Source organism: Sorex fumeus, unplaced genomic scaffold (assembly GCF_029834395.1).
Source record: "Sorex fumeus unplaced genomic scaffold, SorFum_2.1 ptg000073l, whole genome shotgun sequence".
Classification (NCBI taxonomy): Eukaryota; Metazoa; Chordata; class Mammalia; order Eulipotyphla; family Soricidae; genus Sorex; species Sorex fumeus.
The window spans coordinates 15,336,549-16,489,981 of NW_026606130.1; the positions used below are offsets into that span (position 1 = coordinate 15,336,549).

The 1,153,433-nt window shown below is 41.5% G+C and overlaps 3 protein-coding genes, 1 long non-coding RNA gene and 7 pseudogenes across 10 annotated transcripts; 8 read left to right on the forward strand and 3 right to left on the reverse strand.

Annotated features, from left to right (window-relative positions):
* Positions 1-29,444: 29,444 nt before the first annotated feature.
* On the forward strand, positions 29,445-510,011 carry ARHGEF9 (Cdc42 guanine nucleotide exchange factor 9). Of its 7 annotated transcripts, none has more exons than XM_056130045.1 (10): positions 29,445-29,608; positions 90,873-91,052; positions 221,542-221,733; positions 248,059-248,238; positions 324,837-325,069; positions 363,948-364,077; positions 372,198-372,329; positions 387,131-387,374; positions 442,808-442,876; positions 509,022-510,011. In XM_056130045.1, the coding sequence occupies exons 1-10, from the start codon at positions 29,579-29,581 to the stop codon at positions 509,201-509,203; spliced, it is 1,572 nt and encodes a 523-aa protein (XP_055986020.1). In that variant the 5' UTR covers positions 29,445-29,578; the 3' UTR covers positions 509,204-510,011. The 7 variants fall into 7 exon arrangements, with proteins under 7 accessions (XP_055986020.1, XP_055986025.1, XP_055986021.1 ...); XM_056130046.1 differs by lacking the exon at positions 29,445-29,608 and adding an exon at positions 67,713-67,892; XM_056130047.1 differs by lacking the exon at positions 29,445-29,608 and adding an exon at positions 67,713-67,888.
* Positions 50,463-51,872, forward strand: LOC130038087 (G2/mitotic-specific cyclin-B1-like; annotated as a pseudogene).
* Positions 139,032-139,138, reverse strand: LOC130038237 (uncharacterized; annotated as a pseudogene).
* LOC130038088 (RNA/RNP complex-1-interacting phosphatase-like) lies at positions 481,317-482,250 on the forward strand (annotated as a pseudogene).
* A 137,291-nt stretch (positions 510,012-647,302) lies between the features above and the next one.
* LOC130038242 (uncharacterized) lies at positions 647,303-647,382 on the reverse strand (annotated as a pseudogene).
* A 37,164-nt stretch (positions 647,383-684,546) lies between these two features.
* On the reverse strand, positions 684,547-684,992 carry LOC130038126 (60S ribosomal protein L30-like; annotated as a pseudogene).
* Positions 684,993-958,796: 273,804 nt separating this feature from the next.
* On the forward strand, positions 958,797-959,393 carry LOC130038205 (40S ribosomal protein S4-like; annotated as a pseudogene).
* Positions 959,394-970,005: 10,612 nt separating this feature from the next.
* Positions 970,006-972,829, forward strand: LOC130038160 (zinc finger X-linked protein ZXDB-like). The gene is made up of 3 exons (XM_056130089.1): positions 970,006-970,426; positions 970,475-970,665; positions 970,849-972,829. Exons 1-3 carry the CDS (start codon positions 970,169-970,171, stop codon positions 972,827-972,829), a joined length of 2,430 nt encoding a protein of 809 aa, XP_055986064.1. The 5' UTR covers positions 970,006-970,168.
* Positions 972,830-1,076,971: 104,142 nt separating this feature from the next.
* On the forward strand, positions 1,076,972-1,077,772 carry LOC130038127 (maspardin-like; annotated as a pseudogene).
* Positions 1,077,773-1,092,105: 14,333 nt separating this feature from the next.
* Positions 1,092,106-1,096,867, forward strand: LOC130038128 (zinc finger X-linked protein ZXDB-like). The gene is made up of 3 exons (XM_056130043.1): positions 1,092,106-1,092,155; positions 1,093,416-1,093,755; positions 1,094,176-1,096,867. The coding sequence occupies exons 1-3, from the start codon at positions 1,092,106-1,092,108 to the stop codon at positions 1,096,183-1,096,185; spliced, it is 2,400 nt and encodes a 799-aa protein (XP_055986018.1). The 3' UTR covers positions 1,096,186-1,096,867.
* Positions 1,096,868-1,098,476: 1,609 nt separating this feature from the next.
* Positions 1,098,477-1,100,426, forward strand: LOC130038176 (uncharacterized). Its single transcript, XR_008794609.1, has 2 exons — positions 1,098,477-1,098,878; positions 1,099,122-1,100,426. It is a non-coding gene; the product is annotated as an uncharacterized LOC130038176 (long non-coding RNA).
* The last annotated feature ends 53,007 nt before the right edge of the window (positions 1,100,427-1,153,433 follow it).

The window sequence follows — 1,153,433 nt, forward strand, 5'->3', positions numbered from 1 at the left end:
CAATGATTGAGTAGTGGTGTGTCCATTTTCCACCAACACTAATCCCAGTATCCCTCCCACCACCCATCCCCCCAATCCCACCCTGCCTCTAAGGCAGGGCATTCCCTTTTGTTCTCACTCTCATTTGGGGTGCTGTGGTTTGCAAAAGAGGAATTGAGTGGCAATCATGTTCGGTCTATGGTCTACTTTCAGCATGCATCTTTTATCCTGGGTGGATCCTCCCAACACCCTTTATTTGGTGCTCCCATCTGTATCTGAGCTGCATTTTCCCCTAGCATGTGTGGCTGGCCTCCAAGACATGGAGTAAACCTCCTGGTACTTATCTCGGCTATTCTTGGGTGTCAGTCTTCTATTTTGTTACTTTATGTTCTCCAGAAAAATGCAATTTTTCTATGTCTGTCCCTCTCTTTCTGACTCATTTCACTTAGGATGACACTTTCCTGGTAGTACCAATTGTATGTAAATTTCACGACTTCATCTTTTCTAACAGCTACATAGGACTCCATTGCGAGATGTACCAAAGTTTCTTTACCCAGACATCTGTTCTTGGGCACTCAGATTTTTCCAGATTCTGGCTATTGTAAACAGGGCTGCAATGAGCAAACAAATGCAGATGTCACTTCGACTACACTTTTTTGCCTCTCTGGGATATATTCCCAGGAGTGGTATTGCTGGGTCAAATGGGAGCTCATTTCTAATTTTTTGAGAACCGTCATACTGTTTTCCAAAACATCTGAATTATTCCGCATTCCCACCAGCAATGAAGGAAGGTCCCTTTCTCGCCACATCCGCGCCAGCATCGGTTGCTTTTGTTCTTTTGGATGTGGGCCAGTCTCTGTGGTGTGAATTTATATCTCATTGTTGTTTTGATCTGCATCTCCCTCATGATTAATGATATAGAGCATTTTTGATGTGCCTTTTAGTCATTTGGATTTCTTATTTGAGAACGTTTCTGTTCATTTCGTTGCCCCATTTTTTATGGGGTTGGACATTTTCTTCTTGTGGAGATCAACCAGTACTTTTTATATCCTTGATATCAACCCCTTGTCAGATGTGTATTAAGCGTTAATTCTGCATCTTAAGCAGAATTTTAACAGTGAGCATGATGGTCTAAACCACACAGGTCACAATGATAAAGCAACACAGAAGCCCACCAAGCTTACTTATTGAAGAGGCTAGCTCAGAAGACACCAACAGTAAGGCAGTGCTAGACAATCTCTCTGACAAAGAATTTAGAAGTGAGTTACTGAGGATGCTTAAGGAGCTAAAAGAAACAATAGAAAGCAATTTCAATAAAACACAAGAGGATTTGAAGATAGAAATGAGGAAAATGCAAATAAAATTACAAACGGAAATGACAGACCTGAGATACCTGGTGGGCGAATAGAAAAACTCAGTGTGAGGCCTCAGCAGCAGAGTAATAGCTGCTGAGGACAGAATCAGTGAGCTCGAAGATGAAGTCCAGAGACTCTCAGAAAAGAGCAAAAATGGAAAAAAGATTCACAATTTGGGAAAAATGGCAAGAGAAGATAGTGAAGGAGCTAAGAGGAGTAACATCATAATTATTGGAGTCCCAGAGGGACAGAAAGTAAACCCTGATGAAGAAGAACCTGTCAAAGACATCATTGCTACGATGTTTCCAGAGCTGAAGAAAACATGCAACCACATTCAGGATGCCCGAATGGTACCAGCTAGAACAAATCCAAATAAAAATACCCCAAGACACATCCTGATCAAAATGACCAAAACCTTAGATAGAGACAAAATTCTGAAAGCAGCAAGATCAAAGAGAGAAATTTCCTATAAAAGAGCATCCTTAAGATTCACAGCTGATTTTTCTGATGAAACTCTCGTGGACAAACACAGTGGTGGGATATAGTGAAAAAACTCAACGAAATAAATGCCTCACTAAAAGTACTTTACCCAGCAAGAATCTCATTCATAAAAGAAGTAACAACACACAGTTTCACAGACAAACAACAGCTCAGAAACTTCATAGTCTCAAAACCATGGTTACAAGCAAACCATGGTTTAATTGTTTAAATGGGCTAATTTAAGACAAGACATGCCCCTCAAATACACAAAAGTTCAACAGAAAAGTGGTATAAAACCCCATAATAATCATCTTTCTCAACATCAATGGTCTAATCGCACCAATTAAAAGAAGTAGAGTGTCAGGATGGATTAGAAAATTGAACCCAACTTTCTTCTGCCTCCAAGAAACACATCTGAATAGTCAAAGCAAACACAGGCTCAGAATCAAAGGCTAGAAAACAATCCTACATGCAAAAACCTCCAATAAAAGCTGGGGTATCTATCCATCCTAGTATGAACCACATTGATTTCAGAGTGAAGGAGGTCAAAAGAGACAGTGAAGGCCACTTCTTATCTATCAAGGGATGTGTACAACAGGAAGAACTTACCATAATAAATGTATAAGCACAAAATGAGGGACAAGAGAAGTACTTAAAACAACTACTCATCGACTTGGACAAAGACATCAACAGCAATACATTTCTAGTGGGAGATTTCAACACCACGTTTTCACCTCTTGATAGATAAACTAGACTCAAGGTTAGCAAGGACATACTTCATCTAATGGAAAAATATTTTAAAAAGAGACTTAGTAGATATATACAGGACACTTCATCCTCAAAAAGCTGAATACACATTCTTCTCAACTGTGCATAGAACAATATCCAAGATAGACCACATGCTGAGCCACAACATATACCTCTATAAAATTAAGAAGATAGAGATTGTATCAACAATATTCTCAGAACACAATGCGCGGAAATTAGAAGTAAATTACACATACAAACAGAAAACTAAATTAAACAGCTGGAAATTAAACAGTTCACTATTGGACAACAAGTGGCTTAGAAAGAAAATTAAAGAGGAAATCAAAAGATTCCTGGAAACGAACGAAAATGAGGACATGAGTTACGAAAATTTATGGGACACAGCAAAAGTTGTGTTAAGAGGAAGGTTTATAGCTCTACAAGTATTACTCAGGAAAGAGGAGCGAGCCCACAAAAGTAATGTAATCTCACAGTTTAAGAGCTTAGCTTGGAGAATGACCAACAAAAGGAGCCCAATCTGAAGAGGAGGAAAGAAATAATCAAACTCAGAGCAGAGATTAATTAGAAGAAAACCCAAAAAACGATTCAAAAGATCAATGAAACCAAGAGCTGTTTCTTCGAACAAATAAAGAAGATCGGTAAGCCTCTAGCAAAACTCACAAAGAAGGAGAGAGGAAACCCTAATAAACCGAATCAGAAATGAAAAGGGGATCATTACAACAGAAACTACAGAAATCCAAAGGATCGTCAGGGAGTACTTTGAGAAGCTTTTTGCCACGGAACTCGAAAACCTTGAGAAAATGGATAAATTCCTAGATTCCTATAGCCTCTCAAGGCTGAACCAAGAAGACCTGGAATACCTGAACAGACCTCTCACCATCACGGAAGTTGAAACGGTAATAAAAAGTCTTCCCATGAACAAAAGTTCTGGCCCAGATGAATTCACTAGTGAATTCTTGCAAATTTTTAAAGAGGACTTACTCCCAATCCTCTTGAAGCTTTTCCATGAAATTGAAATATCAGAAACACTTCCGAACAGTTTCTATGAAGCACATATCACCCTGATACCAAAGGCCTACAGAGATAACACATACAAAGATAATTACAGGCCGATACCCCTGATGAACACAGACACAAGGATCCTCAACAAACTATTAGCAAATAGAATCTAACAACTCATCAAAAAGATCATACACCATGACCAAATAGGATTCATCCCAGGGATGTAAGGATGTGTTAACATTCGGAAATCAATCAACAGAATTCATCAGATCAACAAAAGAAAAGATAAAAAGCATATGATCATATCAATAAAAGCAGAAAAAGCATTTGACAAGATCCAGCACCCGTTTATGATGAAAACTCTCAGCAAAATAGGCATTGAATAGGCATTTCCTCAATATAATCAAAGCCATCTACCGCAAGCCCACGGCAAGTATCATTCTCAGTGGAAAAAAACTAAAAGCCTTCCCTCTAAGACCGTGAAAAAGACAAGGTTGCCCACTTTCATCACTCCTATTCTATATAGTACTGGAAGTCCTGGACATTGTAGTTAGGGAAGAGAAATGTATCAAGGGAGTACAGATAGCAAAGGAAGAGGTCAAACTATCAATATTGGCAAACGATATGATACTATACTTAGAAAACCCTAAAGACTCTACAAAAAAGCTCCTAGAAACAATAGGTCCATTTAGTAAAGTGGCAGGCTACAAAATCAACACCCAATAGTCCATGCCTTTCTTGTATACCCATAACAAAGAGAAGAAATAGATATTGAAAAAAAGAATCATGTACACAATAGTACTTTAGATATAATGTACCTCGGCATCAGCTTAATCAAAGAGGTGAAGGACCTTTAAAAGGAAAATTACAAAACACTACTTCAAGAAATAATTTTGAAAACCACAACACCCAAAAGAAGAGAGAGAACAAAAGGGAATTCCCTGCCACAGAGGCAGGGTGGGATGAGGGGAATGGGGGCAGGAGGGATACTGGGACTTGTAGTGGTGGGAAATGGGCACTGCTGGAGGGATGGGTACTTGATCATTGTATAACTGAAACCTTAGCACAAAAATTTGTAAGTCTACAACTCTACCTCATGGTGTTTCACTAATAAAAATTTTTAAAACATTAAGAAAAGAAATTAATGAGGAAACTAAGAAATGGAGATACATCCCCTGCTCATGGATAGGGAGGATTAACATTATCAAAATTGCAATGCTTCCCAAAGAACTATACAAATTCAATGTGGTCCCTATCAGGATACCCATTATATTTTTCAAAGAAATAGGCAAAACAATCCTGAAATTCATATGGAACGATAACCCCTCACAAAAGACTAATATAATCCTTGCGAAAAAGAAGATTGGTGGCATCACCCTCCCCAGCTTCAAACTGTACTATAAAACAGTAGCATTTAAAACAGCATGGTACTGGGCTAGAAACAGACCTTCACACCAATGGAACAGAGTCAAATATTCTGTCACAAACCTCCAAATATATGACCACTTAATCTTTGACAAAGAAGCAAGAAATGTGAAGTGGAATAAGGAAAGCCTCTTCAACAAGTGGTGCTGGGAAAGCTGGATAGCTATCTGCAAAAATATGAACTCTGACCTCTGTTTAATGCAAGGAACAAAAGTCAGATATAAGTGGATTAAAGATCTAAATATCAAACATGAATCCATGAGGTACATAGAGGAAAATATAGGCAGAACTCTCCATGACATTGAAGCTAAAAAGATCTTTAAGGATGCAAGTGGAAGCAAATATAAACAAATGGAAGTACATCAAACTAAGAAGCTTCTGCACTTCTAAAGATACAGTGACCAAACTACACAAAGAGCCCAAAGAAAGGGAAAGAATATTTACCCAATACACATCTAATAAGGGATTAATATCCAGGATATACAAGACACTAGTAGAATTTGACAAGAAAAAACCTACAACCCCATGAAATAATGGGGAGAAGAAATGAACAGAAGTTTCCTCAAAAAAGAAATACAAATGGCCAAAAGGCACATGAAAAAAATGCTCCACATCGCTAGCCATCAGGGAGATGCAAATCAAAACAACATCTCACACAACATCTCACACCACCTAGACTGGCACACATTCAAAAGAACAAAAGCAACCAGTGGTGGTGTGGATGAGGGGGGAAAGGGACACTCTTTCACTTTTGGTGGGAATGCCCACTAGTCAGCCTTTCTGGTAAACATTATGGGCAGTCCTTGAAAAACTAGAAATTGAGCTTCCATATGACCCTGCAATACCATTTTTCGAATATATGCCGAGGATGTAAAAAAGCAAAATAGAAATGACATGTGTACCTATATGTTAATTGCAGCACTGTTCACAATAGCCAAAATCTGGAAACAACTCAAGCGTCCTAGAACTGATGACAGGTTAAAGAAACTGAGTACATCTATACAATAGAATACTATGCAGCTGTCAGGAGAGAAGTCATGAACTTTGCTTATAAATGGTTAGACATGGAGAGTATCATGCTAAGTGAAATAAGTCAGAAAGAGATGAACAGACATAGAAGGACTGCACTCATTTGTGGAGTATTAAACAACATAACACGAGGCTGACTCCTAAGGAGAGTAGATACACGGGACAGATCGATTGCTCCATACCTTGAAGCCTGCCTCATGAGCAAAGGGAAGAAGGCAGCTGGAATATAGAAGGGATCACTAAGAAAAAGATGTCTGGATAATTCGGTCAGGATGGGAGATGTGTGCAGAAAGTAGATAAAGGATCAAACATAATAACATCTCAGGGTCTGTATTGCAAAACATAATGCCCAAAAGTAGAGAGAGATTATGTGGAATCATGTCTGCCATGGAGGCAGGGGGAAGGTGGGAAGGAGTGTTATACCGGGGATATTGGAGGTGGGGAATGTTGAGGAATGGGTGTTTGATCATTGTGTGATTGTAACCGGAAATGAAAGCTTATAACTGTCTCACGGTGATTCAATAAAATTAATAGAAAAAAAACTTAGAGCAGAAATCAATGAAAGGGAATCCAAAAAACAATCGAAAGATCAAGGAAACCAAGAGCTGGTTCTTTGATAAAATAAACAAGATAAATAAACCACTAGCAAGACTCACAAAGAGAGAACCCTCATAAAACGAATCAGAAATGAGAAGGGGGATAACACATCAGAAACCAAAGAAATTCAAAAGATCATGAGAGACTACTTTTAAAGTCTATATGCCATGAAACCCTTGAAGAACCCTGTATGCCAAGAGACCCTTGAAGAAATGGATAAATCCTGGATTTCTATAATCTCCCAAGGCTGAATGAATAAGATCTATAGTAACTGAATAGTTCTATTAACATCAAGGAAATTGAAACTAATCAAAAGTCTTCCGAAAAACAAAAGCCCAGGTCCAGATGGAATCACTAGCAATTTTTTCCAAACATTTAAAAAGGACCTATTGCCAGTACTTCTCAAGCTTTTACAGGGAATTGAAGAAACAGAAACTCTCCCAAACAGTTTCTATGAAGCCCATATCTCTCTGACATCAAAAAGAAACAAAGACAGCACAAGATAAGAAAACTACAGGCCGATATCCCTGATGAACACGGATGTGAAGATTCTCAACAAAATACTAGCAAATAGATTCAACAACTCATCAAGAAGATAATACACCATGAACAAGTGGGATTTATCCTGGGGATGCAATCCCCAGGATAAATAAATTTTTCACCGTTCGGAAATCAATCAACATAATCCATCATATCAACAAAAGAAAAGATAAAAATCATACGATCATATCAATAGATGCAAAGAAAGCATTTAACAAGATCCAACACCCGTTTATGATGAAAACCCTCGCCAAAATGTGTATAGAAGGGACTTTCCTCAATATAGTTAAAGCCATCTAACACAAGCCTATGGCAAGCATCATCCTCAATGGGGAAAAAAGGAGAGGCTTCCCTCTAAGATCAGGGATGAGGCAAGGATACTCACTCTCTCCACTGCTGTTCAATATAGTACTGGAAGTACTCTCAGTAGCGGCAAGAAAAATATATTAAGGGGATTCGGGTAGGAAAAGAAGAAATCAAGCCCTCACTATTCGCAGATGATATGATATTATACTTAGAGAACCCTAAAACCTCTACCATGAAACTCCTAGAAACACGGTCACGGTCACGGTCCTCCCGTTGTTCATCGATTTGCTTGAGCGGGCCCACTAACGTCTCCATCATGAGACTTGTTGTTACTGTGTTTGGCATATCGAATGCGTCAGGGGTAGCTTGCCAGGCTCTGCCAAGCAGGCGAGATAATCTCAGTCACTTGCCAGGCTCTCTGAGAGGGGCGGAGGAATCGAACTAGAGTCGGCCATGTTGGCTGCGTGCAAGGCAGACGCCTACTGCTGTGCTATCGCTCCAGTCCTCCTAGAAACAATAGGCTTGTATATAATAAAGTTCCAGGCTATAAAATCAATACCCAAAAGTCTATGGCTTCTAATACGCAAATAATGAAAGAGATGAAAGTGACAAGAAAAAACAATACCCTTCACAATTGTGCCCCAGAAAATCAAGTACTAGGATTGTGCTTAAGTAAATACAAGACCTGTATAAAGAGAACTACAAAACACTACTTCAGAAATAAAAGAGGACACGAGAAAATGGAACGATATCCCCTGCTCATGGACCGGGAGAATTAACATTGTTACTATGGCAATACACCCCAAAGCATTGTACAAATTCTATGTGATCCTTATAATGATACCCATGACATTCATCAAAGAAATGGAGCAAACACTCTTGAAATTCATATGGAACAATAAGCATCCACGCATAGCTAAGGCAATTCTTGGGAAAAGGAAAATAGGAGGAATCAACGTCCCTAACTTCAAACTCTACTACAAAGCAGTAATAATTTAAACAGCATGGTACTGGAACAAAGACAGAGCTGCAGACCAATGGAACAGGGTTGAATATACTGACATCTCCCTTCAAACATATGACCATCTAATCTTTGATAAGGGAACTAGAAATATGAGGTGGAGCAAGGAAAACCTCTTTAATAAATTGTAATGGGAAATCTGGACAGCTACATGCAAAATGGTCTCAGATCTCTACTTAACACCACGTACAAAAGTAAGATGAAAATGAATTATAGACCTCAACATCAGACCACAATCCATAAGGTACATTGAAGACAAGTTTGGCAAAACCCTCCACGACTTCTAAGTGAACGGTATCTTCACATATGAAATGCCAGTGGCCAACCACGTGGAAATAGAGACAGACAAATGGTACTATATTTAAGAAGCTTCTGCAACTCGAAATAAATAGTTACCAAAATGCAAAGACAGTCTACAGAATGGGAAAGGATATTTGCCCAATAGCCATCCGACAAGGGATTGATATCAAGGATGTACAAATTACTGGTTGAACTCCACGAGAAGAAAACATCCAACCCCATCAAAAATGGGGCGACTGGTTCAGCCCTTTTGGAAAACAGTATGGACAATTCTCAAAAAATTAGAAATTGAGCTCCCATTTGACCCAGCAATTCCACTCCTGGGAATATATCCCAGAGAGTCACAATAGTATAGCCGAAGTGACATCTGCACTTGTTTGTTCATTGAGGCACTGTTTACTATAGCCAGAATCTGGAAAAAATCTGAGTCCCCGAGAACAGATGGCTGGTTAAAGAAACGCTGGTACATCTACACAATGGAGTACTATGTAGCTGTTAGAAAAGATGAAGTCATGAAATTTACATACAAGTGGTACTACATAGAAAGTGCCATGCTAAGTGAAATGACTCAGAAAGAGAGGGACAGACATAGAAAGATTACATTCATCTGGGGAACATAAAGTAACAAAATAGGAGACTAACACCAAAGAATAGCCGAGATAAATACCAGGAGATTTACTCCCTGGTTTGGAGGCCAGCCGCATATCCTAGGATAAAAGGCAGCTCAGATAGAGAAGGGAGCAACAAATAAAAGGTATTGGGAGGATCCGCCCAAGATAGGAGATGCATGCTGAAGGTAGACTATAGACCGAACATGATTGCCACTCATTTCCTCTTTTGCAGACCACAGCACCCAAAAGGAGAGAGAGAACAGAAGGGAATGCCTGGCCACAGAGGCAGGGTGGGATGGGGGGATGGGGAGTGGGAGGGATAGTCGGTTCATTGGTGGTGGAGAATGGGCACTGGTGGAGGGATGGGTACTCGATCATTGTATAACTGAAACCCAAGAACAAAAAATTGTAAGTCTACAAATGTGTCTTCATGGTGTTTCACTAATAAAAATTTTAAAAAATTCAGCAGTTTCCCTAAGGCATTGAAGTTTAAAGAAAGCTAGGTGTAGAAAACACAGCGCAAGTTTTTCATTTACTTGTACCTTCCTCAGATCTATTTAATTATGAATTAATTTTAAAATATTGTGAGAGAGTCACAGCTGGCTGTTCTCAGATCTTAGTCATCACTGTTCTCAGGGATAAGTCCTGGTTGTGTTCACGATTCCAAGTGTTGTGATGGAAGTTGAACCAGGGTCAGTTGTGTGCAAGGTAAGCACCTTACTCTATACCCTATACTTACAGCACCATGACATCTCTTAAACATGATCGATGACACAACACCATCCAAATCTCTTTGGATCTTTTAGGAATGCACAATTTCAAACCCCATCCAGACATATCAAATGAAAATTCTCATTTTAACAAGAAAATTTGTGAACATTAAAGGATAGCATTTGTTTTCATACAATGTGTTTCTTTATGAACATAAACAGATTAGTAGGGGAACCATTGGACATTTATTTGTAACTACAGAGGAGTGAAGAAGCCGTATATTAGAGTGCTCTGGAGGGTTAGGAATTACCAATAAAACTAAGAAAACTGGTTAATTACGTGAAAGGAATTAAAGCTGGATCCGTATATCATCTTAAACACATATCAATCAGTGTGGATAAAAGACCTTGAGACGATACGGGAAACTATAAAGTACATTGAAGAAAATATAAGCAGAATATTATAAGATTTGACCTCAAATTGTCTTCAGTTATCTGATAACTGAGTCTTAGCTGTTGATGGGATTACACGGCGCCAGGGGGCCAGTTGGTGGGTGTGACCCCCGCCTACTGGAATTTAGAGGATCTGGGTGGAGGATGCTCAGCCCCGATCCAAGTAGGCTTGGAGATCTCGGCCCCAGGACCCGCGTGTTTTTGTTCCACTGCCGGTACCTTCATTTGTGTGGAGAGTGGTCTCAGCATGGTGGTGGCTGGTTCTGGGCGTCTTCAGCTGCCGGAGCCCTGGTCGGGGCGGGGAGGAAAACTCAACCCGCTCCCCTCCAAGGGGCCCCGGCGAGGACAGCCAGGCGCGGGGGCAGGAGACTCTGTGCTGTTCTCTTCCGGGAGCTGGGTTTTATCATCTTATCATCTCATTCCTACTTTGGACAAACTGGCAGGCTACTGAATGTAACCTGCCCACATGGCAGAGTCTGGCAAACTCCCCGTGGCATACCCAATATGCCAAATACCAGTAACAATGAAGGGTCTCATTCTCCTAACTCTGAAAGAGGCTTGAATATGGCACTTTTTAAAAAAAATCTCAGGGCTAAGACGAAGGAGACGTTACTGGGGCATGCTCGAGGCAATAGACGAATAACAGGATGGTTGTGATTGTTGTGATTGTGATATCTGATAACACTGGCAAAAGCAACACTTAAAAAATAAGTAAATGGCACAACATCAAAGTAAAGTTTCTCCGTGGCAAAATAAAGACTGTCTAAAACAGAAGGCAAACTGAATGGGAAAAACACTCATATTCAACACTTCAAATAAATATTTGATATTCAGGATATATATCAGGCTCAATCACCTGGAAAATATGAGATATAAGCACAACCACTGGAACAATGTAATATGCCCATTGTGGTGGAAGGCACCTTTTCTGTGAGGGGGGTTGGGAGAGTGGATGGAGTATGGGAACCCTGGTGGAGGAAAGTTGACATTGATGGTGTGATTGGTGTTGAAATATTATATACCTAAAACTCCACAATCATTAACTTTGTTAGTGATGGTTCTTCAATTAAATTTAAAAAGTTGAAAAAATAATCACCATTTAGCCTGCAAGGACAAAAGCAAAGACCAATAGGTAGGAATTTTGGCTCAAGTCTTATGAATTAAATTGCCTGTAATATACAAATAATTGTTGGAAGATGGGAGTATGCACTCAGAGCTTCCAGACCTTCTGACAATTCGAGAGAAGCTGGAATGACAAATTTTGTTTTATTTTTATTTTTTAAATATAATTGTATTTATTTTTATTTCCAACTTATTTAGCTTCAGTGCTATACTCTGCTGTTAATAGTTTAAACAAAAATGTTCCAAGTCAAGGCCACCATCATCTCTCCACGAATATCTCCAGGCCACCTCCAGTCTCCCCACCCCGTAGTAAACTCATTTAGAGCAACAGCAAAGCGGGTAGAGCATTTACCTTGCACGTGGCCAACCTGGGTTCGATTCCCCCACTCCTCTCGGAGAGCCCAGAAAGCCACTGAGAGTATCTTGCCCGCACGGCAAAGCCTAGCAAGCTAACTATGAAGTATTCGATATGACAAAAACAGTTAACAAGAAGTCTTACAATTTGTTGTGAGACGTTACTGGTGCCCGTTCAAGCAAATCGATGAACAATGTGAGGACAGTGCTATAGTGAAGTGCTACTATAATTTGTTTCACATGTTTATAACACTGTTAATATTTATGGTTTTGGTGCACACAGTTACCTTACTTACTTATCACCAGAATGTTAAAGACCCTTAGCCAATATTCCTATATTGCATCTAGTCATTTTAATCATTCTCTACTTAGCATTTTCAGTTTACCCCTCCACTTAATTGGCATTCTCATCTCTGTAATTCAGAGCAAACATTTCGCCATCATGTGAAACAACCCTCCTCCCTTGTCTTTTCTCTCTCTCTCTCTCTCTCTCTCTCTCTCTCTCTTTCTCTCTCTCTCTATATATATATATATATATCACAGGTGAATGTAATAAGTTAGTATTTGTTTTTCTTTCTCTGACTTACTTTGCTTAACACTATGCCCTTAGTTCCATCCAAGTTGCAGTGAACTACATAATTTCATCTTTTGTACCGATTCATAGTATAGAATTGTGTGTATATGTGTGTACATAATGTACTTATTTTACTTATTTATGCATTAATATGTCATTAAATATTTGGATTGTTTCCATATACTATTATACTAAGCTCTAAATAGTGTGTGCATATATATTTTGAGATTAATTTATTTTATTGGAGGGTAGTAGATGCCAAAATGTAGAATTTCTTGGTCATATGAAAATGCTATTCTTATTTTTTCTCATAGTGTTTGCTGAACCAGACATTCCACCATTAGTAAACACATTACCGCCATCAATGAATAAGGGTTATATTTTTCACCTCATGTCCAAAACACTGGTTCCATTTGTGACTTTGATTTTGTTTTGTTTTGATGTTTGAGCCACACACAGTTGTGATAAGGGCTTATTCCTGCCTCTGTGCTCAGGGTTTACTCCTGGAAGTGCTTGAGACTGTTTGTGGTGTCTGAGTTGGCCGCACTCAAGACAAATACATTAACTCCGATACTATATCTCCATAGTCTCTCCAGTATTTTTTTAAATTTTTATTAATGAAACACCATGAGGTACAGTTGTAGATTTACAAATTTTTGTGCTTGGGTTTCGATTATACAATGATCAAGTACCCATCCCTCCACCAGTGCACATTTTCCACCACCATGAATCCCAATATCCCTCCCACACCCATCCATCCATCCCACCCTGCTTCTGTGGCAGGGCATTCCCTTTTGTTCTCTCTCTCCTTTGGGTTTTGTGGTCAGCAAAAGAGGCATTGGGTGGCAATCATGTTCAGCCCATAGTCTATATTCAACATGTATCTCCCCTCCTGGGAGGATCCTCCAAAAACCCTTTAATTGGTGCTCCCTCCTCTATCTGAGCTGCCCTTTTCCCTAGAGTTCCCGGATCGCCTCTAAGCCATGGAGTAGTCCTCCTGGTACAGATCTCGGCTATTCTTGGGTAATAAATCTCCTATTTTGTTACTTGATGTCCCCCAGATGAATGCAATATTTTTATGTCTATCCCTCTCTTTCTGACTCATTCCGCTTAACATGATACTTTCCATGTGGTACCATTTGTATGTAAAATTCATGACTTCATCTTTTCTAACAGCTACATAGTACTCCATTGTGTAGATGTACCAAAGTTTCTTTAACCAGTCATCTGTTCTCGGGCATTCAGGTTTTTTCCAGATTCTGGCTATTGTATAGAGTGCTGCGATGAACAAACAAGTGCAGATGTCACTTCGACTATAAATTTTTGCCTCTCTGGGACATATTCCCAGGAGTGGTATTGCTGCGTCAAATGGGAGCTCAATTTCTAATTTCTTGAGAACGGTTCATACTGTTTTCCAAAAGGGCTGAACCAGTCAGCATTCCAACCAAAGGTGAAGTAGTGTCCCTTTCTAGCCACACCCATGACAGCATCCGTTGCTTTTGTTCTTTTGGACGTGGGCCAGTCTCTGAGGTGTGAGATGGTATCTCATTGTGGTTTTGATCTGCATCTTCCTGATAACTAATGATGTAGAGCATTTTCTCATGTGCTTTTTTGCCATCCGGATTTCTTCATTGAGAAAGTTTCTGTTCATTTCATTGCCCCATTTTTGGATGGGGTTGGATGTTTTCTTCTTGTGGAGTTCAACCAGTATTTTGTATATCCTGGATATCAACCCCTTGTCAGGTGTGTATTCGGTGAATATCCTTTCCCATTCTGTAGACTGTCTTTGTATTTTGGTCACTGTTTCTTTGGAGGTGCAGAAGCTTCTTAGTTTAAGATAGTCCCATTTATCTATCTCTTTTTTCACTTGCTCGGCCAGTGGTGTGACATCTTTGAAGATACCATTAGCTTCAACATCATGGAGGGATTTGCCAACTTTGTCTTCAATGTACCTTATGGTTTCCAGTCTGATGTTGAGGTCTTTAAGCCATTTTGATTTTACTTTTGTAGTTCGATTCCTCCACCCCTCTCGGAGAGCCTGGCAAGCTACCGAGAGTATTCGATATGCCAGACACAGTAACAACAAAGTCTCCAATGGAGACGTTCCTGGGCCCGCTCGAGCAAATTGATGATCAACGGGCGGGCCTTTACTTTACTTTACTTTACTTTTCATGGTGTTAGGCAGAGTACTGAGCCCACTTTTTTGCATGTAGCCGTCCAGTTTTGCCAGCACCATTTGTTAACGAGGCTTTTCTTACTCCACTTCACATTTCTTGCACCTTTATCAAAGATTAGACGATCATATGATTGAGGGGAGATGTCAGTGTATTCAACCCAGTTCCATTGGTCTGCAACTCTTCATTTGTTCTAGTACCATGCTTTTTTAATTATTACTGCTTTGTAGTAGAGTTTGAAGTTAGGGAGGTTCATTGCTCCCATTTTCTTTTTCCCAAGAATTGCTTTAGCTATTCGTGGGGTTATTGTTCCATATGAATTTCAGGAGAGTTTGCTCTATTTCTTTGAAGAATATCATGGGTATCCTTATAGGGATTGCATTGAACTCGTACACTTTTTTGGGATGTATTGCCATTTTGAGAGTGTTAACTCTCCCGACCCATGAGCAGGCGATATCTTTCCATTTTCTCACGTCCTCTTTTATTTCCTGAAGTAGCGTTTTGTAGTTTTATATGTACAGATCCTTTACTTCCTTAGGTAAAGTTAAAGGTAAAGGCCCTCCCGTTTATCGACGATTTGCTCGAGCGGGCCCAGCAACGTCTCCATTGGAGACTTTGTTGTTACTGTGTTTGGCATATCGAATACTCTCGGTAGCTTGCCGGGATCTTCCTTAGTTAAGCTGATTCCTAGGTACTTGATTTTCTGGGGCACAATTGTGAACGGGATTGGTTTTTTTTATGTCATTTTCTTCTCTCTCACTGTTTGCGTATAGGAAAGCCATGGACTTTTGGGTATTGATTTTATAGTCAACAACTTTACTATACAAGTCTATTGTTTCTAGGAGTATGTTGGTGGAGGTTGTAGGGTTCTCTCAGTATAGTATCATATCATCTGCGAATAGTGAGAGCTTGATTTCTTCCTTTCCTAACTGAATGCCCTTAATAACTTTTTCTTGCCTAATTGCTATTGCAAGTACTTCCAGTACTATATTGAACAGCAGTGGAGAGAGTGGGCATCCGTGTTTTGTCCCTGATCTTAGAGGGAAGGCTCGGTTTTTCCCCATTGAGGATAATACTTGCTGTAGGCTTGTGGTAGATTCCTTTAACTATGTTGAGGAAATTCCCCTCTATACCCATTTTGGCTAGTGTTTTCATCATAAAGGGGTGCTGGATATTGTCAAATGCTTTCTCTGCATCTATTTATATGATCATATGGTTTTTATCTTTTCTTTTGTTGATATGATGGATTATTTTTATTGAATTCCGAACATTAAACCATCCTTGCATCCCTGGATGAATCCTACTTGGTCATGGTGTATGATCTTTTTGATGAGTCGTTGGATACTATTCGCTAGTAGTTTGTTGAGGACATTTGCATCTGTGTTCATCAGGGATATCGGCCTGTAATTCTCTTTCTTTGTGGTATCTCTGTCTGCTTTTGGTATCAGGGTAATATTTGCTTCTTAGAAACTCCTCGGAAGTGTTTTTGATATTTCAATTTCGTGGAAAGGCTTAAACAGGATTGGGAGTAAGTCCTCTTTAAAGATTTGGAAGAATTCACTAGTGAATCCATCCGGGCCAGGACTTTTGTGCTTGGGGAGATTTTTTATTACCATGTCAATTTCCTTGATGGTGATACGTCTGTTCAGGTATTCCATGTCTTCTTGGTTCCATGGTTTCTTTTAGTTCCCTAAGCATCCTAAGTAGCTCCCTTCTGAATTCCTTGTCAGAGAGGTTGTCTAACACTACAGTACTGTTGGTGTCTTCTGGGCTAACCTCTTCAATAAGAATGTTTCAAGGGCTTTTGCGTTGCTTTACCATTGTAACCAGTGTGGTTTAGTCCTTCACGTTCACTGTTACTATTCTGCTTTGATATGCAGAGTGAGTTGAGATAGGCTTAACGAGTTTTTGGCTAATGTGTTTCTAGTGGTTGAGCTAAACTAGAGAAGGTTCCATCTAAGAGGGAAACTTATGGTTCCTATGGGATGTGTAGTGGGAGAATAATTCATGGCCGCATTAGCGGCCACGGCTCTGGAAAAGTCCCTGGCGCTGTGCACTGGGCAGTACCTGTTTGAATGAGGAGAGAGTGCCTGGAGCCGTTCAGTTTTGTTTCCGCGAGATGTGCCTCAGTTCCCCATCCCGCGCATATCCAGGGGGAAAACCGGCTGTTCTAGGACCTCTCCAGTATTTTTAATATATGTCATTCTCACTAGCACAGATTCTCATTGTCATCTCATTGTATTTCCATGACAATAAGTGACAATGGAAACTTGTTATCTGCCCATTATTATTTCAGATATTCTCTTTATGAAAGTTTCTGTTCATAACTTTTTCACTTTCTTATGATATTTTTAGTTTTTGGAGAAGCTTGTTTTATGATATATTCTGTAATATATTTTCACATTATCGATCTGATGTATTGTGTGGACACATTTTCTCCCATTCCACGAGGTGTCTTTTTTTACCTTAGCCCAAGTTTTATTAGTCAACTAAAACCATTTTCTTTTCAATTTTGTCCCCAAGGAAGCAAATTATTAAGAATATCTGTGAGGTTCATGGACTGGAGCGATAGCACAGCAGTAGGGCATTGCACACAGCCAACGTTTGCCTTGCATTCAGACAAAATGGCCGACCCAAGTTCAATTCCTCCACCCCTCTTGGAGTGCCCGGCAATCTACCGAGAGTATCTCGCCCGCAGAGCAGAGCCTGGCAAGCTACCCGTGATGTATTTGATGTGCCAAACACAGTAACAACGAAGTCTCCTATGGAGATGTTACTGGGCCCGCTTGAGCAAATCAATAAACAAGGGGAGGATAGTGACAGTGTGAGGTCCACATCCTTGAAAGTTCACCTTGACATGTTTTATAGAATCTGGTCTAATCTTGAGATCTTTGATTCACTTGAAACTAACCTATTTGTTAATGGTGCGAGATATGGTTCTAATATTTATGTTTTTCTGTATTTTTCCCCAAAACTATTTGTTGAGCATTTCTTGGTATATGTCATGCACCCAGCTTCTTGGTTATAGATTACTTGCCCATGAATTAGAGCACTTACATATGGGATCTTTTTTCAATTGGTCTGAGAGTCTGTTGCCCAGTCTTTTTAATATATTCTAGGTGTATTTTGCCTTTAACAGCAGTGACTCTTTGTTCAATAGAATTTTTCGAGGTAAAATCAGAATCTTACCTGGAAGTTAAATATATTTAACATATGAAATGCGAATAAATACATTGAAGTCAGGCCAGAGTTTCTTCCAATTAGCGTTTCCATGTTATCCCACAACACAAGGTAGCCTCTTTTTTTAAAATTTAATTTAATTTTTTATTTATTTATTTTTTAAATTTTATTGAATCACCATGGGTTGTCACTATAGGCGCCTTCGATCGCTCTTTTGGCTATTTCTGCAAAGCTTGCCCGCAGTCGCCAGCATCAAACCCACAGGACAAGACATTGCAGGCCTGGTCCCAGAACTTATCGGCCAGCCAGGAATTTGCGCATCCTTGGTTACAGTAAGTGACACCGCTGAGGCCTCCACCAAACTGCCAGTGCTGGCCGATGCCAATGCCCCCAGTACCCCCGCCTCCCGTGGCGTAGCGATTTGCTCCACTGTTCCCGGAGCAGTCACCTCCATCCCAGTCGCAGGCTGAGTTGTTACAGGCCTTGTCACAGTACCCGTCCTTGATCCAGGAGCCCGGGCAGCCCTCAGAACAGTTTGGAACCGGCCATGTCAAATAAACCTTCTGACCTTTGGAGTGGCTGTAGAAGTCATCGGGCCAGACATCCTTCCCAAACATGACATCATCGTTCAGGTAGATAAACTTCTGGGACAGCCCTTTGATGCGATGGATGTGACTTTCAATAGCAGGGGAACTAAAGGTTGGCAAGTGGCTCAAATTTCGAAAAACATCCTGGTGCGTGACGATTTTCACTCAAGAATTGTCAAGGTTCAGTCACGATGGAATCTGCCCGTTGGTGACAATGAAAATGTTCCGAACCCATGGAACATGCCTCTCGATAGAGCGCAGTGAGTATCTCAGCTCCTCATTGTCTTCGAAACGGCTAGCAGATATGTCTTCGTCTTGCTTAGACTGGCTGATGGCACTCAGATCCCATAATAAATAGGCAGGACTTATGGTCAATTCTTTTCCATCAATGGTCATATTCTTCTTAGTTTGCTTACTCAGTTCGTGGAAATCTTTGGGGTTATTCAATTTCAGAAGTGCCACGCTGGATTCTGAATACAACTGCAACAGCTTTATCTTAGAAGAAATATTTTCTGGCAGTTTTGCTTTTAGCTGATTTGTTTCCTTGAATGTTGGTGGAAATCCACTTAGGAACGCCAAGTCTTGCATTAGCACAAGGTCAGACCTGAACACCTGAAAAACCTGCCGTCAGTACTCATCAATACACTGGCTCGGCTCTTCACTCACTACCTGTCTGAATGCAAGGTTCCGTCCCAATGGAAAACCAGCAGGACCGTACTACTGTTCAAGAAGGGAGACATCCATGACATTGGCAACTATCGCCTGATCTGCCTATTGTCTGTCATCTACAAGTTGTTCTCTCGAGTCATCCTAAATAGGATTGGCAGAACACTAGATGAAGGACAACCATGCGAGCAAGCCAGGTTCCGCAAAGGATTCAGCACCATCGACCATATCCACACGATAACCAAGCTCATTGAGGTTTCTCGGGAGTTCAAGTTGCTGCTCTGTTTAAGGTTCATTGATTTAAAGAAGGCCTTTGATTCTGTTGAGACGGAAGTGGTCATTGAAGCCCTAGCCAATCAGGGCATTCAAGCCCAATACATCAGGATCCTCCGTGAGCTGTATTGCGGATTCACTACCAGGATCTCACCATTCTACAAAGAAGTGATCGTTGATGTCAAGAGAGGGGTGCGGCAGGGTGATACCATTTCACCGAAACTCTTCAGTGCCACCCTCGAGAACATCATGCGACGACTGGAATGGGAAGGAATGGGAGTGAAGATAGATGGTCGGCAACTACACCACCTCCGCTTTGCTGATGACATTGTTTTAATAACACCAAACATCAGCCAAGCGGCACAAATGCTGGCCGACTTTGACCGTGAGTGTGGAAAGGTAGGACTACAGCTGAATCTTATGAAGACAATGTTTATGAGAAACAGCCTCATTCCTGACGCCCCATTCGCTCTCAACGGAACGACCATCTCCGAATGCAACAGCTATGTGTACCTAGGTCGAGAGGTCAACATGACAAATGACCTGACACCCGAGCTGCACAGGAGGAAGAGAGCGGCTTGGAACGCCTTCAAGAACGTCGAAGAAATAGCTAAGAGGACGAAGAACCTCCTGCTCCGGGCACATCTCTTTGATTCCACTGTTCTTCCTGCATTAACATATGCCTCAGAGACCTGGGCCCTACGCAAACAAGATGAGAACGCTATTCAGGTCTCACAAAGAAGAATAGAAAGAGCTATGCTTGGAATATCACGTTTCACTCAAATGAGAGAAAGAATCCGGAGTTCTGACATCCGTCGACGATCAAGAATCAGGGACGCTGTCTCATTTGCCAAGGTGTCGAAAATCAGATGGGCTGGTCACGTAATGAGATTTAAAGACGACCGCTGGACTAGAGCTGTTACCGACTGGATTCCACGGGATGTCAAAAGACCGTGTGGCTGCCCACCTACCAGATGGTCAGAGTTCTTCGTCAAGATCATGAATGATCGGTTTGAGGTCCTTCATGTTCCCGGAGCGAACAGATGCCATTGGCCTACACTTGCACGCGACAGGGACAAATGGAGACGTTACTGGCGCCCGCTCGAGCAAATCGACTAACGGGAAGTTAAATGATTAAGTGATTGAATCACCATGAGATAGTTACAAGCTTTCATGTTTGGGTTACAACCACACAATGATCAATTACCCATCCCTCCACCAGTACACATTCCCCACCACCAGTATCCCCGGTATACCCCCCTTTCCCACCCTACCCCCGCCTCTATGACAGACATGATTCCCCATAATCTCTCTCTACTTTTAGGAAGCCTCTTAATGGCCCATTTATACTCTATATAAAAACGCAAGTGGAAAAAATTGAGATACTTTAAAATCATCTTTCAGCAAATGGAGAATGAGTGGCTTGTCAAATACCATACTTCAACTTAATGTTCATTTCAGTTTGGATGATTCTGTATAATGACTTTTCATTTAGATATTTTTCTATAGACTCTCTTTCATACTCTGCTTGAATTCCTTTAATGATGGAAAGCTTGTCACTTTATAAGGTTAGATATTTAAATAAGTTTTTTAGCCAGAAAATCTTTGAGCAGATACCTATTGTTTGTGATTTTTTCATGTTCTTGATATTTTCTAGAAGTTCAGCAACATCTCTTAGAAAGGTATGAAATTTGCCTATTTTTAAATAACTCCACATGTACTTGATTCAATTCCCATCTTTGTACTTAAAATGTGAACTAGAAAGAAAATTAGATGAGAAGTTGTTTGAAAAAGAAGGCTTGGTATAGGAAGAAAGAAAAATGAGTAAAGAAGAGTGAGTTCTAGAAAAACGTGTATATGTGGTGATGTGAAGTCATTCCATTTTTTTAAAAAAATTATTAGTGAAACACCATGAGATACAGTTGTAGACTTACAATTATTTTGGTGCTTGGGTTTCAGTTATACAATGATTGAGTAGCCATCCCTCCACCAGTGCCCATTCCCCACCTCCAATGCTCCCAGTAACCCTCCAAAACCCCAACCCCTCCATCCCACCCACCCCTATGGCATGCATTCCCTTTTGTTCTCTCTCTCCTTTTGGGTGCCATGGTTTGCAAAAGAGGCATTGAGTGGCAATCATGTTCGGTCTATAGTCTACTTTCAGCATGCATCTCCCATCCTGGAAGGATCCTCCCAACATCCTTTATTTGGTGCTCCCCTCTCTATCTGAGCTGCCTTCTTCCCCAGCATGTGCGGCTGGCCTCCAAACCATAGAGTGAACCTCCTGGTACTTATCTCGTCTATTCTTGGATGTTAATATCCTATTTTGTTACTTTATGTTCCCCAGATTAATGCAATCTTTCTATGTCTGTCCCTCTCTGAGTCATATCACTTAGCATGCTACTTTCTGTCTAGTACCACCTGAATGTGAATTTCATGACTTTATCTTCTCTAACAGCTGCATAGTACTCCATTGTGTAGCTGTACCAAAGTTTCTTTAACCAGTCATCTGTTCTCAGGCACTCGGGTTTTATTTTTCTCCAGATTTTGGCTATTGTGAATAGTGCAGCAATGAACATAGAAGTGCACATGTCATTTCGACTGTACTTTTTTGACTCTCTGGGATATATTCCCAGGAGCGAGTCAGATGGGAGCTCAATTTCTAATTATTGTGAATAATCCGTACTGTTTTCCAAAAGGGTCGAAACAGTCGGCATTCCCACCAGCAGTGAAGGAGGGTTCCTTTCTCGCCACATCCGTGCCAGCACCAATTGCTTTTGTTCTTTTGGATGTGGGCCAGTCTCTGTGGTGTGAGATATCTCATTGTTGTTTTGATCTGCATCTCACTCATCATTAGTGATGTAGAGCATTTTCTCATGTGCCTTTTAATCATTCGGATTTCTTCTTTGGGAAAGTTTCTGTTCACTTCATCACTCCATTTTTTGATGGGGTTAGATGTTTTCTTCTTGTAGAGTTCAACCAGTGTTTTGTATATTCTTGATATCAATCCTTTATCAAATGGGTATTGGGTAAATATACTTTCTCATTCTGTATATTGTCTTTGTATTCTGGTTACTGTATCTTTTAGTTGCAGAAGTTTCTTAATTTAAGATAGTCCCATTTGTTTATCTCTGTTTCCACTCGGTTGGTCGGTGGAGTGTCGTCTTTGAAGATACCATTAGCCTCAATATTGTGGAGGGTTTTGCCGACCTTGTCTTCAATGTATCTTATGGATTTTGGCCTGATGTTGAGATCTTTCATCCATTTTGATCTGACATTTTTTCTTGGTTTTAGGTCGAGGTCTAAGCCCATATTTTGCATGTGGTTATCCAGTTATGCCAGCACCATTTGTTGAAGTGGCTTTCCTTGTTCCACTTCACATTTCTTGCTCCGTTATCAAAGATTAGATGTTCATACATTTGGGGTTGTGTGTACGGATATTCCACCCTGTTCCATTGGTCCGCAGCCCTGGTTTTGTTCCAGTACCATAATGTTTTAATTATTACCTCTTTGTAGTAGGGTTTGATGTCGGAGAGGGTAATGCCTCCCCACGTCTTTTTCCCAAGAATTGCTTTAGCTATTTGTGGGCGTTTGAGGGTAAATTTCTTAAAAGACGAGAGTCACTAATTGGTTTCTATCACAGTGGAAGGAACCCGAAGGAAAAGTAGTTATATCTGACTGGTGCCTATAATCAAGCTGAAATAACCCAAGGTGGGAATCTGTTGGACCAGTAATCAATTCATAATTATTAATTGTCCTTAGTTTGCGTAGGGCCCAGGTCTCTGAGGCATATGTTAATGCAGGAAGAACAGTGGAATCAAAGAGATGTGCCCGGAGCCGGAGGTTCTTCGTCCTCTTAGCTATTTCTTCGACGTTCTTGAAGGCGTTCCAAGCCGCTCTCTTCCTCCTGCGCAGCTCGGGTGCCAGGTCATTTGTCATGTTGACCTCTCGACCTAGGTACACATAGCTGTTGCATTCGGAGATGGTCGTTCCATTGAGAGCGAATGGGGCGTCAGGAACAAGGCTGTTTCTCATAAACATTGTCTTCGTAAGATTCAGCTGTAGTCCTACCTTTCCACACTCACGGTCAAAGTCGGCCAGCATTTGTGCCGCTTGGCTGATGTTTGGTGTTATTAAAACAATGTCATCAGCAAAGCGGAGGTGGTGTAGTTGCCGACCATCTATCTTCACTCCCATTCCTTCCCATTCCAGTCGTCGCATGATGTTCTCGAGGGTGGCACTGAAGAGTTTCAGTGAAATGGTATCACCCTGCCGCACCCCTCTCTTGACATCAACGATCACTTCTTTGTAGAATGGTGAGATCCTGGTAGTGAATCCGCAATACAGCTCACGGAGGATCCTGATGTATTGGGCTTGAAAATCAGATGGGCTGGTCACGTAATGAGATTTAAAGACGACCGTTGGACTAGAGCTGTTACTGATTGGATTCCGTGGGATGTCAAGAGACCGCGTGGCCGCCCACCTACCAGATGGTCAGACTTCTTTGTCAAGATCATGAACGATCGGTTTGAGGCCCTCCATGTTCCCGGAGCGAAGAGATGCCATTGGGCTACACTAGCATGCGACAGGGACAAATGGAGACGTTACTGGCGCCCGCTCGAGCAAATCGACGACTAACGGGAAGTTAAGTGATTAAGTGATTAAGTGATCCTTAGTTAAGCATACACTTTCTGTAAAAACTCGTTAGGTAACATTTTACCCTATCACTAGGTTTTTCCTGCTGAGCCCTAATCAAAAGCAAGTATGATTTCCTTCCTGTTCTTATCTGACCTGTTTTATGCTGCTTTGAATGGGAAGAGAAAAGTATTAAAATTTAAAATAGAATATTCCTCTGCAGAAACAGTCAACTAACCATAACGGGTCTAGGGAAGAGAAGGTTACTGTAAACTCAAGGTAAGTTACACATCCTTGGATAATGGGAGATCGCTGTCAATGTAAAGCTGTTATGCTTATGGTATTTACCTGGTAAGTGCTGAATAAAAAAAGCTTGTCTGACCTAATCACGGCTTGGCCTTTTTTTGTGTGAAAATCAAGCTGAGCCAGCTGGCCTAAAACAAAAACTGTTTTCCCTTCATCTCTTCCTGTGCCATCTGTGTTGTTCAAGAAGTTTCGCTTTACAACAATAGTACCTCTTGAGTCCACCAGGTCTCTTCTCTAGACACATTCCACTTGGGAAATTTAGGGCTTATGAATTTTATTTCTAGATGAAGCACTGTCCTAGTTGATCATTCTCCAAATGGAAATGGAAGCAAACCTTCTTCTCCAAATCAGAAACTCTGTCTGTTTTGAACTTCTCTATTATGCTTACAAAAGGAGAACCTTTTGTAATATAGAAAATGTTTTCAAATACAGAACACAACGTTTTCTAACACGCAAGAGTAGTAGAGATAAGGACCAGGAGGTTTGCCCTACGGCCTGGAAGCCGGCCTTATGTGCTGGGGGTAAAGACAGCTCAGACAGAGAAGAGAACACCAAGAAAAATGTGCTGGGAGGACCAGCTCGTGTTGGGACCTGCTGAAAATAGATTATAGACCGAACAATATGGCCACTCAACACCTCTATTGCAAACTACAGCACCCAAAATGAGAGAGAGAACAAAAGGGAATGCCCTTCCACAGAGGTGGGGTGGGGAAGGGGTTGGGATGGGGGCTAGGTGGGAGGGATACTGGGATTATTGGTGGTGGAGAATGGGCACTGGTAGAGGGATGGGTATCCAATCATTGTATGACTGAAACGCAAACACGAAAGCTTGTAAGTACGTAGCACTACCTCACGGTGATTCACTAAGAAAATAGAATGTCTTAATGGTTCCTGCCAAAATAGAACAATCTTCACACTGTTTCCTGTATGAACACTTTTTTGTAAGCATATTCAGCAGTTCTTCAAAACAGACAATGCAAAATATATTATTTCAGTTGTGTTTTGGGACAGGGCTTGGGGCTTGGGATTGAAACATCCCGAATTTGATGGTGGGAAGGTGTAATGGTGGTAGGATTGGTTTTTGAATATTAAATCTAATCAAATAATGTGAACTAACTTATAAAATAAAAAAATAAAAATTAAGAAAAGAAAATAACATTTTATATTCTGATTTTTTTGCAGAGGCAGAGAAACTTATCTCAATGATTCTAAGATACTATGGGCGTTTCATCCTAGAGCTAGACTTATCAAACTTTAATGTGCATTTGTGCATTGAATCACTGGGGATTTTGTGAAAATGCTAATGCTAACTAGGGATGGAGTGAGCCTAGAATTCTGCTTGTCATATGATCTAGGCAGTGATGCTGCTGCTGATATGAGACTCAAATTTTGAGACGTAAAAGACAAAAGATCACCTTGATCATTAATCTGTATGGATTTTTATTCTCAAAATCCAAATTATATTTAAACTAGATTATATATGTATAAATATATAGAAATGTTTCAACACTAATCTTTTTAAAAATGTTTTTATTGAATCACTGTAAGATAGACCCTCACAAAGATGTTCATAATTAGATTTCAGTCATACAGCATTCCAACACCCATCTCTCCACTAGTGTACAATTCTCCAGGTTCCCTCCCATAACCACAAACCCCCACCCCTGCCTTCCTCTATGGCTGGTGTTTATCTTCTCTCTCTCTTTCTCTCTACTTTTGGGCATTGTTGGTTTGCAATATTGATACTGAAATGTTATCAAGAATATCCCTTTTCCTACTTTTAACACTCAGATCTTGTCCAGCGTGATCATTCCCAGCTAAAATTGTCATAGCAGTCTCTACTCTACCTTATCTACCCTCAGACCCTACACACTTGTGGTTAGTTCCAACCATTTGCCAGTCCTCCTAGTCCCTATTTTCTCTGGCCACGGATATTAGTCTTCTACTAGAGCTTATTTTTATATACATCAAAATGAACGGAGTCATTTTATGTCCCTCTCTTTTTGACTCATTTCACTATTCATGATACTCTTCGTGTCCATACATTTATAGGCAAATTTCATGACTTCATTTTTTTCTAACAGATGCCTAGTATTCCATTGGCAATAGTAATATTTTTTCTGTAAATTGTTTTCTGTCTCAGATTCTTTGTATGACTTCTAACTTTATTTTACATTTGTTTAACTTGAAGTTCTTTGGAATAAAATGCCATCTATGCTTTTTCTACTCTTCTCACTTTCTCTCTCTGGGACATTATTTGTCATTATCTCATATATATAATTATATTCTGCCATGTTGGACTTCTACCTCTTTCCTTTGCTTCTATCAGGTTTATGTTCATTTTAGGACTTTTGCTTTTGTTTTTTTTTCCTGTTTTATAAAAAAAGGAAAGATATGTCCAGGTCTTTGTGTGATTGTTTCTTCTGATTATTCTGGTGCAACTCAAATTTATCATTCTGCTGCAACTATGGTGGTTTCAAAGAGATTTTCCTTAGCCACCTAGGTAAGATAGTTTATTAACTTCTCTCAGTACTTTTGTTATTTTTATAATAATTATTCATTACATAAGATTTTGGTTCAGTGTCTAAATGCCTTCACTAGAATTCTTCTTGAAGGGAATGACAATTAACATTGTCAAAATGACAATCTTGCCCAAAGCATCATGCAGATTTTTAATTCAGTCCCTAAAAAATACAAAAAATCCCGCAAGTACTGTTAACATTTAAACAGAGTAATAATAACCACCCCGAATTAGCCAAAGAAATCGCAGAAAATAGAAGATGGGAGACGTCTCTCTTCACAAATTCAAACTATACAATGGTTTGGATAAATTGGGAAGAGTTTACTTGGTTAGAGGACAGTAAAATCATGTTTGAAGCATGTTAGTGAGGCATATCAATCATGTTTTTGTATTTTCTTTTTTTTAAGTGGGCACACCTGGCAGTGGTCAGAGCTTATTCCCAGCGCTGTGCTCAGGGATCAATCCAGTGGGATTGGAGGACCATCTGGGGTGCCAGGGATCAAACCTGGGTTGACTTCAGGCAAGGCAAATACCCTACTCTCTGTACTATCTTGCAGGCTCTTAGGTATTTATTTTTATTGTCATATTTTAATTCACTCTTGTTGAATTTGCAACTTGAGTTTCAAAATCCCATTCTTTTCTAACTAGCCTGACAATCAGGACTCTTTGATTCTTCTTTTTAATGCTTATTTTGGGCTTGTTTTTGTTTTGGGGTCACAGCAGGCAGTATTCAGAGATTATTCCTGGCTCTGTGCTCAAGAATCACTCTCTTTGGGGTTCAGAGGACCATAGAGGTGCTGGGTATTAAACTCGGGTCAGTCGTAGGCAAGACAAGTGACCTACCTGATGTTCTATAGCTCCAACCATTGTATTGTTTCTAAAAGAACTGTGACTCAAAAAGTTATTGATAGTTGAGTTTTAGTCATATACTTTTTCAGCTACTAATCCCACCACCAGTGTCAACTTCCCTCTACCAGTGAAGGCATATTCTAGGCCCTCCCCCAATTCGCTGCCCCCTGCCCAACTTGACAGGCACATTGCAATGTTTCAGTAATTACAGCTTAAAACTCATGTTTTTAGTGTTGTTGAGTCTGTATTTGGGGTATTTGGACTACCAGTCACCATCAGAGATGAAAGGAGAGAAATGGAGACTTCAGAAATTCAAAATATAATAAGAAGTTACTATGAACAACTCTTAAGTTGGAGAAGCTAGAACGAATAGATAGATTTTTAGAGTCATGCAATCTCCCAAAGCTGAACAAGGAGAAAGTAGAAAGCCTAAACAGGCAAATAACAAATGAGAGAATTGAAACAGTAATAATCTCCCCAAGAACAAAATTCCTAGTCTAGATGGTTCACTTGTGAATCCTACCAAATCTTCAGAGAAGATTTACTGCATTAACTCTTTAAGCTCTTCCAAAATGTTGAAGGCACAGGAGTCCTTCCTAACACCTTCATTGAAACCCTTGGATTCTTGTTTGACTGGGATACCTTGGGCAGAGTTCTTTTAACCTCTACTCGTATCTATCATATATTAATTGACAATGTTTGTTATGACCACCACACTGTGTTATTGTAAGGACTATATGGAATAATAACAGGTATGGACGTGACAAATAGCACTGAGTTTCAGCAAAGGTACAATCCTCTGTTGCATTGTCTACAGTTAGGGGCATCATGAAAAGGTAGGCATTTTCTTCTTTTGTTTCGTTTGCTGCTGTTCACTTGACCCATACTTAGCAAAATAAGCAAATACAAAATTCACCCACCCATCAACAATCTACCTTTCTTACTCCTGCGTGTGTGAAAGGAAATCTGGAATGACCCACGAGCACCCAAGCACGTGTGTCTGAGTGCACACACATACTTGAGCAGCTTTAGACAATACAGTGGAAGCTTAAGCTGTTTTTTGTAACCTTAACCAAGCCTCTTCTCTGAAATCTTCCTTAATTTAAACATAAAATGTAAATAATAACCTCAGCTATCCACTGAACCATTCAGAGAAGTGAAAATGATAGATAATATGAAAACCTCAAGAAAACATAAGTTAGAAAAGATTGTTAGAAGAGATTCAGGGTCGTACTATTCTGGAGGTTTACTCAACACTTCTGACAAATTTGCAGATGAATTTTTGCTGACACTGTTAGGGAACCCTGCAATAAATATAGCATATAATTCCAGCACGGTGAAGGAAGTCAGAGGTGACAACTGCCTTCTCTCTGGCAGGAGTTATTCGCCCGCTCCCATCCTCTTCCTGCACACGACCACCCAATCCTTGGCTATGGGAAAAGCAGTCAATTAGGAACCTCTGACCTTTCCTGCGTCTTTTCAGACCAAGCTAACACCTTCCAGAGCTGCACGCAATCTGCTGAAACAGACTGGAGGCGAGGTTCCACGCAGATTGGGTTTGGGAGTTGTGCGCGTGCGCGCGCGCGCGCTCGTGTGTGCGCGCGTGCGTGCGCGCGCGCGTGTGAATGTGTATGTAAGGAGGGGCGGCCAGGGGGCAGGGTGGCCTGGGGTTTTTGCTTGTTCCAGCGCTGTCAGCCCAGGCAGCCCGCGCCAACCTGCAGCAGCTAAACGGGCCTTGGAGGAGCCAGACTCGCAGGCACTATGCAGTGGATTAGGGGCGGATCAGGAATGGTGAGTGCACATAACCCTTGCTTCCCCAACTTGAATTTCGGTCACCTAGTCCAACCCCCCAGCTCCTCAATTAGTCTCCTTGAGTAAGTCCCCTTGCCTCTGCCCACTGTCCTAGCCGCCGTCCTTGAGACATTCTCTTGCTTGCTGTGGCCATTTTAGAAACCATAGCAAAGAACCCCTTCCTCCCCTCCCACCTCCGCACTCTTATTGCCCTAGGAAATAGGTTAGGATGCAGAGTGAGGACTATTTAAAAGGCCAGACAGGTGAGAGGGATGCCAGTGAGGCTATCTGGGAACAGTGAAGCTACTAGATGTGCTGGTGAGCTAGAGCACGGGGTTGGGAGGGAAGAGAAAGTCACAAAGCCCGGAATTTTGAAAGAGGCTAGTGAGAAACTGCATGATTACATACATAGACTGCATGTATCTCATTACCCTGGCCAGTATCAGGGCTTGAGGCCAAAGAGCAACTCCCAGGGAATCTATCTGCTGTGGGTTATTTAGTGGGTATTGCTTGAGCTGAAGTCACCCTGTCTCTACTTGGAACTTTGTCAAGGAAAGCTTTACATGCAAAATTGCACAAACTGTAAATGGGTCCCAGACCTATTTGGTAAAGAGAACTCCACCCCCATCACCACTACTTAAGTGGGATGTGCTTGTGTGTGTGTGTATGTGTATGTGGTTAATATCATTCTCCAATAGTTCATTTTATGTCACGGTACTTCCTTCTCCATCTGGAGACCTTGGACTGACTTATATTGCAGAGAAGAAGCTGAATCCTGGTGTCTCTGTGGTTCAGCCTTGGTTTGCTCAAGCCTGGTCTGGGATTCTGGGGTGGAGGGCTACCTCACTTTTATCCTCATCTAGAAAGTATAGACAAACAGGTCCCAGAGGATTTTGGAGCAAGCCCACATACAACATGAAGCTGAAGGAAAGTAGCCATGCCCACATACAACATGAAGCTGAAGGAAAGTAGCCATAAACAGTTGGGCTAAAAATGAACATTTAGCTCCTTTTTATTGTTCCCTCTCTGGAAAGGATAAGTGAATCTGGTGTGGTTTATATTCAGATCTAACCTTTTCCACAGCACGGGACTTCATCTCAGATCTCACCCTTTGAGTTTCATTAAAACTGTTTTATTAAAAAAATATTTTAGGCATTGTGATTTGCAATGTGGATAATGGTAGGTTTTCATGAAAAAATTCTAACAGGACACTACACCAGAATGTCAGCTGCTTTCCACAATGTCCAAGCCCCCTCCCTCCCAGTCTGATCCCCCCATGTCCCCCTACAGTATTAAGTTTCCTATTAAAGACCAGTTATCAGTTTCTGTTGCCTTTGAGTATTTTCTTGTTTCTTAGCAAGGGTTAGCTTAGGAAAAAAAAAACCCTTCCAAGTTCTTGTCTTCCAGTTGGGAAAACTAGAGTGGAAGAAACTTGCATGATGCTATTCAGCTCCATTAAGTTGTTTAGTCCAGTGCCCCATTGTCCCTTCCCACTGTTCCACAGAATCTTCAGTTCAAATGCTGCGGAGGGAAGCAGAATGGAAGGTCATTATATTGAAAAAGGTGTTCCTTCAGGATGAAATAATGCCATAAAATTTGCCTGTCAAAATCCCATACCTTTTCATGGTATTTCTGGTGGTTAAGATGAGAGCTGTTTCAAATATATTTTAGCATTGGCATCCAGAGCAAGCCATGGACAACATTTTAAATTAATGAAAAATATTTGAAATTTTGACAAGTAGGTGTGAGAGAGAAGAGAATAACAGAAACTTGCCAAGACTGTGTAATTAAATACAAATTTGGGGGATATTTTATAGTATTTTAGAACACTAAAGTGATAAATATTATATAATGAAAATGTTTATTGTCAGATTTAAAGAGAGAGAAGTAGAAACATTCATTCTATCTTAAAAGTCAGCAAATCTGTTAGGTCAGAAAGATAGTACAGCAGGTAGAGTGCTTTTCTTGCACACTGGGATTGATCCCTGGAACCCCATATGTTCCCTGAGCAGCACCAGGAGTGATCCTTGAATGCAGATCCAGGTGTTAAGTCCTGAGCACCACCTTGTGTGTTCCCCAATGCAAAAAAACCTAACTAAACTAAATAATAAAACATTTGAAAGCCAGGAGACCTCTAGTTTTTGTTATACTACTATTTTAATAGGAATGTTCTGGCTATCACTTTTCACACTGGTTAAGTTTAGTTAATAATAATAATAATAATAATTACCAATATTCTTCCAGGTTGGAGATTCAAAAACAATATTTGCTATGAGTTAGTACTGATATTGGTTCTGGGAATGCTGTAGTGAACAAAAACACTCCCTACTGTCATGATTCCCACACGCTGTTATTAGGATGGTTCATTAAACAATTACACAAAAAATGAATATACATGATTTCAATAAGATGGTGAGAAGAAAATTAAGAAGAAAATTAATACCCAGTATGATAATAGAGAGAGATGAAAATAGAACAACATATTAGATCAGTTAAGACCTCTCTGAGGGATACTTGGGCAGAGATGTGAAGAAAATAAGGAACAAGCCCCATACAGATGTTTAGGCAGTTCTATACATAAAAAAGTCGAAGAATGCAGCTACATTTTATTTTAAAGGAATAATAAGGGGGCAAATGTCATAGAAACATTTAATTTGAGTGAGATGGAGAGCTTTTGGTGGGTTTTTAGTAATGTCACTTAAGTTTTAACAGGAAAATAGATTGTAGTGAGACAAAGGAAAGGGCTGTGAAGCAGCTTTTAGTTAGAGGATTTGGTGGGGTGTGGTATGGACCAGCATGATGACGGTCTAAGTGAAAAATCAAATTTCAATATGTTTTTCTACTTTGCTAACCATCAATCTGATTCTTAACTGAGTTTGGTGGTAAAATGAAAATAGAGAGTTGATGAATGCATGCAATGGTATTTCATATCAAAGTTAATTATCAGAAGAAATATTTTGGAATCTTGATTATTGGTGGGCTTAACTAAAGTATGGATTAACTGAGGTATGGACTTAAATGAGGTATGGAAAAATGAGTCAGTTCTAGGTTTTTTAAGATTTGGAAAAGAAAATTAAATATATATAAGCACATTAAATATATAAGTAGTATTTAGTAATTTGAAGATGTGATATACTTAGTATATGTGATATCTAAAATGAATTTCTAATAACATTACCTATGTGACAAAATTAATTTCTGCTAAATATTTTTTTAATTTTATGGTGATTAACTATTAAAAATAACTTTTAATTAAAATATTTAAATTTATTAACACAAAATATACCTAAGGTTACCAAAGTTACTTGAACCTTCACAAAATGGAGTACATAAAAGGAAAGAATGCAAATTCTCTGTATGCATGCAAACTATATAACTGGAATTTATATAATATAATGAATATACTTCATTAAAGATAAATAATATAGGATGATAATTTGAAATGATATATGTATGTATATATATATATATAACTGAGAAACAATTTGAACAACAGGATTATTTTTGTTTCCGGGGGTCAAACAAGGCTGTGCTCAGAGCTGGTACACCTGATTTTCTGTTCAGGAATTACTTCTGATGGTGTTCAGGGGAGCATATGCAGTGTTGGGAATGGAACTCAGGTCCACTGCGTGAAAATCAAGTGCCTTGACCACTGTACTATCTCTCTGGCCAGAAGACTATTTTTTAAGGAAGCAACACTGTTTATAATTACTGGTACATCAAGATAATAACAAACATTTTGGCTTTAACTGTTTAAAAAGTCTTAGTATTGCAGACCTTATTATCTACACTCAGGGTTTTTTAGCTTCTTTTGCTTCATCTATGGTGTGCAATGGCTTTATAGAGGATATGGAATCATAAACTAAAATTCCAGGGAAAATTTCATGTAACCTTTATAAAAGCTCACATTTTAGTTTGTGATGTCAGTGGACATTGATTTAATTTTGTTATGACTAAAAGAGATCTAAGCACATTGGCTTATAAAGAAGTATTTCTTTTCATATGCATGAAGTCACAAGGTAGCATAACTGGGACAATATGGTAGCTTTGGGGAACATATAGGAAGTTCTACCATCTCTGGCATTCATTTGAGGTTTTTTCATGTTCAAGGTGAAGGTAGAAATTTCAGAAGATCTATTAATAACTAGAGTCTAGGCACCAGAAAGGGCAAAAGAGGAGGAAAAAGAGCTATATATCTCCTTCATAAAGTTTTCTTATTAATTTCATTAAGTAATTCTACTTTTGTCACATTGATTAGACTTGAATCACGTGGCTGCTTCCAGCCACAAGAGAAACAAGCATGGTGTTATTGCAGTTCACAGCTAACAATCGAAGCACCGGTTTTCATACAAAGGAATAAGATAAAATGGGGAAGTCTTTTTTGAGATCCTGCAGTTATTGCCACAGTTAATCCAGATTATAAAGGACTTGAACTCAGTTTTAGACTCTCAACTAGCTTGATAATAATAAAAGTGTCTTAAACCTGGTAAAAGATAAATTGAAGATTACTTAACATATTGAAGGTGCCATTTGCTTCTTTGAGGAAAGGATGGAGAAGTACAAATAAGAGAGGATAGTGAATACAGTCTTACTTTTGTTGAATCTGAGATGCGTGAGCAACTTCTAGTTGGAGATGTCCAATAGTAAGTTGATGATCAAATTATCAATGAAGGATGCGGCATTGGTGATAATTAAATACTGGCAATATATGGACTACTGAGAAAATATTTCAAAATGATCTTCAGTTATGAGAAGTTATAATTGGCCACAACAGAGATCTTTGAAGGTATTGCATAGACCTGTAACTCCACCCACTACAAATTCTAGCCATCCCCGGTTAACCATTCTGCCCAGTTTGTCTTTTCTACCACCCAGACTAGTCTGCAGAGACCCTTGCAGAAATATTCTCCATTTTCAAGTTTTCTAACCTAGGGAAGACAAAGTCCACTTTGTTATGTACTTGTCAGTATAATTTAAGACTTTATGATTGTGTAGTTTCTGGGATGCCTCACTTGTAATGCTCAAGGTGGATGAACTTGAAGATAATTTTGCTCAGTTCCCTAGATTAGAGGACCTCTCAATCAAGTATATCTCCAAAACTAAGAATGATTTTTTTTACATTCTTAATGATTGGGAAAGTGGAAAAAATGATATTTTGTGACACATATGTAAAATTATATGAACACTATTAAAATACTCATGACAGTCTGACAAGCTATCTGTGGCGTATTTGATATACTAAAAACAGTACAAATAACGGATCTCATTCCCCTGACCCTGAAAGAGCCTCTAATACAGCAGCATTAGGAAAGACGAGAAAGGAGAGTCTGCTAAAATCTCAGGGGTGGGATGAATAGAGACATTACTGGCACCCGTTCAAGTAAATCAATGAACAACGGGATGATAGTGATACAGTGATACAGTGATTAGAATACTCAAATTGAGTATCCACAAATAAAATATTATTAGAATATATCCTGTTATTTTGGCTTTATTATATGAGTGCAGAGTTGAGAAGTTCTTAGAGAGAGTTACAGTACAATGGGTAACATTTTTAACTAATTTTAATGGGTTTAACTACCTACAATATTTTCTAATTAATCCTATACAGGAAATGTTTTCAGATCCTTGATGGACAGCCTTTGGATTATCATGGTAGTATCTCAAGTGCAGGGACAGGTGGTAATTTGGATCCTCCACCTTTCATTTATCCAGAGCACAGAGTTTTTACTTTATGTTAGAGGGGGAAAAAATCACATATACCTGTTCCCAGTTAAGTCTGATTTATACAACCTTCATGATATAAATTTTAAAAGGGCAAGGAAATGGAAGTTTACACATCATGTGCCAATTATGCTAAATGTTTTCTTATTTAGTATTAAAAACACCAGTAAATGCAAAATGAGGTTTGATGCCATCTTATAACTGTATCACTGTATCAAAGTCATCCTGTTGTTCATCAATTGCCTTGAGCAGATCCCAGTAACATCTCCTTCCTCCTAGCCTTGAGATTTTAAAAAGTGCCACATTCGAGGCTCTTTCAGGGTCAGGAGAATGAAACCCATCATTGTTACTGGTTTTTGGCATATTGAATACACCACTGGGAGTTTGCCAGACTCTGCCGTGTGGGCAGGATACTTTTGGTAGCCTTCCAGGTTCTCTGGAGTAAGAACTAGATAATAAGATGTTGCACAGCTGCAGATGCGGCCACACACTTTCAGGAGCAGGGTTTTATAGTCTCTGGGTTTTGGCCGTTGATGGGATTACACAGTGCCGTGGGCAGTTGGTGGGAGTAAAGCCTACATACTGGAAGATGGGGGATCTGGGTGGAGGAGGCCCCAGTCCTAATCTGAGTAGGCTTGGAGATCTACGCCCCAGGTCTCGCACACCTGGGTTCATCTGCCGGTTCTTTCATGCGTGAGGCAAGTCCGAACGTGTGGAAAGTGGTCTTAAGCATGGCTGTGGCTGGTACTAGAGGTCTTCAGCTTCCGGGCCTCTCCTCGGGGTGTGGAGGGAAACTCAATCCACCCTCCTCCAAGGGGCCCCGGTGAGGACAGCCAGGCACGGAGGCAGGGGGCTCTGCACTGTTCTCTTCCGTGTAATCCCATCAACGGCCAAGACCCAAAGACTATCAAACCCTGCTCCCGAAGGAGAAAATGCCATTATATGTTAGTTATTAATTCCATGCAACAAATATCTACTGAACATCTACTATCTGCATATGTTCTTCTAGAACATTTGAGTTAAAGTAAATAATAAAACAGAAAAATGTCCGTTCAGTCCTTTTAGGAAACACAGATATCTCACTTAAAATATCTTCCTCATAATTAAGTACAGGGTCACATCACATTTCAGAACTTGTTTTATTATTATTTCCATAACATACTCCCAATCTTTCTCACGTGTTTATCAATCTATTTATGTATGCTGCCCTTCTAAACACTGGTCTATTAAAATATTTTATTTATCCATTCATCCATTGATTCAACTATTTATTCAAATCTATTTAATGTTTTGTTCTATACTGTTATGGAGCGATAGCACAGCGGTAGGGCGTTTGCCTTGCATGCAGCCAACATGGCCAACTCGAGTTCGATTCCTCCGCGCCCCTCTCGGAGAGCCTGGCAAGCTACTGAGAGTATCTCGCCAGCATGGCAGAGCCTGGCAAGCTACCCGTGACATACTCGATATGCCAAACACAGTAACAACAAGTCTCATGATGAAGACGTTACTGGACCCGCTCGAGCAAATCGATGAACAATGGGAGGACCGTGACTGTGACCATTATGTGTTATTTAAACAGCAAACTCAATATGGTAGCTTTTATCCCTCCCACCTCTTTTTATAAGTAACATAACATGCATGGACCCAGACCCCTTGCATTCAGCTACTTGCTATGACACTTACTGTCTCTGTGTTATTAGGAAGTTCTTTCAACCTTTCACGATTCTCATATTTAATGTTGAGAAGATATTAGTACACAAACTTTTTATGGTGATGTTATGATGAGGAAGTTTATATAAAGCAGCTAGAATAGTGTCTGGCATTGAGTAAAATCTATACAAAATTTGTTTTGTTCAGTTTTGTATTCCTTTCAGATCTTGTCTCAGGTTCAAAGCTTCATTTGCATATGTGATCATTGACTCATCATTTTACATTCATCAATATTGCTGATATGAAAAAAATTTATGTAAATATTTCATAATATGTGCCATACTCCATGACATATATGGATGAAAAATATTTATTTATCCTATTAGGTAATTTATACAAGTATGTGATACAGAGCCAAAAGTAGGAAGTTAAATGTTGTGAAAATTATGTTTTCAAATTCTCCCTCCATCCCCTGGTCTTTGATATATAATTCATAGACATTCATTAAGTGGAAATATAATTGGGTTTTATAGGTTTCTATAATGACGGTATATGTTTTAAAGGCATATATTTATATACATAGGCATTGTATTTTCTTTATATAGATAGCATGTTCCACACCTCTGCCTTTGTTTTTGTTTGGTTTGTTCTTGAGCACACATGGCAGTACTCAGGTCCGCAATAAGGGATCACTCCTGTTGGGCTTGGAAGATTATATGGGGTGCTGGGGTTCAAACCTTGGTCATCCACATGCAAGGCAAGAACCATTCCTGCAATACTATCATCGGCACCTCTGCACTTGTTTTTAAGTAAGCTATATATTTATATCTTGAAGAATATTTTATAAAGAGATATCTCCTCTCATATGTGTAAGAAGCTGCTTTGTCTTCTACTCATGACCACTGAATTTTCCTCCAGTAATTTCCAATGGTAAATAGATTTTAACAGACTGTTTTGGAAAAAAAGTATACCTATTAAGTAGGAACTAGCAGAGGTATAGGATATTCAAAGGCAAGATATGGTTTATGTCTTTCAGAAGCTTATGATTCAGTAGGGTAGAGATAAAGTCACTCTGGGTGAAATAATAAATGAGATAAAATGATATGTGAAAGTTGAAGCACAAGAGCATGATGGGAGGAGAATACAAATGATTTTCTAGAAATGATAGTATTTTAATTGTATGTTGAAGTCTTGTGGATGTTAGGGTTGACTTGGTGTAATTAATAGGCATAATAAATTAGAGAAGAAAGTGGATGAACAAGTGTATGGAACAAAATTAAATAAATAATTAAAACATTAAAAGGTGTTATATTCTGGAATAAGCATAAGTATAGTCTAATATGAGTGGAGACTGTATTTCTAAGCAAGGTAGACTGAGACCAGATGTCATGGGTGTGTCACACATCCTAGAATCAGAAACTTTTATTCATAGAAAGGGCATTATATGATTCTTTTGGTGACATGGGTTTAAGAGGTGAAATAAATGGTGTAAAACATTCTATGGTTGAGCTACACCAATAATAAGATGAATGCTCAAGAATACTAGCTATCATTTGTAAGTCAGCATTAGTTTTGAGCTCTCTACTCTTTTAAATGCTTTTTAATGCTTATCTAATATAATATTTCTTAACATCCTATTGGTGGCCAAAAATATTAGTGGTGAAAACTTCTTGGCAGGCTGCAAAGAGAGAGGGACCCTAAGATCATGTGCTAAGGACCTAAGTGACTTTTGTTCCTTTCCCTTTGCCATTCACCATTAAGAAGGTGAAAACATGGATATGCTTTCAGTATTTGTGAGACAACACGCATATTTATGTAACAGGCACAGATTTAGGTATGTGTGTGTGCATGCATGTCTGTGTAAATGTCAATGGAAGAATGTCATTATTAATGTTTGTGGAATGATTAAGTGAAGTGGAAAAGAAGGTAAAATCAAGGCCATCTCTTTACTACCATTCTTAGAACTGACTGCAGAAAGAGAAGAGCCAGTTTTTTAAAATTTTTTATTTGTGAAACACCATGAGATACAGTTGTATACTTACAGATTTCAGTTATAAAATGATCCAGTACCCATCCCTCCACCAGTGCCCATTATCCATCATTTACATTTTTTTAACAAAATATTTTAGTGAAACACCATGAGGTACAGTTGTAGATTTACAAATTTTTGTGCTTGGGTTTTAATTGCACAATGATCAAACACCCATCCCTCCACCAGGAGCCCATTTTTCACCACCACGGGTCCAGTATCCCTCCCACCCCCATCCCCCGTCCCACCCTGCCTCTGTGGCAGGGTATTCCCTTTTGTTTTCTCTCGCCTTTTGGGTATTGTGGTTTGCAAAAGAGGCATTGAGGGGCAATCATGTTTGGTCTGTAGTCTACTTTCAGCATGCTTCTCCCATCCTGGGAGGATCATCCCAACACGCTTTATTTGGTGCTCCTTTTTCTATCTAAGATCCCTTTTCCCCTAAAGTGTGTGGCTGGCCGCCAAGCCATGGAGCAAAACTCCTGGCACTAATCTTGGCCACTCTTGGGTGTTAGCCTCCTATTTTTTTACCTTATGTTCCCCAGATGAATGCAATCTTTCTATGTCTATCCCTCTCTTTCTGACTAATTTCGCTTAGCATGATACTTTCCATGTAGTACCACTTGTATGTAAATTTCATGACTTCGTTTTTTCTAACAGTTACATAGTACTCCATTGTGTAAATGTACCAAAGTTTCTTTAACCAGTCATCTGTTCTTGGGCACTCAGGTTTTTTCCAGATTCCGGCTATTGTAAAGAGTGCTGTAATGAACAAACAAGTGCAGATGTCACTTCGACTATACCTTTTTGTCTCTCTGGGATATATTTCCAGGAGTGGTATTGCTGTGTCAAATGGGAGCTCGATTTCTAAATTTTTGAGAATTGTACATACTGTTTTCCAGAAGGGCTGAACCAGTTGGCATTCCTACCGGCAGTGAAGGAGGGTCCCTTTCTTGCCACATCTGTGCCAGCACCGATTGCTTTTGGTCTTTTGGATGTGGGCCAGTCTCTGTGGAGTGAAATGATATCTCATTGTTGTTTTGATCTGCATCTCCTTGATGATAAATGATGTAGAGCATTTTCTCATGTGCCTTTTAGGCATTCGAATTTCTTCTTTGAGAAAGTTTCTGTTCATTTCGTTGCCCCGTTTTTTGATTGGGTTGGATGTTTTCTTCTTGTGGAGTTCAACCAGTACTTTTTATATCCTTGATATCAACCCCTTGTCGGATGTGTATTCCGCAAATATCCTTTCCCATTCTGTAGACTGTCTTTGTAATTTGGTCACTGTTTCTTTTGAGGTGCAGAAGCTTCTTAGTTTAAGATACTCCCATTTATCTATCTCTGTTTTTACTTGCTTGGAAGAGAAGAGTCAATTTTAGTAAATGATTCCTTTGGTCCAAGTAAAATGCCATTTAATAGACCTGCCAGTGACGAATTTGATAAAGTGTGGGAGGGGGGCAAGGCAATTGAAAGAAACAAGTTTCAGAAGTCAAACATTAAAAAATTACTTAATTTCTGTAGATAATATGCTAAAATTACTTCTGCTTAAAATGACACCATCTCCCCATTCATCTTACAACAATACACAGAATATCTCTATCTCACTTTATTTTCATGTATTAATGTGTTCATTTATTTGGTAACATTTTCTTTAATACTTGCTAAATATCAGGCACAACTTTGGGTACTAAATGTTAGGGAAAATACCCAAAAATCTTGTTTACTTGTAATAAATTTTCTAATAGAAAAGATACATGACAAGCTAAAAATTAAAAATAAAACATATAGTGTGCTACTTTCAAGGAGAAAATATATAGCAGGAAAGAAATACGTGTGTGGGTGGATAAAATTTTAGATTTCTATTTCCTGCTGCACTTCCCTCTTAGGTTGCCATGAAGTTGAAATGTAACAAAATACCACATCATTTAGGAAGCTGTGAATTTCCACTTAAAATGTAAGCTACAGTTCATTAGCAGGGGAATAACGTTTTCTTGTTCCTTATTTAACATTCCCTTAATAATAAGTGCATGAAGAGTTCTGACCTGGGGAACAGGTAACTAGGGTTCTAGACATGGTTCAGACACTGACAGAGTTTTTTCTTAATCCCAAAATACATAGTTAGTTTCTTTTCATATTCTAACTCATATTTTCCAGAAGTCAGTCTTCTGGAGCATTTTTGGAGGGGGGTTCACACCCAGCAATGCACAGGGGTTACTCCTGGCTCGGCACTCAGGGATAACTCCTGGTGGTGCTCAACAGTTATGGGATGCTGGGCATCTAACCTGGATCAGCCATGTGCAAGGCATAGCCCTACCCGCTGTGCTATTGCTCCAGCCGCCGGTGTTCTGGCTCTTAATCCTTTGTTCTTTTCATTCCCTCACCCTGGGATAAAGCACGGTGAGAATAATTTTTCTCATAAGTTTCCCTCTTGTTAAATGAGAATGATACTTCCCAACTTCTTTCAATTATTCTTGGGTTTTTGTGAGTGGCAAACCTGATAACAGAGATAAAATGTCTTTTTATCAGGTAAAGTGATATATCATATATGATAAAGTGATAGAATTATCCTATTCTACTTTCCAGATACTAGAAGTTTGAAGTGAACCATTTTTCCAGGTTTTTTTGCCTTTGTAAACTTCATGTGTGGAGTGAGTCTTTGGACTCAGTGCACTTCTTTTCCTTTTAAGAAAGTGCTAATAAGGCATCACTGAACTACCACAGCAACACCTAGAAATAGAACAGTCAAATGGAAAGACGTGGAAACTCACTATGTAATGGAAACCATTGTTTTGCATCCCATTTTAGCCTCTGTGCTTTACAGAGCTGAGAACAAGTATCCATATCATGAATTTTTATTACTAAGATGAGCTATGGCCTTTAAAGACCCCCTATTACCAAATGGATATGATATCATTTGAAATGCTGAAAGTGGAAATAGAGTATGAGGGTTGTTGTGTAGGCAGACATTTCATTAAGCATTCTCTCCTTTCTTCTTACACTATAAAATTTTTTTTACACTTTAATCAAAATTTCCACTCCATAGAGAACTTTCAAATCAGCCACTTCATCTTCTTGGCAGCTATTATTTAATATACATTTATATATCATATATAAATATATATATTCATGGAGTATAATTTCTTCCTAAATTTTATACCCAAAATGATAGTAATTGTTAGCATTTATTAGGCACTTCTATATGGAAAGCCTTGTGCTTTACATGTGTACATGCATTCAACAGCTAGCTCTTTGAAGCCACACTTTTTCAGTTGAGAAAACTAAGTACTGAGACTCTAAGGCCTACTCAAAGTGAAGAACACCTTGAGTACAGGGCATTCTGCAATTTTCTTCATTTGGAAAATGATACGTAAGGCTCAAAGACATTTAGTAATTTACTTTAGATCACAGAAGTAGGAACTACAACTGGTAGAACTAAGAATGAGCTACAAGCTGCCAAGCTCTAATATCTTTGTTCTCACCTATTACAATATACTGCTTCTAAGCTGAAGGGTACTCCAAGAATGGTTAATTGAACCATAGAAGTACATATATATATGTACATGTATATACATGTATATATATATAATATATATGAAGAGAGGGAAGGCAGAAGGAGTTTAAAAAGAGGGAAGGAGAGAAACAGGTGAGGACAGAGAGAAACAGGTGAAGAGAGAATTTCAGACATTATATATATATATATGTTATAAATTCCATTATATTGTTTGAAATAAAGCACTGTAGCACTGTCCTCCCATTATTCATCAATTTGCTCGAGTGGGCACCAGTAATGTCTCCATTGTGAGACTTGTTGCTGTTTTTGGCATATCGAATATGCCATGGGGAGCTTGCAAGGCTCTGCTATGCAGGCGAGATACTCACTGTAGCTTGCCAGGCTCTCTAAGAGGGGTAGAGGAATGAAACCCAGGTCAGCCGCGTGTAAAGCAGATGCCCTGCCCACTGTGCTATCGCTCCAGCCCATATGAAATATAGCTGAGATAAATTCATAATCTCTCCTAGCAAAAAAACATAATCATACTCTAAATTAGGTACATGTAAAATATCTTTATGGATTTTTTATTATTATTATTATTTTTAAATTTTTGAGTCATTGTGAGATACAGTTAAAAAGGTTTCATGTTTGACTCTCAGTCATACAATGATTGGACACCCATACCTCAACCTGTGCACATATTCCATGAACAATGTCCCCAGGATCCCGCCCCACATCCCACCCAACCCCCTGCCTCTATAGCAGACAATAGCCCCCATACTTTCTACTTTTAAGCATTATGGTTTGCAATACAGATACTGAGGGGCTATCACATTTGGTCATTTGTCTACTTTCAACAAACATCTCCCATTCAGAAATATTCCTCCACAATCATTTACTTAGTGATCCCTTCTCTATTCCAGCTGCCTTCTCCCCCAGCTCATGGGTCAGGCTGTCAACCATGGAACAATATTCCTGGCCCTGTCTCGACTGTTCTTGGGTGTCAGTCTCTTATTATGGCATTATATATTTCACAAATGAGTGCAGTCATTTTATGCCCATCCTTCTCTTTCTGAATCACTTCACTTAGCATGATACTCTCTATGTCCCATCTACTTATATCCAAATTTTATGCCTTCATCTTTTCTCTCCGTTGCATAGTATTCCATTATGTAGATGTACCAAAATTTCTTTGACCAGTCGTCTGTTCTCAAGCACTCAGGTTGTTTCCAGAGTCTGGCTATTGTGAACAGTGCTGTAGTGAACATATAGGTGCAGATGTCATCTCTACTGTGCTTCAATGCACTCTTGGGATATATTCCCAGAAGTGGTATTGTGGGGTCATATGGAAGCTCAATTTCTAGTGTTTTTTTTTATTAGTGAGACACCATGAGGTACAGTTGTAGACTTACAAATTTTTGTGCTTGGGTTTCAATTATACAATGATCAAAAGGGAATGCCCTGCCACAGAGGCAGGGTGGAATGGGGAGGATGGGGGGTGGGAGGGATACTGGGATCAATTTTTAGTTTTTTAAGGAATGCCCATATAGTTTTCCAAAAAGGCTTTCCAGCATTCCCACCAACAATGAAAGAGTGTCCCTTTCTCCCCACATCCATGCCAGCACTGGTTGTTCTTGTACTTTTAGATGTGTGACAGTCTCTGTAGTGCGAGATGAAATCTCAGTGTTGTTTTGTTTTGAATATCCCTGATGATTAGCTATGTAGAATATTTTTTCATGTTCCTTTTGTCCATTTGTATTTCTTTCTTGAGGAAGCTTCTGTTCATTTTTTCTCCCCATTTTTATGCGGTTGGAGAGATTTTTCTTGTACAGTTCTACTAGTGTCTTGTATATCCTGGATATTAACCACTTATCAAGTGGGTATTGGGTAAATAATTTTTGCCATTCTGTGGGCTCTCCATGTATTTCTGTCACTGTTTCCTTTTAGGTACAGAAGCTTCTTAGTTTAATGTACTCCCATTTGTTTATGTTTGTTTCCATTTGTTTGGTCAGTTGTGCTTCATTCTTAAAGATGCTTTTAGCTTCAATGTCATGGAAGGTTCTGCCTACATTTTTCTCTTATGGATTCAGGTCTGATATTGAGGTCTCTAATCCACTTTGATCTGACTTTTGTTCCTGGCGTTCAACAGAGGTCAGTGTTCATTTTTTTGCATTTTTTTTGCAGGTAGCTGTCCAGTATTCCCAGCACCATTTGTTGAAGAGGCTTTCCCTGTTCCACTGCAAATTTCTTGCTCCTGTATCAAAGATTAAGTGATCATATATTTGAGAGTATGTGACAGAATATTAAACTCTGTTCCATTGGTCTGCTGGTCTGTTTTTAGTCCAATACTATGTTGTTTTATTTATTACTATTTTGTAGTACAGTGTGAAGCTGGGAAAGGTGATCCCACCCATCTTCTTTTCCCCAAAGATTGCTTTAGGTATGTGTGGGGTTTATTTTTCCATATGAATTTCAGTAGTTTTTCGTCTATTTCTTTGAAGAATGTGATGGTTATCCTGATAGCGATCACATTAAATCTGTATATTGCTTTGGGGAGACTGCCATTTTGATAATGTTAATCCTCCCTATCCATGAGCAGGTGATGTATCTCTATTTACTAATGTGCTGTCTTATTTTTTCAAGTAGTTGTTTTGGTCATTTTCTTTTTATAGGTCCTTCACCTCTTTAGCTAAACTGATTCTGAGGTACTTGATTTTCTGAGGCACTATTGTGAATGTGATTTTTAAAATATCTATTTCTTCTCTTTCATTAGTTTTATATAAGAAAGAAATGGACTTTTTTATGTAGGAGTACTGCTATTTATTCAGCCACTGATTAGCTAATCAGCTAATCAAATTTGCCATGAACTCCACCTTACTTTTTAAAAAATTTTTATAATTTTATTTATTGAATCACCATGAGAGAAGTTACAAAGCTTTCGGGTTTAAGTCTGGGTCATACAATTGAACGCCCGTACCTTCACCAGTGCCCATTATCTACCCCCCCCCTCAAAATCCCAGTATAACCCCATCCCACAGCCTCCCCCTACCTGTGGAGCAGATGATTTCCACATTACTCTCACTCTACTTTGATTACATTCAATATTTTGACACCAGACCCACCATTATTATTTGGGATTTTACCCCAACACTCAGATCTGCTGAAAAGGCAACAGTAGACAATTTTTTCTATTGTTTGTTTTGGATAACATATGATGTCGCGTGGCTGCAGTAGTGGCCGTACGACTTTAGAGTTTTGAAATTCTAACAATTAAATTTGGAGGGATTTCTGCCAAAACGTGCTGAATTCTGAGAATTGTTCCTGAGTCTCTTGGATCATGGCTGTTAAGCAGCTTGATCAGGAGCCAGAAAGACCATTAGTGGGTGGCGTGGGTGGTGACCCGGGGTCTTGGTGGGACGAGGAGGAAAGGACCGGCTCCACCTCCATCCCGTGATGCCCCGCGTGCCTCATCACTGAGGTCCCAAACCTGACTGTCCAATGGCCTCTGGAGGATGGCGGCCACTGAGGCATCTAGGGGGAGCAGGCGGAGAGACAGCACTCTTTCCCCCCTGGAATGGCCTGGCGACAGTAACCTACTGCGGGGTCCGAACGCATTTCTGCCAAGAGCCAATGGGTTCTGAGATTTGTTTCTGAGTCTCTGGGATCATGGTTGTTAAGCAGCTTGATCAAGATCAAGAGAGGCCTTTCATGGGCGGCAATTTGGGTTTTTTGTTGGGGTGGGAAGGAAAGGGCCGGCTCCACCCCCATCCTGTGAGGCCCCACGTATCTCATCACTGAGGGCCCAAACCTGACTGTCCAATGCCCTCTGGAAGATGGCGGCCACCGAGCCATCTAGGGGGAGGAGGTGGAGGGACAGCACCCTTTCCTCCCTGTAATGGCCCAGTGACAGTAACCTACTGCGGGGTCTTGACACATTTCTGCCAAGAGCCAATGGGTTCTGAGATTTGTTTCTGAGTCTCTGGGATCATGGCCGTTAAGCAGCTTGATCAAGAGCAAGAGAGGCCGTTCGTGGGCAGCGAGTCAGGGTTTCGTTGGAGTGGGGAGGATAGGGCCTGCTCCACCCCCATCCTGTGAGGCCCCGCATGTCCCGTCACTGCAGGCCCAAACCTGACTGTCCAATAACCTCTGGAGGATTGCGGCCACCAAGCTGCCAAGGGGAAGCAGTCGAGGGACAGCACCCTTGTGGCCCGGCGACAGTAACATACAGTGCAGTCCAGACACATTTCTGCCAAGAGCCGCTGGGTTTCAAGATTTGTTCCTGACTCTCTGGGGTCATGGCCATTAAGCAGCTTTATCAGGAGCCAGAGAGGCTGTTCGTGGGTGACGACTCGGGGTCATGTTGGGACAGGGAGGAAAGGGCTCCATCCCCATCCTGTGAGGCCCCGTGTGTCTCGTCACTGCAAGCCCAAACCTGACTGTCCAGTGGCCTCTGGAGGATAGCGGCAACTGGGCCGCTAGGGGGAACAGGCCAATGCACGAAACCTATTCCCACCTAGGGTGACCCAGCACCAATAATCTACTGCAGGGACTGGACGCATTTCTGCCAAAAGCCACTGGGTTCTGCAATTTGTTTCTGAGTCTCTGAGATCATGGCCATTGAACGGCTTGATCAGGAGCCAGAGAGGTCGTCCGTTGGTGGTGACTCAGGCTCTCATTGGGGTGGGGGGGAAAGGGCCGGCTCCACCCCCACCCCCCGAGGCCCCACATGTCTCATCACTGAGGACCCAAACCTGACTGTCCAATGGCCTCTGGAGGATGGCGGCCACCGAGCTGCCAATGGGGAGCAGGCAGAGGGACAGCACCCTTTACCCTTTGGGGTGGCCCAGAAACAGTAACCTACTGCGGGATCCAGACACATTTCTGCCAAAAGCCGTTGGGTTCCAAAATTTGTTTCTGAGTCTCTGGGATCATGGCCATTAAACGGCTTGATCAAGAGCCAGAGAGGTTGTTCATGGGCAGTGACTCGGGGTCTCGTTGGGGTGGGAAGGAATGGGCTGGTTCCACCCCCATCCCTTGAGGCCCCACGTGTCTCATCACTGCGGGCCCAAACCTGACTGTCCAGTGGCCTCTAGTGGATTGAGGCCACCGAGCCACCAAGGGCAATCAGGCGGGGGGACAGCACCCTTTCCCCCCTGGGGTGGCCCAGCGACAGTAACCTACTGAGGGGTCCAGATGCATTTCTGCCAAAAGTCACTGGGTTTTGAGATTTGTTTCTGAGTTTTTGGGATCATGGCCATTAAGCAGCTTGATCAGGAGCCAGAGAGGTCATTCATGGGCGGCGACTCGGGGTCTCGTTGGGATGGGGAGGAAAGGGCCGGCTCCACCCCCATCCTTTGAGGCCCCACGTGTCTCATCACTGAGGGCCCAAACCTGACTGTCCAGTGGCCTCTGGAGGATGGTGGCCACCGGGCCACCAGGGGGAACAGGCCAAGGCACGAAGCCTATTTCCATGTGGGGTGGCCAAGCGCCTGTAACTTACTGCAGGGACTGGACGCATTTCTGCCAAAAGCCGTTGGGTTTCAATGTTGGGTTTGAAGGGAAAGGGTGTCTGTCTCTTCTGCCTTTCCCCCGCCCCCCCCCCCCCCCCCCGGCAGTATGGTGGCTGCTGCCTCAGAGCTTATTGGAAAGGGAAGTATGAGCCGGCAGTGATGGGGCAACTGCAGCCTCATGGGAGGGGGGGCGGAACTGGCTCATCCTTCATGCCCTACTGAGACTCGAGTTGCCCCCCATGAGCGGCTATACGGAACAGCCATGGCACCAGATGCACAAAAACCAATCTCGTAATTATCCGGCTCTTGGCAGAAATCCCTCCAGACTTAATTAGTAAAATATCAGAAATCCAAAATTGCGCAGCCACTATTGTGGCAGTGTGACATCATATGGTTCTCCCAACCAGCTATAGAAAATAAATTATTTCACAATGCCTTTTCAGCAGTTCTGGTTGTTGGGTGGAAATTCTAAACAATAATCGTGAATCTTTTGTTGAAATAATAATATAACCAAAGTAGAGAGAGAAGTAAATAGAAATCATCTGCCTCACAGGCATCAGGAGGGGTGGGAGGTGGGTATATTTGGGTTCTTGGTGGTGAAAAATAATTACTGGTGAGGGAAGGGTGTTTGATTATTGTATGACTGAGACTTAAACCTGAAAGCTTTGTAACTTTTCTCACGGTGATTCAATAAATAAATTTAACATAAAAAATACTACCAGGAGCAAGCCTTGAGTACAGAGCTGGGAGTAAGCCCTGAGAACTGTCAGGTATGCACCCCCCCAAATTATATGACATCTGAGCGGTGTTTTAAAATGGCATCTGTGCTAATAGAGAACAAACAGAAAATGTATTAGGTCCTGAAATGTGGAACCTCTTCTCTGTAACTTAAAGTCACTTTTCAGAGGAGTTCTAAGAAAGGCCCTTGGGGAATGGAGAGGGACAAAGAATGTTATTCACAATCTGTAACAGAGAATATTTTCCTTGACACATTTCCTTTGCCTCCCACATTGTGATTCAGCAGAGCCATAATTAAAGTCAGCCTTGGCCATAATTAATTAATTAATGATTTTTTCAGAAATTAAAAAAGTGACTATCAAGCACTTTTTTATTGAACCACCATGAGATACAGTTACAAACCTTTCATGTTTGAATTTCAGTCATACAATATCCCATGCCTCCACTGGTGCACATTTTCCACCACCAATGTCCCCAGTATTCTGGCCCCCAATCCCAACCCTCCCCCCATCCCAAACCTTCCCCTGCCTCTATGGCACACAATTTTACCCATACTCTTTCTATTTGGGGGCATTATGGTTTGCAATGGACTGGAACAATAGTAGTTAGAGTGTTTGCCTTGCAGGCAACCAATCCGGTTTCGATTCCTCTGTCCCTCTTGGAGAGACCATCAAGCTACAGAGAGTGTTCCATCCTCATGGCAGAGACTGGCAAGCTCCCTGTGGCATATTCGATATGCCAAAAACAATAACAACAAGTCTCACAATGGAGATGTTACTGACGCCTGCTCAAGCAAATCAATGAACAACACGAGGACAGTGCTACAGTGTAGTGTATGGTTTACAATATAAATATTGAGAGACTATCACGTTTGGTCCTTAATCTACTTTCAGAACACATCTCCCATCCCGAATGATACCTCCAACCATCATTGACTTAGTGACCCTTTCTCTATTCAGCTGCCTTCAACTCCAGCTCATTAGGCAGGCTTCCAACTAAGAAACAATATTCCTGACTCTTTTGTCTACTGTCGTTGGGTGTCAGTCTCATGTTATTTTATATTCCACAAATGAGTGTAGACATTTTATGTCTGTCCCTCTCTTTCTGACTCATTTCACTTAGCATGATACTTTCCATGACTATCCACTTATAATCAAATTTCATGACTTCACCTTTCCTAATAGCTGCATAGTATTCCATTGTGTAGATGTACCAAAGTTTTTTTAGCCAGTAGTCTGTTCTCGGGTACTAGGGTTGTTTCCGGATTCTGGCTGTTGTGAACAGTGCTGCAATGAGCATTCAGGTGCAGATGTCATTTCTACTGTGCTTTTTTTCACCCTTGGGATATATTCCCAGAAGTGGCATTGTGGGGTCATATGGAAGCTCAATTTCTAGTTTTTTTTTTAAGATGATGGAGATAAAACAATGAATAAAACAGTCCCTTCATAGAGCTTACAGTTTTTAATGGGAAAATAATGAACTAATAGTATGACATTTAGCTGTTTTATATTTAAAAGCACATGGAACAGAGAATAGAATACTGCTGTATATTTGGATAGGATTTTCAAAGGATTCCTTATGAGGAGATAAAAGTTCTAAAACTTGGTGCTGCAGAGGAACGGCTGCTACTCTAGCTTCAAGCTCTCTTCTTGGTCTTGTCTGGAGCTCCCATGCTCTTTGCCCTCACTGAGTTCTGGCCTGGGGATCGAGGCCGCCATGGTGCTTCAAGTCACCAGGAACTCAAAAATCAATGTCGAAAATAAGACCAAGATCCCCGTGGCAGGCACCAAGCGGGTGCCCATGGCCACGCCGGAGCCTCCAAGCCCAGGTTGAGGCCAGGAATTGCGCTTGGAGACACTGGGAACAAAGTCAGAGAGCAGCTGCAGGCCCGGATGCCTCTGAAAAAGGAAGCAAAGTCTATAACTGCTGGCAAAGTTATTCTGAAAAAGCTGCCCAAACCTCTGGACAAGGTACCTGTGCTGGAGCCCCAGCCGGAGCCAGAGCTGGAGCTGGAGCTGGAGCCGGAGCTGGAGCCCGTGCTTATTAAGGAAGAAAAACTTTCGCATGAACCTATTTTGGTTAACACTCTCTCTCCAAGCCCAATGGAAACATCAGGATGTGCCCCTGCTGAAAGGTATCTGTGTCAGGCTTTCTCAGATGTGATTCTTGCTATGAGTGATGTGGATGCAGATGATGAAGCTGACCCAAATCTTTGCAGTGAATATGTGAAAGACATCTATGCTTACCTGAGACAACTCGAGGAAGAGCAAGCAATTAAGCACAAATAGCTCATGGGTCGGGAGGTCACTGGAAACATGAGAGCTAACCTGATTGACTGGCTAGTCCAAGTCCAAATGAAATTCCGGTTGCTGCAGGAGACCATGTATATGACTGTCTCCATTATCGATCGCTTCATGCAGAATAACTGTGTGCCCAAGAAGATGCTGCAGCTGCTCTGAGTTACCGCCATGTTTATTGCAAGCAAATTTGAAGAAATGTACGCTCCAGAAATTGGTGACTTTGCCTTTGTGACCGACAATACTTACTCTAAACACCAAATCAGACAGAAATGAAGATTCTAAGAACCCTAAATTTTGGTATAGGTCGCCCTCTTCCTCTGAACTTCCTTTGAAGAACATATAAGATTGGAGAGGTCGATGTTGAACAACATACTTTGGCTAAATACCTGATGGAACTAACCTTGTTGGACTACGAATGGTGCACTTTCCTCCATCTCAAATTGCTGCTGGTGCTTTTTGCTTAGCACTGAAAATCTTCGATAATAGTGAATGGACACCGGCACTACAGCATTACCTATCCTACACCGAAGATTCCATTCTTGTTGTGATGCAGCATCTAGCTAAGAATCTGGTGGTGGTGAACAGTGGACTTACAAAGCACATGACTATCAAGAACAAATATGCCACATCCAAGTATGCTAAGATCAACACTCTGGCACAGCTGAATTCAGCACTAGTTCAAGATCTAGCCAAGGTTGTGGCAAATGTTTATCCTGTGAACATGGAGACTCGGAGTACTATATCTGCAAATAAAATTGGCACCATGTGCTCTTTGTACATATATCTTTCATTACTTTTAATAAAGTTTGTCATCCTTTTTACTTAGGCTTTAACTCATTTGCTAGGGTTATTTAAAAGTTGTTTGAACAGTATGAAGGTGTTTGGTGGCGTATAAAAGATGCTTTCAATTTGCCTCGGGACCTACACTAACATGTGAATAATTTTACTTTTGTGCTTGGCTCTTGTTCTGTGTACCTGGTTTTTACTGTATTGATGTGAATTGTGAAAGACTGATGCTGTAAAGACATTTAAAATCTTTGCTTGGTAGAAGAGGCTCCCTGTGGGCCCAGTTGCCTTGGTAGGATTTTCTGCTCAGTTCTGCTTAAGTCTGTCACCTCCCTCCGCTTGTTTTTCGTTTGTTTTGGTGGTTGCTTTTATAATCTTAGTAATCTATTATTATAAACTGTTTTCACTTAGAAAGAGAAGAACTTGTTTTGTTTCTTCCCCTTGCCTTTGTCACTGTGCAGTGTTGGAGAAGTCACACCTGGTGTGTGCTGAAGGTTCCACATGAGCACTGCCCCATTCTCAGAGTGCTTCTGGGCTCTGGGCAGGTCATGCCCCACAAAACTGTGGCTTTGGGCCAGAACTTAATTTTCCTTTTTGGGGGGAGGGCAGTGGGACATGATCTGGCAGCATTGGTATGGCTTCAGTGGTGCTGGGAACTGAATTGGGATCAGTCACATGGAAAATAATTTAAAAAAAATCTTGATAGTTTCCTTTTTGTTTATTGACTAAGAAAATAACAGGAACCTCAAAAAAGATTTGAGTCTTTGTGGCACATTAATCTCAGTTCTCAGGTTACCACATGGTTCCGGGGATCAAAGCTAGAGGCTTCTACCTCTCCCTCTAACTCTAACCCTTTGACTATTTCCCCATCCCCAAAAGTATCTTTTTTTTTTTGCGTCACACCTGGCGATGAACTGGGGTTACTTCTGGTTCATGCACTCATAAATTACTCCTGGCAGTGCTCAGGGGACCATATGGGATGCTGGGAATCGAAGCTGGGTCAGCTGCGCACAAGGCAAACGTCCTACCCGCTGTGCTATCGCTCCAGCCCCTCCCAAAAGTATCTTTTTAAAGTCAACTGCTTTTTACCCCTCCTGTATTTCAATCCTATCAGCAGTTTAAGTTCACGGTGTTTCAATTTTTAAGTGTTTTAAGTTCAAGGTAGGTAGTTTCAGATAATGTCAGCAACATACAAACCTAGTTTTCTCTGTGGTTGCCAAAACTGAAGATAAACTATTGCTTCCATGTCTGTGAATTTGGCAAAAAATATCCTATCTTGTTTGCTGTTTTATGATACTAGCTGAATAAATGTTTTTTTCACTTGCTAAAAAAAGTTCTAAAACTTGTAGACAAATAAGAAAATGCTCAATGAGAGAAAAATTTATTATCCTGTTTCTGATTTTTTTCTTTCCTCCACCAAGACCATATAATCATGTGTAACTTTATTAAGGTAATCAAGCATAATATTTCCCTCAGTGTATCCTACATTCTAGTTTAGATTAACTCCACCTTTGTCATGCCTTTGGTGAGACTATTAAAGATGTAAAAGATTCAGTACTTTATTTTAAACCATAACAGAAAGCAAGTCATAGTACTTTTTAGTTTTAGTGAAGTTGAACAACTTGTTTTGCGGTCACACAGTTACTAAGAGCAAAGGCTTGACTTACTTTTGAAAGTTTCAGTTTCTCATTCTCTGTTCTTTTCACTTGCCATGAGTTTGTCAGGGTTTAATGGGGAACAGAAATTCAAGTGAAAAGGTGCTATTTTAGATGAATAGGATGCAGCAGAATAATTGAGTTGACTCTATACCACAGTTTCACTCTCACCTGGATATGTAACATGAGGGATATGAACAAAAAGGTCTAGGGGAGGGGCCTGCAAACTATGTCAAAATTGAAGGCTTAAATAAATGGTGATTTTTTTTATCTTACAAAACAAATGTGTGGAGAGAGACAGGGAGAGTGAGAGAAAGAATTTTTCAGGAAGAATCAGCTTCAACCCATGGCTCAGAGAGAAATAAGTCAACTGGCTGAGCTCACACTTCGTATAAGGAGGCCTGGGATTTATCCCTAGCACTTCAAGCTCCCATAAGCACCAAACTAGTGTGGCCCTTCCAAAACTACAGCTAAACAGAGTTTCAATACATAGATATATTCAAACATAAAAGAGGAATTAGAAATACTTTTAGTATGTGTGTGTGTTTGTGTGTGAAAAAGTATATAACACTAATAAATGGAAAAATCTTTGGATTCATGAATTTCAGTGTATAATAGTTTTATTTTTTAATTTTTTAATTTTTTAATTTTTTTTTTTTGCTTTTTGGGTCACACCCGGCGATGCACAGGGGTTACTCCTGGCTCTGCACTCAGGAGTTACTCCTGGCGGTGCTCAAGGGACCATATGGGATGCTGGGAATCGAACCCGTGTCGGCCACATGCAAGGCAAACGCCCTACGCGCTGTGCTATCTCTCCAGACCCAGTGTAAAATAGCTTTAGATGCTTCACAGTGAGCTTCTGATTTCTGAAACTATTCTGGAAGCTGCTAAACCAGACTCTTCAGGTGAAGAGAAAAGTAATGAGATCTTGAAACACAATCTGGATATGTTAGAGGATTGGAAATTCTAAATTTATCCTCATTAGGCCTGGAGTTCCACTGACAATTACCCACGTATCAGGATGCAAGTTCAATGTAAAGGTCAAAGAATACAATGCTGTTTATGTCCTGTGGTTCCAGGGATAACTCAGAACACACCAACAGTGAAGTCTTCATAGCCACTGTGCCAGGGGCCTTCAGAGTCACAACTGGTGGCTTCCAGGCCTGTATCTGGTCATGCTGAGGGGACCACTTGGTGCCAGAAATTGAAGTTGGATGAGGTGTGTGCTAGCCATGTGCATGTGCTCTGTACTGTCTCCCAATTTCCATACTTCAGTTTAAAAACTGTTACTCTATGCTTATGGGAGAAATAAGTAAACATTCTGAACCTTTCTTACTCCTTAAAATAGTGTTCACAATTCCGTCTTTTGGGAATACTGTGAAATATTTAATAAATAAAAATTTTTAAAAAGCACCATGTTTACACAAAGTGTTTTTCTCTCTCATCTCTCTGAAATCATATAATATACAGAAGATTACTTATAAAGGGGACTTCATAAAGAGGTTAGCAGGAAATAAACTTTTGCCATTTTACCTATGAAGCTCTATGATTTTTTTCTATAACCAACAACTATTAATATTTATTGTCTGATTGTATTTGGGACTCTTTTGTATGATGCTGAAATTATGTGCACTTGTTAACGTCACTAAACTTCAATATTTTGGAGAGATTACATCTCTCAGCTATGAAAAATCACTTGTATCACTTGTCATGACATTGCTCATCGATTTGCTCGAGCAGATGCCCGTAACGTCTCCAATCATCCCTGTTGCATGCTAGTATTAGCCCAATGGCATCTGCTCGCTCCAAGAACACGAAGAACATCAAACCTATGAAAAATACTGATTGATATTACAGTGGTAATCTCTGACAAAAATTGAACTAACCATGAAATATTGTCTTCAGTTAACTTATTATAACTAACAAATGAAATGCACAATCATCAGAGAATTTCAAGTATTGGTTGTACAGAAAGTGATAGCAGTGGCAATCGGGACAAAATTTGGAAATTTGCAAAATATATTTTCTTGCAGAAGTGGGACTTTGGAAAGTAAGTCATTAAAGACAAAGACAACAAGCAACTGAATGTTTCCAGAGAGAAGAAAAATCATCTAAGCATCTTTGACTTGGGATGTATGCTAGGCTACTGAACCACAGGTCAGGGCATTGATATAATTGAAATAGTTTATTCTAGACAGAGGCGATATCATGTCATGTGCTATTGGAAGATTGAACTGGTGACATAGCATAACATAGGTTTTAGCTAGTCTCTTTTTAAAATTTTTATTAGTGACACACCATGAGGTACAGTTGTAGACTTACAAATTTTGTGCTTGGGTTTCAATTATACAATGATCAAATATTCATCCCTCCACCAGTGCCCATTTCCCACCACCACGGATTCCAGTATCCCTCCCACCCCCATCCCCCTATCCCACCCTGCCTCTGTGGCAGGGCATTCCCCTTTGTTCTCTCTCTCTTTTTGGGTGTTGTGGTTTGCAAAAGAGGCATTGAGTGGCAATCATGTTAGCCTCTTTGAGTTTTCATCTAAACTCAAACAGTGACTGGTCTTTTGACCTTGGGCAAGTTAACCATTTTCCCTTAATTGTACATCTGTTACAGCAGGATATCTCACAAAATTGCTACCACAATTAAGTAATGTTGTATGTAAAGGGTGTAGAACAGTTTCTGACTTTATCAGTGTTCACTATGAATAGAATTTGAGTTATGAGAAATGAATTGGTAGTAATAGCAATTTCACTGTGATTTGAGGAGCATTTATATTACAAAAATTTTATGGAATAATTAGCTTCGCAACAGTGGCTGCGATAATAATCATAATAATATTTAGCTCAAAGATAGGAAAGAACTTTTTAACCAACTGACTTGTCCCAAAGACTACCATAAATGGATTATCTAAAGAAAAAGAATTTCCCCAATATTGTGTGTTTGGGGACTTAATGAGGTATTTCAGGAGAAACTGAGGTTACAACTGAAGGTCTCTTATAATAAGAGAAACTTAATTCCTTTACATCTGTTGGTAGAAAATTGTTTCTGGAGCATAATGCTGTTCCATGAAATATGGCAAACTTGTCTCTATTTTTTAAATTTAAAAATATTTAAAAGTATTCTTTGGGATAGTAATAATTAAAACAGCATGGTACTGGAACAAAGGCAGAGCTGCAGACCAATGGAACAGGGTTGAATATACTGACATCTCCCCCCAAGCATATGATCATCTAATCTTCGATAAGGGGGCAAGAAATGTGAAGTGGAGTAAGGAAAGCCTCTTTAACAAGTTGTCCTGGCAAAAATGGACAGCTACATGCAAAAAGTGGGCTCAGATCTGTCCCTAACACCAAGTAAAATAGAAGATCAAAATGGATTAAAGACCTCAACAGCAGACCAGAATCCATAAGGTACATTGAAGACAAAGTTGGCAAAACCCTCCATGACATTGAAGCTAATGGTATCTTCAAAGATGTCACGCCACTGGCCAAGCAGGTGAAAACAGGGATAGACAAATGGGACTGTCTTAAACTAAGAAGCTTCTTCACCTCAAAAGAAACAGTGAGCAAACACAAAGAGAGTCTACAGAATGGGAAAGGAGATTTTCCGAATACAAATCCGACAAGGGGTTGATATCAAGGATATACAAAATACTGGTTGAACTCCACAAGAAGAAAACAACAAACCCCATCAAAAATTGGGGCGACGAAATGAACAGAAACTTTCTCAAAGAAGAAATGTGAATGGCTAAAAGGCACATGAGAAAATGCTCTACATCACTAATCATCAGGAAGATGCAGATCAAAACAATAATGCAATATCATTTCACACCACAGAGACTGGCTCACATCCAAAAGACCAAAAGCAACCGGCATTGGCGCGGATGTGGCAAGAAAGGGATTCTCCTTCACTCCTGGTGGGAATGCCGACTGGTTCAGCCCTTTTGGAAAACAGTATGGATGATCCTCAAAAAATTAGAAATTGAGCTCCCATTTGACCCAGAAATACCACTCCTGGGAATATATCCCAGATAGGCAAAAAAATATAGTTGAAGTGACATCTGCAATTGTTTGTTCATTGCAGCCCTGTTTATAATAGCTAGAATCTGGAAAAAAACCTGAATGCCCAAGAACAGATGACTGGTTAAAGAAACTTTGGTACATCTACACAATGGAGTACTATGCAGCTGTTAGAAAAGATGAAGTTATGAAATTCATATACAAGTGGCACTACATGGAAAGTATCTTGCTAAGTGAAATGAGTCAGAAAGAAAGGGACAGACATAGAAAGATTGCATTCATCTGGGGAACATAAAGAAATAAAATAGGAGACTAACACCCAAGAATAGCCGAGATAAGTACCAGGAGGATTACTCCATGACTTTGAGGACAGCCGCACACGCTCGGGGAAAAGGCAGCTCATATAGAGAAGGGAGCACCAAATGAAGGATGTTGGGATGTTCCTCTCAGGGTGGGAAATGCGTGATGAGAGTAGTCTATAACCAAAAAAAAAATGCCACTCAATGTCTCTTTTGCAAACCATAGCACTCAAAAGGAGAGAGATAACAAAAGGAAATGCCCTGCCCCAGAGGTAGGGTGGGATGGGGGGATGGGGAATGCGAGGTATACTGGGACTGGTGTTGGTAGAGAATGGACACTGGTGGAGGGATGGGTATTCGATCACTGTATAACTGAAACCCAAGCACAAAAATTTGTATTTGTAAGTCTACAACTGTATCTCATGGTGTTTCACTAATAAAAATTTAAGAAAAAAAGTATTCATTGGAAATAAAGTAGAATTGTATGATCAGTTCTTCCAGAATATTAACTGCACATAGACAGAGCTTGAATCAAATGCCATGTTTCAGAGTGTGAAGCTCCTGTAAAGTTATTTTGTGACTTACAAGACACATTGATTTCTGCTTTGCCAGAAATTTGATGGTAAGAACTAAGGTGGAAAAGCCAAAGGAAATTATATTTATAAAACACTAAAAACAATACTGCAGAATTTGCCTTGCAGGTATGGGGGGCTATGGTATATCTTAAAAAGAGGAATTACATAAATATGAAAGTGATCTGACAGATTTTCTTTGGGAAGTCTATCTTCTCTGTATTTTAGAAATTCGAATGTACTACTGCTTAATTATTTACTAAGCTTTCATCACACCTCCAAGCTTCCAAGTGGCAAAAAGTTCCATCTCTTGCTTTCACAACTACACAAGACTAGTGACTATCAGATATTAGAGCTTGTGATAAGATAATATGACTGTGAAAGTACTAAACTCTCTACCACTATATTTACCAAAGAGGCAGCTGAAATATGGTTTCTGCATTATAATATTTCAAATTTTATTCCAGTACATATTATTAGCATAAATACTATCTACAACACTGGTGACAAGGGTGTCTGAAATGTTATGATTGTATATTTTTAGCTTTTCATCAGTCTAGGAAGGAAGTGTTAGAAGGAAAGTGACTAGGATATTGAAAAACCAATTTGTACTATCAATATATGAATAATAAAGACTGAATAACTTTCAAAAGAGATTATTTAGGTAGGAGATTAGAGGATCAACTTTAGAGAGAGCATAAGAGACAATAAGGTGTTATAAGCTATTAGTAGCAGAAATAGGTGATATTCATGACAGATATTCATGATAAGAAGGCAAGAGAGGAGAAAACATTGATATCTCCTTGATATTTTGGTAAGTTTTGTTGGTGATATTCCCAAGGGACAGGGAGCTCAGAGGAAGAAAAAGATGGAAGGAGTGAAGGAAGATGACTCAAATTTTGGACTTCTTAAATTTCAGAATATTTTAAAAGGAATTTCTAAGGGTATCTTGAGATTCTTATGAGTTCGGGATAGCCTAGAGTGTTGTAAATGCCATTCATTCACTCTTTCGCTTCAGCTAGCTTTCAGTAATTTTCTTAAAAGAAGGCACCCTAACATGTAGTAGGAAATATCTCACTATATAGTACTGGTAGTTTAATACTAGGAATGGTGAGGCCACCAATTATGGCAAGTGTCAAATGATAAGAAAAGCGTACTGAGATTAGAAGAGCCCCTAGGAATTATGACTTTTATATCTGCATGAAGAAGTCTATTAAGAAGTAAAGACAGTATAACAAGATACATCATTTAGATAAAGCATTGCCAAATTTTGCCTTTTGTGTCCCAAAGGTAAATTTTTAGGAAGAAGGCATCAATGGACTCAAATGAGAAGGAAGTCAGAAGAGAATAGGAAGAAATATATACCATAAAAATTAGCAGTAAGATGGAAATTTATTTACATTGACAAGAAGTCAGATTTATGGAGTGATTATGTTAAAACTGGGTTTAAGGTTAATAGATATTACAGTCCAGCAGAAAAAGACAGCACTTTCAAAGCCAAGGAGATATATTCTAGTTCTTTACATTATAGTACTATCCTGATATCCTGATATTATTATATATCTCAATATAAAGTAGAAGAGTGCGTCTTTTACAACATACATTTTATCTCACAACCTAGGTCACTTATAATTTATATATCACAGAAACAAAGGCATCATTAAACATAACTTATAGTAACTAGGTGGAGAATTTATATAAATGATATAGTGTAGAAGAATTTTATTTCTAGATTATTCTACATAGAGTATCTTTCAGTTTAATTATAATTGTAACACGTAATATGCAGCAATCCATTGTATTGCTATGCCATCCACTCACAAGACAATGGGCATTTGATTTTGTTCCATATTTGTATATTGTTGATACTACAGCTTTGGATATTTGTCTATGTTTTTTGTTGTTTTTGGACCACCCCTGGCGATGATCAGGGGTTACTTCTGTCTTTTCACTCAGGAATTTTACCTGGTAGTGCTCCGGAGACCATATGAGATGCTGGGGATGGAGCCTGGGTCAGGTGTATGCAAGTCAAATGTGCTACCTGCTGTACCATCATATTTTTCCCTCTTACTATTTGTTATAAATTGTTATTAGTGAGACACAATGAGGTACAGTTATTGTGCTTACAAACTGTGAAACTTACAAACTTTTGTGATTGGGTTTCAATTATACAATTATCAAATAGCCATCCCTCCACCAGTGCCCATTTCCCACCACCACGGATCCCAGTATCCCTCCCACCCCCCATCCCCATCATCCCACCCTGCCTCTGTGGCAGGGCATACCCTTTTGTTTTCTCTCTCCTTTTGGGTTTTGTGGTTTGCAAAAGAGGCATTGAGGCATTGAGTGGCAATCATGTTTGGTCTATAGTCTAATTTCAGCATGCTTCTACCATCCTGAGAAAATCTTCCCAACATCCTTCATTTGGTGCTCCCTTCTCTATCTGAGCTCCCCCTTCCCCTAACATGTGTGGTTGTCCTCCGGGTCATTGAGTAAAATTCCTGGTACTAATCTCAGCCATTCTTGGGTGTTCATCTTCTATTTTGTTACGTTATGTTCCCCAGATGAATGCAATCTTTCTATGTCTATCCCTCTCTCACTCATTTCGCTTGACATGATACTTTCCATGTAGTACCACTTGTATGTAAATTTCATGACTTCATCTTTTCTAACAGCTGCATAGTACTCCATTGTGTAAATGTACCATCATATTTTTATGTAGACACTTTTGATGTGGACCTACAAATTCTTATGTGGACTTTTTCTATTCCTCATAGGTGAGTGAGATTATTAGAGTGAAATTTTTGGATCAAATTTTAACTTTAACTTTCTTATTTTGCTTTTGGGGTCACACATGGAGATTCTCAGGGGTTACTCCTGGCTCTGGAATCACTCAGGAATCACTGCTGGCAGTTATTGGGGGACCACATGGATGCTGGGAACTGAACCTGGGTCTGCCACATGCAAGGAAAATGCCCTCCCCGTCGTACTATCACTCCAGCCCCCAAATTTTTACTTCAATTTTTGATAAACTGTCAAATAACTTTCAAAAATGACTTCTACACTTCTTTCAGTAGTGTTCTGAGGATCCAGTATTTCCATATATTTTTTATTGGAGCTATAGCACAACGGGTAGGGCATTTGCCTTGCACACGGCCAACCCGAGTTCAATTCCTCCATCCCTCTCGGAAAGCTTGGTAAGCTACTGACAGTATCTCGCCCACATGGTAGAGCCTGGCAAGCTCCCTGTGGCGTATTCGGTATGCCAAAAACAGTAACAAGTCTCACAATGGAGACATTACTGGTGCCCACTGGAGCAAATCAATGAACAGTGATGACAGTGTAGTGCAGTGCTATTTTATAAAGTAGTTCACAATACTTGGTTACATTCAATATTCAAATACCAACACCACCACCATTGCACCTTCCCACCACCATATATTGGATGTTTCCATCTGAATCTCAACCCCTGCCCCAAAGCATAACTGATAATTTATTTTTTATTATATATTATGAAAAACCATTGAAAATGCTACAAAAAAGTTTCCTTAGTGAGGAAAGAGTGTGAAGGTTGTATTTCACTGTGGGGCCATTAAGTCCTTATATAAGAGATCACTAACATGTTGTTAAAGATTGAGCCTTGTGTGCATACATATATATATATATGCTTATATATATACATCTATAAAAATATTTCCCTCTAATATCGGTTGCCTCCTACTTTGAACCCCATCAAATGTGGTGCGGTACTCTTGGAGTATGGGTAGGGTGCATAGTATAAAAATGTCCAGGAGTAGGTTCGCTCATGGATCAGGCTCAGCATGAACATATGGAGAGTGGCTGTGAGCATGGCAGCGGTTGAGTTCTGGAGGTTTTCGGCTGCCAGGTCTGGGTCTATTGGGGTGGGGAGGGGTCTCAGCCACCCCCCTCCAGGGTGTCCTGAATGAAACAGCCTTTCATGGGGTCTGGTGGCATGGTTATTGCAAATGTCATGCTATGCTCCCTTCCAGGAGAGAAGAACATGAAACTCTGAATGGTGGCAATGACGAGATTATCTGGTGCCAGCTTATGGGTGTGACTGTTGAGTTGCTAGAGACAGGGGGATATGGGTGAAAGATCCCCATTCCTCATCCCATTGAACCCAGAGTTGTCAGTCACAAAGTCTTACATACCTGGGTTTTCTGGGGATTCACTCGTGGGTGAGCTAGGCCTGAGTGGTCTTGAGCATTTTCTATGTATTTTCAATACCTATTATTATGTAAGTTTTTTAATTATACCAGTTTGGGTTAAGTATATTATTTCATTACAAATAATACTGTAGTAAATAAACCTCATTTGCATTTCCTGCATTTACCTGAGTGCTAGTGCCTTGAGCATATCCTCATGTGCTAATTTACCTTTTAAATAACAAAATAAAACAAACAAACAACAAAATAATACCCAGCACCTTCTCTCAAATCCCTTTCATCCTTTCTCCACACTCCTCTCAAATACTAATTCTCTCTGGTAACCTCAGAGTGTTATGATAGTCCATCATTTTTATTTTTTTATTTTCAATTTTATTTCCTTTTACTATACATATAGGTCATGTAATATGTATTTGTTATTCTACTACTGACACATTTCACTTTGTATAATACCCTCTGGATAATGAATAAAATTTTATGTTTTATAATGAAATATTACTACAGTGTGTAGCAATAACACAGCAGTAGGGCGTTTGCCTTGCATGCGGCCGGCCCAGCCAACCTGGGTTGGATTACTCCGCCCCTCTCGGAGAGCCAGGCCAGCTACTGAGAGTATCTCACCTGCATTGCAAAGCTTGGCAAGCTACCACTGATGTATTCTATATGCCAAACACAGTAATAACAAGTCTCACAGTGGAGAAGTTACTGGGCCCGCTCGAGCAAATAGATTAACAACTGGAGGACAGTGCAGTGCAGTATATATACCACATTTTATCCACTGGAGGAATAGCACAGCGGTAGGGCATTCACCTTACAAGCGGCCAACATGGCCGACCCGAGTTCGATTCCTCCACCCCTCTCGGAGAGCCCGGCAAGCTACCGAGAGTATTCGATATGCCAAACACAGTAACAACAAAGTCTCCAATGGAGACGTTACTGGGCCCGCTCGAGCAAATTGACGATCAACGGGAGGGCCTGCCTGCTTTATCCACTGATCTATCAGCGAACAAACATTTTTCCATACCTTATCTATAGTAAATAACAAAAAACATTGGTTCAAACTTATTATTATTCATTTCTATATCAGTTTTCACACAGTGACACACAGGGTTTTGATTTTCATTTCCAAAAGTGATGTTGAGATTCTTCCCATAGTCCTGTCAATCACCTGTATCTATTATTTGGAAGAAGACTCTGCTTAATTTTTCTGACCATTTTTGATAGTGTCTGTTGCCTGTTTTTTTTTAATTTTATGAGTTTTTTAATGTATTGTGGATATTAAGCTCTTCTTAAATATATATTATATGAAACTTTTCTCCCAGTCAGATATTTTCTCTTTGTTTGCTTTAATTGAATAAAGCTATTTAATATCATCTCATCTCAATTGCTTATTTTTTTCTTTGCTTTGGGGTCTTGTACCCAAGGACATCTTAATGTTGATGTGATAGGATGTTTCTTTGGAGAAATGTTAGATTATTTGCCAATTTTTAAATGAGACTTTTTTTCTTCTTATATTTTACTTCTCAGAGTTCTTTATGTGGTTGGTCCTATAGTATTTTTACAGTCTGTGTCTCTGTAAAGCAGTTTCTATATACAAGTTTCTTATTATATATGTAGTTGGCAAATTATTTCTTCCAAAAGTTTGTACTGTTTATTAAACCCAACTTATTTTCTTTTCTTGATTATGATTTTAATATTATATCTAAGAAACAATTTCAAAATCCAGGGTTACAGTGTTTTATTCCTATTCCATATTTTGTTTGCCAGACACAGTAACAACAAAGTCTCCAATGGAGACGTTACTCGGCCCGCTCGAGCATATTTTGTTTGATACAGTTGAAATATTCATTATCATATTATTTTGGCTATACCTGGCAGTTCATGGGGGTTACTCTTGGCTATATGCTGAACCATTCCTGGACCATTCCTAACAAGCTTGGGACACTATATTGGGTGTCAGGGATCAAACCCAGATCTGATGCAAGTGAAATCCTATCTTTTCAGCTCCAAACATTACATTGAAAGCGTATAATCTATTTTTATATCTCAAATATCAGCCTGATTAAATTTGTTTATCTTAAAAATATCAAATTTTGTTCCATGTGAATAAAGCACTCTCTCTTTGACTTTTGTATTTATTTTTTAATGAATTGTGTTGCTGGTTCTGTAGGATTTTTAATGATCTGTATTCTTGTAATGCAGTTTAAGTGTTTTTCTGCCTCCTGTGTGTTCTAACATTTTTTATTGAACTAGAAGTTTTATATAATCCAGATCTTTGTTTGGTATGAAACGTTTATAACACTGTTGTGATTGTGACGCCTTTTGAGTTTAATCTATCTTGGAGGGTTTTATTCATGATTAACATTTATTTATAATTTTCAGTCCTCCAGTTCCCACGGGTGACAAAAACAGAATGATGTCACTTAACGGCAATATATAGAAAACTGGAGGAAATATAATGTAATAAAGGGAGAAGATGTCTAGATCACCCTGACCCTAGTGTTTAGAAAGATGGACAGAGAAGGAAAGAAATCAAGGGGGAAGAAGAGTAAGAGAACAGGAAGTGATCAGTAATTAGGGGTAAGAGCTTCAGTTTTACTGGGGATATGGGTAAGCCATACATCCAAACCACAGAATCAACAACACTAAGAACATGATGTCTAAACTGCAGCCACTGCAACTTTGTAATGTGCCTGTCAAGTTAACAGGTAGGACTGAAGCAAGTATTGGAGATGAGAAGGGACTATGGGAACACTTGTGGAAGGAAGTTAACATTGTTGGTGGGATTGCTCTTGAATACAGATAGTTGAAGCTCAACTATCTATACGTTTGTGAATCACAGTGCTTTGATAAAAATATTCAATAATCAATAACTTTGTAAATTATATTACTTAAATAAAACTTTTAAAACTTTTTCTTGCTTTTTTATTCACACCTGGCTATGCACAGGGGTTACTCCTCATTCTGCACTCAGGAATTCACCCCTGGCAGTGCTCAGGGGACCATATGGGATTCTGGGAATTGAACCTGGGTCGGCCACATGCAAGGCAAACGCCCTACCCACTGTACTATTGCTCCAGCCCCAAAAACTTTTAAGACTTTTAAAAATAGACAGTAATTCTCATTTAACTTAAAAGGCTAGCATTTCCTGAACTTTCATTGTTGTTATTCTATCGTTTTTCCTACCCATAATTGATCTAGTTTCTTGTCCCTTTCTACCATCTATTGGTCGGTCAAACAGTCCTAGAATGTAACAGTGAAAAAGGCTTCTAGAAAGGAATAAAGTGGCCTAAAGAGATATTAGAGAGCATACAGAGTCCTTGGTTTTTGAGCGTCCATCTGCTGAATGTATATGTATTTTTCCAATCTGAGAGTTCAACTGTTTCACTGAATTTCCAGATAGGTTTGAGTCCAAGTCTTCATGTGGCAGTAAGTAAACAGATGCTAGAAAGGGAAGAGTGGAGTTCCAAAGTTATTCAGAAAACATGAGGTAAAGCTGAGAGTGGAGAATTGAAACTTTCTAGTCAAATTTTATTTTGCCAAATTACAGACACAGGATCACAAATACAGAACAGGACAGTAATTATCATTAGATTGCAAGTTTTGTAGAGACTATTATATTACAAATTTGCCCTCTCTTCAAAGTACCTAACAGGATGAGTACAGGTGAAGAGTCTTTAAAAATCATAATTAGGAGAAGAAATCTAACCTATAATTGTAGGAATATCAGAGAAAGTTAAATAGAATTTGATTTTGAACTGGTGTCTCAGTGGTTGTTTCTGCCCACAGAACTGGTTTGTTGGTTTTGTATAGCTAATTGTCAGTTGCATATTTAAGAAGTGACCAAATTTGCTTCCTTCTAGGCCCAAGCTATTAAGTGCTGGCGAGGCTTAACACCCCTCTATTTATTCTTTCCCCTATTTCTTCTCCCTAGTCATCCTTTCCCCTACAGCCTTTCTCTCTCTTTATCTCTTACTCCCCTCTTCCCATCTTTCTGTTTTCCCACTTCCCTCCACGATTTTCCACTCTTCTCGATTCCACCCACATCTATCTGCTCCCACTCTCTTTCCTAGTCCTTTATCTCCTTTCCATCTTCTCTCCTGAATCCCCATCCACCCACTCCTAAACATGCTCTCCACCCCCGGCTCCAGTATTTGCAGCTCTCGCCCACTCCTTGACGGAAAGAGCAGCTCTGGGCCCTCTGATTGGCTGCTGTGGTAGCATGCCAGTTTAAGTCCTGCCCTTCCCTTCCCTATACCCCAGTATGCAAGCCTTTGCCGCAACTGCTATTGGTCTGCGGGACTGTCAATGGATTTAGCAGCGCCTTACGCAGGCGCCCGCAGTAGCTTAGTGAATAAAAACTCAGCCGTGGGGGTGGGGGTGGGGAGAGGCGACCGAGAGATTCTGCGAGGCAGGACTCCCAGGAGTGACTGGCAGCCTGGATCCCCGTGAAGACAACGACAGAGAGAACGAGAAAGCGAGCATAGAAAACAAGAGATCTAGATCGAGTAGGGGAAATTGAGACTTGTCAGGTAGCCAGGCAGGTGGACTGACAGAAATCAGGACAGAAAGACTGAGCAGGCGCCGAGAACCTCGCGCAAGTCCCTCCCGCCTTTCCCCTTGAAAAGACAGGTTTTTGCTTATCTGTGGCACCTGAGAGAGAGAGGGGAGAGAGAGGGGAGAGAGAGAGAGAGAGAGAGAGAGAGAGAGAGAGAGAGAGAGAGAGAGAGAGAGGAGAGAGAGAGAGAGAGATTGAGAGAGAGAGAGAATATGCAGGGCTCTGCAGATTACATCTCCAGCTAAGATTCCTCAGCTAGGGAAGAAAGAGCAGCCCAATAGTGACAAGGGGTGAAGATAGCTACCCTGTCCCCATCCAGTCCTCCCCAGACCAAATTCGGACGCCAAACCCAGCCCCTCCCTACCACCTCACTTCCTACTCCATTCTAGCATGGTGGCTGTATGGACAGTCTGACAGAACAGAGACTGACATCTCCCAATCTGCCAGCCCCCCACCTTGAACACTACAGTGTTCTGCATTGCACCATGACCCTGGATGTGCAAACTGTAGTTGTATTTGCCGTGATTGTAGTCCTCCTGCTTGTCAATGTCATACTCATGTTTTTCCTGGGAACGCGCTGAATGGAGTCCAGCCGACTAAACTGTTGCGAATTACCTCTTTGATTTCATCCCAAGAATCACCGAGGAAAAGAAGTCAAGAGACAGAGACAGGGAAAGAGAGGGAGAAAAAGAGCAAGCTTTCTTACTCAGGGGGGAAAACGTGAGCTTCAACATGGCCTCGCTGTGATATGTATGACGTTGGTATATTATCTCTCCCTAAATCGTTTTTCATGTCTTGTCCTTTAATTATGCCTGTGAGTGTAGTTGTTTATTGCTTGAGTAACATTGTTGATAAAGACATGTTTTCTATTTAAGTGTGCATGTATGTTTGTGCATTCTCCATCAATGTGACGTTCACTGAACAAGCTCTGTGTCCTTAAACAGTGGCTTTGCTCTTTGTGTTGTCTTAACTCGTTTTCTAGAAAACTAACATTAGGATCCATAAGATAATATTAATTGAAACTTTTTTGTCTCCCAGGAATTCAGTTGGATTTGTTTGAGGGCTTGGGGTCTTGTAGGAAGAGCATACAGAGTTTTGGGTATCATAAGAAAGAATGTTTAGAGAGAAAAATGACATAAGTTATGAATTTAGGGGAAATGGTACTGATTGTCTAATCTCTTTTGAGAAGCTAAAATTTAAGTGATGTGGCGAAGTGCATTGAGCTGGCAGATGGTGAGTGTGTCTTTTAAATCTTGTTTTGCTGCCCAGTCCTCACCTTTCCAGTATGGAAAAAAGCCACATTTAAGACATTTGTCAATGCTTTAAATGTAGGTTCTTTGGAATAATAGAATGGTACATATCTTTATGAACTTCAAGATGAGATATTTACAAGAGCGGTTTCAATTTCCTAAAAATCATACCCTTAGACTGAGTTTGGGGTTTTTCTCTGACTCCAAAAAAGTAACAAAATCCAGGTTTTTAACCAACCAAAAATAATAGCATTTGGATATGTACCCTTTGGTGAAATAATTTTATTTGTAGTGATATTGTTGAATCATTTAAATAGAGCTTGCTATGTCTAATGAGAAAGTACTGTTTATTATTTGTTCTTTAACATCAATGGCTCTCAGATGGAAAGATGTCTATAACAAAATGAAAGTATGTAAACTACTAAGTTGAGAGGTGAGTAACTGCTCCCCCCAAAATTGTATAGAATGGGATGGGAATTTGTGAAGGAATGAGCTAAAAAGTAATATTCCAATTTTACATATTTTCACATGTATATATGATGGTAGTGATGGAGGTGTTTGTGATTGTTAATATTATTCTATATATGTTTCCTCAGAGAAAGTCAGGAAAAATGTGTCTGATACCATTATGAATATTTGTCCCATTCTTCTGGACTTCTGAACCCAAGGTCTCCCAGTGCAGCTTATGAAGAAAGGTCATTTTCATTCTGTTGCTTACATGACTTGAAGTAGTTCATTTTATGTCTCAAAGAGCCATAGAAAGGTGTATACATAATTAGACATATTCTTCCAAGACCCATGTGGGTGATTGCTCATGTGTAATTTGTAAAAAATGCTGGCACTGTGCTGAAAATTTCCATGTATTGTGATTTGGTCTCTTTGGAAATGACTTAGAGGAGAAAAAGGTCTGTGAAGAGGGTTGCTGAAATTTTCCTGATCTCATGTCTCAGAGAGTATTACTTAGAGTCAGGTATGGTTTTCATGTCAGTGTGTACTCTTTTTATTAATATGGGTGAGAAGCTAATTATTTTTCAGTTGGTACAATGATGTAAGCATAATCTGGGAAGTTTGTTGGCAGATTTTTATTAGTTACTCTTTTTTTTCCTTTGTGGATGTCCCCTGATCTGAGTATTTGTTTCTCTGCAAAAAGAATCTAATTATCTACCTCAACCACCTTATTTCCAGAGATAGTATCTAAATGTAAGAACTTTTTTTTCTGCTGGCAACTTATTTTGAGACAGCATTGGTGAGTGTGGAAAAAAGACTATTGTCTGGGAAGTACAGACCTGTTATTACTCTATTTAGTGGCAATTTGACCTTGGAAGTTTCCTCCCAGTGGATTTAAAATTTTCTGTTAACATTGACACTTGGAGATGATTAAACTAGAATCTCTTTGAGCTAACTCAAGTAATTTGACTGATGCTTAGATGGATGGGTGTTACCCCTTATACCCCCAACCCCCCAACTCCTAAACAGATAGCATGAATGTGTCCTGACATCTATAATTGTACAGGCTAAATGGGTAAGCACTTTTAAAATTAATTCCTCTCTAGACAGTTAAAGTGATGTTGTTAACTAGATTATAGTCCACTCTAGAGCAGCTATCAGGAAATTTGAGAATTCAAGAAAAAAAGTGGAATTATGAGTTTTCAACGTGTATGAATCCTAATTGTTTGGCATTTCTCCTTCAGTGTTATGAGTGTATACAAAAAGACAAGAGTGGAAGAAATATATGATTAATCCCAGAGGACTACAACATTTGCATTTTATCACCCCCTGTTTTTCTTTCCCTTGTTTCAGTTTATCCTATTTTCCCCCTTTTCTCCTTTGTACTTCTCCTGATACTGTTCCCCTTCCCTTGTAAGTGGGTAGGATGGAAGAAAACAAGTCTTATTTTACTCTTTTATTAGGTCTAACATTCTCAGCAAAGCTTCTTGTTCCTGGTCCTTTCCTGTTTCTGACTTATTTGGGTAGAGAATACGCTTCTGTTACTAAGAGGTGAAACTTTCCAGCTCAAGAATTTTGGCTCTCAAATCCTCACCAGGAGAGTAAAAATACCCTCGAATAGTATCCTAGCAACCGCTGCATCACTCAGCTTCTGCTGGGTTTCAAAGCCCACCCTTTAAAGGTGCAGGAATCAAAAGCTTCTGAAAACAGGAGACTAAGGGTCTCTTGGAAAGATACTTCTTGGGAGAAAGCAAGGAAAAAGAATGATATTCTATACCTGTAATACCTAGTAAAACTGAAGAAATGTAGCTTTGTTGCACCCATGAGGCCTATTTATTTATTGGGAAACTCTTGGTTTCAGATCCCCAGATATCTCTCTAGTCACTACTTTCTTAATATCAATCAAAAATTCACTTCGTTGCTAAGTATTAGTTCAGGTTACTCTCTCTCTCTATCTATCTATATATGTGTATATATATGTATATATATAAACAGTATTATTTTATTATTTCCTCTAAAACATTAATCTATGTAATTTATGACATCTGATTTTACAGTGTATTCCACCAACTTTATTTGTGGCTGAGGGAACCCTGATCATCAGCTGTAGTATGAAGTTTGGATATTTTTATTTCTTTCTTATTTCTCAGAATAGTCTCTGTCTGGGAAGACTAGACAAATTGTGAAGTCATTTTGATTGCGGGGCTTGTAAATAGCTTAGTTTCCCTCAACTACTTCTGGGTGTGATTCAGTTATTAGGCAATCTAGGAATTAAAATGAGGCTGTAGGTGAGTTGCTTTTCTACCCTGTTGACACTTTGAGTGAGAGTTCTTAGCTATAACTAGACAACAACTCTGGCAGTTGCAAGGATGGTGCCAAAATATATCCTGTTCCTAGATTTTGGCTTCTGCCTTTTCTGGCCAGTCGAATATTTGCTTGAACATGGACAGATTGGAAATCACACAATTTCATTACAAATAACTAACTCCTCAGAACAACAAACAAAAAACATCTGGGTCCAGGCCCAGTGGCCTTACCCCAAGAAACAGGACATATGTGTAGTATCTCAGGCTCTAGCTCTTATTTCTGGTTTTGAAACTTGATCTAGGCCAACTGGCTCACTGGCTTCCCAAGAATCCCTGATCAAATTTTACTCGTCCGATATCTGCCCAGAAACTTCCCAGAATGTCTTCTATAATTGGGTTGGTTTAAATCTTAAGAGTATTTATTGTGTTTGCCTGGCATCAGTCACAGTCATAGTCACAGTCCTCCCATTGTTCATCGATTTTGCTCGAGCGGGCCCAGTAACTTCTCCATCATGAGACTTGATGTTCCTGTGTTTGGCATATCGAATACGTCACGGGGAGCTTGCCAGGCTTTGCCGTGCAGGCTCGATACTCTCGGTAGCTTGCCGGGCTCTCCGAGAGGGGCGGAGGAATCGAACTCGGGTTGGCCATGTTGGCTGCGTGCAAGGCAAACGCCCTACTGCTGTGCTATTGCTCTAGCCCTCCCTGGCATCAAAGGGCATAGAGGGTAGGGATGTCTCAGGAAACAGTCCAGTAATGACAATTTGAAAACTCTCTTTTTACTGCTTGGGGCTATAGAGTTTATATAGTAATTTCATAATTTTTCTAAGTTTTATCATCTTTTTAGCATTGGATATGGGCATATATAATTGTTCTTCGTGATTTCACAGATTAAAGTTCAGACAAACTGAATGGGATGGTAGGTCTACCTTTCAAGCAGATGTGGGAGACCACTGAGAGTTGGTCATTTCCAGCTAAGTTTGAAATTTAACATGGTAATTGGAAAGGGAAGTCTGTGTCAGTACTAAGGTTTTATTAGCTTTCTCAATTAATTGATTGTATTTTAAAAAGAACTAATTTGTATAGCAATGTTGCACATAATTATTTAATATTTATTTTTAAATTTTTGATTCGCACCCGGCAATGCACAGGTGTTACTCCTTGCTCTGCACTCAGGAATTACCCCTGGTGGTGCTCAAGGGACCATGTGGGATGCTGGGAATCAAACCTAGATCGGCCGCGTGCAAGGCAAATGCCCTACCCGCTGTGCTATTGCTCCAGCCCCTAATACAATTCTTTTTATCTTGAGTACACAAAATAATATTCAACAAAGAGTTCCTATAAGAAAACTCACTATTTTGGATCTTTAAGAAGAAAGGCAGTTCCAGTTAGTAAGATCTAAAACACAGAATTATTTGAAGGAAATGCAGTTTTCATACAATTGTCCTTCATTCTAATATAGATATAATCTATATTATACATTTAAAAGTTGCTGCCCAGGGCTGGAGATATAGTGCTTACCTTTCATACGGCCAACGAGAATTCCATCCCCAGCACCACATATCATGTGCAGAGCACTGCCAGTTGTGACTTCTGAGCATAGAGCAAGGTGTAAGTCCTGAGTACATATGGGTGTGACCCTCAAGCAAAACAAAACAAAATTGCCACCCAGAACTGTCATAATATTCCATGTGATACCTAATCAAGATAAAATACAAAGGCTTTAATCTGTCTATGAAATGTTTAATAATGCAGTTTTATGCTGGTTCTGAACTGAATCTGTGGATCAGTTGGCATTTTTAAATACACATAACAGGTTCTATTATGATAGATTTTGATTTAATTGATGTTACATTGGTCTCTAGCAGCTCTTTCTCTTGTTAATTTTAATTTAAAGCTCCCTTGAGTGATCTAAATGTACAGTCAGGGTTAAGAGCTATTCTATTAGTTTTTTGAGCTGTAGTTCAGATTTTTTACTCTTTTGTGAAATAAGCTGTTTGAAGTAAACTTGAAGAACTTTTGGACTAAATTTGTTAAATTTTATTTTGTTTGTCTACTTTTCTAGTTTTTTCTATTGGGTTAGTTTTTCCATACCAAGCATCAACAAAATAGTAGTAGCTCCTTTCTTATACAATTAGTTTATTTATTTGATATATTTTAGCTTTGGGTATGTTTTATTTTTCTTAATGAAGCCATAGCACAGTGGTAGGGCGTTTGCCTTGTGCGTGGCTGGCCCGCCGAGCCAGGTTCCATTCTTCCACCCTTCTGGGAGAGCCTGGCAAGCTATTGAGAGTATCCCATGACATATTCAATATGCCAAACACAGTAACAACAAATCTCACAATGAAGATGTTACTGGGTCCACTCGAGCCAATCGGTGAACAATGGGAGGACAGTACTACAGTGCTACAATGCCATGAAATAGATTACTATTTTTTAGAATTACATTTTTGGGTGTGTGTTTGCGTGGAGGGTTTGTTTTGGTACCACACCCAGTTGTGCTCAGGGCTTACTAATGACTCTGATCTCAGATCACTGTTGGCAGTCTCGGAGGATCTTATGGGATGCCAGGGATCAATCCTGGGTGGATCACATACAAGGCAAATACCTTACCTGTTATACTATAGCTCCAGCCCGTCTAAACAGCACATTGGTTTAAAATTGAGAAAGTGTTATTCAAGTAGTTGCTCCAATGATTAATAAGAAGAGAGTTAATACCAGTTTCACTGTTTTCTCACTAAAAACCTTTGTTGGAGATGGGGAATATTGATTTTGGTATATTTCTGATTGACAGTAAGAAATCTATAGGCTCTGTATAATTTCTATTATCAATGTGTTAATAAGGGAAATGTGGCATGATAGATTTATTGTATACTTTTTTTTGCATCACACCTGGCGATGCTCAGGGGTTACTCCTGGCTCATGCACTCAGGAATTACTCCGGGCGGTGCTCGGGGGACTATATGGGATCCTGGGAATCGAACCAGGGTTGGCCATGTTGGCTGCGTGCAAGGCAAACGCCCTACCCGCTGTGCTATTGCTCCATCCCCATATTGTATACTTTTTAAGGTTCATAGAAATCACCTACCAATCTGATGACCCTATCACAAAAAGTGTTATTAGCCACTTTGCATCTCACTCCTGGTAAATCCTGTTATAAGCTCCAGGGTTCCTATTTTCTTACAATACCCACAAACCATATGTTTCCTAAGTGGATCCAGGATTTAACTGAGGATCTATGCCACAATTGTAGTTTCTGAGTATCACTTTCTTTATTTCCTCTTTAAAAAATCAGGACATTATAGATATACCTCTAAAACACTCTTTGGTTTTCAAAGAGTATAGGAAAGCTATAGGAACATCTTTGTGCATGTTTCTGTTGGTTAGCAGAATTAACCAGTTCCCAGACCTGTCTGAACATTGGAATCAAGTGGAGTTAACAAGACTAACATCAGTTTCTAAGATCTTAGGGGGATATCTGAAGTGGGTCATGGTGAGGCATAACAAGAATATTTCAAAATAACTCCCCAAGGCTACATGAATGTTAAGGCAGGGATGAAAATAATTGCTATGTTCAAAGAAAATGTCATCTCAGCCTGGATCTGGCTTATTGAACACATGACTAGGCAGACATTGCAGATGATAAGATTTTATTCTAGGATTGTGGGGGCCTTGGCAAATTTTATGGGCTGTGACCATTCTAAAAAGGAGGACTCAATCTTATAGAATGAGTTCACTGGGAGACTATTTAGATTTAAGATTATCATCTGTGAGACAGTTTGAATGAACCCTTCAAGAAAAAGTCAGTTACTACATATTTGCCATTGTGGTAGGGAAAATTCTGCTCTGAGTGACCTTAAGTAAATTTCTTATTTGAAATTTGATTTGACAATCTACAAAATAATGTTTTATTTATGTATGTGTATATATAAATTTATATACGTGTGTGATTTATATAACCTCAAAGATTTCTTTAACCTATGATTATACATGTTTATAATTATTTCTAATTTTAATGATTAAAATACTATTGGGCTGGAGCTATAGCACAACGGTAGGGCTATTATTATTTTTCAGAACCACCAGGTTACCAAATGCTCATTTTTAACAGGCCTAGAACTCTTGTGATGATTTGAGGAGCAACAGACTCGATTTCTTAATTACTCTTGCCTTGTTTTTCTTCAAGAAAATCTGAGCTATAGGTTATATTCATTGAGCTCACTCTGGCTGCCAGCAGAGAAGACAGCTGAGAGAACATGCTCACAGAGAAGCTGAGAGGACATGGTCATACCAGTTTGAAATTTGGCCTTTATTGAAGACACATGTTAAATAAATAATTGAGAATTTCCTCTTACTTCTAAAATACCAGAACCATAGGTCTGGAAATATCCAGAAGAATGGAAATGACTTTTTTGACATCCAGAACTCCTTTTTATAGTATTTTAATATTCAATAATTTAGTCATTACTGCTAGTAAGAACTTAACAAATAAGGTTCCGGTAATATTTAGGGCTTTTTCCACAAATTTTGAAGAGTTAGGGAAATTGAGGTATAAAGAGATCAAGTGATTCTCTGAGGCTATTACCTTGTCAGGAAGTTGTAATTTCTGTCTAAGAACCTAGGGTTATTGATACTAGGTACTACAGTTTCCTAATGTAGCCTGAAGAATGGATTCTGTGATTAGAATGTATTTATCATTCTTTGAGAATTAAAGAGCTTCTACTGCCAAATAGCAGAATTCAGGAAGACACTAGACAAAGGATAAAAAGAGCAAACTAGAGTAAAAGTAAAGTTTGAGGAAGGTAGTCTGAGGTCAATTCTTTCTTTCCTTTTTTTTAAAAAAAATTTTTTTATTAGTGAAACACCAGGAGGTACAGTTGTAGACTTACAAATTTTTGTGCTTGGGTTTCAGTTATACAATGATCCAGTACCCATCCCTCCACCAGTGCCCATTCTCCATCATTTACATTTTTAAAAATTTTTTGTTAGTGAAACACCATGAAGTACAGTTGTAGATTTACAAATTTTGCAGACCACAACACCTAAAAGGAGAGAGAGAACAAAAGGAAATACCATGCCACAGAGGCAGGGTGGGATGGGGGGATGGAGGGTGGAAGGGAAACTGGGACCTGTGGTGGTGGAAAATGGGCACTGGTGGAGGGGTGGATGTTTGATCATTGTACAATTGAAACCCAACACAAAAAATTGTAAGTATTTCCTTTTTTTGAGAGTGTCCCTAAGGGTAAGGCCTAATCTCTGTATATTTATCATGCTGCCTTGATAAAGGGTTTTCCTCACTAGGTCTCAGTTTCTGTTACACTAAAATGATAAGTGAATTTAATGAAATTCTATTTTCAAAGGAAATTTTAAATATATTTACACATACTAGGAAATAATATGACTAGTACGTTGAAATGGACCTGGGACAGAGGTGTAAGAAAATTCTAGAATTCAAGATAAACATCTCACCATTGCAGACCTTAGTTGTTAGGGCAATTGGAATTAGAAGAGTTGAGCTTTTCTGCCCAGTTTAGACACATTGCTTAGAATATAAGGCAACCTAAAGTGAGGGAAGGAGGTCCTTTATTTAACTGACAAGGATTTTACAGAGGGTGACCCTCCAAATAAGGGCAGAGAATATCATACCTTGGAAACCAATATTTTAAATTTTTGTGGCTTACAGTACAGCTAATGATACAGTTTTAGGCATATGATGTTTCAGCATAGCATGTCTCCCTCCTTCCTATTTTTCAAGTGAGAGGACAGGGGGATTGAAAGGATATATTGAAGGTTGAAGTGATAGGTAAAGAATTCTAATTGTTCAAATTAGGTAGGTCCTTGCTTTCTTTGACCTTATTTTTTGCTATTGGGTTATAGTTATTGTATTCATTTAGCTGATTCAGAGACATGAATAATACCTCAGGTTTGGTTGGCGAAAGCATGCTCACAGAGAGGCTGAGAAAACATGAGCATTACATAACCTCCTGGAGGGAAGCAAGTCTATCAGCAGCTCTTGGGGTGCCAGGATAGAGGTAGGGAATTACAGAATCTCCCTCCTGATGCAGGAAATCCTAGAGTCCTGCAGTCCTATCCTACATGGCCACCCACCTTTGTTATTCAGAGACCAACACTATGATCTCTTACTCTGGAAATGGCTCTGACTGCTCTGATTTTTTTCTCATTGCCTGATTTTACTAGGAAAGGGATGCCATGCATCGACATACCCAGCTGGCTGCAGATATGCTAAGATTCCACCCCCACTCCCTCAGAATGCGGTGCCTAAAGGCAGCAGCCACTTTTAGCTGTACCTCCCACAGCCTCTCTTCTTCCCACTCTATTCCTTCACCCTTCATCAGTGAATCCTTCTGGTTGTCAGCTGGTTTGGGAAGTGGGTGCTTTGGCATTACAGAGAGGCACAGAGGAACCAGCCTTCGCTTGAAAAGACTTTTGAAATACCGATAAGTCTGTTGTAGTAGGAGATATCAGATAAGAAGCAAACTTGTGGAACTGCTTTGTGTGTAGGTCCCAAAGAAATTAGATGTATTTATTAATTTCCTTTAGTTCTTGTAATCAGCTGACAAACCTTTCTTGAGATGCTAGATTGACCTGAATGGCAGGGCCCAGGAATATATACATAGACACATCATATTTGAATTTGGATTTGGGGAAAAATGTTGCTAGTGGATGCTGGTTTGATTCCTAATTCTCCCTCTTGAACAGTGAACTCAAAATGGCCTCAAACATTTAGTGAGTTTTAAACATTTTTTCACTTTATCTTTGTGGAACCATGAAGTTAATAGGGCAGACTTTATCTTTTTAAACAAAATTTGGTTTAAATCTTTACTGCCATATAGTAGCTGATCTGGACTCAAGCTCTGAAAATTGTAATGTCATTTATCCAGAGAGCTATATGATTTTAGAAAGGGTTATTGTAGCTTGCCTTAATCTAGCATCAATCTGGAAGCCTGGAACATGATCCAAAATGAGATAGGACTTATCTAAGGAAGCACAATATGTTTGTATGATTACCAGGTTTAAAATATAATTTTAGAAGGATTTGATTTCCTAGTCCTTTAAGACTTCTAGGTTTCTTTTACTTTTTACGGATGGTAATAAAAAAACTGCATTGTATGAGGAAAAGCAAAGGACCACTGAACTAGTAGTTTGTACCCTTTTATTATTGTGTCTTTAGGTATGTCACTTAGTCTTCACTGTTTTATCTTGAGTTAATTAGAATTGATATTTCCGAGGCAGAAATATCTGGGTGACTGCTATGATGGAGGTGTCTGACTCTCAGTAGACGACCCTTTTTAAATGTTTCCTTAATGAAATATATACACATGAATAAAGAGGGACTTCTAATATGAACTCATATCTATCAGCAAAGCAACCTTCGAAATGTTATTGTCCATATTAACCCCTTTTCTTTATCACAACCTGGACAACTCTCTTTTACTTCTAATATTTAGAAGTATACTTAAATATTTTTTTGAACTGATACATATTCTGTGACCTTGGTAGGAGCTGGGATATGTTTTTTTAAATAAGAAACTCTGTTCTTAGCCTCATACAGGCCAAGCATCTGTTGCTATGAATAGCAGACTAGATTTCTCTCTTGCAACCGTCTGCAAAGTTAAAAGTAGGTTTTAGGCTTGGAAGAAAGCCAGGGTCAATTGTGCTTTTATTTAGCGCCTTTTCAACTAAATCAGTATGGAGACACCTAGATACTTGCAATTAAAAAAAAATCCTGTACTCCAGGTCATTGTTTCAGATTAGGTAGTCATTAGGTTTTTCATGATATGACTGAGTAATGTTAGGAATCATTGACAAATAGCATACTTAGAATAAAACTGCACCTTTTTGCATCATTTTATTTGTGAAAGTTTAATTTCATAAGGGACATAGAAATAAGGAAAATTATGTTGTATTGTTCCTTCAACACTTTTATTTTCCCACAACTCTCTATGATAAGCATTGCAGGATTATTTTGCCCCATTTTTTCTGGGTGGGAGGTGAGTTTGTTTGGGCCTCATCCATTTTGCCCATTATATGGATGTGAAATTGAAACTCAGAATTGTTTTGATTTGTTTAGTGTTTCCCTTAAAAACAGTGGTGTTCTAAGAAAAACATAGAAAAATAAAGTTAACTTCTATCAACTCACCCCTACCTAGTGGCCTTAGGCAAGAAATTCATTCAGGAATATTGTGTCTATTGTGTTTCTTCTCCCTAGGAACTTTATTAAAAATAACAATAAAACTAAGGTAAAGGCCTCCCGTTGTTTGTCGATTTGCTCGAGCGGGCCCAGTAACGTCTCCATTGGAGACTTTGTTGTTACTGTGTTTGGCATATCGAATACGTCACAGGGAGCTTGCCAAGGCTCTGCCGTGCAGGCGAGATGCTCTCGGTAGCTTGCCGGGCTCTCCGAGAGGGGCGGAGGAATCGAACTCAGGTCAGCCATGTTGGCTGCGTGCAAGGTAAACACCCTACCGCTGTGCTATCGCTCCAGCCTGGCTGGAGCGATAGCACAGCGGGTAGGGCATTCGCCTTACAAGCGGCCAACATGGCCGACCCGAGTTCGATTCCTCTGCCCCTCTCGGAGAGCCCGGCAAGCTACCGAGAGTATTTGATATGCCAGACACAGTAACAACAAAGTCTCCAATGGAGACGTTACTGGGCCCGCTTGAGCAAATCGACGATCAACGGGAGGGCCTTTACCTTTTTTTAACAATAAAACTAGGCAGAAGTCATTCTGACTAGGATGGTATTGCAACACTGAGTGGATTTTATATATATATATATATATATATATATATATATCTTTATATATATATTCTTTTTTCCTGGCCCTTAGCAATATTACTGTCCTTGAGTGTCAGTCTCATATTATGTTATTTTATATTCTACAAATGAGTGCAGTTATTCTAGGAAAACTACAGATTTTATGGCCTATCAGACTCTTGGAGATTTTTTTCTTTGAAGATTTATCTAGGGTCATATTCTTAAAGACTGAGTCTTATTATTAAGAAACTGGACATCGAACTTAAAAGTTGATCCATGATCCATTACTTCACTAACCGCCAGACTTATTGCATTGGATGACAAAATGGTTTGAATAAACCAATCTCATTTTTTTGGGCTTTGGTAAGATTCGATTTCAGATTTTATTCCGTTAAGTGGATTAAGCTGCTAAGAAAAGAATATTGAATGAGAGGTGTATGGAGTAAACAAGAAGCTTTCCTAGGTCTTGAGAGGATATGGCTAGGATGAAAACCTATATGCTCAAAGAAACAAAGTATAGAAGGCATATTTGCATGCTGGTTTGTATGTGTGTGTGAGTGTGTGTGTGTGTGTGTGTGTGTGTGTGTGTGTATTGGTAATGGTGGTAGTGAGGATTGGAGGGACTGGTTTGTCCAAAATGCTTATAATGAGAAGACACTCCTCTTCCTCACAGCACTTCTGTGAAAATTGAGGCCTAGTTATAAATGGAAGACCTGGATAGATAGTAAGTCTAAATAACTTTACTTCCTCTAAAATTTATTTATAACTAATTTTCTCTATTGCTTATAGACAAAAACTGCTCCTAAGAAAATTAGATGAGGGGCTAGAGCAATAGTACAGCAGGTATGCCATTTGTCTTGCACACAGCTGACCCGGGTTCAATTCCCAGCATCTCATATGGTCCCCCGAGCACTGACAGGAATAATTCCTGAGTGGAAAGCCAGGAGTAAACCCTGTGCATCACCGACTGTGACCCAAAAAGAAAAAAAAAGAAAATTAGATAAAAATAGATCCAATTTCACCTCTACAAATCCCTGAATTTAGGGGAAAATAGGTGCTTTCCCAAGAGATTTCACTACAGCTCCATTCATCCGAAGGGTCTCATATTATGAGGTTTAGGAGTCAAGAGATGAATAGGAACAGAATAGGTATAAGGACAAAGAGCAAGTCATTTTAACTACCTAGACCTCAATTTTCACAGAAGTACTGTGAGGGAAGGAGGGAGAGACTTTGTTTCTTTGAGCCCTTGTCTCACTATCCTTGGGTAAAGTAAAAGTAAAGTAAAGGCCCTCCCGTTGATCATTGATTTGCTCGAGCGGGCCCAGTAACGTCTCCATTGGAGACTTTGTTGTTACTGTGTCTGGCATATCGAATACGTCACGGGGAACTTGCCAGGCTCTGCCGTGTGGGCGAGATACTCTTGGTAGCTTCCCTGGCTCTCCGAGAGGGGCAGAGGAATCAAACTCGGGTCGGCCATGTTGGCTGCGTGCAAGGCAAACGCCCTACCGCTGTGCTATCGCTCCAGCCCATATTTTTCTAATTAATTGATAATAGTGAGGATAATAAGTAATACAAGTTGAAGTAGTAAATAAAACTCACATGTCTGCTTTTGAAGTCAGAAACTTTTGCTTTTTTGGGTGGGGGAGCAACATCTGGAGCTGATAATTCATGCAATACATGTGTCTTAGTCCCTCTACTATCTCTCCATCCCAAAGTCAGAGAATTTTTAACTGCCAAAGTATCCTAAAGTATCAACTGAATTCCATAAAAATATCCCTGAATTCTCATATTATGTTATTTTATATTCAACAAATAAGTGCAGTCATTCCATGGCTGTCCCTCTCTTTCTGACTCATTTCACTTAGCATGATACTCTCCATGTCCATCCACTTATATGCAAGTTGCATGATTTCATCTTTCCTAACAGCTGCATGGTATTCCATTGTGTAGATGGACCATAGTTTCTTTTTTTAAATTTTTTTTTATTTTTTTATTAGTGAAACACCATGAGGTACAGTTATAGACTTATAAATTTTTGTGCTTGGGTTTCAGTTATACAATGATCAAGTACTCATCCCTCCACCAGTGCCCATTCTCCACCACCACGGGTCCCAGCATCCCTCCCACCTCCCATCCCTCCCCTCCCCCCCGTTGGACCATAGTTTCTTTAACCAGATGTCTGTTCTCAAGCACTCAGGATGTTTCCAGATTCTGGCTATTGTGAACAGTGCTGCAATGTAGGTGAAGATGTAATTTCTACTGTGATTCTTTGCATCCTCAGGATATATTCCGAGAAGTGGTATTTGGGGGGTCATATAGAAGCTCAATTTCTAATTTTTTAAAGTAATACCCATATTTTTTTCCAGAAAGGCTGAACCAGTTGGCATTCCCACCAACAGTGACAGAGAGAGTCCCTTTCTCCCCACATCTGCACCAACACTGGCTGTTCCTGTTCTTTTTGATGTGTTCCAATCTCTGTATTGAAAGATGATATTTCATTGTTGTTTTGATTTGCATCTCCCTCTCCCTGCTGATTAGAGGCGTAAAGCATTTTTTTCATATGTCTTTTGGCCATTTGTATTTCTTTTTTGAGGAAGTTTCTGTTCATTTCTTCTCCCCGTTTTTTGATGCAGTTGGAGGTGTTTTTCTTTACAGTTCTACTAATGTGTTATATATTCTGGATATTAACCCCTTGACTCATGGATATTGGGTAAATGATTTTCCCATTCAGTGGGCTCTCTCTGTATTTCGATCACTGTTTCTTCAGAGGTGCAGAAGTTTCTTAGTTTAATGAAGTCCCATTTGTTTATGTTTGTTTCATCTTGCTTTGTCAGTGATGTTTCATCTTTCAAGATGACTTTAGCTTCAGTGTCATGGAGGGTTATACCTACATTTTTCTCCATGTAACTTATGAATTCAGGTCTGATATTTAGTCTTTAATCCATTTTGATTTGACTTTTGTACCAGGTGTTAGACAGAGGTCTTTCATTTTTTTTTTCAAGTAGCTGTCCAGTTTTCCAAGCACCATTTGTTGAAGAGGCTTTCCTTCCTCCACTTCACATTTTTTTCTCCTTTATCAAAGATTAAGTGATCATATATTTGAGAATATGTGACAGAATATTCAACTATGTTCCATTGGTCTGTTTGTCTGTTTATATTACAATACCATGCTCTTTTAATTACTACTGCTTTGTAGTACAGTTTGAAGTTGGGGAAGGCGATGCCACCCATCTTCTTTTTCCCAGTGATTGCTTTAGCTATTCATGGGGGTTTATTTTTCCATATGAATTTCAGGAGTGTTTTGTCCGTTTCGTTGAAGAATGTCATGGGTATACTTATAGAGACTGCATTGAATCTCTATAATGCTTTCAGGAGTATGACCATTTTGACAATATTAATCCACCCTTTAATTTTTTAATCTGTGATATACATATCAAAAACAATTTACAACTGACCTTATTCTTTACTATTGGTTCCTAATCTTTGCTCTGCTGCTAAATTGATACATTACACAAGTGCCTCACTTATTGGTTTCCTTTTGAATCTCACTTTTTGTGCCTATAAAATGTTGGACTAAATAAGGTCTTCTACCTCTAGGCATTTCTAATCATGAAATTATCTTTATATAAAAATCTATTGTTGGGGCCAGGCATATAGTTCAGTAGTAGAGCAATTGCCTTAAATATATGAGGCCTTGGGTTTAATTACTATCCCTACATCCACTGTCTTTAAGGCTTTTGACAGAGCCAAGAAGAGTAGATCAAACCCTAGAACCTTACTGGATGCTTTGTCCTCCAGTTAGCTGCTCTAGATTTCTTCACTAATCCACCCCCTCAAGCTCCAATTAGCATAACATAGACTAGCAGATACTTTTTTATATAAGCCTGTCTGACCTACTTGAATTTCTTTTGTTACAAAAGCAGCCACTTTTCCTGCAGACACACACCAAATTTTATACTTTAACACTGAAGGTGGTTTGCATTGTGTTTCTCTAATTTCCTTACTGACTGCCTAGGATTATCCCTCTATCTGGGATCTTAAGCAGTCTGAAAGTAAGCCACCTCAAACAATTTGAATTGTTTGAATTCAAATCAGTTTGAATTCCAGTTGCTGCTCACTGAATACTTCTGACATCTACTCATACATAATTCATCATGTGCTAGATTTTGGTAGAAGATACATAGCTCCACTAAATAGGAAACTGGACATCAGTAGCACTGCTAAGTGCTTTGGTCAGTATCTTCTCTCACTCATAGTGAAAAAACAGAAAGAAATCAATAGCCTTCTAATTTTTGAAGAACTGTTAATGTAGATTTATTTTTTGGGCTATAAGGACTCCTCAGTAATCACTCTCCTTGGAAATGTATGTCAAGGCTCAGAAAATCTCAGAACCATCCAGGACATTCTTAGTGGAATTCAAGGTGGTTTAACTTGATAGAAATTTACTTTTCCCTGTCCTTTTTTTCCAGACAGAAACAGATTACAGTGATTCTGACAAAATTATACATTTTTAATTATAACCTTAGATCAGATGGCCACATTTAATGTTGGCATGGGAAGCATTAGTTACAATGTGCATCTGCCTCTATTCCTACTCCTACCTAATTTACTTGTAAGATTCTAATGCAACATCTGTCAAATGGATTAAAAATGACTTCTATCTCTATGTGCCTTGCCTATACCATCTGGGTGTGTTGTTGATGGTTATACAATTATGCTTGTGAGATCTATGGAGAAAAGTATCTTCATAGAGATCTATCTCCCAACTTCTATTTAATCCTTTGTAAATCTAGTAGAGATTATCAACCCCTTTTCAGGAAACTCTAAGGCTGGCCTTCATATCATATTGTAGAAAAAGTTACAACTTTCAATACTAGACATAAGGAAACACATGAATTAAAGAATCTACATGCATGGCCCTCAAGTGGATATATGTTACTACGAATATTTGGTGCATTTTGAATACCTTACCTCTTTCCAGGGCTGGAGCGATAGCACAGCGTGCAGGGCGTTTGCCTTGCATGTGGTCGACTCGGGTTTGATTCTTCCATCCCTCTCAGAGAGCCCAGCAAGCTACCGAGAGTATCTGGCCCACTTGGCAGAGCCTGGCAAGCTCCCCTTAGTGTGGCATATTCGATATGCCAAAAACAGTAACAACAAGTCTCACGATGGAGACGTTACTGGTGCCTGCTCAAGCAAATCAATGAACAACAGAGAGGACAGTGCTACTGTGCTACCTCTTTCCAAGGATTTCCTAGGCCATTTATCAAGGCATCCAGGGAAAAAGAAATGCAACCAGTTGCTAGAACAAAACCAAGCAGAAGTGCATGGTGCCAAAGATATCTTGAGAGTCTGGTAAGAGTCAGGGTAGCCTCAATCTTGGAATGGCTGGACTCAACTCTCAGAGACTGTATTGATGAACTAATATATTGTTTGTTTTATTAATAATTTGTCTCTAAGAATATTAAAAGATTACTTAGGGAGCTTTAAATATTCCTCTAGGAAATTGCTTCTGGATTGTAGCATTGGTATTATAAGGATTTTCCATTAGTACTATTAGAAGACTCAGTTTTGAAAGTCAGGATGGGAGCAGAAACGGGGATAAAGCATGTAGAAATAGCTTCTCAGGAGATTCCAGAAACATCTTGGACAAGATGTTATATTTCCTAAGCTTTCTGGAGCTTTACATTAAAAAGAAAAATACAGAGGTTCAGAGATTATGGTTTCTTCTGAATGTCTAGTGCAACATGAAGAAACTATTTTACTTCAAACTTTGTTTCAAGACATTTAATCACTATTTAACATGTTATTAAGGTTCATATGAGTTTCTTTCTAAGAAGTCATGGGTTAAGACTTTGTGGTCAGAAGTTTCTGGGTTAAAACAAAAGATTTTAGAACAATTTTACAGTAACTCTTATTTCTACAATGTTGTGGCTATTCAATACGGTGCTCTAGTGTGCTCCAGTAAACAGGATTTTGGTTGCCAGTTCAGAAGCTTGACTTCTTTCTGGTCCATACAATTCTTGGTAAATTTTATTTTATTTCCTCTAAATGACTTATTTCCTTGCAATAATAAGTACAACAAGACCAAAAACCTAAAGGAGTATCAGCTAAATCTCACTTCATTAGGTTGAGGTAATGACTGAAGTTTCCTACCAGAAATATAAGACTGAGTTGTAAGATAATTCAAACAAGTGCAAAATCTAAATTTGACAAGGCAAGCAACTCTCATTCCTTTGTCTATTTGACCACTATTACAGCTTAAGACTCCTCTAATTTCCTTTTTAAGTGGTACAGAAAGAAATATAATCCTTTGTCCTTTGTCTTTCATGAAAGAAAACATATCCTATGTGGCATCATACCTTACAAGGTTTGTCTTGATTCCCCCAGACTTTTAGGCCTTGGAACTTTTAGGTTGGCTTGTGACCAAAGCACATATTCACATAGGTATCAGATGTTCCGTCTTATGTTTGCTGAGCATGGTCCACATAAACTCTTATCTTTTCAAATCAAGCTAGCCTTACAGGAGATGTCTGCCAGATATGACTAAAATCAACAGTGTCTCTTTTATAAATGTGAAAATGAGGGACCAGAATGATAGCACAGTGAGAAGAGATTCTTGTGTTGCATGCTGCTGACTTGGCTTCGGTCCCCGGCATCCCATATGTTCCCTTGAGCCCACCAGGACTGATCCCTGAGTACAAAGTCATGAGTAATCCCTGAGCACCACCTGGTGGGGCTCAAATAAAAATGAGAAAATGGATGATGTTATGGGACACTGAAGGAAGTCTGTACTTAGTGTCTCATAAATCTCATGCCCCAAATAGGAGAAAGATGAGTATGTCAATGAAAAGTGATAATTTTTGTGCACATTATTCCTATATATATAGACATAATCAATTGAATTACTATGCCAAAATGTGAAGTTGAAGCCAGCCTGGTGTGAGCTATTAATTCATAGAGAAGAGATGACACAATTAATGTGATTCAAATATTAATAGTAGAATTTTTACCTTGCATCATTTCTGATGCCATTGAGCTCCTACGCAGATTTTCAACAAAACACAACATAAGCCACCTTGCAATAAATTCTACCAACAATGGATCCACTGGCTGCATGGAACATATTTTATTAATAATTTCTTTAGCCCCACAGAAATTTCAGCAACCTGATATAGATGTGGATATGCTGATGTAACTGCCAGAGTTTGCCTAGCATTATGACTAACATTGTAGAATCATAGCTAAAGGTCAAAATAAATATTCCCTATGTATTAGTTTAAAGAAATATTTTAACTCATATTCAAAAATGTACAATCTAGTGTTTATGATAATAAAAACTATCAATTCTTGTTGACAACTTAAATAATTATGGGTTGTCTTATTTTATTCTAAGTAAAAATTACTGAAAGATATAAGGGAGAGAATATGTAGTTATTAGAGAAGAGATTAAGAGGTAACAGATCAAGAGCACACAGGTTGGACATTAACTCATGTCCCTACATTCAACTATGGTTAAGAATATGGCTTAATCAGAGGAACAAAGGTAGGGTTATATCTACCTGTAAAAGATTCAGTTTGAATATAGTGGAAGGTCGCTTCCAAGTTTGAGATAAGGGTTAGAACCATACACATGGGAATAGATTATGAAGAGATTTTAGAAATTGACAGCTGAGAGTTATTGAAGGTCTTGAGCAATACTTAAAAGAGAATCAGTAATGAATATCTTGAAGAAAAAGAGAGGAAGAGAGAGGGAGATGGAAGAGAGAAATGGAAGTGCTAAAAGAAAGAAGGAGCAGATCCAAAATAAGAAATAGGAAAATCAGAATTCTAAAAAATAATAATGGGAGGAAAGAGGGCATGTGATGAATTTTACATATATTTTATTGGAAGTGGCAGCCGGCTATTCAATAAATTATGGAGCAGGCAATTAGATGTATGGCAGTGATATCTTAAGAGACGAGATGGAGAGATAAGGGGTCCTCTTTGACTCTGGATTGAGTAATTAAAGGATAAAGTTAAAATTCTATTACCTAGTTTTTCCAGCCAGTTTGACTGGTCTGCACTTTAATGTGTTATGAGCAATGTCTGAGTCAGAAAGGTCATCTTCAAGCTCTCATTTTTTAGAGGACAGATATTTAGAGAGCAGAGGGCATCACATCAAGCACAAAGAAATGAGAAGAAATAAGCTGCCAGAATGAAATTCCTATCAATTATTAAAGTTGAAGATTAGCCTCAAAAGAAGCCCAAAACAGGGGCTGAAGAAATAGTACAACTGATAGGGCACTTGACACACATGCAGCTGACTCGGATTTGATCCTAGACACCCCATATGGTCTCCTAAGCACTGCAAAATATTCCCTCAGTGTAGAGTCAGAAGTAATTCCTAAGTACCACGAGGTATGACTCCAAAACAAAAGCAACATAAAAAAAACTTTAAAGAAACCCCAAGATGGGAGGAATTACAGGCCATTTGTGAAATTCAAATCTTAGAGTAGACAGATAAAATAGACAGGTAATGGGACTTGCCCAAGAACATTCAGTAACTAGCTGGCACTGAAAGAAGGGACTGTCTTCCTTCAATAACCAGTCTTTGAGGTATACTCTGTTGCCTCCTAGCTTTTGCTGTAACAGTGTGGCCCACACCTTTTCAGAAAGGGAAGGTTTGTTGAAAATTATGTGTTATCTTGGTAGACAGAACCTGTTTACAAGGGTTTATTAAAAAGACATCTGGTTTATTCAGGACAAAGCCTAAAATCCCAGACTGTTTTAGATTTGCTGAAAAGGAACATAAGACATTTTGTTCTTATTTATGCCTCAGTTTTGGCATTTTCTGAGAGAATGAAGATAAAAATCTGTTCAGGGAACCTTAAACAGAGGCAAAAACAACGTTATTTCCTTCCTTCATTTTCCTCCTTTGAAGTTTCTCAGATGGCAAACCCATTTCAACTATCCTCACAACTGGCATATTTGCTACTGTACAACACATTTTTTAAAACTTTCTCTCCATTGCTTCTTTTTTAATATCTAATACTTTTAGAATAAAGATAGGCTAATTAAATACCTATTTAGGGTAGTGCTGTTCAGTTATAATGCAAGCGCAAGAAGAGGAACATATATGGTATGACTCCAGAAAACTGGCTGTGGCCGTAAATCCAGTTTTTAACATTATTTTTTGTTGTTGACAAGGTCTAAAATTGGAAATATACCCATTTCATAACCCCGATGTGCTTATTAGACATATCAACCACTGACGAGGATCATATAGACAGGAAGGAATCCTAACCCAAGTTGTGACATGGGAATTTCTAGAGAAAATTATTATCAGGAAAGTGTAGAGCCCACCTCAGGAAGATCATGTGTTTCATCAAGTGTGGTCCTTGAACTAGGTACACCTAGGAACTCATTAGAAATACTGCTTCTTCTGGAGCCTAGCAACCTTGGAGGTTGTAGTTTAGTTGTTTAACTTACAGGTTATTTTAAATAAAAATTAGTGTGTTAGTGCTTAAAAATTTCTATATTGAGATCACGAATGTGTGCTCCTAATCCAATAACTGACATCTGTTTTCAAAAAATAAATTACTCTTCCTCCTTATTTACTCGTCTTTCCCCCTAAAGATCCATATATATATATATGTATATATATATACATATGTATGTGTGTGTTTATTTATGACATGTGTTATATATTTACTTCATGACCAGAGGGTTATTATTTCCTTGTTGTGTTGTAGGGTAAACCTATAAGAGAGTGTATATTGTATATTTTATCTGTACTGTCTTTGAACTGCTTTGTCTTTAGTTTTGTAGAACTGTAATTCCTTTGAGTAATTAGTCCTTCCTTGAGGACGCTATTGAAAAAGATCACATCTAGAGAACATGTTCAGCAATTCAATGCTCAGAAGATAGTGCTCAAGTCTCTTTTCCTGACAGACCATATGTTCTCTATTTTGAAATGTTTTTTCAAATTCTACTTATGTCTTAGAGAGGTTAAAATCAGTTGGTAAAAAAGAACAAGTAATACAGCAACCAGAGGACCACTCCACAACATCTTCATCACTGTGCTTAAATGAGTTTTGAGAAAATGTATGTGTGTGGTAGTAGTATAGATGTCTTAAAACTGCTATGTTGAGCCCATTCCTACTGCTCACAATATCTAATAGCATAATTTGGTGTCTTTGCACATTCCCTTCCTGGGTTATGGAGCTCACCCCTTAGTGCACAGCCCCTGCTTGGTATTGAACTCATGCCTTATCTTTAGGTACTTCAGTTTTACTGTTTATCAAATACAGACGTCAAAATAGACTTCTACATCTCACAAAGTGTTTATAAAAATCACTGAGTGAGTCTGTGTCAAGGTTGACTTTTTGAAATCATAACATGGAAGGCCACAAACTCTGTGAACATCATCTTATGTGAGAGAACAGGAAGATAAAGGTCATTGTATGTGAGGAATGCATGATTCATAACCCTTGAGGCTTGAGTATACAGTGGTATTAACTAATAAGCCACAAACTTCCAAATTTGTCATTTTCAAGGAGGAGGATGAGAGAAACAAAATGAACATAGAGAATTTAGACCAAATATGCTGGAGCTTCATTTTGACCAATGACCTTCTACCTCTCCACCAATTTAGATGTAAGCTGTTTCAAAGTATTAGGGAGAGAGACTGGAGCGTTCTTATCTACAGAAATACCTTTGAGTAGGGATAAAAACATGAAGCATATATAGTCCATATTCACATTCTGGATCTTTCCACCTAAATGGCTAGTAGTATTGGCTGTATCGTTTGTCTTGTGGTTAAATTGAGCGTGAGCTTTCATTATCATCTTTGTCACCCTCACTCTTTACAAACTAGTACGTGTTTTCCCATCAGTGGTAGAACTCTGTGGGTTGGGATGAAGGGCAAGTAAGGTAGGCACCAGTGTGAACTCAACACATTCTCATTTTGTCTCCTAAGCTGATCACTGGAGATTCCATCGTTAGTGCTGAGGCAGTATGGGATCACGTCACCATGGCCAACCGGGAGTTGGCATTTAAGGCTGGCGACGTCATCAAAGTCTTGGATGCTTCCAACAAGGATTGGTGGTGGGGCCAGATCGACGATGAGGAGGGATGGTTTCCTGCCAGCTTTGTGAGGGTGAGTGTCAGCCTTCACACTCCTTTTATTTCTCGTAGGCTGCCTGCTCATTCCACTGATTAACCCCTATTCCTTCCTCTCCTGGTTATTGTTCTCATATTTATTTTTATTTTTTGCACCTACTCAGAACCTGGGCTTCCTATTAATATTTTCCCTTCTCATTTGAGACTGTTCTTTTAAAAAAATCTTGCTTATTTCATCAACCCCACCTCCTTCCCCCCAACTCCTACCCACTGCAACTTTGTTTAAATCACTCTCCTTTTAGTCTCAGTGGTTTTTGTAGGCTCTTTCAGCTCTAAATTGCTATTAAGTTTTATCTTTCTAAATTTATTTTGTTTTTACATTTTTTTCTATTTTTATTCCTTCAAATATATTTTATCCTTCCCCTCACCATTTGTCTCTACTTCCTTTGCCTCCATTCTTTTATTTAGAGATTTGTGAACACCTCTTTGAATTGTCTCAGAATTGTCTTTAAGTGGTAATGTAAGAATGGGGACTCTTAACATTTCAGGGATTAGAATTTTTTTATTTCGAACCAAGTCAGTTGAATACAGTCTAACATGTACTAAAAGTTGAAAGCAGAAAGCCTGAGTTATACCATGAAGAAAATAATTCTAATAGGAGGGGCTTTTGAAAGGTTTTTTTTACTTTTCCTCTGGATCACTAATTGCTAGGATGCTATACTGGGGGGACATTACCTTGGTTTCTTTGCCTTTATCACAGTTGTGAACATCAATAGGCTCTTTCGCAGTTATGAACTTTCATCTTTCCCATCTGCAAAATGCTGTTCACAATTTTTTTCATATCACAGTTGATGAGATACATAGTGACTGTGTGGTAATGCTAACATTCTGTGTGGCAATACAGGTGCCAAAACCTAATAGTATGTGTTACGACCATTTTTACCAGAGTCTCCTTTGATAATTTATTTTGTAATATATCCACAAGTGTTAGCCATACGTACATTATTTTATTTTTCAATTTTATTTATTTTTTTAAATTATTTTATCGAATTATTATTAGATACAGTTACAGAGTTTTAGTGATCATACATGTAATTTAACTTGTCAATCATACAAATAAAAAGGTAAGATTGATTATTTTCTTTTTTCTTTTAAAATCTTTTTTATTTTAGTGAATCACCATGAGATACAGTTACAGACTTACACATTTTTGTGATTACATTTCAATTCAACAATGTTCGAGTACCCATCCCCCCACCAGTGCCCTTACTCCACCACCAGTGTTCCTAGTGTCCCTCCCACCACCTCCACCTGTCCCTCCCCCTGCCTCGGTGACAGACACATTCCTTCTTTCTCTCTCTCTCCTTTTGGGTATTATGGTTTGCAGTATAGGCACTAAGCAGCCATCATATTTGGTCCATAGTCTACTTTCATCACAAATCTACTATCACGAGCGATCCCTCCAAACATCATTTACTTAGTGGTATATTCTCTCTCCCACCTGCCTTTTTCCCTGGCACATGAGATTGGCTTCCAAGCTGTGGGGCGATCCTCTTGACCCTTAGCTAATATCCTTAGGTGTTACTTCCTATTATGTTGTTTTATATTGCACATATGGGTGCAGTCATTCTGGGTCTGTCCCACTCTTTCTGACTCATTTCGCTGAGCATGATACTCTCCATGTTGATCCACTTATATGCAAATTTCATTGTTTTATCAATTCTAAGAGCTGCATAGTATTCCATTGTGTAGATATACCAAAGTTTCTTTAAACAGTCATCTGTTCACAGACACTCGGGTTTTTTCCACAATATGGATATTGTGAATAGTACTGCAATAAACATAGAAGTGCAGATGTCATTTTTACTGTACTTTTTTACATCTCTGGAATATATTCCCAGAAGTGGTATTGGTGGTTCTAGTGGGAGCAAAATTTTTAGTTTTTTGAGAAACGTCCATATTGTTTTCCAAAAAGGCTGGAGCAGTTGACTTTCCTACCAGCAGTGTAGGAGAGTCCCTTTCTCCCCAAATCCGTGCCAACACTGGTTGTTTTTGTTTTTGTTTTTTTTGGATGTGGGCCAGTATCAGTGTTGTGAGATGATACCTCACAGATATATGTTTTGATCTGCATATCTCTGATGGTTAGTGATGAAGAGCATTTTTTCATATGCCTTTTGGCCATTTAGATTTCTTCTTTGGGGAAGCTTCTGTTCATTATATTGCCCCATATATTGCCCCATTTTCTGATGGGGTAGAATGTTTTTTCTTGTAGAGTTCAACCAGTGCCTTGTATATCTTTGATATTAACCCCTTATCGAAGTATTGGGTGAATATCCTTTCCCAATCTGTAGACCATCTTTGCGTTTTGATCACTGTTTCTCTTGAGGTGCTTAGTTTAAGATAGTCCCATTTGTTTATATCAGTTTCCACTTACTTGGTCAATGGCGCTTCATCCTTGAAGATACCTTTAGCTTCAATGTCATAGAATGTTTTGCCGACCTTTTTTTTTTTTGATGTACCTTATGTATTCTGGTCTGATGTTGAGGTCTTCAATCCACTATGATCTGACTTTTGTGCATGGTGTCAGTTAAAGGTTTGAGCTCATTTTTTTGCATGTATTTGTCCAGTTTTTCTAGCACCATTTGTTAAATAGGCTTTCCTTTCTCCATTTCACATTTCTTGCTCCCTTATCAAAGATTATATGATCATATACTTGAGGGCGTGTGTAAGGATATTCAACCCTATCCCACTGGTCTGTGGATCTGCTCTTGTTGCAATACCATGCTGTTTTAAATACTACCGCTTTGTAGTACAGTTTGAAGTTAGGAAAAGTGATGCCTCCCATCTTTCCTTTCCCAAGAATTGCTTTAGCTATTCATGAGGGCTTGTTCCATATGAATTTCTGGAGTGTTTGATCAGTTTCTTTGAAGAATGTCATGGGTACCCTTTTAGGGAACGCATTGAATCTGCATAATGCTTTGGGGAGTGTTGCCATTTTGACAATGTTAATTCTTCCAATCCATGAGCAAGAGATGTGTTTCCATTTCCTCATGTCCTCTTTTATTTCTTGAAGTAGCATTTTGTATTTTTCTTTGTAGAGGTCCTTTACCTCCTTGGTTAAGTTGATTACAAGGTACTTTATTTTCTGAGGCATGATTATGAACGGTATTGCTCTTTTTTATATTACTTTCTTCTCTCTCATTACTTGCATAGTAAAGTCACAGCTATAAAATCAATACCGAAAAATCCATGACTTTCCTATACAAGTATATTGTGTCTAGGAGCTTCTTGGTAGGGGCTTTCGGGTTCTCCTAATACAGTGTCATGTTATTTGCAAATAGTGACAGTTTGATTTCTTCCTTTCCTATTTGGATGCCCTTAACATTTTTTCTTGCCTAACCCTATTGCAAGTATATCCACTACTACATTGAATAGTAGTGAGAGTCAGCATCCTTGTATTGCCCCGATCTTAGCAGAAAGGCTCTTAGTTTTTCCGCATTGAGGATAATGCTTGCTATAGGCTTGTGGTAGATGGCTTTGACTATACTGAGGAAAGTTCCTTCAATTCCCAATTTTTCCTTCAATTCTAATTTTCAATTCATCATAAATGGGTGCTGTATATTGTCAAATTATTTCTCTCCATTTATTGAGGTGATCATATGGTTTTTATCTTTTCTTTTATTGATATGATGGATTATATTGATTAAATTGTGAATGTTGAATCATCCTTGCATCCCCGGGATGAATCCCACTTGGTCATACTGTCTGATCATTTTTGCTGTATTGTTGGATTCTATTTGCTAATATTTTGTTGAGGATCTTCACATCCGTGTTCATCAGGGATATCTGCCTGTAATTTTCTTTTTTTGTGTGTGGTGTTTCTGTTTGCTTTTGGTATTAGGGTGATATTTGCTTCATAGAAACTGGGAGAGTTTCTGTTTCTGTTTCTTCAATTTCTGGAAAAGTTCGAAAAAGACTGGCAATAGGTCCTCTTTAAATGTTTGGAAGAATTCTTTAGTGAATCCATCTGGACCTGGGATTTTGTTTTTGGGAAGAACTTTGATTACTGTTTCAATTTCCTTGATGGTGATAGGTCTATTCAGGTATTTCAAATCTTCTTGGCTCAGCCTTGGGAGTTTATGAGTCCAGGAATTTATCCATTTCTTCTAGGTTTTCTTGTTTCGTGACAGACAGACTTTCAACATAGTCTCTGATGGTCTTTTGAATTTCTTCGGTTTCTGTTGCGATGTCCCCTTTTCCATTTCTTATTCTATTTATTAGGGTTCTCTCTCTCTTTCCTTGTGAGTCTTGCTAGTGGTTGATTAATCTTGTTTATTTTCTCAAATACAAGAACTACCAGAACTTGTGGGACACAGCTAAAGCAGTGATGAGGAAAAAAAAAACTATAGCTCTGCAAGGATTCTTCAGGGAGAAAGAACCCTTATGAATAACCTGACTTCACAGCTCATGATCTTAGAAAAAGACCAACAAATGGAGCCCAAACAAGGCAAGAGGAGAAAGATCCTTCCTCCTGCCTGGTTTTTCTTTGGGCTTGGACAGTTTCCTCTGATAAGTCTGCTGTAAATCTAAGGGGTGCTCCTTTGTATGTGATTTCCTTCTTTGACCTTGCTGATTATAGTATTGTGTCTCTATCTTTGGTACCTGTCATTCTGATTATGATATGTCTTGGAATCTTTTTATTAGGGTCTCATTTAGCTTGTACCCTTCAGGCTCCTTTGATCTGGATGCCTGCATTCCTCAGCTCTGGGAACTTCTCAGAGATTATATATTTTACTAATGCTACTTTATTGGGGTTTCCTTCTTGTCTTTCTCTTACTCCGATGATTCTTATGTTGTCCCTCTTGAATTTATCCCCTATGCAAAGTGTCCGAATGCTATTAAGGGGTCTTTTTTGGTTATATCCTTTTTTCTTGTATGCTTTCTGCAGCTCATATTCAAGCTCACTGATTCTGTCTTCAGCTTTTGTCATTCTACTGTTGAGAGCGCCTACTGAGTTTTTAGTTTCTACTAAAATTTTATTTTAATTGAATCTTTTATTAGTAATACTTCTGTTTCTAGCTTTCTTATTTCTGTTCTCATTTTTTCTTGTATTTTGTCGGTTGTCTGTTCCACTCTTTCTTTTATATCTTCCTTTAATTTACTGGATGCCTGTTCCACCATTTCTTTGAGCTTATTGAACATCCTCAACATTTCACCTTTGAATTCTTTATCAGAGGGACTATAATTGTTGGACGTCCCTGTTAAGGCTTCAGGGATCTTTCCTTCATCCACTACTCATGGTGGGGATCTGCACTGCTTCTTCATATTACTATGGTAGTATGGAGGTGGGTGCCTCAAGTTCACTATCAGTGACTCCCTCTCGCTGCATGATAAGATTCTAGAAGGGCTTGGTCAATGGATGTCTCCTTTTTCCTCTTTAAGAATATTCCCTCTTTCTGAGAGCAACACCAGGAGAATTACTCCATAACTTAGAGGCCAGCTGGGTATTCTAGGGGAAAGGACAATTCAGATAGAAAGGGGAACACCAAGTGGAGGGTGTTTGGAGGATCCTCCCAGGAGGGGAGATGCAGGTTGAAAGTAGACTGGACTGAACATGTTCGCCACTCAATGCCTCTTTGGCTGATCACAGCGCCCAGGAGGAGAGAGAGAACAGGGGGGAATGCCCTGCCACAGTGGCAGGGGGGGATGGGGGGATGGGAGGATGGGGGGGAGGGATATTATCCTGGTGGTGGAAAATGGGCACTGGTGGAGGGATGGGTATTTGATCGGGGTATGACCGAGATCCAAGCACAAAAATTTGTAAATCTACAACTGTACCTCATGTCGTTTCACTAATAAAAAAGAAAAAAAAAACAAAACAAAAAAAAGAATATTCCCTCTTTGGTGCTCCTCTTTGCCTTATGTTGGGATAGTAGTGCAGTTTCAGAGAGTCTGTTCTTTTACGTAAGGCTTATTCAGATTCTTGTATTCACTGTTACTTTGATGAGTTTTGTTAGTATTTTGATTGGAACGGGCTAGTGGTCTATGGCCTAATGTGTTTGGGATAGCTGAGATGTTCTCTTTAGAATTAGGTAATGGAGGCTGAGCTGTGAGTCCAAAGTGCTGTCAGTGGAGCACCACTTAGATGCCAGCTGGGGATTGGAGTTTTCTCTGATGTGTTCCTGAGGCTTGCGTGGCACCCTTTCGGCCAGGTGCTCTGAGGAAGCCTCAGTCGGGGAGGGGGCTGCATTGTCCAGGGGTCTGGGAGCTAGGCCCCAGAGGCCACACCCATGGTAAGATTAATTTTATAGTTATTGTATTTTATTACACTTTAGTTGATAGCTCTATAATAGTGCTCAAGATTCTCTTTTTGATATAAAAGATATTGCCCACCTAATTACCGAAGGGCTCATGTTTTCTTCAACCCATCTCTTATTCAATGCTTCTTCCTTTCCATTCTTGCCTCCATTATTCCTTAATTGATAAACTGTGGTCTTGTGGTGCAGAGTGTTTTTTCCCTAAGCACTACCCATATGTTGGAGGCCTTATATTTATATTCTCTTGAATAGATAAAGAAGTTGTGGTACATAAACACAATGACATACTGTGTAGCAACTAGAAACAATACAATCATTCAATTAGCAGTAATTTTGATGAAAATGTATGGACAGTATCATGCTGAGTGAAATAAGGCAGAGGCAGAAGAACAAATACAGTATTATCTCAGTCATCTGTAGTATATAGTATCAAGGGTGAAATTAATTTTAATATATTGAGTTTATCCCAATACACCCAAAATTGCATTTATACATCATCACTATAAATGTATTAATCACGTTTTGCCAAGCTTTTGAAATATATTTTTTTCTATTTTCTATATATTTCAACTTACATTAGTCATACATCAAATTGCCATTATCCACATGTCTGTTTGCTCTTATATGTCACAAGTACACCACTCATACAGGAGCATTTATGGCAGTGTTAAAATATAACTAAGTCTACAATATTATACTATACATATTTTTTGAGAAACAGTAGTCCTTCCTTGTTGCCCAATCCTGTAAGAGTTAATATTTAACTCAAATTTTGATTGTTGACCATAATTTTAGATCAGGAGCTTAAAGCATAATTTAGAACTCCAAGAGTCTTTCTACTATATCAATGTTTATTCTTTGAAAAACTAACATAGTATTAAATATTCCTGATTCTGTTACAAGTGAGCATTTGATATTATGAATATTTCACTGATTTTGTTTCAGTAATTGTTGACTGATATTCAGATATCTAAAAGTAAGTCATTGAAACTCAAGGGACTGCTGTTCTGTCATCACAAATGTCATCGCTAAAAGAAAATGGGGGCTAAGAAATGGGAGATGTAGATATTGACTCTAAGACAGATATTTCTATTCTATACATTTATGTGTTAGTTTACATTTTCATCTCTGTGTGTGATAAACATGGCTTGCATGATGGAGAGACCTCAAATTTCTGTCTATATTTTTCTGTATTGATTTTGGTTGAGGATAGAATGGTATGTGGAGGGGCTGGAGTGAAAGCACAACAGGTAGGGCATTTGCATTGCATGCGGCTGACCCGGGTTCGATTCCCAGCATCCCATATGGTCCCCTGAGCACCGCCAGGGGTAATTCCTGAGTGCAAAGCCAGGAGTAACCCCCTGTGCATCGCCGGTGTGACCCAAAAAGCAAAAGAAAAAAACCCCAAAAAGTAGAAGGAGGAAAATAGTAAAAATAGAAAACAATTTAGAATAATCAATGAAAACATAAGTTGGTTCTTTGAAAGAATAAGCAAGAGAGATAAACCTTTAGCTAGACTCATGAAAAACAAAACATTAAAATAAATGAAATCAGAGATGAAAAGGGGAAAATTGCAATAGATACTTTAGAAATTCAAAATATAATGAGAGGTTACTATGAAAAACTTTGTCTTTAAGTTGGAGAAACTATAAATACTGCAGAGAGTCTTGGAGTCATGCAATTTCCCAAAGCTGAAAGAGTAGAAAATAGCCTAATCAGGCCAGTCAAAAGTATAGAAAATGAATCAGTAATTAAGAATATCACAAAAAACAAATCTTTTAATTCAGCTGGGTTCACTGATGAGGTCTATCAAACCATTAGGGAAGATTTACTCCCTCCATCAAATATCTAAGACACAGGAATTCTTTCTAAGGCATTCTATGAACCTAATTCTGAGAATTATCTCATAGTTATCTCTCTCACAGATTTTATCTCTCTCATTCTATCTGTCTTAATTTATCTTTCTCAATTATACCTCATTTATCTTTTTCAACTACCAATAAGTTGTTTACATTACTTTCTTTATATAAAATTCTATTTAGTCTGATATAAGTATGGCTGTCCCAGTTTTTTTGACTTCCATATCCATGTATGATTGTTTTTCCCTACTTTCATTCTATCTCAGAGATAAAACATGATCATATCAATGCAGTGAAATTTTTTTGATAATATACAACATCCATACATGATTTTAAAAAAACCAACAAAATAGGGGTAATTGAAACCTTCTTCAAGATATTAAGGGCTGTCTATACTAAGCTGGCAACCAATTATCAGTCTTAATGTTGAAAAATTAAAGCATTTTCTTTGAGATCAGAGTACATGGCAAGGATGTCCATTGTCTTCACTTTAATTCTATATAGTATTGAAAGTCCTGGTTACAAAAATGAAGCAAGAAAAACAAATCAAATGGATCCAAATTGGAGAAGTCCATTCGTCAATATTTGCAGATGACATGATAATACATGTCATCTGTATATTCCAAAAGACCCTAAAGATTCCAGAAAGTTAGAAACAGTATACCAATACAACTAGCCAGCTACAAAATCAATGCACAAAAATCAGTCACATACTTATTATATACAAAGAATGAATCAGAAGAGAAAGTGATCAGGGATTCTATTCCATTTAAAATAGTAAACAAAAATTTATGTATCTAGAAATCAATATAACTAAAGTCTAAGGAGATCTATAACAGGAAAACTTATGAAAGAGGGGCTGGAGCGATTGTACAGTGGCTAGGGCATTTGCCTTGCACACGGCCAACCCCAGTTAGATCCCTGACATTCCATATAGTCCCCCCAGCACCACTAGGAGTAATTCCTGAATGTAGAGCCCGAAGTAACCCATGAGCATCGCTGGATGTGACCTAAAAATCAAAAAGAAAAAATCTTACAAAAGAGATAGAACATCTTAAAATATTGAATTTTTTCAATATCCTGGATTGAAGAATTAATATTGTAAAAATTACATTCAACATAAAATATTATATAGATTCAATGAATTTCCCATCCAAATTTATATTCTTCATAGAACAGGAAAAGTCAATAACAAAGTTTGTATGAAATTAGAAGAAACCATGTACAACCAAAGACATATGGAAAAAAACTCAAAATCTCACTACCAAATTTGGAACTTTACTATACATATATACTGATCAAAATTGTCATGGAGTAGAGATAGGCTTCCTGCTCAGTGGGCTAGAATCAATTATAAAAGATCAAAATCGCATATATATGGACAGATTTTAAAGGATCTGAGTACATAAAATGGAGTAAAGATAACCACTTCAACAAATAGTGCTGGGAAAACTGGATAACTGCATGTAGGAAATTAAAGCTGGATTCATGTCTCACGCATGAGACAAAATTCAATTCAAAATATATCAACTGTCTTGATATATTGCCTATAAAGTACATTGAAGAACATATAGGCATAATGCTCTAAGATTTGGACCTCAGAGGTATCTTCAATGATCTGAGATTATTAGCATGTGCATAAAAGTAAACAAATTGAAATACTAAATTTTAAGAGCTTCTGAATGGCAAAACAAACATAGAATAAAATTATAAGGCAGCTAACTGAATGGGAAATATATTTGCATTCCGCTTATTGGATAAATGGTTGATACTTATGAGTATATATATACATATACATATATATATATATACAGTACTGATAAAGATCAACAAAATAATTCAAAATCCCTGTTCAAAAATAGTGAGAGTAAATGAACAGAAACTTCTCAGAGGAAGACAGGTGGGTGGCCAGTAGGCACATGAAAAATTGCTCACTATCACTTATCATTAGGGAAATATAATTCAAGATGACAATGAGATATTGCTACAATGAGATATTGCTACAAGCATAAACTCATTCACTACTGGTGGTAATGTTGTCTGGTTCAGTCTCTGTGGAAAACAGTTTAGAGTGTCCTCAGTAAACTTAGAATTGAGCTGCCAAAGGACCCAAAAATCCCACTTTTAGGAATATATCTACAAGACAAAAAAAACCCCACATTTTCATTTTAAAAAATCATACGCGGGGGACTGGAGCGATAGTACAGTGGAGACAGTGTTTCCTTGAATGCTGTCGACCTGGATTTGACCCCTGGAATTCCATAATCTAAGCATCCCCCAGGAGTAATTCCTGAGTGCAGATACAGGAGTAACCATTAAGCATCACTGAGTGTAACCCAAAAAACAAAAATAAATGCATACCATTATTTATTGCAGCACTGAATACAAAAGCTAAGGTATGAAATCACCTTAGGTGTCCAAGAACTGTGAATATGTAATATATATATATATACACACACAACAGAATATTATGCAACTGATATGATTGAGTAAATCATGCTGCAACCTTGTTGGAATAGGAAGATATGTTGAGTGAAGTGAACCAGAAGAAGAAAGACAAACACATGATGATCTCACTTATCTGTGATATATGTAATAACTCACTGAAAATATGTAATATAATAAAGGGTATATACCTAGATCACAAGTGACCCCAGGGTTTAGAAAGGAAAACTACAGAAAAGGAAATAAATCAAGGGGCAAGAAAGAAGATGAGAAAGGTAAGTAATAGGAAGACAAGGGCCAGGGTTTCAATTATACTGGTGATAGGGAGTTCTATAACTAAATATCAAAATCACAGACTAATCATCAATGAAAACTTGAGTTCTTAGCTGCAACCATGTAACATTTTGATGTTCATGTCCAGGGAGCAGTCAGGGGGTTTGCGAGGAGTTTATGGGTGGGTAGGGTATGGTGACACTGAGGGAGTTAAGTTGACACTTCGTGTGGGATTAGTTCTAAACAAGTAAATGTCTAAATCTCAACTGTTAATAACTTTGTAAATCACTGTTCTTTAATTAAATAACTTATTTTTTAAAAACAAAAATGTTGTAGATACAGAACTTTGATAAGATATAACAATTCCACTACTTGGCTTCTACCCGAACAACCCAAAAACTATTCAGAAGAGGCATTTGCTCTTCTAGGTCCAATGCAGAACTATTCAAAATCACCAAAATCTGGAAACAATTCAAGTGTACATTATCAGATGATTTGCTAAGGAAATATTAGTGGGCTCCAGGAAAAGATTGTAGCATCCAATCTGTTGCTATATGGTGGATCTTGAGAATACATACCAAGTGAAGTTACTCAGAAAAAAAGGTACAAATACAGGATGTTCTCTCTAATAGATAGGTTGTAAAGAAATATAGTAACAAAAAAAAATGTCCATGAATCTTACTTTGGTGGGGTTGGCGGCAATAGGAAGCATATGGGGCACTGGTACAATGATTGAAAAGAAGTGGACACTCTGTTGTAAGGTGTGCTGTTGGAACAATTTATGCTGAAAACCTTACCATTTAAGTATGCAGAGCACAGTGTCTAAATTAAAATTTTAAGAGCAAATTTGTAGTCTTGTCTTGAAGACAAGCTATTCACAGGGCACTTGGAATCCTGTTATTTTTAATGGTAAAGTCTGCATAAGAAGACATTGGTTTGGTCTGACAATAAAATCTGTTAAAAAACCATCAGGAGCAGGATATATTTTATGTTTCCTTGAATTCTCTGGTTCTCTGGTTTCTGGCATATATAGAGACAGAGTTATAAAACGATGCATTAGGAAGGTCTTCCCTGCAGTTATGTGAATATATCTTATATAGAAACTAAGCCTCTAGTTTTCGTAGAACTACATATTAAAACTGCAGTGGTTTTGGATAGACATGGGGAATATCATGCTAAGTGAAATGGGTCAGAAAGAGAGGGACAGACATAGAAGGACTGCACTCATTTGTGGAGTATAAAACAACATAACATGAGGCTGACACCTAAGGATAGTAGATACAGGGGACAGGATGATTGCTCCATATTTGGAAGCCTGCCTCATGGGCAAAGGGGAGAAGGCAGCTGGAATAGAGGAGGGATCACTAAGAAAATGATGGCTTGAGGAACCGGTCGGGATTGGAAATGTGTGCTGAAAGTAGATAATGGACCAAACATGATAATCTCTCAGTATCTGCACTGCAAACCATAATATCCAAAAGTTGAGAGAGAGTATGGGGAATATTGTCTGCCATGGCGGCAGGGGGAGAGTAGGAAAGGGGGGTATACTGGGGATATTGGTGGTGGGGAATGTGCACTTGTGGAGGGATGGGTGTTTGATCATTGTGTGATTGTAACCCAAAAACATGAAAACTTGGAACTATCTCATGCCTATTCAATAAATAAAAGATTGAAAAAAAACCTGCAGTGGTTTGTACTCTCACATCAGTGAGAATACCCTATGCCAAAATATTGGAAAGCTATATTGAGGAGAGTTATAGAACATTGTTGATGGGAATGCAAATTTATGTGGCTGCTATGGAAAATTGTATGGAGGTTCCTTAAAAATAAATATGGAGGACCTTGAAGTTAGTTCAGTGCTTAAACAAACACCTTACTTGTGAATGACCCTAATTTTGATCTCATACACCAAATGTACACACATACAATATGAAATTTCATATAATTAAGCATTATAACTTACAGGTAACTATGTGAAGAATAGCTCTGTAGCACTGTCCTGTAGCACTGTCCTCCCGTTGTTCATCGATTTGCTCAAACGGGCACCAGTGACGTCTCACAACAAATTTTGAGACTTGTTGTTACTGTTTTTGACATATCAAATACGTCAATGGGAGCTTGCCAGGCTTTGCTGTGCAGGCAAGATACTCTTGGTAGCTTGCCGGGCTCTCCAAGAGGGGCGGAATAATCGAACCCAGGTGGGCCGGGTCAGCCGCATGCAAGGCAAACGGCCTTATCTGCTGTGCTGAAAATAAATAACAAGAGGATATTTGTACTTCTCTGTTTATAACATAATTATGTAACACTGCACTGCACTGTCCTCCCATTGTTCATCAATTTGCTCGAGCGAGCCCAGTAACATCTCCATTGTGAGACTTTGTTGTTACTGTGTTTGGCATATCAAATACGCCAAAATATTTTCTGTTTCCTTGAATTCTCTGGTTCACGGGTAGCTTGCCATGCTTTGCTGTGTGGTGGGCGAGATACTCTTGGTAGATTGCCGGGCTCTCCAAGAGGGGCGGAGGACACGAACTCGGGTTCACCGGCCCGCGGCATGCAAGGCAAACACCCTCCCACTATGTACAATAGCTATATCATGGATAGCTAAAGCTTGGAATCAACATAAACACCCAATGACAGATGACTGGATAAAAATACCTATGATATTGAAACTCAGTGAATTATTACTCTGCCTTTAAAAAATATTGACTCTTTAATAGAGATGGATAGGTGGGTGGGCACAATTGAAAGAGGGAAGTAAATACAGGTGTAGGGATTGATGTTGAAACATTATGTGCCTAAACCCAATCATGAAGAACTGTGTAATTCATGCTAACTAAATAAAAAATAAAAACATCAATTTCCATAATGAAAAAAATAAATTATGACTTGGGGACAAACAATACGTTTGCATCTTGAGGTGTTTATCCCAAGTGAAATAAGAAAGTGAAAGACAATTCCAAGAGGCTTTTGCTTGTGAATGTAAATAAAGATATAACATAATTAAAATAATTAAAGCAATCAAAATGACAAAAATAACAAAACTAACTCCTAGATTTGCTGATAGCTTTGGTGGTTACTGGAGAGAAAAGGAAGTCTTAATATTAGGGTAGAGAGATATTTTATGGTGGTGTGGCACTGAAAATATAGTGGTTGTTCTGGTATTAGTATTATTCACATATATAGTATTCACATATATAGTATAGTTAAAATAGTATACTAACTATAATGTGTACATGTACTATACAAACATGCATGTGCAATATTTGCATATAAACTATTCTATAGTATTGTTAATACTATTGCTAAGTTAATAAAAAGAAAGGATATTAGGAATAAAGGTTTTAACACAAACCCAACTGGCAACAAAACATAAATATTGTTACTACCCTGCTATTTTACCTTGTCTCTAATCAGAGGATATTATTACTGCTGAGGACGGAAAATGGGATAAAGTGAAAAGGATTTACGTGAAAAAGGAGAGGGAAGATGTTTGCTTTTCTCCTGTCTTTCATATCAATTTTTCTATTTTGTATGACTAAGTCTTTTGATGTCCAGCAAATTAATACTATCAGAATAATCTTTCACTTCCTTACCTTTTGAAAAATTTGTATCTTCCAACAAAATTAAATAAAGCTGTGAAACAACACTAAAGGTAAACAGTGGTAGTAACTCGGGCTGGAGAGAAAGCAGCACGTAAGTTTGAGGACAAGGACAACCTGGGTTTAATCCCCAGCATCCCATATGGTCCTCCAAGCGCCACCAGGTATAATTCCTGAGTGGAAAGCCAGGGGTTCCTGAGCATCACTGGGTATTGCTCAAATTCCATTATCCAAAAAGTGATAGCAACGAAGCCATGAATCAATGAAAGCTCTTCTGTTATAGGAAAGTGCACTGTTTTTTTCCCCTTTATTTTATTTTATTTTTTTACAGTTGTAAATTTATAATTTTTTGTGCTTTGGTTTCAATTATACAATGATCAGATACCCATCCCTCCACCAGTGCCCATTTTCCACCACCATGGATAATATCCCTCCCACCCCCATCCCCCCATCCCCCCTGTCTCTGTGGCAGGGCAATCCCCTGTGTTCTCTCTCTCCTTTTGGGTGTTGTGGTCTGCAAAAGAGGCATTGAGTGGCAAACATGTTCAGTCCATAGTCTACTTTCGACATGCATCTCCCCTCCTGGGAGGATCCTCCAAACATCCTTTATTTGGTGCTCCCTTCTCTATCTGAACTGCCCTTTCCTCTAGGATACCCGGCTGGCCTCTAAGTTATGAAGTAATCATCCTGGTGCAGATCTCAGCTATTCTTGGGTATTAATCTCATACTTTGTTACTTTATATCCCCCAGATGAATGCAATCTTTCTATGTCTATCCCTCTCTTTCTGACTCGTTTCGCTTAGCATGATACTTTCCATATTGTACCACTTATATGTAAATTTCATGACTTCATCTTTTCTAACAGCTACATAGTACTCCATTGTGTAGATGTACCAAAGTTTCTTTAACCAGTCATCTGTTCTTGGGCATTTAGGTTTCTTCCAGTTTCCGGCTATTGTAAAGAGTGCTGCAATGAACAAACAAGTGCAGATGTCACTTCGACTATACATTTTTGCCTCTCTGGGATATATTCCCAGGAGTGGTATTGCTGGGTCAAATGGGAGCTCAATTTCTAATTTTTTGAGAATCGTCCATACTGTTTTCCAGAAGGGCTGAACCAGTGGACATTCCCATCAACAGGGAAGGAGTGTCCCTTTCTCGCCACATCCACGCCAGCATCGGTTGCTTTTGTTCTTTTGAATGTGGGCCAGTCTCTGAGGTGTGAGATGGTATCTCATTGTGGTTTTGATCTGCATCTCCCTGATGATTAATGATGTAGAGCATTTTCTCATGTGTGTTTTTGCCATTTGGATTTCTTCTTTGAGAAAGTTTCTGTTCATTTCATTGCCCCATTTTTGGATGGGGTTGGATGTTTTCTTCTTGTGGAGTTTAACCAATATTTTGTATATCCTGGATATCAACCCCTTGTCAGATGTGTATTCGGTGAATATCCTTTCCCATTCTGTAGACTGTCTTTGTATTTTGGTCACTGTTTCTTTGGAGGTGCAGAAGCTTCTTAGTTTAAGATAGTCCCATTTATCTATCTCTGTTTTCACTTGCTTGGCCAGTGGCGTGGCATCTTTGAAGATACCATTAGCTTCAATGTCATGGAGGGTTTTGCCAACTTTATCTTCAATGTACCTTATGGTTTCTGGTATGATGTTGAGGTCTTTAATCCATTTTGATCTTACTTTTGTACATGGTGTTAGGCAGATTTCTGAGCCTATTTTTTGCATGTAGCCATCCAGTGATGCCAACACAATTTATTAAAGAGGCTTTCCTTACTCCACTTCACATTACTTGCACCTTTATCAAAGATTAGATGAGCATATGATTGAGGGGAGATGTCAGTGTATTCAACCCTGTTCCATTGGTCTGCAGTTCTGCCTTTGTTCCAGTACCATGCTGTTTTAATTATTACTGCTTTGTAGTACAGTTTGAAGTTCGGGAGGTTGATTCCTCCCATTTTCTTTTTCCCAAGAATTGCTTTAGCTATGCGTGGGGGCTTATTGTTCCATATAAATTTCAGGAGTGTTTGCTCCATTTCTTTGAAGAATGTCATGAGTATCCTTATAGGGATTGCATTGAATTTATACAATGCTTTCGGTAGTATTGCCATTTTGACAATTAAGTCTCCCGACCCATGAGCAGGGGATATCTTTCCATTTCCTCATGTCCTCTTTTATTTCCTGAAGTAGCGTTTTGTAGTTTTCTTTGTACAGGTCCTTTACTTCCTTAGTTAAGCTGATTCCTAGGTACTTGATTTTCTGGGGCACAATTGTGAACGGGATTGTTTTTTTCATGTTGCTTTCTTCTCTCTCACTGTTTGCGTATAGGAAAGCCATGGACTTTTGGGTATTGATTTTATAACCTGCAACTTTACTATACGAGTCTATTGTTTCTAGGAGTTTTTTGGTGGAGGTTATTTGGTTCGCTAAGTAGAGTATCATATCATCTGCGAATAGTGAGAGCTTGATTTCTTCCTTTCCTACCTGAATGCCCTTAATATCTTTTTCCTGCCTAATCGCTATTGCAAGTACTTCCAGTACTATATTGAACAGCAGTGGAGAGAGTGGGCATCCTTCTCTCGTCCCTGACCTTAGGGGGAAGGCTCTCAGTTTTTCCCCATTGAGGATGATGCTTGCTGTAGGCTTGTGGTAGATGGCTTTAATTATGTTGATGAAGGTCCCCTCTATACCCATTTTGGCTAGGGTTTTCATCATAAAGGGGTACTGGATCTTATCAAATGCTTTCTCTGCATCTATTGATATGATCATATGCTTTTTATCTTTTCTTTTGTTGATATGGTGGATTATGTTGATTGATTTCCGAATGTTAAACCATCCTTGCATCCCTGGTATGAATCCTACTTGGTCATGGTGTATGATCTTTTTGATGAGTAGTTGGATTCTATTTGCTAGTAGTTTGTTGAGGATCTTTGCATCTGTGTTCATCAGGGATATCGGCCTGTAATTCTCTTTCTTTGTGGTATCTCTGTCTGCTTTTGGTATCAGTGTGATATTTGCTTCGTAGAAACTGTTCGGAAGTGTTTTTGATATTTCAATTTCGTGGAAAAGCTTAAAGAGCGTCGGGAGTAAGTCCTCTTTAAAGATTTGGAAGAATTCACTAGTGAATCCATCCGGGCCAGGACTTTTGTGCTTGGGTAGACTTTTTATTACCATTTCAATTTCCTTGATGGTGATAGGTCTGTTCAGGTATTCCAGGTCTTCTTGGTTCAGCCTTGGGAGTCTGTAGGAGTCTAGGAATTTATCCATTTCCTCGAGGTTTTGATGTTCCGTGGCATAAAGCTTCTCAAAGTACTCCCTGAGGGTCCTCTGAATTTCTGTGGTTTCTGTTGTAATGACCCCCTTTTCATTTCTGATTCGGTTTATTAGGGTTTTCTCTCTCCCTTTCTTTGTGAGTTTTGCTAGAGGCTTATCGATCTTGTTAATTTTCTCAAAGAACCAGCTCTTGGTTTCATTGATCTTTCGGATTGTTTTTTGGGTTTCCATCTCGTTAATCTCTGCTCTGAGTTTTATTATTTCCTTTCTCCTGTTCGGGTTTTGCTCCTTTTTTTGGTCCTTCTCCAAGCTCTTAAGCTGTGAGGTTAGGTTACTTATGTGTGCTCGCTCCTCCTTCCTGAGGAATGCTTGTAGAGCTATAAACTTTCCTCTTAACACAGCCTTTGCTGTGTCCCATAAGTTTTGGTAACTCGTGTTCTCATTTTCATTCATTTCTAGGAATCTTTTGATTTCCTCTTTGATTTCCTGTCTAATCCACTCGTTGTTCAATAGTGCACTATTTAATTTCCAGGTGTTTGATTTAGTTTTCTGTTTTTGTGTGTGATTTACTTCTAATTTCAGCGCATTATGGTCTGAGAAGATTGTTGATACAATCTCTACCTTCTTAATTTTATGGAGGCATGTTTTGTGGCTCAACATGTGGTCTATCTTGGAGAATGTTCCATGTACGCTTGAGAAGAATGTGTATTCAGCTTTTTGTGGATGAAGTGTCCTGTATATATCTACTAAGTCCCTTTCTTCCATTGTTTCCCTCAAATGAAGTATGTCCTTGCTAAGCTTGAGTCTGGTTGATCTATCAAGAGGTGACAAAGCAGTGTTGAAGTCTCCCACTAGTATTGTGTTGCTATTGATGTCTTTTTCCAAATCTATGAGTAGTTGTTTTAAGTACTTTGCTGGTCTCTCATTAGGTGCATATACATTTATTATTGTAAGTTCTTCCTGTTGTACAGATCCCTTTTGGTCTCTCCTTTTGGTGCTGTGGTTTGCAAAAGAGGCATTGAGTGGCAATCATGTTTGATCTATAGTCTACTTTCAGCATGTGTCTTCCATCCTGGGAGGATCCTCCCAACACCTTTTACTTGGTGCTCCCTTCTCTCTTTGAGCTGCCTTTTCCCCCTAGCATGTGCGGCTGGCCTCTGAGCCATGGACTGAACCTCCTGGTACTTATCTCGGCTATTCTTGGGTGTTAGTCTCCTGTTTTGATACTTTATGTTCCCCAGATGAATGCAATCTTTCTATGTCTGTCCCTCTCTTTCTGACTCATTTCTCTTAGCATGATACTTTCCATGTAGTAACACTTATATGTAAATTTTATGACTTCATCTTTTTTAACAGCTACATAGTACTCCATTGTATAGATGTATCAAAGTTTCTTTAACCAGTCATCTGTTCTAGGGCACTGAGAGTTCTCTCTGTCACTGTCTGTCACTGTCCTCCAGTTGTTCATCAATTTGCTCGAGTGGGCCCAGTAACATCTCCATTTTGAGACCTGTTGTTACTGTGTTTGGCATACTGAGTACGTCACAGGTAGCATGCCAGGCTTTGCCGTGCGGGCGAGATACTCTCAGTAGCTTGCTGGGCTCTCGAGAGGGACTGAGGAATCAAACCCGGCTCAGCTGGGCTAGCTGAGTGCAAGGCAAATGCCCTACTGCTGTGCTATCTCTCCAGTTCTCAGTAAACTAAAAACTGTATTGCCATTGGACCCAGCAATTCCACTTTGAGACACCAAAACCACAACCCCAAGAGAGGAAAAAAATCAAAACTAGAAACATTCTATTCAGAGTTATATGCACACCGTTATTCATTTCAGTACTTAATACAATAGATTAGATATGCAATTAATCTAGGTATCCAACAACGGATGAATGGATTATGAATATGTGTACATATGCACAATAGAATACTAAGCAACTGAGCGATGAAATCATGCAATTTCCTGCAACCTAGCTGGAACTATTTGATATTATGTTGATTGAAATAAATCAAAAGAAGGAAGATAAATACATGGTGTTTTCACTTATCATTGGTATATAGAATAACTGAAGGAGAAATTGTATTAAAGGTATAGGTTATAGGAACAAGAAGGAAACAGAAGGGAGGAAATTTAGGGAGAAAGCAAGAAGTGGAAAAAGAGGAACAACGGGGGAGCAGTGAGGGCAATGGGTATACAGGTAATGTGAGAAAGTGGTATTGCTGTTTTCCCTAAAGCACAGAATCAAGAACACTGTAATCATGAGACCTAAACTACAACCACTGTAGTTTGAAATGTGCATGTCAGTGTGGTAAAGGAGGGGTGGGGGGAACAGTGGGTTGACAGGTGCACAGAAAATCTGTTGGAGGGAAGCTAATATTGGTGGTGGGAATGGTTTTAAAATGTGTATGCCTAATACTCATCTACTAAAAAACTTTGTAAATGCTGGATCTTTAAATTTAAAAAAATTAAAATTTCATTGGCAAAAATATTCTGGTACTGAACTTTAATTCTTGGAAGACTTCTGCTCTGATTTTTGTACATGTTAGTGGTCTGTTCAAGCTATTTCTTGATTATTACATCTTCAAATGTTTATTAATAAAATTTTGTTCATTTCTTTAAGTTATATAATTTGCTTAAATATAGTAATAACTCTTTGTATTTCTGCAGTGTTAGTTGTAAACACTCCTCACAATTCAGACTGATGCAGTAGATCTTTTTGTAGGATTTTTTTGTAGGATTTTTTTCTCTTTTTTACTTGGTGAGCCTAATTATATCTAATTATGTACATTATTTAATTATGTGAGCCTTAATTTTCTCTTAAAAGAATCAGGTCTGAGTTTTATTGCTCTTTTGTATTATAATTTTAAATTTTGTTCTACTCATTTCTTCTGTTATTTTAATTTTCTTCTTGATGCTTACTTTGTGCACTCCTTTTCTAGGTCTTTCTAATGTAATGTTGGATTGTTTATTTGATGTCATATTGTTGACTCATGTGAATGTGTTTTGTGATTATCAAAGCTGTGAATGATGTTTTCGCTGCATATGTAGTATCTGGTAGCTCTTTTTCTTTTCTTTTCTTTTCTTTTCTTTTCTTTTCTTTTCATAAATCCCCATGTAATTTTAAATTTCTCCTTTTATTTTTCATTGACCAAAGTATTTCTCAGAAACATATTTTTCAGTCCCTCACATATTTGAGAGTTTTTCTTTTCTTGATTTTGTTGCTTTCCTGTCATACCATTCTGATCATAGAGCATATTTGATGTGATTTCAATCTTCAAAACTCTATTAAGACTTATTTTGCATTCAACATATGATCTATTCTTGGGAGTGTTCATTGTGCACTTGAAAGTGTATTCATTTATATAGGTATGAAAGTTTATAAATATATAAAATTAAGTACATTTAATTGTTAAATCCCTCTAACTTTATCTGATAGCATTATATCTCTTAATTTTTGGTCTGGATGATCTAATTTTCATGCCAGTGATGTTAAAATACCCTCTAATTATAGTGTTGCAGTCAATATTGTCTGTATTTTTGGTCTACAAATATTTTAATATACAGGTGCCAAAGTTTATTCCTCCACTCCTCTCAGAGAGCCTGGCAAGCTACCGATAGTATTTCGCCCGCATGGCATAGCCTGGCAAGCTACCCATGACGTATTCAATATGCCAAAAACAGTAACAACAAGTCTCATGATGGAGACGTTACTGGGCCCGCTCGAGCAAATTGGTAAACAATGGGAAGACAGTGTTTTTGACAGTGTTTGCCAAAGTTTATAAATATTGATGACTATCATATTTTATTTATGGATTGACCAGTTGATTGACATAAAATATGTTTGTTTTATTACTTTTACATTTTAATTGAAAATCTGTTAGATCATATAAGTTTGAAAATTTAAAAAAATTATATCCCAGAAATCCCTTGATACATGACTTTGCACTGTAGCACTGTCATCCCATTGTTCATCAATTTGCTCAAGTGGGCACCAGTAACATCTCCATCATGAGACTTGTTGTTACTGTTTTTGGCATATCGAATATGCCACTGGGATCTTGCCAGGCTCTGCCATGCAGGCAGGTTACTCTCAATAGCTTACCAGGCTCTCCGAGAGGGGCGGATGAATCAAACCCAGAGTGGAGGAATCAAACCTGGTTGCAAAGCAAACGCCCTGCTTGCTGTGCTATCGCTCCAGCCCAAACCAAGACAAATAATAATAAATTAAAAAGACAAAAATTAAAAAAGAAAAATATATGTCATCTTATCAGTGAAACTTTTCACTAATAAAAATTTTTAAAAAAGAATAACCCTATACATTTTCTTCAACATGACAATGAAAAGAGGAAGATGAAAAAAAGCACAAAAAGAAAAGATGTAGAATGGAATAGTAAAAAGAATCTTTAATATTAGCAGTCTATGAATTTGTGAAACTAGGTAAAGTATCAACACTTAAAACGTTGACTACCACTATTTCTGTGTAACTAATATAATAAGCTACAATAACCAAAGTACAGCGAATTGAGCACTTGCTCAATATATATATATATATATATATGTATATATATATGCACACACATATACATATATAATTTTTTTCTTTTTTGGGAGTCACTCCTGGTGATGTTCAGGGGTTACTCCTAGCCCTGCAGGAATCACTCCTGGCAGTGCTCAGGGGACCATATGGGATGCTGGGGATTAAACCTGGGTTGGCCACATGCAAGGCAAATAAATGCCCTTCCCACTGGACTATTGCTTCGGCCCCATGGCTTGAAGTATTCTTAATTAGTTGATTGCATAAAGTTTTTGCTGTATCTGGTGTTTATAATAAGCAAAAGTTTGGCTTTTTACTGTCTTGAGGGGGAGGGGGTGTCACTTCTGGCTTGCAGTCAGGGATCGCTCCTGGCAGTGCATAGAGGATCATATGGAAACCCTGGTGGGTTGTGTGCAAAGCAAGCACTCAATTCGCTGATACATGACTTAGTATAGAAAATACAAGCATACAAGCAATAAGACATACATGACATTGCTTACATTACTGAATGCTAATATTTGTTGATTTTCCACTGGCAAATATAAAGATAACACATAATTTTAAAAAAGTTTGTTCCCTTTTCTTTGTGGTACAGTCTTAGGGTTCCTTGCCCCAGCCTTTCACTCTGACTTTATTTTTACATTTGCCTTCACACCTGAGTGAGTCTCATATGCATAGTAAAAATGTATTACCCTTTTGTTTGCTTTTTAATTTTATTTTGGGCATCACTTTTAATTATACAGGGCTTAATCCTAGCTCTGTGTTAAGGGGCAACTTCTGGTGGGCTTGGGAGACAATATAAGTTGCCAGGAATCAAACTTGGTTCAGTTTCATGCAAGACAAATATCTTAACTGCTGTAGAATCTCTCTGAACCCTTCTTTTTAAAAATCTATATAACTACTATGTCTTTTGTTAAGTGAGAATCACCCATTCACAGTTACAGTGATTACTAATATAAAGAAGAAAAGTGTCATTATATCATCTTTTATATTGTTTTCTGGTTGAGATAACTATCTATCTATCTATCTATCTATCTATCTATCTATCTATCTATCATCTCCCTTTTAAACTTTATTTAATTAAAAAACTGTTATTATATGTGCATATATACATAGTATATATATTTTTTGTGCTTGTTCATGAGTATGATTCCAAGTGGTAATTCTCTTGTTTCTTCTGTTTTCTTATAATTATCTCATTTTACATATGTATCTGAAGTTATTCCAATAATGTTTGTTGAAAGTATTTTTCTTGCCCAACTTTATGTGCTCAGAATCTTTGTCAAAAATTAACCATCCATGAATCTGAGGGTTTATCTCTGGAATCTCAATTTTGTTCATGGATTTGAAATTCAATCATCGCAGTACTAAACAATTCTGATTATAGCAGATTTATAGTACAATTTAAAGTCAGGAAAATCAATTTGCTACCGTATTTTAAGATCCAGATCAATATCCCAATAACATCAGCAAGTGCATGAGGAATATGGAGTGACTTCTACCAATTTTATCCAGTTTTGCCTGCATTAATGAATAGAAATAATGGTGTATAATTTAGACTTGATTCAAGAATTCTGAATAAGATGATTCTGTCATTACCATATTTGGATTATTGAAGTGAAATGACTGATATTTTGTGTATGAAAAACTACCACATTTAGTGATTCCATCCATTTATAAAATCCTAATCCTGTGATTTAAAAAATATTGAATAAAGGACAGGCTTGGTGATAACATTTAAGAACCTACTTCCTGTTTTGGCTAATTGGAAGGTAGTTTACAGGTCAGTCAGAGAGACTCTTAAGTCTGGTACTTTTATGACCTAGGGAGTTTCCTCCAAATTCACATCAAAATCAACTATGGTGTTACAATATTCTATGTAACAAGTTACAGGCAGAATTACAACAAAATCACTGGACTTCTGGCTAGTTCAAACACTTTTGAACTATTTGTTTGTTTAAACCTGCTAATAATTATGATGTAATCTAAGTCAATCTTTGACACATGTTTATTTTTTACATTAAGGTAAAGGTAAAGGTAAAGGTAAAGGCCCTCCCGTTGATCGTCGATTTGCTTGAGCGGGCCCAGTAATGTCTCCATTGGAGACTTTGTTGTTACTGTGTCTGGCATATCGAATACTCTCGGTAGCTTGCCGGGCTAGAGCTGGCACCAGTAGGTAGCTGTCTAAATTGTGTTCTTTTGTGGTGGACCTTGCCTATAAAAGTTTATAATAGTATGAAATAGTAATTTGTTCAGTTTCCTGAGTTGAAAACTGTGATCTAGGTTCTGCGGCCTGTTTTCCTCTCCAGAAAATATTTGGTTCATTGGGTATTAGCGTGGTTCTATCTAGTACCATATGTACGATGCTTTAGTCACCTTAGTTCTATAATAAAAGGAAGACCACAATTAAATGGTAAGTGCTTTCAGATGAAGTCCATTCCTAAATATTTTTTGAAACACAGGACTTTAAAAAATTGTGATAACTATGCGTCTATATGTGTTCATAATTTTTCGGTTTGTATACATGCCATTAAAGTCAAATTCATACTTTTAACATAGTTTCTTACTAAGAGTTCTACTGATATCTCTTTTCCAGTATTTCCTAGCACTTAGAACAACTACTCCTTAGGTCAGGTATAAAAGTATTGAGAGAGTTCCTTGAGGGACGTATTTCCAGGCACCCTCTTCTGTATTTCAGAAAGTCAACAGAGGAATAATATTCAGAATTCAGGGGGGTCTTTTAAACTTTCAGAAGTAAATCTTCTTTGAAGAAGCTTGATTTGGGATTCCTGAGCATTGAATGAGAGTTGATATTCCCTGCTTTGGCTTGAATAACTTTAGTCCCCGATTGCTAATTTATGTAGGATATGAAACCTGTTGTGAATACCTAGGGTATGTGTCATGTGGTGAAGAGTATTTAGGTTGAGGTCTCATGTTCAATAATTTTCTAATATATATTTGTTTATTCAAGCACTGTGAACTACACAGTTACAAAGTTATTCTTGACTGGATTTAAGTCACACAGTTTAAGTTCCAACATCCGTCCTTTTACCGGTTTACATTTTCCACCAAAAATGTCCTCACTTTCTCTCTCCCACCCACAAATATACTTCTATGGCAGGTACTTTACTTCTCTCTCTTTTTCTCTCTCTTTCTCTCTAGCTTTCCTTTTTTGTGTTATGGTTCACAGTACAAATACTTTACCTACTTTAATCACTCAATTCTGTTCACAATAATCGTATTCAACTATCCTTGTCAGAGTGGTATCTTCTCTATCCTTAGTGTCATCTCCTCCCAATTTTGGCAGCCTTTCAATGATGGGCCAGTTATTCAGGCCCTTGTTTATACTGTAGTTGGTTAATAGTCACATATTACATTTATTATATCACCAAGATTAGTGCAATCTTTCTGTTTCTGTCCCTCTCCTTCTGACTCATTTCACTCAGCATGATACTCTCTAGGTTCACCAACTTAAAAACAAATTTTATTATTTCATTTTTCTTGGTGACTTCATAGTATTCCTTTATGTATATTTATCATGGTTTCTTTATTCAGTCATCTGTTTGTGGGTACTCTGATTGTTTCCAGATTCTGGCTCTTTTGACTAATGCTGCAATGAACAGAGGAGTGCAGATGTTTTTTCCATAATGTGTTTTGTGGCCCCTAGTGTATATTCCAGAAGTGGTAGTGTGGATCACATGGAAGTTCAATTTCTAGTTTTTGAGCAATTTCCATATAGTTTTCCAAAAGGGCTGGATCAATCATAGTAGGCATTCCCATCAACAATGAATTAGAGTCCCTTTCTTCTTGCATCCATGCGAGCACTGGTTATTCTTGGGTTTTTTGTTTGGTTTTGTTTGGTTTTGATGTGGTATGAGTTGATGTCTCATTGTTTTGATTTCCATCTCACTGATGGTTAGTGATATAAAACATTTTTCTGACTTTTGGCCATTTGGATTTCTTCTTTGAGGAAATTTCTGTTGATTGCTTCTGCCCAATTTTTGATGGTTTTGAATTTTTTCCTTGTAAAGTTTTAGCATCCCCTTATTGATATAAGCCCCAATCCCCTAATCAGATGGATATTGTGTAAATAATCTTTCCCATTGTGTGGGATGTCTTTGTACCTTGATCACCATTTATATTGATGTGCAGAAGCTTCTTAGTTTAGCATTGTCATATTTTTCTCTTCTTCAATTTGCTCGGTCAGTTGCACTTCATATTTGAAGATTCCTATAGCTCCAATGTCATGGAGTGTTCTGCCTACATTTTCCTGCATAAGTCTTATGAATTCATTTCAAATATTGAGGTCTTCAATCCATTTTGATATGACTTTTGTTCCTTGTGTTACAAAGAGGTTTGAGTTCATTTTTTCATGTAGCTGCCCAGTTTTTCCAGCTTTCCTTTTTGAAGAGGTTTTTTTTTGATCCACTTCATATTAATTGCTGCTTTATCAAAGATCAAATAATCATATATTTGAGGATCTTTGTCAGAGTATTAAACTCTATTCCACTGATCTCCAGATCGGTCATTTTTTTAAACAATACTATGCTGTTTTAATACTGCATTGTAGTGCAATTTGAAATTGGAAAAGGTGATTCCTCCCATCTTTCCACCCCGAAGATTGTTTTAGGTATCCATGGGAGTATACTGTTCCATGTGAATTTCAGGTGTATATGATCTAATTCTTTGAAAAAGGTCATCGATATCCTTATAGGGAATGCAATGAATATAAATAATACTCTGTGAATTATTGCCATTTTAACAATGTTAAGCTCTTCAGTTGATGAGCAGTGTATATATCTCTATTATCTTGTGTCCTATTTTATTTTGTGAAGTACTATCTTGAAGTTTTCTTTTTTTTATTAGTGAGACATCATGAGGTACAGTTGCAGACTTACAAATTTTTGTGCTTGGGTTTCAATTATACAATGATCAAATACCCATCCCTCCACCAGTGCCCATTTCCCACCACCAAGGATCCCAGTATCCCTCCAACCCCCCATCCCCCCCCCATCCCACCCTGCCTCTGTGGCAGGGCATTCCCTTTTGTTCTCTCTCTCTTATTGGGTGTTGTGGTTTGCAAAAGAGGCAGTGGGTGACATTGAAGTTTTCTTTGTACAGATCATTCACCTCTTTAGTGAAGCTGGTTCTGAGGTACCTATTTTACAAGGCAAAATTGTGGTAGGATTTTTTAAAATGTATCTTTCATTATTTACATATAGAAAAAATATGGAATTTTGGGTATTGATTTTGTAACCTGCTCCTTTACTATGCAAATCTATTGTTTCTAGGGGATTGTTTGCAGAGAATAGGATTTTCCAAGTATAGTACCTTATTCTCAACAAATAGTGAAAACGTGACATCTTACTTTCTTATATGGATGTCCTTGATATTTTTTCCTTGCCCAACTGCTATGACTAGTACTTCCAATATTATGTTGAATAGGACTGCTGAGACTGGGCAAACTTGTCATCTTCCTGATCATAGAGGGAAGTCTTTCAGTTTTCCCTCACTGAGAATAAAGCATGTTTTGCAATTGTGGTATATGGATTTCACCATAATGAGGACAGTTCCTTCAACTTCCCAATTTTAGTGTTTTTTATCACGATTGGGTGCTGGATTTGTCAAATATTTTCTCTGAATTTATTGATATTATAATGTTTTTACCTTTCATTTTATTGACATGGTGTATTATGTTTTTGACTTGTGAATGTTAAACCATCCCTGGGATGAATCCTTCTTGGTCATGGTGTATGATCATTGTGTTGAGTTGTTGGATTTAATTTGCTACAATTTTGTTATTTGCATCTGTGTTCATGAGGAATATTGGTCCACAGTTCTCTTTCTCTCTTTTTTTGTGGTGACTCTCTTTTTTTTGTATCAGGTTGATATTTGCCTCATATAAATTGTTTGGAATTGTGTATATTTCTATAATTTTCTGGAAAAGCTTGAAAAGCATTGGCAGTAGGTCCTCTTTAAAGGTTCAAAAGAATTTAGTAGTAAATCCATCTAGACTTGGGCTTTTGTTTTGAGAAGATTTTCATGACATATAGTCTCAAAGTAATCTCTTACGTTCTTTTGATTTTTTGGTGGTTTCTGTTGTAATTTCTGTTGTGGTTTCCTTTGTGATTCAGTTTATTAGGGATCTCTCTTTGTTAATCTTTCTATGGATTTATTGATCTTGTTTACTTTTTCAAAGAACAGTTATTTATTTCATTGATCCCTTGGATTATTTTTGTGATACTTCAGTTTGTTAATTTTTTCTCTAAATTTTATGATTTACTTCTTTCTGCCTGGTTTGGGCTCAAAGTGTTGGTCATTTTTCAAGATACTAAACTGTGAATTCAAGTTATTTTTGTGGGCTTTTTATTTCTTCCTGTTGAATGCTTGCAGAGCTAGAAACTTTCCTCTTTACATTGCTTTCTCTGTGTCCCACAAGTTCTCGTACCTCATTACATCATTCTCGTTTCTTTCTAAGAATCTTTTAATTTCCTTTTTAACTGACTGTATTTCAGTAGTGAGCTGTTTAATTCCCAGGGGGGTTGATTTGATTCGTTTTCTATATATGATTAACTTTGACTTTCAATGCATCTTGGTCTGAAAAGATAATTGATACTATTCCTAGTCTCTTGATTTATGGAGGTATGTTTTATGAACCAGTATGTGATCTATGGTGGAGAATGTCCCATGCGCACTGGAGAAGAATGAGTATTCACATTCTTTGACAACAAAAGTCCTGCATATATCTACTAGTCTCTTCTCCTCCATTTCTTCCTTCAAAGCCAGTATTTCTTCCTTAAATTTTATTTACACAAAGTTATTCACAATAATTTTTTACAATCAATAATTCAACACCAATCGCATCACCATTACACCATCCCATCACCATTATATCGAATTTTACCACCAACACCCAAGACTTCCCCATAGGCAAATGCTAAATAATTTATTTTATAGTGATTGTTATTAATAGTATGAGATGTCATGTGTTCCTGGAATTCTAAATTTTTTAAATATTTGGGGTCTGGAGGCATCTCTGTGGCATGCTGTTCTATTCTGAGATTCATTTGTGAATCTCTGAATCATGGCCATTAATGCACTTAAATGGCACCCAGATGTAGTTCGTGGGTGTGACTGCCAGGAAACCAAAAGGGTGAAGAGATGAGGAAAGGAGCCCATTCCCAACTCCGAAGGCCTAGAATTTTCAGTCACAGGTCACGTGTACCCGAGTATTTTAGCAGATTCATTTTCATGGTGGGGGGCTCAGGGATGAGCCTGTGAATTTTGGCCGTGAGCTTGGTAGCAATTGGGTTCTGGAGATTTGTGGCTGTTGGGCTTCATTTGGAGCAGGCAGAGGGACACACCTGCCCCCTTTCAAGGGTCCCTAATGAGATCAGCGTGGCATGGGGTGGGGAACATCTCTGCAGTATGCTGCTCTATCCTGAGATTTGTTTGTGAGTCTCTGAATCATATGCATTAATGTGCTAAAATGGAACCCAGAGGCATTTTGTGGGTGTGACTGCTAGGAACCAGTAGGGTGGGGAGATTGTAGGGAGAGCCTATTCCTGACTCTAGAGGAAAGCCAGTATTTTCTTGCTGAGTTTAAGTCTTGTTGATGTATCAAGAGAAGACAAATCTCTTTTAAAGGCTCTAACTACTATTATATACTACCTGTATCCTCTTTGAAGTCTATTAGCAGTTGTTTTAAATAGTTTTCTGGCCCCTCATTGGGTGCATATAAGTTTAGAAGTGTAATTTGGTCCCTTTATCATTATGAAATCACCTTCATTTTCTGTCATAAACTTCTTCAACCTGAAATGTATGCCATCATATATTATTATAGTCTCTGGACCGTTTTGAAGAAGTTGTTTTCTTGAATTGCTTTCCAACATTTGAATTTCAGTCTGTGTCTGCTCTGGTTATTCAAAAGTGTTTCTTGTAAGCAATAGTACGTTGGATTCATTTTTAAATGATTTTAAAACTCTGTGTCTCTTTTCTTTTTAATTTTTATTAGTGAAACACCACAAGGTACAGTTGTAAACTTACAATATTTTGCTTGGGTTTCAGTTATACAATGATTGAGTACCCATCCCTCCACCAGTGCTCATTCCCCACCTCCAATGCTCTCAGCATCCCTTCAAACTCTGTGTCTCTTAATTGGTGCATTTTGACCATTAATACTGAGACACATTATTGTCATGGAGTTTTGTACATTCTTACTTTAGAAGTTTGCTGTGTTTGTGTGATTTGTATTGCCTTATAATACAGTTCTTTCTTGAAAGTTGATTTTGAGTCTTTTTTTATTTAAATCCATGAAGTTGTTTACCATTCCTTCAAATCTGAATGGGTCTTGCTGGGTAAAGTATTCTTGTTCAAGCCTTCATTTGCATACCTTTTTAAAATGTTATTGAATCACCATCGGATAGTTACAAGCTTTCATATTTGGGTTACAATCACACAATGTTCAAAAACTATCCCTCCACCAGTGCACATTCCCCACCACCAATGTTCCCAGTATACCCCCTCCTTGCCCACCCTCCCCCTGCCTCCATGGCAGACATGATTCCCATAATCTCTCTCTACTTTTGGGCATTATGGTTTGCAATACAGACACTGAGAGGTTATCATGTTTAGTCCTTTATCTACTTTCTGCACACATCTCCCATCCCAACTGGTTCCTCACTACCACATTGGTGGTAAGGAATGTGCACTAGTGAAGGGATGGGTTTTGAACATTGTGTGATTGTAACCCAAATATGAAAGCTTGTAACTATCTCATGGTGATTCAATAACATTTTTTTAAAAAGGTATGCAAATGAAGGCTTCAACAAGAATACTTTACCCAGTAAAACTCATTCTTAGTGATCCCTTCTCCATACATGATAACAGCAATCTTCTTGTTATCATGTATCTACTATCCTTAGACATACATTTTTTTACTATATCCCACCATTGACCTTGGGCCCAGTGGCTGTCTTGGTATATTGTTTCCTTCTTTGATCTTATTGCTTTCAGTATTATATCTCTACATAAAATTTTCATTATTCTGATTAGATCTGTTCTGTAGTCTTTTTAGGGTCTCTTTCATCTGGTACCCTTTAGGCTTCTTGAATCTGGGTGCCTGCATTCTCCAGCTCTGGGAACATTTCAGCAATAATGTAAAGGTAAAAAATGTAAAGGCCCTCCCATTGATCATCGTTTTGCTCGAGCGGGCCCAGTAACGTCTCCATTGGAGACTTTGTTGTTACTGTGTCTGGCATATCGAATACTCTCAGTAGCTTGCCAGGCTCTCCGAGAGGGGCAGAGGAATCGAACTCAGGTCGGCCATGTTGGCTGCGTGCAAGGCAAACGCCCTACCCACTGTGCTATCGCTCCAAATGGAGTGAGTTTGGGTGAGCTTGGTATTCCTTCTTTTTTAAATTTTTTAAATTATTTTTAATTATGGGCACTGGAGCGACAGCACAGCGGTAGGGCGTTCGCCTTACACGCGGCCAACATGGCCGACCCAGAGTTCGATTCCTCCGCCCCTCTCGGAGAGCCCGGCAAGCTACCGAGAGTATTCGATATGCCAGACACAGTAACAACAAAGTCTCCAATGGAGACGTTACTGGGACCGCTAGAGCAGCAATAATGTATTTGACTGCTAATTCCTCATTTTGGTTGCCTTCTTGTCCCTCTGGGACTCTGAAGATTCTTATATCATTCCTCTTGAATTCATCCCACAGTTTGATTGTCTGTCCTTTAATTATTTTGAGTTCATTCTCCATCTTCTGCTACTTCTTGGGGTTTTTTTTCATATCTTCTTCAAGCTCACTGCTTCTGTCTCTGCCTATGTCAATATTTCTCTCATATCCTCCTGTATTTTATTGCGTGTCTGTTCCACTGTTTCTCTGAGCTCTAAACAACCACATTATTTCATCTCTGAATACTTTATCAGAGAGATTATATATGTGGGGATTACGTATTGAGGTTTCAGGACTCCTATCTTCATCCACTCCTCGTGGTGAGTTTCTGCATCGTTTTCCAATGGTGCCTGTGGTGATCTGCAGGTTGTTCCTTCCAATACACTATCAGTGTTCCCTTCACTGCCAGGGGGGATTCTTACAGAGCTTGGTGATGATGATCTCTTCTTTACCCTTAATAGATATTTCCTTTTTCTTTAGTGTTTTTGAGTAATTTGTATGGAGCTTCATGCAGTGATTTAGGGAATTTATTCTTTAGCCTTAAGTTACAGTTACTTTTTGATTAGGTTTATATTGTTTCTTGGGCTCACCGTTATTTTTGGATGCAATGTTGATTGAAGCAGGGGCGATTGAGCTATTTGTCTCATGTGGTTTGGGTAGCTTGACTGCACTGGCTAGTATAAGAGACCAAGAAATGGCTTTTTTTGCTAAAATTATAATTTTTTAATTTTATTTATTTTTAAATAGAATAACAATGAGATACACAGTGCCAAGTTATTCACGATTGGGTTTCGGTCATATAATGTTCCAACACCTGTCCATCACTAGTGCATATTTACCACCACAAGTGTCTGCAGTAATGCGATAACTGCGCAGTATAACTGGAAGCCATTGGGAAAATGACTCACCACTTGTGTGGCCTGTGGGAGGAGTATTACCAGAGTTTGAGCACTATGTGTATTTAAATCCTATGCTGTCTTGCTCTTCTTAGCAGGAAAACTCTTTCCCATACAGCATTTGTGCAAGGGCGTTATTCTCAGTGCCATCAGCCCAAGGAAAATTTACTAGGGTGATTGTTACTATGCTCACTGTACTCTGTACTGCCCATCCTAGGAAAGTCCCACAGACTCGTTGGCACCTGTCTTATTATATTTTCCAAAGGTAAGGAGTCTGGCACTTCCTGGTATACATAAATACAAGTACACAGCCATAGGTACCCCTGAGGGATAAGGTCGTCTATAAATCTAATCACATGCATTGAGAGGTCTTGAGTCCTGTGCCAGTCTTCAATTTGGGGATTCTCTGGGTGATGTTAGGTTGGAACAATTCCTTTTATGGAACTCGTTTTCTTAACTGATGATTTAAGTTGTTGGATCAGATGGATTCTAAAGACAATATATACACTAATATGGGGTTCTTCCATTGTTCTAAAAGTAAAAGTGATCTATATTTATAAGCCTGAGCCCACTTAATATGATATATTGAATTATTTGAGGACAGATTCCTCATGTAGCATGAAGTATTTGGCTTCAAACTGTTCCATAGAGTATGGAAGTACACATTTACAGGTGAAAACTTTTCCCAAGGTGGTTAGATTATTTCTGAGAAACATTAGTAAGTGTCATCTTACATTAAAGATTACATATGGTGGTGTAGGAGAGGCAGTTGCACTGCACTGTAGCACTGTCCTCCCGTTGTTCATTGATTTGCTGGAGCGGGCACCAGTAATGTCTTCATTGTGAGACTTGTTGTTACTGTGTTTGGCATATCGAATATGTCATGGGTAGCTTGCCAGGCTTTGCCGTGCGGGCGATATACTCTCGGTAGCTTGCCAGGCTCTCCGAGAGGGGCAGAGGAATCGAACTCGCATCAGCCGTGTGGGCCGCGTGCAAGGCAAATGCCCTACCCACTGTACTATTGCTCCAGCAGAGGCAGTACAGCTAAAAATTTGTGTCTTACTATGGTGACATGGTTATCATCAATGGTCCTTATTAATCTCAGTCAAAGCTATTTTAATAGAATCCATCTCAGTATAAAGCTTCTAGATGTATAAATATTAATTTTTCAGACTTACCTTCTTATATATGCCTCTCTCACTGTATCTGAAGCCAGGATACTCTTTATTAGTAATAGAGTTTCCCCTCAAGCTACCAATAGTATCCCGCCTCAATTAGAGTTTCCCCTCAATTAGTGTTTCCCCTCAAGCTCCCGAGAGTATCCCGCCCCCATGGCAGAGCCTGGCAAGCTACTGTGGTGTACTCAGTATGCCAAAAACAGTAACAAGTCTCACAATGGAGACGTTACCGGTACCCGCTCGAGCAAATTGATGAACAATGGGAGGACAGTGCTTCAGTGCTGCAATGTTAAGCTGATTGTGAAACAGATTTTATCCTACTTATATAAAATTATAAATAATTAATACAGAAATTCTTCCTAATAATTATTTGATGTTGAAGAAATGATCCATGAGGAAAATGAGGAAAGGGAGTAGGCAAAGAAAAATAAAGTAGGCTCATGGAGCAATCTTCCTGGCCCTTGTATCTATTGTCCTTAGGTGTCAGTTTCATGTTATGTTATTTTATACTCCACAATGAATGAAGTCCTTCTATGTTTGCCCCTCTCTTTCTGATTCATTTCACTAAGCATGATACTCTCCATGTCTATCCATTTATAAGCAAATTTCATGACTTCATCTCACCTAAGAACTGCATAGTATTCCACTGTGTAGATGTACCAAAGTTTCTTTAACTAGTCGTCTGTTATTTGGCACTCAGGCTGCCTCATGAACAGGGGGAGAAGGCAGCTGGAATAGAGAAGGGATCACTAAGAAAATAATGGTTGGAGGATTGGTCGGGAAGGAAGATGTGTGCTAAAAATAGATAAAGGGCCAAACGTGATGGCCTCTCAGTATCTGTATTGGAAACCATAATGCCCAGAAGTAGAGAGAGAGAGAGAGTATGGGGGAAATTGTCTGCCAGGGAGGCTGGGGAGGTTGTACAAGGGAGGTTATACTGGGGATATTGGTGATGGGGAATGTGCACTGGTGGTGGGATGGGTGTTTGAACATTGTATGATTGTAACTCTAACATGAAAGCTTATAACTTTATCTCATCATGATTCAATAAAAAATTAAAAAGGAAAAAAGAAAAATAATGTAGATAGGTCCTGGAGCAATAGCACAATGGAAGGCCATTTCCCTTGCTCACAGCCAGCCCAGCCAAGCAGGGTTCAATTCTTCTGCTCCTCTTGGAGAGCCCAGCAAGCTACCAAGAGTATCTCATCCACACGGCAAAGCCTGGCAATGACCCTTGGCATATTCAATATGCCAAACACAGTAAGAACAAATCTCACGATGGAGATGTTACTGGGCCCGCTCGAGCAAATCGATGAACGATGGGAGAACAGTGACAGGGCAATGTAGATAGATAGATAGATAGATAGATAGATAGATAGATATACAGATAGATATAGATAGATAGAAACAACATGGAAAGAAAGAGCAAAATGCTAATTTTCCTGAAACTTGCATGTGTTTGTAGACAACAAGTCCTACATAGTGATTGTTTGCTAAGGTTAAAATGTCCCTTAGGATGTACTTTGAATGCTACAGGACTGGCATTAGAGATAAAAGTTACTACAGATCTTATATCCAGTGATTTTTCGGTGGTGTGGACATAAATGGATCTGTTTGTACCTTTATTACCTATAAAATAGACTAATGAGTCCTGTTTATTTCTCAAATGCCAAGTCCTAACATTTGGATATCATTCTTCATTTGGATATGGCTTTTTCAAAGATGTTCACAATTTTCCCTCTCTTGCTATAAGACGAGCATAACAGGATGCAGAAACTCAATATCTGTGTAAGTTGAAAACAGAGACACTAACTTCTACAGAGGCCCAGATGAATTATATTATTGTCTGAACTATGGACTTTTTGAAACACAAAATTTAGTGTTTCATCTTTACCAATGAATATTGTTGAATTCAAAAGATTTAGTTGGTGTAAAAGAAGGCGAACAACTATACCTCCATGAGAGATTAATCTCAGTCTTCTCCAGAGATAAAAATTTGAATACTGACTTGGAATTTTTAAAGGAACAAAGGCACAGATAAAGCAGAAGACCAGTTAATCAGAGAATATCCACACATGAATGGTGTACTTCCAGTGCTATTAGGGCCAACATAACTTGGCTTTGACTGTTATCTTTTGGCTTAATCTTGCTTTCCAGGTCCAAGAGAAGAGGAATCACAGTTTACCGATGGCATATTTCTTGTGTGACATGAGTCAAATTATTCTTCGATTAGCTATAAAAGAGTCAGGCTTGGAGCCAGAGAGATAGATCAGCAGGTCGGGCACTTGCTGTGCATGCAGCTGACCTGGGATTAATCCTTGAAACCATATATGTTCCCCTTGACACCATATATAGTAGAGGCTGAAGTGATCCCTGTGTACAGCCAGGTATGGCCCAAAACAAACAAAAATTCAGACTACTCAGTGACATTTTCTAGGCTTTTATGCTACAGACCTATTTATAGCTCTACAATAAATAGCATGTCCACCCTTTTCTTAACTACTTCAAAGAAATTTCGACCGACCATAATGTAAACTCAGATAATGCACCTCCAAGTCTACAAAGTTTGTCTTTAGACTGTACCTTTCTTTTGTCTTCTCTTTTTATCTTTGATCTTATAGCTCTTCAGGTACTCATATAAGTTGATCTATAGAGCGTTTCATATTATCATTTCAAAAAAGGTGGGCTCATTAGGGACAACAGTAATATAGAAATAAAGATGAAGATCTAGTTTCTGTTTATCTCAAATATAATTCTAATATCTAGACAGCACTTAGTGACTCAAGATGGGGTGCCTACCCCAGGTCCTTGCATTCCCTGACCTCAGAACATTCGATACCTATAATATGCCATTACAAAGGAGTTACATAATACACGGAACTTGGATACATTGAGGGTTACATAGAGGACAGTCATGCCCATGTTCAATTAAATAATTTCATTAATTAGTCATAGCTTACTGCTCATTAAGTAATCACAGTCAATAATTGTGTTTCTTTTGATCACCGAATAATTTAAAAATATGTGGTTTGGGGGTTACAATGGCTGTGCTCAGGGTTTACTCCTGGCTCTGCGCTCAATGGTCACTCCTGGCAGTCTACAGGGCTGCAAAGTATTGAATCCTGATGGACCATGTGCAAGGCAAATGAACTACCCACTGTACTATCACTCCAGCTCCTACTTCTAAAGAAAATTGAAATCTTACCCAATGATAATTCAGTCTACCATGATCACACTCTGAAAGATGTTATGGTTGCCTGTAGTGCCAAGTATCAAACTTTGAACACTGAGAATGCAAGGAATATACTTTTGAACTATTTCCCTGACACAAATGATGTTGCATTTGGATGGAGCTAGAAGCATGAAATTATTGAGTAGTCATATTAGCTTGTGTTGATAGCTAGAATTTCACCTCCCCACATGTATTGGGATAGGCTTTGGGCATTGAGAGAGTATCCTTTGAATTGCACATGTTGGAGGTAAGTTCAGTTCACTATGGATTTTATTGTGTTTAATAGGAAACAGACAAAAGCTGTGTTTTTAACATGGGAAGGGATTGACAAAAGTGTGTACAGCATCAAGTTCTTTTACTCCTCTAGTTAGCATGTTACTAGTAACACAAAAGCAAAACTATGGCAATCCAGTATTAGCATCATTATCTATATAATGAGGAGGTTAGTTATAAATTCATAATCTAACAAATAACATCAAGTGGGTACTAAATAAGTAAAAGAAACATCTTAATCCTGGAGCCCATCATGCAGAAACTTAAACTTTTCTTTCTTTCAAATTTATTATTTTATTTTTATGTTCTTACTTAATTTAAACACCCTGGTCTACAAAGTTTTTCATAATGTACTTTTTATGAATTTTGATGTTCCAACTCCATTCCTACCACCTGGAGGAACTTCTCTCCACCATTGTCCCCCATTTACCCAACCAACCCCCAAATCTGCCCTTGTAGTAGGCAGACAATAATTTATTTGATATTATTTATTACAACTAAATGATAAAGTAATGATTGAATACAATTTAGTGAAAGAAAATTTGTGAAAATTGTTACAGCTCAGCTGGGGGTCGTTAAGTTTTTGTCTGAGTATTTACTAAGCTGTTTGTTGCTACCTGAGCCTTTTGTGTTACTATTTTTGTTTGCTGAGCTTAGTTGGCTTCTGCATTACTTTCTCATCTAATTTGGTGTGCTCCTACTGGAATTTCAGTATTGTGGAATTTGAATGCTTACACTCTAGAAACTCCAGGCTCTGTAGAATGAGAATGAATCTGCAGAGATTCTCAGTGAAGCCACAAATTTAGGTCATATGCTGTCGGCTGTTACAGCAGCAGTGGCATGTGGAGTGGTTTCTGGGGCTTCAGCAGGGCAGGGAAATGGTCAGGCCCCTTCCCAAAGGCGTCCCATAGTTTTCAGCAGGGGTTACTGGTGTGTCCATTAATTTAAGCTGCTTGGCTTTCATCCATTTGGACATTTAGGTCATGAATCTGAAAAGTAGGGCGGGTGGGTAAGTTGAGATGGTGGTGGCTATGGGAGGTCAAAACTAAAACTTTTCTCCACTCTGTGACTTAAGTCAGTTCTCTCCGTCTGCGAGGCCTTAATTTTCTCCCATAGAAGATGAGGTGAGTGGGTTAAAACAAAACAAAATGAAGAACTTTCTAGCCCACATTCTATAACTTTTCTTAATTTGAAGGAAAATACACAAAGTGGAATTGGCCATTTCAACCATTTTAAAGTGCGTATTTCAATGTTGTCACTATGTTGTACAACAATTACTAGTATCAAGTTTCAGAATACTTTTATTCAGAAATTTTAAAATAAAATTCCAAAATACCCAATACCCAATAACAATCACTCCTTATTCTTTACTTAATCCAATCCTGGTCTTCATAACATTTTAATTTATATTAGCATGTGGAAAACAGAGAACAATTGGAAAAGAGACAATGTTCAGTAGAAGCGTAAGTAAGAGACACAATTTTGAGTAGACACAATAGAGTTCTTCAACCTAGGACTAAAGCAGATACAAGACAGAGGACTGGAGATAGTCCAGGAGTTAAGGTACTTGACTTGCATGAGGCTGAGCCTGTCCAATATCCAGCACCTCATATGACCCCACAAGAACCTAATGCTGTTATACTCTGAGAACAAAGCCAGGAGAAAGTCTTGAGCACTTTCAGGTCTGGCCTCAACCCACCACTCCTCCATAAAGGAAATACAAGGCTGGTGCTTCTGTATCCTCAAACAAAATAAACCAGATTCAGGGCACCTGAACATTTCTGTAGGATCAAGTTTTGAGGCCTTTGGGGTATAATAGTAAATAGCATAGTGCAGTCAACCCAATATGTTTTATTTCAGAATCTATTCTTTGCCATAGCACCAACAAGAAGTAGTTTTCTAACTATCGTCAAATAAAAGTTTTATGAGAGATGAGTTTTTCAGATTGGTACCCCCATCAATGTGATTTTAATTATTAAATAAATGAGAATAAAACTTTAATATCCAATAGCTATTCTAGAGGATTATTTGTTTTTACTACAAATGTAAAGCAGGTCAAATAAACATAGAGTAAATGAATTTTAGAGGTCCTTGTAAATTCAATTATTACCCATCTCATTTATTTATATGTGTTTCTTATTTCTATTTTACCACTGACCCCAAGAGAATAGGACCCTGCATACAACAGGTTATTACATAAATCCTTGGTTATTTTATGTAATTTGCTCCGTGTATTTCTTTTGTGGTTATTTGACTGATGTAAATATAAATTACAGCAAGGTCTAGGCAAGCAGTAAACCCACAAAAGCTTAAGAGGAGGATGGTAATGATAGAGGTGGAATATCTAGTTCTAGACAACCTAGGATTTTTTCCCTTAACAATCATATAGATTTGAAAACATGCATAATTCAATATGAAAACCATTTAAAGTGTTTGAAAAATTTAACATCTTTAGACTTGAAAGATCTTTAAACAGTTAATTTTAAATTTTTTGACAAATATATATTAAAATATATCGTAATATTTTCATAAATATAGATATTATGGAGTGATTATAAGAATTAAACGGAAAATAATTAATATATCTGTCCATTCTATAGTTGACACTTTTTTCCAATTTTATGGTCGATTCTCAGTAAGTTTCAAGTACGTAAAGCATTACATTTTGTGATCAGCTTGTAACTGAAAGTGCTCTTTTGCCTGACATCCATCTTTTCTGTTTTGTGAATGTATGATTTTGACTAAAACTGAAATAATTTTATTTTTATCTTTCTGTGTCTTGATTAATTCATTTATGGATGTACTACAAATCCATCCATATCATTACACTGTTTATTCACATAGAAAGAACATTATTTATATTATTTCCAAATCTTAAGCACTGCAAAAATTCTGTAATTAAAATAGGAGTGCAGATTTCTCTGTGACATTGTTAATGTTTTTTCTATGGAATAGCCTGATCATTTATTATTAATCTCTTTATTACAGTATCAATGAAAAATATCATATCAAATAATTAAAACAAAAAATGGTCCAAACAGCTGAGCATGGGCAAAAAGTATATCTTTTTTAGATTAACGGACTATGATTTACAAAATTATCATAGTTGAGATTTAGACAAACAATATTGCAACACCGACCCCAATATCATTGTCACTTTCCTTCCACCAATATTCCCAGATTCCCTCCCATATTTCCCCCTCTGGCCTGCCCTCTTGACTTTCTAAGTTTGATTGATAAAGTCTCGGTGTCTTGATTTCAGTGTTGTGGAGCCGTGGTTTGGATATTTAGCTCTCTTATTCCTTAACACCACCTTTGTACCTGAATCACCTCACCTGGCCCCCACTGCTTCTCACCTCTCTGTTCACTGCCTCCTCTCCACTTTTCTTTCCTTCTCCATCCTAGTACTCTGGGGCCAAAGTTGACCTGGACATCCCTATCTAAAATAATGCATTTTCTCATCCAGTTATCCTAAATACTATTTCTAAGTGATATCATCATCTGTTCATCTTTCTTCTTCTGGCTTATTTCACTTAACTTGACATCTTCCTGAGATCATAACTTTTTACCATTTACCACTCACACAGAAATAAGATTTCTAATCAATATAGTAATTATATTTAAAAATTTTCCATAATGACTCTGAAATTTACCTTCTCATCAATAGTGCAAACGGGCTCCATTTTCTCCACATTCCCACCAAAAGTTGTTTTATCTTGACTTAATGATAATAGCCATCATAACATATGTGAGGTGATAATTCATAGACTCTTTGATATACGGGTGTGTGATAGTTAGTCATGTTGAACTCCTGTTGGAAATTTGTATATCTCTTCTGAAATAAAAACTCTCTTCAGATCCTACATCCATATCAATAAGGTTACTAGTGGTTTTGCTATTGATATTTGCACAGTCCTTGTTTATTTTGGATATTAAATCACTATCATATATATGACAGGAATATATTTTTCTATTTCATAGGTTATATATATCTATATATCTATTGCTTCCTTGTTATACAGAAACTGTTAAGTTTATATTTCAGCTTGCTAATTATTGGTTTTGCTTTTTGTGACTTTGGGATTAATGAAAATATCATCACTAGGCTTGAGAGATAGTACAGTGGGTACAGTGCTTGATTTGCATACAGCCAACCAGGATTGCTCCTCAGCACCCTGCATGGTCCTCCAGCACTTCCAGGAATGATCCCTGAACCAGTCTCAGGAGTAAGCCCTGAGCACTGCTGGATGTGCTCCCCAAGCAAAGCAAAAGTAAAATATCATCACCAAATTAAAGAGGAAGTATCTTTCTTTCTTTCTTTCTTTCTTTCTTTCTTTCTTTCTTTCTTTCTTTCATTTTATTGAATCACCATGAGATAGTTGCAATTTTCATGTTTGGGTTACAATCACACAATGATCAAACACTCATCCCTCCACCAGTGCGCATTCCCGACCACCAACATCCCCGGTATACCCCACTTTTCCCACCCTCCCCCTGCCTCCATGGCAGACATGATTCCACATAATCTCTCTCTACTTTTGGGCATTATGGTTTGCAATACAGACCCTGAGAGGTTATCATGTTAGGTCCTTTATCTGCTTTCTGAACACATCTCGCATCCTGACCGATTCCTCCAGCTATCTTTTTCTTAGCGTTCCCTTCTCTATTTCAGCTACCTTCTCACTTTTGCTCATGAAGCAGGCTTCGTTATATCTGTCCTGTGTATCTACTATCCTTAGGTGTCAGCCTCATGTTATGTCGTTTTATACTCCAGACATGAGTGCATTCCTTCTATGTCTGTCCCTCTCTTTCTGACTCATTTCACTTACCATGTTACTCTCCATATCTATCCATTCATAAGCAAAGTTCATGACTACTTCAGTCCTGACAGCTGCATAGTATTCCATTGCGTAGATGTACCAAAGTTTCTTTAACCAGCCATCTGTGTTCTAGGGCACTTGGGTTGTTTCCAGATTTTTGGCTATTGTGAATAGTGCTGCAATGAACATATAGGTACAGATGTCATTTCTACTGTGCTTTTTTTTGCACCCTCAGGATATATTGCCAGAAGTGGTATTGTGGGGTCATGTGGAAGCTCAAATTCTACTTTTTGAAGGACTGTCCATATTGTTTACCAGAAAGGCTGGACTTGAATGTGTGCCAATCTCTGTGGTGTGAGATGATATCTCATTGTTGTTTTGATTTGCATCTCTCTGATGGCTAGAAATGTGGAGCACTTTTTTCATGTGCCTTTTGGCCATTTGTATTTGTTTTTTGAGGAACCTTCTGTTCATTTCTTCTCCCCATTTTTTATGGTGTTGGAGGTTTCTTTCTTGTACAATTCTAATGGCGTCTTGTATATCCTGGATATTAATCCCTTATCAGATGGGTATTGGGTAAATATTCTTTCCATTCTGTGGGCTCTTTCTGTAGTTTGGTCACTGTTTCTTTTGAAGTGCATTAGCTTCTTAGTTTGATGTACTTCCATTTGTTTATGTTGCTCCGACTTGCATGGTCAGTGCTGTTTCATTCTTAGAGATGCTTTTAGCTTCAATGTTGTGGAGAGTTCTGCCTACATTTTCCTCTATGGATTCATGTCTGATATTGAGGTCTTTAATCCACTTAGATCTGACTTTTGTGCCTGGCATTAGACAAAGGTCAGAGTTCATTGTTTTGCAGGTGGCTATCCAGTTTTCACAGCATGAAGCAGGCTTCGTTATATCTGTCTTGTTGAAGAGGCTTTCCTTGTTCCATTCCACATTTCTTGCTACTTTGTCAAAGATTAAGTGGTCATATATTTGGGGGTCTGTGACAGAATATTCAACTATGTTCCATTAGTCTGCAGGTCTGTTTCTAGCTCAGTACCATGCTGTCTTAATTACTACTGCTTTGTAGTACAGTTTAAAATTTCTGGGGGTGATGCCTCCCATCTGCTTTTTCCCAAGTATTGTTTTAGCTATTCATGGGGGTTTATTGTTCTATATAAATTTCAGGATAGTTTTGTCTATTTCTTTGAAAAATGTCATGGGTATCCTGATAGGGACCACATTGAATTTGTATAGTGCTTTGGGCAGTATTGCCATTTTGATAAAGTTAATACTCCATATCCATGAGCAGGGGATGTTTTTTCCATTTCTTAGTGTCCTCTTTTATTTCTTGAAGTAGTGTTTTGTAATTTTCCTTTTATAGTTCTGTCACCTTTTTTGTTAAGCTGGTTCCGAGGTACTTGATTTTCTGAGGTACAATTGTGAATGGTATTGTTTTTTTAATGTCTCTTTCTTCTCTTTCATTATTTTTATATAAGAAAGGCATGGACTTTTGGGTGTTGATTTTTTACCATGCTACTTTACTAAACCGAGCTATTGTTTCTAGATGCTATTCTTTAGAATCTGTAGGGTTTTCTAAGTATAGTATCATATCATCTGCAAATATTGATAGTTTTACCTCTTCCTTTTCTATCTGTATTCCCTTGATACGTTTCTCTTGCGTAACTGCAATGGCCAGGACTTTCAGTACTATATTGAATAGGAGTGGTGAAAGCGGGCAACTTTGTCTGGTGCCCGATCTTAAAGGGAAGGCTTTTAGTTTTTTCCCCCATTGAGAATGATACTTATGTGGCCTTGTGGTAGATGGCTTTGATATGTTGAGAAAAGTTTCTTGAATGCCTATTTTGCTGAGAGTTTTCATCATAAACGGGTGCTGTAACTTGTCAAATGCTTTCTTTGTGTCTATTGATATCATATGGTTTTTATCTTTTCTATTGTTGATCTGATTAATTATGTTGAACGATTTCCCAATGTTAAACCATCCTAGCATCCCTGGGATGAATCTTACTTCATCATGGTGTATGATCTTTATGATGAGTTATTGGATTCTATTTTATAATAGTTTGTTGAGGATCTTTGTGTCTGTATTCATCAGGGATATCAGCCTGTAATTCTCTTTCTTTGTGGTATCTCTGTCTGCTTTTGGTATCAGGGTGATATTAGCTTCATATAAACTGTTCGGAAGTGTTTTTGATACTTCAATTTCGTGGAAAAGCTTTAAGAGGATTGGGAGTAAGTCCTCTTTAAAGATTTGGAAGAATTCACTAGTGAATCCATCTGGGCCAGGACTTTTTTGCTTGGGGAGTCTTTTATTACCATTTCAATTTCCTTGATGGTGATAGGTCTGTTCACGTATTCCAGGTCTTCTTGGTTCAGCCTTGAGAGGCTATAGGAATCTAGAAATTTATACATTTCCTCGAGGATTTTGTGTTTCATGGCATAAAGCTTCTCTCCGAGGATCCTTTGATTTTCTGTATTTTTCTGTTGTAATGACCTCCCTTTCATTTCTGATTTGGCTTATTAGAGTTTCTTTCTCCCTTTCTTTGTGAGTTTTGCTAGAGGCTTATCTATCTTGTTTATTTTCTCGAAGAACCAGCTCTTGGTTTCATTGATCTTTGGATTATTTTTTGGGTTTCCATCTCGTTAATCTCTGCTCTGGGTTTTATTATTTCTTTCCTCCTGTTCGGATTGGGCTCTTTTTGTTGGTCACTCTCCAACCTCTTAAGCTGTGAGATTCGATTACTTATGTGGAAGAGCAAGTATCTTTCCTCTTGTTAATTTAGTAATTTTTATCTAGTTTTAATTATTAATTTTATGGTCTCAGAAATTTATTTTTATTTGTTTCTAATGTTTATAAGTAAAATGTAATTGTTTTATTATCACTCTTGAAGACACTATTATTTTCCCATTGTATATACTTGAAGCATTTATGAAATTGCATGATGTTAGATATTATGCCTGGATTTTCCATTCTGTTCCATTAGCTCATTACCTTTTCTATATCTTTGTCATTTCTTTTTAATTACTATAGTTTTGCAATGTAGTATTAAATCAGAAGTGTAATTCTTCTAATTGTTCTTCTTAACAATATTTCCTTTATTTTGTGTAGCTTTTTGTGATTACATACAAACTTCAGTATTGTTTTTTCTTTCTCTTTAACAATGCCATTGGAACTTGGTAGAAACTGAACTGATTCTTTGGATAATTTTGGGTAGAATGAATGTTTTAGCAATGTTTTAGCAATATTAGTTATTGTAGTTTATGAGTATGAGCTATCTTCCCATTTTTTTTCTTAATTTATACCTCAGGTATTTTATAGTTTCAGCATACAGATTTTTCTTCTCATTGTTTAAATTCCTGAATCTTTGTTCTTTTCATGCTATTATTAATGGGAGCCTTCTCAGTATTTTTTCCAACTAATTTGTTTTCAGTGTATGAAAATGCTACCTGTAATTTCACTGAAATTTGTTATTAAGTGTTAAACTTCTATAGTGTCTGTAAGGTTTCCTATATTAAAATAATGTCATCTGCAAACCGTTTTAATTCTTCATTTCTGATAACTATCACAATCTGAAAAGCAATTATTTTTCTGGGTTCAATTATCTATGTTAAGTACTATATTTAAAAACGTGGTTAGAGTGGGTACACTTTTTCTTTCTCAGTCTTAGAGAGAAAGTTTTCAGGTCCTCACCACTATGATCTTCGTTGTGGGCTCATCATATACAATTATTTTCTAACTGCTTTATTTGAATATATTGAAATAATTTTAAGTGAATTGTTTTGATAATTATTAAGTGTTAATGTTTGAATCCATTTTTTATTGTTTTAGTGAGGTAAATTGGTTAAATTTTATAGGTTATTTTTGATTACAAAGATTAAAATGCACAAATATTAGGATAAGGCATATTTTGTGCTCATGACTCTCTTAAAACTGTAAGTGTAAAGAAAAGTTATGAATGGGACACAAACACAATTTTTTGGTAAATGTATTTTATTTATTTATTTTTGCTTTGTGGGGCACACCCAGCGATGCTCAGGAGTTATTCCTGGTTCTGCACTAAGAAATTACTCCTGGTGGTACTTTGGTAACCATATGGGATGCTGGGGATTGAACCCACGTTGGCCATAGGCAAGGCAAATGCCCATCTTCTGAACTATCTTTCTGGCCCCGATAAATGTATTTCAAATAGAAAACATTAACTTAATGTGACAAACTATGGTGTATGACTTCAGAACACCATTTGTGGTATCAATATGGCACTTTTTTATATATTCAATTAGGTCATAAAAGGTTTGATTACCTTGTCAATTATTTCCCTCTTCTATCTTTCTATAGTAAATATTTTGTCAATTCTACCTCACCTATTCTACTTCACCATGTGTCAATATGAGATTACCATGGATACCAGCAGGGCCCTTGACCAGATCATATGATTTTAATCTTTTATTTTGCTAAAGTAGCACATCACAATTACTGTTTGAAGTATGTTGTACTATCCTTATATTTCAGGGATAATTAGGACTAGATGTTTGCATATAAACCTTTAGTATGCTATTATATTTAGTTTTTCAGTATTTTTCTCAGGACTTTGGCATTTGTGTTCACCAGAGATATTGGCCTCTAGTTTTTACTTAGTGGTATTGATTAATTTTTTTTATCAGATTAATAACACTGGCTTCATAAAACGTATTTCTAAGTGTTTTCTTCAGTTTTGGGGAAATCTATTAGAAAGATTGCATCATTTTATTCTTAAATAGTTGATAAAAGTTACTTGTGACATAACCTTGGTTCTAAAATTTAATCATCTAGGATATTTGTGGCTTAATTTTAATAATTCTTACTTTTTATTTTAAAATGTTTTTAAACGTGATTTAATTAGCATCTTTTTTTAAAAAAAATTATTAAATCACCATGAGATAGTTACAAGTTTCATGTTTGGGTTACAATCACATAATGATCAAACATCCATCCCTCCACCAGTGCACATTCCCCATCACCAATATCCCCAATGTACGCCACCTTTCCCACCTTGCCCCTGCCTCCATGGCAGAAAATATTTTCACCATACTCTCTCTCTACTCTTGGGCATTATGGTTTGCAAATACAGACACTGAGAGGTTATAATGTTTAGTCATGAATCTACTTATTGCACACATCTACCATCCCGACTGGTTCCTCGAAGCCATCATTTTCTTAGTGATCCCTTCTCTATTACAGATGCCTTCTACGCTTTGCTCATGAGGCAGGCTTACAGCTATGGAGAAATCTTCCTGGTCCGTCTATTTACTATCCTTCGGTGTCACCCTCATGTTATGACGTTTTACACTCCACAAATGAGTGCAGTCATTCTATGTCTGTTCCTCTCTTTTGACTCATTTCACTTACATGATACTCTCCATGACTATCCACTTATAAGAAAAGTTCATGACTGCATTTCTCCTGACAGCTGCATAGTATTCGATTGTGTAGATATGCCAATGTTTTCTTAAGCAGTTATCTGTTCTAGGACACTTGGGTTGTTTCCAGATTTTGGCTATTGTGAACAGTGCTGCAATGAACATATAGATGTCATTCTTATGGTGCTTATTGCATACTCAGGATATATTCCTAGAAGTGGTATTGTGGGGTCATATCGAAGCTCAATATCTAGTGTTTTGTTAAATTTTTATTAGTGATACATCATGAACAGATACTACACTTGATCTTAGCCAAATGGCCGAGAAGCGATAGCACAGCGGTAGGGCCTTTGCCTTGCATGCAGCCAACATGGCCAACTCGAGTTTGATTCCTCCGCCCCTCTCTGAGAGCCCGGCAAGCTACCGAGAGTATCTCGCCCACATGACAGAGCCTGGCAAGCTACCCGTGACACACTCGATATGCCAAATACAGTAACAACAAGTCTCATGATGGAGACATTACTGGGCCCGCTCGAGCAAATCGATGAACAACAGGAGGACCATGACCGTGACCGTAACCGTGATACATCATGAGGTACAGTTGTAGAATTACAAATTTTTTGCTTGGGTTTCAATTATGCAATGAACAAGTACCCATCCCTCCACCAGTGCCCATTTTCCACCACCACGGATCCCAGTATCCCTCCCACCCTCCATCCCCCCATCCCACACTGCCTCGGTGGCAGGGCATTCCCTTTGTTCTCTCTCTCCTTTTGGGTGCTGTGGTTTCCAAAAGAGGCATTGACTGAAAATCGTGTTAGGTCTGTAGTCTACTTTCAGCATGCATCTCCCATCCAGGGGGGATCCTGCAAACACCCTTTATTTGGTGCTCCCTTCTCTATCTGAGCTGCCTTTCGCCATAACATGTGTGGCTGGCCTCCAAACCATAGAGTAAAGCTCCTGGTACTTATCTCGGCTGTTCTTGGGAGTTAGTCTACTATTTTGTTACTGTATGTTCCCCAGATGAATGCAATCTTTCTATCCCTGTTCCTCTCAGTCTGACTCATTTCGCTTAGCATGATACTTTCCATGTAGTACCACTTGTATGTAAATTTCATGACTTCCTCTTTTCTAACAACTACATAGTACTCCATTGTGTAGACATACCAAAGTTTCTTTAACCATTCATCTGTTCTCGGGCACTCAGGTTTCTTCCAGATTCTGGCTATTTTAAAGAGTGCTGCAATGAACAAACAAGTTCAAATGTCACTTCTACGATATTTTGTGCCTCTCTGGGATATAATTCCACGAGTGATATTGCTGAGTCAAATGGGAGCTCAATTTCTAATTTCTTTGAGAATCATCCATACTGTTTTCCAAAATGGCTGAACCAGTCAGCATTTCCACCAGCAGTGAAGAAGGGTCCCTTTATCGTCACATCTGCACCAGCACTAGTTGCATTTGATTTTTTGGATGTGGGCCAGTCTCTGTGCTGTGAGATAATATTGTTGTTTTGATCTACATTTCCCTGATTAATGATCTAGAGCATTTTTTCATGTACCTTTTTGCCATTCGGATTCCTTCTTTGAGAAAGTTTCTGTTCATTTCATCACCCCATTTTTTTGATGTGGTTGGATGTTTTCTTCTTGTGGAGTTCAACCAGTACTTTGTATATCCTTGATATCAACCCCTTGTTGCATGTGCCTTCATCGAATATCCTTTCCCATTCTGTAGACTGTCTTTGTATTTTGGTCACTGTTTCTTTGGAGGCGCAGAAGCTTTTTAGTTTAAGATAGTCCCATTTGTCTATCTCTGTTTTCACTTGCTTGGCCAGTGGCCTGTCATCTTTGAAGATACCATTAGCTTCAATATCATGGAGGATTTTGCCAACTTTGCCTTCAATATACCTTATAGATTCCGGTCTGATGTTGAGGTCTTTAATCCATTTTGATCTTCCTTTTGTACATGGAGTTAGGCAGAGATCTGGGCCCATATTTTTTCATGTAGTCTTCCAATTTTGCCAGCACAATTTGTTAAAGAGGCTTTCCCTATTCTACTTCACATTTTTTGCTCGTTTATCAAATATTAGATGATTATATGTTTGAGGGGAGATGTCAGTATATTCAACCTTGTTCCATTGGTCTGCAACTCTGCCTTTGGTCCAATACCATGTTGTTTTAATTATTACTGCCTTGTAATAGAGTTTGAAGTAATGGAGGTTGATTCCTCCCATTTTCTTTTTCCCAAGAATTGCTTTAGCTATTCATGGGGGCTTATTGTTCCGTATGAATTTCATGATTTTAATGACAAGATAGGACCGAGCAGATCAGCTGTAGAACTTCTCATTGGGACCCATGGCCTATAATGAAATGAACAGGGTTGAGAGACTGTCTGAGTTCATCATGTTGACCAAGACCATCCATGGTAACTCACAGTTCCAGTAGGCTAATTTAAACTTTGGACATGGGAGTCTCTCTGTGGACAGTTCCACAACAAAATTGACCACACCATATTTAATCGACTGTTTTGCCTGATTGATGTCACTGTTGTCCCAAAATTACAAACGTGATTGGACCACCGTCTCCTTTGTGCAGAATTCTACTTCACAGAGCGGGGGGAAAGGGCTGCAAAGTTTAAGAAGAGAACACCCAGAACAACCACCAACTGGGAGCTATTTGGCACTATTGCTGCAACATGGGAAGATGCCTTCATTGACAATATTGACGAGGAATACGATCGACTGGTTCGGCACTTCCATGATTGTGTGAGGAATGCCAAGAGAGATATAGCCACAAGAAAATGCCTGTCTTCAAAAACTCTTGAGCTTATTCACCAACATGTTTTTTCGCATGACTCAGGGAACCACAAGCGAACATCTAAGCTTGAAAAGCAGTGCAGAGATGCGATAAAGGAAGACTTCAAAGATAGAAGAGCAGAAGTGCTGGTAGATATGGCCGAAGCTGGGAAAAACATTCCTCATTCCCACCTGTCCTTGGCCAAATACAATACAAAGATCACTGCCCTCCGATGTCCTGATGGATCTATCACATCTTCCCGAAGGGCAATGGAGAAGATTTTCCATGATTTCTACTCAGATCTCTACGATAGCCACGTCCACCTGTCCACATGCCAAATTCTGAAGGATGGATATGTTATTCCCAACGTTCTCCCTTCAGAAATCCAACATGCCATTTCATGGGTAATGAATTGAACAGCACCTGGCCCAGACAAGGTCGGACCTGAACACCTGAAGAACCTGCCCTCAGTATTCATCAGTACATTAGTTTGGCACTTCACGTGCTACCTGTCTGAATGCAAGGTTCCGTGCCCATGGAAAACCAACAGGACTGTACTACTGTACAAGAAGGGAGACAACCACTACATTGGCAACTATTGCCTGATCTGCCTATTGTCTGTCATCTACACGCTGTTCACTTAAGTCATCATGAATAGGATTGGCAGAACACTAGATGAAGGACAACTATGCAACTATGCCGGTTTCCACAAAGGATTCAGCACCATCGACCATATCCACACGATAACCAAGCTCATTGAGGTTTCTTGGGAGTTCAAGATGTCTCTCTGTCTAACTTTCATTGATTTAAAGAAGGTCTTTCATTCTGTTGAGACAGAAGTGGTCATTGAAGCCCTAGAAAATCAGGGCATTCATACTTAATACATCAGTATCCTCCATGAACTTTATTACTGATTCACTACCAGGAACTCACCATTCTACAACAAAGTGATCATTGATGTCAAGAGAGGGATTCGGCTGGGTGATACCATTTCACCGAAGCTCTTCAGTTTCACTGTCGAGAGCGTCATGTGATGACTGGAATGGGAAGGAATAGGAGCGAAGATAGACGGTCGGCAACTACACCACCTCCACTTCGCTGATGACATCATTCTAATAACACCAATCACTAGCCAAGCGGCACAAATGCTGGCCAACTACGACCGTGAGTGTGGAAATTTCGAACTACAGCTAAATTTCATGATGACAATGTTCATGAGAAACAGTCTCTTTCCTGATGTTCCATTCGCTTTCAATGGAACGCCCATCTCTGAATGCAACAGTTATGTGTACCTAGGTCGAGAAGTCAACATAACGAATGGCCTGCCACCTGAGTTGTGCCGGAGGAAGAGAGAGGCTTGGAACGCCTTCAAGAGCATCAAAGAAATAGCTAAGAGGACGAAGAACCTCCGGCTCTGGGCACATCTCTTCGATTCCACTCTCCTTCCTGCACTAACACATGCCACGGAGGCCTGGGCTCTATGAAACAGGATGAGAATGCTATTCAGGTGTCCCAAAGAGGAATTGAAAGAGATATCCTTGGAGTATCACATTTCACTCAAATGCGAGAAAGAATCCGGTGTTCTGATCTCTGTTGATGGTCATGAATCAGGTATGCTGTCTTGTTTACCAAGGTGTTGAAAAACAGATTGTTGAAAAACACCTACAATACGGTCAGAATTCTTCTTCAAGACCCTGAACGATTGGTTTGAGGCTCTTCGTGTTCCTAGAACGAACAGACGCCATCGGGCTACACTAGCACATGACAGGGACGAATGGAGATGTTACCTGCACCCACTTTAGCAAATAGATGGTAAACGGGAAGTCGAGTGATCAAGTGATGAATTTCAGGAGTGTTTGCTCCATTTGTTTGAAGAATATCATGGGTATCATTATTGGGATCACATTGAATTTGTACAGTGCTTTGGGAAGTATTGTCATTTTGACAATGATAATTCTCCCAATTCATGAGCAGCGGATATCTTTCCATTTTCTCTTGTCCTCTTTTATTTCCTGAAGCAGCATTTTCTACTTTTTTTTTGTACAGGTCCTTTATTTCCTTAGTTAAGCTGATTCCTAGGTACTTGATTTTCTGGAGCACAATTGTGAACGGGATTGTTAATTTCATGTCACATTCTTTTCTCTAACTGTTTGCACATAGGAAAGCCATGGACTTTTGGTTATTAATTTTATAGCCTGCAACTTTACTATACAAGTCTATTGTTTCTAGGAGTTTCTTGGTAGAGTTTATAGGATTCTTTACGTGTATTATTATATCATCTGCGAATAGTGAGAGCTTGATTTCTTCCTTTCCTACCTGGATGCCCTTAATATCTTTTTCTTGCCTAAGTGCTATTGAAAGTACTTCCAGTACTATATTGAACAGCAGTGGAGAGAGTGGGTATCCTTGTCTAGTCCTCGATCTTCTTCATCAGGGTTTTCTTCCTGTACCTCTGGGACTCCAGTAAATCTTATGTTACTCCTCTTGTCTTCATCACGATCTTCTCTTGCCATCTGTTCCCAGATTGTGAGTCTGTTTTCAATTTTCTGATCTTTTCTGGAGAGTCTCTGGACTTCAACTTCGAGCTCACTGATTTTGTCCTCCGCAGCTGTTACTCTGCTGCTAAGGCCTTCCACTATGTTTTTCAATTCGTCTACCAGGTTTTTCAGGTTCGACATTTCTGTTTGTAAGTTTGTTTGCAGTTTCCACATTTTTACCTTCAAATCCTCTTGTCTTTTTTTGGCATTGATTTCCATTGTTTCTTTTAGCTCCCTAAGCATCCTCAGTAGCTCCCTTCGAAATTCCTTGTCAGAGAGGTTTTCTAGCATTTTATTACTTTTGGTGTCTTGTGGGCTAGCCTCTTCAATAAGTAAGCTTGATGGGCTTCTGTGTTGCTTTACCATTGTTACCTGTGTGGTTTACCTCTTCATTCTCACTGTTACTATTTGGTTTACGATGCAGTATTAATTGAGGGGGGCTTAATGAATTATTGGCTGTTTTTTCTGGCGCTTAAGCTAAACTAGTGAAAGTTCCAACTAAGAGGGTAACTTATGTTTTCTATGGGACATGGAGGGGGAGAATAACTCGTGGCCGGGAAGGAGCCCTGCCACTAGGCTGATGCCTGGATGATATGAGCAGAGGTTCCCCAGAATGTTTCAGTTTTGGCTGTTTGCTATGTGCCTCAATTCCTATCCACTGAAAATCAAGGATGAGAACAGGCTCCCTTGGGTGTCTAGTTAGATGCCAGGCTTCAGGACAGTGTCCTGCCACTGGTTAAGTAACTGGATCAGATGAGCAGAGGGTGTCTGCCATGTTTCAGCTTTGCCTGTGCATGGTGTGCCTCAATTCTCGTCCCCCACAGATCAAGGATGAAAACCGGCTGTACTGGAGGGGTTTAGTCAGATGTGTGGCTCTGAAAAGGAGCCCTTCCACCGGGAGGGTACCTGGATCTAGATAGCATCATTAAAAAGAGTGTTAACTATTCTGCTCTACCCCTCCAGAATTCAGAGGGAAATGTTAGGATAGTTTGGTAATGGCACATTTTTAAGTAGGAAGTCCTGGAATCAGGTGAAAAGTCTTCTCATTTTATATTCTTTTTAACTAGAAAAATGGATGAGCACTCCTCTAGTTAGACTTAAAGACATGTAACACGTGAGGACAAAAGTGGCAAAGGAAAAGCAGGAAGTTTAAAATATTCTTCTTTATATCCTGGTACCTACCCTGGCCCCTTTGTTTGGAATTTACCTCTGGAACATTCTATCTAATCTTGCTTTGCCTATTTGACTCTTCTGTATGCAGCTGTATCATCCTCTCCGCACTGTTAACAGAGAGCATAACTGAGAGCATAACTGCTTAGGGGCCATGCCAGCTGGCTGTGTTCAGAGATATAAATTGCAGGTAGAAAAAAGGGGGGTTTCATACTAATTTAAATTATAATCTCTGTTGATCTAAATTTATGATCTGTATTATTTTTTAAAACTTGTTATGGGTTGTGGAACTCAAGATGGATCCAGCGTAGGCAAAAATCCACTCCATCTAATACAACATGGGAGAGCCCAAGGACTCAAAAAGGTATATAAGAGAAATATATTCTCTTATATATCATATATATGTATATGTTTGTGTGTGTATCTCACAAATAACCCTCACTGAAAGACAGTGGTGCTTCTGTCTCTTCCAAGACCTAGAAAAACTCTGGGATCAAGTGAACTAAAACAGAGTGGCTGAGACCCAGAGTTGAAAAATATTACCAAATTCTTACTTTGATCCTTTTTAACCAAATCTAAAGTTACATGTTCTTATTGTGCCCATGCAAAATAAATGACACATTTACTGAACTGTTATTTCATTTCATTTCATCATCCTGTTATTCGTCGATTGCCTCGAGCAGGCCCCAGTAACATCTCTTTCATCCTAGCCCTGAGATTATATTCAAGGCTATTTAGGAGAATGAGACCCATCATTGAACTGTTATAATTATTGTAAAGGTGAAAAGAGAAAAAAAATTTATGGGGAATCCTCTTTACATAAAAACTTTGATGTTTTTGATGTATAAATCACTGCACCTTCACCTCTGCCAATGTGCCCAACATCCTCCACCTTATGTCTCCTCTAATCTGTCTCTTGTTGCCTCTCCTGTTTAGTAATCACAGTTTTACAAACTAAGGTCAAGATTTTGTCCTCTCTGTCCTCACTCTGTATTGTTTGTGTCCTTGTTTTATTTCTTTATACTAAAACAAATTGAAGTAAAAATAGGCACCTACAATTTATAATTATAGTTACAGTTTCCTAGCTTCTTTATTGTTCTCTAGTTATGTTGTGTAAAGGGCACTAGTTTTAGATATTCTAATAGTTGTCATTACATCTTCAAATGTAGTCTGTCTCAGTTGTGTGCTTAATTCATTTCAGATATATTCAACACACAATTTCATGTTACATAAATACATAATATTCAATCCTTTACTCCCATATTTCACTGGAAATATATTTTTTGGGGGTCACACCCGGCGATGCACAGGGGTTACTCCTGGCTCTGCACCCAGAAATCACTCCTGGCGGTGCTCAGGGGACCATATGGGATGCTGGGAATCGAACCTGAGTCGGCTGAGTGCAAGGCAAACGCCCTACCTGCTGTGCTATCTCTATAGCCCCTGGGAAAATTTTGATTGTTGAATATAATATTCTATTTCTACACATTTCATTCTTTTGACATCGAAAGGATTTATGTTTCTAAAGTAACAAAATAGGAGACTAACACCCAAGAATAGCCGAGATAAGTACCAGAAGGTTCACTTCATGGCTTGTAGGCCAGTGCACATGCTAGGGGAAAAGGCAGCTCAGATAGAAAAGGGAGCACCAAATCAAGAGGTTGGGAGGATACTCCCAGGATGGGAGATGCATGCTGAAAGTATACTGTAGACCGAACATGATAGCCTCTCGGTGCCTCTTTTGCGAACCACAGCACCCAAAAGTAGAGACAGAACAAAGGGGAATGCCCTGCCACAAAGGCAGGGTGGGATGTGGGGTTGTGGGTGGGAGGGGTACTGGGATCAGTGGTGGTGGAGGATGGGCAGTGGTGGAGGGATGGGTTCTCGATCATTGTATAATTGAAACCGAAGCACAAAAATTTGTAAGTCTACAACTGTACCTCATGGTGTTTCACTAATTAAAAGTAAATAAATAGATAAATAATAAAAAATCGCATAGAGCCCGGCAAGCTATCGAGAGTATCTCGCCCGCACGGCTATACCCACCCCCTTTCTGTCCTTATTTGCTTTATCAGAGTTCTATCTGTGTGTGTGTTTGTCTTGCTTGTGATTTATCAGTCCTGTTTATTTTTTAAGAACCAGCTCTTAGTTTCATTGATATCTTTAATTGAACTTTGGATTTTACCTTGTTATTTTCACCTCTAATTTTTATTATTTACTTCTGCTGTCTGGTTTAGGCTACTTTTATTGGTCATTTTCCAAGATCTTAAACTGTGAAGATAAGATATCTATGTGGTCCCTTTCTCCCTTCCTCATAAATTCATGCAGAGCTATAAACTTTCCTCTTAACACTACTTTTACTGTGTCCCACAAGTTCTGGTAGCTCATGTACTCACTTTTATTTGTTTCTGGGAATCTTTTGACTTCCTTTTTATTTTCTATCTAACCTACTGATTGCTTAAAACTGAGGTGTTTAATTACAAAGCAATTGATTTGATTCTGTTTCTGTGTGCAATTCTCCTCTATTTTCAGTGTTTCATGGTCTGAAAATATATTTGATGCAATTTCTATCCTTTTAATTTCATAGAGTTATGTTTTATGGCGTAGTGTGTGATATCTTTAGGTAAATGACCCATGAGCACTGAAGAAGTACGCGTTTTCAACTTTTGGTATATATATATATATTCACCCTCTCATCCATTTCATGCTTCAAAGCCAGTATTTCCTTGCTGAGTTTTAGTCTAGTTGATTTATCAAGAAATGACAAAGGGGTCTTGAAGTCTACAACTACTATTGTGTTACCGCCAATATTCCTTTTGAAATCTATTAGCAGTTGCTTTAAGCATTTTACTGTTCCCTCATTGGCTGCATATATGTTTAGGGGTGTAATTCTTTCCTTATATAAGTATCCATTGGTTATTAAGAAATGACTAACATTGTCTCTTGTAACCTTTATCAACCTGAAATATATATTGTCGGATACTAATATGGCCACCCCCGCCTTTTTGAAGGGCTTGTCTGCTTGAAAAACTTTTTCCAGCCTTTCACATTTAGTCTGTTTTTACTCTGACTATTCTAATATGTTTCTTGTAGGCAGCAGAATGTTGGGCTCATTTTTAAAAGCCATTTTGCCACTCTATGTCTCTTAATTGGACCATTTAGACTGCTGACCTTCACAGAGATTATTGTCATGTAGTTTTGTGCCATCTTCCTTTAGATGTACGTTGTTGTGGGGTTTGCTTGCTTTAGAATAGCCCATTCAAGCTCTTCTTTCAAAGTTGGTTTTTGAGTCTCTGAGGCTCCTGAACTTTTCTTTATCCATGTTGTTGTGTAGCATTCCTTCAAATCTGAATGAGAGTCCAGCTGGGTTAAGTATTCTTGATAAGATCTTCCTTCAATTAAGTTTTTTTTTACTATTTGCCACCATGGGCTGGAGCAAAAGCACAGCGGGTAGGCATTTGCCTTTTATGCAGCCTACCTGGGTTTGATTCCTCCAGAAAGCTACCAAGAGTATCCTGTGCACAGCAGGGCTTGGCAAGATCCACGTGGTGTATTTGATATGCCAAAAAAAAGTAACAATAAGTCTCACAATTGAGATTTTACTGGTGCCCGCTTAAGCAAATCGATGAACAACAGGAAGATAGTGCTACAGTGCTATGCCACCATTGAAGAGAGGCCTGGAGGATTTTATTCAGTATGTCTGCTTAAAATCTAACTGATGCTTCATTTTATGTAATTTTCTTTTTTGATCCTACTGCTTTCAGTATTTTTCTCTATGTATAGTCTTTCAGTATTCTGATTAGGGTATGTCAAGGGGTCTTATTTTCAGAGTCTCTTGTAGTTGGTACCTTTCATGTTTATTGGATCAAAATTCATACATTCTCTAGCTCTGGGAACTTTTAAATAATGGTATATTTGACCATTACTTCCTCACTGATCTTGCCTTCCTGCCCTCTGGGACTCTGGTGATTCGAATGTTCCCCTTAAGTTCATCCCATAGTCTCTTGTCTGCCCTTTGGTTATTTTAAAGTCTTTTTCCATCTCTGCCATTGTCTGCCTCACATCTTAAAGTAAACTTATTCTATATTCAGTTGATATTTTTTTAGGGCATCCATTGAATTTTTTATTTTATCTACCGATATTTTTTTATTAATGACAATTATGCTGTTGTTTTCTTATTTATGCTCACATATCCTTCTGTACCTTATTGGGCATCTGTTCCACTGTTTCTCTCATATCCTCCTGTATTTTATCCATGTCAATTACACTGATTATTTGAGCTTATTAAACAACCTCACCGTTTAGTCTCTGAGTTCTTTAACAGGGGGATTATGTGTTTGGGTATTCCATGTTGAGGCTTCAGGGCTCATCTCTTCATCCAATCCTTGTGGTGGGGTTATGCACTTTTTCCACATAGTGCCTGTTGTAGTTTGGAAGGATTTTCCAATATATTATCAGAGTCCCTCTTTCACTCCATGGGAGAGTTCAGGGGAGCTCAGGAGTTAGTGTTCTCTTCTTTCCTGTCAAGGATATTCCTTTCCAATTTGGTGCTCATGTGTGTTTCTTTGGAGCCTTCTGCATTGATTCAGGGAATGTGCTATTTTGCTTGAACTTACTGTTACTGTTTGATTAAGGCTGTATAATTTCTAGCACTCATCAACATCTTGTGGTTTTGGAGGTTGTCCTGTTGAGATTTCACTATGAGAAGCGATTTTGTGGATTTTATGTGATATAATGGGGGAAAATAACAGGACTAAAACCACATACACTGCTGGTCAGATCTGTAGTATATGCCAAGCATTAGGGCCTTGCGTCACTGGTTCCAAACTGCAGCCAGTGTTTTTGGCCAGCAGGATAAATCTTCCCATAGTGTCATGTATTTTTCTTCTTGCTGACTTGTGCTCCTTACTGCCCCTCATCATTTTCTTTAAGATAGTAAAATAGTTTATAATTGTTCACAGTAGAGCCTGAATAATACCTTGCATTTTATAATTTTTATTGTAATGCCTTTGTTTTATTTCTTTTTTATTTTATTTTTATTTTTTTATTTTTAAATATGAGTTTATTCTTCTTTTCTTTGGCTTGTCAAACGATTCACATTCTATTCAGAATACTATCTTAACTGGAGAGATAGGGTCTTTGCCTTGCACACGGCCAATCTGGGATCAATCCCTAGAACTCCCATTGTCTACTGAGCCTGCCAAAAGTACTACCTATGGTCAAGGTTTGGAGTAAGCCCTGAGCACCACCAAGTGTTGCCCCAAAGTAAAAAATAGTCTGATAGGAAGCTATTCCAGTTTCATTTATCTTTTCTCTTTTATCGCTTATTTTCTAATTCCTATGATTTTTCTTATATTTTAACCTTTTGATAACCTCAGGCTTAGGTTGTTTTCCTGTTAGCCCTGGTGCAGATTTAGGTTGAATGTTTGAGATATTTTCTGTATTAATATATGAATTTATCGGGGCTGGGGGAATAGCACAGCGGGTAGGGCACTTGCCTTGCACGCGGCCGACCCGAGTTCGATTCCCAGCATCCCATATGGTCCCCTGAGCACTGCCAGGGGTAATTCCTGAGTGCAGAGCCAGGAGTAACACCTGAGCACAAGTCATCAACTCCTGTGACCAAAAAAGCATATATATATATATATATATATATATATATTAAGACAACTCTTGTATCAGTAGTCAATGATTTGAAAGTGACATTTAAGCAGATAATCAATAAACTTGAAGAAAGTCTAATGAAAAAAATGAAGAAAATTGTTCAAATAGAATCATGGAAACTAATAATGTGCTAGTAAGTCTTTGAAGAAGTATTAAACAAGCTAAAAAGCAAGTAAGTACACATTTAGATGTAGTAAACAGCTCCAGCAAGACAGTGGAACAAATAGAACAAAAAATGAGAAAAAATGATGAAAATAAAAGACTATTATTGGCAGTACAAAGAAAAATAACCTCAGAACCATAGCAATACCACATGGAAAAGGAAAAGGGAGAAGGATTAGTTGAAATCGTTGTTCAGAATTTACCCAACCAGAAGAGAGAAATAAGAGCACAGATGCAAGAGACCCAAGAGTGCCTGCCAGAGTACACCCCCTCCAAATGATACCAAGATACTTTTCTCACATTTAAAAAAACTAAAGCACTGTAACTCATATGGTTATTCATATTTGAGTTTTATAAATGCAATATTGCAGCACTGATGGTATCACCAGTGTCAACATCCCTCCACCAATATTCCCAGGTTCTTTTCCATATAACCACACCCTCCAGCCTTCCATCTTTACAGGCAGTTTCCTATGCTTGGTTTTTAAAATTTTGGTCACTTGATTTCAGTGTTGATGACTCTGGTTTAGATATTTGACTCTTTGATTCCTTAACATACCTTTGTGCCTGACTCACCTGATCTGACCCCTGTTGCTCCTCATCTGTCTTTACCTACTCCTCTCCACTTTTTCTTTCTTACTCCTCCCTATACTCTGTGGCAAAGGTAGATCAGAGTTTAAAGGGTTGAACCCTTTGAAACATTGAATTCCCTCATCCAGTTATTCTAAATACCACATATGAGTGATATCATCCTGTGTTTATCCTTCTGGCTGACTTCATTGAACATAATGTCTTTCAGTTCCATTCATGTTGCCATATATTGATTTAATTATGCCATACAGCTGGGAAGTATTCCACTGTGATATAGATATCACATCTTCATGATCCACGTGTTTGTCATTGGACATCAAGGTTTATTCCAAAACTTAGCTATGGTATTGATTGAGTGCTGTAATGAATAAAGTTATGCATACATTCATGCTAATGTATCTTTTTCTGTTCTGGGGATAGGTACCCCAAAATGGAATTGCTTGGTCATAGAGGAGCTCAATTCTGAGTTTACTGAGTACCCTCCATACTGTATTTCATAGAGGTTGGATTTGAGAACATTCCTACCAGCAGTGAATGAGAGTTCCTTCTTCACTACATCACCTCCAGCAGAGATTATTCCAACCATTTTTTTTTAATTTTTTTTCCCTTTATTGTATTTTATTTTTTTTTAAAGTTGTAGATTTACAATTTTTTGTGTTTTGGTTTCAATTATACAATGATCAGATACCCATCCCTCCACCAGTGCCCATTTTCCACCACCATGGATAATATCCCTCCCACCCCCATCCCCCCATCCCCCCTGTCTCTGTGGCAGGACAATCCCCTGTGTTCTCTCTCTCCTTTTGGGTGTTGTGGTCTGCAAAAGAGGCATTGAGTGGCAAACATGTTCAGTCCATAGTCTACTTTCGACATGCATCTCCCCTCCTGGGAGGATCCTCCAAACATCCTTTATTTGGTGCTCCCTTCTCTATCTGAACTGCCCTTTCCACTAGGATACCCGGCTGGCCTCTAAGTTATGGAGTAATCCTCCTGGTGCTGATCTCAGCTATTCTTGGGTATTAATCTCATACTTTGTTACTTTATATCCCCCAGATGAATGCAATCTTTCTATGTCTATCCCTCTTTTTCTGACTCATTTCGCTTAGCATGGTACTTTCCATATTGTACCACTTGTATGTAAATTTCATGACTTCATCTTTTCTAAGAGCTACATAGTACTCCATTGTGTAGATGTACCAAAGTTTCTTTAACCAGTCATCTGTTCTTGGACACTCAGGTTTCTTCCAGTTTCTGGCTATTGTAAAGAGTGCTGCAATGAAGAAACAAGTGCAGATGTCACTTCGACTATACATTTTTGCCTCTCTGGGATATATTCCCAGGAGTGGTATTGCTGGGTCAAATGGGAGCTCAATTTCTAATTTTTTGAGAATCGTCCATACTGTTTTCCAGAAGGGCTGAACCAGTGGACATTCCCACCAACAGTGAAGGAGTGTCCCTTTCTCGCCACATCCACGCCAGCATCGGTTGCTTTTGTTCTTTTGAATGTGGGCTAGTCTCTGAGGTGTGAGATGGTATCTCATTGTGGTTTTGATCTGCATCTCCCTGATTAATGATGTAGAGCATTTTCTCATGTGCTTTTTTGCCATTCGGATTTCTTCTTTGAGAAAGTTTCTGTTCATTTCATTGCCCGATTTTTGGATGGGGTTGGATGTTTTCTTCTTGTGGAGTTTAACCAGTATTTTGTATATCCTGGATATCAACCCCTTGTCAGATGTGTATTCGGTGAATATCCTTTCCCATTCTGTAGACTGTCTTTGTATTTTGGTCACTGTTTCTTTGGAGGTGCAGAAGCTTCTTAGTTTAAGATAGTCCCATTTATCTATCTCTGTTTTCACTTGCTCGGCCAGTGGCATGACATCTTTGAAGATACCATTAGCTTCAATGTCATGGAGGGTTTTGCCAATTTTATCTTCAATGTACCTTATGGTTTCTGGTCTGATGTTGAGGTCTTTAATCCATTTTGATCTTTCTTTTGTACATGGTGTTAGGCAGAGTTCTGAGCCTATTTTTTTGCATGTAGCCGTCCAGTGATGCCAACACAATTTATTAAAGAGGCTTTCCTTACTCCACTTCACATTACTTGCACCTTTATCAAAGATTAGATGAGCATATGATTGAGGAGAGATGTCAGTGTATTCAACCCTGTTCCATTGGTCTGCAGTTCTGCCTTTGTTCCAGTACCATGCTGTTTTAATTATTACTGCTTTGTAGTACAGTTTGAAGTTCGGGAGGTTGATTCCTCCCATTTTCTTTTTCCCAAGAATTGCTTTAGCTATTCGTGGGGGCTTATTGTTCCATATAAATTTCCGGAGTGTTTGCTCCATTTCTTTGAAGAATGTCATGGGTATCCTTATAGGGATTGCATTGAATTTATACAATGCTTTTGGTAGTATTGCCATTTTGACAATGTTAAGTCTCCCGACCCATGAGCAGGGGATATCTTTCCATTTCCTCATGTCCTCTTTTATTTCCTGAAGTAGCGTTTTGTAGTTTTCTTTGTACAGGTCCTTTACTTCCTTAGTTAAGCTGATTCCTAGGTACTTGATTTTCTGTGGCACAATTGTGAACGGGATTGTTTTTTTCATGTTGCTTTCTTCTCTCTCACTGTTTGCGTATAGGAAAGCCATGGACTTTTGGGTATTGATTTTATAACCTGCAACTTTACTATACGAGTCTATTGTTTCTAGGAGTTTTTTGGTGGAAGTTATTGGGTTGTCTAAGTAGAGTATCATATCATCTGCGAATAGTGAGAGCTTGATTTCTTCCTTTCCTACCTGAATGCCCTTAATATCTTTTTCCTGCCTAATCGCTATTGCAAGTACTTCCAGTACTATATTGAACAGCAGTGGAGAGAGTGGGCATCCCTGTCTCGTCCCTGATCTTAGAGGGAAGGCTCTCAGTTTTTCCCCATTGAGGATGATGCTTGCTGTAGGCTTGTGGTAGATGGCTTTAATTATGTTGAGGAAGGTCCCCTCTATTCCCATTTTGGCTAGGGTTTTCATCACAAAGGGGTGCTGGATCTTATCAAATGCTTTCTCTGCATCTATTGATATGATCATATGCTTTTTATCTTTTCTTTTGTTGATATGGTGGATTATGTTGATTGATTTCCCAATGTTAAACCATCCTTGCATCCCTGGGATGAATCCTACTTGGTCATGGTGTATGATCTTTTTGATGAGTAGTTGGATTCTATTTGCTAGTAGTTTGTTGAGGATCTTTGCATCTGTGTTCATCAGGGATATCGGCCTGTAATTCTCTTTCTTTGTGGTATCTCTGTCTGCTTTTGGTATCAGTGTGATATTTGCTTCGTAGAAACTGTTCGGAAGTGTTTTTGATATTTCAATTTCGTGGAAAAGCTTAAAGAGCATCGGGAGTAAGTCCTCTTTAAAGATTTGGAAGAATTCACTAGTGAATCCATCCGGGCCAGGACTTTTGTGCTTGGGGAGACTTTTTGTTACCATTTCAATTTCCTTGATGGTGATAGGTCTGTTCAGGTATTCCAGGTCTTCTTGGTTCAGCCTTGGGAGTCTGTAGGAGTCTAGGAATTTATCCATTTCCTCGAGGTTTTGATGTTCCGTGGCATAAAGCTTTTCAAAGTACTCCCTTAGGATCCTCTGAATTTCCTTTGGTTTCTGTTGTAATGACCCCCTTTTCATTTCTGATTCGGTTTATTAGGGTTTTCTCTCTCCCTTTCTTTGTGAGTTTTGCTAGAGGCTTATCGATCTTGTTAATTTTCTCGAAGAACCAGCTTTTGGTTTCATTGATCTTTCGGATTGTTTTTTGGGTTTCCATCTCGTTAATCTCTGCTCTGAGTTTTATTATTTCCTTTCTCCTGTTCGGGTTGTGCTCCTTTTTTTGGTCCTTCTCCAAGCTCTTAAGCTGTGAGGTTAGGTTACTTATGTGTGCTCGCTCCTCCTTCCTGAGGAATGCTTGTAGAGCTATAAACTTTCCTCTTAACACAGCCTTTGCTGTGTCCCATAAGTTTTGGTAACTCGTGTTCTCATTTTCATTCGTTTCTAGGAATCTTTTGATTTCATCTTTGATTTCCTGTCTAATCCACTCGTTGTTCAATAGTGCACTGTTTAATTTCCAGGTGTTTGATTTAGTTTTCTGTTTTTGTGTGTGATTTACTTCTAATTTCAGCGCATTATGGTCTGAGAAGATTGTTGATACAATCTCTACCTTCTTAATTTTATGGAGGCATGTTTTGTGGCTCAGCGTGTGGTCTATCTTGGAGAATGTTCCATGTACGCTTGAGAAGAATGTGTATTCAGCTTTTTGTGGATGAAGTGTCCTATATATATCTACTAAGTCCCTTTCTTCCATTGTTTCCCTCAAATGAAGTATGTCCTTGCTAAGCTTGAGTCTGGTTGATCTATCAAGAGGTGACAAAGCAGTGTTGAAGTCTCCCACTAGTATTGTGTTGCTATTGATGTCTTTTTCCAAATCTATGAGTAGTTGTTTTAAGTACTTTGCTGGTCTCTCATTAGGTGCATATACATTTATTATTGTAAGTTCTTCCTGTTGTACAGATCCTTTGATCAATAAGAAATGGCCTTCACTGTCTCTTATGACCTTCCTCACTCTGAAATCGACGTGGTCTGATATAAGGATGGCTACCCCAGCTTTTTTATGGGAGCTGTTTGCCTGTAGGATTGTTTTCCAGCCTTTGACTCTGAGTCTGTGTTTGCTTTGACTATTGAGATGCGTTTCTTGCAGGCAACAGAATGTTGGGTTCAATTTTCTAATCCATCCTGCCACTCTATGTCTTTTAATTGGTGCGTTTAGCCCATTGACATTGAGAGAGATTATTGTTATGGGATTTTGTCCCATTGTTCTGTTAAAATTTGGTGTATTTGAGGGGCCTTTCTTGCCTTAAAGTAGCCCATTTAGTTGTTCTTGTAACCATGGTTTTGAGTCTATGAAGTTCCTGAGCTGTTGTTTGTCTGTGAAACTGTGTGTTGTTCCTTCTATTATGAATGAGAGTCTTGCTGGGAAAAGTATTTTGGGGGAGGCATTTATTTCATTGAGTTTTTTTACTATGTCCCACCACTGTTTTCGGGCCATGAGGGTTTCATCAGAAAAATCAGCTGTGAATTTTAAGGATGCTCCTTTGTAAGAGATTTCTTTCTTCGATCTTGCTGCTTTCAGAATTTTGTCTCTGTCTAAGGTTTTGGTCATTTTGATCAGAATGTGTCTTGGGGTATTTTTATTCGGATTTCTTCTAGCTGGTACCCTTCGGGCCTCCTGAATGTGGTCACAAGTTTTCTTCAGCTCTGGAAATGTTGTAGCAATGATTTCTTTGACAGTTTCTTCTTCATCGAGGTTTTCTTCCTGTCCCTCTGGGACTCCAATAATTCTTATGTTACCTCTCTTGGCTTCATCACGATCTTCTCTTGCCATCTGTTCCCGAATTGTAAGTCTCTTTTCCATTTTCTGCTCTTTTCTGGAGAGTCTCTGAACTTCATCTTCGAGCTCACTGATTCTGTTCTCAGCAGCTGTTACTCTGCTGCTGAGGCCTTCCACTGAGCTTTTCAATTCGCCTACGAGATTTTTCAGGTCTGACATTTCTGATTGCATTTTCCTCATTTCTGCCTTCAGATCCTCTTGTCTTCTATTGGCATTGCTTTCCATTGTTTCTTTTAATTCCCTAAGCATCCTAAGTAGCTCCCTTCTGAATTCCTTGTCAGAGAGGTTGTCTAACACTATAGTACTGTTGGAGTCATCTGGGCTAGACTCTTCAATATGAAAGTTTGGTGGGCTTTTGCGTTGCTTTACCATTGTGAGAGGTGTGGTTTAGTCCTTCACGTTCACTGTTACTATTCTGCTTTGATATGCAGTGTGAGTAAAGATAGGCTTATGAGTTATTGGGTACTGTGTTTCTAGTGGCTGAGCTAAAATAGAGAAGTTTCCATCTAAGAAGTTAGCTTATGGTTCCTATGGCATATGTAGTGGGAAAATATTTCGCGGCCGCGTTAGCGGCCGTGGCTCCGGAAAGAGTCCCTGGCACTAGGCGAGGAGTTGGGAAAGTCTCCTGTTTGGAATTGGAGCCGTTCAGCTTTGTTGCCCAGAGCTGGGCCTCTGTGCCCGTCCCACGCAGATCAGGGGTTGAAAACCGGCTGTCTAGGGGCTGTTTCTAGCTGCGCGTGCCCAGAGAGGGACCCGAGCCCTTGGGGGCGGGCTGTACCTGTTGGAATTGGAGCCGTTCAGCTTTGTTGCCCAGAGCTGGGCCTCTGTGCCCGTCCCATGCAGATCAGGGGTTGAAAACCGGCTGTCTAGGGGCTGTTTCTAGCTGCGCGTGCCCAGAGAGGGACCCGAGCCCTTGGGGGCGGGCTGTACCTGTTGTATTCCAACCATTTTTGATATGTGCCATTTTTACTGTGTAAGATGATATCACATTGTTTTGATTTGTATTTGCCTAATAATAAATGTTGATGAGCACTTTTCTATGTGCTTGTTAACCATTCACTTTTCTTCTTCAGTTAAGCCTCTGTTCATTTCCAGTTCCCATTCTTGATGAGGTTTTTAGATTATTTGTTAAACTTTGTGTGTAAGTTATAGTTTTTGGATATTAAACATTAATCGGATGTGTCGAGTGCTCATCTTCTCGTACTCAGCTGCTATTTAGTTTTAGCCTATGATTGCTTTGACACAAAGAAATTTTATGTTTTATGAAGTCACATTTGTTTAGTTTTGATTATGTAGCCTTTGTTAATGGCATTATCTCATTGAATACTCCTTTGAGGTCTAGGTCTTGGAGATTTCTGTCTATATTTTTCTCAGTGTACGTTAGAATTTCAGGTCTGATATCAAAGTCTTTGATACAAATTCAGTTGAATTTTGTGTAGTGTGAGATATTCAATACAAAATTATTTCAGTTCTGCTTTGGGGCAGGGGTTGGAGTTTGTGATGGAAAAAACCAAAATGTGGTGTTGGGAAGGTGTAATGGTGGTAGGATTGGTGTTTGAATATTAATTGTAATCAAATATTGTGGACTACTTTATAAAAATAAAACAAGAGAGGCAAAAAAGTATAGCCGAAGTGACATCTGCAATTGTCTGTTTATTGCAGCACTCTTTACAATAGCCAGAATCTGGAAAAAACCTGAGTGCCTGAGAACAGATGACTGGTTGAAGAAACTCTGGCACATTTACACAATGGAGTACTATGTAGCTGTTATAAAAGACGAAGTCATGAAGTTTACATACAAGTGGTACTACATGGAAAGTACCATGTTAAGCGAAATGACTCAGAAAGAAAGGGATAGACATAGAAAGATTGCATTCATCTGGGGAACATAAAGTAACAAAATAGGAAACTAACACCCAAGTATGGCAGAGATTAGTACCAGGAATTTTACTCAATGACCCGGAGGACAACCACACATGTTAGGGGAAGGGGGAGCTCAGAAAGAGAAGGGAACACTAAATAAAGGGTGTTGGGAGGATCCGCCCACGATGGGAGAGCATGCTGAGTGTAGACAGTCGACCAGCATGATTGCCACTGAATGCCTCCTTTGCAGACCATGGCACTCAAAAGGAGAGAGAGGGAAATGCCCTGCCACAGACGCAGGGTGGGATAGGGGCTGGGGGGGGGAGGGGATGCTGGGATTCGTGGTGGTGGGAAATGTGCATTGGTGGAGGGATGGGCGTTTGATCATTGTATAATCGAAACCCAAGCACAAAAATGTGTAAGTCTACAACTGTACCTCATGGTGCCTCACTATTATAAAAAAAATAAATATAATTTAAACAAAATAAAAGAGGTGTAAGATATGGATCCAGGTTTAATTTCTTCTGTCTAGTTAGACAATTCCTTGAACACTAGTTATTGAAAGGCTGTCTTTATTCCACTTCATTCTCCTTTGTCAAAAATTCTGACCATATATGGGGATTATCCTGGGATATGCTATTCTGACCCATTGATCATTAAGTCTTTCTTTATTCCAGTCCCATGGTGTTTTGATATCCATGGCATAATAATATAGATGCAAGTGAGGTACTAAGATACCTACCAGTTTCTTGTTTTGCAGTAAGGCTTTGGCTATATGATGAGGTATTTTATGCTTCCACACAAACTTTATAATTGACTGTTCTAAGTCTTTGAAGAATGTTGTTTGAATTTAGATAGCAATCAATTGAATCAATATAGTAGTTTAGACTTACGCTACCATGGTGGATTGTCATTTTGAATAATATAGATTTTTCCAACTTATAAACATGGAATGCTTTACCATTTCCTTAAGATCTCCAATATCTTTCTTTAGCATTTTGAAGTTTTCATAGTATGTCTCTCACCTCTTTTGTTAAATTGATTCCTAGAAACTTGATATTTATAAAGACTATTTTAAATGGGATAAACCCTTTTATCTCTGTCTCCTCTGATTCATTATTTGTATATAGGAATGAAATTTTTTTGTATTGACTTTGTAGCCGGCCACTTTAGTGTATCAGTTTTTTTGTTTGTAGGAACTTTTGAATGGATACTTTAGGGTCTTGAATTTATATCATCATATGATGTGCAAATAGAGATAATTTCACTTCCTCTTTTCAGATTTTTCTCCCTTCAATTTCCTTTTCCTGCCTGATTGTTGTTAATAAGACATCTAATACAATGTTCAGTAAGTGTGGGGATAGTGGACATACTTATCTAGTATCTGATCTTATCATAAATGTTTTTAGTTTTTCACAATTAAAATGATATTGGCTAAAGAATTTTTATAGGTATCTCTTGCTAACTTGAGGAAGGTGCCTTCCACAACACCAATATATTTGTAATTAATGTGGCAAGAACTAGGATCAAGAGAGCCTCTTTACAACTGCAAAAGATAAGTGAAACCTTACAAATAACAATGGGAGCATAGAAAATTGCAGCATATTTCTTCAATAAAACTATACAAACATGAAAATAATGGTATACCATAGACAATATATTGAATATAACCAATAATCCTCTACCAACAATCTTATCACTCAGAGTAGAAAAAAAGGATTAAAACATTTAAAAACAAATAGAAGCTGAGGACATACCTGTAATTGAATCCAGCATTGCCAAGGACACTGAGAAGAATTGTCAAATAGCAAAAGCAGTCAAACTCTTCATATGGGCAAGTTAACAAATCCCTTCATATCAATGTGTCTAAACTAAAACAAACGAATACTCCCCTAAAATGACACAGAGTATCAAGTGTCATGTATCTAGGTGCAAAACCCAAACTCCTGTTGATTATGAAACACACTTTCACTCTCTTGCTAACATAGGCAAAGAGTGAAAAGCTTAAAACCAATAATATAGGCTAATGGCAGTCTCAAAAACCCAGGGAGAAATATACTGGTTTCAGAACAAACATCAAACTAAAGAAAATAGTAAAACATAGGTAGGGACACATCATAAAATACAAGATTACCGCACCATATTTGATTGCGTTGAAATATGGTTTGAACCATGAGACACCTGCATGGACGATTAGAGGCCACCCTAAAAGCTTCTATCCCTCTCGGAGAGCCTGGCAAGCTGCCGAGAGTGTTCTGACAACAAGGCAGAGCCTGGCAAACTATCAATGGTGTATTTGATATGCCAAAACCAGTATATCCAATGGGACTCATTCCCCTGACCATGAAAGAGCCACAGATATGGCATCGTTAAGAAGGATGGGGAAGGAGTGACTGATAAAATCTCAGGGCCGACCTAGGCGGCTAAAACGCAGAAGGACAAAAATGACTGTCTGTACTTTCACTGCTCATATGCTGGCATCAGATGCATCCATGGAGGACCTGATGGTGCAAGCATGAAATATAGAGTACAACATCATTGGTCTGACTGAGACGAGAAAGGATCAATCACATCATGCCATTTTCGACACTGGGGAAGAACTGTTCCTGGGAACATACTACAAAAGAGGCGTAAGTGGTGTCGGTGTCCTTGTCAACACGAATTTGGCCATGAATATTGATTCATTTGAATGCCTAACAACATGAATTGGACAATTACACTTGAATAGATGTGGTTCACTGCCGGCAGTTTTTATCTTAGTTGTCTACACACCAACATCCAATTATGATGAAGGAGAAATTGAAAAGTTCTACATGGAGCTGGAGAAGTTCTATAAAGAAGACCATACCTTCTACAAGATCATTATCAGTGATTTTAATGCAAAGATAGGACTGAGAAGGTCAGCCGAACAACTCCACATCAGGACACATGGCCTAGAATGGAAAGGACAGGGTGAGAGACTGTCTGAGTTCATCATGTTGACCAAGACCATCTATGGTAACTCACAATTCCAGAAGGCCGAATCTAAACGGTGGACATGGGAGTCTCCCGGTGGACGGTTCCACAACAAAATTAACAACATAATATTCAATGAACAGTCTTGCCTGACTGATGTCACTGTTGTCCCAAAATTCCAAATGGGATTGGACTACTGTCTCCTTCGTACAATATTCTACTTCACAGAGCGGGGAGAATGGGCTGCAAAGTTTAAGTTTAAGAAGAGAACTCCCAGAACGACCACCAACTGGGAGCTCTTTGGCACTATTGCAGCAACAAGGGAAGATACCGTCGCTGACAATATTGACGAGGAATTACGTCGACTGGTTCAGACATCCATGGTTGTGTGAAGAATGCCGAGAGAAAGTTAGCCACAAAAAGATGCCTGTCTTCGAAAACTCTCAAGCTCATTCACCAATGTGGCTTTGCACAGGCTGCAGGCAACCGCAAGTGAACATCTGAGCTTGCAAAGCAGTGTAGAGAAGCTATAAAGGACGATCTCAAAGAGAGAAGAGCAGCAGTGCTGGCAGATGCGGCATAATCTGTGAAAAAGCATTCACAACACCCACCTGTCCTTAGCCAACTACAATACCAAGATGACTGCCCTCCAAAATCCTGATAGATCTATCACATCTTCCAGAAGGGAAATGGAGAAGATTAACCATGACTTCTACTCGGATGTCTTCAATAGCCATATCCACCTACCCGCATACCAAATTCCACAGGATGCATATGTCATTCCCAAAGTTCTCCCTTCCAAAATCCAAAACTCCATTTCATGGGTAAAGAAACGAACAGCCCCCAGTCCAGACAAGGTCACACCCGGACACCTGAAGAACCTGCTGTCAGCACTCATCAATACACTGGCTTGGCTTTACACACTACCTGTCTGAATGCAAGATTCTGTGCCAATGGAAAACCAGCAGGACTGTACTACTGTACAAGAAGGGAGATGTGTACGTCATTGGCGACTATCACCCTATCTGCCTGTTGTCTCTCATCTATAAGCTGTTCACTCGAGTCATCCTGAATAGGATTGGCAGAACACTAGATGAAGAACAACCATGCAACTATGCCAGGTTCCGCAAAGGATTCAGCACGATTGACCATATCCACACAATAACCAAGCTCATTGAGGTTTCTTCGGAGTTCAAGATGCTGCTCTGTCTAACTTTCATTGATTTAAAGAAGGCCTTTCATTCTGTTGAGACAGAAGTGGTCATTGAAGCCCTAGCAAATCAGGGCATTCATACTTAATACATCAGTATCCTCCATGAACTGTATTACTGATTCACTACCAGGATCTCACCATTCTACAGGGAGTTGATCATTAACGTCAAGAGAGGGGTTCGACAGAGTGATACCATTTCACCAAAACTCTTCAGTGCCATCCTCGAGAATGTCATTTGACGACTGGAATGGGAAGAAATGGGAGTGAAGGTAGATGCTCGGCAACTACACCATTTCCGCTTGGCTGATGACATTATTCTTATAACACCAAACATCAGCCAAGCGGCACAAATACTGACCAACTTCAACCGTGAGTGTGGAAAGGTCGGGCTACAGATGAATCTCACAAAGACAATGTTTCTGAGAAATGGTCTCATTCCTGACGTTTCATTCACTTTCAACGGAAGGAATATCTCTGAATGCAAGAGTTATGTGTATCTAGGTTGAGAAGTCAACATGAAGAATGACCTGGCACTTGAGTTGTGCAGGAGGAAGAGAGTGGCTTGGAATGCCTTCAAGAACGTTGAAGAAAAGCTGAGAGATCGAAGAACCTCTGGCTTCTGGCACGTCTCTTCAATTCCACTGTTCTTCCTGCATTAACATACAGCTCAGAGACTTGGGCCCTATGAAAACAGGATGAGAATGCTATTTAGTTCTCCCAAAGAGGAATCAAAAGAGCTATGCTTGGAGTATCACGCTGCACTCAAATAAGAGAAAGAATCTGGAGTTCCGACCTCTGTTGATGGTCATGAATCAGGTACGCTGTCTCGTTTGCCAAGGCGTCGAAAATCAGATGGGCTGGACACGTAATGAGATTTGAAGATGACTACTGGACTAGAGCCGTTACCAACTGGATTCCACAGGATGTCAAAAGATCGCATGGACGCCCACCTATGAGATGGACAAACTTCTTTGTCAAGACCCTGAGTGACTGGTTTTAGTCTCTTCATGTTCCTAGAATGAGCAGACGCCATTGGGCTACATTAGCACGCAACAGGGATGAATGGAGATGTTGCTGGCACTCGCTCTACAAATCGATGAGTAACAGGATTTCAAGTGATCAAGAATGGTATTTCAAGTGATAGGTAGGGACATTACATACTGGTAAGGGAACATTTGGTCAAAAGACTTACCTCTTATAAATATATATGAAACAAATGTAGGGACAGCAAGTTTTTCAAGGCAACTTCTACTAGACAGGAAGAATTAATAGAAGTACAATAGTAGTATGAGATATCAATATCTCACGCTCATTATTGCACAAGACTAATCAGAAAAAAATATCAATAAATAAAGAAGCAAGATCCATGAATGAAGAACTCAAAGCGAGATTCCATGTGTCTATTAAGACATATTTAGCATCTTTTAATAAATAAAATAATATTTTATTCTAATTAATATTTATTTTATTTAGAATGAAAAACTGGATAAATGTGTTCTATTAAAGAATAAATAAAAATCAGTGAAGGCAAATGAATATATATACATACATTATAGGAAATTATGTGTGACAGAGAAAGAAACATTAAGGGGAATGTTTATTCATGTTAATGTCAGGAATAAATATGAAGCACAAGCTATTCTCACAGATATGTAACATACATGTAACTAGGAACAGATGGGAAAATGATCTCAAAATAAATATAATGTAAGAGATAATAGAAAAGAAAATTATGGACCAATATCTCTGATGAATATTGATGCAAAGAACCTCAACAAAATTTTAAGGAACAGAATCCAACAACATATTAAAATGACTCTTATACCATGATCAAGTGGGGTTCATCCAGATAATACAACGGTAGTTCAGAATATTCAAATAAATTAATGTCATGCTCTATATCAACAAAAGAAAATGAAAATATCATATGGCTTTTTCAATGAACATAAAAAAGGCTTTTTGCCAAATCTTACTTCAAATCATGATTTAAACAAATAAACACACTCACAAAATATAGGTAGAAAGAGCATAGCTTAAAGTTGGAATGGCTAAATAAAAATTCTGCAACTATTTTCTTTTCTTTTTTTTTCCTTAAATTTTTACTAGTGAAACACCATGAGGTACAATTGTAGACTTACAAATTTTTGTGCTTGGGTTTCAGTTATACAATGATCGAATACCCATCCCTCCACCAGTGCCCATTCTCCACCACCACTGATCCCAGTATCCCTCCCACTCCCCATCCCCCCACCTCACCCTACCTCTATGACAGGGCATTCCCTTTTGTTATGTCTCTCCTTTTGAGTGCTGTGGTTTGCAAAAGAGACATTTAGTGGCAATCATGTTCGGTCTATAGTCCACTCTCATCACACATCTTCCATCCTGAGAGGAACCTCCCAACACCCTTTATTTGGTGCTCCCTTCTCTATCTGAGCTGCCTTTTACCCTAATGTGTGCTGCTGGCCTTAAAGCCATGGAGTAATCCTCCTGGTACTTATCTCGCTTTTCTTGGGTGTTAGTCTCCTATTTTGTTATTTTATGTTCCCAAGATGAATGCAATCTTTCTATGTCTGTCCCTCTCTTTCTGACTTATTTCGCTTAGCATGATACTTTCCATGTAGTACCACTTGTATATGAATTTCATGACTTCATTTTTCTAACAGCTGCATAGCACTCCATTATGTATATGTACCAAAGTTTCTCTCACCAGTCATCTGTTCTCGTACACTCAGGTTTTTTCCAGATTCTAGCTATTGTAAACAGTGCTCTGCAACTATTTTCATACTCCAAGGTTAAAAATAAAATAATTTTCCATCAGACAAGGATGTACACTTTAACTACTCATATCAGCATAGGTTTGGAATAATTTCTTGCCACAGAAATTACAGAAATAAATTTTAAAAAAGTACATCAAAGGGATACAAATTGTAAAAGAAATTGAACTGTCACGACTTGCCTACAACACTGTGATGTCCATTGAACATCTCAGACTCCACCAAAAAGACTCTTGAGAAAAATAATCCATTAAGGTATTAGATCACAAAAGTATCACACAAAAATCTGTGATATTTATGTGAAAGAAACTCAACATAGTGCTCAAAACCCTCAAATACTTAGGACTCAACTTTTAAAAAAATATGCAAAACTTGTACAGTGAAAACTTCAAGTCACTGATCAGATAAATATAAGTGAACACCAGGAAACATAAATTTGCCCTGTTCATGGTTTGGAAGAATCAACATGGTTAAAATGACATTCTGACCCAAAGCATTATGCAGATTTAATGCAATATCCAATAAAATCTCAATTACATTCTTCAAGGGCTTGGATCAAACTAACACAATTTTTATGGAATCATAATACTCCAGGAATAGCCAAAACACTCATAAGGGGAAAAAAGAAGATGAGTGGTATTGTGTTTGCCACCTTTGAATTGTACTAGAAAGCTATAATAATCAAAACTTCACAGTACTGGAAAAAAGATAGACTCATATCAAATTGAATAGAATTGAGAGTTCCTAGTTTTAACCCTAATTACTTGTATCTATGACAAAAGTAGCTAAGTACATAAAGTGTAGCAAAGAAATGCTCTTCAATAGATGGTGTTGGAAAGCTATGTAAAAATGATATTGGAAGTAAATCCCTCACCATTCACAAGGGTAGATTCAAAGTGAATTAATTACCTTGAGATTAGACCAGAATCCATAAAATGCATTGAAGAAAAACAGACAAAATTCTTCAGATAGTGGACCTCAGAGGAGCCTTCAACAAGTTGACCACAGAAGCAAAAACAAAAACAAGTGAAAATAAAAATTTAAATATCCTATACAGTAAATTAAACTCAAGCTGAATTAAGTATACCCCTTACTGAATAGAATAAAATGTTTGCACACAATATATCAAATAAAGGACTAATATCCAATATCTAGAAATAACTCACATAGTTCATAAACACAAACTTTCAATAACCAAATCAAGAAATGGGAAGAGAAGATGCTTTATTCCCTATGAACACAAAGATATCACTAATAGGCATTTGAAAAAGGTGATCATAATTATTTTGATAAAAAAAAGTGAATGCCAAAACAACAATGAGATATTATAAGAGACATTGTAAGATATATTATAAGAAACAGTTGTTAAGATAACAGGGATAATAGCATAAACAAAAAATTCTGAAAATAGTGTTTGCATAATAGACGTGATAAAGAAGCCTTCATTCATTGATGGTGGGAATATCATCTGATTCAACCTCTTTGGAAAGCAATATGGAGTTTATTCAAAATTGTATGAACAGGACTTCCAAATGACCCAGTAAAAACACGTTTTGCATCCACCTCCAAAACATTGAAACATTAATTCTAAAGTATATATGCACACATGTTCACTGCTGAACTTAGTACAATAACCAAGATAAGAAAACAAACCAATGCCCATCCATAGATGAATGGATTAAGAAGTGCTATGGAATTATATATAGCTATCTGCACAAAAGGAAAAATTATTCAATTTCAGTTACATGGATGGTACTAGAGGTTGCTATGTTGAAAGATGTAAGAAAAAAAAGGATAGATACAGATTTAACTCTCTTTTTTTCTAGGACTTAAAGATACACGGTTAGGGAGCTGCAAATGGGAAAGGGCAACAGAAGGAGAGCTGTTCATACTGAACCTACCTAGCATGGTTGGAGGAGATTTGAATGGCATAGGATGTTGGTGGAGGGAAGTCCACATTTTGGTGTTGGAGTGGTTTTGGAATGATGTAATTATGAAAGCATTAACATAATTGTAAATCCCAATATCTCTATAAAGATAAAGGAAAACTGAAAACAAAAAAGGAAATATTTAATTTTTTTTTTTGTTTTGTGACCTGTCCTTGAAAATTTTCCTTAAACATATTAGAACAATATATATCCTGCTGATGTCAGTATACCCTTTCATAGGTCAGTTAGATGCATGTAGTCTAAAGTGTTATTAGGGCCCAGTATTTTCCTTTTAATTATTTGTTTGGATGATGTGTAAAATATTGGAAGTAGGATATTTAAACTCCCTGTTATCACTATATTTCATCTTCTCCCTTTTTTCTTATTCTAAACTATATATCAAAATGCTCCAATATCCTGTGTATCCTATTGTTATTATTATTGATAAATTGACCCTTTATCTTTTTGACCCCTTGTCTTTTATTATTTAAGAAAATAAGATTATTCCAGTAAGCTATGATTATTTTATGTGTATATATTTTGCACAGGATATTTTATTTTTATCTCTTTATTTTCAGTCTATGTGTATGCAAGAAACTGTACTGAAATTAGCAATTAGTAATTGCTAATCGGTAATGACTTGTTAATACCATTTTGTTTATTTGGGGGGTTGTTTTATATAGCATTTGTTTAATCTCTTTCTCTTGATTTTATGTTTTTTTACAGTGGTATAAGGTGATTCCTTTATTTTTATGAATATATATGGATCTTTATATATGAATATATATATATTGCTGTTTAGCGACACTTAGAGGTTGTCCGGCCTTACTCCTTACACCCTGTTCAGGAATCACTTCTGCCAAGGCTTGAAAGCCTTTAGTGCTGAGGATCGGAACTGGGTCAGGTGTGTGCAAAGCAAATGTCCTACCCGCTGCACTTTCTCCATGGCCCAGAATTTTGGTTTTAGTTCACCACAAGGTATAAAAATAATTTTATAATTTAGCAATCTATTTTCAACTATTAACAAGTTAGTCCAGGGCCAGAGTACAGTGGGTAAGATGTTTGCCTTGCATGGAGCCTACCCAGATTTGATCCCCGGCATACCGGATGGTCCCCTGAGCACTGCCAGGAGTAATTCCTGAGTGCACAGCCAGTAGTAAACTCTGAGCATCACCAGGTGTGACCCAAAAAGCAAAAAAGTTCAATTAGTAAATATAAAAGTTCGTTTTTTTTGCATATTGTCACGTTGTGTATTCATTCACAGAAAATATGGCTATAATTTTTTATAATTATTCTTTTCCGTAATTCCATATAGAATTCATTGATTTATATGCTACCATACTGCAGTACTGTTTTTACGGCTTCCAAACTATGTGCAGAGGACCTGAGCATAACTACAGTTGATACTAAGCCAAGTGATTCAAAGCCATGGCCCAGAAATTTCATGCTGCTTAGACCTAGCAGTGCTGTGAGCCACTAGGGTCATATCTGGCAGTGCTGTGAAGTTTTTCTTTATTTAGTGGTTCTGAGGGAAGGGAGCCATTGGGGACTTCGGTTTGAATATGGATTCTTGCATATGCAATACTTAACTTTCTACGACCTATTGTGAAAGTGCTCTTAGTTTTACTGTATACATACCTTTAACAGTGCAATTTATAATTTGATATACTATATTACTAGTTGACAGCCCTTTATAACTATTTATCTTTAGGAACCAGGATTTAGAGCAGTGTTTGAGGCACATATCTAGCATGAACCTGCTTGGTATTTGACCCTGAGCATCACATCACATCCCAGATAGAGCCAAATATAGCCTTGGACGCCACTGAGAATCACCAGGTATAGCTTTGAAGAGTCTCAAGTACAGCAAAGGTGGTATCCTGCACTGCAGTGCCCATGTAGCATTGTATCCTCTGGTTTTATAATTAAACTACAAGGTAGCCCCATTCTTAGACCCTCCCCCCAAGCATGTTTTGGAGGTTTTATCTATCAGAGAATGCCATTATACATACATCAGTTTTTTCTGGATAAAGTCTCCTTAGTTAATTTTATATTTCTTTCAATTAATTAATTAATTAAGTTTATTACATAATTCTATTTTCCTGGCCTGCAAGCTTCTGCTAAAAAATCTACTGATAAACGTGATAAACATATTGGTAGTTGGGTTTACTTGCATATGGATGAGCTTATTTTCTTAAAAATTTAAAAATAAATGTGCTAGATTGTCCTTGTATTAAAGTTTTTTACATTTTTATTTACCTGTGGCATATTTGATATGCAAAAAACAGTAAAAACAATGGGCCTCATTCCCCTGACCCTGAAAGAGTTACCAATATGGCAGCATTAAAAAGGATGAGCAAAGAGAGGCTGATAAAATCTCAGGGTCGAACTAGGCTGCCAAAACAAAGAAGAACTAAAATGACAGTCTGTACTTTCAATGCACACAAGCTGGCATTGGAAGCATCCATGGAGGACCTGATGGTGCAAGCACAGAAGACCAAGTACGACATCATTGGTCTGACCGAAATGAGAAGGCATCGATCACATCACGCCATTTTTGACACTTGAAAAAACTGTTCCTTGGAGCGGGACAATAGAGGCATTGGCGGTGTCAGTATTCTCGTCAACACGAACTTGGTCATGAGCATTGATTCATTCAAATGCCTAACAACCTGAATTGGATGATTATGCTTGAATAGATGTGGCTTACTGCAGGCAGTTTCTATCTTAATTGTCTATGCACCAACATCCAACTAAGATGAAGAAGAAATTGAGAATTTCTACATGGAGCTGGAGAAGTTCTATAAAGAAGACCATACCTTCTACAAGATCGTTGTTGGTGATTTTAATGCCAATATAGGACCTAGAAGGTCACCCGAAGAACTCCACATCAGAACCAATGAGCTAGAATGGAACAAACAGGGTGAGAGACTGTCTGAGTTCATCATGTCGACCAAGACCTTCCATGGTAACTCACAGTTCCAGAAGGCTGAATCTAAATGTTGGACATGGGAGTCTCCCAGTGGACAGTTCCACAATGAAATTGATCACATCAAATTCAATCAACAGTGTTGCCTGATCGATGTCGCTGTTGTCCCAAAATTCCAAACGGGATCAGACCACCATCTCATTCATGCAAAATTCTACTTCATGGAGCAGGTAGAAAGGACAGCAAAGTTTAAGAAGAGAATTCCCAGAATGATCACCAACTGGGAGCTCTCTGGCACTATTGTGGCAATGTGAGAAGATGCTTTCATTGACAACATCGAGGAGGAATATGATCAAATGGTTTAGCACCTCCATGACTGCATGAGGAATGCCAAGAGTGGGAAAGCCACAAACAGATGCCTGTCTTTGGAAACTCTCAAGCTCATTTGCCTATGTGGTTAGGCATGAGCCTCAGGCAATCACAAGCTAACCAAGCTAACGTCTGAGCTAGCAAAGATATACAGATAAGCAATAAAGAGAGAAGAGCAGCAGTGTTGGCTTATGCAGCAGAAGTCAGGAAAAGTATTCACAATGCCCGCCTGTCCTTAGCCAACTACAATACCAAGATGACTGCCCTCTGACATCCTGATGGATCTATCACATTTTCCAGAATGGCAATGGAGAAGATTATCCACCACTTCTACTTGGATCTCTTCAATAGCCATGTCCACCTGCCCCCATACCAAATTCCACAGGACGGATATGTTCTCCCTACCAAAATCCAACATGCCATTTTGTCAGTCAAGAAGCGTACAGCACTCGATCCAGACAATGTCAGACCCAAACACCTGAAGAATCTGCCACCAGTACTTGTCAATACACTGGCTCAGCTCTTCACACGCTACCTGTGTGCAAGATTCCTTCCTAATGCAAAAACAGCAGGACCGTTCTGTTATACAAGGAGGGAGACATCCATGATATCGGCAACTATTGCCCAATATGCCTGGTGTCAGTCGTCTACAACTTGTTCACTTGAGTCATCCTGAATAAAATAGGCAGAACACCAGACAAAAGACAACAATGAGAAAGTTGGGTTCTGAAATGCATTTAGCACAATTGACCATATCCACATGGTGACCAAGCTCATTGAGGTTTCGTGAGAGTTCAAGATGCTGCTTTGTTGAACGTTCATCCATTTAACAAAAGCCTTTGATTCTGTTGAGACTGAAGCGGTCATCAAAGCCCTAGCCAAACATAGTGTTCAAATTCAGTACATCAGGATCCTCCATGAGCTGTATTACAGATTCACCACCAGGATCTCACCATTCTACAAGGAAGTGATCATCAATCTAAAGAGAGGGGTTCAGCAGGGTGATACCATTTCACTGAACCTTTTCAGTGCCACCCTCGAGAACGTCATGCAATGACTGGAATGGGAAGGAATGGGAGTGAAGATAGACGGTCGGCAACTACACCACCTCCGCTTCTCTGATGGCATTGATCTAATAAAACCAAACATTAGCCAAATGGCACAATTGCTGGCCAGCATTGAGCGTGAGTGAGGAAGGGTCGGATTGCAGCTGAATCTCACCAAGACAATCTTCATGAAAAACGAACTAATCCCTGACATTCCATTTGGTCTCAATGGAACAAAGATCTCCGAATGCACCATCTTTGTGTACCTGGGTCGAGAACTCAACATGAGGAACGACTTGGTGCCAGAACTGCACAGGAGGAAGAGAGTGGCATGGAATGCCTTCAAGAGAATTGAGGAAATTGTGGAGGACAAAGAACCTCAAGCTCCGGGCACATCTTTTCGAATCCACCATTCTTCCTGCACTAACATACGCCTCAGAGACATAGGCCCTATGAAAACAGGAGGAGAATGCTATTTGGGCATCCCAAAGAGGAATCGAATGGAATGCTTGGAATATTATATTTCACTCAAGTGAGAGAAGGAATCCAGAGTTCTGACCTCCGTCGACAATCAAGAATAAGGGATGCTCAAGAACAGATGACTGGTTAAAGAAACTTTGGTACATCTATACAATGGAGTACTATGTAGCTGTTAGAAAAGATGAAGTCATGAAATTTATATACAAGTGGTACAACATGGAAAGTATCATGCTACGCGAAATGAGTCAGAAAGAGAGGGATAGACATAGAAAGATTGCATTCATCTGGGGAATATAAAGAAACAAAATATGAGATTAATACCCAAGAATAGCTGAGATCAACACCAGGAGGATTACTCCATAGCTCAGAGGCCAGCCAGGCATTCTAGGGGAAAGGGCAGCTCAGATAGAGAAGGGAGCACCAAATAAAGGGTGTTTGGAGGATCCTCCCAGGAGGGGAGATGCATGTTGAAAGTAGACTATGGACTGAACATGTTTACCACTCAAAGCCTCTTTTGCAGACCACAACACTCAAAAGGAGAGAGAGAACACAAGGGATTGCCCTGCCACAGAGGCAGGGTGAGATGGGAGGGATGGGGGTGGGAGGGATATTATCCGTGGTGGTGGAAAATGGGCACTGGTGGAGGGATGGGTATTTGATCATTGTATAATCGAAACCCAAGCACAAAAAATTGTAAATCTACAACTGTACCTCATGGTGTTTCACCAAAAATAAAAAAAAATTAAAAAAATTAAAAAAAGAAAGAATAAGGGATGCTGCCTCGTTTGCCAATTTGTCGAAAATCAATGGGCTGGACATGTAATGCCATTTAGAGATAACTGCTGGACCAGAGACGTTACACACTGGATTCCATGGGACGTCAAAATATGCACCCAAGCACAAAAATGTTAAGTCTACAACTGTACCTCATGTGGTGTTTCACTAATAAAATATATATATATATATATATACATATATATATGAATGGCTGCCCACCTACGAGATGGTCAGACTTCTTTGTTGATACCCTGAACAAAAGGTTTGAGGATCTTTGTGTTCCTAGAGCGAGCAGATGCCATTGGGCTACACTAGCATGCGACAGGGACGAATGGAGGCGTTACTGGTGCCCGCACGAGCAAATCTATGATCAACGGAATGAGAAGTGATACAAGTGATACAAGTGACCTTTTTATTATATTCTGTTTTAGTGAAATATTTAGATAGAATCTGATTGACTATTTTTAACTTTAATGTGTCTGGGTGTCCATATACTTCAATGAATTAAAACTTTTTCAAAAATTATTTATTTAAATAGTTTTCTATCTGGGTATATTATTTCCTTTTCCTTTCCATACATTGAATACTTCCACTTTATGTAAAATATCAGCTAATTGTAGCATTACTTTATTATTTCTACTGTTACTGTCAGTGTCACTGTCCTCCCATTGTTCATCGATTTGCTCGAGTGGGTCCAGTAACATTGTGAGACTTGTTACTCTGTTTGGCATATTGGATGCGTCACGGGTAGCTTGCCAGGCTTTGCCGTGTGGACGATATAATCTTGGTAGCTTGCCTGGCTCCCCAAGAGGGGGCGGAGGAATCGAACTCGGGGTGGCTGTGTAGGCTGCATGCAAGGCAAACGCCCTACCTGCTGTGCTATCGCTCCAGCCCAATTATTTCTACATTTCTTAGAAATGATTGAACACATTTAATTTGCATTTTCCTATTGATTTCAATATTAGGATTGAGACACTCTAGTTTTCTAGTCCTAGCAGAGAGGAATGTGGTGATATAATTCCAAATGAAGTTTATGGAACTGCATATACGCAGGGTTTGTCTAATCTCTTCCTTACTCCTTCTCAGAGGAAACTGCATTCTTCGTAGAGTACATTTTTGTAATGATTTCAATGGAAGTTGTGATGGATTTCAATGATAGGAACAACTTACCCAATTTTTTAGCAAGTAAAGCAGAAGTTGTGTATTATTTTTGTGAATAATTTCTTTAGGGGCTGGAGTGATAGCACAGCGGGTAGGGCGTTTGCCTTGCAAGTGGCCCACCTGGGTTTGAATCTTAGCATCCCGTATGGTTCCCTGAGCACCTCCAGGAGTAATTCCTGAGTACAAAAACAGGAGTAACACTTGAGCATCACTGGGTGTGACCCCAAAAGAAAAATAAAATTCTTTAGTTATTACCTATATTTTTCAGCTTATTATATAGTTTCAGCATAAAAGTTCTTGCTTTAAGTGATCAAATTTACTAGGTTTTTAATATGTACATGGTTTATGGTTTTGTTTCAGAAATACTATCTAAACTGAAATTATAATGTTATTTCTCTAAGATTTATACCAGGTGTGCAAGCATGGTTTAATATATTAAAGAAACATAAAGCAATATACAGTATCAATTCAAGTAAAATTAAAAACTTTTATGACCTTATCAATAGATATAGACAAATCATGTGACAAGATCAATGCCCATTCATGATAGACAAAAACAACCCTCAATTACAAAGGAGTTGAAAGAACTTTCCTCAACAGAGTTTCAGCATAGCTTTCCAGCATTGAACTTAAGCCTGTGTTGATTCTAGTTATGATTCTATTTTGTAGGCGGCAGAAAGTCATATTCAATTTTTTTATACATACTATCATCTATTTGCTCGAGCGGGCCCAGTAACGTCTCCATTGGAGACTTTTGTTGTTACTGTGTCTGGCATATCGAATACTCTCGGTAGCTTGCCGGGCTCTCCTCTTGATTGGTGGGTTTTTGCCAATACATTAAAGGAGATAACTGAGATAGATCGAAGAACTTATTACCACCATTTTGTTGAAGTTATGCATGCTTGTGAAGTTTGTCTTTTTTAAATTTTTGTGTCACACCATTTGGTACTGAGGGCTTACTCCTGGATCTGTGCTCAGAGATCATTCCCAGTGAGACTCAGAGTTCCATATGTGGGACCTGGGATTGAAACCAGGTGGATTCTGTGCAAGGAGAATTCCCTACCTGTTGTTTTCTCTCTCTGACCATTGTCTTGTCTCTTACATAAGCCTAAAATGATGCTTATTTACAAATCTCTGTATTATTCATTCAAATCTGAATTATAATCTAGCTGGATAGAGTATTCTTGTTGTGTTGCTCATTTAATTTGGTTCTTTTTTCGTCATAACTCTTTCTTCTATTCTCTCCAGAGTCATAGAGTTTCATTTGGAGATAGGCTGTGAATCTTATGGAGGATTCTTTATAAGTCAATACTTTATTTGATCTTGCTGCTTTCAGTATTTTGTCTCTGTATTTGCCATTCACAATGTCTCTTGGTGTATTTTTGTGTCTATTTTGACTGGGACCCTTTGAAACTCTTGAAATTGGATTCATATACCCAGTTATGATTTCATTGCGTTCAAGGCAAATGCCCTACCCGCTGTGCTATCACTCCAGCCCCTTGCCAAAACTTTTGAGTTTGATATATTTTCATTCATTCATCACTGACTTTTTCCTTTTCCTGTGAAATTGTATTGTTTTTTAAAATTCAATCATGTGATTTACAAAGTTTTTCATGTTTAAATTCAATAATACATATTCCCACACCAAATACCAATCATTTCGCCAGTGTTCACTTTCCTCCACCAATGTCCCCAGTTTTATACTTACCCCCAACCTTACCTCTATGACAGACATTTTTGAAATTATTAGACATGGTGGTTTATAGAACTGTTGCTGATAGGTTTTTAAATTAAATTTTATTTTTATAAAATTGTTCACAGTGATTTATTACATTCAATATTCCAACACCAATCCCAGCACTGCTAAACCACCATTATTTCCTATTTTCCCAACCGCCATCCAAGTCTACTCCAATTGCAGGCCCAAAATGATTTATTTTATATCTTGTGTTATGATTAATTCGCTAAAAATGATCAAAAAAGATTTCCTTAGAAGAAAGTGTGTGAGGATTGTTTTATCTCACCATGGAGCCATTAAGCTCTTGTGTATGAGATTACTAAAATGTTATCACAGATTAAGATTTATGTGTTAATAATTTCTTAATCGAGTTTGATTACCTTCTACTCTACATCCCATCCAATGTTATGTGCTACTCCTGGTACATTAGTGATGTAGAGTACGAAATGTCGCACAGCTACATGCTCCAGGAATACTAAACTTTTGAGGGGGTGATACAGCTGGGGTTAATATTGTAACTGGATGGTGACGTTGGAATCTGAAATCATCTCTGCGGTTCACTGCTCTCATATATGAGTCTCTGGATCATGACCAATTAATGAGCATATTTTGTGTAATCTCTGCCCATTAACTGTTAGGTTTTAATGAGTAACACTTTACCAACTTTCCAGCAGCTTTCACTCTTTCTCCTGAATGACCACTTCCCTCTACAATTGTTCTGGTATTTTCTTCCCTGTCCTATCCCCCCAGACCCCACTAGTGGCAAGCTTCTGTTGAAGTCGAAAGCTCATGTTCTTCATTTCTTTTTCTTTTGGGCATTTGTTACTCACCCACTATATTTATGTATGATCCACATATGAGACAGGTCATTCTGTGATGGACTCTCTCCCTCTGATTAACTTCACTCAGTATGGTGCTCTCTAAATTCACCCATGTAGCAGAAAATTACATGATTTCATTTTTTCTTTAGCCAAGTATTTAATTTTGTGTATGTAACATAGTTTCTTTATCAAATTTTGTGTTCTTGGGCACTTGGGTTGTCTTCAGAATTTGACTATTGGAAATGGTTTGGAAATGTCTTTACCTGCATTGTATTTTGGGCCCTTGGGTATATTACAAGAACAGGAATTGTTGTTTCATATGGAAGCTCAATTCCTATTTTTATTGAAAAGCCCAATTTAAAATTGTGTAGGCCTCAACATAAAGTGTTCCTCTATTAAATAACTCCATTGACAAAAATATAAACAAAAATCTCCAATATCTTGTACTCAGAGAAAACCTCTGATTTTGTCATTAAAGATGCCTCTTAGTGCAAGATCTTGGAGGATGCTGCTTATATTTTCTTTTTTTTTTCTTTGCTTTTTGGGTCACACCCGGCGTTGCTCAGGGGTTACTCCTGGCTCATGCACTCAGGAATTGCTCCTGGCGGTGCTCGGGGGACCATATGGGATGCTGGGAATCGAACCTGTGCCGGCCATGTTGGCTGCGTGCAAGGCAAATGCCCTACCTGCTGTGCTATCGCTCCAGCCCCATGCTTATATTTTCTTAACTGGAGTTTTTAAATGGAAGTAAGTTTGAAATTGAAGCCCAATCCATTCTAAATTGACCATTTTTATAATACACGATAAGGATCTACATTTATTTTCTCATTTGACTCATTAGTTTTCCCAGCACTATCTGTTCAAAAGGCTATCTTGACACAGCAGTGAATCCTGGAAGACAGCAGCTTGCCGGAGATCTCTCCGGACCCTGTACCAAGTCAGTTCCACCGGGGCACCTCCGATGGAGCGGGCGTGCCCTCTCTGCCCACTCCAGCTGAAAGCCCGATTGCCACAAGCTTCCAAAGCAAAACTCAGGTACGCGAGTTCAGGGACTAAGACTCCAGGCCACATGGTGACAGCAGACATGAGACAGCCCTTCCTGTCTCCCCGCCCATTTGGGGTCCTGGCTGTCATGTCCAAGATCTTCCACTGGGCACCATCTCAGTGCATCAAAGGCCTTGATCCAGAGACTCCCAAATGAATCTCAAAATGGATTATCTCCCTAGAGGGATGTCTCTGGACCCCATCCATTTATAATTTTAGAACTCCAGAAGTGAGCATGATTATGAAATGATGTTCATAATAAGCAATAGAAAATAAATCATCTAGCATCTACCCCTGGTAATCAGGCTTAAATGATGGTGGAATATTTTGACATTATGGTGGTGGGAAGGTGTAATTGTGATGGGATAGGTGTTGAAATACTGAATGTAATCAATTAATATGTACAAACTTATGCAAATAAATTTTTAAAAATTAAAAAAGAAAAAGATATATTTGCCCTACTTCATATACCTCACTATATGTATATATACATATATATGCATATATAGAGAGAGAAAGAGTGAGAGAAGGGAGAGGGAGGGAAAGAAAGTGGTACATCTATATGTATACAGACATAGAAAGAGGGAAGTGGGTGGAGTTTTCTTCGGACTCTCAATTCTGTTCCATTAATCAATTGATTTGAAATCTGTCTACATTCCAGTACTATGGAATTTTGATTACTACAGGTTTGTGTGTATGGAGGATGGTAGGGCTGGTAGTGCTCAGAGAGTACTACTGGCTCTGAGCTCAAGTATCTCTTCTGGCACTGCTCAGTTCCAGGGATTGAAGCAGGGTCAAAGTGTACAAGGAAGGTGACCTATCGAATTACTGTAATAGTTCATTGATTACTATAACTTTATAGTAAATATGGAAGCCTGGGGATGTAATGATTTCATCTTCCTTTTATCTCAGAATTGCTTTGAATATTCAGGAGGTCTTATGACTTTATATGAATTTTATAAACAATTTATGTCCTTAATTCATGAAAATTTTGATGGTATTGCATCACATCTGAAAATTACGTTGAGTAATGTGATTTTTTCTTTTTGGGTCACATCTGATGATGCAGAGGGCTTTGCACTCAGGATTTACTCCTGGTGGTGCTCGGGGGACCATATGGGATGCCGGGAATTGAACCTGGGTTGACGGTGTGCAAGACAAACACCATACCACTGTGCTATTGCTCCAGCACTGAGAAATATGATTTTAACACAATTAATACATCTATTGATCCTTATACTCCATAAGCAAAAAATAATTTTACATTTTAATGTCATTTTTTTCTTTTTTAAAATAATTTTTATTAGTGACAAACCATGAGGTACAGTTGTAGACTTACAAATTTTTGTGCTTGGGTTTCAGTTATACAATGATCTAATACAAATCCCTCCACCCGTGCCCATTCTCCACTACCACTGATCCCAGTATCCCTCCCAACCTCCAGCCCCCCACTTCCACACTGCCTCTGTGGCAGGGCATTCCCTTTTGTTCGCTCTTTTCTTTTGGGTGCTGTGGATTACAAAATATGCATTGAGTGACAATCATGTTCGGTCTATAGTCTACTTTCAGCATGCATCTCCTATCCTTGGAGGATCCTCCCAACACCCTTTATTTGGTGCTCCCTTCCCTATCTGAGCTGCCTTTTCACCTAGCATGTGCGGCTGGCCTCCAAGCCATGGAATAAACCTCCTGGTACTTTCTTAGTCTCCTATTTTGTTACTTTGTGTTCCCCAGATGAATGCAATCTTTCTATCTCTGTCTTTCTCTTTCTAACTCATTTCGCTTAGCATAATACTTTCCATGTAGTACCACTTGTATGTAAATTTCATGACTTCATCTTTTATAACAGCTACATATATAACAGTACTCCATTGTGTAGATGTACCAAAGTTCCTTTAACCAGTCATTTGTTCTCGGGCACTAAGGTTTTTCCACATTCTAGCTATTGTAAACAGTGCTGCAATGAGCAAACAAGTGAAGATGTCACTTCGACTATACTTTTATTGCCTCTCTGGGATATATTACCAGGAGTGCTATTGCTGGGTCAAATGGAAGATCAATTTCTAATATTTGGAGAATCGTCTATACTGTTTTCCAAAAGGGCTGACCCAGTCGACATTCCCACCAGCAATGAAGGAGGTTCCCTTTCTTGCCACATTCGCCCCAACTCTGGTTGCTTTTGTTCTTTTGGATGTGGACCAATCTCTGTAGAGTGGAATGATATCTCATTGTTGTTTTGATTTGCATCTCACTGATGATTAATGATCTAGAGCATTTTCTCATGTACCTTTTTGCTATTCAAATTTCTTCTTTGAGAAAGTTTCTGTTCATTTTGTTGCCCCATTTTTGATGATGTTGGATATTTACTTCTTGTGGAGTTCAACCAGTACCTTGTATATCCTTGATATCAACCCCTTACCGGATGTGTAGTCGGCAAATCTCCTTTCCCATTCTGTAGACTGTCTTTGTATTTTGGTCACTTTTTCTTTGGAGGTACAGAAGCTCCTTAGTTTAAGACAGTCTCATTTGTCTATCTCTGTTTTCACTTGCTTGGCCAGTGGCATGACTTCTTTGAAGATACCATTAGCTTCAATGTCATGGAGGGTTTTGCCCACTTTGTCTTCAATATATAGGATTCCAGTCTGATGTTGAGGCCTTAAATCCATTTTGATCTTACTTATGTACAGGTGTTTGCCAGTGATCTGAGCCCGTTTTTTTGCATGTAGCTGCCCAGTTTTGCCAGCACAATTTGTTAAAGATGCTTTCTTTGCTTCACTTCATATTTATTGCTCCCTTATCAAAGATTAGATGATCATATGTTTGGGGGAGATGTCAGTATGTTCAACCCTGTTCCATTGGTCTGAATCTCTGCCTTTGTTCCAATACCATGCTGTTTTAATTATTACTGCTTTGTAGTAGAGTTTGAAGTTAGGGAGATTGATTCCTCCCATTTTCTTTTTTCTAAGAACTGCTTTAGCTATTCGTGGGGGCTTTTGTTCTATATGAATTTCAGGAGTGTTTGCTCCATTTCTTTGAAGAATGTCATTGTTATCATTATACAGATCACATTGAATTTGTACAATGCTTTGGGAATTATTGCCATTTTTAAAATGTTAATTATCCTGATCCATGAGAAGGGGATATCTTTCCATTTCCTCATGTCCTCTTTTATTTTCTGAAGTAGCGTTTTGTAGTTTTCTTTGTACAGGTCCTTTACTCCCTTAGTTAAGCTAATTCCTAGGTAGTTGATTTTTCTGCGGCACATTTGTGAACGGGATTTTTTTTTTCAATGTCACTTTCTTCTAGCTCACTATTTGCATATAGGAAAGCCATGGACTTTTGGGTATTGATTTTATAGCCTGTAACTTTACTGTACAAGTCTATTGTTTCTAGGAGTTTCTTGGTAGAGGTTTAAGGGTTCTATAAGTATAGTATCATATCATCTGTGAATAGTGAGAGCTTGATTTCTTTCTTTCCTACCTGGATGCCCTTAATATCTTTTTCTTGGCTGATCGCTATTGCAAGTACTTCCCGTACGGTATTGAACAGCAGTGGAGAGAGTGGGCATCCTTGTCTATTTCTCGATCTTAGAGAGAAGGCTCTCAGTTTTTCCCAATTGAGGATGATGCTTTCTGTAGGCTTGTGGTAGATGGCTTTAACTGTATTGAGTGAAGTCCCCTCTATACTCATTTTGATTAGGGTTTTCATCATAAACGGGTGCTGTATCTTGTCAAATGGTTTCTCTGCATCTATTGATATGATAATATGATTTTTATCTTTTCTTTTGTTGATATGATGGTTAATAGGTCTATTTAGGTACTCTAGATTTCTTAATTCAGCCTTGGGAGATTATAGGAATCCACAAATTTATCAATTGCTTCTAGGTTCAATTGTTTCGTGGCATATAGACTTTCAAAGTAGTCTCTGTTGATCTTTTGAATTTCTTTGGTTTCTATTGTGATATCCCCCTTCTCATTTCTGATTTGGTTTATTAGGGTTCTCTCTCTTTCTATGTGAGTGTTGCTAGTGCTTTATCTATCTTGTTTATTTTCTCGATGAACCTGCTCTTGGTTTTATTGATCTTTTGGATTGTTGTTTTGGTTTCTATATCGTTGATTTTTGCTCTAAGTTTTATGATCTCTTTTCTCCTGCCTGATTTGGGCTCCTTTTGTTGCTCCTTTTGGGTGGGAAGAAGACCGGCACAGTGTTGGGGACAAAGAGGAAGAGGTTCAGGGCTGCTGTTGTCCTAGGGCCCTAAAGGACGCCTGGGGCGCTTGCACGGCAATGCCAAGTCCAGGTTTGAATACTGGCGGGTTCACTGACTTTGAGTTGCAGAGTTGTGCGGGGTGCTCGACTGCCTTTGCTGCGGGGGTGGCACAGGGTGCCTCTCCGGTGGGGCGGGGGTGTCAGGAACGCGGGACGCTGCTGCTGCCACTGGTGTTGTGGAGGCTGCACCCGGTTCTCCTGGAGAACTGGTGACTCGCGGGTCCCTTTCTTCCCCCTAGCTCCGCTGGCGCTTCTGTGTGTGAGAAGTGGTTTTTAGTGAAATGATCATAAATGGAGAAATTTTGTTTGTATATTTCTCTTATTGTGATTTTTTACATTTAAAACAAGGTATATTTCAGTTTATTTTGTATCCTGTTACTTCACTGTGTAGGTTCATAATTTTCAGTAATTCTTATGGAATCTTTAGGGTTTTCTCTCTCTTTTTTTAAATGTAGGAGTACTGCTATTTATCAGCCACTGATTAGCTGATTGAATTGGGCATGAACTCCACCTTACTTTTTTCTTTCATTTTTTATAATTTTATTTATTGAATCACTGTGACAGCAGGTACAAAGCTTTCAGCTTTATGTCTCGGTCATACAATGAAACACACGTACCTTCACCAGTGCCCATTCTCCACCACCAAAAACCCCAGTATACTCCCATCCACACCCTCCCCCTACCTGTGGGGCAGATGATTTCCACATTACTCTCTCTGTACTTTGATTACATTCAATATTTTGACACCAGCCCCCCATTATTATTTGGGATTTTACTCCGACTCTCAGACCTGCTGAAAAGGCAACAATAGACAATTTGTTTTCTATTGCTGGTTATGAATAGCATATGATGTCACGTGGCCACACGATTTTGAAATTCTGAAATTTTAACACTTAAATCTGGAGGGATTTCTGCCAACACCTGCTGGGTTCCAAGATTTGTTCCTGAGTCTCTAGGATCATGGCTGTTTAGCAGCTTGATCAGGAACCAGAAAGGCAGTTCATGGGCAGCCACTTGGGGTCTTGTTTGAACGGGGAGGAAAGGGCCGGCTCCACCCCCATTCCATGAGGCCCCACATGTTTCTTCACTGTGGGCCCAAACCTGACTGTCAAATGGCCTCTGGATGATGGCAGCCACCGAGCCACCTAGGGGGACCAGGCGGAAGGACAACACCCTTTCCCCCTGGAGTGGCCCGGTGACAGTAACCTACTGTGTGGTCTGGACTCATTTCTTCCAAAAGTCACTGGGTTCCGAGATTTGTGTCCGAGTCTCTGGGATCATGGCCATTAAGCAACTTTACCAGGAGCCCGAGAGGCCGTTCATGGGCAATGACTCAGGTTCTCGTTTATGTGGGGGGGAATGTTCCACCCCCATCCCATAAGGCCCCATGTGTCTCATTACTGCGGGCCCAAACCTGACTGTCCTGTGGCCTCTAGACGATGGTGGCCACCAGGACGCCAGGGGAACAGGCCAAGGCACGAAACCTAGTCCCACCTGGGGTGGCCCAGTGTTGGTAATCTACTGTAGGAACCGGACACATTTCTGCCAAAAGTCGTTGGGTTCCCAGATTCATTTCTGAATCTCTGGGATCATGGCCATTAAGCAGCTTGATCAAGAGCCAGAGAGGTTGTTCATTGGCGGTGAATTGGGATCTCATTGGAACAGGGAGGAAAGGACCAGCTCCACCTCCATCCCGTGAGGCCACACGTGTCTCATCACTGTGGGACCAAACCTGACTATCCAGAGGCCTATGGAGGATGGTGGCCACCGGGCCTCCAGAGGGAACAGGCCAAGGCACGAAACCTATTTCCACGTGGGGTGGCCAAGTGCCTGTAACTTACTGCAGGGACTGGACGCATTTCTGCCAAAAGCAGTTGGGTTTCAATATTTGTTTCTGAGTCTCTGGGATCAAGACTCTTAAGCAGTTTGATCAGGAACCAGAGAGACCATGCCTCCAATTATAGAGCTGAGCTGGAGGTGGTTTGTGGGTGTGTCCCGCACATACCTAAATTTTGGAGTTTACTTTCTTAGTAAACTTTGCCTCAAGTTTTTGGGATCTGGCCAAAGGCACAGCGGCAATTTTGGGGTATCTGGAAGTCTGAAGGCGCCTAGAGGCTGCTGATGCACTCGCCTCACAGGTACAGATTGACCTGCTGGCGGCACCATACCCCCAACAAGCCATGGACTTTTGAGTGTTGATTTTGTCACCTTCCACTTTACTATACAAACCTCTTGTTCCTAGGAGCTTTTTTTGTATAGCCTTTAGGATTTTCTATGTATAGTATCATATCATCCTCAAATAGTGATTGCTTGACCTCTTCCTTTCCTATCTTATGCCACTGGTATATTTTTCTTGCCTGCATGCTGAGCCTGAGGTCATTTGTATGTAGGTCTCCCACATACCTATGTTTTGGCCATTTACTTTCTTAGTAAACTTTGCCCCAAGTTTTTTGGGTCTAGCCAAAGGCACAGAAGCAATTTTGGGGATCTGGAAGTCTGAAGGTGCCATCAGGATGCTGATGCACTCACCTCACAGGTACAGATTGACCTGCTGGTGGCATCATACCCTCCAGGGTTTTCTCTTTCGAAATTTAAGTCCCGTTACTTTTTCTTATCTAATTGCATTGGCTATAATATCCAATACTATGTTTGATAAATTCATCACAGAGAAATAATAAATTAGTTTTTGACCGCTCTCTTTTTTGGGGACACCTGGCTGATCTCAGGGATGATACCTGGCAGGGTTGTGGGACCATATGTGGTTCCAGAGATGAAACAATTTTGTCTGTGTGTAAGGCAAGTGCCTTACCTCCTGTTGTGTCACTTTAACCCTGAAAATCAACACTCTTATCTTATCATGTGCCTGACTTAGAGGAAAGGGTTTCTGTTTTTCCATATAAAGTTCAATGTTAGCTGCAGTTTTCATGTTTATGGCCTTTACAATGTTGAGATAAGCTACTTCAATTCCATTTTTTGTTGAAGGTTTTCATCATACATGAGTACTGAATCTTGTCTACCATTTTCTCTGAATTATTTGTGGAGATCCTATGGATTATGTTCTTCCATTCATGAATATGGCGTATCATGCCAATTGATTTGTGAAAAGTATCAAATAGTCCTTTCATCTCTAGGATGAAATTCCACATGACTGTGGTGTAAATATGTTTAATGTATTGTATTTTATGCAACAGAATTTTATTAAGCATCTTTATATCTATGTTCATCAGATATATTGAACATATTGAACATTTATTTTTCAGTAATGTCTCTATCTACTTTTAGTATCAATGTGATGTTAGTCTCGCACAACTGATTCTTGTTTTTTCCTGTTCCTTCCACTTCTAGAAAAACTTAAGAAGTATGGATAGTAGATTCTTTCTAATTGTTTGTAAGAACTCACCCATTAACCAATCTGGCCCCAAACTTTTGTTGATGAGTTGGTTTGGATTATTGTCTCAACTTATTTGATGGTAATATAAATATTTTGGTACTTGTCCTCCTCCAGCTAGCTTTGGAGATTGAAGTAGTCTTAGAAACCATCAGTTTTTCAATTTAGTGGTAAATTTTTTTCAGAGCCGTCTCATATTATCTTTTGTGTTTCTGAGGATTCTGATATAATCTTCTCCCTTTCATTCCAGGTTCAATTTATCAGGGTTTTCTCTTTATGTTTCTTGATAAATATAGCTAGGGTTCTCTTAACATTGTTGATTCCTTCTAAAAAATCTTTCTAAAAATGTTGATTACCACCATGCTGAGACCACTCTCTGCACACATGAAGGTACTGGCAGAGGGACAAAGTCACGCGGGTTCTGGGGCCGAGATCTCCAAGCCTACTCGGACTGGAGTCGAGCATCTTCCACCCAGATCCTCCAAATCCCAGTAGGCGGGGGTCACACCCACCACCTGGCCCCCTGGCGCCGTGTAATCCCATCAACGGCCAAGACTCAGAGACTATAAAATCCAGCCCCAGGAACCGCGCGGCCGCATTCGCGGCCACGCAACATCTTATCAGGACATCTTTTTATGACATCTTATTATCTCATTCCTACTTTGGACAAACTTGCAGGCTATCGAATGTAGCCTGCCCACAGGGCAGAGTCTGGCAAACTCCCCGTGGCGTACCAAATATGCCAAATACCAGTAACAATGATGGGTCTCATTCTCCTAAAGAGCCTTGAATATAATCTCAGGGCTAGGATGAAAGAGACGTTACTGGGGCCTGCTCGAGGCAATCGACGAATAACAGGATGATGAAATGAAATGAATGAAAAATGTTGATATCATTGATATTTTGTATTGTGTTTTTAAAATTTTCTATGTCATTAATTTGTGCTTGGGATTTTATTAATTCTTTCTGTTCTTTTGTATTTTCTTGAGGTTTGAGGTTTCCCATTCCTTTGCATCTGTTCTTGTTTCCTTATGAAAGCCCCTATTTGAAATTCCCTCTGAGTATTGCTTTTTCAGTGTTCCATATATTCTGATAGCTCTTGTATTCATTAACATTTGTATCAAGAAATCTTTTTATTTATTTTCATCTTTTATTTAGATTTTTATTAGTGAAACACCATGAGGTACAGTTGTAGATTTACAAATTTTTGTGTTTGGGTTTCAATTATACAATGATCGAGTACCCATCCCTCCACCACTACCCATCCTCCACCACCACTGATCCCAGTACCCCTCCAACCCAACCCCGATCCCACCCTGCCTCTGTGGCAAGTTATTCCACCTTGTTCTCTCGCTCCTTTTGGGTCCTGTGGTTTGCAAAATAGGCAGTGAGTGGCAATCATGTTTGGTCTAGAGTCTACTCTCAGCATGCATCTCCCATCCGGGAGGATCCTCCCAACACCCTTAATTTTGTCCTCCCTTCTCTATCTGAGCTGCCTCTTCCCCGAGCGTGTGCTGCTGGACTCCAAGCCATGGAGTAAATTTCCTGGTACTTAAAACATGGTTCTCTGCTATTCTTGGATGTTAGTCTCCTATTTTGTTACTTTATGTTCCGCAGAAGAATGGAATCTTTCTATGTCTGTCCCTCTGTTTCTGACTCATTTAGCCTAACATGATACTTTCTATGTACTACAAATTGTATATAAATTTCACGACTTCATCTTTTCTAATAGTTATATAGTAATCCATTGTGTAGATGTACCAAAGTTCTTTAACCAGTTATCTCTTCATGGGCACTCAGGTTTTTCCAGATTCTGGCTATTGTAAAGAGTGCTGCAGTGAACAAACAACTGCAGACGTCACTTCGACTATACTTTTTTGCCTCTCTGGGATATATTCCCAGGAGTGGTATTGCTGAGTCAAATGGGAGCTCAATTTCTAATTTTTTGAGAATCGTCCATACTGTTTTCCAAAAGGGCTGAACCAGGCGGCATTCCCACCAGCAATGAAGGAGGTTCCCTTTTCTCACCACATCTGCACCAATACCGGTTGCTTTTTTTCTTTTGGATGTGGTCCAGTCTCTGTGATGTGAAAGGATACCTCATTGCTGTTTTGATATGCATCTCCCTGATGATCAATTATGTAGAGCATTTTCTCATGTGCCTTTTAGCCATTTGGATTTCTTCTTTGAGAAAGTTTCTGTTCATTTAGTTGCCCCATTTTTTGATGGGGTTGGATGTATTCTTCTTGTGGATTTCAACCAGTAATTTGTATATCTTTGATTTCAACCCCTTGTCAGATGTGTATTAGGCGAATATCTTTTTCCATTCTGTAGACTGTCTTTGTATGTTGCTTACTATTTCTTTTGAGGTGCAGAAGCTTAGTTTAATATACTCCCATTTGTCTATCTCTGTTTTCACTTGCTTGCCAGTGGTGGGACTACTTTGAAGATACAATTAGCTTCAATGTCATGGAGGGGTTTGCCCACTTTGTCTTCAATGTATCTTATGGATTCCGGTCTGATGTTAGGTCTCTAATCCATTTGGATTTTGCTTTTGTACATAGCATTTGGCAGAGATATTAGGCCAGTTTTTGCATGGAGCTGTCCAGTTTTGCCAGCACAATTTGTTCAAGAGGCTTTCCTTACTCCACTTCACATTTCTTGCACCCTGATCAAAGATTAGATGATTATATGCTTGGGGGGAGATATTCAACCCTGTTCGATTGGTCTACTGCTCTGCCTTTGTTCCAGTACCATGCTGTTTTAATTATTACTGCTTTGTAGTAGAGTTTGAAGTTGGATGGTTGATTTCTCGCATTTTCTTTTTCCCAAGAATTGCTTTAGCTATTCGTGTGGATATATTGTCCCATATGAATTTCAGGAGTGTTTGCTCCATTTCTTTGAAGAATGTCATGGTATCGTTTTGAGAATCACATTGAAGTTATACAATGCTTTGGGTAGTATTGCCATTTTCAAAATGTTAATTATCCTGATCCATGAGCAGGGGATATCTTTCGATTTCCTCATGTCCTCTTTTATTTACTGAAGTAACTTTAGTAGTTTTCTCTGTAAATGTCCTTTACTTTCTTAGATAATTCCTAGGTAGTTGATTTTCTGTGGCACAATTGTTAATAGGATTGGTTTTTGATGTCACTTTCTTCTCTCTCACTACTTGCATATATGAAAGCCATGGACTTTTGGGTATTGATTTTATAGCCTGTAACTACTTTATATGTCTCTTGTTTCTAGGAGTTTCTTGGTAGAGGTTTTAGGGTTCTCTAAGTATAGTATCATATCATCTGCGAATAATGAGAGCTTGATTTCTTCCTTTCCTTCCTGGATGCCCTTAATATCTTTTTCTTGCCTGATCACTATTGCTAGTACTTCCAGTACGATATTGAGCAGCAGTGGAGAGAGTGGGCATCCTTGTCTATTCCTCGATCTTAGAGGGAAGGCTATAGTTTTTCCCCATTGAGGATGATGCTTGCTGTAGGCTTGTGGTAGATGGCTTTAACTATATTGAGGGAAGTCCCCTTTATCCCCATTTTGACGAGGGTTTTCATCACAAAAGGGTGCTGGAACTTGTAATGGTTTCTCTGCATCTATTGATATGATCATATATTTTATCTTTTCTTTTGTTGATATGATGGATTATGTTGATTGATTTCCAAATGTTAAATCATCCTTGCATCCCCAGAATGAATCTCAGTTGATCATGGTGTATGATCTTTTTGATGAGTTGTTGAATTCTATTTGCTAGTATTTTGTTGAGAATCTTCATATCCATGTTCATCAGGGATATTGTCCTGTAGTTTTCTTTTCTTGTGCTGTCTTTGTTTCATTTTGGTATGAGAGAGCTATGGGCTTCATAAAAACTCTTTGGGATAGTTTCTTCAATTTCCTTGAAAAGCTTGAAAAGAACTGGAAAAAGTTCCTCTTTAAATGTTTGGACAAATTCGCTAGTGAATCCATCTGGACCTGGGCTTTTGTTTTTGGGAATATTTTTGATTGCAATTTCAATTTCCGTGATGTAAATGGGTCTATTTAGGTACTTTAGGTCTTCTTGATTTAGCCTTGGGAGATTATAGAATACTGAAATTTATCCATTTCTTCTAGGTTCTGTGGTTTCGTGGCATACAGACTTTCAAAGTAGTCTCTGATGATCTTTTGAATTTCTTTGTTTTTTGTTGTGATATCCCCCTTGTCACTTCTGATTCGGCTTATTAGGGTTCTCTCTCTTCGTTTCTTTGTGAGTGTTACTAGTGGTTCATCCATCTTGTTTATTTTCTCGAAGAACCAGCTCTTGGTTTCATTGATCTTTCAGATTGTATCTTTGGTTTCCATGTCATTGATTTCTGCTCTAAGTGTTATGATCTCTTTCCTTTTGCCTGTCTTGAATCCTTTTGTTAATTCTTTTCTAAGATCTTGAACTGTGAATTCAATTTGTTTATGTGTAACCTTTCTTCCTTCCTGAGAAATGTTTGCAGAGCCATAAATTTTCCCCTTATCACGGTTTTTGCTGCATCCCATAGGTTCTTGTAGCTCGTGTCTTCATTCTCATTTGTTTCCAGGTATCTTTTGATTTTGTCCTTGACTTTCTTACTGAACCATTCATTGTTCAACATTGAGTTGTTTAATTTCCAGGTATTTGATTTGGTTCTCCATGTCTGTGTGTGATTCAGTTCTATTCTCCGTGCATCGTGGTCTGAAAATATTGTTGATACTGTTTCTATCTTCCTGATTCTATTGAGGTATGTTTTGTGTTCCAGCACATGGTCTATTTTGGAATATGTTCCCTGTGCACTGGAGAAGAATGTGTACCCTTTCTATTAGTGGTGCAACACCCTGTATAGGTCTATAAGCCCTCTCTTGTCTATTTCTTCTTTCAAAGCCAATGTTTCCTTGCTGAGTTTTGTTCTTGTTGTTCTATCCAGAGGTGATAAGGCAATGTTGAAGTCTCCGGCTACTATTGTATTGCTAGCAATGTCCTCTTTAAAATCTGTTAGCAGTTGTTTTAAATATTTAGCTGTTCCCTAATTAGGGGCGTATACATTTAAGAGTGTGATTTCTTCCTGTTGTAGGTATCCCTTGATGAATAGAAAATAACCTTCACTGTCCCTTATAATCTTTTTCAACCTAAAATTGATGTTGTCGGTTACTAGTATGGCCACCCCAGGTTTTTTGAGGGAGTGTTTGCCTGCAGGATTGTTTTTCATCCTTTAACTTTGAGTCTGTGTTTGCTCTGACTGTTGAGATGAGTTTCTTGTAGGCAGCAGAATATTGGGTTTATTCTCTGAGTCCATTTTGCCACTCTGTGTCTCTTAATTTGTGAATTTAGACCATTGACATTGAGAGAGATTATTGTTATGGGGTTTTGTGTCATCTTTCTGTAAGTGTGTGTTGTCTTTGTAGGGTTTGACTTGTCTTATAGTAGCCCCTTTATCCCTTCTTTTAGATTTAGTTTTGAGTCTATGAAGTTCCTGAGCTACTGTTTATCTAGAAAATAGTGTACTTTTCCTTCGAGTTTGAGTAAGAGTTTAGCCGTATAGTGTATTCTTGGTGAAACATTCATTTCAGTGAGTTTTTACATTATATCCTACCATTGCCTTTGGACTTGGAGGGTTTCCTCTGATAGGTCTGCTGTGAATCTAAGGGTACTCCTTTGTATGTGATTTCCTTCTTTGCGCTTGCTGCTTCCAGTATTGTGTCTCTATTGGCAGCATCAATCATTCTAACTATGATATGTCTTGGAGTGTTTTTGTTAGGGTCCCTTTTAGCTGGCACCTTTCAGGCTCCTTGAATCAGAATAGCTGCACTGTCCAGCTTTGGGAATTTTTTAGCAATGATTTGTTTGTCCATGGCTTTTTCATTGGGATTGTTTCCCTGAGCTTCTGGTACTCCAATGATTCTTATGTTGTTCCTCTTGGAATCATCTCCTAGGACTCTGATTTGCTCTCGAGCTATTTTGTGGTCCCTTACCATTGTTTGTTGTTGTCTGTCGGCTTGGTGCAACTGATCTTCCAGCTCACTGGTTCTGTCGGATGTGGTCATTCTACTGTTGAGGGCACAGACTGAGTTTTTTATTTCATCTGCAGAATCTTTTATTCGTGACATTTCTGCTCTCATTTCTTCCCATAATTTGTCAATTTTTTCTGTCATGTTACTGGATATCTGTCTGACTGTTTCATTGAGTTCATTGAACATTTTCATGACTTCTTATCTGAATTCTATCTCAGAGAGGTCCTTTAGGTGAGTAGCACCTACTGGAGCTTCTGGAGTCTTTTCATCTCTGTCCCCACGTGGTAGGGATTTGTGTTGTTTCTTCATGTTGGGGTGTAGGTATGGGAACTGAGATGTTCCATTAGACTTCTTGGTTTGAGTAAACTAACTGTGGCTGCATTAGTGGTCGCCCGAATAAAAATAGACCACGCCCACTTTTGAGGAAACCACACCCACTTCTAAAAACGCCATACCCCCACGGGTACCTGGTGGGGGGTTACTAGCTTGAATGGGAAGAAGACAGGCAGGTGTTCAGGATGAAGAGGAAGAGGCTCAGGGCTGCTTTTGTCCCACTGTCCTAGAGGATGCCTGGGGCACTTGCCTGGTGAAAGCCAATTCGAAGCCAATTCCTGGCTTCCAATGCTGGGGGTTAACTGATATGGGATGGGAAGAAGAGCAGCAGGGCGTTCAGAATGAAGAGGAAAAGGCTTAGGGCTGATTTTTTCCCTGCATCCTAGAGGATGCCTGGTGCACTTGCAAGGCAAAAGGCAATTTCCGGGTTCAAATGCTGGTGGTTAAATGACCTGGGATGGGAAGGAGACCAGCAGGGCTTTTGGGACCTATTTATATTTAGATTTTCTCTTTGACTCAGCGGTTGGTTGTGAAGTACTCTGTTATTCAATTTCCAAGTCTTTGAGTTTTCCCCAGTCTTCTGTTTATATTTTATTGCCATGAATTAAGCAATGTGATCTGAGATGATACTTGATAATATTTATATTTTCTTGATTTTAGGTAGGCTTGTTTTGTGATCCCTGCATGTGTTCTATCTTGGAAAATGGTCCACTGGTTATAGTAAAAAATGTATAGACAACTTTGGTTGGATGAAGATCCCTTTAAATATCTTAAGGCCAGCTCTTTATTTATTCCTTTATTTTCTGTCTCTTTATTGATTCTCAATTTAAGGGTGAAGAAGTGGTACTAAAATGTAATATTGTGTTGCTGTCTATTTTCTACTTTTCTTCAGGCCTAATAGTTGCTTTATATATCTTGAACTAGGCATATAATTTGATGAGTGTTAACACTTTGGGATGTACGTCCAGACAGATAATACGATGAGTAAGGTGCTTGACTTGTATGTGTGTAACTCAGGTTTGAACCGAGAAAAAGTGTATTTCTCTCCCAGCACTGTCAGGAGTAATCTCTCAGTACAGAATAAGGAGTAAGCCCTGAGATTCCCGCAAAAACAAACAAACAAACAAAAAAAACCTTCCTGATGTCTACTTACTTTGAATATTAATGAGCATCGCGAATTTTTGTCATTATTTTTACTTTGGAGTTTATTTCATGTGATATGAATATAACCATTAGAATCTTTTTAACATTGCCATTTGTTTATATGAAGATTTTCTAGCTTGTTATTTTGAGCCCATTTATTATTATGGATCAAGGGTTTTCCCTTATAAGCAGCAGAACATTCGGTTCAATTTTCAATTGATTAAGTCACTCAGTGTCTTTTGATCAGGATGTTCAGGCCAATGTCATTGAATAAAGCTATTTAAATAAAGTTGGTACCATTATTTAGTGGATTGTGTAAATTAGTATAATCACCATTTCTTTGGTGCTTTATTTTACGTTACAATTTGCAGCACTGATTTAGTGTCTGTTAAATTCTCTACCTAATGTATGTTACTAAAATATTGTAAAGTATCGTTTTTCTCCTTAAAACTTAAATGATAACTTAGCTAGATAGTATATTCTTTACTGAATGCTTAATTCATCTGAAGTGTTGGCTATATCATACAATTCCCTCCTAACTTTTTCAAAGTTTTCATTTGAAAAAATATGCTGCAACTTTCATTTAGGTTCCTTTATGGGTAATATTTTGCTTTGCACCAGTGTCATTAGGATTATATGTCTTTCACTCTGTTTTTTCCAGGAAAGATATAAGTTTTATGATGTATCTATGTGATTTTTCTGTTTGAGATAATATCTTTGGGCTAGCTATATGTATGTGAGTTGACTGTCAGGTTGGGGAGCTATCAAATCCTTATAAAGACATCTTCTTTATTGCTTTTTATTCTTCTATTCTTTATGGATGGTTTCTTCCATCTTTTCCTTCCTTCAGTACACTGATAGAAAAGCATTTCTCCACTTCTGCAATTCAGATATTTTTCCCTACCTTGTGTGTGTTTACTTCTTTTACTATGCTCTTTAGTTTATGAACTTCTGTTTCAAGTTTACTTATAATTTCAATTTTAGCGTTCGCCTTACAAGCGGCCAACATGGCCGACCCGAGTTCGATTCCTCCGCCCCTCTCGGAGAGCCCGGCAAGCTACCTAGAGTATTCGATATGCCAGACACAGTAACAACAAAGTCTCCAATGGAGACGTTACTGGGCCCGGTCGAGCAAATCGACGATCAACGGGAGGGCCTTTACCTTACCTTACCTTTGTTAAATATAGCATCTATTGTATTCATTTTAGTGAATAGCCTATTTATTTTCACTTTTTCTTTGGAAAAAGTGGAGAGCTCTTATGTGTGTGAGTCCTTCCCAAATTTTTAACATTGTTAACTGATGTAAGGGAGTTCCTATGTTTTCCAAAGATGTTTGGTGTGGAATTGTTAGGATTCTCCATGGATGGACTGAGACTACAACTCTAAGTTCCTTCATACTGGAGGCTAGAGAATGATCATTTTATATCACATACACGTGCATGTCAGGGAACTTGAATTCATTTACTAGTTGGTTACTCTTGTTTATGAGAAGGGAGCTGTATCATGAGGCTCAGAAATAATTCCTGCATTATGGAGTTTGACTTTCTACTAACATAATTGATGTAATCGTCCCATTCTCAGGGAGAATTTACAATTTACTTATAACTCACAATTTACTTATAACTATTTTGCATTATCCATTTAAATGGACATATATTTATTTTTAATTGTTGTTGAGATATCATGGCTTCAATAGTGTTAATGGTTTTGTTCTTGGTGTACAAGGTTTCTGTATCACTAACCCAACTCAAATACTCAAGACTCTCTATCATTGTCTTTCTATTATTTCTAAACTGTATCTTCCATGCTCACCCTAATACCATCCCTTCAATGATTAACAACTTCAGTTGTTTTATCCATGTCTACGGTTTTATTTTCATTGAATATTATTGTTCCCTTTCTTTATTTCTTTATATCTATCTGTCTATCTATATATAGATATCTATACATCTATATCTATATCTATATATCTAGATATCTCAAAGATATCTCTATATCTCTATATCTCTAGATATCTTCAAGATATCTAGAGATATAGAGATATATAGAGATATCTAGATAGATATATAGATTTATATCTATATATCTAGATAGATATATATTTAGATTTATATCTATATATCTAGATAGATATATAGATATCTATATATATACATAACTATATAATCCACTGAGAAATTCTAAGAGCAGCCACCAAGTACTGCCATATGAGCTTTTATTTATTTTATTTATTATCGTGAGGTCACTTGATCACTTGATCATTTGATATCCCGTTACTAATCGATTTACCCGAGTGATCACCAGGAACGTTTCCATTTGTCCCTGTCGTGTGTTAGTGAAGTCCAGTGGCATCTGCTCGTTCTGGGAACACAAAGAGCCTCAAACCGATTGTTCAGGGTCTTGACGAAGAAGTCTGACCATCTCATAGGTGGGCGGCCACGCAATCTTTTGACGTCCTGTGGAATCCAGTTGGTAATGGCTCTAGTCCAGCAGTCATCTCCAAATCTCATTACGTGTCCAGCCCATCTGATTTTTGATGCCTTCAAAAACAAGACAGTGTCCCTGATACTTGATCATCAATGGAGGCCAGAACTCCGGATTCTTTCTCTTATTTGAGTGAAGCATGATACTCCAAGCATAGCTCTTTCGATTCCTCTTTGGGAGCCAGGTCATTCATCATGTTGACTTCTCAACGTAGGTACACATAACTATTGCTTTCAGAGATGTGTGTTTCGTTGAGAGTGAATGGAACGTCAGGAATGAGACTGTTTCTCATAAACATTGTCTTCCTGAGATCTAGCTGTAGTCTGATCTTTCCACACTCATGGTTGAAGTCGGCCAGCATTTGTGCCGCTTGGCTAATGTTTGGTGTTATCAGAACGATGTCATCAGCCAAGCCGAGGTGGTGTAGTTGCCCACCATCTATCTTCACTCCCATTCCTTCCTATTACAGTCATTGCATTATGTTCTCAAGGGTGGCACTGAAGAATAGGCTTCATGATAACTGCAGGTTCAGTGGGATTGTATGGAAAACAATTATAAAGCAGAGTGATCAAACACGGGTCACAGATTTGTTTCAAAACAAACAATGCAGAAGCTGATAAAGCCATGAATGATAGAGATGAACATTATATACTTGTTCACTTATCACTTATCACTTAATCCCCGTTATTCATCGATTTATTCGAGCGGGTGCCAGTAACGTCTCCATTCATCCCGGTTGCATGCTAGCGTAGCCCAATGGTATCTGTTCGTTTTAGGAACATGTAAAGCCTCAAACCGATCATTTAGGGTCTTGACGAAGAAGTCTGACCATCTTATAGGTGGGCGTCCACGTGATCTTTTGATGTCTCGTGGAATCCAATCAGTAATGGCTCTAGTCCAGCGGTTGTCTGTAAACCTCATTACATGTCCAGCCCATCTGATTTTTGATGTCTTGGCAAATGAGACAGCGTCCCTGATTCTTGAGCGTTGACGAAGATCAGAACTCCGGATTCTATCTCTCATTTGAGTGAATCGTGATATTCCAAGCATAGTTCTTTCAATTCCTCTTTGAGAGACCCGAATAGTGTTCTCATCCTGTTTTCGTAGGGTCCAGGTCTCTGAGGCATATGTTAATGCAGGAAGAATAGTGGAATCAAAGAGATGTGCTCGTAGCTGGAGGTTCTTTGTCCTTTTAGTTATTTCTTCAATGCTCTTGAAGGCATTCCAAGCCGCTCTCTTCCTCCTGCGTAACTCAGGTGCCAGGTCATTCATCATGTTGATTTCTCGACCTAAGTATATATAACTGTTGCATTCGGAGATGGTGGTTCCGTTGAGAGCGAATGGAGCGTCAGGAACAAGGCTGTTTCTCATAAACATTGTCTTCGTAAGATTCAGCTGTAGTCCGACCTTTCCACACTCACGGTCAAAGTCCGCAAGCATTTGTGCCGCTTGGCTGATGTTTGGTGTTATTAGAACGATGTCATCAGCAAAGCGGAGGTGGTGTAGTTGCCGACCATCTATCTTCACTCCCATGTTTTCCCATTCTAGTCGTCGCATGATGTTCTCGAGGGTGGCACTGAAGAGTTTTGGTGAAATGGTATCACCCTGCCGAACCCCTCTCTTGATATGGATGATTACTTCTTTGTAGAATGGTGAGATCTTGGTAGTGAATCCGCAATAGAGCTCACGAAGGATCCTGATGTATTGAGTTTGTACGCCCTGATTGGCTAGGGCTTCCATGACCGCTTCCGTCTCAACAGAATCAAAGGCCTTCTTTAAATCAATGAACGTTAGACAGAGCGGCATCTTGAACTCCCGAGATACCTCAATGAGCTTGGTTATATACTTGTTAGGTATGAAAAATCAAGAATAGTTAAATTATCTACATATGTGCACATAATTTATTAAATGGTTGCTAATATATCTGAAGAGATATATTGATGACAACCAAATTATAATGCAAGGTTGAACAAATTAGCCATAAAGAACAAGAAAAAACAGACTTAAATGATGAATTGGAAGAACTGGGATTGACAGACATGAACATAATTCTCCAGCCACTCAGAAACCTTGAATTTTTATTATATTTATCTAGTGCTTACAACATGTTTTATATGATATGCTAGCGCATATTTTTGATGTCAATAGTTTATAATAATGAAATAAAGTATTTTTAGACCACAGCGTCATGATAGTAGAAACTGAATATAAAAATTAAGTCAGAGCTGAAGAGATAGTATAGTACCAGTTGCCTTCTATGTGACTGATCTGGGTCAAATCCAGATCTCCCATAAGTACCCTCTATAGTCCTCTAACCTAAATAGTGATCCCTAGGTGCATGGCCTGGAATAATACCTGAACATAGCAAAGTGTAGCTTCTAAACAAAATAAAATGTAAGCTTGATCTAATATCACGGTCTTGGATTTATTGAATTTAATTTTGTGCATAGTTTGTGATAGAGGTCTTAGTTAATTTTTATACATTTAGCTGACGAGTTTTCCCAACACTATTTGTTGAATAAATTTTCTTGCTCTATTTTATGGTCTTTCCTCCTTTGTTACAATTTAGGTTTCTGTATACCTGAAGATCTTTCTATGGATTGTCAATTCTATTCCATTGGTCTGAGAGTCTGCCTTAATTTCATTACCACACTGTATTGACTGTTGTAGCTTTATAATATAATTTAAAGTTTCTTTCTTCATTGAGGAAAGCGTAGGCAGAATCTGTCATATCACTGAATACAGAGGCATTGTTATTGAGCAAATAAATTAAAGAAAAACAACCCTGACTACATAAAATTGTGAAGTTTCAGCATCACAAAAGAATTTATTATGAAACACATAAATGGGACAACATATTTTTCCATGGCTCATCCGATAATTTCCAATATATATAAAACCCCTGTAAAATTTAATAAGAAAAAATTTAATGGAATACTAATGGCCAAGGCAACATAACCTAAGAAAAGGCCTAGAGAACTGAGCTTACCATGCTGGGTAGATGGATTTGAGGAAGAGAATTCATGAAACCCTATCATGGACAGTATTATAAATCATGGTGACTTAAATAAGATTAAAAAAAAACATTAAAATATAAAATCCTGGGGAGAAAAGATGAACAGGAACTTTCTCAAAGGGTATAGGCTAATAAATTATGAGGAATTGCTCTATAGTCTAATAGGTTATGAGAAAATAATCTATATCACTTATGTTTAAGGAGAAACAAATCAAAAACAATGACATAAAATTTCATACAAGTGAAACTGGAACACATATAAAAGTACAACAAAAAACAACAAATAATGTTGTAATGGATGTTGGCTAAAAAGAACCCTCATCTGTTTCTGGTGGAAATATTGACTGGTTCTATATATTTTTGAGAAAAAAATACAGACATTTTAAAAATAAGAACCGAGCATTTATATGATCTAGTAATTCCACTCTTTGGCATCTACATCCAAGGAACTTTCATAACATTTTTGGAGAAGACATGTGTGCTTCTATGTGTATTACAGCACTATTCACAGTAGCCTAGTCTGAGAAAGAAAATAAAAAAACATGTTTCCACGACAGATTACTGGATAAACAAACTGTGGAATACACTGTGATACATATGCGCAGTATAGCTACGGTATACATAAGCACAGTTGTGTAGTCTCGGAGCCTAGGGAGACTCCTGTGTAGCTCTCTCTTGCCACCCACATTCTGTGGACTTGGCCACTTCCCCTCCCAGGTTGGCCAATGCCATGGATGGACAAAGAAGGAAACGAGGGCCACCATGCTGGTTGATGATCAGTTGCCACTTATTCCATTCTCCCCATGTGCCTGTTCCAATCTCACTAAGCTCTCACACTGCCCCTCATTCCCGTCTCCTCCTTCTCTCTCACTCATCTCACCATGCTCCCACTTGCAGTCGCGTCTCTCGCCTCTCCACGTGCCTACTCCTTCATTCTTCTCCTACATTCTTCTCCCTCTGTCCCCCTTGCCATAATCTCCACGCTCCATCTCTGAGCTGCCCTGGTCTCTCTCTCCTCTCTCACCAAAATTTTGGTAGACACCACACCTGGTCCAGTAGCACATTCAACATAAGCCCTTCTTGATCACCAATCGGGCTCAAGGGAGGGAATACCACCTAGGGGTGTTTCTCCTCTCCTTAGTCCAATAATTTATATAACATCTTAATTAACATCTTATATAATTCTATTTATTAATATTAGTTATTTTATATGGACACAGTAAGAGATACATTGAATTTGTAGGGTGGCTGTCCTGGGTACATCTCACTATAGATCTCAGACTACAGTGCTCAGGCCAGATTAATAACCCTATCAGGGTTATTAATCTTTCCTAACCCTACTCCAGTTATTACTTTTTGGATCGTGACAGAATTTGTCCATGACCATATTCTTATCTTATAGTTAAATATTATGGCACTTTAGCCAGGCCCATTTCGATGACAGGGTAGCTCACGACTTGCCCTGTGTCCATTCAGTCCCTCGCTGGGACCCTGCTTTTGGGGATCTAGAAAGTAAGGACAAATGAGGCTTAAATCAAGAGAGCAGATGTCCAGGAGGTAATATTTTCTAGAGTCAATTAACTACCAAGTTACAAAAGCATAGCATTAACTGTTTTCCTGTGTCTATACAAAAAGGTCATTGCTCTGAATTAACTATGAAAAGTACTTAAGGAGAAGAGAAAAACAATATTTACAAGTCAACAGGATCTGATCAGGAGGCAAAGGTAATTGACAGCTTGGGGAAGCAGAGCACAAAGAAAGAAATTACAAGTAAACATAGAGGCATGAGAGCACTGTGATGGGAGTAACCCAATAACTCTAAACTCTCTGTTGCAAGGCAGAAAGGACAAACCAATATTATCCTATTCATAGTGAAATACTACTCATATATGAATAGTCAGTCATGCAATTTGTCACTATGGCGATGGATCTGGTATATACCATGCTTAAAGAAATTAGTCAGAAGGAAAAGAAGAGATACAGAATGATCACTCATATATGTAATATAAGACATATAGTAAGGAAATAACAATAGCCAAAGGCAACAGAAACTTAGAAATGATCTACATAACTAAGCTTATTATGATGGGTGGATGGTGTTGGATGGGTTGAGTGAGATTCACTGAGGCAATTGTGAAGGGAAGCAGACACTGTATTAGAGGACATGGCGTTGGAACTTTATATGAATGATCGGTGTACAATAACAACAGTGATGCCTGAAATTTAAAAAATAAATGAAAAGAAAAATAAAATAATAAAAAGAAGGGCATGGACCAAATACTGTTAAAATTTATGTGGAATAATAAAACACAGAATAAACAAAGTGATACTAGGTAAAAAGATGTGAGACTTTCTTCTCACCAATTATAATGATCGCATGGTACTGGAATAAAGGCAGACCACGGAATAGAGTTGAAAATTCAGAGACTCAGGTGTATGAACAGCTAATCTTCAACGGAACCAGGTACATTAAATTCATCAAGGGAAATATCTTCAAAAAATGGTGTTTGGAAAACCATTTAACCATGTACCAAAAAGAAAATTAACTTGGATTCCCTATCTCACACCACGCTCAAAAGGTAATTTGAAGTGGATAAATTGCCTCAGTATTAAACCTGTCTGTCACTGCACTGTCCTCCCGTTGTTCATCAATTTGCTCGAGCAGGCCCAGTAACGTCTTCATTGTGAGATTTGTTGTTACTATGTTTGGCATATCAAATACATCATGGGGAGCTTGCCAGGCTTTGCCGTGCAGGCAATATACTCTCGGTAGCTTGCTGGGCTCTCTGAGAGGGGCGGAGGAATCGAACCCGGGATTGTTTGGGCTGACTGCATGCAAGGCAAATGCCCTACTGCTGTGCTATTGCTCCAGCCCATTTTACTTATTTTAGCGGGTGGGAGGCATGCCTAGAAGTGCTCAGGAGTTTCTTCAGGAAGTACTTGGTACCTGCACTAGAACCTGGGCTTCGCAAGGAGTGAGGCCTGAGCACTGCTGGGTGAGGCCCATGAAAACAAACACAGAATCAAGACTGCCAGCCCGCGGCAGGCTCAGATGTGCTGGGCCAGGGGCAGGACACTGGACACTGCTGGACTGGCTGGAGTAGGAGGCAGCAGAATGTAGCAAGAGCCTGCAGGGACCCAGCAGGGGCAGGTGTATAAGTGTGTGCAGATGGGCAGGGCCGGGGAGGACTCTCTCTGCCTGCCCCATTGCAGACAAGAAGGCCCTGGGGGGTGGGGGGTCACAGCGGAATGGAGCAGGAAAGGAGCCTTGTGGCAGAACCCCTCTGCAGGAGGCTGGAATCTGGGGCCACTGGGGCTGCATGCTAGCGCACTATCACCACCTGCTGGAGTCCTGAGGCAGGAAGCCACGCACTCACCTGGCCCACGGCAGCACCCATGCTCCTCGCCCAGTCCACAATGCCTGTGACGGTGGCCAGGGCCTCACTGCTGCCTTGGACCAGCTCCTGGCGATGCAGGTCCACAGAGATCGCAGCGCTAATCATGTTCGAGGGAACACCGATGAAAAACTCATATTTAAGCCTAAGTCCAGAAATGATATTGAGGAAATCATACATAATATTTATTATAGGAGCATTTTCAGTGTCACAACGTCGTTGACTAAGCAAACAAAAGCAAACATAAAAATGAGAATACATAAAATTTAGACTGCAAATTTAATCATTATAATTAAAAATACACTTTACAGAATAGGATAAAATATTTCTCCTTTTTACATAGGGCTAATAACCAAGATATTAAGCAAATACACAGGTGTTTATAATCTTAAAATTGATTGGACTAGGAGAAAGTAGAAAAACTGAGCAGGACAATCATAAGTAAGGAGATTTACCCAGTAAATAAAATCTCTATAAGAGACCAAGTCCCGATGGCTTCATGCATGAGTCCAACAAAAAGGTCAAAAATTTACTACCTATATTCTTCAAGCTCATAAAAAATATGAAAACAGAGAATCTGTCTCAATAACTTTCATGATACCAAAGAAGACAGAGAGAATTACTAAATAAAAAAAATTCATGACAAACACTGGTTTAAATATCCTAAAAAATATTTTCAGACCTATTCCAACAGCATACCAAAAAGGCAATATACCATGGATGTATAATATGACCATATATGCAATGCATAAGTTGATCATATATTCATATTGATCATATATTCATTCTAGGTTTCAAGGATGGTTCAGTATACAAAAATCAGTTAATGTAATACATTACACTAACCAAAGAAAACTTAAAAATTCTATGGTCATATCATTCTGCACAGAGAAAGCTTTGGACAAGATTCAAGATCCATACATCATAAAGGCTCTCAGATTATAGAGATAGAAATAATTTACCTTCAGAGAGTAATAATCAAGGGCAAAAGAGATTGTACAGCAATTGCATTGCCTTGCATACAGCTGATATGGGTTAAATCACTGTCACCACATATGGTCCTGGATGACCACCAGGAGTGATCTCTGATAAGGAGCTAGGAATAAACCCCGCACACTGCTGAGTGTGGCCCCCAAACAAGCAAGATACTAATGATCATAAACATCAAATACACAACCAACATCATACACAATGGTGGAAAATCTAAGAATTCCCTCCGAGGTCAGGCACAAAGTAAACTTTTTCACTTTCTCTAATATTATTCTTTATAGATTTGACAGTCCTTACCAGATTCAGAAAATGTATGCGCAAGAAATAAATTAGGTATAATGTAATGATGTACACTGTCTCCAGTTTTATTCGGTACAGTATTAGAAGTCCTGGATACAGCAATGAGGCAAGAAAAACAAATAAAAGGGATACAAACTGGAATATGAGTTTAAAGTATCAGTATTTGGAGATAACATGAAAATATACATAGAATACCCTAAAGAGTCGGCAAAGAATCTCCTAGAAACAATAAACCAATACAGCAAAGTAGATGGCTACAAAGTCAGTTCGCAAAAGTCAGTCTCATTTTTATATACAAAGAATGACTCAGATAAGAAACTGATTAACGGGTCTATCTAATTTAAAATGGTGTCCAAAAAGTCAAGTATCTACAAATTAAATTAGCTAAAGATGTGGGAAATATAAATCATGAAAAAAATTAATAGCTTAAGAAAGAGAAGAAGACCTTAGGAAATGGAAACTTTGTCAATGTTTATGAATCAAAAAAGGATATAGGGAGGCTGGAGTGATAGCACAGAGGGTAGAGCATTTGCCTTGCACGCGTCCAATCCAGGTTCCATTCCCAGCATCCCATATGGTCCCCCGAGCACCTCCAGGAGTAATTCCTGAGTGCGTGAGCCAGGAGTAACCCCTGTGCAAAGCCCGGTGTGACCCAAAAAAGAAACAAAAATGGATATAGAAAAATGGATATATTTTTAGAATATTTTACTTTTTGGTGATCCCCTAATTATTAATGATGAAGGGGATGAACTTAGAAAAATTCATACATAAACATCTATTATCATTCTGGATCTGTTGGATTGAATGCAGTTGTTAAGATACCACCACTGGATAAGAATTAACTTTCGCGGGTTAGGGAATTCAGGTCTTCTTACTGGGTAATGTAGGTCTTTCAGGTATAGGCACCGTATTTGAAATCTCACACAGAAGTCTATTACTTAAATATCAAAACATGAAAGTTTTTATTTTATGAGGACATAATTTTGAAAGAATGGAAAACAGAAAGAAACTGCTTGCATGTTAAATGTGAGTACATTATCCAATTTTTCATGGATTAGGGCTCAGCAGCCCTTGTTAAAGAGGAATTCCACTAGTGAAGCATTTGTTCCCAGTTATTCCTGGTGTTAAAGGTGTTTATGCATTTAACCATGATTTGTATGGTCAGGGCTTTCCGTCATCAACAACTTCATCAATAACTTGGCTCAAATGATTTGAACTGAATTACTTTCCATCTTAAATTTATTTCTCTGCCACAGGATATGTGAGAGAAGTAACTGTTTCTATCTTCTCTTGGAGTTTGTAGGTGGATTATAGGCAGTCCCTCTCAGATTTCTATTCACAGCCATTCCAATAATTTCCTGCCATACCAATGACATATCCAGGTTCCATGACAGTCTTATCTAGAGTTCAAGGTTGGTGAATATCTAAACTATTATACAGATACCTAAAGTATTATACAGATTCAATACAATTACCATCCAAATTCAGACAACAATCTTCAGTAACAAAGTTTGTATAGAGTCATAAGAGACCCAGAATAGCCAAAGCCATACAGAAAAAAAATGAGAAATTGGTAAGCATCACATTGCTCAATTTAAAAATGTATTATAAAGATATAGTTATTAAAACTGCATAGTAAATGAAATAAAGATAAGCTCACTGACCAATGGATCAGAACTAAATATCCAGAGATAAAGCCACATATTTGTGGACACTTAATTTTTTTTTAGATTTTCTGAGACAGCGTGAGGTACAGTTGTAGACTTACATATTTTGTGCTTGGCTTTAAATTATGCAATGATCAAATACCCATACCTTCACCAGTGCCCATTTACCACCAACAGGGATCCCAGTATCCCTCCCACCCCATCCCCCCCCCCCTTTATCCCACCCTGCCTCTGTGGCAGGGAATTCCCCTCTGTTCTCTCTCTCCTTTTTGGGTGTTGTGCTTTGCAAAAGAGGCATTGAGTGGCAATCATGTTTGGTCTATAGTCTACTTTCAGCATGCTTCTCCCATTCTGGGAGGATCCTTCCAACACCCTTTATCTGGTGCTCCCTTCTCTATCTGAGCTGCATTTTCCCCTAACATGTGTGGCTGGCCTCCAAGCCATGGAGCAAAATTCCTAGTACTAATCTCGGCCATTCATGGGTATCAGTCTCCTATTTTGTTACTTTATGTTCCCCAGATGAATGCAATCTTTCTATGTCTATCCCTCTCTTTCTGACTCATCTCGGTTAACATGATACTTTCCGTGTAGTACCATTTGTATGTAAATTTCATGACTTCATCTTTTCTAACGGACACATAGTACTCCATTGTGTAAATGTAGCAAATTTTCTTTAACCAGTCATCTGTTCTAGGGCACTCAGAGTGCTGCAATGAACAAACAAGTGCAGATATACTTCTACTATTCTTTTTTGCTTCTCTGGGATATATTCCAGGGAGTGGTATTGCTGGGTCAAATGGGAGCTCAATTTCTAAGGTTTTGAGAATCGTCCATACTGTTTTCCAAAAGAGCTGAACCAGTCGGAATTCCCACCAGCAATGAAGGAGGTTCCCTTTCTCTCCACAACTGTGCCAGCACAGGTTGCTTTTGTTCTTGTGGATGTGGGCCAATCTCTGTGGTGTGAAATGATATCTAATTGTAGTTTTGCTCTGCATCTCCCTGATGGTTAATGATGTGGAACATTTTCTCATGTGCCTTTTAGCCATTCGGAGTTCTTCTTTGAGAAAGTTTCTGTTCATTTCATCGCAACATTTTTTTGATGGAGTGGGATGTTTTCTTCTTGTGGAGTTCAACCAGTACTTTGTATATCCTTGATATCAATCCCTTGTTGGATGTGTATTCAGCGAATATCCTTTCCAATTCTGTAGACTGTCTTTGTATTTTGGTGATTGTTTCTTTTGAGGTGCAGAAGCTTCTTAGTTTAAGATACTCCCATTTGTCTATCTCTGTTTTCACTTGCTTGGCCAGTGGCGTGACATCTTTGAAGATACCATTAGCTTCAACGTTATGGAGGGTGTTGCCAACTTTGTATTCAATGTGCCTTAAGGATTCCGGTCTGATGTTGAGGTCTTTAATCCACATTGATCTTACTTTTGTACATGGGATTAGGCAGAGATCTGAGCCCACTTTTTTTCATGTAGCTGTCCAGTTTTGCCAGCACAATTTGTTAAAGAGCCTTTCCTTGCTCCACTTCACATTTCTTGCCCCATTATCAAAGATTAGATGATCATATGCTTGGGGGGAGATGTCAGTATATTCAAACCTGTTCCATTGGTCTAGAGCTCTGCCTTTTTTCAAGTACCATGCTGTTATTAATTATTACTGCTTTGTAGTAGAGTTTGAAGTTAGGGAGGTTGATTCATCCCATTTTCTTTTTTCCAAGAATTGCTTTAGTTATTCGTGGGAACTTATTGTTCCATATGAATTTCAGTAGTGTTTGCTCCATTTCTTTGAAGAATGTCATGGGTATCATTATGGGAATTACGTTGAATTTATACAATACTTTGGGAAGTATTGCCATTTTGACAATATTAATTCTCCCCATCCATAAACAGGTGATTTATTTCAATTTCCTCTTGTCCTCTTTTGTTTTCTGAAGTAGAGTTTTGTAGTTTACTTTGTACAGGTCCTTTACTTCCTTAGTTAAGCTGATTCCTAGGTACTTGATTTTCTGGAGCACAATTGTGAATGGATTGTTTTTTTCATGTCACTTTATTCTCTTTCACTCTTTGCATATAGGAAAGCCATGGACTTTTGGGTATTGATTTTATTTTTTTAATTTACTTATTTATTGAGTCACTGTGGGAAAAGTTACAAAGCTTTCAGGTTTAAGTCTCGGTCATGCAATTTTCAAACACATTTCCCTTCACCAATACTTTTTTTCACCAACAAGAACCCCAATAAACTCCCCTTCCAAGCCTCCTAATGCCTGTGAGGCAGAGGAATTCTAGTTAACACTCTATCTCCTTTTATTAGATTCATTGTTTTGACAAAAGATGCAGCATTATTTTTTTATTTTTTTTATTAGTGAAACACCATGAGGTACAGTTGTATATTTACAATTTTTTGTGCTTGGGTTTGATTATACAATGATCAGATACCCATCCCTCCACCAGTGCCCATTTTCCACCACCATGGATAATATCCCCTCCACACCCATCCCCCCATCCCCCCTGCCTCTGTGGCAGGGCAATCCCCTGTGTTCTCTCTCTCCTTTTGGGTGTTGTGGTCTGCAAAAGAGGCATTGAGTGGCAAACATGTTCAGTCCATAGTCCACTTTCGACATGCAGCTCCCCTGTTGGGAGGATCCTCCAAACACCCTTTATTTGGTGCTCCCTTCTCTATCTGAGCTGCCCTTTCCCCTAGAATGCCAGGCTGGCCTCTAAGCTATGGAGTAATCCTCCTGGTGCTGATCTCAGCTATTCTTGGGTATTAATCTCATATTTTGTTACTTTATATCCCCCAGATGAATGCGAACTTTCTATGTCTATCCCTCTCTTTCTGACTCATTTCGCTTAGCATGATGCTTTCCATGTTGTACCACTTGTATGTAAATTTCATGACTTCATCTTTTCTAACAGCTACATAGTACTCCATTGTGTAGATGTACCAAAGTTTCTTTAACCAGTCAAGATGCACCATTATTATTTAGAGTTTACACCCTCAAATAAGACATGCTAAAAAGGCATTGTGAAATTATTTGTTTTCTACAGCGGCTTACAAGAATTGTATTTCTGGTATTTTACTTATTAAGCCTGGAAGTATTTCTGCTGAGAGTCAGATAATTATGAGATTGGTTTCTGTTCTCTGGAGCCATGGCTGTGCTGGAGAGCCGCTCGTGGGGGGCAACTCCTGACCTCGGTAGGGCGTGAAGGACGAGCCGGGAACGTGGGTTTTGATTTTATAGCCTGCAACTTTACTATACAAGTCTATTGTTTCTAGGAATTTCTTGGTAGAGGTATTAGGGTTCTCTTAGTATCATATCATCTGCGAATAGTGAGAGGTTGATTTCTTCCTTTCCTACCTGGATGCCCTTAATATCTTTTTCTTGCCTAATCGCTATTGCAAGTACTTCCAGTACTATACTGAACAGCAGTGGAGAGAGTGGACATTCTTGTCTCGTCCCTGATTTTAGGGGGAAGGCTCTCAGTTTTTCTGCATTGAGAATGATGCTTGATGTAGGGTTGTGGTAGATGGCTTTAACTATATTGAGGAAAGTCCCCTCTATGCCCATTTTGGCCAGGGTTTTCATCATAAACGGGTACTGGATCTGGTCAAATGCTTTCTCTGCATCTATTGATATGATCATGTGCTTTTTATCTTTTCTTTTGTTGATATTATGGATTATATTGATTGATTTCCGAACATTAAACCATCCTTGCATCCCGGGGAGGAATCCCACTTGCTCATGCTGTATGATCTTTTTGATGAGTAATTGAATTCTATTTGCTAGTATTTTGTTTAAAATCTTCGCATCCGTGTTCATCAAGGAGATCGGCCCATAGTTTTTTTCTTGTGATGTCTTTGTTTCCTTTTGGTATTAGAGAGACATGGGCTTCATAGAAACTGTTTGGGAGAGTTTCTGTTTCTTCAATTTTCTGGAAATGCTTGAGAAGAAATGGCAGTAGGTCGTCTTTAAAGGTTTGGAAAAATTCGCTATTTAATCCATCTAGACCTGGGCTTTTGTTTTTGGGAAGAGTTTTGATTACAGTTTCAATTTGCTTGATGCTAATAAGTCTAATCAGGTACTCTAGATCTTCTTTACCAGCTTTGGGAGATGATAGGAATACAGGAATTTATACATTTCATCTAGGTTCTCTTGTTTCTGGCATACAGACTTTCAAAGTAGTCTCTGATGATCTTTTGAATTTCTTTGTTTTCTGTTGTGATATCCCCTTTCTCATTTCTGATTCAGTTTATTAGGGTTCTCTCTCTCTTTTCCTTTGTGAGTGTTGGTAGTGGTTTATCTATCTTGTTTATTTTCTCGAAGAACCAGCTCTTGGTTTCATTGATCTTTCAGATTGTATCTTTGGTTTCCATGTCTCTGATTTCTGCTCTAAGTTTTATGATCTCTTTCCTTCTGCCCGATTTGGGCTCTTCTGCTGGTCCTTTTCTAAGATCTTGAGCTGTGAAGTCAAGTTCTTTATGAGCGTCCTTTCTTCTGTCTTGAGAAATGCTTGCAGAGCTATAAATTTTCCCCTTAATACAGCTTTCGCTGCTTTCCATAAGTTCTGGTAACTCGTGTCTTCATTCTCATTTGTTTACAGGTATATTTTGATTTTGTCCTTGACTTACTTCCTGACCCACTCGTTGTTCAGCATTGAGTTGTTTAATTTCCAGGTGCTTGATTTGGTTCTCCGTGTCTGTGTGTGATTCACTTCTATGCTCAGTGCATCGTGGTCTGAAAAGATGGTTCATACTATTTCTATCTTCCTGATACTAATGAGGTATGTTTTGTGGCCTAGCACTTGGTCTATTTTGGAAAATTTTCCATGTGCACTGAAGAATAATGTGTATTCTTTCATTTTGGGGTGCAAAGCCCTGTATAGGTCTATAAGCCCTTTCTCTTCTATTTCTTCTTTCAAAGCAAGGTTTCCTTGCTGAGTTTTGTTCTTGTTGATCTACCAGAGGTGATAAGGCAACGTAGAAGTCTCCAACTACTATTGTGTTACTAGCAATGTCCTCCTTAAAATCTGTTAGCAGTTGTTTAAAATATTTAGCTGTTCCCTCATAAGATGAGTATACATTCAAGAGCGTGATTTCTTCCTGTTGTCCGTATCCCTTGATGAAGAGAAAATCGCCTTCGCTGTCCCTTCTAATCTTTTTCAACCTGAAATTGATGTTGTAGGATACTAGTATGGCCACCCCAGCTTTTTTGAGGGAGCTGTTTGATTGCAGGATTGTTTTCCATCCTTTGACTTTGAGTCTGGGTTTGCTCTGACTGTTGAGATGAGTTTCTTGTAGGCAGCAGTATGTTGGGTTCTCTCTCTGAATCCATTTTGCCACTCCGTGTCTCTTAAATGGTGAATTTAGACCGTTGACATTGAGAGAGATTAGTTTTATCAGGTTTTGTGTCATCTTTTTGTAAGGGCCTTCTGTGGTTGTAGGGTTTGTGTTGTCTTATAGAACCCCCGTTAGCCCTTGTTTTAGGTTTGATTTTGAGTCTATGAAGTTCCTGAGCTCCTGTTTATCTAGAAAATAGTGTACCATTCCTTCTATTTTGAGTGAGAGTTTAGCTGGCTAGAGTATTCTTGGTGAAGCATTCATTTCAGTGAGTTTTTTCACTATATCTCACCACTGCCTTCGGACTTGGAGGGTTTCCTCTGATAGATCTGCTGTGAATCTAAGGGGTGCTCCTTTGTATGTGATTTCCTTCTTAGACCTTTCTGCTTGCAATATTGTGTCTCTATTGGCAGCATCAATCATTCTAACTATGATATGTCTTGGAGTGTATTTTTTAGCATCTCTTTTAGCTGGCACCCTTTGGACTCCTTGAATCTGAATGGCTGCATCGTTGAAATCTGGGAATTTTTCAGCGATGTTTTGTTTTATCATGGCTTTTTCATTGGGATTGTTTCCCTGAGCTTCGGGTATTCCAATGATTCTTATGTTGTTCCTCTTGGAATTGTCTCCTAGGACTCTGATTCTCTCTAGAGCTATTCTGAGGTCCTTTGCCAATTTTTGTTGTTGCCTGTTGGCTTGGTGCAGCTGATCTTCCAGCTCACTGATTCTTTCCTCAGCTGTGGTCATTCTGCTTTTGAGGGCACACATTGAGTTTTTTATTTCATCTATGGAATCCTTGATTCGTGACATTTCTGTGTGTAGCTTTCCAATTTCTTCTCTCATTTCTTCCTGTATTTTCTCGATTTTCCGATTCATTGTTTCTTTCATATCCTCTCTTGAATTTACTGGATAACTGTCAGACTGTTTCATTGAGTTGTTTGAACATCTTAATATCTTCATATCTGAATTCTTTCTCATAGAGGTTCCTTAGGTGAATAGCACTTACAGAGGCTTCTGGACTCTTTGCATCGACCTCCCCTTGTGGTGGGGATTTAAGTTGTTTCTTCGTTTTGGAGTGTGAGTGTGGGGACTAGATTCCTTTGTATCACTAAACTATCTGCGACCCCAAGAGTGTTGGCCCGCTGAAAATTAGGCCACGCCCACCACTACAGAAGCCACACCCACTTATAAAGCGGCCATGCCCCCGCGGGAACCTGGTGTGTGTGCGGGGAGTAAAGACTGGGTGGGGGAGAAGACCAGCTCACCTTGGGGGATGAAGAGAAAGAGGCAGAGGCTCAGAGCTGCTTTGTCTCCCAAGGTCTGAGAGGATGCCTGGGGGGCTGGACGGGAGAAATCTAAGTCCCGGGTTCGAGAAGCGACGGATAAACTGTCCTGGGTGGGGGGGAGAAGACTAGCTCAGCTTGTGGGACGAAGAGGAAGAGCTGGACACTTAATTTTTGATGAATGAACAGAAATCATGAAATGGCGTAAAGATACCCACATTAACAAATAGTGATGAAAAATTTGATAACCACACACAAAAAATTGGATCCATATCTCAAAACTTGTCCTTTCAAGTGGGTCAGACACTTTGTATTTTGACTGAAAACTATAACGTACATTGAAGAAAATATTAGAAGCACCCTCCAAGTTTTTGACCTCAAATTTATCATCAGTGATGTAATATAATTGGCAAAGGCAACAGAATAAAAAAATAAACAATGGGACAGCATTTTGGTAATATTAAAGAGTTTCTTCATGGCAAAATAAGCACAGGCTAAGACAAAAATAGCTAACTGAATGGAAAAGTATTTGAATCCAAACCATAATATAAATAAATATATTTTATATATTTAGGAAATATTAAGTAGCACAAATAGTGATCAAAAAGTCCAAAATCTCTATCAAAAATGGGGAAAGTACATGAACAGAGACTTCTCAGAGGAAGACAGGACTATTTCCAGTAGGCATATAAAAATTTCTCAGCATCCTTTATGATTAGGAAAATCCAATTCAAAACAACAATGATATTCCATCGCTCACAAGTGAGAATGACACATGTCAAAAATAGTGGGAACATTCTGTGTCGGTGAGGATGTGGTGATAAAAGGAACTTTCATCCACTGCTGAAACATTGTCTGATTCAAATCTCGTGGGAAAAATTTATGGAGAGTTCTCAGTAAACTTAAAAGTGAGCTGACATATAGCCTTCAAAATCCCCCAAAATTTAACCTATTATATTCCACTAATTCCACTCCACTAACTAATTTCGATGTGCCAATACAAACACATATTCCTGTCATTAATGTCTTCTACTATTTGTTTTTATGCACATTTATTTTTCAAATATTTTGTAATAATTTCTGGTTTTATGGAAAGTTCTTATTAAATATTATCTTCATTATTTATTATTAATGCTATAATTCTTATTGCTTTGTGGATTTCAACAATGAACATATCTGTCCTCTGATTTTAGTAGTAAAGTTTTTGATCAATAAACTAGTAAACTCTTGAAAATAGTCACTATTTTTTTTTAATTTTATTGAATCACCGTGAGATAGTTACAAGCTTTCGTGTTTGGGTTACAATCACAAAATTATCAAACACCCATGCCTCCACCAGTGCACATTTCCCACCACCAATATCACCGGTATACAAACCCTTTCCCACCCTCCCCAGCCACCATGGCAGACATGATTCCCCATAATCTCTCTCTACTTTTGGGCGTTATGGTTTGCAATACAGACCATAAGAGGTTATCAAGTTTTGTCCTTTATCTAATTTCTGCACACATCTCCCATCCCTACCGATTCCTCCAGCCATCTTTTTCTTAGTGATCCCTTCTCTATTCCACCTGCCTTCACCCTTTGTTCATGGGGCAGGATACCAGCTAGGGAGCAATCTATCTGTCCCGTGTATCTATAATTCGTATGTGTTACCCTCATGTTATATGGTTTAATACTCCACAGATGAGTGCTGTACTTCTATGTCTGTACTTCTCTTTCTGACTCATTTCACTTAGAATGATACTCTTCATGTCTATCCATTTATAAGCAAAGTTCATGACTGCATCTCTCCTGAATTCTGCATAGTATTTCATTGTGTAGATGTAGCAAAGTTTCATTAAACAGTCATCTGTTCTAGGGCACTTGGTTGTTTCCAGATTTTGGCTTTTGTGAACAGTGCTGCAATGAACATATAGGTACAGATGTCATTTCTACTGTGCTTTACATCCTTGGGATATATTCCCAGAAGTGGTATTGTGGGGTCATATGGAAGCTCAATTTCTAGTTTATGAAGGACTGTCCATATTGTTTTCTAGAAAGACTGGACTAGTGGGCATTCCGACCAAGAGTAGAAGCGTGTCCATTTTACCCTACATCCACTCCAGCACTGGTTGCTTTTGTGCTTTTGAAAGTGTGCCAGTCTCTGTGGTGTGAGATGATATCTCATTGTTGTTTTCATTTGTATCTCCCTGTTGGCTAGCTATGTGGAGCATTTTTTCATGTGCCTTTTGGCCATTTGTATTTCTTTTTTGAGGAAATTTCTGTTCATTCCTTCTCCCCATTTTTTGATGGGGTTGGAGGATTAATTTCTTGTACAATTCTACTAGTGTATCCTGGATATTAATACCTTATCAGATGGGTATTGGGTAAATATTCTTTCCCATTCTTTGGGCTCTTTCTGTAGTTTGGTAACTGTTTCTTTTGAAGTGCAGAAGCTTCTTAGTTTGATGTTGTCCCATTTGTTTATGTTTGTTTCCACTTGCATGGTCAGTGCTGTTTCATCCTTAAAGATGCTTTTAGCTCCAATGTCGTGGAGAGTTCTGTCTACATTTTCCTCTATGTAACATATGGATTCATGTCTGATATTGAGGTCTTAACCCACTTTAATCTGACACTTGTGCCTAGCATTAGACAGAGGTCAGAGTTCATTTTCTCTGCAGGTAGCTATCTAGTTTTCCAAGCACCAATGTTGAAGAGGCTTTCCTTGTTCCACTTCACATTTATTGCTCCTTTCAAAGATGAAGTGGTCATATATTTCGGAGTCTGTGACAGAATATTTAGTTCAGTTAGCTATTCATGGGAGTTTATTGTTCCACATGAATTTCAGGAGTGTTTTGTCTATTTCTTTGAAAAATATCATGGGTATCCTGAAAGGGACTGCATTGAATTTGTATAGTGCTTTGGGCAGTATTGCTATTTTGATAATGTAAATCCTCCCTATCCATGAGCAGGGGATGTGTCTCCATTACCTAGTGTCCTCTTTTATTTCTTGAAGTAGTGTTTTGTAATTTTTCTTGTATACGTCCTCTGCCTCTTTGTTTCAGCTGATTCTGAGGTACTTAATTTTCTGAGGTACTCTTGGAAACGGGATTTTTAAAAAAAATTTATTAGTGAAACACCATGAGGTACAGTTGTAGACTTACAGATTTTTGTGCTTGGATTTCAATTATACAATGATCAAATACCCATCCCCCCAATAGAGCCCATTTTCCACCAGCACGGTTTCCAGTATCCCTCCCATCCCCCCATCCCACCCTCCCTCTGTGGCAGGGCATTCCCTTTTGTTCTCTCTCTCCATTTGGGTGTTGTGGTTTGCAAAAGAGGCATTGAGTGGCAATCATGTTTGGTCTATAGTCTACTTTCAGCATGCTTCTCCCATCCTGAAAGGATCCTCCCAACACCCTTTATTTGGTGCTCCCTTCTCTATCTGAGCTCCTTTTTCCCCTAGCATGTGCGGCTGGCCTCCAAACCATGGAGTGAAACTTTTTGTACTTATCTCAGCTATTCTTGGGTATTAGTCTCCTATTTTGTTACTTTATATTTCCCAGATGAATGCAATCTTTCTATGTCTACCACTCTCGCTCTCTCTCTCTGAGTCATTTCGCTTAACATGATACTTTCCATGTAGTACCACTAGTATGTAAATTTCATGACTTCATATTTTCTAACAGCTACATAGTACTCCATTGTGTAGATGTACCAAAATTGCTTTAACCAGTCATCTGTTCTTGGCCACTCAGTTTTTTTTTTCAGATTCTGGCTCTTGTAAAGAGTGCTGCAATGAAAAAACAAGTGCACATGTCGCTTCGACTATACTTTTTTGTCTCTCTGGGATATATTCCCAGGAGTGGTATTGCTGGGTCAAATGGGAGCTCAATTTCTAATTTTTTGAGAATCATCCATACTGTTTTCCAAAAGAGCTGAACCAGTCGGCATTCCCACCAGCAGTGAAGGAGGGTCCCTTTCTCGCCACATCCGCACCAGAACAGGTTGCTTCTGTTCTTTTGGATGTGGGCCAGTATCTGTGGTGTGAAATATCTCATTGTTGTTTTGATCTGCATCTCCTTGCTGATTAATAATGTAGAGCATTTTCTCATGTTCCTTTTATCCATTCGGATTTCTTTTTTGGGAAAGTTTTGTTCATTTTGTCACCCCATTTTTGATAGGGTTGGATTAGACCGGAATCCATAAGGTATATTGAAGACAAAGTTGGCAAAACCCTCCATGATATTGTAGCTAATGGTATGTTCAAATATGTCATGCTGCTGGCCAAGCAAATGAAAACACAGATAGATAAATGGGACTTAAACTATCTTAAACTAAGAAGCTTCTGCAACTCAAAAGAAACAGTGACCAAAATACAAAGACAGTCTGCAGAATGGGAAAGGGGTTGTTTTTTAAGGTCTCTTTTTTCTCTTTCGTTATTTTTTATACAAGAACGCGTGGACTTTTGGGTGTTGATTTGTAGCCTGCCACTTTACTAAACCGACCTATTGTTTCTAGGAGCTTTTCTGTAGAGTCTTTAGGGTTTTCTAAGTATAGTGTCATAAAGTATGCAAATAGTGCTATTGACCTCTTTCTTTCCTATCTGTATTCCCTTGATACCTTTCTCTTGCCTAACTGCAATGGCCAGAATTTCCAGTACTATATTGAATAGAAGTGGCAAAAGTGTGCAAACTTGTCTTGTGCCCGATTTTAGAGGGAAGCCTTTTAGTTTTTCCCCATTGAGAATGATACTTGCCATGTGCTTGTGGTAGATGGCTTTGACTATTTTGAGGAAAGTTCCTTCAATGCCTATTTTGCTGAGGGTTTCATCATAAACTGGTGCTGGATCTTGTTAATTGCTTTCTCTGCATCTATTGATATGATCATATGTATTTTATCTTTTCTTTTTTGATATGATGATTATGTTGCTTGACTTGCGAATGATAAACCATCCTTGCATCACTGGTATGAATCCTACTGGGTCATGGTGTATAATCTTTTTAATGAGTCATTGAATTCTATTTGCTAATAGTGTTTTGAGGATATTTGCGTCTGTGTTCATCAGGAATATCAGTCTGTAATTCTCTTTCTTTGTAGTATCTCTGTCGCTTTTGGTATCAGGGTGATATTTGCTTTATAGAAACTGTTCGGAAGTGTTTTTGATATTTCAATTTCATGGAAAAGCTTCAAGTGGATTGGGAGTAATCCCTCTTTAAAGATTTGGAAGAATTAACTAGTGAATCCATCTGGGCCAGGACTTTTGTGCTTGGGGAGAATATTTATTACCGTTTCAATTTCCTTGATGGTGATAGGTCTGTTCAGGTATTCCAGGTCTTCTTGGTTCAGCTTTGAGAGGCTATAGGAATCTAAGAATTTATCTATTTCCTCGAGGTTTTTATGTTCCGTGTCTTAAAGCTTCTCAAAATACTCCCCGAGGATCCTTTAAATTTCTGTAGTTGCTGTTGTAATGATCCCCTTTTCATTTCTGATTCGGTTTATTAGGGTTTTCTCTCTCCCTTTTTTGTGAGTTTTCTAGAGGCTCATTGATCTTGTTTATTTTCTCAAAGAACCAGCTCTTAGTTTCATTGATCTTTTGGATTGTTTTTTGGGTTTCCATCTCATTATTTTCTGCTCTGAGTTTTGTTATTTCCTTCCTCCTATTCAGATTGGGCTCCTTTTGTTGGTCCTTCTCCAAGCTCTTAAGCGTGAGGTTAGGTTACTTATGTGGGCTTGCACCTCCTTCCTGAGGAATGCTTTTAGATCTATAAATTTTCATCTTAACACAGCTTTTATGTGTCTCATAAGTTTGGTAACTCGTGTCCTCATATTCGTTCGTTTCCAGGAATCTTTTGATTTCCTCTTTGATTTCCTTTCTAAGCCACTCTTTGTCCAATAGTGAACTGTTTAATTTCTAGCTGTGTGATTTAGTTTTCTGTCTGTGTGTGTGATTTACTTCTAATTTCAGCGCATTGTGCTCTGAGAAGATAGTTGGTACAATGTTTTTCTTCTGAATTTTATGGAGCTATGTTTTGTGGCTCAGCATGTGGTCTATCTTGGAGAATGTTTCATGCACACTTGAGAAGAATGGATATTCAGCTTTTTAAGGATGAAGTGCCCTGCATATATCTACTAAATCCCTTTTTAAAAAAAATTTCCCCTCAGATGAATATGTCCTTGCTAAGCTTGAGTCTGGTTGATCCATCAAGAGGTGATAAAGTGGTCTTGAAGTCTCCCACTAGTATTGTGTTGCTATAAATGTCTTTCTCCAAGTCTATGAGTAGTTGTTTTAAGTACTTTGCTGGTCCCTCATTAGGTACATATACATTTAGTATTGTAAGTTCTTCCTATTCTACATATCCCTTGATCAATAAGAAATGGCCTTCACTGTCTCTTGTGACCTTCTTCAGTCTGAAATCAATGTGGTCTGATACTAGGATGGTTATCCCAGCTTTTTATGGGAGTTATTTGCCTGTGGGATTGTTTTCCGGCTTTTGATTCTGAGCCTGTGTTTGCTTTGACTCTTGAGATGTGTTACTTGCAGGCAGCAGAATGTTGAGTTCAATTTTCTATTCCATCCTGCAACTGTGTGTCTTTTAATTGGTGTGTTTAGCCCATTGATGTTGAGAGAGATTATGGTCATGGGGTTTTGACCCATTTTTCTGTTAAAATTTGGTGTACTTGAGGGGCCTGTCTTGTCTTCAAGTAGCCCATTTAGTTGCTCTTCTAACCATGGTTTTGAGTCTATGAAGTTCCTGAGCTGTTGTTTGTCTGTGAAACTGTGTTGTTCCTTGTGTGTTGAATGAGAGTCTCGCTGGGTAAAATATTTTTGGTGAGGCATTTATTTCATTGAGTTTTTTTCACTATATCCCACCACTGTTTTCGGGACATGAGGGTTTCATCAGACAAATCAGGTGTGAATATTAAGGATGCTCCTTTATAAGCAACTTCTTTCTTTGATCTTGCTGCTTTTAGAATTTTGTCTCTATCTAAGGTTTTGGTCATTTTGATCAGTATGTGTCTTGGGGTATTTTTATTCGAATTTCTTCTAGCTGGTACCCTTTGGGCTCCTGAATGTGGTCACAAGTTTTCTTCAGTTCTGGAAACATTGTAGCAATGATGTCATTGACAGTTTCTTCTTTATCAGGGTTTTTTTCCTGTACCTCCGGGACTCCAATAATTCTTATTTTACTCCTCTTTGCTTCATCAGGATCTTCTCTTGCCATCTATTCCCAGACTGTGAGTCTCTTCCATTTTCTGCTCTTTCCTGGAGAGTTGTTGCATTTCATCTTGGAGTTCACAGATTCAGTTGTTACTCTGCTGCTGAGGCCTTCCACTGAGTTTTTCAATTCACTGCCAGTTTTTTCAGGTCTGGCATTTCCGTTTGTAATTTTGTTTGCATTTTCCACATTTCTATCTTCAAATTCTCCTGTCTTTTATTGGTCTTGCTTTCCATTGTTTCTCTTAGCTCCCTAAGCATCCTCAGTAGCTCCGTTCTAAATTCCTTTTCAGAGAGTTTGTCTAGCACTTCATTACTCTTGGGGTCTTCTGGGCTAGCCTCTTCAATAAGTAAACTTGGTGGGCTTCTGCGTTTCTTTATCATTGTGACCTGTGTGTTTTAACCCTTCATGCTCACTGTTACTATTCAGCTTATGATGCAGGCTTAAATGACATGGGCTTAATGAATTATTGGCTAATGTGTTTCTGGTGATTAAGGTAACCTAGTGAAAGTTTCATCTAAGAGAGGAACTTATGGGTCCTATGGGAAATGTAAGGGGGAATAACTCTAATGTGGCTGGGGCTCTGGTAGGGGGCTCTGCCACCGGGTGGGTACCTGGATGAGTGAGCAGAGGGTGCCTGGAACAGTTCAGCTTTGGGTTCACACAGTGTACCTCAATTCCCGTCCTCCGCAGACCAAGGATGTAAACCTGCCATTCTTGGGAGGGTCTAGTTATACGCGCAGCCCCCGGAAGGGACCTTGCCGCCAGGCAGGTACCTGCACGAGTGTGCAAAGGGTGCCTGGAATGGTTCAGATTTGGGTTTGCGTGGTGTGCCTCAATTCCCATCCCCCACAGACCAAGGATGTAAACCGGCCATTCTCGAGGGGGGCTGTCTAGTTAGACACGCAGCCACAGGATGGGGCCCTGCCGCCAAGCGGGTATCTGGATGAGTCGAAAATAGTCTCTAACACCATCTCCAAACCTCTCTCCTAAAGCCACTAACCAACAGGTTTTGTGGCAACTCTGTGGCAATACATGTAAATTCCTGAATCTCTCCAGAAACAGGAATGTGCGGAAAGCTGAAGGGTTTGAAAAGGAGAGCTGGATTATTTATTAAAAACAAACAAACAAACAAACAAACACCGTCCTCCCATTGTTCATCGATTTGCTTGAACGGGCCCAGTAACGTCTCCATTTTTTTAAAGACTTGTTGTTACTCTGTTTGGCATATTGAATACGTCACAGGTAACTTGCCCGGCTTTGGCGCGCAGGTGAGATACTCTAGGTAATTTGTCGGGCTCTCCAAGAGGGGCAGAGGAATCGAACCTGGTTTAGCCAGGCTGGCTGCACACAATGCAAGCGCCCTACCACTGTGCTATCACGAGAAAATGGGAAAGGTCTTTGGCTAATTTCCCTGGCATAATTCACCATTCTTCCTTCGGTTTGGTTCTTTTCTCCCTTTTCCCTTCCCAAAATTAAGGTGAAATTAGCAATCTTCATGAATAAAGTTGATTCACCCTTTATGCAGAAATATCTAGCTAGCATCCACAGAGGCTGTATTGTGTCTATCATTTTATTTACAAATTGAAATGAATATTTTCAACTTCGTGAGCTGTGCCAATTTCTGATAGTTATAATTATTATCTCAGTTTGATCCTAGATATTTCCTGTTTCCCAGCCTCTGTAGAACCAGAGACACACAAATTTAGCATAACGCTTAAGCGTAGATTCAGACCATCTTGCTCTATCTAAAATCCTCTGCTTCCAGTGAGCTTTAGTCTTATCCTTGTATGTTGTGATCATAGTGATACAAGTCTAGAGTACTAAATAATACAGCTTGTTGAAAGTTCTTAAGACAGTGTTCAGTATGTAGTAAAAGCACAAGAAACAGACAGTATGAGGGAACACTCTCTCATCTCCATTATAGCCTTGAGGAATTTTAAAATTTGTACTTCCAAGAAATTTTATAGTTAAATGTTAATTTTTGTCCATTATCCGATATGCATAAACATCAAAAGCCCTGTTTTTAAGATGTCCATACCAGTTCAGTGGGGTATGTTTGGACAATAATCCAGCTACAACACATAAAAATATATTGTCTAGTCCTTTTTTGCTGCATTCCAGTCTCTTATGTCCTCTGAGACTCTCATTAGCAACAAGTATGTAGGGATGATTTGTGCTAATTCTCTATTCTCCATTTTCCATAAATATTTCCAAATACTTAGAATAGAATTCATGCACAGGAACTCATGCCACTATTAAGTCAGCCCTTACTTTAAGTTTAGCGGTGCCTCTGATTGGACGTTCTGTGAAAATCTGAATAAGGTAATTTTTCCTCTTATTACTATGTGTCTGAAAACTTATCAAAGAAGAAAGTTGGTTATAGGGCCCCCAAACAGAAACAAAAACAAAAACACAGTAAGCTAATCTATTATTTGCTTACTGTTTCCACAGCTCTGGGTTAATCAGGAGGATGGAGTAGAGGAAGGAGCGAGTGATGTGCAGAATGGGCACCTGGACCCCAACTCGGACTGCCTTTGTCTGGGCCGGCCACTACAGAACCGGGACCAGATGCGGGCCAATGTCATCAATGAGATTATGAGCACTGAACGTCATTACATCAAGCACCTGAAAGATATTTGTGAGGTAGGTTCAGCTGTGATTAATACATGTGATAGTAATTACTACTTGTAATTACTACCTGTTATAGTAAAACTTGAATCAGGATTACTATTATAAAAGACTATATATAGCCTTTTATAATCCTGATATAAAAGGCCATACAGAGTTCTGACAGTCCAAATAGTTTGGAATACATATGATATATTCATATTTATTCGTTATCCCCTAAAGTACATTTTTCTCCTTTATATATCCATTTAAAATCTCTTTGATGCTTCTCCAGTTATTGCAACCATATACAAGATCCTGGTATCATTTATTAAAGAAAAAACATCCTCTGAAGCACGAGGTTCATAAATTTAAACAGGGATACTGGAAGAACTTATTGAATCTGAAGATGCAAACCTTTTCTCCTATCCCCTAAGTTCTAAATTCTCGTTCTGGGGTGGGTTACATATTTAATAGTATTCTTTTGTGATATCTGAGGTTGCTACTCCCCTTCTATCATTTGAAGAACAATTAATTGAAGGTTTAGTAGAGAACTCAGTGAGATAAGTCTATTTGGTCTAAAGTTTGGATGTGCAAGTCTTAATTCTTCTTTCAAGTCAAAGAGGAAATCAGAGAAGAAATAAAGATTTCTGCAAAAATAATAATGTATTGAACATTATGTGAATGAAACCTGATCATGAAAAGCTTTTAAATTCTATTTATCACCATGATTCAATTTTTAAAAGAAAAAATGGAACCCACCGAAAACAAAATGAGGATATGAGAGTAGAAAGAAGAAAAATACAACTACAAATAAAAATACAAACAAAAATCACAGATTTGAAAAACCTGGTAAGTGAAATGGGGAACAAACTGGAAGGTCTCAGCAGCAGAGTAACAGCTGTTGAGGACAAAATCAGTAAGTTCAATAAAATTTTATAGTAAAGTGTCAGGCTATAAAATCAATACCCAAAAGTCCATGGCTTCAGTAAATATAAGTGGACAGTAGAAAATGGAAATATATCCCCTGCTCATGGATCGGGAGAGTTAACATTGTCAAAATAGCAATACTTCCCAAAGCATTGTACAAATTCAATGTGATCCCTATAATGATACCAATGACATTCTTCAAAGAAATGGAGCAAACACTCCTGAAATTCATAGAACAATAAGCCCCCACAAATAGCTAAAGCAATTCTTGGGAAAAAGAAAATAGGAAGAATCAACCTCTCTACCTTCAAACTCTACTACAAAGCAGTAATAATTAAAACAGCATGGTACTTGAACAAAGGCAGCGCTGCAGACCAATGGAACAGGATTGAGTGTACTGACATCTCTCCCCAAGCATATTATAATCTAATCTTTGAGAAGGGGGCAATGAATGTGAAGTGGAGCAAGGAAAGCCTCTTTAACAAATTGTGTAGGCAAAACTGGACAGCTACAAGCAAAAATTGGGCTCAGATCTCTGCCTAACACCATGTACAAAAGTTAGATAAAAATGGATTAGAGACCTCAACATCAGACTGGAATCCATAAGGTACATTGAAAACAAAGTTGTTGAAATCCTCCATGACATTAAAGCTAATGGTATCTTCAAAGATGTCACACCACTGCCCAAGCAAGTGAAAACAGAGATAGACAAATGGGAGTATATTAAACTAAGAAGCTTCTGTGCCTCAAAAGAAACAGTGACCAAAATACAAAGACATTCTACAGAATGGAAAAGGATATTCACCCAATAGATATCTGACAAGGGGTTGATATCAAGGATAAATAGAGTACTGGTTGAACTCCACATGAAGAAAACATCCAACCTCATCAAAAATTGGGGCAACGAAGTGAACAGAAACTTTCTCAAATAATAAATCCAAATAGCTAAAAGGCACATGAAAAATGCTCTACATCATTAATCATCAGAGATGTGCAGATCAAAACAACAATAAGATATTATTTCACACCACAGAGACTGGCCCACATCCAAAAGAACAAAAGCAACTGGTGTTGTTGTGGATGTGGCGAGAAACGGACCCTCCTTCATTGCTGGTGGGAATGCCGTATGGTTAAGCCCTTTTGGAAAACAGTATGGATGATTCTCAAAAAATTAGAAATTGAGCTCCCATTTGACCCAGCAATACCACTTCTGGGAATATATCCCAGAGAGGCAAAAAAAAAGTATAGTAGAAGTGACATCTGCACTTGTTTGTTCATTGCAGCACTCATTACAATAGCCAGAATCTGGAAAAAACCTGAGTGCCCTAGAACAGATGACTGGTTACATAAACTTTGGTACATCTACACCGTGGAGTACTATGTAGTTGTTAGAAAAGATGAAGGCATGAAATTTTTATACAAGTGGTACTACGTGGTAAGTATCATGCTAAGCGAAATGACTCAGAAAGAGAGTGACAGACATAGAAAGATTGCATTCATCTGGGGAACATAAAATAACAAAATAGGAGACTAACAGCCAAATGTAGGCGAGATAAGTACCAGGAGGTTTACTCCATGGCTTGGAGGCCAGCTGCACACGCTAGGGGAAAAGGCAGCTCAGATAGAGCAGGGAGCACCAAATAAAGGGTGTTGGGAGGATCCTCCCGAGATGGGAGATGCATGCTGAAAGTATACTATAGACCAAACATGATTGCCACTCACTGCCTCTTTTGTAAACAGCAGCACCCAAAAGGAGAGAGAGAATAAAAGGGAATACCCTGCCACAGAGTTAGGTTGGGAGTTGGGGAATGGGTGGCGGGAGGGATACTGGGATCAGTGGTGGTGGAGAATGGGCACTGGTGGAGGGATGGGTACTCAATCATTGTATATCTGAAACCCTCGCACAAACATGTGTAAGTCTACAACTGTCCCTCATGTTGTTTCACTAAAAAAATTAAAATATAGAAGAAAAAAATAAAAAAATAAAACCATTGTCATAATCATTTTCAACAACAACAAAAGACTTTAATAGCACAACTGAATCCATAAGCTACATGAAGGAAAATGTTGACAGAACCCTCCATGATACTGAGGCTAAAAGTATCTTCAAGGATTGACAAAGCAAGTGGAAACAAATATAAACAAATGGCACTAATTTATACTAAAAAGCTTCTGCACCTCAAAATAAACAGTGACCAAAATACAGAAAGAGCCCACGGAATGGGAAAAAGATATTTACCCAATACCCATAAAAAATCAAACCCTATCCAAAAATGAGGAGAATAAACATAAAGCTCATCAAATAACAAATATATCTATGATGTAAAAAAGAAACATTACTAGAACTTTACAAGAAAAAAATGTAACCCCATCAAAAAATATGGAGAAGATATAATCATAAAGTTCCTAAAAATAAATACAAATGGCAAAAAGGCACATGAAAAATGCTCTCCATAGCTAATCATCAGGGAGATAAAAATCAAAACAGCAATGAGTTATAATTTTACATCACAGAAACTGGCACACATCAATAACAAGAAGAACAACAAATGCTGGTGTGGATGTTGGGAAAAAGGAATTCTCATTCATTGTTTGTGGGAATACCAAGTGGTATTATTCACAATAGCCAGAAACTAAATAAAACCCGAGTGCTTGAGAAAAGATGACTGGTTAAAGAATCTCTGGTACATCCACACAAAGGAATACTATGCAGCTGTTGGAAGAGATGAAATCATGAAATCATGAGGTGGATGGACATGGAGTGTATCATGCAAAGTGAAATTAGACAGAAAGAGAGGGACAGACATAGAATAACTGCACTCATCTTTGGAATATAAAGTAGCATGAGATTAACACCCAAGAACAGTAGAGATAAGGGACAAGAGGAACATACCACGGTTTGGAAACTGGCACTACATGTTCAGGAAAAATGCAGTTGGTATAGAGAAGGGACCACAAGTAAATTATGATTGGAGGGATCACCTGGATATCTGCTGAAAGTAGACCAAGAACCAAAAATGATGGCCTTTTAGTATCTGTATTGAAAATAATAATGCCCAAAGTTAGACGGAGAGAAAGAATTATTGTACTTTTCACAGAGGCGGGGAGTAGGATGGAGGGACACTGGGAACAATGGTGGTGGAACATTTTCACTGTTGGAGGGATTGGTGCTCAAGTAACATATGCCTTAAATGTAATCAAGAAAATTTGAAATTATATTTCAGGTTAATCCAATAAAAATTATTTTAAAAGGAGCGATCTGTGAGCAAGTCCTTCAGGTTGTGACCCAAGATCAGAAAAAGAAAGGAAAAATTAAAGGTTAGCCTTGGCAGTAGTAAGGCACAGCAGACCTGGGCTCAATCGTCAGTGTCCAATATGGCCCTGTGTGCACTGCCAGTAATAATACCTGAGTGCAGACCCAGGAGTCAGCATTGAAAAAGATGCCCTACACTTCCATTCACCACTGGTCAGAATGTTCACTCCTCCAGCCTTTTTAGAAAATAATATGGACATTCCTCAAAACTCTAGAAATTGAGCTTTCATATGACCCAAGCAATACTGCTCCTGGGAATATACCTAACAACCCAAAAAAACACAAGGAAGAAAAGGCATCTGCACTCCTGTGTTCATTGTAGTGCTATTCACAATAGCCAATGATAACAGATGAGTGGACAAAGAAACTATGGTGTATGTACACAGCAGGTAAAGGTAAAGGTAAAGGCCCTCCCGTTGATCGTCGATTTGCTCGAGCGGGCCCAGTAACGTCTCCATTGGAGACTTTGTTGTTACTGTGTCTGGCATATCCAATACTCTCGGTAGCTTGCCGGGCTCTCCGAGAGGGGCGGAGGAATCGAACTCGGGTCGGCCATGTTGGCCGCGTGTAAGGCGAACACCCTACCCGCTGTGCTATCGTACACAGCAGAATACTATGCAATTGTAAGGAAAAATGAAGACCTGAAATTTGCTTATACATAAATGGACATGCTGAGAGAAATGACTCAAAGGACAGAAACAGAATGATCACAGTCATTTGTAGGAAATATACATGTATTATATATAATATATACATACATCACTTGACATCCTGTTATTCATCGATTCGCTTGAGCGGGCGCCAGCAACATCTCCATTCATCCCTGTCACGTGCTAATGTAGCCCAATGGCAAGGAACACGAAGAGCCTCAAATCGATCGTTCAGGGTCTTGATGAAGAAGTCTGACCATCTCATAGGAGGGTAGCCACGTGATCTTTTGAATGTCCTGAGGAATCCAGTTGGTAATGGCTCTAGTCAAGCGGTCATCTCCAAATCTCATTACGTGTCCAGCCCATCTAATTTTTGACGTCTTGACAATTGAGACAGTGTCCCTGATTGTTGACCATCGACGAAGGTCAGAACCTAGGATTCTTTCTCTCATTTGAGTGAAGTGTGTTACTCCAAGCACAGCTCTTTCAATTCCTCTTTGGGAGACCCAAATAGCATTCTCAACATGTTTGCGTAGGGCCCAGGTCTCAGAGGCTTATGTTAATGCAGGAAGTACAGCGAAATCGAGGAGATGTGTCCAGAGCTGGAGGTTATTTGTCCTCTTAGCTATTTCTTTGACATTCTTGAAGGCGTTCCAAGCCACTCTCTTTCTCCTGTGCAACTCAGGTGCCAGGTCATTCGTCATGTTGACTTCTCGACCTAGGTACACATAACTGTTTCATTCAGAGATGTTAGTCCCATTGAGAGAAATATCAGGAACGAGACCATTTCTCATAAATATTATCTTTGTTAGATTCAGCTGTAGTCCGACCCTTCCACACTCACGGTCGAAGTCTGCTAGCATTTGTGCCGCTTGGCTGATGTTTGGTGTTATAGGAATGATGTCATCAGCGAAGGGCAGGTGGTGTAGTTGCAGACCGTCTATCTTCACTCCCATTTCTTCCCATTCCAGTAGTCGCATCACGTTCTCGAGGGTGGCATGGAAGAGTTTCAGGGAAATAGTATCACCCTGCTGAACCCCTCTCTTGAAATCAGTGATCACCTCCCTGTAGAATGGTGAGGTCCTGGTAGTGAATCCACAATGCAGCTTACGTAGGATCCTGATGTATTGACTTTGAATGCCCTCTTTGGCTAGGGTCTCGATGACTGCTTCAGTCTCAAAAGAATCAAAGGCCTTCTTTAAATCAATGAACGTTAGACAGAACGGCATCTTTAACTCCCGGGAAACTTCAATGAGCTTGGTTATCGTGTAGATATGGTTGATTGTGCTAAATCCTTTTCGGAAACTGGCTTGCTCACATGGTTGTTCTTCATCTAGTGTTGTACTAATGCTATTCAGGATGACTCGAGTGAATAGCTTATAGATGACAGACCACAGGCAGATCAGGCAATAGTTGCCAGTGTCGTGGATGTCTCCATTCTTGTACAGTAGTACAGTCCTGCTGGTTTTCCATTGGGACAGAACCTTGCATTCAGACAGGTAGTGTGTGAAGAGCCGAGCCAGTGTATTGATGAGTACTGATGGCAGGTTCTTCTGGTGTTCGGGTCTGACCTTGTCTGGGCCAGGTGCTGTTCAATTCTTTACCGATGAAATGGTGCATCAGATTTCGGAAGGGAGAACTTTGGGAATGACATATCCATCCTGCGGAATTTGGTATGTGTGCTAGTGGACGTGGCTGTCAAAGAGATCCAAGTAGAAGTCATGGATAATCTTCTCCATTGCCCTTCTGGAAGATGTGATAGATCCATCAGGATGTCGGAGGGCAGTCATCTTGGTCTTGTAGTTGGCAAAGGACAGGCGGGTGTTGCGAATGCTTTTCCCAGCTTCTGCCACATCTGCCAGCACTGCTGCTCTTTTCTCTTTGAGGTCTTCCTTTATTGCTTCACTGCACTGCTTTGCGAGCTCGGACGTTCACTTGGGGTTGCCTGGGGCTTGCGCCAAGCCACGTTGGCGTATATGCTCGAGACTTTTCAAAGACAGTTGTCCTTTTTTTTGCCTATCTCTCACTCAGAATTCCTCGCACAATCATGGAAGCGCTGAACAGTTGATCGTATTCCTCGACAATGCTGTCAACAACGGCATCTTCCCATGTTTCTGCAATAATGCCAAAGAGCTCCCACTTGGTGGTAGTCCTGGGAGTTCTCTTCTTAACTTTGCAGCCCTTTCTCCCTGCTCTGTGAAGTAGAATTTTGCACGAAGGAGACGGTGGTCTGACGCCGTTTGGAATTTTGGGACAACAGCGACATCGATCGGGCAAAACCTTCGATTGAATATGATATGGGCAATTTCATTGTGGAACCGTCCATCGGGAGACTCCTATGTCCAATGTTTAGATTCGGCCTTCTGGAATTGTTAGTTACCATGGATGGTCTTGGTCGACATGATGAACTCAGACAGTCTCTCACCCTGTTCATTCCATTCTAGGCCATGGGTCCCGATGTGGAGTTCTTCAGCTGATCATCTCGGTCCTATCTTGGCAATAAAATTACCGACGAAGATCTTGTAGAAGGTGTGGTCTTCATTATAGAACTTCTCCAACTCCATTACCTCCACTATCTCTACTACCCAGTCGCGGATGCCCTCCAGGACGGTTTCCAGACAGTTAGGCCAGGACTCATGCAGGGTTGAAGCCCCAGAGAGCCAGGGAAGCGAAACTCTGTGACCTTGGATTCCAGGCTCAACGGAACCGGGACAAGAGATGCTCTGCCTGCTCCCAGCAGCCCAGCAGACCTCCATTATCATTATATACATATATAGTACCTGCATATAATATACGCATATATATGTATATAATATCACTTGATCACTTGACATCTCGTTACTCATTAATTTGCTTGAGAAGGTGCCAGTAACATCTCCATTCACCCCTGTTGGGTGTTAGTATAGCCCAATGGCATCTGCTCGTTCTAGGAACACGAAGAGCCTCAAACCGATTATTCAGGGTCTTGACGAAGAGGTCTGACCATCTTGTAGGTGGGCGGCCATGCGATCTTTTGACCTCCCTTGGAATCCAGTTGGTAATGGCTCTAGTCTAGCGGTCGTCTCCAAATCTCATTACGTGTTCAGTAGTGGCAAATATCACCCGATCTGCCTATTGTCTGTTATCTACATGCTGTTCACTCGAGTGTTCATTCTAATAACACCAAACATTATATATAATTTATATATAATATATAAACATATATATGCATATATATACATATACACACATATATATAAAGAAAACAGTATGAAAATAATACCCAAGGACAGTAGAAACAAAGGCTAAGACATAAATGTTGTGTGTGTGTGATGGGTGGGGGGTGACAGGGAAGGAACCACTATGACAATGATCACAATCGATCATGATCATCCTGTTTCTCACTGATTGACTCGAATAGGCCCCAGTAATGTCTCCTTCGCCTAGCCCTGAGATTTTAAAAAGTGCCATATTCAAGGCTCTTTCAGGGTTAGAAGAATGAGACCCATCATTGTTACTGGTATTTGGCGTATTGGGTATGCCACGGGGAGTTTGCCAGACTCTGCCGTGTGGGCAGGTTACATTTGGTAGCCTGCCAGGTTGTCCAAAGTAAGAATGAGATAATAAGATGTCTTGCGGCCGCAAATGCAGCCGTGTACTTCCGGGAGCTGAGTTTTATAGTCTCTGGGTCCTAGCTGTTGATGGGTTTACATGGCGCCAGGGGACCAGTTGGTGGGTGTGACCCCTGCCTACTGGAAGATGGAGGATCTGGGTGGAGGATGCTCACCCCCGATCCGAGCAGGCTTGGAGATCTCAGCCCCAGGACCCGCATGCCTTTGTTCCTCTGCTGGTACCTTCTCTGCATGGTTGTGACCACAGGCACATGACAATAATAATTGGAAATAATCACTCCAGACAAGAACCACGGCTGAAAATACGGTTAAGTGATATGCATGATACCCTTTCAGTAACAGCATTGAAAATCACAGTGCATTAAATGGAAAAAAGGAAGGGAAAGTGCCATTGAGGAAGCCTGAAGTTGGAGAGAGGAATAACTCTGGACACTGTGATGATAAATATACACTGCTGAAGGAATACGTGTTGGAACATAATATGTCAAACCAATCATGACCAAGTTTGAAACTATTTCCAGATGATTCAATTAATTTTTTAAGTTTTTTCTTACAGAAAAATGAAGAGAAAATTTTAATGGTTCATTGTCTATAATGTCATTGCCCTGTTCACTCTTTTTTGTAATTTTTAAATTTTTTAATGAATCACCATGAGGTACAGTTACAGACATTTTTGGTAATTTTTGCGTTTTGGATCACACCCGGCGGTGCACAGGGGTTACTCCTGGGTCTGCACTTAGGGATTATTCCTTGTGGTGCTTTGGGGACCATAGGGGATGCTGGAATCAAACTTGGGTCAGCTGCGTGCAAGGTAAACACCCTACCCTCTGTGCTATCGCTCCAGCCCCTACAGTTACACAATTACAAACTTTTTGTGCTTACGTTTCAATCATACAATGGTCGATTACCCATCCCTCCACTAGTGCCCGTTCTGCACCACCAATGTTTCCAGTATTTTTCCCATCACGCCCTCTATAGCCCCCCTCCCTTCCTCTGTGGCAGGTGCATTTCCTTTTAATCTCCCTCTTCTTTAGGGTGTTGTGGTCTGCAATGCAAGAATGAAGTGGCCATGATGTTCGGTCTATAGTCTACTTTTAACACACATCTCCCATCCCGAGAGGGTCCTCCAAATATCCTTTACTTGGTGGTCCCTTCTTTATCTGAGCTGCCTTTCCCCCAGCATGTGAAGCTGGCTTCCAAGCCCTGGAGCAATCCTCCTGTTCTTTATCTCTGCTATCCTTGGTTGTTAGTCTCCCAATCTGTTACTTTATATTCCACGAATGAGTGCAGTCATTCTGTCTGTGCCGCTATGACTCATTTCACTTAGCAGGATACTCTCCATGTTGATCCACTATACGAAAACTTCATGACTTCATCTTTTCTAACAGCTGCATAGTATTCCATTGTGTAGATATACCAAAGTTTCTTTAGCCAGTCATCTGTTCTTGGGATCTTGGGTTTTTCCAGATTCTGGCTATTTTAAACAGTGCTGCAATGAACAAACAAGTGCATATGTCACTTCGACTATACTTTTTTGCCTCTCCGGGGTATATTCCCAGGAGTGGTATTGCTGGGTCAAATGGGAGCTCAATTTCTAATCTTTGAGAATCGCCCATACTGTTTTCCAAAAGGGTTGAACCAGTCGGCATTCCCAACAGCAGTGAAGGAGGGTCCCTTTCTCGCCACATCCGTGCCAACACAGGTTGTTTTTGTTCTTTTGAATGTGGGCCAGTCTCTGTGGTGTGAGATGATATTTCATTGTTGTTTTGATCTGCATCTCCCTGATGATTAGTGATGAAGAATATTATTTCATGTGCTTTTTGGCCATTCAGCTTTCTTCTTTGAGAAAGTTTCTGTTCATTTGTTCATTTCATCGCCCCATTTTTTGATGGGTTTGGATGTTTTCTTCTTGTAGAGTTCAACTAGTGCCTTGTATATCCTTGATATCAACCCCTTATCAGATGGGTATTGGGTGAATATCCTTTCCCATTCTGTAGATTGTCTTTGTATTCTGGTCACTGTTTATTTTGAGGTACAGAAGCTTCTTAGTTTAAAATAGTGTCATTTGCTTATCTGTTTCACTTGGTTGGCCAGTGGCATGTCATCTTTGAAGATACCTTTAGCTTCAATGTCGTGCAGGGATTTACCGACCTTGTCTTCAATGTCCCTTATGGATTCTGGTCTGATATTGAGGTCTTTAATCCACTTTTATCTTACTATTGGTCAGGGTTTTAGGTAGAGGTCTGAGTCCATTTTTTTGCACCTAGCCAACCAGTTTTGGCAACACTATTTGTTAAAGAGGCTTTCCTTTTTCCACTTTACCTTTCTGATCCCTTATTAAAGATTAGAGGATCATATATTTGAGGGCGTGTGTAAGGATATTCAAGCCAGTCTGCGGCTCTGCCTTTGTTCATGTACCATGCTGTTTTAATTATTACCACTTTATAATAGAGTTTGAGGTTGGGTAATGTGATACCTTCCGTCTTCTTTCCCCCCAGAATTGCTTTAGCTATTTCTGGGGGTTTGTTGTTTCTTATGAATTACAGGAGAGTTTGGTACACTTCCTTGAAGAATGTCATGGGTATCCTTATAGGGATCACATTGAATGTGTATAATGATTTATGGAGTATTGCCATTTTATCAATGTTAATTCTCCCAATCCATGAGCAGGGGATGTGTTTCCATTTCCTCGTGTCCTCTTATTTCGTGAAGTAGCGCTTTTTAGTTTTCTCTGTAGAGGTCCTTTACCTCTTTAGTTAAGCTGATTTCGAGATACTTAATGTTCTGATGCATAATTGTGAACGGAATTGCATTCTTCACTTAACTTTTTAAAATATTTACACCAGATTTGTCAGATTAATTCCTCCAGGACTGCGACAGAAGTGGGATAAAGTGAAATAGTAATTGAAATGAATGCCTCCCCAAGAATACTTTTCCCAGCCAGGCTCTCATTCAGATCTGAAGGAACGATTGATAACTTCACAGATAACAGCTCAGATACTTCCAAATACAACCATTCTAAGCAAATACATTTTGGTAATCCAAGAATCCACTATCTCCTTTATTATTCGTGCTTTAGCTTATTATTTAAGTAGAAATTGTCTTTTTCTTCCACACTATAACCACAGGTGTCAAATGGAGCTTTAGACACTTAAAAAGAAGGGTAGATAAAACTGTGTCTAGTTGCTCCATAAGGCAGTAGTATAGAATTGTATCATTAGTAAACTAAAACCCAGGGGAAATGATATAATTAATCAGAAAAATAAACCCTAGATTCAGAATTGGGAGTCTCAGATTCAGATTACAACATGATCACTGACTGACTCTTTAATTGATATTTGGCTCATACTCTGATCTAAGCATATTCCCCCTAATGGGAACTGTGCTATTGATACATATCATTTATGAATTATCTGGAACTCAATTTTGGTAGCCAAGTAGGCATATCACTCCAGCCCTATCTTAAGCATTAATGTGTTTAAAAAGTCATGATTGAACTTTCTATTGATTAAGGGAGATACCTAAACACTTCCCATTCTTGTTTGTACATATTTAATCATATTGCTTTTATTTGATAGTTTACTTAAACTTCATAATTTACAAAGTTGTTAATAATATAGTTGTTAAAGGCATTCAGTGTTCTAACACTAGTCCCATCACCAGTGTGACCTTCTTTTCACCAATGTCCTCAGCTTCCTACCCAGTCCCAAAATTATCCCCTTAGCAGGAACAAAAAGGAACATTTTATTGGTTTTTAAAACACACAATATAATGTAAAAATACCCCCTTTAGTTGGGGTTTTGTTGCTGGTAAGGTTGGGATGGGACAAGTTCCCTGCCTCTCTGAAGTTGCACAAGGATATAGTAAATCTGAGATTGCTCGAGTGCTGACTCTCTGAGGTTGCACATAGCTGTGGTGTCAGCACACTTGGATGCACTGCTCATTATTATGGTAGCACACATTAGCACACATTATCATTTTGCACCCCACAAAATTCTGCCCCCTTGGCAGGCACGGAGTTATTTACTATATTTCTTGTTACAACAAGGAATATAAAATAGATCAATAAAAGTCAATTCCTGCTAATTTTTATTCTCGCAATGGTGTTACTAAACTTGTTGTCTGTGGATTTACTGAGCTGGTTGGTGCTGGTTAAGCATTCTGTGTAAGTTATTCTTTTTTTCTCTCTCATTGAGTTTGATAGTGTCTGTGCAACTTTCACATCTTATTTTATGTGTTCCTACTGGACTGTCAGTAGTAAGAAATTTAAAGGAGTCACACATTTGCATATGTGTCCATGCATTCCAGGAGCTAGAATGATTTATTCTTATCTTTATCACCACTTTATTTAAATAAAATACCATAGTTTGCAAGTTATTCAACATAATTTTTTACAGGCATTCATTATTCCAACACCAATCCCACCATCACCGTTACTTTCCCTCCACCATTGACTCCATTATCCCAAACACCCCAAAAGCCTCCCCTAATAGAAGGCCCAAAGTAATTTATTCTATATTGCATAAAAGTAAAAAGTAAAGGCCCTCCCGTTGATCGTCGATTTGCTCGAGCGGGCCCAGTAACGTCTCCATTGGAGACTTTGTTGTTACTGTGTCTGGCATATCCAATACTCTCGGTAGCTTGCCGGTCTCTCCGAGAGGGGTGGAGGAATCAAACTTGGGTCGGCCATGTTGGCTGCCCACAAGGCGAACGCCCTACCCGCTGTGCTATGGCTAACAGAATGATAAAAATATTTCTGTAGAAGGATATTTCTGAAAATTGTGTATCTCCAAAGTGGATTAAAGTCCTCAATATCAGACATGACTCCTTAAGGTATATGGAGGAAAATGTAGGCAGAACCCTCCATGACATTGAAGTTAAAGGCATTTTTTAAAATTTTTTATTAGTGAAACACCATGAGGTACAGTTGTAGACTTACAAATTTTTGTGCTTGGATTTCATTTATAAAATGATCAAATACCCATCTCTCCACCAGTGCCCATTTTCCACCACCACGGGTCCCAGTATCCCTCCCACCCTCCATCCCCCCATCCCACCCTGCCTCTGTGGCAGGCATTTCCTTTTGTTTGTTCTCTCTCTCCTTTTAGGTGTTGTGGTTTGCAAAAGAGATATTGAGTGACAGTTTTGGTCTATAGTCTACTTTCAGAATGCTTCTCCCATACTGGGAGGATCCTCCCAACACCCTTTATTTTGTGCTCCCTTCTCTATCTGATCTCCCTTTTCCCTTGGCATGTGGGGCTGGCCTCCAAGCCATGGAGTAAACCTCCTGGAACTAATCTCGGCCATTCTTGGGTGTTAGTCTTCTATTTTGTTACTTTATGTTCCCCAGATGAATGCAATCTTTCTATGTCTATCCCTCTCTTTCTGACTCATTTCGCTTAACATGATACTTTCCATGTAGTACCACTTGCATGTAAATTTTATGACTTCATATTTTTAACAGCTACATAGTACTCCATTGTGTAAATGTACCAAAGTTTCTTTAACCAGTCATCTGTTCTTGGGGACTCGAGTTTTTTCCAGATTTTGGCTATTGTAAAGAGTGCTGCAATGAACAAACAAGTGCAGATGTCACTTCGACTATGCTTTTTTCCCTCTCTGGGATATATTCCCAGGAGTGGTATTGCTAGTTCAAATGGGAGCTCAATTTCTAATTTTTTGAGAATCGTAAGCTAAAAACATCTTTAAGGATTAATCACCACTGGCTAAGCAAGTGGAAACAAACATAAGAAAATGGGAATATGTTAACTAAGAAGCTACTGCACCACAAAAGGAACGGTGACCAAAATACAAAAAGACCACACAGAATGGAAAAGATTTACGCAATACCAATCTGATAAGGGGTTATATACAAGACACTGGTAGAATTGCACAAGAAAAAAAAGCCTCTACCTCATCAAAAACTGGGGAGAATAAATCAACAGAAGTGTCCTCAGAAAAGAAATACAAATGTCCAAAAGACACATGAAAAAATGCTCTACATTGCTAATCATCAGGGAGATGCAAATCAAAACAACAATGAGATATCATCTCACACCACAGAGACTGGCACAAATCAAAAAGAACAGGAACAACCAGTGCTGCTGCGGATGTGGGGAGAAAGGGACTCTATTCCATCATTGATGGGAAAGCCGACTGGTTTAACCTTTTTGCCTCTTTGGAAAACAATATAGGCATTCCTTAAAAAACTAGAAATTGAGCTTTCATATGACCCCGCAATATCACTTCTGGAAATATACCCCAAGGATGCAAAAATAGCAGAGTAGAAATGACATCTGCTCCTTTATGTTCATTGCAGCACTGTTCAAAATAGCCAGAATCTGGAAACAATCTGAGTGCCCCTGAAGAGAGGACTGGTTAAAAAAAAAAACTTTGGTACATTTATACAATGGAATACTATGTAGCTATTAGGAAAGATAAAGTGATGAATTTTGCTTATAAGTGGATGGTCATGGACAGTATCATGCTAAGTGAAATGATTCAGAAAAAGAGGGACAGACATAGAATGACTGTGCTCATTTGTGGAATATAAAATAACATAATATGAGACAGACACCCAAGGACAGTAGACACAAGGGCCAGGAATATTGCTCTATAGTTGGAAGCCTGCCTCATGAGCTGAGGGAGATGGCAGCTGGAATAAAGACGGGATCACTAAGTCAATGATGGTTGGAGGGATCGTTCGGTATGGTAGTATGTGTGCTGAAAGTAGATAAAGGCCTCTCAGTATGTATATTTCAAACCATAATACCCCAAAGTAGAGTGTATGGGGGAAATTGTCTGCCATAGAGTCAGGGAGAGAGTCAGGATAGTGGGGATACTGGGGATATTGGTGGTGGAAAATGTGCACCGAGGGATGGGTGCTCAATCTTTTGTGAGACTGAAACTCAAACATGAAAGCTTTGTAACTGTATCTCATGGTTATTCAATAAAAATAAAAAGAAAAAAGAAAATAATGTTAGAACAAATATTAGAAAATGAACAACAAAAACCAAAAATTTTGTATCTCACCAAGGGGACATTAAGTCCTTATCTGAAGATTTACTAAGTTGTTTCAAGTTATACTTTCTGTTTTAATGTATATTTTAATTGTGATTGGTTGGAATCTGTGTTACATCCCATCCAATCTGATGTACTACTGCAGGGATATCAGTGTTATTGAATTTGGAGATGTTGCTTCAGAAAATCCAGAATATTTAACTGGACAGTCTAGCTGGAGGCATTGAGGTATCTATGGGGTGTGGGAGCTGCTGTCTGGGCTTTGTTGGATTGGAAATTGGCCTACCCTGCTCTGAGGTTGCCCTGGAGGTTTCAGCCTGGAGCAAACGTGAGAGACATTTTTGTGTCTAGTAGATCGATTTTGAGATTTATTTTTGAGTCTCTTTATTTGCACTTACATTTTTAGAGTAAATATTCCACACCTCATTCAGTGATGTAAAGTTTCTACATATTAGAGAACTACTTTTTTTATCTTCTGGGAACAGGTAGTGATTTTAGGAAAATAAATAAAAATACCCCTATTTTATCAATAAGAAAGTAGGAAATAAGGTGATTTTTATTAAAGTTGTTCAGTGAAGCAAGTAAAAGAAATATTATCTTAATGTGTTCTCAAAAAAGACATTTTGTTTTATAAATTGTAATATGAAACATCCCGGACTTAGTTTTACATCAGACCATATAACCATATAAACAAAGAAATAATGAGCAGAACAGAGTATTAAAGCTCAAGTTGCCTTACAATTCTGCTTCATCTGGCACTTTTAGGAAAGATAATATCAGTTATTTCATACCTTTGAATTAAGTTCTACCCTAAAATGTCCCTAGGGAAGCTGGATTACCTTTTATCAGATATTTGTATTGGTACTCCACAACCATTTTCATCAGTAAATATTTTTTATTAAATTCTGTTACAGTGTTGATGAGAAAATCAATTGTCATTATGAAAAAATTAAGAAGATTCTGTAAAAACATGAGATTGTAATTACAATTCAGCAATATCATTCCTTGTCATCTCAAAAGATATAAAAACTCTAATTTTATTTATTTTTTCCTGATGCTTAAATAATTCATTCATTACTTTGTGCACCAATATGTCGACATTACACTTGGTGTAATTAACTGAATTACTATTTTACATGTTCTTACACTTATACTAACAATATGAAGGAAAGAATAAACTAAGAGTATGAGTAATGATATTTTACCTTTATAGTTTGAGAGTCATCAAGGAAATATGAAATAATTAAAATTTCACACCTTCCAATAAATGTGATCTTCAATTATGACCAATGTAGACTTTAACCATCCATGATATTTTCAACATAAAACAATACCTAAAGTAATATAAAAATCCAGTAGGCAAAAAGATGATTTAAAACTTTGCCTGTTAGAGAAATACAGTCAGATTTTATAGTAGTAGTTCTCACTGTACAATCCCTTTTTTAAAAGTTTTATTAGTGAAACACCATGAGGTATAGTTGTAGACTTACAAATTTTTGTGCTTGGGTTTAAGTTATACAATGATTGAGTACTCATCCCTCCACCGGTGCCCATTCCCCACCTCCAGTGCTCCCAGCATCCCTCCCACCCCCCATCACCCCATCCCACCCCACCCCTGTGACAGGGCATTCCCTTTTGTTCTCTCTCTCCTTTTGGGTGATGTGGTTTGCAAAAGAGGCATTGTGTGGTTATCACGTTAGGTCTATAGTCTATTTTCAGCATGCATCTCACATCCTGGGAGAGTCCTTCCAAAACCCTTTACTTGGTGCTCCCCTGTCTACCTGAGCTGCCTTCTCCCTCAGCATGTGCAGCTGGCCTCCAAGCCATGTAGTGAGCCTCCTGGTACTTATCTTGGCTATTCTTGGGTGTTAGTCTCCCACTTTGTTACTTTATATTCCCTATATGAATGCAATCTTTCTATGTCTGTCCCTCTTTTTCTGACTAATTTCGCTTAGCATGATACTTTCCATGTAGTACCACTTGTATGTAAATTTCATGACTTCATCTTTTCTAACAGCTGCATAGTACTCCATTGTGTAGATGTACCAAAGTAAAAACTCTAATTTTAAAAGATAGGTATATTCCGTATTCATTAGCAGCATTATGAAAAATAGCTAAAATATTTAATAAACATAAACAATCATATACAGATTTCTGCATAAAGTAGCTGTGTATATATACTTAGTGGAATAATTCTCTATTGCTACAAAGATTAAATTATGGCTTTCAGGACGAAAATAATGACTAGAACTTGAAGTGCTTTTGCTAACGTAATAAAATGAAATAAGACTAACAAATGTAGGATATATGTAAATTAAACAAATAAGAAAAAAGGCAACAAAATTAACAAACTTTGTTAAACTACGGTAGTTGCTAGAGGAAAACTAGATGGATCATTTTGATAGTGAAATGATACTAGAAATTTGGTGGTGGATTAGAGAGTCCTACACACATAGAAGTATAAATTACATTTTAAACTTTTAAGTAGTGTAACTCAGTGATAAATTAGTAAAAAAAATTCTACTTTTGGTTTACTTTTCTATGATACTTCAAGTCTCTTAATGTTTTTTAACTTGTTGGTAATTATGGTTTTTATATTTGTGAATTGCATCCCAAAGTTTTCTAATTGTCTTAAGATCTTGAAATACATAAATAAAACCATAGCACATTGCACAGAATAACTTTGTGTAGTATAATAAAATCAAAGAATAAAGGACATTGTCATCATAAGTGATCAACTTAGGAGTATCTGGGTTCCCTAGCCCCTGCCTAGTCATAATAACTAGAAAATGCCATGCCCTATTTCACAATTTCCATGTGTTTTCTTATATTTTTCTTTCAGATAAGTAGGAATTCCTTATAAATGTTAGATATTAATTATTATTTTTATTTTAAAATATTTTAATGACTTCATTTTATATGAATAATATATTTGGTATTCCACAACAGGAAAGAAGGGGGAAATCATGGGTAATATTTTCTAGATTACTTTTTAATTTATTTATGTCTACTTTTTAATTTTACACACCACAATTTATAATGCAGATAATGATAGAGTTTCATACATTCAAAGTTCCAATACCTCTATCAGAGTGATCCCCTACCAGAGTGACTTTCTATCTGTGCATTCCCCTGCCAAACAACATCCCCACCACCATCTGCCACCATGGCACAGCTGTTCACTAGACTATTTCTCAGTCTCTGTTTCTTTCAACCATTTTTTATTCCCTTACTTTGCTCCTTCATATCACACATGTGAGAAAGGTAATTTTATGTGGTCCTCTCTTTCTTACTTACTTCATTTAACTTGATATGGTCTAGATACTTCCCCATAGCAGCATGCGGAAACATATAGCCACATGCACATAGCCACACATCAGAATGATATATCTTATAGCCCAAAAGTATTCCATTTAATATATATATGTATAGCATAATTTCTTTATATAGTCATCTCTCTCAGGAAACTTAGGATATTTCCTAGATTTTGACTATTGTGAATTGTGCTGCCATGAACAATTGGCAGTGGAGAAAAAAATGCTTTTTGAGAATATTTTGGGCCCTTTAAGTAGATGATTAGAAATGAAATTATTGGATTATATACTTATTTTTTGAGAAGTGTCCATATTGTTTTCCAGAAAGATTGAATATGTTGACAGATTCATCAGCTTTCAATGAGATTTCATTTCTCCACTTCCACACCAAACTAGTTGTTTTCTGTAGTTTTTGTTTGATTGTTTTGGGGCCACGCAGGCATCATTGCTGGCAGTGGAAAGGCTCTGGAGACTATATGTATGCCAGGGTCTGAAATTGGGGGCACGTGCAAGGCACACACCCTGCCCTTTGTACTATCTCTCTGGCCCCATGTTTTTATAATTTTTATATCTGTCATTGTCACTGGATGTAAATGATATCCTGTTAGTTTTTATTTACATTTCCCTGAAGATAAGTTATGCAGAGCATATTGTAAGTCTTCTTTGGAGACGTTTCTATTATAACTTTTGCCCCATTTTATGATGGAGTTGTTTATTTATATCTTGTTACATTTTATACATGTTTTATATGTGTGGGTATTAATCATTTGTCAGATAAGTGCTGGGAAAACATTTTCTTCTAGTCTCTAGGGTATCTTTTTACTCTAGTCAAATGTTTCTTTTGCAGTGCAGAAGCTTCTTAATTGAATGTAGCCCCGAAGTTTACTTTTACTTCCGTTGGTCAGTCAGTGCATTGAATCATTGGAGATGCTTCTAGCTTACTTTGAAGGTTTTTGCCTGTTTCTCCAATACAATTTATGAATTTGTGACTGATATATAATTATATAATTTACTTTAAAATGCATTATTGCATGATATGAGATAGAAATACAAATTCATTGTTTTCCCAACACCATTCATGTTTCCCAGCAGTATTTATTGAAGAGGCAGGCTTTCTCTTCTCCACCACATACTCTTTACTACTTTGTCAAAATTACATGCTAGTATATCTAAGTATTTATCTCCAGGCACTTAATTCTGTTACATTGGTTGGTCTGAAAGTCTCTTCTGAGAGTCTGTTTTCATTCCAGCACCACACTGTTTTTGATTAATATGGCTTTATATTATAGTTTAAAGTTAGAGAAATAGAACTTATTCGTGAGATGGGATATTACTCCTTATACATTTCAACAACTTTTGGTATACATCTCTGAGTAATTAGTTGGCATATTTACAGGGCATCATTTAATCTCTAAAGTGTTTTGGGTAGGAATGTCATTTCAACAATATTAGTCCTTGTAATCCACGAAAAGGAGGATAGATTTTTCAATTTATGTATTGTCTTTTATTTCCTTTTTTTAGCGATTTTTAGTTTTCTTTATATAATTTTTTCCATTCTCTTGTTAAACTAGATCCTTTCTTTGTGATGAACAATTGTGAATGAAATGCTTTTTAATTTATCTCTCTTTTGTTTTCTTTTCTCTTTCACTATTTACATATAGAAATGGCACAGATTTCTGTATATTGACTTAATAGCCCATTGTTGCCTAAAAATAGACATTAAATGTGTATTATTTCTAGATTTTAATTTTTTTTATTTTTCATCATGGTGAATCACACAGTTACAAAGTTATTCATGACTATATTTCGGGAATACAATATTTCAAAACCAATCACTTCACCAGTGTCCACTTCCCTCCACCAATAAATATTCCAAGTTTCCCTCCCTTCCTGCCTATAGAATAGGCACTTTTTCTTTCCAATACTATTCCTTCTCTAATTTATGCACCTCACCTCAAATCCAGTGCCAAACTTCCTACTGAAGAACAGTTCTGTTCTTGATTTCTACTGCCTTTTGTGCCTTGCTATTTCCTCACGATGTCTCTGTATTCCACATATGGGAGAGATCATTCTTTTGTCTAGCCCTCTTTCTCTGAGAAACTTCACTCAACATGATACCCTTAAGATCCATTTACATAGCAGCAAATTGCATGAATTTATGTTTCTTACAGATGAGTAAAATATATTATATCATACTTTATATATATGTATATGATATATATCATAGTTTTTTAATCCAATCATCTGTTCTTGGGCGTTTGAGTTGTTTCCAGATGTTGTATATTGTGAATACTGTAGCAATGAACATAAGAGTGCAAATGTCTTTTTTGGATTGTGCTTTTAGACCCTTGGGGTATATTCTGATTTCTGGCTCATATTTCTGGGTTATATGGAAGTTCAAATGCTAACTTTTCTGAATAGTGACTTCCAAAAATGCTGGATCTGGGGCTGGAGTGATAGCACAGAGGATAGGGTGTTTGCCTTGCACGCAGCCGACCCGGGTTTGATTCCCAGCATCCCATATGGTCCCCTGAGCACCGCCAGGAGTAATTCCTGAGTGCATAAACATGGAGTAACTCCTGTGCATCACCGGGTGTGGCCCAAAAAGCAAAAAAAAATGCTGGATCAGTTGACATTCTAAAGAAAGCAAATGTGGGTCCCTTTTCCCCTACATCCCACAAACACCAGCTGTTTATCGTTTTGATGAGTGCCAGTCTCAATGGACATTTTTAAAATCTTAAGGGCTGTCGCCCGATCTGCCTATTGTCTGTCATCTACAAGTTGTTCACTTGAGTCATCCTAAATAGGATTGGCAGAACACTAGATGAAGGACAACCATGCGAGCAAGCCGGGTTCCGCAAAGGATTCAGCACCATCGACCATATCCACACGATAACCAAGCTCATTGAGGTTTCTCGGGAATTCAAGATGCCGCTCTGTTTAACGTTCATTGATTTAAAGAAGGCCTTTGATTCTTTTGAGACGGAAGCGGTCATTGAAGCCCTAGCCAATCAGGGCATTCAAGCCCAATACATCAAGATCCTCTGTGAGCTGTATTGTGGATTCACTACCAGGATCTCACCATTCTACAAAGAAGTAATCATTGATGTCAAGAGAGGGGTTTGGCAGGGTGATACCATTTCACCGAAACTCTTCAGTGCCACCCTCGATAACATCACGCGACGACTGGAATGGGAAGGAATGGGAGTGAAGATAGATGGTTGGCAACTACACCACCTCCGCTTTGCTGATGACATTGTTTTAATAACACCAAACATCAGCCAAGCGGCACAAATGCTGGCCGACTTTGACCATGAGTGTGGAAAGGTAGGACTACAGCTGAATCTTACGAAGACAATGTTTAAGAGAAACAGCCTCGTTCCTGATGCCCCATTCGCTCTCAATTGAACGACCATCTCCGAATGCAACAGCTATGTGTACCTAGGTCAAGAAGTCAACATGACAAATGACCTGGCACCTGAGCTGCGCAGGAGGAAGAGAGCGGCTTGGAATGCCTTCAAGAACCTGGAAGAAATAGCTAAGAGGACAAAGAACCTCCGGCTCCAGGCACATCTCTTTGATTCCACTATTCTTCCTGCATTAACATATTCCTCAGAGACCTGGGCCCTAAGCAAACAGGATGAGAATGCTATTCAGATCTTCCAAAGAAGAATTGAAAGAGCTATGCTTGGAATATCACGTTTCACTCAAATGAGAGAAAGAATCCGGAGTTTCGACCTCTGTCCATGATCAAGAATCATGGACGCTGTCTCATTTGCCAAGGTGTCAGAAATCAGATGGGCTGGTCTCGTAATGAGATTTAAAGACGACTGCTGGACTAGAGCTGTTACTGACTGGATTCCAGGGGATGTCAAAAGACCGTGTGGCCGTCCACCTACCAGATGGTCAGACTTCTTTATCGAGACCATGAACTATCGGTTTGAGGCTCTTCATGTTCCCAGAGTGAACAGATTCCATTGGGCTACACTAGCACGCGACAGGGACAAATGGAGACGTTACTGGCGCCCGCTCGAGCAAATCCACGACTAACGGGAAGTTAAGTGATTAAGTAAGTGATTAAGGGTTTTCTAATTATTGTATAATGCCATCTGTAACTAATTTGAGTTCGATTTCTTTTTCCAATCTGGATGCTCCTGATTATTCTTGCATAATTTCTATGGTCAAGAATTCCAATACTGAATTAAATAATAGTAGTGAGTATCATCCTTGTCTTGTGCCTGATCATAGTCAGAAAACTTTACTTTCCACCACTGAATGTAGTGTTGTCTGTGGGTTCATGGTAAATGGATTTAATATATTGATGAAAGTTTTTCTATCTCCATTTTATTGAGAGATTTTTTGATCTTCTGTTTTGAATCTTGTCACATGCTTTCTCTCCATCTGTTTTTGTGATTCTATAACTTTTATTTTTTCTTGTGCCTTATAGTGCCTTATTTTTCATGATGAGTATATATATAAACATCCTTGCATCCCTAGGAGCAATCATACTTACATGATGTATTATCTCTTTTATTTAATTTTGAATTTTATTTGCCAATATTTAAGAATCTATATTCATCAGGGATAAAGAGGTATTGCTTTCTTCTTTAGGTATATCTCTTCTTTTTTGTGGAAAGGTTATGTTTTCCTCATAGAAACTTGTGAGGACTCATGTTTTTTGTATTTCTCGAAGAACCTGAAAAGGATTGGAAGTAGGTATTTTTAAAATAATGGAAGAACTTAGTATTTGATACCTATCTGAATTTGTGCTTTTCTTTTGGAGGGAGATTTTAGATGTGCAACTTCAATTTCCTAGATAGTTATTGGTCTGTTCAGTACTTCTGTTTCCTTGTAATTTTGACTTGGAGGGTTATATGAGTCCAAAAATGTATTCATTTCCTCTAGATTCTCCAAATATTTGTCAAAACAATTCATAGCAGTACATTTTTTGGCTTTTTGGGGTAACACCAGGCGATGCACAAACGTTACTCCTGGCTTTGCACTCAGGAATTACTCCTGGCGGTATTCAGGGGATCATAGGGGGTGCTAGGAATCGAATTCGGGTCCACTGCATTCAAGGCACACACCCTACCTGCTGTGATATTACTCCAGGCCCAATTCATAGTAATTATTTTTTTAATTTTATTGAATCACCGTGAGATAGTTATAAGCTTTCATGTTTGGGTTACAATCACACAATTATCAAACACCCATCCCGCCACCAGTGCACATTCCCCACCACCAATATCCCCCTTTCCAAACCTCCCTCTGCCTCCATGGCAGCCATGATTCCCCATAATTTCTCTCTACTTTTGGGCATTATGGCTTGCAATACAGACCCTGAGAGGTTATCATTTATCTACTTTCTGCACACATCTCCAGTCCTGACCAATTCCTCAAGCCATATTTTTTTAGTGATCCGTTCTGTATTCCAGCTGCCTTCTCCCCTTTGCTCATAAGGCAGGCTTCCAGCTATGGAGCAATCTATATGTCCCGTGTATCTACAGTCCTTAGATGTCATCCTCATGTTATGTTGTTTTATGCTCCACAAATGAGTGCAGTCCTTCTATGTCTGTCGATCTCTTTCTAACTCATTTTACTTAGAATGATACTATCCGTGTCTATCCATTTATAAGCAAAGTTCATGACTGTATCTCTCCTAACAGCTGCATAGTATTCCATTGTGTAGATGTAGCAAAGTATCTTTAACCATTCATCTGTTCTAGGGCAATTGTGTTGTTTCCAGACTTTGGCTATTGTGAACAGTGCTGCAATGAACATATAGGTACAGATGTCATTTCTACTGTGCTTTTTTTGCGTCCTCAGGATATATTGCCAAAAATGGTATTGCAGGGTCATATGGAAGCTCAATTTCTAGTTTTTGCAGGACTGTCCATATGGTTTTCCAGAAAGGCTGGACCTAGTGGGCATTTCCACCAACAGTGAAAGAGTGTCTCTTTTTCCCCACATCCATGCCAGCACTGGTTGCTTTTGTTATTTTTGAAAGTGTGTCAGTCTCTGTGGTGTGAGATTATATCTCATTGTTGTTTTCATTTGCATCTCCCTGATGGCTAGAGATGTGGAGCATGTTTTCATGTGCCTTTTAGCCATTTGTATTTCTTTTTTGAGGAAACTTCTGTTAATTTCTTCTCCCCATTTTTGATGGGGTTGGAGGTTTTTTTTATTGTACAATTCTACTAGTGTCTGGTATATCCTGGATGGATATTAATCACTTATCAGATGGGTATTGGCTAAATATTCTTTCCCATTCTGTGGGCTCTTTCTGTATTTTGCTTACTGTTTCTTTTGAAGTGCAGAAGCTTTTTAGTTTGATTTAGTCCCATTTATTTATGTTTGCTTACACTTGCATGGTCAGTGCTGTTTCATCCTTACAGATGTTTTTAGCTTCAATGTCGTGAAGAGTTCTGCCTACATTTTCCTCTATGTACCTTATAGATTCATGTCTGATATTGAGGTATTTAGTCCACTTTGATCTGACATTTGTGCCTGGCCCGCTTGAGCAAATTGGTGAACAGTGGGAGGACAGTGCTACGGTGCTAATTAATTTAATCACTTGCTAGCTATATATTAATTAAAATGTGTCTTGAACCTGTAAAAGAGCACAATGTCAGGGATCTTGTGCACTTGTTGCAGTAGCATATTTCATAATCTGTCCTGGAAAACTACTTTATATGTCCAAGATAATCACTTTAAGTAATGATTTTTAAAAACAAATTCACGTTCCCTTTTGAGTTTATCTTTCTGAATCTTTGTTGACTAACTTTTGCCAATGTTACTAAAACAGTTTGGACCTATACTATAATAAATAGGGTTGTTTTTTGGCCGGAGGATAGTACAATGTGTTGGGAGTTTGCCTTTCACATGGACAACCTGGGTTCAGTCTTTGGCATCCCAGATGGTCTCCCAAGCACCGCCAATTGTAAATTCTGAGTGCAGAGCTAGGAATAACTCCTGAGCATTGCTAGGCGTGAGTCAAAAAGCAAAAGAAAATAGGGTTTTAGGTATATGTAGGGATGCAGTTAAACCAGCAGTTACTAAAAATTAATAAAGACGTATTTGCTTAATCTGCTTCTGTAAAGAGAGTATATTATTCGTATCATGTGTAACAATGAACAACAATCTATATTTTGAAGACCTTTTCTTGAGCTCTATATAATTCTGAATTTTATTATATGCAAAATGGATTTTTGTATTTAAGAAACAGATAAGAAATTAATATATAAGAAATGGATATGTAAGAAGTGTATATATGTCAATTTCTTAATATAGGTAATATATAAGAACAAGCAATTATATATAATAAATCGATATACAAGAAATGGATAAGAAATACCTATTGCATACAAAGCATTTTGCATATAATCCTGAATTTTCTTATATGTAAAATAATCAATATGCAAAAACAGATTATCCTGTGTCTAATTCATGAACCTGAATTGAGTTTTTCAAGTCCTAGTCATGTTTAAGACTATCCTCAGCCTGGTATTTTCTTTTATTTGTAGGGTTATCTGAAGCAATGCCGGAAGAGAAGGGACATGTTCAGTGATGAGCAACTGAAGATAATCTTTGGAAACATTGAAGATATCTACAGATTTCAGATGGGCTTCGTGAGAGACCTGGAAAAACAATACAACAATGATGACCCACATCTCAGTGAAATAGGACCCTGCTTCCTGGAGCATGTAAGTATTTTTCTCTTTCATAATATTGGAGGTTTTTTTTTTTCAGAAATGTGTGGAAGCAGTTTAAGTTGTTTATTCCTGCTCAGATGCTTATCTTTGTGGTTGGAAATGGATTCTCCTGCCCTTTGCCCCTTACCAGGATCTGTGAATTTAGAAAGCTGCTGAAGTTTGCCTTAGATTTCGATAATCACCCTTCATTTTCTCTCTGCTTTTTGACAGTTATCAGTAAGCTTTATCTTTGACTTATATTTTAAGTAAAGTAAAAGTAAAGTAAAGGCCCTCCCGTTGATCATTGATTTGCTCGAGCGGGCCCAGTAACGTCTCCATTGGAGACTTTGTTGTTACTGTGTCTGGCATATCGAATATTCTCGGTAGCTTGCCGGGCTCTCTGAGAGGGGCGGAGGAATCGAACTCGGGTCGGCCATGTTGGCTGCGTGCAAGGCAGACGCCCTACCCGCTGTGCTATCGGAACCAGTTGGATATTCAGTTTCCACAGGACAAAGTATTGGGAGAGGAGGATAAAATATTCACCACTTGGAGAATTCATGAATCTAAAAAAGAGAGGAGACTAGTTTTACATGGGAAAAGAAATGGGCCCCTGCAAGGCATTTAGAGGAGAGCACTGTTGGGAAAGAAGTAATAAGTATAGGTGAATAGAGTGCATTATTTAGAGAAATTAATTCTGGTAACCAAAAAAGAATATGTTTGTAATTACTGAAGAACCTTATTTAAGTAAGTTGCATTTTTTGGACTTTCTTAGGTGGAATATATGATAGTTTTACTATATATCTCTGGTTTCTCTAACATCTTTTGAGTATTATTCACAGATTTCCTAGTGTCTTTAAAAATTCTTCTTTCACCTATTTTATATCATAACACCTTTACATGGCACAAAATTTAAATAACAAATCATTGTATGCAGCCAAAAGCAAGTTTTCAAATTCTTTTCTAATGGAAATGAGTATAGTTGACATTTCTAAGACTACCCCCATGGGTGGTGATTTACTTTAAAGAATTGTGTGTCTCAGCATAGAATAGTTATGTGTTTTAGAGCTGAAGGCTACATAGCAAAATCAGCAACAGGGAAAGTTCCATGGAATAAATTTCAGAGAAACCAGACACTTTTTAAGTGTACTTTCCCATTGGAATCCCACAGAATACACAATACCACAGAATACCCAATGCAATTCAAGTAGAACACTGTCTAGAAAGGGAATTCATTAGGAACTTAGTGCCTAATATTTAGGGACAGGAGGTGATCATGTGGATAGCCTGTTTAACATGAACCAAAAATTGTGGACTTCCATACTAAAAGCAGGTATTTAGTCCAAACTATATTGTTCATACAACTAGTTAGATACAGTGAGTGAGTTTCTCTTCTCAGGGAGAACTCTTGTGAGAACTATCTTAAACTCTGACTTATGAGATACCAGAGAATGGCTAATATTTTAACTAGTTCTTTTGAAAGATAGTTGTCTTAAGACCTACTATGTTAACTGTTTTCAGCATAAGATTTAGACTGCTTCAGCCCTTACGTTGGACAGGATTTATGGAAGTTAAGTTTTCATATGACATATTAATTTTATTGCTGATTATATATCCTAGACACTGACAATTTCAAAGAGGTCCATAAGGGAGAATTTATAAGACTTTTGAATGTGTGGTGGTTTTGGTTGTAGTGGAGTACAGTTAGAAGCAACTTAGGTATTGATCACATGGATGATGAATAAGAAACAACTGTTATAAAAATGTGGACCAGAACCAGCCCCTGATAAACAAGCTTAAAGTATAAAAACTGAGAGGATTAAGGAAAGGGACAGTAATAAGGGAGAAAAAGTGTGGCGTTAGGCAGCGAATAGCCACACAGAGCATACACTGTCCTCCATGTACAATATTTATTGTTTAAAACCAGTAACCATGAGAAGAACAATATTCTTTGGTCAAATGCCTAAATATCTCAATCTACTTGGGCTAGACTTATATACATCCGAGGGCCTTAGTATATTTGGATGAACATTTTTGTATTGGATTTTTTGCTCTGGGAGAGGGCACAGAGATAGAGCAATTACATAACTGTGGTAGTATTTGGCCTTCGGGTATCAGTATTTCGGGTTTAAAGTCACCATAAACTACACATCCTGTCATCTTAATCACCGATATAGCTGGGAACATCAGACTTGATATATACAAATTTCAGTGATGTACATAGATATAATAAACATAATTTTGAATGTGAAATGTAGAATATAGGAGAGATTTCCTTTAGTGTACCCTCTCCTGTGTGTTGTAAGGCACTTAACATTTGGGTCTCTACCCATTTTATGCCAGCTACCCTCAAGTTGTGATAACCAAACATGCCTCAAGATGTCATCAAAGGTCTACTGGGGGACAAAAACAGTTAATTTATTGAAATGAGCGTACACTTTTTAGCCTTAAGAATGTTAATGTGAATTCACATTGAGTTATTTTCATGTTAAATAAACATTAGTTTGCCAAAATAAACCTAGCTTACTATGGTATATTATCATTCCTATTTACTGTATTTATTTACTCTATAAATTATTTTATTATTTTGCACCTACACCCAGTGGTTTTTCAACGATTACTTCTAGATCTATGATCATGGATCACTCCTGTCAGTGCTCATGGAACAATATGTGATGCTGCGGATTGAACTGGGGTCAGCTACATGCAAGTCAGTTGCCTTAACCCCTCTCTGGCCTTTATTTTCCCTTTAAAAATAGATTGGTTGGCAGTAGTGATCGTAAAGTGGGTAAAGCACTTGCCTTGCATGTGGCCAAGCTGGATTTGATCCCTGGAATCCCATATGGTTCCCTGAGCCCACCAAGAGTAATTCCTGAGTGAAGAGCTAGGCATAACCTTTGAGCAACACTTAATGTGTTCCCCAAACCAAAATCAAATAAATAAAAATGGACTGTTTATCATACACTTATGGAGTTTAATTTAATTCATTTTGTGTAGCTATAATTTACATAAAATTAGTCACTAGGGTTTTGTTCTTGTGTTAGTTCTGGTTTTCTGATCACATGCAACCCTGGCGGAGCTCTGGGGACCATAATGCCATGGATTAAACATGATCAGCCTCAACAACCTATCTGCTGTACCTGTAACCTGGCCCCAAGAATCACCAGTTTTAAGCACATAATTGCTGAGTTTAAAATATACCCATAATTGTGAAAATACCATCATATAAAAGATATAGAGTTCACCTCTGCTTTATCAAGTTATCTTATTATCCCTTTATAGTCAATCTCTTTCTACATATAGGTCTTAGGAAGCAGAGATATACTTTTATTTATCATACATTTATATTTTACATGTACCATAAAATGGAATTATACAGTTTGAGTTTTTTAAATTTCTGGATCATACCCAGCACTGCTTGAAGGCTATTACAGGCTCTATTATACACTATTCTCACCATGTTTGTGGAACATGTGGTTCCAGGGATCAACAGAGCAAGTGTTCTAGCCCTTTAGAATGATCTTACAAACAAGAGTAATTCTAATGTTGAACTTCTATCACTTGACACTATATTTTGGTATCTATCTAGGCTGTTTCATTTATCATTAATTGGTTTTCTATTTCATAGTAATATTCTATTGAATATAGAAACAAATTCCTCAGTTTATCTACGTTGTTTGTAGTTTTATTATGAATAACCGTTCTCTGAACATTCACACAGAAATATTTATGAGAACATATATTTTCTTTCTTGTTGGTTAAATTCCCAGGATAAATTGGAGGAATTTTCCAATATTTATCGAGTCTGTTATTAATTTAGGTTTCTCATGCACATAATTCCAATACCACACCCATACCAATATTTTCTCCTCTCCCAAGAACCCCATCTACTTCAGTTCAACTGATAAAATTTTCTCTTTTTTTTTGCTAATTTTATTGAATCATTATGAGATAGTTATAAGCTTTCATGTTTGTGTTACAATAACACAATGATCAAACACCTATTCCTCCACCAGTGCATATTCCTTACCACCAATATCCCCGATATAACCCCCCTTTCTCGACCTCTCTCTGCCTCCATGGCAGATATAATTCCCATAATCTCTCTAGTTTGGGACATTATGGCTTGCAATACAGACCCTGAGAGGTTATCATGTTTGGTCCTTTATCTACTTTCTGCACACATCTCCAATCCTGACCAATTCCTCAAGCCATATTTTCCTTAGTGATCCCTTCTGTATTCCAGCTGCCTTCTCCTCTTAGCTCCAGGCTTATAGCTATGGAGCAATCTATCTGTCCCGTGTATCTACAGTCCTTAGGAGTCAGCCTAATTTTATATTGTTAATACTCCACAAATGAGTGCAGTCCTTCTATGCCTGTGACTCTTTCTAACTCATTTCACTTAGCAGGATACTCCCCATGTCTATCCATTCATAAGCAAAGTTCATGACTGCATATGTCCTGACAACCGCATAGTATTCCATTGTGTAGATGTAGCAAAGTTCCTTTAACCATTCATCTGTTCTAGGGCAATTGGGTTGTTTCCAGATTTTGGCTATTGTAAACAGTGCTGCAATGAACATATAGTTACAGATGTAATTTCTACTGTGCTTTTTTGCATCCACGGGATATATTGCTAGAAGTGGTATTGGGGGGTAATATGAAAGCTCAATTTCTAGTTTTTGCAGGGCTGTCCATATGGTTTTCCAGAAAGGCTGGACTAGTGGGCATTCCCACCAACAGTGAGTGTCCCTTTTCCCTCATATCCATGCCAGCACTGGTTGCTTTTGTTCTTTTGAAAGTGTGCTAGTCTCTGTGGGATGAGATAATTTCTCATTGTTGTTTTGATTTGCATCTCCCTGATGGCTAGCGATGTGGAGCATTTTTTTTTTTCATGTGCTTTTTGGCAATTTGTATTTCTTTTTTTGAGGAAGCTTCTGTTCATTTCTTCTCCCCATTTTTTGATGGAGTTGGAGGGGTTTTTTTTCTTGTACAATTCTACTAGTATATTCTGGATATTATTCCCTTATAAGATGTGTATTGGGTAAATATTCTTTCCCATTCTGTGGGCTCTTTCTGTATTTTGGTTACTATTTCTTTTGAAGTGCAGAAGCATCTTAGTTTGATGTAGTCCCATTTTCTTATGTATGCCTCCACTTGCATGGTCAGTGCTGTTTCATCCTTAAAGATGTTTTTAGCTTCAATGTCGTAGAGAGTTCTGCCTCCATTTTCCTCTATGTACCTTACGGATTCATGTCTGTTATTGAGGTCTTTAATCCACTTAGATCTGACTTTTGTGTCTGGCATTAGACAAAGGTCAGAGTTCATATTTTTTTGCAGGTAGATATCCAGTTTCCCAGCATCACTTGTTGAAGAGGCTTCCTTGTTCCACTTCACATTTCTTGCTCCTTTGTCAAAGATTAAGTCTTCAAATACTTGGGGGCCTGTGACAGAATATTTGACTCTGTTCCATTGGTCTGCAGGTCTGTTTCTAGCCACGTACCATGCACTCTTACTTTGTAGTACAGTTTGAAGTTGGGGAGGGTGATTCCTCACACCTTCTTTTGCCCAGGATTATTTTAGATATTTGTGGGGATTTATTTTTCTAATGAATTTAAAAAATGTTTTTTTATATTTCTTTGAAAATGTCATGGGTATCCAGATTGAATTTGTATACTGCTTTGGGCAGTATTGCTATTTTGATAACTGTTTTAGATATTCGTGGGGTTTGTTGTTCTATATGAATTTCAGGAGTGTTTTGTATATTTCTTTGAAAATTTCATGGGTATCCAGATTGAATTGTATAGTGCTTTGGACAGTATTGCTAGTTTGATAATGTTATCCATGAACAGAGGATGTGTCTCCATTTCCTAGTGTCCTCTTTTATTTCTTGAAGTAGTGTTTTGTAATTTTCCTTCTATGTGTCCTTCACCTCTTTGGTTAAGCTGATTCCTAGGTACTTGTTCTTCTGAGGTACTATTGCAAATGGGATTGTTTTTTTAAGGTCTCTTTCTTCTCTTTCGTTATTTGTATATAAGAAAGTCTTGGACTTTTGGGTGTTGATTATGTAGTCTGCCACTTTACTAAACCGAACTACTGTTTCTAGCAGCTTTGCTGTAGAATCTTTAGGGTTTTCTAAGTATAGTATCATATCATCTGCAAATAGTGATACTTTGATCTTTTCCTTTCCTATCTGTATTTGCTTGATACCTTTATTTTGCCTAACTGCAATGGGCAGGACTTGTAGTACTATATTGAATAGGAGTGGCAAAAGTGAACAAACCTTTTTTGTGCCCAATCATAGAGGGAAGGATTTTAGTTTTTCCCCATTAAGAATGATACTTGTGTGGGCTTGTGGTACATGGCTTTGACTATATTGACAAAAGTTCCTTCAATGCCTATTTAGCTTAGAGTTTTCATCATTAACGGGTACTGGATCTTGCCAAATGCTTTCTCTGCATTTATTGATATGATCATACGGTTTTCATCTTTTCTTTTGTTGACATGATGGATTATGTTGATTGACTTGGGAATGTTAAACCATTCTTGCAACCTGGGATGAATCCTACCTGGTCATATGTATATTTTTGATGGGTCATTGGATTCTATTTGATAATAGTTTGTTGATGATGTTTTCTGAGTTCATCAGGGATATAGGCCTATAGTTCTGTTCCTTTGTGGTATCTCTGTCTGCATGTGTTATCAGGGTGATATTTCATTCATAGAAACTGTTCAGAAGTGTTTTTGATATTTCAATTTCATGGAAAAACTTAAAGAGGATTGGGAGTAAGTCCTCTTTAAAGATTTGCAGAAAATCACTAGTGAAACCATCTGGGCCAAGACTTTTGTGCTTGGGAAAACTTTTTATTACCATTTTAATTTCATTGATGGTGATGGGTCTGATAAGGTATTCCAGGTCTTCTTGGTTCAGCTTTGTGAGCTATAGAAATGTTAGAATTTACCCATTTCCTCGAGGTTTTCGAGTTCTGTAGCATAAAGCTTAGCAAATTACTCCCTGAGTATCCTTTGAATTTCTGTAGTTTTTGTTGTAATGATCCTCTTTTCATTTCTGATTCGGTTTATTAGGGTTTTCTCTCTCCTTTTTTTGTGAGTTTTGCTAGAGGCTTATCAATCTTGTTTATTTTCTCGAAGAAAAAGCTCTTGGTTTCATTGATCTTTGGGATTGTTTTTTGGGTTTCCATCTCGTTAATCTCTGCTCTGAGTTTTATTATTTCCTTCCTCCTGTTCAGATTGGGTTCCTTTTGTTGGTCATTATCCAAACTCTTAAACTGTGAGTTTAGGTTATTTTTCTGGGCTTGCTCCTCCTTCCTGAGGAATGCTTGAAGAGCTATAAACTTTATTATTAACACAGCTTTTGCTGTGCCCCATAAGTTTTGGTAACTCATGTCCTCATTTTCGTTTGTTTCCAGGAATCTTTTGATTTCCTCTTTGATTTCCTTTCTAAGCCACTCGTTTTCTAAGAGAGAGCTGTTTAATTTCCAGATGTTTGATTTATTTTTCTGTTTGTGTATGTGATTTTCTTCTAATTTCAACGCATTGTGGTCTGAGAAGATTGTAGAAACTATCTATCTTCTTAATTTTATGGAGGTATATTTTGTGGCTCACCACGTGGTCTATCTTGGAGAATTTTCCATGTACACTTGAGAAGAATGTATATTCAGGTTTTGAGAATGAAGTGTTCTGTACATATCTACTAAGTCCCTTTCTTTAATTTTCCTTCAGATGAAGTATGTCCTTGCCAAGCTAGAGTCTGGTTGATCTATTAAGAGGTGATAATGCGGTGTTGAAGTCTCCTGCTAGTATTATGCTTGTATAGATGTCTTTGTCCAAGTCTATGAGTAGTTGTTTTAAGTACTTAGCTGGTCCCTCATTAGGTGCATATACATATAGTATTGTAAGTTTTTCCTGTTGTACAGATCCCTTGATCAGTAATCAGCCTTCACTATTTCTTGTGACCTTCTTCAGTCTGAAATCAATGTGGTCTGATACTAGGATTGCGACCCAAGATTTTTTGGGGAGCTGATTTCATGTAGGATTGTTTTCCAGCCTTTGACTCTGAGCCTGAGTTTGCTTTGACTATTGATAAGTGTTTCTTGCAGGCAGAAGAATATTGGGTTCAATTTTTTAATCCATCCTGCCACTCTGTGACTTTTAATTGGTGTGTTTAGCCCATTGATGTTGAGAGAGATTATGGTTATGGGGTTTTGTCCCATTTTTCTGTTGAAATTAGGTGTACTTGAGGGGCCTGTCTTGTCTTAAAGTAGCCCAGTTAGTTGTTCTTGTAACCATGATTTTGAGTCTATGGAGTTCCTGAACTGTTGTTTGTCTGTGAAACTGTGTATTGTTCCTTGTGTTATGAATGAGAGTCTCGCTGGGTAAAGTATTTTTGGTGAGGCATTTATTTCATTGAGTTTTTTCACTATATCTCACCACTATTTTAGGGCCATGAGGGTTTCATCAGACAAATCAGCTGTGAATATTAAGGATGCTCCTTTATAAGCAATTTCTTTCTTTGATCTTGTTGCTTTGAGAATTTTGTCTCTCTCTAAGGTTTTGGTCATTTTGATCAGTATGTTTCTTGGGGTATTTTTATTTGAATTTCTTCTAGCTTGTACCCTTCGGGCCTCCTGAATGTGGTCGCATTTTTTCTTCAAGTCTGGAAACGTCATAGCAATGATGTCTTTGACAGTTTCATCTTTAGCAGGGTTTTCTTCCTGTCCTTCTGGGACTCCAATAATTCTTATTTTACTCCTCTTGGCTTTATCATGATCTTCTCTTGCCATCTGTTCCCGAATTGTGAGTCTCTTTTCCATTTTCTGCTCTTTTCTGGAAAGTCTTTGAACTTCATCCTCGAGCTCAATGATTCTATCCTCAGCATCTATTACTCTGCTGCTGAGTCCTTCCACTGAGTTTTTCAATTTGCCTACCAGGTTTTTCAGGTCTGACATTTCCGTTTTATTTTCCTCATTTCTAACTTCAAATCCTCTTGTCTTTTATTGGCATAGCTTTCTGTTGTTTCTTTTAGCTCCCTAAGCATCCTCAGTAGCTTCTTTCTAAATTCCTTTTCAGAGATGTTGTCTAGCACTTCATTACTGTTGGTGTCTTCTGAGCCAACCTCTTGGATAAGAAAGCTTGGTGGGTTTCTTTGTTGCTTTACCATTGTGACCAGTGTGGTTTAGACCTTCACGCTCACTGTTTCTATTCTTCTTGAGATGCAGAATGAATTGAGATGGGCTTAATGAATTATTGGCTAATGTATTTCTGGTGGTTTTTCATTTCTATTTCCATAGTGTTTTATTTAATTTTTCTGTAAATACCCTTGGTATCCTTATAGAGACTGCATTGAATCTTCACAAAGCTTTGCGTTCTTTGCCATTAAAATGATTTCAGTCATCCCACTCAGTGAGCAGAGGATGTGTTTCCATTTTCTTGTCTTCTCTTTTATTTCTTAAAGTAGTATTTTAGAGTTTTCTTCATAAAGATGTTTTATTTCGGTAGGTAAATTGACTTAGAGTTATTTGCTTTTCGAAGCAAAGTTGTGAGAGAGTTTTTTTTTATTAATTATAATTAGTGAAACACCATGAGGTACAGTTGTAGATTTACAAATTTTTGTGCTTGGGTCTCGATTATACAATGATCAAATAACCATCCCTCCACCAATGCCCATTCTCCACCACCATGGGTCCCAGTATCCCTCCCACACCTATCCCCCCCATTCCATCCTGCCTCTGTGACAGGGCATTCCCTTTAGTTCTCGCCCTCCATTTGGGTGTTGTGGTCTGCAAAAGAGGCATTGAGTGGCAATCGTGTTCGGTCCATAGTCTTCTTTCAACATGTATATTCCATCATGGGAGGATCCTCCAAACACCCTTTATTTGGTGCTCCCTTCTGTATCTGAGCTGCCCATTCCCCTAGAATGCCCGACTGGCCTCTAAGCCAAGGAGTAATACTCTTGGTACTGATCTCGGCTATTCTTGGGTATTAATCTCCTATTTTGTTACTTTAGTCCCCCGGATGAATGCAATCTTTCTATGTCTATCCCTCTCTTTCTGACTCATTTCGCTTAGCATGATACTTTCCATGTAGTACCACTTGTATGTAAATTTCATGACTTCATCTTTTCTAACTGCTACATAGTACTCCACTGTGTAGATTACCAAAGTTTCTTTAACCAGTCATCTGTTCTTGGGGACTCAGGTTTTTTCCAGATTCTATCTATTGTAAAGAGTGCTGCAATGAACAAACAAGTGCAGATGTCATTTCAACTATACATTTTTGCCTCTCTAGGATATATTCACAGGAGTGGTATTCCTGAGTCAAATGGGAGCTCAGTTTCTAATTTTTTTTGAGAATCGTCCATACTGTTTTCCAAAAGGGCTGAACCAGTCGGCATTCCCACCAACAGTGAAGGACTGTCCCTTTCTCACCATATCCGCGCCAGCATTGGTTGCTTTTGTTCTTTTGGATGTGGGCCAGTTTCTGAGGTGTGATATGGTATTTCATTGTGGTTTTGATCTGCATCTCCCTAATGATTAATGGTTATTTATGTAGAGGGAAGTCATTGAAATTTGCATATTAATTTTGTTGCGTGAAACATTTTTTTTTTAAAAATTGTGTTGAATCACCTTGAGAAAGTTACAAGCTTTCATGTTTGGCTTACAATCACAGGATGATCAGACACCCATCCCTCCACCAGGGCACATACACCATCACCAATCTCCCCAGTGTATCCCCCTACCACCCTCCCCATGCCTCAATAGCAGACAATATTCCCCATATTCTCTCTCTGCTTTTGAGAATTATGGTTTGCAATACAGAAACTGAGAGGTCATCATCTTTTGTCCACTATCTACTTTCAGCACACATCTCCCATCCAGACTGATTCCTCCAGCCAACATTTTCTTAGTTATCCATTCTCTATTCCATTAGTCTTCTCCCCTCTGCTCATGAGGCAGACTTCCAGGTATGGGGCAATGCTCCTGACCCTTGTATTTACTATCCTTGGCTGTCAGCATCCTGTTATGTTATTCTATAATCGACAAATGAGTGTGATCCTTCTATGTCTGTCCATCTCTTTCTGACTCATTTCACTTAGCATGCTACTCTCCATGTCTATCCATTTATAAGAAAAGTTCATAACTTCATCTCTTTTAACAGCTGCATAGTATTCCAATGTGTAGATGCACCAAAGTTTTTTAACCAATCATCTGTTGTAGGGCACTTGGGTTGTTTCCAGATTTTGGCTATTGTGAATAGTGCTGAAATGAACATATAGGAACAGATGTCATTTCTACTGTGCTTTTTCTGCATCCTCGGATATATTCCCAGAAGTGGTATTGAGGGGTCAGATGGAAGCTCATTTTCCAGTTTTTAAAGGACTGTCCATATTGTCTTCCAGAAAGGCTGGACCAGTTGGCATTCCCACCAACAGTGAAAGAGCATGCCCACATCCACGCCAGCACTTTTTGCTTTTGTTCTTTTGAAAGTGTGCCAGTATCTGTGGTGTGAGATGATATCTCATTGTTGTTTTGATTTCCATCTCCCTTATGGCTAGAGATGAGGAGAATTTTTTCATGTACTTTTTGGCCATTTGTATTTCATTTTTTGAGGAACTTCTGTTCATTTCTTCTCCCTATTTTTTGATGGGGTTGGAGGTTTTTTTCTCGTACAATTCTACTAGTGTCTTGTATATCCTGGATATTAATACCTTATCAGATGGATATTGGGTAAGTATACTTTCCATTCTGTTGGCTCTTTCTGTATTTTGGTCACTGTTTCTTTTGAAGTGCAGAATCTTCTTAGTTTGATGTAGTCCCATTTGTTTATGTTTGCTTCCACTTGAACAGTCAGTGCTGCTTCATCCTTAAAGATCATTTTAACTTCAATATCATGGAGGGTTCTGCCTATATTTTCCTCTTTGTATCTTATGGATTCATGTCTGATATTAAGGTCTTTAATCCACTTTGATCTGCCTTTTGTGCCTGGCATTAGAGAGAGGTCAGAGGTATTTTTGCAGGTAACTATCATGTTTTCCCAGCACCACTTGTTGAAGAGGCTTTCCTTGTTCCACTTCACATTTTTTGCTCCTTTGTTAAAGAGTAAGCAGTCATATATTTGGGGGTCTGTGAGAGAATATTCAACTCTATTCCATTGGTCTTCAGGTCTGTTTCTGTCCCAATAAATGCTGTTTTAATTACTACTGCTTTGTAGTAGAATTTGAAATTGGGGAAGGTGATGCCAACCATCTACTTTTTCCCAAGGATTGCTTTAGCTATTCATGGGGGTTTATTGTTCCATATGATTTTTAGGAGTGTTTTGTCTATTTCTTTGAAAAAATGTTATGGGTATCCTGATTAGGACCATAGTATATTTGTATAGTATTTTGGGCAGTATTGCCATTTTGATAATGTTAATCCTCCCTATCCATTTTGTGTCCTCTGAGCCACAAAACATATCTCCATAAAATTAAGAAAATAGAGATTGTATCAACAATCTTCTCAGACCATGATGCATTGAAAATAGAAATAAATCACACACACGAACAAAATCAAATCATACACCTAGAAATTAAAGAGCTCACTATTGGACAATGAGTGGTTTAGAAAAGACAATCAAAGAGGAAATCAAAAGATTCCTGGAAACAAACAAAAATGAGGACACGAGTTACCAAAACTTATGGGACATGGCAAAAGCTGTGTTAAGAGGAATGTTTATAGCTCTACAAATATTACTCAAGAAGGAAGGTGAGCCCACATAAATAACCTGACCTCACAGCTCAAGAGTTTGGAGAGAGATCTGCGCGGGACGGGAACGGAAGACCAGTTCTGGGCAACAAAGCTGAACAGCTCCTATTCCAACCAGGTACAGCCCGCCCCCAAGGGCCTGGGACTCTATCTGGGCATGCGCAGCTAGCTCCACCTCCTAGAAAGCCAGTTTACTCCCCTGATCTGCGCGGGACGGGAACGGAGGCCCAGCTATGGACAACAAAGCTGAACAGCTCCTATTCCAACCAGGTACAGCCCGCCCCCAAGGGCCTGGGACTCTCTCTGGGCGTGCGCAGCTAGCTCCATCTCCTAGAAATCCAGTTTACTCCCCTGATCTGGGCGAGACGGGAAAAGAGGCCTAGCTCTGGGCAACAAAGCTGAACGTCTCCTCATTCCAACCAGGAGATGTTCCCTACTCCTTGCTCAGTGCCAGGGACGCTTTCTGGAGCCGGGGCCACTAACACGGCCGCGAATTATGTTCCCACTATATATGCCATTAGAAACATAAACTACCTTCTTAAATGGAAACTTCTCTAGGTAAGCTCAGCCACTAGAAACACAGTAGACAATAACTCATAAGCCTAACTTAACTCACACTGCATATCAAGCAGAATAGTAACAGTAAACGTGAAGGACTAAACCACACTTGTCACAAAGGTAAAGCAACGCAAAAGCCCGCCAAACTTTCTTATTGAAGAGTCTAGCCCAGATAACACCAACAGTACTGTAGTGTTAGACAGCCTCTCTGACAAGGAATACAGAAGGGAGCAACTTAGGATGCTTAGGGAACTAAAAGAAACAATGGAAATCAATGCCAATAGAAGACAAGAGGATTTGAAGGCAGAAATGAGGAAAATGCAATCGGAAATGTCAGACCTGAAAAATCTCGTAGGCTAATGGAAAAACTCAGTGGAAGGCCTCAGCAGCAGAGTAACAGCTGCTGAGAACAGAATCAGTGAGCTCGAAGATGAAGTTCAGAGACTCTCCAGAAAAAAGCAGAAAATGGAAAAGAGACTCACAATTCGGGAACAGATGGCAAGAGAAGATCGTGATGAAGCCAAGAGGAGTAACATAAGAATTATTGGAGTCCGAGAGGTACAGGAAGAAAACCTTGATGAAGAAGAAACTGTCAAAGACATCATTGCTACAACGTTTCCAGAGCTGAAGAAAACTTGTGACCACATTCAAGAGGCCCGAAAGGTATCAGCTAGAAGAAATCCGAATAAAAATACCCCACGACACATCCTGATCAAAATGACCAAAACCTTAGACAGAGACAAAATTCTGAAAGCAGCAAGATAGAAGAAAGAAATCTCTTACAAAGGAGCATCCTTAAAATTCACAGCTGATTTTTCTGATGAAACCCTCAGGGCCTGAAAGCAGTGGTGGGGCATAGTGAAAAAACTCAATGAAATAAATGCCTCCCCAAAAATACTTCACCCAGCGAGACTTTCATTCATAATAGAAGGAACAACACATAGTTTCACAGAAAAACAACAGCTCAGGAACTTCATAGACTCAAAACCATGGTTACAAGAACAACTAAATGGGCTACTTTAAGGCAAGACAGGCCCCTCAAATACACCAAATTTCAACAGAACAATGGGACAAAATCCCATAACAATAATCTCTCTCTCTCAAAGCTAAACACACCAATTAAAAGACATAGAGTGGCAGGATGGATTAGAAAATTGAACCCAACATTCTGCTGCCTGAAGAAAACACATCTCAATAGTCAAAGCAAACACAGCCTCAGAGTCAAAAGCTGGAAAACAATCCTACAGGCAAACAGCTCCCATAAAAAAGCTGGGGTAGCCATCCTAATATCAGACCACATCGATTTCAGAGTGAAGAAGGTCATAAGAGACAGTGAAGGCCATTTCTTATTGATCAAAGGATCTATACAACAGGAAGAACTTACAATAATAAATGTATATGCACCTAATGAGAGACCAGCAAAGCACTTAAAACAACTACTCATAGATTTGGAAAAAGACATCAATAGCAACACAATACTAGTGGGAGACTACAACACCGCTCTGTCACCTCTTGATAGATCAGCCAGACTCAAGCTTAGTAAGGACATACTTGATCTGAGGGAAACAATGGAAGAAAGGGACTTAGTATATATATACAGGGCACGTCATCCACAAAAAGCTGAATACACATTCTTCTCAAGCGTACATGGAACATTCTCCAAGATAAACCACATACTAAGCCACAAAACATGCCTCCATAAAATTAAGAAGATAGAGTTTGTATCAACAATCTTCTCAGACCATAATATGTTGAAATTAGAAGTAAATCAGACACAGTAACAGAAAACTAAATAAAACACCTGGAAATTAAACAGTGCACTATTGAACAACGAGTGGCTTAGACAGGAAATCAAAGAATAAATCAAAAGATTCCTAGAAACGAATGAAAATGAGAACACGAGTTACCAAAAATTATGGGACAGAGCAAAAGCTGTGTTAAGAGGAAAGTTTATAGCTCTACAAGCATTCCTAAGGAAGGAGGAGCAAGCACACATAAGTAACCTAACTGCACAGCTTAAGAACTTGGAGAAGGACCAAATAAAGGAGCAAAACACGAAGAGGAGAAATGAAATAATAAAACTCAGAGCAGAGATTAACGAGATGGAAACCCAAAAAACAATCAGAAAGATCAATGAAACCAAGAGCTGGTTCTTCGAGAAAATTAACAAGATCGATAAGCCTCTAGCAAAACTCACAAAGAAGGGGAGAGAGAAAACCCTAATAAACCGAATCAGAAATGAAAAGGGTGTCATTACAAGAGAAACTACAGAAATTCAAAGGATCCTCAGGGAGTACTTTGAGAAGCTTTATGCCACGGAACATCAAAACCTCGAGCAAATGGAAAAATTTCTAGACTCTTACAGATTCCCAAGAATGAACCAAGAAGACCTGGAACACCTGAACAGACCTATCACCATCAAGGAAAATGAAATGATAATAAAAAGTCTCCCCAAGCACAAAAGTCCTGGCCCAGATGGATTCACTAGTGAATTCTCACAAATTTTTAAAGAGGACTTACTCCCAATCCTCTTTAAGCTTTTCCACGAAATTGAAATATCAAAAAACACTTCCGAACAGTTTCTACGAAGCAAATATCACACTGATACAAAAAGTAAACAGAGATACCACAAAGAAAGAGAATTACAGACCGATATCCTTGATGAACACAGCTGAAAAGATCCTCAACAAACTACTAGCAAATAGAATCCAACTACTCATCAAAAAGATCATACACTATGACCAAGTAGGATTCATCCCAGGCATGCAAGGATGGTTTAACATTCGGAAATCGATCAATATAATCCATCGTATCAACAAAAAAAAGATAAAAAGCAGATGATTATATCAATAGATGCAGAGAAAGCATTTGACAAGATCCAGCACCCCTTTATGATGAAAACCCTAGCCAAAATGGGTGTAGAGGTGACTTTTCTCAACATAATTAAATCCACTACAGCAAGCATTATCCTCAATGGGGAAAAACTGAGAGCCTTCCCTCTAAGATCAGGGACGAGACAAGGATGCCCACTCTCTCCACTGCTGTTCAATGTAGTACTGGAAGTACTTGCAATAGCGATTAGGAAAAAGATATTAAGTGCATTCAGGTAGGAAAGGAAGAAATCAAGCTCTCACTATTCGCAGATTATATGATACTATACTTAGAGAACCCAATAACCTCCACCAAAAAACTCCTAGAAACAATAACTTTTATAGTAAAGTTTCAGGCTATAAAATCAATACCCAAAAGTCCATGGTTTTCCTATATGCAAACAGTGAGAGAAAAGAAAGCGACATGAAAAAAACAATCCTATTCCCAATTGTGCCCCAGAAAATCATGTACCTAGGAATCAGCTTAACTAAGTAAGTAAAGGACCTGTACAAAGAAAACTACAAAATGCTACTTCAGAAAATAAAAGAGGTCATGAGGAAATGGAAAGATATCCCCTGCTCATGGCTCGGTAGACTTAACATTGTCAAAATGGCAATACTACTGAAAGCATTGTATAAATTCAATGAAATCCCTATAAGGATACCCATGACATTCTTCAAAGAAATGGAGCAAACACTCCTGAAATTTATATGGAACAATAAGCCCCCACGAATAGCTAAAGCAATTTTTGGGAAAAAGAAAATGGGAGGAATCAACCTCCTGAACTTCAAACTCTACTACAAAGCAGTAATAATTAAAACAGCATGGTACTGAAACAGAGGCAGAATTGCAGACCAATGGAACAGGATTGAATACAATGACATCTCCCTCAATCATATGATTATCTAATCTTTGATAATGGTGCAAGTAATGTGAAGTGGTGTAAGGAAAGCCTCTTTAACAAATTGTACTGGCATCACTGGACGGCTACATGCAAAAAAATGGGCTCAGAACTCTGCCTAACACCATGTACAAAAGTAAGATCAAAATGGATTAAAGACCTCAACATCAGATCAGAAACCATAAGGTACATTGAAGACAAAGTAGGCAAAACCCTCCATGACATTGAAGCTAATGGTATCTTGAAAGATGTCACGCCACTGGCCGAGCAAGTGAAAACAGAGATAGATAAATTGGACTATCTTAAACTAAGAAGCTTCTGCACCTCCAAAGAAACAGTGACCAAAATACAAAGACAGTCTACAGAATGGGAAAGGATATTCACCGAATACACATCTGACAAGGGGTTGATATCCAGGATATACAAAATACTGGTTAAACTCCACAAGAAGAAAACATCCAACCCCATCCAAAAATGGGGCAATGAAATGAACAGAAACTTTCTCAAAGAAGAAATCCGAATGGCAAAAAAGCACATGAGAAAATGCTCTACATCATTAATCATCAGGGAGATGCAGATCAAAACCACAATGAGATACCATCTCACACCTCAGAGACTGGCCCACATTCAAAAGAACAAAAGCAACTGATGCTGGCATGGATGTGGCAAGAAAGGGACCCTCCTTCACTGTTGGTGGGAATGTCCACTGGTTCAGCCCTTCTGGAAAACAGTATGGACGATTCTCAAAAAATTAGAAATTGAGCTCCCATTCGACCCAGCAATACCACTCCTGGGAATATATCCCAGAGAGGCAAAAATGTATAGTCGAAGTGACATCTGCACTTGTTTGTTCATTGCAGCACTCTTTACAATAGCCAGAAACTGGAAGAAACCTGAATGCCCATGAACAGATGACTGGTTAAAGAAACTTTGGTACATCTACACAATGGAGTACTATGTAGCTGTTAGAAAAGATGAAGTCATGAAATTTACATACAAGTGGTACAATATGGAAAGTATCATGCTAAGCGAAATGAGTCAGAAAGAGAGGCATAGACATAGAAAGATTGCATTCATCTGGGGGATATAAAGTAACAAAGTATGAGATTAATACCCAAGAATAGCTGAGATCAGCACCAGGAGGATTACTCCATAACTTAGAGGCCAGCCGGGTATACTAGAGGAAAGGGCAGTTCAGATAGAGAAGGGAGCACCAAATAAAGGATGTTTGGAGGATCCTCCCAGGAGGGGAGATGCATGTCGAAAGTAGACTATGGACTGAACACGTTTGCCACTCAATTCCTATTTGCAGACCACAACACCCAAAAGGAGAGAGAGATTACAGGGGATTGCCCTGCCACAGAGGCGGGGGGGATGGGGGGATGGGGGTGGGGGGATATTATTCATGGTGGTGGAAAATGGGCACTGGTGGTTGGATGGGTATCTGATCATTGTATAATTGAAATCAAAGCACAAAAATTTGTAAATCTACAACTGAAAAAAAATAAAATAAAATAAAGGGGAAAAAAAAAGAACTCTGCCTAACACCATGTACAAAAGTAAGATCAAAATGGATTAAAGACCTCAACATCAGATCAGAAACCATAAGGTACATTGAAGACAAAGTTGGCAAAACCCTCCATGACATTGAAGCTAATGGTATCTTGAAAGATGCCACGCCACTGGCCGAGCAAGTGAAAACAGAGATAGATAAATTGGACTATCTTAAACTAAGAAGCTTCTGCACCTCCAAAGAAACAGTGACCAAAATACAAAGACAGTCTACAGAATGGGAACGGATATTCACCAAATACACATCTGACAAGGGGTTGATATCCAGGATATACAAAATACTGTTTAAACCCCACAAGAAGAAAACATCCAACCCCATCCAAAAATGGGGAATGAAATGAACAGAAACTTTCTCAAAGAAGAAATCCGAATGGCAAAAAAGCACATGAGAAAATGCTCTACATCATTAATCATCAGGGAGATGCAGATCAAAACCACAATGAGATACCATCTCACACCTCAGAGACTGGACCACATTCAAAAGAACAAAAGCAACCAATGCTGGCGCGGATGTGGCGAGAAAGGGACACTCCTTTCCTGTTGGTGGGAATGTTGACTGGTTCAGCCCTTCTGGAAAACGGTATGGACGATTCTCAAAATATTAGGAATTGAGCTCCCATTCGACCCAGCAATACCACTCCTGGGAATATATCCCAGAGAGGCAAAAATGTATAGTCGAAGTGACATCTGCACTTGTTTGTTCATTGCAGCACTCTTTACAATAGCCAGAAACTGGAAGAAACCTGAATGCCCAAGAAGAGATGACTGGTTAAAAAAACTTTGGTACATCTACACAATGGAGTACTATGTAGTTGTTAGAAAAGATGAAAACATGAAATTTACACACAAGTAGTACAACATGGAAAGTATCATGCTAAGCGAAATGAGTCAGAAAAAGAGGGATAGACATAGAAAGTTCGCATTCATCTGGGGGATATAAAGTAACAAAATATGAGATTAATACCCAAGAATAGCTGAGATCAGCACCAGGAGGATTACTCCATAGCTTAGAGGCCAGCCTGGCATTCTAGGGGAAAGGGCAGCTCAGATAGAGAAGGGAGCACCAAATAAAGGGTGTTTGGAGGATCCTCCCAACAGGGGAGCTGCATGTCGAAAGTAGACTATGGACTGAACCTGTTTGCCACTCAATGCCTCTTTTGCAGACCACAACACCCAAAAGGAGAGAGAGAACACAAGGGATTGCCCTGCCATAGAGGCAGGGGTAATGGGGGGATGCGGGTTGGGGGGATATTATCCATGGTGGTGGAAAATGGGCACTGGTGGATGGATGGGTATCTGATCATTGTATAATCGAAGGCCAAGCACAAAAAATTGTAAATCTACAACTGTACCTCATGGTGTTTCACTAATAAAAAAAGGGGAAAATATTTTGGAGAAGGACCAACAAAAAGAGTCCAACCAGGGCAGGAGGAACAAAATAATAAAACTCATAGTGGAAATAAATGAGATGGAAACCAAAAAATCAATCTGAAAGTTCACTGAAAGCAAGAGACGGTTCTTCAAAAAATAAACAAGATTGATAAGCCTCTAGCAATACTCACAGAAGAAAGGAGAGAGAAAATCCTAATTAACCCAATCAGAAATGAAAAGGGGGACATTACAACAGAAAATACAGAAATTCAAAGGTTCCTCAGGGTGTACTTTGAGAAGCTTTATGCCACCAAACATGAAAACCTCGAGTTAATGGATAAATTCCTAGATTCTTATAGCCTCCCAAGGCTGAATAAAGAAGAAGTGGAATACATGAACAGACCTATCATAATCAAGGAAATTGAAACTGTAATAAAAAGTCTCATCAAGCACAAAAGTTCTGGCCCATATGGATTCACTAGTAAATTCTTCTAAACCCTTAAAGAGGACTTACTCACAATCCTCTTTAAGTTTTTCCACGAAATTGAAGTATCAAAAATACTTCTGAACAGTTTCTATGAAGCAAATATCACCCTAATACCAAAAGCAGACAGAGATACAACAAAGAAAGAAAATTACAGGCCGATATCCCTGATGAACACAGATGCAAAGATCCTCAACACACTATTAGCAAATGGAATCAACTACTTATCAAAAGGATCATACACCATGACCAGGTAGGATTCATCCCACGGATGCAAGGATAGTTTAACAAGTCAATCAACATAATTCATCATATCGATAAAAACAATAAAACCATATGATCATATCAATAGGTGCAGAGAAAGCATTTGACAAGATCCAGCACCCGTTTATGATAAAAACTCTCAGCAAAATGGACATCAAAGGAACTTTCCTCAATATTGTCAGAGCCATCTATCAAAATTGCACGGCACATATCAATCTCAATGGGTAAAGTCTAAAAGCATTCCCTCTAAGACTGGGCACAAGACAAGGTTGCCCACTTTCACAAGTCCTATTCAATATAATACGGAAGTCCTGGCCATTGCAGTTATGCAAGGAAAAGATAGCAAGAGTATAAAGATAGGAAAGGAAGATGTCAAGCTATCACTATTCGCAGATGATATAATACTATACTTATCAAACCCTAAAGACTCTACAGAAAAAATCATAGAAACAATAGGTCGATATAGTAAAGTGTCAGACTACAAATTCAACACCCAAAAGTCCATGGCTTTCTAATATACAAATAATGAACTAGAAGAAAGAGACATTAAAAAAATCCCTTTCACAGTAGTACTTCAGAAAATCAAGTACCATGGAATCAGCCTAACCAATGAGGTGAAGGACCTATACAAGGAAAATTACAAAACACTTCTTCAAAAAATAAAAAATTGAGCCTGAATCTTTACTATAAAAAATATATTGTTTAAAGGAGCTATTTTGTATAGTCTTTAGGATTTTCTAAATATGGTAACATGTCATCAGCAAATAATGAGAACTTGACGTCTTCCTTTCCTATCTGGATGAACTTAACATCTTAGTTTTGCCTAATTTCTGTGGTAAGTTCTTCCAGTACCATTGGAATAAAATTAGTGATAGAGGGCAATTTATCTTCTGACTGATTTTATTATTTTTTATTTTAATTAATTTATTTATTTATTTTTAAATTTTTATTAGTGAGACATCATGAGGTACAGTTGTAGACTTACAAATTTTGTGCTTGGGTTTTAATTATACAATGATCAAATACCCATCCCTCCACCAGTGCCCATTTCCCACCACCATGGATCCCAATATCCCTCCCACGCTCCATCCCCCACATCCCACCCTGCCTCTGTGGCAGGGCATTCCTTTTGTTCTCTTTTTCTTATTGGGTGTTGTGGTTTGCAAAAGAGGCAATGGGTGACAATCATGTTTGATCTACAGTTTACTTTCAGCATGCTTCTCCCATCCTGGGAGGATCCTCCCAACACCCTTTATTTGGTGTTCCCCTCTATATCTGAGCTCCCTTTTCCCCTAGCATGTGTGGTTGGCCTCCAAGCCATGGAATAAAATTCCTGGTACTAATATCGGCCATTCTTTGGTGTTAGTCTCCTATTTTGTTACTTTATATTCCCCAGATGAATGCAATCTTTCTATGTCCTATCCCTTTCTTTCTGAGTCATTTCACTTAACATGATACTTTCCATGTAGTACCACTTGTATGTAAATTTCATGACTTCGTCTTTTCTAACAGTTACATAGTGCTCCATTGTGAAAATGTACCAAAGTTTCTTTAACCAGTCATCTTTTTTCAGGCACTCAGGTTTTTTCCAGATTCTGGCTATTGTAAAGAGTGCTGCAATGAACAAACAATTGCAGATGTCACTTCGACTATACTTTTTTGCCTCTCTGGGTTATATTCCTAGGAGTGGTATTGCTGGGTCAAATGGGAGCTCAATTTCTGACTAATTTTACAGGGAAGACTTAGTGTTTTTCACCCACTGAGTATAATGTTTGCTCCGGGCTTTGCCTATGTTGGGAAAGTTATTTAATGCCCATTTTATTTACATATTTTATCATGAATGGGTGCTGGATCATATTAAATGCTTTCTCTGCATCTATTGATAATATTGTATGATTTATATTTTCTTTCATTGTTATGGTGTATTATGTTGATTGATTTGCATATGTTAAGCTACACTTATGTCCCCAGGATGAATATTACTTGATCATGTTTTATTATCTTTTTTGAATTGTTGAATTTTATTTGCTACTATTTTTTGAAGATCTTTGCATCTGTGTCCTCAAGGATATTGAACTGTAATTCTCATTTTGTTGGTCTCTCTCTGCTTTTGTTTCTAAGGTGATAATTGCTTCATAGAAACTGTTTGTCAATGTTTCTGTTTAATGAGTTTCCTGACATAGCCTGAAAAGGATTGAAAAGGATTAGGTCATCTTTAAAGTTTTTAAGAAGTCACTCCTGCATCCATCTCAGCCAGTAATTTTGTTTTTGGTAATACTTTTTCCTAACCATTTAGATTTTCTCCATAGTGATTGGTGTGCTTAGGAAATCCAAATAAACTTGTTTCAGCCTTGGGAGGTTATAGGAGTCCAAGAATTTATTGATATCTTCTAGATTCTCTTGTTTCATGGCATAAAGATTTTTGAAGTAATCTCTGATGATCCTTTGAATTTTTTTTGCTGTCTGTTGAGATATACTCTTTTATTTCTATTTGATTTATTAATATTCTCTCTCTGCCTTTGTGATTATTAGTAGTGATATATAGAACTTGTTTATTTTTTCAAAGAACCAGTGCCTGGTTTTGTGGCTCTTCTGGATGTTTATTTTTAAATTTTTGTTTATTCATTTCTGCCCGTTTTTTATTTACTGCCTGCTTTAGGCTTCTTTTGTTGGTCATTTTCCAGTTACTCAAGTTGTCCTAAGTTGTTTTAGTCAAGGTGATTATGTGTGGCCCTTTCTTAGTTCTTGATGAATGATTATGAATTTTCCTATTCACATCACTATTGCTGTATCCCGCAAAATTTGAAAAGTTGTCTCCTCATTATTGTTATTTCCATAAACTTTTAATTTTCTATATTATTTCCTCTGGGCTGGAGCATTCTCCAGTTTTATGACACAACTCAAACATACATCAATAGACAAACATAGAAATTGTATAAACTAGCTTCTCAGATCACAATGCCATGAAAGTAGAAATTAATCACAGAAAGAAAGTGGGGAAAATTTCCAACACTTGGAAGCTGAACACAGCGCTTCTAAACAATAAATGGATCAAAGAGGAAATCAAGGAAAAAATGCAAAAAAATATTTGAAACGAATGAGAATATAGACAGAGCTACCAGAATTCATGGGATATGGCACAACCTGTACTAAAGGGGAATTTATAGCAATGCAGACATACATTAAGAAATAAGAAAAAGCCCAACTCAAAAACCTGAACACGCAACTCAAAAATCTGGATAAGGAGCAAAATACAGATACAATAAAGTAGCAGAAGGATGGAACTAATAAGAACTAGAGCAGAAATTAACAACATAGAAACCAAGATTGCAATTCAAAGAGCAATTCGCTAAAATTAGAAGCTGGTTCTTCAAAAATCTAAATATGATAGAATAAAACTTTGGCAAGATTCAGGAGGAAAAAAGAGAAAAGCACTCAATGCAATAGGATCAGAGACGAAAGGGGAGATCACAACAGGTCTTTCAGAGATTCGATATATGAGTGATTGCTGTGAACAACTTTATACTCTTAAGTTGGAGAACCTAGAAGACATGATTATATTTTTAGTCACATAATTGACCAAAGCTGAATGAGAAGGAAGTAGAAAGTCTAAAAGAGTCAATAACAAACAAAGAAATTGGAAGAGTAATTAAGAATTTCACAAGAAAAAAGTACTGGTCCAGATGGGTTTACTGTTGAGTTGAATAAATCCTTCAAAGAAGATTTACTGCCTATGCTCCTTTAGCTCCTCCAAAATATATGAAACATGGGACTTCTTTCTAACACCTTCTATAAAGCTAACATTACACTAACAACCAAAGTACACAGAGACACTTCCAGAAAAGAAAATTTTAGACCAATCTCCCTGCTGAATATAAATGCAAAAATCCTTAATATCTTAGCTAATTGAACCCAACATGTCACAAAAGTCATACAACCTGATAAAGCGGGATTCATTCTGGCTATGCAAGGATGGTTCAACACATGAAAATCAATCAATAGCACAGCGGTAGGGCGTTTGCCTTGCACGCAGCCAACATGGCCGACCCGAGATCGATTCCTCCATCCCTCTTGGAGAGCCCAGAAAGCTACCGAGAGTATCTCGCCTGCACGGCAGAGCCTGGCAAGCTACCCGTGATGTATTCGATATGCCAAACACAGTAACAGCAAAGTCTCCAATGGAGACGTTACTGGGCCCACTCGAGCAAATCGATGAACAACGGGAGGACAGTGAATAAAGATAAAATCATACGATAATATCAATTTATGCAGATACTGAAAAGTTCATTTATTTATGATAAAAATGCTCATCAAAATAGGGGTGGAAAGAACCTTCCTCTAGATAATAGCCATATATAATAAGCCTAATACCAGTTTCATGTTTAATAGTGAAAGACTGAAAGAATTCCCTCTGAGATCAGGCACAAGGCAAGGATGAACACTCTCCACTTCTATTGAACAAAGTCTTAGAATACCCAGATACAACAATTGGGCAATAAAAAAAACAGATCAAAAGGATCCAAATTGGAGAAGAAGAACTCAAGCTATTACTATTTAGTGATGGCATACTAATATACATAGAAGACTGAATGGGCTCACAAAAAAGATCCTATAATCAATAAACCGATACCTCTAAATGGCCTAGCACAAAGTAAATGCACAAAAATAAGTTACATTCTAATATACAAAGAATGAACCAGAGAATAAAGCAACCAGGGATTTTAACCCACTTAAAATAGTATCAAACATCAAGTTTGCTTAACAAAAGACGTGGGGAATTTATTTTTAAGACAATTATTTACACAATAATAAGCTTAAATCACTTACAAAAGATATAGAAGAACAACTTAGGAAGTGGGAAAATATCCCATGCTCATACATTGGAAGAATCAATATTATTAAAATAACTATCATACCTAAGCTCTTGTGTTGATACTATGCAGTCCCCAACCAAAATCAGATGGCATTTCCCCAAGATCTAGAGAAATAAATAATAAAGTTTGTATGTAACCAAAAAAGACCACAAGTAGTCAGAACCATACTGAAAAATAAGAAGTAGGGAGATGTTTTATTACCTAATTTGGAACTGTATTATAAAGCTGTAGTGATAAAAAGTATGGTACTGGAATAAACAATATATCATCTTATCAATGAGTCAGAATCAAATACTCTATGACAAAAGCACCACATATATGAGAAATTAATTTTCTGTAAAGGATCTGAGAACATGAAATGGAGTGGTGTTGGGATAATTGGATAACTACATGTAATATACTGAAGCTGGATCCTTAATTTATACCTCACACGTAAGTCAACTGAAAGTTGATTCAACCTTGAGATCCGACCAGAAACTAGAAAGTACATTGAGGAAAATATAGGCAGAACACTTGAATATTTGGACCACAAAGATGCGTTTGGTGATCTCATAACACTGGAAAAATCAAAAACAAACAAATGGGACTACATAAAATTAAAAAGCTTCTGTGGAAAAAAAAACACATACTAAATCTAAAAGATAGCTAACTGAATGGTTAAAATATTATCATTCAATGCATCAGATCAAGGTTTGATATCAAGAATATATAAACTCCTTAAAAAGATCAACAAAAAGAAATTAAAAAACCCTCTTAACAAATGGGGGGAGGAAATGAACAGACACTCCTCAGAGGAAGACATGAGAATTGCCACTAGGCACATGATAAAAGGACTAGCATCATTTATCATGGACTGGAGCAATAGCACAGCGGGTAGGGTGTTTGCCTTGCATGCAGCCAACATGGCCAACCCGAGTTTGATTCCTCTACCCCTCTCAGAGAGCCTGGCAAGCTACCTGTGACGTATTCAATATGCCAAACACAGTAACAAGTCTCACAACGTTACTGGGTCCGCTCAAGCAAATCTATGAACGACGGGAGGACAGTGACAGTGACAGTGATCACTTATCATCAGAGAAATCAAAATCAAGACAGCAATGAAATTATCACACCAGTGAGAATGGCACATATAAAAAATTGTAGGGACAATCTGTGTTGGTGGGGTTATGATGAGTAGAGAACTGTTAACCACTGCTGGTGGGAATGTTGTTTGGTACAATCCTTGTGGAAAACCATATATAGAATTCCCAGTAAACTTAGAATTGTAACCAATAAATTCTACTTTGGGACTTCTATTCTCAAGAATAAATGTACTGTATCAGAAGGACATATACACACCATTATTTATTGCTACATTCAGTACAATAGCTAAGATATGAAATAAACCTAGGTGCCCAAGGAAACATCATGCAGCTACAAGGAATGATGAACTCACACAATTTGCTGCAACATGGTTGGAACTGGAAGATATCATATTGAGTAAAGTAGGCCAGAATAAGAAAGAAAAACACACGATGATCTCATGTCTCTGTGGAATATATAATACTGGATGAGGAAATATATTGTAGTAAAAGGGAGATGCTTCTATCATCCTTCATCAGTGTTGAGAGAGGAGACAGAGGAAAGAAATCAAGATGGGGAGAAGAAGATAACAAGAATAAATGGGTTAACAAGCATCAGGTCTTCAGTTATACTAATGATATGAGTGAGAGGTATAGCCATATACCCAAAACACAGATTCAACAGAACTGAAAATATGATATCTGAGCTGCTACCAATGAAACTTTGTAATATGCCTGTCAAGTTGTCAGACAGGTGTAAAGCGAGGGTTTGGATGTTGAAAGAATCTTAGAATACTGGTGGAAGAAAGTTGACAATATTGGAGGGATTGGTATTTAATTTTTGTATGTCTAAAACACACACATCAGCAATTTTGTGAGCCATGACTTTTTTTATTGAATCACCGTGAGACAGTTACAAAGCTTTCATGTATAGTCAAACATTGATCAAACACCTGTCTCTCCACCACTGCACATTTTACACAACCAATGTCCCCAGTATCCTCCCATCCCAACCCTCCCCCTGCCTCTATGGCAGACGATTTCCCCTATACCCTCTCTACTTTTGGGCACTATAGATTGCAATGTAGATACTGAGAGAGCCATGGTTTTTAAAAATAAAAATAATGATTTAAAAATGAAAAAAATTAAAATGACCTTCGCTTTCTCTTAGAACCCCCTTCAGCCTAAAGTTTATGTTGTCTGATACTACTATTTCCACCCCACCCTGTTCTGAGGTTGTTTATTCCAACCTTTGGCTTTTAGTCTGTGTTTTCTCTATTCAAATTTGTTTCTTGTAGGTTGCAGTGTGTTGGGTTCAATTTTCTACTTCATCCTTCCACTCTATGGGGTGCATATATACCCCATTGACATTGAGAGAGGTTATTTTTATGGAGTTTTGAGCCATCTTTCTGTGGGACTTTGGCATGATTCGGGGACTTGCATTGTCTTCAAGTAGCCCCTTTTGTTTATCTTGTAAATATTTTGAGTCTATAAAGTTCCTGAGTTTTTTTTTAATCTGTGAAGTTGTGTAATGCTCATTCAAATCTGAATTAGAGTCTTGCTGAGTATTCTTGGTGAGGCATTCATGTCTTTGTGGTTTTTCACTATATTCTACCACTGTCTTCAGGTACAGTGGTTTTCTTTCTTTTTTTAAAAATTGTATCACCATGAGATACACAGTTACATAGCTCCATGGTTGGGCTTCAGCAACAGAAGCTTCCAACACCCAGCCCTACACCAGAGTACATTTCTGCCATGGGTGTACCCAGTTTCCCTCCTGCCATTGTGCCCACAGCCTGCCTCTGTAGGTTCCAGGTTTTTTCATCTGATAAATCTCCTGTAAATATTAAGAATACCCCTTTGTATATAATTTCATTATTTGATGTTGTTGCTTTCAGTGTTATATTTCTATAGTTTTTATCATTCTGATAGGATGTGTCTGTCTATTGCTATGTTTTTTTCTTGGAGCTTTTTTGGTAGACTCATTGGAGTATTTTATGTATATTATCCTAACATCTGCAAATAGTGAAGATTTGACTTCTTTTCCAATTTTGGGCTCTGATTTGTTTTCTTTGCCTGAGTGCTGTAACCAAGACTTTTAATAATGTATTTAATAAAATGGAGACAGTGGACATTTTAGGTTGCACTGAAACTCAGAGAAATTGATTTCAGGTTTTTACCATTAAGAATGGTGCTGAGTCATTTATCCCCCTGGTAGTGCAAGATCCTCCCAAACATGTCAGACTTCCCAGCTAGGCTGCTAAATGTCCTGGAAGGCCTTGAACCCGGTTCAGTGAATTAAAAACTAGCAAATTGTAATCAGAACTAGGTCATTTCTCCCACAAAGGTGTGACCACTAATGCTGCTGCATATATCTTCACTTCATCACATTTCTCAAAAGGGATACATCAGCATTCTAACTCTAGTTGACTATACGCACTACAACATTCAATGGTCATCTCTGGGTTACATAATTCACAATAGGAAAGCAATGCAAAACTCCACCATGCATAGTGAGCAAAAATGTTAGCCAGTAATAACCATTTATATATCCTATTCTATATGAACTTTGGAGAGGAAGTATTGAGAATGTTTAAGAGGTTCAAACAAACACTGGAATGTACATCCAATAAAACACAAGAGGATATGAGATCAGGAATGAGAGAACAACAAGCAGAAATGACAGAAATAAAAAATTTGGTAGGTGATTGAAAAACTCACTGAAAGGTCTCAGTAGTAGCTGACAATAAATTCAATGAGCTTCAAGAAGAAATGCAGAAAACCTCCAGGGAACAATAGAAGATGGGGAAAGACTAAAATAAAAAAATAGCAGACAAAATAAACAGAGAAGTCTACAGTGAATTCAAGAAAAACCAGCCTAATAATCAGTGGGGTCCTAGAGATGCAGAAAATCAACCCTGATGAAGAAACAGATAAAGACATCATCGTGGAGACGTTTACAGAGTTTGAGAGAGCATGCATCCAGATCCAGGAGGCCAAATGGGTATCAGCTAAAAGAGATCCAAATTAGATTACCCCAAGACACATTCAAGACACATACAGAATGATGAGAGCTATACATAGATATAGAATCTTGAAAGTAACAAAATCAAGGAAATAAATTGCATGCAATGAAGCATTGATAGGATTTACAGCAAATTTATAATAAGAAACCCTCCAGTCCAAAGACATTGGTGAGGCATAGTTTTTAAAAGCTCAATTAAATGAATACCTCACCAAGAATACTTTATTCAACTAGAATCACATTCAGATTTGTTTTTTTTATTATTTATTTTTTATTTATTTCTTAATAGTGAGACACCATGAGGTACAGTTGTAGACTTACACATTTTTGTGCTTGGGTTTCGATTATACAATGATCAAACACCCATCCCTCCACCAGTGCGCATTTCCCACCACCTCGGATCCCAGCATCCCCTCCCCCCCCCCCCAGCCCCTATCCCAGCCTGCCTCTGTGGCAGGGCATTTCCCTCTCTCTCCTTTTGAGTGCCATGGTCTGCAAAAGAGGCATTGAGTGGCAATCATGCTTGGTCGACAGTCTACCCTCAGCATGCTCTCCCATCATGGGTGGATCCTCCCAACACCCTTTATTTGGTGTTCCCTTCTCTTTCTGAGCTCCCCCTTCCCCTAACATGTGTGGTTGTCCTCCGGGTCATTGAATAAAATTCCTGTTACTAATCTCTGCCATACTTGGGTGTTAGTTTCCTATTTTGTTACTTTATGTTCCCCAGATGAATGCAATCTTTCTATGTCTATCCCTTTCTTTCTGAGTCATTTCGCTTAACATGATACTTTCCATGTCGTACCACTTGTATGTAAACTTCATGACTTCGTCTTTTCTAACAGCTACATAGTACTCCATTGTGTAAATGTGCCAGAGTTTCTTCAACCAGTCATCTGTTCTCGGGCACTCAGGTTTTTTCCAGATTCTGGCTATTGTAAAGAGTGCTGCAATAAACAGACAATTGCAGATGTCACTTCGGCTATACTTTTTTGCCTCTCTGGGATGAAGGAAAAATAACAATACATAATAGTTGGAGATTTCAACATCACTATATCACCACATGATAAATCTTCTAAATTAAAACCCAGCAAATAAATACTGGACTTGAAGGAAGAAATGGAAAATAAGAATTATATATATATATATTTATGTATATATGTCTATATATTGATTTTAATCTCCAAAAAGAAGAATACACATTCTTCTTCAAAGCACACAGGACATTTTCCATAATAGACCCAATGAAAGGCCACAAAACATACTTCCATGAATTGTGGAGGATAAAAATAATATCAACTAACTTTTCAGACCATCATCTCTGAAAATAGAAGAAAAACACAAACAGAATTGAAGAAATAATTCAAACACCTTGAAATTAAAAAGCTTAAATTTAACAACCTATGGATTGGTGAGAAAATGGGAGCGAACATCAAATGATTCATGAAATCAAATGAGAATGAAGGCACAAATTACCAGAATATACAGGACATAGCAAACACATTGTTAAGAAGAAAATGTCATAGCTGAGTAAACTTTCTTCTAAAGTGAAGAAAGTACGCATAGCACAGCTTGTGGAAGTAGAAAATGACAAGCCAAAGGATCTCAAAGCAGGCAGGAGGGGCATATGATAAAACTTGAGAGAAGAAAGTGCCAGAAGGGTTAGGGCATTTGCCTTTCACCCGGCCAACCTGATTCAATCCCCGACATCTCATCTGTTTCCCAAGCACTGCCAGAAGTAATTCCTGATCATCGCTGGGTGTGACCCAAAAAGAAAAAATCAAGAGCAGAAATTAAGTGAGTCCAAAAAATCCAAAGTATTTAAGAAAGCAAGAGCTGTTACTTTGATAAGATAAATATCAATAAACCACAAAGAATATTTTATACTTTATATATATATATACGTTTATTAGTGAAACACCATGAAGTACAGTTGTAGACTGACAAATTTTTGTGCTTGAGTTTCGATTATACAATGATCAAATGCCCATTCCTCCACCAGTGCCCATTTTCCACCACCATGTATCCCAGTATCCCTCCCACCCCCATCCCACCCATCTCACCCTGCCTCTGTGGCAAGGCATTCCCTTTTGTTTTCTCTATCCTTTTGGGTGCTGTGGTCTGCAAAAGAGGCATAGAGTGGGAATCATGTTCGGTGCATAGTCTACTTTCAACATGCATCTCCCATCCTGGGAGTATCCCCCAAACACCCTTTATTTGGTGCTCAGATATCTATCTGAGCTGCCCTTTCCCCCAGAATGTCTGGCTGGCCTCTAAGCCATGGAGTAATCCTCCTGGTACTGAACTCTGATATTCTTGGGTATTATAAATCTCCAATTTTGTAACTTTATGTCCCGCAGATGAATGCAATCATTTTATGTCTATTCCTCTTTTTCTGACGCTTTTCACTTAGTATGATACTTTCCATGTATTTTATTTGTATGTAAATTTCATGACTTTATCTTTTCTAACAGCTACATAGTACTCCATTGTGTAGATGTACCAAAGTTTCTTTAACCAGTAATCTGTTCTTGGGCAGTCAGGTTTTATCCAGATTCTCTCTATTGTAAAGAGTGCTGCAATGAACAAACAAGTGCAGATGTCACTTCGAATATACATTTTTGCCCCTCTGGGATATATTCCCAGGAGTGGTATTGCTGGGTCAAATGGGAGCTCAATTTCTAAATTTTTGAGAATTGTCCATACTGTTTTCCAGAAGGGCTGAACCACTCGGCATTCCCACCAACAGTGAAGGACTGTCCCTTTCTCGCCACATCCGCGCCAGCATTGGTTGCTTTGTTCTTTTGGATGTGGGCCAGTCTCTGAGGTGTGAGATGGTATCTCATTGTGGTTTTTATCTGCATCTCCCTGATGATTAATGATGTAGAGCATTTTCTCATGTGCTTTTTTGCCATTCAGATTTCTTCTTTGAGAAAGTATCTGTTTATTTCATTGCCCCATTTTTTGATGGGGTTCGATGTTTTCTTCTTGTGGAGTTCAACTAGTACTTTATATATCCTTGATATCAACCCCTTGTCAGTTGTGTATTTGGTGAATATCCGTACCCATTCTGTAGACTGTCTTTGAATTTTGGTCACTGTTTTCTTTTGAGGTGAAGAAGCTTCTTAGTTTAAGATAGTCCCATTTATCTATTTCTGTTTTCACTTGCTCGGCTATTGGCGTGACGTCTTTGAAGATACCATTAGCTTCAATGTCATGGAGGGTTTTGCCTACTTTGTCTTCAATGTACCTTATGTTTTCCGGTCTGATGTTGAGGTCTTTAATCCATTTTGATCTTACTTTTGTACATAGTGTTAGGCAGAGTTCTGAGCCCATTTATTTGCATGTAGCCGTCCAGTTTTGCCAGCACTATTTGATAAAGAGTGTTTCCTTACTCCACTTCACATTACTTGCACCTTTATCAAAGATTAGATGATCATGTGATTTAGGGGAGATGTCAGTGTATTCAACCCTGTTGCACTGATCTGCAACTCTGACTTTGCTCCAGTACCATGCTGTTTTAATTATTACTGCTTTCTAGTAGAGCCCGAAGTTAGGGAGGTTGATTCATCCCATTTTCTTTTTCCCAAGAATTGCTTTAGCAATTCATGGGGGCTTATTGTTCCATATGAATTTCAGGAGTGTTAGCTCCATTTCTTTGAAGAATGTCATGGGTATCTTTATAGGGATTGCATTGAATTTGTACAATGCTTTGGAAAGTATTGCCATTTTGACAATGTTAAATCTCCCAACCCATGAGCAGGGGATATCTTTCCATATTCTCATGCTATCTTTTATTTCCTGGAGTAGCATTTTGTAGTTTTCTTTGTACAGGTCCTTTACTTCCTTAGTTAAACTGATTTTCTAGGTACTTGATTTTCTGGGCCACAATTGTGAACAGGATTTTTTTTCATGTTGCTTTCTTCTCTCTCACTGTTTGCATATAGGAAAGCCATGGACTTTTGGGTATTGATTTTATAGCCTACAACCTTACTGTACAAGGCTATCGTTTCTAGGAGTTTCTTGGTGGAGGTTATAGGGTACTCTATGTATAGTATCATATCATCTGCAAATAGTGAGAGCTTGATATCTTCCTTTCCTACCTGAATGTACTTTATATCTTTTCCTTGCCTAACCGCTATTGCAAGTACTTCCTGTACTATATTGAACAGCAGTGGAGAGAGTGGGCATCCTTGTCTTGTCCCTGATCTTAGAGGGAAGGCTCTCAGTTTTTCCCCATTGAGGATGATGTGTCCTGAAGGTTTGTGGTAGATGGCTTTAACTATGTTTAGAAAAGTCCCTCCAATACACATTTTGGCTAGGGTTTTCATCATAAAGTGGTGCTGGATCTTGTCAAGTGCTTTTTCTGTATATATTGATATGATCATATGGTTTTTATCTTTTTTTTTGTTGATATGATGGATTATGTTGATTGATTTCCGAACGTTAAACCATCATTGCATGCCTGGGATGAATCCTACTTGGTCATGATGTATGGTCTTTTTGATGAGTCTGTAATTCTCTTTCTTTGTGGTATCTCTGTCTGCTTTTGGTATCAGGGTAATATTTGCTTCGTAGAAACTGTTCAGAAGTGTTTTTGATATTTCAATTTCGTGGAAAAGCTTAAAGGGGATTGGGATTAAGTTCTCTTTAAAGATTTGGAAGAATTCACTTGTAAATCCATCTGGGTCAGGACTTTTGTGCTTGGGGAGACTTTTTATTACCATTTCAATTTCCTTCATCGTGATACCTCTGTTCAGGTATTCCAGGTTTTCTTGGTTCAGCCTTGGGAGTCTGTAGGAGTCTAGGAATTTATCTATTTCCTCGAGGTTTTGATGTTTCGTGGCATAAAGCTTCTCAAAGTACTCCCTGAGGATCCTTTGAATTGCTGTAGTTTCTCTTGTAATGAAACCCTTTTCATTTCTGATTCGGTTTATTAGGGTTTTCTCTCTCCCTTTCTTTGTGAGTTTTGCTAGAGGCTTATCGATCTTGTTAATTTTCTCGAAGAACCAGCTCTTGGTTTCATTGATCTTTCAGATTGTTTTTTGGGTTTCCATCCCATTATGAGTTTTATTATTTCCTTCCTCCTGTTCTGGTCTTGCTCCTTTTGTTGGTCCTTCTCCAAGCTCTTAAGCTGTGAGGTTAGGTTATTTATGTGGGCTCACTTCTCCTTCCTGAGGAATGCTTGTAGAGCTATAAACTTTACTCTTAATACAGCTTTTGCTGTGTCCCATAAGTTTTGGTAACTCGTGTCCTCATTTTCATTCGTTTCTAGGAATCTTTTGTTTTCATCTTTGATTTCCTTTCTAAGCCACTCATTGTTCAATAGCGCACTGTTTAATTTTCTGGTGTTTGATTTAGTTTTTTGTTTTTGTGTGTGATTTACTTCTAACTTCGGTGCATTATGATCTGAGAAGATTGTTGATACAATCTCTATCTTCTTAATGTTATGGAGGCATATTTTGTGGCTCAGTATGTGGTCTATCTTGAAGAATGTTCCATGTACCCTTGAGAAGAATGTGTATTCAGCTTTTTGAGGATGAAGTGTCCTGTATATATTTACTAAATCCCTTTCTTCCATTGTTTCCCTCAGATGAAGTATGTCATTGCTAAGCTTGAGTCTGGTTGATCGATCAAGAGATGATAAGGCAGTGTTGAAGTCTTCCACTAGTATTGTGTTGCTATTGATGTCTTTCTCCGAATGTATGAGTAGTTGTTTTAAGTACTTTGCTGGTCCCTCATTAGGTGCATATGCATTTAGTATTGTAAGTTCTTCCTGTTGTACAGATCCTTTGATCAATAAGAAATGGCCTTAACTGTCTCTTGTGACCTTCTTTACTCAGAAATCAATGTGGTCTAATATTAGCATGGCTATCCGAGCTTTTTTATTGGAGCTGTTTGCCTGTAGGATTGTTTTCCAGCCTTTGACTCGGAGCCTGTGTTTGCGTTTACTATTGAGATGTGTTGCAGTTATAAGAATGTTGGGTTCAATTTTCTAATCCCACCTGCCACTCCGTGTCTTTTTATTGGTGCATTTAGTCCATTGACATTGAGAGAGATTATTGTTATATGGTTTTGTCCCATTTTTCTGATGAAATGTGGTGTATTTGACGGGCCTGTCTTGTCTTAAAGTAGCCCATTTACTTGTTCTTGTAACCATGGTTTTGAGTCTATCAAGTTTCTTAGCTGTTGTTTGTCTGTGAATCTGCGTGTCATTACCTTCTATTATTAATGAGAGTCTCGCTGGGTAAAGTATTTTTGGTGAGGCATTTATTTCATTGAGTTTTTTCACTATATTCCACCACTGTTTTCGCGTCATGAGGGTTTCATTAGACAAATCAGCTGTGAATTTTAAGGATGCTCCTTTGTAGGAAATTTCTTTCTTTGATCTTGCTACTTTCAGAATTTTGTCTCTGTCTAAAGTTTTGGTCATTTTGATCAGGATGTGTCTTGGGGTATTTTTATTCGGATGTCTTCTAGCTGGTACACTTTGGGCCTCCTGAATGTGGTCAGAAGTTTTCTTCAGCTCTGGAAACATTGTAGCAATGATTTCTTTTACAGTTTCTTCTTCATCAGGGTTTTCTTCCTTACCCTCTGGGACTCCAATCATTCTTTCGTTACCTCTCTTGGCTTCATCATGATCTTCTCTTGCCATCTGTTCCCGAATTGTGAGTTTCTTTAACATTTTCTGCTCTTTTCTGGAGTCTCTGAACTTCATCTTCGAGCTCACTGATTCTGTTCTCAGCAGCTGTTACTCTGCTGCTGAGGCCTTCCACTGAGTTTTTCAATTCGCCTACCAGGACAAAGAATCGTAATGAACTGAATCAGTAATGAAAGGGGTCTCATCATAACAGATACCACAGAATGCCTAAGGATCATGAGAAATTTCCTTTAAAATATTAATTCTATGAAATGAGAGAACCTAAAAGAAAGGGATAATTTCTGAGACTCCTATAACCTCATAAGACTGAGACATGATGATTTGGAATACCTGTCTAAACCTAACACTGTTAAGAAAAATTAAATGGTAATCAAAATTCCTCCCCAAAACATAGGCCTAAGCCCAGGTTGACTTAAGTAGTGAGTTATTCCAATCCTTTAAAGAAGACCTACTGCCAATACTTTTCAGGCTCCTCCAGGAAAACAAATAAACAGAAACTCTTTGTTACCGTTTATTTCTTTATTTACTTTTCTTCTTTTTGGAAATTTTACTTTAATATAACACCATGAGTTACACAGTTGGTTACAAAGTTACTCCTGTTAGACTTTTGAACAACGTTTCAAAATCAATCCCACCACCAGTGTCAAATTTTTTCCACTAGTGTTTCCAGGTTCCCTCCCCTCCCCACTTGCCCGAACCTCAGCCTGCCAGCTTTACAAGAATTTTTTGAGTAATGTTATTAAAATTTGGGTCTTGTAATTTCAGTATTGTTTACTCTGTGGTTCGTATATTTAGCTCTATCATTCCTCAACACCAGGGATGAACCGAAGTGCCCTTGACGACTGTCACCATTGCTTCTCATCTATTTCTTCTCCACTTTCCTTTCACACCATTTATCTCCTTCTCCTCCCTGTACTCTGGATGCATAGGTGATCTAGATACCCCCCTTTAAACTATTGTGTATCCTTGTACAGATACTCTAAATACCACATGTAAGTGATATCATCCTGTATTTGCTTTGTTTCTTCTGGCTTAATACATTTAGCATGGAATATTCCAGTTCTGGGCTGGAGTGGTAGGGCATTTGCCTTACATGGAGCCAACATGGCTGACCCAAGTTCGATTCCTTTGCCCCTCTTGGAGAACCCAGCAAGCTACCAAGAGTATCTCGCCCTCAAGGCAAAGCCTGGCAAGCTTCCCGTGATGTATTCGATATGCCAAACACAGTAACAACAAGTCTTACGATGGAGACGTTACTGGGCCTGCTTGAGCTAAGTAATGAACAACGGGAGGACTGTGACTGTGATTCCAGTTCCATCTACGTTGCAGAAAATTGCATGATTTTTCATCATAAAGAATTTCATCATTCCTTACAACTGCATAATTGTGTATATATCATAATCATCATCATCCAGTGATCTATTGTTAATCTATTGTTAAATCTGGGTTAATTACAAATATTAGATATTATACTATTTTATTTATTAATTATAGTTTTATTTTTATTACACATTTTTAATGGCTAGTGATATTTGTGTATTCATTCTTTTGAATGTTTTTCTGTACAGGGTAGATACTCAAACGTAGCATTGTTGGTTCATATGGCAGAATAATTTTTAACTTTACCGAGAACCCTCCATATTGTTTTCCATAGGGGCTGAACTAAACAACATTCCCACCAGCAATGGATGAGAGTCCCTTTTTTATAACATCCCCGTCAACAAATTTTGTTTCAAGTAGTTTTGACATGTACCATTATAACTGGTGTAATATTTAACTGACATATTTGTTTGAATTTCCCTAATAATAAGTGAATGTGAGCATTTGTTATGTGCTCATTTTGATCTTTCTTGAGGAAATCGCTGTTCATTTTCTATCCCACATTTTGACTGTTTTTTTTCTATTTTCTTGTTGCTGATCTTTTTACAAACTTTATGTATTCTGTATATCAACCCTTTATCTGATATGCTGACCAGAAATTTTTACTCCCATTCAGTTATCTGTTTCTTACATTTAGCTTGGTGTTTCCTTTTCTTTGCCATGCAGAAACTCTTTAATATGATGTAGTCCCACTTGTTTATTTGATTCAATCACCTTTGCCAGTGGAATTGTGTCATCAAAGACAACTTTGAGGTCCATATATTAGACCATTCTGCCTATATTTTCTTCAATGTAGTTTATAGTTCATCATCTGATCTCAACGTCTGTGATTCACTTTGAATTTACTTTTATGTAAGATGTGAGATAGAGATCCAGTTTTATTTTATTACACATGGTTTTGTCAGCACCATTTGTGGAAGATGCTTTCCTTACTCCATTTAATGCTTTCAACATATTTGTCAAAAATTAGCTGACCATAAATGAGAAGGTATCTCCTTGGAATTTCCATTCTCATCCATTGCTTAGTCTATCCTTATTCCAATACCAGGCACTTTGAATCACTATGTCTTTGTAGAATAGTTTCAAGTTTGGTAATGTGATTCCCCCAGTTTCTTATTTTTCAATTTTGTTTTGAAACCTTAAGAGTCTGTTATGATGTCATACAAACTTTATTATGGTCTGTTCTAAGTCCTTGATGAGCGCTGCCTGAATTACTATGGGAATTGCATCAAATCTTTCTAAGGTCTACTTTTATTTAAGTATTTTGAAATTTTCATGTTATTGATATCCTACTTGTTTTGTTCAGTTTATTTTTAGGTACTTGATATTATTGGAACTATTTTTGACAGAAAAAATATGCAAGCCTCAGCAGAGACCAGATTTGTTCTCAGAAACATGGAGTGTGCTATCTGTCCCTTATATCTGCTATCTTTAGGTGTCAGCCTCATGTTATGTTGTTTTATACTCCACAAATGAGTGAAGTCCTTCTATGTCTATCCCTCTCTTCCTGACTCATTTCACTTAGTGTGATACTCTCCATATTTATTCATTTATAAGCAAAGTTCATGACTTCATCTCTCCTGATAGCTGCATAGTATTCTATTGTGTAGATGTAGCAAAGTTTCTTTAACCAGTCATATGTTCTAGGTCAGTTGGGTTGTTTCCAGATTCTGGTTATTGTGAACGATGCTGCAATGAACATATAGGTACAGATGTCATTTCTACTGTGCTTTTTGCATCCTAGGAATATATTCCCCAACGTGGTATTGCGGGGTCATATGGAAGCTCAGTTTCTAGTTTTTGCAGGACTCTCCATATTGTTTTCCAGGGGGAGGGTGGTAAAATGGGGGTATAACAGGGATATTGGTGGTGGCGAATGTGCACTGATGGAGGGATGGGTGTTTGATCATTGTGTGATTGTAACTCAAACATGAAAGCTTGTAACTATCTCATGGTGATTCAATAAAATTTTAAAAAAAGAAATACGGAGTGTGTTTCATCAGGGGGTAAGTCACTACTTTGAATATGATAGATTCTATAATATCTTTCTCCTTTGCACTATATTGCTTATAAAATGTGAATGATTTTTTATACTAACTTTATGGCCATTAATGTTTATGTATTGGTTTATTGTTTCTAGTTTCTTTTTGGTCTTTTTGATTATTCTGTGTATAATGTGATATAGTCTGAAAATAGAGATAATTTGACTTCTTTTCCAATTTTCAGGGCTTTGATTTCATTTTCTTGCCTTAATATTGGTGCTCAATATTGAATATGAGAACAGACATGCTTGCCTTGCACCCAAAATCAGTGAGCACACTTTCAGTTTTTTACCGTTAAGAATAATATTTGCTGTGGACTTGTTAAATATAGCCTTTAGTATCATGAGTTAGGTTCTTTCCACTATTATTTTGTTGAGGGTTTTATTTTTATCATAAATGGATGTTGGACCTTATAAAGAGAATTCTATGCATCTATCAACACGAACATATGATTTATATATTTCCTTTTATTGGTGTGGTATATCATGTTAATAGATTATTGTATTTTGAACCATCCATGTATCCATGAGATAAATCCCACTTAATGGTGCTGTATGGTTTTCTTTTGAGATGCGCTTGGATTTGTTTTGCTAAGATTTTGTTGAGGACTTTTGCAATGATATTCATCAAGGACATTTGTCTGGAGTTTTCTTTTTTTAAGAAGTCTCTGTATGCTATGGGTGTCAGTATAGTGTAAGCTTCGTAAAAGGTGTTAGGAAGGATTCCTGTTTATTTAATACCTTGGAAGATCTTAAGTATCAATGGCAGTAAGTCTTCTCTGAAGCTTTGGTAAAACTTCACAGCAAACCCAATCTGGACCAGGAGTCCTATTTTTTGGAGATTCTTGAACATTGTTTCAATTTTCTTTCTTGTTTTTAGCTTGTTTAGGGTTTCTATTTATACTTCACTTAGGTTTTTTAAAGAATCTGGCAGTTTCTTCTAGGTTCTCTAACTTACCTGAGTAGAATTGGTCATAGTAAGTCCTCCTGGTGTCTTTAATTTATGAAGGTTCTGTTGCAATTTCTCGGCTTTTGATTATTAATCTCTAAATTTTAGTACTTTATCTTTTTATTCATGAGTCTAGCTAAATATATGTATATCATTCTTTATTTTAATTTTTGTTTGTGGGGCACAATGAGGTACAGTTGTAGACTTACACTTTTTTTGTGTTTGGGTTTCAATTATACAATGATCGAGCACCCATTCATCCATCAGTGCCCATTTTCACCACCACAGGTCCCAGTATGCCTCCCACCCGCCATTCCCCCGATCCCACCCTACCTCTGTGGCAGGGCATTCCCTTTTGTTCTCTTTCTCCTTTTGGGTGTTGTGGTTTGCAAAAGAGGCATTGAGTGTCAATCAGGTTTGGTCTATAGTCTACTTTCAGCATTCTTCCCCCATACTGGGAGGACCCTCCCAACACCCTTTATTTGGTGCTCCCTTCTCTATCTGAGCTCCCTTTTCCCCTAGCATGTATTGCTGGCCTCCAAGCCATGGAGTAAACCTCCTGGCACTAATCTCGGCCACTTTTGGGTGTTTGTCTCCTATTTTGTGACTTTATGTTCCCCATATGAATGCAATATTTCTATGTCTGTCCCTCTCTTTCTGACTCATTTCGCTTAACATGATACTTTCCATGTAGTACCACTTGTATGTAAATTTCATGACTTCATCTTTTCTAACAGCTACATAGTACTCCATTGTGTAGATGTACCAAAATTTCTGTAACCAGTCATGTGTCCTCAGGCACTCAGGATTTTTCCAGATTCTGGCTGGTGTAAACAGTGCTGCAATGAACAAACAAGTGCAGATGTCATTTCAACTGTATGTTTTTTCCTCTCTGGGATATATTCCCAGGAGTGGTATTGCTGGGTCAAATGGGAGCTCAATTTCTAACTTTTTGAGATTTGTCCATAGTGTTTTCCAAAAGAGCTGAACCGGTCAGCATTCCCACCAGAAGTAAAGGAGGGTCCCTTTCTTGCCACATCCGTGCCAGCACCGGTTGCTTTTGTACTTTTGGATGTGGGCCAGGCTCTGTGGTGTGAGATGATGTCTCATTGTGCTTTTGATCTGCATCTCCCCGATGATTAATGATGTAGAGCATTTTATCATGTCCCTTTTTCCCATTTGGAGTGCTTCTTTGAGAAAGTTTCTGTTCATTTCGTCGCCTCAATTTTTGATGGGGTTAGATGTTTTCTTCTTGTGGATTTCAACCAGTACTTTGTATATCCTTGATATCAACCCCTTGTCGCATGTGTATTTGGCGAATATCCTTTTCCATTCTGCAGACTGTCTTTGTATGTTGCTCACTGTTTCTTTTGAGGTGCAGAAGCTTTTTAGTTTAAGATAGTCACATTTGTCTCTCTGTTTTCACTTGCTTGACGAGTGGTTTGACATCTTTGAAGATACAATTACTTCAATGTCATGGAGGGTTTTCCCAAATTTATCTTCAATATACTTTATGGATTATGGTCTGATGTTGTTGTCTTTAGTCCATTTTGATCTTACTGTTGAAATGAAACACTTGGAAATTAAACACCATTGGACAACGAGTGACTTAGAAAGGAAATCAAAGAGGAAATGAAAATATTCATGGAAATGAATGAAAATGAGAACACGAGTTACCAAAACTTATGGGACACAGCAAAAGCTGTGTTAAGAGGAAAGTTTATAGGTCTACAAGCATTGCTCTGGAAGGAGGAGCAAGCCCACATAAGTAACTTAACCTCACAGTTTAAGAGCTTGGAGAATGACCAACAAAAAGAGCCCAATCTGAACAGGAGGAAGGAAATAATGAAACTCAGAGCAGATTTTAATGAGATGGAAACCCAAAAAACAATCCGAAAGCTCAATGTACATTTTTTTATTATAAGAACTAGATTCTGATTTCATGCATCGCTTTCTTGGTCTCTATACTGTTAATTTCTGCTCTGGGTCCTAATATTTTCTTCCTTCTGTTGGTTTTTAAATTCATTTGTTTTTGCTCCTACGTATGTTTGATATGTAGAGTTCAATTGTCTATTTATCTTTTTCTTCTTCTTCATGTTGATTTGTGTTACTATTAGTTTCCCTTTTAGTACAGGAAAAGGGAAATACTCTTTTAGTATGTCCCATAGGTGTTGATAACTTTTCACTTAATTATCAATAGTCTCAATGGTTTTTATCTCTTTCTTTATTTCCTATTTTACCCAGATATTATTTAGTACTTTAATTATTCAGTCTCCAGATGTTAGAGTTTCTCTACATCTTCTTTTTATGATTAATTTTTATCTTTGTGGCATTGTTAGGATACTTGGTATGATTTCAGTGGCTGTGAATTTGTATAGTTATAGTATGTGATCTGTCTTGGAGAATGTTTTGTGTGCAGTAGAAAGACTCTATAGTGGCTTTTTGAGAATGTAAAATTCGGTATATATCCACTTGTCTTTGCTGTTCTAATTCTCCATTTGGTGCTCTTATGCCTTTACTGACATTCAGTAAATAGTAGTGGTCAGTTCCTTCACGTACATTCAGGAAACACATCTTGTGTTCATGGATTGGGAGGAGTAACAGCTGTCAAAAAGACAATGCTCTCCAATGAATTATGCAATAAGATTTAAAGTAGACACTATAGAATATCATTAAATTTTTTCAAAGATGTACATCAAACATTCCTAAAATTTATGTGGAACAATAAGCCACTCCTAATAGATAAGGTAATCATTGGAAAAAGAAGAAAGGAAGTGTCACTTTTCCCAATTTCATATTTACTATAAAGTGTTAATTATTAGAACATTATAGTACTGAAATAAGGAAAAAAATTCAGATAAATGGATAGACTAGAAAATCCAGATACAGACCCTCGGTATATTCTCAATTATTCTCCACTTCACAAAGGAGCAAACAATATGAAGTACAGCAAGGAAAACCTCTTCAATAAGTGGTGCTGGATAAAGTGGTTGGCTACCTGCAACAAAATGAACTCAGAAACTCAGATCTTTTTCTAATGTCATGCATAAAATTCAAATCACAATGGATCAAAGCCTAGATATCAGACCCGAATTCATAAGTTACATAAAGGAAAATATGGGCAGATCTCTCCATTACATGGCATCAAGAGTCATCTTTACTGATGAAATATCACTGACCAAGCAAGTAGAATCAAAGATTAAAAATACGGTACTATATTAAACTCAAAAGCTTCTGTCCCTCAAATGAAATGATGAGTAGAATACAAAGAGACTGCACAGAGAACAAATAATTGGGAGAAATTATTTGTTCACCAATCATCCAACAGAGGGTTAATATCGAAGATGTATAAACACTGGTAGAAAATGAAAATGTGAGTTACATAATCTGCTGCAGAGAAAGATAGAAAGGAGAGAGAGGGGGCGAGAGAGAAACAGAGGGAGAGCAGGGGAGATGGGGGGTTATGGGGGATTTGAGAGAATATATATAGAGAGATGATCCTGTGTCTGATTCAGACAATAACAGATTCAGCATAAATAGCCAACAAGGAATCACCCAAATTAAAGAGCATGATGGATTATGAGTGGGGCTGACAGAAGCTAACAAAGGGAAATGGGAGTGTCAGGAGCCCCCAGTGGACACCCATCTGATCTTTAAGTTTCTTATCCTCTCTAATTTGCTTTGTTTTCACTTTGGGCAATGGTGGAAAAATAAAGAGGAAAGGTCAGAGGGGAAAGCTCTTGATAAAAGAATGATAAGCTAAACTACAGTGGGGGAGGGAGAAAGAGATGCCAGAAAGTGTTTCAAATATGGAGAGGACAGAAAGAGTTCCGCGCCCTCACAGCAGGCACAGCTCTGTCTTGAGTGTGGGCTATCCCTTTGTAGGTCCCATAAATACCTTGACTAAAAAACTTACCTAGATTTTATGCCCAGAATCCCATAGGTTACCCTAAGCATGTACAGGAGTAATTCTTGAGTGCAGAGCCAGGAATAACCCCTGAAAATCACCAGATGTGTCGCCAAAACAAACAAAAAAGAACAAACAAAAATCCCAAAATACCAATAACTGTTCTTTAATTCTGTACACGTTTGGGTGAAGTAGGCTATGTATGCATGGTATTTTACCTAACTTGCCCAGATTTGTTGATCTTTGAGAGTGCTTGATAGATACGGTTTCAACTTTTATCTCCTGTGTTGAGAGAAAATATTTTCTCCCACTCTGTGGTTGTGTAATTTTAGATTATTTTAATGCCTTGCTACAAATACCTGTTAAGTGCCAGGTGGGGAAGGGTACATATGCCTAAGTTTCAACAGCAATAACTTATATGTCTCCAAGAAATAAAGATAAAGCTCTACTATGAGATACAGCTCTACTATGGCATCAGAGCCAGACACACCTTCCTTTAGATGATGTGATGTTTTACACAAAAATACAGACCCCTAGCCTGGAACAAATACAAACTGGATGAGGTAATGCAATGTTTTAAAGGGGGTACATCACAATCAGCCTTGATTCTAAACTATAGGGAGAAGAAGGAAAGAGTGGGGAAAAGGGGGAAAAGAGATAAATGAGAAGCAATGGTGGCCAGGTCAGGGGATTAAGGTAAAAAGCTGATATTAAGAAATGATCACATCACTTGGTCACCTGACATCCCATTACTCATCGATTTGCTCCAATGGGAGCCAGTAACATCTCCATTCATCCCTGTCACGTGCTAGTGTAGCCAAATGGTTTCTGTTTGCTCCAGAGTCTGTTTGCTGAAGAGCCTCAAATTGATTGTTGAGGATCTTGACGAAGAAGTCTGACAATCTCGTAAGTGGGTGAACATGCGATCTTTTGACGTCCTGTGGAATCCAGTCATTAACAGCTCTAGTCCAGCAGTCATCTCCAAATCACATTAGGTGTCCAGCCCATCTTATTTTCGATGCCGTGGCAAACGAGACAGCGTCCCGGATTCTTGATCATCAATGGAGGTCAGAACTCCAGATTCTTTCTCTCACTTGAGTGAAGCGTGATACTCCCGAATAGCATTCTTATCCTGTTTGCATAGGGCCCAGGTCTCTGAGGCATATGTTAATGCAGGAAAACCAGTGGAATCAAAAAGATGTGTCCAGAGCTCGAGGTTCTTCATCCTCTTAGCTATTTCTTTGATGCTCTTGAAGGTGTTCCAAGCCACTCTCTTCCTGTTGAGCAACTCAGGTGCCAGGATATTTGTCATGTTGACTTCTCAAACTAGATACACATAACTTGTTGCATTTGGAGATGTTCATTCCTTGAGAGTGAAGAGAACATCAGGAACGAGTCCATTTCTCATAAACATTGTCTTCGTGAGATTCAGCTGTAGTTCGACCTTTCCACACTCACAGTCGAAGTCGGCCAGCATTAGTGACACTTGGCTAAATGTTTGATGTTATTAGAACAATGTCATCAGCGAAGAGGAGGTGGTGTAGTTGTCAACCATCTCTCTTCACTCCCAGTCCTTCCCATTCCAATCGTCTCATTACATTCTCGAGATTGGCACTGAAGAGTTTGGTGAAATGGTATCACCCTGCTGAACCCCTCTCATGAAATCAGTGATCACTTCTTTGTAGCATGGTGAGATCCTGGTATTGATTCCATAATACAGCTCATTGAGGATCTTGATGTATTGAATTTGAACGCCCTCTTTGGCTATGGCTTTGATGACCGCTTCAGTCTCAACAGAATCAAAGGCTTTCTTTAAATCAATGAACGTTAGACAGAGTGGCATCTGAACTCCTGAGAAACCTCAATGAATTTGGTTATCTATGGATATGTTGGATTATGCTCAATGCTTTTCTGAATCCGGCTTTCTCGCATGGTTGTCCTTTATCTAGTGTTCTGCCAATCCTCTTCAGGATGACTCGAGTGAAAAGCTTGTAGACAACAGACAACAGGCAGATCCGGTGATAGTTGCCGATGTTATGGATGTCTCCCTTCTTGTACAGTAGTACAGTCCTCCTGGTTTTCCACTGGAACGTCAACTTGCATTCAGACAGGTAGGTGTGAAGATGAGTACTGACGGCAGGTTCTTCAGGTGTTTGGGTCTGAACTTGTCAGTGCCGGGTGCTGTTCACTTCTTTACTGATGAAATGATGTGTTGGATTTCAGAAGGGAGAACGTTGGGAACAACATATGCATCCTGCTGAATTTGGTATGTGGGCAGATGGGCATTGCTATCGAAGACATCCGAGTAGAAATCATGGATAATCTTCTCCACTGCCCTTCTGGAAGATGTGATAGATCCATCAGAACGTCGGAAGGCAGTCATCTTGGTCTTGTAGTTGGAAAAGGACAGGCAGGCATTATGAATGCTTTTCCCAGCTTTGGCCGCATTTGCCAGCACTGCTGCTTTTCTCTTTTTGAGGTCTTGCTTTATAGCTTCTCTGCTTTGCTTTGAGTGCTCGGACATTCACTTGTGGTTGCCTGAGGCTTGCACCAAGCCACATTAGTGAATGAGCTCGAGAGTTTTCGAAGACAGGTGATTTTTTATGGCTATCTCTCTCTCAGCGTTCCTTGCACAATCATGGAGATGGTGAACGAGTTGATTATATTCTTTGTCTATTTTGTCAATGACAGCATCTTCCCATGTTACCGCAATAGTGCCAAAGAGCTCCCAGTTGGTGGTCATTCTGCGAGTTCTCTTCTTAATCTTTGCAGCACTTTCTCCCAACTCCATGAATTTTGAATGAAGGAGACAGCGGTCTGATCCGACTTGGAATTTTCGAACAACTGCGACATCGGTCAGGGAAAACTGTTGATTGAATATGTTGTGGTCAATTTTGTTTTGGAACTGTCCACCATGAAAGTCCCATGTCTAAAGATTAGATTCTGCCTTCTGGAACTGTGAGTTACCATGGATGCTCTTGGTCGACATGAACTCAGATAGTCTCTCACCCTGTCCGTTCCATTCTAGGCCATGGGTCTTGGCTGTGGAGTTCTTCGGCTGATTTTCTTGGTCCTATCTTGGCATTAAAATCACCAACAATGATCCTGTAGAAGGTCTGGTCTTCTTTAAATAACTACTCCAGATTCAATTAGAACGTCTCAATTTCTTCTTCATTATAATTCAATGTTGGTGCATAGACAACAAAGATAGAAATTGCAGGCAGTGAGCCACATCTATTCAAGTGTAATCATCTGATTTGGATTGTTAGGCATTCGGATGAATCAATGCTCATGGCCAAGTTCGTGTTGACAAGGACACCGACACCCCTGATGCCTCTTTTGTCACATGTTCCGAGAAACAGTTCTTCTCCTGTGTCGAAAAATGGTGTGGTGCGATTGATGCATTCTTGTCTCGGTCAGACCAATGATGTTGTCCGATCTTTCGAGCTTACACCATCAGGTCCTCGAAGGATGCAACTGATGCCAGAATTTGTGGATTGAAAGTACAGACGGTCATTTTTGTCCTTTGTTTTGAAAGCCTAGCTTGACCTTGAGATTTTTTCAGCTTCTCCTTCCTCATCCTTCTTAACGCTGCCATATAGGTGGCTCTTTCAGGGTCAAAGGAATAAGAACTGTTGCATTTACTGGTTTTGGTGTATCAAATACACCACAGATAGCTTGCCAGGCTCCCTGAGATATATACAGGCTTTTAGGGCGGCCTCTAATGGCCCTTACAGGTGTTCCCATGGTTCAAACCATATTTGAATCCCATCAAATATGGCGTAGTAATCTTGGAAGATCTACCTATTGTCTGTTGTCTACAAGCTGTTCACTTGAGTCATCCTGAAAATTGGCAGAACAATAGATGAAGGACAACCATGCGAGAAAGCTGGGTTTTGAAAAGGATTCAGCACGATTGACCATGTCCTCATGGTATCCAAGGGCATTGAGGTTTCTGGGAGTTCAAGATGCCACTCTGTCTAACATTCATTGATTTAAAGAAAGCCTTTGATTCTGTTGAGACTAAAGAGGTCATCGAAGCCCTAGCTAAAGAGGGCATTCAAACTCAATTCATCAGGATCCTCTTTGAGTTGTATTATAGATTCACTACCAGGATCTCACCATTCTACAAGGAAGTGATCATTGATGTCAAGAGAGGGGTTCAGCAGGGTGATACCATTTCACCAATACTCTTCAGTGCCACCCACGAGAACATCATGCGACGACTGGAATGGGAAGGGATGGGAGTGAAAATAGATGGTCGGCAACTACACCACCTCTGCTTGGCTGATGACATCATTCTAATAACACCAAACATTAGCCAAGTGGCAACAATGCTGGCCAACTTCGACCGTGAGTGTGGAAAGGTTGAACTACAGCTGAATCTCATGAAAACAATGTTTATGAGAAACAGACTCATTCCTGAACATTCCACTGCTCTCAACGGAACAAACGTCTCCAAATGCAACAAGTTATGTGTACTTAGATCGAGAAGCCAACATGATAAATGACCTGGCACCTGAGTTACGTAGGAGGAAGAAAGCAGCATGGAACGCCTTCAAGAGTATCAAAGAAATAGCTAAGAGTACGAAGAAACTCCGACTCTGGGCACATCTCTTCGATTCCACTGTCCTTCCTGCATTAACAAATGCCTCAGAGACCTGGACCCTACGCAAACAGGATGAGAATGTTATCTGGGTCTCCAAAAGAGGAATCGAAAGAGCTATGCTTGGAGTATCATGCTTCACTCAAGTGAGAGAAAGAATCCGGAGTTCCGACCTTCGTCAACGATTGAGAATCAGGGATGCTGTGTCATTTGCCAAGGTGTTGAATATCAGATGGGCTGGACATGTAATGAGATTTGGAGATGACTCCTGGACTAGAGCCATTACCAACTGGATTCTCCCGAATGACAAAAGATCGCATAGCCGCCCACCCACAAGATGGTCAGACTTCATCAAGATCCTGAACGATCAGTTTGAGGCTCTTTGTGTTCCCATAGCAAGCAGACTCCATTGGGCTACTCTAGCATGCAACAGGGACGAATGGAGATATTACTGGCACCTGCTCAAGCAAATTGATGAGTATCCGTATGTCAAGTGATCAAATGATCAAGTGATTTATCACTATCAAACATTTTCTAATTAAATTCACTGCAACACTAGAAGATGTTATTCTTATTTTAAAGAAAATACATAATTTCAAGTCAACTCTAAAATGTCTAATCAGGAGAGTCGAGAAAATACAGGAAGAAATGAGAGCAGAAATAAAAAGAAGTGTTACAAATAAAGGATTCAGTAGACAAAATTAAAAACTCAGTAGGTGCCCTTAGCAGTAGGACAAATACAGCTGAAGACAGGATCAGTGAGCTTGACGATGAGCAATAGAAAATGTATAGGGAACAACAAGCAATGGAAAAAGACCTCAAAATAGCTCTAAGGAGAATCAGAGACCTAGGGGGTGATGCCAAGAGGAGCAACATTAGAATCAACGGAGTGCCAGAAGGACATGGAGGCAACCTAAATGAAAAAGCCACAGTCAAAGAAATTATTGCTGAAAAGTTCCCAGAGTTAAAGAATTCAGACATCCAGATCCAAGGAGCCAGAATGGAGCCAGCTAAAAGAGACCCTAATTAAAACACTCCAAGGCATTTCATATTCAGAATGATGGATGCTGTGGACAGAGATACAATACTGCAAGCTGCAAGATCAAAGAAGAACATCACATACAAAGGAGCAAACCTTACATTTATAGCAGACCTCTCAGAGGAAACCTTCCACGCCCAAAGACAATGGTGGGATATAGTGGAAAAAAACAATTAAATGAACGCCTCACCAAGAATACTTTATCCAGCTAAACTCTCACTCAAACTTGATGGAGCGATACACAATTTTGTAGATAAACAACAGCTCAGGAACTTCATAGACTCAAAACCAAAACTAAAAGAAGGATTAAAGGGACTCCTATAAAATAAGATGGAAAAAACTTAAAAACACAACCAACCACTACAGAAAGATGGCACAAAACCCCATGACAATAGTCTCTTTCAATGTCAATGGTGTAAATGTACCAATCAAGAGAAACAGAGTGGCAAAATGGATCCAGAAATTGAAACCAGCACTCTGCTGTCTACAAGAGACTCGTCTGAACAATCAGAGAAAACCTAAACTCAAAGTTAAAGGATAGAAAACCATCCTGCAAGCAAACAGCTCCCTCAAAAAAGCTGGGTTGGCTATACTAGTATCCAACAACATGCATTTCAGGTTGAAAAAGATTAGAAGGGACAGCGAAGATGATTTCTTATTTATCAAGGGATACATACAACAGGAAGAAATCATACTCTTAAATGTATAGACACCCAATGAGGGACCAGCTAAATATTTAAAACAACTTCTAACATATTTTAAGGATGATATTGCTAGCAACACAATAGTAGTTGGAGACTTCAACATCACCTATTCACCTCTGGATAGATCAACAAGAACAAAACTCAGCAAGGAAATATTTGAAGGAAGAAATAGAAGAGAGAGGGCTAATATATCTTTACAGGGCTTAACACCTCGAAAAGAAAAAATACACATTCTTCTCCAGGGCACACAGAACATTCTTCGAAATAGAACATGTGGTAGGCCACAAAACATACCTCAATAGAATCAGGAAGATAGAAGTAGTATCAACAATCTTTTCAGACCCCAATGCATTGAAGATAGAAGCGAATCAAACAAAGAACTCAAAAAACAAATCAAGAGCTGGAAATTTAACAACTCAATGTTGAACAACATGTGGCTCAGGAAGAAAGTCAAGGATGAAATTTAAAAAAAAATCTGGAAACAAGTGAGAATGAAGACACGAGCTCCCAGAACCTATGGGACACAACTAAATCGTGCTAAGAGGGAAATTTATAGTGTTGCTAGCATTCCTAAGAAAAGAATAAAGGGCCTTCATAGATAACCTAAAAACACAGCTCAAATCTTAGAAAAAGACCAACAAAAGGAACCCAAAATTGGCTGAAGAAAGAAATAATAAAACTTAGAGCAGAAATTAACGATATGGAAAAAAAAATCCGAAAGGTCAATAAAACCAAGAGCTGGTTCTTTGAGGAAATAAATAAGATTTTTAAACCAATAAAAAGACTCAGAAAGAAAGAAAGAAAGAAAGAAAGAAAGAAAGAAAGAAAGAAAGGAAGGAAGGAAGAAAGAAAGAAAGAAAGAAAGAAAGAAAGAAAGAAAGAAAGAGAACCCTAATAAACCGAATCATAAATGAAAAGGGGGACATCACAACAGAAACCAATGAAATTCAAAAGATCATCAGAGACTACTTTGAGAGTCTGTATGCCACGAAATAAGATAACTTATAAGAAATGGATAAATTTCTGGATTCCTGTAATCTCCCAAGATTGAACCAGGAAGACTTGGGATACCTGAATAGACACATTCATATTGAAGTGGTAATCAAAAGTCTTCCCTAAAAAAAACCCCAGGCCCAGACGGATTCACTATTCAGTTCTTCCAAACATTCAGAGAAGACCTTTTGTCAGTTCCCTTCAAGCTTTTCCAGGAAATTAAAAAAACAGGAACTCTCCCAAACAGCTTCTAAGTAGCAAATATCTCCCTAATACCTAAAGCAAACAAAGACACCACCAACAAAGAAAACTGTAGGCCAATATTCCTGATGAACATGGATGTGAAGATCCTCAACAAAATATTAGCAAATAGAATCCAACAACTCATCAAAAAGATCATACACCACAACTACATAGGACTTATCCCGGGGATGCAAGGATGTTTTAACATTCAGAAATCAATCAACAAAATCCATCATATAAATAAAAGTAAAGATAAAACGCATACGATCATATCAGTAGATGCAGAAAAAGCTTTTGACGAGATCTAGAACCTGTTTATGATGAAAACTCTTACTAAAATGGGTTTTGAAGGAACTTTCCTCAATATAGTCAAAGCCATCTACAACAAACTAATGGAAAGCATTATCCTCAAAGGGGAAAAACTAAGGACCATTTCTCTAAGATCAGGGACAAGACAAGGATGCCCACTATCACCACTTCTGTTTAAAATTGTACTGGAAGTACTTGCAATAGCGATTAGGTAAGAAAAAGACATTAAAGGCATCCAGATAGGAAAGGAAGAAATCAAGCTCTCTCTATTTTCAGATGATATAATACTATAATTAGAGAACCCTGAAACCTCTACCAAGAAACTCCTAAAAACAATAGTCTTGTACAGTAAAGTCGCAGGATATAAAATTAATGCCCCCAGATCTATGGCCTTCCTATACGGAAATGATGAGAGAGAGGAAAGTGACATGAAAAAAAAAATCGCATTCACAATTGTTCCCCAGAAAATCAAATACCTCGGAATCAGCCTAACTAAAGAGGTAAAGGACCTCTACGATGAAAACTACAAAACGCTACTCCATAAAATAAAAGAGGAAACAAGGAAATGCAAACATATCCCCTGCTCATGGATAGGAAGACTTAACATAGTAAAAACGGCAACACTCCTGAAAGCATTATACAGACTCAATGCCATCCCTATAAGGATATCGATGAAATTCTTCAAAGAAATAGATCAAGCACTCCTGAAATTCATATGGAACAAAAAACGCCCACAAATAGCTAAAGCAATTCTTGGGAAAAAAGACGTGGGTAGGCATTACCCTCCCCCACCTCAAACTCTTCTACAAAGCAGTAATAATTAAAACAGCATGGAACTGGAACAAAGGCAGAGCCGCATATGAATGCAACAGGATCAGCTATCTGTACACATAACCCCAAATGTATGAACATCTAATCTTTGATAAGGGAGCAAGAAATATGAAGTGGAACAAGGAAAGCCTCTTCAAAAAAATGGTGCTGGCATAACTGGACAACCACATGCAAAAGAATGGGCTTAGACCTCTACCTAACACCATGCACAAAAATCAGATGAAAATGGATTAAATATGTCAACATTGGGCCAAATTCCATAAGATACAATGAAGACAAAGTTGGCAAAAATCTCCACAATATTTAGGCAAACGGTATCTTCAAAGGAGACACTCCACTGAGCAACCAAGTGGAAACAGAGATAAACAAATGAGACTATCAAAAACTAAGAAGCCTCTGCACCTCAAAAGATACAGTGACCAAAATACAAAGACAATCTACAGAATAGGAAAGGATATTCAGCCAATACCCATCTAATAAAGGGTTGATATCAACGATATACGAATCACTGGTTGAACTCTACAAGAAGAAAACATTTAACCCCATCATAAATTGGGCGATTAAATGAACAGAAATTTTTAAAAAAATTTTTATATTGTATTTATTTATTTTTTAATAGTGAGGCACCATGAGGTAGAGTTGTAGACTTACACATTTTTGTGCTTGGGTTTCGATTATACAATGATCAAATACCCATCCCTCCACCAGTGCGCATTTCCCACCACCACGGACCCCAGCATCCCATCCCCCCCAGCCCCCATCCCACCCTGCCTCTGTGGCAGGGCATTTCCCTCTCTCTCCTTTTGAGTGCCATGGTCTGCAAAAGAGGCATTGAGTGGCAATCATGCTTGGTCGATAGTCTACCCTCAGCATGCTCTCCCATCGTGGGGGGGATCCTCCCAACACCCTTTATTTGTTGTTCTCTTCTCTTTCTGAGCTCCCCATTCCTCTAACATGTGTGGTTGTCTTCCGGGTCATTGAGTAAAATTCCTGGTACTAATCTCTGCCATACTTGGGTGTTAGTTTCCTATTTTGTTACTTTATGTTCCCCAGATGAATGCAATCTTTCTATGTCTATCCCTTTCTTTTTGAGTCATTTCGCTTAACATGATACTTTCCATGTAGTACCACTTGTATGTAAACTTCATGACTTCGTCTTTTCTAACAGCTACATAGTACTCCATTGTGTAAATGTGCCGGAGTTTCTTCAACCAGTCATCTATTCTCGGGCACTCAGGTTTTTTCCAGATTCTGGCTATTGTAAGCAGTGCTGCAATAAACAGACAATTGCAGATGTCACTTCGGCTATACTTTTTTGCCTCTCTGGGATATATTCCCAGGAGTGGTATTGCTGGGTCAAATGGGAGCTCAATTTCTAGTTTTTTGAGAATCATCCATACTGTTTTCCAGAAGGGCTGAACTAGTCGGCATTCCCACCAACAGTGAAGGAGTGTCCCTTTCTCACCACATCCGCGCCAGCACCAGTTGCTTTTGTTCTTGTGGATATGGGCCAGTCTCTGTGGTGTGAGGTGGTACCTCATTGTGGTTTTGATCTGCATCTCCCTGATGATTAATGATGTGGAACATTTTCTCATGTGTCTTTTAGCCATTCGGATTTCTTCTTTGTCAAAGTTTCTATACATTTCATCTCCCCATTTTTTGATGGGGTTGAATGTTTTCTTTTTGTGGAGTTGAACCAGTATTTTGTATATCCTTGAAATTAACCCCTTATCAGATGTGTAGATAGCGAATATCCTTTCCCATTCAGTTGAGTGTCTTTGTATTTTGGTCACTGTTTCTTTTGAGGTGCAGAAGCTTCTTAGTTTAAGATAGTCCCATTTATCTATCTCTGTTTTCACTTGCTTGGCCAGCGGTGTGACATCTTTGAAAACACTATTAGCTTCTATGTCATGAAGGGTTTTGCCAACATTTTCCTCAATGTATCTTATAAATTCCGGTCTGATGTTGAGGTCTTTAATCCACTTAGATCTTACTTTTGTACATGGAGTTAGGCAGAGATCTGAGCCCATTTTTTTGCATATAGCCGTCCAGTTTTGCCAGCATAATTTGTTAAAGAGGCTTTCCCTGCTCCACTTCACTTTTCTTGCCCCCTTATCGAAGATTAGATGCTCGTATGCTTGGGGGGGGGGACGTCAGTATATTCAACCCTGTTCCATTGGTCTACAGCTCTGCCTTTGCTCCAGTACCATGCTGTTTTAATTATTACTGCCTTGTAGTAGAGTTTGAAGTTAGGGAGGTTGATTCCTGCCATTTTCTTTTTCCAAAGAATTTCTTTAGCTATTCGTGGGGTCTTATTGTCCCATATGAATTTCAGGAGTGTTTGCTCCAATTCTTTGAAGAATGTCATGGGTATCCTAATAGGGATTGCGTTGAATTTATACAGTGCTTTGGGAAGTATTGCCATTTTGACAATGTTAATTCTCCCGATCCATGAACAGGGGATATTTTTCCATTTCCTCGTATCCTCTTTTATTTCCTGAAATAGAGTTTTGTAGTTTTCTTTGTACAGGTCCTTTACTTCCTTAGTTAAGGTGATTCCTGGGTACTTGATTTTCTGGGGCACAATTGTGAATGGGATTGTTTTCTTCATGTCTTTTTCTTCTCTTTCACTATTTGCATACAGGAAAGCCATGGACTTTTGGGCATTGATTTGATAACCTGCCACTTTACTATACAAGCCTATTGTTTCTAGAAGTTTCTTGATAGAGGTTTTAGGATTTTCTAAATATAGTATATCATCTGCGAATAGTGAGAGCTTGATTTCTTCCTTTCCTACCTGGATGCCCCTAATATCCTTTTCTTGCCTAATCGCTATTGCAAGCACTTCCAATACTATATTGAACAGCAGTGGAGAGAGTGGGCATCCTTGTCTCGTCCCTGATCTTAGAGGGAAGGCTCTCAATTTTTCACCATTGAGGACGATGCTTGCTGTAGGCTTGTGGTAGATGGCTTTAACTATATTGAGAAAAGTCCCTTCTATCCCCATTTTGGCTAGGGTTTTCATCATAAATGGGTGCTGGATCTTGTCAAATGCTTTCTCCGCATCTATTGATATGATCAAATGATTTTTATCTTTTCTTTTGTTGATGTGGTCGATTATGTTGATTGATTGCCTAGTGTTAAACCAGCCTTGCATCCCCTGGATGAATCCTACTTGATCATGGTGTATGATCTTTTTGATGAGTAGTTGAATTCTATTTGCTAGTATTTTGTTGAGAATCTTCGCATCTGTGTTCATCAGGGATATCGTCCTGTAGTTTTCTTTTCTCGTGGTATCTTTGTTTCCTTTTGGATTAGAGAGATATGGGCTTCATAGAAACTGTTTGGGAGAGTTTCCGTTTTTTCAATTTCCTGAAAGAGCTTGAGAAGGACTGGCAGCAGGTCCTCTTTAAATGTTTGGAAAAATTCACTAGTGAGTCCATCTGGGGCCAGGCTTTTGTTTTTGGGAAGGCTTTTGATTGCAGTTTCTATTTCGTTGATGTTAATAGGTCTGTTGAGATACTCCAGGTCCTCTTGATTCAGCTTTGGGAGATTATAGGAGTCCAGGAATTTGTCCATTTCTTCTAGGTTCTCTTGTTTCGTGGCATACAGACTTTCAAAGTAGTCTCTGATGATCTTTTGGATTTCTTTGGTTTCTTTTGTGATATCCCCCTTCTCATTTCTGATTTGGTTTATTAGGGTTCTTTCTCTCTGTTTCTTTGTGAGTGTTGCGAGTGGTTTATCTATCTTGTTTATTCTCTTGAAGAACCAGCTCTTGGTTTCATTGATCTTTCAGATTGTTTCTTTGGTTTCCATGTCATTGATTTCTGCTCTAAGTTTTATGATCTCTTTCCTTCTGTCTGATTTAGGTTCTTTCTGTTGATCCTTTTCTAAGGACTTGAGCTGTGAGGTCAAGTTCTTTATGTGCACCATTTCTACAGACCTAAGATATGATTGCAGAGCTACAAATTTTCCCCTTAATTCAGCTTTCGGTGAATCCCATAGGTTCTGGTTGCTCGTGTCTTCATTCTCATTTGTTTCCAGGTATCTTTTGATTTCGTCCTTGACTTCGTCCCTGACCCATTCATTGTTCAGCATCGAGTTGTTTAATTTCCAGGTGTTCGATTTGGTTCTCCGTGTCTGTGTGTGATTCACTTCTATCCTCAGTGCATCATGGTCTGAAAATATGGCTGATACTATTTCTATCTTCCTTATTTTGTTGAGGTGTGTTTTGTGTCCTAGTACATGGTCTATTTTGGAAAATGTTCCGTGTGCACTAGAGAAGAATGTGTATTCTTTCTTTTTGGGGTGTAAAGCCCTGTATAAGTCTATAAGCCCTCTCTCTTCTATTTCTTCTTTCAAAGCCAATGATTCCTTGCTGAGTTTTGCTCTTGTTGATCTGTCCAGAGGTGAGAGGGCAATGTTGAAGTATACAAGTACTATTGTGCTGCTTGCACTGTCCTCCTTAAAGTCTGTTAGCAGTTGTTTTAAATATTTGGCTGTTCCCTCATTAGGTGTGTATACATTTAAGAGTGTGATTTCTTCCTGTTGTACATATGCCTTGATGAATAGAAAATGGCCTTCACTGTCCCTTCTAGCCTTTTTCAGGGTGAAATTAATGTTGTCAGATACTAGTATGGCCACCCCAGCTTTTTTACAGGAGCTGTTTGCTTGCAGGATTGTTTTCCATTCTTTGACTTTGAGTCTGTGTTTGCTCTGAGTGTTGAGATGAGTTTCTTGTAGGCAGCAGAATGTTGGGTTCTGTCTCTGTATCCATTTTGCCACTCTGTGTCTCTTCAATGGTGAATTGAGACCGTTGACATTGAGAGAGAGTATGGTTATGGGGTTTTGTGTCATGTTTCTGTGCGGGTGTGTTGTGGTTGTAGGGTTTGTCTTGTCTTATAGTAGCCCCTTTAGTCCTTGTTTTAGGTTTGGTTTTGAGTCTATGAAGTTCCTGAGCTGCTGTTTATCTAGAAAATAGTGTAGCTTTCCATCTATTTGGAGTGAGAGTTTAGCCGGATAGAGTATTCTTGGTGAAGCATTCATTTCAGTGAGTTTTTTGACTATATCTCGCCACTGTCTTCGGGCTTGTAGGGTTTCCTCTGAGAGGTCTACTGTGAATCTCAGGGGTGCTCCTTTGTATGTCATTTCCTTTTTTGCCCTTTCTGCTTGCAGTATTGTGTCTCTGTCGGCAGCATCGATCATTCTAACTATAATATGTCTTGGGGTGTTTCTGTTTGGGTCTTTTTTAGCTGGCACCCTTCGGGCTTCTTGAATCTGGATGGCTGTATTATGGAGCTCTGGGAATTTTTCGGCAATAATTTGTTTCAGCATGGTTTTTTCATTTGGGATTGTTTCCTTGAGCTTCTGGTAGTCCAATGATTCTAATGTTGTTTCTTCTGGAATCATCTCGTAGGACTCTGATTCACTCTTGAGCTATTTTGAGGTCTCTTGCCATTGTTTGCTGTTGTCTGTTGGCTTGGTGCAGCTGATCTTCCAAGTCACTGATTCTTTCCTCAGCTGTGGTCGTTCTGTTTTTGAGGGCAGTGAGTGAGGTTTTGACTTCATCTATGGAATCTGTGATGCGTGCCATTTCTGTGCAGAGCTTTCCAATTTTGGCTCTCATTTCTTGCTGTATTTTGTCAATTGTGCGATCGATTGTTTCTTTCATGTCCTCTTTCAGTTTAGCGGATATGTGTGTGACTGTTTCATCGAGTTGATTCAACATCTTGATGACTTCATATCTGAATTCCTTGTCAGAGAGGTCCCTAAGGTGGCTAGCACCTACTGAGGCTTCTAGGCGTATTTCCTCATGGTCTTCCTGTGGTGGGGATTTGCGTTGTTTCCTCATGTTGTTGTGTATGTGGAGGGGTAATATTTGTTGGTTTGAGTGAACTACCTGCGGCCGCGTGAGCTATGTCCCGCCGAACTTTAGGGCACGCCCACTTTTAAAGCCACGCCCACCTCTGAAGTGGCCACGCCCCCACGGATACCTGGTTTTTGTCCAGGAAGTAAAGACTGGGTGGGGGACAAGGAAGCAGCTCTGATGGGCGGCCGGACCAAAGGGACAGGCAGACAGACGCAGGTCCCCTTCTCCTCCCAGCGTGGGGGGGGTCGCCTGCAGACACTGGCACGGTGGGGTTCCAGTCCCAGGTCAGAGGGGAGGCGCAAAGACCAACCTGGGTGATGGGGGACAAGGAAGCAGCTCTGATGGGCGGCCGGACCAAAGGGACAGGCAGACAGACGCAGGTCCCCTTTTCCTCCCAGCTTTGGGGGGGGGGCGCCTGCAGACACTGGCGCGGTGGGGTTCCAGTCCCAGGTCAGAGGGGAGGCGCAAAGACCAACCTGGGGGATGGGGGACAAGGAAGTGGCTCTGATGGGCGGCCAGACCAAAAGGACAGGCAGACAGACGCAGGTCCCCTTTTCCTCCCAGCGGCGGGGGGGGGGGGGGGGGGCGCCTGCAGACACTGGCGTGGTGGGGTTCCAGTCCCAGGTCAGAGGGGAGGCGCAAAGACCAACCTGGGGGATGGGGGACAAGGAAGCAGCTCTGATGGGCGGCCTGACCAAAAGGCTGAACAGAAAATTTTTGAAGAAGAAATCTAAATGGCTAAAATGCACATGAGAAAATGCTCTACATCACCAATCATCAGGGAGATGCAGATAAAAACAACAATGAGATATCATCTCACACCACAGAGACTGGCCCACATACAAAAGAACAAAAGCAAGTGGTGTTGGCGTGAAAGGGACTCTCCTCACAGGTGGTGGGAATGCCTACTGGTTCAGCCCTTTTGGAAAATAATATGGTCAATTCTCCAAAAATTAAAAATTGATCTTCTATTTGACCCAGCAATACCACTCCTGGGAATATATACCAGAGAGGCAAAAAAGTACAGTCGAAAAGACATCTGCACTTCTATGTTCATTGCTGCGCTACTCACAATAGCCAAAATCTGGAAAAACCAGAGTGCCCGAGAACAAATGACTGGTTAAAGAATCTTTGGTACATCTACATAATGAACTACTATGCATCTTTTTGAAAAATGAAGTCATGAAATTTACATACAAGTGGCACTACATGGAAAGTATCATGCTAAGTGAAATGAGTCAGAAGAAGGACAGTCATAAAAAGATTGAATTCATATGGGGAATATAAAGTAACAAAATGGGAGACTAACACCCAAGAATAGCCGAGATAAGTACCAGGAGGTTCACTCCATGGCTTGGAGGCCACCGAACATGCTGGGGGAGAAGGCAGCTCAGATAGAGAGGGGGGCACTAAGTAAAGGGTGTTGAGAGGATCCTGTCAGGATGAGAGATGCATGCTGAAAGTAGACTATAGACCAAACATGATTGCCACTCAATTCTTCTTTTGCAAACCACAGCACCCAAAAGGAGAGAGAGAACAAAAGGGAATGCCCTGCCACAGAGTTGGGATGGGGTTGGGGGTTTGGTGGGGTGCTGGGACCATTGGAGGTGGGGAATGGGCACTGGTGGAGAGATGGCTACTCAATCATTGTATAACTGAAATCCAAGCACAAAAATTTGTAAGTCTAAAACTGTACCTTATGGTGTTTCACTAATAAAAATTAAAAGAAAAAAAACACTTTATGACTTTAACTAAAATAAATAAATAAATAAATAAAATGTCCGTTCATATCTTACCTGAATGATACTAATTTTTAAATATTTAAACAATTATATTATTTAAATATATATTTTAATTTTTTCAGTAGTAATTCACTATTTTTAGAGTTATTACACTTCACTATAAAAAGAACTTTTTTTCCTTTTAGCCCTATCTGCTGTACTATTGGGCTGGAACGATAGCACAGTGGGTAGGGCCCTTGCCTTGCATGCAGCAAACCCGGGCTGTCCCTGGTTCGATTCCTCCGCCCCTCTCAGAGAGCCCGGCAGCTACCGCATCTATCGTGCCCACACTGCAAAGCCTGGAAAGCTATCCGCGATGTATTTGATATGCCAAAAACAGTAACAAGTCTCACAGTGGAGACGTTAATGGTGCCCACTCGAGCAAATCGATGAACAACAAGAGGACAGTGCTACAGTGATGATAACAGTGATGTACTATTATTCCAGCTCCTCCCAAATATTGATATTAGCTAAATATTTGCTAAACATAAACCATCAGGTTGATATAAGCATTACCATAGCATGACCTCTAAGGACAATATGATACATATAATGCTATACAGTAATCCTTGTGAAAATCTATTAACGTAAGTGTGTAGAATATTTATGAGAGCAGAACGTATAATGAAGTCTTTGGTTATTACTGTTTTTAGATACTGTTATAAGAGAACATTTGAATAATCATATATAGACATATATGTACAAAAACAATAAAATGGTCTTTGATTTATTTTAAATATGATGCCAATGTGGTTCTCCTTGTGACTTATGCAAAGTGGAGAAGATAAATCGGGTAGTCTCTAGAAGGAAAACTACCACTATCTCTCTATCCACCTCTTCTACTCTGGGAATACCTGGGAGATATTAGGACTGAGTAAAGATTGCGGTGAGTTCCTGCAAAATACATAACTTATGTCTCACAAGCTACCAAGGTTCATTTAAAGTACTTATTCTGCCTGGCATGAGAGATGATCCCTGCCACTCAGAGAGCTGTGGACTCGAGCTGCAGAAAGAAATTGCTCTTTGCAGAAAAGAAAAGTCAGAACTAGCCAATATCAAGGTCCTTTGAGTTCATCATCTTTCTCTCAGAGATAAGAATTTCAGGAGGAGATAAGATATTGAAGTAAAAATGCTTTTATTTAGAAATTATGAGAAAGAAAAGGGAGAGAGAGAACAGGAGAGCTATATTGCTAAGAGTAAACATCTCCATGGGGGACATGTGGGTAACGTATGCACAGGGAACACATGTACAGAGGCAGCACATTTCCTTTGTTCAAATTGTCTTTATATATATATTTTCCAAACTTACCCCAGGTGGGGCTTTCAAAATAGCTAAAAGTGTGTTACTATAGTAGTTGCCAAGAAGAAGTGTTTGAAATTTTTATGGTCCTCCTAAACCTTCCTTTCCTGGACTGTGTTCCTGCTGGAGCTTCTCTCAGAGAGGAGTTCCAGCCTTCTCTGGGTCTTTTCTAGCACCAGTTAAAGGTCTTAACAGATCTTTTTCCTGTGTCCACAAGGTGGATCCTGTAAGTAATGATTTTTAGAAATTTAGGGCTAGTAATAGAGTGACTTCTTCATATTACATTTCTTGGTTTCATTAAGTCGCAAGAACTCATTATCAGAGAGGTCGTCCCTAATTTCCTGCCTGCCTGTCTGCTTCAGATAGTTTTGAACCTCTGTTTTAAATATATAATACAGCCTAATTTATAATTGAGATTGGCTTAGACCTGTGAGAAAGTTCTATTTTCTCAGTATAATATTTGGACTATAATTTGGTTAAATTTAACAACTTTTACAATAAATTTTACAATAAAAGCTCAAAATTTGCCATACACTTAATAGTTTCAGGATCTTCTAGCTTACTGATATGATAAATCAAACATTTTTGTTATTTATAAGGCACAGTTCACTCTCCATAGGACAGGGAAAAGAAAAGACTTATCATTTTTAATGACCTTAGCTAGCCTTGGTATTTTTGGGCCTAAGAATTATTGTTAATTCTAGGATATTATCTTATTAAATCCCAGGTACATGGCATATAACAGGAAAACATTTTTAAAAGTTTCCAGACCAAAAGTCACAGTATATAACACATATGAAGATTTTTTCATAGATTCTTTTTTTAATTTTGAACTGGCAGACAATATTTTTAGTTTTTTTTATTGAATCACTGTGAGTTACAAAGCTTTCACGATTGACTTTCAATCATATGATGATCAAACACCCACCCCTCCACCAGTGTACATTTACCACCACCAATATCCCCAGTATCCCTCCCAACACCCCCCACACCAATACAGCCTCTATGGCAGGCATTTTCCTTTTTTACTCTCTCTCTACTTTGGGCATTATAGTTTGCAATACAAATAATGAGAGGCTATCATGTTTGGTCTTTAGTCTACTTTCAGCACACATCTCCTATCCCAATCAATTCCTTCAACCATCATTGGCTTAGTGGTCCCTTGTCTATACCAATTGCCTTTACTTCTAGCGCATGAGGCAGGCTTCAAATCATGAAGCAATCTTCCTGGTCCTTGTCTCTACTGTCCTTGGGTGTTAGTCTCATACTATGCTAGTTTATATTCCACAAATGAATGCAGTCATTCTATTCCTATTCCTCTCTTTCTGACTTATTTCACTTAGCATGATACTCTCCATGAACATCCATTTATAAGCAAATTTTATGACTTCATCTTTCTTAACATCTGCATAGTATACCACTGTGTAGATGTAAAGGTAAAGGTAAAGGCCCTCCCGTTGATCGTCGATTTGCTCGAGCGGGCCCAGTAACGTCTCCATTGGAGACTTGGTTGTTACTGTGTCTGGCATATCGAATACTCTCGGTAGCTTGCCGGGCTCTCCGAGAGGGGCGGAGGAATCGAAATCGGGTCGGCCATGTTGGCCGCTTGTAAGGCAAACGCCCTACCCGCTGTGCTATCGCTCCAGCCCTACTGTGTAGATGTAGCAAAGTTTTTTTTAACCAGTCGTCTGATCTCAGCACTTGGGTTGTTTCCAGATTCCAAGTATTGTGAACAGAGCTTCAATGAACATACAGTGCAGATGTCATTTACCTGTGCTTTTTTGCACCCCTGGGATATATCCCCAGAAGTGGTACTGCTGAGTCACGCGGTAGCTCAATTTCTAGTTTTGTAAGTATACCCATATTGTTTTCCAAAAAGGCTGGACCAATCGGCATTTCCACCAACAGTGAATGAGAGTCTCTTCCTCCCACATCTGAGCTAGCACTGGTTATTTTTGTTCTTTTTGATGTGTGCCAGTCTCTGTGGTGTGAGATAAGATCTCATTGTTATTTTAATTTGCATCTCTCTGATGATTAGCAATGTAGAGCATTTTTCCGTGCCTTTGGCCATGTGTATTTATTTTAATAGTGAAATACCATGAGGTACAGTTGTAGACTTACAAACTTTCGTGCTTGGGTTTCAGTTATACAATGATGGAGTACCCATTCCTCCACCAGTGCCCATTCTCTACCAGCAATGATCCCATTAGCCCACCCAACCCCCTCTCCACCCCCCACTCTTCTCCGCCTTTGTGGCAGGGCATTCCCTTTTGCTCTCTCGTTCCTTTAGGGTGTTGTGGTTTGAAATAGAGGTATTGAGGTGTCATTGTGTTCGGTCTATAGTCTACTTTCAGCACACATTTCAATCCCGAGCAAAACATATGAAGATTTTTACTTCTGATTCTATCTTGTCCTTAAAATGTGAACATTCCACAAACACATATATGGTCAGACAGATAAATTGACTGCATACACACCAGTCATCACTGATGGGGGTGATGTGGCGGTGGCAGTGGCAGGTCTCTGTTCACTCAGGACTACTGGGGTCTTCAATAAAGATGCTCAGACTCAGAGGTGAAAAGTAGAAAAGTTTATTGGAAAGTATAATAGAAAGTAAAAGGAATTCCCCAAGTGGAGTTTGGAGTGTGGTAAAGAGTATAGGACTAAGATAATGTAAGGAAGTTTCATCTAGGTCATTTAAGGGGTTTCTTGTATTTCTTTTCAGCTGTCAAACGTTTGCAGAGGGCACCAGATAATCGGAGGGATATCGGGCTGAACTAAATTTTTGGAGTATTGTTGTGCCTTATTATAGTCCCCTTGTCAGCCTAGGCTGCAAGACAGAGTTTTATGGTCCTGGGGAGCTGACAGGAATGTTGAGACAGGGCCTTGAGGATGAAATGTAAGCCAGACCATTGGGAGAAATATGGCAAGAGGAGACTGCGGCTTACTCCCTCACTGACAAGGGGAAAATAATTTCCAGGTATTATTGCCCATTTTCCTAGTTTCCCGGTCAACCTAGGCTTCAGGTCAGTGTTTAACAGTAACTCCAGGACTATCTAACTAGGACCTTGAGGATGAAATGTGTCAAATTTATAGGGGATATATGGAACGTTTGGCAAAAGGAGACCTCAAATTCTTTCTCATTGACAAGGAGAAACTGAGATTTCCTATTTCACTACCAACACTCACATACATGCACAAAACTCTGATCCACATTTATTGTTTCTTTAAGAACAGTGGGACGCAAGCTGGCACAAGAAAAGGAAGAAACTCTCTCTAGAGTGACTTTGGTCTGTTGGCCTATTGAGACCAAATACTGATTTTTGATCCTCGTTTTAGTATGTTACTAACTGAAGCTGATCAGAAATAGCTTTATTGGTACACCAAAACTGACAAATTACATTGTGACCAAGTAGATGTAAGCCCAGAATTCAGACATTTTCATCTTCAGCATTCCAAGCTCTGAGGGTTAGCAGAAAGGAGAGTTTTCAAGAATAGAAAAGGTAAATACTTGATTTTTACCCACTATATAATGCACATTTCCTTTAACTATGGAAAAAGGGTGAACAGAAGCATTGACAACATCTGTAAGAGTAAAACTTTCCATGAAAATGATGATTGTTAATTCAGTAAGGAAGCATGTTCCTCAAAACCTTTCAAGAGTTCTTCACATTTTGTACTGCCCATGAGGAAACAAAAGCTGTTTTCAGACTCTACTTGCCTTGGTCTTGCCTCCTGCAGTCAGGTCAAAATGGTTGAGCAGAGGAAAAACCTGTGAGCCCAATCTTTGACACCATACCCTTGATGTAGTCTAATCACACTTATTTGAGAGTCACGTAATAATAACTCTCCCTCTCTTCCTTGCATTTTCCTTCCCTCTCATGACAATCTTGGAGAGGTGAGACTGAAGTGTTGATTCCTAGTGCTTTCCTCATACTTATTTGCGTTGATGCTCTCACAATTGGCCTGGAGACTCCCTCAATTTTATTCTGGACTGGTCCATCTATTGGCAACAAAGCTGTTATTACTATGGTTAATGTTCTAATGATTTCTGGGGAATTTTCTCTATTTTGACATGTTTTGTTTTAAACTATTCTTTCTCAGATATGTAAAACAAAACTAGCATGATCTAGATACCAAGGGAAATGCTGTATTAACAAAGCATTGGTCTGGATATCAGCAACAACTGCTATCCCAGGGGTCAGATAGTGTGAATATAATATTTTTATTCTAAGCTTAAAAAGTTGCCATTTTGACTACCCCTTTTAATTCATTTCACCAGTGGCTATGGATCCCAACAGTATACTTCTGTTTTCTCACCTTGACATGATTTTAATGAGCTAAAGTGCCTCAAAGTTCTCCATTTTCAGTTGCCTCACAATGACAATGATTTCTTTCTGTTCACTGGATCACATCAGAGGTCACAATTAGTCTAAAGAGAATTGAATTGGTACCTTTGAGCCCCATCCCACGGGTTTGGTTGCAGAGAGTGAGACACACAAACACATAGGGAGACAGATAAACACACATGGACTGTCTAAGTTTTAGGTTTCCTGGGCAGGGTCTCCCAGTCAGGCAATTTATTCAGTACAGTATTGCTCCCCCACCAATTCCCAGGGTTCCTAATAGGTAAGTCAATGTTGACAGAGTGTTAATAAGCACATCAATTTCACTAGGTACAGAGCTATTAGCAAGCACTCTTGACATATAAAGTCCTGACAATTTCCTATTCTATTTTTGCACATGTAGGTCCTATACCTAAAAGACTATAACAGGCTTAGTCTATACTTGTTCACTGTATTATTTCAATTGGTAGATATTTGTTTACTCTTCTGTTCTTTTCTGCTATATTATTATTTCTTGGGTGCATTTTTGCAAATCTTATGCATTATTATACCTAAATTTTCCTACCAAGGGGCATATACTATCATTGGCGTTTATGTTAGGAGGACAAAGCAGCACAGTGCATTTCTTTTTTTTTTATTAGTGAAGCACCATGAGGTACAGTTGTAGATTTACAAATCTTTGTGCTTGGGTTTCGGTCATACAGTGATCAAATACCCATCCCTCCACCAGTGCCCATTTTCCACCACCATGGATAATATCCCCCCACCCCCCTCCCACCCTGACTCTGTGGCAGGGCATTCCCTTTTGTTCTCTCTCTCCTTTTGGGCGTTGTGGTCTGCAAAAGAGGCATTGAGTGGCAAACATGTTCAGTCCATAGTCTACTTTCAACATGATTTTCCCCTCCTGGGAGGATCCTTCAAACACCCTTTATTTGGTGCTCCCTTCTCTATCTGAACTGCCCTTTCCCCTAGAAATTTACCCTAGAATTTTCTTAAGAAATTTTTGAGACAATTAGACATTCTGGATGATGTGATTCTCTAAAATTATATTATATTTTTTAGATTTTGCAGGGTTTTTTACAGGCATGATTTATTTAAAAAGAATTTAGTCTTCTTATTTTCAGATGACATGATACTATATTTAGAGAACCCTAATATTTCTACCAAGAAACTCCTAGAAGCCGTAAACTTGAAAAGTAAAATCGCAGGCTCTAAAATCAAAACCAGCTTCACACCCAACGGAAGTCATGAGTTGCCCCCCAGTAGGGGCTCTCTGGCATGGCCATGGCACAACAGGGACATGGAAATAATCCAGAGCCCAGCAGCTTGAGGCAGAAATGTGAATGGACTATGCAATAAACTCCGGCGCCATGCCCCTCTCCCCCGGGAGGGAAAGGGTGTCTGTTTCTTCCACTTCCGCGCCCTCTGGCAGCACATTGGCCACCGCCTCAGAGATTATTGGAAAGTCAGGTATGAGCCGGTGGTGACGGGGCAACTGCAGCCTCATGGGAAGGGGGGCAGAACCAGCTCGTCCTTTATACCCAACTGAGGCCATAAGTTGCCCCCCAAGAGCAGCTATCCAGCATGGCCATGGCACCAGAGGCACATGGAACTAATCCCGAGCCCAGCAGCTTGTGGAAGAAATGTGAATGGACTATGCATTAAACTCCGGCACCATGACCCCTGGGAGGGAAAGGGTGTCTGTTTCTTTGCACCCCCCCCCAGCAGTATGGTGGCCATCGCCTCAGAGCTTATTGGAAAGCCAGGTATGAGCCAGCGGTGACGGGGCAACTGCAGCCTCATGGGAAGGGAAGCGGAACCAGCTCATCCTTCACGCCCAACCAAGGCCATGAGTTGCCCCCACGAGCTGCTCTCCAGCATGGCCATGGCAACAGACGCACAGAAACCAATCTCGTAATTATTCAGCTCTTGGCAGAAATCCCTCCAGATTTAATTGATAAAATATCAGAAATCCAAAATCACGTGGCCACGATAGCGGCCATCATGTGGTTTTCATAACCAGCAATAAGTAAAAGTAAAGTAAAGGCCCTTCCGTTGATCGTCGATTTGCTCGAGCGGGCCCAGTAACGTCTCCATTGGAGACTTTGTTGTTACTGTGTCTGGCATATCGAATACTCTCGGTAGCTTGCCGGGCTCTCCGAGAGGGGTGGAGGAATCAAACTCGGGTCGGCCATGTTGGCTGCATGCAAGGCAAACGTCCTACCCGCTGTGCTATCGCTCCAGCCCCAGCAATAGAAAACAAATTATTTCACAATGTCTTTTCAGCAGTTCTGATTGTTGGGGGGGGGAATTCCAAAAAGTAATGGTATATCTTTTGTCGAAATAATATATGTATTCAAAGTAGAGAGAGAGTTAAGTAGAAATCATCTGCCTCAAAGGCATCGGGAGGGGTGGGAGGGGCTATTTTTGGGTTCTTGTTGAAAATTAATTACTGGTGAGGAGAGGTATGTTTGATTATTGCATGACCGAGACTTAAAACTGAGAGCTTTGTAACTTTTCTCACGGTGATTCAATAAATAAATTTAAAAAAATTAAAAAAAATAAAAATCAATACCAAAATGCCCATGGCTTTCCTATACACAACTAACAAGAGAGAAGAAAGTGATATGATAAAGGCAATCCCATTTACAGTCATGCCTTAGAAAATCAAGTACCTCAGAATCAACTTAACTAAGGAGGTAAAGGAGGACCTGTACAAAGAAAACTGCAAAACACTACTTCAAGAAATAAAACAGGACACAAGGAAATAGAAACACATCCCCTGCTCATGGATTGGGAGAATTGACATTGTCAAAATGGCAATTCTCCCCAGAGCATTACACAGAATCAATGTGATCTCTTTAAGGGCACCCATGACATTATTCAAAGAAATGGATCAAACACTCCTGAAATTCATATGTAACAACAACTCCCCACGAATAGCTAAAGCACTGTACTACCAAGAGGTAATAATTAAAATGGCATGGTATTGGAATTAAAGATAGGCCTGCAGACCAGTAGAATAGGGTAGAATATCCTTACACATACCCCCAAATATATGAGCATATAATATTTAATATGGGAGCAAGATATGCAAAGTGGAGCAAGAAAAGTCTCTTTAACAAATGGTGCTAAAAAAAGGTAGTTACATGCAAAAAAAATGGGCTCAGACCTCTACCTAACACCATGCACAGAAGTAAGATCAAAATGGATTAAAGACCTCAACTTCAGAACCCTGAATATTTCACTACCTCATAATGGCTGGGAGTGGCAATGGTGCCAAACGGCGAAGAGTGAATAAAGTTCTGCCCAGAGATGCATGCAGGTGCGTGTTTGTCAGTGTGAAAATCGGTACAACATGCTAGTCGACCAAAAGCTAGCATTCGGTAGTCTGGGAGCATCTGTAAGGGCGATTAGAGATCGCCCTAAAAACCTCTGTTCCTCTCGGAGAGCCCAGCAAGCTACTGAGGGTAACCTGCCCGCATAGCAGAGCCTAGCAACCTACCCATGGCATATTCAATATGTCAAAAATAGTAACAATAATGGGTCTCAGACCTCTGACTTCAAAATAGCCCCCAATACGGCAACATTGGGAAGGACAAGCAAGGAGAGGCTGATAAAATCTCAGGGCCGAACTAGGCTGCCAAAATGAAGAATGACTAAAATGAATGTCTGTACTGTCAACACACATACACTGGCATCGGAAGCATCCATTAAGGATCTGATGGTGCAAGCTCAGAAGAACAAGTACAATGTCATTGGACTGAAAGAGATGAAATAGCATCAATCACATCACAACATTTTGGACACTGAAGAAGAACTGTTCCTTGGAACATGCAAAAATAGAGGCATCAGTGGTGTCGGTGTCCTTGGCAAAATGAATTTGGCCTTGATCATCAATTCCTTTGAATGCCTAACAACGCGAATTGGCACTTATTTTTTAATAGATGTGGCTCACTGCCGGCAGTTTCTATCTCCGTTGTCTGTGCACCAACATCCAACTACCATGAAGAAGAAATTGAGAAGTTCTACATGGAGCTGGAGAAGTTCTATAAAAAAGACCATACCTTCTACAAGGTCATTTTCAGTCATTTTAATACCAAGATAGGACCAAGAAGGTCACCAAAAGAACTCCACATCGGGACCCATGGCCTAGAATGGAACGAACAGGGTGAGAGACTGTCTGAGTTCATCATGTCGATCAAGACAATCCATGGTAACTCTCAGTTCCAAAAGGTCGAATCTAAGCATTGGACATGGGAGTCTTGCAGTGGACAAGCACACAGCAAAATTGATCACATCATATTCAGTCAAACATTTTATCTGACCATTGTTGCTGTTGTCCAAAAATTCTAAATGGGATAAGACCACTGTCTCCTTTGTGCAAAATTCTACTTCATGGAGTGGGGAGAAATAGCTGCAAAGTTTAAGAAGAGAACTCCCAGAACGACTACCAACTGGGAGCTTTTTGGCACAATTGCAGCAATATGGGAAGATGTTTTGATTGACAACATCGACCAGGAATATGATTGACTGATTCTGCACCTTCATGACTGTGCAAGGAATGCTGAGGGTGAGAAAGCCACAAACAGACTCCTGTCTTCGGAAATTCTCAAGTTCATTTGCCAACGTGGTTTGGCACAAGCCTCAGGTAATCACCAGCTAATATCTGAACTGGCAAAGCTATGCTGAGAAAAGATAAAGGAAGACCTCAAAGAGAGAAGAGCAGCAGTATTGGCCGATGTGGCAGAAGCAGAGAAAAATGTTCATAATGCCAGCCTATCCTTCACCAACTATAAGACCAAGATGACTGCCCTTTGACATTACATCTTCCAAAAGGGCAATGGAGAAGGTTATCCATGACTTCTACCCAGATCTCTTCAGTAGCCATGTCTACCTGCCCACATACCAAATTCAGCAGGATGAATATGTCCTTCCCAGCTTTCTCCCTCCAGAAATCCGACACGCCATTTCGCTGTTAAGGAAGCAGACAGCACCCGGTCCAGACAAGGTCAGCCCCCAAAAAGTGAAGAATCTGCCACCAGTACTTGTCAATACACTACTTTGGCTCTTCACATGCTACCTGTCTGAATGCAAAGTTCCATCCTAGTAGAAAATCTGCAGGACTGTAGTACTGTACAAGAAGGAAGACATCCATGACATCAGAAACTATTGCCCTATCTGCCTGTTGTCTGTCATCTACAAGCTGTTCACTCAAATCATCCTTAATAGGATTGGCAGAACACTAGATTAAGGACAACCATGCGAGCAAGGCTGGTTCAGAAAAGGATTCAGCACGATGCACAATATCCACATGGTAACCAAGCTCTTTGTGGTTTCTCGGGAGTTCAAGATGCTGTTCTGTTTAATGTTCATTGATTTAAAGAAGGCCTTTGATACTCTTGAGACTGAAGTGACCATCGAAGCCCTAGCCAAATGGGGCATTCAAACTCAGTACATCAGGATCTTCTGTGAGCTGTATTACGGATTCACCAATAGGATCACACCGTTCTACAAGGAAGTGATCATTGACAAAAAGAGAGGGGTTCGGCAGTGGGATACCATTTCACCGAAATTCTTCAGTGCCACAATGAAGAACTTCATCCAGTGACTGGAATGGGAAGGAATGGGAGTGAAGACAGACGGTCGGAAACTACACCACCTCTGCTTTGCTGATGACATTGTTCTAATAACACGAAACATTAGCCAAGCAGCACAAATGCTGACCAATTTCAACTGTGAGTGTGGAAAGATTGGACTTCAGCTGAATCTCATGAAGACAATGCTCATGAGACTGGAACTAGTTCCTGATGTTCCATTTTCTCTTAACAGAAAAACATCTCCGAATGCAGCAGCTATGTGTACCTGGGTCAAGAACTCAACATGATGAATGACTTGGCGCCAGAACTGCACACCAGGAAAAGAGTGGTGTAGAACGCCTTCAAGAGCATCAAAGAAGTTGTTAAGAGGATGAAGAACCTCTGGCTCCAAGCACATCTTTTCGATTCCACCATTCTTCCTGACTAACATACGCCTCAGAGACCTGGGCCCTATGAAAACAGAATGAGAACGCTGTTCAGGTCTCCCAAAGAGTAATCGAAAGAGCTATGCTTGGAGTATCATGCTTCACTCAAGTGAGAGAAGGAATCTGGGGTTCCGACCTCTGTCGACAATTGAGGATCAGGGACTCTGCCTCATTTGCCAAGGTATCAAAAAATCAGATGGGCCAGTCACGAAATGTGATATGGAGATGACCGTTCAACTAGAGCCATTACCGACCCAAGATATGGAAATGCACAACTACCAAACAGAAAGAGTAAGAGGGTTTAGCCTGCCACAGAGGACGGAGGTGGGAAGGTGTGAGGGTGAGGGGAGGGATACTCGGAACATTGGGAGTGGAGAATGGTCACTGATGGATACTTGAACATTGTTTGACTGAAATGCAATCATAAAAATCTGAAAATCTGTAAATGTATCTCATGGTGATTCATTAAAATAAAATAAAGAAAAAAGAATTTAGTCTTATACTTCTAGAATTATAACTCCTGTATTATTTATTTTTGTGATCCACTGAAGACAGATCTTGCCATGGTATGCTTTACTATTGTCAGAACCACTCTCATTTCATCATCATTTTGTTATAAAATTTTCTACTCTTTTCTTATATAATTTTTATATAATTTTTGTTATATAATTTTCTACTCTACAGTTACATATTTTGACTTGTTTCATTTCCAGTGATCATTTTATTTTAATTATTAATTAATTTTGGGCAGTATGATAAATATTATCAATATTACTTTTATTCAGACCTTAGAGCTGTCTTTGTTTTATTTTATCAGTTGAGGTTCCATAGTTTCACAATACTATCAATGATAGTTTCCAATGAACATCATTTCAGCACCACAACCATCACCAGTTTACCCACCTCACACCCTCAAGGACACCAGCACCCCTATCTTTCAAAGCCCTTCATCTCAGATGTGTTCATTATTGTGTTGAATTTGGCTCTTTGTTGTTACCTTGCTGTGTGTCTTTAAGTCCAAGATATGAGGAATATCATTCTGCATTTATCTGTTTCCTTCTGACTGACTTCACTCAGCATGATATCCTCAAATTTCATCCATATTGTGGAAAATTGCATGGATTTTATGTTTCCTTCGAGCTGATGCCAATGGGGATCCCAGAGTAACTTATGTGAATTGGAAAGGAGAGAGTTATGTTTCCAGAAGGGAATCTACTGTTTTCTCTCTATCCATCTCTGCCACCCCAGGAACTGCTGGGGAAATTCAGGATTGACAAAGTCTTTGGTGATCGCCTAATGGCAAGGACTTCACTTCCCAGCAGCCCCAGTAGGCAGTCATAAAGCCACACCTGATGTCCACTTGTTCTTCTCAATAAGGGAGTTAATCTGTACTACCTTATTTTGCAGGGAGTAGTGAATCAGGCTGTAGTGAAGAATTGCTCTTTAAATGAAAGTCAGCCCTAGAACTTACCCAAGCATTTCAGGTCCTTAGTTTTTTTCTCATAGATGAATTTCAGAAGGAAACAATCAGCAAAGTAAAAAAAGGTTGTTTTTTAATTTTGTTCTTGCTTCTTTGTTTTGGGGCCACACCTGGCAATGATCCGGGACTATACCTGGCTCTTCACTCATGAATCATTCTTGGTTATGTTTTGGGGACCATGTGGGATACCAGGGATTGAACCTGAGTCAACTGCTTCTAAGGTAAATGCCTTACCTGCAGTAATATCACTCCAGTTGTTTAAATTTTAGTTATATTAAAAGTACATTGAGTTACAAAATTTTCACGGTTTGGTTTTTGAAATGCAATATTCCATCGCTAATCCCACTACCAGTGTCAACTTCTTTCCACCAGGTTCCCTATTCTACACCCAACACCCAACCCAGTCTGCAATATAAATAAGGACCTTTAAAGTTTGGTTATTATAGCTTGGATCTCGTGATTTCAGTATTGTTGACTCTGTGGTTTGATATTTAACTATATCGTCTCTTAACACCATGGGTGCACTTGAATTCTCTTGACCCCTACCTCTGTTACTTTGAGAAAGGTGGGGGATAGAGAGAAGGAGAGAGTAACATGCTTGAGAAGATTGTAGGTTTCTTCAAAGGCAGTGTCTTGAATGGCTTTTAGGACCATTTTTATATAAATATTCTTCATGTTGCCCTGGCCTGGAGTTTTCTGTGTACGTTAGAATTCATCAGGTATTGTCATAAAAGAAGATCTTTGAACTTTTTGTGATCATTCTTGATGTCCTTATTGTAGTCTTTTGTCTCTTCTGAAGCTTGTCCATTCAGTTGTTTGTTTGTTTGTTTGTTTGTTTTGCTTTTTTGGGTCACACCCAGCGGTACTCAGAGGTTACTCCTGGATTTGCACTAAGGAATTACTCCTGGAGGTGCTCAGAGGACCATATGGGATGCTGTGATTTGAACCCAGGTTGGCCACGTGCAAGGCAAATGCCCTACTCGCTGTGCTATCACTCCAACCCCAGCTTGTCCATTCTGTAGGGGATACAGCTTTCTCTAGGTCTGTAGTGGCACTAGGCAAAAGTCTTATCAGGAGTTTACATTTCCTATGCCCACAAGGTGGGCTTTTTTTAAATGGCCTTAGAGCTACTGGTCACTTCCCAAGAACTCGTTGCTATGGGGATGGAGGCTTCCCTATTCACCTGATTCCCTGCTTCAGAGCTGTATATTATTCCATTGTGTATACATACCCTGACTAATTAATCCTCTCATTTTTAGTTGTGCATTTCCATATCTTGTGTTATTTCTGTATCTTGGCTATTGTACTAAGAACTATGATGAATATAGATGTGCATATATCATTATTCATTTTTGGGGGGATAAATGCTAAGTGTGGTATCAGTGGGTTTTATGGTGGTTCTATGTTTTTTTGAGAGATCCCCTATTCTTTTACATAGGAGCTGAACTAATCAACATTCCCACCAAGGATGAGGGTTCCTTTCTCATCACATCCCTGTCAACACTTATTATTTTCAGACATTTTGGTATATGCCATTCTCATAGGCATAAGATATCTCAATATTGTTTTCATATGCATTTCCCATTTCATAAGTGAAGATTAAAACTTTTTCACCTAACTGTTGATGATCCATATGTCTTCATTGAGCAAGCCTGTCCATTTTTTAGTGTGGCCATTGAATTTTTGGTTGAATTTTATTAATGTTTTATACACATGTGAGTGTATGATGTGTTGTGCACAAATATTTTCTCCCATACAGTAGGGTGTCCTTTATTATAGCTTGAGTATTTTTACTGTGGAAAAGCTTTTTAATTAGATAATTTTTGGTATTATGGTCTTTGTTACCACCTTATTGACAACACTTCTGTGCAGTTTGCGGGAGAGTTCTTAATTAGGGAAAATGCGATTGGGCCACATTTAGAGGTGATCAGGGCTTATACTCCTAGATATGCCAGGGATTGAACCCAGCTAGATGTGTGTAAATCATGTGTCCTTCAGCCTACTATCTCTTTGGTGCCAATTTCTTGGAGAATTCTGCTGAAGTTTTCTACAGTATATGGTTTCTGATCTAATCTGTATATCTTTAATACTCTTTGAGTTTGTTTTTTATTAATGGTGTGAGGGACTCTTCTAACATCATTTATTTATGTTTCCAAGCACTATTTTCTGAACATATTTTATTTACTCCACTGCATACATTTAGTTGTTTTTGTCATGTATTAACTCTCCATAATTTGGGGGGTTGGAATTAACTCAGGATTCTCAGTTCTGTTTCATTTTTTCTGCAGGTCTATCTTTATACCAGTACCATGCTTTTCTTATGTAAGAATATTTTTACAATTCTCTAAAACATCTTTTGGGATTCTCATTGGATTTTCTCTTTCTCTCTGTTTTTCTGTCCTCATAGCAAGATGGATTCTGGATATACTCTGAGTACTGTAACAACCATCTGGACGCCTGCATGGAGCTCTCCAAACTGATGAAGGATAGCCGCTACCAACACTTCTTTGAGGCCTGTCGCCTCTTGCAGCAGATGATTGACATTGCTATAGATGGTTTCCTTTTGACACCAGTGCAGAAGATCTGCAAGTATCCCTTACAATTAGCTGAACTCCTAAAGTATACTGCCCAGGATCACAGGTAAGAGTTGAGGTAGGCAGGAAGCAGGGAGACAGTCTCCTCTATAAGTTGTTTCTTACTGAGAATGCACAAAATTTTCCTTTTTTGAGCGTCTCTTAGCTTATCTGAACATTTAGATGATATATTCTTGCTCACAAGGCTGACATGTCAGCAATATAAGGAATACTCAAAAAGTTTTAAATCAGAATGAACACAAGGTCAGCATAATCAAATTAGAGACTATTTTCATGGAGTTTAGTGCAGCTTATGGCCTACTGCTCAAACAAATGAATCTGTCCAGGAGAGCAATGCTGCAATTGCTTGTTCTACTCTGCTTGATAAATTTGAATATCTATGCAAGTTACCTGAAGAAGTTGCACTTATCTCTTAATCAAGGCAACATACCTGTTCTTTTTAAACTTCCAATCTTTGGTGCTACAGTGGGTAGTGTATTTGCCTTGCACGTGGCAAACACAGATTCGATTCCCAGCACCCCATATTGTTCTTGGAACCACCAGGAGTAATTTCTTAGTGCAGAGCTAGAATTAACCTCCAAGCATCACCAGGTGTTACCCAAGCCCACTCCTCAAAAAAAAAGAAACCCTCAAACTTTCCAACCTGAAGCTATTGCAGCTTAACTATACCTTTACTTTTTTTTTTGAAATAAATAGATTTTATTTGGAGGATTTTTAAGGTGTGGAGGGGGGAGAGAGTGAGAGAGAGAGAGAATAATGGACTCAAGAGAGAGTACGGGCTTCTCCAGGGGCAGAGAGAGCCCCTGCACACATCCTAGCATTATACAGGAAAGCATGAAACTACACATCTCAAAAGGGGAGATGTGGGCGACACGTGTGCTTGGGCACCACATGTGCTCGGCCACGTGGGTGCGAGCAGCACATGAGATCGGGTCGCATATGCACACCCTTCATTTGTTCAAGGTGTCCATTATAGGGTTTCTCCAACCTGCCCCCACGTGGGGCTTCTTCCCAGGTAAAAGCCTGTTGATAAGGAGGTTACCAAGGAGGTTGGGAGTGGTGATGGTCTTCTTTGGGCTGAATAACTAAAGTTAATGAGATTGAAGAAGAGGTCCGAGGGAATTTGAGGAATATCCTTCATGGGGAGGGGTTCAATCTCCTCAGGATCCACTGCTCAAGGTCTCATCTGTATCCACAAAGTGGGTCAGCCTTGGAATTTTCCTCCCAGAAATTTTGCTGACCTGTTTCATTGTCCAGGGAATTTCTCTATCTACCTGCTATATCATATTCCCCCCTAGGACTTTACCACCTTAAATATTTAAGGGGAAAATGGTCGGTGGTCCATCTTCTGAAACTGCTTCATGCTGACAGAAGGGCGCGGACCCTGACTACATAAGGGGTGAAACCTCATGCTACCTTAGATTTTAGTGGGCCCCAAGCAAAGAATTGGTTTGTTTCCTGAAGATATCTGAAAAAAAAGATCAGGTCAATTAGACTGAGGAATGTCACTTTGATATAATTAGACCCTGGAGAAGTAGAAGGCCCTTTTTGATCCAGTAAGGACAGAATAGTTTGCTCTCTTAGAAAACATGAGTTAAAGCAACAGAAATCCTTTTACCCATTTCATAAAATGGTGGAATATAGTCTTGAAACTTCTCTGGGCACATTATACTCTTAATGTTTAAAGGAAAACTAACCCAAAGAATACCAATAAGCTCATCTAACACTGACCAGTATGGTAAATGCTAGGAGTCATCTTCAGCAGTGAATTATCTTTACTAAATTAAACTATCTTTACTCTTTCCTCTTTCAAATTATTTACCTCATTCATGATGCAGAGAATCTGAGCAGTTTCTAGCCTGTCTTTAATACCAAACCCCTCAATTTTTATATGCTGGCACAATATTTATTCTATTTTCTTATTGAGATCTCTAAAAATAAAGAATACATTTTACCCAGTTCTCCTTAGTTTTCTTCATGTAGGTTTATTTCCTACTTTGTTTTAATATAGTGAATGTTTTTATTGGAAGTGATATACAGCTACTGTTTCTATAAGGTCATTGATGTAGGCCAGTTGATTTTATGTCAAGCATAAAGCCATTTCTTGGCTTCATTTAAAAATCATTATCTTTCCTAAGGAATATTTTCATATGATTCAGTGGTACTGAAACTCGGGATCAGTTTCAGACTGAAATCCAAATGTTGTCACACTAGGCATTCCCCTTTTATAAGTAATAACACTAGTAGTTTCTTTATCTTTCATACTCTGTTGGCAATGAAAGGGATGAATTAAGAAGTATCTTGAAAAAAAATAAATATTTTTCCCCGAGTTTACTAGCTGGAGGATTTTGGTACTCTTTAGACATGAAATTAGGATGTAGCTAAATTTTATTTGAATAGGTTTTATGTCCTACTGCCAGAATCGAGTTTAAAGGATTCCAAGTGTCTGGCTTTTTGAGAATACACGGAAAAATTCCTACAAAAACACACATACACACACAAAGAAATTAAAACATTTTAAAATATGAAAATAGATATGATGCACAAAATATCACTGTCACTGTCACTGTCCTCCCGTTGTTCATCAATTTGCTCGAGCGGGCCCAGTAACGTCTCCATTGGAGACTTTGTTGTTACTGTGTTTGGCATATCGAATATGTCATGGGTAGCTTACCAGGCACTGCGTGCGGGCGAGACACTCTCGGTAGCTTGCCAGGCTCTCCGAGAGGGGCTGAGGAAGCGAACTCGGGACAGTCATGTTGGCTGCGTGCAACGCAAACACCCTACCCGCTGTGCTATCGCTCCCGCCCGCACAAAATATAAAGCCCTTTTATAACAGTCTTTTGAAGATATTTTCCCACTCTCTGGTTTGAAATTAAGAGACTCAAAAATAACAAAGCAAGTGTATGAGAAACCAGGGATACAAATTGTGAAGAATAGTCAGAAAACTTAGTTTTATAAATATACCACTAGATGTTTTCTATGGTTAGGAAAGTTTATGAGCCACTGTATTTAACTGCCTGTAAAAATGTATCTACTAATGAGATCACATGATGTCTATACTGTGATATAAATACACGCTTTCATGTTTAGGTTACAATCACACAATGATCAAACACCCATCCCTCCACACCATTGCAAATTCCCCACCACCAATATCTCCGGTATACCCCCTTTTCTCACCCTCCCCCTGCCTCCATGGCAGACAATATTCCCCATACTCTCTCTGTACTTTTGGGCCTTATGGTTTGCAATACAGATAATGTGAGGTTATCACATTTGGTCCTTTATCTACTTGAGCACAGATCTCCCATCCCGACCGGTTCCTCAAACCATCATTTTCTTAGTGATCAGTTGTCTCTTCCAGCTGTCTTCTCCCCTTTGCTCATGAGGCAGGCTTCCAGCTGTGGAGCAATCTTCCTGTCCCATATATCTATTATTCTTATGTGTCAGCCTCATTTTATGTTGTTTCATACTCCACAAATAACTTCAGTCCTTCTATGTCTGTCCCTCTCTTTCTGATTCATTTCACTTAGCATGATACTCCTCATGTCTATACATGTATAAGAAAATTTCATGACTTCTTCTCTCCTAACAGCTGCATAGTATTTAATTGTGTAGATGGACCAAAGTTTCTTTAACCAGTCATCTGTTATAGGGCACTTGGGTTGTTTCCAGATTTTGGATATTGAGAACAATGCTACAATAAACATATAGGTATAGATGTCATTTATACTGTGCGTTTTTGCATCCTCAGGATATATTCCCAGAAGTGGTATTGCGGGGTCATATGGAAGCTCAATTTATAGTTTTTGAAGAACTGTGAATATTGTTTTCCAGAAAGGTTAGACTAATGGGCATGCCCACCAACAGTGAAATAGTGTCCCTTTTTCCCCACATCCATGCCAGCATTGGTTGCTTTGGTTCTTTGGAATGTGTGCCAGTCTCTGTGGTTTGAAATGACATCTCATGTTATTTTGATTTGCATCTCCCTGATGGCTAGTGATGTGGAGCATTTTTATGTGCCTTTTGGCCATTTGTATTTCTTTTTTGAGGAAACATCTGTTCATTTCTTCTCCCCATTTTTTGATGGGGTTGGAGGTTTTTTTTCTTGTACAATTCTACTAGTGTCTTGTATATCCTGGATATCAATGACTTATCAAATGGGCATTGGATAAATATTTTTTACATTCCGTGGGCTCTTTCTGTATTTTGGTTACTGTTTCTTTTGAAGTGTAGAAGCTTCTTAGTTTGATGTAATCCCATTTGTTTATGTTTGCGTTCACTTGCATGGTCAGTGCTGTTTCATCCTTAAAGATGATTTTAGCTTCAATGTCGTGGAGAGTTCTGCCTACATTTTCCTCTATGTACCTAATAGATTAATGTCTGATAATGAGGTCTTTAATCCACTTTGATATGACTTTTGTGCCTGGCATTAGAAAGAGGTCAGAGTTCATTTTTTTTTTTGAAGGTAGCTATCCACTTTTCCAAGCACCAATGCTGAAGAGGCATTCCTTGTTCCATGTCACATTTCTTACTCCTTTGTGAAAGATTAGGTGGTCATATATTTGGGGGTCTGTGACAGAATATTCAACTCTGTTCCATTGGTCTGTAAGTCTGTTTCTAGTCCAGTACCAGGCGTTTTTAATTACTACTGCTTCTTAGTACAGTTTGAAGTTGGGGAGGGTGATGCCACCCATTTATATTTCCCAAGGATTGCTTTAGCTATTAGTGGGGGTTTATTGTTCCATATGAATTTCAGGAGTGTTTTGTCTATTTCTTTGAAAAATGTCATGGGTATCCTGATAAGGACCGCATAAATTTCTATAGTGCTTTGGGCAGCATTACCATTTTGATAATGTTAATCCTCCCTATCCAAGAGCAGGGGATGTGTCTCCATTTCCTAGTGTCCTCTTTTATTTCTTGAAGTAGTGTTTTGTAATTTTCCTTATATATGTCCTTTGGTTAAACTGATTCCGAGGTTCTTGATTTTCTGAGGTACTATTGTGAACGGGATTGTTTTTTAATGTCTCTTTATTCTCTTTAATTATTTGTATATAAGAAAGCCATGGAATTATGGGTGTTGATTTTGTAGCCTGTCATTTTACTAAAAAGTGGGCAACCTTGTTTTGTGCCAAATATTAGAGGAAAGGCTTTTAGTTTTTCCCCATTGAGAATGATACTTGTGTGGGATTTTGGTAGATGGCTTTGACTATATTGAGGAAAGTTCCTTCGATGCCTAGTTTTTATCATAAGTGGGTGCTGGATCTTGTCAAATTTCTTCTCTGCATCTATTGATATGATCATATGGTTTTTAACTTTTCTTTTGTTGATATGATGGATTATGTTGTTCAATATTCGAATGTTAAATTATCTTTGTATACCTGGGATGAATCCTACTTGGTCATGATATATGATCTTTTAGATGAGACATTGGATTCTATTTGCTAATATTTTGATGAGGATCTTTGCGTCTGTGTTCATCAGGGATATTGGCCTGTAATTCTCCTTCTTTGTGGTATCTCTGTCAGCGTTTGGTATCAGGGTGATATTTGCTTCATAGAAACACTTCAGACGTGTTTTTGATACTTCAATTTCATGGAAAAGCTTAAAGAGGATTGGGAGTAAGTCCTCTTTAAGGGTTTGGAAGAATTCACTAGTGAATCCATCTGGGCCAGGACTTTTGAGCTTGGGGAGACTTTTTCTTACAGTTTCAATTTCCTTGATGGTGATAGGTCTGTTCAGTTATTCTAGGTCTTCTTGGTTCAGCCTTAGGAGGCTACAGGAATCTAGGAATTTATCCATTTCCTCTTGTTTTGCAATATTTCGTGGCATAAAGCTTCTCAAAGTACTCTCCGGGGATCCTTTGAATTTCTGTACTTTCTGTTGTAATGTCCCCATTTTCATTTCTGATTCGGTTTATTAGGGTTTTCTGTCTCTATTTCTTTGTGAGTCTTCCTAGAGGTTTATAGATCTTGTTTATTTTCTCAAAGAACAAGCTCTTGGTTTCATTGATCTTTCGGATTCTTTTAGGGGTTTCCATCTCATTAATTTCTGCTCTGAGATTTATTATTTCCTTCCTCACATTCAGATTGGGCTCCTTTTGTTGGTCATTGTCCAAGCTCTTAAGCTGTGAGGTTAGGTTACTTATGTGGGCTCGCTCCTCCTTCCTGAGGAGTGCTTATAGAGCTATAAAATTTCCTCGTAACACAGCTTTTGCAATGTCCCGTAGTTTTGCTAACTCATGTCCTCATTTCATTCGATTTCCTCTTTGATTTCCTTCCTAAGCCACTCGTTGTCCAATAGTGAGCTGTTTAACTTCCAGGTGTTTGATTTAGTTTTCTGTTTGTGTGTGTGATTTACTTCTGGTTTCAGCGCATCGTGGTCTGAGAAGATTGTTGATACAATCTCTATCTTCTTAATTTTATGGAGGTATGTTTTGTGGCGCAGGATGTGGTCTATCTTCAAGAATGTTCCATGCACACTTGAGAAGAATGTGTATTCAACTTTTTGAGGATGAAGTGTCCTGTATATATCTACTAAGTCCCTTTCTTCCATTGTTTCCCTCAGATAAAGTATGTCCTTGCTAAGTTTGAGTCTGGTTGATCTATCAAGAGGTGATATAGCAGTGTTGAAATGTCGTATTAGTTTTGTGTTGCTATCGATGTCTTTCTTTGAATATGTGAGTAGTTGTTTTAAGTACTTTGCTGCATTTTAAGTGCTTTTGGTGTATATACATTTAGTATTGTAAGTTCTTCCTGTTGCTCAGATCCCTTGATCAATAGGAAATGACCTTCACTGTCTCTTGTGACCTTCTTCAGTCTGAAGTAATTGTGATCTGATACTGGGATGGTTTCCCCAGCTTTTATATGGGAGTTGTTTGCCTGTACGATTGTTTTCCAGCCTTTGACTTTGAGCCTGTGTTTGCTCTGACTGTTAATATGTGTTTCCTGCAGGCAGCAATTGGTTCAATTTTCTAATCCATCCTGCCACTCTGTGTCTTTTAATTGGTGTGTTTAGCCCATTAACATTGAGAGAGATTATTGTTATGGGGTTTGTCCCATTTTTCTTCTGAAATTTGGTGTCTTTGAGTGGCCTGTCTTGTCTTAAAGTAGCCCATTCAGTTGTTCTTGTTATCTTGGTTTTGAGTCTATGAAGTTCCTGAGCTGTTTTTTGTGAAACTGTTTGTTGTTCCTTCCGTTATGAATGAGAGTCTAGATGGGTAAAGTATTTTTGGTGAGGCATTTATTTCATTGTTTTTTCCCACTATATCCCACCACTGTTTTCAGACCATGAGGTTTTCATCAGACAAGTCAGCTGTGAAACTTAAGGATGCTCCTTTATAGGCAGTTTCTTTCTTTGATCTTGCTGCTTTCAGAATTTTGTCTTTATCTAAAATTTGGGTCATTTTGACCAGGATGTTTCTTCAGGAATTCTTATTTGGATTTCTTCTAGCTGGTACCCTTTGGGCTTCCTACATGTTGTCGCATGTTTTCTCCAGCTGTGGGAATGTCATAGCAGTGATGTATTTGACAGTTTCTTCTTCATCAGGGTTTTCTTCCTGTCCCTCTGGGACTCCAATAATTCTTATGTTACTCCTCTTTGCTTCATCACGATCTTCTCTTGCCATCTGTTCCCGGACTGTGAGTCTCTTTTCTGTTTTCTGCTCTTTTCTGGAAAGTCTCTGGACTTCATATTTGAGCTCACCTATTTTTTTTTCTCCACAGCTGTTACTCTGCTGCTGAGGCCTTTCCCTGAGTTTTTCAATTCGCTGACCAGGTTTTTCAGGTCTGACACTTCCGTTTGTAATTTTGTTTGCATTTTCCGCATCTCTACTTTCAAACCCTCTATATTTTATTGGTCTTGCTTGCCATTATTTCTTTTAGCTCCCTAAGCATCATCAGTAGCTCCCTTCTAACTTCCTTTTCAGAGAGGTTGTCTAGCACTTCATTACTGTTGGGGGTCTTCTGGGCTAGTCTCTTTAATAAGTAAGCTTGGTGGGCTTCTGCTTTGCTTTACCATTGTGACCTGTGTGGTTTAGCCCTTCACACTCACTGTTACTATTCTGCTTATGTTGCAGTATTAATTGAGGTGGTCTTAATGAATTATTGGCTAATGTTTTCTGGTGGTTAAGCTAAGCTAGTGAAAGTTCCAACTACGAGGGTAACTTATGGTTCCTATGGGATATGGAGGGGGAGATTTACTCTCGGCTGGGAAGGAGCCCATCCACCGAGCGGGTACCTGGATGAAATGAGCACAGGGTGCCCATAATGTTATAGCTTTAGCTGCGCGTGGAGTGCCTCAATTCCCATCCCCTGCAGATCAAGTATCAAAACCAGCTTCCCTCGGGGTCTATCTAGATGTTCAGTTTTGGGACAGAGCATGCCACTGATCGGGTACCTGGATGAGATGAGCAGAGGGTGCCCGGAACGTTTCTAACCTCTTTTATTAAGCTGATTCCTAGCACATGTGTTTTTGAGACACAGCTGTGAACCAGTGTTTAAAAAGTTCTCTTTCTTCCATATTATTATTTGTACATATAAAATCCATACACTGTCACTGTCACTGCCCTCCCGTTGTTCATCTATTTGCTCGAGCTGGCCCAGTAGCATCTCCATTGTGAGACTTGTTGTTACTGTGTTTGGCATATTGAATCAGTCACAGGTAGCTTACCAGACTTTGCCGTGTCGGCAAGATACTCTCGGTAGCTTGTCGGGCTCTCGAGAGGGGCAGAGGAATCGAACATGTGTCAGCAGGGTGGTCACGAGCAAGGCAAACGCCCTACCTACACATTGATTTTATAGCCTGTTATATAAACCTTATATACAGGTCTTTTGTTTATTGAAGTTATTTTGTAGACTCTTTAGAGTTTACCAAGTGTAGTACTATTACATCTGGGAATTGTAGTTTGCATACAGCTGGAGTTTTCCAATCTTGGTGCCCTTAATATACCTTTCCTGCCTAATTGTTATGAGGACTTCCAATACTATAGTGAGCAGTAGTAATGAAAGCTGACAACCTTCTGTGCCTAAACAGAGGGAGGCTTTCAGTTTTTCATGATTAATTATCATGTTTGCTATGGGCTTCTAGTAAGTGACTTTAACTAAGTTGAGGAAAGTTACTTCAACCTCTATTTTACTGAGATTTTTATGATGAATATATGTTAGATATTGTCAATGATTTCTATATACCTATTTACATGATCATATCTTTTATTTTTCCTTGTGATTATAGGGGATATACTATTGATTGAATTGCATATATTATACCATTATTAATCCCTGTGATGAATCCCTCTTGCTCATCACTGTCACTGTCACTGTCCTTCCGTTGTTCATTGATTTTCTCGAACAGGTCCAGTAACATCTTCATTTTTTGAGACTTTGTTGTTACTGTGTTTGGCATATCAAATACATCACGGGTAGCTTGCAAGGCTTTGCCATGCGGGCGAGATACTCTTGGTAGCTTGCCGAGCTATCCGAGAGGGGTGGAGGAATCAAACTCGGGTCGGCCGTATTGGCCGCTTGCAAGGCAAAAGCCCTACCTGCTGTGCTATTGCTCCAGCCCTACTTGCTCATAGTGTATGATATCTTTGAGATACAGTTGAATTCAGTTTGTTAGTACTTTGTTAAACATTTTTGAATCTATGTTCATCAGGGATACAGGACTATAGTTTCACTATTTTGGTTACATGTCTCTTTGCTCTTAGTCACAGGATAATGTTTGTCTGATAGAAACTGTTTTCAAGTATTTCTTATTCATCAACTTTTTGAAAGAGCCTGTAAGGAACTGGCAGTAGGTCTTCTTTAAACGTTTTCAAGAGCACAACAGTAATTCCATCTGGTCTTCAGTTTTTGTTTGGGGGAAAGTTTGATTATTATTTCAATTTGATTTATGCTGATTATCTTGTTCAAACAAGTGCAATGTTCATTCTTGATTCTAACCTGGGAGGTTATAGGAATTTAAGAATGCATTCAGTTCTTCTAGGTTCTCCAGTTTCCCATCATAAACTTTTCCCTGATGATTATTTGAATTTATATGTTATGCATCGTGATGCCTTCTTTTTCATTTCTGATTCTCTTTACTAGAGTTTCCTCTTTCTGTTTTTTTGGGTCACATCTGGCGATGCACAGTGGTTACTCCTAGCTCTTCACTCAGGAATTACTACTGATAGTGCTCAGAGTACCATATAGGATGCTGGTAATCAAATTAGGGTCGGCCCCGTGCAAGGCAAATGCCCTACTCACTGTGCTATTGCTCCAGCCCCTTTCTTTTTCTTTTTGAGGTGGGCATACTCTGTGGCATTCAGGGATTATTCTTTTCTCTGTGGTCAGGGGTCACTCCTGAAAGGAATATGTGGAACCATTTGTGGTACCTTGTATCAAACCAGCTTAACTGCAAACCAAGGGACCTACCCAGTATGCTAGCATTTCTAACCTCTCTCAATTTCTCTCTCTCTTTCGTTGAGAGTCTTAATAATGGCTTTTAAATATAAATCTTGCTATTAAGGGCCTTGATATTGGTTTTCTGTTGAAAATTATATGAGTTAATTAAAACCCCTAGGTTAGACAAAACAACCGTCTAAAATATCCTGTTAGATAAATATGGGGGAATTCTTTTTTCTCAACTCCCAAGTATAATATAAAGATAATACAAATCAAAAAAGTGCCATATTGGAATAAGTACAGACTTTCAGTCCAATTGAAAATATCTGAGTGTCCAGAGACAGATCCCTAGTTTTATGAACAGTTTATCTTTAATTCACTGTAGCACCGTCCTCCCGTTGTTCATCGATTTGCTCAAGCAGTCACTAGTAACGTCTCCATTGTGATATATGTTACAGCTTTTGGCATATTGAATACACCACAGGGAGCTTGCCAGGCTCTGCCGTGTGGCTGGGATAACTCTAGGAAGCTTGTCGGACTCTCCAAGAGGGACAGAGGAATCAAACCTGGGTTGGCCACGTGCAAGGCAAACACCCTACCCGCTGTGCTATCACTTCAGCCCTGTGTTTATCTTTAATAAAAGATGAAATATTATAATGTGGAACAAAGAAAACCTCTATGTCAAATAATTGGATGAACTCAGATTCCTTTCTAAGACGGTGCACAAAAGTCAAATAAAATGGATTAAAAACCTTGATATTATACCTGAATACATAAACTAAGTTAAGAAAACAGAATCCTTTCTGATATTGGATATAACTTCAATGATTCAATGCAATTGCCCAAGAAAACTGAAGTAAAGATAAATAAGACTATATCAAAGAAGATTCTAAACTGAAAATATATGCTATTCAGAATAAAGTCAGATATGGAGATATGGAGAAAAAATTCCCATTTCTCATATGACAGAGGTTTATTATCCAAGATATGTATAGCACTGGTAAAATTTAATACATAAATACGTATTAAATACACAAAAATTAGAAAATGGAAAGAAGAGATCATCAGAAATTTTCTCAAAAAATACATATAGATGGCTGGTAGATGTATGAAAAAAATGTTTTGCATCCCTGATCATTAGAGAAATGGATATTGAAACCACAATGAAATGTTATCTCACACAAGTGAAACTGGCACTCTTTAAAGAGAAAAAGCAACCTGTTGAACTGTATGTGGGGGAACTTTCAGTCACAGTTGGTGGAAGTGTTGTCAGGTCCATCTATTTGGAAATTGAAATGTTTCATTTTCAAAAAAGACCATAAATTGTACCTATATATTACACAGTTATTTAATCTCTTGACTTCTACCCCAAGCACTATTTACAATAGCCAAAATCTGGAAACAGGATGTCCATGAACTGATGACTGGATAAAGGCACTATGGTACATATACGCTTACTCGGCCATAAGAAAAAATTATTCTTCTGTGTTAATGGATCTTGAGAGTATAATGCTGATGGAAATTAGAAGGAGTAGGGCAGATAACAGAATGATCTCTCTCATCTGTGTGATACAAAAATATAGTAAATTGAATAATAAATGCTCTAGGGCAACAGTAACTGAGAACTGGTCTTCAGTTGGAAGCATACATTGACACTGGATGTGAGGGGGAATGTGATGGAGAGGGGACTGGAAGTATGGTGGAGTCTAGCATACATTCTTGGAGGGTGTGGTGCTGGAATGTTTTATACATGAGGCCTTATTGTTGATACTATTCCATAAACCACCAGCCCAGCTGGTTAATAATATTAAATAAACCACGTTCTTGAGAGATAGCACAATGGTTAGTGTGTTTGCCTTGCACGCAACCGACCCAGGTTCAATTCCTCCGTCCCTCTCTGAGAGCCCGGCTAGCTACCAAGAGTATCCCACCTGCACGACAGAGCCTGGCAAACTCCCGGTGGCATATTCTATATGCCAAAAACAGTAACAACAGGTCTCACAATGGAGACGTTACTGGTGCCCGCTCGAGCAAATCGATGAACAATGGGAAGATAGTGCTACAGTGCTGTTATAAATCACTGTGTATAAAATTAAATTTAAAAGCAACAAAAAAGAAACTTCAGGACAAGGTTGGGTTATATAATATCTATAATATATATCCTTGAGATTTTTCTTTTTGTCTCTCTCTCTCTCTCAAGGAATGCATTCCCTAAGTCCATTTTTTCTTCCAAGTTCCTGGTTCCCTCTTTGCTATCTAACCTCTTCATTCTATCTTGACTCTAAAATACTGAGAGGGCACAAGCAGTTGCATTCTACATCAAGCCCTGTTCTCCTTCTGGGTGATCTATTGAACCCATATTATTACTCATGGACCACACATTTGTCATGCCTCAGGAATAAGTTTGAAGATAACTACTGCAATGCATTTCAAAGCAGTTGGATTTGAAGATAGAGAGAGCTGCTACCTTGGAGTTTTAGTCATATATTAATGCAAATAGGTCTGTCTGAAATGCAAGTAGCTATCTAATAAAGAGAAGATTAGAAGAATAAAAATGATGAACATAGAAAAACTTTACTTTTTTCTTAAAGAAAGGACACATGCCCCTCTCTATCCAGGCTTCCTTAAACTGTAAAGAAGGAAAACTGCATGTGCGGTCTTATGTGGAGTGATGCAGTTTTAAAAAAATTAGAAAAAAATTTTAAAAAAAGAGGCTATAAATATGGTTAGAGTCACTGTCACTGTCCTCCCATTGTTCATCAATTTGCTTGAGCGGGCCCAGTAATGTCACCATTGTGAGACTTGTTACTGTGTTTGGCATATCGAATATATCACGGGTAGCTTGCCAGGCTTTGTCGTGTGGGCGAGATACTCTCAGTAGCTTGCCGGGCTCTCCAAAAGGGGTGGAGGAATCGAACCCGGGTCGGCCGGGTCAGCTTCGTGCAAGGCAAATGCCCTACCGTTGTGCTATCACTATATACTTATTTTTAGATCACAGTAGAATCTTTTTTCACATTGTTTTTATTGGATTTTTAAAAATTTAAGTTCAAATTTAAGTTTATTGATGTATAAAGTTACACCACTACCACCAAAGTACCCATGACCTCTTACCACTTTCCTTATGTCACTTCTGGTTCAATTCCTACTCACTCCTAAAGACTAGTGTGTTAAAGATAAGGTCATTCTTTATCTAATCATTTTTTAAAAAGGCTTCTAGATTAAGTGGAAATGCTTGATGGCATGAAATAGTAGCAGTGATGAATCAATGGTTAAGTACCTATCAGAGAGAGGAAATAGGATTTCTCATGCCAGTGCTCTACAATCAAACTTTATAAAATTATGTAAATGTTCTAATAGTAGTCACTGATCATAATTTAGTAATAACACTGAGTAATGAAAGAATGTAGCTCTTAAACTGAGAAGTAATGATTTTAATTTAATTCAATTTTTATAAAATGTGACTTGTAGGTACAATATTGAGTACAATTACAAATACAATTACTTCGTACTACACCCCATAACTAGCATAAGGCATTTTTACAATACTCTCAAGTGAGATAAATGAAAGTCATTATAAACAGAACATAGACAACAAAAAAGTGGTTAGTTAATAATGTCAGAAAATTTACGTAATAGCCATTCTTTCTGTGATCACTATATCAGTTTATAAATGACAGGCTCAGGTAATTTTCTTCAGGAAAAATATGGCAATCTTATAAATCCCTATAGACTCCTAATATATATTTTATATACAAAAATTAATGCAGTCCCTCTCCTTGGTACTGTGGTTTACAATACTGTTACTGAAAGGTTATCACGCATATCACTTTACCATCTTTCAGTACTCATTTCTTGTCCAGAGTATCATTTCCAATTAACATTGTCATAGTGGTCCATTCTCTGTACTAACTGCACTCCCCCACAATTTGTTGCAAGCTTCCTACCATCCAATTATCTTCCTGATCGATGTTTCTACCATCTTTTGGAATTATTCTAATACAATGTAGTTTTAAATCCCACAAAGGAATGTGTTCATTATCATCCCCTCTGTCTCCATATGACACATTTCACTCTACATGATTCTTTTCATGTTAATCCACCTATAATCACATGTTATTACTTCATTTTATTTAGGGCAGTATACTATTCTACTGTGTATATGCACCATCGTTTCTTGGTCCAGCTGTCTGTTCTCAGGAACTAAGATTCTTTCCAGATTCTGCCAATTTTGAATAGAGCTACAATGAACATAGTTGTTTAGATGACTTTTCTGTATTGTTTGTTTGGGCCTTAAGGGGACACTCAAAGGAGTGGTATTACTGGGTCTTACAGAAGCTCAATTTCGAATTTATTGAGGAATGTCCAAATTGTTTTCCAAAAAGGCTGGATCTATTGGCATTCCAACCACCCATGAGAGTACCTTTTTCTCTGCATCTGCAACAGCACTGGTTATTTTTGTTATTTTTGATATGTGTTAGTTTCTGTGGTGTGAGATGATATCTCATTGTTGTTTTGATTTGCATCTCCCTAATAGTTAATGATGCAGATAATTTTTTCATGTGCTTTTTGGTCATTTGTATTTCTTCTTTCAGAACATTTCTGTTCATCTCTTCTCCCCATAATTTGATGTTTTTACCTTGTAAAGTTCTACTAATGCCCTGTATATTATATATTTAATATATATAATATATTGTACACAATATCAAAGATACATGTTTTATGTATTATATTTATACATAAATATATACTTTATATATTTAACTGTTATATATTATAGAAAATATAATATATATTTATATATAATATATCAGATGGGTGTTGAGTAAATAATTATGCCCATATTGTGGAATGCCTTTATACCCTGGTGATCATTTACTTAGAGTTGCAAATGCTTCTCAATTTAATGTAGTCTTGTGTATCTTTGCATCCACCTGCTTGGACAGTAATTATTAGCATTGAAGGTGCCTTTAATTTCAATGTCACAGAGAATTCTACCTATGTTTTCCTTTATGTACCTTATGGATTCAATTCTGATATTGATGTCCTTAATCCATTTTGATTGAATTCTTTTGTATGGCATTATAAAGAACTATGAGTTTATTTTTTGTGTAGCTGACCAAGTTTCCCAGTACCACTTGTTGAGGAGGGTTTCCTTGCTCCACTTTATAGTTTTTGCTCCATTATCGAATATTAACTGAGGGTCTTTCTCAGGATATTCAACTCTATTTTATTGATCTGAAGGTCTGTGTCTAATCCCATACCATACTATTTTAATTACTACTACTTTGTAGTAAAGTTTGAATTTAGGGAGAGTGATTCCTCCTATATTCTTTTCCACAAGGATATCTTTAGTTACTCTGGTGTTTGGGTCATTGTTCCATATTAATTTCAGATATGCTTGATATATTTGTTTGAAAGGTGACACGATTATCATTCCAGGGACTGCATTGGATCTGTACAATGCTTTTGGAAATATAGACATTTAAATTATGTTAATCCTCCCAGCCTATAAATAGAGCATATATTTACATTTCCTCCTGTCATCTTTAATTTGTTGAAGTATTGTTTTGTAGTTTTCTTTAAATAGGCGTTTCAGTTCTTTAAGTTATATTCAAGGTAATTGACAGGCACATATGTAAGTTTGGTTGTTAAAAATTGGTACTCTTGATTTTCGTTAACTATATAGTTAACCGTATAGTTGTTAACTATATGGTTAACATATTTGTCTCCATTTTTTCTTAACACCACATTTGTACCTGGTTCCCCTGTCCTGGTCCCTGTGCATCGCCTCTCTCCTCCCTCTCTTCTCCACTCTTTTTCCCTTCTTCTCCCTATATTCTGAGGCACAGCTTGATCTGAAATTCATTTTTTAAAACATTGTATTCACCAATGTAGTTATAAATACGACTCTATGAGTGATATAATCCAGTTTCTATCCTTCTTCTTCTGGCTTACTTCATATAACACAATGTCTTCTAGTTCCACCCATGTTGTCACAAATTGCACGGATTCATGATTTTCAGGTGTGCATTATTCCATTGTGTATATATACCACATGTTCATGATCCCCTTATCTATCATTGAAAATCTAGGTTGATTTGACCTCTAAGATGATGTACTGATGACTGCAATGAATAATTGTGTGCATATCCTTATTTTTTATCAAACCACATAAGATACAGTTACAAAGCTTTCATTATTGAGTTTCAGTCATACAATGATTGAACATCCATCACTCTACCAGGGAACATTTTCTATCACCAATATCCTCAGTATCCCTCCTACCACCCTCACCCCATCCCAACACCTACCTCTTTGGCAGGCTCTTTCCTTATTACTGTCTCTATACTTTTGGGCATTGTGGTTTGCAATACAGATACTGATGCAATACAGATATACATCTCCCATCCTGAGTGATCCCTCCAACCATCATTGTCTCAGTGGTTCTTTCTCTATCCCAACTGCATTCTCCCCCAGAACATGAGGCATGCTTCCTGCCATGGAGCAATACTCCCTGTCCTTGTCTCTACTAACCTTGGGTGTCAGTTTCTTAATATGTTATTTTACATTTCACAAATGAGTGCAACATTTATTCTCTTTTGAATAAATGTTTTTCTGTCCTGAGGGTAGATACTCATAAGTGGAATTACTGGGTCATACAGGAGCTTAATTCTGAATTTACTGAGTACCTTCCAGTCAAAAGTGATTGGGCATTCCCACCAGCTGAAGATGGGAGATCCTTTATCACATCCACTCCAACAGAGATTGTTCCCAATATTACTAATATGTCCCATCCTCACCGGTATAAGATGATATCTCATTGTTGTCTTGATTTATACTCCCATAGTAGTAACTTATGGTTAGCATTTTCTCATACATCTGTTTAGCGATCCATTGGTTTTCTTCTGTAAAATGTCTCTCCCCATTTTGATAGGATTTTTAGGGTGTTTTTCTTGATATTTGTAGGTATTTTATAGATCGTGCATATCAAACCTTTATCTAATGTGTTGAGTGTATTTTCTCCCATTCAGTTAAATCTCATTTGGTTTTAGCTTGTGTTTATTTGCTATATAGAAAATTTTAAGTTCTATATAGTCCTGTTGCTTTAGTTTCAATTCCGTAGCATTGCCAATGCCACCATATTGTTGAAGATTCCTTTGAAATCTAAGTCTTGGAGTTTTCTGCCTATATTTCTCTAAAGGTGATTTATAGATTTGGTCTAATCTCAAGGTCTGTGATCCACTTTAAGTTAACTTTTGTGTAATGTGTGATACATGGATCCAGCTTTAATTTATTGCATGTGGTTATCCAATTTTCCCATCACCATTTATTGAAAAGGCAATATTTTTTCTATTTCATGTACTCAGCTTTGTCAAAAATTAGCTCATTGTATATATGGGGGATTGTCCTTGGATATTCTCTTCTGACCCATTAGTTGATAGTCTTTCTCTATACTAGTAACATTCTCTTGGTTTTGATGACCTTATAGCATGGATTCCAGTTAGGTAGTGAGATGTCTCCCATTTCTTGTTTTTCAGTAAGATTTTGACTATGCGGGATCTCATATGGTTTCACACAAACTTTTTAATTGACTGTTCTATGTCCTTAAAATGTTGTATAAACTTGGATAGGTAAGATGGCCATTATTAAAATGTTGATTTTTCCAATCTATGAGCGTGGACTGTTTTTTTATTTCCTCATATTTTCTTCAATTTCTTGACTGTTTTGAAGTTTTCATGGTACAGATGGGTCTCTTACCTCTTTTACTAAGTTGATTCCAACACACAAGGTGCTTTTGGACACTTTGTTAAATGGTATAAACTCTTTGATCTCTTTCTCCTCTGAGTCATTATTTGTATATAGGAGTGTAACTAGCTTTTTGTTTTCTTTGGTTTTGGTTTTACTTGTGTCGACTTTGTAGCCAGCTACTGTCTTGTATTAGTTTTTTTTTTTTGTTTCCAGTAATTTTTGAGTGGACTCTTTAGCGTCCTCAATGCATATCATCATGCCATCTGCAAATACAGGTGGTTCCCCTCCTCTTTTCCAATTTTGATACCTTTAATTTCTTTTTCTTGCCTTAATGTTGTTGCTAAGACTTCTTAGTACAAAGTTGAATACAAATGGAGACAGTGGAAATGCCTGTCTTGTGCCTGACTGCAGTGAGAACGCTTTCAATTTTTTACCACTAAGAATATTAATTAGCTTTAATATTAGGATATTATCAGGCTTTTTATGGACAGCTGTTTCCAACCTGAGGGACGTTCATTCCACTATTTAAATGAGAGTTTTTAAAATCATAAATAGATTTTGAACCTTTTCAAAATTTTTCACTGCATCATTTGACATTATCTTATAATTCTTATCTTTATTTTTGCTGGTTCTGTGTATTATGTTAATTGATTTGCATGTATTGAAACATCTTAGCATTCTTGGGATTAATCCTCCTTGGTTATTATGTGTGATTTTTTGACATTATGTTGAATTCAGGTTGCTAAGATTTTGTTGAAGATTCTTACATCAACATTCATCAATTAAATTGATCCAAAATTTTCTTTTTGGTATTATCTCTGTCAACTTTGGCTTTCAATGTAATGTTAGCTTCTTAGAAGTTGTTGGGAAGTGTTCCTGTTTCTTAACTATTTGGGAAAAGCTTAAGTATCAACAGCAGTAATTCTTCTCTAAAAGTTTGATAAAACTCACGATATGGGCCAGGATTTTGATTATTGGGGAGATTCTTAATCACTGTTTTAATTTCCTTACATGGGATTGGCCTATTCAGGCTTTCTACTTCCTCTTCATTGAGTTTTGGGAGATTACATGTTTCTAGAAATCTATCTATTTCTTCTAGGTTTTCCAGATTAACAGAGGAGAGTTGTTCATAATAAGTTCTCATAATATCTTGGTTTTCTGGAGTTCTATTGAAATGATTTCCCTTTCATTTCTGACCCGATTTATATGAGCACTTTTTTTTCTTGTTTGTGATTATAGTGCAACTTTCTTGTTTATTCAGTAAGAAAATTAATGAACAACGACAGGAAGAATTAGCTTGCTAGTGTGTTCTTTAGATCCTCTACTTCTATGGAATCTCTCATCTTCTGAAAAAGTTATTCATTCAGTTGGCTTAATCTCTCATCTATTGATTGCTTAATTTAACTGGCAAGTGCTTGCATCATCTCTGTTGCCAGTGCAATGATTGTTGATTTTAGGTCCCTATGGACCTGGCTCAAGCATTTTGGTGGGCTTTGGGAATTCCTGGATTTCTATGCATATCAGTGACTGCAGCTTAGTTTCTCAGTTTCCCCATTGTTCTCCAAGTTTTATGGATATTAAACGTGAAGTTTGAAATTCCAAGTGCTTTAATAACTGGTCTGTTAGGTCGTTCTGCTGTTGGATAATTTTCCTTATCACGCGATAGTGTTTGAGTATCTACCCCCCACACTCTAATTGTCAGCTAGTTTCTCACTTGAGTTAACTGACACGTAGAGATAGAGTTTGTAAAATAGGAACACACCTCACTGTCTCCACTATAATATATATACATATATGAAGAAAGTGCTGAAATAACTTCTAGAACCAAATGTGCATGGACCCCAGTGCTGTGCGTTGTCTATAATCCCACCCGAAGGGATTCTCCTTCTCCCAACATCTTGCCTGGGAACCACCCTCCCCTGCCAGCCACTGCCCCCAGAGAGCCCAACTAACTTCTCAAACCAGGTGTGTGGGCCCCAGAATCGCTCCCCGTATATACCCCTCATGGCATACCCTTAAATTTCAAACTACAAAAACGCATTGACGAAGTAGCATGGGTACAAAGAAGTTACTTCATCTGAAGCCCACATTTGAGGTTAAACCAGGCCTCATATATATATATATATATATATATATATATATATATATATTCAATAACCCATGGTAACACACAAAGATAGCCTCACTGCAGGGGGCCAAAACATACAACAAAAGGATAAAATATCTCCAAAGTGCAAAGGACACAATAGTAAAACAACTCAGAAACTCATTAGGCTTAATGATTGAAGTTGCTAGCACAGATGAATGAAATAGTAATAATGGAATATATATATGCATATATATATAAAACCTCTCAGATAAATAATTTAGAATGGAGCTTTTAATGATGTATAAGGAGTTTAAAGAACCAATGAAATGCACTGCAGATAAAATACAAGAGGATGTGAGAGCAGAAGTGAGGAAAATGAAAAAGAAATACAAGCAGAAATGAAAAACCTAAAAATTTGGAAGGTGAAATGAAAAAGTCAGTGAAAGTCCTCAGCAACAGAGTAATAGCTACTGAGGACAAAATCAGTGAGGCCCAAGATGAGGTTCAGAGAATCTCCAGACAACAGCAGAAAATGGAAAGGAGCCTCAAAATAAACCAACACATGTCAAGACAAAATCGAGATGAAGCCAAGAGGAATAATATAAGAACCATTGGAGTCCCAGAAGGATAGAACGAAAACCCTGATGAAGAAAAGAGTGTCAAAAACATCATTGCTGAGATGTTCCCAACAGTGAAGAGCACATGCAAGCAGATTCAGGAGGCACGAAGGGTACCAGCTAAAACACATCCAAATAAAAATACTCCAAGACACATCCTGGTCAGAATGACAAACACCATACACAGAGAAAATTGTGAAAGCAGCAAGATCAAAGAAATAAATTGCTTATAAAACAGAATCCTTAAGATTCACAGCAGACATCACACCACAGAGACTGGCCCACACCCAAAAGAACAAAAGCAACCGATGCTGGCGCAGATGTGGTGAGAAAGGGACCACCCTTCACTGCTGGTGGGAATGCCGACTGGTTCAGCCCTTTTGGAAAACAGTATGGACAATTCTCAAAAAGTTAGAAATTGAGCTCCCATTTGACCCAGCAATACCACTCCTGGGAATATATTCCAGAGAGGCAAAAAGTATAGTTGAAGTGACATCTGCGCTTGTTTGTTCATTGCAGCACTCTTTACAATAGCTAGAATCTGTAAAACACCTGAGTGCCTGAGAACAGATGAGTGGTTACAGAAACTTTGGTACATTTACACAATGGAGTACTATGTAGCTGTTAGAAAAGATGGAGTCATGAAATTTACATACAAGTGGTACTACATGGAAAGTATCATGTTAAGCGAAATGAGTCAGAAAGAGAGGGATAGACATAGAAAATTGCATTCATCGGGGAACATAAAGTCACAAAGTAGGAGAGTAACACCCAAAAGTGGCTGAGATTAGTACCAGGAATTTACTCCATGGCTTGGAGGCCAGCCACACATGCTAGGGGAAAAGGGAGCTCAGATAGAGAAGGGAGCACCAAATAAAGGGTGTTGGGAGGATCCTCCCAGTATGGGAGAGGAATGCTGAAAGTAGACTATAAACCAAACCTGATTGCCACTCAATGCCTATTTTGCAAACCACAACACCCAAAAGGAGAGAGATAACAAAAGGGAATGCCCTGCCACAGAGGTAGGGTGGGATCGGGGGGATGGCCGGTGGGAGGGATACTGGGACTCGTGGTGGTGAAAACGGGCACTGGTGGAGGGATGGTTACTTGATCATTGTATAACTGAAACCCAAGCACAAAAATTTGTAATTCTACAACTGTACCTCATGGTGTTTCACTAATAAAAATTTAAAAAAAAATATTCACAGCAGACTTATTTGATGAAACCCTAAGGGCCCAAAGACAGTGCTGAGATATTGTGAAAAAACTCAATGAAATAAATGCTACACCAAGAATACTTTACCCAGTTAAGCTCTCATTCATAGCTTCACAGACAAACGATTGGCCCATGATTCAGTCTCCCAAAAGACCTACAAGGGTCCAATTTCAATGCAAGCACAAGAGGATCATCTTTATTGACTAGCTCAACTAGTTTGAGCTAGGGTCTCCGTCCAGCTCACCAACACAGTGGCATTCTCAGAACACGTGGCCCCAAGCCACAAAAGCGTGGGATATTTATCTTTCAGCATTACGTAGCAAGGGCTTCCACTGGAAACACACTAGGGAACTTTCCAATACTTGTTACTTGCTGACTGGTTGAGGGTTGAGGTTACACAATAGGAACTTTCCCATTTATACCTGATTAGGGCTCTAACTGACGTTCTTGTTGCCACATCATCTGAGGGATAACACAACACAAGTTTTAGGAAACTGAAAGTTAAACCTAGCATATCTGAATCTTAAGCCAAGCCCTTTTCGAGTTCCCTGTTGAGCTTGTCATGGCACTGCCTCAGGTCCTATCTTTCAAAAAAAAAAACAACTAAGGTACTTCATAGACTCAAAACCATAGTTCTAAGAGCAACTAAACCATCTAATTTAAGACAAAGGCAAGCTGCTCAAATACGTCAAACTTTGGAAGAACTATGAGACAAAACCTCATAACAATGATCGCTCTCAATGCCAATGGGTTAAATGAACCAATTAAAAGACACAGAGTGAGAGAATGGATACAAAATTGAACCTAACATTCTTATGCCTGCAATAAACACATCTGAATAGTCAGAGTGAACAAGCACTCAAAGTGAAGGAATGGAAAACAATTCTACAAGCAAACAACTCCCTCAAAGAAAGCTGGAGTGGCCATACTGGTATCAGATCACATAGACTTCAGACTGAAGAGAGTTGCAAGAGACAGTGAAGGTCATTTCTTAACAATCAAAGGTTCTGCACATCAGGAAGAACTCACAATCCTAAATGTATATTTCAACTAACAGTGATTATCCCCACATCCACGCCAGCATTAGCTATTTATGTTCTTTTGAATGTGTGCCAGTCTCTGTGGTGTGAGATGATATCTCATTGTTGTTTTGACTTGCATATCCCTGATGGCTAGAGATGTGGAGCATTTTTATGTGCCTTTTAGCCATTTGTATTTCTTTTTTGAGGAAACTTCTGTTCATTTCTTCTCCCCATTTTTGATGGGATTGGAGGTTTTCTTCATGTACAATTCTATTAGTGTCTTGTGTATCCTAGATATTAATCCCTTATCAGATAGGTATTGGGTAATTATTCCTTCCAAATCTATGTACTCTTTCTGTATTTTGGTTACTGTTTCTTTTGAAGTGTAGAAGCTTCTTAATTTGATGTAGTCCCATTTGTTTATGTTTGCTTCCAGTTGCATGATCAGTGGTGTTTCATCCTTATGGATGATTTTAGCTCCAATGTCATGGAGAGTTCTGCCTATGTTTTCCTCTATGTACCTAATTAATTCTTGTATGATATTGAATCATCCAGATTCAAGCTCAGCAAGGACATATTTGAGGGAATAAATGGAAGTCATGAGCTTAATATAGCACTGTAGCACTGTCCTCCCATTGTTCATTGTTTTGCTCAAGCATTCACTGGTAATGTCTCAATTGTGAGACTTCTTGTTACAATTTTTGGCATACTGACTATGCCACGAGAAGCTAGCCAGGCTCTGCCATGCGGGCAGGATACTCTCGGTAGCTCTACAGGAGGGATGGAATAATAGAACCCGGGTCAGCCACGTGCAAGGCAAAAGCCCTACCCACTGTGCTATTATATATATATATGATATATTTTATATATGGCATTTGATCCCCAAAACGCTGAATACACATTATTCTCAAGTGCACATGGGACATTCTCCAAGATAGACCACATGCTGGGCACAAACTATACTTCAATAAAATTAAGAACATAGAAATTGTATCAACAATCTTTTCAGACCTTGATACACTGAAGATAGAAGTGAATCATAAACAAAAACAGAAATACAAATAAAACATCTGGAAATTAAACAGCTTACTAATGAACAACCACTGCCTTAGCTACAAAATCAAAGATGAAATCAAGATTCTTAGAAACTAAGGAGAATGAAGACACGAGTTTCCATAATTTTATGGGACATGACAAAAACTATGTTAAGAGAAAAGTTTATAGCTCTACAAGCATTCTTCAATAAGAAAGAGCGAGCCCACATAAGTAACTTAACCTCACAGCTTACGATCTTGGAGAATGATCAACAAAGGAGCCCAAACAAGTCAGGAGAAAAGAAATAATTAAACTTAGAGCAGAAATTTATGACATGTAAGACAAAACAACAATCATAAAGACCAATAAAACCAAGAGCCAAATCTTTGAGAAAATAAACCAGATCAATAAATCATTAGCAAGACTCACAGGAAAGAGAGAAGGACCCCTAATAAACAGAAACAGAAACGAAAATGGGGACATCACAACAGAAACCACAGAAATTGAAAAGATTATCAGAGATTACTTTGAGAAGCTTTATGCCATGAAACAAGAAAATCTCAAAGAAATGGGTAAATTCCTGGACTCATATAATTTCCCAAAGCTGACCCAAGAAGACTTGGAATACCTGAACAGAACTATCACCATCTAGGAAATTCAAATAATAATCAATGTTCCATGAAAACCAAAAACACTGGCCCAGATGGATTCACTAGTGAATTCTTTCAAACCTTTAAAGAGGACCTTCTCCCAGTCCTGGTCAAGCCTTTCCAAGAAATTAAAGAAAGAGAGACGCTTCTGAACAATTTCCAAGAGGCAAATATCACCCTCATACCCAAAGCAGCGCACAGCCACTCGGGAAAGCTCAGACCCCCGCCCAGGCGCCAGCCGGAGATCCTGCAGCTGCGACCTGAGAAACTTTTTTTTTCCTTTCCCTCTTTTTATTTACACAGGAACACTCCACAGTGTTTTTGCAGCTTTCCTATTTCAGTAAACTACAGCCCATTCTGCTCTTATAACTAGTAGTATTGCCCACGATTGGCTGCACCTGAGCTCTGACCCTCCTCCTCCAGTAAGGTTTTCCATGACAAGCAGGATGGGCTCCCACTCCCGGAATGGACTCAGAAATTTTAACTGTGGCTCCACCTGCTGTTGTAGATGAAGACAAAGGCGGAGGAGGGGCCCCCATTAGCTCCACTACCTCTGCTACCCAGCCCCCGCCACGCTCTGGGATGCTTTCTGTACACTCCGGCCGAGACTCACGCACAAATGAAGCCCCAAGAACCAGGGAAGTGGAACTCTGTACCTTGGACTCCAGGCTCAACAGACCCGGGAACAGAGATCCTCTGTCTGCTCCCAGCAGCCCAGCAAACCTCCATTACCTCCACTTTCTCCACTACCCAGCTGCCGCCATGCTCCAGGATGCTTTCCAGACCGCGCAGCTGCTCTATGATTGTGCAACACATCAGAAAATACTTAATACAAGATTACCGCACCATATTTGATGGGGTTAAGCCTGAACCATAAAAACACCTGCAATGACGATTAGAGGCCACCCTAAAAGCCTCTGTCCTTCTCAGAGAGCCTGGCAAGCTACCGAGAGTTTCCCGGCTACATGGCAAAGCCTGGTAAGCTATCCATGGTGTGCTCGACATGCTAAAAACAGTAAATACAATAGGTCTCAGTCCCCTGACTATGAAAGAGCCACCATTAGGGCAGCGTTAAGAAGGATGAGGCACAATTGTGAATGGAATTGTTTTCTTCATGTCACTTTCTTCTCTTTCACTATTTGCATATACGAAAGCCATGGATTTTTGGGTATTGATTTTATAGCCTGCCACTTTACTATACAAGCCTATTGTTTCTAGGAGTTTCTTGGTAGAGGTTTTAGGGTTCTCAAAGTATAGTATCATGTCATCTGCGAATAGTGAGAGCTTGATTTCTTCTTTCCCTATCTGGACGCCCTTAATATCTTTTTCTTGCCTAATCGCTATTGCAAGTACTTCCAGTACTATATTGAACAGCAGTGGAGAGAGTGGGCATCCTTGTCTCGTCCCTGACCTTAGGGGGAAGGCTCTCAGTTTTTCCCCATTGAGGATGATGTTTGCTGTAGGTTTGTGGTAGATGGCTTTAACTATATTGAGGAAAGTCCCCTCTATCCCCATTTTGGCAAGGGTTTTCATCATGAATGGGTGCTGGATCTTGTCAAATGTTTTCTCTGCATCTATTGATATGATCATATGATTTTTATCTTTTCTTTTGTTGATATGGTGGAGTATGTTGATTGATTTCCGAGTGTTAAACCATCCTTGCATCCCTGGGATGAATCCTACTTGGTCATGATGTATGATTTTTTTGATGAGTTGTTGAATTCTATTGGCTAGTATTTTGTTGAGAATCTTCGCATCCGTGTTCATCAGGGATATTGGCCTGTAGTTTTCTTTTCTTGTGGTGTCTTTGTTTCCTTTTGGTATTAGAGAGATATGGGCTTCATAGAAACTGTTTGGGAGAGTTTCCGTTTTTTCAATTTCCTGGAAAAGCTTGAGAAGAACTGGCAATAGGTCCTCTTTAAATGTTTGGAAAAATTCGCTAGTAAATCCATCTGGACCTGGGCTTTTGTTTTTGGGAAGACTTTTGATTACAGTTTCAATTTCCTTGATGTGAATAGGTCTATTTAGGTACTCTATATCTACTTGCTTCAGCTTTGGGAGATGATAGGAATCCAGGAATTTATGCATTTCTTCTAGGTTCTCTTGTTTCGTGGCATACAGACGTTCAAAGTAGTCTCTGATGATCTCTTGAATTTCTTTAGTTTCTGTTGTGATATCCCCATTGTTATTTCTGATTCGATTTATTAAGGCTCTCTCTCTGTTTCTTTGTGAGTGTTGCTAGTGGTTTATCTATCAAGTACCTAGGAATCGCCTTAACTAAGGAAGTAAAGGATCTGTACAAAGAAAACTACAAAACGCTACTTCGGGAAATAAAAGAGGACACGAGGAAATGGAAAAATATCCCCTGTTCATGGATGGGGAGGATCAACATTGTCAAAATGGCAATACTTCCCAAGGCACTGTACAAATTCAATGCAATCCCTATAAGGATACCCACAACATTCTTCAAGGAAATGGAGCAAACACTCCTGAAATTTATATGGAACAATAAGCCCCCACGAATAGCTAAAGCAATTCTTGGGAAAAAGAAAATGGGAGGAATTAACCTACCTAACTTCAAGCTCTATTACAAAGCAGTAATAATCAAAACAGTATGGTACTGGAACAAAGGCAGAGTTGCAGACCAATGGAACAGAGTTGAATATACTGATATCTCCTCCCAAACATATAATCATCTAATCTTCGATAAGGGGGCAAGAAAAGTGAAACGGAGCAGGGAAAGCCTCTTTAATAAATTGTGCTGGCAAAACTGGACGGCTACATGCAAAAAAGTGGGCTCAGATCTCTGCCTAACGCCATGCACAAAAGTAAGATCGAAATGGATTTATGACCTCAACATCAGACCGGAATCCATAATGTTTATTGAAGACAAAGTTGGCAAAACTCTCCACGATATTGAAGTTAGTGGTATCTTCAAAGATGTCACGCCACTGACCGAGCAAGTGAAAACAGAGATAGACAAATGGGACTATCTTAAACTAAGAAGCTTCTGCACCTCAAAAGAAACAGTGACCAAAATACAAAGACAGCCTACAGAATGGGAAAGAATATTCACCAAATACACATCCGACAAGGGGTTGATATCAAGGATATACAAGGTACTGGTTAAGCTACACAAGAAGAAATCACCCAACCCCATCAAAAAATGGGGCGAGGAGATGAACAGAAACTTTCGCAAAGAAGAAATCCGAATGGCAAAAAGGCACATGAGAAAATGCTCTACATCACTAATCGTCAGAGAGATGCAGATCAAAACAACAATGAGATATCATTTCACACCACAGAGACTGGCCCACATCCACAAGAACAAAAGCAACAGGTGCTGGCGCGGATGTGGCGAGAAAGGGACCCTCCTTCACTGCTGGTGGGAATGCAGGCTGGTCCAACCCTTTTGGATAACAGTATGGACGATTCTCAAAAAATTAGAATTTGATCTCCCATTTGACCCAGCTATAGCACTCCTGGGAATATATCCCAGAGAGGCAAAAAGGTAGAGTCGAAGTGACATCTGCAATTGTTTGTTCATTGCAGCACTCTTTACAATAGCGAGAATCTGGAAAAAAACCTGCGTGCCCGAGAACAGATGACTGGTTAAAGAAACTTTGGTACATTTACACAATGGAGTACTATGTAGCTGTTAGAAAAGATGAAGTTATGAAATTTACATACAAGTGGTACTACATGGAAAGTATCATGTTAAGCGAAATGAGTCAGAAAGAGCGGGATAGACACAGAAAGATTGCATTCATCTGAGGAACATAAAGCAAGAAAATGGGAGACTAACACCCAGAAATGGCTCAGATTAGTACCAGGAATTTTGCTCCATGACTTGAAGGCCAGCCACATGTGCTAGGTGAAAAGGAAGCTCAGATAGAGAAGAGAGCACCAAATAAAGGGTGTTGTGAAGACCCTACCAGGGTTGGAGAGACATGCTAAAAGTAGTCTATAGACCAAACATGATTGCCACTCAATGCCTCTCTGGCAAAACACAGTACCTAAAAGAAGAGAGAGAGAACAAGGGGGAATGCCCTGCCACAGCGGCAGGGTGGGACGGGGGGTGTGGATTGGGGTGGGGTGGGAGGGATGCTAGGACCCGTGGTGGGGGAGGATGGGCACTGGTGGAGGGATGGGTACTTGATCATTGTATAACTGAAACCCAAGCACAAAAATGTATAAGTCTATAAATGTACTTCATGGTGTTTCACTAATTAAAAAAATGATAAAAATAAATAAATAAATAAATAAATAAATAAATAAATATCTTGCTACAGAAAAAAAAAAGAAGGATGAGGAAGGAGAGGCTGATAAATATCTCAGGGCCAAACTAGGATGCCAAAATGAAGAAGGACAAAAATTACTGTCTGTATTTTCAATGCACATGCGCTGGCATCAAATGCATCCATCAAGGACCTGATGGTACTAGCGTGAAAGATCAAGTATGACATCATTAGTCTGACTGAGATGAGAAGGCATTAATCACATCACGCCCTTTTTGACACTGGGGAAGAACTGTTCCTGGGAACATGCAACAGAAGAGGTGTCAGTGGTGCCGGTGTCCTTGTCAACATGAACTTGGCCATAAACATTGATTCATTCGAATGCCTAACAACCCAAATCGGATGATTACACTTGAATAGATATGGCTCACTGCCGGCAGTTTCTATCTTCATTGTCTACACACCCACATCCAATTATGATGGAGAAATTGCAAAGTTCTTCATGGAGCTGGAGAAGTTCTATAAAGAAGATCACACCTTCTACAAGATCATTGTGGGTGATTTTAATGCCAAGATTGGACTGAGAAGTTCAGCCAAAGAACTCCACATCAGGACCCATGGCCTAGAATGGAATGAACAGGGTGAGAGACTGTCTGAGTTCATCATGTCGACGAAGATTATCCATGGTAGCTCAAAATTCCAGAAGGCTAATCAAAACGTTGGACATAGGAGTCTCCAGGTGGATGGTTCCACAACGAAATTGACCACATCATATTCAATTGACGTTCTTGCCTGACTGATGTCGCTGTTGTACCAAAATTCCAAATGGGATAGGATCACCGTCTCCTTTGTGCAAAATTCTACTTCATAGAGTGGAGAGAAAGGGCTGAAAAGTTTAAGAAGAAAACTCCCAGAACTGACACCAACTGGGAGCTCTTTGGCACTATTGCAGCAACATGGGAAGATGCCATCATTGAAAACATTGACAAGGAATATGATCGACTGGTTCAGTACCTCCATGATTGTGCAAAGAATGCCGAAAGAGAAATAGCCACCAAAAGATGCCTGTTTCAAAAACTCTCGAGCTCAATCACCAAAGTAGCTCAGGCCTCAGGCAACCGCAAGCAAACATCTGAGCTCACAAAGAAGTGTAGAGAAGCAATTAAGGAAGACCTCAATGAGAGAAGAACAGCAGTGCTGACAGATGTGGCAGAAGCTGGGAAAAGCATTCACAATGCCTGCCTGTCTTTTGCCAGCTACAAGACCAAGATGACTGCCTTCTGATGTCCTGATGGAGCTATCACATCTTCCAGAAGGGCAATGGAGATTATTCATGACTTCTACTCTGATCTCTTCAATAGCCACGTCCACCTGCTCAAATACCAAATTCAGCAGGATGGATATGTCGTTCCTAACATTCTTCCTTTCGAAATCTGACACGCCATTTCATTGGTAAAGAAGTGAACATCCCCCAGCCCAGATAAGGTCAAACCCAAACACCTGAAGAACCTGCTGTCAGTACTCATCAATACACTGGCTCAGCTCTTCACACACTAACAGTCTGTATACAAAGTTCCGTCCAAAAGGAAAACCAGCAGTACTGTACTACTGTACAAGAAGGGAGACGTCTCACGGTGATTCAATACAATAAAAAAAGAAGATGGGTGGCATCATCCTACCCAATTTCAAACTGTACTACAAAACAGCGGTAATTAAAACAGCATGGTAATTGACTAGAAACAGACCCACAGGCCATTGGACCAGAGTTGAATACAGCCTCTCAAGTATACGATCACTTAATCAAGAATATGATCACTCAATCTTTGATAAAAGAGAAGGAAATGTGAAGTGGAACAAGTAAAGCCTTTTTAACAAGTGGTACTGGGAAAACTTGACGGCTACCTGCAAAAAATGAACTCTGACATCTGTCTAATGCCAGGTACAAATTCAACGTGGAATAAAGACCTCAGTATCAGACCTGAATCCATAAGGTATGTGGAGGGAAGGTAGGCTAAACCCTCCATGATATTGAAGCTAAAGGCATCTTCAAGGATGAAACACCATTGACCTTGCAAGTGGAAACAATTATAAACAAGTGGGTCAACATTAAACTAAGAAGCTTCTGCACCTCAAAAGAAACAGTGACCAAAAATGCAGAAAGAATTCAAGAAATGGCAAAATTATTTATCCAGTATCCATCATATGGGATCTTAGTATACAGGAGTTACAAGACACTGGTAGACATTTACAAGAAAAAATCTCCAACCCCATCAAAAATGGAGATTAGAAATGAACAAAAACGTCCTCAAAAAAAGAAATTCAAATGGCCAAAAGGCACATGAAAAAATGCTCCACATCGCTAATCATTAGGGAGATGTAAATAAAAACAACAATGACATATCATATTACACCACAGAAACTGGCACACATCAAAAATATGAATAACTACAGGTGCTGGAACGGTTATGGTGAGAAAAGGACTCTCCTTCATTGTTGCTGGGAATGCCGACTGGTCAAGCCTTTTTGGAAAACAATGTGGACATTCCTCCAAAAAGTAGAAAGTGTGCTCCCATATGGCCCAGCAATACCACTCTGGGAATATATCCCGGGGTGCAAAAAAAACACAGTAGAAATGATTATTGCAGCATTGTTCACAATATCCAGAATCTGTAAAAAGAAAAACCGAGTGCCAGAGAATAGATGACTGGTTAAAGAATCTTTGTTATATCTACACAATGGAATACTATGCAGCTGTTAGAAAAGATGAAGTCATGAAATTTGCTTATAACGTGGATTGTCATGGAGAGTTATCATGATAAGTAAAATCAGTCAGAAAGAGAGGGACAGACATACAGTGACTGCACTCATTTATGGAATATAAAATTACATAATATCAGACTAACATCTAAGGACAGTAGAGATAGCAGCCAGGAGGATTCCTCCATTGTTTGGAAGCTTGCCTCATGAGCTGGGGAAAAAGGTAGTTGAGATGGATAAAGTACCACTAAGTAAATTATGTTTAGAGGGATCGCTTTGAATGGGAGATGCGTGCTGAAAGTAGACTAGGGACCAGACATTATAGCCTCTTTGTACCTGTATTGCAAACCAAAAAAGCCCAAAAGGAGAGTTAGAGAGAGAGAGAGTAAGAAGGACTGTGCCTGCTATAGTGGTAGGGGGTGGGATGGAACGGGGTTGGCGGAAGGGATACTGAGAACATTGGTGGTGGAAAATATGATCTGCTTGAAGGATGGGTGCGTTGTCATTGTATGACTGAAACTTAATCATGAAAGTTTGTAACTGTGTCTCTTGGGAATCAATAAAAAATGAATGTGCTAGCGTCAGTGCGCAGGTATGGATTTGCAGTTCATGTTCCTGTGTTAGATATTAGACGGACAGGATCTAGGGTCCATACCTTGCAGATAGAATGGAGTCCAGAGGCAAAAGGATCTGGTTCCAAGGATTCTCTTTGTGTATCTGTTCTGGGGAACAGTTTTGATTACCATTTCAATTCCATTGATAGTTATAGGTCTTTTCAGGTATTCCAGATCTTTTTGGTTCAGCCTAGAGAGGTAAATCACATCCTAATGCATAAACTTATTCATTTCCCTTAGGCTCTCTTGTTTTGTAGCATAAAGAGTCTCAAAATAACCTCTGATGATTCTTTGAACTTCTGTGGTGTGTGTTGTGATGCCTCCTCTTTCATTTCTGTTTTTATTATTTTTGCTTTCTTTTTGAGTCTTGCTAGTGTTTATTGATCTCTTTTATTTTTCCAAAGAGCAAGCAAAGTTCATTGGTCTCTTGGATTAATTTTTGGATTCCAGTTCAGTAATTTCTGCTCTAACAATTTCTTACCACTTCCTTTGCTGTATGCCACAGTTGCAGTAAGTAGTATTCTCATTCTCAGTTTTTGCCCTTGGATCTTTTAGTTTCCTCTCTTCTTTCCTCTCTGGCCCACTGACTGTTCAGTAGTGAGCTTTAATTTTTTATGTATTTTTTCTCTATTTTTGTTTGTGATTAACTTCTACTTTCAGTGCATCACTGTCTGAGAAAATAATTGGTATGACTTACATACTCTTCACATTGTGAAGGCAGGTTGTGTGTTCCAGCATGTGGTCTCTCTTGAAGGATGTACCATGTGCACTGGAGAAGAATGTGTATTTGGTTATTGAATATGAAAAGTCATGTATTAACTACTAATTTGTTGCTATATGTCTTTCTTCAAGTATATTAGAATTTATTTGGCTGCTTCCCTCATTAGTTGCATATGCATTTTTCAGTGTGAATTCTTCCTGCTGTACATATCCCTTGATGATTAAGAAACGAACTTCGCTGTCTCATTACTTTTTTCAGTTTGAAGTCTATGTCATCTGACACTAGTATCACCACTCTGTCCTTTTTGAGGGGATTGGTGGTCTTCTAACCTGTGACTTCAGTTGAATAGGATTGTTTGAGTCTGTGTTTGCTCTGACTATTCAGATGTGTTTCTTGAAGATAGCAGAATGGTTGGATTCAGTTTTCTAATTCATTATACGACTCTGTGTCCCTTATTTGTTGCATTTATCCCAATAACACTGAGAGAGATTATTGTCATGGGGTTTTTGGTCAACGTTCTACAGGAATATTATTTGTTTGTGGGGCACACCTTGTCTTTAAGTAGACCTTTTAGTTCTACTTGTAAAGATGGTTTTTAGTCTATGGAGTTCCTACATTGTTTTGTGTGTGTTGTGTGCCATTGAATACTATTCCTTCAATCTGAATGAGAGTCTAGCTATGTAAAGTATTCTTGGTGATACATTTTATTGAGATTTTTCCCAGATTTTGACATTTTTATTTATTTTTTTATTAGTGAAACACCATGAAGTAGAGTTGTAGACTTACAAATTTTTGTGCTTGGGTTTTAGTTATACAATGATCGAGTACCCATCCCTCCACCAGTGCCTATTCTCCACCACCACTGATCCCAGTATCCCTTCCCCCCCATCCCCCATCCCCCCCCCCGCCTCTGTGGCAGGACATTCCCTTTTGTTATCTTTCTCCTTTTGGATGCTGTGGTTATTGAGGTTTTTTTTTTTTTTTTACCATATCTACCACTGTTTTGGGGACAGAGGATTTTATTTGATAAATCTGCACTAGATCTTCAAGTATTCTCCTTTGTACATAATTTCCTTCTTTTATCTTGCTGCTTTATATTATATTTCTATCTATGGTTCTATCTATGGTTATCATCATTCTGATTAGAATGTGTACTGGAGTATTTTTATTTGGATTTCTTTTATCTTGTACTCCTCCGACTCTATAAATCTGGGTACATGAACTCTTCAGCTCTCAGAGCTGCTTAGCAGTGATGTATTTTGACTCTTGCTTCTTTATCAGTGTTGCCTTCCTGGCCCTCTTTGATGCTGATAATTCATATTTTGTTCCTCTTGTATTCATCCCAACATGTCTTGTCAGATGTTCATTTCTTTTGAGCCTTTTTTTCCAACTTTATGGTTCTCTGGAGGTTTTCTGCACCTCATCTTGAAGCTCCTTGATTCTGTCCTTAGCTGTTACTCTGCTATTATGGCCTTCCAGTGAGTTTTTCATTTCACTTACTAAGTTTCTCAGTTCTGTCATTTCTGTTTGTAGTTTCATCATTTCTGCTCACATATCCATGAGTTTTATTGGCAGTCCGTTCCATTGCTTCTTTGAGCTCCTTATACTTCTTTAATAGTTTTTTCTAAATATTTTATCATTACTCATTGAATCTTCAAGACTACCGTCTTCACTTACTTGGCGTGGTGGGATCTGTATTTTCCCCATTGTGATGTGTGCAATTGTAGTAGTTTCTTTTCTAGTGTGTTGTGTGTGTATTTGGGGGATGGCTAGGTGACTCTAATCAGGATGTCTTTGTATGCTCATGGAGAGTTACGGAGAGGTGAAGAAATGAGCAGCCATAGAGCATAGCATAGCTAGTGCCTTACTATTCCCTTTTTTACTTCATGGGCAGGGATAAACCTTACCTGGGGGGAACAAGATGGCATTTATGAGAGTCAAGCTGGATGCTGACACCAGTTGCTGCCACTGGACTCACCTCATTATCCTTGATGGGTGCTGAAAAGGACAAACAGGGTGACTAACACCTTCCTCTTCCTTTTCTACTTTGTAGGAAGGAATAATCTTGACTTGTGGTAGGAGGAGATGGTGATCTTCAGTGTCATACTGGCTCTGGATTCCAGATGCTGCCACTGGGCTCAATCCAGTGTCCTGTAGAGTACCATACCGTCTTGACTATTAGTGCTTTATAGTATAATTTTATGTTACGGTAAAATGTATAATTTGTAATAGAAAAGCCTCACATCTTAATTTTTCATAAATCCCATTTTCAATATTTTTCAAGCTTTTCTAGGTAGTGGTAGAAACAGAAAACTTCCCCAAAAGCTCTTATGAGGCATCAACTTAGGAAAAGTGCCAAACTCTTTATCTGCAGCTAATATGATACTATACTTATAAAACATAAAGGACAATGTGATTAGTAATGGAAATAATAAATCTATACAGAAATGTTGCAGGATACAAATCAACAAACAGAAATCTAAGGCACATTTATATATGTAAAGAATGAAATGGAAGAGATAAATATTTTTTAAAAATCTATTTCTTTCGCAATTGTGCCTCAAAAATCAAGTACCTTGGAATAAGTTTAATAAAAGGGTTGGAAAAATACATATATGGCAAACAAGGGAGAAGAGCTATAGTAAAGCATCTATGGCACTTACCTTTCATGTGACTTGTCTCATTCGATCCCTGGCATCCCATATGATCAAATGAACACACCAGAAATGTTTATTGAGCTCAGAATCAGTAATAAGCCCTGAGCACCACTGGATGTGGGCACCAAACAAACAAAACACAACAGAAATATAAATCACTTCTAAAAGAATAACAAGAAAATGAAATAATATTTTCTGTTCACGGATGAAAATGATTAACAATTTCAAATGACAGTTCTATCCAAAGCACTATGCAGATTTATTACATTATAAAAATACCAATGGCATTGGTAAATACCAATTGCCTTTTATTGTACCACTTATTCACAAATCAGCTCCTTGAGATTTGTAATAAAGTAAGTAAAATATGAGAGTTCAAACTATAAAAAATACCAATGACATTGTGGATGTACACGTTTATCCACTCATCTGTTCTCAGGCACTTGGGGAAATTGGAGATAGAGAGAGAGTATGAGAGTGTAAAAAAAGTGTCTTCCATAGAGGCAGGCTGCAAGGATGGGGGTAGAAGTGAGAGGTAAACTGGGGACATGGTGACAAAAATTGTATGCTGGTGAAGGGATGGCTGTTAGAATGACAGAAACTGAAACTGCACTGATGAAGAATGTTAGAATGATTGAAACTGTACACTGGTGAAGTGATGACTGTTAGTATGATTGAAACTCAATCACGAAAACGTTGTAATTGTGTGTCTCGTGGTGATTCAATGTTTAAAAAAATAAAATGTCAATGACATATTTAAAGACATAGACCTAGTGCTATTGAAATTTACTTACAGAGATTGAATTCCCTTAATAGCTAACATTTGTTATAAAGAGATACTTTGTTTTTTAAAAACCAGTTCACTTGATCACTTGATCACTTGATACCCCATTACTCATTGATTTGCTCTAGCGAGTGCCAGTAATGTTTCCATTCATCCCTGTTGTGTGCTAGCATAGCCCAATGGCATCTGCTTGTTCTAGGAACATAAAGAGACTCACACTGATCATTTAGGGTCTTGAAGAAGTCTGACCATCTCGTAGGTGGGTGTCCACGCGATCTTTTGACGTCCCGTGGAATCCAGTCAGTAATGGCTCTAGTCCAGCGGTTGTCTCTAAATCTCATTACGTGTCCAGCCCATCTGATTTTTGATGCCTTGACAAATGAGACAGTGTCCCTGATTCTTGAGCATTGACGGAGATCCAAACTCCGGATTCTATCTCTCATTTAAACGAATCGTGATACTCCAAGCATAGCTCTTTTGATTCCTCTTTGAGAGACCCAAATAGCATTTTCATCCTGTTTTTGTAGGGCCCAGGTCTCTGAGGCATATGTTAATGCAGGAAGAACAGTGGAATTGAAGAGATGTGCTTGTAGCTGGAGCACCAGTTATCTTGAAACAAAAAAGCAGACATCCTGTACCTATAGGTTACAAAATGCAGGGGCATTTGAAGACACTAGTTTAATTGAATAGGTGTATAGATAACATTTTGATTCAGGTAGGCTAATTATGAGGGAAGCATTCCCTTACATTTTTTGTCTTCCTTGTGTCTGTGTTTGTTTCAAAACCCATGACTCAATGACAGGAAAATAAGAGTGCTTATGCATCTACAACTGTACCTCATTTTATCTCACTAATAAAATTTTTTTAAAAATCCTTTATCCTCTCATACTCTAGGACTTAAAACAAGGTTTGTTGAAATATATTTTAAGCTTTTCTATAGGAAGATCTAAATAATGAATCGTAACTCATCCTCTTATCTTCTAAGATTATGGTATTTTCACAGAATCTTTGACTTTCCTCGACGTGTCCATATTTCACAGGAGACGTTCAATTGTAAACCAGATCAGATAAACAGATAAAACTGGTATGGATGGTATAAACTTCAACAACTGAATCATCCAGAGTTTTTGGAAGCTTGGTTAATATGTTTGTACTTCTGAGACTAGAGATTTTTAAAGGCAAACCATGTGATATCTAAGCTGGAGAAATGTTTGCTTTTATTAATATTGTTAATGTCTGCTACATACCTAGAAAAATTATGCAGATGATTAAAACCTCAAATCTTAGTAATTCACTACATTTTATAAAAGAGAAGACTAGTCACTAAGACAGTCAATAAAACTTACCAAAAGACTGACTTCAGACTCTTTTCTTAACCACTGTGCTGCATCTTTTTTTTCTTTTTGGGTGATACGCGGCGATGTACAGGGGTTACTCCTGGCTCTGCACTCAAGAATTACTCCTGGTGGTGCTCAGGGGACCACAAGGGATGCTAGGAATTGAACCCAGGTTGGCCACGTGCAAGGCAAATGCCCTAGTCACTGTACTATCACTTCAGCCCCGAGTGCTGCATCTTTTTTATATCTTACAGGAGGAAGTTATGGATATTAATTCACAGTAATGTAGGGCAGTGTTCCCTAATAATGTATGGTATAAACTATGGTAAAGTTGTCTGGAGTGGGCTATAAATGACACTCCCTTCTTCCTAAGATGGTTATATGATAGCACTGTAGCACTGTAGCACTGTCCTCCCATTGTTTATCGATTTGCTCAAGGAGTCACCAGTAACCGTCTCCATTGTGAAACTTATTGTTACTGTTTTTTGCATATCGAATGCACCATGGGGAGCTTGCCAGGCTCTGCCGTGTGGGCGGGATACTCTCTGTAGCTTGCTGGGCTCTCTGAGAGGGATGGAGGAATTGAACCCGGGTTGGCTGTATTCAAGGCTCTACCCAAATAATGGCATAAAAACTAATAGGCGCCTATATCTTTAGTCTAAAAGTGGTCTGCAGGTAGGTTACCTATGGCTTCTATGATGACATCATGGCTATCAGAGATATCTGTTCTTCAAAACTTCCAGTTACCAAGAAGGATGGATAGATTGTATCTTATAGTTCAATATGACTGCTGGGACGTTAGACATTATACCTATAAAGGAGACTGCTCAAAAATTCTACCTAATAATTATGTTTATATATCATTAAACATGATCACATCATGTTTTAAAGAAAATAAAATGTAATATTTTATTCCATGTTCCATGGGATACATCTAAATTTCAAAACTCCTTTAGTAAGTGGAAAGAAGAGGATGGATGTGAGGATTGACACACAACACCTTGGTTACATGAAGTGGTAATTCATTCGATATACACTTTTATGTCTTCACAGTGACTACAGATATGTGGCAGCTGCTCTGGCTGTAATGAGAAATGTGACTCAGCAGATCAATGAGCGCAAACGGCGTTTGGAGAATATTGACAAGATTGCTCAGTGGCAAGCCTCTGTCCTAGACTGGGAGGTAGGACTCTTATCGACAAGTGCACTAGGAAGTCTGAATAACATGTAAAGAACATCACAATCTATGTTAAAGACGGATGTAGAAAAGATCAAATTGAAGAGCAGAAAAAAAGGAATTAGATTAAAGCCAGAGCAAAATTCCCAGCTAATGAGAAAATTTAGGTATTTGAGTAGTTTTGAAAAAAGAAAAAATAGAAAAATTAATTTGTCAGTACATAATTAAGAATGAAAAGACTTCTGACTTTTAATGTTGCTAGGAAATAACTTGCTTGACTTAGAGATTTTTCAGAGACTTTTCAAGTGCTGTAATAGTATCACTGATAGGTGAACACTTGGATAAAGACTTATATGGATTTTTCCTTACCAGAAAATGTAATTTTAGGATGGTTCTCTGGTACAGGCCATGCAACATACTCTTTTCCTGATGGTGGGATTTCAATTCCCTGTTATATCTATTAGATCTACTGAAACATACACACTTGAGACCTTGATTATCATCTGCACTCAATGTACAGACAAAATTTTCTTTTGAATATCTTCTGAAAATAATCCTTGAGAACATTCCACTCCATTTGAAAACAGCCGTGACTTTTCTGAACTGAAAAATCCTTCAGTTACTGAAACCACTGAAACCTTCTCTTATTACACGTTTCCTTGCAAAGAATATATATGGCCTAACAAATAAATGGAGATTTGCCTCTGTATCCCTATGTTGAGGCTCTTATTCAACAAAAATAGAACTGTGAATGATAAGATTCTCATGTATCCATGTGGTCAGTGTGATAATTAGTGTTTGTGTCTTGTTCCCACAAAGAACACCACGAATAATGACATCACACATTACTTTTATCCTAAATTGTGAAATAACATAGTCTGCAGCTAACGTAACCAAAGTAGAAGAGGCTGTAGCAGCAAGGAGGTACTATTTTTAAGGCTCAGGTTCATGGTATAGAATAGAGTCAGTTCACTAACCTCCAATGTCATGTTTTGTAATTAAAAGATAGTAAGAACCGATTTAACATTTAAAGCAGGTTATCACACTCCAAAGGGATTATGCTTCAGTTTTACAAACAACTACTTAATTATCTTTTCATTATTCTGCTACTTCTGTTTCTCCTTATAGTATATGGCTATAAAAATCTTTGTTTAGTCTTATTTGTAGGATAAATATGAAGTGTAGAAAACACATGTCATTCTTTCAGATACAGGAAAAGAAATGAGAGGAAACCCTTCTGAATCAGACTGTCATTGTTTTTGAACAAATTGCCTCTAATATTATCATTCATTCTAAGGCATTGACAAGCTGTGACTGATTAGAAGGCCTCTTTTTAACTTTTGGTCATACACCATGCAGTGCCCAGGAATTACACCTGGATCAATACTCAGGGGACCAAATCGGGTGACAGTGATAGAACATGCAAATCAAGCACCTTACCAACTGCACTAGGTCTACAGTTCAGGACGCCTCTTTTATTTACTCCCTGGAGTTCTTTTTAAAAGGAGAATTACAGCAACAACTGCATCCCTATTCCCTGGAAAAGCTTCCCTTTATGAATGCTTTGGAAGACATTTCTATTCTTTATATGTGCTCTGGAACTATAGTATTTATAGCTGAGTATATGGAGAAACAATAACTGTTTGAAATTCTCAAGGTCTATACAAGAATATTCATTAATACTAAATGAATTTTTAAGTTGAATATTATTTAAACTCTCAACATCCCATAAAAAGTTCTGAACCCGGACTGGCTCAGAATTATCAGAATGATTCTCTGACTCCTTAATTAGCATAATTGATTGGTTCTCTAACCCTATGTCAACTTGCACAATCCTGAAACACTACTGATCAACAGGGACTTTTTTTACCTAAGTTAGTAAGAAAAATTACTCCTGTCTCATTTTCAGACTTTGGAATTACTGTTTATCTTAGCTGTTCCAGAAGTGTTGCCTCTAAGGAAATGCTTCAGCAATGCTCAGAATACCCACATTGTGTAAAAAAGAACTAAAAAGTCTGTCGTATTTTCCATAAATGGGATATTAAAGATTTCTAGAACATCAGAATTACCAAAGATCTTAGGATATTCTCTCCAACAACCCTACCATATTTATGTAGGTATGTGTACACACACACACACACAAACATATGCTACCTGACATGACAAACACATATCACATTTACAATAATGATGGAAGATTTACAAAGACTAAGAAATCTCATTCCTGACAAGGACCAAATTGCAATTTAGTAACAATATCATGAAGTAACAAATTTAATCTAATTTCCAGTTTGCATGGGATTAAAGATTACTTGAAAGTCTGTAACAAGGCAGTCTTGGTTCAGTTTGTCTAATAATTAGGAGGCCTTTGGGCTCTGACTAAGTTTCAGGGCAGGCAACAGCTGTTCTCTGATTCTCTTCTACTCATAACAGCTAGAGGGTAAAATTAGGAATAAAGTCATTCTGCCTCTAATCATTGTGAAGAATACCAGTGTGGTAGTCTTTTCACAACTACATAATATAATCTATGCTTTCCTTTGAGATAGCATGGAATGTTTCTACAGTAGGGAGTCCATATCTAAGCAATACAGCAAGGCTTCTTTGTGGGAGGACACAAATACTAGTAACGTTAAAAGTGAGTGCTAAAAGGTCATATTTAGAAAGTATAATCAGCTTCAGTGTTTGCTGGCTCTTGGCATACCTTGCCCAAATTCACTGAATTGTCAATAAAGATGCTTTGCACTGTTTAACCTGTACAAGTAGTTCAACAGGCAAAAATATGTCCTATCAAAATCTTAGGAAATATTTAGATCTTAATATCCTTAAAGAATATTTCAGAAAATGTATGAGGGTTAGTGGATGCAGATACCAGTAAATAAGAGCACCTGGTTAGAGAGCAGGAATACTTCTTTTTGTGTCTGTACTTCTCCATCCCTCTATTTACTCCATGACCTATAATTTAGTCTAGATCTTTAGTCTTTTTCCAGTTACTATTGCTGCCTTTGCCAGCCTATGGGAAATAAATATTTTGACCCTTAACATCAGAAGATCCATTTGATAAGGAGAAAGATAGAACATATAGCTGAGAGCTTCTTTTTTTGAGAACTTCTTTTATTAAATAATTTAATATTTCTTTAAAAACTGCACCCCAAATTTTGAAACTTAAATATATGGTTATCATTTCTTCCTCAGTGTACCCCTCTCCCCACAGTCTAGTTCTGTACTATCCAAAGGCCTCTTCCATTTTACCTTAAGATGACAGAACAGAAAACATTGGAATAAACAAAAAAGACAGAATTATGGAGACAAAACAAGCATCTTTTTAAATGTTAAAGTGGTTTGAATGAAGATTTTGTTAGGATCAATAGATAAAATACCGAGTTGGTTGACTTCATTATTTTCTTGCCATCCCATCAGATTAATCAATATTAGTCTTTTCTATATCAGTCTTTTCCTTAATCTTTTGATTGCAAAACCCCACATCAGAGAACCACCATGAAATTAGAATGGAGTAAAGATAAGAGAGTGGGCGTTTCCTCTTTTATAGGATTTTGGCCCCAGAGAAGAAAGGAGGCAGAACTGAAAAGAAAGTTTTGATTACTTTTCTCTGACTACAATTCATCCACCACCGACTGCTTAATTTATCAAGCAAACATTCCTTAAGCAACTCTTTGTGTCAGATCTCATTTTTAGGCTTGGAAAATACATCAATTAACCATATAAAACTCTGACCCTCATTAAATTTATATTCTTGTAAGAGTTAGAACCAACAAAGTCATGTTAGTGATAGAAGATATCAAGAGAAATTAAGTAGGATACCAAGTTACAGAGTAGTGGGGTGCTTTTTTAGATTTGGTAGTCAGGGAAGATCTCTCTGGTATAACATATGAACAGACTGTAATAAAGTGAAAGACTTAACTTCTTGGGACAGAGCAGTCTGGAAAAAGAGTTGAACAAATATAGTCTCTGAAAGGATCGAGTTATTCTACTCAGTTTTTTTTTCTTTAAAAATTATTTAGGAATCAGGGGTGTGGAGAATAGAACATGAAATAAAGTAATGGGTGAGCAAGCACCAGGGCTTCAAGTGAGTAGTATAGCCAAATATCTAAAACATAGACTCAACAAAATTGAAAACATAAAATGTAAGCTGCAACCACTGAAACTTTGTAATGTGCCTATGAAATTGACAGATGGGAATAGGATCAGTATTGGGGTTGGGAAGAGAATATGGAAACACTGTTGGAGGGAAATTTATACTGGTCATGGGATTGGAGTTGAAATATTATAGCCTAAAACTCAAACATCAAAAACTTTATAAATAATAGTTCTTTAGTTTAAAATATACCATGAAAAGTTGGGCTATATAAAAATATATTTATGGCTGAAACAATAGTACAACATACAGGGTCCTTGCCTTACAAGTGCCTGATCTGGTTTCAATACCCAACATGGTCTCCTGGTTCCCATCAGGAGTGATCCCTTAGTGCAGAACCTGGTGTAATCCCTTCAGCACTTCAGTGTGTGGCCCTGTCACTGTCACTATCCTCCCGTTATTCATCGATTTGCTCAAGCAGGCCCAGTAATGTCTTCATTGTGACAGTTGTTACTGTGTTTGACATATAGAATATGTCATGCGTAGCTTGCCAGGCTTTGCTGTGTGGGCAAGATACTCCTTTAGCTAGCTGGGCTCTCCAAGAGGGGCAGAGGAATCAAACTCGAACTGGCCATGTTGGCTGCATGCAAGGCAAATGCCCTACCCGCTGTGCTATCACTCCAGCCCATGTGTGGCCCTAAAAGCTAAAAAAATATTTAGGCATCCTTGTTTATAATGTTGTTTAAATAGAGTTTCAGGTATACAGTGTTTCGACTCTATTCCCACCAGTGTGTTAGCAACTTTCCACCAATATCCCAAGTCCTCTGCACTGCCTTCTTAATAACCTTATTATTTTGATACAATTATTGTAACCTGGATCATATGTTTACAATATTGTATATATGTGAATTCTATGTGTATAACTACCTCATCTCTACACAACTAAAGTGTCTAAGGGTCCTGATCAATGCTCCTATGTTACCACTTTAGGATTCTTTTCAGTCACCTTGACATTCACTAAGGACTCACCTGCAGTTTTGAACATGGACTTTGGTGTTAGTGTGGCCTAGACTCTGTCATATTGGGCAAAATACTTCTAATTTTACTTATTCTTTGATGGTAATAGCTGTATATTCTTTATTAGGTTGTTGTGAATATTAACATGAATATGTAGCACAGGATAAAAGAGTCTTATATTTTCTGTAGAGCTTTCACTGTGGTGCAGAATTTCCTAAACTTAAGTTATAAACTTACATGACCCTAGAAAGGCTGATACTATTATTATTCTTCATTTTAAAGATGTGGGAATTGAGACATAAATATTTTTAATACTTCATTTGGTTTGGAGATAACTTGGTTGAATTTTATACACTTTATATGCTGTCAAGTTCTTAAAGTAGAAGTAGAGTGCACCTGAGTTGTACAGTGGGTCGGCAAAATATTTCTGATTATTGTTCTTGGTTTATTAATGCCCATTTTAGTATATGGTACTTTTCAAAGTCCTGACCTTTTTCTATGGTATGGGCCTACCTTTACAACTTTATTTCACTTTTTCCATATTCAAAATGATCTGTAGATATTTTATGGCCCACTCTGTGTAGTAGTTCTCAACTTTTCCTCTCTCCAACAGAAAACTTCTGCATAGTCCTCCTTCTTTCAAGTGCTTCCTATCCCAACTCCAGCACTCTGGAGGTTCTGTTCAAACCCCTCAAGTAGATTATTTGCTTTTATCCCCGAATATTACTGACATAGTTTCTAGAGTCACAGTATTTCTGAGCTTGTTTTCTGAAGTACTGTTATTAGAAATCAGTAAGGTCCCCTTTCCTTTCTATCCTTTAGACTTGATAAATGTGATATACTTGAGAAAACCATTTTCAACTATCCCTTTCTTTATCCTACTACCCTAGTAAGGCTGTTTTCCTCTGATTTTTCAGGCTGCAGATATCCCTATCTCTAACTTTGACTCGATGCTCTTGGCATCAAAGTTGAAATATAAGACCTTAAAGATCATTCTCATGCACTTCATTTAAGTGTGGGAAAAACAAATAAAAAGAGGAAAGGGCTAACCATATAGTGGTTTTCTGGCTTAAAGGCAATGTAATTTAGTGTGCAGAATGAGAATACTTAGTTTGGAACCACAGAATTTGACTTGGACATGAGCCTCTAGCTAACTAGATTGCATTTTCTGGCCACTTAACTGACATTCCTATACCTCAGAATATAAAGTGACAGAAAAAATAACTACCTCCAGGGCTAGTATGGGGCTAAGAAGACTCAGAATAAGAGACTGTAGCACCACAGTAAAGTGAGATCATCCTGTGTTTATCACTATTTTTCAGACTTACCTCACTTAATATATTATACTCTAGTTCCACCCAAGTTTCAGTGAACTGCATTGTTTCATCATTCCTTAGGTCTGCTGATCTATAGTATGTATAGTAACTAGATAAGGGAATCTAAGGTATTAAAAGTGAGATAACTTGATAATCCTTGACCCAAGAATATAAGGAGAAGAGAAGTAAAGAATTCACAGAGAAAGTATAAAAAAGTGGAAAAGAAGTAATGGGGGGGGGAGTGGTAAAAGGCTTCAGCTAATATTGAATGTACAGAGTTATATAATTATATATCAAAACTACATAGTAAATAACACTGAAATATATAAAGGTAAAAGGTAAAGGCCCTCCCATTGATTGTCGATTTGCTCGAGCGGGCCCAGTAACGTCTCCATTGGAGACTTTGTTGTTACTGTGTCTGGCATATCGAATACTCTCGGTAGCTTGCCGGGCTCTCCGAGAGGGGCGGAGGAATCGAACTCGGGTCGGCCATGTTGGCCGCTTGTAAGGCGAACGCCCTACCCACTGTGCTATCCACAGCTGTACTATATATGTCACAACAACCAAACTTAGAAATGTGCTTGTCCAGGAGGCAGGCTTTTGGTTAGCAGGGGTAGGTTTGAGTTGGAGGGAATTTGGGGACACTGGTGGACATAAATTGACACTGATGGTGAGACTGCTGCTGGGACACAGTATGCCTAAAACTCAAAATTCACACTCAAAATTCATTTTGTCTTAATAAAAATAAAAGTAAAAAGTAGCATTTTAATTTTCAAAGCAAGTATGTAACAGATGTCTGACCCATATAAGCTTAATAAAAATTAAGTCACATGATTTCTGAGTCACTGTTTTTTGTTTTTATCTTCACATAGGTACTGGAATACATACCCCATGCTTGTGGCTTCAGTGTGGTTTATCTTGTACTTTATGGTTCTGAACACACCTGCTTTTCTAAAAATATGTAAATTACCAAGAACAGAAAATAGGTCTAATTTGGCATCTGACATTGACTTCCACATAACTCTAATCTGGCAAAGTTTTTTATAAAGAAAGGTTCATGAAAAAATTCTCTAACCTGTAATTTGGTGGATCGGGTGGCCTGGTACATTTTTCTGTCTGACTATATGTATCAAGTACTTTCATGTTCTCTGAATACAAGGAAGCATATCACAGTGATATTTATTATTTAAGTAAAATAATCTGCATTACTATAAAATGACTTTAAGATGTTGAATGGATTCTTATTTTCCCCTCTTTTATTACTTTTGTGGGTCCCTCCTCTCCTCTTCCTTGACTATGAAGCAAAAAACATCTACCACCTGCTTAAACTTATTCTTAATGTACAACACTTAAGAAACTAGTTGGGATGAAAGACCAGGGAACAAATATATTTATAAACAAATATAAAGAGAGGAAGTGAAGGTGAGCAGAGAGAAAAGGGGGAATGAACAGGGAAGCCTCATGGCAGTTAGTGCCTCTAGGACTAAAGTGTAATTGGCATAGTAGTACTAAAGCATAGTAGTACAGGAGTGTGAGTCATTCTAATTCCTGGAACCTTTTATAGATCCTTACCTTTATCCATTCTTCCTCACCTACTTTCTGTGTTCTACTTCTACTAGTCTTCGACTAGCTTTAGGTGTCTTCAGGAATTTTACATGGAAAGTCCTCTTTACCTTCCTCTCATTTTTTATCCTTCTCAGGGTGAGGACATCCTAGACAGGAGCTCGGAACTGATCTATACTGGGGAGATGGCCTGGATCTACCAGCCCTATGGCCGCAACCAGCAGCGGGTCTTCTTCCTGTTTGACCACCAGATGGTCCTCTGCAAGAAGGTAACCCCACTCCCTTCTTTTCTGGGGAGTGGGCACCTTGGATGGCATCATTATCTCTATAATGTTCAGCGAAATAGGCAAAGATTATTAGAAAAACTAGATGTTGGCCAAAATTCCACATTAGCGTCCCTATTATGACATGGATATCACAGGCAGTTTTGGCTTAAAGGCAGTGAAACTGAAGTTGGTACATTTTATCTTGTTATCTCTTAACCTTTTACCCTTCTAACTCTCATTCTTTGCTAACTTTCACCCAGAGCTGATAGCTGTTTTCTACTATTAAAAGTATTAAAATATCTATTTTAAAAATATTTATTTCTAGTTTCCAGATGTGCTCTGGGCCTAGGCTCAGGATTCACTCATGGTGGTGCTTGGGGACTGTATGCGATTTTGGGAATTGAACCTGGGTCGGCCACATATAAGGAAAGTGTCCTGCCTGATATGCTGCTGTGCTATTATTCTGGCCCCAAGTATTAAAATATTTCCTTTAAAATTAGTTAACAGGTTCTCATGTTTTCATTCTAATAGCTATGGGAACAAGATCCTTTGTTGTCTAAAAAATAGCAAGGATATAACTACTATTATCCTGATCTTTGTGGTACTGAAAATCTCTCTGTTCCCACATTTACTACATAAGGTAGATAGATTCCCTATAATTCAACTTTTCTTCCTCTATAATACTTTGAAGAAAGATTTAATTCTTTTCATTAACCCCTGAATAACTTAGTGTTGATGTCAGAGTTTTGTTTCTCTTTTCTTTGGCAACTAGAGATCTCAGCATTATTATCTATATATCGGATGATGTTTTCCTCATCTCTTTCCTCTATATATGGAGTTCAAACCACATTTGTGGTTTGAGAATGAGAAGAAATTTTGACCAGTAAAACTAACAAGAAAGGAGAAATCAAATAATGCTTATAGTAATTTTTCAAATTCATCCTCCTATCATGACTCTCTTTCTCCATCTTCCAGTAGCAAATACCCCAGGAGAGTACTTGTGAGTTTTGAAACAATAAGTCAAATACTTTCATCATTCCAATATGCGACATAAATTGAACCCCTTTTTCTCTGTATATGCTGTATCTTGTACTAAATATTTGTTCCTTTGTCTTTAGCAGTGGATTTATGAAATAATTTGAGCTTTCACTGAAAATGCTTTAGTGTTTAGGCATTAGCTTTTAATGCCAGCTCTGAAAGCAGCTACTAGTCAATTAATGAGGATAATGACTACCTTACTTTGGAATTTTAAAAAAATCTATGTCACTTCTTAGCTCCCTCAAATTCCTTCAGAGTCTTCCATAAAACAAGAAGCCAGGATTTTTGAGGAATAATTTAGGCAGTCAAGAAATTTAGACACCAACATATTTAGGTACCAATAGACAAGTGTCCATTCTTCTTACTGAGAGTCCTCTCAGAACAATCGGAAATACAGAGACAAATAAAAGAACGCTATGCAAAACAAAGTTCTGTTAATTTAGATGTCTATTTTCAAAGGTACAAGAAACATTATGTAAAATGTGAAACTTGGCTCTGAAAGTAGTTGCAGTAGAACAAATGGCCAGGAGCCAGGAACAAAATAATAAGACAAATGTGAATAGTAAAAGGAGCTTTAGAGACAAAGGACAGTTGAAATAGATTTAAAATAAATGATGCTGCTGAATGCAATGAGTCAGAAGGAAAGGGACAGATATAGAATGACTGCATTCATTTGTGATATATATATATATATATATATATTAATTAGAAGAAAGAAGAAGAATATCCACAGCTAGGGTAATCAGGGGTTAGAAGTACTGGTTAATGGTTGGAACTAACCTCAAGTGTGTTTGGGGTTGAGGTTAGGTAAGTTAGCGAAGAGACCACTATGATAATAATAGCTGGGAATGATCACGCTGGCCAAGATCTGAAGGTTAAAAGTAGTTAAGGGATATTCTTGATAACCATTTAGCATCAATAGTTCAAACCACAATGTCCAAAAGGAGAGAAAGAGAGCTAGAGATATAGAGAGAAGAAAAGTGCCTGGCAAAGGCAGGGGGTGGGGATGGGAGTTAACGGGAGGGAACCTGGGGATACTAGTGCTGGAAAATGTATACACTTGCAGAGGGATGGGCATTGGAATAATGTATGAATGGATTCCTATCATCTCCCAAAGCCGAATCAAGAAGATCTAGAGTACCTGAATAGACCTCTTAACATAAAGGTAATTGAAATTGTAATCAAAACTCTTCCCAAAAACAAAAGCGCAGGTCCAGATGGATTCACTGGCAAATTTTTCCAAACATTTAAAGAGGACGTATTGCCAATTATTCTCAAGCTTTACCAGGAAATTTAAAAATCAGAAACTCTCCCAAACAGTTTATATGAAGCTCATATCTCTCTAATACCAAAAGGAAACAAAGACACCACAAGAAAAGAAAACTACAGGCAGATATCCCCGATGAATACTGATGCGAAGATTCTAAACAAAATACTAGCAAATAGAATTCAACAACTCATCAAAAATATCATACACCATGACCAAGTGGGATTCATCCCGGGGATGCAAGAATGGTTTAACACTTGAAATCAATCAACATAACCAATCATATCAACAAAGAAAAGATAAAAATCATATGATCATATCAATAGATGCAGAGAAAGCATTTGACAAAATCCCGCACCCGTTTATGATGAAAAACCTCAGCAAAATGGGGAGAGAGGTGACTTTCCTCAATATAGTTAAAGCCATCTAACACAAGACTACAGCAAGCATCATCCTCAGTGGGGAAAAACTGAGATTCTTCTCCCTAAGATCAGGGACGAGACAAGGATTCCCACTCTCTCCACTACTGTTCAATATAGTACTGGAAGTACTTTCAATAGCGATTAGGCAAGAAGAAGTTATTAAGGTCATCCAGGTAGGAAAGGAAGAAATCAAGCTCTCACTATTTACAGATGATATGATACTATAATAAGAGAACCCTAAAACCTTTACCACGAAAATCTTATAAACAATAGACTTGTATAGTAAAGTTACAGGCTATAAAATCAATACCTAAGGTCCATGGCTTTCCTATATGCAAATAGTGAGATAGAAGAAAGTGACATGAAGAAAACAATCCCGTTCACAATTGTGCCCAGAAAATCAAGTACCTAGGAATCAGCTTAACTAAGGAAGTGAAGGACCCATAAAAAGAAAATCACAAAACGCTACTTCAGGAAATAAAAGAGGACACGAGAAAATGGAAAAATATACCCTGCTCATGGATCGGGAGAATTAACATAGTCAAAATGGCAATACTTCCCAAAGCACTGTACAAATACAATGCAGTCCCTATTACGATACCCATGACATTCTTCAAAGAAATGGAGCAAACAGTTCTGAAATTCATGGCCGACCCGAGTTCGATTCCTCCGCCCCTCTCGGAGAGCCAGGCAAGCTACCGAGAGTATCTCGCCCGCAGGGCAGAGCCTGGCAAGCCACCCGTGATGTATTCGATATGCAAAACACAGTAACAACAAAGTCTCCAATGGAGACGTTACTGGGCCCGCTCGAGCAAATTGACGAACAACGGGAGGGCCTCGAGCAAATTTAGGTGATCATTTATACTATTGGTAATGTTATTAAGTGTGTTCTCTATGGCTGAAATAATAGTACAACAGATAGGATGCTTGCCTTGCATGTGGTTGACTTGGGTTTAATCTCTGCCACTACATCTGATTCCCCAAACACCACCTGAAGTAAGCCCTGAACACTGATGGGTGTGGCCCAAAAAACAATTAGTGGCTGTGGTTAGCATCTATTGACCCTGTTGCTATGAAAATTCTTAGACCATCATTATCGGGTAAAATATAGGAATTTTGGTGACCCCCATAACAAATAAATAAATAAAATATGTACTCTAGGGTCTATATTATGGAAGTGAGATAGACAAATTCAGTACAAGCCCTATATCCTTTGTCAGGATATGTAGAGAAAATAATGATGGTCTAAGCTATGGGGAGATAATGAGGGCCACAGATAATGAACTAAAGGCATACCTGATGAATAAGTGAGGCAGCTGTAATAATTATAATCTCTAGATTAACATATAAATCATTTTTTTTGCTTTATGGGTCACACCCAGAGATTTACAGGGGTTACTCCTGGCTCATACACTCAGGGGTGCTCGGGGGATCATATAGGATTCTGGGAATCCAACCCGGGTTGGCTGCATGCAGGGCAAATGCCTTACCTTCTGTGCTATTGCTCCAGTTCCTTATTTTGAATGAATTATCCAAAATTATCTTATTAAACCTAGTGAATGTCTAGTGAGGCTTAATTAAAAAAGCTCCCACCTTTTCAATTAAGTGATAACAGGAATTGTGTAAGCTCCATTTAGAGCTGCGAATAATGCTAGGTCCAAGTTTCTTGTCGCTAAACTTCTAGGGTTCTCCTAGAAAAGTAATACCCTTTGACTAGGATGAGTAGAATAAAAAAGAGGAAGATTGGCATCATACTACATATAGCCCCATTTATATAGGGAAATTCTGAAAACACAAATACCATCTATTGTGGCTGGAGCAACGAGGGCACTTTAGCAAGCATTTGACCTGGGTTCAATCCCTGAATCCACATATGATACCCAAAGCATTGCCAGGGGCAATTCCTGAGCGCAAAGCCAAGAGTAAGTACTGTTGAATGTGGCCAGAAAACAAAACACAAATTACAAATAACATCTGTGGTGTTCATCTATTCAACATTAAAATACTTAGACCATCATTATCAGGTAGCATATAGGAATTATGGTCCCATAAGCAACTAGGTCTATAAGCAACCAGGACTCAGAAGGATTTGTTTAAACTTTAAAATCATTTGAAAAGTGAAGATAAATTTCCTTATTTCTTAAAGAAGTGGATTGTTTGAGAGGTTACGTGCACAAGACCACAGGACTAGTTTTAACTAAGCAATGCAGACTCAGAGACTTAGACTCTACCTCGTGTTATTTTCATTGTTGTATGCTATTTTGTAGCCTTATGTACCATTTCTGGTAGAATTTTGGGGGTCATACCTAATCATTCCTATCACATCACATTTCTGAATTTGCATTTGGCTTTATAATTAATTGAAAATTTGGAATCTGACTTTCAAAACTTCTGAGTGACGAGAAAGCAGGCAATGGGGATGTTTTGATAATGCATCTCTTTATTCTAAAAACTTAGAATTCTAACTAACTTGTATCACTTGTCATCCCATTGATCATTGATTTGCTCGAGCAGACACCAGTAACGTCTCCATTCATCCCTGTCACATGCTAGTGTAGCCAAATGGCATCTGCTCTGTCCAGGAACACTAAGGGCATCAAACTGTGGGTTCAAAACGCTCATTCAAAGAAGTCTGACCATCTTGTAGGTGGGCGGCCATGCATTCTTTTGACAGCCCATGGAATCCAGTCGATAATGGCTCTAGTCCAGCAGTCATCTCCAAATCGCAATACGTGTCCGCCCATCTGATTTTTGATGCCTTGGCAAATGAGACAGTGTCCCTGATCCTCAATTGTTGACAGAGGTTGGAAACCCAGGTTCCCTCTCACTTGAGTAAAACGTGATATTCCAAATATAACTTTTTCGATTACACTTTGGGAGACCCAAATAGCATCCTTATCCTGTTTTCATAGGGCCCAGATCTCTAAGGTGTATGGTAGTTCAGAAAGAACAATGGAGTCGAAAAGATGTGGTCGGTCAGAAAGAAAGAGATCATAAACTTTAGAGCAGAAATCAACAACATGGAAACCCAAAAAACAATCCGAAAGAACAATGAAACCAAGTGATGGTTCTTCGAAAAAATAAACAAAAATGATAAACCACTAGCGAAACTCAAAAAGAAAGAGAGAAAGAGAGAACTCTAATAAACTGGATCGGAAATGAAAATGGGGACAACACAACGGAAACCAAAGAAATTCAAAGATCATCAGAGACTAACTTGAAAGTCTGTATGCCACAAAACAAGAGAACCTAGAACAAATGGATAAATTCCTGGATTCCTATAATCTCCCAAACTTGAAACAAGAAGATCTGGGATACCTGATTAGACCTATTAATGTCAAGGAAATTGAAACTGTAATCAAAATCTTCCCAAAAACAAAAGCCCAGGTCCAGATGGATCACTAGCGATTTTTTTCAAACATATACAAAGGACTTATTGCCAGTTCTTTTCAAACTTTTATAGGAAATTGAAGAAATAGGAACTCTCCCAAACAGTTTCTCTGTGGCTCATATCTCTCTAATACCAAAAGAAAAAAAAGACACCAGAAGAAAAGAAAACGACAAGCCGTTATCCCTTATGAACATGGATTCAAAGATTATCAACAAAACAATAACAAATATAATTCAAAAACTCATCAAAAAAGATCATACACTACGACCAAGTGGGATTCATCCCGGGGATGCAAGGATGGTTTAACATTCGGAAATCAATCAACATAATCCATCATATCAACAAAAGAAAAGATAAAAACCATATGATCATATCAATAGATGCAGAGAAAGCATTTGACAAGATCCAGCAACTGTGTACAATGAAAACCTTACAAAAATGGGTATACAGGGGACTTTCCTCAATATAGTTAAAGCCATCCACCACAAGTCTACCTCAAGCATCATCCTCAAAGGGGAAAAACTGAGACCCTTCCCTCTAAGATTATGAATGAGACAAGGATGCACACTCTCTCCACCGCTGTTCAATATAGTACTGGAAGTACTTGAAATAACAGTTAGGCAAGAAAAAGATATTAAGGGCATGCAGTTAGGAAAGGAAGAAATCAAACTCTCACTATTTGTAGATGATAAGATACTATAATTAGAGAACCCTAAAACCTCTACCAAAAAACTCCTAGAAACAACAAACTTGTATATTAAAGCTTCAGGCTATAAAATCAATACACAAAAGTGTGTGGCTTTCCTATACACAAATAATGGGAGCGAAGAATGTGACATGAAAATAACAATTCTGTTCAGAATCGTGCCCCAGAAAATCAAGTACCTAGGAATTATCTTAACTAAGTAAATAAAAGACCTGTACAAAGAAAACTACAAAACTCTACTTCAGGAGCTAAAGAGGTCACGAGGAAATGGAAACATATGCCCTGCATATGGATCGGGAGAATTAACATTGTTAAAATGGCAATGCTCCCCAAAGCATTATACAAATTCAATGTGATGAATATATGGATACCCATAACATTCTTCAAAGAAATGGAGCAAACACTCTTGAAATTCATATGGAAAAATAAGCCCCCACGAATAGCTAAAGCAATTCTTGGTAAAAGAAAATGGAAGAAATCAACCTCCCCAACCTCAAACTCTACTACAAAGCAGTAATAATTAAAACAGCCTGGTACTGGAACAAAGGCAGAGCCGCAGATCAGTGAAACATGGTGGAATATACAGACACCCCCCCCCCAATGTATAATCAGCTAATCTTTGACAAGGGAGCAAGAAATGTGAAGTGGAGCAAGAAAAGCCTCTTGAAAAATTGTGCTGGAAAAACTGGACAGCTACATGCAAAAAAATGGGCTCAGATCTCTACCTAACACCATATACAAAAGTAAGATCAAAATGGATTCAAGACCTCAACATAAGACCAGAATCCATATGATACACTGAAGACAAGGTTGGCAAAACCCTACATAACATTGAGGCTAACAGTAACTTCAAAGATGAAATGCCACTGGTCAAGCAAGTGAAAACAGAGATAGGCAAATGTCTTAAACTAAGAAGCTTCTACACCTCAAAAGAAACAGTTACCAAAATACAAAGACAGTCTACAGAATGGGAAAGGATATTCACCAATACCCATCCGATAAAGGGTTGATATCAAGGATATACAAAGCACTGGTTGAACTCCACAAGAAGGAAACATCCAATCCCATCAAAAAAATTGGACGACGAAATGAACAGAAACTTTCTCAAAGAAGAAATCTGAATGGCTAAAAAGCACATGAGGAAATGCTCTACATCACTAGTCATCAGGGAGATGCAGATCAAAACAACAATGAGATATCATCTCACACCATAGAGACTGGCCCACATCCAAAAGTACAAAAGCAAACAGTGTTGGTGTGAATGTGGCGAGAAAGGTACCCTCCAACACTGCTGGTGGTAATACCGATGGTTTAGCCCTTTTGGAAAACAGTATGGACGATTCTAAAAAAATTAGAAACTGATCTCCCATTTGACCCAGCAATATCACTCCTAGGAATATATCCCGGAGAGGCAAAAAGTACAGTAGAAATGACATCTGCACTTGTATATTTATTGCTGCACTGTTCACAATAGCCAAAATTTGGAAAAAACCCGATATGCAGCCGTTAGAAAAGATGAAGTTATGAAATTTACATACAAGTGTTTCTACATATTAAAGTATCGTGCTAAGTGAAATTACCCAGAAAGAGAGGGATAGACATAGAAAAACTGCACTCATCTGGGGGAATATAAAGTAACACAATGGGAGAGGAACACCCAAGAATAGTTGAGATAAATACCATGAGGTCGGCTCCACGGCTTGGAATCTGGAAGCACATTCTGAGGAAAAAGGCAGCTCAGATAGAGAATGTACCACCAAGTAAAGGATGTTTGGAGGATTCGTTTGGGTTGCGAGATGCATGCTGAAAGTAGACTATAGTCTGAACATTATGGTCACTCAATACCTCTATTGCAAACCACAATACCCTAAAGGAAATGGAGAGCAAAAGGGAATGCCTTGCCACAAAGGCAGTGCAGGTTGGAGAGGAGATGGAGGGTGGAAGGGCTATTGGGATCATTGTGTTGGAGAATGGGCACTGGTGGAGGGTTTGGTACTGTATCATAGTATACCTGAAACCCAAGCATAAAAGTTTGTAAGTCTACAACTGTACCTCATGGTGTTTCACTAATAGAAAAGATTACAGGGTATAGTTTTAATAATATTACAACTACATTGTAGAATCTAGAAGAATTTACATGATTCTAGAGAATGATAGTCTTTTGAGATTGAGTCAGAAATAAGTAGAAGGCATTTACCTTGCAAGTGGTCAACATAGTCGACCGAGTTCCATTCCTCTGCCCCTCTCAGAGAGCCTGGCAAACTACTGAGAGTATCTCGCCCACACAGCAAAGCCTGGCAAGCTACTCGTGACGTATTAGATATGCCAAACACAGTAACAAGAAGTCTCACAATGGAGACGTTACTGGGCCCGCTCGAGCAAATAGATGAACAACGGGAGGACAGTGACAGACAGTGACAGATTGCAAAAAAAGAAAAAAGAAAAAAAAAGAAAGAAAAGAAAAGATGTGCCCGGATCTGGAGATTCTTTGTCCTCTTAACAACTTCTTTGGTGCTCTTGAAGGCTTTCCTCTTCACTCTCTTTCTCCTGTGCAATTCTGGTTCCAAGTTGTTCCTCATGTTGAGTTCCTGACCCAGGTACACATATCTGCTGCATTCGGAAATATTTGTTCGTTGAGAGGAAATGGAACGTCAGGAACTAGTTTGTTTCTCATGAACACTGTCTTGATGAGATTCAGCTGCATTCTAACATTTCCACACTCACAGTCGAAGTCGGGCAGCATTTTTGCCACTTGGCTAATGTTTGCTGTTTTTAGAATGATGCCATCAGCGAAGCAGAGGTGCTGTAGTTGTCGACCGCCTATTTTCACTTCCATTCCTTTCCATTCCAGTTGCTGGATGAAGTTCTTGAGGGTGGCACTGAAGACTTTTGGTGAAATGGTATCACCCTGCCAAAACCCTCTCTTTAAGTTGATGACCACTTCCTTGTAGAATGGTGAGATCCTGGTGGTGAATCCATAATACAGCTCATGGAGTATACCGATGTACTGAGTTTGAACGCCCTGTTTGGCTAGGGCTACGATGACCACTTCAGTCTCAACAGATTCAAAGGCCTTCTTTAAATGGATGAACATTAAACAGAGTGGCATCTTGAACTCTCAAAAACCTCAATGAGCTTGTTCACTGTGTGGATATGGTCGATCATGCTGAATCCTTTTCAGAACCCAGCTTGCTCACATGGTTGTCCTTCATCTAGTGTTCTGGAATTCTATTCAGTATGAGTGAACAACTTGTAGACAATGAACAACAGGCAGATCGGGCAGTAGTTGCCGATGTCATGGATATCTCCCTTCTTGTAAAACAGAATGGTCCTGCTGGTTTTCCATTGGGATGGAACTTTGCATTCATTCAGATAGGTAGCATGCGAAGAGCCGAGCCAGTGTACTGATAAACACTGGTGGCAAATTCTTCAGGTGTTTGGGTCTGATCTTGTCTTTACCGGTTGCTGTCTGTTTCTTTAGTGATAAAATGATGTGTTGAATTTCCGAAGGGAGAACGTTGGGAACGACATATCTGTCCTGCGGAATTTAGTACGTGAGCAGTTGGACGTGGCTATTGACGAGATCTGAGTAGAAGTCGCGGATAATCTTCTCCATTGCTCCTCTGGAAGATGTGATGTCGGAGGGCAGTTGTCTTGGCCTTATAGTTGGCGAAGGACAGGCGGGCATTGAGAACACATTTCCTGGTTTCTGCCACATCGGCCAACACTACTACTCTTCTCTCTTTGAGGTCTTCCTTTATCGCTTCTCAGCATAGCTTTGTCAGCTCAGATGTTAGCTTGTGATTGCCTGAGGCTCGCACAAAACCACATCGGCAAATGATTTGAGAGTTTCCGAAGACAGGTGTCTGTTTGTGGCTTTCTCACCCTTGACATTCCTTGAACAGTCATGGAGGTGCAAAACCAGTCAATCATGTTCCTTGTCTATGTTGTCAATGATGGCATCTTCCCATATTGCCGCAATAGTGCCAAAGAGCTCCCAGTTTGTCGTCGTTCTGAGAATTCTCTTCTTAAACTTTGCAGTCCTTTCTCCCCACTCCTAAAGTAGAATTTTGCACAAAGGAGACAATGGTCTGATACCATTTGGAATTTTTGGACAACAGCATCATCAGTCAGGCAAAACTGTTGATTGAATATGATTTGGTCAATTTTGTTGTGGAACTGTGAGACTCCCATGCCCCACATTTAGATTCGACCTTTTGGAACTGTGAGTTACCATGGATGGTCTTGGTTGAGATGATGAACTCAGACAGTCTCTCACCCTTTTCGTTCCATTCTAGGCTATGGGTTCTGATATGGAATTCTTCGGGCGACCTTCTTGGTCCTATCTTGGCATTAAAATCACTGAAAGAGGAAAATGACCTTGTAGGAGGTGTGGTCTCCTTTATAGAACCTCTCCAGCTCCATGCAGAACTTCTCAATTTCTTCTTCATGGTAGTTGGATGCTGGAGGAAGATAGAAACTGCCAGTAGTGAACCACATCTATTCAAATGTAAGCCTCCAGTTCGGGTTGTTAGACATTCGAATGAATGATGCTCATGGCCAGGTTTGTGTTGACTAGGACACTGACACCACCGACGCCTCTACTGTCATATGTTCCGAGGAACAGTTCTTTCCCATTGTCTAAACTGGTGTGATGTGATCAATGCCTTCTCATCTTGGTCAGTCTAATGATGTCATACTTGATTTGCTCTTCATTATCAGGTCCTTGATCAATGCTTCCAATGCCAGTGTACATGTGTTGAAAGTACAGATCATTATTTTTTGCTTTTTGTGTAACACCCAGTGATGCACCGGGGTTACTCATGGCTTTGCACTCAGGAGTTACTCCTGGCGGTGCTCAGGGGACCATATGGGATGCTGGGAATCGAACCCGGGTCGGCTGTGTGCAAGGCAAATGCCCTACCCGCTGTGCTATCACTCCAGCCCCAAAAGTACAGACATTCATTTTAATCCTTCTTCGTTTTAGCAGCCTAGTTCAGCTCTGAGATTTTATCAGCCCCTCCTTGCTCATCTTTCCCAATGCTGCTGTATTGGGGGCTCTTTCAGAGTCAGGGGAATGAGACCCATTATTGTTACTGTTTTGGGCATATAGAATACACCATGCGTAGCTTGCCAGGCTCTGTTGTGCGGGCAGGTTACCCTTGGTAGCCTGCCGGGCTCTCTGAGAGGGATGAAGGCTTTTAGTGCAACCTCTAATCGCCCTTACAGGTGCTCCCAGTCTACTGAATGCAAGCTTTTGGTCGAGTGATATGTTGTAATGATCTGCACGCTGACAAACACACACCGGCCTGTGTCTCTGGGCAGCACCGGTTGGTTCATTTTTTGCTGGTTGGCACCGTTGCCACCCCACATCTCTATGAGGTGGTGAACCTTCAATGAGAGAATTCTATCAATATTAGATAGATTAGTTGTGAGATCTTAAATATGTCTTCTTCAGGTCACTAGTAAAATCTTTGAAATCTAGAAAGAATTTTAGTATACCAAGTCAGAAGGAAAAGAAGTTTCAGGTTGAGATAAAGAACATAAGAGAATACATGCCTGGATGCCCTGTCTCACTTAGGATGTCTATATGATACAGAGCTTGCTTCTTATAGCTATATTTTTATGTTATGCAGATTTAAAGACTTGCAATGTCACTTATTTATTGTTTTTGTTTTGTCCTTCTTTGGTAGATTATCATGACCAGACTCTGTTAAAAAAAGACTCACTTTTTTATAATTTAGGAGTACTGCTATTTATTCATACTATTTATTTATACTGCTATTGATTAAACTGATTGAATTGGGCATGAACTCCCCATTACTTTTTAAATTCATAATGTTAATTTTATTTTGTTATTATTATTATTATTTCCCCCTTTTATTGATTCATCATGAGATACAATTACAAAGCTTTCATATTTGAGCTTCAGTCATACAATCATCAAACACCCATCCAGTCACCAGTGCACATTTTCCACCACCAAAATCCCAAGTATTTCTCCCCGACCCCGTTACAACACTTGCCCTACCTGTTTGGCAGACAATTTTCCCCAAACTCTTTCCCTACTTTGGTCAGATTTGACATTTCGACACCAGTAAAACCACCACTCAAACCTGCCACAAAGGCAATTCTAGACAATTTTTTATTATTGCTTTTTATGGAGAGAATATAATGTCCAGGAAATTCTGTGTCGTTCTCTTCCAGGAGCTTTAGTTTATAGTCTCTGGGTCTTGGCCGTTTATAAGATTACATAACGCCTGAGGCAGTTTTTGGGTGTGACTGCCAAGCTACTGGAAAACAGGGGACCTATGGTGAGGAGGCTCCGTTCCAATTCAAGCGGGCTTGGACATCTCAGTCACGAGTTCCGGCTTACCTACTCACCACCAGCCCTAACTGCGTCTTTTGGTCTCTTTTGATATTTATGGCTCTCTGAAATAAGGCCAATAATGAACTTATATAGCTAAGCCGGAGGTTGTTTGTGGGTGTGGCTCCCACATACCTAACTTTTGGCCATTTAATTTCTTGGTAAACTGGGTCAGTTGGGGTCTGGCTGTAGGCACAGCAGCAATTTTGGGGTATCTGAAAGTCTGAAGGCACCATCAGACTGCTGATGCACTAGCCCCAGAGGTACAGGTTGAATTGCTTGCAGCACCATACCCCTACAGACTCACTTTTAAATATATAGATGTCTCCCAAGGTATTTTTGAGAATTCTGAAACTCATAACAGGGAAGCCACCCTTCATTTTTGACAGTACTGAACTTGTACTCTTGGCATGATAAAAGGAAACCTCTCTAAAGAGGTTTGTGTAATATTGGTGAACTCTTTAACACTGACATCTTTCTTATAAAATTTATGCTATGGATATCCAATACATCATATCCTATCTGTATCCACAACCACTCAAATATCCAAAACCATTATGCAAGGAAAAATAACAATTGTCCAAAGCAATTCAGTATTTTAAGTCTGGAATTCAAGATTGATAGAGTTGCGTTGAAGATAATTAAAGTCAGAATTCCCCAACATTACCTTAAAAGCCCATTTTTTATTAGCTAGTACTTTTTCTTTTTTATTTTTATTGTTTTTAAATTTTTATTAGTGAATCACCGTGAGGTACAGTTACAGACTCACAAACTTTCATGCTTACCTTTCAGGCATACGATGGTCAAGTACGCATCTCTCCACCAGTGCCCATTTTCCACCACCAATGGCCCCAGCATCCCTCCCACCACCCCCACCCCATCCCGTTCACCACACCCCACCTCTATGGTAGGGCATTCCCTTTTGCTCTCTCTCTCTCTCTCTTTTTGGTGTTGTGGTTTTCAGCAGAGGTACTAAGTGGCCATCATGTTCAGTCTATATTCTACTTTCAGCCCGCATCTCCCATCCTGAGTAGGACCTCCTAGCACCCTTTACTTAGTGCCCCCTTCTCTATCTGAGCTGCCTTTTCCCCCAGCACGCGATGCCATAAAAACCCAGTTTTGCATGTTATTGGAAGAGTTAAGATCACAAACGCGGGTTGTCAAAGAAAAATAATCCCTTGCAGGTAGCCTGCAGCTGAGAAGAGCATTATTTCAAGTAATTTAGTACAAGGGAAATAATTGATATTGTCAGTAATTAATCAATCCATATCATACTTCTGAAAGGCATATAATATTTCAGATAAAGAAACTTTTATGCTATAAGTACTTGTGTGTTTATTTCCTCCAATTTCCTATGTGCAAACAAACTCAAAAATTATTATTGACTACTGGAACAGTCTGTATATAAGGCAGTGATATTCTTCCAGAGCATTTACATAATGAGCTAGTTTGTGTTATACTACTAAGGTAATTTGACTAATTGTAGACCAAATCAACCCATATTGGTGTTTCCAAACACTGATAATGTTATTTCCTGCTGGGACCATGTCTCAGCTTTCATAGAACTTATGCCTAATATACCAACAATTAAAAACCTCTTCCTTCCCACATAGGACCTGATCCGGAGAGACATTTTATACTATAAAGGGCGTATTGATATGGATAAATATGAAGTAATTGATATTGAAGATGGTAGAGATGATGACTTTAATGTCAGCATGAAGAATGCCTTCAAACTTCACAACAAGGAAACAGAGGAGATGCATTTGTTCTTTGCCAAGAAGCTAGAGGAAAAGATACGCTGGCTCAGAGCTTTCAGAGAAGAAAGGAAAATGGTACAGGAAGATGAAAAAATTGGTAAGTGACCATAAAGAAGACAAAATTCATAGAGGATTTAAACTATTTTTCATTTTGTAGAGGCAGAGTGAATATTTGTGTTGCAAAATAAACTGTCACTTTCCTTGTTCCTTATTTTCAGGTTTTTATAGGTCCCTGGGCTGGAGCGATAGCACAGCGGTAGGGAGTTTGCCTTACAAGCGGCCAACGTGGCCGACCCGAGTTTGATTCCTCCGCCCCTCTCGAAGAGCCTGGCAAGCTACCTGTGATGTACTTGATATGCCAAACACAGTAACAACAAGTCTCACGATGGAGATGTTACTGGGCCCGCTCGAGCAAATCGATGAACAACGGGAGGACCGTGACCATGATAGGTCCCTAGTTTTAGGTTTTTTTTGTTAGCACTGTAGCACAGTCACACTGCACTCCTGTTGTTAATAGATTTTCTTGAGTGGGCCCAGAAATGTCTCCATTGTGGCAGTTGTTACTGTGTTTGGCATATTGAATACGTTGGGTAGCTTGCCAGGCTTTGCCATGAGGCAAGATACTCTCAGTAACTTGCTGGGCTCTCTGAGACGGCGGAGGAATCGAACTCAGCTCGGCTGCTCTGGCCACATGCAAGGCAAACACCCTACCACTGTGCTATTGCTCCAGCCCCTTTTTTATAGAAAATATTAATTTGCATTAGTTATTATTAAATAAGCGTTGTTTGCAGCCCCTATTATCTGTAGCAAGATAAGAGTAGCACTGTAGGAGTGAAGACCTATTGTTTATGAATTTACTCCAGCAGGCAACAGTAATATCTCCATACCTCCCTGTCGTGTGTTAGTGTAGCCCAATGGCATCTGCTCGCTCCAGGAACACAAAGTGAGACTTGTTGTTATTGTTTTTGCCATATCAAATACGCCACGGGTAGCTTGCAGGCTCTGCCGAGTGGGCGGGATACTCTCGATAACTTGCTGGGCTCTCCGAGAGGGACGGAAGATGATATTGAAAAAAAAACTATTATACTTTATTTTCAAAACATATAGCAAAGTTCAAAGTCACTAAAACAGTATGTCTTTTTGTAATCTCAATAAACTCAGAGCTCTGTTCTTAGATATATGCCATGTTTATGACATATTCCTAAGTAAATGAATTGATTAAGTTATAGCTACCTTTTCCTCTTACCCTCTCACTTCCCTGCTCTTTGATCACCCTAATTTTCACAGAGTCATATAGTTATTTTTGTTATTATTAGTTTGTTCAGTTTTTGCTTGTTTATATTTCACATGAGAGAACCATGTAGTAACTATCTCTCATATTCTGACTTACTTTAATTAGCATAATCACCTCAGAGTTCAATCATGTTGTAGCATAAGGTGGGAGTTTTGTTGTTGTTTATATGTTTTGGGGCTACAACCAGTGTTTTTCAAGGCTTACTCCTGGTCTGCACTCAGGGATTACTTCTGGGGAGTATATGTGTTTCCAGGGTTCAAATTTGGGTCAGTTGCATGCAAGGCAAGTGCCCTACTTGCTGTACTTTCACTCCTGCTCAAAAGTTTGTATTTTGTTGTTAATTTGCTGACAAACTTGTTGGTATTCAGGAAGACTTCCTAAATCTATGCCCAGGTTGTGCTAGAGGAGCATAGTCATACTAGAGATTGTACTAGAGCTGTCCACATGTAAGACAAGCTCAACAACCATAAAATATCTCCTGCCCCAAAAGCGTGTTTTTAAAAAATAGTTAGATATTATTCCAAAAATTACTTATGCCTGTATGTTACATATTATTTATCCAGTCAACTATAAGTAGAAATTTAGGTTGTTTCTATGTCCTAGATATTTTAAAGAATGCTGCCATGAACAAAGGATGCATATACTAATTTAAATTATTGTTTTATATTACTCAGATAACACACAGGGGTGCTATTTTTGGATTATAGGATATGTATTGATGTATACCAGATATATGCATGTTTAGTTTTCTTTTTTTAATTTAAACTTTGAGTTAATGTGATTTACAATTATATTAATAAAGGTTTATTATGCACATAATTCCAGTAACATACCTATCACCAGTGTACTTCTTCCCTATCACAAGGACCCTAAAACTTCCCAACATACCACCCACATCTCAATTGTGTGGATGAGTCCTCCCATTATGTTGCTTTGAGACCTTTGTTGCTAACTTGTTATGAATCTTTAAATTCCACTTATGAGAGACATAATTCTGCATCTTTCCATTTCCTTCTAACTTCAATCAGCATGTATCCTCTAATTCCATCCATGATGCATGATTCCAATCTTTTTACAGCTCCATAGCATTCTATTGTGTACATATACCAAAATTTCATAATCCATTCATCTGTAGTTGGGCATTTATGTTGTTTTCATATCTTGGTTTCAGTAAGTGTGGTAATTAACAGAAAGGTGCATATATGTCCTTTTGGATTAATGTTGTTTTGTGTTTTGGGACATATGACAAGATGTAGTATTGCATATAGATCATATGGGAGTCTCTCCTGATATTTTGGATAGATCTCTATATTGCTTTGCATAAATGTTAAACCAGTTTACTTTCCCACTAACAGTGGAAAGAGGTTCCTTTCTCACCACAACTACATCAACATTGGCTATTTATAGACATTTGGGTATGTGCCATTCTCTCAGATTTGAGATGGAGCGATAGCACAGCGGGTAGGGCGTTCGCCTTACATGCGGCCAACATGGCTGACCTGAGTTCGATTTCTCCGCCCCTCTCGGAGAGCCCGGCAAGCTACCGAGAGTACTCGATATGCCAGACACAGTAACAACAAAGTCTCCAATGGAGACGTTACTGGGCCCGCTCGAGCAAATCGACGATCAACGGGAGGGCCTTTACCTTTACCTTTACCTTATTGTTGATTTGATTTGAGTGACAACGAGCACTTTTTCATTTGTCCATTGGTCATATGTATATCTTCTATGAGAAGTGTCTTTTCATCTCACACCATATGCAGATAGGCTTGCTGGATTTTAATTTTAAAGATTTGTGAATGCTTTATAGATTTTGGAATTCAACCCTTTATATGAATTGTGCACACATTTAATCCCATTTAGTTGGGTGTCTGTTTGTCAGAGTTCTCATTTCTTTCACTGTGCAAAAATCTTTTAAATTTGATGCAATTCTTTGTTTTCATTTTTGTTGTCTTTGTCTCAATGGTCATCACTTAAGATTTCTCTGGGTCAATTTCCTGAATAGTTCTGCTGATGTTGTCTTCAATGAATTTATGGATTATAGTCAAATCTCAAGATCTTTAATCTACTCTTGTGTAGGTTGTGAGATATGGTCCTAATTTTATTGTTTTACATGTGACTGTCCAGTTTTTCCAGCATCAGTAATTGAAGATATTTCCTTTGTTTACTTCATATATTTAGCTCCTTTGCTTTAGATTATCTGATCCTAAATATGGGAATATAACTCAGGACTCTAAACAATTGGTCTGCTAATCTATTTATCTTTATTCCAGTACTTTTCGGCTTTAATTACTATAGTTTTGAGTATAATTCAGTGTTGGGAAATATAATGCCTCCCATATACTTTTATTTTCTTCGGACTGCTTTGGCTATTCAGGGAGTTTTATCGTTCCATACACATTTTAGGAGGGTTTGTTCCATGTCTGTAAAAAATTATTGGAATTTTCAGAGGCATTGCATTGAATTTGTGCAGTACTTTTCATAAGATGGTCATTTCAACTATGTTAGTTCTTCCAATCTGTGAACATGGAATATCTTTCCATTGCCTGGTATCTCCATTTGTCTTAGCAATGATTTACAGTTTTCACTGTATAAGTCCCTTATTCCCTTATTAGGTTGATTCTCAGGTATCATGACTATGTATTATATTTATATAATTATATATAATAATATATAATTATAATTATAATATATAATTATAAAAAAGTATCAGGTGTTAGGGAGCAATATCTTTAATGAAGAATATCCCGCTTGCACGGGCAAAGCCTGGAAAGCTACCCGTGTCATATTAGATATGCCTAAACCAGTAACTATAATGGGTCTCATTCCCCTGAACCTGAAGGAGCCTCCAATCGTTGGGAAAGACGAGTAAGGAAAGGCTGCTAAAATCTCAGGGCTAGGACAAATAGAGACATTTCTGGCGCCCGCTCGAGTAAATTGACAAACAAAAGGATGATAGTGATACATCGATACAGTGATTTTGAATGAAAAAGTCTTTTTTAAATTCTGTTCTTATGGTTCATTATTTTCTACAGGAATGCCACTGATTTTTGTGTGTTAACTTTTTAACCTGATACCTTACTATGTTTATTGTTTCTATGAAATTGTTTGTGTGGAGTCTTTAGAATTTTCAATATATAGTATATCTTCAAAGAGTGATAATTGTACCTCTTCATTTCAAATTTGGATACCTTTGATATCTTTCTTTTGTCTGGTTGTTGTGGCAGAGACATCCAAACTATGTTGAATAAGAATGGTGACAGTGGATATCTTTGTCTTATGCCTAATTTCAGGGGAAAGATTCTCAGTTTTTTCCTATAATATTGGCTGTGGATATGTTGGATATGGTCATTACTATCTTGAGCAATGTTCCTTCTGTTCCTCTATTTTAGGGGTTTTTAAATAACTAATAGGTGTTGGATCTTGTAGAAAAACTTTTCCTCGTCAATTGATTTGACCTATGTGGTTTTATCTGTTTGTTGATATTGTGTGTTATTTTAATTGATTTGTGTATATTGAGTGAACCACCCGATTTGGTTTTCTAGGATTTAGTTGAGGATCTTTGCACAGATGTACATATGGAATTTTACCTTCTAATTTTCTGTTTTAATGGTGTCTCTGTCTTTGTTAGGTTCAGTATGATATTGGTTTCATAGAAGCTGTTAGGGAGGATTTCTGTTTCCTCAATATTTTGGATAAACTTGAAAGGTAAAAGCACTAGGTCTTCTAGTGAATCCTTCCAGACCTGGCTTTTGAGGTGGGGAGATTTTTAATTTCTGCTTCAATTTCTTTACTCGAGATTGATTAATTCAGGTTTTCTGTTTTCTACCTTAGGAGTTGGTATAATTCTAAGAATGTATCTATTTCTTTTGTTTCTTGAGCTTGGTAGCATAAAGTTGTTAATAGTAACCACTTATGATTTTTGTAGTATTTCTGAAGAATATGTTGTGATTTACCCTGCATCATGTCTGATCTTATTTATTTGAAATTTTTCTCTCATTTTCTTAATGAGTCTAGATCAGTTTTTTTCAGTATTGTTTTCTCTTTCAAAATACAAACTCCTAGTTTTGTTGAAACTTTGTTTTGTTTTCTTGTTTTCTATAGAGTTGCTTTCTTCTCTAATTATATCATCTCCTGCCTTATATTTTCCTTGGAATTCATTTGTTCTAATAGTTTCTCTAGCTAACATGTTAGCTTGTTTGTTTGAGCATTTTCTTCCTTCATGATGTATGCTTCAGTAGGTATAAATTTACCCCTATGGGGACCGGAGTTGATAGTACAGTGGGCATGGTGTTTGACTTGCACGCAGCCGACCCAGGTTTGATCCCTGGCATCCCATATGGTCCCCCAAGCACCATCAGGAGTAATTCCTGAGTGCAGAGCCAGGAGTAATCCCTGAGCATCGCTGGGTGTGACCCAAAAAGTGAAAAAAAATTCCCCCTGTGTACTTCTTTTGATGGGTCCCATAGATTCTACTAGTTGTTATTATCATTCTCATTTGATTGAAGGAATCTTTTGATTTATTTTTGTATTTCTCTTTGATCCAAATGTTACTTAGAAGTATGTGTTTAGTTTCCAGGTATTTTTGTTGCTTTCACTTTATGATTGATATCTTCTGTTGTATGAGAATATGCTTGGTATTATTTCTATTTTTGTGATTTTATGGATGTTTGAGTTGGCCACAGCATCTGCTCTACCTGGAGAATGCACCATGTGCTTTGGAGACAAAGATGTGTTAACTTTTCTGGTGAAAGGCAGGTCCTGTACATGTCTATTAAACCCAGTTTTTCAGTTCCTCATGTAGGACTCTTGCTTCTTTATTAATGTTTGGCATGTTGATTTTTCCAGTGACGGAAGTGGTATGTTGAGGTCTCCCACCACAGTTGTGATGCCAATAACATATTTCCTCAGATATCTTAGCAGTTGCTTTTATAAACTTTGCTGCTCCTTCATTTGGTGCATATATGTTGATGAGACTTAAGTCCTTATTATATAGTCATCACTTTATGTAATGCTCTTTCCTATCTTTTATTAGTTTGAACCCTATTTTTTTATAGTTTATTTCTTTATTGAATCACTGTGGGAAAAGTTACAGAGCTTTCGGGTTTAGGTCTCAGTCATGTAAGTATCAAACACATTTCCCTTTACCAATACTTATTTTTAACTGTGAACCCCAATAGAACCCCACCTCCCACCCCTCCCAATTCCTGTGAGGCAGATGAGTTCTAGTTAATACTCTATCTACTTTGACTAGATACATTGTTTCGATAGAAGATACACAATTATTGTTTAGAGTTTACGACCCCCTCCCCAATCAGATATGCTGAAACAGTGTTGTGAAATGATTTGCTTTCTACAGCTTGGTTTAAGAATAAAATGATGGCTATCGCGGCCGCGCGGTTTTGGATTTCTGCTGTTTCACTTATTAACCCTGGAAGTATTTCTATTAAAAGTTAGATAGTTAAGAGATTGGTTTCTGTGCTCTGGAGTCGTGGCCGTGCCAGAGAGCCGCTCGTGGGGGGGCAGCTGGTGACCTCGGTCGGGCGTGAAGGACGGCCCAAAACGCCCCCCTTCCCATGAGGCCCCCGCTGCCCCCCGCCCCCGGCTCAAACCTGCTGTCCACAAGGCTCCCGTGAGGCCGCCAGAGAGGAGCAGGCGAGCGGGACAACACCCTTTCTCCTCCGGGCAGGCTTGGTGGCACAGTTTAACACATAGTCCATTTGCTTTTCTGCTCCAAGCGGCTGGTTCTCTGTGCTAAGTCCTTGTGCCTCCGGGGCCGTGGCCGTGCCAGAGAGCTGCTCGTGGGGGGCAGCTGGTGACCTCGGTCGGGCGTGAAGGACGTGAACCCTATTTTGTCTGAATCCACTGTCCCTGCTTATTTCTTTCAGTCATTCTTCTGTAAAATTGACTTCCAGCCATTTATTCTGAGCATGTGTTTATCATGGGAACTCAGGTATGTCTCCTTTAAGAAACAAAAAGTTAGGCTTTGTTTCCTGATCTGTCCTGTTACTTTGTGTCATTTTATAGAGCAGATTCACTCTGTTGACATTTAGGGAAATCGTTTTTACTGAGGTTGTCATGTTTATATATGGCATTTAGTTTCTTCTCCTATGCATTATTACCATTTTATGTGTTGACTTTTAATGCCCTTGACAGGACTGGGTTAGATTCCAAATAGGTCCTCAAATTATGTTTGTTTGGGTATGTTTTTATCCTTTCATCAATTAAAAGTGATAATATTGCTGGGTAAAGGAGTCTTAATTCTTTATATTAAGTACTTGGTATATTTTGTACCATTCTTTTATCTAGAGAATCTGATGTGCTCTCCCATGTATCTGAGATTTTGTTTCTATCTCTTTCTGTGGTTCTCTCCCATGTATCTGAGATTTTGTTTCTATCTCTTTCTGTGGTTCTTGCTATTTTAATTTAAAATTATTTTGGTGTAGTTCTGTTTGGGTTCACTGTTTGGTATTCTTTGAGTGTCTTGCATCTGTGCTCCCATTTTAGTATTAAGATTAAAAAAGTTCTCCCCAACAATCTATTCCATCATCTTTTCTTCTCTCTTTCCTGTTTCTTCTTCTATGATTACTTTTATTCTAAAGTTTTTCCTCTTAGCATCGTCAGTAATTTTCCTCATCAGAGCTGGAATTATAGTACAGTGGTCAAAGTGCTTGCCTTGCACATGGAAGACCTGGGTTCACTCTGTGGTAACTCATGTGATCATCTGAGTCGGTCAGGAATAAACAGTGCAGAGCCAGGAATAATTACTGATAGTTGCTAGATATGACCCAAAGAAAACATATTCTTTTTTCTTGATTTCTTTTATAATTCACGTTCTTTCTTGGTGCACTTGTTTATAGTATCTTCAAGTATATCTATTTGCTTTTCGGCGTCATCCATATAACTTCTTTTTTATTGAATCACGGTGAGGTACAGTTACAAAGCTTTCATGTTTGAGTATCAGATATACAGTGAGCAAACATCCATCCATACACCAGTGCACATTTTCTAACACCAATGTCCCCATTATCCTTCCCCAGATCCCAACCCTCCCCCTATCTCTGTGGAAGACAATTTTCCCCAAACTTTCTCTCAACCTTTGGGCATTATGATTTGCAATATAGATACAGAGAGGTTAGAATGTTTGGTCCTTTATCTACTTTCACGACACATTTCCCATCCTGAAAGATCCCTCCAACCATCATTCACTTAGTTATCCCTTCTCTGTTTCTTATCCCCCAGCTCATGAGGCAGGCATCCATCCATGGAGCAATATTCCTGGCCCTTGTGTCTACTGTCCTGGGGTGTTTCATATTATGTTATTTTATATTCCACAAATGAGGGCAGTCATTCTATGTCTGTCCTTCTCTTATGACTTCATCTTTGCTAACAGCTACATAGTATTCCATTGTGGAGATGTACCAAAGTTTCCTTAACCAGTTGTCTGTTCTTGGGCACTCGGGCTGCTTACAGATTCTGGCTATTGTTAATAGTGCTTCAATGAACATACAGGTGCAGATGTCATTTCTACTATGCTTTTCTGCACCCTCGGGTTATAATCCCAGAAGTGGTATTGTGGGGTTATTTTTTTTTTCCCTCCCGTTGATCGTCGATTTGTTCGAGCGGGCCCAGTAACGTCTCCATTGGAGATTTTGTTGTTACTGTGTCTGGCATATCGAATACTCTCGGTAGCTTGCCGGGCTCTCCGAGAGGGGCGGAGGAATCGAACTCGGGTCGGCCATGTTGGCCGCTTGTAAGGCGAACGCCCTACCCGCTGTGCTATATGAAAGCTCAATTTCTAGTTTTTCAAGAAAAGTCCAAATTGTTTTCTAAAAAGACTATACCAGTTGACATTCTCACCAACAATGAAAGAGACTTCCTTTCTCCCCACATCCATATCAACACTGGTTGTTCTTGTTACTTTTGATGTGTGCCAGTCTCTGTGATGTGACATGATATCTCATTGTTGTTTTGATTTGCATCTTCCAGATGATTAGCAATATTGAGCAGTTTTTCATATAACTTTTGACCATTTGTATTTCTTTTCTGAGGAAGTTTCTGTTCTTTTCGTCTCTTCATTTTTTGATGGGGGTTGGAAGATTTTATCTTGAACAATTCCACTAGTGTCATGTATATTTTGGATACTAACCACTTATCATACGTGCATTGGGTAAATATTCTTTCCCATTACTTGGGTTCTCTCTGAACTTCATTCACTGTGTTTTTTGAGGGGCAGAAGCTTAATGTATTTTTAATGTGGTCCCATTTGTTTATGTTTGTTTCCACTTTCTTGGTCAGTGGTGTTTCATCCTTAAAGATGTTTTTGCGTCAATATCATAGAGGGTTCTGCCTATATTTTCCTCCATTTACCTTAAGGATTTGTGTCTGATATTGAGGTCTTTATTCCACTTGATATGACTTTTGTTCCTGGCATTAGATGGAGATCAGAGTTCATTTTTTTTTTCATGTAACTTTCCAGTTTTCCCAGCACAACTTGTTGAAGAGGTTTTCCTTGTTCCACTTCACATTTCTTTCTCCTTTATCAAAGATTAAGTGAACTTATATCTGAGAGTCTGTGACAGAGTATTCAACTCTATCCCAGTGGTCTGTCATTCTGTTTCTAGTTAAATACCATGCTGTTTTTAATTACTACTGCTTTGTAGTACACTTTGAAGTTCTTTTTCCTAAAGATATATTTATCTATTGATTTAGTTTACTCCTTGATCTGCACTCAGGAATTACTACTGGTAGTGCTCTGGGGACTATATACTCTGGGTTGGCTATGTGCAATACAAATATCATACTGTCTGTATCATTGTTCTGGCCACAAACAGTCTATTTTTCTAATGAAATTGTATAAACAAAAAGACAGTGTAATGGCATAGATAAAGCATTGAATGAAAACAAATTCCAACCAAGAATCCTTCTAATCAGGTTGATTGTCACCCAGAGTTGAAGGAGGTATAAAAACATTCTCAAAGAAATATCAGATGAGGACATTTATAGCATATAAGCCAGTTATAGTGGGGAATATAAATAGACTTACACAAAAATCAAAAAGCATACTGCATAATCAGCCAAAGTTCTCATAGATTAATGTTACTTCTCATTTCAATAATTGTTCTGTCTGATGATGAATTGACTCTTCCATAAAACAACACAGATTGGTTGGATAGAGTGGGAATCAACATACAATCTTCTGTTGCTTACAAGAAATTCTTACAGTAATAACAAGCTCATGGGTAAAGGATGGGAAATAATCGTACAGGCTAATATTTGGCTAAAATGTGCAGGGTTGATTATGCTTGTACTAGATCAAATAGCATTAAAGCTAAAGATTATAATAAAATATAAAGATGCAAGATACATATCAGTTAAGGGATTGATATTTAAGACAATTTAACTCTTTTTTATGTATGAATATTGGTATTTATTCAGCCACTGATTAGGCTGATTGAAGTGGACATGAACTCCACCTTACATTTTTTGCCTTTTTTATAATTTTATTTATTGAATTACCATGAAAGCAGTTACAAAGCTTTAAGGTTTAAGTCTCAGTCATACAATGAAACACTCATCCCTTCACCAGTGCCCATTTTCCACCACCAAAAACCCCAGTATACCCCCCATCCCACACCCTCTCCCTACTTGTGGGGCAGATTATTTCCACGTTACTCTCTCTCTCTACTTTGATTACATTCAATATTTCAACACCAGACATATCATTATTATTTGGGATTTTACCCCAAAACTCAGATCTGCCGAAAAGGCAACAGTAGACAGTTTGTTTTCTATTGCTGGTTATGAATAACATATGATGTCACTTGGCCACAATAGTGGCTGCGCAATTTTGGAATTCCAAAATTTTAACAATTAAATCTGAAGGGATTTCTGCCAAAACCTGCTGGGTTCCAAGATTTGTTCCTGAATCTCTTGAATCATGGCGGTTATGCAGCTTGATCAGGAACCAGAGAGGCTATTTGTGGGTGGCGACTCGGGATCTCATTGGGGCGGGGACTAAAGGACCAGCTCCACCCCCATCCCACGAGGCCCCGCGTGTCTCATCACTGCAGGCTAATTCCTGACTGTCCAATGTCTTCTGGAGGATGATGGCCACTGAGCTGCCAAGGGGGAGCAGGTGGAGGGATAGCACCCTTTCCTCCCTGGGGTGGCCCAACACAGTAACTTACTGCGGGGTCTGGACGCATTTCTGCCAAAAGCCACTGGGTTTCAGATTTGTTTCTGAGTCTCTGTGATCATGGCCATTAAGTAGCTTGATCAGGAGCCAGAGAGGTGGTTCGTGGGCAGCGACTCAGGGTCTCATTGGGGTGGGGAGGAAAGGGCAGGCTCCACCCCCATCCCGTGAGGCCGTGCGTGTCTAGTCTCTGCGGGCCCAAACCTGACTGTTCAGTGGCCTCTAGAGGATGGAAGCCACCAAGCTGCCAGGGGGAACAGGTCAAGAAGACAATTTAACTCTTATCAACATATAATCACCAAATGAATGGGCAGCAAAATTCATAAAGTAATTAATAGCTGTAAGAAGTTACATTGATAGGAACACAATAGTAATGGGGGGAAAATATCATACTCTCTTAATTGAACATATCATCCAGACTAAATATCAGTAAAAAAGCAAGAAATTCTTTTTGAGAAATTAAAATGAGAAATTAGAAGAATTGGGTCTAATAGACACATTCAGTACTATCTATAACCTCTCCCAAAATCTTAATACATATTATTCTATAGTGCATATGGAAGATTTTCTAGGAGGAATCATATACTCTGACACAATTTAGATATTCACAAAGTAACAAAAATAGAAATTATATAAAGTACATGTTCAGATACATAGCCAAGTATCATAAAAATAAAGTTGAGAATAGCTCCAACATTAGGAAATTAAACAGCATATTCTTAAATAACTGTTGGATCAAAGAGAAAAGAAATAAAAATATAAGTTAAAAGATTTCTTGAAAGTAATGAGAATATAAACAAATTATTAGACCTTACAGGACACATCAAAACCAATACTAATGCAGAAGTTTATAAAAATGCAAACACATTACAAATAAAGTAAAATTTCAAATTAATGGCAAACCTCACAGCTTGAGAAACTATTAAAATAATAAATGTCAATAGAAAGAAGGAAATAAAAACTAGAGAACAAATATCATTGACACCGAAATCAAGAAAACAACAGAAAGGATCAATAAAACTAGGATGTGATAATTTAATAAAATAAAAAATGGTCATAGTTAAAGTACTGAAGATAGAAGAGGAAAAAACAAATAAAATGGATCAGAGATGAAAGCAGAGGAATTATAAGTTTCCTGCGATATACAAATTGTCATAAAAGGTTATTGTGAACTGCTTTATCTAATCTGGAGAATGTAAAGTAAATGGATGAGTACTTAGAATTCTCTGTAATTCCAAGGCAGAATTAAAAAGAAAATAAAAAGTTTAGCAAAAAAATAAATAAAATAAAAATTTTAGCAGACAAACCATGGGAAAAGGAAATAAAATATTAAGTAAAAATCTCCCCAAACAAAATAGGTCTGAACTGGTAAATTCAACCAAAACTCTAAAGAGTTAGTGCTCATAGTCCTTAAGCTCTTCAAAATATTAAAGAAACAGAGATCCTCTTTAATGAAATACCATGCAGCTGTCGGAAAAGGGGAAATTATGCAGCTCACCTCAATATGCTTAAGTCTGTATAGTATCATGTTTAGCAAAATAAACTAGCGAAGAAAAGAAATACCCAAATACCGAATGATCTCCAATGAAGAAGAGAAGGACTAATAATATTTGAAAGGAAGAGGTGTTGAGGTCCTTTTAAAATACCAAGGTTTTTTGATGAAGGATGGCAGAGCAATAGTAGGGGAAATAAAGGGAACCCTAGAAGATTAAATCAGTCAACTCAAAAAATAAAAACAATAAAAGAGGTAAAACCTTAAAGAACATGGAATTGAAATGGGATTTAAAGAGATAAATAATATAGTAGCAGACAACAGAACAATAGAGTGCAAACTTCAGAGATTTCTAGCCTGTTCTCTGTATTGGAATAAATCATATAATTGAACAAGAATTAGGAACTTTTTTCCGAGCTATGGCATGGACTTATAGTATTTAAAAAAGCATATTTAGAATCAGTATAGATATTTGTTCTGTTCTTCAAACAATTTGAATGCTCTAATGAGAACAAGTTTTTACACATACGCTCCCCTGGCATGACTTTATCTTCAGTTGTCCTCACAACATTATGCACAGCTTATTTAGTCCCTTCATGCACTATATTACTTCCATCAGTAAACCAAGTTTCATCTGGATTATATACGGATGGATCTTTTGAATGAATCCAACTAGAATATACTTGTTTGACCACTTCTACGCACAGGTGATCTGTGTATTCACAAATTTTCTCAGGGATAGGAATAAGGTTGCTGGATTAGTGTTAGAAACTTCTCAAACATTACTCATGGAGAATGTAACTGCAGGGTTTTAGATTTTATCAATATCCCTCCTGTCAACCTTTTATTTATTCTTTATTAACTCACCATGAGATACAAACTTTTACGATCAATTTTCAGTCATACTATGATCGAGAACCCATCCCTCCACCAGAGCACATTTTCAGTCACTAAACATGTTGCCCTCTTAGTAGTATCACCAATGTTCCCAGTATCCCTCCAGCCACCCCCACCCTATCCAACCTCCTGCTTCTTTGGTAATTTCTTTCTTCTCTCTCTATTTTTGGGCATTATGGTTTGCAGTGTAGATACTATTAAGGGGGCAACATGTTTGGTCCTTAGTATACTTTTAGCAAGTATCTCCGATCCTGAGCAATCCCTCCAACCATCATCTAGTTAGTCCATTCTCCATTCCAACTGCCCTTTCCCTAACACATCTTTCAAACCGTGGAGCAAACCCCCTGGCCCTTATCTCTACTGTTTTTAAGTGTTAGTCTCACATTACTTTATATTCCACAAATGAGTGAAGTCACTATATGACTGCCCCTCTCTTTTTTTTTCTTTTTGGGTCACACCTGGCGATGCACAGGGTTTACTCCTGGCTCTGCATTCAGAAATTACTCCTGGCGGTGTTCAGGGGGCCATATGGGATGCTAGGAATCGAACCTGGGTTGGCCGCGTGCAATGAAAATGCCCTACCCACTGTGCTATTGCTCCAGCCCCTGCCCCTCTCTTTCTGACTCATTTAACTTATCAAGATACTCTCCATGTCCATACACTTAAAAGCAAGTTTCATGGCTTCATCTTTCCTAACAGTTGCATAGTATTCCATTGTGTAGATATACCAAAGTTTCTTTAACCAGTCAACTGCTCTCTGGCAATCGCTTCCCACCCCCACCCCCACCCCCAGATTCTGGGTATTGTGAATAATGGTGCAATAATCATTTATATTGTGCTTTTTTGCACCCTGGGATATATTCCCAGAAGTGTTATCGCTGGCTCATATGGGAGCTCAATTTCTGGTTTTCGGAGGAATGTCTATACTGTTTTCCAAAAAGGCTGGACCAGTCGGCATTCCAATAAACAATGAAGGAGAGTCCCTTTTTCCCTACATCCAAGCCAGCACTGTTTATTTTTAATGTGTGCCAGTCTCTGTGGTGTAATATAATATCTCATTGTTGTTTTGGTTTGCATCTCCCTGATGGCTAGAGATGTGGAGAATTTTTTTCATGTGCTTTTTGGCCATTTGTATTTTTTTTTTGAGGAATCTTCTGTTCATTTCTTCTCCCTATATTTTGATGGGGTTGAAGGATTTTTTTCTTGTACAATTCTACTTCTGTCTTGTATATCCTAGATATTAAGCCCCTAACTGATGAATACTGGGTAAATAATTTTTGCCCTTTTGTGGGATAGTTCTATATTTTGTCTATAGTTTCTTTTGAAGTGCAGAAACATCATAGTTTAATGTTGTCCCACTTGTTCATAATTGTTTCCACTTTCTTCGTCAGTGGCATTTAAACCTTGAAGATGTCATCAGCTTTGATATTGTGGAGGGTTCTGCCTATCTTTACCTCCATGTACTTATGGATTCAATTCTGATATTGAGTTCTTTAATCCACTTGAATCTCAATTTTTTTGTTTGGTGTTAGGCAGAGGTCTGAGTTTATATTTTGCGTGTAGCTGTCCAGTTTTCCCAGCACCACTTGTTGAACAGGTTTTCTTGTTCCACTTCACATTTATTACTCCTTTGTCAAAGATTAAGTGATCATATTCTTGAATGGCTGTGTTAGAATATTCAACTCTGATCCATTGGTCTGTGGGTCTGTTTCTGTTCCAATACCAGCAATTTTAATTACTATTGCTTTGTAGTACAGTGTGAAATTGGTGATGCCACCCATATTCTTTTCACCAAGGATTGCTTTAGCTATTAGTGGTGGGTTATTGTTCCATATGAATTTCAGGAGTGTTTTCTCTATTTCTTTCAAAAATGTCATGAGTATCCTTATAGGGACTGCATTGAATATGTATGATGCTTTGAGGTGTATTGTCATTTTGACAATGCTAATCCTCTTGATACATGAGCAGGGAATGTGTCTCAATTTCTTGGTGTCCGATTTTATTTCTTGAAATAGCATTTTCTAGTTCTTTATAGGTCCTTCACCTCTTTAGTTAATCTGATTCCAAAGTACTTGATTTTCTGAGCACTATTGTAAATGGATTGTTTTTTTAATATATCTTTCTTGTCTTTCATTAATTGTATATAGGAAAGGCATGGAATTTTGGGTATTGATTTTGTAACCTGCCACTTTATTATACAAACCTATTGTTTCTAGGAACTTTTCTGTAGTGTCTCTGGGATTTTCTAAGTATAGAAAGATGTCATCTGGAAACAGTGTTAGCTTGAATTCTCCCTTTCCTATCTAGATGCCCTTCATATCTTTTTCTTTCCTAACTACTATGTCAAGTAATTGCAGTACTATATTGAATAGAAGTGGTGAGAGTGGGCAAACTTGTTTGTTCCTTGTCTTAGAGGCAAGGTTCTTACTTTTTCCCTGTTGAGAATAATGCTTGCTGTAGATAGCTTTTAACTATATTGAGAAAAGTTACTTTGACTGCCATTTTACTGAGTTTTTTTCACAAATTGGTGCTGGATCTTGTCAAATGGCTTCTCTGCATCTATTGATATTATCATATGGTTTTCATCTTTCCTTTTACTGATATGTTGTATTATGCTTATTGATTTGCTACTGTTGGACCATACTTGCATCCTTGTATGATTTTTTAATGGTTCGATGGATTCTATTTTTTCATTTTATTGAGGATCTTTTTGTCTATATTCATCAGGGATATTGGCCAGTATTTCTCTTTATTTTGTGATATCTGTCTGCTTTTAATATAAGGGTGATATTTGCCTCATACAAACTGTTAGGAAGTGTATCTTTTCTTCAGTTTCTTGGAAAAGCTTAACAGGACTGGAGTGGTATTTCTGGGTCAAATGGGAGCTCAGTTTCTAATTTTTTGAGAATCGTCCATACAGTTTTCAGAAAGGGCTGAACCAGTCGACATTCCCACCTGAGTCCCTTTTTTACCACATCTGCACCAACACCGGTTGCTTTTGTTCTTTTGGATGTGGGCCAGTCTCAGTGGTGTGGGATGATATCTCATTGTTGTTTTGATCTGCATCTCCCTGATGATTAGTGATGTAGAGCATGTTCTATTGTTCCTTTTAGCCATTCGGATTTCTTTTTTGGGAAACTTTCTGTTCATTTCATCACCACATTTTTGATGGGGTTAGATGTTTTCTTCTTGTAGAGTTCACCCAGTGCTTTGTATATCCTTGATATCAACCCTTTCTTGGATGGGTATTGGATGAATATCCTTTTCTATTCTGTAGATTGTCTTCGTATTTTGTTCACCATATATTTTAGGGTGCAGAAGCTTCTTAGTTTAAGATAGTCCCATTTGTTTATGTATATTCCCACTTGGTTGGTAAGTGGAGTGTCATCTTTGAAGATACTATTAGCCTCAATATCATGGAGGGTTTTGCCAACTTTGTCTTCAATGTACCTTATGGATTTTGGCCTGATGTTGAGATCTTTAATCCATTTTGATCTGACTTATGTGTATGGTGTTAGCTCGAGGTCTAGGCCCATTTTTTCCATGTGATTGTCCAGTTATGCCAGCACCATTTGTTAAAGAGGCTTTTTCGTTCCACTTCCTGGGAATATATCCCGGAGAGGCAAAAAAGTACAGTCAAAATGACATCTGCACTTCTATGTTCATTGCTGCACTATTAACAATACCCAAAATCTGAAAAAATACTCGAGTGCCCGAGAACAGATGACTGGTTAAAGAAACTTTGGTACATCAACACAATGGAGTACTATGCAGCTGTTAGAAAAGATGAAGTCATGAATTTTACATACAAGTGGTACTACATGGAAAGTATCATGCTAAGTGAAATGAGTCAGAAAGAGAGGGACAGATATAGAAATACTGAGTTCATCTGGGGAATATATAGTAACAAAATGGGAGATTAACGCCCAAAATAGCCAAGACAAGTACCAGGAATTTCACTTCATGGCTTGGAGGCCAGCCGCACATGCTGGGGGAGAAGGCAACTCAGATAGAGAGGGGAGCACAAAGGAAAGGGTGTCGGGAGGATCCTCCCAGGATGAGAGATGCATGCTAAGAGTATGCGGGGGGGCTGCAAAATCACTCTCCGGCTCACAGAGATGGCCCTAGTATCCGTAAGTGCAGGGAAGGACCAACCGAATGAACAGAAGACACAAGAGACAGAGTACAGTTTAGAAACAGAGAGAAAAAGGGACAGGCTTTATTGAGGGATACTGGCTGTTTATATAGGGTCTGGATAGCCCAGTTACAAGCAGAAGCAATATAACCATACATGGTAAGGTCAGCAACAAGAGCTTTACCTAACATTCAAGGTAAACATTTGTACATCAAAGGGTCTTATGGCAGTAGGTGCATCCTGAGCTTTACATTTGTATATCAAAGGGTCTTAGGGGAGTAGATGCATCCTGGAGGTTACTATAGATAAGGCCAGATAAGATAACTGTCAGCCTGATGTTATGTGGCTATAGATCAGGTATCTACTGAGATCAGGAAGTCCTGGCAGACTGTCACCAATGTCTGTCTCAAGCAGTTCATAACATGGGAACCACGGCCAGGGTCTATGAGAGGGCTCTTGGCTTACCACAAGAGTAGACTACAGGCTGAACATGATTGCCACTCAATGCCTCTTTTGCAAACCACAGCACCCAAAAGGAGAGAGAGAACCAAAGGGAATGCCCTGCAACAGGGGTAGGATGGGATGGGGTGGTGGGGTGCAGGGGGATTCTGGGATCATTGGAAGTGGGGAATGGGCACTGGTGGAGGGATGGGTACTCAATCATTGTATAACTGAAACCCAAACACGAAAATTTTTAAGTCTACAACTGTACCTCATGGTGTTTCACTAATAAAAATTTTTTAAAATTAATAAAATAAAAACTTCATTTGAAGAAAAATCCCTTGAACAAATGATGTTAGAAAACTAGATCTCCACGTGTAAAAGAATGAGACTAGATCATTATCTAAACTGCACGTTCAGTTAATTTAGATTGTACAAAATGCCTGAATGTGAGACGAGAAAACATAAAAGAAAAACAGTACTGGAAATAGGTCTTCTTTAAATGTTTGGAAGAATTCATTAGTGAGTCATTTGGGAAAGGACTTTTGTTTTGTGGGAGACTTTCTATTGCCATTTCAATTTCATTGATGGTAATAGGTCTGTTCAGGTATCCCAAGTCTTCTTGAGTCAGCTTTGTAAAATTATAAGAGTCCAGAAATCTATCAATTTCTTCGAGGTTGTCTTGTTTCGTTGCATAAAGGTTCTCAAAGGAATATCTGATGCACCTTTGAATTTCTGTAGTTTCTGTTGTAATGTGCCCTTTTTGTTTCTGATTCTTTTTATTAGGTGTCTCTTTTTTCCCATCGTGAGTCTTGCTAATGTTTTATTGATCTCACTTATTTTATCAAAGAACCGGCTCTTGATTTCATTGATCTTTAGGATTACTTTTTGGGTTTCCATCTCATTAATTTCTGCTCTCACAACCATGATCACGACCACCCTGTTGTTCGTCAGTTGCCTCGAGCAGGTGCCAGTAATGTCTTCTTCGTCCTAGCCCTGAGATTTTTTTTTTTAAGTGCCATATTCAAGGCTTTTTCAGGGTTAGGAGAATGAGATCCATCATTGTTACTGGTATTTTGCATATTGGGTATACCACAGGGAGTTTGCCAGACTCTGCCGTGTGGGCAGGTTACATTTGGTGGCCTGCCAGTTTGTCCAAAGTAGGAATGAGATGATAAGATGTCGCGCGGCCGCGCGCTTCCGGGAGCTAAGTGTGATAATCTCTGGATCCTGGTCGTTGTTGGAGTTACACAGCAGTTGGTGCGTGTAACTGTCTAGCTCCTGGCAGGTCCAGTCCCAAACCGTGCAGGCTTGGAGATCTCAGCCCCGGGTCCCACACACCTGGGTTCCTCTGCCAGTTATTTTATGCGTGAGGCTCATCCAAGTGTGTGGAGAGTGGTCCCAGCATGGCCTTGGCTGGTCCCCGGAGGTCTTCTTAACTTAACTTAAGCTGTGAGGTTAAGTTACTTATGTGGGCTCACTTCTTTCTTCCTGAGGAATGGTTGTAGAGCTATAAATTTTCCTCTTCACACTGCTTTTGTTATGTCCCATGGGTTCTGGTAACTTGTGCCTTCATATTCGTTCATTTTCAGGAATTTTTTCATTTCCTCTTTGATTTTATCTTTATGTCACTGGTTGTTCAGTAGTCAGTTATTTAATTTCTAGATTTTTTATATTGATTTCGGTTTCTCTGTGTGATTCACTTCTATTTTCAGTGCATCATGGTCTGAAAATTTCGTTGCTACAATTTTTATATTCTTAATTTTATGGAGGTATGTTCTGTGACCCAGCATGTAATCTATCTTGGATAACGCCCCAGGTACCCTTGAGAAGAATGTATATTCAGTTATTTTTTAGGATGAAATGTCCTTTATATATCACTATACCCCTTTCTTCCATTTCTTCACTCAGATAAAATATGTCCTAACTGAGCTTGGATGATCTATCGAGAGGTGATAAAGCAATATTGAAAACTCCCCCTAGTATTGTGTTGCTATCAACGTCTTTCTTCAAATCTATGAGCATTAGGTTTAAGTATTTTGATGTTTCCTCATTAGATGCATATACATTTAGGAGTGTGAGTTCTTCCTGATATACAGATCCTTAGACATTAATAATGACCTTCACTGTCTGCTGTAACATTCTCCAGTCTGAAGTCCATGTGATCTGATACTAATATGGATACTCCAGCTTTTTTTGAGGGAGTTGTTTACTTCTAGAATTGTTATACATCTTTTCACTTTGCATCTGTGTTTGCTCTAACTGTTCAGGTGTATTTCTTGTAGGCAGCAGAATGTTGGGTTCAATATTCAGATACATCCTGTCACACTGTATCTAGTAATTGATACATTTAGACCTCAACATTGAGAGAGATTATTGTTATGGAGTTTTGTCCCATAGATCTGTCAAGGTTTGGAGTACTTGAGGGGCTTGTCCTGTCTTAATGTAACCCGTTTAATTGCTCTTAAAACCATGGTTTTGAGTCTATGAGCCTCCTGAGTTGTTGTTTGTCCATGAAACTGTGTGCTGTTCCTTCCAATATGAATGAGAGTCTAGCTTGGTAAATTATTGTTGCTGAAGCATTTTTTTTATTTCACTGAGTTTTTTCAGTATATCCCACCACTGTCTTTGGGCCCTTAGGGTTTCATTGATAAGTCGGCTGTGAATCTTAAGGATACTCCTTTATAAGCAATTTCTTTCTTGATCTTGCTGCTTTCATAATTTTATCTATGATTTTTGACATTATAATAAGGTTGTGTTTTGATGTATTTTTATTTGGTTTTCTTATAGTTGCTAGCCTTCAGGCCTCCAGAATCTGCTTGCATGTGCTCTTCAGCTCTGGGAACATCTCAGTAACATCTCAGTCTTTGACATTTTCTTCTTCATCAGGGTTTTCTTCCTGTCCCTCTGGTACTCTAATAATTCTTATGTTATTAGTTTCTGCTTCATCCCGATTTTCTCTTGATATGTGTTGGTTTATTTTTTAGGTTTCTTTCCATTTTCTGCTGTTGTCTGGTGATTCTCTGCACCTCATCTTGGACCTCACTGATTCTGTCCCCAGCAGCTGTTACTCTATTGTGGAGGGCTTTCACTGAGTTTTTCATTTTATCTACCAAGATTTTTAGGTCTGTCATTTCTGCTTATATTTCCGTTTGCATTATATAGTTCATTATTACTCTTTGATTGATCTGGGCTAGCAACTTCAATTATTAAGCCTGGTGAGTTTCTGCATTATTTTACCATTGTGACCTTTGCATTTTGGAGTGTTTTCCTTTGTTGTTGCATGTTTTGGCCCCTGCAGTGGGGCTATCTTTGTGGGTTACTGTGGGTTATTAAAAGTAACAAAATGTGAGACCTGGGTTAACTAGTATCTTGAACGTGGGATGCAGTCAAAGTAACTTCTATGCTGGATGCAATAGCATCCGCGTGGTTTTGTGGTTAAGGATTTTAAAGATATGCCATGAGGGTAGATCTGGGGAAGAGCGATGCTAGGGTTCCACACACCTAATGGAGAAGTTAGTTTGGCACTCTGGCAGCAGCTGCTGGGAGGGAAGGGCGGTACCCATGTAAGATGCTTGGAGAAGGAGCTTTCCTTCCGGTGGTGGTTCCAGATTCAGGAGGGAGGACAGGTGGCAAGCCTGAGGTATCCATACCTCAGTTTTTAGTTTGGCTCTCTGGAGGCTGTGCCTGGCCTTTTATTCCCAACACATAATGAGCTTGAGGAGTGCAGACTTCTAGTAGCTCTGCTAGAATAAGTTTTGTGAACCACAGTGACAGTTGCCGCCACTGCTCAGAGGCTTTCAGGTCAACCCTGGGCTACATTGTTAAGCAAGTTTAGTTAAGTTTTCTATAGGTCTAACAGTTTCTCCCAGCTTTTATGTTAACAGAACTAGTACCACTCCTTGGTTTTGAGCTATATATAAGGTATACATTTATCTAGATTATGTATTGCCTTAACTGAAACTAAAACTAAATGATACTTAATAGTTTAAAATGTCATTTGTCAGCTAGTATTACTCTCTTGCAGCTCAAGCTCTGACCCCTTTAGTGCCTCATGAAAAATTTTTATATGATGACATTAATTGGGGACCCATAGTCCACATAACTCTGTCATCCCCAAAAGGTCCTCAGTTTCTAACTTCTAGCTTTTATTTTATGGATAACTTCTCATGGATGTTGGACAGAAATATCTCTTAAAAGTAAGAACATATCCTAAATATTTAACATTTTGCTTGTGAATTTGTTCATTGAAAGGGGGGATTTTATATCCTCATCCTCCCAGAAATTTTCATACCTTAATGGTGTTCCTCATAGTGGCCCCTTCAGTTGAACTGAAAATAAGAATATCATATACATATGAAATATTAAGTATGGCTCTACATTAGCTGTTTTAAATCTCTAAATTCTTTCCCTAAATGATTTCTAACAACTATCTCTAAAGCCCCAAGCAATGGTAGTCTAGGAACCATATTATTGTGTTTCATTAGAGTTAGTTTCCATCCAATCAAAGAGGAACAGAAGCAGAGTCAGAATGCAAAGCGATATTTAAAAACTCCTTTGAATCTAGTACTATGAGCCAGGAAGTGTTAGTAAGAGTTTTTTAATTGAATCATCGTGAGATACACAGTTATAAAGTTATTCATGATTAACTTTTAGTCATACAATGTCCCAACACCACTCCTTTAACCAGTGCACATTTCTACCCTCAGTATCCCTAGTTTACCGCCTGCTAGGGCTGGAGCGATAGCACAGCAGGTAGGGCGTTCGCCTTACACGCGGCCAACATGGCCGACCCGAGTTCAATTCCTCCGTCCCTCTCGGAGAGCCCGGCAAGCTACCGAGAGTATTCGATATGCCAGACACAGTAACAACAAAGTCTCCAATGGAGACGTTACTGGGCCCGCTTGAGCAAATCGACGATCAACGGGAGGGCCTTTACCTTTACCTTTACCTCACCCCAGCCTGCATCTATGGTAGAAACTTTTCTTCTCCCTCATTCTCTCCCTCCATTTCCTTTGGTGCATTTTGGATTACAATATAAGTCCTGAAAGATTATCATGTATATTACTTTACCTTCTATCAGAACTCAGTTATTTTCCGTAGTGATAATTTCCAACTATAATTGTTGGAACGTATCAGCATGATACTCTCCATATCCATCTATTTATAAGCGAGGCTCATGACTACATTTTTTTTTCTGGAGACTGAGTAGTTGTAATCTGTTCATGGGCATGTGTTTTTTTTCCCCCAGATTCTGGCTATTATGACTAATGCTTCAATGAGCATAGAAGACCCCTATGGTATATTCCCAGGAGTGGTATTTCTGGGTTGTATGGAAGGTGAAATTCTAGATTTTTGAAAAATGCCCATATTGTTTTCCAAAATAGCTAAACCTGTTGTCATTCCTAACAGAAAATGAAAGTCACTTTCTCCCCACATTCTCACCAGCAATGTTCATTTGTTTGTTTTTTGATGCGTGCCAGTCTCTATGATGTTAGATGAAACTCATGGTTGTTTGATTTGCATTTTTGTCCTGATGACTCATGATGTAGAGCACTTTCTCATGTGCCTTTTGACCATTTATATTTTTTGAGGAAATTTCTGTTTACTTCTCTCCATTTTATGATGGGGTAGGATGACTTTTTCTTTTAAAGTTCTCCCATATTAACCTATTATTAGATGGGTACTTGGTAAATAATTTTTCCTGCTCCATTGACTGTAACTGTATCTTGGTGAACATTTTTTTGAATCAAAAATTTTAAATAATTTATTTTCATAGACACACAAGCGATAGCACAGCGGGTAGGGCGTTTGCCTTGCACGCAGCCAACATGGCTGACCCGAGTTTGATTCCTTCGCCCCTCTCGGAGAGGCCGGCAAGCTACCGAGAGTATTCGATATGCCAGACACAGTAACAACAAAGTCTCCAATGGAGATGTTACTGGGCCCGCTCGAGCAAATCAATGATCAACGGGAGGGGCCTAGATACACAAAATATGTGGGGATAGCAGTTGCTTTGTAGAAATAGAGAGGGACACAAAAATGTAGAAAAAACTTAACGGTACTTGCTATCATACGTTCATGCAACTAAAAAGAAAATTTAATTCTTTTTTTCTCAAAAAATCTCTTTTTTTATTAGTGAAACACCATGAGGTACAGTTGTAGACTTACAAATTGTTGTGCTTGGGTTTCAGTTATGCAATGACCAAGTACCCATCCCACCACCAGTGCCCATTCTCCACTCCCACCAATCCCAGTAACCCTCCCACCCCCCCATCCCCCATCCCATCCTGCCTCTGTGTCAGGGCACTCCCTTTTGTTCTATCTCTCCTTTTGGGTGCTGTGGTCTGCAGAAGAGACATTAGGTAGCAATCGTGTTCGGTCCATAGATTACTTTCAGCAGGCATCTCCCATCCTGTGCAGATCTTCCCAGCATCCTTTATTTGGTGCTCCCTTTTATATCTGAGCTTCCTTTACCCCTAGAGTGTGTGGTTGGCCTCTAAGTCATGGAGTGAACAACCTGGTATTTATCACAGCTGTTCTCGGGTATTAGTCTCTTATTTTGTTACTTTATGTTACCCAGATGAATGCAGTCTTTCTATGTCTGTCCCTCTCTTTCTGACTCATTTCGCTTAGCATAATATTTTCCATGTAGTACCACATGTATGTAAATTTCATGACTTCATTTTTTTCTAACTGCTACATAATACTCCACTGTATAGATGTACCAAAGTTTCTTTAACCAGTCATCTGTTCTTGGGCACTCAGGTTTTTTCCATATTCTAGCTATTGTAAAGAGTGCTACAATGAACAAACAAGTGCAGATGTCACTCCGACTATACTTTTTGGCATCTCCGGGGTATATTCCCAGGAGTGGTATTGCTGGGTCAAATGGGAGCTCAATTTCTAATTTTTTGAGAGTCGTCTATACTGTTTTCCAAAAGGGTTGAACCAGTCGGCATTCTCACCAGCAGTGAAGGAGGGTCCCTTTCTTGCCACATCTGCGCCAACACAGGTTGCTTTTGTTCTTTTGAATGTGAACCAGTCTCTGTGGTGTGAAATGATATCTCATTGTTGTTTTGATCTGCATCTCCCTGATGATTAATGATGTAGAACATTTTCTCATGTGCCTTTTAGCCATTAGGATTTCTTCTTTGAGAAAGTCTCTGTTCATTTCATTGCCCCACTTTTTGATGGGGTTGGATGTTTTCTTCTTGTGGACTTCAACCAGCACTTTGTATATCCTTGATATCAACCCCTTATCGGATGTGTATTTGGAGAATATGCTTTCCCATTCTGTAGACTGTCTTTGAATTTTGGTCACTGTTTCTTTTGAGGTGTAGAAGCTTCTTATATTAAGATAGTCCCATTTGTCTATCTCTGTTTTCACTTGCTTGGCCAGTGGCGTGAAATCTTTGAGGATACCATTAGGTTCAATGTCATGGAGGGTTTTGCCAACTTTGTCTTCAATTTACCTTATGGATTCTGGTCTGATGTTGAGGTCTTTGATACATTTTGATCTTACTTTTGTACATGGTGTTAGGCATAGATCTAAGCCCAGTTTTTTGCATGTAGTCGTCCAGTTTTGCCAGCACCATTTGTTAAAAAGGCTTTTTTACTCCACTTCGCATTTCTTGCCCCTTTATCAAAGATTAGATGATCATATGTTTGAGGGGAGATGTCAGTATATTCAACCCTGTTCTATAGGTCTGCAGCTCTGCCTTTGTTCCAGTACCATGCTGTTTTAATTATTACTCCTTTGTAGTAGTGTTTGAGGTTTGGAAGGTTAATTCCTCCCATTTCCTTTTCCCCAAGAAATGCTTTAGCTATTCGAGGGGTCTTATTGTTCCATATAAATTTCAGGAGTGTTTGCTCCATTTCTTTGAAGAATGTCATGGGTATCCTAATAGGGATCACATTGAATTTTTACAGTGCTTTGGGAAGTATTGCCATTTTGACAATATTAATTCTCCCGATCCATGAGCAGGGGATATTTTTCCATTTCCTCGCGTCCTCTTTTATTTCAAAAAGGAGTGTTTTGTAGTTTTCTTTGTACAGGTCCTTTCCTTCCTTAGTTAAACTAATTACTAGGTAGTTGATTTTCTGGCGTACAATTGTGAAGGGGATTGTTTTTCATATCATTTTCTTCTATCTCACTATTTGTGTATAGGAAAGCCATGAACTTTGGGGTATTGATTTTATAGCCTGCAGCTTTACTATACAAGTCTATCATTTCTAGGAGTTTCTTGATAGAAGTTTTAGGGTTCTCTAAATATAGTATTATATCATCTGCAAATAGTGAGAGCTTGATTTCTTCCTTACCTACTTGGATGACTTTAATATCTTTTTCTTCCTAATAACTATTGCAAATACTTCCAGTACTATATTGAACAGTATTGGAGAGAGTGGCATCCTTGTCTCGTCCCTGATCTTATGGGGAAGGCTCTCAGTTTTTCCCCATTGAGGATGATGCTTGTTGTAGGTTTGTGGTAGATGGCTTTAACTATATTGAGGAAAGTCCCCTCTGTCTCCATTTTGGCGAGGGTTTTCATCATAAACGGGTGCTGGATCTTGTCAAATGCTTTCTCTGTATCTATTGATATGATCATATGATTTTTATCTTTTCTTTTGTTGATATGATGGATTATGTTGATTGATTTACGAATGTTGAATCATCCTTGCATCCCCGGGATGAATCCCACTTGGTAATGGTGTATGATGTTTTTGATGAGTTGTTGAATTCTATTTGCTAGTATTTTGTTGAGAATCTTCACGTCTGTGTTCATCAGGGATATCGGCCTGTAATTCTCTTTTTTTTTTGGTATCATTGTTTCCTTTTGGTATTAGAGATATATGGGATGCATAGAAACTGTTTGGGAGATTTTCTGTTTTTTCAATTTCCTGGAAAAGCTTGAGAAGGAGTGGCAGTAGGTCCTCTTTAAATATTTGGAAAAATTCGCTAGTGAATCCATTTGGACCTGGGGTTTTGTTTTTGGGAATACTTTTGATTACAGTTTCAATTTCCTTGATGTTAATAGGTCTATTCAGTATTCCATATCTTCTTTACTCAGCTTTGGGAGATTATAGGAATCCAGGAATTTATCCATTTCCTCTAGATTCTCTTGTTTCATGGCATACAGACTTTGAAAGTAGTCTCTGATGATCTTTTGAATTTCTTTGTTTTCCATTGTGATATCCCCATTCTTATTTCTGATTCGGTTTATTAGGGTTTTCTCTCTCTGTTTCTTTGTGAGTGTTGGTAGTGGTTTATCTATCTTGTTTATTTTCTCGAAGAACCAGCTCTTGGTTTCATTGACCTTTAGGATTGTTTCTTTGGTTTCCATGTCATTGATTTCTGCTCTAAGTTTTATGATCTCTTTTCTTCTGCCCAATTTGGGCTCCTTCTGTTGATCCTTTTCTAAGATCTTGAGATGTGAAGTCAAGTTACTTATGTGCATCCTTTCTTCTGTCCTGAGATATGCTTGCAGGGCTATAAATTTTCCCCTTGATACAGCTTTAGCTGCATCCCATAAATTCTGGTAGCTCGTGTCTTCATTCTCATTTGTTTCCAGGAACCTTTTGATTTCGTCCTTGACTTCCTTCCTGACCCACTCGTTGTTCAGCAGTGAGTTGTTTAGTTTCCAGGTATTTGATTTGGTTCTCCGTGTCTGTGCGTGATTCACTTCTATCCTCAGTGCATCGTGGTCTGAAAAGATTGCTGATACTATTTATATCTTCCTGATTCTATTGAGGTATGTTTTGTGGCCTGGTATATGGTCTATTTTGGAAAATATTCTGCACGCACTGGAGAAGAATGTGTATTCTTTCTTTTTGGGGTATAAAGCCCTGTATATGTCTATAAGTCCTTTCTCTTCTATTTATTCATTTAAATCCAATGTTTCCTTGCTGAGTTTTGTTCTTGTTGATCTATCCAGAGGTGATAAGGCGATGTTGAAGTCTCCAACTACTATTGTGTTGCTAGCAATGTCCTCCTTAAAATCTGTTAGCAGTTGTTTTAAGTATCTATCTGTTCCTTCATTAGGTGCGTATACATTTAAGAGTGTGATTTCTTCCTGTTGTACGTTTCCCTTGATGAAGAGAAAATGGCCTTCACTGTCCCTTCTAATCTTTTTCAGCCTGAAATTAATGTTGTCGGATACTAATATGGCCACCCCAGCTTTTTTGAGGGAGCTGTTTGCTTGCAGGACTCTTTTCCATCCTTTAACTTTGAGTCTGTGTTTGCTCTGATTGTTCAGATGAGTTTCCTGTAGACAGCAGAATGTTGGTTTCAGTTTATGGATCCATTTTGCCACTCTGTGTTTCTTGCTAGGTGCATTTAGACCAGTGACATTAAGGGATATTATGGTCATGGGGTTTTGTGCCATCTTTCTGTAGGAGTTGGTTGTGTTTATACATGTTTTCCTTCTTATCTTATAGGAGTCCCTTTAGTCCTTCTTTTAGATTTGGTTTTGAGTCTATGAAGTTCCTGAGCTGTTGTTTATCAACAAAGTGGTGTATCGTTCCATCGAATTTGAGTGAGAGTTTAGCTGGATAGAGTGTTCTTGGTGAGGCGTTCATTTCATTGAGTTTTTTTCATTATATCTCACCATTGCCTTCCGGCTTAGAGGGTTTCCTCTGATAGGTCTGCTGTGTATCTAAGGGGTGCTCCTTTGTATGTAATTTCCTTCTTTGACCTTGCTGCTTCTAATATTGTGTCTCTGTCCACAGCATCCATCGCTCTAACTATGATATGCCTTGGAGTGTTTTTTCTGGGGTCTCTTTTAGCTGGTACCCTTCTGGCTCTTTGGATCTGGATGTCTGCCTTCCTTAACTCTGGGGACTTTTCAGCAATGATTTCTTTGACTGTAGCTTTTTCACTGGGGTTGTCTCCCTGTCATTCTGGTACTCCAATGATTCTAATGTTGTTCCTCTTGGCATCATCTCCTAGGTCTCTGATTCTCCTTAGAGCCATTTTGAAGTTTTTTCCTATTGCTTGTTGTTCCCTATGGGATTTATGTTGCTCATCTTCAAGCTCGCTGATCCTCTCTTCAGCTGCACTTATCCTATTGCTAAGGGCACTTACTGACTTTTTAATTTCATCTACTGAATCCTTTATTTGTGACACTTCTTTTTGTAGCTTTTTAATTTCTCCTCTCATTTCTTCCTGTATTTTCTCAACTATCTGTTCTATTGTTTCTTTCATTTCTTCTTTTATTTTTCTGGATATCTTTTCCATTGATTCTTTCAGTAGATCCTTGAACACCCTCTGCATTTTATCCTGGAATTCTTTATCGAAGAGAGCATACTTGTGGAGAACCTTGGTTGAGGATTCGGGATTCTTTTCTTCGTATTCTCCTTGTAGTGGAGATTTGCGCTGTTTCTTCATATTGTTTTGGTTTCCTATAGGTAGAACCCTGAAATCACAGGTATCCCTCTTATCGTGGGAAAGAATTTTGGATAATGTTGAAATAATGCTGGATAATGCTGAAATCCCTCTTATCGTGGGAAAGAATTTTGGATATTGTTGGTCGATGGTAGCCATCCTTCTACCTTTCTGAATCCGACCTTCTTCTCAATCAGGCATTATTCTTTCTTTTTTAACTGACATTGAGTGAAACTTTGGAGGAGGTGCTTTTTAGTACTGAGCTTGTACAGCTCATTTCAAACAGGTTTTTGTTAGAAATGGAGTAGACGAGTGGGATGTTGTAGTACAGGTGGTCAGAAATTTTTGGTCGTATTAGGTGACAAGGTGTGGGATGAAAGTTCTGAGTGCTTGGAGTGGGAAATATAACTGTGGCCGGTAAGCGTCCGCCGGCCCAGGAGAAGACCACACCCACTTTGGGGACGGCACGCCCCCTTCATAGTGGCCATGCCCCTAGTCCGTCCCAGGGTCACTCCCATCCAGGATCCTGGAATGCAAGAGGGGCGGTGGACAGTCCCATGGAGCTGGAGTTGCAGCAGGTATCCCCCCCCGCTGGGGGCTGTGGGGTTAGGCGAGAAAAGGCGCAGGCTAGGGGGAGGAGCGGCTCCTGGCTCGGACTCCCCCTACCCACCTGGAAAGGAGGGGCCGATTAGGTGATGGACTGTCCCATGAAGCTGGAGCTGCGGCGGGTGTTCCCCCCCGCCCCCCCCGCTGGGGTTCCGCGGGAAAAGGCCTTGGTCAACATTTACTTGAGGTACAGAAGCATCATAGTTTATTGTAGTCCCATTTATTTATCTTTGCTTCCACTTCGTTTGTCAGTGGTGTTTTATCTTTGAAGATGTCTTTAGCTTCAGTGACATGAGAGCTTCTGCCCAAGTTTTCCTTTGTGTACCTTATGGATTCAGGTCTGATGTTGAGTTATTTAATCCATGTATCTGACTTTTAGCATGCAGTTAGAAAGAGGTCTGAGTTGGTTTTCATTTTTTTCATGAAGCTACCCATTTTTCACAGCACTAATTGTTGATTAGGCTTTCCTTCCTCCACTTAATATTTCTTGTTCCTTTATAAAAGATTAAATTATTAAATATTAGAGGGCCTGTGTCAAGATATTCAACCATATTACATTGATCCAAGTATCTGTCTTTAATACAATACCATGTTTTTTCAATTACTACCACTTTCTAGTACAGTTTGAAGTTGGGGGAAGTGATACCTCACATATTTTTCCCAATGATTGCTTTAGCTATTCATGGGGGTTTATTGTTTCATTTGAACTTTAGAAGTATTTGATCTATTTCTCTGAAAAAATATCATGGACATCCTTATAGTAGTTAATTGAATCTGTATAATGTTTTGGGGAGTATTAACGTTTTGATGTTACTCTTTCCAATCCATTAGCAGGGAATGAGTCTCAGTTTCCTCATGTCCTCTTTTATTTCTGAAATGCTATTTTGTAGTTTTCTTTGTGTAGGTTCTTTACCTTTTTCATTAAGCTGATTGTAAGATACTTGAATTTTTAAAGCACAATTGATAATGGAATTGATTTTTTAATATCTCATCACCTCTTTCAGTATCCGTATATGATAAAGCTATGGGAATTTTGCACATTAATTTTTAACTACCACTTTACTATACAAATCTATTGTTTCTTGGAGCTTTTTTGTATATATTTTAAGAATTTTCTAAGTATAGTATCATTTCATCTGTACATAGTGAAAGACTGATTTCTTCCTCTCCTATTTGGATGCCCTTTATAACATTTTTTTGTCTAACTAGTATGGCAAGTTCTTGTACTATGACAAATATGAGTGGGAAACCTTTTGTTGTGCCTGGTCTTAGAGGGAATAATTTTAGTTTTTCCCCAGTGAGAATATTCTTTCTGTGGGCTTATGGTAGATTGCTTTGGCTGTACTGAGAAAAGTTCCTTTAACTCCATTTTGTTGAAAGGTATTTTTTATCATGAATAGGTGCTCTATATCTATTGATGTTATCACATGGTTTACATTTTATTGCTATGGCATACTATGTTCATTAACTAACAAATGAAAAAACATCCTTACATCCCTAGGATGAATAATACTTGATTGTGGAGTATTATTTTATGAGATCTTAGGTTTTTTTGCTAGAATCTTGTGGAGGATTTTTGCATCTGTTTTCATCAGGGGTATGGAACTGTCTTTCTCTTTTTTGTGGTATTTCTCTGTTTTTGGTATCATGGTGATATTTGCATCATAAAAACTGTTTGGGAGTGTTTCTGCTTCTTCAGTTTCCTCGGAAAGCTTGAAAAGGTTTTGCAGTAGATTCTCTACAAAGATTTGGAAGAAGTTACTATTGAATCCATCTGGGACTGAACTTTTTTTCTGGGGAAGACTTTTGAATACCATTTCAATTTCAGCAGTGATAGGTCTGATCAGGTAGTCCAAGTCTTCTTGGTTCAGCCTTTAGAAGTTATAGGAATCCATTTCTTATAAGTTCTTTTGATTTATAGCATAATGATTCTCAAAATAATTTCCAATGATCCTTCAGATTTCAATGGTTTTCATTGTGATGCCTGTCTTTCATTTCTGAACAGGTTTATTAGAGTTCTCTCTCTTTGAGTCTTGCTAGTGGTTTATCAATCTTGTTTATATTTTCAATGAACCAGCTCTTGGCTTCAATGATCTGTCAGATTTTCAAATTCAGCTATTTAATTTATGCTTTCATTTTATTGTTTTCTTCCTCTGCCTACTTTGGGCTCTTTTTGTTGGTTATTTTCCAAGATCATAAGATATTAAATCATTATTTATGTGGATCCTTTGTCCCTTCCTGATGAATGCTTACAGAGCTATAAAATTTCCTCTTAACACAACTTTTGCTGTGTCCCACTATTTCTGGTAGCTTGTGTCCTCATTCACATTTGTTTCCAAAAATAATTTGATTTTTTTTCGTTTATTTCCTCTCTAACCCACATTTTTTCAGTAATGAACTTTATGGTTTCCAGGTGCTTGATTTCATTCTTCCATTCTGTGTGTGATTAACTTCTATTTTCAGTGCATCATGGCTTGCAAAGATTGTTAATTTAGTTTTTATCCTCTTAATTTTATGGAGTTATGCTTTGTGGCCCAGAATACAGCCTATCTTGGAGAATGTCTCATGTGCTCTGGAGAAGAATGTGTATTTAGCTTTATCGGGATGTAAAGCCATATGATATCTCTTGCTTTTATTTCTTTCTTAAAGTCAGTATTTCCTTGCTGACTTTTATTCCATAACTATCAAGAAGTTACAAAGTGGTTATGAACTCTCCAAATACTATTGTGTTGTTATCAATGGTCTCCTTGAAGTCAATTAGCATTTGGTTTAAACATTTGTTTGTCACTTGGATGTATATATGTTTAAAAGTATAATTTCCTCCCTTTATTATAAGAAAATGACATTCTCTTTCGCTTACAAACTTTTCCAGCCTGATATCTATATGTATGGAAACCCCAGCCTTATCAAAGGAGATGTTACCTTGAAGATTTGTATTTCAGGCTTTGATTTTGAGTCTGTGTTCACTTTGACTATTCAAAGTTGTTTGTTGTAGGCAGCAGAATCTTGAACTCAATTTTATAATCCATTCTGCCAATCTTTATCTCTTAATTGGTACACTTAGACCATTAACATTGAGAAAAATTGTTCTCATGGGATTTTGTGACATCTTTTTATAGAAGTTTGGTGTGTGTGAAGTGTCTTCCATTAAATTAGCCTCTACTTTTCTTTCAAGATTTGTTTTGAGTCTAAGAAGTTTCTGACTTTTGTTTATCCATAAAGTTGTGTGTCATTCTTTCAAATGTGAATGAGAATCTATTTGGCTGAAGTATTCTTGGTGAGTCCTTCATTTCATTAAATTTTAAACTATATACAACCTTGGGCCTAGAGAGTTTCATATAATAGGTAAACTGTTAATCTAAACGATGCTCTTTTGTATGAAATTTGTTTCTTTTATCTTGCTGCTTTTAGTATTGTATCTCTATGTATCTCTATCTATTATCATTCTGATTAGGATATGCTTGGTGTCTTTTTAGGGTTCATTTTAGCTGGTACTCTTCGAAATTCTTGGATCAGGGTGTTTGCATGATGCTCGAGGTTTGGGAACTTTTTGACGTGAAGTTTCCTTTCTGACTGGGATGATTATGATTCTTATTTTTTTCCTCTTGAACTCATTCTATAGTTTATCTGTCCTTGATTTTTTTAGATCTTTTTTCCATCATTTTCTATTGCCTGAATGTTTTCTGTGTCTCATCTTTAAGCTCAGTAATTCTGCCTTTAGCTGCTTTTACTGTACTGTTGAAGGCACCCATTGACTTTCTAATTTTATCTACTATTTTTCTATTACTGACATTTCTGCTAGTATTTTTCTCATTTCTACTCTCAAATTCTCCTTTACTTGGTTGGATGTTCATTAAACTTTTCCTTTGAACTCAATAAAGATACCCAACAACTTATGTTATCATAAAGGACTATCTAGACTACCCCCACCTCCCACACCCTTGTGGTAATTTCCAACCATTGACCTGCTCCGTTTCCCATGGCCTTGGATATTAGTTTCATATTGTATGTTTTCTTTTTGTGAAAAATAAATGCAATCATTCTATAGCTTCCCCTCTCCTGACTCATTTCACTTAACATGATATTCTCTAAGTCCATTCAAGGCGAAGCTCATGACGCATTTTCTCTTAACAGCTACGTAGTATTCCATTGTGTAGATGTACCATATCCATTCATCTGTTTCTTTATCCATTCATCTGTTCTCAAGCTCTCGAGTTGTTTCCAGATTCTGGCTATTGTGAATAGTGCTGCAATTAACATAGAAGTGAAGATGATGTTTCTGCTGTTTGTTTTTGGACGCCCATGTTATATTCCCAAAAGCGGTGTTGCTGAGTCAGATAGGAGTCTAATTTCTAGGTTTTTGAGTAATGTCAGTATTGTTTTAAATTGATCACTTTGGACAAGAACTAAGTTTTCAAAATAGGTAAAGTACGGATATACACGATAACCTTTCAACATTTGTATTGCAAACCATAATGCCTAAAATTAAATAAAGACAAAAAGAGAGAAGAGAGGTGCCTGACATAGAGGCAAGTGGATGTGTAGGGTTGCTTAGAGGAGTAGGAGGGAAACTGGGGACACTGGTGCTGGTAAATTACACTGGTGGAGGGATGGGTGTTGGAGCATTGTATGACTGAAATCCAATCATGAACAGCTTTGTAATGCTCTATCTCATGGTGATTCGATTAAAAATGAGCCATCCTCACCATCTCATCTCTGATTCTTTTCTAAAAGATATTATGCATGAGGGCTGGAGCGATAGTATAGCAGGTAGAGTGTTTGCCTTGCACGCGACTGACCTGGCTTCAATTCCCAGCATCCCATATGGTTCCCTGAACACCAGCAGGAGTAATTCCTGAGTGCATGAGCCAGGAGTAAGCCCTGTATATCTCCATGTGTGTAAACACACAAAAAATAAAAGGCCGGCGGTCTGGCCGTTTCCCCACTCCAGGGAGGTCGATGGCGATGGTCAGGCGAAGGAAGGAAACGAGGCCAAGCTGGTTGGTCTTAGTAGCCGTTTATTACATGGAAGAGATGTATGTCATGGAGGCCTCAGGAATCCTCGAGCACGTGCGCCTTTGTTCTCTCAGCTTCTGTCCTCAGCCCCATCTTCCCAGGTTCTCTGATGCATGTGTCCCCCCAGAGAGCCCTGAAATCTCCCTTATATAGATCATAGTACCTCTAAAGGGCGCAATATAATGATGTCATCAAAAGGAGTTACAGAAAGAACATTGAGGCAGCAAACATACATTGTTTCCTTACATCCGCAGGCCAGTAATCCTGGCCTCACCTTTTCACAAGCTACAAGCACTTAGATTAGCACAACAAAGACCAGTCTGCTAGAGCTTGGAATCTACATCTCCAAAAAAGCAGTCTCATCCAAGCTAGTCAGGACACACAGAAAACTGCTTCTAGGATGTGTTTCACCTCTCCTTGTCCAAACAACATATAAGCATACATAATATTAATCATTTCGTATGGACACAGTAAGAAATACTTTGAGCTTATAGAATTGCTCTCCTAGGGCCATCTCGATCTCAGACTGCAGTGCTCAGGCCACATATCTTTCCTATTCCTAGCAGCAGGGCCCTAGTCTTGTCGTTACTTTTGGAGGATCATGACATCATTTGCCTATGATCAACCTCTTAACTTATAGTTAAGAATCGTGGCACCTTGGCCTGGCCCATCGCGATGCCAGGGTAGCACATAACTTACCGGCTTGCCCTGGTTCCATCCAGTCCCACGTCGGGACCCTGCCCTTGGAATGCTAGGAAGTGAGGGCAACTAAGGCTTAAGTTGAGAAGGCAGATGCCCAGGAGTGAATAATATTCAAAGCCAATCAATTCCTAAGTTATAAAGCATAATATTAATTAATTGTCTTCCTGTATCTATACAAAAGGACATTGCATTAAAGTAAACTGCTCAAAGACATAAGGAGAGGAGAAAGGCAATATTAACTTACAGTACAGCTTCAGTGTCTAAGAAGGATGAGACCTTACAAATTGGTTGGGGAAGAGAGCATAGAAGAGGTTACAGACAGACAAAGTAATGGGAGTGACTCGGGAGCACTGTGATGGGTACAATCTGATAAACCTAAGCTCCGTGTACTCCAACATCCATGTGTGACCAAAACAGAAAAAAGAGAGAGATTATGTATGTTGGTATTCTTTGTTGAGGCTTCAGGGCTCCTATCATGGAGTTCTGTGCTGTTTCCCCATTGTGACTGTGGTAGTCTTCAGGTTCCTGTTTCGAAAACACTATCAGTATTATCCCTCATTGCAATGGTGGAACCTAGGGTAGCTCAGAGAGTGGTAGTTCCTTCTTTCACTGTCATAGATATTTCTTTCCAATTTAGTGCTCTTATGTAATGGTGCAGAACATTTTGAGATAACTCATGGAATATCTTTTTTTCTGTCCTGAAATTACTGTCACTTTTGTTTAGGCTTCTATTGTTTCTAGTGTTCAACGTTGCTTTTGTGGGTTTAGGGGAATGTTTATAATGGACTGTTGGCCCTAATGTGGTTCCTTGAAAGAATGAAAAAAAATGAACAAAAGTTTTCCTAGGTTTACAAGGAAATAAAGGAAGAATGAACAAATAAATAAGATCAGAGATTAGAGGAGAGAAATGACAACAGACTCCCGCAGAATTTCAAGGAAGAATAAGATCACAATGAACAGCTCTTAAACTGGAGGTCCTAGAGGAAGTTGACTGATTCTTAAAATTGTATTACCTTCTAAAACTGAATGATTTGTAAGTAGAGAATCTCAACAGGCCAATCCTTATCAAAAATTTGGAACACTAGTTAGGTTCTTCCAAAGATTGAAAGTTCTGTCCATATAGTTCACCAGAAAGTTCTATCAAACCTTTATAGAAGACTAATTACCACATATACTGCACAAGTGCTTTCAAAATTGTTAACAAATGCGAATCCTTGCTAATAGCTTCTATGACACCAACATTACACTAATATTCAAATCAAATAGAGATACAACAAAGAAGAAAATTTTCAGACCAATTTCCTTGATTAACACTGATAGAAAAATCCTCAACAAAATCTTAGCATACTGATATACACTATATACTGATATAACAAAAAGATTAGACACTACAATCAGATTGTGTTTATCCCAGGCATTCAAAGATGGTTCAACATACACAAACAACACATCAGTTTGAAAAAAGAAAAAAATATCATTATATCAATTAATGCAGAAAAATATTTTGAAAAAAATCTAACACCCTTTTATGAAGAAAGCCTCCAAAAGAATAGAGTTGGAATGAAACTTCCTCAAGATAGTGATGGTGATTTCCAAAAAAAAAAAAAAAAAACTGCACAGTTAATACCATTCTCAAAGCATCATCTCTGAGTTCAGGCAGTTAAAGATGTTGACTGTCTCCACTTTCATTCAATATACTTTTAGAATTCCTACCTAAAGCAATCGTTCTAAATAAAAAAATATAAGGGTTCAATTTGAAAAGAGAAAGTCAAGCTATCACTGTTTGATGATGATATAATAATAGACCCTCTAAAGTGTCCACTGAACAGTTCCCAAAACAAAAAACCAATATGATAAACTAGCCAACTTTTCTAAAATGAACTAGAAGAGAATATATGAAATATCTGGGGCACATTAACAATTATTAATTGAAAAATAATTTGGATAATCTGATCCTTTTATGAAAGAAACAATATAGAACAACCTTGACTAGGTGCAGATGTTGAGTTGAGCAATGCGGTATCAAAAATTCTTATAACTACATATGAGATTTAATGTTATATTAATAACAAATGAATATGTATGAAACATCAACAGTGGAATTATTTCTTTTTGTGGTAATTAAAATAATTAATTTTGTAGTTATTTTTATTGAATCAACGCAATTTCTATTTTAAAACAACCAAGTAAAAAGATTAGAACAAAAATACAATAAACAGATTTAGAATTTTCTAAATGCTAAAATTACAAGGAAACAAGTAATTTAAGAGTAGAGCATACTCACTATTCTTATTTCCCAGATTTTAACCTTGAGGTATGTTACTACCTGCAAGTGGAGGATCTTTACATTTGAGAACTTCCTTAACTCTTTGTGGAAAGGTTATATAGTGTAAATTAATTTATTTAAATTTATTTAACATTTTTGCCCTCAGAACTTCTTTATTTCTTCTTCAAGTCACAGTGATAATTGGATATATATATATATATATATATATATATATATATATAAATCTTAAGGTTCATTTTAGAATTATATCTCTATGTTTGCATTTGTCATTTAAGTTGAGGTGTATTTTGGTGTGTATGCTTAGAACTTTTGACCTACTTGGATCTGGGTATACGTCTCCTGGCTCAGAAGAGGGGAGTTCTCAGCCATTATGATCTTCAAATAATTTTGCTCTTTTACTCTGTTGTTCTTCATAAATCCCTATGATATTAATGTTAGTATTTATGCTGCCACATATAATCCTGTTATCTTCAATGATTTAAATTTTTAATATTTTATTGTATTTAGAGCACCATAATTTCAAAGTTATTCATAGTTGAGTTTATAAATAAAATATTCCAAAACCAATCCAACACCAATGTCAAATTCCTTTCACAAAAGTTATTTCAATCTACATAATAATCCATAGTGTGTATATACAACATCTTCATGATCCACTTATCTATTACTGGCCACAAAGGCTTATTCCATATCTAGAGCTGCAGTGACCAATGTTATGCATATGTTCATTTGAATGAATATATATATTTTTTATTTTTTATTAGTGAAACACCATGCGGTACAGTTGTAGACTTACATTTTTTTATGCTTGGGTTTCAGTTATACAATGATTGAGTACCCATCCCTCCACCAGTGCCCAGTCTCCAACTCCAGTGCTCCCAGTATCCCTCCCACCCCTCATCCCCCCCATCCCATCCCACCCCTGTGGTGGGGCATTACCTTTTGTTTTCTCTCTCATTTGGGTGCTGTGGCTTGCAAAACAAGCATTGAATGGCAATCATATTTGGTTTATACTCTACTTTCAGCATGCATCTCTGATCTGGGGAAGATCCTCTCAACACCCTTTATTTGGTGCTCCCTTCTCTATCTGTGCTGCCTTTCCCCTAGCATTTGCGTCTGGCCTCCAAGCCATGGAGTAATCCTCCTGGTACTTATCTCGGCTATTCTTGGATGTTAGTCTCCTATTTTGTTACTTTATGTTCCCCAGAAGAATGCAATCTTTCTATGTCTATCCCCATCTTTCTGACTCATTTCACTTAGCATAATACTTTACATGTAGTACCACTTGTATGTAAATTTCATGACTTCGTCTTTTCAAACAACTGCATAGTACTTCATTGTGTAGATGTACCAAACTTTCTTTAACCAGTCATCTGTTCTCAGGAACTCAGGTATTTTCCAGATTTTGGCTATTGTTAATAGTGTAGCAATGAACATAGAAGTGCAGATGTCATTTCGACTGTACTCTTTTGCCTCTCTGGGGTATAGTCCCTGGAGTGGTATTGCTGGGTCAAATGGGAGCTCAATTTCAAATTTTTTGAGAATAGTTCATTCTGTATTCCAAAAGGGCTGAAACATTCGACATTCCCACCAGCATTGAAAGAGAGTCCCTTTCTAGCCACATCCACGCCAACACTGGTTGCTTTTGTTCTTTTGGATGTGGGCCAATCTCTGTGGTGTTAGACGATATATCATTGTTTTTTTGATCTGCATCTCCCTGATGATTAGTGATATAGAGCATGTTCTCATATGCCTTTTAGCCATTCATATTTCTTCTTTGGGAAATTTTCTGTTCATTTAATCACCCCGTCTTTGATGGGGGTAGATGTTTTCTTCTTGTAGAGTTGAACCAGTGCTTTATATATCCTTAATTTCAACCCTTTATCAGATGAGTATTGGAAGAATATCCTTTCCCATTCTGCATATTGTCTTTTATTCTGGTCACTGTATCTTTTGAGGTGCAGAAGATTCTTAATTTAAGATAGTCCCATTTGTTTATTTCTGTTTCCACTTGGTTGGTCAGTGGAGTGTCGTCTTTGAAGTTACCGTTAGCCTCAATATCGTGGAGGGTTTTGCCGACCTTGTATTCAGTGTATCTAATGGAGTTTGGCTTAATGTTAAGATCTTTAATCCATTTTGATCTGAGTTTTGTGCATGATGTTAGGTCAAGGTCTAAGCCCATTATTTTGCATGTGGTTGTCCAGTTATGCCAACACCATTTTTTGAAGAGGCTTTTCTTGTTCCACTTCACATTTCTTGCTCTCTTATCAAATGTTACATGTTCATATATTTGGGGTTGTGTGTTTGTATATTCCACTCTGTTCCATTGGTCTGCAGCCCTGCGTTTGTTCTAGTATCATGCTGTTTTAATCATGACCACTTAGTAGTACAGTTTGAGGTTGGGGAGGGTAATGCTTCCCCACGTCTTTTTCCCAAGAATTTCTTTAGCTATTCATGGGTGTTTCTTGTTTCATATGATTTCAGGAGTGCTTGATCTATTTCTTTGAAGACTTTCATGGGCAACCTTATAGGGATCACGTTGAATCTCTATAAAGTTTTCAGGAGTATTGCCATCTTGACAATGTTAATTCTTCCTATCCATGAGCAGGTGATGTTTCCATTTTCTCGTGTACTCTTTTATTTAATGGAGTAGAGTTTTGTAGTTTTCAATGTAGAGGTCCTTTACCTCTTTAGTTAGGCTGATTCTGAGGTATTTTATTTTCTGGGGCATAATTGTGAACGAGATTATTTTATTCATGTGACTTTCCTCTCTCATTTTCATATAGGAAAGCCATGGATTTTTGGGCATTGATATTATAGCCTGCTGTACAAGCCTTGTTTGGAGGTACAAGTCTATTGTTGATAGGATTTTCTTGGTAGAGTATTTAGGATTCTCGAGATATAGTATCATATCATCTGCGAATAGTGAGAGCTTGATTTCTTCCTTTCCTATCTGGATGCCTTTAATGTCTTTTTCTTGCCTAATCGCTATTGCAAGTACTTCCACTACGATGTTAAACAGAAGTGGTGATCCTTCTCTTGTCCCTGATCTTAGAGGAAAGTTCCTTAGTTTTTCCCCATTGAGGATAATGCTTGTCATGGTTTGTCATAGATGGCTTTGACTATCTTGAGGATTTGAAAGCAATGGAAAAAAATAAAGACGGATTCATAAAACTTTTTTTAAAAAACCCATTGTGGTGAGAGTTTTCATCATAAACAGTTGCTGGGTCTTATCAAAAGCTGTCTTTGCATCTATTGATATGATCATATGGTTTTTATCTTTACTTTTGTTGATATGATGGATTATGTTGATTGATTTCTGAAAGTTAAACCATCCTTGCATCCCCAGGTTGAATTCCTTTTGGTCGTGGTGAGTTAAGCTGAATAAAGTATTCTTGGTGAGACATTCAGTTCATTGAGTTTTCTTACTATATCCCACCATTGTCTTTGGGCTTGGAGGGTTTTCTCTAATAGGTCAGCTGCAAATCTAAGGGGAACTCCTTTGTATGTTATTTCCTTCTTTGACATTACTGCTTGCAGTATTGTGTCACTGTCCACAGCATACATCATTCTGACTATGATATGCCTTGGAGTGTTTTTATTTGAGTCTCTTTTAGCTGGCACCCTTCTGGCTCCTTGGATCTATATGTCTGCATTCTTTAACTCTGGGAAGATTTCAGCAATGATTTCTCTGACTGTGGCTTTTTCATTGGGGTTGCCTCTCTGTCCTTCTCTGTCTTTCTCCAATGATTCTAATGTTGTTCCTCTTGGCGTCATCCCCTAGGTCTCTGATTCTCCTTAGAACTATTTTGAGTTCTTTTCCCATTGTTTGTTGTTCCCATTGAGATTTCTGTTGCTCATCTTCAAGCTCACTGATCCTGTCTTCAGCTGTATTAATCCTACTGCTTATGGCAGGTTTTAATTCCGTCTACCCGATTCTTTATTTGTGATACTTCTTTTTGTAGTTTTTTTTATTTCTGCTCTCATTTCTTCCTGTATTTTTTTGACTATCCATTCTACTATTTTATTCATTTCTTCCTTTAGTTTTCTGGATATCTCCTTCATTGATTCTTTGAGTAATTCCTTGACCATCCTCTGCATTTCATCTCGGAATTCTTTGTCGGAGAAAGCATATTTGTGTATAACCCCGTTTGAGGATTCGGGACTGTTTTCTTCATCCTCTCCTTGTGGAGATTTGCGTTATTTCTTCATGTTGTTTTGGTTGTCTAGTGGTAAAACCCTGAAATTCACTAGCACTGTTCCCTCTTATCGTGGGAAAGGATTCTGGATGAGGTCGGTCATTGGTGGCCATCCTTCTCCCTTTCTAGAGTCTGACCTTCCTCTTAGGCATTATTCTTTGGCTTATGACAGGCATTAATGAAGCTTTGGAGGAGATGCTGTTTAATGTTGGGCTTGTACAGATTCTTGCATACTGGTCTTTTTTTAGAATTGGAGTAGGCCAATAGATTATTGTTGTATTGTAGTTGAGGTGGCCAGGAAATTTTTCACAGAGTTAGGTGATAAAAGCTGGAATGAAAATCAAGAGTGCTTGGGAGTGGGAAATGTAACTGCGCCTGGGAGAAGGTCATGTCCACTTTTGAGGAGGCCACACCCACTTTGAGGAGAACAAGCCTATTTTGAGGCAGCCACGCCCCCTACGTTTGTGGCCACGCCCCCAGCCAGTCCAGATTGTAGTTCACAGACCTGTTGGGGCCACGAGTACTTGGGCTGGCGCTGGCTGCAGAAGTGGAGGCAGGTGCCCCATGCCAGGGTCCCCGTGGTGGCTGGCTTTCAGGGTCCTGAGTTTGGGTGTGAAGTGGGCGCCAAGTGGGTACAGACCTGTTGGGCAGGGGCAGCGACTAGTTCGGCTGGCGCTCGCTGTGGAAGTGGAGGCAGGTGCCCCATGCCGGGGTCCTGGCGGTGGCTGGCTTTCAGGGTCCTGAGTTTGCATGGGGAGTGGGGGCCAAGTGGTTACAGACCTGTTGGGCAGGGAGAATGAATGTTTTTGTGTCCTTGGTGTAGATGTGTAAAAATGCTGTGTTGGATGGTGGCTCAATTCTAAGTTCACCGAGAAATCTCCATATTTTCCATAAATGATGAACCAGACAGCATTCATTCCTACCAGTCATGAATGAGAACTCCTTTATCACATCTCTGAACACAGATTATTTTCAGTATTTGGCATTGGGTGGGGATTCATCCTACAATGCTTCCTGACTCTGCACTCAGGAATCACTTCTAGAGATGCTCTGAGAACTGTATGAGATGCTAGGGATTGAACTTGAGTCTGCTGCATGTGTGCAAGGCAAGTGTCTTACTCAGTTTACTATTGCTCCAGCCCCTCACACCACATTTTTTCCTTTAGGGACCACAACTGGGGATGGTCAGGGATTACTACTGGCTCTGCACTCAGGAATAATTCCTGGAGGTTTTCAGAGGACCAATGAAATGATGGAGATCAAATTATGGTCACCCAGTGCAAGGCAAAAGCCTCACTTTTATTGTATTATTGCTTCATTTACCCATAGCAATATTTTCAATAGTGCCATTTTCACTGTGTGAAGTAGCATCTCATTGCTGTCTTGATTTGGATTTTCCTAATAAAAGGTGATGATGAGTTTTTTTTTTTCATGTGCCAGTTGGCCATTTGTTGGTGTTCCTCATAGAAGTGTGTTCACTTCACTCCCTATTTGTGATAAGGGTTTTGGGCACGCATCATTTTTAATTTCTTTCTTATTTTTGTTGATAGCACAGCAGGTAGGGTGTTTGCCTTGCAAGTGGCCAACATGGCGGGCCCGAGTTTGATTCCTCCACCCCTCTCAGAGAGCCCGGCAAGCTACCGAGAGTATCCTGCCCACACGGTAAAGCCTGGCAAGATACCTGTGACATAGACGATATGCCAAACAAACACAGTAACAACTCTCACAATGTTACTGGGCCAACTCGAACAAATCGATGAACAATTGAGGGCAGTGCAGTGCAGTGCAGTGATTTTTGTTCATATTACCAATGATTTCTACTGCCTTGCCTTAAAAACCACTGATTTGTTTGTAGTTGTCTTCCTTTATACTGTTAAGTCCTTTATTTTATACATATATTATATATAATATATACTATATAGCACTGTTCTCTCGTTGTTCATTGATTTGCTTGAACGGGTACCAGTAACGTCTCCATTGTGAGACTTGTTGTTACTGTTTTTGGCATACCGAATATGCCATGGGGAGCTTTCCAGGCTCTGCCATGCAGGCGAGATACTCTCCGTAGCTTGCTGGGCTCTCCGAGAGGGGCAAAGGAATTGAACCCAGGTAGGCCACGTGCAAGGCAAATGCCCCACCCACTGTGCTATCACTCCAGCCAATATATTATATATTATAATATGTATATATATATTTAGTTCAGCCTTATTTTTAGCCCTATAATTTATGTTTGAAGATTCCACATGTTTTTTCTTGATTATAGTTATTTCCCACTGATCTACTGGTCTCTTCATTTTACTCACCTTCACTAAGACTGTATTTTCGTGCTGTCTTCAGACAACTTTCATATCCCTGTGGTATTAGTTTTTCCAGGCTTTTGTGTTGTGTACTATAAAAAGCTTAAGTCTCTTCATCATCAACCAGACCCTTCTCAGTGCCTGGTTAGGGATTGGTGACCTGTAGTCAATCAACCCTAGACAATTACCAAGTGTTAAATGCAGCAAATACTCACACACACTTGGGCACAAAGTTTGAAAATGGCTGGACAGTGACCAGCATTTAAAGATGAGTACTTCCCACACGGAGACTGGAACCTCATCCAAGATGGTGACTGACTGCACACACTGCAGGGTTGGCAGGGAAGTGTAGCTGACCCTAGTCCTGCAAAATAGAACTTGAGGTAGTGGTGGCCTTAAGCTAATTAAATATAATATTTGAGGGCGCAATGTTTTCATGTATGCCTATAGCTTTGTCCTTCACAATGAGATGAGGAATGGCAGGAGCCAGGTGGAATTAAAAAGGAAAATGTTCTTTATAATTTTCTCTCAAATCCCAGATAAATATTTGCTATGCGTTGGTGAAACACTGCTTAGAAATTTTCTCTGTGTCTGTTACTACAGAATATAAGATACAATATAGCGTCAACTAACATTGCTATCAGACAGTTAGTTAGAGGGAGGCCTGCCTGTATTTGACTCCTGCTTATAGCCTACCATTTCTTTCCCCTCTTCAGATTTTTTTTATTAGTGAAACACCATGAGGTACAGTTGCAGATTTACAATTTTTTGTGCTTGGGTTTCTATTAGACAATGATCAAATATCCATCCCTCCACCAGTGCCCATTTTCCACCACCATGGATAATATCCCTCCCACACCCCTCCCCCCATCTCACCCTTCCTCTGTGGCAGGGCAATCCCTTTTGTTCTCTCTCTCCTTTTGGGTGTTGTGGTCTGCAAAAGAGGCATTGAAGGGCAAACATATTCAGTTCATAGTCTACTTTCAACATGTATCTCCCCTCCTGGGAGGATCCTCCAAACACCCTTTATTTGGTGCTCCCTTCTCTATCTGAGCTGCCCTTTCCCATAAAATGCCAAGCTGGCCTATAAGCTATGGATTAATCCTCCTGGTGCTGATCTCAGCTATTCTTGGGTATTAATCTCATACTTTGTTACTTTATATCTCCCAGATGAATGTGATCTTTATATGTCTATCCCTCTCTTTCTGACTCATTTTGCTTAGCATGATACTTTCCATGTTGTACCACTTGTATGTAAATTTCATGACTTCATCTTTTCTAACAGCTACATAGTACTCCATTGTGTAGATGTACCAAAGCTTCTTTAACCAGTCATCTGTTCTTGGGCATTCAGGTTTCTTCCAGTTTCTGGCTATTGTAAAGAGTGCTGCAATGAACAAACAAGTGCAGATGTCACTTCGACTATACATTTTTGCCTCTCTGGGATATATTCCCAGGAGTGGTATTGCTCGGTCAAATGGGAGCTCAATTTGTAATTTTTTGAGAATCGTCCATACTGCTTTCCAGAAGGGCTGAACCAGTCGATATTCCCACCACGAGTGAAGGAGTGTCCCTTTCTCGCCACATCCACGCCAGCATCGGTTGCTTTTGTTCTTTTGGATGTGGGCCAGTCTCTGAGGTGTGAGATGGTATCTCAATGTGGTTTTGATCTGCATCTCCCTGATAACTAATGATGTAGAGCATTTTCTCATGTGATTTTTGCCATTCAGATTTCTACTTTGAGAAAGTTTCTGTTCATTTCATTGCCCCATTTTTTGATGGGGTTGGATGTTTTCTTCATGTGGAGTTCAACCAGTGCTTTGTATATCCTTGATATCAACCCCGTGTCAGATGTGTATTTGGCGAACATCCTTTCCCATTCTGTAGACTGTCTTTGTATTTTGGTCACTGTTTCTTTGGAGGTGCAGAAGCTTCTTAGTTTAAGATAGTCCCATTTATCTATCTCTGTTTTCACTTTCTCGGCCAGTGGCATGGCATCTTTGAAGATACGATTCGCTTCAATGTCATGGAGGGTTTTGCCAAATTTGTCTTCAATGTACCTTATGGATTCTGGTCTGATGTTGAGGTCTTTAATCCATTTTGATCTTACTTTTGTACATGGTGTTAGACAGAGTTCTGAGCCCATTTTTTTGCTTAAAGCTGTCCAATGATGCCAGCACAATTTGTTAAAGAGGCTTTCCTTACTCCACTTCACATTTCTTGCACCATTATCAAAGAATAGATGATCACATGATTGAAGGGAGTTGTCAGTGTATTCAACCCTCTTACATTGGTCTGCAGTTCTGCCTTTGTTGCAGTACCATTCTGTTTTAATTATTACTGCTTTGTAGTACAGTTTGAAGTTAGGGAGGTTGATTCCTCCCATTGTCTTTTCCCCAAGAATTGCTTTAGCTATTCGTGGGGGCTTATTGTTCCATATAAATTTCAGGAGTGATTGCTCCATTTCTTTGAAGAATGTCATGGGTATCCTTATAGGAATTGCATTGAACTTATACAATGCTTTCAGTAGTATTGCCATTTTGACAATGTTAAGTCTCCTGACCCATGAGCAGGGGATATCTTTCCATTTTCTCATGTCCTCTTTTATTTCCTGAAGAAGCATTTTGTAGTTTTCTTTGTATAGGTACTTTACTTCCTTAGTTAAGCTGATTCCTAGGTACTTGATTTTCTGGGGCACAATTGTGAACGGGATTGTTTTTTTTCATGTTGCTTTATTCTCTCTCACTGTTTGTGTATAGAAAAGCCATGGACTTTTGGGTATTGATTTTATAGTCTGCAACTATACTATACAAGTCTGTTGTTTCTAGGAGTTTTTGGTGGAGGTTATTGGGTTCTCTATGTATAGTACCATATCATCTGCGAATAGTGAGAGCTTGATTTCTTCCTTTCCAACCGGAATGCCCTTAATACCTTTCTCTGGCCTAATTGCTATTGCAAGTACTTCCAGTACTATATTGAACAGCAGTGGAGAGAGTGGGCATCCTTGTCTCGTCCCTGATCTTAGAGGGAAGGCTCTCAGTTTTCCCCATTGAGGATGTTGCTTGCTGTAGGCTTGTGGTAGATGGCTTTAAATATGTTGAGGAAAGTCTCCTCTTTACCCATTTTGGCTAGGGTTTTCATCATAAAGGGGTGCTGAATCTTGTCAAATGCTTTCTCTGCATGTAATGAAATGATCATATGCTTTTTATCTTTTCTTTTGTTGATATGATGGATTATGTTGATTGATTTCCGAACATTAAACCATCTTTGCATACCTGGGATGAATTCTACTTGGTCATGGTGTATGATCTTTTTGATGAGAAGTTGGATTCTATTTGTTAGTAGTTTATTGAGGATCTTTGCATCTGTGTTCATCAGGGATATCGGCCTGTAATTCTCTTTCTTTGTAGTATCTCTGTCTGCTTTTGGTATCAGTGTGATTTTGCTTCGTAGAAACTGTTTGGAAGTGTTTTTGATATTTCAATTTCGTGGAAAAGCTTAAAGAGGATTGGGAGTAAATCCTCTTTAAAGATTTGGAAGAATTCAGCAGTGCATCCAACCGGGGCAGGACTTTTGTGCTTGGGGAGACTTTTTATTACCATTTCAATTTCCTTGATGGTGATAGTTCTGTTCAGGTATTCCAGGTCTTCTTGGTCCAGCCTTGGGAGTCTGTTGGAGTCTAGGAATTTATCCATTTCCTCAAGGTTTTGATGTTCCGTGGCATAAAGCTTCTCAAAGTACTGCCTGAGGATCCTTTGAATTTCTGTAGTTTCTCTTGTAATGACCCCCTTTTCATTTCTGATTAGGTTTATTAGGTTTTTCTCTCTCCCTTTCTTTGTGAGTTTTGCTAGAGGCTTATCGATCTTGTTAATTTTCTCGAAGAACCAGCTCTTGGTTTCATTGATCTTTCAGATTGTTTTTTGGGTTTCCATCTCGTTAATTTCTGCTCTGAGTTTTATTATTTCCTTTCTCCTATTCAGGTTGTGCTCCTTTTGTTGGTCCTTCTCCAAGATATTAAGCTGTGCAGTTAGGTTATTTATGTGTGCTCTCTCCTCCATCCTGAGGAATGCTTGTAGAGCTATAAACTTTCCTCTTAATACAGCTTTTGCTGTGTCCCATAAGTTTTGGTAACCCATGTCCTGATTTTCATTCGTTTCTGGGAATCTTTTGATTTCCTCTTTGATTTCCTTTCTAAGCCACTCGTTCAATAGCGCTCTGTTTAATTTCCAGGTGTTTGATTTAGTTTTCTGTTTTTGTGTGTGATTTACTTCTAATTTCAGCACATTATGGTCTGAGAAGATTGTTGATACGATCTATATCTTCTTAATTTTATGGAGGCATGTTTTGTGGCTCAGCATGTGGTCTATCTTGGAGAATGTTCCATGTACGCTTGAGAAGAATGTGTATTCAGCTTGTTGAGGATGAAGTGTCCTGTATATATCTACTAAGTCCCTTTCTTCCATTGTTTCCCTCAGATGAAGTATGTCCTTGCTAATCTTGAGTCTGGTTGATCTATCAAGATGTGACAAAGTGGTGTTGAATTCTCCCACTAGTATTGTGTCGCTATTGATGTCTTTTTCCAAATCTATGAGTAGTTGTTTTAAGTACTTTGCTGGTCTCTCATTAGGTGCATATACAGTTATTATTGTAAGTTCTTCCTGTTGTACAGATCCTTTGATCAATAAGAAATGGCCTTCACTGTCTCTTATGAACTTCTTCACTATGAAATCGATGTGGTCTGATATTAGGATGGCTACCCCAGTTTTTTTATCGGAGCTGTTTGCCTGCAGGATTGTTTTCCAGCCTTTGACTCTGAGTCTGTGTTTGCTTTGACTATTGAGATGTGTTTCTTGCAGGCAGCAGAATATTGGGTTCAGTTTTCTAATCCATCCTGCCACTCTATGTCTTTTAATTGGTGCGTTTAGCCCATTGATATTGAGAGAGATTATTGTTATGGGATTTTGTCCCATTGTTCTGTTGAAATTGGGTGTATTTGAGGGGCCTGTCTTGCCTTAAAGTAGCCCATTTTGTTGTTTTTGTAACCATGGTTTTGAGTCTATGAAGTTCCTGAGCTGTTGTTTGTCTGTGAAACTGTGTTTTATTCCTTCTATTATGAATGAGAGTCTTGCTGGGTAAAGTATTTTTGGAGAGGCATTTATTTCATTGACTTTTTTCACTATGTCCCACCACTGTTTTCGGGCCATGAGGGTTTCATCAGAAAAATCAGCTGTGAATTTTAAGGATGCTCCTTTGTAAGAGATTTCTTTCTTCAATCTTGCTGCTTTCAGAATTTTGTCTCTGTTCTTAGGTTTTGGTCATTTTGATCAGGTGTGTCTTGGGCTATTTTTATTCGGATTTCTTCTAGCTGGTACCCTTCGGGCCTCCTGAATGTGGTCGCATGTTTTCTTCAGCTCTGAAACATCGTAGCAATGATGTCTTTGACAGTTTCTTCTTCATCAAGGTTTTCTTCCTGTCCCTCTGGGACTCCGATAATCCTTATGTTACCCCTCTTGGCTTCATCACGATTTTCTCTTGCCATCTGTTCCCAAATTGTGAGTCTCTTTTGTATTTTCTGCTCTTTTCTGGTGAGTCTCTGAATTTCATCTTCGAGCTCACTGATTCTGTTCTCAGCAGCTGTTACTCTGCTGCTCAGGCCTTCCACTGAGTTTTTCAATTCGCCCCCCAGGTTTTTCAGGTCTGACATTTCTGATTGCATTTTCCTCATTTCTGCCTTCCAATCCTCTTTTCTTTTATTGGCATTGCTTTCATTGTTTCTTTTAGTTCCCTAAGCATCCTAAGTAGCTCCCTTCTGAATTCCTTGTCAGAGAGGTTGTCTAACACTACAGTACTGTTGGTGCCTTCTTGGCTAGACTTTTCAATAAGAAAGTTTGGTGGTCTTTTGCGTTCCTTTACCATTGTGACAACTGTGGTTTAGTCCTTCATGTTCACTGTTACTATTCTGCTTGATAGGCAGTGTGAGTTGAGATAGACTCATGAATTATTGGCAACTGTGTTTCTAGTGGCTGCGCTAAACTAGAGAAGATTCCATCTAAGAGGGTAGCTTATGGTTCCTATGGCATATGTAGTGGGAGAATATTTCGTGGCTGCTATTGTGGCCGTGGCTCCGGAAAGAGTCCCTGGCGCTGGGCGCCAAGCTGTACCTGGTTTAATGAGGAGAGAGTACCTGAGACGTTCAGCTTTGTTGCCGAGAGGTGGGCCTCAGTTCCCGTCCCGCTCAGATCAGGGGAGAAAACCGGCTGTTCTAGGAGATCGAGCTAGCTGCGCATGCCCAGAGAGTCCCAAGTCCTGGGGGCTTGCTGTACCTGGTTGGAATGAGGTTCCTCTCTTCAGTTTTTTAAAGTATTGAGTCATCTATGTTGTCTGGTGTTCAGCACAATTCTTCTCCTCTATTCCATAATAATTTAGTCAGAAATCTCTTCTGATTAAAAATATGGATAAATATAATATAAATAAAAAAATAAAGTCTTGAGAAAGATTACTATAAGAACCAAAATCTCTTCCTGATTGCTTAACAGTGGAGTTTCTTGGCAATGCCTTCTGCCTCCAGTCCAAACCATCTCTATGATATTCTTTGCCACAGAATTTTTTTCAAAGGCTTATTAAAGTTTCTATGTATATTAATCCAAGTTTTGGTATGGAATTGCTGTAATTGTTAGTGGAGGTAATCACAAATTCTCAACTTTTGTCAGTCTTTTCCTGAGTCTTGCATGTCTTTTTCTTTTTCAATGTGTCTTTTCAGGTCTTTTGCTTATTTGTTTTTGTTATTTGGACCACATCCAGCTGTGCTAAGGTCTTGCTAATGGCTCTGCACTCAGACATCAGTACTGTTGGTGTTCTGAGGATCATATATAATCCTAGGGATCAAATTTGGGTCAGCCATATGCAGGGCAAGTGCATTACCCACTGTACTATCACTCCATCCCTTTTGCCTTATTTTTGTTATTGAGTTGAATGAGTTCCTTGGAAATTTGTTATTTATCAAGTGTATGATTTGCAAATATGTTTTTCCATTATGTAGACACTCCCATACTGTTTCTTTTCCATGTACAAATTTGATGTACACACTTTCGCCTACTTTTGCTGCTTTGCCAGTGCTTTTTGTAAAACAAGAAATCTTTAACAAGTTCAGTATCAAGAAGATTTCCCTCCTCATCCCTGCTTCTCAGAACCACAATATCTGAGCATATAATTGATTATATAGTTTATTTTAATTGACACGTATGGAGCAAGGTAGTTCATTTTCCATGTGAATGTAGAGTATATCCAGTGCTTTTATTGTGAAATATTTTTCTAACGTATACTTCAAATTATGTTGAATACATAGATTAACATATGTCTCCTGCATGTCTCCAATAATTTCTAGGCTCTGCATCCTATTATATTGACCAATATATCTGTCTTTATACGAGTTATAGATTTTTTAAATTACTATGACTTTGTATTATATTGTGAAATAAGGACTTTTGATGACATTAATTTGTTTTTTCTCAAGATTGATTTAGCCAATACAGTTTTTTTGATATGTCACAAATTTTAGAATTGACTTTTTAATTTTGTGAAAAATGTCATTGGTTTTTTTTTGTTGTTGTTTTGGGGACATACATTGTTGTGATTAGGGCTTACTCCTGGGTCTGAGCTCAGAGGTTACTCCTGATAGGGCTCAGGTGCTGAAATGAAACTCAGGTCAGCTGTGTGCAAGTAAAGCAATTTGTCTACCTTACTGTCTTTCCAGCCTAAATTTGGGGGTTTGATACAAAATTGGACTCCTACTTTATATGATACAAGAAAACCAACTGGTAGCATATCTAGTTTTAAATTTATAACCCACAGTTGTAGCTCTGCACTGTAGCACTGTCCTCCCGTTGTTCGCCGATTTGCTCAAGTGGGTCCAGTAACATCTCCACTGTGAGACTTGTAACTGTGTTTGGCATATCGAATATGTCACGGGTAGCTTGCCAGGCTTTGCCGTGTGGGCAAGATACTCTCTGTAGCTTGCCAGGCTCTCTGAGAGGGGCGGAGGAATTGAACCCAGGTCAGACAGGTCAGCTGCGTGCAAGGCAAATGCCCTACCCGCTGGGCTGTCGCTCCAGCCTACCCACAGTTGTAAAATTTCATAATCTTTTTATGATAAAAATTTAGTGTCACTATTGTTAATCTCTAGTGTCTTCTGGGTAAAGTGTCTATTCACTGCCATCTTCAAAATTTTTGATGTTTTTGTCCCTGTTGTTTTTGTCAGACTTTGTTTTCCTTATATAACCTGGATATTAACCCTCTGTCAAATATTTATAGTGTATGAAAATATTTTTCCATCGAATAGGATATTTAATTTTTGAAATGAAAGTTACTTTAATCACAAAAATCACAAATCATCCTGTTATTCATCGATTGCCTCGAGCAGGCCCCAGTAACGTCTCTTTCATCCTAGCCCTGAGATTATATTCAAGGCTCTTTAGGAGAATGAGACCCATCATTGTTACTGGTATTTGGCATATTGGGTACGCCACGGGGAGTTTGCAGACTCTGCCGTGTGGGCAGGCTACATTCGGTAGCCTGCCAGTTTGTCCAAAGTAGGAATGAGATAATAAGATATCATAATAAGATGTCGCATGGCCTCATTTGCGGTTCGGGGAGCTGGTTTTATAGTCTCTGAGTCTTGGACGTTGATGGGATTACATGGCGCCAGGTTGCCAGTTGGTGGGTGTGACCCCCGCCTACTGGAATGAAAGTTACTTTCATAAAGTGAGAAAAATGCTACTGTCCCATTTCTTTATTTTTTTCTTTTGTTTCCCTTTTTATAGAATTGGGCTAGAGCAATAGCACAGCAGATTGGGCATTTGCCTTGCACGCTGCTAACATGGCCAACCCGAGTTCAATTCCTCTGCCCCTCTCAGAGAGCCCAGCAAGCTACCGAGAGTATCTCACCCACATGGCAAAGCCTGGCAAGCTTCCCGTGACGTATTAGATATGCCAAAAACAGTAACAACAAGTCTCACAATTTGTTATGCGATGTTACTGGTGCCCACTCGAGCAAATTGATGAACAATGGGAGGACAGTGCTACAGTGCTTTATAGAATTAAAACTCAGGAAAGAAAATGGACCATAGCACAACAGTGCAACAATCTTGAAACACTGCTTTACAACCATAGAACAACTTCAGTAGAAGTTAAAATTATAATATTTGAAAAAATAAAACATAAAAATAATTTGAGTACGCTCAAGAGTATTCCAAGTTGCAGGCAGATTTGAGAACCAATAGATCAACTTATTGTGTCAGGAATAAAAATTTAATACATAGTATAAACATGATATTAGAATCTAGATTTAAATTATTCTGCATTTAAAAAAATATTGATTCACTGTGAGAAACAATGTTACAAAATAGCTGTGATTTGTTTTCAATTTTAAAATGTTTGAGTACCCATCCCTTCACCAGTGTCCACTTCTATCCAGCAATGTCACCAGTTTATCATATAAAATAAATAAACAAAATAAAGAAGAGTACTAAATACAATAAGAAACTGAAGAATTCATTGAAACTCATAGTGTTTTGAATATGCTATCTTTAAAGTGATTTTCAATTTCAGGTATAAAATCCAAAATTGTTTTTAAGTTTGAGTTACCTTTTTTGTACAGTATGTTCAAGTGATCCGGAAATATTTGTTTGCATGTGACTATCCAGTGTCCATTCTCCAGTATCCATTACCATTTGTAGATTATTATTAGTTGAGGAAACGTTCCTTCTCTATTTTAGACTTTGGCTCCTTTGTCATGAATTTAATTTCTCTCTCACTTCCTCTTGCCACTCTCTATCTTTACATATATCTACACTATATGTAGATATAGTGTATTTGTCTATCATTTGTCTATCCACACATATCTACAAGAGTTATGTGAAAAAATGTGCATTGCCCCTTATCATGGAAATGAAACTTAAATGCCAAGAGATATCATCTCACACCTGTGAGTTAGAATGGCCTATTTATCAACAAGTGCTTGGCGTATGTAGAAAACAAGAAAATCTCTACCCTGTTGTCTCAAATTAACTATTATTTCAGCTTCAGTGAAGGTATATAGAATTTTCAAAATATCTTCTTAAAATCATCTACAAATTATATCCTTAAAACAGTTTTGTAAAATAATATTAACTCAATAGAAATGGGTAAAGTGGTCTTGCAAACACATTTGTTATTTCATTAATTACATTCTCCTTTGATGTTTTCCTCAAACTTATATATACTTTCCTTCCTGATGTAATTAACTTTTATTTTTATTTATAGTTCCCTTTACTTATAATTTTGCTTTCAGTTGTAAAATACTTTACCACGTTGTACCTTTCCTCAACCATTATCTATTCAATTGAATTTTAACTCACATTCTCATTCCTTTGCTAATCTCTTTTGTGTGAAGCATCTTTGTTGTTAAAATTTATTCCAATTTATATGCAAACTTTTGTTCTTTTGCTCTTAAAAGTTGAAAAATATTAATCTTCTAGAAAAATTGTATAGATTCATACACTTACGTCTTCAAATGTTCTCATAACCAAATCATATATTTTATGTTGTAGGATTTGAAATTTCTGAAAACCAGAAGAAGCAGGCTGCAATGACGGTGAGAAAAGTTTCTAAACAGAAAGGTAAAATCTCTTTTAGTCAAACATCTGCCTTCCCCACTGTCTTAACTAAGAAGCCATATTCTATTCTTAGTTATTTACCAAACTTTCTTTAACCAGTCATCTGTTCTAGGTTACTTGGGTTGTTTCCAGATTTTGGCTATTGTGAACAGGGCTGCAATGAACATACAGGTACAGATGACATTTCAACTGCTTTTTAGCAATCTCAGGATATATTCCCAGAAGTTGTATTGCGGGGTCCTATGGAAGCTCAATTCTGTTTTTTGAAGGACTGTCCATATTGTTTTCCAAAAAGTCATTCCCACTAACAGTGAAAGAGTGTCCCTTTTCACCCACATCCACACCAGCACTGGTTGCTTTTGTTCTTTTGAGTGTGTGCCAGTCTCTCTGGTGTGAGATGATATCTCATGTTATTTTGATTTGCATCTCCCTTATGGCTAGCGATGTGGAGCATTTTTTCATGTGCATTTTGACCATTTATAATTCTTTTTTGAGAAAACTTCTGTTCATTTCTTCTCCCCATTTCTGATGGGGTTGGAGGTTTTATGCTTGTACAATTCTACTAGTGTCTTGTATATAATGGATATTAATCTCTTGTTAGATGGGTTTTGGGTAAATATTCTTTCTCATTCTGTGGGCTCTTTCTACATTTTGGTCACTGTTTCTTTTGAAGTGCAGTGGCTTCTTAGTTTGATGTAGTCCCATTTGTTTATGTTTGCTTCCACTTACATGGTTAGTGCTGTTTTACCTTAAGCTTTTAGCTTCAATGTAATGGAGAGTTCTACCTACATTTTCCTCTATGTACCTTATAGATTTATTTCTGTTAGTGAGGTCTTTAATCCACTGTGATCTGACTTTTTTGCCTGGCATTATACAGAAGTGGGAGTTCATTTGTTTACAGTTAGCTATCCAGTTTTCCCAGCATCACTTGTTGAAGAGGCTTTACTTGTTCTGCTTCAAATTTCTTGCTATTTTGTCAAAGACTAAGTGGCCATACATTTGGGGGTCTGTGACAGAATATTCAATTCTGTTCCATTGGTCTGCAGGTCTGTTTCTAGCCCAAAACCATGATGTTTTAATTACTAATGCTTTGTAGTAGAGTTTGATGCTGGGGAAGGTGATGCCACCCATCTTATATTTCCCAACAATTGCTTTAGCTATTCATGGGGGTTTATTGTTCCATACGAATTTCTGGAGTGTTCTATTTCTTTGAAAAAAGTCATGGTTATCCTTATAGGGATCATATCAAATTTGTATAGTACCTTGGGCAGTATTGCCATTTTGATAATGTTAATCCTCCCTATCCATGAGTAGGGGATGTGTCTCCATTTCCTGGTGCCGTCTTTTATTTCTTGAAGTAATGTTTTGTAATTTTCCTTGTATAGGTTCTTCACCTCTTTGGTTAAGCTGATTCAAAAGTACTTGATTTTCTGAGGTACTGTTGTGAATGGTATTTTTATTTAATGTCTCTTACGTCTCTTTCATTATTTGTATATATGAAAGCCATGGACTATTGGATGTTTATTTTGTAGCGTGCCACTTTACTTTATCGACATATTGTTTCTAGGTGATTTTCTGTAGAGTCTTTAGGTTTTGTTAAGTATAGTATCATATCATCTGCAAATAGTGAGAGCTTGTCCTCTTCCTTTCCTATCTGTATGCAATTTATATCTTTTCCTTTCCTAACTGCTACAGCCAGGTCTTCCACTACTATATCGAACAGGAGTGGTGGAAGCGGGCAACCTTGTCTTAGGCTGATCTCAGAGGGAAGAATTTTAGTGTTTCCCTACTGATAATGACACTTGCCGTGGACTTTTGGTAGATGGCTTTGACTATATTGATGAAAGTTGCTTTGATTTCTATTTATCTTGAGTTTTCATCATAAACTGGTGCTGGATCTTGTCAAATGGTTTCTCTGTATCTCTGATATGATCATATGGTTTTATCTTTTCTTTTGTTGATATGATGGATTATGTTGATTGATTTCCGAATGTTAAACCATCCTTGCATCCCTGGGATGAATCCTACTTGGTCATGGTTTATGATCTTTTTGATGAGTAGTTGGATTCTATTTGCTAGTAGTTTGTTGAGGATCTTTGCATCTGTGTTCATCAGGGATATCGGCCTGTAATTCTCTTTCTTTGTGGTATCTATGTCTGCTTTTGGTATCTGTGTGATATTTGCTTCTTAGAAACTGTTTGTAAGTGTTTTTGATATTTCAATTTCATGGAAAAGCTTAAAGAGGATTGGGAGTAAGTCCTCTTTAAAGATTTGGAAGAATTCACTAGTGAATCTATCTGGGCCAAGAGTATTTTTGCTTGGGGAGAATTTTTATTTCCGTTTCAATTTACTTGAAAAATTTACGTGCAAAATTCTACCTCACAGAACGAGGAGAAAAGAATGCAAGGTTTAAGAAGAAGACTCCCAGAACAACCACCAACTGGGAACTCTTTGGCTCTGTTGCAGCAACATGGGAAGATGCCGTCATTGACAACATTGATGAGGAATATGATCGAATGATTCAGCACCTCCATGATTGTGCAAGGAATGCCAAGAGAGAGATAACCACAAAAAACCGTCTTTCTTCGAACACTCTTGAACTTATTCGCCAACGTGGCGTGGCACGTGCCTCAGGCAACCACAAGCAAACGTCCGAACTGGCAAAACAGTGCAGAAAAGCCATCAAGGATGACCTCAAAAACAGGAGAGCAGCAGTACTGGTAGATGCAGCAGAAGCTGGGAAAAACATTCGTAATGCCCGCCTGTCCTTCACCAACTACAAAACCAAGATGACTGCCCTCCGACATCATGATGGATCTATCACATCTTCCAGAAGGGCAATGGAGAAGATTATTCATGAATTCTACTCAGATCTCTTTAATAGCCACATCCACTTGCCCACATACCACATACCACATGATGGATATGTCGTTCCCAATGTTCTCCCTTCCGAAATCCAACATGCCATCTCGTCGGTAAAGAAACAAAAAGCACCTGGCCCAGACAAGATCAGACCTGAACACCTGAAGAACTTACCATCAGTACTCATCAATACATTAGCTCGACTCTTCACACGCTACCTGTCTGAATGCAAGGTTCCATCCCGATGGAAAACCAGCAAGACTGTACTACTATACAAGAAAGGAGACATCCACGACATTGGCAACTATCGCCCAATCTGCCTATTGTCTGTCATCTACAAACTATTCACTCGAGTCATCCTGAATAGGATTAGCAGAACACTAGATGAAGGACAACCATGTGAACAAGCTGGATTCCGAAAAGGATTCAGTACCATCGACCATATCCACACAATAACCAAGCTCATTGAGGTATCTCGGGAGTTCAAGATGCCGCTCTGTCTAACGTTCATTGATTTAAAGAAGGCCTTTGATTCTGTTGAGACGGAAGCGGTCATGGAAGCCCTAGCCAATCAGGGCGTACAAACTCAATACATCAGGATCCTTCGTGAGCTCTATTGCGGATTCACTACCAAGATCTCACCATTCTACAAAGAAGTAATCATCCATATCAAGAGAGGGGTTCGGCAGGGTGATACCATTTCACCAAAACTCTTCAGTGCCACCCTCGAGAACATCATGCGACGACTAGAATGGGAAAACATGGGAGTGAAGATAGATGGTCGGCAACTACACCACCTCCGCTTTGCTGATGACATCGTTTTAATAACACCAAACATCAGCCAAGCTGCACAAATGTTTGCGGACTTTGACCGTGAGTGTGGAAAGGTTGGACTACAGCTGAATCTTACGAAGACAATGTTTATGAGAAACAGCCTTGTTCCTGACGCTCCATTCACTCTCAACGGAACCACCATCTCCGAATGCAACAGTTATATATACTTAGGTCGAGAAATCAACATGATGAATGACCTGGCACCTGAGTTACGCAGGAGGAAGAGAGCGGCTTGGAATGCCTTCAAGAGCATTGAAGAAATAACTAAAAGGACAAAGAACCTCCAACTACGAGCACATCTCTTTGATTCCACTATTCTTCCTGCATTAACATATGCCTCAGAGACCTGGACCCTACGAAAACAGGATGAGAACACTATTCGGGTCTCTCAAAGAGGAATCGAAAGAACTATGCTTGGAATATCACGATTCACTCAAATGAGAGATAGAATCCGGAGTTCTGATCTTCGTCAACGCTCAAGAATCAGAGACGCTGTCTCATTTGCCAAAACATCAAAAATCAGATGGGCTGGACATGTAATGAGGTTTACAGACAACCGCTGGACTAGAGCCATTACTGATTGGATTCCACGAGACATCAAAAGATCACGTGGACGCCCACCTATAAGATGGTCAGACTTCTTCGTCAAGACCCTAAATGATCGGTTTGAGGCTCTACATGTTCCTAAAACGAACAGATACCATTGGGCTACGCTAGCACGCAACCGGGATGAATGGAGACGTTACTGGCACCCGCTCGAATAAATCGATGAATAACGGGGATTAAGTGATTAAGTGATTAAGTGATTCAATTTACTTGATGGTGATAGGTCTGTTCAGGTACTACAGGTCTTCTTGGTTCAGCCTTGGGAGGCTATAGAAATCAAGGAATTTATCCATTTCCTCGTGGTTTTTGTGTTTCGTGGCATAAAGCTTCTCAAAGTACTCCCTAAAGATCCTTTGAATTTCTGTAGTTTTGGTTGTAATGACCCCCTTTTCATTTCTGATTCGGTTTATTAGGGTTTTTTCTATCCTTTTTTTTGGTGAGTCTTGCTAGAGGTTTATCGATCTTGTTTATTTTCTCTAAGAACCAGTTCTTGCTTTCATTGATCTTTCAGATTGTCTTTTGGGTTTCCATCTCGTCTATTTCTCTCTGAGTTTTATTATTTCCTTCCTCCTACCCCAGTTGTGCCCCTTTTTATTTGTCCTTCTCCAAGCTCTTGGGCTGTGAGGTTAGGCTATTTATGTGGGCTCACTCTTCCTTCCTGAGGAATGCTTGTGGAGATATAAACTTTCCTCTTAATGAAGCTTTTGCCTTGTCCCATAAGTTTTGGTAACTCGCATCCTCATTTTTGTTTGTTTCCAGGATCTTTTGATTTCATCTTTGATTTCCTTTCCAAGTCACTCATTGTAAAATAGTGAGCTGTTCAATTTCCAGGTGTTTGTTTTGATTTTCTGTTTGTGTGTGTGATTTACTTCTATTTTCAGTGCACCATGGTCTGAGAAGAGAATTAACACAATCTCTATCTTGTTAATTTTATGGAGGTATGTTTTGTGGTTCAGCATGTGATCTATCTTGGAGAATGTCCCATTCACACTTGATAAGAATGTGTATTCAGCGTTTTGAGGATGGAATGTCCTGTATATATGTACTAAGCCGCTTTCTTCCATTTCATATTTCAGATAAAGTGTATCCTTGCTAAGCTTGAATCTGGTTGATCTATCTAGAGGTGATATATCAGTGTTGAAATCTCCCGCCTCAGTTGTGTTGGTATCAATGTCTTCAAGTCTATGAGTAGTTACTTTAAGTACTTTGATGGTCCCTTATTAGGTGCATATATATATTTAGTAGTGTAAGTAGTTCCTGCTGTACATTTTCCTTGATCAATAAGAAATGACCTTCACTGTCTCTTTTACCTTCTTCAGTCTGAAATCAGAGTGGTCTGATACCAGAATGTCCACTCCACCATTTTTATGGGATTGTTTGCCTGTAGAATTGTTTTCCAGCCTTTCATTCTGATTATATGTTTTTTCTGACTGTTCATATTTGTTTTTTCCAGGCAGCACAATGTTGGGTTCAATTTTCTGATCCATCCTGCCACTCTGTGTCCTTTAATTGGTTTGTTTAGCCGTTCGATGTTGAGAGAGATTGTTGTTATTCGGTTTTGTCCCATCTTTCTGTCAAAGTTTGATATATTTGATGGGCTTGTCTTAAGTAGCCCATTCCGTTGTTCTTGTAACCATAGCTTTGAGTCTTTGAAGTCCCTGAGGTGCTGTTTGTCTGTGGAACTGTATGTTGTTCTTTCTGATATGAATGAGATTCTAGCTGGGTAAAGTATTTTTGGTGGCATTTATTTCATTGAGTTTTTTCACTATATCCTGATGTAGAACACTTTTGTATATACTTTTTGACCATTTATATGTCTTCTTTGAGGAAATTTCTATTCAATGCTCACCCAATTCTTTGATGGGGTTGTTTTTGGTCTAATAGTAATTTAGATGTGGGTATTGAGTTTTGGTTTAATGTGTTTCTGTTGATTAATATGCCCTAGAGAAGATTCCACATAAGAGGCTAGCTTATGGTTCTTATGAAGCATTGAGGGGGAGAATAACTCACGGCCGCTAATGTGTCCATGGCCCCGGGAGGCCCCCCTGGGCTGGCCAATACTGGATTGGATGTGGGGAGAACAAACGACTGTTCATGCGGCCATTTGCATTCCCATTTACCGTCGTAGCTCTATGTTAGGAACCAGCTTAGCATGGGTCTTCTCAGTCCCACAGACTTGCAAAATTCAACTTTTTTTAACTGCTCACTCTGCTCAGAAAATGGACAAAATAGAAACAGATATTTCACCAAAATAGATATATGAATATGAGTTATACACTCATATTTGTGAATGTGACATTATCAATTATTGGATAAATGCAAATCAAACACGTAAACTACCATATATCTATTCAAATCGATGAAATTAAAATTAATGACAAGATCAAATATTGGCAAAGATGTTATATAGCTTAGTGGTGAAATGTAAAGTTGTACAAACATGAAAATAATTTGTCTCTTTCATAGGAAACTACATATTAATATTGATTGGCCATTTATTAAAAGAGTCACTGTCACTGTCCACTGTCCTTCCGTTGTTCATCGATTTGCTCGAGCGGGCCCAGTAACGTCTCTATTGGAGACTTTGTTGTTACTGTGTTTCGCATATCGAATACATCACGGGTAGCTTGCTAGGCTCTGCCATGCGGGGCAGAGGAATCGAACTCGGGTCGGCCATGTTGGCTGCGCGCAAGGCAAACGCCCTACTGCTGTGCTATTGCTCCAGCTCATTAAAAGAGTGCATATTACAAATGTTATATAAGTTAGCCATTATACCTAAGCATTTATCCTGGAGTAATATAAATGAATTTCCACATGAAACCATTAATTTTTATGACATCTTAGCTAATAATAGACCAAATTGAAAATAACTCAGATATTTTACATAGGGTGAGGAATTGAGTTACTTATAGTGCATATATATTATGAAATATCAGTTAAAAGGAGAACTAGCATGGGTTACATTGGGTGAATCTTAAAATATTAAATATGATATGACTATATTTACATCACGTTATTAAAATTATGTAAGTTAGAAATGGGAAGCAGATTAAGAAGTGAAATGTCAGGGTCTTATATGAGAGGAACAAGTTCAGGAGAAGAGTGAGGATATAAAAGAGGATTCTTGTAATGAAAAAAATATTTTTTTTACTGTGTCTGGCAATAATGTCCTTTACCTGGAAATAACATCACACTGTAGTTTCATAAAACGTTATCAATGGAGAAACAGTACAGAGTACAAAAAATGTCTGTTTTAATCTCTATATGATTCTGAAATTATCTCAAAGTATAAAGTTTAATACAAATTAAAATGAACACTCTCCAAGATCTTTTTCTAATATTCACATATCATATGTTGATATCAAGTACCATATACTTCTTTTATGGGTACCACATTTGAAGAAATAGTTTTAAAATATATCACAAACAATATAGAAGGTTGTTCTACAATACGATTCCTTAAAGATTATTGATTTTACTGCTCACATACAGGTCCAAGTGCTTTTATGAAACTTCAGAAATTCACCAGAAAATCAATACAGAATTGAAGAATTAAAAAATGTCAAGGAAGACAATATAGTAAAAAAATCAGCAAATGAAAATGAGTCTCATTATTGACTGCTTCTTTAAATATTAAAAACATTAAAAACAGGAATGCAAAACTGCAAGGAATATGGAAATCATGGAAAGATGACATGATAAAAATAATATATTCTTTAAAAATACTTTTTATTTTATAAAACCATTTATTTATACTTATTGGTAGTAGAGTATTAGGCATACAAATAATATTTCAACAACAATCCCAACATCAATGTCAATTTCCCTCGACTAGTGTCCTTGTACTTCACCCCATCGCTCCCCACCCACCTGCCATCTTCCTTGCAGCTGCATAGTATTTAATTATGTATATTTACTACATCTTCATAATCTATTTAACTGTCATTGGATACCTAGGTTGAGTCCATATCTTAGCAATTGTAGTAAGTGCAACAATGGTTAATGGTGTGCATATCTTCTTTTAAATGAATGTTTTTAAGTCCTGGGGGTAGATACTCATAAGTGGAATTGCTAGGTCATATAGCAGCTCAATTGTAAGTTTACTGAGAACTTCCCATACCGTTTTCCACAGGTGTTGAACCAGACAATATTCCCACTAGAGTAGATAAAATTTCTTTTTTCACTGCATCCCTGAAAGAAGAGATTGTTCTTACTATTTTTTTCCCAAATTTTATTTTATAAAAACACTCTGATTGACTCAAAAAGTTATTCATAGTTTGGTTTGAGAAAAAAATATTCCAGGAGCAATCTGTCCACCAGTACCAACTTCTCTCCAGCAGGTTCTCCTATTAGCCACATCTACCCCTAGCCTGATACATTGATAATAACCTTCTTATGTTCGGTTATTGAACTTCGGGTCTCGTGATTTCTGTAGTGTTGACTCTAGACATATTGTTATTTAGCTCATTATTCCTGAACACCACTGATGTACTTTGACAGTTATATCCTTTGCATCTTATTGGTTCCCTTCACCCATCTTTCCTTTTCCTCCATGTCTATATTTTTTGTCCAGGTGTGATCTAGTCATGAAGCATTTCATTTCTTCATCTGATTACTCTATCACATACAAGTAAAATCATATTGAGTTTACCCTTCTTCTTCTGAGTTATTACATTTAAAATGATATATTCCAGTTCCATCCATGTCCAGCAAATTTCATGATTTTATCATTCCTTACTGCTGCAGGTATTCCATTGTGTATATATCTTCATGGTCTACTGACATGTTGTTGGACATCTAGCTTGTTTCCAAATCTTAGTCACTGCACTGAGTGCTGATACTAATAATGGTTTGCATATGGCCTGTCCTAGTAATAGATACCCAAAGGTGGAAATACTGGGTAATATGGCAGCTCAATATTAAGTTTACTGAGAACTCTTCATACTGTTTTCCAGAGGGGGTGAATCTGACAATACCAGCAGTGGATAAGATTTCCGTTTTTCACCACATCACCACCAACATATTTTGTTTCAAATAATTTTGACATTGCTTAGCAATGCCGTGGAGCGATAGCACAGCGGTAGGGCGTTTGCCTTGCATGCCGCTAACATAGCCAACCTGAGTTCGATTCCTCCGCCCCTCTCGGAGAGCCCGGCAAGCTACCGAGAGTATCTCGCCCGCACGGCAGAGCCTGGCAAGCTCCCCGTGCTGTATTCGATATGCCAAACACAGTAACAACAAAGTCTCCAATGGAGACGTTACTGGGCCCACTTGAGCAAATCGATGAACAACGGGAGAGCCTTTACCTTTACCTTTAATTTTGATATGTGCCGTTCTCACTGATGAAATACGATATATCATTGTCTTAATTTGGATCCCCCCTAATAATAAGTTATGATTACATAGGTATGTTAATCATCCTACGGTCCTTGTCAGAAAAATCCCTGTTAATTTCCTTTCTCCATTTTTAATGGGGTTTAGGGATTTCTCTCTTGTTGATTTTTGTGATTACTTTATATATCCTGGATATCAACCTTTTGTCTGATATGTTGAATGCGAATATTTTTCCCATTCTGTAGCTGTCTTTTTGTTTTAGCCCTTTTTTTTGCCATGCAGATACTTTTTAATTTGATGTAGTTCCATTTGTTTATTTGTTTATTTTGTTGCCTTTGCCAATGGTATCAGATTACTAAAGACAGCTTTGAGGTCAAAATCTTGAAGAGTTCTACCTGTATTATTCTTAGTGTACTTTATAGTCTTTGGCTGGATCTCAGTGTCTGTTTGCCAGTTTGAATTGAATTGACTTTGTGTAAGGTCTGATGTCGATGGGCCCCCCGGGTGACTTATGTGAAGCGGGGAGGAGAAAGATGGTCACTTTCTCCCCAACCGCCCCTGCCACCTGGAACCCAGGGTTACTGGGTTCTTGTCTCACCTCACAGAAAGGAATTTCAGGAGTAGACAAGCAATGAAATAAATAGTTTTATTTGGAGGATTTTTAAGGTGTGGAGTGAGAGAAAGTGAGAGAGAGAGAGTAATGTACTCAAGAGAGAACACAGGCTTCACCAAGGACGGAGAAAGAGCCCTACACATCCTTGCATTAGACATGGAAGCATGAAAGTACACATCTTAAGAGGGGAGATGCGGGCTGCTTGGGCACCACATGTCCTCAGCCATGTGGGTACAAGCACACATGGGCTCGGGTAGCATGTGTGCACCCTTCCTTTATTCAAGGTGGCCTTTCTAGGGTTCCTCCAGCCTGCCCCCATATGAATCTTCTTCCCAGGTAAATGTGCGTTGCTAAGGAGGTTACCAGGGAGGTTGGGAGTGGTGATGGTCTTCTTTGGGCTGAATCACTAAAGTTAATCGGATTAAAAGGGAGGTCCAAAAAGAGGAACTTCATGGGGAGGAGGCCTATATCATCAGGGTCTGAAGATGGTCTTATCAGGTCTTTGTTTTCTGTATCCACAAGGGTCAGTCCTAGAATTCTTCTTCCATAAAACTTTGTTAATCGAGTTTCATTGCCAAGGGTCCTTCCCTATATACCTGCCTACATCATATCCCCCCTAAAGATTTCACACCTTAAATCTTTAAGTGGAAAATGGTCGGTGGCCCATCTTCTGAAGCTGCTTCATGCTGACAGAGGGGCACAGACCCTGCCTGTGCAAGGGGAAATCTCACACTACCTTAGTTTATAATGGGCCCCAGGCAATGAATTGGTTTGGTCCCTGAAGTTATCTGAAAAAAAGATCAGATCAAAGAGAACAGCCCAGAGTCTCCTACCCCCACGTCTGGCTGTCCTCTCCAGGGCCCCTTGGAGGGGAGCGGGTTGATTTTCCCTCCCCGCCCTGAGCAGAGCACTGGCAGCCTAAGACCTCCAGAACCAGCCACAACCATGATGAGACCACTCTCCACACACATGAAGGTACCGGCAGAGGAACAAAAGCTTGCAGGTCTGGGGGCTGAGATCTCCAAGTCTGCTTAGATTTGGGCTGAGCATCCTCCACCCAGATCCTCCATATTCCAGTAGGCAGGGATCACACCCACCAACTGCCCCCCCTGCCCCCGGCGCCGTGTAATCCCATCAATGACCAAGACCCAGAGACTATGAAACCCAGCTCCTGAAAGTGCGCGGCTGCATTTGCGGCCACATGACATCTTATTATCTCATTCTCACTTTGGACAACCTGGCAGGCTGCCCACACGGCAGAGTCTGGCGAACTCCTTGTGGTGTACACAATATGCCAAATACCAGTAACGATGATGGGTCTCATTCTCCTAACCCTGAAAGAGCCTTGAATATGGCACTTTTTAAAATCTCATGGCTATGGCGAAGGAGATGTTACTGGTGCCTGCTCGAGGCAATCGACGAACAGCAGGATGATTATGATCGTGATTGTGATTAGACTGAGGGATATCACTTTGAAATGGTTAGACCCTGGAGGAGTAGAAGATCCTTTATGACCCAGTAAGGACAGAGTTGTTTGCTGTCTTAAAAAAAACAAGTGTTAAAGCAACAGAAACCAAAGCAACATAATACCATACCATCTATCATTAAAATAATGGAAAGGAATAACTCTACCCACAGGTTTGGTTGATAGAAAAATGATTTCCTGTGTCCAGATTTTTCTAATGATAAAGAAACACCAAGGCATTCTTCCAGCTTTAAATTCTTATGCATAGTTATCCATTCTCTAGGTAGGCATCATTTGTTGAAGACACAATGCCAATTTATGCTCTCGGATCCTCTGTCAAAAATTAGCAGGCTATATATATATATATATATATATATATATATATATATATGGGTTTGTCCTTGAATATTCTGTTCTGATCTGTTGATCAGAGAGTCTGCTCTTATTCCAGTACCGTGCTGTTTTGATAACAGCAAAACCTATATTATGCCTTTGTAATATATCTTAAATTTGATATACAGATTCATGCTAGTTTCTTAATTATTATAATGGTTTGTGCCATTTGGGATCTTTTATAATTCTACACAAACTTTATTATTGATTGTTCTAAGTTCTTGAACAATATTGTCTGAATTAGCTCTGGGTTGCAATGAATCTATATAGAAGTTTAGGTAGGATGATCTTTTGACAATATTGTTTCTTCCAATACATGAGCATGGAATTGTTTTCCATTTCCTAAAGTCTTCTTCAATGTCATAAGTATTTTGAAGTTTTCATGGTATAGAACTCCTATTTATTTTGTTGGGTTGATTTCTAGGTACTTTATGGTTTTTCACACTATTTTAAATGGGATACACAGTTTCATCTCTAAATTTTCTGATTCATTATTTGTATATAGGAATGCAACCTGTTTTTGAATAATAACTTGGTAGCTGGCCACTTTTCTGTATTGGTTTATTATTTATAGGAGATTTTTAATGGGTGCTCTAGTGTCTTCAACGATATCATCATGTGATCTGCAAACACAGATAATTTGACTTCTTCTATACCAATTTGGACACCTCTATTTTCCTTATCGTGACTGGTGGATTTTGTTAGGACTTCTAATATAAGACTTAAGAAAGTGTGCATCATTGCCTTGTTCCTGATCTCAGCAGAAATGCTCTATTTTCACAATTAAGAATAGTATTATTGGCTGTGGATTTTTATATATAGCTAATACTGTTCCTTATACAAATATCTTATTGAATTTATTTTTATCATGAATGGGTATTGGATATTTTTTCAAAATCTTTCTCTGTATTGATTCATATGATATTTATGAATATGAATATCTTTTAACTTGTATGGTGTATTTTGACAGTTTATTTGCATATATTGAACTGTTGATGAAACCCTAGTTTAAATCCGACTTCATCATAGTGTGTAATTTTTATGTACTTTTTGATAGCACAGCGGGTAGGGCATTTGCCTTGCAAGAAGCTGGGTTGACCGACCTGGGTTCTATTTCTCTGCCCCCCTCGGAGAGCTCGGTAAGTTACTGAGTGTATCTTGCCTGCACAGCAAAACCTGGCAAGCTACCCGTGACGTATTCAATATGCCAAAAATGGTAACAAAAAGTCTCACAATGAAGAAGTTACTGGGCCTGCTCAAACAAATCGATGAATAATGGGAGGACAGGACAGTGCGTTTGATTCAGTTTGCTAAATATATTTGCATATATAACCAATATATAATTGGTTTTCTTCAATGTGGTTGGTCTTAAATCTTCATTTTGTTCAGTATTTTGTAGTATTTTGTCAGCTTTGGGAATCAGTGTAGAAGTTGCTTTGTAGAAGGTGTTAGGAAGTATTTCCTTTCTTTGACATTTTGGTAGAGATTAGGATGAAGAGCAGTAAATCTTCTCTGAAGATTTGATAAAACTCACATGTAAACCATCTGGACCAAGAATTTATTACAGGAGAGATTCTTAATTACTGCTTCAATTTCTTTGTCTGTAATTGACCTGTTCAGGATTTATCCTTCCTCTTTATTTAGTTTTTGGAGAGTACATATTTCTTGGAATCTATCCACTTTTTTCTAGGTTATCCAGCTAGTAGATTAGGATTGTTTATAGTAGGCGCCATGATGGATTTCTGGGAGTTATGTTGAAATTCATCCCCTTTTAATTTATGGTCCAATTTATTTATTTATTTTTATTTTATTTTCTGAGCGATAGCACAGCGGGTAGGGCGTCTGCCTTGCACGCAGCCAATATGGCCGACCCGAGTTCGATTCCTCCGCCCCTCTCGGAGAGCCTGGCAAGCTACCGAGAGTATTCAATATGCCAGACACAGTAACAACAAAGTCTCCAATGGAGACGTTACTGGGCCCGCTCGAGCAAATCGATGATCAACGGGAGGGCCTTTTTCACATTAATTGATTATATTCAATATTTCAACACCAATCTCACCTCCATTACACTTTCCCACCACCATTATTTCTAATTTTACCACCACCATTCAAGCATGCCTGCAAGGGAAAGAAGCTAGATCATTAATTTTCTATTGCTTATTATGAATATTGTTATCGGAATTAACCAGACAAATCGCTCCACCAACTATAAGGGCATCACAGACCTGTTATTGCTCAATCTCGGGTGGCTGAATGCCACTTGTCCTTCCCCGCCCTGAACAAAGCCCTGGCAGCAGAAGACCTCCAGTACCAGTCACAACCATGCTGAGGCCACTCTCCACACGCATGAAGGGACCAGCAGAGGAACATAGGCATGCAGGTCCCAGGGCTGAGATCTCCAAGCCTGCTCGGATTGGAGCTGAGCATCCTCCACCCAGATACTCCATCTTCCAGTAGGCAGGGGTCACACCCACCAACTGCTCCCGGCGCCAGGTAATCCCATCAACGGCCAAGACCCAGAGACTATAAAACACAGCTCCTGGAAGCACGTGGCCGCAAATATGGCTGCACGACATCTTATCTCTTTCTTACTTTGGACAACCTGGCAGGCTACCAAATGTAACCTGCCCACACGGCAGAGTCTGGCAAACTCCCCGTGGTGTACCCAGTATGCCAAATACCAATAACAATGATGGGTCTCTTTCTCCTAATCCTGAAAGAGCCTTGAATATGGCACTTTTTAAAATCTCAGGGGTAGGGCAAAGGAGATGTTACTGGTGTCTGCTCGAGGCAATCAACGAACAACAGGATGATAGTGATCGTGATTATGAATATCATGAGATGAGGCCATACACTTCTGATATTCTTAAATTACAAATGGTTGGGGTCCAGAGACATCTCTGTAGGTAGCTAATCCGTTTTGAGATTCATGTGGGAGTCTCTGGATCAAGGCCATTGATGTGCTAAGATGCAGATTGTGGACATGACCCCATGCAGGTGGGGAGACGGGCAGAGACAGACCATCTCCATTGCCGCCATGTGCCCTGGAGTCTTAGTTCTTGAACCCAAGTACTTGGGTTTTACTTCTGGAAATTCATGGCCATCAGGGTTTCATCTGGAGTGGGCAGAGAGGGCACATCTGCTCCATTAGTGGTGCCCCGGTGGAATTGGCTTGGTACGGGGTCTGGAGAGATCTCCTGTGAGCTGCTGTCTTCCAGTATTCACTGCTGTGTCTCTTCATCCAATTTATTTGAGCATTTTCTTTTTCTGCATGAATCTAGCCAAAAGTTTTGTCTCTTGTGTTTGTTCTTTCAAAGAATCAGTCCCTGGTTTTCTTTTTTTAATATGTAATTTGAGTTAATCTTTTCTCACTAAATATAAATATTCTCATTTATATATTATTAAATATAAATTATATATTAAGGATAAATATACTATCCTTATATTTAAGTTTTATCCTCTGTCTTGCTGCTTTAAGAAGTTTGTCTATACTTTTATTTAAAATTTTGATTAGTATGTATTTTAGTGTTGTTTTGAGTCTTGTTTGGAGCTCTCTTGTTTGGTGCAGTTGCTTTCCTCCAGAAAGTTTGTATGTTCTCATCTATTTTCCACTATAACCACCACCACCACCACCACTTGTTCTTCCCCTTTCCCTTTTATCTCACCTTCTAGTATTCTTATATTTAAGATGTTATTATTTTTGTCATTGTTCATTAATTATCTTAAATTTTCTTCCATCCTTTTGTTTCTCTTTTTCTATGTCCTTATCAATTGGGTTTATATTCTGTTTTCACTTTCATCTATACAATTTCCCCCTCTGAAAATCAAATAAAATGACTTTCTAGTGTGTTCTTCTGAATCAGTTTTTCTTTGAAAAAGTCTAATTTCTAATAGAATTATTGCTTAATTTTATTGGCAAGTCCATGCTTAATCAGATGCTGATGCAGTGGGTGTTTACTAGGCTCAAGAGTTTTTATAGGCCCGGGGACGTGCCAGATTTCTGTCTACAGCTATCTTCCACTGAAGCTGAGTTCCTTAGTTTTCCCATTGTTTTTTGAGTTTTGTGGGTGTTAAAAGTGGGACTTTAGATTCACAGTTACTTGAGAACTGATCAGTTATTTATACCAGAAGGCTAATATTCAGATTATTTTTCACTGTTCATATTATTTCTTTTACTATCCAGTATTATTTGAATATGACTAGTGGATTGTCAATTATGTTCTTCATAGAGTTAACTGGGATATAGTGTCTGAGAAATAGTAGTGCCTCATCTCACCTACCCTCAATTTGAGAGATATATGCGGTAATATTTTAGCATAGATGTCAGTGTGTCCATGTGATTTTGGGTTTGGAAGACAGATATGAATGAGGTGGGCCAACTCCATGTCTTAAAAGTCTAGTATCGCACACAGAGCAAAAAGATAGGGTTCTCCACACATGGCTGATCAGGCCTTCAATGCAGGGAGATCTCTGCTATGATATTTTAATTTACTTTCTTCTACTAACTTTGAGATTCATTAATTGTTCTTTTTTCCTAGTTTTGCCATTTCTGTGACATATTTTTTTCATTCTTATGTGGTCCTGTATTGCTGCAAACTTCTTCCTTACTACTCTTTTTATGTCTACCATCTGTTCTGATAGTTTATTTTTCACTCTCCTTAGTTGAATAATTTTCTTTTTACTTCCTTGATGTTTTCTTTAATCCAGTAGTTATTAAGCACTGTGTTTCTTAGTTTCCAAATGTTGGAGTTTTCCACAACTTTATTTTTTATGATTAACTTCTAATTAATGGCACTATAGTCTCAGAATATTTTTGATTCAATGTCTATATTTCAAACTTTATGGATTACTGTTTTATATAGTATATACTGGATGCTCTAAGTGTACTAGAAAATTTTACACTATATTATGAAAAGTATAAGTCACTTACAAAGCAGAAGAGGGATAAACTAAGAAAAGAAAATTTATCTGCATATATGGATTAGTAAAATTAATTTTTTCCCCTTTATTTTATTTTATTTTTTTTAAAGTTGTAGATTTACAATTTTTTGTGCTTTGGTTTCAATTATACAATGATCAGATACCCATCCCTCCACCAGTGCCCATTTTCCACCACCATGGATAATATCCCTCCCACCCCCATCCCCCCATCCCCCCTGTCTCTGTGGCAGGGCAATCCCCTGTGCTCTCTCTCTCCTTTTGGGTGTTGTGGTCTGCAAAAGAGGCATTGAGTGGCAAACATGTTCAGTCCATAGTCTACTTTCGACACGCATCTCCCCTCCTGGGAGGATCCTCCAAACCTCCTTTATTTGGTGCTCCCTTCTCTATCTGAACTGCCCTTTCCTCTAGGATACCCGGCTGGCCTCTAAGTTATGGAGTAATCCTCCTGGTGCTGATCTCAGCTATTCTTGGGTATTAATCTCATACTTTGTTACTTTATATCCCCCAGATGAATGCAATCTTTCTATGTCTATCCCTCTCTTTCTGAATCATTTTGCTTAGCATGATACTTTCCATATTGTACCACTTGTATGTAAATTTCATGACTTCATCTTTTCTAAGAGCTACATAGTACTCCATTGTGTAGATGTACCAAAGTCTCTTTAACCAGTCATCTGTTCTTGGGCATTCAGGTTTCTTCCAGTTTCTGGCTATTGTAAAGAGTGCTGCAATGAACAAACAAGTGCAGATGTCACTTCGAATATACATTTTTGCCTCTCTGGGATATATTCCCAGGAGTGGTATTGCTGGGTCAAATGGGAGCTCAATTTCTAATTTTTTGAGAATCGTCCATACTGTTTTCCAGAAGGGCTGAACCAGTGGACATTCCCACCAACAGTGAAGGAGTGTCCCTTTCTCGCCACATCCACGCCAGCATCGGTTGCTTTTGTTCTTTTGAATGTGGGCCAGTCTCTGAGGTGTGAGATGGTATCTTATTGTGGTTTTGATCTGCATCTCCCTGATGATTAATGATGTAGAGCATTTTCTCATGTGCTTTTTTGCCATTCGGATTTCTTCTTTGAAAAAGTTTCTGTTCATTTCATTGCCCCATTTTTGGATGGGGTTGGATGTTTTCTTCTTGTGGAGTTTAACCAGTATTTTGTATATCCTGGATATCAACCCCTTGTCAGATGTGTATTCGGTGAATATCCTTTCACATTATGTAGACTGTCTTTGTATTTTGGTCACTGTTTCTTTGGAGGTGCAGAAGCTTCTTAGTTTAAGATAGTCCCATTTATCCATCTCTGTTTTCACTTGCTCGGCCAGTGGCATGGCATCTTTGAAGATACCATTAGCAGAAAATCAAGTACCTAGGAATCAGCTTAACTAAGGAAGTAAAGGACCTGTACAAAGAAAACTACAAAACGCTACTTCAGGAAATAAAAGAGGACATGAGGAAATGGAAAGATATCCCCTGCTCATGGGTCGGGAGACTTAACATTGTCAAAATGGCAATACTACCGAAAGCATTGTATAAATTCAATGCAATCCCTATAAGGATACCCATGACATTCTTCAAAGAAATGGAGCAAACACTCCTGAAATTTATATGGAACAATAAGCCCCCACGAATAGCAAAAGCAATTCTTGGGAAAAAGAAAATGGGAGGAATCAACCTCCCGAACTTCAAACTCTACTACAAAGCAGTAATAATTAAAACAGCATGGTACTGGAACAAAGGCAGAACTGCAGACCAATGGAACAGGGTTGAATACACTGACATCTCTCCTCAATCATATGCTCATCTAATCTTTGATAAAGGTGCAAGTAATGTGAAGTGGAGTAAGGAAAGCCTCTTTAATAAATTGTGTTGGCATCACTGGACGGCTACATGCAAAAAAAAAAAAATAGGCTCAGAACTCTGCCTAACACCATGTACAAAAATAAGATCAAAATGGATTAAAGACCTCAACATCAGACCAGAAACCATAAGGTACATTGAAGATAAAGTTGGCAAAACCCTCCATGACAGTAAAATTAATTTTGTCAAAATTCTCATCCTACCCAAAACACTGTACAGAATTAATGAAATTCTCATGAAAATTATGGTTACATTATTAAAATAATTGAATGGTCATTACTAAAACTTTTACGAAATCATAAAACCCAAGAATACCCAAAGACTTCATAAAACTGGGTGAGGTAAGCCTTCATAAAAATTTGGTAAGTTTAAACTTTCAACTATACTAAAATATATAGTAATCAAAAGAGCATGGAACTGGAATAGGGATATGCTCACCAGAACTGAGAATTCATTGATAAATTCTCAAATATATGGAAATGTATGACAAAGTAGTGGATGCATGACATAGAGTAATGAATGTCTGCAAAAACTGGTGCTGGTAAAACAGGATAATCCCTTGTGGAAAAACTGAATCTATATACATCTCTCACACTGCACTGTAGCACTGTACTCCCATTGTTTATCGATTTGCTTGAGCAAGAACCAGTAATAATCTCCATTGTGAGATTTGTTGTTACTGTTTTTGGCAGGAGGTTCTTCGTCCTCTTAGCTATTTCTTCGACGTTCTTGAAGGTGTTCCAAGCCGCTCTCTTCCTCCTGCGCAGCATGGGTGCCAGATCATTTGTCATGTTGACCTCTCGACCTAGGTACACATAGCTGTTGCATTCGGAGATGGTCGTTCCATTGAGAGCGAATGGGGCACCAGGAACGAGGCTCTTTCTCATTAACATTGTCTTCATAAGATTCAGCTGTAGTCCTACCTTTCCACACTCGCGGTCAAAGTCGGCCAGCATTTGTGCCGCTTGGCTGATGTTTGGTGTTATTAAAACAATGTCATCAGCAAAGTGGAGGTGGTGTAGTTGCCGACCATCTATCTTCACTCCCATTCCTTCCCATTCCAGTCGTCGCATGATGTTCTCCAGGGTTGCACTGAAGAGTTTTGGTGAAATGCTATCACCCTGCCGCACCCCTCTCTTGACATCAACGATCACTTCTTTGTAGAATGGTGAGATCCTGGTAGTGAATCCGCAATACAGCTCACGGAGAATCCTGATGTATTGGGCTTGAATGCCCTGATTGGCTAGGCCTTCAATGACCGCTTCCGTCTCAACAGAATCAAAGGCCTTCTTTAAATCAATGAACGTTGAACAGAGCGGCATCTTGAACTCCCGAGAAACCTCAATGAGCTTGGTTATTGTGTGGATATGGTCGATGGTGCTGAATCCTTTGCGGAACCCTGCTTGCTCTCATGGTTATCCTTCATCTAGTGTTCTGCCAATACTATTTAGGATGACTCGAGTGAACAACTTGTAGATGACAGACAATAGGCAGATCGGGCGATAGTTGCCAATGGCATGGATGTCTCCCTTCTTGAACAGTAGTACAGTCCTGCTGGTTTTCCATTGGGACAGAACCTTGCATTCAGACAGGTAGCGAGTGAAGAGCCGAGCCAGTGTATTGATGAGTACTGATGGCAGGTTCTTCAGGTGTTCAGGTCTGACCTTGTCTGGGCCGGGTGCTGTTTGTTTCTTTACCAACAAAATGGCGTGTCGGATTTCAGAAGGGAGAACGTTGGGAATGACATATCCATCCTGTGGAATTTGGTAGGTCGGCAAGTGGACATGGCTATCGAAGAGATTTGAGTAGAAGTCGTGGATAATCTTCTCCATTGCCATTCTGGAGGATGTGATGGATCCATCAGGACGTCAGAGGGCAGTCATCTTGGTCTTATAGTTGGCAAAGGACAGGCGGGCGTTACGAATACTTTTCCCAGCTTCTGCCGCATCTACCAGTACTTCTGCTCTTCTCTCTTTGAGTTCTTCCTTGATCGCATCTCTGCACTGCTTTGCGAGCTCGGACGTTAGCTTGCGGTTGCCTGAGGCATGCGCCAAACCACGCTGGCGAATTAGCTCAAGAGTTTTCGAAGATAGGCGATTTTTTGTGGCTCCGGGCACATCTCTTTGATTCCACTGTTCTTCCTGCATTAACATATGCCTCAGAGACCTGGGCCCTACACAAACAAGATGAGAACGCTATTCAGGTCTCCCAAAGAAGAATAGAAAGAGCTATGCTTGGAATATCACGTTTCACTCAAATGAGAGAGAGAATCCGGAGTTCTGACATCTGTTGACGATCAAGAACCAGGGACGCTGTCTCATATGCCAAGGTGTCGAAATCAGATGGGCTGGTCACGTAATGAGATTTAAAGACGATCGCTGGACTAGTGCTGTTACCGACTGGATTCCACGGGATGTCAAAAGACCGCGTGGCCGCCCACCTTCCAGATGGTCAGACTTCTTCGTCAAGATCATGAATGATCGGTTTGAGGCCCTTCATGTTCCCGGAGTGAACAGATGCCATTGGGCTACACTAGCACGCGACAGGGACAAATGGAGACGTTACTGGCGCCCACTCGAGCAAATCGACGACTAACGGGAAGTTAAGTGAAGTGATTAAGTTTTTGGCAGATCGAATATGTCACAGGTAGCTTGCCGGGCTCTGTGGTGTGTGCGGGATACTCTCGGTAGCTTGGTGGGCTCTCTGAGAGTCGCAGAGGAATCAACCCGGGTGGGCCACATGCAAGGCAAGCACACTACCCACTACCCGCTGTGCTATCGCTCCAGCCCATATCTCACACAATAAATGAAAATAAAAGTTAGTCAAATGTTAGACCCTAAACCACAAATACATTGAAATAAACAGGTAAGATCTGGATGTACTCAAAGCATTCTTTGATTACCTGATTCTACTGGCCAAGCTTAAAAAAAGAAGCAAATGAGGCCCTATAAATCTAAAAGAATTTATTCATTACAAGATAAACTATGATTAAATATTAGGGATCCCCATCGATGGGTAGAAGGTAGTTACAAATAATACTTCATGTTGCACTTCCACTAAAAAAGATACAGAGGGACTGTAAAATCTTAGAATTCCAATGGTTGTGTGTTCACGGGCTTACTGGACGGCACTATCTCACCACCCACTTTCGGTGCTCTTGAGCCACTGTGTGTGACCTGGATCAGCACGGCTGTTGGCCAAGGGCAGATGAAGGAAGAAACGAGGGCCAGTCTGGTCGATATCAATTGTGTTTGTTCCAATCCTCTTCACTCCTATCTCTCCTCTGCCTCTTTTTCTCCTGGACCTCAATCTGGAACCCCTTCTCTTTCTGCCTCTTGACTCTGGATCTCTGGAGCCCGAGCTCTCTCACTTCTGACTCTCCTCTCCGAGCTTACAGTCTTAGTTTATATAGTAATCATGTAAGGTGTTGACACAAAGGTGGGTTGAATATTGACAAATCAACAATGAGAGGTAAGACCACTCCTCCAGGAGATTAACTCAAAAATAAAATCTCATCTAAAGAGATTACTCCAGATTACTCTGAGATCTGCTCAAGGGTGGGATCCTAACAAGGGTGTGTTCTTTCCTCAGCTAGTAATCTACTTAAATAGTTGTAAATCTACTTCTAATATTTCTACCAATGTCAATCTGTGTGAGCACAGCAAAAGATATAAAAATCTCATTATACATTCCGCAGTCCTCAGGCCAGGTTATTCTTCCTAGCCCCAGCAGGGTCCTAGTCTCGTCGTTACTTACTTTGGATCATGACAGCATTTGTCCATGATCATGCCCTCAATTTATAGTTGAGTATCATGGCGCTTTGATCTGGCCCATTTCGATGACAGGGTAGCTCACAGCTTTCCCTGGGTCCATTCAGTCTCTCATCAGGACCCTGCTTTTGGAGTGCTAGGAACTAAGGGCAACTTAGTCAAGAAAGCAGATGCCCAGGAGTAAATATTATTTGGAGTCAATAAACTTCCAAATTACAAAGCATAATATTAACTGTCTTCCTGTGTCCATACAGAAAGGTCAAGGCATTTGCCTTGCATGCAGCCAACCCAGGTTCTATTCCCAGCATCCCATGTGGTCTCCTGAGCACAGCCAAGTGTAATTCCTGAGCGTATGAGCCAGGAGTAACCCCTGTGCATTGTTGGGTATGACACAAAAAGCAAAACAAAGATATAGGGATAATCAATAAGCATATTAAAAACAGTTTATTATAACAGTATCAGGTAAACACTAATAAATTCAACAAAGAGGCCTCACCAGATATAATGGTATATATAAAAAAAAACTGGAAACACCAAAATTTGGTGGAGGTGTGGTGAAAAACGTACTCTCACTAACTGTTAGTGGGAATGTCATGTTGTCTAGCTCCTATGGAAAAAATATGGATATTACTCAAAAATGGAGCTGTGGTGTGAACAAGCTATCATAGTTCCAGAAATGTACACCACAAAACAGCAAAGCAACATATTTAAATATATAGTACAATAGCCAGGATATGGAAGCAATCCAAATATTCAACAACAGATAAAGAAGTTGTGGTACAAACACACAAGGAATTACTAAGCAGCCACAAAAAAATAAAGCCATGATGCTAATGGGAACTTGGATGGAATTGGAGGGTATCATACTGTGCCAGAGGTATTAGGAGAAATAAAAGGTGATCTCACCATTCTCTGGTCAATACAGAAACAAATAAAATGGATGGCTTATATCAATCAATAATAAATCTAAAATTCTGGATTATAGACCTATAAATGCCAGTTCTAGGGCTAGGGAATGAAATAATACTAGTTATGGAATGCTTGACCAGGAATTTTTCAAGAAAATAAGCACAGGGTATGGAATACATGGATGGTTGCCAACGGGGTTAGCCATAGGCACCAAGGCTAGAACTGTTCATCACAAGTGAGGTGATGGAGGGAAGGAAGTGCAAACCAAACGTTGCAAAGGAGCAGGGTGGTGGTTCATGGGAACTATGGTGGCAATGGTATACAATTAATTTATGATTCAATGCCATACACTTGATACTATTATAACCCTACTACATAAGTTATACTTTCAAGCTAAATAATTTTAAAAGCATTAACAATTGGGGCTGGAGAGATAGCACAGCAGGTAGGGCGTTTGCCTTACATGTAGCCGACCCGACCCAGGTTCGATTCCCAGCATCCCATATGGTCCCCTGAGCACCGCCAGGGGTGATTCCTGAGTGCAGAGCCAGGAGTAACCCCTGTGCATCACCGGGTGTGATCCAGAAAGCAAAAAAAATAGCATTAACAATAGACTTCCATCTGTCAAACAGTATAGTTTGGAAAGGAAATTAAATCACAATATCAAAGACAAAGATAATGAACAACTTTATATTCATTATTTTTATTTTTCCATATACAAGAAATGGCAAAAAGCTGTGTCCTTTGATTGATGAATGGATAGAATTGATGGTATAGTGGGTGGTAGCAGCAGAGGCGGTGGTAGTAGCGGCAATGGAGACCCTAGGACGATATATCTAGGAGGTGACCATGGGGATTCAACACAGGGAACTCTGCTAATTCCCTACCCCTAGCTTAGAAAGCTTAGAAAGACTGAGAGCAGATAATCAAGTACCTTGAAATCAGCCTAACCAAAGAGATGAAGGAACTACTTAAGGAAAATTACATAACACTTCTTCAAGAAATTAAAGAGGAAACCAGGAAATGGAGACACATTCCCTGCTCATGGATAGGGATAATTAACATTATCAAAATGGCAATACTGTCCAAAGTACTATACAAATTTAATGTGGTTCCCAATTCTGATAACCGTGACATTTTTCAAAAAAATAGACAAAATACTCCCCAAATTCATATGGGACAATAAACCTCCAAGAATAGCTAAAGAAATCCTTGGGAAAAAGAAGATGGGTGACATCACCATCCTCAACTTCAAACTTTACTACAAAGCAGTAATAATTAAAACAGCATGGTATTGAGCTAGAAACAGACCTGCAGCCAATGGAACAGAGTGGAATATTCTGGCACAGACTTCCAAATATGTGGCCAATTAATCTTTGCTGATGACATTGTTTTAATAACACCAAACATCAGCCAAGCGGCACAAATGCTGGCCGACTTTGACCGCGAGTGTGGAAAGGTAGGACTACAGCTGAATCTTACGAAGACAATGTTTATGAGAAACAGCCTCGTTCCTGATGCCCCATTCGCTCTCAATGGAACGACCATCTCCGAATGCAACAGCTATGTGTACCTAGGTCGAGAAGTCAACATGACAAATGACCTAGCACCCGAGCTGCACAGGAGAAAGAGAGCGGCTTGGAGCGCCTTCAAGAACGTCGAAGAAATAGCTAAGAGGATGAAGAACCTCTGGCTCCGGGCACATCTCTTTGATTCCACTGTTCTTCCTGCATTAACATATGCCTCAGAGACCTGGGCCCTATGCAAACAGGATGAGAATGCTATTCAGGTCTCCCAAAGAAGAATAGAAAGAGCTATGCTTGGAATATCACGTTTCACTCAAATGAGAGAAAAAATCCAGAGTTCCGACATCCGTTGACGATCAATAATCAGGGACGCTGTCTCATTTGCCAAGGTGTCAAAAATCAGATGGGCTGGTCACGTAATGAGATTTAAAGACGACCGCTGGACTAGAGCTATTACTGACTGGATTCCACGGGATGTCAAAAGACCACGTGGCCGCCCACCTACCAGATGGTCAGACTTCTTCGTGAAGATCACGAACGATCTCTTTGAGGCTCTTCATGATCCCAGAGTGAACAGATGCCATTGGGCTACACTAGCACGCGACAGGGACAAATGGAGACGTTACTGGCGCCCACTCAAGCAAATCGACAACTAACGGGAAGTTAAGTGATTAAGTGATTAATCTTTGACAAGGGAGCAAGAAATGTGAAGTGGAACAATGAAAGCCTCTTTAACAACTGGATAGCTACCTGCAAAAAAAAAAATGAACTCTGACCTCTCTCTAATGCCAGGCACAAAAGTCAGATCAAAGTGGTTTAAAGAACTCAATATCAGACATGAATCCATAAGGTACATAGAGGAAAATGTAGGCAGAAACCTCCATGAGATTTTAGCTAAAAACATCTTTAAGGATGAAACAGCACTGACCATGCAAGTGGAAACAAACATGAAAAATGGGACTTCATCAAAGTAAGAAGCTTCTGCACTTCAAAAGAAACAGTGATCAAAATACAGAAAGAGGCCACCGAATGGGAAAGAATATTTACCCAATACCCATCTGATAATGGATTAATATACAGGATACAGAAGACACTATTAGAATTGTAGAAGAAAAAACCTCCAACCCCATCAAAAATGGGGAGAAGAAATGAACAGCAGTTTCCTCAAAAAAGAAATACAAGTGGCCAAAAGGCACATGAAAAAATGCCCCATATCACTAGCCATCAGGGAAATGCAAATCAAAACAACAATGAGATATTATCTCACACCACAGAGACTGGCACACATTCAAAAGATTAAAAGCAACCGGTACTGACGTGGATGTGGGGAAAAAGGGACGGTCTTTCACTGTTAGTGGGAATGCCGACTGGTCTAGCCTTTCTGGAAAACAATATGGACAGTTCTTCAAAAGCTAGAAATTGAGCTTCCATATGACCCCGCAATACCACTTCTGGGAATATATCCCAGAGGATGCAAAAAAGCACAGTAGAAATGACATATACATGTCTATCTATCTATCTATCTATCTATCTATCTATCTATCTATCTATCTATATTCATTGCAGCACTCTTCACAATAGCCAAAATCTGGAAACAACCCAAGTGCCCTACAACAGATGACTGGTTAAAGAAACTTTGGTACATCTACACAATGGTATATTATGCAGCTGTTAGGAGAGATAAAGTCATGAAATTTGCTTATAAGTGGATAGACATGGGGAATATCATGTTAAGTGAAATAAGTCGGAAAGAGAGGAACAGACATAGAAGGACTGCACTCATTTGTGGAGTATAAAATCATATAACATGAGGCTGACACCCAAGGACAGTAGATACAAGGGACAGGATGATTTCCCCATAGCTGGAAGCCTGCCTCATAAGTGGAAGGGAGAAGGCAGATGGAGAAGGGATCACTAAGAAAATTATGGCTGGAGGAATCATTCGGGATGGGAGATGTGTGCTGAAAGTAGATAATGGACCAAACCTGATGACCTCTCAGTGTCTATATTGCAAACCATAATGCCCAAAAGTAGAGATAGAGTATGCGGAATATTGTCTGCCATGGAGGCAGGTGGGAGAGTGGGGAGGTGGGGTATACTGGGGAGATTGGTGGTGGGGGATGTGCACTGGTGGAGGGATGGGTGTTTGATCGTTATGTGATTGTAACCCAAACATGAAAGTTTGTATCTTTCTCATGGTGATTCTATAAAATTTTAAAAAAAGCCCGAGAGCATGGTCTACCCAGTGGATGCAGAGGCAGTAGCAGCAGGATTGAAGACGCAGGGTGAATGTTCCTAGGTTGATTCAAACGCATGGAACTCTGCTAATGCAATTATGCAATGGCCCCAGGTTAGAGATGCAGAGGACATGACTTTCACAGCAGGCTGCCCCAACCTAACTTGGCTCCATCTGTATAGCCCATAATATACATTTCCAAATAGGCTCCACTTAGATACACAGGAATACCAAATACAGGAGGAAATGAGAGCAGAGATAAGTAAACTACAACTAAAAGTGTCATTCATTAAAAAAATTGGTTGATGAAATGAAAAACTCAATGGGTGCACTAAACACTAAAATGAAAGCAACCAAAGACAGAATCAGTGAGCTTGAAGAGTAGCTGGAGAAAGCATCTAAACAACAGAAGATGGAAAATGTATGGGATTAATTTAAGGAAAAGAGCATAAATATAAATGAAGTCCCAGAAAGACAGGGAGGCAAACACAATGAGGTACTAACACTTAAAGACATCATTGATGAAAAGTTCCCAGAGCTTGAGAATGCAGGCATCCAGACCCAAGAACCCCAAAGGGTACCAGGTAAAAGGCATCCAGTAAAAAGACTCCAACACATATCCTAATCAGATTATAGACTATCATAGATAAAATATCATAGATGTAATACTGAAAACAGCAAGATCAAAGAGGGAAATTACATACAAAGTAGGATACCTTAGATTTCCAACAGAGCTATAATATGAAAATCTCAATGCCTGAAGTCATGGTTGGATATAGCTAAAAACTTAATGAAATAAAGGACTCACCAGTAATATTTTTCCTGACTATGCTTTTATTCATATTTGAAGGAATGATACACAACTTCATGGATAAACAGAATTTCAGGAACTTTATAAATTCAAAACCAAACTTAAAAAGAACAACTGAAGGGGCTACTGTAAAGCAAGACAACCCCACAAACAAAAAATATTTCTAAAGAACACAAAATCCCGTGACAATCTCTCAATTCAATGTCAATGAACTAAATGCACCAATTAGGATATAGAGTACAAACCAAAATGCCCAAAAGGAAAGGAGAGAGAGAGAGAGAGAGAGAGAGAGAGAGAGAGAGAGAGAGAGAGAGGAGAAACATGCCTGCCATAGAGGAAGACTTAGGCCATGGACAGAGGTGGGGAGGTGATAAGGGAGAAGCTGGAGACACTGGTGCTGTATAATGTACACTGGTGGAAAGCTGGATGTTGGAACACTGTACTACTGAAACTTAATCATGAACATCTTTGTAAAGATTTATCTTACAGTCATTCAATAATAAAATATTGAAAAAAGAGAGATACAGAGTGACAAAACAATTAAAAACTGAATCCAACATTCCACTCCGTTGCCTACAAGAAACACATCTGAATAGTCAGAGCAAACACAGACTCAAATTGAAAACCTAGAAAACAATTCTTAAAGCAAACACTTCCTTCCAAGGCCTGGATTGACATAGATTCCAGGCTGAAAAAGCAAAGACCATTTCTTAATAATAAAGTGATATGCACATCAGGAAGAAATTACACTCCAAAATATGTAAGTACCAGATAGGAGTTCAGCAAAAATACTTTTTAAAAACTGCTAATAAACTTCGTGGAGGACAGTGGCAACAATAAAATAGTAGTTGTAGATTTCAGCACCTCCTTATCACACTGCTTGATAGATCAATGAGACTAAAACTCGGCAAGGAACTACCATTTGAAGAAATAGAAGGGAGAGGACTAGTAGCTATAAACAGGAATTTTTATCCCCCACGCCCACAGCCGAATACACATTCTTCTCAAATGCACATGGAACATTCTCCAAGAGTGACCATATGGTAGGCGACAAAACAATCACAATCACGATCATCCTGTTGTTCATCAATTGCCTCGAGCAGGCACCAGTGACGCCTCCTTCCTAGCCCTGAGATTTTAAAAAAGCCATTTCAATGCTCTTTCAGGATTAGGAGATTCAGACCCATCATTGTTACTGGTATTTGGCATATTGAGTACACATGGGAAGTTTGCCAGACTCTGCCATGCAGGCAGGATACTTTTAGTCGCCTGCCAGGTTCTCCAAAGGAAAAATAAGATGTCACGAGGCTGCGAATGCGGACACGCACTTCCGGGAGCTGGGTTTTATAGTCTCTGCATCTTGGCCGTTGATGGGACCAACCTGGCGCTGGTGGCAGCTGGTGGGTGTGATGCCTACCTACTGGAAGATGGGGGGTCTGGGTGGAGAAGGCCCAATCCCAATCTGAGTAGGCTTGGAGACCTCAGCCCCGGGACCTGCATGCCTGGGTTCCTCTGCCAGTTCTTTCATGCATGAGGCCCATCCGGACTTGTGGAGAGGACAGCTCTGAGGACCTCCGGAGCCAGCCATGGCCATGCTGGGACCACTTTCCACACGTCCAGACGGGCTTCATGCATGAAAGGTGACAAAACATCCTCCATAAAATCAAGAACATAGAAATGGTATCAGCTATCTTTTCAGATCATGATGCCCTTAAAATAAAAGTTAATCACACACAGAAGTAGACAATTTAATCAAACGCCTGGAAATTGAAAAGCTCACTACCAGTCAGTGGCTAAGAGTCTAAATAAAAGAAGATATCAAAAGACTCATGGAAGCAAACAAGAATGAGAAAACGAGCTATCACAACTTGTGAGACATGGAAAAAAGAAGTGTTAAGATTAAAGTGTATTGCTGTGCGACATCTCATACTCCACACCACTAATATTCCAAGAGTAGCACACCACATTTGATCGTAGAAGGCAACCATTTAAGAGGTAAATATATTTTACAGATATATATATATATATATCTTACACATATACATAATACAATATATATGGGCTGGAACGATAGCACAGCGGTAGGGTGTTTGCCTTGCACGCAGCCAACATGGCTGACCCAAGTTCAATTCCTCCACCCCTCTCAGAGAGCCCGGCAAGCTACCGAGAGTATCTCGCCCGCATGGCAGAGCATGGCAAGCTACCCGTGATGTATTCGATATGCCAGACACAGTAACAACAAAGTCTCACAATGGAGACGTTACTGGGCCATTTCCAGAAAATCAATGAACAACGGGAGTACAGTGACAGTGACCATATATATATATATATATATATATATATATATATACATATATATACATATATAAGCACACAAGGCTCAACCTTTAACAACATGTTAGTAATCTCTTATAAAAGCGCTTACCCTGGGTGAAATACAACTATCTTCACACACTTTAAGGAAACTTTTTGGAATTATTTTCAGCAGTTTATTCATAACAAACAATCACTGTATCACTGACATCCCATTGTTCGTGAATTTACTTAAGCGGGTGCCAATAACTTCTCCTTTCATCCAAACCCTGAGATTTTAGCAGCCTGTCTTTACTTATCCTTCCCAACGGTGCCATATTGGAGGCTCTTTCAGGGTCAGGTAATGAGACCCATTATTGTTACTGTTTTTGGCATATAGAAATAGCCATGAGTGGCTTTCCAGGCTCTGACGTAACGAACAATACAAAATAAGTTATTTTGGTTCTGCTTTGGGTCAGCGGTTGGGCTTCAGGATGGAAACATCTGAAATATGGTGGTAGGCAGGTTTAATGGAGATGGGATTGGTGTTCGGATATTAAATGTAATCAAATATTGTGAACTATTTTATAAAAATAAAATTAAAAAAACTCAGTACCCAAAAGTCTATGTTTTTATATGCAAATAATAAAAAGAATGTGATACAGATTCATTGAGATCCCTATAAGGACACCAAAATAGACTACATTTTTCCAAGAAGTAGACCAAACAATCCTGAAATTCGTATGGCAAAATAAAGCCTCATAAAAAATAAACAAAAGCAATCTTTAGGAAAAAGAAAATGGGTGGCATCACATTCCCCGACTTCATGATTTTAGAATAAAGATAGACCCACATACCAATGGAATAGAGTTGAATATCCTGACACAGATCTTCAAGTATATGATCATTTATTCTTTGATAAAGGTGCAAGGAGTGCCTCCTCAGCAAGTGCTGCTTGGAAAACTGGGCATCTGCATGGATAAAAATAAACGCAGAGCTCTAATATCATGAACAAAATATATCAAAATTGATTAAAAATCTCAACATCAGACATGAATCAATAAGGTACATGGAAGAATACTTAGATAAAACTCTCCATGACATTGAAGCTAAAGACATCTTAAAAAATGAACAGCACCACCCAAGAAAGTGGAAATAAAGATAAACAAATGGGACTACAGTAGACTAAGAAGGTTCTACACCTCAAAGGAGACTGTGTCTAAGATACAAAGACAACTCATGGAATGAAACAAATTAATTTACTCAACAACTATTTGATAAAGGACTAATATAGAAGTTATATTAGGCACTGAATGAACTTTAAAAAAAATAAAAATCATCTAACCCCATCAAAAAATGGGGAGAGTAAATTAAAAGGAACTGTCTCAAAGAAGAATTTAAAATGGCCACATGAGTAAATGCTCTACGTAACTAATCATCAGGGAGAGGCAAATCAAAAGAACAATGAGATAATCATTTAACACCACAGAGATTGGGATGCATCCAAAAGAACAAGAGGAACCAGTTATGGCATGGGTGTGGGAAGAAAGGAACACTCTTTCATTGTTGATGGGAATGCAGCCTGCTTCAGCCCTTTAGGGAGAACATATGTAAGGTCCTCAAAAACTAGAAATTGAGCTCCCATTTCACCCAGCAATACTACTTCTGGGAATATATGATGAGGGGTCAAAACACAATGCAGAAATGTCATCTGCTCTTCTATTTTCATAGTAGCACAAAAGTCAGTATCTGGAAAGAACCCAAGTGCCTGAGAACAGACCACTGGATAAGGAAAACATGGTACAAAATGTTATACACACTGTAATACTATGAGCTATTTGGAAAAATGAAGTCATGAAATTTGCTATAAATGGATGGTCATGGAGAGTATCATACTGAGTGTAATGTTTCAGGAGAGAGACAGATATAAAATGCATTTATTTATAATATATAAAATATATTGTATGAGACTACTATAACAAGCCTTAGAAGGCTGGGTAAAACAGGGGCCAGGAGAACTGGAAGTTGGAAGCTTCCCTGTGTTTGGGGGCTGAATATGGAGTTAGGATCGAGAAGGGACCATAATCTATGACAATTATACTTGGAAATGGTCTTTAGTATAGGAACTGAGTGTTGAAAGTAGGTAAAGGGATATACCTTATAACCTTTCAGTATCTGTATTGCAAAGCATAAGGCCCAAAAGGAATGAGAGATAGAGAAGAAAAGAGTCCATGCTATAGAGGCAGACGGGGGGTAAGTGGGGGAAAAACTGAGGACATAGTATGAAATATACACTATTGAAAGGACAGGTGTTGGAACCTGACTCAAACCCAATCATGACAATTTTATAACTGTGTATTTCACTGTGATTCAATTAAAAAATAAAATTAGTTTCTAGCACATGGGACTACTGATGCAATCTAAAAGCATGTATTTTTCTGATATTCCAGGTTAGAAGGCTTGGGGCATGTTCTCCCAAGTGTTCTGAGGACTGTGGACAAGTTTCAGATACAAGCAGGCAGCAGCACTGGACCACTGATGAAATCTACAAGACTGTAACTTTTGAACTTTACAGAATAGAAGGCCGGGGGCATGGTCTCCAAAATGGTGTCCAACAATGCTGCTGCCATTTAATCTACCCCATAATATCCCATTAGAACTACAAATTAGCCTTTTATTTGGAACTCAGGAAAGCAGCTGATCCACCCAAAAATATTAAGCCAATAGTCTGTTAGCTCCTACTCCAACCAACATTTCCTCCAAAACACAAAAGTAACATTTAGTACAGGAATCCAAATTGCAGAGGTCACAATAGTAAAGCAACAGAAAACCCCACCAGGTTTAGTGAGTGATGACATTATCCCAGATGATCAAACCAGTAATGATGAGCTATACAAAAGCTCAGAGACAGAATTTTAGAATGGCGCTGTTAAGGAGCTCAAAGTAACAATGGAACTCACTTCCAATGAAATACATAAGTTTAAGAGAGGAGAAATGAGAAAAATACAAAAGAAAATACAAACAGAAATGACAGATCTGAAGAATCTGGTAGGTGAAATGAAAAACTTGCAGGAAGGCATATGTAGCAGAGTTACCAAGGACAGAATCAGTGAGCACCAAGATGAGTTGCAGAGAATCTCCAGAAAATAGCAGATGATGGTAAGGAACCTTAAAATAAACCAACAGATGGCAAAAGAACATTTGAATGAATTCAAGAACAACATTAGAATCATCGGGGAAACAGAGGGGCAAGAAGAAAACCCTTGTGAAGAAACAACTGTTTAAACCATTATTGCTTAAAAGTTCTCAAAGCTAGAGCGCATACACCTAGATACAAGAGGCGCAAAGGATTGTAAGCTAAAATAATTACAAATAAAAACAGTCCAAGGCAAACCCTAATAAGAACAATGAAAACCATAGAGATAGAATACTAAAAGCAGCACAATTATAGAAGGAAGTTATTTACAGAGGAATATCCTTAAGGTTTATGGTAGAATTGTCTGAAGAAATCCTTCTGGGCTGAGAACCATGGTAGGATATGGTGGGAAAACTCAATGAAATGAATGCCTCACCAAGTATACTTTACCCAGATATACTCTCATTCATATTTAAGGAAGAATACACACCTCCACAGATAAATAACTCAGGAACTTCATTGAATCAAAACCATTGTAACAAGGACTAAATGGGCTACTTATAGACAAGAAAAGGCCCTCAAACAAACAAAAACACTTGAAGAAAGGTGGGACAAAACCCCATAGCAAAAATCTTCCCCAATGTCTATGGGCAAAATGCACCAATTATGAAATACAGCAATAGCACAGTGGTAGGGTGTTTGCCTTGCACGTGGCTGGCCCGTCTGACCTGGGTTCGATTCCTCCTCCCCTCTCAGAGAGCCCGACAAGATACCGAGAGTATCTCGCCCAAACAGCAAAGCCTGGCAAGCTACCCGTGAGGAATTTGATATGCCAAACACAGTAACAGCAAGTCTCTCAATGGAGACGTTATTGGGCCCGCTGGAGAAAATCGATGAACAACAGGAGGACAGTGCTACAGTGCTAAGAAACACAAATTGGCAGGATGAAAAATTGAACTCAACACTTTGTTCCCTGCAAGAAACACATCGACAAAATCTGAGCAAACGCACACTCAAGTCAAAGTCTGTAAAACAATTATACAAGCAAACATCCACCTCAGAAAAACCGTTCTGGCTATATAAGGACACACAGACTTCAGGCTGAAGAAGGTTATAAGAGATAGCCAAAGATTTCTTAATGATCAAGGGAACATCAGGAAGAACTCACACTCCTAAATGTTTATATGCTCCTACTGAGGGACCAGCAAAATAATTAAAACTACTGCTAATAGACTTAAAGACAATGATAGCAACACAGTCAAACAAACAACTCTGTCTCCCATTGTTCATCGATTTGCTTGAGCGGGCCCAGTAACGTCTCCATTTTGAGATTTGTTGTTACTGTGTTTGGCATATTGAATACGTCACGGGTAGCTTGCCAGGCTTTGCCGCGCAGGCAAGATACTCTCGGTAGCTTGTCGGGCTCTCCGAGAGGGGTGGAGGAATCGAACCCGGCTCAGCCGGGCTGGTTGTGCGTAAAGCAATTGCCCTACCACTGTGCTATTGCTCCAGCCCAGCAACACAGTAATACTTGGAAATTTTAAAACTGATTTTTAACCTATCAATAGACCAACCAGACTAAACTCAGTAAGAAAATCCTTTATTTGAAGCAAGAAGTGGAAGATGGGTATATTGATAGGACTTTTCAACCCCTACAAGATGAATACAAACATGGGACATTCTCCAATATAGATCGCATGCTGGGCCATAAAACATACTTCTATGAAATTAAGAGGATAGAAATTGTAACAACTAAGTTTCAGACCATGATGCATTGAAAATAGAAGTGACTCACATAATATCGTCGAGAATCAAATCAAACACCGAAAATTAAACAGCTCTCTATTGAAGAACCAATGGCTTAGACAGGAAATCAAAGAGGAAATCTGAAGATCCCTGGAAACAAATGTGAATGATGACACAAGCTACCAGAACTTGTGGAACACAGCAAAAAATAATGTTAAGAAGTATGTTTATAGCTCTGCAAGCATTCATCAGGAAGGAATAAAGGGCACACATAAATAACTTAAGCACATGCCTTGAAATCATGGAAAATGACCAACAAAAGGACCCCAAATCTGGCAGAAGGAAGGAAATAATTAAATATAGAGCAGAAATCAACGAGCTGGAATCCCAATCCATTTTGGAAAACCAATCCAAAAGATCAACGAAAGCAAAAGCTGGTTCTTGAGAAAATAAACTGATAAGCCACTAGAAGACACACAAAGAAATAGAAAGAGAATCCTAATAAACTGAATAAGAAATGCTCATCCAAAAGAACAAAAACAACTGGTGTTGGTGTGTATATAGGGAGAAAGGGACTCTCCTTCACTATTGGTGGGAATGCTGACTCGTCCATCCTTTTTGGTAAAAAATACCAACGTTTCTCTAAATACTAGAAATTGAGCTCGCATTTGATGCAGAAATACCACCCTTGAGGACCAAAAAACACACAGAAGAAACATCACCTGCACTCCTATGTTCATTGCAGCACTATTCACCATTGCCAGAATCTGGAAACAACCTAAGTGCCCAGGAAAACACGAATGGATAAAGAAACTATGGCACATCTACTCAATGGAATATTATGCAGCTGTCACAAAAAATGAGGTCATGAAATTTGCCAATAAATGGATGGACATGAAGAGTAGCATGCTGAGTGAAATTAGTCAGATGGAAAGGGACAGGAATAGAATTTGTTGTATATAAAAATGTATATATAGTAGAAGAATAATATTTATGATCAGGGTATACAGGGGTTAGGATGACTGCATTCATTTGTTGTATATAAAAATGTATATATAATAGAAGAATAATATACATGACCAGGGAATACAGGGGTTTGGAGGACTGCTAAATGATTGGAACTAAACACACGTTTGTGGGCTTCTGAGAATAGGTAAGATAGAGAAGAGACTGCAAAGACAATAACAGCTGGGAATGATCACACTGGAAAGATCTGAGGGTTTAAAGTAGGTAATGTATATTCTTGATAACCTTGCAGTATTAATATTGAAAACCGCAATGCCCAAAAGAAGAAAATTAGAGAGTGAGAGAAAGAGAGAAAGTGCCTGCACTCCTATGTTCATTGCAGCACTATTTACCATTGCCAATGAACATAGAGGCAGGCAGAACCTGGGGGATGAGGGGTGATGGGAGGGAACCTGAGGACACTGGTGCTGAAAAATATACACTGGTGAAGATCCCTCCACTCCACCAGTGTTGGAATGATATGTGACTGAAATCTAACATGAACAGCTTTGTAATGGTCTACCTCACAGTGTTTTTATTAAAAAGTTAAAATAAGAAAATGCAATGCGGGACATCACAAGAGAATCTACAGAAATCCATAGGATCATCAGAGTTTACTCTGAACATCTTCAAGCTGTGAAATAAGAGAATGTCGAAGACATGGATCAATTCCTTCATTCCTATAACATCCAAAGGCTAAACCAAAAAGATTTGGAATACTTGAACAGATCTATCACCATTCAGGAAATTTTAATGATAATCAAATTCTTCCCAGAAACCGAAGCAATAAATTCATTATGAATTCTTTAAAACCTTTAAGAATGACCTACTGCCAATTCTTTTTAAGTTTTTCCAGGAAATTGAGGAAGAGATACACTCCTGAACAGTTTATATGAGACAAATATCACCTTGTAATCAAGAGTAGACAGAGACACCACACAAAATAGAAAATTACAAGCTGATATGCCTGATTAACACAAACACAAGGTTCCGCAATAAAATACTATCAATAGAATCCAACAACTCATCCCTAAGATGATACCATGACCAATTAGGATTCCTCTCAGAGATGCAAGAATACTTTAATATTCACAAGTCAATCAAAATAATACACCATGGCAATAAAAATGAAAACCATATGGTCATATCAATAGATGCAGAAATAGAATTTGACAAGACCCAGTACCCATTTTTGATTTAAAAAAAAATCTCGAAAAAATGGGAGTTTAAAAAAACTTTCTCACAACAATACAAACACACAGCAAGCACTATTCTCAATGGGGAAAAAGACTAAAGATCATGCACAGAGATAACCACTCTTACCACTCATATTCAATATAGTGCTGAAAGTATTTGACATACTTTTAGGAGAGAAGAAGGTATCAAGGGCATCTGCATAGGAAATGAAGAAATCAAGCTCTTACTAATTGCAGACCACATTATACTATAATTGAAAATCCCAAAGAATCTACCAATAAGTTCATAGAAACTATAGTTTTGTATACTAAAGTGGCAGGTTATAAAATGAATACCCAAAAGTCTATGGGTTTCCTAGATACAAATAATTGAAGAGAAGACACAGATATTAGGGAAACAATCCCAGTTACAATCATGCCTCAGGAAATCAAGTAGCTTTAAATCAATTTAACTAAAAAGTTGTAAACCTTATACAAAGAAAACTTCAAGCAACTATTTTATGAAATAAAAGAGTTCATAAGAAAATGAAACATAATTCCTGCTCATGGATTGGGAGGATTAACGTTGCAAAATTGCAACAGTACACAGAGCATTATACAGAGGCAATGCAGTCCCTGTAAATAATACCCATGACATTTTTCGAAACAATAGATCAAACACTCCTGAAAGCCATATGGAAGAATAAAATCTCATGACTAGCTAATGCAATCCTTGGGACAAAGAAGATGGGAGGCATCTACTTCTGTAACTTTAAACTCTAATACAAAGCAGTAGTGATTTTTAAAATTATGATATTAGAATAAGGACATACAGGGGGGAGGGCTCGCGTGACTCTTCCAGTCTGGGAGCTGTGGCACTCGGGGGCGCCGGACTGGCTACTCAGGTGGGCGACATCTCGGGGCCCCCATGAGCCATTGTCATCCTTCCCCTGGCGGCTGGGGTCAGTGGCATGGCTTTGCGAGACGTTTCCCGGCTAAAAGGAAGGGCAGAAACCACGTCCCTGAGAGGTGGAAGGACTATCTCCCAGTTGGACAGCGGATGCCTGGAACTCGTTTCATTGCTTTCAAAATTCCTTTGAAAAAGAGAAACTTGCTCCAGAGGAACATTTTTCTCCCTTGGATGTTTTTAACAAAATCCAAGAACAGAATGAAGAACTTGGACTGATTATTGAGTTAACATATACTCAGTGCTTTAGTAAACCAGAGGATTTGCCAGAAACTATTCCTTACTTGAAATTTTTTACAATGGGGCATCAGGAGCCTGATGATAAAACTATTTCAAAATTCAAACGTGCTGTTAATGGGTATTTGAAAGAAAATAAAGACAATGACAAACGTATTGGTGTTCACTGTACCCATGATCTAAACAGAACTGGCTACCTCATCTGCAGGTATTTGATTGATGTAGAAGGAATGAGACCAGATGATGCAATTGAATTATTCAATAGGTGCCGGGGACATTGCTTAGAAAGACAAAACTACATTGAGGACCTTCAGAATAGTCCTATCAGAAAGAATTGGGATTCTAGTGTATCCAGATCAAAAGATTATGAAAACTCAGCACATATGGCAGAACCAGTTCTTACCACGCACAAGTCTCCTAAACAGAGACCCATGCATAACCCACATCAGGCTTGTGGTTACGCAGTACCTACTCCATATTTCCACAACCACACCCAAGATTTACATGATTCAGCAAGAAAATTTCCACAGAATCAGAATGTTTATCAAAGAAGCTATCTTCCTCATCCTGGGCCCCCTGGAGAAGACTATTCACCAAGGAGATACTCGTGGAATATAAAGTCTCATGCCCATCAAACAAACCAGAATAAAAGATAGCACTGTAAGATTACTATGGATTGTCTTACCCAAACTATTGTGAATGTACGGAGTGACAGGACTGACACCAGAAACTCTCTGAAAACAGAATAGGACTAAAGACAGCTGATTTTTATAAGATCATATCAAATGATGTTTATAATTTAATTGCTCCCTTATGTGGTCAAACTGAGAAAAAAAATTATAGTGATGTTTTTTATAAAATTATATTGATCTTTATTAGTTACTTACAGTATTGGCAGTAGTGAAGGAAATTGTCATTCCAGTTTAAATTTTTTAAAGGAAAATAATTTAGAACTAATATAATAAAGAACATTTCTTGTTAATCATTTTATAAAATTCTTTCTTCTTAAAAAAAAGAATAAGGACATACCACGTATCAGTGGAATAAAGTCCAGTATCCCAACACATTCAAATATATGGTCACCTAATCTTTAATAGAAGTAGAATTTTGCACGAAGGAGATGGTGGTCCGATCCCGTTCGGAATTTTGGGACAACAGCGACATCGGTCAGGCAAAATCATTGATTGAATATGATGTGGTCTATTTTGTTGTGGAATCGTCCACCGGGAGACTCCCATGTCCAATGTTTAGATTGTGCCTTCTGGAATTGTGCGTTACCATATATGGTCTTGGTCGACATGATGAACTCACACAGTCTCTCACCCTGTTCGTTCCATTCTAGGCCATGTGTCCCGATGTGAAGTTCTTCAGCTGATCTTCTCGGTCCTATCTTGGCATTAAAATCACCCACAATGATCTTGTAGAAGGTGTGGTCTTCTTTATAGAACTTCTCAAGCTCCATGTAGAACTTCTCAATTTCTCTTTCATCATAATGAGATGTTGGTGCATAGACAACGAAGATAGAAACTACCGGCAGTGAGCCACATCTATTCAAATGTAAACGTCCGATTCGGGTTGTTAGGCATTCGAATGAATCAATGCTCATGGCCAAGTTTGTGTTGACAAGGACACCGACGCCTCTGACACCTCTTTTATCGCACGTTCTGAGGAAAAATTCTTCTCCAGTGTCAAAAACGGCATGGTGAGATTCGTGCCTTCTTGTCTCGGTCAGACCAATGATGTCGTACTTGATCATTTGTGCTTGTACCATCAGGTCCTCGATGGATGCATCTGATGCTAGCGTATGTGCATTGAAAGTACAGACCATCATTTTTGTCTTCCTTCGTTGTGGCAGCCTAGTTCGGCCTTGAGATTTTATTGGCCTCTCCTTTCTCATCCTTCTCAGTGCTGCCATGTCGTTGAAGCCTTCAGGGCCAGGTGAATGAGACCAGTTGTAGTTACTGGTTTTGGCATATCGGATACAGAAAGGGATAGCTTGTCAGGCTCTTCCGTGCGGGTGGAATACTCTTCGTAGCTTGCCAGTCTTTCCGAGAAGGATAGAGGCTTTTGGGGCGAACTCTAATTGCCCTTGTAGGTGTTAACATATTTGAACCCAATCAATATGGTACAACAATTACGGAATATGGGTATTTCTTGTCTTACGATGTGTCTCGCAGCCGCTTCACGGCCGCACGGGTCCGGAAAATGTCCTGGAGTATGGCGGCGGTTGGGTAGTGGAGGTAGTGTCCGTAGTGTCTGCCAGTGGGGTATTTATCTGGTCCCAGTAAGGGTAGGGTGGGTCTTCTGTGAACAATCCGATCCCTGGATGGTTGGTGGAAGCAGACAGGGCAGTATAGGGTGGGGCTCCTGATTAGAATCCCTTTGTCACCTGTGGTTGGTGGGAGCAAGCAGAGAATCTCTGTCCCTGGGTCCGCCGAGCCTGGAGTCCAAGGTCTCAGAGAGTTCCGCTTATCTTGTTCTGTGGGTCTTCAGTCCTGCGTGAGTCTCGGCCAGAGCTTATTCGCCAGCGTGGTTTGGCGCATGACTCAGGCAACCACAAGCTAACGTCCGAGCTCGCAAAGCAGTACAGAGATGCGATCAAGGAAGCCCTCAAAGAGAGAAGAGCAGAAGTGCTGGTAGATGCAGCAGAAGCCGGAAAAAGTATTTGTAACGCCCGCCTGTCCTTTGCCAACTACAAGACCAAGATGACTGCCCTCCGACATCCTGATGGATCCATCACATCCTCCAGAACGGCAATGGAGAAGATTATCCACGACTTCTACTCAAATCTCTTCGATAGCCACGTCCACTTGCCGACCTACCAAATTCCACAGGATGGATATGTCGTTCCCAACGTTCTCCCTTCCGAAATCCGACATGCCATTTCGTCGGTAAAGAAATGAACAGCACCCGGCCCAGACAAGGTCAAACCTGAACACCTGAAGAACCTGGGTTCAGTACTCGTCAATACACTGGCTCGGCTCTTCACACACTACCTGTCTGAATGCAAGGTTCTGTCCCAGTGGAAAACTAGCAGGACCGTACTACTGTTCAAGAAGGGAGACATCCATGCCATTGGCAACTATCGCCCGATCTGCCTATTGTCTGTCATCTACAAGTTGTTCACTCGAGTCATCCTAAATAGAATTGGCAGAACACTAGATGAAGGACAACCATGCGAGCAAGCCGGGTTCCGCAAAGCATTCAGCACCATTGACCATATCTACACGAGAGCCAAGCTCATTGAGGTTTCTCGGTAGTTCAAAATGCCGATCTGTTTAATGTTCATTGATTTAAAGAAGGCCTTTGATTCTATTGAGACAGAAGCGGTCATTGAAGCCCTAGCCAATCAGGGCATTCAAGCCCAATACATCAAGATCCTCCATGAGCTGTATTGTGGATTCACTACCAGGATCTCATCATTCTACAAAGAATTAATCATTGATATCAAGAGAGGGGTTCGGCAGGGTGATACCATTTCACCGAAACTTTTCAGTGCCACCCTCGAGAACATCATGCGACCACTGGAATGGGAAAGAATGGGAGTGAAGATAGATGGTGGGCAACTAAACCACCTCCGCTTTGCTGATGACATTGTTTTAATAACACCAAACATCAGCCAAGCGGCACAAATGCTGGCCGACTTTGACCGTGAGTGTGGAAAGGTAGGACTACAGCTGAATCTTACGAAGACAATGTTTATGAGAAACAGCCTCGTTCCTGGTGCCCCATTCGCTCTCAACGGAACGACCATCTCCGATTGCAACAGCTATGTGTACTTAGGTCGAGAAGTCAACATGACAAATGACCTGGCATCCGAGCTGCGCAGGAGGAAGACAGCGACTTGGAATGCCTTCAAGAACGTTGAAGAAATAGCTAAGAGGATGAAGAACCTCCGGCTCTGGGCACATCTCTTTGATTGCACTGTTCTTCCTGCATTAACATATGCCTCAGAGAGCTGGGCCCTACGCAAACAGGATGAGAACGCTATTCGGGTCTCCCAAAGAGGAATTGAAAGAGCTATGCTTGGAATATCACGTTTCACTCAAATGAAAGAAAGAATCTGGAGTTCCGACATCCATCGACGATCAAGAATCAGGGACGCTGTCTCGTTTTCCAAGGTGTCAAAAATCAGATGGGCTTGTCACGTAATGAGATTTAAAGACGACCGCTGGACTAGAGCTGTTACCGACTGGATTCCACGGGATGTCAAAAGACCACGTGGCCGCCCACCTACCAGATTGTCAGACTTCTTTATCAAGATCATGAACGATTGGTTTGAGGCTCTTCATGTTCCCAGAACGAACAGATGCCATTGGGCTACACTAGCACGCGACAGGGACAATTGGAGGCGTTACTGGCGCCCGCTCGAGCAAATCGACGACTAATGGGAAGTTATGTGATTAAGTGAATCTTTAATAAAGGAGTAATTAGATCAAGGAATGCCTCTTCAAAAATTGGTGCTAGGAAAACTTGGCAGATATATGCAAAAAAATCAAAATCATCAAACTTCTTTCTAACAACAGGCACAAGTCAGATCAAGATGGATTAACAACCTCAATATCAGACCTAAATCTATAAGATATATGGAGGAAAATGTGGGCAGCACCCTCCATAACATTGAAGCTAAATGCATTTTCAAATATGCAACACCACTGACCAAATAAATGGAAGCAATGTGACTACATTAAACTAAGAGGCACTTCAAAAAATAGTGATCAAGATACATAGACAGTCTGCTGATTGTGTAAAATTATTTATGCAATTTCCATATGATACAGGTGGAGCGATAGCACAGTGGCAGGGCGTTTACCTTGCACGCAGCCGGCTTGGCTGACCTGGGTTCAATTCCTCCTCAACTCTTGGAGAGCCCAGCAAGCTACCGAGAGTATCTCGCCTGCAGGGCAAAGCCTGGCAAGCTACCTGTGACGTATTTGATATGACAAACACAGTAATAACAAATCTTACAATGCAGATGTTTCTGGGCCCGCTGGATCAAATCGTGCTATGGGGTGACTGTGAAAGATATACAACGCACTGGTAGAACTTTAGAAGAAAAAGAATCATCCAAGCTTGTCAAAAAATGGGCAGAAAAAAAATAAACAGAAACTTCCTCAAATAACAAATCTGAATGGCCAAAAGACAAATGAAAAATTCTTGGTATTGCAAATCATCAGGGAGATGCAAACCAAAGCATTGAGATATCATCTCACACCACAGAGACTGGCACACATCAAAAAGAACAAGAGCAATCAGTGGTGGCTTGTATACATGGAGAAAGGGACTCTCTTTTATTGTTGGTGGGAATGCCGACTGTTCCAACCTTTTTGGAAAATAATATGGGTATTCCTCAAAAATCTAGAAATTTACTTTCCATATGACCCACCCAGCAATACTACATTTGAAAATATACCCCGGGGACCCAAAAAACACAGCAGAAATACCATCTGCACTTCTATGTTTATTGCAGCACTATTCACAGTATCCAGAATCTGGAAACATCCCATGTGACCAAGAATGGATGACTGGTAAATTTTAAAACTATGGTACTTCTACACAATGGAATACAGTACAGATGTTATGAAAAATGAAGTGATTCAGTTCACTTATAAGTAGATGGACATGGATAGTGTAATCCTTAGTGAAATGTGTCAGAAGGAGAGGGACAGACATAGAATGATTGCACTCATTTATGGGATATATATATATATATATATATATATATATATATATAATATATGAGGAACCCAGGCATGTGGATCCTGGGGCTGAGATCTCCAAGCCTGTTCGGATCGGGACTGGGCCTTCTCTACACAGATCCCCCATCTTCCAGTAGGTAGGCGTTACACCCACCAGCTGCTGCTGGCGCCAGGTGGTCCCATCAACTGCCAAGACCCAAAGACTATAAAACACAGCTCCCGGAAGTGTGCGGCCACATTTGTGCTGCATGACATTTTATTATCTTGTTTTTACCTTGGAGAAGCTAGCAGGCTACCGAAAGTATCCTGCCCGCACGGCAGAGTCTGGCAAACTTCCCGTGTCGTTCTCAATATGCCAAATACCAGTAACAATGATAGGTCCCATTCTCCTATCCCTGAAAGAGCACTGAATATGGCTCTTTTAAAATCTCAAGGCTAGGAAGAAGGAGATGTTACTGGTGCCTGCTCGAGGCAATCAATGAACAACAGGATGATCGTGATTGTGATCGTGATCATGATAGTATAATGTAATATATGTAACATACTATGAAACTAATACCCAAGGCATATAAACCAGGGCCAGGACAATTGGCCAGGAGGTTGGAAGCCTGCTTCAAGTGCTTGGGGAAAAAGCATTTGGGATAGAAAAGGGGTAACTATGACAAAGATCATTGGAAATGATCATTCTGGATAAGAACAGTGTGCTGAAAGTAGGTAATGTAACCAATATGATAACCCCTCAGTATCTGTATTGTAAACAATAATGCCCCAAAAAAGAGAGGGAGAGAGAGAGGGAAGGGGCGGGGGCAGGCGGGAAACTTGGATTATTGATGTATATTTGTAGAGGGATGAATGCTGAAACATTATATGACTGAAACTGGGTCATGAACAGCTTTTTAACTATATCTCACAGTAACTCAATAAAATAGTTTTAGATAAATCTCAGAAGAGCACAACATGCTGCAGAGATGCCTCCAGACTCTAAAGTCACCATGCAGATATAAACTTAACTCCAGATCCATCACCCTGTAAAAATTTTAGAATTCCTGGAGCGCAAGGCCATGTGACAATTCATTCTCTAAGTCACTGATGTACCAGGAGTAGCACACCATATTTGATGACTTGTAATGCAAAAGACAAACAATTTCAATCAAAAGGCTCAATCAGTAATAATAATCTCTTATACAAGAATTTAATGTCTCCAGGGTGAGATACAACAATCAACACACACTTTCCTCTATGAAAACTTTTTGTATCATTTTAGCAGATTATTTATAACAAACAATATAAAATAATTTTTTAGCATCTGCTTTGGGGGCAGGCTTAGGTGATAGTGGGAAAATTCGAAATAATGGTGGTGGTAAGATAAAATGGTGGGATTGATGTTTAAATATCAATTGTAATGAAATACTGGGAAAAATTTTATAAAACCAAAAATTAAAATAATAAAATATAAATTTAGAATAAAATTAATTAAGAATAAAATTAACGTCATCGTTACACATGCTGTGGGATATTGTGGAATCATAAAAGAAGTGAATTCTGTCATGTTTCTAAAGCATAGAAGGACTTTTGATATCACTTTATGTTAAATAAATCAAACATAGAAAGGCACATAGTAACTGACCTCACTTCTATCTGGAATCTAAAAACGTCAAGCTTACAGAAAAAGAAATAGATTGGCGATTACTGGCTGCTGAGATTAGATAACAGGAGACAATGTTGGCTAAGAGACATGACCTTCTAATTATAAGATATAGAAAGTCTGAGAATCTATCACAGAATCTGGTGACTATAGTTAGCAATACTTTGTTGTTTGTGCTATATTTTTTAAGAGTATTCATGAGGGACACAACAGATATGACTTTTGACTTGCATGTGGCTGACTAATATTTAATCCCTGACTCCCTTTATGGTCCCATGAGTCTGTGAAAAATGATTCCTAAAGCTCTGAGTCAGGAGTAGCCTCTGAGAACCACCAGACATGAGCCCTTCCCTCCCCCTCAACACACACACACACACACAAAACAAAGTGTTCATAGGTTTATTATCACAAAAATTATTATGTGAGATGATAGATATGTTAGCTTTAACATTACCATGGAAATTCTTTCATGATACTTATGGTAATCAAATAATTTTGGCTGGAAAGTTAGTAAAATGAGTAGAATGCTTGCTTTGCATCCAGTCTGGATTCAATCCTAAGCATTGACTGTGGTACACTGCACCACCAACAGTGATCCCTGAGTGTAAATTTCAGAAAGAAAAGAGGGTACGTTGGCCCGCGCGGGGGACTTGAGCTTTAGGTAGCTAAGAGCCGCCTCCCCAGGCCAGTCGACGATGGCGGCAGATGACAGGCAAAGGATAGGGGCCAGGTCCAGGGATGGCCGGTAGTCTGTTTATTTCTCTCTCTTCCACAGCATAGTTCGATATCTCCCCTCACGGTGTGAGCATAGTCGTAGTTATGGTCGTAGTCCTGATCATCACAGTTCTATCATCCTAGTCTCCTCGTGGACCTCAAAGTTTTCTCCCTTGTTATCTCTTATCCCTTGTCTCGCTGTAGTCTTAGAGCCTCTGCTTCCAGTCATCATCATCATCTGGTTCTCCTTCTAGTACCAATGTCTCCAAAATCTCAGTTTTCCTCCTGTCTTCAACATCTCATCGTCGACTTTCTAATATCCAATGTCTACTCTTCAGCATCTAGTCTTCAGCATCTAATCCTCACCATCTAGTCCTCAGCATCTTCAACATCTTGTTCCCAAACGTCTTCATCATCCCATTCCCTAGTCTCCAATCCTCAGCATCTAGTCTTCAGCATCTAGTCCCGACTTTTTCGTCCTCAACATCTGATCTTTAATGTCTTCAATATTTCCTTCCTTCTTACCCCTTAAGGCATAGTTATATATAAATCATGAAGGGTGGGATTGAATCCATCAAGGGTGGGATTGAACAAATATCATAACAACAGGAGATTCGATCAAGGGCTGGATTCCATCCAGAGTGTATTGCATTTTTCGTTCCTCAGGTAGTAATCCATTTAAACAGTCCTAGTAATTTTACTTCTTATAGTATTTCTAGCAATCATTTTGTATGAACACAGTAAGAGATATATTAAGATTAAAGGTTGGCTCTTTTTGGGTATATCTTGCTGTATATGGCTTTTTTAAAAACTTTTATTAGCGAAACACTATGACGTACAGTTGTAGACTTACACATTTTTTCCCTTTATTTTATTTTGTTTTTTTTTACAGTTGTAAATTTACAATTTTTTGTGCTTTGGTTTCAATTATACAATGATCAGATACCCATCCCTCCACCAGTGCCCATTTTCCACCACCATGGATAATATCCCTCCCACCCCCATCCCCCCATACCCCCTGTTTCTGTGGCAGGGCAATCCCCTGTGTTCTCTCTCTCCTTTTGGGTGTTGTGGTCTGCAAAAGAGGCATTGAGTGGCAAACATGTTCAGTCCATAGTCTACTTTCGACATGCATCTCCCCTCCTGGGAGGATCCTCCAAACATCCTTTATTTGGTGCTCCCTTCTCTATCTGAATAGCCCTTTCCTCTAGGATACCCGGCTGGCCTCTAAGTTATGGAGTAATCCTCCTGGTGCTGATCTCAGCTATTCTTGGGTATTAATCTCATACTTTGTTACTTTATATCCCCCAGATGAATGCAATCTTTCTATGTCTATCCCTCTCTTTCTGACTCGTTTCGCTTAGCATGATACTTTCCATATTGTACCACTTGTATGTAAATTTCATGACTTCATCTTTTCTAAGAGCTACATAGTACTCCATTGTGTAGATGTACCAAAGTTTCTTTAACCAGTCATCTGTTCTTGGGCATTCAGGTTTCTTCCAGTTTCTGGCTATTGTAAAGAGTGCTGCAATGAACAAACAAGTGCAGATGTCACTTCGACTATACATTTTTGCCTCTCTGGGATATATTACCAGGAGTGGTATTGCTTCCACATTTTTGTGATTGGGTTTTAGTTATACAATGATCGAGCACCCATCTATTAACCAATGCCCATACTCCACCTCCAGTGATCTCAGTATCCTTCCTAGCCCCCTATCCCCTCGTCCAACCCCGCCTCTGTGTCAGGGCATTGCCTTTTGTTTTCTCTCTCCTTTTGGGTGCTGTGTTGTGCAAAAAAGGCATTGAGTGGCAATCTTGTTTGGTCTAGACTGTACTTTCAGCATGCAACTAACATTCAGGGAGAATCCTCCCAACACCCTTTACTTGGTACTCCCACCTCTATCTGAGCTGCCTTTTCCCCTAGTATGTGCGGCTGGCCTCCAATTCATGGAGTGAACATCCTGGTACTTATCTTGGCTATTCTTGGGTGTTAGCCTTCCATTTTGTTACTTTTTATTCCCAAGATGAATGCAAATTTTCTATGTGTGTCCCTCTCTTTCTGACTCATTTCACTTAGCATGATACTTTCCATGTAGTACCAACTGTATGTAAATTTCATGACTTCACGTTTTCTAAAAGCTGAATACTACTCCATTGTGTAGATGTACCAAAGGTTGTTTTTTTAAATTTTTATAGTGAAACACCATGAGGTACAGTTATAGATATACAAATTTTTGTGCTTGGGTTTCAGTTATAAAATGATCGAGAACCCATCCTTCCACCAGATCCTATTCTCCACCAATACTGATTCCAGTATCCCTCCGACCCACCCCCATCACCCCCATCCCACCCTGCTTCTGTGACAGGGCATTCCCATTTGTTCTCTCTCTCTTTTGGGGGTGCTGTGGTTTGCAAAAGAGGCATTGAATGGCAATCATGTTTGGTCTATAGTCTACTTTCAGCATGCATCTCCCATCCTGGAAGGATACTCCCAATACCCTTTATTTGGTGCTCTGTCTTTTCCCCTAGCGGCTGGCCTCCAAGCCATGAAATAAACCTCCTGGTACGGACCTCAGCTATTCTTTGGTGTTAGTCTCCTATTTTGTGACTTTGTGTTCCCCAAATGAATGCAATCTTTATATGCCTTTCCCTCTCTTTCTGACTCATTTCGCTTAGCATGATACCTTTCATGTAGTACTACTTGTATGTAAATTTCATGACTTCATCTTTTCTAACAGCTACATAGTACTCCATTGTGTCGATGTACCAAAATTCTTTAACCAGTCATCTGTTCTCGGGTACTCAGGTTTTTTCCAGATTCTAGCTATTGTAAACAGTGCAGCAACGAACAAACAAGTGCATATGTCACTTCAACTAAACTCTTTTGCCTCTCTGGGATATATTCCCAGGAATGGTATTGCTGAGTCAAATGGGAGCTCAATTTCTAATTTTTTGAGAAATGTCCATACCATTTTCCAGAAGGGCTGAACCAGTTGATATTCCCACCAGCAATGGAGAGTCCCTTTCTCGCCACATCACGCCAACACCGGTTGCTTTTGTTCTTTTGGACGTGGGCCAGTCTCTATGGTGTGAGATGATACCTCATTGTTTTTTGATCTGCATCTCCCTGATGATTAGTGATGTAGAGCATTTTCTCATGTGCCTTTTAGCCATTCGGATTTCTTCTTTGAAGAAAGTTTCTGTTCAATTCATCACCCCATTTTTTTGATGGGGTTGGAAGATTTTTTCTTGTGGAGTTCATCCCGTGCTTTGTATACCCTTGATATCAACCCTTTATCGGATGGGTATTGAGTGAGTATTCTTTTCTATTCTGTATATTGTTTTTATATTCTGTTCACTATATCTTTTGGGGTACAGAAGCTTCTTAGTTTAAGATAGTCCCATTTTTTATCTCTGTTTCCACTCGGTTGGTCAGTGGAGTGTCGTCTTTGAAGTTACTGTTTGTCTCAATATTGTGGAGGGTTTTGCTGACCTTGTCTTCAATGTACCTTATGGATTTTATCCTGATGTTGAAATCTTTAATCCATTTTGATCTGACATATGTGCAAGGTGTTAGGTCGAGGTCTAAGCCCATTTTTTGCATGTGGTTGTCCAGTTATTCCAGCACCATTTTATGAAGAGGCTTTCCTTGTTCCACTTCACCTTTCTTTCTCCCTTATCAAATATTAGATGTTCATTCATTTGGGGTTGTCTGTATGGATATTCCACCCTGTTCCATTGGTCTGTGGCCCTGCCTTCCTTCTATCACAATGTTGTTTTTATTATTATGGCTTTTTAGTAGAGTTTGAGGTTGGTGAGGGTAATACCTCCTCATGTCTTTTTCCCAATACTTGCTTTATTTGTAGGCATTTGTTGTGCTATATGAATTTCAAGAGTGCTTGATCTACTATTTTGCAGAATTCGTAAGTATCCATAGGTATCCTTATAGGGATCACATTGAATCTGTATAATTCTTTGAGGAGTATTGCCATTTTGACAATATTAATTCTTCCTGACTATGAGTTGGGAATATGCTCTCATTATCCCGTGTCCTCTTTTATTTCATGGAGTTTTCATTTTTTTTCAGTTTTCATTTTCATTTTCAGTTTTGCAGTTTTCATTGTAGATGTCCTTTACCTCTTCATTTAGGCTGATTCTGAGGTGTTTGATTTTCTGGGGCATAATTGTGAATGGGATTGTTTTTTTCATGTCACTTTCCTCTCTCCCATTTTTTCTGTATAGGAAAACTATCGACTTTTGGGTATTGATTTTATAGCCTGCAAATTTACTTTACAAGTATAGTGCTGCTAGGAGCTTCTTGATAGAGAATTTAGGATTCTTGAGATATAGTATCATATCATCTGTGAATAGTGAGAGCTTGATTTATTCCATTCCTATCTGGATACCTTTAATGTTTTTTCTTGCCTACTCGCCATTGAATGGACATACAGTACTATATTCATCAGAAGTGGGGATAGTGATCATCCTTGTCTTGTCCCTGATCTTAGAGGAAAGGTCCTTAGTTTTTCCCCATTGAGGACAATGTTTGCCATGGGACTGTCATAGATGGCTTTGAATAAATTGAGGAAAGTTCCTTAAAAACCCATTTTGGTGATAGTTTTCATCATAAACGGGTGCTGGATCTTGTCAAAAGCTCTCTTTGAATCTATTGATATGATCATATGGTTTTATCTTTGCTTTTGTTGATGTGATGGATTATGTTGATCGATTTCCGAAAGCTAAACCATCCTTGCATCCCTGGGATGAATCCCACTTGGACATGGTGTATGATCTTTTTGATGTGTTGTTGGATACTATTTGCTAATATTTTGTTGAGGATCTTCACATATGTGTTCATCAGAGATATTGGCCTCTAGTTTTCTTTGTTGGTGGTGTCTTTGTTTGCTTTTGGTATTAGGGAGATCTGTGCCTCATAGAAGCTGTTTGGGAGAGTTCCTCTTTTTTCAATTTCCTGGGAAAGCTTGAGGAGAACTGGCAACAGATCTTCAAATGTTTGGAAAAATTCACTAGTGAATCCATCTGGGCCTGGGCTTTTATTTTTGGGAAGACTTTTGATTACATTTTCAATTTCCCTGATATCATTGGGTCTATTCATATATCGAACGTCTTCTTGTTTCAAACTTGGGAGATTCTAGGTTTCCAGGACATTATCGATTTCTTCTATGTTATCTCGTTTCATGGCATGCAGACGTAATGTCCCCTTTTTCATTTCTGATACGGTTTATTAGGGTTCTCTCTCTCTTTCTTCGTGAGTCTTGCTAGTGGTTTATCAATCTTGTTTATTTTCTCAAAGAACCAGCTCTTGGTTTCATTTACCTTTCAGATTGTTTTTTGGGTTTCCATGTCGTTAATTTTTGCTCAAGTTTTATTCTTTCCTTCAGCAAAGTTTCAGTTTCTTTTGTTGATCTTTTTCTAAGATCTTGAGCAATGAGGTCAGGTTATCTATGTAGGTCCTTTCTTCCTTCCTTAGAATTCTTGGGAAGCTATACATTTTCCTCTGAACATGACGTTAGCTGCATCACATAGGTTCTGGTGGCTCATGTCTTCATTCTAATTTGTTTCCAGATATTTTTTTTATTTCGTCCTTGACTTCCTTCCTGACCCACTCATTGTGCCACATTGAGTTGTTAAATTTCCAGCTGTTTGATTTGTTTCTCGATGTCTTTGTGTAATTTGTTTCTACCTTCAGTGCATTGTGGTCTGAAAAGATTGTTGATGCTACTTCCAACTTCTTGTTTCTATTGAGGTATGTTTTGTGGCCTAGCCCATGGTATATTTTGGAAAATGTTCCATGTGCATTGTAAAAGAATGTGTATTCTTTCTTTTGGGGATCTAAAGCCCTGTATAGGTCTGTTAGCCCTCTCTCTTCTAGCACTTCCTTCAAAGACAATGTTTACTTGCTGAGTTTTGTTCTTGTTCCCATTCAGAAGTGATAAGGCGATGTTGAAGTCTCCAACTACTATTATATTGCTAGAAATGTCCTCCTAAAAATCTGTTACCAGCTGTTTTCAATATATAGCTGTTAACTTATTAGGTGCACATTTATTTGAGTGTGATTTATTCCTGTTGTACGCATCCCTTGATAAAGAGAAAATGGTCTTCGCTGTACCTTCTAATCTTTTTCAAGCTGAAATTTATGTTGTCTGATACTAGTATGACCACCCCAGATTTTTTGAGGGAGCTGTTTGCTTGCAGGATTGTTTTGATCCATTAACTTTGTCTGTGTTTGCTCTGACTGTTCAGATGAGTTTCTTGTAGGCATCAGAATTTTGGGTTCTGTCTCTGAATCCATTTCACCACTCTGTCTCTTAATTGGAGAGTTTAGACCATTGACGTTGAGAGAGATTATTGTTAGGGGGATTTGTGTCATCTTTCTGTAAGGGTCTGTAATACTTGTAGGGGTCGTATTGTCTTCTAGTAGCACCTTTAGTCCTTCTTTTAGGTTTGGTTTTGAGTTTATGAAATTCCTGAACTGCTGTTTATCAAAAAAAAATAGTGTACCATTCCTTCAGTTTGAGTGAGAGTTTAGCCAGATAGAGTTTTCATGGTGAAGTATTCATTTCAGTGAGTTTTTTCACTATATCCCACCATTGCTTTTGGACTTGGAGGGTTTCCTCTGATAGGTCTGCTGTGAATCTAAGGGGTGCTAATTTGTATGTGGTTTCCTCCTTTGACCTTGCTGCTTGCAGTATTTTGTCTCTATTCGTGGAATCCATCATTCTAACTATGATATGTCTTAGAGTGTTTTTGTTAGGGTCTCTTATAAACTGGCAACCTTCGGGCTCCTTGAATCTGAATGGCTGCATTGTCGCTCTCTGGGAATATTTCAGCAATGATTAGTTTAACCGTGACTTTTTCATTGGGATTGTTTTCCTGAGCTTTGGGTACTCCAATGACTCTAATATTGTTCCTCTTGGAATCATCTCCTAGGACTCTGATTAGCTCTAGAGCTATTTTGAGACCTCTTGCCATTGTTTGTTGTTGCCTGTAGACTTCATGCAGCTGATCTTCCAGCTCACTGATTCTGTCTTCAGCTGTGGCCATTCTACTGTTGAGTGCACAGAGTTTTTTATTTCATCTACCAAATGTTATATTCGTGCCATTTATGTGGGTAGCTTTCCAATTTTTTATAATTTTTATTAGTGAAACACCATCAGGTTCATTTGTAGACTTACAATGTTTTGTGCTTGGGTTTCGATTATACAATGATCGAGTACCAGCCATCCGCCAGTGCCCATTTTCCAACACCACTGATCCCAGTATCCCTCCACCCCCTATCCCCACATTTCACCCTGCCTCTGTGCCAAGGCATTACCTTTTGTTCTCTCTCTCCTTTTGGGTACTGTGGTTTGCATTGAATGGCAATCATGTTTGGTCTATAGTCTGCATTCAGTGTGCATCTCCCATGCTGGAAGGATCCTCCCACCACCTTTATTTGGAGCTCCCTTCTCTATCTGAGTTGCTTTTTCCCCTAGCATGTGCAGTAGGCCTCCAACCCATAGAGTAAACCTGCTGGTACTTATCTTGGCTATTCTTGTTACTTATCTTGGCTATTCTTGGGAGTTATTCTCCTGTTTTGTTACTTTATTCTCCTGTTTTGTTACTTTATATTCCCCAGAGGGCTGGAGCGATAGCACAGCGGGTAGGGCGTCTGCCTTGCACGCAGCCAACATGGCCGACCTGAGTTCGATTCCTCCGCCCCTCTCGGAGAGCCCGGCAAGCTACCGAGAGTATTTGATATGCCAGACACAGTAACAACAAAGTCTCCAATGGAGACATTACTGGGCCCACTCGAGCAAATCGATGATCAACGGGAGGGCCTTTACTTTTATATTCCCCAGAAGAATGCAATCTTTCTATGTCTGTCCCTCGCTTTCTGACTTATTTAGCTTAGTCAGACTTATTTCAGCTTAGCTTAGCTTTGATACTTTCCATGTAGTACCACTTGTATGTAAATTTTATGAATTCATCATTTCTAAGAGCAAGATAGTACTCAATTATGTAGATATACCAAATTTTCTTTAACCAGTCATCTGTTCTCGGGCACTAGGGTTCTTCCAGATTCTTGCTATTTTAAACAGTGCTGCAATGAATAAACTAGTGCAGATGTCACTATGGCTATAATTTCTTGCCTTTCTGGGATATATTCCCAGAATTGGTATATCTAGGTCAAATGGGAGCTCAATTTCTGATTTGTGGAGAATCGTGCATACTGTTTTCCAAAAGGGCTTAACCAGTCGGCATTCCCACCAGCAGTGAAGGAAGGTCCCTTTCTCGCATCATCCGCACCAACACCGGTTGCTTTTGTTCTTTTGGATGTGGGAAAGTCTCTGTGTTGTGAGATAATATCTCATTGTTGTTTGGATCTGCATCTCCCGGATTAGTAATGATTTAGAGCATTTTCTCATGTCCCTTTTTGCCATTCGGACTTCTTTGGGAAAGTTTCTGTTCATTTCATCTCCCCATTTTTGATGGGGTTGGATGTTATCTTCTTGTGGAGACTAACCAGTACTTTGTATATCCTTGATATCAACCCCTTGTAGGATGTGTATTGGGCGAATATCCTTTCCCATTCTGTAGACTTTCTTTGTATTTTTGTCACTGTTTCTTTGGACATCAGAAGCTTCTTAGTTTAAGATAGTCCCTTTTGTCTATCTCTATTTTCACTTGCTTGGCTAGTGGAGTAAAATCTTTGAAGATAACATTAGGTTCAATATCATGGAGGGATTTGACAACTTTGTCTTCAATGTACCTATGGATTCTGGTCGGATGTTGAAGTCTTTAATGCATCTTGATATTAGTTTCTATAGGGTGGTAGGTAGAGATCTGACCCCAATTTTTGTATTAAGCCATCCAGTTTTGCCTGCACAATTTGTTAGAGACTTTCCTTGTTCCAATTCACATTTTTTGCTTCACATTTCCTTCATCTATCAAAGATTAGATGATATTAGATGATATTAAAAGATCATCTAATCTTTAAATGATCATATCATATGTTTGGGGTTATGACTTGATCACTTGACTTCCCGTTAATCATCAATTTGCTCGAGCAGGCGCCAGTAGCATCTCCATTTGTCCCTGTTGCGTGCTAGTGTAACCCAATGGCGTCTGTTCACTCTAGGAACACGAAGAGCCTCAAACCGATCGTTCATTATCTTGATGAAGAAGTCTGATCATCTGGTAGGTGGGCAGTCATGCGGTCTTTGGACATCCCGTGGAAACAGTCGGTAACAGCTCTAGTCCAGTGGTTCTCTCTAAATCTCATTACGTGACCAGCCCATCTGATTTTTGACACCTTGGCAAACGAGACAGCATCCCTGATTCTTGACCGTTGATGGAGGTCAGAACTCCGGATTCATTCTCTTATTTGAGTAAAGCGTGATATTCCAAGCAAAGTTCTTTCAATTCCTCTTTGGGAGACCAGAATAGTGTTCTCATCCTTTTTGTGTAGGGCCCAGGTATCTGAGTCATATGGTAATGCAGCAAGAACAGTGGAATAAAAGAGACGTGCCCGGAGCTGGAGGTTCTTCGTCCTCTTAGCTATTTATTTGATGCTCTTGAAGGCATTCCAAGCTGCTCTCTTCCTCCTGCGCAACTCGGGTGCCAGGTCAGTTGTCATGTTGATTTCTTGACCTAGGTACACAGAGCTGTTGCATTCGGAGCTGGTTGTTCTGTTGAGAGCAAATGGGACATCAGGAATGAGACTGTTTCTCATAAACACTGTCTTCGTAAGATTCAGCTGTAGTCCAACCTTTCCACACTCGTGGTCGAAGTCGGCCAGCATTTGTGCCGCTTGGCTAATGGTTGGTGTTACTAAAACAATGTCATCAGCAAAACAGAGGTGGTGTAGTTGCTGACCATCTATCTTCACTCCCATTCCTTCCCATTCCAGTCATCGCATAATGTTCTCGAGGGTGGCACTGAAGAGTTTCGGTGAAATGGTATCACCCTGCTGAACCCCTCTCTTGACAACAATGATTAATTCTTTGTAGAATGGTGAGATACTGGTAGTGAATACATAAAACAGCTCACGGAGGGTCTTGAGGTATTGGGCTTTAATACCCTGATTGGCTAGGGCTTCAATGACTGCTTCCGTCTCATCAGAATCAAAGGCCTTCTTTAAATCAATGAACATTAGACAGAGCAGCATCTTGAATTCCCAAGAAACCTCAATGAGCTTGGTTATTGTATGGATATGGTCGATGGTGCTGAATCCTTTGCGGAATCCAGCTTGCTCACATGGTTGTCCTTCATCTAGTGTTCTGCCAATCCTATTTAGGATGACTCGAGTGAACAACTTGTAGATGACAGACAATATGCAGATCGGGCGATAGTTGCCAATGTCATGGATGTCTCCCTTCTTGTACAGTAGTACAGTCCTGCTGGTCTTCCATTGGGACAGAACCTTGCATTCAGACAGGTAGCGTGTGATGAGCTGAGCCAGCGTATTGATGAGTACTGACGGCAGGTTCTTCAGGTGTTCAGGTCTGACCTTGTCTGTGCCGGGTGCTGTTCGTTTCTTTACTGATGAAATGGAGTGTTGGATTTTGGAAGGGAGAACATTGGGAACGACATATCCATCCTGTGGAATTTGGTATGTCGGCAGGTGGATATGGCTATCGAAGAGATTTGAGAAGTTATGGATAATCTTTTCCATTGCCCTTTTGGAAGATGTGATAGATCCATCAGGATGTCGGAGGGCAGTCATCTTGGTCTTGCAGTTGGCGAAGCACAAGCGGGCGTTATGAATACTTTTCCCGGCTTCTGCCGCATCTACCAGCACTTAATTTCTTCTCTCTTTGAGGTCTTCCTTGATCGTATCTCTGTACTACTTTGCGAGCTCAGACATTCTCTTGCAGTTGCCTGAGGCATGCGCCAAACCAGGTTGGCGAATAATATCAGGAATTTTCAAAGACAGGCTTTTTTTTTGGGCTATCTATCTCTTGGCATTCCTCGCACAATCATGGAGGTGCTGAATCAGTCGATCATATTCCTTGTCAATGTTGTCAACAATGGCTTCTTCCCATGTTGCCGCAATAGTGCCAAAGAGCTCCCAGTTGGTGATCGTTCTGGGAGTTCTCGTTTTGTACTTTGCAGCCCTTTGTCCCTGCTCTGTGAAGTAGAATTTTCACGAGGGAGATGGTGGTCTGAGACCGTTTGGAATTTTGGGACAATAGCGACATCAGTCAGGCAAAACCGTCGATTGAATATGATGTGGTCTATTTCGTTGTGGAATTGTCCACCGGGAGACTGCCATGTGCAACGTTTAGATTCGGCCTGTTGGAACTGTGAATTACCATGGATGGTCTTGGTCGACATGATGAACTCAGACAGTCTCTCACCCTGTTCGTTCCATTCTAGGCCATGTGTCCCGATATGAAGTTCTTCGGCTGATCTTCTCGGTCCTATCTTGGCATTAAAATCACCCAGAATGATCTTGTAGAAGGTGTGGTCTTCTTTATAGAACTTCTCCAGCTCCATGTAGAACTTCTCAATTTCTCATTCATCATAATTGGATGTTGGTGCGTAGACAACGAAGATAGAAACTGCAGGCAGTGAGCCACATCTATTCAAATGTAAACGTCCAATTCAGGTTGTTAAGAATTCAAATGAATCAATACTCATGGCAGCAGCTGCCACACTCCAGGACACTTTCCGGACCCGTGTGGCTGCTCTGACTGAGACTCACACACAACTGAAGCCCCACAGAACAAGATAAGCGGAACTCTGAGACCTTGGACTCCAGGCTCAACGGACCCAGGGACAAAGATTCTCTGCTTGCTCCCATCAACCACAGGTGATGAAGGGATTAAAGTCAGGAGCCCCACCCTACCCTGCCCTGTCTGCTTCCACCAACCACCAGAGAGAGACCCAGGGATTGGATTGCGCACGGAAGACCCACCCTACCCCTACTGGTACCAGATAAATACCTCACTGGCAGACCTCCACTACCTCCACTACCTCTAGTACGCAGCCGCCGCCACACTCCAGGATGCTTTCCGGACCCGCATGGCCAGAAACATTATAAGACACATTATAAGATACTAAATACCCATCTTCCATAATTGCCGTACCATATTTGATAGGGTTCAAATATGGTAACACCTACAAGGATGATTAGAGGTCGCCCCCAAAGCCTCTATCCCTCTCGGAAAGCCTGGCAAGCTACTGAGAGTATTCCGCCCACACGGCAGAGCCTTGCAAGCTATCCATTGTGTATTCAATATGCCAAAACCAGTAATTACAATGGGTCTGCTTCCCCTGACCCTAAAGGCATCACCAATATGGCATCATTGAGAAGGATGAGAAAGGAGAGGCCGATAAAATCTCAAGGCCAAACTAGGCTGCCACAACGAAGGAAGACAAAAATGATCATCTCTACTTTAAATGTATGTACGCTAGCATCTAATGCATCCATCGAGGACTTGATGGTACAAACGCGAAAGATCAAGCACGACATCATTGGTCTGACCGAGACAAGAAGGCACCAATCTCATCACGCCGTGTTCGACACCAGAGAATTGTTCCTCGGAACATGCGATAAAAGAGGCGTCGGTGGCGTCGGTGTCCTTGTCAACACAAACTTGGCCATGAGCATTGATTCATTCGAATGCCTAACAATCCGTTTGGGGTTATATGTCAGTATATTCAACACAGTCCCATTGTTTTGCAACTCTAGCTTTGTTCCAGTATCATGCTGTTGTAATTATTACTGCTATCTAGTAGAGTTGGAAGTTAGTGAGGTTTATTCCTCCTGCTTTCTTTTTTGCAAGAATTTCTTTAGCTATTCGTGGGGGCTTATTGTTCCATATGACTTTCAAGAGTGTTTGCTCCATTTCTTTGAAGAATGTCATGGGTATCCTTATAGGAATTGCATTGAATTTGCACAATACTTTGGGAATTATTGCAATTTGACAATGTTAATTATCCAGATCCATGATCAGGGGATAGCTTTCCATTTTCTCATGTCCTCTTTTATTTCCTAAAGTAGATTTTTGTAGTTTTCTTTGTATAGGTCCTTAGTTAAACTAATTTTTAGTTACTTGATTACTTGGGGCACAATTGTGAACGGGATTTTTTTTTCATGTCACTTTCTTCTCTCTATTTGTGTATAGGAAAACCATGAACTTTTGAGTAGTGATTTTATAGCCTGAAACTTTACTATACAAGTATATTATTTTTAGGAGTTTCTTGGTAGAGTTTATAGGGTTTCTCAGTATAGTATCATATTGGCTGCGAATAGTGAGAGCTTGATTTCTTCCTTTTTTACCTGAATGCCCTGAATATCTTTTTCTTGCCTGATTGCTATTGCAAGTACTTCCAGTACTATAATGAACAGTAGTGGACAGTGTGTGCTTCCTTGTCTGGTCTCTGAACTTAGAGGGAAGGCTCTTAGTTTTTCCCCATTGAGGATGATGCTTGCTGTAGGCTTGTGGTAGATGGCTTTAACTATATTGAGGAAAGTCCTCTCTATACCCATTTTTGCGACGGTTTTCATCATAAACGTTTGTTGGATCTTGTCAAATCCTTTCTTTGCATCCATTTATTTGATCATATGGTTTTTATATTTTCTTTTTTTATATTATGGATTATATTGATTGATTTCCAAATGTTAAACCATCCTTGCATCCCTGGGATGAATCCCACTTGGTCATGGTGTATGATCTTTTTGATTAGTTGTCGGATTCTATTCGGTAATAGTTTGTTGAGTATCTTTGCGTCTGTGTTCATCAGGGATATCGGCTTCTAATTCTCTTTCTTTGTGGTAACTCTGTCTGCCTTTGGTATCAGTGTGATATTTACTTCGTAGAAAATGTTTGGAAGTGTTTTTGATATTTCAATTTCGTGAAACAACTTAAAGAGGTTCGGGAGTTAAGTCCTCGTTAAAGATTTGGAAGAGTTCACTAGTGAATCCATCTGTGCCAGGACTTTTCTGCTTGGAGAGAATTTTTACTACCGTTTAATTTCCCTTGATGGTGATAGGAGTGTTCAGGTATTCCAGGTCTTCTTGGTTCTCCTTGGGAGGCTAGAGGAATCTAGGAATTTATCCATTTCCTCGAGGTTTTCATGTTCCGTGGCATATAGCTTCTCAAAGTATTCCCTGAGGATCCTTTGAATTTCTGTAGTTTCTGTTGTAATGACCCCTTTTTCATTTATAACTCAGTTTATTAGGGTTTTCTTTCTCCCTTTCTTTGTGAATTTTGCTAGAGGCTTATCGATCTTGTTAATTTTCTCAACGAATCAGCTCTTGGTGTCTTGATCTTTTGGATTTTTTGGGGGAGTTTCCTTGTCTTAATCTTTGCTCTGAGTTTTGTTATTTCCTTCCACTTGTTCAGATTGGGGTCCTTTTGTTGGTCATTCTCAAAGTTCTTAAGCTTTAAGGTTAGTTTACTTATGTGGGCTCGATCCTCTTTCCTGAGCAATGCTTGTAGAGCTCTAAACTTTCCTTTTAACACAGCTTTTGCTGTGCCCCATAAGTTTTGGTAACTGGTGTCCTCATTTTCGTTTGTTTCCAGGAATCTTTTTATTTCCTCTTCCATTTCCTTTCTAAGCCACTCCTTGTAAAATAGTGAGCTGTTCAATTTCCAGGTGTTTTATTTAGTTTTCTGTTTGTGTGTGATTTACTTCTAATTTAAGCGTATTGTGGTCTGAGAAGATTGTTGATACAATCTCTATCTTGTTAATTTTATGGAGTTATGTTTTGTGACTCAGCATGTGGTCTATCTTGAAGAATGTTCCATACACACTTTAGAAGGATGTGTATTCAGGTTTTTGATGATGAAGTGTCCTGTATATATCTACTAAGTCTCTTTCTCCCATTTTTTCCCTCAGATGAAGTATGTCCTTGCTAAGCTTGAGTCTGGTTAATCTATTAAGAGGTTATTCAACACGGTGTTGAAGTCTCCCACTAGAATTATTTTGCTATCGATGTCTTTCTCCAAGTCGATGAGTAGTTATTTTACATACTTTGCTTGTCCCTCATTAGGTGCATATACATTTAGTATTGTAAGTTATTCCTGTTCTACAGATTCCTTGATCAATAAGGAGTGACCTTCACTCTCTCTTGTGACTTTTTTCACTATGAAATCTATGTGGTCTAATACTAGGATGGCTACCCCAGCTTTTTTATGGGAGTTGTTTGCATGTAGATTGTTTTACAGCCTTTGATTCGGAGCCTGTGTTTGCTTTGACTATTGAGATGTGTTTCTTGGAGTCTGAAGATAGTTGGGTTCAATTTTCTAATCCATCCTACCACTCTGCTTCTTTCAATTGGTTCGTTTATCCCATTGACATTGAGAGAAATTATTGTTATGGGGTTTTGTACCACTGTTATGTTGAAATTTTGTGTATTTGAGGGACCTGTCTTGTCTTAAAGTAGCCCATTTTATTGTTCTTGTAACCATGGTTTTGATACTATGAAGTTCCCGATCTGTTGTTTGTCTGTGAAACTGTGTGTTGTTCCTTCTGTTATGAATGAGAGTCTTTCTGGGTACAGTATTTTTGGTGAGGCATTTATTTCATTGAGTATTTTCACTATATCCCGCCGCTGTTTTCAGGCCATGAGGGTTTCATCAGACAAATCAGCTATGAATCTTAAGGATGCTCCTTTGTAGGAAATTTCTTTCTTTGATCTTGCTGCTTTCAGAATTTTGTCTCTAAGGTTTTGGTCATTTTGATCAAGATGTGTCTTGGGGTATTTTTATTCAGATTTCTTCTAGCTGGTACCCTTCGGGTCTCCTGAATGTGGTCGCATGTTTTCTTCAGCTCTAGAAAAATCATAGTAATCATGTTTTTGATGGTTTCTTCTTCATCAAGGTTTTCTTCCTGTCCCTCTGGGACTCCAATCATTCTTATGTTACTCCTCCTGGCTTCATCACTATTTTCTCTTGCCATCTGTTCCCAAGTTGTGAGTCTCTTTTCCATTTTCTGCTCTTTTCTGGAGTCTCTGAACTTCATCTTCCAGCTCACTGATTCTGTTCTCAGCAGCTGTTACTCTGCTACAGAGGCCTTCCACTCTGTTTTTCAATTCGCCTACTAAGTTTTTCTGGTCTGACTATTTCGGTTTGTAATTTTATTTGCATTTTCATCATTTCTACCTTCAAATCCTCTTGTCTTTTATTAGCATTGCTTTCCATTCTTTCATTGAGTTCCCTAAGCATCCTCAGTAGTTCCCTTCTAAATTCTTTCTCAGAGAGTTTGTCTTGCACTTCAGTACTATTGGTGTCTTCTGGGCTAGCCTCTTCAATAAGTAAGCTAGGTGGGCTTTCGCCTTGCTTTGCCATTGTGACCTGTTTGCTTTAGACCTTCACGCTCACTGTTACTATTCTGCTTAAGATGTAGAATAAATTGAGATAGGCTTAATTAATTATTGGCTAATGTGTTTCTGATGGTTATGCTAAACTTGTGAAGTTCCATCTAAGAGGGTAACTTATGGTTCTTATGGGATTTATAGGGGGAGAATAACTCAGGACCGCATTAGTGGCTGCGGCTCCAGGAAGGTACCCTGCCGCCAGGCGGGTACCTGATTGAATGAGCAGAGAGTAGCGGAAAGGCTCAGCTTTGGGTTCATGGAATGTGTCTCAATTTCGGTCCCCCACAGACCAAGGATGAAAACCGGCTGTTCTTATGGGATCTAGTTAGGTGCATAGCCCCAGGAAGGGGCCCTGCTGCCAGGCGCGTACCTGATTGAATGTAGCTTTCCAGTTTCTGCTCTCATTTCTTCCTGTATTTTCTCAATTGTTTCTCTCATGTCCTCCCTTAATTTACTGGATATCTGGCTCACTCCTTTATTGATTTCATTGAACATCTTCATTACTTCATATCTGAATTCTTTCTCAGAAAGGTCCCTTAGGTTAATAGCAACTAATGAAACTTCTGGACTCTTTTCATCATACTCCCGTCATGGTGGGGATTTGCATTGTTTCTTCATATTGTGTGGAGGTATGGAGATTGAAATGTTACACGAGATTGCTGGGTTGAGTAAACTACCTATGGCTGCGTAGCATTGGCCAGCCCCAAATTAGGCCATGTCCACTTCTACAGAGGCCACACAGACTTCTGAAGAGGCCACACCTCCTACGGGTACCTGGTGTGTGTGGGGGCACAACCTGGGGGAGGAAGAAGACCTGGCCCAGTGTTGGGGACAAACAGGAATATGCTCAGTGATGGTGAGCGTCCCAGGGTCCTAGAGGATGCCTGGGGTGCATACATGGGGAAAGCCAAGTCCCGGGTTCGAAGAATGATTGACCTGGGGAGGAAGAAGACCAGGCACAGCATTGGGGACGAATAGGAAGAGGCTCAGTGATGGCTAGCATCCCAGGATCTTAGAGGACAACTGGAGCACGTACACGGGGAAAGCCTAGTCCCGGGTTCGAATAATGACTGACCTGGGGAAGGAAGAAGACCGGGCACATCATTGGGGACGAAGAGGCTCAGTGATGATGAGTGTCCCAGGGCCCTAGAGAACACCTGGGGCACGTACGTGGAGAAAGTCAGGTCCTGGGTTCGAATAATGACTGAATTTGCTGTATATTTCAGACCATAGTCCTCAGGCCAAGTTAGTCTTTCCTAATCCCAGCAGGGTTCTTATCCAGTTATTTCTTTTTGGGTCATGGCAGAGTTTGTTCACGACTGTGCTTTTAACTTATAGTTAAGTATTATGGAGCTCGGCCAGGCCCATTTTGATGCCAGACTAGCTCATGGCTTGCCCTGGTACCATCTAGTCCCTCTCTGGGACCCTGCTTTTGGAGTGCTAGAAACTAAGGGAAAATGAGGCTTATTTAAAGTAAATATAGATGCTCAGGAGTCAATATTATTTTGGAGTCAATTAACTCCCATGTTACATAACATTACATCAACTGTTTCCTGTGTCTATACAAAAAGGACATTGCCAAATACACCATGCAAATGATATAAAGGAAAGAGAAAAAAGCAATATAGGATTATTAGTGCCTGATGGAATTGGGTGTGTGGGTATGCCTCAGTTACACTGTTGTGCGAGTGGCTCAATAAACCTCAAGCTCCCTGCACGAAGAGCAAGCACAACCCAATGCTATCCAACATCTGATCACAGATTTAGAAGTAATCCCACCAACAAAACTGATCCATGATTATTATGTGCACATCTGGGTGTGCATTCAAAACATTAGACAAAAAAAATCATCGCTCTGTACACCCCAAACTTCTACAATTATATATATGCATTTACTTTTAAGTTATATTTCAATAAAACTGGAAAACAAATTAAAAAACTAAAATAAGACCCATCTACTGGCTTTCAGTAAAGAACTAGTTCCTTCTTACTGAAGTGCCAATGACCAATGTTTTAATATAATAATTTAAGGTAAAGAGATAAAGCCATCAAACAGAGACAAAGGAACAGTGGCGGTGAAATTTTAGATATTAAACACTCAGTGAATTTATTTGGAAATCAAAATAGTGTTGATATGTTGTGTGTCTCAGTTATTTAAAAGGTGATCTGTTGTAGAACACAAAAGCATGCCTTATTCTATAGATTATACCTTTCCTGAGAAGATCTGTCCTGAAATGAGTATTGTTTTCTTTCCTTTTGACCTTTTTTGTATGTGGGATCACACTCAGCTCAGGGTGGGAGAAAGAAAACTAAAGTTTGAGGTTAAAATGAGTGCGTTTAATTATGTGAAGGACGAAGTCTTTACCAGGAAAAAAGCTTTCAACTAAGCTGTTTGAAAATTGGTAAGAGCTCAACTAAGAAATAAACTAATGTAAGTTCTAGAACTTGCTTTGTAACCTTAAATATGGCATTTTCCACCATTTCTTAGCTTCTTTGTCTACAAAATGACTAATCAAAACATTCCATTAATTATTATCATAAATGACATATTCGAGAGGGACGTCCCTTTCAGAGAGCCCGGCAAGCTACCAAGAATATCCCGCCCACATGGCAGAGCCTGGCAAGCTACCCTTGGCGTATTCAATATGACAAAAATAGTAACAATAACAGGTACCATTCCCCTGACCCTGAAAGAGCTTCCAATATGGCAACATTGGGAAGTACAGGTAAGGAGAGGCTGCTAATATCTCAGGGCATGAACAAATAGAGACATTACTGACACCCACTCAAGCAAATCGATGACCAACAGCATGACAGTGATACAGTGGAATGACTTATTAGAGAGGGTGTGATGATTTATCACTGTACCATTTTAATATCTGTTGGAGTCTGCAGTTCATTTGGATAATTTGCAATTTTAGTTATACTCGAGAACATAGTCTTAAATTATCTTCTCCAAATGGTTATTGGTTTATTTGAGAAACTACTTGCTGTTTTACTTATGCATTTTCCCTTTTATTTCTTTCTTACTCTAGGTGTCAACTCTGCCCGCTCAGTTCCTCCTTCATACCCACCACCACAGGACCCATTAAACCAGGGCCAATACCTGGTCCCAGATGGCATCGCTCAGTCACAGGTCTTTGAGTTCAGCGAACCCAAGCGCAGCCAGTCACCATTCTGGCAGAACTTCAGCAGGTTAACTCCCTTCAAAAAATAATACTTACAGGGAGGCAGATAATTTTAAAATAAAGTAAATTATATTTATAGATGGACCTTTTTTTTCGGAGAAACACTGTTGAAATTTATATACATATATGTATCTCTATATATGTATATATATATATGGACATAAAATAGACCCTCGAGTGTACACACACACAAACACACAGAAGGAGCAAAAACATTTTCTTTTGGGGGAAATTAAATCTGTAGTCGTAGAAAGGTACCAATAACATCTAAACTAATGACCGTTTCTTCACAAGTTTTCCATTCTCACCCTGACCTCCTTGCATTTGCTTTTAGAAACTAATAGCTCTATTTCTTTGTTTTTCAGTTAATATAATTTCTTTACTCCCTGTGAGTGATTCATGACTTGTCATTAATACCATAGATGTGTTTGTATTGGCTTCTAGTTTTCTGATGATAGTATGCTAATGAGTTTTAAATTAATTTGATGTGAAATTTGAAAGTTTGAATCTTTTCCCCCTTTCACTTTTCAGTGGATAAAGGGAATATTCTCCTTTTCCTCTCCCTCAGCCAATTCTCTGCAGATATTTCTGCAGCATTGCTGTTGCTCTGAACATTTTTCCTGCATCTTCTCAGTTGCATCGGTCTAGACATGCTTCTTTGTGCCCTGTGACAGCTGCTTGATATTTCTATTGCTTTCACTATGTTTTAGTTGTTGTAAAAGGCCGTAAACCAACCAGAAAAGAGGTAATATATGTTTATAATGTCAGAGTATAAAGAATCTGGAGAGGAATGATGTGCAGGCAACTTTCTGCATTTGGACTAGTTTAGTACTGAAATTTCTCATATCATAACACTTCTGGGTTTTGAGAGTTTTGTATCTGGGGTTTATTTGGGGCCAATTATTTCCCTTTTAAAATGCTTTGGTTATGGTATTCCAGTATGATATTCCACATGATATATCCCTCTCCTAATGTAAAAGATGAACTTGAAGTTAAAAGGCTTATACATCAATCCTGGAAGAAAGAATTAACTGCCTCCTAGCACTAAGTAGATTTCTATCGGGTTTTCTTTTCACAACACGTGTGGGTATTTGCTCATTCCTGCTGCAAATTACATAGTGTTTAGGAAGAAAGTATAAGGAGCCTATGAGGTACAAGAAAAAGCCCACCTTTTTCTTGTTTTCACTTTGTTTTAGGTGTAAAGGGACCCAAATCAACCAGAAAAGGCAGCAACTTTCAGAATATTTATTTGGACAGGATCTAAGATTATACCATCTTAATGGAAAATAATAGGTTAGGGAATGTAAAGAATCTCTGACTAATGTACGTACCTACAGTTCATACCACTCCAGTAATATGAGTCGTCTCCCAGATTGCATGGAAAATCTTCTACTACACCTACCTTCCCTTTGTTTTCTTTCCTGAAAACCTGGCACAAGTTTGATAGACATTTCTGACTATAAAGGGCTATGTTTTCAACATTATCTCATCCAATGGTATTTGAACCAAATTAGCAACCAGAAAAGAAAGGGTCTGAGACAGAGATGCTATTTACGTAATCATTATTGGCAGGTTTTCTAGCCTGAGAAAAACTAACTTCTCCAAAAAATTAAGTTCTCTGTTGGTGCACAAGTAACTATTCTTCTTTCTTGCATTGGCCCTTGAGTGGTCAGACCTTAAGCAGCATGCAGAATAGAGTGAGTATAGGTCATGCAATGGAGATCCCCCCTAGTTAGGAATCTGGAAATTCTGAGTCTGTCCTAAACCCAATATAAGATTTAATTATTTAAGAACCTCAGCTTACTGAGCAGCACTGCTGTTCTATTATAAACCCAGACAAAATATTTCTCAATCTGGGAATTATACCTTTGTGAGCATAAATTTTATGCTATTTAATTTTTCATTTTTGCCATACTTAAATTAGACTTGTAGTGTAAACAAAAACTAAGATTGAAATTGGCAAATGGCAAGGGCTTGGAATTAATCACTAGTTCTTATCACGTGAACAGCTTCTTTAGACACCATTGGGAAGTCTCTAGACCTGAGCTATGACAACACAGTGACTGTGTAGGCCTCACTGATGGGTACATATTTTTCCTACTTTCCATTCTTCCCATCTATACTCGGCTTTGATATGCTTTCTCAAAGCCTGGACATATATCAGAAAGGAATGATTTATACTTTAGGGGCCTACAAATTTTATTAAACAAGCGCCCTCATAGCCCCTACTACCAGTGACTGAGTTCAGAGGTTTAGAGTAAGGGTTACCATCTCTCACTATCCACTCACCTCATATTTATCCAAGCCACTGACCTCTTGAGATACCAGTAAATTGTAAAATGAGAAATAAACTTACCATTTTGTTAAAGTGGAAATTTTAGATTATATTAGCAAAGCATACCAGTGACCTACAATCCCAAGGGGAAACCCATTACCTAGAGTTAGAGTTCAGGCCAATTCTGTCTCCACAGCAATGCTATTTTCAAGAACTCTGTATATTTTGTGTTTCTGCATGACCCAGAACTCTCCTTTTCTCAACTCAATGAGAACTGATTTGCTCTCCAAAAGGCTTTGCTAAGTATGTTCTAGGGGCCTTCACGTGGGTTGGTCCAAACATAGAAATCCATCACTCCCTTTTCTCTTCCCTGTCCCCTTCTCTCTGTGTATATCTCTAATGGACTTATAAGGACAGCAACAAGAGAAATCTAACAATTATGATGTGATGCCAAATAGTGATCTTTTAGTGCTTTGGGGGTGGGGTGGGCTGGGTTTGATGGATGGGAAACAGCAATTTTTATTTCCCCTGCTGCTCTGCATTTACCAATTATTATTCTGTTTCTTCTGGATGTTTGACCTTGTCAAACAAATGTCAAACTTGTGTGTTTAATAAAAATTGTTTAACAACAAAAATAAGACGTTGTAATGACACAAAGCCTTATAAAATATTTATGGAATTCAATAAAGAAGTAAAAAAGACACCTCCAGGCATCACTATCATTTATGTTTTGTGTATGTCTGTGTCAGCTATTACAAAATAAACATAATCCTCATTGTATGAGCAGCTTACACCAAATCATTCTTGGTCTGCCAGTTATATTGTTTTAATATCAAGAACCCAATGAGTTATCTTGACTTCCCATGTATTTTTATCTGGAAAATTTGAGACAAGGAGGAAGTTTGATTGTGCAACCAGGGCAATTTAAGTGTCTTTATCTATGCGGCTTAGGCATCAACAAGATTTCAATGCCCATTTCTGACTTCTCTTTTTCCTTGCAGCTACAAGTGCCTAATGAAGGCGCACACAAGAGATTTAAGAACTTCTTTTGGGACCCCAAAAGAGGCTATATCAATCGGTAATGTCTTACCCATGGTATTTTCCTAATACTACTAATTTTGTCTCAATGGAGATCCTTATCCAGTGCCAAACATGGGTTTGAAATGAACACAGTCTTTCATTATAATATTACCAGAATGTAGATTTTTCTTGCTTCCCACAAGGTCTCTCTGTGTGGAGGACTATGTCTTACCTAAATACAAAAAACAATAGATACTTATGAAAATCACAGAATCACTCTATTCTCATGAATTATCAATCATTTATCCTACCCATTTAAAATAGAGAAAAGTATCCAAAGAACACTCATGTAATACAGGATAAAAGAGCTCAAGGAAGAAGTGAGAGAGATGTAAAGCAATAGAGTGCTTCCAAGACATATGATTTTTGTCCCCAATTATATCTTTGTAAAATGTCTTTCAATCAGCTTGTCTTATTTGTCTGACTTCATAATAAACTGTCCCATAAGTTTTGGAATGTGGATAAAGGTCACTGGAACACTGGAAAATTAATCTTTTCTATGTCCTGGTGAGTACAGAATCCTTTCAGGTTATCATAATTTAGAATCGTCTTTGACACTGACACTATTCCCTAGAACTTCACAGAATTTAAATCTCACGTTATCACTGTAGATGTGGGTTTGATAACACACCTTTGATTGTCACTGTCCTGTGCCACTTACCTATTCCCATCTAGTAGAGCGTTTTGTCTTGAAATTCAAGTAAAATACTTGAATTGATGATTATTGTGGGCTGGAGCGATAGCACAGCGGGCAGGGCATTTGCCTTGCATGCAGCCAACATGGCCGACCCGAGTTCAATTCCTCTGCCCCTCTCAGAGAGCCCGGCAAGCTACCGAGAGTATCTCGCCTGCATGGCAAAGCCTGACAAGCTCCCCATGACGTATTCGATATGCCAAACACAGTAACAAGTCTCACAATGTTACTGGGCCCGCTAGAGCAAATCGATGAACAACGGGAGGACAGTGACAGTGACAGCAATGATTATTGTATTAAGTGTTATCACTGAAGAATTTGTGGTTTTGTGTGTTTGTTTCTTTAAACAACAGTAATTCTAAAATACAGTAAATTCTCCTTACATGATTAACCATGATAAGACACAGGAATTTAAACAAAAGGAAAGAATGTGTGGCATAGCAGGTATACTGTTTCAAGATGGTAGTGGAGCTAACTCACCTGTTGCTCAGTTTTTCTCCTCTCCCAGATGCACCAAATATACAGTTACACTTGCAACAATTTTCTCTTTGGACAAACACTTATCATAAGCAAGAAATAATTGAGTTACATTGAACTTTACAAGGGAAGACCGAGAAACCCTACCTTCACCATGATACACATTATCAGGGAGTACTCAAAATCTAGAATATCTCCCAAAGAAGTGAAGGGTTGGTACCTTAGACACAAAAGTTTTAATACGTTCACCTGAGAGATTATCCTCAGAAGTATTTGACTTTGAAAAATTTGAGTGAAATCTGAGATTATAACCTAGAAACAGCTTTTACATGGTCTTACTCATCTCATAGCTCAGCGAAGAATTAATCATTTGAGAGGTGCCCAAGTTTATGTAAAAGGAACTTATTAGAAAATCTTAAAGAATTGACTTCAAGGACAATAGATTGATTGCAATATTTGTCCCTGTGGATGGATCTGGTGGGCATCATCATAACATTCACTTGCCATGATAAAACTTGAAGAATTCTATTTTCACATTTCTCCACATCCAGAATTAGATAATGGGTGCACCTCCTATCCCAGTTTCCAAAGCACTAGTATCTCTTTATGGTGAAATTTTTCATGTATCTCTTTTCCTTTTTATATTGTTGTTTTGTTTTGTTTTGTTATGTATATTGGGCCACATTTGGATGATGTTCAGGGTTATTATTGGCTCTGCACTCAGGACTTATTCTTGGCGGTGCTCAGGTACTCTATGGGATGCAGTATTCAAACATGTGTTTGGCATGTGCCTTCCTATTCTCTGACCCCACTTGCCATATATTTTATGCAGAGGGCTCTAATTTCTATGGTAGCTCCACATTAAAAACATTTGTAAAAATACAGTAATAAATCTAACCCTGAAAACTATACACGTCTAACTCTGAAAGTGATCATTACCCTGACCCTAACTCTAAATTTAACCTAAACTTGACCCATAATCCTGAACCTGGCACTGTGATCCTGACCTTCTAATTTATGCTGATGCTGACCCTGACTCAATCCAAAGCCTAGTTTATATTCTAATCCTGACTCTAATACAAACCCTAACCCTAAACCTTAGATCTAGTACTTAGGACACTAATTCTAACCTAATGCTGCCCCTAACCTATAACCTATATCTCACATAAATGTTACTCAACTATTTTTATTATTGTGACTCCCTTCCAAACTTTATTCTTTATTTTGTCCCCAATGCTACCACTTGGTCCTCTAGTCTTGCACCAACCATCACCATTTATGTTATTTTTATGTCCTTTTTGGAACATAGCAGATCCTATATGGTAACATATAGCCCTTAGTTCACAAAGACTCACACTAACACTACCATATACCTTAATTCTAACCAATAATCCTAACTATAAACCTAAAACTAGTGCTAAAAATATGGCATCAAACTGCTAACCTAACTGCTAACCCTGTCTCACAAGGCTGTAACTTGGAAGGTCTCACTTTGCTTCCTCGTTTCAGCTGTCCTACCAACTACTGATTTAGCTACCATTCAATTTTGGGGCCCGTTTGGGACCTACTAGGATATTTTCCCTAGGAGCTTCAGATAGCGAAATCGCACATGTGTATTACTGTATAAGAGACTACCTACATGGATTTATGGAGAATAGGCAAGTTCCATCTCATTTTCTGTCTGTGTTCCCATGTCAGATGTTTGTGTCATCACTTCCTTTATCTCCCTGTTTACTTGTTTGTTCTGCCTGGTGACCCAGACAAAATGTACATGTCTGAATAATCCAAGAGACGGATGTTTGGGGGGATATAGTGAATATTCCATATATGTGTGAGACAATGAGAGACAGTCTGTATTGCTACTCAGTAACCATTAGATATTAATAACCATGAGATATTAACCAAAGTTAATATCTCATTAAGAAATTGTGGGATCTCAAAGAATGAGCAGTAGTAAAATGTAAGGAGAGCCAAGGGGTTAAAATTCTTTATCCATTTTCAAATTAAATTTGCCTTACTTTATTAGGTGAAAAAGGAAAGGTGACAGAGTCCCCCACATTTAAACCAGCTTGTTGTTGGGATTCATCCCGCATTAAATATTATTCAGCATGCCTTACTAAATTTTAAAATAAATTATAATTATTAAATCTTAGATGGGCTGGAGCGATAGCACAGTGTGTAGGGCGTTTGCCTTGCATGTGGCTGACACAGCCAACACGAGTTCGGTTCCTCTGCCCCTCTCGGAGAGCCCGGTAAGTTACCAAGAGTATTTAGCCCTCACGGCAAAGCCTGGCAAGCTACCCGTGGCATATTCGATACCCAAACACAGTAACAAGTCACACAATCCTACTGGGCCCACTAGAGCAAATCGATGAACAACAGGAGGACAGTGACAGTGACAACTCTTAGATATTTTAACATTTCAACTTTTGTGCATATTTTTATATTAAAAATTTTTTACTTCAGTATTCACCTAAATTATCCTTTAAATTTCAGGTATAAAAGTATTTACAAGTATTAATTTTAAATTATTTTATTAAATAAAATTCCTTTTTTTTATTATAAGTGAGATACCATGAAGTACAGTTGTAGACTTACAAACTTTCGTGCTTGGGCTTCAGTTATAAAATGATCAATTACTCATCCCTCCGTCACTACCCATTCTCCACCACCAATGATCCCAGTAGCCCTCCCCGCCACCCAATCCCCCACCCTGCCCTGCCTCTGTGGCAGGGCATTCCCTTTTGCTATCTCTTTCATTTAGGGTGTTGTGGTTTGCAATGGAGGTATTGAGTGTCCATCGTGTTCGGTCTATAGTCTACTTTCAGCAAACATCTCGAATCCCAAGCGAATCCTCCAAACAACCTTTAATTGGTGTTTCCTTCTCTATCTGAGCTGCCTTTTCCCCCGCATGTGCTGCCAGCTTCCAATCCATGGAGAAGACCTCCTGGTACTTGTCTCAACTATTTTTGGGTGTTTGTCTCCCATTCAGTTACAAATTATTCCCCATATGAGTGCAGTCTTTCTAGGTCTGTCCCTCTATTTCTGGCCCATTTCACTTAGCATGATACTTTCTATGTACAACCATTTATATGTAAATTTCATGACTTCATCCTTTCTAAAAGCTGCATAGTATTCCATTGTGTAGATGTACAAAAGTTTTTTTAACCAGTCATCTGTTCTCGTGCACTCGGGTTTTTTCAAATTTTGGCTATTGTGAACAGTGCAAAAATGAACACACACGTGCAGATGTTCATGAACATAGTTGTATATATTTTCTTTCCTTTCATATTTGTTTAAAAATACGTGCTGTACCTGGAAAGTATAGAAGATAATGTACTTCATTGTATTCAACCAACCTCAAAACTGCATAATGTTCCCCAGTATGGCTTGGCTTTACCAAAAAATATACCCTAATCCTAAATAGCCCCAAGAAAACTCTAACATAATCACTAAGTTTAAACTAACTTTAACTTCAAAATTAACACTAACTGAAAACAGTAACTTTAAAACTAACTCTAAACTCTAAAACTAAACCTAATCCAAATTTAATTACAAACAATAACCTTAAACCTTAACCCTGACAGCAAACCCAAACCCTACCATAACTCTTGATCACTTGATCAATTGACAATCCTTTACTCAATGATTTGCTTGAGCGGGCGCCAGTAACATCTCCATTCGACCGTGTCACGTGCTAGTGTAGCCTAATGGTGTCTGCTCGCTCCAGGAACACAAAGATCCTCAAACCAATCGTTCATGGTCTTGAAAAAGAAGTCTAACCATCTCGTAGGTGGGCGGCCACGCGATTGTTTGACGTTCCATGGAATCCAGTCGGTAATGGCTCTAGTCCAGTGGTCGTCTCCAAATCTCATTATGTGTCCAGACCATCTGATTTTCGACACCTTGGCAAATAAGAGAGCATCCCTGATTCTTGATCGTCGACGGAGGTTGGAACCCTGAATTCTTTCTCTCAATAGAGTGAAGAGTGATAATGCAAGCATAGCTCTTTCAAATCCTCTTTGGGAAACCTGAATAGCATTCTCATCCGGTTTTTGTAGGGCCCAGGTCTCTGAGGCATATGTTAATGCATGAAGAACAGTGGAATCGAAGAGTTGTGCCAAGAGCTGGAGGTTCTTTGTCCTCTTAGCTATTTCTTTGACGCTCTTAAAGGCATTCCAAGCCACTCTCTTCCTCCTGCTCAACTCAGGTGCAAGGTCATTCTGCAAGGTCATTCCTCATGTTGACTTCTTGACCTAGGAACACATAACTGTTGCATTCAGAGATGTTCGTTCCATTGAGAGTGAATGGATCGTCAGGAATGAGACTGTTTCTCATTAACATTGTCTCGTGAATTTCAGCTGTAGTCCGACCTTTCCACACTCACGGTCAAAGTAGGCCAGCATTTCTGCCGAATGGCTAATGTTTGGTGTTATTAGATTGATTATTAGATTGATGTCATCAAAGAAGCAGAGGTGGTGTAGTTGCTGACCCTCTATCTTCACTCCCATTCCTTCCCATTCCAGTCATCACATGACGTTCTCCAGGGTGGTACTGAATAGTTTCAGTGAAATGGTATCACACTGCTGAACCCCTCTCTTGACATGGATGATCACATCTTTGTAGAATGGTGAGATCCTGGTAGTGAATCCACAATACAGCTCAGGGAGGATCCTGATGTATTGAATTAGAATGCCCTGATTGGCTAGGGCTTCAATGACTGCTTCTGTCTCAACAGAATCAAAGGCATTCTTTAAATCAATGAACGTTAGACAGAGTGGCATCTTGAACTCCCGAGAAACCTTAATGAGCTTTGTTATTGTGTGGATATGGTTGATTGTGCTGAATCATTTTTGGAACCCAGATTCCTCGCATGGTTGTCCTTCATCTAGTGTTCTGCCAATCCTATTTAGGATGACTCGAGTGAACAACTTGTAGATGACATACAATAGGCAGATCAGGGATAGTTGCCAATGTCATGGATGTCTCCCTACTTTTACAGTAGTACAGTCCTGCTGGTTTTCCATTGGGACGTAACCTTGCATTCAGACAGGTAGTGTCTGAAGAGCCGAGGCAGTGTATTGATGAGTAGTGATGTCAGGTTCTTTAGGTGTTTGGGTCTGACTTTGTCGGGACAGGTGCTGTTAGTTTCTTTACCGATGAAATGGCATGTCAGATTTCGGAAGGGAGAATGTTGGGAATGACATATTCATCCTGCGGAATTTTGTATGTGGGCAGGTGGATGTGGCTATAGAAGAGATCCGAGTAGAAGTCATGGATAATCTTCTCCATTGTCCTTATGGAAGATGTGATAGATCTATCAGGATGTCGAATGGCAGTCATCTTTGTCTTGTAGTTGGCGAAGGACAGGCGGGCATTGTAAATGCTTTTCTAGGCTTCTTCTGCATCTGAGAGCACTACTGCTCTTCTCTCTTTGAGGACTTCCTTTATTGCTTCTCTTCACTGCTTTGGGAGCTCAGATGTTTGCTTGTGGTTGCCTGAGGTTTGTGCCAAGCCACGTTGGCAAATGAGCTCAAGAGTTTTGAAGACAAGTATCTTATTTTTTGCCTGATCGATGGCAGTGTTGTCCCAAAATTCCAAATAGGATCAGACCACCGTCTTATTTGTGAAAAGTTCTACTTCATGGAGCAGGGAGAAAAGGCTGAAAAGTTTAAGAAGAGAACTCCCTGAACGACCACCAACTGGGAGCTCTTTGGCACTATTGCGGCAACATGGGAAGATGCCGTCGTTGACAACATTGACGAAGAATACGAACTATGGGTTCAGCACCTCCATGATTTTGTGAGGAATGCCGAGAGAGATAAATCCACAAAAATACCATAACTCTAATCTTTTTATATTTAGTTATCATGAACTACAAAGGTATTATTGATTGTATTTCAAGCATACAGTGTTCCAAAACCAATCTCTTCACCAGTGTTCCCTTCTCTCCACCAGTGTTCCCAGTTTCTATCCCACCCACAAGCCTCTGTCCAAGACAGACATCTTTTTTACATCTAAATTGTTGTCACAATGTTTAATAGTACCGTTACTGATAGTGTTTTCCTTGAACTACTTTTTATTGAATCACAATAAGTCACAAAATTATAAAATTGATCGTGATTGTTACTGATATTATTTTATTCCTATAAAAATTTACCATCTTTAAGCATCTCTCCTCCTACTGCTTGACCACTGACCTGCACTACTGTTGTAGAGTTCTCTTATGTGTTCTTCTTTCCACCGCTATCTAAGTGCAAGCTTCCTACTGAAGAAAAGTTTTCATGTATTTCATTTAAATAGCCTTTGGACATATTTTCATTTAAGTGTGTATCTTTATAAAGCATGACCTTTAGAAATAAATGTGTTTCTTTATAAAGCATGACCTATATAAAGAAACACATATAAGAGAGTTCAGTCTTGGCCAGGATCTCAAACTTCACTCAAAGTGATGAACTCTAAATCCACTCATGTAACAGCATATTTCACGATTTTTCTTTTATTTCTGCAGTGTAATATTCCATTGTTTAAATGTACCTTAATTTCTCATCTGTTCTTGGGAACTTGGTTTGTTTCCAGATATTTGTTATTGTGGATAGTGATGCAATGAACATAGGAGTGCTAACAGTACTTAGTGCTAACAATAACACTAATGGAAACATTTTTCTCCAAAGTTTTATATTGTATCACCCTTACAAAGCTGTTCATGATTCTGTTTAATTCATACAAAGCTCAACACCCATCACTCCACCATTGTACATCACCAGTGACCCCAATTTCCCTCCCATCACCCCCACCCTCAGCATGCCTCTATGGCAGGCACTTCTCTCTTGTGCACATGTGTTCTCTCTCTCGCTCTCTCGGTGTCTCTCTCACTGTCTTTCTCCTCTTTTGGGCAGTGGAAACTCTTACATAAATTCTAACACTAAACTTAACTTAAACCCTGACCTATTCATAATTTTAAGCCTAAGCCTAATTATCAACCTGATTCTAACCTTATTTCTAATTGTGCAACTGAATATGCCAACATAATCCAGCCCAATGCTCAGTCCATTCAAAAACAATGCCCATAATTGTATGTAAAGCTTTATTATTAGTAAACCCTTATTAATTTTATTAACATTTAAATAGAAATTATTTGTCTAATAATGGCTATTAGTAATGCACGCACCAACATGATTAATTTCATGTTATTTGTACACATTTATAATATGAATAAGCATAATTATCAATTGATTTTTCTAACCATTCAACTCAATTATTCTGACAATAATATTATATAGGTGTACATTAATAATAAATTTAACAAAAACAAAATATATTTTTTTTATTGAATCACCTTGAGATAGTTACAAGCTTTCATATTTGGGTTACAATCACACAATCATCAAACACCCATCCCTCCACCAGTGCACATGATCCCCAGTATACACCCCCTTTCCCACCCTCCCCATGCCTTGATGGAAGACAATATTCCCCATACTATCTCTCTACTTTTGGTTATTATGATTTGCAATACAGATACTGAGAGATTATCATGTTTGGTCCATTGTCTATTTTCAGCATACATTTCCCATCCAGAATGATTCCTCCAGCAATAATTTTCTTAGTGATCCAATCTCTATTCCAGCTCCATTTTCACCACTGCTCATGAGGCAGGGTTGCAGCTATGGAGCAATCTTCCTGGCCCTTGAATCTACTGTCCTTAGCTGTCAGCCTCATGTTATTTTTTTTTATACTCCACAAATGACTCCAGTACTTCTAAGTCTGTCCCTCTATTTCTGACTCATTTCACGTAGCATGATACTCTCCATGTCTATCCATTTATATGCAAAGTTCATGACTTCATCTCTCCTAACAGCTGCATAGTATTCTATTGTGTAGATGTACCAAACTTTCTTTAACCAGTCATCTTTTGTAGGGCACTTGCGTTGTTTCCAGATTGTGAATATTATAAACAGTGCTGCAGTGAACATATAGGTACAGATGTCATTTCTACTCCTCTGTATGTATTCCCAGAAGTGGTATTGTGGGGTCATATGGAAGCTCAATTTTTAGGTTTTGAAGGACTGTCCATATTCTTTTCAAAATGGCTGTAGCAGTGTGCATTCCCACCAACAGAGAAAATGCGCACCTTTTCTCCCACTTCCACGCCAGCACTGGTTGCTTTTGTTCTTTTGAATGTGTGCCAGTCTCTATGATGTGAGATGATATCTCATTGTTGTACTGATTTGCATCTCCCTGATGACTCTCGATGTGGAGCATTTTCTCATGTGCTTTTTGGCCATTTATATTTATTTTTTGAGGAAAATTCTGTTCATTTCTTCTTCCTATTTTTCATGGGGTTGGAGGTATTTTCCTTTTACAATTCTTTCTTAAAAATTTTATTAAATCACTGTGAGATAGTTACAAGCTTTCATGTTTGGGTTACAATCACACAATGGTAAAACACCCATCCCTCCACCAGTGCACATTCCCCACCACCAATGTCCCCAGTATACCCCCCTTTTCCATCCTCCCCTTGCCTCCATGGCAGACAATATTTTCCATAATCTCTCTCTACATTTGGGCATTATGGTTTGCGGTACATACACTGAGAGGCTATCATGTTTGGTCCTTTATCTACTTTCAGCACATATCTCCCCTCCTGACTGATTACTTAAGCCATTATTTTCTTAGTAATCCCTTCTCTATTTCAGCTCATTCTACCCTCCACTCATGAGGCAAGCTTCCACCTGTGGAGCAATCTTCCTGTCCCGTGTATCTACTATCCTGAGGTGTCAGCTTCATATTAGGTTGTTTTATACTCCACAAATGAGTGCAGTCCTTCTATGTCTGTCCATATCTTTCTGACTCATTTCACTCAATATGATACTCTCCATGTCTCTCCATTTATAAGCAAATTTCATTACTTTATCTCTCCTAACAGCTGCATAGTATTCCATTGTGTAGATGTAGCAAAGATTCTTTAACCAGTCATCTGTTCTAAGGAAATTTGGTTGTTTCCAGATTTTTGCTATTGTGAAGAGTGCTTCAATGAACATATAGGTATAGATGTCATTTCTACTGTGCTTTTCTGAATCCTCAGGATATATTCCTAGAAGCATTATTGAAGGGTTATGTGGAAACTCAATTTCTAGTTTTTGAAGGACCATCCATATTGTTTTCCAGAAAGACTGGACTAGTGGGCATTCACACCAACAGTGAAAGAGCATCCCTTTTGACCCACATCCACGCCAGCACTGGTTACATTTGTTCTTTTGAATGCGTGCCAGTCTCTGTGGTGTGACATGATATCTCATTGTTTTATTGATTTGCATCTCCCTGATGGCTAGTGATGTGGAGCATATTTTCATATGCCTTTTGGCCATTTGTATTTCTTTTTTTAGGAACCTTCTGTTCATTGTTTCTCTCCATTTTTGATTGGGTTGGAGGTTTTATTCTTGTACAATTCTGCTAGTGTCTTATATCTCCTGGAAATTATCCTTTATCAGATGAGTATTAGGTAAATATTCTTTCCCATTCTGTGGGCTCTTTCTGTATTTTGGTCACTGTTTCTTTTGAAGCGCAGAAGCTTCTAACTTTGATGCAGGTCCATTTGTTTAAGTTATGTCATGGAGAGTTCTGCCTACATTTTCCTCTGTGTTCCTTATGGATTTATTTCTGATATTGAGTTCTTTAATCCACTATGATCTGACTTTTGTGCATGGCATTAGACAGAAGTCAGAGTTCATTTTTTGCAGGTAGCTATCCAGTTTTCCCAGCACCACTTGTTGAAGAGGCTTTCCTTGCTCCAGTTCACATTTCTTTCTCCGTTGTCCAAGATTAAGTGGTCATATATTTGGGTGTTTGTGATGGAATATTCAACTCTGTTTCATTCGTCTGCAGGTCTGTTTCTAGCCCAATACCATGCTGTTTTAATTACTATTGCTTTGTAGGAGAGTTTGAAGATGGGGAAAATGATGCCACTCATCTTCTTTTTCCCAAGGATTGCTTTAGCTATTCGTTGGGGTTTATTGTCTCATATGACTTTTGGGAGTGTTTACTCCATTTTGTTGTATAATGTCATCCTGATTTCGTTGAATAATGGGTATCCTGATTGGGACCGCATTAAATTTGTATAGTGCTTTGGGAAGTATTGTCATTTTGATAATGCTAATCCTCCCTATGCATGAGAAGGGGATGTGTCTCCATTTCCTAGTGTCCTCTTTTATTTCTTGAAGTAGTGACTTGTAATTTTCCTTGTATAAGTCCTTCACCTCTTTGTTTCAGCTGATTCTGAAGTACTTAATTATTTGAGTTACTATTGTGAATGGGATTGGTTTTATAATGTCTCTTTCTTCTCTTTTGTTGTTTGTATATAAGAAAGCCATGGACTTTTGGTTCTTGATTTTGTAGCCTGCCACTTTACTATAGCGACATATTGTTTCTAGATACTTTTTTGTAGAGTCTTTAGGGTTTTCTAAGTATAGTATCATATTGTCTGCAAATATTGATAGCTTAGTGATAGCTTGACCTCTTACTTTCCTATCTGTATGCCCTTGATATCTCTTTCTTGCCTAACTGCTATGGCCAGGATTTCCAGTAATGTATTGAAAAGGAGTGGCGAAAGCGGACAACCTTGTCTTGTGCCCAATCTTAGAGAGAAGGCTTTTAATTTTCCTCATTGAGAAAGATAATTGCCATCTGGAATGTGTTTGAAGGCTTTGACTATATTGAGAAAATTTCTTTCAATGATTATTTTGCTGAGAGTTTTCATCATAAACAGGTGCTGGATCTTGTCAGATGATTTATCTGCATCTATTGATATGATCATATGGTCTTTATTATTTCTTTTATTGATATGATGAATTATGTTGAACGATTTATGAATGTTAAATCATTCTTGCATCCATGAGATAATTCTACTTTGTCATGGTGTATGATCTTTTTGATGAGTCGTTGGATTCTATTTGCTGATATTTTGTTGAGGATCTTTGCATCTGTGTTCATCAAGGATATTGGCCTGTAATTCTCTTCCATTGTGGTATCTCTGTCTGCTTTTGGTATCAGGGTGATATTTGCTTCATTGAAAGTGTTTGGAAGTGTTTATGATACTTCAATTTCCTGAAAAAGCTTAAGTAGGATTGGGAGTAAATCCTCTTTAAAGATTTCGCAGAATTCACCAGTGAATCCATCTGGGCCAGGAATTTTTGCTTGGGGAGAATTTTTATTTCCGTTTCAATTTCCTTGATGGTGATATGTCTGTTCAGGTATTCCACGTCTTCTTGGTTCAGCCTTGGGAGGCTATAGAAATCAAGGAATTTATCCATTTCCTCGTGGTTTTTGTGTTTCATGGCATAAATCTTCTCAAAGTACTTCCTAAATATTTAATTTCTGTAGTTTCTGTTGTAATGTCCCCCTTTTCATTTCTGACTCGGTTTATTAGGGTTTTCTTCTCCCTTTTTTGAGAGTCTTGCTAGAGGTTTATCGATCTTGTTTATTTTCTCAAAGAACCAGCTCTTGCTTTCATTGATCTTTCGGATTGTTTTTTGGGTTTCCATCTAGTTTATTTCTCTCTGAGTTTTATTATTTCCTTCCTCCTGCCCCAGTTGTGCCCCTTTTTGTTTGTCCTTCTCCAAGCTCTTGAGCTGTGAGTTTAGGTTATTTATGTGGGCTCACTCTACCTTCCTGAGGAATGCCTGTAGAGATATAAACTTTCCTCTTTACGAAACTTTTGCCATGTCCTGTAAGTTTTGGTAACTCGTTTCCTCATTTTCATTCATTTCCAGGAAGAATTTGGATTTCTTCTTTAATTTCCTTTCTAATCCACTCGTTGTAAAACAGTGGCACTGTAGCATTGTACCTCCAGTTGTTTGTTGATTTGCTCAAGCAGGTTCATTAACGTCTCCATTGTGAGAGTTGCTGCTGGTTTTGGCATATCGAATACCACGGGGAGCTTGTCAGGTTCTGCCATGTGGGTGGGATACTCAAAGTAGCTTGCCAAGCTCTCTGAGATGGGCGGAGCAATCAAACCAATGTTGGCTGCTTGCAAGGCAAACGCCCTACCCACTGTGCTATGAGCTGTTCAATTTCCAGGTGTTTGATTTAATTTTCTGTTTTTGTGTGTGATATATTTCTATTTTCAGCATATAATGGTCTGAGAAGATTGTTGGCTACTAGGTGGCTGCAATTGCTTTACCTCTCCGTAATTTACCAAGAGCATACAAAGACATACTAACTGTAGTCACCTAGACACACAAAACACAGAATAAACTGAATCAGCCTGAAAAAAGTCACAGTGAGAAAGTAAAGCAGAAACATACCATACTTAGTAAATGAAGTTTCAACCTAGAATATTCAACCAGTAGAAATCAGCACTATAGGCTGAGGAAAAAAATCATTGAGTTCCAAAATGAGATGCAGAAAATCTCAGACAGCAGCAGAAGATGGGGGGAAAGCCTCAAAATAAATAACCAGATAAAATAAATAAATAACCAGATAAAAGAAGGACTTTTGAATCAACTCAAGCGGAAAAACATAAAAATAATTGGTGTCCCAGAAGAGAAGAAAGGCAACCTTAATGAAGAAGCAAGAGTTGAGGACATCATTGTTGAAAGTTTCCCAGAGATGGAGGGTGCAAGTGCCTAGAATACCAGCTAAAAGAAATCCAAATAAATGTAGTCCAAGGCACATTGTAATGAAAATAACAAAAAACATGACTTTTATCACTTGTCAGTTTTTATCCCATTGCTCAGCGATTTGCTCGAGTGGGTGCCAGTAACGTCTCCATTCATCCCTGTCCCGTGCTACTGTAGCCCAGTGGCATCTGCTCGCTCCAGGAACAATAAGAGCCTTAAACTGTTTATTCAGGTTTTTGACAAAGAAGTCTGACCATCTAGTAGGTGGGCAGCCACATATCCTTTTGACGTCCGGTGGAATCCAGTCAGTAAGAGCTCTAGTCCAGCGATCGTCTCTAAATTGCATTACGTGTCTGGTCCATCTGATTTTCGACATTGGCAAACGAAACAGCATCCTGATTCTTGATCGTTGAAGGAGGTCGGAACTTTGTATTTCCTTCTTTCACTTGAGTGAAATGTGATGTTCCAAGTATAGCACAAAAATCCAGATCCCGGATGAGAACAGTGCAGTCTTTTGCCCCCGCGCCTGGGTGTCCCTCGCCGGGACCCCTTGGAGGGGAGTGGGTTGAGCTTTCCTCCCCGCCCCGACCGGGGCTCCGGCAGCCGAAGACCTCCAGGACCAGCCACCACCATGCTGAGACCACTCTCCGCACACATGAAGATACTGGCAGAGGGACAAAGCCACGCGGGTTCCGGGGCCGAGACCTCCAAGCCTACTGGGTTTGGAGTCGAGCATCTTCCATCCAGATCCTCCAAATTCCAGCAGGCGGGGATCACACCCACCACCTGGCCCCCTGGCGCCATGTAATCCCATCAGCGGCCAAGACTCAGAGACTATAAAATCCAGATCCCGGACGAGAACAGTGCAGTCTTTTGCCCCCGCGCCTGGGTGTCCCTCGCCAGGACCCCTTGGAGTGGAGCGGGTTGAGCTTTCCTCCCCACCCCGACCGGGGCTCCGGCAGCCGAAGACCTCCAGGACCAGCCACCACCATGCTGAGACCACTCTCCGCACACATGAAGATACTGGCAGAGGGACAAAGCCTCGCGGGTTCCGGGGCCGAGACCTCCAAGCCTACTGGGTTTGGAGTCGAGCATCTTCCATCCAGATCCTCCAAATTCCAGCAGGCGGGGATCACACCCACCACCTGGCCCCCTGGCGCCGTGTAATCCCATCAGCGGCCAAGACTCAGAGACTATAAAATCCAGATCCCGGACGAGAACAGTGCAGTCTTTTGCCCCCGTGCCTGGGTGTCCCTCGCCAGGACCCCTTGGAGGGGAGCGGGTTGAGCTTTCCTCCCCACCCCGACCGGGGCTCCGGCAGCCGAAGACCTCCAGGACCAGCCACCACTCTTTGAGTAAAATGTGATATTTCCAAGCATAGCACTCTTTGGGATACCTGAATAGCATTCTCATCCTGTTTTTATAGGGCCCCGGTCTCTGAGGAGTATGTTAGTGCAGGAAGACTGGTGGAGTCGAAAAGATGTGCCCGGATTCAAAGGTTCTTCATCCTCTTAACATCTTCTCCCATGCTTTTGAAGGCCTTTCACGCTGCTCTCTTCCTCCTGCACAGTTCTGGAGCCAAGTTGTTCCTCATGTTGAGTTCTCGACCCAAGTACACATAGCAACAAAAACCATAGAGTTAGAAATTGGAAGTAAAAAAAATCAAAGAAAAAAATTACGTACAATTAAGTGTCCTTAAATTAGGAGAGATGAAGCAATGAAATTTGTTTATAAATGGATAGACATGGAGAGTATCATGCTAAGTGAAATGAGTCAGAAAGAGAGGGACAGATATAGAAGGACTGCACTCATCTTTGGAGTATAGAACAACATAACATGAGGCTGACACCTAAAAACAGTAGATACACGGGCAGGTAGTTTGCTCCATAGCTGGAAGCCTGCCTCATGAGCGAAGGGGAGAAGGCAGCTGAAATAGAGAAGGTATCACTAAGAAAATGATGGGTGGAGGAACCGGTCGCGATGGGAGATGTATGCTGAAAGTAGATAATGGACCAAACATGATAATCTCTCAGTATCTGTATAGCAAATCATAATGCCCAAAAGTAGAGAGAGAGTATTGTGAATATTGTCTGCCATGGAGGCAGGTGGAGGGTGGGAAAAGGGGGGCATACCAGGGATATTGGTGGTAAGGAATTTGCACTGGTGGAGGGATGGGTGTTTGATCATAATGTGATTGTAATCCAGAACGCATGTAACTATCTCACGGTGATTCAATACAATTTAAATTAAAAAAAAAAAGATTTACTTCATATTGGCTACAAAATCAACACCCAAATGTCGATCGCTTTCCCATATACAAATAATGAAAAGAAGACTTATTAAAAAATCATATTCACGTTAATACCATAGAAATTCAAGTACCTCAGAATCAGCTTCACTAAAGAGGTGAAAGACATATACAAGGAAAACTACAAAACACTACTTCAAGAAATAAAAAAGGACAGGCCATGAGTTCCCCCCCCCCCCCCCACGAATGGCTCTCCGGCACGTCCATGGCACCAGAGGCACATGGAACTAATCCAGAGCCCAGCAGCTTGTGGAAGAAATGTGAATGGAGTATGCATTAAACTCCGGCGCCATGCCCCCCCCCCCGGGAGGGAAAGGTTGTCTGTCTCTTCCGCCTCCCCCCCCCCCACCAGCAGCATAATGGCTGCCACTTCAGAGCTTATTAGAAAGCCAGGTATGAGCCAGCAGTGATAGGGCAACTGCAGCCTCATGGGAAGATGTGCGGAACCAGCTCGTCCTTCACGCCCATCCGAGGCCATGAGTTGCCCTCCACGAGCGGCTCTCTGGCATGACCATGGCACCAGAGGCACATGGAAGTAATCCATAGCCCAGCACCAGATGCACAGAAACCAATCTCCTAATTTGTTTCTGATTATTGTATTACCGGGACTTAAACCTGAAAGATTTGTGACATTTCTCACAGTGATTCAATAAATAAATTTAAAAAAAAAAAGAAATAAAAGAGGACAGTAGGAAATGGAGACACATTCATGGCTCATGAATAGAGAGGATAAACATTATAAAAAAGAAAATACTCCCTAAAGCACTATACAGATTTAATTTGGTCCCTATCAGTATACCCATAACATTTTTCTAAGAAATAGACTAAACACTTCGTAAATTCATATGGAACAATAGATCCCCACGAATAGCTACAGCAATCCTTGCGAAGAAAGAAGATGGGTGGTATCACCTACCTCAATTTAAAACTGAACTATAAAGCAGTAGTAACTAAAACAGCATGGTATTGGACTAGAAACAGACCTGGAGACCAATGAAACAGAGTTGAATATTCTGTCACAGACTCTCAAATATGTGACCACTTTTCTTTTGATAAGGGAGCAAGTAATGTGAAGAGGAACAAGGAAATCCTCTTGAAAAAGTTTTGCTGGGAAAAATGGATAGATACCTGCAAACCTTGAACTCTGACCTCTGTATAATACCAGGCAGAAAAGTCAGATCAAAGTGGATTAAAGACCTCAATACCAGAGATATAAGGTACTTCTGTAAGGTACATAGAGGAAAATGTAGGCAGAACCATCCATGACATCGACGTTAAAAGCGTCTTTAAGGATGAAACACTACTGACTAAACAAGTGGAAACAAACATAAAAAAATGGGACTACATTAAACTAAAAAGCTTCAGCACATCAAAAGAAGCAGTGACTGAAATAGAGAGCCCACAGAATACGAAATAATATTTACGCAATACCTACCATATAAGGGTTTAATGTCCAGGATATTCAATTCTACACTAGTAGAATTGTACAAGAAGAAAACCTCCAGCCCCATCAAAAATGGGCAGAAATAAACAGAAGCTTCCTCAAAAAAGAAATGCAAATGGCAAAAAGGCACATGAAAAAATACATCTCTAATCATAAGGAGCATGCAAACCAAAATAACCATGAGATATTGTCTCACACCACAGAGACTGGCATACATCTAAAAGAACAAGAACAACCGGTGCTGGCACGGATGTGGGGACAAAGGGACTTTCTTTCATTGTTGGTGGAATTGTTGACTGGTCCAGACTTTTTGTCAAACAAAATGGGCATTCCTTCAAAAATTAGAAATTGAGCTTCCATACGACCCCACTTCTTGGAATATATCCTGAAGATTTAAAAAAGTTACAGTAGAAATGACATCTGTATCTGTATGTTCATTGAAGTACTGTTCACAATAGCAAGAATCTGGGAAAAAACCCTGTGCACTAGAACAGACGACTGGTCAAAGAAACTTGGGTACATCTACTCAATGGAATACTATGCAGCTGTTAGGAAGATGAAGTCATGAAATTTGCTTATAAGTGGACAACCAGGGAGAGTATCATGCTACATAAAATGGGTCAGAGAGTGGCAGACATATAATGACTGCACTCTTTGTAGAATATAAAATAATGTAATATGAGACTGACACCCAAGGACAGTAGACACAAGGCCCAGGAATATTGTTCCATGGTTTAAAGCCTGCCTCATGAGCTAGGGGAGAAGGCAGCTGCAATAGAGAATGAACCACTAAGTCATTGATGGTTGTAGGGATCATTCGGGTTGAGAGATGTGTGCTGAAAGTAGATAAAGGACCAAGCGTGATAGCCTCTCATTATCTATATTGCAAACCAAAATGCCCCAAAATTTAGAGAGTATGGGGGAAATTGTCTGTCATAGAGATATGTGGAGGGTTGGAAATGGGACGATACTGGGGGCATTGGTGGTTAAAAATGTGCACTGGTGGAGGGATAGGTGTTCGATCATTGTATGGATGAAATTCAAACATGAAAACTTTGTAAATGTTTCTCATGGTGATTCAGTAAAAAAAGGATTTACTTCAGATTTATTAAGTGAAAGCCTGTTGTATCAAAGAGAGTTGTGGGATTTTGTTTTAGAAAGAAACAGCTACTAGATGAAAAGATAGCTTCACTGAGATTACTTTATGGAGAGAAATTCTATTTTTTTTCAGTAACAATAAATAGCTTCACAGATAAACAACTAAGACTCAAAACTCTCCAACCATCACTGACCCTTCTCAATTGCAGCTGCCTTCTCCCCCAGCTCATAAGACAGGCTTCGAACCATGGAGCAATATTCCTGGTCCTTGTGTATACTGTCCCTCGGTGTCAAGGACTGCAGATTCTTCTTCAGAACACATTGGACATACCCCAAGATACACCACATGTTGGGATACATCTATTCTTGAAGAGCAAAGAAAAGAGAAATTAATCACTAAGAGTAATGGAAAAGCAACTCAACCACCTGGAAATTGAGTAGCTCTTTATTAATAAGTCAGTGGACCAGAGAAACCATCAGAGAGAAAATTAAAAGATTTATGGAACATAAAAGAATGAGGACAGAACTTGTGGAATTCAGCAGAAGCAGTGTTAAGAAGAAAGTTTATATCTATGAAAGCATTCACAAAGAAGAAAAGAAAGGTCCAATAAACAACTTGACTACACAACTTAGAAATTTGAAAATGACCAAAAATAGGAGTCCAAAGCAGGCAGGAGGAAGAAAATGATAGTGAATTGGAGTAAAAAATATCCAACAATCAATGAAACCAAGAGCGTGTTCTTTGAAAACTATGGTAGACTCATAAAGAGATAAAAAAAATTCTCAGAAATTAAAGCAGATGCATGAGAACAGACACCAGAAAATTTCAAAGAATAATCAGATCAAATAAAGAATATGCCACAAATTAAAGGCTGGAGCAATAGCACAGCAGGTAGGGTGTTTGCCTTACACACGGCCGACACGGGTTCGATTCGTATTCCCCTCTCGGAGAGCCTGGCAAGTGACCCATGGCGTATTCGATATGCCATAAACGGTAACAAGTCTCACAATGGAGAAGTTACTGGTGCCCAATTGATGAACAACTTGAGGACAGTGCTACGACAGTGCCACAAATTTAAAGAACCTGGAAGAAAAGGATGACTAACCAGAGTACTGTGAATGCTCAATAAAGATACCCAGGTATATTTTATAGAAACAAATCAAACACCACTTAAATTTATATGGAACAGTAACCCTCACCCACCAAAAAACTTAAGCAATCCTTGCGAAAAAGAATAAGGAAAGCCTCACATTCCCCAACTTCAAACTGCACTACAAAATAGTAGTAATTACAAAAGCATCATATGGGAATAAAAAGAACCTTTCTGTCAAGGGAATAGATTTGAATTTCTTGAGACAGATCCTAAAGTATGTAGTTTAATCTTCCAAAAAGTAGTATAAATTGTACGTAGAGCCCTTCAGCATTTGGTGTTGGGAAAACTGGTTAGTTAAATGCAAAAAAATTGTCTCTGATTTTTTATTAACACCATGCATAAAAGTCAAATCAACTTATTCGACCAGGTACCAGCCCGGTGGCAGGGCCCCTTCCCAGGCCTGTACAGCTAAATAGATCGCCTGAGAATGGCCGGGTTTCACCCTTGGTCTGCGGTTGATGGGAATTGAGGCACACCGTGCAAAAACAAAGCTGAACTGCTCTGAGCACTGTCTCCTCATTCACCCAGGTACCCGTCGACCACAGGGCGCCATCCCGGCCCTGTGCAGCTAACTACATCCCCTGTGAACGACCGGTTTTCACCCTTGGTCTGCAGGGGACGGGAATTGAGGCACACCGCGTGAAAACAAAGCTGAACTGCTCTGGGAACTCTCCTCATTCACCCAGGCACCTGCTCGACAGCAGGGACTCTTCTTGGAGCCACGGCCGCGTTAGAAAAGTTATTCTCCCACCACATATCCATAGGAATCATAAGTTACCCTCTTAGATGGAACTTTCACTAGGTTAGCTTAACCACCAGAAACACATTAGCAATAATACATTAAGCACATCTCAATTCATTCTGCATCTCAAGCTGAATAGTAACAGTGAGCATGAAGGTCTAACCCACACTGTTCACAATGGTAAAGCAACACGAAAGGCCACCAATCTTTCTTACTGAAGAGGTAGCCTAGAAGACACCAACAGTAATGAAGTTCTAGACCACCTCTCTGACAAGGAATTTAGAATGGAGCTACTGAGGATACTTAAGGAGTCAAAAGAAACAATGAAAAGCAATACAATAAAAGACAAGAGGAATTGAAGGTAGAAATCAGGAAAATGCAAATGGAAATGTCAGACCTGAAAAACCTGGTAGGTGAATTGTAAAACTCAGTGGAAGGCCTCAGCAGCAGAGTAACAGATGCTGAGGACAGAATCAGTGAGATAGAAGATGAAGTCCAGAGACTCTCCAGAAAACAGAAGAAAATAGAAAAGAGACTCACAATTCGGGAACAGCTGGCAAGAGAAGATCGTGAAGAAGCCAAAAGGGGTAGCATAAGAAATATTGGAGTCCCAGAAGGACAAGAAGAAAGTCCTGATGAAGAAGAAACCGTTAAAGACATCATTGCTACAATGTTTCCAGAGCTGAAGAAAACATGTGACCACATTCAGGAGGCCTGAAGGGTACCAGCTAGAAGAAATCAGAATAAAATTACGCCAAGATACATCATGATCAAAATGACCAAAATCTTAGATAGAGACAAAATTCTGAAAGCAGCAAGATCAAAGAAAGAACTTGCCTATAAAAGAGCATCCTTAAGATTCACAGCTGATTTGTCTGATGAAACCCTCATGCTCGGAAAACAGTGGTGGGATATGGTGAAAAAACTCAATGAAATAAATGTCTCACCAAAAATACTTTACTGAGCAGACTTTCATTCATAACAGAAGGAACAACACACAGTTTCACAGACAAACAATAGCTCAGGAACTTCAAAGACTCAAAACCATGCTTACAAGAACAACTAACTGTGCTACTTTAAGACAAGAGAGGCCCCTCAAATACACCAAATTTCAACAGAAAAATGGGACAAAACCCCATAACAATAGTCTCCCTCAACTTCAATGGGCTAAACACACCAACTAAAAGACAAAGAGTGGCAGGATGGATTATAAAATTGAACCCAACATTCTGCTGTGTGCAAGAAACACTTCTCAGTAGTCAAAGTGGGCTCAAAGGCTGGAAAACAATCCTACAGGCAAACAGCTCCCCCCAGAAAAGCTGGGGTAGCCATCATAGTATCGACCACATTGATTTCAGAGTGAAGAACGTCACAAGAGACAATGAAGGCCATTTCTTATTTATCAAGGGTTCTTTAGAACAAGAAGAACTTACAATAATAAATGTATATGCACCTAATGAGGGACCAGAAAATACTTATAACAACTACTCATAGACTTGGAGAAAGACATCGATTGCAACACAATACTAGTGGGAGAATTCAACACCGCGTTATCATCTCTTGATAGATCAACCAGACTCAATCTTAGCAAGGACATACTTACCTGAGGGAAAAATGGAAGAAAGGGGCTTAGTAGATATATAAAGAACTCTTCATCCTAAAAAAGCTGAATACACATTCTTCTCAAGCGTCCATGGGACATTTTCCAAGGTAGATGACATGCTGAGCCACAAAACATACCTCCATAAAATTAAGAAGATACAGAATGTATCAACAATCTTCTCAGACCATAATGCGCTAAAATTAGGAGTGAATCACACACAAAAACAGAAAACTAAATCAAACACCTGGAAATTACACAGTTCATTATTGGACAATGAATAACTAGAAAGGAAAACGAAGAAGAAATCAAAAGATTCCTGGGAACGAAAAATAATGAGGACACGAGATACCAAAACTTATGGGACACACCAAAAGTTGTGGTAAGAGGAAAATATATAGCTCTACAAGCATTCCTTATGAAGGAGGAGTGAGCCCACATAAATAACTTAACCTCAAAGCTTAAGTGCTTGGAGAAGGACCAACAAAAGGAGCCCAATCCGAACACGAGGAAGGAAATAATAAAACTCAGAGCTGAGATTAACGAGAAGAAAACACAAAAAAAATCCGAAAGATCAATGAAACCAAGAGCTGGTTCTTCGAGAAAATAAGCAAGATCGATAAACCGCTAGCAAAACTCACAAAGAAAGGAATAGAAAAAACCCTAATAAACCTAATCAGAAATCAAAAGGGGATCATTATGACAGAAACTATAGAAATTCAAAGGATTCTCAGGGAGTACTTTGAGAAGCTTTATGCTGCGGAATATGAAATTCTCGAGGAAATCGATAAATTCCTAGATTCCTGTAGACTCCCAAGGCTGAAGCAAGAAGACCTAGAATACCTGAACAGACCTATCACTATTATGGAAATTGAAATTGTAATAAAAAGTCTCCCCAAGAACAAAAGTTCTGGCCTGGATGGATTCATTAGTGAATTCTTCCAAATCTTTAAAGAAAACTTACTCCCGATCCTCTTTAAGCTTTTCCAAGAAATTGAAGTATGAAAAAGACTTTAAAACATTTTCTATGAAGCACATATCACTGTGATACCAAAGGCAGACAGAGATATCACAAAGAAAGAGATTTACAGGCTGATATCCCTAATGAATACAGACGCAAAGATCCTCAACAAACTATTAGCAAATAGAATCCAATGACTCATCAAAAAGATCATTCAGCCCAGGGATCCAAAGATAGTTTAACATTTGGAAATCAATCAACATAATCCATCATATCAACAAATGAAAAGATCAAAAGCGCATGCTGATGTTAATAGATGCAGAGAAAGCAGTTGACAAGATCCAGTAATGGCTTATGATGAAAACCCTTGACAAAATGGGTTAAGAAGGGACTTTCCTCAATATAGTTAAAGCCATCTACCACAAGACTACAGCAAGCATCATCCTCAATGGGGAAAAACTGAGAGCCTTCCCTCTAAGATCAGGGATAAGTCAAAGATGCCCCCTCTCTCCATTGATGTTCAATAGACTACTGGAATTACTTGCAATAGCGATTAGGCAAGAAAAAGATATTAAGGGCATTCAGGTAGGAAAGGAAGAAATAATTCTCTCACTATTCGCAGATGATATGATACTATACTGAGAGAACCCTATAACCTTTACCAAGAAACTACAAGAAATAATATACTTGTATAGTAAAGATTCAAGCTATAAAATCAGTACCCAAATGTCCATGGCTTTCCTATACACAAATAATGAGAGAGAAGAAAGTGACATGAAAAAACAATCCCCTTCACGATTGTGCCCCAGAAAATCAAGTACCTAGGAATCAGCTTAACTAAGTAAAGTACCTGTACAAAGAAAACTACAAAACTCTACTTCAGGAAATAAAAGAGGAAACGAGAAAATGGAAAGATATCCCCTGCTCATGGATCGGGAGAATTAACATTGTCAAAATGGTAATACTTCCCAAAGCACTGTATAAATTCAATGCGATCCCAATAAGGATACCATGACATTCTTCAAAGAACTGGAGCAAACACTCCTGAAATTCATATGGAAAAATAAGACCCCATGAATAGCTAAAGCAATTCTTGGAAAAAAGAAAATGGGAGGAATCAATCTCGCTAACTTCAAACTCTACTACAAAACAGTAATGATGAAAACAGCATGGTACTGGAACAAAAGCAGAGCTGCAGACCAATGGAACAGGGTTGAATATACTGACATCTCCCCCCAAACATGTGATCATCTAATCTTTGACAAAGGACAAAGAAATGTTAAGTGGAGTAAGGAAAGCCTATTTACCAAATTGTGCTGGCAAAATTGGACGGCTACATGCCAAAAATGGGCTCAGATCTCTGCCTAATACCATGTACAAAAGTAAGATCAAAACGGATTAAAGACCTAAACATCAGACCGGAATCTATACGGTAAATTGAATACAAAGTTGGAAAATACCTCCATGACATTGAAGCTAATGGTATCTTCAAAGATGCCACGCCACTGGCCAAGCAAGTGAAAACAGAGATAGACAAATCGGACTATCTCAATCTAAGAAGCTTCTGAACCTCCAAAGAAACAGTGACCAAAATACAAAGACAGTCTACTGAAAGAGAAACGATATTCGCCCAATACAAATACAACAAGGGGTTAATATCAAGGATATACAAAGTACAGGTTGAACTCCACAAAAAGAAAATGGGGCAACGATATTAACAGAAATTTTATCAAAGAAGAAATCTGAATGCCAAAAAGGCACATGAGAAAATGCTCTACATCATTAATCATCAGGGAGATGCAGATCAAGACAACAATGAGATACCTCACACCACAGAGACTGGCTCACATCCAAAAGAACAAAAGCAACCGGTGCTGGCATGGATGTGGCTAGAAAGGGACCCTCCTTCACTGCTGGTGGGAATGCCAACTGGTTCAGCCCTTTTGGAAAACAGTATGGACGATTCTCAAAAAATTAGAAATTGAGCTTCCATTTAACCCAGAAATACCACACCTGGGAATATATCCCAGAGAGGTAAAAAGTATAGTCGAAGTGACATCTGCACTTGTTTGTTCATTACAGCACTCTTTACAATGGCCAGAACCTGGAAAAAGCCTGAGTGCCTGATAACAGATGACTGGTTAAAGAAAGTTTGGTACATCTACACAATGGAGTACTATGTACCTGTTAGAAAAGATGAAGTCATGAAATTTACATACAATTGGTACTACATGGAAATTATCATGCTAAGTGAAATGAATCAGAAAAAGAGGGACACACATAGAAAGATTGCATTCATCTGGGGAACATAAAGTCACAAAATAGGAGACTAACACCTAAGCATAGTCAAGATAAGTACCAGGAGTTTCAATCCATGACTTGGAGGCCAGCCATTCATGCTAGGGGAAAAGGCAGCTCAGATAGTGAAGGGAGCACCAAATAAAGGGTGTTGGCAGGATACTCCCAGGATGGGAAATGCGTGCTGAAAATAGACTATAGACCGAACATGATTGCCACTAAATGCCTCTTTTGCAAACAACAGCACCCAAAAGGAGAGAGAGAAAAAAGGGATTTCCCTGCCACAGAGGCAGGGTTGGATGGGGGGATGGGTGGTGGGAGGGATACTGGGATCAGTTTCGCCTTAATTATTTTTATAATTAAACCTAAGTAGTTTCTACTATGAGTCTATTTTATTTTGTACATACCCGGGATTTTTAATTGATTATTAATTGTCTTAACTTCTCCTTTACTACTGAAGGCCATTGAAATAGTCTTCATTAAAATATTATTGATGTCCCTGAAATTTAATAATGGACTTAATTGCATCTATTCTCTTATTGATATCAACCATTTATACATTTGTATCACTTTTTACATCTTTGATTGGAGGTAACCTTGGGACAATGGTGTTGGGAAATGTACACTGGTGGAGGGATTAGTATTGGAATACTCTATGACTGAAATCCAATCATTAACAGCTTTGCAAGGATCTACCTCACTGTGATTCAATAAAAAAAAGTTTAAACAAGTAAAAAATGTCAAATCAAATTTCATTAAAGAATATATCAAACCCATTCATAAAGTACTTGTAAGAAAACAAGCATAATTCTCCATGATATTGAAGTTAAAGACATCTTCAAAGTTGACACATTCAAGGTTGCAGCATTCAAAGAGAAGCAATGAGACTACACTAAACTAAAAAGTTTCTTCACCTCAAGGGACTCAATGCCCAGTGTACAAAGGCAACCTATGGAATAGAAGAACTAATTTATCCAACTCTCATCTGATAACGGGTTAATATCCACAATATTTAGTCACTGGTAAAATTTTACAATAATAATAAATCCAACCTCATGGTAAAAATTGGAAGAACTGATATACAGAAACTTCTTCCAAAAAGAAATACAAATTAATGAAGGGCACATGAAAAAATGCTCAACAATTCGCAGAGAACACAATTCATAACAACACTGATATGCCATCTCTCTACACAGAGGCTTGCATTCTCCAAAAGAACAAGCATAATCATTTCTGGTGCAGATGCCAGAAGAAAGAGACTCTCATTCACAGACCCTGATGGTGGGGTTGTTGTCTGGACAATCTTTTATGAAAACCTTATGGGCGTTCCTTAAAATATAAAATTTGAGTTCCTGGATTATTCCTGGTAATATAACCCCAGGGGTGCAAAAAACACAGCAGCAATGTCACCTACACTTCTATTTTCATTACAGCACTATTCACAATTACCAATGTCCGGAAACAACCTTAATGTCTGAGAACAGACGATTAGGTAAATAAATTATTGTCCACTTACACAATGGGTACTACGCAGCCATTAGGAAAAGTGAAGTCATGAAACTTGCTTATAGATCACACACATGGAAAGCATTTTGTTGTGAAGAGACAGATGGAGAGGGCTTGACATAGAGTGGTGGCACACACTTGCACAATATAAAATAACATATTTGAGAATAATTCCCAGAGAGAATATAAATAAAGCCCAAAAGGAGTGGTCCATGCAGCATTCTTGGTACAAGGGAGGAGAGATTGTGTGCAGTTAGGACAGAGATGAGATCACTTGACAATGAGAGTTGAAAAATGATAACTGAACAAGATCTGGTTTCTGAAAGTTGTAAAGTGACAAAAATGATAACCTTTCATTAACAATAGTGTAAAACACTGTGTTAAAATGGGAAAAGGACATCAGAGAGATAATAAAAGTACTTGGGGTCAGAGCACAATGACAGACTTGCAAGGGGCTGACTCAGGTTAGTCCTGGGTCTAAATTATATCACCAATATTCAACTATGTACAAGTTGGTAGCTGTGTATGCCATGGTAATTTTAAAATATATTGTGAAATTGAATATATCCCTAGTTTTTCTATATATAAATTGAAACATCATGTAACTATTAATAACATTGTCTCAACTGCAGTGAAGATAGAGGTGAAATAACTTTTCCCCCATATCTGTTGGAATGCCTGCTTACACTGCTCCTGAACTGCATGCCTGGTGCTGCGCTTTGAGTTAAGAGGGTTTCAAACACACTGATACAGAGATGAGGAAGGACAACAGATTAATAAAAAGAGATACAGTCTTAATAATAATAAAAGAGATACAGTCTCCCAAAAATATATAATTTCTCTAGATGAGTTAACAGAATTTTCTGAATCATTTTGTTTCCCAAGTTCCAGGTGCTCAGTATTGATTTTGCGTTATACTTTCTCCCCCATAGAAAGCTTATAATAATTGAGTTATCTATCCCCCTTTCACCATTGTTACACCCACTACAGTGCTCTTCAGGCATTCCCAAATCGCCATGGTCACTCCCAATTCCCTGATGTTTACCTTCTTATTTGTGCCTTATTTTCCTCTAGCTCTTAATTATTTATTGACTTGTTTCCCTTCATATCCCTGTACTCCCAACCCTGAACGTAGCACAGTTTCACTTGATCACTTGACTTCCCAATAATCGTCGATTTGCTTGAGCAGGCACCAGTAACGTCTTCATTTGTCCCTGTCGCATGCTAGTAGAGCCCAATGGCGTCTGTTCGCTCTAGGAACACGAAGAGCCTCAAACCGATTGTTCATGATCTTGATGAAGAAGTCTGACCATCTGGTAGTTGGGCAGTCATGCGGTCTTTGGACATCCCGTGGAATCCATTTGGTAACAGCTCTAGTCCAGCGGTCGTCTTTAAATTTCATTACGTGACCAGACCATATAATTTTTGACACCTTGGCAAACGAGACAGCATCCATGATTCTTGATCATCGACAGAGGTCGAAACTCCGGATTCTTTCTCTCATTTGAGTGAAATGTGATATTCCAAGCATAGCTCTTTCAATTCCTCTTTGGGAGACCCGAATAGTGTTCTCATCCTGTTTGTGTAGGGCCCAGGTCTCTGAAGCATATGTTAATGCAGGAAGAACAGTGGAGTCAAAGAGATGTGCCAGGAGTCGGAGGTTCTTCGTCCTCTTAGCTATTTGTTCAACGCTCTCGAAGGTGTTCCAAGCCACTCTCTTCCTCCTGCGCAGCTCGGGTGCCAGGTCATTTGTCATGTTGGCTTCTCGACCTAGGTACACATAGCTGTTGCATTTGGAGATGGTCGTTCTATTGAGAGTGAATGGGGTGTCAGGAACGAGGCTGTTTCTCATAAACATTGTCTTCGTAAGATTCAACTGTAGTCCAATCTTTCCACATTCACGGTTGAAGTCCGCCAGCATTTGTGCTGCTTGGCTAATGGGTGGTGTTACTAAAACAATGTCATCAGCAAAGCGGAGGTGTGTAGTTGCCGACCATCTAACTTCACTCCAATTCTTTCCCATTCCAGTCATCACATGATGTTCTCGAGGGTGGCACTGAAGAGTTTCGGTGAAATGGTATCACCCTGGCGAACCCGTCTCTTGACATCAATGATTACTTCTTTGTAGAATGGTGAGATCCTGGTAGTGAATCCGTAATACAGCTCATGGAGGATCTTGATGTATTGAGCTTGAACTCCCTGATTGGCTAGGGCTTTAATGACCGCTTCCGTCTCAACAGAATCAAAGGTTTTCTTTAAATCAATGAACGTTAGACAGAGCAGCATCTTGAACTCCCGAGAAACCTCAATGAGCTTGGATATCGTGTGGATATGGTCGACGGTGCTGAATCATTTGCGGAACCCAGCTTGCTCGCATGGTTGTCCTTCATCTAGTGTTCTGCCAATCCTATTCAGGATGACTCGAGTGAACAACTTGTAGATGACAGACAATAGGCAGATCGGGCAATAGTTGCCAATGTCATGGGTGTCTCCCTTCTTGTACAGTAGCATAGTCCTGCTGGTTTTCCATTGGGACGGAATCTTGCATTCAAACAGGTAGCGTGTGAAGAGCCGAGCCAGCGTATTGATGAGTACTGACGGCAGGTTCTTCAGGTGTTCAGGTCTGACCTTGTCTGGGCCGGGTGCTATTTGTTTCTTTTTTTTTTATTAGTGAAACACTATGAGGTACAGTTGTAGATTTACTATTTTTTGTGCTTGGGTTTCGATTATACAATGATCAGATACCCATCCCTCCACCAGTGCCCATTTTCCACCACCATGGATAATATCCCCCCCACCCACATCCCCCCATTCGCCCGTGCCTCTCTGGCAGGGCAATCCCCTGTGTTCTCTCTCTCGTTTTGGGTGTTGTGGTCTGCAAAAGAGGCATTGAGTGGCAAACATGTTCAGTCCATAGTCTACTTTCGACATACATCTCCCCTCCTGGGAGGATCCTCCTAACACCCTTTATTTGATGCTCCCTTCTCTATCTGAACTGCCCTTTCCCCTAGAATACCCGGCTGGCCTCTAAGTCATGGAGTAATCCTCCTGGTGTTGATCTCAGCTATTCTTGGGTACTAATCTCATATTTTGTTACTTTATATCACCCGGATGAATGCAATCTTTCTATGTCTATCCCTCTCTTTCTGAATCATTTCGCTTAGCATGATACTTTTCATGTTGTACCACTTGTATATAAATTTCATGACTTCATCTTTTCTAACAGCTACATAGTACTCCATTGTGTAGATGTACCAAAGTCTCTTTAACCAGTCATCTGTTCTTGGGCATTCAGGTTTCTTCCAGTTTCTGGCTATTGTGAAGAGTGCTGCAATGAACAAACAAGTTCAGATGTCACTTCGACTATACATTTTTGCCTCTCTGGGATATATTCCCAGGAGTGGTACTGCTGGGTTAAATGGGAGCTCAATTTCTAATTTTTGGAGAATTGTCCATACTGTTTTCCAGAAGGGCTGAACCAGTCGACATTCCCACCACCAGTGAAGGAGTGTCCCTTTCTCGCCACATCCACGCCTGCATCGGTTGCTTTTGTTCTTTTGAATGTGGGCCAGTCTCTGAGGTGTGAGATGGTATCTCATTGTGGTTTTGATCTGCATCTCCCTGATGATTAATGATGTAGAGCATTTTCTCATGTGCTTTTTTGGCATTTGGATTTCTTCTTTGAGAAAGTTTCTGTTCATTTCATTGCCGCATTTTTGGATGGGGTTGGATGTTTTCTTCTTGTGGATTTTAACCAGTATTTTGTATATCCTGGATATCAACCCCTTGTCAGATGTGTATTCGGTGAATAACCTTTCCCATTCTGTAGACTGTCTTTGTATTTTGGTCACTGTTTCTTTGGAGGTGCAGAAGCTTCTTAGTTTAATATAGTCCTCTTTATCTAACTCTGTTTTCACTTGCTCGGCCAGTGGCGTGGTATCTTTGAAGATACCATTACCTTCAATGTCATGGAGGGTTTTGCCAACTTTGTCTTCAACGTACCTTATGGTTTCTGGTCTGATGTTGAGGTCTTTAATCCATTTTGATCTTACTTTTGTACATGGTGTTAGGCAGAGTTCTGAGCCCATTTTTTTGCATGTAGCCGTCCAGTTTTGCCAGCACAATTTGATAAAGAGGGCTTCCTTACTCCACTTCACATTCTTGCACCTTTATTAAAGATTAGATGATCATATGATTTAGGGGAGATGTCAGTGTATTCAACCCTGTTGCACTGGTCTGCAACTCTGACTTTGCTCCAGTACCATGCAGTTTTAATTATTACTGCTTTCTAGTAGAGCCCGAAGTTAGGGAGGTTGATTCCTCCCATTTTCTTTTTCCCAAGAATTGCTGTAGCTATTCGTGGGGGCTTATTGTTCCATATAAATTTCAGGAGTGTTTGCTCCATTTCTTTGAAGAATGTCATGGGTATACTTATAGGGATTGCATTGAATTTATACAATGCTTTCAGTAGTATTGCCATTTTGACAATGTTAAGTCTCCCGACCCATGAGCAGGGGATATCTTTCCATTTCCTCATGTCCTCTTTTATTTCCTGAAGTAGCGTTTTGTAGTTTTCTTTGGACAGATCCTTTACTTCCTTAGTTAAGCTGATTCCTAGGTACTTGATTTTCTGGGGCACAATTGTGAACGGGATTGTTTTTTTCATGTTGCTTTCTTCTCTCTCACTGTTTGCGTATAGGAAAGCCATGGACTTTTGGGCATTGATTTTATAGCCTGCAACTTTACTATATGAGTCTATTGTTTCTAGCAGTTTTTTGGTGGAGGTTATTGGGTTCTCTAAGTAGAGTATCATATCATCTGCGAATAGTGAGAGCCTGATTTCTTCCTTTCCAACCCGAATGCCCTTAATGTTTTTCTTGCCTAATCGCTATTGCAAGTACTATCAGTACTATATTGAACAGCAGTTGAGATAATGGACATCCTTGTCTCGTCCCTGATCTTAGAGGGAAGGCTCTCATTTTTTCCCCATTGAGGATGATGCTTGCTGTAGACTTGTGGTAGCTGGCTTTAATTATGTTGAGGAAGGTCCCCTCTATACACATTTTGGCTAGAATTTTCATCATAAAGGGGTGCTGGATCTTGTCAAATGCTTTCTCTGCATCAATTTATATGATCATATGCTTTTTATGTTTTCTTTTGTTGATATAATGGATTATGTTGATTGATTTCCAAATGTTAAACCATCCTTGCATCCCTGGGATGAAACCTACTTGGTCATGGTGTATGATCTTTTTGATGAGTAGTTGGATTCTATTTGCTAGTAGTTTGTTGAGGATCTTTGCATATGTGTTCATCAGGGATATCAGTCTGTAATTCTCTTTCTTTGTGGTATCTCGGTCTGCTTTTGGTATCAGTGTGATATTTGCTTCGTAGAAACTGTTCGGAAGTGTTTTTCATATTTCAATTTCGTGGAAAAGCTTAAAGAGGATTGGGAGTAAGTCCTCTTTAAAGATTTGGAAGAATTCAGCAGTGCATCCATCCGGGCCAGGACTTTTGTGCTTGGGGAGACTTTTTATTATCATTTCAATTTCCTTGATGGTGATAGGTCTGTTCAGGTATTCCAGGTCTTCTTGGACCAGCCTTGGGAGTCTGTAGGAGTCTAGGAATTTATCCATTTCCTCGATGTTTTGATGTTCCGTGGCATAAAGCTTCTCAAAGTACTCCCTGAGGATCCTTTGAATTTCTGTAGTTTCTGTTGTAGTGACTCCCTTTTCATTTCTGATTCGGTTTATTAGGGTTTTCTCTCTCCCTTTCTTTGTGAGTTTTGCTAGAGGCTTATCAATCTTGTTAATTTTCTCGAAGAACCAGCTCTTGGTTTCATTGATCTTTCAGATTGTTTTTTGGGTTTCCATCTCGTTAATCTCTGCTCTGAGTTTTATTATTTCCTTTCTCCTGTTCAGGTTGTGCTCCTTTTTTTGGTCCTTCTCCAAGCTCATCAGCTGTGAGGTTAGGTTACTTATGTGTGCTCGCTCCTCCTTCCTGAGGAATGCTTGTAGAGCTATAAACTTTCCTCTTAACACAGCTTTTGCTGTGTCCCATAAGTTTTGGTAACTCATGTCCTCATTTTCATTCATTTCTAGGAATCTTTTGATTTCCTCTTTGATTTCCTGTCTAATCCACTCGTTGTTCAATAGCGCACTGTTTAATGTCCAGGTGTTTGATTTAGTTTTCTGTTTTTGTGTGTGATTTACTTCTAATTTCAGCGCATTATGGTCTGAGAAGATTGTTGACACAATCCCTATCTTCTTAATTTTATGGAGGCTTGTATTGTGGCTCAGCATGTGGTCTATCTTGAGAATGTTCCATGTACGCTTGAGAAGAATGTCTATTCAGCTTTTTGTGGATGAAGTGTCCTGTATATATCTACTAAGTCCCTTTCTTCGATTGTTTCCCTCAGACGAAGTATGTCCTTGCTAAGCTTGAGTCTGTTTGATCTATCAAGAGGTGACAAAGCGGTGTTGAAGTCTCCCACTAGTATTGTGTTGCTATTGATGTCTTTTTCCAAATCTATGAGTAGTTGTTTTAAGTACTTTGCTGGTCTCTCATCAGGTGCATATACATTTATTATTGTAAGTTCTTCCTGTTGTACAGATCCTTTGATCAATAAGAAATGGCCTTCACTGTCTCTTATGACTTTCTTCACTCTGAAATCGATGTGGTCTGGTATTAGAATGGCTACCCCAGCTTTTTTATGGGAGCTGTTTGCCTGTAGGATTGTTTTCCAGCCTTTGACTCTGAGTCTGTGCTTGCTTTGACTATTGAGATGTGTTTCTTGCAGGAAGCAGAATGTCGGGTTCAATTTTCTAATCCATCCTTCCACTCTATGTCTTTTAATTGGTGCGTTTAGCCCATTGACATTGAGAGAGATTATTGTTATGGGATTTTTTCCCATTGTTCTGTTGAAATTTGGTGTATTTGAGGGGCCTTTCTTGCCATAAAGTAGCCCATTTAGTTGTTCTTGTAACCATGGTTTTGAGTCTATGAAGTTCCTGAGCTGTTGTCTGTCTGTGAAACTGTGTGTTGTTCCTTCTGTCATGAATGAGAGTCTCGCTGGGTAAAGTATTTTTGGAGAGGCATTTATTTCATTGAGTTTTTTCGCTATGTCCCACCACTGTTTTCGGGCTATGAGGGTTTCATCAGAAAAATCAGCTGTGAATTTTAAGGATGCTCCTTTGTATGAGATTTCTTTCTTAGATCTTGCTGCTTTCAGAATTTTGTCTCTGTCTAAGATTTTGGTCATTTTGATCAGAATGTGTCTTGGGGTATTTTTATTCGGATTTCTTCTAGCTGGTACCCTTCGGGCCTCCTGAATGTGGTTACAAGTTTTCTTCAGCTCTGGAAACGTTGTAGCAATGATGTCTTTGACAGTTTCTTCTTCATCAAGGTTTTCTTCCTGTACCTCTGGGACTCCAATAATTCTTATGTTACCCCTCTTGGCTTCATCACGATCTTCTCTTGCCATCTGTTCCCTAATTGTGAGTCTCTTTTCCATTTTCTGCTCTTTTCTGGAGAGTCTCTGAACTTCATCTTCGAGCTCACTGTTTCTGTTCTCAGCAGCTCTTACTCTGCTGCTGAGGCCTTCTACTGAGTTTTTCAATTCGCCTACGAGATTTTTCAGGTCTTACATTTTCGATTGCATTTTCCTCATTTCTGCCTTCAAATCCTCTTGTCTTCTATTGGCATTGCTTTCCATTGTTTCTTTTAGTTCCCTAAGCATCTTAAGTAGCTCCCTTCTGAAACCTTGTCAGAGAGGTTGTCTAACGCTACAGTACTGTTGGTGTCATCTGGGCTAGACTCTTCAGTAAGAAAGTTTGGTGGGCTTTTGCGTTGCTTTACCATTGTGACAAGTGTGGTTTAGTCCTTCACGTTCACTGTTACTATTCTGCTTGATATGCAGTGTGAGTTAAGATAGGCTTATTAGTTATTGTCTACTGTGTTTCTAGTGGCTGAGCTAAACTAGAGAAGTTTCCATCTAAGAAGGTAGCTTATGGTTCCTATGGCATATGTATTGGGAAAATATTTCGTGGCCGCGTTAGCGGCCCCGGCTCCGGAAAGAGTCCCTGGCACTGGGTGAGGATTTGGGAATGTCTCCTGGTTGGAATGAGGAGCCGTTCAGCTTTGTTGCCCAAAGCTGGGCCTCCGTGCCCGTCCCTCGAAGAGCAGGGGAGAAAACCAGCTTTATAGGAGATTGATCTAGCTGCGCATGCCCAGAGACAGTCCCAGGCCCTTGGGGGCGGGCTGTACCTGGTTGGAATTGGAGCCGTTCAGCTTTGTTGCCCAGAACTGGGCCTCTGTGCCCGTCCTGCGCAGATCATGGGAGAAAACCGGCTTTCTAGGAGATGGATATAGCTGCGCATACCCAGAGAGGGTACCAGGCCCTTGGGGGCGGGCTGTACCTGGTTGGAATTGGAGCCGTTCAGCTTTGTTGCCCAGAGCTGGGCCTCCGTGCCCATCCCGCGCAGATCAGGGGAGAAAGCCGGCTTTCTAGGAGATGGATCTAGCTGCGCAAAACGTCGATTGAATATTGTGTGTTCTATTTCGTTTTGGAATCGTCCACCAGGAGATTGCCATGTCTAACGTTTAGATTCGGCCTTCTGGAACTGTGAGTTACCATGGATGGTCTTGGTCGACATGATGAACTCAGACAGTCTCTCACACTGTTCGTTCCATTCTATTCCATGTGTCCCGATGTGAAGTTCTTCGGCTGATCTTCTCGGTCCTATCTTGGCATTAAAATCACCCAGAATGATCTTGTAGAAGATGTGGTCTTCTTTAGAGAACTTCTCCAGCTCCATGTAGAACTTCTCAATTTCTCATTCATCATAATTGGATGTTGGTGCGTAGACAACTAAGATAGAAACTGCCGGCAGTGAGCCACATCTATTCAAATGTAAACATCTGATTCCAGTTGTTAGGCATTCGAATGAATCAATGCTCATGGACAAGTTTGTGTTGACAAGAACACTGATGCCTCTGATGCCTCTTTTATCGCATATTCCTAGGAAAAATTCTTCTCCAGTGTCGAAAATGGCATGATGAGATTGGTGCCTTCTTGTCTCGGTCAGACCAATGATGTCATACTTGAACTTTTGAGCTTGAACCATCAGGTCCCCGATGGATGCATCTGATGCTAGCGTACATGAAAGTAAAGACGATCATTTTTGTATTAGTTCGTTGTGGCAGCCTAGTTCGGCCTTGAGATTTTATCAGCCTATCCTTTCTCATCCTTCTCAATGCTGCCATATTGGTGAAGGCTTCAGGTTCAGCGGAATGAGACTCATTGTAATTACTGGTTTTGGCATATAGAATACACAACGGATAGCGTGCGAGGCTCTGCCGTGCGGACAGAATGTTCTCGGTAGCTTGCCAGGCTTTCCGAGAGGGATAGAGGCTTTTGGGGCGACCTCTAATCACCCTTGTAGGTGTTACCATATTTGAACCCTATCAACACGTTTCATTTTCTCTCTATTAGCACTTCTTGATGTCAATAAAGTATGGTCATTGTCGACTGGTTCTTCTTCTCTCGGCCTGGGGAACGACATTGAGTACAGAATGTACCAGGGGACACGTACATCACAGGATAGTGACACAAATCCGTAGAGTGCTTCCTGGTAGCACTGAAGGGTATTACAGCAGTAAGACACATGACCTGCAAGAGAAGGAATGCAGTCTTAATGCACCAGGCTCATTTACCAATCTTTGTAGTCTGAATACAATAACTAACCAGTTATGATCTATTTGATAAATTCAAAGATTACATCCTAAAGATGTTTAATGTCCTCAAAGATACAGTGATACTTACATAATCAATCAAATAAATACAAGAAACAACTAGAAATGAAATGAGAGTAGAAATTTTATAAAGTGAACTCAGACTTGGTAAAAATGAAGATTCTTATTTTTGAAAAAAATTTTTTTAAATGCAGTTAAAATCCTTGGCGGCAGAGTGATAGCAGCTGAGGATTAAATAAAAGTGCTCCAAGTTGAAATACCGAAAACATCCAAAAACTGTAGCAAATATAAAACAGTCTCAAAATAAATGCACACAAAAAAGTATGGGATACTGTTATCTTGAACAACTAACAGCATAATAATTGCTGAAGATCCTTAGGAAGAAAGTGGGTGTGGTTATTTAAAAATCATTAATCAAAGATAACATATCCTAGAGAATATCCCAGAGAATATCCCAGAGCAGAAGCTTCCAGGCTCTCAGACTCTAGAGAATATCCCAGAGCAGAAGCTTCCAGACTCTCAGATTCAAGAATCCAATTGGTTCCATCAAAGAAACCCACCAACAAAAAATCAAACTCCTATGTATATCATAATCAGAATGAATAAGCCAAACAAAGGTATAAAATGTTGAAATCAGCAAGTGCAAAAAAGGAAATTATGCACAAAGAAGCCTACTTGGGATTTTTGCAGACCTATCAAATAAGACACAATGAACCAAAAGAAAATAGTGGAATTGTTTAATATTTAAGGTTATGAATATACTATACAGTAGGAGAATCATTCAGATATGGATTAAAAAGAGTTTCAGGGATAAGAATAATCTCAGGAACATCATAGCATTAAAACAAACTATGAAAAAATTATTGAAGGGGGATCTCTAAGGAAAAATAAAGACCCCTGATCACATATAACTTCTATAGGTTTATGTAAAAATATTTCTAGATGTCAGTGGTATCACTCACTGTCAATAGCACAATGTAACAATCAAGACTGACAACTAGAAGTATGAATCATAAAACTGAATCCAATTTCTTTTGTGTTAAAGAAAAACACATTTTCATAATCAGGAAAAACACGGACTTAAAGCTAAAACTCTGAAAGACATTATATCAAGCAAAAACATACTTTTCTAAAGTCTGGGATGACCATAATAATATCAGAAACCTTAGTCTTCAAGTTAAAAAGTCATAAGCGATAGAGAGAGCAATTGCCTAATGATCGAAGGTTATGCACACCAGGAAACTCACACCCCTAGACATTCATGGACCAATAAAATACCTAAACAATTACTAATAGGTCAAAAGGAAGATATTGCTTTATTGCATCTATATAGATTACCTAAAGTAAATCTCTATGAGGAAAAACTTTCTTAATAAGGAAGAAATGGGCTTTGCAGATACAAATGAGAATGACATGACAATAAGTTTGAATACATATCGTTCACCAGTGTACCCCGGGTATTCTCCACAATGGTCCCAGTGTTGTATCAAAATACAGGTCTGTATAAAATCAAGAGGATATGAATCACATTAGCAATGCTCTAAGATAATAATGCTTTAGAATAGAAATTAATCGCCAGAGGAAGCAAATGAAACAACTCAAATACTTGGGAATTAATTCATTACTGCCTGAGTGAGTCAGAGAGGAAATAAGAGACTCCTAGAAGCAAGAGTGAAGATACAAGATATCACAACATATGGCATACAGCCACAACTGTGTTATTCTGATACAAAAAGCTGATAGCATCGTTAATAGTAATTTGAGCACCATTTGTAAAAAGAAGGGGCCCACATAAATAACCTGAATACATAGATTATATTAGAAAAGAATCAACAAAAGGAGCCCAAGGCAAGCAGGTTAGAGAAATAATAAAATCTAAAGCAGACTTTTAGTGTTTTGAAACACAAATATATTAATGAAATGAAGATCTGTTTATTTGAAAAATTAACAACATTGATAAAGCATTAGCAAGATTCACAAAGGAAGAGAGGGAAACCTAATAAATTGAATTAGAAATAATAGTGGAGACTATACAACAGATAGCAGAGAAATGCAAAAGTATTTCTTTGAAAACTTTTATGCTATTTAAACAAGAGAACATAGAAGTGTATAACTTTTGGATTTCTCTAACCACCAAAGTTCAAACAAAGAAGGTGCAGAACACTTGAACAAACTTATTACTATCACGTAAATAAAAACTTTAATAAAAAATCTTCTCTGAAACAAATGCCCAGATTAAGATGAGTTCACTCGTGACTTTTTCCAAACCCTTCAAGAGGATGTTGTTCTTTTTCAGCTTTTCCAGGAAGTCTAAGAAAGACTCCCAGATTCTATAAGGCAAACATAACTTGATACCAAAAGCAGACAGCATTACAGTGGAATAAGGACAGACAGATCAATGAAATGGAATAAAAATTTCAGAGATATATTTCATAGGAAAGATAATTTCTGAGCAAAAATTTGAGAAAGGAAGCTATAGAAAAAGGAAATCCTATTTACTAAATAGAGTTGGTCAAACAGGTCTGACACTTGTAAAAAAATGAACTCAGGCTACTTTCTAACACCATACATAAAAGATAATTAAATCATTAGGGTTTGATTTAGGTGTAGTGTAAATATTTACGTGAGGATTAGGGATAGAGCTGAGTTGAATAGTGTTAATATTTTATTTAGAATTTTGAGCAGGGTTAAGTTTTAGGGTTAATATCATGATTAGTTTTATAATGACTTTTAGAGTTTTTATAGTTGCATTTTGGATAATGTTTAGGATAGAAATAAAGTTTGCTGACCATTTGGGTTAGTGTTAACATTAAGTTTAGAACTATGGTTAAGGTAAAACTTAAATTTTACTTTTATCTTTGTTCAGATTTAGGTACCGAGATTGTTCAGTTTATTTCAGTATAGCTTTTAATCATATTTAATATTGGGTTATGGTTGTTAGCCTTAGGCTAGGGTTTAATTTAGGTATGATTATTTATAACAGTTTAATCTATGTTTATCATTTTATTGGTGTTAATTTTGTTAAAGAAAATTCAAGAGTATTGGTGAGGTTAGGCTTAGTTCCTGTATTGGGGTTTTGGTAGGTTCCATATTTTGGAAAATGTTAATGAATATGTTTATATTTAGTTTTAAGTTTTAATGTAGGTTGAGCATTAGGGTAACTTTTTAAGGTTTATGATTAAATTTACTTTTTGTTCTAGGTATTGGTCAGGGTTATGGCTTGGGTACTGTTTTGCCTATGTTTGGTTTTATTCCTGTCTATGATTTTCTTCATTCTGATTAGGATGTGTCCCAGATATTTTTTTTTTTACTTTCTATGAGTTGGTACTCTTCAGACCTCCTTCAGCACTGGCAAATTATCAGCAATGAAGTATTTTTCAGTTGCTTGTTTATCTCTGGGTTTTCTTACTGCCCTTCGGGTCAACAGTGATTTTTATGTTATTCCTCTTGACTTTATCTTGTTTTTCTCTTGGTGAATGGTGGCTGGCGATTCTCTGCACCCCATCCTGGAACTCACTGATTCTATTCTCAACAGTCGTTTCTGCTGTTGAGGACTTCCAGTGAGGATTTTTTAAATTTGCCTCTCATTTTTTCAGATATGTCATTTATGGTTATATTTTCTTGTATTTTCATAAGTATTTTCCTTAATTCTGTCCTCATATCCTCCTGTCCTTTATTGGCTCTGAATTCTATTGTTTCTTTGAGCTCCTTATTCAATCTTTTTTTAAATTTACTTTTTAAATAGTGAAACACCATGAGGTACAGTTGTAGACTTATAAACTTTCGTGCTTGGATTTCAGTTAAACAATGATCGAGTGCCCATCCCTCCACCAGTGTCCATTCTCTACTACCAATGATCCCAGTAGCCCTCCCACCCCCTACCCCATCCCGCACCCCGCCCTGCCTCTATGGCAGGGCATTCCCTTTTTCTCTTTCTTTCCTTTAGGGTGTTGTGGTTTGCAATAGAGGTATTAAGTGTCCATCGTGCTCGGTCTATTATAGTCTACTTTCAGCATGCATCTCGCATCCTGAGTAAATCCTCCAAACATCGTTTACTTGGTGTTCCTTATGAAGTAATTCTAAGTATGAGACTACTTTGGCTCAGTGTTGTAAGAGTCCTTTATGCTTAAAAAGGAGCAAGGGTAGGAGTCAACCCCAGGGCACTCTCTCAATAACAATTTATCTCCACTCTAAGTTAGGCTGAGTTATTCTAAAAAAGCCTTTTAAAACTTAAACCACAGGGGCCAGAGTGATAGTACAGCGGGTAGGGCGTTTGCCTTGCATGTGGCTGACCTGGGTTCAATCCCCGGCATCCAATATGGTCCCCCGGGCACCGCCAGGAGTAACTCCTGAGTTCAGAGCCAGGAATAACCCCTGAGCATTGCTGGGTGTGACCCAAAAAGTAAAATAAATAAATAAATAAAATAAGACTGAAACCACATATTCCAGTTCCTTAAATAGAATATGCTAATGAGCACAATTCACTTCATTTGAAAATTGCCATTCTAAAGATATTAACCTAATTTTAGCCTTTTATATGAAAAACTATTGAAGAGTGTCAGGTGTCCTCAAGTACACAGGGAAGTAGTTCATTCAGGGGGTAAACGAGACTGACTCATGCACACGTTTAGTATAATTATTCAATTAAATCATCACATCGCTGCACACACTAGGAGCCAACATCTTGACAGGTTTCTTTCAAAGAACCAGTTTAAAAATGCAGCACTTTGTGTGCTGGCGACTCTCAAAACTAGGCATGTCCTTCAGTAATGAGAACAAGGTGAGTTCAATCTATCCTAGATTGACCTCATCACTAGATGTGCATAGACAGGTGTGGCCACAGTAGTGCAAAGAACTGCTTTTCATCTTTTACTGTGTATCAGAGACTGTTAAGGTCTAGATCATAGATATTCTATAAGCATGTAATTAGAGAGGTATTTGTAGACCCTGTCCTGTAGCACTGCACTGTGTCACTGTCCTCCCATTGTTCATCGATTTGTTTGAGCGGGCCCCAGTAACGTCTCCATTGTGAGACTTGTCGTTACTGTGTTTGGCATATTGAATATGTAGCTTGCCAGGCTTTGCCGTGTGGGCGAGATACTCTCGGTAGCTTGCTGGGTTCTCCGAGAGAGGCGGAGGAATCAAACCCGGCTTGGCCGGGCTGGCCGTGTGCAAGGCAAACACCCTACCGCTGTGCTATCACTCCAACCCCTGTCCATAGTCATATTATTCACAACAGTTAAAGGTGACACTGGTAGCCACTGAAGTAAAATATGTTCTGTACAAATAGTGGAGTATTGTTAATCTTCAAAATCTTGGAAGTTCTAGGGCTGGAGTGATGGAGTGGGTAAGGTGCTTGCCTTGCATGCAGCTGACCTAGGTTCAATTCCAAGTATCACATATGGTCCTCTGAGCCAGCCAGGAATAAACCCTGAGCACTGCTGGGTTTGGTCCCAAATCAAACAATAAATAAATTAATAAAATAAGTAATTTTTTAAAAGATGAAAATTTGGCACAAGCTAAAGTGTGAATGAAATTTGAAGACAGGCTATGAAGTCAGTCAGTCAGTTACCAAAGGACACACATTCTGTGATTTCAATTGTGTGAGGTCCTTCAAAACGGTCAAATTCACAGAAACAGAAAGTAAAATGCGGTTGCTAGAGGGTAGGAGTCCTTGATTGATGGGTAAGGTGGATGAAGAAACTTTCGTGCTTGGGTTTCAGTTATACAATGATAAAGAACCCATCCCTTCACCAGTGCCCATTCTCCACCACCAATGAACCCAGTAGCCCTCCCATCCCCTTCCCCATCCCCTTCCACTCTGCCCCTCCTCTGTGGCAGGGCATTCCCTTTTTCTCTCTCTTTAGGGTGTTGTGGTTTACCTCTATACCAAAATAGAGGTATTGAGTGGCCATTGTGTTTGGTCTATAGTCTACTTTCAGCAAGCATCTCACATCCCGTGTGAATCCGGCAGATGCTGGGGGAAAAGGCAGCTTAGACAGAGAAGGGAACGCCAAGTAAAGGATATTTGGAGGATCCTTATTCAATCTTAATAGTTCCATTCTACTAGTTGGGTAAACTTGGCTTGCTCCTACACTCACTGAGTCTTGTGGCTTGCTCCTACACTCACTGAGCCTTGTGGTTTTCTGCATTACTTTACCATTTGCAGTTTGGAGTTGTTTCTTGTGTGTTATTGTGTCATTAGGTGCTTATAATAGGACGTTGTTGTATAAGAGCTCCTGTTCTTGTTGAAATTCTGGGGTGGCAATCATATTCATCAAAATGGGTTGTTTTAAAGGGAATGCCCTGCCACAGAGGCAGGGTGGGATGGGGGAGATGGGGGGAAGGGATACTGGGATCCATGGTGATGGAAAATGGGCACTGGTGGAAGGATGGGTATTGGATCATTGTATAATCGAAACCCAAGCAAAAAAAATTGTAAGTCTACAACTGTACCTCATGGTGTTTCACTAATAAAATTTTTTAAAAAATGGGTTGTTTGTTGCAAGTCCAAAAACCACAGGTTTTTTCAGCATGCTTGTGTCTCCTGAATCTTTATTCAAAGACTCATTATCTTCTAGACGTCTCCTGGGCTTCATTTCCTAATGTTCTTGATTTGTGATGTTTTGTTTGCTCTCCATGGATTCTATAAATTAGTACGGATTCAGCCACCAGTTCCCCGACCTGACCGGATGCACACTTGGCTAGTAATAGTAGTCCAGCATTATCCCCACTCACTTTCTTTTATTGAAAATCTCTAGAAGTTTTATTTATGGGTCAATCCATTAATGTTGATTATTCTGGGCCATAAACATAAATAAAGCCACATATACACATATCCGGGCTGGAGCGATAGCATAGTAGGTCGTTTGCCTTGCAGGCAGTCAACATGGCCGACCCAAGTTCGTTTCCTTCCCCCCTCTCGGAGAGCCCGGCAAGATACCGAGAGTATCTCACCTGCACGGCAAAGCCTGGCAAGCTACCCGTAGAGGTATTGGATATGCCAAATACAGTAACAAGTTTCACAATATTACTGGGCATGCTCGAGCAAATCAATGAACAACGGGAGGATAGTGATAGTGATAGTGATGCACATATCCTAAATCTGCGTTTAACATTATGTTATTAATAGTGAGAAATCAGCCACAGTGGAAATATTTGTACTATGGAAATCAGCAAACACTACAAGACATGACTATTTTTTGAATCAAGGTTCACCCACAAACAACTGCTATTATTCAGAAATGTAAAAATTCTCCTACTCTCTCACAAAAGTAATTTATTATCATTACTAATCTTTCATAAGCCAGTTAAAATTTGGATCTCCAAAGATATCATCATTTATATTGAAGATCTCTCCAATAGAAGTAAATAATTTGGTCATATTTTTATAACATATAACATATTTCTATATATGGAAATTATACAGATAAAGTACATTTCATTTCTATCTTCAGATAATTACAAAAACATTGTAAACATGTTTTTCATCTATTAAATGTTGCTTTACATCTTCCCACCCACTTTCCTGAAAGCTACTTGAAGGCAGGAGCCAAGTTATGGATCTTTGTACATCCAGTAGATTATCCTTGACTTCTTATTGTAATTAAAAATTCACTGATTTGCTCATCCTCCTATAGAACAATTTCTTTTTTCATTTTTTTATTAAATTTTATTAGTGAAACACCATGAGGTACAGTTGTAGACTTACAAATTTTTGTGCTTCGGTTTCGATTATCACTTGATCACTTGACTTCCCATTAATCGTTGATTTGCTTGAGCGGGTGCCAGTAACGTCTCGATTTGTCCCTGTCGCGTGCTAGTGTAGCCCAATGGTGTCTGTTCATTCTAGGAAAACAAAGAGTCTCAAACCAATCGTTCATGATCTTGATAAAGAAGTCTGACCATCTGGTAGGTGGGCGGCCACGCAGTCTTTTGACATCCCGTGGAATCCAGTCGGTAACAGCTCTAGTCCAGAGGTCATCTCTAAATCTCATTACATGACCAGCCCATCTGTTTTTTGACGCCTTGGCAAATGAGACAGTGTCCATGATTCTTGATCTTCAGCAGAGGCCGAAACTCTGGATTCTTTCTCTCATGTGAGTGAAACATGATACTCCAAGCATAGCTCTTTCAATTCCTCTTTGGGAGACCCGAATAGCATTCTCATCCTGTTTGCATAGGACCCAGGTCTCTGAGGCATATGTTAATGCAGGAAGAACAGTGGAATCAAAGAGATGTGCCTGGAGCCGGAGGTTCTTTGTCCTCTTAGCTATTTCTTCGAAGCTCTTGAAGGCCCATGGATTATGCCATGAACCCTCCGGATGTCCTGTCTCAGATACAGCCCGAGGGAGAACCTGGGACGGAGGCCCCGGTGGGCCCCGAGGGAGCCAAGATGCAGCCCAGCCCACGGAAGAATCAGGCATCTCCACGTCAGACATCCTGTCCTGGGTTTCAATTATACAATGATCAAATATCCATTCCTCCACCAGTGCCCATTTTCTACCACCATGGATTCCAGTATCCCTCCCACCCCCATGCCCCCCATCCCACCCTGTCTCTGTGGCAGGGCATTCTCTTTAGAACAATTTATTTTTTCATTACTATAGCCATGACTATATTTCTGTATGTCTCCTAGTTGCACTTCTATCTGAATCTTGAGCAACTCTCTCAATAAGAAACTATACTCTTTTCAAACTGAAGCCCTGCTATCAAGTTGGGCAACCCTAGTGTCCTTAAAGATGTCCTATTCAACTGTAGCTACCAATATCTACCAGGTTTTCATTCTATTTCAGTTAATAGATTTTAAAGTCATACCCTAGCTCTTCATTCTCCAGAAAATTGTTCACTGAATGAAATATACTAAACTCCAAGTTCTCACTAGCTTAAGCAACATGTATTCTTCTGCAAAATGTCCCATTCAACTTAACCAGACTATCTAAACTATTTCTTTTATTATTCCTTTTTCTCTCAGATCATCATACCATTCCCATTTTACATATACCCTCATAAAACTTATCTTCCATGAATAATTGTTTTTATCATTTTCTTGCCAGTATTTTAAATTCATGTATTCTATTTTTTAGTATATATGCTGCCGAAGCGAGCACAGGGATTCCTGCCCCCACGCCTGGCTGTCCTCACCGGGGCCCCTTGGAGGGGGGAGGGTTGGGGAGGGTTGAGTTTCTTTCCCCCCTCCCTGCCCCGAGCAGAGCCCCAGCAGCTGAGGACTTCCGGAGCCAGCCACAGCCATGCTGGAACCACTCTCCACACATCCGGACGGGCCTCATGCATGAAAGAACTGGCAGAGGAACCCAGGCATGCGGGTCCCGGGGCTGAGGTCTCCAAGCTACTCGGATTGGGACTGGGCCTTCTCCAACCAGACCCCCATCTTCCAGTAGGTAGGCGTCATACCCACCAGCTGCTGTCAGCGCCAGGTTGATCCCATCAACGGCCAAGACGCAGAGACTATAAAATCCAGCTCCCGGAGGAAAACAGTGCAGGGTCTCCTGCCCCCGCGCCTGGCTGTCCTCACTGGGGCCCCTTAGAGGGGGGAGGGTTGAGTTTCTCTCCCCCTCCCCGCCCTGAGCAGAACCCCAGCAGCTGAGGACCTCCGGAGCCAGCCACGGTCATGCTGGAACCACTCTCCACACATCCGGATGGGCCTCATGCATGAAAAAACTGGCAGAGGAACCCAGGCATGCGGGTCCCGGGGCTAAGGTCTCCAAGCCTACTCGGATTGGGACTGGGCCTTCTTCAACCAGACCCCCATCTTCCAGTAGGTAGGTGTCATACCCACCAGCTGCTGCCAGCGCCAGGTTGATCCCATCAACGGCCAAGATGCAGACTATAAAATCCAGCTTTCGGAAGCGCGCAGCCACATTTGCGGCCGCTCGACATCTTATTATCTTTTTTTTTTCCTTTGGAGAACCTGGCAGGCTACCAAAAGCATCCTACCCGCACGGTAGAGTCTGGCAAACTTCTGTGTCGTATTCAATATGCCAAATACCAGTAACAATGATGGGTCTCATTCTTCTACTCCTGAAAGAGCATTGAAGTTGCTCTTTTAAAATCTCAGGGCTAGGATGAAGGAGATGTTACTGGTGCCTGCTCGAGGGAATCGGCGAACAACAGGATGCTTGTGCTTGTGCTTGTATTCTATTATTCCTCACTGATAATAACCCAGATATCACTCACCCACTCATGAGTAGTAGCAGCTATGTTGTCTCATCCATCTGATATGCAAAGTGCTGGGTTTGAGGACAGGAGGAGGACAAGGAAAATCACACGGCAGGTTTCATGACAAAGCCATGAGCTTCAGCTGCAGACTCTGGGAAATCATGCCCCCGACTATAATCCCAAATTTGGGGAAATTCCCTGGGGCATAAACAGCTTAGGTCTTAGAATATAAAAGGGAGCAAAATGTATCCAGGAAAAAATAGAGTAAAACAGGGTTTTAAGTCAATTTTATTTTTTAATAAAACTACCATGTGGTACAAAGTTACAAAATTTTCTATGTTAGATCATACAATGTTCCAACATCCATTCCTTCACCAGAGTATATTTCCCAGCACTAACGTCCTCAATTTCCAACCTTCTGAATATTCCCACCACAGGTCAGCCCCTATGGCAGGCACTTTTCTTTTCTCTTCTCTCTTTTCCTCTACTCTCCTCTTCTCTCTTCTCATCTCTCCTCTCTTCATTTCCTCTTTTGGGAGTCATGGTTCGCAATGCAGGTACCAACATGTTATTGTGTATATCCCTTTATCTACAATCATCATTCAGTTCTTGTCCAGGCTTATCATTTCCAACTATCATTGTCATAGTGGTCCCTTCTCTATCCTAATCGCTTTCTCCTCACCTCTTGTGGCAAGCTTCCAATTGTGAATCAATTCTTCTGGCTGCCCTCATTTATACTTCCTTTGGTAATAATTCCATACTATTTCTATATCAGGTTGGGGTTTTTAATATGTGTAGAGCAATGTGGGGAAAAAATAGGAAACAGTCACGACCTTACTCTAAAATTGAAGGGTGCCTGATAATTTGCTATGTAAAATACCCTCCCTGCTCTAAATATACCCACTGAATTCTGATGTTCTCACAATTGTTCTTAAGATCTCTGGCAACTTAAACAATTTCTCACTGTTTAGAACAGTGGTGGAGGAGCCACAGTGTATGGAATAAATGGTCAGCTTGTGTGCTCATTCATGGCTACTTAGGGGAAACTAAAGCTTGGGCATTACTTGTGTGTTGGGGTTGTCTCTTTATATATTTGCTTGTCTGATTCTCTGAGACCAACCTCCATCCAATAGAGGTGCCCATCTGACTGTCTTTATGTCATAGATGGCCTCCAAGAGGCTTTAAGGTATTCTTCTATAGATTCCCTAATCTCTTATCCCTTAATCTCTAATCTCATTTAAATTTTGTATTGTTATTAAATGTAGTATATAAACTATATAACATATAGTATATACTATATATAGTATATACTATATAAGTACATATACCATAATTACATATACCATAAGTGTATATACTATAGTATATATGGATGAAGCTATAGTACAGCGGGTAGGGCGTTTGCCTTGCATGTGGCCAACCTGGATTCGATTCCTCTGTCCCTCTCAGAGAGCTCGGCAGAGCCTGGCAAGCTATCCGTGGCATATTCAATATGCCAAAAAGTAACAAGTCTCACAACGGAGACGCTACTGGTGCTCGCTCAAGCAGCTCAATAAACAATGGAACGACAGTGCTGCAGTGCTACAGTGCTATCATAGTATATATAATAGTATGTATAATAGTATATATACAGTGCTACTATAGTATATATATAATTTATTTTTTATTTTTGAGCCACACTCAGGCTCTGAACTCAGAGATCACTCCTAGCAGGGCTTGGTGACCTGTATGGGATCCCAGGATTGAACCCCGGTGAGTCATGTGCAAGGCAACAAGCACCCTGCTTGCTCTACTATTGTTGTGGCCTCGTGTCTTAATTTTTATGGAACCTTTTCTGAACATTTGTCATCCTATTAGAAGGCTCTATTTTTTGTTTCTTTTTGGAGGGGGATAGGGGACGGTTGACCTAGTCCTTGTGGCTCTCAGGGCTTATTCCTGCTCTCCATTCAGGTATCACTCCTAGCAGTGCTCAGGGGACCATATGGGGTGCCAGGGATCAAACCCAGCCAGCCACATGCAAGACAAGTGATTTAGACATTATACTATCTCTCAGGTCCCTAGAAGCTCCCTTTATAATGCCCTTTAAAAGGACAAGCTTTTCTGATGGATCACAACTAAAAGTAATACCACCACCCCCAAACACACTATTGGCAATGCCGGGCCAAGAGTCTGAATGGAAACCTTCATCTAGAGCCTATAAACTCTCTTTACAACACCCTTTTTCTAACTTGTTTTTCTCGTACCATTAGGCACATCCCCAACAAACCTATGGACTCTTCAACCTATATGTTTAAGCGCAATGTAAATTCTCAAACATATACTTCTTCGTAAACAGACTCAAAGTTACAAACACTAGTTTAACAGTTCTCACTCAGACAAACTTACAAAATTGTTTATGGTCTAAGATGTAATTTTAAAGGAAAATTTTAAAGTTTCCAGGTATCGGGAAGCATAATTTAGACAGGGGAATCTCAAACTTTGCAAGGGTATATCCGATTGCCCCTACAAACTTCTCACCTTGTAATGAAGGTGCTGCCTTAGGGGGACCAAAACAAGTCATTCTTGATTTAAGCACCAAGACATTGGTTCAGTTTGAACAAATTCCCATAAGTTATCTACATTCCACTGTGGAAACACTATACTTCAGTCATATTGCAAAATTGCTATTTCTAAAATATGGCATGGAATTACATTCTATTCTGTAACTTTGGCCATTCCTTTATTACTGCCTGATAATTCTTTCCTCCTCTGTTAGTTTATCAAGCTAACTCTTCTCAGACTTGGTTTACGCATTTTATCCTTTAGTAAGATTCAGCTATTTATACATTCCTCTGCTCAAATAGCACCTAAAACATTCCTCTATCCACATATAACACATAACTATGTCAAGTTTACTTGTCTTTCTATACTACTACAAATTACTTAAGGTAAAAAAGACTATGTTCTAGTCATTATTTCACTTATTCATTCTAGAACTTTTTACAATTATAATATTTAATTCAAAATTTACAATTATGAAATTGGGTCTACAAACTCAAGTTGCACAGTAATGAACAATAAACATTGGTAAAATAATGATTATTTTTCTATAACATTTTATAGAACATTTTTACTCTAAAATTTTTTCTTGACTCTGTGGTTTAGATATATAAATATACCACAATTCCATTACAAAGATGTGCCCCAAACCGCTGACTCTTGCTTGCTACTTCCCATCCACAACTTCTTACTTCTCCATCCTCCAGATTTTTTCCTTCCTTCTCCTTCTCCTTCCAAGAGTTATCTGTTATCCTCCCCTCAATAACATACATTACCTTATCCTGCTGTTCTATATACCACAGGCAAGTGATATAATACAGTATTTGTTCCTTGTTCTGACTTACTTACTTCACATAATATATATCTAAAGTTTGGTGTTGGAATGTTGTATGCCCAAAACACAATTATGAAAAACTTTGTAAGCCATTGGACCTTAATTCAAAAAAAATTATAGAACTTGAGACATTTTTCAAAAAGATTTTTAAGAAAACACCAGAGGGGATAAATGGTCAGGAAGTAGGAGGCTGAAAATAGGTAGTCATGAATATATGAGTTTTGGACTCATCTGTGTTAAGGAGGTAAGGTATCTGTATATATCTAAATCACTGGACTAAATAGTACTTTAAGCATGGGGTCCAAACTATAATAATTAGATTATAAAATCTGACTGTCAATGAAAAAGTCGGAAGCGTGAAGGGAACCTAAGGACATTGGTGGAGAGATATGGTCAGTGGACTTTTCAGCATTGCCTGTCTGCCATATATTTGATAATTCATGATGTCTACATTTTCTTTAAAAAGTATGTCAAAAGAATGATTTTTAAATTTTTTTATTAGTGAAACACCATGAGGCACAGTTGTAGACTTACAAATTTTTGTGCTAAGGTTTTAGTTAGTACCCATCCCTCCACTAGTCCCCATTCTCCACCAAAACTAATCCCAGTATACCTCCCACCCCCTTTCCCACAATCCCACCAAGCCTCTGAGGCATGGCATTACGTTTTCTTCTCTCTCTCCTTTTGGGTGCTGTGGTTTGCAAAAGAGGAATTGAGTGGCAACCATGTTCGGTCTATAGTCTACTTTCAGCATACATCTCCCATCCTGGGAGTATCCTCCCAACACCCTTTATTTGGTTCTCCCTTCTCTAACTAAGCTGCCTTTTCCCCTAGCGTTTGCCATGGAGTCAACCTCCTGGTACTTACCTCAGCTATTATTGGGTATTAGTCTCCTATTTTGTTACTTTATATTCCCAGGTGAATGCAATCGTTCTATGTCTTTCCTACTCTTTCTGACTCATTTCGCTTAACATTACACTTTGCATGTAGTACCACTTGTATGTAAATTTCATGCCTTCATCTTTTCTAACAGCTACATAGTACCCTATTGTGTAGATGTACCAAAGTTTCTTTAACCAGTGATATGTTGTCAGGCACTCAGGTTTTTTCCAGATTCTAGCTATTATAAACAGTGCTGTAATGAACAAACAAGTTCAGTTGTCATTTCGTCTATACTTTTTTGCCTGTCTGGGGTATATTCCCAAGAGTGGTAAGGCTGTGTCAAATGGGAGCTTAATTTCTAATTTTTTGAGAATCGTCCATACTGTTATCCCAAAGGGCAGAACCATTCAGTATTCCAACCAGCAATGAAGGAGGGTCCTCTCTCGCACATCCGCGCCAGTTCCAACTGCTTGTGTTCTTTTGGATGTGGGCCAGTCTCTGCGGGGTGAAATGATATCTCATTGTTATTTTGATCTGCATCCCCCTGCTGATTAATGACGTAGAGCATTTTCTCATGTGCCTTTTAGCCATTCAGATTTCTTCTTTGAGAAAGTTTTTGTTCATTTCGTTGCCCCATTTTTGTGATGGGGTTGGATGATTTCTTCCTGTGGAGTTCAACCAGTACATTTTATATCCTTGTAACATCCCCTTGTCAGATGTGTATTGGGTGAATATAGTTTCCCAATATGTAGACTGTCTTTGTATTTTGGTCACTGTTTCTTTTGAGATGTAGAAGCTTCTTATTTTAAAATAGTTCCATTTGTCTATCTCTGTTTTCACTTGCTCTGCCAGTGGCATGAGATCTTTGAAGATACCTTTAGCTTCAATGTGGTGGAGAGTTCTGCCAAATTTGTCTTCAGTGTACCTTATGGATTCCGGTCTGATGTTGAAGTCTTTAATCCATTTGGATCTTACATGGTGTTAGGCAGAGATTTGAGTCCATTTTTTTTGCATGTAGCTGTCAAGTTTTCCCAGCACAATTTGATAAAGAGGCTTTCTTTGCTCCATTTCACATTTCTTGCTACATTTTTAAAGATTAGATGATCATATGTTTGGCAGAAGATGTCAGTATATTCCACCTTGTTCAATTGGTCTGTAGCTCTGCCTTTGTTCCAGTACCATGCTGTTTGAATTACTACTGTTTTGTAGTAGAGTTTGAAGTTAGGGAGGTTGACTCCTCCCATTTTATTTTTCCCAAAAATTGCTTTAGTTATTCGTGGGGGATTATTGTTCCATATGAATTTCAAGAGTGTTTGCTCCATTTCTTTGAAGAATGTCATGGGTATCCTTATAGGGATCACATTTAATTTGTACAATATTTTGGGAAGTATTGCTATTTTGACAATGTTAATTCTCCTGATCCAAGAGCAGGGAATATCTTTCCATTTTCTCGTGTCCTCTTTTATTTCCTGAAGTAGTGTTTTGTAGTTTTCTTAGTACAGTTTTGTAGTTTTCTTAGTACAGGTCCTTATTTAGTTAAGCTTATTTCTAGGCTGTTAATTTTCTGGGGCACAATTGTGAATGGGATTGTTTTCTTAATGTCATTTTCTTCTCCCTAACTATTTGCATATAGGAATCTATGGATTTGGGGGTATTGATTTTATAGCCTGCATATTTACTGTACAAGTCTATTGTTTCTAGGAGTTTCTTGGTAGAGATTTTAGGGTTCTCTAAGTATAGTGTCATATCATCTGCGATTTCTTCCTTTCCTACCTGGATGCCCTTAATATATTTTTCTTGCCTAACTGCTAATGCAAGTACTTCCAGTACTATATTGACCAGTAGTGGAGACAGTGGGCATTCTTGTCTCGTCCCTGATCTTAGAGGTAAGGTTTTCAGTTTATCTCCATTGAAGTTGATGCTTGCTGTAGGATTGTTGTAGATGGCTTTAACTCTATTGATGAAAGTCCCCTGAATACCCATTTTGGCAAGGGTTTTCATCATAAAGGAGTGATGGATACTGTAAAATGCTTTGTCTGCAACCATTGATATGATCAAATAGTTTTTATCTTTTCTTTTGTTGATATTATTGATTATGTTGATTGATTTCCGAATGTTAAACCATCCTTACATCTCCGGGATGAATACCACTTGCTCATGGTGTATGATCTTTTTGATGAGTTGTTGAATTCTATTTGCTAGTATTTTGTTGAGATTCTTCGCATCCGTGTTTATCAGGGATATCGGTCTGTAATTTTCTTTTCTTGTGGTGTCCTTGTTTCTTTTTGGTATTAAAGAGATATGGGCTTCATATAATCTGTTTGGGAGAGTTTCTGTCTCTTCAATTTCCTGGAAAAGCTTGAGAAGAACTGGCAATAAGTCCTGATTAAAAGTTAGGAGAAATTCCCTAGTGAATCCATCTGGACCTGGACTTCTGTTTTGCGGAAGACTTTTGATTACAGTTTAAATTTTCCTGATAATAATGGTCTATTTATGTACTCTAGATCTTCTTGATTCAGACTTCGGAGATTATAGAAATCCAGGAATTTATCCATTTTTTCTAGGTTCTCTTGTTTCCTGGCATGCAGACTTTCAAAGTAATCTCTGGTGATCTTTTGAACTTCTTTGGTTTCTTTCATAATATCCCCCTTCTCTTTTCTGATTCGGTTTATTAGAGTTCTCTCCTTTTCTTGATGAGTGTTGCTAGTGGTTTATCTATCTCATTTATTTTCTCGAAGAACCAGCTCTTGATGCCATTGATCTTTTGGATTTTTTTTTGGTTTCCATGCCTTTGATATCTGCTCTAAGTTTTATGATCTCTTTCCTTCTGCCTGATTTGGGCTTCTTTTCTTGATCCTTTTCTAGAATCTTGAGCTATGAAGTCAAGCTGTTTATGTGGGCCCTTTCTTCATTTCTGAGAAATGCTTTCAGAGCTCTAACTTTTCCCCTTAGCATGACTTTAGCTGCATCCTATAGGTTCTGTTAGCTCGTGTCTTCCTTCTCATTTGCTTGCAGGTATCTTTTCATTTCGTCCTTGACTTCCTTCCTGACCCACTCTTTCTTCAATACTGAGTTCTTTAATTTCCAGGTGTTTGATTTGGTTCTCCGTGTCTGTGCGTGATTCACTTCTATTCTCAGTGCATCGTGGTCTGAAAGGATTGCTGATACCATTTCTTTCTTCCTGATTCCATTGAGGTAAGTTTTGTGTCCTAGCACATGGCCTATTTTGGAAAATGTTCCGTGTTCACTGGAGTAGAATGTGTATTCTTTCTTTTGGGGGTGTAAAACCTGTATAGGTCTATAAGCCCTTTCTCTTCTATTTCTTCTTTCAAAGCCAAAGTTCCCTTGCTGAGTTTTGCTCTTGTTGATATATCCAGAGGTGATAAGGCAATGTTGAAGTCTCCAACTACTATTTATTGCTAGCAATGTCCTCCTTAAAATCTGTTAGCACTTGTTTTAAATATTTAGCTGTTCCCTCATTAGGTGCATATATATTTCAGCATGTGATTTCCTCCTGTTGTACGTATCTCTTGATGAATAGAAAATCGCCTTTGCTGTCCCTTCTTATCTTTTTCAACCTGAAATTAATGTTGTCGGATAATAGAATGGCCACCCCAGCTTTTTTGAGGAAGCTGTTTGATTGCAGGATTGTTTTCCACCCTTTAACTTTGAGTCTGTGTTTCCTTTGACTGTTGAGGTGAGTTTCTTGTAGGCAGCAGAATGATGTGTTCTGTCTCTGAATCCATTTTGCCACTCTGTGTATCGTATTTGGTGCATTTAGAACGTTGTTATTGAGAGAGATGATTGTTATGGGGTTTTGTGTCATCTTTCTGTGCTTGTAGGGGTTGTCTTTTCTTATAGTAGCATCTTTAGCCCTTCTTTTAGGTTTCGTTTTGATTCTATGAAGTTACTGAGCTACTGTTTATCTAGAAAATAGTGTACCGTTCCTTCGAGTTTGAGTGAGAATTTAGCCGGATAGAGTATCTTGGTGAAGCATTCATTTCAGTGAGTTTTTTTCACTATATTCCACCATTACCTCTGGGCTTGGAGGGTTTCCTCTGATAGTTCTACTGTGAATCTAAGGGGTGCACCTTTTACTGTTATTCCCTTCTTTGACCTTGCTGATTGAAATATTGTGTCTCATTCCGCGGCATCCATCATTCTAACTATGATATGTTTTGGAGTGTTTTTGTTAGGGTCTCTTTTAGTTGGCACCCTTTGTCTCCTTGAATCTGAATGGCTGCATTTTCCAGCTCTGGGAAGTTTCCAGCAATGATTTTTTTTAACCGTGGCTTTTTGATTGGGATTGCTTCCCAGAGCTTCTGGTACCCCAATGGTACCAGATTGTAATGTTGTTTCTCTTGGAATCATCTCCTAGGACTCTGATTAGCTCTTGAGCTATTTTGAGGTCCCTTGCCATTGTTTGTTGTTGCCTGTTGGCTTGGTACAGCTGATCTTCCATCTCACTGATTCAGTCTTCAGCTGTGGTCATTCTACTGTTGAGGGTACAGACTGAGTTTTTTTTTTATTTCATCTTCGGAATGTTTTATTCGTGACATTTCTGTGTGTAGCTTTCCAATTTCTGCTCTCATTTCATCCTGTATTTTCTCGATTATCCGATCCATTGTTTCTTTCCTGTCCTCATTCAATTTACTGGATATCTGTGTTACTGATTCATTGAGTTCATTGAACATCTTCATGAGTTCGTATCTGAATTCTTTCTCAGAGAGGTCCGTTAGGTGAGTAGCACCTACTGAGACTTCTAGACTCTTCATCATCCTTCCCACGTGGTGGGGATTTGCGTTGTTTCTTCATGTTGGTGTGTAGGTATGGGAGCTATGATTTTACACTGGATTTGTTGGTATGACTAAAGTACCTGCGGCCCGTGTTTAGGCCACGACCACTTCTGCAGAAGTCACTCCCACTTCTGTAGAGGCCACGCCCCACCGGGAACCTGGTGGGGTGGTACTAGCTGGGAGGGGAAGAAGAGGAAACAGCGTTGGGGACAAAGAGCAAGAGGCTCAGGGCTGATTTTGTCCCAGGGCCCTAGAGGACACCTGGGGTGCTTGCACGGAGAAAGCCAAGTCCTGGATTCTAGTACTGGCGAATAAACTGACCTGGGAGTGGACGAAGCCCGGCACAGAGTTGGGGACGAAATGCAAGAGGCTCAGGGATGCTTTTGCCCCACGGTCCTAGAGGACGCCTGGGGCACTTGCATGGAGAAGGCCAAGTCCTAGGTTGGAATACTGGCGGATAAACTCACTTGGGAAGGGAAGAAGACAGGCACAGCGTGTGGGAGGAAGAGAAAAACGCTCAGGACTGCTTTTTTTTCCAGGGTCCTAGAGGACGCCTGGGGAGATTGCACAGAGAAAACCAAGTCCCGGATTCGAGTACTGGCGAATAAACTGACCTGGGAGAGCAAGAAAACCAGCACAGCATTGGGAACTGAATGATTTTTCTTGATCACTTGACATCCCGTTACTCAGAGATTTGCTCCAGTGGGCGCCAGCAATGTCTCCATTCATCCCTGTCACATGCTAGTCTAGCCTAATGCCATCTGCTCATATTAGGAACACGAAAAGCTTCAAACCAATTTTTCAGGGTCTTGACGAAGATGTCTGACCATTTTATAGGTGGGCAGTCACACAATATTTTGACATCCTGTGGAATCCAGTCGTAATGGCTCTAGTTCAGTGGTCATCTCCAAATCTCATTACATGTCCAGTCTATCTGATTTTCAACCGCTTGGCAAATGAGACAGTGTCCCTGATTCTTGATCGTCGATGGAAGTTGGAATTCCAGATTTTTTCTCTCATTTGAGTGGAGTGGGTTACTCCAAGCATAGCTCTTTCGATTTCTCTTTCAGAGACCCAAATAGCGTTCACATCCTGTTTTCGTAGGGTCCAGGTCTCTGAGGCATATGTTGATGCAGGAAGAACAGTGGAATCAAAGAGATGTGTCTGGAGCCGGAGGTTCTTCGTCCTCTTAGCTATTTCTTCGATGCTCTTGAAGGCGTTCCAAGTCGCTCTCATCCTCCTGTGCAACGCAGGTGCCAAGTCATTCGTCATGTTGACTTCTCGACCTAGGTACACATAACTGTTGCATTCGGAGATGGTCATCTCTTTGAGAGTGAATGGAACGTCAGGAACGAGACCGTTTCTCATAAACATTGTATTCGTGAGATTCAGCTGTAGTCTGACCTTCCCACACTCATGGCCGAAGTCAACCAGCATTTGTGCCACGTGGCTGATGTTTGGTGTTATTAGAACGATGTCTTCAGTGAAGTGGATATGGTGTAGTTGATGACCATCTATCTTCACTCCCATTCCTTCCCATTCCAGTCGTTGCAAAGCATTCTCAAAGGTTGCACTGAAGAGTTTCGGTGAAATGGTATCACCTTGCCGAACCTCTCTCCTGATGTCAGTGCCCACATAAACCTGTAGAATGGTGAGAGCCTGGTAGTGAATCCGCAATACAGTTCATGGAGGATCCTGATGTATTGAGTTTGAACGCCCTGTATTTTTAGGGCTTCAATGACCACTTCAGTCTCAACAGAATAAAGGCCTTTTTTAAATCAATGAACATTAGAGTGACATCTTGAACTCCCGAGAAACCTCTATGAGCTTGGTTATCATGTAGATGTGGTCGATTGTGCGGAATCTTTTTTGGAACCCGGCTTGCTCGCATGGTTGTCTTTCATTTGGTGTTCTGCTAATTCTATTCAGGATGACTTGAGTGAACAGCTTCTAGACGACAGACAACAGGCAGATCGGAAAATAGCTGCCAATGTCGTGCATGTCTCCCTTCTTGTACAGTAGTACAGTCCTGTTGGTTTTCCATTGGGGCAGAACCTTACTTTCAGAGAGGTAGCATGTTGAGAGCCAAGTCAGTGTGTTGATGAGTACTGACAGTAGGTTCTTCCAGTGTTCCTGTCTGGATCGGGTGCTGTTCACTTCTTTACCAATGAAATGGCGTGTCAGATTTAGGAAGGGAGACCACTGGGAATGACATATCCATCCTGTGGAATTTGGTATGTGGGCAGATGGACGTGTCTATTGAAGAGATCCGAGTAGAAGTCATGTACAATCTTCTCCATTCTCCTTCTGGAAGATGTGATAGATCCATCCAGGACATCGGAGGGCAGTCATCTGGGTGTTTTAGTTGGCAAACAGGCGGGCATTGCAAATGATTTGCCCAGTTTTTGCTGCATCTGCCAGCACTGCTGCTCTTCTCTCTTTGAGGTCTTCCTTTATTGCTTCTCTGCACTGCTTTGCAAGCTCGGATATTCACTTGCAATTGCTGTGAGGCTTGCGCCAAGCCACACTGGCGAATGAGTTTGAGAGTTTTCGAAGACAGGTGTCTTTTTGTGGCTATCTCACTTTCAGCGTTCTTCGCACAATCATGGAGGTGCAGAACCAGTCGATCATATTCGTCGTCAATGCTGTCAATGATGGCATCTTCCCAAGTTGCCGCAATAGTGCCAAAGAGCTCCCAGTTGATGGTCGTTCTGGGAGTTCTCCTCTTAAACTTTGCAGCACTTTCTCCCCGCTCTTTAAAATAGAATTTTGCATGAAGTTGACGGTGATCAGATCCAATTTGGAATTTTGGGACAACAGCGACATCAGCCAGGCAAAACTGTCGATTGAATATGATGTGGTCAATTTCAACGTGGAACTGTCCAGTGGGAGTGTCCCATGTCCAATGTTTAGATTCAGCCTTCTAGAATTGTGAGTTGCCATGGATGGTCTTGGTCGACATGATGAACTCAGAGAGTCTCTCAACCTGTTTGTTCCATTCTAGGTCATGGGTTCCACTGAGGAGTTCTTTGGCTGATATTCTTGGTTCTATCTTGGCATTAAAATCACCGACAGTGATTTTGTAGAAAGTGTGGCCTTCTTTATAGAACTTCTCCAGCTGCATGTAAAACTTCTCAATTTCTCCTTCATCCTAAATGGATGTTGGTGCGAGACAACAAAGATAGAAACTGCTGACAGAGAGCCACATCTATTCAAGTGTAATCATCCGATTCGGGTTGTTAGGCATTTAAATGAACCAATGTTTATGACCTAATACATATTGACAAGGACGCCAACACCACCAACGACTCTTTTGTCGCATGTTCCGAGGAAGAGTTTTTCTCCAGTGTCAAAAATGGCGTGATGTGATTGATGCCTTCTCTACTCGGTCAGACCAATGATTTCATACTTGATCTTTCATTTTTGTATCAAAGGCCCTTGATGGATGCATATGATGCCTGCATGTGTGAATAGAAAGTACAGAGAGTCATTTTGTCCTTCTTTGTTTTGGCAGCCTAGTTTGTCCCTGATATTTTATCAGCCTCTCCTTCCTCATCCTTCTCAATGCTGCCATATTGGTGGCTCCTTCAGGGTCAGGGGAATGAGACCCATTGTATTTACTGGTTTTAGCATATCAAATATGCCACAGATAGCTTGCCAGGCTCTGCCGTGCAGGAGGGACACTGTTGGTATCTTGCCAGGCTCTTTGAGAGGAATAGAGGCTTTTTGAGCGGCCTCTAATGGTCTTTGCTGGTGTTCCCATGGTTCAAACCATATTTGAACCCCATCAAATATAGTGCGGTAATCTTGTATTAAGTGTTTTATGATGTGTCACACAGCCTCTGTTCCCAGTTCTGTTGAGCCTGGAGTCCAAGGTCACAGAGTTCTGCTTCCCTGGTTCTGTGGGGCTTCACTCATGAGTGAGTCTCGGCCCGAGTCTCCGGAAAGCGTCCTAGAGTGTGGTGGCAGGTGGGTCGTGGAGGTAGTGGAGGCAGTGGAGGTCTCCTGGGCTGCTGGGAGCAGGCAAAGATCTAGATTTTCCAGGAGTTTAAATGCTTATAAATTTTAGGGCAAATTCCAATCCATAACCACCATCAATGAGCTAATATCCTTCTATCACTTATCTATATTACCCAAATAATTGCACACCCCCACTATGTCTTAATAATCTCAATTATGCCAACTAAGACATTAATGCATTCAGCTTTATTTTATAAATTTAAGTTTAAAAAGACAGACTAAGGGGCTGGAGCGATAGCACAGCAGGTAGGGTGTTTGCCTTGCATGCGGCTAACCCAGATTTGATCCCCAGCATCCCATATGGTTCTTCAAGCACCGCCAGGAGTAATTCCTGAGTGCAGAGCCAGTAGTATCCCTTGTGCATCGCCGGGTGTGATGCAAAAAGCAAAAAAAATTAAAGACAGTTTCTCTATATAACAATCTTACTATCAATCAGAAATGAAAGAGTCCTACTAGCCTACAAAATAAAATACAAGACACCCCTACACCCCCACTACAAAACTGATATAAGGTTTTGGGTTCAAGTCATTCATTTGGGATTGATCTGAGAAAGCTCTGCTATGCAGCTGTTAAAAAAGGATGAAGTCATGAAATTTGCAAACTAGTGGTTCTACATGTAAAGTATCATGCTAAGCAATATGAGTCAGAAAGAGAGGTACAGACATAGAAAGACTGCCCTCATTTGGGGAATATAAAGTAACAGAATGGGAGAGGAACACCCAAGAATAGTTGAGATAAGTACCAGGAGTCTGCTCCATAGCTTGAAAGCCGGCAGCACATGCTGGGGAAAAACGTAGCTCATATAGAGAAGGGAACTCCAAGTAAAGGGCGTTTGGAGGACTTGCTCTGGATGCAAGAAGCACGCTGAAAGTAGACTATAGACCGTACACGATGGTCACTCAATACCTCTATTGCAAATCACAACACCCTAAAGGAAAGAGAGAGCAAAAGGGAACGCCCTGCCCCAGAGGTGGGGCGGGGGTGGATGGGAGGGCTACTGGTTTCACTGGTGGTGGAAAATGGGCACTGGTGGAGGGATGGGTACTTGATCAATGTATAATTGAAAACCAAACACAAAAATATGTAAGTCTACAACTGAACCTCATGGTTTTTCACTAATAAAAATATTGGAACCAAATTTAAAAAAAGACTGGAAAAGAAATAGCAAAGTTAGGAATGCTAAGAAAAAAGGGATGTTGATAAATGTATTCTGCTATGGACCCCTGGACTAATCGTGCTTTCTATATTAACTTTGTGCTTTTGCAAAGAGAAAGACAAAAAGCTAGTTAGTTTTTGAAGAAAAAAAAACCCAACGTATTCTCAAAGATTTTTATTCTTCGTTCTTTAAGTTCTAAACATAAAATCAATATACTTCAGAAATTATAGGCTCCTCTACTATATAATACAATCTCTGCATGACTCCACATTCCTCTGTTTTATTACACTCCCATGCATCACTTGTATTAACAAAAAAATGAACAATTAGCCCTTCTAATATGCTATGCTAGATGGAATGGACACAGAAATGGGTAGTAAGGGCGAGTCAGGAAGGCTCACACACCTTACAGAGGAAAAAAACTGCAAGGGTGCTGGGAATGCGCACGCCACACACTAGGGCGGCAGTCCGGGACGGAGAGAGGGGACTGGGGTGGTCTGGGTCCGAGAAGGTGACTAGTATGCGGGAAGTAGGGAAAGCACAAAAGAGTAAGGGTTTTTGTTTTTGTTGTTGTTGTTTCTTTATGGGTCACACCCGGTGATGCACATGGCTTACTCCTGGCTCATGCACTCACGAATTACTCCTAGTGGTGCTCCACGAACTATACTGGATTCTGGGATGCTGGGAATTGAACCCGAGTTGGCCGCGTGCAAGGCAAACACCATATTCACTGTGCTATCACTCCAGCCCAAAATGAATAAGTTTTGAAAAATAATTTAAAATGCTTCAGTAGTGTCCACAGAAGCAGATTAGCAAAATAAAGAGAGATGGCAATGAACTAATCTAACACCCAGTTCTAACACTTTATGACTATGTTGCCATTACACATTTCTCTATTATACCTATTCAGGGTACAACTTGACATTAATCAGAAAATATATGCATATATTAAACACCATCTGCTGCATAACTACAATTTGAAGGGAAGTAATTACACACCATGCGATACCAGTAGTAAAAGTTGATTCTACAGCAACTCTAAAAGGTAGAGTGTGAACGGTCCAGTTGCTGACTCAGTTATACTTGCAAAAAAAAACCTGACACTTTACTTAGTCAAAATATTTATAAAAAACAGAGTTACAATTCACAAACCACAACTGAAGTGGCACCCTTATGACAAGTGATCACAGAGATTACATACTGTATTGTGGTGGAGAGGGGTCACTAACAACCATTCTCCAGGAAAAACGTAGTACCTGTCTTTAAAATAAAAATCTGATTTGACTTCTCATTTGCTCTTTTCCTGGCAGTAAAACTCTAAAACAGTAGAAAACAGAGGACTTTCAGTGTAGTCAAATGGAAAAGAGAATTAAATGTTCCCTGCGTATATATAGATGGCTAAAAAGACATAGGAAAAAGGCATCATGCTTTGAAACAAACAGAAGTCCCCAGAAAGCTCTTAGTAATGATTACTACCTAACCAACACAAACTTCTTCATTTCCAAACAAATAAGATATTTCTTAATCAAGATGCACCGGAGATACTGAACATGATTGCTAATCAATGCCTCTTTTGCAAACCACAGCACCTAAAAGGAGAAAGAGAAGAAAAGGAAACTTCCTGCCACAGAGGCAGGATGGGATGGGGGAGATGGGGAGTGGGAGGGATACTGGGATCAGTGGTGGTGGAGAATGGGCACTGGTGAAGGGATGGGTACTTGATCATTGTATAACTGAAACCCAAGCACAAAACATTGTAAGTCTACAACTGTACCTCATGGTGTTTCACTAATAAAAATTTTTTAAAAAGATGTACTGGAAATGCGTTAAAATTAGATGTATCACAATTGTATAGTGATAGCCTATTTCAAGCTGTTCTTTCCTAGGAAAAGAAAATACAACATTGGATCATGATGATTCAGAATCATTTAACACACTGTTTTGACAGACATCAAATTTTTATTTTTCTTTAATTTTTCCCATTGTCTGTTTTTCCTATTTCTTTTGCTCATCTTCAAGCTCACTGATCCTGTCTTCACCTGTAGTCATTCTACTACTGAGGGTAACCAGTGAGTTTTAAATTTCATCTACTGAATCCTTTGTGACATTTCTTTTTGTAGTTTTCTTATTTCTGCTCTCATTTTGTCCTGTATTTTTTCATCTATCCGTTCCAGTGTTTCTTTCATTTCTTTCTTTAATTTTCTGGATGTCTGCTCCACTGATTCTTTGAATTCCTTTAACATCCTCAGCACTTCATCATGGAATTCTTTATCGGAGAGCTCATATTTGTGGGTAGCCCCTGTTGAGGTTTCGGGACTCTTTTCTTTGTCCTCTCCTGGTAGTGGAGATTTGCACTGTTTCTTCATGCTGTTGTGGTTATATAGAGGTAAAACCTTGAAGTTCACTAGTACTGTTCCCTCTTATTGGTTGTCCTTCATCTAGTGTTCTGCCAATCCTATTCAGGATGACTCGAGTCAACAGCTTGTATATGACAGACAATAGGCAGATTGGGCGATAGTTGCCAATGTTGTGGATGTTTCCCTTCTTGTACAGTAGTAGAGTCCTGCTGGTTTTCCATTGGGACAGAACCTTGCATTCAGACAGTTAGCGTGTGAAGAGCCGAGCCAGCATATTGATGAGTACTGACGGCAAGTTCTTCAGGTGTTAGGGTCTGACCTTGTCATTGATGTCAAGAGAGGGGTTCGACAGGGTGATACCATTTCACCGAAACTCTTCAGTGCCATGCTCGAGAACACCATGCGATGACTGGAATGGGAAGGAATGGGAGTAAGGATAGATGCTTGGCAACTACACCACCTCCGCTTTGCTGATGACATTGTTTTAATAACACCAAACATTAGCCAAGTGGCACAAATGCTGGCCGAATTCGACCGTGAGTGTGAAAATGTCGGACTACAGCTGAATCTTACAAAGACAGTGTTTATGAGAAACAGTCTCGTTCCTGACACTCCATTCACTCTCAAGAGGAACCACCATCTCCGAATGCAACAGCTATGTGTACCTAGGTCGAGAAGTCAACATGACAAATGACCTGGCACCCAAGCTGTGCAGGAGGAAGAGAGTGGCTTGGAACACCTTCAAGAGCGTCGAACAAATACCTAAGAGGATGAAGAACCTCCGGCTTCGGGCACATCTCTTTGATTCCACTGTTCTTCCTGCATTAACATACGCCTCAGAGACCTGGGCCCTATGCAAACAGGATGAGAACGGTATTCGGGTCTCCCAAAGAGGAGTTGAAAGAGCTATGATTGGGGTATCATGTTTCACTCAAATGAGAGAAAGAATCCGGAGTTTTGACCTCCCTCGACGATCAAGAATCAGGGACGCTGTCTCATTTGCCAAGGCGTCAAAAATCAGATGAGCTGGTCACGTAATGAGGTTTAGAGATGACCGCGGGACTGGAGCTGTTACCGACTGGATTCCACAGGATGTCAAAAGACCGCGTGGCCGCCCACGTACCAGATGGTCAGACTTCTTCATCAAGATCATGAACGATCAGTTTGAGGCTCTTCATGTTCCTAGAATGAACAGACGCCATTGGGATACACTAGCACGCAACAGGGACAAATGGAGATGTTATTGGCACCCGCTCGAGCAAACCGACGATTAATGGGAAGTCAGGTGATCAAGTCATCAAGTTTTAAAATCTTTGGCACTATCATTGTATAATGGTCACTGTTTCTTATGAGTTGCAGAAGCTTCTTAGTCTAAGGTCGTCCAATTTATTTATCTCTCTTTCCACTAGCAAGTGGTGAGTGGCATTTTATCTTTGAAGATACCTTTAGCTTCAATGTAATGGAGGGTTTTGCTGACATTTTTTTCAATGTACCTTATGGACTTTGGTTCGATATTGAGGTCTTTAATCAATTTTGATCTGACTTTTGGGCATGGCGTTAAGTAGAGATCTGAGGCCGTTTTTTGCATGTAGCTATCCAGTTGTGTAAGCATCATTTGTTAAAGAGGCTTTACTTGCTTCACTTTATATTTCTTGCTCCTTACCAAAGACCAGAGTATCATATATATGAAGGTGTTTGTAAGGATATTCAACCCTATTCCATTGGTCCGTGAATCTCTCTTTGTTCCAATCTCATGCTGTTTTTATTATTACCACTTTGTAGTACAGTATGAGGTCAGGGATTATAATGCCTCCAATTTTCCCCAAGACAGTATACAAAATGGGAAAGTATATTCACCAAATACCATCTGATAAGGGGTTAATATCAAGGATACACAATGTACTGGTTGAACTCTGCAAGAAGACATTCAATCCCATCAGAAAGTGGGGCAATAAAATAAACAGAAACTTTCTCAAAGAAGAAATCTGAATAACCAAAAGACACATGAAAATCTGCTCTTCATCATAAATCATCAGGGAGATGCAGATGAAAATATCAGTGAGATATTTTGTTCTTTTGAATATGTGCCACAGAGAATGGCAAACATCCAAAAGAACAAAAGCAACCAGTGTTGGTGTGGCTGTAAGGAGTACAGGGCTCTCCTTCAATGCTGCCGTGAATGCTGACTGGGTCAGCCTTTTTGGAAAACAATATGAACGAGTCTCAAAAAAGTAGAAATTGAACTCCCATTTGATTCAATAGTAAAACTCCTGGGAATACATCCCAGAGATGGAAATAAATACATTAGAAATGGCGTCTGCATTTGTATGCTTATGGCAGCACTATTTACAATAGCTAGAATCTAGAACAAAAACCCGAGTGCCCGAGAAAAGATGACTGGTTAAAGAAACGTTTGTACATCTACGCAATGGAATACTATACAGCTGTTAAAAAAGATGAAGTCAATTTTGTGAATAATCGAACCCGGGACGCCACCTCCCCTGAAAACAAGGCCAAGGCGTCCTCTCAGACCCTGGGCCACCCACCCACCCCTAATATGTTCCTTTTCATCCCCAACACTGTGCTCTGTTTTCTTCCTCTCCCAGGAACCGGTAGGGGGCGTGACCTCTGCATAAGTGAGATTAGCCTCTGCAGAAGGGAGTGTGGCCTATTTTGGGGTCTGTGGCCGCTCACATGGCCGAAGTTATTTTACCCATACCCAGCAATCTGGTGTCACCTCGCAGTCTCCATAATACCCTACAAAATGAAGAAACAAGGCAAATCCTCAGCATGAGGAGAGGAAGATGAAAAGAGTACAGAAGTCTCACTAGGCCTTACCCACAAATTTAAGCTCTCCGATAAAGAATTCAGAGATGAACTGTTGAAGATGTTCAATGAACTCAAAGAAATGGTGGGACAGATATTCAGTAAATTAAACAAGAACATGAAAGAAACAATGAATCAGAAATTACAGGAAGAAATGAGAGCAGAAATTGAAAAGCTATGCACAGAAGTGTCACGAATAAAGGATTCGATAGATGAAATAAAAAACTAAGTATTGCCCTCAAACGTAGAATGGCTACAGCCGAAGACAGAATCAGTAAGCTTGAAGATGAGCTGCAGGAAGCCTACAGGCAGAAAGAAACAATGGGAAGAGACCTCAAAATAGCTCGAGAGCAAATCAGAGTCCTAGGGGATGGTGTCAAGAGGAACAACATTAGAATCAATGGAGTACCAGAAGGTCAGAGAAGCAATCCCAAACAAAAAGGCACAATTGAAGAAATCATTGTTGAAAAGTTCCTAGAGCTAGAGAATGCTGGCATCCAGATTCAAGGAGCCCAAAGGGTGCCAGTTAAAAGAGACCCTAACAAAAACACTCCATAGTTATAATGAGGCAGTCTTCTGCCCCCGCACCTGGCATGGATGAATGATGGTTGCCATGGATAGAGACACAATACTGCAAGCAGCAAGGTCAAAGAAGGAAATCACAAACATAGGAGCACCGTTTAGATTTACAGCAGAACTATCAGAGGAAACCCTCCAAGTCCAAGGCAATGGTTGTTATGTGAAAAAGCTCACTGAAATGAACGCTTCACCAAGATTATTTTATCCGGCTAAACTCTCACTGAAACTCAAAGGAACAGTACACTACTTTGTGGATAAACAACAGCTCAGGAACTTCATAGGCTTAAAACCAAAACTAAAAGAAGGGCTAAATGGGGCTACTGTAAGACAAGACAAACCCCTACAAGCACAACAAACCCTTACAGAAAGATAGCACAAAATCCCATGACAATAATCTCTCTCAATGTCACGGTCTAAGTTCACCAATTAATATAGAGTGGCAAAATGGATTCAGAGAAAGTATCCAACATTCTGCTGCCTACAGGAAACAAATCTGAACAGTCAAAACAAACACAAACGATTCATCCAGGTACCCGCCTGGCGGCAGAGCCCCTTCCCGGGGCTGTGCATCTAAATAGATCCCCTGAGAATGGCCGGTTTTCACCCTTGATCTGTGGGGAACGGGAATTGAGGTACACTGCGCAAATGCAAAGCTGAAATGTTCTGGGCATCCGCTCCTCATTCATCAAGGTACCTGCCGGGCGGCAGGGTTCCTTCCTGGAGCCGCGGCTGCATAGGTGGCCAGGTGGTATTTTCCCACTACATATCCCATAGGTACCAAAAGTTACCCACTTCGATGGAATATTCACTAGGTTAGCTTAACCACCAGAAACACATTAGCTAATAATTCAATAAGCCCATCTCAATTCATTTTGCATCACAAGCACAATAGTAACAGTGAGTGTGAAGTTCTAAACCACACAGGTCACAATGGTAAAGCAACGCAGAAGCCCACCAATCTTATTGAAGAGGCTAGCCTAGAAGACACCAACAGTAATGATGTTCTAGACAAGGAATGACAAGGAATTTAGAATGGAGCCACTAAGAATGCTTAGGGAGCTAAAAGAAACAACAGAACACAATGCCAATAAAAGAAAAGAGGATTTGAAGGTAGAAATCAGGAAAATGGAAACAAAATTAGAAATGGAAATGTCAGACCTGAAAAACCTGGTAGCCAAATTGAAAAACTCAGTGGAAGGCCTCAGCAACAGAGTAACAGCTGCTGAGGACAGATTCAGTGAGCTCGAAGATGAAGTACAGAGACTCTCCAGAAAAGAGAAGAAAATGGAAAAGAGACTCACAATTCGGGAACAGATGGCAAGAGAAAATCATGATGAAGCCAAGAGGAGTAACATAAGAATTATTGGAGTCCCAGAGGGACAGGAAGAAAACCATGAGGAAGAAGAAACTGTCAAAGACGTCATTGCTAGGAGGTTTTCAGAGCTGAAGAAAACATGTGACCACATTCAGGAGGCCCGAAGGGTGCCAGTTAGAAGAAATCTGAATAAAAATACCCAAGACACATTCTGATGAAAAATGACAAAAGATTAGATAGAGACAAAATTCTGAAAGCAGCAAGATCAAAGAAAGAAATTGCCTATAAAAGAGCATCCTTAAGATTCACAGCTTATCATGGGTCGGGAGAATTAACATTGTCAAAATGGCAGTACTACCGAAAGCATTGTATAAATTCAATGCAATCCCTATAAGGATACCCATGACATTCTTCAAAGAAATGGAGCAAACACTCCTGAAATTTATATGGAACAATAAGCCCCCACGAATAGCTAAAGCGATTCTTGGGAAAAAGAAAATGGGAGGAATCAAACTCCCGAACTTCAAACTGTACTACAAAGCAGTAATAATTAAAACAGCATGGTACTGGAACAAAGGCAGAACTGCAGAACAATGGAACAGGGTTGAATACACTGACATCTCCCATCAATCATATGATCATCTAATCTTTGATAAAGGTGAAAGTAATGTGAAGTGGAGTAAGGAAAGCCTCTTAAACAAATTGTGCTGGCATCACTGGATGGCTACATGCAAAAAAATGGGCTCAGAACTCTGCCTAACACCATGTACAAAAGTAAGATCAAAATGGATTAAAGACCTCATCAGACCAGAAACCATAAGGTACATTGAAGACAAAGTTGGCAAAACCCTCCATGACATTGAAGCTAATGGTATGTTCAAAGATGCCACGCCACTGACTGAGCTAGTGAAAACAGAGATAGATAAATGGGACTATCTTAAACTAAGAAGTTTCTGCACCTCCAAAGAAACAGTGACCAAAATACAAAGACAGTCTACAGAATGGGAAAGGATATTCACCGAATACACATCTGACAAGCGGTTGATATCCAGGATATACAAAATACTGGTTAAACTCCACAAGAAGAAAACATCTAACCCCATCCAAAAATGGGTCAATGAAATGAACAGAAACTTTCTCAAAGAAGAAATCCGAATGGCAAAAAAGCACATGAGAAAATGCTCTACATCATTAATCATCAGGAAGATGCAGATCAAAACCACAATGAGATACCATCTCACACCTCAGAGACTGGCCCACATTCAAAAGAACAAAAGCAACCGATGCTGGCGTGGATGTGGCGAGAAAGGGACACTCCTTCACTGTTGGTGGGAATGTCGACTGGTTCAGCCCTTCTGGAAAGCAGTATGGACGATTCTCAAAAAATTTGAAATTGAGCTCCCATTTGACCCAGCAATACCACTCCTGGGAATATATCCCAGAGAGGCAAAAATGTATAGTCGAAGTGACATCTGCACTTGTTTGTTCATTGCAGCACTCTTTACAATAGCCAGAAACTGGAAGAAACTTGAATGCCCAAGAATAGATGACCGGTTAAAGAAACTTTGGTACATCTACACAATGGAATACTATGTAGCTGTTAGAAAAGATGAAGTTATGAAATTTACATACAAGTGGTACAATATGGAAAGTATCATGCTAAGCGAAATGAGTCAGAAAGAGAGGGATAGACATAGAAATATTGCATTCATCTGGGGGATATAAAGTAACAAAATATGAGATTTTTACCAAGAATAGCTGAGATCAGCACCAGGAGGATTACTCCATAGCTTAGTGGCCAGTCGAGCATTCTAGAGGAAAGGGCAGCTCAGATAGAGAAGGGAACACCAAATAAAGGGTGTTTGGAGGATCCTCCCAGGAGAGATGCATGTCGAAAGTCGACCATGGACTGAACATGTTTGCCACTCAATGCCTCTTTTGCAGACCACAACACCCAAAACGAGAGAGAGAACACAGGGGATTGCCCTGCCACGGAGGTGGAGGGGATGGTGGGATGGGGTGGGGGGGATATTATCCATGGTGGTGGCAAATGGGCACTGGTGGTTGGATGGGTATCTGATCATTGTATAATCAAACCCAAGCACAAAAAATTGTAAATCTACAACTGTACCTCATGGTGTTTCAGTAATAAAAAAAAATTAAAAAAAAAGATTCACAGCTGATTTGTGAAATGAAACCCTCATGACCTGAAAACAGTGGTGGATTATAGCGAAAAATCTCAATGAAATAAATGATTCACCAAAAATACTTGACCCAACGAGACTCTCCTTCATAAAAGAAGGAAAAACACACAGTTTCACAGACAAACAAGAGATCAGGAACTTCATAGTCTCAAAACCTTGGTTCTCTCTAAGATCAGAGATGAGACAAGGATGCCCACTCTCTTCACTGCTGTTCAATATAGTACTGTAACTACTTGCAATAGCGGATAGGCAAGAAAAAGATATTACAGTCATTCAGATAGGGAAGGAAGAAATCAAGCTCTCTCTAGTTGCAGATGATAGGATACTGTACTGAGACAACCCGAAATCCTCTACCGAGAAACTCCTAGAAACAATAGACTTGTATAGTAAGATGCAGGCTATAAAATCAATACCCAAAAGTCCATGGATTTTCTATATGCAAATAGTGAGGGAGAAGAAAGTCACTTGAAAATAACAATCCCGTTCACAACTGCATCCCAAAAAATCAAGTACCTAGGAATCAGATTAACTAAGGAAGTAAAGGACCTGCGCAAAGAAAACTACAAAACGCTATTTCAGGAAATAAAGGAGGTCACGAGAAAATGGAAAGATATCCCCTGCTCATGGATCGGGAGAGTTAACATTGTCAAAATGGTAATACTTCCCAAAGCATTGTACAAATTCAATGTGATCCCTATAAAGATACCCATGACATTCTTCAAATAAATGGAGCAAACACTCCTGAAATTCATATGGAAAAATAAGCCCCCACAAATAGCTAAAGCAATTCTTGGGAAAAAGAAAATGGGAGGATTCAACCTCCCTCACTTCAAACTCTATTACAAAGCAGTAATAATTCAAACAGCATGGCACTGGAACAAAGGCAGAGCTACAGACCAATTGAACAGGGTTGAATATTTTTACATCACCCCCAAACATATGATCATCTAATCTTTGACAAGGAGGAAGAAAAGTGAAGTGGAGCAAAGAAAGCATCTTCATCAAATTGTGCTGGTAAAATTGGATGGCTACAGGCAAACTAATGGACTCAGATCTCTGCCTAAGATCAAATTGGATTAAATTAAGATCAAAATGGATTGAAGGCCTCAACATTAGATGGTAATCCATAAGGTATATTGAAGACAAAGTTGGCAAAACCCTCCACGACATTGAAGCGAATGGTATCTTTAAAGATCTCATGCCACTGTCCAAATAAGTGAAAACAGAGATAGCCAAATCAGACTATCTTAAACTTCGAAGCTTCTGCACCTGCAAAGGAACAGTGACCAAAATACAACAAGAGAATACAGAATGGGAAAGGATATTCACCCAATGCACATCCAATAAGGGGTTAGTATCAAGGGTATACAAAGTACTGGTTGAACTCCACAAGAAGGAAACATCCAACCCCATCAAAAAATGGGGCAAAGAAATGAACAGAAACTTTCTCAAAGAAAAATCTGAATGGCTAAAAGGCACATGAATAAATGCTCTACATCACTAATCATCAGGGAGATGCAGATCAAAAAACAATGAGGTATCATCTCACACCATAGAGACTGGCCCAGGTCAAAAAGAACAAAAGTAACCAGTGTTGGCACATAAGTGGCGAGAAAGGGACCCTCCTCCACTGCTGTTGGGAATGCTGAATGGTTCAACCCTTTTGGAAAACAGTATGGACAATTCTCAAAAAATTAGAAATTCAGCTCCCATTTGACCCAGAAATACCACCCTTGGGAATAGATCCCAGAGAGTCAAAAGAGTATAGTCGAAGTGACATCTGCACTTGTTTGTTCATTGCAGCACTGTTTACAATATCCAGAATCTGGAAAAACCCTGAGTGCCAAGAACAGATGACTGGTTAAAGAAAGTTTGGTACATCTACACAATGGAGTACTATGTAGCTGTTAGAAAAGATGAAGTCATGAAATTTACATGCAAGTTGTACTACATGGAAAGTATGCTAAGTGAAAATAGTCAGAAAGAGAGGGACAGACATAGAAAGATTGCATTCATCTGGGGAACATAAAGTAACATAATAGGACTCTAATACCCAAGAATAGCCGAGATAATTATCAGGAAGTTAACTCCATGGCTTGAAGGCCAGTCACACACGCAAGGGAAAAGACAGCTCAGTAGAGATGGAAGCACCCAAAAAAGGTTGTTTGAGGATCCTCCCAGGATGGGAGATGCATGCTGAAAGTAGACTATAGACCAAACCTGATTGTCACTCAATACCTCTTTTGCAAACCACAGCACCCAAAAGGAGAGAGAGAACAAAAGGTAATGACCTGCCATGAGGCAGGTTTCGATGGGGGGATGGGGGTGGAACGGATACTGGGATCAGTGGTGCTGAAAAATGGGCCCTGGTGGAGGGATGGGTACTCGAAAATTGTATAATTGAAACCCGGGCACAAAAATTTGTAAGTCTACAGCTGTACCTCATGGCGTTTCACTAATAAAAATTAAAAAAACACACAGATTCAAAGTCAAAGAATGGAAAACAATCCTGCAAGCAAACAACCCCCTCACAAAAACTGGGGTGGCCTTACTCATATCAGACATCATAGATATAAGGTTGAAAAAGATAGAAGGGACAGTGAAGAATGCCATTTTTTATTAATCAGGCTATATATACAGCAGGAAGAAATCACACTTCTAAACGTATACACAACCAATGAGGGACTAGCCAAATACCTACAACAAATGCTAACAAAACTTAAGAATGTCATTGCAAGAAAAAAAATAGTAGTTGGAGAGTTCAACACCGCCTTATTACATTTGGATAGATCAAAAATATTATAACTCAGCAAGGAAATAGTGGCTCTGAAGGAAGAAATATAAAAGAGAGGGCTAATAGATATATACAGAACTTTATATCCCCCCTAAAAGAATATACATTCTTTTCCAGTGCACATGGAACAATTTCCACAATAGACCATGTGCTGGGGCACAAAGCATATCTCTACATAATCAGGAAGATAGACATTGGTCAACTATCTTTTCAGACCACAATGCACTGTAGATAGAAGTTAATAATGTAGAAGCAGAAAACCAAATCAAACACCTAGAAATTAAACAACTCAATGTTGAACAATGAGTGCGAAAGGAAAAAAATTCAGGAAGAAGTAAAAATATACCTGGAAACAAATGAGAATGAAGACAGAAGCTATCAGAACCTGTAGGAAGCAGCTAAAGCCATGTTAAGGGGAAAACTTATAGCTCTGCAAGCATTTCTCAGGAAGAAAGAGCCCATATAAACAACTTGACTTCACAGATCTAGATCTTAGAAAAGGAACAATAAAAGGAGCCCAAACCAGGCCGAAGGAAAGAGATAATAAAACTTAGAGTAGAAATCAATGACATGGAAACCCAAAAAACAATTCGAAAGATCAATAAAACCAAGAGCTCATTCTTCGAGAACATTGATAAACCACCAGAGAAACCGACAAAGAAATAGAGAGGACTCTAATAAACCGAATCAGAAATGAAAAGGGGGAAATCAAAGAAATAAAAGAATTTCAGAAGATTATCAGAGACTACTTTGAAATTCTGTATGCCACAAAACAAAAGAACCTAGAAGAAATTGATATATTCATGGATTCCTATAATCTCCCGAAGTTGAGCCAAGAAGATCTAGAATACCTGAATAGGTCTATTAATATCAAGGAAATTTAAACTGCAATCAAAATCTTCCCAAAAACAAAAGACCAGATCCAGATGAATTCACTAGCGAATTTTTCCAAACATTTAAAGAGGAACTATTGCCAGTTCTTCTCAAGATTTTCCAGAAAATTGAAGAAACAGAAACTCTCCCGAACAGTTTCTATGAGGCTTGTATCTCTCTAATACCAAAAGGAAAAAAAAGACACCACAAGAAGAGACAACTTCAGGCCTATATCCCGGATGAATATGAATGCGAGGATTCTCAACAAAATACTAGCAAATGGAATTCAACAACTCATCAAAAAGATCATACAACATGACCAAGTGGGATTCATTCCAGGGAAGCAAGGATGGTTTAACACTCGGAAATCAATCAACATAACCCATCATATCAACAAAAGAAAAAATAAAAATCATATGATCATATCAATAGATGCAGAGAAAGCATTTGACAAGATTCATCACCGTTTATCATGAAAACCCTCACCAAAATGAGTGTGGAAGGGACTTTCCTCAATATAGTTAAAGCCATCTACCACAAGCATATGGCAAGCATCATTCTCAATAGGGAAAATTTAAGAGTGTTCCCTCTAATATCAGGGACAAGACAGGATGCCCACTCTCTCCACCGCTGTTCAATATAGTACTGGGATTACTAGCAATAGCGGTAAGGCAAGAAAAAGATATTAAGCTCATCTAGATAGGAAAGGAAGAAATCATAATCTCACTATTCGCAGATGATATGAAACTATACTGAGAGAACCCTAAAACCTCTACCAGGAAACTCCTAGAAACAATAGACTTTTATAGTAAAGTTTCAGGCTATAATAGTCCATGGTTTTTCAATACGGGAAAAATGAGAGAGAAGAAAATGACATGAAGAAAACAATCCCGTTCACAATCGTTCCCCAGAAAATCAAGTACCTAGGAATCAGCTTAACTAAGGACGTAAAAGACCTTTAAAAAGAAAGCTACAAAACCCTACTTCAGGAACTAAAAGAGGACACGAGGAAATGGAAAGATGTCCCCTGCTCATGGATAGGGAAAATTAACATTGTCAAAATGGCAATACTCCTCAAAGCATTGTACAAATACAATGCGATCCCTACAATGATACCCATGATATTATTCAAAAAATGGAGCAGACACTCCTGAAATTCTTATGGAACAATAAGCCCCCATCAATAAGTAAAACAATTCTTGGGATAAAGAAAATGGGAGGAATCAACCTCTCCAACCTCAAACTCTACTGCAAAGCAGTAATAATTAAAACAGCATGGTACTGGTGGTACTGGAACAAAGGCAGAGCTACAGACCAATGGAACAGGGTCGAATATTCTGACCACTCCCTAATATGATGACCTAATCTTTGATAAGGGTGCAAGAAATATGAAGTGGAGAAAGGAAAGCCTCTTTAACAAATTTTTCTGACAAAATTGAACAGCTAGCTTAAAAATATGCTCAGATCTCTACCTAACATCATGTACATAAGTAAGATCAAAATGGATTAAAGACTTCAACATCAGACCGGAATCCATAAGGTACATTGAGTACAAGGTTGGCAAAACTCTCCACGACATTGAAGCTAATGGTATCTTAAAGAAAATACACCACTGTCAAGCAAGTGAAAATAGAGATAGACATATGGGGCTATCTTAATCTAAGAAGCTTCTGCACCTCAAAAGAAACAGTGACCAAATGGGACAGTCTACAGTCTACAGAATGGGAAAGGATAGCCATCCAATACCCATCTAATACGGGGTTGATATGAACGATATACAAAGCACTGGTTGAACTCCACAAGAATAAAGCATCCAATCCCATCAAAAATGGGGTGACGAAATGAACAGAAAATTTCTCAAAGAAGAAATTCGAATGGTTAAAGGCACATGAGAAAATGCTCTACATCACTAATCATCAGGGAGATACAGATCAAAACAACAATGAGATATCATCCACGACATAGAGACTGGCCCACATCCATAAGAACAGAAGCAACTGGTGTTGGTGCAGATGTGGTGAGAAAGGGACCCTCCTTCACTTCTGGTGGGAATGCTGACTAGTTCAGCCCTTATGAAAAACAGTATAGATTATTCTCAAAAAATTAGAAATTGAGCTCCCATTTGACCTAGCAATACCAGTCCTTGGAATATATCCCGGAGTGTCAAAAAAGTACAGTCAAAATGATATCTGCACTTGTATGTTCATTGTTTCACTGTTCACAATAACCAAAATTTGGAAAAAGATACTCAAGTTCCCGAGAACAGATGACTGGGTAAAGGAACTTTGGTACATCTACACAATGGAATACTATTCAGCTGTTAGAAAAGATGAAGTCATGAAATTTACATACAGGTGGTACTACATTGAAAGTATCATGTTAAGTGAAATGAGCCAGAAAGAGAGGGACTGACATAGAAAGACTGCACTCATCTGGGGAATATAAAGTAACAGAATGGGAGATGAACACCCAAGAATAGTTTAGATAAGTACCAGGAGGTCTTCTCCACGGCTTGAAAGCCGGCAGCACATGCTGGGAGAACAAGCATCTGAGATAGAGAAGGGAACACCAAGTAAAGAATGTTTAGAGGATTCGCTCGGTTTGCGAGATGTGTGCTGAAAGTAGACTATAAACCGAACACGATAGCCACTCAAAACCTCTATTGCAAACTACAACACCCTAAAGGAAAGAGAGCAAATGGGAATGCCCTGCCACCATGGGGGGGCGGGGTGGCAGGGATGGGATGGGGAGGTTGGGGGGGGCTACTGGGATCATTGGTGGTGGAGAATGGGCACTGGTGGAGGGCTGGGTACTCTATCATTGTTTGACTGGGACACAATCACAAAAGTTTGTAAGTCTGTTCTGTAACTGTTTCTCACGGTTATTCATAAAAAAATGGAAAGATAAAATAAATAAAATCTTTGGCGCAAGTACAGTACTAGACAGTTTTTTATTGTTGTTTCTTTTTTCTTTTCCCCCTTCCTTTCTCCCTGTTGTTGTTGGAGTGCCCAAGTGAGACACAGACCAATGGTTGTGATGCTTCACAGTTTTTAAAAGTCGTTCTCACCTGCCCTCACACATCTGGATAGAGTGCTTGATTTTATGGCTTTGGGGCCCACCAAGGGTCTGGCTCCATTAGTTATGTGGGTTTTTTAAATTTTGGATAATTGCTAGTTTTTCCCCAAACTTTGCAAATTGTCAAACATAGTGAATTACTTATTCATGTTGGATTTTTAGCATACAATGTTCCATTGCCAATCAGGCCACAAGTGTCAATTTCCCCCCACCAGTGTTCCTAGGTTCCCTCTCTTATCCACCACTCAAACCTCAGCGTGCTGTCTTGACAGGCACCTTTTATATTTGATTATTAAAGTTTGGGTCTCTAGATGTAGGGAATATGCATATGTCTGTACTCTTTTAGTAACTCAGGGTTTACTCCTGGTTCTACATTCAGGCATACTTTGGGGACCATATAGGATGTCAGGGCTGCATATAAGGCAAGTGCCCAACCAACTTTACTATAGCTCTGGCATGAGATGAGACATTCTTCTGAGTTCTTGAATTTGGTGTAATTTGATTAAAAGGTAAAGGATCTTTCATAAAGCTTGTTAATACTGGAATCTGGGAAATGATTCTATAACTTCAGTGCTTACCTTGCAAATATGAGGCTGTAATTTTATCCCTGGTGTACCGTCCCATGCACTAAGTATAATCCTGGGAGATCTGCTGTTTGTTTTGGGGCCACACGTGGAGGTGCTCAGAGCTTATTCCTGGTTCTGTATGCAGGGATCACTCCTGGAAGGCTAAGGGGTGTACCGGGCTTGGAACCCAGGTTCACCATACAAGGAAGTGCCCTACTCACTGTACTATTGCTTTGATTCCATGTTTGGTATACTTTAAAGTCAAATATGTTAAATGTAAATGATAAAAAGAAACAGAACACAGAAATATCAAGAGAAAAACCACTGTATTATTCACGTGCAAAATTCTTTGCAAATTTTACCTCCTAACTTCAGCAGAGGGAACTCTACAATGAAAAGTGACTGGAAGCCAAGAGACACTACCTTTCTATTATAATATCTCAGATTTTAGTTACAGTTATCAGAGGGAAAGCAAAAGAATGACTTCCCCACCTTTACTCATAGTTATATGAAACTGCAATGCCCAGGCTACAGTGGGAATATACACATGCATACTCTGTTGCTCACATTCCACCCAATTAATTTGCTAACTGTTCAAGCTGCCTTCAGGATGTGTGTGTGGGGGAAACAATCCTATGAGAGCTGAGAAAGTGCTGCAAATTGCTAAAAATGTCAATACTCTATCACACAAACCACTTATTTCAAGTTGATGGTTTAAAGGGAAAATACAATAGAATCGAAACAGTTATCTGCTGCAAAGTAAGGCTAAGAGTTGAATCCTGCCCTTATTTCAACTTTTCCAGCCCTATGATGTCATTATATGTGCATTATGCTTCAAGAGAACTGCTTGTGACCCAAACAGACATTTAAAAACACAATACTGTAGAAAACAAAACAGGAACATAATTCAGTAACTAACAGCACAGTTCTGTGGTGTACTTAGCTCTATTTTGGGGAGAGGCAGCTTTTTAACCCTAAAATACCCTGCTTCTCTAGTTTTTTTTGTTTGGAGGCCATACCTGGCAATTCTCAGGGTTTATGCCTGATTCTGTGCTCAGGGATCATTCCTAGCATTGCTCAGGAGACCATATGTAGTGCCAAGAATCAAACCAGGACCAGCCATGTGCAAGGTAAGCACCAAAATCCCCTATACTATCTCTCAGACTCTCTAGTTTTGTATCTGTATTTGAAGGTAAGGTAAGGTAAAGGTAAAGGCCCTCCCGTTGATCGTCGATTTGCTCGAGCGGGCCCAGTAACGTCTCCATTGGAGACTTTGTTGTTACTGTGTCTGGCATATCGAAGGTATGAGAAATTAATCAAGATAATGAATGCCAAGTGTTCAGATTTGGGCATACTAAATACTGTGGATATTTTGGATTTTATCAATGAAAACAAATTTGTCAGTGCCATCAGTGTCTCATTACAGTACCTTCTATTCAGAAGATATTATCTTGTTTTAATATTTCTAGAACTACAGAAGCCATATAGTTACACAAATAATTTATATATGGATTATATAAATATTTTGTTGTTGTTGTCTTGGGGCTGCCCCTGGCATTGTTTGGGGGTTACTCCTGGTTCTGTGCTCAGGGATCATTCCTGGCAACATAGGACCATATAGGTTACTGGTGATCTAATGCAGGCAGGCCATATGTTAAGCAAGTGCTCGACCTACTGCAAATCACTCTGCCCCTAAATGAATCTTCTTAAACTGTGTGTCATGATCCTATATGATTATGGAAGTCATTCTAAAATAAAGTTCTTTATGATTTGTTATCCATAAATGATTTGTGTATCTATTTTATATATCTATGTTCCTAGGATCACATAAAAATTCTCATATTAAAAAGGGTTGTAAGTGGAAAAAGGTTTAAAAAGTCATGATATGAAGTGTGTAAATAAGAATCAAAAGTCCTACCTCTCTTTGTCCTGTATATCCACAAAACTGAGATTCATTGTTAAACCTGAACAACGTTTAAGAATTTATTGCTCTATCTCTTCTCTATATTAGTGTAAATTACATAGACAGAGATATTCAGTATATTTGTGTATATAGTATACATGTATATAATATACACAAAAACTAACTTAGATGACTCATCTTTAATATCAGCACATATCTTGCTCTTTTTAATATTTCATTACCTGCTCAGATCATAATCTGTTTTGCCTGTTCACAACTTATGAATATTAGGTTGTTTCTATGCTTGTATTACAAAAAATACTGCAAAGAAAATTTCATCATAAATTTTCATATATGTGCAAATCCATATCCACAGGACAGATTCCTATCAATGGCAATGCTAGGCTAAATAGCGTGTACTTTAAAATTATATATGTGTTTGTTCCTGTGTCTGTGTGTATACATATATATGTACACATATATATATATATGTCCTATTTGCATACAAAGGATATATAACCGTCGATTCTCTCCAAATATAGGTATACACTTGCTTTGGTAGTATTTTTGTTACACTGTTATTAGGTGGGATAGAAACTATTTCAAATTAAAATCTGAGGTCTAAGACAAAACTCCTTCCTATCATCCCTAATCCTTAAATCCTTAAATCCATAAAGCCTGGCAGACTTTAGGCCAAAGCAACCCGTCTAAAACATGTTGATACTTTTTGTGAATAATGAGTGGAAACACTCAGGAAACAGGTAAAGTAAGTTCTATAATAATATTTTGATAAATTCACAAGCTCAGCAGGAGTTTTTTATATTTCTTTCTTCTTGTATATATATCTGCTGGAATCTTATTTGTCATAGTATCAAAAGAACTTATCACAATATGACTCATCAATAAATCTTTTCTTAAAAATTCAGTTCTAGTGTGCATTTTTCATGTCACTGCAGTGCTCTAAGTCTTCAGGTCGTGTCACCTTAGCAGATTCAGAAGTTTTACCAAGACTAAATTACTTCCCAACAATTTTGTATGGGGGAATTACTATCAATTGATGAAATTAGGATCAGTCTAAATGCTAGCATGAAGTAACTTTTTAAATTCCAGCACTTCAGATTTGTCAAAAAGTTAAATGGAGCACCAAAAATAGGCCAAAGAATTGTCTGTGGGAATTATGGAACATTTAAGCAATATTAGGTATCAATATTCTACCAATTATTTGAGGAAACAGCTAAAAAATTATGGAGCTGTGGTATTTGGTGACAAGCTGCAATATTTTCTTTTTTTTCTTTTTTTATTAGTGAAACACCATGAGGTACAGTTATAGACTTACAAATTTTTGTGCTTGGGTTTCAGTTATACAATGATCAAGTACCCATCCCTCCACCAGCACCCATCCTCTACCACCACGGGTCCGAGCATCCCTCCCATCCCCCATCCTCCCCCATCCTACCCTGCCTCTGTGGCAGGGCATTGCCTTTTGTTCTCTCTCTCTCTCCTTTTGGGTCCTGTAGTTTGCAAGAAAAGCATTGAGTGGCAATCATGGTTGCTCTATAGTCTACTTTCAGCATGCTTCTCCCCCCCTGGGAGGATCCTCCCAACACCCTTTATTTGGTGCTCTCTTCTCTATCTGAGCTTCCTTTTCCCCTAGCACGTGTGGCTGGCCTCCAAGTCATGTATATTTTATTTTTATGTAGGAGTACTGCTCTTTATTCAGACACTGACTAGATGATTGAATTGGACATGAACTCCACATTACCATTTTTTAAAATTTTTTATAATTTTATTTATTGAATCACTGTGATAGCAGTTACAAAGCATTTACAAAGCTTTCGGGTTTAAGTCTCGGTCATACAATGAAACACCCGTACATTCACCAGTGTGCATTCTCCGCCCCCAAACCCACCAGTATACCCCCAACCCACTCCCTCCCCCATCTGGTGGGAAGATAATTTCCACATTTCTCTCTCTCTCTCTCTCTCTCTCTCTCTCTCTCTCTCTCTCTCTCTCTCTCTCGACTACATTCAATATTTTGACACCAGATCCACCATTATTATTTAGGATTTTACCCCAACACTCAGATCTGCTGAAAAGGCAACAGTAGACAATTTGTTTTCTATTGCTGGTTAGGTATAACATGTGATGTCACGTGGCTGCAGTAGTGGCCACACGATTTTGAAATTCTGAAATTTTTACAATTAAATCTGGACGGATTTCTGCCAAAAGCTGCTGGGTTCTGAGATTTCTTTCTGAGACTCTGGGATCATGGCCATTAAGCAGCTTGATCAGGGCCCAGAGAGACCGTTAGTTGGCGGTAACTCGGGGTCTCGTGGGGGGGGGGTAGGGCCAGTGTCACACGCATCCATTGAGGCCCCGCGTGTCTCATCACTGAGGGCCCACATGTGACTGCCTAAGGCCTCTGGAGGATGATGGGCACCGAGCCACCTAGGGGGAGCAGGCAGAGGAGAGTACCCTTTCCCCCCTGGGGTGGCCCGGCAACAGTAACCAACTGCGCGGTCTGGATGCTCTTATGCCAAAAGCTGCTGAGTTTCAAGATTTGTTTCTGAGTCTCTGGGATCATGGCTGTTAAGCAGCTTGATCAGGAGCCAAAGAGGCCATTCATGGGCGGTGACTCCGGGCCTTTTGGGATGGGGAGGAAAGGGCCGGCTCCGCCCCAATCCCGTGAGGCACAACGTGTCTCGTCATTGTGGGCCCAAACCTGAATGTCCAGTGGCCTCTGGAGGATGACGGCCACCGAGCTGCCAGGAGGAACAGGCCAAGGCACGAAACCTAGTCCTACCTATGGTGGCCCAGTGCCTGTAACCTACAGAAGGAACTGGAAAGATTTCTGCCAAAAGCTGTTGGGTTTCAAGGTTTGTTTCTGAGTTTTGGGGATCATGGCCATCAAGCAGTTAGATCAGGAACCAGAGAGGCCATGCCTCCAATTATATAGCTGAGCCGGAGGTGGTTTGTGTGTGTGTCTCCCACATACCTAACTTTTGGCTGTTTACTTTCTTGATAAACTTTGTCCCAAGTTTTTGGTCTGGCCAAAGGCACAGCAGCAATTTTGGGGTATCTGAAAATCTGAAGGCGCCATCAGGGTGCTGATGCATTCGCCTCACAGGTACAGATTGACCTGGTGGCGGCACGATACCCCAAAGCTGCAATATTTTAAATGCCAATTATTAATTTTGTTGTCTATTGTTTACTTTGAAAAACAGAATGTCAGTTAGACTTTAAACAATTAGAAATCCTCAAGATAGTGTAACTTCTGTAAGGTAAATATACCTCTTTTGGTCATTAAACAACATTGTCATTTTTGAATGATGCTTGAGGGGGATATTTGGTTGTTATGAAGGAGTTTATTTGTGTTCTATTTTGTTCAAGTTGAATTTCTTCTAGGTTTTGTTCCTTAAAGCGTTTTCATGTAGAATCAATGGCATTTAACACTTGTGATTATCAAAGAATATAAATGAACATTATTTTGAGTGCCTCATGTGTATGAAACTGGTCATCAAAAGTTCGGCATATATATATATATATATATATATATAATTTCAGATAACCCTTATCACCATATATCTTATATAATGTATTTTTACCTGTGTGGAAGTGAGCACAGATACCATGAGCAATTTCCTCATAGATACAAAGCTAGTTCTTTGCCTCCAAAATTTATTCTATTCCCATGGTGCTGCAACATTCTCGCAGCTGCCAAAACTTAAAAAAATTGTTTTCAGTTAAGAACCTAAGCAAAAGTTAAGACGGTATTTCAATCTATAATAATTTTTAGTATTGAAAAGAGCAAGTTCTCACAATGAAGAAAGAATGATAAGAAATGAAAAATACAAGTGCCCAAGGACACAAGAAAGAATTATAAAGAATGAAAAGTACAAGAGAGATCCTCTGCATGCTCGCAGCAACCAGCAGACCTCCATTACCTCCACTTACTCCACTACACACCCACCGTCACACTCCAGGATGCTTTTCAGACCACGTGGCCACAAAACTGCTGCGTGACACATCACATAAAACTTAATACAAGATTACCGCACCATATTCGATGGGGTTTGCCAAGAGTGTCCCGCCCACAGTGCAGAGCCTGGCAAGCTATCCGTGGTGTATTCAATATGACAAAACCAGTAAATACAATGGATCTCATTCTCCTGAGCCTGAAAGAGTCACCAATATGGCAGCATGCAGAAGAATGAGGAAGGAGAAACTGATAAATATCTCAAGGCCGAACTAGGCTGCCAAAACAAAGAAGGACAAAAATGACTATCTGTAATTTCAATGCACGTACACTGGCATCGGATGCATCCATTGAGGACTTTATGGTGCAAGCACGAAAGAAAAGTATGACATCATTGATCTGACCGAGACAAGAAGGCATCAATCACATCAAGCCGTTTTCTACACTGGAGAACTGTTCCTCAGAACATGTGACAAAAGGGGCATAGGTGGTGTTGGTGACCTTGTCAACACGAACTTGGCCATGAGCATTGATTCATTTGAATGCCTAAAACCCGAATCAGACGATTAAACTTGAATAGATGTGGCTCACTGCTGGCAAATTCTATCTTTGTTGTCTCGCACCAACATCTATTTATGATGAAGGAGAAATTAAGAAGTTCTACATGGAGATGGAGAAGTTCTATAAAGAAGACCACACCTTTTACAAGATCATTGTCGTTGATTTTAATGCCTAGATAGGACCGAGAAGATCAACCGAAGAACTCCACAGTGGGACCCATGGCCTGAAATGGAAGAAATAGGGTGAGAGACTGAGTTCATCATGTCCACCAAGACCATCCATGGTAACTCAAAATTCCAAAAGGCTGAATATAAACGTTGGACATGGGACTCTGCCAGTGGACAGTTCCACAATGAAATTGACCACATCATATTCAATCGATGGTCCTGACTGTCCAATGTATTTGTTGTCCCAAATTTCCAAACTGGATCAGACCATCATCTCCTTCATGCAAAATTCTACTTCACAGAGTGGTTAGAAAGGGCTGCAAAGTTTAAGAAGAGAACTCCCAGAATGACCACCAAATGGGAGCTCTTTGGCACTATTGCAGCAACATGGGAAGATGCCATCATTGACAACATTGATGAAGAATTAGAACGACTGGTTCAGCACCTACATGATTATGTGAAGAACGCCAAGAGAAATATAGCCACAAAACAATGCCTGTCTTCTAAAACTCTTGAGCTTATTCGCCAATGCAGCTTGGAGCAAGCCTCAGGCAACTGCAAGTGAACATCTGAGCTCTCAAAGCAGTGCAGAGAAGTGATGAAGGAAGACCTCAAAGACAGAAGAGCAGTAGTGCTGGCAGGTGTGGCAGAAGCTGGGCAAAGCATTCGCAATGCCCACCTGTCCTACTACAACTACAAGACCAAGATGACTGCCCTCCGACATCCTGAATTATCTATCACATCTTCCAGAAGGACAATGGAGAAGATTATCCACGACTTATACTCGTCTCTCTTCGATAGCCATGTCCAACTGCTCACATACCAAATTACACAAGATGGATATGTCATTCCCAATATTCTCCCTTCTGAAATCCGACGTGCCATTTTATAAGTAAAGAAGCGATCATTACCCGACCCAGACAAGGTCAGACCTGAACACCTGAAAAACCTGCCATCAGTACTCATCAATACACTGATTTGGCTCTTCAAACACTACCTGTCTGAATGCAAGTTTCTGTCCCAATGGAAAACCAGCAGGACTGTACCACTGTACAAGAAGGGAGACATCCACGATATTGGCAACTATTGCCTGATCTGCCTATTGTCTGTAGTCTACAATCTGTTCACTTGAGTCATCCTGAATAGGATTGGCAAAACACTAGATGAAGGAAAACCATGCGAGCAAGCCAGGTTCCAAAAAGGATTCAGAACAATCGACCATATCTACATGATAACCAAGCTCATTGAGGTTTCTTGGGAGTTCAAGATGCTTCTCTGTCTAACTTTCATTGCCTTTGCTTCTGTTGAGACTGAAGCAGTCATCGAAGCCTTAGCCAAACAGGCGTTCAAATTTAATAGAGCAGGATTCTTCGTGAGCTGTATTCCGGATTTACTATCAGGATCTCACCATTCTACAGGGAAGTGATCATTAACGTCAAGAGAGGAGTTAGGCAGAGTGATACCATTTCACTGAAACTCTTCAGTGCCACCCTCGGGAACGTCATGTGACCACTTGCATGGGAAGGTATGGAAGTGAAGATAGACGGTCGGCAAATACACCTCCTCTGCTTCGCTGATGACATTGTTCTAATAACACCAAACATGAGCCAAGTGGTACAAATGCCGGCCTACTTCAACCGTGAGTGTGGAAATGTCGGACTACAGCTGAATCTCACGAAGACAATGTTTATGAAAAACAGTCTCATACCTGATGTTCCTTTTGCTTTCAATGGAACAAACATCTCTGAATGCAACAGTTATGTGTACTTAGATCGAGAAATCAGCGTGACGAATGACCTGGCACCTGAGTTGCCAAGGAGAAAGAGAGTGGCTTGGAATGCCTTCAGGAGCATCAAAGAAATAGCTAAGAGGACAAAGAACCTTCGGCTCCAGATACATCTTTTTGATTCCACTGTTCTTGCTGCATTAACATACGCCTCAGAGAACTGGACCTTACAAAAACAGGATGAGAATGCTATTTGGGTCTCCCAAAGAGGAATCGAAAGAGCTATGCTTGGAGTAACATGCTTCACTCAAATGAGAGAAAGAATCCAGAGTTCTGAACTCTGTCGATGGTCAAGAATCAGGGACACTGTGTATTTTGCCAAGGCGTTGAAAATCGGATGGGCTGGACACCTAATGAGATTTGGAGACGACTGCTGGACTAGAGTCATTACTAACTGTATTCCATGGGATGTCAAAAGATTTGTAGCTGCCCACCTATGAGATGGTCAGAATTCTTCGTCAAGACCCTGAACGATTGGTTTGAGGCTGTTCGTTTTCCTATAATGAGCAGACGCCATTGAGCTACACTAGCATGCGACAGGGACAAATGAGACGTTACTGGCCCCTGCTCAAGCAAATTGATGAGTAATGGTATTTCAAGTGATAAAGTGATCTCTGTCTTACAATAATAAGAGCTTATTTCCTACAAATTAGCTTCCAAAACATTTTGTTAATGGGGGACAAATATGATTAATCCTCCATGGAGGACAGATATGATTCATAATTATCAACTATATTTCCCATCGAGTCTTTTTTGATTTCTCCTAAAATCTGTTTATATCCTCATGCAGGCAGATGTCAAGGACCCATAAGAAAAAGATTATTACATCTCATTTTTTAAAAAGAGAGCAGTTATCCAAGAAAAATCAAACTATGACATGAAGCATTATTTATTAAAGAAGGGGCAATGTGCCTATTAATAAGAGGAAATGTGGGAACTGTTTTATAGAACAAAGGCAATCAGGAACAAGAAAATAGTTATTAGATAATGATATTTAATACAGCTACTAATAAGTTTATTTGTAAAACAGATTAAAGGTAAGAACAAAGATTTCCACTGGCAAATTTTTACGTCACACAAGGCAAATAATTGAGCGTTTGACAATACGATTTTAGAAACTAGAAACAAACAAAAGATTTCATTGTCTGGCTGTACTATACTCAGTACCATGGACCCATGTTTCTTAGAAACGTAATCTCAATTTATGTTCTTCAGCCACTGGAATTATTTTATCCAAAGACAAGAATACCAATCTTATTTTTAAATGGCATGGTATTTTAATTGTAACATCAGCCTCGTAATTCTGTATTTTAAAATCTGTGTGTAATGAGAGAAAACTCAAGAAAAATTTTGGCATAGTTGTAAAATTCAGTACTAATATGGCAACATTGGCAATCGTGTCTTTTCATAATTAATGAATCAAATTTTCTTATTTGCTTTGATTAATTAAATAACAAGACATAATATTTTTATGTTGGTAAATAGATTCTTTAAAAGAACATATATAAGTACCATAAACATGGCATTCTGCAAAGATCTTCATATCCATGATTTTCTTCAATATTTAAGACAATTCTATAAAAATAAAATAGTACAACATTACAGTGACTGTACAGGCTAAGGACTACCAGTGTTCCTGCTACTATACCTCATAACCTCTTTAAGTTCAGGAGAACTGAGAAGCACCTGCTTAGAGAGATGTATGTTCCAGTTCACCATGTCAAAGTTGGATGACATTTAGGAAGATGAAGATTGATTTGAGTCTTCATCTTTTCACCTGTAACGTGGGAATAATAATAATTTTAAAACTTATTTTGGACGCAAAGGTAAAATGCAAAAGTATAAGCCAGTTAATAGGGTTGATTTTTGAAAGGATTATATATCATTTATGCACAATATAATTAAAAAACAATTGAATAAAATGATGCAAGAGCCATAATACAAAAAGTAAAGAAATATACAAACAAGAGGAACCAATGCTAGGGTATTTATACTATGAACCTAACAGATGCTAAAACAATATACACACTCTATTTCTTGAATTCAGATAATACTTGGTAACCAGGGCAATATTATGATGCATAGGGCACTTGTCTTGTATGCGACAACCCAATTTCCAACTCTGGCACCCCATCTGGTCCTCGAGTCTGTCAAGAGTGATCCTTGAGTATAGAGTCAGGTGTAAGCGCTGAGCACTGCCAAGTCTACCCATCCCACTCCCATGAATACAAAATGATTTCAAAAATTGTAGAATTTCAAATTGTGCAATCTATAGAGGAAACTATGAAACAAAATATCCATAGAATGCCCTCATGCAAAACTTTAGGTAGATAGATGTCAAAGACGTGTTTTTTTTGTAGTAGCCTTAAATTAAATATAAAGGCCTAAAAATAATCTATAATTCGTGGCAGTGGTTTAATAGAGGATTAAAATAATGTAGTGTTTTGACTCCCTTATCCTACCACTAGCAATTCTTTGATGCTGGTGCTGAGTTGGGGAAACAAACACAGAAATATTCCTTGGGCAGTCCTTCAGACAACAGTTCTCTGTTGCTACCTAGGTGATTCTTAAAGCATCGTCCCCCACACCAGCATATAATCACCCAAGAACTTACTAAAATGTAAGTTCATAGGTCTTACCCCGGACCCATAGAATCATAAACCTTGGAAATGGAGTCCTGGAATCAAGCCTTCCACAAAATGTGTATGTTGCTAAGTGTAAGAATTACTCTGTGAACTTGATTCAATTTAAGGGGTATGTAAAATATACCAGAAACATGGTAGCGGTGGAAAGCTGAATTTTTCAGTCTATAATTCAGATCATTTCTATAGACAAAAGTGTAGTCCTAAAGGAGAGTCCCTGTCTAAGGGCATATTGCTAACTTATTTGCCTACCAAGATAGTAATATCAAAATATATATCTCTACGTTTAATGATCAAATTAGCCTGCTAAATGCAAGTATGATTTCAATAAACTAAAGGATTTGAATGTTTACCAATTATACTGCTCTTTTTATTGTGGTTAAAATTAAATCTTTGCTCCCCGTTATACTGGCTGAACTTACTTCAAAAGGATACTGAATGGAATAGAAAGGAGAAAGTGTAGCTTTACACTGGAAAAAAAATGGCACCTAACCTCTTTGCTTTTCTACAAAATCCCACAATATCAGTCTGTCTATGAGAAAAACATCAGGCAAATCACAATTGAGGGACATTCTACAAAATGCCTGTCTAGTATTCCTCCATCAGTTATGTCATCAAAGTTATAACAATATATCACATTCTAAGAGAAACTAAGGAAACATGACTAAATATAATGTGGTTTAATGAATAGAATGTTACAAAAACATTAGACAAAAGAAAAACTTATGGAAATCTGAATAAATGATGAGTTTCAGTTAATGATAATATATCAATGCAGTTAAAAAATATACCACAAAATGTACGGTTCACAGCACCATCAAAAAAATGGAGAGAAGACCAGAACCAAAAGATAGCCAAAAGACATACCAAAAATATTCATTATGATTCATTACCAGGAAAATGCGAATCAGAATGAGTGATTAGACTGAGTGACCTATAGAGCAAAGACCTGAGACAATAAGTGTTAACAAGTGGAAAGAAAATGGAATCATCATACACTGTTAATAGGGATTTAAATGATGTGATTCTCTATGGAAAGCTGTAAGGAGATTTCTCAAAACATTCAAAATAGATATTCCATTGATCCAAAATTCTTCTTCTAGGTACTCATAGAACATAAAACACTAATTTCAAAATATGTGTGCACACCTTCACTCACAGTCACGGTCACAGTCCTCCCGTTGTTCATCTATTTCCTTGAGCGGGCCTAGTAACGTCTCCATCATGAGACTTGTTGTCACTGTGTTTGGCATATTGAATTCGTCACGGGTAGCTTTCCAGGCTTTGCCGCAGGGGCGAGATACTCTCGTAGCTTGCCGGGCTCTCCAAGATGGGCGGAGGAATCAAACCTGGCTCTGCTGAGCCGGCTGCATGCAAGGCAAACACCCTACCGCTGTGCTATCGTTCCAGCCCTTGTAGGATTATTTAAATAACCAAGATAATGTAAATAAACCAAGAGTTTTATGACAGATATGTGGATAAAGAAAAATATATAATTGTGTGTATCTACATACACATAGCTAAATGCTATTCAGCCATAAGGAAAGAGTGTATCTTGCTATTTGTTACTGTGTGGATAAAACTGGTGGTGTGTGCCAGATGAAATCAAAAGGAGAAAGATAATAATTGCATGCTCTAGTACCTGACATAAAAAAGAAACAACAGGACCAGACAATGTCCAATAAAAATATTGTTGATACCAGAAGAGCAGTATGGAGAGTGTTGAAAGTGTGACGGGTCCAAGTGGATGGCAGTATGCGTGGTGTGGTAATTTACATTTGAAGATAAAAGAAATTCTAAAATCTAGACAGTCTTGTAAACTAACTCTACACCAACTATAAAAAAGTAATTCAATATTTCTTCCCAATTAGAAGCATACATTGTATCATTCACATGCAAAATCTTCCCCTTATAGTGAAAATAAATCTATGGGAAAATGCATGTTTCAAGAGGAAGGTGTTCTTTTTACAATTTATAAGGCATTCTTGTTCTATCAGCATCCTTTCTACCTAATTTGAATTATAGCCTTTGCTATAAGGGCGTTTGCCTTGCACGCAGCCAACATGGACAACCCGAGTTCGATTCCTCCGCCCCTCTCGGAGAGCCCGGCAAGCTACTGAGAGTATCTCGCCCGCACGGCAGAGCCTGGCAAGCTCCCCGTGACGTATTCAATATGCCAGACACAGTAACAACAAAGTCTCCAATGGAGACGTTACTGGGCCCGCTCGAGCAAATCGACAAACAATGGGAGGGCCTTTACCTTACCTTCACCAAATAATCTATGAAGCACCTGTAACATGTCCATTCCTTTTTCCCTTTCCTTTTCAACATGGATCTTTGCTTTGCCTGATTTGACTTCCACCTGTTTTCTACATCTGCTTACATAAACAATATTGTGATATTCACTCAATTTATCTTAAATCTGAATTTTCAATTTACCTGTCCTTAAAGTTTCCCTTAATTAACCAAAATTGCTCTAGTAAACACAAATTACTCAACTTCCTTTTAATTATCTTAAGTCTGGAAGAGCACTGGGGCTGCTTTTTTTCAGCTGACCTTAAATTAAGGTGAAAAGTCATCCCCCCACTACATTTATATTTTCTAGAAAAAACTACAAAATTAACAGAACAATCAAGTAATTTGACAAAGAAATTTTTTTCACAGTTTATTCAATCAAAAACCAAAAACATGTCATTTCAGAAAACAAGCTTGGCTGAATATTAATTAAAAAGTCAATACGTAAAGCATTCTGTAAAGTGATAGTAAAAAGTCAGAAGTAGGGCAAGGAAAATTCATTGAGCATAAACCTAGGAATACTTTTAAGTAGCACAATGCTTCAAAACCATAACCAGTGTTAGTGTTTATCCTACCATCAAAACCAGAAAAAAAGTTTTAAAAGTTATGCTAAAGAATAAATGTTGTTATGCCACTTACTAATTGGTGCATTTAGTCAAATCTCTCTATGAGTGCTTCTCAGTTGGGGCCATATAATCCAGTTATGGGCAGCCAATATATTTCAAGGGAGTCTTATGGTTAAAATCATGTAAATGCAGGGCATAGCATAAGATTGGGGGATAAATTGATAGGAAAAAGGGACCAGCAGAATGAAACAAGGTCAGGAGGTGGGTCACAGTCTGACCCAGTTTGAGAAACACAGCTGTAACTAAACAGAAATTTGTTTTTTACTCAGAAAAAAACAATTTTTTCTTTTGAATAGCAGCTCACTGTTCTCAGTATGCCTTTTGTAGACTGTGCCATTTGACCTTGCAAAAAGCAATTTAATGAATATATCTTGGATTCTCTCTCTTTCACAGATGAGAAAATATTGTTGAAATAATTTCTGTAATTTGAGTTGGTCACATACCTAAAAAGTAGTGGGAACTCCACCTCAGAGGTTTTTACCTTAGTTTTCTTTTAACATCACCACAAAGCAATCTAAAGATGTCTTTGGGCTCTAAAATCCTATTAACCTTTGACTAAGAAATGGCTTTAAAATTTCAAATTCACAATCTTCCCTCTCTATCTAAACAAATGTGAATGTTCTTACCTCTCCACCCAAAAATAGTCAATATGTTTTCCCAGTTTAAAATGATAAAAAAAGATTGGAGATTTTAAAAAGCATAAGAATCAATCATGATTTTATAATCTCATAGATTTAAAAGGCATTACCTACTTTTAAAAATGGAACAATTCTTCAAAAGAACATAGGAATCCTTAATATGGCTTCAAACTTATCTCAGTATGAGTCAGATGGTTCAAAATTTTGTTTTATTCCTGAGTCTAAAATGTGGTATGTGATAAACAACAAAGTTTTTCAGAAATTTAAAGTAATGAAAAACAAATAACTAGATAGTTCTCCCCCATAAATCACAGTTAAGTACTACAATAAATAATATTCCCCTGAAAGAGACCCTTATTCACTGCTGATGGAAATGTTAACTGGCACAGTATTTTTAGAAAACTGTATGGACACTCCTTTAAAAACTAACAATCAAGCTCTCATATGATCCAGAAATTCCTCGATAATAGAGTTTTTCCTGTATTTCCTCTGTGTAACTTATGGATTAGGTATTTAATCCATTTTGATTTGACTCTTGTGCGGGGTGTTAGAAAGAGGTCTGAGTTCATTCTTTTGCATGTAGCCAAAGAGTTATCCTAACACCATTTGTTGGAGAGTCTTTCCTTGCTCCAATCCACATTTTTGCTCTTTTATCAATGACTAAGTAACCATATACTGATGGTCTGTCTCTGAGAATTCTATTATATTTCATTGATCTGAGGATATGTCTTTATCCTGTTACCACATTGTTCCAATTACTTCCACTTTATAATCATTTGAAGTTGGATAAAGTGATCACTCCCATCTTTTTTCCCTAAAGACTGATTAAGCTATTTTGGGGGAAAGTATTTTTCCAGCAGTAAATTCTTTCCTTTTCAGTAATTCAGATGAACCTGGAGAACATTATGCTCAGTGAAAAAAGCCATTCATTGAAAAACAACTAATGGTCTCGTTTATATGTGTAATCCAAAAAGTAAAACTCAAAAGAAAAACGTATAATGGTGGATATGGAGGGAAAAATAAATATAGAGAAACTGGTAAAAGGATAAAAAATTTTTGCTATACAGCATGAATAAATTCTGGACATCTGAACTGTAATGTTGTCCGTAAAGTTAATAACATGGTATGCTATAATTGAAATTTGCTAGGAGAGCAAATCTTAAGCGTTCTATCAGAAACACAAAATGATAACTTTATGAGGCAATGGACGCTGGTTATCACATCAAAACATTACATTGTACACCTTAAATATATACAATTTATATTTCTCATCATACCTAACTAATACTAGAATAAAAATTTAAGATTTACCCTAAAAGATCTACAAGTTCAAAAGATCAATATTATTTCACTAGTAATAGAATGCAAAACATACCTTTGTTTTTAATCCTATTAAGAGTATAAAAGTACAATAGTACTAATAAATCTATATCAGTGCTAGAAAGCTGGAAGGTTATTATCATCAGAGGATCAAAATAGTGCGGATATCCTGAAAAATATTTAAAATTTCAATTCAAACTCATTGCTCTTGAGGAATTTTCAAATCTGTCGAGTCAGAATGAGGTAAGTGAAGAAAAATATGAATTTTCTTCAAAATCTAAATAATCCCAAACCACAAGTCTTGGAGACTGAGAAGATGGAAAGTAAGTAAAGATGATTACTTAAGGAAATTCAAATGAGCTGAAATGATTTTCTATCCATATACCCATGTGGTTGCATTTAGTAAAAATTCTCAAGCACTCAGAAAAATTCTCTACATAAAGCTAGAGTTTAACAAGTATCCTCAAGTGTTCCTTGAACCATGTAAAGTCATTATAGGGGATCCTCTCACACATAGCAGACATGCTACCCACACACACTTAAATAAAGGCAGAAAGCCATATAGATTTAGCATCTGCTATTAATTGATAAATTCAAATTATATATTACTAAAATATTCATTTTTAGATAAGGAAATGGAAACTCTTTCCTAGTCTGTAGGTACTGTGCTTCAACAATACTAATCAATCTAGACCAATACTTATAAATATGGATCAAAAAATTTAATAAAAAGTAACAGAATGCAAACTACTACCGTACACAACCACCAGAAAAAATCAATATAAGCAATATCAGTTAATATAAGAAACAGAAGTAAAAGTTTTAAATATTTTCAACGTGGTATATATCCACATGCAAACAACCGACTTCTATTTAAAGCAACAAAATACATGGGGTATGGTGCCACCATACTGAAGGACGAAACAAATCTCATTACAAAATTTGTAATTTGTAATTTGTAATTTCAAAATCGTGCAGCCACTACTGCATTCCATGGGGTATGGTGCGACATGTACTGGTCAATCTGTACATGTGAGCTAAGTTCATAAGCAGCCTGATGGTGCCTTCAGATTTCTAGATACCCCCAAATTTCTGTTGTGCCTTTGGACAGACCCCAACAACTTGGGGCCAAGTTTACCAAGTAAACGGCCAAAAGTTAGGTATATGGGAGACACACCCACAAACTACCTCTGGCTCAGCTATACAATTGAAGGTAAGGTCTCCAGTTCCTGATCAAACTGCTTAACAGCCATGATCCCAGAGACTCAAAAACAAATCTCGAAAACCAGCGACTTTTGGCAGAAATGTGTCTGGTCACCACAGTAGGTTACCAGCGCCACACTACCCCAGGGGAGAAAGGATGCTGTCACTCTGCCTGCTCCCCCTTGGAGGCTTGGTGGTCGCCCTCCTCCAGAGGCCACTGGACAGTCAGGTTTGGGCCCTCAGTGATGAGACATGCAGGGCCTCACAGGATGGAGGTAGAGCCGGCCCTTTCATCCCCGCCCCAAAGAGACCCCGAGTCACTGCCCATGAACGGCTTATCTGGCTCCTGATTAATGGCCATGATCCAAGACACTCAGAAACAAATCTTGGAACCCAGTGACTTTTGGCAGAAATGTGTCCGTTTCCCGCAATAGATTACCAGCACCGGACCTTCTAGGGGGAAAGGGTGATGTCCCTCTGCCTGCTCCCCCTTGGCGGTTCAGTGGCCACCATCCTCCAGAGGCAATTGGATAGTCAGGTTTGGGCCCTCAGTGATGAGACACGCGGGGTCTCACAGGAAGGGGGTGGACCCGGGCCTTTCCTCCCCACCCCAGCAAGACCCCGAGTCACCACCCACAAACAGCCACTCTGGCTCTTGATCAAGTTGCTTAGCAATCATGATCCCAGAGACTCAGGAACAAATCTCAGAACCCAGCAGATTATGGCAGAAATCTCTCCAGATTTAATTGTGAACATTTTGTAATTTCAAAATCGTGCAGCCACTACTGCAGCCGCAAGACATCATATGTTATTTATAACCAGCAATAGAAAACAAATTGTCTATGGTTGCCTTTTCGGCAGATCTGAGTGTGGGGTAATATTCAGAATAATAATGGTGGGTCTGGTGTCGAAATATTGAAGGTATTCAGAGTAGAGAGAGAGAGTAATGTCGAAATCATCTGCCACACAGGTAGGGGGAGGGTGTGGATTGGGGGGTATACTGAGGTTTCTGGTGGTGGAAAATGGGCACTGGTGAAGGGATGGGTGTTTCATCATTGTATGACCGAGACTTAAACCTGAAAGCTTTGTAACTGCCCTCACTATGATTCAATAAATAAATTTATAAAAAAGAAAAAATAAGGGAACAGAATATTTGAAATGCTAAGATATCAAAGTACTTCAAAATTGAAATTACTTAAAAATCAAATATTCTGCTAATATTCCTAACAAAAAGCATAAAATCAATTCATGAGATTCTTCCAGAGTAGAATGCAGAGAAATAAAGCAGAACAAACTCAAGATGTATGAATGGTAGGCTTAGAAGTTCTAACATCATCTAATAGGATTTTAGATCTAGTAAACTGAAAGAACAAAGAAATGAATAAATTATTCACTGAGCTAAGAAAAATGTCTAAGAAGATGTGATCCACCAAGTCCTATGTTAATAATTGAAGGTCATCAACTTATACAAACATTAGCATTTTTTTGGACAAAAATAAGGCTTTTGTGAAAAATAAAACACATTAGTGACCAAGAAATGAGAGTTGGACAGCTATCATATTCACTGTCACTGTCTCTGTCCTCCCGTTGTTCATCAATTTGCGAATGTCTCCATTGTCACACTGTTACTGTGTTTGGCATATCAAATATGTCACGGGTAGCTTGCCAGACTTTGCTGTGCGGGCAAGATACTCTCAGTAGCTTGCGGGGATCTCCGAGAGGGGCAGCGGAATTGAACCCGGGTAGGTCGGGTCAGCTGCGTGCAAGGCAAATTCCCTACTGCTGTGCTACCGCTCCTTGCTGAATAACTATCATAATACTTGCCTACAATATGGTATGTGATAAAAGAAAAAGGATAGAGGATAGAGAAGGGACAAGTGTGATGATAATAGTTGAAAATGATCACTTTGCACTGGAACTGAGTGTTGAAAGTAAGTAAAGGGCTATATCTGATAATCTTTCAGCATGTATATTGCAAACCATAATACCCAAAAAAGGATGGAGGGCATAAAGTTAGAGGAAGAGGAAGAGGAGGAAGAATATGAAGAAGGGGAAGAATAAGTAGGAGAAGGAGAAGGAGCAGGAGAAGGAGAAGAAGAAAAATGCCTGCCATAGAGGGAGGGGTGTGGGGCAGGAGGGGAAATTTGGGATATTGGTGGAGGAAAATGTACACCAATGAAGGGACAAGTGTTGAAACATTATATAAAAGAAAAAAGGAAGGGAGTTCTAAATTTTATGAATGCATTTTTCTCCCAAATGGAAATTAATACAACTTTTCAGGCACAAAATAAATCATTCCATGTCCACTGGATTCTTACAGATTGCCAAATAATCAAGAACTGGAACTGTTAACCAAAAAACGGTCAAAATTTAATAAAAATGAGTTTGCATCCTAAGAATACGTGAGAGAAAGTTCAGAGTTAGTAACTCTCCCACATGGCTTTAATCACCATTTACAATGACCTCAACTAAGACAAAGGATATTGTGATGGAGAAAAGGAGTTGAGCTAGCTTAAAAGAAGACTGTAAAGAAGGACTGACTGTTATGTTGATTTAGTTCTGCCTTATCACTGAGAAATGTCAGGTACGAAATAACATGCATAAAAGCATACTGACTAAGTGAACCTGAACCCAAACCCAAAATCTCACCAAGTGATCCTCTCCACCTAATAAGCACTCCTATTAATCTCACTTTAACTTTTATCTCCTAAAAGATCCTACCAGGATGGCAGATACATGCTGAAAGTAGAATATTGACCGAACATGATTGTCACTCAATGACTCTTTTGCAAACCGCAGCATCCAAAAGGAGAGAGAGAAGAAAAGGGAATGCCCTGCCACAGAGGCAGGGTGGGATGGGGGGATGAGGGGAGGGAAGGATACTGTGATCAGTGGTGGTGGAGAATGGGCACTGGTGGAGGGTACTAGATCATTGTATAACTGAAACCCAATCACAAAATTTGTAAGTCTACAACTGTACCTCATGGTGTTTCAATAATACTATTTTTTAAATGTTTTTATTAGTAAGAAGACACCATGAGGTACAGTTGTAGACTTAAAAATTGTGTGCTTTGGTTTCAATTATTCAATGATAAAATACCCATTCCTCCACCAGTGCCCATTTAACACCACCACGGATCCCAGTATCCCTCCCCCCCCACCCCCCCATCCAAACCTGCTTCTGTGGCAGGGCATTCCCCTTTGTTCTCTCTCTCCTTTTCGGTGTTGTGGTTTGAAAAAGAGGCATTGAGTGGCAATCATGTTTGGTCCATAGTCTACTTTCAGAATGATTCTCCCATCCTGGGAGGATCCTCCCAACATCCTTTATTTGGTGCTCCCTTCTCTATCTGAGGTCCCTTTTCCCCTAGCATGTGTGGCTGGCCTCCAAGCCATGGAGCAAAGTTCCTGGTACTAATCTCGGCCACTCTTGGGTGTTAGTCTCCTATTTTGTTACTTTATGTTCCCCAGATGAATGCAATCTTTCTATGTCTATCTGTCTCTTTCTGACTTATTTCACTTAACATGATACTTTCCATGTAGTAACACTTGTATGTAAATTTCATGACTTCATCTTTTCAAACAGCTACGTAGTACTCCATTGTTTAAATGTACCAAAGTTTATTTAACCAGTCATCTGTTCTCGGGCACTCAGGTTTTTTCTAGATTCTGGCTATTGTAAAGAGTGCTGCAATGAACAAACAGGTCCAGGTGTCACTTCGACTCTCTGGGATATATTCCCAGGAGTGGGATTGCTGGGTCAAATTGGATTTCAATTTCTAATTTTTTGAGAATCATCCATACTGTTTTCCAAAAGGGCTGGACCGGTCGGCATTCCCACCAGTAGTGAAGGAGAGTCCCTTTCTCTCCACATCCACGCCAGCAGCGGTTGCTTTTGTTCTTTTGGATGTGGGCCAGTCTCTGTGGTGTGAAATGTATCTCATTGTGTTTTGATCTGCATTTCCCTGATGATTAATGATGTAGAGCATTTTCTCATGTGCCTTTTAGCCATTTGGATTTCTTTTTGAGAAAGTTTCTGTTCATTTCATCGCCCCATTTTTGGTGGGGTTGGAGGTTTTCTTCGTGTGGAGTTCAACCAGTACTTTGTATAACCTTGATATCAACCCTTTTTCGGATGTGTATTTGGCGAATATCCTTTCCCATTCTGTAGACCATCTTTGTATTTTGGTCACTGTTTCTTTGGAGGTGCATAAGCTTCTTAGTTTAAGATAGTCCCATTTCTTTATCTCTGTTTTCACTTACTTGGCCAGTGGCGTGACATCTTTGAAGATACCATTAGCTTCAATGTCATGGAGGGTTTTGCCAACTTTTTCTTCAAAGTACCTTATGGATTCGGTATGATGTTGAGGTCTTTAATACACTTTTATCTTACTTTTGTACAAGGCGTTAGAGATCTGAGCTCACTTTTTTGCATGTAGCTGTCCAGTTTTGCCAGCACAATTTAAGAGACTTTCCTTGGTCCACTTCACTTTTCTTGCTCTTATCAAAGATTATATGATCATATGCTTGTGGGGAGATGTCAGTATATTCAACCCTGTTCCATTGGTCTTCAGCTCTGCATTTTTTCCATTACCATGCTGTTTTAATTATTACTGCTTTGTAGTACAGTTTGAGTTTAGGGAGGTTGATTCCTCCTATTTTCCTTTTCCCAAGAATTGTTTTAGCTATTCGTGGGGGCTCATTGTTCCATATAAATTTCTGGAGTGTTTGCTCCATTTATTTGAAGAATGTCATGAGTATCCTAATAGAATCGTGTTGAATTTATACAGTCCTTTGGGAAGTATTGCCATTTTGAAAATGTTAATTCTCCCGATCCATGAACAGGGGATATTTTTCCATTTCCTCGTGTCCTCCTTTATTTCCTGAAGTAGAGTTTTGTAGTTTTCTTTGTAGAGGTCCTTTACTTCCTTAGTTAAGCTGATTCCTAGGTAATTGATTTTCTGGGGCACATTTGTGAACAGCATTGTTTTCTTCATATCACTTTCTTCTCTTTCACTATTTGAGTATAGGAAAGTCATGGACTTTTGGGTATTGATATTATAGCATGCAACTTTACTATACAAGTCTATTGTTTGCAGACGTTATTTGGTAGAGGTTTTAGGGTTCTCTAAGTATAGTATCATATCATCTGCAAATAGTGAGAACTTGATTTCTTCCTTTCCTACCTGGATGACCTTAATATATTTTTCTTGCCTAATCGCTATTGAAAGTACTTCCAGTACTATATTGAACAGTAGTGGAGAGAGTGGGCATCCTTGTCTCGTCCCTGATCTTAGAGGGAAGTCTCTCAGTTTTTCCCCATTTAGGATGATGCTTGCTGTAGTCTTGTATTAGATGGCTTTAACTATATTGAGGAAAGTCACCTCTATCCCCATTTTGGTGAGGATTTTCATCATAAATTGGTGCTTAATTTTGTCGAGTGCTTTCTCTGCATCTATTGATATGATCATATGATTTTTATCTTTTATTTTTTTGATATGATAGATTACGTTGATTGATTTCAAATGTTAAATCATTCTTGCATCCCCGGGATGAATCCCACTTGGTCATGGTGTATGATGTTTTTGATGAGTTGTTGAATTCTATTTGCTAGTATTTTGTTTAGAATCTTCACATCAGTATTCTTCGGGGATATCTGCCTGTAGTTTTCTTTTCTCGTGGTGTCTTTGTTTCCTTTTGGTATTAGAGAGATATGGGCTTCATAGCAACTGTGTGGGAGAGTTTCTGATTTTTTCAATTTCCTGGTAAAGCTTGAGAATAATTGGCAATACGTCCTCTTTAAATGTTTGGAAAAATTTGCTAGTGAATCTCCCTGGACCTGTGCTTTTGTTTTGGGGAAGAGTTTTGATTACAGTTTCAATTTCCTTGATGTTAATAGGTCTATTTAGGTACTCTAGATCTTCTTGATTCAGCTTCGGGAGATGATAGGAATCCAGAAATTTGTCCATTTCTTCTAGGTTCTCTTGTTTCGTGGCATACAGACTTTCAAAGTAGTCTCTGATGATCTTTTTAATTTATTTAGTTTCTGTTGTGATACCCCCTTCTCATTTCTTATTTGATTTATTAGGGTTCTCTCTCTCTCTGTTTCTTTGTGAGTGTTGCTAATGGTTTATCTATCTTGTTTATTTTCTCGAAGAACCAGCTCTTGGTTTCATTGATCTTTCAGATTGTTTCTTTGGTTTCCATGTCATTGATTTCTGATCTAAGTTTTATGATCTTTTTTTTCTGTTCGATATGGGTCCTTTCTGTTGGTCCTTTTCTAAGGTCTTGAGCTGTGGTGTCAAGTTGTTTATGTGCTTCCTTTCTTCCATCCTGAAAAATGCTTGCAGAGCTATAAATTTTCCCCTTAATACGGCTTTTGCTGCATCCCATAAGTTCTGGTAGCTCGTGTCTTCATTTTCATTTGTTTCCAGGTATCTTTTGATTTCGTCATTGACTTCCTTCCTGACACACTCGTTGTTCAGCATTGAGTTGTTTAATTTCCAGGTGTTTGATTTGGTTCTTCTTGTCTGTGTGTGATTCACTTCTATTCTCAGTGCATTGTGGTGTGAAAAAATGGTTGATACTATTTCTATCTCCCTGATTCTATTGAGGTATGTTTTGTGTCCTAGCAATGGTCCATTTTGGAAAATGTTCCATGCATTCTGGAGAAGAATGTGTATTCTTTCATTTTGGGGTGTCTTGTCCTGTATAGGTCTATAAGCCCTTTCTCTTCTATTTCTTCTTTCAAAGCCAATGATTCCTTGATGAGTTATGTTCTTGTTGATTTATCCAAAGGTTATAAGGCTATGTTGAAGTCTCCAGCTACTGTTGTGTTGCTAGCAATGTCCTCCTTAAAATCTGTTAGCAGTTGTTTTAAATATTTAGCTGTTCCCTCATTAGGTGCGTATACATTTAAGAGTGTGATTTCTTTCTGTTGTACGTATCCCTTGATGAAGAGAAAATAGCCTTTGCTGTCCCTTCTAATCTTTTTCAACCTGAAATTAATGTTGCCGGATACTAGTATGGCCACCGCAGCATACTTGAGTGAGCTGTTTGCTTGCAGTATTATTTTCCATCCTTTGACTTTGAGTCTGTGTTTGCTCTGACTGTTGAGATGAGTTTCTTGTAGGCAGCAGAAGTTTGGGTTCTGTCTCTGATTCCATTTTGCCACTCTGTGTCTCTTAAATGCTGAATTTAGATGGTTGACATTGAGAGAGATTACTGTTTAGGGGTTTTGTGTCATCTCTTTGTAAGGGTCTGCTGTGGTTGTAGGGTTTGTCTTGTCTTATAGTAGCCCCTTTAGTCCTTGTTTTAGGTTTGGTTTTGAGTCTATGATGATCCTGAGCTGCTGTTTATCCAGAGTATGGTGTACTGTTTCTTAGAGTTTGAGTGAGAGTTTAGCCAGATACAGTATTCTTGGTGAAGCATTCATTTCAGTGAGTTTTTTTTTTTTTTACTATATCTCACCACTGCTTTCGGGCTTGTAGGGTTTCCTCTGATAGGTCTGCTGTGAATCTAAGGGGTGCTACTTTGTATGTGATTTCCTTCTTTGACCTTGCTGCTTGCAGTATTGTGTCTCTATTCGCAGCATCGATCATTCTAACTGTGATATGTCTTGGAGTGTTTTTGTTAGGGTCTCTTTTAGCTGGCACCCTTCGGGCTTCTTGAATCTGAATGACTGCATTGTCCAGCTCTGGGAATTTTTCTGCGATGATTTGTTTAACTGTGTCTTTTTCATTGGGATAGTTTCTCGGAGAGCCCGGCAAGCTACCAAGAGTATTCGATATGCCAGACACAGTAACAACAAAGTCTCCAATGGAGACGTTACTGGGCCCGCTCGAGTAAATCGACCATCAATGGGAGGGCCTTTACCTTACCTTAGTTTCCCTGAGCTTCTGGTATTCCAATGAGTCCAGTGTTGCTCCTCTTGGAATCCTCTCCTAGGACTCTGTTTCTTCTAGAGCTATTTTGAGGTCTCTTGCCATTGTTTGTTGTTGTCTGTTGGCTTGGTGCAGCTGATCTTCCAGCTCACTGATTCTTTCCTCAGCTGTGGAAATTCTACTTTTGAGGGCACATACTGAGTTTTTTATTTCATCTACGGAATCTTTGATTCATGACATTTCTGTGCGTAGCTTTCCAATTTCTTCTCTCATTTCTTCCTGTATTTTCTCGATTGTCTGAGCCATTGTTTCTTTCAAATCCTCCTTCATTTTACCGGACATCTGCCTGACTGTTTCATTGAGTTGATTGAATATTTTCATGACTTCATATCTGAATTCTTTGTCAGAGAGGTCCCTTAGGTGAGTAGCACCTACAGAGTCTTCTCGACTCTTCTCATCGACCTCTCCTTGTGGTGGGGATTTACATTGTTTCTTTATGTTGGACTGTAAGTGTGTGGACTATATTCCTTGGTATGACTAAACTACCTATGGCCGCAAGAGCGTTGGCCCGCCCAAAATTAGACCACGCCCACCCCACTTCCACAGAAGCCACGCCCGCTTTTAAAGCGGCCACTCCCCCATGGCGGAGTAAACACTGGGTGGGGGAGAGGACCAGCTCAGCTTGAGGGATGGAGAGGAAGAAGCAGATGCTCAGAGCTGTATCCCCTCACTAATAAAATTTTTTTAAAAATAAAAAAGATGTAATAAACTGACTGCAAGAGCATTTCTTCTCTCTCTTACCTTATAAGTTTTCCAGACTCCTATAATACTAAGCGAACTCTATTTATTTACATACATAATCACGATATCACTGTCACTGTAATACTGTCCTCCCATTGTTCATTGATTTGCTCGAACAGGTACCAGTAATGTCTCCATTGTGAGATTGTTGTTACTATTTTTGGCATATTAAATACTTCACAGGGAGCTTTCCAGGCACTGCTGTGTGGGTGGGATACTGACGGGCTCTCCAAGAGGGATGGAGGAATCGAACCCGGGTCGGCCACATGAAAGACAAATGTCCTACCCGCTGTGTTATCACTCCAGCCTTATAATCAAGTTAATGACATATTTTAGGAGTATTTTTATGTATGACAAAATAGTCTTTATTCAAAATAACTATAAAAGAGAACGTCAAACCAAAAGAATCTAAAAATGAGTTTTCTCATACTGGAAAATGTGGGGTTTGATAGGGTCTTTTTCCCAAGTTTACAATTTTTTAAGGAGTCTTACAAATAAGATGTTACAGTTCACTCTACAAAGTGTAAGATATAGATAGAAGCAGTCATGTCAACACAAGCATAAGTATGAAAAAATATATCACTGTTACTGTCCTCCCATTGTTCATCGATTTGCTCGAGCAATCACCAGCAACATCTCCATTGTGACACTTGTTACTCTGTTTGGCATATCGAATAAATACCTCACGGGTAGCTTGCCAGGCTTTGCTGTGTGGACGAAATGCTCTCAGTAGCTTGCTCGGCTCTCTGAGAGGGGCGGAGGAATCAAACCTGAGTCAGCTGGGTTGGCCTAAAGCAAGGCAAACTCCCTACCTGCTGTGCTATCACTCCAGCCCAAGAGAAAATATATAAAGAAGAAATTTTGAAAATTAAGTCTACAAACTACAGGTTCCCTGGAAAGAGTAGTCGGTTCTCCTCCATGAGCTCAGTGCCTGTTTTAAGCTAATTAAAACTCCTTCGAAATAAGCTTACTGGATTCTAATTTGGTGACTCAGAACTTAATAAGAATTCAGATCAAACTGTTATTTTTTTCAAAGAGACAGCATTATCCAAGAGCCAAAATTGGAGCGGTTATTTGGGGGATTTAGTTATACAGCTTTCAAATTGTGATTCACCTCCCCAACAGCAAACCCTTCCCCCTTTTCAATAACATCTGTCATACATTTTTATTCAAATTCCTCACCACTAAGGGTAATCAAAAGCTGAATAGATTCGGGGCTGGAGCGATATCACAGCGGGTAGGGCATTTACCTTGCATGCAGCCAACTCAGGTTCGATTCCCAGTATCCCATATGGTCCCCTAAGCACCGCAAGGAGTAATGCCTGAGTGCATGAGCCAGGAATAACCCCTGCGCATAGCTGGGTGTGACCCAAAAACCAAAAAAAAATCTGAGGAGATTCTCCTACAAAAGTTACCTAAGAAATAAAAGTCAATAACAAAGCCAGCTCACACAGGAAGAGCCTCGCAAGCTATCTGTTGTGTATTTGATATGCCAAAACCAGTAACTACAATGGGTCTGATTCCCCTGACCCTGAAGGCTTCACCAATATGGCAGTTATGAGAAAGGAGACACCAATGAAATCTCAAGGCCGAACTAGGCTGCCACAACAAAGGAATACAAAAATGATCGTCTGTACTTTCAATGCACATACGCTAGCATCAGATGCATCCATCGAGGACCTGATGGTACAAGTGTGAAAGATCAAGTACGACATCATTGGTCTGACGGAGACAAGAAGGCACAAATCTCATCATGCAGTTTTCGACACTGGAGAAGAATTGTTCCTCAGAACATGCGATAGAAGAGGTGTCTGAGGCGTCGGTGTCCTTGTCAACACAAACTTGACAATTAGCATTGATTCGTTCGAATGCCTAACAACAAGAATCAGACGTTTACATTTGAAACGATTTGGCTCACTGCCGGCAGTTTCTATCTTTGTTGTCTATGCACCAACATCTAATTATGATGAAGGAGAAATTGAGAAGTTCTACATGGATCTGGAGAAGTTCTATATAGAAGAGCACACCTTCTACAAGATCATTGTGGATGATTTTAATGCCAAGATAGGGCCGAGAAGATGAGCTGATGAACTTCACATCGGGACACATGGCCTAGAATGGAATGAACAGGGTGAGAGACTGTTTGAGTTCATCATGTTGACCAAGACCATCCATGGTAACTCACAGTTCCAGAAGGCCGAATCTAAATATTGGACATGGGAATCTCCCGGTGGACAATTCCAAAACAAAATAGACCACATAATATTCAATCGAGGGGTTTGTCTGACCGATGTCGCTATTGTCCCAAAATTCCAAATGGGATCGGACCACTGTCTCCTTCGAGCAAAATTTCTACTTCACAGAGCGGGGAGGAAGGTCTGCAAAGTTTAAAAAGAGAACTCCCAGAACGACCACCAACTGGGAGCTCTTTGGCACTATTGCGGCAACATGGGTAGATGCCACTGTTGACAACATTGACGAGGAATACTATCAACTGGTTCAGCACCTCCATGATTGTGAGAGGAATGCCAAGAGAGATATAGCCACAAAAAATGCTTGTCTTCAAAAACTCTTGACCTTATTCGCCAGCGTGGGTTGGCGCATGCCTCAAGCAAACGCAAGTGAACGTCCGAGCTCGCAAAGAAGTGCAGGGATGCGATGAAGGAAAACCTCAAAGAGAGAAGAGCAGAAGTGCTGGTAGATGCGGCAGAAGCCGGGAAAAGTATTTGTTACACCCGCCTGTCCTTCGCCAACTACAAGACCAAGATGACTGCCCTCCGACGTCCTGATGGATCTATCACATCTTCAGGAATGGCAATGGAGAAGATTATCCATGATTTCTACTCAAGTCTCTTCGATAGCCATGTCCACTTGCTGACATACCAAATTCCACAGGATGGATATGTCGTTCCCAATGTTCTCCCTTCCGAAATCCGACACGACATCTCGTCAGTAAAGAAACGAATAGCACCCGGCCCAGACAAGGTCAGACCTGAACACCTGAAGAACCTGCCGTCAGCACTCATCAATACGCTGGCTCTGTTCTTCACACGCTACCTGTCTGAATGCAAGGTTCCATCCCAATGGAAAACCAGCAGGACTATACTACTGTTCAAGAAGGGAGACATCCATGACATTGGCAACTATCGCCCGATCTGCCTATTGTCTGTCATCTGCAAGTTGCTCACTTGAGTCATCCTGAATAGGATTGGCAGAACACTAGATGAAGGACAACCATGAGAGCAAGCCGGGTTCCGCAAAGGATTCAGCAACATCGACCATATCCACACGATAACCAAGCTCATTGAGGTTTCTCAGGAGTTCAAGATGCCGCTCTAACGTTCATTGATTTAAAGAAGACTTTTGATTCTGTTGAGATGGAAGCGTTCATTGAAGCCCTAGACAATCAGGGCATTCAAGCTCAATACATCAAGATCCTCCGTGAGCTGTATTACAGATTCACTACCAGGATCTCACCATTCTACAAAGTAATCATTGATGTCAAGAGAGGGGTTTGGCAGGGTGATACCATTTCACCGAAACTCTTCAGTGCCGCCCTCGAGAACATCATGCAACGACTGGGATGGGAAGGAATGGGAGTGAAGGTACATGGTCGGCAACTACACCACCTCTGCTTTGCTGATGACATTGCTTTAATAACACCAAACATTAGCCAAGCAGCACAAATGCTGGCCAAATTTGACCTTGAACGTGGAAATGTCGGACTACAGCTGAATCTTACGAAGACAATGTTTATGAGAAACAGCCCTGTTCCTGACGCCCCATTCGCTCTCAATGGAACCACCATCGCCGAATGCAACAGCTATGTGTACCTAGGTCGAGAAGTCAACATGACAAATGACCTGGCACCCGAGCTGCGCAGGAGGAAGAGAGCGGCTTGGAACGCCTTCAAGAGCGTTGAACAAATAGCTAAGAGGACGAAGAACCTTCGGCTCCGGGCACATCTCTTTGATTCCACTGTTCTTCCTGCATTAACATATGCCTCAGAGACCTGGGCCCTACGCAAACAGGATGAGAACACTATTCGTGTCTCCCAAAGAGGAATTGAAAGAGCTATGCTTGGAGTATCATGTTTCACTCAAAAGAGAGAAAGAATCCGGAGTTCCGACCTTTGTCTATGATCAAGAATCAGGGACGCTGTCTCATTTGCCAAACCATCAAAAATCAGATGGGCTGGTCACTTAATGAGATTTAAAGATGACCGCTGGACTAGAGCTGTTACCGGCTGGATTCCACGGGATGTCAAAATACCGCTTGGCCGCCCACCTACCAGATGGTCAGACTTCTTCATCAAGATTATGAACTATCGGTTTTAGGATCCTCGTGTTCCTAGAGCGAACAGACGCCATTGGGCTACACTAGCACACGACAGGGACAAATGGAGACGTTACTGGCGCTCACTGGAGCAAAGCGACGATTAACGTGAAGTCAAGTGATCAAGTGTGTTCATGAACTATCAGGAAAATAAGTTAGAAATATTAAGATAATAACTTTTTCACAGTCTCCATATCTGACTCAACATTAATTCCTCATAAACCTGAATTAGGTATGTGGAATGACAAGACAATCACAGAAATGGAGCTCTATTTATCTCTCTTTGTCCTTTGGCTTTATAGCACCTTGCTTCTATTTTCATTTTCATACTGAGCTCCTATAGACAATTTCAACACAGAATATTAGAGTTTAGTATAAAAACATCTTAGAAATCACCAGGGGATGCTGAGGGCTGTAATGCACTCAAAGAGTTTGAATGCACATGGAACATTTTCAAGATAGACCACGTGCTGGGCCACAAAACATAATAGAATCAATAGACTTGATTCAGTATAATCAATAAGATAGAAATTACATCAACTATCTTTCAGACCAGGATGCAGTGAAGATAGAATTTCATCACAAATAGAAGCAGAGAATCAAATCAAATTCCTGGAAATTAAACAGATCATTGCTGAACAACCAGTGGGTTAGAGAGGAAATCAAGGGAAAAAATAAAAAGATACTTGGAAACAAATGAGAATGAGAACTTGTGCTACATAGCTAAAGCAGTATTAAGGGGGAAAGTTTATAGTACTGCAAGCGTTTATCAGAAAGGAAGAAAGAGCCCACATAAATAACTTGACTTTACAGCTTAAGATATTAGAAAATGACCAACAAAAGGAGCCCAAATCAGGCAAAAGGAAAAGAATAGTGAAACAGAGCAGAAATCAACAAGCTGGATTCCCAAAAATCAATCCAAAAGATGAATGAAATCTAGAGCTGATTCTTTGAAAAAACAAACAAGATTGATAAACTACTAGCAAGACTCACAAAGAAAGAGAGAGAGCCCTAATGAATCGAACCAGAAATGAAAAGGGGCACATATACCTGAAACCACAAAAATTGAAAAAATCTCCTAGAAGAAATGGGTAAATTCCTTAATTTCTATAACATCCCAAGGCTGAACCAAGATGTGGACTACCTAAGTACACCATCACTATCAAGGACATTCTAACAGTAATCAAAAGTCTTACCAAAAATAAAGCCCAGATTGAGATGGATTCACTGGTAGATTCCCAAGAAACCTTTAAAGATTACCTATTGTAGATCTTTTCAAGCTTTTCCAGGAAATTTAAGAGAAACAAAACCACTCCCAAAAGGTTTCTATGAGGCATATATCACCCTGATACCTAAAGCAGATAGAAACATCACACAAAAAAGAAAATTACAGGTAGATATCACTGATGAACAGAGATGTAAATATCCTCAACAAAATGCTAGCAAATAGAATCCAACGACTCATCAAAAAGATCATACACGATGATCCAATACGATTCATCCTAGAAATGCAAGGATGGCTTAACCTTTGAAAGTGAGTCAACATAATATATCACATCAATACAAGGAAAAATAAAAACCATATAACCATATCAATAGATAAAGAGAGATCATTTGACAAGATTGGAACCCATTTATGATTAAAACGCTCAACTAAACTGGAGTTGAAGGAACTTTCCTCAATATAGTCAGAACTATATACCACAAGCAAGCATTATCCTCAATGGGGAAAAACTAAAAGACTTCCCTGTAAGATCAGGCACAAGACAAAGTTGCCAATACTCACAACATCTACTCAACAGTACTAAAAGTATTTGCTATGAAATTTAGGGAATAAAAATATATCAAGGGGATCCAGATGATGTTGGAGGGCCCCACGTGTGGCTTATGTGAGGCGGGACAGAGAGAGATGGTCACTTTCTTTCAATCTGCCTCTGCTACATGGGACCCAGGGTTATGAGGTTCTTGTCTCGCCTTGCATAAAAGAATTACAGGAGCAATTACAGTAGCAGTGATATAAATTAATTAATTAATTAATTAATAATATAACAGATTTTATTTGGAGGTTTTTGGAAGGGGAAGAGGGAGGGAAAGTGAAAGTAATACACTCAAGATAGAATCTGGGATTCTCCAAGGAATCAGCTTAACTAAAGAGGTAAACTACAAAATGTCATTTCACGAAATATAAGAGAACACTAGGAAATAGAGAGATATATTCTGCTCATGGATTGGAACGATTAAAATTGTCAAAATGGCAATAAACCCCAAACACATTATACGGATTCAATACATCTCTATAAGGAAACCCATGACAGTTTTCAAAAAATAGACAAACACTCCTGAAATTTATATGAAAAAAATAAACCCTCATTAATAGCTAAAGCAATTATTGGAGAAAAGATAATGGGAAGCTGTTTATCACTGTCCCTCAGTGACCGGGTCCCTGATGCATTCAGGACTGGTAGATGTTTGCAGACTGTACGAGGAACAGGTTGCAGACAGATAGCAGACAATAACCAACAACATTTATTACGAATTAAACAGACTTAATATAGAAAAGAATAACTGAAAGTGAGTGGGGAGACTGTGATAGAATGGGAAACAATGCAGGGGAAGTGTAGCACAAAGGCAAAGTTTAACACAAGCATGGAGAATTGTGAGTATCCCTGGGAGTTGATGTATGGGAGTTGGTGCAGTACAGAAGCACTGCAATGCGTATATAAAAAAGGGTGACAGATATCATAATCTCCTAACAAGGATGAGGAATATACCCGAGCCAGGCTAAACTCCTCGTAATAGAGGAGCACAGATTAACCACAGTAAAAGACAAATCATGAGGAGACGACACCCCTTTTGGTATTGCCCCTTGCCTTTTCTGGAGTGATGTCTCTGAAACACTCTCTTCAAGGGCAATCTCCTCTATATTTAATCAACATGGTGCCATTGCCTAGATAGCTCAGAAGCAGTGCCAGTGAATTCCAACAGAAGGCATCAACTTTTGCAACTTCAAACTCTATTACAAATTGGTAGTAATTAAAACAGCATGGTATTAGAATAAAGACAGAGCCACAGATCAATGGAACAGAGTTGACTATTCAGACACAGACTCTCAAATATGTTATCACTTAGTCTTCCATAAAGGAGCAAAAAATATGAAGTGGAACAAGGAAAACCTCTTCAACAAGTGGTGCAGATACATACCCAAAAAATGTACTCAGACTTCTTTCTAATGCCAGGCACAAAAGTCTGAACAAAGTTTGTTCAGTATCAGACCTGAGACCATAAGCTACATAGAGTAAAACATAAAAAACACTCCATGACACCGAAGTTCAGGAAATCTTCAAATATGAATCACCTCTAACCAAGCAAGCGGAAGCAAAGATAAAGAAATGAGACTATATTAAACTATGAAGCTTATGTACCTCAAAAGAAAATGGTGACCAAGATAAACAGCCCATGTAATGGAAAAGCTTATGTATCCAATAATATGATAATTATGAAGGGTTAATATCCAATATATTAACCTGGTAAAACTTTACAAGAAAAAGACATACACTCCCAACAAAAATGTGGAGAGGGCATGAACAGAAACTTCCTCAAAGAGGAAATCCAAATCACCAAAGGCATATGAAAAATTGTTGTATGTTACTAATCATCAGGGAGATGCAATGAAAACAACAAGTTGTCAAGTCACACCACAAATATTGGCACACATCAAAAAGCACAAGAAAAACCAGTGCTGACATTGGATGCAGGGAGAAAGGGACTCTCACCCATTGTTGGTGGGAATGCCAACTGGTCCAGCATTTTTGGAAAACAATATGGATAGTCCTCAAAAAACTATATAGTGAGCTCCCATTTTATTCAGCAATACCACTTCTGGTAATATACCCTGGAGGCCCAAAATCACACAGCAGAAATGCTATTTGCTCTTCTATTTTCATTTTATCACTATTCACAGTAGCCAGAATCTGGAAACAACATGAATGCCTGATAACAGATGACTGGATAAAGAATGTATGTACATCTACATAATGGAATACTACAAAGTTACAGGAAAAATGAACTCATGAAATGTGCTTATAAATGGATGGAAATGTAGAATATCATTCTGGGTGAAATAAATCAGAGAGACATAGAGAAAATGACTGCACTCATATATGGGGTATAAAAAATAGTATGAGACTAATATCAACAGAGAGAAAAAAGAGGAATCAGAACTTCTGTTTCCATGGTTGGAAGCTTTCCACATGTATGTGAGGGGACAGAGGGTAGTTAAGGTAGAAAATGGAATACTATGACAATAATAATTGGAAATGATAACTCTGGACATGAATTGAGTGCTGAAAGTAAGTAAGGAATATACATGACAATCTCCCATTATCTGAATTGCAAACCATAATGTCCAATAGGAGACAGAGACCAAGAGAAACAGAGAGTGATTGTATAAGGCGGAGCAGGATAGAAGGAGAAGAGAAGGAAGAAGAAGAAGAAGAAGAAGAAGAAGAAGAAGAAGAAGAAGAAGAAGAAGAAGAAGAAGAAGAAGGAGAAGAAGAAGAAGGAGGAGGAGGAGGAGGAGGAGGAGGAGGAGGAGGAGAAGGAAGAGGAGGAGGAGGAGGAGGAGGAGGAGAAGAAGAAGAAGAAGAAGAGGAGGAGGAGGAGGAGGAGGAGGAGGAGAAGGGGAGAGGGAGGAATAAGAGAAGGAGGGGAGGTGGGGGAAGAAGAGGAGGAGGGGAGGAGAGGGAAGAAGAGGAGGAGGGGAGGAGGGGGAAGTAGGAATGCTGAGGGAAGGTGGGGGTGATGAGGGGAAACTGAGGACAAAGGTGCTGGGAAATGTACACTGGTGGAGGGATGGGTGTTGCAATACCGTATGACTGAAATCTAATCATGAACAGCTTTGTAAGGATCTATATCACAGTGATTCAATGAAAAAAATCTTACTAAAAAATAATTACTTCTGGACCCAGCACGGAGCCCCTCATCATCAACGGCTGAGACCTGGCCCTGAGGCCACCTGCTCAACTTCAGCCAGGAGTGCCTGCACAACTACCCGCCACCCTTCTTAACAGGTCTGGAGCCCCCACCCCGTGTGCACCCCCTCCCCATCCAGCCCAGAGCCCCTCATCACCAGCTGCCGAGACCTTGACCTGGGGGCACCTGCCTAACTTCTGGTGTGAGAGCCCGCTGCCACCCTTCTCAAAACGTCTGATCCCCCCCCCACCCGCGATCCTCCCCACCCAGAATGGAGTACCTCATCGCCAGCTGCCAAGTACCAGCCCTGGAGGCACCTGCTTGACTTCCACCAGGAGCACCTGAGCAACTACCTGCCACCCTTCTCAACAGGTCTGTGGTCCCGGAGACTAGCATCCAGAGTGACGGTGGGTGTGGCCGCCACTGTACAGGCGTGGCCTCCTCAAAGCGAATGTGGCTTCTGTGTGGCCAGAGACTCGGCCACAGTTATATTTCCCATTCCCAGCACTCTTGACTCACATCCCAACTGTTATCACCTAATTCTGTGGAAAACGTCCTGGCTGCCTCAAACACAATACAGCAATAATCCACTGTCTTACTCCAATTTAATAAAAGACCAGTGTATGCAAGAAGCTATACAAGCCGAATATAAAACAGCACCTCTATCAATGCTTCACTAGATGCCAATCATAGGTCACAGAATAATGTCTGAAAGGAAGGACATATTCTAGAAGGGGAGAAGGGTGACCACCATCGACTGAGCTTATTCAGAATCCTTTCCCACAATAAGAGGAAAGAGTGTTAGTGAACTTGAAGTTGTTGCCTCGATATAACCATAACAGCATGAAGAAACAGCAGAAATCTCCACTACAAGGAGAGGACAAGGTAAAGAGTCCCGAATCAACAATAGAGGTTACCCACAAATAGGATTTTTCCTATAAATAATTCCGAGATGAAATGTTGAGGATGTTCAAGGAACTCAAAGAATCAATGGAGTAGTCATCCAAAAAATTAAAGGAAGAAATGAAAGAAACAGTGCAGCGGATAGTCGATAAAATACAGGAAGAAATGAGAGCAGAAATAAGAAAGATACAAAAATAAGTGTCACAAATAAAGGATTCGGTAGATGAATTTAAAAACTCAGTGGTGCCATTAGCAGTAGAAGGACTACAGCCGAACTCAGAATCAGTGAGCTGCAAGATGAACAGCAGAAATCTTACAGCCTACAACAAACAATGGGAAAACACTGAAAATACCTCTAAGGTGAATCAGAGACCAAGGAGATGACTCCAAGAGGAACAACATTAGAATCATCAGAGTACCAGAAGGATAGGGAGGCAACCCCAATGAAAAATCCACAGTCAAAGAAATCATTGCTGAAAAGTTCCCAGAGTTAAAGAATGCAGACATATGGATCCAAGGAGCCAGAAGGGTGCCAGCTAAAAGAGACCCGAATAAAAACACTCCAAGACATATCATAGAATGACAGATGCCATGGATAGAAACACACTATTGTACGCAGTAAAATCAAAGAAGGAAATCACATACAAAGGAGTACCCCTTAGATTTACAGCAGACCTATGAGAGGGAACCCTACAACCCCAAAGACAATGGTGGGATATAGTGAAAAAAACTCAATGAAATGAATGCCTCACCAATAATACTTTACCCAGCTAAACTCTGACTCAAACTCTCTGGAACGATATGCAATTTTATAGATAAACAACAACTAAGGAACTTCATAGACTCAAAACCAAACCTAAAAGAAGGAATAAAAGGACTCCTGTAATTCAAGAAGGAAAACACCCAGAAGCACAACAAACCCTTACAGAAAGATGGCACAAGACCCCACGACAATAATCTCTCTCAATGTCAATGAAATAAATGCACCAATCAAGAGACACAGAGTGGCAAAATGGATTCAGAAACTAAAACCAACATTCTGCTGCCTACAAGAAACAGATCTGACAGTAAGAGCAAACACAGACTCAAAGTTAAGGGATAAAAAAAAATCTGCAATTAAACAACTCCCTCAAAAAAGATGAGGAGGCCATAATAGTACCCTACAACATAGATTTCAGATTGAAAAAGATTAGAAGGTACAGTGAAGGCCATTTTGCATTTATCAAGGGATATGTACAGCAGGAAGAAATCATGCTCTTAAGTGTATACTCACCTAATAAGGGACAAGCTAAATACTTAAACAACTGCTAACATATTTTAAGAAGAAAATTGCTAGCAATACAATAGTAGTCGGAGACTTCAACACTGACTTATCACCTCTGGATAGATCAACAAAAACAAAACTCACAAGGAAACACTGGTACTGAAGGATGAAATAGAAGAGAGGGCTAACAGACCTGTATAGGGATTTACACCCCAGAAAGAAAAAAAATAAACATTCCTTTCCAGTGCACATGTAACATTTTCTGAAATAGACCACGTGCTGGGTCAAAAAACATACCTCAATAGAATCAGGTAGATAGAAATTGTATCAACTATCTTTACAGACCATGATGTGCTGAAGAGAGAAGCGAATAACACAGAGATACGGAGAACCAAATCAAACACCTGGAAATTAAACAACTCAATCTTGAACAATGGTGGGTCTGGAAGGAAGTCAAGGAAGAAATAAAAAGTGCCTGGAAGCAAATAAGAATGAAGACACGTGCTACCAGAACCTATGGGACTCAGCTTAAGCTGTGTTAATAGGAAAATGTATAGCTCTGCAAGCATTCTTCAAGAAGGAAGAAAGGGCCTACATAGATAACTTGAATTCACAGCTCAAGATATTATAAAAGACCAACAAAAGGAACCCAAAATTGGCCGAAGGAAAGAAATAATAAAACTTTGAGCAGACAATAACAATATGCAATCCAAAAAAAAATCTGAAAGGTTAATGAAACCAAAAGCTGGTTCTTTGAAAAAATAAACTAGATTGATAAATCACTAGCAAGACTTACAAAGAAAGAGAGAAATAGAACCCTAGTAAACTGAATCAGAAATGAAAAATAGGGCATCACAACAGAAACCAATGAAATTCAAAGGATCATCAGAGAATACTTTGATAGTCTGTATGCCATGAAACAAGAGAACCTAAAAGAAATGGATAAATTCCTGGTTTCCTATAACCTCCCAAGACTGAACCAAGAAGACTTTGAATACCTGAATAGACCCATTAATATCAAGAAAATTGAAACTGTAATCATAAGTCTTCCCAAACACAAAAACCCTGGCCAGATGGATTCATTAGTGAATTCTTCCAAACATTTACAAACCTATTGCCAGTTCTTCTCAAGATTTTCAAGGAAATTGGAAAAAACAGGAACTCTACGAAACAGTTTCTATGAGGCACATATCTCCCTAATACTAAAAGCAAACATAGACACCACTAACAAAAAAAAAACTATAGGCCAATATCCCTGATGAACACAGATGCAAATATCCTCAACCAAATGTTAGCAAATAGAATCCAACAACTCATCAAAAACATCATACACCCTGACCAAGTGGGATTCATTCCGGGTATGCAAGGATAGTTTACCATTCAGAAATCAATCAACATAATCCATAATATCAACAAAAGTAAAGATTAAAAACCATATGATCATATCAATAGATGCAGAGAAAACATTTGACAAGTTCAAACACCCGTTTATGATGAAAACTCTCACCAAAATGGGTTTTGAAAGAACTTTCCTCAGATAGATAAAGCTATATATGACAAACCTCGGCAGAGTCTAGCAAACTCCCCGTGGCATACCCGATATGCCAAATACCAGTAACAATGATGGGTCTCATTCTCCTAAAGAGCCTTGAATATAATCTCAGGGCTAGGATGAAGGAGACGTTACTGGGGCCTTCTCGAGGCAATCGAATAACAGGGTGATTTGTGACTTGTTTGTGATGACAAACCTATGGCAAGCATTATCCTCAGTGAGGAAAAATTAAATGCCTTTCCTCTAAGAACAGGGAGAAGATAAGGATGCTCACTCTCACCACTTCTGTTCAATATAGTAATGGAACTACTTTCAATCTTGTATAAAAGGTAAAGGTAAAGGCCCTCCCGTTGATCGTCGATTTGCTCGAGCAGGCCCAGTAACGTCTCCATTGGAGACTTTGTTGTTACTGTGTCTCGCATATCGAATACTCTCGGTAGCTTGCCGGGCTCTCCGAGAGGGGCGGAGGAATTGAACTCGGGTCGGCCATGTTGGCCGCTTGTAAGGCGAACGCCCTACCCGCTGTGCTATGGCTCCAGCCCCTTATATCCAGAGAGGAAAAGAAGAAATCAAGTTCTCACTATTTGCAGATAAGATGATACCATATCTAGAGAATCCTATAGTCTCTACCAAGAAACTCCTAGAAACAATGAATTTGTACAGTAAAGTCACAGGATATAAAATCAATACCCAAAAGTCCATAGCATTCCTATACACAAATAATGATACAGAGGAAAGCGACATGAAAAAATGCTGTTCACAATTGTACCCCAGAAAATCAAGTACCTTGGAATAAGCTTAACTAAGGATGTAATTGAGCTCTACAAAGAAAACTATAAAACGCTACTCCACTAAATAGAAGAGGACACAAGGAAATGAAAACATATCCCCTGTTCATGGATACGAAGAATCAACATTGTCAAAATAGCAATACTCCCCAAAGCATTATCAGATTCAATGCGATCCCTATAACGATACCCATGAAATTCTTCAATGAAATGGATCAAACACTCCTGAAATTAATATGTAACAACAAATTCCCATGAATAGCTAAATCAATTAAAAAGGTAAAGGTAAAGGCCCTCCCATTGATCGTCGATTTGCTCGAGCGGGCCCAGTAACGTCTCCATTGGAGACTTTGTTGTACTGTGTCTCGCATATCGAATACTCTCGGTAGCTTGCCGGGCTCTCCGAAAGGGGCGGAGGAATCGAACTCGGGTCGGCCATGTTGGCCGCGTGTAAGGCGAACGCCCTACCCGCTGTGCTATCGCTCCAGCACTAAATCAATTATGTGGAAAAATATGGGAGGTATCACCCTCCCCAACCTAAAACTCTATTTCAAATTGGTAACAGTTAAAACAGCATGGTACTGGAACAAAGGAAGAGCTTCAGACCAATGGAACAGGATGGAACATCCCTACACACAACCGGAAATGTATGATCATCTAATCTTTGATAAGGGAGCAAAAATGTAAAGTGGAACAAGGAAAGCCTCTTTAACAAATTGTGCTGGCATAACTGGACAACCACATTCCAAAGAATGGGCTTAGACCTTGACATAACACCATGCACAAAAGTCAGATCAAAATGGATTAAAGGTCTAAGATATCAACATCAGGCCAAAATCCATATGGTACATTGAAGACAAGGTGGCCCAAACCCTCCATGATACTGAAGCTATCGTTATATTCAAAGATGACATGCCTTGATCATTCAGGTGGAAACAGAGATAAACAAATGGGACCATATTAAACTAAAAAGTGTCTTCAACACAAAGATACAGACCAGAATACAAAGACAATCTACAGAATGGGAAAGGATATTCACACAATCCCATCCAATAAGGTGTTGATATCAAGGAAATACAAAGCACTGGTTGAACTCTTGATCACTTGATCACTTGACATCCTGTTATTCATCGACTCACTCGAGCAGGTGCCAGCAACGTCTCCATTCATCTCTGTTGCATTCTAATGTAGCCCAATGGCAAGGAACACAAAGAGCCTCAAATCGATCATTCGGGATCTTGACGAAGAAGTCTGACCATCTCATATGTGGGTGGCCACATGATCTTTTGACATCCCGTGGAATCCAGTCGGTAATGGCTCTAGTCTAGCAGTCATCTCCAAATATCATTACGTGTCCAGCTCATCTGATTTTCGGCACCTTGGCAAATGAGACAGCGTCCCTGATTCTTGACCATTGACGAAGGTCGGAACTTCGGATTCTTTCTCTCATTTGAGTGAAGCGTGATACTCCAAGTATAGCTCTTTTGATTCCTCTTTGGGAGACCCGAATAGCATTCTCATCCTGTTTCCGTAGGGCCCAGGTCTCTGAGGCATATGTTTATGCAGGAAGAACAGTGAAATTTAAGAATGTGCCCGAAGCTGGAGGTTCTTCATCCTCTTAGTTATTTCTTCGATCTTCTTGAAGGCGTTCCAAGCTGATCTCTTTCTCTTGTGCAACTCAGGTGCCAGGTCATTTGCCATGTTGACTTCTCTACCTAGGTACACATAACTGTTAAATTCAGTGATATTCGTACCATTGAGAGTGAATGGAACGTCAGGAAGGAGACCATTTCTCATAAACCTTGTCTTTCTTAGATTCAGCTGTACTCCGACGCTTCCACACGCACGGTTGAAGTCGGCTAGCATTTGTGTTGCTTGGCTGATGCAAACATCCCGTGTTATAAGAACATGTTATAAAAACGATGTCATCAGCAAGGCACAGGTGGTGTAGTTGTCGACCATCTATCTTCACTCCCATCCCTTCCCATTCCAGTCGTCACATGGCGATCTCGAGGGTGGCACTGAAGAGTTTCGGTGAAATAGTATCACCCTGCCGAACCCCTCTCTTGGCATCAACGATCACCTCCCTGTATAATGGTGTCATCCTTGTAGTGAATCTGTAACACAGCTCCTGGAGGATCCTGATGGATTGAGTTTGAATGCCCTGTTTGGCTAGGGCCTCGATTACCGCTTCAGTCTCAACAGAATCAAAGGCCTTCTTTAAATCAATGAACGTTAGACAGAGCGGCATCTTGAACTCCCGAGAAACCTCAATGAGCTTGGTTATCTTGTGGATATGGTTGATCATGCTAAATCCTTTTCCGAAACTGGCTTGCTCTCATGGTTGTTCTTCATTTAGTGTTCTACTAATCCTATTCAGAATAACTCTAGTGAACAGCTTATAGACGACAGACAGCAGGCAGATCAGGCGATAGTTGCTGATGTCGTGGATGTGTCCCTTCTTGTACAGCATTACAGTCCTGCTGGTTTTCCATTGGGATGGAACTTTGCATTCAGACAGGTAGTGTGTGAAGAGCTGAGCCAGTGAATTGATGACTACTGATGGCAGGTTCTTCAGGTGTTCGTGTCTGACCTTGTCTGGGCCAGGTGCTGTTTTTTTCTTTACTGATGAAATGGGGTGTCAGATTTCAGAAGGGAGAACTTTGGGAATGGCATATCCATCCTGCAGAATTTGGTACTTGGGCAGGTGGACGTGGCTATCAAAGAGATCCGAGTAGAAGTCATGGATAATCTCCATTGCCCTTCTCGAAGATATGATAGATCCATCAGGATGTCGGAGGGCATTCATCTTCATATTGTAGTTGGCAAAGGACAGGCAAGCGTTGCGAATGCTTTTACTGGCTTCTGCTGTATCTGCCAGCACTACTGCTCTTCTCTCTTTGAGGTCTTCCTTTATTGCTTCTCTGCACTGATTTGCGAGCTCAGATGTTTGCTTGCGGTTGCCTGAGGCTTGTGCCAAGCCACGGTGGCGAATTAGCTCGAGAGTCTTTGAAGACAGTCGTCTTTTGTGACTATCTCTCTCTCGGCGTTCCACGCACAATCATGGAGGTGCTGAACCAGTCGATCGAATTCCTCGTCAATGTTGTCAACAATGGCATCTTCCCATGTTTCTGAAATAGTGCCAAAGAGCTCCTAGTTGTTGGTCGTTTGGGAGTTTTCTTAAACTTTGCAGCCCTTTCTCCAGGCTCTGTGAAGTAGAATTTTGCACGAAGAAGGCAATGATCTGACCCCGTTTGGAATTTTGGGACAATAGCGACATTGGTCAGGTAACGCCGTCGATTGAATATGATGTGGTCAATATCGTTGTGGAACCGTCCACCAGGAGACTCCCATGTCCAACGTTTAGATTAGGCCTTCTGGAATTGTGAGTTACCATGAATGGTCTTGGTCTACATTATGAACTCAGTCTCTCACCCTGTTCCTTCCATTCTAAGCCATGGATCCCGATGTGGAGTTCCTCGGCTGATCTTCTCGGTCCTATCTTGGCATTAAAATCACGAGAATTATCTTGTAGAAGGTGTGATCTTCTTCATAGAACTTCTCTAGCTCCATGTAGAACCTCTCAATTTCTCCTTCTTCATCATTTGATGTTGGTGCGTAGACAACGAAGATAGAAACTGCCGGCAGTGAGCCACATCTATTCAAGTGTAATCATCTGATTCTGGTTGTTAGGTATTCGAATGAATCAATGTTTATGGCCAAGTTCGTGTTGACAAGGACACCGACACCACCAATACCTCTTTTGTCACATGTTCTGAGTAACAGTTCTTCCCCATTGTCAAAAACAGCATGATGTGATTGACACCTTCTCGTCTCAGTCAGACCAATGATGTCATACTTGATCTTTTTCGCTAGCACCATCAAGTCCTCAATGGATTCATCTGATGCCAGAGTACATACATTGAAAGTACAGACAGTCATTTTTGTCCTTATTCATTTTGGCAGCCTAGGTCAGCCCTGAGATTTTATGAGCCTCTCCTTCCTCATCTTTCTTAACGCTGCCATATTGATGGCTCTTTCAGGGTCAGGAGAATGGGACCCATTGTATTTACTGGTTTTGGCATATCGAATACACCATGGGTAGCTTGCCAGGCTCTGCCATGTGGGCAAAACACTTTCAGTAGCTTGCCAGTCTCTCGAGTGAGATAGAGGCTTATAGGGAAGCCTCTAATTGCCCTTACAGTTGTTCCCATGCTTCAAACCATATTTCAACGCATTCAAATATGGTGAGGTAATCTTGCACTTAGTGTTTTATGATGTGTCCAAAAAGTGTCCTGGAGGTAGTCTGCGGCTGGGTAGTGGAGGTTGTGGAGGTAATGGTGGTCTGCCGGGATGCTGGGAGCAGGCAGAGGATCTCTGCTCCCGGGGCCTCTGAGCCTGGAGTCCGAGGTCACAGAGTTCCACTTCCCTGGATCTCTGGGGCTTCACCCCTGCGTGAGTCCTGGCCTAAGTGTCTGGAAAGCGTCCTGGAGCTCGTCCACGGCTGGGTAGTGGAGGTTGAACTCTACAAGAAGAAACCATCCAACCCCATCGAAAAATGGGGCGAATAAATGAACAGAAAATTTCTCAAGGAAGAAATACGAATGGTCCAAAGGCACATGAAAAATGTTGTTCATCACTAATCATCAGGGAGATGCTGATCAAAACAAGCAGCCAACATGGCCGACCCGAGTTCGATTCCTCCGCCCCTGTCAGAGAACCCGGCAAGCTACTGAGAGTATCTCCCCCCACAGCAAAGCCTGGCAAGCTACCCGTGATATATTCGATATGTCAAACACAGTAACAAGTCTCACGATGGAGACGTTACTGGGCCCACTCGAGAAAATCTATGAACAACGGGAGAACCGTAACCGTGACATTTCAGTCATACAATGCTCGGGTACTGATCCCTCCACCAGAGCCCATTCTCAACCACCGATGATCCCAGCATCCCTACTAACCCCCAATCCCATCCCTCCCCCCCCCATCTCTGCGACAGCGCATTCTCTTACGTTCTCTTTCTCCCTTTGGGTGTTGTGGTTTGCAATAGAGGTATTGAGGGGCCATTGTGTTCAATCTATAGTCTATTTTTAGTACACATCTCCCATCCCAAGTGGGTCATCCAACCACACTTTACTTGGTTTTTCCTCATCTATCTGAGCTGCCCTCTCCCCCAGCATGTGAAGCTGGCTTCCAAGTCGTGGAACAAATCTTCTGGTACTTATTTCTGCTATTCTTGGGTGTTAGTATCCCATTCTGTTACTTTATATTCCACAGATGAATGCAGTCCTTCTATGTCTGTCTCTCTCTTTCTGATTTATTTCACTTAACACGACACTTTCCATGTTTATCCACTTATATGCAAAGTTCATGAAGTTCATGACTTCATCATTTCTATCATCTGCATAGTATTCCATTGCGTAGATGTTCTAGAGTTTCTTTAACCAGTGATCTGTTCTTGGACATTCAGGTTTTTTTCCAGATTCTGGCTACTGTAAACAGTGCTGTAATGAAAATACCAGTGCAGATGTCATTTCTACTATACATTTTTTTTGCCACCCCGTCAATGGTGTCGCCCGCGTAGCAACCTGCTAAGGTGACCTGGGCCTGGTCCAGGTCCCGTGGGAAAGGGAGGTTCGCGACCTTTGGATCTATGCCTCCGGCGCCCCCTTTTTCTTATCCTGCTTTGTGTGCTTCTGTGGCACTTTGGTATGTGGCTCTTCTGCATCCCGGATGGAGCTTATAATGGTTGCCTGCCAATTTTACTTATAAGTTAGGTATTTAGAATTAATACTTTAGAAGCTTTGTAGTTATAGTGTGCTTTTAATCATTGTGAAATCTGTAGGAAACTAAGGAGATGTTAGGTTCGACAAAGGTCAGGAGTCATAGTGAAACCAAACAATAACAGGAGCCAGAAAAACCGCCAAATATTGTGGCTAAAACAATTAGATTCTTAGCATACAGTACAGCCCTTAATTTCAAGCAAGGGTGCCTAACATAAAAGAAAAACAATAAGTTACCGTATGAGAGAATGAGGGACATTGTGAAACCTTTATCCCCCCATACAAAAACTGATTCAAGCACATACATCCTGGAGTTTATTAACAGAAAAACAAAGTGTTGCAAACCAATATATGGGAAGGTCCGAGACCCTTCCTGGATTGTGATGTGTGGTTAAGACCCTGTCAGATGAAAACAAAAGTTGCTGAAGAAAAACAATGATAAAGAACTCTGTAGAAAGGGGAACCATGGTTAGACATTAAATCCTGTGTAATCACTGTAAAGAATTCATAGGTAAATGTTTTGTCCTAATTTAAAGCAGGAAGTGTATTAAGAAAGTGTTTTTGTCCCTCGATATTTTTTGGAATATGGGCTGGAGCGATAGCACAGCGGGTAGGGCGTTCGCCTTACAAGCGGCCAACATGGCCGACCCGAGTTCGATTCCTCCGCCCCTCTCGGAGAGCCCGGCAAGCTACCGAGAGTATTCGATATGCCAGACACAGTAACAACCAAGTCTCCAATGGAGACGTTACTGGGACCGCTCGAGCAAATCGACGATCAACGGGAGGGCCATGTTCTGAGAAGGGTTCTGAGAAGGGTCACCAATAAGTAACCACGATATGATGTAATGTCCGATTGTATTCTGGCCCTTTGTTCTATGATTTTGCCTTGACTGTATAAAAAAGGAACTCTGTGCTCAGTAAAATCGCAGCAGCACTCAACCTCACTTGTGTTGGTGTCTGTCTGTCATCGCCGAATCTCCTGCTTTCCTGTAAACCTTCTCCCACGTTCCCTCAGCCTGGTGGTTCCCGACCGAGCCAGTCTGCGGCAATTTTTGCCTCTCCGGGATATATTCCCAGAAATGATATTGCTGGGTCAAATGGGAGCTCAATTTCTAATATTTTGAGAAGCAACCGTACTATTTTCCAAAAGTCTAAATGAGTCAGCAATCTCACCAGCAATGTAGGAGGGTCCCTTTCTCCAGACATCCACGCCAACAGTGGTTGCTTTTGTTCTTTGGATGTGTACCAGTCTCTGTGGTGTGAGGTGGTATCTATGGTGGTATGTGGTATTTGAGGTGGTATCTATGCATGAAACGCCCATCCCTTCACCAGTGCCCTTTTTCTAACACACACACAAAAAAACAGTATAGCCCCCATCCCACACCCTCCCCTACCTGTGGGGCAGATGATTTCCACATTACTGTCTCTCTCTACTTTGATGACACTCAATATTTCGACACCAGACACACCATTATTATTTGGGATTTTACCACAATACTCAGATCTGCCAAAAAGACAACTCGAGCAGGCCCAGTAACGTCTCCATTGGAGACTTTGTTGTTACTGTGTTTGGCATATCAAATACTCTCGGTAGCTTGCCGGGCTCTCCGAGAGGGGCCAGTAGACATTTTTTCTATTGCTTATTATGAATAACATATGATGTCATATGGCCGCAATAGTGGCCGCATGATTTTGGAATTCTGAAATTTTCACAATTAAATCTGGAGGGATTTCTACCAAAGAGTGCTGGATTCCGAGATTTGTTCCTGAGTCTCTGGTACCACGGCCATTAAGCAGCTTTATCAGGAGCCAGAGAGGCCGTTCGTGGGCAGTGACTCGGGGTCTCCTTGGGGAGGGGAGGAAAGGGCCGGCTGCACCCCCATCCCATGAGGTCCCAAATGTCTCATCACTTATGGCCCAAACATGACTGTCCAAAGGCCTCTGGGGGGTGGCGGCCACCGAGCTGCCAAGGGGGAGCAGGCAGAGGCACTCTTTCCCACCCTAGGGTGGCCCGGCAAGAGTAACCTACTGTAGGGTCTGGACGCGTTTCTGCCAAAAGCCACTGGGTTCCGGGATTTGTTTCTGAGTATCTGGAATAATGGCCATTAAGCTGTTTTATTAGGAACTAGAGAGACCTTGCCTCCAAATATATATCTGAGCTGGAGGTGGTTTGCGGGTGTGTTTCCCACATACCTAATTTTTGGCATTTTAATTTTTTTTATAATTTATTTATTTATTGAATCACTGTGGGAAAAGTTACAGAGCTTTCAGGTTTAGGTCTCAGTCATGCAAACATCAAACACATTTCCCTTTACCAATACTTATTTTTTAATGAGAACCCCAATAGAACCCCACGTCCCACCCCTCCCAATTCCTGTGAGGCAGATGAGTTCTAGTTTACACACTATCTACTTTGACTAGATTCATTGTTTTGATAAAAGATGCACCATTATTATTTAGAGTTTACGACCCCCCCCCAAATCAGACATGCTGAAAAAGCGTTGTGAAATGATTTGCTTTCTACAGATGGGTTTAAGAATTAAATGATGTTGCGTGGCCGCGATAGCGGCCCCGCAGTTTTGGATTTCTGCTATTTTACTTATTAACCCTGGAAGTATTTCTATTAAAAGTTAGATAGTTAAGAGATTGGTTTTTGTGCTCTGGAGTCGTGGCCGTGCCAGAGAGTTGCTCGTGGGGGGCAACTGGTGACCTCGGTAGGGCGTGAAGGACGGACCAGAACGCCCCCCTTTCCATGAGGTCCCTGCCACCCCTGACCCCCAGCTCAAACCTGCTGTCCACAAGGCTCCCGTGTGGCCGCCATCTTTCTTTCCAGAGAGGAGAGGGCTAATGGGGCAACACCCTTTCCCCTCCGGGCAGGCATGATGGCGCGGTTTAACACATAGTCCATTCGCTTTTCTGCTCCAAGCTGCTGGTTTTGTGCGTTAAGTCCTTGTGCTTCTGGGGCCGTGACCATGCCAGAGAGCCGCTCGTGGGGGGCAACTGTTGACCTTGGTAGGGCGTGAAGGACAGACCAGAACGCCCCCCTTCCCATGAGTTCCCTGCCACCCCCGACCCCCGGATCAAACCTGCTGTCCACAAGGCTCCCGTGCGGCTGCCATCTTTCTTTCCAGAGAGGAGAGGGCGAATGGGGCAACACCCTTTCCCTCCAGGCAGGCATGATGGCGCGGTTTAACACATAATCCATTCGCTTTTCTGCTCCAAGCTGCTGGTTTTGTGCGTTAAGTCCTTGTGCTTCTGGGGCCGTGGCCGTGCCGGAGAGCCGCTCGTGGGGGGCAACTGTTGACCTCGGTAGGGCGTGAAGGACGGACCGGAATGCCCCCCTTCCCATGAGGTCCCTGCTGCCCCCGACCCCTGGCTCACACCTGCTGTCCACAAGGCTCCCGTGCGGCCGCCATCTTTCTTTCTAGGGAGGAGAGGGAGAATGGGGCAACACACTTTCCCCTCCGGGCATTACCTTTTAATTTCTTGGTAAACTTGGTCAGTAATTTTTGGAGTCTGGCCAAATTCTCAGCAGCAATATTGGGGTATCTGGAAGTCTGAAGGCACCATCAGGCTGCTAATCCACTTGCCTCAAGGTACAGATTGACCTGCTGGCGGCACCATACCCCAGTTAAGTATCATTTGACTTTGCATCTACAGTTGACTATGATCCCTCTGACTGTGTATATGTATTTCCAACTCTGTCTGTCCTTGTATAGACACTAGTCATCTGATGTACAGCCACACTAATTCAGTTTAACGCCATCTTACCCTGATATTATCTACAAAAGACTCACTTCCAAATTAAGTCGCATACATAGGTACCAGATGCTAGTGAATCAACACTTTTAATATAGTGAGAGCGGGAGTCACAAAATTCAATCTGTTATAAGGATATCATTGTCACTCTCATTGCCCTCCCTTTGTTCGTCGATTTGCTCCAATGGGCCCAGTAACGTCTCCATTGTGACACTTGTTATTGTGTTTGGCATATTGAATATGTCCCGGGTAGCTTGCTAGGCTTTTCCTTGCAGGCGAAATACTCTCAGTAGCTTACCAGGATCTCAAGAAGGGCAGAGGAATTTAACCTGGGTCGGCAGGGTTGATCACATGCAAGGCAAATGCCCTACCCACTGTGCTATCAATCCAGCCCAAGGATATCATTACAGAAATAATAATTATATAACATGCAACATTACAGAAATAATACCCCATTACAATTTCTATGGAACAAGAGTTCCAATACAAGTCACAGTTAATAGAACATGTTGCCAGGCTGAAATCTAGTGCTGTGGCTCTCTATGTTATGTCCAGACCTCATTTTCTTGCTTTCCCATCCCTCCATTATCCTCCTTCCTTGGCATTTTTGTTTCTGTAGTCCAAAGTCAATATTTTATTGTATGCCTGAAACCCTGTAAACAGCTTTATAAATTTCACTGTCTAAATTATAAATATATGTATATATGCACTAAGACTTAGAAAAATTGATATTTACATTGAGTAATCTCTGTATATTTGTCACTTACATAACTATAAAGCTTAAGAAAATTTCTCTCTCTAGTTAGTTCTATCAAATGTTCAAAGATGACAGATTACCTCTACTCAAGAGCTTTCAAGAAAACTGAAGGGATGAAAATTTTTAAATTTTCATATTTTATGAATCCAACACTATCCTACCATAATAGACAAGGACTATAAAATACTAAAAATTTAAAGATCAATGTCCTTAATGGACATAGATGTAACAGTATTCAACATAATTTTAATGGACGAATGTGTGTTCACAAAATGAATGAACGGTGTGAGCTCTCTCCTGCAATGTGTGTTTGGTGGCCATGAGCCACTTCTCAATCCAGGCCAGCAGTCACTGCCAACAGACGCATGAAGGAGGGAACAAGGCCACCAGACTGGCTTGTGATCAGTCACAGTTTGTTCCAAACTTGTCTCCTTCTGCCTCCTTCCACTCTCACCCACTCTCATATTCCTCCTGTCCCTCATGCTACTATTACCGTGCCCAAACTCACAGCCTTCGTTTAGAACCTTCCACCCAAATGTCGGGGGAGCAACTACGCCAGCCACACATGCTAGGGGGAAAGGAAGCTCAGATAAAGAAGGGAGCAATAAATAAAGGGTGTTGGGAGGATCCTCCCAGGATGGGAGAAGCATGCTGAAAGTAGACTATAGACCAAACATGATTGCCACTCAATGACTCTTTTGCAAACCACAACGCCCCAAAAGAGAGAGAGAACAGAGGGGAATGCCCTGCCACAGAGGCGGGGTGGAATGGGAGGGATGGGGAGTGGGAGGGATACTGGCATCATTGGTGGTGGGAAATGGGCACTGGTGGAGGGATGGGTATTCGATTATTGTAGTCTGCCCCCGCGCCTGGCTGTTCCTCACTGGGGCCCGTTGGAAGGGAGGGGGTTGAGCTTTCCTCCCCGCCCCGACCAGGGCTCCGGCAGCCGAAGACCTCCAGGACCAGCCACCACCATGCTGAGACCAGTCTCCGCACACATGAAGGTACTGGCAGAGGGACAAAGCCACGCAGGTTCTGGGGCCGAGATCTCCCAGCCTGCTCGGATTGGAGTCGAGCATCCTCCACCCAGATCCTCCAAATTCCAGTAGGCGGGGGTCACACCCACCACCTGGCCCCCTGGCGCCGTGTAATCCCATCAACAGCTAAGACTCAGAGACTATAAAATCCAGCTCCTGGAACCACGCGGCCGCAGGCCGCTTGACATCTTATCAGGACATCTTTTTATGACATCTTATTATCTCATTCCTACTTTGGACAAACTTGCAGGCTATCAAATGTAGCCTGCCCACAGGGCAGAGTCTGGCAAACTCACTGTGGCGTACCAAATATGCCAAATACCAGTAACAATGATGGGTCTCATTCTCCTAAAGAGCCTTGAATATAATCTCAGGGTTAGGATGAAAGAGACGTTACTGGGGCCTGCTCGAGGCAATCGACGAATAACAGGATGATGAAATGAAAATGAAAAATGAAATGTATAGTTGAAAACCAAGCACAAAATTTGTAAGTCTACAACTGTACCTCATGGTGTCTCACTAATATTTTTTTTAAAAAAACCGTGAAGGATTCTACTTAAAAATAAGTATAACCATCTTGAATAAACTTTCTGGTATGCACAATATTTAGCAAAAAGTTAAAGACTGGACAAAATGTATATTTTAAATGTATTTTTAAAAATGTCCGTATTCTTGTTTGGTATTTTCTCCACCTACTCAGTAAATGTCATTGTTAATGAAAAATGTATCAGTAATAGTTTGGGATATTCATTTTGTAGTTACTGCTATCCTTCAATAAATTTATTTTCATTACAGAAGATTAAATGTTCTCTCTTTGGTAAGCTCTTCTGAGCTAAGACAAAGATATACTGCTGTTAGTAGATCTGCTCAAGAGCTTGTTTTTCATCTATGGGCATATTTATCCTTCTCTTAGTCCATATACAATCATTTTATATTTACTTACTTCTTAATAATCTTTCTAGTCATTTTATTGACACAGTAAGACATATATTAATCTTATAAGGGTGGCTCTCCTGGCGACATCTCGCCATAGATCCCAGACTACAGTGCTTAGGCCAGATAGTCCTTCCTAGCCCTAGCAGGGTCCTTGTCCAGGTGTTTCTCTTTGGATCATGACAGAATTTCTCCATGGCCCATGGTCTTAACTTATAGTTGAGTATTATGGCAGTTGGTTTATCCCGTTATGATGCCAGGGTAACTTACAGCTTGCCCTGCGTCCATCCAGTCCCTTCGTTGGTACCCTGCTTTTGGGGTGCTACGAACTAAGGGAAACTGAGGCTTAAGTAGAGTAAATATGACAGATGCCCAGGAGTAAATGTTATTCAGAGTCAATTAACTCCAAGTTACAAAACCATAGCATTAACTGTCTTCCTGTGTCTATACCAAAAATGACATTGCTCTGAAGTAAACTATGCAAAGGACATAAGGGAAGGAGGAAAGCAATATTTCACTTACAAATACAAAGTTCTTAGAAGAATATGACCTTACAATTCATAGTGTCTGATTTGGGGATATAGTTGATTAACCAATAGGGAGGCAGAGCACAGAGGAGAAGGTAAAAATAAACAGAGACAATGGAATGCTATGCAGCTATTAGAAAAGATGAAGTCATGAAATTTGCATATAAGTGGATCAACATGGAAAGTATCATGTTAAGTGAAATGAGTCAGAAAGAGAGGGACAGACATAAAAAGATTGCACTCATTTGTGGAATATTGACTATATCATGGCATGTCGCCTACATCATGGGTAGCTTGCCAGGATTTACCATGCGGACGAAATACTCTCAGTAGCTTGCCAGGCTCTCTGAGAACGGTGGAGGAATCGAACCTGGCTTGGCTGGGCCAGCGGCTTGCAAGGCAAACACCCTACCGCTGTGCTATCGCTCCTATAAAAATATAAAAATAAATAAAAATATGCCCAAAACAGTAACAACAAATCTCACAATGGAGATGTTACTGGTGCCCGCTCGAGCTAATTGATGAACAATGGGAGGACAGTACTACAGTGATACAGATATAGGTACATAGATACAATGGAATAATATATACACTCAGTTATAGGAAAAGACATATTTCTGCTATTTCACATGAGTAGCTTCACATATAACAAAGTAGTAGGACCATGAATAATGCTAAGATGTGATAGATCATTTGCAGGCACAAGATCTCAGGTTTGATCCCTGGTAGCCCATGGCCCATAGAGCAACACAAGGTGACCCCCAAGCACTACTGAAGAGATTCTACCCCCAAAACACAAAACAAACTTAGGGTTACAAAGTCAAAAAAAAACTGACCCTTGGATTCTGACCAAAATTCATATTATCAGAAGGGGTCATTACAAGGTGAAGGCATTCTAGTGAACTGTGGTGGAGGGATATTAGTACTTTGTAGTGACATGTTATGTAACATACATTTGAAAAATGTGTGGAGCTGTACTCCCAAATATTTTACATCCATGTAAAGAAACTTCAATGTAAAATGTTATTAACAAAAAAGAAACAATGTGCTTAAAAGGTATTTCCTTTACTATGGACATTTTAAACATATAACATGGTGAAAATATGCAAATATTCTATTGTACAGAAATGTTGGATTAAGGATAAGGAGATAGTTCAAATGGCAGAGCACATGTCTGGCATGTGAAAAGTTCAGAATCTGATCATTAGCCCTGCATGGTACCCTCTAAGCACCACTGAGTGTAACCCTAGGGAAGCCCTGAGCACTCCCTTTTATAGTACCAAACTACACAACCCACACCACTAGATAACTACCGGGAGTAGTACCAGGCTCCTCAAGAACCACTCGGTGTGCCCCTCTAGGACATTTTTTATAAAATTAAACTGTTGGGTGATGGAAAAAGATGTGTAGTGAAGTGTGTCTATCTTTGACTCTTACATAAGACTGTTTTCTTTTTTGATTGACTGAGATTCTGTGATTTATTTCTATTAATATTGGTTTATAATGCACATAACTCCATAACCATAACCATGACACCCACCAAGGTCTCCAACTCTTCTTTCTTACATTGGGAGGCCCCCAATCTCAATTGTGTGGCTCAGTTCTCCCATTATGTTGCCTTTGGATTTTGCTGCTACTCTGAATGTAAGCTGTTTCTTTTAAAGTGCTTCTAATTTGTTTGTACTCTTTTTAATATAACCATAGATCCAAATTATACATATTTATTTGAGCCTTTTTATTAACTTATCAGTATATTACAATTTTCCATTAAAAGACATCTTCTATAACAGTTTTAAAGGGTTTCCTAATATTTTATTATATGACATATATCATGATTATTTAATATTGATGGAAATTCAGATTGCTTTCAACTTTGTTCTATTACAAATAGTATTTCCATAACCATCCAGAGTTAGCTTTTTTTTTGCTCTCATCCTAAATTATTGCATTAGGATAGAGCTCTAATTAGGAAAACCTTTATTGAAGATTTTTTCATATATATTATCAAACTTCCCTTCATAAAATTTAACCAATTTTTATGCTTGCACTTTTGTTTTTAGTCGTTCAATCAAGAAAATAACAATAGAACAAGAAAAATAAAATACATTAGAATTAGAAATAGGCAAAGTTCTTTATTTGCAAATGACATAAATTTATATATAGAAAATCTTCCAAAACTGTTTCATTTAGGAAATGAAGTCAGTAAGATGAGGGGAAGACATATACAACAAACCAATATATACCCCACAAAATATATTTATATACACTAATAATTATCTGAAAAAGCAATCACTTGATCACTTAACATCCCATTAATCATCGATTTGCTCGAGCAGGTGCCAGTAATATCTCAATTCGTCCCTGTTGCATGCTAGTATAGCCAAATGGCATCTGTTTGTTCTAGGAACATGAAGAGCCTCAACCAATCATTCAGGGTCTTACAAAGAAATCTGACCATCTCATAGGTGGGAAGCCTTTTAAAGTCCCGTGGAATCCAGTCGGTAATAGCTCTAGTACAGCAGTCATCTACAAATCGCATTACGTGTCCAGCCCATCTGATTTTTGACGCCTGATCAAAGGAGACAGCTTCCCTGATTCTTGGCCATCGAAGGAGGTTGGAACTCCGGATTCTTTCTCTCATTTGAGTGAAACGTGATACTCCAAGCATAGCTCTTTCAATTCCTCTTTGGGAGACCCGAATAGCGTTCTCATCCTGTTTTCGTAGGGTCCAGGTCTCTGAGGCATATGATAATGCAGGAAGAACAGTGGAATCAAAGAGATCTGCATGGCACTGGAGGTCCTTCGTCCTCTTAGCTATTTCTTCGATGCTCTTGTAGGCGTTGCAAGCCGTTCTCTTCCTCCTTGGCCAAGTCATTCGTCATGTTGACTTCTCGACCTAGGTACACATAACTGTTGCATTCGGATATGGTCATCCCATTGAGAGCGATTGGAACGTCAGGAATGAGACCATTTCTCATAAACATTTTCTTCGTCAGATTCAGCTGTAGTCTGACCATTCCAAACTCCACAGTCGAACTTGTGCTGCTCAGCTAATGTTTGTTGTTATTAGAACGCTGTCATCAGCAAAGCAGAGGTGGAATAGCTGCCGACCATCTATCTTCACTCCCATTCCTTTCCATTGCAGTCATAGCATTAAGTTCTTGAGGGTGGCACTGAAGAGCTTTGGTGAAATGGTATCACCCTGCCGAACTGCTCTCTTGACATCGATGATCACTTCTTTGTAGAATAGTGAGATCCTGGTAGTGAATCGACATTAAGTTTGAATGCCCTGATTGGCTAGGGATTCAATGACCACTTTCATCTCAACAGAATCAAAGGCCTTCCTTAAATCAATGAACGTTAGACAAAGCAGCATCTTGAACTCCTGAGAAACCTCAATGAGATTGGTTATTGTGTGGATATGGTCGATCATGCTGAATCCTTTGAGGAACCCGGCTTGCTCACATGATTGTCCTTCATTACCGTTCTGCTAATCCTATTCAGGATGACTCGTGTGAATAGCTTGTAGATGACAGACAGCAGGCAGATCGGGCGATAGCTGCCAATGCCGTGGATGTCTCAGGAAAGGTGTACACTTTGCATGCATTAAACCCAGGATGGGATCTCAGAAACTGAATATGATCCCCAGAAGACCACCACTGCTAATCTCTGAGTACAGTCAGAAATAAGCTCTCAGAACAGCCAGGTGTGTGACCCCACATTACCAAACAACCCATCACTCCAACAATAATAAAATTATTTATAACTACAATAAATCCCAACAAACAAAGCAAGTCCTGAGGCATCACAGCTCTAGATTGCAAGCACTACTACAAGTATCATAATGTCATAAAAACAGACATAGAGACAAATGCCATAGAATTGCCAGTTTAGAAATAAACATATATATCTATACACATATAGCCAACTAATATTTAACAAGTGATCAAAAATAGTCATTCAGAGGGTTTCTTCAATAAATGGTCCTGTGAAAATTGTATATTTGTATGCAAAAGAATTAAATTGTATGGAGATGTAAAGTTAAATTCTTAAAATTTCATACTATTGCAAACCAATGATAATGCAAAAATAAAGAATTTAAGAATGAAACTAGACATCTGTCTTAATCACTAAAAAATTAACTCAGGAGTTGTGGAAGATATATAAAAGGAGTAGATCATTGACCTTATATGCATGAGGCTCTGAGTTACAGCACTTCAAGGCTCCCAAGCTTCATTGAGTGTGGCTCTCAGGGCACACCACTCTGAAAAGGCCTGAGCAGCACAATGTAATTAGGCCTAGGCACCAATCCATTAAGTCTAAATCACACGGGACAGTTTTACCAGGAATTGACCTACAGGATGTAGGGTAGCACCAAGAAGGTCTCTATTTTAAAATTTAGTGCAAGGGTACTAAATTAGTATAGGGTTCAAGGTGCTTGTCTTGCATCCCTCCAACCGTCATTCAAATCTCTGACATTACCTTTGGTTTCCTGAGCACCATCAGGTGTGACAGTTGAACACAGAGCCAGAAAAGTGAGCATCATTGGATGAGGTTGACATCCCCCACACTATCCCACCTCTACCAAAGCTAATTAAAAATTTATCAGACTGAAATGAAAGATGTGAAATCATAAAATTCATAGAAGAAAACAGAGCAAAAGCTTTATAAGATGGGTCATGACAATGGTTTCTTCAGATACGAAACCTTGAGTACAAGTGGTAACAGAATAAAACTAAATGAATGATACTACATTAACACTACACTTGATCTTAGCCAAAAGGCCAAGAAACGATGCCTGGAGAGATAGCTCAGCTGGTAGGGTGTTTGCCTCACACTCAGCCGACTTGGGTTCCATTCATCCGTCCCTCTCAAAGAGCCTGACAAGCGACCGAGTATCCCGCCCACACGTCAAAGCCTAACAAGCTACCCGTGACGTATTTGATATTCCCAAAGCAGTAAAAACAAGTCTCACAATGGAGACATTACTGGTGCCCGCTCGAACAAATCAATGAGCAACAAGAGAACAGTGCTACAGTGCTACTGCATCAAACTAAAGGACTTCAATACAACAAAAGAAAAGGTAAAATGAGAAGGAACTATGTAGATCTGGATAAAATATTTGTGAGTCATATATTTTATATGGGGTTAATATCCAAAATATAAAAATGTCCTACAAGTCAACAGCAAGAAAATAATATAAAAACATAACCCTTTGTCTATAGCCATAATATTCACAGTTGCCAACACTTGGAATCAGCCTAAATGTTCATTGACAGATATTTGGATAAAAATGGTTGCTGTTGTTTTTGTTGTGTACTCAGCTTAATACTTCTCTGCCATTAAGAGATAAAGCTGTGGCTTTTGTGACAAGATGGATGGAGCTTGATATAATTATACTAAATGAAATAAGTGAAAAACAGTTATTGGATAATTTTGCTCACATTTGGAATATAAATAACTAAAGCAAAGGAACTGGGATAAAGACTTGGGGAATAATAAAACTAATTTCTAGACTCAGTTAAATCTCTGGAGGTTTCTGGAGGGAAAGAGATAGGGGGATGAAAAAGGAGGGGTTATCTTTTGCTTGGGGGCCACACCCAGTTATGTTTAAGACTTACTCCTGACTCTGCATTCAGAAATTACTTCTGACAGTGCTTGGCGGACCATATGGGGTACAGGAGCTCAAACCTGGGTTGACTGTGTGCAAGGCAAGTGCACTACCAGCTATATTATCCCTTATCCCTCCAGCCTCAGAGAGGGGTTTATGGTGGTTGGATGGCATGAATTTGATGATGCATATCGCTGAATTCTGTACAATTTATAGGTAGTAAGTTAGACCTTTAAAATTCTATAATATTGTAACTAATAGTAAATAAATTAAAAATAAATACATGTCACATGATATTTATTACACTGGAAGTCATCTAGAATACATAAGATAAGCATTGAGGGAGCCCTTATAAACTATTGGTAGAACTGTATTCCATAGAGCCTTTGTAGAAAACAGTGTGGAGCTACATTCCAAATTACATTATATCCATTATATATGTATATGCCTGATTGTCCTCACCAGGGCCCGACAGTTGAAGACCTCCGAGACCCAGCCAAAGCCATGCTGAGACCACTTTCCACACCCTGAGATGAGCCTCACACATAAAGGAACCGGAAGAGGAACCCAGGTGTGCAGGACCTGGGGCTAAGATCTCCAAGCCTGCACAGTTTGTGACTGGGCCTTCCAGTAGCTAGACAGTTACACCCACCAACTGCCGTGTAACCCCATTACACCCACCAACTGCCGTGTAACCCCAACAATGGCCAGGATCCAGAGATTATCACACCAAGCTCCCGGAGGAGAACAGAACAGAGTCTCCTACCCCGTGCGTGACTGTCCTCACCAGGACCCGACAGCTGAAGACCTCCAGGATCCAGCCAAAGTCATGTTGAGACCACTCTCCACATGTTTGGATGAGCCTCATGCATTAAGGAACCGGCAGAGGAACCCAGGTGTGCGGGACCCGGGACTGAGATCTCCAAGCGTGCACAGTTTGTGACTGGGCCTTCCAGTAGCTAGATAGTTAAACCCACAAACTGCCATGTAAACCCAACAATGGACAGGATCCAGAGATCATAACATCAAGCTCACGGAAGTGTGTGGTTGCATTTGCGGCCGCGCAACTTCTTATTCTCTAATTCTCGCTCTCAGAGAACCCAGCAGGCTATTGAGAGCATCATAACAGCACATATGCCTGAATAGTAACACCTGTAAGGTTTATTTGTGTTTTCAGGCTACTGAAAATATCCTACCCACACGACACATCCAGGCTAGCTATCCATGGTATATCCGTGGTATATGCCAAATCCAGTAAAAAAAAAAAATGGATCTCATTACCCTGACCCTGAATACGGCAGAGTTGATAAGGATGTGGAAGGAGAGGCTGATAAAATCTCAAGGCCGAACTAGGCTGCCAAAACGAAGAAAGGCTTTGTTGCAGCAACGTGGGAAAATGCCGTCATTGACAACATTGACGAGGAATATGATCGACTGGTTCAGCACCTCCATGAATGTGCGAGGAATGCCAAGAGAGAGATAACCACAAAAAAAGCCTTTCTTCGAACACTCTTGAGTTCATACGCCAATATGGCTTGTCACATGCCTCAGGTAACTTCAAGTAATGTCCAAGCTCACAAAACAGTACAGAGAAGCAAATCAAGGATGATCTCAAAGACAGAAGAGCAGCAGTGCTGGTAGATGCGGCAGAAGCCCGGAAAAGCATTCGTAATGCCCACCTGTCCTTCACCAACTACAAGACCAAGATGACTGCCCTTTGACATCCAGATGGATCTATTACAACTTCCAGAAGGGCAATGGAAAAGATTATCCATGACTTCTACTGAGATCTCTTTAATAGCCACGTCCACTTGCCCACATACTAAATTCCACAGGATGGATATGTTATTCCCAACGTTATCCCTTCCAAAATCCAACACACCATCTCGTCAATAAAGAAACAAAAAGCACCTGGCACAGAAAAGTTTAGACCGGAACAACTGAAGAACCTGCCATCAGTACTCATCAATAAACTGGCTTGGCTCTTCACACGCTACCTGTCTGAATGCAAGGTTCCATCCCAATGGAAAACCAGCAGGACTGTTGACTATACAAGAAGGGAGACATCCACGACATTGGCAACTGTCACCCGATCTATAAGCTGTTCAATCAAGTCATCCTGAATAGGATTGGCAGAACGCTAGATGAAGAACAAACATGCGAGCAAGCCAGGTTCCAAAAAGGATTCAGCATGATTGACAATATCCACACGATAACCAAGCTCATTGAGGTTTCTCAGGAGTTCAAGATGCTGCTTTGTCTAACGTTCATTGATTTAAGGAAGGCTTTTGATTCTGTTGAGATGGAAGTGGTTATCGAATCCCTAGGTAATCAGGGCATTCAAACTCAATACATCTGGATACTCCATGCGCTGTATTACGGATTCACTACCAGGATCTCACCATTCTACAAAGAAGTGATCATCCAGGTCAAGAGAGGGGTTCAGTTGGGTGATACTATTTCACCAAAACTCTTCAGTGCCACCCTTGAGAGTATCATGCGAGGACTGGAATGGGAAGGAATGGGAGTGAAGACAGATGGTCAGCAACTACACCAACTCCGCTTTTCTGATGATATCGTTCTAATATCACAAAACATCAGCCAAGCTGCACAAATGCTGCCCCACTTCGACCATGAGTGTGGAAAAGTCAGATTAAAGCTGAATCTCACAAAGACAGTGTTAATGAGAAACGGTCTTGTTCCTGATGTTCCATTCACTCTCAACGGAATGACCATCTCCGAATGCAACAGTTGTATATACCTAGGCTGAGAAGTCCACATGACAAATGACCTGGCACCTGAGTTACGCAAGAGGAAGAGAGCAGCTTGGAACACCTTCAAGAGCGTCGAAGAAATAACTAAGAGAACGAAGAACCTCCAACTCCGAGCACATCTCTTCAATTCCACTGTTCTTCCTGCATTAACATACGCCTCAGAAACCTGGGCCCTATGAAAACAGGATGAGAACGCTATTTGGGTCTCTCAAAGAGGAATCGAAAGAGCTATGCTTGTAGTATCAAGCTTCACTCAAATGAGAGATAGAATCCGGAGTTCCAACCTCCGTCAATGCTCAAGAATCAGGGACACTGTCTCATTTGCCAAGGCATCGAAAATCAGATGGGCTGGTCACTTAATGAGATTTAGAGAAGACTGCTGGACTAGAGCCATTACCAACTGGATTCCACAGGACGTCAAATTATCGCGTGGACGCCCACCTACGAGATGGTCAGACTTCTTCGTCAAGACCTTGAGTGATCGGTTTGAGGCTCTGCATGTTCCTAGAATGAGCAGATGCCATTGGGCTACGCTAGCACGCAACGGGGATGAATGGAGACGTTACTGGTGCTCGCTCCAGCAAATCTATGAATAATGGGGTATCAAATGATCAAATGATATATGTATATATAAATATAAATACCTACATATACTATCGTGAGGTATTACTGTCAGCAAAAGGGCCAGGGAGAAAGTTCAGTGGTCAAGAGTCATTGTTTTGCCTTCTTGAGAACATGTGTTCAATCCACAACATTGCATGGCCCCTCAGCTTCACTACAGGCAACTCTGGTGACCCCCAGGTATCACTGGTTCCAAGGAACATCATAGTGCTGGGCACTAAACTCTCTGACTAGGTTAGCAAAGTATTGTCAGAAGTGTCCCCCAAAAAGCAAAAAGAAATACCACCACTTATATCAAGATGGAAAACTTTGAAGGCATCATACTAAGACAGAAAAAGAAAAATATTATATGACCTGACATCCATGAGGAATCTTTTCCAACAATAACATGGAAAAAGGGATTATAATTTTATGGTTTTGAAGTTGGGTTATGAGAGAATTAGATGACAGTTGTCAAAAGGTACAAATTCTCATTGTACCAGATTTAGATTCTGCTAAATCTGCCAGCACTGCTGCTCTTCTCTCTTTGAGGTCTTCCTTTATCGCTTCTCTGCACTGCTTTGCGAGCTCAGACGTACAAATTCTCATAAATAAAAACTGACAGCTTAATATATAACATGATAATCTTTGGTAAAACTACCACATGATATATTTTTAAAGTTACTAAGATAATAGATACTAAAATCTTTATCAAAAAGAACATTTTTTCTTTTATGAGATGATAAATATCAAAGTTATTGTGGCAATCATTTCACAGTATATATAAGTAAACCACTATGCTGTAGAGCATAAAATTATATAGAACTGATACCAATTCTATCTCAATAAAACTGAGAGCAACAAAGAACAATACCTTTATTATAAAAAAGTAACACCTTTATAGCAAAAATTTAATACCATTATTACAAGTACTACTAAAAAGGGAGAAAAATAGTAATATAACTGAGAGTCAATTTCTGGAAAGTTCAACTACATTTTTCACACACATTATAATAATTTGCTGTTCGGATCTGACTTTGTCTGGACCGGTTGCTGTTCGCTTCTTTCCCGAAATAATGGTATGTTCGATTTTGGAAGGGAGAACACTGGGAATGACATATCCATCCTGGGAATTTGATGTGTAAGCAGATGGATGTGGCTATCGAAGAGATCTGAGTAGAAGTCATGGATAATCTTCTCCATTGCCCTTCTGGAAGATGTGATAGACTCATCAGGACCTCGGAGAGCAGTCATCTTGGTATTGTAGTTGGGGAAGGACAGGTGGGCATTACGAATGCTTTTCCCAGATTCTGCTAAATCTGCCAGCACTGCTGCTCTTCTCTCTTTGAGGTCTTCCTTTATCGCTTCTCTGCACTGCTTTGCGAGCTCAGACGTTCAGTTGTGCTTGCCTAAGGCATGCACCAAGCCACATTGGTGAATAAGCTCGAGAGTTTTTAAAGACAGGCATCTTTTTGTCTCTATCTCTCTCTCGGCATTCTTCGCACAGTCATGGAGGTGCTGAACCAGTCAATCGTAGTCCTAGTCAATGTTGTCAATGACGGCATCTTCCCATGTTGCCGCAATAGTGCCAAAGAGCTCCCAGTTGTTTGTCGTTCTGGGAGTTCTCTTCTTAACCTTTGCAGCTCTTTCTTCTCACTCTGTGAAGTAGAATTTTGCACAAAGGAGCCAGTGTTCTGCTACCATTTGGAATTTTGGGACAACAGCAACATCAGTCAGGCAAAACCGTCAATTGACTATGATGTTGGTCAATTTCCTTGTGGAACCATCCACCGGGAGACTCCCATGTCCAATGTTTAGATTCAGCCTTCTAGAATTATGAGTTCCCATGGATGGTATTGGTCGACATGATGAACACAGACAGTTTCTCACCCTATTCGTTCCATTCTAGGCCGTGTGTCCTGATGTGGAGTTCTTTGACTGACCTTCTCGGTCCTATCTTGGTATTATAATAACTGACAAAGATCTTGTAGAAGGTGTGGTCTTCTTTATAGAACTTCTCCAGCTCCATGCAGAACTTCTCAATTTCTCCTTGATCATAATTGGGTGTTGGGGTATAGACAAAGAAGATAGAAGCTGCCAGCAGTGGCCACATCTATTCAAGTGTAATCATCTGATTCAGATTGTTAGGCATTAGAATGAATCAATGTTAATGGCCAAGATCGTGTTGACAAGGATACTGACACCACCTATGCCTCTTTTTTTGCATGTTTCGAGGAACAGTTCTTCCCCAATGTTGAAAATGGTGTGATGTGATTGTTGCCTTCTTGTCTCAGCACCCAGCCCAGACAAGGTCAGACCCGAACACCTGAAGAACCTGCCGTCAGTACTCATCAATACACTGGCTCGGCTCTTCACACGCTACCTGTCTAAATGTAAGGTTCCATCCCAGTGGAAAACCAGCAGGACTGTACTACTGTACAAGAAGGGAGACATCCATGACATTAGCAACTATCGCCCAATCTGCCTGTTATCTGTCTTCTACAAGCTGTTCACTCGAATCATCCTGAATAGGATTGGCAGAACACTAGATGAAGGACAACCATGTGAGGAAGCCGGTTTCTGAAAAGTATTCAATACAATCGACCATATACACATGATAACCAAGCTCACTGAGGTTTCTCGGGAGTTCTAGATGCTGCTCTGTCTAACGTTCTTTGATTTAAAGAAGGCCTTTGATTCTGTTGAGACTGAAGTGGTCATTGAAGCCCTAACCAAACAAGGTGTTCAAATTCAATACATCACTATTCTCCGTGAGCTGTATTGCAGATTCGCTAGTGACCAGGATCTCACCATTCTATAAAGAAGTGACCATCCATGTCAAGAGAGGGTTTCAGCAGAATGATACCATTTCATCGAAATTCTTCAGTGCCACTAACGAGAACGTCATACGATGACTGGAATGGGAAGTAATGGGAATGAAGATAGATAGTCGGCAACTACATCACCTCCGCTTTGCTGATGACATCGTTCTAATAACACCAAACATCAGCCAAGCGACACAAATGCTGGCCTACTTCAACCTTGAATGTGGAAAGGTCGGACTATAGCTGAATCTCACAAAGACAATGTTCATGAGAAACGGTCTTGTTCCTGATGTTCCATTAACTCTCAATGGGACGACCATATCCGAATACCACAGTTATGTGTACCTAGCTTGAGAAGTAAACATGACGAATAACCTGCCACCTGACTTGCCAAGGAGGAAGAGAGTGGCTTGGAATGCCTTCAACAGTGACAAAAAATAGCTAAGAGAATGAAGAACCTCCGGCGCCAGGCACTGCTCTTCGATTCCACTGTTCTTCCTGCCTCAGAGACCTGGACCCTATGAAAACATGATGAGAACACTATTCAGGTCTCCTAAAGAGGAATCAAAAGAGCTATGCTTGGAGTATCACGCTTCACTCAAATGAGAGAAATAATCCAGAGTTCCGACCTCCATCTACGTTCAAGAATCAGGGATGCTGTCTCGTTTGCCAAGGTGTCGAAAATCAGATGGGCTGGACATGTAATGAGATTTGGAGATGACCGCTGGACTACAGCTATTACTGACTGGATTCCACAGGACGTCAAAAGATTGTGTGGCCGCCCACCTACGAGATGGTCAGACTTCTTCATCAAGACCCTAAACTATCGGTTTGAGGCTGTTTGTGTTCCTAGAACGTGCAGACACCATTGGGCTACACTAGCACGCGACAGGGACAAATGGAGACGTTACTGGCGCCCACCCAAGCAAATCGATGAGTAACGGAATGTCCAGTGATCAAACGATAATATTTTCCATATTAACTTCAAAAAATTGTCTTTAAATAATCGTAAAGTTAAGTGATAGTTTAAGCCACATTGATCAATATTTTATCAAATATTTTCAGATCTTCCTGTTAAGCTGCTTTTTCAATGAGATTCACGTTTATTTATTTTTATTTTTCAGATACTTTGTTAAATATTTTATTTAAAATAATTTTTACAGTAAACTCAGGTAATGTTTACGGTCACAATACACAGTTACTCAACTATGTGTCTCACTACTGAACTAGTTATTCACTGCAACTAAAGTACTCAAAAACCCCACCTTATGTTACTTCTAATCTTCCTTTTTTTCCCCTCTTTCTCCACACTTGCATATCCCTTGGTCGTCTCAGTTTTTCAGTAAAGGACAATGAATGAGATTAACATTTAAACCAATGAGCATTGGGTAAAGCTGATTTCCCCCCATAATTTGGGTGGGTTTCATTCAATCAGTGGAATGCATGGGCCCATTGCTTGGGCCCAGCAATACAATAGTCTTGTCTGTCTGTTTCTGTGGAAAACCCTGACTTGCACTCTATTTGGTAAGTGATACATCCAATATTCAGAGAGGTTAATGCTTACTAAGTTCACACAGATGAAAAAGGATCACATCAATAGTCAAATCCAATTTGTTTGCTCCATTACCCAGGTTCTTAACCATTATGTTAAAGAGTTCTGCCAAGGTCAACAAAAAATGAGCCCATCATATTTCAGTCTTAGACACTTCTACCGCTATAAAATTTGGATATTCTCCCAAGCATCTGCCAATAACAGAGAAAGATCCAAGAGTTTATTCTCTGTAAAACAGAGTAAAAGGGCAAACACAGGCACACCCAGAGAAGCTAACACAGGATCTAGCACCACAACTAATACAAAACCTTCAGACTATACATTATAATCCTCTGAAAAACAAACTAGGTCCATAAATACTATTAATAGTACTACTAGAATAAACAGTCACACCATTGATTTCAGTTTTCAGCCCCCAATGCAATGGGTTAGTTTCAGGCATTCTCTCCATTTATGTGATTTCAAGGACCATCTAAATTATGAAATTTAACAGCATAATATCTAGTCACAGTTTTATTTTTATTTATTTTTAGTTTTTATATTTTGCTTTTTGGGTCACACCCAGTAGTGCTCAGAGGCTACTTCTAGCTCTGCACTCAGGAATTACTACTCGCAGTGCTTGGGAGACAATATGGGGTGCCTGGGATCAAACCCAGGTCGGCCACGTGTACTATCCTACCCACTGTATTATCACTCTGGCCCCAACTGTTTTATTTTTAAACTAAATGCCAAACCATATGTAGCAGAGATGAATAAATGAAAAACATCTAGCATATGTTGTTTCTTGTACTTTTCAACTTCAATGCCTAGAAAGGAAGCCATCTTGTCTGACATGAGAACGTATGAAAAACCCTCAAACAAGTCTCTTACCCCAATAAGTTACTGCAATTCAACGATGTGCTGACATTAAATACAGATACCGTAAATGAGCAAGCTATATTCAGACTGTCACTTCTCACTCGTTTTAGGAGAGTCTCAGAGTCCCTTAGCACAGTTGCTGAGAAATCCAAATCTTAACCACAAGTTGTGTGTTAGAATTGGTAGAAGAGAAAACTAGAACATTTTTTCAAGAAATGAGGCTCCAGCCTTTGGTTTCATGTAAGTTTGTTGGCTGCTTTTTCTGGATTCATATCATAGCTTGGCTATGTTTTTAATTTCATGGTGTGGGTGCTCAATTGGCAGGATGTCCAGGAGTCACATACAAGGATTAATGTACAAATTTCATATAAAAGGGAAAGTCACTAAAAACACTCTAATTTTAACCTTACTTATACGAAGGTGATGCAACTGAGAATAACATAAAGATTGAAATGCTCCCACAAAGACCAGCAAAGATGATCCCCTCATGCTCATGGAGTTGCTGCCAAATCTTCCTCAACCAAATATATACACTTTAAACTAAAAAGAAAATCAGAAAACAATGGTAAGTATCAATGAGACGAATAATAATCTAACAAACTGGGTATAGAAGAAACAGCTTGTAGTACTGTCACAATGTCGTCCCTTTGTTCATCGATTTTCTCAAGTGGGCACCAGTAACATCTCCATTGTGAAACTTCTTGTTACTGTTTCTGGCATATTGAATACACCACAAGGAGCTTGCCAGGATGTGCCTAGCAGGAGGGATACTGCCGGTAGCTTCCTGGGCTCTCCGAGAGGGATGGAGAAATGGAACCCAGGTCAGCCAAGTGAAACACAAACGCCCTACCTGCTGTGCTATCACTCCAGTACAGAAGAAACAACTTACTGATCTTATATTCAATGTGAAATATTTCTTTAATCAGTATTTAAACAGGTAAGCCCAACCTTTCCATTCTTATTCGCCATAGTTCTAGAAGTACAAGCCAGTCCATTTATGCAATAAAAATCAATGAAGGGCACATAAATTGAAAAAGAAGAAATAGGATCGTCTTATATGCAGATTATATTATATTCAAAAATCCTGGGGCCAGAGAGATAGTATAGTGGCTAGTGTAGCATATTCGTTTTGCACATGGCTGACCTGTGTTCAGTCCCTGGCATAACATATGGTATTCTGAGTATAGCCAGGAGTAACCCATGAACATGGCCGGGTGTGACGTAAAAACAAACAAACAAAAAAATCATTAATACTTAACCAAAATTCAGTCAGGACTAAACAAATATAGTAAGACTTCAGGATGAAACCAATACACAGGAACCATTAGAAATTCTATATATGACTAATAAAATATCTAAGAAGAAAAGCAACAATACCATTCAAAATAGCATTACAGAAATTAGACTATAGACCAAACATGATTGCCACTCTCTTTTGCAAATCACAGCACCCGAAAGGAGAGAGAGATCAAAAGGGAATGCCCTGCCACAGGGGTGGGGTGGAATGGGGCGGTGGGGGGAGGGATTCCGGGAGCATTGGAGGTGGGGAATGGGCACTGGTGGAGGGATGGGTACTCAATCATTGTGTAACTGAAACCCAAGCACAAAATCTGTAAGTTTACAACTGTACCTCATGGTGTTTCACTAATAAAAAAAATAAATATTAAAAAAACCAAAATAGCATTACAGCAATAAAATACTTAGAAATAAATTTAACAAAGGAAATAAACTGTTTGAAAAATGAAATTTCTAAAACTCTTAGAAAAGATATTTGTGGATCAGAAGAATTAATAATGTAAGCTGTCTGTATACCTAACACAATGCATTTAGTCATTATGAACCCTATCAAATCTTCCAAAGCACTTTTCACTGAAATAAGAAAGAACTATCATTTGTATAAAAGCACACAAGAACCCCATTAGCCAAAGCCATTTCAAGTAAAACAAAGCTGGAAGTACTGCACCTTTGATTTCAAACTATAGTGCAAGTTGTATATAGTTATCAACACTGTATGTTACTGATGTTAAAGGACATAGACCAATAGAATAGAATAAAGAGCACAGAAATAAAGCTTCACATTTACTAATAGGGAACCAAGAATGGGTAAAAAGAAATCTCAATAAATGGTGCCGCATCCCGTGCAGCTAGTCGAACATTAGCCAGAGAGAGGGAATGAGAGCTGAAGACGGGTAGGGAGGACTGCATGAAACATACAGCAAGTTTATTATAATCCAAGCTGGTTTATATAGCCTCATTTTGGCGAAGATCGGCAAATTTAAAAAGCTGTGTCAACAATATTAATTAGGCTGTGCAAGCAACTTTATTTTTGCCAACATTACTTGTTTTTCGGTTCCTTGTCTCAGCTCTTGAGAAACAAGGAATGAAGATGTGGCCTTGGATCTGGCCAGGGCGGATACAAGCCAACCTTCCCTTCAGCCTCCTCTCATGTCCAGCTGCCAGAGCATGAGGCAGGTCGTCAGAGCATGGTGGGCCTTCGACCTCCTTTCCAGGCTGGCCGCCAGAGGATGGTGGCCCTTCGGCCATCTCTCAAGGTCATTTGTCTGGACATGGCTTGCCCTCATGCCAAGTATCTCCACATCCAGTCCCTGTTTACAGGAACAGAGGTAGGGAGTGACTAGGCCCATCCCCAACATCTCCCTCTCTTCCTTTCTTAAAGCTGGACCAGTTACCTAATCTTGAGCTGAGGCTCATGTATGTGAAACCATAGTCTTTTGACATTAAAAAGAACGTCTTTGAAGCAAGCAAAGTATAACAATGAGCAAAATGCAAAAAATAATCACAACATTGTCCAACCCTATCAGTAAGTAAAGTATACAGTTTGGATTTATAACTTTTGAAAAGCTTGCAAAAAATCAGACACTAGGCCCTCCTCATTTTTTGATATATCAAGAATCTCTTGGTGTAATTGTAATCAATATAAGCTAGTACTGCATAATGCAAAAGACTAAGCTCATGATTTTTAATTTTTTCCCAGAATATTGAGTATTATTATATTTTTTATCAGTAACATATGTAGCACTGTCCTCCCATTGTTCATCGATATGCTTGAGTGGGCCCAGTAATGGCTCCATTGTGACAATTGTTGTTACTGTGTCTGGCATATCGATTATGTCACTAGTAGCTTGCCAAGTTTTGCCGTGCAGATGAGATACTCTTGGTAGCTCGCCAGGCTCTCTGAGAGGGGCGGAGGAATCAAACCTGGGCCGACCAGGTCGGCCATGTGCAAGGCAAATGCCCTACCCGCTGTGCTATCACTCCAGCACAAGTAAAATTTGTCCACAGATATATTTATGACCTTTGAGTCTTGTTTTAACTTCCAATACAAGCACTTCGTCTTCAATGAGTTATACAGTATCCCATGAACTAGTAAGCCTTTCTTTCATTTTTCTATCTATATTTTCCTGTATTCCCAATGCCTTGCCAATAGTTCTACTTAAAAGATTGACAATATGAGCTGTTTGTACCTCTCTTGCTCTAGGGCACTTATTTTAGCAACAAGAACACCAATAAACCTCTTTCCCTACTTAATACTTTGGTAACGTTCTTCCACAATTGTACGCAGTTCTCATCCACCCAATCCTCAGATAGTGTAGATGAACAGAAAAGATTGTTTATGGACAAGCATAACTTGATTCTCAGGCCCTATGTCCATAATACCATTAGTCAAGGTACAATTCTAGCAAGCAATATTCCATCCATGATATTGATATTTACCTTACCAATCATTATTCCCTAAGAGAAAGGAATACATGCTTTTAAAGATCCCCAAAACAATGGTAAGTCCCATTAACAGACACCTAGACATTGACATCTCCCTCCCCATCTAGTTCAAAGCTGTCCCAGTTGTCAGGACGAGAAGAATTATCTTAGTCATGGCCAATGTTCAAATATTTTGCTGCAAAAGTAAATAAAGGACCAAACATGATAACTTCTCAGTGTCTGTATTGCAAACCATAATGCTCAAAAGTATAGAGAGATTATGAGGAATAATGTCTGCCATGGAGGCAGGGGAAGCATGGGAAAGGGGGAGTATACAGAGTATATTGGTTGTGGGGAATGTGCACTGGTGGAAGGATGAGTGTTTGATCATTGTGTGATTGTAACCCAAACATGAAAGCTTGTAACTATCTCACAGTGATTCAATATATATATATACATATATATATATATATATATATATATGATAAAGATAAAGGCCCTCCCGTTGATCGTCGATTTGCTTGAGCGGGCCCAGTAACGTCTCCATTGGAGACTTTGTTGTTACTGTGTTTGGCATATTGAATACTCTCGATAGCTTGCCGGGCTCTCCGAGAGGGGCGGAGGAATCGAACTCGGGTCGACCATGTTGGCTGCTCGTAAGGCGAACGCCCTACCGCTGTGCTATATATATATATATATATATATATATATATATATATATATATATATATATTGCTCCAGCCATTCACCAAGCACCCCTCAAGGGGAGTCAGTCATCCAAAAGTGATTACTGCCAAACTGTCCATCTCCTTGGAAATGCCAAGAGACCTCCATGATGTCTTTATTCTTATAGATGATTGAATTCTGGCTCAGCAACAAGGCAAGGTAGGCATCCTATGGCAGCACTCTGTGTCCTGGTTTATTGGTCAACTTCCTCAAAAGTCTTCTCCTTTTTCTTCTCCACTTGCTGAACAAGTCTCTCCGGAATCCATCTCGCTTCATGTGTAGACCTAGAAAATGTAAACTTGTCCTCTGCCCTAAGTTAGCAGTGGGTCAGGGCCATTCCATTGATTAATTATAAGGTCCTTCTAGAGGACCTCAGGCATTTGACATTAACTCAGAGTGTGTTTCCAGAACTTATGGTGATAGGCCATTTTGATCCAAATTAAAAATATTCAGGGTTAAAAATGCATGATTTAGTAGGTTTTGTGGTGGAGGCCTATAATTAACCGCCATTTTACCCTCTTTTCTTTTTAATTTTTGTAACATAATCTTGAGGGAACGATTAGGATGCTTGACAATTGTTTGTCCTTGAGGATTGTAAGGAATATAGGCAATAGGTTTGGCAACAAACGTTTCACAAAATTTTGCAAATGCTTTATTAACATAAACAGGACCATTATCTGCCTTAAATTGGTGCAGTACTCCATAAAAGGCAAAATGATTATGAAGAGCATATGATGTCTCGCATCAGCAATAGAAAACAAATTATCTAATGATGCCTTTTTGGCAGGTCTGATTTTGGGGGAAATTCCAAATAATAATGGTGGGTCTTTTGTCCTAATCTTGAAAATGATCAAAGTAGAGAGAGATAGTGTAAAGTGGAAATCTGCCACAAAGGCAGGGAGAGGGGTATTAGGGGGTGTATAATGGGGTTCTTGGTGGTGGAAAATGTGCACTGGTGAAGGGATGGGTGTTTAATGATTGTATGACTGACAAAGAATTAAACTGGAAAGCTTTGTGTCTGTTCTCAGAGTGATTAAATAAATTTTAAAAAATTTAAAAAGGCAAAATGATAGTCCCATTTATATATCTCTGTTTTCACTTGCCCGGCCTGTGGTGGGCCATCTTTGAAGATACCATTAGCTTCAATGTCATGGAGGGTTTTGCCAACTTTGTCTTCAATGTACCTTATGGTTTCTGGTCTGATGTTGAGGTCTTTAATCCATTTTGATCTTACTTTTGTACACGGTGTTAGGCAGAGTTCTGAGCCCATTTTTTTGCATGTAGCCGTCCAGTTTTGCCAGCACAATTTGTTAAAGAGGCTTTCCTTACTCCACTTCACAATTTTTGCACCTTTATCAAAGATTAGATGATCATATGATTGAGGGGAGATGTCAGTGTATTCAACCCTGTTCCATTGGTCTGCAGTTCTGCTTTTGTTCCAGTACCATGCTGTTTTAATTATTAGTGCTTTGTAGTAGAGCTTGAAGTTAGGGAGGTTGATTCCTCCCATTTTCTTTCTCCCAAGAATTGCTTTAGCTATTCGTGGGGGCTTATTGTTCCATATAAATTTCAGGAGTGTTTGCTCCATTTCTTTGAAGAATGTCATGGGTATCCTTATAGGGATTGCATTGAATTTATACAATGCTTTCGGTAGTGTTGCCATTTTGACAATGTTAAGTCTCCCAACCCAGGAGCAGGGGATATCTTTCCATTTCCTCATGTCCTCTTTTATTTCCTGAAGTAGTGTTTTGTAGTTTTCTTTGTACAGGTCCTTTACTTCCCTAGTTAAGATGATTCCTAGCTACTTGATTTTCTGGGGCACAATTGTGAACGGGATTGTTTTTTTCATGTCGCTTTCTTCTCTCTCACTGTTTGCGTACAGGAAAGCCATGGACTTTTGGGTATTGATTTTATAGCCTGCAACTTTACTATACAAGTCTATTGTTTCTAGGAGTTCAGAAATGGTGTGAAACATCTTTAAATGCTTTCCCCACTTGCAAAATAGCAAATATAAGTCCAGAATATGTGTCAACAGAAACATGAACATATTTAAGATTGCCAAAAGAACTTTCATGAGTAACATCCATTTGCCATAGTTCATTTGGCAGAAGTCCCCTAGAATTTACTCCAACATGAGCGACAGGGAGATGAGGTGCACAAGCAGGACATATTTTAACAATTTGTCCAGCAGCCTAATGGGTGATACCAAACTATTATTGAAGAGGTCAAGAATTCTGACAATGAGTAGCATGAAAGGAAGCAGGAGTTAGGATCGGGTGAAGCCGGATAGCTTGATCTATTTATTCACTATCCAGTGTAAGTGCCAGGCAGTTCGGAATATAACCACAAATGTCCAATGAAAATAGTGTGGTGTCTCATTTCGATGTACAATTGTAGCCTTATAAATAATCTCCCTATAGGAGAAGGATTATAAAAGGACCTAAGGCCTTAACTACATACTATCAGTATGTATGTTTAGCTTTTGATCATATTTCTTAATAACTGCTAAAACAGCATTAGCTCAGCAACTTGTGCAGCCCCTTCTTTTGTTGGGAAGACATGAGTGGCACTATCAATGGTGTATGCAGCATAAGCATTAGAGGATCCATCAGTAAAATCAGTTAAAGCCTAAGGCAAAGGATCATTGATAGATATTTTTGGAAAAATATAGTAGGTTCACAATAAAAACTGAAGCAACCCCTGTATCTACTTTCCCTGGGTGTCAGCCTCATGTTATGTTATTGGTGGTGAGTGAGGAATGTGCACTGGTGGAGGGATGGGTGTTTAATCATTGTGTGATTGTAACCCAAACATGAAAGCTTGTAACTTTCTCACAGTGATTCAATAAAATTTAAAAATAAATAAATAAAAAAGAAAAAGAAAAAAATAGAAGAAAACTGAAGCAACTTATCTGCAGGATAGTGATTATCAATAACTCCAGCAAAAGACATAAATGATAGCGCCCATGTCTCAGATGTTTGAAACAACCAATCAACTTCCTGTTTTGTATGTAGCACTGTCCGTAGCACTGTCCTCCCATTGTTCATAGATTTGCTCGAGTGGGCACCAGTAACGTCTCCATTGTGAGACTTGTTGTTACTGTTTTTGGCATATCGAAAATGCCACAGGGAGCTAGTAAGGCTCTGCCATGCTGGATAAAAGAATCGAACCTGGGTTGGCCACATGCAAGGCAAATGCCCTACCCACTGTGCTATCACTCCAGCAGCCTGTTTTGTATAGACAACAATAATGTTATCAGGATCTTTACCAAAAAGTAATTGACTTCTATTTCTGCCCTTAGAGATTAATAATACTCAGACCTCAGAATATAAGAGAAGAGACTTACTTATATTGGCAGGCAGATGGAGCCATTCAAAAGGTTTGGGAAGCCAAGAGCCCTCTCATAGACCCTGGCCGTGGTTCCCATGTTAGGAACTATTTGGGACAGACATTGGTGACAGTCTGCCAGGACTTCCTGATCTCAGTGGATACCTGATCTATAGCCACATAACATCAGGCTGACAGTTATCTTATCTGGCCTTATCTATAGTAACCTCCAGGATGCATCTACTGCCCTAAGACCCTTTGATATGCAAATGTAAAGCTCAGGATGCATCTACTGCCCTAAGACCCTTTGATATACAAATGTAAAGCTTAGGATGCACCTACTGCCATAAGACCCTTTGATGTACAAATGTTTACCTTGAATGTTAGGTAAAGCTCTTGTTACTGACCTTACCATGTATGGTTATATTGCTTCTGCTTGTGACTGGGCTATCCCAGACCCTATATAAACACCCTGTATCCCTCAATAAAGCCTGTCCCTTTTTCTCTCTGTTTCTAAACTGTACTCTGTCTCTTGTGTCTTGTGTTCTTTCGGTCGGTCCTTCCCTGCACCTACAGATCCTAGGGCCATCTCCGCGGGCCGGAGAGTGGTTTTGCGGGCCCCCCGCAAAAAGGTCCGTCTTGCCAAAGAACAGCAGTAGGCATATATTGAGATTTATTATGCACAGCAAAAATGGCCGAGAATAATCAAGATATCTTTTCCTTTTTTATAATTTTATTTATGGAATTACCATAAGAGCAGTTACAAAGCTTTCGGGTCTAAGTCTGGGTCATACAATGAAACACCCATACCTTCACCAGTGCCCATTCTCCACCACCAAAACCTCAGTATACCCCCATCCCACACCCTCCCCCTAACTGTGGGGCAGATATTTTCCACATTACTCTCTCTCTACTTTGATCACATTCAATATTTTGACACCAGACCCACCATTATTATTTGAGATTTTACCCCAACACTCAGATCTGCTGAAAAGACAACAGTAGACAATTTGTGTTCTATTGCTGGTTATGAATAACATATGCATAGCCCTGCAAGCTACTGAGAGTATCTTGCCCGCACGGCAGAGCATGGCAAGCTCCCCGTGACGTATTCGATATGCCAGACACAGTAACAACAAAGTCTCCAATGGAGACGTTACTGGGCCCGCTCGAGCAAATCGATGAACAAAGGGAGGGCCTTTACCTTTACCTTATTATGTAGCATGGCTGCAGTAGAGCCACGTGATTTTGAAATTCCGAAATTTTAACTCTTAAATTTGGAGGGATTTCTGCCAAAAGCCACAGGGTTTCGAGACTTGCCACTGAGTCTCTGGGATCATGGCCATTGAGCAGCTTGATCAGGAGCCAGAGAGGCCGTTTGTGGGCTATGACTTGGGGTCTTGTTGGGACGGGGAGACTAGGACTGGCTTCACCCCCATCCTGTGAGGCCCAACAAATTTCATCACTGCGGCCCAGACCTGACTGTCCAATGGCCTCTGGAGGGTGATGGCCACCGAGCCGCCAAGGGGGAGCAGGCAGAGGGACAACACCCTTTCACCCCTGGGGTGGCCCGGCAACAGTAACCTACTGCAGGGTCTGGACATATTTCTGCGGAAAGCCGTTGAGTTTCGAGATTTGTTTCTGAGTCTCTGGGATCAAGGTCATTAAGCAGCTTGATCAGGAGCCAGAAAGGCCATTTGTGGGCTATGACTTGGGGTCTCGTTGGTGTGGGGAGGACAGGACCAGCTCCAACCCCATGCCATGAGGCCCCAAATGGCTCGTCACTGCTGGCCCAAATATGACTGTCAAATGGTCTCTGGAGGATGATGGCCACCGAGCTGCTAAGGGGGAGCAGGCGGAGTGACAACACCCTTCCCTCTGTGGGGTGGCCTGGTGACAGTAACGTACTGTGAGGTCCAGATGCATTTCTGCCAAAATCCACTGGGTTTCGAGATTTGTTTCTGAATCTCTGGGATCATGGCCATTAAGCAGCTTCATCAGGAGCCAGAGAGGCCTTTCGTGGGCAATGACTTGGGGTCTCGTTGGGGTGGGGAGGACAAGCCCGGCTCCAGCCCCATTCCTTGAGGCCCTGCGTGAATCAAGAAATTTTAACTGCACTACAAAAATAGCAACTTCTACTTTTTAAAATACTTGCATTGCAGCAGCAGTTAACTGGCATGGGGAAGTGGGTCCAGCTTCCCCTTTCAAAATGTCAAATAGAGGTTTAAGATCTTTTATAGTCAATTTTTAGAGATGGCCTAATCAAATTTATATCTCCAAGGAGCTTCTGAAAAGCATTTTCTCCAAGGAATCTTTTCTAATTTGTAGTTTCTGTGGGATGATAACATCTTGCAATAACCGATATCCTAAATATTCAAACGGCACCCGCTGCTGAGTCTTTTTGGGAGCAATATGCAGTTCATGCTCTGCTAGGTGTTGCTTTAACAACTGATAGGCATTAATAAGAGCATGTTCTCAAGGAACAGCTATAAGTATAGCTAGAAGTATCCATATAATGTATAATAGTTCCTGCAAAGCATTCCACACAGATCTAATAATGGCAGCTATATGCTTCTGGCACAGGACAATTTTTCATAACCTGAAGACCCACTGATATCGGTCATAGGGTTGACTTAGATTAGGACTAGAAACACTAAAGGCAAATTGCTTACTATCAGCTTTAGTCAAAGTAATAATATAAAATCAATCTTTCAGTGACAGTGAGGCTGGGTAAGTCAAGTTGCAGAGTAATAATTATCAATTTCTCCAGAAAACGACAAAAATTACTAGAACTTATGATTCCAAACTGTAAGAAGTCATGGGTAAAAGAGGGTTAAAATGCTCACAACATGCATATATTTCATTTACTTACATATTTCTTTCATCTTTGCCCACTTTTTCACTCTCAGTGGACTACATTCAACAGTTTTTTTATTAAACTATTTTAACATTAATTTTTTGTACTACTATATAAGAAGAGCGACATCCATGACATTGGCAATTATCGCCCAATCTGCCTATTGTCTGTCATCTACAAGCTATTCACTCTAGTAATCCTGAATAGGATTGGCAGAACACTAGATGAAGGACAACCATGCGAACAAGCCGGGTTCCGAAAAGGATTCAGCACCATCGACCATATCCACGCGATAACCAAACTCATTGAGGTTTCTCAGGAGTTCAAGATGCTGCTCTGTCTAACATTCATTGATTTAAAGAAGGCCTTTGAAACTGTTGAGACAGAAGCGGTCATCGAAGCCCTAGCCAATCAGGGCATACAAACTCAATACATCAGGATCCTCTGTGAGCTCTATTACAGATTCACTACTAGGATCTCACTATTCTACAAAGAAGTAATCATCCATGTCAAGAGAGGGGTTCGGCAGGGTGAAACCATTACACCAAAACTCTTCAGTGCCACCCTTGAGAGTGTCATGTGACGACTGGAATGGGAAGGAATGGGAGTGAAGATAGATGGTCGGCAACTACACCACCTCCGCTTTGCTGATGACATCGTTCTAATAACACCAAACATCAGCCAAGCTGCACAAATGCTGGCCCTCTTTGACCATGACTGTGGAAAGGTTGGATTGCAGCTGAATCTCACAAAGACAATGTTCATGAGAAACAGTCTTGTTCCTGATGTTCCATTCACTCTCAACAGAACCACCATCTCGAATGCAACAGTTATATATACCTAGGTTGAGAAGTCCCATGACAAATGACCTGGCACCTGAGTTACGCAAGAGGAAGAGAGCAGCTTGGAATGCCTTCAAGAGCGTCGAAGAAATAATAAGAGGACAAAGAACCTCCAGTTCCGAGCACATCTCTTTGATTCCACTGTTCTTCCTGCATTAACATATGCCTCAGAGACCTGGGCCCTACGAAAACAGGATGAGAACGCTATTTGGGTCTCTCAAAGAGGAATCTAAAAAGCTATGCTTGTAGTATCATGCTTCACTCAAATGAGAGATAGAATCCGGAGTTCCAATCTAAGTCAACGCTCAAGAATCAGGGACGCTGTCTCATTTGCCAAGGCATAAAAAATCAGATGGGCTGGACACCTAATGAGGTTTAAAAATGACTGCTGGACTAGAGCCATTACTGACTGGATTCCACGGGACGTCAAAAGATCGCATGGACTCCCATCTTCAAGATGGTCAGACTTCTTCGTCAAGACCCTGAATGATCAGTTTGAGGATCTGCATGTTCCTAGAACGAGCAGATGCCATTGGGCTACACTAGCACTCAACGGGGATGAATGGAGAAAGTTACTGGCACCCGCTCGAGTAAATCGATGAGTAACGGGATATCAAGTGATCAAGTGATCAACCTTAATTTTAATTTTTCTTCAGTACACAACTTAAATAGCTATATATGCAGGTTAAGCCTGTATTGTTAGACAATCCTTGAAATTAACTTAATATAGATAAAGGGAACAAAGTTTTGGATTGTCTATATTTATCTTAGTACAAAAGTCAAATATTCCTTCTAGTTTTCTGTTTTATTTCCTATTTTATCTCATAATTCTTGAAAAAAAAACTCTCCTGCCAGAATACTTTAAACTTTAAATTATTTTTATCACAAACACATATTTGGTTTTTTTTGATATATTCAGTTTAAAAAGCATTCAAAACCTTTAACTCCTAGATATTAGCTTCTTAACTTTTCGTCGATTGCCTCGAGCAGGTCCCAGTAACGTCTCCTTCATCCTAGCCCTGAGATTATATTCAAGGCTCTTTAGGAGAATGAGACCCATCAATGTTACTGGTATTTGGCATATTTGGTAGGCCACGGGGAGTTTGCCAGACTCTGCCCTGTGGGCAGGCTACATTCGATAGCCTGCAAGTTTGTCCAAAGTAGGAATGAGATAATATGTCATAAAATGATGTCCTGATATGATGTCGTGTGGCTGCGAATGCGGCCGCACGGTTCCCAGAGCTGGATTTTATAGTCTCTGAGTCTTGGCCGTCGATGGGATTCCACGGCGCCAGGGGGCCAGGTGGTGGGTGTGACTCCCGCCTACTGGAATTTGGAGGATCTGGGTGGAGGATGCTCGACTCCAATCCAAGTAGGCTTGGAGATCTCGGCCCCGGAACCCGCGTGGCTTTGTCCCTCTGCCAGTACCTTCATGTGTGCGGAGAGTGGTCTCAGCATGGTGGTGGCTGGTCCTGGAGGTCTTCGGCTGCCAGAGCCCTGGTCGCAGCGGGGAGGAAAGCTTCTTAACTTTACAACTGAAATAAGCAAGGTTGTGAGTTATCATCATTCTCAGTTTTAATTAGCCTCACTGAGAAATGGCGGAGGGAGGAGAGAGGGACAGTTGCCTCTGTTCAGCTGCAAACTAAAGCCAAAAAGTGGTGTTGTTCCCAAGTTTCAGATCACCAATTGCGTAGAGACCAAATTCCACACAAAATAATGCAAAAGCAAAGGAACTTTATTACTATCCCAAGCCATTGCTAGCCCGAGCTAGGGTATAGGTCTCATCCAACAGAGTGGAGTCTTGACAAGGACCCCGACTCCAAATCACAAGCAGTTTATATAGGGTTCAGAGATAAGAGGCAATTTATATACTGGTCTGTTTTTAGCATTGGCCCTATTATAACGGTGGTCAGCAATTAGGCAATGATTAGCAACAGTTTCTAAGGAGGGTACAGTGACACTTCATGACCAGCAGAGCCAACTGCCCAATTCCTTATCTTGGCAAATTTCTCAACTTGGAGTTTACCAGAAATTGCAAGTCCTGCTCTGGGAAACAGAAACTAAGGACTAGTTGAGACTTAATGTTAGTTTAGGCTGTCATAGCTGCTGAGGAGCCTGCTTTTAGCCCGTACAGCAGTTGTCAGCTGCTTTAACTTAAAGTGACTCACTTTTATCCTTCAGCAAGAAGGCTTGAAGCTGGTCTGAAATATAAGCAGGAAAACCAGTTGTCTTTAAAACTTTTACAAAGGCACAATGTTTTGGCTTCAGGATATCAGGTTGCCACCTGAGATTAACCTATTATAACCTTTGATAAATGTTACTAAAAGTCTGAAAGATCAAATAAAACATACATGAGATAAGTTTTTTTTTCTTTTATAAGAAACTGTTATTTGTTGATTTTTCTCCTCACCTACATTACGTGAACAATTACCAAAATATACTGAGGTAGAGATGCTAATGTATCCCCTGTTGAGCATGATATTGCTCTTAAGGTTTTGAAGGAAGAGGTTTTTTTATTTTTTATTTTTATTAGTAAAACACCATGAGGTACATTTGGAAATTTACAAATTTTTGTGCTTCAGTTTCAATTATACAATGATCAAATACCCATCCCTCCACCAGTGCTCATTTTCCACCACCATGGATCCAAGTATCCCTCCCAGAACCATCCCCCCATCCCACCCTGCCTCTGTGGCAGGGCATTCCCTTTTGTTCTCTCTCCTTTTGGGTGCTGTGGTATGCAAAAGAGGCATTGAGTGGCAATCATGTTCGGTCCATAGTCTACTTTCAACATGCATCTCCCATCCTGGGAGGATCCTTCCAACACCCTTTATTTGGAGCTCCCTTCTCTATCTGAGCTGCCCTTTTTCCTAGAATGCCCGGTTGGCCTCTAGGCCATGGAGTAATCATCCTGGTACTGATCTCAATATTCTTGGGTATTAATCTCCAATTTTGTTACTTTATGTCCTCCAGATGAATGCAATCTTTTTATGTCTATCCCTCTCTTTCTGACTCATTTCGCTTAGCATGATACTTTTCATGTAGCAACACTTGTTTGTAAATTTCATGACTTCATGTTTTCTAACAGCTACATAGTACTCCATTGTGCAGATGTACCAAAGTTTCTTTAACCAGTCATTTATTCTTGGGCACTCAGGTTTTTCCAGATTCTGATTATTGTGAAGAGTGCTGCAATGAACAAACAAGTGCAAATGTCAATTCGACTATACATTTTTAACTCTTTGGGATATATTCCCAGGAGTGGTATTGCTGGGTCAAATGGGAGCACAATTTCTAATTTTTTGAGAATCGTCCAAATTATTTTCCAAAAGGGCTGAACCAGTCAGCATTCCAACCAACAGTGAAGGAGTGTCCCTTTCTCGCAACATCAGCGCCAGCATCGGTTGCTTTGGTTCTTTTGGATGTGGGACAGTCTCTGAGGTGTGAGATGGTATCTCATTGTGGTTTTGATCTGCATCTCCCTGATGAATAATGATGTAGAGCATTTTCTCATGTGCTTTTTTGCCATTCGGATTTCTTCTTTGAGAAAGTTTCTGTTCATTTCATTGACCCATTTTTTGATGTGGTTGGATGTTTTCTTCTTGTGGAGTTCAACCAGTAGTTTGCACATCCTTGATATCAACCCCTTGTCAGATGTGTATTAGGTAAATATCCTTTTCCATTATGTAGACTGTCTTTGTATTTTGGTCACTGTTTCTTTTGAGGTGCAGAAGCTTCTTAGTTTAAGATAGTCCCATTTATCTATCTCTGTTTTCACTTGCTCGGCCAGTGGCGTGGCATCTTTGAATATACGATTCGCTTCAATGTCATGGAGGGTTTTGCCAAATTTGTCTTCAATGTTTATGGTTTCTGGTCTGATGTTCTGGTCTGATGTTGAGGTCTTTAATTCATTTTGATCTTAATTTAGTGCATGGTGTTAGGCAGAGTTCTGAGCCCATTTTTTGCATGTAGCCGTCCAATGATGCCAGCACAATTTGTTAAAGAGGCTTTCCTTAATCCACTTCACATTTCTTGCACGTTTATAAAGATTAGATGATCATATGATTGAGGGGAGTTGTCAGTGTATTCAAACCTGTTCCATTGGTCTGCAGTTCTGCCTTTGTTGCAGTACCATGCTGTTTTAATTATTGCTGCTTTGTAGTAGAGTTAGAAGTTAGGGAGGTTGATTCCTCCCATTTACTTTTTCCCCAGAATTGCTTTAGCTATTCGTCGGGGCTTATTGTTCCATATAAATTTCAAGAGTGTTTTCTCCCTTTCTTTGAAGAATGTCATGGGTATCCTTATAGGGATTGCATTGAATTTATACAATGCTTTCGGTAGTATTGCCATTTTGACAATGTTAACTCTCCCAACCCATGAGCAGGGGATATCCTTCCATTTCTTCATGTCCTCCTTTATTTCCTGAAGTAGCGTTTTGTAGTTTCCTTTGTACAGGTCCTTTACTTCCTTAGTTAAGCTGATTCCTAGGTACTTGATTTTCTGGGGCACAATTGTGAAAGGGATTTTTTTTTCATGTAGCTTCTTCTCTCTCACTGTTTACGTATAGGAAAGCCATGGACTTTTGGGTATTGATTTTATAGCCTGCAACTTTACTATACAAGTTTCTTGTTTCTAGGATTGTTTGATGGAGGATATTGGGTTCTCTAAGTAGAGTATCATATCATTTGCGAATAGTGAGAGCGTGATTTCTTCCTTTCCTACCTGAATGCCCTTAATATCTTTTTCTTGCCTAATCGCTATTGCAAGTACTTCCAGTAATATATTGAACAGTAGTGGAGAGAGTGGGCATCCTTGTCTCGTCCCTGATCTTAGAGGGAAGGCTCTCAGTTTTTCCCCATTGAGGATGATGCTTGCTGTATGATTGTGGTAGATGGCTTTAACTATGTAGAGGAAAGTCTCCTCTATAACCATTTTGGCTAGGGTTTTCATCATAAAGGGGTGCTGGATCTTGTCAAATGTTTTCTCTGCATCTATTGATATGATCATATGCTTTTTATCTTTTCTTTTGTTGATATAATGGATTATGTTGATTGATTTCTGAACGTTAAACCATCCTTGCATCCCAGGGATGAATTTACTTGGTCATGCTGTATGATCTTTTTGATGAGTAGTCGGATTCTACTAGCTAGTACTTTGTTGAGAATTTTTGCATCTGTGTTCATCAGGGATATCGGCCTGTAATTCTTTCTCTGTGGTATCTCTGTCTGCTTTTGGTATCAGTGTGATATTTGCTTCGTAGAAACTGTTTGGAAGTGTTTTTGATATTTCAATTTCGTGGAAAAGCTTAAAGAGGATTGGGAGTAAGTCCTCTTTAAAGATTTGCAAGAATTCACTAGTGAATCCATCTGGGCCAGGACCTTTGTGCTTGGGGAGAGTTTTTATTACCATTTCAATTTCCTTGATGGTGATAGGTCTGTTCAGGTATTCCAGGTCTTCTTGGTCCAGCCTTAGGAGTCTGTAGGAGTCTAGGAATTTATCCATTTCCTCGAGGTTTTGATGTTCCATGGCATAAAGTTTCTCAAAGTACTCCCTGAGGATCCTTTGAATTTCTGTAGTTTCTGTTGTAATGACCCCCTTTTCATTTCTGATTTGGTTTATTAGGATTTTCTCTCTCCCTTTCTTTGTGAGTTTTGCTAGAGGCTTTTCGATCTTGTTAATTTTCTCGAAGAACCAGCTCTTGGTTTCATTGATCTTTCGGATTATTTTTTGGGTTTCCATCCTGTTAAGCTCTGCTCTGAGTTTTATTATTTCCTTCCTCCTATTCGGGTCTTGCTCCTTTTGTTGGTCCTTCTCCAAGCTCTTAAGTTGTGAGGTTAGGTTATTTATGTGTGCTCGCTCCTCCTTCCTGAGGAATGCTTGTAGAGCTATAAACTTTCCTCTTAACACTGCTTTTGCTGTGTCCCATAAGTTTTGGTAACTTGTGTCCTCATTTTTCATTCATTTCTAGGAATCTTTTGATTTCCTCTTTGATTTCCTTTCTAAGCTACTGGTTGTTCAATAGCGCACTGTTTAATTTCCAGGTGTTTGATTTTCTTTTCTGTCTTTTTGTGTGATTTACTACTAATTTAAGCGCATTGTTGTCTGAGAATATTGTTGATACAATCTCTATCTTCTTAATTTTCTGGAGGTATGTTTTGTGGCTCAGCATGTGGTCTATCTTGGAGAATGTTCCATGTACGCTTGAGAAGAATGTATATTCAGCTTTTTGAGGATGAAGTGTCCTGTATATATCTACTAAGTCCCTTTCTTCCATTGTTTCCCTCAGATGAAGTATGCCCTTGCTAAGCTTGAGTCTGGTTGATCTATCAAGAGGCGACAAAGCGATGTTGAAGTCTCCCACTATTATTGTGTTGCTATTGATGTCTTTTTCCAAATCTATGAGCAGTTGTTTTAAGTACTTTGATGGTCTCTCATTAGGTGCATATACACTTATTATTGTAAGTTCGTCCTGTTGTACAGATCCTTTGATCAATAAAAAAATGGCCTTTACTGTCTCTTATGACCTTCTTCACTCTGAAATCAATGTGGTTTGATATTAGGATGGCTATCCCATCTTTTTTATGGGAGATGTTTGCCTGTAGGATTATTTTCCAGCCTTTGACTCTGAGTCTTTGTTTGCTTTGACTATTGAAATTTGTTTCTTGTAGGCAGCAGAATGTTGGGTTCAATTTTCTAATTCATCCTGCCACTCTATGTCTTTTCATTGGTGCGTTTTGCCCATTGACATTGAGAAAGATTATTGTTATGGTATTTTGTCCCATTGTTCTGTTGAAATTTGTTGTATTTGAGGGACCTGTCTTGCCGTCAAGTAGTCCATTTAGTTGTTCTTGTAACCATGGTTTTGAGTATATGAAGTTCCTGAACTGTTGTTTGTCTGTGTAACTGTGTGTTGTTCCTTCTATTATGAATGAGAGTCTCGCTGGGTAAAGTATTTTTGGAGAGGCATTTATTTCATTGAGTTTTTTCACTATATCCCACCACTCTTTTGGGGCCACGCGGGTTTCATCAGAAAAATCAGCTGTTAATTTTAAGGATGCTCCTTTGTAAGAGATTTCTTTCTTAGATCTTGCTGCTTTCAGAATTTTGTTTCTGTCTAAGGTTTTGGTCATTTTGATCAGGATGTGTCTTGGGGTATTTTTATTCGGATTTCTTCTAGTTGGTACCCTTCGGGCCTCCTGAATGTGGTAACAAATTTTCTTCAGCTCTGGAAATGTTGTAGCAATTATGTCTTTGACAGTTTCTTCTTCATCAAGGTTTTCTTCCTGTACCTCTGGGACTCCAATAATTCTATTGTTACCTCTCTTGGCTTCATCACGATCTTCTCTTGCCATCTGTTCCCAAATTGTGAGTCTCTTTTCCTTTTTCTGCTCTTTTCTGGAAAGTCTCTGAACTTCGTCTTCGAGCTCACTGATTTTGTTCTCAGCAGCTGTTACTCTGCTGCTGAGACCTTCCACTGAGTTTTTCAATTCGCCTACCAGGTTTTTCAGGTCTGACATTTCCGATTGCATTTTCCTCATTTCTGCCTTCAAATCCTCTTGTCTTTTATTGGCATTGCTTTCCATTGTTTCTTTTAGTTCCCTAAGCATCCTAAGTAGCTCCCTTCTGAATTCCTTGTCAGAGAGGTTGTCTAACACTTCAGTACTGTTGGTGTCTTCTGGGCTAGCCTCTTCAATAAGAAAGTTTGGTGGGCTTTTGCGTTGCTTTACCATTGTGACCAGTGTGGTTTAGTCATTCATGTTCACTGTTACTATTTTGGTTGAATTTGGAGAGAGTGCCCGGAGCCGTTCAGCTTTCTTGCCGCGAGATGGGCCTCAATTCCCATCCCACGCAGATCAAGTGAGAAAACCGCCTGTTCTAGGGGATCGAGCTAGCTGCGCAAGCCCAAAGAGAGTCCCAAGCCCTGGGAGCAGGCTGTACCTGGAGAGGAGGGGCCAATTAGCTGATGGACCGGTCCCACGGAGCTGGACATGCGGCGGGGGTCTCCCAGCTGGGGTTCGGCAGGAAAAGCCACGCGGCTGAGGGGGGAGGAGCGGCTCCCGGCTTGGGCTCCCCCTACCCACCTTGAGAGGAGGGGCCAATTAGCTGATGGACCGGTCCCACCGAGATAAGTTTTGAAACCAATTTTATAACTTTAGCTGTTTTTAGGTACCACAATTATTTCTTTTTTTTGGTACCACAATTATTTCAATTTACATTTTAACAATCCAATGCAGATGTAATCAGTATACATATATTGGCATATTAGTGTAAGAAAACACTTGAACTATTAATGTTTATAGAAACATAAGAAACTTTACTTTAGTGGCTACTGTGCCTCTGTTGTTTTGTAAAGTGTCATAATCTTACTCTTTCATTAAAATTGGCTGAGGCTTATAATAAAGACTTGCTTTCTATGAACTCTAATTTTGCTTTAGTTTCACACTCTAATTCAGCATCTTTTTTCTAGATAATACATATTCTGTAGCTCAAAAGAATTTCAACTGTTAATATCCATCAATAAGAAATTTTAGATTGAGAACTTCAATTTCTCTATAGGCTCAGCATTCTGCTGAGAAATCTTTTTTTAAACCTGGTCAACAAGTTCCAAAAGCACCAAGACTTTTTTAAATTGCAGAGTTACATGGTACCCAGACCTCTTGTGAAAATGCTGCTTGCCCAGGTTTAAGGATTTCTACTTCTGATGTTTGAGGGGCAGGAGCGATAGCACAGCATGTATGGTGTTTGCCTTGCATATGGCCAACCTGGTTACGATTCCTCTGTCCTTCTCAGAGAGCCCGGCAAGCTATTGAGAGTATCCCACCCGCATGGCAGAGCCTGGCAAGCTCCCTGTGGTGTATTTAATATGCCAAAAACAGTAACAACAAGTCTCACAGTAGAGACGTTATTGGTGCCCGCTCGAGCAAATTGATGAACAGGAAGTAGTGCTACAGTGCTACTTCTGATTGTAACCCAACTTTAACATTTGAGTACTCAACACAGACAGACAGACATAAAGACAACAAACATCACATATACATGTGCACACATATATACTTGATCAATCCATCTGACCCTTCAAGAATGGCGGGGAGAAAACTGATGGACTGAGAAAGGAAGGGGCATTCCCCAGGGAAAATAACCCAGTAGGCCTGTTTCACAGCCTAACCAGCCTGTTTCCTCCTTCGTAATTGGGTCAAGAAAGTGCTCTTCATAATATGAAGCCAGCAAAATAAACGATGACAAAATTGTTGTAAACTTAAGGTGGTCAGATATTACCATTATTGACTTTAGTTCTTAATTTTTATATCAAATTATAAACTTTTCCCACCAGATACTTTTGACAATTTTACAGTACCAACATGCTTTCAGACACTCACACAAAAAGGCAATTGGTATGTATCAAATTTTTTAATAGCAGCATAAGCAAACACACAAAATTTTATTCTTGCACTATTTCACAAAACTTTTTCATTTTTAACTAGGCAGGGGCTTTCTCAGCCTGTTTTCATCAGACCAGGATGTCTTGCCAAATAGTGTTCTGCTCCTGGGGTGTCCCAGGGGCAGTGGGGGCGTCTCCCACACTTCCTGACCAGCAACCCTCCAGCAAACCATGCATTTTGCAGCTGTGGTATGATCACACTAATCACCATCCTTTCTTTCTGGCATTGAGGTTAAGCTGACATTATCCATTAATGATAGCACAGCGGTAGGGCATTTGCCTTGCATGCAGCCAGCCCAGCCGAACCAGGTTCGATTCCTCCGCCCCTCTCAGAGAGCCTGGCAGGCCACCAAATGTATCTCGCCAGACGGCAAAGCCTGGCAAGCTACCTGTGATGCATTCATTATGCCAAACACAGTAACAACAAGTCTCAAAATGGAGACGTTACTGGGCCAGCTTGAGCAAATCGATGAACAACGAGAGGACAGTGCTACAATGTTCCATCCATTATTAACCTTAATGCAGAAGTATCTGTAGTTTTTTTCCACCATCATTGTAATGCTGTTGCAGCTCTCGACCCACCTGACTCCAGGTCTGTTCATTCAAATCCCCCCTTTTAGGGAACCAAGAACAAATCTCCCTGACATGTTCAAGAAAAGCATTAATCTGTTTCTTTTTTACATTAACCCCTTTTGCTCTAAGCCTCATTTGGAGAGTCTCTGCAAGCAATTGTGGATGGTGGTTAGCCTGCTCCACGTTTTACTCCCTATTAAAATATACACAACATCCCAGAGCTCTTTAAATTTCTCTGTAAATTACTTACTACACGTCTCTTCTTGTTAGGGGCTCTTCATTGACTCCCTTGTGTTCCGTTCCCTGTGTTTGGATGCCACTTGCTGCATCCGGCGCCGTTAGTAGAACATTAGCCAGAGAGAGGGAATGAGAGCTGAAGGGTAGGGAGGACTGTATGAAACATACAGCAAGTTTATTATAATCCAAACTGGTTTATAGAGTCTTATTTTGGCAATGATCAGCACATTTAAAAAGATGTGTCAACAATATTGATTAGGCTGTGCAAGTGTGCAAGCAACTTTATTTTTGCAAACATTACTTGTTTTTCGGTTCCTTATCTCAGCTCTTGAGAAACAAGGAATGGAGATGTGGCCTTGGGCCTGGACAAAGCGGATACGAGCCAGCCTTCCCTTCAGCCTCCTCTCAAGTACAGCCGCCAGAGCATGGTTGGCCTTCAACCTCCTTTCCAGCTGGCCGCCAGAGCCTGGTGGCCATTCAGCCACATCTCAAGGTCGGCTCTCAGGACATGGATCGCCCCCTCACGTATTTCCACACCCAGTCCCTGTTCACAGGGACAGAGGTAGGGAGTGCCTAGGCCTGTCCCCAGCAAAATGGTACTAGAAAATCTGGATAACCATATGCATTAAATGAAATTGGACCCCTTTCTCACACCATTCACAAATATTAACTCAAAATGGATTTTAAATGAGACTGCCTGATATTCTTAATCTATAAGAATACACTTTAGGGAAGAAGCTCTTTGTGACACTGATCTTAGAAATGTTTTGCTTTGGGAAGTATTGCCATTTTGATGATGTTGATTCTCCCCATCCATGAACAGGGGATATTTTTCCATTTCCTCGTGTCCTCTTTTATTTCCTGAAGTAGCGTTTTGTAGGTTTCCTTGTACAGGTCCTTTACTTCCTTAGTTAAGCTGATTCCTAGATACTTGATTTTCTGGGGCACAATTGTGAATGGGATTGTTTTCTTGATGTCACTTGCTTCTCTTTCACTATTTGCGTATAGGAATGCCATGGATTTTTGGGTATTGATTTTATAGCCTGCCACTTTACTATACAAGCCTATTCTTTCTAGGAGTTTCTTGGTAGAGGTTTTAGGGTTCTCTAAGTATAGTATCATGTCATCTGCGAATAGTGAGAGCTTAATTTCTTCTTTCCCTATCTGGATGCCCTTAATATCTTTTTCTTGCCTAATCGCTATTGCAAGTACTTCCAGTACTATATTGAACAGTAGTGGAGAGAGTGGGCATCCTTGTCTCGTCCCTGACCTTAGGGGGAAGGGTCTCAGTTTTTCCCCATTGAGGATGATGTTTGCTGTAGGTTTGTGGTAGATGGCTTTAACTATATTTAGGAAAGTCCCCTCTATCCCCATTTTGGCAAGGGTTTTCATCATGAATGGGTGCTGGATCTTGTCAAAAGCTTTCTCTGCGTCTATTGATATGATCATATGATTTTTATCTTTTCTTTTGTTGATATGATGGATTATGTTGATTGATTTCCGAATGTTGAACCATCCTTGCATCCCTGGGATGAATCCCACTTGGTCATGATGTATGATCTTTTTGATGAGTTGTTGTATTCTATTGGCTAGTATTTTGTTGAGAATCTTCGCATCCGTGTTCATCAGGGATATTGGCCTGTAGTTTTCTTTTCTTGTGGTGTCTTTGTTTCCTTTTGGTATTAGAGAGATATGGGCTTCATAGAAGCTGTTTGGGAGAGTTTCTGTTTTTTCAATTTCCTGGAAAAGCTTGAGAAGAATTGGCAATAGGTCCTCTTTAAATGTTTGGAAAAATTCGCTAGTAAATCCGTCTGGGCCTGGGCTTTTGTTTTTGGGAAGACTTTTGATTACAGTTTCAATTTCCTTGATGTGAATGGGTCTACTCAGGTACTCTATATCTTCTTGATTCAGCTTTGGGAGATGGTAGAGATCCAGGAATTTATCCATTTCTTCTAGGTTCTCGTGTTTTGTGGCATAGAGACTTTCAAAGTAGTCTCTGATGATCTCTTGAATTTCCTTAGTTTCTGTTGTGATATCCCCATTCTTATTTCTGATTCGATTTATTAGGGTTCTCTCTCTTTGTTTCTTTGTGAGTGTTGCTAGTGGTTTATCTATCTTATTTATTTTCTCGAAGAACCAGCTCTTGGTTTCATTGATCTTTCGGATTGTTTCTTTGTTTTCCATGTCGTTGATTTCTGCTCTAAGTTTTATGATCTCTTTCCTTCTGCCTGATTTAGGCTCCTTCTGTTGATCCTTTTCTAAGGTCTTGAGATGTGAGGTCAAATTGTTTATGTGCATCGTTTCTATCGACTTAAGATAGGCTTGCAGAGCTATAAATTTTCCCCTTAATACAGCTTTCGCTGCATCCCATAAGTTCTGGTAGTTTGTGTCTTCATTCTCATTTGTTTCCAGGTATCTTTTGATTTCCTCCTTGACTTCATTCCTGACCCACTCATTGTTCAGCATCGAGTTGTTTAATTTCCAGGTGTTTGATTTGGTTCTCCGTGTCTGTGTGATTCACTTCTATCCTCAGTGCATCATGGTCTGAAAAGATGGCTGATACTATTTCTATCTTCTTGATTCTGTTGAGGTATGTTTTGTGTCCTAGCACATGGTCTATTTTGGAAAATGTTCCGTGGGCACTGGAGAAGAATGTGTATTCTTTCTTTTTGGGGTGTAAAGCCCTGTATAAGTCCATAAGCCCTTTCTCTTCTATTACTTCTTTCAAAGCCAATAATTCCTTGATGAGTTATGTTCTTGTTGATTTATCCAAAGGTTATAAGGCTATGTCAAAATGGCAATACTTACCAAAGCACTGTACAAATTCAATGCAATCCCTATAAGGATACCCATGACATTCTTCAAAGAAATGGAGCAAACACTCCTGAAATTTATATGGAACAATAAGCCCCCACGAATAGCTAAAGCAATTCTTGGGAAAAAGAAAATGAGAGGAATCAACCTCCCTAACTTCAAACTCTACTACAAGGCAGTAATAATTAAAACAGCATGGTACTGGAACAAAAGCAGAGCTGCAGACCAATGGAACAGAGTTGAATATACTGACATTTCCTCCCAAACATATAATCATCTAATTTTTGATAAGGGGGCAAGAAAAGTGAAATGGAGCAGGGAAAGCCTCTTCAACAAACTGTGCTGGCAAAATTGGACGGCTACATGCAAAAAAGTGGGCTCAGATCTCTGCCTAACACCATGCACAAAAGTAAGATCAAAATGGATTTATGACCTCAACATCAGACCAGAATCCATAATGTTTATTGAAGACAAAGTTGGCAAAACTCTCCATGATATTGAAGCTAATGGTATCTTCAAAGATGTCACGCCACTGGCCGAGCAAGTGAAAACAGAGATAGACAAATGGGACTATCTTAAACTAAGAAGCTTCTGCACCTCAAAAGAAACAGTGACCAAAATACAAAGACAGCCTACAGAATGGGAAAGGATATTCACCAAGTACACATCCGACAAAGGGTTGATATCAAGGATATACAAGGTACTGGTTAAACTCCACAAGAAGAAATCACCCAACCCCATCAAAAAATGGGGTGAGGAAATGAACAGAAACTTTCGCAAAGAAGAAATTCGAATGGCAAAAAGGCACATGAGAAAATGCTCTACATCACTAATCATCAGAGAGATGCAGATCAAAACCACAATGAGATATCATTTCACACCACAGAGACTGGCCCACATCCACAAGAACAAAAGCAACCGGTGCTGGCGCGGATGTGGCGAGAAAGGGACCCTCCTTCACTGCTGGTGGGAATGCCGGCTGGTCCAACCCTTTTGGAAAACAGTATGGACGACTCTCAAAAAATTAGAATTTGATCTGCCATTTGACCCAGCTATAGCACTCCTGGGAATATATCCCAGAGAGGCAAAAAGGTATAGTCGAAGTGACATCTGCAATTGTTTGTTCATTGCAGCACTCTTTACAATAGCCAGAATCTGGAAAAAACCTGAGTGCCCAAGAACAAATGACTGGTTAAAGAAACTTTGGTACATTTACACAATGGAGTACTATGTAGCTGTTAGAAAAGATGAAGTTATGAAATTTACATACAAGTGGTACTACATGGAAAGTATCATGTTAAGCGAAATGAGTCAGAAAGAGCGGGATAGACACAGAAAGATTGCATTCATCTGGGGAACATAAAGCAACAAAAAGGGACAGTGACACACAGGAATGGCTGAGATTAGTACCAGGAATTTTGCTCCATGAATGGAAGGCGAGCCACAGGCTCTAGGTGAAAAGGAAGCTCAGATAGAGAAGAGAGTACCAAATGAAGGGTGTTGTGAGGGCCCTCCCAGGGTGGGAGAAGCATGCTAAAAGTAGTCTATAGACCAAACATGATTGCCACTCAAAGCCTCTCTTGCAAAACACAGTACCCAAAAGAAGAGAGAGAGAACAAGGGGGAATACCCTGCCACAGAGGCAGGATGGGACGGGGTGGGGGATGAGGGTGGGGGGGATGCTGGGACCCATGGGGATGGATGACGGGCACTGGTGGAGGGATGGGGACTTGATCATTGTATAACTGAAACCCAAGCACAAAATTTGTAAGCCTCATGGTTTTTCACTAATAAAAAAAAGAAAAAAAAAAGAAATGTTTTGCTGTTGGTTCCCCACCACTTTCCACCCCGCATAAACCAAAACTACAGGAAGCAAAAGCAAAAAAAAATTAACAAATGAATTATACTGAACTAAAAAGTTTCTGCACTGACCGCAAAAGAAATAATGAAATGAAAAGTTAACCTATGGAATGTGATAAAATATTTTAAGAAGATATATATCAGGCAAAGGATTAATATTCAAAATATATCTAACTCATTAATGAACCAATCTAATTATACAATGGGCCAATGAACTGAATAGACATTTTTCCAGTGACATGCAAATGATTAATCAGTACATAGTAGTGATAATAATTAACAGCATTAAATATTAGGGACATGCAAATCGCTACCACAACCTTATGCATGTTATGATGACTATCCTCAAAAAATAAAAATAAAAGAATGTAGAGAAAAGAAAAGACAGCGCACATTTGATGTGAATGTAAATTGGTATAAACACTATGGAAAGCAATATGGGGATTACTAAAAATATTGAAAATAGACTGATGCACATGATTATATACCTTGCATGTGTGATGCTATGAGCTCAATATCCGGGACCACCTTACATGCAAGTGTAATCCCCACAATGCTATCAAAGATGCTGTACCATACATTTGGAAGTTATTAAGTTCTTAGCACAAAAATAACTGTAAATATATGAGGGAATGTGTGTTAACTAGCCTTATATTAGGATGTTATTACGCTTGCATTTCAATATATATCACTGTCACTCTCACTGTCACTGTCCTCCGTTGTTCATCAATTTGCTCGAACGGACCCAGTAGCGTCTCCACTGTGACAATTGTTACTGCATTTGGCATATTGAATACGGCACGTGGAGCTTGCCAGGCTTTGCTGTGTGGGCGAGATACTCTTGGTAGCTTGCCAGGCTCTCCGAGAGGGGCGGAGGAATCGGACTCCGGTCGGCCATGTTGGCCGCTTGCAAGGCAAACACCCTACCGCTCTGCTATCGCTCCAGCCCCTTCAATATATATAAACGATTATATATATTCAATATATAATATATTCAATAAATATATTATACATTCAATATATAATATATTGCATTTCAATCTATATATAAATATTTCAAAATCACTGTTGTGTATTTATACTTATACAATGTTATATGTCAATTTTATTTCAGTAATGCTGAAGAAAAAAATCATGCTTCCCCCTAAAAATTGCAAACCTGGACAAGTGTATAAAGTATTACTTAAGGAAATAATTCCTAGAATTGATTAACTCCAGTCACTACAGAATTACAATGGAATTTCTTTCACTTCTAAAGTCACCCAAGATTTAACTTCCTCTTTAAAAATAAATAATCAATTTCATACAGACTGGCACACCCCCATTGTCAGGAAACAGGGAAAAACTTAATCACACCCTTTAAAAGATATTAGGGTAATTATGTCAAGAAACTTCTGAATATTGACACTCTTTTTTGAAAATAAGCTTGGTTTCATTACAGAAAAATTTCCCATGATTTTCTTTTCACCAGTCTGTACTAGCATGCTTCTAATAATATAGAATCACCTGGATCAATGACCACCAGCATGCACAATCTAGTATTTCCCACAGGCTTGTCCAACTCAATTTTATTGCAGTTGTATTGATGGAAAACAGTCTTAGGCAATGTAGTGAAGTCCTTGATTTCAGATTTTTTGAGCGCCCAGCAGTTGTTAGCAAGTATGATCAGCCTTGCCATGCCAGATTATCTTCAGTGTCTGCTTGTAGCCCAGCACATATTTGCAACTTTTCATCACCAACTGGTGCCAGAGTTGATGAACTCCAGTGACATTTTCACCTTCTTTGAGGCCATCCCATCTTTCTACATTAGGTGAAGGACAACCTCAATCAAGTGCAGGTACCAAGATCTTGGCTCTCACTCTTGCTATATTCCTTTTCATATACAGAATAATTCCTAAGGAAAAACTTCAGCTTAGTCCCTTTGAACCATTATCTGGTAGACCCTTTTAAACTACAGACTTCTTATTGGACTAAGCGTGTTATTAATTTAAGACAGGTGCATTAGGCAAGTTAAGAATATAGAAATGCTATTTTAACTCACTCAAATAGAGAATTACCTACAAACACAATTCATCCTGGTAGTTGTCTTACAAAAACTTGGGAAACTGGTCCTCTTCTGACCAACTACTAACTAACTATATGGAAGGGACCTTATCAAGTTATCTTATGTACCACCACCAACCCCCGCTGCCAGTGCTATAAAAATTAATGGAATTTCTAGTTGCATTTATCTCTCCAGGAAAAAACCAGCTCCATGCGCATCATCCAGATATTGACAGTGTGATTCAGATTCAGACTTTTGCTGTGAACCAAAGGAGAACTAAAAGATTCTCTTTAAGACCCAACACTGAAATCTGTATTATGTGTCTGTTAACTTTGAACATACAGTTGCAGATAGATAGATAGGGGGCCTTGATAATGTTTTGGGAAATAATAAAATTTAAGAAGAAATTTCCTTACCCTAAAGTAGTCAAAGACATGTGGAACACATCTATTTGAGATGTAAATAATGAGTTCTTTGGAAACAGAGAAACTGATACACCATTGGGTGAGAGAAATAGCCCAATGGGTAGGGTATTTGCCATACACTTGGCCTACCCGGGTTCAATCCCTTGCATCCCATATGGTTCCAAGAGCACTGGCAGGAGTAGTTACTAAATCCAGATCCAAGAGTAAACCCTAAGCATTGCTAGATGTGACCCAAAAAAGAAAAGAAAAAAATTTTAAAAAACTGACACACTGAGAAAGGTGAGCCCCTCAGAAATGGAGAATCTATTCTGATAAGAATATGGAAGATACCATTTAAGACTCCAAGCCTTGGGTCCTCAGAAATAGTAAAAAGAGGGGGTATGGTGCAGCCAGCAGGTCAATCTGTACCTATGAGGCGAGTGCATCAGCAGCCTGATGGTGCCTTCAGACTTCCAGATACCCCAAAATTGCTGCTGTGCCTCTGGTCAGACCCCCAAAAACTTGGGGCAAAGTTTAACAAGAACGTAAACGGCCAAAAGTAAGGTATGCGGGAAAAACACCCACAAACTACCTCCGGCTCAGCTATATAATTGGAGGCATAGCCTCTCTGGTTCCTGATTGAACTGCTTAATGGCCATGATCCCAGAGACTCAGAAACAAATCTCGAAACCCAGCGGCTTTTGGCAGAAATGCGTCCGGTCCCTGCAGTAGGTTACCGGTGCTGGGCCAACCCAGGTGAGAATAGGTTTTGTGCCTTGGCCTGTTCCCCCTGACAGCCTGGTGACTGCCATCCTCCAGAGGCCACTGGACAGTCAGTTTTGGGCCCACAGTGATGAAACACACAGGGCCTCACGGGATGGGGGGTGGAGCCGGTCCTGTCCTCCCCATCCCAACGAGACCCCAAGTCTTCACCCACGAACGGTCTCTCTGGCTCCTGATCAAGTTGCTTAATGTCATGATCCCAGAGACATAAATCTCGAAACACAGTGACTTTTGGCAGAAATGTGTTCGGATCCCACAGTAGGTTACTATCGCCGGGCCACCCCAGGGGGAACAGGGTGCTGTCCCTCCACCTGCTCCCCCTTGGTGGCTCAGTGGCTGCCATCCTCCAGAGGCCATTGGACAGTCAGGTTTTGGCCCAAAGTGACGAGGCATGTTGGGCCTCATGGGATGGGGGTGGAGCCAGTCCTGTCCTCCCCACCCCAACAAAACCCCAATTCACCACCCATGAACAGCCTCTGGCTCCTGATCAAGCTGCTTAATGGCCATGATCCCAGATACTCAGGAGAAAATCTCGGAGCTCAGGAGGTTTAGGAAGAAATTCCTCCAGATTTAAGTGTTAAAATTTTGGAATTTCAAAATCGCTCGCCACTGCTGCAGCCACGCGACATCATATGTTATTCATAACCAGCAATAGAAAACAAATTGTCTACTGTTGACTTTTTAGCAGATGTGAGTGTTGGGGTAAAATCTCAAATAATAATGGTGGGTCTGGTGTCAAAACATTGAATGTAATCAATGTAGAGAGAGAGTAATGTGGAAATCATCTGACCCATGGGTAGGGGGAGGGTGTGGGATGGGGGTATACTGGGGTTGTTGGGGGTGGAGAATGGACACTGATGATTGTATGGGTGTTTCATTGTATGACTGAGACTTGGACCCAAAAGCTATGTAACTACTCTCACAGTGATTCAATAAATAAAATTATAAAAAATGAAAAAAAATGTAAGATGGTGTTCATGCACAAGTCAATCAGCTAATCAGTGGCTGAATAAATAGAAATACTCTACATAAAAAAGAAATAGTAAAAAGAGAAAAGTCTCTTGCCTTGCACATGAGCACCTGACATACCATATGCCCCCACCCCAACAATGATAAAGTGACTCCAGAAGTAACCCCTGAGCATAGCCAGGCATGCCCCACTACCCACACACACACACACACAAAAAGAGAATCTAAAGCTTTTCCTGAAATATATGACAACACTCAGATTAACTTTTAAGAATGAAGAAAATGCAAGACCAAGATAATTTGGAGAAATTTTGTATAACTTTCTTCCAAAAGCCTTCCTCTGCATTTCCCTTCTGGGGAAGCCTGTGTTTTCTTTTGAAAACATATCTCTATCTTTCAGCTCATATTTCTCTAACTTTATTTCAATAAAATCTATTTTGTCTCACTAAAAAACAATTGCTACATATGGCAATGCATATAACAAGATGATGGGAAATTATTTTCTCAGAAATTTTTTTCAGAAATTATTTTTTAATTTTAATTTTAATATAATTTTTTCAGACATTTTCCTCAGAAAATCAGTTTCTCAGAACTCAAACAGAAAACTCAAAATTTTATTTCTAATTTACTGAAGTGAGATTTTGTTTCTTTCAGCTATAAACTTTCTGCTTTGGCAAGGTTTCTGGAATAAGTGAAAGGAAAGGTAACGAGTACTTTCCCAAAGCCTCTTGGCTACCAGGGAGTTTGCACACAATCTATCTGATATCCTTCTCAAATATGAGATCAAGTATTATTGGTTCTGTTTTATGGAGCAAGTCCTTGAGGTCTAATTTGCGTATTGGGTCCTGGCACCAATATTAAATAAAAAGATGGCTCTCAAACCATGGTTTTGTAGTTCAAGCCTACAGGTTCTATATTCTACCCCCTTCAGCCAACAAAGGCATTTTTCAGCGTCACACTCCAAACACGTCAATTCCCAATCCATAGATTATTTCCTTCATAAGATAAGCTTCAGGTAAAGACATGTTTGCTACCAACTTTCCACTCTTCCTCCTGTCTTTTAGGGAGTACCACAATCTCCTTTTTATCCCCTCTCACTTCTTATGCCCTATGTATTTCAATGATGTAGCAATTATACATTGATTCCCTTAGTGATAAAGACCTCTTCTTCACCTTAAGTGGAGGTGCATGCTATAAGGGCAAAGAAGAAAATCTCAATAATCAAGAGTGAGCAAGGGAATAAGGTATATGGAAAATCGTATTTGTTCCTAACAAAAATACTTCCCAAATATACACATGAAGGTATCAGAAAAATGTGGCAGCAACTAAAAGTTTGTTTGATGAAAATAACAAAGAGGTTTAGAAAGTTCTGTCATTAATCAATTTTTTCATCAACCAAGTTTTCCTCAAAAGATTACTTTTAAGACAATGAGGGAAAGCACACTATTTTTTTTTTTATCTAAATACCATCGCCAACAGTATTTATCTAAATACACAGGTCCCCAAGGTACCAATACCCACCTCAAGATCAACTTCTATTTGTTCTTCTGCCAGTTGGTATCTAATATCTCAATGTCAACTAACTAAAGAATTTTTAATTAAATAACCATATTTGCAAAGCTGTTGACAATTGGGTTTCAGTCATAAAATGTTCCAACACCCACTTTTACATCTCTCCACTATAACTAAATAATTTTTATCAGAAAATGGTACCTGAGCTAAGGAATAAATTTTTAAATTTTTATTTTAGTTACCTTGATTTACAATACTGTTAATGATAATGTTTCATGCAGAACACTTTCCCATACCATACCGTCTATCAGAGTGTCCACTTCACTCTGCCTTTGTTCAAGAGTTTTCCCTGTCTTTCCTATCCCCTCTTCTTCTTTCCTGTTATAAGCTTCATACTAAAGACAAGTTCTCAGTTTCTGTTGACTTTTTGTATTTACTATATCCTACTTTGTTTCTTTATACCCCACTTATGGAAAAGAGTATTCTGTGTCTGTATCTCTCCTTCTGACTAACTTCACTCAACCTCAACATTATACTTTCTGTATCCATCCACATAACAGTGAATTGCATGATTTCATATTTTCTTTACAGCTAGGTATTATTCTGTTTTATATACATACCATAGTTTCTTTATCCAGTATCAGTCCTTGGGCACTTGAGTTTTTTCCAGATTTGAGTTACAGTGAATAGTTATGCAATACACATAAGAGTGAAGTTATCTTTTCTGAATAGATTTTTTGACTCTTGCGATAGATGCCAGAAGTGGAATTGCTAGATCATATGAAAGCTTTATTCCTAGGTTTTAGAGAAGTATCCATACTGTTTTCCAAAAGGGCTGGAGCAACATTTCCACCAGCAGAGAATGATGCTACCCATTTCCCCACATCCATGCATGAAAAAATGGCAATATTGCCCCAAAGCATCACACAGATTCAGTGCATTCCCTATATGTACACCAATCATATTTTTCAAAAAAAAATATATCACTCTTTGCGGGGGGCCCTGCCAGACCACTCTCCGGCCCGCGGAGGTGGCCCTAGGATCCGTAGGTACAGGGAAGGACCGACCGAATGAACACAAGACACAAGAGACAGAATGCAGCTCAGAAACAGAGAGAAAAAGGGACAGACTTTATTGGGGGCAATCAGGGTATATATTCATTAGCGAGGCAGCTACACAGAAGGTCGTGCCCATATATGGTTAGGGAGGTTTGTTACACAAAGGGCCATGTCCATATGATTTATATGCATTGCACACTAGACATGAGATAGTTACTTCTTGTTATCGCTGACAGCCATGACCATACCTCAAGGTAACCATACATAGCACTGGCCTTGCCTGTTGCAGGTCACGTAGCACAGGCTGTGCCTGTTGCAGGTCACGTAGCACAGGCTGTGCCTGTTGCAGGTCACGTAGCACAGGCACTTAGGCCTTGGTCAGTTAAAGGGCCAGCTCCCCACAACTCTTGAAATTCACATGAAATAATAATAACCTCATTGTCCAAAGAAATCCTATGAAAAGAGAAAATGAGGTCTTAGATTTCCCCAGTTTCAAACATACTAGAAAGCTGTAGACAAATGGTCAAGTATGTAGGCAGTTAATAAAGGAGAAAACATAAGCAAAAGGAGAAAGGAAACCTATTCAACAAATGGTACTGGGAAAAGTGGCCATTCACATGCAAATAAAATTAATTCAGACAACTCCTTCCCAACAGCATGCACAAAACTCAAATTAAAATGGACTTCAGACCTTAATAGCAGATCTGAATCCATAAATTATATTGAGGAAAACAAAGGCAGAACACACCATGACACTGAAGCTAGAGGCATATTCAAGGACTCAATGCCATTGGTCAAGAAAGTGGAATCAAAGATGAACACATGAAATTACATCAGATTATAAAGCTTCTCTGCTCAAAGGAAATGATGACTAGAACAATAAAACACCTCACAGGTTGAGAAAAATATTTGCTCATCACTTATCTAATAACAGTTTAAAATTCAAAAAATATAAAATACTGATAGAAATTTATAAGAAAAATCCAACACCATCAGAAATTGGGTGAAGAGATGAACAGAAATTTCCTCAAAGGAAACATATAAGTGGGGAATTTTTCCAGGACATGGTAAATGAGTAAAGACAGGAGAAGTAGTACAGCATGTCAGGAGTTGGCCTTGCAAACTGTCTACCGATCAAGCCCTGCCAGAAATGCTCCCTGAGCACAGAGCCCAGAATAAGTCCTGATCCCTGCACAATATGGCCCAAAACCTGAAAAATAAAAGGAAGTATATCTTTCATTCAACAAGTGCTGGGTGATGCTGAGACTTGAATGACTCTATGCCATAGAGAGAAAATCAGAATACGTGAACCTGGGGCCATTTTCAAGGTGGATATTTACAGCATGTTGAGAACAAATAAATCAAACATACTTCTTATGCTGAGTTTAGAGGAAAGACGATTGAAAGAAAAGTGGCTTTCTTTAAAATCTTGAAGATTGCATTATGCAAGCGAAGGGAGCTTCTGAGAATAAATCAGCAAAGCTGACCAAGAGTCTTACCTAGTGATGTGGGAAATTTACTGGAATGGGTTTTGAGGAAATAGGTATTACCACAGTCTCCTTTTTATCCCCTCTAACTTCTTATGCCCTATACACTTTAATGATGTAACAATTATACATTGATTCCCTTAGTGAAAAAGACCTCTGTTTTGTCTTAGGTGGAGGTGCATGATACACGGGAAAAGCATAAAATCTCAATAATCAAGAGTGAACAGGAGTATGAAGGATGTGGAAAATCATTGGTTGCTAACAAGTACTCCTACCAAATGTACACATGAAGATGACAGAAACTGTGGCAACAGCTAAAAGTTTGCTTGATGAAAATAACAAAGGGGTTTAGAGGGGAAGCACAATATTTCTTTTTATCTAAATACGATTATCGGGGCAGGAGCAATAGCACAGTGAGTAGGGCATTTACCTGCATGTGGTCGACCCAGGTCCGATTCCCAGCATCCCATATGGTTCTCTGAGCACGGCCAGGGGTAATTTCTGAGTACAGAGCAGGAGTGATGTCTGTGCATTGCCAGGTGTGACCCAAAAATTTAAAAAAAACTACCAGAGTGCCAGAGAACAGATGACTGGTTAAAGAACCTTTGGTACATCTACACAATGGAGTACTATGCAGCTGTTATAAAAGATGAAGTCATGAATTTTACATACAAGTGGTACTACATGGAAAGTATCATGCTAAGTGAAATGAGTCAGAAAGAGAGGGACAGACATAGAAATATTGCATTCATATGGGGAATATAAAGTAACAAAATAGGAGACTAACACCCAAGAATAGCCGAGATAAGTACTAGGAGGTTCACTCCATGGCTTGGAGGCCAGCCGCACATGCTAGGGGGAAAGACAGCTCAGATAGAGAAGGGAGAACCAAGAAAAGGGTGTTGGGAGAATCCTCCCAGGTTGGGACATGCATGCTGAAAGTATACTATATACCGAATGCCTCTTTTGCAAACCATAGCACCCAAAAGGAGAGAGATAACAAAAGGGAATGCCCTGCCACAGAGGTATGGTGCGATGGGGGAGGTGGGGGGAGTTGGGAGGGACACTGGGAGCATTGGTGGTGGAGAATGGGCACTGGTGGTGGGATGAGTACTCAATCATTGTATAACTGAAACCCAAGCACAACAATTTGTAAGTCTACAACTGTACCTCATGGTGTTTCACTAATAAAAATTTTAAAAATTACCATTATCACAGACTCAGGCACGACACTGAATAAGCAGTTTTCATGTATGCTCTAGCTGCACCTGGGGGTTCAATACCAATGCAATAAACTCACATTGAAATAAGACTAACTTCTCCACAGTATGCAGAGTTATCCTGCATATAGGGCCAACTTGTGACCCTGTAGCAATTTGTATCACTTTTATGTGTCTATATCAGCCATCTATTTCCTTGTTCTTTGGTCAAACCCACTGGTTTAAAGAACTTACTCCTAGCTTTGTACGCAGAGATCACTCCTGGTAGAGCATGGGCTACCAATTGGGTGCCAGGTCAAACCCAGGTACAAGACAGCATTAACCTGCTCTACTATCACCGTGGCCCCTGTATCAGCCAAATTCTAAAAGCAAATTAGAAATGTAGTGGGAAAAATCTGCGTTTTGTTTACGACAGGATGGTCTTAAATAGTTTCCCACATAAATATTTCACCACAATCTGTGTATTCCAAAGATGATATCCATAGTGTTGACTAAGTGCTTAGACATTCAACCCCACCCCTCTATATGATGATAGACGCAACAACTAATAATCAGTAGTTACCTGAATTTTTTTTCTTTTTTCAACAAATTATTAAGGAATAAGAACGCAATTTGAAGTTATGGTAACAAGTCCCAGTCCGTGTATAAACTAATTTAATTACATATATTAATTTTTCTAAATGAAGAAACAAACCTGAGATGGAATGCTTATATAAGTAATTTGCTGGAGAAAATGAAGATTGGAGGAAGAGAATAAAATAGGAAATGGGGAGAATCACATGAGGATTTAGTCTCACTTGGAGACTAGCATTAGCCAAGAAATGTAGGAAAGCTCTGAAACAATGGTTCCATAATTATATTACTTCAGAATAGTTATTTATAGGGAATAAAACTGCTGTGTAATCAGACAACAAGCTATTTCCCTAAATTGACAAAATACGGGATGCTGACAGCAATTTTATAGGAAGAGGTTTCCAGAACTCCTGAAATTTTTGACTAATAAAATTAAAACATTGTGCTTTTTAAAAATTATATATTGTAAATGTATAAGAGAATTTATTTCTGTTATAGAAGGCTATAGTAGAATTGGCGATAGCTAAAGAAAATATGACATCCACAGAAAGAGGTAATCATCACAGAAACAGAGACAATAAAGAAGTCTGTCAAAATTTGCAGTGTTCATTTCTTACTGATGTTGGTGATATGGCTTATGAAAGCAACCAACCAGTTCCTACAACATATATGTCCCTGTAGAGGCTGCCTGTAGCTATTAAATTTGATGCTACTCATTATTAATGTCATCTATACACCTTTTCCTCCCTGTTTCCTTGCCCATAAGCAGCCCTATTTTCACATCAGAGCTTCCACTAGAATACTCTACTGAGAATTTGTTAACTGACAAAAAAATAAATCCTTAAGATTCTCATTATAAATGACATATCATTATAGTTTATATCCATTTCATGTGTTGTGGATAAATGGCAGTCAGTTTCACGGGGCTTATTCGTTTTTGAATCCAGTCATAAACTCCTCTGTTCTAAAGACAATAAGAGACATGCTACATAGTGACATTCATAAATATGAGTTATCTTGTACATATCTGAATTTGCAGGCACAAGGTCTAGACTTGGCATGAGTTGACTTTAACTGAGGTACTGCTCCCATTAAACACTATGCAAAGGTCTTTCAACTGGTTCACCTAAGATAAACTCATTAATCTTTTTTAGAAAGGAAAAAGAACAGTTTCTATTTATGTGATAATATCGTGGGGAAACTTATTTTAATCTTTAGTCTAATTTGAAGTAAAATTATTATATCACACCCCTAGGAGGTATACATCAAGTCATTTAGTCTTTATGAGAATAGTAGAGATGGCTAAAAAAGAAAGCTGACTTCATTGACTTTCTCAAGTAAGGAGATTGTAAACCATGCTGGAGTCAACCTTACCTTGGTGTCACCCACAAACATATATCCATCTTAATACACATGTACTGCTCTTTAGGTGCAAGCACTTAGATAGCAGAGCCCATGAACTCTGTGCCTTTATAACAAGGAGTAGACATTCCATTCATATTTGTTTGTTAGGTTGGGAACCGAAGTGATAGTGCAGTGGGTAGCACAATTCCTTTCAACATAGCAAACCTGGAGTTTGCACCTTGGCATCCCATATGATACCCCAAGCCCCACCAGGACTGAATCCCGGAGCACAGGGCCAAGAATAAGTCCTGAGCACTTCTGGGTATAACCCCAAAACATACATTTTATATATATATATATAGTTGAGAAATTAATTAATCAATTAATTAACTTATAAAATCAGAAGTCTGTGGAATCCATTGTGATTGGCCAAAGAAAGCAAAAAGAAAAAAGCCATACTTTGGAAGATTTTTACCCCTCAACTAGGTGAAATTTCAAATATTTAAAAAATTGAATATTTGGGGTCTGGAGCGATAGCACAGTGGGTAAGGCGGTTGCCTTGCACGCAGCCAACATGGCCCACAGAGGTTCAATTCCCAGCATCCCATATGGTCCCCCGAGCACCGCCAGGAGCAATTCCTGAGTGCATGAGCCAGGAATAACCCCTGAGCATCGCCGGGTGTGACCCAAAAAGCAAAAAAAAATGAATATTTGGCCTTTCCTCTGCACAGGTGCGTCCTTCTGTGCATCCCCGTCCAGTCCAGCCCCATGCTCCCTATTGCCTGCCACCAAGACATCTTCCTGAGAGCACTCAACGGAGTTCCACTACACATGCCCACCCAGCCCCCGCCTTTTTCTGTACAGGCCCTTGGGCACAGGTCTGTAGACTAGCATCAGGACCTGCTGGGGGTGTGGCCTCCACTGTAGGGGGCATGGCCTCCTCAAAAGTGGGCCTGGCCTTCTCTGAGGTGGCCGCAGTTATATTTCCCATTCCCAACCCTATCGACTCACATACCAACCTTAATCAACTAATTCTGTGGAAAAAGTTCTGGTCACCTCAAATACAATACCACAGTAATCCACTGGCTTATATCAATTCCAAAAAAGACCAGTACGCAAGAAACCGTACAAGCCCAATATAAAAGAACAACTCCTCCAACACTTTTCTAGATGCCTATCATAAGCCACAGATTAATTTCTGAGAGGAAGAACATATTCTAGAAGGGGAGATCAACAACTGATCTTATTAAGAATCCTTTCCTGAAATAAGAGGGAACAGTGCTAGTGAACTTCAAGATTTTACCTCTAGACAACCACAACAGCATGAGGAAACAGAACAAATCTCCACTACGAGGAGAGGATGAAGAAAAGACTCCAGAACACTCAACAGGGGTTACCCACAAATACGATCTCTCCGATAAAGAATTCCGAGATGAAATGCTGAGGATGTTAAAGGAACTGCTCAAAGAATCAATGGAGCAGACATTCAGAAAATTAAAGGAAGAAATGAAAGAAACTGTGGAACGGATAGTCGAGAAAATACGGGAAGAAATGAGAGCAGAAATAAAAAAGCTACAAAAAGAAGTGTCACAAATAAAGGATTTGGTAGATGAAATTAAAAACTCAGTGGATGCCCTCAGCAGTAGAATGACTACAGCTGAAAACAAAGTTAGTGATATTGAAGATGAGCAACAGAAATTGTACAGGCAACAACAAACAATGGGAAAGTATCTCAAATTAGCTCTAAAGCGAATCAGAGAACTAGAAGATGACGCCAAGAGGAACAACATTAGAATCATTGGAGTACCAGAAGGACAGGGAGGTAACCCCAATGAAAATGCCATAGTGAAAGAAATTATTGCTGAAAATTTCCCAGAGTTAAAGAATGCAGACATCCAGATCCAAGGAGCCAGAAAGGTGCCAGCTAAAAGAGACCCTAATAAAAACACTCCAAGACATATAGTCATAATGATGGATGCCATGGATAGAGACACAATACTGTAAGCAGCAAGGTCAAAGAAGGAAATCACATACAAAGGAGTATCCCTTAGATTTACAGCATACCTATCAGAGGAAATCTTCTAACCCAAGACAATGGTGGGATGTATTGAAAAAACTCAATGAAATGAATCCCTCACCAAGAATGCTTTATCCAGCTAAACTCTGACTCAAACTCCATGGAACTGTATACAATTTTATAGATAAACAACAACTCAGGAACTTCATAGACTCAAAACCAAACCTAAAAGGACTAAAAGAGCTCCTGTAATTCAAGAAGGAAAACACCAAGAAGCACAACAAACCCTTACAAGAAGATGGCACAAGATCCCACAACAATAATCTCTCAATGTTAATGGTCTAAACGCACCAATCAAGAGACACAAAGGCAAAATGGATCCAAAAAACTGAAACCAACATTCTGCTTCCTACGAGAAACACATCTGAACAGCAAAAGCAAACACAGACTTAAAGGATGGAAAACAATCCTGCAAGCAAACAACTCCCTCAAAAAAATCTGGGGTGACCATAGTACTATCCGACACCATAGATTTCAGGTTGAAAAAGATTAGAAGGGACAGCTAAGGCCATTTTCTATTTATCAAGGGATATGTACAACAGGAAGAAATCACACACTTAAATGTATATGCGCCTAACGAGGGACCAGCTAAAGACTTAAAACATCTGCTAACAGATTTTAAGGAGGACATTACTAGCAACGCATTAGTAGTCGGAGACTTCAACTACACCTTATCACCTCTGGATAGATCAAAAAGAACAAAACTAAGCACAGAAACACTGGCTTTGAAGGAAGAAATAGAAGAGAGAGGGCTAACAGATATATACAGGGCTTTACACCACAAAAAGAAAGAATACAGATTCTTGTGCGCACGGAACATTCTCTAAAATAGACCACATGCTGGGTCACAAAATATACCTCTGAATCAGGAAGATAGAAACTTTTCAGACCACGATGCACTGAAAATAGAAGAGAATCACACAGACATGGAGAACCAAATCAAACACGTGGAAATTAAACAACTCATTGTTGAACAATGAGAGGGTCAGGAAAGAAGTCAAGGAAGTAATCAAAAGATACCTGGAAATAAATAAGAATGAAGAAAAGAGCTACCAGAACCTATGGGACGAGCTAAAGGCGTGTTGAGAGGAAAATTTATAGTTTTGCAAGCATTCCTCAAGATGGAAGAAAGGGCCTACATATATAACATGACTTCACAGTTCAAGATCATAGAAAAAGACCAACAGAAGGAACCTAATGCAGCCGAAGGAAAGAAATAATAAAATTTAGAGCAGAAATTAAAGACACGGAAAGCAAAAAACAATATGAAATGTCAATCAAACCAAGAACTGGTTCTTTGAGAAAATAAACAAGATTGATAAACCACTAGCAAGACTCACAAATACAGAGAGAGAGAAAACACTAATAAAGCAAATCAGAAATGAAAAAGAGGACATCAAAACAGAAACCAATGAAAATCAAAAGATAATCAGAGACCACGTTGAGAGTCTGTAGGCCATGAAGCAAGAGAACCTAGAAGAAATGGTTTAAATTCCTGGATTCCTACAATAACCAAAGAATGAGCCAAGAAAACTTGGAATACCTGAATAGACCCATTCATATCAAGGAAATTGAAACCGTAATCAAAAGTCTTCACAAAGACAAAAGCCCAGGCTCAGATTGATTCACTAGCAAATTCTTCCGAACATTTAAAGAAGAGCTGTTGCCAGTTCTCCTCAACATTTTCCAGGAAATTGAAAAACAGGAACTCTCCCAAACAGTTTTTATGAGGCAGATATCTCTCTAATACCAAAAGCAAACAAAGAAGCCACCAACAAAGAAAATTACAGGCCAATATCGCTGACGAATATGGATGCGAAGATCCTCAACAAAATATTAGCAAATAGAATCCAACAGTTGCTGAGGATAGAATCAGTGAGTTCAAAGATGAAGTGCAGAGACTCTCCAGAAAAGAACAGAAAATGGGAAAGAGAGTCACAATATGGGGACAGATGCCATGAGAAGATCGTGATGAAGACAAGAGGAGTAAAATAAGAATTATTGACGTCCCTGAGAGACAGGAAGAAAACCCCAATGAAGAAGAAACTGTCAAAGACATCATTGCTACGACGTTCCCAGAGCTGATGAACACATGCCACCACATTCAGGAGGCCTGAAGGATACAAGCTAGAATAAATCCAAAAAGAAGTACCTCAAGACACATCCTGATCAAAATGACCAGAAAATTAGATAGAGGCAAAATTCTGAAAGCAGCGAGATCAAAGAAAGAAATTTCCTATAAAGGAGCATCCTTAAGATTCACAATCGACTTGTCTGATGAAACCTGATGAAATCCTTGTAGCCCAAAAACAGTGGTGGGATATAGTGAAAATACTCAATGAAATAAATGCCTCACAAAAATACTTTACCCAGCTAGACTCTCATTGATAACAGAAGAAACATCACACAGTTTCACAGACAAACAAGAGCTCAAGAACTTCATAGACTCAAAACCATGGTTACAAGAAAAACTGAATGGGCTACTTTAAGACAGGACAGGCCCCTCAAATAACACCAAATTTTGGCAGAAAGATGGGACAGAACCCCAAAACAATAATCTCTCTACATCAATGGGCTAAACTCGCCCAAGGAAAAGACACAGAGTAGCAGGATGTATTAGAAAATTGAACCCAACATCCTAATGCCTACAAGAAACACATTTTAGCAGTAAGAGCAAACACAGGTTTGCGGGGGGCCCCGCCAGAACACGCTCGGGCCCGCGGAGGTGGCCCTAGGATCCGTAGGTGCAGGGAAGGACCGACCGAATGAACACAAGACACAAGAGACAGAATGCAGTTCAGAAACAGAGAGAGAAAGGGACAGACTTTACTGGGGGCAATCAGGGTATATATCCATTAGTGAGGCAGCTACACTAAAGGTCGTGCCCATATATGGTTAGGAAGGTTTGTTTTCACCTATCATGCATTACAAGGTTTATGTGTATCTGGTACCAGACACGAGGTGATTACACAAAGGGCCATGCCCATATGATTTACAAAATTTATATGCATCACATACCAGACACGAGACAGTTACTTCTTGTTATTATTGACAGCCATGACAGATGTTCTCTCAGGATAACCATACATCAAGATAACCATACATAGCACTGGCTTTGCCTGTTGCAGGTCACGTAGGTCAAGATGACCATGCCTAGCACAGGCACTTAGGCCTTGGTCAGTTAAAGGGCCAGCTTCCCACACAGGTTCAAAGTCAAAGACTGAAAAATAATCTTACAGAAAAACAACTCCCATAAAAAAGCTGGAGTAGCCATCCTTATACCAGACCATATTGATTTCAGACTGAAGAAGGTCACAAGAGACAGTGAAGGTCATTTCTAATTGATCGAGGGATCTGTACAATAGGAAGAACTTACGTTACTAAATGTATACGCACCTAATGAGGGACCAGAAAAGTACTTAAAACAACTACACATAAACTCGAAGAAAGACATCGATAGAAACACAATACTAGTGGGAGACTTCAATACCGCTTTATCACTACTTGATAGATCAACCAGACTCAAGCTTAGCAAGGACATAATTCATGTGAGGGAAGAAATGGAAGAAAGGGACTTAGTAGATATATACAGGACACTTCATCCTCAAAAAGCTGAATACACATTCTTCTTAAGTGTGCATGGAACATTCTCCAAGATAGATCACATGCTGAGCCACAAAACATACCTCCATAAAATTAAGAAGATAGAGATTGTATCAACAATCTTCTCAAACCACGATACATTGAAATTAGAAGTAAATTATACACACAAACAGAAAACTAAATCAAACACCCGGAAATTAAACAGTTCACTATTGGACAATGAATGGCTTAGAAAGGAAATCAAAGAAGAAATCAAAAGATTCCTGGAAACGAATAAAAATGAGGACACGACTTACCAAAACTTATGTAACACAGTAAAAGCTGTGTTAAGAGGAAAGTTTGTAGCTCTACAAGCATTCTTCAGGAAGGAAGAGAGAGCCCATATAAGTAACCTAACCTCACAGCTTAAGAGCTTGGAGAATGACCAACAAAAGGAGCCCAATCCTAAAAAGAGGAAGAAAATAATAAAACTCAGAGCAGAACTTAACAAGATGGAAATCTAAAAACCAATCCAAAAGATCAGGGAAAGCAAGAGCTGGTTCTTCGAGAAAATAAACAAGATCAATAAGACTATATCAAGACTCACAAAGAAATGGAGACAGAAATACCTAATAAACCGAATCAAAATTGGAAAGGCGGACATCACAACAGAAGCTACAGAAATTCAAAGGATCCTCAGGGATTACTTTGAGAAACTTTATACCACAAAACAAGAAAACCTTGAGGAAATGGATAAATTCCTGGAATCCTTTAGATTCCCAATGCTGAACCAAGAAGACCTGGAATACTTGAACAGATTTCTCACCATCAAGGAAATTGAAATGGTAATAAAAAGCCTCCCCAAACACAAAAGTCCTGGCCCAGATGGATTCACTAGTGAATTCTTCCAAATCTTTAAAGAAGACTGACTTCCAATCCTCTTTAAGCTTTTCCATGAAATTGAAGTATCAAAAACACTTCCAAACAGTTTCTATGAAGCAAATACCACGCTGATACCAAAAACAGACTGAGATACCACACAGAAAGAGCATTACAGACCGATGTTCCTAATGAACACAGATGCAAAGAGCCTCAACAATGTATAAGCAAATAGAATCCAACGACTCATCAAAAAGATCATATACCATGACCAGGTATGATTCATCCCAGGGATACAAGGATAGTTTAAAATTCGGGTATTGATCTATGTAATCCATCATATCAACAAAAGAAAAGATAAAAACCATATGATCATATGAGAGAAAGCATTTGTAAAGATCTAGCACCCGTTTATGATGAACACTCAGAAAATGGGCATCGAAGGAACTTTACTAAATATAGTAAAAGTCATCTACCACAACGCAAGGTCAAGTATAATTCTCAATGGGGAAAAAAACCTTCCCTCTAATAGCAGGCACAAGACAAGATTGCTCACTTTCACCAGTCCTATTCAGTATAGTACTGGAAGTCCTGGCCATTGCACTTAGGCAAGAGAAAGGTATCAAGGCATACAGATAGGAAAGGAAGAGGTCAAGCTATCCCTATATGCAGACAATATGATACTATACTTAGAAAACCCTAAAGAATCTACAGAAAATCTCCTAGAAACTAATGAGGCAGGCTACAAAATCAACACCCAAAAGTCCATGGCTTTCTTATATACAAATAACGAAAAAGAAGAAAGAGACATTAAAAAAAATCCCATTCACAATAGTACCTTAGAAAATCAAGTACCTTGGAATCAGCTTAACCAAAGAGGTGAAGGACCTATACAAGGAAAATTACAAAACTCTAATTGAAGAAATAAAAGAGGACAATAGGAAATGGAGACACAGCAACTGCTCATGGATAGGGAAGATTAGTATTATCAAAATGGGAACACTGTCCAAAGCACTATACAAATTTAATGTGGCCCCTTCAGAATACCCATAACATTATTCAAAGAAATAGACAAAACACTCCTGAAATTCATCACTGTCACTGTTCTCCCATTGTTCATTGATTTTCTCAAGCGGGCCCAGTAACGTCTCCATTGTGACACTTGTTACTGTGTTTGGCATATCGAATACGTCACAGGTAGCTTGTCAGGTTTTGCCTTGCGGGCAAGATATTCTCAGTAGTTTGAGGGTCTGAGGGTAAGGCGTTTGCCTTGCATGCGGCCAATCCGACCAACCCAGGTAAGATTCCTCCTGAAATTCATATAGAAAAATAAACCCCCACGAATAGCTAAAGCAATCCTTGCGAAAAAGAAGATGGGTGGCATCACCTTCCCTAACTTCAAACTGTAGTGCAAAGCACTAGTATTTAAAACAGCATGGTATTGAGCTAGAAACAGCCCAGCAGACCAATGAAAAGAGATGAATAGTCTGTCACAAACCCCCAAATATATGACCACTTAATATTTGACAAAGTACCCAGAAATATGAAGTAGAACAATGAAAGCTTCTTCAACAAGTGGTGCTGGGAATACTGGAGAGGTACCTGCAAAAGAATGAACTCTGACCTCTGTCTATTGCCAGGCACAAAAGTCAGATCAAAATGGACTAAAGAGAGGTCAGTTTATCTGCCAGTACTCGAACCCGGGACTTGGCTTTCTCCATTCAAGTGCCCCAGGCGTCCCCTAGGACCCTGGGACAAAAGCAGCCCTGATCCTCTGCCCCTTCCTCTTCGTTCCCAATGCTGTGCCCATCTTCTTCCCCACCCAGGTCAGTTTATCCGCCAGTACTCGAACCCGGGGCTTGGCTTTCTCGGTGCAAGCGCCCCATCATCCTCTAGAACCCTGAGACAAAAGCAGCGCTGAGACTCTGCCTCTTCTTCTTCGTACCCAACGCTGTGCCTGTCTTCTTCCCCACCGAGCCTTTACCCCACCACACACACCAGGTTCCCATGGGGACGTGGCCTCTTCAGAAGTGGGCGTGGCTTTGTTATTAGTGGGAGTGGCCTAATTTTAGGACACAGGTAGTTTAGTCATACCAAGAAATCTAGTGTAACATCACAGTTCCCATACCCACACACCAAACATGAAGAAACAACGCAAATCCTCACCACGTAGGGAGAACGATGAAAAGAGTCCAGAAGCCTCAGTAGGTGCTTCTCACTTAAGGGACCTCTCTAACAAAGAATTCAGATATGAAGTCATGAAGAGGTTCAATGAACTCAATGAAACAGTCAGAGAGATATCCAGTAAATTGAAGGAGGACATGAAAGATACAGTGGATCAGACAATAGAGAAAATCCAGGAAGAAATGAGAGCAGAAATTGGAAAGCTACGAACAGAAATATCACGAATTAAAGATTCCATAGATGAAATTAAAAACTTAGTCTTTGCCCTCAACAGTAGAATGACCACAGCTGAAGACAGAACCAGTGAGCTGGAAGATCAGCTGCACCAAGCTAACAGGCAACAACAAACAATGACAAGAGATTTCAAAATAGCTCGAGAGCAAATCAGAGTCCTAGGAGATGATTCCAAGAGGAACAACATTAGAATCATTGGAGTACCAGAAGCTCAGGGAAACAATCCCAATCAAAAAGCCACGGTTAAACAAATCATTGCTGAAAAATTCCCAGATCTGGAAAATGCAGCCATTCAGATTCAAGGAGCCCGAAGGGTGCCAGCTAAAAGAGACCCTAACAAAAACACTCCAAGACATATCATAGATTGATCGATGCCTCCGATAGAGTCAAAATACTGCAAGTAGCAAGGTCAAAGAAGGAAATCACTTACAAAGGAGCACCCGTTAGATTCACAGCAGACCTATCAGAGGAAACCCTCCAAGCCAGATGGCAATGGGGGGGGTAAAGTGAAAAAAACTCACTGAAATGAATGCCTCACCAAGAATACTCTATCCGGCTAAACTCCTACTCAAACTCAAAGGAATGGTACACTATTTTTTAGATAAACAGCAGCTCAGGAACTTCATAGACTCAAAACCAAACCTAAAAGAAGAGCTAAAGGGCCTACTCTAAGACAAACCAAACCTGCAAGTACTACAGACCCCTATCAAAAAGATGACACAAAACTCCATAACAATAATCTCTCTCAATGTCAGCAGTATAAATTCACCAATTAAGAGACACAGAGTGGCAAAATGGATTCATAGACAAAATCCAACATTCTGCTGCCTACAAGAAACTCATCTCAACAGTCAGAGCAAACACAGACTCAAAGTTAAAGGATGGAAAACAATCCTGCAAGCAAAAGGATCCCTGAAAAAAACTGGGTGGTCATACTAGTATCCGACAACATTATTTTCAGGTTGAAAAATATTAGAAGGGACAGCTAAGGCTATTTTCCCTTCACCAAGGGATATATACGAGCGTAAGAAATCACACTCTTGAATGTATGCACACCTAATGAGGGAACAGCTAAATATTTAAAACAACTACTAACAGATTTTAAGGAGGACATTGCTAGTAACACAATAGTAGCTGGAGACTTCAACATCACATTTTCACCTCTGGATAGATCAATAAGAACAAAACTCACCAAGGAGACATTAGTTTTGAAAGAAGAAATAGAAGAGAAAGGGCTTATAGAACTACACAGGGCATTACACCCCAAAAAGAAAAAATACATATTATTCTCCAGTGTGCACGGAACATTTTCCAAAATAGACCATGTGCTAGCACACAAAACATATGTCAATAGAATCAGGAAGATAGAAACAGTATCAACAATCTTTTCAGACCACGACCCAGCAATACCACTGCTGAGAATATATCCCAGAGAGACAAAAAAGTGTAATCGAAGTGACATCTGCACTTGTTTGTTCATTGCAGCACTGTTTACAATAGCTCGAATCTGGAAAAAACCTGAGCGCCAGATAACAGATGACTGGTTAAAGAAACTTTGGTACATCTACACAATGGAGTACTATATAGCTCTTAGAAAGGATGAATTCATAAAATTTACATGAAAGTGGTACTACATGGAAAGTATCATGCTAAGCAAAATGAGTCAGAAAGAGAGGGACAGACATAGAAAGATTGCATTCATCTGGGGAACACAAAGTAACAAAATAGGAGACTAACACCCAAGAATAACCAAGATAAGTAGCAAGAGGTTTATTCCATGGCTTGGAGGCCAGCCGCACATTCTAGGGGTAAAGACAGCTCAGATAGAAAAGGGAGCACACCAAATAAAGGGTGTTGGGAAGATCCTCTCAGGATGAGAGATGCATGCTGAAAGTAGACTATAGACCGAACATGATTGCCACTCAGTGCCTCTTTTGCAAACCACAGCACCCAAAAGGAGAAAGAGAACAAAAGGGAATGCCCTGCCACCGATGCAGTGTGGGATGGGCGGATGGGGTTGGGAGGGATACTGGGATTAGTGGTGGTGGAGAATGGGCAATGGTGGAGGGATGGGTACTCAATCGTTGTATAACTGAAACCCAAGCACAAAAATTTGTAAGTCTACAACTGTACCTCATGGGTTTTCACTAATAAAAATTTAAAAAAGAAGGAAAGAAAAGAAAGAAAGGAAGGAAGAAAGGAAGGAAGGAAGGAAGGAAGGAAGGAGGAAGGAATAAAGAGAAAGAAAGAAAGAAAGAACGAACGAACGAAAGAAAGAACGAATGAACGAAAGAAAGAAAGAAAGAAAAAAAGAAAGAAAGAAAGAAAGAAAGGAAAAAACTGGCAAATTTCCAATTATTCAAGCCAAAAGATCTGGAAGTGTCACACATTTCTTTTATACATACTATCCATGTCAAGTTCTTTGCGCTCAAAACTGATCTGGATTCTAACCACTTTTTGTTTTTGTTGCCTGCCCTGATATCCACCCCTGCCCCCCCCCCCCATCCAACTCACCATCATCTTTCAACTGGTATTTTACAATAAATATGCTCTATTGGTGAAAAAATAATGGAGTAAAGAACTCAATATCAGACATGAATCCATAATCCATAGAGAAAAATGTAGTCAGAACTCTCCATGACATTGAAGTTAAAAGCATCTTTAAGGATGAAACAGCACTGACCATGCAAATGGAAGCAAACATAAACAAATGGAAGTGCATCAAACTAAGAAACTCTGCAAGTCAAAAGAAACAGTGACCAAAATTCAGAAAAAGTCCACAGAATGGGAAAGAATATTACCCAATACCCATCTGATAAGGGACTAATTTCCAGAATATACAAGACACTAGTAGAGTTGTACAAGAAAAAAACCTCCAACCCCATCAAAAATGGGGAGAAGATATGAACAGAATTTTCCTCAAAAAAGAAGTATAAATGACCAAAAGACACATGAAAAAATGTTCCAAATCGCTAGTCATCAAGGAGCTGCAAATCAAAATAACAATGAATTATCATCTTACACCACAGAGCCTGGGACACATTCAAAGGAACAAAAGTAACCAGCGCTGGTGTGGATGTGAGGAAAAAGTGAGGCTCTTTCACTGTTGGTGGGAATGCCCACTGGTCCAGCCTTTCTGGAAAACAATATGGAGAGTCCTTCACATACTAGAAATTGTGTTTTCATATGACCCCATTATACCACTTCTGGGAATATATCCCTATGGTGCAAAAAAGCACAGTAGAAATGACATCTAAACCTATATTTTCATTGCAGCACTGTTCACGATAGTCAAAATCGTGAGGTATTTTCTCACACCACTGAGACTGGAACACATCAGAAAGAACAAGAACAACCAGTGCTGGTTTGTATGCTGAGACTGGAACACATCAGAAAGAACAATAACAACCAGTGCTGGTTCATATGTGTGGATAAAGGGACTCTCTTTCATTGTTGGTGTGAATTCTGACTGGTCCAGCATTTTGGAAAACAATATGGGAATTCCTCCAAAAACTGAAAATTTAGTTTCCATATGACCCAGCAATAAATATTTCCTGAGGGTGAAAAAAAGCACAGTAGAAAAAACATTTGCACCTCTATGTTCATTGCAAAATTGTCCACAATTACCAGAATATGGAAACAAACGGAGTGCCAGAGAACAGACAAACTTTGGTACATGTACACAATGGAATACTATGCAACTACTAGGAAAGATGAAGTCATTAAATTTACTTATAAGTGGATGGACAAGGAGAGTATCATGCTAAGTGAAATGAGTCAGAAAGATCGGGTCAGTCATAGAATAACTACATTCATATGTCTATTTTAAAGTAACATAATATGAGACTTACACCCAAGGATAGTAGACACAGGGTCCAGGGGAATATTGCTTCATGGTTGGCAGCCTTCCCCATGAGCTGGGGGAGAAGGCATCTAGAATAAAGAAGGGATCACTAAGTCAATGATGGTTGGAGGAATCGTTCAGGATGCAAGATGTATGATGAAAGTAGATAAAGAACCAAGCATGATAGCCTCTTGGTATAGTATCTATATTCCAAACCATAATACCCAAATTATAGAGAGTATGGGGGAAATTGTCTGCTATATATCCATGGGGAGGGTTGAGATGGGGGAGACACTAGGGACATTGGTGGTGGAAAATGTTCACTGGTGAAGGGATGGGTGTTCGGTCATTGTATGACTGAAACTCAAACATGAAAGCTTTGTAACTATATCTCACGGAAATTCAACAAAAAATTTAAAAGAATAATCTGATACTTCCTACCCTGATGTTTCTTTTTACTGTGGAATCTATGGGGTACATCTACACCTCTAAAATGGCATCTATTATGCTGAAAATAGACAAAGGGCCAAATATGATGGCCACTCAGTATCTATATTGATAACCATGATGCCTCAAAGTAGATAGAGAATAAAAAGGAAAGTGCTTGTCACAGAGGCAGGGGTTGAGGTTTGGTTGAGGTGGCAGGATGGTCACTGGGGATAGTGGTGTTGGAAAATGCACACTGGTGGAGGGATGGGTTTTCGATCATTGTATGATTGAAAGTCAATCATGAAAACTTTGTAACTGCAACCCACAATAATTCAATTAAAAATTAAATTAAATTAAAAAGTAATGATACATAAAAATGTCATCTACATTTTGGTAAGGTGAGGTGCACTAATTTTATACATCAAAGCCATAAACAACAGTACTAAAACATATTATATATACTAAAATAATAAAAAACAATTAAAATATCACATTAAAGTAAATAAGATAGTATTTCACATATTAAATAAAAATGAGGACTCCACGCTCCGCCTCCCGGTCCACCATCCCGCCCACCAGCACGCCGTTCTCCACTGCTGTTGCCTTGCTCCCTGCTCCAGATGGGTGAGCCCTGCAGCCGGCACCCCACCTACAGTGTGGAGGGGGGCGTGGCCTTCGGAACAGAGGGTGTGGCCTTTGCAAAAAGTAGTGAGCGTTGCCTCTGCTAGGGGTGGCCACAGTTATTTTCCCCATTCCCAGCAATCTGGAGTCATATCTCAATCTTCATCACCTAATTCTGTGAGGAATATCCTAGCTATCTCAAACACAATAGGACAATAGTTCACTAGTCTATTCTTAATCACTTAATCACTTAATTTCCCGTTAGTCGTCGATTTGCTCAAGCGGGCGCCAGTAACGTCTCCACTTGTCCCTGTAAGGCGTTAGTGTAGTTCAATGGCATCTGTTCGCTATGGGAACATGAAGAGCCTCAAACCGATCATTCATGATCTTCACGAAGAAGTCTGACCATCTGGTAGGTGGGCGGCCATGCGGTCTTTTGACATCACGTAGAATCCAATGACTAAGAGCTCTAGTCCAGCGGTCGTCTTTAAATCTCATTACATGACCAGCCCATCTGATTTTTGACACCTTGGCAAAAGAGACAGCGTCCCTGATTCTTGACCGTCGACGGATGTCGGAACTCCGGATTTTTTCTCTCATTTGAGTGAAACGTGATATTCCAAGCATAGCTCTTTCTATTCTTCTTTGGGAGACCTGAATAGTTTTCTCATCCTGTTTGCGTAGGGTCCAGGTCTCTGAGGCATATGTTAATGCAGGAAGAACAGTGGAATCTAAGAGATGTGCACGAAGCCGGAGGTTCTTCGTCCTCTTAGCTATTTCTTCGACGTTCTTGAAGGCGTTCCAAGCTCCTCTCTTCCTCCTGCACAGCTCAGGTGCCAGGTCATTTATCATGTTGACTTCTCGACCTAGGTACACATAGCTGTTGCATTCAGAGATGGTTGTTCTGTTGAGAGCAAATGGGGCATCAGGAACGAGGCTGTTTCTCATAAACATTGTCTTCGTAAGATTCAGCTGTAGTCCTACCTTTCTACACTCACGGTCAAAGTTGGCCAGCATTTGTGCCGCTTGGCTGATATATGGTGTTATTAAAATAACATCATCAGCAAAGCAGAGGTGCTGTAATTGCCGACCATCTATCTTCACTCCCATTCCTTCCCATTCCAGTCATCGCATGATGTTCTCGAGGGTGGCACTGAAGAGTTTCAGTGAAATGGTATCACCCTGCCGAACCCCTCTCTTGACGTCAACGATCACTTCTTTGTAGAATGGTGAGATCCTGGTAGTGAATCCGCAATACAGCTCACGGAGGATCTTGATGTATTGGGCTTGAAGGCCCTGATTGGCTAGGGTTTCAATGACCACTTACGTCTCAACAGAATCAAAGGCCTTCTTTAAATCAATGAACATTAAACAGAGTGGCATCTTGAACTCCCGAGAAACCTCAATGAGTTTGGTTATTGTGTGGATATGGTCGATGGTGCTGACTCCTTTGCAGAACCCGGCTTGCGCGCATGGTTGTCCTTCATCTAGTGTTGTGCCAATCCTATTTAGGATGACTCGAATGAACAACTTGTAGATGACAGACAATAGGCAGATCGGGCGACAGTTGCCAATGTCATGGATGACTCCCTTCTTGAACAGTAGTACGGTCCTGCTGGTTTTCCATTGGGACGGAACCTTGCATTCAGACAGGTAGCGAGTGAAGAGCCGAGCCAGTGTATTGATGAGTACTGATGGCAGGTTCTTCAGGTGTTCAGGTCTGATCTTGTCTGGGCCGGGTGCTGTTTGTTTCTTTACCGACGAAATGGCGTGTCAGATTTCGGAAGGCAGAATGTTGGGAACAACATATCCATCCTGTGGAATTTGGTAGGTCGGCAAGTGGACATGGCTATCGAAGAGATTTGAGTAGAAGTCATGGATAATCTTCTCCATTGCTGTTCTGGAGGATGTGATGGATCCATCAGGACGTCAGAGGGCAGTCATCTTGGTCTTGTAGTTGGCGAAGGACAGGCGGGCGTAACGAATACTTTTCCCAGCTTCTGCCGCATCTACCAGTGCTTCTGCTCTTCTCTCTTTGAGGTCTTCCTTGATGGCATCTCTGCACTGCTTTGCAAGCTCGGACATTAGCTTTCGGTTGCCTGAGGCATGTGCCAAACCACGCTGGCGAATTAGCTCAAGAGTTTTCGAAGACGGGCATTTTTTTGTGGCTATCTCTCTCTTGGCGTTCCTCGCACATTCATGGAGGTGCTGAACCAGTCGATCATATTCCTCGTCAATGTTGTCAACAATGGCATCTTCCCATGTTGCTGCAATAGTGCCAAAGAGTTCCCAGTTGGTGGTCGTTCTGGGAGTTCTCTTTTTGAACTTTGCAGCCCTTTCTCCCCGCTCTGTGAAGTAGAATTTTGCACGAAGGAGACGGTGGTCCGATCCCATTCGAAATTTTGGGACAACAGCGACATCGGTCAGGCAAATCCTTCGATTGAATATGATGTGGTCTATTTCTTTGTGGAATCATCCACCGGGAGACTCCCATGTCCAACGTTTAGATTCTGCCTTCTGGAACTGTGAGTTACCATGGATGGTCTTTGTCGACATGATGAACTCAGACAATCTCTCAGCCTGTTCGTTCCATTCTAGGTCATGGGTCCCGATATGAAGTTCTTCAGCTGATCTTCTCGGTCCTATCTTGGCATTAAAATCACCCACGATGATCTTGTAGAAGGTGTGGTCTTCTTTAGAGAACTTCTCCAGCTCCATGTAGAACTTCTCGATTTCTCTTTCATCATAATGAGATGTTGGTGCGTAGACAACGAAGATAGAAACTGCAGGCAGTGAGCCACATCTATTCAAATGTAAACGTCTGATTTGGGTTGTTAGGCATTCGAATGAATCAATGGTCCTGGCCAAGTTTGTGTTGACAAGGACACCGACGCCTCAAACACCTCTTTTATCGCATGTTCCGAGGAACAATTCTTCTCCAGTGTCGAAAATGGCATGGTGAGATTCTCACCTTCTTGTCTAGGTCAGACCAATGATGTCGTACTTGATCATTCGCGCTTGTACCATCAGGTCCTCGATGGATGTATCTGATGCTAGAGTACGTGCATTGAAAGTACAGACGATCATTTTTGTCTTCCTTTGTTGTGGCAGCCTAGTTCGGCCTTGAAATTTTGTCGGCCTCTCCTTTCTCATCCTTCTCAGTGCTGCCATGTCGGTGAAGCCTTCAGCTTCAGGTGAATGAGACCAGTTGTAGTTACTGGTTTTGGCATATCGAATACACAAAGGATAGCTTGCCAGGCTCTTCCGTGCAGGCGGAATACTCTCGGTAGCTTGCCAGTCTTTCCGAGAGGGATAGAGGCTTTTGGGGCGACCTCTAATCCCCCTTGTAGGTGTTACCATATTTGAACCCTATTAAATATGGTACAACAATTCCGGAAGATGGGTATTTAGTGTCTTATGATGTGTTGCACGGCCACTTTCCAGTCGCCCGGGTCCAGAAAGCATCCTGGAGTGTGGCGACGGCTGGGTAGTGGAGGTAGTGTCGATAATGGAAGTCTGCCAGTGGGGTATTTATCTGGGTAGGGTGGGTCTTCTGTGCGCAATCCGATCCCTGGGTGATTGATGGAAGCAGACCGGGCAGGGTAGGGTGGGGCTCCTTATTAGAATCCCTTTGTCACCTGTGGTTGGTGGGAGCAAGCAGAGAAACTCTGTCCCTGGGTCCGCCGAGCTGGAATCCATGGTCTCAGAGAGTTCCATTTATCTTGTTCTGTGTGTCTTCAGTCGTTCGTGAGTCTCGGCCGGAGCTGCCACGCAGGTCTGGAAAGCGTCACAGTCTATTCTAATTTCACCAAAATACTGATGAAAACAAGAAACTGTACAAGCCCAATATAAAAGATCACACCCTCCGAAAGCTTTACTAGAGGTCTCTCATAAGTCACAAGGGGAACAACTGAAAGGAAGGATGTATTCTAGAAGGGGAAATGGCGACCACAATCGACCGAGCTCATCCAGAATCCTTTCTGCCAACAAGAGGGAATAGTTATAGTGAACTGGAAGATCACACCTCCATACAACCAGAACATGAAGAAAAAGCACAAATCCCCACCACGAGAAGATGAAGAGTCCAGAAACCTCAGTATGCACTACCCACAAATATGATCTCTCCAACAAAGAATTCATAGATTAAATGCTGAAGATGTTCAATGAAATCAAAAAATGGTGGGATAGATATCCAGTAAATTAAAGGAGGACAAGAAAGAAACTGTGGAATAGACAGCCAAGAAAATACAGGAAGAAATGATAACAGAAATTAGAAATCTACACACAGAAGTGTCATAAATAAAGGATTCAATGGATGAAGTAAAAAAACCTTAGTGGGTGCCCTTAACAGTAGAATGGCTACAACCTTAGACGAATCAGTGAGTTTGAAGATGAGCTTCAGGAAGCTTTCAGGAAACAACATTGGGGAAAGATCTCAAAATAGGTCTAGGGAGAATCAGAGTCCCAGGGGATGATTCCAAGAGGAACAACATTAGAATCACCTGAGGACCAGAAAGACAGGGAGGCAACCCTAATGAAAAAGTCATTGTGAAAGAAATCATTCCTGAAAAGTTCCCAGAGCTGGAGAATGCAGGCATCCAGATTCAATTAGCCCAAAGGGTGCCAGCTAAAAGAGACCCTAATAAAAAGTCTCCAAGATATATCATAATTAGAATGATGGATTTCACAGATAGAAACACAATACTGCAAGCAACAAGGTCAAAGAAGGAAATCACATACAAAGGAGAACCCCTTAGATTTACAGCAGGCCTATCAGAGGAAACCGTCCAAACCCAAAGATAATGGTGGGATAAAGTAAAAAAAAAAAAAAACCTCAGTGAAATGAACGCCTCATCAAGAATACTTTATCGGGGCAAACTCTCACTCAAACTCGAAGAAATGATAGATATAATTTTATGGATAAAAAACAGCTCAGGAATTTCAAAGATTCAAATCCAAACTTAAAAGAAGGACTAAAGGGGCTAATGTATGAGAAGAAACCCCCTACGAGCACAACCCTTACAGAAAGGTGGCACAAAATTCCATGACAATAATCTCTCTCAAGTTCAATGGTCGAAATGCACCAATTAAGAGACAGAGAGTGGCAAAATGGATTCAGAAACTGAACCCAACTTTCTGCTGCCCACAAGAAACACATCAGAACAGTTAGAGCAACCACAAACTCAAAGTAAAAAAATGGAAAACAATCCTGCAAGAAAACAACTCCTCAAAAAATCTGGGGTGTCCTTATGAGTATCTGATAACATAGATTTCAAGTAGAAAAAGATTAAAAGGGACACCAAAGGACATTTTTTATTACTCAAGGGATATGTAGGAATAAGGTCACGCTTATTAATAAGGTAGGAATAACAGAAGAACAAAAGCAACCGATGCTGGCGTCGATGTGGCGAGAAAGGGACACTCCTTCACTGTTGGTGGGAATGTCCACTGGTTCAGCCCTTCTGGAAAACAGTATGGACTATTCTCAAAAATTTAGAAATTGAGCTCCCATTTGACCCAGCAATACCACTCCTGGGAATATATCCCAGAGAGGCAAAAATGTATAGTCGAAGTGATATCTGCACTTGTTTGTTCATTGCAGCACTCTTTACAATAGCCAGAAACTGGAAGAAACCTGAATGCCCAAGAACAGATGACTGGTTAAAGAACTTTGGTACATCTACACAATGGAGTACTATGTAGCTGTTAGAAAAGATGAAGTCATGAAATTTACATACAAGTGGTACAATATGGAAAGTATCATGCTAAGCAAAATGAGTCAGAAAGAGAGGGATAGACATAGAAAGATTGCATTCATCTGGGGGATATAAAGTAACAAAGTATGAGATTAATACCCAAGAATAGCTGAGATCAGCACCAGGAGGATTACTCCATAACTTAGAGGCCAACCGGGTATCCTAGAGGAAAGGGCTATTCAGATAGAGAAGGGAGCACCAAATAAAGGATGTTTGGAGGATCCTCCCAGGAGGGGAGATGCATGTCGAAAGTAGACTATGGACTGAACATGTTTGCCACTCAATGCCTCTTTTGCAGACCACAACACTCAAAAGGAGAGAGAGGACACAGGGGATTGCCCTGCCACAGAGGCGGGGGGGGATGGGGGGATGGGGGTGGGAGGGATATTATCCATGGTGGTGGAAAATGGGCACTGGTGGAGGGATGGGTATCTGATCATTGTATAATTGAAACCAAAGCACAAAAAATTGTAAATCTACAACTGTAAAAAAAAATAAAATAAAATAAAATAAAATAAAGGGAAAAAAATAAGGTAGGAATAAATCACACTTCTAAACGTATACACACCCAATGAGGGACAAGCTAAATACTGAAAACAACTGCTAACAGATTTTATTTTTTTTATTTTTTATTATTTTTATTAGTGAAACATCATGTGGTACAGTTGTAGACTTACAATTTTTTGTGCTTGCGTTTCATTTATACAATGATTGAGTACCCATCCCTCCACCGGTGCCCATTCTTTACATCCAATGCTCCCAGTATCCCTCCAATCCCCATCCCACCCATCCCACCCCACCCCTGTGGTAGGGCATTCCCTTTTGTTTTCTCTCTCCTTTTGGGTGCTGTGGTTTACAAAAGAGGCATTGAGTGGCAATCATGTTCATCCTATAGTATACTTTCAGCATGCATCTCTCATCCTGGGAGGATCCTCCCAACACCCTTTATTTGGTGCTCCCTTCTCTATCTGAGCTGCCTTTATCCCTAGCATGTGCGGCTGGCCTCCAAGCCATGGAGTGAACCTCTTGCTACTTATCTTGGCTATTCTTGGGTGTTGGTCTCCTATTTTGTTACTTTATATTCCCTGGATGAACGCAATTGTTCTATGCCTGTCCCTCTCTTTCTGATTCATTTCAATTAGCATGATACTTTCCATGTAGTACCACTTGTATGAGAATGAGAACATTTTCTTGCTGTGTTCCTATTCAGCGTTTTATTTTAGACTCTTGCAGTAATTGATCTGTGAGGCAAGCTTCTTGATGTTTGTAAATTGAACGTTGCAGTCCCTCCTGCCCAGATGGATGGCTGTTGGCAAAAGTGGGAGGCATTTATTATCATTTATAAGGTCATTTATAAGGGCCTAATCTCTAGGACTCTTTGGAACTGAACTACAGTCTAGAGTCATCTAATACAATACTTAAAAATTTCTTTCTGCAGGTGACATACAAATGACTGAGCTATACGCGAGGGGTTCATGTTAACCAGGCCAAACAGTAAGTCCGTTTTTTCTATTACTTGTAGTTATGTTGCAGTTTCTTTTTGTTCGTTTTTGGTATTCTATATGGCCTCAAGGATGGGGAATGGAAGACAGTACTATTTTCACTATCTTTTATGATTTTCCTCTTAGAATGTAGGTAGATTTACATGAAACTATGTGGCGATAAATTTACTGGGTTGATTTTCAGTCTTGCCCTGTGGCTAGCATCACTTATTTCAAGGATATTAAACAGGTTGGCCAATTCTAATACCAGAGGCCAATTAAACAGGTCATCCATATTTTACAGTTCAGCTTCTGTGTCTGTTATATTACATCTCAATTACATTTTGACCAATGTCCCTTAGGCACGTGTGTGTTGGCGTGTCAGTGAAATACTTTCATAGGTATTCGAGGTACATAAATGTTTGACACAGTTGTCCTGCAGTGTTCAGAGTTTACTTCTGGCTCTGTGCTCAGGGAACACTTATATGTATACAAAGCAATGTGTGGTGCCAGGAATCAAACCCATGTCTATCACATGCAAGGCAAATGCATCAATACCTGTTAATTGCTCGCCACTCCCACCCCACCGCACTCTCTGCCTCTGTGGCACCTTCCTTCTTTCTGGCTCTCTACTTTGGGCATCATGAGATACTGAGAGGACATCATGTTTGGTCCTTAGTCTACTTTCAGCACACATCTTCCATCCCAAGCTATCCCTCCAACCATCATTGACTTAATGATCCCTTCTACATCTAACTGCTGTCTCCCCCAGCACATGAGGCAGGCCTCTAACCATGGAGCAATCCTCCTAACCTTTGTCTATACTATCCTTGGGTGTTTGTCTCATACTGCGTTATTTTACATTCCACAAATGAGTGCAGTCATTCTATGGCTGTTCCTCGGTTTCTGACTCATTTCACTAAGCATGATATTCTCCATGTTCGTCCACTTACAAGCAATTTTCATGACTTCATCTCTTCGAGGGCTGGAGTGATAGTCCAGCAAGTAGGGCATTTGCCTTGCATACCCAGGTTTGAGTCCTCCACCCGCCCCTCGGAGAGCTTGGCAAGCTACCGAGAGTATCTTGCCCGCACGGCAAAGCCTGGCAAGCTACCTGTGACATATTCGATATGCCAAACACAGTAACAACAAGTCTCACAATGGAGACGTTATGGGGCCCGCTCGAGAAAATTGATTAACAATGGGAGGACAGTGCTACAGTGCTATAGTGCATCTTTTCTAACAGCTGCGTAGTATTCCATTGTGTAGATATACCGAAGTTTCTTTGATCAGTCATCTGTTCTCGGGCACTTGAGCTGTTTCCAGATTCAGGCTATTGTGAACAGTGCTGCAATAAACATACATGTCATTTCTGCTGTGCTTTTTTTCCATTCCCCATTCCGGGAAAGTGGTACTGCTTGGTCATAAGGAAGCTCAATTTTTAGTTTTTGGAGGAATGTCCATATTGTTTTACAAAATGAGTGGACCAGTCCGCATTCCCACGAAATATGAATAAGATTTCTCCCCACATCCACACCAGCACTTCTTGTTCCAGATCTTTGTGATGTGTGCTAGTTTATTTTGGAAATTGCTTTAAGATCTGTCTTAGAACAGTAAGCTTGACAAACATATGCTCCTCCCTGTCATTGACACACATAATATAATATACAAAAATGTAGAAATATAAAATAATGTGATTATATAGTATATAAAAACATTATTTTATATTTATAAAACATTAAAATGTGTGATAATGATGTGAAGGAATTTAAGGACAGCATTGTATATTCTAGACTGTCTTGGGAAAAATTATAATGGAACTGGTCAGGGGGAAATATTTATAAAATGAGATTAACAGTTAATGAAATGTAGTAGGTACATTGTATAAGAAGTAACATGTTAACAGTAATATTTAAGACTATTGCAAATTTTGTTGGTTAATGTAAAGTGTTTGGCATACCTGGCTAGATAAGCATGTCTAAGATGCAAAAGTCTATAAATAATTTTTAATTGTTTGTGCAAAGTTGGGGATGGAGTGATAGCACAGCGGGTAGGGCGTTTGCCTTGCACTGGCCGACCAAGTCGGCCCAGGATCGATTTCTCCACCCTTCTCGGAGAGCCTAGCAACCTACCAAGCGTATCTCACCCGCACGGCAAAGCCTGCCAAGCTACCCGTGATGTATTCAATATGGCAAACACAGTAACAAGTCTCACAGTGTTACTGGGCCCGCTCGAGCAAATTGATGAACAATGGGAGGGCAGTGCTACAGTGCTACCACTTGTATGTAAATTTCATGACTTCATCTTTTCTAACAGCTGCATAGCACTCCATTGTTTAGATGTACCAAAGTTTCTTTAACCTGTCATCTGTTCTCAGGCACTAAGGTTTTTTTCCCCAGATTTTGGCTATTGTGAATAGTGCAGCAATGAACATAGAAGTGCAAATGTCATTTTGACTGTAATTTTTTTCCTTCCCCTGGAGTGATATTGCTGGGTCAAATGGGAGCTCAATTTCTAATTTGTTGAGAATCGTCCATATTGTTTTCCAAAAGGGCTGAACCATTCGGCATTCCCACCAACAGTGAATGGGAATCCCTTTCTCGCCACATACATGCCCATACAGGTTGCTTTTTTTCTTTGAGCTGTGATGTGAGATGATATCTCATTATTGTTTTGATCTGCATCTCCCTGATGATTACTGATGTAGGACATTTTCTCATGTGTCTTTTACCCATTTGGATTTCTTTGTAAAAGCTTCTGTTCATTTCACCAGCCCATTTTTTGTTGGGGTTAGATGTTTTCTTCTTGTAGAGTTCAACCAGTGCCTTGCATATCCTTGATATCAACCCCTTCTCAGAAGGTTATTGGGTAAATATCCTTTCCCATACTGTAGATTGTCTTTGTATTCTGGTCACTATATCTTTTGAGGTTCAGAAGCTTCTTAATTTAAGATAGTCCCTTTTGTTTATCTCTGTTTTCACTTGGTTGGTTAGTGGAGTGGCGTCTTTGAAGATACAGTGAGTCTCAATATCGTGGGAGGTTTTGCCGACCTTGTCTTCAATGTACCTTATGGATTTTGGACTGATGTTGAGATCTTTATTCCATTTTTATCTGACTTTTTTGCATGCTGTTAAGTCAAAGTCTAAGCCCATTTTTCCATGTGTTTGTTCAGTTATGCCAGCACCATTTGTTAAAGAAGCTTTCCTTGCTCCACTTAACATTCCGTGCTCCCTTATCAAAGATTAGATGTTAATACATTTAAGGTCGTGTGTACTGATATTCCACCCTGTTCTATTGGTCTAAAGCCCTGGCTTTGTTCCAGCACCATGCTGCTTTAATTATTACAGCTTTGTAGTAGAGCTTGAGGTTGGGGAGGGTGATGCCTCCCCACGTCTTTTTCCCAAGAATTGCTTGGCCATTCGTGGGCATTTGTTGTTCCATATGAATTTCAGGAGTAATTAATCTATTTCTTTGAAGAATTTCATGAGTATCCTTAAAGGAATCGTGTTGAATCTGTAAAATGCTTTGGAGAATATTGCAATTTTGACGATGTTAATTCTTCCTATCCATGAGCAGGGGATATGTTTCCATTTGCTCGTGTCCTCTTTTTTTCATGAAGTAGTGTTTTGTAGTTTTCATTGTAGAGGTCATTTACATCCTTAATTAGGCTGATTCAGAGGTATTTGATTTTCTGGGGCACAACTGTGAACGGGATTTTTTTTCATGTTACTTTCCTCTCTGTGTTTCTTTGCGTATAGGAAGGCAATGGATTTTGGGCATTGATTTTATAGCCTGCGACTTTACTGTACAAGTCTATTGTTTCTAATAGTTTCTTTGTAGAGGATTTAGGATTCTTGAGATATAGTATCATATAATATGCGAAGACTGAGAGCTCGATTTCTTCCTTTCCTATGTCTTTTTCTTGCCTAATCGCTATTGCAAGTACTTCCAGAACATGTCAAACAGAAGTGGTGATAGTGAGCATACTTGTCTTGTCCCTGATCTTAGAGGAAAGGCCCTTAATTTTCCCCATTGAGAATAATGCTTTCCATGGTTTTGTCATGGATGGTGTTGACTATCTTGATGAAAGTTCCTTCAAAACCCATTTTGTTGAGATTTTTCATCATAAACGGGTGCCGTTTCTTGTCAAAATCTTTCTCTGCGTCTACTGATATGATCATATGGTTTTTATCTTTACTTTTGTTGATATAATGGATGATGTTGATTGATTTCCTAGTGTTCAACCATCATTACATCCCTGGGATGAATCCCACTTGGTCGTGGTGTATGATCTTTTTGATGAGTTGTTGGATTCTATTTGCTAGTATTTTGTTGAGGATCTTCGCATCAATGTTCATCAGGGATATTGGCCTATAGTTTTTTTGTTAGTGGTGTCTTTGTTTGCTTTTGGTATTAGGGAGATATGTGCCTCACAGAAGCTGTGTGGTCCTATTTTTTTTTAATTTCCTGATAAAGCTTGAGGAGAACTGGCAAAAGGTCTTCTATAATTTTTGGAAGAATTCACTAGTGATTCCGTCTGGGCCTGGGATTTTGATTTTGGGAAGACTTTTGATTACCACTTTAATTTCCTTGATATCAATGGGCCTGTTCAGGTATCCGAAGTCTTCCTGGTTCAATCTTGGGAGATTATAGGAATCCAGGAATTTCTCCATTTCTTCTAGGTTCTTTGTTTCTTGCCATACATTCTCTCAAAGTAGTCTATGATGATCTTTTGGATTTCATTGGTTTCTGTTGTAATGTCCCCTTTTTCATTTCTGATTCGGTTTATTGGGGTTCTCTTTCTCTTTCTTTGTGAGTCTTGCTAGTGGTTTATCGATCTTATTTATTTTCTCAAAGAACCAGCTCTTGGCTTCATAGAGCTTTCAGATTGTTATTTTGGTTTCCATGTCGTTATTTTCTGCTCTAAGTTTTATTATTTCTTTCCTTTGGCCAATTTTTGGTCCATTTTGTTGGTCTTTTTCTAAGATCTTGAGCTGTGTGTTAGGTTATCTATCAGGCCCTTTCTTCTTTCCTTACGAATGCTTGCAATGCTATAAACTTTCCTCTTAGCACAGCTTTAGCTGGGTCCCATAGGTTCTGGTAGCTCGTGTCTTCATTCTCATTTATTTCCAGGTATCTTTTTATTTTGTCTTTGACTTCCTTCCTGACCCACTCATTGTTCAACATTGAGTTGTTTAATTTCCAGGTATTTGATTTGTTTCTCAATGTGTTTATGTGATTAGCTTCTATCTTGAGTGCATAGTGGCCTGAAAAGATTGTTGATACTACTTCTATCTTTCTGATTCTATTGAGGTATGTGTTGTGGCCTAGCATGTGGTCTATTTTGGAAAATGTTCCGTGTGCACTGGAGAAGAATGTGTATTCTTTCTTTTGGGGATGTAGAACCCTGTATAGGTCTATTAGCCCTCTCTCTTCTATTACTTCCTTTAAAGCCAATATTTCCTTGTTGAGTTTTGGTCTTGTTGATCTATCCAGAGGTGAAAAGGCAATGTTGAATTCTCCAACTACTATTGTGTTGCTAGCAATGTCCTCCTCAAAATCTGTAAGCAGTTGTTTTAAGTATTTAGCTGTTCCCTCATTAGGTGCGTATACATTTAAGAGTGTGATTTCTTCCTGTTGTATGTATCCCTAGATGAAGTGAAAATAGACTTCACTGTCCCTTCTAATCTTTTTCAACCTGAAAGTTATGTTGTTGGACACTAGTATGTCCACCCCAGCTTTTTGGGGGGAGCTGTTTGCTTGCAGAATGTTTTTCACTCTTTAACTTTAATTCTGTGTTTGCTCTGATTGTTGTGTTTCTTGTAGGCCGCAGAATATTGACTTCAATTTCTGGATCCGTTTTGCCACTCTGTGTCTCTTGATTGGTGCATTTAGACCATTGACTGTGAGAGATTATTGTCATTGGGTGTTGTGCCATCTTTATGTAGGGTTGGTTGTGTTTATAAATGTTTTTCTTCTTATCTTACAGGACCCCCTTTTATTTTTCTTTTAGATTTGGTTTTGAGTCTATGAAGTTTCTGAGCTGTTGTTTATCTACAAAATCGTGTATACCTCTATCGAGTTTGAGTGAGAGTTTAGCTGGAAAAAGTATTCTTGATGAGGCGTTCATTTCATTGAGGGTTTTTTTTTTTTTGCTAATTCCCACCATTGTCTTCGGCTTTGAGGATTTCCTCTGATTGGTCGGCTGTAAATCCTAGAGGTGCTCCTTTGTATGTGATTTCCTTCCATGACCTTGCTGCTTGCAGTGTTGTGTGTCTCGGTCCACAGCATCCATCATTCGGATTATGATATGCCTTGGAGTGTTTTTATTCGGGTCTCTTTTAGCTGGCACCATTCTGGCTCCTTGGATCCGTATGGCTGCATTCTTTAACTCTGGAAACTTTTCAGCAATGATTTCTTTGACTGTGGATTTTTCATTGGGGTTGCCTCCCTGTCCTTCTGGCACTCCAATGATTCTAATATTGTTCCTCTTGGCATCATCCCCTAGGTTTCTGATTCTCCTTAGAGCTATTTTGAGGTCTTTTCCCATTATTTGTTGTTCCCTATGAGATTTATGTTGCTCATCTTCAAGATCACTAATCCTATCTTCAGCTGTATTCATCCTACTGCTGAGGGCACCTACTGAATTTTAATTTCGTCTACCGAATCCTTTATTTGTGACACATCTTTTTGTAGCTTTTTTATTTCTTCTCTCATTTCTTCCTGTATTTTCTTGACTCTCCATTCTATTGTTTCTTTCATTTCTTCCTTTAGTTTTCTGGATATCTTCTCCATTGATTCTTTGAGTAATTCCTTGGCCATCTTCTGCATTTTATCTCAGAATTCTTTATCGAAGAGAGGATATTTGCGGATAACCCCTGTTGAGGATTCTGGACTCTTTTCTTCGTCCTCTCCTTGTAGTGGAGTTTTGTGCTGTTTCTTCATGTTGTATTGGTTGTCTAGTGATCAAACTCTGGAATTCACTAGCACTGTTCTCTCTTATCATGGGAAAGAATTCTGGATGAGGTCGGTCAATTGTGGTCACCCTTCTCCCTATCTTGAGTCTGACCTTCCTCTCAGGTATTATTCTTTGGCTTATGATGGGCATCTTAAAGCTTTGGAGGAGGTGTTACTTTAATATTGGGCTTGTATAGTTTCTTGCATAATGGTCTTTTGTTAGAATTGGAGTAAGCCACTGAATAGTTGTAGTTTAGGTGGCCAGGAATTTTTCCACAGAATTAGGTGATAAAGGCTGTTTGGGAGGGGCGGTAACTAGTTGGGCTGGCACTCGCTGCGAAAGTGGAAGCAGGTGCCCCAGGCCAGGGTCCCGGCGGCGGCTGGCTTTCGGGGTCCCGAGTTTTGGTGGGGGGGCCGCGCCAAGCGGGAACAGACCTTGCTAACGGATTTTAAGGAGTACATTGATAGCAACACATTAGTAGTTGGAGATTTCAACTTGTCACATCTGGATAGATCAACAAGATTGAAACTCATCAAAGAAACAGTGGATATGAAGGAATAGAAGATAGAGGGTTAATAGATTTATACAAAGCTTTACATCCCTTATTACACAAAAAATACACATTCTTTCCCAGTGCACATGGAACATTTTCCACAATAGACTACTTGCTGGGCCACAAAAATTACCTCAACTGAATCAGGAAGATAGACATTGTATCAACTATCTTTTCAGATCACGATGCACTGAAGATAGAAGTTAATCACGCACAGATACAGAGAACCAAATCAAACACCTGGAAATTAACAACTCAATGTTGAACAATGAGTGGATCAGGAAGAAAAACAAGGAAGAAATCAAAAGGTACCTAGAAACAAATGAGAATGAAGACACGAATTATCAGAAGTTATTGGACACAGCTAAAGCCATGTTAAGTGGAAAATTTATAGCGCTCCAAACATTTCTCAGGAAGAAAGAAAAGGCCCACATAAATAACTTGACTTCACAGCTGAAGATCTTAGAAAAGGACCAACAAAAGGAGCCCGAGCCAGGCAGAAGGAAAGAAATTATAAAACTTAGAGCAGAAATTTACAACATGTAGACTTACAAACGTTGATGCTTGGGTTTCAGTTATATAATGATTGAGTGCCAATCCCTCCACAAGTGCCCATTCTCCACCACCAATGATCCCATAGCCCTCCCACCCCCACCCCGCGTCTGTGGCAGCGCATTCCCTTTTACTCACTCTTTCCTTCAGGGTCTTATAGTTTGCAATAGAGGTATTGAGTGGCGATCGTGTTTGGTCTATAGTCTACTTTCAGCACACATCTCGCATCCTGAGCGAGTCCTTCAAACATCCTTCACCTGGTGTTCCCTTCCCTATCTGAGCTGTCTTTTCCCCCAGCACATGCTGCCAGATTCCAAGCCCTGGAACAGAGCTCTTGGTACCTATCTCAACTATTCTTGGGTGTTAGGCTCCCGTTCTGTTACTTTATATTCCCCAGATAAGTGCAGCCTTTCTATGTCTGTCCCTCTCTTTCTGGATCATTTCACTTAGTATGATACTTTCCATGTAGAACCACTTGTATGTAAATTTCATGGTGTTTCACTAATAAAAAAAATAAAATCGAAAACAAGGGTTAAGAGACTTGGGACTTGTTTTATATCCCACTGGACCCAGTTTAAATTTCATGCACTGCATATGGTCCTGGAAAACTGCCACGGGTCACTCCTGACAACAGAATCAGGAATAGCCTTTAGCACATCCAGTTTTGACCAAATACTCTCCTTCCTCACCCTACCTCCAAAAAAGAAGAAGAAAAAAGCTGGAAAGTCCAATGGGCTGAGCATATGCAAAGCTTATTTTGCATGTAGGAAGTAGGAATTTGATCCCTGGCACCACTTGGTTCTCCAGCACTGCCAGAAACAACTCCTGAGCATAGAGCCAGAGTTAGCCACAAGTTCCAACAGGGTGTGGTCCCAAAATAAAACAATAAAATGGAATCAGGATCAGACTATGCCCCTACACTGCTCCCCACATATTGCCATATGAGGACACAAGAAAGTGATTCTCTGAAAACCAGAAAAAAAAGGACAAAACCATTTTGTCTTTCTTAAGAACTCAAACTAGCCCACACTTAAACTTGAACTCCCCCGCTTCCAGAATAATGAAACATATATACCTATTTTTTTAAGTCACCAAGACTATATACTTTTTATTTTAACCTATGATGACTAAAACCACCCAATATACATTACCCATTTTTACTTAGTATTATAGTTTGGTTTCATTTGAAAAGCATTGACTGCTACTGAAAAATTGTATCTCTCAGTGTCCAAAGTGTGTGTGTTAACACAAAATGAATAAAACCTAGGCGGAAAAAAAGAAATTAACAACATGGAAATCCAAATAAACAATTCGAAAGATCAATGAAAGCAAGAGCTGTTTTTTTGAAAAAAATAAACAAGATTGATAAACCATTAGCAAGACTCACAAATCAAGAGAGAGAAAACCCTGGGGCTGGACTGATTAGCACAGCGGGTAGGGCGTTTGCCTTGCATGCGGTCAACCCGGGTTCGATTCCCAGCATCCCATATGGTCCTCTGAGCACCGCCAGGAGTAATTCCTGAGTGCAAAGCTAGGAGTAACCCCTGTGCATTGTCGGGTGTGACCCAAAAAGCAAAACAAAAAAATAAATTTCATCTCATTTATTTAAAATAAAAGAGAGAGAGAGAACTCTAACAAACCAAATCAGAAATGAAAAGGAGGACATCAAAACATAAACCAAAGAAATTCAAAAGATCATCAGAGACTACTTTGAAAGCCTGTATGACACAAAACAAGATATCATAGAAGAAATGGATAAATTCCTGGCTTCCTATAATCTCCCAAGACTGAACCAGGAAGATTTGGAATACTTGAATAGACCTATTACTATCAATAAAACTGAAACTGTAATCAAAAGTCTTCCCAAAAACAAAAGCCCAGGTCCAGTTGGATTCACTAGTAAATTCTTCCAAACATTTAAAGAGGACCTATTGCTAGTTCTTCTCAATCTTTACCAGGAAATTGGAGAAATAGATACTCTCCCAAACAGTTTGTATGAGTCTCATATCTCCCTAACACCAAAAGCAAACAAAGAAACCACCAAAAAAGAAAAAAACAGCCTGATATCACTGATGGACACAGATTTGAAGATCCTCAACAAAATACTAGCAAATAGAATCCAACATCTTATCAAAAAGATCATAAACCACGATGAAGTGGGATTCATTCCAGGGATGGCATGATGATTTAACATTCGGAAATCAATCAAAATAATCCATAGGGTCAACAAAGGAAAAGATAAAACCGTATGATCATATCAGTAAATGCAGAGAAAGCATATGGCAAGATCCAGCACTCTTTATGATGAAAAGTCTCACCAAAATGTGTTTTAAAGGAACTTTCCTCAATAATCTCAAAGCCATCTACCACAAGTCTATGGCAAGCATATTCTCAATGGGGAAAAACTAAGATCCTTCCCTCTCAGATCAGGGACAAGACAAGGATGCCCACACTTATGACTTCTATTCAATATAGTACTGGAAGTACTTGAAATAGTGGTTAGGCAAGAAAAAGATATTAAGGGTATCCAGATAGGAAAGGAAGAAATCAAGCTCTCACTATTTTCAGATGATATTATACTAAATTTAGAGAACCCTAAAGCCTCTATCCAGAAGATCCTCGAAACAATAGACTGATATATTAAAGTCACAGGATATAATATCAATACCCAAAAGTTCATGACTTTCCTATACTCAAATAAGGATAGAGAAAAAAATGAGATACAAAAAGAAATCCCATTTACAATCATGCCTCAGAAAATCAAGTACCTCTGAAATCAGCTTAACTAAGGAGATAACATACCTGTACAAGAAAACTACAAAACACTACTTCATGAAATAAAAGAAGACACGAGGAAATGGAAACATATCCCCTGCTCATGGATTGGGAAAATTAATATTGTCAAAATGGCAATTCTCCCCAAAGCATTATACAGATTAAAGCGGATCCTTATAAAGATACTCATGAAATTCTTCAAAGAAATGGATCAAACACGCCTGGAATTCATCTGAAACAACAAACCCCCACGAAAAGCTAAAGCAATTCTTGGGAAAAAGAAGATGGGAGGAATCACCTTCCCCAACCTCAAACTCTACTATAAAGTGGTAATAATTAAAACAGCATAGTACTGGAACGAAAGCAGAGATGCAGACCAATGGAACCGAGTGGAATATCCTACACACACCCTCAAATATATGATCATCTAGTCTTTGATAAGGGAGCAAGAAATATAGTGGAGCAAGGAAATTCTCTTTAACAAATGATGCTGGCAAATATGGTATACATGCGAAAAATGAGCAACATGCAAAAAAATGAGCTTGGACCTCTACCCAACACCATGCACAAAAGTCAGATAAAAATGGATTAAAAACCTCAATATCAGACCAGATTCCATAGGATATATTAAATACAAAGTCAGTGAACCCCTCCATGACGTTGAAGCTAAAGGTATCTTTAAAGAAGACAAGCAACTATCCAAGCAAGTGGAAATAGAGATAAAAATGGGACTATCTTAAACTAAGAAGCTTCTGCACCTCAAAAGAAACAGTGACTAGAATACAAAGACAGTCTACAGAATGGGAAAGAATATTTATCCAATACACATCTGAGCGATAGCACGGTGGTAGGGCGTTTGCCTTGCACGCAGCCAACATGGCCGACCCGAGTTCGATTCCTCCGCCCCTCTCGGAGAGCCCGGCAAGCTACCGAGAGTATTCGATATGCCAGACACAGTAACAACAAAGTCTCCAATGGAGACGTTACTGGGCCCGCTCGAGCAAATCGACGATCAACGGGAGGGCCTTTACCTTTACCTTTACACATCTGATAATGGCTTGACATCAAGGATATACAAGGCACTGGTTGAACTCTACAAGAAGGAAACATCCAATCCCATCACAAACAAACAGAAACTTTCTCAAAGAAGAAATAAGAATGACCAAAAGACACATGAAAAATGCTCTTCACCACTAATCATCAGGGAGATGCAGATCAAAACAATTAAATATCATCTAACACAACAGATACTGGCCCATATCCAAAAGAACAAAAGGAACCGGTGTTGGTTTGGATGTGGGGAGAGAGGGACTCTCCTTCACTGCTGTTGGGAATGCCAACTGGTTCAGCCCTTTTAGAAAACAGTATGGATGTTTCTCAAAAAATTAGAAATCGAGCTCCCATTTGACTCAGCAGTACCACTTCTGGGAATATATCCCGGAGATGAAAAAAAAGTATAGTAGAAATGACATCTGCACCTGTATGTTCATTGCAGCACTGTTTACAATAGCCAGAATCTAGAAAAATCTCAAGTGCCTGAGAACAGATGACTGGTTAAAGAAATTTTGGTGTATCTACACAATGGAATACTATCCAGCTATCATAAAAGATGAAATCCCAAAATTTGCATATAAGTGGACCAACATGGAGAGTATCATGTTAAGTGAAATGAGTCAGAAAGAGAAGGACAGACATAGAAAGATTGCACTCATTTGTGGAATATAAAGTAACAGAATGGGAGAGTAACAACAAAGAATAGTAGAGATTAGTACCAAGACATTTGCACCATGGCTTGTAAGCCTGCCTCATATGCTGGAGGGAAAGGCAACTCATATAGAGAATGGACCACCCAATAAAGGATGTTTAGAGAGCCCTCTCACGATGGCAGATGCGTGCCAAATATAGACTATAGACCAAACATGATGGCCATTCAATGCTTGCATTGCAGACCATAACACCTGAAAGGATAGAGAGAGTAAAAGGGAATGTGTCTGCCACAAAGGCGGGAAGTGGGGGGAATGGGAAGGGGATGGAAAGGATACTGGTAACATTGGTGGTGGAGAATGGGCACTGTTGGATGGATGGGTACTGGATCATTTTATGACTGAAATGTAAGCACAAAATTTTATAAGTCTGTAACTGTACCTCACGGTGATTCATTAAATATAAAAAATTAATAAAAAATAAAAATTAAAAAACTACAAAGTCTAAAGTGATCACCCTTGGAACATTCTATCCCTCTTCAGTATTGATTTGCTTGGTGGAAGCCAGGGGGTTAGTATTCCTCTTTTCTCTACCTTATGGTGATGAAGCAGTATACCATTTTCTGTCATCCACTGTTTTTTCTCACCTGGGCAAGTAAAGTCAGATGTCCCAGTGCTTTCACTCCCTCAGGTTAATTCAATAGAGGCAGATGGTACCTAAACAAAGAAGGTGTCTCAAAAAAATTGTATTTTACTCTCGAACAAACAAAGTGTTTGCAAACACAAATTCAAACACTTTGAGTGAAGGATGGGACACTTTTCTTGCTAAATAAGACAAAAATACATGAAAACAAAATATACCTTTTACAGTAATGCCACCAAGTAAGGGCTATGCATGATTAAGACAAGATATTATTCCTCAAAATGTCTTTCCATTTGCTCAGGAACACCTGGGGCAACTATCAAAATATCTGCAAGAGGGGTTAGAGGGGATGGTAGAAAGGGTAGGGCATTAGCCTTGCATGCGGTTGACCCAAGTTCAATTCCCAGGATCCCATATGGTCCTCCAAGCACCGCCAGAAGTAACTCCTGAGTTCAAAGGCAGGAGTAACCCCTGTGCATCGCCGGGTATGACCCAAAAAGCAAAAAAATGTGCGATGTGGATCTTTCAAATATTAACCTCTACATTTAAATAAGTCTCCACCCCTCTCGGAGAGCCTGGCAAGCTAACGAGAGTATCTCGCCCGCAGGCAAAGACTGGCAAGCTCCCCGTGACGTATTCGATAGGCCAAACTCAGTAACAAGTGTCACAATGGAGACATTACTGGGCCCGCTCGAGCAAATCGATGAACAATGGGAGGACCGTGACCGTGACCGTGACCGTGATTTAAATAAGTGTTCCAGGTAATCTCTGCCTTTTAAAGTTTGGAAACTGCTGATTTAGACAAAGGAGAGATAAGCACAGATCCAGGGACTACATTTTTGTCTTAGTAATCTATTATTAGGCATTACTGAAACATGAATGAAAAATCCTGAAACCATACTCACTTCTTTATGTTGTCTACATAAAAATTATACATTAAAACACCATTTATTATAGTACTGAAGTGATACTACAGTGGTTAGGCACTTGTCTTGCATGTGGCTCACCCCAGTTCAATATCCAAACCAGCATATGGTCCCCTGAGCACCTTCAGGAATGATCCCTGAGAACAGAGCCAGGAATAAAGCCCAAACACCACTGAGTGTGGCCCACCCTCACATCCACCCCATATCATATGTTACAGAAACATGATGATTGTTTGAATGTAAATGATGTGTAATACAGACTCAGGTATGGGAAAGTTTTTGAATCATATTTAAAATTTTGCCAATGTATTTATACAGTCTTATCCACTGGAGTCTTTGGGCTTATACCTAGATTTGAGTTAAATGTTTTTGTTTTCAGAGTCTAGCTGTCTACTTTGGGGATTTTAGCTCAGAGCTTCCCATCCTTCGAAGAATTATTTCTTCCATCAGTTTTTGTCCTTATAGAGTAGAAACTCTCAAAAGCTAACCTGGGAAATCTCAGGGGATCCATGAGGTCAGAACAATTTTCCTCACAAAACTAAGATCTTATTTTTCTTTTCTTTCCAATTCTCTTAGAAATCTATAATGGCATTTTCTGAAAGCTACATGGTTAGTGGGATGGAGCGATAGCCCAGCAGATAGGGTATTTTCCTTGCACATGGCTGACCCCTCTGACCCAGGTTTTATTCCTCCACCCCTCTTGGAAAGCCCTGCAAGCTACGGAGAGTATCTCGCCCACACAGCAAAATCTGGCAAGCTATCAGTGATGTATTTGATTTGCCAAACACAGTAACAAGGGTCACAATGGAGATATTACTGGGCCCGCTCGAGCAAATCGATGAAAGACTGGAGGACAGTGACAGTGACATGGTTAGTGGTAATGCCATAACTGATTGGAATGTGTTTGTTGTCCTTAAAATTTTTTCTTTTAGTTTTTAATATGGTAAATATCAGTAGCTACAACTCACATCAAACACTGTCAAACACTGTCTTCCCATTGTTCATCGATTTGCTCTAGTGGGCCCAGTATATGTAATCACAAGAGTGTGAACTCACGGAAGTGTGTACTCAAGGGAGTGTATGCTCATGGTAGTGTGTGCTCAAGAGAGTGTGTGCTCATTGTAGTGTGTGCTCATGGGAGTTCTTTACAATATTATTTCAAAATAGAGTCTATTTATTCCAACACCCGCAAAATACCTCATTAAATATAATCAACAACTGGAGTGTGTATTCCCGGTAGTCTGTGCTCACAGGGGTGTGTACTCACAGGAGTTTGTTCTCACGTGAGTGTGTGCTCAGGGAAATGTGTGCTCAGTGAAGTGTATGCTCATGGGACTTCTTCACAATATTATTTCACAATAGATTCTATTCATTCCAACACATGCAAAGTACATACTCAACAGGTAATCAACAATATTAGTATGTATTCAGGGGCATGTTAGCTCAACGGAATGTGTGCTCACGTAAGTGTGTACTCACGGGAGTGTGAGTTTATGGGAGTATGTACTCACAGGATGGTGTACTCAATGTATTGTGTACTCATGGAAGTGTGTAGTCAAGGGGGTGTGTACTCACAGGTATGTACGGTCACGGGAGTGTGTGCTCCCGGGAGTTTGTGCTCACAGGAGTGTTTACTTATGGGAGTGTATGCTCATGGCAGTGTGTACTCATGCGAGTGTGAGCTCAGAGGAGTTCTTCACAATATTATTTCACAATAGAGTCTATTTATTCAAACATATGTAAAATACCTCCTCAATTGGTAATCAACAATGGGAGTGTGTACTTCCGGGAGTGTTTGCTCACTGAAATGTGTACTATAGGGGGGTGTGCTCACGAGAACGTGTGCTCTAGGGAGTGAGTACTCCAGGAATGTGTGTTCATGGGAGTGAGTACTCCGGGAATATGTGATCATGGGAGTGTGTACTCACGGGAGTGTGTCCTCAAGTGAATGGATGCTCACGGGAGATCTTCAGAAAATTATTTCACAATAGACTATTTTTTACCAACACATTGCAAAATACTTCCTCAACAGTTAATCAACAACGGGAGTGTGTACTTATGGAAGTGTTTACTCACGGGAGTGTGTGCTCATGGTAGTGTGTGGTCAGGGGACTTCTTCACAATATTATTTCACAGTAGAGTCTATTTATAACAACACATGCAAAATCCTCCTCAAACATGGGAGTGTGTACTCACAGGAGTGTGTACTCATGGGAGTGTTTGCTCACAGGAATGTGTGCTCACAGAACTGTGTGCGCACAGGAGTGTGTGCTTAAGGGAGTGTGTGCTCATGGGAGTGTAGGCTCATGGGAGTATGTGCTCAAGGGTGTGTGCGTGAGTGTGTGATTGCGTGAGTACGTTCTTACTGGAGTGTGTGCCCATGGGAGTGTGTACTCACGGGAGTGTGTGCTCACAGGTGTTCTTCACAATATTATTTCAAAATAGATTCTATTTCAACACATTAAAAATACCTCCACAACAGGTGGGAGAAAATAGGAGTGTGTACTCACGGGAGTGTGTGCCCAAAGGACTGTGTGCTGACGGGAGTCTGAGGTCAATGGAGTGTGTGCTCACGGGAGTGTGTACTCATGGGAGTGTGTGCTCAGGGGAGTGAGTTCTCACGTGAGTGTTGCTCAGGGGATTGTGTACTCAGTGAAGTGTGTGCTCATGGAACTTCTTCACAATATTAATTTCACAATAGATTCTATTCATTCCAACACATGCAAAATACCTACTCAATCAAAAACGTTAATGTGTATTCAGTGGCTTGTTAGCTCACCGGAATGTGTGCTCATGGGAGTGTGTACTCACGGGAGTGTATGTTTACTAAAATACGTACCCACGGGTCGTTGTACTCACTGAAGTGTGTACTCACGGAAGTGTGTGCTCAAGGAGTGTGTACTCATGGGTGTGTACGGTCACGGAGTGTGTGCTAACGGGAGTGTGTGCTCACGGGAGTGTTTACTCCTGGAAGTGTATGCTCATGGGAGTGTGTACTCAAGGGAGTGTGTTCCCCCAAGAGGGTGTGCTCACGGAAGTTCTTCACAATATTATTTCACAATAGGGTCTATTTATTCCAACATATGAAATAGACCTCCTCAATTGGTAATCAACAACAGGAGTGAGTACTCCCAGGAGTGTTTGCTCACTGGAATGTGTACTATCGGGGGCTGTGCTCACGGGAACGTGTGCTCTCAGGACTGAGTACTCCGGGAATGTGTGTTCACGGGAGGGTGTGTTCATGGGAGTGTGTGTTCACGGGAGTGTGTGCTCATGGGAGTGTGTCCTCAAGGGAATGGATGCTCACGGGAGATTTTCCCAATTCACAATAGAGTATATTTTTATACCAACACACGCAAAATACTTCCTCAACAGTTAATCAACAACGGGAGATGTACTCATGGGAGTGTTTGCTCACGGAAATGTGTGCTCATGGTAGTGTGTGGTCAGGGGACTTCTTCACAATATTATTTCACAGTAGAGTCTATTTATAACAACACATGCAAAATCCTACCCAAAAGTTAATCAACAACAGAAGTGTGTACTCACAGGAGTATGTACTCATGGGAGTGTTTGCTCACAGGAATGTGTGCTCACAGAACTGTGTGCGCATGGGAGTGTGTCCTCACAAGAGTGTATCCTCATTGGTTCATTGGTGTGTGTATTCAGGAGTGTGTTCTCACGGGAGTGTGTACTCACGGGAGTGAGTTCATACAGGAGTGTGTTTTCACAGGTGTTCTTCACAATATTATTTCACAATAAATTCTATTTATTTCAACACATTAAAAATACCTCAGCAGGTAGACAAAAACAGGAGTGTGTACTCACGGGAGTATTTGCTCACAGCAATATGTTCTCACAGGAGTTTGTACTCACAGGATTGTGTGCTCTCTGGAAACTGGGGTCGAGAGAGTGTGTGCTCAAAGGAGTGTGTGCTCATGGGAGTTTGCTCAGCGGAATGTGTACTCACGAGAGTGTGCTCAAGGGACTTTTTCACAATATTATTTCACAGTAGAGTCTACTTTTTCCAACAAATGCAAAATAACTCCTCAACAGGTAATTAACAACAGGAGTGTGTACTCAGGGTGTGGTTGCTATGGGAATGTGTGCTCACGTATGTGTTAGTCACGGGAGTGTGTGCTCAAGGGAGTGGGTACTCATGGAAGTGTGCACTCACGGGAGTGTGTGCACGCGGGAGTTTTGCACACAGAGTGTGCGCTGACAGGATTGAGCTCTCATGGGTGTGTGTTCTCACTGAAGTGTGTGCCCATGTGGTGGTTTGTTCACTGGAGTGAGCGCTTATAGGAGTGTGCGCTCAGGGAAATGTATGCTCAAGGAAGTGTGTGCTCACGGTAATGTACATCACGGGAGAATGTGCTCAAAGAAGTGTGTGCACTCATGGGAGTGTGTACTCACGGGACTGTGTGCTCATGGTACTTCTTCAGAATATTATTTCACAATAGAGTCTACTTATTCCAACACATGCAGTATACCTCTTCAACAGGTAATCATTAACAGGAGTCAGTACTCACGAGAGTGTTTGCTCATGGGAATGTGTAGTCACGGGAGTGTATACTCACAAGAGTCTGTTCACATGGGAGGTTGTACTCACGGGAGTATTTTCTCACAGGAGTTCTTCACATTATGATTTTGCAATAGAGTATTTATTTCAACATATACAAAATACCTGCTCAACAGTTAATCAAAAACAGGAGTGTGTACTTCATGGGAATATGTGCTTACCGGACTGTGTGTGCACTGGAGTGTGTGCTCAAGGGAGTGTGTACTCACTGGAGTGTGTGCACACGGTAGTGTGGGCTCACAGGATTGTGTACACCTTGAGTATGTGCTCACAATAGTGTGTACTCATGGGAGTGTGTGCTTAAGGGAGAGTGTACTCACAGAAGTGTTTGCTCATTGGAATGTGTGTTCACCGGACTGTGTGCTGAAGGGAGTGTGTGCTCAAGTGAGTGTGTGCTCACAGGAGTGTTTTCTTAAGGTAGTGTGTGCTCATGTGGGTGTGTACTCATGGGAGTGTGTCCTCATGGGTGTGTGTGTATTCAGTAGTATGTTCTCATGGGAGTGTGTACTCATGGGAATGTGTGCACACGGGAGTGTGTGCTCACAGGTGTTCCTCACAATATTATTTCACAATAGATTCTATTTATTCCCACACATTGAAAATACCTCCTCAACAGGTAATCAACAACAGGAGTGTATTCTCACAGGCATATTTGCTCACTGAAATATGTTCTCACAGGTGTGCACACATGGGTATGCAGGCTCAAAGGAGTGTATGCTCACATGTGTCTGTGGTCAAGGGAGTGTGTGCTCATGGGAGTGTGTGCTCATGGGACTACTTCACAATAGTATTTCACAATAGAGTCTTTTTATTCCAACACATGAAAAATACCTCCTGAACAGTTAATCAACAACGGGAGTGTGTACTCAAGTGAATGTTTGCTCACATGAATGTGTGTTTACGGTAGTGTGTATTCATGGGAGTGTTTGTTCAAGAGAGTGAGTACCAATGGAAGTGTGCACTCACAGGAGTGTGTGCATGCAGGAGTGTGCGTTCAAGGAGTGTGTGCTGACAGAAGTGAGCGCTCACGGGAGTGTGTTTCTCATGAAACTGTGTGCTCCCAGGTGTGTGCGCCCAAGGGTGAATGTGCTCACAGGAGGGTGCACTCACGGGAGTGTGCAGTCATGGGAGTGTGCACTCACAGGAAGGTGAGCTCACAGTACTGTGTGCTCGCAGGAGCGTGTGCTCATGGGAGTGTGTACTCTCATGACTATGTTCTCACAGGACTGTGTGCTAATGGTACTTCTTCACAATATTATTTCAAAATAGAGCCTATTTGTTCCAACACATGCAATATATCTCCTCAACCAGAGTCAGTATTAACAGGAGCTTTTGCTCACGGGAATGTGTGTCACAGAAGTGTTTACTCACGGGAGTGTGTGCTCACAGGACTGTGTACTCTCAAGAGTGTTTCTCACGGGAGTGTGTACACATGCGAGCGTGTGCTTACAGGAGATTGTACTCATGGGAGTGTTTTCCCACTGGAGTTCTTCACAATATGATTTCACAATACAGTATATTTATTTCAACATATGCAAAATACCTGCTCAACAGATAATCAAAAACAGGAGTGTGGACTCAAGGGAATGTGTGCTCAGAGAAGTGTTCACACATGGAAATGTGTGCTCAAATGAGTATGTATGTGCTCATGGGAGTCTGTGGTCAAGGAGTGTGTGCTCAGGGGAGTGTGTCCTCGTGGGAGTGTGTGCTCACGGGACTTGTTCACAATATTATTTCACAATACAGTCTATTCCAACCCATGCAAAATACCTCCTCTACAGGTAATCAACACGGTTGTGTGTACTCACGGGAGTGTGTGCTCACGGGGGATAATTCTCAGGGAACTATGTACTCACGGGAGTGTCTGCTCACAGGAATGTGTGCTCACAAGTGTGTATGCTCACTGGAGTATGTACTCACAGAATTGTTTCTCACGGAAGTGTGTGCTCATGGTAGTGTGTACTCACGGGAGTATGTGCTCACAGAACTATGTGCTCACGGAAGTGTGTGTTCATGGTAGTTTGTGTTGTTGGAGTGTGTGCTCATGGTAGTTCTTCACACTATTATTTTAAAATAGAGTCTATTTACTCTAACACATTCAAAAGAACTCCAGAACAGCTAATCAGCAACTGGAGTGTGTATTCAAGCAAGTGTGTATTCACGGGATTGTGTATTCTCAGGAGTTTTTGCTCACGGGAGTGTGCGCTCATGGGAGTGTGTACTCACGTGAGTGTGTGCTCAAGGGAGTGAGTGCTCTCGGGATAGTGTGCTCACGGAACTTCTTCACAATATTATTTCACAATAGAGTCTATTTTTTCCAACACATGCAAAATATCTCCCGCACAGTTAATCAACAATGGGAGTGTGTACTCACGGTTGTGTTTGCTCACGGGTATATGTTCTCACAGCAGTTTGTACTCACAGGAGTGTGTGCTCACGCGAATATGTACTCACGGGAGTGTGTGCTCACTGGAGTGTGCTCACGGGAAGAGATCAAGGGAGTTCTTCACACACTCCCGTGAGCACAAACTCCTGTGAGCACACACTCCCTTGAGCACAAACTCCCATGAGCACACACTACCATTAGCACATATTACCGTGAGCACAGACTCCCATGAGTACACATGCCCATGAGCTCACACATCCATGAGTTCACACTCCCATGAACACACACGCCCGTGAGCATACAGTCCCAAGCGCACACACTCCCGTTAGTACACACTCCCGTGAGCATACACAACTGTGTGTACATTCTCCAATGAGCATACATTCCTGTGAGTAGAGACTTCCATGAGCAAACACTCCCTTCAGTACACACTTTCCTGTTGATTCACTGTTGTGGAGGTATTTTGTATGGGTTGGAAAACATAGACTCTATCGTGAAATAGTATTGTGAAGAACTCCCGTGAGCACACACACCTGTGAGAACACACTCCGGTGAGTACACATTTTGGTGAGTACACACTACCGTGAGCACAAACGCCTGAGAGTACACAGTCCCTTGAGCACACACCCCCATGAGCACACATTCCCATGAGTAAACACTCCCGTGAGCACACACTCCCGTGAATACCCAGTCCCGTGAGAATACCTTCCTGTGAGTACACACTACCGTGAGCACACATTCCCCTGAGCAAACAGTCCTGTAAGTATACATCCCCTTGTTGATTACTGGTTGAGGAAGTATTTTGCATGTCTTGGAATAAATAAACTCTTTTGTGAAATAATATTGTAAAAAAATTCCATGAGCAAACATTCTCGTGAGGACACACTCCCATGAATAAACACTCCCGTGAGCACAAACTCCGGTGATTACACACTCTCGTGAGCACACTCCCCTGAGCTCACAGTCCCGTGAGTACATAATCCCGTGAGGACACACTACCATGAGTACACACTCGGAGTACACACTCCCGTGAGTATACACTCCCGTTGTTGATTGCTTGTTGAGGAAGTATTTTGCATGTGTTGGAATAAATAGTCTCTTGTGAAATAATATTGTAGAACACTCCAGTGAGCAAACACTCTCGTGAGGACACACTCAAGTGAATACACACTCCCGTGAGCACAAACTCCCATAAGTACATACTCTCGTGAGCACACTCCCCTGAGCTCACACTCCAGTGAGTAAACAATCCCGTGACCACACACTACTATGAGCACACACTCATGGAGCACAAACTCCCATGAGTACACACTCCCATGAGTACACACTTATAAGTACATACTCCCATGAGCACACACTCCCATGAGTACACACTCCCTTGAGCACACATTCCTGTGAGTAGACACTTCCGTTAGCACACACTCTGATGAGGACACACTCCTGTGAGTACACACTCCCGGGAGCACACATTCAGATTAGCAAACAGCTCCGTGGTACACACTACCATTGTTGAATTGATGTTGAGGAGGTATTTTGCATATGTTGGAATAAGTAGACTCTATTGTGAAATAATTTTGTGAAAAACATCTGTGATTACGGGACTATGGGATCAGAGCCCTCTGGCCAGGATTCTTCACTTCCTGAGGCAGCAAGATGGCCCAGGGGGCATGGCAAGGGTGAGTATTCAAGGACATGGGGCCTCCAGGGGAAGGGCAAGTGTAGGATTTCCTGGATCAGTGCCTTCCCACCAGGATACTTCACTTTGGGGCGTGGCAAGATTGCGTGGGGTGAGGTGAGAGCGGGATGTCTGCTTTTGGGCCCCACTGGCTGGAATTGTCACTTCTGGCGTTGGCAAGATGGCTAAAGGGGTGTAGCTAGGGTGTGACTTCTGTTATCATGCTCCCTCCCGGGGTGTGGTGAGTGCAGGACTTCTGGGATTGGGGTTCGCCAGGGGCGGGGTGAGTGTCCTTCTTCTGGGATTGGCAGTGGCAAGGTGGGGGTCATGTATGGGACTTCTGGATTTTGGGCTCCCAGGCTAAGTGTCTTCACCTCTGGGTGCAGAAATATGGCGCATGGTGGGGTGAGGGCAGGACTTCTGGGATCAGGGACCACTGGCTTGTATTTGGCACTTTTGAGAGTGGCAACAAGGCACTGGGGGAGGAGCGGAGGCCAGACTTCTGGGATCTGGAACCACTGGCCAGGATTCAACACTTCCAGGCCCAGAAACATGGCGCTGAGGGTGGGGCAAGGGATAAACTTCTAGAATCAGGGCGTGAGAGCTGGGATACGGCAATTTTGGTGGCGGCCCAATAGCCCAGGGTGCGTGGTGAGGGCCAGACTTCCAGGATCGGGGTTTGCCAGGGGAAGGGCGAGTGCAGGACTTTCGGGATTGGGGCACGCCAGCCAGCATACTTTACTTCTGGGGGAGGCAAAATGGCCCTTGGGGCGGAGCGAGGGCAGGACTTCCAGGAACAGGGCCAGTCAGCCGGTTTCTTCCCTTCTGGAGGTGGCAAGATGGCACCGGGGGCGAGGTGAGGGCCGGAAATACAGGATTAGTGTACCTTACCCGGGATTCTTCACTTCCAGGGGCTGCAAGATGGTGCCAGAGGCGAGGATAGGCCAGACCTCTGGGATCGGAACCTACCGGCCCGGATTCTGCACTTCCGGGCATGGCAAGATGGCTCTAGGTGCGAAGCAAGCTCCAGACTTCCTCCCGGATTCTGCACTTCCGGGATCGTGGCCTGTCCTCCCAGATTCTTCACATTTGGGCACTGAAAATGGCACCAATGGTGGGATGAACACCGGACTTCCAGAATCGGGGCTCACTGACCTGGATTCTGCACTTTTGGGTGTGGCAGGATGGCACCAGGGAAAGGGAAATGGCAGGATTTCGGGGGCCCACCAGCTGGGATTATGCATTTCTGGTGGTGGCAAAATGACGTTGGGGGCGAGCAATTGGCGGACATCCAGGATCTGGGCCTGGCAGCCCGGATTCTGGGCTTCCAGAATCTGCAAGATGGTGCTGGAGGCGAGTTGAGCGTGAGATTTACGGTATTGAGGCACACCATCCCGGATTATTCATCTAGTGTTCTGCCAATCCTATTCAGGATGATTCGAGTGAACAACTTGTAGATGACAGACAATAAGCAGATCAGGTGATAGTTGCCAATGTCATGGATGTCTCCCTTCTTGTACAGTAGTACAGTCCTGCTGTTTTTCCATTGGGACAGAACCTTGCATTGAGACAGGTAGCGTGTGGAGAGCTGAGCCAGCATATTGATGAGTACTGACGGCAGGTTCTTCAGGTGTTCAGGTCTGACCTTGTCTGGGATGGGTGTTGTTCCTTTCTTTACTGACGAAATGGCGTGTCAGATTTTGGAAGGGAGAACATTGGGAGCGACATATCCATCCTGTGGAATTTGGTATGTGGGCAGGTGAACATGGCTATCGAAGAGATTTGAGTAGAAGTCATGGATAATCTTCTCCATTGCCGTTCTGGAAGATGTGATAGATCCATCAGGACATTGGAGGGCAGTCATCTTGGTCTTGTAGTTGGCGAAGAACAGGCGGGCGTAACGAATACTTTTCCCGGCTTCTACCGCATCTACCAGCACTTCTGCTCTTTATTCTTTGAGGTCTTCCTTGATCGCATCTCTGCACTGATTTGCGAGAGGGAAGATGGTGGGACTTAAAGATTGTGTCCCAAAGACCAGGATTCTTCACTTCCAGGGCCGGCAAGATGTTACTGGAGGTGGGGCAAGGGTGAGACTTTTGGGATCAGGGACCGACGGCCACTACTCTTCAATTCCGGGGGCGAGAAGATATAACCAGTGATGGGAAGATGGAACCCGGGGCGGGATGAGGGCTGAATATCCGGGATCGGGCCACAGCATTTCCAGGATGGCAAGATGGACCAGCGGGCGTGGCGAGGGTGGGACTTCTAGGATCTGGGACTACGGGGGCAAAGAGAGTTCGGGACTTTCAGGATTGGGTCCTGAACACCAGGATTCTTCACTTTCAGGCGCAGCAAGAGGGCATGGCGACGGGGCCAGGATGATACTTCCGAGATGGGGGCCCACTGCAGGATTCAGCACTTCCAAGGTCAGAAAGATGGTGCCAGGAGCATGGCGAGTATGGGACATCTGGTATCATGGTTCACCTGGGGCAAGGCGAGGACTGTACTTCCAGGATTAAGGGTCACCAGAGGTGGGGCGAGTACCGGACTTCCGGATTTGAGGCTCTCCAGCCAAGATTCTTCACTTCCAGGAACTGAAAAAGTGCATGGGACGGGCTGAGGGCGGGACTTCCGACTATGCACTTCTGTGTGCGGCAACATGGTCCAGGGGGTGTGGTGAGGGCCGTATTTCCGGTATTGGGCCCCACTGGCTGGGATATGGCACTTTTGGGAGAGCCAAGTTGGACCACCTTGCATGGAGAGGGAGGGACTTCCAGGATATGGGGCTGCTGGTGTAATGGCGAGTCCAAGAGTTCCAGAATGGGGCCTGCCAACAGGGATTCAACATAACCGAAGGGCAGCAAGATGGCCCTGGGGGCTGGGTGTTGACAGGTCTACCGGGATCTGAGACTGCCAGACCGGATTCAGCACTACGGAAATTGGCAAGAATTTGCTGGGGCGAGGCAAGGGTGGGACTACGGAGATCAGCACTCACTGGCCGGGATTCAGCAATTCCGGGCTTGGCAATTTGGGGCTGGGGCGGGACCCAGTCAGGAATTCCTGAACAGGGGCTGGCCGGCCAGGAATCTTACTTCCGGGGGCAGCAAGATGCCGTCAGGGGTGGGGCGAAGGCAGAAGTCCCCGTATCGTGGCCCACTCGCCAATATTTTTCACTTCCAGAGACAGCAGATGGCGCCTGGGTCAGGGAAAGATGGGACTTAAGGGATCGGATAATGCTGGCCGAGATTCTTCACTTCCAGGGGCAGGAAGATGGCGCCTGGATGGGGAGAGGACTGGATTTCCAGGATCAGGGCCTACCATCCGGGATTCTTCACTTCTGGGGGTGGCAAGATGGCACCCGTGCCCTGGCAAGGGCGGAACTTAAGGGATCAGGTCCCGCTGGCCACTATTCTTCACTGCCAGGGCCAGAAAGATGGCGCCAGGGCCAGGAAGAGGGCGGAACTTCCGGGATCTGAGCATGCCGGCCAGGAATCTACTCTTAAGGGGTGACAAGATGGCATGAGGGGTGGAGCGATGAAGGGATTTCTGGGATCGACACCTGCCATCTGGAATTCTTCACTACTGGGGCCAGCAAGATGGTGTGGAGTGGGGCGAGGTGAGGTCTGTACATCAGGGATTGGGGCCCACTGACTTTGATTCAGCACTTCTAGGGGCGGAGACATGGTGCTGGGGGCGGGATGAGGACCAGACTTCTGGGATTGGGGCCCGGGGGCCAGGAATTGGCAATTATGAGTGGGTCAAGATGGCGCCAGGGACGGGGAAAGTGTGATACTTCTGAGATCAAGGTCTGAGGGCTGGTACTCTTCCCTTCCGGGCACCAAAAGATGTGCCCAACAGAGTGGGGAGCACAGGACTTACGGGATCAGGGCCCACTGGCCTGAATTCTGCACTACGGGGGAGGCAAGATGGCGCCAGGGGCCGGGCAAGGGACTGACTTCTGGGATTGGGGCCTGCCTGCTGGGAATTTGCACTTCCAGGGACGGGAAGATGGCGCTGGGGGAGGGGCAAATGCCGGACTTCCAGGATCTGGGTCTCTGGCCAAGACATGGCACTTCCAGGAGTGGCAAGATGACCAAGCGGGCTTGGGGAGGGACCAAGGGACTTCTGGGGTCAAGAGGCCACCAGGAGAGGTGTGAGTGCAGGAATTCTGGGATCGGGGCCCACCACCCAGGATTTTTCACTTCTGGGGGTGGCAAGATGGTGCCCGTACCATGGCAAGAATGGGACTTAAGGGATTGGGTCCCACCAGCTGGGATTCTTCATTTCTGGGCCCAGCAAGATGGTGCTGGGAGTGTTGCGAGGGCAGGACTTCAGTGATCAGGTCCTGCTGGCTGTGATTCGGCACTCGAGGGGGCGGAGACATGACAATAGGGGAAGGACGAGGGCCAGACATCCGGGATCGGGATCCAAAGGACTGGAATTGGCAATTCCGTGAGCTGCAAGATGGAGCCGGGGGTGGAGCAAGTGCAGGACTTCCGGGATCAAAACCCGCTAGCCAGTACTCTTCACTTCCGTGGCCAGCAAGATGGCTCTGGGGACAGGGAGAGGGCGGTACTTCCGGTATCAGGACCCGCCAGCCAGGATTCTGCACTTACAGGGGGAGTAAGATGGTCCCGGGGGCGGGGTGAGGGCCGGATGTCCGGTATTGGGGGCCCAACGGCTGGGATTCTTCATTTTACAGGGAGGAAAGATGGCACTGGGGTGAGGCAAGGTCCAGACTTCCAGGATCGGGGCATGCTGGAAGGGATACGGCACTTCCAGGGGTGGCAAGATGGCCCAGGGGTCATGGCGAAGGCGGTACTTCAGGGATGGGGGACTCTGAGAGCAGGGTGAGTGCAGGATTTCCGGGATCAGGGCCTGCCTGCCAGGATACATCACTTCCAGGCGTGGTAGGATGGCGTGGGGCAGGGCAAGGGCAGAATTCCAGTATTGGGCCCCACCGGCCAGGATATGGCATTTCTGGGGCCAGCAAGATGGCCCAGGGGGCATGATGAGGGTAAGACTCCCAGGATGGAGGCCTGATGGCTGGAATTCAACACTTTCAAAGGTGGGAAGATGGAGCCAGGGGCGTTACGAGGGCAGGACTTCTGGTATCAGGGTTTACCAGTGGCAGGGTTAGAGCTGGACTTCTGGGATTGGGGGTCGCCAGAGGCAGGAGAGTACAGGACTTCCAGATTTGGTCTCTAAGGTCAGAATTCTTCACTTCCGGGCACGCAAAGATGGCATGGGGCGGGGCAAGGGTGGGACTTCCGGCATCGGGGCCCTCTGGCAGGGGTGAGGGACTTCTGTGTGTGGCAACATGGCCCCGGGGGCAAGGTAAGGGCCTGATTTCCGGCATTGGGCTCTGCCAACCGGGTTACAACACTTCTGGGGGTGCCAAGATGGCCCAGCATGCGTGGGAGGGCGGGACTTCAGGGATCAAGGGCTACCAGGGGTGGGGCGAGTGCATGAGTTCCAGGATCAGTGCCCAACGAATGGGATTCGGCACTACCGAGGTGGAAAGACGGCCCCGGGAGCTGGGCGTTGGCGGAACTTCCGAGATCTGGGCCTACCAGCCTGAATTTAACACTTCTGGGAACAAAAAGAATTTGTTGGAGGTGGGACAAGAGTGGGACTTCCGGGATTGGGACCCAATGGCCAGAATTCAGCACTTCCAGGGGCAGGGCGAAGGCGGGTCATCTGGGATTGGGGCCCATTGGTTGGGAATCTTCACTTCTAGGGGCATCAAAATGCCACCAGGGGTGGGGCGAGGGCAGAACTTCCCATATCAGGGCCGGCCTGCTGAGATTCTTCACTTCCAGCGGTGGCAAGATGGCGCCAGACAAGGGCTGGACGTACAGGATCAGGGCCTATCAGCCGGGATTCTGCACTTCCAGAGGCAGCAAGAAGGCACCAGAGGCGAGGATAGGACCGGACCTCTGGGATTGGAACCTGCTGGCCCCGATTCTGCACTTCTGGGCACAGCAGAATGGCACTGGTGGCGAGGTGAGATACGGACATCCAGGATCGGGGCCTGCCGTCCCATTTCTTAACTTCTAGACACTGAAAGATGGCGCCAGCAGTGTGGGGAGCACCGGACTTCCAGCATCGAGGTCTGCTAACCTGGATTCTACACTAGGGGGGAGGCAAGATGGAGCCAGGGGCCAGGCAAGGGCCTGACTCCCAGGATCGGGGCCCGTTGGCTGGGATTGTGCAATTCTGGGGGCGCAAGATGGCCCAGGGGGCGTGTCGAGGGCAGGACTTCTTAGATCGAGGAACCGCTGGGGCCAGGGTGAGTGCAGGACTCCTAGGATTGGGGTCCGCCTGCCAGGATACTTCAGTTTCTGGGACTGAAAGATGGCACTGGGGCGGGGCCAGGGTGGGTGGGATTTACAGGATCTGGGCTCGCCATTATGGAATGTTTACTTCTGAGGGCGGCAAGATGGCGCCAGGGGTGGGTGAGAGGGCTGGACTTTGGAGATTGTGTCCCCTCCATCAGAATTCTTCATGTCCAAGAATGAAACAATGGCTCGGAGGTGGGGCGAGGGTGAGACTTCTAGGATTGGGGCCCACCGGCTGGGATTCAGAACTTCCAAGGATGGCAAGATGGCACCAGGGGTGTGGCAAGGGCAGGACTTCTGGTATCAGGTTTCACTGGGGGTGGGAAGAGAACTGGATTTCCTGGATCAGAGATTGCCAGAGGCGGGGCAAGTATGGGACGTCTAGATTTAGGGTTCTCTGGTCTGGATTCTTCACTTCCAGGCTGGGTGTTGGCGGAACTTCTGAGATCAGGGCCTTTATTCAACACTTCTGAGAGTAGAAAGAAATCACTGGAGGCAGGGCAAGGGTGGGACTTCCGGTATCGGGGCCTGCCAGGATTCAGGGGTTCCGTGGTTGGCAAGTTGCCACCAGGGGCAGAGCGAGGGTGTGACTTCTGGAATTGGGGCCCAATGGCCGGGAATCTTCACTTCCAGGGATGGCAAAATGTCTCCAAGGGTGGAGCGAGGGCGGTACTTCCAATATTGGGGTCTTCCCACTGAGATTCTTCACTTACAAGGGCGGCAAAATGGCGTCTGAGGTGGGGCAAGTGTGGGACTTATGGGATAGGATCTGGCCAGCGGGGATTCTTCACTTCTGGGGCCGGCAGGATGGTGCTGGGGAAATAGCGAGGGTGGTACTTTTGTGATCAGGGAAGGCCAGTTGAGATACGGCATTTTGGTGGCAGCAAGATGGCCCGGGGGCGTGGCGAGGGTGGGACTTCTGAGATCGGGGCCCACAGGGTTGGGCAGGGCAAGAGGGCACGGAGGCAGGGCAAGGACGAGACTCCAGGGTGGGGGCCTGACAGTCGGGATTCAGCACTTCCAAAGATGGCAAAATGGGGCCGGGGGTGTGGGGAGGGCGGAACTTCTGGGATTGGGGTTCACCGGGGGTGTGGTGAGGGCTGAACTTCTGGGATAGGGGTTTGCCAGAGGTAGGATGAGTCCAGGACTTCCAGATTCTAGGCTCTCCAGCCAGGGCACTTCACTTTCAGTCACGGAAACATGGGATTAGGCATTTCTGTGTGTGGCAACATGGCCTCAGGGGCAGACGAGGGCCAAATTTCTGGTATTGGGCCATGTTTGACGGATACGGAATTTCTGGGGGCTCCAAGTTGACCCGGATGCGTGGAGAGAGCGGGACTTCCAGGATCAGGTGCCGCCAGGGGTCGAGTGAGTGCAAGAGTTCCGGGATTGGGACCAGCCAACCGGGATTCAGCACAACTGAGGGGCAGCAAGATGGCCCTGGAGGCTGGGTATTTTCGGGACTTCTGGGATCTTGGCCTGCAGGCCGGGATTCAGCACTTCCAAGGACGGAAACAATTTGCTGGGGGCTGGGCAAGGGTGGGACTTCCGGGATCGTGGCCTGCCGACCAGGATTCAGAACTTTCAGGGGCTGCAAGATGGCACTGGGTTGGGAGCAAGGCTGGAATTCTGGAAATGGGGCCCACCAGCCAAAATTCTTCATACGAATTCATACGACACTTCCAGAGGTGGCAATATGGCTCAGGGGGCATGGCGAGGGCAGGTCTTTAGGTATAGGGGGCATCCAGGGGCGGACGGGGAGAGTATGGGATTTCCAGAATCAGGAACTACCTGCCAGGATACGTCATTTCCAGGCACAGTGAGATAGCATGGGGTGGGGCAAGGGCGGGACTTCTGGTATTTGGCCCCGCCGGCTGGAATATGTCACTTCTGGGCGCATCAAGATGGTTCAGGAGGGCTCTTCCTCTTCGTCTCCCAAGCAGTACTGATCTCTCCACCACCCAGGTCAGTTTATCTGCCGGTACCGGAACCCAGGACTTGGATTTCTCCATGAAACCCCCACAGGCGTCCTCTTGAACACTGGGGAAAAAGCACTTTTGAACCTCTGCCTCTTCCTCTTCATTGCCCAAGCTGTGCTCTTCTCCACCACCCAGTTTTTACCCCCCGCCCCCGCACACACCAAGTTTCTGTGGGGGAGTGGCCTCTTAGCTTAACTAAGGAATTAAAGGACCTGTACAAAGAGAACTACAAAACTCTGATTCAGTAAATAAAAGAGGATGCGAGGAAATGGAAAAATATCCTCAGTTCATGGATGGGGAGAATTAACATGGTCAAAATGGCAATACTTTCCAAAGCACTGTACAAATTCAATGCGACCCCTATTACGATACCCATGACATTCTTCAAAGAAATGGAGTAAACACTCCTGAAATTAAATGGAACAATAAGACTTCAAGAATAGCTAAAGCAATCCTTGGGAAAAAGAAGATGGGAGGAATCAACCTCCCTTACTTCAAACTCTACTACAAAGCAGTAATAATTAAAACAGCATGGTACAGAAACAAAGGCACAGCTGCAGACCAATGGAACAGGGTTGAATATACTGACAACTACTCTCAAGAATATGATCATCTAATCTTCGATAAGGGGGCAAGAAAAGTGAAGTGAGCAAGGAAAGCCTCTAACAAATTGTGCTGGAAAAACTGTACGGCAACATGCAAAAACGTGGGCTCAGATCTCTGCTTAACACCATATGCAAAAGTAAGATCAAAATGAATTAAAGACCTGAAGATCAGACCGGAATCCATAAGGTACATTGAAGACAAAGTTGGCAAAACCCTCCATGACATTGAAGCTAATGGTATCTTCAAAGATGTAACGCCACTGGCCAAGCAAGTGAAAGCAGAGATAGATAAATGGGACTATGTTAAATTAAAAAGCTTCTGCACCTCAAAAGAAACAGTGACCAAAATACAAAGACAGTCTATAGAATGGGAAAGGATATTCGCTGAATACACATCCGACAAGGGGTTGATATCAAATATATACAAGGTACTGGTTGAACTCCACAAGAAGAAAACATCCAACCCCATAAAAAATGGGGCGATGAAATGAACAAAAACTTTCTCAAAGAAGAAATCCGAATGGCTAAAAGGAACATGAGAAAATGCTCTACATCATTAATATGAGGGAGATGCAGATAAAAAAAATGAGATATCATTTCACATCACAGAGACTGGCCCATATCCAAAAGAACAAAAGCAATCAGATCTGGTGCGGATGTGGCGAGAAAGGGACCCTTTTTTACTGCTGGTGGGAATGCCGACTGGTCCAACCCTTCTGGAGAACAGTATGGACGATTCTCAAAAAATTAGAATTTGATCTCCTATTTGACCCAGCAATACCACTCTTGGGAATATATCCCAGAGAGGCAAAAGAGTATAGTTGAAGTGACATCTGCACTTGTTTGTTCATTGCAGCACTCTTCACAATAGCCAGAATCTGGAAAAAACCTGAGTGCCCAAAAACAGATGACTGGTTAAAGAAACTTTCGTACATCTACAAAATGAAGTACTATGTAGCTGTTAGAAAAGATGAAGTCATGAAATTTACATATAAGTGGTACTACATGGAAAGTATCATGTTAAGCGAAATGACTCAGAAAGAGAGGGATAGACATAGAAAGTTTGTATTTATCTGGGGAACATGAAGTAACAAAATATGAGAATAACACCCAAGAGTGGCAGAGATTAGTACCAGGAATTTTGCTCCATGGCTTGGAGGCCAGTCACATACTCTAGGGAAAAAAGGAGCTCAGATAGAGAAAGAAGCACCAAATTAAGTGTGTTGGGAGGATCGTCCCAGGATGGGAGAAGCATGCTGAAAGTACATTACAGACCAAATATGATTTCCACTCAATGCCTCTTTTGCAAACCACAACACCCAAAAGGAGAGAGAGAACAAAAGGGAATACCCTGCCACAGAGGCAGGGTGGCACAGGGGTATGGGTGGTGGAGTGGATACTGGGACACGTGGTGGTAGGAAATGGCACTGGTGGAGGGATGGGTGTTTGATCATTGTACAATTGAAACCCAAGCACAAAAATCTGTAAATCTACAACTGTACCTCATGTTGTTTCACTAACAAAAATTTTTAAAATATATAAATGATGGACAATGGGCACTGATGGAGGGTTGGGTGTTTGATCATTGTATAACTGAAACCCAAACACAAAAATTTGTAAGTCTACAACTGTACCTTATGGTGTTTAACTAATAAAAATTTTTAAAAAATAAGATGATCCAGGAGGTGTGGCGAGGGCATGACTTCCCGGATCAGGGACCCCAAGGGCAGGGCAAGATCGGGAATTCCAGGACCTGGGTTTGTCAGGGGCATGGTAAGAGCCCTACATCCGGGATTAGGGGTGTAAACAGGTGAGGCTAGTACGGGTCTTCCTGATTTGGGCCTCCCCAGCTAGGATTCTTCTCTTCTGGGCAAATTAATGTGCATGGTGGGGTGATGGCAGAATTTCCAGGATCACGGACCACTGTCTGGGATTCGGCATTTCCGGGGGTGGCAACGTGGCACTGGGGGTGGGACGAGGGTCAGATTTCTGGAATTGGGGCCCACCAGCTGGGGCCAGTATTCAATACTACCAGGGCCGGAAAGATGGCGCTGGGGGTGGGATGAGGGCTGAAGTTCTGGTATCAGGGTACTCTAGCCAGGATATGGCACTTCCAAGGGCGGCAAGGTGGCCCAGGGCATTTGGCAGTGGCCGTACTTCTGGGACCAGGGGCTACTGGAGGGTAGGGGTAGTGCGGGACTTCTGGGATTGGGGGGCACCAGAGACTTCTGGGGGTGGCAAAATATCCCCAGGGGTAGGGTGAGAGCAGAACTTCCAGATCGGGGCACACCTGCCAGGATTTGTCACTTCCGGGGCTGCAGGATGGCAGCAGGGGCGTGGCGAGGGTGGGACTTTCCTGATCAGGGCCCATCGGCCAGGATTCAGTACTTCATGGGCAACAAGATGGCACAGGGGCTGGGGAGAGGGACAGACATCCAGGATAAGGGATTTGGCAGTTCCGGGGAAGGCATGATGGTGCTGGGGGTAGTATGAGGGTGGGACTTCCATGTTCAGGCCTGCCGGCTGATATTTAGCAGTACCAGATACAACACATCTGGTACTGGCCGGCTGGTATTTAGCAGTACCAGATACAACACATCTGGGGTCGGCAAGATGTCCCAGAGAGTGTGGCGAGGGTAGGACTTCCGGGTTCAGGGGCCATCGGAGTGAAGAGAGTTCAGAATTTCCAGGATCAGGGCCCACCCACCAGAATAATTCACTTCCGGGTGCCGCAAGACGGCATGGGGTTGGGGCGAGGGAGAGATTTCTGGGATGGGGAGCTGCCAGCCGGGATTCAACACTTCCAGGGCTATCAGGATGGCGCGGGGGTGTGGCGGGGGTGGGATTTCGTGATCAGGGCCCACCAGTCGGGATTCGGCATGTCCATGAGCAACAAGATGGCGCTGGGGCTGGGGCAAGGGACAGACATCCAGGATAAAGGCCTGCTGGCTGGTATTTAGCAGTACCGGGGTCGGCATGAAGGTACTGGGGGCAGGACGAGGGTGGGACTTACATGATCAGGCCCACCAGTCTGATATGGCACTTTCAGGGTCAGCAAAATGGCCCAGGTGGCTTGACGAGGGTGGGAATTCTGAGATCTGGGGACATGGGGAGCGAGGAGAGTTCAGGACTTCCGGGATCAGGGTCTGCCCACCAGGATAATTCACTTCTGGGAGCAGCAAGAGGGCATGAGGGCAGGACAGCGAGATTTCTGGGATGGGGGCCTGCCAGCTAGGATAGAGCACTTCCAAAGGCATCAAGATTTCACTAAGATTGTAGCGAGGGTGGAACTTCTGGGGTTGGAGTTCACCAGGAGAGGAGTGAGGGCCGGACTTCCAGGATCGGGGACCACGAGAAGCAGGGGGAATATGGGACTTCTGGTTTCGGGGCTCTCCAGCCAAGATTATTCACTACCGGGGCGGAAAAATGGCACCGGGGGCTGGGCAAGGGCGGGACTTCTGGAATCAGGGCCCGCAGGCCAGGAATTGGCAATTCTGCGGGCAGCAAGATGGTGCTGCAAGATGGTGCCGGGGGAGGGGAAACTGTGTTACTTCTGGGATCAAGGCCTGCTGGTTGGTACTTTTCACTTCTGCGGCCGGGAAGATGGCCCTGGGGGCAGGAGAGCAAACCTCCTGGATCAGGGCCCGCCAGCCGGGATTCTGGACTTTCAGGGGCAACAAGATGGCTGTGGAGCCAGGCCGAGAGACGGACTTCTGGTATCAGGTCCCAATTGCCAGGATTCTTCACTTCTGGGGGAGGCAAAATGGCGGAGGCAAAATGGCACCGGGGTGTGGCGAGGGTGAAACTGCCGGGATCAGGGGTTGCCAAGGGCCTGGCAAGGGCGAAATTGCAGGATGGGGTGTCTCGGGAGGTGGGGCAAGTAGGGGACTTATAGGATCGGGGCCCTCTGGCCAGGATTCTTAACTTCCTGAGGTGGCAAGATGGCTGTGGGGACAGGGCGAGGGCGGGAAATCCGGGACCAAGACCCCCTGAATGGATTTCTTCACTTCTGGAGGCGGAAACATGGGGCTGGGGGCAGAGTGAGGGCCAGACTTTTGGAATCGGGGCCCATCGGCAAGGTTATGGAACTTCTGGGGATAAAAAGATGGCCCAGGGAGCATGACGAAGGTGGGATTTCAGGGATAGGGTGCCTCTGGGAGCCGGATGAGTGCGGGATTTCCAAGAAAAGGGCCCATCCGCCAGGATTTTGCACTTTTGGGAACGGCGAGATTTCACCGTGGGCAAGACAAGGGTCAGATATCCAGGATCGAGGCCCGCTGGCCCGGATTCTGCACTTCCGGGTGTGGTAAGATGACTCTGGGGGCAGGGAAAGGGCCGGAATTACTGGGATCGGGGCCCACCTGTCCAGATTCTGAGCCTACTTGGGCTGCAAGATGGCGCTGGGTGTGGGGCAAGCGATGGACTTCAGGGATCAGAGCACACCAGACGGGATTTTGCACTTCCGGGGGTGGAAAGATGGAAACTGTGGCTTGACTAAGGCTGAACTTCCGGGATATGGGCTCACAGGTATGGATTCTGCAATTCCGGGGACAGCAAGATGGTGCCCAGGGCAGGGCGAGGGCAGGACTTCCAGGATCAGATACACAGGCCCGGATTCTGCACTTCTGGGCGTGACAAGATGGAGCTGGGAGCAAGGTAAGGGCCTGCCTAGATTTGGCACTTCTGGGGATGACAAGTTAGCGCCAGGGGCAGGCCGAGGGCCAGACTTCCGGAATCAGGTCCTGCCAGCCTGGATTCTGCTCTGCCAGGGCAGGACAAGGGCTGGACTTCAGGGAATGAAACCTGCCGGCCCAGATTCTGCACTTCCGAGCACAGCAAGGTGGCTCTGAGGGCATGGCGAGTGCAGGACTTCTGGGATCAGAGCCCATCGGCCAATTCTGCACCACTTGGGGGAGCTAGATGGCGCCAGGGGTGAGGAGAGGGCCAGACTTCCGGGACTGGGGCCTGTCGGCCCAGATTCTGCACTTCCAGGGGCAGCAAGATGCCGCTGTGAGTGAGACGAGGGCCAGACATTTGGGATTGGGGCCTAAGGCCGGATTCTGCACCTCTAGGGGTGGCAATATTGCCCCGGGGGGTGGGGCAAGGGTGGAAATTCGAAGATCAGGGCCTGCGGGCTAAGATTCTGTACTTCTGGGGTTAGCAAGTTGGTTCCGGGGGCAGGAGGAGGGCCTGACTTCTGGGATCAGAACCTGTTGGTCCGGATTCTGTACTTCTGGGTTTGGCAAGGTGTCGCTAAGGGCGGGGCGAGTGCAGGACTTCCGGGTTTGGGGCCTGTCGGCCCAGATTATGCAATTCCAGGAATGGCAAAATGGCTCAGGGCATGGGGCTAGGGATGGATTTATGGGTTCAGAGAACACCAGCTGGGATTCTGCTCCTCTTGGGGGAGCTAGGTGGCACTGGGGTCAGGACTGGGTTTTGGCGGGACTTCCAGGATCGGGTCCCACCAACCAGGATTCTGCACTTCTGGGTGCAACAATATGGCGCCGGGTGCGGTGAGAGTGCCAAACTTCAGGGGATGGTGGGAATTGAGGCACACTGTGGAAAACAAAGTTGAACCACTGCAGGTACTCTCTCATTCACCAGGGACCCGCCCCCCCACTGGGCCCAAGGACCCCTTCCCGGGCCTTCGTGGCCAACAAGATCCCCTGAGAACAGCCGGTTTTCAACTTGGACTGCAGGGAACGACGGAAATTGAGGCACATTGCATGAAAACAAAGCTGAACCACTAAAGGAACTCTCTCCTCACTCACCAGGTAGCAGCCCGGCACCAGGGCCCCTTCCCGGGCCTGTGTGACCAACTAGATCCCCTGAGAACAGCAGGTTTTCACCCTTGGTCTGCAGGGGACAACAGATTGAGACACACTGCGCTAAAACAAAGCTGAAAAGTTGCAGGCACTCTGCCCTCATTCACCAGGTATCCCACCCAGGGCCCATTCCTGGAGCTCCGGTCGCTAATGTGGCCACGAGTTATTCTCCCACTGCATATCCCATAGGAACCATAAGTTACCCTCTTAGAAGGAACTTTCACTAGGTTAGCTTAACCACCAGAAACACATTAGCCAATAATTCATTAAGCCCATCTCAATTCATTTGGCATCTCGAGCAGAATAGTAACAGTGAGCGTGAAGGTCTATACCACAATGGACACAATGGTAAAGCAACGCAAAAGCCCACCAAGCTTTCTTATTGAAGAGGCTATCCCAGAAGACACCAACAGTAATGAAGTGCTAGAAAACCTCTCTGACAAGGAATTTAAAATGGAGCTACTGAGGATGCTTAGGGAGCTTAAAGAAACAATGGAAAGCAATGCCAATAAAAGAAAGGAGGATTTGAAGGTAGAAATGAGGAAAATGAAACTGGAAATGTCAGACCTGAAAAACCTGGTAGGCAAATTGAAAAACTCAGTGGAAGGCCTAAGCAACAGAGTAACAGCTGCTGAGAACAGAATCAGTGAGCTAGAAGATGAAGTCCAGAGACTCTCCAGAAAAGAGCAGAAAATGTAAAAAAGAGACTCACAATTTGGGATCAGATGGCAAGAGAAGATCGTGATGAAGTCAAGAGGGGTAACATAAGAGTTATTGGATTCCCAGAGGGACAGGAAGAAAACTCTGATGAAGAAGAAACTGTCAAAGACATCATTGCTATGACGTGTCCAGAGCAGAAGAAAACATGTGACCACATTCAGGAGGCCAGCTAGAAGATATCCGAATAAAAATACCTGAAGACACATCCTGATCAAAATGACCAAAACCGTAGATTGAGACAAAATTCTGAAAGCAGAAAGATCAAAGAAAGAAATTTCCTATAAAGGAGCATCCTTAAGATTCACAGCTGATTTGTCTGATGAAACACTCATGGCCCGAATACAGTGGTGGAATATAGTGAAAAAACTCAAGGAAATAAATGCCTCACCAAAAATACTTTACCTAGCGAGAGTCTCATTCATAACACAAGTAACAACACACAGTTTCACAGACAAACAACAGTTCAGGAACTTCACAATCACAATCATCATGTTGTTTGTCGATTGCCTCGAGCAGGCACCAGTAACGTCTACTTCTTCCTAGCCCTGAGATTTTAAAAGATCCATATTCAATGCTCTTTCAGGGCTAGGAGAATGAGATCTATCATTGTTACTGGTATTTGGCGTATTGTGTATGACACAGGAAGTCTGCCGGACTCTGCTGTGTGGGCAGGATACTTTCGATAGCCTACCAGGTTCTCCAAAGGAAAAATGAGATAATAAGATGTCTCCGGGAGCTGGGTTTTATATTCTCCGTGTCTTTGTCCCGTTGATGGGACCAACCTGGCGCTGGTGACAGCTGGAGGGTGTGACGCCTACATACTGGAAGATGGGGGATCTGGGTGGAAAAGGCCCAGTCTCAATCTGAGCAGGCTTGGAGATTTCAGCCCTGGAACCCGCATGCTTGGGTTCCTCTCTCTGCCTGTTCTTCATGCATGAGACTTGTCCGGACATGTGGACAGTGGTCTCATCATGGCTGTGGCTGGTTCTGGAGGTCTTCGGCTGCTGGGGTTCTTCACGGGGGGGGGAACGAAACTCAACCCGCCTCCATCAAAGGGGCCCCAGTGAGGACAGACAGGCGCGGGGGCAGAAGCTCAGGAACTTCACAGACACAAAACCATGGTTACAAGAACAACTAAATGGGATACTTTAGACAAGACAGGCCCCTTATACACACCAAATTTCAACAAAAATGGACAAAATCCCATAACAATAATCTCTCAACGTCAATGGGCTAAACACACCAATTAAAAGACACAGAGTGGCAGGATGGATTAGAAAATTGAACCCAACATTCTGCTGCCTGAAAGAAACACATCTCAATAATCAAAGCAAACACAATCTCAGAGTCAAAGGCTGGAAAACAATCCTACAGGCAAACAGCTCCCATAAAAATGCTGGGGTAGCCTTCCTAGTATCAGACCACATTGATTTCAGAGTTAAGAAGGTCAAAATAGACAGTGAAGGCCATTTCTTATTGATAAAGGGATCTGTACAACAGGAAGAACTTACAATACTAAATGTATATGCACCTAATGAGGGACCAGAAAAGTACTACTTAAAACAACTACTTATAGACTTGGAGAAAGACATCAATAGCAACAAAATACTAGTGAGAGACTTCAACACCACTTTAACACCTCTTGATAGATCAACCAGACTCAAGCTTAGCAAGGACATACCTTATCTGTGGGAAAGATGGAAGAAAGGGACTCAGTAGATATATACAGGACACTTCATCCTCAAAAAGCTGAATACACATTCTTCTCAAGCGTGCATGGAACATTCTCCAAGATAGACCACATGCTGAGCCACAAAACATACCTCCATAAAATTAAGAAGATAGAGATTGTATCAACAATATTCTCAGACCATGACACAATGAAATTAGAAGTAAATCACACACATAAACAGAAAACTAAATCAAACACCTGGAAATTAAACAGTTCCCTATTGGACGAGTGACTTAGAAAGGAAATCAAAGAAGAAATCAAAAGATTCCTGGAAACGAATAAAAATGAGGACACGAGTTACCAAAATTTATAGGACACAGAAAAAGCTGTGTTAAGAGGAATGTTTGTAGCTCTACAAGCATTCTTCAGGAAGGAGAAATGAGTCCACATAAGTAACCTAACCTCACAGCTTAAGAGCTTGGAGAAAGACCAACAAAAGGAGCACAACCAGAACTAGAGACAGGAAATAATAAAACTCAGAGCAGAGATTAACGAGATGGAAACCCAAAAAACAATCTGAAAGATCAATGAAACCAAGAGCTGGTTCTTCGATAAAATTAACAAGATCGATAAGGCTCTAGCAAAACTCACAAAGAAAGGGAGAGAGAAAACCCTAATAAACCGAATCAGAAATGAAAAGGGGGTCATTACAACAGAAACTACAGAAATTCAAAGGATCCTCAGGGAGTACTTTGAGAAGCTTTATGCCACGGAACATGAAAACCTCGAGGAAATGGATAAATTCCTAGACTCCTACAGACTCCCAAGGCTGAACCAAGAATACCTGGGGACCTGACAGCCTAGATTCTGCACTTTTAGGTATGGGAACATGATGCAGGGGATGGGACGAGGGCCGGACTTCTGGGATCAGGGCCGCTGGCCAGGATTCTGCACTTCCGGGGACCCCAGGATGGCGCATTGGGCGGGATGAGTGTCAGACTTCTGAGATTGAGATCCGCCCATCCGGATTCTGCACCTCCTGCATTGGCAAGATGATACTGGGTGCAGGACGAGGGCAGGACTTGCAGGAATGGTGCCCTCCGACTGTGATTCTTGGGATGGCAAGATGGCTCCGGGTGTGGGAGAGGACTTGATTTCTTTGATAGGGGCCCACCGGCCAGGATTCTCCACTTTCGAGGGTGGCAAGATGCCGCTGGGGGTGAGGCGAGGTTCGGACATCCAGGATCTGGGCCCGCCGGCTGGGATTCTGCACTTACAGAGTTGGCATGATAGCGCTGGGGTCGTGGTGATGGCGGGATTTCTGGGATCGGAACAGCCGGCTAGGACTCTGAACATCTTGGGGAGGAAAGATGGAGCTGGGGGCAAGGTGAGGGCCAGACTTCTGAGATCGGGACTCGCTGGCTTGGATTTGTCCCACCAGCGCAGATTGAGCACCAACTTCCGGGAATGGGGCCCAACTGCTGGGATTTGGCCCTATTGGAGACTCCAAGATAGTGCTGGTATGGGGCAAGACTGGATTTTTGGGAGGGGACAGTGATTCTGCACTTCTTCGGGTGGCAAGGTGGCGCCGGTTGAAAGGCAAGGGACTGACTTCCATGATCGGGGCCTGCTGGATGTGATTCTGCACTTATGGGGGGTGGCAAATGGTCCCAGGGTCAGGGCGAGGGCCAGACTTCATGGATTTGGCACTTTGAGTATGGAAAGATGTCGTTGGGGGCAGGGCAGGCACCGACTTCTGGGATTGGGGCCAGCCAGAAGGGATTAGCATGGGGTAATCCCTTCTGGGGGTAGCACGATGGTGCTGGGCGCAGGGTGAGGGCCGGACTTCTGGAACCGGAGCCCTCCGGCCAGGATTTTGCACCTCTGTGAATGGCAAGATGACGCTGGTGGTGGGGCGAGCGCTGAGTTTCCAGAATAGAGGCCCACCGGCCAGGATTCTGCACTTCCCGAGATGACACCAGGGGCGGGGTGAGGGCAGGACTTCCGGGATCGGGGCCCTCCAGCAGGGATTAGGTACCTCTTGTGGCGCTGGATGCGGGGAGAGGGCTCAACTTCTGGGATCAGGTCTGAAAGCCTAGGTTCAGCTCTTCCTGGGCAGTGAATGGATTCGCTGGTGGGGTGAGGGCCAGATTTCTGATACAGGGGCCCACCAGCCAGGATTCTGCACTTCCGGGGACTGCAAGAAGGCGCCAGGTGCGGTGAGATGGCTGGGCTTCCAGAATCGGGTTCCGCCGGCTGTGATTCTCTACTTCTGGGGGTGGCAAGATGGTCCTGAAGACTGGGTAAGGGCCGGACTTCCCAAATAGGGTCCCATTGGCCGGGATTCTTCACTTTAAGGGTGTCAAGATGGCGCTGGGGCCGTGGTGAAGGCCAGACATCCATTATTGGGGCCCACCGGCAGGGATTCTGCATTTCTGGGGTCTTCAAGATGGCACCAGCAGCGTGTCAAGCACCTGACTTCTGGGATTGTGGTCCACCACTTGGAATTCTGCACCTCTTAGGGGAGCTAGATGGCGCCAGGGGCAGGACGAGGGCTGGACTTCCAGAATTGGTGCCTTCCAGCTGGAATTCTTCACTTCCAGGCAAGCATACTTCAGGGGCAGGGCAAGCATTGAACTTTTGGGATAGGGACCTGCCTATCCGGATTCTGTACTTCTGGGGGCAGCAAGATGGAGCTGGGGGCTGGGCTAGGGCGGGGCTTTCGGTATTGGACCCCACCAGCTGGGATTCTGCAACTCCTGTGGTAGTTAGATGGTGCTGGGGGATGGTTGAGACCTAGATTTCCAGGATCAGGGCCAGACAGCCTAGATTCAGCACTTCTGGGGGCAGCTAGATGGCACTGGGATGGTACAACGGTCAGACGTCGGGAAACGGGGCACAATGACCCAGATTCTGCACTTCCAGGAGTGGCAAGATAACGCCAGAGGCCAGCTGTGGGCCAGACTTCCAGGAGTGGGTCCTGCTGGTCGGAATTCTGCTCTTATGCAGGCAGCATGATAGCACCGGGGACTGGGTGATGGCCGGATTCCAGGACTGGGGCAGCCGGCCAGGACTCTGCATGTATTGGGGCAGCAAGATAGCACCCGGGGCAAGGCGAGGGCCAGGCTTCCAGGATAAGGGCTTGCCAGTGATTCTGCACTTTTGGGTTTGCCAGATTTGACCTGCTAGCATGGATTGTGAACTTCCAGGGGCAGCAAGATGGTGCGGGGGCGGAGCGAGGGCCGGAATTCCTGGATCAGGGCCCGCCAGCCAGGATTCTCTACTTCCAGGGTGGCAAATAGCACCAGGGATGGGGCAAGGGTGGAACGTCCTGAATCAGGGCCCGCCAGCCAGGATTCTTCACCTATTGGGGGATCTAGATGGCACTGTTGGTGGGGAGAGGGCTGGACTTCCAGGATCTGTGTTGACAGCCGAGATTCAGCACTTCCACAGGTGGCAAGATGGCTGCGCCAGGATTTCTGGGATTGTTGCCCAATGGCCGGGATTCAGCACTTTCATGGGCGCCAAGATGTCACCACAGGCAGCGAGAGGGCCAAACTTTTGGGATCGTGGCCTACCGGCCAGAATTCAACACTTCCAGTGGAGCCAGTATGGCGCCGGGGGCGGGGAGAGAGCCCGACCTCCAGGATCTGGTCCCGCTGGCTGGGATTCTGAACCTCTTTTGGTGATTAAATGGTGCCTGGAGAGTGGTGAGACATGTACTTCCGGGATTGGGACCAGAAAGCCTAGATTAAGCACTACTGGTGGTGGCAAGATGGCTCCAGGGCGGAGGTAGGGCCGGCCTTCGGTGGATCGGGGCCTGCCGACCTGGATTCTGAACTTCTGGAAGCAGCAAGATGGCACCAAGGGCGGGGCAAGGGCTGGACTTTTGGAATCGTGGCCCACCCGCCCAGATTCTGCACTTCTGGGGATGGCAAGATTGCCCCAGCACGGGGTAAGGGCCGGACTTTCCGGATCAGGGCTCGTCAACTGTGATTCTGAACTTTTGGGTTTGGCAAGATGGCGCTGGTGGTGAGGCAAGGGCCAAACTTCCAGGATTGCAGCCCGACAGCTGGTATTCTGCACTTCCGTGGATGGTAAGAAGTGCCCAGGGCAGAGCGAGCACTGGACTTTCGGGATCGGGGCCTGCTAGACTATATTGTCCTAGATAGCGTTGGGGTCGGGACGTCCAATGGGCTTTGGGATCGGGGTCTGCTGGCCTGGATTCTGCAGTGCCTTGTGCAACAAGATGGCACTGGCTACAGGACAAGTGCCAGACTCTCGGATCGGGTCTAGCCTGCACGAATTCGTCACTTCAGAGAGATGCCAGGTGGTGCCGGGGGTGGTGCGAGGAAAAGACTTTGGGATCAGAAACTGTTGGCTTGGATTCTGTACTGCCGGGAGTGGCAAGATGGCTCTGGGCAGGGTAAGGGCCAGATTCCAAGATCGGGTCATATTGGCCAGGATTCTGCACTTCCATAGGTGGCAAGTTGGCCACGGGGGGGGGGGGGCGAAGGTGGGGACACCCAGAATCGGGGTCTGCTGGCCAGGATACTTCACTTCCGGGCTCGGCACAATGGCTCTGGGGCAGGGCGAGAGCGGCACTTCTGGGATCAGGGTCTGCAGGCTGGGCTTCCATAGTTCTGGTGGCATCAAGTTGATGCCGGTGGCTGGGTGAAAGCGGGACTTCCAGGATTCGGACCCACCAGCCAGGATTCTGCACTTCTGGAGGTCTCAAGATGGCGGCAGGTGCCGTGCGAGGGCTGGATTCCAGGATCGGGGCTTGCTGGCCGGGATTATGCATTTATGGGTGCGGCAATATGGCTCCGAGTGCAGAAAGAGGGCTGACATCAGGGATCAGGGCCCGCCAGCTGGGATTCTGCACTTGTGGGGGTGGCAAGATGGCGCTGGAGGTGAGGCGAGCACTGGACATCAAGGATCGAGGCCCTATGGCCAGGTTTCTGCACTTCTGGGGGCTGCAAGATGGCCCCAGGGGCATAGATAGACGTGGACCTCCAGTAACGGGACCTGCCAGCCTGGAATATGCACTTCCGGGCACAGCAAGATGGCGCTGGGGGCGAGGCAAGCACCGGACTTCCGGGATTGGGGGCTGCTGGACCCGGATCTGCAATTCCGGGGTGGTAAAATGGCGCCAGGAGCAGGGAGAAGGCCAGAATTTCGTGATCGGGACCCGTTGGCCCTGATTCTGCATTTCAGGGGCCGGCAAGATGGCGCTGGGTGCTGGGCGAGAGCCGGACTTCCATGTTGGCAGCCAACCATCCAAGATTCTGAACTTCAGGGCGCAGCCAGATGGTCCCAGGGGCCTGGAGAGGGCTGGATTTACAGGATCGGGTCCCGCTGGCCTGAATTGGGCCTAGGGCAAGGTAAGGAACAGATGTCCAGGATTGGGGCCTGCCGGCCAGAATTCTGCACTACTGGGTGCTACAAGATAGCACTGGGGGTGGGGTGAACGCTGGACTTCTGGGATCAGTGCCTCCTGGCCTAGATTCTGAACTTCTGGGGGTGGGAAGATGGCGCCAAGGATGAGGCAAGAGCCAGACCCCCAGGATCGGGGACCTCCACCAGCTCGGATTAGGCCCACCAGCCTGGATTCTGCACTTCCAGGGGCATCAATATGATACCGGGGGCAAGGCGAGGGTTGGACTTCCATGATCAGGGCCCATAGGCCATGATTCTGCACTTCTGGGGGCGGCAAGATTGCCCTAGGGGTGGGGCGAGGACCAGACTTCCAGAATCGGGGCCTGCCCGCCTAGATTCTGCACTTCCGGGAATGGTAAGATGGTGCCCTGGCGAGGTGAGGGCCAGACTTCGGGGATTGGGGCCCGCTGGCCTGGATTCGGCACTTCCGGTCATGGCAAGACATCATTCAGGTCAGGACAATCGTTGCACATCTGGGATAGGGGCCCAGCGGCATGAATTCTGCAATTCTGGGAACAGCAAGATGGCTCTGGGAGCGGGACACAGGTGGAACTTAAGGGATCGGGGCCTACAGTCAGTATTTTGCTCCTCTTGGAGCAGCTAAATGGCGCCAGGGGCGGGGCGAGGCTGGGCGGTGAGCAGCGCTGGACTTCCGGGAACGGGGTTCACAGGTCTGGATTATGCACTTTCGAGGATGGCAAGATGACACCTGTGGCCAAGGGAGGGTCCAATTTCCATGATCAGGGCCCACCGTCTTGGATTCTTCATTTCTGGGTGTGGCAAGATGGCCCCGGGGGCGAGGTCTAGACATCGAGGATTGGGGACCGACAGCCTAGATTCAACATTTTTGGGGGCAGCAAGATGGTGTTGGGCACGGGTAAGGGCCGAACTCCTGTGATTGGGGACCTATGGCTCAGATTCTGCACTTCTGGGTGCCTCAGAAGGCTCTGGGTGTGTGGTGAGGGCCGGACTTCTGGGATCAGGGCCTGCCTGCCAGGATTCTGCACTTCTGGGGGCGGCAAGATGTTGCTGAGGGCAAGGCAAGGACCTAACATCTGGGATCGGGAACCACCCGCCAGAATTCTGCACTACTGAGGGTGACAAGACGGCGATGGGGGCTAGGCGAAGGTCACAGACTTCCGGGATCAGGGCCCACTGGCCGGGATTCTGCACTTCTGGGGGCAGCAAGAGGGTGCCGGGTGCGAGGTGAGCAGCAGACTTCTTGGTTGGGGCCTGCTGTCCCAGATTTTGCAATTCCGGGGCCGGAAAGATGGTGCCACTGGCCGGGCAAGCACCGGAATTCCAGGATTGTGGCCCACCGGGCTGGATTCTTCACTTCTGGGGGCGGTAAGGTGGCGCCGGGGTTGAGGCAAGGTCCGACTTCTGGGATCTGGGCCCAACGGCTGGGATTCTGCACTTCCAGGGATGGAAAGATGGCACCTGGGGGTTGGTGAGGGCCAGACTTTGGGATCGGGGCCCTCGGCCCGGATTATGCACTTCCTGGGGTGGCAAGATGGTGCCCGGTGCAGAACAATGGCCAGACTTCTGGGATCTGGGTCTGCCAACCTGGATTCTGCACTTCTGGGAATGGAAAAATGGTTCCGGTTTTGAGGCGATTGACAGATTCCTGGACGGGGCCCCCGGCCTGGATTCTGCAATTCTGGCAAGATGGCGCCTGGGGAGAGCGGAGGGCTGGATTTATGGGATGGGTCCCAATAGCCCGGATTGGGCCCTCCAGCACGAATTCTGCACTTCGCTGGTGGCAAGATGGTGCTGGGGGTAAGGCGAGGGCCGGATTTCTGAGATCAGGGTCTGCTGTCCTGCATTCTGCAGTACCTTCTGCGGAAAGATGACACCAGCAGCAGTTCGAGTGTTCGACTTCTGGAATCAGGGTCTGCCAGCCTGGATTATGCACTTCTGGGGTGGCAAGATAGAGCCAGGGTTGAGGCGAGGGCTGGACTTCTGGGATTGGTGCCCACTGGCCCAGATCTGGTTCGCAAGTGCGGATTCTTCACTTCTGGGGGTGGCAAGATGGCGCCAGGGGCAGAGTGAGGGCCAGACTTCAGGGATCTGGGCCCCCAGCCTGGATTCTGTACTTCTGGTGGCGGTAAGATGGCGCTGGGTGCATTGAGAGGACTGAAGTTCCCTGATCAGGGCCCACCGGCCTGGATTCTGCACTTCCGGGGTCTACAAGATGGCTCCAGGGGTGGGGCGAGGGTAGGACTTCAGGAATCGGGAACCACTGGCTGGAATTCTGCCCTTCCAGGGGTGGCAAGATGGCGCCAGTAGCGGGGGGGGGGTGTGGGAGGGCTGGACTTCTGGTATTGGGATCCACCGGCCTGGATTCTGAAATTACCAGGGCAGTAAAATGGCACCAGGGGCGAGGGGTGGGCCGGACTTCCGGGATTGGGTCCCGACGGCCCGGATTGGGCCTGCCAGCACAGATTCTGCACTTCCGGTGGTAGCAAGATGGTGCTGGGGTCAAGGCGAGTCCCGGACTTCTGAGATCAGGGCCCACTGTCCCGGATTCTGCACTTCCTTGTGAGGAAAGAAGACACCGGCAGCAGATCCAGTGCCGGATTTCCGGAATGGTGTGTGCCAGCCTGAATTCTGCATTTCCATGAGGGGGGCAAGATAGCGCAGGGGCAAGGCAAGGGCCGGACTTCTGGGATCGGGGCCCACTGTCCTGGATCCGATCCGCCAGCATGGATTCTGCACTTCCGGTGGTGGCAAGACGGCGCCAGATGTGTTGCGAGGACTGGAGTTCCATGATCAGGGCCCTCCCACCTGGATCCTGCACTTCTGGGGGCGGCAAGATGGTGCTGGTGACTGGACGATGGCCAGATTTCCGGGATCTGGGCCTGCCAGTCTGGATCCTGCATTTTCAGGATTGGCAAGATGTCGCCAGTGGTGGGGCTGTGAGCAGACTTCCAGGATCTGGGCCCACTGGCCTGAATTCTGCACTTCTGGGGTGGCAAGTTGGTGCCAGGGGTGGGTCGAGGGAAGGACTTCTGGGATTGAGGCCCAACAGCTTAGTTTTGGCACTTCTGGGGGCAGAAAGATGGCGCCGGGACTGGGGTGAGGGCCGGAATTACTGGGATTGGGTCCTGTCTGCCCAGATTCTGCCCCTGCTGGGGTGGCAAGATGGCGCCGGTGGACGGGCAAGTGCAGGACTTCTGGGATAGGGGCCCTCCGGCCTAGATTCTGCATTTCCAGGGACAGCAAGATGGCGCCGGTGGAGGAGCAAGTGTGGGACTTCCGGGATGGGGCCTGCCAGCCTAGATTCTGCACTTCTGGTGATGGCAGGATGGCACTGGGTGCGAGGCAAGGGTCGGACTTTTGTGATTGGGCCCACCAATGCAAATTCTGCACTTCCAGGGTGGCAAGATGCCCTTGGGGGCAAGGCAACAGCTGGACTTCTAGGATTGAGTCCCGCTGTCCTGGATCCTGTACTTCTGAGTGAGGCAAGATGGTGCTGGGGGTTGGGTGAGGCACAGAATTAGTGGAATTGGGGCCCGCCCGTCTGGATTCTGCCCTTCCTTTGGCGGCAAGAAAGTGCCGAAGGAGGGGCAAAGGTGGCCAGGCAGTTGGGCCTCCAAGCAAGGCAGTGGTCATGCGGTGGCTAGGTGGCCAGTCCACCAGCGCATGTGGTTTCCAGGCGGTCTCCAGGTGTCCAGGGTAATCCATGGCCAAGGGTGGTGACCAGATGGCCAGTAGATCAGGCAAGGCCTTGGCCTAGAGGCTGGGCTGCCAGACCAGGAGGCTGGGATGCCAGACCAGGAAACCAAACCACCAGATGAGGTGGTGGCCAGGCCCAGCGGTTGCCATGCAGTGGGCAAGTGCCGAGGCCGCCAGGCCAGGTGGTGCCAAGGCAGTGGCCAGGCTCTGGACTGCAGGGCCAAGCAGTGGCCAGGCAATGGCCAGGCGGCCAGGTTAATCGGTAGCCAAGCTGTGATCAGATAGGCAGTCCAGCACACCAGGCCAGGTGGTGGCAAAGCAGTGACCAGGCAGCCAGGGCTATCGGTGGCCAGTGGTGACCAGGAGGCCAGTCAGTCACGCCAGGTGTTTGCAAGGAAACCGGGCCTGCAGAACAGGCAGTGGCAGGAGGTGGCCAGTTGGCCAGGCCACCAGGACAGATAGTGGCCAGGCTTGGCTACACGGCCGGGCCTCCAGGCAAGATGTGGCCAGGCGTGGCCTGGTTGCCGGGCCACCATGCCAGGCAGTCAGGCAGTGCCAGGGGGTGGAAAGGTGGCCGGGCCACCAGGACATGCAGCAGCCAGGCAGTGGTCAGGCAGTGGCCATGTGGCTGAGGCGCCAAGTCAGGCGTTTGTCAGGCAATGCCAGGCAGTGGACAGGCAGCTGTGCCCCCAGGCCAAGCCGTGGCAAGGCAGGGACAAGGTGTGGACAGATGTGGTCAGGCGGCCAATCCCCCAGGCAAGATGGTGGCCAGGCAGTGGCCAGGCAGCCAGCCCGCCAGGACAGGCAGTAACCAGGCTGTGGCTAGATGTGGTCAGGCAGCTAAGCTGCCAGGTGAGGCGGTGGCCAGATTATGGCCAGGCAGAGAGCCTCCAGTTCAGCCTCCAGGCTAGGTGGTGTCCTGATGTGGCCAGACAGCCGGGCTTCAGGGCCAGGTGGTGACCAGGCAGTGGCAGGGTGGACTATTAGCCAGGCCAGTTGGTGGCCAGGTGGTGGTCAGGTCTTCGGGCCATTAGGCCAGACAGTGGCCAAGTGGCCAGGCCACCAGGTCAAGCGGTGGCAAGTTAGTGCCAGGTGATGGACAGGCAGCTGAGCCGCCATGCCAGGCATTGGTCAGGCGGTTGCCAGGTGGCCAGGCCACAGAGTCAGGTGATGGCCAGGCAGTGGCCAGGTGGCCGGGCCACCAGGAGTGCCGATAGCCAGGTGTGGCCAGACTGCTGGGTCGCTAGGCCCAGCGGTTGCCATGCAGTGGGCAAGTGCCAAGGCCGCCAGGTCAGGTGGTGGCAAAGCAGTGACCAGGCGGTGGCCGGGCAATGGCCAGGTGGCCAGGTTAGGCGGTAGCCAAGCTGTGATCAGATAGGCAGTCCAGCACACCAGGCATTGGGCAGGATGCTGGACCACTGTTTCAACGGTGGCCAGGCAGCCAGGCTGCCATGCGAGGAGGTGGCCACTCGATTGAGAGACTGTTGGGCCACCAAACAAGGCAGTGGCCAGGCGGTGGTCAGGCACCCAACTGCCAGGCCAAGCGGTGGCCAGGTGGTGGCCAGGCGGCCAGGATGCAGGGCCAGGTGATGGCCAGGTGGTGGCCTATTGCAGGTCCGCAGGGCCAGGCAGTGGCCAGGGGGTTGCCATATGGCTGGGACACCAGACCAGGCAGTTGCCAGGCAGTGGCCAAGTAGCAGGGACAACAGGCCAGGCGGTGGCCAGGTTGTGGCCAGGCGATGGCTAGGCGTTCAGACCTCAGGGCTAGGCAGTGGCCACACACAGCCACTGCTTGTCCTGACGGCCAGGCCTCCAGGCCAGATGGTGGCCAGGCATGGCCAGGCGGCTGGACCACCAGGACAGGCAGTAGACAGGCGGTGGCCCAGCATGGCCAGGCAGCTGGATCACAAGGACAGGCAGTGGCCAGGCAGTAGCCAGAAAGCCGGTGTATGTGGTGGCCAGGTGGTGACCAGACAGCCTATCCACCAGGCCAGGTGTTGACCAGGAGGCCAGGCCACCAAGTGAGGCGGTGGCCAGGTGGTGACCAGACAGCCCGGCCACTAGGCCAGTTGGTGGCCAGCCTGTGGCCAGGCCGCTGGTCTTCAAGTCAGGCAGTGGACAGTGACTGGGATGCCAGGCCAAGAGGTGGCCGGGTGGTGCCAAGCAGTGGACAGGCAGCTGGGCCGCCAGGCCAGACGATGGCCAGGCAGTGGCTTGCCTTGGGGTCACCAGGGCAGGTGGTGGCCAGGCTGTGTCCTGGAGGCCAGGCCAACATACAAAGTGGTGGCCAGGTATTGGCAAGGCAGCCAGTCGCCAGGCCAGGTGGTGGCCAGGTGGTGCCAGGCTGTGGCTAGGCGGCCGGGCTGCCAGGAAAAGCGTTTGCCAGGAGGTGGCAATGCTGCCGGGCTGCCAGGAGAGGCAGTGTCCAAACAGGGGCTAGACACTGGGCCGCAGGCACAGGCAGTGGCCAGGCAGTGCCAGGTAAGTCCTAGGTGGTTGGGCCACCTGGCGAATGGTTGCCGGGCAGTAGCAAGGTGGCCGTGCTTTCAGGCCCTGCAAAGGCCAGGTGGTGGCCAAGTGGCCAGACCGCAGGGCCAGGCAGTCAACAGGTGGTAGCCAGTACACCAGGTTATGCGGTAGCCAGGTGGTGGAAAGGCACCCAGGCTGCCAGGCGGAGGCTAGGCAGCCAAGACGCCTGACTAGGCGGTAGACAGTCAGTGGCCAGGTGGCTGAACCACAGGGCCAGGCGGTGGCCAAGCAGCCAGGGTTGGTGATGGCCAGGGCGTGACCAGACACCCTGTACACCAGGCCAGGCATTGGCCAGGCGGCTGGGCTGCCAGACAAGGTGGTGGACAGGCATTGGCCAAGCGGCCAGGCCGCCAGGTTAGGTGGTGACAAGGCGGTGGCCTGACGGCTTGGCCACCAGACCAGGTGGTGGCCGGCTGTGGCTAGGGAGCAGGGCCTCCAAACCAGGATGTGGACAGATGTGGCTAGGCATCCGGGCCCAGGCCAGGCAGTTGCCAGGCAGTGGCCAGGCATCCAGGTTGCCATGCCAGACAAAGGCCATTGTCAGGCAGCCAGGCCACTAGGCCTGACGGAGGCTGGTCAGTGGTCAGGCTTCCAGACCTCCAGGCCAGGCAGTGGCCATAGATTGGGTTCTTCAGCCAGGTAGTGGTCAGCCGGTGCCAGTGGTGGACAGGTGGCAGAGCCGCCAGGCCAGGCCGTGGCCAAGAGGTGACTTGGAATCCAGGCAGCCAAGCCAGGCAGTTGCCAGGAGGTGGCTAGTCAGTGACCAGGCAGTGGACAGGATATGGCTAGCGGGGGCCAGGTGTCCTGGCTGCCTAGCCATGTGGTGGCCAGGTGGTGACCAGGCGGCCAGACCACAGGACCAGGCAGTTGCCAGGCAGTGTCCAGAATTCCAGGGTAGTCGGTGTCTGGGCAGTGGCGAGACCTATCCAAGGGCCAGGTGTTGGCCAGTTGGCCAGGCCGCCAGACAAGGCAGATAGGCGGTGGCCAGGCGGCCGGCCTGCCAGGTGAGGCGGTCCACAGTTGGTGGCCACACGGCCGGGACACTACACAAGGTGGTGGCCAGGCTGTGGCTAGGCAGCCAGAATCCCAGGCCAGGCAGTGTTCAGGCTTCCAGGCTTCCAGGCAAAGCTGTGGCCAGGCGGTGGCCAGGCAGGTGGGCGAATAGGCCAGGTGGTGGTCAGGAGGTGCCAGGCAGTGGACAGACAGCAAGGCTGCCAGGCCAGACCATGACCATGAAGCGGCTTGGCAGCCAGGCCGCCAGGCAAAGTGGTTGCCAGGAGGTGTCAAGGCAGCCAGGCTGAGAGGCCAGGCAGTGGCCAGACGTGTCCAGGCTCCGGGGCTGCCATGCCCAGTGGTGGACCGGCAGTGGCCTGGCAGACAGGCTGCCAAGCCAGGCAGTGGCCAGGTTGTGGTAAGGTGGCCTGGCTGCCAGGCCCGGCAGTGACCAGGCGGTGGATATGCAGATGAAATGCAGGGTCAGTCTGTGGCCAGGCTGTGGCCAGGCGGCCAAGGTAGGTGGTGACCAGGCGGCGACCAGACAGCCAGTCCCCAGGACACACGTTGGCCAGTCAGCCGGGCCACAGGGCCAGGCATTGGCAAGGAGGTCCAGCCACTACCAGGTCAGTTGGTGGCCAGGCTGCCAAGCCATCAGGACAGGCAGTGACCAGGTGGCAGGGCTGACAGGACAGGTGGTAGTCAGGAAGTGCCAGGCAGTAGAGGTGGCAGGGGCACCAGGCGAAGAGGAAGCCAGGTGGTGACCTGGGGGCCGGGACACCAGACCCGGCAGTGGACAGGTGGTAGCCAGACTGGCAACCAGACCAGGCAGTGGCTTGGTGGCCAGGCTGCCAGGCCAAGTGGTGGCCATGCAGCTGGGCCAACACTCCAGGCAGTGGCCAGGCGGTGGCCACTCAGCCGGGCTGTAGGGTCAGGTGGTGGCCAAGCAGTGGCAAGGTGGCCCGACTGCCACACCAGTCAGTGGCCTGTCGGTGGCCAGGCCAACGGGCCATAGGACCAGTCGGTGGCCAGGTGGCCTGGCCGACAGGTCAGGCGGTGGCCAGGTGGTGGTAAGGCGGCCAGGCTACCAGGCAAGGTGATGGTCAGGGGGTGGCCTGGCTGCCGGGCCACCAGACATGCTGTGGTTAGGCAGTGTCAGTCCGTGGACAGGCAGCTGGGCTGCCAGGCCAGGGCATGGCCAGGCAGGGGCTTGGCAGCCTGGCTGACACGTGAGGCAGTGGCTAGGTGGTGGCAAGGAGGCTGGGCTGCCAGGCCATTTGATGTTCAGGCAGTGCTAAGCATTGGCTTGGTGGCCAGGCTGCCAGGAAAAGTGGTGGGCAGGCAGTGGCCAAGCGAGGGCAGCAGGGTCAGGCTTTGACCAGGTGGTGCCAGGCGCTGGCTAAGTGGCCTGGCCACCAGGCGAGGCTGTGACCAGGTGGTGGCCTGAGGGCTGGTATACCAGGCCTGGCCATTGACAGGCTGTGGCCAGCGGGTGGGCCACAAGGCCAGGTGGTGGCAAGGCGGTGGCTAGGCAGCCAGGGTACGTGGTGGCCAGGCGGTGACCAGAAGCCTGTCTGTCAGGTCAGGTGGTGGCCAGGTGATGGCAAGGCGGCTGGGTCGCCAGGCCAGGTGGTTGCCAGGTGGTGGCCAGGCAGCCATGCCATGACCAGGTGGCTGGGCCACCAGGTCAGATGGTGGCCAGACTGTGGCCTGGCAATTGGGTCGCCAGGACCGTCAGTGGTCAGGCAGTGGCCAGGCGGCCGGGGTGCCAGGCAATGCAGTGGTGAGGCGGTGGCAAGTCATCAAGGCCATCAGATCAGGTGGAGGCCAGGTGGTTGCCAGGTGTCCAAGGTAGGCGTTTGCCAGGCAGTGACCAGACCAGGCCTTGAGTCCAGGTGGTGGTCAGGCGGTGGCAAGGGGGTTGGGCCACCATGCCAAGTGGTGGTCAGGCGGCCGGGCTGCCGGCGCTCTTCAGACGGTGCCAGGCGGTGGTCAGGCACCTGGGCCGCCAAGTCAGACCGAGGCCAGGTGGTGACTTGGAGGGCAGGCCGCCAGACCCAGCAGTGGTCAGGTTGTGGCCAGGGGGTGATGAGGTAGCCGGGCCGCCAGGCCAGGCGGTGGTCAGGAGGTGGCCAGGTGGCCAGGTGGCTGCACCGACAGGCCAGCCCATGGCCAAGCAGTGGTTTGGTGGCCGGGCCGCCAGGCCAGACGATTGCCAGGCGGTGGCCATGGGACTGGGCTGCCAGGCCCATGGCCAGGCAGTAGCCTGGGCTGCCAGGCCAGACGGTGGCCAGGTGGTGGCCTGGGGGTCGGGTCACCATGCAGATGGTGGACAGGCGTGCTTAGGTGCAGAGCCTCCAGGCAAAGTGGTGACCAGGTTTTTACCAGGAGGCCAGGTAGCCAGGCCAGTTGGCGAGGGCAGAACATCTGAGTTCGGGGCCCACCGCCTGGAACTCTTCACTTCCAGTGCCAACAAGATGGCTCCATGGGCAAGGGAGAGGATGGGACTTCCAAGATCAGGTCCCGCCAGCCAGGATTCTTCACTTCTGGGGGTGGCAAGATGGAACTCAGAGCGAGGCGAGGGCCGGGCATACAAGATTGGGGCCCGTCGGCAGGGATTTTTCACTTTTGGGGACTGAAAGATGGCGCTGGAGGCGGGAATAGGGCAGAACTTCCGGGATCTGGCTCACTGGCCCAGATACGGCACTTCTGGGAGCAGAAAGATGGCCCAGAGGGCATGGTGAGGGCGGGTCTTCTGGGTACGGGGTGAATGCAGGACTTCTGGGGTCAGGGACCGACTGCCATGATACTTCACTTTCGGGGCCAGCGAGATGGAGCCAGGGCGGGATCAGAGTGAGACTTCCAGGATTGGGGCTTGCCAACCTGGATTCTTCACTTCCAGGGGTGGCAAGATGGTGCTGGGGGTGGGGAGAGGGCTGGACATTTGGGATCGGGGTCTACCCACTGAGATTTTTCACATCATGGCATGTCACAATGGCTCAGAGGCAGAGCGCGGTTGAGACTTAAGGGATCAGGGCCCTCTGCCCAGGATACAGCACTCCAGGAGTGGCAAGATTGCACTGCGAGCTGGCGATGGAGTGACTTCCAGGATTTTGACCAGCCGGCAGTTATATTCTTCACTTCCAGTGGCAGAAAGATGGTGCCAGGTGCATGGCACGGGAGGTACTTCTGGGATCAGGTTTCACGGGGGTGGGGCAAGGGCCGGACTTCCAAGATCGGGGGTGGCCAGAGGCGGGGCGAGTACGGGACTTCCAGACTCAGGGCGGTCTGGACAGGATTCTTCACTTCTGGGTGCAGAAAGATGGCGCAGGGAGGGGTGAGGGTGCGACTTCTGGAATCCAGTGCTGCCTGCCAGGATTAGGCAATTCTGTGTTCGGCAACATGGCCCCAGGGGCAGGTCGAGGGCTTGATTTCCGGTATTGGGCATGCTGGCCGGGATACGACACTTCTGGGGGTGCCAAATAGGCCCAGCCTGCTTGGAGAGGGCGGGACTTCCAGGAGCAGGTGCTGCCGGGTGTGGGACGAGTGCAAGACTTCCAGGATCAGAACCCGCCAACCAAGATTTGCCACTACTGGGGGCGGCAAGATGGCTCCGGAGGCTGGGCGTTGGCGTGAATTCCTAGGTCTGGGCCTGCAGGCCGGAATTCAAGACTTTCAGGGGCAGAAAGGATTCTCTGGGGGCGGGGCAAGGGTGGGACTTCTGGGATTGGGGCCCGCCAGTTGGGATTCTGCACTTCTTGGGGCAGCAAAATGGCTCTGCGGGTGCGGTTAGTGCGAGACTTCTTGAACCGTCACCCGCACCCCAGGATTCTTCACTTCTGGGGGCGGCAAGATGGCACCTGGAGCAGGGAGATGGAGGGACTTAAAGGATCGTGCCCTGACGGCCAGTATCGTTCACTTCCAAGTAGATGTTAGTGTAGGAGGGGCAAGGGTGAGACTTTCGGGATGGGAGACCGTTGGCCGCGATGCTTTAATTTTGGGGGTGGGAAGATGGAACCATTGGAGAGGCAAGGGCAGAATTTCCGGGATTGGGGACCTCCAGCCAGGATTATTGACTTCCAGGTGGAGGTAAGATGGCGACAGGGGCAGGATAAGGGCGGGATTTCCACAAACAAGGCCTGCCGCCGGTATTCTTAACTTTTGGGCCCAGCAAAATGGCACCAGTGGTGGGATGATTGCAGAACTTCTAGGATTGGCCCGCCTGCCAGGATTCTTCACTTCTGGGGTCAGCAGGATGACACGGGAGCATGGCGAGGATGTGACTTTCTGTCTCTAGTCTACTTTCAGTATGCTTCTCTCATCCTGGGAGGATCCTCCCAACACCCTTTACTTGGTGCTCCCCTCTCTATCTGAGCTACCTTCTCCTCTAACATGTGCGGCTGGCCTCCAAACTACGGAGTGAACCTCCTGGTACTTGTCTCAGCTATTCTGGGTGTTAGTCTCCCATTTTTTTTACTTTATATTCCCCAGATGAATGCAGTCTTTCTATGTCTGTCCCTCTCTTTCTCATTCATTTCACTTAGCATGATACTTTCCATGTAGTACAACTTGTATGTAAATTTTATGAATTCATCTTTTCTAACAGTTGCATAGTATTCCATTGTGCAGATGTACCAACAGTTTCTTTAACCAGTCATCTGTTCTCGTGCACTCGGTTTTTTTTTCCCAGATTTTGGCTATTGTGAATAGTGCAGCAATGAACATATAAGTGCAGATGTCAATTTGACTGTACTTTTTTGCCTCTCTAGGATATATTCCCAGAAGTGGTATTGCTGGGTAAAATGGAGCTCAATTTCTAATTTTTTGAGAAGCGTCCATACTGTTTTCTAAAAGGGCTGAACCAGTCAGCATTCCCACCAGCATTGAAGGAGAGTCCCTTTCTCACCACATCCACACCAACACCGGTTGCTTTTGTTCTTTTGGTTGTGGGCCAGTCTCTGTGGTGTGAGAAGATATCTCATTGTTGTTTTGATCTGCATCTCCCTGATGATTAGTGATGTAGAGAATTTTTTCATGTGCCTTTTAACCATTCGGATTAATTCTTTGGGAAAGTTTCTGTTCATTTCTTCATTTTGGCAGCCTAGTTCGGCCTTGAGATTTTATCAGCCTCTCCTTCCTCATCCTTCTTAATGCTGCTGTATTGGTGATTTTTTCAGGGTCAGGGGAATAAGACCCATTGTATTTACTGGTTTGGGCATATTGAATATGCAACGGATGGCATGCCAGGCTCTGCCATGTGTGCGGGATATTCTCAATAGCTTGTCAGGCTCTCCGAGAGGGATAGAGGCTTTTAGGGCGGCCTCTAATCACCCTTGCAGGAGTTCCCATGGTTCAAACCATATTTGAACCCTATCAAATAATGGTGCAGCAATCCTGAAAGATGGGCATTAAATGTCTTAGGATGTGTCGCCTGACTGCTTCACAGCTGCGTGGTCCAGAAAGAGTCCTGGAGCGTGGCAGTGGCTGGATAATGGAGGTAGTGGAGGTATGCTGGTAAGGTATTTATCTGGTACTGCTAGGGTGTGTCTTCTGTGTGGAATCCCTGGGTCACCGGCAGTTGGTGGAAGCAGACAGGGAAGGGAAGGGTGGGGCTTCTTGGACGCCATAGATCGGTGGGAGCAGGCAGAGGATCTCTGTTCCCGGGTCCATTGAGCCTGGAGTCCAAGGTCACAGAGTTCCACTCACCTAGTTCTGTGGGGCTTCACTAGTGCATGAGTCTGCCTGAGCTCCGGAAAGCATCCTGGAGCATGGCGGCAGCTCCATGGGTAATTGAGGTATTTTGCATATGTTGGACTAAATAGTCTCTATTGTGAAGTAAGATTGTGAAGAATTCCCATGAGCACACACTCTATTGAGCACACACTCCAGTGAGTATACCCTCCAGTGTGCAAACACTCCAGTGAGTTACACGCTCCTGTGAGCACACACTCCCATGAGTACACACTCCCGTGATCACAAACTCCTGTGAGTACACACTTTCATGAGACAAATTCAGTGAGCACACACTCCCGTAAATTACACTCCCATGAACACACACTCCCTTGAACACACACTCTCGTGAGTACACACTCCTGTGAGACAAGATCCCATGAGTACACACTACCGTGAGTACACACTCCCGTTGTTGATTACCAATTGAGGAGGTATGTTGCATGTGTTGGAATAAAAGAGTATAATGTGAAATAATATTGTGAAAAACTACCGTGAGCACACACTCTTTTGAGCACACACTCCCGTGAGCACACACTTCCATGAGCACACACTCCAGTGAGCTAAGACTGCCATGAGTACACACTCCCCTGAGCAGACACTCCTGTGAAAACACAATACCGTCAGCAAACAGTACCGTGAGTACACATTCAGACAAGCACACACTCCCTTGTGTACACACGCCTGTGAGCACACACTATTTTGAGCATATACTCCTCTGAGCACACACTTCCATGAGCATACACTTCCGTAAGCAAACACTACCATGAGCATACACACCAGTGAGTACATCTCTCGTTGCTGATTACCTGTTGAGATATTTTGCTTGTGTTGAATAAATAAACTCTATTGTGAAGAAATATTGTGAAGTTCCGTGAGCACACACTTCTGTGAGCACACACTCCTGGGAGCACACACTCATGTGAGTACAAACTCCTGTTGTTGACTACCTGTTGATGAGGTATTTTGCATGTGTTAGAATAAAAGACCATCGCTTGATCACTTGACATTCCATTACTCATCGACTTGCTCGAGGAGGTGCCAGTAATATCTCTATTCATCCCTGTCACGTTCTAGTGTAGCCCAATGACACCTGATCGTTTTAGGAACACGAAGAGCCTCAAACCGATCATTCAGAGTCTTGAAGAAGAAGTCTGACCATCTCGTAGGTGGGAGGCCACGCGATCTTTTAACATCCCGTGGAACCCAGTTGGTAATGGCTCTAGTCCAGTGGTCATCTCCAAATCTCATTATTTGGACAGTCCATCTGATTTTCTATGCCTTGGCAAACAAGACAGCATCCCTAATTATTGACCGTCAGTGGTCGTTCTGGGAGTTCTCTTCTTAAACTTTGCAGCCCTTTCTCCTCCACTACCTCCACTACCCAGCTGCCACCGTGCTCCAGGACACTTTCTGGACACTAGCGCCAAGACTCACGCATGAGTGAAGCCCCACAGAACCAGGTAAGTGGAACTCTGAGACCTTGGACTCCAGTCTCAATGGACCTGGGAACAGAGATCCTCTGCCTGCTCCCACCAGCCTCAGGTTACCAAGGAATTAAAATCGGGAGTCCCATCCTACCCTGCCATGACTGCTTCCACCAACTGCTGGCGACCCAGGGATTCCACACAGAAGACCCACCCTACCGGTACCAGATAAATATCTCACCAGCAGACCTCCACTCCCTCAACTACCTCCACTACCCAGCCGCCGCCATGCTCCAGGATGCTTTCGGGACACATCATAAGACATTTAATACCCATCTCCCAGGATTGCCGAACCATATTTGATAGGGTTCAACTATGTTTTGAACCATGGAAACACCTGCAAGGACAATTAGAGGCCAGCCTTATAGCCTCTATCTGTCTCGAAGAGTCTGAGAAGCTACCGAGAATATCCCGCCTGCATGGCAGAGCCTGGCAAGCTAGCCCCGGTGCATTCTATATGCCAAAACAAGTAAATACAATGGGTCTTATTCTCCTGACCCTGAAAGAGCCACCAATACGGCAGCATTAAGGATGAGGAAGTAGAGGCTGATAAAATCTCAAGGCCGAACTAGGCTGCCAAAACGAAGAAAGTCAAAAATGACTGTATTTTCAATGCACGTACGCTGGCATTGGATACATCCATTGAGGACCTGATGATACAAGCGTGAAAGTTCAAGTACAACATCATTGGTCTGACCGAGACAAGAAGGCATCAATCACATCACGCCATTTTTGACACTGGAGATGAACTGTTCATCGGAACATGTGACAAAAGAGGCATCGGTGGTGTCGGTATTCTTGTCAACATGAACTTGGCCATGACGATTGAGTCATTCAAATGCCTAACAACCTGATTCGTACGATTACACTTGAATAGATGTGGCCTGTAGTTTCTATCTTCATTGTCTACGCACCAACATCCAATGATGATGAAGGAAAAATTGAGAAGTCCTACATGGAGCTGGAGATGTTCTATAAAGAAGATCACACCTTCTACAAGATCATTGTCGGTGATTTTAATGCCAAGATAGGACCGAGAAGATCAGCCAAAGAACTCCACATCGGGATCCATGGCCTAGAATGGAATGAACAGAGTGAGAGACTGAGTTCGCCATGTCGACCAAGGCCATCCATGGTAACTCATAGTTCCAGAAAGCTGAATCTAAACTTTGGACTTTGGAGTCTCCTGGTGGACGTTTCCACAACGAAATTGACCACATCATATTCAATCGACGGTTTTGCCTGACCGATGTCGCTGTTGTCCCCAAATTCTAAACGGGATAGTATCACCGTCTCCTTCATGCAAAATTCTACTTCATGGAGCGGGGAGAAAGGGCTGTAAAAGACCATAATGTGAAATAATATTGTGAAAGACCACTGTGAGCACACACTCTCATGAACAAACACTCCCGTGAGCACACACTCCCGATAGCACATATTCATGTGAGCAAACACTCCAGTGAATACACACTCCCGTAAGCACATACGCCCGTGAGCACATTGTTCCATGACCATGCACTCATGTGTGTATACGTCCAATAGTTGATTACCACTTGAGGAGGTATTTTTCTTCTGTTGGATAAAAGACTATAGTGAAATAATATTGTGAAAACCTCCTGTGAGCACACACTCCCATGAACACACACTCCCATGAGCACACACTCAAATGAGCACATAGTCCCATCAGATCACATTCTCGTGAGTTCACAGTCCCGTGAGCACACATTCCTTGAGCACACACTTTGGTGAGTACACACTCTTGTTGTTGATTACCTGTTGAGGAAGTATTTTAGCATGTCTTGGAATAGACTATATTGTGAAATAATATTGTGAAAACTATCATTGAACACACTCTCGTGAGCACACACTCCTGTGAGCACCCACTCCCATGAGCCCCCACTCACATGAGTACCCACTCACATGAGCACCCACTCCTGTGAGCACACACTCCTATGAGTACACACTCCTGTGAGCCCATACTACCATGAGCTCACACTCCTATGAGCCCATGCTTTCGTGAGTGCACATTCACTTGTGCACAGACTCCCGTGAACACACACTTTTATGAGCATATACTCCTGTGAACATAACTCCCATGAGCACACACTCCCATGAGCACATACTACCGTGAGTACACAGTCCCTTGAGTACATATACCCGTTGTTGAATACCTGTTGAGGTATTTTGCATGTGTTGGAATAAAAGACTATATTGTTTAATGATATTGTGAAAAATGACTGTATGCACACACTCCTGTGAGCACACACTCCCGTGAGTACACATTCCCGTGAGCATACACTCCTATGAGCCCAATCGCCTGAATGAACACAGTCCCGTAAGTACTCACTCCCATGAGTACACACTCCCATTGTTGATTACCTGTTTAGGAGGTATTTTGCATGTGTTGGAATAAAAGACTGAGCACACAATCCCGTAAATACACACTCCCGTGAGTACACACACGTGTCATACAAAATCCCGTTCTTGATTACCTGTTGAGGAGGTATTTTGCATGTGTTGTTATAAATAGACACTAATGTGAAATAATATTGTGAAGAACACCCATGAGCACACACTCCCTTGAGTACAACTACTTTAGTATTGTCTCCTGTGAGTACACACTCCCTTGAATATAAACACCCGTGACTACATACTTTATTGAGCATACACTTCCATGAGTATACACTCGTGAGCTCACATTCCCTTGAGCACACACTCCTGTGAGCTAACACTAGAGTGTAAACAAACTCCCATGAGTACTCAACAACGTGAGCACACATTAACGTGACCAAACAATACTGGGAGTATGCAGTCCCGTTGTTGATTACTTTTTGAGGAGGGATTTTGCATGTGTTAGAACAAATAGACTCTATTCTAAAATAATATTTTTAAGAACTACTGTGAGCACAAACTTCTATCAGCAAACACTCGCGTAAGTACACACTCCAGTGAACACACACTCCCTTGTGTACACACTCCTGTGAACACACACTTCCATGAGCATACAGTCCCGTAATCCCACAGTCCTGTGAGCACATACACCCGTGAGCACACACACCCATGAGTACACACTCCCACCAGCAAACACTCCCATAAGATTACACTCCCATTAGCACATTGTACCGTGACCATACACTCATGTGTGTATAACACTATCATTGTTGATTATCTCTTGAGGTGGTATTTTTCTTGTGTTGGATAAAGACTCTATTGTGAAATAATATTGTGAAAAACTCCCATGAGCACACACTGCCATGAACACACACTCCCGTGAGCACACACTCCAGTGAGAACACAGTCCCGTCAGCACACACTACCATGAGTTCACACTCCCGTGAGCACACATTCCCGTGAGCACAACTTCCATGAGTACACACTCCGGTTGTTGATTACCTGTTGAGGAGGTATTTTGCGTATGTTGGAATAAATAGACTTTATTGTGAAATAATATTGTAAAAAACTCTCATGAGCACACACTCTCATGCGCACACCTTCCCCTGAGCACAACTGCTGTGTGCACACACTCCAATGAAAACACTCTTCCATGACTACACAGTCCCGTGAGTACATGCACCCATTGTTAATTACCTGTTGAGGAGGTATTTTGTATGTGTTGGGATAAATAGACTCTATTGTGAAATAATATTGTGATAAACTCCCACTGAACACACTCTCGTGAGCACTCACTCCAGTGAGCACACAATCCCGTGAGCACACACTCTCGTGAGCACACTCCTGTTTGCATACACTCTCTTGATAATACACTTCCGTGAGTAAACACAAACCTTGAGCACACACTCTTATCAGCACACATTCTCCTGAGCACACACTGCCTTTAACACACAACCCTGTGAGCACACACTCCCATGAGCACACACTTCATAAGTACACTCTTCCATGAGCACAATCTCTCCTGAAGTCACACTTTCTTGAGCACACACTACCGTCAGTACATATTGCTGTGAGCATACACTCCCGTGAGCACAGACTCGTGAGCAAACACTATTGTGAATAAAATCTCCCGTTGTTGATAACCTCTTGAGGTATTTTGCATTTGGAATAAATAGACTATATTGTGAAATAGTATTGTGAAGACGTACCATGACCACACATTCCCATGAGCATACACTCCCATGAGCACACATTTCCGTGAGCAAACACTCCCATGAGCACACACTACCATTAGCAAACACTCCTGTGAGCCCATACTTCCATGAGCACAAACTCCCGTGAATACACACTACCATGAATTCATACTCCGATCTTTGCTTAGGTGTTTAGGAGGTATTTTGCATGTGTTGGAATAAATAGAATCTGTTGTGAAATAATATTGTGAAGAACTACCATGTGCACACATTCCTGTGAGCACACACTACCGTGAGTTCACACTCACGTGAGCACACACTCCTGTGAGTACACACACCCGTGAGCAAACACTACCATGGGCACACACTCCCTTGAGCACACACCTTCGTGAGCACAAACTCCCATGAGCAAAAACTCCAGTGAGGACACACTCCCTAAGCACACATTCTCATGAGCACACATTCCCATGAGCACAAACTGCAGTGAGTATACACTCCTATGAGCACACACTACTGTCTTACACATACATGAGCACGTGCTCACATGAGCACACATTCCCGTGGGCATACACTATGGTGAGCACACTCTCCCGTGAGTAAACAATTTTGTGAACACACTCCCAGAGCACACACTCCCGTGAGCACAAACTCCCTAGTGCACACACTCATGTGATCACACATTTCCTTGAGTACACGCTACCATGGGCACACACTCATGTGAGCACAAACTCCTATGAGTACACACTCCAGTGTGTAAACACTCCCGTGAGCACACATTTCCAAGACAAACACTTCCCTGACCACACACTTCCGTGGAAACACACTCCCCTGAATACACATTCCTGTGCAACACTCCCGTGAGTACACACTCCCATTGTTGATTACCTGTTAAGAGGTATTTTGCATATGTTGGAATAAATAGACTCTATTGGGAAATAATATTGTGAAGAGCTCCCATGAGCACACACTCCCGTGAACACAACTCCCATTTGCACACACTCAGTTTTGTACAAAATCCCGTGCACACACTCACGTGAACACAAACTCCCGTGAGCACACACTCTTGTGAGCTCACACACCATGTGTACACACTTCGTGAAAACACACACCTGTGAGTACACACTCCCATGAGCACACACTCCCTTGATAACACGCTCCCGTTTTTACACACTCCTTGGAGTACACACTCCTGTGATCACATATTGCCTTGAGCGAACACTCATGTGAGCACATACTCCAATGAGCCCATAGTCTCGAGAGCATAATTTGTGAGCCCATATTCAGGAGAGAACACCACTCCCTTGAGTAATAACTCCCATGAGTACACACTCCCATTGTTGATTACCTGTTAAGGAGGTATTTTGCATGTGTTGAAATAAAATGTTATATTGTGAAATTATATTGTGAAAAATTCCCGTGAGCACATACTACCATGAGCAAAAACTCCATGTGTACTCACTCCGTGAGCACAAACTCCTGTGTGTATACAATCCCGTGAGCACACACTCCTGTGAGCACAAATGCACTTGAACTAACACTAACCTGAGTGCACAATACCGTTGTTAATTACCTGTTGAGGAGGTATTTTGCATGGTTTGGAATCAATAGACTCTATTGTGAATAAATATTATGAAGAACTCCCGTGAGCACACACTCCCATGAGCAAACACTCCCTTGTGTAAACTCTCACATAAGCAAACAACCCCATGAGCAAACAATCCATGAGCACACACCCTCCATGATCACAAACTCCCACGAGCAAACATTCCAGTGAGTACACACTCCTGAGAGCACACAATCCCATGATCACACACTCAATTGAGTATAAAACCCATGAACACACATTCCCATGAGTACACACACCCATGAGCACACACTCCCGCAGCAAACACTCCTGTGAGCAGACACTCCGGTGAGCACACGCTGCCATGAACAAAAACTCCTGAGACAAAAACTCCCGTGAGCAGACACTCCCTTGTGTACATGCTCCCGCAAACACACATTCTGGTGAGCACACACTCCTGTGAGCACAATCCTTTCAGCACACACTCCTGTGAGCGCACGCTCCCATGAGCACACGCTTCTATGAACACACACTCCCAGAGCAAACACTCCTGTGAGCACACACTGCCTTGAACAGAAACTCCCAATACAAAAACTCCCGTGAGCACACACTACCTGTGTACACACTCCCATAAGCACACTCCCATAAGCACACACTCCCGTGAGCACACACTCTCATGAGTGCACACTCCCATGAGCACACATGCCCGTGAGCGCACAGTCCTTTCAGTGCACACTCCTGTGAGCACACACATCCATGAGCATACACTCATATGTGCAACACTCCCATGAACAAACACTCCCATGAGCACACACTCCTGTTAACACACACTCCTGTTAACACACATTCCCATGAACATACACTCCTGTCAGCTCATACTCCAGAGCAAATACTCTCCCGTGAGTACCCACTCCCTTTCGCACACATTTCCGTGAACACAATCTCCTGTGATACACACTCCTGTTGTTGATTTCCTGTTGAGGAGGTATTTTGCATGTCTTTGAATTATAGACTATTGTGAAATAATATTGTGAAGAACTTCCGTGAGCACAAACTCCTGTGAGCAAAAACTCCCGTAAGCACACACTCTCGTGATCACACATTCCCATCAGCAAACACTCCTGTGAGCAAACAACTCCCGTTGTTGATTACCTGTTGAGGTATTTTTCATTTGCTGGAATAAACAGACTTTATTGTAAAATAATACTGTAAAGAAGTCCCGTGAGTACACAGTCCCATGAGGACACACTCCTGTGAGAAAACATTCCCGTGAGCATAACTCCTGTGGACACACAGTCCCAGGAGTACACAGTTTCGTGAGCACACACTCCAGTGAATATACACTCCAGTGAGCACGCACGTATGTGAGCTCACACTACGTGAGTACACACTACCGTTGTTGATAACTGGTTGAGGAGGTATTTTGCATGTTTTGGAATAAATATACTCTATACTCTATTGTGAAATAATATTGTGAAGAACTCCCGTGAGCACACACTCCCGTGAGCACACATTCCTATGAGCACACACTCCCCTGAGCACACATTCCCATGAGCACACAATCTGTGAGCGCATACTCTCAGAAGCTAACACTGCTGTGAGTACATATTCCCGTGAGCACACATTCCCGTGAGCACACACTCCCGTGAGTACACACTCCCGTTGTTGATAACCGGTTGAGGAGGTATTTTGCATTTATTGGATAAATACTGTTATGAAATATATTGTGAAAAACTCCTGTGATGACACACTCCGGTGAGCACACACTCCCGTGAGCACACACTCCTGTGAGTGCACAATCCCATGAGTGCACACTCCCATGAGCGCACACTCCTGTGAGCAAATCCATGAGTATATACACCCATTGATGATTACCTTTTGAGGAGTGTTTTGCATGTTTTGGAACAAATAGATTATATTGTGAAATAATATTGTGATAAACTCCTGTTATACACTCTCAAGTGAGCGCACACTGCCGTGAGCACACACTGCTCTAAGCTTATGCTCTTGAGCACACACTCCCATTAGCACACAATCCCGTGAGGACACATTCCCATGAGCACACACAACCATGAGCGCACACTCACATGAGTGCACAAACTGGTGATCGCACACATTTGTGAGGGCACACCCCCATGAGCACACACTTCCATGAGTGCACACACTCGTGAGTGCACACTTCCGTGAGCGCACACACTTCCGTGAGTGCACATTCCCGTGATCACCACTGCTGTGAGTGCACACTACCATGAGTACACACTCCTGTGAGCACACACTCCCGTGGGTACACATTCCTGTTGATGATTAGCTGTTGAGGAGGTATATTGCATGTGTTGGAATAAATAGACTATATAGTGAAATAATATTGTGAAAATCTCCCGTGAGTACACACTCCTGTAAGCAGACACCCGCGTCAGCACACACTCCCATGACCAAACACTCCTGTGAATATGTACTCCGGTTGTTGATTACCTGTTGAGGCGGTATTTAGCATGTCTTGGAATTAATAGCCTATGTTGTGAATTAATATTGTGAAAACTCCCCTGAGTATACACTCTCGTTAGCACACACTACGGTGAACACACTACTGTGAGTACACACTCCCATGAGTACGCACTCCCATGAGCACACAGTCCTGTGAGTACAGGCCCCTGTGAGCACACATTCCTGTGAGCAAACAATCCCGGGATCACACACTCCCATGGTTGATTACCTGTTGAGGAGGTATTTTACATGTCTTGGAATAGACTATATTGTGGAATAATATTGTGAAAAACTCCCGTGAGCACAAACTTCTGTGAGCACACACTCCCGTGAGCATGCAGTCGTTGATCCCACAATCCCATGAGCCCACAATCCCATGTGTTAGCAGTCCTGAGAGCACCATTCCAGTAAGTGAACAGTCCCGTGAACACAAAGTTCCAAGAGCACACACTCCTGTGAGTATACAGTTCCGTTTTGATTACCTGTTGAGGTATTTAGCATGTGTTGGAATAAATAGACTATATTGTGAAATACTATTGTGAAAAACTCTCTTGAGAACACACTCCCGTGAGCACACACTTCCCTGAGTACACACTCCGGTGATGACACACTCATTAGTACACACTCCAGAGTGTACACATTCCCGTGAGAAGACACTCCCATAAGTACACACTACCATGAGCACACTCTCCCATGAGCATACACTTCCGTGTGTATACACTCCCGTGAGTACACATTCCCATTGTTGATTAGCACTTGGGGAGGTATTTTGAATGTGTTTGAATAAATAGACTTTATTGTAAAATATTATTGTGGAAAACTCCTGTTAGCATAAACTCCCATGATCACACACTCCTGTGAGTATACACTCCAGTAGGCACACACTCCCAAGAGTACACACTCCCATGAGTAGACACTCCCATTGTTGATTACCTGTTGACGAGGTATTTTGCTTGTGTTGGAATAATAGACAATATTGTGAAATAATATTGTGAAAAATCCCTTGAACACAAACTCCTGTGAGCTAACAGTTCTGTGAGCACACACTCCCGTTAGCACACACCTCCGTGAGTACATACTTCTGTAGGCACACATTTCCTTGAGCAATCATGCCTCTGAGTACACACTCCAGTTGTTGATTACTTGCTGAGGGGGTATTTTGTATGTGTTGGAATAATTAGACCATGGGCTGGAGCGATAGCACAGTGGGTAGGACGTTTGCCTTACACGTTGCCGAGGGGGCAAAGCCAGAGTCAATTCCTCTGCCCCTCTCGGAGAGCCTGGCAAGCTACCGAGAGTATTCCGGCCACACGGCAAAACCTGGCAAGCTACCCGTGACATATTCGATACGCAAAACACAGTAAAAACAAGTTTCACAATGGAGACGTTACTGGACCTGCTCGAGCAAATTGTTGAACAATGGGAGGACAGTGCTTCAGTGCTATTGGGAAATAATATTATAAAAACCTACTGTGATCACACACTCCCATGGGCAGACATTTCCGTGAGTACACACTCCAGTGAGCACACATTCCCATGAGAAAAACCTCCCCTGAGTACACACTCCCGTTGTTGTTTACCAGTGGAATAGGTATTTTGCATGTGTTGGAAAAATAGACTATATTGTGAAATAACAGTGTGATAAACTCTCATGAGCATACACTCCCGTGAGAACACACTCCTGTGAGCAAACACTACCATGAGTACACACTCCCGTGAGTACAGAATCCCGTGTTGATCACCAGTTAAGGAGGTATTTTGAATGTGTTGGAAAAAATTGACTAAATTTTGAAATAATATTGTGAAAAAATCCCGTGAGCACACACTCCAGTGAGCAAACAGTCCCGTGAGCACACACTCATGTGAGAACATACTCCCGTGAGCACACACTCCCATGAAAACACAGTTCTGTGACTACACACTCACGTTGTTGATGACCTGTTGAGGAGGTATTTTGCATGAGTTGGAACAAATAGACTATAATGTGAATTAATATTGTGAAAAACTCCCATAAGCACACACTCCTGAGAGCACACACTCCCCTAAGTACACACTCCCACTCCTGTGAGCACAAATTCCCTTGAGCAGTCACTCCCCTGAGTACACACTCCCATTGTTGATAACCTGTTGAGGAGGTATTTTGAATGTGTTGGAATAAATTGACTATATTGCGAAATAATATTGTGAAAAACTTCCACAAGCACACAATCCCATGAGCGCACACTGCCGTGAGCACACACTCCCATGATTGTACACTGTCATGAGTACACACTCCCGTTGCTGATTACCTGTTATGGAGGTATTTTGCGTGTGTTGGAATAAATAGATTATCACTTGATCACTTGACATCACTATTCATCTATTCGCTCGAGTGGGCGCCAGCAACAACTCCATTCATCCCTCTCGCGTGCTAATGTGGCCCAATGGCAAAGAACACAAAGAGCCTCAAATCGATCGTTCAGGGTCTTGATGAAGAAGTCTGACCATCTCATAGGTGGGAGGCCACGTGAACTTTTGACGTCCCATGGAATCCAGTTGGTAATGGCTCTAGTCCAGCAGTCATCTTCAAATCTCATTATGTGTCCAGCCCATCTGATTTTTGACACCTTGGCAAATGAGACAGCATCCCTGATTCTTGACCGTCGATAAAGGTCAGAACTTTGAATTCTTTCTCTCATTTGAGTGAAAAGTGATACTCCAAGCATAGCTCTTTCAACTCCTCTTTGGGAGACCCGAATAACGTTCTCATCCTGTTTGCGTAGGGCCCAGGTCTCTGAGGCGTGTGTTAATGCAGGAAGAACAGTGGAATCGAAGAGATGTGCCCGAAGCCGGAGGTTCTTTGTCCTCTTAGCTATTTATTAGATGTTCTTGAAGGCGTTCCAAGCCGCTCTCTTCCTCTTGCGTAACTCAGGTGCCAGGTCATTCGTCATGTTGATTTCTCAACCTAGGTACACATAACTGTTGCATTCAGAGATGTTCGTCCCATTGAGAGTGAATAGAACGTCAGGAATGAGACCATTTCTCATAAGCATTGTCTTTGTTAGATTCAACTGTAGTCCGAAACTTCCACACTCACGTTCTAAGTCTGCTAACATTTGTGCTGCTTGGCTGATGTTTGGTGTTATAAGAACGATGTCATCAGCGAAGTGGAGGTAGTGTAGTTGCCGACCATCTATCTTCACTCCCATTCCTTCCCATTCCAGTCATCGCATGACGTTCTCGAGGGTGGCACTGAAGAGTTTTGGTGAAATATTATCACCCTGCCGAACCCCTCTCTTGACATCAATGATCACCTCCCTGTAGAATGGTGAGATCCTGGTAGTGAATCCGCAATACAGCTCACAGAGGATCCTGATGTATTCACTTTGAACGCCCTGTTTGGCTAGGGCCTCGATGACCGCTTCAGTCTCAACAGAATCAAAGGCCTTCTTTAAAACAATGAACGTTAGACAGAGCGGCATTCCTGTGGATTTCGTCGATCGTGCTAAATCCTTTTTGGAAATGGGCTTGCTCGCAAGGTCGTTCTTCATCTAGTGTTCTACTAATCCTATTCAGGATGCCTCGACTGAACTGCTTATAGACGACAGACAGCAGGCAGATCAGGCGATTGTTGCCAATGTCGTGGATGTGTCCCTTCTTGTATTCTAAATGGGATCAGACCACCCAGTCCTGATGTACAGTCCTGATGGTTTTCCATTGGGACCGAATATTGTATTCAGACAGGTAGTGTGTGAAGAGACCAGCCAGTGTATTGATGAGTACTGATGGCAGGCTCTACAGGTGTTTGGGTCTGACCTTGTCTGGGCCAAGTGCTGTTCGATTCTTTACCTATGAAATGGCGTGTCAGATTTCAGAAGGGAGAAATTTGGGAATGACATATCCATCCTGCGGAATTTGGTATGTGGGAAGGTGGACGTGGCCATCAAAGAGTTCCAAATAGAAGTCATGGATAATCTTCTCCATTACCCTTCCGAAAGATGTGATAGATCCATCAGTACCTCAGAGAGCAGTCATCTTGGTCTTGTAGTTGGCAAAGGACAGGCAGGCATTGCAAATGCTTTTCCCAGCTTCTGCCGCATCTGCCAGCACTGCTGCTCTTCTCTCTTTGAGGTCTTCCTTTATTGCTTCTCTGCACTGCTTTGCATGCTCAGACATTCACTTGCGGTTGCCTGAGGCTTGCGCCAAGCCACGTTGGCGAATGAGCTCGAGAGTTTTCAAAGACAGTCGTCTTATTGTGGCTATCTCTCTCAGCGTTCCTCGCACAATCATGGAGGTGCTGAACCAGTCGATCATATTCCTTGTCAATGTTTTCAACAAGGGCATTGTCCCATGTTTCTGCAATAGTGCCGAAGAGCTCCCAGTTGGTGGTTGTTCTGGGAGTTCTCTTCTTAAACTTTGCAGCCCTTTCTCCCCGCTCTGTGAAGCAGAATTTTGTATGAAGGAGATGGTGGTCTGATCCCATTTAGAATTTAGGGACAACAGCAACATCAGTCAGGCAACACCGTCGATTGAATATGATGTGGTCAATTTCATCGTGGAACTGTCCACCAGGAGGCTCCCATGTCCAACGTTTAGATTCGGCCTTCTGGAATTGTGCGTTACCATGGGTGGTCTTGGTCGACATGGTGAACTCAAACAGCCTCTCATCCTGTTCGTTCCATTCTAGGCCATGGATCCCGACGTGGAGTTCATTGGCTGATCTTCTCGGTCCTGTCATGGCATTAAAATCACCCACAATGATCTTGTAGAAGGTGTGGTCTTCTTTATAGAACTTCTCCAACTTCGCGTAGAACTTCTCAATTCCTCCTTCATCAACATTGGATGTTGGTGCATAGACAACAAAGATAGAAACTGCTGGCAGTGAGCCACATCTACTCAAGTGTAATCATCCGAATCAGGTTGTTAGGCATTCGCATGAATCAATGTTTATGGCCACGTTTGTATTGATAAGGACACCGTCACCACCGACATCTCTTTTGTCACATGTTCCGAGGAACAGTTCTTCCCCAATGTCAAAAACGGCAAGATGTGAATGACGCCTTCTCGTCTCGGTCAGACCAATGATGTCATACTTGATCTTTTGCGCTATCACCATTGAGTCCTCAATGGATTCATCCGATGCCAGTGTACCTGCATTGAAAGTACAGACAATCATTTTTGTCCTTCTTTGTTTTGGCAGCCTAGGTCGGCCCTGACATTTTATGAGGCTCTCCTTCCTCATCTTAACGCTGCCATATAGGTGGCTCTTTCAGGGTCAGAAGAATGTGACCCATTGTATTTACTGGTTTTGGTTTATCGAATACACCACGGGTAACTTGCCAGGCTCTGCCATGTGCGTGGAACACACTTGGTAGATTGCGAGGCTCTCCGAGAGGGACAGAGGCTTTTAGGGTGCCCTCTAATCATGCTTATAGGTGTTCCCATGCTTCAAACCATATTTCAACGCATTCAAATATGGTGCAGTAATCTTGTATTAAGTGTTCGATGATGTGTCTGGAAAGTGTCCTGGAGGTCGTCTGCAGCTGAGTAGTGGAGCTAGTGGAGGTAATGGAGGTCTGCCTGGCTGCTGGGAGCTCAATTTCTGATATGTTGAGAAGCGACCATACCATTTTCCAAAAGTCAGAGCAGTAAGCATTCTCACCAGCAATGTAGGATGGTCCCTTTCTCCCGACATCCATGCCAACAGTGGTTGATTTTGTTCTTTTGGATGTGTGCCAGTATCTGTGGTGTGAGGTGGTATCTATAGTTCTTTTGATCAGCATCTCCCTGATGATTACTGATGAACAGTAGTTTTCATGTGCCTTTGGAACATTCGTATTTCTTCTTTGAGAAAATTTCTGTTGATTTCTTTGCCACATTTTCCAATGGGGTTAGATGTTTTCTTCCTGTAGAGTTAAACATCCACTGCCAGCCATTCACGACCTCCAGGACGCTTTCCAGACACTTAGTCCGAGACTCATGCAGGGGTGAAGCCCCAGAGAGCCAGAGAAGAGGATGTCTTCTCTGGGATCCGCTGAGCCTGGAATCTGAGGTCACAGAGTTCCACTTCCCTGGCTCTCTGGGGCTTCACCCCTGCGTGTGTCCCAGCCTAAGTGTCTGGAAAGTGTCCTGAAGGTTGTTTGTGGCTGGGTAGTAGAGGTAGTGGAGGTAACATATGTCTTCCGGGCTGCTGAGAGTAGGCAGAGGATCTCTGCTCCCAGGTCTGTTGAGCCTGGAGTCCGGCATCAGAGAGTTCTGCTTTCCTAGCTCACTGGGGTGTCGCCCCTGCGTGAATCACGGCCTAAGTGTCTGGAAAGCATCCTGGAGTCCTGGCGGGCATCTGTGGCTGTGTAGTGGACGTAGTGGAGGTAACGGAGGTCTTTCAGGCTGCTGGAAACAGGCAGAGGATCTCTGCTCCCGGGTCCATTGAGCGTGCAGACAGAGATCACAGATTTCCACTTCCCTAGCTCATTGGGGCTTCACCCCTGCGTGAGTCCTGGCCTAATTGTCCGGAAAGCTACAGGGAGGGCATGCGTGGCAGTGTAGTGGAGGTAACGGAGGTAACGGAGGTCTGCTGGATGACAGAAGAAGGCAGAAGAACTCTGCTCCCGGGTTCGCCAAGCCTGGTGTCCGAGGTCACAGAGTTCCGCTTCCCTAGCTCTCTGGGGCTTCACCCCTGCGTAAGTCCCGGCCTAAGTGTTCCGAAAGCATCGTGGAAGGAGTCATCAGCTGGGTAGTGGAGGTAGTGGAGGTAATGGAGATCTTCCGGGCTGCTGGGAGCAGGCAGAGGATCTCTGCTCCAGGGTCCCTTGAGCCTGGAGTCCGAGGTCACTGAGTTCCGCTTCCCTAGTTCAATAGGGCTTTACACCTGCGTGAGTCCTGGCCTAGGTGTCCGGAAAGCGTCCTGAAGGGCGTCCTCGGCTGGCTAGTGGAGGTAGTGGAGGTAATGGAGGTCTTCAGGGCTGCTGGGAGCAGGCTGAGAATCTCTGCTACGGGGTCTGTTGAGCCTGAAGTCGAGGACACAGAATTCCGCTTCCCTAGCTCACTTGGTCTTCACCCTTGTGTGAGTCCCAGCCAAAATGTCCTGTAAGCATCCTGGAGAGCACCCGCGGCAGTGTAGTGGAGGTAGTGGAAATAACAGGGGTCAGCTGGGCTGCTGGGAACAGGCAGATGATCTCTACTCCCGGGTCTGTTGAGCCTGGAGTCTGAGATAACAGACTTCTGCTTCCCTAGCTCACTGGGGCTATACCCCTGGTGAGATCAGGCCTAAGTGTCCGGAAGGTGTCCTGATGGCATCCATGGCTGTGTAGTGGAGGTAGTGGAGGTAACAGAGATCTGTTGGGCTGATAGGAACAGGCAGAGGATTTATGCTTCCGGGTCCATTGAGCTTGGAGTTCGAGGTCACAGAGTCCGCTTCCCTAGCTCACTGGGGCTTCACCCCTGCGTGAGTCCCGGCCTAAGTGTCCAGAAAGCATCCTGGAGGGCGTCCGCAGCTGTGTAGTTGAGGTATTGGAGGTAACAGGTCAGTCGGCCTGCTGGGAGAAGGCAGAGGATCTCTGCTCCCGGGTCCGCCGAGCCTGGATTCTGAGGTAACAGAGTTCTGATTCCCTAGCTCACTGGGGCTTCACCCTTGCATAAGTCCTTGCCTAATGTCCGGAAAACGTCCTGGAGGGCGTCTGCAGCTGTGTAGTGGAGGTAACGTAGGTAAGCCACACTTCTGGGAGAAGGCAGAGGATCTCTGCTCCCGGATCTGCTGAGCCTGGATTCTGAGGTCACAGAGTTCCGCTTCCACAGCTCACTGGAGCTACAGCCCTGCATGAGTCCTGGCCTAAGCATCCATAAACTGTCCTGGAGGGCATCCGCGGCTGTGTAGTGGAGGTAGTGGAGGTAACAGAGGTCAGCTGGCCTGCTAGGAGCAGGCAGAGGATCTATGCTCCCGGGTGTGTTGAGCTTGGAGTCTGAGGTCACAGAGTTCCGCTTCCCTAGCTCACTGGGGCTTCACCCCTCTGTTCGTCCTGGCCTATGTGTCTGGAAAGCAACGTGGAGGGCATCAGAGGCTGTGTAGTGGAGGTACTGAAGGTAACGGTGGTCGTCCGGGATGCTGGGAGCAGGCAGAGGATATCTGCTCCCGGGTCCATTGAGCCTGAAGTCCGAGGTCACAGAGTTCCGCTTCTCTAGCACACTGGGCTTCATCCCTCCGTTAGTCCCGGCCTAAGTGTCTGGAAAGTGTCCGTGAGGGCATCCGTGGCTGTGTAGTGGTAGTAGTGGAGGTAACAGTGTTCTGCTGGGCTGTTGGGATCAGGCAGAGGACCTCTGCTCCCGGGTACGCCGAGTCTGGTTTCTGAGGTCACATAGTTCCGCTTCCCTAGCTCACTGGGGCTTCGCCCCTGAGGAAGTCCCGGCCTAAGTGTCCGGAAAGCATCCTGGAGGGCATCCGCGGCTGTGTAGTGGAGGTAGTAGAGGTAGCGGAGTTCTGCCGGGCTGCTGGGAGCAGGCAAACAATCTCTGCTCCCAGGTCTGCCGAGCCTGGTGTCTGAGGTCACAAAATTCCGCTTCCCTAGCTCACTGGGGCTTCACCCCTGAGTGAGTCCCGGCCTAAGTATCCGGAAAGCGTCTGGAGGGCATCCGCGGATGTGTAGTTGTGGTAGTGGAGGTAACGGAGTTCTGTTGGGCTGCTGGGAGCAGGCAGAGGACCTCATCTCCCGGGTCCGCCGAGCCTGGTGTGTGAGGTCATAGAGTTCCGCTTCCCTAGCTCTCTGGGGCTTCACCCATGCGTGAGTCTCGGCCTCAGTGTCTGGAAAGCATCCTTAAGGGCACCTGTGGCTGTGCAGAGGCTGTAGTGGAGGTAACAGAGGTCAGCCGGACTTCTGGGAGCAAGCAGAGGATCTCTGCTCCCGAGTCCGTTGAGCCTGGAGTCTGAGGTCAAAGATTTCTGCTTCCGTACCTTACCCTTGCGTATGTCCCGGTCTAAATGTCCAGAAAACGTCCTGGAGGGCATCTGCGACTGTGTATAGGAGGTAGTGGAGGTAACGGCGGTCTTCTGGGCTGCTGGGAGCAGGCAGAGGATCTCTGCTACCGGGTTTGCTGAGCCTGGTATCTGAGGTCACAGAGTTCCAATTCCCTAGATCTCTAGGGCTTCACTTCTCTATGAATCCTGGCCTAAGTGATCATAAACCGTGCTGGAGGGCATCCAAGGCTGTGTCGTGGAGGTACTGGTGGTAACGGAGGTCAGCCGGTGTGCATGAGCATGCAGAGGACCCATGCTCCCGGGTTCGTTGAGCCTGGAGTCCGAGGTCACATAGTTCCGCATCCCTAGCTCACTGGGGCTTCACCCCTGAGTGAGTCTGGGCCTAAGTGTCCGGAAAACGTCCTGGAGGGCATCTGTGCCTGTGTAGTGGAGGTAGTGGAGGTAACGTAGGTAATCCAGGCTGCTGGGAGCAGACAGAGGATCTCTGCTCCCGGGTCCACCGAGCCTGGATTCTGAGGTCACAGAGTTCCACTTCCCTAGCTCACTGGGGCTTCACCTCTGAGTGAGCCTGGGCCTAAGTGTCCGGAAAATGTCCTTGAGGGCGTCTGTGGCTGTATAAGTGGAGGTAATGGAGGTAATGGAGGTCTTTCCGGCTGCTGGGGGCAGACAGAGGACCTATGCTCCCGGGTCCGTTGAGCCTGGAATCCAAGGTCACAGAGTTCACTTCCACAGCTCACTGGGGCTACAGCCCTGCGTGATTCCCGGACTAAATGTCCAGAAAGCGTCAAGGAGGGCGTCTGCCGCTGTGTAGTGGAGGAAGTGAAGGTAATGGAGGTCTGCCCGGATGCTAGGAGCAGGCAGGGGATCTCTGCTACCGGGTCCGCTGAGCCTGTTGTCTGAGGTCAGAGTTCCACTTCCCTAGCTCTCTGGGGCTTCACCCCTGCGTGAGTTCCTGTCTAAGTGTTCGTATAGCATCCTGGAGGTCATCCACGGCTGTGTAGTCATGGTACTGGAGGCAATCGAGTTCTGCCAGTCTGCTGGGAGCAGGCAGAGGACCTCTGCTCCTGGGTCCACCGAGCCTGGTGCTCGAGGTCACAGAGCTCAGCTTCCCTAGCTCTCTGGAACTTCACCCATGCATGAGTCTCGGCCCAAGTGTCCGGAATGGGTCCTGAAGGGCACCCGCAGCTGTGTAGAGGTGGTAGTAGAGGTAACAGAGGTCTGCCGGGATGCTGGAAGCAAGCAGAGTATCTCTGCTCCCGGGTCCGTTGAGCCTGGAGTCCGAGGTCAAAGAGTTCTGCTTCTGTAGCTCACTGGGGATTCACCCTTGGGTGTGTCCTGGCCTAAGTGTGCAGAAAGCGTCCTGGAGGGCATCTGCAGCTGTGTATTGGAGGTAGTGGAGGTAACGGCGGTCTGCCGGGCTGCTGGGAGCAGGAATAAGATCTCTGCTACCGCATCTGCCGAGCCCAGTGTCCAAGGTCACAGAGTTCCAATTCCCTAGATATCTGGGGCTTCACTCCTGCGTGAGTCCTGGCCTACGTGTTCATAAACCGTCCTGGAGGGTATCCGTGGCTGTGTTGTGGAGGTAGTGTAGGTAACAGAGGTCAGCTTGTCTGCTAGGAGCAGGCAGATGATTCATGCTCCCGGGTTCGTTGAGCCTGGAGTCCGAGGTCACATAGTTCCGCTTCTCTAGCTCACTGGGGCGTCACCCATGAGTGAGTCCGGGCTTAAGTGTCCTGAAAACGTCCTGGAGGGCATCTGTGCCTGTGTAGTGGAGGTAGTGGAGGTAACGTAGGTAAGCCAGGCTGCTGGGAGCAGGCAGAGGATCTCTGCTCCCGGGTCCATCGAGCCTGGATTCTGAGGTCACAGAGTTCCACTTCCCTAGCTCACTTGGGCTTCACCCCTGAGTGAGTCCAGGCCTAAGTGTCCGGAAAATGTCCTTGAGGGCGTCTGTGGCTGTATAAGTAGAGGTAATGGAGGTAATGGCAGTCTGCCGGGCTGCTGGGAGCAGGCAGAGAATCTCTGCTACTGATGTCCGAGGTCACAGAGTTCCGATTCCCTAGCTCTATGGGGCTTCACATCTGCATGAGTCCCGACCTAAGCATCCATAAACTGTCCTGGAGGGCATCTGCTGCTGTGTAGTGGAGGTAATGGAGGTAACAGAGGTCAGTTGGGCTGCTGGGAGCAGGCAGAGAATCTCTGCTACCGGATCTGCCGAACCTGGTGTCCAAGATCACAGAGTTCCATTTCCCTAGATCTCTGGGGCTTCACTCCTACGTGAGTCCCAGCCTAAGTGTTCATAAACTGTCCTGGAGGGCATCCGCGGCTGCTTCATAGAGGTAGTGGGGGTAACAGAGGTCAGCTGGGCTGCTAAGAGCAGGCAGAGTATCTATGCTCCCACGCCTGTTGAGCCTGGAGTCCGAGGTCAAAAAGCTCTGCCTCCGTAGCTCACTGGGGATTCACCCTTTCGTATGTAGTGGCATATGGGTCCGGAGAGCTTCCTGGAGGGCATCCGCGGCTGTGTAGTTGAGGTAATGGAGGTAACAAGGTCAGCTGGGCTCTTAGGAGCCGGCAGAGGGTCTATGCTCTCGGGTCCTTTGAGCTTGAAGTCCAAGGTCACAGAGTTCCTCTTTCCCAGCTCACTGGTGCTACAGCCCTGTGTGAGTCCAGGCCTAAGTGTCCAGAAAGTGTCCTGGAGGGCATTCGCAGCTGTGTAGTGGAGGTAGTGAAGGTAACGGAGGTCTTCCGGGATGCTAAGAGCAGACAGAGGATCTCTGTTCTTGGGTCCATTGAGCCTGGAGTCCGAGGTCACAGAGTTCCGCTTCCCTGGCTCTCTGGGGCTTCACCCATGCGTGAGTCCCAGACTAAGTGTCCGAATGTGTCCTGGAGGTCGGCTACCCATGGGTAGTGGAGATATTGGAGGTAATGGAGGTCTTCCTGGCTGCTGGGAGCAGGCAGAGGATCTCTGCTCCCGGGTCCACCGAGCCTGGAGTCCGTGGTCGCAGAGTTTCACTTCCCTAGCTCACTGTGCCTTTCCCCCTGTGTGAGTCCTGGCCTAAGTGTCCGGAAAGAGTCCTGGATTGTGTCCGCGGCTGCTAGTGGAGGTAGTGGAGGTTACGGAGGTCTGCCTGCTGCTGCGAGCAGGCAGAAGATCTCTGCTCTTGGATCCATTGATCCTGCTGTCCAAGGTCAAAGAGTTCCGCGTCCCTAGATTTCTGAGGCTTCACCCCTGCATGAGTGCCGGGAATCACGCAGGGGTGAAGCCTCAGAGAGCTAGGGACGTGGAACTCTTTGACCTCGGACACCAGGCTCAACGGACCCGGGAGCAGAGATCCTCTGCCTGCTCCCAGCTGCCCAGCAGACCTTCCTTACCTGCACTACCTCTACTACCCAGCCACGGACGCCCTCCAGCACGCTTTTCAGATACTTAGGACAGGACTCACAAAGGGGTGAAGCCCCAGAGAGCTAGGGAATTGGAACTCTGTGACTTCGGACTCCAGGCTCAAACACATTATCACTGTCACTGTCATTGTCCTCCCATTATTAATTGATTTGCTCGAGCAGGCCCAGCAACGTGTGCATTGGAGACGTTCTTACTGTGTTTGGCATATCGAATATATCACGGGTAGCTTGCCAGGCTCTGCCGTGCGGGTGAGATACTTTCGGTAGCTTGCCGGGCTCTCCGAGAGGGGCGGAGGAATTGAACTTGGGTTGGCCATGTTGGCTGCTTGCAAGAAAAGCACCCTACCCACTGTGCTATTGCTCCAGCCCAAATACATTATATTTTGAGTTAATCACTTAATCACTTAACTTCCCGTTAGTCGTCGATTTGCTCGAGCGGGCGCCAGTAACGTCTCCATTTGTCCCTGTCGCGTGCTAGTGTAGCCCAATGGCATCTCTTCGCTCCGGGAACATGGAGGGCCTCAAACTGATCGTTCATGATCTTGACAAAGAAGTCTGACCATCTGGTAGGTGGGCGGCCACGCGGTCTCTTGACATTCCGTGGAATCCAATCAGTAACAGCTCTAGTCCAACGGTAATCTTTAAATCTCATTACGTGACCAGCCCATCTGATTTTCGACACCTTGGCATATGAGACAGCGTCCCTGATCCTTGATCGTCGACGGATGTCAGAACTCCGGATTCGTTTTCTCATTTGAGTGAAACGTGATATTCCAAGCATAGCTCTTTCTATTCTTCTTTGGGAGACCTGAATGGCGTTCTCATCTTGTTTGCGTAGGGCCCAGGTCTCTGAGGCATATGTTAATGCAGGAAGAACAGTGGAATCAAAGAGATGTGCCCGGAGCCAGAGGTTCTTCGTCCTCTTAGCTATTTCTTCGACGTTCTTGAAGGCGTTCCAAGCCGCTCTCTTCCTCCTGCGCAGCTCGGGTGCCAGGTCATTTGTCATGTTGACCTCTCGACCTAGGTACACATAGCTGTTGCATTCGGAGATGGTCGTTCCGTTGAGAGCGAATGGGGCGTCAGGAACAAGGCTGTTTCTCATAAACATTGTCTTCGTAAGATTCAGCTGTAGTCCTACTTTTCCACACTCACGGTCAAAGTCGGCCAGCATTTGTGCCGCTTGGCTGATGTTTGGTGTTATTAAAACAATGTCATCAGCAAAGCGGAGGTGGTGTAGTTGCCGACCATCTATCTTCACTCCCATTCCTTCCCATTCCAGTCGTCGCATGATGTTCTCGAGGGTGGCACTGAAGAGTTTCGGTGAAATGGTATCACCCTGCCGCACCCCTCTCTTGACATCAACGATCACTTCTTTGTAGAATGGTGAGATCCTGTGTATTCGATATGCCAAAACCAGTAACTACAACTGGTCTCATTCACCTGACCCTGAAGGCTTCACCGACATGGCAGCACTGAGAAGGATGAAAAAGGAGAGGCCGACAAAATCTCAAGGCCGACCTAGGCTGCCACAACGAAGGAAGACAAAAATGATCGTCTGTACTTTCAATGCACGTACGCTAGCATCAGATGCATCCATCGAGGACCTGATGGTACAAGCGCGAATGATCAAGTACGACATCATTGGTCAGACCGAGACAAGAAGGCACGAATCTCACCATGCCCTTTTCGACACCGGAGAAGAATTGTTCCTCGGAACATGCGATAAAAGAGGTGTTGGAGGCGTCGGTGTCCTTGTCAACACAAACTTGGCCAAGAGCATTGATTCATTCGAATGCCTAACAACCCGAATCAGACGTTTACATTTGAATAGATGTGGCTCACTGCCTGCAGTTTCTATCTTCGTTGTCTATGCACCAACATCTCATTATGATGAAAGAGAAATCGAGAAGTTCTACATGGAGCTAGAGAAGTTCTATAAAGAAGACCACACCTTCTACAAGATCATTGTGGGTGATTTTAATGCCAAGATAGGACCGAGAAGATCAGCTGAAGAACTTCACGTCGGGACCCATGGCCTAGAATGGAACGAACAGGGTGAGAGACTGTCTGAGTTCATCATGTCGACCAAGACCATTCATGGTAACTCACAGTTCCAGAAGGCAGAATCTAAACGATGGACATGGGAGTCTCCCGGTGGACGATTCCACAACGAAATAGACCACATCATATTCAATCGACGGTTTTGCCTGACTGATGTCGCTGTTGTCCCAAAATTTCGAACGGGATCGGACCACCGTCTCCTTCGTGCAAAATTCTACTTCACAGAGCGGGGAGAAAGGGCTGCAAAGTTCAAAAAGAGAACTCCCAGAATGACCACCAACTGGGAACTCTTTGGTACTATTGCGGCAACATGGGAAGATGCCATTGTTGACAACATTGATGAGGAATACGATCGACTGGTTCAGCACCTCCATGAATGTGCGAGGAACGCCAAGAGAGAGATAGCCACAAAAAGTCGCCTATCTTCGAAAACTCTTGAGCTAATTCGCCAGCGTGGTTTGGCGCATGCCTCAGGCAACCGTAAGCTAACGTCCGAGCTTGCAAAGCAGTGCAGAGATGCGATCAAGGAAGACCTCAAAGAGAGAAGAGCAGAAGTACTGGTAGATGCGGCAGAAGCCGGGAAAAGTATTCGTAACGCCCGCCTGTCCTTCGCCAACTATAAGACCAAGATGACTGCCCTCCGACGTCCTGATGGATCCATCACATCCTCCAGAACGGCAATGGAGAAGATTATCCATGACTTCTACTCAAATCTCTTCGATATCCATGTCCACTTGCCGACATACCAAATTCCACAGGATGGGTATGTCGTTCCTAACGTTCTCCCTTCCGAAATCCGACACGCCATTTCGTTGGTAAAGAAGCAAACAGCACCCGGCCCAGACAAGGTCAGACCTGAACACCTGAAGAACCTGCCGTCAGTACTCATCAATACACTGGCTCGGCTCTTCACTCGCTACCTGTCTGAATGCAAGGTTCCGTCCCAATGGAAAACCAGCAGGACCGTACTACTGTTCAAGAAGGGAGACATCCATGACATTGGCAACTATCGCCCGATCTGCCTATTGTCTGTCATCTACATGCTGTTCACTCGAGTCATCCTGAATAGGATTGGCAGAACACTAGATGAAGGACAACCATGCGAGCAAGCAGGGTTCCGCAAAGGATTCAGCACCGTCAACCATATCCACACGGTAACCAAGCTCATTGAGGTTTCTCGGGAGTTCAAGATGCCGCTCTGCTTAACGTTCATTGATTTAAAGAAGGCCTTTGATTCTGTTGAGACGGAAGCGGTCATTGAAGCCCTAGCCAATCAGGGCATTCAAGCCCAATACATCAGGATCCTCCGTGAGCTGTATTGCGGATTTTGAGTTAAAGGTAAAGGTAAAGACCCTCCCGTTGATCGTCGATTTGCTCGAGTGGGCCCAGTAACGTCTCCATTGGAGACTTTGTTGTTACTGTGTCTGGCATATTGAATACTCTCGGTAGCTTGCCGGGCTCTCCCAGAGGGGCGGAGGAATCAAACTCGGGTCGGCCATGTTGGCCCCTTGTAAGGCAAATGCCCTACCCGCTGTGCTATCGCTCCAGCCCTATTATGAGTTAATACTGTGAAAAACTACCGCACACACTACTGTAAGCACAAACTCCCATGAGCATACACTCCCCTGAGCACACACCCACGAGTACACAATTCCATGTGCAAACACTCTCTTGAGTACACACTCCCATGAGCACAAATTCCCGTGAACAAACACTCCTGTGAGTACACACTCTTGTGGGCACACACTCCAGTGAGCACAGACTCTCGTGAGTAAACAATCCCCTAAGCACACATTTCTGTAGTTCCCATTTCCTTTTCAACACACTCCCGTGAGTACATACTCTAGTGGTTGATTACCTGTTGGAGAGGTATTTAGCATGTGTTGAAATAAATAGACAATATTGTGAAATCGTATTGTGGAAAACTCCCGTGAGTACAAAGTCCCTTGAGCACACACTCCCGTGAGCACACAATCCCGTGAGCACACACTCCCGTGATTACACACTCAGGTTAGCACACATATCCATGAACACACACTCCCGTGAGTGCGCAGTCCCACTGTTGATTACCTTCTGAGGAGGTATTTCGCATGTGTTGGAATAAATTGACTATTTTGTGAAATAGTATTGTGAAAAACTCACATGAGGACAAACTCCTGTGAGCACACACTCTCATGAGCACACAATCCTGTGAGCACACACTCCCGTGAGCACACACCCCCATGTGTACATACTCCCGTATTTAATTCCCTGTTGTGGAAATATTTTGCATATGTTGCAATAAATGGAATGTATTGTGAAATAATTTCTAAATAACTCCCATGAGCACACACCCATGAGCTCACACTCCCGTTACCTCTCACTCCCGTGAGCACAAAGTCCCATGGTCACACACTCCCATATGCACACACTCTCGTGAGTACACGCTCCCCTGAGTACACACTCCCGTTGTTAATTACCTGTTGAGGAGGTATTTTGCATTTGTTGGAATAGACTATATTGTGAAATAAAATTTTGAAAAACTCCCGTGAGTACACAAATCTGTGAGCACACAATCCCGAGTGCACATACTCCTCTGAGCGCACATTTTCATGATCCCATACTTCCGTGAGTGCAAGCACCCATGATCGCAGACTCCCGTGAGCATACACTCTCATGAGCACACACTGCCGTTAGCACACACTCCAGTGTGCACACAATGCTGGAGCGCACATTCCCATGAGCTCAAACTTCCGTTATCTCACACCCCCGTGAGCACACATTCCCATAAGCACACAATCCCATGAGCACACACTCCCGTGAGTACACACTCCCGTGAGTACACATTCCCATTTTTGATTACTTGTTGAGGACCTAGTTTACATGTGTTGGATAAATAGACTATATTGTGAAATAAAAATGTGAAAAACTCCCGTGGGCACACACTCCCGTGTGCACACACTCCCGTGACCGCACACTCCCATGAGGTCACAGTCCATGAGCACACACACACGTGAGCGCACACTTCCGTTTGCGCACACTTCCGGGAGCACAAGCTTCGTGAGCACACTCTCCCGCGAGCAGACACTCCCGTGAGCAAACACTCCCGTGAGTATATACTCTGTGAGGAAACACTCCCGTGAGTACAGACTCATTTGAGTACACTCTCCCGTGAGTACAAAACTCCCGTGAGCACACACTTCCGTGAGCACACACTCCCGTGAGCACAAAATCCTTTGCACACATTCCCATGAACACACACTCTCGTAAGTACACTCTCCCATGAGTACACACTCCCGTAGTTGATTATCTGTTGAGGAGGTATTTTGCATGTGTTGGAATAGACTCTATTGTGAAATAATATTGTGAAAAACACCCCTGAGCACATACTCCCGTGGGCAGAAAATCCTGAGAGTACACATTCCTGTGAGTACACACTCCCGTGAGTTACACACTCCCTTGAGCAAAATCTTCCGTGAGCCAAAGTCCTGTGAGCACACACTACCATGAGTACACACTCCCGGGAGCACACACTCCCGTGAGTAAACACTCACGTGAGGACACACTCTGGTGAACACACACTCCAATGAGCACACACTCCCATGAGTACACACTCCAATTAATACACCACTCCTTTGAGTACAAACTCCATTGAGTATACACTCCTGTGAGCACACAGTTTGATTAGCACACACTTCTGTGAGTACACGCTCCCATAAGCACACATTCCAGTGAGCTCACAGGACCATAAGTACACACTTCCATTGTTGATTACCTGTTGATGAGGAATTTTCATGTGTTAGAATAAATAGACTCTGTTGTGAAATAATATTGTGAAAAACACCCCTGAGCACACATTCCCGTGAGCACAAAATCCCATGAGTACACACTCCTGTGAGTACATACTCCCGTGTGTACACACTCTCGTGAATACACATTCCCGTGATCACACACTCCCTTGAGTACACACTCACTTGAGCAGTAACTTCCGTGAACACCAAGTCCCATGAGCACACACACCCGTTAGTACACACTCCCCTGAGCAAACACTCTCGTGAACACACACTCCCTTGAGCACACAGAACCATGAGCACACACTCCTGTGAGCACACACTCCTGTGAGTACACACTACCGTGAGTATACAGCCCCTTGATCACACATTCCCTTGAACAATCACTCCCGGGAGTATACACTCCCATTGTTGATTAACTGTTGAGGAGGTATTTTGCATGTGTTGGAATAAAAAAATTCCATTGGGAAATAATATTGTGAAGAACTCCCATGAGCAAAACTCCCATGACCACACACTACCTTGAGTAAGAACCCCCATGAGCACACACTACCATGAGGACACATGCTCATGAGCAAACACTCGCTGACCACAAACTCCCGTTAGTACACACCCTGGAGAATACACACCCCTGTGAGTACAAACTCCCTTGAGTAAACACTACTGTTAACACACACTTCCTTAAGCACACAGTCCAGTGAGTTCACACTGATGTGAGCACAGACCTATTCATACACACTCCCATGTGCATGAACTCCCGAGAGCACACACTTCCATGAACACACACTCATATGAGCACACAGTCCCGTGAGCACATAATTCCATGAGGACACACTCCCGTGAGGACACACTCCCTTCAGCATACACTCCCCTGAGTACACACTTTATTTATAACTTGTTGAGGAGGTATTTTGCATGTGTTGCAATAGACTCCTGTGTGAAAAATATTGTGAAGAAATCCAGTGAGCACACTCTCCTATGAGCACACACTCCTGTGAGCACACACTCCCGTGAGTACACAAACCCATCAGGACACACTCCCGTGATCACACAATCCCATGACTTCACACTCCCGTGAGCATCAACTCCCATGGGTACACTTACCAGTGAACACACACTCCCATCAGTACACTTTCTCCCCTCAGCGAACACTTTGGTGAGTCCACAATCCCATTTTTGATTAGCTTTTAAGGAGATATTTTGCATGTGTTGGAATAGACTATTGTGAAATAATATTCTGATGAACTTATGTGAGCACACACTCTGGTGAGCACACAATCCGATGAGTCCATCTCCTGAGAGCACACACTCCAGTCAGTACACACTTCCGTGAGTACACACTCCCGGGAGTATAAACTCATGTGAGCACACACTACTGCGAGTAAACACTCACATGAGAACACACTCTCATACAACACACCCCGTGAGCAAACACTCCTGTGAGTACACACTCCCATGAGCAAACGCTCCTGTGAGTACATATTCCCGTGAGTACACTCTCCCATGAACACACTCCTGTGAGTACCTACTCTCATGAGTACACACGTCCCATGAGAAAACACTCCGGAGAACACACTCCTGTGAGCACACACTCCTGTGAGTACATATTCCCGTGAGCACACACTGCCGTGAGTGCACACTTCCATGAGCATACACTTGAATGAGTACACACTCCCATTATCACAGATTCCCTTGAGCAAACACTCCCGTGTGTCCACATTCCCGGAGCATACATTCCTATGAGTTAACACTCCCATGAGCAAACACACTGGTGAGTGCACACTCCCATGAGCACACACTCCCGTGAATACACACTCCCTTGAGCATGCACTCCCGTGAGTAAACACTCCCGTTAGCACACATTCCGTTAGCAAACACACCCGTGAGAACACACTTCCATTATAGATTATCTGTTGAGGAGCTATTTTGCGTGTGTTGGAATAAATAGACTATTGTGTAATAATAATGTGAATTACTACTGTAAGCACACAAACGAGAGTACACACTGTCATGACTACGCAATCCTGTAAGCACATACTCTCGGAGCACACGCTCCTGTGAGCATACAATACAGTGAGTAAACACTCCCGTGAACACAAACTCCTGTGAATACACATTCCTGTGAGCATGCACTCCCGGGAGTATGCACTACCATGAGCATACACTTCTGTGAGTACACAATTCCGTGAAGACCCAATCCTGTGAGCAAACACTCCGTGAGTACACACTCCCATTTTTGATTACTTGTTTGGGAGGTATTTTGCATGCATTGGAATAAATAGACTCTACTGTGAAACAATATTGTGAATAACAACCATGTGCACACAATCCCATGAGCACACACTCCCATGAGTACACATTCCCTTGAGCACAAACTCCTGTTTGTACACACTCCCGTGAGCACACATTCCCTTGAGCAAACACTACCATGAGTACACACTCCCTTTGTTGATTACCTGTTGAGGAGACATTTTGCATGTGTAGTGTAGATTCTATTGTGAAATAATAAGTAAGTAAGTAAAGTAAGTAAAGGCCCTCCCGTTGATCGTCGATTTGCTCGAGCGGGCCCAGTAACGTCTCCATTGGAGACTTTGTTGTTACTTTGTCTGGCATATCGAATACTCTCGGTAGCTTGCCGGGCTCTCCGAGAGGGGCGGAGGAATCGAACTCGGGTCGGCCATGTTGGCTGCTTGTAAGGCGAACACCCTACCGCTGTGCTATCGCTCCAGCCCCTCATGTGAAGTAATATTCTGAAGAAATTCTGCGAACACAAACTCCCGTGAGCACACACTCCCGTGAGTACACACTCCAGTGAGCACACACTCCCTTGAGTACACACTCCCGTAAGCACATACTCCCTTGAGTACACACTCATCTGAGCACACACTCCCGTGAGCATACAAACCATGAGCATACACTCCTGTGATTACAAACTAACGTGAGCACACACTCACTTGTGTACACACCACTGTGACCACACACTCCCTTGAGCACACACCCCGTCAGTACATACTCCCATGAGCACACTCTCATGAGTACACAGTCCCGTGCTCCCGTGAGCATAAACTCCTGTGAGTACTCTCTTCTGTCAGCAAACACATCCTAGAGCACACACTAAAGTGAGCACACCCGCCTGTGAGCACACACCTGTGAGCACATACTCCATGAGTACACGCTCCCGTGAGCACAATCTCCCATGGGTACACACTCCCGTGAGCACACACTCTCATGAGCACTCACTCCAGTCAGCACACACTCTAGAGCACACACTACCATGAGCACACACTACCGGGAGCAAACACTGCAGTGAACACACACTCCCGTGAGTACAAACTCCTGTGAGAACACACTCCGGTTACTATACATTCCCGTGTGCACACACTCATGTGAGTACACCCTTCTGTGAGCACACACTCCCGAGAGCACACACTCCCGTGAGCACATTGTCCTGTGAGCACACACTCCCATGAGCATATATTCCCATGAGCAAACACTCCCGTTGTTAATTACCTGTTGAGGAGGTATTTTGCATGTGTTGGAATAAATAGACTCTATTGTGAAACAATAATATGAAAGAATCCCAACAGCACACACTCCCGTGAGTACATAGTCCTGTGAGCACACAACACGTGAGCACACACTCCCATGAACATATATTCCCGTGAGTAAACACTCCCCTTGTTGATTACCAGTTGAGAAGGTATTTTGCATATGTTGGAAAAAATAGACTCTATTGTGAAACAACAATGTGAAAAACTCCCATGGGCAAACACTCCCGTGAGTACACATTCCAGTGAGCACACTCTCCCATGAGCACGCACTCCCGTGTGCACACATTCAAGATAGTACACACTTCCGTGAGCACACACTCCCGTTAGTACACATTCCCGTGATCACACATTCCTGTGAGTAAACACTCCCGTGAGCACATATTCCTGTTAGCAAACATTCCTGTGAGTACACACAGCCGTTGTTGATTACTGTTGTGGAGTATTTTGCATGTGTTGGAATACACTCATTTTAAGGAATATTGTGTAGAATTCCTGTTTTAGCACACTATGGTGAGCACATACTGCCGTCAGTACATACTCCCGTGAGCAAAACTCCCATGAGCAAACACACCTGTGAGCACACACTCCCATTAGCACAGACTCCCGTGAGCAAACACTCCCGTGACTACACACTCCCATGAGTACACACTCCAGTGAGTACACATTCCCGTGAGCAAAGTCCCCTGTGAGTATACACTCCCATAATTGATAATCTGTTGAGGAGGTATTTTGGATGTGTTGGAATAAATATACTCTATTGCGAAAAAATATTGTGAAAAACTCCCATCAACACACACACACACACCCGTGAGCACACAGTCCTGTTAGTACATACTCCCATGAGCTCTCACTCATGTGAGCACAAACACCCATGGGTACCCACTCTCATAAGCACACAGTCCCATGAGTACACACTACCGAGAGCAGACAGTCCCGTGAGCACACACTCCCGTGAGCACTCACTCCAGTGACCACAAAGACCCGTGGGTACACACACCCATGAGCACACACTCCCATGAGTACACACTTCAGTGAGTACACATTCCCGTAAGAAAACACTCCCAGGAGTACACCCTCCTGTGAGAAAATACTCCCATGAGTACACCCTCTGGTGAGCATACACTCCTGAGTACACACTCTCGTGAGCATACACTCGTGACTACACACTACCGTGAGAACACATTCCCATGAGCACACACTCTCATGAGTACAACCTCCCGTGAGCACAATCTCCCGTGAATACACACTCCCGTTGATGATTAGCTGCTGAGGAAGTGTTTTTCATGTGGTGGAATAAATAGACTCTATTGTGAAATATTGTGTGAAGAACACACGTGAGCACACACTCCCGTTAGCACACACTCCCGCCTTCACACTCTCTGTGAGCACACACTCGTGTGAGTACACACACCCAAGAGTCCACACTTTTGTTGTTGATTACCTGTTGAGGAGATATTTTGCATCTGTTGGAATAAATAGACAATATTCTGAGATGATATTGTGAAAAGCTCCCGTGAGCACACACTGCCATCAGCACACACTTCGTGAGCACACACACAAGTGAACAGACACTCCTGTGACTACATACTCCCATGAGAACACACTCCCTTGAGTGCACACTCCCATTGTTAATTACCTACTGAGGAGGTATTTTAAATGTATTGGAATAAATAGACTCTACAGAGAAATAATATTGTGGAGAATTCCCATTGGCACACACTGCTGTGAGCACACACTCCTGTGAGTGCACAATCCCGTGAGATCACAATCCAGTGAGTACACACTACTGTGAGCACACATTCCGTTGTGCATACAATCCCGTGATTAAACACTCTCGTGAGCACACACTCCGCTGACTACAAACTACCATGAGCACACAGTGCCGTGAATACACGCTCCGAATATTGATTATCTGTTGAGGAAGTATTTTGAATATCTTGGAATAAATAGACTCTATTGTGAAATAATATTGTGAAGAACTCCCATGAGCACACACTCCCGTTAGCATACACTCACACAAGCACACACTGTTGTGAGTACACACTCCCATGAGCACAAACTCATGAGTACACACTGGCGTGAGCACACTCACCCATGAGTACAGACTCACAGGAGTGCATATTCCCGTGAGTACACACACCATGAGTACACATACCCGGGAGAAACACTCTCATGAGTACACACTCCCGTGAGCACACAGTCCCGAAAGTAAACACTCCTTGAGCACACATTCCGGTGAGCACCCAGTCCCATGAGCAAACACTCACACTTCTGTGTGCATACATTCCTGTGAGCACACACACCTGTGTGCATACACTCCCGTGAGTATACACTCCCATAAACACACACTTCCGTGAGCAAAATCTCTTGTGAGCACACACTCTCATGAGTAGACACTACCTTGAGCACACACTGCCGTGAATACACACTCTGGTTATTGATTAGCTGTTGAGTAGGCATTTTGCATATATTGCAATAAATAGACTATTGTGAAATAATATTGTGAAGACCACCCATGATGACACACTCCAGTGAGCACACATACCCGTGAGCATAAACACCCGTGAGCAAACACTCCCTTGAGCACACACTCACGTGAGTACACACTCCCGTTAGCACACATTCTCGTGACAACACAATGCCGTGAGCACACAGTCCCCTGAGTACACACTCTCGTGAGAACACTCTCCCGATTTTGATTACTTGTTGAGGAGGTATTTTCATGTGATGGAATAAGTAGACTCTATTGTTAAATAATATTTTGAATAAGACCCGTGAGTGCATTCTCCAGTGAGCATACAATCCCATGAGAAAACACACCAGTGAGCACACACTCCCATGTGCACACACTCCCGTTATCACACACTCCATTGAGTACACGCTCCCGTGAACACACAGTCCCATGAGTACACTCCCGTGAGCACTCAAACCCGTGTAAAGATACTGCCTTGGGCACATACTCCTGTGAGTACACACACCCGTGAGCACACACTCCCGTGAGCTCACAGATTCTTGAGTGAGCTCACACATTCGCATCAGCAAACACTCCTGTGAGTACAAACTCCCATGAATACACACTCCCATGAGCTCACAGTTCCGAGAGTACACATTCGCATGAGAAAAATACTCCTGTGAGTACACACTCCACTGAGTACACACTTTTTTGTTTATTACCTGTTGAGAATGTATTTTCATGTGTTGGAATAAATAGACTCTTTTGTGAAATGATATTGTGAAGAAGACCTGTGAGGACAGGATCCATTGAGAAAACACTCCCATGAGCTCACACTCCCGTGGGCACACACTTCCATGAATACACATTCCGGTTTTTGATTAATTGTTGAGAAGGTGCTTTGCATGTTTTGGAACAAATACACACTATTGTGAAATAATATTGTGAAGAACTCCCTTGAGCACACACTTGCGAGAACACCCACTATGGCCAGTACACACTACTTGCAGCACACACTCCCATTAGTACACACTGCCGTGAGTACACAATCCCGTTGTTGATTACCTGTTGAGGAGGCATTTTGCATGTGTTGGAATAAATAGACTCTGTGGAATAATATTGAAGAACTCCTGTGGACACACCACCTTTGAATACACATTCCATGAGCACACACTCCCATGAGCACACACTTCTGTGAGTACACACTCCTGCGACCACGCACTCCCATGAGCACACATTCCCAAGATCACAGATCCCCTTGAGCACAGACACATGAGTACACACTCCTGTGAATACACACTCCCATTGTTGATTAGCTGTTGAGGAGCTATTTTGTATGTGTTGGAGTAAATAAGCTCTATTGTGAAATAATACTGTGAAGAACTCCCGTGAACAACACTTCAGGCAGCATAAACTCTCATGAGTACACACTCCCTTGAGCACACACTCCCACGAGTACACACTCCATTGAGCACAATCTCCTGTGAGTACACGCTCCCGTTGTTCCTTAGCTGCTGAGGAGGTATTTACATGTGTTGGAAAAATAGACTACTGTGAAATAATATTGAGAACACCCGTGAGCACACACTACCGAGAGAACACACTCCCGTGTGCACATACTCCTGTGAGCACACACTCCCATGACTACACACTTCTGTGAGCAAACACTCCCGCAACTACACACTCCTGTGAGCACACAACCCTGTTAGTACACTCTCCCATTAGCACACATTCCCGTGGGTACACAATCCCGTAATCACACACTTCCATTGTTGATTATATGTTAGGAGGTATTTTGCATGTGTTGGAATGAAAAGACTCTATTTTAAAATTTTATTGCGAGAAACACTCTCCCGTGAGAACACACTCCCGTGATCACACACCCCTGAGTACACACTCACAAGAACACACTCTCCCTTGAGTACGCAGACCCCTGAGCACACATACCCGTGAGTTAACAGTCCCGTGAGTACACACTCCCATTGTGGATTATATGCTGAGGAGATATTTTGCTTGTGTTGAATAAATACACTCTATTGTGAAATAATATTGTGAAGAACTCCAGTGAGTCCATACATCAGTGGGCACACATTCCCTTGAGTATACACCCGTGAGTACACAATTCCCTGAGCACACATTACAGTGGCAAACACTCCCGTGAGTACACACTCCCTTGAATACACACTCCCATGAATACAAAATCACCCGAGCACACACTCCTGTGAGCACACACTCTTGTGAGCACACACTCCTGTAAGCACAAACTCCCATGTGTACACACACCAATTGTTGATTAGCTATTGAGGAGGTATTTTGCTTTTGTAGGAATAGCCTATATTGTGAAACAATATTTTGAAGACTTCCCATGAACACACACTCCCGTGTGTATACAATCCCGTGAACACACATTCCCATTTGCACACAGTCCCGTGAGCACACATTCCCATGAGCAAACTCTACCATGAGTACACTCTTCCATTGTTGATTACCTGTTGAGAAGGTTTTTGCATGTGTTGGAATAAATATACTCTGTTTTGAAATAATATTGTGAAAAACTCCTTTGAGCACACAGTCCCTTGAGTACACACTCTCCTGAGTATACACTACTGTGACCAAACACTCCCGTGAGCACACACTCCCGTGAGCACACATTCCCGTGAGCACACACAACCGTGAGTACACACACCCGGGAACAAAAAGACCTGGGAGTACACACTCCCATGAGCAATAACTCCCGTGAGTAGACAGTGCCAGGATCACACATTCTCGTGAGCAAACACTGCTGTGAGTAGGCAGTCCCTTTGTTGATTAGCTGTTGAGGTATTTTTGCATGTGTTGGAATAGACAACAACGTGAAAAAATATTATGATTAAGTTCCGTAAGCACACATTTCCATGAACACACACTCCATGAGTACACACTCAGTGGGTACACACTCAAATGATTACACACTCCCATTTTTGATTACCAGTTAAGGAGGTGTTTGGCATGTAGTGGAATAAATATAATCTATTGTAATATAATATTGAGAAGAAAACCCATGTGCGCAATCTCCAGTGAGCACACATTCCTGTGAGCACACAGTCCGTTGAACACACACTCCCGAGAGCACATACTCCCATGTGCACACACACCCGTGAGCAGGCAATCCCATGAGCACAACCCGGTGTGCATACACTCCTGTAAGCACACACCCCATGAGTAAACACCCCTGTGAGCACAAACTCCCATGAATACACACCCCGTTGTTGATTGGCTGTTGAGGAATTATTTTGCATGCATTGGAGTAAAGGGACTCTATTGTGAAATAACATTGTGAAGAACTCCAGTGAACACACACTCCCATGAGAACAACTCCCGTGAGTACATACTCCCATGAGTACACACTCCCATACGCACACACTTTTGGGAGCTCAACTCCCGTAATCACACACTCGCATGATCACACACTCCCTTCAGCACACACTCCCATGAACACACTCCCGAGATCACACACTCTCGTGAGTACACACTCCTGTGAGTACACACTCCCGTGAGCATGTTCCATGAGCAAACACTTCCATGAGTACACACTCCCATTGTTGATTACTTGTTGAGGAGGTTTTTTCCATGTGTTGGAATAAATAGACTATTGTGGCATAATATTTTGAAGACCCATGAGTGCATTCTCCAGCGAGCACACACTCCCATGAGAGCACACTGCAGTGAGCACTCACTCCCTTGAGCACACATTTGCGTGAACACACACTCCATGAGGAATCACTCCTGTGATTACACACTCCCATTTTTGATTACCTGTTGAGGAGTTGTTTTGCATGTGTTGGAATAAATAGACTGTATTATAATACAATATTGTGAAGAAATCCAGTGAGCGAAATTACCAGTGAGCACATACTTCCGTGAGCACACCCTCCGCTGAGCACACACTCCCAAGAGCACACACTCTCATGAGCACACCCCGCTGTGCATACAGTCTCGTGAGCACACACTGCCGTGAGCACACACCCCATGAGTACACACTCTTGTGAGCACAAACACTCTTAAATACACACTTTCATTGTTGATTAGTATTTGAGTAATTATTTTGGAAGCGTTGGAATAAAGAGACTCTATTGTGAAATAATATTGTGAAGAACTCCGGTGAGCACACTCTCCCGTGAGTACAACTCCCATGAGTACACACTCCCATGTGCACATACTCCAGGGAGCACACACTCCTATGATCACACACTCCTTTCAGCACACACACTCGTGAGCACACATTCCTGAGATCACACACCCTCGTGAGTACATACTCCCATGAGTACACACTTCCATGAGTACACACTTCCATGAACACATAATCCTGTGAGTACACCCTGCCGTGAGCACACATTCCCATGAGCAAACACTTCCATGACTAAACTCTTCCATTGTGATTACTTGTTGAGGAGGTATTTTGCATGTGATGGAATAAATAGACTCTATTGTGACATAATATTTTGATGAAGACCCATGAGCGCATTCTCCACTGAGAGCACACTCCTGTGAGAAAACACTCCGGTGAGCACACACTCCCGAGAGAACACACTCTCATTTTCACACACTCTATTGAGTACACACTCCTGTGAGCACACACTGCCATGAGTACACACCCCCATGTGCACACAATCTTGTGAGTACACCCTGCCATGAGCACAGATTCCGTGAGCAAACACTCCCATGAGTACTGACTTCAGTTGTTGATTACCTGTTGACGAGTTATTTTGCATTTGTTGGAATAGACTATTTTGTAAAATATTTTGAAGTGTCATGAGCACACTATAGTGTGCGCACACACCCATTAGCACACACTCTCGTGACCAAACACCTCCGTGAGCACACACTCTCGTGAGCACAAACTCCTGTGAGCACACATTCACGAGAGCACAGAATCCCATGTGCGTAAACTCCAGTGAGTACACACTCCATGAGCAGACCCTCCCACAAGCACAAAAACCTGTCAACACAAACTCCCGTGAGCACACACTTCCCTTAGCACACACCCGCTTGTGCTCAAACTCGCGTGAACACACTCCTGTGAGCAAACACTCCCATAAGCACACACTCCCTTGAGCACACACTTCCGTGAACACACACTCCCATGCGCGCACACACTCCCAGGCCACACTCTCATGAGCACACAATCCAGTGAGCACACATTCCGATCTACATAAACTCCCGTGAGTACACACTCCGTGAGAACACACTCCCATGAGTACACACTCCCGTGAGCACACATTCCCGTGAGCAAACACTCCCGATAGTACTGACTCTCATTTTTGATACCTGTAGAGGAGGTATTTTGCATGTGTTGGAATGAATAGATTCTGTTGTGTAAAATATTGTGAATAAGTACCATGAGCACCTTCTCCCGTGAACAGACACTCCCAATAACACACAGTTCAGTGACCACACACTCCTGTGAGCACATATTCCTGTGAGCAAAAACTGCCGTGAGTACACACCCCAGTGGTTGATGACCTGTTGAGGGGGTATTTTGCATGTGTTGGAATAAATAGACTCTATTGTGAAATAATATTGTGAAGAATTCCCATGAGCACAGACTCCCCTGAGCACACAATCTTGTGAGTACACACTCCGGTGAGCACACATTCCCATGAGCAAACACTCCCGTGAGTACACACTCCCATTTTTGATTACCTGTTGAGGAGATATTTTGCATATGTCGGAAAAAATAGACGCTACTGTGAAATAATATTTTGAAGAATTTCCGTGAGCACATACTCTCGTGAGCTTTCACTCCCTTCAGCACAAACTCCCGTGAGCACACACTTCTGTGAGTATATACTCCCTTGAGCACATACTCCTGTAATCATACAAACCCTTGATCACACATCCCCATGAGTACACATTATCATGAGTACACACTCACATGAGTACACACTCCCATGAGCATACATTCCCATGAGCAAACACTCCCGTGAGTACACACTCCCATTGTTGATTACCTGTTGAGGATATATTTTGCATGTGTTGAATAAATAGACTATTGTGAAATACTATTGTGAAGAAGTACCATGAGCACAAACTTCAGTGAGCACACACTCACGGGTGCACACACTCCCGTGAGCACACACTCCCATGAGTAAAACTCACGTGAGCACACACTCCCGTCAGTACACACCCCCGTAACACACACTGCCATGAGTACACACTCTCTTGAGCACACACTCCTGTGAGTACACAATCCCTTGAGTAAATACTACTGTGAGCACACATTCTAGTGAACAAACACTCCCGTGAACACTGACTCCAGTTGTTGATTGCCTGTTGACGAGGTATTTTGCATTTGTTGGAATAGACTCTATTGTTTAAAATATTGTGAAGAAGTACCATGAGCACAAATTAACTTGAGCGCAAACTCCTGTGAACACACACTCCAGTGAGCATACACACCCCTGAGCATACACACCCGTGAGCATACACTCCAGTGAGTGTACTCACCCATTAGCACACACTCATGTGAGTGCACACTGCCGTGAGCACACACTCCCTTGAGCACACTCTGCCATGTGCACACACTCCCATGAGCACACACTCTCGTGAGCACACACTCTCGTGTGCATACACTCTGCGATTACACACTACTATGAGCACACACTGCTGTGAGTACACACACCCATAACCACATATTTCCATGAGCAAACTCTCCCATGAGTACACACTCACGTTGTTGATTACCTGTTGAGGAGTTATTTTGTATGTGTTGGAACTAATAGACTCTTTTGTGAAATAATATTTTGAAAATGTTCCTGAGCACACTCTCCAGTGAGCACACACTCCCGTGAGCACACACTCCCATGGGCACACACTCCCGTGAGCACTCCCACCCATGTAAATACACTCCCTTGAGCACACACCTGTGAGTACACACACCTGTCAAAACACTCCCATGAGCTCAGAGTCCCGAGAGTACACATTCTCCTGAGAAAACACTCCCATGAGTACACACTTCCGATGTTTATTGCCTGTTAAGGAGGTATTTTAATTTGTTGGAATAAATAGACTCTATTGTGAAATGATATTGAGAAGAAGTCTCTTGAGCAGAGAATCCCTTGAGAAAATACTCCTGTGAGCTCACACTCCCGTGGGCACACACTTCCGTGAATGCACATTCCGGGTTTTGATTAACCGTTGAGAAGGTATTTTTCATGTGCTGGAAAAAAATACACTATTGTGATATAATATTGTGAAGAACTCCCTTGAGCACACACTTGCATGAGCACACACATTCCCATGAGCAAGCTCTCCCGTGAGTAAACATACTCGATTTTGATTACCTGTTGAGGAGGTGTTTTGTTATGTGTTGGAATAAATAGACTGTATTAAATATAGTTGAGAGCGAATGGGGCGTCAGGAACAAGGCTGTTTCTCATAAACATTGTCTTCGTAAGATTCAGCTGTAGTCCTACCTTTCCACACTCACGGTCAAAGTCGGCCAGCATTTGTGCCGATTGGCTGATGTTTGGTGTTATTAAAACAATGTCGTCAGCAAAGCGGAGGTGGTGTAGTTGCCGACCATCTATCTACACTCCCATTCCTTCCCATGCCAGTCGTCGCATGATGTTCTCGAGGGTGGCACTGAAGAGTTTCGGTGAAATGGTATCACACTGCCGCACCCCTCTCTTGACATCAACGATCACTTCTTTGTAGAATGGTGAGATCCTGGTAGTGAATCCGCAATACAGCTCACGGAGGATCCTGATGTATTGGGCTTGAATGCCCTGATTGGCTAGGGCTTCAATGACCGCTTCCGTCTCAACAGAATCAAAGGCCTTCTTTAAATCAATGAACGTTAAACAGAGCGGCATCTTGAACTCTCAAGAAACCTCAATGAGCTTGGTTATTGTGTGGATATGGTCGATGGTGCTGAATCCTTTGCGGAACCCGGCTTGCTCGCATGGTTGTCCTTCATCTAGTGTTCTGCCAATCCTATTTAGGATGACTCGAGTGAACAACTTGTAGATGACAGACAATAGGCAGATCGGGCGATAGTTGCCAATGTCATGGATGTCTCCCTTCTTGAACAGTAGTACTGTCCAGCTGGTTTTCCATTGGGACAGAACCTTGCATTCAGACAGGTAGCAAGTGAAGAGCCGAGCCAGTGTATTGATGAGTACTGACGGCAGGTTCTTCAGGTGTTCAGGTCTGACCTTGTCTGGGCCGGGTGCTGTTTGTTTCTTTACCGACGAAATGGCTTGTCGGATTTCAGAAGGGAGAATGTTGGGAACGACATATCCATCCTGTGGAATTTGGTATGTCGGCAAGTGGACATGGCTATCGAAGAGATTTGAGTAGAAATCATGGATAATCTGCTCCATTGCCATTCTGGAGGATGTGATGGATCCATCAGGACATCCGAGGGCAGTCATCTTGGTCTTATAGTTGACGAAGGACAGGCAGGCGTTACGAATACTTTTCCCCGCTTCTGCCGCATCTACCAGCACTTCTGCTCTTCTCTCTTTGAGGTTTTCCTTGATCGCATCTCTGCACTGCTTTGCAAGCTCGGACGTCAGCTTGCGGTTGCCTGAGGCATGCGCCAAACCACGCTGGCGAATTAGCTCAAGAGTTTTTGAAGATAGGCGACTTTTTGTGGCTATCTCTCTCTTGGCGTTCCTCGCACATTCATGGAGGTGCTGAACCAGTCGATCGTATTCCTCGTCAATGTTGTCAACAATGGCATCTTCCCATGTTGCCGCAATAGTACCAAAGAGTTCCCAGTTGGTGGTCGTTCTGGGAGTTCTCTTTTTGAACTTTGCAGCCCTTTCTCCCCGCTCTGTGAAGTAGAATTTTGCACGAAGTAGACGGTGGTCGGATCCCGTTCGAAATTTTGGGACAACAGCGACATCAGTCAGACAAAACCGTCGATTGAATATGATGTGGTCTATTTCGTTGTGGAATCGTCGACCGGGAGACTCCCATGTCCATCGATTAGATTCTGCCTTCTGGAACTGTGAGTTACCATGAATGGTCTTGGTCGACATGATGAACTCAGCCAGTCTCTCACCCTGTTCATTCCATTCTAGGCCATGGGTCCCTATGTGAAGTTCTTCAGCTGATCTTTTCGGTCCTATCTTGGCATTAAAATCACCCACAATGATCTTGTAGAAGGTGTGGTCTTCTTTATAGAACTTCTCTAGCTCCATGTAGAACTTCTTGATTTCTCTTTCATCATAATTAGATGTTGGTGCGTAGACAACGAAGATAGAAACTGCAGGCAGTGAGCCACATCTATTCAAATTGGGGTTGTTAGGCATTCGAATGAATCAATGCTCTTGGCCAATTTTGTGTTGACAAGGACACCGACGCCTCCAACACCTCTTTTATCGCATGTTCCGAGGAAAAATTCTTCTCCAGTGTCGAAAACGGCATGGTGAGATTCGTGCCTTCTTGTCTCGGTCAGACCAATGATGTCGTACTTGATCATTCGCGCTTGTACCATCAGGTCCTCGATGGATGCATCTGATGCTAGCATACGTGCATTGAAAGTACAGATGATCATTTTTGTCTTCCTTCATTGTGGCAGCCTACGTCGGCCTTGAGATTTTGTTGGCCTCTACTTTCTCATCCTTCTCAGTGCTGCCATGTCGGTGAAGCCTTCAGGGTCAGGTGAATGAGACCAGTTGTAATTACTGGTTTTGGCATATCGAATACACAGCGGATAGCTTGCCAGGCTCTTTCGTGCGGGCGGAATACTCTCGGTAGCTTGCCAGTCTTTCCGAGAGGGATAGAGGCTTTTGGGGCGACCTCTAATCACCCTTGTAGGTGTTACCATATTTGAACCCTATCAAATATGGTACGACAATTCTGGAAGATGGGTATTTAGTGTCTTATGATGCGACCCGCGGCCGCGGCCGCGCGGGTCCGCAAAGCTTCCTGGAGTGTGGCGACGGCTGGGTAGTGGAAGTAGTGTCCATCTCCGAATGCAACAGCTATGTGTACCTAGGTCGAGAGGTCAACATGACAAATGACCTGGCACCCGAGCTGCACAGGAAGAAGAGAGCGGCTTGGAACGCCTTCAAGAACGTCGAAGAAATAGCTAAGAGGATGAAGAACATCCGGCTCCGGGCACATCTCTTTGATTCCACTGTTCTTCCTGCATTAACATATGCCTCAGAGACCTGGGCCCTACGCAAACAAGATGAGAACGCTATTCAGGTCTCCCAAAGAAGAATAGAAAGAGCTATGCTTGGAATATCATGTTTCACTCAAATGAGAGAGAGAATCCGGAGTTCTGACATCCGTCGACGATCAAGAATCAGGGACGCTGTCTCATATGCCAAGGTGTCGAAAATCAGATGGGCCGGTCACGTAATGAGATTTAAAGACGACCACTGGACTAGAGCTGTTACCAACTGGATTCCACGGGATGTCAATAGACCACGTGGCCGCCCACCTTCCAGATGGTCAGACTTCTTCGTCAAGATCATGAACGATCGGTTTGAGGCCCTTCATGTTCCCGGAGCGTACAGATGCCATTGGGCTACACTAGCACGCGACAGGGACAAATGGAGACGTTGCTGGCGCCCGCTCGAGCAAATCGACGACTAACAGGAAGTTAAGTGATTAAGTGAAGTGAAATATAATATTGTGAAGAAGTCCTGTGAGCTCAATCTCCAGTGAGCACACACTACCGTGAGCACACACTCCAATATGAGCACACACTTCTGAGTGCACACACTCCCCTGAGAAAAAACTTTCGTGAACACACATCCCGGTGTGCATACACTACCGTGGGCACACTCTCATTAGTGCACACTCCTGTGAGTATATACTCCCATGTGTGCACACTCCCTTGTGCACACTCCATGAGCACACTGTCCCGTGAGCACACACTCCCTTGAGCACAAACCTCCGTGAGTACACATTCCTGGAAGCATAAACTCCCGTGAATACACACTCCCGTTGTAGAGTAGCTCTTGAGGAGTTATTTTGAATGTGTTAAAATAAAGAGACTATATTCTTAAATAATATTGTGAAGAAATCCGGTGAGCACACACTCCCGTGTGCACAACTCCCATGAGTACACACTCCCATTTTTATTAATTGTTGAGGAGGTATTTTTATGTGTTGGAATAAGTAGATTCTATTGTGAAATAATATTGTGAAGAAGTCCCATAAGCACAGACTCCCGTGAGCAACACTCCCGTGAGCTCACACTCCCGTGGGCACATACTTCCGTGAATACACACTCCGTTTTTTATTAACTGTTGAGGAGGTATTTTGCATGTGTTGGAATAAATATACTCTATTGTGACATAATATTGTGAGGAACTTCCTTGTGCACACAATTGTGTGAGCACAGACTATGGTGAGTACATATTCCCATGAGAAAACACTTCTGTGAGTATACACTCCCGTGAGTACACAAACCCATTCTTGATTACCTGTTGAGGAGGCATTTTACCTGTGTTCGAATAGACTCTATTGTGAAATAATATTGAAGAAGTCCCTTGAGCACATCTCCCTTGAGGAAACCCTCCATGAGCACACTGTCCTGTGAGCACACTCCCATAAGTACACACTCCCATGGGCACACACTTCCATGAGTACACACTGCCGTGAGCACACATCCCGCGAGCACACAGTCCCATGAGCACAGACCCCCTTGAATACACACTTTCGTGAGCACATACTTCCGTGTGTACTCACTCCCATGAGCACAAACTCAAGTGAGTACACACTCCCGTGAGCATATACTCCCATGTATACACACTCTCATGAGCACACAATCCCATGAGCACACACTCTCGTGAGCAAACACTCCCGGGAATACACTCTCCTGGTTTTGTTTTCCTGTTTAAGATATTTTCCTTATGTTGGAATAATTAGATTCTATTCTGAAATAATATAGTGAGTAACTCCTGTGAGCACACACTACCATGAGCACACACGACTGTAAGCACAAACTCCAGTGAGCACAAAGTACCGTGAGTGAACACTCCGTGAGGACACACATCCGTGAGTACACACTCCCGTGAGCACACAATAACGTGAGTACACACTTCCGTGACCACATACTCCCGTGATTACACGCTCCCGTGAGAATACACTCCATTGCGTACACACTCCCCTGAGTACACAGTCTTGTTAGTGCACACTCCTGTGAGTATATACTCCCATGTGTACATACTCCCTTGTGCAAACACTCCGTGAGCACACACTCCCGTGAGCACACATTCCCGTGAGCAAACACTGCCGTGAATACACTCTCCTGTTTTTGTTTACCTGTTAAGGGAGGTATTTTCCATATTTTGGAATAATTAGATTCTACTGTGAAATAATATTGTGAAGAACTACCGTGAGCACACAGTCCTGTGAGCAAACACTCCCTTAAGCACAAAATCCCGTGAGCACAAACTCTTTGTTAGTATATACTCCCTTAAGCACATATTCCTGTGTGTACATAGTCCAGTGAGAATATACTCACATGAGCACACACTTGAGCATTTACTCCCATGAGCACACACTCCTGTGAACACACAAGCACGTGAGCACACACTACTGTAAAAACACACTCCCATGAGCACATACTCCCGTGAGCACACACTCCCGTGAATACACACTCACCTGAGAACAATCTCTCGTGAGCACACATTCCCGTGAGTAAACACTCCCACAAATGTTGGAATAAATAGACTATTGTGAAATAATATTGTGAAAAACCCCCATGATCACACACTCCTGTGAGTACACTCCCAGGAATACATACTCCGTGAACATACACTACCGTGAGAAAAAACTCCCTTGTGCATATACTCCCTTGAATACACACTCCTATGAGCACATACTCCCATGAGCACACACTCCCGTAAGTACACACACACGTTAATATACAATTCCATGAGTACACACTCCTGTGAGCACACATTCCTGTAGCAAACACTTCTGTTACTGATTACATTTTGAAGTAATTTGAATGTGTTGGAATACATAGACTCTATTGTGAAATAATACCGTAAAAAACTCCCGTAATCCAACCCGAAAAGGAGAAAGGAAATAATAAAACTCAGAGCAGAGATTAACGAGATGAAAACCCAAAAAACAATCCAAAATATCAATGATACCAAGAGCTGGTTCTTCGAGAAAATTAACAAGATCGATAAGCCTCTAGCAAAACTCACAAAGAAAGGAAGAGAGAAAACGCTAATAAACCGAAACAGAAATGAAAAGGGGGTGATTACAACAGAAAATACAGAAATTCAAAGGATACTCAGGGAGTACGTTGAGAAGCTTTATGCCACGGAACATCAAAACCTCGAGGAAATGGATAAATTCCTAGACTCCTACAGACTCCAAAGGCTGAACCAAGAAGACCTGAATACCTCAACAGAACTATCACCATCAAGGAAATTGAAATGGGAATAAAAAGTCTCCCCAAGCACAAAAGTCCTGGCCCGGATGGATTCACTAGTGAATTCTTCCAAATATTAAAGAGAACTTACTCCCATCCTCTTTAAGCTTTTCCACGAAATTGAAATATAAAAACACTTCCTAACAGTTTCTATGAAGAAAATATTACCCTGATACCAAAAGCAGACAGAGATACCACAAAGAAAGAGAATTACAGGACGATATCCCTGATGAACACAGATGCAAAGATCCTCAACAAACTACTAGCAAATAGAATCCAACGACTCATCAAAAAGATCATACACCATGACCAAGTAGGATTCATCCAAGGGATGCAAGGATGGTTTAATGTTCTGAAATCAATCAACATAATCCATCATATCAACAAAAGAAAAGATAAAAAACATATGATCATATCAATAGATGCAGCGAAAGCATTTGAAAAGATCCAGCACTCCTTTATGATGAAAACCCTAGCCAAAATGGGTATAGAGGGGACTTACCTCAACATAGTTAAAGCCATCTACCACAAACCTACAGCAAGCATCATCCACAATGGGGAAAAACTGAGAGCCTTCCCTCTAAGATCAGGGACGAAACAAGGATGCCCACTCTCTCCACTGCTGTTCAATATAGTGTTGAAAGTACTTGCAATAGCGATTAGGCAAGAAAAAGATATTAAGGGCATCCAAATAGGAAAGGAAGAAATCAAGTTCTCACTATTCGCAGATGATATGATACTGTATTTAGAGAACCCTATAACCTCCACCAAGAAAATCTTAGAAACAATAGACTTGTATAGTAAAGTTACAGGCTATAAAATTAATAACCAAAAGTCCATGGCTTTCTTATACTTAAACAGTGAGAGAAGAAAGAAACATGTAAAAAACAATACCATTCACAATTGTGCCCCAGAAGATCAAGTACCTAGGAATCAGTGTAACTAAGGAAGTAAAGGACCTGTACAAAGAAAACTACAAAACACTACTTCAGGAAATAAAAGAGGACATTAGGAAATGGAAAGATATCCCCTGCTCATGGGTCGGGATACGTAACATTGTCAAAATGGCAATACTTCCCAAAGCATTGTACAAATTCAATGCAATCCCTATAAGGATACCCATAACATTCTTCAAAGAAATGGAACAAACAATCCTGAAATTTATATGGAACAATAAGCCCCCACGAATAACTAAAGCGATTTTTGGGAAAAAGAAAATGGGAGGAATCAACCTGCCTCAATTCAAAAAATACTACAAAGCAGTAATAATTAAAACAGCATGGTACTGGAACAAAGGCAGAGCTGTAGACCAATGGAACAGGGTTGAATATACTGACATCTCCCCTCAATCATATGATCATATAATCTTTGATAAAGGTGCAAGAAATGTGAAGTGGAGTAAGGAAAGCCTCTTTAACAAATGGTGCTGGCAAAACAGGATGGCTACATGCAAAAAATGGGCTCAGAAATCTGCCTAACACCATGTACATAAGTAAGATCAAAATGGATTAAAGACCTCAACATCAGACCGGAAACCATAAGCTACATTGAAGACAAAGTTGGCAAGACCCTCCATGACATTGAATCTAATGGTATCTTCAAAGATGTCACGCCACTGGCCGAGCAAGTGAAAACAGAGATAGATAAATGGGACTATCTTAAACTAAGAAGCTTCTGTACCTCAGAAGAAACAGTGACCAAAATACAAAGACAGTCTACATAATGGAAAAGGATGTTTGCCGAATACACATCTGACAAGGGGTTGATATCAAGGATGTGCAAACTACTGGTTGAACTCCACAAGAAGAAAACATCCAACCCCATCCAAAAATGGGGCAATGAAATGAAAAGAAACTTTCTCAAAGAAGAAATCCGAATGGCAAAAAAGCACATGAGAAAATGCTCTATATCATTAATCATCAGGGAGATGCATATCAAAACCACAATGAGATACCATCTTACACCTCAGAGACTGGCCTACATCCAAAAGAACAAAAGCAACCGATGCTGGCGTGGATTTGGAGAGAAAGGGACACTTCTTCACTGTTGATGGGAATGCCGACTGGTTCAGCCCTTTTGGAAAACAGTATGGACGATTCTCAAAAAATTAGAAATTGAGCTCCCATTTGACCCAGCAATACCACTCCTTGGAATATATTCCAGTGAGTCAAAAAAGTATAGTCGAAGTGACATCTGCACTTGTTTGTTCATTGCAGCACTCTTTACAATAGCCAGAATCTGGAAAAAAACTGAGTGCCCAAGAACAGATGACTGGTTAAAGAAACTTTGGTACATCTACACAATGGAGTACTATGTAGCTGTTAGAAAAGATGAAGTCATGAAATTTACATACAAGTGGTACTACATGGAAAGTATCATGCTAAGCGAAATGAGTCAGAAAGAGAGGGATAGGCATAGAAAGATTGCATCTATCTAGGGGATATAAAGTAGCAAAACAGGAGTTTAATACCCAAGAATAGCCGAGATCAGCACCAGGAGGATTACTCCATAGCTTAGAGGCCAACCGGGCATTCGAGGGGAAAGGGCAGCTCAGATAGAGAAGGAAATACCAAATAAAGGGTGTTTGGAGGATCCTTCCAGGAGGGGAGATGCATGTTGTATGTAGACTATGTACTGAACATGATTGCCACTCAATGCCTCTTTTGCAGACCACAACATCCAAAAGGAGAGAGAGAACAAAAGGGAATGCCCTGCCACAGTCAGGGTGGTATGGGGGGGTAGGTGTGGGAGGGATACTGGTATCCATGGTGGTGGAAAATGGGCACTGGTGGAGGGATGGGTATTTGATCATTGTATAATCAAAACCCAAGCACAAAACTTTGTAAATCTACAACTGTACCTCATGTTGTTTCACTAATAAAAATTAAAAAAAAAACAACTGCTGTGATCCCACACTCTTGTGAGTATAACCTCCCGTGAATACACACTCCGTGAGCATACACAATTGAGAGTACACACTCCTGTGAGTACACACTCCAGTGAGTACACACTCCCGTTATCACACAGCCTGTGAGCACACACTCACTTGAACTGACATTTCCGTGAGCACACACTCCCGTGGGCAAACACTACCGTGAGTAAAGATTCCCGGGACCACACACTCTCGTGATTGCACACCCCCATGCGCACACATATCCATTAGCAAAAACTGCCGTGAACACACACTCCGGTGAGTACACACATTCCTGAGTATTCACTCCCTTGAGCACACATACCCGTGAGTAAACACTCCCGTTAGTACAAACTCCTGTTGTTGATTACCCGTTGAGGAGGTATTTTGCATGTGATGGATTACTCTATTTTGAAATAAAATTGTGAAGAACACCTGTGAGCACACACTCCCATGAGCACATACTCCTGTGAGCGCAATTCCTGTGAGCACATACTATCGTTGGTGATTACATATTGAGGACGTATTTTGCATGTGTTTTAATAAATAGACTGTATTTTGATATAAATTGTGAAGAAGTCCTGTAAGCACAAACTTCCGTGAGCACACACTCCAGTGAGCACACACTCCCATGAGCTCACACTCCCATACGTACACACTCCTGTGAGCACATATTCCTCTGAATAGACACTCCCGTTGTTGATTAGCTGTTTAGGAGGTATTTTGCATGTTTTGGAATAATTAGACTCTATTCTGAAATAATATTGTGAAAAACTCCCGTGCGCACACACTCCTGTTAGTTCACATCCCGAGAGTGCACACTCTCGTGAACACTCTCCCCTGAGTACACACTCCCATGAACACACACTCCCGTGAGCACACTCTGCCATGTGCAAACACTCCCTTGTGGACACACTCCCGTGATAACACACTCTCGTGATCACAACCTTCGTGAGTACACATATCCATGAGCACACACTCCCATGAGCACACACTCCAATGAGCACAAACTTCCATGAGCACACACTCCCTTGATCACATATTCCTGTGCTCACACTGTCCAGTGAGTACACACTCCCGTGTGTACATATTCCTGTGAGCAAACACTGCCATGAGTACAAACTCAAGTTGTTCATTAACTGTTGTCGAGGTATTTTGCATGTGTTAGAATACATAGACTCAATTGCGAAATAATATTCTGAAGAAGACCCGCAAGCACACACTTCCGTGAGCACACACTTCTGTGAGCACACACTCCCTTGAGAACACACTCCCGTGATTACACATTTCTGTGATCACACACTCCCATGAGTACATAATCACACACACCTGCAAGTACACACTCCCGTGAGCACACACTCCTGTGAGTACACATTCATGTAAGCACACACTCCTTTAAGCACACACTCCCGTGAGCAAATGCGTGAGCACACACTCTGTGAATACACACTCCGTTTTTTTTAATTTTACTGAGTCACAGTGAGATAGTTACAAGCTTTCATATTTGGGTTAAAATCACACAGTGATTAAACACCCATCCCTCCACCCGTGCACAATCCCTACCACCAATATCCCCATTATACTCATCCTTTCCCACCCTCCCCCTGCCTCCATGGCAGATATGATTCCCCATAATATCTCTACTTTTGGGCAAAATGGTTTGCAATAAAAAACCCCGAGAGCTTTATCATGTTGTTCCTTTATCTTCTTTATGCACACATCTCCCATTCAACCAATTCCTCCAGCCATGTTTTTCTCAGTGACCCCTTCTCTATTCCAGCTGCCTTCATCTCTTTGCTTACGAGGCAGACTTTCAGCTATGGATCAATCTATGTGTCCCGTGCATCCTTCAGAGTCAGCCTAATGTTATTTTGTTTTATACTCCACAAATGAGTGCAATCCTTCTATGTTTGTCCCTCTATTTCTGACTCATTTCACTTAGCATGATGCTCTTCATGTCTCTCCATTCATAAGCAAAGTTCATGGCTTGATTTCTCTTGACAGCTGCACAGTATTCCATTGTGTAGATGTACAAAGTTTCTTTAACCAGTCATCTGTTCTAGGGCACTTGATTTGTTTCAAGATTATGGCTATTGTGAACAGTGCTTCAATGAACACATAGTTAATGATGTGATTTCTATTGTGCTTTCTTTCATCCTCGTGAGATATTCACAGAAGTCGTATTGTGGGGTCATATGGAAGCTCAAATCCTAGTTTATGAAAGACTGTCCATATTGTTTTCCAGAATTGTTGGACTAGTGGGCAAGCCTACCAACAGTGAAATAGTGTACCTTTTACCCCACATCCATAACAGCACTGGTTGCTCCTGTTCTTTTGAATGTGTTCCTGTCTCTGTGGTGTGAGAAGATATCTCATTGTTGTTTTGATTTGTAGCTCCCTCATGGCTAGCGATGTGGAGCATTTTTTCATGTGTCTTTTGGCCATTTGTATTTGTTTTTTGAGGAAAATTCTGTTCATTCCTTCTTCCCATTTTTTGATGGGGTTGGAGGTTTTTTTCTTATAAAATTCTACTAGTGTCTTGTATATCCTGGATATTAATCCCCTATCATATGGGTAAGGTAAGGTATTTTGTAAATATAATTTCCCATTCTGTGGGCTCTTTCTGTATTTTCATCACTGTTTATTTTGAAGTGCAGAAGCTTCTTATTTTGATGTAGTCCCACTTGTTTATTTTTGCTTCCACTTGCATGATCAGTGTTGTATTTTGGCTTCAATGTCATGGAGATTTCTGCATACATTTACCTCTATGTACCTTATGAATTCATGTCTGATATTGAGGTCTCTAGTCCAACTTGGTCTAGCTTTTGTGCCTTGCATTAGACAGAGGTCAGAGTTCATTTTTTTGCAGGTAGATATCCAGTTTTCCCAGCACCACTTATTGAAGAGGATTTCCTTGTTCCACTTCACATATCTTGCTCCTTTGTCAAATATTAAGTGGTCATATATTTGGGGGTCTGTGACATAATATTTAATTCTGTTCTATTGTTCTGCAGGTCTGTTTCTAGACCAGTACCAGGCTATTTTAATTACTACTGCTTTGTAGTACAGATAAAAGTTGGGAAGGGTGATGGCACCCATCTTCTTTTTCCTAAGGATTGCATTAGCTGCCCGTGGGGGTTTATTGTTCCCTATAAATTTCAGGAGTGTTTTTTCTATTAATTTAAAAATGTTATCGGTATACTGATAGGGACCTCATTGAATTTGTATAGTGCTTTGGGCAGTATTGCCATTTTTATAATGTTAATCCTCCTTATCCATGAGCAGGAGTTGTGTCTCCATTTCCTAGAGTCCTCTTTTATTTCTTGAAATAGTGTTTTGTAATTTTCCTTGTATAGGTCCTTCACCTCTTTGGTTAAGCTGATTCCAAGGTACTTCATTTTCTGAGGTACTATTGTGAACGGAATTGTTTTTTAATGTTACTTTCTTTTCTTTCGTTATTTTTATACAAGAAAGCCATGGACTTTTAGGTGTAGATATTCTAGCCTGCCACTTTACTAAACTGACCTATTGTTTCTAGGAGCTTTTCTGTAGAATCTTTTGGGTTTTCTAAGCATAGTAGTTTATTGTCTGCAAATAGTGATAATTTGACCTCTTCCTATACTATCTGTATTCTCTTGATACCTTTCTCTTGACTTACTGCAATGGCCAGGATTTCCAGTACTATATTAAATAGGAATGGCTAAAGTGGACTACCTTATCTTGTGCCCGATCTTAGAGGGAAGGCTTTTCGTTTTTCCACATTGTGAATGATATTTGCTGTGGGCTTGTGGTAGATGGCTTTGACTATATTGAGGAAAGTTCCTTCAATGCCTATTTTGTTGAGAGTTTTCATCATAAACAGGTCCTGAATCTTGTCAAATGCTTTCTCTGCATCTCTGATATTATCATACAGTTTTTATCTTTTCTTTTGTTGATACGATGGATTATGTTGATCGATTGCCGAATGTTGAACCATCCTTGCATCCCTGGGATGAATCCAACTTGGTCATAGTGTATGATATTTTTGATGAGTCGTTGGATTCTATTTGCTAATAGTTTGTTGAGGATCTTTGCATCTGTGTTCATCAGGGATATCGGCCTGTAATTCTCATTCTTTATGGTATCTCTCTCTGCTTTTGGTATCAGAGTGATATGTGCTTCATAGAAACTGTTCAGAAGAGTTTTTAATACTTCAATTTCATGGAGAAGCTTAAAGAGGATTGGGAGTAAGTTCTATTTAAAGATTTGGAAGAATTCACTAGTGAATCCATCTGGGCCAGGACTTTTGTGCTTGGGGAAACTTTTTATTACCATTTCAATTTCCTTGATGATGATAGGTCTGTTCAGTTATTCCACATCTTAGTTCAGCCTTAGGAGGCTAAAGGAATCTAGGAATTTATCCATTTCTTCGAGGTTTTTGTGTTGCATGGCATAAAGCTTCTCAAAGTACTCCCTGAGGATCCTTTGAATTTCTGTAGTTTCTGTTGTAATGTTCCCCTTATCATTTCTGATTCTGTTTACTAGAGTTTTCTCTTTTCCTTTCTTTGTGAGTTTTGTTAGAGGCTTATCAATCTTGTTTATTTTCTCGAAGAATCAGCTCTTTGTTTCATTGATCATTCGGATTAGTTTTTGAGTTTCCATCTCGTTAATCTCTGCTCTGAGTTTTATTATTTCCTTCCTCCTGTTTGGATGGACTCTTTATTTGTTCATTCTCAAAGCTCTTATGCTGTGAGGTTAGGTTACTTATGTGGGTTCACTACTACTTCCTGAGGAATGCTTGAAGAGCTATAAACTTTCCTCTTAAAACAGCTTTTGCTGTGTCCCATAAATTTTGGTAACTCGTGTTCTCATTTTTGTTCGTTTCCAGGAATCTTTTGATTTCCTCTTTGATTTCCATTCTAAGCCACTCGTTTTCCAATAGTGAGCTAGCTTCCAGGCGTTTGATTCACTTTTCTGTTTTTGTGTGTGATTTACGTCTAATTTCATCTGGCAGAGGGACAAAGTCACGCGGGTTCCGGGGCCGAGATCTCCAAGCCTACTCGGATTTGGGCTGAGCATCCTCCACCCAGATTCTCCAAATTCCAGTAGGCGGGGGTCACACCCACCAACTGCCCCCCCCCCCCCCCCGGCGCTGTAAATCCCATCAATGGCCAAGACTCAGAGACTATAAAAACCAGCTCCTGGAACCGCGCAGCCGCATTCGCGGCCACGTGACATCTTATTATCTCATTTCTACTTTGGACAAACTGGCAGGCTACCGAATGTAGCCTGCCCACACGGCAGAGTCTGGCAAACTCCCCGTGGTGTACCCAGTATGCCAAATACCAGTAACAATGATGGGTCTCATTCTCCTAAAGAGCCTTGAATATAATCTCAGGGCTAGGATAAAGGAGACGTTACTGGGGCCTGCTCAAGGCAATCGACAATTAACAGGATGATTTGTGATTTGTGATTCATTGCATTGTGGTCTGAGAAGATTGTCGATACAGTCTCCATCTTCTTAATTTTATGGAGGTATGTTTTTTGGCTTAGCATGTGGCCTATCTTTGAGAATGTTCCATGCACACTTGAGAAAATGTGTATTCAGCTTTTTGAGGATGAAGTGTCCTGTATATACCTACTAAGTCCCTTTGTTCCATTTCTTCCCTCAGATGAAGTATGTCTTTTCTAAGCTGGAGTCTGGTTGATCTATCAAGCGGTGGTAAAGTGGTGTTGAACTCTCACTAGAATTGTGTTGCTATCGATGTCTTTCTCCAATTCTGTAAGTAGTTATTTTAAGTACTTTGCTGGTCCCTCATTCGGTGCATATATATTTAGTATTGTAAGTTCTTCATGTTGTACAGATACCTTGATCAATAATAAATGCCGTTCACTGTCTCTTGTGACCTTCTTCAGTCTGAAACCAATGTGGTCTGATACTAGGATGGCTACCCCAGGTTTATTGGAGTTGTTTGCTTGTGGGATTGTTTTCCAGCCTTTGACTTAGAGCTTGTGTTTGCTCTGACTATTGAGATGTGTTTCTTGCAGGCAGCAGAATGTTGGGTTCAATTTTCTAATCCATCCTGCCACTATGTGTCTTTTAATTGGTGCATTTAGCTCACTGACATTGAGAGACATTATTGTTATAGGGTTTTGTCCAATTTTTCTTATGAAATTTCGTGTATTTGATGGTCCTGTCTTGTCTTAAAGTAGCCCAGGTAGTTGTTCTTTTAACCATGGTTTTGAGTCTATGAAGTACCTGAGCTGTTGTTTGTCTGTGAAACTGTGTACTGTTTCTTCTGTTATGAATGAGAGTCTTGCTGGGTAAAGTATTTTTGTTGATGTATTTATTTCATTGACTTTCTTCACTATATGCCACCACTGTTTTGGTGCTGTTAGGGTTTCATCAGAAAAATCGGCTGTAAATCTTAAGGATTCTCCTTTATAGGAAATTTCTTTCTTTGATGTTGCTCCCTTTCAGAATTTTGTCTCTATCTAAGGTTTTGGTCATTTTGATCACGATGTGTCTTGGGGTATTTTTATTCAGATTTTTTCTAGCCGGTCCCCGTCAGGTCTCCTGAATGTGGTCGCATGTTTTCTTCAGCTCTGGAAACGTCGTATCAATGATGTCTTTGACAGTTTCTTCTTCATCAGTTTTCTTCCTGACCCTCTGGGACTCCAATAATTCTTATGTTACTCCTCCTTGCTTCATCACCATCTTCCCTTGTCATCTGTTCCTGTATTTTGAATCTCTTTTTCATTTTTTGCTCTTTTCTGGAGAGTCTCTGGACATTATCTTCGAGCTCACTCATTCTGTTCTCAGCAGATTTTACTCTGCTGCTGAGGCCTTCCACTGAGTTGTTCAATTCGCTTATCAGGTTTTTCAAGGCTGACATTTCCGTTTGTAGTTTTGTTTTGCATTTTACTCATTTCTACCTTCAAAGCTTCTTGTCTTATATTGGCATTGCTTCCCATTGTTGCTTTTGGCTCCCCATTCATTCACAGTAGCTCCCTTCTAAATTACTTGTCAGAGATTTTGTCTAGGACTTCATTACTGTTGGGATATTCTGGGCTAACCTCTTCAATAAGTAAGTTTTGTGGGCTCCTGCATTTCTTTACCATTGTGAACTGTGCGGTTTAGAACTTCACGCTCACTATTACTACTCTGGTTATGATGCAGAACTAATTGAGACTGGATTAATGAATTATTGGCTAATGTGTTTCTGGTGGTTAAGCTAAACTAGTGAAAGTTCAGTCTAAGAGAATAACTTATGGTTTCTATGTGGTATGTAGGGGAGAATAACACAGCCACGGCTCCAGAAAGGGGCCCAGCCGCCGTGCGGGTACCTGGATGAGTGAGTAGAGGGTGCCCGGAATGGTTCAGCTTTGGGTGCATGTGGTGTGCCTCAGTTCCTGTCCCCAGCACACCAAGGTCGTAAACCAGCTGTTCTCAGGGAGTATAGTCAGATGCTCAGTCCCGTATAGGGGGCCTACCGCCAGGCGGGTACCTGAATGAGTGAGCAGAGGGTGCCCTGAACGGTGTATCTTTAGGTTCACGCGGTGTGTCCCAATTTCCATTCCCCACAGCCCAAGGACGTAAACTGACCTATCTCAGTGGGTCTAGTTAGATGAGTAGCCCCGGATAGGGGCCCTGCCGCCTGGCAGGTACCTGAATGAGTGAGCAGAGGGTGCCCAGAACGGTTCAGCTTTGGGTGCACAAGGTGTGCCTAAATTTCCATCCTCTACAGACCAAGGATGTAAACCGGCCGTTCTCAGGGAGTCTAGTTATACGAGCAACCGTGGGAAGGGGTCCTGCCACTTGGCTCGTACCTGGATAAGTGAACAGAGGGTGCACGGAATGGTTCTGATGTGGGTGCACGCCACACACTGTGCCTGAATTCCCATTCCAAGCAGACCAAGGACGTAAACCTGCCGTTCTCAGGGATCTAGTTAGAGGCACAGCCCCGGGAAGGGGCCTTGCCGTCAAGCAGGTACCTGGAATAGTGAGAAGAGGGTGCCCTGAACGGTTTGGCTTTGGGTGGACGAGGAGTGCCTCAATTCCAGTCCCCCCGCACACAAAGGACATAAACTGCCCGTTCTCAGGACATCTACTTAGACATGCAGCCCCGGGAAGGGGCCCTGCCATTAGGCGGGTACCTGGATGAGTGAGCAGAGGGTGCCCTGAAGGGTTCAGCTGTGGGTGGGTGCAGTGTGCCTCAGTTCCCATCCATCACAGACCGAGGACGTAAACAGACCATTCTCAGGATGTCTACTTAGATGCGCAGCTCCAGGATAGGGCCGTACCTCTGGGAGGGTAACTGGATGAGAGAGCAGAGGGTGCTCTGAAAGGTTTAGATTTGAGTGTGCCTGGTGTGCCCCAATTCCTGTCCCCCGCAGACCAAGGACGTAAACCCACGATTTTAAGGGGGTCTAGTTAGACACACAGCCTCGAGAAGGGGCCCTGCTGCCGATTGGGTACCTGGATGAGTGAGCAGAGGGTACCCGATAGTGTGCCTCAATTCCCATACCCCGCAGACCAAGGATGTAAACCGGCCATTTTCAGGGGGTCTAGTTAATCGTGCAGCCCCGGAAAGCAACCCTGCTGCCGCGCGGGTATCTGGATGCATTATCAGAGGGTGCCCGGAAGGATTCAGCTTTGGGTGCACGTGGTGTGACTCAATTGCCGTCCCCCAAAGACCAAGAACATAAACAGGCCATTCTCAGGGGGTGTAGTTAGATGTGCAGCCCCAGGAAGGGGCACTGCTAAGGGGTGGGTACCTGAATGAGTGAGCAGAGAGTGCCCTGAAAGGTTCAGCTTTAGGTGGGCGCTGTGTGCCTCAATTCCTAACCCCGCAGACCAAGGACGTAAAACGGCCATTCTCAGGGGGTCTAGTTAGACATGCAGTCCTGTGAAGGGGCCCTGCCACCTGGAAGATACAGGGATGAGTGAGCAGAGGGTGCCCGGAACGATTCAGCTTTGGATGTGCTCGGTGTGCCTCAATTCCCATCCCCCACAGACCAAGGACGTAAAGCAGCCCTTTTCAACGAATCTAGTTAGAAACGCAGCCCCAGGAAGAAGCCTTGCCGCTGGGCAGGTACCTCGATGAGTGAGTAGAGGGTGCGTGGAACGATTCAGCTTTGGATGCATGCGGTGTGCCTCAATTCCTATCCCCCACAGACCAAGGATGTAAACCGGCCATTCTCAGAGAGTCTAGGTAGATGAGCAGCCCCGAGAAGGGGCTGTGCCTCTGGCAGGGTACCTGGATGTGTGAGCAGAGGATGCCCTGAAAGGTTCAGCTTTGGGTGCGCAAAGTGTGCCTCAATCCCTAACCCCCGCAGACCAAGAACATAAACTGACTGTTCTCATGGGGTCTAGTTAGACACGCAGTCCCGGTAAGGGACCCTGCCCCAGAGCGGGTACCTGGATCAGTGAGCAGTGGGTGCACTGAATGGTTCAGTTTTGGGTGCTCATGCTGTGCCTCAATTTCTGTCCCCCACAGACCACGGAAGTAAACCTGCCTTTCTCAGGGATTCTACTTAGACGCACAGCCCTGGGAAGGGGCTCTGCCACCAGGCGACTAAATTTATGAGTGAACAGAGGGTGCCCAGAAGGGTTCAGCTTTGGGTGGGCACAATTTGCTTTAATTGCCGCCCCCCGCAGACCAAGGAAGTAAACTGGCTGTTCTTAAGGAGTATAGTTAGATGTGCAGCCCCGTGAAGGGGCCCTGCATCCCGGCGGGTACCTGAATGAGTGGTAAGAGGGTGCACTGAATGGTTCAGCTTTGGGTGCACCAGGTTTGCCTCAGTTCCTGTCCCCCTCAGACCAAGAATGTAAAGCCGCAGTTTTCAGGGGGTCTAGTTAGATGCGCAGCCCTGGGAAGGGACCCTGCCACCAGGAAGGTACCTCAATGAGTGAACAGAGGGTGCCCGGAACAGTTCAGCTTTGGGTGTGCGCAGTGTGCCTCAATTCCCGTCCCCCAGAGACTAAGGACATAAACCGGGCATTCTCAAGGGGTCTGGTTAAACACTCAACCCTGGAAAGGGGCCCTGCCACTGGGCGGGTACTTGGAATAGTCAGAAGAGGGTGCCAGAAACTGTTCAGGTTTGGGTGCGTATGGTGTGCCTCAATTCCTGTCCCCTGCAGACCAAGGGTGAAAACCAGCGTTCTCAGTGGGTCTAGTTAGACGCACAGCCCTGGGAAGGGGCCCTACCGCTGGGCGGATACCTGGATGAGAGACCATACTCAGGTTTTTGATTAGATGATGAGGAGGTATTCTGCATGTGTTAGAATAGACTCTTTTGTAAATAGTATTGTGAAGAACTTCCATGAGCATACATTGCCATGAGCAGACTCTCTTGAGTACACACTCCTGTTAGCACACATTCCCGTGAGCACACACTGCGGTTTATACACACTCCAGTGAATACAACTCAGTAAGCACACAATCCTGTGAAAACACACTCCAGTTGTTGATTAGCTGTTTAGGTGGTATTTTGCATGTGTTGGACTAAAGAAACTCTAGAGTGAAATAATATTGTGAGGAATTCCCTGAGCACACACTGCTGTCAGCACACACTTCCATGAGTATACACTGCCATTAGTACACATTCAGGTGAGCAAACACAACCGTGAGCACACACTCGAGTGAACACACAATTCCATGAGCACACACTCCAGTGCGCACACACACCCATGAGCACACACTCGCGTGAATATACACTCCCGTAGTCATACACTCCCATGAGTACACACTCCCATGATCTTACAGTCACATGAGTACACATTCCTCTTATAACATACTCCGTGAGCACACACTCCCTTGAGTACACACTCCCATGAGCACACAGTCCCGTGAGCACACACTTCCATCATCACACACTCCAATGAGCACACACTCCCGTGATCACGCACTCCCATGAGTATACACTCCCGTAATCACAAATTCCTGTAAGTACACACTCCCGTGAGAAGACACACCCGTGAAAACACACACCTCTGAGCACACACTCCCATAAGCACACACTTCCGTGAGCAAACACTCCACTGAATACACACTCCCGTTGTTGATTATCTGTGAGGCGGTATTTTGCATGTGTTGGAGTAAATAGACTCTACTATGAAATAATACTGTAAGGAACCCCAATGAGCACACACACCCATGAGCACACACTCACATAAGCACACACTTCCGATAGCACATACACCAGTGAGGACACACTCTCGTGAGTACACACTCCCGTGAGTACACACTCCTGTGATCACACACTTCAGTGATTACACACTCCCATGATAACACTCCCTTGAGCACACACTCCTGTGATCACACACTCCCAAGAGCACACAATCCCGTGAGCGCACACTTCAGTGAACACACACTTTTATGAGCACACACTCCTGTGAGCACACATTCCTGTGAGCACAGATTCCCATGAATACACACCTCCATGAGCACACACTTTCGTGAGTACACACTCCCGTGAGCACACACTCTCTTGAGCACACACATCCGTGAGCACACACTGCCGTGAGCTTACACTTCTGTGAGAACACTCCCATTTGTACTCACTCACGTGAGTACAGACTCCCGTGAGTACACACCCCTGTTAATTACCTGTTGTGGAAGTATTTTGCATATGTTGGAAAAATAGACTATATTGTGAAATAATAATATGAAGAAATCCCGTGAGCCCAGATTCCCGTGAGCCCAGACTCGGGTGAGCACACAATCCCGTGAGCACATACTCCCGTGACCACACACTCCTGTGAGTACACACTCCCATGAATACACACCCACATGAACACACACTCCTGTGAGTACACACTCTCTTGAGCACACACTGCCGTGAGCGCACTCCCGTTTGTGCACACTCCCATGAGTAGAGACTCCCATGAGTACGCATTCCCTTTGTTGATTACCTTTTGAGGAGCTATTTTGCATGTGTTGGAATAAATAGAATCTATTGTGAAATAATATTGTTTAGAAGTCTCGTTGGCACACACTCCCGTGAGCACACACTCACGTGATCACACACTCCAATTTACAGACACTCCCATGAGTACACACTATGGTGAGCACACACTGTCTTGTGAACACATACTCCAGTGAGAACACACTTCCATGAGTTCACAGTCCCGTGAGCTCACACTCCCTTTAGCTCACAGTCCCGTGAGTACACACTCCCTTGAGCAAACATTCCCATGAATACACACTCCCGTTGCTTATTAGTTGTTTAGGAGATATTTTGCATTTGTTGGAATAAATAGATTCTATTGTGAAATAATATTGTGAAGAACTCCCTAGAGTACACATTTCGGTGAGTATAATCTCCAATGAGTACACACTTCCATGATCACACAGCCCGTGGGTATATACTCCCCCAAGCACACACTCCCGTGAGTGCACACTCTTGAGAGCACACCCAACTCTGAGCGCACTTTTCTTGAGCACACACTACTGTGGGTACACATTCCCCTGATCACACACTCCCATGAATACATACACGCCTGAGCACACACTCCCGTGAGCACACACTCGTGAGCACACTCTCCTGTGAGCACACACTCCAGTAAGTACACACTCCTGTGAGCACATATTCCCATGAGGACACACACCCATGAGCACACACTGCTGTAAGAAAACACTCCCATGAGCACACATTCTGTGAGCACACACTCCCGTGAGCACACACTCCCATGAGCACACACTTTGGTGAGCAAACACTGCCATGAGCACACACACCAGCGAGCTCACATTTCCGTGAGTAAACACTCCCATGAGTACACACTACCATTAATGATTACCTGTTTTTTTAAAATGTAGGAGTACTGCTATTTATTCAGCCACTGATTAGCTGATTGAATTGGGCATGAACTCCACCTCACTTTTTTTTCATAATTTTATTTATTTTTTTCTTCTTATATTTATTTATTGAATCACTGTGGGAAAAGTTACCAAGCTTTCAGGTTTAAGTCTCGGTCATACAATGATCAGCCACCTTTCCCTTCACCAGTACTCATTTTTCACCACCAATAACCCCAATATACCACCCTCCCACCCCTCCCAATGCCTGTGAGGCAGGTGATTTCTACTTAATTCTTCTGTACATTGATTACATTCATTATTTCTAACAAAAGATGCACCATTATTGCTTAGAATTCCCCCCCCCCCAAACAATCAGAATTGCTGAAAAGGCATTGTGAAATACTTTGTTTTCTATAGCTGGTTATGAGAATCGTATAATATCACGCAGCTGCGATTTTGGATTTCTGCAAAGAGCCAGATAATTATGAGATTGGTTTCTGTGCGTCTGGTGTTATGGTTGTGCCAGAAAGCCGCTCGTGGAGGGCAACTCGTGACCTCGGTAGGGCATGAAGGACTAGCCGGTAACACCCTCCTTCCCATGAGACTGCAGTTGCCCTGTCACTGCCGGCTATACCTGGCTTTCCAATAAACTCTGAGGTGACGGCCACCTTGTATGCAGTCCAGATGCATTTCTGCCAAAAGCCGCTGGGTTTCGAGATTTGTTTCTGAGTCTCTGGGATAATGGCCGTTAATAAGCTTGATCTGGAGCCAGAGAGACCGTTTGTAGGTGGTGACTTGGGGTCTCATTGGGATGGGGAGGAAAGGGCCGGTTCCACACCCATCTGGTGAGGCCCCATGTGTCTTGTCACTGCAGGCCCAAAATTGACTGTCCAGTGGTCTCTGGAGGATGGCGGTCACAGCCGCCAGGGGGAACAGGCCAAGGCACGAAATCTATTCCCACCTGCAGTAGCCCAGCGCCAGTAACCTGCTGCAGGAACAGGACGTATTTCTGCCAAAGCCTTTGTGTTTCCAGATTTGTTTCTGAGTCTCTGGGATCATGGATGTTATGCACTTCGATCAGGAACCAGAGAAGTCATGCCTCCAATTATATAGCTAAGCCGGAGGTGGTTTGTGGGTGTGTCTCCCACATACCTTACTTTTGGTCGTTTACTTTCTTGGTAAACTTTGCCCCAAGTTTTTGGGGTCTGGCCAAAGGCACAGCAGCAATTTTGGTGTATCTGAAAGTCTGACATGCCATCAGGCTGCTGATGCGCTCACCTCACAAGTACAGATTCACCTTCTGGCTGCACCATACCCCCAATTGATTACCTGTTGAGGAGGTATTTTCCACGTTTTGGAATAAATAAACTATTGTGAAATAATATTATGAAGAACTCCCGTGACCACACAGTCCCGAGAGCACATATTCCCATGAGCACACAGTCCCATGAGCAGACAGTCCCATAAACACACACTCCCATGAGAAGACACTCCCGTGAGCACACACTGCATGAGTATACACTAGCATGAGGATACATTCCCATGAGCACAACTCCAGTGAGCACACAGACCTGTGAACACACACTCTGGTGAATATACACTGCCGTAAGCACACACTGGCATGGGTACACACTCCCATTCTTCATTAGCTGTTGAGGGGGTATTTTGTATGTATTGTAATAAATAGAATATATTGTGAAATAATATTCTGAAAAACTCCCATGAGCACACACTGTGAGCATACACTCCCGTGAGCACACACTCACCTGAGTACACACTTTAGTGAGCACATACTCCCATGAGCACAGACTCCGTGAGTATACACTGCTGTGAGCATACATTTCAATGAACACAACTCCAGTGAGCACAGATTCCCGTGAACACACACTCCTGTGAATACACATTCCCGTGAGTAAACACTCCCGTGAGCACACATTAACATGAGCACACACTCCCTGAGCACACACTCCCGTCAGCACAAATCCGTGATCACACACTCCCATGATCCCACACTCCTGTGAGCACACATTCCCAGGAGCACACACTCCCATGAACACACACCAGTGTGCAAACACAACCGTGAGTACACCATCCTGTGAGCACACACTCCAATGTGTAGACCCTCTTGGGAGCATACACTCCCATGAGTACACACACCCGTGAGCATACACTCCTGGGACTACACACTCCCATGAGAACAGATTCCCGTGAGCACACACTCCCGTGAGTAGACACTCCTGTGAGCACAAACTCCCATGAGTACACACTCCCGTTGTTGATTAGCTGTTAAGGAGGTATTTTGCATGTTTTAGAATAAGTAGACTATATTGTGAAATATTATTGTGAAGAACTCCCGTGAGCACATGCACACATTAGCACACACTCCCGTAAGCACATATTCCCATAAGTACACTCGCCCGTGAGCACACACTCCCGTGAGCACATATTCCCGTAAGTACACACTGCCGTGAGCACACAGACCTGTGAGCACACACTTCCATGAGCAAACACTCCCATGTGTACACACTCCCATTGTTGATTACCTTATGAGTAGGTATTTTGCATGCCCTGGCATAATTATACTCTATTGTACATAATATTTTGAAAAACTACCGTGAGCACAAACACCAGTGACCACATATTACCCTGAGCACAAACTCCTGTGAGTACAAACTCCACTGAGCATACAATCCCATGAGCATACAATGCAGTGAGCACATACTCCCTTGAGCACACACTCCAGTAAGCATACAATCCTTGAGCACATACTCCCTTGAAAACACATTCCTGTGAGCATACACACCTGTGAGTATACACCCCCGTTAATGAGGTATTTTGCACGTGGTGGAATAATTAGACTCTCTCGTGCAATCATACTGTGAAAAACTCCCATGAGCACACACTCCGGTGAGTACACACTCCTGTGAGCACACACTCCTGTAAACACACACTCCCATGTGTACACACTCCCGTGAGCACACACTCCCGTGAGCACACACTCCCGAAAGCACACACTCCTGTGAGTACACACGCCCTTGAGCAGACACTCCTATAAGTACAAACTCCCATGAGCAATCACTCTCTTGAATACACTCTTCCATTAGCACACACTCCCATGCATACACGCTCCTGAAGCACACACTTCTGTAAGCACACACTCCCATGAGCACACACTCCTGTGTGTACACACATCCTTAAGTACACATTCCCATGAGCAAACACTCCCGTGATTACACACTCCCGTTGTTGAATACTTTTTGAGGAGTTATTTTACATGTGTTGGAATAGACTCTATTTTGAAATATTATTGTGAAGAACTCACAAACTCACATTAGCACACACTCCCATTTGCATACGTTCCCGTGAATACACACTCCCATGAGCACACACTCCTGTAAGCACACATTCCCGTGAGCAACACTCACGTAAGAAATCACTACCTGAGCAGACACTCCCATGAGCACACACTCCAGTTACCACACACCCCAGTGAGTACACAGTCACATGAGCACACACGCCCATGAGTACACACTCCCATGAGTACACACTCCTGTGAGCACACACTCCCTTTTGTCAACACTCTAGTGAGCACACTCCCGTGAGTACACACTCCTGTAAGCACACATTCACATGAGCACACAATCCTTGAATACACACTCCGTGAGCACACACTAGTGTGAGCACACACTCCCTTGAGTAGACACTCCCGTGAGTACACACTTCCATAACCACACACTACCTTGAGTACACACTCACTTGAGCCCACACTCCCATTAGTACACACTCCATTGAGCACTCACTCCCGTGAACACACACTCCTTTGAGCACACACTCCCATTAAAACACAGTCCCGTGAGCACACACTCTCAAGGGAACACACTCCATGAGACACACTCCCGTGAGCACACTCCCATGAATACAAATCCCCGTTAGCACATATTCCAGAGCACAGACTCCTGTGAGCACATACCCCCGTAAGCATACATTTCCTTGTGCAAAGACTCCCGTGTGTACACATAACCATTGTTGATTACCTGAAGAGGAGGTATTTTGCATGTGTTGGAATAAATAGACTCTATTGTCAAATATTTTTTGCAAAAAAATTCCCATGCGCGCACACTCCTGTGAGCACAAATTCCCATGAGCACACAATCCCGTGAGCACACATTCCATGAGCACACTCCCATTACTAAACACTCCCTTGAGCACATATTCCAGTGAGTACACACCCCCATAAGCACACATTCCCGTGAGAAAAGTGTCCCATGAGTACACACTAACATTGTTGAATATCTGATGAGGAGGTATTTTGCATGTGTGGGAATAGACTCTACTGTAAAATCATATTGTGAAAAAATCCCATGAGCACACACTTCCATGAGCACACATTCTGTGAGCACACACTCCCGAGACACACACTCCCGTGAGCACACACTCTGTGAGTAAACACTTCCGTGAGCAAACACTCCCATGAACACATATACCTGTGAGGACACACTCCCTTGAACGCACATTCCCATGAGCACACACTCTCGTAAGCACACACTCTTGTGAACACACACTCCCGTGACATAGGCTCCTATGAGCAGACATTCCCGTTAGTATACACTCCAGTGAGCACACACTCCTTGAGCACACATTCCCGTAAGCAAACACACCCGTGAGCACACACTCCGTGAGTACACACTCCTGTGAGCACACACTCCTGTGAGTACACATTCATGTGTGCACAGACTCCTGTGAGTACACACTCCCCTTTGTAAGCACTCTCGTGAGCACACACTCCTGTGAGTAATAACTCCTGTGAGCACACACTCCCTTGCGAACACACTCCCATGAGCATACACTTCTGTGAGTACACACTCCCATGAGAACACACTCCTGTGAGTACACCACAGTCAGCACACTTTCCCTTTGGAAAAGTCTCCCGTGAGTACACACTACCATTGTTGATTACCTGTTGAGGAGGTATTTTGCATGTGTTAGTATAAATAGACTCTATTGTGAAATAATAATGTATAGAAATCCAGTGAGAACACACTCCCTTGAGGACACACTCCCGTGAGTACACACACCCATGAGCACACACTCCTGTGTCCAAACAATCCACGGAGCAGACACTCCATGAGCAATCGTGTTTGTGAGTACACACTCCCGTGATCATACACTCCCATGAGCACACACTTCGGGGAGCACACACTCCCGTGAGCAAATACTCCCGTGAGCACACACTCCCAAAGGAACGCAAGCCAGTGAGCACACACTCCATGAGCACACACAACCATGAGTACACACTCCCGTGAGCACACACTCCCGTGAATACACACTACAGTGAGCACACTCCCGTGAGTGCAAATACCCTTGAGCATGCATTGCCTTGAGCAAACACTCACCTGAGTACACACTACCGTTGTTGATTACCAGTTGAGGAGGTATTTTGAATGTGTTGGAATAAATACACTCTATTTTGAAATAATATTGTGAAGAACTTCTGTGAGCACACACTCCAGTGAGTACACACTCTCGGGAGTACACGCACCCATGAGCACACGCTAACCTGAGTACACACTCCTGTGAGCAAACATTCCCTTTAGCAACCACTCCAAGGGCACACACTCCCATGAGCACACACTCTCATCAGCCAACACTCCCGTGAGAACACTCCAATCAGCACACATTACCCTGAGCACACATTCCCATGAGTAAAAACCATTGTGAGTACACACTACCATTGTTGATTACCAGTTGGGGAGGTATTTTGCATATTTGGAATAAGTAGACTCTATTGTGAAATAATATTTTGGAAATCTCCCATGAACACACTCCTGTGAGCACACTCACCCGTGACTACACATGCCCGTGAACACACACTCCCATGAGTACGCACTCGCGTAAGCACAAACTCCGTGAGCACACAAACCCATGAGTTCACACTTCAGCACACATTCCCATCAGTACACACTCCCGTGAGCACACACTTCATGAGTAAATACTCCCGAGAGCACACACTCCCGTGAGTAAACACTCCTGTGAGCACACATTCCAGTGAACCCACACTCCCGTGAGAACACACTCTCTTGAAATCACACTCCAATGTGCAAACACTCCCGTGAGCACACACGCCCGTGAGCACACACTTCCATGAATACACTATACCGTGTGCACAGACTCCCATTAAGAAACACTCTGTAGTACAAACTCCTGTTGTTGATTAGCTCTAAGGAGATATTTTGCATGTATTGGAATATGTGCCTTCTTAGCGCAGTAGGCAGCGCATCAGTCTCATAATCTGAAATAGACTCTATTGTGAAATAATATTGTGAGAACTCCCATGAGCACACACTCCCCTGAGCACACACTTTCGTGAGCACACACTCCTATGAGCACACATTCCCGTGAGCCCACACTCCCGTGACCACACACTCCCATGAGTACACACTCCTGTGACCACACACTTCCTTGAATGCAGAATACCTTGAACACACATTCCCGTGAGCACACACTCCAGTGAGCACACACTGATGTGAGAACACACTCCCGAGAGCACTCACTCTCGTTAGCACATGATCCCGGGAGCACACACTTCCATGATCACACACTCCAGTGAGGGCACACTGATGTTAGAACACACTCCCAAAAGCACTCACTCCCATGAGCACACTCTCGTGAGCACACACTCCCCTGAGTACACACTCCTGTGAGCACACACTCCCATTAGTGCACACGCTCGTGAGCACTCATTCACTTGAGTAAAGTTTCCCGTGAGTACACACTATTGTTGTTGATTACCTGTTGAGGAGGTACTTTGCATATCTCATGAGCACACAATTTTGTGAGCACATACTCCCGTGAGCACACGCTCCGTTATCACAAACTCCTGTGAGTACACACTCCCGTGAAAACACACTTCTGTGAGCACACATTCCATGAGCACACACTCCCGTGAGCACATATCAACATGAGCACATGATCCCATGAACACACACTCCTGTGAGCACACACTCACGTGAACACACACTCCCATGACCATACACATCCTTGAGTACACAATCCCGTGAGCACACACTCCCGTAAGCACACAGTCCCGGGAGAACATGATACTGTGAGCAAACACTCCCGTGATCACACACTCCCTGAGTGCACACTCCCGTGACCATACACTCTCTTGAGCACACACTCCTGTGAGTACACACTAGTGAGCCCACACTCCTGTGAGCACACAGTTCATGAGCTCGCACTCTGTGAGCACATACTCAGGTGAGTACATAATGTCGTGAGCACACTCCCGTGAGTATGCACTCCCATGACCAACTCTTCTGTGACCAACACTCCCATGACCACACACTCCCGTGAGTACACCCTCACTTGAGCACACAGTACCATGAGTACACACTCCAGTGAGCACACATTCCCATGAGCACACACTCCCCTGAGTACACACACTTATGAGCTCACACCCCCGTGAGTATACATCCCTTGAGCACACATTCCCTTGAGAAAATAATCCTGTTATTACACACTACAGTTGTTGATTACCATTGAGGAGATATTTTGTTTGTGTTGGAATAACTTTTTAATTATTTTTATTATTTATTATTATTTTATTGTTTTTATTATTTATTATTTCACAATAGCTATTGTGAAATAATATTGTGAAGAATTCCCATGAGCACACACTCCCATGAGCACAGATCAATGAGCACACACTCCCGTGAGCACACACCCCAATGAGCACACAGTCCCGTGAGCAGACACTCCCGTGAAGACACACTCCCATGAGCACACAATCCCGTGAGCACACATTCCTGAGCACAAACATGCCTGTGTACACACCCCCATGGACGCACATTCCCTTTAGCAAAGACTGTCATGAGTACACACTACCATTTTTATATCCTGTTGAGGAGGTATTTTGCATATGTTGGAATAAATAGACTACATTGTTATATAATATTGTGAAGAAATCCCGTGAGCACACACTCCTGTGAGAACACACTCCTGTGAGAACACAGTCCCGTGAGCGCACATACTCCATGAACACAAACCAGTGAGCACACACACCGTGAGCACACTCCCATGTGTGACCACACACTCCCATGAGTACAAACTCCTGTGAGCACACACTTCAGTGAACACATACTCCTGTGAGCTACACACTCCCGGGTGTGTGCTCATGGAAGTGGGTACTAAGGGGAATTTGTGCTCATGTGACTATGTACTCACGGGAGTGTGTGCTCAATGGGGTGTGTACTCACGGGATTGAATGTTTAGTAATGGAAGTGTGTGATAATGGGAGTGTATGCTCACGGGAATGTGTGCTCATGGAGTGATTTCTTACAGAAGTGTGAGCTCACGGGAATGTGTGCTCAAGGGAGTGTGTGGTCACTGAAGTGTGTGCTCATGGGAGTTTGTACTCACGGGACTGTGTGCTCACGGGTATATGTACTCATAGGAGTGTGTACTGACGGGAGTGTGTAATCACGGAAGTGTGTGCTCACATGAGTCTGTTCACATGGGAATGTAGCTGGAAGTACTTGCAATAGTGGTTAGGCAAGAAAAAGATATTAAGCGCTTTCAGGTAGGAAAGGAAGAAATCAAGCTCTCACTATTCGCAGATAATATAATACTATACTTAGAGAACCTTAACAGCTCTACCAAGAAAATCCTAGAAACAATAGACTTCTATAGTAAAGTTGCAGGCTATAAAATCAATACCCTAAAGTCCATGGTTTTCCTATACACAAATAATGAGAAGAAAGTGACATAAAAAAATCCCATTCACAATTGTGCCACAGAAAATCAAGTATCTAGGAATCAGCTTTACTAAGGACATGAAAGCACTGTACAAAGAAAACTACAAAACGCTACTTTAGGAAATAAAAAGAGGACACGAGGAAGTGGAAAGGTATCCCCTGCTCATAGATCGGAAGAATTAACATTGTCAAAATGGCAGTACTCCCCAAAGGATTGTACAAATTCAATGTGATCCCTATAACGATACCCATGACATTCTTTTAAAAAAAAAACAGAGCAAACACTCCTGAAATTCATATGGAACAATAAGCCTCCACGAAGAGCTAAAGCAATTCCTGGGAAAAAGAAAATGGGAGGAATCAATCTACCCAATCTCAAACTCTACTACAAATCAGTAGTGTTTAATACAGCATGGTACTGGAACAAAGGCAGAGCCTCAGACCAATGGAACAAGGTTGAGTATACTGACACCTCCCTGCAAATATATGATTATCTAATCTTTGATAAGGGAGCAAGAAATGTGAAGTGGACTAAGGAAAGTCTCTTTAACAAATGGTGCTGGCAAAACTGGACAGCTATATTCAAAAATGGGCTCAGATCTCTAGCTAACACCATGTACAAAAGTAAGATTAAAATGGATTAAAGACCTCAACATCAGACCGGAATCCATAAGGTACATTGAAGTCAAAGTTGGCAAAACCTTCAGCGACATTGAAGCTAACGGTATCTTCAAAGATGACACACCACTGGCCAAGCAAGTGAGAACAGAGAAAGACAAATGGGAATATCTTAAACTAAGAAGCTTCTGCACCTCCAAAGAAACAGTGACCAAAATACAAAGACAGTCTACAGAATGGGATAGGATATTCACCCAATACCCATCCGATAAGGGGTTGATATCAAGGATATACAAAGCACTTGTTGAACTCCACAAGAAGAAAACATTCAACCCCATCAACAAATGGGGTGACAAAATGAACAGAAACTTTCTAAAGGAATAAATACAAATGGCTAAAAGGCACATGAGAAAATGATCTACATCACTAATCATCAGGCAGATGCAGATCAAAACAATGAAATATCATCTTACACCACAGAGACTGGCCCACACCCAAAAGAACAAAAGCAACCGGTGTTGGCACGGATGTGTCGAGAAAGGGTCCCTCTTTCACTGATGGTGGGAATGCCAACTGGTTCAGCCCTTTTGGAAAACTGTATGGACAATTCTCAAAATATTAGAAATTGAGCTCCCATTTGACCCAGCAATACCACTCCTGGGAATATATCCCAAAGAGGGAAAAAGTATACTCTAAATGACATCTCTACTTCTATGTTCATTGCTGCACTGTTAACAATATCCAAAATCTGGAAAAAAACGAGTGCCCGAGAATATATGACTGGTTAAAGAAACTTTGGTACATCTACACAATGGAATACTATGCAGCTGTTAGAAAAGATGAACTCATGAAATTTACATACAAGTAGTACTACATGGAAAGTATCATGCTAAGTGAAATGAGCCAGAAATAGAGGGACAGACATAGAAAGACTGCACTCATCTGGGGAAAATAAAGTAACAGAATGGGAGACGAACACCCAAGATTAGTTGAGATAAATTCCAGGAGGTTTGCTCCATGGCTTTGAAGCTGGCAGCACATGCTGGGGGGGAGCAGCTCAGAGAAGGGAACACCAAGTAAAGGATGTTTAGAGGACTCTCTGGGATGTGAGATGCATGCTGAAAGTAGACTATACCGAACAGGATGGCTACTCAATTCCTCTATTGTTAACTAAAACACCCTAAATAAATAAAGAGCAAAAGGGAATGCCCTGCCACAGATTGGGGTGGGTGGGGGGATGGGGGTGGGGAGGTGGAAGGGCTACTGTGATCAATGGTGGTGGAGAATGGGCACTGGTGGAGGGATGGGTACTCGATCATTGTATAACTGAAACCCAGGCATGAAAGTTTGTAAGTCTACAACTCTACGTCATGATTTTTCACTAAAAATAAATGGGAAAATAGAGCTGGCCCTGTTTACAGGGCCCAGGGGCTTGCTTCAATACTCCACACATATAGCACTCTGGTAGAGGATGAGGGATGTAATAGTTACCATCTACCTCATCTAATACACCTGGCACTGAAAGCAGGAGATTTAAATCATTAACTGTATTGAGTCTGACAAGGTAAATGTGATACACGTGGGTTGCCCCATAAAACGTATTTATAAAAACCCCTGTGTGAGAGATAATAAACGGACTGCTGCTTGACCACCAGCGTTGCCCTCTCTGCGTGGTTCTTTCTAGGTGGTGGTGGGAGTCCACAGTGCGCGGAGGGCCAGGGAAGAGTCTTATCCCCTTCCCACTCCCTCTCCTATAGGGAATAAGTCCAGAGACCAGGAGGATCATACTTCAGTGTGACCCCAACTGTCCTGGCAGGGCTCTGAATCTTGTGGTTCCCCAGGAGCTCCTTACAGGGAGCACTCGCTCCTCCCCACTCTGCCGCCCACGTCTCTGTTTTTGTGGGGTGCAGTGTGGCCCGGGGAGTTATACCCACGGGTCGGCTGTTTCTCGCCTGAAAGCATTTTCTGAGTGTCGTGGCTGTGAGGGAACTTACAGGCTGGCTGTACCCACCGTATGCTTCTGCACACCTCGGGGTGGGAGATCTGGCTCTTGTTTTACCTCCCACTGCTAGAGGCTTTGTGTGAAGCTTTGTGGGTTGGAAAGGTGTAGCCCAGCCAGTGAGGGTGCTGGCCGGGTGTGCTGTTGGTGGCTGATACTGTTCCAAGATGAGTTCTTTCTGGTCCTTTGTTTTCTATTTTTTGTGGAGAAAGATAGTTTTTATTGAATGAAACTTAGTGATGGTGGCTTGGGGGAAAAGAGCAAATCCATGTTGAGAGGACGTGGGCTTCTCCAAAGTAGAAAAGGCAAAGAGCAGTAGAGACAAGCAAGGGGGAAGGTGGGCTTGAGGAGTGAGCCTGTTCCCATGGGGGGGGGGGGGGAAGGGCTTTTTGTTGTTGCTGTTGAAGCACGGAGGAGTTGAATATTCTCGAAAGACTTCTCTGTGTTGACTGACAGGACCACTGGTTTTTGTACTTTGTTGCTGTGGTGTATTATGTTACTTGCTTTGCTTATGCTGAACCATTTTTGCATTCCTGGGATGAGCCCCACTTGGTTATGGTGTACAATCCTTTTGATATATTACTGGATTTTTGTTTGCTAGGATTTTGTTGAGGATCTTTCTGTTGATGTTCTTCAGGGATATGGGGGGAGATTAAGAGGGAGGGGTGGTTTTTTGGGGTGTCTGGTATGAACTTGGGTTGTCTGGTGAGGACCTGGGGTGGCAAGTGAGTTCCTGGGGTTTCAAGCAAGGTCCTGAGATTCTGATGAGTTTCTGGGGTTCAGATGAGGTTCTAGGGATAATATGAGGTTCTGGGGATCAGGTGAGGTCCTGGGGTTTCAGTTGAGGTCCTGGGGTTCGGGTGAGTTTCTGGGGTTCAGTTGAGGTTCTGGGGTTCAGATGAGGTTCTGAGGATCAGGAGAGGTCCTGTGGTTCAGGTATGGTTCTGGAGGTCACGTGACATCCTGGCTCAGGCGAGCCCCTCTGGTATCAGATAAGGTCCTATGGGATCAACTGAGTTCCTGGGCAGGGGGTGTGAGGTGAGGTCCTGGGGGTGTGGTGAGGTACTATGGTTCATTGAGAACCTGGGTTATCGGGTGAGATCCTGGTCTTCATGACCATCCCCATGTGTGACATCCCTGTGACTATCCCCGTGTGTGACTATTCTCGCATGACTGTCCCTGTGTCACCGTTCCATGTTTCATGTCCCAATGTGTCACCGTCTCTATGTGTGATTGTCCCTGTGTGACAATTCCTGTGTGTGACTGCCCCCGTGTGTGATGTCCCTGTATGTGACAATCCCCATGTGTGACTGTCCCTGTGTGACGTCCCCATGTGTGACAAGTGCACAGGGCATGATAGGAATTAGAAATACCATGTTCCATTGCCTGTGTTGGGAAAATAAAAGAACAAGATCCTCCACTGCTGCAAAGATGTGAGAAAAATCTGCTAAAGTTTTTGCAGCTGCTACTAGCCAGGTCAGCCTGCTTGCATAATGGCCATTGTTGGTGCCCAGTGCCTGTCAGTAAAGGACTATTTTCAATGGGACACGGTGCCCACTCAGATGAGTTTTAATCATTCAGGATCCATATTTAATGTTACTCAAGCCATCCAGCCTCCTGCTTTTGCACTGCCCTCTCCTTGTTGGCTCAGGAATTAGGATGCTGGTCTTGGTTACTTAACAAGTAGTCTGTGGGCCTGGGGCTGTTGGTGGCCTGGATTCCCAAAGCAGGACTCATCTCTCTGCCCTGAGACTCCAGGCCTGTGTGTCAGCATAAAATCCCCATCAGCAGTGAGGGGGATGCCGGCTGCCCACCTGGCTCCCGTGTGGACAGGAGACAGCTATTTTCTCCACTCGGAGCTCGGGGCTCGGTATACGCAGAAGCTCAAGTTCACAGCGGTGTTGCCCTACGCGGCTGGTGTCTATCCTAGGGGCTGGTGCCCCCTAGTCTCGTGCTAAAACCCCTGTTGATTCAATTTCTAACTGTGCCCCTTGGAATTTCTGGACCCCCATAGCGTCCCCACGTGCTGCTCGGAGGCCCCTGGCATGGCCCCAGGACTGTGCCCTCTGACAGACCTGAAGGGACCCTGGGGTCCTTCCTGGTGGAAGTCTGGACACCAGCTCTAAAATGTGGGGTCACCCCAGAATGTGCTCGTCAGCCCCTCCAGCCAGTACTCCCACATCTCCCAGGGCTGCCCAAGCATTTTCCCCTCCTGGGACCGCCGTTAGCACAGGGAGGAAGAGGGGTCAGACAGGCAGGTGGCCAAAGACCTTATGAGGTCATCTATAATTAGTCCTTATTAGTCCTTATGAGGGCATCTATGATATGATTGACTGTCCCACAGTCATCTCACAAGCTCTCATTTACACACAATCTAATTGGCCTTTCTAGTGGCTGCCCACAGAGGGTCTAACCAATCAGGTGGGGAGGGCCCAGGCATAGCAGGCCAGCTAATGACTTGTCTTCATCCTTGTAACAAATGAGGGTGTAACCTATCAGGTGGCAGAGACAGCTTACCGGGTGGGATACCTGGTATAAAAGAGCACGTGTCCCCTGATCAGGCTTGTCTGGGATGGATCCGAAACACAGACGCTGGGGCCATGGGATCTGAAGTCAACCCAACCTGCTGCCACATGGTTGGCTGCATCATGTCCCACGGAGCTGGGAGAGCCGACAGCAGTGTGGGGATCAGGAGGAGGGCAATGAGGAGGGGGCTCTGCAATGTCAGCCCGGGATGTTGGTGCAGAAAGGGGAAGAGGGGGTGTCTTGGAATCACAGGTTCCTGTGGAGGGTTGGCGTAAAAACTCACCCCTCCCCCGCCATGCAGAAAGACCCATATCCTGGAGACAGGGAATAGGGTACGAGGAACCCGTAGGTAAGACGCGTGTCCCTCGACACCCTGCAGATGTATGTGTGTGTTCCCTGGTTCCTGCCTTTCATGGATAGACACTGTTGAAGCAGGGAGTCTCTTCACGACCCCCGCCCCCCACGCTCGCTGGCCTTCACTCTCCTGTTGTTGCTCTCTGCTCAGTTCACCCCCAGGGAGTTGGGAAGTTTCTAGGGACAGAGATCTGAGGTGGTGGCATTTCTGAGGTGGAAGTGGGAAGAGCCTGCCCATAGCTGAAATAGGCAAGCTCCTTCTTGTGCTTGGGCACCCAGAAAAGTCATTCAGCCCTTGTCAGCTTCCTCTGACCATCTCCACCTCCTCGTGTGGGGAGTCCAGTTGCTGGGAGTGGGCACAGGCTGGCTTTGATCCCCTTGCAAGGACACAAGGGTGGACAGTGGGCAGTAGTGGCCTCCCTGCTGTGGGTTGAAAACCAGGCCATTTGGGGTACATGCTGGGCAGGGTACGGACACGAGGGTCAGGCAGCAACCTCCTGGCTTCTCTTGAGTTACGCTCAGTGTGGCTTATAGAGTCCATCCCGCCCACTTGGCCCCCTTTGCGAGGGCGGCGTGCCCTTGGAGGTAACTGTGCCAAAGGCACATAGCTCAGAGGAATCACAGCCGGGGCAGGGAGTGGTACCCCAGTCCGAGGAACCATGCACAGATTCCTAGAGGCTCCTGGTGGCCATCCCAGGCCCTCTGGACAGGGCAGAGCACGTGGTGCGGTCAGTTGGCCCCTCTTCTGCGTGATTTGACTGGAATTGGGGTAACTGCCCCCCTTGGGGTGTGCAAGACAACCAGAGCCTGAAGCTGTACAATGGAATCCCCCAAAGCCAGCACTGACCATCCCTGCAGGGAAGCCTGGTAGGTGGCTCAGGAGAGCAGGGGGCGGCCTCATTGACCCTGGTGGGAGGTGTCCTGGGCACCAGACAGCCAGCAGTGTTGCAGTCTGTGGCTCCCCCTAGGGGTTCCCACCTCCTACTGCAGCTCCGAGGGGCACATTCCATCTCCAGAGCTGGGAGAGGCCTGTGTGTGTGTGATCAGGAGCCCTGGTGGTGGTAGGGGTGGGGAAGCCACTGGCTGTGTTCAGTCACAGATTTCCAGGGGTACTCTGAGTGACTCAGGGCCTGACTGGCCAGACACCGTATTTCACCACAGAATTGAATAGACTTCTTGCCAACAGAAGCAGGGTTGAATGGCTGTGGGAGGATTTTCCAGCGTAAATGGAATTGTTAGTGTGTAAGTAATGAGGTTACCACAGGGCTAATTTTCATGGCCCCTGTGGACAAAGTGAGGACACCCCACCCCACTGCATTGCCCCCACTGTCCCGGTAACCTTGGTCGTCCCTTCCCTCTCCCACACTAGTCTGACACATTTCACCTTTGTCTCCTTGTCTCTGCACCACAGGTGCCAAGATCACCTTCTACTTCACTCTGAGTTATTCCTGCCATGCCATCGTGGCCTCTGGGATTTCATCTCTATGTGCAAATAGACAAAGGCTGCTGCTGCTTCTGGGAGGGGGGAGGGGGGAGGGGGCGGGGGGCGGGGGGCAGGGCTACATCTGATGGTGCTAGGGGTCACTCCTGACTGTGTACAGGGATCACTCCTGGCAGGCTCAGGGGACCTTATGGGGTGCTGGGGATCAAACCCTGGTGCAAGGCTGTCCTGTGCTCTGGCCCCAGCATATGGCTTCTGAGCCCTGAGCTGTCCTTGAGCACTGTGATGAGCATAGGAGTGTGTGTATCTTTGTACATAAATGTTTCTGTGGGGCGGGGCAGGAGACACCAAGAAGCGGGGTCACTGGGTTGTAGAGCAGCCCTATTCTCTGTGGAGAACAGTTTTGGTACTGTTTTCACAGAGGCTGAAGCAGAAACATCCCACCAGCAGCAAATGGGGCTCCTTCCCCCACATCCTGGTGGTTTCTAGGATTTGGGGAAGTACACCATTCTCACTGCCCTGTAATAAGCAGTTTCTCATATGCCCACTTGCCCTCTGTTCTCTTCAAGGAAGTGTATGTACTCCTTCCCCATTTTTCATGAGTGTGTGTATGTATGTGTTTTTTGTTGTTGTTATTGTTGCTGAGCTTCGCAGGTGCTTTGTATAAAATATTTTGAGGGACAGAGCAATAGTACAGTGGGTAGGGTGTTTTCCTTGTATGCGGCCAACCCGAGTTCAATCCCCAGCATCCCTTATGGTCCCTGAGCATGGCGGGAGTAATTCCTGAGTGCAGAGCCAGAAGTATCTGGGTATTCCTGAGCATCACTGGGTGTGACCCAAAAAGCAGGAAAAAAACGAATCTTGGATATTTAATCTGATGTATTTTGTGCAAAGTTTCTCTCCCCTTCAGGATTAAACATTTTTAAGTTAGCTTGAATTTCTTCTGCCATGTAAAAACTTCTTAATTGATGTGTGCCATTGTTTATTTTTAGTTTTGTGGTCTCTTATGATCAAATCACAGACTGCATCCGAGACCCAGTTCCTGATGAGATCTGATCCCCCTCAGCGATGTTTCCAGATTCTATTCTAAGCTGGAAGTCTTTCATGCACCCTGAACATCCTCACATGGAGTGAGACAGGTGCAGGCTCCTATTCCTCCTCAGTTTCCCCAGTTTCCTGGTTCCTCTGTCCTGGATGCAATGCTGCTGCCTGCCACTGGCCTCAGTTCTCTATTCCACACCCACTGTGTCCATCACTGGAGTTTAATACTTGAAGATCAAGAAATGTAACCCTTCCCATCATTTTTCTCAGGATAAATTTGGCCATCTTGGGAGCTTTATGATTCCATACAAGTTTTTGGAAAGTTTATTTCAAGCCTTTGAAGGAAGTCTTTGGGATTCCTGTGGGCACTGCCTCACACATGTGCATGGTCCTTCTGAGCCTGAGAATCTTCCAGTCCAGGAACAGAAAGCCTTTTTCCATTCCCAGGAGGCATCCTTTCTCTTCAAGAGTGAGTTCTAAATTTCAGTGTGGTCATCTTTCAGATCATTTGCCAAGTTGATTTTTTCTTTTTTTTCTTTTTGGGTCATACCCAGTGATGCTCAGGGGTTACTCCTGGCTCTGTCCTCAAGAATTACTCTTGGTGGTGCTGGGGAGACCATATGGGATGCCGGGGATTGAAGCCGGGTTGGCCATGTGCAAGACAAACCCCCTACATTCCGGGCCAAACCGAGTTGATTCTTTTTTTTTATGTAGGAGTACGGCTATTTATTCAGCCACTGATTGAATTGTGCATGAACACCACCTTACTTTTTTTCCATTTTTTATAATTTTATTTATTGAATCACCATGAGAGCAATTACAAAGCTTTCGGGTCTAAGTCTCAGTCATACAATGAAACACCCGTACCTTCACCAGTGCTGATTCTCCACCCCCAACAACCCCAGTATACCCCTATCCCACACCCTCCGCATACCTGTGGGGCATATGATTTCCACATTACTCTCTCTCTACTTTGATCACATTCAATATTTTGACACCCGACCCACCATTATTATTTGAGATTTTACCCCAACACTCAGATCCACTGAAAAGGCAACAGTAGACAATTTATTTTCTATTGCTGGTTATGAATAACATAGGATGTCACGTGGCTGCAGTAGGGCCATGTGATTTTGAAATTCCGAAATTTTAACACTTAAATCTGGAGGGATTTCTGCCAAAATCTGCTTGGTTCTGAGATTTGCTCCTGAGTCTCTGGGATCATGGCCGTTAAGCAGGTTGATCAGGAGCCAGAAAGGCTGTTTGTGGGCAATGACTTGGGGTCTCGTTGGGGTGGGGAGGACAGGACCGGCTCCACCCCCATCCAGTGAGGCCCAAAATGACTTGTCACTGCAGGCCCAAATCTGACTGTCCAGTGGCCTCTGGAGGATGATGGCCAGTGAGCCGCCAGGGGGAAGAAGACTGAGGGACAACACCCTTTCCCGCCTGGGGTGGCCTGGCGACAATAACCTACTGAGTGGTCCAGCTGCATTTCTGCTAAAAGCCACTGGGTTTCGAGATTTGATTCTGAGTCTCTGGGATCATGGCCATTAAGCAGCTTGATCAGGAGCCAGAAAGGCCATTCGTGGGCAATGACTTTGGGTCTCATTCGGGTGGAGAGGACAGGACCAACTCCATTCCCATCCTGCAAGGCCCAAAATGTCTTGTCACTGCAGCCCCAAACCTGACTGTCCAATGGCCTCTGGAGGATAATGGCCACTGAGCCACCAGGGGGAAGCAGGCAAAGGGACAACACCCTTTCTCCCCTTGGGTGGCCCGGCGACAGTAACCTACTGTGTGGTCTGGATGCATTTCTGCCAAAAGTTGCTGGGTTTCAAGATTTGTTTTTTAGTCTTTGGGATCATGGCTGTTAAGCAGCTTGATCAGGAGCCAGAGAGGCCGTTTGTGGGCGATGACTTGGGGTCTGGTTGGGACGGGGTGGACAGGACAGGCTTCACCCCCATCCCATGAGGCCCTGCGTGTCTCGTCACTGCGGGCCCAAACCTGATTGTCCAATGGCCTCTGGAGGATGGCGGCCACTGGGCCACCAGGGGGAACAGGCCAAGGCACGAAACCTATTCCCACCTGGGTTAGCCCAGCACCGGTAACCTACTGCAGGGACCGGACGCATTTCTGCCAAAAGCCGCTGGGTTTCGAGATTTGTTTCTTAGTCTCTGGGATCACAGCCATTAAGCAATTCAATCAGGAACCAGAGAGGCATGCCTCCAATTATATAGCTAAGCCAGAGGTGTTTTATGGGTGTGTTTCCCACATACCTAACTTTTGGCCATTTACTTTCTTGGTAAACTTTGCACCAAGTTTTTGGGGTCTGGCCAAAGGCACAGCAGCAATTTTGGGGTATCTGGAAGTTTGAAGGCACCATCAGGTTGCTGATGCACTCGCCTCACAGGTACAGATTCACCTACTGGGGGCACCATACCCCCAAGTTGATTCTTAAGGTATTTGCTGCAAGGCAAGCAGCCTCCCCACTGTACCATCTCTCTAGGCTCAGCTTATTGTTTCTAAGTCATTTTCTGGTGGGGTCTATAGGTTTTTCTACATAAATTTTCATGCCATTCACAGACAGTTTCACTTCTTTTCCAATTTGGATGTATTTGATTATTGTTTCCCTGACTGCTACATTGCGGACTTCCAAAAGTGTTGGGTAAGAGTGTGGAACGTTAACCTCTCATCAAGTGGCTGTTGTTGAATTTGGTGCTTCTATGGTGTTGCAGATGAACAATACTTGCCTGAGATATGTGCCTGTTTGTCCTATTTTGTTGAGAATTGTCATCATGAATGGATGTTGAAACTGGTCAGAAGTTTTTTGCTTCATCTTTTTATTTGATTGTTTGTGTATGTGTCTTCCTTGATCGCATCTCTGCACTGCTTTGCGAGCTCGGACGTTAGCTTGCGGTTGCCTGAGGCATGCGCCAAACCACGCTGGCGAATTAGCTCAAGAGTTTTCGAAGATAGGTGACTTTTTGTGGCTATCTCTCTCTTGGCATTCCTCGCACATTCATGGAGGTGCTGAACCAGTCGATCGTATTGCTCGTCAATGTTGTCAATAATGGCATCTTCCCATGTTGCCGCAATAGTACCAAAGAGGTCCCAGTTGGTGGTCGTTCTGGGAGTTCTCTTTTTGAACTTTGCAGCCCTTTCTCCCCGCTCTGTGAAGTAGAATTTTGCACGAAGTAGACGGTGGTCGGATCCCGTTCGAAATTTTGGGACAACAGCGACATCAGTCAGACAAAACCGTCGATTGAATATGATGTGGTATATTTCGTTGTGGAATCGTCGACTGGGAGACTCCCATATCCATCGATTAGATTCTGCCTTCTGGAACTGTGAGTTACCATGAAAGGTCTTGGTCGACATGATGAACTCAGCCAGTCTCTCACCCTGTTCGTTCCATTCTAGGCCATGGGTCCCTATGTGAAGTTCTTCAGCTGATCTTTTCGGTCCTATCTTGGCATTAAAATCACCCACAATGATCTTGTAGAAGGTGTGGTCTTCTTTATAGAACTTCTCTAGCTCCATGTAGAACTTCTTGATTTCTCTTTCATCATAATGAGATGTTGGTGCGTAGACAACGAAGATAGAAACTGCAGGCAGTGAGCCACATCTATTCAAATGTAAACGTCCGATTTGGGTTGTTAGGCATTCGAATGAATCAATGCTCTTGGCCAAGTTTGTGTTGACAAGGACACCGATGCCTCTGACACCTCTTTTATCGCATGTTCCGAGGAACAATTCTTCTCCAGTGTCGAAAACGGCATAGTGAGATTCATGCCTTCTTGTCTCGGTCAGACCAATGATGTCGTACTTGATCATTCGCGCTTGTACTATCAGGTCCTCGATGGATGCATCTGATGCTAGCGTACGTGCATTGAAAGTACAGACGATCATTTTTGTCTTCCTTTGTTGTGGCAGCCTAGTTCGGCCTTGAGATTTTGTCGGCCTCTCCTTTCTCATCCTTCTCAGTGCTGCCATGTCGGTGAAGCCTTCAGCTTCAGGTGAATGAGACCAGTTGTAGTTACTGGTTTTGGCATATCAAATACACAAAGGATAGCTTGCCAGGCTCTTCTGTGCAGGTGGAATACTCTCGGTAGCTTGCCAGTCTTTCTGAGAGGGATAGAGGCTTTTGGGGCGACCTCTAATCACCCTTGTAGGTGTTTCCATATTTGAACCCTATCAAATACGGTACGACAATTCCGGAAGATGGGTATTTAGTATCTTATGATGTGTTGTGCAGCCGCGAAGTGGCTGCACGGGTCCGGAAAGCGTCCTGAAGTGTGGCGATGGCTGGGTAGTGGAAGTAGTGTCGATAGTGGAAGTCTGCCAGTGGGGTATTTATCTGGGTAGGGTGGGGCTCCTGTGCGCAATCCGATCCCTGGGTGGTTGATGGAAGCAGACCGGGCAGGGTAGGGTGGGGCTCCTGATTAGAATCCCTTTGACACCTGTGGTTGGTGGGAGCAAGCAGAGAAGCTCTGTCCCTGGGTCCGCCGAGCCTGGAGTCCAAGGTCTCAGAGAGTTCCGCTTATCTTGTTCTGTGGGTCTTCAGTCGTGCATGGGTCTCGGCCTCAAAGAGAGAAGAGCAGAAGTACTGGTAGATGCGGCAGAAGCCGGGAAAAGTATTCGTAACGCTTGCCTGTCCTTCGCCAACTACAAGACCAAGATGACTGCCCTCTGACGTCCTGATGGATCCATCACATCCTCCAGAACGGCAATGGAGAAGATTATCCATGACTTCTACTCAAATCTCTTCGATATCCATGTCCACTTGCCGACATACCAAATTCCACAGGATGGATATGTCATTCCCAATGTTCTCCCTTCCGAAATCCGACACGCCATTTCGTCAGTAAAGAAACAAACAGCACCCGGCCCAGACAAGGTCAGACCTGAACACCTGAAGAACCTGCCGTCAGTACTCATCAATACACTGGCTCGGCTCTTCACTCGCTACCTGTCTGAATGCAAGGTTCTGTCCCAATGGAAAACCAGCAGGACCGTATTACTGTTCAAGAAGGGAGACATCCATGACATTGGCAACTATCGCCCGATCTGCCTATTGTCTGTCATCTACAAGTTGTTCACTCGAGTCATCCTAAATAGGATTGGAAGAACACTAGATTAAGGACAACCATGCGAGCAAGCCGGGTTCAGCAAAGGATTCAGCACCATCGACCATATCCACACGATAACCAAGCTCATTGAGGTTTCTCGGGAGTTCAAGATGCCGCTCTGTTTAACGTTCATTGATTTAAAGAAGGCCTTTGATTCTGTTGAGACGGAAGCGGTCATTGAAGCCCTAGCCAATCAGGGCATTCAAGCCCAACACATCAGGATCCTCCGTGAGCTCTATTGCGGATTCACTACCAGGATCTCACCATTCTACAAAGAAGTGATCGTTGATGTCAAGAGAGGGGTGTGGCAGGGTGATACCATTTCACCGATACTCTTCAGTGCCACCCTCGAGAACATCATGCGACGACTGGCATGGGAAGGAATGGGAGTGAAGATAGATGGTCGGCAACTACACCACCTCCGCTTTGCTGATGACATTGTTTTAATAACACCAAACATCAGCCAATCAGCACAAATGCTGGCCGACTTTGACCGTGAGTGTGGAAAGGTAGGACTACAGCTGAATCTTACGAAGACAATGTTTATGAGAAACAGCCTCGTTCCTGACGCCCCATTCGCTCTCAACAGAATGACCATCTCTGAATGCAACAGCTATGTGTACTTAGGTCGAGAAGTCAACATGACAAATGACCTGGCATCCAAGCTGCGCAGGAGGAAGCTGCGGCTTGGAACGCCTTCAAGAACGTCGAAGAAATAGCTAAAAGGACGAAGAACCTCCTGCTCCAGGCACATCTCTTTGATTCCACTGTTCTTCCTGCATTAACATATGCCTCAGAGACCTGGGCCCTACGCAAACAAGATGAGAACGCTATTCAGGTCTCCCGAAGAAGAATAGAAAGAGCTATGCTTGGAATATCACGTTTCATTCAAATGAGAGAAAAAATTCGGAGTTCTGACATCCGTCGACGATCAAGAATCAGGGACGCTGTCTCATTTGCCAAGGTGTCGAAAATCAGATGGGCTGGTCACGTAATGAGATTTAAAGACGACCACTGGACTAGAGCTGTTACCGACTGGATTCCACGGGATGTCAAAAGACCGTGTGGCCGCCCACCTACCAGATGGTCAGACTTCTTCCTCAAGATCATAAACAATCGGTTTGAGGCCCTTCATGTTCCTGGAGCGAACAGATGCCATTGGGCTACACTAGCACGCGACAGGGACAAATGGAGACGTTACTGGTGCCCGCTAGAGCAAATCGACGACTATCGGGAAGTTAAGTGATTTTAAGTGATTTAAGTGTGTATGTGTGTCTACGTTTTAGGGGCCACATCAGCAGTTCTGGGTCTTACTCCTGGCTCTAATCTCAGGGATCACCCCTGGTGGGACTTGGAGGACCATATGTGGTACTGGGAATCGAACCCACCTGGGCCCAGTCAAGGCCAATGTCATCCTCTCTGCTCTCTCTCTGGCCCAGCATGTATTTTCTCTTCCCTTTGGCTGACAGTGCATCACAGGAACAGGTGTGCATATGCTAAGACATCCTGGGATTACACCACCTGATGGGGCTGGATCTGGTTTGCCTAGTTCCTGTGAACGAGGCTCTTTGAATCAGGATTCATCAAGGATGTCAGCCTGTAACTTTCCTTTTCAAACAATGCTGTCAGGTGATGCTGGTGTCCCAGAGGCTATTACTGTTAGGAGCTCACTAGCATGTGGGTTTGGACTGGGCTTTTGTTCTTTAAAACAGTAATTTAAAACAGTAATTTTAAATGACTATTTCCATTTCCTTACTCATAATTGGTCTCTTTGGTTTTCAGTTTGCTCCCAACTCAGCTGTAAGCAGTTATCATTCTAAGAATTCCTCTATTTCTTCTGGATTCACTAGCTTAATGGTGTCAAACCATTCCAAGAGACCTCTTAGGAGACAGTTTTGCATTTCAGGAATGTCTGTTGGAGCTTTTCCCTTTTCATCATCGACTCAGTTTAATTAGAGTTTTCTCTTTTGTCTTCAAGAGTCTAAGTGTTTTTCAATCCTGTGTGCTCTCAGAGACACCCAGCTCCTGATTTCATTTGTCATTTGTGCTGCATTCTTAACTTATATATCATTGATTTCTGCTCTAATTTTTATTATCCCCCCCCTCCACCCGGGATTCACTTGTTCTCCTCTAGTTCTCAAGCCGTGAACTTAGTTATTTACTCCAGCGTGTTCTTGGTTCAGTGGAAGCCTGGATAGCTACACAGTCCCCTGAGTGGTAGCCACATTGGTCCTCATGGTTTCCTTTCCTGCTCATTTATTTCAAATCATCGTCTTGCTTCTTCACTGGATTCCACCCTGACTCAGTAGCTGTTTAACTGTACCCTGCTCAATTTCCAAATGTGGGAGCATTTAGGCCTGAGCTAGTACAGCAGGTAGAATGTTTGCTTGTACCGGTTCAACCTGGTATCAATTTCCGGAACCCCACAGGGAACTCTGAACCCACCAGGAGCGATCCCTGAGTGCAGAGTCAGGAGTAAGCCCTCAAGGAAGAAAAAAAACAAATCAGGTAGCTTTTCCCTTCTCTCTCTCTCTCTCTCTCTCTCTCTCTCTCTCTCTCTCTCTCTCTCTCTGTCTGTCTCTCTCTCTCTCCCTCCCTCCCTCCCTCCTTCCCGCCCATCATGGCATTGTGACCGGAAAAGCTCCTTGTCATGGTTTCTACTTTGGTGACCTGATGGACATGGAAATTGGGCCCCAATACCTGATCCCTCATGGAGAAGCTGTGTCAGGATTTGGAGGTGCTTATGGGCCCTAACTGTCTGCCTAGTGCAGTTTTTTCGACTCTTCCCTTGGGCTCTTGCTTCCTTCCTGAACATCGGAGAGCTCATGGCTCATACATCTTTTTCTGCCTGAGTCTTGCGCAGGTGTCTAGCCTGCAGCCCTGTTGGTGTGTGTGCACTGTCCTTGGGTCCCCTCACCAGTATGGAATACTTATGCATCTCTCGGCGCCGCCTTTTGCATGGCTGCTGTTCAGTCTGAAGAAAGCATGTTTGTCTCATTTGGTATTTGTTCTTTTCTGTTTCCCAACGTTTCCCTCAGAGCCACTGTCCATCGTGAGTATTCAGGTGCATCTCCTGTGAGGAGCAGAAGCTTGGGTTTTCTTTACAAACAAGATAGTTTTTATTTATTTTTTGTTTGGGGGCCTCACCCGCTGATGCTCAGGGCTAACTCCTGGCTCTCCGATCAGAAATCATCCCTGGTGGTGCCAGGGGACCCTGTGGGGTGCTGGGATCAAAGCTAGGTTAGCTTCATGCAAGGCAAGTACCCTCCACACTGTATGATAGTTCTGGCCCTCAAGCAAGATAGGTTTTGAACAGAATTTATTTAGAAATTGGACATTATCTCCATATGTGGTATGACTACCTGTGCCCTTAGATAGCAGAGTTCTGTGAGTTGAGGTTTAGATAATTTATTGATAGAAAGAAATTTGTTGCCATTTTTCTTCAGGATTTTTATTGCCATTTTTCCCTTCCTTTGCTATTTATTTTAAAATTTCAGATAACTTTACCTTTCAAAACTCATTTTTATGGGAGGGGTTAATCTATACCCAGAAGTCCTCTGGCCCTACTCCTAACTCTGTGCTCAGGGACCATTCTGACGGGGCTTGGGTCACTGTATGTGGTGCCAGGGATTGAATCTGGGTCATCCATGTGGCAAAGTAAGAGCCCTTCCTTGTAAGAGATAGTAAGATAGTAAGAGATAGTAAGCGTACTATCTCTCCGGTCCCTGAAACTCATTTTGAATATGAATACAAAAAATAGATGTAGAAGCGTTCAGAATAAGAGAAGGAACACATGGAGGGTGCGGGATCCCGGAGGAAAAGAAAAAAGAAAAAACAGGTTCCAAAAAGAGCCGAGAGCACCGGCAAGTTCCAGATGGAGTAGGCACCGCATCCCGCCTCCCCCAGATGGAACCCTGGTGACCAGAAGCCTCTACAAACACAGCTCGAGTATGCGGGAACAAGGACTTTTTCTCAAAACCGTGTGGCCGCTTACGCGGCCGCGCGACATCTCTCTATATACAAAGTGATCAATGAGAAGTAAACCACCCAACCTTTCTCCCTGAAAATCAGAGTTAAGTTTGGAGCATGGCCACAGCCCCAGAAACACAAGGACTTAATGCAGAAACCAGCAGCTTAGAGCAGAAAAGTGAACGGACGATGAGTTAACCCAGGCCATCATTTCTGCCCAGAGGGGAAAGGGTGTTGCCCCATTCGCCCTCTCTTCTCTGGAAAGAAGGATGGCGGCCGCATGGGAGCCTTGTGGACAGCAGGTATGAGCCGGGGGTGTGGGGGCGACTAAAACATCATGGGAAGGGGGGCGTTCCGGTCCGTCCTTCACGCCCTACCGAGGTCACCAGTTGCCCCCCACGAGCGGCTCTCCAGCACGGCCACAGCCCCAGAAGCACAAGGGCTTAATGCAGAACCCAGCAGCTTGGAGCAGAAAAGTGAAAGGACTATGCGTTAATCCAGGCAATCATTTCTGCCCAGAGGGGAAAGGGTGTTGCTCCCTTCCGCCCTCCTCCCTCTGGAAAGAAAGATGGCGGCCACATGGGAGCCTTGTGGACAGCAGGTATGAGCCGGGGGTGTGGGGGCGACTAAAACCTCATGGGAAGGGGGGCGTTCTGGTCCGTCCTTCACGTCCTACCGAGGTCACCAGTTGCCCCCTGCGAGCGGCTCTCCAGCACGGCCACGGCCCCAGAAGCACAAGGACTTAATGCAGAACCCAGCAGCTTGGAGCAGAAAAGTGAACGGACTATGCGTTGATCCAGGCCATCAAGTCTGCCGGAGGGGAAAGGGTGTTGCCCCATTCGCCCTCTCCTCTCTGGAAAGAAAGATGGCGGCCACATGGGAGCCTTGTGGACAGCAGGTATGAGCCGGGAGTGTGGGGGCGACTAGAACCTCATGGGAAGGGGGGCGTTTCGCTCCGCCCTTCACGCCCTACCGAGGCCACCGGTTGCCCCCCGCGAGCGGCTCTCCAGCACGGCCACGACTCCAGAACACAGAAACCAATTTCTTAACTATCTGACTTTCAGTAGAAATACTTCCAGGGTCAATAGGTAAAAGAGCAGAAATCCAAAACCAACATTTAATTCTTGAACCCAGCCGTAGAAAGCAAATCACTTCACAATGCTTTTTCAGCATGTCTGATTTGGGGGGGGGGGGTAAACTCTAAATAATAGTGGTGAATCTTTTATTGAAACAATGAATCTAATCAAAGCAGATAGAGTGTTAACTAGAATTCATCTGCCTCACAGGGACGGGGAGGGGTGGGGGGTGGGGTTTTATTGGGGTTCTTCATGGTAAAAAATAAGTATTGGTAAAGGGAAATGTGTTTGATATTTGCATGACTGAGACATAAACCTGAAAGCTTTGTAACCTTTCCCACAGTGATTCAATAAATAAAAAAAAAATAGATGTATAAAAAACTCAAAGTTAAAAAACTCAAAAAGACTTTACTTTTACTATTTTGTTCCATGTTACTTTGGAGCCTGTCAAGCCCGTGTCTGTGTCTATCAGGGCTCCACGTTACTGCAGTGTGGGGCATCCGTCACTGACAGGACAGTTACGTGTCCACAGGAATCTGTCAGGAACGAGCCTTGAGAAGGAGCAGTTATGCTTAGGAGACTAATGCTCAGAGGGACTCATGGCGACTGTGAAACATCAGGTCATTTCATAAACAGTGATACTCACTGCAGAAAGTTTTTAAAAGGGGGAAAGGACATCAAAGTAGAAGGTAGAATTCAAATGGCCATATTCCTAATGATTCACAAGTAATTCTACACCCAGAGGAGACAACGTACAGAGTAATCTAAGATGTGAACAGGGCCTGGCCTGAGCCTGAAACTAGTACATCTATGCCAGTTTGTGTATAGACACACATGCACAAGACAGTGCCCACCAAGGGTGGATGCCATGTCAAGGGCTCTATCCATATCTTTCTGGTCATCAGGGCACCTGTCACAGGAGCTGTTGGTGCCTCATAGGGCCATCGTGGATGCAGCAGGTGTGTAAAGTGCTGCTTTTTGTCTGAGAAAGTCTGTGTCACCCTGCTTTGTTATGTCTCTGATCCTCTCAGCTGACACTGTTAGGACCCGCTTAGCCAGAGAACTGCCATGACAGTCTCTGAGTGACTTACGGCTCTTCCAGGAACAAGAAAAGCAGGAAAACCAGATGCTTTTGTCAAAGATAGTATCCCTGGCATAAGATTAGTTCTCCGGAATGTAACTGCCAGGAGGTGGACTAGATGTTGTGGGCCAACTACATGTTGTGGGCCAACAACAACAAAAATATATGTGTACTCTGTAGGTCTGTAGGTAACAGAAATTTGCTGAGCAATGCTTACTTGCCAAAATGAAAGTATAAGAATTTGCTGAACCTGGTGCTTGGACTCTTTGTTGGAGACCACTGTGCCGGGTGGATACTTGGACCCCAGCTAGCTGGAACAATAAACCTCGGTATGTGATATGCATTATCATCTCTGTTATCTGTCCTTGAGGGGCGGTAGATTCTGGACTCTAACATTTGGAGGCTCCAGTGAGATAAGACCCCTCCTCAAGAACAGATGACCCGATAATGAGGTGTAAACTATTGGAGGACCTTGGTAAGGAGGATTAACCACCTCCATCTGGGGGACCAAGAAATCTCTGTATGAGTCTGGTTAAGAATTCTCATCTGGGTAGAGAATGGAGGGGATGGAGACCCTGGAGGTTTCACTGCTGTAAGGAGGATTAGCCACCTCCTTCTGGGGGGACTGGAGGTCCCCGTCTGGGTCTGGTCAAGAATTCTCATCTGGAAGTCGTGGGAGACGTCCCTGACACCAGGAGTTGAGACACCGTCCCCAGTGGACACTGTTTGCACTGAACTCTGGTAAGGATCCTGATCTTGGTGTGGGTGGTGTAGAATTCGTATGTGAGGGTAGTGTGTCTGACGGGCCAGTGTGTGTGTGTGTGTGTTTGTGTGTATTGAGTGACTCAGTGTAAATCTGTTTCACCGATGGAATGGTCTCTGTTGTTATTTTCTGTTTAATCTGTCCTTTTTTTGTGACTCGGTGTGAATCTGTTTCACCGGTGGAGGGTCTCTGTTATTTTCTGTTTGTTTAATCAGACCCTTTATCCTGATCATTATGGGTTAGGCCCAATTGGCCCCAAAATCTGCCCTCTTAACTAATTTTGACCATGCAGTGAAGATAACCACGAGAAAGGAGTTAACCTGTGGAAAATCTGCTGTGGAGGTATGCTTCCTTAAAATCTCTAGGGGAGATGAGGGAGGATCTGTGAGAATGTGTTTGTGCGTGAACACCCCAATAGGTCCTCCTATCAAGTGTGATTTTGTTGCTGCACGACCTGGCACTCTTTAAGTTCCTCTAAGTCACAGAGCTCGAGTAAGCTTCCTGCGATTTCACGGAAGACATACAGTCAAGGGTGGCACTGGCATAGATGCCAGTCACAAGTCACAATGCTGAACCTTTATAGCTAAGTCCTCCACCGGCCAGGCAAGCACCTGAGGGGTCTCTGCAAAGAGACACCCCTCCTTTTTCTGTCTCATGTCACTATTCACTATGGGAAGGATGGGAGAAAACCCACTAGTGAGAAGATTCAGGGAAACTAAGGCAGATCAGCTCCCAGAAAGAAATCCTCCCCCACCCCCAAGTCTCTATCAGTTAGGGGTCAATTGATATTCTAATGGAGGTAGCCAGCAGGCAAAGTTCTAGGCAAAGTAAATTTAAAAACAAACAACAACAACAACAAAACACCAGGTGGCTAAGAACAGCCCCTTTGGCTCTAATAGTTTCTGATAATGGAGAATTTTATGGAAAATGTGGGAAAATAACTAGTCAACTTTTCCTGCCTATATTGTAAATCAGTCTGTCCAGTATATGAAAATGCATGCTATTGTTATGATAACTTAATTTCATGCAAAGTTTTGTTACCAGGTATAAAACTATTCCTGACCTCCAGACAAATGTGAAATCCTTACCATTTCATGAAAATCTATGAGTGTTTTAATCCTTTTATATCTGTGTTTTCCTAGAGATCAGAATTCTAAAGATGTCTCATGGTTAATTTCTAATGTGAAGTGAACTTTTGTCCAGTGAATATACATTGTAAGAACTCTAATTATGAGCATTTTAAAGACTTTTTGAATATCTATAGAACTGATCTAATGCTTTTGAAATAGCACTGCAGAGTACAGTTTTGTCATATTAAGTGAGATAATTGGTAACTTGTGTCTAAACCTAGGAGATCATGATGTACTAATATAGATGTATGTTGTAAGTCAGAAAGATAATGGATGGAGATATTATCAGTGGGAAAAAGGAAGGGAATCCTGTTAAAGTGGAGTTAGTTTTGAAATGGGATGAAGGAAATTTGTAGGACACAATAAATGTTAAGGAATGTGTAGAAGGTTTGAGGTTGTGTTTTAACAAAAGGAACTGATCAAACTGCATTGTTATAAGAAACTCTTTAAATTACATCTGCATAATTTTTCTAGTACCTTCTTGGTAAGCTCTATGGAAAAGATATTGGACATATTGTCTGGACTCCTGGTACAGTGCTCTTAGATATAGGAAGTAAGTCAAGGTTTAACCATAATGCTAAATTGAATTGCTTTATCTCTACATATTTTAGCTTCGTTTGACTATGACCCAAAGCAAACGGGTATATTACATCTCATTGGGAGTAAAGTGAAACACTTGCTTTTCTCTTATTTGTAATTTCAGTATGTTTTTGATGCTTCATGGCACTATGTTGGCTTGCATAAATCCAGATAAAATTCTTCCCTGTCTGTAATAGGGTCTACCCATCATGCAGACAGGAAAACCAGCTATGGGACTCCAAAGCCCTCTTCCAGGAAAAGAGCCAAGGGATTGGTCTAAATGACAGGAGAAGGTATTAAACAGGTATGGCACTGTTTCAAGTACTTACAAACCTCAGAGGGACCCTAGAGGCAGTCCAGATAAAGAAAAGACTGGAAATAATCTCTGCTATGGAAAGGGAGAAATCTGGGAATCTGCAATGACTAACTCAGCTGGGGCTACTCTCAGCGTCAAGAAAAGACCTGGAAACCAGGATCTCTCCCTGCTCTGTAGGAGGGATGGGAAGGACTCCTTTCTGCCAGGACACCTCTATGGAAATGATACCCAAGGCCACATCCAGTTCAACCCAAAGGCACGAGGTCACCTTCAGTTCATCATGGGACCTGATTGCCGCATATCATGGCCAGGCCTGGGTAACTCTGACGTGAGGCAAAATATTAAATGCCGTTATTGGTGTGTCTCCTGTCTTTAGCCAAGCCCCAGGGCGTCTCAGTAAACAACGGGTTACCCCAAATGGAGAGTTATCTAATTTTGCTGTGTTTATGCAAAAGAAAAAGTCAGGTTTGTTAAGCCATCTGGCAACATTTTAAAATGAAGATGGAGAGAAAACCATGTTTCTGTAACTTGCTTTTTGTAAGAATCAGATTCTAATTTTACAGAGGAGATTGGACAAATGTAGTCTAATCTTGGTTTAAAAGGTACCCACTTTGGGTAATTTAGATAAAACTTAGATTAATAACTGCAGCCTAGTCTATAAATGAATTCAATGTTGTACATGCTGTCACTAGTCAGAATATCGGAAGCCAGAGCTTTACCAGGGGAACCTCAGCTCAAAGTGCAGAATTAATTGCTCTCCCCCAGCCTGTCAATTGGCTAAAGTTCCAAGAGGACATCTAAACTAGTTCTAAGTATTCATTCTCAGTTCCATGAACACATGTAGTCCTTTGGAGAGAACAAGGATTTTTAACAGCTCTTAATTTTTGTTGCACCTTGGGATTAATACCAGAGAATATTTCATCTAAGCCAGAATGTACTGTAGAAGAGGAACAATAGACATTGGAACAAGGTTTTCAGAAAGGAAATTGATGGTTTAAGGATTATATAAAGCTTCCAACATGGAAAGAGATGCTTTGATAACAGTGAAAACCATCTTCTATAGGAGATCGAAAAGGACAGTAGAAGTAACTCAGAACTGTGCTTTCTGTGCCATTAATAACATAGTGGAAATCTTGGGCCTTCTCTCCTACCCCCTGTTCAGCCTCAAGGAACTTATCCAGAAGAGGATTGGCAGATTGGCAGCTTGCAAATGATCAAATGATCAAACGAAATATTCAAGGTATAAATATCTATTGGTTCTTATTGATAGCTTCAGTGTATGGGCAGAAGCATTTCCAATGTGCATTGAGAAAGCCAGAGGTGGGTTGGTGTTTGTGTCCATTAGAATATGGACACAAAAGGTCATTTTCTATCAACCAAGGATGAAGCAGTTATTCCTTTCCATTTTTATAATATGAATGTATGCTGTTGCTTTAATTCTTATGTTTTCTAAGACAGCAAACCACTCTGTCCTTACTGGATCAGAAAGGACCTTCTCCTCCAGGGTCTAACCATTTCAAATTGATCTTTTCTTTCAGATATCTTCAGGAACCCAACCAATTCATTGCCTGGAACCCATTAAAACTAAGGTAGCATGAGATTTCCCCTCTTGTGCAGGCAGGGTCAGCACCCCTTTGTCAGCATGAAGCAGCCCCAGAAGATGGACCTTCAACCATTCCCTCTTAAAGATTTAAGACAGTGATATCTCTAGGGGGGAGTATTATGTAGGAAGGTAGACAGGAAAAGGCCCTTGGCAATGGAACCTAGATCAACAAGATTCCTGGGAAGGAAAGCTCTAAGGTTTATCCAGCTGTGGATATGGATAAGACCTTGAGCAGCAGACCCTGAGGAGATTGGACTCCTCCTCATGAAGGAAATTCCTCGAATACCTTAGCATTTGGGGGAATGTAGGTAGATAGATTAAGGAAGCCCCCTGCCCCCCAAAATCCCAATTGCCTGTTGTGAGGGTGAACCCTCTTTACAGAGGAACTCTGCTCCCTTTAAAATTCTTTTGGGTCTACTGCCACTACTCCAACTTAGCCTTGAAAAGGGAAGTGAGACTGCCACCCGCGAGGTCCTTACACCATGATCCTGACCATACCAACTGCTCTGAGGGTGGATGAAATCAAGACCTGGGTCCATGCTTCACACGTAAAACCTGCCTCCCTCTTTGGAGACAGAATGACACCGACCAGTGGCATGTCCTGACAATGGGAGACGATCCTCCTAAGATAAGGATGAAGGAAGTGGCTCAAAGGAACTATTTGAAGGGCACAGGTTATTCTGTTTCTGCATGATCGTAGTAACAGCTGCAGAGTGAGCTATGAACGTGCCCTGGTTTGGCACTGGGTACTCTCTGATACGGAGACAAGTAGAATTAATCTTGGTCTGTGCCAGTTATGACCCACACTGGGACATGTGTTTGTTCAGGGATCTACTGAGCCTATTGTCTTGCACGTAAGCCCTTGTTTGTCCCCTTCCTGCTCTGCCAATTCCAGTCCTCCTGAAGTGTGTTTTAATGGTAAAGATTGTGCTATAGGAATGTTGTTATAGGAAGGGAGCTGGGAAAGTCAGCTTGTCACCCTGATCCAATCCCCGCCCCCTGGAACCCCTAGTACTTCTGCTTTTGCTCCTGACTATGGGCCTCTGCATTCTGAATAAGTTGGTGTCTTGTTAAAGGTAGGATAAACACAGTACAGCTGATGGTTCTCAGGCAGGAGTATCAGAAGCTCCCAACCATGGGGAGCCTGTACCTGAGTGGTCAGAATGAGGAAGATTCCTCATTATGAATAACCAAAGGGGGGATGTTAGGACCCACTCAGCCAGAGAACTGTCATGACAGGCTCTGAGTGACTTAGGCCTCTTCCACAAGAAAAGCAGAAAAGCCAGATGCTTTTGTCAAAGATTACATCCCTGGAATAAAATTAGGTCTCTAGAATGTAACTGCCAGGAGGTGGACTATATGTTGTGGACTAAACCAACAACAACAAAAAATATATGTGTACTCTGTAGGTCTATAAGTAATAGAAATTTGCTGAGTACTGTTTACTTGACAAAATGAAAGTATAAGTACTTGCTGAACCTAGTGCTTGGGGTCCTTGTTGAAACCCACTGTGCCGGGTTAATATTTGGACCCCAGCTAGCTGGAACAATAAACCTCGCAATGTGATTTGCATTATCGGCTCTGTTCTTTGTCCTTGAAGTGTGGTCGATTCTGGTCTCTAAAAACACTCCCAAATCATTTTATCCCGGTGTGGGGGTCCAGGACTTCGAGTGGGGACTCGGGTTCCAGAGGCAGACTCTGAGCCCTTACGGACTATGTGGCATCCAAAATGACACTTTGCCTTCCGTGTTGTCCTAGGTCGTGCTGCGTGTCCCAGCCTTGGCCACAGCCTCTCTAATCACGTGGTGGTGGGCGGCCTGATGACAGGCCAGGCCACCCTGCAGGCACACTGCCCAAGGATGGAGCCAGGACCCCCTGCAGGCAGGTGCCTCAACCCCTGTTCTGCCTGTCCAGCCCTGGTCGTGATTCTGGAGGACCAAGATTTTGGCCTTCGTGAACCTGCCGAGTAGCCGTGAAGCGGGAATGGGGCCCCCTGCTCCTTCTGCATTGCCCCCCCCCCCCACACACACACCCCTTGCAAAAGTCTGGCCCTTCTGGGTAGTTATACATGTGGAGCTTAGCCAAATGGCCACCAGAGAGCGCCCTTACCTCTCTCGCCCAGCAGCAGATACAGGATGCAGGTGGGGTGTCTGGGCATACCAAAAGGTGGGGTGTCATGTCTACCAAAAGGCATATTGGATGCCTCCGAAAGAAGGGGCCAGTCAGGTCACGCTGATGCATGAGTGGCCCGTTTACATCTGTGCACATATCCTTGCACACACGTTCTTTCCTTGAGTCCTTGTCTGCACACATGTCCTCAGACACAATTCCGTACATGGGTCTGCATGACGTGCATGAGCCTTGCACGCACATGTTCATGTGCATTGCTGACTTCGTGTAGTGACTGAGGCACCAAGGCCACCAGGCCTTGTGGCCGGTCAGTTGGGGAGCTGCATGTTCAGTGGGCACCTTGCACATGCTTCCTGGGCACAGATGCCTGTCCAGCCTCACTGTCCCATGTTGACTGAGCCAGAGAGGAAAGTCCTGGTGTGTGCTCAGGTACTGCAGCAGGCACGCAGCGCCACCCCTCATGTTGCCTCTGTGGGGTCCGGGAGGGTGAGGGGGCCTGGGCGGGCATTGCCATGGGAGCCCCAGGGAGTGAGGCCACTGTCCCGTTTGCACCTGTGCAAAACTGATGCAGCAGCTCTGGAGAGCCGCGGGCTACCTTCCTGGAGCACTGACACGTCCCAAGCTGCCGAGCAGAGCTGGAGAAAGAGAGAAGCCACAACCCAGCCAGACATTCTAGAAGCATCATGGGCTTGGTGGGAGCCGGGTGAGTGGGCTAGCAAACAGGTTGAACCCGTCAACATGGGCCGCATGGCACTGAGCAAAGAGAACGGGCCAGTTACGGGATTGATGCAGGGGGTCACCGCAGCAGGGACCCCCAAACTGGGATTATCTTGGTCTTGGAGGAAGTGGGGTTGGGCCTCTGTACCCTGAAGAGAGCCCAGAGTGTGAGGGTCCCCTGCATTGTGTGCACTGGGTATCCGGTCCCCACACCTGTCCCTTGGATGTGGGGCTCCCTACCCCTTGCTGGACCTCGCTTGCCTGCACACACAGGTCTTTCTGCTGTAAACCCACAAGGTTTGAGGCACGGCATATGGACCTGGGTCTGGGAGGAGCCCTTTGAGTTTTTCAGGTTTCACCCTCAAACACTACCTTGGACCCCATGCGCTGCCCACAATGGCCACCGGGGAGCAGTAAATGATCGCATTTCCAGGTCCAGACACGAGTGACCTATGCCTCTGTGGAGAGCAGGTCCTGTCCCTCTGTGCCAGGCACTGAACAGCGTCTGGCGCCAGCCCCGCCCTCCTGACCACAGTCATACCCAGAGCTGGCCATGGACACTCTGCAGCTGTGAGCTGACGGTGACGCCTACTTTGACCAGGGCCCATCAGGGCACATCAGGGACTGAGGGAGTCCTGGTACCATGTCTGTCATGAGGAACTGGAGATGGGAGTGGGCAGGCCAGAGAGTGGCCATGCCCTTTGCTGACAGCTGAGACAGGGCTCGGGCAGCCCAAGAGGAAAAGGGCCATAATCGGGCCGTATATTTGGCTCTGGCTCAGATGCAACAAGCCAATAAACAACCACAGAACAGAAACAGTGGCAGCAGGGGCAAAGGTAACAGCAACCAAGCAAGAAACGACAGGCAAGGAGCTACAGATACTACAAGCAATGGGAGTGGCAGCTACAGATGCAGCAAAGGCAACAAAAGAAACAGCAGTAATGTCAACAGCGTCTCTGCCCCCCCGCCCCCGTGAAAACGAGGGGGCAGTCAAGGCCAGCTGACCCACTGCTATGCTGCTGATTCCTGGGAGGTCTGTGCCTTCACAGGTCAAGTCCCTTGTGCATTGGACTCACGAACGGGCATTTGTGTCAGAGGGCACCTTATGGGCGCAGAGAGGCATGGCGAGACGCCACGACTCTCTCATTTCATTCATTCTTCTAAAACAGCTTGAACGCTGTGGTTCACAAAATGGTCCCTGATGGTGAGTGGTTAGGGTCGTCAATATTCCAGCACCATGCCACCCCCAAGCCTTCCCCCTTAGCAGGCACACAATCATTGATCTATTGCTTGTTACAATGAAGTGGCTGATGAAATTAGCAAAACATGCTACAGGAAAAGAAAATTTGTGAAACTTGTTCTATCTCAGCTTGAGGTCATTAAGTCTTGACTGAGGGTTTGTCGAGGAGCCTTCCTGGCACTGTTTTTGTTTCCTGAGCCTAGTTGGCTTCTATGCTACTTCCCTGTCTGACTTGCTCTGCTCCTGCGCCGTGGCGTTCTGAGGGGAACTCCAGGATCCGTAGGTCTGAGCAGATGAGTCTACATGGCCGTGGCTGTGGGTGTGAGTGTGTCTTCCGGGACTTTTGGAAGGATCAATTGGGGGTAGGTGCCACTTCCTGAACAAGCTTATCTCTAGGTCTTGCCCGATGACTGGGTCACTGGGTCACTCCAGGCTGAAAGTGGCCACTCGTTCCACACTAATCCCTGCTGGACTGAGTATATCTCTCAGGTGACACATTTTCTGTGTTTTGTGAAGGGTCTTGGATCCTTTTAGGAACAGGGTTTTACAGGAATCGCTCTGGCCATACTCAGGGGACCTTTGGGGTGCCAGGGATGGAATCCGGGTCTGCCGCAGGCAAGACCAGTACACTCCCCACTGTCCTATGGCTCCATAGGCTTCCTTACAAGCTTGAGTCTCATGCAGCAGCTCCTGCAGCCCAACTCCGCGTGAAAACTCCTGACATCCTTCCTTTCTTTTTTCAAAAATTTATTTATTTATTTTTAATTAGTGAAACACCTGAGGTACAGTTGTAGACTTACAAACTTTCGTGCATGCTTGGGTTTCAGTTATACAACGATCGAGTACCTATCCCTCCACCACTGCCCATTCACCACCACCAATGAATCCAGTAGCCCCCCCCCCCGCCACCCCCCCCCCCCCCGCCGAACTCTGTTGCAAGGCATTCCCTTTTGCTCTCTCTTTCCTTTAGGGTGTTGTGGTTTTCAATAGAGGTATTGAGTGGCCATTGTGTTCGTTCTATAGTCTACTTTCACCATGCATCTCGCATCCCGAGCAAATCCGTCAAACACCTTTTACTTGGTGTTCCTTTCTCTATCTGAGCTGCCTTTCCTCCAGCATCTGCAGTCAGATTCCAAGCTCTGGAGCAGACCTCCTAGTACTTATCTCAACTAATCTTGGGTATTCGTCTCACATTCTGTTACTTTATATTACCCAGATGAGTGCAGTCTTTCTATGTCTGTCCCTCTCTTTCTGACTCATTTCACTTAGCATGATACTTTTCATGTAAAACAACTTGTATGCAAATTTCATGACTTCATCTTTTCTAAAAGCTGCATCGTATTCCATTTTGTAGATGTACCAAAGTTTCTTTAACCAGTCATCTGTTCTCAGGCACTCGGGTTTTTTCCAGATTTTGGCTATTGTGAACAGTGCAGCAATGAACATAGAAGTAGAGATGTCATTTTGACTATACTTTTTTGCCTCTTCGGGGTATATTCCCAGGAGTTGTATTGCTGGGTCAAATGAGGGCTCAATTTCTAATTTTTTGAAATTGTCCATATGGTTTTCCAAAAGGGCTGAACCAGTCGGTAGTCCCACGATCAGTGAAGGAGAGTTCTTTTCTCCCCACATCCGCGCCAACACCAGTTGCTTTTGTTCTTTTGGATGTGGGTCAGTCTCTGTGGGGTGAGATGATATCTCGTTGTTTTGATCTGCATCTCCCTAATGATTAGTGATGTAGAGCATTTTCTCATGTGCCTTTTGGCCATTCAGATTTGGTTTTTGACAAAGATTCTGTTCTTTTCATCACCCCAATTTTTGATGGGGTTAGATGCTTTTTTCTTGTGGAATCCAATTAGTTCTTTGTATATTCTTGATATCAACCCTTTATCAGATGGGTATTGGGTGAATATCCTTTCCAATTCTGTATATTGTCTTCATATTTTGGTCACTGTATCTTTGCAGTGCAGAAGCTTCTTAGTTTAATATAGTCCCATTTGTTTAATCTCTGTTTCCACTTGGTTGGTCAGTGGAGTGCTGTCTTTGAAGATACTGTTAGCCTCAATATAGTGGAGGGTTTTGCCGAACTTGTCTTCAATGTATCTTATGGATTCTAGCCTGATTTTGAGATCTTTAATCCATTTTGATCTGACTTTTGTGCATGGTATTAGGTTGAGGTCTAAGCCCAATTTTTTGCATGTGGTTGTCCAGTTATGCCAGCACCATTTGTTGAAGAGGCTTTTCTTGTTCCACTTCACATTTCTTGCTCTCTTATCAAAGATCGATGTTCATACATTTGGGGTTGTGAGTACGGATATTCCACCCTGTTCCATTGGTCTGCGGTCCTGCCTTTGTTCCAGTACCATGCCGTTTTAATTATTACCACTTTGTAGTAGAGTTTGAGGTTGGGGAGGATAATGCCTCCCCACGTCTTTTTCCCAAGAATTGCTTTACCTATTCATAGGCGTTTGTTGTTCCATATGAATTTCAGGAGTTCTTGATCTATTTCTTTGTAGTATTTCATGGCTATCCTTATAGGGATCGCATTGAATTCTGTATAATGCTTTCAGGAGTATTGATGATGCTGATTCTTCCTATCCATGAGCAGAGTATATGTTTCCATTTCCTCGTGTCCTCTTTTATTTTATGGAGTAGCGTTTTCTAGTTTTCATTGTAGAGGTCCTTTACCTCTTTAGTTAGGCTGATTCCGAGGTATTCGATTTTCTGAGGCACAGTTGTAAACAGAAATATTTTTTCATGTACTTTCCTCTCTCATTATTTGCATATAGGAAAGCCATGGATTTTTGGGCATTGATTTTCTAGCTTGCGACATTACTGTACAAGACTATTGTTTATAGGAATTTCTTGGTAGAGTATTTAGGATTCTCGTGATATAGTATCATATAATCTGCGAATAGTGAGAACTTGATTTCTTCCTTTCCTATCGGATGCCTTTAATTTCTTTTTCTTGCCTAATCGCTATTGCAAGTACTTCCAGCACTATGTTAAACAGAAGTGGTGATAGTGGGCATCCTTGTCTTTTCCCTGATCTTAGAGGAAAGACCCTTGGTTTTTCCCCATTGAGGTTAATGCTTGCCATGGGTTTGTCATAGATGGCTTCGACTATCTTGAGGAAAGTTCCTTCAAAACCCATTTTGGTGAAAGTTTTCATCATAATTGGGTGTTGGATATTGTCAAAAGCTTTCTCTGCGTCTATTACTATAGTCATATGGTTTTTATCTTCACTTTTGTTGATATGATGGATTATGTTGATTGATTTCCAAATGTTAAAGTATCCTTGCATCCCTGGGATGAATCCCACTTGGTCATGGTATATGATCTTTTTGATGAGATGTTGGATTCTATTTGCTAATATTTTGTTGCGGTTCTTCGCATCTGTGTTCATCAGGGATATTGGACTATAGTTTTCTTTGTAGGTGGTGTCTTTGTTTGCTTTAGGTATTAGGGAGATATGTGCCTCATAGAAGCTGTTTGGGAGAGTTCCTGTTTTTACAATTTCCTGGAAAAGCTTGAGAAGAACTGGCAAAAGGTCTTCTTTGAACGTTTGGAAGAATTCACTAGTGAATCCATCTCGGCTTGGGCATTTTTTAGGGGGAAGACTTTTGATAACTGCTTCAATTTCCTTGATATGAATGGGTCTATTTAAGTATCCCAAGTCTTCCTGTTTCAACCTTGAGATATTATAGCAATGCAGGAATTTATCCATTTCTTCTAGGTTCTCTTGTTTCATTGCACACAGACTCTCAAAGTAGTCTCTGATGATCTTTTGAATTTCATTGGTTTCTGTTGTGATGTGCTCTTTTTCATTTCTGATTTGGTTTATTAGGATTCTCTCATTTTCTTTCCTTGTGAGTCTTGCTAGTGGTTTATCAATCTTATTTATTTTCTCAAAGAACCAGCTCTTGGTTTCATTGACCTTTCAGATTGTTTTTATATTTTCCATGCCGTTAATTTCTGCTCTAAGTTTTATTATTTCTTTCCTTCTGCCAATTTTAGGTTACTGTTATAGGTCTTTTTCTAAGATTTTGAGCTGTGTGGTTAGATTATCTATGTAGGCCCTTTCTTATTTCCTTAGGTATGCTTACAACGCTATAAATTTTCCTCTTAGCACAGCTTTAGCTGTCTCCCATGGGTTCTGGTAACTTGTGTCTTCATTCTCATTTGTTTCCAGGTATCTTTTGATTTCATCTTTGACTTCATTACTGACTCACTCATTGTTCAACATTGAGTTGTTTAATTTCCAAGTGTTTTATTTGTTTTTCTATGTCTTTGTGTGATTCACTTCTATTCTTAGTGCATCGTGGTCTGAAAAGATTGTTGATACTATTTCAATCTTCCTGATTCTATTGAGGATTGTTTTATGTCCTAACACATGGTCTATTTTGGAAAATGTTCTGTGTTCACTGGAGAAGAATGTCTATTCTTTCTTTTTCGAGTATAGAGCTCTATTTAGGTCTCTAAGCCCTTTCTCTTGTATTTCTTCTTTCAAAGGCAATGTTTTCTTGCTGAGTTTTGTTCTTGTTGATCTATCCAGAGGTGATAAGGCGATGTTGAAGTCTCTGGCCACTATTGTGTTGCTAGCAATGTCCTCCTTAAAATCTGTTAGCTGTTGTAAGTATTTAGCTGGTCCCTCCTGAGGTGTGTATACGTTTAAGAGTGATTTCTTCCTACTGTACGTATCCCTTGATAAATAGATAATGGCCTTCTCTGTCCCTTCTAATATTTTTTAACCTGAAATCTATGTTGTCGGATACTAGTATGGCTGCCCCAGCCTTTTTGAGGGAGCTGTTTGCTTTCAGGATTGTTTTCCATCCTTTAACTTTGAGTCTTTGTTTGCTCTGACTGTTAAGATGAGTTTCTTATAGGCAGCAGAATGTTGGTTTCAGTTTCTGGATCCATTTTGCCACTTTGTGTCTCTTGATTGGTGCATTTAGACCATTGGCATTGAGAGAGATTATTGTCATGGGGTTTTGTGCCATCTTTCAGTAGGGGTTAGTTTGTTTATAAGTGTTTCTTTCTTATCTTACAGGAGCCCCTTTAATCCTTATTTTAGATTTGGTTTTGAGTCTATGAAGTTCCTGAGCTGTTGTTTATCTACAAAATGGTGTATAGTTCCATCGAATTTGAATGAGAGTTTAGCTGGATAAAGTATTCTTGGTGAGGCATTTATGTCCTTGATTTTTTTTCATTATATCCCACCATTGCCTTTGGGCTTAGAGGGTTTCCTCTTATAGGTCTGCTGTAACTTTAAGGGGTGCTCCTTTGTATGAGATTTCCTTCTTTAACCTTGCTGCTTGCAGTATTGTGTCTTTGTCCACAGCATCCATCGTTCTGACTGTGATATGCCTTTGAGCGTTTTTATTAGGGTCTCTTTTAGCTGGCACCCTTCTGGCTCCTTGGATCTGGATGCGATTTCTGTTGCTCATCTTCAAGCTCATTGATCAGCTGTATTCATCCTATTGCTAAGGGCACCTACTGAGTTTTTAATTTCATCTACAGAATCTTTTATTTGTGACACGTCTTTTTGTAGCTTTTTTATTTCTGCTATCATTTCTTCCTTTAGTTTTCTGGATATCTCCTCTATTGATTCTTTGAATAGATCCTTGAAAGTCCTCTGCATTTTGTCTCAGAATTCTTTATCAGAGAGATATTTGTGGATAACCCCAGTTGGGGATTCGGGACTCTTTTCTTCATCCTCTCCTTGTAGTGGAGATTTGCACTGCTTTTTCATGTTGTTTTGGTTGTCTAGTGGTAAAACCCTGGAATTCACTAGTACTGTTCCATCTTATCGTGGGAAAGGATTCTGGATAAGGTCGGTAGATGGTGGTCACACTTCTCCCTTTCTAGAGTCTGACATTCCTCTCAGGCATTATTCTTTGGTGTGTGACGTTAATTCAGTTAAGTGTTGGAGGAGGTTCTCTTTAATATTGGGCTTGTACTGCTTCTTGCGCACTGGTCTTTTATTACAATTGGAGTATTACAAGTGGATTTTATTACAAGTGGATTATTGTTGTATTGTAGTTTCGTGGACAGAATTTTTTCCACAGAATTAGATGATAAAGGCTGGGATGAAAGTCCAGAGTGCTGCACTCTAGGCGTAATAGCACCTCAGATAGAGAAGGGAGCACCAAATGAAGGGTTTTGGGAAGATCCACCCAGGATGGGAGATGAATGCTGAAAGTAGACTATAGACCGAACACGATTGACACTCAATTCCTCTTTTGCAAATGACAGTACCCAAAAGGAGAGAGAGAAAAAGGGGGAGTGCCCTGCCACAGAGGCAGAGTGAGATGGGGGGATGGGGGTTAGGAGGGATACTGGGATTAGTGGTGGTGGAGAATGGGCACTGGTGGAGGGTACTCAATCATTGTATAACTGAAACCCAAGCACAAAAATTTTTAAGTCTACAATTGTACCTCATGGTGTTTCACTATTAAATTTTTTTTTTAAAAAAAGAAAGTACAGAGTGCTGGGAGTGGGAAATATAACTGTGGCAGCGTGAGCGCCTGTCCGCCCTGGAGAAAGCCACACCCACTTTGAGGAAGCCACTCCCCCCAAATGTTGTGGCCACGCCCCCAGCCAGTCCAGATGCTGGTCCACAGACCTGTTAGGGCCACGACTAGTTGGGCTGGTGCTTGATGCAGAGGTGTAGGCAGGTGCCCCAGGCCGGGATCCCAGTGGCGGCTGGCTTTCAGGGTCGCAAGTTTGGTGAAGGGCACCAACCCTGCCTCTGGGTGGGTACCTGGATGAGTGAGCAGAGGAAGGTGGAATGGCTCAGCTTTGGGCTCACGCAGTGTGCCTCAGTTCCCATCCCCCGCAGACCAGGAATGAAAACCTGCCATTCTCAGGGGATCTTGTTAGACGTGCGGCCCTGGGAAGGGGCCACATTTCATTTCACCAAAAGAAACTTTTTCATTTGGTGTAGTATTCATTGTTTTTTTTTTTAAATTTCTGTTGTCTTTGCCAGTGGAAACACCTTTGAAAACATCTTTGAGGTTCAAGTCTTATTTTTCCTCAATGTGTTCTATGGATTCTGGTCTAAACTCAATGACGTTGTTCCACTTTTAACTGACTTTTGTGTAAAGTGTAAGACTCTAAGGACTTTGAGTGTCACTAAAAAAGTTTGTATGGAGTCATAAAACACCCCAGATGGCCAATGTCATACTGATAAATAAGAAATTGATAGGTATCGACTTACTGACTTGAAACTGAACTATAAATCTATAGTAATCAAAAAAGCATAGTACTGGAATAAGAAGAGACTCTATCCAACGTATTAGGATAGAGAACCCAAAGACAAGTCCCAACATCTATGGTCAACTAATTTTTTACAAAATAGTTAGGAATATGAAGTGGAGTAAAGGAAACTCTTTGGTAAATGATGTTAAGAAACCTGCATAACCATATTAAAACATGAAACAAGGGGATGTAAGTTACTGAAAGTGAGCAGACTCTTAGCCCTAGATTATAGAAATCAAAAGACTGGAAAAAAGAGAGGTGAAGAGAGACAGTATAAAAAAGTTGGCTGAAAATAATAGCTATTCGTGGGCATTAGTTGTTCCAAATGAATTTTAGGAGTGCTTGATCCATTTCTTTGAAGAATTTTATGGGTATTCTTATAGGGATCACATTGAATCTGTATAGAGTCTTGGGGGGTATTGCCATTTTGACAACGTTAATTCTTCTTATCCATGAGCAGGGGATATATTTCCATTTCCTCATGTCCCATGGATTTTTGGGTATTGATTTTATAGCCTGCAACTTTACCATACAAGTCTATTGTTTCTAGCAGTTTCTTGGTAGAAACTTTAGGATTCTCTAGATATAGTATCATAACATCTGAGGATACTGAGAGCTTGATTTCTTCCTTTCCTATCTGGATGCCCTTAATATCTTATTCTTACCTAACTGCTATTTCAAGTACTTTCAGTACTATATTGAACAGAAGTGGAGAGAGTGGGCATCCTTGCCTTATACCTGATCTTACAGGGAAGGCCCTTAGTTTTTCCCCATTGAGGATAATGCTTGCCATAGGTTTGTCATAGATGGCTTTGAATATTTTGAGGAAAGTTCCTTCTAAGCCCATTTTGGTGTGAGTTTTCATCATACACGGACATTGGAGCTTGTCAAATGTTTTTTCTGCATCTATTGATATGATCATATGTTTTTATCTTTACTTTTGTTGATATGATGGATTATGTTGATTGATTTCCAAATGTTAAACCATCCTCGCATCACCGGGATGAATTCCACTTAGTTGTAGTGTATGATATATTTGATTAGTTGTTGGATTCTATTTGCTAATATTTTGTTGAGGATATTCACATCCGTGTTCATCAGAGATATTGACCAGTAATTTTCTTTATTAGTGGTATCTTTGCTAGAGTGATAGCACAGCAGGTAAGGCATATGCCTTGCATGCAGCCAACACGGTCGACCCGAGTTCAATTCCTCTACCCCTCTCGGAGAGCCCTGTAAGTTACGAGAGAATCTCACCCGCACGGCAAAGCCTGCAAGCTTCCTGTGACGAATTCGATATGCCAAACACAGTAACAAGTGTCACAATGGAGTATTACTGGGGCTGCTCGAGCAAATCGATGAACAATGGGAGAACAGTGACAGTGACAGTCACTTAATCACTTAACTTCCCGTTAATTGGCGATTTGCTCGAGCAGGTGGCAGTAACGTCTCCATTTGTCCCTGTCGCGTGCTAGTGTAGCCCAATGGCTTCTGTTCGCTCTAGAAACATGAAGAGCCTCAAACCGATCATTCATGATCTTGATGAAGAAGTTTGACCATCTGGTAGGTGGGCGGCCACGCGGTCTTTTGACATCCCGTGGAATCCAGTTGGTAACAGCTCTAGTCCAGCGGTCATCTTTAAATCTCATTATGTGACCAGCCCATCTGATTTTCGACACCATGGCAAACGAGACAGCGTCCCTGATTCTTGATCGTCGATGGATGTGGGAGCTCCGGATTCTTTCTCTCATTTGAGTGAAACGTGATATTCCAAACATAGTTCTTTCAATTCCTCTTTGGGAAACCCGAATGGCGTTCTCATCCTGTTTGCCTAGGGCCCAGGTCTCTGAGGCATATGTTAATGCAGGAAGAACAGTGGAATCAAAGAGATGTGCCCAGAGCCGGAGGTTCTTCGCCCTCTTAGCTATTTCTTCGACGCTCTTGAAGGCGTTCCAAGCCGCTCTCTTCCTCCTGCGCAGCTCGGGTGCCAGGTCATTTGTCATGTTGACTTCTCGACCTAAGTACACATTGCTGTTGCATTCGGAGATGGTCGTTCCGTTGAGAGCGAATGGAGCATCAGGAACGAGGCTGTTTCTCATAAAAATTGTCTTCGTAAGATTCAGCTGTAGTCCTACCTTTCCACACTCATGGTCAAAGTCGGCCAGAATTTGTACCGCTTGGCTGATGTTTGGTGTTATTAAAACAATGTCATCAGCAAAGCGGAGGTGGTGTAGTTGCCGACCATCTATCTTCACTCCCATTCTTTCCATTTCCAGTCATCGCATGATGTTCATCGAGGACCTTATGGTACAAACGCGAAAGATCAAGTACGACATCATTGTTCTGACCGAGAAAAGAAGGCACGAATCTCACCATGCCGTTTTCGACACTGGAGAAGAATTGTTCCTCGGAACTTGCGATAAAAGAGGTGTCAGAGGCGTCCATGTCCTTGTCAACACAACTTGGCCATGAGCATTAATTCATTCTAATGCCTAACAACCCGAATTGGACGTTTACATTTGAATAGATGTGGCTCACTGCCTGCAGTTTCTATCTTCGTTGTCTACGCACCAACATCTCATTATGATGAAAGAGAAATTGAGAAGTTCTACATGGAGCTGGAGAAGTTCTATAAAGAAGACCACACCTTCTACAAGATCACTGTGGGTGATTTTAATGCCAAGATAGGACCGAAAAGATCAGCTGAAGAACTTCACATAGGGACCCATGGCCTAGAATGGAACGAACAGGGTGAGAGACTGTCTGAGTTCATCATGTCGACCAAGACCATCCATGGTAACTCACAGTTCCAGAAGGCAGAATCTAAACGTTGGACAGGGGAGTCTCCCGGTGGATGATTCCACAACGAAATATACCACATCATATTCAATCGACAGTTTTGCCTGACTGATGTCGCTGTTGTCCCAAAATTCCAAACGGGATCAGACCACCGTCTTCTTTGTGCAAAATTCTACTTCACAGAGCGGGGAGAAAGGGCTGCAAAGTTTGAAAAGAGAACTCCCAGAACGACCACCAACTGGGAACTCTTTGGCACTATTGCGGCAACGTGGCAAGATGCCATTGTTGACAACATTGACGAGGAATACGATCGACTGGTTCAGCACCTCCATGATTGTGCGAGGAACGCCAAGAGAGAGATAGCCACAAAAAAACCGCCTGTCTTCAAAAACTCTTGAGCTTATTCGTCAACGTGGTTTGGTACATGCCTCAGGCAACCGCAAGTTAACGTCCGAGCTTGCAAAGCAGTGCAGAGATGCGATCAAGGAAGACCTCAAAGAGAGAAGAGCAGAAGCACTGGTAGATGCGGCAGAAGCTGGGAAAAGTATTCGTTACGCCCGCCTGTCCTTCGCCAACTACAAGACCAAGATGACTGCCCTCTGACGTCCTGATGGATCCATCACATCCTCCAGAACAGCAATGGAGAAGATTATCCATGACTTCTACTCAAATCTCTTCGATAGCCATGTCGACTTACCGACGTACCAAATTCCACAGGATGGATATGTCGTTCCCAACGTTCTCCCTTCCGAAATCCGTCACGCCATTTCGTCGGTAAAGAAACGAACAGAACCAGGCCCAGACAAGGTCAGACCTGAACACCTGAAGAACCTGCCATCAGTACTCATCAATACACTGGCTCGGCTCTTCACACACTACCTGTCTGAATGCAAGGTTCCATCCCAATGGAAAACCAGCAGGACCGTACTACTGTTCAAGAAGGGAGACATCCATGACATTGGCAACTATCGCCCGATCTGCCTATTGTCTGTCATCTACAAGTTGTTCACTCGAGTCATCCTAAATAGGATTGGCAGAACACTAGATGAAGGACAACCATGCGAGCAAGCCAGGTTCTGCAAAGGATTCAGCACCATCGACCATATCCGCACGATAACCAAGCTCATTGAGGTTTCTCGGGACTTCAGGATGCCGCTCTGTTTAACGTTCATTGATTTAAAGAAGGCCTTTGATTCTGTTGTGACGGAAGCGGTCATTGAAGCCCTAGCCAATCAGGGCATTCAAGCCCAATATATCAAGATCCTCCATGAGCTGTATTGCGGATTCACTACCAGGATCTCACCATTCTACAAAGAATTAATCATTGATGTCAAGAGAGGGGTTCGGCAGGGTGATACCATTTCACCGAAACTCTTCAGTGCCACCCTCGAGAACATCATGCGACAGTGACAGTGGTATCTTTGTTTTCTTTAGGTATTAGGGAGATATGTGCCTCATAGAAACTGTCTGGGCGAGTTCCTGTTTTTTCAATTTCCTGGAAAAGCTTGAGGAGAACTGGCAGCTGGTGGTCTTTAAATGTTTGGAAGAATTCGTTAGTCAATCCATCTGGGCCTGGGCTTTTGTTTTGGGGAAGAATTTTGATTACGGTTTCAATTTCCTTGATATTAATGGGTCTGTTCAGATATTCTGAGTCTTCTTGGTTTAGTCTTGGGAGATTATAGGAATCCAGGAATTAATTAATTTCTTCTAGTTTCTCTTGTTTCGTGGCATACAAACTGTCAAAGTAGTCGCTGATTATCTTTTGAATTTCATTGGTTTCTTTTGTGATGTCCCCTTTTTCATTTCTGATTCAGTTTATTAGGGTTTTTCTCTCTCTTTCTTTGTGAGTCTTACTAGTGGTTTATCTTTTTTATTTTCTCAGAGAACCAGCTCTTGGTTTCATTGACCTTTCGTATTTTGGGGGGGATTTTTATGTATTTAATTTATGCTCTAAGTTTTATTACTTCTTTCCTTTGTCCAGGTTTGGGTTTCTTTTGTTGGTCTTTTTCTAAAATCTTAAGCAGTGAAGTCATGTCATCTATGTATGCCCCCCCTTCCTGAGGAATGCTTGCAGAGCTGTAAATTTTCCTCTTAACATAGCTTTGGCTGTGTCCCATAGGTTCTGGTAGCTCGTGTCTTCATTCTCATTTGTTTCCAGATATCTTTTGATTTCTTTCTTGACTTCCTTCCAACCCACTCATTGTTCAACATTGAATTATTTAATTTACAGGTGTTTGATTTGGTTTTCCGCATCTGTGTGTGATTCGCTTCTGTCTTCAGTGCATCGTGGTCTGAAAAGATAGTTGATGCAATTTCTATCTTCCTAATTCTGTTGAGGTATGTTTTGTGATCCAGCATGTGATCTATTTTAGAAAAAGTTCCGTGTTCACTGGAAAAGAATGTGTATTCTTTCTTCTTGGGGTGAAAAGACCTATATTGGTCTGTTATTCCTCTCTCTTCTATTTCTTCATTCAAAGCCAGTATTTCCTTGATTAGTTTTGTTCTTGGTGTTTTTTTTTTTCTTTTTGGGTCACACTCGTTGATGCTCAAGAGTTACTCCTGGCTCTGCACTCATGAATTACTCCTGGCGGTATTTGGGGGACCATATGGGATGCTGGGAATCAAACCCGGGTTGGTCGCGTTCAAGGCAAACACACTACCTGCTGTGCTATTGCTCCAGCCCCGCGTTTTGTTCTTGTTAATCTATCCAGCGGTGATACGGCGGTATTAAAGTCTCTGACTACTATTGTATTGCTAGCAATGTCCTCCTTGAAATCCGTTAGTAGTTTTTTTAAGTATTTAGCTGGTCCCTCATTAGATGCATATACTTTAAGAGTGATTTCTTCCTGCTGTACATATACCTTGATAAATAGATAATGGCCTTCTCTGTCCCTTCTAATCTTTTTCAACCTGAAATCTATGTTGTCGGATACTAGTATGGCTGCCCCAGCCTTTTTGAGGGAGTTGTTTGCTTGCAGAATTGTTTTCCATCCTTTAACTTTGAGGCTGTGTTTGCTCTGACTGTTCAGATGAGTTTCTTGTAGGTAGCAGAATGTTGGTTTCAGTTTCTGGATCCATTTTTCCACTCTGTGTCACTCTTTTTCACTATATCCCACCTTTTTCACTATATCCCACTTTTTCACTATATATTGTCTTCGGGCTTGGATGCTTTTCTCTGATAGGTGTGCTGTGAATCTAGGGGGTGCTCCTTTGTGTGTGATTTCCTTCTTTGACCATGCTGCTTGCAGTATTGTGTCTCTTTACACGTCATCCATCATTATGACTATGATATGCCTTGGAGTCTTTTTATTAGGATCTCTTTTAGCTGGCACCATTCTTGCTCCTTGGATCTAGGTGTCTGCATTCTTTAACTCTGGGAACTTTTCAGCAATGATTTCTTTCACTTTGGCTTTTTCATTCGGGTTGCCTCCCTGTCCTTCTGGTACTCTGATGATTCTAATGTTCTTCCTCTTTGCTTCATCCCCTAGGTCTCTGATTCGACTTATAGCTATTTTGAAGTTTTTTATCATTGTTTGTTTTTGCCTATATTATTTCTGCTGCTCATCTTCAAGCTCACTGATTCTATCTTCAGTTGTAGTCATTCTACTGTTGAGGGCACTCACTGAGTTTTTAATTTCATCTACCGAATCCTTTATTTGTGACACTTCTTTCTGTAGCTTTTTTTAAAATTTCTGCTCTAATTTCTTCCTGTATTTTCTTTTTTTTTCTGTTAGCAATTTATTGATAACAAGCAATATAAAATAAAATATTGTGGGCCTGCTCTGGGGGCATGTCTGAGGGGTGTTTGGGAAAACTGAAGACAATGGTGGAGGGGAAGTAATAAGGTAGTAAGAATGGTGTTGGAATATTGAATACCTATGACAAATCATCATGAACAAGTCTGCAAACCACAGTGTTTATATAAAGGGTAGGAGGGAAATTTTACATAAATAGGCCTTACCTATTTCATGTAAATTCCAAATTATATTAGCACAGAATTTCTCTAGAAGTTTTATTAATGACAGATAAGGCATGATTATTACCAAAATGAGATCCAAATATAAAACAAAATTTAATACAATATCTTTAGATTCCAGTTGAAAACTTTCCTATGCAAATGAGAAGCATTTCATTATATTGTATTAAAGGGTTTTATTTTCCTTGTTTACATAGGTTAAAAACATGCAACAATCACAAATTGGCTCTTACTGATTTTCTGATTATTCTACCTGCCGTTTATTAAATTTTTTTCATAACTTTATTTATTTATTTTTCTTCTTATATTTATTTATTGAATCACCGTGGGAAAAGTTACTGAGCTTTCAGGTTTAAGTCTCGGTCACACAATGATCAACCACCTTTCCCTTCATGAGTGCTCATTTTTCACCACCAAGAACCCCAATATACCCCCCTCCCACCCCTCCCAATGCCTGTGAGGCAGATGATTTCCACTTAACTCTTCTCTACATTTATTATATTCAATATTTCGACAAAAGATGTGCCATTATTGTTTAGAATTCCCCCCCCCAACAATCAGAATTGCTGAAAAGGCATTGTGAAATACTTTGTTTTCTATAACTGGTTATGAGAATCATATAATCTTGCGTGGCCGCAATAGTGGCCTCGCGATTTTGGATTTCTGCAAAGAGCCAGATAATTACTATATTGGTTTCTGTGTGTCTTATGTTATGGCCGTGCCAGATAGCCGCTCGTGGGGGCAACTCATTACCTTGGTAGGGCGTGAAGGATGAGCCAGTACCGCCCCCCTTCTCATGAGACTGCAGTTGCCCCGTCACCACCGGCTCATACCTGGCTTTCCTATAAGCTGTGAGGCGGCGGCCATCTTGCTGCTGGGGCGGGGCGGGAGGAAGGAGGAAGGGAGCAACACCCTTTCCCTCCTGAGGAGGCATGGTGCCATAGTTTAATGCATGGTCCATTCACTTTTCTGCCGTCAGCTGTCGGGCTCTGGATTAAGTCCTTTTGCCTCTGGAGCCATGACCGTGCCGCTCATGGGGGGCAACTCATGACCTTGGTAGGGCATGAAGGACGAGCCGGTGCCCCAGACTGGGGTCCCAGCGGCTGGTGTTGAGGAGTGCAGGTCTCGGTGGGGAGGAAGCAGGCAGAAGCAGTCACAGACCTGTTGAGAAGGATGGTGGGTAATTGGGCTGGCTCTCGCAGCCCATTCTTCCTTTCTATCTGTGGGATGTTGGTAATTAAAAACACGTATGCAATTTTTCCTGGCTGCACGGGGACTGCCATGCATTTTTAATGCGTCTGCTGTCATGTTAAATTTGGGTCTGGAGTATTGGCTTAGTTCTGTTCTACTTTTGCTCTGTTCTTCTTGCTGCCTGGGGCTGCTTTACGGACACTATGCGGGCTCTACCTTCCCCTTCTCTCTCCAAGGGTCACAAACCAGCACTTCTGGTCCGATCATTGCTTCGCATCTCCTCCTTCCCCGCGCACTAGCAGCCCCTCCAGGCCCTTCAGAGACAAGCTACGCAGAGTCAGCTTCATTGTCTCCACACCTTCCCCTGTCTTGGCCACCCTGGAGGTTCTCAGGCTCTGCCCAGGTCTGTGTACTGAGGGTGACTCTTGACAGTGTTGGGAACCTGCGGGGCTGGGGATCAGACCAGGCATTTCTGCACGGAATGTCTGCACTTAGCCTTTTGTGCTTGCTCCAGCCCCCACCAGTCTTGCAGTGTGAAGGATCCAAAGTGGGGACCCACACATGCCAGGCACGTTCTATGCAACTGAGTGCCTGCTCACGACTATTTCCTGACGCCCCATGTTTCCCTCTCCTGTTGAAGCCACATCTGCTCTGGTGGAGCACTGGCTGGTGGCCGGATCACGGCGGCTTCTGCATTGGAGAGAAGTGGCTGCTACTGGGTAAGTGACCTTTGTACCCGGGGTTCTGGACTGCACAAGCTGGAATGTGACCTGAGCCCCGATTTCTCAGGCGTTCCCTACTCTTCATTTTCTCAGTTGAGCTTTCAAACGCCAATTTTTGATGGGGTTTGTTTAGAAGCCTTTTAAATAGGTGTATTTTCCCCTGAGAGGGGTGGGAAAGCATGGTAGGAGTGAGGTGAGGGGAGTCTCTACAGCTGCAGTGAGGCAGGCATGAAGGAGCGCAGCAGATGAAGTGATGTTGGCATCAGGAGATGAAGAGTTGTGAAGGGCAACGGAGTGCAGGAGTAGACAGTGAAGGGGTTCTGGCAGTGGCTGATTGATGTGGGTTGCAGCAGATAAGGGGTATAGGTAGAAACATAGAAGGGTCATACGTACAAGCAGATAAGGAGTAAAGTATTAACAGAGGAGGGGTACAGATCAAGTATATAAAGGCCGCAGGTACAAGTTGAGGGGTTCAGGTAAGAGCAGTTAAGTGGTGCATGTCTAAAGAGAAGGGTTGCAGTTATAAGCAGATATGGGCTGTGGGTATAAGCAGATAAGGGTATTAGTGGAGGAAGATAAAGGGTAATGTGCAGGTAGATAAGAAGTACAATACAAGCAGATAAGGGTTATTAGTATAGGCAAATGTGGGGCAAAGTGCAGGCAGATAAGGGACGTAGTACCAGCAGATAAGGACTAGAAATACAGGCAGATCAGGGGTACAAGTACTGGCAGATACGGGGTACAGTACAAGCAGATAAGGGCTAGAAATACAGGCAGATCAGGGGTACAAGTACAGGAATATATGAGTGCAGGTACAAGCAGATAAGGCACGAAGGTATGGACAGATAAAGGGTGCGACACTAGACAATAAGGGGTGCAGTACAAGAAGATGAAGGGTGTGGAAATAAAGAGATAATGGTGTACTAGCAGTTAATTGGTGTGGGGACAGGCAGGTAGGGGTGAAGTTACAAGCAGATAAGAGGTTTAGGTACAAACAGGTAAGTGGTGTAGGAACAAGCAGTTGAGTGGGTGGGTCCAAGCAGATGAGGAGATGGGCCAAGCATTTGAGGAGGTGGGCCCAAGCAGATGCGGGTGTGGATCCAAGCAGATAAAACATCCAGGTACAAGCAGATAAGCGTGAATATACTAGTGATAAAGGGTACAGGTATAAACAGATAAAAGGAGCAGGTACAATCAGAGAAGAAATACAAGTACAAGTAGATAAAAGGTGTGACTAAAAGTAGATAAGGGTTTCAGATACAGATAAGGTGCAGGTACAAGCAGATAAGGGGTACAAACAGATAAGGGGTACAGTACAAGCAAATTGGGTGTGAAGGTGTGAACAGATAAGAGGTGCAGTAATAACCATACAAGGGGTGTGGGGACAAGCTGTTGAGGGGAGTGGTAAGTATGTGTAAGAATAGATCAGTGCAGAGATTATGGAGTACAGAAGCATCAGGTAAAGGCCGCAGGAAACAGCATTGAAGGGATGCAGGCATTGAGGGGCTGAGAAGGGAAGTGGGTGAAGAGATCAGCAGACAGAAGGGTGCTGGGAGGTCCCCAAAAGCATTGAGGAGCTGTGGATGTCCAAGTGCAACAGGGGAGGTGGGGGCATCATGTCATGGGATGTGGCAAGGGAAGTGGGGTGCATGAGAAAGGGGAGCAGGAGGTGATGTGGAAACAGGAGATGATGAGGGTGCTGGAGATAATGGAGCATGAGGTGATAAGGTCAGGAAACAGGAGGTGGTGTGGGAGCAGAAGATGAGGGAGGTGGAGGTGATGTGGGAGCAGGAAGTGATGAGGGTGCAGGAGATGATGGAGCAGGAGATGATGTGGGTGCAGGAGATGATGGAGCAGGAGATGATGTGGGAGCAGGAGATGATGGAGCAGGAGATGATGTGGGAGCAGGCAATGACGAGGGAGCAGGAGATGATGTGGGAGTTGGAGATGATGAGGGAGCAGGAGATGATGTGGGAGCAGGAGATGATGAGGATGCAGGAGAGAGGGTAGCAGAGGTGATGTGGGAGCAGGTATGGGGGTGCTGCTGTTTGCAGAAGCAGCAGATGAAGAGGTGAGGTGGTGTATTTGTTGCTGGAGCACAGCAGAGAAAGGTGCTGGAAGCAGGAGAGGAAGGGGTGTAGGAATACTGGACAGGAATGGCGGGGGGCAGAGATGACGGCAGCAGGGATAGCTTGGGGTAGGTGTGACGAGCGGCGAGGTTGGCAGGGGGCAGGGTGATGGGAGCAGGAGCAGGGGTGGCGGGGCAGCGGGGGCAGGGTCGAGGGGCAGGGGTGGCAGGGTGGTGGGAGGCAGTGGTGGAGGGGGCAGGGTGGCGGGATGCAGATGTGTCAGGGGCAGGAAGCAGTTGGTGCCGCACCCAGGTACAGCAGGGGAAGGCTGTAAGAACCAGCAGGTAAGTGAGTGAAACCTCAGACAAGGAGTGTGACCCTGTCATCTGCTGCCCCTGGCTGGGGCTGTCCAGCCCCGTCCTCGTGTGCTCTGCACGGGCTGTTCTGGACACACAGTCCACTGCGGCCTTCGTGCCTCTGCCATCCCTGCCCTTGCACACCAGTCATCTTTCCTGGACACCCGCACCACATCCCCCCACACCTTATCCCGCCCCATCTGTTGCTCTCCGCTCACCCTGTCCCTTTCACCCTTTGTCTCCTGTACCCATTCCTGGCCCCCTCCACATGTTTCCGGAGCCCTTCACTGCTCCGCCCATGGTCTTCTGATGCCTGTACCCCTTATCTGCAGCACCCATCTTCTGCTGGACCGATCCATCTGCTCCACCCGCGCCCCTGTTGCTGTCCCCTCACCCTTTTATTCTTGCACCCTCATACGCTTTTTTCTGCACCCATCACTTGAATGCTTTATGCCCCTTATTGCCTGCACCCAGGTATCTCCTGGTCTCTGCTTCCCTCACCTTCATCATCCGTATCCTGCACTCCATTGTCTCCTGGGCCCTGGACTGCTCCATCAGTGGAACCCTAAGCTGGAGGAAGCCACACCCCACTCTCTGCTGAGCCTCTGCCAGCTGCTCCCAGCACCTCTTCTGCTTCCGTGCCCCAACATCAATGACCCTGCACACCTTACCCTCTCGGACCTTAGTCTGCTGCTCCCCTAATTGCAGACCCCGGGCCTGCATTGGTCCCCACCACATTGTCCCGTGTGCCCCATCATTAATCAGCCATTCTTGCTGACCCCATCATCTGCTGCCCTCACCCCTCCTCTGGTGGCCTGTCCTGTCCACACCTGCGCTGCCCCCTCACCCCTCAGTGCCTGCACCCCGCATACATTGTCCCCTGCACCCACTGGTTTCTGTACCCTGTTGTCCCTGCACCTACTTACTGACTGCGCCCTGAACCCCTTTTCCTGCTATGCTCGGAGTACTCCTAATCTGCACCCTGCACCCCATCTTCTTCAACTCTCTGTCTCCTGCCCCCTGTTTCACCTACTGTGCCCCTCTTTCAGCTTATCCCTGGACCCCCAGAGCTCTGTTTTCCACAGGGCCCTCCTTGGCTTCACCCCCCTCCATTTGCTACTCCCACACACCTCTCCTCACCCCTTCATCCCTGCCCCGAAACAGCAGCACCAACCTCTCCCCTCCTGTATCCTCCCCATCTATCCACTGATCCTAACACTTCCCCCACTGTACCCCTTCATTTGCTAGTCCCTTCAGGATGGAGACAGGGGTTCAGGAAGCAGCGACTTTGGGGTACAGAGCCAAGAAGGTCAGGCTGCAGATACCAGCTGAAGTGGTAGGTTAAACTAGGGGTGTATGGATCAGCAGGAACATGGGTGCCGACGGCAGTGGGGTGCAGGTCAGGGGTGAGAGGAGCAGAAGGTAAAAGGGTAAAGGGGTAGAGGGAGTTCAGCAGAAGAGGGGTGTGGGAACAGGAAATGGTGCAGGAGCAGCACATGATGGGGTGCAGCATCAGGAGATGAACGGGTGCAGGAGACGATAGGTGCATGTATGAGTAGTGTGGGAGAGGGGACAGGAAATGAAGGGCTGGAGGGCTGCAGTTGGGGGTAGCAAGAGAAGGGCTAAGATGGTGAGGTGTTAGGACACCACTAATGTCGGTGCCCGGCAGAAGTACGGGTGCAGGGGGCAGCTGGTGGAGCGCTCAGCAGAGAGTGGGGCATGACTGCCACCAGTTGAGGGGTGCAGGGAGTAGAGATGAAGTGGGGCCCAGGAGATGCAGGGGTGTGGAAGATGCAGCGGGCAGGAGCACACAAGGCAGAAGTTCTGTGTAGCATGTGAAGGGGTTCAGGAGGTGAGGGGGCACAAGGTCCAAGGGATGCAGGGGAAGGTGCCAAGGGGTGCAGGGGACAAGAGATGCACCACCGCAAGTGAAGGGGGCAGGTGCCACAAATGGAAGGATCAGCAGAAGAGGTGTGCTGCAGCAGGTAGAGGGCTGCACCCAAAGAGTGTGATAAATCATGGGTTATAGGGTCAGACAAAGGGGTGAAGCATTCAGAAACACGGGGTTCAGGGAGCAGCAGATAATGTGGGTAAACAAAGATATGAAGTTGTTCAGTGAAAGGTGCATGGGTCAGTGATTAAGATGTGCTGGAAGCAGGAGAAAAGGGGCGCAGACATTCAGGGGCACAGAGTTGCAGGTTTACGGGAGATATAGGAGTGCAGAAATGCATGCGGGAGATGCAAGGAAGCAAAGATACGGGGATGTGGAGGTGCAGGTTTAAGGGAGATGTAGGGACGCAGATATGGGGATGTGGAGATGCGGGTTTACAGACTATGCAGAGGTGTGAGAGATGATGGATGAAAGATACAGACAATGAAGGGTTATGAGAGCAAGAGACTGGTGTGGGGTGCAGAGGGTGGTGTAGGTTCAGTAGAAGCAGGGTTGAGGGGATCAGTGGACAGGGTCACAGGGTGGTGTAGGGTCAGTAGATGCAGGGATGCGGAGGGCATGGGTTGGGCCACAGTGTGGAGTGTGGATGGAAGCCACAGGTCTCCCTCTGTGTCCCCTTCATCATCATATGGGTGGTCTGGCTCTCCCACCTGCTTTGCTGGGCTTAGACCCCATAATACATCTGCCCCTACTGACCCAGGTGGTCTCCGCAGTGGCCATCACTGGAGGCCATTAATGTGCCGCTCTGGGTACCTCAGGGCCATGTCCCCAGATGCAGGAATGGGTGCGGGTGCAAATGTGGGTGCGGGGGTGGGTGTGTGGGTGCAGGGACGGCTGCGGGGTTTCAGGGATGGGTGTAAGAGTCTGATGGGTTTGGGGGTGTGGGAGGGTTTGGGGTTTGTGGCTCCTGTGACCCTCGTCTGAATCTCGAGTCATCAGCAGCGTCTGCTGAGCCGAGACTCCTTCCGCCATGGACTCCAGCAGTGTTCTAGCCACGTGGACGTCCTTGCTGCTCATGTTCTTGACTCTGTCTGGGGACAGGGTGTCCCGGGAAGAGATTCTGTGCTCCTTAGCGGCATCTGTAGGGGGTGTGGTGGTGATGGCTTGATCCCCGAGGTGACAGCGGGTCTGTGGCTCAGAACTTCCCAAACCTGTCCATGTCTGCTGCTGCCCTCCCCATCCAGGGAAACTTTGGAGCCCGTGTCCCCCAACCCCACCCCCGGCCTGCAAGATCCTGGACAAAATCCCCAGGTGCCTTCCACGTTCTCCCCAGAGTGCCTGGATGGAGGAGTCACTGCCCGCAGGGGCCCACACAGCCCGCATGAACTCACAGCCCACGGGGACCCTCACAGCCCACTGCATGGAACCTGTCAGAGCTTGGGACACCCTGGCAGGGTTGTGAGCCCCCCATGTGTTGGAATCTCCACTAGGGGCCCCCAAATTTCCATTATGGGGGCTATATCCCCTGCTGCTTCCAAAGGTTCCTGGAAATGGGGTTGGGGCGCCTTGTGGGGGTCATGGGAGGGTTAGGGGTGACCGGGACTCGGAAGGATCTCATCAGATCTGTTGTCCTTATGAAGACGCAGTCAAGGTCCACAGTAAAGAAGAGGCTCCGAAAGCAGCAGGTGTGTGAGTTGGGGATACAGGAACATCAGCCAGAGTAGACAGGAAACACACCTGAAGGGTGAAGCGTTCAGGCAGGTGGACTGATGGACAGGCCCAGCAGCAGAGGGTGTGTTAGTGTCAGGTGTAGAGTGCAGTGGGCGAAGGCAATATATAATGGGGTTCAGGGAACAGGAGCTAGGAGCTAGGAGCTAGGACGTGGGCTAGAACACCCAGGAAGGGGTGCAGAGGAGGACGGGGCAGTGGGTGGAGGGGTGCCAGAGATGAGGAAGAGCAGGTGGAGGGGTGCTGGAACCAGCAAAGATGCTGCGGTGCTGTTACCAGGACATGAAGAGGAAGGGGTTAAGGTCCCAGAGGAGGGGGTGGTCAGGCAGCAGCAGACACAGGTTAAGGGATGAAGTAGATACAGGGATGAAGGAGACAATGAGGTACAGATAAGAGCAAATGAAGGTGTGGGTGATGTTTCAGAGAGCAGGATGAGGTCTGGAGGTGCAACAGTTAAGAGGGGAAGTGGATGAAGATGGACAGAGATGAAGCAGTGTTGAACCAAGAGATGGAGAGTCACAGAGAATATCAGGGTTCAGGCTGTATGCATGTATTTCACAGGGGGATTTCAGCCAGATATGGGTCTTTACCATCATGTGTGGGCTCTACCACCACACAAGGACTGTACCATCACCACCACTCTTTACACACTTGTGTAAACAAATGGAACTGTAGAATTGCCCATGGGCTGTACTAAGAAACAGGACTATACCATCACCCCTGGGCTGTCACAATACACATGGTACTGTACCATTATCCATGGTCGCTATCACTTCACATGGGGCTGTACAGCAGACCCTAGGCTGTACCATCACGAAGGGCTTAATCACCAAACTAGGACTGTATCATCACCACTGGTCTTTACACACAAATGGGACTCTACAATTACCCATGGGCTGTTCCATAACACAGGATCACCCCTGGGCTGTACAACCAAATATGAAATTGCACCATACTGGTGGCCTGTACTTCATATGAAGGGGTTCAGCAAGACACGAGTCTGCATCATCATGCATGGGTTCTACCACCCCACAAGCACGGTACCATCAACACTGGTCTTTACATAGTAATGGTACTTACTATTACCCGTGGGATGTACAAAAACACAGGACTATACCATCACCCCTGGGCTGTACCAACACAAATGGGACTGTACCATTACCCGTGGGCTATACCACTTTGCACGGACATCACAGCCAGACACTGTTCTCTACAATCACGTGTGGGCTCTTCTACAACACAACACCAGCTCTACTGGTCTTTACTCACACTCATGAATGTACCAATATCCATTGGCTGTACCACCACTCCTAAGACTGTATCAATACCCGTGGGCTATACCACTTCACATGGGTGAGGTCAGCCAGATAAGGATCTATAACATCACGCCCGGGCTCTACCATCACACAAGGGCTGTACCATCATCACTGGTTTTTACACAAAAATGGGACTGTACAATTACCCATATTGAACCAAAACACAGGACTGTACCATCACCCCCAGGCTGTACCAACACACATCGGACTGTACCCGTGGTATGTCCCGCATCGTGCTCTGGGCTCTACCAACATACAAGGACTATCCCATCACCACTGGTCTTTACACAATGGTCTTTGCACACAAATGAACTCTACAATTACACGTAGGCTGTATCAAAAACAGGACTATGCCATCACTCCTGGCATACAAACAAATTGGGATTGTAAATTACCCATGGGCTGTACCACTTCACACTGGGTGGTACAGCCAGACACGGATCTGTACTATCACGCGTGGTCTGTACCACCAACAAAATGGGACTTTACCATTACCCATGGGCTGTACCACTTCATACCGGAGGCTAGACATGGTTATGTGCCATCATGTGTGGGCTCTACCACCACACAAGTTCTGTGCCATCACTACTGGGCTTTACTCACACACATGACTGTTCCATTAACCATTAGCTGTACCACCACCCCTAAGACTGTACCAACCAGTGAGCTGTACTAGTTTACATGGAGGGGTCCAGAGAGATATGGGTCTGTACCATCACCCGTGGGCTCGTCCACAACACAAGGATTCTATCATCATCACTGAACTTTACACACAAATGGAAATCTACATTTACCTGTGGGCTTTACCAACACACATGAGACTGTACCATTTACAATGGGCTGTACCACTTCACACGGGTAGGTACAGTCAAACGTGGGTCTGTACATTGCAAGTGGGCTTTACCAGCACAAAGGGCTGTATGATCATTACTGTCCTTTACTCACACATAAGACACATAAGCCATTATCTGTTGCCTGCACCACCACTCCAAAAAATTAACCAAAACCCGTGTGCTGGGGGGTAGAGACAGACACGGATCTGAAACATCATGCCGGGCTCTACTACCACATTAGGATTATACCATCCACAATGGTCTTTACACTCAAAAGGTACTGTTTAATTACCTGTGGGCTAAACCAAAACACAAGACTGTACCATCACCCTGGGCTGTACCAACACACAAACGACTGTACCATTACTCATGGTCTGTACTACTTCACGCAGGGGTACAGTCATACAGGGGCTGTACTATCACAAATGGGCTCTACCACAACACAAGGACTGTACCATCACCACTAGTCTTTAAACACAGATGGGACTCTACAATTACCCAGGCTCTTCCAAAACACAAGACTAAATCATCACCACTGAGCTGTATGAACACATATGGAACTGGGTTGTTCACATCACATGGGGGTTCAAGCCAGACATGGCTCTATACCATCATGTGTGGCTCTATACCATCATGTGTGGCTCTACCACCACATTAGGCTCTATACCATCATGTGTGGCTCTATACCATCATGTGTGGCTCTACCACCACATTAGGCTCTATACCATCATGTGTGGGCTCTACCACCACATTAGGACTGTACCATCACCAATGTTCCTTATACACAAATGGGACTATATATTTACCCGTGGGCTGTTTCAAACAACAGGAATATAAGATCACAAGTGATCTTTACCACTAAATATGAAAGTTTAACATTACCCGTGGGCTGTATCACTTCACATGAGGAGGTCCAGCCAGACACGTAGCTGTACTATCACGCGAGGGCTCTACCACCGCACAAGGACTGTACGATCACCAGTAGTCTTTACACACAAATGGAACTGTACAATTTCCCGAGCTGTATCAAAACACAGAACTATTCCATCACCCCTGGGTTGGACCACCACATATAGACTGTTCTATTACTTGTTAGCTATACCAATTCACGCAGGGGATACCAACAGACACAGAGTTGTACCTTCATGCCTGGGCTCTACCTGTAGGATAACACTGGTTTTTCCTTTCTCCCTTGCCACAGGCAGCTTATGTTTATTGGGTTACACCCATCACAGTGCTCCCAAGTCACTCCCATTCCTCTGTTTATCTGTAAACTTTTCTCTGTGCTCTCCTCCCAGCCAGTTAATCACCTTTTCTCCCTAATCAGATTCAGTTAGCTTGTAAGATCAGATCCTTCTAAGGACACTGAACTTGTATTGTAAGTTATGTTCTTTGCATAGTTTACCTTAAAGCAATGTCCTTTCTGTATGAACACAGGAAGACAATCAATATTATGCTTTGTGACTTGGGAGTTGATTGACTCCGAATAATATTTACTCCTGGGCATCTGCTTTCTTGACTCAGTTGCCCTTAGTTCCTAGCACCCCAAAAGCAGGGTCCCAACGAGGAACTGCATGGACCCAGGGCAAGCTGTGAGCTACCCTGGCATCGAAATGGGACAGGCCAAAGCGCCACAATACTCAACTATAGGTTGAGGGCATGATCATGGACAAATGTTGTCATGATCCAAAAGTAAGTAACAATGAGACTAGGACCCTGCTGGGACTAAGAAGACTAACCTGGCCTGAGGACTGCGAAATATATTGTGAGATGTCCTCAGGAAGAACCAAACTGTAAGTTTATCTCTTACTGTGCTCATACAGAATGACATTGCTAGAAATATTGGAAGTAGATTTACTACAACTAATTAAGTAGATTACTAGCTGAGGAAAGGACACACCTTTGTTGGGATCCCACCCTTGAGTGGATCTCCTAGTAATCTGGAATAATCTCTTTAGATTAGATTTTATCCTTCAGTTAATCTCCTCGAGGTGTGATTTTACCTCTCTTTCCTGATTTGTTAATGTTCAACCCACCTTTGTGTCACTGCCTTACATGATTACTATATAAACTAAGACTGTAAGCTCGGAGGGGGCTTGGGTTCAAGAGAGCAGAGAGAGAAGACTTAGGCTGAGGAGGAGGCTGAGACTCAGACTCAGGCTTGGGCTCGGGCTCCAGAGGGCAGAGTCAGAGGTGAGAGGGGCTCAGGCTTGATAGAGAGAAGCAGAGGTGAGAGTGAAGATTGCAATAAACTACATTTGATACCGACCAGCCTGGCCCTCGTTCCTTTGCCTACCTCGCCGTCGACCTCCCCGGGGTGAGGGAAGCGACGTGAGACTACCGAATGTGGGTGGCGGGAGAGACAGAGTGCCGCCCAGCCTTTTGAAAACATACACTACCTACACATAGGACCTGGACAATTATTCATTGGCTATACGTCAATTTCTAAGACTGTATCAATAACCGTGGACTGTACCACTTCACACGGGGTTCCAACCAGTTACGGATCTGTAACATCACGTGTTGACTTCACCAGAACACAAGGACTTTTCCATCACCTCTTTCATCACCTTTATGCAAAAATAGGACTGTACAATTACCGTGGGCTGTAACAAAACACAGGACCATACCATCACTACTGGGATGTACCAACACACACGGGACTGTACCATTACCCACGGGCTGTATCATTTCACACGTTGTGGGGAAAAGTCAAACACAGAGCTGTGCCATCACTCGTGGGCTCTACCACTACACAAAGATGTACCATCACCACTGGTCTTCACACACAAATGGAACTGTAAAATTACCCGGGCTTTACAGAAACGGGACTATACCATCACCCCTGGGATGTACCAATAAATGGGACTGTACTTAACATTCCTCGTGGGATGTACAATTCATACAGCGTGTACCACCAGACAAGGAGCTGTACCACCTCGCAAGGGCCCTACCAAAACATAAGGACACTACCATCTCTACTGGGCTTTCCCACACATAGTACTATACAATTATCCTTTGGCTGTACTGTGTAAACTCAAAACGGGGGCACTGCACACAGCAGTGGTGGATCTATCTCTCCCACTGCCCGTGTTCAGTAGTCTCACCCTTCTCGCACCCCAGGGAGGTCGATGGTGATGGTCAGGTGGAGCAAGGAAACGAGGGCCAGGCTGGTTGGTATGAGTCACAGTTTATTCCAATCATCTCTCCGTCCACACCAGTCTCTCTTCTCTCCCTCTGCCCCCTCCTATCCTTCTTCCTCCCCCATTCTACTTCATTCTCCTTCTCCATTCCCCTTCATCCTCCTTCTTCTCCTTCTGATCCCCTTCTCATCCCCCACCCACTCTTACCATACCATTATATCTCTCTCCGTGAGGAATTGGGGAAACAATTACACATAGGTGCGGTCACAATCAATAGGGATAGAAATCTTAGCCTCAGGGAAAGCCACTCCTAGGACAGATCCTTTCTCAGCAGGGCGACCCACCCTAGAGCAGGATCCTATGGGTGTGTCTCTCCTCTTCTTGTCCAACAAGAATATATAATATAAATCATTTTGTATGGATACAGTAAGAAGTATCTTAAACTTATAGAATTGCTCTCCTAGGGCCATCTCGATCTCAGAATACAGTGCTCAGGCCAGATAGTCTTTCCCACCCCTAGCAGGATCCTAGTCTCGTCGTTACCTTTGGATCATGACAGCATTTGTCTAAGATCAAACTCTTAACTTATAGTTAAGAATCATGGAACCTTTGCCTGGCCCATTTCGATGCCAGGGTAGCTCACCGCTTGCCCTGGGTTCATTCAGTCCCTCGTCGGGACCCTGCTTTTGGGGTGTTAGGAACTAAGGGCAACTGAGGCTTAAGTCGAGAAAGCAGATGCCTGGGAGTGAATAATATTCAAAGCCAATCAAGTCCTAAGTTACAAAGCATAATGTTAACGGTCTTCCTGTATCTACACAGAAATGATATTGCTTTGAAGTAAACTGTTCATAAGGCATAAGGAGAGGAGAAAGGCAATATTTCACTCATACATATAAAATCATAGATTTATGATAAATCTAACCTTACAAATTAACACAGTCTGATTAGGGGGAAAGCTGATTAACTGGGTGGGGAGGAGAGCATAGGGAAGACTGTTTACAGATAAACACCATGGAATGGAAGTGCTTCAGGAGCACTGTGATGGGTGTAACCAGATAAACCTAAGCTTCTTGTGGAAGAATGACAAAGCAATGTCACCCTACACTGTACCACCATTGCTAGGACTGTAACAGAACCTTTGGGCTATACCACTTCACGCAGGTGGGTACAGCCAGATATGGGGCTGTACCATCACTCGTGGGATCTACCACCACATATGGACTGTAAAAATACAAGTCTTTCACATAAATGGGACTGTACAATTATCCAGGCTGCACCAAAACACAGGACAATAGCATGACCTCTGTGCTGTACCAATACACATTGAACTGTACCATTATGCATGGACTGTACCACTTTACACGGGGGCTAACACCTGACACGGGGCTCTAACATCACACTTGGGCTCTACCACATAAGAGGATACTACCATCCCCACTGGTCTTTACACACAAATGGGACTGTACAATTACACGTGGACTGTTCCAAAACAGAAGACTATAGGATCACCCCTGGGCTGTACCACCAAATGTGGGAGTGTACTATTACCTGTGGGCTGTACGCTTCACAAAGGAGGATTTGGCTGGACATGGATATTTTCATTAAGTATGGGCTCTACCACCACAAAATGACTGTACCATCACCACTGGTCTCTATACACACATGGAACTGTGCAATTACCCATGGGCAGTACCAAAACACAGGATTATACAATCACCCATGGACTGTACCTACACACATGGGACTGTACTATTACCCGTAGGCTCTACCACCTCACTTGGGGGATACAGCCAGACACAGGGCTGTACTATCATGCTGGGCTCTACCAACACACAAGGACAGTAACATCACTACTGGGCTTTAACCACAATTGGACTGTAGCATTATCCTTTGGCTGTACCACCACTCCTAAGAGTGATCCAATACACATGGGCTATACCATTTCACACGGGGCAAGGGTCCAGCCAGACAGGAGTCTGTAATATCACGCGTGGGCTCTATCAGCACACATGGACTCTACCATCAAAATTGGTCTTTACACAGAAATGGTCTGTATCACTTCACACGGGAGGATGCAGTCACAAACAGCTGTGTACCATCACGAGTGAGATCTAACAGCAAACAAGGAAAGTACAATAATTATAAATAATGCCTTACACAAGCATAGGACTGTGCCATTATCTGTTGCCTATACCACCACTCCTAAAATTGTACCAATACCTGTGGGCTGTACCACTTCACACGGGGGATCCAGTCAGACACGGGGCTATACCATCACACGTGGGCTCTATGACCACACAATGACTGTACCATCACCACTGGTCTTTACACACAAATGGGACAAAACAATTGCCTGTGGACTGTACCAAAACACAGGACTATACCATCACTGCTGGGTTGTACCAACACACATGGGACTATACCATTACCCCTGAACTGTACCAATTCACACAGGGTAGTATAGCCATACATGGGTCTATATATCACGCATGTGCTCTACCACCACACAAGGACTGTACAATCACCACTAATCTTTACACACAAATGAAACTGTACAATTACTCGTTAGCTGCTCCAAAACACAGGACTATACTATAACCATGGGCTGTACAACCAAATATGGAAGTGTAACATTACCCGTAGGCTATACAACTTCACATGGCGGGTACCATCAAACAAGGGGCTATACCACCACGCATGTGCTCTACCACCACACAAGGACAGTTTCATCACTAGTGGCCTTTACCCACACATAGGACTGAACCATTATCTTTTAGCTGTATGACCATTCCTAACACTGTTCCAATACCCGTGTGCTGTACCATTTCATATGGGGGGTGGTACAGCCAGATACTGTGCTATACCATCACGTGTGGGATCTAACTACACAAAAAAACTGTAGCATCACCACTGGTCTGTACACATAAATGGGACTTTACAATAGCCCATGGGTTAAACCAAGACACAGGACTATATCAGCATCCCTGGGCTGTACCAACACACATGGGACTTTACCATTGTCCATGGGCTGTACCACTTAATACCGGGGGTACCACCAGACACAGGGCTGTACCATCACGTGTGGACTCTAAGAAAACACAATTACCGTACTGTCTCTTCTGGGCTTTACACACATAGGACTGTACAATCATCCGTTGGCTGTATGACCATCCCTAAGTCTGTAACAATACCTGTAGTCTGTATCACTTGCATGGATTGGTAAAGCCAGACACAGAACTGTACCTTCACTGGTGGGTTCTACCACTACACAAAGGTGTACCATAATCAATCGTCTTTATGCCCAAACATCACTGTAGCACCCCTGGGCTGTACCAAAACAGAAGACGTATCGTACCAACAAAATAGGACTGTACAATTACCTGTGGACTGTACCACTTCACACCGGAGGTACAGGCAGACAGGGTTGTATACTATCATACATGGACTCCACCAACATACAATGACTATACCATCGCTACTGGGACTCACTCACACATAGGACTGTACCATTAACCGTTGGCAGTACCACCACTCCTAAGACTTTACCAACTAGTGAGCTGTAACAATTCACACGGAGGGTAAGACAGACATGGATCTGAACATCATGGGTGAGTTCTACTACCACATTAGGACTGTACCACCGCAAGTCTTTAAACATAAGTGGGACTGTACAATTATCCGTGCTATACCAAAACACAGGACTGTTGGATCACCCATAGGCTCTACCACCAAATATAAGAGTGTAACATTACCCGTGAGCTGTACACTTCACACAGGGGTGTTCAGCCAGATATGGGTCTGTATCATCAAGCATAGGCTCTACCAGCAAAAAATGACTGTACCATCACCACTGGTCTTTACACACAAATGGGACTGTATGATTACTCATGGACTGTTCCAAAACACAGAACTATACAATCACCCCTGGACTGTACCACCAAAAATGAGAGTATACCACTATGTTGGGATGTACATTTCACTGGGAGGGTTCAGTTAGACATTAGGCTGTACCATCATGCATGGGTCCTACCACCACACAAGGGCAATAACATCACTACTGGACTAAACTCACACATAGGACTGTAACATTATCCGTTGACTGTACCACCACTCCTGAGACTGATTCAATACCCATGGGCTGTACCAATTCACACGTGGCGGGTCCAGGAGATACGACTCTGTGTTGTCATGCATGGGCTCTACCACCACACAACGACTATACCATCACCACTGGTCTTTACACACAAATGGGATTCTAAACTTACCCGTGGGCTAAACCAAAACACAAAAATATACCATCACCTTGGGGCTGTACCAATGCACATGGGACTGTATGACTCTCCGTGGGCTGTTCAACTACACATGGTGGGTGCCACCAGACACAGGGCTGTACTGTCAAGCATGGGTTATACCACCACATAATGACTGTACCATCACTACTATTACTGGTCTTTACTCACACATAGGACTGTAACATTAACAGCTGGCTGTACCAAAACTCCTAAGACTGTACCAATCCATGTGCTATACTACTTCACACGGGGATGGAGGGAGTCCAGTCAGATACGGATCTGTACTATCATGCTTGACCTCTACTACTGCACAAGGACTCTACCATCACCACTAGACTTTACACACAAATGGGAATCTACAATTATCTGTGGGCTATACCAAAACACAGGATTATATCTATACCATCACCCTTGGGCAATACGAGCACACATGAGATTGTACCATTAACCAAGGGCTGTACCACTTTGCACAGGAGGTAAAGCCAGACACAGGTCTGCAACATCACAAGTGGACTCTACCAGCACACAAGAACAGTACAATGACAACTGGACCTTACCCATAATAGTACTGTACTATGTACTGTACCGTTGACTATACCACCATTCCTAAAAACTGTACCAATACCCGTGGGCTGTATCATGTGTAAACACACAAAAAACGGGCAAGGGGACAGCAGTGGGCTATCTCTCCCTCTGCCCGCGTTCGGTAGTCTCAGGCCGTTTCCTCACTCCACAGAGGTCGATGGCGATGGTCAGGTGAAGGAAGGAAACGGGGGCCAAGCTGGTTGGTCTTAGCAGCAGTTTATTACATGGAAGAAGTGTATGTCATAGAGGCCCCAGGATCTCTCAAGCACGTGCACCTTTGTCTTCTCAGCTTCTGTCCTCAGACCCTCTTCCCAGGTTCTCTGACACATGTGTCCCCCCCCCCCACCGAGAGCCCTGAAATCTCCCTTATATAGATCATGATACCTCTAAAGGGTGCAATATAGTGATGTCATCAATAGGAGTTACAGAAAGAACATTGAGGTAGCAAACCATACATTGTTTCTTTACATCCTCAGGCCAGTAATCCTGGCCTCACCTTTTACAAGCTACAAGCACTTGGATTAGCACATAGAAGACCAGTCTGCTAGAGCTTGGAATCTACACCTCCAAGATCAGGCCTGGCTTAGCACCTGGGATCTGCATACCTAAGACTAGCTAGGTTCCTGTGAGATAAGGGAAACTGCCTCAATATACTGAAATCATTTACTGAAGGCAGTTTGAAGGGGAGAAAGGTTCAGTCTCATCCAAGCTAGTCAGAACACCCAGGAAAACTGCTTCTAGGACAGATTCTCATTTAGCAGATCAACCCATCCTAGAACAGATTTCCCTAGATGTGTTACTCCTCTCCTTGTCCGACCAACATATAAGCATACATAATATAATCATTTTGTATGGACACAGTAAGAAATTCTTTAAGCTTATAGAATTGCTCTCCCAGGGCTATCTCAATCTCAGACTGCAGTGCTCAGGCCAGATATCTATCCTATTCCTAGCAGCAGGGTCCTAGTCTTGTCATTACTTTTGGATCATGACAGCATTTGCGTATGATCAAGCTCTTAACCTATAGTTAAGAATCGTGGAACCTTGGCCTGGCCCATCGCGATGCCAGAGTAGCACATAACTTACCGGCTTGCCCTGGTTCCATCCAGTCCCACGTCGGGACCTGCCCTTGGGATGCTAGGAAGTGAGAGCAACTGAGGCATAAGTTGAGAAAGCAGATGCCCGGGAGTGAATAATATTCAAAGCCAATTAAGTCCTAAGTTATAAAGCATAATATTAATTGTCTTCCTGTATCTATACAAAAAAGCCATTGTATTAAAGTAAACTATTCAAAAGACATAAGGAGAGGAGAAAGGCAATATTAACTTAAAGTACAGCCTCAGTGTCTAAGAAGGATGAGACCTTACAAATTGGTTGGGGAAAAGAGCACAAGGAAGTAGTTACAGACAAACAAAGTAATGGGAGTGACTTGGGAGCACTGTGATGAGTGCAACCTGATAAACCTAAGCTGCTTGTACTCCAACAGTATCACATCACACAGGGGGTAAACACACACACGGATCTGAAACTTAATATTTGGGGTCTACCACCACATTAGTACTATACTATCCACAATTGTCTTTATACTCATATGGTACTATTACATACATGTGGACTGTACCAAACACAGGACTGTACCAAACACATCACCCCTGGGCTGTATCAGCGTACAAAAGACTGTACCAATTTACCCGTGGACAGTACCACTTCACATGGTTGGGTACAGCCAGACACAGGCTCTAGCATCAAGCGTAGGCTTTACCATGACATAAGAACTGTACCATCACCACTAGTCTTTAAACACAGATGAGATTCTACAGTTACCTAGACTCTTCCGAAACACAGAACTCTACCATCAACCCTGGGCTGTACCAACACACATGGGACTGTACCACTTAACACAGGGGGTACAGCCAGATACAGGTTTATACCATCACATGTGTGGAGTCTACCACCACATTAGTACTCTACCATCACCACTGGCCTTTACACAAAATGGGACCGTGCAATTACCAAAAGACTGTTCCAAAACACAGGACAATAGGATCATCAGTTGGTTCTACCACCAAATATGGGATTGTAACATTACCCATTGGCTGTACTACTTCACAGGGGGGGTCTAGCCAGACACAGAGCTATACCATTACGCATGGGACTACTACCTCAGAAAGAGTGTACCATCATCACTGGTCTTTACACACAAATGGGACTCTACAATTACCCGTGGGATGTACCAAAACACAGGATATATCATCACTCCTGCCAAACACATGGACTGTACCTATGGGCTGTACCAATTCACACTGGGAGGTTACAGCCAGACACGGGTCTATACTATCACTACACAAGAACTGTACTAGCACCACTGTTCTTCACACACAAATGAAACTGTACAATTATCCGTGGGCTGTTCCAAAACACAGGACTATACAATCACCACTGGGCTGTACCACCAATATGAGAGTGTAACATTTCCCATGGGCTATTCCACTTCAGACCGTGGGTACAGCCAGATAAGGGGCTCTACTGACATGTGTGGGATAATTGTAGAGTCATATGTGTGGGTAAAGCCCAGTAGTGATGGCACTGTCCTTGTTTATTTATAGAGTCCTTGCGTGATGGTGCAGCCCCGTGTCTGGTGGTACCACCAGTGTGAAATGGTACTTCCTATGGGCATTAGTTCAGTCTTAGGATTAGTGGTAGAGCCAATAGATAATGGTACAGTCCTATGTATGAGTAAAGCCAGAAGTGATGGTACAGTCCTTGTGGGGTGGTAGAGCCCACATGTGATGGTACAGATCTGTGACTGGGTGTACTACACAATCTGAAGTGGTACAGCCCATGGGTAATAATACAGTCACATGTGTATTGGTAAAGTCCGGTGATGATGGTATAGTCCTGTATTTTGGTACAACCCATGGGTAACTGTAGATTCCAATTTGTGTGTAAAGACCTTTGGTGATTATCCAGACCTTTTGTGGCTGCAGATTCTACGTGTGATCCGTATCTGGCTGGACCCCCCCATGTGAAATGGTAAGCCAACGGGTATTGGTACAGTCTTAGAAGTGGTGGTACATCCAACAGATAATTGACCAGTCTTATGTGTGGCCAAAGCCCAATAGTCATGGTGCTGTAGTTGTGTGGTGGTAGAGGCCACGCATTGTGGTATAGCTCCATGTTTGCTGTACCTCTCATGTGAAGTGGTAAAGCCAGCCAACGGGTAATGGTAAAGTCTCATGTGTTTTGGTACAGCCCATGGGTAATTGTACACTCCCATTTTTGTGTAAAGACCAGTGGTAATGGTACAGTCCTTGTTTTGTGGTAGAGCCAAAGCGTGACATTATAGACATGTCTGGCCGTAACACCCTCCCCTCTGTGAAGTTGTGCAACCCAAGGGCATTGGTACAGTCCCATGTGTGTTGGTAAAGCCTAGGGATGATGTTATAGTCCTGTGTTTTGGTACAGCCCAGGTAATTGTACAGTCCCTTTTGTGTGTAAAGACCGGTGGTGATGGTCCAAGCCTTTTGTAGTTGTGGATCCCACATGTGATGGTACAAGACTCATATCTGGCTGCCCCCCGTGTTAACTGGTACAACCCACAGGTACTGGTACGATCTTAGGAGTGGTAGTACAACCAATGGATAACGGTACAATCCTATGGTGTAAAGCCAAGTAATGATGGTACTGTCCTTGTGTGGTGGTAGATCTCAAATGTGATGGTACAGCTCTGTCTCTGGTTAGACCACCCCCTTGTGAGGTGGTACAGTCCACGGGTAATGGACAGTCACATATATGTTGGTACATTCCAGGTATGATGGTATAGACCTGTGCTTTGGTACAGCAAACGAGTAATTGTACAGTCACATTTGTGTGTTAAGACCATTTGTGATGGTACAGTCCTTGTGTGGTGAAAGAGCCCATGCTTGATGATACAGATCCGAATCTTGTGGAACCCTTCCCGTGTGAATTGGGGTACAGCCCATGGGACATGGTACACTCCAATATTTGGTGGTACAGCCCAAAGGTGATAATATAGTCCTATGTTTTGGAATAGCCCACGGGTCACTGTCACTGTCCTCCCATTGTTCATCGATTTGCTCGAGCGGGCCCAGTAACGTCTCCATTGGAGACTTTGTTGTTACTGTGTCTGGCATATCGAATACATCACAGGGAGCTTGCCAGGCTCTGCCATGCGGGCGAGACACTCTCGGTAGCTTGCCGGGCTCTCCGAGAGGGGCGGAGGAATCGAACTCGGGTCGGCCATGTTGGCTGCATGCAAGGCAAATGCCCTACTGCTGTGCTATCACTCCAGCCCTAGCTCACGGGTAATTGTATATAAACATTTGTGTGTAAAGACCAGAGGTGATGGTACAATCCCTTTGTGGTGATAGAGCCCATGCGTGATTGTATAGCCCTTTGTCTGGTGGTACCCTCCGGGCAAAATGTTGCAGCCCACTGTCTTAGGAATGGTGCTACAGCCAATGGATAATGGTACAGTCCTATGTGTGGTTAAAGCCCAGTAGTGATGGCACTGTCCTTGTGTTTTGATAGAGCCCATGTGTGATGGTAGAGACTAAGTCTGGTGGTACCATACGTGTGAAGTGGTACAGCCCACAGGTAATGGTACAGTCCCATTTGTGTTGGTATAGCTCAGGGGTGATTGTACAGTCCTGTGTTTTAGTACAGCCCAGCTAATTGTTCAGTCCAATTTGGGCATAAAGACCACTGGTGATGGTACAGTCCCTGTGTGGTGGTAGAGCCCATGCGTGATGTAACAGACCCCTGTCTAGCTTACCCCCTGGTGTGCTATGGTAGAGCCCACGGGTAATGGTACAGTCCCATGTGTGTTGTTACAGCCCAAGGGTGATGGTATAGTCCTTTGTTTTGTTACAACCCACGGTATTTGTACAGTCCAATTGTGTGTCTAGACCAGCGGTGATGGCACAGTCCTTGTGAGGTGGTAGAGCTCACGCATGATGGTACTAACCTGTATCTGGTTGTACATCCTTGTGTGAAGTGGTACAGTGCACGGTTTTTGGTACAGTCTTAGAAGCATTGGTACAGCCCTGGATAATGGTACAGTCCCATTTGTGTTTTAAGACCAATGGTGATGTGCAGTCCTTGTGTGGTGGTAGAGCCCACGTGTGATGGTACTGCTCCGTATCTGGCTGGATCCCCCGCTCCCATGTCGAGTGGTAAAACACAAGGTTATTGGTACAGTCTTTGGAATGGTGGTACAGTCAACGGATAATGATACCATTCTTGGTGTGGGAAAAGCCCAGAAGTGATGCTACTGTCCTTGTGTGGTGGTAGAGCCCACACATGTTGGTACAGCCCCATATCTGGCTGTACTCCCCATGTTAAGTTGTTCAGCCTGCAGGTAATGGTAAAGTCCCATGTTGTTGGTACAGCACAGATATGATGATAGTGTCCTGTGTTTTGGTACCGTCCACGGGTAATTGTACAGTCCCATATGTGTGTAAATACCAGTGGTAATGTTACAGTCCTTGTTTGGTGATAGTGCACCACAAGTGTAATGTTACAGACACATGTCTGGCTGTACCCCCCCCCCCGGTGTGAAGTGGTGCAGCACGGGTATTTTTAAAGTCTCATGTGTATTGGTACAGCCAGGGGTGATGATATAGTCCTGCGTTTAGTACAGCCCACTGTTAATTGTGCAGTCCCACTTGTGTTTGTTTAAAGACCAGTGAGGATGGTACAGTCCTTGTGTGGTGGTAGAGCCCACACGTGATAATACAGACCCGTATCTGTCTGTACTTCTGTGTGAACTATTACAGCACATGTGTATTGGTAGAGTTTTGGGAGTTAGTGTATACAGGCAATGGATAATGGCACAGTTTAATGTTTGGGTAAAACCCAGTGGTGATCGTACAGTCCTTGTGTGGTGGTAGAGTTCACTAGTGATGGTACAGACCCATGTCTGGCTGTACCCCCTCGTGTAAAGTGGTACAGGCCATAGGTAATGGTACAGTACCAGGTGTGTTGGTATAGCCAAGGGCAGATATTATAGTCCTGTGTTTTGGTACAGCCCACGGGTAATTGTATAGTTGCAATTATTTTAAATACCATTCGTTATGGTACACTCCTTGTATGGTGGAAGAGTCTATGTATAATGGTACAGACCCGTGTCTCTCTGTATCCCCCTGTGTTATGTGGTACAGCCCACAGGTAATGGTACAGTCCCATGTATGTTGGTACAGCCCAGGGGTGATGGTATAGTCCTGTGGTTTGGTACAGCCCACGGGTAATTGTACAGTTCCATTTGTGTGTAAAAACCAATGGTGATGGTGCAGTCCAAGTGTGGTAGTAGTGCCCACTGTGTCTGTCTGTACACCCCCCATGTGAAGTGGTACAGGCCACGTGTATTGGTACAGTTTTAGAAGTGGTCATATGTAAGTTGCAATAAAAGATAAAGGTGGTGGTTTCAAAGGGCCCGCACAGGCATGATACGGCAACGGTGTTTGGCGGACCAAGAGCCCCTTCCCAGGTCGAACGACGGGTGAAGGATGGAAGAGGGAAACAGTGAAACAGGAATCGGGCCCTGGGCTTGTCAGTGGTTGGTTTGTTTCTCTCTTCTCCCCAGCGTTCTCTGGTTTTTCCCTTAATGGTGCAGTCATAGTCGTTATTTTGGTGGTAGTCCGGTCATCATCTAGTTCCATCATCTAGTTCAATCATCTAGTCTACTTGCAGACCTCAAAGTCTCCAAAGTCTCAGTTCTCCTCGTCTTCAGTGTCTCTTAGTTGACCTTCTCATCCTCAACACCTAGCCTTCAGCGTCTAGTCTTCACTGTATCCCTTTCAGCACCTCCTTCCCAGAGTCCAGTCTACCTCCCCCAAGCTTCTCTGCCAGCCACAAGTCTTGTCGGTTGTAAGTCTTCACCACAAGTCTCTTCACCTTCTCACAAGTCTTCGTCCTCAGTCTCCTTTCATTGTCTCCTCTCTCCCCAAGTCTTTGTCTTCTATCTTCCCCAGCTCCATACAGCATAGTTATATAGGAATCATGTAGGATAGGGATACAAAGGTAGGGTTGAACATTATCATAACAACAAAGAGAGATAAAGGCCACTCCTTAAGGAGCTTAACTCAAAGACAAAATTTCATCTAAGGAGATTACTCCGGATTACTAGGAGGTCAGCTCAAGGGTGGAATTCTATCTAGGGTGTGTTGCTTTCTTCTTTCCTCAGCTAGAAATTCATTTAAACAGTTATAGTAAATTTACTTCTGATAATATTTCTAGCAATGTCATTTTGTATGAGCACAGTAGAGATATATTAAGCTTAAAGTTTGGGTCTTCTTGGAAACATCTCACTATATCATGATCATCCTGTTGTTTGTCAATTGCCTCGAGTAGGCACCAGTAACGTCTCCTTTGTCCTAGCCCTGAGATTCTAAAAAGTGCCACATTCAAGGCTCTTTCAGAGTTAGGAGAATGAGACCTATCATTGTTACTGGTATTTGGCATATTGGGTACGCCATGGGGAGTTTTCCAGACTCTGGCATGTGGGCAGGTTACATTCGGTAGCCTGCCAGGCTGTCCAAAGTAAGAATGAGATAATAAGATGTCTTCCGGGAGCTTGGTTTTATAGTCTCTGCATCTTGGCTGTTGATGGGATTACACGGCTCCAGGGGGTAGTTTGTGGGTGTGACCCCCACCTACTGAAAGACGGAGGATCTGGGTGGAGGATGCTTAGCCCCGATGCAAGCAGGCTTGGATATCTCAGCCCTGGGACCTGCATGCTCAGATCGGGGTGGAGCATCCTCCACACAGATCCTCCATCTTCCAGTAGGTGGGGGTTACACCCACCAACTCCCACCACCCCCCCCCCCGGCGCCATGTAATCCCATCAATGGCCAAGACCCAGAGACTATAAAACCCAGCTTCCAGAAGAGAAGAGCACAGAGTCTCCTGCCCCCGCACCTGGGTGTCCTCGCCAGGGTCCCTTGGAGGGGGCGGGTTGAGTTTCCCTCCCCGTCCCGAGCAGAGCCCTGGCAGTCGAAGACCTCCAGAACCAGCCACAACCATGCTGAGACCACTCTCCATACACATGAAGGTACCGGCAGAGGAACAAAGGCATGCGGGTCTTGGGGCTGAGATCTTCGTCTCACTATATATTCCAGACCAAAGTCCTCAGGCAAGATTAGTATTTCTTAACCCCAGCAGGATCCTTATTTGGTTACCTCTTTTTGGGTCATGACAGAGTTTGTCAATTACCATGTTCTTAACTTATAGTTAAGTATCATGGCGCTTGGCCTGGCCCATTTTGATGCCAGGATAGCTCACAGCTTGCCCTGGGTCCATCAGTCCCTTGTCCGACCCTGCTCTTGGAGTGCTAAGAACTAAGGCAATGGAGGCTTAATCCAAATAAATATGGAATCCCAGGAGAAATATTGTTTTGGAGTCAATTAACTCTCATGTTACATAGCATAGCATCAAATGTCTTCCTGTGTCAATACTAAAAGGACATTGCTAAATAAACCATACAAATGAGATAAATGAAAGAGAAAAGCAATTTATGATTATTAGTGCCTGGTGGAATTGGGTGTGCTCCAGTTGCACTTGTTGTGGGAGTGGCTCAATAAACCCTAAGCTCCCTGCAGGAGCAGCAAAACCAACCCAGTGTTATCTAACAGTGGTACAGGCAACAGATAATAGTACACTCCTATGTGTTGTAGTGATCATACAGTCTTTGTGTGGTTGTAGAACCCACTTGTGAAGGTACAGAACCATATCTGCGTGTATTCGCACATCTAAAGTGGTACAGCCTATGATTGATGGTACAGTCCCATGTGAATTGGTACAGCGAAGGTGTGATGGTATAGTCAGTCCTTTCGGTAGAGCCCACAGGTAATTGTTCAGTATCATTTCTGTGTAAAGAGAAGTGGTGATAGTACAGTCCTTGTGTGATGGTAGAGACAATGCTTGATGGTACAGAACCAAATCTGGCTACCCCCCATTTGAAGTGGTACATCCCACAGGTATTGGTACAGTCTTAGGAATGGTGGTACAGCCAATGATAATTGTCCAGTTCTGCCTACCTCGTTCTGTGGGACTTCATTCATGCGTGAGTCTTGGCCTGAGTGTATGGAGAGCATCCTGGAGCGTGGTGGCAGGTGGATAGTGGAGGTAATAAAGGTATGCCGGGCTGCTGGGACCAGGCAGAGCATCTCTGTTCCTGGGTCCGTTGGCCTGGAGTCCAAGGTCACAGAGTTTAAATTCTCTGGTTCTCTGGGGATTCACTCATTCATGAGTCACAGTTTGAGTGAACAGAAAGTGTTCTGGAGCATGGCAGTGGCTGGGTAGTGGATGTATTTGAGGTAATGTAGATGTTCTAGGCTTCTGGGAGCAGGCAGAGGATCTCTGTTCCTGGGTACATTGAGCCTGGAGTCCAAGGTCACTTAGTTCTGCTTCCCTGGTTCTCTGGGGCATCACTCATGTGTGAGTCTTGGCCTCAGTGTCCGGAAAGCCTCTTGGAGCTTGGCGGCAGCTGGTTAGTGGCCGTAGTGGAGGTAATGTAGGTCTGCCAGGCTGCTAGGATCAGGCAGGGGATCTCTGTTCCTGGTCTGTTAAGCCTGGATTCCAAGGTCACAGAGCTCCGCTTCCCTCGCTCTGTGGGGCTACACTAGTGCATGAGTTTCTGTCTGAGTGTCCAAAATGCTTCCTGGATTGTGTCAGGGTCAGGGTAGTGGCAGTAATAGAGGTTGGCCGGGCTGCTGGGAGCAGGCAGCGGATCTCTGTTCCCGGGTTTGTTGAGCCTGGAGTCCAAGGTCACAGAGTTCCACTTCCCTGGTTCTCTGGGGCTTCACTCATGCATGAGTCTCGTCCTGAGTGTCCGGAACATGTCCTGGATCTTGGCGGTGGCTGGGTAGTGGAGGTAGTGGAGGTAATGGAGGTCTGCCGTCTGCCAGGCTGCTGGGAGCAGGCAGAAGATGAGCAATAGGATCACTGGAGTACCGTAAGGTTGGGGAAACAATCTCTATGAAAAAGACACGGTTAAAGAAATCATCACTGAAAAGTTCCCAGAGCTGGAAAATGCATACATTCCGATTTAAGGAGCCCGAGGGATGGCAGCTAAAACAGACCCTAACAATAACACTCCAAGGAATATCATTATTAGAATCATGGATGCCGATGCCATGGATAGAGACACAATACTGCAAGCAGCAAGGTCAAAGAAGGAAATCACATAAAAAGGAGCACCCCTTAGATTTACAGCAGACCCAAGCCCCAAAGCAATGGTGGTATATAGTGAAAAACTCACTTAAATGAACGCTTTACCAAGAATACCCTATCTGGCTAAACTCTCACTCAAACTCGAAGGAATGGTACACTATTTTCTGGATAAACAGAAGCTCAGGAACTTCATAGATTCAAAACCAAACCTCAAAGAAGGGCAAAAGTGGCTACTATAAGACAAGACAAACCCTATAGGCACAACAAAACCTTACAGAAAGATGACGCAAAACCACATAACAATAATCCTTCTCAACATCAATGGTCTAAATTCACCAATTAAGAGACACAGAGTGGCAAAATGGATTCAGAGACAGAATCCAACACTCTGCTGCCTAGAAGAAACTCATCTGAACAGTCAGAGCAAACACAGACTCAAAGTGAAAGGATTGAAAACAATCCTGCAAGCAAACAGCTCATCAAAAAAACTAGGGAGATCATACTAGTATCCAACAACATCAATTTCAGGTTGAAAAAGATTAGAAGGGGCAGTAAAGGCCATTTTCTATTCATCAAAGGATACATACAACAGGAAGAAATCACACTCTTAAATGTATATTCACCTAATGAGGGAACAGCTAAATATTTAAAACAACTGCTAATAGATTTTAAGGAGGACTTTGCTAGCAACAAAATAGTAGCCGGAGACTTCAACATTGCCTTATCACCTCTGGATAGATCAACAAGAACAAAACTCAGCAAGGAAACATTGACTTTGAAAGAAGAAATAGAAGAGAGGGCTTATAGACCTATACAGGGCTTTACCAAAAATAAAGAATACACATTCTTCTCCAGTGCACACGGAACAGTTTTCAAAATAGACCATATGCTAGGCCACAAAACATACCTCAACAGAATCAGGAAGATAGAAATAGTATCAACAATCTTTTCAGACCTTGATGCACTGAGAATAGAAGTGAATAACACACAGAAACGGAGAACCAAATCAAACGCTTGGAAATTAAACAACTCATTGTTGAACAAGAGTGGGTCAGGAAGGAAGTCAAGGACAAAATCAAAAGATACCTGGAAACAAATGAGAATTGAAGACACGAGCTACCAGAACCTATGGGATGCAGCTAAAGCCATGTTTAGGGGAAAGTTTATAACTCTGCAAGCATTTCTCAGGAAGGAAGAAAGGGCCCACATAAACAACTTGACTTCACAGCTCAAGATCTTAGAAAAGGACCAACAAAAGGAGCCCAAACCAGGCAGAAGGAAAGAGATCATAAAACTTAGAGCAGAAATCAATGACACGGAAACAAAAAAAAAAAATCCTAAAGATCAATGAAACCAAGAGCTGGTTCTTTGAGGAGTGGTGGTATAGCCAAAGGATAATCGTAGTCTTTTTTAAAATTATTATAATATAGAAGCACTGCTATTTATTCAGCCATTGATTAAGCTGATTGAATTGGGCATGAACTCCACTAATTGTACAGTCTTATGTGTGGATAAAGTCCGGTAGTGCTGGTAATGTCCTTGTGCAGTGACGGGATAGCCCCATGCCTGGCTTTACACCCCGTGTTTATTGGTACAGACCATGGGTAATGATACAGTTCCATGTGTGTATGTACAGCCCAGGAGTGATGGTATAGTTTTGTGTTTCGGTACAGCCCACAGGCTTTGTAGAGTTCCATTTATGTGTAAAGATCAGTGATGATGGTACAGTCCATGTTTTATGGTAGAGTCCACGCTTGATAGTACAGTCCCATGTCTGAATCTTTGCCCCCTTTGAGTTGTACAGCCAATGGGTAATGATACGCTCACATATTTGGTGGTATAGAGTGAGCATGATTGTATAGCCCTGTGTTTTGTTAAAGCCCATGGATAATTGTACAGTCTCATTTGTTTGTAAAGACCAGTGGTGGTGGTACAGTCCATGTTTGGTGGTAGAGCCCATGTGTAATGAAAAAGACCCGTGTCTGGCTATAGACCCACCCTCCGAGTGAAGTGGTAAGTCCACAGTTATTGGTACAATTTTAAGAGTGCTGTTACAGGCAATGGATAATGGTACAGTCCTAACTATGGGTAAAGCTCAATAGTGATCATACAGTCCGTGTGTGCTGGAAAAGCCCACGTGTGATGATATAAACCAGTGTCTGGTGGTACCAACCCATGCTTAGTGGTACAGACCATGGGTAATGGTACAGTCCCATGTGTGTTGATACAGCCCAGAGCTGGTGGTATAGTCATGTATTTTAGTACAGCCCACAGGTAATTGTCAAGTACCGTATGTGTATAAAGATCAGTGCTGATGTTACAGTACTTGTGTCTTGTGTGGTGGTAGAGCCCACACTTAATGTACAGGCACTTAACTAGTTGCACTCCCAGTGTAAAGTGATCTAGCCCACGGTTAAGGGTACACTTCCAAATTTGGTGGTACAGAACAGTGGTGGTTATGTAGTCCTGTTTTTTGGAACGACCATGGGTAATTGTACAATCCTATTTGTGTGTAAAGACCAGTAGTGATGGTACAGTCCTCATGTAGTTGTAGAGTTCACGAATGATGGTACAACCTGTGTCTGGCTGTAAGCCCTAATGTGAAGTGGTAGAGCCCACAGGTAATTGTACAATCCCATGAGTTTTGGTACATCCTAGGTTGATGGCATAGTCCTGTGTTTTGGTACAGCACGCCAGTAATTGCACAGTACTGGTATGGTGGTAGAGCCCACACGTGATGTTACATCCTCATGTCTGGCTGTACCCCCGTATGAAGTAGTTCAGCCCACAGATAATGGTACAGTCCCATGTGTGTTGGTACAGCCCGGGTAATTGTACAGTCCAATTTGTGCATAAAGACTTGTGGTGGTACAGTCCTCGTTGGTGGTAGAGGCCACATGTGACGGTATAGCCCCCATATCTGCCTTACCCACCCATGTGAAGTGGTACAGACCACGGGTATAGGTAGAGTCTTAGGAGTATTGTTACAGCCAACGGATCATGGTACAGTCTAATGTGTGAGTAAAGCCCAGAGTGATGGTACGGTCCTTGTGGGATGGTAGAGCCCACGTGTGATGGTACAGACCTGTGTCTGGTGGTACTACCAGTATCAAGTGGTAGAGCCCACGGGTAATGATACAGTACCACATATGTTTGTATAGCCCAGGAGTGATGCTATAGTCCTGCATCTTGGTTCAGCCCACAGGTAATTGTAGAGTCCCATTTGAATGTAAGGACGACTGGTGATGGTACAGTTTTTTTTTGTAGCGGTAGAGCCCTGTGTCTGGTAGTACTGGCCCTGTGAAATGGTACAGCCTGCGGGTAATGTTATGATCCCATATTTTTGGTACAGACCAGTGGTGATTGTGTAGGCCTGGTTTTTGGAACAACCTATGGGTAATTGTACATTCCCATTTGTGTGTAAAGACCAGTGGTGATGGTACAATCCTTGTGTGGTGGTAGAGCCCAGGCGTGATGGTACAGACCTGTCTGTATGAATCCCCCGTGTTAAGTGGTACAGCCCACGGGTATTGGTACAGTATTTAGGAGTGGTGGTACATGCAACAGATAATGGTAGAATCTTATGTGTGGGTAAAGCCCAGTAGTGGTCGTACAGTCCTTGTGTGCTGATAGAGCCCATTTGTGATGGTACAGACACATGTTTGTCTCTACCCTCCCATGTGAACTGGTCCATGGATAATGGTACAGTCTCATCCGTGGTGGTACATCCCAGGGTAATGGTACGTCCTGTGTTATGGTACAGTATCTTTTGTGAGTAAAGAACAGTGGTACATTATTTGTGTGGTGGTAGAGCCAGGTGTGATGGTACAGCCTGTGTCTGGTGATACACCCCCGTGTGATGTGGTACCGCCCATGATTATTGGTAAAGTTCTATTTGTGGGTAAAGGCCAGTGGTGATAATAAAGGCCTTGTGTGCTGGTAGAGCCCATGTGTGATCGTACAGCACCGTGTCTGGTGCTTCCCTCCCCCCTGCCCCGTGTGAAGTGGTTCAGCCCAAGTATAATGGTACTATTCTATCTGTGGTGGTATAACCCAGGGGTGAGGTGATAGTTCTTCGTTTTGGTACAGCCTACGGGTAATGGTAAAGTACAGTGGTGATGATACAGTACTTGTGTGGTGGTAGAGCCCACACGTGATGGTACAGCCCAGTGTCTGGTGGTACCCCCTGTGTGAAGTGGTGCGGCCCACGCGTATTCTTATAGTCTTATGACTTGTGGTACAGCCCACAGGTCATGGCACACTCCCGTATTCTCAAACAGCCTTGGGTTGATGGTACAGCCCCTAGTGTGGTGTTCAAGCTCATGGCATGTAGGTACAGTAACTTGCAATGATATACTCCCATTTCTGGTGAAACAATCCTGTACATGATGGATAATGAGTTCCATGTGTTCGTGAAGACCAGGAGTGTTGGTATATTTCTTGTGTGGTGGTAGAGCCCATGCGTGATGGTAAAGTGCCATGACTGTTGGTACCTTCCGTGTGAGTTGGTACAGCCCACGGGTATTGGTACAGACTTATGAGTGGTGATACAACCCACGTGTGATGGTACAGTCCAACATGTGGGTAAAGGACAGTGGTGATGGTATAGTCCTTGTGTGGTGGTAGAGCCCACACGTGACAATAGAGCTCCGAGTCTGTTGGTACCACTCATGTGAAATGGCACAGCCCACGGACATTAGTACAGAGAAGTAGAGAAATATCGCTCTGTATGTGTCTCTGTCTCTGTGTCCTTCTTATACACACACAACTACACTACACGTCAATGTCCCGATGAAAATCTTATGATCACGATCACGACCATCCTGTTGTTCACCGATTGCCTTGAGCAGGCCCCAGTAACGTCTCCTTCGTCTTAGCCCTGAGATTTTTTTTAAAAGTGCCATATCAAAGCTCATTTAGGGTTAGGAGAATGAGACCGATCATTGTTACTGGTATTTGGCATATTGGTTATGCCACGGGGAGTTTTCCAGACTCTGCCGTGTGGGCAGGTTACATTCAGTAGCCTGCCAGTTTGTCCAAAGTAAGAATGAGATAATAAGATGTCCAGGAGCTGGGTTTTATAGTCTCTGGGTCTTGTCCGTTGATGGGATTACACGGTGCCAGGGGGCCAGTTGGTGAGTGTGACCCCTGCCTACTGGAATATGGAGAATCTGGGTGGAGGATGCTCAGCCCCGATCTGAGCAGGCTTGGAGATCTCACCCCCAGGACACGCATGCCTTTGTTCCTCTGCCGGTACCTTCATGTGTATGGAAAGTGGTCTCAGCATGGTGGTGGCTGGTTCTGGAGGTCTTCGGCTGCCGGAGCCCTGGTCAGAGCGGGGAGGGAAACTCAACCCACTCCCCTCCAAGGGACAGCCAGGCACGGGGGCAGGAGACTCTGCGCTGTTCTCTTCCAGGAGCTGGGTTTTATAGTCTCTGGGTCTTGGCCGTTGATGGGATTACACGGTGCCAGAGGGCCAGTTGGTGGGTGTGACCCCTGCTGCTCGTGGGGACCCAAGTCCTTCTGAAAATCTCAGTGAATATAATTTAACAATATATGAATGGTGTGTCACGATCACCTTGGATTATTATTCCTGGCATTCAACTGACATGGCCACCTGGGATAATTATTCCTGGCATTCAAGGATAATTCACTACATGCAAATCAATTAATGCAATGCACTACAACAATAGAAGGAAATACTCATACGATGATATCAATAGGCAAAAACAAAGGACTCGTCAACTATCAACAATCATTATGAAAAACATCAAAGATGTAAACAAAATAGATAGTGAAATGCTATGTATAGCATTTCCACAGCTAATACTATGCCAATTGTCAAAGACTAATCTTTTAAGTTCCAACTTAATGCAAGGATGTCCTCTTTCACCATTATTATCCAACTTAATAATACCAATGGTAAAAGCCCCAGAATGAGCTAAGTCTCTCCTCCTTAAATTGATGAAGAGGAAGAAAGAGTCTCCAAATTGTTACAGACTATGAAAACTTCGACTTTTGGGTTTTAAAGATGACCCACTAACATACAGAAAAAAACTTTAAGGATTCCAAATTAGAAAAATATAACTATATTTTTGTTGGGTAACATTGCTTTGTCCTTCCACAAGAAGCTTAGGTTTATCTGGTTACACCCATTAATCTGGTTACACCCATCACAGTGCTCCAGAGGCACTTCCACTTCCATTGTGTTTACATGTAAACATGTAAACAGTCTTCCCTATGCTCTCCTTCCCACCCAGTTAATCAGCTTCCCCCTTAATCAGACTTTGTTAATTTGTAAGATCAGTTTCCCAGAAATCTATGATTTTATATGTATGAGTGAAATATTGCCTTTCTCCTCTCCTTATGCCTTATGAATAGTTTACCTTAAAGTAATATCCTTTTTGTATAGATACAGGAAGACCGTTAACATTATGCTTTGTAACTTAGGATTTGATTGGCCTTGAATATTATTCACTCCCGGGCATCTGCTTTCTCGACTTAAGCCTCAGTTGCCCTTAGTTCCTAACACCCCAAAAGCAGGGGCCCGACGAGGGACTGAATGGACCCAGGGCAAGCGGTGAGCTACCCTGGCAGCGAAATGGGCCAGGCCAAAGTGCCATGATTCTTTTTTTTTTTTTAATTTTTTTTTATTTATTTATTGAATCACTGTGGGAAAGGTTACAAAGTTTTCAGGTTTATGTCTCAGTCATGCAAATATCAAACACATTTCCCTTTACCAATACTTATTTTTTACCATGAAGAACCCCAATAAAACCCCACCCCCCACCCCTCCCCGTCCCTGTGAGGCAGATGAATTCTAGTTAACACTCTATCTGCTTTGATTAGATTCATTGTTTCAATAAAAGATTCACCACTATTATTTAGAGTTTACCCCCCCCCCAAATCAGACATGCTGAAAAAGCATTGTGAAGTGATTTGCTTTCTACGGCTGGGTTCAAGAATTAAATGTTGGTTTTGGGTTTCTGCTCTTTTACCTATTGACCCTGGAAGTATTTCTACTGAAAGTCAGATAGTTAAGAAATTGGTTTCTGTGTTCTGGAGTCGTGGCCGTGCTGGAGAGCCGCTCGCGGGGGGCAACCGGTGGCCTCGGTAGGGCGTGAAGGGCGGAGCGAAACGCCCCCCTTCCGATGAGGTTCTAGTCGCCCCCACACTCGCGGCTCATACCTGCTGTCCACAAGGCTCCCATGTGGCCGCCATCTTTCTTTCCAGAGAGGAGAGGGCGAATGGGGCAACACCCTTTCCCCTCCGGCAGACTTGATGGCCTGGATCAATGCATAGTCCGTTCACTTTTCTGCTCCAAGCTGCTGGGTTCTGCATTAAGTCCTTGTGCTTCTGGGGCCGTGGCTGTGCTGGAGAGCCGCTCGCGGGGGGCAACTGGTGACCTCGGTAGGGCGTGAAGGACGGACCAGAACGCCCCCCTTCCCATGAGGTTTTAGTCGCCCCCACACCCCCGGCTCATACCTGCTGTCCACAAGGCTCCCATGTGGCCGCCATCTTTCTTTCCAGAGGGAGGAGGGCGGAAGGGAGCAACACCCTTTCCCCTCTGGGCAGAAATGATCGCCTGGATTAACGCATAGTCCTTTCACTTTTCTGCTCCAAGCTGCTGGGTTCTGCATTAGGTCATTGTGCTTCTGGGGCTGTGGCCGTGCTGGAGAGCCGCTCGTGGGGGCAACTGGTGGCCTCGGTAGTGCCATGATTCTTAACTATAAGTTAAGAGTTTGATCATAAACAAATGCTGTCATGATCCAAAGGTAACAACAAGACTAGGATCCTGCTAGGGGTGGGAAAGACTATCTGGCCTGAGCACCGTAGTCTGAGATCGAGATGGCCCTAGGAGAGCAATTCTATAAGTTTAAGATATTTCTTACTGTATCCATACAAAATGATTTATATTATATTCTTATATGCTTGTTGTATAAGGAGAGGAGAGGCACGCCCATGGGATTATGCTCTAGGGTGAATCCTCATGCTAAGAGAGGATCTGTCCTAGGAGCGGTCTTCCCTGAGGCCAAGATTTCTACCCCTGTTGATCTCCACCCCTATTGATTGTGACCACACCTATATGTAATTGTTTCCCCCATTCCTCTTGGAGAGAGATATAAGGAGACTATAGATTGGGCAGGGGAGAGAGACGAGGAGAGACAGAAAGAGACAGGAGCAGAGACAGATGAGGAGAGAATCAGAATAAACTACGACTAATACCTACCAGCCTGGCCCTCGTTCCTTCCTCCGCCTGACCATCGCCATCGACCTCTCCGGGGAGGGAGAAGGGTGAGACAACTGAACGTGGGCGGCGGGAGAGATAGAGCCACCGCCGTTGTGTGTGTGCCATGCCCCCCTTCTTGTGTGAATTTACACATATTTTAACATCAATTCTACTTCACAGGGCGGGAAGAAAGGGTTGCAAAGTTTAAGTTTAAGAAGAGAACTCCCAGAACAACCACCAACTGGGAGTTTTTTGGCACTATTGCAGCAACATGGGAAGATGCCATCATTGACAACATTGACGAGGAATACGATCGACTGGTTCAGCACCTCCATGACTGAGCGAAGAACGCCAAGACAGAGATAGCCACAAAAAGGCGCCTGTCTTAGAAAACTCTCGAGCTCATTTGGCAATGTTGCTTTGTGCAAGCCTCAGGCAACTGCAAGCGAATGTCTGAGCTCCAAAGCCGTGCAGAGAAGCGATCAAGGAAGACCTGAAAGAGAGAAGAGCAGCAGTAGTGGCAGATGCGGCAGAAGCTGGGAAAGGCATTTGCAACTCCCAACTGTCTTTTGCCAACTACAATACCAAGATGATTGCCCTCTGATGTCCTGATGGATCTATCACATCTTCCAAAAGGGCAGTGGGGAATATTATCCATGACTTCTACTCGGATCTCTTCTATAGCCACGTCCACCTGCCCACATACCAAATTCCGCAGGATGGATATGTCGTTCACAATGTTCTCCCTTCCGAAATCCACACGCTATTTCATCGGTCAAGAACTGAACAGCACCCGGCCCAGACAATGTCAGACCCGAACACCTGAAGAATCTGCTGTCAGTACTCACCAATACACTGGGTCGGCTCTTCTCTCGCTACCTGTCTGAATGCAAGGTTCCGTCCCAGGATCTCATCATTCTATCTTCATTGTGATCATCCATGTCAAGAGAGGGGTTCAGCAGGGTGATACCATTTCACCAAAACTCTTGAGTTCCACCCTCTGAATGTCACACGATGACTGGAATGGGAAGGAATGGGAGTGAAGATAGACAGTCGGCCACTACATCACCTCTGCTTCGCTGATGACATCGTTTTAATAACACCAAACATGAGGGATGGGTACTGGATCATTGTATAACTGAAACCCAAACACAAAAATTTGTAAGTCTACAACTGTACCTCATGGTGTTTCACCAATAAAAATTAAAAAATAAATAAATAAAAATAACACCAAATATTAGCTAAGCGGCACAAATGCTGGCCAACTTCGACCATGAGTATGGATAGGTCGGACTACAGCTGAATCTCATGAAATCAATGTTTATGAGAAACGGTCTCGTTCCTGACATTCCATTCACTCTCATCGGGACAAACATCTGCGAATGCAACAGTTATGTGTACCTAGGTCGAGAAGTCAACACGACGAATGGCCTGGTCCCTGAATTGCGAAGGAGGAAGAGAGCGGCTTGGAACGCTTTCAAGGACGTCGAAGAAATAGCCAAGAGGATGAAGAACCTCCAGCTCCATGCACATCTCTTTGCTTTCACTGTTCTTCCTCTATTAACATACACCTCAGAGACCTGGGCCCTATGAAAACAGGATGAGAACGCTATTTGGGTCTCCCAAAGAGGAATCAAAACAGCTATGATTGGAATATCATGCTTCACTCAAATGAGAGAAAGAATGCGGAGTTCCGACCTCTCAGTGATGAGACATGATGAACTCGGACAGTCTCTCACCCTATTTGTTCCATTCTAGGCCATGGGTTCCAATGTGGAGTTTGTCAGCTGATCTTCTTGGTCCTATCTTGGCATTAAAATCACCGACAATAATCTAGTAGAAGGTGTGGTCTTATTTCTAGAAATTCTCCAGCTCCATGTAGAACTTCTCAATTTCTTCATCATAATTGGATGTTGGTGCGTAGACAATGAAGATAGAAACTGCTGGCTGTGAGCCACATCTATTCATGTGTAATAGTCTGATTCGTGTTTTTAGGCATTCGAATGAATCAATGTTTATGGCCAAGTTCGTGTTGACAAGGATACTGACACCAGCGATGCCTCTTTTGTCGCATGTTCCAAGGAAGAGTTCTTCCCCAGTGTCTAAAATGGCGTGAATTGATTGATGCCTACTCATCTCGGTCAGACCAATGATGTTGTACTTGATTTTTCACACTTGCAATATCGGGTCCTCGATGGATGCATCCAATGCCAACATACGTGCATTGAAATTACAGTCATATTTGTCTTTCTTCGTTGTGGCAGCCTAGGTTAGCCTGAGATTTTATCAGCCTCTCCTTCCTCATCCTTCTTAGCGCTGCCATATTGGTGGCTCTTTCAGGGTCAGGGGAATGAGACTCATTGTATTTACTGATATTGGCATATTGAATACACCACAGATAGCTTGCCAGGCTCTGCCGTGTGGGCCTAACACTCTCGGTAGCTTGCCAGGCCCTCCTAGAAGGATAGCGGCTTTTAGGGCAGCCTTTAATCATCCTTGCAGGTGTTCTCATGGTTCAAACCATATTTCAATGCAAGCAAATATGGTGCAGAAATCTTCTATGAAGTGTTTTATGATGTATTGCACGGTCTGAAAAGTATCCTGGAGCGTGTCAGTGGCCAGGTAGTGGAGGTAGTGGAAGTAATGGAGATCTGCTGGGAGCTGGGAGCCTGTCTTCAAAAACTCTCTAGCTCATTCGCCAACGTGGCTTGGCCCAAGGCTCAGGCAACCACAAGCGAATGTCTGAGCTCGCAAAGCAGTGCAGAATCGATAAAGGAAGACCTCAGTGAGAGAAGTGCAGCAGTGCTGGCAGATGGGGCAGAGCTGGGAAAGGCATTCACAATGCCTGCCTGTCCTTTGCCAACTACAAGACCAACATGACTGCCCTCTGACGTCCTGATGGATCTATCACATGTTCCAGAAGGGCAATGGAGAATATTATCTATGACTTCTACTCAGATCTCTTCGATAGCCAAGTCCGCCTGTTCACATACCAAATTCCGCAGGATGGATATGTCGTTCACAATGTTCTCCCTTCCGAAATCCACACGCCATTTCGTCGGTCAAGAAGTGAACAGCACCTGGCCCAGACAAGGTCATACTTGAACACCTGAAGAACCTGCCGTCAGTACTCATCAATACACTGGCTTGGCTCTTCTCACACTACTTGTCTGAATACAAGGTTCTATCCCAATGGAAACCCAGCAGGACTGTACTACTGTACAAGAAAAGAGACATCTACGACATTGGCAACTATCGCCCGATCTTCCTGTTGTCTGTTGTCTACAAGCTGTTCACTTGAGTCATCATGAATAGGATTGGTGGAACACAAGGTTAAGGACAACCATGCAAGCAAGCCAGGTTCCGAAAAGGATTTAGCATAATCGACCATATGCACACGACAACCAAGCTCATTGAGGTTTCTTGTGAGTTCAAGTTGCCGCTCTGTCTAACTTTCATTGATTTAAAGAAGGCCTTTGATTCTGTTGGGACTGAAGCGGTCATCGAGGCCCTAGCCAAACAGGGCATTCAAACTCAATACATCAGGATCTTCCGAGAGCTGTATTGTGGATTCACTACTAGGATCTCAGCATTCTACAGGGAGGTGATAATTGGCATCAAGGGAGAGGTTCGGCAGGATGATACCATTTCACCAAATCGCTTCAGTGTTGTGTAAACTCAAAAAAGGGGCACAGCACAGTGGCGTCGGGGGCTGTGTCTCTCCCGCCACCCACGTTTGGTAGTCTCACACTGCTTTCCCCACCCCAGGGAGATCGATGTCGATGGGCAAGCAAGGGAAGGAACGAGGGCCAGGCTGGTTGGTCTTAGTTGCAGTTTATTCCAATCCTCTCTCCATCTACTCCAGTCTCTCTCCTCTGCCTCTGCCTCCCCTTGCCCATTCTACAGTCTCAGTATATCTCTCCGGATGAGGGATTGGGGTAACAATTACACATAGGTATGGTCACAATCAATAGGGGTAGAATTCTTTCCCTCGGGGAAAGCCGCTCCTAGGACAGATCCTTTCTCAGCAGGACGACCCACCCTAGAGTGGAATCCCATGGGTGTGTTGCTCCTCTCCTTGTCCAACAAGCATATAAGCATATATAATATAAATCATTTTGTATGGATACAGTAAGAAATATCTTAAACTTATAGAATTACCCTCCTAGGGCCATCTCGATTTCAGACTACAGTGCTCAGGCCAGATAGTCTTTCCCACCCCTAGCAGGATCCTAGTCTCGTCGTTACTTTTGTATCATGACAGCATTTTTCTATGATCAAACTCTTAACTTATAGTTAAGAATCCTGGCACTTTGGCCTTGGCCTATTTCTATGCCAGGGTAGCTCACCGCTTGCCCTGGGTCCATTCAGTCCCTCGTCGGGACCCTGCTTTTGGGATGTTAGGAACTAAGGGCAACTGAGGCTTAAGTCGAGAAAGCAGATGCCTGGGAGTGAATAATATTCAAAGCCAATCAAGTCCTAAGTTACAAAGCATAATGTTAACAGTCTTCCTGTATGCATACAAAAATGGCATTGCTTTAAAGTAAACTGTTCATAAGGCATAAGGAGAGGAGAAAGGCAATATTTCACTCATACATATAAAATCATAGAATTCTGAGGAATCTAACCCAACAAGTTAACAGAGTCGGATTAGTGGGAAAGCTGATTAACTGGTTGGGGAGGAGAGCATAGGGAAGTATTTACAGATAAACACAGTGGGATGGAAGTGCCTCAGGAGCACTGTGATGGGTGTAACCAGATAAACCTAAGCTCCTTGTGGAGAAAGGACAAAGCAATGTCATCCTACAAGTGTCACACTTGAGAATTTCATGTGATGACTGGAATGGGAAGGAATGGGAGTGAAGATAGACATTCGGCAACTATACCGCAACTACATCCGCTTCTCTGATGACATTGTTGTAATAACATCAAACATCAGCCAAGCGTCACAAATGCTGGCCGATTTCTACCATGAGTGTGGAAATGTTGGACTACAGCAGAATCTCATGAAGACAATGTTTACAAGAAATAATCTCGTTCCATGGGTACTTGATCATTGTATAACTGAAACCCAAGCACAAAAATTTGTAAGCCTATAACTGTACCTCCTGGTGTTTCACTAATAAAAAATTAAAAAATATATATTCAAATATATGTATAAATATATATAATAAAAGAAAAGAAAAGAAATGGTCTTGTTCCTAACGTTCCATTCACTCTCAACGGGACGGACATCTGCAAATGCAACAGTTATGTGTACCTAGATCGAGAATCAACATAACGAATGGCCTGGCACCTGAGTTTGTCAGGAGGAAGATAGCAGCTTAGAACACTTTCAAGAACGTCGAAGAAATAGCCAAGAGGAGGAAGAACCTCCGGCAACATGCACATCTCTTTGCGTTCACTGTTCTTCCTCTATTAACTTACGCCTCAGCGACCTGGGTCCTACGAAAGCAGGATGAGAACGCTATTTGGGTCTCCCAAAGAGGAATCAAAAGAGCTATGCTTGGAGTATCATGCTTCACTCATATGAGAGAAAGAATTCGGAGTTCCGACCTCCATCGATGGTCAAGAATCAGGGATGCTATCTCGTTTGCCATGGCGTCGAAAATCAGATGGGCTGGACACGTAATGCGATTTACAGATGACAGCTGGACTAGAGCCATTACCGACTGGATTCCACGGGACATCAAAAGATCGCGTGGCCACCCACCTATTAGATGGTCAGACATCTTCCTCAAGACCTTGAATGATCAGTTTGAGGCTCTTCATGTTCCTAGAACGAGCAGACACCATTGGGTTACATTAGCACGAGACAGGAATGAATGGAGATGTTACTGGCGCCCGCTCGAGCAAATTGGTGGGTAACGGGAAATCAAGTTATCAAGTGCCTTGTGGATTCATTTCTCATATTGAGCACTTTAATTCATTTTGATCTGACTTTTGTTCTTGGCATTGAGACAGAGATCATAGTTCATTTTTTTGCAGTTTTCTGTCCAGTTTTCCCAGCACCACTTGTGGAAGAGGCTTTCCTTGTTCCACTTCACATTTCCTGCTCCTTTGTTAAAGATTAAGTGATCCTATATTTGAGAGTCTGTGACACAGAATATTCAACTCTGTTGCATTGGTCTTGTTTCTAGTCTAATACTATGCTGTTTTAATTACTACTGCTTTGTAGTACAGTTTGAAGTTGTGGAAGGTGATGCCACCCATCTTCTTTTTCCCAAGGATTGCTTTAACTCTTCGTGGGGGTTTATTGTTCCATACGAATTTCAGTAGTATTTTGTCTGCTTATGTAAAAAATGTCATGGGTATCCTGATAGGGATCGCACTATATCTGTATAGTGCCTTGGGACTGTTGCCATTTTATTAATATTAATCCCCTGGGTTGTATTGATAGCACAGCGGTAGGGCGTTTGCTTTGCACTCAGCCAGCCCAGCCGAGCCGGGTTCAATTCCTCCGCCCCTCTCAGAGGGCCCGGCAAACTACCGAGAGTATCTCGCTCACATGGCAAAGCCTAGAAAGCTACCCGTGACATATTTAATATGCCAAACACTGTAACAACAAATCTCAAAAGAAATGGAGACGTTACTGGGACTGCTTGAGCAAATCAATAAACAACGGGAGGACAGTTTTAACAGTATTTAATCCGCCCTATCCATGATCAGGGATGTGCCTTTATTTCCTAGTTTCCTCTTTTATTTCTTAAAGTCGTGTTTTGTAATTTTCCTTATATAGTTCCTTCACCTCTTTAGTTAAGCTGATTCCTAGATACTTGACTTTCTGAGGCACTTTTGTGAACGGGATTGTTGTTTAAATATCTCTTTCTTCTCTTTCATTATTTGTGTATTGGAAAGTCATAGACTTACTTTTGGGTGTTAATTTTTTAGCTTCCCACTTTACTATACAAACCTATTGTTTCTAGGACCTTTTTTTGTATTTAGCATTTTCTAAGTATAGTTTCATATACGCAAATTGTGATAGCTTGACCTCTTCCTTTCATATCTTTCCTTGATATCTTTTTCTTGCCCAACTGCTATGGCCAGAACTTCCAGTACTATATTTATTAGGAGTGCTGAGAGCAAGCAACCTTATCTTGTGTCCGATCTTAGAGGGAAAGCTTTTAGTTTCTCACCATTGTGAATGATGCTTGCCGTGGGTTTGTGGTAGATGGCTTTGACTATAATGAGAAATATTTTTCAATGCCCATTTAGCTAAGAGTTTTCATCACAAACACGTTCTGGATCTTGTCAAATGCTTTTTCTCCATCTATTGATATGATCTTTTTTATCTTTTATTGATATGGGCTGGAGCGATAGCACAGCGGTAGGGCATTTGCCTTGCATGCAGCCGGTGTGGCTCACCTAGGTTCGATTCCTCCGCCCCTCTCAGAGAGCCCAGAAAGCTACCAAGAGTATCTCGTCTGCACAGCAAAGCCTGGCAAGCTCCCTGTGACATATTCGATATGCCAAACACAGTAACAACAAATCTCACAATGGAGACGTCACTGTGCCTGTTTGAGCAAATGATGAATAACAGGAGGACAGTGCAGACAGTGCATTGATATGATGGATTATGTTGATTGATTTGCGAATGTTAAACTATTCTTTCATCCCAGTGATTAATCCTACTTGGTAATGGTGTATGATCTTTTCGATGAGTCATTAGATTTTGTTTTCTAGGGTTTTGTTGAGGATCTTTGAATGTGTGATTATCAGGGATATCAGCCTGTAGTTCTTTCTTTTTGGTAACTCTGTCTGATTTTTGTACCAGTGTTATATTTTCAGAGAACCTGTTTGGAATTGTTTCTGATTCTTCAATTTCCTGGAAAATCTTGAAAAGGATTGGGTGTAAGTCCTCTTTAAAGATTTGGAAGAGTTCACTAGTGAATACATTTGGGCCAGAAGTTTTGTTTTATGGGAGACTTTTTATTATCCTTTCAATTTCCTTGATGGTGATAGGTCTGTTAAGGTACTCCAGATCTTCTTAGTTTAGCTGTGAGAGGATATAGGGATCCACAAATTTATCCATTTCCTAGAGGTTTTCCTGTTTCGTGGCATAAAGATTCTCAAAGAAATCTCTGATGATCCTTTGAATTTCTGTAGTTTTTGTTGTGTTGTCCCCCTTTTTGTTTCTGATTGGGTTTTATTAGGGTTTTCTCTCTCCCTTTCTTTGTGAGTCTTGCTAGATGTTTATCGATCTTGTTTATTTTCTCAATGAACAAGCTCTTGGTTTCATTGATCTTTTTGATTGGTTTTATTTTTTGGATTCCGTCTCGTTCATTTCTGCTCTAAGTTTTATTATTTCCTTCCTCCTGCCTGGGTTGGGCTCCTTTTGTTGGTCATTCTCCAAGCTCTTCAGCTATATCTCAGAGTGATTCAACAAAAATGCTAAAAACCAAAAAGTACTATGAGATTTCACTGCCGCGTGCTCCTGGAATTCTAAAAATTTAAAGATTGGGGGTCCAGAGCCATCCTTGCACCAAGCTGTCAGTTCCGAGATTCATTTGTGAGTCTCTGGATCATGGCCGTTCATGTGCTTAAATGGCACACAAAGGCAATTTGCTGGCATGAAAGCCAGGACCCCGGATGGGCCAGGAGGTTGGAAAGTACAGCTCAGTCTGAACCCCATGAGACTTGTCGTTTTCTGTCACTGATACTGCATACCTGGGTTTTTCTGCAGATTTATTCTCTTGCGCGGAGGGCCCAGGACTATCCTCTGAAGATAGGCTGTGATGGTGGCGGCGATTGGTTCCTGAAGCTTTGTGGTTACCGGAGTTCATCTGGTACAGGAGGAGAGAGAGAGAGAACACCTGCCCAAATCTGAAGTGCCCTGGTGAAATCAGCCCAACGATGGAATAAATTTTAAAAGGGAAGCAAAACTCATACTTTAAACAAAAGCTATATGACAATGTGGAAGTAAATAGAAGCCATAAAATGAAATGTTATTTGTGCTCATGAATTGGAATAAGTAACATTATTTGAATCAGAACAATGTAAAGATTTATTGTACTTTCTAGCCAAATTCCAAAGGCATATTTATGCAAAAGCACCAAATATTTGTTTATATTTTGAATATTAACAAAAATAAAGACCCTGGAACAGGAGAGAGAGAATGGAGACATCATGTCCCAATTACAAAAAAGTAATTGATGTCAACACCACAGATATTTATATGAATATAGAATATAATATATTTGAGAATATAAGAAAAATCCTCATGTAGAAAGTTTCATGAAAAATAAACCACGCCATTAACGGTTCATGATTCAGAGACACACAAAAGAATCTTGGAACCAAGCAGCTCGCTAAAGAGATGCCTCCAGACTTTGCTCCAGTCCAATTTCACTGGGTGCCTCAGATGGGAACAGGCGTTGTACCTTCACTGCCTCCTAGGAATTCCAGCGGCCACAAACTTCCAGAACCCAATAAAAAGCCCAGGTACTCGGGATTAGTGATGGCAAACTCCAGGTCACATGGGAATGGGGCTAGGCAGTCCTTCCCATATCCCAGTTCCCATAGGACCCTGAATGTCATGCCCACAAGCTGCAGAGATTTCTCCAAACCCTAATGATCTAAAATTTTAGATATCTAGGAGTGTGCGGCTGCCACATGACAGCCTATGTTATTTATGGCGGGAAATACCAATAAATTATCTAGCATTTGCCTCTTGGCAGGTTTGAGTCGTGGTGGGAAATTCAAAATAACGGTGGTGGAAGCTGTGATGGTGGTGGGACTGGTGTCGAAATCTTGAATGTAATCCATTACTGTGAACAACATGAAAAATTTTTAAAGTAACATTGACTTAAATTAAATGTAACAGTCAGATAAAACACAGCAGGTAAAGATATTTAAAAAAAGAAAGGAAAAAGAAGCCAAGAACACAGGATGGAGAATGGAAAATTTCTTCAATATCTGTTGCTGGGAACACTATATGGACAGGTGTGGAATAATGAAAGTGGACCTCTATTCACATCATGAATAAAGTTAAATTAAAGTTACCTAAGACTTGTATAATACATAAAGCACATATACAGCACCACAGGCCATACACTCCATTACTTGTTTTCAGTGATATCTTTGGGGGTTCTACTGCAAGAGCAAGTGACTTAAAGAGCAAAAATCAAAATAACCTATGTCAAACTAAAAACTACTGAACTGCAAAAGAAAACATGATAAAATAAAAAGAAACCCTACTGCATCCTATGCTATTCTATTCTGGATACAATATTCATATAGCAGACATGTAATAAAGATCACACAAACCACATGAAAGTGAGAAAGTGGTCAGAAGAGCTAAGTACACACTTCAAAAAAAGTCAGCCTCGTTTTAATTTCTGGTACAACATAGTCCCGCTGTCTGGTGGCACATAAACACTATCTGAATGGCCCATATGGTCCCTTGCTTTGCAGAAACACATCCTTGAATCCTAGTACTGAACAACTGGTCAAGTTGCCACACATGGAAACTTGAGAATGGCACCTGAGTCTCTTGAACACTGTTTGAGAAGACTTCCCTCATGCCCCCCATAACTCCCAAGAAAGAATCAAAAAAGAGGCAGATAGGTTACCAACAGTCAGCTGAGAACAACAACAGATTTTTAAAAGGCTGTTTTTCAGGAAAGGACAAATTGTGATCTATTACAGTGATATATATATACACAGTCATATATTACCTCACACTTATGAGGATGACTTTATGTTTAAAAGATTTAAAACATTAAGTGCTAGCAAGGGCATATGTGGGAGAAAGTATCTCTCATATACTATTGGCAAACCCTTGTAGACGTCACCAGGCTCTACAGAATAATCTTAGGTTCCTCTGCATAGGCTATTATCTTGAAGACTACAGAATCCTAAGAAAAATAATACAAGTACAATATAATATAAGTACCACTTCAGCACTTCCCACAGAATGAGTCATGCTTTGCCACCAAGAATGGAGGTCTATGCCCTGAATGAGGCCCTCAGTTTCTTTCTGAAAACATTAACAATTTCTTTCTAGAGGGATTTAACATCAAGAGAAATTTTCACTTTTAGGTCTAACAAATGACATTTGATGTTTTCCCATACAAGGGAGGATTCATCATAAAACTCAGAAGTAATACAAATAAAAGAAAAATAAACATAATACAAATAGAAGAACAACAAATCCAAATTGTTCAAAAACATGAAGCCATCCTGAATCCACAATAATCCTTGTAACGTTGCTGCTCTGCGTCCTTGTTGACAGTGGACTGGAGAGTTTGGAGGTGGTGGGAGTCATTGTGCCATCACTCAACAAAATTATGGGTCTTCCCAAGGACAGTAGACACAAGGGCCAGAAATATTGCTCTGTAGTTGGAAGCCTGTCTCATGAGCTGGGGGAGAAGGCAGCTTGAATAGAGAAGGGATCACTAAGTCAACAATGGTTGGAGGAATCATTCAGAATGGAAGATGTGTGCTGAAAGTAGATAAAGGACCATACGTGATATCCTATCAATATCTATGTTTCAAACTATGGTGGTCATGGTGGTCCTCCCGTTATTCATCGATTTGCTCGAGCAGGCCCAGTAACGTCTCTATCGTGAGACTTGTTACTGTGTTTGGCATATTGAATACGTCATGGGTAGCTTGCCAGGCTTTACCGTGTGGGCGAGATCCTCTCGGTAGCTTGCCAGGCTTTCCGAGAGGGGTGGAGGAATCGAACCAAGCTCGACCAGGCCAGCTGCGCGCAAGGCAAACAGCCTACCGCTGTGCTATCGCTCCATGCCCCAAAGTAGGGAGAGAGAGTATGGGGGAAATTGTCTGCCATGGAGGCAGGGGGAGAGTTGGAAAGGAGGGAGTATACTGGGGACATTGATGGTGGAGAATGTGCACTGATGGAAGGATGGGTGTTCAATCATTGTACGACTGAAACTCAAACACAAAAGCTTTATAACTGTATCTCATGGTGATTCAATTTTAAAAATGTATGGGTCTGGACAGAGATTTGCAAGACAACTCCAGCAACTGCTGCTGTAGCTGTTATAATAAGTCCAATAATGGAAGTGATCAAAAGTCTAACAAACCAGTGAAAACGTTTTAGGCGCTTTGTGGGAACATCAATCAAAAGTCTTTTGTGGGGGAATACTGCAATTCTCTATTCAGATTTACAGGTAGCCAAATATGGGTTCTTGTTTTTAGTAGTACCATAGTATGCTTTTCTTTATATGGAAACATGGAAGCATTTAAGCAAGTGAACTTAGCACAATCATCACATCTAATAATCTTAAGCTTTTCATCAAAAGTTAAAATACCATGATCAATACCATAGAAATATTTTTCACAGGACTAACATCAAAGAGAATTATTACAGTAGATGTGATAAATGACTTTATCAGAAATTTTCAAAATCGATGTTTTCTACCCAACTGCGAGCTGGTCTTATGGTCACAGACATTTTCTTATGCTCAAGTCGAAGGATTTTATTTTTAACTGATTTGATTCATGAAGGAGTTAATGCACGATCATGCAGTTTCAAACCTTTGTACTCTACTCAAAATCTGATCTTCATAAATGTATATTCCTAGGGCCCCAGATTGAATTGGCATGGAGTAAAGTTGTCATTATCAGAACAGCCAGGAATAAATCATCCATAATGACCCAAATTAATTCTGTTAAAACCTGAATGAGAAAAAATCTTTTCCTTATGGGAACAACACTCCCTCCAACGAGGGAGCCCATGTCTCCAGTGCTTAATGGAGATGACATCACAAACAGGAGTATCAGGAGGTTCTGTATCTGTAATATGATATGGGATATTAGATACATCAATAGAAAGCATATGAGGTAAATCATAGAATATTGTGTTAAAGAGGGGTTCTGGGGAGGTGGAAGCATGTATAGCCATTTTTGGTTAAGTAGTTTTAGGTAAGGGGTTGACTTATGCAGATAGGGTTATGAGAATATCCTAGAGTAAAATTAAAGACTATGCCTTCTTCATCAGGAAATTGAGGTGACATAAAATCACAAGGAGGGGACAAATGGTTAGTCATTAGTCCAAATTTGAGGTCCTGACTTGGTCCAATCGACAACCTATGACAGACGAGGTTGAGGATAAAGGTCCAATAAGAGTCATGATTGCAAGATAAAATAGCAATCATAATCAAGAGAAAACTCTCAGGGTTACAAGGTGTGTAACTTTAAAAATACTTTCTCCTCTGGCTTTGAGCAACTTTAGTAATCCACAGTTGGAAGGGGGAATTAGGAGCATTTTCTTTTCTAGGTAGAATTTTCTGTCAAAAATTGCACATTTTTCATCAGGTAGTCTAACTCCTTTGATGTCCACTGGAAGCTGGTGGAAGGAGGAACTATCTCTCCCAGGTAGTTGCTGGGAAGGTTAATGGCCTGGGTGGCTATTTTCTGATAATTCGAAGTGGGACCCACAGCGTATTTGGGGAGTCTCTATCTATGAAAACAAGCATCTACTTTCCCCAAAATTAAAGGTGTACTCATCACTCATTCATTGAGAGTTTTAACCCAAATAGGTGTATCAATATGATTATTTGGAGCTGGTTAACATCCAAGATAACATTCTACTGATGTATAATGTTCTTCTGAGGGAAGATTTTTAAAATGGCGAAAATAAAGTCAAAATCAAAGCATCCAGGGTTGGAATCCCCGCTTTTTGTTTTTAAATAGCTGTGCTTTGTTTTCAAAGTCCTGTGAACTTTTTCAATAATGCCTAGGCCTTAAGGGTTATCAGGAATTCCAGTAATATATTCAATTTGCTATTCTTGATGAAAGTATAATAAGTTTAGCTAGTAGGCCATGAAATTGTTTTAATACAAGAAACGATAATGATAATAGCAAAACCACTTTATTTCTTTTTAGTTTTTTATTTTTATTGAATCACCGTGACTTAGAATATTACAAAATTGTTCATGATTGCGTTTCAGTCATACAATGTCCCAACACCCATCCCTTCATGAGTGTAATTTTCCAGCACTAGTGTTTCCCTCCACCACTTCAAGCCACCTTACCCCCGCCTTCCTCTATGGCAAGCACCTTCCCTCCCTCTCTCTCTCTTTCTCTTTCTCTCTCTCATTTTAGGCATTATGGTTTGCGATAAAGATGCTGAAATGTTATCATATATATATATATATATATATATATATATACACACACACACATATATAACCTGCTTTCTACATTCAGTTCTAGTCCAGAGTGATCATTTACAACTAATATTTTCATAAGGGATCCTTCTCTATCTTAGCTACCCTACATTTCCCACATCATTGACTAACCACTGACCTTTTGGGCCTTTTATCCTGGCTTTGGATATTAGTTTTATACTGTATTTTTTATATCCCACAAATAAATGCTGTCATTCTGTATTTGTCCTTTTCCTTCAGACTCATTTAACTCAGCATGCTACTCTCCAAGTCTATCCACTGATAGGCAAATTTCATCACCTCATTTTTCCTGACAGCTGCATAGTATTCCATTGTGTAGATGTGACATAATTTCTTTATCCATTTGTCTGTTCTTGGGCACTCAGGTTGTTTCAAGATTCTGGCTATTGTTAATAGTGCTTCAATGAACAGAGAAGTGCAGAAGGTGTTTCTGCTTTTTTTTTGGGGGGGGGTGGGGGTTGGCCACCAGATATATTCCAGATGTTGTATTTCTGTGTCAAATGGAAGCTTAATTTCTAGTTTTATGAGGAATGTCCATATGTTTTCCAAAAAGCTGTACCATTCAGCATTTCCACCAGCAACGAATAAGGGTCCATTTTTTCTCGGATCTACGGCAGCACTGTCAGTTCTTGTTCACGTGGATGTATGCCAGTCTCTGTGGTGTGAGATGATATTTCATTGTTGTTTTGATTCACATCATCTTGATGATTAGTGATCTACTGCGCTTTTTTATGTGCCTTTAGGTCATTTGAATTTCTTCTTAAGGAAGCTTCTGTTAATTTCTTCTCCCCATTCTTTGGTGGGGTTGGGTGTCTTTTTCCTGTAAAGTTCTACCAGTGTGTTGTACATCCTTGATATTAACCCCGTATCAGATAGGTGAACATTTTGTCCATTTCATGAGATTTGTATCTTTTTCACTGCTTCTTTTGAGGTGTAGATACTTCTTAGTTTAATGTAGTCCCATTTGTTAATCTTCACTTCCACTTGCTTGGTCAGCAGTGTTTTATCTTTAAAGATACCTTGTGCTACAATGTCATGAAGGGTTTTGCCTATGTTTTCTTCCATATATTCTATAGATTCAGGTCTAATAATTTTGAGGTTTTAATCTATTTGACCTGATTTTTGTGCATGGCTTTAGGTAGAGGTCAGAGTTCATTTCTTCTCATGTAGCTGTCCAGTTTTCCAAGAACCGCTTGTGAAAGAGGCTTTCCTTGCTTCACTTCCTATTTCTTGATCCCTTATCAAAGATTAGGTGATTGTATATCTTAGAGTCTCTGCAAGGATATTCAACTCTATTCCATGGGTCTGCAGGACTGTCTTTATTACAATACCATGCTTTTTTAATTACTACTGTTTTGTAGTAGAGTTTGAAGTTGGGAAAGGTGATTTCTCCCATCTTCTTTTTCCTAAGTACTGCTTTTCATTGTGTGTGTGTGTGTGGGGGGGGGGTTATTCTTTATGAATTTCAGGAGTGTTTGATCAATTTCTTTGAAATATGTCACGGTTATCCTTATTACCTTATTATAGGGACTACAATGAGCCTGTATAATAGCAAAATACTTTAAAGAAAAGACCAAACTGCTTTAGCTTTATAGAAAGATTCTATATAAAATGAGAATAAATATCAACAACCATGATAAGATAAAGCCCCTAGGAAAGTGATGAAGTATATCCCTATGTCAAAATTCATTTCTGTGTTTGTCTCTGTGTTGGCATATGCTGAATTGGGGGTACAAAGGAAAGAAACACAATCAAAGCATTTGAAGATAATGTTTATTTCGCCTTATTAACATATGCTAACATACATGCATACGGCATGCATTAGTATGAAGAGCTTGATGCACCTCTCTAAGGGAAGAAGAAATAAGAGTTGTTAAATTATCAGCTATTTAACCAGTTACTTAAGTCCCAGGAGGGTTGAATATGTCTTAATATGAGTGATAAAACTAGGACAAATTTGAGATTACAAATACTGAGAGTAAAAATTTTCTGGGAATTAAATTTTTGTAAGTAAGCATTTTGAAGCTTCTCTATAAAAAATTCCAATTCATTAAGTGTTTCAGGGGAAAGAGACCTAGGGCTTTCCCAAAGCAGGATGCATCCAATATATTTCACTCAACAATTTTTGAAAGTCATATAAAGTAGATACTTTATGCAAGCAAAAAGTTAATTTCTGGGGGCACAGTTGTGTATTTACTAAAAATAAATTATGAAAGGGCCTGGCGTGGAGGCTCTCTCTCCGCCACCTGCGTTTGGTAGTCTCACACCGCTTCCCCAACCCAGGGAGGTTGATGGCGATGGGCAAGCGAAGGGAGGAACGAGGGCCAGGCTTGTTGGTCTCAATTGAAGTTTATTCCAGTCTCATCTCCATTCTCCTCTGATTCTCCTCCTGCTTCTTCCTCCCCCACGCTACTTCTTTCTCCTTCTCCCTCTGGAATCCCCAGCACCCTCTTACAGCCCAGTTAAATCCCAAAGCATGAGGGGTTGGGACTTACACATAGGTGTGCTCACAATCAAGATGAGTAAAGTCTTTCCCTCAGGGAAAGCTGCTTCTAGGACAGACTCTCATTCGGCAGGACAACCCACCCAAAAGCGGAATCCCATCGGTGTGTTTCTCCTTTCATCGCACAACAAGCATAAAAACTTTCATAATATTAATAATTTTGTATGGACACAGTAAGAGACACATTAAGCTTATAGAATTGCTCTCCTGGGGTTATCTCTATCTCAGACTACAGTGCTCAGGCCAGATTAGTCTTCCCTAACCCTAGCAGGGTCCTAATCTCGTCATTACTTTTGGATCATGACAACATTTGTCCATGATGATGCTCTCAACTTATAGTTGAATATCATGGCGCTTTGGCCTGGCCCATTTCAATGCCAGGGTAGCTCACAGCTTGCTACCTCGTCAAGATCCTGATTTTGGGGTGCTAGGAACTAAGGGCAACTGAGGCTTAAGTCAAAGAAGCAGATGCCCGGGAGGGAATATTATTCTGAGTCTTAATTCCCAAGTTACAAAAGTATAATATTAACTGTCTTCCTGTGTCTATACAAAAAGGATATTGCTATAAGTAAACTATTCAGGGCTAGGATGAAGGAGATGTTACTGGGGCCTGCTAGAGGCAATCGACGAATAACAGGATGATCTGTGATCTGTGAAACTATTCAAAAGACATAAGGAGAGGAGAAAGGCAATATTTCACACATATATATAAAATCATAGATTTCTGAGTAATCTGACCTTACAAATAAACAGAATCTTATTAGGGAAAAGGCTTATTAACTGGTTAGGGAGTACAGCATAGAGAAGAGGTTACAGATAAACAAAGGAATGGGAGTGACTCTGGAGCACTGTGATGGGTGTAACTCAATAAACCCAAGCTCCCTGTGGCAAGGAAGAAAGGACAAACCAGTGTTATCCTACACACAGTATAGTATATTCTAACCCACATCCTAAGTTTTCATAAGGAGCTTGAGTCTGAACTTTTCTAAAGCCATTGCAAGCTGGCAGCAGACAGAACAAGCCACATTTTTAAAAATAAAGCTTCTGAACATTAATATCCTACTCACGATCCAACAACATATGATTCAGAATTTCATTTATTGAATAATGTAAACCTCAGAGAAATCACATATTTTTGGATGCAAAATCAAATCTACAGAATACTGACACATAGTAGAAGAGTTCTTTAGTCAATACTGTCCAATGATAGTGTCTCATTGGGGAAGGATTAAGAGAGGCACAGAAAAGCAAAATGTTTATGATAACCAGAGTGAATAAGGATAGAATAAAAACAGTCTTTCAAATCAATAACTTGTAAGAGATCAATTTCTAAGAATGGCAGCAGGAAAAGGAGTTCCAGGCTAAAGAGCTCCCAGAAGTAACACAGAAAGGCAGTAAAATTATGTAAATCAATTAGCAAATGACATCTTCCTGTTTTGTTTGTGTGTGTGTTTTCAGAACAACATAGAGAGAATTCCTTCTGAAAAAGACGTTTCAATATGACCAAGTCTTGCATCTTTTCCAAACAAGAAAACTAAGGCCTGTAATTTTCTTTTCTAAGTGCCACTAGGGTGCCCATATGGGCTTTTTTGGAACACCATTGGATGGCTAGAAGCGTTCAGTTGCAGTGGCCTGATGAAAAATCCTCATCCTCTGTAGAAGGCATGTTTCCTGGGTGTGGAATATATAGTTGAGCTTGGTACTTCTGTGAGAAATCTCTGCCCCACAATTTCATGGGGACAGGAGCTATCAAATGCTAAATGTTTTAAGGAGTCTCTCGGGCAACTTGTATTAAAGTCTCCTTGAACTGTGCCTTTTACTTCAGATCTTTTTGAGCAGGAATAATAGTAATCGTAATAATCTCAAGGCAAGGAATGTTAAAGCTGTGCTGGCCTACTGTAGCAGTCTGCAAAAAAAACTTACAGGCCAAAGTTTGGGAGCTCTGGTTTCTGGAATGTTGCAGATCTTTCAGAATAAAATTATTGTATCAGTTCCATATATGCGCAGAAGGCTTTAGAATTAAAGATCTTATAACACTACTACAATTGGCAAGAATTTTTGCTTCATTTCGTGAATTAACCAGAGAATACTTGTTTTAAAACATTGTTCTTTCAAAAGCAACCGATGCTGGCGTGGATGTGGCGAGAAAGGGACACTCCTTCACTGTTGGTGGGAATGTCGACTGGTTCAGCCCTTCTGGAAAACAGTATGGACGATTCTCAAAAAATTAGAAATTGAGCTCCCATTTGACCCAGCAATACCACTCCTGGGAATATATCCCAGAGAGGCAAAAATGTATAGTCGAAGTGACATCTGCACTTGTTTGTTCATTGCAGCACTCTTTACAATAGCCAGAAACTGGAAGAAACCTGAATGCCCAAGAACAGATGACTGGTTAAAGAAACTTTGGTACATCTACACAATGGAGTACTATGTAGCTCTTAGAAAAGATGAAGTCATGAAATTTACATACAAGTGGTACAACATGGAAAGTATCATGCTAAGAGAAATGAGTCAGAAAGAGAGGGATAGACATAGAAAGATTGCATTCATCTGGGGGATATAAAGTAACAAAATATGAGATTAATACCCAAGAATAGCTGAGATCAGCACAAGGAGGATTACTCCATAGCTTAGTGGCCAGTCGGGCATTCTAGAGGAAAGGGCAGCTCAGATAGAGAAGGGAACACCAAATAAAGGGTGTTTGGAGGACCCTCCCAGGAGGGGAGATGCATGTCGAAAGTGGACTATGGACTGAACATGTTTGCCACTCAATGCCTCTTTTGCAGACCACAACACCCAAAAGGAGAGAGAGAACACAGGGGATTGCCCTGCCACAGAGGCAGGGGGGGATGGGGGTTGGGGGTGGGGGAGATATTATCCATGGTGGTGGAAAATGGGCACTGGTGGAGGGATGGGTATCTGATCATTGTATAATCAAACCCAAGCACAAAAAAATGTAAATCTACAACTGTACCTCATGGTGTTTCACTAATAAAAAAAAATTTAAAAAAAAAACATTGTTCTTTAGGAAACTGCATACATATTACAGGGATGAAACATAAATTACCCCAAAACATCTTAATAATTGCATGCATATTTTTGTACTTGAAGGACAATTAATATTTTTTCTAAACAAACTGGATACAGTTATTTAACATTTATTTTGCAAATTCCATTGTGAGAAAACTCTGAAGCTGACGTGGCTTTTTGCATCTGTGGCTGAGTTTAAAACAGCCACTTCTTTAGTTTGTTGACAGAAAATAATTTCTTAACAAGCAAGCAATACATCTTCTGAGACTGGGAGCTCCTTCCGGGGGGGGGGGGGGGCCGGTTACAAAAGGAACTTTCTACTCTGAAGCTGATAATTAGTGCAAGTAAAAATGTACCATTTCCAAAAGTTTTAGTTATAAAATTTAAAGCGATCAAATATCCCAAGCTGTGTTAAACTTCTGTTCAGCCATGTTACTTTTTGTCCAGGTTAACCAAATTTGAAAATAATTAGCAGAAATAAATTTATCTATCTATTAATCAATAATCTTGAAATACTTGATCAATTTACAATTTAAATATCTGGAATTAATTACGGTCCTTTAATATTGATAGAAAAGAATTTTATATCTATTTTATAACCTTAGCAATCTATATCTTGGGGGCAGCGTGCTGAGCAAGCAGCCACAGCGAACTGGAAACTCTCCTAGGTTAAGGTGCCCACATGGGCACATAGGCCAGCTGGGACCCCTGCAGTTTAAATGTGGCTCTAGTTGTTTCCCCCTTTCTTAGTGCTTTGGACTCATATCTCAACCTCCATAACTTAGTTCTTATGAGGACAGCATGGCTATCCCAAGCATATTAGGCCAATAGTCCAGTAGCTTATTACAATCAAAATACTCCCAAAAAATGGTGAACACAAGAATCTGAACTAGCCTAACCTAAAAGAACACATTCCCTGAAGCTGCACTAGAGGCCCCACGTAAGTCACAGAGGAGCACAAAGAGGAAGTTAGTATTATTGAAGGGGGAAAATGAGACCATCATCGACCGAGTTTATCCAGAATACTCCTTTGCAGAAAAGGGGGGCACTGACAGTGAACTGAAGAGATACAACTCCATACTATGCGAGCAACATGAAGAAACATAGCAGATCCCAACCACAAGGAGTGGATGAAGAAAAAGAGCCCAGAAGATTTAACAGGGAATATCCACCAATACAATCTCTCTGAAAAAGAATTCAGAAATGACGGAGGTATGGTACCGCCAGCAGGTCAATCTATACCTGTGAGGCGAGTGCATCAGCAGCCTGATGGTGCCTTCAGACTTCCAATACCCCAAAATCGCTGCTGTGCCTTTGGTCAAACCCCAAAACCTTGTGGCAAAGTTTACCAAGAAAGTAAACGGCCAAAAGTTAGGTATGTGGGAAACACACCCACAAACCACCTCCGGCTCAGCTATATAATTGGAGGCATGGCCTCTCTGGTTCCTTATTGAACTGCTTAATGGCCATGATCCCAGATACTCAGAAACAAATCTCAAAACCCAGCAGCTTTTGGAAGAAATAAGTCCAGTCCCTGCAGTAGGTTACTGGTGCTGGGCCAACTCAGATGGGAATAGGTTTCGTGCCTTGTTCTGTTCCCCCTGGTGGGCCGGTGGCCACGATCCTCCAGAGGCCACTAGACATTCAGATTTGGACCCGCAGTCACAAGACACACAGGGCCTCATGGGATGGGGGTGGAGCCGGTTCTGTCCTCCCCACCCCAACGAGACCCCAAGTCATTGCTACGAACGGTCTCTCTGGCTCCTGATTAAGCTGCTTAACGGCCATGATCCCAGATACTCAGAAACAAATCTCAAAGCCCAATGGCTTTTGGCAGAAATGCGTCCGGACCCCACAATAGGTTACTGTCGCTGGGCCACCCTAGGGGGGAAAGGGTTTTGTCACTCCGCCTGCTCCCCCTTGGTGGCTCGGTGAGCCTCATCCTTCAGAGGCCATTGGGCAGTCAGGTTTGGGCCTGCAGTGACTAGACATTTTGGGCCTCATGGGATAGGGGTGGAGTCGGTCCTGTCCTCCCCACTCCAAAGAGACCCCAAGTCATCATCCACGAATGGCCTTTCTGGCTCCTGATAAAGCTGCTTGACGGCCATGATCCCAGAAACTCAGGAGCAAATCTCAGAACCCAGCAGGTTTTGGCAGAAATCCCTCCAGATTTAAGTGTTAAAATTTTGGAATTTCAAAATCACGCGTCCACTACTGCAGCCACATGACATAATATGTTATTCATAACCAGCAATAGAAAACAAATTGTCTACTGTTGTCTTTTCAGCAGATCTGAGTGTTGGGATAAAAATCTCAAATAATAATGGTAGGTCTTGTGTCAAAATATTGAATGTGATCAAAGTAAAGAGAAAGTAATTTGGAAATCATCTGCCCCACAGGTAGGGGGAGGGTGTGGGATGGGGGTATTCTGGGGTTGTTGGGGGTGGAGAATTGGCACTGGTGAAGGTACGGGTGTTTCATTGTATGACCGAGACTTAGACTCGAAAGCTTTGTAACTGCTCTCACGGTGATTCAATAAATAAAATTATAAAAAATGAAAAAAGTAAGGTGGAGTTCATGCACAATTCAATCAGCTAATCAGTGGCTGAATAAATAGCTGTACTCCTACATAAAAAAAGAATTCAGAAATGAAATGTTGAGGATGTTCAATGAGCTCCAAGAAACAATGGAACAGGCATCCAGTAAATAAAGGTGGATATGACAGAAACAGTGCAACAGAGAGCTAATAAAATACAGGAGGAAATGAAAGCAAAAATAAGAAAGCTACAAACGTAAATGTCACCAATAAAGGATTTGGCAGATGAAATTAAAAACTCAGTGGATGCCCTCAACAGTAGAATGACAACAACCAAAGACGAAATCAATGAGCCTGAAGATGAGCTGAAGAAAACATACAGGCAACAACATACAATGGAAAACGAGCTCAAAACAGCTCAAGGACAAGAGACCTAGGGGATGAATTCAAGAGGGAAAACACGAGTCATTGGAGTACCAGAAGAACAGGGAGGCTAAACCCCAATGATGGCTCGGTGAGTAACAGTTAAAGTTATCATTAGTGAGAAATTCCCAGAGCTGGAGAATGCAGGCAACCAGATCCAAGGAGCCTGAAGGGTACCAGCTAAAAGAGACCCTAATAAAAAAAAAGACTCCAAGACATATCATAATCAGAATGACAATAGATACCACTGATAGAGACACAATACTGCAAGGAGCAAGTCAAAGAAGGAAATGGCATACAAAGGAGCATCCTTTAGATTCTCAGCAGACTTATCCAAGAAAACCGTCCGAGCCTAAAGACAGTAGTAGGATACAGTGAAAAAAAAATGAAATGAACGCCTCACCAAGAATACTTTATCCAGCCAGATTCAAAGGAACTATACAATATTTCATGGATAAACAGCAGCTCAGAAACTTCATAGACTCTAACCTTAAAAGAAGCACTGAAGGGGCTACTGAGACAAGATAAACCCCGCAAACACAGCAAACTGCTATATAAATAAAGTAGATAAGTGCCTGCCATAGAGGCAGGCAGGAGGTGGGGGTATGAGAGGGAATCTGTGGACACCAATGTTGGTAAATATACACTGGTGGAGGAATGGGGGTTGGAATCCTGTACGACTGAAATCCAATCATGAACAGCTTTGTAAAAAATTAATTAAAATTTCAAAAAAAAGATCACAGAAAACTCCATGAAATAATCTCTTTCAATGTCAATTGGTCTAAATGCACCAATTAAGAGACACAGAGTGGCAAAATGGATTAAAAAACTTAATCCAACATTCCGCTGCTCACAAGAAACACATCTGAGCAGTCAGAGCAAACAGACTCAAAGTCAAAGGATGGAAAACAATCCTTCACGCAAAAAATTACCTCAAAAAAGCTGGAGTGGACATACTAGTATCTGGCAAGATAGATTTAAGACTGAAAAAGACCAGAAGGCACAGCAAAGGTCATTTTTTAACAATCAAGGGATATCAACATCAGGAAGAAATCACACTCCTAACATATAGGCACCCAACGAGGGAGCCAGCAAAATACATACAAAAAACTGCTAATAGACTTCAAAAAGGACATTGGTAGCCACGCAATAGTAGTTGAAGACTTCAACACTGCCTTATCACCTTTTGTTAGATCAACAAGACTAAAACTTAGCTCTGATGGACGAAATGAAAGAGATAGGGCTTATAGATGTATACAGGGCATTTCCTTCCCCAAAAATGAATACACATTCTTTTCCAGTGCACATGGAACATTTTCCAAGATAGACCATATACTGGTTCACAAAACACACCTCAATAGAATCAGGAAGATAGAAATTGTATCAACTGTCCATGATGTTCTGATGATAGAAGTTAATCACACACTGAAATGGAGAATCAAAACAAACACCCGGAAATTAAACAGCTCAATGTTGAACAAGTAGTGGTTTAGAGAGGAAATCAAAGGAGAAATCAAAAGATTCCTGGAAGCAAATGAGAATGAAGACATGAGTTTCCAGAACTTGTGGGACATGGAGAGTATCATGCTGAGTGAAATGAGACCAAAGGAGAGCGACATATACAGAATGACTGATTTCATTTGTGATATATAAAATATATAGTAGAAGACTAATATTCATGTCCAGGAAAAACAGGCATTAGGAGGACTGATCAATGCTTGGAACTAACCACAATTGTGTGTGTGTGTGGGGGGGGGGGGTTGAGAATATGTAAGACAGAGAAGAGATCAGTATGATAAAATAGCTGGGAATTATCAGGCTGGACAATATCTGAGTGTTAAAAGTAGGTAAAGGGATATTCTTGATAATCTTTCAGTATCAATATTGCAAACCACAATGTCCTAAAGGAGAGAGAGAGAGAGAAAAAGAGAAGAAAATCACCTGCCATAGAGGCACGTTGGGGGCGGTGAGTGGGGATTATTGGAAGGAACTTGGGGACACTGATGCTGTAAAATGTACACTGGTGGAGGGATATGTGTTGGAATACTGTATGACTGAAATATAATGATGAACAGTTTTGTAAGGCAGTAATTCAATAAAATGTTTAAAAAAATCAATATCTTGAACCAAATTATTTTTCTTTGAACAAGTTTTTAATTCCACCACAATTACTTCAAAGTTATGCTTTCCAGGCCAGAATGTCTAACAATTCCATACATTTGTTTGTTGTTCCAAACAAACACCTGCCTTCAGACACAGAAAGAAGTCTTTGGTTTTTATTAAACTTTTAGATAAAAATTATGAGAAGGGGGTATGCTGCCGCCAGTAGGTCAATCTGTACCTGTGAGGCGAGTGCATCAGCAGCCTGATGGCGCCTTCAGACTTCCAGATACCCCAAAATTGCTGCTGTGCCTTTGGCCAGACCCCAAAAACTTGGGGCAAAGTTTACCAAGAAAGTAAACAGCCAAAAGTTAGGTATGTGGGAAACACACCCACAAACCACCTCCGGCTCAGCTATATAATTTGAGGCAAGGCCTTTCTGGTTCCTGATCGAACTGCTTAATGGCCATGATCCCAGAGACTCAGAAACGAATCTTGGAAGCCAGCGGCTTTAGGTAGAAATGCGTCCAGTCCCTGCAGTAGGTTACTGGTACTGGGCCAACCCAGGTGGGAATAGGTTTCGTGCCTTGGCCTGTTCCCCCTTGTGGCCCAGTGGCCGCCATCCTTCAGAGGCCACTGGATAGTCAGGTTTGGGCCCCCAGTGACGAGACATGCAGGGCCTCACGGGATGGGGGTGGAGCCGGGCTCGTCCTCCTCACCCCAAAGAGACCCCAAGTCATCACCACGAATGGCCTCTCTAGCTCCTGATCCAGCTGCTTAATGGCCATGATGCCAGAGACTCAGAAACAAATCTCAAAACCCAGTGGCTTTTGGCAGAAATGCGTCCGGACCCCACAGTTCGTTACTGTCCGGGCCACCCCAGGGAGGAAAGGGTGTTGTCACTCCACCTGCTCCCTCTTGGAGGCTCAGTGGCCATCATCCTCCAGAGGCCTTTGGACAGTCAGGCTTGGGCCCGCAGTGACGAAACTTTTTGGGCCTCATGGGATGGGGGGGGATCCGGGCCTGTCCGCCCTTCCCCAATGAGACCCCAAGTCATTGCCCACTAATGGCCTCTCTGGCTCCTGATCAAGATGCTTAACGGCCTTGATCCCAGAGACTCAGAAACAAATCTTGAAACCCAGTGGCTTTTGTCAGAAATGTTTCCGGACTCTGCAGTAGGTTACTGTCGCCGGGCCACCACAGGGGGGAAAGGGTGCTGTCCCTCCGCCTGTTTCCCCCTGGCGGCTCGGTGGCCCCCATCCTCCAGAGGCCATTGGACAGTCAAGCTTGGGCCCGCAGTGACGAAACTTGTTGGGCTTCACGGGGTGGGGTGGAGCCAGGCCTGTCCTCCCCACCCCAACAAGACCATAAGTCATCGCCCATGAACGGCCTCTCTGGCTCCTGATCAAACAGCTCAACAGCCATGATCCCAGAGACTCAGGAGCAAATCTCGAAACCCAGTGGCTTTTGGCAGAAATCCCTCCAGATTTAAGTGTTAAAATTTCAGAATTTCAAAATCACATGGCCCTACTGCAGCCACGTGACATCCTATGTTATTCATGACCAGTAATAGAACACATATTGTCTATTGTTGCCTTTTCAGCAGATCTGAGTGTTGGGGTAAAATCTCGAATAATAATGGTAGGTCTGGTGTCGAAATATTGAATTGATCAAAGTAGAGAGAGAGTAATGTGGAAATCATCTGCCCCACAGGTGGGGGGAGGGTGTGGGATGGGGGTATACTAGGGTTTTTGGTGGTGGAGAATGGGCACTGGTGAAGGTACGGGTGTTTCATTGTATGACCGAGACTTAGACCCAAAAGCTTTGTAACTGCTCTCACAGTGATTCAATAAATAAAATTATAAAAAATGAAAAAAAGTAAGGTGGAGTTCATGCACTATTCAATCAGCTAATCAGTGGCTGAATAAATAGCATTACTCCTACAAAAAAAATGAGAAAACATTTGAACTTCCAACATATATGCAAACATTCCTTTAATTTGGTTTTGTTATCTTTTGTACCTCTGTCATTTGCAACAGTCTAAATTCTTATAAATTTTCCCTGAGATTTGTAAGACAAGGTGCTGCACCATCTCACAGAGCTCTTCTCTGACTGCTGTTTTTTGCTTTGATTCCACCGTTTCTCCATGTATCCAACAATTCAGGGGGTCTTCCACTTACTCATGGAACAGAACAACTTCAGTGCATCAGGAGTTTTACAATTTTCACAGACAGACAGACACAAACACACAGAGAACACGACACAGTGGTGGCCACCACAAATACATACATGTATGCATGATCCAGTGATCAGTTTGTCATTTGATAACCCTCTAAGAATGACACAATGGCAGTTTACGTGGTTCAAGAAAGACTGCACAGAGGTACAGCAGGTACGGTATTTGCCTTGCCTGCAGCTGACCTGAGTTCAATCCCTGGCATCCCCTATGTTCCTCTGAGCACCGCCAGGGGAAATTTCTGAGTACAGAGCTAGGTAACTCCTTAGCATTGTCGGTTGTGACCCCCCCCCCCCCCAATACAGGACATCTGCAGAGCAAACTGGGTTCTGTCAGCTGAGAGATATTAGAGATTATTTGATTTGTCTCTCTTTCAGGTAGGTGTGGGAAGCTGGCCCTTTAACTGACCAAGGCCTAAGTGCCTGTGCTACGTGACCTGCAACAGGCACAGCCTGTGCTACGTGACTTGCAACAGGCAAGGCCAGTGCTAGGTATGGTTACCTTGAGGTATGGTGATAACAAGAAGTAACTATCTCATGCCTAGTATGTGATGCATATAAATCATATGGACATGGCCCTTGTGTAACAAATCTCCCTAACCATATATGGGCACGACCTTCTGTGTAGCTGCCTTGCTAATGGATATATACCCGATTGCCCCCAATAAAATCTGTTCCTTTTTCTCTGTTTCTGAGCTGCATTCTGTCTCTTGTGTCTTGTGTTCATTCGGTCGGTCCTTCCCTGCACCTACGGATCCTAGGGTCACCTCCGCGGGCCGGAGAGTGATCTGGCGCCCCCCCCCCCCCCGCAGGTAGGCAGACAAAGAAATCATTAAAACCTGCAAGTTAAATTATAGCCAAATAATTCTAAACCAGACAGTGAGAGACACAACTATTTCAGCTTTCCTAGCTCCTAGCTAGAGAATTAACATTTTCTTATCAAACCATAATGGGCAGTCCTTCACGCCAGAGAATGAGAGGTAAGAATCTGGCTGCTACTGCAAAGCTGAAAAGCCTTTAACTGATGGGCCAGTTAAAGGCACAGCTTCATTTCGCTAACAGTGGTTATCTCGGTCTTTATTTTATTTTTTTATTAGTGAATCACCGTGAGGTACAGTTACAGGCTTACAAACTTTCGTGCTTGCATTACGGTCATACAGTGATCCATCCCTCCACCAATGCCCATTTCCCACCACAAATGGTCCCAGGATCTCTCCCACCATCCCCACCCCATCCCCTTCACCCTATCCTGACTCTGTGGCAAGTCATTTCCTCTTGCTCTCTCTCTGCTTTTGTGGGTGTTGTGGGTTGCAATAGAGGTATTAAGTGGCCATTATTTTTGGTCTATATTCTACTTTCAGCCGGCATCTCCCATCCCAAGCAGGTCCTTCTAGCACCATTTACTTGGTGGTCCCTTCTCTATCTGAGCTGCCTTTCCCCCCAGCATGTGAGGCCTGCTTCTAAGCTGTGGAGTGATCCTTCTTGTACTTCTCTCTACCATTCTTGGGTGTTAATCTCCCATTCTGTAACTTTATATTCCACAAATGAGTGCAATCTTTCTATGTCTGTCTCTCTCTTTCTGATTCATTTCACTTAACATGATACTCTGCATGTTGATCCACCTATATGAAAATTTCATGACTTAATCTTTTCTAATAGCTGCATAGTATTCCATTGTGTAAATGTACCAAAGTTTCTTTAACCAGTAATCTGTTCTCAGGCACTCGGGTGTTTTCTAGATTTTGGGTATTGGAAACAGTGCTGAAATGAACATATAAGTGCAGTTGTCATTTCTACTATACTTTTTTGTATCTCTGGGATATATTCCCAGCAGTGGTATTGCTCAGTCAAATGGGAACTCAATTTCTGATTTTTTGAGAAGTGCCCATACTGTTTTACAAAAAGGTTGAACCAGTCAGCATTTCCACCAGCAATGAAGGAGAATCCCTTTCTCCCCACACCCGTGCCAACACCAGTTGCTTTTGTTCTTTTGGATTTGGGCCAGTTTCTGTGGTGTGAGATGATATCTCATTGTTGTTCTGATCTGCATCTCCCTGATGATTAGTGATGATGAGCATTTTTTTCATGTGCCTTTTGAACATTAGGATTTCTTCTTTTAGAAAGTTTCTGTTCATTTCGTGGCCCCATTTTCTGATGGGGTTGGATGTTTTCTTCTTGTGGAGTTCAACAAGTGCCTTGTAAATCCTTGATACCAACCCTTTATCAGATGGGTATTGTGTGAATAACCTTTACCATTCTGTAGACTATCTTTGTATTCTGGTCACTGTATCTTTTGAGGTGCAGAAGCTTCTCAGTTTATGGTAGTCCCATTTGTTTTTCTCTGTTTCCACTTGCTTGGCCAATGGTGTTTCCCCTTTAAATATATCTTTAGCTTCAATGTTGTGGAGGGTTTTGCCGATCTTGTCTTCAATGTACCTAATGGATTCTGGTCTGATATTGAGATCTTTAATCCATTTTTATCTGACTTTTGTGCGTGTTGTTGGTAGAGGTCTAAGCCCAGTTTTTTGCATGTAGCTGTCCCGTTCTGCCAGCACCATTTGTTAAAGAGGTTTTCCTTGCTCCACTTCACATTTTTTGCTCCCTTATCAAAGATTAGACAATCACATTTTTGAGGGTGTGTGTCAGAATATTACACCCTGTTCCACTGGTCTGCGGATCTGCCTTTGTTCCAGTACCATGCTGTTTTAATTATTACAGCTTTGTAGTAAAAGTTGTGGTTGAGGAAGTTGATGCCTCCAATCTTCTTTTTCCCAAGAATTGCTTTAGTTATTCGTGGGGGCTTATTGTTCCACATGAAATTCAGGAGTGTTCTATCCATTTCTTTGAAGAATGTCATGGGTATCCTTATAGGGATCACATTGAATTTGTACAATGCCTTCAGGAGTATTGCCATTTTGACAATATTAATTCTCCTGATCCATGAGTAGGAGATATCTTTCCATTTCCTCGTGTCCTCTTTTATTTCCTGAAGTAGCATTTTGTAGTTTTCTTTGTACAGGTCCTTTACTTCCTTAGTTAAGCTGATTCCAAGGTACTTGATTTTCTGGGGCATAATGGTGAACGGGATTGCTTTTCACATGTCGCTTTCTTTTCTATTATTATTTGTGTATAGAAAAGTCATTAGCTTTTTGGTATTGATTTTATAGCCTGCAATTTTACTATACAAGTTTTTTGTTTCTAAGAGTTTCTTGGTAGAGGTTTTAGGCTTCTTTAAATATAGTATCATATCATTTGCAAATAGTGAGAGCTTGATTTCTTCCTTTCCTACCTAAATGTCATTAATGTCTTTTTCCTGCCTAATCGCTATTGCAAGTAATTTCAGTACTATATTGAACAGAAGTGGTGAGAGTGAGCATCCGTGTCTCGTCCCTGATCTTAGAGGGAAGGCTCTTAGTTTTTCCACATTAAGGATGATACTTGCCATAAGCTTGTGATAGATGGCGTTGACTGTATTAAGGAAAATCCCTTCTATATCCATTTTCTGAGAGTTTTCATCATAAACAGGTGCTTGATCTTGTCAGATGCTTTCACTGCATCTATTGATATGATTATATGGTTTTATATCTTTTCTTTTGTTGATATGATGGGTTCAGTTTCTTAATCCATTTTGCCACTCTGTGTCTCTTAATTGGTGCATTTAGATCATTGACATTGAGGGAGAATATTGTCATGGGTTTTTGTGCCATCTTTCTTTAGGGTTTTTTTTTTTTGCGCTTCTAGGGGTTTTTCTTGTCTTACGGTTGTCCCTTTAGTCCTTGTTTTAGGTTTGGTTTTGAGTGAATGAAGTTTCTGAGCTGTTGTTTATCCGTGAAATAGTGTACCCTTCCTTCTATTTTGAGTGAGAGTTTAGCCGGATAAAGTATTCTTGGTGAGGCGTTAATTTCATTGAGTTTTTTTTAACTATATCCCACCATTGTTTTTAGGCTTGGAGTGTTTCATCTGATAGATAGATCGGCTGTAAATCTGAGTGGTGCTCCTTTGTATGTGATTTCCTTCTTTGACCTTGCTGCTTGCAGTATTGTGTATTGTGTCTCTATCCGTGGCATCCATCATTCTGACTATGATATGTCTCAGAGTCCTTTTAATAGGGTCAATTTTAGCTGGAACTCTTTTGGCTTCTTTTGGACCTAGATGCCTGCATTCTCCAGCTCTGGGAACTTTTCAGCAATGATATTTTTAACTGTGGCTTTTTCATTAGGGTTGTCTCCCTGTTCTTCTGGTACTCCGATGATTCTAATGTTGTTCCTCTCGAAATCATCTCCTAGGTCTCTGATTCGCCTAAGTGTGGGAAGCTGGCTCTTTAACTGACCAAGAGCCTACATGCCTGTGCTATGTATGGTCGTCATGATCTACATGACACTGCGGCAGGTAAAGCCAGTGCTATGTATGGTTATCTTGATGTATGGTTATACTGAGAGAACATCTGTCATGGCTGTCAGTAATAACAAGAAGTAACTACCTCGTGTCTGGTACGTGATGCGTATAAACTTTGTAAATCATATGGACATGGCCCTTTGTGTATCTACCTCGTGCCTGGTAAATCATATGCGCATAGGCGTTTGTATAATCATCTCGTGTCTGGTACGAGATACACACAAACCTTGTAGTGCATGATATGTGAAAACAAACCTTCCTAAAAATATATGGGCACGACCTTTTGCTGCCTTACTAATGAATATATACCCTCATTGCCCCCAATAAAGTCTGTCCCTTTTTCTCTCTGTTTCTAAACTGCACTCTCTCTCTTGTGTCTTGTGTTCATTCAGTTGGTCCCTCCTTGCACCTCCGGATCAATCCCTAGGGTCACCTCCGCAGGCCGGAGAGTGGTTTGGCAGGGCACCCCGCACCTAAAAGCTATTTTGAGTTTTTTCCCACTGCTTCTTGTTGTCTTTAAGCTTCCTACAGCTCATCTTCCAGCTCCCTGATTCTGTCTTTGGCTGTAGCCATTCTACTATTTAGGGAACACTTTGAGTTTTTAATTTCATCTACAGAATCTTTTATTTGTGACACTTCTTTTTGTAGCTTTTTAATTTCTGCTCTCATTTCTTCTTGTATTTTCTTGGCTGTTTGTTCCATTGTTTCTTTCATGTCCTCCCTTAATTTACTCGATGTCTGTTGAAACGTTTCTTTGAGTTCATTGAACATCTTCAACATTTCATCTCTGAATTCTTTATCGGAGAGATTGTGTTTGTTGGTAATGCTTATTGAGGCATCTGGACCCTTTTCATCATCCTCTCCTTGTGTTGTGGATTTTCACTATTTCTTCATGTTTTTGTAGTAGTATGGAGGTAGGTCCTTCCAGTTCACTATCAGTATTCCGCTCTAGTTGCAAGCCAGGATTCTGGAGGAGCCTGGTCAATGGTGGTCACCTTTTTCTCCTTCTACAGTTTCACTTTCCTCTCAGGTACTCCTCTGTGGCTCATGTGAGGTCTCTAATGAAGCTTTGGAGGGTGTGTTCTTTTATATTGGGCTTGAAAAGATTCTTGTATCTGCCAGTATTATGTTGCAGTTGGAATAGACTATTGCACTATTGGCCTAATGTGTTTGAGATGGCCAGGATATTCTCCACAGAATTAGGTGATGGTGATGGAGATGTGAATCCAGATGCTGGAAGGTGAAAATAACTGTGGCTGCCTGCCCCCAAATAGGCTACACCCACTTCTGCAAAGGCTAGGCCCACTACCGCGATGTGGGTGCAGTACTGGGGTGGGGGAGAAGTAGCATCCCGGATGGAGCAAACCAGGCTTTGTGGTGGAGGGTAGCGGAGAGGCTGATCTGGTGGCGCTGGTAGAGGGTCGGTGGCTCAGGGTCCAAGGGAAGACGGGGGCACAAGCGCAGGGGAAATGGCCGCCCAGAGCCATATTTTATTTTATTTTATAACTGAATCATTCTTAGATATACCACCCCTCCCCAGCCTGCCTCTATGTCAGGCATCTATTTTATCTTTTTCTCTACCTTTATATTTCTATCTCCCTCTCATTTTGAGCAATATTATTTGTAATACAGAAACTGAAAAGTTATGTGAATTCCTTTACCTACTTTCAACAGTCAGTTCTTGGACAGGACATTTCCAACTATGTCATTCTCAACACTTCTCTATCTTAACTATCCTCTGCCCCCCACACACTTTTGATAACTTTCAATAGTTGACCAATACTCTTGGTCCCTGTTTTCCCTGGCTTTGGATATTAGTCTCATACTATTTTTATATCCCACAAATTAATGCATCCATCATATATATGTCCCTATTCCTCTGACTCCTTTCACTCAGCATGATGCACTCCATGTCCATCCATATATAGGCAAAAATCATGAATTCATTTTTCCTAACAGCTGTGTAGTATTCCACTGTGTAGATGTGCCACAACTTTCTTTACAGGATTCTGCAAGAGAGTGCCTGAATCTGAATCTGAATTTGGATATCAAGTAAAATCATTCGTTTCACCTTGCTTATAATACAAATCTGCCTTCTCTGTTGACAGAGAAGTCTCATAAGGAGCAGAAGTAGGCTTTTCAGGCAACAGTGTGTAACTTTTCTTTCTCCCTGTTAAATTATGTAGAAAACTTAGGTGTGACTGTACAAAGTCCCTGAAGTTTGATAAGAGCAGAGAGGAGGTTTTGAGCTTTAAGATGCAAATATTTTTTTTGGTTTCTTCTTTACCTTTTGTGGTGTGGCCAACTTAAATAGTGGCCATGGAGACCTCCTCCAAAGCCTCCTGATCAAGTGATATTCCTGTAGAGAGACCTCAGTTTTTTTCTTTTTCTTAACTTTTCCTTCTATTGTCCATTTTGTAGTAATTCATTCAGTGGCTATGGGATACCTTCAGGGTCTCCTATTTTCTTGCCCTGCTTCAGTGCATTAACTATATACTGATTTTGCACCATTTTTACTCCACTTACGACATTTATATGGGATCTCTATGCTAATCTTTCCACCATTCAGTGTCCCTCTCCAAACACTTTGTAATAATGCCACACTTATCTAAACACTGGGAGCATGAAGACAGTTTCTAACACCTACAACAATGGATGGTAATAGGTCAAGACAAAATCACCCATGTAAACCACAGATTCTTAGCCATATGACAAAGTTTTTTGAGGATAATGTATATATATATATATGTATATATGCAGAAAAGAATGCATTATATGCAGATGACAAGACCAGAAGAGGAAGTCATATTCCTTGGTTACATGGGCTATATGGGACGAAGTGTCACGAGGTGTCACTGGATTTCTATGAGCAAATGCAGAGATGGAGTAATAAGTTTACAGACACTACAGGTGTTGACTCACCCTAATCTCCAACCTTAGCCACAGGCAGTTGCAAGGTCATTGAGCCATGTTAATTGCTAAGAATTCAGGTTTGCCTGGCAACAACTAGCCCTCCTCAACATTTGGGACTCAGGGTATTCCCACATGATCCCAGCAGTCAAAAAGGTCAGTTAGCTTTGCCAGGAAGAACTTCAGTACAAGGCCAACAGATAGCCAACATGCACATTAAAAATACTCATCATCATTTATTTTTAGGGAAATCCAAGTCAAGATGACAATAAGTTATCATCTCATGTGTTTTATATATACATATATGCATACAATGTAATATTACACAGCTATAATGTTGAAAATCTGACAATTAGTTAATTTGGAGGCAACTAGAAGGCAAAAGTGGAGGAGGAGGGTAGAGAGAAGGGGGAGAAGGAAGGGAGGGAGGGAGGAAGAGGAGGAGGAGGAGGTGAAGGAGAAGTAGAAGGAGGAGGAGAAAGGGAAGGAGGAGGAGAAGGAGAGGAGGAGATGGATGGGGGAGGAGGAGGAGAAGAAGAAGAAGAAGAAGAAGAAGAAGAAGAAGAAGAAGAAGAAGAAGAAGAAGAAGAAGAAGAAGAAGAAGAAACAGGATAAAGGAATAGGATAAAGTATGCTCAAACAGAAGATGAGGTGAATAAGATCAACATGCAACATTGTATTAAGATATATTACAAAGTCCGTAGTCACATATCCTACCCTGCATGCTTTATGGCTATCAGCACTGATACAACCAGAGAGAATTTCCATTTGATCTATGACACCAAGGGGCATTTTTCCTGATTATCTTATTACTTTCAGTAGTCCAAGTACAGGTTATGCAAAGTAAGAAAGACTTTTGCGGGATTCAAAGGAATCCCTACTTGGTGACAAATGAAGCTCGCATGATATCCTGACCCCCTAATCATAGCGAACACCATTCAGATTGATTTCGAGACAAGCAAGATTACTGATTTCATAGAGTTTGACACTGGAAACCTCTGCATGGTGACAGGTGGTGCTAACCGAGGAAGAATTCGTTTGATCACCAATAGGGAGGGACGTCCCGGTTCTTTTGATGATGTCCGTGTGAAAAGTACCAGTGGAAATAATTTTCCCACCTACCTCTTCAATATTTTTGTGATTATAAAAGGCAACAAACCATGAATTTCTCTTACCTGAGGAAAAGGAATCTATCTCATCATTACTGCAGAGAGAGAGAGACAGAGACAGAGAGACAGAGAGAGACAAAAGACTTGCCAAACAGAGCAGTGACTGAAATGGTTTCTAAGTGACATATTGATGGATGGAAGGGTTTTTTTCTTAAATAAAATTAATACTATATTTAAAAAGAAGAATATGTGGTTGGAGTATACAATGGAATACTAAAAAATTATAAGAAAATATGAACTCGTCCTCTTTGCTAAAATGGTAATGGAGCTAGTCCTGTATATTAAGAAAAACAAGTCACAGGGAGAAGAACAAATGCCAAATTGTCTAATATATAGCTTACAAAGGAACAATCAAGAGATTGGACGGTATCTAATGATGAAAATACCTTGGATTTTGCGGAACCTGTAGTGCAGTTGCAGAACAGGGCAAGTAGCTGCACTGAAGCAGAGTGCAAAGGGGGTGAAGCAGGGTAAGTGACTGGCGACATTTCATCAGACAAGCTGGTTACATGCTCCTGAAGTCTGTGGTGGTGGGTATCCCATACAATATGTGACTATAAACAGTATAGTAAAACTGAATCTCCTGCTTACTTAATTAGACACAGTCAGTATCTTTTATCCTACAATGCAGACTTTTATCTGTGGCGTGCATTCAATGAAAAGTGATAGCTACAAATGGACCCAGGAAGAAAAATATTTACATGAGAGCCAACTGATCCTAGCTACAATGTGTGAGGACAAAACTGACATCATGACAGTAATGTTTTGAGTAGGCCTAAATTTCTGTTTCCCAGAAACTAAACGTGCAATTTTTAAATAGTTTACTAAACGTAAACTCCAAATTGACCTGCCCAAAGAAGGAACTGCTGGATCATCTGACTGGTCAAGAGGGGTCACTAAGTCCCCTTTTTGGGAACAAACACAAACTGACTATTATCAAAAGTTGACTAATCAGTTACCACTGTTGCTTGATAACTGTTATCACAGTGCTTGCTCAAACTTGAAACTTACATAAACTGCTTGTGACTTGGAATCAGGGTCCTTGTCAAGACTCACTACATTGTAAGATACGTGCACTTTAGTTCTAGCTAGCAATAAAATTCCTTTGCTTTTATATTATCATGTGTCAACTGGGTCTCTCCGGAACAGGGAATCTGAACTATGGGCACAACAAATGGAATCACTGTGTCTTGATCCTTCGAAAGCACTAGACTACAACAAAAACAGACCTGTGTTTTACAAGGTATCTTAAATTTTCCTGAAACAGCAACAAAATCGGTCGCATTGTCTTCTTCTAAACTGAAATTACTTGGTTCCCTTCAAAAAAGAAAGGAAAGAAAGGTAGTGCAGCATTATCATCTCAAACTTTCTAAGGCAGGAAAACAAAAAGAGATGTAAAAACAGAGCTCTTGTTAACATTGTGAATTACATTTGGAGAATTATGTTAAGGTGCAAACGTCTACCAAATCTAATGACTCATAAACAACAGTTTGGCAGCACGAGATGTAATAGATAATTGTGTATTTGAAAGTGAAACATGTAATCAGTATGAGAAAGCAAAGTTAATCAATCATTTTGCTGTCACTTGGTCACCCGATTTAGTATGGTAAAATAAAGCCATGTAAAAAAGATGAAGAAAGTAACAGCAAAACAGCTTCAACCATCTCCTCCACAGATGATCAAACTAGTTCATTCTTGCAACAAAGACAAGAATTTTTTAACAAGAAGTTAGAAAGAAGTTAATATCAGGACTTGGTTCTGAATGAGGCAAAATATCCAGACAAGATGTCTCACGGCTCCAGCCTCAGTCAACTTTCTCCAGGGAACCCCATGAGACGGGGCCATTGTAGTTTTCAGTATTGGAGAAGGGAGTTGAACATCGACCCCCAACAACAAAACTCCCTTCAAGCTGAGGCAATAGTTGTGTGGAGGAATTATTTCACATTACAATTACTTTACACCAAGGCAGCTTCTTGAAATCTCTAACTCCTCCTGACTCTAAGCCACCAAACCGGTTTCAGAAGTCATCTGTAGCTCTCAATCAAGTTAATGTGCTTTCTGTAGCTGCCCTGTCACAAAGTACCATGGCCAAGCAGGTCATGGAAAAACTCTGCTGTACTTGAATCCATTTGTGTGCTGGACTGTGTTTGTGGAGTTCAGGCTTTAAGTAGTGGTTCCATTCTGGTGCAGGCCCATAAGACACTACTGTGGTAAAACCTGAATGATCTTCCAAATTCAGAAGGTCTGCTACCAAAGGCATTGCCCAGTACAATGCACGGAGATACTTCCTTTGGTTTTAAAAAAATGGTTCAAAGCACAGGCTTGAAATCTAAAAAGTTACCTAAAAATTATCCCAAAAACCAACCCATAAAAATTAGGGCTGGGGAGTTACCCCCCACGAGCCACTCTCTGGCACGACCATGGTACCAGAGGCACATGGAATTAATCCAGAGCCCAGCAGCTTGTGGCAGAAATGTGAATGGACTACGCTTTAAACTCTGGCACCATGCACCCCCCCCAGGAGGGAAAGGGTGTCTGTCTCTTCCACCTTCCCCCACCCCCAGCAGCACGGTGGCCACCAACTCAGAGCTTATTGGAAAGCCAGGTATGAGCTGGCGGTGATGGGGCAACTGCAGCCTCATGGGAAGGGGGACAGAACCGGCTCATCCTTCACGCCCAACTGAGGCCATGAGTTGCCCAACATGAGTGGCTCTCTGACAGGGACATGGCACAAGAGGCACATGGAACTAATCCAGAGTCCAGCAGCTTGCAGCAGAAATGTGAATGAACTATGTATTAAATTCCAGTGCCAAGCCCCCCACCAGCCCAGGAGGGAAAGGGTGTCTGTCTTTTCCGTCTCTTCCCCCCTGGCAGCACAGTAGCTGCCGCCTCAGAGCTTTTTGGAAAGCCAGGTATGAGCCAGCGGTGATGGGGCATCTGCAGCCTCATGGGAAGGGGGGCGGAACTGGCTCATCCTTCACGCCCAATGGAGGCCATGAGTTGCCCCCATGAGCAGCTTTCCAGCACAGCCATGGCATGAGACACACAGAAATGAATCTCGTATTTATCCGGCTCTTGGCAGAAATCCCCCCAGATTTAATTCATAATATATCAGAAATCAAAAATCACAGGGTTTTCATAACCAGCAATAGAAAACAAATTATTTCACAATGTCTTTTCAGCAGTTCTGATTGTTGGGGGGAATTTCCAAACAATAATGGTGAATCCTTTATCAAAATAATAAATGTATTCAAAACAGAGAGAGAGGTAAGTAGAAATCATCTGCCTCACAGGCATCGGGAGGGTTGGCAGGGGGGGTATATTTGGGCTTTTGGTGGTGAAAAATAATTACTGGTGATGGGAGGGGTGTTTGATTATTGTATGACCGAGACTTAAACCTGAAAGCTTTGTAACTTTTCTCATGGTGATTCAATAAGTAAATTTAAAAAAATTAGGCTTGATTTCCTTAAGCAATTGCTTCAAAGCACTAGTTTTGTGTAAATAATACAGAGTTGAATTACAAAAGTGAAAATTATCCTTCAAAAAAGAAGGAAGGAAAGAAAGAAATGAAAGAAGGAAAGAAAGACAGAAAGAATGAAAGAAGGGAAAGAAAGAAAGAAGTAAGAAAAAGAAGGAAAGAAAGTAAAATATGAGATATGGATGCTTTATTGAGGCTTGAATTGTAATAAATGGGTAAAGTAACGTTCTATAGAACAAGAAATCTGCAGTGTCCATGATCTTATAAAAGGGGGATAACAGGGGTTATTTAACTATCAGTATTCCCAAATCTCATCATCATCTTGAATATTTTGATTGCAAGATATTTCACCATGTATTAATTCTAGGCTCAAGAATGACAGACATATTGGAGGATCACCATGATGAACATAATCATTAAAAAAATTATTAGGCCAAATCCATTACAGTGAAACTAGGTTCACCACACTTAAATGCAGGAAGGCATGCAGGGGCCTATTGAACAAGATTGTTCCTCACTGCATTTTTCTCAGGAGAATCTCTTAAAACTCACATATCACATTTAATTTGCATTCCTTTCCAGAGACCTCCATGGCTAGAGACTTGCAAATTAAACTTCATTGTAATGTATGATTGATCATTCAATACAACACTGCATAACCAATGGTGGAAGCTAAACGCTTGGTTTGAACTGTGCCCTACCTAGAGAGAAACAAGCAGGTGGACTGGGTTTTCCACCCTCTGCTCATCCCATCAAGTACCTGCCTGGTGTCAGGGCCGTGAGTTATTCTCCCCCTCCATATCCAATAAGAACCTTAACTTGTCCTCTTAGTTGGATATTTCACTAGATTAGCTTAAACACCAGAAACACATTAGCCAATAACTCATTAAGCTCACCTCAATTAATACTGCATCATAAGCAGAATAATAACAGTGAATGTGAAGGGATAAAGCACACAGGTCACAATGGTAAAGCAATGCAGAAGCCCACCAAGCTTACTTATTGAAGAGGCTAGCCCAGAATACCCCAACAGCAATAAAGTGCTAGACAACCTCTCTGACAAGGAATATATAAGGGATCTACTGAGGATGCTTAGGGAGCTAAAAGAAACAATGGAAAGCAATGCCAATAAAAAACAAGAGGATTTGAAGGTAGAAATGAGGAAAATGCAAACAGAAATATCAGACCTGAAAAACCTGGTAGGCGAATTGAAAAACTCAGTGGAAGGCCTCAGCAGCAGAGTAACAGCTGCTGAGGACAGAATCAGTGAGCTTGAAGATGAAGTCCAGAGACTCTCCAGAAAAGAGAAAAAAATGGAAAAGAGACTCACAATCCGGGAACAGATGGCAAGAGAAGATCGTGATGAATCCAAGAAGGGTAACATAAGCATTATTGGAGTCCCAGAGGGACAGGAAGAAAATCCTGATGAAGAAGAAACTGTCAAAGACATCATTGCTACAACATTCCCAGAGTGGAAGAAAACATGTGACCGCATTCGGGAGGCCCAAATGGTACCAGCTAGAAGAAATCCAAATAAAAATACCCCAAGAAGCATCCTGATCAAAATGACCAGAACCTTAGCTAGAGAAAAAATTCTGAGAGCAGCTAGAACAAAGAAAGAAATTGCCTATGATGGAGCATCCTTAAGATTCACAGCCGACTTGTCTGATAAAACCCTCACGGCCCACAAACAATGATGGGATATAGTGAAAAAACTCAATGAAATAAACACCTCACCAAAAATACTTTACCCAGCTAGACTCTCATTCATAACAGAAGGAACAACACACAGCTTCACAAACAAAGAACAGATCAGGAACTTCAAAGACTCACAACCATGGTTACAAGAACAACTGAATGGGCTAATTTAAGACATGAGAGGTCCCTCAAATACACCAAATTTCAGCAGAAAAATGAGACCAAACCCAATAATAATAATCTCTCTCAACGTCAGTGGGCTAAACGCACCAATTAAAAGACACAGAGTGGCAGGATGGATTAGAACTGGAACCCAACATTCTAATGCCTGCAAGAAACACATCTCAACAGTAAGAGCAAACACAGGCTGGAAGTCAAGAAAACAATCCTACAGGCAAACAACTCCCATAGAAAAGCTGGTATGGCCATCCTAGAACCAAACCATATTGACTTCAGACTGAAAAATGTCACAAGAGACAGTGAAGGTCATTTCTTATTTATCAAGGATCTGTACAACAGGAAGAAATTACAATAATATATTTATATGCACCTAATGAGGGACCAATAAAGTACTTAAAACAACTACTCATAAACTTGGAGAAAGTTCTCGATAGCAACACAAGCTCCAACACTAATAGGAGATTTCAACACCGTTTTATCACTTAATGATAGATCAACCAGACTCAAGCTTAGCAAGGACATACTTCATCCGAGGGAAAAAATGGAAGGAAGGGACTTAGTAGATATATAAAGGACAGTTCATGCTCAAAATGCTGAATACACATTCATCTCAAGCGTGCATGGAACATTCTCCAAGATAGACCATACGCTGAGCCACAAAACATACTTTCATAAAATTAAGAAGATAGATAGAGGTTGTATCAACAATATTTTTCAGAGCACAATGCACTGAAATTAGAAGTAAATCACACACACAAACAGAAAACTAAATTAAACACCTGGAAATTAAACAGCTCACTATTGAACAACGGAGAGCCCGGCAAGCTACCGAGAGTATTCGATATGCCAGACACAGTAACAACAAAGTCTCCAATGGAGACGTTACTGGGCCCGCTCGAGCAAATCGACGATCAACGGGAGGGCCTTTACTTACTTTACTTTACTATTGAACAACAAGTGGCTTAGAACGGAAATCAAAGAGGAAATCAAAAGATTCCTGGAAACGAACGAATATGAGGAGATGAGTTACCAAAACATATGGGACACAGCAAAAGCTGTCTAAAGAGGAAAGTTTATAGCTCGACAAGCATTTTTCAGGAAGGAGGAGCGAGCCCACATAAGAAACCTAACCTCTCAGCATAGGAGCTTGGAGAACGACCAACAAAAGGAGCCTATCCGAAGAGGAGAAAGGAAATAATAAAACTCAGAGCAGAGATTAACGAGATCGAAACCAAAAAAAAAAAAAAACAATCTGAATGATCAATGAAACGAAGAGGTGGTTCTTCGAGAAAATAAACAAGATTGATAAGCTTCTACAAAAACTCACAAAGAAATGGAGAGAGAAAACCCTAGTAAACCAAATCAGAAATGAAAAGGAGGACATCACAACAGAAACCACATAAATTCAAAGGATCCTCAGGGATTACTTTGAAGAGCTTTATACCACGAAACAAGAAAGCCTTGAGGAAATGGATACATTCCTGGATTCCTATAGACTCCCAAGGCTGAACCAAGAGGACCTGGAATACCAAAACAGACCTATCACCATCAAGGAAATTGAAATGATAATAAAAAGTCTCCCCAATCACAAAAGTCCTATCCCAGATGGATTCACTAATGAATTCTTCCAAATCCTTAAAGTGGACTTACTCCCAATCCTCTTTAAGCTTTTCAAGGAAATTGAAGTTTCAGAAACACTTCCAAACATTTTCTATGAAGCAAATATCACCCTGATGTCAAAAGAAGACAGAGATACCCCAAAGAAAGAAAATTACAGACCGATATGCCTAATGAACACAGAAGCAAAGATCTTCAACAAAATATTAGTAAATAGAGTCCAACGACTCATCAAAAAGATCACACACCACGACCAGGTAGGATTCATGCCAGGGATACAAGGATGGTTTAACATTCACAAGTTGATCAACAAAATCCATCATATCAAAAAAAGAAAAGATAAAAACATATGTTCAAATCAATAGACACAAAGAAAGCATTCGACAAGATCCAGCACTCATTTATGATGAAAACTCTCAGCAAAATGGACAATGAAGGAACTTTCCTCAATATACTCAAAGCATTTACAAGCCCACGGCAAGTATCATTCTCAATGGGGAAAAACTAAAAGCATTCCCTCTAAGATCTGGCACATGACAAGGTTGCCCACTTTCGCCACTACTATTCAATATAGTACTGGAAGTCCTTGCCATTGCAGTCAGTCAAGAGAATGGTATCAAGGCGATACAAATAGGAAAGGAAAGAGGTCACGCTATCACTATTTGCAGACAATATGATAGTATACTTAGAAAACCATAAAGACTCTCCAAAAAAGCTCCTGGAAACAATAGATCGGTTTAGTAAAGTGGCAGGCTACAAAATCAACACCAAAAAGTCCATGGCTTTCTTATATACACATTATGGAAGAGAAGAAAGAGACATTAAAAAAACAATCCCATTCACAATAGTGCCTCAGAAAATAAAGTACCTCGGAATCAGATTAACCAAGGAGATGAAGGACCTATAGAAGAAAAATTACAAAACACTACTTCAAGAAATAAAAGAGGACACTACACTAGGAAATGGAGACACATCCCCTGCTCATGGATAGGGAGGATTAAAATTATTAAATGGCAATAATGCCCTAAGAACTATACAAATTCAATGTGGTCCCTCTCAGGATACCCATGACATTTTTCAAAGAAATAGACAAAACACTCCTGAAATTCATAGAGAACAATAACCCCCCATGAATAGCTAAAGCAATCCTTGTGAAAAAGAAGATGGGTGCCATCACCCTTCCCAACTTCAATCTGTACTACAAAGCAGTAGTAATTAAAACAGCCTGGTACTGGGCTAGAAACAGACCTACATACCAGTGGAACAGAATTAAATATTCTGTCACAGACCCCCTAAATATATAATCACTTAATCTTTGACAAAGGAGCAAGAAATGTGAAGTGGAACAAGAAAAGCCCCTACAACAAGTGGTGCTGGGAAAACTGGATAGCTATCTGCAAAATAATGAACTCTGACCTCTGTCTAATGCCAGGTACAAAAGGCAGATCAAAGTGGATTGAATACCTCAATATCAGACATGAATACATAAGGTACATAGAAGAAAATGTAGGCAGAACTCTCCACGACATTGAAGCTAAAAGCATCTTTAAGGAGTAAACAACACTGGCCATGCAAGTGGTAGCAAACATAAACAAATGGGAGTATATCAAACTAAGAAGCTTCTGCACTTCAAAAGAAACAGTGATGAAAATAAAGAAAGATCCCACATAATGGGAAAAATATTTACCCAATATCCATCTGATAAGGGAGTAATATCCAGGATATATATATATATATATACATATATATATCACTAGCAGAATTGTATGAGGAAAAAATTCCAACCCCATCAAAAATGGGGATAAGAAATGAACAGAAGTTTCCTCAAAAAAGAAATACAAATGGAAAAAAGGTACATGAAAAAATGCTCTACATTGCTAGCCATCAGGGAGATGCAAATCAAAACAACAATGATATATCATCTCAAACCACAGAGACTGGCACACATTCAAAAGAAAAAAAGCAAACAGTGTTGGCGTGGATGTGGGGGTAAAGGGACACTCTTTCACTATCGGGAAAAATGCCCATGGGTCCACCCTTTTTGGAAAATAATATGGACAGTCCTTCAAAAACTAGAAACTGAGCTTCCATATAAAACCGCATTACCACTTCTGGGAATGTATCCTGAGGATGCAAAAAAGCACACTAGAAATGACATCTGTACCTATTTGTTCATTGTAGCACTGTTCAGTTCACAATAGCCAAAATCTGGAAACAACCCAAGTGCCATAGAACAGATGACTGGTTAAAGAAATTTGCTACATCTACACAATGATATATTATGCAGCTGTCAGGAGAGATGAGGTCATGAAATTTACTTACAAATGGATAGACATGGAGAGTATCATGCTGAGTGAAATGAATCAGAAAGAGGACAGATATAGAAGGACTGCACTCAAATGTGAAGTATAAAACAACATAACATGAGGCTAACACATAAGGATAGTAGATACACAGGTCAGGAAGATTGCATCATAGCTGGAAGCCTGCCTCATGAGCAAAGGGGAGAAGGCAGCTGGAATTGAGAAAGAATCACTAAGAAAATGATGGCTGGAGGAACCAGTCGGGATGAGAGATGTGTGCTGAAAGTAGATAAACATGATAAACATGATAACCTCCCAGTATCTGCATTGCAAACCATAATGCCCTAAAGTAGAGAGAGAGTATGGGGAATATTGTCTGCTATGGAGGCAGGGGGAGGGTGGGAATTGGGGATATACAAGGGATATTGGTGGTGGGGAATGTGCACTGGAGGAGGGATGGGTATTTGATCATTGAGTGATTGTAATCCAAACATGAAAGCTTGTAACTATCTCATGGTTATTCAATAAAATTAAAAAAAAATCTATTAGAATGGCTCTAACCCACCCCCTGGAGGATATGGAAGTCGACCAAAGTTAGATAAAACAACAATCACATAAACACCCATGCTTCTGCCATAAGAATGAATATATGCCTTGTACCTGGATTTAATACCCTGTTTCTCCTTTGGTCCCTGAACTCCATCAAGAGTGATCCCTAAGAGTAGAGTCAGGATAAGCCCTGAGCACCTGCAAGTGTGGACTCAAAAAACAAATATAAACAAAAAGAAAGAATAAGTACTTAACTCCCTAAAGTAATGTCCATGGTTAAAAAAAATTTAAACCGTGTATTAAATTTTCCCTTGAGCCTTCAATACAGCTCTGAACATGAAAGTTGTATTGGTGACTGGAGGGGGGTCCCCCTTCTCGACCCCCACAGGAACAGAGACAGCTTTTATCATTCAGAGTAGGAACTGCTATCAGTATGGTAGCTTAATGATGTTTTATACAATACTCTCCTAGGAATATTATGTCTTCTCTCCAGTCAACTGACCAGCCAGTAAACAACTTTTAACATGGAAGGTACTAAGCAACATGTTTAAGAAACACACACACACACACACACACACACACACACTCTTTCTCTCTTATCTATCTCTATCTCTCACTGTTTGTGGTGTAATTCTCTTAGAAAAAACAATAAGAAGCTGATTTCAGATGTACTCATTATGCAGATATACCTAAGTATTGCTGCACCATTCACTGAGTGAGCTGTCATTTTCCATTTCCTAAAAAGATCGCTTGAATTTGCTACTACTATTGATTGTGGAGCTTATACCACACTGTCTCTGGGCTTTCTATTGTGTTCTGGAGACCTGGCACCAGAATATTCAAATCACTGTGGCGTTAAACACGTTTTAATATCTGATAGGGCCAGTTTCTGCGCATTGCATTTTTCCCCCTTTCAGGAACACGTTCAAGCCAGCGGCAGGGGGCGGGGTCGCGCCTCCTCCGCGGCTCCGGTTCCAGCCGAGCCCCACGGACGTGAAGATGGAAATCCCAAGGATACTCCCAGCTCGTGGGTCTCGACAGGGCAGCGGCGCTGGCAGCCCCTCGGGTGGCGGCCGGGTCCACCGAGGCCCTGACCCGCGAGCTGGCCAGGCCCGGGCGCGCCGCCTCCTGCTGCTCGGGAGCCCCCAAGATGGCGGTCCGGGGCGGCGGCGCGAAGAGGCCAGCGCGGCTACACCCGGCTCTGGCCCAAGCCAGTTGGGTCCGCGGAGGCCTGATCACGCTGGCGGCGGCGGCGGCGTCGGCGGCGTCGGGAAAGGCAACGGCAACAGTGGCGGCGACGGCGAGGACTTCTTCCTGGTGCTGCTGGACCCGGTGGGTGGCGACATGGAGACAGCGGGTGCAGGCCCGGCCACAGGGTCCATATGGAGGGAGGAAACAGAGCCAGGCCCACGGCCTGAGGGGGGAGATAGCGGCGCGAATCTCGCGGTCCGCCCTGCATTGGGACCTCGCTGCTTGTCTGCAGTCCCAGCTCCTGCGCTAGCTCCGGCCCCGACCCTGGCCTCGGCTCCGGCCCAGAACGCTGCTGCGGCGGCGGCGGCGACGGCGGCGGCCGCGGCGGCAGCGGCCGCGGCGGCCGCAGCGGCGGCGGCGGCGGCGGCGGCGGCGGCCGCGGCTTCTGTTTCTGCTTCTGCTTCTGCTTCTGCTTCTGCAGCCTCCATCCCTGTCCCTAGCCTGGGCCTCACTGCTGCCTTTGCCGGAACCGTCACCATCCACAACCAGGACCTGCTGCTGCACTTCGAGAATGGTGTTCTCACCCTTGCCACGCCCCCGCCTCCTTGCTGGGAGCCTGGGGTCATGCCTGCCCCACAGCCTGGGGTTCTGATAGCTCCACAGGTGGGGGAACCCCAGGCCTCGCAGCCAGTGGACTGCCCTGAGCAACCACCAGATCTGTTGCTGGCTGAGCCAGTTGAACTAGCACCAGTGCAGGCGCTGGAGCAGGAGGGGGAGGTAGAGGGCCCGCTGACTGATAGCCCCCCTGGGCCACTGGGCTCAGGCCCAGGTGTGGTGCTGTACCTGTGCCCTGAGGTGCAGTGTGGACAAACCTTCACCAAGAAGCACCAACTGAAGGTGCACCTACTGACGCACAGCAGCAGCCAGGGCCAGCGACCCTTCAAGTGCCCCCTGAGCGGCTGTGGCTGGACCTTCACCACCTCCTACAAGCTCAAGAGGCACCTGCAGTCCCATGACAAACTGCGGCCTTTTGGCTGCCCGGCGGAAGGTTGTGGCAAGAGCTTCACCACCATATATAACCTCAAGGCTCACATGAAGGGCCATGAGCAGGAGAACTCCTTCAGATGCGATGTGTGCGAGGATTGTTTCCCCACGCAGGCCAAGCTCAGCGCCCATCAGCGCACCCACTTTGAACCCGAGAGGCCCTACCAGTGTGCGTTTTCTGGCTGCAAGAAGACCTTTATCACAGTGAGTGCCCTGTTTTCCCATAACCGTGCCCATTTTAGGGAACAGGAACTCTTTTCCTGCTCTTTTCCTGGCTGCAGCAAACAGTACGACAAGGCTTGTCGGCTGAAAATTCACCTGCGGAGCCATACCGGTGAGAGACCGTTCCTTTGTGACTTTGATGGCTGTGGCTGGAACTTCACCAGCATGTCCAAACTCTTAAGACACAAAAGGAAGCACGATGATGACCGGAGGTTCATGTGCCCTGTGGAAGGCTGTGGTAAATCTTTCACGAGGGCTGAGCATCTGAAAGGCCACAGCATAACCCACCTGGGCACAAAGCCTTTTGTGTGTCCTGTGGAAGGCTGCTGTGCCAGGTTCTCTGCTCGCAGTAGTCTCTACATTCACTCCAAGAAACACTTGCAAGATGTGGACACTTGGAAAAGCCGTTGCCCAGTCTCCAGCTGTAATAAACTCTTCACATCCAAGCACAGCATGAAGACCCACATGGCCAAAAGGCACAATCTTGGCGAGGATCTCTTAGCTCAGCTGGAAGCTTCAAATTCTCTTACACCTAGCAGTGAACTTATCAGCCAGGGACAGACTGATCTCAGTGATGCAGAGCTAGTGTCCCTTTTCTCTGATGTGCCTGGCAGTAGTTCTGCTGCAGTACTGGACACAGCATTGGTGAACTCTGGAATCTTGACTATTGATGTGGCCTCTGTGAGCTCAACTCTGGCAGGGAACCTCCCTGATAATAGTAATAATAATAATAATAATAATGATGATGATGATGCTTTAGGGCAGACTGTGGACCCTCGGGCCTTGATGGCCACCAGTGACCTTCCTCAAAGTCTGGATACCTCCCTTTTTTTCGGGACAACAGCTGCAGGTTTTCAACAGAGCTCCTTAGAGGTGGATGATGCCTCAAATCTAAGTGCAGGGCCTTTGGGGACTCTGGGCTCTTTGACTATGAAAAACTCCAGTCAGGAACCCCAAGCCCTGACCCCTAGCAGTAAGCTAACAGTAGACACAGATGCTCTGACTCCTTCAAGCACCCTTTGTGAAAACAGTGTCTCAGAACTACTGATGCAAACCAAAGCAGAATGGAACTTACATCCTGACTCTGCCTTCTTTGGACAGGAGGAAGAAACCCAGTTTGCATTCACCAGCCCAGCAGGAAACCACGTTTCTCAGAAAGAAACAGATCTTATCACAGTGACTGGAAGCTCATTTTTGGTATGAACCATTCATTCCTCGCCTCTTGTATTAATTGGACTCAATTTTATGGATATCCTGGACCGAAATATCTATGAGAAATGCAGTCATTTTCTCATAGCTTGAAAATGATCAGAGCCCTGGGAAACAAGTTTGGAGATGTAGATTCTGATCTAGTGTTTGGCATTTTTAAGTTGAGTCGGTGACCCTGAGCAAGTCACTTAAATCTTGTCTGAGCCTTAATTTCCTTATTTATAAAATGAGGTGTCTTTGAATAGAGCACTTCTAATCTATAATGTACCTATAGTTTGTGTCTTTCCAGCTCTGTATTTTCACAACTTTGTGCTCTTTCTTTTTTCAAGGATTTTACTTAGGGATTTTACAGTGATTAACTATTGCATGTGCTTCTAATGTAATGAAAAGTGCATTGAAAGGTAATGATAAGAGAACATGGAACAGGTATTTTAAAAAATGGAAATTTTAGCACAATACCAAAAGATTTCTACAATCACTTTGTGGCACTTAAAGAAAGCCAAGAGTAGGGGACAGTTCTTTTAAACTGATTATCTTTCTAACCTCTGTTTTGATGGAATGTTGTGTGGTTTGGGTGAAAAGTGTCAGGTTTTGATATGACAGACCCAGAGTGAAATATTGATGTTTCTGGTGTAAGTGGCCTTAAGTAAGTTATTTCATCACACTGAGCCTCAGTTCTCAGGCACAATATGCTTTTAGTGACAACAGTCACTGTAATGTAAACATACTTGGTGCATCTTAAGGCAATTTTTTTTCTCTCCCAGTATTTAACTTTTGGAGAGAAAATGTGGTGTTTTGGCATGTTTCGGTGAAATTTTAGTCACCATTCTGTTCTGTCCCTCACTTTCCTAACTCAAAGGGGAGCAAGAGGTATGCTTTAAAATCACACGTGTGCATTTGGTTTAGGAAGCAGTGAAGGTGATCTCGTCCACAGATTATGAAGGATATTTTTTTTCCTCTACACAAAGCTTAAGTGAAGGGGCTCACATGTGCACCAGACCAAATTATAATGTCTTTGGTCTGTAGTCAATGCCAGTCCTAGTGAAACTAATATACAGCCTGGGGTTTCAGGAAAATCTGGGAACGAAAGAGAGTAAGGTTTTTCTTTTCCCTGTGCCCATTTCTCACTGCTTGTCTACTGCCAGAGTTGGAATGAGAGGTTTTGTCTGCATCGTGAGTACATATTTTGTCTCTTCACATGATCAGAACATTTTGCAGTTTCTATGGCACTTTCATAGCTATTACACTTCATCCCCACGGCTTTCAAGATAGTTATGGCAGAGTTTTAGCTATAAACCTTATTAAAATTTAACTCTCTTTTAGGTGAATTTTTATTTAGCACGTGCACACGCGCGCGCGCACACACACACACACACACACACACTCATGCATACACAGAAACCCTTGTATAAACAAGGAAAGGTTTTTCACCTCTCCGGTTTAGTTATTCTGAGTGTCTTGATCATTTGATGTTATAACTAGTTGTTCTATTCCACCTAAATTAATGTCTGCTTCCTTCTGCCAGCTTTGCTCCCTCCCCAACCTGTTCTTTTGCATGTGCATGCTAGTTCTTACCTTGATCGCTTTTAGAACTTGAACTTGGAAGTTTGTGTTTATGGTCACCATCTCTTGTCCCTTCTCTTCATGTCGCTTTTTTTTTCAGTTGAACTGTCTACTGCAATTCTAAGTGTTCCCTAATAAATTACTTTCTCGATTTAGATGTCAGTGTATTTGTATATAAAACAAATGATACCAGGAATGTTTTGTTTTGTTTTGTTTCGTGGTGCCAGGGATATTTTGGTAAAGCTTTATTGCAACATTTACTTCTTTTCTATTTTTTATGCCATGTGATTCTGATAACAAACTGTTGCTCTAAAACATTCTAACTTGCATGTGTATGTTTGTAGATAGCTATTTAGCACTTTGTTACTGCACTTTATAATTTGCCATGGTGAAATTCATATGAGCTGCCTTTCACATTTAGTGGTAAGTGAAAATATATGTATGTCAATTTCTAACCCAAAGCAAATATGTCTTATTTTTCTATTCTTTTAATCATTTCTTCCTTAGAGCATTGTAAAGAATTTGACCATTTTCAAAATATTGCTAATATAAGCCCTCTTAATGGACTACCCTTATTCTTCTTCAAATACAATGCAAAGCTGAACATGCAGTTTATAGGCATATTGTAAGATATGTAACTATAAAGTTATCTTAAAATACTATCATTTCTTTAATTCCCAGTTTTGTTTCTTCTCACTGGTAAAACAACAAAAACCCCAAACTATAATAAACCTATACTTTAATTATGGGATAAATTTTATTTTTCTTGAAGATTGATGTCTTGTAATAGACATTTCAGAAGGTTTCTTCAGTATGTCTGAAAGATTATCTTTAAATAACATTTTATTAGCTTGCTTTTGAAAATGGCATGGAATTACAGATTCAGATGTGTGACTACAAATATAACGGTTACTCCTTTTGATGTTGACATAAATTTCTGATTTTTCAGACAATGAGTTTTGACTTTTTCTGACTTCCTTTATGTTATGTATTTGTTTAGCTCTTGGTTAAGAGTTGAAACCTTTCTTATTGAAAACACAGCAACAGAATGCTCTCAAGAATGGTTTGCACAAGAGCACTTGCCTAAACTTGTCTATCATGAGTTAGAATAAGTAAATCTTAATATTTTTGTTGTTACTTTATTATATAACTGAAAGCCTGGGGTAGGACAAGGTTGAATATGACTTAGGTTTCTTTATGGATCAAATGCTTTATCTTTCCACCTAGGAAAATTGAAAGAAGGCCTTGGTGTAATAGGGTGTTTATGACACTTCTTGGTTTCTGATAAAGCATTTTAAAATCTCTCTTTTCAGGAATCTTTACACTTCAATAATTATTAATATGAAAGTTAATAAATAATTTACATGCATCCCAATGCACATTTTTGAGGAGAGGTTGCCTACACCTGCCAGTGCTCATGACTTACTCCTGGCTTTTTGCTCAGGGAAAACTCCTGGCAAGCTCAGCGTGGGTCATAGTGGGTGCCAGAAATCAAACCTGGGTCTGCTGCGTGCAAATCAGATGCCCCTACCCTCTGTACTGTCAGTCCAGCCCCCTCAATGGACATATTTAATAGTTGAAGTAGTTTACTGTATACAAATCTATGCATATATTTCTTTTTTAAAATAATTTACATAACAGTTTTAAACAATCAATACCTGGAATAGTGTATCTGAACACCTTGTCAGAATTCGACTTCAAATAAATCGAAAAGTACTAATTTCCACCAATTACTATATATTTGTCAAAAATAAATTGGTTCTTTTATTAGTTATAATTTTGTGAGGGCTTTCTTTCAAAGGGGTACAACTTGTCTTGTACAGGGACTCTTCCCAGATTAGTGCTTGGAGAACACTCCAGGTGGTGCTCAGAGGACCACGCTATGCCAGGAATTGAACCCAGGCCTTTTCAATACAAGTATGTTATCCAGCACTTTGAGTTCTTTTTTTCTTTTTGATGGGTTTGGTTTGGGTTATATTTTTAAAATTCTTACCTATTACCTGTTTCAAGTTATTGACTGAATATATATAAAAAATGAAAGTTAGAAAACTATAGACAAGTATACTAAAATATAAGCCATGCCTTAATTTTTGAATAACACTGGCAGGGGAGAGATGGAATGCATCCTTTGAATCAGAGTCCCAGATTCAGAACTTGGAACTGTTTGGTTCTCTAAATAGTACTTGTAGTGTTCCTTCAACACTGAGCTGGGAGTATCCCTCAGCACTCCCATATGTCACCTCCAGATCAAATACAGATTTGAAGATGACATAGTAATTAATGTTCAAATTATCATTACACAAGTTTTCAGACACAGATTTTGTATCTGAAATTTGGTGAAAATAATGGGTATTATTTGGGTGAAATAATATGGGTATTATTTGGTGAAAATAATGGGTAGTAGTTAAACTTTGTTATTTAAATTAGATTTATGTTATATTTTAACTAAATATATTTAATTATATTTATATTATTTTAATTGTTATTTAGATTTAATTATATAAAAATGAGTTGATAATACTCTGCCAGGGAGTATTAAGATATGTATTACTACAAAGAAAAAAGATTGGAATGGCCACACACAACTCTGGGAAAGACAACTTCGTTTAAATGCATGACTTTTCAGTAAGTATCAGTATGGAGCCAAACTGGAAAGTCGTGAAAACCAGTCACAAATTTTGGACTTTGTTATATGCAACTGAAGATATCTAAGAATAAATTTGAATGATGATTATGTAGAAAGTTTGATATATTAGAATATATAATGTGATTTAGGTAAGGATTGGAAAGGAAGCTCAGGAGTCTGCTGTAATCAAGTTTGGGTCTCCAAATAGTGTCTCAGACTGTAGTAATTATAAAAATAGATAAATACTAGAGATATCCAATACTGTATGACTTCTGGTTCACTGAAGCTATTCTATATCCATAAGAAAAATAAATGAAGATTAAAAGTAACTCATTAGGGTCTTCTGGAGGGTGTAAAATTACCATTTGTTAAACATGATGGTTGTGTATAGAAATATTTTGAGTATATATAAAAAGATTATTAATTTAAATAAAGTTTAATTAATCAAGAAGTTTTAAAACAGTTAATCCTGAATGAATTATACATCTTATAAATTATCTACTTTATCTGCACAATGAGAGACTTGGAGCTACTTCATCACCCTTTATGTTCTTGTTCAGGTTTAATATTTTCAGTCATTTGCCCTTGAATATTTACAGGGTTGATCTCTTTAGCTTCATACAATACCTTCCTGGAACACTGCTTCAAAATGAACTGGTCACCATTTCATGTGGTACTGAGTAATGTTATAAATCATTTTATAATTTGAAGTCATTTCAAAAGAAATATTTTTAGATTGGGTTTTTATTATTTAAATTGGAAGAAAACATTAAGATTGTTCAAAACTCTCTTCTTGCCATCGTTTAAATTCCTTACTTATATATCCTATGAAAAGAATGAACATGGTATGGGAACTTGGTCACAAGAATAATATTTTCTGTTATTGGTATACTTTAGCATATTTTCTTCTTTGCATCATTGTCTTTGGTACCAAAATAATGGTGGTAACTCAGAAGTAATGGAGTTCCAAAAAAAGGTGAGAGAACGAATAAATAACAAATAATACTAGAAATTACATTTTGCTTGAAGGTGAATTTGCTATCCTGCATTAGCTACAAAATAATTAATGTCACACCAGTTTTCTGCTACTATTTGTGGACCTGAAAACCCCATCCATCACTTGGCCTTGTAGACAATGATTAAATACTTTAAATAAATCAGACAATGATTCTTAAGAGCATTGGTAAAAGAATCCTTCGTGTTACCATTTTATTGTTTAGTAGTTCCTGATTGCCTACACCATGGGAGATACTGTGAAGTATAACACGAAGTATATTTTATTATTTCAGTCAAAATATTTAAAAAAATATTTTGAGCACATATCTGACAATTTCTATCTTTATATTCATATGCATCATGATCTAAACAAGACAGAAAACATGCAGTGAAAATAAAAAGTTTAAAAAGTAACTATAGATTTAATAGAATAACAGTTATCATTCATTGACTATGGAGTTAAAAGTTGTGATGAAGAAAAATCAAAATCAAATAGTAAGAATATTAAGCAATTTCAAAATGTTCTATGGAATAATTCAATTTGAGATGTAGCAATTAAGGCTATTTTAAATTTAAACAGATTGATGAGTGTAATTATAGAAAACTTTTGTTATTTAAGTTTGATAAATTAAAAGTTGAAATAATTCTAGATGAGAGTCTTGACGCAATTTGTGCCTAAGTTCAGATATTTATTTATTTATTTATTTATTTATTTATTTTTGCTTTTTGGGTCACACCCGGCATTGCACAGGGGTTACTCCTGGCTCTGCACTCAGCAGTTACTCCTGGCAGTGCTCAGGGAACCATATGGGATGCTGGGGATTGAACCCGGATCAGCCGCTTGCAAGACAAACGCCCTACCCGCTGTGCTATCACTTCTACCCCCTCTAAATTCAGATTTAATCCAAGTGTTATACTTAAAAATGCTCTTGGAAATCTTAGAAGAAGGATATGTTATCTTATTTTCCTGTCCTCAAACACAAAAGGCAATTTTAATTTTCTGAAGTAAATAGTGAATTAAAAGTAATTGTTTCACATAAGTACATGGAGGAATATATAAATTTCATTTGCTATTTAGGACTGAGAACTAAAATTAGCTTGGGTAGTAGTCCTAAGAATTCATCAATCATTTAGTTAGGACATTTAGATTTATAAGCAATCCACATTCTTTATATGAATAGCTCAACACATTTGGAAAAGTACACAACTCTAAAACCCTCTCTAAAATAAAGCTCTTTTTAGTGTCAAATTTTAAGATGCAGAACATTTACAAATGGTAGCAAAAATGAGGCATTTTAACATATTGGAATAAATTATTAGAATAATAATAATTATTAGAGTTTTAGATTATTGCCAAAATTATTGTTATATTTGTTATTAGATCTTTCTTTTACATATATAAATAAATGATTTATTGGAATAAATCACTTGTAATAAAGCCAAAAAATTCATTTTTCTTTATCAGGACCCATTTCTCCCTTTTTTACACAGTTGGCAGGATATAAATGTAGTTATATTTATAACTATAAATATAATATAAATATGCATTTACATTAAATTTAATGTAGAAGAAAGAGAGCCTACATCCATTTGTGTATAAATAAACTGAAATGAAGATGAAAGTAGAAATAAAAATTCCAGAGGTGAACAGAACAGTCTTTCATTCTAGGCTAGTTACAATTTTAGAATATATGATAATTATTTTTGGACTTTTCCCCTCCATATTTATGTTGGTGTTAGTTAATCTAACTTTAGCATTTGATATTTCTACAGGAATGCAACGTTTGCCCTCTTAAAATTGCCTATATTTCTTGGTGCTAACTGTTGTTTTATTGTTAATTTTTTTTTGCTTTTTGGGTCACACCCAGCGATGCTTAGGGGTTACTCTTGGCTCATGCACTCAGGAATCACTCCTGGCGGTGCTCGGGGGACCATATGGGATGCTGGGAATCGAACCTGTGTCGGCCATGTTGGCTTTGTGCAAGGCAAATGCCCTACCCGCTGTGCTATCGCTTCAGCCCCCGTTTTTATTGTTAAATATTTATGAATTGTTTTATTTTTTGGTTTGGGCCACACTTCGTGGTGCTCAGAGTTTACACCTGGCTCTGTGCTCAGGAATCACTCCTGGTGTGCTTGGAAGACCATATGGAGTGCTGTGTACTGTACTGCCAATGCTGGGTCAGCCATGTGCACAGCAACTGTCCTACCTGATACATTATCACTTAAGCCTTCAATAATGAAAATATTATCAGATGGTAGGGCATATGAATAATAAAAAGATATCATGTATTTATTATTTTTGTTTTGCTGTTCAAAATGTTGATTAAAACTTGTTTTTCTTTTTTAAATGTGAGGTCTCAAAATTGTCCCACTTGGTTATTTCTCTGTTTATGTACTTAGAACACAATAGAATTTGAGAATATCATTAAAATAGCGATAGCACAGCGGGTAGGGCTTTTTCCTTGCACGCGACCGATCAGGGTTCGATTCCCAGCATCCCATATGTTCCCCTGAGCATCGCCAGGAGTAATTCCTGACTGCAGAGCCAGAAGTAACCCCTGAGCATCGCCAGGTGTGACCCAGAAAGCAAAAAAAAAATAGGTTTTCTGCAATGACAGTTTTAAATTTTGGCTGCCTTGAAAATAAATAAACCTATGCTAACTGTACTACTTTCTCAGGTAACACAGGACTTATGAAAGGGAGTTAAGGAAAAATTCATTGAAAGATACTGCTTTTTGTTACTAAATTGGTATTTGTATCCATCAATATTGCTGATAAATTTAGTTTTGTACATTCTATGGTATATTTCTCACTTCCAGAAGGCTACCTACAGCATTGTATCTGTACAAAATGTACTGAATATTGTAAAAACAGTGCATAGAATTTTGTTAACTAAATGATTCTGGTTGTCTCTTACTTCAGTTCTTCTGGGGAAAAGGTTTTCCTCAAAGACAAAATGTTACCTGGATTTACAAAACTCACTGAGGATTCTTTAAAAAATTAAATGAAGGGCTTGTGTTCAGTGGTTAGGGTGCCCCATCACCACAAATGGTTCCCCAAGCACAATCAGGAGTGAATCCTGAGCAAAGAGCCAGAAATTAAAATATGCTCTGAGCACTGCCTAGTGTGGCCCAAAACTGTCCCCCAAAAATATAGAAATGAGAAAAATAAAATTTATAACCAAAAAGGAGGTTAAGCTTATGCTTTATAGACAGATGTTTTGGCTTTTCTTAAATATTTTTGGCTGACAAGAAAAGTGAGTATTTTTCAAATGCCCCCATATTGTCAAAATGTGGTCAAATTAGATGTCTTTATTATTTTACATGATAGAAAAATCTTAGTAGTCATTGCTTTTAACTTTTCTACTACAATATTTCAGTTCATTTTAGCACAGCGGGTAGGGCGTTTGCCTTACAAGCGGCCAACATGGCCGACCCGAGTTCGATTCCTCCGCCCCTCTCGGAGAGCCGGCAAGCTACCGAGAGTATTCGATATGCCAGACACAGTAACAACAAAGTCTCCAATGGAGACGTTACTGGGCCCGCTCGAGCAAATCGACGATCAACGGGAGGGCCTTTACCTTAAAAATATATATGAATACTAAGTTTATGCCATTTAATAAGTTTCTAAACTAATTTTGTTGATTTTCCTTCACAGAGTTAAATTATATAATTCAAAAAGCATTCATATGACAAGAACTTCTGACATTTTGAAGCACTTCCAGTTTTGAAGCTACATTGTGTATTTTCATCATTCCTGACCTTAATTTTAAGTTACTAATGTGTTGAATGATGATGGACTTAATTAAACATTTAAAATTATTGTCTTCTGATTTAATTTAATCATAATATGTATTGCAATCAGATCATGTGGAATATAGTTCCATGATTTTCATAAAGTCTATACAGCCATGAAACCACTATAAGAACAAGAAATAGAATTTCCCTTGACACAAATCCTTCGCATGTCCTCTTCTTGTTGCTATTATCTTCAATCATGAGGAAGTAAAATCTTGACTTCCCAAACTGTATATTAGAGGTTTTGCTTGGCCTTTACTAATTTTTAATTATTAAAATTCAGGTGTTTAATCATTGTGTGATTTAACCCAAATATGAAATCTTGTATCTCACGGCAATTCAGTAAAATTTTTAAAAAATTCATATAACATAAATTCACTATCTTAATTATTTAAAAGTATATAGCACAGCAGTATGGCATTTGTCTTGTGCACAGCCAGCCCGGCCAAGCCGGATTTGATTCCTTCGCTCCTCTCAGAGAGCCCGGCAAGCTACCGAGAGTATCTCACCTGCACCTCAAAGCCTGGCAAGCTACCCATGACATATTCAATATGCCAAACACAGTAACAACAAGTCTCACAATGGAGATGTTACTGGGCCCGCTCGAGCAAATCGATGAACAATGGGAGGACAGTTTGACAGACAATGACAATATTAATTTCTAATGCACTCATAATGATTTGAAAACAGCACAGCATTAAGCATCTGTCACCTATTTTTCCATCCTCTGTAAATAATAGATTTACTTTCTATATGAACTTCCTACATTTCATATAAATAGAATTATAAACTAGGTGACACTTTATGACTTCTTTTGCTCAATATAATGTCTTAAATTCATTTATTCCATTATTTTGATAGTTCAAAAATGTTCTCTTTAAGGATTATATAATTTTTACTACTCATCTGTTCATGAATTCTGTTTTTTGGTCACATGTGGTGGTATTCAGAGGCTACTCTTGGCTATGTGCTTATGAGTCACTTCTAGTACTGCTTGGGAGAACTTGTGTGATATGGGTTTAAACCAGGTTCGACTGCATGCAAGGCAAGCACTTTAACCCCTTTACTCTCTCTGTTCCATAGAGTTTTGAATTGTTTACACTTTGGAAATGTGGAAAATGCTGCTATGAATATTTGCATATAATTTTTGTATGGCTATCAAAACTATAGAATCATTTTGTATATTTTAATCTTTATAATGTGTTTGTTGTATTTGAGTTATTTTACTTAAAATATTGTTTATAAACTTCAGTACCATGCTTCTATATGTAGAAATAGTTTGTTTGCTCCTATTGAATATAGATTTTTATTGTATGCTATATATAATTATTTTACAAATGTTCATGGGTATTTATGTTGTTTACAGATCTGGTGTGAACTGTAATTCTTTGGTGTAGACGTGTATTTACTTTTGCAAATTATATCTCTAAGATTGGAATTCAGTGTACCAACTTTTAGAAAATAATGTTAATTTGTTTCCCAAGGTGTTAGTACTAATTTACACTCCAGTTAACTGAGAAAATTCTAGTTTAGTTATTCCACAACTTCATTAATTCCTGGTAATATATGGTTCTCATGTATATAATTTGGCAACTGTTTACTAGAATATTATTGTTTTACAATGCATTTCTCAACTAAAATTAGGAATTGTTGTATAGATTGTGTTAAAGCATGAAAAAATTAAATGTAATGAATTATTTGAAAGGTGCTTTCTAGTGAATTTTCTAAAATTTTATGTTTATGTTTATTATTGATGGAGATAGAATAACAGTAATGCATTTAAATATACTATCAGTAATAAAATTTATGTTGTTTAGATATCATCTCACACCAGTGAGAAAGGCACATATCAAAAATAGTAAGAACAATCTGTGTTAGTGGGGATATGGTGAAATAGAACTCTTATCTGCCCCGACCTGCTCCTCTTAAGGGGATCATCCTTAAGTTAGAATTTACTGTACAGTTTAAGTAGATTGGTCTGGACTTCCCTAATTTCCAAGCCTCTCCTTTACCCATGAACAACATCATTCTTTTGGTCCTGCACTGCCCAGTCCCATGTATGACTTTCTAAGTCCTGTCCTTTGTGATTAATCACCTTGAGTGTAGGATGACTTGGTCTTATTCCTTTGCCACTCTCTATCCTGTGTGTGCTTTCCTACTCTGAACTTCTGTCACTGGGTCTTTCGTGGACTCTATCCTTCTTGTCCTGGCTTTCCTAGTCTCTGGCCTTTTCCATGTGAGTGTGGTTGAGAAACTCTGTGCTCTGTGTCTGACAATATACCCCAGCTATCCCAGTTGTCCTAGTCTCTGACCACCACCATGTGCTTGTCGGTGAGACTCATGTATTCAGTATCTGTCACTGTGCCTCCAAGCCTTTTTGAATATGCCATCTGTCCAGGCATGAGTGCCCTACCTAATCCTGCAGTCTGCCTGGGCAGGTGGAGGTGGGTAGAGGAAGAGAGCGACAGAGACAGAAATACATACAGAGAGAGCTGGGGAAGGGCCTGGGGGCTCCTTTTTTTCTGCTTCCATCTCCCACTCCTAGCCATCTCATTATTTCAATTGGCTATCTGTCTCTGTTTCAAGAGTGAAATTTAAAATGACAGACTAAATTCACCTGGAGCTCCATGTTTCCGATCCCACTGTAACAACTTCACATATTTTAAGTCTCAATTTCCCCATGTTTAAATCTAGGAAATTAAATCTAGTTTTGTAGTTTCAATATGAGTTAGATGTGTATAAAATACTTTGTGGATTTGAAATGATACACATTTGGAAAGCAAAACATAAAGCAATACAATTCATTTCTTTTGTAGAAAAAATACGTTTTACAAATATTTAATTTATAAAGAAAACTGGCCATATTTTAATTAAAAGGGTAATGGACATTATAATAAAAATTATAAAAATGTGATGTATATGATTTGTGTATTTTATTATTTTATGAAGTAAAAGGGCTATATTATGTTTCATTTGTACAGTTTCACACCTAGACATGTGATATGATCATCCACACAATTTCCAGAAACAAACATTTTCCACACAAAACTATTTAATCTATCCCCTTTCTTTGCATTCTGCAACTGTTTAAAGTACCAAATGCTTTATACAGCCAGGCAATACATACAGTTATTGTATTCAAGTAAAATGTATTTTTAATATAAACTTAAGGTACTCTCACAGAAACAAAAAACAATTTTATAAAACAATATGTAACTTTCTTGGAGTTATATAGTCTGGAATCTTTATTGTTTTACTATGTTCTACTATATTATTTTCTATTCTACTTTATTTGATTTCACAATAATTCTGATCATGACTCAATAAATTGATTTTTTGCTATGCTAATTTTCTAGGGCTGCAGAATAAATTATCATGAGTTTAAAAAGCTTAAAGAATATCCACATATTTAATTTATTTTTATTGAGATAATGATGGTTTGTAAGAGTATAAACATTTATATATTTGGGGGTACAATATTATAACAAGTCTACTACCAAAGTCCCAATATCATTCTGCCATAATGCATTGTAAACCTTTAACCCATCTCCCTATAACCCTTGGTAATCTCAATTTTGTGGTTAGAGTTTATTATCTCACGTTTGGTATTATTTACTGGTGTGTGTGCTAGGAGTTTCAAAGAATGAATTTAAGGTCACATTTGTAGATTCAGGGAAAGATTTAACCTCCAAGTTCATCCAATTTGTTGATATAATACAGTTCTATCCAATCGTAGAATTGAGGTTTATGGCCAATAGGTCAGGGGTCATTCTCACAATATTTCTTGACATGTAACTAACTACTTCCATATTTAAAGCCATCAATGGAGAATTTCACATTTGATGAAATTCTGAGTTTTCTATAATAAGGATTAAATATTTAAGTCTTTGACTTCACAAAGTCCATTTTATTAAGGATTTTCTGATAATGTCAGGTAAACTTCCATTTTAAAAATAAACTTACCTTATGTCATAGCATAATAATGAGAGTGAAATCTGTCATATTCATATATTGTACCCCAAAGATCTGGGATCTTATGTGCTGTGTTAAAATTGTGCTCTCTACAACTCATCCTCAATTTTTTCATCCCTTTTATATATGTAAAATACCTATGTTATAGGAATTGAGGAGAGTGGAAATGAGGGGGATAAGGATAAGGAAATGAGGGGGAACTCGGATAATCAAAACTTACATTAGTTCCTCATTCCCAATCCAATTGAGCAAACTAGAATACCAATCTGTCAGGAGAAATAATTAAGGGGTAGAGATATCAGATCATTGCATAAAAGGTACAATTGTTATGCCAAATAAAACTTCCAATTAATCCATCATATATGTAATATGTAATATGATTGGTCATAAGTCATATGTAACCTGATTTCTGCATATCTACTCAGATATCAGTAACAGCTAAGGATTGAGAATATGAAACCCATTTATATCCAAGTCATTGCAAAGAAGAGAAGAAACAAAGAGGAGAATAGATTAAAAGGAGAAAGAAGAGAATGGTGTGGTAATTGGAAATGCTGCATCAGATGCAGAGACCACTTATAGTGCTACTGCTGAAATTACATAAAAAACCAAGCCAATAGAGAAGTACATAAATGAGTTACAAAAAGCTTCAAATATGGTGTTTGGCATGCTAGTCTTACTAATCATTGAATCTTAAGTCAGGGCCACTATAATATATCCATCTTATTCCAATACTCCCCAAATTCTCGTCACATTTTAAAATAATGTCATCTAGATCTATGAGTTCAAGTATAAAATTTACATAAATCTCTAATTTTGTATTTCACTGTCACTCACTCTATTGGGCAAAACCACACTTCAATGCTTTTAAAAAAATAGTTTCTCACTTTAGCTTATGCTGATATAGCTTAGAAACAGAACCCTGAAGTTTCTCAGCAGTCCTATTATTGATTGCCAAAAATGTGAGATAAACCACTCATATTCAGAAATATAATTTCTTGTGACATTTTCTTGACATTTCAGTACTTTTGAAGTTTCAGAAAAAAGGTTGTACAGACATACTCAGTTTCTCCTGTGTACCAATATTTTGGGAAACAGTCTCTTACTTTTAGTGTATTTTTCTGCCTGGAGAGACTAAAAACATTTAAAATCATTAGTCCTAGTTTTACTCTGCTGACAGTGTCTCTTTCTTTAACCAAACAAATAAGGCATCTCTGAGCTCTCTTATAAACAACGCCTCAAACTTGACTTAAAATGCTTTTATAAATATTAAGAAACAAAAGAATAAAAAGTATTAAAAACACAGTTTCTTAAAAAGTTAAAAATCACATCTCAAGATTAGGGCCAGAGAGTACAGACGATAGAGTGCTTCACTTTAATTTCAACTCCTAATACTGCATATGGTCAAGTCTGGCCAGGAGTGGTCTCTGTGCACAGAGCCAGAGGCACAACCTAGTGTGGACAAAACCTTTCTGATAACAAAGACCCTTAACCTGTCCTAAAGTACCGACCTGAAAAAAAAAAATCAAGACTGCAAAAAGAATTTACTTTTTATCATGTAAGATAGGACCTTTATCTCCTAAACTTTGTGGAATGATGTAAGCCTAATATTAGTAAGCCCTGATTTGTAAATCTGGATGGATTTCATAAGGAGTAAATTTCCCTTCATACTTTAGAGGCATTTAAAAAAATTCCATACATCTATTGAATAACTAGTCATCTCCCTCCCACTTCATTCTTCCTTTAAAATGCCCAGTCACTTCTGTATGAAAAAAACTGTTTAACTTCTTTCCCTATTGCTATAATTCAAATTAAAGTCTGTACTTAAAACTGTACAAGCATTAAACTGTTTTTCTTTAACAGTTCATTTTTTCAAATTGTATTTTCTCCTTTATTTTCTTGTTATTTGAAAAGTTGTTTTAGTCACAGTGGTTTTCAATAATAAAGTTTATTCATACTACATTCCAAAACCACACCCAACACCAGAGTGTTACTTTTCCTCCACGCAGGATCCCCCCCAAACCTGCCCCACACCATAATAATCTCAGTTATGTAGACAAGTTCACCTAGTCTAATTTTAGGGCTATTTGTTTTACCTTTATGAAAAAGGTCATTCTGTATCTGCCCCTCTATTTCTGGCAGGCCCTCCAGTTCAATTCACCTAGAGGGAAATTGCATGAATTTATCTTATCTTTCCAAGTAGTATTTAATTGCTTATATATACTATAGTTTATTTAGTCATCTCTTCTTAGACACTTTGGTAGTTTCTAGATGTTGGCTATTATGAACAGGGCTTCAATTAACATGGGGACGCAAATATTTTTTTTTCTTTTATCCACATAAACACTCGTGTTAAATCCTTTATAGGTATTCAACATTCTAACCCCAATGCCAGAACCACTGTGACCTTCCCATTGTCACATTTCCCCAATGACCCCTCAATCTTACCTCTATGGCAGACCCAAAATAATTTATTTTATATTTCTTGTTACGACTAAACGTCTAATGAAATTATCAAAAATACTTCGGTAAAAGTCAGCTTGTGAAAATTACTATATCTCATCATGAAGACAAGTCTTTGAGGGTTTACTGAGATTCTGTTGCTAGTTGAGCCTTCTGTGTTAATGTTTTTGTTAATTCAGCTTATTTTAACATTCTCATTCAATCTGCTGTGCTATTATTGGAATGCTAGTATTGTAGAGTATTCAATCTGCTGTGCTATTATTGGAATGCTAGTATTGTAGAGTTTGTAGATGTCATATAGCTGTGAATGTGACCACGCACTTCAGAAAATCCAAAACATTTAAGTGAGCAGTGAGCTTACATGGGAGTACAGGGGTTTGGGGGGAAGTGGCCCACAGCCATTCCAACAAGGCCTGGAGTTCTCAGCCATAAAAGGACTTACCTGAAATTTTTGGCGGTGTAGCATCTATGTGAAGCTCAGTTGTCATGCAGTGGTGTCTGGCCATAGGCATGTCAGCAGTTGTTGGGGTGGGTATGAATGTGCCGTCCAGGGGCTTTAGCAGCCCACCCCCTACCAAGGTTGCCCAGGAGGTCTCAGCCAGGTACCTGTGTTTCTGAACAATTTTTGTAGTTAGTTGATTTCTTTCAAAGTATAAATAATCATGAGTCTCTGAACAGGGCTGATGAGATGAGGTTATCCCACCATATTCCACCACCCCTGCTATAGTGGTGGAATGTGGATGTAGCTCAAATATCTTTTCTAATTAGAGGTTTTGGACCCTGGGATTTGATGCCAAGTGTGGAGTCCCTGGGTGTAGAGCAATTCTTATTTTTTTTAGAAAAGTCCATATTACGGGGCTCAAGCAATGGCACAGCGGGTAGGGTGTTTGCCTTGCACACGACCAACCTGGATTCAATTCCCAGAATCCTTTATGGTTCCCCGAGCACTGCCAGGAGTAATTCTTGAGTGCAGAGGCAGAAATAACCTCTGAGTATTGCCGGGTGTGACCCAAAAAGCAAAAAAAAAAAATAAATAATAATAATAATAATAAGTTCATATTACTTTCCAAAACTATTGAAAGAGTTGAAATTCACACCAGCAGTGGAGGAGGGTTCTTTTCCCCCAGAGTCACATTAACACTAGCTGCTTTTGTTCCTTTTTAATTCATGCCAGTCTCACCAGTGTGAGGTGCATTTCCTTACAATTCGTGATGCAGAGAATTTGTTTCATATACCAATTGTTCATATACCAACATATACCAATCTATGTATCTTCAGAATTTTCTTAATTTGATGTAGTTCCATTTGTTTATCTTTGCTTACATTTGCTTTGTCAACGGTATTGAATCTTTGAAGATCCTCTATCTGGAATGTCACTGAAGATTCTAATTATGTTTTCTTCAGTATTTTTATGTATTTAGGTGTGAGATTGAGGTTTTCAATCCATTTTAACTTACTTTGTGTATAGTGTGAAATAGGGGCCTGAGTTTATTTTGCTTGTGGCTGACAAGTTTCTTAAACATCTTTCAGAATTTCCCTGCTTCATCCTTTTAGCTATTTTTGCAATGATTAGCTGTCCATATACCTGTGAATCTGTATATGAGATCTGATTTCCCATTGGTCGGATAGTCTATCTTTATTCCAGTGTCACTCTGCCTTGAATACTATTGCTTGATTGTATAATTTAAAGTTGAGAACAGTAAAGCTTAAAATCTTTATTCCTAGGATTTTTGGTAATTCTGGTGTTTTATTGTGATAATATAGGTGAATGTGCAGTTTTTGCTTTGCTCACACTGTACCCTTTGAATTAAGAAACTTTTGATGTATTGTTACAGTGATGGAAAAGTTAGAAACATGAGAAAGTTAACTAAGCACAGGTGATCATGTAGGCAGCCAAAGGTGGGAGTTCTTAGCAACCCATTCTGAGATATCATAAATAATAATGTTGACCAGAACATAACAGAATGACCGAAATCTATGTGTTACCTAGGCAGTAAGGGGAACGGTAGCACCAAAACAGTTAGTAAATTAAAAAAAATCTCTATTGGTCCAAAAATAAAATGTATCCAAAAACAAAAATTCACAGCAACAAAGGCTCCCCTCTATGTCCCATGTTCTGCCCATCCTGCCTCAATGTATTGTGTATTGTGGTGTATTGTGTATATTGTGGTGAAGTAACCATAAAAACCCCACAAAGTTCTTGTGCTCTTCTTCTCTTTGTTTCACCATTGGTGGCCAGAAAAAGTCCTATTTAAAAGTGCTCTCTATCCTTTCTCTGGGCCACAATTTCAGATTCTTGCCTAGTTGCAGATTTGCCTTGACATTAAATAATTAAATCTTTTGCTTTCTCGCCAAGAGATGTTTTTGATGTAATTGATCAAGCAAATTCATTTGAGGGTCCCGGTGAGATGCCACTGAGCCATTGTGGAGCTCCTGGCAGGATGGGTCTGTGTCCTTGAGAGGGGGACTTTTGCAAGAATTTTAAGAAACCCATGAGAATCCAGTTCCCCTGTCACCGTACCTACATGAGGAAAGGCTCCAGGAGGTAGAAAAACAACGAGATTGAACTCAGAATGTACCTCCCTTCTTTGAAACCCTTTTTCTCTTCTTTGAGGTGTTTCTAGGGAAACAAAAGTTGTTTCATTGTCTTCTCTCCCTTAGTTCCCCTTCCCAGAAAGACTTCTCAGGAAGAGTTTGGGATGTGAATCTCTTTATCCAGGGTAAATGTTTTGGGAAATGAGAGTAACAGTCTCAAGATTAGGTATAGAGTCCTCTTTTGAAGTTTGGAAGTGAAACTGCCCTTTTAAAATTTGGGGAGTGAGCATCCCTATTAGAGGAGTCTCTTAGGTTCTACCACCAAATTTACAAAGCCCCTGAGAGCTACTTGGGTTCAGAAAATGAGTTGACTGTTGCTGTAACCCAGGAGCATAGGTTAGAGCAAATATTTACTCAATGTTGGGGAGGGTTGCATCAAATACCCAGGTAGTGTTAAACTGTTTGTTTTTGTATTAGTCCTCTGTTGTTTTATGTTTTGGGGGAAATTCCCACTTACTGTTTTCCTTTCCTCTTCTGTTCCTGCTGCTTTACAATTTTCTCTGAAACTTTCTAGCCAGCAACTCTAGTGCCATAAACAAATCATTTTATTCCCACAAAGCATAAAACACTGTCAGCCAGTAAAAACCCATTAGTGAGAACAGCAGCTCAGGAGTGACCGGTTTCCATGGGGCCAACCCTCAGAGAATCCCCTTGAACCTCTTGATGGGCAAGGTCTAAAGAGAACTTGTCTTCCTTCTTGGCCTAACCTTTGAATAAAGTACATGAATGGACAATCTGTAGCCTTACCCTTGAATCTTATGTGTGATCTCATGACTTTGGCTATGGGATTTGAGTGGGTTCCAATTTGCAGTTCTATAGGTATCACTAGCTGGGTTGGAGCAATAGCACAGCAGCTACGGCGTTTGCCTTGCACGTGGCTGACCTGACCGACCCAAGTTCGATTCCTACGCCCCTCTATAAGAGCCCAACAAGCTGCCAAGAGTATCTCACCTGCACAGCAAAGCCTGGCAAGCTACCGGTGACATATTTGATATGCCAAACACAGTAACAAGTGTCACAATGGAGACGTTACTGGGCCCGCTCGAGCAAATCAATGAACAACAGAAGGACAGTGACAGTGACAGTGATAGGTATCACTTGATAACTTGATAACTTGACATCCCATTACTCATCAATTTGCTCGAGCGGGCGCCAGTTATGTCTCCATCCCCGTCACATGCTAGTGTAGCTCAATGGCGTCTGCTCATTCTAGGAACACGAACAGCCTCAAACCAATCACTCAGGTTCTTGACGAAGAAGTCTGACCATCTCATAGCTGGGCAGCCATGCAATCTTTTAATATCCCGTGGAAACTAGTCGGTAATGATTCTAGTCCAGCGGTCGTCACCAAATTTCATTATGTGTCCAGCCCATCTGATTTTCAATGCCTTGGCAAAAGAGATAGCATCCCTGATTCTTGACCGTCGATGGAGGTCGGAACTCCGGATTCTTTCTCTCATTTGAGTGAAGCATGATACTCCAAGCATAGCTCTTTCGATTCCTCTTTTGGAGACCCGAATAGCATTCTCATCCTGTTTTCGTAGTGCCCAGGTCTCTGAGACTTATGTTAATGCAGGAAGAACAGTGGAATCAAAGAGATGTCCCCAGAGCTGGAGGTTCTTCGTCATCCTAGCCATTTCTTCAATGCTCTTGAAGGCGTTCCAAGCTGCTCTCTTTCTCCTGCGCAACTCAGGTGCCAGGTTATTCGTCATCTTAACTTCTCGACCTAGGTACACATAACTGTTGCATTTGGAGATGTTTGTCCCATTTAGAGTGAAGGAACATCAGGACCGAGACCGTTTCTCATAAATATTGTCTTCGTGAGATTTAGCTGTAGTCCGACCTTTCAACACTCACAGTTGAAGTTGGCCAGCATTTGTGCTGCTTGGCTGATGTTTGGTGTTAGAACGATGTCATCAGTGAAACAGAGGTGGTGTAGTTGCTGACCATCTATCTTCACTCCTATTCCTTCCCTTTCCAGTCGTTACATGACGTTCTTGAGGGTGGTACTGAAGAGATTTGGTGAAATGATACCCCCTGCCGAACCCCCATCTTGACTTCAATGATCACCTCCTTGTAGAATGGTGAGATCCTGGTAGTGAATCCACAATACAGCTTATGGAGGATCATGATGTATTGAGTTTGAATGCCCTGTTTGGCTAGGGCCTCAATGACCACTTCAGTCCCAACAAAATCAAAGGCCTTCTTTAAATCAATGAACGTTAGACAGAGCGGCATCTTGAACTCACAAGAAACCTCAATGAGCTTGGTTACTGTGTGGATATGGTCGATCATGCTGAATCCTTTTTTGGAACCTGGCTTGCTCGCATGGTTGTCCTTCATCTAGTGTTCTGCCAATCCTATTCAGGATGACTCAAGTGAAAAGCTCGTAGATAACAGACAACAGGCAGATCGGGCAATAGTTGCCAATGTTGTGGATGTCTCCCTTCTTGTACAGTAGTACAGTCCTGCTGGTTTTTCATTGGGATGGAACCTTGCATCCAAACAGGTAGCGTGAGAAGAGCCAAGCCAGTGTATTGATCAGTACTGACGGCAGGTTCTTCAGGTGTTTGGGTGACCGGGTACTGTTCACTACTTTACCAACGAAATGGCATGTCGGATTTCAGAAGGGATAATGTTGGGAAATAGATATCCATCCTGCGGGATTTGGTATGTGGGCAGGTGGATGTGGCTATAGAAGAGATCTGAGTAGAAGTCATAGATAATATTCTCTATTGCCCTTCTGGAAGATGTGATATATCCATCAGGACATCAGAGGGCAGTCATCTTGGTCTTGTTGTTGGAAAAGATCAGGAGGGCATTGTGAATGCTTTTCCCAGCTTCTGCCGCATCTGTCAGCACTGCTGCTCTTCTCTCTTTCAGGTCTTCCTTGATTGCTTCTCTGCACTGCTTTGCGAGCTTGGACGTTCGATTGTGGTTGCCTGAGGTTTGCACCAGCCACGTTGGCGAATGAGCTCAAGTGTTTTCTAAGACAGGCATCTTTTTGTGGCTATTTCTCTCTTGGCGTTCTTCGCACAATCATGGAGGTGCTGGACCAGTCGATTGTATTCCTCGTCAATGTTGTCAATTATGGCATCTTCCCATGTTGCCGCAATAGTGCCAAAGAGCACCCAGTTGGTGGTCGTTCTGGGAGTTCTCTTCTTAAACTTTGCAGCCCTTTCTCCCCATTTTGTGAAGTATAATTTTTGCATGAAGGAGACAGTGGTCTGATCCCGTTTGGAATTTTGGGACAACAGCGACATCGCTCAGGCAAGATCATCAATTAAATATGATATGGTCAATTTCGTTGTGGAACCATCCACCGGGAGACTTCCATGTCCAACGTTTAGATTCGGCCTTCTGGAATTGTGAGTTACCATTGATATTCTTGGTCAACATGATGAACTCAGTCTCTCACCCTGTCCATTCCATTCTCGGCCATGGGTCCCAATGTGGAGTTCTTTCGCTGATCATCTTGGTCCTATCTTGGCCTTAAAATCACCGACAATGATCTTGTAGAAGGTGTGGTCTTCTTTACAGAACTTCTCCAGCTCCATGTAGAACTTCTCAATTTCTCCTTCATCATAATTGGATGTTGATGTGTAGACAACGAAGATAGAAACTGCCGGCTGTGAGCCACATCTATTCAAGTGTAATCGTCCGATTTGGTTGTTAGGCATTCGAATGAATCAATGTTTATTGCCATGTTCATGGTGACAAGGACACTGAAATCACTGATGCCTCTTTTGTCGCATGTTCCGAGGAAAAGTTTTTCTCCAGTGTCCAAAACGGGGTGATGTGATTGATGCCTTCTGGTCTCGGTCAGAACAATGATGTTGTACTTGATCTTTCATGCTTGTACCACCAGCTCCTCGATGGATGCATCCAATGCCAGCATACGTGCATTGAAAGTAGAGACAGTCATTTTTGTCCTTCGTTTTGGCAGCCTAGGTTGGCCTGAGATTTTATCAGTCTCTCCTTCCTCATCCTTCTTAATGCTGCCGTATTGGTGGCTCTTTCAGGGTCAGGGGAATGAGACCCATTGTATTTACTGGTTTTGGCATATCGAATACAACATGTATAGTTTGTCAGGGTCTGCTGTGTGGGCAGAACAGTCTCAGTCACTTGCCAGTCTCTCCGAGAGGGATAGAGGTTTTTAGAGCGGTTTCTAATCGTCCTTGCCAGTGTTCCCATAGTTCAAACCATATTTGAACCCCATCAAATATGGTGTGATCACCTGACTTGATCACTTGACATCCCATTACTCATCAATTTGCTTGAGTGGGCACCTGTAATGTCTCCATTTGTCCTTGTTGAGCACTAGTGTAGCCCAATGGCATCTGCTCATTCTAGGAACACGAAGAGCCTCAAACCAATCATTCAGGGTCTTGACGAAGTAGTCTGACCATCTCATAGCTGGGTGGCCACATGATCTTTTGACGTCCTGTGGAATCCAGTCGGTAATGGCTCTAGTCCAGCAGTCATCTCCAAATCTCATTATGTCCAGCCCATCTGATTTTCGATGCCTTAGCAAATGAGACAGCATCCCTGATTCTTGACTGTCGACGGAGGTCAGAACTCCTGATTCTTTCTCTCATTTGGGTGAAGTGGGTTACTCTAAGCATAGCTCTTTTGATTGTTCTTTGGGAGACCCGAGTATGGTGCAGTAATCTTGTATTTAGTGTTTTATGATGTGTCGCATGGCCGCAAAGTGGCCGTGCGGTCCAGAAAGCATGCTGGAGTGTGGTGGCGGCTGGGTAGTGGAGGTAGTGGAGGTAGTGGAGGTCTGCCGGGCTTCTGGAAACAGGCAGGGGATCTCTGTTCCCGGGTCCGTTAAGCCTGGAGTCCAAGGTCACAGAGTTCCCCTTCCCTGGTTCTGTGGGGCTTCACTAGTGCGTGAGTCTCGGCCTGAGTGTCCAGAAAGCATCCTGGAGTGTGACTGCGGCTGGGTAGTGGAGGTAGTGGAGGTAGTGGCGGTCTGCCATACTGCTGGGAGCAGGCAAGGAATCTCTATTCCCAGGTCCGTTGAGCCTGGAGTCCAAGGCACAGAGCTTCGCCTCCCTGGCTCTGTGAGGCTTCACTCGTGAGTGAGTCTCAGTCTAAGTGTCCGGAAAGCATCCTGGAGCATGGTGGCAGCTGGGCAGTGGAGGTAGTGGAGGTAATGGAGGTCTGTAGGTATCACTTCAGTTTAGTGGACATTTTATGCAATGCTCATATTTTCTTTCTTTTTGTTATTTTTTTCTTTTTAGTTTATTTTTTTAATTGAATCAACATGAGATACAGTTACAAAGCTTTCATTTTCTGGTTTCAGTCATACAATGTTTGACACCCATCCTTTCCTACCAGTATACATTTCCTATCACCACTATACCCAGGATCCCTCCCGCCACCTCCGCCCCAACCCCACCTGCTGCAGTTTCTTTTTTAAAACCAATTTATCAGTCCTCAGGAAACCAGGGGTTAATGGCTACTTCAGAACAAATACTAAGGGATCCCAAAAGTTTTTTGCTGCTGACTTACATTCAAGTTGATTTGATCATTTCTCTTAAACTTGTTATATTTTTTAAATATAAAAGAGCTCTTTCCTGACCTATTTCCCTAAGGAATGGATCGGCATGGTGGGGGGAAGGGTCAGTTTGGGGAGGTTGAAAATCACAATGGATTGTCTCAATTAGTCTACAGGGCTCAGTTTAAACTAGGGAGTGTTCTGTCTTTCATAGTCCACCCCAATCATCTCCCTTTTGTTCTTGGGGGAGAGGGTCATAGATGTAGCATATCAATTGATCGACTATGAGTGTGTGTGTGTGTGTGTGTGTGTGTGTGTGTGTGTGAATGTGTGTCTGTTTGTCTGTGAGTGGCCACTATGTTTGCAGTCAATTTGATTCTGTGTGAAGTACTGGCACTGGGATGAAATCAGAGTTCAAAGCTTCTAGCCTTTAAAGAAAATTGATCATCAGTAAAGGTCAGACTGTGAATTCATTTTTACCAATATTTAGAAATATCTGTTTTTAATGTTCTTGGAAATTTAGATTTTTAATGTTTCTAGGTTAACTATATTAAGACTCCACCCAGATACTTACTGAAAGTCTAAAGAGAAAAATCAGGGCGTACCCTGAAGGGCTGGAACAATAGCACAGCAGTAGGGTGTTTGCCTTGCACACCCGGCCGAGCAGGGTTCAATTCCTCTGCCCCTCTCAAAGAGCCAGACAAGCTACCGAGAATATCTCGCCCACAAGGCAAAGCCTGGCAAGCTACCCGTGGCGTATTCGATATGCCAAAGACAGTAACAACAAAGTCTCACAATGGACACGTTACTGGGCCCGCTCGAGCAAATCAATGAACAACAGGAGGACAGTGCTACAATGCTACCCTGAAGAATTTCCAATGGTTTACTTGTGAATAGTTTGGGCCCCTATCCTAACTGGTGGAGGACCATATCCAATTATTAGCAACCTTGAAATTGGCTTCCCTTGCAGATTTATTAAAATGAAGAATAAACAAAGGTATAGATAAATAATTGTAACAAACTTTTTTAAATTGTTATTGTGACAAGTATATATTTTAAAATAATTGATTTAAACTTTGCGCTTGTCTTTGACCTTAAGAGAAGTTAGTTTATGTATAACTGTGATAATCTTGCTTGATAAACTATGTGAGTGTTTAAAATCCTTTAGTACATATTGTCCTAGAAATTCAACTTCTAAGGACACTAAGTATAACCTGGTTAATTTACTGAATGGAGCAAACTTTTTGCCTATTGTACTCTGTGTCATAGGATATTCAACTGTAAGTTTTCTTAAGTCTTTGACAATCTTCAGAATGATGACTGTGCCTGTGTTTGTGACTTGAATTTTCTTATACTTGAAATTTGGTTTTGTCATTTTGATCTGCCAATGTTATCTGGTCTATGCATGTGTTAGAATTTGAGAAAAGGATGCTCTTAAAACATGTTATTAAATGCCAATAGTATTTTATAATCAGAACTTTATTATTGAATGTATTGCACAACACCACAACACAGGATTCCCACAGAAGAGGTTTCACTTAATGAATTAAAAGGAGGAAATAACATTGCTCCTGTCTCCAGGAGCAAAACTTGAAGAAAATCAGCTACCCCTCTCTCAGGGAAAGTGAGAGCTGGGAACAGTGAAGTAATACCATCTCACTCTTGTATGGTCTGAAGTTAAAATGATACTTTAAGAGTTAAAGTGTTCTGTTTGCTTTATGAATAGAGAATATCAGGAAAAATATCTATTTATGCTAAAAAGAAAATTAATATCTGAGATATTTTAGTAGAAAAGTTTGGTCTCAAAGGAAAATGGCTTTTAATTTTTAAAAAATGAAAACAAAACAAAAGAAGAACACTAGGAGGAGTACTTGACCTTCGAACATAGGGAATTTGAAACTTTGTTGCCTTTCATTTATATCATTATTTTCAAGATTTGTCTTACAGTTTTAAATTTGAACTGCATGTAGGACTATCTGGGATGTGTATTGAAAATGGGGAAAATGAGGTTAAGCTAAATTACATCAAATGGATTCCTTTTAAGAAATTTTAAGTTAAAGAAGGGAGTCAAGACATTATCTGTGTCAGAATAGACTCATGGACTTACATCAACATGATCCAAATTTTAAATAAGCATAATGTTACTTGCAACTTAGAATTTTGTGGTGCTTTTGACAATTTTATTAATCTGATTAAAATTATAGTTAAATAATGTTTATAATGGTTTGTATAAAAGTTTTGTGAAATATGTAATTTCGACTTCTAAGAATTGGACTTTTAAGATTGAGAAATACTTCTAATTTTTGCATAAGAATGAATAAAACGGTTCCGATGCTCTCGCCCACCCAAACCCAGCTTCTCCTGTGCACAGGTGGGTCCATCTGTGCATCCCTGTCCCATCCCACCCTGTGCTCCCCATCACCTGCCACCCGGACAGCTCCCTGAGGGCACCCACCAGAGTTCCGCAGGGCGCCCACCCAGTCCCCGCTCTACTATGCACAGGTCCTTAGGACCAGGTCTGTGGACTAGCATCCAGACAGGCTGTAGGGGTGGCCTTCTCAAAAGTGGGCGTGGTCTTCTGTGAGGCCACAGTTACATTTTGCACTCCCAGCAATCTTGACTCACATCCCAACCTTTATCACCTAATTCTATGGAAAAAGTTCTGGCCGCCTCAAACACAGTACAACAATAATCCACCAGCCTACTTCAATTCCAACAAAAGACCAGTGTACGCAAGAAGATGTACAAGCCCATTATAAAAGAGCACCTCTTCCAATACTTCACTATATGCCTACCATAAGCCACAGAATAATGTCTGAGAGGAAGGACATATTCTAGAAGTGGAGAAGGGTGACCACAATTGACCAACCTTATTCAGAATCCTTTCCCAGAATAAGAGGGAAGAATGCTAGTGAACTTGAGGGTTTTACCTCTATACAACCACAACAGCATGAGGAAATGCGAATCTCCACTAGGAGGAGAGGACGAAGAAAAGAGTCCCAAATCCTCAACAAGGGTTACCCACAAATATGATCTCTCCGATAAAGAATTCCGAGATGAAATGCTGAGGATGTTCAAGGAACTCAAAGAGACAATGGAGCAGACATCCAGAAAATTAAAGGAAGAAATTAAAGAAACAGTGGAACGGATAGTCGAGAAAATACAGGAAGAAATGAGAGCAAAAATAAGAAAGATACAAAAAGAAGTGTCACAAATAAAGGATTTGGAAGATGGAATTAAAAACTCAGTGAGTGCCGTCAGCAGTAGAATGACTACAGCTGAAGAAAGAATTAGAGAGCTTGAAGATGAATAACAGAAATGGGACAGGCAACAACAAACAATTGGGAAAATACCTCAAAATAGCTCTAAGTCGAATCAGAGAACTAAGGAATGAAGACAAGAGGAACAGCATTGGATTCACCGGAGTACAAGAAGGATAGGGAGGCAACTCCAATGAGAAAGCAACAGTGAAATAAATCATTGCTGAAAAGTTCCCAGAGTTAAAGAATGCAGACACAGATCCAAGGAGCAAGAAGTGTGCCAGTTAAAAGAGACCCTAATAAAAACACTGCAAGGCATATTATAGTCAGAATGACGGATGCCATGGATAGAGACACAATACTGCAAGCAGCAAGGCCAAAGAAGGAAATCGCATACAAAGGAGCAACCCTTAGATTTACAGCAGAACTATCAGAGTAAAACATCCAAGCCAGAAGAAAATGGTAGGATATAGTGAAAATACTCAATGAAATGAACGCCTCACCAAGAATACTATATTCAGCTAAACTCTCACTCAAATTTGAAGGAATGATACACCATTTTGTAGATTAAACAACAACTCAGGAACTTCATAGACTCAAAACCTAAAAGAAGGACTAAAAGGTCTCCTGTAATTCAAGAAGGAACACACCCAGAAGCACAACAAACCCTTACAGAAAGATGGCAATAATCTCTCTCAATATAAATAGTCTAAATGCACCAACCAAGAGACACAGAGTGGCAAAGTGGATCCAGAAACTGAAACCAACATTCTGCTGCCTAGAAGAACAGACTCATCTGAAGAGTCAGAGCAAACACAGACTCAAAGGTAAAGGATAGAAAAAAATCCTGCAAGAAAACAACTCCCTCAAAAAAGGTGAAGTGGCCATACTAGTATCCAACAACATAGATTTCAGGTTGAAAAAGATTAGAAGGGACAGTGAAGGCCATTTCCTATTTGTCAAGGGATATCTACAACAGGAAGAAATCACATTCTTAAATGTATATGCACCTAGTGAGAGACCAGCTAAATACATAAAACAAATGCTAACAGATTGTAAGGAGGACATTACCAGCAATACATTAGTAGTCGGAGACTTCAACTATGCCTTATGACCTCTGGAGAGATCAACAAGAAAAAAATTCAGCAAGGAAACACTGACTTTGAAGGAAAAAATAGAAGATAGAGGGCTAACAGACCTATACAGGGCTTTACACCCCCAAAAGAAAGAGAAAGAATACACATTATTTTTCAGTGCACATGGAAAATTTTCTAAAATAGACCACGTGCTGGGTCACAAAACATACCTCAACAGAATCAGGAAGATAGAAATTGTATCAACTATCTTTTCAGAACACAATGCGCTGAAGACAGAAGCAAATCACACACAGATGTGGAGAACCAAACCAAACACCTAGAAATTAAACAACTCAATGTTGAACAATGAGTGGATCAGGAAGGCAGTCAAGGAAGAAATCAAAAGATAAAAAATGAGAAATAAATGAGAATGAAGACATGGGCTACCAGAACCTTTGGGAAAGTGCTAAATCCATGTTAAGAGGAAATTTTATAGCTTTGAAAGCATTCCTCAGGAAGGAAGAAAGGGCCTAAATAGATAACTTGATTTCACAGCTCAATATCTTGGACAAAGACTAACAGAAGGAACCCAAACCCGGCCGGAGGAAAGAAATAATAAAACTTAGAGCAGAAATTAATGACATGGAAACCCAAAAAACAATCCGAAAGGTCAATGAAACCAAGAACTGGTTCATTGAGAAAATAAAAAAGATTGATAAACCACTAGCAAGACTCACAAAGAAAGAGAGAGGAAAAAAACCCTAATAAACCAAATCAGAAATGAAAAATGGGACATCACAACAGAAACCAATGAAATTCAAAAGATCATTGGAGACTACTTTGAGAGTCTATAAGCCACAAGAAAACAGAACCTAGATGAAATGGATAAATTCCTGGATTCCAACAGTCTACCAAGACTGAGCCAAGAAGACTTGGAAAACCTGAATAGTCTCATTCATATCAAGGAAATCGAAACCGTAATTAAAAGTCTTCTGAAAAACAAAAGCCCAGGCCCAGATGGATTCACTACAGAATTCTTCCAAACATTTAAAGAAGACCTGTTGTCCGTTCTCCTCAAGCTTCTCCAGGAAATTAAAAAAAATAAGCACTATCCCAAACAGTTTCTATGAGGCACATATCTCCCTAATACCAAAAGCGAACAAAGACACCACAAACAAAGAAAATTATGGGCCAATTTCTCTGATGAACACTGATGTGTAGATCCTCAACAAAATATTAGCAACTAGAATCCAACAACTCGTCAAAAAGATCATACACCACGACCAAGTGGGATTCATCCCGGGAATGCAAGGATGGTTTAACATTCGGAAATCAATCAACATAATTCATCATATCAACAAAAGTAAAGTTAAAACCATATGATCATATCAATAGATGCAGAGAAGGCATGTGCCAAGATCCAACACCAGTTTATGATGAAAACTCACACCAAAATGGGCTTAGAAGTAACTTTCCTCAAGATAGTCAAAGCCGTCTGCGACAAATATATGGCAAGCATTATCCTTAATGGGGAAAAATTAAAGGCCTTCCCTCTAATATCAGGGACAAGACAAGGATGCCCACTCTCAACATTTCTGTTCAATATAGTACTGGAAGTACTTGCAATAGGGGTTAGGCAAGAAAAAGATTTTAAGGGCATCCAGATAGGAAAGGAAGAAATCAAGCCCTCATTATTAGCAGATGATATGATAGTATATCTAGAGATCCCAAAGCCTCTACCAAGAAACTCCTAGAAACAATAGACAGTAAAGTCTATAGGCAAATAATGAGACAGAGGAAAGAGACATGAAAAAAGCAATTCCTTTCACAATCGTGCCCCAGAAAATCAAGTACCTTGGAATCAGCCTAACTAAGGAGGCAAAGGAACTCTACAAAGAAAACTAGAAAACGCTACTCCACGAAATAAAAGAGGACATGAGTAAATGGAAACATATGCCCTGTTCATGGATAGGAAGAATTAACATTGTCAAAATGGCAATACTCCCTAAGTCACTATACAGATTCAATGCGATCCCTATAAGGATACCCATGAAATTCTTCGAAAAAATGGATCAAGCCCTCCTAAAATTCATTTGGAACAACAAACGCTCATGAATAGCTAACGCAATTCTTGGGAAAAAGAAGATGGAAGGTATCACCCTCTCCAACCTCAAACACTACTATAAAGTGGTAACAATTAAAACAGCATGGTACTGGAACAAAGGCAGAGCCGCAGACCCATGGAACAGGGTGTAATATCCCTACACACAACCCCAAATATATGAACATCTAATCTTTGATAATGGAACAAGAAATGTGAAGTGGAGCAAAGAAAGCCTCTTTCACAAATGGTGCTAACATAACTGGACAACCACATGTAAAATAATGGGCTTATACCTCGAATTAACACCACGCACAAAGGTGAGATCAAAATGGATTAAAGACCTCAACATCAGATCAGAATCCATAAGGGACATTGAAGACAAGGTCGGCAAAACGCTCCATGATATTGAGGCTAACGGTATCTTCAATGATGAGAGGCCACTGACCAAGCAAATGGAAACTGAGATAAATAAATGGGACTATATTAAACTAAGAAGCTTCTTCACTGCAAAAGATACAGTGACCAAATATGAAGAGAATCTACAGAATGGGAAAGGATATTCACACAATACCTATCCGATAAGGGGTTGATATCCAGGATATACAAAGCACTGTTTGAACTCCACAAGAAGAGAACATCCAACCCCATCAAAAATGGGGTTATGAAATGAACAGAAATTTTCTAAAAGAAGAAATCCTAATGGCTAAAAGGAACATGAGTAGAATGCTCTGTGTCACTAATCATCAGGGAGATGCAGATCAAAACAACAATGAGACAGTATCTCACACCACAGAGACTGTTCCACATCCAAAAGAACAAAAGCAACCAGTGTTGGTGTGGATGTGGGGAGAAGGGGACTCTCCTTCACTGCTGGTGGGAATGCCGACTGGTTCAGCCCTTTTGGAAAACAGTATGGACGATTCTCAAAAAATTAGAAATTGAGGGGGTATGGTGCTGCCAGCAGGTTAATCTCTACCTGTGAGGCGAGTGCATAAGCAGCCTGATGGCACCATCAGACTTTCAGATACCCCCAAATTGCTGCTGTGCCTTTGGCCAGACCCCAAAAACTTGGGGCAAAGTTTACCAAGAAAGTATACAGCCAAAAGTTAGGTATGTGGGAGACACAACCACAAACCACCTCTGGCTCAGCTATATAATTGGAGGCATGGCCTCTCTGGTTCCTGATCTAATTGCTTAACACACATGATCCCAGAGACTCAGAAACGAATCTCAGAACCCAAAGGCTTTTGGCAGAAATGTGTCCTGTTCCTGGAATAGGTTATTGGCGCTGGGCCACTCCAGGTGGGAATAGGTTTCGTGCCTTGTCCTGTTCCCCTTGGCGGCCCAGTGACTGCCATCCTTCTGAGGCCACTGGAAGTCAAGTTTGGACCTGCAGTGCTGAGACACCCGAGGCCTCACAAGATGGGGGTGGAACTGGCCCTCTCCTCCCCATCCCAGCGAGACCCCGAGTCGCTGCCTAAAAACTGCCTCTCTGGCTCCTGATCAAGCTGATTAATGGCCATGATCCCAGAAACTCAGAAACAAATCTCGATACCCAGCAGCTTTTGGCATCTGGACCTCATACAAGGTGGCCACCACCTCAGAGCTTATTGGACAGCCAGGTATGAACCCTCGGTGATGGGGCAACTGCAGTCACATGGGAAGGGGGACGTTACCGACTTGTACTTCACACCCTACCAAGGTCACGAGTTGCCCCCATGAGCGGCTCTCCACACGGCCATGGCTCTAGAGGCACAAGGACTTAATGCTGAGCCCGGGGTCTTGTGGCAGAAAAATGAATGGACTATGCGTTAATTCACGATACCATGCTTCCCAGGGAGGGAAAGAGTGTTACTCCCTTCTGCCTTCCTCCTCCCCCCACCTCCCGCAGCAATGTGTCCGCCGCCTCAGAACTTATTGATAAGCCAAGTATGAGCATGCAGTGACGGGGCAACTGCAGTCTCATGGGAAGTGGGGTGGTACAGGCTTGTCCTTCATGCCCTACCGAGGTCACTAGTTGCCCCCCATGAGTGATTTTCCGGCATAGCCATAACACCAGATGCACAGAAACCAATCTCGTAATTATCTGGCTCTTTGCAAAAATCCAAAATTATTATATGATTCTCATAGCAAGCTATAGAAAACAAAATATTTCACAATGCCTTTTAAGCAATTCTGATTGTGGGGGGGGGGAATTCTAAACAATAGTGGTGCATCTTTTGTCAAAATAATGAATGTAATCAATGTATCAAAGAGTTTAGTGGAAATTATCTGCCTCACAGGATTTGGGAGGGGTGGGAGGGGGGTATATTGGGGTTCTTGGTGGTGAAAAATGAGTACTGTTGAAGGGAGAGGTGTTTCATCATTGTATGACTGAGACTTAAACCTGAAAGCTTTGTAACTTTTCCCACAGTGATTCAATAAATAAATATAAGAAGAAAATAAATAAATTATGAAAAAAAGTAAGGTGGAGTTCATGCCCAATACAATCAGCTAATCAGTGGCTGAATAAGTCGCAGTACTCCTACATAAAAAAAATTAGAAATTGAGTTCCCATTTAACCCAGCAATACCACTCCTGGGAATATATCCCAGAGAGGCAAAAAGGTACAGTGAAAATGACATCTTCTCTAGTATGTTCATTGCTGCACTGTTCACAATAGCCAGAATCTGGAAAAAACCCCGAGTTCCCGAGAGCAGATGACTGGTTAAAGAAACTTTGGTACATCTACACAATGGAATATAATACAGCTGTTAGAAATAATGGAGTCATAAAATTTACAAACAAGTGGTTCTACATGGAAAGTATCATGCTAAGTGAAATGAGTCAGAAAGAGAGGGCCAGACATAGAAGCACTACACTCATCTGGGGTATATAAAGTAACTGAAGGGGAGATGAGCAACCAAGAATAGTTTAGATGTGTACCAGGTCTGCTGCATGGCTTGGAAGCTGGCAGCACATGTTAGGGGGAAAGGCAGCTCTGATAGAGAAGGGAACACCCAGTAAAGGGTGTTGTAGTACTCGCTTGGGATGTGAGATGCGTGCTGAAGCTAGACTATAGACCGAACACCATGGCCACTCAGTATCTCTATTGAAAACCACAACACACTAATGGAAAGAGAGAGTAAAGGGGACTGCCCTGCCACAAAGGTGGGGCGGGGTGGAGGGGATGGGGAATGGGAGGACCACTGGGATCATTGGTGATGTAGAATGGTCACTGGTGGAGGGATGGGTACTTGATCATTGTATAACTGAAACCCAAGCATGAAATTTTGTAAGTCTACAACTGTACCTCATGGTGTTTCACTAATAAAAAATATATAAATATACAAATAAATAAAAGAATGAATAAAACATTGGATGTGAGTAAATATTAAATGATTTCATTTGAGATTATTCCATTTTTCTGTTTTAAGTGATTGACGAACTTTTTGTCTTTAAAATAATCACCTGAAGCAATGTGGAAAACTGCAATATATGAAATATTGGCTTTTCTCTCTCATTTATGCCTCTTTATGTTTTTATTTTTTGTTTACAATGCCTTGTTTGCATGGACACAGGAAGACAGATAATGCTACACTTTTTCAATAAATGTGGGAGTTAATTAATACCAAAATACTGATATGAAGCTTAATATTGACAAAACACCCTTGGCCATTCATCATATTAACTGAACTTAAGATTCAGCTGCCCAAAGATTGGCATTAGTCACTAGCACCCCCAAATGTGGATCTGACTGAGGGCCTTGGAGGGGCAAGCATTATGGTAACCTGACTTCGACATGGTAGGAACTAATGGCCCACAAGAAACACAACTGATCAAGAGCATAATCATGTTGCCTAAGTGAGAAAGGAAGTGGGGCTACCAAAACAATAAATAACAGTTTTTATTTATTTCCTCTCCCCATTTTATAGTGTTCTTGAATTTTTGGTTGATCTTTGAAAGTACTTTATAGATCCTGTAACTATACCTTAATATGATGTGTCAAATGCAAATTTTTCCCATTTATTTAGCTGTCTATTAATTTTACTGCAAATCTTTCCTCATGCAGAAGATTTTTAACTTTACATATTTCCATTCATTTATTTTTGATTGTGCTGCCTTTACTAGTGGTATGAGATCATTGAATATGCCTTGAAATTCAAATATTAAGTGTTCTGACTATAACTTCCTCCATGTAGTTTAGAGTTTCTGGCTGGATCTCAAGGTCTTTGATTCACTTTGAATCAACTTTTGTGTGAGGTGAATCAAAATATGGATCACGTCCTAATTACTTACAAGTAGTTACCCAGTTTTTCCCAGCGCCATTTGTTGGAAAGTCCATGTTTACTACATTTTACGTTCTCAGATTCCTTATTGAAAATTAACTGTCCATGGATATGAGATTTTGTCATTGGGTATTAGATTCTGACCCATTGGTCAGAGTGCCAAAACTTATTTCAGAACCATGAAGTTTTAATCACTATAGCTTTATAATATGGTTCCAAATTAGGTAATGAAATACCTACAAATTTCTTGTTTCTCAGTATGACTTTGGATATTTGTGGTCTTTTCTGATTCCATACAAACTTTTATTTTGACTTTTCTAGATCCTGGAAGAATGCTATCTGAATTTAGATGGGGATTACTTTGGATCTGTAAGTGCTTAGATAGGATAGTCATTTTCATAATATTGATTCTTCCAATCCATGAGCATTGGATGTTTTTGCAATTCCTATGGTCCCCTTCTATCACTTTCTTAAGTGATTTAAAAGCATCATGGTATAGACCTCCCACATATTTTGTTAACTGATTCTTAGACACATTATGATTTTGAATACTATTTTAAATGAGACAAACTCTGCCCCACCCCAACTTGGCACCCCCGAAAGCCAGCCGCTACTGGGACCCCAGACTGGGGCACCAGTCTCCACATCCACAGCGAGCGCCAGCCCAACTAGTAGCCACCCTCCTCAAACAGGTCTATGGACTAGCATTTCGACTGGCTGGGGGCTTGGCCACCACTGTAGGGGCGTGGCCTCCTCAAAAGTGGGTGTGGCCTCCTCAAAGTGGGCGTGGTCATCTCCAGGGCAAGGTGCCACTCACGAGTATAGTTATATTTCCCACTCCCAGCATTCTGGACTTTCATCCCAGCCTTTATCTCCTAAATCTGTGGGAAAAATTCTGGCTACCTCAGCTGCAATACAACAATAATCCACTGGCTTACTTCAATTCTAACAAAAGACCAGTACGCAAAGAAGCTATACAAGCCCAATATTAAAAGAGCAACTCCTCCAAAGCTTCACTAGATGCCCATCATAAGTCAACGAAGATTGCCTGAGAGGATGGTCAGACTCTAGAAAGGGAGAAGGGTGACCATCATAGACCGAACTTAACCAGAATCCTTTCCCACGATAAAAGGGAACAGTACTAGTGAATTGCAGGGTTTGATCACTAGACAACCAAAAAAGCACGAAGAAACAGCGCAAATATCCACTACAAGGAGAAGACGAAGAAAAGATTCCCGAATCCTCGACTGGGGTTACCCACAAATATGCTCTCTCCGATAAAGAATTCTGAGATGAAATGCAGAGGATGTTCAAGGATCTACTCAAAGAATCAGTGGAGGAGATATCCAGAAAGCTAAAAGAAGAAATGAAAGAAACAATACTGTTGGAATATAAGGAGCTTAGATTTATCAGGTTGCACCCATCACAGTGCTCCCAAGTCACTTCCATTCCTTTGTTTGTCTGTAACCACTTCTATGCTCTCTTCCCCAAACAATTTGTAAGGTCTCATCCTTCTAGGACACTGAATTTGTACTGCAAGTTAATATTACTTTTCTCCTCTCCTTATGTCTTTTGAATAGTTTAATGTAATGTCGTTCTTGTATAGATACAGGAAGACAATTAGTATTATGCTTTATAACTCAGGATTTTATTGGCCTTGAATATTATTCACTCCTGGGCATCTACTTTCTCAACTTAAGCCTCAGTTGCCCTCACTTCCTAGCACCCCAAGGGCAGGGTCCCGACGTGGGACTGGATGGAACCAGGGCAAGCCGGTAAGTTATGTGCTACCCTGGCATCGAGATGGGCCAGGCCAAGGTGCCACGCTTCTTAACTATAGGTTAATAGTTTGATCATAGGCAAATGCTGTCATGATCCAAAAGTAACGACGAGACTAGGACCCTGCTGCTAGGAATAGGAAAGATATCTGGCCTGAACACTGCAGTCTGAGATCGAGATGGCCCTAGGAGAGCAATTCTATAAGCTTAAAGTATTTCTTACTGTGTACATACAAAATGATTTATATTATGTATGCTTATATGTTGGTTGGACAAGGAGAAGAGAAACACATTCAGGGAAATCTGTTCTAGGGTGGGTTGATCTGCTAAATGAGAATCTGTCCTAGAAGCAGCCTTCCTGTGTGTCCTGACTAGCTTGGATAAGACTGAAAATTACTCCCCTTCATCTGCCTTCAGTAAATAAGAGGCAGCTTCCCTTATCTCACAGAGGCCTTGCTGTGGGAGGCAGCTTCCCTTATCTCACAGGAACCTATCTGGTCTTAGATATGCAGATCCCAGGTACTAGCCAGGCCTGATCTTGGGGATGTAGATGCCTGGCTCCAGGCAGGCTAATCTTTGAGATGTAGATTCCAAGCTCAAGCAGACTGGTCTTTGATGTGCAAACCCAAGTGCTTGTAGCTTCTAAAAGGTGAGGCCAAGATTACTGGCCCCTGGATGTAAAGAAACAATGTATGTTTTGCCTCCTCAATGTTCTTTCTGTAACTCCTTTTGATGACATCACTATATTGCACCCTTTAGAGGTACCATGATCTATATAAGGGGATTTTCGGGGCTCTCTCGGAAAGCAGGTGCTTGAGAGATCCTGGGGGCTCTATGACACGCACTTCCTCCATATAATAAACTACTGCTAAGACCAACCAGCCTGGCCCTAGTTTCCTTCCTCTGCCTGACCATCTCCATCGACCTCCCTAGAGTGGGAAAACGACCTGAGACTACCGAACGCGGGCGGTGGGAGAGATAGCCCGCTGCAGTCCCCTTTGCCCATCGTTTTTTGTGAGTTTACACACAATAGAACGGATAGTCAAGAAAATACAGGAAGAAATGAGAGCCGAAATAAAAAAGCTAAAAAAAAGAAGTGTCACAAATAAAGGATTCTGTAGACAAAATTAAAAACTCAGTAAGTGCCCTTAGCACTAGGATGAATACAGCTGAAGACAAGATCAGTGAACTTGAAGATGAGCAACATAAATCCCATAGGCAACAACAAGCAATGGGAAAAGACCTCAAAATGGCTCTAAGGAGAATCAGAGTCCTAGGGGATGACGCCAAGAGGAACAACACTAGAATCATTGGAGTATCATAAGGAGAGGGAGGCAACCCCAATGAAAAAGCCACAGTCAAAGAAATCATTGCTGAAAAGTTCCTAGAGTTAAAGAATGCAGACATCGAGATCCAAGGAACCAGAAAGGTGGCAGCTAAAAGAGACACTAATTAAAACACTCCAAGGCATATCATAGTCAGAACGATGGATGCTGTGGACTGAGACACAATACTAGAAGCAGCAATGTCAAAGAAGGAAATCACATACAAAGGAGTACCTCTTAGATTTACAGCAGACCTATCAGAGGAAACCCTCCAAGCCGAAAGGTAATGGTGAGATATAAACCCAATGAAATGAAAGCCTCACCAACAATATTTTATCCAGCTAAACTCTCACTCAAACTCGATGAAAATACACCATTTTGTAGATAAACAAGTGCTCAGGAACTCAATAGACTCAAAACCAAATCTAAAAGAAGGATTAAAGGGGATCCTGTAAGATAAGAAGGAAAACACTTATAAACACAACCAATCCCTACAGAAAGATGGCACAAAACCCCATGACAATAATCTCTCTCAATGTCAATGGTGTAAATACACAAATCAAGAGACACATAGTGGCAAAATGTATCCAGAAACTGAAACCAACATCCTGCTGTCTACAAGAAACTCATCTGAACAATCAGAGCAAACACAGATTCAAAGTTAAAGGATGGTAAACAATCCTGCAAGAAAACAGCTCCCTCAGAAAAGCTGGACGGCAGTACTAGTATCCGACAACATCAATTTCAGGTTGAAAAAGATTAGAAGGGACAGCCCAGGCCATTTTCTATTTATCAAGAGATACATACAACTGGAAGAAATAACACTCTTAAATGTATATGCACCTAAAGAGGGACCAGCTAAATACTTAAGACAACTGCTAACAGATTTTAAGGAGGACATTGCTAGCAAGAAAATAGTAGTTGGAGATTTCAACGTCGCCTTATCACCTCTGGATAGATAAACAAGAACAAAACTCAACAAGGAAACATTGGCTTTAAAGGAAGAAATAGAAGACAGAGGGGTAATAGACCTATACAGGGCTTTATACCCCCAAAAGAAGGAATAATACACATTTTTCTCCAGTGCACACGGAACATGCTCCTAAATAGACCACTTGCTAGGTCACAAAACATACATCAATAGAATCAGGAAAATAGAAGTAGTATCAACAATCTTTTCAGACCATGATGGATTGAAGATCGAAGCGAATCACACAAAGACATCGAAAAACAAATCAAACACCTGGAAATTAAACAGCTCAATGTTGGACAACGATTGTTAAGAAGGAAGTCAAAGACGAAATCAAAAGATACCTGGAAACAAACAAGAATGAAGACACAAGCTACCAGAACCTATGGGACGCAGCTGAAGCCATGCTAAGTGGAAAATTTATAGCGTTGCAAGCATTCCTAAGGGAAGAAGATAGGCCTACATAGATAACCTAACCACAGAGCTCAAGATTATAGAAAAAGACCAACAAAAGGAACACAGAATTGTCCAAAGGAAAGAAATAATAAAGCTTAGAGCAGAAATTAACGACATGGAAACCCAACAAACAATCCGAAAGGTCAATGAAATCAAGAGCTGGTTCTTTGAGAAAATAAATAAGATTGATAAACCACTAGCAAGACTAACAAAGAGAGAGAACCATAATAAACCAAATCACAAGTGAAAAAGGGGACATTACAACAGAAACCAGTGAAATCCAAAAGATCATTGAGAGTCTGTGTGCCACGAAACAAGAGAACCTAGAAGAAATGGATAAATTCCTGGATTCCTTTAATCTCCCAAGACTGAACAAGTAAGACTTGGGATACCTGAATAGACCCATTCATATCAATGAAATTGAAGCAGTAATCAAAAGTCTTCCCAAAAACAAAAGCCCAGGCCCAGACGGGTTCACTAGTGAATACTTCCAAACATTCAAAGAAGAGCTTTTGCCAGTTCTCCTCAAGCTCTTCCAGGAAATTGAACAAACAGGAACTCTCCCAAACAGCTTCTATGAGGAACATATCTCCCTAATACCTAAAGCAAACAAAGATACAACCAACAAAGAAAACTATAGACCAATAGCCCTGATGAACACAGATGCGAAGAGCCTCAACAAAATATCAGCAGATAGATCCAACAACTCATCAAACAGATCATACACCACAACCAAATGGGATTCATCCCGGGGATGCAAGGATACTTTAACATTCAGAAATCAATAAACATAATCCATTGTATCAACAAAAGTAAATATAAAAACCATATGATCATATCAATAGACGCAGAAAAAGCTTTTGAAAAGACCAAGCACCCATGTATGATGAAAACTCTCACCAAAATGGGTTTTGAAGGAACTTTCCTCAAGATAGTCAAAGTCATCTACGGCAAACCTATGGAAAGCATTATCCTCAATGGGGAAAAATTAAGGGCCTTTCCTCTAAGATCAGGAACAAGACAAGGATGCCCACAATCACCACTTCAGTTTAATATAGTACTGGAAGTACTTGCAAAAGCTATTAGGTAAGCAAAATACATTAAAGGTATCCAGATAGGAAAGGAAGAAATCAAACTCTCAATATTCCCAGATGATATGATACTATATCTTGAGAATCCTAAATCCTCTACCAAGAAACTCCTAGAAACAATAGACTTGTACAGTAAAGTCGCAGGCTATAAAATCAACGCCCCAAAATCCATGGCCTTCCTATATGCAAATAATGAGAGAGGAAAGCGACACGAAAAAAACAATCCCGTTCACAATTTTGCCCCAGAAAATCAAATACCTCGGGATCAGCCTAACTAAAGAGATAAAGTACCTCTACAATGAAAACTACAAAACGCTACTCCATGAAATAAAAGAGGACACGAGGAAATGGAAACATATCCCCTACTTATGGACAGGAAGAATCAACATCGTCAAAATGGCAATACTCCTGAAAGTATTATACAGATTCAAAGCGATCCCTATAAGGACACCCAAGAAATTCTTCAAGGAAATAGATCAAGCACTCCTGAAATTCACATGGAACAACAAGCACCCACGAATAGCTAAAGCACTTCTTGGGAAAAAAACATGGGGAGGTATCACTCTCCCCAACCTCAAACTCTACTACAAAGTGGTAATAATTAAAACAGCATGGTACTGAAACAAAGCCAGGGCCGCAGATCAATGGAAAAGGGTGGAATATACGTACACACAACCCCAAATATACGAACATCTAATCTTTAATAAGGGAACAAGAAATGTGAAGCAGAACAAGGAAAGCCTCTTCAACAAATGGTGCTGGCATAACTGGACAACCACATGCAAAAAAATGGGCTTAGACCTCGACCTAACACCATGCAGAAAAGACAGATCAAAATGGATTAAAGATCTCAACATCAGGCCAAAATCCATAAGGTACATTGAAGACAAGGTCGGCAAAATCCCCCACAATATCAAGGCTAACGGGATCTTCAAAGACGACCCGCCACTGACCAACCAAGTGGAAACAGAGATAAACAAATGGGACTATCTTAAATTAAGAAGCTTCTGCACCTCAAAATATACAATAACCAGAATACAAAGACAATCTACAGAATGGGAAAGGATATTTACCCAATACCATCTGATAAAGGGTTGATATCAAGGATATACAAAGCACTGGTTGAACTCTACAAGAAGAAAACATCTAACCCCATCAAAAAACGGGGTGATGGAATGAACAGAAACTTTCCCAGAGAAGAAATCCGAATGGCTAAAAGGCACATGAGAAAATGCTCTATATCACTAATATTCAGGGAGATGCAGATCAAAACAACAATGAGACTGGGGAACATAAAGTAACAAAATAGGAGATAACACCCAAGAGTGGCAGAGATTAGAACCAGGAATTTTGCTACATGGCTTGTAGGCCAGCCATAAATGCTAGGGCAAAAGGGAACTCAGATAGAGAAGGGAGCATCAAATAAAAGGTGTTGGGAGGATACTCCCAGGATGGGAGAAGCATGCTGAATGTAGACATAGAACAAACTTGATTGCCACTCAATGCCTCTTTTGCAAATCACAACACCCAAAAGGAGAGAGAGAACAAAAGCGAATGCCCTGCCACAAAGGCAGGGTGTGATGGGGGGATGGGGGGCCGGGAGGGATACTGGGACCCGTGGTGGTGGAAAATGGGCACTGGTGGAGGGATGGGTACTTGATCATTGTATAACTGAAACCCAAGCACAAAAGTTTGTAAGTCTACAACTGTACCTCATGTTGTTTCACTAATAAAAATTAAAAAATAAATTAAAAAAACAACAATGAGATATCATCTCATACCACAGAGACTGGCACACATCCAAAAGAACAAAAGCATTCGGTGTTGGCGTGCATGTGGCCAGAAAGGGACTCTACTTCACTGCTGGTGGGCATGACAACTGGTTCAACCCTTTTGGAAAACAGTGTGGCCGATTCTCAAAAAATTAGAAATTGAGCTCCCATTTGACCCAGCAATATCACTCCTGGGAATATATCCCGGAGAGGCAAAAAACTACAGTTGAAATGACATCTGCACTTCTATGTTTATTGCTGTACTATTCACAATCGCCAAAATCTGGAAAAAACCCAAGTGCCAGAGAACAGATGACTGGTTAAAGAAACTTTGGTACATCTACACAATGGAGTATTACGCAGCTGTTAGAAAAGATGAAGTCATAAAATTTACTTACAAGTGGTACTACATGGAAAGTATTATGCTAAGCGAAATGAGTCAGAAAGAGAGGGATAGACATAGAAAGATTGCATTCATTTGGGGAATATAAAGTTACAAATTGGGAGACTAACACCTAAGAATAGCCGAGATAAGTACCAGGAGGTTCACTCCATGGCTTGGAGGCCAGCTGAACATGGTGGGGGAGAAGGCTGCTCAGATAGAGAGGGGAGCACCAAGTAAAGGGTGTTGGTTGGATCCTCCCAGGATGAGAGATGCATGCTGAAAATAGACTATAGACCGAGCATTATTGCCACTCAATGCCTCTTTTGCAAACCACAGCACCCAAAAGGAGAAAGACAACCAAACGGAATGCCCTGCTACAGGGGTTGTGGTGGGGTTGGATGGGGGGTGAGGGGCAGGAGGGATGCAGGGAGCATTGGAGATGGGGAATGGGCACTGGTGGAGGGATGGGTACTCAATCATTTTATAACTGAAGCCCAAGCACAAAAATTTGTAAGTCTACAACTGTTCCTCATGGTGTTTCACTAATAAAAAATAAAAAAATAAAAAAAAACAAATTGTTCCAACTCTGAGTTAAAATGAGAATAAAAATATGTGTGAATTTTTTAAAAAAATGGGACAAACTCCTTGAATAATTTCTTATCTGGTTCATTCTCTGCATATAAGAATGCGATGATTTTTTATGCATTGACTTTGTAGCTGGCCATTCTAGTACTTAGAGATGAAATGCTGAAGAAAGAAAGAAATTAAGTGTGTGGGAAGGGAGCAGAAGAAAAAAGGAAAAAATGAATGACCAGGTATCAGGGCTTCAGTTATACTGATGATATGGATGAGTGGTGTAGCCTTATATCCAAAATATAGACTCAACAAAACTGAAAACATGATATTCAAAGCTGAAATCAATGAAACTGAATTATGACTGTCAAGTTGACTGCTACGGATGACGTGGGAGTTGGAGTGGGGAGGGAACTTGGGAACACTGGTGGAGGGAAGTTGATACTGATGGTAGGAATGGTGTTGAAATATTATATGCCTAAAACTCAACTATCAATAACTTTGTAAATCACAGCTAATAAAATATGAGAAAATATAATGACAGTTCCTATAGGACCTAAACCAGAATATACCCAAACATAAAACTCCAAACTACAAGGGCCGCCCTCCAGGTCCTAAATTCTGCCTCTCATGCATCAATGTACATCAGTGTATTGCAATGGAATTACCAATGTAAAGCCCCCATTCTTCTGTTTTATTTATTTTTACTTTGGTATTTTTTGTATTCAATCACTGTGAGATACAGTTACAAAGCTTTCATGATTGAGCTTCAGTAATACAATGATCAGTTATATCTCCACCAGTGTACATTTTCTACAGCCTATGTCCCCAGAATCCCTCCTGCCACTCCCACTGCATCCCACACCCTGCATCTGTCGCAGGCACCTTCTAACTCTCTCTATACTTATGGGCTTCATAATACACATAATGAGAGGCTATCCTGTTTTTTTTCTGTCTACTTTCAGCAGACATCTCCCATCCCGAGCGATCTCTCCAACCTTCATTGACGTAGTGGTCCCTTATATCCCAGTTGCCTTCTCTCCCAGCACATGAGGCAGGCTTCCAAACTGTGGAGCTATCCTCCCGGCCCTTGTCTCTTCAGTACTCGGGTGTTTGTCTTCTATTATATTATATCATTCCAACAAATGAATGCAGTTATTCTATGTCTGTCCCTCTCTTTCTGACTCATTTCACACAGCATGATATTCTCCATTCCATTCACTTATAAGCAAATTTCGTGACTACATCTTTTCTAACAGCTGAATAGTCTTCCATTATGTAGATGGACCATAGCTTCTTTAACCGATCATGTGTTCTCAGGTGCTCGAGTTGTTTCCAGATTCTGTCTACTGTGAACAGTGCTGCAATAAACATACAAGTGCAGATGTTATTTCTACTTTGCTTTTTTGAATCCCGGAGATATATTCCCAAAAGTGGTATTTATTGCTGGGTCATATGGAAACTCAATTGTTAACTTTTTGAGGAATTAAATATTGTTTTCCCAAAAGTCTGACCAGTCGGCATTCCTACCAAAAATGAATGAGAGTCCCTTTCTCCCTGCATCTGCGCCAGCACTGGATGTTCTCATTATTTTTGACGTGTGCCAGTCTCTGTGGTGTAAGATGATTTCTCCTTTTTTGATTTGAGACATGATAAGGGACATGCGAAAAAATGAACTCAGACCTCTGTCTAACATCAAGAACTCATCAAAATGGATTAAAGACCTCAATATCAGACCTGAATCCATAAGGAACACTGCCACTCAATGGAGGAAAATTTAGGCAGAACCTACTTGATATCGAAACTATAGGCATCTTTAAGTGTTTCAACACCACTGACCATGCAAGTGGAATCAAAGATAAATGGGACTATAATACACTAAGAAACTTCTACATCTCAAAAGATACAGTGATCGCGGCTGGGTGATAGCACAGCAGGAAGGGCATTTCCTTTCATGCAGCCTATCCATGTTCGATTCCCAGCATCCCATATGGTGCCCCGAGCACTGCCAGGAGTGAATCCCGAGTGCAGAGCCAGGAGTAATCCCTGAGCATCACCAGGTGTCACCCAAAAAGCAAAAAAAAAAAATACAGTGACCAAAATTCCTCATTGGCCGACCTCCACTATCCAACTGCTGCCCCACTCCAGGCTGCTTTCTGGATGCTCGGGCCAACCGTCACATATGACTGAAGTACCACAGAACCAGGTAAGTGGAACTTTTTGGCCTTGGACTCCAGACTCAATGGGACCCGGAAGCAGAGATCCTCTGAGTGCTTCCACCAATCTCTGGCGACCCAGTGGTCACACCCATAAGACACACCATGCCGGTACCTGATAAATTCCACATAGGCTGACCTCCACTACCCAACTGCCACTTCAGGCTGCTTTCCGGACCACGCAGGTGACAGATCATAAGACAATTCCTACTCATTTTCCATAATTATTGCACCATATTTGATGGGGTTCAAATATGGTATGAACCATGGGAACACCTGTAAGGCTGATTAGAGGCCACCCTAAAAGCCTTTATCCCTCTTGGAGAGCCTGGCAAGCTACCAGTGGAGTATTCGATATGGAAAAAAAAAGTAAAAACAATGGGCCTTATTCTCCTGAAACTGAAAGAGCCCCTAATACAGCAGTGTTAAGAAAGATGAGCAAGTAGAGGCTGATAAAAATCTCAGGTCCGAACTAGGAAACTAGGCTGTCAAAACAAAGAAGGACTAAAATGACTGTCTGTACTTTCAATGCATGTATGCTGGCATTGGAAGCATCCATCGAAGACTTGATGATGCAAGCGCAGAAGATCAAATATGACATCGTTGGTCTGACCAAAACGAGAAGGCATCGATCACATCACGTCATTTTCGACAATGGAGAAAAACTGTTCCTCAGAACATAGGACAAAAGAGGTGTCGGTGGTGTTGGTGTCCTTGTCAACATGAACTTGGCGATGAGCATTGATTCATTCGAATGCCTAACAACTCGAATCAAACACTTACACTTGAATAGATGTGGCTCACTGCCGGCAGTTTCTATCTTTGTCATCTCAACATCCAACTACAATGAAGAAGAAATTGAGAAGTTCTACATGGAGCTGGAGAAGTTCTATAACGAAGACCACACCTTCTACAAGATCATTGATGGTGATTTTAATGCCAAGATAGGACTGAGAAGGTCGCCCAAAGAACTCCACATAAGGACCAATGGCCTAGAATGGAACAAACAGGGTGAGAGACTGTTTGAGTTCATCATGTTGACCAAGACCATCCATGGTAACTCACAGTTCCAGAAGGCCGAATATAAACGTTGGAAATGGAGTCTACTGGTGGACAGTTCCACAACGAAATTGACCACATCCTATTCAGTCGAAGGTTCTGCCTAACCTATGTTGCTGTTGTCCCAAAATTCCAAACAGGATCAGCCCACCATCTCCTTTGTGCAAAATTCTACTTCAGAGAGTGGGGAGAAAGGGCTGCAAAGTTTAAGAAGAGAACTCCCGGAACAACCACCAACTGGGAGCTCTTTGGAACTATTGTGGCAACATGGGAAGATGCCGTCGTTGACAGCAACAAGAAGGAATAAGATCGATTGGTTCAGCACCTCCATGACTGCGTGAGGAATGCTGAGAGTGGGAAAGCCATAAACAGACACCTGTCTTCGGAAACTCTTGGGCTCATTCGCCAACGTGGTTTGGCACGAGCCTCAGGCTAACAAGCTAACGTTCCAGCTTGCAAAGCAGTGCAGAGAAGCAATAAAGGAAGACCTCAAAGAGAGAAGAGCAGCAGTGTTGGCTGATGTGGCAGAAGCCAGGAAAAATATTCGCAATGCCCACCTATCCTTTGACAGCGACAAGACCAAGATGACTGCTCTCCAACGTCCTGATGGATCTATCACATCTTCCAGAAGGGCAATGGAGAAGATTATCGACGACTTCTCCGATCTCTTCCATAACCACTTTCACCTGCGCACATACCAAATTCCACAGGATGGATATGTCATTCCCAATGTTCTCCCTTCCGAAATCCGACACGTCATTTTGTCGTTAAAGAAGCATACAGCACCCGGTCCAGACAAGGTCAGACCTGAACACCTGAAGATTCTGCCGCCAGTACTAATCAATACACTGGCTCAGCTCTTCACATGTTACCTGTCTGAATGCAAGGTTCCATCCAATGGAAAACCAACAGGACTGTTTATTATACAAGAAGGGAGACATCCACAATATAGGCAACTATCGCCCGATCTGCCTGTTGTCCGTCTACAAGTTGTTCACTTGAGTAATCCTGAATAGAATAGGCAGAACACTAGACAAAGGACAACCATGCAAGCAAGTCGGGTTCTGAGAAGGATTCGGCATGATCGACCATATCCATGTGGTGATCAATCTCATTGAGGTTTCACAAGAGTTCAAGATTCCATTCTAACATTTATTGATTTATAGAAGGCCTTTGATTCTGTCGAGATTGAAACGGCCATCAAAGTCCTAGCTAAACAGGATGTTAAAACTCAGTACATCAGGATCCTCCATGAGCTGTATTATGGATTCACCACCAGGACATCACCATTCTACAAAGAAGTGATCATCGATGTAAAGAGAGCAGTTTGGTAAGGCGATAGCATTTCACTGAAACTCTACAGTGCCACCCTCGAGAATGTCATGAGACAACTGGAATGGGAAGAAATAAGAGTGAAGATAGACGATGGGCAATTACACCACCTCCGCTTTTATGATGACATCTTCTAACATCAGCAAACATTAGCCAAGCGTCACAAATCCTGACCAACATTGACTGTGCGTGTGGAAAGATTGGACTGCAGCTGAATCTCACCAAGACGGTGTTCATGAAAAACCAACTAGTACCTGACATTCCATTTGCTCTCAATGGAATGAACATCTCTGAATGCAGCAGCTATGTGTACCTGGCTTGAGAACTCAATATGAGGAACAACTTGGAACTAGTACTGCACAGGGAATAGAGTGATGTGGAATGCCTTCAAGAATGCCAAAGAAGTAGTTAAGAGGATGAAGAACCTCCAGCTCTAGGCACATCTTTTTGACTCCACCATTCTTCCTGTTATTCCTGCACTAACATACTCCTCAGAGACTTGGGCCCTACAAAAACAGGACGAGGACGCTATTCAGGTATCCCAAAGAGGAATCGAAAGAGATATGCTTGAAGTATCATGCTTTACTCAAGTGAGAGAAGGAATCCGGAGTTCCGATCTTCATCGACGATCAAGAATCAGGGACACTGTCTTGTTTGCCAAGGCATCGAAAATCAGATGGGCCGGACACTTAATGCAATTTAGAGACAACTTCTGGACTAGAACTATTACCGAATGGATTCCACGGGACGTCAAAAGAATGCATGGCCACCCACCTTCGAGATGATCAGATTTCTTAGTCAAAACCCTGAACAAATAGTTTGAGACTCTTTGTGTTCCTGGAGCGAGCAGATGCCATTCAGCTACTCTAGCACATGACAGGGACAAATGGTGCCCGCTCAGCAAATTGATGATCAATGGAAAGAGAAGTAATACAAGTGATAAAAGTGACCAAAATACAGAGAGATCCCACGGGAATGGGAAAATTCATTTACCCAATCACTGAATCACTGTCATCCTGTTGTTTATCAATTTCCTCAAGCAGGCACCAGTAATGTCTCCTTCATCCTAGCCCTGAGATTTTAGAAAGTGCCACATTTGAAGCTCTTTCAGGATCAGAGGAATGAGATCCATCATTGTTACTGGGTTTTGGCATACTGAATACACCACGGGGAGTTTGCCAGACTCTGCCGTGCGGGCAGGATACTCTTGGTAGCCTGCCGAGTTTTCCAAGAGTAAGAACTAGATAATAAGAGATTGCGCAGCCGCGAATGAGGACCTGTGCTTCTGGAGCCTGAGTTTTATAGTCTCTGGGTCTTGGCCATTGATGGGATAACACGGCACTGGGGGCAGTTGGTGGGTGTAATGCCTACCTCCTGGAAGATGGTGTGGGATCTGGGTGGAGGAGGCCTAGTCCCAATCCGAGCAGACTTGGAGATCTTAGCCCTGGGTCCCGCATGCCTAGGTTCCTCTGCCAGTTCCTTCATGCGCGAGGCTTGACCAAACTTGTGGAGAGTGATCTTAAGCATGGCTGTGGCTGGTTCCGGAGGTCTTTGGCTGCAGGGGATCTGCTCGGGGCAGGGAGGGAAACTCAACCGCCCCCCTCCAAGGGGCCCCGTTGAAGACAGCAAGGCATGGGAGCAGGAGACTCTGCATTGTTCTCTTCTGGGAGCTGGGTTTTATAGTCTCTGGGTCTTGGTCATTGATGGGATAACATAGTGCCGGGGGCAGTTGGTGGGTGTAATTCCTACCTCCTGGAATATGGAGGGGATCTGGTTGGAGGAGGACCAGTCCAGATCCAAGCAGCCTTGGAGATCTCAACCCCGGGTCCCGCATGCCTGGGTTCCTCTGCCAGTTCCTTCATGTGTGAGGCTCGACCAGACTGTGGAGAGTGGTCTTAAGCATGGCTGTGGCTGGTTCCAGAGGTTTTTGGCTGCCAGGGCTCTGCTCAGGCGGGGAGGAAAACTCTACCTGGCCCCTCCAAGGGAACCCAGTGAAGACAGCCAGGCACAGGGGCAGGAGACTCTGTGCTGTTTTCTTCCAGGAACTGGGTTTTATAGTCTCTGGGTCTTGGCCATTGATGGGATAACATAGCACCAGGGACAGGTGGTGGATGTAATGCCTACCTCCTGGAAGATGGAGGAGATCTGGGTGGAGGAGGCCCAGTCCTGATCCGAGCAGGCTTGGAGATCTCAGCCCCGGGTGCCACATGCCTGGGTTCCTCTGCCAGTTCCTTCATGCGTGAGGCTCGACCAAACGTGTGGAGAGTGGTCTTAAGCATGGCTGTGGCTGGTTCTGGAGGTCTTCGACTGCCAGGGCTCTGCTCGGGGAAGGATGCAAAACTCAACCCGCCACTCTCCAAGGGGCTCTGGTGAAGACAGCCAGGCGCGGGGGCAGAAGACTCTGCACTGTTCTCTTCTGAGAGCTGGGTTTTATAGTCTCTAGGTCTTGGCCATTGATGGGATAACATGGCACCAGGGGAAGTTGGTGGGTGTAACGCCTACCTACTGGAACATGAGGGCTAGGATCTGGGTGGAGGAGGCCCAGAGCCGATCCAAGCAGGCTTGCACATCTAAACCTCAAGTCCCGCATGCCTGGGTTCTTCTGCAAGTTCCTTCATGCGTGAGGCTCATTCTAACATGTGGAGAGTCGTCTTAAGCATGGCTGTGGCTGGTTCCAGAGGTCTTCGGCTGCAGGGGTTCTGCTTGGTGTGGGGAGGGAAACTCAACTCACCCCCTCCAAGGGGCCCTGGTGAAGACAGCCAGGCATGGGGGCAGGAGACTCTGCGCTGTTCTCTTCTGGGAGCTGGGTTTTATAGTCTCTGGGTCTTAGCCAGTGATGGAATAACGCGGCACTGGGGGAAGTTGGTGGCCCAATGTTAGGGGCCGAGAACGCTGATAACTTGACCATGGAGTGGGGAGGTTCTCGGCATCCTGCCACCTTGGGCTGAAGAGGCGGACAGCTTCGTAGGGTGGGGTATTTCCCTAAAGTTCTAAGTCTATCGGGGACGGATAGAGATCCGAACCTTGCTGAAAGATGGGCTTCCTAGGAGGATGGGGGGGTGCTAATACTACGGCAGCTGGCTGCAGAGGCTGTGTTCTCTGTTTATTAGCCATAACCTCTTGCTTACTTAGACTTGCTCAAATATGACTCAGATATTAATCCATCAATTTACCATTCCGCAATATGAGCTCCTAACAACCAATTTTCCTACATTTGTCGACTCCCAACTGTAATATATGGGTGTGAATATATTGCTTTTCTCTTTCCCTTATGTTCTTTTGCAGGTATTTGTTCCTTACAACTTGCACCCATAGATAGGAACTGCCTCCAGCCTTGGGCCCATCACAGCCTGCATACAGAAACCACTCCAAGGAGATACTATTAATTTTTAAATTTCTATATTATAGCAAATTACTTGTGACATTACAGTTACATATTGTAACATCACTGTAAAGTGTTTGGCACTGAAGTCAGCTCTCAGTCAAATCTAATTTGCCTAAAGTACATCTACAATGCATATTTTTCTTTTTTATAATCATCCCTTCACCAGTGCCCATTCTCCACCACCAATGATCCCAGTAGCCTTCCCACCCCTCCACCCCATCCCCCCACCCCACCCTACCTCTGTGGCAGGGCATACCCTTTTGCTCTCTCTTTCCTTTAGGGCATTGTAGTTTGCAATAGCAGTATTAAGCAGCCATCGTGTATGGCCTATAGTCTACTTTTAGCACGCATCTCACATCATGAGCGAGTCCTCCACTATCTGCACTGTAGCACTGTCCTCCCCTTGTTCATTAATTTGCTTGAGCAGGCAACAGTAATGTGTCCATTGTGAGACTTGTTACTGTTTTTGGCATATCGAATATGCCACAGGAAGCTTGCCAGGCTCTACCGTGAGGGTGGGATACTCTTGGTAGCTTGCCAGGATCTCCAAGAGGGACAGAGAAATCGAACCTGGGTCGGCCGCATGCAAGGCAAACACCCTACTGGCTATGCATTACTTCAGCCCTATCTATTCACTATCATCTTACAATAATTTCATGACATATTTCGATGACTTGGATAATTTTGAAGTTGTCTGAGGAAAATATACAGCTATTTCCGGGGCTGGGAATTTCTAAAGCAACAATTTTGGGCAATCACAGGAACTAAGCACTTCTGGTGCTATGAAAATGGCAAGGTTTGTCCTTCACCAGGGCATCAAATCAACAACCTAAACACACTCAGGCCTCAGTGTTGCTTTATGAATATTTTAAATAGAGTAAGAGTAAATAATCATCATTTTTCATATATGTTTTTACTTTATAATAAAGAATTTAGTACTTTAACTACCCTCCTCTCTTTCTCTCACTAGTTAGTGTGGCCAAAGATTCGCAATAATTAAAATAATTTACCTATATGTCATTATGTTTATATTTTACATTTAAATTTGTTTTCAATAAACGTTTAATATCCAATAAAATCAATAATTTTATTTTAAAGATTGCGCTGATTTTTTTAAAAAACTGGAAAATTAACAAATTTATGTTTTAATGTACTTCTTGAAATATATAACCATTCAACCAAGAAAATTCTGACCACTTAGATTTAGTAATAATGCTCTTGCAGTTAAAACTGAATTCATGCTTAAGTAGAATATAGACTAAACATGATTGCCACTCAATGCCTCTTTTGCAAACCACAACACACAAAATGAGAAAGAGAACAGAGGGGAATGCCCTGCCACAGAGGCAGGGTGGGATGGGAGAGTGGGGGGTAGGAGGGATACTGGGATCCGTGGTGGTGGGAAATGGGCACTGGTGGAGGGATGGGTACTTGATCATTGTATAAATAAAATCCAAGCACAAAATTTGTAAGTCGACAACTGTACCTCATGGTGTCTCACCAATGAAAATTAAAAAAAAAACTGAATTCATGCTTAAGGTTCAAATATTGTATGATTTAGAGAATGAATATATACATCATGACTTACCTTGACAACACAGAATTTTTTTTTAAATTTTTATTAGTGAAACACCACTTGTAGTGCAATCTTTCTATGCCTATCCCTTTCTTTCTGAGTCATTTCGCTTAACATGATACTTTCCATGTAGTACCACATGTATGTAAATTTCATGACTTAATCTTTTCTAACAGCTACATAGTACTCCATTGTGTAGAAGTACCAAAGTTTCTTTAACTACACATCTGTTTTTGGGCACTCAGGTTTATTCCAGATTCTGGCTATTGTAAAGAGTGCTGCAATGTAAAAACAAGTGCAGATGTCACTTCAACTATACGTTTTTGCCTCTATGGGATATATTCCCAGGAGTGGTATTGCTAGGTAAAATGGGAGCTCAATTTCTAATTTTTTGAGAATCGTCCATACTGTTTTCCAAAAGGGGTGAACCAGCAGTGAAGGAGGATCCCTTTCTCACCACATCCACGCCAGCACCAGTTGCTTTTATTCTTTTGGATTTGGGCCAGTCTCTGAGGTGTGAGATGGTATCTCATTGTGGTTTTGATCTGCATCTCCTGATGATTAATGATGTAGAGCATTTTATCATGTGCCTTTTAGCCATTCGAATTTCTTCTATGAGAAAGTTTCTGTTCATTTCATTGCCCCGTTTTTTATGGCATTGGATGTTTTCTTCTTGTGGAGTTCAACCAGTACTTTATACATCCTTGATATCAACTCCTTGTCAGATGTGTATTCGGCGAATATCCTTTCCCATTCTGTAGACTGTCTTTGTATTTTGGTCACTGTTTCTTTTGAGTTGCAGAAGCTTCTTAGTTTAAGATAGTACCATTTGTCTATCTCTGTTTTCACTTGCTTGGCCAGTGGCATGACATATTTGAAGGTACCATTAGCTTCAATGTCATGGAGGGTTTTGCTAACTTTGTCTTCAATGTACCGTATGTATTCCGATATGATATTTAGATCTTTAATCCATTTTGATCTTACTTTTGTACATGTTGTTAGGCGGAGATCTGAGCCCATTTTTTGCATGTAGCAGTCCAGTTTTGCCAGCACAATTTGTTAAAGAGGCTTTCCTTACTCCACTTCACATTTCTTGCACCTTTATCAAAGATTAGATGATCATATGATTGAAGGGAGATGTCAGTATATTCAACCCTGGTCCATTGGTCTGCAGCTCTGTCTTTGTTCCAGTGCCATGCTGTTTTAATTATTCCTGCTTTGTAGTAGAGTTTGAAGTTAGGGAGATTGATTCCTTCCATTTTCTTTTTCCCAAGAATTGCTTTAGCTATTCGTGGGGGCTTATTGTTCTATATGAGTTTCAGGAATGTTTGCTCCATTTCTTTGAAGAATGTCATGGGTATCCTTATAGGGATTGCATTGAATTTGTACAATGCTTTGGGAAGTATTGCCAGTTTCACAATGCTAATTCTCCCGACCGATGAGCAGGGGATATCTTTTCATTTTCTCATGTCCTCTTTTATTTCCTGAAGTAGCGTTTTATAGTTTTCTTTGTACAGGTCCTTTACTTCCTTAGTTAAGATGATTCCTAGGTACTTGATTTTCTGGGGCACAATTGTGAACGGGATTGTTTTTTTCATGTCTCTTTCTTCTCTCTCACTGTTTGCGTATAGGAAAGCCATGGACTTTTGGGTGTTGATTTTATAGCCTGCAACTTTACTACTATAAAAGACTATTGTTTCTAGGAGTTTCTTGGTAGAGGTTATAGGGTTCTCTAAGTATAGTATCATATCATCTGCGAATAGTGAGAGCTTGATTCTTCCTTTCCTACCTGAATGCCCTTAATATCTTTTTCTTGCCTAATCGCTATTGCAAGTACTTCCAGTACTATATTGAACAGCAGTGGAGAGAGTGGGCATCCTTGTCTGGTCCCTGATGTTAGATGGAAGACTCTCAGTTTTTCCCCATTGAGGATGATGCTTGCTGCATGCTTGTGGTAGATGGCTTTAACTATATTGAGAAAAGTCCCCTCTATCCCCATTTTAACTAGGGTTTTCATCATAAAGTGGTGCTGGATCTTGTCAAATGCTTTCTCTGCATCTATTGATATGATCATATGATTTTTATCTTTTCTTTTGTTGATATGATGGATTATGTTGGTTGATTTTCAAACATTAAACCATCCTTGCATCCCTGTGATGAATCCTACTTGGTCATGGTGTATGATCTTTTTGATGAGTCAACACAGGATATTTTCTAATGAAAATACTTAAAATATTTAAATTTGTCAGCCATGAAAATGGTCACACCTACGATATGATGTAATAATAGGATTCAAATTTTCTAATTGTTCACATTCTTCAAGGTTCTCTTCTTTTTTCACCATCCCTAAAGCTTTGGTTGTATCCAAAATTGAGCACAGATGGCCGCTCTCCACATGTTCAGATGAGCATCACCCATGACAGAATCTGTTCATGGATTGCACAAACAAAAATTTGGTCGTGCAACATCTCATACTTTATACCACCAATATACCAAGAGTAGTATACCATATTTGATTTGGAAGGCAATCAATCTTAAGGGGATATATCTATATGTGTGTGTGTGTGTGCACAAAAGGCTCAATCTTTAACAATATGTTACTAATCTCTTATTGAAATACTTTATGGCTCCTGGGTCAAATACAACAATCTTCACACACTTCTCTGAGAAAACTTTTTTGTCCTATTTTTAGCAGATTATTCATATTAGGGCTGTAGCGATAGCACAGGTTTTAGGGCATTTGCCTTGCATGCAGTCGAGTGGGGTTCAATTCCTCCATCTCTCTCAGAGAGCCTGGCAAGCTACTGTGCTATACATAATAAGCAATACAAAGTAAATTTATTTTAGTTGTGCTCAGGGAGCAGGGTTTGGGGTTCGGGATGGAATTATGGTGGTGGGAAGGTATAATGGTGGTGGGATTGGTATTTGAATATTAAATGCAATCAAATATTGTGAACAAGTTTATGAAAATAAAATTTTAAAAATAGAGCACACATCACTGTCACTGTCACTCTCCTCCTGTTGTTCATGAATTTGCTCGAGCGGGCCCAGTAACTTCTCCATTGTGACACTTGTTACTGTGTTTGGCATATCGAATACATCATGGGTAGCTTGCCAGGCTCTGCCGTGCGGGCAAGATACTCTCGGTAGCTTGCCAGGCTCTCCAAGATTGGCGGAGGAATTTAACCCAGATCGGCCAGTCAACTGTGTGCAAGGCAGTGCCTTGCCCGCTGTGCTATCGCTTCAGCCTAGAGCACACATCAATAAGCTGAATCTACTACTTCATGTTTCCTGTCAATGAAATCAAACCAGATTTTTTTCAAGGAATCATTCTATTTCTTCCTTGAATTTCTCTTTGGTCCAATTATTGTTTAGCAGTGTTTTGTTAATATTTCAAGTGTTGGGAATTTCCCCTATCTTTTTACTTTTTAATTTCTACTTATATGGTATTTAGCCTTAGAAGGTATTTTGTACAATTCTATATTTGTAAATTTATATATATTTGAGTTATGTGATCTATCCTGGACAATGTTACATGTGCATTAGAGAAAAATGTGTGTTCTTGTTTGAGGGCTTGCAGAACCATGTGTATGTCCAACAATCCCAGTTCTTTCACTGAGTTTCCATTTTGTTCATAGATATTGATATCTGTACTTTTAATCTATTTTCCATTAAACAATATCTAGTGTCCATTTATTACCTCTAATTATCTTTGCTTTAAAATTTCTACCAAATCACTACAAGTTTCAAAGTTATTAATTGTTGGGTTTTTAATTACGAGAGAGAGAAAGAAAAGAAAATTGAGATGGGGCCGAGAGGGAAACTGAGGACATTGATGGTCATATATGTACACTGGTGAAGGGATGGGTGTTGGAACATTATATGAATGATAAACAACTTTATAACTGTTATTCTCACTGATACAATTTTAAAAAATAATTTATTATATAAATAAAGTCACAGTGAAGACATCTTAATTCAAGAAAGCAAGGAGATATAATTAACCTCAAGATGGACTCCAACTAGGTAATCACCTGAAATTTAAATCAAGAGGACTTTTTGGGGGTGCAGGGGCCTTTCAAGTCACACTCGCTAGTAGTCAGGGCTTACTTCTGGCTCTATGCTCAGGAGTCACTCCTGGTAGACTCAGGAGATCAAATGGGGTAACAGGGATAGAAACTGGGTTGCAAATTTCATGACTTCATCCATTCTAACAGAGCATATGCAATGAAAATGCCCTACTCACTGTTCTATCGCTCCGGTACCACAAGTACTTTTTTTTTCCTTTTTGTATCACACCCGGCGATGCACAAAGGTTACTCCTGGCTCTGCACTCAGGAATTACCCCTTGCGGTGGTCGCGGGACCGTATGCAATGCTGGGAATGGAACCCGAGTCAGCCACTTGCAAGGCAACATGCCCTATCCGCTGTGCTATTGCTCCAGCCCACCACAATTAGGTTTTTTATAGAAGATATTTTGGTAGTCATAGCAATGTGAAAGAAAGAAAAGGACATAAAAATGGGGGATTAGCGATGTAGAGGCATTCGAATGAATCAATGCTCTTGGCCAAGTTTGTGTTGACAAGGACACCGAAGCCTCCAACACCTCTTTTATCGCATGTTCCGAGGAACAATTCTTCTCCGGTGTCGAAAACAGCATGGTGAGATTCGTGCCTTCTTGTCTCGGTCAGACCAATGATGTCGTACTTGATCATTCGCGCTTGTACCATCAGGTCCTCGATGGATGCATCTGACGCTAGCGTACGTGCACTGAAAGTACAGACGATCATTTTTGTCTTCCTTCGTTGTGGCAGCCTAGGTCGGCCTTGAGATTTTGTCGGCCTCTCCTTTCTCATCCTTCTCAGTGCTGCCATGTCGGTGAAGCCTTCAGGGTCAGGTGAATGAGACCAGTTGTAGTTACTGGTGTTGGGATATTGAATACACAGCGGATAGCTTGCCAGGCTCTTCCGTGCAGGCGGAATACTCTCGGTAGCTTGCCAGTCTTTCCGAGAGGTATAGAGGCTTTTGGGGTGGCCTCTAATCACCCTTGTAGGTGTTACCATATTTGAACCCTATCAAATATGGTACGACAATTCCAGAAGATGGGTATTTAGTGTCTTATGATGTGTCGCGCGGCCGCAAGCGGCCGCGCGGGTCCGGAAAGCGTCCTGGAGTGTGGCAACGGCTGGGTAGTGGAAGCAGTGTCGAGAGTGGAAATCTGCCAGTGGGGTATTTATCTGGGAAGGGTGGGTCTCCTGTGCACAATTCGATCCCTGGGTGGTTGATGGAAGCAGACAGGGCAGGGTAGGGTGGGGATCCTGATTAGAATCCCTTTGTCACCTGTGGTGGTGGGAGCAAGCAGAGAGGCTCTGTCCCTGGGTCCGCCGAGCCTGGAGTCCAAGGTCTCAGAGAGTTCCACTTACCTTGTTCTGTGGGTCTTCAGTTGTGCGTGGGTCTCGGCCGGAGCTGCCGCGCGGGTCCGGAAAGCGTCCTGGAGTGTGGCAACGGCTGGGTAGTGGAAGCAGTGTCGAGAGTGGAAATCTGCCAGTGGGGTATTTATCTGGGAAGGGTGGGTCTCCTGTGCACAATTCGATCCCTGGGTGGTTGATGGAAGCAGACAGGGCAGGGTAGGGTGGGGCTCCTGATTAGAATCCCTTTGTCACCTGTGGTGGTGGGAGCAAGCAGAGAGGCTCTGTCCCTGGGTCCGCCGAGCCTGGAGTCCAAGGTCTCAGAGAGTTCCACTTACCTTGTTCTGTGGGTCTTCAGTTGTGCGTGGGTCTCGGCCGGAGCTGCCGCGCGGGTCCGGAAAGCGTCCTGGAGTGTGGCAACGGCTGGGTAGTGGAAGTAGTGTCGAGAGTGGAAATCTGCCAGTGGGGTATTTATCTGGGAAGGGTGGGTCTCCTGTGCACAATTCGATCCCTGGGTGGTTGATGGAAGCAGACAGGGCAGGGTAGGGTGGGGCTCCTGATTAGAATCCCTTTGTCACCTGTGGTGGTGGGAGCAAGCAGAGAGGCTCTGTCCCTGGGTCCGCCGAGCCTGGAGTCCAAGGTCTCAGAGAGTTCCACTTACCTTGTTCTGTGGGTCTTCAGTTGTGCGTGGGTCTCGGCCGGAGCTGCCGCGCGGGTCCGGAAAGCGTCCTGGAGTGTGGCAACGGCTGGGTAGTGGAAGTAGTGTCGAGAGTGGAAATCTGCCAGTGGGGTATTTATCTGGGAAGGGTGGGTCTCCTGTGCACAATTCGATCCCTGGGTGGTTGATGGAAGCAGACAGGGCAGGGTAGGGTGGGGCTCCTGATTAGAATCCCTTTGTCACCTGTGGTGGTGGGAGCAAGCAGAGAGGCTCTGTCCCTGGGTCCGCCGAGCCTGGAGTCCAAGGTCTCAGAGAGTTCCACTTACCTTGTTCTGTGGGTCTTCAGTTGTGCGTGGGTCTCGGCCGGAGCTGCCGCGCGGGTCCGGAAAGCGTCCTGGAGTGTGGCAACGGCTGGGTAGTGGAAGCAGTGTCGAGAGTGGAAATCTGCCAGTGGGGTATTTATCTGGGAAGGGTGGGTCTCCTGTGCACAATTCGATCCCTGGGTGGTTGATGGAAGCAGACAGGGCAGGGTAGGGTGGGGCTCCTGATTAGAATCCCTTTGTCGCCTGTGGTGGTGGGAGCAAGCAGAGAGGCTCTGTCCCTGGGTCCGCCGAGCCTGGAGTCCAAGGTCTCAGAGAGTTCCACTTACCTTGTTCTGTGGGTCTTCAGTTGTGCGTGGGTCTCGGCCGGAGCTGCCGCGCGGGTCCGGAAAGCGTCCTGGAGTGTGGCAACGGCTGGGTAGTGGAAGTAGTGTCGAGAGTGGAAATCTGCCAGTGGGGTATTTATCTGGGAAGGGTGGGTCTCCTGTGCACAATTCGATCCCTGGGTGGTTGATGGAAGCAGACAGGGCAGGGTAGGGTGGGGCTCCTGATTAGAATCCCTTTGTCACCTGTGGTGGTGGGAGCAAGCAGAGAGGCTCTGTCCCTGGGTCCGCCGAGCCTGGAGTCCAAGGTCTCAGAGAGTTCCACTTACCTTGTTCTGTGGGTCTTCAGTTGTGCGTGGGTCTCGGCCGGAGCTGCAGCGCGGGTCCGGAAAGCGTCCTGGAGTGTGGCAACGGCTGGGTAGTGGAAGTAGTGTCGAGAGTGGAAATCTGCCAGTGGGGTATTTATCTGGGAAGGGTGGGTCTCCTGTGCACAATTCGATCCCTGGGTGGTTGATGGAAGCAGACAGGGCAGGGTAGGGTGGGGCTCCTGATTAGAATCCCTTTGTCACCTGCGGTGGTGGGAGCAAGCAGAGAGGCTCTGTCCCTGGGTCCGCCGAGCCTGGAGTCCAAGGTCTCAGAGAGTTCCACTTACCTTGTTCTGTGGGTCTTCAGTTGTGCGTGGGTCTCGGCCGGAGCTGCCGCGCGGGTCCGGAAAGCGTCCTGGAGTGTGGCAACGGCTGGGTAGTGGAAGCAGTGTCGAGAGTGGAAATCTGCCAGTGGGGTATTTATCTGGGAAGGGTGGGTCTCCTGTGCACAATTCGATCCCTGGGTGGTTGATGGAAGCAGACAGGGCAGGGTAGGGTGGGGCTCCTGATTAGAATCCCTTTGTCACCTGCGGTGGTGGGAGCAAGCAGAGAGGCTCTGTCCCTGGGTCCGCCGAGCCTGGAGTCCAAGGTCTCAGAGAGTTCCACTTACCTTGTTCTGTGGGTCTTCAGTTGTGCGTGGGTCTCGGCCGGAGCTGCCGAGATGGTCCGGAAAGCGTCCTGGAGTGTGGCAACGGCTGGGTAGTGGAAGCAGTGTCGAGAGTGGAAATCTGCCAGTGGGGTATTTATCTGGGAAGGGTGGGTCTCCTGTGCACAATTCGATCCCTGGGTGGTTGATGGAAGCAGACAGGGCAGGGTAGGGTGGGGCTCCTGATTAGAATCCCTTTGTCACCTGTGGTGGTGGGAGCAAGCAGAGAGGCTCTGTCCCTGGGTCCGCCGAGCCTGGAGTCCAAGGTCTCAGAGAGTTCCACTTACCTTGTTCTGTGGGTCTTCAGTTGTGCGTGGGTCTCGGCCGGAGCTGCCGCGCGGGTCCGGAAAGCGTCCTGGAGTGTGGCAACGGCTGGGTAGTGGAAGCAGTGTCGAGAGTGGAAATCTGCCAGTGGGGTATTTATCTGGGAAGGGTGGGTCTCCTGTGCACAATTCGATCCCTGGGTGGTTGACGGAAGCAGACAGGGCAGGGTAGGGTGGGGCTCCTGATTAGAATCCCTTTGTCACCTGTGGTGGTGGGAGCAAGCAGAGAGGCTCTGTGCCTGGGTCCGCCGAGCCTGGAGTCCAAGGTCTCAGAGAGTTCCACTTACCTTGTTCTGTGGGTCTTCAGTTGTGCGTGGGTCTCGGCCGGAGCTGCCGCGCGGGTCCGGAAAGCGTCCTGGAGTGTGGCAACGGCTGGGTAGTGGAAGCAGTGTCGAGAGTGGAAATCTGCCAGTGGGGTATTTATCTGGGAAGGGTGGGTCTCCTGTGCACAATTCGATCCCTGGGTGGTTGATGGAAGCAGACAGGGCAGGGTAGGGTGGGGCTCCTGATTAGAATCCCTTTGTCACCTGTGGTGGTGGGAGCAAGCAGAGAGGCTCTGTCCCTGGGTCCGCCGAGCCTGGAGTCCAAGGTCTCAGAGAGTTCCACTTACCTTGTTCTGTGGGTCTTCAGTTGTGCGTGGGTCTCGGCCGGAGCTGCCGCGCGGGTCCGGAAAGCGTCCTGGAGTGTGGCAACGGCTGGGTAGTGGAAGCAGTGTCGAGAGTGGAAATCTGCCAGTGGGGTATTTATCTGGGAAGGGTGGGTCTCCTGTGCACAATTCGATCCCTGGGTGGTTGATGGAAGCAGACAGGGCAGGGTAGGGTGGGGCTCCTGATTAGAATCCCTTTGTCACCTGTGGTGGTGGGAGCAAGCAGAGAGGCTCTGTCCCTGGGTCCGCCGAGCCTGGAGTCCAAGGTCTCAGAGAGTTCCACTTACCTTGTTCTGTGGGTCTTCAGTTGTGCGTGGGTCTCGGCCGGAGCTGCCGCGCGGGTCCGGAAAGCGTCCTGGAGTGTGGCAACGGCTGGGTAGTGGAAGTAGTGTCGAGAGTGGAAATCTGCCAGTGGGGTATTTATCTGGGAAGGGTGGGTCTCCTGTGCACAATTCGATCCCTGGGTGGTTGATGGAAGCAGACAGGGCAGGGTAGGGTGGGGCTCCTGATTAGAATCCCTTTGTCACCTGTGGTGGTGGGAGCAAGCAGAGAGGCTCTGTCCCTGGGTCCGCCGAGCCTGGAGTCCAAGGTCTCAGAGAGTTCCACTTACCTTGTTCTGTGGGTCTTCAGTTGTGCGTGGGTCTCGGCCGGAGCTGCCGCGCGGGTCCGGAAAGCGTCCTGGAGTGTGGCAACGGCTGGGTAGTGGAAGTAGTGTCGAGAGTGGAAATCTGCCAGTGGGGTATTTATCTGGGAAGGGTGGGTCTCCTGTGCACAATTCGATCCCTGGGTGGTTGATGGAAGCAGACAGGGCAGGGTAGGGTGGGGCTCCTGATTAGAATCCCTTTGTCACCTGTGGTGGTGGGAGCAAGCAGAGAGGCTCTGTCCCTGGGTCCGCCGAGCCTGGAGTCCAAGGTCTCAGAGAGTTCCACTTACCTTGTTCTGTGGGTCTTCAGTTGTGCGTGGGTCTCGGCCGGAGCTGCCGCGCGGGTCCGGAAAGCGTCCTGGAGTGTGGCAACGGCTGGGTAGTGGAAGCAGTGTCGAGAGTGGAAATCTGCCAGTGGGGTTTTTATCTGGGAAGGGTGGGTCTCCTGTGCACAATTCGATCCCTGGGTGGTTGATGGAAGCAGACAGGGCAGGGTAGGGTGGGGCTCCTGATTAGAATCCCTTTGTCGCCTGTGGTGGTGGGAGCAAGCAGAGAGGCTCTGTCCCTGGGTCCGCCGAGCCTGGAGTCCAAGGTCTCAGAGAGTTCCACTTACCTTGTTCTGTGGGTCTTCAGTTGTGCGTGGGTCTCGGCCGGAGCTGCCGCGCGGGTCCGGAAAGCGTCCTGGAGTGTGGCAACGGCTGGGTAGTGGAAGTAGTGTCGAGAGTGGAAATCTGCCAGTGGGGTATTTATCTGGGAAGGGTGGGTCTCCTGTGCACAATTCGATCCCTGGATGGTTGATGGAAGCAGACAGGGCAGGGTAGGGTGGGGCTCCTGATTAGAATCCCTTTGTCACCTGTGGTGGTGGGAGCAAGCAGAGAGGCTCTGTCCCTGGGTCCGCCGAGCCTGGAGTCCAAGGTCTCAGAGAGTTCCACTTACCTTGTTCTGTGGGTCTTCAGTTGTGCGTGGGTCTCGGCCGGAGCTGCAGCGCGGGTCCGGAAAGCGTCCTGGAGTGTGGCAACGGCTGGGTAGTGGAAGTAGTGTCGAGAGTGGAAATCTGCCAGTGGGGTATTTATCTGGGAAGGGTGGGTCTCCTGTGCACAATTCGTTCCCTGGGTGGTTGATGGAAGCAGACAGGGCAGGGTAGGGTGGGGCTCCTGATTAGAATCCCTTTGTCACCTGCGGTGGTGGGAGCAAGCAGAGAGGCTCTGTCCCTGGGTCCGCCGAGCCTGGAGTCCAAGGTCTCAGAGAGTTCCACTTACCTTGTTCTGTGGGTCTTCAGTTGTGCGTGGGTCTCGGCCGGAGCTGCCGCGCGGGTCCGGAAAGCGTCCTGGAGTGTGGCAACGGCTGGGTAGTGGAAGCAGTGTCGAGAGTGGAAATCTGCCAGTGGGGTATTTATCTGGGAAGGGTGGGTCTCCTGTGCACAATTCGATCCCTGGGTGGTTGATGGAAGCAGACAGGGCAGGGTAGGGTGGGGCTCCTGATTAGAATCCCTTTGTCACCTGCGGTGGTGGGAGCAAGCAGAGAGGCTCTGTCCCTGGGTCCGCCGAGCCTGGAGTCCAAGGTCTCAGAGAGTTCCACTTACCTTGTTCTGTGGGTCTTCAGTTGTGCGTGGGTCTCGGCCGGAGCTGCCGAGATGGTCCGGAAAGCGTCCTGGAGTGTGGCAACGGCTGGGTAGTGGAAGCAGTGTCGAGAGTGGAAATCTGCCAGTGGGGTATTTATCTGGGAAGGGTGGGTCTCCTGTGCACAATTCGATCCCTGGGTGGTTGATGGAAGCAGACAGGGCAGGGTAGGGTGGGGCTCCTGATTAGAATCCCTTTGTCACCTGTGGTGGTGGGAGCAAGCAGAGAGGCTCTGTCCCTGGGTCCGCCGAGCCTGGAGTCCAAGGTCTCAGAGAGTTCCACTTACCTTGTTCTGTGGGTCTTCAGTTGTGCGTGGGTCTCGGCCGGAGCTGCCGCGCGGGTCCGGAAAGCGTCCTGGAGTGTGGCAACGGCTGGGTAGTGGAAGCAGTGTCGAGAGTGGAAATCTGCCAGTGGGGTATTTATCTGGGAAGGGTGGGTCTCCTGTGCACAATTCGATCCCTGGGTGGTTGACGGAAGCAGACAGGGCAGGGTAGGGTGGGGCTCCTGATTAGAATCCCTTTGTCACCTGTGGTGGTGGGAGCAAGCAGAGAGGCTCTGTGCCTGGGTCCGCCGAGCCTGGAGTCCAAGGTCTCAGAGAGTTCCACTTACCTTGTTCTGTGGGTCTTCAGTTGTGCGTGGGTCTCGGCCGGAGCTGCCGCGCGGGTCCGGAAAGCGTCCTGGAGTGTGGCAACGGCTGGGTAGTGGAAGTAGTGTCGAGAGTGGAAATCTACCAGTGGGGTATTTATCTGGGAAGGGTGGGTCTCCTGTGCACAATTCGATCCCTGGGTGGTTGATGGAAGCAGACAGGGCAGGGTAGGGTGGGGCTCCTGATTAGAATCCCTTTGTCACCTGTGGTGGTGGGAGCAAGCAGAGAGGCTCTGTCCCTGGGTCCGCCGAGCCTGGAGTCCAAGGTCTCAGAGAGTTCCACTTACCTTGTTCTGTGGGTCTTCAGTTGTGCGTGGGTCTCGGCCGGAGCTGCCGCGCGGGTCCGGAAAGCGTCCTGGAGTGTGGCAACGGCTGGGTAGTGGAAGCAGTGTCGAGAGTGGAAATCTGCCAGTGGGGTATTTATCTGGGAAGGGTGGGTCTCCTGTGCACAATTCGATCCCTGGGTGGTTGATGGAAGCAGACAGGGCAGGGTAGGGTGGGGCTCCTGATTAGAATCCCTTTGTCACCTGTGGTGGTGGGAGCAAGCAGAGAGGCTCTGTCCCTGGGTCCGCCGAGCCTGGAGTCCAAGGTCTCAGAGAGTTCCACTTACCTTGTTCTGTGGGTCTTCAGTTGTGCGTGGGTCTCGGCCGGAGCTACCGCGCGGGTCCGGAAAGCGTCCTGGAGTGTGGCAACGGCTGGGTAGTGGAAGTAGTGTCGAGAGTGGAAATCTGCCAGTGGGGTATTTATCTGGGAAGGGTGGGTCTCCTGTGCACAATTCGATCCCTGGGTGGTTGATGGAAGCAGACAGGGCAGGGTAGGGTGGGGCTCCTGATTAGAATCCCTTTGTCACCTGTGGTGGTGGGAGCAAGCAGAGAGGCTCTGTCCCTGGGTCCGCCGAGCCTGGAGTCCAAGGTCTCAGAGAGTTCCACTTACCTTGTTCTGTGGGTCTTCAGTTGTGCGTGGGTCTCGGCCGGAGCTGCCGCGCGGGTCCGGAAAGCGTCCTGGAGTGTGGCAACGGCTGGGTAGTGGAAGTAGTGTCGAGAGTGGAAATCTGCCAGTGGGGTATTTATCTGGGAAGGGTGGGTCTCCTGTGCACAATTCGATCCCTGGGTGGTTGATGGAAGCAGACAGGGCAGGGTAGGGTGGGGCTCCTGATTAGAATCCCTTTGTCACCTGTGGTGGTGGGAGCAAGCAGAGAGGCTCTGTCCCTGGGTCCGCCAAGCCTGGAGTCCAAGGTCTCAGAGAGTTCCACTTACCTTATTCTGTGGGTCTTCAGTTGTGCGTGGGTCTCGGCCGGAGCTGCCGCGCGGGTCCGGAAAGCGTCCTGGAGTGTGGCAACGGCTGGGTAGTGGAAGCAGTGTCGAGAGTGGAAATCTGCCAGTGGGGTATTTATCTGGGAAGGGTGGGTCTCCTGTGCACAATTCGATCCCTGGGTGGTTGATGGAAGCAGACAGGGCAGGGTAGGGTGGGGCTCCTGATTAGAATCCCTTTGTCACCTGTGGTGGTGGGAGCAAGCAGAGAGGCTCTGTCCCTGGGTCCGCCGAGCCTGGAGTCCAAGGTCTCAGAGAGTTCCACTTACCTTGTTCTGTGGGTCTTCAGTTGTGCGTGGGTCTCGGCCGGAGCTGCCGCGCGGGTCCGGAAAGCGTCCTGGAGTGTGGCAACGGCTGGGTAGTGGAAGCAGTGTCGAGAGTGGAAATCTGCCAGTGGGGTATTTATCTGGGAAGGGTGGGTCTCCTGTGCACAATTCGATCCCTGGGTGGTTGATGGAAGCAGACAGGGCAGGGTAGGGTGGGGCTCCTGATTAGAATCCCTTTGTCACCTGTGGTGGTGGGAGCAAGCAGAGAGGCTCTGTCCCTGGGTCCGCCGAGCCTGGAGTCCAAGGTCTCAGAGAGTTCCACTTACCTTGTTCTGTGGGTCTTCAGTTGTGCGTGGGTCTCGGCCGGAGCTGCCGCGCGGGTCCGGAAAGCGTCCTGGAGTGTGGCAACGGCTGGGTAGTGGAAGTAGTGTCGAGAGTGGAAATCTGCCAGTGGGGTATTTATCTGGGAAGGGTGGGTCTCCTGTGCACAATTCGATCCCTGGGTGGTTGATGGAAGCAGACAGGGCAGGGTAGGGTGGGGCTCCTGATTAGAATCCCTTTGTCACCTGCGGTGGTGGGAGCAAGCAGAGAGGCTCTGTCCCTGGGTCCGCCGAGCCTGGAGTCCAAGGTCTCAGAGAGTTCCACTTACCTTGTTCTGTGGGTCTTCAGTTGTGCGTGGGTCTCGGCCGGAGCTGCCGCGCGGGTCCGGAAAGCGTCCTGGAGTGTGGCAACGGCTGGGTAGTGGAAGCAGTGTCGAGAGTGGAAATCTGCCAGTGGGGTATTTATCTGGGAAGGGTGGGTCTCCTGTGCACAATTCGATCCCTGGGTGGTTGATGGAAGCAGACAGGGCAGGGTAGGGTGGGGCTCCTGATTAGAATCCCTTTGTCACCTGCGGTGGTGGGAGCAAGCAGAGAGGCTCTGTCCCTGGGTCCGCCAAGCCTGGAGTCCAAGGTCTCAGAGAGTTCCACTTACCTTGTTCTGTGGGTCTTCAGTTGTGCGTGGGTCTCGGCCGGAGCTGCCGCGCGGGTCCGGAAAGCGTCCTGGAGTGTGGCAACGGCTGGGTAGTGGAAGCAGTGTTGAGAGTGGAAATCTGCCAGTGGGGTATTTATCTGGGAAGGGTGGGTCTCCTGTGCACAATTCGATCCCTGGGTGGTTGATGGAAGCAGACAGGGCAGGGTAGGGTGGGGCTCCTGATTAGAATCCCTTTGTCACCTGTGGTGGTGGGAGCAAGCAGAGAGGCTCTGTCCCTGGGTCCGCCGAGCCTGGAGTCCAAGGTCTCAGAGAGTTCCACTTACCTTGTTCTGTGGGTCTTCAGTTGTGCGTGGGTCTCGGCCGGAGCTGCCGCGCGGGTCCGGAAAGCGTCCTGGAGTGTGGCAACGGCTGGGTAGTGGAAGTAGTGTCGAGAGTGGAAATCTGCCAGTGGGGTATTTATCTGGGAAGGGTGGGTCTCCTGTGCACAATTCGATCCCTGGGTGGTTGACGGAAGCAGACAGGGCAGGGTAGGGTGGGGCTCCTGATTAGAATCCCTTTGTCACCTGTGGTGGTGGGAGCAAGCAGAGAGGCTCTGTCCCTGGGTCCGCCGAGCCTGGAGTCCAAGGTCTCAGAGAGTTCCACTTACCTTGTTCTGTGGGTCTTCAGTTGTGCGTGGGTCTCGGCCGGAGCTGCCGCGCGGGTCCGGAAAGCGTCCTGGAGTGTGGCAACGGCTGGGTAGTGGAAGTAGTGTCGAGAGTGGAAATCTGCCAGTGGGGTATTTATCTGGGAAGGGTGGGTCTCCTGTGCACAATTCGATCCCTGGGTGGTTGATGGAAGCAGACAGGGCAGGGTAGGGTGGGGCTCCTGATTAGAATCCCTTTGTCACCTGTGGTGGTGGGAGCAAGCAGAGAGGCTCTGTCCCTGGGTCCGCCGAGCCTGGAGACCAAGGTCTCAGAGAGTTCCACTTACCTTGTTCTGTGGGTCTTCAGTTGTGCGTGGGTCTCGGCCGGAGCTGCCGCGCGGGTCCGGAAAGCGTCCTGGAGTGTGGCAACGGCTGGGTAGTGGAAGCAGTGTCGAGAGTGGAAATCTGCCAGTGGGGTATTTATCTGGGTAGGGTGGGTCTCCTGTGCACAATTCGATCCCTGGGTGGTTGATGGAAGCAGACAGGGCAGGGTAGGGTGGGGCTCCTGATTAGAATCCCTTTGTCACCTGTGGTGGTGGGAGCAAGCAGAGAGGCTCTGTCCCTGGGTCCGCCGAGCCTGGAGTCCAAGGTCTCAGAGAGTTCCACTTACCTTGTTCTGTGGGTCTTCAGTTGTGCGTGGGTCTCGGCCGGAGCTGCCGCGCGGGTCCGGAAAGCGTCCTGGAGTGTGGCAACGGCTGGGTAGTGGAAGTAGTGTCGAGAGTGGAAATCTGCCAGTGGGGTATTTATCTGGGTAGGGTGGGTCTCCTGTGCACAATTCGATCCCTGGGTGGTTGATGGAAGCAGACAGGGCAGGGTAGGGTGGGGCTCCTGATTAGAATCCCTTTGTCACCTGTGGTGGTGGGAGCAAGCAGAGAGGCTCTGTCCCTGGGTCCGCCGAGCCTGGAGTCCAAGGTCTCAGAGAGTTCCACTTACCTTGTTCTGTGGGTCTTCAGTTGTGCGTGGGTCTCGGCCGGAGCTGCAGCGCGGGTCCGGAAAGCGTCCTGGAGTGTGGCAACGGCTGGGTAGTGGAAGTAGTGTCGAGAGTGGAAATCTGCCAGTGGGGTATTTATCTGGGAAGGGTGGGTCTCCTGTGCACAATTCGATCCCTGGGTGGTTGATGGAAGCAGACAGGGCAGGGTAGGGTGGGGCTCCTGATTAGAATCCCTTTGTCACCTGTGGTGGTGGGAGCAAGCAGAGAGGCTCTGTCCCTGGGTCCGCCGAGCCTGGAGTCCAAGGTCTCAGAGAGTTCCACTTACCTTGTTCTGTGGGTCTTCAGTTGTGCGTGGGTCTCGGCCGGAGCTGCCGCGCGGGTCCGGAAAGCGTCCTGGAGTGTGGCAACGGCTGGGTAGTGGAAGTAGTGTCGAGAGTGGAAATCTGCCAGTGGGGTATTTATCTGGGAAGGGTGGGTCTCCTGTGCACAATTCGATCCCTGGGTGGTTGATGGAAGCAGACAGGGCAGGGTAGGGTGGGGCTCCTGATTAGAATCCCTTTGTCACCTGTGGTGGTGGGAGCAAGCAGAGAGGCTCTGTCCCTGGGTCCGCCGAGCCTGGAGTCCAAGGTCTCAGAGAGTTCCACTTACCTTGTTCTGTGGGTCTTCAGTTGTGCGTGGGTCTCGGCCGGAGCTGCCGCGCGGGTCCGGAAAGCGTCCTGGAGTGTGGCAACGGCTGGGTAGTGGAAGTAGTGTCGAGAGTGGAAATCTGCCAGTGGGGTATTTATCTGGGAAGGGTGGGTCTCCTGTGCACAATTCGATCCCTGGGTGGTTGATGGAAGCAGACAGGGCAGGGTAGGGTGGGGCTCCTGATTAGAATCCCTTTGTCACCTGTGGTGGTGGGAGCAAGCAGAGAGGCTCTGTCCCTGGGTCCGCCGAGCCTGGAGTCCAAGGTCTCAGAGAGTTCCACTTACCTTGTTCTGTGGGTCTTCAGTTGTGCGTGGGTCTCGGCCGGAGCTGCCGCGCGGGTCCGGAAAGCGTCCTGGAGTGTGGCAACGGCTGGGTAGTGGAAGCAGTGTCGAGAGTGGAAATCTGCCAGTGGGGTATTTATCTGGGTAGGGTGGGTCTCCTGTGCACAATTCGATCCCTGGGTGGTTGATGGAAGCAGACAGGGCAGGGTAGGGTGGGGCTCCTGATTAGAATCCCTTTGTCACCTGTGGTGGTGGGAGCAAGCAGAGAGGCTCTGTCCCTGGGTCCGCCGAGCCTGGAGTCCAAGGTCTCAGAGAGTTCCACTTACCTTGTTCTGTGGGTCTTCAGTTGTGCGTGGGTCTCGGCCGGAGCTGCCGCGCGGGTCCGGAAAGCGTCCTGGAGTGTGGCAACGGCTGGGTAGTGGAAGTAGTGTCGAGAGTGGAAATCTGCCAGTGGGGTATTTATCTGGGTAGGGTGGGTCTCCTGTGCACAATTCGATCCCTGGGTGGTTGATGGAAGCAGACAGGGCAGGGTAGGGTGGGGCTCCTGATTAGAATCCCTTTGTCACCTGTGGTGGTGGGAGCAAGCAGAGAGGCTCTGTCCCTGGGTCCGCCGAGCCTGGAGTCCAAGGTCTCAGAGAGTTCCACTTACCTTGTTCTGTGGGTCTTCAGTTGTGCGTGGGTCTCGGCCGGAGCTGCAGCGCGGGTCCGGAAAGCGTCCTGGAGTGTGGCAACGGCTGGGTAGTGGAAGTAGTGTCGAGAGTGGAAATCTGCCAGTGGGGTATTTATCTGGGAAGGGTGGGTCTCCTGTGCACAATTCGATCCCTGGGTGGTTGATGGAAGCAGACAGGGCAGGGTAGGGTGGGGCTCCTGATTAGAATCCCTTTGTCACCTGTGGTGGTGGGAGCAAGCAGAGAGGCTCTGTCCCTGGGTCCGCCGAGCCTGGAGTCCAAGGTCTCAGAGAGTTCCACTTACCTTGTTCTGTGGGTCTTCAGTTGTGCGTGGGTCTCGGCCGGAGCTGCCGCGCGGGTCCGGAAAGCGTCCTGGAGTGTGGCAACGGCTGGGTAGTGGAAGTAGTGTCGAGAGTGGAAATCTGCCAGTGGGGTATTTATCTGGGAAGGGTGGGTCTCCTGTGCACAATTCGATCCCTGGGTGGTTGATGGAAGCAGACAGGGCAGGGTAGGGTGGGGCTCCTGATTAGAATCCCTTTGTCACCTGTGGTGGTGGGAGCAAGCAGAGAGGCTCTGTCCCTGGGTCCGCCGAGCCTGGAGTCCAAGGTCTCAGAGAGTTCCACTTACCTTGTTCTGTGGGTCTTCAGTTGTGCGTGGGTCTCGGCCGGAGCTGCCGCGCGGGTCCGGAAAGCGTCCTGGAGTGTGGCAACGGCTGGGTAGTGGAAGTAGTGTCGAGAGTGGAAATCTGCCAGTGGGGTATTTATCTGGGAAGGGTGGGTCTCCTGTGCACAATTCGATCCCTGGGTGGTTGATGGAAGCAGACAGGGCAGGGTAGGGTGGGGCTCCTGATTAGAATCCCTTTGTCACCTGTGGTGGTGGGAGCAAGCAGAGAGGCTCTGTCCCTGGGTCCGCCGAGCCTGGAGTCCAAGGTCTCAGAGAGTTCCACTTACCTTGTTCTGTGGGTCTTCAGTTGTGCGTGGGTCTCGGCCGGAGCTGCCGCGCGGGTCCGGAAAGCGTCCTGGAGTGTGGCAACGGCTGGGTAGTGGAAGTAGTGTCGAGAGTGGAAATCTGCCAGTGGGGTATTTATCTGGGTAGGGTGGGTCTCCTGTGCACAATTCGATCCCTGGGTGTTTGATGGAAGCAGACAGGGCAGGGTAGGGTGGGGCTCCTGATTAGAATCCCTTTGTCACCTGTGGTGGTGGGAGCAAGCAGAGAGGCTCTGTCCCTGGGTCCGCCGAGCCTGGAGTCCAAGGTCTCAGAGAGTTCCACTTACCTTGTTCTGTGGGTCTTCAGTTGTGCGTGGGTCTCGGCCGGAGCTGCCGCGCGGGTCCGGAAAGCGTCCTGGAGTGTGGCAACGGCTGGGTAGTGGAAGTAGTGTCGAGAGTGGAAATCTGCCAGTGGGGTATTTATCTGGGTAGGGTGGGTCTCCTGTGCACAATTCGATCCCTGGGTGGTTGATGGAAGCAGACAGGGCAGGGTAGGGTGGGGCTCCTGATTAGAATCCCTTTATCACCTGTGGTGGTGGGAGCAAGCAGAGAAGCTCTGTCCCTGGGTCCGCCGAGCCTGGAGTCCAAGGTCTCAGAGAGTTCCACTTACCTTGTTCTGTGGGTCTTCAGTTGTGCGTGGGTCTCGGCCGGAGCTGCCGCGCGGGTCCGGAAAGCGTCCTGGACTGTGGCGACGGCTGGGTATTGGAAGTAGTGTCGAGAGTGGAAATCTTCCAGTGGGGTATTTATCGGACCGAATCGGACGTTTACATTTGAATAGATGTGGCTCACTGCCTGCAGTTTCTATCTTCGTTGTCTACGCACCAACATCTCATTATGATGAAAGAGAAATCGAGAAGTTCTACATGGAGCTAGAGAAGTTCTATAAAGAAGACCACACCTTCTACAAGATCATTGTGGGTGATTTTAATGCCAAGATAGGACCGAGAAGATCAGCTGAAGAACTTCACATCGGGACCCATGGCCTAGAATGGAACGAACAGGGTGAGAGACTGTCTGAGTTCATCATGTCGACCAAGACCATTCATGGTAACTCACAGTTCCAGAAGGCAGAATCTAAACGATGGACATGGGAGTCTCCCGGTGGGCGATTCCACAACGAAATAGACCACATCATATTCAATCGACGGTTTTGCCTGACTGATGTCGCTGTTGTCCCAAAATTTCGAACGGGATCGGACCCCCGTCTCCTTCGTGCAAAATTCTACTTCACATAGCGGGGAGAAAGGGCTGCAAAGTTCAAAAAGAGAACTCCCAGAATGACCACCAACTGGGAACTCTTTGGTACTATTGCGGCAACATGGGAAGATGCCATTGTTGACAACATTGACGAGGAATACGATCGACTGGTTCAGCACCTCCATGAATGTGCGAGGAACGCCAAGAGAGAGATAGCCACAAAAAGTCGCCTATCTTCGAAAACTCTTGAGCTAATTCGCCAGCGTGGTTTGGCGCATGCCTCAGGCAACCGCAAGCTAACGTCCGAGCTTGCAAAGCAGTGCAGAGATGCGATCAAGGAAGACCTCAAAGAGAGAAGAGCAGAAGTACTGATAGATGCGGCAGAAGCCGGGAAAAGTATTCGTAACGCCCGCCTGTCCTTCGCCAACTATAAGACCAAGATGACTGCCCTCCGACGTCCTGATGGATCCATCACATCCTCCAGAACGGCAATGGAGAAGATTATCCATGACTTCTACTCAAATCTCTTCGATAGCCATGTCCACTTGCCGACATACCAAATTCCACAGGATGGGTATGTCGTTCCTAACGTTCTCCCTTCCGAAATCCGACACGCCATTTCGTTGGTAAAGAAGCAAACAGCACCCGGCCCAGACAAGGTCAGACCTGAACACCTGAAGAATCTGCCGTCAGTACTCATCAATACACTGGCTCGGATCTTCACTCGCTACCTGTCTGAATGCAAGGTTCCGTCCCAATGGAAAACCAGCAGGACCGTACTACTGTTCAAGAAGGGAGACATCCATGACATTGGCAACTATCGCCCGATCTGCCTATTGTCTGTCATCTACAAGCTGTTCACTCGAGTCATCCTGAATAGGATTGGCAGAACACTAGATGAAGGACAACCATGCGAGCAAGCAGGGTTCCGCAAAGGATTCAGCACCATCGACCATATCCACACGGTAACCAAGCTCATTGAGGTTTCTCGGGAGTTCAAGATGCCGCTCTGCTTAACGTTCATTGATTTAAAGAAGGCCTTTGATTCTGTTGAGATGGAAGCGGTCATTGAAGCCCTAGCCAATCAGGGCATTCAAGCCCAATACATCAGGATCCTCCGTGAGCTGTATTGTGGATTCACTACCAGGATCTCACCATTCTACAAAGAAGTGATCGTTGATGTCAAGAGAGGGGTGCGGCAGGGTGATACCATTTCACCGAAACTCTTCAGTGCCACCCTCGAGAACATCATGCGACGACTGGAATGGGAAGGAATGGGAGTGAAGATAGATGGTCGGCAACTACACCACCTCCGCTTTGCTGATGACATTGTTTTAATAACACCAAACATCAGCCAAGCGGCACAAATGCTGGCCGACTTTGACCGTGAGTGTGGAAAGGTAGGACTACAGCTGAATCTTACGAAGACAATGTTTATGAGAAACAGCCTTGTTCCTGACGCCCCATTCGCTCTCAATGGAACGACCATCTCCGAATGCAACAGCTATGTGTACCTAGGTCGAGAGGTCAACATGAGAAATGACCTGGCACCCGAGCTGCGCAGGAGGAAGAGAGCGGCTTGGAACGCCTTCAAGAACGTCGAAGAAATAGCTAAGAGGACGAAGAACCTCCGGCTCCGGGCACATCTCTTTGATTCCACTGTTCTTCCTGCATTAACATATGCCTCAGAGACCTGGGCCCTACGCAAACAAGATGAGAACGCCATTCAGGTCTCCCAAAGAAGAATAGAAAGAGCTATGCTTGGAATAACATGTTTCACTCAAATGAGAGAACGAATCCGGAGTTCTGACATCCGTCAACGATCAAGGATCAGGGACGCTGTCTCATATGCCAAGGTGTCGAAAATCAGATGGGCTGGTCACGTAATGAGATTTAAAGACGACCGTTGGACTAGAGCTGTTACTGATTGGATTTCACGGGATGTCAAGAGACCGCGTGGCCGCCCACCTACCAGATGGTCAGACTTCTTTGTCAAGATCATGAACGATCGGTTTGAGGCCCTCCATGTTCCCGGAGCGAAGAGATGCCATTGGGCTACACTAGCACGCGACAGGGACAAATGGAGACGTTACTGGCGCCCGCTCGAGCAAATCGACGACTAACGGGAAGTTAAGTGATTAAGTGATTAAGCGATGTAGAGCGTTTTTTGTGTGCCGTTTCACCATTTATATTTCTCTTTTAAGGAAGGTTTTGAGGCTGAAACTAGACTATAGACCAAACACGCTCATTCTTGGGGACAACGAGTGACCAACAACTTTACCAGACTTGATTGATCAGCGGTTTCCTCTGGACCAGCCAGACTGAGACTTTGGGGACACGGGAGGTAGTAAGCATATCTGAGTTTACCGCCATACTCTTATGGTAGGTCTCCTTGTAGCGTCAAGCCACCCCACAAATTTAGCCAAGGTAAAAGCTGTGTTACAAGGGAATAGTGAAAGCCTGACCATGTATCTTAAGCGCCTCTAAGATGCTTATAGGCAGTATATACTCTTGGATCCCTTAGCAGAAGAAAATCTGTCCGTCATTATCATGCCCTTTATTAAACAGACAGTCTCAAATATGAGAAAGAAGTTGTATAAGCAGGAATGGCTGGGAGAATTGTCTATCCGGGACTTGATGAAAGGTGCGGAAAGGGTTTTAATACCTGTGAGACTCCGGAAGAAAGGAAAGACAGATTAGGAAGGAGATAGGGAAGTGCAGGAGAGGATCAGGAAAGAAGACAGAGAGCACACGAGGCAGGAGAACAGATGGAAGTAGAAGGAAATAACTAGTTCCTGGCCAGGGCCCTTGGGCAGTCGGCTCTGGCAGACCCCAGGGATTCCCAGGGGTCCCGTCCCCAGCTTGATAGGGAGCAATGTGTCTATTGTAAGGAATGTGGACACTGGAAGAGAGAATGCCCAAAGCATCAGGAACAGAGAGGGCAGGAAGGCAGATCCAGACTTGAGACTCGGGTTCTGCTGGCTGGAGGAGATAGTGAGTAGGGGGAAGGAGGCTCAGACCCCCTCCCCGAGTCTTGGGTAACTATATAAGTAGAGGGGAAGACAGTATGGATGATGCTAGACACGAGGACCAACACTCAAGTTTTTTTTAATTTTAATTTTTTTATTAGTGAAACACCATGAGATACAATAGTAGAACAGTATTTTTTAAATTTAATTTAATTTTTTAATAAATCACCGTGAGGTGATTTGCAAACTTTCGTGCAAACTTCTTGCTTATGTTTCAGTCCTACAATGTTCAAGTTCCCATCCTTCAACCAGTGCCTATTCTCCACCACCAGTGATCCCAGTATCCCTCCCAACTACCCCCATCCCATCCCCCCTCCCCACCCCGCCTCTGTGGCAGGGAATTCCTTTTTGTTCGCTCTCTCTCCTTTTGGGTGTTCTGGTTTGCAATAGAAGTACTGAGTGGCCATCATTCGGTCTATAGTCCATTTTCAGCACGCATCTTTCATACCAAGCGGGCCCTCAAAGCATCCTTTAGTCGGTGATCCCTTATCTATCTGAGCTGCCTTTTACCCCAGCTGCCTTTTTTGCCAGATAGCGATTTCCCCCTTGAGTCTGACTCCCAAGCCATGGAGCAATCCTGGTACACATCTCTACTATTCTTGGGTGTAAGTCTTGCATTCTGTTACTTTATATTCCACAAATGAATGCAATCTTTCTATGTCTGTCCCTCTCTTTCTGACTCATTTCACTTAACATGATACTCTCCATGTTGATCCACTTATATGCAAATTTTATGACTTCATCCATTCTAACAGCTGCATAGTATTCCATTGTGTAGATGTACCAAAGTTTCTTTAACCAGCCATCTCTTCTATGGCATTGGGGTTTTTTTCCCAAATTTTGGCTATTGTAAACAGTGCTGCAATAAATATACAAGTACAGATGTCATTTCTACTATAGTGCTTTGCATCTCTGGGATATATTTTCAGAAGTGGTATTGCTGGTTCAAATGGAAGCTCAATTTCTGATTTTTTCAAAAGCTTCCATACGGTTTTCCAAAAATGTTGAACCAATTGACATTCCCACCAGCAGTGAAAAGGGTCCTTTTCTCCCCACAAACTTGACAACATAGGTTGCTTTTATTCTTTTGGATGTGGGCCAGTATCTGTGGTGTGAGATGCTATCTCATTGTTGTTTTGATCAGCATCTAACTTATGATTAGTGATGAAGAACATTTTTACATGTGCCTTTTGGCCATTCAGATTTCTTCTTTGAGAAAGTTTCTCTTCATTTTTCATTGCCCCGTTTTTTGATGGGGTTGTGTGTTTTCTTTTTGTGCAGTTCAACCACTGCCTTATATATCCTTGATATCAATGCCTTATCAGATGGGTACTGGTACTTTCCCATTCTGTAGACTGTCTTTGTATTCTGGTCACTGTTTCTTTTGAGGTACAGAAGCTTCTTAGTTTAATATAGTCCCATTTATTTATCCCTGTTTTCACTTGCTTGGCTAGTTGCGTGTCATCTTTGAAGATACCTTTAGCTTCAGGGTAGTGGAGGGTTTTGCCAACTTTGTCCTAAATGAACCTTATGGATTTTGCTCTAATGTTGAGGTTTTTAATCCATTTTGATCTGACTTTTTGCATGTATCTGTTCAGTTTTCCAGCACTATTTGTTAAAGAGGCTTTCCTTACTCCACTTCATATTTATTGCTCCCTTACCAAAGATTAGATGATTATATATTTGGGGGTGTTTGTCAGGATATTCTAAGCTGTTCCACTGGTCTGCAGCTCTGCCTTTGTTCCAGTATCATGCTGTTTTAATTACTACTTCTTTGTAATATAGCTTTCAGTTGGAGAAGGTGATTCCTCTCATCTTCTTTTTCCCAAGAATTGCTTTAGGTATTTGTGGGACAAACACTAAGCCTTGTTCTTTATTTTATTGAATCACCATGAGATAGTTATACGTTTTCATGTTTGGGTTATAATCACACAATGATCAAACACCCATACCTTCACCAGTGCACATTCCCCTTTCCCACCCTCCTTCTGCCTCCATGGCAGACATGATTACCAATAATCTCTCTCTACTTTTGGGCATTATGGTTTGCAATACAGACCCTGAGAGGTTATCATGTTTGGTCCTTTATCTACTTTCTGCACATATCTCCCAACCTGACCGATTCCTCCAGTCATCTTTTTCTTAGTGATCCCTTCTCTATTCCAGCTGCCTTCTCACCTTTGCTCATGAGGCAGGATTCCAGCTATGGAGCAATCTATCTGTCCCGTGTATCTACTGTCTTTAGGTGTCAGCCTCATGTTATGTTGTTTTGTACCCAACAAATGAGTGCAGTCCTTCTATGTCTGTCCCTCTCTTTCTTATTCATTTCACTCAGCATGATACTCTCCATGTCTATCCATTTATAAGCAAAGTTCATGACTTCATCTCTCCTTACAGCTGCATAGTATTCCATTGTGCAGATGTAGCAAAGTTTCTTTAACCAGTCATCTGTCCTAGGGCACTTGGGTTGTTTCCATATTTTGCCTATTTTGAACAGTGCTACAATGAACATATAGGTACAGATGTCATTTCTACTGTGCTTTTTTGCGTCCTTGGGATATATTCCCAAAAGTGGTATTGCGGGGTCATATGGAAGTTTTTAAAACAATTCCTAGTTTTTGAAGAAGTGTCCCTATAGTTTTCCAGAAAGGCTGGACTAGTGGGAATTCCCACAAACAGTGAAAGAGTATCCCATTTGCCCCACATCCTCGCCAGCACTGGTTGCTTTTGTTCTTTTGAATGTATTCCAATCTCTGTGGTGTGAGATGATATGTTATTGTTGTTTTGATTTGCATCTCCCTGATGGTTAGCGATGTGGAACATTTTATCACGTGCCTTTTGGCCATTTGTATTTCTTTTTTTGAGGAAACTTCTGTTCATTTCTTCTCCCCATTTTTGATGGGGTTGGAGAGTTTTTTCCTTATATTTATTTATTGAATCACTGTGTGAAAAGTTACAAAGCTTTCAGGTTTAAGTCTCGGTCATACAATGATCAAACACCTTTCCTTTCACCAGTACTCACTTTTCACCACCAAGAACCCCAATATACCCACCTCCCACACCTCCCACACCTCCCAATGCCTGTGAGGCAGAAAATTTCTGCTTAACTTTTCTCTACATTGATTAAATTCAGTATTTTGACAAAAGATGCACCATTATTGTTTAGAATTCCCCCCCCCCCAACAATCAGAATTGTTGAAAAGGCATTGTGAAATACTTTGTTTTCTATAGCTAGTTATAAGAATCATATAATGATTTTGGATTTCTGCAAAGAGCCAGATAGGTACGAGACTGGTTTCTGTGCATCTGGTGTTATGTCTGTGCCGGAAAGCCACTCATGGGGGGCAACTAGTGACCTCGGTAGGGCTTGAAGGACGAGCCGGTACCATCCCCCTTCCCATGAGATTGCAGTTGCCCCATCACTGCCGGCTCATACCTGGCTTTCCAATAAGCTCTGAGGTGGCAGCCACCTTGCTGCCAGTGGGTGTGTGTGGGGGGGAAGGCAGAAGGGAGCAACACCCTTTCCCTTCCGGGAAGGCACGGTGCTGTGGTTTAACGCATGGTCCATTCACTTTTCTGCTGCAAGCTGCCGGGCTCTGGATTAAGTCCTTTTGCCTCTGGAGCCATGGCCATGACGAAGATCCACTTGTGGGGGGCAACTGCCGAAGAGCCACTCGTGTGGGGCAACTCGTGATCTCGGTAGGGTGTGAAGGATGAGCCGGTACTGTCCCCCTTCCCATGAGACTGCAGTTGCCCCATCACCTCCGGCTCATATCTGGCTTTCCTATAAGCTCTGAGGCGGAGGCCACCTTGTATGCAGTCCAGATGCATTTCTGCCAAAAGCTTCTGCGTTTATAGATTTTTTTTTCTGAGTCTCTGGGGTCCTGGCCGTTAATCAGCTTGATCAGGAGCCAGAGAAGCCGTTTGTAGGCGGCAACGACTCTGGGTCTCGTTGGGATGGGGAGGAAAGGGCCGGTTCCAACCCCATCCTATGAGGCCCTGCGTGTCTCATCACTGAAGGCCCAAACTTGACTGTCCAGTGGCTTCTGGAGGATGGCAGTCACTGGGCCGCCAGGGGGAACAGGCCAAGGCATGAAACCTACTAGCACCTGGAGTGGCTCAGTGCCAGTAACCTACTGCAGGAACAGGACGCATTTCTGCCAAAAGCCTTTGGGTTCCAAGTTTCATTTCTGAGTCTCTGGGATCATGGCCGTTAAGCAGTTCGATGAGGAACCAGAGAGGCCATGCTTCCAATTATCGGGGTTGGAGTTCTTTTCTTGTACAATTCTACTAGTGTCTTGTATATCCTGAATATTAATCTCTTATCAGATGGGTATTGGGCAAATATTCTTTCGCATTTAATTTGGTCACTTTTTATTTTGAAGTGCAGAAGCTTCCTCGTTTGATGTAGTCCATTTGTTTATGTTTGCTTCCACTTGCATGGTCATTGCTGTTTAATCCTTAAAGATGTTTTTAGCCTCAATCTTGTGGAGATTTCTCTCTACATTTTCCTCTATGTACCTTATGGATTCATGTCTGATATTGAGATCTTTAGTTCACTTTGATCCAACTTTTGTGCCTGGCATTAGCCAGAGGTCAGAGTTCATTTTTTTGGCAGGTAGGTATCCAGTTTGTGCAGCACCACTTGTTGAAGAGGCTTTCCTTGTTCCACTTTATATTTCTTGTTTCTTTGTCAGAGATTAAGTGGTTATATATTTGGGGGTCTGTGACAGAATATTGGTCTCTGTTCCATTGGCCTGCAAGTCTGTTTCTAGACCACTACCATGCTGTCTTAATTATTACTGCTTTATAGTATAGTTTGAAGTTGTGGAGGGTGATGCTACCCATCTTGTTTTTTCCAAGGATTGTTTTAGCTATTCATGTGGGTTTATTGTTTCATATTAATTTCAGGAGTGTTTTGTCTATATCTTTGAAAAATGTCTTGGGTATCCTGAGAGGGACCGCATTGAATTTGTATAGTACTTTGGGCAGTATTGCCATTTTGATAATGTTAATCCTCCTTATCCATGAGCAGAGGATGTGTCTTCATTTCCTAGTGTCCTATTTTATTTCTTGAAGTAGTATTTTGTAATTTTTCTTCTATTGGTCCTTCATCTCCTTGGTTAAGCTGATTCCTAGGTATTTGATTTTCTGAAGTACTATTGTGAACCGGATTTTTTTAAATGTCTATTTCTTCTCTTTTGCTATTTGTATATAAGAAAGCCATTGACTTTTGGGTGTTGATTTTGTAGGCTGCCACTTTACTAAACCGACCTATTGTTTCTAGGAGCTATTTTGTAGACTCTTTAGGGTTTTCTAAGTGTAGTATCATATCATCTTCAAATAGTGGTAGTTTGACCTCTTTCTTTCCTATCTGTATTCCGTTAATACCTTAATCTTGCCTAACTGCAATAGCCAGGAATTCCAGTACTATATTGAATAGGATTGGCGAAAGTGGGCAACCTTGTCTTGTGCCCAATCTTAGAGGGAAGGCTTTTAGTTTTTCCCCATTGAGAATGATACTTTCCACGGGCTTGTGGTAGATGGCTTTGACTATATTGAGGAAAATTCCAATGCCTATTTTGCTGAGAGTTTTCATCCTAAACGTGTGCTGGATCTTGTCAAATGTTTTCTCTGCGTCTATGGATATGATCATTTTTTTTTTTTGCTTTTTGGGTCACACCTAGCGATGCACAGAGGTTACTCCTGGCTCTACACTCAGGAATCACCACTGGCAGTGCTCAGGGGACCATATTGGATGCTGGGAATCGAACCTGGGTTGGCCGCCTGCAAGGCAAACACCCTACCCGCTGTGGTATTGCTCCAGCCCCATGATCATATGGTTTTTATCTTTACTTTTGTTGATATGATGGATTATGTTGATCGATTTCCAAATGTTAAACCATCCTTGAAACCCTTGATTTAATCCTACTTGGACATGATGTATTATCTTTTTGATGAGTCGTTGGATTTTATTTGCTAATAGTTTGCTGAGGATCTTTGCATCTGTGTTCATCAGGGATATCGGCCTGTAATTCTTTTTCTTTCTGGTATCTCTGTCTGCTTTTGGCATCAGGGTGATATTTGCTACATAGAAACTGTTCAGAAGTGTTTTTGATATTTCAATTTCGTAAGTAAGTAAGTAAGTAAGGCCCTCCCGTTGATCATCGATTTGCTCGAGCGGGCCCAGTAACGTCTCCATTGGAGACTTTGTTGTTACTGTGTCTGGCATATCGAATACTCTCGGTAGCTTGCCGGTCTCTCCGAGAGGGGCAGAACAATCGAACTCGGGTCGGCCATGTTGGCTGCGTGCAAGGCAAATGCCCTACCCGCTGTGCTATCGCTCCAGCCCTTCAATTTCGTAGAAAAGCTTAAAGAGGATTGGGAGTAAGTCCTCTTTAAAGATTTGGAAAAATTCACTAGTGAATCGATCTGGGCCAAAACTTTTGTGCTTGGGGAGACTTTTTATAACCATTTCAATTTCCTTTATGGTGATAAGTCTATTCAGGTATTCTAGGTCTTATAGGTTCAGCCTTGGGAGGCTGTAGGAATCTAGTCATTTATCCATTTCCTCAAGGTTTTAGTGTTCCGTGGCATAAAACTTCTCAAAGCATTCCCTGAGCATCTTTTGAATTTCTGTACTTTCTGTTGTAATGACCCCCTCTTCATTTCTGATTTGGTTTACTACGGTTTTCTCTCTCCCTTTCTTTGTGAGTTTTGCTAGAGGCTTATCGATCTTGTTTATTTTCTCGAAGAACCAGCTCTTCATTTCTTTGATCTTTCAGGTTGTTTCTTGGGTTTCCATCTTGTTAATCTCTGCTCTGAGTTTAATTATTTTCTTCCTCCTGTTCGGATTGGGCTAGTTTTGTTTGTCATTCTCCAAGCTCCTAAGATGTGAGGTTAGGCTACTTATGTGGGCTCGTTCCTTCCTAAGAAATGCTTGTAGAGCTATAAACTTTCCTCTTAACACAGCTTTTGCTGTGTCCCATAAGTTTTTGTAACTCGTGTCCTCATTTTCGTTCGTTTCCAGGAATCTTTTGATTACCTCTTTGATTTCCGTTCCAAACCACTTGTTGTCCACTGTTTAATTTCCAGGTGTTTGATTTAGTTTTCTGTTTGTGTGTATGATTTACTTCTAATTTCAGCACATTGTGGTCTTAGAAGATTGTTGATACAATCTCTATCTTCTTAATTTCATGGATGTATGTTTTGTGGCTCAGCATGTAGTCTATCTTGGAGAATGTTCCATGCACACTTGAGTAGAATATGTATTCAACTTTTTGAGGATGAAGTGTCCTGTATATATCTACTAAGACCCTTCCTTCCAATTTTTAGCTCAGAAGAAGTATGTCCTTGCTAATTTTGAGTCTGGTTGATTTATCATGAGGTGATAAAAACAGTGTTGAACTCTCCCACTAGTATTTTGTTGCCATCGATGTCTTTCTCCAAGTCTATGAGTAGTTGTTTTAAGTACTTTACTGGTCCCTCATTAGTTGCATATACATATATTATTGTAAGTTCTTCCTGTTTTACACATCCCTTGACCAATAAGAAATGACCTTTACTGTCTCTTGTGACCTTCTTCAGTCTGAAGTCAATGTGGTCTGATACTAGGATGGCTACCCCAGCTTTGATATGGGGGTTGTTTGCCTGTAGGATTGTTTTCCAGCCTTTGACTCTGATCCTGTGTTTGATTTGACTATTGAGATGTGTTTCTTGCAGGCAGCAGAATGTTGGGTTCAATTTTCTAATCCATCCTGCCACTCTGTGTCTTTTAATTGGTGCATTTAGCCCGTTAACGTTGAGAGAGATTATTGTTATGGGGTTTTGTCCCACTTTTTTGTTGAAATTTGGTGTATTTGAGGGTCTGTCTTGTCTTAAAATAGCCATTTAGTTGTTCTTGTAACCATAGTTTTGAGTCTATGAAGTTCCTGAGCTGTTGTTTGTCTGTGAAACTGTGTTTTTCCTTCTGTTATGAATGAGAGTCTCACTGGTTAAAGTATTTTTAGTGAGGCATTTATTTCATTGAGTTTTTTTTCACTCTTCCCACCACTGTTTTCGGGCCATGAGGGTTTATTTTATCAGTCAAATCATCTGTGAATCTTAAGGGTGGTCCTTTGTAGGAAATTTCTTTCATTGATCTTCCTGCTTTAAGAATTTTGTCTCTACCTAAGGTTTTGGTCATTTTGATCAGGATTTGTCTTGGGGTATTTTTATTTGGATTTCTTCTAGCTAGTATCCTTCGGGCCTCCCGAATATGGTCACATGTTTTCTTCAGCTCTGGGAATGTTGTAAGTAATGATGTCTTTGACAGTTTCTTCTTCATCAGGGTTTTCTTCCTGTCCCTCTGGGACTCCAAAAATTTTTTTTGGCTTTTTGGGTCACACCGGGCGATGCACAAAGGTTACTCCTGGCTCTGCATTCAGGAATTACCACTGGCGGTGCTCAGGGATATGGGATGCTGGGAATTGAACCCGGGTCGGCCACGTGCAAAGCAAACGCCCTACCCGCTGTGCTATCACTCCAGCCCCCATGGGACTCCAATAATTTTTGTTACTCCTCTTGGCTTCATCACGATCTTCTTTTGCCATCTGTTCCCGGATTGTGAGTCTCTTTTCCATTTTCTGCTCTTTCCTAGAGCATCTCTGGACGGCATCTTCAAGCTCACTGATTCTGTCCTCAGCAGCTGTTACTCTCTTGCTGAGACCTTCCACTGAGTTTTTCAATTTGCCTACCAGTTTTTTCAGGTCTGTCATTTCCGTTTGCAATTTTGTTTGCATTTTCCGCATTTAAACCTTCAAATCCTCTTGTCTTGTATTGTCATTGCTTCCATTGTTTCTTTTAACACCCTAAGTAGCTCCCTTCTAAATTCCTTGTCAGAGAGGTTGTCTAGGACTTCATTACTGTTGGTGTTTTCTGGGCTAGGCTCTTCAATAAGTTAGCTTTGTGGGCTTCTGCGTTGCTTTACCATTGTGATCTTTGTGGTTTAGACCCTTCATGCTCACTGTTACTATTCTGCTTAAGATGCAGAATAATTGAGATGGGCTTAATGAAGTAAAGTAAAGTAAAGTAAAGGCCCTCCCGTTGATCATCGATTTGCTCGAGCGGGCCCAGTAACGTCTCCATTGGAGACTTTGTTGTTACTGTGTCTGGCATATCAAATACTCTCGGTAGCTTGCCGGGCTCTCCGAGAGGGGCGGAGGAATCGAACTCGGGTTGGCCATGTTGGCTGCGTGCAAGGCAAACGCCCTACCCACTGTGCTATCGCTCCAGCCCTTTTGGCTAATATTTTTCTGGTTATTAAGCTAACCTAGTGAAAGTTTCATGTAAGATGGTAACTTATGGTTCCTGTGGAATATGTAGGGAGAGTACCTGGGCGGGTAACTGGATGAGTGAGCAGAGGGATCCCGGAACGATTTAGCTTTGGGTTCATGTGTTGTGCTTCAAGTCCCATCCCCCGCAGACCAAGGATGAAAACCAACTGTTCTCAGGGGATCTAGTTAGACACACAGCCCTGGGAAGGGGCCCTGCCGCTGGGCGGGCACCTGTATGAGTGAACAGAGGGTGACTGGAATGGTTCAGCTTTGGGTTCGTGCGGTTTGCCTCAATTCCCGTCCCCCACAGACCAAGGAAGAAAACCAGCCATTCTCAGGGGATCTAGTTAGATGCACAGCCCCTGGAAAGGGCCCTGTTGCCTGGATGAGTGAGCAGGGGGTCCCCCGAAGTGTTCAGTTTTGGGTTCATGCGGTGTGCCTCAATTCCCATCCCCCGCAGACTAAGGATGAAAACCAGCCATTCTCAGGGGATCTAGTTAGATGCGAAGCCCCTGAAAGGGGCCCTGCCACCAGGCGGGTACCTGGATAAGTCCCAACACTCAGTCTTAAAAAAAAAACGCCAAGCCAGTGTCCCGAAGTATCAGTTTGGTCTAAGGGGTAACCGGGTCTAAGACATCAATGAACCAGTGTCAGGTAGACCTAGGTCCGCATCGAGTGACTCATTCCTTCCTGGTGTCTCCCAAGTGCCCAGTTACCCTTTTGGGATGAGACTTGTTGGCCAAAGTGGAGGCTTGTATATACTTTGAGCCAGATGGCATTCGAGTGACAGATGGTCAAGGTCTTCCCCTCCATGTTTTAACCCTGTCCCTGGCAGATGAACATCTTCTTTTTTCTGAACGAGGGCCATGGCTGTAAGATGAGTGGGGTCCAGAGATGACATACTGGATTCAGACATACCCCAAGGCTTGGGCAGAGAGAGTTGGGACCGGACTGGCCCCCCACCGAGTTCCAGTAGTGGTGGAACTTAAGTCTTCAGCCCAGCCTACCCGGGTCCGCCAGTATTCCATGTCTTCTGAGGCCCAGCGGGGTACCACCCCTCACATCCATCGGCTTCTGAATGAAGGGATACTGGGACCCTACCACTCTGCTTGTAACACAATGCTTCTCTCAATCAGGAAGCCCGGAGGAAAGGATCACAGGTCTGTACAGGATCTAAGGGAGGTGAATAATGGAGTGGAGGACATCCATCCTATAATTCCCAATCCGTACACCCTATTAAGCCATTTGCTGCCTTCGCATGTTTGGTATACCACCCTAGACTTGAAGGATGCATTCTTTAGTATAGCCCTGCACCTGGTAAGCCAAGACATCTTTGCCTTTGAGTGGCATGATGAAAACACAGGAACTCCCAAACAGATGACCTAGAATAGACTCCCTCAAGGCTTTAAAACTTCCCCTACCCTATTCAATGAAGACTTAAACCAGGATTTGGACTCATTTATTAAGAATCATACTACTGTTACACTACTGCAGTACGTAGATGACTTTCTTTTGGCAGCCCCCTCTGAAGCTGTATGTTAGCAAGCCACTGGAGACCTCCTCCAGGAATTAGGAAGACTAGGCTAGTGGGCTAGCACAAAAAAGCCCCAAATCTGCAAGCAGGTTTTTACCTACCTGGGCTATGAGCTGAAAAAAGGAACCCAGTGTTTAAGAGACGCTATGAAAGAGACTATTTACCCGGTCCCCACCTCAGCTTGGGAAGTCCGTGAGTTCCTGGGGACAGCTGGATACTGCCAACTGTGGATAATAAGATATGGTGATATATCGAAGCCTCTGTATGAGGCTACCAGAGACGGGAATCACTGGGCCTGGGGCCTGGAACAGCAGAGAACCTTTGAAGAGCTCAAGACCACTCTCCTAAGGGTCCCAGCCCTAGCACTTCCCAACCCTTTAAAACCCTTCAGCCTCTTCATATATGAGAAGAAGGGAATAGCAAAGGGGGTCCTGATGCAGTGCCTGGGGCCCTGGAAGCATCCGGTTTCTTATCTGTCCAAAAGACTAGACCTGGTTGCAGCAGGCTGGCCGCCCTGTCTGTGGATCATAGCAATAGTTTCCCTGATGGTAAGGGATGTGGACAAACTCACTTTCAGGCAATATCTAAAAGTGGTGACACCTCATGCAATAGAGGACGTCCTGAGACAACCACCGGGCAGGTGAATGACCGATGCCAGGTTGACTCACTACCAGGAACTCTTGCTGGATGTGCTCCACATCACCTTTACAGAGCCAACATCGCTGAATCCAGCCACACTACTACCAACACCAGACCTGGAAGTCCCTCTGCACAACTGCAGGGAAATTATGGCAGAGATTACTCAGGTTCGCCCAGATTTGCTCAAATTGTCCCTTCCCAACAGTGAGCTGGACTACACAAATGGGAGTAGCTTTGTGCTAAATGAAGGAGGACGGGCAGGTGCATTGGTGAACCAGGAGGGAATGTTTTCTGGAGCGCCCCACCGGGAACCTCAGCCCAGAAAGCCGAGCTGATCGCAATGGCGGAGGCCTTGGAGCAAGCACGTGACTGTTTACACTGATAAATATGCCTTCGGTACCGCACACATCCACAGTGCCAACTATCAGGAAAGGATTGCTACAGATGGAAAGGAACTGCGAAATCTCCAGGAAGTTCAGAGACTTCTGATGGCTGTACTGAAACCCCGAGTGGTGGCCATTGTGCATGTTCCAGGCCACCAGTCTGCGAGAACACAGGAAACCGAAGGTAATCGCCGAGCGGATGAGGCAGCCAAGGTCGCCCTGACCTTCACGACCCTCGCACTAACCCTGCCGATGCCCAAGCTCCCATGGTTGCCACCTCGACCTGATTACTCTTTGGAAGATGAAAAATGAATCTGAGACCATCACTACCCGGAGCCTGACCAGCACAGCTGGTACCGACATGGTGATGGATGATTAATCTTGCCCAAAAAGTTGGGACTGTATCTTTTCTCCAACCTGCACTGGGCCACTCACCTGGGTCAGAAGAAATTGCCTGCTCTACTTGAGTCGGCCTGCTTGCGATTCCACACCAAGCAGCATGATTCCAGGAGATGATAGACCTTTGTGCCTGGTGCCAGGCTATGAAGCCCAGTAGGAAGGAAATCCTGCATACAGGTACACGGGTTCAGGGAAAGGCACCAGGGCAGAGCTGGGAGGTGGATTTCATGGAAGCAAGGCCAGGCAAGTATGGGTATAAGTATTTGTTAGTGATGACAGACACCTTCTTGGGGTGGGTGGAGGCTTTTCCTACCAAGTGGGAGACCACTAAGGTGGTGGTTAAGATCTTACTGTAAGATTATTCCTAGGTATGGGGTCCTGGACACCTTGGGCTCCAATAAGTGCCCAGCTTTCATCAGTAAGGTCCTGCAAGGACTAGCCCGAGCAGTGGGGACTGATTGGAAATTACATTGTGAATATAATCCCCAGAGCTCAGGGCAGGTAGAGAGGATAAATTGGACTCTGAAGGAGACCTTATCCAAACTGGCCATCGAGACTAGCAAGGACTGGGTGAGTATCCTACCCTATGCCATCTTCCAGGTACAGAACTCCCCATATGTGCATGTACTGATTCCCTTTGAGATCTTTTATGAGGCTCCACCCCCCCATAGTTATCCTCACTATATTGGACCAAAGTCCTAATGTGCCACCCAACTCTGTGGCCACCCTATGGGCCTTGCAGTCAGTCCAGTGTGAAATTTGACCTCTAGTGCGCTTGCTATACGAAGTGAAAGGCACTGAGAACCCAGAACATGACATTGCCCCCGAGGAATGGGTATGGGTATGGAGGGTTCATGCCAAAGCTTTGGAGGAACTCTGGAAAGGGCCTTATGTGGTCATTCTGGTTACCACTACCACTCTCAAGGTCAGTGGAATCGGGCCTTGGATTCACCACTCACGTGCCCACAAGGTTGCCCCCGCCGGCCTCCCACAAGGCCGCCCCCACCGGCCGCCCCCACAGGACAATGGTCAGCCTATGACGATCCCAAAAACCCGTTGAAAGTAAAACTGCAATTAACACCATGGGAGCACCTACCCACTGATCTCGCATAGTGACAGTATGAGTAATACCCCTAAACCTGCATATCTTCCAGGACACACACACAGTCGAGCAGAACCCCCACATCCCTTATAGGTTTTCCTGGATTCTTACTGATGGGAAAACTCATGACACCTCAGCAAAATAACTTACGTTGCCCTCCTGACCACCCCAACCTGTACTTCTGCTTCAGAGACATTAACCGTGCCTATGTTTCCACCACCCTTCAAGAGGCAAGGAGGTATGGTTTCTACACCTGTTCTGGACAGACCAATGCAGGGAATGTGGGGGCATACAGCACTCCTTCTGCAAGGCAAGTCATGTGTTACATCGAATGACAGTGAGTGGAGATGGACTGTTCACTGACCAGATTGGTCAAAATGACTTTTGTGAACCCAGCTCCTAGACCAGGGACAGTATTGGAATTCCCACGACGACGTGGCTGTAGACCTGGCGATTTGGATTGGATTTGAATCACCTTCACCGAGACAGGGAAGAGGAACACTGGCTGGGAACAAGGGAAAGCATTGGGGGTAGTGTTCTACAGTTATGGTGGACATAAGTGGCCATTGCTGGTTATTAGACTAAAGGCAGAACCTGTGGATCCACCCCAGGTAGTTGGCCCCAACCAGATTCTAGCACCACCCCAAAAGGAACAGGAACTGACCCTCCCTCCTAACCCAGGGAGTGGTATCCCGAGGAAGAGTCCACAGGGTACTCCTGCCATGACGTCCAATGGCCCACCAGGAGCCATGGACTCCTTCTAGAACATAGTTCAGGCCACTTTTTCTAACCTTGAACCATACCAGTCCCAAATTAACTTCCTCCTGCTGGTTATGTTATGAGGCCCGCCCCCCCCCCCCCACACACACACACTTCTATGAGGTGGTAATGTTGAATATGTCTCAGATAGACAACCCACTGCGATGTTCTTGGGCAAACTGCGAGGTAGGGCTCACTATGCAGCTCCTAAGAGGGGAAGGACTCTGCTTAAGGACCGTTCCTCCAGTACAAAATGGACTGTGTGCTAGACTTTCCAATCACATTGACTTGATGGGTTGGCTCGTGCGGGAGAAAGGAGGATGGTGGATTTGTTCCAGGATAGGTCTGAACCCATGTCTTTCACTTTCTGTCTTCATTGCCTCCAAAGAATTTTGTGTCTTGGTCAATGTCTTGCCCTATATTCTCTGCCATCCCTAGGAGAGCATGTATCAGCACAGGGAGAAGGAAGCCACCCTCAGAGAAAAAGGGAGCCGATTTCCGCCTTCACCATAGCCACCCTATTCAGTCTAGGGATGGCTGGGACTGGGACCAGTATAGTCTCCCTAGCCACCCAACACTCTAGATTGACCTCGTTGTGTGTAGCCATAGACGAGGATTTTTATAGAGGATAGAGACCTCCATTAGTCATCTAGAAAAAAATCCCTCACCTCTCTATCTGATGTGGTACTCCAAAACCAGCGGGGTCTGGACTTGTTCCTACAGCAGGATGGTTTGTGCGCAGCATAGGTGAAGAGTTTTGCTTCTATGCTGATCAGGAAGGAGTAATTAAGGATTCCATATCCAAGGTCTGGAAAGGACTAGTCAGAGAAAAAGGTAGTGGGAAGAAAATGAGGGCTGTTTCGAGGTTTAACAAGTTCCCCTGGCTGACCACCTTGATTTCCACGTTACTGGGACCCTTCCTAATTCTCCTCCTCCTCTTAAGGTTTGAGGCTTGCATTCTTAATAAATTACTAACATTTATAAAGGACAGAATAAGCACGGTACAGTTGATGGTCCTCAGGCAGGAGTACCCGAAGCTCCCAAACTGGGTGGAGGGAGGGCTCCACCTGAGTGGTCACAATGAGGAAGATTCCTCATTATGAACAGCTAAAGGGGAATGTTAGGGCCAATTCAGATGAAGAACTACCATGACCTTCGAACGGTCTAGGCCTCTTCCAGGAATGAGGAACTATCTAATTCCTGGTTTGCAGGGGTGGAGGGTTGCAAAATAGTTCATTCCTGATTAACAGGCGTGGAGGGTTGCAAAACTATTAAACCAGAAAACCGGATGATCATAAAAGATTAGGTCCCTGGAATGAGGTCTGTCCTCCGAAATGTAATTATCAGGAGGTGGGCCAGATGATGCAGGCCAAGAGGAAAAGAAAACAAAAAAAGGAAAAAATATATAGATATGTACTTTATAAATAAAGTAGTTGATGAATGCACACGTGAAAATAGTTTAAAATTCTAATATCCCTGTTAGAATGAAAGTTGTTGAGTAAATGAAAAGTATAGGAACTTGTTGAGTTTAGTGCTCGGGGTCCTTCTTGAACCCCGCAGCATCAGGCAGATACTTGGACCCCAGCTACCTGGAACAATAAACCTCGCTATATGGTTTGCATTATCGGCTCTGTTCTCTGTCCTTGAGGGGTTGTCGACTCTGGATTCAAACAAACGACTTCAGCCAGGGAATTAATCTGATGTTGCAGCATCTCCAGAGATGATGTGGTGGAGTCAAATCACTCCCTGCAGCTGGTTTATGAAGTCTCAGGCTGTCAGGAGTGTTTTGACCAGGGTGTCAGTGGATAGTCCCATCGAGACAGGTAGTCCAGAGGAAGCCAAGAGAGGAAAATTATGTGCTTCTGTCAGGTTCTGGGTGGGAGCCAGGAGCCAGGAGATTTCACCTGAACAGTAGAAAATAAGATGGGGGACAATAGTAGTTAGGAAAGAAAAAAAACCAGAGTTTTCACCATTCTCAGCTCTTATGTGCCTCAGCTGAGGTAAGCTGAAGGAAAAGAAGGAAAAAAGGGGGCAGGGTCAGCTGCCTCTGTTCTATCTACTACAGGGTCAAAGGGACTATTTTTCAGCTGATTGAAATACAAAGTGACTCACTTTTTTTTATTTTGATGCTATGAAGCTGGTCTGGCATTATAGCAGGAAAGCATGTTATCTTTATTTATTTTTTTGCATCTTTAAAAGTTTTATGAAGACACAATGCTGTGGCTTCAGGCTATCAGGCTGATATCTGAGATTAATTCATTATTACTTTGCTAAGTAGTTCTAGAAATTTTAGTTACCAAATGCCTCAGAGATCAAATAAAACACTGATAGGATATGTTTTGCAACCAATATTATAAAACTCTAGAAACTCATGTTCTAAACTAAATCATTTTACTTTTTGAACTTGTTTTATGTACCATAATTATTTCAACTCACATTCTAATAATCCAATGCAGATACAAACAAATATTGACATACCAGCATAAGAAAACTTTTGGACCAATTTTTATAAACATGGGAAAACTGTCTTTGGCTTAGTTTCATTATTTCTTGTACCTTAGTTATTTTAAATCATGTGCTTTCTACACCAAATACTTTACAGTTCCACAGGGATACAAAAAAGCTTTCAGACATAGAAAAAGTCCCTTGTTTTTTTTCCAAACTTTGATATTAGCATAAGAAAACACTCGAACTGCTAATGTTTTTGAAAAAATGAGAGAACTTTGTTTTGGGTGGCTTCCATATCTCTGTTGTTTGTAAAACAGCCTAATTTTTCATTAAAATTGACTGAGGCTTGTAAGATAAAGCCTTGCATTCTCTGAACTCCTATTTCACTTTAGTTTCTGGCTCTAGTTCTTCAGCTCTTCCTAGATAGTACAGTTTCTGAAGTTCAAAAGAATTTCAACTGTTAATAACCATTAATGTACTTCCAATAAGAAATTTAGATTGAGAATTTCAATTTCTCTGTAGGCTCAACATTCTGATGAGAAATCTGTTTAAACCTGGTCTAACAAGTTCCAAAACCACCTTAACCTTTTAAAATTGCTGGGTTGCATATCACTGTGATCTTATGTGATGATGCTGCTTGCCCAGGATTTCTACTTCTGATTTTAATCTGGCTGTAGCATTCGAGTACTCCATACACACAGACAGAAAGACAACAGACTGACTACAGATACCACATGTACATGTGCACACATGTATATTTGATCTATCATTCCAACCCTTCAAAAATGGCAGGGATAAGACTGATGGACTGAGAAAAGAAGGGGCAGTCCCTAGGGCAAAGTTAACCCTGTTGGCCGATTGGGAACCTTGCCCCCCATTTTCTAGCCTAACCAGCCTGTTTCCTGCTTGTTAAAATGTGTCAAGAAAGCCCGTTTGATAATATAAAGCCAGCAAGCCAAATCATGGCAGAGTAAAACTAGGGAAAGAGAACTGTGTGAATTCCTTGTACAGGAAGCTGTGTAAGCTCCTATTCTGGGCTATGTAAACCCCTTTAACCCGGGTGATGATAGGAGGGATTGCACATTAAAGGATGTTCGTGGGCTCTCCGGTGGCTCTTTCTCACCACCCACATTCAGTGCTCTCGAGCCGCTTCCCCACCCGGGACAGCCATTGCTTTGGGCAGATGAAGGAGGAATGAAGGCCAAGATGGTTGAACAGTTGCCATTTATTCCAACTTTTGTAGCTCTCCCAAACTCTCCACAACTTTCACAACTGTCTCCAACTCTCCTCCAGCTCTCTCCAACCTTCTCTCTAACTCTCAGCAACTTCTTCAATCCCCACATCCAATCTCTATGTCACACTCTCCAATCCTGCAGCAACTCTCTCTTTTCGATCTCCCATAGCCCTCTGTCTCTTCTCTCACCACACCTCCCCAACCACGCCTCCCCGCGGAAAGGGAAGTGCAATCAACGTGTTTTTCAAATCTTCCCGACAACCTGTAGCCCATCAGGGCAAAAAAGCACTTAAGGTGTGTTTCTCCTCTCCTTAGACCAGCAACTTAATTAACATCTTTAATTCTACTTACTAATATTTACCATTCTCTATGGACACAGTAATAGACACTTTTAGACATGCAGGGTGATTCTCCTAGAGACATCTCCCACCAACTCAGACTACAGTACTCAGGCCAGATTAATCATTCCTAACCTCAGAAGGGTCCGGATATAGTTATTACTTTTTGGATTATGACAGAATTTGCCCATGACAATACTTTTAACTTACAGTTAATCATTATGGCATTTCGCCCAGGTCCATTTCGATGCCAGGGTAGCTCATAGCTCACTGCTTGCCCTGGGTCCATCCAGTCCCTCGTTGTAACCCTGCTTTTTAAAGAAATTGTATTGAATAACCATGAAATAGTTACAAGCTTTCATGTTTGGGTTACAATCACACAATGATCAAACACCCATCCCTCCATCAGTGCACATTCCCCACCACCAATATCCCCATTATACCTCCTACCCCCCTTTCCTACCCTCCCCTGCCTCCATGGAAGACAATATTCCCCATACTCTCTACTTTTGAGCATTATGGTTTGCAATACAGACCCTGAGAGTTCATCATTTTTGGTCCTTTATCTACTCTCAGCACACATCTCCCATCCCGACCAACTCCCACAACTCCCATCCCATCCCTGCTTTTAGGGATCTAGGAAGTAGGGACAACTGAGGTTTATGTCAAAAGCAGATGTCCAGGAGGTAATATTATCTGGATTCAATTAACTCCAAAGTTACAGGCTTGTCTTTCTAACTGTCTTCCTGTGTCCATACAAAAAATAATTGCTCTGAAGTCACTAACCATGCAAAGGACATTAAGGAGAAGAGAAAACAATATTTACAAGTCAGCAGAGTCTGATCAGGAGGCAAAGGTAATTCACAGGTTTGGAGAGCACTCAGAAAACCAAGATCCCTGCGGCCAAGGAGGAAGGGCAAACCAATGCTATCCTACACAGAATAGCAGGAGTAAGGCACCCTTTCTGATCAATCTGCTGTGCCTTTGTTTCTGGGCACTGGAGGTTGCTCCAGGTGATGTCACTTCGGTGTGTCCATTTCTCCTTCTCCAGTAGGTGGTATTCCTGTACCGTGAGTCACCTCACTCACTTGATCAGAGCTGGAACCCAAACTGGCTTTTCTCCTTCTTTAGATAGGACAGAAATGAATCCCTTCCCTGAATGTATAAGTGGGCTGGGGCCTTTCCGTGTCCCATCCAAAGGGTCCTTCCAGCGAACTAAAAGGGGTGGGGGAGTCTCATACTTAGTCCCTACATAGTTCCCCTAGTGGAGACAGACCAGAGGTTGAGATCTTCCCCTGGTCACATTCAAGGTATTAATAGTAAAAAGGGCTCTTGCCAATTGTACATGCGGAGAGATTTTGTTCAAAAGTGAAAGCCTGACCAAGGTCTATTTTAAGGTGCAATTGGCTCTCCGCTGTAGCTTGGCCTTGGGGGTTTTAAGGGATACCTGTGACATGTTGCATTCCCCACTGGTCACAGAACTTCTGGAAGGTACGGGATGCAAAGTCCATTATCTGTTTTTATTTTTATGAGGAAGCCCATAACTGAAAAACACTGAAAAAGATGGGCCACTGCCTGCCTGGGGCATTCTCCAGGGTGTGCTGAGGCCCAGAGATACACTGAGAAGGTGTCAATGGTAACAAACACTGTCTTTAGTCTTCCAAATAAGGGTAGGTGAGTGGCGTCAAGCTGCAAGAGAACATGGGTGCCTGTCCCTCTTGGAGTCACCCCTGCAGTCCCGGGGGTGTTATTATAGATTAGCAGCTCCTACTTTGGGAAATCGATAACGGAGGCCTTCAAGGTTTGTATGGGTTCGGGTGTGCCAGTTATGAGCAGCTTGTGCAGAACAAACAAGGGAGCCCGAGGAGGCCAGAGTATCAACTGTAGTATTTCCTTTGGTCAAAGGTCCGGAATGTGCCCTGATATGATGTATAAAAATAGGACATGAGCGTTGTTGAAAGAGGGCAGAAATCTGCATAAACAATGGTGAAAGGGAATTGGAATCTAGCCTAATAAAGGCACGCATAAGCCATGGTACGATATTCACAGAGTAAATAATGTCTGAGATTATGTTTACAGTTCACCAAAAGAACTTTCAAACATTGATAGATGGCATATAACTCATACTGTGTGGAACTGTCTAGTAAGGGAAGAAGAGCATAGGAGGGGGTCTTCCCAGGGGCCACAGGGGCATAGTATATGGCCCCCTCCCCTCCTCCATCTGTAAAAACAGTGGTTGCTTCCAGGGGGGGTTATAGAAAATAATTTATAGGGTAGCCAGGAAAGTCTGGGCAAGGCTGAGACCCATGTTATCACTGGGTAGTGGTTATCCAAGTGCCCTGGATATACAAGCAGGTTGATGGAAAAGCGGAAATAGTTTTGTATGAGCCACGCAAGGGCTGTCAGAGAAAAGGGGAGAAAACTAGGTAATCAGGTTCTTGTCTGAACACTTGTAGGGTATGGTTTTGGGACTGCTTCACTGTCTTCTGAAAGCGCCTGTGGGGTACCCCGCAGCGGGGTGTGAAGCCATTCAAGCACAACTTGGCCCTGATTAAGGGTGGGGGAGATATTAAACAGTAGGGCTTTATTGGCTTGGAGGGATCAAAATGAGTGAGCATTACATTTGTTCGGTCTTTATTGTTTAATTCAGTAGTTCAGATAGCGTTAGGGAAGTTAGGTGAAAGGTCACCCTTTAACATACTGAATAGTGGCACTAATGAGGAAGAGAGGATTGAGAGCCATGAGCTTCTCTGACTCTTTGGACAAAGTCAGGAAAGAGCTCTGTTCCTTTCTGACACAAGGAAGTTAGAAACGCGCTAGAGGGCCGGTCAGCGGGCCAAGCATTAGCCTTTCTCATGACTGATTAGGGTATCTGAAGCCTCCTGTGGAGTTCCCGCTTCCTTGAAAGGCCTAAGGCACTGGTGAAGGGACAAAAGAATGGCAAAAGTTTCAGGGGAAATGCTTTCTTATCTCTTGCCTACGTGGATTTCGTGGTCCAAGGAGCGATCTCACACACATGCCCCCCAAAACCTCACCCTGAGACAGGCTAAGTTCCTTGAAGCTGGTAGTTCCCCCCCCCTCCCCCGTTGCGGATAGAGGGAGGAAGAGGGAAAGCAGGGTAAGGGAAAAGGATGGGCAACTCTGTTGCTTGCCCTGCCGGACCCCTCGCAGGATTTTAAGGTTCCCTTGGCATTAGAGTGCAGGTATAACGCCCCTGACAGGTTGCTCCCTTGAGGGGCAAATCTCCTTCAGCCATTACCGGATCCATGGAACCGTGGGTTGGAGCCCACTCAGACTCCGTTTCCAAAGCCATTCAGTCACTCTCCAGCACGCCTCCCTCACACATTCAGAATTCAAAGGTGGAATGGAAAAGAGGCTGCTCTAGCGATTGTGTTGGCACAAGCTGTGAATGAACAGAGAGAGACAGCTCAAGATTACACGCAAGTACCCGGGAGAAAGAAAAACCGTAGGACACACGTGACGGGCCTTGGAGGGATGAGGAGTACCAGAGCTACCTTCGGATGATGCCATGGTGTAGCCAAGGCCAGACACCTTCAGTTGCGACCTTATAGTCCCACAGATCCCTCGCGTTCTTAAGGTCTGAAAGAGTCAGGAAGAAAATGAGACAAGAAAAGATGGTTGAGGATCTGAAGAATCCCAGTATTCTCCCAGATCAGGTCAGGGGAACTCACCCATCTGAAATCTGACCTGTTGCTTCTTAGATGACCCACGTTTAAGCACCAGATGTTGGGGAACAGTTTTCCCCCACGTCCGCCTGTATCTGGTGAGCAAAATGTCTGGGCATGCTGGGGAAAAACTGTTCTCCAACACTTCTAGAATGAGAAAAAATATTTGCAAAGCATCTAAATGATAATAGTTTAGTATACAAATGCATAAATTAATCATATAACTTAAAGTAAAAGTAAAGTAAGGCCCTCCCGTTGATCATCGATTTGCTCGAGCGGGCCCAGTAACGTCTCCATTGGAGACTTTGTTGTTACTGTGTTTGCCATATCGAATACGTCACGGGGAGCTTGCCAGGCTCTGCCGTGCGGGCAAGATACTCTCAGTAGCTTGCTGGGCTCTCCAAGAGGGGCGGAGGAATCGAACTCGGGTCAGCCATGTTGGCTGCGTGCAAGGCAAACGCCCTACTGCTGTGCTATTGCTCCAGCCCATACAACTTAATACAAAAAAACTAAGCCACAGAATTTTTGTAAAGTTTTTTTTCAGATAAAATTTTCAAATGACTAGCATGGACATCAAAAATGCTCAAGGTCATTTTTGCTAGGAGAATGTAAGCTACAAGTGCATGGTACAAGCTTCAGTTGTGATAGGCTTTAATAAAGGGAATGGAGAGATAGTATAGTAGGCAAGTCACTGCCTTGCATGTGTCTGACAAAGTTTCAATCTCTGGCACTCCATATGGTCCCCTGAGACTTACCAGGAATGTTCTCTGAGCACAGGGCTAAGAGTAGGCCTTGAGCACAGTTGGATATGCCAATCCCTCAAAAAACAGCAAAATATAGAGAACAAAGTCTTTACTCAATAACAGGAGAACGAATATTTGCTAGAATGTGGAGAAAATAGATTCCTGTTATTTGGGTTATAAATGTCGTAACCACTATGAAAACTAATGTGAAGACTTCTCAAAAACACATAATAGAGGGGGTGTGGTGCTGCCAGCAGGTTAATCTGTACCTGTGAGGCAAGTGCATCAGTAGCCTAATGGTGCATCAAACTTTCAGATACCCCAAAATTGCTGCTGTGCCTTTGGCCAGACCCCAAAATCTTGGGGCAAAGTTTACCAAGAAAGTAAACGGCCAAAAGTTAGGTATGTGGGAAACACACCTACAAACCACCTCCGGCTCAGCTACATAATTGGAGGCATGGCCTCTCTGGTTCCTGATCAAACTGCTTAACGGCCATAATCCCAGAGACTCAGAAATGAATGTCGGATCACAAAGGCTTCTGGCAGATGCGTCCTGTTCCTGCAGTAGTTTACTGGCGCTGGGACACTCCAGGTGGGAGTAGGTTTCATGCTTTGGCCTGTTCCCCTGGGAGGCCCAGTGACCGCCATCCTCCAGAAGCCACAGGACAGTCAGGTTTGGGCCTGCAGTGACAAGACACGAGGGGCCTCACCAGATGGGGGTGGAACCGGCCCTTTCCTCCCCATCACAATGAGACCCCAAGTCGCCGCAAACAAACAGCCTCTCTGGCTCCTGATCAAGCTGCTTAACGGACATTATCCCAGAGACTCAGAAACAAATCTCAAAACCCAGTGGCTTTTGGCAGAAATGCATCTGGACTGCATACAACGTGGCTGCCGCCTCAAAGCTTATTGGAAAGCCAGGTATGAGCCCTCGGTGTTGGGGCAACTGCAGTCTCATGGGAAGGGGGGCGGTACTGACTCGTCCTTCTTGCCTTGCTGAGGTCACGAGTTGCCCCCAAAAGCGGCTCTATGGCATGGCCATGGCTCCAGAGACAAAGGGACTTAATCCAGAACCCAGCAGCTTGTGGCAGAAAAGTGAATGGACCATGTGTTAAACTATGGCACCATGCCTCCCCAGGAGGGAAAGGGTGTTGCTCCCTTCCCTCCCCACCCTCCCACCCCCGGGCAGCAAGGTGGCCGCCACCTCAGATCTTATAGGAAAGCCAGGTATGAGCTGGCGGTGACGGGCAACTGCAGTTTCATGGGAAGGGGGGTGGTACCGGCTCGTCCTTCATGCCCTACTGAGTTCACGAGTTGCCTCCCACGAGTGGCTCTACAGCACAGTCATAACACCAGATGCACAGAAACCAATCTCATAATTATCTGGCTCTTTGCAGAAATCCAAAATCATTATGTGATATTATATGATTCTTGGGCTGGAGCGATAGCACAGCTGTAGGGCATTTGCCTTGCGTGCAGCCATCCCGGCTGAGCCGTGTTTGATTCCTTCACTCCTCTCGGAGAGCCTGGCAAGCTACTGAGAGTATCTCGCCCGCGCAGCAAAGCCTGGCAAGCTACCTGTGATGTATTCGATATGACAAACACAGTAACAACAAGTCTCAAAATAAAGACATTACTGGGCCCGCTCAAGCAAATCGATGAACAATGGGAGGATACTGATATGATTCTCATACCGGCTATAGAAAACAAAGTATTTCACAATGGCTTTTCAGCAATTCTGATTGTTGAGGGGGGGAGTATTCTAAACAATAATGGTGCATATTTTGTAGAAATAATGAATGTAATCAATGTAGAGAAGAGTTAAGTAAAAATCATCTGCCTCACAGGCATTGGGAGGGTTGGGAGGGAGGTATATTGGGGTTCTTGTGTTGAAAAATGAGTACTGGTGAAGGAAAAGGTGGTTGATCATTGTATGACCGAGACTTAAACCTGAAAGCGTTGTAACTTTTTACACAGTGATTCAATAAATAAATATAAGAAGAAAAATATAAAATTATGAAAAAACCACATAATAGAGCTACTACAAAATTCAACAATTATACTCCTAGTTACATATCTGTATAAACAAATCATTAGATATGGTCATGGTCATGTTTATGGAAGCATTATTAAACAATAATTTAGGCAAGGAAATAGAATATGTTCATTGGCAGATGACTGGATAAAAACTATGAGATTGCATGTATAGGAACATTTAATCATAAAAAAAGTAAATTCTGACAACATATAGATCTTGATGGCATTGTTCTAAGTTTAATTAAAGAAATAAAGAACTACAAATTCTGTGTTATTTCAATTTTATAGATGGTCTTAAAATATGTATTTAAGATATGATCAGATTTATGGTTACCAGAAGTGAAGGTGGAGTGGGCAAATTTAAAGAAGGTTGTCAAAGATGCAAAATCTTACTTACATTATAAATTCCACTAATATAAAGCACAACAGCTTTCTTTGAAATATGCTATCTGATATAGCATATTTGAAAGTTGTTGAGTAAATTCAAAACATTCTTGTATCAAATAAAAGGCACACTGCAGAAACATGCATCTCTCACCTTCAGCTACACTTTGCAGTCTTTCCTTGAACACCAGCCAGCAGAGCAGCTAACTGTCACTGTCACTGTTCTTCCATTGTTCATCGATTTGCTCGAGCGGGCCCAGTAACGTCTCCATTGGAGACTTTGTTGTTACTTGTTTGGCATATCGAATACATCACGGGTAGCTTGCCAGGCTCTGCCGTGTGGGCGAGATACTCTCGGTAGTTTGCCGGGCTCTCTGAGAGGGGCGGAGGAATCCAACTTGGGTCGGCCATGTTGGCTGCATGCAAGGCAAACGCCCTACCGCTGTGCTATCGCTCCAGCCCACAGAGCAGCAAACATATGCAGGAAATTGTTTTCCCAGTTGAAAAACTGCTCTTCCTTTTAGTCACACCTTGCCTACTTCTTTTCAAACTCTAGCACAGCAGAATTAGCATATTTTCTCTGTTTACCCTCCTGCATATCTCACCAGAAACACATTTAGGATTCCGGTGGTGAACCCTCAGACTCCACGGTGGCTCAGGTAGTTCATATAATGAGTTAATTCTAACTCCAATCATCATTAGTACAAAAACTCATAAAGGTAACCATTTTAGTAAGAAGTTGTATAATCCTAATTACAGTTGGTGGAAAAGCAGGGCCAATGACATTGAAAATTACCCTATAACCTTCACATGAAATTCCAAACAACTAGTTAGAAACACAAAATTTGTTTGTATAACTTCAGCAGAAAAGAAGAGAGAAATGCTCATATAAAACCCTGTTGTGTGGTGGTACAGAGGGCCATAGATGGTGATTAAAAAGGCATGCAGCTAGAAAAACATAAAAATTCATGCAGCTTAGTTATTATTAAAAATAATAGCCCAGGATGATCCTCCTAACACCTTTATTTGGTGCTCCCTTCTCTATCTGAGCTCCCTTTCCCCCTAGCATGTGTGGCTGGCCTCCAAGCCATGGAGCAAAATTCCTGGTACTAATCTCAGCCATTCTTGGGTGTTAGTCTCCTATTTTGTTACTTTATGTTCCCCAGATGAATGCAATATTTCTGTGTATATCCCTCTCTTTCTGAGTCATTTTGCTTAACATGATACTTTCCATGTAGGCGGATGCCCTGCCACAGAGGCAGGATGGGTTAGGGGGGATGGGGGGTGGGAGGGATACTGGGATCCGTGGTGGTAGGAAATGGGCACTGGTGGAGGGATGGGTATTTGATCATTGTATAATCGAAACCCAAGCACAAAAATTTGTAAGTCTACAACTGTACCTCATGGTGTCTCACTAATAAAAATTTTTAAAAAGTAGCCCCGAAGATTGAGCCTGTACTAAGCAGCTTTACAACCGTTAAGAGATACCATTTTGAGAATGGTTAACAAGCTCAAGGAAACAGTGGTGCATAAATAAGGAAGAGGACAGAAATGAGAAAACTACTATCAGAAGTGACAAAAGTAACGAGTTTGGTACATGAAATTAAAAAGCTCAACAGACGACTTTTTCAGCAGAATAACAGCAACTGAGGATAAAATCAGTAAGCTCAAAATGGGATGTTTAACCCCCTAGAAAATAACAGAAGGTGGGCTTGCCATGCTCTCCGAGTTGTGTGTGTGTGTGTGTGTGTATATATATGTGTGTGTATATATATATATATATTTCACTCTATGATTTGTTGCCTAGTGTCTGAACCCCATCAAATATGGTCTGGTAATTACGGAAAATGGGTAGGAAGTGTCTTACGGTGTGTCCAGGAATATGTTCACTCATATGTGAGGCTCGGCCCGAGCGTGTGGAAAGTGGCCTGGAGTATGGTGGCGGTTGGGTAGTGGAGGTCGGCTGCTGGGGTTGGGTCCCTTGGGGGCAGGGAGGGCTCTCATCCGTTTCCCCACTCTGAGGCGCCCTGAGTGAAAACAGCCTGGCATGAAGTCCAGTGGCATGGTTATGGGGACCTCATTTTATGCTCCCTTCTGGGAGAAGCAGCCGTGAATTCTGGAGGGTGGCAAATGAGATTATCTGGACTCGGCAAGAGGTGGCTTATGGATGTGGACCCTGGGTCGCCGTATTGGGGGAAGCAGGCGGAGCATCTCTGCTCCCGGGTTCCGTTGAGCCCAGAGTCCAAGGTCACAAAGTTCTGCATTACCTGGATTCCGTGGGATTTCACTCATGCATGAGGCTTGGCCTGAGCATGTGGAAAATGTCCTGGAGCGTGGTGGCAGTTGGGTAGTGGAGACACATTATAAATATAAAAAAAATCCAAAGTAAAGGATATTAAAAGCAGCAAGGCTAAAGAAGCAGTAAATTAAATACAAATTAAATACAAGTGAACTTCCTTAAGAGTCACACAGATTTATCAAGTGAGACTACAGCCCAATAGAAAATGGGGTGGAATATTGTGAAAAAAAATAAAATACCTCAATAATATGAACACCTCACCAAGAATAATTGATGAGCTAGATTACCATTCATATTTAAAGGAATTACCCAGCTAGACTACCATTCAGATTTAAAGGAACAATACAGAGAATCATGAATAAGCATCATCTCCTGAAACACATTCTGAAAGAAGCATTGAAGGGGCTTAAGACAACACAAACTTAGCATAACTTCTACAGAATGATGGCAGACAAAATAGCATTACCCAATACCAATGGCCTAAGTGAAATAATAAAAATATAGAGGGGCAAGATATATAAAAAAAACCTGAACACTCAATACAACATTTTCCTGTTTACAAGAGACACATTTGAACAGTCAGGGAAAACACTGGCTCAAGGAAAAAGGTTGAAAACAGTATTTTTCAAGTGAAAAAATTCCCTTGAAAGGTCAGGATGGCAATACTGATATCACACAACATAGATACAATATTTTTTATAAAAAAGCTCTAAGCCAGGGTGTTATACTATAATGATAAAAATATATACCCAGGGATGGAGAACGGTGGATTCTTACAGGTGGCCCTGCAGAGCACTACTGATTCTTGAACTCCACATTTCCTGTCACCCCTACCCAGCTGCTTTCCCCTTATGTACCGGTATTACAGCCCAGAGCTGCCCCGGGAGGGAAGAAAGAGGACAGAATATACAGTTGGCCATGGCAGGGTTTGTTGGATAACATTGGTTTGTTCTCCCTCGCCACAGGAAGCTTAGGTTTATTGAGTTACAACCTTCACACTGCTACCAAGGCATTCCTATTCCTCTGTGTTTATCTTTACCTTTTCCTCTGTGTCCTACTCCCCCTATCTGTTGTGACTTGTAAAGTCAGGTTCTTCTAAGGACTCTGGATTTTTTTTTTATATGCAAGTGAAATATTGCTTTTCTCTTTCCTTTATGTCCTTAACATAATTTGCATTAGAGAAATGGCCTTTTGTATAGATACAGGAAAACAATTAATGCTATGCTTTTGTAACTTGGGAGTTATTTTACTCCAAATAATATTTACTCCTGGGTATCTATCATATTTACTCAACTTAAGCCTCAGTTGCCCTTAGTTCCAAGCACCCCCAAAAGGAGGGTCCCAACGAAGGGATTTGGATGGACATAGGGCAAGGTCTAAGAAACCCTGGCATCGTAAAGAGACAGGTCAAGTGCCATAAAACTTTTAAGATCATGGTCATGGACAAACTGTGCCATGACCCAAAAAGAAGTAACTGGATAGGGACCCTGCTGGTGTTAGGAAGGACTAATCTGGCCTGAGGATTGTAGTCTGGGATCTATAGCAAGATATCCTCAGGAGAGTCACCCTTTAAGCTTAATATATCTCTTATTGTGTCCATATAAAACGACTAAAAATATTAAGACATAAATTTAAGATGACCATTTAAATGGATGTGGACTAAGGAAAGCAAAAATACTCCCCTAGATGGGTGGATCTCCTTGAAGGATGAGAATTTGTCCTAGAAGTAGCTTCCCCTGTGGGAAGGACTTTACATCTTTTGATTGTACAACAATACCTATGAGTAATTGCTACCCCAAAGCTTCATGATTTCTTTTTAACTAACAATGTAAGACTGGAATGGGGGTCAGTGTGAGAGTGGAATGAGGCAGAGTGTATGATACTCAAATGGGACAGAGTGAGACTAAACTAGAACGCTGATTGGAATAAATGGCAACTGATCACCAACCAGCATGGCAGCTCTGTTTCCTTTTTCATGTGTCCAGCTGCAGCCAGCTGGACTGGTGAGATGGCTCATAGCCACAGAATGCATGTGTTGGGCACACACACATTTGAATGCACAAAGGCTAATCTCTGTTTCACCTATTCATGGGAGAAATTAAAATCTCTTCTCATAATAACTGGTTTAGAAAGAGTTCCCCTTTAAAAGATTATTGTGGACAAACAACGATGACAGTATGATATATATGGTCGCTCTAAAATGTAGACTCCAGAAATATTCTGTATCCACTCACAGCAGAAGTGTTTTCCAACAGTTTCTGGATTTGACTGAATGGAGTTACCTGGTCATAACTTTGCAGTATACATTTTATTGGAACCATCTTGAATTCTGTGATGGACTAAGAAAATTTTTGACCTTTACAATTGGATAAAGATAATCATTTGTGGGCATCTTTGGGAGGCTTTTTTTGCCCAGAAATTTTGTTGGATACACTCACAAACCTCCCAGAGTCCACTCCTCATCCTGCGCAAGTCCTTCAGTAACACCTCCATCTTCCAACCAGACTTTGGAATGCAAACAGATTTTAGCTGATGTCATCATTTCTGATTAAAAAAATAGTTCTTGGAAATGCTTTATAACTGGACCCATGGACCCTATAATGACTATTGACATATATTTTGTGGTGGACATGCTGGCAATCAAGGTTTACCCTGAATTGTTAGAATTATTATGCAGAGACTGGCAAAATCTCGGAAATCCCTGTAACCATTATGGATATTTTTGGCCAGAGAATACTCTCCTTGGAAGCTAGCGAGTATATATTACAACCCGCGAGGGTGAAAATGAAGACAGAAGGCAATTTTCCACTGTGCAAGAGCACAGTGGTGAATCTATATGTTTAGATATATTTACTACAATTCCAGGAACCCAAATATGTTTTTATTTGAATAACCATAAAATACACATTACAAAGTTGTTCTTGATTGTTTTTCAGTCATATAATGTTCTAATACTGTTCCATCACCAGTGTACACTTCCCGTCATCAACATCCCCAGTTTACTTCCTGCCACTTGCACCCCAGTCTGCCTCTATGAAAGATACGTTTCTACTTTCTTTTTTTAAGATCAGTATTTCTATTTTGATTGAGTCACCATGAAATACAATTACAAAGCCTTCACGTTTGAGTTTCAGTCATAAAGTGATCAAACACCCCTTCACCAGTGCACATTTTCCACCACCAATGTCCCCAGCATCCCCCCCCCATCCCAGCCTTCCACCTGCCTCTATGGAAGAGAATTTCCCACGTATTCTCTCTCTACTTTGGGGTATTATGGTTTGCTTGAATTTTCCCGCCAACATTCAAGCCTGCCTGCCAGACCCATTTCACAGTCACACACTTCTGGAACTCTAAAATTGTAAATGGTTGGGTCCAGAGACATCTCTGTAGGGGCTAATGCATTTTGATGTTCATTTGGGAGTCTCTGGATCAAGGCTGTTAATGTACTGAGATCACATTTTTACTGTCTCTCTCCTCTCTCTTTCCTTTTGGGCATTATGGCTTGTAGTACAGGTACTGAAAGGTTATCATTCATTTCCGTTTACCTCCTTTTAGCAGTCAGTTCTTGTCCAGGGTGATCATTTCCAACTATCATTGTCTTCTCTGCCCTAACTGCCCTTCTCCCACCCCACTTGTGCAAAGCTTCCATGGACCACACCTCCTGGCCGATGTTTCTACTGTCCTTGGATATTGGTCCCATACAATGTTTTTTATATCCCACAAATGAGTACAATCAGTCTATATGTATATCCCTCTCCCTCTGACTAATTTCACTTAGCATGATACTCTCAGTGTCCATTCATTTATAAGCAAATTTCATGAATTCACTTTTCCTGGTCACTGCATAGTATTCCATTCTGTAGATGTGCCATAGTTTCTTTACCCAGTCTTCTGTTCTTGGTCACTTGATTTGTTTTCAGATTCTTGCAATTGTGAATTGTGCTGCAATGAACATAGAATTACAGGTGACTTTTTTTCCTTTGTGTTTTTGGGTCTCTAGGAAATATTCCCAGGAGTCTTATTGGCTGGTCTTATGGAAGCTCAATTTTTAGTTATTTGAGGAATTCCCATACTGTTTTCCAAAAAGGCTGGACCAGTAGCATTCCCACCAACAATGAAGAAGAGTCCCTTTCTCCCCATATCTATGCGAGCATTGGATGTTCTTGTTCTTTTTAATGTTCTTGTTCTGTGGTGAGAGATGATCTCTTGGTGTGAGGTGATATCTCATTGTTGCTTTGATTCACATCATCCTGATGATTTGTGATGTAGGGAATTTTATCATGTGCCCTTTGGCAATATATATTCTTTCAGGAAGTTTCTGCTCAATTCTTCTCCCCATTTTTTGCTGGGGTTGGATTTTTTCTTGTAAAGTTTTACCAGTGCCTTATATATCTTTGATGTTTACCCCTCATCAGGTGGGTATTGGGTAAATAATTTTTCCCATTTCTTTGTATCTTGGTCACTGTTTCCTTTGAGGTACAGAATTTTATTAGTTTAGTGTAGTTCTATTTGTTAATTTTTGCATTCACTTGCTTATCGGTGGTGTTTCATCTTTGAAGATGCCTTGGACTTCAATGTCATGGAGAGTTCTGCCTACTTTATTCAAACACTGAAAAAATATTGTCATATTGTGGAGAAATGAGACCATTTATTCATTGTTATTGGAGTTATAAGTGTCAACCACTATGGAAAGCAGTATAAAGATAACTCAAAAACAAATAATAGATGTACTATAGAATTCATCATATATTCCTAGTTGTGTACCTTAATAAGCAAAATCTTTATATTTGTGCACTTCCAGTTTCAATTTCCTCCTTCTAATGTCCACAAGTTCCTTTCCATTTGCTAGTCTGAATCCTTAACTTAAACATTTTAAAATTTGCATATTATACGTTAACCTTAAGTGTTGATAGCTATGTGATTTATTTATTTTCATTTTTTACTTATTATTACATGAAATAACGTTAATGGTAGGGATGGTTACTCAACCATTATAAGACTGAAACGCAAGCATGAAAGTTTGTAAGTCTGTAACTGTACCTCACAGTGATTCACTAATAAAAATTTTTGGTCACACCCAGCGATGCACAGGGGTTACTCCTGACTCATGCACTCAGGAATTATTCCTGGTGGTGCTTCGGGGGACCATATGGGATGCTGGGAATCGAATCTGGGTCGGCCTCGTGCAAGGCAAATGCCCTACCCGCTGTGCTATTGCTCCAGCCCCACTAATAAAGTTCTTTTAAAAAGAAAAGAAATATATTCAATTTATTAATTTATTTATTTGTTGCTTTTTGGGTCATACCCAGTGATGCACAGGGGTTACTCCTGGTTCTGCACTCAGGAATCACTCCTGGCGGTGCTCGGGGGACCATATGGGATGCTGGAAATCAAACCCAGGTCAGCTGCGTGCAAGGCAAACGCCCCACCCGCTGTGCTATCGCTCCAGCTCCAATATGTTCAATATAAAATAGTGTCAAATACATAGTACAATGAACTAACTCATGGGATATAAAAAAACATAGTATGAGACTAATACCCAAGTACAGTAGAAACAAGGGCCTAGAGGACTGGTTGGAAGCTTGCCATAAGTGGTGGAGAAAGGGCAGTTAAAATAGAGAAGGTACCACTATGACAGTAACAGTTGGAAATTATCACTCTGGACAAAAACTGAGTGTTGAAAGTAGGTAAAAAGACAAAGCTTTCATTACCTGTATTGCAAACAATAGTCCCCAAAAGGAAATAGAGAGAGAGATTGAGAGAGAGATAAAGAAAAGTGTGTGCCATAGAGGCAGCTGAGGGTGAAATGGGACATTGGTGATGAGAAATATGCACTGGTGAAGGAATGGGATTTGGAATATTGTACGAGCAATTTTGTATGAATAATATTGTTTGAACAGTTCTGTTACTCTGTATCTCATGGTGATTCAATTAAAATAATAACAATAAATAAAATAGTATGAAAAATATCAAATACCTAGGAATTAACTAAACAAAAGAGGATAGGATAACTTTACCATGGAAATGTCAAAACTAACAATAGAGAAATTGAAGAAGATCTTAGGAAATGGAAAAAGATACCATGCTCATTGATTTGAAAAGCCAATATTGTCAAAATGACTGTCGAACCTAAATTTTTGCTCATATTCAATGCAATCCCTAACCAAATTCAGATGTTCTTGAGGGACTTAGAACAGTCCATAATAAAATTTGTATGGGACCTTAAAAGACCCTGAATAAACAAAACCATATTGAAAAATAAGAAATTGGGAAGAATCTCATTACCTAACTTGAAAATATGCTATAAAACATAGTAATTTAAAAAACCCAGCATGTCATTGGAATAACATTACTCTCTGATGAATAGAAAATCCAAGGAACCCCTCCAACATAGATATGGTCAGATAATTCTTTTAAAATAATATTTAATTAACGTTGATGAATGCCACAACTGTTGATACAAATATAAAGTGAAATTTGATTAGATAACAAAGTTCTAATGCTAAAATTAGTAAGTATAAAATCATTTTTCTGTAAAAATTGATTAATGAGTTATCTGATCGCGAGGTTGTTAAGTACTTGTCTAAGAGTTTATTAAGCTGTTTGTTGCTGGTAGTACTTCTGTGTTATCTTTTTTTGTTTTTGTTGTTGAGTTTAGTTGGCTTCTGTGTTACTTCCCCATCTAATTTGATGTGCTCACACTGAAATTTCAATATTGAGGAATTAGGCAATTTGGCACAATCTGCAATCCAGAGACTTCAGGATCTACGGTTTGGGGCAGTTATTTGACAAGGCAGCAGATAAGGGACGTGAGCATAACTTCTAGGCCCTCCAGAAGTATAGGGAGGAGGATTGCCCACCCAAACTCTGAGAATTCACCACTATTCTCATCCTGGGTACCAGGGTACCTGAAATTATTTGCTGTTTGGTATTTCTATAGAGAATATTCATGAAGCAATGGAGTTGAGCCCTAGGCATGTCTGCAGCTATGGGGTGTAAATGCAACTACGGGGCTTCAGCAAGGCAGATACCCAACCTGTCCTTCTCCCAAGGATGCTCCACAATTTTCAACTGCAGGGACAGACCTTTCCATGAATTTTAGGGTCAGCAAAATTTTGACAAAGAAGCTGAAAGCATGAAATATCAACAACAACAAAAATCCAAAGCAGCAAAAAAAGTGGGGAGAGGAAATGAACTGAGACTTCTCTGAGGAAAACCAATTTATGGCTAAGAGTCACATAAAAATGCCCATCATCACTTAAAATTAGGGAAATCAAGATCAAGATCAGAGTGAGATATCGTTTTACACCACTAAGAATGGTACACATCACAAATACTAGGAACAATCTGTGTGGTGGGGATGTTGCAAAAAAAGGAACTCTTATCTATTGTTGGTGGGAATGTTGTCTGGTTCAATCCCTACAGAAAAAAGAATAGAGAGTTCGCAGTAAACTTAAAATTGAGTTTCCATATGATCCAGTAATTCAACCTTTGGGTATCTACTCCAAGGGAAGAAAAACTTTCATTCAAAAGGACTTATTCATTTTAGTATTCAGAATGATAGCTAAGATTTGGAATCAACCTAGATGTCCATCTACATATCAGTGAATCATGAAACCATCTTTATGTACACAGTGGAATATCACAGAGCTGTAAAGAATGATGAAACCATGCTATTTGTTGTAACACAGCTGGAACTGGACGATAGCATGGCAAATAAAAAACCAGAGGAAGGATAAACACAGGATGATAATGTATATATGATGTACTTAGAGAAACTGGATGAGGAAATGCAATGGTTTAGAGCTTTGTTTTGGCAGGCTCTGGCAAGCCCTCCCACCACCACTACCTTCCCCCCCACCAACCTCTGAGTCTGCTTCAGATGTGGGAATGCCTTGATCATTCTTAGTCCTTGCAAAGTATAAGGAGAAGGAAAGACAATGAGTGGAGATGAAGAGAAGAGACAGATGAGAAGCAACAGTGGGAAAGTGTCAAAGTACATCAGTGGCTTATGGAATGATAGAGCTAAACATCCAAACCACAAAATCAAAAACACTGAAATCATGAGACCCAGACTTCCAGTTGTGCCTGTCAAGATGGCAGGCAGGCAGGTATGGGAGAGTACCTGCAAACAAGCTTGGTGGAGGGAAATTGACCCTGGTTGTGGGATATGTGCAGGAACACTATATGTCTAAAACTAAACTATGAATAACTTTGTAAAACAAAGTGCTTTAATGAAAAATGAAATAGGCTCACAAACCACCTCTGCCACCTTGTAAGTTCATCTACTGGCCTTGCACCAGAGACTCATTAATAAATATCAAAAGAGATCAACTTACTGCAAAAACTTCTTGGGTACCAGTTCCTGAGTGAGACATCTGAAGCAGACTCAGAGGTTGGTGGGGGGGAAGGTAGTGGTGGTGGGAGGGCTTGCCAGAGCCTGCCAAAACAAAGCTCTAGCAGTCGCTCACTCCCACACTCCAAAGTTGCCACCATGCCTCCTGCCAGAATCTACTTCCTCAGTCTCACTGAGTCTCACAGAGAAACTAACCTGTCAAAAACTCTGGTAGGTTAGTTTGGGGGTTAATTTGGTTCCCTGTGACTGAAAATTCCAGGCCTACCTCTCTCTGCACATCTCTGTACTTATGGAAGCCTCAGTGGTCACACCCAAACCCCAAAGCTGCCATTCATTTAAAAAGTTAATATCAGTTGTACTGCCGAGTTAAAAATTCTGGATTTCCTGGAGCGCATGGCCACATTCACAGCCATGCAACCTCTATAAAATCTACATCTAGTGGCATACAAAATTTGATGGGATGTATTGTAAAATTCAACCAATCTACATGAAGAAAAACATCAATACAGAAGACTTAACTGCAACAACATCTTAATAATCCTTCAGACAAGAACTTAATGACTATGATGAGATACAACAATTTTCACTAATTCTTTTCTAAGTAAATATATTTTTATTGTTTCATTAGCAATTTATTGCTAATAAGCAATGTAAATAGATTATTGTGTGACTGTTACAGCGGCATGCCTGCAGGGTGCTTGGGAAAGTTGCAGACCATGGTGTAGGTAAGGTCACAGTGGTGGTGTGATTGATGTTGGAACATTGAATGCCTGTAACAAATCATCATGAAGAACTTTGTAAACCACAGTGTTTAAATAAAGTATGTTGGGCAATTTAAATACACAAATTTCGCCTATTTCACATAACTGCAAAATATATTAGCACAGAATTTCTTAAAAGTTTTATTAATGACAGGTTTATTAGTGACATGATTATTACCATAATGAGATACAATTACAAAATAAAATTCAATGCAAGACATTTTATATTCCAGAGTTAAAAATTTTCATAAATGAGAATAAGTATTTTATCATATTGTATTAAATGGTTTTAATTTCATCATTTACATAGGTTAAAATCATATGCAATCAAAAATTGGCTTGTACAGATTTATTTTATCATCATTATATTTGCCATTTCTTTCAGTCTTGTTTAGGCAAGCATTACGAAGTAAATTTGTTATGTGCCTGAGGCGTGGCAAACTGGGTTGGGAGGAAAATTGAGGACATTGGTGGAGGGAAGGTCATATTGGTGGTGCAGGAACACTATATGCCTGAAAAAAACTGTATTATGAACAACTTTGTAAATCACAGTGTTTTAATGAAAATGAATTTTAAAAAATAAAAAGAAATGCATCCCAAATATTTTTAAACATGTATCACATGAGAACTGTTCAGTACTATTCACTGAAGCATTAGTCAACTAATCATAAAAGAGTCTAAAAATACAGTAATGTATACCACAGTAGACTTGTGGGGACAGATTATTCTTTCACAAAGAATAGAACAATGAAGAATATTCAGTTTTTTAAACTATACTGGGGGATGATTGTGAAAAATGTAGCAAAAGAAACATGGCTTTCTGAGCAATGTGGTAATTTCTCTTGAGGAAATATGATACGAAGTGAATGGAGCAAGCCATTCTCCTAAAAAAATGTAAAGATTACCAATAAATATCCATAGAAAAGTGCTAATCCCAGATTACAGGTGAAGTAGTAATAAAATGCTGAGATGTTACTGACACCAGCAAGAATGTCTTTATAAATAACATCAGAAACAGCAAGATTCTCTGTGCACAAAAAAGAACCTTCTCAATGGATTGAGTGCATGCTTTGCATAAAGGAGGCCTGGTTTTGATCTGGGGCACTGATGATGTTCTGAGTATTGCTGGGAGCAATTTCTGAACACAGAGTTATGAAAGGGCAGCATTATCATCACCCAATGATGTCTACGCCCATCACTGCTGAGCCTGTCCCATCCAGAAGGGAAGGGAAGGGGAGTGAAGGGGAGAGAAGGGAAGGATGTTATGTTGATTTAAGTCCTAGTTCATGGAATAGCACTTGGAAGATCTAAAAATCAATGCATGTTCTTAACTGTAAGGGAGTTGACAAAGAATATGTGTTTTTACACAGCAATTACTCAGCAGCATGAGAAAACATTTATTTCTTCTACAACATGGTTGGAACTGGAGATTATGCTAAATGAAGTTAGACAGAAGTAAAAGGAAATGTGACACATAAAAAACAAGGGGGTAGACAATGTCTAAATAAAAACAAACCCATAGAATACAACAACATAACTGATGCTACCAAGGGTGGGGGAAGAGAGTGGTACTTAAAGTGCCCAGTGGTCTATGGCAGAAGGATACTGACACTTTTGTGTGGTAACATTGTACTCCAAACATGTAGACACCTACTCTTATAAAAACAAAAATACTGCTACATAAAATAATGTAATTTGTTAATAATATCAGTAGTATTTGAATTAAGTACGCTGTAAAATGAGGCCACAAAACTGCAGAAGAAAAACCCAGGTATGCGGGACCAGTCATTGAAAACTCCATGTCACATGGAGGTGGATATGGGTCATCCTTCTCCATCTTCCGACCCACCCAGTGTCCTGGATGCCACGGATACCCAGGAGTGTACAGCAGCTTTTGCAACCTCATGACACCCTACAATATTCATAACAAGCTATACCAAATGAGTGATTTAGCTTTAGGATGGTGAGAAAATTCAAAATAATGGTGGAGGGGAGGTATACTGGTAGTGGAATTCGTGTTGAAATACCAAAAGTAATCAATTGCTGTGAACAATTTTATAAAAATAAAATTGAAAAATTAAAACAAACCAAAAGAAATAAAAATATGTGAAGCCTGTAGTGCAGTTGCAGGATGGGGCAGCTGGCTTCACTGAAGCAGTGTGCTAAGAGTGTGAAAGCAGCACTTCTCCAGATAAGCCTGCAACATGCTCCTGAGGCATGAGCTCTTGGTTTCATTAATCTTTCAGATTGTTTTTTTGAGTTTCTATCTCATTAATTTCTGCTCTGAGTTTTATTATTTCCTTCCGCCTGTTCGGATGGGCTCCTTTTGTTGGTCCTTCTCCAAACTTCTAAGATGTGAGGTTAGGTTACTTATATGGGCTCACTCCTCCTTCCTAAGGAATGCTTGTAGAGCTCTAAACTTTCCTCTTAACACAGATTTTGCTGTGTCCCATAAGTTTTGGTAACTTGCGTCCTCATTTTTGTTCATTTCCAGAAATCTTTTGATTCCATCTTTGATTAATGAAACCAAGAGCTGGTTCTTTGAGAAAATAAACAAGATCAATAAGCTTCTAGATTCAGCCGAAGAGAAGGACAACATGGAGGGCGGGATCCACAGATCCCGAAGGAAAAAAAAACAGGTTCCAAAAAGAGCCGAGATCATCGGGAAGTCCCAGATGGAACCCCGGTGACCAGAAGCCTCTACAAGCACAGCTTGAGTATGCGGGAACTAGGACTTTTCCTCAAATCTGCCGGGACTACAACTCCCAGGTAACCTCAGATTCCGGAAGTCACGCCCACAGCCCGCCCCCCAGCGCCATATTTACAGCATTCAGCCGAAGAGAAGGACAACATGGAGGGCGGGATCCACAGATCCCGAAGGGAAAAAAAAAAAAAACAGGTTCCAAAAAGAGCCGAGATCATCGGGAAGTCCCAGATGGGGTAGGTACCGCATCCCGCCTCCCCCAGATGGAACCCCGGTGACCAGAAGCCTCTACAAGCACAGTTCAAGTATGCGGGAACTAGGACTTTTCCTCAAAAACTCAAAACGTAAGCGGCCGTGCGACATCTCTCTATACACAAAGTGATCCATGGGAAGTAAACCACCCAACGTTTCTCTCTGAAAATCATAGTTAAGTTTGGAGCACGGCCACAGTCCCAGAAACACAAGGACTTAATGCATAACCCAGCAGCTTGAAGCAGAAAAGTGAACGGGCTATGCATTAATCCAGGCCATCATGTCTGTCCGGAGGGGAAAGGGTGTTGCCCCGTTCGCCCTCTCCTCTCTGGAAAGAAAGATGGCGGCCACATGGGAGCCTTGTGGACAGCAGGCATGAGCCGGGGGAGTGGGGGCGACTAAAACCTCATGGGAAGGGGGGCGTTCCGGTCCGTCCTTCACACCCTACCGAGGTCACCAGTTGCCCCCCACGAGCGGCTCTCCAGCACGGCCACAGCCCCAGAAGCACAAGGACTTAATGCAGAACCCAGCAGCTTGGAGCAGAAAAGTGAAAGGACTATGCGTTAATCCAGGCCATCAAGTCTGCCAGAGGGGAAAGGGTGTTGCCCCATTCGCCCTCTCTTCTCTGGAAAGAAGGATGGTGGCCGCATGGGAGCCTTGTGAACAGCAGGTATGAGCCAGGGGTGTGGGAGCGACTAAAACCTTATGGGAAGGGGGGCGTTCCAGTCCGTCCTTCACGCCCTACCGAGGTCACCAGTTGCCCCCCACGAGCGGCTCTCCAGCATGGCCACAGCCCCAGAAGCACAAGGACTTAATGCAGAACCCAGCAGCTTGGAGCAGAAAAGTGAAAGGACTATGCGTTAATCCAGGCCATCATGTCTGCCCGGAGGGGAAAGGGTGTTGCCGCAGTCGCCTTCTCCTCTCTGGAAAGAAAGATGGCGGCCGCATGGGAGCCTTGTGGACAGCAGGTATGAGCCGGGGGAGTCGGGGCAACTAAAACCTCATGGGAAGAGGGGCGTTTCGGTCCGCCCTTCACGCCCTACCGAGGTCACCAGTTGCCCCCCATGAGCGGCTCTCCAGCACGGCCACAGCCCCAGAAGCACAAGGACTTAATTCAGAACCCAGCAGCTTGGAGCAGAAAAGTGAAAGGACTATGCGTTAATCCAGGCCATCATGTCTGCCCGGAGGGGAAAGGGTGTTGGTCCCTTCCGCCCTCCTCCCTCTGGAAAGAAAGATGGCGGCCACATGGGAGCCTTGTGGACAGCAGGTATGAGCCGGGGGTGTGGGGGCAACTAAAACCTCATGGGAAGGGGGGCGTTCCGGTCCGTCCTTCACACCCTACCGAGTGCACCAGTTGCCCCCCACGAGTGACTCTCCAGCACGGCCACGGCCCCAGAAGCACAAGGACTTAATGCACAACCCGGCAGCTTGGAGCAGAAAAGTGAAAGGACTATGCGTTAATCCAGGCCATCAAGTCTGCCGGAGGGGAAAGGGTGTTTGTCCCTTCCACCCTCCTCCCTCTGGAAAGAAAGGTGGCGGCCGCATGGGAGCCTTGTGGACAGCAGGTATGAGCCGGGGGAGTGGGGGCGACTAAAACCTCATGGGAAGGGGGGCGTTTCGGTCCGCCCTTCACGCCCTACCGAGGCCACCAGTTGCCCCCCACTAGCGGCACTCCAGCACGGCCACGACTCCAGAGCACAGAAACCAATTTCTTAACTATCTGACTTTCAGTAGAAATACTTCCAGGGTCAATAAGTAAAATAGCAGAAATCCAAAACCAACATTTAATTCTTGAACCCAGCTGTAGAAAGCAAATCAATTCACAATGCTTTTTCAGCATGTCTGATTTGGGGGGGGGGGTAAACTCTAAATAATAGTGGTGAATCTTTTATTGAAACAATGAATCTAATCAAAGCAGATAGAGTGTTAACTAGAATTCATCTGCCCCACAGGGACTGGGAGGGGTGGGGGGTGGGGTTTTATTGGGGTTCTTCATGGTAAAAAATAAGTATTGGTAAAGGGAAATGTGTTTGATATTTGCATGACTGAGACCTAAACCTGAAAGCTTTGTAACCTTTCCCACGGTGATTCAATAAATAAATAAATAAATTTAAAAAAAACAAATAGAAAAAAATAAGCTTCTAGCAAGACTCACAAAGAAAGGAAGAGAGAAAACCCTAATAAACTGGATCAGAAATGAAAAGGGGGACATCAAAAGAGAAACTACAGAAATTCAAAGTATTCTCAGGGACTACTTTGAGAAGCTTTATACCACGGAAGTAGAAAACCTTGAGGAAATGGATAAATTTCTGGATTCCTATAGACTCCCAAGGCTGAACCTAGAAGACCTGGAATACCTGAATAGACCTATCACCATCCAGGAAATTGAAACGGTAATAAAAATCTCCCCGAGCACAAAAGTCCTGACCCAGATGGATTCACTAGTGAATTCTTCCAAATCTTTAAAGAGGACTTACTCCCAATCCTCTTTAAGCTTTTCCATGAAATTGAAGTATCAAAAACACTTCTGAACAGTTTCTATGAAGCAAATATCACCCTGATACCAAAAGCTGACAGAGATATAACGAAGAAAGAGAATTACGGACCAATATCCCTAATGAACACAGAAGCAGATCCTCAACAAAATATTAGCAAATAGAATCCAACGACTCATCACAAAGATCATACTCCTTGACCAGGTAGGATTCATCCCAGGGATGCAAGGATGGTTTAACATTCACAAGTCGATCAACATAATCCATCATATGAACAAAAGAAAAAATAAAAACAATATGATCAAATCAATAGACACAGAGAAAGCATTTGACAAGATCCAGCACCCATTTATGATAAAAATTATCAGCAAAATGGGCATTGAAGGAACATTCCTCAATATAGTCAAAGCCATTTACCACAAGCCCACACAAGTACCATTCTCAATGGGGAAAAACTAAAAGCCTTCCCTCTAAGATCCGGCACAAGGCAAGGTTGCCCACTTTCGCCACTCCTATACAATATAATACTGGTAGTCCTGACCATTGCAGTCAGACAAGAGAAAGGTATCAAGGGCACACAGATAGGAAAGGAATAGGTCAAGCTATCACTATTTGCAGACAATATGATACTATACTTAGAAAAACATAAAGACTCTACAGAAAAGCTCCTAGAAACAATAGGTCAGTTTAGTAGGACTACAATATCAACTCCCAAAGTACATGGATTTCGGCAGACTACAAAATCAACAGACAAAAGTCCATGGCTTTCTTATATTCAAATAACAAAAGAGAAGAAAGAGACATTAAAAAATAATCTCGTTCAAAATGGTACCTCTGAATATCAAGTACCTCAGAATTATCTTAACCAAAGAGGCGAAAGACCTGTCACTGTCACTGTTACTCTTCTCCCATTGTTTATTGATTTGCTCGAGCGGGCCCAGTAACATTGTGAGACTTGTAACAGTGTTTGGTATATTGAATATGTTATGGGTAGCTGGCCAGGCTTTGCCGTGCATGTGAGATACTCTTGGTAGCTTGCCAGTTTCTCCAAGAGAGGCTTAGGAATTGAATTCGGGTGGCCGTGTCGGCCACATGGAATGCAAAGGCACTACACACAGTGCTATCGCACAAGCCCTATACAAGGAAAATTACAAAACACTACTTCAAGAAATAAAAGAGGCCACTAGGAAATGGAGACACATCCCCTGCTCAGATAGTGAGGATTAACATTATCAAAATGGTAATACTGCCAAAAAGCACTATACAAATATAATGTGGTCCCTATCAGGATATCCATGACATTTTTCAAAGAAATAGACAGAAAATTCCTGAAATTCATGGAACAATAAACTCCCACGAATAACTAAAGCAATCCTTGGGAAAAATAAGATGGGTGGCATAATCCTCCCCAACTTCAAACTGTACTATAAAGCAGTAGTAATTAAAACAGCATGGTACTGGACTAGAAACAGACCTGCAGACCAATGAAACAGAATTGAATATTCTGTCACAGAGCCCCAAATATATGACTACTTAATCTTTGACAAAGGAGCAAGAAATGTGAAGTGAAACAAGGAAAGCGTCTTCAACAAGTGTTGCTGGGAAAGCTGGATAGCTCATTATAAAAAATGAATTCTGACCTCTGTATAATGCCAGGCACAAAAGTCAGATCAAAGTGGATTAAAGACCTCAATATCAGACATGAATCCATAAGGTACATAAAGGAAAATGTAGGCAGAACTCTCCACGACATTGAAGTGAAAATCATCTTTAAGGAGGAAACAGCACTGACCATGCAAGTGAAAGCAAACATAAACAAATGTGACTAAATTAAACTAAGAATCTTCTGCACTTCAAAAGAACCAGTGCCCAAAATACAGAAAGAGCCCACAGAATGGGAAAGAATATTTACCCAATACCCATCTGATAAGGGATTAATATCCAGGATATACAAGATACTACTAGAATTGTATAAGAAAAAATACCTCCACCCCATCAAAAATGGGGAGAATAAATGAACAGAAGTTTCCTCAAAAAAGAAATACAAATGGCAAAAAGGCACATGAAAAAATGCTCCACATCCCTAGCAATCAGGGATATGCAAATCAAAACAACAATGATATATCATCTCACACCACAGAGACTGACACACATTCAAAAGAACAAAAGCAACCAGTGCTGGCATGGATGTAGGGAAAAAGGGACACTCTTTGATTGTTGGTGGGAATGCCCACTAGTCCAGTCTTTCTGGAAATCAATATGGACCGTACTTCAAAAACTAGAAATTGAGCTTCCATGTGACCCCAAAATACCACTTCTGGGAATATATCCTGAGGATGCGAAAAAGCACAGTAGAAATGACATCTGTACCTATATGCTCATTGTAACACTGTTTACAATGGCCAAAATCTGGAAACAACCCAAGTGCCCTAGAACAGATGACTGGTTAAAGAAACTTTGCTACATCTACACAATGGAATACTATGCAACTGTTAGGATAGATGAAGTCATGAAATTTGCTTATAAATGGATAGATATGGAGAGTATCATGCTGAGTGAAAAGACTCAGAGAAGGACAGACATAGAAGGACTGTACTCATTTGTGGAGTATAAAACAACATAACATGAGGCTGACACCTAAGGATAGTAGATACATGGGCCAAGAAGATTGCTGCATATCTGGAAGCCTGCCTAATGAGCAAAGGTGAGAAGGCAGCTGGAATAGAGAATGGATCACTAAGAAAAAGATGACCGGAGGAATTGGTCGGGATGGGAGATGTGTGCTGAAAGTAGATAATGGACCAAACATGATAACCTCCCAGTATCTGCATTGAAAACCATAATTCCCTAAAGTAGAGAGAGAGTATGGGGAATATTGTCTGCTATGGAGGCAGGGGGAGGGTGGGAATTGGGGATATACAAGGGATATTGGTGGTGGGGAATGTGCACTGGAGGAGGGATGGGTATTTGATCATTGAGTGATTGTAATCCAAACATGAAAGCTTGTAACTATCTCATGGTTATTCAATAAAATTAAGAAAATAATTTCTATCAGATTGGCTCTAACCCACCCCCTGGAGGATATGGAAGTCGACCTAAGTTAGATAAAACAACAATCACATAAACACTCATGCTTCTGCCATAAGAATGAATATATACCTTGTACCTGGATTTAATACCCTGTTTCACCTTTGGTCCCTGAACTCCACCAAGAGTGATCCCTAAGAGTAGAGTCAGGACTAAGCCCTGAGCACCTGCAAGTGTGGACTCAAAAAACAAATATAAACAAAAAGAAAGAATAAGTACTTAACTCCCTAAAGTAATGTCCATGGTTAAAACAAATTTAAACCGTGTATTAAATTTTCCCTTGAGCCTTCAATACAGCTCTGAATATGAAAGTTGTGTTGGTGACTGGAGGGGGAGTCCCCCTTCTCGACCCCCACAGGAAGAGAGACAGCTTTTATCATTCAGAGTAGGAACTGCTATCAGTATGGTAGCTTAATGATGTTTTATACAATACTCTCCTAGGAATATTATGTCTTCTCTCCAGTCAACTGACCAGCCAGTAAACAACTTTTAACATGGAAGGTACTAAGCAACATGTTTAAGAAACACACACACACACACACACACTCTTTCTCTCTTATCTATCTCTATCTCTCACTGTTTGTGGTGTAATTCTCTTAGAAAAAACAATAAGAAGCTGATTTCAGATGTACTCATTATGCAGATATACCTAAGTATTGCTGCACCATTCACTGAGTGAGCTGTCATTTTCCATTTCCTAAAAAGATCGCTTGAATTTGCTACTACTATTGATTGTGGAGCTTATACCACACTGTCTCTGGGCTTTCTATTGTGTTCTGGAGACCTGGCACCAGAATATTCAAATCACTGTGGCGTTAAACACGTTTTAATATCTGATAGGGCCAGTTTCTGCGCATTGCATTTTTCCCCCTTTCAGGAACACGTTCAAGCCAGCGGCAGGGGGCGGGGTCGCGCCTCCTCCGCGGCTCCGGTTCCAGCCGAGCCCCACGGACGTGAAGATGGAAATCCCAAGGATACTCCCAGCTCGTGGGTCTCGACAGGGCAGCGGCGCTGGCAGCCCCTCGGGTGGCGGCCGGGTCCACCGAGGCCCTGACCCGGGAGCTGTACAGGCCCGGGCGCGCCGCCTCCTGCTGCTCGGGAGCCCCCAAGATGGCGGTCCGGGGCGGCGGCGCGAAGAGGCCAGCGCGGCTACACCCGGCTCTGGCCCAAGCCAGTTGGGTCCGCGGAGGCCTGATCACGCTGGCGGCGGCGGCGTCGTCGGCGGCGGCGGCGGCGGCGGCGGCAGCGACGGCGGCGGCGGCGGCAGCGGCGGCGGCGGCGGCAGCGGCGGCGGCAGCGGCGCCAAGGGCAACAGTGGCGGCAACAGTGATGGCGAGGACTTCTTCCTGGTGCTGCTGGACCCGGTGGGTGGCGACATGGAGACAGCGGGTGCAGGCCCGGCCACAGGGTCCATATGGAGGGAGGAAACAGAGCCAGGCCCACAGCCTGAGGCGGGAGATAGCGGCGCGAATCTCGCGGTCCGCCCTGCATTGGGACCTCGCTGCTTGTCTGCAATCCCAGCTCAGGCATTAGCTCCGGCCCCAACCCTGGCCTCGGCCCCGGCCCAGGCCCAGGCCCAGAACGCGGAGGAGGCGGCGATGGCGGCGGCGGCGGCAGCGGCTTCTGCTTCTGCTACTGCTTCTGCTTCTGCTTCTGCAGCCTCCATCCCTGCCCCTAGCCTGGGCCTCACTGCTGCCTTCGCCGGCACCGTCACCATCCACAACCAGGACCTGCTGCTGCACTTTGAGAATGGTGTTCTCACCCTTGCCACGCCCCCGCCTCCTTGCTGGGAGCCTGGGGTCATGCCTGCCCCACAGCCTGGGGTTCTGATAGCTCCACAGGTGGGGGAACCCCAGGCCTCGCAGCCAGTGGACTGCCCTGAGCAACCGCCAGATCTGTTGCTGGCTGAGCCAGTTGAACTAGCACCAGTGCAGGCGCTGGAGCAGGAGGGGGAGGTAGAGGGCCCGCTGACTGATAGCCCCCCTGGGCCACTGGGCTCAGGCCCAGGTGTGGTGCTGTACCTGTGCCCTGAGGTGCAGTGTGGACAAACCTTCACCAAGAAGCACCAACTGAAGGTGCACCTACTGACGCACAGCAGCAGCCAGGGCCAGCGACCCTTCAAGTGCCCCCTGAGCGGCTGTGGCTGGACCTTCACCACCTCCTACAAGCTCAAGAGGCACCTGCAGTCCCATGACAAACTGCGGCCTTTTGGCTGCCCGGCGGAAGGTTGTGGCAAGAGCTTCACCACCATATATAACCTCAAGGCTCACATGAAGGGCCATGAGCAGGAGAACTCCTTCAGATGCGATGTGTGCGAGGATTGTTTCCCCACGCAGGCCAAGCTCAGCGCCCATCAGCGCACCCACTTTGAACCCGAGAGGCCCTACCAGTGTGCGTTTTCTGGCTGCAAGAAGACCTTTATCACAGTGAGTGCCCTGTTTTCCCATAACCGTGCCCATTTTAGGGAACAGGAACTCTTTTCCTGCTCTTTTCCTGGCTGCAGCAAACAGTACGACAAGGCTTGTCGGCTGAAAATTCACCTGCGGAGCCATACCGGTGAGAGACCGTTCCTTTGTGACTTTGATGGCTGTGGCTGGAACTTCACCAGCATGTCCAAACTCTTAAGACACAAAAGGAAGCACGATGATGACCGGAGGTTCATGTGCCCTGTGGAAGGCTGTGGTAAATCTTTCACGAGGGCTGAGCATCTGAAAGGCCACAGCATAACCCACCTGGGCACAAAGCCTTTTGTGTGTCCTGTGGAAGGCTGCTGTGCCAGGTTCTCTGCTCGCAGTAGTCTCTACATTCACTCCAAGAAACACTTGCAAGATGTGGACACTTGGAAAAGCCGTTGCCCAGTCTCCAGCTGTAATAAACTCTTCACATCCAAGCACAGCATGAAGACCCACATGGCCAAAAGGCACAATCTTGGCGAGGATCTCTTAGCTCAGCTGGAAGCTTCAAATTCTCTTACACCTAGCAGTGAACTTATCAGCCAGGGACAGACTGATCTCAGTGATGCAGAGCTAGTGTCCCTTTTCTCTGATGTGCCTGGCAGTAGTTCTGCTGCAGTACTGGACACAGCATTGGTGAACTCTGGAATCTTGACTATTGATGTGGCCTCTGTGAGCTCAACTCTGGCAGGGAACCTCCCTGATAATAGTAATAATAATAATAATAATAATGATGATGATGATGCTTTAGGGCAGACTGTGGACCCTCGGGCCTTGATGGCCACCAGTGACCTTCCTCAAAGTCTGGATACCTCCCTTTTTTTCGGGACAACAGCTGCAGGTTTTCAACAGAGCTCCTTAGAGGTGGATGATGCCTCAAATCTAAGTGCAGGGCCTTTGGGGACTCTGGGCTCTTTGACTATGAAAAACTCCAGTCAGGAACCCCAAGCCCTGACCCCTAGCAGTAAGCTAACAGTAGACACAGATGCTCTGACTCCTTCAAGCACCCTTTGTGAAAACAGTGTCTCAGAACTACTGATGCAAACCAAAGCAGAATGGAACTTACATCCTGACTCTGCCTTCTTTGGACAGGAGGAAGAAACCCAGTTTGCATTCACCAGCCCAGCAGGAAACCACGTTTCTCAGAAAGAAACAGATCTTATCACAGTGACTGGAAGCTCATTTTTGGTATGAACCATTCATTCCTCACCTCTTGTATTAATTGGACTCAATTTTATGGATATCCTGGACCGAAATATCTATGAGAAATGCAGTCATTTTCTCATAGCTTGAAAATGATCAGAGCCCTGGGAAACAAGTTTGGAGATGTAGATTCTGATCTAGTGTTTGGCATTTTTAAGTTGAGTCGGTGACCCTGAGCAAGTCACTTAAATCTTGTCTGAGCCTTAATTTCCTTATTTATAAAATGAGGTGTCTTTGAATAGAGCACTTCTAATCTATAATGTACCTATAGTTTGTGTCTTTCCAGCTCTGTATTTTCACAACTTTGTGCTCTTTCTTTTTTCAAGGATTTTACTTAGGGATTTTACAGTGATTAACTATTGCATGTGCTTCTAATGTAATGAAAAGTGCATTGAAAGGTAATGATAAGAGAACATGGAACAGGTATTTTAAAAAATGGAAATTTTAGCACAATACCAAAAGATTTCTACAATCACTTTGTGGCACTTAAAGAAAGCCAAGAGTAGGGGGACAGTTCTTTTAAACTGATTATCTTTCTAACCTCTGTTTTGATGGAATGTTGTGTGGTTTGGGTGAAAAGTGTCAGGTTTTGATATGACAGACCCAGAGTGAAATATTGATGTTTCTGGTGTAAGTGGCCTTAAGTAAGTTATTTCATCACACTGAGCCTCAGTTCTCAGGCACAATATGCTTTTAGTGACAACAGTCACTGTAATGTAAACATACTTGGTGCATCTTAAGGCAATTTTTTTTCTCTCCCAGTATTTAACTTTTGGAGAGAAAATGTGGTGTTTTAGCATGTTTTGGTGAAATTTTAGTCACCATTCTGTTCTGTCCCTCACTTTCCTAACTCAAAGGGGAGCAAGAGGTATGCTTTAAAATCACACGTGTGCATTTGGTTTAGGAAGCAGTGAAGGTGATCTCGTCCACAGATTATGAAGGATATTTTTTTTCTCTACACAAAGCTTAAGTGAAGGGGCTCACATGTGCACCAGACCAAATTATAATGTCTTTGGTCTGCAGTTAAAGCCAGTCCTAGTGAAACTAATATACAGCCTGGGGTTTCAGGAAAATCTGGAAACGAAAGAGAGTAAGGTTTTTCTTTTCCCTGTGCCCATTTCTCACTGCTTGTCTACTGCCAGAGTTGGAATGAGAGGTTTTGTCTGCATTGTGAGTACATATTTTGTCTCTTCACATGATCAGAACATTTTGCAGTTTCTATGGCACTTTCATAGCTATTACACTTCATCCCCACGGCTTTCAAGATAGTTATGGCAGAGTTTTAGCTATAAACCTTATTAAAATTTAACTCTCTTTTAGGTGAATTTTATTTAGTACGTGCATATGCACACACACACACACACACACACACACACACACACTCATGCATACACAGAAACCCTTGTATAAACAAGGAAAGGTTTTTCACCTCTCCGGTTTAGTTATTCTGAGTGTCTTGATCATTTGATGTTATAACTAGTTGTTCTATTCCACCTAAATTAATGTCTGCTTCCTTCTGCCAGCTTTGCTCCCTCCCCAACCTGTTCTTTTGCATGTGCATGCTAGTTCTTACCTTGATCGCTTTTAGAACTTGAACTTGGAAGTTTGTGTTTATGGTCACCATCTCTTATCCCTTCTCTTCATGTCGCTTTTTTTTTCAGTCGAACTGTCTACTGCAATTCTAAGTGTTCCCTAATAAATTACTTTCTCGATTTAGATGTCAGTGTATTTGTATATAAAACAAATGATACCAGGGATGTTTTGTTTTGTTTCGTGGTGCCAGGGATATTTTGGTAAAGCTTTATTGCAACATTTACTTCTTTTCTATTTTTTATGCCATGTGATTCTGATAACAAACTGTTGCTCTAAAACATTCTAACTTGCATGTGTATGTTTGTAGATAGCTATTTAGCACTTTGTTACTGCACTTTATAATTTGCCATGGTGAAATTCATCTGAGCTGCCTTTCACATTTAGTGGTAAGTGAAAATATATCTCAGTTTCTAACCCAAAGCAAATATCAGTCTTATTTTTCTATTCTTTTAAACATTTCTTCCTCATAGCATTGTAAAGAATATAAGCCCATTTTCAAAATTCGTGTGCTAATTTAAGAACTTATTTATGCCCTCATAATAGACTTCCATTCTTTTCCTTCGAGTAAGAATGCAAAACTAAACATGCAGTTGATAGGCATATTGTAAGATACATAACTAAAGATATCTTAAAATACTGCCACTTCTTTAATTCCCTAGTCTTGTTTCCTCTCACTGAAACAACAACAGCAGCAGCAACAACAAACTTTCAGAAACCTATACTTCTGTGGTGAGGAATTGTCAAAGTACAAATTTTACTTTTCTTGAAGATAGAAATCTTGTAATAGTTATCTCACATGTTTTCAGTTTGTGTGAAGGATTTCTCTTTGAATAACATTTTCTTAGCACAGTGGTGAAAATGGCATGGAAATATAGTCAGAATTGTGACTGCAACGTAATGGTTGCTTCTTTTGATGTTGATATAAGTTCACCATTCTTTCAAACAGTGGCCTTGATTTCATGTGGCCTCCTTTGACTTTTTAGCTCAAGGTTTAAGATTTGACTCATTGAAATCAAAGCGCCACAATGCTCTGAAGGAAGGTTTGTATACAGAGGACTTGGCCAAACTTGTTTATCATGATCTGTAGCACTGTAGAACTGTCCTCCCGTCGGTCATCAATTTTCTCGAGCAGGCACCAGTAATGATTTCATTGGGAGATTTGTTGTTACTGGTTTCGGCATATCAAATATGCCACAGGGAGTTTACCAGGCTCTGCCGTGCGGGTGGATACTCTCAGCAGATTGCCGGGCTCTCTGAGAGGGAGGTAAGAATTGAACCCGGGTCGGCCACATGAAAGGCAAATGCCCTACCTGCTGTGCTATCACTAGAATAAGTAAGTCTTAACATTTTTGCCATTACTGTATTATATAACTGAAAGCCTGTGGTAGAAGAAGTGGAATGATAGAATATGAGGTTCACTTCATTGTCTGTGGATCAAGTACTTCACCTTCCCACCCAGGAAAAATAAAAGAAGACTTTGGTGTAACAGTGTACTTATGTCACTTCTTTTATTTAAGGTAAAACATTCAGTAGTCCTGTTTGAAAAGAATTTTCATAATACCTTAATTAGTGATTATTAATGAGGTGATTCATTTTTTAAGTTTTTAAGATTTTCTCAGCTCTGTGATTCCACAATAATATCCTCCATTCTTTCAAATAAAGTAATTTTTTATGATAACTACATTTTCAGGCACATTTTCTGAAATATATATAATATGCATGCCAGTATAATAAGTGTCTATGTACTTTACACCCTACTTCAGCTATTACCGGTTTATGAAAAATCTTATCTAGCAAATTACCCCTCTTTCTCCTAGTACCATCTTGGAGTGATTAATACATATTATATTTTAAACATAAGTATTCAGTGTATAGTTATATAAGTTATAAGCACTTGAGGAAAAGCTACAGTTTTATTATGTTTTAAATTAATATTAGTTCTCTAAATTAATATTAGTTCTCTATAAATTAATATTAGTTCTCTATTTTCAGTAAGTATGTAGTCAGGGTTACCACCTCTACTTGTTTTATAAATGCTTATAAATGTTTCAACATTTTTATAATTTTAATTTAAATACTTCTCATGTTTCTTCCTTTTCTTTCTTGATATTTTATTCTATGAAGAGGCTACTTTGTTTCACAGATATCATTTTCCACATCTTAAATTTTTCTGATGACTATGTCACAGTTGTGTCAAGTTCATTTTTTGTTTCCTTGAACAAATCCTTGGATCTAGAGACTGTATCGTGTTAGAGAAATGATTTGGAGGGCAGGAATGTATTATGTTTTCTTATTGGTTGACAGTGTTAACTTTTCTCTTTGTGATAATCACAACAGCAGCTGATTGATTCAGTTAATTAACCTGTGCATGTTTTTTTTAATAGAATGACTAATAGAGGTGGAAGAAATGTTTGTTGTCTATTATAGTTTAATAAAAATATACAGTGCTAAAATATTTTCTTACATATTGAGAGAACAAGAAATAATAAGTTACCAAATACATGCGTTGGCTGTTCTCACCATTCATCTTTCTGATCTTTTTATTATGATGTGTCATCATTGTAGTAATTCCTAGATAAGACATTGAAACACATCAACCACAGTTTGTGTTGGTTAAGTGGCCTTGAATAAAGTATTCTTGTGAACCCTCATTTTCATAGCTATTGTGGTCAGATATATCACATACAATAAATATGCCTAACACCTTAGCCTTTTCTGGTTTTTAATATGCAAGGAATATGTGGGTCTGCATCTTTTTGTTGCATTTTATAATCATATTATTCTCTCCTATTATAAATGAGATACTTGAATAATGTAGGTCAAATTAGACATATCTTCGGGAATTACCTATATGGCAATTTTAGCAAAGTCTGTTCTGTGACTCATAATTTAACCAACTCACATTCCAAGTGTACTTTAGCTAGTGACTGACATAAATAACTTAAAATAAGGAAACATTGAGGGCTTGGAGCAATAGTACAGTGGGTAGGGTCTTTGCTCCTTGCCTTGCACATGTCCGACCAGGGTTTGATTGCTGGCTTCCCATCTGGTCACCAAGCCCCACCAGAAGTTATCTGTAAGCCAGGAGTTAATGCCTGAGCACCTCTGAGTGTGGCCCAAAACCCAAAACAAACTAAAAAACAAAACAAGGAAACATTTCTTCCTTTCACCCGTCGAGTTTCTATGATTCATTCCTATGACATAAGTAGCTTTTGTTTAACATTTTATTTGGTTTCTCTTAATTTTACCCCTATCCACACCAATGAATGTGCACACCACTCCTTGCTATGAATTCCTAATTGTTTTTAATGGATGAATCTCTTGCTGATACTATCCTCATGGACCATTTTTAAAAAATACATTGCAATTTTTATGACTTATTTTTATTCAATAACATTTGTTGGGTATCCACTGCAATTCTTTGTGTACACAAACATTATTTTCTGGGCTGACATACATGGGTATATATGACTCAGAAAATGAGATTATTTTTCATGTTTAGATTAGAAGTGGATTTCTGTTTCAGTACTTCCATTTTCTAAGGTTTTGCCTAAGAATAACACTACCTAAAACTGTTCTTATTTGCTTTAGTATATAATTGCATGTCTGTAAATAAAAGAAATTTGGCAGTACACTAAAATTTTTCATCTTTGAAATGTTTTTGGATGTGTGTGGATCTACCCACATGCATTCACACCCACGGACTCACAAATTTTAAAGTGTGTTATATAATTGTTTTAAATTTTTAAAACGTGCATTTTGTAAGTCAGATATTAAGAATTTGATGGTGAATGTTCAACAGTTCTCATTTTGAAATATTTACATTTATGTAGTGCATTAAAAATAGTGTTATTTGTACAATATTAATAATTGAAATAAACACAGTAGTGAACATCAAATAAATTATGAAAACAAAGATAATTTAATAACACAGCTTCATTTTTAATCACTTAAGGGAAAGTCCTCAATTAAAAATAAGCTAAGTATTTTTTCCTAGAATTTTCAAAGAAACAACCTTTATCTTTCTCAAAAAATAAAAACTTTTTATTGTTCATGGACTCAGAGTTTCATTTAAATTAAAATGACTTCCCTTTATATATTATTTTATTGAAAAATTGTGAACAGCTTTCTTCTTTCAATGTAAGAAGTTTATAGTTCTGACATAAACTTGCAATGGATCGTTTAAAGAGGTATACATTTTCTTTCTGTGTCTCAGTCATTGAGTTATTAAAAATTAGTGCTAGTTGAAAAACAGTAATATGCTGACTTAAAAATAAGTATAATTTTTCTTGATCATGATCAGGAATTAGTTAGTGTAGTTATATACTGCTTGAGTAGCAGTAGTAAAACATGGATAATTTCAAAGTTTTAAGTCCCTGTGACCTAATTTTTTGTATGTTTTATTCAAGTAACATTAGTTAGAGATTTCACAATATTTCAAAATAACGAGTATTCATGAAGCATCATTCTGAAAAATACATCATGATATACTGGGAATTTTATGAGAATAGTAATATGTAATTCAGACCTTGAAAGAAATAACAGTTGATAGAATAAAGAAAAATATCTTTTAAATTATTGGCGATCAAAATCAAGGAATGTTTATTATTTTCCCAAAATGATTCTCAGTCAAATGGAATAGAATTGAGAGCCAAAAGATAAACCCTCAGATATACGGATAATTAATCTGATAGCTTGGTACATGAAGGGAAGCAATGAAAGCCTTTTCAACAAACATCAGTGGGGAAGAAGAAATTTAAAGTTGATTCAGGACTTGGGGGTCAGAACAGAATGCATAAGCTACGTTGAGGAAAAATGCAGTTTTCTGCAAGACACAGATCTCAGAAGTATTTTGATGATTTGACTTATCTTGACAATGAAACTAGTGATGAAAAATTATTTTTAAAACTAGTTAAAATATTTGTTAATTAATTGGGGCTTTGAGACAAATTTACCATCTGGGTTTAGAAAGGATACTACAGTGGGTAAGGTTCTTGCCTTGCACCCAGCCAAACTGAGTCATACCCAGGCACCACTTATGGTCTCCTGAGCCCCACTAAGAGAGATCCTGAGTGCTACAACAGGAATAAGCCTTGAACACAGTGCCAGCACAGTTGCATGTGAACCAAAATGAAAACAAAGATCATCTGGTATCATATTTTGCTTTGTGATAAAAATTTTAAAGTTTGAAATACACTGTAGCACTGTCTTCCCGTTATTCATCGATTTTCTCAAGCAGGCACCAGTAACGTCTCCATTCTGAGACTTGCTGTTACTGTTTTTGGCGTATTGAATAGCTATGCTATTGCTCTGACCCAATCCAAAATGCTCTGGATTCTCTTCAGATCATATAAAGTTTTAAATATAAATACAAAATATACACTGTTCTTAAATATAATGCAACTCATAATATTTTGTTTAGGTGATTCTGTGATTTATAGTTATTCTGCAACCACAACAAAAGTATTTCACAAAAGTCAGATATAATGTGTGTTAGTAGCAGATACTGAAAAAAAATTAAATTTCTCAAAGTTGAAAAGTTAAACTTTATAGAAGTTGGATAGTACTGGGATTAATCTTGCATGCACAGACCTTGGTTGGATTGTTGTACTCCATGGTCCCAGGAGCATTGCTGCACGTGGCCCTGAAGGACTCCAGCACAGCCAGGGTGTTTCATGTAATCACTGATACCACATGGCCTAAAGCAGTATCATATCTTTGAACCCTCATATTGAAACACTGTCCTGGTTAGCCAAGAATCATCAGGATGGGTTCACAGGTCTCCTGAGCAGTATAGAAGGAAAATTTTTACTCAATTAAAATTATTTGTCCATATCTGCATGGACATTTCAGCAGCAATTTGGTTTGGAGACCATATCCAGTGATGCTCGGGGCTTACTCCTGGCTCTCTGCTTAAGAATCACTCTTGGTGGCGCTCTGGGGACCATATGAGATGCCGTGAGTAGAACCTGAGTGGGCTGTGTGTCAGACAAGTGCTTTATCTATCAGACTGTTGCGTGAATATTCGGTCAGTCGGAGGCACAGAGATAAGACACGTGAGAGGAATGTAGAAGCACGGAGTGCCAAGGCTCACTCAGGAACTGTGGCAAAATGCAGCCTTTTGCAGTCTCCTTTTATTTGCTTTTTTTCTCTTGTACATCAATGGTGGATTGCAGCAAGGAGAATCATTAACAAGGGGACCAGAGGTTACAATATAAGCATACCTCCTCAGGACATAAAAGTATACATTGTGCTGTCAACTTTCTATCTGCAAGCTATGGGGAGGAATGAATGTATGGCCAGATATATAGGTTTCAGAGCCATTACCCCCACATACCTGAGGTATATAGCATGCAGGAGAATGTCCACTTGTAAAGATTAAACATATCTAAGGTCTGTGAGAGGGGGTATTGTTTCTTTGTACTGCCAAGAATAATGTATTACTAGGTGGGCACAAGAGAGCATGCTGTACCTATTCAGATTAATCAGACTTACAAGCTTCATCTCACCCTCTTAATTCAAAGTGGGGTCCTGGTTCTGCTTCCTGTTTGCAGGGCAGTGTAGGAGGACTCGTCCTATTGATCTGGTTAGGTACCAACACCATACTGTCTCTTGGCCCCGGCATAACTTCTTTTCTGGACCACACCTAGCAGTGTTCAGGGTTTTTTCCTGGCTTATGCTCAGGAATCATTCTTGGCTATGCTGGAACCATAGAGGATTGAACCCAGGTAGGTTATATGCAAAGCAAATGCTCTAACTGCTATACTATCTCCCTGGCATATCAGAAGAAATTTGTACTCTATTATTTTCCAGATATGGTCAATATATAGACATATTTACATAATTTAATGATTGTCTCTAATATTAGATACATGATCACCAGAATATATGATAACCATGTCGAGAATACTCTTTTAATGTTAGTCCTGCATACGAAATGCCAAAATGCATATTATATGTTTGTTATATTACATTTTAGCACTCTGAAAAATGCTATTTTCCACAGGAAATATCCTATAGAAGATTATCTTCCACTTACAGCAGATATTTTAATCAGAATAGTTAAATTACATTTGAAGTTTTTATATATTGTGGTTTATTGGTTAATTTTCAGGTAGCCACTGATTATTTGGACATTATTTTTGTGAAATAAAATAATTTTATTTAGGAAACGAGAGTGTGTGAGCTAGCGAGGGAGAGAAAGAGAAAAAGAGGAGGGAAAACACCACAAAAAAAGAGAGAGGGGAAAAAACACCATTAGTAAAGAAAGGAATTACACATTCCAGTTTTGGATATGGGATATTCCGAAATGGAATGAACTTGTTTGTAGGATAACATTGGTTTGTCCTTTCTGTCTTGCCACAGAGAACTCAGTTTTTTTGGGTTACTCCCATCACAGTGCTCCAATTTCTCTGTTTATTTATAAATTCTTTTTTTTTTTTTTGCTTTTTGGGTCACACCCGGTAATGCTCAGGGATTACTCCTGGCTTTGCAATCAGGAATCACTCCTGGCGGTGCTCGAGGGACCATATGGTATGCTGGGAAACGAACCCGTGTCAGCCGTGTGCAAGGCAAACATAAACACCCTACCCTCTGTGCTATTGCTCCAGCCCCATGTTTGTAACTTTTTTGTGTGCTCTGTTAACTTGTAAATATTGTTTTTCTCTTCCTCTTAAGTCCTTTGCATAGTTAATTCAGAGCAGTGTCCTTTTTTTAAAAAAAAAATTTATTAGTGGAACACCATGAGGTACACTTGTAGATTTACAAATTTTTGTGCTTGGGTTTCGATTATACAATGATCAAGTACCCATCCCTCCACCAGAGCCCATTTTCCACCACCATGGATCGCAGTATCACTCCCACACCCATCCCCCAATCTCACCCTGACTCTGTGGCAGGGCATTCCCTTTTGTTCTCTCTCTCCTTTTGGGTGTTGTGGTCTACAAAAGAGACATTGAGTGGCAATCATGTTCAGTCCATGGTCTACTTTCAACATGTATCTCCCCTCCTGGGATGATCCTCCAAACACCCTTTATTTGGTGCTCCCTTCTCTATCTGAGCTGCCCTTTCCCCTAGAGTGCCCAGCTGGTCTCTAAGCTATGAAGTAATGCTCCTGGTACTGATCGTGGCTATTCTTGTGTATTAATCTCCTATTTTGTTACTTTATGTCCCCCAGATGAATGCAGTCTTTTTATGTCTATCCCTCTCTTTCTGACTCATTTCGCTTAGCATGATACTTTCCATGTGGTACCACTTGTGTGTAAAATTCAAGACTTCATCTTTTCTAACAGCTACATAGTACTCCATTGTGTAGATGTACCAAAGTTTCTTTAACCAGTCATCTGTTCTCGGGCACTCAGGTTTTTTCCAGATACTGGCTATTGTAAAGAGTGCTGCAATGAACAAACAAGTGCAGATGTCACTTCAACCATACATCTTTGCCTCTCTGGGATATATTCCCAGGAGTGGTATTGCTGGGTCAAATGGGAGCTCAATTTCTAATTTCTTGAGAATGGTCCATACTGTTTTCCAAAAGGGCTGAACCAGTCGGCATTCCCACCAACAGTGAAGGAGTGTCCCTTTCTCTCCACATCCGTGCCAGCACCTATTGCTTTTGTTCTTTTGGATGTGGGCCAGTCTCTGAGATGTGAGATGGTATCTCATTGTGGTTTTGATCTGCATCTCCCTGATGATTAATGATGTAGAGCATTTTCTCATGTGCTTTATTGCCATTCGGATTTCTTCTTTGAGAAAGTTTCTGTTCATTTCATTGCCTCATTTTTGATGGGGTTGGATGTTTTCTTCTTGTGGAGTTCAACCAGTACTTTGTATATCCTTGATATCAACCCCTTGTCGGATGTTATATCCAAGTAGGATTCATCCCAGGGATGCAAGGATGGCCAATACGAGGCGCAGGCCTTTTTGAAACAACTGAGAGAATCTATTCTTAACCTGTGACAAGATAGAAGCTGCTTCTTCACCGCCTGAACTGGGCAATTGGGAGCACATCCAAGCAGTCTGGAGGCTGCTTTGCTGAGCTACTCTCGGACTCATAATCCAAGGAAGTGTCAGCAGACTTATAATACATATAACTTTCATCTGATGCACTGGAAGTGGAGCTATATTCTCCAGCGAATATCCTTTCCCATTCTGTAGACTGTCTTTGTATTTTGGTCACTGTTTCTTTGGAGGTGCAGAAGCTTCTTAGTTTAAGATAGTCCCATTTATCTATCTCTGTTTTCACTTGCTCGGCCAGTGGCGAGGCATCTTTGAAAATATCATTAGCTTCAATGTCATGGAGGGTTTTGCCAACTTTGTCTTCAATATACCTTATGGTTTCTGGTCTGATGTTGAGGTCTTTAATCCATTTTGATTTTACTTTTGTACATGGTGTTAGGCAGAGTTCTGAGCCCTTGTTTTTTGCATGTAGCCGTCCAGTGATGCCAGCACAATTTGTTAAAGAGGCTTTCCTTACTCCACTTCGCATTTCTTGCACCTTTATCAAAGACTAGGTGATCATATGATTGAGGGGAGATGTCAGTATATTCAACCCTGTTCCACTGGTCTGCAGTTCTGCCTTTGTTCCAGTACCATGCTGTTTTAATTATTCCTGCTTTGTAGTAGAGTTTGAAGTTAGGGAGGTTGATTCCTCCCATTTTCTTTTTCCCAAGAATTGCTTTAGCTATTTGTGGGGGCTTATTGTTCCATATGAATTTCAGGAGTGTTTGCTCCATTTCTTTGAAGAATGTCATGGGTATCTTTATAGGGATTGCATTGAATTTGTACAATGCTTTGGGAAGTATTGCCATTTTGACAATGTTTAGTCTCCTGACCCATGAGCAGGGGATATCTTTCCATTTCCTCATGTCCTCTTTTATTTCCTGAAGTAGCGTTTTGTAATTTTCTTTGTATAGGTTCTTTACTTCCTTAGTTAAGCTGATTCCTAGGTACTTGATTTTCTGGGGCACAATTGTGAACGGGATTGTTTTTTTCATGTCATTTTCTTCTCTCTCACTGTTTGCATATAGAAAAGTCATGGACTTTTTGGTATTGATTTTATAGTCAGCAACTTTACAAGTCTATTGTTTCTAGGAGTTTCTTGGTGAAGGTTATAGGGTTCTATAAGTGTAGTATCATATTATCTGCGAATAGTGAGAGTTTGATTTCTTCCTTTCCTACATAAATGCCCTTAATATCTTTTTCTTGCCTAATTGCTATTGCTTGTACTTCCAGTACTAAATTGAACAGCAGTGGAGAGAGTGGGTATCCCTGTCTCGTCCCTGATCTTAGAGGGAAGGGTCTCAGTTTTTCCCCATTGAGGATGATGCTTGCTGTAGGCCTGTGGTAGATGGCTTTAACTATGTTGAGGAAATTCCCCCCTCTACCCCCATTTTGGCTAGGGTTTTCATCATAAAGGGGTGCTGCGTCTTGTCCAATGCTTTCTCTGCATCTATTGATATGATCATATGGTTTTTATCTTTTCTTTTGTTGATATGATGGATTATGTTGATTGATTTTCGAACGTTAAACCATCCTTGCATCCCTGGGATGAATCCTACTTGGTCATGGTGTATGATCTTTTTGATCAATCATTGGATTCTATTTGCTAGTAGTTTTTTGAGGATCTTTGCATCTGTGTTCATCAGGGATATTGGCCTGTAATTCTCATTCTTTTTGGTATCTCTGTTGAGCAATGTCCTTTTTGTATGGACACAAGAAGACAGTTAATGTTATGCTTTAGTAACTTGGGATTCAATTGACTCAATGATATTTTCCTCCTGGGCATCTGTTATCTCGACCTAAGCCTCAGTTGCCCTTACTTTCTAGCACCCCTAAAAGCAGGGTCTCGACGAGTGACTGGACTGACCCAGGGCAAGTGGTGAGCTATGTGCTACCCTGGGGTCGAGATGGACCTGGTCAAAGTGCCTAAAACTTAACTATAGAATATTCTGTCATGATCTGTATCTAAGGTCTGTGGAATTCTGGGTTACATGGAAGATTGTTAATTCTATTCTCCTGTTTTGGAAAAGCAGAATTGAGGAGGAGGAGGATATTAGGTATAATACGGCCTCAGCTCCTCCTATATCTAAGTCTCAAATGGGTTTTCATAGTAAAAGTATTTCTGAGGCTGGTGAATATAGATCCACTTCCAGTGCATCAGATGAAAGTTATATGTATTATAAGTCTGCTGACACTTCCTTGGATTATGAGTCTGAGAGTAGCTCAGCAAAGCAGCCTCCAGACTGCTTGGATGTGCTCCCAATTGCCCAGTTCAGGCGGTGAAGAAGCAGCTTCCATCTTGTCACAGGTTAAGAATAGATTCTCTCAGTTGTTTCAAAAAGGCCTGTGCCTCGTATTGGCCTACATCTCCGTACTGTAGGGAGTATCTTACAGACCGGAGTAAAAAAGCTTACTGGGTACCTCAAGATTTTCACGTGGTTGCTAAGACATGCATAAGCCCTTCTAAGTTCAGTACATGCAATGGAGCAAGTGGTTCAGTGATGAGGCCAAGGTAAAGCTTAAGGGCCAAGACTATGCTGGATGAAAATTTTCATAGATTAAATTGATTTATGAGATGTTAATAGGTGGAAGGAAATGGCTCAACCCAAAAAGGCAAGTCACCTTGCCTCCTGCTGTTTTTGCTCATGTCTGTGAGGCAGCCCTGTGTGCCTGTGAGAAGATTGATGCAGATGCAGAATTTAAGGGAAATTTTACAAAGGTTATTCAGAGGGCCTCAGAACCTTATGCAGACTTCATGGGAAGGTTAATGGAAGCCATTGAAATGCAGGTTAAGGGTAAGGAAAATCAGGAGCAATTGAGTAAACAATTGGCCTTTGAAAATGCTAATGAGGATTGTTGGTCATTTTGTGCTCTATTAAAGAGAAGGAAGACAAAATGGGGTACTTGAAAGCATGAAGGAATGTTGGTTCTGTTACACATAAGGTGCAGATGAACCCTGTTGAGGTCTATGCCTTACAGAGACAAGCTCAGAAAAGATATTTTAATTGTGGAAAACCAGGCCACTTCCGTAAAAATTGAAGGGTGCCTCCCAACTGTGCTACTGTGAGAGCACCTCCTGGGCCCTGTCCCAGGTTTAAGAAGGAAAACCACTGGGCCAGAGACTGCTGAGCCAGACTTGCACCTCCTGGGCCCTGTCCTAGGTGTAAGAGGGAAGATCATTGAGCTTCAGTTTTGATGCAGTGGGTGACCCCAAATCAGAAAACCTGCATTGGGGCCAGCCCCAGGCCCTGCAAAATCTGGGGATGTTCCCATTTGCAGCCCCTCCCCCCAATGTGAAGTTTCAGAGCTCCAATCAGTCAGTGATGGCAGGAAGCTCAGCTTTGGATATTTCCTGCCCTGATACGATTACTATGCGATTACTCTACAAATTAAGTTCTGGTGTAAAGGGACCAATCCCACAAGGCACTATAGGCCTCCTCTTACGGAGAAGCAGTTTGACTTTTAAGAGAAGACTGTGGTTTTAAGCCCACTGCCTCTCTATATTCAGTAGATATATGGAATGTATATTCAAAAATAAAAATGGAGGTATTTTCTCAATTGAATGTAGCTAGGAAACTCCTCATTCGAGGAAAAGGCCATGCTTTTGTTTCATCAGATGAAAACCCCATTGAGAAACTTTGGGTCTCATTACATCTCATCAAAAGTCGAATTCATCCACCTAATGTGGCTTTCAGACTGTAGGAGTCTCATAACCCTCCAAATTCCAGCCCCAGGCTTATAGAGTTCCTTTTCTTGGGCAAGATAGTGGTTACATGGTTATATTTCTCATTTACAAAAATATATCAGCTATATACTCAGTTGTACAATTTTCTGCATGTACATATACACCCATAAAATATTTGAATATGCATTACTAAATGGGGCTGGAGCGATAGCACAGTGGTAGAGCGTTTGCCTTGCATGCAGCCAATATGGCAAACCCGAGTTCGATTCCTCCGCCCCTCTCAGAGAGCCCGGCAAGCTACTGAGAGTATCTCACCCTCACGGCAGAGCCTGGCAAGCTACCCGTGACATATTCAATATGCCAAACACAGTAACAACTAGTCTCACGATGGAGACGTTACTGGGCCCGCTCGTGCAAATTGATGAACAATGGGAGGACCGTGACCGTGACCGCATTACTAAATATGTGAAGTGTACTTATTGGAATTGAATAAGGAATAATTAAAACATAATTTATCTTCAAATTATGTTTTAATTAACAAAGAAGTGTATAATTTTCGGGTCGGCCAGGGAGAGGTCCCGTGGCTCTTCCCCTCACTGCATGGGTTGTGGGGGCCTTGGATCGCTCCCCCACCCAGGACGTCCCAAGCCATGGGGCAGATGGAGGAGGAAACGAGGGACAAGACCATTGGGGGAGCGGCCCGAGACCCCAACAACCTGGGTGGCGAGGGGGAGAGCCACCGGGACCACACCCGGCTGACCTGGAGATTATACAGCTGGCGTGCTTGGGTGGGCATGAACCAACAACTTTTTGGTTAATAGCTGAATGGAGTCCTGGCATTGTCCAATCCACAACCTGTAAAACAGGGGTATAAGAAATGCACTTAGCGTGACCTCATGATATGTTAAAGGAGCTAGAGGCCTTGCTGCAGGTCCTCTGATCCTGGCTCCTCTTCTCTCTTTGTGACTTCCAGCTGAAATCAGCTTGGTGATGGCCTGGGACTGGCCCCAATGCAGGTGTCCCAAATTGGGGTCACCTACTGCATCAAAATTGAAGCAACAATCTCTGACCCTCTTTCACCTGGGACAGGGCCCAGGAGGTGAAAGTCTGGCTCAGCAGTCTCTGGCCCAGTGGTTTCCCTTAGTTACTGCTCTTAGCAGATTACTATACATTCCCCCATTCATACATTTATGTAAATTAAATTATATGGCAGATTTTTTATATAAAGTACAAATATATTTTATGATTGGGCTCATTTACTCAATTTTGTGAGTTTTACTTATAGCATTAATTTGTTTGACTTTCTGTTTGGAATCACATGATATGTATTTAAAAGTGAGTGTAGCCATAATCCAGACACTCACAAATAAATTTTGAAGAGAGCAACAAGCTCCAGAGATGCCTCCACACTCTGCGCAAGGCTGAGTTCATCTAGGACATCTCAGAGGGGGGGGGGTGAGCCCAGCACTTGTCTCAACAGAGCCCTGGCAGCCAAAAACTTACAGAACAAGATAGCCACCATTCTCACTGCTGATCTCCACAGGCTCAGCACAAGCCCCTCACACATGAGAAAGAATCTGCTGAAAATCCCAGGTATACAGGTTTTGTGACTGAAATATCCAGGCTTGCTTCACTTTGGAAATGGGAGACCGCTCCCTATTTCCCTGTTCTTTGGGGACCCTGGCAGTCATGCCCATGAACTGCCTCTAGCACCATATAGGCTCATTAACAGCCATGATCCTGAGACTCAAAAATCTTGGAGGAGAGCAACGAGCTGCAGAGATGCTTCTGGATCCCAAAGTCAAAAATTCAAGTCTAGCTTTATCACCCTATTTAAAACTTTAGAGTTCTTGGAGCAAAATCTCATACTTTTTGCCACTGATGTATCAAGATTAGTATGCCGCATTTGTTGGGGTGTAGAGTAGAAGGCAATAAATCTCGATAAAAATATATATAACACACTTTATATAACATATGTATATTGTATATATGTATATATGTATTATATATATTAGTACACAAGGATCAACCTGTAACAACATGTTAGTAATCTCTTATACAAGGACATTAGCTCTAAGGTGAGATACAACAATTTTCATACACTTTCCTTTAAGGAAAACTTTTTGGATGATTTTTACCGGATTATTCATAGCAAACAATACAAAATAAATTATTTTGGATCTGCCTTTGGGGCAGACTTGAGTGGTGGTGTGAAAATTCAAAATAATGGTGGTGGGAAGATGTAATGGTGGTGGGATTGGTGTTAGAATATTGAATGTTGTAAATTATTGTGAACAACTTTATAAAAATAAAATTTGGGAAAAAAGTGAGTGGACATTGAAATTTTACTAGATCTTGGCTATAACAATGCTATCATATCTATAATTCAGTGTACTTCCAAGTAGATTTCTGTTGGTAAAATAGCTACTAGCAGAATGAAAGTTTCCTATGGAAGCATGCATTTTTTAATTCATTATTTAGCATCACCATCATTTCTTCAAAATGGTTTGTAAATATTGTGTGTAAAAGTTCTACTTGCAGGGATGGCCGGATAATACAATGGGTAGAGTGCTTGTCTTGCACAATGCAAATCCAAGATCGATCCCCAGTATTCCATATGGTCCCTTGAGTACATTCAGGAGAAATTCCTGAGTGTAGAGTCAGGAGTAAGCATTGCTGGGTGTTACCCAATCCCAAATCCAAGAAAAGGCCTCAGTTGTTCCCTGTCCTTGGTGAGTAGTAGTATTTTAATCAATTTAAATTTTTCATTCTGATTGGCTGTACACTAGTCTTTTATTTATTTATATTTTCCTTTGTTCTGACCATTAATGAACTTGTAATTCATTTGTTTTTATTGGAAAAGTGAATATCCTCTTTTGGAAAAGCCAGCTTGTGTACATTTAATTTTTTGAGAGGTTTCTGCTTTTTTATGGGAGGAGATGATTTGGGTCATACCCACATGCTTAGAGACTGTTCCTGGCTTTGTGCTCAGGATCCATCCATGGTGATACTTTGGGCACCATATAGTGTTGGGGGATGAACTTGGGTTAGTTTCATGCAAGTTTTACACCTTGTACTATCTTTATGGTCCCAAGAGTTTGGTGATTTTATTTTATTTTATTATTTTTTATTGAGTCAGTGAAATATGCCTCTCGGGGAGCCCAGCAAGCTACCGAGAGTATCCTGCCCACAGGGGCAGAGCCTGGCAAGCACCCCGTGGCGTATTCGATATGCCTAATGCAGTAACGACAACAGGTCTCATTCCCCTGACCCTGAAAGAGCCTCCAATCATTGCGAAAAGACGAGTAAGAAGAGGCTACTAAAATCTCAGGGCTGGGAGGAATAGAGGCATTACTGGCGCCCGCTTGAGTAATTCAACAATCAACGGGATGACAGCGATACAGTGAAATATACAGTTACAAAGTTGTTCATGATTGGATTTCAGTAATACAATGTTCAAACAACTGTCCCTTCACCAGTGTACATTTGCCACCACCAATGTCTCCAGTTTCCCTCCCCCATTCCCCCACTTCACACTGCCTCTGTGGCAGGTACTTTTCTCTCAACCCCTCCCCTTTTGGGCATTATGGTTTGCAATACAGATACTGAAAGGTTATCATGTATCTGTAAATCACTTTACATACTTTCAACACTCAGTTTTTCTCCAGAGTGATCATTTCTACTAGTCCCTTCTCTAGCCTAAATTTTCTTTGTGTGTACTTGTACCACAGTACCATCGACCATATCCACACAATAACCAAGCTCATTGAGGTATCTCGGGAGTTCAAGATGCCACTCTGTTTAACGTTCATTGATTTAAAGAAGGCCTTTGATTCTGTTGAGACGGAAGCGGTCATGGAAGCCCTAGCCAATCAGGGCGTACAAACTCAATACATCAGGATCCTTTGTGAGCTCTATTGCGGATTCACTACCAAGATCTCACCATTCTACAAAGAAGTAATCATCCATATCAAGAGAGGGGTTCGGCAGGGTGATACCATTTCACCAAAACTCTTCAGTGCCACCCTCGAGAACATCATGCGACGACTGGAATGGGAAAACATGGGAGTGAAGATAGATGGTCGGCAACTACACCACCTCCGCTTTGCTGATGACATCGTTCTAATAACACCAAACATCAACGAAGCGGCACAAATGCTGAATGACTTTGACCGTGAATGTGGAAAGGTCGGACTACAGCTGAATCTTACGAAGACAATGTTTATGAGAAACAGCCTTGTTCCTGACGCTCCATTCGCTCTCAACGGAACCACCATCTCCGAATGCAACAGTTATATATACCTAGGTCGAGAAATCAACATGATGAATGACCTGGCACCTGAATTGCGCAGGAGGAAGAGAGCGGCTTGGAATGCCTTCAAGAGCATTGAAGAAATAACTAAAAGGACAAAGAACCTCCAACTACGAGCACATCTCTTTGATTCCACTATTCTTCCTGCATTAACATATGCCTCAGAGACCTGGACCCTACGAAAACAGGATGAGAACGCTATTCGGGTCTCTCAAAGAGGAATCGAAAGAACTATGCTTGGAATATCACGATTCACTCAAATGAGAGATAGAATCTTCTGATCTTCGTCAACGCTCAAGAATCAGGGACGCTGTCTCATTTGCCAAGACATCAAAAATCAGATGGGCTGGACACGTAATGAGGTTTACAGGCAACCGCTGGACTAGAGCCATTACTGATTGGATTCCACGAGACATCAAAAGATCACGTGGACGCCCACCTATAAGATGGTCAGACTTCTTCATCAAGACCCTAAATGATCGGTTTGAGGCTCTACATGTTCCTAAAACGAACAGATACCATTGGGCTACACTAGCACGCAACCGGGATGAATGGAGACGTTACTGGCACCCGCTCGAATAAATCGATGAATAACGGGGATTAAGTGATTAAGTGATTAAGTACTTGTGGCAAGTGTCCAAACATTCACTAGCTTTCCTGACCCCTGATTTTACTGACCTTGGATATTAGTTTCATACTATTTTTTTATATCCCACAAGTGAGTGCAGGCATTCTTTTATCTTTCTCTCTCCTTCTAAGTCATTTTGCTCAGCATGACATTCTTCATGCCCATCCATTTATAAGAAAATTTCATGATTTCATTTTTCCTAAAAGCTGCATAGTATTACATTGTGTAGATGTACCATAATTTCTCTATCCAGTCATCTGTTCTTGGACACTTAGGTTGTTTCTAGATTCTGGCCATTGTGCTGCAATGAACATAAAAGTGCAGATGGTATTTCTGTTGTATGTTTTTGCAACTACCGCCCACACCGGGTATATTTTCCAAAGTGGTACTTATGGATCAGATGGAAACTCAATTTTTAGTTTGTTTTTTGAGAAATGCCCATATTGTTTTCCAAAAAGGCTGTAACAGTTGGCATTTCCACCAAAAATGAATGAGAGCACCTTTCTCTCTGCATCTATACCGGCACTGATTGTTCTTGTTCTTTTTGATGTGTGCCAAAAATAACAGAATGGGGAAAATATTTACCCAATATCCATAAGCTAAGGGGTTAATAAATGGTAAAAGGTAAAGGTCCTCCCGTTGTTCATCGATTTGCTCGAGCGGGCCCAGTAACGTCTCCATTGGAGACTTTGTTGTTACTGTGTTTGGCATATCGGATACATCACGGGTAGCTTGCCGTGCGGGCAAGATACTCTCGGTAGCTTGCCGGGCTCTTCGAGAGGGGCGGAGGAATCGAACTCGGGTCATCCATGTTGGCTGCGTGCAAGGCAAACACCCTACCGCTGTGCTATCGCTCCAGGGGTTAATATCAAAGATATATAAGGCACTGATAGAACTTTACAAGAAAAAATCACCCAACCCCATCAAAAATGGGGGAGAAGAAATTAGCAAAAATTTCTTCAAAGAAGAAACACAAAAGGCCCATAAAAAACGCTCTACGTCACTAATCACTAGGAAGATGCAAATCAAACAACAATGAGATAACATGTGACATCATAGAGTTTTATTTTAAAACTTTCTTACTTTTATCTTTTTTGGGGAGTTTCTGTTTAGGTCACATCTTTCCGTTTTCAGGACTTCTTCTCTATGCTCAGGGATCATTCCTGGAAGTGCTTAGGGGAATAGATATAGTGCTGGGGATCAAACTGCTGCATGAGAAAAGGGGCTTAATCCTTTTATTGCTTCTCCAGACATACGAATTTAAGAATATACTATTACTATTTTTAGACTATTAAGGCAAAGATATATTTTAAAGGACTAATATTTGTGTTTCAGTGATACAGTTTGTCTATTATTGGAGAGGAGAAATTGGGCCACTGGTTCTCAGATCATACTCCTTGATCTGATGTAGGGATCACTGTTCACAGGACTCAGGGGACCATATGTAGTGTCAGAGTTAGAAGGGATACAACACAGATTGGCCTTGTATAAGGAAAGACACCAACCCACAGTACACCATCCTGGTGTGTCAGTAATCTTTTTTTTTCACTTTTTAAAAAAAATTTTATTAGTGAGACACCATGAGGTACAGTGGTAGATTTACAATTTTTGGTGCTTGGGTTTCAATTATACAATGATCAAATACCCATTCCTCCACCAGTGCCCATTTTCCACCATCATGGATAATATCCCTCCCACCCCCATTGCCCCCATCCCACTCTGCCTCTGTGGCAGGGCATTCCCTTTTGTTCTCTCTCTTCTTTTGGGTGTTGTGGTCTGCATAAGAGGCATTGAGTGGCAAACATGTTCAGTCCATAGTCTACTTTCGACATGCATCTCCCCTCCTGGGAGGATCATCCAAACACCCTTTATTTGGTGCTCCCTTCTCTATCTGAGCTGCCCTTTCCCCTAGAATGCCAGGCTGGCCTCTAAGCTATGGAGTAATCCTCCTGGTGCTTATCTCAGTTATTCTTGGGTATTAACCTCATATTTTGTTACTTTATATCCCCCAGATAAGTGAAATCATTCTATGTCTATCCCTCTCTTTCTGACTCATTTCGCTTAGCATGATACTTTCCATGTTGTACCACTTGTATGTAAACTCCATAACTTCATCTTTTCTAACAGCTACATAGATGGCTTTAACTATGTTGAGGAAATTTCCCCCTCTATCCCCATTTTGGCTAAGGTTTTCATCATAAAGGGATGCTGGATCTTGTCCAATGCTTTCTCTGAATCTTTTGATATGATCATATGGTTTTTATCTTTTCTTTTGTTGATATGATGGATTATGTTGATTGATTTCCGAATGTTAAACCATCCTTGCATCCCTGGGATGAATCCCACTTGGTCATGGTGTATGATATTTTTGATGAGTATTTGGATTCTATTTGCTAGTAGTTTGTTGAGGATGTTTGCATCTGTGTTCATCATGGATATTGGCCTGTAATTTGTGGTATCTCTGTCTGCTTTTGTTATCAGTGTGATATTTGCTTTGTAGGAACTGTTCATAAGTGTTTTTGATATTTCAATTTCGTAGAAAGGCTTAAACAGGATTGGGAGTAAGTCCTCTTTAAAGATTTGGAACAATTCACTAGTGAATCCATATGGGCCAGGACTTTTGTGCTTGGGGAGAATTTTTATTACCATTTCAATTTCCTTGATGGTGATAGGTCTGTTCAGGTATTCCAGGTCTTCTTTGTTCAGCCTTGGGTGTCTGTAGGAGTGTACAATTTTTCCACTTCCTCGAGGTTTTGATGTTCCGTTGCATAAAGCTTCTCAAAGTACTCCCTGAGGATCCTTTGAATTTCTGTAGTTTCTGTTGTAATGACCGCCTTTTCATTTCTAATTCGGTTTATTAATGTTTTCTCTCTCCCTTTCTTTGTGAGTTTTGCTAGAGGCTTATTGATTTTGGTAATTTTCTCAAAGAACCAGCTCTTGGTTTCATTGATCTTTCGGATTGTTTTTTGGGTTTCCATGTGCTTAATCTCTGCTCTGAGTTTTATTATTTCCTTTCTCCTGTTTGGTTTGTGCTCCTTTTGTTGGTCCTTTTCCGAACTCTTAAGCTGTGAGGTTAGGTTATTTTTGTGTGCCCGATCCTGCTTCCTGAGGAATGCTTGTAGAGCTATAAACTTTCCTCTTAACACAGCTTTTGCTGTGTCCAATAAGTTTTGATAACTCGTGTCCTCATTTTCATTCGTTACTAGGAATCTTTTGATTTCCTCTTTGATTTCCTTTCTAATCCACTCGTTGTTCAATAGCGCCCTGTTTACTTTCCAGGAGTTTGATATTTTTTTCTGTTTTTGTGTGTGATTTACTTCTAATTTCAGCGCATTATGGTCTGAGAAGGTTGTTGGTACAATCTCTATCTTTGTAATTTTATGGAGGTATGTTTTGTGGCTCAGCACGTGGTCTATCTTGGAGAATTTTCTATGTACACTTGAGAAGAATGTATATTCAGCTTTTTGAGGATGAAGTGTCCTGTATATATCTACTAAGTCCTTTTCTTCCATTGTTTCCCTCAGATGAAGTATGTCCTTGCTAAACTTGAGTCTCATTGATCTATCAAGAAGTGACAATGCGGTGTTGAAGTCTCCCACTAGTATTGTGTTGCTACTGATGCCTTTTCCAAATCTATGAGTAGTTGTTTTAAGTACTTTGCTGGTCTCTCATTAGGTGCATATACATTTATTATTGTAAGTTCTTACTGCTGTACAGATCATTTGATCAATTAGAAATGGCCTTCACTGTCTCTTATGACCTTCTTCACTCTGAAATCGATGTGGTCTGATATTAGGATGGCCACCCCAGTTTTTTATGGGAGCTGTTTGCCTGTAGGATTGTTTTCCAGCCTTTGACTCTGAGTTTGTGTTTGCTTTGACTATTGAGATGTGTTTCTTGCAGGCAGCAGAATGTTGGGTTCAATTTTCTAATCCATCGTGACACTCTATGCCTTTTAATTGGTACGTTTAGCCCATTGACATTGAGAGAGTTTATTGTTATGGGATTTTGTCCCATTGTTCTGTTGAAATTTGGTGTATTTGAGGGGCCTGTCTTGCCTTCAAGTAGCCCATTTAGTTGTTCTTGTAACCATGGTTTTGAGTCTATGAAGTTCCTGAGCTGTTGTTTGTCTGTGAAACTTGTGTTGTTCCTTCTATTATGAATGAGAGTCTCGCTGGGTAAAGTATTTTTGGAGAGGCATTTATTTCATTGAGTTTTTTCACTATGTCCCACCACTGTTTTCGGGCCATGAGGGTTTCATCAGAAAAATCAGCTGTGAATTTTAAGGATGCTCCTTTGTAAGAGATTTCTTTCTTCGATCTTGCTGCTTTCAGAATGTTGTCTCTGTCTAAGATTTTGGTCTTTTTGATCAGGATGTGTCTTGGGGTATTTTTATTCGTATTTCTTCTAGCTGGTACCCTTCGGGCCTCCTGAATGTGGTCACAAGTTTTCTTCAGCTCTGGAAACATTGTAGCAATGATGTCTTTGATAGTTTCTTCTTCATCAAGGTTTTCTTCCTGTCCCTCTGGGGCTCCAATAATGCTTATATTACCCCTCTTGGCTTCATCACGATCTTCTCTTGCCACCTGTTCCCGAATTGTGAGTCTCTTTTCCATTTTCTGCTCTTTTCTGGAGAGTCTCTGAACTTCATCTTCGAGCTCACTGATTCTGTTCTCAGCAGCTGTCACTCTGCTGCTGAGGCCTTCCACTGAGTTTTTCAATTCGCCTACTAGGTTTTTCAGGTCTGACATTTCCGTTTGCATTTTCCTCATTTCTGCCTTCAAATCCTCTTGTCTTTTATTGGCATTGCTTTCCATTGTTTCTTTTAGTTCCCTAAGCATCCTAAGTAGCTCCCTTCTGAATTCCTTGTCAGAGATGTTGTCTAACACTACAGTACTGTTGGTGGCTTCTGGGCTAGACTCTTCAATAAGAACGTTTGGTGGGCTTTTGCATTGCTTTACCATTGTGACCAGTGTGGTTTAGTCCTTCACGTTCACTGTTACTATTCTGCTTGATATGCAGTGTGAGTTGAGATAGGCTTATGAGTTATTGGCTACTGTGTTTCTAGTGGCTGAGCTAACCTAGAGAAGGTTCCATCTAAGAGGGTAGCTTATGGTTCCTATGGCATATGTAGTGGGAGAATATTTTGGCCGCAGCTCCAGAAAGGGTCCCTGGCGCTGGGCGCCGGGCTGTACCTGGTTGAATGAGGAGAGAGTACCCGGAGACGTTCAGCTTTGTTGCCGAGAGATGGGCCTCAGTTCCCATCCCGCGCAGATCAAGGGAGAAAACCGGCTCTTCTAGGGGATCAAGCTAGCTGCGCATGCCCAGAGAGAATCCCAAGCCCTGTGGCCAGGCTGTACCTAGTTGAATGAGGAGAGAGTACCCGGAGACATTCAGCTTTGTTGCCGAGAGATGGGCCTCAGTTCAGTAATCTTAAACAATTATCCTCAGACACTCTCTCCCTCTTCCTCACTCTTAGGTAACTTCACTTCTAATAGTATATAGTTTGTTTACACTGGGAATCATCTATTCTTGCATCTTTATATAACTTTTGGGGAAGATAATACAGCATTTGTCTTTCTCTTTCTGACCTACTTTGTTTATCATGGCCCCTTTCAGTTCCATCCATGTTTTAGCAAAACAAACCGACAACAAAACAAAACAAAAAAAGGAAAAAATAATAATTTTTCTCAATGTAGAATAAACCATAATTTCATAATTCATTCTTCTATCCTTGGCGGGGTTTCCAGATCTTGGATACTGAAAATGGTGTTGGAATGAATAGTGAATAATACAGATTTGCACATATGTCTTGGGGTTAGTGTTCTTAGTATATTCTTAGTACCATTGATATGGATGAGTGGAACTGTTGACTCATATGGTAACTCTATATTTATATATTTAATGAATAACTATATATTTTCCTCAGAAGCTAAACAAGCTTACTAACAGAGAATATGTATTTCCTTTCTGTACATTCTTCCAGGCACTTGTTTTTGGCCTTTTGTTATAAATCATTCTCAGTGTAACATGATATTTCATTGTCACTTTAATTTTCATTTTCCTTATAATTAATGACAGTGAACAATTTTTTCATGTGCCATCGATAATCTTAATCTTGAGGAAATGATTTTCTCTTCAAATTTTGTGAGATCATTTTTGGTTATTGTTGAATTTTGTTTTCTCTCTCTATATTGGTTTTCAGTCCTTCAGTAGAAGTATACTCTGTTAATATAAAATGTTTGTATATTCTATTGATGGTTTCTTTCATGGTGAAGAAGCTTTTTAGCTTAATGCAGTTCAATTTGCATATTTTGGTATTTGTTTTCCTTGCCAGTGAAGTTAAATTTATCTCAAGACACCAAGAAGTCAACATCACTAAGTGTCTGCCATAAGATTTCTTCACTGTATTTTATCAACTTAATACTAACAACTTAGCATTTAATCAATTTTTGATTATCTTTTGTGCCTGGTGTGAAAAACTTGTTCAGTTTTAGTATGTGTATGTGGCTAAGCAGGTTTACCAGAATTACATATTGAACAGAGTTTCCTGCCCCCGTGCCTGGCTTTCCTCTCCAGGGCCCGTTCGAGGGGGGCAGGTTGAGTTTTCCTCCCCGCCCTGAGCAGTGCCCTGGCAGCCGAAGACCTCCAGAACCAGCCACAGCAATGCTGAGACCACTGTCCACACGTCTGGAAAAGCCTCATGCATGAAGGAACTGGCAGAGGAACCCAGGCATGCAGGTACCGGGGCTGAGATCTCCAAGCCTGCTTGGATCAGGACTGGGCATTCTCCACCCAGATCCCCTATCTTCCAGTAGGTAGACGGTACACCCACCAGCTACTGCCGGCGCCACGTGGTCCCATCAACGGCCAAGACCCAGAGACTATAAAACCCAGCTTTTGGAAGCGCATGGCCGCATTTACGGCCACTTGACATCTTATTATCTCGTTTTTACCTTGGAGAACCTGGCAGGCTACCGAAAGTATCCTGCCCGCACAGCAGATTCTGGCAAACTTCCCGTATCGTACTCAATATGCCAAATACCAATAACAATGATAGGTCTCATTCTCCTAGCCCTGAAAGAGTATTGAATATGGATCTTTTAAAATCTCAGGCTAGGAAGAAGGAGACGTTACTGGTGCCTGCTCGAGGCAATCGACAAACAACAGGATGATTGTGATCATGATATATTGAACAGAATGTCCTTCAATGACAAATTATTGGCTCTTTTGTTATGAATTGACTGTCTATATACATGAAAGTTTATGGCTGATCTTACAATGCTATTCTACTTGCCTTAGTGTTTGTTTTTACCCAATATCATGCTCTTTGGGTTATTATAATAACTTTAATTATTATATAGTATGATAGTGTTGGGGGAAATGTCTGCTATTTTTTTCCAATAGAATTGCAATGACTATTTGGGTGGGTTTTTTTTGTTCTCAAAAAAGTTTAGTTGTATTTTTCAATGTACTTAAAAATGTCACTTAAATTGAATCTCTGATCCATGAACGTGAAATATTTTTCCATTTTTTGTGTGTATTCTAGATACTTTAATACTGGTTTTAGTTTTTGATGTATAAATTTCTGAAATCTTTCACTTTTTGTAAAATTAACAGGATTAATTTTATTTCTTTCTCTTCTAGTTCATTGCTTATTATAAGGAAAAGCTGAATTTTGTGTTCCTGAATACTTTAGTTTTTCAGCTTATTGTTTTTCTGCAGACTCTTTAGTTTCTAATTTAATCTAATTTAATTTATTAATTATCTTTATTAATTTCATTTAATCTTTATTTTAACGTGTATATTATTATGTTGTCTGCATATAGTGAAATCTTGGTTCTTTTTTATAGTGAAACACTATGAGGTACAGTTGTAGACTTACAACCTTTCATGCTTTGGTTACAGTTATAAAATGATCAAGTACCCATCCCTCCACCAGTGCCCATTCTCCACCACCACTGATCCCAGTAGCACTTCCACCCACCTCACCACATCCCCCCATCCCGCCGTGCCTTTGTGGCAGGAAATTCCTTTTGCTCTCTCTTTCCTTTAAGGTGTTGTGGTTTGAAATAGAGGTATTGAGTGGCCATCGTGTTCGGTCTATAGTCTACTTTCAGCAGGCATCTTGTATCCCAAGCGAGTCCTCCAAACATCCTTTACTTGTTGTTCCCTTCTCTATCTGAGCTGCCTTTTACCCCAGCATGTGCTGCTGGCTTCCCTGCGTGGAGTAGACCCCTGGTACTTATCTAAATTATTCTTGGGTGTTTGTCTCCCATTCTGTTACTTTATATTCCCCAGATGAGTGCAGTTTTTCTATATCTGTCCCTCTCTTTCTGGCCCCTTTCATGTAGCATGATACTTTCCATGAAGGACCAATTGTATTTAAAGTTCCTCACTTCATCTTTTATAACAGCTGCATAGTATTCCATTATGTAGATGTACCAAAGTTTCTTTAATGAGTCATCTGTTCTTAGGCACTCGGGTTTTTTTCATCCAAATTTCGGCTATTGTGCACTTGCAGCAATGAACATGGAAGTGCAGATGTCATTTCGAATGGACTTTTTTGCCTCTCCAGGATATATTCCCAGGAGTGGTATTGCTGGGTCAAATGGGAGCTGAATTTCTAATTTTTTTGAGAATCGTCCATACTGTTTTCCAAAAGGGCAGAACCAGCCGGCATTCCCACCAGCATAAAGGAGGGTCCCTTACTCGGTATATCTGTGCCAACACCGGTTATTTTTGTTCTTTTGTATGTGGACCAGTGTCTGTGGTGTGAGATGATATCTCATTGTTGTTTTGATCTGCATATCCTGATAATTAGTGATGTAGAGAATTTCCTCATGTGCCTTTTAGCTATTCGGATTTCTTCTTTGAGAAAGTTTCTGTTCATTTCGTCGCCCCATTTTTGATGGGGTTGGATGTTTACTTCTTGTCTTCTTCTTTCTACAAAGCACAACCAGTGCTTTGTAGATCTTTGATATCAACTTCTTATTGGATGGGTATTGGGTGAATATCCATTCCCATTCTGTAGGCTGTCTTTGTATTCTGGTCACTGTTTCTTTTGAGGTGCAGAATGTTCTTAGTTTTAGATAGTCCCATTTGTCTATCTCTTTTTTCACTTAGGTGACAAGTGGCATGTCATCTTTGAAGATACCATTAGCTTCAATGTCATGGAGGGTTTTGCCAACCTTGTCTTCAATGTACCTTATGGATTCCGGTCTGATGCTGAGGTCTTTAATCAGTTTCATTCTTACTTTTGTACATGGTGTTATGTAGAGATCTGAGCCCACTTTTTTGCATGAAGCCGTCCAGTTTAGCCAGCACAATTTGTTAAAGAGGCTTTCCTTGCTCCACTATATGTTTCTTGCTCCCTTATCAAAGATTACCTGATCATATATTGGGGTGGGGGTGTTACTATATTCCACCCTGTTGCATTCGTCTGCAGCTCTGCCTTTGTTCCAGTACCATGCTGTTTAATTATTACTGCTTTGTAGTAGATTTTGAGGTTGAGGAGGTTGATTCCTGCCATTTTCTTTTTCCCAATAATTTCTTTAGCTATTTGTGAGTGCTTATTGTTCCATATGAATTTCAGGAGTGTTTGCTTCATTTCTTTGAAGAATGCCATGGATATCCTTATAGGAATCGCATTGAATTTGTAAAATGCTTTGAGAAGTATTGCCATTTTACCAATGTTAATTCTACCGATCAATGAGCAGGGGATATCTTTCCATTTCTTTGTGTCCTCTTTTATTTCCTGAAGTAGCCTTTTGTAGTTTTCTTTATACACTCCTTTATGTCCTTAAGTAAGCTGGTTCCTAGGTACTTGATTTTCTGGGACACGATTGTGAACAGGATTTTTTTATGTCACTTTCTTCTCTCTCACTGTTTGCGTGTAGGAAAGCCATGGACTTTTGTGTATTGATTTGATAGCCTGCAACTTTAATATACAAGTCTATTGTTTCTAGGAGTTTCTTGGTAGACGTTTGAGGGTTCTCTAAGTATAGTATCATATCACCTACAAATAGTGAAAGCTTGATTTCTTCCTTTCCTACCTGGATGCCCTTAATATCTTTTTCTTGACTGATCGCTATTGCAAGTACTTCCAGTACTATATTGAACAGTAGTGGACTGTGTGTGCATCCTTGTCTCATCCCTGAACTTAGAGGAAAGGCTCTTATTTTTTCCTCATTGAGGATGATGCATTCCATAGGCTTTTAGTAGATGGCTTTAACTATATTGAGGAAAGTCCCTGCTATACTCATTTTGGCGAGGGTTTTCATCATAAAATGGGTACTAGATCTTGTCAAATGCTTTCTCTGCATCTATTGATATGATCATATGGTGTTTTACTTTTCTTTTTCTGATATGATGGATTATGTTGATTTGTTTCCGAATGTTAAACTATACTTGCATCCCTGGGATGAATCCCTCTTGGTCATGGTGTTTGATCTTTTTGATGAGTTGCTGAATTCTATTTGCCAGTATTTTGTTGAAAAACTTTGCATCCATGTTCATGGGGGATATTGGCCTGTCTTTTTTTTCTTGTGGTGTCTTTATTTCCTATTGGTATTAAGGTTCTGTGAGCGTCACAGAAACTGTTTGGGAGAGTTTCTGTTTCTTCAATTTCCTAGAAATGCTTGATAAGTACTGACAATTTGTCCTCTTTAAATGTTTGGCAAAATTCACTAGAGAATCCTTCTGGACCGGGGCTTTTGTTTTGGGGAAGACTTGATTACAGTTTCAATTTCCTTGATATTAATATATCTATCAGGTATTCCAGATCTTCTTGTTTCAACTTTAGAAGATTATAAGAATCCTGAAACTTATACATTTCTTCTAAGTTCTCTTGTTTCATGGCGTAGAGACATTCAAAGAAGTCTCTGATGATCTTCTGAGTTTCTTAGTTTCCATTGTGATGTCGCCCTTTTAATTTCTGATTCTGTTTATTAGAGTTCTCTCTCTCTTTCTTTATGAGTTTCACTAGTGGTTTATCAATTTTCTTTATTTTCTCAAAGAACCAGCTCTTGGTTTCGTTGATCTTTCGGATTGTTTTTCGGATTTTCATGCCCTTGATTTCTGCTCTGTTTTATGACCTCTTTCCTTCTACCTGGTGTGGCCTCCTGTTGTTGGTCCTTTTCTAAGATATTTAGCTGTGAAGTCAAATTATTTATGTGGGCCCTTGTCTTCCTTCCTGAGAAATTCTTGCAGAGCTATAAACAAAGCTTAAGCTGCGTCCCACAGGTTCTGGTAGCTCGTGTCTTCATTCTTATTTGTTTCCAGGTACCTTTTGATTTCTTCCTGGATTTCTTTACTATGCACTCATTGCTCAACATTGAGTTGTTTAATTTCCAGGTGTTTGATTTGGTTTTCTGCGTCTGCACATGATTAACTTCTATTTTCAGTGCATCGTGATTTAAAAAGATAGTTGATACAATGTCTCTCTTCCTGATTCTGTTGAGGTATGCTTTGTGGTCCAGCACATGGTCTATTCTAGAAAATATTTCGTGTGCACAGGAAAAGAATGTGTATTCTTTATTTGGGGGATATAAAGTCCTATAAAGATCTATTAGCCCTCTCTCTTCTATTTCTTCCTTCAGATACATTATTTTCTTGCTGAGTTTTAATCTACTTGATCTTTACAGAGGTGAATAGATGATGTTGAAGTATACAAGTACTATTGTGTTGCTTGCAATGTCCTTCTTAAGATCCTTTAGCAGTTGTTGTAGGTATTTGGCTGGTTACTCATTGGGTGCGTATACGTTTAGGAGTGTCATTTCTTTCTGCTTTACATATCCCTTGATTAATAAAATGGCCTTCACTGTCCCTTCTAATCTTTTTCAACCTGAAGTCAATGTTGTCCGCTACTAGTAAGGCCACACCAGCTTTTTTGAGGGGATTGTTTTCTTGCAGCATTGTCTTCCATCCTTTGTTTTGACTGTTCAGATGTGTTTCTTGTAGGCAGCAGAATGTTGTCTTCTGTCTCTGAATCCACTTTGCCACTCTGTGTCTCTTGATTGGTGAACTTATACCATTGATAATGAGAGAGATTATTGTTATGAGGTTTTGTGTCATCTTGCTCTAAGGGTTTGTTGTGCTTGTTGGGGTTTGTCTTGTCTTAAAGTAGCCCCTTTAGCCCTTTTTTTAGGTTTGGTTTTGAGTCTATGAAGTTCCTAAGTTGTTGGTTATCCACAAAATATTGTACGGTTCCTTCGAGTGTGAGTGAGAGTTTAGCCGGATAGTGTATTCTTGGTGAAGTGTCCATTTCATTGAGTTTTTGTACTATATCCTACCATTGCTTTTGAGCTTGCAAGGTTTCCTCTGATAGGTCTTCTGTGATTCTAAGGGGTGCTCCTTTGTATGAGATTTCCTTCTTTGATCTTGATGCTTGCATTATTGTGTCTCTATCCCTGGCATCCATCATTCTAACTGTGATATGTCTTGGAGTGTTTTTGTTAGGGTCTCTTTTAGCTGGCACCCTTAGGGCTCCTTGAATCTGGATGCCTGCATTCTCCAGCTCTGGGAACTTTTCAGCAATGATTTCTTTAACTGTGACTTGTTCACTGTGATTGCTTCCCTAACCTTCTAGTACTCCAGTGATTCTAATGTTGTTCCTCTTGAAATCATCCCCTAAGACTCTGATTCGCTCTAGGGCTATTTTTAGGTCTCTTGTCATTGTTTATTGTTGCCTGTAGGCTTCATGCAGCTCATCTTCCAGCTCACTGATTCTGTCTTTGGCTTTAGCCATTCTACTGTTGAGGGCACACACTGAGGTTTTTTTATTTCATCTACCAAATCCTTTATTTGTGACACTTCTGTGTGTAGCTTTTCAATTTTGCTCTCATTTCTTCATGTAATTTCTGGATTCTTCGATCCATTATTTCTTCCACGTACTACTTTAATTTACTGGATATCTGTCCTACTGTTTCTTTGAATTCATTGAACATCTTCAATAGTTCATCTCTGAATTCTTTATTGGAGAGCTCACATTTGTGAGTAATACCTGTTGAAGCTTCTGGACTCCTTTCATCATCCTCTCCTCATGGTGGGGATTTGTGTTGTTTCTTCATGTTGTTGTGGTGTTATGGAGATTGATATATGGCACCAGATTGCTGGTTATGGGTAAAATAAGTTTGGCTCCAAATAGGCTATGCCCACTTCATCAGAGGCCCTGCCCACTTCTGCAGAAGTCATGCCCCCAACAGGTACCTGGTTTGTGGTGGGTCTATAGACCTGAGAGAGGGAGAAAATCGGCCATGGCATTAGGAATGAACAGGAAGGCACTCGGGCTGGTTGGGCGGCCTAGGGTTCAAGAGGACACCTGGGATTTGGGCACGGGGAAGGTGGTGTCCCATGTCGATTATTCACTTACCTGGGAGAGGGAGAAAACCGGCCATGGTGGTAGGGAAGAAAGGAAAGCGCTTGGGGAGGTTGGGCAGTCTAGGGTCCGAGAGGATGCCTGGGGCTCGGGCGCGGGGAAGGTGGCACCCAGGTCGATTATTCACTGACCTGGGAGGGAGAAAACCAGCCATAGTGTTGGGGATGAACAGGACGGTGCTTGGGAGGTTGCGAGGCCCAGGGTCTGAGAGGATGCCTGGGGCTTGATTTGGTTCTTTTTTTGTTTGTTATTTTTTAAAATTTGAATTCTTTTCCTTTTTTTCCTTTTATTACTTGAATGCTTCAAATAAGAACTCCAATACTATATTGAATAATAATGGTGATAGATGTCTTTTGGTTGACTATAGGTTTTAAATATTTCATAGTTATGATCTGTAGGGTTTTTTGTATATAGTCTTTGTTATATTGAGGTAAGTTCCTTTGAACCCCATTTTGTGTAATCTATGATGTAACTAGATATAGAAATTTTTCATAAGTTTCTCTGCGTCTATTTATATGATCGTATTATTTTATCTTTCTTTTTTAGTGTGGTATATCACATTAATTTTTTTTATCATGTTGCACTCATGATGTAAATTCCCTTTGGTCTATGACAATCATTTTATACATTGTTGAATCGGGTTCACCAAGATTTTGTTGGTGATTTTTGCATCTATGTTCACCGAAATATTTGATTGTAATATTTTTTGTTAAGACTCTTCTTTTCCTATCTCTATTATTTTGGTATGTTATTTATTATATGTTGGCCTAGCAGAGTCTATTTGGAAGAATTACTATTTCTTTACTTTCAAAGGCATTTCTGAATATATGATATACTATGTTACTAAATCTGTGGTTTTGTTTAGGGGAGATTACTTTTGAGTAATCGCTGGAGCGATAGCACAGCGGTAGGGCGTTTGCCTTACAAGCGGCCAACATGGCCGACCCGAGTTCGATTCCTCCTCCCCTCTCAGAGAGCCCGGCAAGCTACCGAGAGTATCTCGCCCGCACGGCAGAGTCTGGCAAGCTCTCCGTGACGTATTCGATATGCCAAACACAGTAACAACAAAGTCTCCAATGGAGACGTTACTGGGCCCGCTCGAGCAAATCGATGAACAACGGGAGGGCCTTTACCTTTACCTTTACCTTACTTTTGATTACCGTTTTAATTTCTTAGCTTGTTCAGGTTCTCTGTTTTTTAATTAATTCCTGGAAGATTGTAAGATTCTATATAAAATTTTCCAATAGTGGGGGGCCAGAGTGATAGGACAATGTTTACCTTTCACGTTACTAACTTGGATTTGACCCCTGATGTCCCAAATGGTCCACCGAGCACTGCCAGAAGTAATCCTGAGTGCAGAGCCTTGAGAACCCCTCAGCATCACCAAGTGTGACCCAAAAAGGCAAAAAAAAATTTAAATTTTTCATAGTGACATAAGATTGTTCATAGTAGTCTCTTATGATCCTTTGTACTACTTCTATGTTGTCACTTGTCACTTGTCATCCTGTTGCTCATTGAATTGCTCAAGCGGGCACCAGTAATATCTCCATTTGTACCTGTTGCGTGCTAATGTAGCCCAATGGCATCTGCTCGCTCCAGGAACACGAAGAGTATCAAACCTTTCATTCAAGGCCTTGACAAAGAAGTCAAATCATCTCGTAGGTGGGTGACCAGGCATTCTTTTGATGTCCTACGGAATCCAGTCGATAAAAGCTCTAGTCCAGAGGTTGTCTCCAAATCACATTATGTGTCTAGCCCATCAGATTTTCAACACCTTGGAAAAAGAGGCAGTGTCTCTGATACTTGATCGTCAATGGAAGACGGAACTCTGGATTCATTCTCTCACTTGAGTGAAGCATGATACTCCAAGAGGAGCTCTTTTGATTCCTCTTTGGGAGTGCTGAATAGCATTCTCATCCTGTTTTCGTAGGGCCCAGGTCCCTGAGGCATATGTTAGAGGAGGAAGAATGGTGGAGTCGAAAAGATGTGCCCAGAGCTGGAGGTTCTTCATCCTCTTAGCCGCTTCTTCAACGCTCTTGAAGGTGTTCCACACTACTCTATTCCTCCTGTACAGTTCTGGCACTAAGTCATTAACCATGTTGAGTTCTTGACCCAGGTACACATAACTGCTGCATTTGGAGATTTTTGTTCCATTGAGAGCAAATGGAACGTCAGGAACTAGTTTGTTTCTCATGAATATTATCTTAGTGAGATTCAGCTGCAGTCTGACCATTCCACACTCACATTGAAGTCGACCAGCATTCATGCCGCTTGAATAAAGTGTGGTATTATTAGAACGATGCCTACTGCGAAGATGAGGTGGTGAAGTTGCCGACAGTCTACCTTCGCTCCCATTTCTTCTCATTCCAACTATTGCATGACGTTCTCGAGGGTGGTACTGAAGAATTTCAGTGAAATGGTATTACCCTGCCAAACCACTCTCTTTACATTGATGATCACTTCCTTGTAGAATGGTGATATCCTAGTGGTGAATCTGTAATACAGCTCGTGGAAGATCCTGATGTACTGAGTTTGAATGCACTGCTTGACCAGGGCCTTGATGACCGCTTCAGTCTCAACAGAATCAAAAGCCTTCTTTAAATTTATGAACATTAGACACAGCAGCATCTTGAACTCTTGTGAAACCTAAATGAGCTTAGTCACTGTGTGAATATTGTCAATCGTGCTGAATCCTTTTCAGAACCTGGCTTGCTCGCATGGTTGTTCTCCTTCTAGTGTTGTGCCTATGCTATTTAGGATGACTCAAGTGAGCAACTTATAGATGATGGACAACAGGCAGATCGGGCAATTTTTGGTGATATCGTGAATGTCTTTCTTCTTTTAGAACAGAACAGTCCTGCTGCTTTTCTATTGGGTCTGAACGTTGCATTCAGACATGGCATGTGTGAAGAGCCAAGCCAATTTATTGACGAATACTGGAGGCAAATTCTTCAGGTGTACGCATCTGACCTTGTCTGGGACGGGTGCTGTATGTTTCTTTACAGACGAAAAGGTGTGTCATATTTCGGAAAGAAGAATGCTGGGAACGACATATACATTCTGCGGAATTTGGTATGTGGGCAGGTGGACACGGCTATCGAAGCAATCTGAGGAGAAGCCATAGATAATCTTCTCCATTGCCCTTCTGGAAGATGTGATAGATCCATCAGGATGTCGGAGGGCATCATCTTGGTCTTCTAGTTGACAAAGTACATTCGGGAGTTACGAATACTTTTCCCACCTTTTGCCACATTGGCCAACACTGATGCCCTTCTCTGTTTGAGGTCTTCCTTTATTGCTTCTCTCCATAGGTTTGTGAGCTCGGACATTAGCTTGAGATTGCCTGAGGTTCACACTGAACTACTTTGGCGAATGAGCTTGAGAGTTTCCGAAGCCAGACGTCTTTTCGTGGCTTTCTCACTCTCAGCATTCCTCGCACAGTCATGCAGCTGCTGAACCAGTTGATCATATTCCTCCTCGATGTTGTCAATGACAGCATCTTACCATATTGCTGCAATAATGCCAAAGAGATCCAAGTTGGTGGTTGTTCCGGAAGTTCTCTTCTTTAACTTTGCAGCCTTTTCTCCACGCTCTGTGAAGCAGAATTTTGCATGAAGGAGATGGTGGTCCGATCCCGTTTGGAATTTTGGGATGACAGTGATATCGGACAGGTAGAACCGTCAATTGAATATGATGTGGCCAATTTCATTGTGGAACTGTCCACCAGGAAACTCTCACATCCAACGTTTAGATTCAGCCTTCTGGAACTGTGAATTACCATGGATGATTTTGGTCGACATGATGAACTCAGACAGTCTCTCACCCTGTTTGTTCCATTCTAGGCCATAGGTCCTTGTGTGGAGTTCTTTAGGCGACCTTCTCGGTCCTATCTTGGCATTACAATCACCAACGATGATCTTGTAGAAGGCTGGGTCTTCTTTATAGAACTTCTCCAGCTCCATGTAGAACTTCTCAATTTCTTCTTCATCGTAGTTGGATGTCGGTGCGTAGATGACAAATATAGAAACTGCCGAGAATGAGCCACATCTATTCAAGCGTAAACATCTGATTTGGGTTTTTAGGCATTCAAATGAATCGATGCTCATGGCCAAGTTCGTGGTGACAAGACACCGACACCACCGACGGCTCTACTGTCTCATGTTCCAAGGAACAGTTCTTCTCCAGTGTCAAAAATGGTGTGATGTGATCGATGCCTTCTCATTTCAGTCAGTCCAATGATGTCATACTTGATCTTCTGTGCTTGCACTATAAGGTCCTCGATGGATGCTTCTGATGCAAGCGTATGTGCATTCAAAGTACAGTCGTTTTAGTCCCTCTTCGTTTTGGCAGCCTAGTTCGGCCCTGAGATTTTATCAGTCTCTCCTTGGTTGTCCTTCCTAATGCTGCCATATTGGGAGCTCTTTTAGGATCAGGGGTACGAGGCCCATTATCTATGTAAATTCTATTTTATTTCTGACCTTGCTAATTGTGTTTTTATTATGTTTTTTTCTCAGTCTAGCTAAGCGTTTGTCAATCTTGCATACTATCTTGGTTTCATTGACCTTTTGTATTATCTTTTAAATTTTATTCCATTTATCTCCATTTACCTTTATTATTTTCTTTATCAGAATTTGAAATTTATGTACTTTTTCTTACACATAAAAATCTGAGGTTAAATTGTTCATTTGGGTCTTTTCTTATTTTCTTTTTTATTAGTGAAACACCATGAGGTACAGTTGTAGACTTACAAATATTAGTGCTTGGGTTTCAGTTGTACAATGACCGAGTACCCATCCCTCCACCAGTGCCCATTCTCCACCACCACTAATCCCAGTATACCTCCAACACCCCTCATCCGCCAATCTCACCCTGCCTCTGTGGCAGGGCACTCCCTTTTGTTCTCTCTCTACTTTTGGGTGCCGTGGTTTGCAAAAGAGGCATTGAGTGGCAATCATGTTCGGTCTATAGTCTACTTTCAGCATGCTTCTCCCATCCTCGGAGGATCCTCCCAACACACTTTCTTTGGTGCTCCCTGCTCTATCTGAGCTGCCTTTACCCCTAGAGTGTGCGGCTGTCCTCCGAGCCATGGAGTAAAACTCCTGGTATTTATCTCAGCTATTCTTGGGTATTACTCCCCTATTTTGTTACTTTATGTTCCCCACATGAATGCAATCTTTCTATGTCTGTCCTCTTTCTCACTAATTTTGCTTAGCATGATACTACTTTCCATGTAGTACCACTTGTATGTAAATTTCATGACTTCATCCTTTCTGACAGCTAAATAGTGCTCCATTGTGTAGATGTACCAAAGTTTCTTTAACCAGTCATCTGTTTTGGGGGACTCAGGTTTTTTTTTCCATATTCTAGCTATTGTAAACAGTGCTGCAATGAACAGACAAATGCAGATGTCGCTTTGACTATACTTTTTTGCCTCTCCGGGGTATATTCCCAGGAGAGGTTTTGCTGGGTCAAATGGGAGCTCAATTTCTAGTTTTTTGAGAATCGTCCATGCTATTTTCCAAAAGGGCTGAACCGTCGGCATTCCCACAAGCAGTGAAGGAGGGTCCCTTTCTCACCACACCCGCGCCAACACCGGATTTTTTGTTCTTTTGGATGTTGGCCAGTCTCTGTGGTGTGAGATGATATCTAATTGATGTTTTGATCTGCATCTCCCTGATGATTAGTGATGTAGAGCATTTTCTCATGTGCCTTATTGACATTCAGATTTCTTTTTTGAGGAAATTTCTGTTCATTTCGTTGCCCCATTTTCTGATGGGTTGGTTGTTTTCTTCTCGTGGAGTTCAACCAGATTTTGTATATCCTTGATATCAACCCCTTGTCGGATGTATATTCGGAGAATATCCTTTCCCATTAGGTAGACTGTCTTTGTATTTCGGTCACTGTTTCTTTTGAGGTGCAGAAGCTTCTTAGTTTAAGATATTCCCATTTGTCTATCTCTGTTTTCACTTGCTTGGCCAGTGGTGTGACATCTTTGAAGACACCATTAGCTTCAATGTCATGGAGGGTTTTGCCGAGTTTGTATTCAATGTACTTTAAGGATTCCGGTCTGATGTTGAGGTCTTTAATCCATTTTGATATTACTTTTGTACATGGTATTACGCAGATATCTGAGTCCAGTTTTTTGCATGTAGCCATCCAGTTTTGCCAGAACCATTTGTTAAAAGGGCTTTCTTTACTCCACTTCAGTTTTCTTGCTCCTTTATCAAAGATTAGATCATCATAAGTTTGGGGGGAGATGTCAGTATATTTAATTCTATTCCACTGGTCTGCTCCTCTGCTTTTGTTCTAGTACCATGCTGTTTTTTTTTATTAGTGAGACACCATGAGGTACAGTTGCAGAGTTACAAATTTTTATGCTTGGTTTTCAATTATACAATGAACAATTACCCATCCCTCCACCAGTGCCCATTTCCCACAACCATGGATCCCATTATCCCTTCCACCCCTCACTCCCACCCCCCATCCCACCCTGCCTCTGTGGCAGGGCATTCCCTTTTGTTCTCTCTCTTATTGGGTGTTGTGGTTTGCAAAAGAGGCAATGGGTGACAATCATATTTGGTCTATAGTCTGCTTTCAGCATTCTTCTCCCATCCTGGGAGGATCCTCTCAACACCTTTATTTGGTGTTCCCTTCTCTATCTGAGCTCCCTTTCCCCCTAGCATGTGTGGTTGGCCTCCAAGCCATGGAGTAAAATTCCTGGTACTAATCTCAGCCATTCTTGGGTGTTAGTCTCCTATTTTGTTACTTTATGTCCCCAGATGAATGCAATCTTTCTATGTATATCCCTTTCTTTCTGAGTTATTTCGCTTAATGTGACACTTTCCATGTAGTACCACTTGTATGTAAATTTCGTGAGTTGATCTTGTCTAACAGCTACATAGTACTCCATCGTGTAGAAGTACCAAAGTTTCTTTAACCAGTCACCTGTTCTCGGGCACTCAGGTATTTTCCAGATTCTGGCTATTGTAAAGAGTGCTGCAATGAACAAACAATTTCAGATGTCACTTCGACTATACTTTTTTGCCTCTCTGGGATATATTCCCAGGACTGATATTGCTGGATCAAATGTGAGCTCAATTTCTAATCTTTTGAGAATCGTCCATACTGTTATCCAAAAGGGCTAAACCAGTCGGCATTCCCACCAACAGTGAAGGAGTGTCCCTTTCTCGCCACATCCGCGCCAGCACCGGTTGCTTTTGTTCTTGTGGGTATGGGCCAGTCTCTGTGGTGTGAAATGATATCTCATTGTTGTTTTGTTCTGCATCTCCCTGATGAGTAATGATGTGGAGCATTTTCTCATGTGCTTTTTAGGCATTCGGATTTCTTCTTTGTGAAAGTTTCTATTTATATCATATCCCCATTTTTTTTTGGTGTTTGGGTCAAACCCGGCGATGTTCAGGGGTTCCTCCTGGCTTTGCATTCAGGAATCACACCTGGCAGTGCTCGGGGGACCATATGGGATGCTGGGAATTGAACCCGGGACGACCGCATGCAAGGCAAACGGCCTACCCACTGTGCTATTGCTCCAGCCCCTCATCTACCCATTTTTGATGCGGTTGGATGTTTTCTTTTTGTGGAGTTCAACCACTACTTTGTATTTCCTTGATATCAACCCCTTATTGGATGTTTATTTGGCGAATATCCTTTCCCATTCTGTAGACTGTCTTTGCATTTTGGTCACTGTTTCTTTTGAGGTGCAGAAGCTTCTTAGTTCAAGAAAATCCCATTTATCTATCTCTGTTTTCACTTGCTTGACCAGCGGTGTGACATCTTTGAAGACACCATTAGCTTCTATGTCATGTAGGGTTTACCAACTTTTTCCTCAATGTACCTTATGGATTCCGGTCTGATGTTGAGGTCTTTAATCCACTTTGATCTTACTTTAGTACGTGGAGTTAGGAAGAGATCTGAGCCCACTTTTTTGCATGAAGCCGTCCAATTTAGCCAGCACAATTTGTTAAAGAGGCTTTCCATGCTCCACTTCACTTTTCGTGCCCTCCGTATCGAAGATTAGATGCTCATATGCTTGGGGGATATGTCAGTATATGCAACCCTGTTCCATAGGTCTACATCTCTGCCTTTGTTCCAGTAGCATGCTGTTTTAATTATTACTGCTTTGTAGCAGAGTTTGAAGTTCGGGAGGTTGATTCCTCCCATTTTCTTTTTCCCAAGAATTGCTTTAGCTCTTCGTGGGGGCTTATTGTTCCATGTAAATTTCAGGAGTGTTTGCTCCATTTCTTTGAAGAATGTCATGGGTATCCTGATAGGGATCAAATTGAATTTATACAGTGCTTTGGGAATTATTGCCATTTTGACAATGTTAATTGTCCTGATCCATCAACAGGGGATTTTTTCCCATTTCCTCCTATCCTCTTTTATTTCCTGAAGTAGCGTTTTGTAGTTTTCTTTTTACAGATCCTTCACTTGCTTAGTTAAGGTGATTCCTAGGTACTTGATTTTCTGGCGCACAATTGTAAACGGGATTGTTTTCTTCGTATCACTTTTTTTCTCTTTCACAATTTGCATATAGGAAAGCCATGGACTTTTGTGTATTGACTTTATAGCCTGCAACTTTACTATACAAGCCTATTGTTTCTAGAAGTTTCTTGGTAGAGGTTTTAGGGTTGTCTAAGTACAGTATCATATCATCTGCGACGAATGAGAGCCTGATTTCTTCCTTTCCTACCTGGATCCCCGTAATATCTTTTTCTTTCCTAATCGCTATTGCAAATACTTCCAGTACTATATTGAACAGCAGTGGAGAGTGTGGACATCCTTGTCTCTTCCGTGATCTCAGGGGGAAGGCTCTCAGTTTTTCCCCATTGAGGATGATGCTTGCTGTAGGCTTGTGGCAGATGGCTTTGGCTATATTGAGGAAAGCCCCCTCTATCCCCATTTTGGCTAGGGTTTTTATCATAAATGGGTGCTGGATCTTGTCAAATACTTTCTCTGCATCTATTGATATGATCATATGATTTTTATCTTTTCTTTGTTGATATGTGGATGATGTTGATTGATTTCCGAGTGTTTAACTAGCCTTGCATCCCCAGGATGAATCCTACTTGGTCATGGTTTATGATCTTTTTGATGAGTAGTTGAATTCTATTTACTAGTATTTTGTTGAGAATCTTCGCATTCATGTTCATGAGGGATATCGGCCTGTAGTTTTCTTTTCTTGTGATGTCTTTGTTTCCCTTTGGTATTATAGACATATGGGCTTCATAGAAACTGTTTGGGAGAGTTTCCGTTTTTCCAATTTCCTGGAAAAGCTTGAGAAGGACTGGCAGTAAGTCCTGTAAGGGTCTGTTGTACTTGTATGGTTTGTCTTTTCTTATAGTAGCCCCTTTAGCCCTTGTTTTCGGTTTGATTTTGAGTCTATGAAGTTACTGAGCTGCTGTTTATCTAGAAAATTGTGTACCATTCCTTCGATTTTGAGTGAGAGTTTAGCTGGATAAAGTATTCTTGGTGAAGCATTCATTTCATTGAGTTTTTTCACTATATCTCGCCACTGCCTTTGCGCTTGGAGGGTTTCCTCTGATAGGTCTGCTGTGAATCTAAGGGGTGCTCCTTTGTATGTGATTTCCTTCTTTGCCCTTTCTGTTTGCAATATTGTGTCTCTATCGGCAGCATCAATCATTCTAACTATCATATGTCTTGGAGTGTTTTTGTTCGGGTCTCTTTTAGCTGGCACCCTTTGGGCTTCTTGAATCTGAATGGCTGCATTGTGTAGCTCTGGGAATTTTTCGGCGATGATTTGTTTAACCGTGGCTTTTTCATTGTGATTGTTCCCCTGAGCTTCTTGTAACCCAATGATTCTAATGTTTCTTTTGGAATCGTCTCCTAGGACTCTGATTCTCTCTAGAGCTATTTTGAGGTCTTTTGCGACTGTTTGTTTTTGCCTGTTGGCTTGGTGCAGCTGATCTTCCAGCTTATTGGTTCTGTCCTCAGCTGTGGTAATTCTATTTTTGAGGGCACAGACTGAGTTTTTCATTTCATCAATGGAATCTTTGATCGGTCCCATTTCTGTGCGAAGCTTTCCAATTTCCGCTCTCATTTCTTCCTGTATTTTGTCAATTGTGCGATCCATTGTTTCTTTCATATCCTCTTTCAATTTACTGGTTATCTGTCTGACTGTTTCACTGAGTTGATTGAACCTCTTGATGACTTCATATCTGAATTCTTTGTCAGAGAGGTCCCTTAGATGGCTAGCACCTACTGAGACTTCTGGACTCGTTTCCTCGTCCTCTCCCTGTGGCGGGGATTTGCGTTGTTTCTTCATGTTAGTGTGTAGGTATAGGGATTAGTTTTCTTGGTTTGTGTAAACTACTTGCAGCCGCGTAAGCTTTGGCCTGCCAAAAATTAGTCCACGCCCACTTCTAAAAGCCGCGCCCACTTCTAAATTGGCCACACCCCCATGGGTACCTGGTGTGTGTCGGGGGAATAAAGACTGGGTGGGGAGAAGAGACCAACTCAGCTTGGGCGACTGAAAGGGAGAGGCAGAGAGGCTCAGAGCTGCTTTGTCTTCCGGCACCCGGGGACGCCTGGGGGCGTGCAGAGTAAAATCCAAGTCCCGGGTTCAAGAAGTGGCGGATAAACTGACCTGGGTGGGGAGATGCTGTTTTAATTAGTACTGCTTTGTAGTAGAGTTTGAAGTTAGTGAGATTGATTCCTACCATTTTCTTTTCCCCAAGAATTGCTTTAGCTATTTGTGGGGGCTTATTGTTCCAAATATATTTCAGGAGTGTTTGCTCCATTACTTTAATGAATGTCATGGGTATCATAATAGGGATCACATTGAATTTGTACTGTGCTTTGGGAAGTATTGCCTTTTTGACAATGTTAATTCTCCCGATCCATGAACAGGGGATATTTTTCCATTTCCGTGTGTCCTCCTTTATTTCCTGAAGCAGTGTTTTGTAGTTTTCTTTGTACAGGTCCTTTACTTCCTTAGTTAAGCTGATTTCTAGGTACTTGATTTTCTGGGGAACAATTGTGAACAGGATTGTTTTCTTCGCTTCATTTTCTTCTCTCTCATTATTTGCATATTGGAAAGCCATGGACTTTTGGGTATTGATTTTATAGCCTGCAACTTTACTATACAGATCTATCGTTTCTAGGAGTTTCTTGGTAGAGATTTAGAGATTTTATGGTTCTCTAACTATGGCTGGAGCGATAGCACAGCGGTATGGCATTTGCCTTACAAGCGTTACAAGCGGCCAACATGGCCGACCCGAGTTCAATTCCTCCGCCCCTCTCGGAGAACCCGGCAAGCTACCGAGAGTATTCGATATGCCAAACACAGTAACAACAAAGTCTCCAATGAAGACGTTACTTGGCCCGCTCGAGCAAATCGACGATCAATGGGAAGGCCTTTACCTTTACCTTTTAACTATAGTATCATATCAACTGCGAATAATGAGAGCTTGATTTCTTCCTTTCCTACCTGGATGCCCTTGATATCTTTTTCTTGCCTAATCGCTATTGAAAGTACTTCCAGTACTATATAGAACAGTAGTGGAGAGAGTGGGCATCCTTGTCTCGTTCCTGATCTTAAGGGGAAGGCTCTCAGTTTTTCCCCATTGAGGATGATTCTTGCTGTGGGCTTGTGATAGCTGGCTTTAATTATATTGAGGAAATATATTCCCAAATTTAGCAAGGGTTTTCATCATAAACGGGTGCTGGATCTTGTCATATGCTTTTTCTGCATTTATTGATATGATCATATATTTTTCTTTTCTTTTGTTGATATGATGAATTATGTTAATTGATTTCCTAATGTTAAACCATCCTTTCATCCCCGGGATGAATTCCACTTGGTCATGGTGTATGATCTTTTTCATGAGATTTTGAATTCTACTTGCCAGTATTTTGTTGAGAATCTTTGCATCCGTGTTCATCAGGGATATCGGACTGTAGTTTTCTTTTTTGTGGTGTCTTTGTTTCCTTTTGGTATTAGAGAGATATGGGCTTCATAGAAACTGTTTGAGAGAATTTCTGTTTTTTCAATTTCTTGGAAAAGCTTGAGAAGGACTGGCAGTAGGTCCTTTTTAAATGTTTGGAAAAATTTGCTAGTGAATCCATCTTGACCTGGGCTTTTGATTTTGGGAAGAACTTTGATTACATTTTCAATTTCCTTGATGTTAATAGATCTATTCAGGTACTCTAGATCTTCTTGATTCACTTTCGGGAGATTATAGGAATCCAGGAATTTATCCATTTCTTCTAGATTCTCCTGTTTCGTGGCATACAGAATTTCAAAGTTACCTCTGATGATCATTTGAATTTCTTTGGTTTCTGTTGTGATATCCCCATTCTTATTTCTGATTCGGTTTATTACGGTTCTCTCTCTCTGTTTCTTTGTGAGTCTTGCTACTGAATTATCTATCTTGTTTATTTTCTCGAAGAACCAACTCTTGATTTCATTTATCTTTCAGATTGTTTCTTTGGTTTCCATGTCATGATTTCTTTTTCTTTTTTTTATTTAATCATTTTTTTATTAGTGAAACACCATGAGGTACATTTATAGACTTATAAATTTTTGTGCTTGGGTTTCAGTTATACAATGATCAAGTACCCATCCCTCCACCAGTGCCCATCCTCCCCCATCACGGGTCCTAGCATCCCTCCCACCCCCCATCCCCCCCGTCCCACCCTGCCGCTGTGGCAGGGCATTCCCCCTTGTTCTCTCTCTCTTCTTTTGGGTACTGTGTTTTGCCAGAGAGGCATTGAGTGGCAATCATGTTTGGTCTATAGACTACTTTTAGCATGACTCTCCCACCCTGGGGGGGTGGTCTTCACAACACCCTTTATTTGGTGCTCTCTTCTCTATCTGAGTTTCCTTTTCACCTAGCACATGTGGCTGGCCTTCAAGTCATGGAGCAAAATTCCTGGTACTAATCTGAGCCATTCCTGGGTGTTAGTCTCCCGTTTTGTTGCTTTATGTTCCCCAGATGTATGTAATCTTTCTGTGTCTATCCCGCTCTTTCTGACTCATTTCGCTTAACATGATACTTTCCATGCAGTACCACTTGTATGTAAATTTCATAACTTCATCTTTTCTAACAGCTACATAGTACTCCATTGTGTAAATGTACCAAAGTTTCTTTAACCAGTCATCTGTTCTCGGGCACACAGGTTTTTTCCAGGTTCTGGCTATTGTAAAGAGTGCTGCAATGAACAAACAATAGCAGATGTCACTTCGACTATACCGTTTTGCCTCTCTGGGATATATTTCTAGGAGTGCTATAGCTGGGTCAAATGGGAGATCAAATTCTAATTTTTTGAGAATCGTCCATACTGTTTTCCAAAAGGGTTGGACCAGCCGGCATTCCCACCAGCAGTGAAGGAGGGTCCCTTTCTCGCCACATCCGCGCCAGCACCTGTTGCTTTTGTTCTTGTGGATGTGGGCCAGTCTCTGTGGTGCGAAATGATATCTCATTGTTGTTTTGATCTGCATCTCTCTGATATTAGTGATGTAGAGCATTTTCTCATGTGCCTTTTTGCCATTCGGATTTCTTCTTTGCGAAAGTTTCTGTTCATTTCCTCGCCCCATTTTTTGATGGGGTTGGGTGATTTCTTCTTGTGTAGTTTAACCAGTAACTTGTATATCCTTGATATCAACCCCTTGTCGGATGTGTATTTGGTGAATATTCTTTCCCATTCTGTAGGCTGTCTTTGTATTTTGTTCACTGTTTCTTTTGAGGTGCAGAAGCTTCTCAGTTTAAGATAGTCCCATTTGTCAATCTCTGTTTTCACTTGCTCAGCCAGTGGCATGACATCTTTGAAGATACCACTGACTTCAATATCGTGGAGAGTTTTGTCAACTTTGTCTTCAATAAACATTATGGATTCCGGTCTGATGTTGAGGTCATAAATCCATTTCGATCTTACTTTTGTGCATGGCGTTAGGCAGAGATCTGAGCCCACTTTTTTGCATGTAGCCATCCAGTTTTGGCAGCACAATTTATTAAAATGGCTTTCCCTGCTCCATTTCACTTTTCTTGCCCCCTTATCAAAGATTAGATGATTATATGTTTGGGAGGAGATGTCAGTATATTCAACTCTGTTCCATTGGTCTGCAACTCTGCCTTTGTTCCAGTACCATGCTGTTTTGATTATTACTGCTTTGTAGTAGAGCTTGAAGTTAGGTAGGTTGATTCCTCCCATTTTCTTTTTCCCAAGAATTGCTTTAGCTATTCGTGGGGGCTTATTGTTCCATATAAATTTCAGGAGTGTTTGCTCTATTTCTTTGAAGAATGTCGTGGGTATCCTTATAGGGATTGCATTGAATTTGTACAGTGCCTTGGGAAGTATTGCCATTTTGACAATGTTGATTCTCCCCATCCATGAACAGGGGGTATTTTTCCATTTCCTCGTGTCCTCTTTTATTTCCCGAAGTAGTGTTTTGTAGTTTTCTTTGTACAGATCCTTTACTTCCTTAGTTAAGGCGATTCCTAGGTACTTGATTTTCTGGGGCACAATTGTGAATGGAATTGTTTTCTTCATGTCACTTTCTTCTCTTTCACTATTTCCATATAGGAAAGCCATGGATTTTTGTGTATTGATTTTATAGCCTGACACTTTACTATACAAGCCTATTGTTTCTATGAATTTCTTCGTAGAGGTTTTAGGGTTCTCTAAGTATAGTATCATATCATCTGCAAATAGTGAGAGCTTGATTTCTTCCTTTCCTACCTGGATGCCCTTAATATCTTTTTCTTGCCTGATCGCTATTGCAAGTACTTCCAGGACTATATTGAACAGCAGTGGAGAGAGTGGGCATCCTTGTCTCGTTCCTGACCTTAGGGGGAAGGCTCTCAGTTTTTCCCCATTGAGGATGATGTTTGCTGTAGGTTTGTGGTAGATGGCTTTAACTATATTGAGGAAAGTCCCCTCTATCCCCAATTTGGCAAGGGTTTTCATCATGAATGGGTGCTGGATCTTGTCAAATGCTTTCTCTGCATCTATTGATATGATCATATGATTTTTATCTTTTCTTTTGTTGATATGATGGATTATGTTGATTGATTTCCAAATGTTGAACCACCCTTGCATCCCTGGGATGAATCCTACTTGGTCATGATGTATGATCTTTTTGATGAGTTGTTGAATTCTATTGGCTTGTATTTTGTTGAGAATCTTCGCATCCGTGTTCATCAGGGATATCGGCCTGTAGTTTTCTTTTCTTGTGGTGTCTTTGTTTCCTTTTGGTATTAGAGAGATATGGGCTTCATAGAAACTGTTTGGGAGAGTTTCCGTTTTTTCAATTTCCTGGAAAAGCTTGAGAAGAACTGGCAATAGGTCCTCTTTAAATGTTTGGAAAATTCGCTAGTAAATCCATCTGGACCTGGGCTTTTGTTTTTGTGAAGACTTTTGATTACAGTTTCAATTTCCTTGATGTGAATAGGTCTATTCAGGTACTCTATATCTTCTTGCTTCAGCTTTGGGAGATGATAGGAATCCAGGAATTTATCCATTTCTTCTAGGTTCTCTTGTTTCGTGGCATACAGACTTTCAAAGTAGTCTCTGACGATCTCTTGAATTTCTTTAGTTTCTGTTGTGATATCCCCATTCTTATTTCTGATTCGATTTATTAAGGCTCTCTCTCTGTTTCTTTGTGAGTGTTTCTAGTGGTTTATCTATCTTATTTATTTTCTCGAAGAACCAGCTCTTGGTTTTATTGATCTTTCGGATTGTTTCTTTGTTTTCCATGTCGTAGATTTCTGCTCTAAGTTTTATGATCTCTTTCCTTCTGCCTGATTTAGGCTCTTTCTGTTGATCCTTTTCTAAGCTCTTGAGCTGTGAGGTCAAGTTGTTTATGTGCATCGTTTCTACAGTCCGAAGATATGCTTGCAGAGCTATAAATTTTCCCCTTAATACAACTTTCACTGCATCCCATAAGTTCTGGTAGTTTGTGTCTTCATTCTCATTTGTTTCCAGGTATCTTTTGATTTCGTCCTTGACCCACTCATTGTTCAGCATCGAGTTGTTTAATTTCCAGGTGTTTGATTTTGTTCTCCGTGTCAGTGTGTGATTCACTTTTATCCTCAGTGCATCATGGTCTGAAAAGATGGCTGATACTATTTCTATCTTCCTGATTCTGTTGAGGTATGTTTTGTGTCCTAGGACATCGTCTATTTTGGAAAATGTTCCGTGCGCACTGGAGAAGAATGTGTATTCTTTCTTTTGGGGGTGTAAAGCCCTGTATAGGTCTATAAGCCCTTTCTCTTGTATTTATTCTTTCAAAACCAATAATTCCTTGCTGGGTTTTGTTCTTGTTGATCTATCCAGAGTTGATAAGGCGATGGTGAAGTCTCCAAGTACTATTGTGTTGGTAGCGATGTCCTCCTTAAAATCTGTTAGCAGTAGTTTTAGATATTTAGCTGTTCCCTCATTAGGTGCGTATACATTTAAGAGTGTGATTTCTTCCTGCTGTATGTATCCCTTGATGAAGAGAAAATAGCCTTTACTGTCCCTTCTAATCTTTTTCAATGTGAAATTAATGTTGTCGGATACTAGTATGGCCACCCCAGCTTTTTTGAAGGAGCTCTTCGCTTGCAGGATTGTTTTCCATCCTTTGACTTTGAGTCTGTGTTTGTTCTGGCTGTTGAGATGAGTTTCTTGTAGGCAGCAGAATGTTGGGTTCTGTCTCTGTATCCATTTTGCCACTCTGTGTCTCTTAAATGGTGAATTTAGACCATTGACATTGAGACAGAGTATGGTTATGGGGTTTTGTGTCATTTTATGTAGGGTGTGTTGTGGTTGTAGGGTTTGTCTTGTCTTATAGTAGCCCCTTTAGGCCTTGCTTTAGGTTTGGTTTTGAGTCTATGAAGTTCCTGAGCTGCTGTTTATCTAGAAAATAGTGTACTGTTCCTTCGATTTTGAGGGAGAGTTTAGCCGGATAGAGTATTCTTGGTGAAGCATTCATTTCAGTGAGTTTTTTGACTATATCTTGCCACTGCCTTCGGGCTTGCAGGGTTTCCTCTGATAGGTCTGCTGTGAATCTAAGGGGTGCTCCTTTGTATGTGATTTCCTTCTTTGCCCTTGCTGCTTGCAGTATTGTGTCTCTATCGGCAGCATCAATCATTCTAACTATGATATGCCTTGGAATTTTTTTGTTGGGGTCTCTTTTAGCTGGCACCCTTCGGGCTTCTTGAACCTGAATGGCTGCATTGCGGAGCTCTGGGAATTTTTCAGCAATGATTTGTTTGACGGTGTTTTTTTCGTTGGGATTGTTTCCCTGAGCTTCAGGTAGTCCCATGATTCTAATGTTGTTCCTCTTGGAATCATCTGCTAGGACTCTGATTCTCTGAAAATCTATTTTGAGGTCCCTTGCCACTGTTTGTTGTTCCGTGTTGGCTTAGCGCAGCTGATCTTCCAGCTCACTGATTCTCTCTTCAGCTGCAGTCATTCTATTTTTAAGAGAAGAAACTGAGTTTCTCATTTCATCTACGGAGTCTTTTAATCGTGACATTTCTGCTCTCATTTCTTCGCGTAATTTGTCTATTTTTTCTGTGGTGTTACTGGCTGTTTTTCTGACCTTTTAATTGAGTTGATTGAACATCTTGATGAGTTCGTTTCTGAATTCTGTGTCAGAGAGGTCCCTTAGGTGAGCTGTATCGACAGAATGTTCTGGATTGTTTTTGTTGTCCTCCACTAGTGGTGGGGATTTTCTTTGTTTCTTCATATTGCTGAGTAGGTTGGGGACTAAATTCCTTGGGAACTAGGTTCCTTAGAATGGGTAAACAACCTGCAGCCGCGTAAGCAGCCGCCGGCTGGAAAATAGGCCATGCCGACTCTGAAGCCACACCCACTTCTGAAGAGACCACACCTCTACGGAAAACTGGGTTTGAGATGAGATGGGCGCTGCGTGAGGAGTGAAGAGGGGACGGCAGACGCTCACAGCTGCGTTTCTCCAGGCGTCTGCCGGGACGCCTGAGGTTCCCAAGGGAGAGATGGAAGTCCCGGGGCCACACACGAGGGGCTGAGCTGACCTGGGTTTGAGATGAGATGAGTGCCGCGTGAGGAGTGAAGAGGGGACAGCAGACGCTCACAGCTGCGTTTCTCCAGGCGTCTGCCGGGACGCCTGAGGTCCCGAAGGGAGAGATGGAAGTCCCGGGGCCACACACGAGGGGCTGAGCTGACCTGGGTTTGAGATGAGATGAGTGCCGCGTGAGGAGTGAAGAGGGGACGGCAGATGCTCACAGCTGCATTTCTCCAGGCGTATACCGGGATGCCTGAGGTCCTGAAGGGAGAGATGGAAGTCCCGGGGCCACACACCTGGGGCTGAGCTGACCTGGGTTTGAGATGGGATGAGCACCGCGTGAGGAGTCCATGTCATGATTTCTACTCTAAGTTTTATAATCTCTTTCCTTCTGCCTGATTTGGGCTCCTTCTCTTGATCCTATTCTAAGATCTTGAGCTGTGAAGTCAAGTTGTTTATGTGCATCCTTTCTTCCATCCTGAGATATGCTTGCAGAGCTATAAATATTCTCCTTAATATGGCTTTAGCTACATATCAGATGTCTGGTAGCTCATGTCTTCATTATCATTTGTTTCCAAGTATCTTTTGATTTCGTCCTTGACTTCCTTCCTGACCCACTCATTGTTCAGGATTGAGTTGTTTAATTTCCAGGTTTTTGATTTGGTTCTCTGTGTCTGTGTGTTCTTCACTTCTATCCTCAGTGCATCATGGTCTGAAAAGATGGGTGATACTATTTCTTTCTTCCTGATTCTGTTGAGGTATGTTTTGTGGCCTAGCACATGGTCTATTTTGGAAAGTGTTACGTGCACACTGGAGAACAAAGTGTATTCTTTCTTATTGGGGTGTAAAGCCCTGTAGTGGTCTATAAGTTCTTTCTCTTCTGTTTCTTCTTTCAAAGCTAATGTTTCCTTGCTGAGTTTTTTTCCTGATGATGTATCCAGAGGTGATAGGGCAATGTTGAAGTCTCCAGCTACTATTATGTTGCTAACAATATCCTTCTTAATATCTGTTAGCTGTTGTTTTATGTATTTAGCTGTTCCCTCGTTAGGCGCGTATATATTTAAGAGTGTGATTTCTTCCTGTTGTATGTATCCCTTGATGAAGAGAAAATGGCCTTCGCTGTCCCATCTAATTTTTTTCAACATGAAATTAATGTTGTCGGATACTAGTATGGCCACCCTAGCTTTTTTGAGGGAGCTGTTTGCTTGCAGGTTTGTTTTCCTTTTTTTAACTTTGAGTTTGTGTTTGCTCTGATTGTTCAGATGAGTTTCTTGTAGACAGCAGAATATTGGTTTCAGTTTCTGGATCCATTTTGCCACTCTGTTTCTCTTGATTGGTGCATTTAGACCGTTGACATTAATAGAGATTATTATCATGGTATTTTTTGCCATCTTTCTGTAGGTGTTGGTTGTGTTTCTAAGTGTTTTCCTTCTTATCCTACAGGAGCCCCTTCAACCCTTCTTTTAGTTTTGGTTTTGAGTCTATGAAGTTCCTGAGCTGTTGTTTATCTACAAAATGGTGTATAGTTCCATCGAGTTTGAGTGATAGTTTAGCTGGATAAAGTATTTTTGGTGAGGCATTCATTTCATTGAGTTTTTTCACTATCTCCCACCATTGCCTTCGGGCTTGGAGGGTTTCCTCTGATAGGTCTGCTGTAAATCTAAGGGGTTCTCCTTTGTATGTGATTTCCTTCTTTGACCTTGCTGCTTGTAGTATTGTGTCTCTGTCCATAGCATCCATAGTTCTGACTGTGATATGCCTTAGTGTGTTTTTATTAGGGTCTCTTTTAGCTGAAACCCTTCTGGCTCCTTGGATCTCTATGTCTGCATTCTTTAACTCTGGGAACTTTTCAGCAATGATTTCGTTGACTGTGGCTTTTTCATTGGGTTTGCCTCCCTGCCCTTCCGGTACTCCAATGATTCTAATGTTGTTCCTCTTGACGTCATCCCCTAGGTCTCTGATTCTCCTTAGAGCCATTTTGAGATCTTTTGCCATTGCTTGTTTTTCCCTATGGGATTTCTGTTGCTCATCTTCAAGCTCACTGATCTAGTCTTCAGCTGCACTCATCCTATTGCTAAGGGCACTTTCTGAGTTTTTAATTTATCAGGGAGAGCATATTTGTAGGTCACTGCGGTTGAGGTTTCGGGAATCTTTTCTTCATCTTCACCTTGTAGTGGAGATTTGCGCTGTTTCTTCATGTTGTTTTGTTTGTCTAGTGGAAAAACCCTGGAATTCACTAACACCATTCCCTCTTATTGTGGGAAAGGATTCTGGATAAGGCCGGTCGATGGTGGACACTCTTCTCTCTTTCTAGGGTCTGAGCATCCTCTCAGGCATTTTTCTTTGGCTTATGATGGCCATCTAATGAAGTTTTGTAGGAGGTGTTCTTTTAGTATTTCTTTTTTTTCTTTTAGTATTGGGTTTATACTAAATATAAATATAACAAAAGGCCAGTACGCAATATATAAATATATTTTATAAATATATATTTATATATTATAAACTTATTTATATAGTATAAATATATTTATATAAATATTTCATAAATATATTTATATAAATATTTCATAAATATATTTATATAAATATAAATATATAAAATATACATATATAAAATATACATATATAAAATATAAATATAACAAAAGACCAGTACACAATACTTTATTGCGTACTGCTCTTTTGTTAGAATTGGAATAGGCCAGTGGATTGCTATTGTATTGTAGTGTATGTGTCCAGAAATTTTTCCACAGATTTAGATGACAAGGGCTGGGGTGAGGGTCCAGATTGCTGGGGGTGGGAAAATAACTGCGGCTGCCTAAGCGTCCGCCCGCCCCAGAGAAGGCCACGCCCACTTTTAATGGAGGCCACACCCCTAAAGTGATGTCCACGCCCCCAGCCAGTCCAGATGCTAGTCCACAGGCCTGTTGGGGCGGGAGGGTCGCTCCCTGTGGAAGTGTCTGCAGTTGCCTCTGTCTGGGGCCCAGCGGTGGCAAGTTGGGGTGGGGATTGCGTGCCAGGTGGATACCTGTTGGTGGGGGGGGGGGCGGGGACTACATGGACCGGCGCTACCTGTGGAAGTGGCTGCAGGTGCCCCTGCCCAGGGGGCCCGTCCTCATATTTTCGTATATAAACCCATCTTGCTATAAATACTCCTCTCAGAACTGCTTTTGTGGTGTCTCATGTTTTTAGAACTATTGTCTTCATTCCAGTGACGTTCAAGTAGCTTTTATTCTTTCTTGAGTTTCTCATTGATCCAAAAAAAATTTTAAATTATTTTAGGTAATGTGGTTTTCAAAATTGTTAACAGTAAGGTTTTGTGCATAAAATAGCACCACATTCTTTACCTGAGTGTTCACTTATTTCCACTTCATTCACTGCTTGCCCAGCTTTAAAAAATTATTTAATCATCATGACGTACAGTTACAAGCTTTCATGATTGAGTTTCAGTTTCATATTCAAACACCCATCCCTCTTCAAGTGCCCATTTCCACAACCAATATTCCCTGTATCCCTCTCACCACCCCCACCTCATTCTACCCCCTGACTCTGTGGCAGGCACCTTCTTTCTTACTCTCTACTTTGGGGCATTATGGTTTGAAATATAGGCACTGAGAGGTCATTATGTTTGGCCCTTAGTCTACTTTCAGCACACATCTCCCATCCCGAGCGATCCCTCAAACTGTCATTGACTTAATGGTTCCTTTTCCAACCCAACTGCCTTCTTCCCCAGCACTTGAGAAAGGCTTCCAAACTGTGGAGAGCGATCCTCCCAGGCCTTGTCTCTACTAGCCTTCAGTATTAGTCTCGTATTAAGTTATTTTACATTCCACATGAGTGTAGTCATTCTATATCTGTCCCTCTCTTTCTGACTAAGTTCATTTAGCATGATTCTCCCCATGTCGATCCACTTATTAGCAAATTTCATGACTTCATCAAAATATGAAGATGAATAGTATTCCATTATGTAAATGGACCAAAGTTTCTTTAACTAGTCTGTTCTCAGTCATTCGGGTTGTTTCCATATTCTAGCTATTCTGAACAGTACTGCAATAAACATGCAGGTGCATATGTCATTTCTATTGTACTTTTTTTCATCCCCAGAATATATAACCAGAAGGAGTATTTCTCGGAGCTCAATTTATAGTTTTTTGAGCAATGCCCATATTGTTTTCCAAAAAGGAATTACCAAAAAGGTATTACCAGTCGGCATTCCTACCGACAAAGAATGGAAGTCCCTTTTTCCTTGCATCCGCACCAGCGTTGGTTGTTCTTGTTCTTTTTGATGTATGCCAGTTTCTGTGGTGTAAGATGTTATCTCATTGTTGTTTGGATTTGCATGTCTCTGATGATTAGTGATGTAGAGCATTTTTTCATGTTCCTTGTGGCCATTTTTATTTCTTTTTTATTTTTTTTGCTTTTTGGTTCACACCCGGCAATGCACAGGGGTTACTCCTGGTTTTGCACTCAGGAATTACCCCTGGTGATCCTGGGGAGACCATATGGAACGCTGGGAATCGAACCCAGGCCAGCTGTGTGCAGGGCAAATGCCCTATCCACTGTGCTATTGCTCTAGTCACTGTATTTCTTGTTTGAGGAAGTCTGTGCTCATTTCTTCTTCCCATTTTTTTATGGAGTTGGAGGTTTTTTCTTGTAAAGTTCTACCAGTTTCTTGTATATTCTGGATATTAAACCCCTATCTGATGGAAAATGGGTAAATAAATTTTCCCATTCCGTGGACTCTCTGTATTTTGGTCACTGTCTTTTTTGAGGTGCAGAAGATTCTTAGTTTAATGTAGTGCCATTTGTTTGTGTTTGTTTCCATTTGCTTGCTCAGTGGTGTTTCATCTTTGAAGATGTCTTTAGCTTCAATATCTTGGAGGGTTCTGCCTACATTTTCCTCCATGTACCTTATGGATTCAGGTTTGATACTGATGTCTTTAATCCACTTTCATCTGACTTCTGTGCCTGGCGTTAGAGAGAGGACAGAGTTCATTTTTTGAAGAAAATAAGTTTCCCCAGAAGCACCTGTTGAAGAGCCGAGTCAGTGTATTGAAGAGTACTGACGGTAAGTTCTTCAGGTGTTCAGGTCTAATCTTTTCTGAGCCAGATGCTCTTTGTTTCTTTACCGACGAGATGGCATGTTGCATTTCGGAAGGGAGAACATTGGGAACGACATATCCATCATGCGGAATGTGGTATATGAGCAAGTGGACGTGGCTATTAAAGAGATCTGAGAAGAAGTCATTAATAATCTTCTCCATTGCCCTTCTGGAAGATGTGATAGATCCATCAGGATGTCGGAGGGCAGTCATCTTGGTCTTGTAGTTGGTGAAGGACAGGCGGGCACTATGAATGCTTTTCCCAGCTTCTGCCGCATCTGCCAGCACCCCTGTTCTCCTGTCTTTGAGGTCATCCTTGATAGCTTCTCTGCATTGTTTTTCCAGCTCAGACATTCGCTTGCGATTGCCTGAGGCATGTGCCAAGCCATGTTGGCGAATAAGTTCAAGAGTGTTCAAAGAAAGGCGGTTATTTGTGGTTATCTCTCTCTTGGCATTCCTCACACAATCATGGAGGTGCTGATTCATTCGATTGTATTCCTCATCAATGTTGTCAATGATGGCATCTTCCCATGTTGCCGAGCCAAAGAGCTCCCAGTTGGTGGTCGTTCTGGGAGTTCTCTTCTTAAACTTTGCATTATTTTCTCCTCGTTCTGTGAGGTAGAATTTTGCACGAAGGAGACGGTGGTCCTGGTCCAATCCCGTTTGGAATTTTGGGACAACAGCAACATCGGTTAGGCAAAACCGCTGATTGAATATGATGTGGTTCATTTCATTGTGGAATGGTCCACCGGGAGACTCCCATGTCCAACGTTTAGATTCGGCCTTTCAGAACTGTGCGTTACCATGGAAGGTCTTGGCTGACATGATGAACTCAGACAGTCTGTCACCCTGTTCGTTCCATTCTAGGCCATGGGCCCTGATGTGGAGTTCATCGGCTGATCTTCTTGGTCCTATCTTGGCATTAAAATCACCGACAATGATCTTGTAGAAGGTGTAATCTTCTTTATAGAACTTCTCCAGCTCCATGTAGAACTTCTCAATTTCTCTTTCACCATAATTAGATGTTGGTGCATAGACAACAAAGATAGAAACTGCCGGCAGTGAGCCACATCTATTCAAGTGTAATCGTCTGATTCGGGTTGTTAGGCATTCAAATGAATCAATGCTCATGGCTAAATTTGTGTTGACAAGGATACCGACACCACTGACGCCTCATTTGTCACATGTTCCAAGGAACAGTTCTCCAGTGTTGAAAACGGCGTGATGTGATTGATGTCTTCTCGTTTCGGTCAGACCAATGATGTCGTACTTGGTCTTTTGCGCTTGTACCATCAGGTCCTCGATGGATGCATCAGATGCCAGTGTACGTGCATTAAAAGTACAGACAATCATTTTTGTCTTTCTTCGTTTTGGCAGCCTATTTCTGCCTTGGGATTTTATCAGCCTCTCCTTCCACATACTTCTCGACTGCCGTATTCAGGGTCAGGGGAATGAGATCCATTTTTTTTTACTGGATTTGGCATATCCAATAGACCACAGATAGCTTTCCAGGCTCTGCCGTGTGGGTGGGATATTT

Bases quoted from the DNA above. Each gene is read 5' to 3' on its own strand.
- ARHGEF9 (XM_056130045.1), top strand. From the start codon at position 29,579: ATGCAGTGGATTAGGGGCGGATCAGGAATG. The intron at 221,734-248,058 runs GTAGGTTCAGCT...TTTTATTTGTAG, and splicing joins ACCTGAAAGATATTTGTGAG to GGTTATCTGAAGCAATGCCG. The intron at 372,330-387,130 runs GTAACCCCACTC...CTTCCCACATAG, and splicing joins AGATGGTCCTCTGCAAGAAG to GACCTGATCCGGAGAGACAT.
- LOC130038160 (XM_056130089.1), top strand. From the start codon at position 970,169: ATGGAAATCCCAAGGATACTCCCAGCTCGTGGGTCTCGACAGGGCAGC. The intron at 970,427-970,474 runs GTCGGCGGCGTC...GGCGACGGCGAG, and splicing joins ACGCTGGCGGCGGCGGCGGC to GACTTCTTCCTGGTGCTGCT. The intron at 970,666-970,848 runs GCTAGCTCCGGC...TGCAGCCTCCAT, and splicing joins TCTGCAGTCCCAGCTCCTGC to CCCTGTCCCTAGCCTGGGCC.
- LOC130038128 (XM_056130043.1), top strand. From the start codon at position 1,092,106: ATGGGCCAAGAAGATTGCTGCATATCTGGAAGCCTGCCTAATGAGCAA. The intron at 1,092,156-1,093,415 runs GTGAGAAGGCAG...TCCCCCTTTCAG, and splicing joins AGCCTGCCTAATGAGCAAAG to GAACACGTTCAAGCCAGCGG. The intron at 1,093,756-1,094,175 runs GTCGGCGGCGGC...GCTTCTGCTACT, and splicing joins ACGCTGGCGGCGGCGGCGTC to GCTTCTGCTTCTGCTTCTGC.